Source organism: Podarcis pityusensis, assembly GCF_964106645.2.
Source record: "Podarcis pityusensis genome assembly, chromosome: 13".
In the NCBI taxonomy this organism is placed as follows: domain Eukaryota; kingdom Metazoa; phylum Chordata; class Lepidosauria; order Squamata; family Lacertidae; genus Podarcis; species Podarcis pityusensis.
The window spans coordinates 24,763,532-25,891,714 of NC_138038.1; the positions used below are offsets into that span (position 1 = coordinate 24,763,532).

Consider the following 1,128,183-nt stretch of genomic DNA (forward strand, 5'->3'; position numbering starts at 1 on the left):
GGGCATATTCCAGCCAGGCAAACATGTTCAAGGAGGGTTCAAAAGAGGGCAAAAGATCTGATTCATGGTGATGTAGCTGAAGATCACAGGATCTCTTTCCTTCCTTGTGTAACTCTTAGTTCAATTCTCCTACACTGTGGTATAGGGGAGATGGAATGCAGGGGAGCTCTGTTCTGGTTCTTCAGTCACATGAATGTTGATATCGCTCGCATCCACACCATACATTGAAAGCACATTAAAAGCACATAGCTTCCCACAAAGAAATCTGGGGATGGTTATTTGTGAAGGATTCTGGGAACTGTAGCTCTCTGAGGGATAAGCTAGAGTTCCCTGGTTTGTTTGTTTTTTTAAAAAATGTGTTTTTAGCTCCCATTTTTATGTTTATGTGAATGAGAGTGAAATTGCTGTGATTGGCATAGCATAGGTACGCTTACGTGGAGCTCAATATCTACATGCGAGAATAAAATAACAAAGCAACAGATTGAGATAACACATTACAGTTGGCTTTATTGGATATTTTTACAGCAGACAGCTCAGATCTACACAGGAAAGAGCTTATCAGACATCTCTTACAATCTGAAAGGGCTTTTAGGCATTGGGAAGATCTCTCCGGTGCTGTCAAATTGGTATGGGATATATGGCATTACTAGAAAAAATAACAAATAAGCTGAGGATTGTACAAGGCCAGACTAAGGGAGATAACATTACTGTAGTGTGGTCTGATTTTGTAATATTTACTAAGGTTGAATAGCATGGACATTCCCCGTTACCTGTATACAACAAGGTTTGGTTGATGTAGGGTCTCACATGGTACCTCTAAAACCAGCAAAAACTGTTTGAATAAACTTTGTAATTTATTTCGAACTCATCCATTCTGAGAGACATGATTAACAAACTCACCTGCCCAGTGGATGTCATTTGGACATGGTATACACTGCAGAGCTCTTGATTTATTGGTTTTTGCTTAGTTTTAAATAATTACCTACTTTTTGTTTTATTTAGGTACTTGTTTCTCTTTTTATCTTTCTCTTGTAGTATTTTATTGACTGCCAAGCTTAGTTTGTTTCTTTGAAGTGCATAATATTGTTTTGATAGATGTAATATTTACTTTTCTTTTTATGTGCTTTAAAATTTAATATTTTTTCTTTTTAAAAATCTACATATATCGGACTGTTAGCTCATTTATTCAAGAGGTGCCTATTCTGACTTAGTGCAGTGGTACCTCGGGTTAAGAACTTAATTCGTTCTGGAGGTCCGTTCTTAACCTGAAACTGTTCTTAACCTGAGGTACCACTTTAGCTAATGGGGTCTCCCGCTGCCGCCGCATGATTTCTGTTCTCATCCTGAGGTAAAGTTCTTAATTTGAGGTACTATTTCTGGGATAGCGGAGTCTGTAACCTGAAGCGTCTGTAACCTGAAGTGTCTGTAACCCGAGGTACCACTGTACTTGAGAAACTTCAAGCACGGATTAAGAAACTGGGATCTTCAACATGCAGAACATGGAATCCACCACTGAGCTATTATACAGAGTCTGCTCAACAGTTTATACTTTGGTTCACAACCATCTCCGGAAAGAGACTTTAGGCTGATAGGCTATAACTTGAGCTGCACTACTGAATCAATACTGGACCATCTCTCTCCTCAAATGTTAGCGTCTATTGTTTTATTGCTGCTTATAACACGAAAGTCAATAAAAAAAAATTAAAATCATTTATCTAGTCCAGCCTTCCATGACCTGGTTTCCTCCAGATAGCTCCACCTTCCACATCCCTGACCATTGGCCACGCTGACTGGGGCTGCTGGGAAATGGATTCTGATAACACCTCAAAGGCTCCTCACCCCTGATGTCTATCAGTAAAGCAGACTCCCTTGGGAGGTGGTGGACTCTCCCTCCTTGGAGGTTTTTAAGCAGAGGTTGGATGACCATCTGTCATGGATGCTTTAGCTGAGATTGCAGAGGGTTGAACTAGATGAGGGATCCTCAGGGTCCCTTCCAACTCTATGATTCCTAGAAGGGACCTCGGGGTCCCTTCCAGCTCTATGATACCACACACAAAAAAGGCCCATGGCTTTGTACTCAAGCAAAAACGTTCCAGAAATATCCACTTCATTCAAATAAGAAAAGAGGGCCTTTCACGTCAGAAGGCTTTTTACCGCCTGGCTAAAACGATAGAAGAAACTGAGAGGGACACTTGTTTGAGGCAGGCTTCTGTTTTCCTTTCACAGGGGACCCCTTGTTGTAGCAGGCATTGAATCTAGGACACTTTGAAGATACTCAAATCACCTTTCACAGGGACCTGATTGTTATCTGAGCTGCATCTATGCAAGAGCCTTTCAGCAACCACATCACTCTCGATTTCACCTCCAGCAACTTTGCCGGGTGACTGGCAGCTACAAGTTCTCCCCACCCACCCCCCACCCAAAATGCTCCTACAAAGGAGTGTGTGTGTGTGTGTGTGTGTGTGTATACAGGTGTGTGTGTGTGCGTGCGGACAGGTGTGTGTGCTCAAGGGTTTAGCTGCGGCTTAAGTAAACTATCATCTAGATTTTACCAATGCCTTTCCTCTGAGCCAAAAGCCACCTACTGTGAATCACACCTTTTGTTGGCATGGGGGGGGGGGGGACACAGCAAGGTAAGACAAAGGGGAAAAGGGGAGGGGAGAGGAGGAAAATGCAGTTTCTTTGCAAACACTTGGAAAAGAAACACAGCCCACTTTGTGCTGACTGACCAATGAGTGTTTAGGGCTGGTCCGTTCCAGAGGACTCACATATCAGCTTTGTTGGGTGGACAACCCTCCCACCCCCACCCCAACCCAGAGGCTGACATAAAAGGAGGCAGGTAGAGAAGCGTTGCTCACATTTCTGCCTCCAGAACACACACTGTGTTAACTTGCTTGCCAAGAGCTGCTTTCAGAAATCCCCTCTCAATGGCCAGTTACAGCTTCAGGCAATCCGTCTCTGGCGGGGGCTATGGCGGGTCTTCCTTCAGAGCTCCAAGCATCCATGGTGGATCTGGTGGCCAGGGCATTTCCATGTCTTCCGCTAGGTTTGTCTCCTCTGGGGCTGGAGGAGGCCTAGGGCTTGGCTATGGCGGAGGAGCTGGGGCTTGCTATGGTGGTGGCCTTGGCGGTGGCCTTGGTGGGGGCTATGGTGGGGGCTTTGGTGGGGGCTTTGGGGGAGGTGTTGGAGGTGGCTTTGGCGGCAGCAACGACGGCCTCCTTTCTGGAAACGAGAAGGTCACTATGCAGAACCTGAACGACCGCCTGGCCAACTACCTGGACAAGGTGCGTGCTCTGGAGGAAGCCAACACAGAGCTGGAGGTGAAGATCCGAGAGTGGCACCAGAAGCAGTCTCCCACCAGCCCATCCAGGGACTACAGCCACTACTATAAGACCATCGAAGATCTCAGAGACAAGGTAGGACTTCACATTTGTAAGCCGCATGGTGGGAGGGGGCGTGGAGTGCTCAGCACGCACCAAGGGCCTAGCTGTGAAAACGGCAGAGGTGGAGAACTACACCCACCCACGCAAATAGCTGAGCTGGGTAGGTCTGGTTAGGAAGTCCCGACCTCTCGGCATTTCCATCTGTAAAGTGGGTGCAATAGCAACCGAGCTTGAATGGCTGTGCATGTTTGGTAAGAGCTTGCACAATGAAAAGGCTGCATTCAGATGCTTGCCCTTCAGTTTTGCCCTACTGAGGATGAGCATCACAGTAGCCTCCCTTACTAGGTGAACAGCTCAGGGCTTGTGCAGTATCTTCACAATTGGGTGAGTGAGACAAGAATCAAAGCCAGGCTTTAAATACTGCAGCTGCACCTGTCTCAACCAGGAAGTGATACAGTGGATTAATTCCACATGCTGTTCATTAGCAATAATTTCCATTTAGCCCCCTTTCCTCTGCGGAGAATACATGTGCTGGTTGCCCCTGCAGTGGTTAGCCCTGCAAAGGTCTTTTCTTTTTGCCACAAAGCCCTTATTGGAAAGATGTGGCTGCAAGATGTTGCATTTGCAAACAGCTTTGTTCTGTGCATTGCTGCGAATTCAGTCATTTTACCCATTCTGGTGTATTCATAGCGCCAGAATGCAATGCAATCCATCTCTTTATCTGTCTGATTGCAATGGAAACTGTTTGAATACAGCCAGTTTCCTTATCTGTTTTGTTTCCTGGCTCCAAGACTGCAGCAAACAATGCCTGGCTTCAGTTAATAATGCCTTCTGGCATTATCGGAGTTTGGTCATGCTGGGCTACCTTTTCTAGGACTGCAGCTATGTGAAACACTTGCTGGCACTGCCCTCAGTTCAGCAGTATTCTGATCCTTGATAGCTCTTAATGGAACTTGGCTGAGCAACCACCAAATATCAAATTCTAGAAGCCAATGTTCACAATCAATCTTAGAACTGAATGGGAATTTATTTTCAGGGTTTGCAAGAGTGGACCAGGGACACTATATGTGATGCATGTCATAAAACAAGATTTAGACTGCAACCCTCTACACACTTACTAGGGAGCAAGTCTTGGTGAACGGAATTTACATCTGAAGAAACATGCATAGACTTGCCCTGTTTGTTGCTTAGTCCGAATGTACATTTGGAAGTGTGGCATTTGCCTGGATTTATGCTCCTAAGACTCTGTCTCTCCTTCATTCCCACATGAGGTTGGGCATTATCCCTTCTCATGCCATCAGGTCAGGAATGGAGACTGAGAGGTATTTTCACCACATCCTGAGTCTGCTCTCACATGATATAATGGGTTGGGTGAGCCAGAACCAGTTATAGATACATACCGTCAGCTGCAATTCTTGTGGTAGAGCATTGCTTTTCTAGCAGTCGTGGTGGGTGGAAAACTCATGGTCCTCCACGTGTTTTGGTCACCTGTGACCATCAGCCATGCTGGCTTGGAATGATGGGAGTTGTAGTCCAACAATATCAGGAGAGTGTCAGGTTCTTCATCCTAGCAGTGAATGCAGGCTTCCTTAAACTCAGCCCTCCAGATATTTTTTGGCCTACAATTCCCATGATCCCTAGCTAGCAGGACCAGTGGTCAGGGATGATGGGAATTGTAGTCTCAAAACATCTGAAGGGCCGAATTTGAGGAAGCCTGAGTAATTGCTTTTTTACCACATCCATCTCACACATGGCCTATGAGAGATAAATACTTTTCTAGTTCTGAACCTCTCTTGCAACTGGAAAGTTCTTCCTAATATTGAAGCCTTTGTCTCCGTGAAGCTTAAACCCTGTGCTCTCCCTGGTGGATAGAGTGAAAGAGTGTCCTCCCCACTCCTGCTTCTGATTCTTTCACTCATCCCTTCATGCATCACCATCCTGACTTACCAAGAGGTTTCACACAGACCTGAACTGGTTCCTCAGCAGAGGCCTCTTGGTTCTGAAGTCAACCTTGTTACCGCAGGACTGCTGTGGCTTTGTTCGAGAACCTGTGGTTGAACCTGCTGTTATTTCAAAAAGGGGGGAAAACAGACAAGAAAACTGTGGATGTTGGCTAAGCTATGTGCACCGTAATCTTCTCTCTTTGCGTACAAGACAAGGTTTATTTTGCTCTAGCAGAGTCATCGGCACACAATGGGAGTTTGTTTATGAATGAAGCACACACGCCCTCAAGGCACACATGGAGAAGCACAAAAGCAAACAGTTATTGTAAAGAAATCTGCACCAGCCTTGAGAGTTCATGACCATCGCCTCCCAAGGAGGCTTGTCACTTTTCATTTTTACCCTTCAGGTCCCTGAGCAGGGCCTGAAATAAACTAGAGCCAGCAAGGAACTTAGCACTTCATTTATACAGCTGGGTCAAAGCCAGCAGGCTATGGGCAGAGCTTAGGGTAGATTCTGGTGGAATGTGGGTGAGGAATGAGTAAAGATGTCAATCCATTGACAGTTTACAGATGTCACTGTGAATTATTCAGCCTATGAGCTTGGGATCTGTCACAACATAATCTAAGGATGGAAAACAATGCTGGGCCAGTCACAGATCTGGTGGAGCTGGTATTATTCTACAAGAGGGATGAGGAACCTATGGTCCTCCAGATGTTGTTGACGACAGCTCCCAGCATCCCTGACCACAGGCCATTCTGGCTGGGATGGATGGGTCTGATCACATCTGGAAGGCCACAGGAGTCACATGCCTGTTCCAAGTGGTCACGTAGGCTGAGTCATGTCATTATGTTATGGAAAAATCAGTATAACGTGATGCTATGGACCTGGGTGAACAAGTGAATCCAGGGCTGACCTAAGACATTTTTTTGCCTGGTGCAAAAGGGAAGATGGTACCTGCCACATTCCACTTGCAAAAGCCAACCAAATTAGTGTTTTTGTATCGTGCTTGGATGCTGGCAACAGGACAGGATGTGCCCCACAGTGGAAGCTGGTTCATATAGGCAAATGGGGAGCTGGCCCTCCAACCTCAGTCTGCCCTCAACTAGCTCCCACTTGCCTGCCTTCTTACAACAATCAGGGAGTGGCTCTGTCTGTCATTGGCTCTGGCTGCACCTACTGTTGATCTCCCAGCCTTCTCCAATACAAGCCCCATTGGGTGCCAGCCACCACTGGAGGCACATAAAGCTCAGTTCATTCCCTGTTCCTCAGCATTAGGCCTCTGACATAGCTGCATCACTTTGTCTCATGGTAGGGCCGGCCCTAAGTGTTCCAGCTTTTTTCAGGATGTAATAACAGACTCACCAGCCCTACTGAAGAGGCTCCTCATGAGGCTGGAGGAACATCGCCCGGCTAAAGTTTTATTGATTATTGATTTTAATATGCTGTAAACTGCTTTGAGATTTTTAATAATAATAATAATAATAATAATAATAATAATAAAAAAAAAAAAAACGAGCAATGATGATGCACATTCAGAAGACTATTTCCCCTCCACAATGTGCTGAGCCACACCTTTCACACATCATTGCAAGCAAATCAATCAATGTGTGTCGATGGCCACCAAACATATTTTTTTAAAAAAGAGAAAACTTACAATACATATGAAAGCAAATAACCCAACACGGGTCGCCTCTTCTCTTGCAGATCCTTGAAGCAACAATTGACAACAACAAGGTTATCCTGCAGATTGATAATGCCAGGCTGGCTGCTGATGACTTCAAAACCAAGTGAGACAACTTTTCATAGGCAGAGAAATAGAAATGGTCATGATGCTCAGAGCTATGGTGAAATATTGAGCAGAGTATGCGGGGGACACTATGGTCTAAACCACTGAGCCTCTGGGCTTGCTGATCAAAAGGTCGGCAGTTTGAATCCCCGCAATGGGTGACCTGCCGTTGCTCGGTCCCAGCTCCTGCCAACCTAGCAGTTCGAAAGCACATCAGTGCGAGTAGATAAAAAGGTACTGCTGCAGTGGGAAGGTAAACGGCATTTCCGTGCACTGCTCTGGTGTCAGTGTTCCATTGCGCCAGAAGCAGCTGGCCACATCACCCAGAAAAACTGTCTGTGGACAAACACCGGCTCCCTCGGCCTGTAAAGCAAGATGAGCACCACAACCCCAGAGTCGTTCGTGACTGGACTTAACTGTCAGGGGTCCCTTTACCTTTACCTTTATGTGGGGGAAAACTAGTTTTCTTGGCACTCTACATTTCACAGTGATTAGATTAAGGCAGCTCAGACAATTTTAGCAATTGATCATCATTTGCTGGCATTGATTTGTTTTAAAAGGTTTGAGTCTGAGCAAGCCCTGCGCATGAGTGTTGAGGCTGACATCAATGGGCTGCGCAGAGTCCTGGATGAGCTGACCTTGGCTAGAACTGATCTGGAGATGCAGATTGAAAATCTGAAGGAGGAACTGGCTTACCTTAAGAAGAACCACGAGGAGGTAAAGAAAGACAGCATTCAGCATTTTGAAGCATGGTAGCATAATAATAATGTAACAAAATGAAGATTTGTTTTTTATTATTAGTTTATTGTTGCTGTTGCTGTTTCTGTTGCTAATAATAAGCATATACCACACTTCTAAAAGTTCCCAGGGCAGTAAGAGTTTCCAATAAAGTAGAGTATTAGAAGACCACCACCATTGCCATAGTCACCATATATAACCCACAGCAGCGCAGAACATCAACATCCAGCAAACCCATCTCATTAATCATCAAAGGCCAAGTGAAACAGATCCATCTTCATTAGGTGATGAAAAGGCGCTAGCGGGCAGACATATCTGCAATGGAGGGAGTTCCAAAATCAGGGAGCCATAACTGAGAAGGCCCTGCTGCAGAAGCAGTTTCAGATTGCCAGATGTTAGGAGGATAAGAAGGATGACTCTGAAATAGAGATGGATGGGGAGCTTGTAGCCTTCCAGATGCAGCAGGATCACAGTGCCATTGTCTATTCCTCATTACTGAGGCCTCAGATTTAACGTATGGTGAGACATCATGCACAGAGGACCACATAGAAGGCGGAGAAGAATTCTTGGCTTTCTACCAACCTCTGCCACCCTCAGAAACCAGCCTCCACCAGATGCCAAAGCACACACACACACCCTTCCGTGGTGGTGGAGGGGATAGCAGCAGAGCTGCATGGTGAGATGAGAGGACGTAGGCATGGTCTCTCCTCTCTCTGTTGACCTGGCCCTTGACATGCTGCAGGACAGCCTGCTGGGGAATGAGGGGTGGGTGGGCATAGGAAACCCCTCATCTTCAAGCATGCCTGTGGTGCTGCTCCCACTTTGACGTCTTCATGGGAAAGAGGAGTGTGATTGAGGAGCAGGAAGATGCAACTTTCGGTTCCAGGGAAGGACAGTGGATAAAGGATAGTCTTCAACACTAGTCCTACTCAGAGTAGACCCAGTGAAGGCACTAACTTGGGGTCATTAACTTAAATGGGTCTACTCTGAGTTGGACTTAGTTGAACACCACCCATAGTTTTTCCTGATACCCCCTTGACAGTCCCCCCAACAATCTGAGACTAACTCAGAAGATTGTGGGCTCTCCTTCATGGGAGATGTTTAAACAGAGGTTGGGTGGCTATTTGTCAGGGATTATTTAGCTGTGATTCCTGCATTGCATGGGCTGGAGTAGTTGACCCTCGGGGCCACTTCCAGCTGTACAGTTCTATGATTTTATGACACACTCTCTCTGTTTTTCCAGACAACCTCAGATAATCCCTGTGTTAGCCCAAAGGGAATGTGGAATAGTGTGCCTAACCCTAGATAAAAGGATAGCTGTTAGGCATTGTTGCTCTGCTGACACACCTGCAATTAATGCCTATGTCTTGGTCTCTTTTTACAGGAAATGAGTTCTATGTCTGGGCAAGTGGGAGGCCAAGTGAGCGTTGAAGTTGACTCTGCTCCTGGCATTGACCTCACCAAGGCTCTGACTGATATGAGAGACCAGTACGAGAAGCTGGCTGAGAAGAACAGGAGGGACGCTGAGGCTTGGTTTACCACCAAGGTGAGATGGAACAGCCTAAGAGAAGGAAAGAAAGGGAAGGTCTTTAAAAAACAAACCAAGAGAAACAATTTCGTGGAAGAAAACTGGGCTGCTGTGAACTCACCTTGCCCATAAAATCGAACTGCTGAATACAGTGCAATAAAATGTAAATGTAGAGCTCCTCTAGATTGGTGAAATATTTTGGCAGGTGTATTGTGCAACATGTCATAGTGCATTAATGTTGGATGTATACTGGACCATCTTTCCACCTTACTGGTTGTTCTGCAATGCTTCCCCAACGCTACCGCATTATTGCCATCTGGAGGGGCACTCTTCAGTTATAATGTTACAAAACCAGGAGACACTCCCTCCACTGCAGGACATTTGTGTTATGAAAGGTTGCAGGATTTCAGCAGGAAGCAATGGGGACATTCGCCCCAAAACATTTGCAGGTGCAAAGAGTATTAAAAGTGGGGTGACATAGAATTGTCCCCATACCACTGCAAGCACAAATCACCATGAATGGACAGTAGAAAGGATATCAAAAGGGCTCGTAATAAAACGAATGCGGTGTAAATAAATTCAATGTGAATGTTGACATATTCTTCTTTATTTCTCCCCTTAAACAAACAAACAGACTGAAGAACTGAATCGAGAAGTTGCGGTCAACACCGAGCAACTTCAGAGCAGCAAGACTGAGATCACAGACTTGAGGAGGACCCTCCAAGGCCTGGAGATTGAGCTCCAGTCTCAGCTCAGCATGGTACATGGAGTGGTGATGGGTTATTTCTACTGCTTGGGTACTGAAATAAGTAGTCACGGGTTGCGTTTGCCTTTTGTAGGGTGTGTGTGAAAGAGTCAACCTCCATCATAGTAGGCAGTAGGCCTCTGAATACCAGTTGATGGGAACCACAGGTGGGCAGTTGTGCTCGTGTCCTCCTTGCAGGTTTCCCACAGGCATCAGGTTGTCTACTGCAATGACAGGATGCTGGACTAGGTGAGCCATTGGCCTGGTCCAGAAGGTTCTTCTTATGCTTTAGGGACATGGAAACTCTAGAACAGTGTCTCCAAGCTGTTCTCGGACTACAATTCCCATCATCCCTGAGCACTGGTCTTGCTAGCTAGGGATGATGGGAGTTGTAGCCCAAAAACAGCTGGAAACCCAAGTTTGGGAAACCCTGCTCTAGAACACAATGAATGTGCACGCTCACTTGCACACAAGCACACATTCCCCCTATTATCTGAGAAGGGAAAAGTTGAAAACACTGGGATAAAATCACTTGCCCACTTCCTAATTGTTTCTCTACAAATACGGGCTTCTTCTTTTTCCTGAAACTGTGAGCTACTGCTAATCTCAGAGCAAGACAACTGTTGCACAGTGCAAATGATAGTGTTAATTTACATTTGTAGCCTGCCATATTTTGAAATCCTCATGGCAGTCAGCAGTTGGTTGAAATGCAGCAATAAATACTTAGCATGTGTTAAAACACCACACCAGGTGAGTTTTGGCCAACTAATGCCAGCATAGCTGTGTAAACACTGTGCAGTGCTTCTGAAAGGTGTTCTGACAAGGGCATTGGCAAATCCCAGGGTTTCAGTATTGACTTCCAAACAAATATTTCCATTTTGCTGCAGACGCCTGTTCTCTGAACTGCAGCCCAGTTTCCCATTATGCTTACAACACTTCTTTAAAATTCACACCCATATCTTGGTGACAGTCTCTGGCACACCCACACACACTTTCTCACCGACACCACTTCTCTTCTCAGAAAGCTGCCCTGGAAGGCACCTTGGCCGATACGGAGGCTCGCTATGGGGCTCAGCTGTGCCAGATCCAGGGGGTGATCAGCAACATCGAAGCGCAACTGGTTGAGGTCCGATCGGATATGGAGCGTCAGAACAGCGACTATAAGACCCTGATGGACATCAAGTCCCGGCTGGAGCAAGAGATTGCGACCTACCGCCAGCTCTTGGATGGCCAAGATCTCCAGTAGGTCACTTGACAGGTCTCTTATGACCTAGTGCTCAAAGAGAGCAGATGTCTCTGGTTGCCAGATTCTGGGTATTAACCCAGCCTTTAATAACCCACAACAGTTACTAGCCTGCCACTCAATCAGCCAATAAATACTAGGCTACTGGGGGTTGGTATTGACTGTGAAAGAGCTTCACTCCCCTGTGCTGGGGATCCCATGTGGTGTCCATGCTGAGCACAGGGGAAGGATAGAATCTGGTTTAATCACTCACCTGCATGGAATTCTTGGTCACCTATGGTGACCAGGCTCATGCATTAAATACAAGATTGCATTAAACGGGAGATAAATATTTCTTCACATTTTCCCTGTGACCCCTGGGTGGCCATTATTAGGAGGAAGAACGATGGAGCTATGTAGGCTGCGGAGCTAATCTCCCGCTTCTGTTCCTATAAACCTTTCAAGCTCGAGGCTGGCTTCCCATGTTGTAAAACCGAAAAACTGGTTTTGTGTCAAACAAAGCTCTAGACACGGAGATTAATCCATATGGGGTGGAATCTGGTGGCACTGGTTCCATCTGCACTATGCATTTAGTATCATACCAACTTAAACTGTCATGGTTTCCCTGACCCATAGTATACTTGATGCTTAAGTAAGGAATTAATCTTGTATACCCCACGTCCAACCTAACGCTCCATTCCACCCATTGCTTCACATTGCCCCTACCATTTGTTCTTTGGTATGCAGTTTTCCAGCAGCTGCATACCTCATTGCAAGAAATGAGGTTACAGGGAACCAGACAGAGGGCCTTCTCAGTAGTGGTGCCTGCCCTGTGGAACGCCCTTTCATCAGATGTCAAGGAAATAAGCAGCTATCCTATTTTTAAAAGACATCTGAAGGCAGCCCTGTTTAGGAAAGTTTTTAATGTTTGAAGCTTTATTCTGTTTTTAATGTTCTGTTGAAAGCCACCCGGAGTGGCTGGGGAAACTCAGCTGGATGGGCGGGGTATACATAATAAATTATTATTATGATATAGAGAGGAGGTAATCAGAGAAAAAGAGACAGGCAACCACACACCCACTAGCTGTCCCCGACCAACTGTTTTTGGAAAAAATAATTGCTGACACAGTGTCACATGTAGTTTGGCCTTGGAATAAAAGCATAAACACTGGTTTGGAAAACCCCAGTAAAGTGGCAAATTATTATTAACTTAGAATAACAACCCCAGGTTGGAAGGTGGGCTGTTTCACAAAGTACATTGGGTCTGACATTGATAGTTAATGCTTCCCCTTCTTCTTTTCCTCCACAGTTTCTCCAGAAGTGTTTCGGGGACTAATGGTGAGGCTTCCTTCTTCATGGTGGGTTGAGGGAGTGTTTAGTACAAGCCATAGAATAATGCGGCCACTTTGCTGAAGCTAAGCAGGTCCAAGCAAGCCCACATAAACCATGTTGAATTTCATGGTGACAGAAAGGCGGGCTATGAATTGGCCCATTGACACCTCTGGCATGGTGCCCCTTGTCCACTCATCTTCTCTACTTGTGCCATGCAGAAATCTAGAATATGTGGGCTTTAAAAACTTTTTTTTTTTTTAGTTTTTCAAATTTTACAAGCATCAAATAAGAGAAAACAAAGCAAAGCAAAGCACATATCCCTTTGACTTCCCTTTCCCCTTTTGTAGATCCTTGTGTTTTAATGAATCCCCTTGCATCTCCTTTATAATTCAAATTTTTGCTAATCCTTTATTGTTCCTTATTTCAATTTTTTAAGCCACAAGTTTTGCATCAGTCCTTAAATTATGTGGGCTTTTGATTGGTTTGGCTGCTAAATCCAAAAGAGAATGGCCTTTACCACAGTTTCACCCAAATTATTCACGTTTCCATTCTGCTTTTAGCTCCACTGTCTCCTCCCTCAGCCTCACCCCTCACCAAGCAACCCCTGACTTCTTCTTCATTGCCTGGCTTCTCTGCAATGCAGGCATGGAGGCCCAGTATGGCCCTTGCTTTTCTCCCTTGGTCTGAAACAGTTTCCCTGCCTCTGTTGTAATTCAGATAATAAATTCACTTAATAAGTCCTTCAAATGACGATTCTCAACCTCGTGTGCCCAGGTGGTTTTGGACTACAACTCCCATCATCCCCAGATATCTTAGCCAGTAGTCAGGGATTATGGGTATTGTAGTTCAGTAGGTTAGAAAACACTGCTTTGAACAGAGGCTATGTTGCTGATATGCACTGAAATATTAAATACTCAGCTGGGATAAGACCAAGGAGCTAAGGAAGCGATATTCCAGGTGGACTGGTGTTCGGGATCATGCCCTGGCTGCTTCCTTATCCCATCCACCCACCATCTTGGGCAGCAAGAGGGGGGTAAATTGTTCACAGGAAGTAGCAGGAAAACATGGAGTAGCCCTATTAAGGCACAGTACCGTCCCTCGGAGCCACAAGTGGTGTGATGGAGTCAGTTCCAGTTCCATTGCCATGGCAAGCCCTTCTACAGGAGACCCCTGAATTCTCACAAGAAGTTAGCAAACTCTTGTGAGATCATGTTGGCTGCAAGTAGGAGGCCAAGGCTGAGGCAGTTCAGGGTCCTCTTTAAGGAGGCAAATGAAACTCCATTTCTGAGGATAATCTTGCAGGGCCAAGGCTGGAGTCAGAGCAGAGGCTGTGACTGAGCCTCCCTTCCATGGTTGGTGTAGACTTGGAGTGCTACAGAAGGTTTCAAAATGTGTAACTTGGATTCATTAACTCTTTCCCCCACCTTGTCTTGCTACAGACAAAGCAGATGATAAGAAGTGAGGAGCTCTCTCCTTTCCAGAAACAGGATGGGCAGCTGCCGTTTCTGGCAGATGAAAATCATCGTTTCAAAATCACTTAGCAGCAAACTTCATGAGCACCCATTCTGGATGACCGAGGGCCACGCAATGGCTAGATTCTCTGACTTCGCTCTTCCTGTTTTTAACCTTTCTGTATGGTGTTTCTTCTGCCTAATAAAGTTCCTTTTGGGCTTCTGCAAACTGAAACCGAGACTCATTGCTAAGAGAGAAATTGACTGCCCGTTAATCACTGCAAGTTCTGATGAGTATATGACAAAGGGTTGTATTGAATATAGCATTACGGTGAATGTTCCGTCAGTATAACAATTTCTCCATTTACAACTAAACATTCTCCTCTCTCATCTCCCTGTGCCCTGCCAAGTTTATTCTGGGTTTCTCCCGACCCTTCAGAGCAGATTTGGGGGTGGTACAGGGCATGAGAGCGGGGGGAAAGGTGAGAATCCTATAGCGCTAGTGCAAGAATTCAGACAAATAGTTGAATATATTTTATCAAAGCTGGTGAGCAGGTAATTTCCCTCACCAAAATCTAACCCCTTTTCCTGCCATATGGAAAAAATTTGATGCCACAAAAAAAAAGATACCACAATTAATTGATTTGGAATAATCCTCCACCACTCCAATTCCATTATCACAATCATCAAATACATTAGAATCCCCATGTAGCACATAAACACACACTGGAAAGATTAAACCCCCTTTTTAATGCTTTCATGGCTGGCCCAACCATTAGACAGAGTGAGACAGCTGCCTCAGGTGGCAGGTGCCAGTGGATGGCAGCAGTTTTCCTCTTCAACTATTTCCCTCAATCCCCCAAACTAGCTTGACTTTGCACAATCTAAGCTAGCCTGCTAGACTTCAGGCACGGGAGGATGTTGTCCCCTTGCCAGTGTTGTCAAAATTGAGTGCACTTCCATTTGGATTCTGTACATGGAGTGGGGACATGCTCTGGTTCTTTGCCTCAGGCAACAAAATTACTTGCACTGGCCCTGAACTCTCTTCAGCCACCCTGACTGTAGAACCATAGGAGGAATGCAGATTATGAATAACCAGCTAGTAACCATGGTGTATATGTAACTGCTTGGAGGATGACTGGTCTGTGTTATTGTCCCATTTATAGAGGCAACTTTTGCTAGATGTCCATAATCTATCCATTCTGAAATCTGGGGAGTCAGGGCTGCGGTAGAATCATCTTCATCAACTGACATGACAATAAACATGCCTGGCTTCCCAAGTGGTTACATGCATGTTGTGTTTCCACCCAAACTACATGTTATATGTAGCTGTGTGATTCTTCTTCCACAATGGGAATTCTCTCCACCCATTCCTGCTTCAAGAAAAGGAAGCTACAGGGATGTAGAATCTCCTCTGAAGGACTAGCTTGACCTTTTTTTCCTTCCTGCCATTTGTCCCTCAAACTGGCCCACTTCCTTTCTAGCTCATGTCTGTACAGGTGGCGACCATTTTGTGCGGGACTTCTGTTCCTGGTTCCCAAACATGTCAGCAGAATGTGCATAAGCCTGCCCCATTACCACCACCACCCATTGCACCCCACCACCATTACATCCCATAATGCCTTATTCTGCCCTGTTCTGCCACCATTCTGCCCTCTTCCAGGTCCAAAAGAACCCACACATTGGTGGTCACACATCAGTTGAACACATGCAAAATGGCCACCACCTGTATATGTGAGTGTGAGATACAGATTTACCCTGCAGGAAGAAAAACAGTGTGGGGACCAGAGGTGGAGCAAGATGTGTGTGGCGGGTGTGGGCCGCCCTGGGTGTTATCCCTGAGAGGGGTGACATTGCCACCCCACCCCCCGGGATGCTCACGGCGGGCGGCACACCCCCTGGGACGCTCACCACGCCCCCCTGGGATGCTAGCCCTGCCCCCTGGGACACTACCCCCAACCCTGTGGGCAGCTAGCCCCGCCTTTGGTGGGGACTTTTTAAAAAATGCAAAGAACTGGTTGAGAAAGAGTAAAGCAGCTTCTCCCTCTTCACCCACTGGTCCTGCATTCAAGAGTCTACATTCCAACAACTTGGATGGTTTCAAAAGAGTTGGGATGTCTTGTTCATGCAATGTTTCATGCAACGTCACACACCTTCAATCGGCCTCACAAGCTGGTGCCTCTGTTGTTTCCTTATCCATAGCTGAGTACTGTGAACACAAAAAGGAGGGTTATGCGACTATGGGCCTGTGCCCAAGCCTGGCATTTCTTGTTCTCCTCTCGAATGGTCATATCTGCTTTCCTGAGCAATTAATGGTTTGGGACGGTTGGAAGTGACTTGCTGTACCAGCAGTTGGACTGGAGCGTTCTTCTGATACACCCTACAGGCAAAGGAATGTTAGCACTTATTAACTGCTGGAACACAATGGTCCATGTGATTTGGGCTGGGCTTTGTTTAGGGAGCATCCCTGACATGCGCAGCGTACAGACTGCAGCCCCTTTGCAGCTGCAGCGCTGGGAAGCTGCCTTCTTCAAACTTGGGTCCCCAGAAGTTGTTGGACTACAACGCCCTTGATCCTTGACCACTGGCTGAACTGGCTGGGGATCATGGGGACTGTAGTACAGCAACATCGGGGGACTCAGGGTTGGAGCACAGGGTGTGTGGGACATTGGGACGTAATCTTACATGAAGGTTTTAGGATGAAACAACGAATATGCAAGCTACGTGCTATATTTTCCAAGACTTTCCCTCTCACACTTGAACAAGATTCAGGCAAAATATTAAATCCTGTCTCCACAGACAGGAATTGGATCTTCCACTGGGATTTGAGAATTACCAGTCTCCCCTGACTTCAGCATACTTGAAGACTAAGGACCTTCAGGATAGCCATGATTCACATGCAGCTGTGAGGTTTCCTGTTGGCTGTCCTTGAATTCCGCAGCTGAGTTTAGGAATGAGCAAATCAGTCCATTTTGGTTTCTCTACGTTTCTAATTTTTCTAACCAAGTTCAGTTCTCCAAATTTCCATGTCACTTTGCGATTTTGTTTATAGTGTTCTTGAAAAAATGTCTGCATTTCAGTGCAAATTTCTCCTAATAGGCATGGCTTTGAATGCAATTTTACTTAATTCATACATTTTTGCAAGCCATTTCCCCTAATATAATGTGTCTTGTATGTTACTTTCAAAAATGTATGGAGTTTGTTCAATGCAGTTTTATTCAGAACAGACCCACTGAAATGAATGAACTTGACTAAGTTAGGTCCAATAATTTGAACAGGTCTGTTCTGAGTAAAACGTAATTTAATACTATTCATGCATTTTGTGCACACAGTATATACATTTTTGTAGACACTACTTGGCTGGAGAAGCACATTGCAGAATTTAGAGAAGTGCAAATGTGAGAGAATGACTGCCTTTTGGTTTACTTGCTGAATTAGGCAGATTCACCTTCAAATGTGAACTGAATCATATCACTGCCCCGACAATCCCTAGCTAAGTTATTTTCTCTTAATTGAAAACAAGCCTCTTCAAATCCCAGTGTGAAATTCGTTGTAATACACAAGCGCTAGCTGTATATGTTGTAATGCAGCTATGATAATAGAGTGTGTCAGAAAGTTTAGCAAGCACAGACAATTCCCATTGGGGCCTGGCCATAGAACCGCTGGTTGAATTCACAAAGCCTATTCTGTGAGTTTTAATCCTCCCTTGTACCAAGTGGGGAATCCTCAAGGGAAGCAGCTAGATGCTTTGGAAGGCAAAGAAATAATGGTTCACTGTTCCATATCTTGACATTTGTGGGGGAACCTTTCTGTGAGGAACTGAAATCTCTGAGCATATGAAGCAATCAGGTGTCTGGTTCTCACGGTCTGAGAACTCAATATAAATTATCACAAATCCCAATATTTGCTAGGATCAAAAGATTAGGCACCGACTTCCTGGCGACTTTGCTCCACAGACAGACACACAAACAGTAACTAAGGCTGTGAACTTACCTGTGCATCTATTAATGGTGAACCGTTGCTCCTTGTTTTTCACTAATTGTGGCATCCATGCTATAAAATGAGCCAACGTCTAAGTATTTCCATCCCCATAATAGCTTAATTCACTGGAGGTAGGCATGGAGATCTCCCAGAGTGATTCAACAGTCAATCCCTCTTCCCATGGAACTCTGGGAATTGTATCTGAGAGAGGAATAGGGGTCTCTCAGCACCCTTAACAAACTACAGCTCCCAGAATTCTTTGGGGGGAAGCAATGACTGCATAAAGTGGTATGATCCTGCTTTGAATGTGTAGTGCAAATGGAGCCTTAGCCTAAGAATTCAACATGGGGCTAGATCTCGGTTCCTCATTTCCTTGGAAGAAGCTTCTTTTCCACAGGGCAAATTAATCCACAGTCTGAAGATATTCCGAACCATTTGTAAGACCAGTTCAGCCTGCCTACATCTGCTTTAAAAATCTACGCGTGTTAAGCATTGTCCCGTGAATAATGGTTTCATGTCCAGATAGAAAAAAAGAGAATGTCTAGATCGCAAAAGAACAGTTTGAGTGTTTTTCTTTCTCCCAGGACCCGGTGAATCACAAGCTAGTCATAGGCAGAACTATTATTCACGGGAACAGTTTGCTCGGTGCACAAATTCATTTAATGGGGCGAAGGGCGGGGGTATACACACCTGAATCAATCACATTTGTAATGACTTTTCCAACATGTAAAAAATGGTCCTGAGGTTCAGCCCATTGTTTAAGGGATTATTGAAAAATGCAATGACTGAACATGATTAAACAAAAGCTTGGATAAGTTCGTGAAAGCAGTTGGGGTTTCCGCGGTGGAATTCCAAACGGGAGGTGGTGTCTGAGCCGGGGATTGCAACCTAAGCCTAGAAGGATATTTGAACGCGTTGCCCAGACACAGCCGAGGAGCACTCAGGATCAAGAGGGATGGGTGTATTGCCGATGAGGAATGCAGAAGGAAAGACCAAGCTTTTCTCTTGAACAATGCTCCTTTGTTTTGAGTTGGCTGTGTTGCCAGGGACACGTATATATATACACACACACAGAGAGAGAGTATCAAGCTCAAAGAGGTTCTTCACTTATTAAAAGTTTCTGATTTTCTTTCCAACAGGCAGTTATCAACTTGATCCAGCTCCGCATTGAGCCGAGTATTTATCTGAACATTCCTTTCAGGGAGATTAAAATAAATGGAAGCAGCACACCTAGCAGAGGTCTTGCCACTTGTGTCTGTTCCAGAAGGATGTGCTTTTTCCCCTGTCAGTATAGAATCCAAAGGGGATTCTCACAAGTTTTGTGGATGACATGGTGGTAGTGGGAGAGAGAACTGAGTACGAGGTCTGAAGTTCTGCATTTCTTTTTTGAAAAAAAGTACTGCCCGCACAACTTTGTATCTGGCCCTGGGGTGGGCATCAGCAAGATAGGCAGGCTTGAGACGAAATGGAGACAGAGGAACATGCATTCCTTGAGAACATAAAAATAAATATGTTGAATGGTCCATGTCCCCATGAGTACTGAAATGCCAAAAGATAAACTTCTCTGGAAAACTTACTGATTGAGATGGTGCCCCCACAACAAATATGAAGAAATGAAACCCAGGATTTTTTGGGGGGTGTTAAAAATAAACAACAATTTTGTTGAACTTTTTGGGGCTTCTGCAATGGTCTGTCTTTTAATGCAACACAAACATACCCTCTCCTGTATATTGCTATTATTACATTTATACCCTGCGTTTCTCTCCAAAGAGCTCACACTTCTCTCCCCCTCTCCATTTTAACCCCCACAACAACCTTGTAAGTTAGATTAGGCTGAGAGGCAGTGGCTAGCCCAGGGTCACCCACGGAGGGCTTTGTGGCCGAGTGGGGATTTGAACCTTGGTCTCCCAGGTGCCAGCGCAGCACTCTGACCACTGCACCACACTGGCAAGCTAACATCAGTGCTACAGAGGGCTTTTGGGTGGAAGGAGACAGAAACCCTGGAGGGAGGGAGAATGGAGTGGGTGGTTGCAATCCTGAACAGGGAGCGCTGCACCCTGCAACATTTTGTTGCAATCCCCTAGTTTGCAATACACATCTGGCCAAGTTGTGATGCTCCTTATTCCATCTGAGTCCCATTTTCCAACCATAGCTCTACACCAGTGTGGTGTAGTGGTTAAGAGTGGTAGTCTCGTAATCTGGGGAACCGGGTTCGCGTCTCCGCTCCTCCACATGCAGCTGCTGGGTGACCTTGGGCCAGTCACACTTCTTTGAAGTCTCTCAGCCCCACTCACCTCACAGAGCGTTTGTTGTGGGGGGAGGAAGGGAAAGGAGAATGTTAGCCGCTTTGAGACTCCTGAAGGGGAGTGAAAGGCGGGATATCAAATCCAAACTCTTCTTATATATAAACTTCGCTTCCTTCAAAATGAGGTAAGCCTGTCTTGCTGCGTTTGAAGTCCTTCCTGCTCATTGTGTTGAAGGCACTTCTGGTTGTGAGGGTGGAACTAGACACGGATGCCTGCCCCCAAAGTCCTGTCCCGAGCGCACCACCAATTCCAGGGCTCGACCACGGTACTAGCCAATTCCTCCTGAGCCTCACCGCTTCGGCCTTTGCGAAACTCTGCCCTTCACAGCTGCAGTTTTGATACAACTCTGCTGAACAGAAGGCTGGGTGGGCAACAGCTCGAAGTACCCTGAACAAAATCAGAAACGATTCTTTATGGCTTCGCGAGAGACGTTGAGACCAGCTTAGTCGATGCCGTCCTTTTGAAACTCTTTAAGGAAACCATGACAATGGCACTGTTTCCAGAGCAAATCTATGGGAACATGGCGCGGCACACCCTGTCTGCCAAATGAATGACAAGCCGGAAAGCATCGACCTGAGACACATCCCAGTCCTCTGTGATTTGAGCAAAGATGTGATTGTACAGCTTTCAGGGCTAAATGGAGCATGACCTGAAGACACTCAGAAAACCATCACAGGAGAGGGATGGTTAAACTGCTTAGGGATCATGAAGGTTGCCAACTTTGCTGATGCTTTCCAGGAATGCCTCTTGAAGACATCTCAGGGCTATGCCCACTAGGCAGGCTTGTCTGTGGGTTTTCCAGGGGGCTCCTCTCCAGACTGGTGGTTTTTTGCAAGGATATTCTGCATCATGTTATTGCCTAAGATGCCATTGCAAGGGCTTAGCTAATCAAGATGTCGAGCGCACCTTTGCAATTAATGCTCAGACCTTTTCAAAGTGCAAATTGCACCAGCTAGGGAAGGGGAACCAATCATTAACGTAGTAATAGCAGGCACAGGTGGGGGTTCTGACTGTTTCCTGTTGTGCTGGGGCTCTGAGGAAAAGTTTCCCCCTGAAACTAGTTTTGGCGTTGGGAGGAAATCCCCCACTGACATCAGTGGGGGAATTTCCCACAAAGCAAGCAGCAGTTTCAGAGGAAAGACTTTATTCGAGATCACAGCAAGCAAGGAAAGGCCTAAACCCACCCACTAACCTACTGCAATCCCAATCACAATCAGCTCCCTACCAGCCATGCTATTTTCATTTTTTAAAAATTCCCATATATTAAATGCAAAAATTGCACTTAGCTTCATTTTTAGTTTGGCTCTAAATAACTGCACTGATGAAGCTTTCTTGGTGCTCCATCAAAGACATACCTATCTCCACCCCCATAGTTCAGCCCGGACATTGAGATCCAGCGCCGAGGGCCTTCTGGCGGTTCCCTCACTGCGAGATGTGAAGTTACAAGGAACCGGGCAGAGGGCCTTCTCAGTAGTGGCAACTGCCCTGTGGAATGTCCTCCCATCAGATGTCAAGGAAATAAGCATCTATCCTGCTTTTTAAAGACATCTGAAGGCAGCCCTGTTTAGGGAAGCTTTTAATATTTAATGCTGTATTGCGTTTTTAATATTCGATTGGGAGCTGCCCAAAGTGGCTGGGGAATCCCAGCCAGATGGGTGTGGTATAAATAAATTATGATCGTGATTGTGATTGTGATTGTGATTGTGATGATGATGATGATGATGATGATGATCTACAGGAGCACAGGAAGCAGCCTTATACCAAATTAGACAACTGCTCCATCTAGCTCAGTGTTGCTGACTCTGGCTGACAGCAGCTTTATGAGACTTCAAGTTGGAGTCCTTTCCAGCCTTACTTGGAGACATTAGGGATTGAACTTGGGGAGGAGGGGGTTGCAAGCAAACCAGGTGATCTACCACTGATCTATGACCCTTCCCTAAATCTGGAGCACAGGGCTCTTAATCTCATGCTTGCCCTAAGCTGGGCAAAAAGATTCCTGAATTGCAGGGGGTTGGACTAGATGATTCTTGTGGTCCCTTCCAACTCTACAGTTCTACGATTCTATGAAATCTGAGCCTCTGGAAGCAGAGTGTTTTCATTTGTCCACCAATCAATTTGCCCACCACCTACAACCCCTCCGTCCTGTTGCTCTGATGTGTGTCTCATTTCAAGGTGGGCTGGCAAAAAAACACCCAACCACCATTTTCCATGCACTGGATAACAATCAGCTTGAGTTTAGTTTTTAATCCCAGTCACATTACATGAGCTTGCTGGAAAAATTTTTTTTCCACGATTAGCAAGGGTTTGTCGAAACTTGCTTGCTAAAATACCGAATCCTTCGTGATATATAGATCTGGCAAGATGCTAGCAACCATCAATCATTTCCCTGGCATGTCTGCTGATAAATCATGGCCAGAAGCCAAGTGCCTTCTGAGACATGTTTTCCAAACCTGGAGGTTCAGCATCTTGTTCCAGAGACATTCGGAGCCGCTTTTTCTTCGGCACCGAGAAAGCAGTGCCAGCCTGTGCAGATCTTAAGGTGTGGGTCAACAGGAGTGTTTCAGCAGAAGTTTCGACTCCCAGGATGCAAACAGACATTCCATCTTTTCTTATTGGGCTGGGACTGCAGCTGCCCATGAAAGGGTTCAGGCTAAGCGACCGTTTGTGGCAAGAGATTTCGCCCCGTCAGCAAGAACAACCTTTGACTAATATGAAAACTCCCTCATTTTTGTCACCCACTCTCTCAAATACAATAGTCTTTTTTTATTGCTATTACTCAGGATACAATCCTTTTGCAACAAGAGAACGCTTGGGGTTTTTTTTAAAAAAAAACACACCAGGGCTGAAAGCACATCTGCACACCCAAATTTCAAGAATCCTAAAAGTGGGCAACTGGTTGTGAGAACCAGGGTAATGTAGTGGTTAGACTGAAAAGACCTGGGTTCCAATCCTCCCCTGGCCATGGAGTCCACTGGGTGACCTTGGGTCAGTCAGACCTTGGGTCACTCTCAGCCTTACAGGGTTCCCGTGAGGTGAAATTGTGGGGTTGGGAGAGATGATGTATGCTTGCCTCGAGAGCCTTGGAGGAACGGTGGGATACAAATGTTGTAAAATAAATGGACAAATAAATCATTTGGATATGAAGCGAGAATACTCTGCACATGCTTTAAGTTGCTTTTTAATTGCACTTTGAAAAGTTATGTTTCAGCTCTATCACATGCATGTTTACTCTGGGATAGGGATGGGCTAAACAGTTAATTTCAACTTCTTGCAGTTTCTCATTTTTTCAGTCTTTATTTCACCACATTCCCACATCAGTTCGCAGGGGGCAGGAATTCAAAGCCCCATGAAAATCCACCAGCATTTTAGTGTTTATTTCTTCTACTGTGCACATTTTTGTATGCAATTTTGTCTGGTTCAAAGCAGTTTACCCTAATAAAATGCACATCCGTATGTTATTTTCACAAATATATGCATTTTTAAGGACAATTTATATTGCAAGTGCATTTTTGCAAAAGGCTAAGGAACACTGGGGGCATATACAGGGTGATTCCAACCGGTTGCTGTTTTTGGGTGGGATCTAATCACATTCCAGAAAATTCAAGTTCCACAATTAAGTTGGTTTGGTGCTCTTGAGCAACCCCACTCACTTCCCAAAAGAGCAGACTTTGCAATAAGGAAAGTGATGGGAAAACACAGTGGAAAGTGTGACAATCACGTGATGCAATGCGGAATAACTTCCCTGCGAGGAAAGCAGAATGATTTTTCAATAAACATCCAAATAACCACACCACAAGCTTTTCATAAACAAATCAGGATGAACAGGTCGTCTGGAAGTGTCCTTTGTGGCACTTCTCTTTCTCTGTCTCTTAAAAAACCTCTGTCCGTTCAAGTATTCAGTGCCTTTTAAAATGTGCCCTCTATCATTTCCCATTTGCAATTTTCATCTGTCTCAGGCGAAAGATTTGATTTTGTTTGTCAAACCCTGAAGGAGGAAGAGGGAAGCAAACTAATTCATTGCAAACTATCTTCTTGGAGCTTCTCAGACACAAGATTACCTAGAAGAGAAATGATGGGCTCTTGCACCACCTCCAGTCATTACCATGGGGCATTCCTGAAAGACTATGTTTTGCATTTCCAGAGCAGAGGGTGTTATCTCCAAAGTCCTGTGTCCAGATCTCAGCACCACAGTTTAAGAAGGTGGTTGACAAGCTGTGCAGAGGAGGGCAACCAAGATAACGAAGGGTCTGGAAACCAAGGCTTATGGGGAATGGTTGAAGCTTAGCCTTGAACAGAGGAGACTGAGAGGAGATATGAGGGCCATCTTCAAATATCTCAAGGGCTGTCACGTGGAAGAGGGAACAAGCTTGTTTTCTCCTGCTCTGGAGGGCAGAACTCGAGGCAATGGCTTAAAGTTGTAAGAAAGGAGATTCCTACTAAACATCAGGAAGAACTTTCTGATGGTAGGAGCTGTTTGACAGTGGAAAGGTCTGCTTTGGGAGGTCTCTCCTTCCTTGGAGGTTTTTAAGCAGAGCATGGATGATCATCTGTCATGGATGCTTCAGCTGAGATTCCTGCATTGCAGGGGGTCGGGGTCCCTTGGGGTCCCTTCCAGCTCTATGATTCCACAATCCTGACAGCAATTAAGACGGGAAGGGGCGAGGAAGCAAAGTAAATGAATCGTGAATTGCTTGTTAAACGTTCTGGGGAGGGAAAAGTGTTTTAAGTGAAAGGCATTCCTGAAAGAAGCTGCGTGCGTCTGTGGCTATTATGCTTGATTATAATAAATTAATCCCGATATGAGATGAGGCCAGGCGTGGCTGCAGACAGTGTTGCCCCCACCCTTTGGTTAAATGTATAAAAAAAAGAAGGGAAATGTGATCTGCACACTTGGCACTGCCTAAAAATAACAGTGAGGCGCCCTGAATGAAACCTCCTTTGTTTAACTGGGTTTTTAAGAAGCCGCCACACACACACACACACACAGAGAGAGAGAGGGGGCAGCCCACCAAGGGACAAGTGGCTGCATTTCAAAGACAGCACATCATCTTCATGGAGCCTCACCTTTGAGGGTGTGGTTTCAGCAGGGTGTATTCTGCTGTGGGACAGAACATGCCCCGTGAGGAGTATAAAAGGGAGCTGGCTGACACTGCCAAGGCCAGCTTTTTCCATGCGCAGCCAAGCCGAGTAACAGTCTCACAGCTGAACTTCCATTCATTGCTGCCACAATGTCTTTCTATCAGAGCTCCTCTTCCTCCTACGGTGGTGGTCTGGGTGCTGGCGGGGGATCCAGCCGCATCTCCTCTGGCCGCTTTGGATCATCCAGCATCCATGGTGGAGGCGGTGGCCGTGTGTCTTCCTCCTCCGTTAGGCTTGTCTCTGCTGGAGTAGGAGGTGGTTATGGATGTGGGGTAGGAGGAGGTTTAGGAGGCGGCTATGGCACTTCCTTGGTTTCTGGTGGTGGTCTTGGCTACGGCGGTGGCTTTGGTGCTGGAGGAGGCTATGGAAGTTGCTTTGGTGCTGGAGGTGGAGGTGGAGGCGGCTATGGCTTTGGGGACTTTTTGGCCGGGGGTGGCGGTGGCGGCGATGGAGGCCTCCTGAGTGGCAATGAGAAGATTACCATGCAGAACCTGAACGACCGCCTGGCCAACTACCTGGACAAGGTGCGTGCTCTGGAGGAAGCCAACACTGAGCTGGAGGTGAAGATCCGAGAGTGGCACATGAAGCAGGCTCCCACCAGCCCATCCAGGGACTACAGCCACTATTTCAAGATCATTGAGGACTTCCGTGACAAGGTAAGATCATTCATAGACTTGTAGAATTGTAGAGTTGCAAGGGACCCTGAGGGTCCTCTAGTTTACCCTTGTGCAGTGCAGGAATCTCAGCTAAAGCATCCATGGCAGAGGGCCGCCCAACCTCTGCTTAATAAAAGCCTCAAGGAAGGAGAGTCCACAGCCTCACAAGGAGGATATGCCAGTGATGAGAGATGGCTTTCTGAAGCTTCCACCTTCTGATACTTTGTTGCTGTAGAAAATGGCAAATTTAATCACGATGTATCAGATATCATCATCATTCCTATGATGCTTACAATCCATCTTTTGGCAGGAATCTATGGTACAATTCCTGATTTGGATTGTGGAAGTAATTGTTTTTATCATGCTAAATCAATAATAATAACAACAACAACTGATAAACGTAACTGATTTGAAAAAAAATGAAGTTAAGGGACATCACAAAATTAGCAAGACATGATTAAAAGTGTTTAGGACCAAGCCCAGACTAATTCAATTAGGTTGTTTGTGGGACAGAAAAGCAAACAGCGACTAGTCATTCACTCTGATGTGCATAGCTTTGCTGCAATAAACTACTGAAGTTTCTAACTTTGGTATTGAACCAGAAGATAAGTCATGGAGAAAACTTCACTTCTGTGTTAGGAAAAGCTTCACCACCTTAATTTCTGACTATGAGACTAATGTTAAAAGTACAGGAGTAGAGACTGTTATGGTACTGGCCAATCTATTCAATGAATTTACCGTTGTAACCTGGGATTTACCCATCACCCTATCTGCATCCTAGGCTCTGGGTGTGTTTCATGCCATGCCTTGTGTGGGCTTAAGCCCTCAGACCTGCAAGACTTTTATCTTTGATTCTGAATAGTGCAGAGGGTGGTTGTGGTTACATAGCAATGAAGGAAAGGAACTGTGTACAAGTTCCAAGGCACTCAGTTACTGCCCCACAGAATCTAAGGGACTGGGTTATAGAAATGTATGGCTGTTTGACACTTATTTGAGTGCAGCCTGATGCCTTATTGCTAAGTGACAAACCAATCACTTAATGAATGGCTCCCACTGAGAAACATTGCGTTTAAGGGGAAATGAAGACTCTGACACATTTGCTCTGTGATGCCTCACTACACATGCAAGTAAACATGGGATGTTGCAGTCATCAGTGGGTGAGCATGCACAAGCGAGCAACTGACCCTAAATTTCTAGTCTGTGCCCACCATTGCAGTAAGCTCCTTGGAGCTAATAAACTAATAACTTGCTTGCATTATTCACTTCACTAGGTCTTTATTAGTAATAAACTAAAGGAATGGCCCATGATGGGAAAACCAGGGGGCTCTATTTAGTCCAGGGATGGGGAACTTGTGGCGGTTGAGCTGTTGCTGGGCTCCAGCTTCCATCAACCCCAGTCAGCATGGTCAGGGATGGTGGAAGGTGTAATTCAAGAGCAGGAGGTGAGCCATCCCTGCTTTAGGTGAGCTATTCCTGCGTTAGGATGTCATTGGAAGGAAGGTCTCCCTTCCGTCATTCACTTTTGTCCAGATGTTGTGGGATGCCCTTCTCCATCACTCCCAGCCAGCATGGCCCAATGGAAACAACAACCAAAGGACCACAGAATCCTCACCCCCAATTCAGACCACAGATATTTGCTTTTGTGGTATCTGTTCAAACATGCCCCAAACTGGAAATCTTCCCACACATATATCAAATACTGATGCTCTTGACTGTGTCATCCACCACTTCTTATAGCTGAGAAATGGTGTCTCTGCTGTCCTCCATCATTTTCCTATGAAACTCCATTAAGACCAATACAACCCTCTCCAATATTAGAAGAGGGCCGGGCACATTGCTATTTATCATCCCTAAAGGGCTTCACTGTGCACTCATTTCTTCTTCCTCCTCATTCATCCTCACCAACAATCCTGTAGAGCAGATCGTTTTGTTTCCCTTTAGACTTGGATGAGCTAAGATTAATATACCGAGGGCATCAAATCCAGCAAAACAGACATTGTCCCACTGAAGTCAGTGGAACTTAATTGCACATTAAATGCCCAGCCTGGGAGCAGCTAATGTGGTGCCTTCCAGATGTTGTGGTCTGCTTCTATCAGCTACAGCCACCATGGCCAATGGTCATGGGTGGTGAAAATTATAATCTACAACATCTGGAGTCCCTATTGATTTCAAGGGGCACGGAGTACTTTTGTTAGATCTGGAAGTCCAGACTGGCTTGAGCAGAGTCTGAACTCAGTTCCTCTAGGTCCAGATCCAATGGGCCAGATCCACTGGATCACAACCATAATTAACTTTGCATTTAGAAAAGATGTGGCAGTGTACCTTTTATAGCAATATATAAATCCATTTTTTGAAAAGAAGTTTGCATTTCATATGACTACATTTCAGGAGGAACAGCTTCTAAACGCTGCTCTTGCATCATTTAAGGTAGAGTTCCATGTCATCCTAGACTATTTCAAAGAGTCCTTGGGGAGTCATTACCCCCCATGCCAGAAGCTAGAATCCCATTCTAAGGGCTGCATATTCTCCATACCCTTAGATATATGGCTGGAAGTCATAATAATTTTATTTTAATGAAATATTAAGAAGTCTGCCAGTCAATTATACTGCATTATAGATTAACTGCACCTAGACTTATTCAGTCAAGGGCTCACCTGTACAGGAATGGGTCTGCTACTTTAATTCGGATGGCTCATCTTCTACTGAAATACATAAAACTGCCCTTGGATGTTTGCCAAGAAAAAGAGGGCAGACAACTGTTTGGGTAGAACATCCTTTATTGCAAAGGTTGGAACAGAGCCTCAGTTGGGTCCCAGACTATAATTCTCTGAGGGGGAAAAACATAATGTAAAAAAAAGAAGGAACAGATCACACTATGCCAGATGGGAGGATGCTAAGACTTGACAGGAAAGAAATTAGGTTAACTAGTTTTTCCTCAGAAAAATCCTAGGCAGCTGAAGAAGTTTGTATGAATTAATTTCAAATTTAGTCATCCAGAACAGCCTTCCCCAAGCTGGTGATCTCCAGATGTGGTTGGACTACAACTCCCATCATGCTTGACCATTGGCCAAGCTGACCAGGGCTGATGGAAGTTGGAGTCCAACAACATCTGAAGGGCACCATGTTGACTAATGTCAGTCTAGAATATCTACTGCCCTCTAGATGCAAATTCACAATCACTAATGTTGATGTCATGACCTGTACAGATCACCCACAAATTAAGTCCCTGACAGTTCTCCACTTGAACAACCATTGCATCCTCAGATAATGAAAAATGTTTGCTAACATTCATGGGCCCTCCTCTCTTCTCTGTTCCTTTGGTATAGATCCATCATGCCACAGTTGACAATTCAAGGATTGTCTTGGAGATTGACAATGCCAGGCTGGCTGCTGATGACTTCAGACTGAAGTAAGTTTCTTCTCTATTCTTTTTTCTGCTATTCGAGGTCTCTCACTGGGGGAATGGAAGTGAGAGAGGAATGAAGGAAAAAGGAAAGGGAGTGAGGGGCAGAAAGTTTGGTGGAGGGTGTATTTAAAATATCAGCTGAAAGAAAACCAGAAGGGGAGGGAGGGATGAAGACCTCAAGAAATACATCTCAAGAAATACAGGTGGCAGACTTTATTGGAGAATGTTTATCACCCATTATTGACTTTTTCCTTTTTCTTTTTTGAAACTGGCAGATATGAGAATGAGCTGCACCTCCGCCAGAGTGTTGAGGCTGACATCAATGGTCTGCGCAGAGTCCTGGATGAGCTGACTCTGTCCAAATCTGATCTGGAGATGCAGATCGAAGGGTTGAAGGAAGATCTGGCTTACCTCAACAAGAACCACGAGGAGGTGAGTGAAGGAAAAAGAAAGGGGCAGGGAAACTGCAGCCAACTTTACAATTCAGTTTGGGGGCATCCATTAAGAGGTGTTGGGTCTGCCTTTCAATGTGAGCGTCGTACACAAAAGTTGCATGAATTACATAAGAGAATAATCCCTACAGAAGTTCATAAACAGGAGCCCACAAGTGGCAAAGCAGGGGCTCACCAACGGCAACCCCCCCCAAAAAAATTATGAAACTTACCATATGAGCTGACCATTCCTGACAAAGCTACTGGCAAGAGAGCACAGAATGCCTCTTTCAAAATGGCACCAGAATGCATCTTGGGGTGCAGCATCAATGTCGTGGATCAGAGGGAGGGGTTGCAACAAGCTTACAATCCCTCGCCCACCTTCTCTCTTGCACACATGGCAGGTTACTCTTTCCCTAGAAACCTCCTTCCCTGAGCGGCAAATACAAAGGGCCACAATTACTTTCCCCCTTCAGGAAGCAAGAAAGCCAGGCCTTCTTGACCAATAGAAACAATGGTTGGGTACCAAGCTTAGCAGGAATGTGCGCAGCCCTGTTGCATGTTGCCATTTGCCGTTGATCTCACGAAGGCCATTCTACACAGCAAGGCTTCCAAGTACATCATGACTTATTGCAGAATGCTGAAAGGTGCAACCCGCTGCCTACTGGGGGAATCCTCACCTATGTCCTCTCCCTTCTTGCCCTACCAAGCTAATGAAAGAGTACAACACTCAACTGACGGGAACCGTCAACGTCGAGATGGATGCCGCACCCGGAATCGACCTCACCAAAGCTTTGGCTGAGATGAGAGAGCAGTACGAACAACTGGCGGACAAGAATCGCAGAGATGCGGAAGCCTGGTTCTTCTCGAAGGTAGGGTCTTCTCTCCTAGGGACTGGGGTCGCTTTACCGAAAGCATATTGCCTAGTTCAACAGATCACTTTCAGGGTCTTGAGCCCCTCCAAAGAATCTTAGGAACTGTAGTTTAATGAGGACTCTGCTAAAAACCCTTCTGAGAGTTGGTTTTCAGGGCCCCCCTCTAAAAAAAGGAAAATGTGTATTAACACAGTTCCACTCTGCAGACCCAGATGTTGCTCCCATCATCTCTGACCATTGGCCATGTTGGCTGGGGGTGATGGGAGTTGGATTCCATCAATATTTAGAGGGCCCCTGGTTCCTCATCCCTACTATACCTCCTTAACTGGGATGAAGTCCCATTCAACACAGTGTGACATTCATAGGTTTGCACTGTCAGTCTGGCGTATGTATTACTTATAGCATGATTTTTTCCCTTTTCATTGTAAAGATTCCCAGCATGAAACTTTTTCACCCTCCTTCTTTCAGACTGACGAACTGAACCGCGAAGTGGCCACCCACACGGAGCAGATACAGAGCGGCAAGAGCGAGGTTTCGGAACTGAGGCGCACAATACAGAGCCTGGAGATTGAGTTGCAGTCACAGCTTAGCATGGTATGTGGCAACTTCCTTGAATGAAGTTGAGTGACAGATAAAGGGCCTACGAATTGCCACGCTGGGGTCACTCCAATGGCATAGCTAGTTGGCATATTTTGTCTATCCAACATGGCCAACCAGACGTCTTAACAGCACAGACATTCCCAACGGAAGTAGGTAGTGAGAGCTACCCTCACTGTTACTTCCTGCAAGTATCAGTAATCGGCGATACTCAAACTTTCATGAGATCTAGAAACCCCGACAGATAGAGCGTTGGTCATCAGCATTCTGACAGAGGTTTGCGGTTTGCAGTGTTTGTAGATTTCTGGATCTTCTGCTTTTTCTCCCTCATTAGAAAGCTGGCTTGGAAACCAGCTTGGCAGAGACAGAAGGACGGTATTGCGCTCAGCTGGCCCAAATCCAGAACCAGATCTCTGGTGTGGAAGAGCACTTGGCTGAGTTGAGGAACGACATGGAGCGCCAGAACCAAGAATACAAGATGCTCATGGACATCAAGACACGGTTGGAACAGGAGATCGCCACCTACCGCAACCTGTTGGAGGGCCAGGACTCCAAGTACGTAACTGGGCAATCAGAATAAGCCACCAAAGGGGAGAGATCTCCCAAAGGCTTCATCATATGTGATATTTTTAGGTGTGCATCTAAAACAGTGTTTAAGGTCCTCCCCCATACAAATGTAAAGCATGATTATGAGAAAAAAATGCTTGAAATCAAGTGTATCTTATAGATGTTCTCTTAGAGAGCCAGTGGCAACTTTTGGGGTATCCAGTTAGTGACAAATCAGATTTCTTTTTAATAATAATAATAATTTTTATTTAGACCCCGCCCTCCCCAGCCAAGGCTGGGCTCAGGGCGGCTAACAAGCAATAATAAAAACAAGTTGAATGAATACAACTTAAAAACAAAATTAAAATACAACATTAAAATATTGAAACATTAAAATGTTAAAATGTAGCCTCATTGCAGGAGGAGAAAGGAAAAGAAAAAAGAAAGATGGGGAGGGAATCAAATTGGCTCCAAGCCAAAGGCCAGGCGATGCATAAAAATGGCCCTGATTTTATTGGCCCGCCTCTTAGAAACACCAGTCCTGAGATTGATGTCAATTTCATTTTTAGAATGGGAAGAGGTGTGCAAATTCTAGGTCATCCCTAAGACATTGAAAAATGGCGCGCCTGCTTTTCTGACCAGTTTTCTGTTTCTGCTGCTTACTCCGTGGACAGTGGGGCCTGCCCCCATGTCTGTTATTCTAAAGGTGTAGGTTGCCTATTTCTATCAATAGCGATACTAGAAGTGACACCCATTGCATCATAAGAACTCAAGCCCTGGTGGAGCAGGCAAATGGCCCATCTAATCCAGCAACTTGTTTGCACTGTGGCCAATCAGATGCCTGTGGGAAGCCTGCGAGCAAGAGCCAAGCATAAGAACGCTCTTCTCTCCTGTGGCTTCCAGCAAGTGGTGCTCAGAAGCATGACAGTCTCCAACCATGGAGGCAGACCATGGATAGCAGCTGTCAATAGCCCTCTCCTCTGCAAATTTGTCTATTGCTCCATCACTTCTCTGTCCAGTGGGAGGGTTAAGGAGAAACCTTATTTTACCTCACTGAAAACAATGACCATAAAAAGTTTTCAGCTTTGTCTGACTTTAGATTTACTTTGGGGATGTGATGTCCCGTGAGATCTCAACACTGAGAGTGGGTATTTTCAGCTCTTCCTGTCCTGATGTCTCTGCAGTGACCTTGCTGATGTCTTCTTTCCCAGGGAATAGTTTCATAATTTGGGAAAGGGCAATATTGTGCATTACAATTCATTTTGCATTCTCTGTTAACTATCCACATTATAATAAATCCATTATTCAATGGGGTCAGCAATCCCAATGGCCAGCCATATCAGAAGGTGCCCTACTATATCTCAAAGCATCTTTTGTCCTGTTGTTTCTGACACATCTGGGGACAGAGATTCCCCAGGGCAACTTGCTCGTAATGATCTATTAATTGCCCTTTCTTTTCCTCCTTCTTTACAGGATGACAGGATGGTCAAAGGAAGGTAAGGATTCCCACTGCCATATAAAATATATTTGTGAAGTGAGCCCGGGTGGGTTCTTTTGCTGCAGAAGATGACTTGCAATGCTGGTCTTTGTTTCTGGAAGGCTAATGATACTACACGCCCCAAGAGGGAGCTGCAGAACCATAGTCAGATATATGCATTGTATATAGAAGATCACAGGTTCAAATCTTCAGCCATTAGTTAAAGCAGGAGCAGCCAAAATAGTGCCCTCAAGATGTTGTTGGACTACAACTCCCATCAGTCCCAGCCTATGGTCAAGGATGGTGGGAGTTGTGGTCCAGCAACATCTGAAGGGTGTCTACCCTTGAGTGAAAGGATCTCAAGGTTTGGGATGGGAAATATCTCTGGCTGAGATAGTGGAGGATTTCTTATCAGTCCATGTGAGCAGCATTGGTTTGGTCTAAGGCAGAGGTGAGGAACCAGTGACCCTCCAAATGTTGCTGGACTACAACTCCCATCATCCTTTGCCATTGACCCTCCTGGTTGAGGCTGATGTGTGCTGAAGTCCACAGCCTTTGGAGAGCCACAGTTTCCCCACCCCAGTCTTGGAGCAAAACTGCACAATATGTTAAGCATGGGTGCTGCTATCGAATATGTATGTCAGGACACTGACATGCACGGGGAATGGGGACTGAATTTTCCACCCCAGTTCTGCAGTCACAGCAAAAATTGCCTTCCACCCAAGTTGCATTTTGCCTTAGAAGGAAATCTTGCATTGGCATGATATGCAGTTTGTCTCAAAGTTGTAATGCTTCTTCTAGCTTGTTTCTCCAAAAAGCTTCTCTATACAGTACCTAGAGACCTTTCAAGCACACAGATGCACATCACTTCCCCTTAAAACTTCTCACCTTCTCACCCCTTGCCTTTTCCTGTAAGACCTATTACAGTCGTTAAGAGTCGTCAGCAGGCTCATCTCAGCTATCTGCCAATCTCCCATTCCCACCACCCTTCTGAGTAATACCCCTCCCCACCTTCTCACTATATAGAAGGATCTGGCAACTTCTGTTTCAGTGTATCTGAAGAAGTGTGCTTGCACACGAAAGCTCATACCAAGAACTAACTTAGTTGGTCTTAAAGGTGCTACTGGAAGGATTTTTTTTACCTTAAAACTTTGTTAGGCACTTGCAACTGGGTAAAACCCTCGTTTCTTGAGACTGAGAGTTCTAGGTTACACAAGCAAAAAAACAGCAGTCTGTACTCCTTCACCCACCCATTTTCTCGGCCCCTAACTACACTGTCAGAGTCATTTGAGTTATTCTAACAGGGATGGGGAATCTGTGTCCCTCTGGGCATCACTGGACTCCGACTCCCATCATTCCCGATCATTGGTCATGCTGGCTTGGACTGGTGGGAGTTGGAGTCCAACAACATCTGGAAGGCACAAGGTTGAGGAATGCTGGTATACACAATCTTGGAAGCAAAAAACTGAAGAAGATCTGGGAGGTCATCTAAACCACATTCACACGATACATTTAAAGCACTATGACACCACTTTAACACACCATGGCTCCTGATCCCAAGAATTCTGGGAGCTGTAGTTTGTTCAGGGTCCTGAGAGTCGTTAGGAGACGCCCTATTCCCCATTTGCAGAGTAGTTTCACAGCCAGTCCCTCCTCACGGGGATCCAGACATTTCCTCCTGGTTTGAAGATTTTGGGGGTGTGGGGGATATAAGAAAACCCTGCAATCCTGTACATACTTACCTGGGAGTTAGTCCTATTGAACGTAGTGGGCTTTACTTCCAAGTAGAAATGCATAAGGTAGACAATCAGAGAAGGAAGATTACTGTCTGACTTAAAATGGTCACCATGGCACGCTGTTTATGGAATTAGAAACCAGTGAGGATTTGAGGTTGTATGCAACGCAGGGGTCTCACGATGTCCTTCATTAATACGTTCTTCCACTCTTTCTCTCAGGATCCCATGGTGGAGGTAGCACCAGCATCAGCTACCACAGTAGCAGCAGCGGTGGCGGCAGCGGCAGCGGCGGTGGCAGCGGCAACTATGGCAGCAGCACCACCATCACAACCAGCAAAAAGCACTCCACCAGCAACTTCTGAATCTCCTGAGGAACGACGCTCCGGTTCCGAAAGCTGTGCTCACCTATGGGGAGAAACCTGCCCGCAAGACGCCCACAGCTCACTGCAAGAAACGCATGCACCCCTCCTTGCTTTACTCAAGTGTGCCTCGGCTTGGCCACTTTCTTAACGGCATCCCCTCACCAGCTTTGCCTTCCTCGTCATCATCACGACAGATGCACGTTTTTGTAACGCTCTCAATAAAGAGGTCGCCTCAAGCTCTTTTTGCAAATAATCACGTGTCGGGGTGTTTATTGGTAGCTCTATGAAGTAACTGGGTTTTGCAATTTGTGCCAGCCGCCTCTGTTGACATCATCCACACACACACCACAAAAAAAGGATGGAGGGGAAGTTACTTATTATTTTATTGCATTTATATCCCACCTTTTCCTCCAAGGAGATCATGGGGGTGTACATGGTTCTCCCCTTCCTCCATTAATCCTCACAACAACCCTGTGAGGCGGGTTAGGCTAAGAGGCAGTGACAGTGACGAGCTTCAAGGGCCAGTGGGGATTTGAACTCTCAGCCTCCTAGGTCCAAGTCCAGCGCTCTAGCTACTACAGCACACTGGGTCCCACCCAACTCCCCCTTTCATACTGAAATTTGAACCCCGAGAAATTCAACATCTTGCATTCATGGAACACAAACTGCATATTTCCTACAGCTGAACTGACTTTGATGCCCCCTTCATCGACCTAGGATCTCTTGTAATAACCGTTTGAGGTTTTTTAATATAGTGATTATAACCCCCTGATTAAATCAGATTTAATAGATGGTTTATTGAAGCAGGGGGGTGTTTTGTACTGTAATGGCCACATTCCCTCAAGGGAAATCTTTCTGGAGATGGGTGGAGCCAAAAGTGAGTGGCCTGCCATCTCTTCTCCCCCTCTTTCTGCCAATCCCTTCTCTCTCCCCTCTGCTATTTCCTCCTTGCCCCATGAGATGCTGGGGGAAGGGACAGATTCATCTTGCCCCAGAGGCATAGACTGATCGTTTCCAGAGGGTCCTTCCCATCCATTGCTCCATCCACACTATATGTTCAAACCATTGCCAATGGTCTGAAATTAAAATTTTAAGTGCCTCACCCCCTTTCAATTGCTCTATCCATGTTGGTTCCCCTGCCCAACTCTCCTCTTGTCTCTATGGGGCTCCCACCACTGTATGAAATGTGGCTTAGGGCTGCACATTCCCCACCCTTGTCTCAAAGAGTAAGCCAACTCTACTTCTTGGCCATGATCCTAGAATCCAGTTTATAAAAGACAACTCCCGCTGTAAAGCAGGTGAGGGGTGCTCTTATTTGTTTTATGAAAAGCAAAGAAAACAGCACATTAAAATCTTGGAGGAAAACAAGGTCTATAAAATGGGAAAGTCAGTTTGAACAATGGGGTGCATCAAAGAACCTTGCACAGGTCAGCAGCATTTTCATTGTCATGCCTCTGTGTAATTTTGAATCACAGCAATGGCTGTGCCACATGGCTGATATTATTATTATTATTATTATTATTATTATTATTATTATTATTATTATTATTATTATTCTCCAGGCTAGCTGAAAAGCCAGAGCAACATAAAGGCTGTCTACCAAATACAGTCATTCCTTGGAAGCCAAATGCCTTGGCACTTGAATGTTTAAGCTCCTAAATGCTGCAAACCCAGAAGTGAGTGTTCTGGTTTGCGAACGTTCTTTTGGAACCCGAACGTCCAGCGCAGCTTCTGCGGCTTCCGATTGGCTGCAGGAATTTCCTGCAGCCAATCGGTAGCTGCACCTTGGTTTCTGAACATTCCATTCGGCTTCCAAGGTACCACTGTACCTGCTCCTTATTATAATAAACGATTGGTGCAATTCTACAGCAGCCCTTAGGTGGCAGTGCTGGACGCTGAAGCTGAAGGACAACATCATTCCAAACCCTGGTCCTAGTCTGACACTAACCACTACACCGCACTGTCTCTCAAATGTGGGCATGCATAATATTTGTTTTCTTGGCTGATTTATGCTGCCTTGGAATCGTTGCTGATGGAAGAGTCACCAAGAAACCAACAGTATAAGAAATAAGCAAAAGATAACAGATATGCAAAACTAGGTTTTGAGTGTGGAGCGATGATGGCAATGCTTCACTTTTAGACACAACCCAGGTAAGGCCCGATTCAAGGAGTTAATAGCAGCTGACTGCTCAGATAAAACAAATGAAAATGACAAGCTCCAGATATGAACTGAAATAAGGGATTGCATCCTTCAATCTTTTATAAGGACATTATTACAAAATCTTAATGATTCATGTATGTTAGCACCTGTTCATGGAAGCTCGGCGCATTCTCGGGTATTAAATATGAGTGTTGGCAAGCTAATAAAAAATAATAGTATGTTATCCAATCTGCATTCCAGCAGCCAGGTAAGACAAAACAAGGGGCTTTCAGAGGCACATCATTATCACTTGTAAAAATTACCCGCATCAGCTCAGCTGCTACTCCTGAGTCAGCACACACGACCCAATGCATATCGCCCTTTATGGGGAATGTCATAAAAAATCACATCTAAATTATACAGCCACCAATTCAAATGACACTTAATAGCAGGAGGGACAACAAATGAAAGTCGAGGACAAGAGTGTCGAGGGGGAAAGGAGCATATTCTCTCAAGGTGTCTTAAGAGGAAGAAGACTGGCAATGAAAACACAGAGCTGATGTCAGTAGAGGAAAATTGAGACCTCTTTTGGGGTAAGACAACAATGGAGTTGAAGAGCAAAGTGTGCTGGCAGAACCTAAACACAATGGATGGCAAATTTTGGGTGAATTCCTGTTGCTTCTCTGAACCAGGATATAGTTGCCTTTCTTTCTATGAAAATGTGGTACCCTATTTCTCAAGTAAACTGGTGGGTTGTCACTCGAAGATGTTGTGAATGGTTGCAATAATCAAGGCGGCAACAAAATTATTGCTGGATGATGCTGTTCTTACAGATGCGGATGACGTGGATATTTGGAATACAGCCCAACTGGTGATAAACCATTCTATGGATGCAATTAGAGGAAAACATGGGTTTCTATTACTTAAGACTGCTGTTTGACCTTTTTGTAATCAACCCATAGAAATGCTCAGTGGGTCCCTAGTTTGGGGACTAAGTGATGTGTCCAGACTCTTCACTAAGAACAGATCTTTTTTTTCCTTTTTTGTGGAAAAAAAACTTCATAAATTTGGGCTTGCATTTGGATCGAATGTTGATTAAAATGCCCCCAGCTGCTCAATATGATGCAGTCACAAAAAGCGGCCGAACTGCTGAGCAACAAAGGTGCATTAAAAAGATCTCATGTTGAATATGGTGTTGAGCTCTCCTGGTTTGTAAAGGAAAGTGCATCAATAAGATATACAGTCCAGAAGATAAATTACAGCTTGAGGCACAGAAGGGAATAAAGCCAGTGGACAAGGTGAGAACTATGAACATGAAGGAGACAATGAACAAGAGCTGCTTGAGGAATTCTCTCTTTGTGGATTCAGATTCGAAGTGACATGATCTGTAGGCCATGGACCAATGTGCAGGTTGGAAGGTAGTTATCCTTTGGTTTTTTTGCAATTCTCCATATTTTCTGTTGCTGTTTTCAGCTCAAAAAGGCATAAAATTCCACCTAAAATTGTGTATCATTGGATGAAATACACATAAATGTCTTTCGGGGGGGGGGGGCAAATAAGTATATAAGCAAAATTTAAATATAATTTTAAAGCATTTTCTTTTTAAAAAAATTAATGTGGAAATGGGACTGAACAGATTTTTGGTGGCTGATAAATAGACTGACCTGTTTGTAAAGAACATAATCTGACAGCTGGCTGGGAGACAGGAATCTAAACATGCTCATTTGCTAGAGCATTAATTTCCGTTCTTCCATTAATTTCTTTATATCCCTCTTTTTAAATGTGAGATTTGTGGGTTGTATCTGATGCTAGCCCTACTCAGAAAAGACCCACTGAAGTTAATTATCATTACTAACTCAGAGTCACTAATTTCAATTGTTGTTGTTGTTTAGTCGTTTAGTCGTGTCCGACTCTTCGTGACCCCATGGACCAGAGCACGCCAGGCACTCCTGTCTTCCACTGCCTCCCGCAGTTTGGTCAAACTCATGCTGGTAGCTTCGAGAACACTGTCCAACCATCTCGTCCTCTGTTGTCCCCTTCTCCTTGTGCCCTCCATCTTTCCCAACATCAGGGTCTTTTCCAGGGAGTCTTCTCTTCTCATGAGGTGGCCAAAGTATTGGAGCCTCAGCTTCAGGATCTGTCCTTCCAGTGAGCACTCAGGGCTGATTTCCTTGAGAATGGATAGGTTTGATCTTCTTGCAGTCCATGGGACTCTCAAGAGTCTTCTACAGCACCATAATCCAAAAGCATCAATTCTTCGGCGATCAGCCTTCTTTATGGTGCAGCTCTCACTTCCATACATCACTACTGGGAAAACCATAGCTTTTACAATTAGTTTACTCTGAATAGAAGTTTGGTGAATGCAGACCTGCACCCCTTCATTCTCTTAGATAAAGATTGCCTGCTTGGCTAATGTAATTTTTTGATGAGTAATGTTGTAAAATAAAGTGATATATTATGCTTTAGGACACCATTCTAAGCTCACTTATCTGGGAGTAAGCCCCACACGAAACCAATGGGACTTACTCCAGAGCAGACAGTGCTAGGCTTATACTGTTAGCTATTAAAAGGTATATAAACACTCCACCTGTCAGACAGGTGCACCTCTGCAGTTCAAGAGAGAAGCTTATAAAGATTTAAGACACTTCTGAAATCTTTAACAGGAGAAGCATATAAAATGTTTTTACAAAGGCCGGTTTTGCCAGCATCAATTGTCTGCCTTTTCCCACACCCTTGGTGTATTTATTAGACTTGCAAGTAGGGATGGGCAAAGATGTCCAGTTTGGTTTCTCTTCATTGCTGATTTTTCCAATCTTAAGCTCTGTTCTCCACATTTCCTCATCAGTTTGAAATTTTATGAAAAGAATCCTAATGAAAATTCATCCACGTTATAGTGTGAATTTCTCATAATATGCACATTTTTGTATGCAACTTTCCTCAACATACACCTTGTTGCAAAGCAGTTTCCCCTAAAATAATGTATCTTTGCAACTTTGTATGTGCACACTTGTGCAGTAGTGTGTGCATTTTTGTACACATTATGTGACATTGCAAAATTCGGTGAAGTGCAGATATCAAAGGATGCTTGCATTTTGGTTTGCATCTTGTTCTGGAAGGCATGGATTAGGCCAGGGGTAGACAACCTAAGGCCTGAGGGCTGGATGCAGCCCAATCGCTTTCTCAATCCAGCCAGCGGACGGTCCGGCAATTAGCGTGTTTTTACATGAGTAGACTGTGTGCTTTTATTTAAAATGCACCTCTGGGTTATTTGTGGGGCATAGGAATTCGTTCATTTTTTCCCCCTTCAAAATATAGCGCAGCCCACCACATGGTCTGAGGGACGGTGGACCGGCCCATGGCTGGAAAAGGTTGCTGACCCCTGGATTAGGCAGATTCGCCCTTAAATGTGAGACAAATTGAATGAAAGGTTACAAGATTCAGGGCTTTTTTAGTGTATATAAAGTCAAGTAGTGCATAAGATTGTGTGTAGTGTGGAGAAATTGGATAGACAGACTTTTTCTCTCCCAGAACTTGGAGACATACATGAAGCTGAATGTTGGAAGATTCAGGGCAGACCCAAAGAAAATGCTTCTCCACCCAGCACAGTTAAACTGTGGGATTTGTTCCTTCAAAATGGAATGATGGCCACCAACTTGGATTAGACCAACTCATGGAGGACAAAGTTAGCAATGGCTACTAGTCATGACGGCTATGTTCTCCCTTCACTGTTGGAGGGTGTATGCCTCTGAATGCTGGTTGCTGTGATTCACAGGTGGGGAGAGCGTTGTTGCACCTAGGTCTTGCATAAGCATCTGGTTGACCATTATGAGAACAGGATGTGGACAAGATGGTCCTTTGGCTGATCCAATGGGGTTCTTCTTATTGTCTCATGGTCTTAAACAGGCATAGGCAAACTCCGGCCCTCCAGATGTTTGGGACTACAATTCCCATCATCCCTAGCTAACAGGACCAGTGGTCATGGATGATGGGAATTGTAGTCCCAAACATCTGGAGGGCCCGAGTTTGCCTATGCCTGGTCTGAAAGAAGGCAACTGTTCAAGTTCACAAGTCTTCAGACTATGTGTTGATTTCATTTATTTTTAAACGTTGTACACCGTTTAATTGTCAAATCTTTGAATGTCTTACATCAGAAGTAGATGTTCCTGTTGTGATCCATTGTGGATCATTGTGATGGTCCATTGTGGATCACTTCTCAATGATGAGTGTTTCCATGTTACCATACCTCCACAATACCAGTCCACATCATTCTATGAAAAGGGGAGGGCAGGGTTGATAGAAAGTTACATGTTGTGGTCTTATTGCAGGAAGCAGCTGTTGGGAGAATCGCTAATTTTTCAGGCTGCATTCATTAGGAAGTAAGTCACTGAGTTGAAAGGGACATATTATTATTATTTTTAGTAGACATGCTTACAACTGATTTGTTGTTGTAAGAATCCAGAAAGACACCCAAAAGTGTAACTTCTCTCGCAACAGTTGCTACTTGGGATCCCCATGCTCCATTAACGACTGCTGCTTAATGGTGATGAAAGATCTCTTTGATGATGCTATAAAATGAACACTGTAAATGGTGAGGAATTGCTAATGATGAGTCCTGACTTATCTAAGCCGTTTGGATTTTTTTTATGGGGAAGATGCCTCCTGATGGGCAGTTAAACCACAGGCTGTGAGATGTAGAGAGGAAAGCTGGCACAAACTTTCCCAAGAGAAACTGGCTTGGCAACACCCAAGATGTGGAGTATAAAAACCCACTAGTGGGGAATGACAGCTTCACTTCCTTGCAAATTTGAGGCTATCTAAGCTGCGCAGATCTGCTCAAGTGACCCAGGTTTTGGCTTCCCAGCTGGTGCCATGGCTTCCAAGTACTATGCTCAGACCATATCTTCTGGGTCTGTCAAGGGTGGGGCTCTAACTCGGATGTCTTCTGTCCATTCCACCGGCTCATGCAGAGCACCAAGCCTGGCCTTTGGCAGCAGGAGCATCTCCACCTCTTCCATGAAGCTGGGAGCTGGGAGCATTTGCTCACCTGGGCCTGGGTTTCTTGGAAGCTACGGCTGGCACGATGAAGGGATCCTTAGTTGCAATGAAAAGGAGCTGATGCAGTGCTTGAACGACCGCCTGGCCAGTTACCTGGAGAGAGTGCGCTGCCTGGAGCAGGAAAACGCCAACCTGGAATGCAAGATCCGGGAGTGGTATGAATGCCAAGTCCCCTACGTCTGCATCGACTTTCAATCTTATTACAAGATCATTGAGGAACTCCAGCACCAGGTAACGGTCGTCGTGAATATTTTGCATGCAGTGCAGGAATCCTGCCCACAGCCATCCCTGGGTGGGCTCGAACCACTAACCTTTTGGTTAGAAGCCAGATGCACTGACCCTTTGCACCACCTGTATTAACTATGGACAGCCTTATTCTTCACAATGTTGTCTAATCCCCTTTTAGGTAAAGGGACCCCTGACCATTAGGTCCAGTCGTGACCAACTCTGGGGTTGCAGCGCTCATCTCGCTTTATTGGCCGAGGGAGCCGGTGTTTGTCCTCAGACAGTTTTTGCGGGTCATGTAGTCAGTAGGACTAAGCCGCTTCTGGCGAACCAGAGCAGCGCACGGAAACGCCGTTTACCTTCCAGCCTTACCTTACCTTACCTATTTATCTACTTGCACTTTGACATGCTTTCAAGCTGCTAGGTTGGCAGGAGCTGGGACCGAGCAATGGGAGCTCATCCCGTCGCAGGGATTTGAACCGCCGACCTTCTGATCGGCAAGTCCCAGGTTCTGTGGCCTAACCCACAGTGCCACCCACATCCCTAATCCCCTTTTAAAGCCATCCAAATTGGAACCCCCATTCTTACATCTTGTGGTAGCAAGTTGCTTGGTTTAGCTATGTCCTGTCTGTGCAGGAAAAGGTCCTTTGTTTTGTCTGTTCTGTTTCTTACACCATCCGTTGAATGGCCTAGAGCTCTAGGATTATAAGATGCTGAGGAAAGCATCATCCTATCCACGTCCTTTATGCCATGTTATGCACCTCTCTCATGCTCCCACCTTACTGTTTATCTAAGCTAAAAAGCCTCAAACATTATAACCTGCCCCAGCCACCTGTTCCTTTTGGTTGGCCATGTCTGGGGTGTGGGGAGGGGTTGGTGGGGGTTTTTTGTTTTTTGTTTTAAAAAGTAGCATCCATAAGAACTCCACTTGTCTATTGTTAGTTTTAATAATGTTCCAGCCCCAGCCCTTTTGGAGAAATCACTCTGATTTTCTCTCCCTAACTTTGTAGCCCCCTGCTTTCTTTGCAACTTTAAAAACAATTCACAGCTCCGCAATTTGTTCTCCAGATCTTGTGCGCCAAGACGGACAATGCCAGGCTGGTCTTGGAAATTGACAATGCTCGCCTAGCTGCTGACGACTTCAGGACCAAGTAAGTCCATCTTATTCAGAGCAAGAACTCGTGGCAGAGAGGTGATTTCAAATTTACTTGGGCCTCTGGTGTTTTAATACCAGTCTTACTGTATTGTAGATATTACGGTTTAATGAAATATCTCCCTATTATACTGCTTCATAATAAGAATATATCTTATGCATTTTCAAAGTTGATATAAATGCTTAAAAGCTGGAGAAATGTATCCCAATAAAGTAAAAGCCTACTAAGTAATCATAACTCATTTGCAGCAATTCTACCAAATATAAATAGGTAAATGTATAAATATTAAATATTGGAACAATAGAAGACTCTTATGATTGAAAATAATAGAAAGCCCACATCTTCTCCTGCAATTTCATTTTTAAAAATGTGGTCTATGCTTGAGTCAAATAAAATACCGTATTTTTTGCCCTATAGGACGCACTTTTTCCCCTCCAAAAATGAAGGGGAAATGTGTGTGTGTCCTATGGGGCGAATGCAGGCTTTCGCTGAAGCCTGGAGAGTGAGAGGGGTCAGTGCGCACCAACCCCTGTCGCTCTCCAGGCTTCAGGAGAGCCCCACTGCCAGCCCCACAAGCTCGGGGGACAGCGGGGAGGCGCAGGGGGACAGACATGGTTAGAAGGCTGGCGGAGGGCTTCCCCCTCCTCCAGCCCCGCAAGCTCCCAGAGCGATGCCAAAACTGCACGCAGCTTCGGCATCGCTCTGGGTCCCGTTCTGGGGGCTGGGGGAGGGGGAAGCTAGGGCTTCCCCCACCCCAGCCCCGCACCTGGGGGGGAAATAAAATTTTTTTCCTTTATTCCCCCCCCCCCCAAATCTAGGTGTGTCCAATGGACCGGTGCGTCCTATAGGGCGAAAAATACGGTAAATAAATTATAAACCTGGGAAAGGCCCCTCATACCTTCCCCACAAATGACGACTCCTTGCTTCTTCTTTTCCATGCTGAAATAGAAAAGAACCTTGTGCTTGTTGTTTTTAACATTTACTGTTCCAAAGGTACGAGACAGAGCTGGCTCTTCGCCAGAGTGTTGAGGCTGACATCAATGGGCTGCGCCGAATCCTGGATGAATTGACTTTATGCCGGTCTGACCTGGAAGCTCAGCTTGAATCCCTTAAGGAGGAACTCATTTGTCTCAGGAAGAACCATGAGGAGGTAGTAGCAAACTTTCGCTGGGGAAAAGGTGACAAAATGCCACCTTGTGTTGTTGTAGACACAATCACATTCCACATGCAAATGAGGGTCTCCTTTCATAGGCGTGCCATCATTGTATTGAGAAGGGTGGCCAACATGGCACTATCTGGGTGTTCTTGTACTACAAATCCCATCCAGTTTCGCCAATAGTCAGGGATAACGGGAGCAACAACCCAAAATATCTGGAAGGCAACAAATTGGCTACTCCTGTTGCTGAGGATCAACTGATAATATCTCTATAATAGCAGCAGATGACCAAAAATGAAGCATTGAGGGCACATTGAGAGATTAAGCTGCCCTCACCTGCTCCATGTTTATGGAACTCTCCCTGAGATTTTCCTCTTCTGGTTTTCCAGAGTCCAACAAGCTACACCTGCTGGAATTCCCTCTTCTACCCCATCATTAAAGGGGCAGGAGCCCTAACCTCTTTTTCACTAGGCCACCTTACTTGTGGCAAACATGGGTCTGGGTACTCTGATCACAATTCCTCTAGTAGGCAATGGGAGGAGGAAGAGAGGCAGTTGGCAGGGGGTACTGAACACTTCCAGGTGTCTACAGCTTCTCCTTCCACCCGACACAAATCAGGATTCCCAGCTGCATCTTAACTAGAATGGATAGAGAAACATAGTGTGGCAGGTGCTGTAGCAGGAGAAAAACAGCATGTGTAAAGAGGAGTTAGCCTCTCTCATGTGCTGCTTTAAATCAAACCCTCTATGGAGGTACAGTGTCTCTTACTCACTCCTTGCTATAGAGGTCCACATCAAACAATGACCACCCAGAAATGTGCATTATGAAACATGGGCCTTCTCATCCTCCAGGAAGCAAACGGACTGCGCTCAAAGCTTGGGGCCAGAGTTAATGTGGAGGTGGATGCTGCCCCGTCGTGCGACCTGAACAAAATCCTGGATGAGATACGGAGTCAGTATGAGAGCCTGGCTGAAAAAAACCGCAGAGACGTTGAGACTTGGTTCACTTCTAAGGTGGGTATCCTGAGAAGTCATCTCTAAGAGATAATGTAGGACCAGTGGTTGACCTTAAAATGGAGGTGCATGCCCTCCCTGTCTTATCCTTTTTACTTTCCTGCTTGTTTTAGATGGAGGAGCTGAACCAGCAGGTGATCTCCAGTGGTGAAGAGCTTCAAACCTGCCAGTCAGAGATCATTGAGCTGAGGCACACTGTCCAAGCCCTTGAGATTGACCTGGATGCCCAACAAAACATGGTGAGTCAAGAGGATAATATTTGGGGGTGGGTGGGTGTGAGAGGATCTTGCCTTGTGCAGCCCAGATGACCATCTGCTACCTCCAGGAGCAACACTCCATGCCTTGTCTACATAAATAGTTTTCTTGAAAAATAACCTGACATGAATTTTGTGGGAATGTTGAGGAAGGTCGGAGAGGATATATTCATTTTGTTTATTTCTCCCATCACTGGATCGTAGCCTCTTCAAGGCCTATGATTCTTTGAAACTTATTACCTGGGGAGGCCTAGAAACATGAGATCAGTTGACTGTGCATAAAGAAGAGAAATCATCCTGCTCTCCATTCAAAATTATCTCTCTTATTCCCCTCTCAGAAAAATGCTCTGGAGTGCACCCTGCAAGAAACGGAGGCCCGCTATAGCACCCAGCTGGCCCAGCTCCAGTGCTTGATCAGCAACATAGAAGGTCAGCTAGGAGACCTCCGGTGTGACATGGAGCGCCAAAGCCACGAGTACAAGATTCTCCTGGATGTCAAGACACGCCTAGAATCAGAGATCACAACATACCGACGTCTGCTGGAAGGAGAAGATTGCAAGTATGTATAACTCAAACGGGCATTGCGTTTGTACAGCTCCATTTTAAGGTTGTTGTTCTTTCTACTGTTTACTATTAGATTCTAATGAATTATTGAGTATCGCTTTATTTTGATATAAGTAGAATATTTTAAAGTTATTGTGGCTTTTTTGCATTGGATCAGATTGTTATTATTAATGTTTGATGTTTTATTATGTTTTTATGTGTGTTGGAAGCCGCTCAGAGCGGCTGGGGCAATTCAGCCAGATGGGTGATGTATGTATGTATAAATAAATAAATTAGTTAGCTAGCTAGTTAATTGGTTTGTTAGCTAGTTAGTTATTATCAAGCATTAGACAAAGTGAGGTCTAAAAGTTATGAAGTTCTCTCTGAGGTGGTAAATCTGTGTGTGGACTGTACAATTTCAGGTGGCAGGATGGACTGTTCCAACAAACAAATAACAAGTTTCCTACAAATAGAAAACCACCAATAATAATAATAATAATAATAATAATAATAATAATAATAAATCATTTGTACCCAGCCCATCTGACTGGCTTGCCCCAGCCACTCTGGGCGGCTGTGTGATTTGTATTGAGAAGCATTCCATTCAGTTCTGTAGGGCCGTGCCTGCAGTCTGAATAATAATAATAATAATAATAATAATAATAATAATAATAATAAATTTTATTTCTATCCTGCCCTCCCCAGCCGAAGCCGGGCTCAGGGCAGCTAACAACAATAAAACAGTACAACAGTACAACACAACACAACACTAAAATCATTCATTATAAAATTAATTCAAATCAAACCAATGGCAACCATTGTGCCAGAGCTCCGCGAAGATTGCTGAAGGAGGGAGTCAGGCTGTGCCCTGGCCAAAGGCCTGGTGGAACAGCTCTGTCTTGCAGGCCCTGCGGAAAGATGTCAAGTCCCGCAGGGCCCTGGTCTCTTGTGACAGAGTGTTCCACCAGATCGGAGCCACGGCCGAAAAAGTCCTGGGTCTAGTTGAGGCCAGCCTAACCTCTCTGTGGCCTGGGACCTTCAAGGTGTTTTTATTTGAAGATCGTAAGTTCCTCTGTGGGACATACCAGGAGAGGCGGTCCCGTAGGTATGAGGTCCTAGGCAGTATAGGGCTTTAAAGGTTAAAACCAGCACCTTAAACCTGATCCTGTACTCCACCGGGAGCCAGTGCAGCTGGTATAGCACCGAGTGAATGTGATCTCGCAGCGAGGACCCGGTAAGGTATGAAATGGTACAGCCCAGCCACAGGGTTACAATACTGGGCCTTTGTGTTTAACAACAACAACAACAACAACAACAACAACAATTTATACCCCACCCATTTGGCTGGGCTTCCCCAGCAACTCTGGGCGGCTTCCAACAAAATATTAAAATACAGTAATGCATCAAACATTAAAAGCTTCCCCAAACAGGGCTGCCTTCGGATGTCTTCTAAAAGTCTGGTAGTTGTTGTTCTCTTTGACATCTGGTGGGAGCGCGTTCCACAGGGCAGATGCCACTACCGAGAAGGCCCTCTGCCTGGTTCCCTGTAACTTGGCTTCTCACAGTGAGGGAACCTCCAGAAGGCCCTCGGCGCTGGACCATCAATCAAAATTGCCACCTGAAGATGTCAACTAAAGCCTCATTTCAAAGTGAATGTGGGGTTCCACTTGGGAAAAAGATCTGAGGCATTCTAATATCTCAGGACTTCTTGAGTTGTTGGTTTTTTTCTTAGAACCTCAGAAAAAGAAGACCACTTTCCAGAATTTTCTCCATATATTGTCCACCATTTTCATGGTGGCCACTTTCCACACACCCACCCATCCAATGCCCCAGAATGCACAAAATGGAAGATACAAAATGCTGACCAGGTGGAGAATCTGCTGCAGAACTTCTCCTCCTGGAGAAATTTGGCAACTTTTTTTTTTTTAAGGTGGGGGTAGCCATTACCTGCAGCAATAGCACAGCCTCTTTTGCTTTGTTGTTATTGCCACTGTTGCAAGTGGTGGTGACAGCAACGCTGCTGGCATCCTGGCTGCCATTTTGCCTTCATCAATGCCTGGGACTTAAAGCATTATGTGAGCCCTAGAAATGTAATTGGATTCCAAGACCCGGGCAAGATGGTTCATGGGAGTTGTAGTCCAACAAGCCCCGGAATGCAAATTGTAGTCTGACAGAATTGCATGCAGATCTCCTCTACTCAATAAAGTTGTGACCTTAGTTAACTCAGCAGCAACAGGAAGCAGTGTCTTCCTTTTTATTCTGTGTGTGGACTCAGAAATTAAGGGGCACCACCATTGCTCCTATTTGGGAAAAGATGGGGGAAATTTTCAGGGGTGGGAGGACAAGGGGCAGCTTTACGGGATTAATCATGTTGTGCCAAATTTCGCCTTCCCATTTTCACCCCTAATCTCTTGGCAACCTCAGGCTCCCTAGGGCTCCGTGTGTGCCAGAATGTCCCCCTCCAGTCTGTGCTCCGGTCCCCCAGATCACCAAAAAGATTCGCACCATCACAGAGGAGATTAAAGATGGGAAGATCATATCGTCTCGGGAACAAGTCCAGCACCTCACCCTCTAAGGCAACAATACATCAAAAACGAAGCCAATCCGTCCAGGCAGAAGGGAGAAATCTTCATTCTGTTATGCCACTGCACATATTTTCAGGGCTAATATTCTGCTTTCTTGATCGTGCCTCAGTACTTCGGTGCCTATGTTAACTTTTCATATCAAAGAGTCGCTTCACTTCAACAGTGATTCAGCCACTGGGATGAAATATCAGCATTTTCAATAAACCTTTGTTTGTCTTCCTCCTATCGCATGGAGAAATGTTGGCTTATGTTGTCTTTCATTTGTGCTAGCCTCTATCATTTCTTGCTTAGAAGCTACTGGTTCTGGTTATTTAACTTTATCTGACAAAAGGATGTGTGCCAGTTATAGCATCAAGGACAAAAACTTAATAGTGCGATCTTGACCATGGCTATCTATCATCTGAACCAGAGTCTTCCCCAGGCCAATACTGGGCCCCTGAGGCAAGGGGTATGACATCCTCTTTCTGGCCTTGTAGGTACAGTGGTACCTTGGGTTAAGAACTTAATTAGTTCTGGAGGTCTGTTCTTAACCTGAAACTGTACTTAACCTGAGGTACCACTTTAGCTAATGGGGCCTCCCACTGCCGTCGCGCTGCCGCCACACAATTTCTGTTCTCCTCCTGAAGCAAAGTTCTTAACCCGAGGTACTATTTCTGGGTTAGCGAGGTCTGTAACCTGAAGCGTCTGTAACCTGAAGCGTCTGTAACCCGAGGTACCACTGTATAGGCTAGAAGAGAAATGAAATGCCTATCTGAGACTATCATAGTACCATGGCTGGAAATTCTCAAGTGGATGCCTGATGACTTGTTACTTTTAATTTGCCAAGAAGCCCCAGTACTTCACCTCCTGCCACCTATCTGAAGCAGTTCTTCAGGCTCTTCCCCTAAAAGAAAAACTTGCTCAGGCATAGTCCTACATCTTCCACAACACTAAAATAAATGAATTTAACAATCCTGAGTTGCTCTCATCCATTGGAATGTGATGCTCACTGATATACTTCCACTAACTAGGGACATTCAAGCTCCAAACAAAATAACAATAATAATATTTGTTCCCCAGCCACTCTGGGAGGCTTCCAACAAAAGATTAAAAATACATTAAAATGCCAGACATTAAAAACTTCCCTAAGCAGGGCTGCCTTTAGATGTCTTCTAAATGTCAGATAGTTGTTTATTTCTTTGACATCTGAAGGGAGGGTGTTCCACAGGGCAGGGGCCACTACTGAGATGGCCCTCTGCCTGGTCTCCTGCAGCCCCCAAACGATGAACTACTTCTGCTAACATTTGTATCCATGAAATTCTAAGTACTAATGCAAGAACACATTTTCTATATGCAAAATGCTGTCCAGCAGTTTCCCAGTCTATAAATGTACAGATGAAACCAAAGGGAAGGCTGTGAAAGACATTCCTTTCCCAAATTATTTTTTATTAATTTTCCAAATTATTACAAACCAAACCAAATTAATTTAATTTAATGCAATTCCTTAAAATCAAGTTTCCCACTCCTGTTCCGAACATATGATCATCTTCATTTCCTCACATTGCCACATCATTTCTTATTTAGAGTTCAGTTGACAACCTTCACTAGCCGTTAAACATTCTTCCAACTGGCCATTTTTTTCAGCTTACAAACAGCACCTCCGTTACATCTTAAAAATAAGTAATCTGTTTCACGTTTGTAGTCCTTCATATACATTGTTGTTCCAGATCTGGTGTGCTGTTAGAGTTAATTACTATCTTCCATTGTTCAGTTATTTGCAGTGTTTATCTGGATGGTACAAGGTCGTATTCCATTCCTTCCACTGTTTACTGACTAGTGTAGGAGCTGCGGCCATAAATAACTCACAGAGTGCATGTCCAGTCTCCGCCATTAAAATTCTGCTCTGGAGTTCTTCCTTGGCACACAGTTAAAAACAAGATCTTGTCTCAATTTCAACCTCTTTACCAGATCTGTCCAGCAGCCATTCATTCGTTTTTCACTGCACCAACAGCACTCCTGGTCCAGTCCAGGAATAATTTTTAATAAAGTCCATTCAGCCTCGGTCAAGGGGGGAGGGCATAGTAAAACCTTGTTAAATTCCTTGTTGAGCATAAATCAAAAGCCTCCCCCCTCTTGGGCTTCCGGTTTAGCACGGACATCAAAAGAGAAGCGCGGAATGACCGCTCTGGTAATTCCGAGCAGCGTGGGGTTTTTTTTAGAGGTCTGTAAGGGCTCTACAGACCTCAAAACCTCAAGGGGAATACCTTGGGGGGCGGAGCTCCCAGCGGCGCCCAGACTTGCTCTCCTGCTTCTCGGGTTTTTAAGTAGGAATCTGAGGATGGGATAGAGCTGCAGGCGCATATGTAACAAGATTTGATGTTTTGTTGGTGGGTGTTGGTTGGTGATCTTAAATCTCAATAAGAATAATTTTTAAAAAAAGCCTCCCCCCTCTTTTCCGAGGTAACAAACGGAATAGCATAACAGCAGCTACTCACGTCTCTTTCATTTTGCAGGGGACAGCAAGAAGGAGACCATTTGAAAACCATATGAAACCACAAAGCACCTTGTCCTCCCCCTTCCTTTTCCAACTGTTGTAAGGATTCTCAAGTTCCAAAAAACCCACATTCAGATACCTTCAAAGCTCCAATCCCAGTCCTTTCGGCAGCTGATTGATTGCAGCCCATGGATATGCCCAGGGGCGCCTCTTGATTGATACCAATTGTCCAAATTATGGAGAATCAAGCACAAATCAAGCCAGGGACAGAGGCTCATCCATGACAGGGACACACTCCCAGGTCGCACCTGCTCTGCCTTGTGAAAGCTATTTCTAGTTAGTCCACAGCTGATTGCAGACAGTCTTGTCTGGATCTGGCAGTGGGATGTATTGAGATGTAGCAAGACCGAGGACAGGTATTTGGGTGGCTTGGGTGCACCAAGCCTTGCTGAGAAAGCCAGCTACTACAGAAGGCTGCTGAATGGTTCATCTGAGACCAAATGAGCAGAGATCCTTTCCTAAGAATCTGCCCACAAAAGATAATTCAGGGTTCGGGAATGAGAAGGGCTGAGCAAAACAGTGACAATAATAATAATAATTTATTATTTATACCTCTCTCATCTGGCTGGGTTTCCCCAGCCACTCTGGGCAGCTTCCAACAAAAGATTAAAAATACATTAAAACATCAGTCATTAAAAACTTCCCTAAACAGGGCTGCCTTCAGATGTCTTCTAAATGTCAGATAGTTGTTTATTTCTTTGACATCTGATGGGAGGAAGTTCCACAGGGTGGGTGCCACTACCAAGAAGGCCCTCTGCCTGGTTCCCTGTAACTTTACTTCTTGCAGTGAGGGAACCGCCAGAAGGCCCTCGGCACTGGACCTCAGTGTCCAGGTTGAACGATAAGGGTGGAGATGCTCCTTCAGGTATACTGGACCAAGGCCGTTTAGGGTTTTAAAGGTCAGCACCAACACTTTGAATTGTGCTTGGAAACGTACTGGGAGCCAATGTAGGTCTTTCAATGTGGTCTTGGCGGCCCCTCCCAGTCACCAGAAAAAAAAGGGAGGCTCTGGAGGGAGCTGTAACACAGAAAATATAGTGTGAGCTTTAAGCAGCCTCTTGCTCTTTTGTAGACCAAGGCATGGCAAAGAGCTTCTTATAGCTGACCCAGGGTCCAATAAGAAATTGGGGGTGGAGCCAAGCTTAACATGTGGAGAAGACAGCCTACTCATAATGGGCTGTGTCCAAACTAATGCGGCAGTCCTAACTTATCAGGGAGGAAGCCTCATCAACAGTACAGATAGGGGAGAAATTCAATTTGATTCTCATTTAGAGACAACTGACCTGATTTGCGCTTTCTGAAACAGTACAAGGATCAAAAACACAGCCACCCTTCAAATTTGCACTTCTCTGAATTTTGCAATGCAGTTTTTCAGTCAGGTAGCATATACAGAAAATGCATATATACTGGGGAAGTGTCCATAAAACTGCACATATTGTTGAAAATGGCATGCAAAATGTGTTATTTTAAGGGAAATCACTTTGCAGAAATGTGTACAAACGTATCCATTCTGAGAAAACGTGTTGTGGAGTTTTTGTTTTGCTTTTAAATTGCAAACTGAGGTAGAAATTTAAGACTGGGGAAACCTTGGAAACTGAGAGAAACCAAAATTGACAGATTGGTACTATCTCGATTTAAACGTAATGGGATTTACTTTTGAGTAGACCTGAACAGACTTGCACTGTAAGTCAACAGGACCAGATAGTCACAACTTCATTCCTGCTGATTCATAAATGCAACTAAGGCCACATTAACACCGTACTTTTAAAACATCATTATACCACTTTGAACAGTCATGGCTTCCCCAAAGAATTCTGGGATCTGTAGTTAAGGGTGCTAACAGTGGTTAGGAGCAGCTACAGTTCTAAGAGTACTTTAACAGTCAGTTCCTCATCCCAGGAAACTCTGCAAATTGTAAGGGTTCTGTGAGAGGAACGGGGGCCTCCTAACAACTCTGAATGCCCTTAACAAACTACAGCTCCCAGAATCCTTTGAGGAAAGCCATGGCTCTTTAAAGCGGTATCACCGTGTTTTAAATGTATGGTGTGAATGTGGTCTAACTTAGCCTGGATCAAGTCTTAGCACACCAAGGCAGTTTTCTGCAGCAGCTGGTGGTAGAGATGCCAGGAAGGATCCCTCTTTGAGTAGAGCCCGTCTTCCTGACTCACAGTTGACAACCAATACAGGAAGCCAATGCACACACCAACCTCAATCCCCTGCTGTTTTCACCAGTGCTATACTGAACAATTGCTATTTATAACATTTCTATGTATCATCCCTACTCTGGCTTATGTCTTGTGCACCCCCTACTTCCAGATCTGTGGTATGTGAAGCATTTATGAATGGGGGAATGCATCACAACATGTGCTCGCATTTCTTTTCCGTACCATTAAATAAATTTAACCTGCCTGTACAGATGTGTGGGGTAGGCATGGGGAATATCAGTTCAGTGCATGTGCCTTTTGATGAGAGCCAAGCTCTGACAGCCTCCTGCATTTAAAAATTATGTGCTGCAATTTCTGGGCACAAAGGACTCAGCTACACTCAGTCAGTTATATTGTTGTAACTGCATTGTAAAAATGTGGCACCAGATGGTGCTGTAGAGCAAAAAAAACTTTGTCTATGCAATTTTACATAGTGGGTTTTTTGTTATAATGATTTAATTTATGACTTATTTATAGCATGTGGTTTTTTCCTGTGTGTAGATCCAGCCAAATTTCTTCTCCAGCAGAACGTCTGTCATTCTAAGTTATACATTGGCTATTCTAGCAGGAAATGGGAGTGAAAATACACACCTTATGCATAGGATTTCTCTTTCGTTATACAGCGGTACCTCGGGCTAAGTACTTAATTCGTTCCAGAGACCCGTTCTTAACCTGAAACTGTTCTTAACCTGAACCACCACTTTAGCTAATGGGGCCTCCTGCTGCCGCCGTGCTGCCAGACCACGATTTCTGTTCTCATCCTGAAGCAAAGTTCTTAACCTGAAGCACTATTTCTGGGTTAGCGGAGTCTGTAACCTGAAGCGTATGTAAACCTGTAGTTGGATAGAATTATATCTGCAAACTGAGCTCTTGGTCTCCATTCTACTAACACTACGTCTTGCTTGATCTCTTGGAATCTTGACTCACTAGTAAAAAAAAAATAGTTCAGCAAGATTTTACTTTGATGTTTCTCACCCCACATTTTACTTTACTGTCATACTGTAATTGCCCCTTTCCACACTTCTGCTTGCGAACTACCTAGAGATCTTTAATTAGAGACTTGGGTCACTTCCAGATGCTGAGCATTCACCCTGATTCGTTGGCACAAAGTTTGCAGGGAGATTTTGTTGTTGTTGTTGTTTAGTCGTTTAGTCGTGTCCGACTCTTCGTGACCCCATGGACCAGAGCACGCCAGGCACTCCTGTCTTCCACTGCCTCCCGCAGTTTGGTCAAACTCATGCTGGTAGCTTCAAGAACACTATCCAACCATCTCGTCCTCTGTCATCCCCTTCTCCTTGTGCCCTCCATCTTTCCCAACATCAGGGTCTTTTCCAGGGAGTCTTCTCTTCTCATGAGGTGGCCAAAGTACTGGAGCCTCAGCTTCACAATCTGTCCTTCCAGTGAGCACTCAGGGCTGATTTCCTTAAGAATGGATACGTTTGATCTTCTTGCAGTCCATGGGACTCTCAAGAGTCTCCTCCAGCACCATAATTCAAAAGCATCAATTCTTCGGCGATCAGCCTTCTTTATGGTCCAGCTCTCACTTCCATACATCACTACTGGGAAAACCATACCTTTAACAGGGAGATTACACGATATCAATTGTTTACTAAGTGTTTGTTCTGAAGTTGTATGATGCTGCAACATGCAATTGTTATCCCACATAAATCCATCATTTTCCTTACTGTAAAAAGTTTGATTTCTTTTACAATAACACCCAATCCACTTCAATCGTGCAATATGCTGCTGAATCCCACCCACAAAATACTGACAGTCTGGAAGCACCCTCACTGAGTTTGCACTAAAACGTTTTGAGGGGGATGTTGGCAGGGTCAATAAATACATTGTGAGCAAGACTAGGGTCCCCTTAAAGTAGGAAAGGCCAAAGCTTGACTGTTACAAGCAGAGAATAATTCCCCTGAAGCAAAACTGGAGGAAACAGTCCACCTGGTCCACAGCCTGTTGCTGTTTTCCTTCTTCCTGAATAACAGTGTCGAGAAATTAATAAGCAAAATAATATTTATATAAGTATTCATTTGATTCCATTGATGAATTGCTCCCCATAAAATATCTAAAAGCGATTTTACAGCAAAAACATCAAGAATAATAAACAATGCCATATGTAAAAGCACACAAAAATGCTATTATGCATATATATATATATATATATATATATATATGAGAAAAACCTAAAAAACTAACTTTCAAATCCAGTACATATACAGACTGGGATAGCAATCTGCACTTAAAAGGCTTTTTTTATTTCATTAGTTCATTCATTTGCATTATGTACTTAATGGAATGCAAAGTACTTCCAATATTCAGGGGAAAGTGGTCAGAGTTGCATGTAAAATGTTGGCTTCAACTGCAGTCTTCTCACCACAACAGATCGTCCTGCCCTTGTCTACAAACCATGCCTTCTGACCCAGAGAAAAGTCAAATCACAAATAGAGAGAGCCAAAAGAGACCTTGGAGGTCCTCCATGTCAATCCCTTGCTGAATGCATGATCCGCAGTATGGGATGCAATTACTGCATTCCCGGCAGATCTGTTCCATGGCTGAACATCCTGTTCAATAAGGCAGGAAGCAGACTAGGAGAGCAGATAAGGCTGGCGGACTCAGTATAGGATCTGCAAGTCTCTTCTGCTGTAAAGACTGCGCACATCTGGCAGAAGAAGCTACCTGGGTGTCCTTTCACCAGTAATGAGGGCAGAGCAGGAGATATCTGGAGTAGAATTTCCAGAAGGCCTCAGGTTCATGACTGCTGTCTACCAGAGATCCTGACTTGGCTTTTCAGTTGGTCAAAGTAGGGCAGAAGGAGGGAAAGGGGCAATCCCACTGCGAAACACCAAGCCCATAATTCTGCTCAAATGACCAACGCCCAGGGACTGAAGGCTGGTGTTTGATGCTGACAGACCGCTTTGGTGGCGTCCCATAAAAACTGTCATTCCAGGGACTCAGCCATCAAGCAGAGTTCTGACTCTGCAAGTGAAGTGTGAGGCGGAAGGGCAAATTTATAAGCCAAGAAATGTCTTTCAAGCAAGTAACGAGCAGGCTAATGAGAAGCCAGGCAGGAATCGCCACAAATATTAACGAGGAGAAAGCCTCGTAAAGGAGCTAACACCCCAGTGCTCATGGTATAAAAAAGCTCTAGGAAGGAGATCATCTGTCAGACTTGGGTTTCATGGGTCTCTTCACTCATTTCCTCCATCTAGCTGCTCCTTTCAACCATGGCTGCCACCACTGCCACTCGCACTTGCGGGTCTCTCAGGGGCCCTTGCCGGGTCACGACAAACTGCCACCCAAACAGCGCTGCCTCAGTCAACTGCCGGCCCGGGCCTTGCCTTCCTCCTCGCCGATCCAGCGTCTGCCTGCCCCCTCCAGGCCATACGGCCTCGTCTCTCCACAACAGCTGCCGAAGTGGGGGCCACATGACATCTACTCGCCTTCCACCTCCTAGCATGGGCTCCTCTTGTGTCCCTCCACCCTGCATCCCTCCTCCTGCTCGCCCTCTGAACTGCTACCCTGTCAGCCACAATGAAGGGATCCTCAACTGCAATGAGAAGGAAACCATGGAGTTCCTGAACAGCCGCCTGGGGAACTATCTGGAAAGGGTGCGCTGCCTGGAACAGGAGAACGCTGACCTGGAGTGCAAGATCCGAGACTGGTATGAGTGCGAAAATGCTTACGTGTGCACCGACTTCAAACCTTTTTACTGCAACATTGACGAGCTCCAGCAACAGGTAAGGAATGGCTCATGGGGGGCAATTATCCAGTTTCATGGAAACTTTGGTTATTTATGGAGTCTTCTGGATTTATTTGGTTTTAGAGTGGTTTTAGAGTGCGGCAGTAAGACTGGTAACTGGGAGCAGCTGCCGAGACCACATAACACCGGTCCTGAAAGACCTCCATTGGCTCCCAGCACAATTCAAAGTGTTGGTGCTGGCCTTTAAAGCCCTAAGTAACCTCAGCCCAGTATACCTGAAGGAGTGTCTCCACCCCCATCGTTTAGCTCAAACACTGAGGTCCAGCTCTGAGGGCCTTCTGGTGGTTCCCTCACTGCAAAAAGTGAAGCTACAGGGAACCAGGCAGAGGGCCTTCTCAGTAGTGGCGCCCGCCCTGTGGAACACCCTCCCATTAGATGTCAAGGCAATAAGCAACCATCTGACTTTTACAAGACATCTGAAGGCAGTCCTGTTTAGGGAAGTTTTTAATGTTTGATGCTTTATTGTATTTTTAATATTCTGTTGGGAGCTGCCCAGAGTGGCTGGGGAAACCCAGCCAGATGGAATTATCATTACAAGGAAAGGGTGAGAGTCATTCTGTCCTTGCTTCAGATCTGCCCTTTGATGCAAGCTTTAAAGGGGTAGCTGAAGACTCATTTTTTAACATTTTATTTATACTTTTCAGGTTTATACATTTCACTAATTTTACAATCATTTTCACATTTCAAAACTTGACTTCCTCCCCCCCACTTTCTGCAGTTCCTTAATTTTTTTCCAATATCTTCTGCATATCCAAATTAACTTAATTTGCTCATTTACTCATCTACTTTAAATATATACTCTCATAAAACTGCAGGTTATTACCATAATCCTGCCAATGTTCTTATCTGTTTACAATTTGGCTGTAAATATTCAATAAACAAATTTCCATTCTTTTATATATACTTTGTTATCTTGATTTCTTATTCTTCTGGTAAATTTTGCCATTTCTGCATATTCCATAAGTTTTTGTATCCATTCTTCCTTTGCTGGGACTTCTGCTTCTTTCCATTCTGGGGCAAGTAATATTCTTGCCACTGTAGTTGCATACATAAATAAGTTTCTATACAGTTTAGGTAGTTCTGTCCCTATAATTCCCCAAAGAAAAGCTTCTGGGTTGTTTTTCACAAACGTTATTTTGAACATCCTTTTCAATTCATTATATATCATTTCCCAGGAAAGGAAAGGAAGGAAATGATGGGAAATAAAGACTCATTTCTTGCCCCCTTCAGGTGTCTGCCCCCATGCCCTTAAGGCAAGCATAGGCAAACTCTGCCCTCCAGATGTTTTGGGAATACAATTCCCATCATCCCTAACTAACAGGACCAGTAGTCAGGGATGATGGGAACTGTAGTCTCAAAACATCTGGAGGGCCGAGTTTGCCTATGCCTGCCTTAAGGCAAAAGAAAGTCACACATTGCAATATGGAATTTGTTCTCATGGTGTAGTGATGCCCATCAACCTGGGTGTCTTTAAAACGGGATTGCACAAATTCATGGAGAAGGAGGCTCTCAGTGCCTAACTAGCCATGATGATGACTATGTTCTCTCTCTGTTGTTGGAGGCAGCAGACCTCTGAATGCTGGTGGCTAGGAACCACAAGTGGAGAGGGCATTGTTGCATTCAGGTTCTGCTTGTGAGCTTTCTATAGATATCTGGTTGGTCACTTCAGGTACAGGATGCTGGGCTCAATGAGCCTTTGGCCTGATCCAGCAGGAGCTATCCTTTGGTGATGCTCTCCATCTGCTCCCACCTAATCCATCTGGCTGGATTAAAATGAAATATCTCTGGGGGGTTTCTTTCCAGATTTGCTGTACTAAGGCTGACAATGCAAGACTCTGCCTGGATATTGACAATCTCAAAATGGCTTCTGATGACTATTGCACCAAGTAAGATACTTTTTTGGCGGAGGGGTGGATCAAAGCTAGCCAACCACTCTCATCCTGCATGTTGTCATACTCCCCCCACCCACCCATGGTATCATTCAAACCAGCCTGTGTTACTATGATTCCCAGGAAGAGAACAGGGGCTCACCGATAGCAGTTTTGTAGGGAAACCAGGCTGAAAACAGTGGCTGCTGATAGTACTAAGGGTTGCCAGATCACCACTTTCAAGCTAAATTATTATTGGGAAGTGTTGATGTCTCTTCTACAAAGACCCAGGCAGTTCTAAAATGAGGACTGTTTTGCTAAGAGATAGCCAGCAGCGCTAAGAAGGCAAGCTTCCACATTAAAGGGGGAAGTTCAGTGGAACTCAGATTAAAATTCCGTTTGGAAGTCCTCTGACAACTGGTTGTACATTTTTGTACCAGGAACATATCAACATAAGCCTGAAATCATTCATTGGTTTACAACAGGTTTAAGGCCCTAAGAATAATTGTCCAACTGTCCTGTCCCCCACAAAAACACAGAGAATGCACACATAGTATCACACTCCTTGATTTCAGAAAAGACACATACAAAATCACTCACATTTTAGCAGCCCCATAACATAGCTGTTAACGTTTCCCTTTTTTTAAGGGAAATTCCCTTATTCTGAATAGGATTCTTTGCAAGAAAAGGGAAAAGTTGACAGCTATGCCCCATAAACATGCACCAGAAAAGGCATGGACACACAGACACACATTTGTTGATCACCCTGCCACCTAGAATACAAAAGCTTAGGGCAGTTATCCATGTCTGCTTAGAGGTAAGTCTCCTTGAGGTGTGTGGCACCTACTCAAAGCAGAGATGGATCCAGATCTGGCCCACCCTCCAAGGGCCATCTTTGTCAGCTGGATAGGGCAGCCAACCCATCAATCAATCACCAGGTGTCAAACTTCAGAGGAGGAATTGAGAGCACATTTGTGTGCTCATCATTCTTCTTTTTCTCCTTTACAGATTGACTTTAATTTAAATTTGGGACTGGAAAGGAAGAATCATTGAAGCTAGGGCTTGGTCCCAAGCTGGGGCTGCAAAGATTCCTGCTGAAAATAGGACTTGCTTTTGGTGTTTACTGCAAGTCCCACTCCCAGTGGGGATTGTCTCCACACAGGCGCTGCTGAGCAGAAGCAATCCCAGTGGCTTGCTGTGCTCTGGATGAGCTTAGAGTCGCAGCAGAAAGCGAGAACTGCTGCCCACTGGAGCTTGGATTGGTACTCAGCAGTCCTTGGTCCAGGTTTAACATTCCGCCCTCTCAGCTATGCTGCAATAATCTGTCTTTCCTCCCCCTGAAGGTATGATTATGAGCTGAGTCTGCGTCAGAGGGATGAGGCTGACATCAATGGCCTTCGGAGAGTGCTGGATGACCTCACCCTATGCAGGGCTGACCTGGAAGCTCAGCTCGAGTCCTTGACTGAGGAGATGATGTGCCTGAAGAAAAACCATGAGGAGGTATGCCCCAAACATCTCTTCTACCAAGCCCAGAACAGGTGCTGAACCACGGGTGAAGGAGCATAGATCTTTGGAGCTGGAAGTGCACTGGGATCATCTTCTAGTCCATGGGTAGTCAACATGAGGTCCTCTGGATGTTGTTGGACTACAACTCCCATCAGACCCAGTAAACATGGCCAGTGGGCAGGGATGATGAGAGTTGTAGTCCAGCAACATCCAGAAGGTATCACATTGGCTACCCCTGGTCTAGTCCAGTTCACATAAAAAACCAGGGACATCTACCCACCCAGTCCACCTTGAGATCGGTCTTCACAATCTAGACCACCAACAGAGATAAGGGCATTCCAGGATAAATACATGCAGAGTTTTGGACAACTTATGCAACCAACCAATACACAATGGGTAAAGGGCAAAATCCCTAAGGGTCACCAACCACTAGAGTAAATTTCCATCCAGTCCAAACTATGGCCATCTGTGTTCCCCTTCCACTGAATCTCCCCAAATCAAAATTCCATAAGGATCCAAGTTCTAAGCAGGAAAACGATTTGCAATACCAATCTACCATCAAAGAGCCAACCAAATTATATTCAGCAGTCCCTTTGAATAAGTGATATGCAAATGATGATAAATGGCTCCAGATATACTCCCCTTGCCTTCCTCTTTGTCCCCTCCTGCAGGAGTCCTGTGCCCTTCGCTCCCAGCTCGGTGACCGCATCAATGTGGAGGTGGATGCTGCCCCATCTTGCAACCTCAACAAGGTCCTGGACGAGATGCGTTGCCAGTATGAGGCTGATCTTGAAAAGAATCGCCGGGAAGTTGAGGACTGGTACTGTACACAGGTAGGTCCTCCTCCTCAGTGGCCAATTCCATCCCAATCAGGTGTCTCACTGACCATCTTTCATGGCAGAACTCCCGTGACCTTCTAATTTCTGGGCTTTTTTAAAACATTCACCAGATGGAAGAGCTCAACAGGGAGGTGCTCTCCAGTGGAGAACAGCTGCAGTGCTGCCAGACAGAAATCATTGAGACAAGACGTTGTGTTCAAGCACTGGAGATTGACCTACAGGCTCAGCAGAGCATGGTGAGTAGGAATCCAGAATGCTCAGTGTTGGGTACGTTGTTCAACAGTACTATTTGCATGTTCACACTATCTTGTGAATCGTACTCCTGTCATGCCTTTCCCCTCTCTCCTTCCAACCCATTCTCTGCTCTACCCTCTAACTCTGAAGCTTCCCCTTCCTCTGACACTTTGCATCCAGGCTGGTAGAGGTCCCCACAAATCACTGCCCCCGTCTCCCAAGTCAGACTCCAGACTCCCTTCCCCCCATGCACACGCATCAGCATTTTGCCAGTCCCCGTCAGTGCCCTCCAGATGTTATTGGACTCCAACTCCCATCTACCCCAGACAGCAAGGCCAAGGGCCAGGGATGATGGGAGTTGTAGTCCAACAATATTTGCAGGATATCAGGTTGGCTACCCTTGCATTATGGCACCATTGTGTTCGTTTAGCTGTGTGGGCAGAACATGCCCTGATGAATTTCTCTCTCTCTCTCTCTCTCTCTCTCTCTCTCTCTCTCTCTCTCTCTCTCTCTCCCTTGCCTTCTTCTCCGTCTCTTAGAAAGGGGCTCTGGAGGGCACTTTGCAAGAAACAGAATCCCGCTACTGCACCCAGCTCTCCCAGCTCCAGTGCCTGATCAGCAACGTGGAGGCCCAGCTGGCCGAAATCCGCTGTGACATTGAGCGCCAGAACTGCGAGTACAAGACCCTCCTGGACGAAAAAGCCCGTCTGGACTGTGAGATCGCCACCTACCGCAACATGTTGGAAGGAGAAGACTGCAAGTAAGTAAGATGAGGGCAGCAGTCGATGCCAGAATGGCCTCTTCTGGATTGATTTGGCTTTAGGCATGTTAACCTCAACTCAGCTGTGATCCAATAAAGTGGGGTGGGGGGAGACAGAGAGAGCCTTCTGATCCCAAGGTGGACCTTCCCTTCGGGTCCACCTTCCAAGGGCCACATGCCAGAGACAAAAGTGGATGGAACAATGAATGCAGTCCCAGCTGCAACAGCTGGCATTTCTAGGTAGGCATCAGAGAGACCCAAATCTGAAATCCTAGAGGACTTCTGTTAGTCAGTGTAGACACCACTGAGCTATTCCCCCCAGCAGAGGATAGACAAGTTGAGTGGATCCACAAGCACCATACATCCTGGAACTTGTACCTGAAACTTCTTCTTCTTTGGCGATCACTCATAGCCGAGTAAGATTGTCTTCCATAAACACGGTTTTAACAACTTACCTTTGCTGTGGTCCTAAGAGCAGCTATTTGGAAACACCCAGTTCAAATCAACGGATGGGCATTTTTGCATCTTGAGGTTACAGCTCACTTCCTGGCCCTTTTGAGGAATAACACTAACTCACACCAAGCTGTCGCTGTGAAAGCATCCACAGCTCCAAGAACACAAGACCCTTTGCTTTAGCTCCTTTTAACATTTGCTCTCTCCATCTCACGTTGGGAAGCTAGCCTTCTCCAGAGACACACTCTTCTTGTCTAACCATGGATGTGTTCTTCTTTTCCAGGCTGCCCAATCGCCCCTGTGATCCAGAGTGCACGACCGCCATTCGATCATCTGTCTGCCGGCCAGTTTGTGTGCCGGAGCCAGTCTGTGCCCCCGTCTGCCCACCAACCTGCAAGCCATGTGTGCCCGTGGTGGAGCCTAACCTGGCTCCCTCATGTGTCAACCCCTGTGGGCCAAAGTTTGTCTCATGTGGCCCTCCACCCTGTGGCCCTCCTCCCTGTGGCCCACGTGGTCCACTGTGCCCGCCCCCTTGCGGCCCATGCCCACCAGGACCACCAGGACCACGGATCAACACTAAGATCTGCCGCATGTGAAATCTCAGCGCCTGGGCACCAAATCCATAGGCAACATGGAACAGACGAGGACCTGAACCTAGAGGGGAGGGGGAATTTATGTACTCCTATCCTATGCTTAGAAAACTCCTCTAGGAACCTTGCTTAAAAAGTTAGGCACATTCTGCCTATAAGGTGGCTCTGGTAGCATGGTTCCTCCCTTCCCTGCTGCTTTCACGCTTTCCGGGATGCACGGAAGATCCTCGGGTGACTTCTTAATAAACGTTTGTTTTCTGGCATACAAAAAATGTGGCATCTGCTGTATGTTTTTCTAAGCAGATGATTGCTTATGACACAGGACCAAGAGTTTCCAGAAGGAGATTAGGTTCTCCAGGGGCAGAAGTGGTGACACTTTTCAGGGATGGAAGGGACCAGAGGCAAAAGCCGGTGGAACAACAAAGGTACATTTTACCTTTGTTCAGTAGGATAGTTAGTACACACATTCAAACACCCCTCTGTCCTCTATCCAGACAAACACGAGGCATTGTCAGAGTTCAATGACACATTTCAGCAAAGCGAAAACTCTTGGATATGAAGGAGGACCAATGAAGGGTGTACCCTGTGGTGGGTGGGTGGCCTGGGGAGAGTTCTGGGGGCCAGATAAAAGGCCTAACAGGACCACTCTGAGGTAGGATGAGGTGGCTGTCGCGGGCCATTAATTGTAGGAGTCATGAAAGGCAGCACACTGATCGTGAAATAATTATTGCAATTCTTTTATTTGCCGGGAGGAAGGAAGGTGCTTGTGGGATTTTCTGCCTCTGGGGAAGCACCATTTCCTGTTCCAGGCAGCAAAATGTCTTGGGTCAGTCCTGGGTTGGCTGAACAAGAGATGCTTCCAGAGTTCATTGTCGCCTCAGTGCTGTTCATTAACGCATGTTTCATGCAGAATCCACACAAGTTGTCCTTATCAAAATGCCATCCCATCTCATCTTCCCATTTAATTTGGATTTACCATTTCTACATAATATCCCATTATATTCACACACACATACACAAATGTGGACTTCTTAAGATTAAATGAGGGGGTATATAATAGCATTTTGATGAGGATTGTGAACAAAGGTGTTTCCAGGACCTGGAACATATGAATTGTGTCTCGCAAGAAATAGATAGCTATTTGAGGGTATTTCCAACCTTAATGAAAATCCTAGTGGGTCTCTGGGTAGGTAGGAGATTGATCATGGCTTCTTTGGATCATTCAAGGCAAAGTAGTTATTACACTCATCCGTTTTAACCTCTTGCAATGAAGAGTATTTAACCTTAGGTGTTGCTGCCACCTGGGGTTGTCAGAAGAGATTTTCCTGAAGCACACTGGGTTCTTCAACCGAAGCAATCAGCTGCGCTGCTCCAGTTACAAACTAGGAGAAAGAAAACCAGCAAGTGCTACAACATGGATGGCTTTTTAGCCTTCCAAATCCCCAGCAAACTAATTCATTTTTTTTAAAAAAGAAATCTAGAGTTAGGTTGTCTTTTAGTTGGGCCCTTTCACTCCAGGATTTCTGCAGAATTCACATCCTGAAGAAGATAATTGGTCTCTTTCCCATCCACTCACAGAAACAACCCCTCTTTGAGAAGGAATTGGGAAGAGGAATAGCAGCCCAGGGGTGTGGAGAAAGGGCTGGGTGACTACCACCACCTCACTTATTGTTTGCAATGTTGGTGGGGTAGCAGACACAACAGCTTTATCGCAGCATCATAATTCCTCCCCGGTGTTAAAAGTGAAAAGTCAACAACACCTACGGTTTCTACAACAGAGAGCCTTGTTAAAGGCCAGGCAGCACAGTCCTAACCTAATTAGAAGCAAGTCATACTGAATCCAGTGGGGCTCGCTCCTAGCATGTGCATTTGCGGACTAGAGTAAACATAACCAGATCCATGAAACTACCGTTCCTGTCGCAATGCAGACACAGCAGCACTCATCTGTGTTGTGGTCTTACTAAACTTTAAAAAAAATTCAGGGTCCCTAGAGTTCTGCTGGAATCAGTGGACTCAGCCACATTAGTTAAAAAAAACCATGCTTTGAATGTGTTATAAACATGCAACACCAGATGGCGCTGGAGAGCAAAAAAAAATCTTTGCAATTTTACATAACATTGGGTTCCCCCCCTTTCATTATAACAATTTAATTTCTGACTTATTTATAGCAATTATTTCCCTGTGTGTAGATCCACCCAGTGTCCTGAAGTCTCATTAAAAATCATACTACTTTTGGCTGCAGAATAATAGGTACACTTACAACTGCAGGAGGGTCTGATTCAATGCTTGAACTTGAACCAAGACCTCTGCCTGGAACACACAAAATAATGATATATAACCGAGTGCCTTGGAATAGATGGATCATTGATACAACCAGGCAAGATCATTATTAGAAATCTTAAATGTGCCTCACGAGACTTCATATGCCCTATAACCTAAAAACCTCAGTGGTGTTTACTTTAATTCATCATCATCATCAATCTTCATTACGGTCCAGAGACCCAACAAATCACTACAAAACAATACACACTTCATACAGCCTACCTCCAGGTTAAACAAGCATTTTGCTTAGAATATATACTTTAATTCATATCTCATCAGCGCACTGTGGTTTTCACAATGTTATGGCTAATCTACGCCTTAAAATATACCGAGTAGGTTGTCATAAAACCAAAATGTTGAAACACACAACTAACCGCGCAATCCAATTCCCATCTGCTCTGCAGTAAGCCTATGCATGCCTTCAATGCATTTGCTCCAAGGGAAGTATGGAGTGAGCCTCGCTGAATATAGGCAGCTGGTTTATGAGTAGGCATGCATAGGATTGTGTTGCAAAACCTCTCCATCTATACCTGAAAATCAGGGATGTGGAACTTGTGGCCCTGTAGAAATTGCAGGATTCTCAATGCCCAGCAGCCCCGGCTGGCATGACCAATGGTCGGGGATGAGGGGTGCTGAAGATCAGCAGCACCTGAAGGACCACAAATTCCCCATCCCTGCTATACATCACTTCTCCTTTCTGTCTGTTTTGCTGGGATATAAATTTTATTATAAATAAATATGATATATAATCTTTCTTCCTAACCTGACTTTCCTCCCTCTCTCTCTCGCATTATTTCTCATGCTGTTTCACACACACACACACACACACACAGAGAGAGAGAGAGAGAGAGAGCTCAGTCAGTTGAACACGAGACTCAGGACCATGGGTTCAAGCCCCATGTTGGGCAAAAAGATTCCTGCATTGCAGGGGGTTGGACTAGATGACCCTTGTGGTCCCTTCCAACTCTACACTTCTATGAATCTGTGAATGCAGTTCCTATTTCCTTTGCCTCCAAAAGGTCCCCAAACCAATGCTTTCCATGGCTGCATCAGTAAAATGACGGGCACAATTGCAGCCAAATCACCTCCCACCCACGTTTGACTTGTAGGTTGCTTTGTAATCCGATGCACACGGCCACAGAAAGAAACAATATCTTGGAATGAGGGGGTAGCAAAGGAAAATAAGGATTCCATGAATAAATTCCCCCAGTCAGCATCCAGTACTGACATGTAACCACAAGGGGGAGCAAAAGGGCTATGCAGCTTGTGCTAGGTGGTAGGAGAACCATGTAGTTTGTTCCATCACCTGGAAGACACGGCTGTCAGGTCCATGAATGGGTAGCTGGGGGGGGGGGGACAGGATACCCCACTGCTAATTGTGACAACTGAATGAGAAATCCAACCTAGGGATTCTCTTGCCCAAGGCTGGAATTCAAGGTTTTTAAAGCAGCTTTGATTTAACAAGCGGTCATGGGTTCCTTGACAAAACCGCCACAGGCTTCCCCCCTTTTCCATCTGGTCACTAGGGATGGGGGGAATTTGATTTGGCTCCTATTTATAGGTGAATCTATCAACTCTGCACTTTCCAGAACAAGATGAGAACCAGAAGACAGATGTCCTTCAAAATTTGCAGTTCTCTGAATTTTGCAATGCAGTTTGCTAAGCAAACAGTATTTTTTAAAAATGCATTTATTAGGGGGGAATATGCAGGGGGGGAATGAAATAATAGTGAACACAGCATACAAACTGTATTGTGTTTGGGGAAATTGCATGCAAAAGGGTGTGCATGAGTAAAAACAACCACCTTCTATAAAAACACTACTTGAAAAAATAGACTAAACAGTACAACCAAAAGAAAAGTCATCCTCTAAGAATTCACAAAGGATTTCTCTAGGTTTTTTCATGTCCAAAGTAAACTGAGTGCCTATAAATATGCAGGAGTCGCACTTGCAATGTGTCATGTGATGAAAGCCAATCTTTGGACTGTTATCCTTTTTGTGGGTGATCCTATCTGCTGCAGGGAAATTCAGCTTGTCATTGCTATAGTTGATTTGGTGTTCTTACGTGACAAGAACCTCCCCAGAACTTGCCTTTTTGCTGTTAGGAAAGTGGAAGGGAAATTCCTGGGAACAGGCAGAGTAAAATTGGATGGGCACAACATTATGCAATGTCTCCCCAACGAATCAGAACCCAGCCAACATCGCCTAACTTCAGTCCCAAGCTTTGTGCAAACGAAACAGAATGAATTATAAATAAACAGGAAGTCTGGACATGATCCAAGGGAGAGCAGCAGCGGTCGCTCATGGCTGCTATGCTCACGGCAGCATGGAGGAAAGTCGGCACAGAATAACTCGGAGATGGGCAGGACCGGATTTAGGTTTGATGAGGCCCTAAGCTACTGAAGGTAATGGGGCCCTTTATATGTCCAGCTGTCCTTTGTCAACAACAAATTGTCGCTGTTTTTTGTGTTGAATTTATGCTATATGGTAATTTATGGACCAAATAGGTATCTAAAGCCATTTGCACATGTTGACACGCAACCAGTCCATGCAGAATGTAGGCACCCTATATATAGAAATGAGCAAACCGGTGATATTTTAGGGAGCAGGCTAGCAGGCGGGGCCCATTATTTACATCATAGGAGCTTACACAACACAAAACACTGTTGCTGTATGTAGGTTTTATTTTATTTGTTTTTTATCTTGTGTTTTGGAAATGTACATCCAGGTTTTTTCCTTTAATTTTTTTTGGGGCCCCCAAGAGAGTGGGGCCCTAAGCTATAGCTTGTTTAGCTTATAGGTAAATCTGGCACTTGAGATGGGGAACCTCAGCCTCTTCCACATGCAGAACTGGCACTGCACAGGTGTCACACCAGCCGTGTCACAATAAAGCCATCTTTTAATATGGTGGCATTTACACTTGGGAACTGTTCACATCAGTCGGTCATCTTTGCCGCAGTCTTTTCCAGCACCTGCTTACAACATTTTTGTTTAGGCAAACCTATCCAGTCACATAGATGTTGAAGTGCTAAAATCTCCTTTATACTGTTAATTTTAATTATTTCTGAATGTTTCAATTGTTCTTTACTGTGTACTGATCTTCTTAAAATTTCTTGTAAATTGCTTAGGGGTTTTAAATGCAATCCTGTGGGATATAAACATTGTGAAATGTTGTCCACTTGCTCTGAACTTCCCAACACTGCCTAAAGGGCGGAGGGACAAAGTTATTCTCGTGGGAGGAAAGTTCATGTTTAAGTGTCTGAGCCAAGCTGGACAGAACAGCAACAATTCTAGCAGATACCAGTGGTAACTAGGGACTAACAGAACAAGTAAAGGAAGCCTGAACAACTTAAATATCTCTCAAAAGCCAGTTCAGAGAACCCCTGGATGTTTCATGCACACAGGGAAAAGCTTTGCTGGACCAGCAACTACAAAGTGTCAGAACAGCTTCCAGCTGGTGTAGATAAACAGGATAGAGTAGGTGTCTGATTTGGATTCTGAGACATTCCAGGAAATTGAGAAACTGGACCACACCAGCAAGGATGACTGGTTCCACAAAGTTGAGAAGAATCTGGAAAGGAACAGGTCTCTAGCAGGAAGTAGAGCAAACCTGAATGAGGCCACATCCTGATACAGAAGTCAAAGGTGTGCCTAGTGATGAAAGAAACCAAATTGCTGCATTGCAGACAATGTTCCCTTAAGCCTTTTCCCCTTAATTTCATTGCAGTTGGGGGAAAATGTGCCTCTTTTTTTGGCAACCCAGGAAATTCACCAGACATTCTAATAAGCGCACGCACACACACATTTATGTGTATTTTAATGAACTGAGTGGGAGACTATGAGTGCTTACTTTGCTTTTGGTTGTTAGTTTGTTAATGATGTTAATATATTTGGGGGATCAGGAGTGCTGCAATGCTTTGTGAATTTTTAGAATATGACTTTTCTTGTGGTTGTACTGTTTAGCCTGTTTTCAAAGCTGTTTTGTTAACAGTGTTTTATAGAGGTGGTTGTTTTTATGGATGATTTGTTAATTATTTTATATGGTTTGTGCTGCAATTGCAATGTTCTACTATGTTGTTATTCACTGTATGTGACTCATGCAAGTGAAAAGCAGCATAGAAATTTAATAAATGAAAATGAAATTAAAATATATATCTCTAGCTAGAATTCCTGGATTTGCAGCAGTGCAGACACTGTGAGAATTAACCGCGGGCTGCAATGAATCAATCAATCAATCAATCAATCACTTTAATGACCAGCATAGCTTGCAATCTAATCCAGAGCTTGGCATCAGTAGGATGCCCTTTTGTCTTCAATGCCAGGGGATGGGCCACACTTTGTGCTAAGAGGTCTCTCTTGTGTGGAATTGCTGCTGGATGAGAACATAACAAAGAGCTCTGCTGGATCAGCCTGGTGGCCCATCTAGTCCAAAATCCTTTTCTCATGTTGGCCAACCAGATGCCTGTGGGGAACCAACAAGCAAGACCTAAGTACAACAGCCTACTTGTGATTCCAAACAATCAGTATTCAAATCATTCATACTCCTCTTCAGCTGAGAAGTGAGAACATAGCCTTTGTGGCTAATTCTTTGGCGATCACTCATAGCCGAGTGAGATTGTCTTCCATAAACATGGTTTTAAAAGTGAGTCCGTAAGTGACTGTGGAGGCCAATTCTGGATCCACATGTCCTTCCACAGTGGGGACATAGGTTTCTAGGTGGAAAATGATCATGGTGAGGGTTTGCCAGGCGTGCCTTTCTCTTAGCACATTTCTCCCTTTCGTCCTGAGTTCGAGAGTCTTTGAAACCCATGGCACCTTTGGTAAAGGCTGTTCTCCAATTGGACCACTTGCAGGCCAATGTTTCCCAGTTGTCAGTGTTTATACTACATTTCTTTAAAGATTTACACTGAAAGAGCTTTTGAACCTCTTTTGTTGACCACCAGCATTTCCATTTTTAAGTTCGGAATAGAGTAGTTGCTGTGGAAGATGATAATCAGGCATCCGCACAACATGACCAGTCCAATGAAGTTGAAGTTGAAGAATTATTGCTTCAACACTGGTGATCTTTGCTTCTTCCATTACACTAACATTAGTTCACTGGTCTTCCCAGGTGATGTGTAAAATTTTTCAGAGACACTGTTGATGGAATCTTTCAAGGAGTTGGAGGTGGCATTTATAAGTGGTCCATGTTTCACAAACGTACAGTAAGGTTGGTAGAAGTGAGAACATAGCGTTTGTGGCTAATAACCATTCATAGACACCACCTCCGTGAGGTGCCACTGCCTTTATCAGCAACATGCATTTGTCTGATGGCCAAGGCAGACCTGAGATGTTGACAGCCACCCTTCAAACTGTTTGTGTTTAGCTGGCTTCTCCTTTTGCCGAAGGGCGGAGGTGGAGGAGAAGCCATTAAGACAAAACAGTTCCACAGTTCGCTGGGTGCTTTTCAAACCCGTGGCAGGTAGGACAATGGAATCACTCACTGGCTCTCCGGTGCTTCTGAACAATTCTGTATACAGTTAAGCCCTTTACATATTTGGACGAGAGCTGGAAACGTTAGGAGCGATGCTTACCTTTAGCTGCATGAATAGAAATTGCACAACGGCACGGCCCATTTGTGTAACACCAGCAGCCAGGAGAAGCAACCAACCTTCTTACACAATGGTGGTTGTTGGTGGTGGTTGTTTTGTGCAGGCAACTTTCAGGGTGGTTTGTTTTCATTTGACACACAATGTGTGGTTTCACCTCTTTTCACCGGAGGCCTTCAGCTACTGGAATGGAGGGGTGGGTCACATTCCCTTAACATAACATAAGTGGAGCCTGCAGGATCTGGCCAATGGCCCATCTAGTCCAGCACCCTGTTCTCATGGGGGCCAATCACATGCCCATGAGAAGCCCCAAAGTAGGTCTCCAGCACTCTCCCCTCACTGTAGTTTCCAGCAAGTGGTATTCAGAAGCATTGCTGCCTCTGACCATAGAGGCAGAGCAGGCCAACACGGCTAGCAGCTGTAGAGGAATGGCAGCCAGAGAGTGGAGGAGAGTAGTCATGGGAGAGGCGTCAGAGGCTGCAAATACATACACGAATGTTACACAAAAGGTCTTGGGCAATAAAATAAAAGTCTCTAAAAGTTCCAAAAAATACATTTTTGAAAAAAAGAAGGCAGAGGGTTGTATCTCACGAAGTCATTGTACCAGTAGGATGACTTTCACTCACACAATAACATTGCTCCTCCCCTTCTCCTCCCTGCATAATCCCAGCCATCACCCCCCCCCAAAAAAAACTTCTCTGGGGTTTCTCTCAACCCTCTGGGGCAAATTTGGGAGGGCAGAGGCATAGGAAGGGGGTACGGTGGGGGCAGACCGCCCTGGGTGTCATCGCTGAGGGGGGTGACATTCACTGAGGGGGGTGACATGCCTGCCCGTGACTTCCAAGCCTACCCCGAGCCGTTGGGGGAAGGGGGAGCTGTGCCACTTTGCCAGTGGCCTTTCCCCCTTCCCTCTTCGTTTTGACAGCTTGGGGGTGGCTTGGGAGTCGTGGGTGGGTGGCGCGCCATTCCTCTATGCTCCTGGGCTGCTGGAGGAGGCAGGCAGGGAGAGGGCAGGAAGGAGGATGGGAAGGAGGCAGGCGAGCGAACAAGTGGAGGGGGGAGGGAAGGAGAGAAACAAAAGCTCCCTCAACTCAGGACCCAAACCTTGGAACGCACAGGGGGAGAGGTGGGGTGTGAGAACAAAGTTGGGGGGGTTAAGTGCTTATGCTCACAATGTTAAGTAAATAAACCAGAAAATAACACTTGCAACTGTAATTATCTAATTTTACCCTCTTTTAATAATTTCAATGGGGGGGAGGGTGACAAAAAAAATCCGCACAGGTGTGCATCACAGTTCAAAATTAGCAGTGTACAAACATAAAAATTGAGATTCACTGTCCAGGAACTCTTAGGTAAACACAAAAGTCTTAAATAGGTGTTTTAAGGACATTGGTGCTGCCACCTCATGAATTACCTGAGGGAGAGCATTCCAAAAGGTGGGTACTACTCTATTGCTGAGAGGACCTTTTTCCACATGGTCACCAAGGGGCAATCTTCTGGTCATGAAATGACTACAAGGATCCCCTCAGAAAACCTCAAAGATTGGCTTAGTCTGTACCAGGGGAGGCTAACCTAGCAGTGCTATTTATCTAGAAAAAGAGGTGCCAGTACTCACCACGAATGCCTCCCTTGTTCTCTTATAATGGCAATGGTGCCCACCTGTGAGGTGCCAGAACTTGGTTCCGGTGAGTTCTGTCTGAAATAAACAACAACCCTGTAACCTAGCATTTGCTGCATTGTTTCTACTAATTAATCATTAAACCTAAATGGAAAAGAAGTCTAAGGCTCCCTGTCATTTAATTGTGTCTGACAGGATTGTGCAAGCTAAATATCGTAAACTCTCTCAAATTCCAAGGCAGAGGTATAAGCAAAGCAGTTACAGGAGTTATGCAGGGTGCGGTGTGTGGATCACATTGAGAGAGGCTGGAAACGCATCAAACTGTATTGGAGTCAAAGGCAGAGAATAATTCTTGGTAAGCCTTTTCCTTGATTGCAAATAAGTGTGGAAACACCTGGTGTGCTGAAGTGAAAGAGAATTTGTGTTGATGATTTTCTAATTTTGATACAGAACACCCTCTTCTGGCTATCCTATTTATTATAGGTGTTATGTACTGAAGTTCTCACCCTGGGCCAGCAGGGGGATACTGTAGATAGTTATGCAAATGAAGGATCGAAGGTGAAGTTCAGTGATTGGATAGTTTGTATGCAAATGAAGGATCGAAAGTGACGTTCAGTGATTGGCTAGTTACAGAAAATGGTTACTGTTGCATTCTAGTGGAGCTCTATGTAAGCAGGCTGACTGAGCTCCTCAGTTCAGTTCTGGCCTCAGAATAAAGAAGAGCTATTTGAAGTATCACTGTGTCATCTGATATGTTCGCCTGCAACTTAACAATATGGTTATTTTTTTTATTGCGAGGATTTCTACAAGGGACAGGGAATCTGTACCACCACCCACCACCCCACCCCAAAATGTTGCTGGACTGTACTTTTCACCATCCCAGATTATGGGCCCTACTGGCTGGGACTTATGGGAGTCCCACAATATTTGGGGGGAGGGGCACAGCAGGCTTCTATATCCCTGATTTTTATAACTTGCCCTTTGATCAGAAAATTCCCAGGGCAGGTTACAAAACATCAAACGCACAATAAACCGAGATGAATGTACACTAAAATACTGTATACTCAAAGCGGCAAAATCTAAATGAACATCATAATAAAAAATACACATTAAAAGGGCAAAACAGATCAAATGGAATTGAAAGACTGAACAATAAAAGGGTCTTCATTCTATACAGTTCTCAGGATGTTCCGCAATCAAAGGTGCCACCACAAAGAAGGCCATTTCCCACCTACTCTCAAGGTAAACAGAAGCTCGGGTGGGTGCTGTGCTCAGCTGCTGTTTGTGAGCTTCCCATGGGTATCTGTTTGGCCACTATGAGGACAGGATTCTAGATTGAATGGACCTTTGGCTTGATCCTGTTAGGCTCTTCTCACTCCCTAAATAAGTCCCTGATCTAAGCCATGGATCTGTGTTAGTGCAAACCAGGCCTTAATAAGCTGATCTGTAGGGTTCCCCCCCTTTGTTTTTTTGTTTTTGTTTTACTAATTGCTTCATATCCGTGCCTACTGGCAAGCACATTAACAGCCTCTCCCCCACCCCCACCCCTTCCTTGGCTGTCACCTGCCCATAAGATGTTCTCATGACTTCATTCTTTTTCTAGGGTAATTATGGAATTATCTCCATTCATATACTGTGCAGGTTGTTTGGACTTGCTGGGAAGGATTCAAAGCCTCCCTTAAGCTTATCTGTGTTTATCTTGTACAGAGACAACACCTTATCATGAAACACATGCCTCTTCCCTCTTCAAGAGTTATCAAGTTGTTCTCTTGGGGTACGAAGGGCAACTAATTCAGATTAACACCATCAGCTTCTGTCTCCCTACCTTTATAGAAGGAGTAAAAATGCTTTATTCTTAACCATATTGGATATTTTTTTTAAAAAAAAAGGAAGGGGGAAATCAAGTTCCCATTTGGGAAATCTTAACGCACTTCTTGTCAAACAAACTCATCATGACATTTCTGAAAGCTCTAATGGAAACGGGATGTCCCTATTTTTGGAGCAGGGCAGAACTGAAGCAATGAACAGCTTCATTTTAGGAAGAAAGTGAAGAAAACTGGATTTTTTTAAAAAAACCAAACCCACAGTTATTTCTTGAATGTTGAATATTTATATGCAGAATGATAAAAAGTACAAAAATGCAGATACTATAGATGTTAATGGTTAAAGGAATAAATTCACAATAAACAAACAAACAAACAAAAGAATCTGCTCTGAACCTTACAAATTCTTGCCAAATGTTACGAATTAGATATGAATTGTGGCCCCTGCCACCAACCCGAAACTGAAAAAGTTCCTTGGCTAATGATCTAAAAATCTATGAACTTTTACAAGTAATATGCATTCCAAAAGCACTGTACCTGCCTCTAGCTTTATAAAACTCATATAAGTCTTCAAGGTCAGTAAATGATTATGAGCGACTGGAGATTAAAACAGCATTTGACACGTGGTCCAGAAATGTGTTGTTGTAAATCATCTTTCCCGAGCGAGCTCAGAGTGACAAATGCTTTATCTTCACAACAATCCTGCGAGGTTGGTTAGGACAAGAGTTAGTGGCATGACCAAAGTCACCAAGAATTGCCTTGTGGCTAAACAAGGTTTGGAACCTGGGTCTGTCCTAAGCCCAGTCCTCTAACCACTTCACCACACTAACTCACTTTGCTCTCAAGTTCATTAAAAGAAACTGGAAAAGCAACCCATTAAAATTCTTTTGTTTGTTTCTTCCTTTTTGATAACCACCCATGAAAGCAATTGCTACAACTGCCCAAGGGATAGTGTGAGACTATAAACAGGAAGGGAGGCTTCCGAAAGCCAAGTGCCTTATTAAGTGTCAATTGTCACAGTCGTTGTGATTGGAAAGGTCAAGAAGGCCTCTTAAGAAACATTTCCTACTCGGCTGTTCCAACGATAAGGGCGAGGGCGATGAGTAGGAAAGCTGCAGAATTCCTTTGGAAATGGTAATGGGAGCAGAAGTTGCCACAATCTGTGTGTTTGCTCGAGGCCAAGAACAAGAACCACACAAGCAAGTACAATTGGTAGACTATGAGCAATATTTGCTATTGTTGTTTTAGCCTGCAAATGATATACTGTATAAACAATTACGTCATTTTATGTGTTGTTTTTGGCATTTCCCTCCCACTGAAATGCACTGAAATTAATTACGTACAGGCAACGACCACTTTGTGCAGGGGGTGAGTTCCCAACATGTCAAGAGAGTGCACATAAGCCTTATCCACCCTCATCCCACCCCCATTATGCCCCTTTCTCCGGCCACTTCTGGGGCTAACGCAGTGCACATGTGCACGGACACATGATAATTGGACGCCTAAAACAGTCATTGCTTGTAATTAATGACATTAGTTTCAGCAGAATGGAAACAGAGCGAATGTCACCATATAAACTCCTTCTGATGCAGTATAATAATTGTGCTTCGAGGCCCCAAAACCTCCCCCCCGAAATAACTTCACACAGACACATATTTTCGTTATTGGGCAATTTTTGGCCACAACTTTATTAATTACAAAAGGATGGGCGGTATTGACTTAGGCATCTGCCTCTCTGGCTGGTAGTCTGAAAGGGTAAACACCAAATGAGGGAACAACATCGATGAAGACCGACTGACGCTCACCCAGGGTTCCTGTGGTCCTGGCATGGCCCTAGCCCCTCAAGCGGACTTCAGATGAGAACCAGGACCCCCAGATTCCTTTACCGGAATACCCTATTCCTGGAGGGGCATGTGATGGCCGCACCTCCCCTCCCCCGCATTCCAAAAGCCAATGCCTAACACCAAATCATTACAAGTTGTGATGATTGCTGAGGGGGTAGGCAAAAGCCAAGTGGCCAAAGCCAATCTGCCAAATGGGAAAATTCCTACCCAGCTCCTGTTCCAAAACAGGCAACCCAATCCAAAGCAAGGCCAACGCGACACAGACTAACATAAAAGGGAGGGATGGGAGGGCGGGTGTCTGGCAGCATGAAGCAAGTGCCCCAAATTGTGCCGCACTGCTGCCTATATTGAGCCCAGGGATCACGCCACCTCGTGCAATTGGCCAAAACAGCCTGGCGTGATCCCTGGGCTGAGGGGACCAGGGCTAGCTACGCCCCTAACAATTTAACCCTGCGGGGTCATTCCCGGGGCCTGCACGCAACCAGGACCCTCTGTAAGGAGGATCCTATTTCCTTCGAAAAGGCTCTTAGTACGCAAGCAAATTTTGCCCCATATCAGTTAGGCCAATTTATCTATTTGGTGGGGAAATGGCTCCTAGTTACGGTGGCTTGGTTCTCCCTCCACCATTGGAAGCAGAATGCTTCTGCAGGTCCATTGCTAGAAGCCACACAGTCCCAAAGTAAGTGTGGAACCACATGTTATCACAAACAGTCAATTACACGACAGGTCATGATGTCAGGAAGACCAGGTACATTTTATTACAAGTAATGAAGATACAGAACTTGACTCAAGGCTGCTAGATTTTGGCATCTGTCCCGAACTTATCATAATGTGCTGTTCCACCCTCAACCTGTTATCTCTCTCTGCATGTCTCAATCACTCCGGATCAGTAATATGTCAAGTGGCCCCAAGGCACCAAGAAAAACCTGTTTGTTTCCTGCAGTTGTTCTCTGGAGCCACGTTCACAAGCACTGTACTAGCAGCCAACCCATTCTCTGAGGAGGGATTCTTATGTAGGCAAAATAGTATCACCCAGCCACTCAAAAGCGGGAGGTAGCAGCAGGCTTGGGGGGACTCCGGGGTTTGCAGAAGACAAAACAATATTTGGGGAGAATGAAAGCCCAAAGGGAGAGGGACCCAAAGCATTCCAATAAGGATAGAGCACTCTCAGTGAGCACAGAATGATGAATGGCTGTTGGTGGGAGGAGGGGGATTAGAAAAACAGGAGGAATTAAATTGAGTATCCTGGAGCTCAGCATGGTTGGCTAGAACCTTGAAGAACAGCACTCCAAACAGCTCTGTGTGTGTGTGTGTGTGTGTGTGTGTGTGTGTGAGAGAGAGAGAGAGAGAGAGAGAGAGAGAGAGAGAGAGACTATTTCTGAATTTTGCTAGTGTGGTTGTAGGTGGCTGTTGTTGTTTTGCCCATAAAACTATGTATAAAACACAAGCATTTTTTATTCTCTCCCCATAGAAATTAAGTATTTGTAATCTGCCTAGAAAACAATGCATTGAAGACAAGGGTGTTGTTGGGGTTTTTGTCTTTGTTTTTACCTTCCCATAGAATTTTTTTGTAATCTGTTTGCTTTATTTCCAAGCCCTAATGCTACTCCACCTTGAAAGAGCTGCTGGAGACAAGATTGGGTAGAAATAGCCTCCCTATTTGCAAATGGAAAAATGGTGGAAGAGGTTGCCAAATATTCTTGGGGAAAGAATTTTCTAGTAGTTTTTTGGGGGGGTGGAGGGCGCAAATTAAGTCTCACCAACTATTTCAGAAAATTCCCTTTTGAGAAATTTCAGGTTTGTTCATACTGAATGAAACTACAGTGTTGGTTCATACTGGTGGCAGATGACGGATGCAATGAGCTAAGAGAAGACTGAAAAGATCAGAGGCCAAGCCTGTTGCTTCCTTCTGCAAGAAGAAAATCATACTAAAATAGTATTAAATCGGCAATTTCTGCGAAAATTCTGCCATGCATGGGTTGAAATTCTCAAGTAGTTCAGAGGATGCACGAAAATAAAATTCTGTGAGCAGTACTGAAAAATTTCTTTCCACAGAAGTTCAGCCAAACTCATGATGGAGACATCTTTTCCTCTTCCTTCCCCCACACCCCGCTGTCACCTTTTTTGCAGTTAAAAGGAGATCTGCTATTCCCCTGTCAAAGCACTTATTTTATGCTTGGATGGAGATAAGCCTAGGGCCCCAATCATCAACTCTTCTTTTCTCTTCCACAGCTTAGAAGCAATACTCACTGTTCTGACAAGCCTGGCTTTGCATCTGAATGAGAAGGATTGCATCCCAGGCTGCTGATTGCCGCTCTATACTCAAAACATTTCACATTATCTGGCAGGGTCAGGTGAATCTGCTCTCCGAAGTCGTTACAGTCATGTGACTGGCTCTGCTCAACACTGCTGCATCTTGTAGTAACTTAAACCTGTACTGTTCTGCATGCACAGCTTATTTGTGGCACACAAGTCTTTTCAGTGATGTCCCCGGGGTCTGCTCTGCTTACCCCACAATTCTAGAACTAGAGTGATGCTGTGTGGATCACAACACCACTGCTTTGCAGTTCGATGTGCAGTGCCTCTGAAGCAACCACAGTCTATGGATTCCAGCACCAGTTTCCTGGACCAACACAAGAGACCAAAGAGGAAGCGGTGGATTTGGAAGAGCTTTCACTCCAGTCAATCGAAAGCTTTTTCCACCCAAGGTTTGCATTCCCTTCTGGACAACAGGACAGCATGCTGGTGGCAGACAGAGCCAGATGCAAAAGCAGGTGGAGTTTCTACACGCGCTCTCACTTATCTATCCTCCATCCAGGCAAGGAAGAGACATTACCCAAGCTCAAGAACACTTTCCAACCTGACAAAAATACTCATGGAGGTACAAAGCAGGATCAGTTGAGGGGGTATGACTGGGGAATAGTCTTGAGGGCCAGATAGGGAGAGTTGGTGGGAGGCATTTGGCCTTGTGGCCAAAGGACCCTCACCCCAGATCCATACACACCTATTCCTCGTCGTGTTTCAGCTCCAGAAAAGCCACTTTCCCAAGGCTGTAGCAGCCACAGCTGGCTGTGCACAGTGCTGACTGGCTGACTCTGTAATGTCACCAAGAAACCCCTCCTTCTGGGGACAGTTTTTAACTTTTCTTTATTTAAAAAAAGCCATAAAAACACACAAATTTATGCAACTGATACATTTATAAACACAAGTAACTTCACGTGGCACTTTTAAAAATTAAAAAGGGCAAACAGGTTGCGTAGAGGAAGAACAAAGAAGCAGGACTGGTGGCTGAGCCTGTGTTCAGATAGCTGGCTTGCATGTCTATCATTTCAGCTGTGAAACTGGACTCACCCTGTGGTAGGAGAAAGCGCAGTGAGCAACCCTTTTCTGCCTTGACCACTAAAACTCAAACCATGGTGCTCTTTGTCTGAATCAACCTCAGGCAAATGCCTGCATAAACTGGGTTGCCCTGTGTCTGTGGCTGGATTCACCACCCCCACCCCCTCTTCCTATTTTGAGTTGGCATTAAATGCATCGTGCCTGGAAAACAGAAGATGGTTGGGTTCCTTCTGAGCTGCCAGCATTTTCAAACAAAGGGTCTGTTCATGGAACCAAAGACACGTAAGCATCCCACAATCCTGCTCACCCGGTTTAAATCCTCTGCCTTATCACTAGCTGCCAACAACCATTATTATTTCGGTGCTGCGGGAATTGCAGTACTCCTGGTCTCTGCCATTCTAGCATGCGAGAGGTTTTACTGCAGGCAAACCAGCCCTTGGAGACCTTGGAAGAAACACCCAGAAAACGGTGCCACAGAATGAAGCTGAGGGTGGCTAAGTCCTTGCTCTGTAGTATCCTAAGTGCCACAGGCAATCTCACTCCAACCTTCCTATCTCAGTGGAGTAAAGCAGTCTTCCTTTTATTTCCTTCCACTCCTAATTGCTAGGCAAATGGAGTTTCTATGCACTTAATACAGTAGCGGGGGGGGGGGGGACAAAAAAGCCACCCATAGAGGTGCCTGCAGATGACAGAGAAGGGCAACGATAGAGATCCGTCAACCAGCTACCATGTCTCTGTTATCAAATCCTTTACGAAATCCCTGATAGTGGATGGGCAGGCCCTCTCTGAGTTTCAAAAGCAGGGTATATTATTGACTTATGGAATGTATAGCCCGCCCTTCTTCACAAAAGGTTCCTGGGTGGTTTACTTAACCATTTGAATAAAAAGCGAGAAACACAATAGCAGAACAACAAACTGAACAAAACGTGAATTAAGACAGCAGACAGAGAACTCCCTAAAAAGGCTTGGAAGAATAAGAAGAAGGTTGCCTGACACCTGAAGGCTGATCAGGTAGGTCTGGGGTGGGGAACCTCATAACCCAGGGGCCAAATGCTACTCCACCTGGCCCACGGGGCACTCCCCGGGACACAGCTCCTTCTCAAGTCCTGCTCTGCACCCCCCTTGAGTGCCTTGGCCTCTGAGGAATGTGTCCTTGAGCAGGTCTAATATCTCCTGCTTTCCTGTCATGAGTCCCATGGAGATGTCATGGACTGGGTGGCCTGTTCCCAAGGAAGAATGGGAGGAGCTCAGAGAACTGGAGCAGGACGACCTTGGGAGAGGGTCCTAGAGGGCTAGGAGAAGACTTGGGAGGGGCTGATGGCATGGAGAATTGTGAGCTGGAACCCAGGGAGGATCTGAGCAGGCTAGCAGAGGAGTGCTCTGCTCCAAGGACACCAGGCACCCCTAACCAGACCCTGCCTGTCATAGAACCATTCCCAGAGTCTCCTTCCCTGTCAGTGATGAGCCTGCTTCAGAGAACAGGGCTACTGAGAGTAAACTGGATGCTGAGCTGCCATCGACTCTGCCTCCATCTCCTCGGACACAGAGAAGCCAGTGCAGGCACAAACAAACCTCGCAAGCTCAACCCACCCAGAGCAGTGCCCGTTTACTTGCCCAGTCTTGGGACTCTGGCCATTTGCTGCCCTAAGTGCTGTGCCTGCCCCATCCTTCAAAAGGAAGGTGCAGGAAGCATGTCGCTTGTTGACTCAACATGGCTAGCTTGTGCCTAGCCATGTATCTAATCTTCTTGGCACACCTGATGTGCCTTGCAACTGTGCCTCGCTGATGTGCCACTCTCATTTAAGCATGAAAGTCTTGGGCATAAACTGAGCTGGGTGTTTGAGTTCTTTTTCTGGCGTTCTTTAGTGCCAGGGCTGGCTCAGACGCAGGTCGGCACTCAAACGCAGAGACGAGCTGGACGTTTAATTCTTTATTCAAGAAAACAGCAAACAACACAGAGAAGTTTTGAGGCAGGACCACAGTTGCACAGGACTGATGGTTCCTGCTTCCCACTTCCCCATAAGACCTCTCCTCCTCGGGAGACTGCCTACGTAGATGTAAACTATGACGGGAGGGAACTGTTGCTCATTGTTCAGCCATATGCATAGCTCTTCGTGTCCTTGGAGCTAAGGCGGGGTGTGGGGGAGCCTAACAATAGGACAGGCGAGCTCCTGGGAAGCCTCATGTGCTGAGTCTGAACTGCTTTCTGCCCTTGGCTCTTCCCTCTCACTCATGCCTGTTGCTTTTTCAGTGGCCAACCATTCCTCCTCTGCTTCATCCTCTGACCTGTCCTCAGTGTCCCACCCCCATCCCCTGTGCTCTGAACATTCCTCCTATGAGGCTTAATAGATGCATCTCGCCACTCCTCTTTGTCCAGCCAGTTCCTGACATCTAGGCAACAAAAGGGGGCAACCAGCCAAGTGATGCCTTGCATCAGCAGCGGGTGAATGCTTTATGTCAGTCTCCGCACTCTCTCCTGTAGGTCCTGCCCACATCCGCACTGCCAGAACACAGGTGTTAAAGGCAAGTTGCACAGCTCTACTGAAGCCAACAACGGATTTGTGCTGCAATTCGTCCATTGAAAATCACTCACCGCCTAGGAAATCCTACCACAGTATGAAGACACTGCGCAGGAGACAGATTTCTTAAAGGCAACAGGGCTGCCTGCTTGGAGGGAGCATGAGAAAAACATGGGATCCACTGACACTGAAAGGAAGGTGTCGCTTGGCAGCTTTTGCAATCTTTTAACCATAACAGAAAACGGTTGTAGGCAGAGGACAAGTCAGAATTTGTTTGGACAAGGCTTTGCAGAGCTTTGCCATTCTCTCTGCCGCTTTATAATTAGAAACCACACTGGGATTTTCTTCCTAACTGTTCTTAGCAACTCCATCATGTCATTAACACCTTGACTGTGTAGGAACTGGGGGCGAGGGAAGGTGAAATTACAGGGGTCTTGTGTCTGAAAGCACAGGAAGAAGAACCATCACAGAACAAACTCCAGAAATGGAGGGTGAGATAATTCGGCATCAAAGAAAAATATCTGCAGGTGCTACAGCTGCCCTTTGCATTCCCACTAGTTGACCTCATATCAGAGCATTTGATGTCGTGATTCCTAATACTATCCATGTGAAAACACAGTCCTTGTTTTTAAAAAGTAATAATGGGCTAATACGTCGATTTTAGTTTCTCTTGGTTTCCCATTTTTCTAGTTCTCCACATTTCAACATCAGTATGTGATTCCCCTTCCATTCAACCCTCATGGAAATTCTTCAGCAATTTAGTGTGAATTTCTTCTAATATAGACATTTGTATGTGCAAGTGTGTCTGCTTTTGCCAAGCGATTTCCTCTAATACAATGCATCGTTGCACATTGTTTTCAGGAATATATGCATTTTTGTGCACATCATTTGACTGGATAACTCAAAATTCAAGAAAGTGTACATTTTGAAGGACGGCTGCGTTTCATTTGGGGGTCTTGTTTCAGAAAACGTGCAGAGGCAGTTTTAGGGTAGCATGACCAGTTCAGCTGCACTGGCCAAAGTCTGCCACTGAAGTGTGAATTAGATAGGTTCACAACCGAAGCCGCTGCCCCAATCTCTGTGATAGACAAACTCCCCCAAACTTGTCTTAGAATGAATTCAGTATTTATGAGCTTTCTCCCAAAATGTTCAGGGGCCAGGGAGCTCATCTGGTTTTATAATTCCATCCCAGCTCATAAGGTAGGTTCCATCTTAGGACACTGCCATATAAAAATCAAATACTCAAAATGTAATCGATATTTCATCCTAGCAATGGTAACTCATCACAACTCAGACAAAGCTCTGCAAAATCAGGGGCTATTGCAACTCCTGTGTGTGAAAAAAGAAAGAAAGATAAGGTACCTTAGTTTTTCAGTTTAGAAAAAAATTGTAAGTAAGGTATGACATGATATAAAATTGTGTATGGTGTGAGCAAAGTAGGAGGAGATAATTTTTCTCATAATACTAGAGCCAAATAAGGTGAATGTTGGAAAATACAGGACAGACAGACACTGTGCATAAACTCTGGAATCCAGTATCACATGTAGGGTTGCCATACGTCTGGAATTTCTTGGACATATCTGGAATACTATATCTGAAAGCAGTGTCTGGGCAGAAATTGGCTAAATCCGGACATATGGCAACTGATGTCAGCAGTGTTGTTTTAGTCAATTTATTTGTGATTTTGCAAAAACACACACAAAAAAACTCAATAACTTTCCTGTCCAGATGTCCCCTTTTTGAAATATGGCAACCCTAACCACATGAGATTTATTTATACAATTTACGAACCGCTTAACTACAATAGTCTCTACGTGGCTTACAAAGATACAATACTCTAGAATCAAACATCAATTAAATTAATGTTGATGGCCACCAAGTTGGGTGGCTTTACGAAGAGGATCCGACATATTCATAAAACTATTAGTGGTTACTTATCATGAAGGCTATATGTAATGGGCAGTATTCAGCTAAATATTTACATTAGCACGACGACTTGTAACTGCACAGTGTAGATTCCCTGACCTCTCTTTTTTCCTACTACCTGCCTAAATCTGCTCCAGAGGGTTGGGGGGAAACCCAGAGCACATTTAGAGGGCACGCAGGGAGAGAAGAGGATGCACAGCTAAAAGTCATTGCACTAGTGCAACTGTTTAGTGGTCTCCCTGTTGCTGGGGAACATGGGGGAAGAGTGCTGCTGCTGCCCCCCCCCGTTGTCCTGCTCGTGGAACTTCCCAATAGGCCTCTGATTAGATCCTGCAGAACTCTTCTTATGTTGTTTTGTGTTTCAAAGGATGCTTTTTAAAGGTTCCAGGAAAGCCTCTCCTCCTCACAGAGGGGAGGTATTGTGAGCGGGAACCGTTCCCACGTTTGGCCCCCTGCGTCATCTCCCGGCTGCCACGCCGCTCTCTTGGCTGGCCAGCCAATAGGGCTGGCCTGGGGGAGGGGCTTAGTCTCATTCAAGCGACCATGGCAGCCTCAGCGCCTCATTCTTAACCTAAATTCTTGCGTCCTTGTCTCTTATTTACCACCACAGCGGGTTCGGTTCCTCGACTCACAATAGGATAAGCCTGAGCTTCAGGAATAAATGAGCTGTCCAATGAATTGATCTGACAAAGCAGGGATGTCAAGAGAGAAAATTTCTTTGAAAGTAATTTGACATTTGAATTTTTTTAAAAAAACCAACACATATCAAAGTAGTCCTCATGGGGGACCAGAACTTTGATTGACTTCCTGACACTCCATTTTTCTGTTCTTTTCATTACACATACATTTTGAATTACATATGCGGGACACCATAATCTTTTCAACAATTAAGTCCTCTAAAGGTCTTAATTTGGCCCTGGGTGCTATGTTGTGAGTATGCAAAACTACACTGACTTTCAACAACAGGTTGGCTCACTAGCCATCCATCATTTGTGGTCACTGCAACAAGGGGTGGCAGAGAAACTCAATTCAGCTTACATTTAAAAGTGAATCTATCAAATTTGCACTTTTCAGAATAATGAGAACCAAAACACAACCATCCTTCAAAAGTTGCACTTTTCTGAACTCTATGATGCAGTTTTCCATTTAAATAATGCTTACAAAAATGGGTGGAAGAGGAAGCGTGCCATGTTAGTGAATATGACATTGCAAATGCCTATGTTAGCAAGAATGGCTTGCAAAAATGTGTACATTACTCGAAATAGCATACAAAGATGCATTTATTCAGAGAAATTCACACCGAAATGATGATGAATTTTCATGATAATTTAAAAAAAAAAAAAAATCAAATGACTGCAGAAGTGTAGGGAACTGAATGGAAGACAAGAAAAATGAGAAACAGTAACCTCAGGCATGCACAGAGGGCATGTGAGAGAGGGAGGGAGGGGGAGACGGGGGCTTCTCTCATTTGTGCAGGATATATATATAGGCAAAGGGAACCATCCATGCCCAAGATGGCGCAGACGTCTTCTCTGCTCCTCACATGAGACAGTTGGTGGAAACTGCAAGGGAACAGATATTGGCCAGCAGCAGCTGGTGTGGTGTGGTGGATCTGTGGAACCGCTCTTCTGACACCCATCTCTCTGCTGCTCACCTGGATGCTGCAGGGATGAGGCAGGGAGGCAATGAGGTGAGGAGCACATGGGGGCAGCTGCTGAAACAATCTAGCTCTCCTGATGATATGCCCCCACAGCCACATGATTGAGGTAAGCAGCAGCAATGCAGGTGCTGAGGCCAGCTCCACTGTGCAGTGAATGCTCCTGATTTTGGCAAAATGTTAGGAGAACAGACTCAGCAGCGGAACCGAGGCAATCTACAAAAAAATGCATATTGGGGAAAATGCATACAAAAAGCGGGAAATAGCTTAAGATTGGGTATATTAGGGAAATGTGCACCTACATAGCAACTATTTATTTAAAATGAATAAATTGTGATAGGGAAATGCAGAAGACTGACCTTAAGACTGGAAAATGAGAAACATCAAGAGAGGCCAAAATGGGAGGATCTGTCCATCCCTAGAGAGGCTGTGGTTGACCTAGAGTCCCTGAACGGGTCTCAGTAACTTTTTCTTAAGTTCCTAAGAGATTTGTTGAAACTTCCATTTTTTAAGAGGTTTTATAAAACAGTCCATGTGCTCAAGGGAGTCACAAGTTGATTTTTAAATTTGATTTTTAAAGTTGATTTAAAAAACGCCCCCCAAATCATGATAAAAATGGCACGCAGAGAGCCTAACCCCTTTCCTGGCCTTCGGTGTTTTTGCATGTGTAATTCAGGCAGTTTTTCTTGCTGCTGGAAACAGCTGAACAAAACAAACCGAGCCATGTGATTGAAAGAAACCTGAAGCAGAGGCTGGGGCTCTCTCAGTTCAGCTCCACCCCTCCCTTGGGTGGCCACACCTCACTGATATCATGCAAAAAGCAAAATAAAAGGGAAGAGAGGAGGAGGAGGGAAGGGACGGGGGAAGAAAAGAGAAGCAACTTTGGTATGTCACCGGCGTTCCAGAGAATGACAATCATATTTGCCGGTTAATCAGGGTTTTGGAATTGACCAAGAGGAAACGCATGTTTTGTGATGATGACACAATCCTTGTTGGCATAGTTGTTTAACATGAGGGAACTCCCACAAGGAAAGGCTTAAAAGCACTTAGCGAGGGCTGAAGCACTTCTCAGACGCTGCCAGGAAAGAGAGGGAGTGTTTGCGTGTTGATTTCGGTTCCTAGTAGATGTCAGAATGAACTCCGGCCAAGGATTCTACCACTTCTCTTCTGGATCTCTCAGGGGTGGTTCAGGATGCAGCTTCTCACACATCGGCGACCCCTACAGAGCTGGCACTCTGCACGGAGCAAGTGGCTGTCTACCTGTCCCCATGTCCTTTGGAGCACCCACCTGGCTGGCCTCTGATGCCGGGGCAGGCTGGGGGGGCTTCGGCGGGAGCCACGGGGACATCTTCATGGGAAGGAACGAGAAGCAGATGATGCAGGACCTGAACGACCGCTTGGCCTCCTACCTGGAGAAGGTGCGTTCTTTGGAAGAGGCCAACACTCAGCTGGAGGGCTGCATCCGGGACTGGCACAAGAAGAAGTCTCAGGGCACCAAGCATGACTTCAAGGATTACGAACAAAACATCTCAGACATGCACGAGAAGGTAAGTCTGAGGAGGCGCAGACTGGCTTACATTCCTCCATGGGGGGATTCAAGCACTCGTTCAGCTCAGCAATATAAATATCTGAAATGGTTGCTTCTGTTGGGTGTTTGCTTAAGAGCTGTCCTCAAGGAAAGGTGTGGACTCCAAGGGTAGGAAAGGGTGAAGAGGGAGGGGAGGCAACACTGAAATATATATATTTTAAAGCACACACATTTTCAAGCTAATTCTCCTAACTACCGTTTTGCTCAGGGGGGAAATGTTCATATTTCTATATTTTTTTATCGTGTTGCAGTTGTGGATGATGTGGAATTTACGGGCTTGGCAGCACATTACGTTGAATTTGGCATGTTAATCTTTGGATTTTAAATTAAGAATTGTGTTACCCTATAAGTTTTTATTATATTAAAGAAGGTAAATTTGATTTGGGGTGGGGTGGGGAGGTTAAGGTTGGGGTTAACATTTCAGACTCAGACTACTCACTGTGTTTCCAATGTGCACAGAACACGATTTGAATTCTAGACAGATTGCTGCACTTCGCTCTTGCTTCTCAGATACACCGCGACTGAAATGATGCCAGCTATTTCTATATACATGCATCTCATGTATATATTATAAAGCATAATTTTTAGTTAACCTACATCTCCTGCAAGAGCACAATGTCTCTATCAGAATATGCCGGGATGCTAGTTTTAGGAGTGAAGCCTAGACACCCTTCTAAATCGTGGGTTAGCCCTTGAACAAGTGAAAAGGATGACATGCTCCAATAAGATATGGATGGGAATCCAGGGGACGAGTCACCCAGTGAGTGCAGGGCATCAGATGATATCCCACTGACATCGCAAGTAGACCCATTCGGATGAATGTGCCTGCTCTGAGTATGACTTAGAGGGATATCTTGAGCAGCGAGCAGCTGAGACTGGGCAGCATTTCTTTACATAGCAATCTGTGTTATACCGACTTGGACCATTGGTCCCTATAGCTTAGTACTGTCTACACTGACTGACAGCAACCCTCCAGTCTTTCAGACAAGGAATCTTTTCCAGCTGTACCTGAAGATGCCAGGGATCAAACCTGGGATCTTTTGCATGCAAAGCAGATGCTTTGCTGCAGAGCTACAGCCTATTCCCCACTGTTAGCAAGCGTTGTTGTTGTTGTTGTTGTTGTTGTTGTTGTTGTTGTTGTTGCTGTCATTGATTAGTTAACCATTCTTCACCCTAAGGTCCCAGGGCAGGTTACAACATTAAAACACAATACAGTGGTACCTCAGGTTAAGTATTTAATTCGTTCCGGAGGTCCGTACTTAACCTGAAACTGTTCTTAACCTGAAGCACCACTTTAGCTAATCGGGCCTCCTGCTGCTGCTGCGCCGCCGGAGCACAATTTCTGTTTTCATCCTGAAGCACTATTTCTGGGTTAGCGGAGTCTGTAACCTGAAGCGTATGTAACCAGAGGTACCGCTGTATTAAAAACCAGTTTAAAACAACTTAGAATCACATAAATGAGGTGGGCCCTAGAAATATACCCCTCAAGTGTCAAAAGCCAAAGTAAAGAGCACTGCTGAAGAAAATTAATTCGCTCATTATTCCCGTTCGTAAAGATGTTTGCTGCTTTACAGTTCTCTACTCATTCATCCCCTTGCAGTAACCTTGGCCTAACTCTCAGAAACAGTAGCTGGAGATAGCCCTGAGTCTGGACTATAACACTTCAAACCGGAGGCAGGGGGTCTCATAACTGAATTTCATTTATAAAAAGAAACATAACAAATGAGGTGGTGTGCGAGTGAGAACTTCCACACAACTCTCCTTGACATGCAAGCTTTCTATGCATAGGCATCTTGGGCGACCCCGTATATTTAAAGCACCACTTTAAACAGTCTTGGCTTCCCCCAAAGAATTCTGGGAGCTGTTGTTTGTTAAGGGTGCTCAGAGTTGTGTGGAGACCCCCTATTCACCTCACAGAGTAACAATTCCCAGAGTTCCCTGGGGTAGATTTTTAAAACCATTCCGGCTGTTGTAGCTCAGTGAGGGGAATAGGGGCTTCGTAGCAACCCTCAGCACTGTTAATGAACTACAGCTCCCAGAATTCTTTGGGGGGAAGCCATGACTATTTAAAGTGGTATCAGAGTGTTTTAAATATATGGTGTGGATGTGGCCTGGGGGTGACATTCTCTCAGTGGAGCTCCCATCTGCAGCCTGAAGGTCATTACACAAAGGGAATGCACCTGGGATATAGTAACTCTGCAGAACTTTTTTGTCTGTGTCTCCTCTCGCCACCTATATTTGTTTCAGAGCCGCTTCTCATTTCACTGCTTGGACTTTTGAAGATTTGTATGGAGGAAAAAGTCAGTAGTAAACAGCTGGAGGCGTGAACTGGGTGAATTGCTGCCAAGAGCTCAGAAAAGTTGCAAGGCATATGTTGTCTCCCATAGTATGCCTGAGCTTTCCAGGGTTAAAGATATAGCCCTATCCCGCCTATGCCATTTCATACTACCAGCTGGGCAACATATCATCAGCCGCAATAAGCTCAAGTCCCAATTACTGCAGTGTGCTCACCATGGGGTTACCCTTGAGCCTGGTAGGGTTCCTCCAGCTCATGCAAAATGCTGCAGCCAGACTGCTGATGGGGACAGTCCATCATGCAACTCTGATGCTCAGAAGTTTGCAGTGGTTTCCCGTATGCTACCAGGCTGCGTTCAAGGTACTTGCATTAAGCTACAAGTTCCTTAACTATTTTGGTCCAGGATACTTCAAGGACTGCCTAATCCCTTACATCCCTGCCCAATCCTGGAGGCTTTCGGGGGAGTCACTGTTGGTGGCCCCCCATGTCTTGGATGCATGGCTCATATCCATAAGGAACTATGCATTCTGTATTGGGGGCCCAATTTTGTGGAGCTCCCTTCCTGTGTAAGTCAGGCAGGCCCCTTCCCTACTGAACTTCTGGTGGCTGCTGCTGTTGTTGTTGTTGTTGTTGTTGTTCCAGTAGGCATTATAATAGAGATTTGATTTTATAGTTTTAACTGATCATTTTACATTGTACCTTTGTACACCACTCAGCAACTATTGTAGTTGAAATGTTTTTTAAAATAAAGAAAACCAGAATTGGACCTTTTGGTTTGACCTATATACTGTAAACTTGGCAGGCAGGGATTTTGGGTGCTGTATGTCACCCGCCGCATTGTTTTCAGCGCATTTACGGAGACACAGTGGTAGAAGTACTTTGCAGCTCATAGCAAGCTGGGTAGCAAGAGATATACCCGTCCACATAAACCTCATTTTGGAAGGTTCCTTCAGTGGGCCTGCCTGCCCTGGCTTCCTGTAATGTAGGAGGATGCTGGGCCGGCCCTACCAGTTAGCAAAGTAAGGCAGCTGCCTCAGGTGGCAGATATGGAGACTGGGTAGTGGGGATGGGGTATTGGAGGACACAGTTCTGTGTGTCATAGGGACTGCCCTGGATCCCCTTTCCCAGTCTTAATTTTAGTGAAAGATTCTGGCCCATCACCTGCGCAGAAGTAAGATTCAACAGCCAGTCTGGTCCAGTTCCATACATGGAATAGGCGAGCCCACCATTTTGCCTCTTACCTAAGGCAGCAAATTGTTTTGGGTCAATCTTAAGAGGACGGAGCTGCTATAGTGTCTCTGAGTACACGTGAAGTTGGCTGTGCAGGAAAATACACACTTCCACTCTAATCTTACAAACAGCCCACCCTCTCAGCAAATATGTAATTTCCCGATAATTAAAGAGAATTTCTGGTTCTCACCAAGATTTCTACATTAAGCGTCAACTGAAGCTGCCTTCGTGCTCACATGTCTTCGTGCCTAAGTGGGGTGTTAATTGGGACTCATAATAATGCCCATTTAACTAGGCAATAATCCCTGTGACTAATCCTATTAATGACTTTTAACTCCATGTTGCTATATAAGGCAAGAAGGCAGGCTTTTCACAACGGTGTGCTTTAGCTCTTGAAGAGCGTTCCGGTTCTGAATGAGGGTAATTTGTACCTCCCATAATCTTTGGGAGAGGCTGCCACAGAGAGCTCTGCAAAATGGCATCCAGCAGGGCCCCTCTCAGCAGAATGAGCAGGAAGGCCTATCTTACCACATTTTGAAGTAAAACACGCGAGCACCTGAAAGACAGACCCTCATAGGATCACAGCCCAGGTGGTTCATGGGAAGTGATTCATAAAACAAAAATAACAATTAAAAATAAAACTGCCTAACTGTACTGCTGTATGCTAACTAACGCTTTCTGCATGGTGACAGCCTCTGTGCTGGCTCATGTGGGATTAGAGCTGGCATGATTTATAGCTAGAGGCAGCCAATGTGGTGTCCTTCAGAGGTTGTTGAACTACAACTCCCATCATCCTTGACTGTTATTGGTCATGCTGGCTGAGGCTGATGGGAGTTGTGGCCCAGCATTATCTGGAGGGCTACGATGTTGACTCCCCCATCTAAAGCAAGAAGCCTGAACTTGGCCAACCTGAACTTGGCCAACCACTCTTCAGCCACCGATCTTCTCAGCCCCCAAATGGCTTTCCTCAGACTTGGTTTAGAGGGTTACTGAAGCATGCTGGGGGCAGAACAAAGACTACAGCCAACAAATGAGGACCTTCCTAATGCAATCTCCCTTCCTCGTTTTTCCTCACTTCAGGTCCAAGCTGCCTTGCTCTGCCAGTAAACTCTCCCCTAGCTTCTATTGGCTTGAACTGGGATTGCTACCCAGTGGAGAAATAATTTTCTTGGCCCAAGAAAATTGGTTCATATTAGATCTTGGTGCCCACACATATACAGCAAGTGTGGATTTTTCTAGTATGTTGGGGTCTGCTTCCATAGTCAAAAGAACTGTGAGCCAACTAGAAGGTTGGGATTAGCCTGCCACCCTCCCAGACTTTGCTCCATATCCTTCCTGTGTCAGGATTAATGGGCAAGCAGAGGGGAAACAGTTCATTTTGAAAACATAGATACATGGGGGAGCAAGGAACCTCACTGGTTCAGGACACAGTTCTAGGAATGATGGTTTCCATGTTGTCAATACATTTTGCCCTGCTGCTAAGGACTTTCCCTCCCAATATGCTCTTAGGGATGCCCTCTGGTCTCTCTGAAGCACCATGAATAAGTTCAGCTAAAGCCAGGATGTTTTGCAAGATGTAGTCTCAACAGCACCTTATCACACCACCATCTAAGTTTTCTTTTTGTGTGGCTCTGCATGAGTTTTGTTTACACTCAAGGTACGAACTGATTGGCTAAAATCCCTGTATGTATGTGTGTGTTCTCCTGTAATATATGGCTTTGCCGTCTTGCTGAAATCATCTGGAGGTGTTTGCTGTGTAGGCTCTGTGCTTACGGCATCCTTTCTTGCATGCACTTGGGGAAGGAGAGGAAGAACAAGGAATGCTGAAAATATAGGTCATTGATTCCAAGATTTCCGCAACCGCCTTTTTCCTGTTCTACAGTTCAACAACAACAAGCGTCAGAACTTGGAGTGAAAAAGTGTTAATTGCGTTTGTGAACTAACTTTGCAGCCTTCTGCATTGCTTCTTCTGGCAACCCTAGAGGAGTAGTCTATTTGCCCAGGAATGTTCCCTGTCATCGCTTAACAAACACATTCATGGCGTGGATCCCCCTGGCTCTGTGATACGACTCAGGTCTTTCAAGAAAAGGCTAGAGTGATGCTTTAGAGACAGATTAAGGGTATCTCAAGTTCCAACAGTAAAATTACATCCCCCCAAAAATGTGTGTTTTGCAGAGAATGACACAGCAGCTAGGGACACAGAAGAAATTTGGTCTGTGAACTGATGAAAACTGATGTAATTTGCACTTCCCACAACAATACATGAACTGGGAGTAAGGATATTCCTTATGTACAGGAATATTCAGTGGTTTCCAAACTTCCTGACACACTTTGAGCACTGATGCCTGTTGTGTCATATCTGTTACCACAGTCAACAATTCCTGGCTTGCCTTGCTGGCTGAAGGGATGGAGGTCTTTTCTCTGACTTCATGCTACAACTCTGAAACACAGAGCATGATGTAATGGGAAAATATCTTGCTCCTCACTCCAGCTCTGAGCTTGAAGCTATGAAGTGCAGGGGCCGAAAACAATTGCTGGCGCTCACAGTTCAAAAATGAAGAGGAGACAGAGGCTGATGGCTTATGAGTGTAGCTGAGTACCAGCTTGGTTCCAAGGCAAAGTGATGGGGCCTCCCCCTTCCGGGTCTGAGTTGGGAGATCCAGAAGCACAACGGCTTGCTCTGTCTCTGTGCCTGAAGGACACTCCTAGTTCAAAGAGTTGGACAGGAGAAGAAAAGCACTGAATATTCTCAGTGCCAACGCAGTGGTGGAGGGGTTTTATGTGTCCTGCGAGCACAGAGCCTAATGGACTCAAGGCTTCCACTGGAATGGGGGTTTATTTCCTCTGCTCTTCAACTCTAGGCTTCAAAGGAGCCTCAGGCTTATGTTGTCACTTGCTAGAGCTCCTCGCTCTCAATGGAGGGGGGGGCCAAGTCAGGTCATTGAACCTTGATCCATAAGAACCTTACAAAGGGGGGAGGTACCAGAAATATGCGGGTCATTTTTAGCCAAATAGCAGCAGCAATGTGGAAAGAGTTCAGATTTTCTTGCAGACTGCAGTAAGACTAAAATGATCCAGAGGAATTCTCCAAATTCTGGGCTCGGGACACAAAATTCAAGACACTTTTATAACATTCTCTTTACATGATTAGGTCAGGAACGGTCCCTTTCAGCAATATGATTGGATACCAGAACGTGTGGACCGCTTATGGACCCCTCACACTCACTTCTAATTGGTTTACAAAAAGCACACTCCTATCCACTAGTGATACCATGGCAACAGTGAGCAAAGTTTAGAAATTTGCTATTCATTTGTCTCATACAAAATGTTGCTTTTCTATCTGCTTACATGAAGTTCTCCTCATTAGTGTGAGTTACTGTTCTGGGGCTTTGAAGTTCCTAGTCTGCAAAGGTCAGTGAGCTCTTGGCATGTCTTGCTGAGCTGATAAGAAAATGAGAGGCCCTGCTTGCTAGCAAAAAGACAGAAACGCATCTTCTATTCATGGGTGAGGGAGGGGGCTGCAGAGAGAAAAGAAAAATAGTTTTTAAACTACTTCACATCCTTTTCCCTTTGGAGGTGAGAAAACAGAAAGTTATTTCTGAAGTCTTCAATCTGGGATTAAATGAACAAATGCAATTGCATTAAGTGTGCAAAACAATTGCATTAAAAAGAGAGAGATGCCTATATTTCCAATACATTTCCAGTACAGCACAATGGCACCGATACTGTGTGGCTGGGACTGCCTGAGAACGTGTTTATGCAGACTCAGCACTTATCAGGCTGAAGTCAATTGTGCACCAGAAGCATGTTCTGCGGCAGACGGGGTGAGCATAGGTTTGTGTGCTGTGGGTTCTGGCATGCTTCCTGGTCCACAACAGCCACCTGGGTTACAGGTCATGACACCCAGGTATCAAGAGTCTATCTGTCAGGGACTGGACAGAGGAGGAATGGTGGAGACCACCTCCCCAGTCTGACCCTTCCAGAGAAGGAGGCAGTTCAGAATTACAACAGGGGTTTGAGGGAGATCACAGCTCAGAGGAAGATGAGGGGAAAAGTTGGGAAATTATGGGAGAGGAGGAGGTGGCAGAGCTGGAGCAGCTGGCTGACACATTATCACTAGAAAAAATTCCAGACCCACCACCGCCCAGAACCTGGTGAGCCTTAAAAGTAGGAGAGCAAAGGGCTCGGAAGCAAAGGACCCTCAGCGCCACCAGTAGAAGGGATGATGAATGAGGAAGTGGGAGAGAAGGGGAGGGGAGATTTACTTGGGGCAATGCCATTATTCCAAGAGGCTTCCTTTCTAAGCCTCTCTCTCTGTGAATATTGAATGAAAAGCTGTAGGTAAGAACTTTCCTTGTCTTATCCATTCCTGGCAACCTACCATGGGGGTTGGATCCTCTGACGCCTGACACTATCATAGAATCCCTCAGCTGTGCAGAAGACTCTGAACCCTGTTGCAGGGCACACACTCAGTTCACAGAAGGCACTGTTGGCCCTCCTCCTCATCTCCTGTGAACAGGTGGTGTGTGTCCTTTAACATACCTAAAGCATTCATCAGTGGCTGAGCATCACAGAAGAAGATCAGTTGTGGTTTGCAAACTGCCTTTCAGCTGCTGCTGCTGTTGTTGTTGAGCATCTGATAAGCTAACAAAGACTTCTGGGATCCTCCGGAAACTCTTTGAAAATAGCTTGTACCTGACAATTTGATGGCATTTAATGGTCGGCAAACAATCGTCGTTAACATCAGGTTGCGTTGGGTAACTCACATGCATTAGATATAGTGTCCAATAGCATCTGGTAGGTAAGTAACAACCATTCGTATTTGGTAGCTGGGAATTCAGAACTGAAGATGGCCAAAACCAAAATGATCAAGAGATACTGGCAGGTGTAAACGTTTCCCTTTTTGACATTTGATAAAAAAATTCAGAAGAACAATGTGAATGTGAATTTTGTGAAAGTTGCATTAAAAATATGAAGCTTAACAAAGTTAGAACATTTCAGATGTTTGCAAGTGATAGGTGCAGCTCATGAAAAGGCATTACGTCAGAGAACATTGCTTGCAAAAAAAAATAATTGCACATTATATATTAAATAAATATACTGAAATACTGACCAGTTTTTGTGAGGACATTTTTTTAAAAAGGAAACTGATGCATAAATGTCATGAACTGCACTTTAAGTTGGAAAAATGAGACACAGAGAGAAACCCAAATTGAGAGATCCATCCATCTGTTCATCCCTACCAACCAATCACAACAACTGCCAACCCCCCCCTCCCCAGATATTGAGTTTTTCATTCCACATTTGCAATGAGATGAGTTCTTTCTTTCTCATTTACAGATTGAGACTAAACGGGTTACCAATGCAAGCATCGTGCTACAGATTGACAATGCTAAAATGGCCACTGAGGACTTCAGGCTCAAGTAAGTTATTCCTTGAACTCCTTGCCTATTCATGGAAACAGAGATGGGCAAAGGACATAGAATTTGGCCTTAATTCTTCACAACCTGGTCGTTTGGATGCAATAAAGCCAATCTATTCCCCAAGTAATTTAATAAATGTAATAAATAATAACAGCAATGTTAGATGCACCACAGATTAAGCCTGGTTGAAATCATCACCATTGGAGTCATGCCATTTATGGTGCCCTACTTACTAGGTCCTTGGCCAGCAACTAGGCTGGCTAGCAGGCCAATCTCGAATGGAGCGTAGGGTTGAAAGGGGTCTTATCTTCCCCCACTGCTTCTTACTCATTTGTGGCTGCCACCACATAATACCTGGCTGAGGCTGAAAGCTCAAGGCAGGTGTGTTGCCTTTTCTGGATAGTAGAGGAAACCTCAGGAATTATGTAGGCACCGCAGCTTGTTTCCTTTCCATTTTGCCTGCCTCCTGAAACGAGACTGGTGCTATTAATGGCTACTAGCCCCAATGGCTATCTTCAGACTCCACTATCGGAGACAGTCGCTAGGAATCACAGGTGGGGAGATGCTGCTGCTGCTGCTCCTCCTCTCAGGTCCTTCTTGTGTGCTTCCTATGGGCATCTGGTTGGCCACTGTGAAAACAGGCCTGATCCAGCAGGCTCATCTTATCATGGAATCATAGAATGGTAGAGTTGGAAAGGACCGTGAGAATCATCTAGTCCAACTCCCTGCAGTGCAGCAGTATTTTGCCCAACGTGGGGCTGGAACCAGCAACCCTGAGTCTCGTGCTCTACCAACTGAGCTATCCCTCAGGGGATCCTATGACTAAATGGACCCTTGGTCTTATCCACCAGGCTCATCTTATGTTCTTATATTCATCATCAAACCTGACATGTATTTACTCAATATGTATTTGCTGATTTACTAAAAAGATAAGGTTAGTGAGTGTGCATGGAAGGGAAGTGGAAGCTGCCTATTTCAACTTCCCCTCCCTCTGCTCCTTTAAGCTGTTTCCCCCACCCTTCCAGAAGCAATCATTTCTAGTATCTGAGTGGGACTGTGGGGAAAAACAAATTTGAGAAACCGAAGGGCAATGGCAATTTTTTTCGCTTGCAGAAATAGCCAGTGCCAGGAAGTGTGTGCACTCAGTTTGGAATGGGACATGGGAAGCTGTAGGCTTCACCTTTTGTTGCAGTTCTGGTCTAGATGCCCTCCGCCACAGTCTGCAGTTTGTACGGTGGGGGGAAATCCCATTTGCTCCAGTGGAAGCTTCCTCCCCACCTCCCGTGCGAATTGCGGACCTGATGAGGTGTGTGTGTCTAGATTATGACTGTAATGGACAGCAAAGGGCTGAATCACAGAACTGAAGAGTTGGAAGGGGCCCAAATAGTCATTTAGTCCAACTTTCATGTGTTCCAGTGTTCCAGGCCAAATTGGAGCTCCTGCTCAAGCTGTTTCTGCATTACAAACCCTGCCCTCAGGGCACATGGCTTGAATAACATCATGTGTAACTTGGCCCGTAGCGAAAATTGGTTTTAGGAACCAAGTCTTTGAGCCCATCTTTGTCGAATACCAATCGAAAACTCAAGAGCTGCTCTGTTATCTATGTAATGGGTGCATCCAGCTTCACTGAACTTTGTGAATGTACTAGAGTGGAAGACTAGACTGAAAGGTCCATTGTGCCTTTCCAAATCAATATTTTTATTGTACGAGCATGGAAGTCGGAAAAGGGCATCCAATAGGTAGGCTAGCTGAAGTCCTCAAAGCTGTAGGCTCAGTCCTCGTGTGTCTCCAGTCTCCTCAACTGTTTTCCTTTGCTCTCCTTGGCTAAGATATGAGGCAGAAAAGGCCCTGAGGCAAAGTGTGCAGGATGACGTCGAGAACATTCGCAAGGAACTCGACAACATGACAATCATCATAACAGACCTGGAAATGGAGATCGAAGCTCTCCGTGAAGATCACATCCTCAAGAAGAAGGAACATGAGGAGGTAGGGGAAATTTCCAGATCTGCTAAAATAAGGCCATAAGATGACTTTCATGGATTTCATTACAGTCTTATTGCTTTTAAAGAAACTAATCCCCAAATCAAATCCTTTTTGACTCATTCTCCACTTGAAAGCTGAGTTTTGGATAAGCCATATCATAATTATATTGAATTCAAATAGGAGATTGTGGACTACATTAGCACTATCTGTTGGGCAGTGTGAGTGGAGCTTGTTTTGCACAAAGCTCACACACTTTATTTCCATTTTAAATTTCGGGCATGCATTTCTCTCTTTAAAATATTGATATCCTGCCCCAAATACAGTAAAAATACAGTCAAGATATACCTAAATAGCAAAGGGCCATTCCACCATAAAACGGCTAGAACAACAAGAAAAATACCTGCCCACCCAAATTCACTAACATCGTTAACAACCGAATTCCTTCCAAAAATATAATTAGGGAAGAAGTGAGGTGGTCTTCTCTGGGCAGGGAATCCAATCTTTGACTGCAGCCATTAGAAATACGTTCTCTCAGTCAACTGTCCCAAAACAGTATATAGGTTTAAAGGCGATAACCAATACTTTCAATTGGGCCTGGAAGCCAACTGAGAACCAGTGAGGCTGTTTCAGCAATAATGCAACATACTTCCAATATCCAGTTCCAGTTTATAGCCTAGCTGCTGTACTTTGAAGAAGCTGAAGTTTCCGAACACTCTTTCAAAGGCAGCCCCACATATAGCACATTTCAGTAGTGCAGACATTATGTGTCCAAGGTATATTTTACCACAGCCAGATCTGTCCTTTCCAGGAATGGATATCATGGGCACAACAGCCAGGAATTGATATCATGGGCACAACAGCCTACGCTGGGCGAAAGCATCTCTGGCCAAGTCCAGAAGCCCTCTCAAACTACCTTAACCTACCTTAACCCTCTTCAGTAGAACACACACATATATAGCTTGGCACAGCTATCCCATGGTCCATTGCTGAGATTACGACAGCACAAAGGATGTTGCATATTTCAGAAAGATTCCCTTAACCAGTACAGATCAGAGAGAAATTCACTTCGGTTTACATTTAAAGCTGAATTTGTTACAGTCACACTTTCTGGAAGTGTATAAGAACTGAAACGCAGCCTTCGTGAATTTTGCAATGTAGTTCTCCAACCAAAAGAGCATTTGCAAAAATGAATAATGAAAGTGAACATAGAAAAATGCATTAAGAGAAGTTGCTTCCCCCCCCCCCCCCAAAAGTACCTTAGTCAAAGCTGCAGGCAAAAAAAGTTTTTATTTGGAGAAATTTGCAATAAAATACTGACGAATCTTCATTAGTATTTTTTAAATAAATAAATGAATTTCAACTTACTGCAGAAACATGGAGAACTGAATTTAAGGTTGACAAAAAATGAGGAAAACAAGAGACACAAAATTGACAGATGGTTCCATCCCTGCCAGCCAGCTTCAATGTCCCTTGAATGCTGGGATATTGCTTGTGAAAAGGTGTTAAGAGAACAGAATACAGAAATGCATACATATTTTCATGTAAATTTTTGAAATAAAAATGTTTGCAAAAGCGGGACAAACTGAACTAAAGATTGGGGGTGGGGAATGAGAAACTGAAATAGATTTATCATTCCTTGTAGGTAGTAATATCTAATTTTTGCTACCGTAGGTAAAACACAGCTATTGCAACCTTAAAGTGTTTCTAGTGGTAGTTCTGTAGAGTTAACTATCAAAGGGGACACAGTTATATAAATGCAGAACATGATTAACCAACATGCATTAGTGTTCCATTGGCTGGTGTCATTTTATGCTCAGAAACCCCTTTTCAAAAATGTATTGCAGTTGTCAGCACAAAGCATCACAGTTTTCATGTGCTCTGAACACTGGCTGGTTTTAGCATCCTCCCCTTAGTTTCCCAAGGGCACTGTCACTATGTAAACCACAGGACGATATTGCAACGAAGGGAACTTTACCATACCAGTTTGGCTTGTTTAATAATTAGGTTGTTTACAGAGTAATTATGTGTTTTCATTCAGCTGCTCCTGCGGTAATTACACAGAACCTTTATAGCTTTTGCAGCAAGACTTGGCAAAGTACAGATACATTTTTTGTGTGCGTAAAACTACTGATATTAGATGAAAAGAACAGTTTCAGGTTTTGAAGAATTCTATCCCCCTGCCCCCCCCCCCGAATCAAGTTACCGTATTTTTCCGTGTATAACACATCCCCGATTATAAGACGCCCCTTATTTTCGGGGACTCAAATTTAAGAAAATGGAAGGGGGGAGAGATTGCCCTGCTCGTGGCAGCAACCAATCCCCCGTCCCACCTCTGCACAACCCTGTATAAGACGACCCCCCATTTTTGATATTATTTTATCAGAAAAAAACCTCATCTTATACATGGAAAAGTACGGTATGTTTAAGTAAAGATCCAATAGTTTTAAAGGACAATTTAACTGTTCTTCAGGACTCAGTTTTTCTACAGTACGCCCCAGCCCTGGATTTCATTTAAAAACAGAAGTCCACCTATCAGAAGATCATATACTTGCTATCTATATTCTGTCTCCTATTTTAAAGAAGCCCTCCAGATTTTCTTGCACAAACACTTTCCCAGTTGCAGAGCACATGATTGATACAAGAACCTTGGACTATCTCAGGCATCTCCAGTTACAAGACAAATTCGATTGTCATATATCGGATTAATAAGGCAAGATAGGAGCAACCAGTAGCTTTGGATATTAAGCCAGAGTTTAAAGATGTCTCATTATCTTGGCTGGTTCTGAAGTTGTGAATCACAGTTTCCAGTTTGGGGTGAAATGGGAAACTATACTTAATGAAAGACTTAGTTATAATTGATTCCCTTATGCACACAAAGGGGCTTAGTGCTTGACCATAAACTTAGATAGGATCTCCTGGACTTGCCCAGTCTGGACATCGGCCGAGCCCAAAACCTCCATGTCATCCCCTCCCTTCAATACTTAGCCAAAAATATTTAAATTCTCTCTCTTGGGAACCAAGTCCTGCAGTCTGTCCTCCACATTGCTTAATTTGTTCTTATGCAAAAAAGTGGGCTGCCAAGGTATAGGAATTTTGATCTGTGGCGCAGCCTCTGTGCCTTACTTCTGCAGTTCTTTGCTGGTTGATGATTAAGACCAACAGGGAAACAATTGTCTATGATGAGCTAGCTTTAAGAGGAAGAAACAGTCAACAAGTTGGCATGTGTTTCCATTGTTTTGATATTTTGATCTGAAGTTGCCAGGAGACCTCTGTTAAAGGGTGGGATGTCAGTTCTGAAAAGAAACAAATAACCAGCAAGCAAACACCTAAAATCACCAATTGTACAGATTCTCCAGGAACAAGCACATGCATGCACCTATAACAAATTAAATTACATCAGTGTAAATTTTCTGCGGAAGAAATAAAGCAAGCCTAGGGAAGCTGTGGCTCTCCAGATGTTTTAGAACTACAATTCCCAGGTCTCCTGAGCACTGGCCATGCTGTCTGGGGCTGATGGGAATTGGAGTTCAGGAACCTCTGATGAACCACCGGTTCCCCGTCTCTGGAATAAGTGGGAATGAGATACAGGTGGAGTGTGTGTTTTTTTAATGATAGCTAGGAGGGGAGAATCAAGATAACAAGGGAGCTTTCTCACACTCAGGCCCTGACCCAATTTTCTCTTCCCTTGGAGCACAGCTAAGTCAGCTCCTGTTGAAAAGACAAATATGGGGAAATCTCATCTGCTTCTAATGAGGTTTAGGGATCCTGTTCTACCAGCACTGGTCTCCCTGGGCTAGAGACAATTGCTGAGATCTCTCCCTGGGCTAAGATTCTGGGGTTTCTTAATTACTTTTTAATGGATGGGCATTGGAGCCAGAGATACAGGTGTAAGCTGTGTTGAACCACCTGAACTCCACCTCACCTGCTTCTCCTTTGTCATCTCAGCTGTTTATTTGCCAACCACCAATGGCAACTCCTCTAAACTTTGTCTCAATTAACTGTACATGATCATCCGTCCTGGAAGCTGCTGTGCCTCTCTTAGGCCACATACAGGGGACAGTGCGTTGTTGGGAATGGGACCACCGGGAAGGATACAGGCCCATCACTCCAGTTTTGAGAGCTCACCTTTGTTACTATTTCCTCCTTCCCTTGAACTGCACCCCAACATGTTCGGTGTGGATACAAGTAGAAGATCGTGCAAATTCATGGAGAGCGGGAGGGGTTGGAGCAGCAGATCTGCTCAGTGGACCACTGGAATACCTTTTAGAGTTTACAAAGCCATCCCTCATAATGTTGGGTTGGATGCACATGGAAAAACCCATAAATGCCTGATAGATCCTTAAAGACCCATCCCTCTCTCTTCCTCTAAAACCCTCTAAGAGAGCCAGGGAGGCCCCAATGAGCATGAGACTCATCTCAGGGTTGTGGGCTCCAGCCCTATCATTGGGCAGAAGATTCATGCAATGCAGGGGTTGGACAAGATGATGGTAGTGGTCCCATCCAGCTCTACAATTTTATGATTCTCTGTGTTTGGGTGCGATAATGGCAGACTCTTTGAAAGGCATGCTTGGGCCAATTCCATTTCTGTTGGCCTTAGATTCTGTCCATGTCCCCTTGTTTTGCTCTTTCCAGCTCCAGCAGACCACATATAGTGTTTCCTCCTTGCCAGTTGTTTTGAGAACTTCTGCTAATCCAAGGGGCTTCCCTTGTATGTTTTACATTTTTGCCCCAAGAACCTGATTTGCAACTGGCGGCATCTCATTTCATCACCTTGTAATTTTCCAAGTTTGCTGCAGGTAGGCCTGCTCAGGGCTGACATGTATTCATTTCAATGAACTGGAGGCACACCTGTAGCAGTTGCTGTCTCCAAAGGGAGAGCAACAAGAAAGGGCTGTTGCCTTCATGCACGGCTGGTGGGCTTCCTCGAGGCATCAGGTTGGCCACTGTAAGAAATAGGATCTGATTAGGCTTTGGTCTCATCTAGCAGGAGTGTGCCCTATTTTATTCGGCAATCACATTCTTTAGAGACTTTCAGATGTCTTTAGGACATCATCCTAAAAATAATTCTCACCTCTCACCCAAAGAGAAGAGGAAGGACAGATTGGAATGTGGCCATCCCATGGGCTCCTCTCACTTCTGATGATGTCCTTTACGTTAACCTCCATCTTTAACCCTTCATGTGCAGGACATGCAAGCACACGGCGCTTCCAAGGACTTCAAGGTGAATGTGAAGGTGAATTCTGCTCCACAAGAAGATCTGGCCAGGATCCTGGCAGGGATAAGAGCGGATTATGAAGCCATTATTGAAAAGAACCGCCAAAGCCTTGATGCCTGGTTCCAGCAGCAGGTAATCTTTGACATGAGCGAGATGGAGAAAGCCCTGTTGAACTACCCTGGGCCCATATGTGTATTTTTAAGTGTTGTGAGCTAGGCATGACCACAAAATGGTTGCCATTTGGTGGGGGGGGCATTCAATGTCCTTTTCTGTACACGTATGTATCTTTTGTGTGTCTTCACACCAAGGGAAAATGTATAGAGAGAACAAGAAAACAACAGACACACACACAGAGAGAAAAGCACACACAACTCCCCAAAATTCTGGGCTAGAAGACCCTTGGGTCTCTCCCAACTCAATAGTTTTATGATTCTGTAACTCAGCAGTGGAACAATTTCTGCACTGACTTGAATGGGAGGGGTGCCTGCACCTGTAAAAATGGCTGGGGAAGCTCTGTTTGAACAACAGAGCCCTTGGAAAGGGTGAACTTCTCACCACCAGCCATTCTTGGAGTGGGACAGCTTCCCTCTCCATATGCAAGTCAATAGAGGCATCGCACCACAGAGTTACATAAGGGCAAGAGCCCGGTGGGTGTCATGGCACAGCCTGATGGGGTGGCACACCTTTGGGGATACTAGGGCTACAATTTGATACCTTGGCCACCCACAAATTAGGAACTGGCTTCAGGGTGCCAGGGCATGCTGGCTTAATCCTATTCCAGGAATCGACAGTGCCCCAGGGAGTTCTTCCATACCCATTGTCCCTGCGATTATGAATAAGCTGACTTCCAGGCAGGCAAAGTGCCTGCTTAGGTGTGAATAGTTAAGAAATGCCGCCTCCCGATATGAGGTAATGCCGTTCACTGCTGCATGGATGGCTTTGCTAGCACCCAAACCTCAAAGGACTAGCCACAAAGCTGATTTCCTTCCTACCTGGGCACATGCTGGCAAGTGAGGACATGCCAGCCTCTGCGCCTAATTGATGCCATCTCCAGAAGAGTTATTCTGGGGGGGGGGGAAACAGAACGTTTCCTGGGATGGGGGAGGTCACAAAGCAATCTTCCAGGGGAAGGATGGTGAAAGCCTAGAGTAGGACCTGATCCCTTCTGGGGGGCACATGCAAATGGTGGGCAGGGCCAGAGGCGGAAGTGGGTGGGGCAACAAATCTCCATTCTACCTTTGTGCAGCAGGTGAGTTTCTACACCCACTCACAAACCCTTCCATCCCAGCAAGCAAGAAGCATTATTAGAGTTGAAGGACACATGCCAGCCAGGGCAAAACACTTTGCCCTGCAAAGTAGGCTGCAAAGCAGGGACAGTGAGAGCTGACCCCTCAAGGGAGGGTCCCGAGGGCCAGAAACAGGGCTGCATTCGGCCCCCAGGGCTGAGGTTCCCCACCCCTGACGTAGGCAGGTCAGAGGAAAGATTCTCAGTGAGAGCTCACAGGATCCTATAAGAAGAGTGTGCTGCTCCAAGCAGGCTCAGGCGAGTCTGTTCATGGCAACAGCACAAACAAAAGACTTTTAAAAATATTTATATTTTATTGAACATTTTCAGTAGAGAGATGCAGTGGAATAAAATGAACACAAAACAAAACAAAATTAGAGAAAACTACTTGAAACTGTGGTACAATACAATATATAGGTATATAAACAGTGCGGTTATCCTAACAGGTATAAAACTTATTAACAAGTCATTATGCTTTTTTCTAAATGCATTCCAAATATCATTATATTTTTCCATGCATGATCTACCTATAAAAGCAATCAGTTTGTATGTTGCAAGAGTAGTCATATCTTCTTTTATCTATCATTCAAAGGGAGCCATGGTATTATTTTTCCAACGTATCAGACTTTTAGCAGAAGTAAGGACGCAAAGAATCCATTTGCACTGACCCACTGTCAAACCACATAACGTTGGTATGTGGTTTAGGATAATATTATCGTCTGACAATTTTAATTCAACCCCCCCCCCCCAAAAAAAGTAGGCTTTATAGATCTTAATACTTTCCTCCCACAATTTGTCAGCATTGGACAATGTATAAACATGCATGTTGTTGTAGACAGGCCCTTTCTGTGCAAGAGTAGCAGAGTCTCCAACAGCACAAACAAAATGTGTTGCTACTTTTTTTGTTCCACAGGTCGCCAGTGAGTCTATGGAAGATGCGCCCAGCCAGGAAGAACTACAGAACAACCGGAAGGAGATCTCCGACCTGAACCGCACTCTGCAGAACCTGGAAATTGACCTGCAGACGCAGCTGAACAAGGTAACGTAGCCAAAGATAGAGGAGGATGTAGCAGACATGGCTCACGAGGACGTGCAGTCTCAGAGCCAATGGTCATCACATTGAGCGGTCCATAGCTCAGTGGCAGAGTGACTGCTTTGCCGGCAGAAGGTCCCAGGTTCGGTTCCTGACATCTCCATGTCGGGCTAGAAGAGACCCTTGCCTGGAATGCTGGAGAGCTGCTGCCTGTCAGTGTAGGAAATACTGAGGTAGGAGGGTCAGTATAAGGCAGCTTCCTAGGTTCTACATTCCAGCAGCCCTCAAGAACAAAGTTCTAGTTAGAGGGCCAACCTTGTTGTGAAGATTAAATGAGAAGGAGGAAAACCATGTATGCCACAGTTGAGTTCCTGGGATGGGGAAAGGTGGGCTATAAATGCAATAAACAATAAATAAACAAACAAATATTCCCCACACAAGGAACAATATTTGGTACAAAGGGAGAGTAATTAAGCCATGGCACTACTGACGTACATGAAAGTATGTAAAGGACAGGCTCCTGCCTTAAAGAAATTACATTCTTAATTTAGTTAGGCAGTAGGGAAGTGGAGGCAGAAAGAAGACAACAGATGATGGATAATGTAGTTATTGCTCAACCTGACAGCCATCTAATATGACTATAGGCATGTTAAAGATGTGAATCCTGAAATTGCTGCTAGGCTGAGCCCGTCATTTACAAATCCTCAAATAAATAACTGTAATTTCTGGGGTTTCTCTTTAAATCACCACAAATATTTTACAGAAGATGATATCATTGGATCCCCCACCCTTCTCTCTTTTCCAGAAATTTGCCATCGAAAACACCTTGGATGAAACCAGGTCTCGCTACGCCTTCCAGCTTCAGAGCATCCAACACGTCATCTCCAGATGTGAAGAAGAGCTCAGCCAGATCCGCAATGACCTCAGGTCTCAAAATAACCAATACAAGGTCCTCCTCGGAATAAAAACACGCCTGGAGAAGGAGATTGCGACTTACCGCGAGCTTCTGGATGGAAAGATTGATGGGTGAGGGAAAGTTAATATTGAGTCAGGCAAAGGAAAGAATAAATCTATGGCTGGTATCTACATAGAATTGGTATGTTTTTATGCAGACAAAGTGCACAGCAGGAAAACTGAGGCCCCATCATGTATACAGGTACATGCCTGAAAAAAAATACATTTATGTGGCACTTAGGGCTGCTTTTAGATGGCAGGTAATCCCAATGCACTGGACATTACCCCTTCAGATGTGCTCTCTCTATGCATGATAGAAGGTAGCATATATGCAACTCCCTACTCAAAAGTCACAGAGGTTTTCAACCTTTTTGAGTCCATGGCTCCCTTGACCAGCTACATTCTTTCTGTGATACCCCTGTGGAGTTCAGGAGCCCAGTTATGTCACTCCTTGTCTGCAGAGCTGGCAGCCTCTCACCCTTTTTTGAACACCCTCCCTTGAGGGTTCCCTCAGCCTCCTCTCCCCTCTCCTTGGGAGTCCTCTGGGCAGCCGCCACAGCCATCCCTGGTCTCTGAGCTGCCTCAGCTTCTGGCAACCAGCATCCCCACCCCCTGCCCGTACGGGCCAGCCTTGACAGACTCTAGGGTTGTGCGCTCATCTCACTGCGCTGTCCGCAGACACTTCCGGGTCACGTGGCCAGCGTGACAAGCTGCATCTGGCGAGCCAGCGCAGCACACGGAACGCCGTTTACCTTCCCGCTAGTAAGCGGTCCCTATTTATCTACTTGCACCCGGGGTGCTTTCGAACTGCTAGGTTGGCAGACTCTGGGACCGAGCGACAGGAGCGCACCCCGCCGCGGGGATTTGAACCGCCGACCTTTCGATTGGCAAGTCCTAGGCGCTGAGGCTTTTACCCACAGCGCCACCCGCATCCCTATTGTGAAGGACTAACAAAACTTAAACGTCCCAGACACAGAAAGAAGAGAGGGGACACCTGGCTGTGTACAGTGCACACCCCCTAACACTAATTAAGAAATAGAAATAGGGTTGTATGAGAATTTGCATTGTGCATATTAATTTATGCTGCCTTTTTTTTTGTCATTTCGCAGAATGACGGGCTCCACTTCAAGCTCTAGAGGTAAAATTCTTGATAATTGTTGGAAAAGTCCCAATATTCTTTATGTGTTTTGTTTATGTTTCCATCTGGTTGGATTTCCGTGGAGAATTTCTATCTCAAAAACATGAGCAGCGTCCTCATCCTCTAAATGAAGGGTGGGGGATGAGGGGTGTACATGGTTGGGAAGTTGTGCCCTGTACAAAGGTAAGGGTCACATCCATTGCTCCACCTACATCTGGCATGCAGCCACTGAATGAGGGTAACTTATGAGGGTCAAAAGGGTTCCACATCCTTGCTGGATCCAGAGGTGATCAACATCTGGCTGTGAATATGAGCTAGGTGTGTGGATGCTCCAGCTCACAGGAGTTGCATTCACAAAAGGCTTCTTGTTAAGCACCATACCCTGCTTGAAGTAAGATTCAAAATGGCACCAGGCCTGTGGAGCACCTGTCCATCAGACGTCAAACAGATAAACAACTCTATGACTTTTAGAAGACATCTGAAGGCAGCCCTGTATAGGGATGTTTTTTTAATGTTTGGTGTTTTTATATTTTGTTGGAAGCTGCCCAGAGTGGCTGGGGCAACCCAGTCAGATGGGCAGACAAAACTATTATCATTATTATTATTATTATTATTATTATTATTATTAAATGTAAGTCCATTGTGAACAGACGTTTCGCTGTGGAGAGTGAAGTGGAGGGGGATATATTCCCACCCTCCGGGCATCTCTTACATTTAATAAGATAAGCAGAACCCCGCACACCTCAAGAGGTTTACAAAGTTTGCCCACACTTCACAAAAGAGGCAGAAACAGAAACACTTCCTTCATGAGGAGCAAAATTTTTCACAAAACTAGAGAGTGGGATCGCAACAGCGTGAAGGAAGAATAATTTCCTCAGAATTCAGCCTTCTGCTCTGCGTATGTCATGGCTTGGTCACTGCCAGAATGTTTATGAGGTAAATGTCATGCTTACCTCAAGTTAAGGGAAACTTTTCCATCACAAGGGCCACATTCCCTGCTGGACAGCCTTCCAGGGGCCACATGACAGAGGCAAAAGTGGGCAAACCAAATGTTGCCTTCATACGGTAGGCTAGTTTCTATGCACATTGATCGGCCTTTCTCTGGCCTCTACTGAGGCATTGCCACAGTTCAAGGACACATTCCCAGTCAGGCCAAAACACTGGGGGGGTGAAAAGCAGAGCCATTGAAAGGCATGGCCTGGGGAGACTTCTGAGGGCCAGATAAAGTGGCACTGAGGGCCACATTCTGTCCCTGGGCTTGAGGTTCCTTGCCCCTATTTTCAATATCAGAAGGGCTGCCGCATGGAAGATAGAGCAAGCAGGGACCTGAATCAATGGATTCAAACTGCAAGAAAGGAGATTCTGATTAAACATTAGAAGGCAGCTTCTGATGGTAAGAGCTGTTTGAGAATGGAATGGACTCCCTCAGAAGGTGTTGAGCTGTCCTTCATTTGAGGGTGGATGGCCATCTGTCAGGGATTCTTGAGCTGTGATTCCTGTATTGCAGGAGGTTGAATTATATGACCCTAGGTATATCTCCAGTTCTACAATTCTATGACTCTACATCATGTTCTCATATTTTTCTAGTAAGCAAGGCCTTCAGGATCCTGTGCGCCAATGTCAAATTTATAGAACGGTACTATAACAATTCTGATAGTTCAGTTGGGTAGTCCCTCAGTCCCAAACATCTTTATCTATATAATAGAGCATGCCTCACTTCTTGCATAATTATGTATCCCCACATTTGTTCCAGGATATGGATCTCCCAGCCAACATCTAACAAAAATCATTCAGGATAGTGTGGATGGACAAGTGGTTGCCACACATACTGGTGAAATCAAACGGCAAGCTTGAGGTCAGCACTTTGAAGAAAAGAAGCACTTACACGCAGGAAAGAAACCCCACAGAAGTCCAGCTCTCTAAGGAAAAGAACCCTGTTCTTCATTCACTGATATACTTTGGGAGCCTTGAATCTATTCCCCCCCCCCCCCTTTTTGCCATTTACATGTTGTCACCCAAACCAATTCTAATTTTATTTAATATGAATGCAAATAGTTTGTCCTCTTCTCTTGGCTCCTACTTCTTTAAAGAGCGCAATACAAATAAATTAAAAATGTCATGGAGTTATTCTTGTTCATAGCAGTTGAAGTTTAACCAATCGGAGAACAGGCTTTCAAATCCCAAAGGCTCTTAAATGCTGCACAATTCTGTAATTTAAACAGGTTGGTCTAGTGAAATACCACAATGCAAGGTATTCAGGAGTATAGGATTTGCATTAAAAGCCATGAGGGGATGGATCCAAAGAACCACAAGGAGGAAAATAGCTAATAGTTTTTCCCCACAAAACACTAGCACTGGTTAACCCAGTGCTTTTTTCTGGGGGGACTCCGGGGTACACATACCCCTAAACATTTTGTGAATCTAAGTTTGGCCTCATTGAGGGGCAGTACTTCAATATGAGTAGGAAAATGGGAGTACCCCTAAACATTTTTTTAGGGGGAAAAAGCACTGGGCTAACCCATAGCCCTCAAGCTATTGTTGGACTACAACTCCCACCATCCCTGACCATTGGGCAATGCTAGGGCTGATGAGAGATGGAGTCCAGAAACATCTGGAGGATCATAGGCATGCCATCCCTGCAATGCTCTTCTATGTAAATTCTGCAGCAGATTTCTTGGTCCCACGTTGTGGGACTTGCACAGAGTTCTTGTGCAAGTAGAGGAACATCTTTGAATTTACTCATGGAACATTCCAGTGCAAATTGTGTCTCAGCTTTTCCGGGTATGAAAGATGTCCTCCAGCAGCTGTTAGGAATTGTCTAAGAAAGCACCTTGTCAAAAGTAATGTTTTCAAACAAACTCAATAGCCAATTAAAAAAAAAAGTGAATGCAGCTCTGGAGAGTTTATTCACCCCCCTGACTATATATGAAGTAGCTGCTGAAAACTAGCAGATTGTCCTAGATCAGGTGTGTCAGTGGCTTAGCGTAGGTTGCCAGCACCCATGGCCACACAGAGGTGATGGATGGGAGGGAGGGAAATCGACAAACTACACATGCACATTCAACTGCCTAACAGTGTTCGTGTCACCCAGGAGATCACAGCCACAGAGGTAAGAAAAGAAGAGTCGTTCCATTGTCTGGAAAGGTCACTTCCTGGTTTGCATGGAGCCCAGCAACGGAAGCATGCAGCTCTATTGAGGCAGCACTGGATGTTGAATGTTTGCGCCGCCTAACAATTTTGCACCTGGGGCAACCACCCCTGTGGCCCCTCCCACGGTATGCCACTGGGTGTGTGGGAAACGTTTGGCCCTCCAGACGTTGCAGGACTCCAACTCCCATCAGCTCCAGCCAGAATGGCCAATGGCACTCAGGGATGATGGGATCTGGAATCGATCAGCAGCATATAGAAGGCATCATGTTGTGTAGGATTGCCTTTGATACAAGTGAAAAGAATTTTCAGCCCTACTTGAAATCTGCTGAAATTAGCAGATTGGAGAATTCAAGAGAGAACTTCCTCCTGTAAAATCTCACTCAGCACTATTGAAACACCCATTAAAAACGGCTTTTCTCATACAAGCTTTTTTTTTTAAGGGACTCGACAACATGGTTTCAAAGTTGCTTTCAGCACTTTTGAGTATTTACAGGGGCATGCCAAAAGCCAAATGCTACCCAATGCAAAGGAAGGATGTATTCAAGTGCCTTACAATGGACTGGATTAGTTGAGAACCAGTCCAGGCAAGACTTTAATTATAGCCCCCGTGCCCTGAGTGCGGGTGAGGACAGATAAATTAAAACTCTTGCGGCCCTCAGCCTGATGAACAGGAAATGGTGCTTTCAACCTTTTGAAAAGGTTCTGTCCTTTGAAAAAGTTCAGAAAGATCACCCTTCCTTGCTTGTCCTTGCTTAATTACATGTCACTCAGCCGCGTAATTAGTGGGCTCCGGGCCTGGAAGGAAACGAAAGGCAAGCAATGAAGTAATTAACCATAAGGGTCCTTTGTTCATGCACTGCATAAATATACACACCGCCTCCCCAAGCCAATGGTCTTTCACCTTGCAGCAATATAACAATATGGGACGTTCCCAAAGGAAAAACAACAATAAGTTGAAAATGTAAGCCAACGAAAAGCCAATCTGTTTAAACTAGCACAGGAAACACCATAGATAAACATGAGAACTGACCTTGTCCCTGCCCAAGCCGATCAAAATAATAATAATAAATAAAGGCTTTTTGGCATCCTTCCAGGTGAAGCACCTGGCCCAGCATGTTTTATGGGAGAGAGCTTTCCACGGGCGAGGTGCCCTGCCCCTGGCAGAGAGGCTGATCTAACTTCATACCAGGGTTCCTTCTGCCTGATGTTCTGAATGCTCAGGGAGACTTGCTGGGGAGGATACTGGGCCTGCCAAAACTGTACACATAGCACAAGATTGCATTAAGTTGTAGATCAGGCAACTCAGCGGAAGGGCCGTGGCTCAGTAGTACAGAGTCCGCTTTGAATGTGAAAGTTTGCAGGTTCAATCCCCGGGATCTGCAGACAGGGCTGGGGGAAGACTCCCTTGCGAAAACTCTGGAGAGCCAGCGCCATCAGTACAGATAGAACTCTGCTATTTGGGCTGACAGTCTGACTCAGCATGAGGTTGCCTCCGATGGGATCTGCCACAAAAAGTTGTGGCGTGGAATGCTGCTGTTCCGGATTCCGGACACTCCATTCCATTCCCTCTCCTTCCTCCCCTTGTTTTTGGTCCATTCCTCCCACGACCAGTCGGCTACGCAGGTTCAATCCTTGTTGGGGTGTTTTAGCTTTAAGACTGTTGGTACTTCTGCAAACCTTGGCATTCACCCTGTCCTGCTGATACCTTCTTACTGTGCTCAAGGTAGCACCATATTGGTTACATGAGCAACAGAACGTACAGAGGGAACAACCAGTCTCTTAAGAAATTAAATCACGGCATAGCTGGAGAGCAATGCCTCCTGCACCCACCCTCCCTGGCTGAGCAAAACCTACCCCACCTTGAAAGGGAGTTCACATCCACAGATCCACAGAGCCCAGAACCCATCTCTCCTCTTCTATCTCTGCCTACCGCCCAGCTCCAGCACTAAGCTCACATCTGCACCATACATTTAAAGTACATGGGTTTCCCCGCAAAGAATCCTGGGAACTGTAGTTTGCCTCTCACAGAGCTACAATCCCCTTAGCAAACTACAGTTCCCAGGATTCTTATGGGGAAGTTGGGTGCTTTAAATGTATGCCGTGGGTGTGGCCTAAGCCTATTTACAACAGGAGTTGTGGGAAGATGGGCATGATCTGTGGGGAGATAGGCAGAAGATAGCCTGGTTTCACTAGGCAGGCTTGCATGAAAATGTCATTTTACTTCCTTCTGTGATGTGAAGTCATGCAAATGCTCCCTGGTAGTCTGAGAGGGAGTGCCAGCGTTCAATGGATTCCTATGTTTCGGTTGCCCATAAAGGGCTGTATACAAAATCTGCTTCCATGAGCCACATCTTTCTCTAGGCAAGTCAAGACCAGTTCATGACCACAACCCAAGAGATTCCAAAAGACCTTGAGTGGATTACCTAATGCTTTCTGAGTAGAACTGGTAATACTAGGTAGACAGCTCTAAGCTAACTGACGTATTCTTTCAGCTTTATACCCAACGTAAAGCCCAACCAGCTAGAACATGGGCATGGCTGTCTAATTGTTGTTGTTTAGTCGTTTAGTTGTGTCCGACTCTTTGTGACCCCATGGACCAGAGCACGCCAGGCATTTCTGTCTTCCACTGCCTCCTGCAGTTTGGTCAAACTCCTGCTGGTAGCTTCAAGAACACTATCCAACTATCTCGTCCTCTGTCATCCCCTTCTCCTTGTGCCCTCCATCTTTCCCAACATCAGGGTCTTTTCCAGGGAGTCTTCTCTTCTCATGAGGTGGCCAAAGTATTGGAGCCTCAGCTTCATGATCTGTCCTTCCAGTGAGCACTCAGGGCTGATTTCCTTCAGAATGGATAGGTCTGATCTTCTTGCAGTCCATGGGACTCTCAAGAGTCTCCTCCAGCACCATAATTCAAAAGCATCAATTCTTTGGCGATCAGCCTTCTTTATGGTCCAGCTCTCACTTCCATACATCACTACTGGGAAAACCATAGCTTTTACTATACGGACCTTGGCTGTCTAATACTCTAACATTATTTACAAACTTGGACTATTCTATTCAATCATCTCAAAAGATGTAGGAGTGGTGGAGAAGATGTGCAGAAAGAGCAAGCAAAGTTGAGCTTGTGGCCCTCCAGATGTTGGTGGACTCCAGCTCCCATCATCCTCAACCACTGTCCATGTTGGCTGTCCAACAGCTTCTGAAGAGCACCAGGTTCCACATGCCTGACCTACTGTACAAAGAAAGCCTTAAGCCAGGTGTGACAAACCAGGTGAACTGGTCGCAAGCTGCATCCTAAGCAGATGCTCTCCCACTGAGCTACTGAGTCCCACTTTTGGGGACCAAGAAAAGATGTTGCTTGCTCCATTCCCTGGGAGACCCGTCTGTGTTGCTAGGAAACCACCAGATGTTCCTTCTGCCTAGGCAGCCAAACAAGCCCCACAAGGGCTCTCACACCGCTTCTCGGTTGGCCCTGGGAAGAAAGCGTGAGAAAGATTTATGAGAGGGTATCTAGGCTCAAATTAACAATTTCTCAACGTGCTACAGACTTGGCGTCATCCTGGGTTGGCAACAGGTTCAGGGTGAAGAAAAGGCAGGAATCCTGCACAGAAACAAACCCATGGAACTCATTGCCCACAGGGCCTGTTGGGATAACTGGGGGAAAAGATGTCTTTGAAAAAAGACACTTAAAAAGGTAGGGAGGATTTTTCTAATATCAGAGTGGATAGCTAGAAAAATCTATACTCAGAGGCTGGATAACTTGAATTGACAGAACAGGTGGTGGTGTCATGTTTGTTTAAGCCTGGATTTTTTGAAGGGGAGAGATAAAGACAACTACTTTCTACCATCAGGTTTTAATGAGAACCTTATTTTCTTTTATGAAGTCATAGAATCTTCTCTCTGCACATAAGCAAGCTCCACTGACAGATGCCAAACTTTCACAGGCTACCCAGAGCTCTTTCATTATGCCAATTGAGAAAGAAGATCAAAGGTGTCCATAATTAATTTTCACATGTGATGTTTTGCCTGCACAAAGCTCATCGCATTCTTAGAATACCCAGCTGTCAGATCATGGATTTTAAAACTCTCGGTCTCTTAACCAACAACTTCAGGAAATATGGAAATGAAAACACTTTCCTTTCTCCTTTTCCAAGAAGAGGGATATTCAGCAAAGCTTGGTTGATGTTGTGTGGGGTTTTGTGTTTTTTTAAGGAAAGCATTCCTAGATCTGGGATGCCTCTAGATGAAGGCAAACAACAACCGTCTCAAATGTAGATGCAGCGCAGAATCAGACTTCCAGGATTCAACAAGTTCTATGAATAGCAGGCTGCTTTGGTCAAATCCACCATTCAATATAGTGTCTAAAAACTCTTTCTCAGGCCCCATCTACACTTTTTATTTAAACCAGTATTATGCCACTGCATGCTGCCTTTAATAATAATAATAATAATAATAATAATAATAATAATATTTTTTTAAAAACAAATTGCAACATAAATAATCTATAGATCCCAGGATTCTTTGGTGGAAGCCATGGCTGTTTAAATTGGCATGATGCCACTTTAAGTATATAGTACAGATGGGTATTGATTTCTGATTATTCCAGACATTTTAGCCATTTCGGCATAATCCATCAACTTGATCTGCCAGTCTTCTCTGGCAGATCAATACCGCACCTTAAGATTCATCTGTATTCATAGCAAACCATTGGATGCAGGCCGTCTTGCCTCAAAACAGGCAGCTGAGCTGAAAAGTCGGAGTTCAATGGTACAGCACATCTTCCACATGCATTGCAGATGGTTTCAAGTTTGATCCCTGCCATCTCCAGTTAAAAGGTGCTGAGGAACAGTGCTGACAAAGACCTCTTTCCCAGAGATGGAAAAAAGCTAAAGTCCCTACCAGAGAAGACTGGCAGATCAAGTTGATGGATTATGCCGAAATGGCTAAAATGTCTGGAATAATCAGAAATCAAGAAGACCAAAATTTTAATAAGGAGTGGGGGAAATTTATAATTTATCTTAAAAACCATTGTAAACAGTTAAAATCATTAGCAGGATTGGAATAACACTTGTAGTTTAATGGTGAATTTTGGACACAATGGAGAGGTAAAATATTTGGATTATTATAAAAGATGCAGGAGGAAATGATTAACAAGAGGACCCACAAAGGAGAGGGTGGAAGTCCAGGAGATTCTTTGGAATCTTGTTTCTATGTTGTATGTTGTAAAATTTTAAACTGAAAAAAACAAATAAATAAATTTAATTAAGAAAAGAGGAAGACCTCTCTGTCCCAGACTGCCTAAAGCCAGTGTTTGAGTAGGCATCAATAGACCAATGGCCTGATTCAGTATAAGGCATCTTCATATGTTCTTTCCAAGGCTGTGATTCAGTTCTATGACATCATCATTCTTAACCAGTCCCTGTTACAGAACTGAAACTCAAAACATATGATATTAACTTTTCTCAAAGCCACCCAGAGTGTCTATGGCTTCACTTGGATTTGAGGTGCAATTCTAATGCTCTATCTAAGTACTTATCTAGCACTAAGTATCTAATGACTGCAAGGAGTGCACGGGTGGCTGCCAATTAAAACTGTCATCGGTTTTATGTAATTCCCCAAAGAACCTTCTGATAAATCTTTGCAGCAATTATTCCGCCTCCTCTGAATTCCCTTCCCTCCTTCTCAAGCCACATAAATACACCCTCGCAAGGCCAATGGACCTGCACGTATCAGACGTTCAACTCTACCACCAACACGGTTGAGGCGTGTACCCAACATGGTGCCAGCTGTTGTTGGACTAGAGCTCCCTTCAGCCTCAGCCAACATGGCTGATTGTCAGGGAATATGGGAGTTGTCATCACTCACATGCTGAGGTGCTTGAAATACCAGTTCAGAAATCTCTTATACTTGGTTCAGGGATTGGCAACTTCTAGGCCATATCTGGACATTGAATGGTATCCTCAAGTCCTGCGCTTGCCAAACCAGTGGCAGCTGTAACTATGGAACTGACTGAATGAAATGAGTCACCAAGAGGGCACCTGGCAAGAGGCCACCTGTCCAAGTGGCCACCCATTAAAATTAGGCCCTCTTTTCCCCTCAAAATGTGGTAGTTCTCAGGGTGGTCTAAGAATTAGTTCCTTTTCCCTGGGAAATCTAGAAATTCTAGTTCTATGAAGGGAATAGGTGTTTCCTAACATCTTTCTCTCTCACTCACTCACTCTCTCACTCTCTCATTTTCATTATTACCATTTCCAAAATCACATTCACATTCAAATATACATTTCCACCATTAATATCTTTCTTTATAATAAAAACATTCAGCGACTTCTGTTCTTTGCCTTCCCTGGTTCCTTTAATTTTCCCACCATTCCTGCATATTCTTACATATCCATTTAGATATGTATTACACTGTTGAATTTACCTTAATGCTGCTAGCGTTTTCACTTGCTTACAATTATTTTCCAGATACTCCACAAAGTTTTTCCACTCCTCTTTATATAACTGATCTTCTTGCTCTCTTATTTTACTTGTTAGGCCTGCTAACTCTGCATATTCTATCATTTTTAATTGGCAATCCTCCTTTTTAGGGACATCACTCACCTGCTACTTTTGGGATAACAAGATCTGAGCTGCTATAGTGGCATACATAATTTTTTTTCCTGACTCCTGGGTACTTCTGTCTGTACCATTCCCAGAAGGAATGCCTCTGGTTTGAGGGGGAAATATTTTTAAAAAAACATTGTTTTCATCTCATTTTATTTCATTTCCCAGTACAGTGGTACCTCTGGTTACATACTTAATTCGTTCTGGAGGTCCATTCTTAACCTGAAACTGTTCCTAACCTGAAGAAGAAGAAGAAGAAGAAGAAGAAGAAGAAGAAGAAGAAGAAGAAGAAGAAGAAGAGTTTGGATTTGATATCCCGCCTTTCACTCCCTTTAAGGAGTCTCAAAGCGGCTAACATTCTCCTTTCCCTTCCTCCCCCACAACAAACACTCTGTGAGGTGAGTGGGGCTGAGAGACTTCAGAGAAGTGTGACTAGCCCAAGGTCACCCTGCAGCAGCATGTGGAGGAGCGGAGACGCGAACCCGGTTCCCCAGATTACGAGACTACCGCTCTTAACCACTACACCACACTGGCTTCAGTGGTAACCTGAAGCACCACTTTAGCTAATGGGGCCTCCCACTGATGCTGCGCGATTTCTGTTCTCGTCTTGAAGCAAAGTTCTTAACCCGAGATACTATTTCTGGGTTAGTGGAGTCTATAACCTGAAGCGTATGTAACCTGAACCGTATGTAATCCGAGGTACCACTGTACTCTTTAACTACTTTGCATGCCTACCACATACGGAAAAATGTTCCTTCTGATTCTTTACATTTCCAGCATACCTCAGATTCTGATTTATATATCTTAGCTCATCTACTCAGAGTTAGATATCATCTGCATATCATTTTCATACGATTTTCTTTCAATGTATATAGCATGCAGTAAATATTAGATCTTTCTTCCATAATTATGCCCTATATCTCTTGCCCAGTGAATCATTGATGATTTTACCAGCTCATCTTTCATTTCCCATTCAAGTGTTTTCCTAACAACTCTCAACATCCTTAGCAAACTACAACTCCCAGGATTCTTTGGGGGAAGCCATGACTGTTGAAAATGATATGATGATGCTTAAATGTGTAGTGTAGATGGGCCTTGTTTGCAGATCAGGATTCTATAGAGCAGTGTTCCCCAACCTTGGGCCTCCAGCTGTTTTTGGACTACAACTCCCATCATCCCTCGCTAGCAAGACCGGTGGTCAAGGATGATGGGAATTGTAGTCCAAAAACAGCTGGAGGCCCAAGGTTGGGGAACACTGCTATAGAGTACCGAGTTAGATGGACCATTTATATCTTCAAAACCAGAACTGTAGCAGTTAAGACAGATTATATTTCCACTTTGTTGAGGGTCATAATATAGAACAAGCAGGTGATTAAGAAATACCTTTCCTTCTGCATCCTCTATGTCTTCTGGTCGTTGGAAAGTGGCTGTGGGTTAAACTGTATGTGATGTGGGAGTTCTGTGGCTGGTAATCTTTTCATTCTGCAAAAAAGTAGCTGTAACACCCCACCACCTCCAATTTGGACCAGGGTTCCAGCAGAAGGAGAGGGGCGATCTAAACCTCTGTCCTTGTACCATGATCCCGATCCAAATGCCCTACAAACCTTCCTTAGCTACGGAGGGAGAAACTCACAGACTCATTTTCCTCTCTGTGCCTAACAGCACCTGGAACGGGTGGGTGCAGTTTGGACCAAGCCTGGGGTGTGAGGGCAAAGGGTTAAATCTCCCTTCCCCAATCCAAATCGGCACACACACTTGCACACCACCCTTAGTAGTTGCTACAGTGGTACCTCGGTTTACATACGCTTCAGGTTACAGACACCGCTAACCCAGAAATATTACCTCAGGTTAAGAACTTTGCTTCAGGATGAGAACAGAAATTGTGCTTCGGCGGTGTGGCGGCAGCGGGAGGCCCCATTAGCTAAAGTGGTGCTTCAGGTTAAGTACAGTTGCAGGTTAAGAACGAACCTCCGGAATGAATTAAGTACTTAACCTGAGGTATAATAATAATAATAATAATAATAATAATAATTTATTATTTGTACCCCGCCCATCTGGCTGGGTTTCCCCAGCCACTCTGGGCGGCTTCCACATTAAAAACTTCCCTGAACAGGGCTGCCTTAAGATGTCTTCTGAATGTCAGGTAGTTATTTATCGCTTTGACATCTGATGGGAGGGTGTTCCACAAGGCGGGCGCCACTACCGAGAAGGCCCTCTGCCTGGTTCCCTGTAGCTTTGCTTCTCGCAATGAGGGAACCGCCAGAAGGCCCTCGGCGCTGGACCTCAGCGTCCGGGCAGAACGATGGGGGTGGAGACGCTCCTTCAGGTATACTGGGCCGAGGCCGTTTAGGGCTTTAAAGGTCAACACCAACACTTTGAATTGTGCTAGGAAACGTACCACTGTACTTGCAAAATGGAAAAATAAACAGGCATTCGGAATCACGGAACTGAAACAAACCATTTGCCAGAAGCAAACCTCAAAGCAGTAGCTTCTTACTATGACAACAGTCTTCAGTGTTTAGGACCTGATGTTGTTTCATTCTTTCCCTGGGCTAGTTTATCATTAAAGTCCGTTGCTAGGATGTCTTCCTGTGTCAACAAGGTTGCATGGAAAGGAAGCAGTGCAGAGGTGGCGTATTGCCTCAGTCTCAAACGACAATGCCAAGCAACCTTGGAAGTGCAACTGTCTCTACCCACAGAAAACGATGCCACAATTAATCGCTCAGGGACCATTAACCACCTGGGAAATGTCTCCCAATTTAAAGATTAGCCTTTAATATGTCCCAAAATGACACAAGTAAAAAAAAACCATCATTTTCATTTCGAGCCAGTCCTGGTTGCTGATGAATAATCACAACCCATGTCTGTAAATTTGGGGGTGCATGTCTACTCAGAAGCAAGTCCCACTGTGTTCCTCAGGCTTACTCCCAAACAGGGAATAGGGGTGTCTATTTCGTGTCTATGTCAATTGTGTATCTGTTCATTCAGAGGTCTGTTCCATTCTGTTTCCACATTCATCTGTGCTTATGTCCAATTGCACTAACAGCTCCTCCTGCACAGATTGTTTTCGACTCCATATTAGAATAAGTTCTGGTAAGAGTAAATGGAGTCATGTAAACTGTAAAGTGTGTCTTTCCAGCCAAACTATAAACTCTTGTGCTCTGTAAACTGGGGCCAATTCTTCCCAGCCAAGGTGCTACCTCGTAAGCAGCAGTATTCATGTAGCCCCATTTCCAGCAATAGCAGGTCAGTCCCCTGGAAAACGTATGACCTGCAGTGACGTCGTGTAAATGTTTACACAAATTCAATTGCATATAATGAGGACAGAGCCTGGTGTTCTGGAGCTCACGTCAGAAGCTCACATCAGATGGGCATCGTGCAGCCCTGAGCTACAATGGCATTTATTGTGCAAGAGAACACAGCTACATGGTTATGAATGAAGACATTGCACAGGCCTCTGTGCCTATTTCTGTTGCAGGTCTGCTACATTAAAAATGTGCTAGACAAATTTGACAGAGAAAACGCACACAGTGGAATGTGAGCTGTTTATTGTATTTTCCACAACAGATGTGCAACTCAAGACCCAAACTCAAAGACCCAAAGAGCCTACAGAATGAAAAACACACGTAAGAAAGTGAACTGGAAGATGAATGGGAAATAGTGCAAAATTCTTAACTGCTCCCCCCCCCCCAAAAAAAACTTAATTCACATTCAGTTCACTCTGCAATTACGGGAACAACTTTCAGCTATAGTGCAGAGATTTTTTGACATATTTGGTAAATCTCATTAAACTGAACTAGTTTGTTCCAAGCACTAAACTTTTACTAGTTTTATAGTTGCATGGATGCTAAAAATCCAATGCCATGGAGGGAGACAGGTGTGCAGGTGTCAGGCGGAAGAAGAGCTTGACAAAAAGGATGCAGGGGTGTGCCTATTAATGCTGGGGTGGAGGGAGACTGCAGGTACAAAACAGTTGTTGAGTTCTTTAATGAGAAGTAAATATATGCTACAGGAAGCTGTCAGGCTAGAATTATAGAAACAAAAATAATAATCCAGCAATATGGGTTTTCCCACCTTGGTTTCAGGTGCAGCCAATGAGTCACATGAGAGTATTCCTTTAAAAATAAAAAGTTCACTGGATGCAACATATTTAAGCAACTTCCATAGAAACTTGTATTCACTGCCTAATCTTTTCCTGATTCTTAATTACACATGGGTTTTAGGTTTCCAGCTTTTCGTCTGTTACCTGATCTGCTACAAATGTCTCTTAATCTGCGTAGATGACGCAAAGTTCTATGGATGAGTCACCTGGAAGCCGTTGGGGTTCATAAACCGGAAAACATGGAGAAGATCAAGCTTTGCAGGCACACACATAATGCAAAACAAACAAAGAACCCCACATTATCTACAATATATTTTAGAAAGTGGTTGGTCCATCTGTTTGTCTGTCTGTCTGTTCTCTATACGGTTCCGAGACCTCTTGAGAGATCATCAAAAACCTGGCACGGGGACTGCCAAGTTGGAGGCGGAGTTTTTCACCAACATTTGGACCCCAGGAGCAATTTGGAGTCAAGATGGCAGACCATGTTTTCTGGCTCTCAGATGGACAACGCAATTAGTTAAATCCTTGCATTGTGTGGGGCAGGCTTCCCAAACCCAGTGAGCTCCAGAAGTTTTAAACCTCAAGTCCCATCATCTTTGACCATTGACTTTGCTGGCTGGAGCTGACAGGTGCTGCAATCTAGAACTGGAGAGCATCAAGTTGGGGCAGGCTGCTTATGTGTTTCAGTAACAGGACCTCCCTGTTGGTCACAGATTTCCTATTATACTTGTCAGGAGACAAACATTAGTTTTCTCAAGACAGGAATGTGACATGATAAGGCCATTGTTTTCCTGGGTGTACACATGCATTTCTTTTGTCCTGCTGTTGCATCCGGTTAAGCAGGTTTTGCAAAATATTTTTTTTAAGCCTGTAGAACCTGAGAGCAGAGACTATAGATGGATGTATTCACACCCCAGTGCTTACGTCACACCACTGCCAGTCCTCTGAGAAGACACCTGACTACCCTCAGCCAATTTTTCTTTATAAGGAATTGTTGCTGTTCTTTTAAAAGCAGCAGCACTCGATTCCACTTGGCATTCCATTTCCACAAGACATGTTTGATTCCCATAGTTTGCAGGCAACCGCCAAGGTTATCCTAAAGTGCAAATATTGATTTAGGCTTCTTTTAGTGAAAGTCTCTTCATCAGGGAACCGGCTCCCTGGGCTCAAAACCGAAACTGATGACTCAGAAGCATAAGCCCACTGAAAAAGTGCTTTTGGTTTCAAGGGAGGGATAAGCCTCTGTTTGGAGGGATAAGCCCTTATTTGGGCACTCGCTTAACATGATTAACAATTTCAGGGTCCTAAATTCCAAAAGGGGGGGTCTTATGTGCGTACAGCAGGCTCTCAAATACAAACATGCCCCCCATCTGTGGATAGTTGGTGGTGGGGACTGGGGTTTGTGGCCCATAGGTGTCACCCCACTCTCTCCACCTGATTGTTAGTCAGTCCCCACCACCAACTATCCACTGGGCTTTTGTGAGGATAAAATGGAGAGGGAAAGAAGCCCGTACGCCACTGGGAACCTGTTTTCAGCCTGCGGGCTGCTGTCACAGGAGCGTGAAGTCAGTAATCACACAGTTCAAAGACGGCGTTAGCTCTTCATTGGCAAAAACATGATCTCCACAGACTTGGTTGAGTGTCAGGCCTAATGAACAGAGCAGCTCATTCCCAGCGGTCTTCCTCCATGAAAATCAGTTGTCGAGAATGACAGTCCCCACCTCCTCACAGCAGTCTAAATCCCCTGCTCTCCAATCAGAGATTGCAACTGCATGCAGCTAACCTCTCTTCTGCCCTTTTCATGCCTCTTCTGGTTCTGGGAGACAAGCAGTAAGGGGAGCTTGTCTCAGCAGGAGACCAGTGACTCCTTACCAACCTGACTTATCTCTGCCTCTTGGCCTCTATCCTCCCCTGCTTCAGCCTCTGCCTCTGATTCCGGATTTCTCTCTGTCACAGACTCTCCCTGCTCACTAAGCCCTGTTACCTCTTCAGCTTCCAATGCCTCCTCTTCCCAGTCTCCTCCCTCCTCTCCCTTTGTCATCCCACCACTACTTCCCAGGCTCGGAGCCTTCTTCCCTTGGTGGTTCCCCAGCTGGTTCCTCCCACCAGTCCCATGTGCCCAACCAGGCCATGACAGCTGCCTTCCCTTCCGCAAAGGGTGTATGGCCTTGGGAGAGACCTAAGCAACCAAACCTAGAGGCCTACCAGACCGCATTTGGCCCACAGGCCTAAGGAGCCCCATTCCCAGGAGTAACGCACATGTAACCATTAATTTGCCTTTGGCTCCAAGAGTCGGAAATTGCAAATGAGTCTATAACACCGGCAAGGTACAGTTCCTAACACAGAGGGGTTATTTTGTAATTTCTAAGGAGCAAGGTGCCAGGATTTTGAGCCTGCTTGGAATTCGCTCTGCCTGGCATGCAACCGGCAGCAGTGACTCAAGTGAAAGTAGAAATGTACACATCACGCATTGCATGGTACAATCTGTGCATGAAGAAATGAGGAAAACACACACTTTAACACTTCCTTAACCACCTGCACTTTCCTCTGAGGAAGAGTGAAAAGATCAAGATCAGTGTCAGGGACTGGCAGGACACTGACGAGTGTGCACTGGGGGAAGTGGGGTGGAGTCTGACTTGGGAGAAAGGGGTCAGTGATTTGTGGGGCACTATATTGGCCAAGAGGCAAGAGACAGAGGAAGGGGAAGCTTCAGAGCTGAAGGGTAGCGCACAAGGTGGGTCAAAAGAAGAGGAGGGTGAGGCAGATCAGGCAAGTGAAGGGCTGGATGCTTCCCCATCCTCTCCTGCCCCACTGTATCCCAGAATCAGGAGGGCATTGGGCTTCATTAACTACGAACCCCAAAATCTGGGATCCCCTCGAAACTGGTGCCAAAGGTTTGCAGTCATTTTGCAGCGAAAACATTGCATTTTGCAGTGCCCCACAAATGGAGTAATTCATACAGCAAACCCAGATTCATGGTCAATGCCCCCCCCCCAACACAACATTGTCTGATTCGCTCCAAACCGGCATCAAACTTTGGCAAAAGTGTTTGTCTGAAAATCCCAACAGCAAATGGGAATAGAACTTAAGAAGGTTTTCAATGGAAAGGAAAGGTGGCGACAGCAGAACTCGGGGACTGTTGCTGCATCACCACAAAAACCTCTGGGAAAGCCAATACTTAAACAATGGTTTTAAAGAAAAGAGGAGGAAAATACTTCTTTGGGGGGGGGGGGGGATAAAGAAGAACAGAATGAGGTGGGGAGGGGAGAAGGAAGAGCACGCTGAATTTAAGATTGGGAAAATGGCAAATGTGTCCTCTTTTTTGCAACCCTAGATGTGGCATGATCACAGCATGTGGCTGGCAGCTGGTGTAGGAGATGGGAGAGTTGAAATCCCCCCATCAAATCACCTTACGGCATGGAGCTCATTGGTTTTGGTCATTTTGGTTGAATTATTCCAATTGCAGGATTGCAGGAGGTACGCTCTAGAAGGCTAAGGCAGGCAAGGACCCACAGCCCAGGTGGGGCTCACTAGCTGAGGGAGGAAGTATGTGATTCCTCAGCTGGAGTAGGCTCAGGACAGGCCACATGCCTCGTCAAGCCCAGATGCTGCAGGGAGACTGCATCCTGGCCAGGCTGGCATCCTGGCCAGCTTAACCTGTGTAAGAGCTACCTGCTTTTTGCAGATTCCTTTGTTCTTATAATAAAACCATGCCTCTTTATTAATCAATAAACTATCGTGTGTCTTCACTTGGGGTGGGGGCGTTATGTACATTCCTATTTCAAATGCTTCTCCTCCACTTCCGCTTTGATTAGAGATCAGCTTAAACAGGGAGCATTTAAGCCATGCGCTAGCAACTTGTAGGCAGATGGCGACCTCTAGTGAGGAAGGAACACATATATTATGATGGTTGAAAAGGAATGCAGTGCCACTTCAAGCAATTGTCAGTAGGAAGAGCACATCTATGATAGGGATGGAGAGATAGAGAGATGGTAGATCACAGATAGATAGATCTATAGATCGATCTATAGATAGATCTATAGATCTATAGATCTATAAGATAGATAGATTAGATAGATAGATGATAGATAGATGATAGATAGATAGATAGATAGATAGATAGATATAGATAGATAGAGATAGATAGAGATAGATAGATAGATAGATGATAGATAGCTAGATGATGATGATAGATAGATAGATAGATGATAGATAGATAGATAGATAGATAGATAGATAGATAGATAGATAGATAGATATAGATAGATAGATAGATAGAGATAGATAGATAGATAGAGATAGATAGATAGATAGATGATAGATAGCTAGATGATGATGATGATAGATAGATAGATAGATAGATGATAGATAGATAGATAGATAGATAGATAGATAGATAGATAGATGATAGATAGATAGATAGATAGATAGATAGATGATAGATAGATGATAGATGATAGATAGATAGATAGATAGATAGATAGATAGATAGATAGATAGATGATAGATAGATAGATAGATAGATAGATAGATAGATAGATAGCTGATATAATTACAACAACAACAACAACAACAACAACAACAACAACAACAACAACAACAACAATTTATTATTTATACCCTGCCCATCTGGCTGAGTTTCCCCAGCCACTCTGGGTGGCTCCCAATGGAGTGTTAAAAACAATACAGCATTAAATATTAAAAATTTCCCTAAACAGGGCTGCCTTCAGACGTCTTTTAAAGATAAGATAGCTGCTTATTTCCTTGACATCTGAAGGGAGGGCGTTCCACAGGGCGGGCGCCACTACTGAGAAGGCCCTCTGCCTGGTTCCCTGTAATCTCACTTCTCGCAATGAGGGAACTGCCAGAAGGCCCTCGGTGCTGGACCTCAGTGTCTGGGCTGAATGATGGGGGTGGAGATGCTCCTTCAGGTATACAAGACCGAGGCCGAGATAGATGATAGATAGATAGATAGATAGATAGATAGATGATATAGATGAGAGAGAGAGAGAGATGATAGATGCATTTCAACAGCACACATTTTCCATAATTCACACGTTTAGAAGAACAACATAAGAACATAAGAAGAGCCTACTGGGTGAGGCCAATGGCCCATCTTAGTCCAGCATCCTGTTCTCACAGCGGCCTGTGGGAAACCTGCAAGCAGGACCTGATCACAAGAGCATTTTCCCCTCCTGTGGCTTCCAGCAACTGGTATTCAGAAGCACTGTTGCCCCCATCCATGAAGGAAGAGCCTGGTCATCCTGGCTAGCAGCCTTTGACAGCCTCACCCCCCACAAATTTGCCTAATCCTCTTTTAAAGATATCCAAGTTTATGGCCATCACTACCTCCTATGGGAGCAAGTGCCATGGATTAACGTTGCCGGGGGGGGGGTCTTCTCTTGTATCTATTCAGCTTCACAGGACCTGTGTTATGAGTTTGTAACCCGAAATGTTTGTAACCTGAAGCATTTGTAACCCAAGGTACCACTATAGTATGTTAACTTGTATCAATGTAACTAGTGGGCATTTGTGGGGTTTGTTTTCCCCACCAACAGGGATTAAAGCTTTTCATTTCAACATATTCATGATATAAATCACCTTGCATAATAAAGGAAGATAATTTGCAGCTTGCTCAACTAAAAATAAAATTAAAAAAACAACAACCAATTTGAGCTCCTTGGAGAAAAACTGGGATCTAAAAGCAATACACAGGTAAATACAGTGGTACCTCGGGTTAAGTACTTAATTCGTTCCAGAGGTCCGTTCTTAACCTGAAACTGTTGTTAACCTGAAGCACCACTTTAGTTAACGGGGCCTCCTGCTGCCACCACGCCGCCAGAGCACAATTTCTGTTCTCATCCTGAAGCAAAGTTCTTAACCTGAAGCACTATTTCTGGGTTAGCGGAGTCTAAGCCGGCGGCGCGGCGGCAGCTGGAGGCCCCATTAGCTAAAGTGGTGCTTCAGGTTAAGGACAGTTTCAGGTTAAGAACGGACCTCCGGAACGAATTAAGTACTTAACCCGAGGTACTACTGTACTGATTATAGTTAAGGGGATTGCTGAACCTTGTTCAAGGTGGGATTTCGGCTTTTCCTCTTGCCACCGCCACCTCCTCCTTCCTCCATGTACTCTAAAATGGAAGCAGCACCTGAGAGTTCATGCCCCGAAAGAGGTGTCTCTGTTCGCTTGCGCCTTAATGGTTTTTTTAAAAAGTGGATGCTTGAGTAAACCCCAATGGCACGCATGACGCCTGGGTGAGTCACTAGCATTATCTCTACAAATATGCCTTCACCTTTGCCGTGCTGCTGGAAGCGCTGTGGAAAAAGGAGGGGGGAAATATCAAATGCTTCTCTGTACCGCTTTACCAGGTAACAAACAGCTCTGTAGCTTGCCTTCCTCTGAAAGGTCTAGCTATGTTGAAAAAAATCTCCTTTCTCGGGGAGAAGGATGGGTTGAAGTGCTTATATCATTTCTGCAGATTTCCGTGGGAACTGAGCAGCTTGGAACATAGGCTGCATTCGCCCCATACATTTAAACAGTCATGGCGTCCCCCAAAGGATTATGGGTGCTGCAACTTGTTAAGGGTGCTGGGAGTGGTTAGGAGATCCCTGTCCGCAACTCGGTTTGAAAAGGGCTCTTTACAACCTGTTACACTGAAGCTGGGGAAGTGATCTAAATGAAAAGACCTCGCCTATTTCCCCTTCTCCTCCTGCCCATACACGAACACTTGTATCAGTACGTATCAAACTTTATTTCGGCCGCAGACCAGCACAGATGAACACTTGTCTATTTATTAATAAGCAAATAAAAGAGACATTGCTCGGTTTTCTAAGGTTCTTATCTAAGAGATTTGACTAGCGAACCTTGAACTTCTGCTCTCGTGAATTGCCTTATTTACGTTTACACTAAGCAGCTGCACCCATACGAAACCCAAAACCTATGGCTTCGGGAATCAAACAAATCCAGCCATTATTTTACATACCTTCAATGATTTATAATACCTCCGCCCCCCTGCAAACTGCTTCCATTGTTACAGCAACTTTACTCTCGGGTTGTCACCTTCCTCCTTCTCTTCCTGTAGGGGTCAGCTGGGAGGAGGATGGAGAGAAACCTAGAATTATTTAGTTCCATGTGTCTTGGCTCCACCTACTGTTTGGGCTCCCTGCCATTCGCGCCGCCAGTCCCAATGGGCATCGGCAGTGCCAGATTTATGTATAGGCTAAGTAGGCTGAAGCCTAGGGCCTCTAAATCAAGGGGGCCTCGCCAGCCTGCCCTCTCCCCAGTGCCACAGTCTCCCCTCTCCCAAAATTTCAAAATTTGCAAAATTGCAATTTGCAGCAGTGGGGCGCAACTTGAATTTTTTTTTGGTAAGGCTCCAGTTCACAGCCAAAGTCTGCAAAATCTTATATATATAAATAAAATCCATCTAGATTGCCCTGGTGCAGGGCCCCCCTTAGGAGCAGCGTGTGGGGCCCAATTTGGCAAAATTGCTGCAATTGCCTTAAGGTCAGCCCTGATGAGACTGTGCAGGGGCTGGACTGACAAGCCCTGCACCTTCTAGGTCCCTGGTGTCACCATTCAGAGTACAGACTCAAGGACTTGTTACGAAAATAAAGGGGGGGCACTTATTGGAAATCAGTTTTATCACCTCTTCCCCCCACCAAACCCCAAGACAATGAGCCCAGCCACCTTTTATTCACAGTTGCATAAGCACTACACTACAGCATAGCCATAAACCTGTACATTCAACTGCTGAAATATACACCCAAAATGTAGCAATGGAGATTTATGTTACTGCTTTATGAATGAACACTGTGTTTTATGAATGGACTCTGTATTTTGTGAATTACCTAAGAGCCACCAATAGGGAGCTAACCAATTGCTAACCAATGACAGCTAACCAATTGGGTACACTGAGAGCCAGTGTGGTGTAGTGGTTAAGAGCGGTAGTCTCGTAATCTGGGGAACCGGGTTCGCGTCTCCGCTCCTCCACATGCAGCTGCTGGGTGACCTTGGGCTAGTCACACTTCTTTGAAGTCTCTCAGCCCCACTCACCTCACAGAGTGTTTGTTGTGGGGGAGGAAGGGAAAGGAGAATGTTAGCTGCTTTGAGACTCCTTAAAGGGAGTGAAAAGCGGGATATCAAATCCAAACTCTTCTTCTTCTACTACTACCAAACAGTGATCCCTATTGCTGAAAGCAGGTAACCAGCAGGGAATGCTTCAGCTCAGCCTTTGCACAGTTGACTGAACACCCCCTGCTGTGCAGATAATGGAGAAAGCTCATAAATTGTATCCCTTCTGGCATCCTGGCCAACTCCATTATGCTGGTATAAATCCTGGTGCACCACAAGCCCAGAATAGCAGCAAATAAAATCCGCTCATACGTCAGCGGCTGATAAGACTTGTCAACCAGTTCTTCCAAAGTCTTCCTAAATTACAAAGTTCTAAAATACAGGCCAAAAGTGAACAGGTCTGGGAAGAGTGAGGCATACAATGGGCACCACCAGTGAAAAGGCCCTGCTCCGTGTAACTCCTGCCCTGTCATTTGATTGAGTGCCCACTTGCCCTCCTTCTTGACATTGAATGCTATTGAAGTCTCCAGGTCCAGTACAAAGACCATAAGAAGGGAGAGCAGGGACCTTGAAGTTCCCAACAGCTGTTAATCAAGCAAGCAAGCAAGCACACAGGTCACCTTTGTCACAGTCAGGACACCTATGTCCTGGCCAGGCCTGCACCCAATCTTGTTTTTGTACAATCTTGTTTGTCCTCAGTAACCAAAATTATATTATCAACATATACAAGTAGAAAAGTTGTTTTCCTTCATTTGCAAGGAATCATACAAAACAAAGTGGCACTAATAAAGAAAAGTTCCAGGGTGGCAACATAAAGTAACTAAAATGCTTTTGCAGTTCATCAAAACTATCCAGCGATATCAAGTTATAGGAAAACTGGTGCTATTAACAGTAATCCTTCTAGTTGGTTAATTGGTTCGGGAACTTCCATGCACATGATGTGTGATGCCAATTATTTCCCCAAAGGGTTAAATGATAACTAATCAGAGGCAGCTACAGTTGCAAATGGCAACAAAATATCTTTGAAAGGAAAAGGAGCAGGTTTGCTCAAGTGTGTTGCAGGCAGAAATACTGTTTGTAATGACGTGAGAGCAGTAGTTTACTTGCTCGAATTAACAAATAAGAAAGTTTTGAGAATTTAAATTCTAGATTAGAACTGATTACTTCATTGAGAAGGGGATTGTAAGAAAAACACTGGGGCCTAATTGGAATAGTAGAGTGCCTGGTATCTGGTGGGCAATCTCATCCTTTATTTCCACACTGTGGCTGCCGACCAAATCACCTGTCAGGAGAGTTATGAGATTCAGGTGAGGGTCAGATGCCTTGTCAATCCCAGCAGGTATATAAGAGGATGACCGCCTTTGCCCTGGCCAGGCCCGCAGTTTTTTTAAGAATAACATTACAACTTCATTTTCCTAAAAAATAATTCTTATACAGTGGTACCTCGGGTTACATACGCTTCAGGTTACAGACTCCGCTAACCCAGAAACAGTGCTTCAGGTTAAGAACTTTGCTTCAGGATAAGAACAGAAATCGTGCTCCAGCGGCACTGCGGCAGCAGGAGGCCCCATTAGGTAAAGTGGTGCTTCAGGTTAAGAACAGTTTCAGGTTAAGAACTGACCTCCGGAACGAATTAAGTACTTAACCCGAGGTACCACTGTACCACAAAAGATTTACAAAGTTCAGCTATTGCAAAAGTTTTTCAGTGTTAATTTTATGCATTTTTAAAATCACCATGGTATTTAACAATAATATCTTATGTCCTTTAGAGGAGAAATTGTGAATTGCAGCATTTTTTAAAATCATCATGGTATTTAACAATAATATCTTTTGTCCTTTAGAGGAGAAATTGTGAATTGCAGAATTTTAAATACCCGTCATCATCCTTGGCTTCACTCAATTTTATTTATAACACTCTTCCATTTTCTTCTAGCTGTGAGGGTGGGGGGTGGGGAGGGGCCTCACAAGTGGAGTAGCCTAGGGCCTCTCTTCATCTAAATCCAGCCCTGGGCATCAACCACCAGTAACTTAGCAGTATTGTTGTGACACTGGCGAATTTCTTTCCACCATTGTGGGACATTGTTGCGGAACAGAACGCAAAAAAGCCCATTGCATGGTGAACTTCTGCTGCATCAACAGCCACACGGGAATCCCCTGTTGCCCAAGATTAAAACTCACCCACCTGCTAGTGCAAAGGGCACTTGCGGTAGCAGACAGAGAAAGTTGGGTGCAGCCCTGCATTTACAGCATCTCTTTGCAATTCGTTCTCTCGTGATGAATATGCATTTATTTCCACCCTAAACCAGGTGTTCAAAAAGAAAGAGCACAAGCAAGAGAAAAGAGCAGTAAGACTCTCTGAAAAGCAAGGCCTTAACAATTCCATACCCCAGGCTTTGGGCACCAGATGCTGCGACCTACAACAGACTCTCTGAGCATTGTTGAATGAATGACAGGTGCAGCTTAAAGATGCAGCCAGTTAATGTAATTGCAATGCCCTGAAGCACCTTCAGCTATAAAGTCTATAGATTACACATCTGCCATCCATGCTTTGATCAAAGCCATGTCTGCCCTAGCTTTCCATTATCATGTTTTGCATTTGTGATGTGTCACCAGGATGACGAGACTCTCAGAATGGGGCGGCGGCAGTGGGGGGAACATCACCCATAGTTGCTGTCTCCGGGGGCTAAGGCACTGTGGGCCCTCTCAATCTTTTTGAGGCCTTGAATTGCTGGAGCTGGGCTCAGAGCAATGTTAGAACAATGTGCTTCAGAAGACGGCACTTCTGCCTCCATTGATGTCCAATATTTCACAGATGAAAATAGAGGCAATATTGCACATGGTTGTGGGGTTAGGGGCAAAGGATGGCAGGCCAGCAGCATAGTCTAAAGGACCATGGTGGGCCGAATCCAAATCCAAGCAGAAACTAGAGCAGGGGTCTTGAATCTTTTTGGAATTTTGAGACTGCTCCATTGGCACCAATCACAAAATGGCCGCCTCGGGAATGTGGCACGACACAAAATGGCTACTGCATCTAACGGAGCAGAAAGAGACAGGGGACCACAAAATAGTGCAGCCATGCTGTCCTATCCCTCATATTAGCCACCAATGCATTCACAGAGAGAAGCTCTTTGCACCTCTCCTCAGTTCAGAACAGAAGGAAGGCAATAAAAGAAGGCTCCCAATAAAATACGTTTAAGAGGATGTAGTACAAGCGAGGTTTTCATGCACTGTGGATTTCTGAAGTAACTTTTACTGAGACCTTTCACCAACACCACAGGAAGTACTGGTGGGCAAACTGGCACCAGCAGACACCATGCTGGTGAACCCTGAAATAGAGGATTAAAGTGCAAACCTGCCAATGCCTCCAGAAGACAGAAGCACTGAGGCAGGCCACAGACTGCAAGGCAAACTGGGGATTATATTATCATTGCAAACAATAAACTTGCAAAGATTATAAGCCGGGGGAGCACTTAAAACCTGGCTAACCTGCTGGGGGCTGGCAGTGGAGGGGCAGAGAGCTCTATCTTCACCACTAGTGACCTGCTGCATTTACATGATGAGTACAGAGGAAGACGAGGCTTCCCATCTCCGGCAGCCGACTTGGTTTCTATGTTGGGACAGAGTGCTCCTCCCTTTCTGCATTACTCACTTGCCTGCATGGAATTCCTTGTCACCTTTGGCTACCAGGCAAGTGCTTAATTACAAGGCTGGCCTACCATAAAAATAACCACTGCTCAGTTTCATCTGCATTCATATTTGGTGGAGTCATGATCCACTGAGAAAGTAAGAGGAGCGCTGCTGGATCCGGCCAGTGGCACATCTAGTCCAGCATCCTGTTCTCACCGTGGTCAAGCAGATGCGTGTGGGAAACAAGAAACTGCGTTTCACCCTCATGAACATGCCCATTGCTAAAACCACAGTGAGGTCGAATTCTGCTTGTTGATAGTATTTACACCCTGTGTGCCTGCCTGCCTGCCTTCCTTCACTGCAAATAGGTAAAGGTAAAGGGACCCCTGACCGTTAGGTCCAGTCACGGACGACTCTGGGGTCGCGGCGCTCATCTCGCTTTATTGGCCGAAGGAGCCGGCATACAGCTTCCGGGTCATGTGGCCAGCATGACTAAGCCGCTTCTGGCAAACCAGAGCAGCATACGGAAACGCCGTTTACCTTCCCGCTGGAGCGGTACCTAGTTATCTACTTGCAATTTGACGTGCTTTCAAACTGCTAGGCTGGCAGGAGCAGGGACTGAGCAACGGGAGCTCACCCCGCCGCGGGGATTCAAACCGCCAACCTTCTGATCGGCAAGTACTAGGCTCTGTGGTTTAACCCACAGCACCACCCGCGTCACATCCCTGCAAATAGAGCAGAGGAATTTGTTTATTCCTGTGAAATCATAGAGTCCGAAGGGATCTTGAGGGTCATCTAGTCCAACCCCCTGCAAATGCAGGAATCCTGCCCACAGCCGTCCCTGGGTGGGTTCAAACCACCAACCTTCTGGTTAGCAGCCAGAAGCACTGACCCACAAAGCAAGGGTGGATTCAGGCAGAAATTCATCATGTTCCAGCTACCTTTTCCCTCCATAGAGAGTAGCTTCCAGCCCTCCCACACATTGACGCTTCCCTTTTGTTAGTTTATCCAGAGGGAAAGGAGCATATTTTACAGGGCTATGGCTGCCTATAGAGTGAGATGGTGCAATAAATCATTCAGAAGGGTGTATCTCTGCTCCAACATAATCACAAAGAAACCCGGATCCCGTGCAGACTTTGGACTGAAGCATAGGTGAATTGTTGATTAAACACTGGATTGTTAGTGGTAGATGTCTCTTTTATTGCCCGACGATGGGTTGGGGCAAAATGTTGAGAATGTCAATGCCACCTTAAAAGGTTTATCAGCAGAGGTGGAGTTTGACACTGTCAAGCCTCTTTCTTTTACACCAAGTATAAAGGTCTAACAAGTTTGCCCCACTGATCATTTCCTACAATAGAGTCTCTGAAGCTGGTAGTTCCTTAGCTAAAGAAGAAGAAGAAGAAGAAGAAGAAGAAGAAGAAGAAGAAGAAGAAGAAGAAGAAGAAGAAGAAGAAGAAGAAGCAGCAGCAGCAGCAATGGCTTTCTCTGGCTTTTCCTCTGTTCAGTCTTCTCGACCAAGCCTAGCTGGCTCAATCTACAAATCATCGTCCGTCAAGACATACCGAGCACCCAGTGTCCATGGAGGAGCTGGTGGGTACGGCACCCGCATCTCCACCGGCACCAGCTATGGTGGCTTGGGTGGTGGCTTTCAGCTTGGTGCTTCCACCGGTGACCTGCTGCTTGCCGGCAGTGGGAAGGCGACAATGCAGAATTTGAACGACCGCTTGGCTGTGTATCTGGAAAAGGTGCGCTCCTTGGAAAAAAGCAATGCTCAGCTTGAAATGCAGATCCGTAAGTGGTATGAGAAGTGCTCCCCTGTTGCTAAGCAAGACTACAGCATGTATTTCAAAACTATTGAAGACCTCCAGAACAAGGTAAGAAGTTGTTCAAATTCTAAGCCATTGACTGGGTAACAGTATGAGCCTGTGAAGGGTAGACAGTGTGCCATTTCCTTACATGTGTATATTAATCAAGCCAAAAAGTTATTTTAACTCAGAGCAGCTCGTGCTGATTTTCTCACAATTATGGCTCTCCTGAATCACCTTTTGCTGGAAGTGCACTGCTTGAGGATATGTGCTGACCTGGCCCTGACCAAGTGGGTGAGCTATGACTTCATTACACAATGTGAACTAGATAGCACACTTGGTTAGAGCGTGGTGCTGATAACGCCAAGACTGCGGGTTCGATCCCTGTATGGGACAGTTGCGTATTCCTGCATTGTAGGGGGTTGGACTAGACGATCCTCAGGGTCCCATCCAACTCTATGATTCTATGATCTATGATCTCTATGGACTCATGTCATCAGTCATCACATCCAAAGGTCATCCATCCATGGTAGCTGCCCATCAGCCTGGAGGTGTGGCAAAGTGCCCTTCAGTCATGCCCTGCACATTTCCCCGCACAGTGAATAACTTAGGAGGCTCCCCAACAATGCAATGCTTCTTTTTTTATGTATACAACTAAGCGGAACACCAAAATAGAACAGTCCTTCTGCAGAGGCATATTTGACTTTTGTTTTTAAACAATTGTTTGAGCAATTAAGGTCAGTGAGAAAGAGGAGGATTGGTTTGAGAAGATATTGAATTATTTGGGTAGGTTTGAACAATTTGGGGCAATTAAAATGTTAAAAGTTAAATAAACCTTGTGGAGGGAGGAGTGTTAAGGTGTATAGAAGTATACATATGGTTGATTTGAATATGTTATTATTGAATATTATTGAATATGTATATTACTGAATATTGTATACCCAATGTGTCAGCCGCCTGGGGGGTTTCACTCTTTGTGTTTTAGTGGGTGGTAAAAATAAAATATTTTTTTTAAAAATTGTTTGAGCAATGAGCACAACTGGGATCAAATAGCACTGTAGTGTCTGGGGCATGGAACCACAACTTTGTATCTAGCCAAGTCGTAGTCAGACCAGACCGACGGAAATCAATGAACTTACATTAGTCATGTCTGCTGATTTTAGTGGGTCTGCTCTGGGTCTGCCTTAGATTAATTCAATCCACCATTTTTATTTCATTGGGAAAGCGCCTTGGCCGTGTTAAGAGACTCTAGTGAAAAAGCAGATCTGTCCCATAATTAGATTAAAATGTCTGCCTGTCAGAAAATATCAAAGCTTCTTGAGAAGGAATCCTCTGTTTTCTCCATGTTATTCACTAAAGTTACTACTACTTCTACTACTCCCATGTCGGGGGGGGTGCACTTCCCTATTTACTCTTCCCACACCCTACCATGAGTCAATTAAAACCTGTTATAAAATCCCAAATGCTGATGAGAATGGCCTTACGAGCGTGCCATTTAAATCATTCACCCCACCCTCTTTCCTCACTGTTTTGTACCTAATCTAATCTCTACCATAAAGTTGCACCCACAGAAAAGTAAATATGTGGTCGATTGAGACTTGGGAGGTGCCATGTATGGAAGTAGGGAGAAGGGGTAGAGTCCATGATCAGGTCGTAGCTTCTAGATTCGTGATAATTCTCACTGTGTGGTTTTCAAGAGCAAACAAACACTGCGACCAAGCAAAACTTACATGCGGGCACTTGGAATTTTGAGAAGATTTCCATGAGAAGCTGCCCCCAACGTTACGTGCTCCCATTTGAGCAGGCTGGGAATTCTTTTCAAGATTACTGGGAAATGTAAGACCAAATTTGCTTTAGAACTGCAGCTAATCCACCCAGGGGGAAACGTAGGAATTTAGGAAGCTGCAGGGCTCTTTTTCAGGAGGAAACTCACAGGAACTCAGTTCCGGCACCTCTCAGGTAGGCGCCATTGCCATTCTAAGAGATTAGAGAGGTGTTCATGATGAGAGGCATTTTTCTAGAAAAATAGCACTGGGAAGCTGCCTTATATTGAGTCAGACTATTGGAAACAGCAGCTGACCGGTAGAAGCACTCCAGGGTCTCCTAGCCCTACCTTGAGATGCTGGGTATTGAACCTGCAGATTTTGGCATGTTAAGCATGTGCTCTACTGTTGAGCCTTAAGGATACAGGTGGCGCTGTGGTCTAAACCACTGAGCCTCTTGGGCTTGCTGATCAGTAGGTCGGCAGTTCGAATCCCCGCAATGGAGTGAGCTCCTGTCGCTCTGTCCCAGCTTCTGGCAACCTAGCAGTTTGAAAGCACGCCAGTGCAAGTAGATAAATAGGTACTGCTGCAGCAGGAAGGTCAACGGTGTTTCCGTGCGCTCTGGTTTCTTTTACGGTGTCCTGTTGTGCTAGAAGCAGTTTAGTCATGCTGGCCACATGACCCGGAAAGCTGTCTGTAGACAAACACCGGCTCCCTCAGCCTGAAAGCAAGATGAGCGCCACAAGCCCATAGTCACCTTGAGCTGGACTTAACCGTCCAGGGGTCCTTCACCTTACCTTTTACCTTTAACACTGAGCCACATCAATTACCCTAATGAAAGGAAAGCAGAATCAGGCGATAGAGTAGAACAGTCCATGGTGAGTCATGCTAGCTATCTCTCTGCCTAGCAGTAGGGCCCATGTTCTTCATTAGAACATCCTTTTAGAACATCCTTCTCCACTGATCTTCTTCTTTGGGCCTTTGTTTCTCATTATATTGCTGTCTCTTGTCTTTCACTGACCTTCAGTTCTAACTTCTGTTGCCTGGAGGTGGTAACTTTTTTAAGTTTCTGAGTTGGTTTGCTGCATGACTAACCCCTCACTTTCTGTTGTCCCCCCAGATTATCGCAGAACGATTGGCCAACACCCAGATTGTATTGGCGATTGACAATACCAAGCTGGCAGCCGATGATTTCCGTGTGAAGTACGTAGGTTAAAAACCAATGAATACATCATGGCAATTCATTAACCTGCACAGTAATATTTCATTACCAATTATTCTCTCTTACACACACTGATATGGGCTTCTCAAAGCAAAAGCAGGAACTATGGGAATGTCTTTCCAGTTCCACAGGTGGCAGGAGTGGAAATTGTAAAATCTGTGAAGATTTTATGCAGTCTACTTTCATTCATTCATTCATTCATTCATTCATTCATTCATTCATTGCTTGCATTTATATGCCACCTTTTCCTCTAAGTAGCTGAAGGTGCAGTACATGGTTTTCCCCTTCCTCATTTAATCTCAAAAACCCTGTGTGGTAGACTAGGCTGAGATAGGATTGCCATATTTCAAGAAGTAAAAATCCGGGCACAAAAGGGTGTTGAGCTTTTCTTTTTGGAAAAATGCCCAAAAAGTTGCTGATTTTTGGGGGGGGGGCGGGGAATCACCCATAAGTAAAACCTGGATATTTTGCCGATTATTGAAAATTCCCCCTGGATGGTCACTTCGGCTTTGGAATCTCAGACATGTCCAGGAAAAACCAGACATATGACAACCCTAGAGATCACCATAATCACTGTAGCAATTGTTTGTAAGCATCTACCCAAGAACATTTGAAAAACAAATAAACCCAGAATTCAGGATTCAGCTATCATAAAGAGGTCCATTGCAGTCGTATTGGCCAATGAAATTAACAACTGCTGGGGAATTGGTCCAGTTTGCTAAGAAGGAAGCTGACATGTCTTTTTGAACATCAAACAGATACGAGAATGAGCTGGGTCTCAGACAAAGTGTGGAAAATGACACAGCAGGGTTAGCCAGGCTCATCGATGACTTCACCCTGACTAAGTCTGATCTTGAGCATCAGGTCGAAGGTCTGAAGGAAGAACTGGCTTACCTCAAGAAAAATCACGACGAGGTAAGAAAACATCCCATTAAGCCAAAGAGTTGTGGATTTTCTCAGCTTCAGGTGTCCACAGGACCATCTCTGCCAATAGGCAGAGTGAAGCATTTGCCTCAGGTGACAGATGCTGGTGGATAGCAAGATGTCGGATGGCAGAGCTGGGTGTTCTTGTGCATACACACCCAAACCTGATCTGCCATGCTCAGGTGCAGCAGATTCAATTCTCCAGTTTGGTAAGCTTTTGGACATGGAATGCAAGGAGGAAACCATTTTAGGCAGGAAAATATATTTAGATGGGCCTGCCAGTAGGGCCAAAGAGTTTGAGGGAGGATCTAGCAGAGATGTCAGAGAAGACACAATGGGAACAAATTACTTAAATTACTAAGTTGCATGATTTCACCAGAGCAGACAGCGGAGTGAACAACACAGATTTGGGTGGAAGCCGAACTGCAGGGTAATGGAAACAGTGCTGCATGCAGCAGATACAGAACAGAAAATGATGCCTTCCTACATCCATCGGACCGCATTAGAAAGCAGTAGCCAGATCTTGAAAGCCTGTGACTACACAGATGAGGAGCAATCTCATTCGGTTGACTGGTAAAACTCATATATCAGGGCACAGGGCACTTAAGTAGAATAAAAGTAAAGGTACCCCTGACTGTTAGGTCCAGTCACGGACGACTCTGGGGTCACGGCGCTCATCTCACTCTATAGGCCGAGGGAGCTGGCATTTGTCCGCAGACAGCTTCTGTGGCCAGCATAACTAAGCCGCTTCTGGCGAAACCAGAGCAGCGCACAGAAACGCCGTTTACCTTCCCGCCAGAGCAGTACCTATTTATCTACTTGCACTTCGTGCTTTTGAACTGCTAGGTGGGCAGGAGCTGGGACCGAGCAACGGGAGCTCACCCTGTCGTGGGGATTCGAACCACCGACCTTCTGATCGGGAAGCACTAGGCTCTGTGGTTTAGACCACAACACCATCCGCGTCCATAAGTAGAATATGGGAAGCCAAAAAGGACCCTATTCCTTAAATTTGATGCTGGTTTCAGTGTTAACTAGCACGGAATAATCATGATCACTTGTCTTTTGCAGGAAAAGGCAAGATTGCAGAAGCAGCTGGGTGGCACCGTGTCAGTCGAGGTGGATGCTGCTCCAGGCATTGATCTGGGCCAGATTATGGACAACATGCGCCAGCAGTATGAAGTCATGGCTGAAAAGAATCGTCAAGAGGCTAAAGACCGTTTTGATAAACAGGTGATGTTTGTCATGATGGTTGTTATGACTAAAGTTTGTTATTATGATTAATAACCATTCACATGGCATTTTACCTGTGAAAACTACTTGACACGCTCCATTTTGTTTATTCACGAAACACTATGATGAAATAGGACGTTAAGTCTGCAATCCTGTTCCTACATCCCCAATAGGACTTACTTATGAGCAGACAATCGCTGTAATTGTTCCAGTCTGCAAATTCAGGCTAAGAGAGCCTTCCAAAAACCAGCAAAGGCTGGTTTCAAATGGTGCATGTACACATTATAGCAGGTTTGATCTTAAAGGAGGCATTTCCCTCTCTGTGTGAGAGAATGCCCCTCTTGATATTCTGCCTGCTACATATACACATATACATGCACACACAAATATATATGCTATTCTTTTTTAAATAACAAAAAAATATGCTGCAGCTACGGGGCACATCCTTTGTCATTCAGCAGTGTATTTTAGTCTATTCAGCTACACTGTTTATAGATAGATAGATAGATAGATAGATAGATAGATAGATAGATAGATATAGATATTCATTTTCCAATTAAAAAAACATTCATATTAATAACAACTCAAACCAAATCTTTCCACATTCAAAAACAAAAAACAATATAGCCAATTATATAATCCGAATTAATTAATTTCAATGGAACTTCCCGTGTTCTGGATTTCAAGAGATAAATGTCCATCCTTTCTCTTTCTGCTGTCCTCTTTATTACTTCACAGTTTTCCAATCCTGATATTGACAATCTCCTCTCTCGATCAGTCGGTCACTGGTATAACTATCTTGTTTTATTTGATCATTCCTTATTTCTATAATCGTGCAGGGGGCTTTTTCCTCATTGTTCTCAGTCTTAATATTTTGAAGCACAGTCCTCCTTCAAAGCCTCCTCCTTTTTCTGCTGATTGTTGTTCTAATAGGCTCTGGGCTTCCGTCCAAGGTTGAAATGAATTAGCGTATTCAGCTACACTGTTAATCACCCCAACAACAATAACATTTGATTTCTCGCCGTTGGATTTCTCTCTCTCCATCTTTGTATTTTAGGTTGAGGAATGGAATATAGAGGTGACCACCACTACGCAACAACTTGAGGGCCATAGAAATGAGGTCACAGAGCGGAGACGTACACTTCAGACCACGGAGATTGAACTCCAATCCCAGCTTAACTTGGTAAAGTTCAAGTGCAGCAATACATTTACTGCTTTCGGTTCATTGCATGACTATTTGGGTTCCTGCCCCTCAGAGCTATGCAAACGCTGGCAATCAGCTGACCACCGCCACAGGCTTTGGGTCACTTGATGTGATGGGACGATGAGCTGCTTGTGTGTAAAATCCTAGTCCCTCAGAGTTTGGTCAAGTTTGCAAACCTCTGTCTGTAACGGAGCCCCTTAAACATGGCTCCGTCAGTCGCTGGCAGATTCCGACAGTGGTTGCTTTCGGAATCGCTTCCAACATAAAAGCTCCTTAACGGAAACACGTCTTCTGGACTCTCTGCGTGACAGTTTCCGGCGAGGAGTGGGTGTCCCTACAGGAGGTCCTGAAACCTCCCCACTGTTTTCGCTGGAAGTGTCTCTGAGCCATCCCTCCAGCTCACTTTCCCTCAGCTCAGCTCCTCTCCCCCTACTGGTTCCCTCTTCAGCTGCTGAGTCTCTCCCAACCTGTGTGAGCCCTTTCACTTCCCTTCCTTCCGATGGCAGTTCCCTGACACTTGACATTCTAGGCTAGGAATCATCCTCTTGAACTGAACATCTGCTCTCTTCTTCTAGAAAGCGGATCAGGAGAATATCCTGGCGGAAACCGAAGCACGTTACGGAGCCATGTTGGCCCAGATACAGGCTTCCATTGGGAACATCGAGGCCCAGCTGATGCAGCTGCGGAGTGACATGGAGCGCCAGAGCCAGGAGTACAGCAGCCTCTTGGACATCAAGGTCAAGCTAGAGGCAGAGATTGCCACGTATCGCCGCCTGCTGGAAGGGGAAGACAGCAGGTGAGGGATTTGGTCCAAAGGTGCTTACGTTGTGCGGGTCAGCAGACCGCATGTTATGGGATGTGGAGGAAAACAGAGCAGAGTGACTCTGGTATAGCAGATGGCATAATCGTATCGTAAAACCTTTATTGGCATCACATACAACATCCAAAACAAATCAATACAGAATTACCACTTCCCCAGTGGCACAAAACATTTGCTAAAAGAAAGGAGGCAGAGCAGTCTATCGTCACATCTCTTGGTCTCCAGGGAGATCAGACGTCTGCAGTGTATTTCGACGGCAAAAAACGAAATAGAGATATTTAGCCACTAACTTGGTGATCTCCTGATCATTCCCCAGTAATAGAAAATGTATGACCTCTGACTCTGGCTTCCATTTGGGGATACAGAGTTGACCTAGAAATTGCTGGCGGAGATCAGCATATAGTTTACAATTGAAAAGCATATGTGTAAGGGTTTCCACCAGGTGGTCTTCACACGGGCAAGTTCTTTCTCCTTCCACCCTGCCTGAGAACCTTCCCCAAAGGAGAGATGGTATAAGCAATGTGCAGAGAGGAGGAGGACGAGAGCTTTAAAATGTCTGGTCTGCAAAGCAATACACTGAGCATGCAGAGGCCGTATAGGAAGTCTGCCCACGCAGATGTCAAGCCACTAAAGAGATGCTCTTTCTTGTCGTTCACCTAGAAAGTAATGGGCTGTATTCAGTGGAGTCATTGTGCAAGGGGGACGGCTTTCAATCATGCAACAGAACTTCCCCTTCCCTTATGTCTCTCACACACAAACACATCTGCTCTGGGGTTTCAAATCGGCAGCTGATGCAGGCAGAGGAGGGAGGGAAAGGAAGTTACATTACACTTGCAGACATGGGACCTAACTGGTATGATGCCCTGGTGTGCTCTCCCCAAGCCAGACAGAAATGAAGAACCCAAATGCAATAAGCAAATGATGAAACTCTTTTAAAAAAGCAAACCTGATCAAGTAAAGATGATCATGGGTCTGGAAACTAAGCCTTATGAGAAGCGCTTGAAGGAGCTGGGTATGTTTAGCCTGGAATGAGGAGGCTGAGAATGATAGCCATCTTCAAATATCTAAAGGGCTGTCACATGGAAAAGAGAGCCTGCTTGTTTTCTCCTGCTCTGGAGGGTAGGACTCGAACCAATGGCTTCAAGCTGCAATAAAGGAGATTCTGACTAAACATTCAGAAAAAAAACTTTCTTCAGCAGTGGAACAGTCCACGATTGGGGGTGGACTCTCCTTCCTTGGAGGATTTTAAGCAGAAACCAAATGGCCATCTGTCATTGATGCTTTAGCTGAGATCCCTGCATTGCAGGGGGTTGAACTAGATGACCCTTGGGGTCCCTTCCAACTCTTAGATGCTATGATTTTCTGATTTATAAGACACGCGATGTCTGATTCAGTTTTTATTTCATTTTTTTAAAACCAGGACTATTCTTGAAGAACTGGAAGCTGAAAAAGGTATGAGTCTGAATCGTCAACACCCTCTCTCATTTGTTGAAGGTTTCCACTGAAAAAAGTATTTCAGAGAGGCCTGATTGGGATTTTGTTTTCAGAAATCCATTGCGTTCTGGCAGGAGGGTGTTGCACCATTGTTTTAGGGACACAGGAAGCTTATACCGAGTCAGTCCCATTGTTCTGTCGAGCTCAGTATTGTCTACACTGACTGGCAGCAGCTATCCAACCCCCTTAGATGCTGGGGATTGAAACTTGGAGCTTCTGCTTGCAAAGCAGATGCTCCTTCCCTGAGCTATGACCCTTCCCCTTAGCAGGTAACTGGTTTGCACAGAAAAGGGCTTTCAGGTCTCTTCCAGCATCAGCAATCCACCCATCCGTCCCACGTACGTCAGTGGTACAAGAAGTATTTTAGGCAGCACCCATATAGACTTATGCATGTTCTGCCATGTGGCCGGAACCACTTTTCACATTGTTTTGGGTACATTACACCTTTAATTTAGCATTTGGGCCCTATTGGTCAACTCTGATCACAATCTCTTTCAGCCGGCAGTGACTATTGGGGTGGCACATATGGGAATGTTCAGGGTGGCAGGAGAGGATATATTGTTTATTAATATCCTTCCTAACTTGTGCTAGCAAATTCCTTTACTTAGCAAAGTTTACATTCCCCTTCTCTCACACAGCAGAAATCTGGTTGCAGGCTCATTGCTCATTAGAACCCCTAATTATTATGCAATTCAATCTCCCTCAGATTGAATTGTATGTTCCTGGTAAGATCCCCTTTTAAATCCCTCCTAAAAGAATAAAGACACCACAGTCTTATTTATAAGCAATAAAATGAAACTTTCAGGCAGAGCACAGCATGATCCCTGAAGGTAGGCTTCAGGCTTAAAGTTACAAACTTATACTAACAGGTTTACCCCATAAGGAAGATGACCTGGGGGACTGCTTGGCTGGCAACCAGCAGTTCATTCCAGGAAGTTTGCAGGACAAAAAGGAGGCGGAAAAGAGGGAGAGGGGCAGCATGCCTTGTCCTTTGACCAGGTCTGGAAAGGTCACGCCCACCCACTAGTCACATGCAAGGAAGGATGCTCCCAGGCCAGGAGGAACAGGAAGGTTCGACTGGCTGGATCAAACATTCCCTTGCATGTCCACTCTAGGAAAACAAGGAATGTTGTACTTGACTACTCTCAGTGGATTACATCCACAGCACAGACAGCAAAGTCCTTCTCACGTCACTAGCAGCACTGCAACCTACCTGGACTGTGTCTGGGGCAGGAGAGGACGGCGGCCAGGTCAGGGCTGCCCAGATGAACAGATGAAGCTCCTGCTGGTGAGGTCCACATAGCCCTGACCTTACCGCTTCCCTGCCCTGTCCCAGCATTTTATTTATATATTTTATTTATTTATTTAAAAATAATCTAGTCCCATCTAGAGAAGCTGCAGCCACATGAGTGGCAGGAGCCCAGTTTCCCCCCACCACACTAGGAATTCAGTCATCCTGCTGCAAAAGCCAGCAGGAAAGTCCCTCCCCATCTCTTCATCCAACCAGTCATTGAAAACACTTATGCAATTCAAGTTTTGTTGCTGTACAAGCAAAGTCCTCCATGCATCTTATCTGGTCTTGTTTTCCACTCTAACCATCAGCATTAGATTCCTCCTGAACTGGTTCTTACCAGTCTTGTGGTCAGGCTGCATTCTTGCATTGGTGACACTGGCCTCACTGATAATGAGCTTTGCAGAATTTCTACCTCCTGGTCCCTAGCCATAATGCCAAAATGGAATGATTAGGGGGTCTTCCAAACAAGAAAGGAAAATTTTGCCCACTGATGATGTTATATTATCATTTAAAGCACCCAATGAATTCTAAGCATGCATCTGATCCATATTTTTGGGTGGCCTGGGATAGCTTGGTAGAGCACGAGATTCTTAGTCTCAAGGTTGTGGGTTTGAACCCCACATAGGGCAAAACAGTCTTGCACCGCTAGATGACCCTTGCGGTTCTTTCCAGTTCTATAATTCTATGATTCTATCTCCCTTTCCAGAAAGGAATAAAGTCCTGAGGATCAAGACTGTGGTTGAAGAGATGGTTGATGGGCAAGTCGTATCATCCAGAACTGACGAGAGGGAACAGAAGATGTAGCCGGTGGCGGAACAATACGCATTTTACGTTCTTTGTGTTAAGGCTAAAAAAAATAACCTAATTTCAAATCCTGCCTTTCTAAAGACAAAATGATACTTCTCTATAGTTTTAAAAAGGGAACTCAGTGATAAAGGAAACAATGTGCTATTCCTAAAGAATCGATCGACTGTTTCTTCTAATTAAAAAAAAAAGTCTGTGTTCACTATGTCAAAAGGCTGCAACGGTATGTTTTGTTATTATCTGAAATATACCGTATTTTTCGCTCTATAAGATGCACCAGACCACAAGACGCACCTAGTTTTTGAAGGAGGAAAACAAGAAAAAAAATATTCTGAATCTCAGAAGCCAGAACAGCAAGAGGGATCGCTGCGCAGTGAAAGCAGCAATCCCTCTTGCTGTTCTAGCTTCTGTGATAGCTGTGCAGCCTACATTCGCTCCATAAGACGCACACACATTTCCCCTTACTTTTTAGGAGGGAAAAAGTGAGTCTTATAGAGCAAAAAATACGGTACTCGGAGTCGAGTGTGGATTTCATTTCATGCTCTTTATTCAGCTCATAGTAGCTGAAGTTTCCCCAAAATATCTGCTTTATATACATTATTTACACAGTGGGCTGCATGTGATTGGCTAATTCCTGGATTCTCCTGTAGGCCAATCAGGCTGCGGATTCACTTCCACATGGAGCTGGATTGGGTGGCTCCTGCGGACCAATCATACTGCTGCATTGTTCTAGGACCAATCCGACTGCTGCATTCTGAATCCTATTGTTCTAGGACCAATCAAACTGCTGCATTTTGGATCCTATTCAACTCAGTACATAACAGTATCAGTTTAACTGGTTGAGTTAAACCACTCCAGCCTGTATCTAGTGCTGCCCATGCGAACACACTTCCACTCTTGCAACAGGACTTCTTCCCCTTTGCATGCGCTCAAAAATCTGCTCTGGGGGGTCCCAGCCTGGGGGAGTTGGGGGGGGCTGAAGATGGAAGGAGAAAGATTCATTCTTCAAATGGAAGTCTGCTCATGCAACATTGCAACATCTGCTCTCCCCAGTCCAGCTTCTTTATCCTAAACCCAGCTCTGTGTGGGACTGAATACTTCCCTCAGGCCAGAGATATGGTCCCTGTGGCGGTCATTCCTCTCCATTGCCCACAATGGCTGGGAATGATGGCAGAGGGAATTAAACAACAGCAGGCAGGCCACATGTTCCCTGTCCCTGCCCTAGGCAAAACAAGGAAGTTTATCCAGGATAGAGATTGGAAATGATCTATCGATTACTGTTCTGCTTTTCATCCTTTCAATCCTAAATCCAGTTCTCCACATTTCTGCAGCAATCTGCGATCATTTTAAAAAAGATTCTTCAGCATATTACTGTCAGTTTCTCTCAATAACCACATTGTTGCGTGCAGTTTTGATTATCACGTGCAGTTTTTGCAAGCAATTTCCCTCAACTTGAACGTACCTTTGTGAGTTATTTTTCAGAAACACATGCATTTTTATGGGTGCTATTTAGAGTACTTTATGCATTTCTGTACACGTTGGGAAGCTCACAAGCAGGACATGACTGCAACAGTGCTCTCTCCCCCCACCCCCACCCCCCACTTGTGATTTCCAGTGTGGCATTAAGAGGCATGACATTTTTTCACTGTAGAGGCAGTGGTATTGTAGCTATTACCCATCAACATAATAATAATAATAATAATAATAATAATAATAATAATAATAGATTAGTTATACCCCGCCCATCTGGCTGGGTTTCCCCAGCCACTCTGGGCAGCTTCCAACCGAATATTAAAAACAATACAGCTTCAGACATTAAAAACTTCCCTAAACAGGGCCGCCTTCAGATGTATTCTAAAAGTCAGATAGTTGTTTATTTCCTTGACGTCTGATGGGAGGGTGTTCCACAGGGTGGGCGCCACTACCAAGAAGGCCCTCTGCCTGATTCCCTGTAACTTCATTTCTCTCAGTGAGGGAACTGCCAAAAGGCCCTCGCCACTGGACCTCAGTGTCCAGGCTGGATGATGGGGGTGGAGGCGCTCCTTCAGGTTTACAGGACTGAGGCCATTTAGGGCTTTAAAGGTTAGCACCAACACTTTGAATTGTGCTGGGGAACGTACTGGGAGCCAACAGCATTTTCCTCCTTCGATTCGTCAAATCCTCTTCTTATTATCGTTTATTACGCATGCTATTTGTTGGTGCTGACCTGCTGATTTTCAGCTGTGTTGAGCATTTCTTTCCATGCTAAGGTAGGATTGAAACACTATAAGCGAGCAAACAGGTAAATTGACAGCATTTTAATAGCGGCTAACCACACAAAATTGGATGGGATAGAATGCCCCTGTTGCCTTGTCCAGGTTGCACCCAGGGCAGCTGCCCCTGACACCTGCCTCGAACAATACCACTGCTTCCTTATTATCCTCCCAGCTCCTTTTTATCTTTTTGATACATGAAGTAATCCTTTGCCTGTCAGCTAACACACATCCCCTTTGGCAAACACGTAGGCCTCCAAAAACAGGAAGATTCTGTTGTTGTTTCCCAACAAAGGATAATATACAAATATATAAAGTCGTCCTTTGGAGAGGGGGGAGGAAACTACCCTTCCCGCTTTGATGATCTTGATCCGTGCAAAAGAGCAAAAAAAAAAAAACACTCCTCTGTTTCACAGGCATGAGTCACTAGCCAATTCTATGAAAAAGAAGAAGAAAAGAGAAATAATTCTTTTAGATTCTTGACTTCTTGCTCCAATACCATTCATAAGAAATCCCTGTCAAAAGCAAACATGCACCACACCTATAAGCCGCAGGGCTTGGGTCCATTGCAAAGTGATAAACTCAAGATGGCATCTCCGACACGATCACTGAGTTTCCTGTATCTGAGTAATGGCTGTAGAGGGGGGGGTGCGGTCAGGACCAAGATCACAGCCTGTAGGCAGTTAATGCTCATCCCCATTGCAGGCCTAATGAAAATCTCCCCTATTACACCCATTGGTAGCAAATAGCACCTTGGGGACAGGGAAATTGCATTGCAACCATTACGGGGGATTAAATCCACTCATCTTACGCCACCCATCCTGATTCCCCCATTCCTATTATTTAGGGGAAGGAAACAAAACATTACGTTCAAAATACAACACAATTGCTGCATGGGTTGTACTTGGGGGGGAAAGGAAGGGTCTATTAAGACAGTCACATTTACACAGGGAAGAAAAGAAAGATAGTGATTTGTCAGTACCAGCAAATTGCAGTACATATTGGTTGGTTTCTTTAGTGCAAGCAGAGAATTTGATTTACACCATCCATCCACTCATCATATTTGTACTGTGTTGCATATATCTAGTGATATACAGGCAATGCAATTTAAATGGGCTTTTATTTTTAAACCAAAACTTTTTATATTTTTAAAATAATATTTTAAAACCAAAAGGGTTTATATTTCAAAATGTTTTCAGATGATTTTAATTGCTTTAAATATGCTTTTATTTTATTTTCAATTGTATTCTTTTAACATGTTGGTGTTAGCTGCCCTGGGCTCCATTGCAAAGGAGGATGGGAGGGGCATTGTTATTATTATTATTATTATTATTATTATTATTATTATTATTATCCAGAGCCATGAGAGAGAGAGATGATAGATAGATAGATAGATAGATAGGGAGAGAGATATTCAAGTATGCTGAAGAAATGAAGGTAAATGATTTTAGAAACTGGAGGGAGGCTTAGTAAGTTAGAAGATATTTCCGGCCAGCGCTGCACCACATAGATTGTTTCGGAGTTTTGACTCCACTCCACCCAAATCCGCCCCTGTTAGCAGAGCAAATACCTGGAGGGCGCTGCGTTTCCACACCAGCAGACAATTTGGGTTTGCACACATCATCCAGCTTGGCCAGGAGATAATTAAATGGGCAAAGAGATGAAAGTATGTTGCCTAAGGAGGTGTGGACTTCTGCAATCAAACACTCCCTTTGTTTCCATATATAAAGCCCAATCCTACGTTAAGGCTGTTCTGCTTTGCTCTGCCAGCCCTTCAGCAGGTTCTGCCCAGCAAGGTCCTTCTAGTACGCCATGGCCCTCTCCATCAGAGCATCCTCGGGGCCTCGCCAGTTCTCCTCCCGGAGCGGATACGGAGGAGGCTCTCTTAGGCTGTCTAGCAGCAGCAGTGCAGGGAGCTTCGGGGGGTTTGGCGGCGGGTCTCTGCTCAACTTTGGTAGCAGTAGTGGCGGTGGATATGGAGGAGGAGGAGGATATGGAGGAGGCAGTGGGTTTGGTGGAGGACTAGGTGGTGGATATGGTGGAGGGGGCTATGGTGGAGGGCTAGGAGGGGGCTACGGTGGAGGGTTAGGATCTGGCTTTGGAGGTGGCTTTGGGGCTGGAGGAGGAGGAGGAGGAGGAGAAAGCAGCCTTCTATCAGGTACTGAAAAGGAAACCATGCAGAACCTGAACGACCGCCTGGCTGCCTACCTGGACAGGGTGCGTTCGCTGGAAGAAGCCAACACTGAACTGGAACGCAAGATCCGCGAATGGTACGAGAAAAATGGCCCTGGGGCTGGTGGCCCAGGGACCGGCAGAGATTACAGTAGATACTACCCTATCATTGAAGATCTCAGGAACAAGGTGAGCAATTTCCCCCTCCCCCCGCCAATGATGCCCTGTGAAGAGGCATTGATTGTTGAGGCATTCTGGGAACTGCAGCTCCGTGATTGGTACACAGGTCTCCTAACTTCTCTCAGTACCCTTAACTAACTACAGTTCCCAAGATTCTTTGGGAAAATCCACAGTTGCTTGAAGTGGTATGATGATGCTTTAGATCAGCCTTTCTCAACCTGTAGGTCCCCAGATGTTGTTGGACTACAACTCCCATCATTCCTAACTAGCAAGACCAGAGCTCAGGGATGATGGGAGTTGTAGTCCAACAACATCTGGGGACCCACAGGTTGAAAACCACTGCTTTAGATGTATAGGACAGAGGGGGGCCTATGCCATGTTCATTAATTTCAGTGTGTCTACCGTGAGTGAAACTTAGTTGGCTGCCATCCCAAGTTAGCTGCTGTGTGTGGTTTTGCAGGCATGTTTTTATTTCCATGTGCCGTTTTATCTGCATGTATTTATTTTAGAATTACTAGTGAAACGTCAGTACTCATGAACAAGCAATGGTCTGGGCAGAGCTGCATTCTCTAGAAACGTTCTTCTTGTTTCCCAGATCATCAACGCAACGATCGAAAATGCCCGGGTTGTTCTTCAAATTGACAATGCAAGGCTGGCAGCTGATGATTTCAGGCTGAAGTAAGTAGCCACCCATTCCTTATGAAACATTCACCGCCCCGCTCCAAATCTATCATCTTCTTTAGCTATGTGATCTGTACCTACTCTTTTGTGTTTGTAAATAGTAGTAAGGTCAGGTGCAGATCACATAGATCCAGCTACATCAAGTCATTTGATACGATTCCGTTTGTTTAACAGAAAGAGCTCTATGTCTAATTTCTTCTTAGATTCGAGAATGAAGTGGCACTTCGCCAGAGTGTCGAGGCTGACATTAACGGCCTCCGCAGAGTCCTGGATGAACTGACTTTGACCAGGGCTGACTTGGAGATGCAGATAGAGACTCTGAACGAGGAGCTGGCATACCTCAAGAAGAACCATGAGGAGGTAGGCCATGTTGTACTTACATTATTTCAGTTTGTTTGTTTGTTTTCATTTTTCAAGGGGAAGCCAGAGTCAGGTCTGCTTGCTGGATCTTGTTCTCCAACCCTTGCTTTAGGGCAGATCCTCACCATAAATTTAAAGCATTTTCAATGTACATAGGTCTTCCCACAAAGACTTCTACAGTTCATTGAGGGGGCTGGAAAGGGTAGCTCTGTGAGAGGGGAACTACAGTACCCAGGGCAGCTGTCTACCAGCTCCATCTGGTACGCAGGCTGAGACCCTACCTGCCCGCGGACTGTCTCTCCAGAGTGGTGCATGCTCTAGTTATCTCTTGCTTAGACTACTGCAATGCGCTCTATGTAGGGCTACCATTGAAGGTGACCCAGAAACTACAACTAATCCAGAATGCGGCAGCTAGACTGGTGACCTGGAGCGGCCACCGAGACCACATAACACTGGTTTTGAAAGACCTACACTGCCTCCCAGTACGTTTCTGAGCACAATTCAAAGTGTTGGTGATGACCTTTAAAGCCCTAAACGGCCTCGGTCCAGTATACCTGAAGGAGTGTCTCCACCCCCATCATTCTGCCCGGACACTGAGGTCCAGTGCCAAGGGCCTTCTGGCAGTTCCGTTGCTGCGAGAAGCCAAGTTACAGGGAACCAGGCAGAGGGCCTTCTCGGTAGTAGCACCTGCCCTGTGGAATGCCCTCCCACCAGATGTCAAAGAGAAAAACAACTACCAGACTTTTAGAAGACATCTGAAGGCAGCCCTGTTTAGGGAAGCTTTTAATGTTTAATAGACTATTGTATTTTAATATTCTGTTGGAAGCCGCCCAGAGTGGCTGAGGAAACCCAGTCAGATGGGCGGAGTATAAATAACAAATTATTATTATAGGGGGAGCCATATGTTTTAAATGTGTGTTGGACATGCTTCAAATGTATATTGTGGATCTGCCCTTAAAGGCAGTTTTAGGGCTAATAGTTGGATCCGTTGTCAAATATGTGTGTGTTGGGGCAAACGCAGTCAAACTCTGATATACTTGGATGCCACAAGGAATGTGAAGTGCTTCTTCCTTTCATAAAGCTTCTTAAACCTCAAATGAGGAGTTCCCAAACTGTGGTCCATGGACCACGAGCAGTTCAAAAGTTTCACCCAGGTGTTCCTCAACATGTCTGGGGTGAATGGCAGTAGCAGCCACTGTGAATGGCAGGCTCAGTGGCTGCTCTGTTGTTCTAAGAGGCAGGAGGACTGGAAGTGACCGGAAGAGGGTGCCTAAAAGGAGCAGAGAGGATTGGCAGCCAGAAAGGCAGAGTGAGAGGCACATCCATTGCATCAAATGCTCACAATGAGTTCTAATTAGATTTTTATTGCTGCTTTTATTGTAATATATATGTTCATTCAAATGTTCAGTTTAAAAATTATACAGAATCAAGGACAAGTCATTCTAACTGCTATGGCAGGCAAAAAGATTGTGAATTGGTTCGCCAAAACCCTTAACCATTTAAAAGTGGTCCAGGGCACTCCTGTTTCGTTTTTATGCTGGTTTTTATACGTGCTTTATTTATTTGTTGCTGTAAGTCGCTTTGAGCTACTTTTGTGTTTGTTTTAATAAAAGGGCTGGTGAACTGCTTTTTTTAAAAAAAAGTATAGTAAGTTTAACAGTATGAGGCAGTTTGAATCCCCATGATGGGGTGAGCTCCCATTGTTCGGTCTCAGCTCCTGCCCACCTAGCAGTTTGAAAGCACGTCAAAGTGCAAGTAGATAAATAGGTACCTTTCCAGCGGGAAGGTAAACAGTGTTTCCGTGCGCTGCTCTGGTTCGCCAGAAGTGGCTTAGTCATGCTGGCCACATGACCCGGAAGCTGTACGCTGGCTCCTTCAGCCAATAAAGCGAGATGAGCACTGCACCCCAGAGTCGGTCACGACTGGACCTAATGGTCAGGGGTCCCTTTACCTTTTAAGCTGAACAAATGAATAAAATAAAGACTGCTTGTTTCTATTTGGTCTTCGCAGGAGCTCCAAGGACTCCAGGGCAGTGTTGGGGGGCAAGTCAGTGTGGAGATGGATGCTGCTCCAGGGATTGACTTGACCAAACTCCTGAATGACATGAGAGCCCAGTATGAGGCAGTGGCTGAACAGCACCGGAAAGAAGCTGAAGCCTGGTTCAACGAAAAGGTGACCACCTTGGGAACAAAACCATTTGCTCAGGTCAAATGGCAAAAACTAGTGCTCCAAGGTGAACTGCGCCCTTCCTGTCCTTCTCCCCTCATTCCGGCATTTGATGTTTCAGAGTGGAGAGCTGAAGAGAGAGATCTCTACAAACACCGAGCAGCTCCAGTCGGGGAAGAGCGAAATCACAGACCTGAGACGTACGTTGCAAAGCCTGGAGATCGAGCTGCAGTCGCAACTCGCTATGGTATGGGAATCCACCCACTGGGGCCTTTAATGTCTCTTATGTTTACATTTTGCGGACGTGACCTTTAAATCAGCACAATGGGGCACGGCAGAGAGAGGAGGCAGAGGCTGCAAATATGGGTGAATTCAGTAAACTTGTGGCAAGTTGACTCACACTGGCAGTGACAGAAGCCAGGCCCAGCAGGAAAACATCAAGTGAGGTGTTGGCTCAAGCCTGACAGCATGGTGGATTAGTATTTTATCCACCCAGGCACCAGTCTCAATGGGGAGCTGGATTCTGTGGTTTAGCAAGCTGAAAAGGGGGCTGGTAGCTGCAGAAGCTGTTTAGAGCATTAACGTTAAGATTATGGCAATAGTTCTCACCTCTGCTCCAGTCGAAACTTAGATCAGCCTTCTTCAATCTGGTGCCCTCTTGATTTTTTTTTAGACTCCAACTCCCATCAGCTCCAGCTACTGGGTTTGGTGAGGCATGATGTCTGGAGAGCACCTGTTTGAGGAATACTGGGACTTGAACATAGGCCAGCTGTGGGGAGGGGCTGATTTGAACCAGAAGGCAGGTATAAATCGGGAAAATTAAATTAAAAACAAAGGGAAACAGGAAGTCACGACAAAATCCTGGGCACAGACTAGAGAGGAGCAAGAGTTGCTTAGTCACAGGCAGAGTGACCATGACTGAATGATATCTTTCTATGAGCCAGTGAAGAGTACCAAAATCAACAGCTAGAAGTCCTACCATTTTTCAAACTACCTGAGGAAAGGCATGGGGAAGAAATTTGGTTCAGTTTGCCTATTAACACCTGTTTGCCTAACATGCTTTCCCTGAAAAGATAAGCGAATATTCACAACTGTGTGCACAAAATGTATCTCTTGAAGAACATGCATATTAAAGCGCATATATTTGTGGAAACAACGTGCAAATTGCATGCAAAAAAATGTATAAATTGGGGTGGGGGAAGTACACGCAAAATGCCGACAAATTTTCACAAGGGCTTTTTTTGGGGTGAAAAACAAAACTGCCATGCGGTGTGGGAACGTAGCAAACTGAGCTTAAGATCTGAAAAATAAGGAAGAGAGAGAAGACAGAGTGGTCCATCTCTATCTGAGAGCCAAACAGCACATTACAGGCATCTTTTCAAGAAGTTTTCCTTGCTGTGGGGTTCCAGACATGTGCCTTTGGAGGTGGGGATTTTCAGAAGAGAGGAACAGGCAGGGAAGGGGGTTCGGGACCATTTCCTTCCAGCTGTTTTTCTCCCCTCTTGATCTCCCTTCCCAGACCTGGAATTTTCCTCTTCAAAGGAGGCAACTGGGCCACAGTTACATAGGTTTGTGAGCCATGTGCTATTGGGCCTGTGGGTTGCTCTGTCTTCCATTCAAGAGTCATATGGGTGCCACTATCTGACAAAATACAACCTACTTCTTCCACTTCATTTCTTGTGTATTGGGCTAATGCACCTCTCTTTCTTTCAATACAGAAAAAATCTCTTGAAGACACTCTAGGAGAAACCGAAGCAGGCTACTGTGCCCAGCTGGCCCAAATGCAGCTTCAAATTGGAAACCTGGAATCCCAGCTTTTCCAGGTCCGAGCAGACATGGAACGGCAAAATGTGGAATATCAGCATCTCCTGGATATCAAGGCCCGTCTCGAGATGGAGATTGAGACTTACCGCCGACTGCTAGATGGCGAAGTTGGGTAGGAAGGCTGCCAAATTTACCTCTCTCACTGCAGGGTCAGTTCTCTTGCATTTAGACTGAGCATACAATGTACCTACATAAAGCACATTGGAAGCACATTTTCCTCCCTCAAGGAATTATGGGAGTTGTGGTTTTTAAGGGTTCCTGGGAACTGTAACCCTGTGAGGAATAAACTACAGAACCCAAAATTATTTGAGAGGAAGAATGTACCTCAAATTGTGCTTTCAAGGTATAGTGTGGGCGCACCCTGAGCTTGCTCTGTCTTTACTGTGCCCAATTCTGACAAAAGGATGTGGCCTGATATTTCTACCATCTCTCCACAGGTCATTTGAAAGTGCTTCCGTGGCAAGTGTCAAGTCGGTGGATTCCTCTCGCGGTGAGCAAACATTAGGATTGCAGTTGCACAGCTTGGGCCTGCCAAAAATACATAACAATTACTTGGGTTCAGGATTCCAGCCAGCCAGCCATGCCATGCCATGCCCTTTCCTGGGATACTCCATTCCATTCCCCTTTCTCACCCCCAGCTTTTCCATTTTCTCCTCAGCATTTAGTCCCCTCATCAGACTGTTGCCACTAAACCTGCTCAGTCTTTACTGGGCTCGTGTAGGATATTCCACCCAGCCCCATATAAAATCATTATTTATTTCATTTATGAATCGCCTTTTCTCCAGAAGGAGTCTGGGACTATGCGCAATAAATAAATAAGACAAACTGGTTATTTTGTACTTCTACAAGCCTGGGGATTGTCCCCTGATCTTACTGAGAGCATTACCTCCCATTTATGGAGCTGTTTGGAGCTATGAAAGACCCACACATGGAAAATGAGTTTGCTAATGGTATATAGCAGAAGCAGGAAACCACAAGCCCCAGGGGGCAACTATGGCCGTCTGGCCCTCATCAGCCATGCTTCATGCCCTTCTTGTGGTTTTTTGGCCTGGCTGGAGCAAATCCCTTAACTGTGATCATTACTTTCGCTTGTCAGGATGGGGGATAAAGAGTGGGGGGGTATCAGTGTGTTCAGGAACTAGCTAATAATAATAATAATAATAATAATAATAATAATAATAAATTTATTATTTATACCTCGCCCATCTGGCTGGGTTTCCCCAGCCACTCTGGGTGGCTTCCAACAAAACACTATCATACAGTAACCTATTGAACATTAAAAGCTTCCCTAAACAGGGCTGCCTTCAGATGTCTTCTCATCTGTACAAAGACTGTACTGTCTCTACTGTACAAAGGCAAAATTTGCATTCATCGCTCTGTCCCACTTTTGCCTCTGACCTGACCAACACCACTGGCCCTTGAAGCGTTCCTTGGGGGGCAATTTGGCTCCGCCCCTTCTAAATGCCATAAACCGCTGGTCTGAATACTTCGACCTTGCACTAACATCTCCTTTTTTGCTTACTGCCACCTGGAGGACGAAGGCTTTGTCTTTCCAAGCTCCTGTGGCACCCACAAGCATGTTTTGCCTCTTGGATTCATTTACTGACTCTGCCAGAGCAAGCACTTTCATTTAAAGTATCCCGAGCTAAACTGAACGCTTGGGAAACGTGAAACAGGTCATGTGGAAGTGAAACGGTTCGTGAAACTTCTGTTTTGTTTTTGTTTTACTCAGATCCAAACAAAACCAGAAAGATCAAGACCATCGTCGAAGAGGTCGTGGATGGCAAAGTGGTTTCATCCCAAGTTAAGGAAGTTGAAGAGAAGATATAAGAGAAAAGCTTCAACGATTCGTTCTGCAAATGTGCGCAATTACTAGGTTTACTTTTTCTCCAATCGCTGCTTTCCTCTCTTAAGCATGAAATGTTACAGAAGCAAAGATGCATTTGAAATTTCTCTCTAGCCGAGTGATTCAATAAAAACTCTGCTTCAGCTTGCATGGTGGGTTATCTTACAAGTCATTCCAGGTTCCATCGCAAGTGGTTTCATTGGGTGGGTTGTGGCTTAGTGTGGATGGCATTGTTCCAAGAGGAATACAGCAGGTGTGCCCACCTCCCATGCCAAGTAATGCCCACCCTGTCCTTGCATCCTCCTCTCCTGTTGTTCCCAGCCAGGTGGTTGGGCCATGCAATAAGTAAAACAGAAAAGATCAAAATATATATAATCAGAATAAAACAAACAACCTAATAACACCCCCCCCCCCCAGAAAAGAGCCACATTTTAAAAGGGTATATGTCAAACAGATCAACCAAAGGCCTGGTTAAAAAGGAACATTTTTGCCTGGTGCCTAAAGGTGTGTAATGAAGGCACCAGGCGAACTTTCCTGGGGAGAGCATTCCACAGACAGGGAGCCACTGCAGAGAAGGCCCCGTTCTCATGTTGCCACCTTCCGGACCTCTCGAGGAGGAGGCGCATGAAGAAGGGCCTCAGAAGATGGCCTCGGGGTTTGGGGAGGTTCATATGGAAAGAGGTGGTCCATGAGGTATTGCTGTCCTGAACCATTAAAATCAGACCAGAGGATGCTTTAGGAAATCTTGTATCTTGAATCTCCCAGGACTTTTGGTAATTTGGGGTTGAGGGGGGCATTTTTGCGTGCAAGTCAGTCACATGTTTTATCTCAGCTGGCTGTGCTTTAGGAACAGCCTCACACTTCAGATTTCCAATCTATGTACAGTGCCTGCACATATATTCAAATCCACAGGTATGAAACAGTGGCAGAGCAAGTGATTGGCTGGCAAAAAAGGCCCAGGTTCATTTCCTGCCATCCACAGCTAGGATTCGAAAGGACTTCTGCCTGAGAACCTGGAGAACTGTTGGCAAGTTCTGTAGACAGCACTGAGCTCAATACCAACAGCCTGACTCAATATACAATAGCTTTCCTATGTTCCTGACTACCATACTTCATAGTTCTATGTGATTTTCTCAGTTCAACCCAAAAGCAATAACCGTACTCAGAACATAGAGTAATATTGTGGCAACTTGTCTCCATTTGAAAACACACAAAAAGGGCAAGAAATGTTATTAACAACTGACTATGCTTGTAGGACTACAAGAAGTTTTGTAAGGAGAACTATATAAAATATTGCAGAAAAGATTTGCGAGAATGGATTTTAATCTATGGATTATTAGTTAGGATCAAATGTAAGATTAAGAGATGAGGTTTGAAAATCATTAGACGTGGTTGATGGAAGTCTCAGGCTAAAATAGCCAAAATGTTGCATAAGATGAGATGAGATGATATGTTCTGTTTGGAAAATATATGTAAAAACTAATAAAAATGTAAATTAAAATAGAAAAAGAAATGTTATTAACATTGTTGGTACAAAGGTTTGAAAAGACAAGACTTCCTCAAGATTTAGCAACATGGTGCCCTCCAGCTATTACTGAAATCCCAGTCAGGGCAAATGGGATCTCCTGGGATAGTTAAGGATGATGGAAGCTGTGGGTGCTTTAGCTGAGATTCCTGCATTGCATTGGGGGTGGACTAGATGTCCCTCAGAATCCCTTCCAGCTCTGCGATTCTATGAACATCCGGAAGGCACCATGTTGGGTATCTGATTACAGGAGGAATGGAAGCAAAATGAAAGGAGGATCCCTGTTGAAGAACGCTATGCAAATAAATGAGTTTTTAAAACAAATACAGAGACAAAAGGAAGCGAGCAAGAAAAATAAACAAGCATAGAGACCACGGGTCTATGGGACACAGTACCGCAATCAAACAACACATTTCAAACTAGTTTTAAGAAGGACAGAGTGCCATCTACTGGGGACGCAGAAAACAACCATTTAAAAGAATTCACTTTTTACCAAATACATATTTCACCCTGAGGGGCAGATGGGGCTTGTCAACCTGGGAAGGCAGTTCATCTAGAAGAAGGGAAACTCTCATCCTAAACCTCTGCTGCCTTGCAGAATATCTTTGGAAGAAGTAAACCCTACACAAATCTGGAGTGGAGTCCCTAAGACGGTTGGATGGTGCCTTGTATGCTTCCTTCCGGCAACTCCTGCAGCCCAGCTGGTGCCAAATGTTTTGCTCTGCTTTCCTTTGGACCACATCAGTGAGGTCAAGACAAGAGTCTTGTTGTCTGGGCAGCCCAGGACCTCCATACACACTGCCCAGGCTTGCGCCCTGGGGAGGTCACTTTGATGCTGCTAAGAAGAAGAAGAAGAAGAGTTTGGATTTGATATCCCGCTTTATCACTACCCGAAGGAGTCTCAAAGCAGCTAACATTCTCCTTTCCCTTCCTCCCCCACAACAAACACTCTGTGAGGTGAGTGGGGCTGAGAGACTTCAGAGAAGTGTGACTAGCCCAAGGTCACCCAGCAGCTGCATGTGGAGGAGCGGGGACGCGAACCCGGTTCACCAGATTACGAATCTACTGTTCTTAACCACTACACCACACTGGCTCTCACACCACACTGGCTCTCACTGCTAACACCGTGGTTTGGCTTCACCCCTGGAGGCGCACTCCATTGTGTCTCAGGACAGGTAGATGCCAACAACGATTTCACCCTGATTCAGTGGTTCTGTTGCCCAAGTTGTTAGGCTAGTTTCATTCGTTCAATCTAGGCAAGGCGATGCTTATTATGACAAAGAATATGGTTGGCCTATTAGATTTCATTAAGATTCAAATCCTGTTAATCCCCATGCACCTGAAGGAATGTTCTTCCTTTCCTCGTAGAAGGCAGTGGCCCAGTTCATACACAACACAAAGTGAAACCATGGCTTAGTGCAAGCAAGCAAAAAGTAGCTTCCCAGAGCGAAGGCAGCAGCTGCCATGCTCTTCTCCCAGGTCTAGGGATGGGGAAGAAAGTCAGTTCAGGTCACATTTAAGGGCAAGCCTACCTAATTTGCACAAAGAAACTTCCTTTGAAATTCACACTTCTACACATTTTGCAAGACACTTCTCCAGCCAATTAATGTGTATCGCTTTTGCAATTTCCGCTGATATATGTCTTTGTATGATCACTTAAGCCTAGTACATGAAGGGTTTTTTTTATTAACATATAAAACACATACATTTCCATTTACACAATACATATACACAACACACTACCTTATTTTCATAGCATAAAACATACCTACATTACTCTATAGAACACCTACCTATGCTATACATATCAACATACCTACACACCTACCCCACATGGACACCCACCAAGTGACTTGACTTCCAGCTGTTCTTGTTACGCTACATTATTTTTACAATTAGCTTAAATGCATTTCATTATTTCTTTAATCTCTTCTTCTGTCTTAACTTTATTCTCCTTTCACTCTAATCATTTTCTGGATTCACTCAATATCTGTCAAAAGTTCTACTTTTTCCACATAGATTTTGCTGTAATCCTTAAAGATAGCCCACTCCTTATTCACTTTTTGTACCATATCTCCTCTTATCCTTCCTGTTAATTCGGCAATATGGAAGTATTCCATCATTTTAGATACATGAAGTTTTAAGTGATCATACAAAGGCCTATATTAGCAGAAATTGCAAAATTATATTACAGGAAATTGCAAAATTCAGAGAAGTGCAAATTCCAAAGGATTGACATGTTTCAGCTCACATATTGGTTTGGGGAGAGCAAATGAGGCAGGTTCACATACAAAATGCAAACTGAACTCATTTCTCCACAATCCCTAGCACAAAGGCAAAAGTCAAGGAGTTCAAGGAAGATAATAGTAGAGCAGAGATCTTAGGCAGTGAAAAGATCACCTGTGATTTTTAACAAGGGCCGTTTCAGTGGAGCACAGAGGGTAGAGGTCCCATTGAAAGGGGTCAAGATGGAGGCTAGAAGAGAGAAGCTCAAGAAAAGGAACAGCGCACTCCAGGGATTTGGAGGCAAAAGGGTGGGGGGGAAGCAAGATCAACCAAGATCCTAGAGGGCAAGGATGAGTCAGTGAAGGGGGGAGGGGGTTGGAGAATGTGGAGCAGGCAGGTGGAGGGCAGATCTTAGCAGAGCATCAAATACAGAAATTCCAGAGATTGTTCCAGCGATTGTTGCAATGGGTGTGGATCAGGGTGGTTCAGTAATGTTGCTTGGCCGGATAAAAAGCAGAAGGTAAAGGAAAGATTCGGAACTGAAACTGTTTTCTACCAAGACCTCTCAGCAACCATGAAAGCATAAGTGGGGGTAATGAATTGAGGGACAGCAAGCCAGGGCTGGAGTTCAATGGGGTGAAAATCTTGATGGGGCCAATGAAGCAAATGTTGAAGATAGGGAGGAGTGGAAATTGAGAACTGTCTTATCAGTGCAGTTTCCTCCTGCCCAACATATGGTTGGCATTCCATGCCCACTGGGCATGCTCAGTTCTCATTGGGCTCTTTTGTGTCTCCCAGAGTGGGTGGGCATAAAGATATACCAAAAAAACACAGGTTTTCAGGTTCCCGAGTCGCATGATACCTCGCATGATATAGGGGTGGTGTCATTTTGGATTGGCACTAGAGAATAAGTGGGGCCCTGCAGCAAACTCTATTCCATCCCCTTTCTACCCACCCCAGTTTTCCTTGTTGTCATCCCCCCCTCAACACTGAGCATTCCATTCCCACTGAGCATGCTCAGTACTTGTTGGACTGTTTGAGTTTCTTCCTCCATTTTGTCCCCACCCCCCATTTTGGATATGGGAGGGTGAACACACCTGAGATACATTAGCATCTTGTACTTCTTAAGTGATTTCAGTGGGTAGCAGTGGAGGACTTGGGTACTACAGAGCCCTGTGCAAGGCCAAATTTGCTCCCCTCCCCAACCCTCGCAGGCATCAGGTTGACCCCTGACCAGATCCAGCAGCCTCTTGCTGTGTTCTTATGTTTTGCTCAATAACCCACATAAGTAGCAACTTTGTTTATTTCTCCCCACAAATCACTGTGTTTTGAGTCCACTGGGAAAACTGTGAATAGAAAGTAGAGCATCGAAACAAAACACACACGTTCTTCCTTCTCCTTCTCTTCCATCTCCCTTCTCCTCTCCAAGCCCTCCCCTCTCAAACACAGGGCATTTCCTCAGTTAATTTAGTTTCATTTCTCAGAATAGAAAAGCAGGGAAAGAGGTTATGAATTAAACTTTCTGAAGAAAAAAACAGGGCGAAAGAGCTGCTTGGAAGGCTGGGGACTCCCTGACCCGCCTCGACATGCCTTGTTAATGGGGTGATGCGACTTGGGAACGTGAGAGTCTGCTCTGCTTGGCTGTGTCATTCAGGATTCACACAGAGGTGATGCACACCCTTAAGAGGCAGGCTGGAAACTGCTGACTTGCTTCTGTGTTCTGCCCAACAGGCTGCCAAAGTTACATGGCAGCATAAGGGCATCACACGCAATTAGAAAACCCATCCCCCTTTATGGTATTTCCCTGCATAGAATCGTAGAGTTGGAAGGGACCCTGAGGATCATCTAGTCCAACCCCCAGCGATGCCAGAATATGCAGCTGTTCCATACAGGAATCAAACCTGCAGCCTTGGTGTTATCAGCACCACATTCTAACCAACTGAGCTGAATGAATGAATGAATGAATGAATGAATGAATGAATCTTTATTTGCGTCAGCCATCGGCCATAGCAATAAAACAACAATACGATATACAAAGAATAGAAATAAAAACTCAGTTATATAAAATACATTTTAGGGTTTTGAATCAATAGTCAAATGGTGGATCTTATTCTGATTGCCCCAGCTAAAAACCTTGCAGCCTTTGCTGTCATCTGCTCATCCTGATCTGCCAAGAGAAAGGACACTGTGGCAGTGGTTGGGCAATAAAAGAGGGGTAACCTCATTCCTCAAGTCTTTATAAAGAGTGCAAGGCAGAACGGCATGCGCCACCAATTCAATTCGGTACTGCCATCTCCACAGGGACATAAGCATTTTTCATGTGGAATCTGTTAGAATCATCCCTCCAGTATAGCCGAGGACGATACATTCAATCTTGCGAGAGTAAAAACACGTCTATATTTTAGAATTGCTAGATATCTATGCAGATAGGGTGCCAGAGAGTTGAAATGGGAAGGTGGAAAATAGTCATATCATGGGCAAAATTTCCTTATTGTGGCCAAGTTGTTCTGACACTTGATACCATTTAGGCACTGACAAATTAGACTGTTTGCTTTACTAAAACCCAAAGTGTGTAGCTGTTGTGGTGATAAACCACAAGAGTGTAGTTTTTGATAGACAATTTTAGTCCAGGCACTCTTGTGACAATCTTGCAGCATTAGGGATATTAAACAGGGGGGATTTGAGTTTAGGCGAAGCCATTAGTTAAGTGCCCTACACCAGGTCCATAATTCTACCTAGGGAAGATTAGCCTCTAGGAGCAACCAACTGAGCTATCCAGATGCTGAGGATTCCCGACCCCTCGCTGTCCTACCACACAAGTCCGTCCACTTTCCTGCATGAAGGGATGGTGCATGTGTCATCTTCACTGTTAAATAAAATGCAAAAGGATGAGGCTATCCAGATTTGCCATAGGACCGAAAAATCCTTCCGGAACAATAGATTTTAGCATACGTCTGTCTTGGGAGACAATGGAGGAGTGTGCCTTTGGGAGTGAAGTCAAACCATTGGATAGTTACACTGCTTGCTGCGACTGTAGAACAGAGGTTTTCAACCAGTGTGCTGTGGCATCTTGGGGTGCTTTGAATGATGGTCAGGGGTGCCGTGGGCAACACTGGCCTCTGTCCCTCTTCCCGTCCCTCCCTCCTCTGATGCCCTCTTGCATCTCTGCCTCCCAAAGGCTTGTGTGGTTGTTTGTTGTGTGTGTGTGTTTGTGTGTGTGTTTAATTTTTTAATTTTTTTTACCAACAATCAAAACACAAACAGTGAAAACGAACAGTGAAAACCCCCAGGCAGCTGTTACATTGGGTATACATAATCAATAATAACATATTCAAATCAACCATATGTATAATTCTATATACCTTAACACTCATCCCTCCACAAGGTTTGTTTAACTTTTAACATTTTAATTGCCCCAAATTGTTCAAACCTGCCCAAATAATTCAATATTTTCTCAAACCAATCCTCCTCTTTTTTACTGACCTTAAACCCTTTCATTTTATATATTTGTTGTTTGTTGCAACAGCCCCAGGCAAATGGTGCCTCTGGCGCAGGCCAGAGGGTGCTGGTTGCCAGGACCTGAGGTGGCCTCGGAGTAGGCAAGCAAGTAGGTGAGGGAGCCCAGCCAGCCAGCCAGCCCTCGCTGTTGGGAATGGACAGACAAGTGGGAGGCTGGGCAGGCAGGCAGGTGCTGCCCTGGCCTTTCTTGTGCTTGCTGTGTGAAAGGCCTGCCTGGGAGCTGCATGCCCAGCACCGAAGGGGAGCCATTCTGCCATGCAGGCCTGGCAACGCCCACTGCTACCTCCCAAGGTGAGTAAGGGGCTGTCCTCATGTTCACCTTTGGCCAATCTCTGTCAGGCTGTTATGGCTGGGGGCATCCAGCCAGTGTGGTATAATGTTTAAGAGCAGTAGACTTGTAATCTGGTGAACCGGCTTCGATTCCCTGCTCCTCCACATGCAGCTGCTGGGTGACTTTGGGCCAGTCACACTCCTCTGAAGTCTCTCAGCCTCACTCACCTCACAGAGTGTTTGTTGTGGGGGAGGAAGGGAAAAGGAGATTGTTAGCTGCTTTGAGACTCCTTAGGGTAGTGATAAAGCAGGATATCAAATCCAAACTCTTCTTCTTCTTCTCTTCCCAGGCCCCTGTGGGGCACTGTGAGGAGGCACCCCTCTTTGGGGCAGGGGGTGGCTCAGAGACTGGGGTGGTAGCGGTAGCTGCCTGGAAGACTCCCAAGGAGAGGGGAGAGGAGAGAAGGCTGAGGGAACACTCCACAAGGGAGGGTGTTCAAAAAGGGGTGAGGGGCTGCCGGCTCTGAAGGCAAGGGGTGACATAACTGGGCTCCTGAGCCCCACAGGGTTGCCACAGAAAGAATGTGGTTGGTTAAGTAAGCCATGGGCTCAAAAGTTTGGAAACCTTTGCTGCAGATCATTGATCTGGCAAGCACCACTATGGATACTGGATAGGACTGGCGTTTGCTCCAGGATTGTGAAAGTTATGGCGTTGACTCCAGTGTCATCTCTTGCCCTTGTGAACCCGTATTAGTCAGATGGAGCAGAACCTTCATTGGTGCAGTCAGAAGCAATACAAAAAGGTGCTCATGTCTTTCTTCAATGTGATGGCCGTGGTTGATGGAGAATGACTAACAGGTTAACAAAAGCTTGCCTCTGTGGTCTCAAAAGATGATTTATGTTTCTGGGTTTGGCAAAGGGTATGCGTGATGCAATGTATCTAACATTATTTTAATTGAAAAGGAGATTTAGCTAGTCAGCAGTCATGACAAGCTTTAAGTAATTAGTGGGATAAAAAACAACAACTTCATCTGCCCTTTGAAAGCCGGGAGGAAAATTAGCCAGTATACGCTAAGTGCACTATCATAGACTCACCTGCCACCATTCATTGACAGCATAATTATTTTCAATCCAGAATTAAGCATAGAATCACAGAATTAAGATGATGGTTTTTAAAAAATTACTTTTCAAGCAAGCATTTGAACTGCATCCAAAATATACTGTGACCTCTACTCAAGGCAGGGCACTTACAGGTACTTGCCATTTTAAAAAAGGGGGGAGGGGAGTCAAATAGCTGATGGATCACAAAACATTAAGGATCCTTTCATAGGAAATTCTTATGTAGATAGCAGAATAAAAATCCTACCACCTTCCTGATTATCTTTGTTTTACCGAAACTGTTGGATTTTTAAAGCAACAAATCAAATAATCCTCTGAAATTAACAAAGAAAAATAAACTGAATAAACTGGATTCCCTCCCGGTGTAGCCATATAGCATTGTATCGCATTGCATTAATGCAAAAACCGGTGTGCTTTTAAAGCAGAGCTTAAACCCCATTCACCAAATGACAGCTGCTTCTAGACATAATGGCAATAGAGGGAAAATTATTCAGTGCTGCTACTGCAAGTGCATAACTTTACACCCCCTTTCAAAAGGCCTATGCCCCGTTGGTCAGCATCAAAAGCCATATTAGCTTTTCTGCAAGCTTTCCCACAATGTGGTTGTTTTCATTATGACTGCTGCCATTTGTTGCCATTTTTATGCGTGCATGCATTAAAAATCTGTTTATGTTTGTCTTGGGGTATTTTTTTAAAAAAAATCTTCGTATCTTTTTATTATTTAGTATGTTTTCTTCTGCAGAAAAGGGTCTGATAGATTAGATCAATCTCTCTGTGAGATATGGTCTTTCCTCCCTTTCTAAACTAAATAGCAGTGGAGCTAGGGTTGCCATATTCCCCAAAGCTGAGCTTTTTTTGGAAAAGTCCCCCCAGAAAGCCCGATTCCTGGAAAACCCAGACATAAGTCAGTCCTAAGAGAAGCGATGGGGAAGGGAGCCTATAAGCTATATGACAGCTCAGCACAGTGATAAACAGGAGCCACCAGCTACTAGTTATGAACTTCTGTGGTTCTAAGAATCTGATTTGCCCCCCTGAATCTCTGTGGTCCAAAATCTCTCTCTGGTGTAAAGGGTCAGGGACCTGTGCTTTAGTCCAGCTAGTCCAGGACTCTGTTCTCCCATTGGTCAACCAGATGCTTATGGGAAGCTCTCAGGCAGGATTCAAGCATGACAGCGCTCTCCACTCTCATGGTTTCCAGCAACTGGTGTTCAGAGATATATTGCCTCAAACCGTGAAGGTCAAACATAGCCATCAGGGTTAGTAGGCATCGACAGCCTTCTCCTGAGTGAATTTGTCCAGTCCTCTTTTAAAGCTATCCAAGTTGTTGGCTCTCCCTGTCTCTTGTGGAAACAAGCTCCTCAGTTTAACCACACACCGTGTGAAGAAGTTCTTCGTTTTTGTCTACACTGGAATAAAACCTGCAGAATCAGCGTTAACCTGAAAGTTAACGCTGCAATTCCGGCAAGATGTGTGCAAAAGGTAGAAGGAAAAAAGAGTCACGGTAATGCAGGGATAAAACGAGCATATAGTGGAACCTCGGGTTAAGAACTTAATTCGTTCCAGAGGTCCGTTCTTAACCTGAAACTGTTCTTAACCTGAGGTACCACTTTAGCTAATGGGGCCTCCTGCTGCCGCTGCACTGCCACTGCACGATTTCTGTTCTCATCCTGAGGTAAATTTCTTAACCTGAGGTACTATTTCTGGGTTAGTGGAGTCTGTAACCTGAAGCGTCTGTAACCCGAGGTACCACTGTACCTAAAGAAATAGCATGCAATAATGTGTTAGGAAGCAGCAAAGCTATAAAAAGGAAAGTACAGTAATTACTCAATTGAGTTCCAAGTACTCTAATGAAAGGTTTGGCCCACCCAGCTCCACCTATTCTCCATGTTGACATGCTGATTAACCAGAGGGAAGAACCCAAGCATGCATATTGGGATTAGCTATTAATTATTATAATTAGCTAATGATGGGCTAGGCTAGCAATTTGGCAAAAAAACACACCATACACTTAAGAGTATGATGCAATTGCACATTTGTGTATAAAAAGGTAAAAACTGCCTTCCGAGGTCACCATCGCTGCATTTCTGCACAGGGAAGGTCCTCTGTACATTGTGCTGCAAACATGAGTTTCTTTAGCCAGTCCTCCAGGCAAGCCGCTTCTTCCCGCAGCAGCAGCAACAGCAGCCGAGGACCTGCAAGGATGTCTGGCCATGGAGCATGCAGCTTCAGCGGTGGATCGAGCAGCAGGGCCTTTGGTGGAAGCTCCAGTTTCAGTGGTGGATCGAGCGGCAGGGGCTTGGGTGGAAGCTCAAGCTTCAGCGGTGGATCTAGCAGAAGGACCATTGGTGGAGGCTCCAGCTGTGGTGGCGGCGCCTGGGGCTCTGGCGGGGGCATGTGCGGTATGAATGGGATGTCTGAGAGCAGAGGGAGATGGAGTTCTGGTGGCATGTCATGTGGTGCTGGTGGGTCCTGGGGCTCAAGTGCTGGGTGGGGTGCCGTTGGAGGTGGGTCGGCCGGGGGCTTTAACGGCTTCGGGGGCAGCGAGGGCGGACTCCTTTCCGGCAGCGAGAAGCAGACGATGCAAAATCTCAACGACCGCTTGGCAGCCTATCTGAACAACGTCCAAGCGCTGGAGGAGGCGAACAGTGACCTGGAGAGGAAGATTGCAGAATGGTACGAGAAGTTTGGAGGAAGCACCAGAGGCGGAGAGCAACGGGATTACAGCAAGTATTACACAGTCATCGATGACCTTAGGGCGCAGGTATGGAAAGAAACAAGCCACGCAGATATGTCGCAGGGCTTTATTTGCTGCGTTTGTTCGATTCACAAGGCTTATACAGTCGTACCTTGGAAGTCAAACGGAATCCATTCCGGAAGTCCGTTCGACTCCCAAAATGTTCGGAAAACAAAGTGCTTCCTGCAGCCAATGGGAAGCTGCGGAAGCCCCTTCAGATGTTCGGCTTCCCAAAATAGTTTGCAAACCGGAACATCACTTCTTTTGCGTTCAGGAGCCAATATGTTCAAGAACTAAGTTGTTCAAAAACCAAGGTACGGCTATATTTATGTTGTGAATTTGCAGGTGGAGGGGGGCAGGAGAGAGTTAATGGGGCCAGAAGGACTGCTGAGGTCCCTTAATGGTCAACAAGCCAAGTTGCCAAACACATCTATTAGGAAAATTACTGGTGAATGGCCCTTAATAACTAGGAAATAACTGGAGACACCAGAACATAGGAAGGTGCCTTACACTTAGCCAAGCTACTCATCCAACTATGTTGGTGTTGTCTACACTGAGTCATAGTGACTGTCCATGATTTCAGAGAGGCTTCTCTCCTAGTCTGTTCTGGAGATGCCAGGGATTGAATCTGCATGCAAAGCAGATGCTCTATCATTGAGTTACAGCCCTTTCTCAAAGACACCCCTGGAAGGTGAGATCCATTTTGACAAAGGGCATACTTTTATTCCCCCAACCCTCACATTATTATTATTATCAATTGAGTTTATCTACTGCCCTATACCCAGAGGTCTCGGGGCGGGTCACAGAAATATTGTAACCTTTCTTCATAGAGGAGTAGCCCCAGCTCCCCAGTCATTTATTGCTGAAATATTAATTTTATTTACCTACTTTTCTGTGGTTTTTTTGTTAGTATTCTTCCATTCTAATTAAAAAAACTCCTTAAACTTATTGGATGCTTAGTTTTAGACAAAATCTATTCTAACTATATAAAAGAGAAGAAAGAAATGATGTTGTTTTAAAACCCGTATATCTCTCATCTGTCTATTTAATACTATATATTCCCCTCATTAATTAACCAGACTTGTCTTGACTTCCCACAACAAAGGGAGACAGTTAAGAAATATAACATAATTCATAATCCGTCCTATTCTTAATGGTGCTAAATAATAATTACTGTACAAATTAAAATTGGGTAGGAATTTCCAACAGCACTGTCGTTTATTTCTCTGGGGGAAGCCATGACTATTTAAAGTGGTATCATAGTGCTTTAAATGTGTGTGAATGAGTTGGGAGAGGAACTTACTGCATGTCCGAATTCAACATTCAATTATATATTAATTATTGATTCTTTCTTTTGCAGATAATTGCTGCAATTACAGACAATGGCGGCCTCATTTTGCAGGTTGACAATGCTAGGCTGGCTGCTGCTGACTTCAAGCTGAAGTAAGTGGGACAAAATGGGCATCTGCTCCACATCCTGGTGGAGATGTTTGCTGAATCATTCGTGTAGAGCAGAAAAACCAGCCTATTGTGAGATCTCCGGCATGCATATCCCATGAGGTGTAAATACAGTACATTTACTGTATGCTTGGGTGGAACAAATTCATACTCACCAGCCAATGAATTGCATTTGTATGCTCCAGCACAGACCCAACCATGTCAACTCAGAAGTACGTCCCATGGAGTTCAGTGGGGCTTACTCCCAAGGGTTATAGGGCTGCAGCCCTAATTTCACATCATAAATTTAGCTGAGTGCTTAACTAATTCCAGGTTTGGTTCATAATGTGTGACAAAAACACCGCTGATAACCACACCTTCTTTAAAACCTGATATGCAAGCAAATAGCCCCAACATAAAGCTGTGGGTTAAACCACAGAGCCTAGGACTTGCCGATCAGAAGGTTGGCAGTTCGAAACCTCATGACGGGGTGAGCTCCCGTTGCTCGGTCCCTGCTCCTGCCAACCTAGCAGTTTGAAAGCACATCAAACTACAAGTAGATAAATAGGTACCACTCTGGTGGGAAGGTAAACGGCATTTCCATGCGCTGCTCTGGTTCGCCAGAAGCGGCTTAGTCATGCTGGCCACATGACCCAGAAGCTGTACGCCGGCTCCCTCGGCCAATATAGCGAGATGAGCGCCGCAACCCCAGAGTCGGTCATGACTGGACCTACTGGTCAGGGGTCCCTTTACCTTTAAAATAATATAGGAACTTAAGAAGAGCCTGCTGAATCAGGCCAGTGGCCCATCTAGTCCAGCATCCTGTTCCCACAGTGGCCTGTGGGAAATCTGCAAGCAGGATTTGAGCGCAAGAGACCTCTCTCCTCCTGTGGTTTCCAGGAACTGGTCTTCAGAAGCATTGTTGCCTCCAGCCGTGAAGAAAACTGATGAAGGCATGGAAGAAAACAGCCACAGAGAAGGAACATATTCCCCTCTGTGTGTTCAGATGTTTCCCACATGATCTGCTGACAACCTTTTTAATCCATTTTGCTTCAGGTACGACAATGATGTGGCTCTCCGCCAGAGCGTTGAAGCTGACACCAATGGCCTCCGTAAGGTCCTAGATGAGATAACCATGAGCAGGAGTGATCTTGAAATGCAGATTGAAAGCCTGACTGAGGAGCTTGAGTACATGAAGAAGACTCATGAAGAGGTAATGTAGGTCTCAGTAATGCCTAAAGTCAGGTCCAATATGTGTGTGTTTGTGTATATTTACCTTTACATATGTAGGGATGCGGGTGGCGCTGTGGGTTAAAGCACAGAGCCTAGGACTTGCCGATCAGAAGGTCAGCGGTTCGAATCCCCGCGACGGGGTGAGCTCCCGTTGCTCGGTCCCTGCTCCTGCCAACCTAGCAATTCGAAAGCATGTCAAAGTGCAAGCAGATAAATAGGTACCGCTCTGGCAGGAAGGTAAACGGCATTTCCGTGCGCTGCTCTGGTTCACCAGAAGTGGCTTAGTCATGCTGGCCACATCACCCAGAAGCTATCTGCAGACAAACGCCGGCTCCCTCGGCCTATAGAGCGAGATGAGCGCCGCAACCCCAGAGTCGGTCACGACTGGACCTAATGGTCAGGGGTCCCTTTACCTTTACCTTTACATATACACACACATCTTAAGGGCAATGGGTGCTTGGCGGGGGACTTAATAGTATTGGTTTGCATTACCCATATACATAATAGGGGAGCGGGTGGCACTGTGGTCTAAACCACTGAGCCTCTTGGGCTTGCTGATCAGAAGGTCGGCAGTTCAAAATAACACGATGGGGTGAGGTACTGTTGCTTTGCCCCAGCTTCTGCCAACCTAGCAGTTCAAAAGTACACCAGTGCAAGTATATAAATAGGTACCGCTGCGGCGGGAAGGTAAATGGCATTTCTGTGCGTTCTGGTTTCCATCACGGTGTTCCGTTGCTCCAGAAGCTGGCTACATGAACTGGAAAGCTGTCTGTGGACAAACGCTGGCTCCTGTGGCCTGAAAGCGAGATGAGTGCCACATGCCAGTCACCTTTTCACCTTTAAAGGCCTTTTCACCTTTACATAGATAATAAACAGACCAGTGTCCAAAGCAAGCTTTAGCTATGCAGGAAAAACTTAAGATAAATGATGGCGCAGAATACAAATATTACAGGGGTACTAACTTGAATAAAATATTGTTGGGGGACCAGGTAAGCCCCACCCCGCATAATCACATGACACAGTGTACAATACAACATTTGAATGGGAATGCTCATCAATTCTGTGAGGGCCCGGCCCCCTCAAATATTTTATTGTGGGGGCCAAGGCCCCATGGTAAGAGCAGGCACCCCCAAACTCAGTCCTCCAGATGTTTTGGGACTACACCTCCCACCATCCCTAGCTAACAGGACCAGTGGTCAGGGATGATGAGAATTGTAGTCCCAAAACACCTGGAGGGCCAAGTTTGGGGGTGCCTGGGTAAGAGGGACCCCAAACCTACGCCTGCTCAATCTATTTTGGATCAGATACAGACCTCTCTGGAGTCTGGGCAGTAGAAGCAAAGCTATTGAAACCAGTAAACATCATCTAGAAAACATTACAATTACTCAGAGATACTCCTGGTATTTTTTAAAAAGAAGATTTATTTTCCTGCTCTTGCAGCAAGTGTTGAAAGAACATTTTTATTGATGCAGGATATGAGCTCTGTGACTGATACCACTGCCGGAGGCATTGATGTGCAAATGAATGCCGCCCCAGGAGTTGACCTGACTGCGCTCCTCAATAAGATGAGAGGAGAATATGAAGCCCTCGCTGAGGAGAACAGGCAAGACATTGAGGCCTGGTTCAACGAACAGGTAGGTGGCGGAAATGCTCACTTTTTTATTATTTCAATAGTTTTCATTTGGTTTTACAAATTCATTCACACTCATAGGCACAAGTAATAAAAAATAACACAAGATTCTTCCGAAACTCAAGACTTCCTTCCTCCCCTCCGTGGGTTATTTAAGGTAACTTTTTTTAAAACTGCATATTATATGTCCATCTAATTTACAATCCTCCATTGTATCGAAGGTCTATGTATCATTGCAACCTTTAAAACCTGCCAAAGAGTTCAAGTGTTTACAGTGGTCTTTCAAATATAATATGAATTTGTCCCATTCCTTGTTGAAGCTTTGATCCTCCTGATTTCTGATTTTCCCAGTTAAACTTGCCATCTCTACATAGTCCAGTAGTTTCATCTGCCAGTCCACCTTCGTAGACATCTTGTCATCTTCCCAGCTCTGGGCAAGCAGCATCCTTGCAGCTATTGTAGCATACATAAACAATCTTTTCAGTTCCTTCAGTATCTCTGCACCTACAATTCCTAACAAAAAGGCTTCTGTTTTTTTTAACAAAAGTTATTTGAAACATATTTTTCAATCCATTATATATCATTTCCCAGAATTCCTTTATCACTTTACAATTCCACCACATATGATAAAAGGTGCCTTCTTTTTGTCTTGCAGAAAACGCTCACTTTTGACTTCACAGAGGACTCTTCCTTAAGCAAAATTATTCATTTGACTAAAAATCTTTGGATAACTCTCTCCCTCTTTTAATCACTTTATTTCAGAGTCAAGAACTGAATAAGCAGATCAGCAGCAGCGTTGAAGAGACCAGCACCAACAAGAGTGAGATTACCGAACTAAGACACACTCTGCAAAGCCTAGAAATGGAACTGCAAACCCAATTGTCTATGGTATAAGAATTCTTTCTTTCATTCAGTTAGCATCCTTTTTTCTTTGAGAATTTTTATTTTACAATTTTACAATTGCAAATAAACATTTCACAAGCTTTAAAATATCCAGGGACTTTCCTTCTTCTCTTTCCGTGGTTCATTTTGCATATCATACATCCCTGCATATTTTACTATAACCATTCAAATCAATTTTCCACTTTTACATCTGTCAAAAATTATTTACTCTGTTGAATTTATCTTAAGGCTGCCAGTGTTTTCAGCTGTATACAACCATTTCCCACATATTCAATAAATGTTTTCCACTCTTCTTTAAAGATATGTTCTCCTTGCTCTCTTATTCTATGTGTTAAATCTGCAAGTTCTGCAGATTCTGTCGACTTAAGTTGCCTGTCCTCTTTAGTTGGGACCTCGCTCACTTTCCATTTTGGGGCTAACAGTCAGCATCTTTCTTTACTTATTACTTTATTACCTTTCTAACCCTTCCTTAAGTTTAAAACAAGAAGAGAGATAGAGAATATACACAGAGGGTACACATGGCCTTGTGGCATCCAGCCCTACCATTAAACATACTATGATCTTTTAAATGTGTTTGTGGGAGGGGCTATTTGTTTGTTTATGTTTTTTATTATCTGTTTGTGTTCTCGTTTTATCTTTTTATTCAACTTCCAATGTTCCATTTCCCCCCCTTTCATCAGAAACAATCTCTGGAGGCCACCCTGGCAGATGTAGAAGGCAGATTCTGTGGCGAACTTGCCCAGATACAAGGAGTGATAAGCAATGTTGAGGGACAAGTGGTGCAGATCAGGGAAGACATGGAAAGCCAAAATAGAGAATATGAACAGCTCCTGGATATCAAGATCCGCCTGGAGAATGAGATCGAGACTTACCGCAGTCTGCTGGATGGAGGAGACAGGTAAAAAAGGGAGGAACGTGGTAGAATCTGCTGTTCCTAAATGTCTTTGATTCTCCTTTGCCTAAGGGTCCACACATCACTTGGTTTCTCATTGCTTAATTGGACGTTCCCCCTCTCAATATGCACATTCTCCAGTCAGTTTGCATAGTCTCCAAGAAACATGCCCTTTCTTTCTATTTCTGGTTCAGAAAAGGGCAAATGTATTATGAGGCAGCCTGCTTGTGCTGGTTAAAAGAATTGATCATTTTGAATAATGCAGACATCCTGGATTTAGAAGGTCACGATTTAAACTTCAGCTGGCATGCATGTCTCTGGTATGGGAAGGCGAGAACTTATAAAAGTTTTATGAACCATAATCTAAGGAAGAATTTCTATAGAGTTTGGGAGAAATAGAAAAATCTGCTGGAAAGGAAAACATCTTTATGGCTACAGTGGAACCTCGAGTTGCAGACATAATCCGTCCCGGAGGCACGTCCGCAACTTGAAGCATTCACATCCAGATGCTCCACATCTGCGCACATGCAAAGTGGGGGAAAGGGCTGTGAGAGAAAGAGTGTGAAGTACTTCTGCACCCAACCACCCACAATGATATTAGCACACTTACTCAATACATCCAAACTTCATTACAGTTCAGATAGATGTTGCCTTTTCTCATCTTTTTTTATCTCGATCCCACATAATATCTACAATAAAGACTTTACTGATCTTGGTACTGTCAAAGGTACATTCACAGAAGCCCTCTCCCCCCCCCCCAACCAAGGCTAAAGTTTGTTTGTTTTTTACTGTTCTTATAGTGATTTTGAATCTGGATCCAGAAGAACCTCTTCAGAAACTAGATCTAGAGGATCTGTAGGTTCAAGTTCTAGAGACCAGACATCTTCCAGCTCTGGATCCAGAGCTTTTGGCAGTGGAGACTCGAGATCCACAGGATCTAGAGGGTTCGGATCTTCCAGTTCTTCAGATTCCAGATCCAGGGTCCAAGAAACTTCCAGCTTTCAGTCACAGTCCAGAGGCTCTGGGTCTGCAGACTCACAATCTAGAAGCTCAGGATCTACAGACAGAGGATTTAGTGGTGAAAGTTCCCAGGATTCAGGATCAAGATATGGAAGCAGCAGCAGAGGTAATACATATTGCTCTTATTTTTCTGTTAAAAATGCACATTTCTATTTTTGTTAAAAATGCACATTTATTTTGCTACTAATTTCAGAGGGTGAAATAGTGCTGATAAATTGCCTATTGGAGTACCAAAATTGAACTGAGAAAGTTCCGTATATGGCAGGGTTGTGCTGGTGAAGAAAGAATCAATGTTAAGGAGCCACCAGTGTAATAACAACTTTACCTCAAATGGTCACTGTGGCGTTTGCCTCCTAGAGTGGGTCATAAGGAAAGGGTTAAATGAGTGTGATGTGATTGGCCAGTGGGAATGCAAGGGAGGAGTAAAAGTTAGAGTGGGAGGTTTTGAAAGTCAGTTGAGGTTTGGGAATTGGAGAAGGAAGGGGGAGGATTAGGTGTGGGTTGGTAGAGTTTATTGTGAGAGAGTGAGAGGAATTGTCAGGTGGAGTCAGATAGATAGTTGGGAATAATCAGTTTGAAGTTGTTAGGAACTAAGATCTAAGCAAAATTAACTGAAACCATAAGCTTGTTCCTGCATTTAAAAATAAACTTGATTATTTGTTAATGTTAACAATTGTCTGGACTCCGTGTGTCCCCGTGAGATATGGCGTGGTGGCAGCGGAAAAAGCAATCGCAGTGGTGGCACAGGGTCAATAGACCAGGGGCCCTGTGTGTGATCGCCACAGTCACCCAGTGCAGAAATTGCCCAGTGGGATGGTTGATCAGGGTTGCAGCTGCTCCCACTGACCCTCTTCCCTCCAAGCTGCTATTTGCATGGGCTATGAATTGTGGGTCAACTCTGGGCAAATGGGATATTGATGGCACAGAGTGTGTGGCACAATGACAGAGCATCTGCCTTACATACAGAACATCCCAGGTTCAATCACCTACATATCCAAGCAGAACTGGGAAAGCAGACAGAAACCTGGATAGCTGCTGCCAATCAGTATAGACAATACTGGCTTATATGGGTCAATGGTCTGGTTCACTATAAGGCAGCTTTCTGTATTTCTAAGTAGTACAGTACCCCCCCCCCATGTTTAAATAAGAGCTCCGTGATCTGCCTGTTTAAAAGAATAACTGCTCTCCTAAATGCCTGCATTTTCTTTCTTGCACAGATGTACAAAAAACAAGAGTGATCAAGACAATAGTGGAAGATAGAATTGGTGATCAAGTCGTCTCGACTCACGTCCAGTCGGTTGAAGAAAAGCCAATTAAATAAGCCATCTCAGATTCTCATGGGGAATCTTTTGAAGCATGCCATAGCAGATGCATGCCATGAAAAAAGCTATGCCAAGGTGTCAGGAGCTTGAAGATTTCTGCCTTAAACCCACAATGCCGTCTTAGTATTGCCTTTTTTCTCTGCTTCTTTCTTGAGCACCTTTCTTCCATGCAAACCAAGACAGAAAACCGTGATCTTATCGGCTAGCAGCCTGCAATAAAGATTTTCCTTCTGTAGCAAGTAAATGATAACATTGTGGTCAGGTGTCTTTCTTTTAAAGCATTGTCTACATACTGCCTGTGCCAGTCTTCTCCAAACTGGTGGCTTCTAGGTGCGTGGGACTACAACTCCCATTAGCCCCGACCAGTACAGCAAGGAAGGAACGTGGATCTCTTGGTTTCAGATCTACAAACCAGTCACGGATGGGACAACCCTCAAACTGAGGACACCATCTAAGAGAGGGCTGCCCTCTGAGCATCCTTCAAAAGAGAGGACTACACTCAGTAAAACAATCACAGCAGCCCTGTTTCCAAGTTACTGCAGCTGTGTGCATCTTAATTGCCCAGCCCCATGAAGATCCTCCACATAGAAGCCCCAATGATCATGAAGGTCATCTCCATGTATGTGAGGCCAGGCTGTGAGTTCAAAAAACCCCTGCGCTCCTGAAGCACTTGTGGAGAAGCTGTCATTAGACCACCAGTCACATGTTGGTGCAGGGATAGGCCAAAGGGCTGAATGTGGCCCTCTAGGCCTCTCTACCTCTCAGGAGAGACGTGGGTGACACTGTGGGTTAAACCACAGAGCCTAGAGCTTGCCGATCAGAAGGTTGGCGGTTCGAATCCCCAGGACAGGGTGAGCTCCCGTTGCTTGGTCCCTTCTCCTGCCAACCTAGCGGTTCGAAAGCACGTCAAAGTGCAAGTAGATAAATAGGTACCGCTCCGGCAGGAAGGTAAATGGTGTTTCCGTGTGCTGCTCTGGTTCGCCAGAAGCGGCTTAGTCATGCTGGCCACATGACCCGGAAGCTGTACGCCAGCTCCCTCAGCCAATAAAGCGAGAAGAGCGCTGCAACCCCAGAGTCGGTCACGACTGGACCTAATGGTCAGGGGTCCCTTTACCTTTACCTCTCAGGAATCCAGGCCACACTTCCTCCCTAGCCACCCATTCTTTCCCCAAACTACACCCCTTATCTGCCCTGTTTCACACCCTCGACGGCTGTGTTTTCCTGACTGGAATATGTTCTAATAATTCTGCTTGATTTCCTGGACAGAGAATGTGTGTAGAAACTTATTCCACCCACTTTTGCTCTGCCCAGCACTGACTTGTGGCCCCTGGAAGATTGCCACAGGGGAATGTGGCCCTCACAGTCCTCATCTCTGTTCTTGGATCCTGGAGTTTGGTACGACAAGTTTCCTGCCCAGACCCAAACTGTAGGGGACGTGGATGTGGCCAACTGAAAACAGGAGTGGGGAAATGAGAAATGGAAAAAAAACCCCAAATTTGCAGATTCTCCCATCCCTATCGGTTGGTGGCCTTAAACAAGTAACACAGGGATTATAGTGATCCGACACATAAGGTTCCTAGGAGTCCAGACAAACTGAAAATGGCACAGCACTTCACACATTAAATTTACTAAATAAATAATTCTTAGCAATAAATCCTAGCTTCACTGAAACTGTCATCAGCTTCAGCAGCCAAAGACTACACCCTTTGGCAAACAGCTGTCGCCCGTAAATTTTGCTGCTGCAAGATGGGTGTAATTTCTGTCACCTTCTGTTCCTGTGCTGGGCTGATCCAATTAATAAACCAGATTGCCTTATTCTGCAGAATGACGAAAAGTCCCCAAATTAAACAGCTGCATTCCAAAGTCCATCTGTACAGTGGTACCTCAGGTTACATACGCTTCAGGTTACAGACTCAGCTAACCCAGAAATATTGCCTCGGGTTAAATACTTTGCTTCAGGATGAGAACAGTAATTGTGCTCCAGTGGCGCGGCAGCAGCAGGAGGCCCCACTAGATAAAGTGGTGCTTCAGGTTAAGAACGGTTTCAGGTTAAGTACGGACCTCTGGAAAGAATTAAGTACTTAACCTGAGGTACCACTGTATAGGTCAGTTGGCCCATTTTACCTACCCATGTAGATTAAATGACCACAGTTGACTTTTTTGTCTTTCTTAAGGGCTGCCTCCTTTTCATTTAAAAAAAAACAAAACAGGGGCAACTGTAGCTCTTGTTCCTCTCAGTGTACTGTACTTTGTAGGCACCTTTGAAGCCAATGGCATCCTGGCTGCCTACTAGCCTATTATCTTCCCCTTGTTTCCCAAAAGGTCAATGAGTATAACAGCTGAGTTTATGCAGGAACAGTATCCTGCATATCCAAAGTGGTACTGGAGAAGATTGGTGGTATTGCAGCCTGTTCACTCTGGAAACATAGCAATGGCTGGCTACCTGCCACTCTTACTTTATTACGATTTGTTAATTGATATCATTTTACCCTGCCCTTCCTCCAAGGAGCGCACAGCGGCGTACATGTGCCTTCCCTGCCACAGCGCATTTTATTCTCACAACAACCTTGCACGGTAGGTTAGATTGAGAGTGTGCAGCTGGCCCAAGGTTGCAGACTGAGCGGACAGACAAGGTCAGTTGGTTGCCCCAAAAGAGGACATCGATTTGCATAACTTTTGAATGTGCTGTGTATGCACATAGGTGAAAATTTTGGGGGAGGGGGGAATCACGATAATTTAAATAGAAATGCATCTCAGTCCAGTATACCTGAAGGAGCGTCTCCACCCCCATCGTTCCGCCCGGACACTGAGGTCCAGTGCCAAGGGCCTTCTGGTGGTTCCCTCACTGTGAGAAGCCAAGTTACAGGGAACCAGGCAGAGGGCCTTCTTGGTAGTGGCACCCGCCCTGTGGAACGCCCTCCCACCAGATGTCAAAGAGAAGAACAACTACCAGACTTTTAGAAGACATCTGAAGGCAGCCCTGTTTAGGGAAGCTTTTAATGTTTAATAGACTACTGTATTTTAATATTCTGTTGGAAGCCTCACAAAGTGGCTGGGGAAACCCAGCCAGATGGGTGGGGTATAAATAATATATTATTATTATTATTATTATTATTATTATTATTATTATTATCCCATCATTGTGCAGAAGACAGTGAGCAGGTGCCCTGCATGCAGTGGCGGAGCTTCATGCTCCGGCACCGGGGGGCGGAGAGCAGGTGGGGGCATGGCTAGTGCATGTCCTGGGGGTGTGGTGCATCACCCACAGGGGCGTGGCACGTGTCGTGGGGCAGTGGCACACATCCTGGGGGTGTGGCGCTCATCCTGGGACCATGGTGTGCCGCCTACGGGGGCATGGCGCCCAGCACGGGTGGGGGAGCAGCTGCGATGGCACCCCACCGGGATTGTGCTGCTGGGGCAGTGTGCTCACCCCATCTTCCTCCACCAGTGCCTGCATGCCGCCGGCTCAATCTGCTCTCTGGGTGCTAACTCTTCACAGCAAACGCCAAGTTCCCTGCATGCTATATCTTTAAAATGGACTCGGGCCAGACCAGAGGGGCCTCCAAACAGAGGATTTTCCTGTGACACCTCTTCCAACGAAGGCCTCTTCTTTTGTAAAGTAAGATACAAAGCCACCCCAAATCTAGCTCCCTTGCACACTGCCTCATGCCCCATCCAGTATCGAAGATTACGATCCACTCAGGTGGCCCCGTCCTCCGTGACGTTGCGTAATTCGTTTTGATCCCATCACTCCAAGAATTACAATTCGCTGTAACAACAGTATTTATGCAGCACTTCAGAATGTCCACAAACACTGTCTCGGTAATCCTTATAACACCCAGTGAGATTTGTCAGGACTCTTACTCTCCCCATCTTGCAAAGATATAGGTGCAGCCGATGATAAGAGGGAGTAAACTACTTACTTCGTTAGTGCAGGCTGCGTAACACTACCTAACGGGATGATGGCCCAAAAAAAGTTTAAATTAGGGCTTCCGGGTTCAGAGGTCAATGTCTCTGACGCATTTGGCTACGCCTGCTCTCGCTCAGGTGTGGACAGAAGACAGATCAGGATCTACTGGGTTCGAGGCCTTTGGGTGGATGACAGTAGAATCGCCAGGACCGGATATAGGTTTGAAGGGGCCCTAAGCTACTGAAGGTAATGGGGCCCTTTATATGCCCAGCTGTCCTTTGTCAAAAACAAATTCTCATTGTTTTTTTATGTTGAATATATGCTATATGGTGATTTATGGACCTGGTAGGTATCTAAAGCCATTTGCACATGTTGCCATGCAACCAGTCCATGCAGAATGTAGGCACCCCATATATAGAAATGAGCAAACCAGTGATATTTTAGCAGGCTAGCAGGCAGCGCCCATTACTTACATTATAGGAGCCTACACAACACAAAACACTGTTGCTGTATGTACTGTAGGTTTTGTTTCATTTGTTTTTTATCTTATAGTTTGGAAATGTACATCCAGTTTGTTTTTTTCTTTGAATTTTTTGAGGGCCTCCAAGAAAGTGGAGCCCTAAGCTATGGCTTGTTTAGCTTATACGTAAATCCGACACTGAGAATGGCAAGGGTTTCTAACTCCCAGTTGTTTAGCAATATCAATTTTTAAAAAAAACAACAACAAGAGGGTACCCCTAAGTGAGGTGGTTGTAATGAAAAATGCTTGGGTGGGGAATGAGTGGATTTTGAATGAAAGCACTGTGGACTCAGTTCTTGTACTGAAAACAGATTCCTGCACAGAGCATGAGCTCAGAGGCAAATCCGATCCTGACATTTGAGCACCGACTGTTCAGCCCCTTCTCTGCCCTCTGCCCTAAGGACTGGTGTGGCACCTGGTTCCAGTTGGTGAGCTCCGGATCTCACAGGTCTGCGCACATAGAATGGAAAGGCTTCAAGTATACAGCGGAAATTGAAACTAATATTGCTAAAATATGCCTAGTGCAGTCACATTCGAATACTGTGTTGTGTGCAGAGAAAGGGGATGGAGAGACCTTTGCCCTCCCTGTATTATTATTATTATTATTATTATTAATTGAATTTATATACCACCCTATACCCAGAGATCTCAGGGCAGTTCACAAAAAAGATTGCAATATATAAAATCAAAACAAAAACAATAACCCGATAATATCCTCCAAAAAAAGAGCTACATTTTAAAAGGGTATGGGATGTTGATCAGGTCAACCAAAGGCCTGGTTAAAAAGGCATGTTTTTGCTTGGTGCCTAAAGGTGTATAATGAAGGCACCAGGCAAACATCCCTGGGGAGAGCATTCCACAGATGGGGTGCTACTGCAGAGAAGGCCCGTTCTCGTGTTGCCACCCTCTGAACCTCTCGAGGAAGAGGCACATGAAGGAGGGACTCAGATGATGATCTCAGGGTCCAGGTAGGTTCATGCGGAAAGAGGCAGTCTGTGAGGTATTGCGGTCCCGAGCCATTTAACGCTTTATAAGGCAAAACTAGCACTTTGAATTGGGCCCAGAAACTAATTGGTAGCCTGTGCAGTTGGACCGGGATCGGTGTAATATGCTTAAACTGTCTTGCTCTGGTGAGCAACATGGCTACTGAGTTCTGCACTAGCAGAACTTCCGAACCGTCTTCAGAAGCAGCCTAGAAGCCAAGGTGATCCAAAGAAGCTGAGGACTGAGGAGAGGTGACAGGAGGTAATTCATCACACACAGCATAGTTAAACTATGGAATTTTATACAAGATGTTGAGATGACCACCTCTGTCCTGTTCTCATAATCTTCAAGCAGGACCTGAGTGCCACAGGGTTCTCCCCACCTAAGATTCCCAGCAACAAGTACACACAAGAATAATGATTTTGTCTTGCTGCCTTATCCTGGATGTACGTATCTTTTATTTTTTCTTAGGAACGCCTAAGTCTTCAAGCTGACTTGATTCAGCAAAAGCGATCTCCTCAATCATCCTACACTTCCATCACGAAACCATTAGTTTCCATTTCCCAAGTGTTCCAAAGCCGGTTTGGTTAAGCAGATTCTTTAAATATGTTTCATTCACTGGATCCTTGACAATTTGAGAGCAAAAAGCTTCAGGAAATCAAAGCAGCGCCTTGTGAGTTTAGCCTTAAAACGCGGTGCTTAAAGAAATAATGAGAATATCAAACTTCCGCGTCAGAAAAGCAGACAGCTGAGACAGCTGAGACAATTTCGCAGGGCTAATACAAACTGCATAGTTCTCTCTCTGCACCACCCAGGGTGAGGAAATCGCAACGCGAGGGAACCATCCTTGAAAAGCGGTTTGCACACCCCTCTGCCACAAAAGAGTGTTGCAAGTGCGAGTGTGGAAAAAAAGTGGGTAGGGACCCAAAGAAATATGTTTATAATGATGGGCTTTGAAAACACACAGAGAAAGACGGCAGGTGGGATGGGAGGAATTACTCAACCTTGCTGAAAAGATGGTGCTGATGATGAATGTTTCGACCAGGTGATATCCACCCATTCGCCATCTTGGGAGTGGGGTGGGAGAAGACTCACAAATGGCCCAGGGGGCAAATGAACAAGATGGAAGACCGGGCCAAGTTATTAATATCCATCAGTCATGAAGGCTTGAAATGATAAATCTTCCAAACAAACAATGCAGCGATGAAATGACGTTCCAACGAAGGAACACACCCTTAACAAAGTCGGCATATAAAACCTTGATGCTCTTCTGACTGCTCAAGAAAACTCCCCTTGGGTGAATCTTCTGCTTTTCTCCCCGCAAGCTTGCTTAAAACTTCCTTGAGATCATGTCTTACTTTAGCCGGGGAGCTAGGCAGGTTTCCTCCTCTCGCTGCGGTGGGGCGTCTATAAAGCTTTCTGGCTGCGGAGCTCATGCCTTGGGCGGAGGGTCCTTCAGCGCAGGGAGTTTTGGTGGTGAGGCAGCCTGGGGCACGAGGTCAGGATGGGGCAGCCTGGGAGGTGGGGCTGGGGGCTACTTCCAGAGCTACAGCTGTGGTGGCGCTGCCGGCAGCGATGGTGGGCTTCTCTCGGGAGGGGAGAAAGAAACCATGCAGAACCTGAACGACCGCTTGGCCTCCTACCTATCCAAGGTGCGGGCTCTGGAGGAGGCCAACAGCGACCTGGAGCTCAAAATCAAAACCTGGCATGAGAAATCGGCGTCGCACGCCGACGGAGGCCTCCGCGACTACAGCAAATACCACACCACTATTGAGGACCTTCGAAATAAGGTGAGCAAGACTTGGGAAGGGAAGGGAGATTTTGGAGGAGTGAGGCTGGCTAAAGATGGAAGAGAGGTAAAGGTAAAGGGACCCCTGACCATTAGGTCCAGTCGTGACCGACTCTGGGGTTGAGGCGCTCTTCTCGCTTTATTGGCCGAGGGAGCTTCCGGGTCATGTGGCCAGCATGACTAAGCCACTTCTGGCAAACCAGAGCAGCGCACGGAAACGCCATTTACCTTCCCACCGGAGCGGTACCTATTTATCTACTTGCACTTTGACGTGCTTTCGAACTGCTAGGTTGGCAGGAGCAGGGACCGAGCAATGGGAGCTCACCCCGTCGCGGGGATTCGAACCGCCGACCTTCTGATCAGCAAGTCCTAGGCTCTGTGGTTTAACCCACAGCGCCACAGAGGTGGGCAAATCTGTCTCTTTCAGCTTCTCTCAGTTTCTTATTTCCCCAGTCTTAAATTCACCAGTGAATTTCACCTGAGAGGCACATTCTTCTGTAATTTTACTTAATGTATATTCATGATGCATATGCTAGGATAAAGTGTGCGCAAAAATGCATATGTTAATGAAAATAATGGGGGGGGGGAAATATGTTTTCTATCAAGGGAAATTAAACATATGCAATTTTATGCACACTTTACACCAGTATATTTGATGAAGTGTGGTTGTCAAAGGGTGTCTGCGTTTTAGTTCGCTTGTTGTTTCCGAAAATGCAAATTTGCAGGTTCGCCTTTAAATGTGAACTGAATCTCAATCAAGCTTGCCATAATTTTGTGATTATGCAAGTCGGTCCTACTAAAGCTACTACTGCCTGGCTGTGAGATTTATGAAGGGGGAGGGTATTCTCTTATAGATCAACAGGCTACTTTTGCTTTTTATGGCTTCTCTCCACTCACAGCAGACCCATTGGACTGAATGGACCCAAGGATGGGAGCCAGTGTAAATTAAGCTGGTTTACGTTAAGCAGCTGTTAATGTCCGTCAGATCCAAGCTCCATTCAGGAGTGGCCTGTGCTGGCTGAGCTGCCCTAAACTTGGCAGGTAAAGCAGCTCAGCTAATAGAGCATGAGGACTCTTAGTCTCATGGTTGTGGGTTCAAGCCCCATGCTGAGCAAAAAGATTCGACCCTCGTGGTTTATCCCAACTCTACAGTTCTATGACTCAATGAAAGCAAGCCCTTAGAAGAGAGTTGGATTTATATCCCCGTTTGCCAGGTTAATGTAGGCCAGGTTCTCAGGTCACGTGACTATGCTTAGGATCCAGCCTAAGTCCCCCTCCTGTCTCACCCTCACCTCAACCCCAGAATGTCATTTGTTCAGGGTTTAGGCCAGCTGAAGGACTACTGGGCTCAGCTCAGGCAGCTGGGTCCTGGCCAAACTGGGATGTGGGAGATACAGAGGCCATATCTATGGCTCAGCCAGGATCAGGTAGTTAAACCAACATAGCCTGGCCAGGTGATTGAGAGCCAGTGTGGTGTAATGGTTAGAATGCTAGACTAGGACTTGGGAAACCAGGGTTCAAATCCCCACTCAGCCATGAAGCTCACTGGGTGACTTAACTTAACCTACCTCACAGGGCTATTGTGCGGATCAAATGGGGAGGAGGCGAAGTCTGTTAACCAGCTTAAGCTTCCTAGAGGAAAGGTGGGATGGGAATGTAATAAATAAAACAAATTCAGCTTTAGGATTGTGCCCTTGATCATGTCAATTCAGAGTAAAACTCAGCCCAATGCCCCCTCATGTGTTTTAATGATGCATTTACTCTTATTTTTAATCTTTACGTTTGTTTTAGAATTTTTCTACTCACTTTGAGCGATTTTGTTGGAGGGAGGAAAGAGGGATGTAATCTTTTTGTGTAAATAATATAAACGATTTGCTTTTTTTACTTCCTTTTTCTATATCCCCCTCCAATGCAGATCATTGCTGCGAGCGTCACAAACGCCAGCATTATCCTGCAGATAGACAATGCCAGGCTGGCTGCAGATGACTTCAAAATGAAGTAAGTTTGAACCCAATCAGGGTATCTGTGCTATTTTTCTTTTAAAAAAAAAGAGGTGCTGGAACTCACCATGAACGCCTTCCTTGTTCTCTTATCATGGCAATGGCGCCACCTGAGGGGTGCTGAAACTGAGATCCAGAGAGTTCCGGCTTTTTTTCTGGGGGGACGCAGGGGCACGCATACCCCTAAACATTTTCTGAATCTAATGGGAGAAGAAACTAAAAATATTTTTTAAATTACCGTATTTTTCGCTCTATAAGACACACCAGACCACAAGACGCACCTAGTTTTTGGAGGAGGAAAACAAGAAAAAAAATATTCTGAATCTCAGAAGCCAGAACAGCAAGAGGGATCGCTGCGCAGTGAAAGCAGCAATCCCTCTTGCTGTTCTGGCTTCTGTGATAGCTGCGCAGCCTGCATTCGCTCCATAAGACCCACACACATTTCCCCTTACTTTTTAGGAGGGAAAAAGTGAGTCTTATAGAGCAAAAAATATGGTAGTTCCTTCTCTATCACGGTGAATCATCAGTTCCGTTGCTACCCCCAATGGTGGCCTCATTTCCTGTCATGGTGTTTCCTGAGTCTCAGACAGAATGAGAGTACCCCTAAACATTTTTTAAGAAAAAAAGCACTGGTTCCAGCTTGGGGGGAGACTGTATATACCTAATTTTACTTGTAAATATGACCAAAACAAACAGCCTGATAAGCAGAGTCTCAGGCTTCTCAACACAATGACAATCAAATAACTAGCCAAGCCAATGCAATAGCCAAAGTTAAGTACTTGAGCAAGCTAAGCACTTTAAGAAATAATAATAATTCCTCTTCAAAGATATGAAAACGAGGTGTTCCTCCGCCAGAGCGTTGAGGCAGACATCAATGGTCTGCGCAAAGTCCTTGATGAACTGACTCTGTCCAGGAGCGACCTAGAAATGCAGATTGAGACCCTGACTGAAGAGCTGGCCTACCTCAAGAAGAACCATGAAGAGGTAAGGCAGCCATCTTGCTCAAGCAACTGACAGCATAACTCTAGGTGTTGTTAGGTGGTTCCTGAGCTCCAGGACTTTTGCACTGAGCCCCAGGTGTCCTGTTCCATCCTGTTCCCTTTTTCGTGAACTTGTTTTGTTTTGAACTTTGCTAAGTTAAAGGTCAGCCGGGCACACCTCAAAGCACAGGAAGATCCCAGCAGTCCACTAATCTTAAGTTGCCCAAAGGCATCCATGTATACAGTTTGCATATGCTGATCTACGCAAATTTGTTTCCTGCCCCAGTGCCCCAAATCCTCTCCGTATTTAGCAACTCCCCTAGTACAACTTGATTAGTTAGCAATCCAAAATGGTTGGATTTAGGGAATGTTCAGTGCTGATAACAGTAATGATAACAAGAGGTGCTTCACTGAGCAAAAGCTCAGCAGCTTACAGGAGGTGTGAGAAAGCATAAGGCTAGCAAAACTCGTTTCTGAAGGGTGATCAAATTCCTCAGATTTGGGACACAAGTTCCATACCCCTGGGTTACAGGTTCTCCACTGCATTAACCAGAATGAGGCAGCCCCCTCAAGCAGCAGAGGATCAGGTGGGATGGCAGCCCCCAACCTATTCCTTTTGAGCCCACCCCCTGCCCCCTACTATTCCTACCCCTCTGAGCTGGTGCTTTTCTGGCAGTGATTCCTTCTCCCTGCTGGCTTTCACTGCCTGCCTGTATGCCTGTATTCACTTACTCCCAGGGATGGGGAAAGTTTACGGGAACCCGAATGCCAAGCTTATCTTGATTGATGGATTGATTGCATTTATATCCCGCCTTCTTTCTTCCAAGGAGATCAAGGTTGTGTACATGGTTCTCCTCCTCCTCATTTAATCCCTGCAACAAGCCTGGGGAGTAGTAGGTTAGGCAGAGAGGCAGCGACTGGCCAATGAATATTCATGTTTCTAGGGATGCAGAAATGCTGCATGTGTAAATGAAGTCAACGTGTTGCCACTGTGAATATGCAGAAAATGACTAATCAGTGTGGATATGTATTACAACCAGGATCAAGAGATTGTGCCTCTGATTACTGGTTGGTAGGGAGTACCGTATTTTTTGCTCTATAAGGTGCACCAGACCACAAGATGCACCTAGTTTTTGGAGGAGGAAAACAATAAAAAAAAAATATTCTGAATCTCAGAAGCCAGAACAGCAAGAGGGATCGCTGCGCAGTGAAAGCAGCAATCCCTCTTGCTGTTCTGGCTTCTGTGATAGCTGCGCAGCCTGCATTTGCTCCACAAGACGCACACACATTTCCCCTTACTTTTTAGGAAGGAAAAAGTGAGTCGTATAGAGCAAAAAATACGGTAGATATGAGAGAAGGGAAATGCACAAGTTCTGCTTGTGGGCTTTCCATGGACAGGCTGGGACTCTGATCCAGTGCAATTCTTATGTTCACAAATGTACCAACTGAGTTATGGTCCTGAGGCGTTTTGTTTCTTTGTCCCTTTCTCTTTCCTTCTTCCCTTTCTTTCTTCATGTAGGAAATGAAAAGTTTGCAAGGCACGACCTCCGGGAACGTCAACGTTGAAATGAACGCTGCCCCAGGAATTGACCTAACTACCCTCTTGAACAAGATGAGGGCAGAGTATGAGGCTCTGGCAGAGCAGAATCGCAAGGATGCTGAAACCTGGTTCGCCGAAAAGGTAAACGAAAATGCAGGGATGTGTCTAAAAACCAGCAATCTACCAGCAAATCTGTTTTTTAAAAAAAGAAATGAAATGAAATGACATTTGCCAGTCCAATCGTCTCATTTCCTTGATTGTGAAACAGCTTACACATGCACATTAAAATAAGACAGCAGATTACCACTGCTCAGTGGTTCCAGGGATAACAGAACAAGAGACTTCTGCAGGTTTCGCAAGTGTGTGTCTCTCCATGGTTCCCTGACTGCTCATTCCCCCCATTGCCCTTTAAACGCAGCATTTGTCCTTCCCTGTAAAACTCCAAATTCTGCAGAAGAAACCTGGAGAAGTTGAAGGGTGTATAAGATGCACTGAACATGTACAGAGTGCCCTACTCTTATGCTTTCTGTTACTGGGGTCCGTTATACCCGGAGCTCTCATTTTACAAATGGCGGGGTAGAGCTGCTAAGTTTCTGGAAAACAAAATCAATTGCTCCAACCACATTTCTGTCATTTGAATACTATACCGCTCAAATGCTGTTATTGAATTATTGCAGAGTAAGGAACTGAACATGATGATCAACGTGAGTGCCAAGGAGACCAGCACCAACAAGAATGAGATCACAGATTTGAAACGCACCCTTCAGGCTTTGGAGATAGACCTGACATCTCAACTTGCTTTGGTATGGGGAAGAGATCTCTGCCAGATAACATAATCGTGTTTGAATGATTAAGACAAACATCTCCCTGAAATATACACCTCCCTCTTACAAGGCTGGTTCAGGAACAAAGCTAAGTCACATTAAGCATTATGAGAATGAGCTTAGCTCTCCACCCCAAAAAAACCCTTGTGTCCTTTGAAGCTTTCACTCCTATTTCATTCAAACCTAGACCTTTATGCAATCTTCATTGTGGTTAATGAAAACAAGTCAACTTCAAAGAATAGTTCATGAAACTGGCTTGTTTTCACTAACTGTAGTTAAGATTGACCGCTGTTTAGGGTTCAGATGATACACACAACCCCTGAACCCTCTTCATAATTTGTTTACATACACAAGTAGTGAAAAGGGCTTAAGTTGGTTAGAAGTTATCAAGAGTCCCTGGAAATAACAGTCATTCTTTATTTGCCTCTCTTTTCATTACAAGCTGCTAGCTATGACAATAAGCAATTGGGTTGTCTCATTCTGCAGCAGCTTGCTTTCTCTGAATGGCAAATAATCTTAGCGATCTCTCCATTTTAGTCATGTTGTACCAAGAATGGCAAGACCTGAATGCCATCTCACTGGTTACAGGGATTCCTATAAGTGCAGTGCTGAAAATTTATCCTCCATCCTCTGTCAGTTAATGAGAAAAGAAATTGGAACCAAAACTCAATAGATTTGTGAATGAAGTCAGGGAGTTTGATCTCCTTACCTTACTTTTGAAGTGGCTGAAAGATGCTTGTGAATAGTTTTTATTTCATTCTACAAATCGTCTCACCAGTGGTCTGCACCCTGCAGCCTCCCCAGGTGCCCGGACTTCCATTAAAGTTTAATAGGAACTCCTCCAATGGGGCTTTGTCAGTTGAGGAAGTATGGGTAGCCAGGGAGGCTGCAAATCATTAGAGAAATGTTTGAACGATGTTTATGTGGGGGAAACGGCATACACCTCACAACGAGAAGGTAAGCTCAAGACTGAAATTTTAAAGAAATTCCCAAGCACATGAGGAATTAAAGCAGAAGCCTCTTTTGCAGAAGAACAAAACTCACGAGATGCGTTTGGAGGAAAGATTTCAGCACAGCACGAACTCCTATAGATTATTTATTTAGTGGATTTGATTTTGAGCCTCCTCCTTTCCAAGGGCTCAGGACAGGTGGCAACGTGTTAGAAACAAAGGCCTTTTGAGCACAGCAGCCAAAATACAAAGAACCACACAGGTAGCTTTGTGCAATTTGCAGGTTTGGGCTTGAGTTATTCACAAAAGGGTCAGCCTACACGTTAAATCGTTTGTACTTAAAAAAACAACACCAAAAACCTGACCAATTTTTTTATTCTGAAGAAGCCACAGGGTCCCAATTTAAAACTTGTTCCTGTGCCAGATGCGGCCCTGTGCCACTTTATTGCTGAAACTCACAGGAACATAGGAAACTGCCTTAAATTGAGTCAGAACATTGGTCCAACTTGCTCAGAATTGTCTACACAGCTCCCTTTCAGACAAGAGTTTCGGCCAGCCCTACCTAGAAATGGCAGGGATCGACACTGAGCCTCTCCACGGGTAAAGCATGAGCTCTGCCCCTTCCCCTACTGCAAGGAACACCTTGGGGGACAAATAACTGTGGCAGGGGGACTGGTCTAGGGTCCCCAATGCAGACTGCGAGTCCATTCCAGATTGGCAGCCCTTGCCTGCCTTTTCTTAGCTATGTAACTTGCTCTCAGCAGCCCATCGTGCCACAAAACAAAGCACTTTTGAAGCCGAGTTGTTTCAAATACAGGTTTGCATTTTGGAACAGGATTCTGCTGCACAAAGAGAAACAGATCAAAATTTTAAAATCCCTTGAGCACACCAAACATAGCACTTTAGAACTGTAACTGAAATCTAGATACTCAAACGATACCATCCCTGGGTCCGTACAAGCAGAGCTTAAGAGCTTCTTTAAAAAAAAAAAAAAAAAATGTGCATGCAAATCAATGCAAATGCAATATTGCTCTTGCAACTTAGTGGAATTGGTACATCTGGTGGATAGATTTCATTAGGTACACAAGTTAAGAATGACTTAGGGACGTGGGCATGTGTCTGAAACAGCCCGGAATTCCTTAGCAGTTGTCATCCTCCCAGGACACTCTGGGGTCTGGAAGCAACCTTCCAAAATGCTGATGGCCTAAAACATGCCCTATGTGTTACGTTTGTGTTACGGCACCCTTTTCCCTCTCAGAGGCAATCGCTGGAAGCCACCTTGGCAGAGACAGAAGGCCGCTACTGTGCCCAGATCTCCCAGATGCAAGGGTTGATTGGCAACGTGGAGACCCAAGTACAACAAATCAGGGAGGACATGGAATGCCAAAATGCAGACTACAGGCAGCTGCTGGATATCAAGATCCGCCTTGAGAATGAGATTGAGACTTACCGGCATCTGATCGATGGAGAAGTAAGGTAGGGAGCAAAAAAAAAGAACCACCAGGCAAGAAAGGGATCGACTTTGCAACCCAGGCTTGCCATAAACCACTGACAATAAGGAGCAGGTTACTATCCAAAAAGGTGTAAAATTATCTCCTGTGGGACAAATCGGCTGCACTTCAGATGCTCTTTAAACTGGCATGAATGTGCAAAGCACATTGAGTAGAATTGCTTTGCAAACAAGGAATGAGGGATCTGTGGCCCACCTCCAGGCAGTGTTGGACTTCAACTCCCATCATCCCCAGCCAGCACGGACAATGCTCAGGGATGCTGGGAACTGCAGTTTAACAACATTGGCAGGTCCACAGGCTCCCTTGCCCCTGGTGTGTCAAGGCATCAAGCCCCATTATAGTTAAACGTACTAGAATCTGGGTGTCAGCCAATGAAACGGAATGGTGGAAGATTTGGGATGGACAGAAGGAAGGACATCTGTGCTAGAAAATAAACTATTGCCAGTGGCGATGAGCCACTGGTCTGGCCCAGAACTTGATTCTGGGTCTTCTGTTCTGAATGTGTTGCTTTGTTAAAGACCTTTGTGCTGTATACTCCCCCCCCCCCAAAAAAGAAGTTTTTATTCACCTACTATCTACTTTTTTTTAAATGTTCTCATTTTGTATTTTTATGTTGTGAACCGCCCTTGTGATCTTTGGACGCAGTGCGGTATACAAATTGAATAAAATAAATAAGCAAGGGTAACACAAACAAACCTATTGCCTATTGCAGTGCATCTGGACATGGAGGTAGCAAAGATCTGGGGTCAAAAAATGTGGGGTCTGCAACAGCTGCAGGAGTAAGAGGCTCAGAGTCTGCTGCAAGAGGCACTGGGTCTGGCACAGACTCCAGTGGCAGAGGAACTGCCGGTGGGAACACGCATTCTGCATCCAGAGAAAAAGGTAAGCATCATTTTGGGGGTGTCTTTCTATGTTATTAATAGGTTGGGGACTAAGACCAATTTAACATCCCACACTCAGTACATTTTTTTCTCCCCCTTCCATTTCATCAATGCAAAGAATTCTCGGGTTAGAAGCAATTACCGTTATTTTTTGCTCTATAAGAGTCACTTTTTCCCTCCTAAAAAGTAAGGGGAAATGTGTGTGCATCTTATGGAGTGAATGCAGGCTGCGCAGCTATCCCAGAAGCCAGAACAGCAAGAGGGATCGCTGCTTTCGCTGCACAGCGATCCCTCTTGTTGTTCTGGCTTCTGAGATTCAGAATATTTTTTTTCTTGTTTTCCTCCTCCAAAAACTAGGTGCGTCTTGTGGTCTGGTGCGTCTTATAGAGCAAAAAATACGGTATCTATGTACCTCATCTATGAACAGAATTCCGGAGTGCAGGTTACATGGCCCACAGACAACTGAGACTTATTTTTTCAGAAAGGGCTGGATTGGCTCTGCCAGTGTGTTTGCACCACACTGGCCTCCACTTCCCCTTGCCCCACCCCTTCAAAGCCGTAGAGATGCTGGTGATGGGAGGTCAGGGAAGTGCCATCCCCCACCCCCACTGCCTGCAACTGTCTGGAAATAACAAAAGCTTCCAGGTGTGCTCATAGACTCCTCCTGGGTTGGATGAAGATTTCTCATTTTAATATATTTTCAATATTTCAATAGTTATTACAGCTAAATCATAGATCTAACGTGAACCCACTTGATCTACTCTTTCCTAACTAACATGTTAATTGAAATGCACCTGTCTTTCGAAATTTTCACTTCTCTAAATTAGGGGGCAGATGCAGGCCAGCATAACTCTTGCATTTGTAATCGCTCAATTAATCGAGTCGAAAAAGACGCTGAATAAGTGCTAAATGTTGCACCAGAAAGGTGCTCAGCCCTCTTGGTTGTGAGTCCTGGAAGAGCTGCTTCCTGCCTTTGCAGGACTTCTTCCCCCTGGCCTGGGAGGGTGGGGCCCGGACTGACTCCAGCTACAAAAGCTGAGGCTGCTGAACAGACTCTTGGGCTGGGGAGGTTGCTCAGGGAGTTTTGTTGAAGACAGTTGCTGCTGTTATTGATATTGTTTTTAGATCTTTATTTTATATCTTCTTATTATTCATGTGGAAATTGTTCAATTTGCTTGTGAATTTATTTTATTTTTAATGACTCCTTTTGCTATGTTGCAATTAAGTAGTTTTTTCAAATTGTAAACTGCCTTGAACTTTGAACGACAGAAAGGCAGCATACAAATTAAATGGTGTATATATGCATGCACGCAGGTAAATGCTCAGATGATGGGGCTTTGTCATTCAGGTAGATACCATTCTATTAAAAATTCTGTCCCAAAGAACGTTTGGCACGGGCATTTCAGTCACTTGTTCTTTCTTTTGTCTGTTCCGCCTTCAGAATCAAAGAAAACGAGAGTGATCAAAACCATCATTGAGGAATTAGACGAGCACGGGCGAGTAACTTCCTCCAAGGTTCAGTCTGTTAAAGAAAGCACGGTTATATAAACATCAAGATTTTATCCAGAAACACTTTCCTGCTTCTGGAAATGTTGCAGCGCAAGAAGAATAAGTGTCATCTTTCACATTAATGTGCCAACATACTGAGAAGCCAACGAAAATGTTTCCTTTCCTTAATTAGCAATCTGTTTAGATATTCTCATTGCTCTCCTTAGAATTCTCTTACAATAAAAAGGTTCGCTTCTCTAAAGTTAATTACAGCTTCTACTCCTGCTGCTACTTTTACTTGATTCTTCTTATATAAAGGTATTTCAAAACGTGATTTTGTGGGATGCAAATATTTTTTTCTCTCTCCCTGGGAGAAACTCGTCACACTAAGGCAGGATGCAGGTCTGCTGCAACAGCCTCTGTGCCAGGACTTAGGGTTGTGGGTGAGTTTGTCATCAAGCATAATGCCTCTGCTTACAGCATTGCAAATTTATTGGGTAATCCAGACCCTCAGTGGCACCTGACGGAAGAATATTTAGAGAGGCACAGGCCCTGGCCTCATTACAAAAGCTCCACTGCCCCCTTCCAGTGCACCAGTACAGCCGTACGCTGGAAGTCGAAGGAAATCCATTCTGGAAGTCCGTTCAACTTCCAAAAGTTGGAAGTTGGTTTTCTGCTGCTCCAGAGAAGCGGACACGGAGCAATGGATCCAAACTACAAGAAAGAAGATTCCACCTAAACATTAGGAAGAACTTCCTGACAGTAAGAGCTGTTCGACAGTGGAATTTGCTGCCAAGGAGTGCGGTGGAGTCTCCTTCTTTGGAGGTCTTTAAGCAGAGGCTTGACAACCATATGTCAGGAGTGCTCTGATGGTGTTTCCTGCTTGGCAGGGGGTTGGACTCGATGGCCCTTGTGGTCTCTTCCAACTCTATGATTCTATGATTCTATGAAAACGTTCGGAAACCAAAGCACGGCTTCCAATTGGCTGCAAGAACCTCCTGCAGCCAATCGGAAGCCGTGGAAGCCCCGTTGGACATTCGGGTTCCAAAGAACGTTTGCAAACTGGAACAATCATAGAATCATAGAATCATCACTTCTGGGTTTGCAGTGTTTGGGAGCCAAACATCCAATTACCAAGGCGCTCAGGATCCAAGGTATTGCTTTTCCCCACTGCAGCTTTTCGTAATCCAAGTGAGCTCTCCCCCCCACACACACACACACTTCCCAGCAATCAACGATCTCTGCGGAAGTGCCCTGGGGCTGATTCACACTGAACGCGGGCAGGTGCCCTTCTTGTACTGAGCAGTGCGAAGTTGCTAAAAACGGAGAAAACAGCTTTATTCAGATTCACGACATGCTATTAAGGCATCATTAAAATGAGGAGCAGCTGTTAAACACCGAGATGCGATTGTTACATGTCATTAGGACTGAAGCAGATTAAAGGCTGTCGACTCAAATCTTTACGGGTGCAGAAGGAGTCAAACACACGCTTATCGTTTTGCAAACACATGTAGGTGCACTGATCAGCACACAGCTCTCTCATCATCTCCAGGATGTTTATCCAGAAGAAGGGAGGAGGGAGAAGCCTCTTCTCAATAACTAGATGTGTTTTGACTTGCTAGCCTTCATCAGCAGCGTAACTCGAGAGGTGTACACAAATCACAGCGGAGCAAATCATCTTATCTTGCAGGCTCGCAAATATCCGTTCGTTCCCTTGACAGAACAGCGCTTACGGCAAACCAGATGTCTTCTTCGCAAGCGCATATCGCAGTTCAACGTGCCACAGCCCACCTGGGCACTCGTGGCAAACGTTTTGAGCCACAGGCTCGCCACACTGCAATTTGGGCTTCAAGATGCATGCTGCCAGCTGATTTCACTGTGGTTGCCTGGGCAATGGCCCTCGGCCTGCAGCTGAGGGAGAGGAATGGGCCAGAGCAAAAGAGGCACTAGATTGCTGTGGCTTCTACTCACCCTGCCGATGTTGCCACTTGTTCACCCTCCGGTAGAATAGGCCAATCTGTCAGTTTCTCACCGTTTCTCATTTTTACTATCTTAAGGACGGTTCTCCACTTTCCCACATCATTTTGCAATATTTTTTTTCAAGGAAAATGTTTTAGTGCAAAGGAATCCAAATATATGCATCTTTGTTCCCAAACTGCTTTGAAAAGAAATAATGGGAAAATAGAATTGCACAGATTTTATATCTTTCAATGGCACTTGTAAAGTTACTCCCCTATACGGGTTGACAGTGGTGCAGGTAGAACTGGACTTTGACCAGATCATCCCATTTCTCTCAGTTTCTCTTTTCTGGCAATCTTACATTCAGTTCTCTACATTTTTGACATCAGTTTGCATTTTTTTAAAAAAGACCTCATGAAAATTCGTAAGCGTTGTAGTGCCAAATTATCATAATATAAGCATCTTTGTATGAATCCCCCCCCCAATATACACATTTGTGCAAAGCAATTTCCCCTAATATAATGCATTTGTGGTGGGGGGGGTGGTTTACTAATATATATGCATTTCTGTGCTCAACTATATGCAATTTACTTGGCTGGAGTGCCCCATCGCAAAATTCAGAGAAGTATGAATTTAAAAGGATGCCGTGTTTCAGTTTGCCATCTTTCTTTCCCTCAGTTGTACTTTCTGCCAAAGATCCTTGTGCAGCCCATTTTCACATTATCAAATGGGGGGGGGGGCTGATAAGAAAGTGCCATTTCTAGCTCTCAGATTCTGGCCCCCCAAAATGTGAACAAATATCTCAGTCGCACAGATATCCGCAAACCCTTGAAAACCATTCGATTATTGTTCAACTAGGAGATGCCATCCAAACCACTAAGCAATGCGATCATTATTTATTGATGCACAAGAGAATACGTTTAGGGGAAAGGAGAAAAACTGCATTAAAGTGAAGGTTTTGCAAAATAACAATAGGGTTCGGTTCAATTCCAAGTGCATTGGGATCAGAGGGTGAACCAAAAAGAATAATGTTTACTGGGGGATTGAACGTTTTAAAAGCCAAAGAGATGCAAAAGAGGGAATTTGATTGCTTTGTTCTTTTATATGAATGGTGTTCTCAAAGAAATGCTACTAAATCATTATTGGAACCCTGATGATCCATATGTGAATTGACTTGCCCTCTTCTTAATCACAGATTAAAGAGAAATTCTTGAGCTTGCTAGTGTGAATTTATAAATCCAATCATCTCCTGGGACTTGCAAAGACAGGCTATATAACAAATTAAGTTCTCAGATCAAAGTGGGGGGTTTTTTTATTAAAAAAAACAATAATCCGAGAAGCAATTAATAAATCAAGCAATTGGCAACTTTGAACCAAAGCGTGACAAGCTATCTGAGATCCGTTTTTCTACTAGATTAAAACAGTATACAAAAGAATCCTCCCAAATTTAAGAGTTTAGTGCTTGTTTCGTTTATACATGTCGCTTCGCTTGGCGTCCTCTTTCAGTTGAGAGAGATTTTGCCTGGGGGCTTGAAATGTTGAACAGAACGCAATATAATAACCAAACTTAAAAGAGAAAGAGGAGGTGGAGAGAAAAAGCCGAAAAAGGGTTTGCTCATCACAATTTCAAAGATAAAAAGGAAAGCAAAACATGTTTTGGCTCCATTCCATCTGGGATTCTGGCATAATATAATAACCCAAGGATACACATTTCTGCAGAGTTGGACCTGGTAACATTTTTTTTTAATTAGACAGAACAATTATCTAATTATGAAGGCATTGACTTGGCAAAAGGATGCGCTGTGCCAGGACGGGGCGGAAACACACAGCTAACACAGCATATAAGCCTTAAAAGCCCACCAACTCAACGCACTCTTTCTAATCCGCTTGCCTTGCTTGTTTGACGGGACAGAACCTTCCTCTTGCTCAAGCACCATGGCTCTCTCTGTCCACACTGGCTCTTCCCGACAGCTCTCCTCGTACAGTGTTGGCGGCGGGGGCGGCGGGGGGTCTGTCAGACTGTCTAGCGGCATAGGGTTTAGCGGTGGCTCCAAATTTGCCGGAGGTTACTCAGCAGGTGGTTACGGAGGAGGTGGTTACGGAGGAGGAAGCCTGAGTGGAGGGTATGGAATGGGCTTGGGTGCAGGTCTGGGTGGTGGGTACGGAGGGGGCTTGGGTGGCGGTTTCGGGGGCGGCCTTGGCGGCAGCGGCGGTGGCTTTTCGACCGGCTTTGTGAGCAGCATGGGCGGCATGGGCGGCGGCTTTGGGGGAGGGGATGGGGGTCTCCTGAGTGGGGATGAGAAGCAGACCATGCAGAATCTCAACGACCGCCTGGCGAACTACCTGGGCAAAGTCCACGCTCTGGAGGAGGCCAACACAGAGCTGGAGCGCAAGATCAAGGAATGGTACGCAAAGTACAGCACTCCGGACACCAGCCGAGACTACAGCAAATATTTTAGCATCATCGAAGATCTTCGGAACCAAGTAAGTGATCGGGGCACTTATGCAAAGTTTGGTCCACTGAGAACAACTTTCTGTGTTCCATAACTAAGTTCGAATTTATTGCGCTTTGGAATACCTAACAGCCAGTTCGTAAATGTTTCAACAGCCCCTGAGTGTTCGGAATATAGGAAAATAGAAAGCTGCCTTATAATGATTTCATCCATTGACCTCAGCATTGTCTACACTGGCTGGCAGCAGCTTTCCAGGTTTTTAGCCAGAGAACATTCCCAGCAGCCCTACCTGGAGATGCAGGGAATTGAACCTGGGACTCTCTGCATGCAGAGCAGATTGCTCTACCCACTGAGCTACGGCTCCTCCCCATTCAGTCTCAGAGGGAGCATAGTCTGCAATATTTCTCATAGTCTGCAATATTTCATTGGTGAATTTTCCCCCTTGGGCATCTGAACGTTACATGTGCTTTACTGGCAAGATCTTAATACCCTTCTCGGCAGAGCCTTGATCTCTGGATATGCGTCACTGTCCACACCCCTCCTATCACGTAATTAAATTTGCAAAGAAATTAAGCGAGTAGTAACCGATTATCATGAAATTCATCAGCATCTTTGTGCGGATTTTGCCTAATATACACTTCCCTACAAAATGATTTCCCCTGATATAATGCATCTCTATGTGATTTTAATGAATGTGTGCATTTTTCATCATGCTTTTCCCTACTGTATGCATTTTCGTGCACATCACATGACTGGAGAACCGCACTGAAAAATTCAATTAAGTGCAAAGTTTGAAGGACGGCTGTGTTTCAGTTTGCATCCCGCCTTGGAAAGTGCAAATTTGGTGGATTTGCCTTTAAATGTGGACTCAGTCCAGTTTCTTCCCCCATCCCTAAAAAGGGGGGACATGGCAGAATGCATCAAATTACACATGATGAATTGGAAGTGGATAGGAAGACTTCCCCCTCCACCATCATCACTTTTATAATACCAGGACCGGGAAGCTGAATGGTGAGGCATTCAGAAACAGAGAAAGAATTCCTTCGTACAACACACTGCTATCGCAATATGTGGCAAGTGTTGCCAACGGGGATGGTATTAAATAGGGGCTGGAGAAATTCATGGAGAAGAAGGCTATCAATGGCAAATATTCATGAAAGGTCTATGGTCATTTCCTGTACTCACAAAGGCTGTGTGCCTCTGTATGCTGGTATCTGGGGAATCAGTAGGGAGAGTGTTGTTGCTCTCATGTCCTGCTTTGGGGCTTCCAGAGGCAGCTGGATAGCCACTATAGGAACAGAAAGCTAAACTAGACGAGCCTTTGGTCTCATCCCACAGGATTATTGTTGCATCCTTCTGGTTGCCTTTTGTGACTCCTCTTCCTTCTCCTCCCAATCTTCCTTTCTAAAAATGGTTTCAAAAGAAATGTCCATGTCACTCCACTCTATGACCTTGGTGTAAAGTGTCCAAGAAGAGGAACTAGGGATGGTGGTGATGTTTGGTTGTTGTTTTTCCCTAAAAAGTACTGCAGCTATCTTTCCTGTGTGTTCCTTACAGATTGTTAGACACACCATTGAGAACGCTGGGGTCGTTCTGCAAATCGACAATGCTCGGCTGGCTGCTGATGATTTCAAACTTAAGTAAGCATCAAATTCTGGGCAAGGGAAAGGAAGGAAACAGAAACACCAGCACCTCTGTTGTACACCTTGCTCCTGCCTCATTCCCAGCTTTTTGAAGGCCAGCAGGAAGCAAGCAACCATAAATTGCCACAATTCTGAAATCTCATTCTTACGTTATCTTTGAAGGTATGAGAACGAATTGTTCCTGCACCAGAGTGTGGAGAGTGACATCAATGGCCTGAGGAGAGTCCTGGATGACTTGACCATGACTAGGTCCGACCTCGAGTTGCAGATTGAAGGCTTGAATGAGGAGCTTGCCTACCTCAAGAAGAATCATGAAGAGGTAGATAGAAACATGCCTCTTAAACTGCTGTGCCGCATGGCAGCAAGAAGGAGAGATGCACTTTTATCCTTGGATAGGGGTGTAAGAAGGCATCATTCCCAATTCCACCTTGCATTTGTCGCACACAGCACTGTTTCCTTTCTGCTGCAGTTCATCTTCCACCCCAAACTACATTATTCATCTCCCGATCCACCATGGCGTGATTATTAATGGACATAAATTGCATTGTCATTGTGTTATCCCACCATGTTCATTTCAATGCAAAGGAAAAACTATGCAAATTGGGCGTAATCAATTCCATATGATAGATGGATTTCCAACAAGTAAGAGAACATTGGCCATTTACACTCCCAGTTCTGTTTTCATTGGAATTCTCTGACACCCCGACCCTGGAAGCAAATAGTTTTAGCCTCACCAAGTCATATGGGAGAAACAGGGCCGACAACGCATATCTCACTCAACCCAGGCATGATGTGTGGGGCAGATCAGTGGCGAAAGGAAAACAGAGAGACAGAGCAAGAAGCTGTTCATCTAAAGGGAAGAAGGATGCCTTCTTATTTTGAAATCTTGCTTTTAGAGAAACTGCACTGTATTATTAGTGAAGATGGCAAAATAACATTAAAATAAACAAATGCATTGCTTCGAAGTGGTTAGAAATATATGCAGTGCTGACCGGATTTACCAAAGGGAGTTGGGGAAAGGCTCTCCTAATATTTTTATTTTTAAGACAAGGAAAATTCCAAAATCTCAGGTGCATCTGCCACCTAGCGGTCAAATGAGCTCACACTGAGACAGAGACAATTCAGAATGCATTAAAAGTGGTCTCAGACTGCTACCATATGGGAAAGTTTGTTTGCTTTCAGGGTATGGCTGCCATGCGTCCAGGTTTTCCCAGACACATCTGGGAATTGGACTGTCAAAATGGTGTCTGGGTGGATTTTTGCCAAATTGGCAAAATATCCAGGAAAACCCGAACGTATGGCAACTAGGGTGATTTTTTAAGAAAAATGCTTTAAAAATCCAAAAATTTTACATGTTCCCCCCAAAAGCTCAACTTTTGGGAATATGTCAACCCTACTTTCAGAGCCAGCCCTACAGTTAGGCAGAGTGAGGCAACTTGTGGGGTGAATAGCAGCAGCGTCCCTACCCCTGTTGTTCCTCTGAGCCATTCACCTCTGTTAGATGGCAGAGCTGTGGATGCACATGACCTGTTCTGCTAAACTAGCCTGCTGCCTCCACTGTGGTGGAGGATACTATTCCGTCACCAGGGATTGTTGCCTTTTCATGGTCTGGCTCATGCTACATGCTGCTAAAAACCCACTGGGCTTCTCTTGCAGGAACTGATGAGCTTCCGAGGGGTAACCAGCGGAGACGTCAATGTCGAAATGGACGCCGCTCCCGGAATTGACCTGACCAAGCTACTGAACGAGATGAGATCCCAGTATGAGGAGCTCGCGGACAAGAACAGGAGAGAGGCAGAAGAGCAGTTCAACAAGCAGGCAAGGATGGTTCTGAACTCCGCCTAAAACCTTAGGCGATGGCCCGGTTATCGAGCCCACTTAATACTTCTTCTCCTTGGTCCTCCAGGTTGGAGCTCTGAGGCAGGAGATATCGGCCAATGTGGACCAGCTGAGCACGGGCAAGAGTGAAGTTACGGATCTGAGGCGCACGCTGCAAGGCCTGGAACTGGAACTGCAGGCTCAGCTTGCCATGGTAAGTGGATCACAGCAGCAGGAGGAGTTCTTTCAGAGGGTTTGTGCTACAGCTGTGTACATTAGGCTGCTTTCAAGATCTCTCCCGTGGTAAGGAGGTAAGTCATAGGATCATAGAGTTGGAAGGGACCCAAAGAGTCCATGGATGCACCTAGACTCCCCCCTCCTAGAACAGCAGTACATTATAATGCTCAGTTTACTGGAGTCGCTTGATAGGCACAGAATAGATGCCCAAAGAATGATTTCAACTTGAACTGCAACAAAACTGAACTGCAAGCTTTCGCTTTCCGTTAGAAACGCAAGCAATCCTGCAAAAAGCGTCATCGTTTGCAGGAATTCGGAATCCCATCTAAGAGAAGAAGCAGTCGGACTCTTTTCCTCATCCATCTATATGCTACTATTATCCAGACTCTCATTATCACTTTGCAAGGGGGTGGAGCCTATAAATTTTCATGGCATTCCAGCGAGTGACATTATCGCTCCTGCTGGGGGTGGGGGGAGTCCCAAAGCTGCATTCCCCCTGTTTTCCCCATCCACCGCACCTCTGAAAGATTGTGTTGTGTTCTTTAGAACCGGGCGTGCCAATTCCCATGTAGTGAGAGACGCCACCGTTTGGCACCGTAGCTTGTTTTGCAAGCCTTCCAGCAAATACTGGAATGGTATTTCAGCACTCCTGCTGAGCCGATCCATATATTGAGCCATCCCAAAGCAATAATGAGCCATCATCATGTCAACATGTGTAGGAGGAAAAGGAGAACGTTCGTCAGAGGAGTCACCTGGCTCAGAATGCGGCAGCACAGTTGCCAACAGCAGAAGAGTTTGAACCTGATATCCCGCATTTCACTCCCCTTAAGGAGTCTCAAAGCAGCTAACAATCTCCTTTCCCTTCCCTCCCCCACAACAAACACTGTGTGAGGTGAGTGAGGCTGAGAGACTTCAGAGAAGTGTGACTAGCCCAAGGTCACCCAGCAGCTGCATGTGGAGGAGTGGGGAAGCGAATCCAGTTCACCAGATTACGAGTCCACCACTCTTAACCACTACACCGCACTGGCTCTCAGCAGGGAGACCCTGTCTGCATAGTGACGCCTCTGTTCAGAGGTCTGGACTGGTTGTCCATCTGCTACCTGGCCAAGTTCAAGGTTTTAGCCCTTAGCAGCATATATGCCCACTCAGTCGCTTCAATCTGCAGAACTGACACGGTTACAGGTGCCACATATAATACCCATTCCACAGTGGTAAGAAATTGATCTTTTAGTGTGGAACTTTGGAACTCCCTGCCTATTGACGCCAGACAGGTGTCTTCTCTGTATTCTTTCTGTGACTATGCTTAGGCAAAGCTATCCAGACATGTAGAAGTTACATGTGTTTTATCTCTGTCTAGCTGTTGTTGGTTTCAAACAACTTTTAAAAGTTTTAAAATACTTGGGGGTTTTTTAGCTGTTTTCATCAAGAATTTCAATGTTTTATTTCATCTTTTTGTAAGCCACTTAGATGTTTTCTTGCCATTGCATTTGGGGTGCTTTGCGCAATGTCTGCAGAAAATGTAATCTAGATGCAAGAAGGGGGGCACATAATTTGGGTTATGTCTGCAGTTTACTTAGAATTCCATCCTACACCCATTTATGTGAGAATAAGCCCCATTGAACCTAATGGGATCTACCTCTGAGCAAATGTGTCTGGGGTTGCTGTGTTAGTCTTATAAATCTGCTGGCCTGTGTTAAAAAGATACAGAAGCACAAAGCAAACAGTGTGGTGTAGTGGTTAAGAGCGGTAGACTTGTAATCTGGTGAACTGGGTTTGCTTCCCCACTCCTCCACATGCAGCTGCTGGGTGACCTTGGGCTAGTCACACTTCTCTGATGTCTCTCAGCCCCCCTCACCTCACAGAGTGTTTGTTGTGGGGGAGGAAGGGAAAGGAAAATGTTAGCCACTTTGAGACTCCTTAGGGTAGTGATAAAGAGAGATATCAAATCCAAACTCTTCTTCTTCTCTTGGCTTTTGAATCATTCCAAAGAAGCAGAGTTCTCACAGGGCTGTTTCAAGTGGAAGTCACTGCGTGAGTGGAAGGACTTCCGCTTGCACAACAGAACTTCCCCTCCCTTTCCTCCCCATATTTTCACCCTGCACATCCTCCCATTCTGTTCTGGGGGTGTCCCCAACCCTCCAGAGCAGAGTTTGCAGGGGGGCAATGCAGGAGAAGAGATAGCAGAAATTCCACCACACAAACAGACGTCATTCCGCTTCCCCAATGACTTTGGTGGATATAACATTACGCTATTTATTGGATTCAACCCATGGGAGTGTTTAGAATAATCATTTTCTTTGCTGGAACTTCATCTCTGTTAATTCTGCTGCATTTTTATGCCCTTTTCTTTCTTCCTTCCTCTGCACCTTCGGAACAGAAACAATCCCTGGAAGGCACTTTGGCGGAAACAGAACGAAATTACTGCGACCAGCTTGCGCAATTACAGGGTCAGATTGCTGGCTTAGAGGAACAGCTTCTGCAGATTCGGGCTGAGATGGAGAACCAGAATGCAGAATACCAGCAGCTGTTAGGCATCAAGACACGCCTGGAGAAGGAGATAGAGACCTACCGCCGCCTACTGGACGGAGAAGCGGGGTAAGCGTTAGACATGACAGATAGCCAGATCTGACTCAGAACCAATTATGAGGCCCTGTAGATCTGACCAAAGGACAGTAGCTTCACAATAGCAATTTGCATAATATGGATGCATTCACTTCTACTGTACTGAATGGGAAACCTGCCATTTGTTAAATTAGACCAGATTGCACTTGTATTTAGAAAGCTTGCAGAGCTGGAGGTGATTCTAAATATCTGCCTGTGCAAAATGCAGAGGAAGACCTACGTTGGTCAAAATTCGCACACCGACTTTCCATATTTGGTAGAATCAATGTGCGGGGTTGGAATCTGGATCGCACCTACTGGCCCCACCCTTCAAGCTCCATGAGTTGAATGGGAGGGCTGGTCTGCACAGAACCCACATACACAGTGCATTGAAGACAGTGCCAACCCATTCCAATCCTCCCTCCACGTACTGATTCTCATCTGCTTAGGGCTATAAAAAGAAATGATCTCCATTACGCATCTGAGCTGATTATAGGAGCCAACTCCTAGGAGTCAAGGTCCCTTCACGGCCCCCCTAAAATATTCGAGGGGCCACCAAATTGATGGGTATTGCCATTCAAATGGTGTGTGCCCCCCACATATCATGATTGATTATGCAGGACGGGACTCTCCTGCCCCCCCCCCCCAATATTTTATTCAAGTTGGCACCCCTGGAGCTGATTATCATCACATTATATTATCTGACTGTAATAAATTGGTGGTCATGTTTACATTCTCTCTGAAAAATGATGCACAGTATACCACTAAAAAAAACTTACATTTTTTTCCTTGACAGTGGTTTTGGGTCTTACGGATCTTCGAGCCACAGTAGTTCTATGAGTTACGGAGGCTCTGGCAAAGGTAATGACAGATATCTTTATATACATTAAAAATGCACAGCTGAAGGTCTGACTGCAAACTTCTCACCGATGCATAAAAGCACCCCCTCTTTCCCCGCCCGTTTCCCCCCTTGTGTCCCAAATTTCCTTGCCTGCCTCTTTCCCACATTTCAACAATACATCGCCTCTCTTAGTCCCCCAAACTATGCAAGGCTTTTCCAGTTCGCTCTTAGCAAAGCAGGTGAACTACAGCCCTTTCTTGTGGGTCCATCTTTTCTTCAACTCTGTGTCCACAGCCCAAGCCAATGTCACATGGGGGACATCTATGGTCAGCAGTAACCATAGACCACAATGGCAAAACATGTGGCTGTCAGGGAGGGCCATGCAACCTGGGTGTAGCAGGAGGGAGGTGGCCACAGGCATAGCCCCACTTCCCTGTTGATGTGTGACAGTGTCCATCAGTTACCTAGTCTTGGAGCCTCCCTGCTGACGCCAATGTTGCTGCCGCTTACCTAGATGGGGTTCAGGCAGTGCAAAAGCTAGTTCAGGGCTGCATTGTTCCGATCTGGTGCTCCTACAGGTGTGTCCACGTGGCTTCAACCACACACCCCAACCCTGCTCCATCCCTCCATGTAAGCTGCAGTGACACCGGTGGCAGGAGGTCAACTTCCCCCCACCAAGAGCCTGCAAGGAGAAAGACAGTTGTGGAGAAGCAATTTGGGGAACAGAAAATGGGTGGGTAGGGAAGGTCGTCTTGCACCTCAAATTCACTCCCATCAACCCACATTCTAGGGAATTGGCAGCAACCCAGTTTTCCCAGTTGAGGATGCAAAGTCAGGCCCTATCTTGGGTGCTTGATGATTATCTGCTTGTATAAAAATAAGAGCGTGAAAAGCAATCATGCAAAGCACGTCAAGGACCTGCTATGAAGCCTTGTTCAAACACTATGTTTTAATTTTGCTTTCTTTCTTTTTTAAAAAAAAATCCAGAGTCGACAAAAACAAGAATGGTTAAGACGATTGTGGAAGAAATGGTTGATGGCAGAGTCGTTTCGTCCCAGGTCAAATCAGTCGAAGAGAAGCCAACTAAATAACCATCAAGAATCCCTTTTTCCCATGTCATGGCAGAGCAGCAAGAAAGGAAGCCTTCAAGAGAAATCATTTCTTCTTTAGAAAAGCCTCTTTCTAGAAGTCCCTCACTTCTTTCCTCTCTTTTTTAAAACAAGTCATCAAAGCGCATTCTGAAATCTTGATTTCTTTTAGCTGTGGTAGTTCAATAAACCTTTTTTTACTGTTTGCATACCATACCTAGTTTCACGCGGTTCCAACATTCTCTTACTGAAGTCATGAAGGGCAGTAAGAAGCTCAGTGTTTTAATAGTGTGCATTAATTTTATCTACAAACAAGCACATGCAAGCATAGAGATGATCTCTGCACAGCCACCATGAGAGAGGCAACCCTTCCTCCTTGCCCAAGCAATAGTTCTCTCTGATCACTATTAACACCAAACTAATCAACATTAAGCAGGAGGCTAGCCCTTAAGTGCAGGGTTTTTCCTTTCTCTTGTAACACCAAAGGATCAAGATCACAGTGGAAGTTGCAAAGAATTAAAGTCCCCTTAACCCCATGACAGAGTCCCAATCTGGATTAAAGCCTCATGCCTAGTATTGGTAATAAGGAAAATATTACATTTAAGAGCAAACCATGTGATTGAAATAGTGTGTAGTTTGGCCCTGTGGTGTCAACAGATACTTACTAATTCCTTTAAATCCTTAGCTATGTTTGGTCCAAGACACAGGATCCATTGAGTATTTAAATTCAGGGAGAACTGAACAGGTGGCAGATATTTTGACAAGTAGCACACCCACAAGCCCATTTGTGCACTTGAGCATGTTCAGTACTGGTATGGAGTGGACAGGCCATTTTAGTAAAAGTAGAAGCAGACATCTAAAACATGGGTAGGCAAACTAAGGCCCGGGGGCCGGATCTGGCCCAATCGCCTTCTAAATCCGGCCCGCGGACGGTCCAGGAATCAGTGTGTTTTTACATGAGTAGCATGTGTGCTTTTATTAAAAATGCGTCTCTGGGTTATTTGTGGGGCATAGGAATTTGTTCATATTTTCCCCCCAAAATATAATCCGGCCCCCCACAAGGTCTGAGGGACAGTGGACCAGCCCCCTGCTAAAAAGTTTGCTGACCCCTGATCTAAAACATCCTGTAACACTGCATACTTAAATCACGAACACTTTCCAAGCCAAGCGGAAGCTTTGCAGAGTCTCTACAGCTGTTACTTGTGCACCATGTAATTGCTGCAAAGAGTGAACGGGAGAGCCGTCTCTGCAACGGGGGAGTCATGGAGACTAACACTTCACACTGCATGGTGTTCACAGTGACAAATGCCAGCATATGCATGGCAACCCCATCCACCATGACATAATTCCAATACAAAATACTATTGAGCAGCCAAGCCTGTAGTGCAAATTTCCATGTTACTCATTTCACCAAATGGCATTGACGTTGCTGCTTGGCTTAGTAGCATATGCAGCACATAGATGCCTCCACATCAATGGCTACTGGTCATGAGGGTGATGCTCTACGTACCTCTACAGTTGCTTCTGAATGCCAGTTGCCACAGGAGAAGAGAGTGCTCTCGTGCTTGGGTCTTGCTTGTGGGTTTCCCACAGGCATCTGTAGGAAGAGAATGGTGGGCTAGATGGGCCTTTGCGCTGACCTAGCAGGCTCCTTTTACATTTACGTATCAATAAAGTGTCACTTAGCTATGTGGCACTCTGCAAAGACTAGAGACATGGAGATTGGAATCTGAAACCGACCCAGGGAGACAACAGAAGAAGGGAAGGTAGGAAGAGAAAATGTGATCATTTCAATTTCGCATGCATTGGCTTAGTTATAATGAAGCATCTTCCTCAAAAGCAATCACCAAAGCAGCCGTTCTGTCATCTGTAAAAATCCTGGGCTTCCGGTAGCCACTGTTACAACACAGGTCACACCCAACTGTGGCCCTTTCTCTCTGGCGATCACCTGTAGCCGAGTAAGATTGTCTTCCATAAACACGGTTTTAACAGTGAGTCTGTAAGTGACTGTGGAGGCCAAGTCTGGATCCACACGTCCTTCCACAGTGGGGACATAGGTTTTTGGGCAGGAGCTGATCACGGTGTGGATTTGCCAAGCGTGCCTTTCTCTTAGCACATTTCTCCCTTGCGTCCTGAGTTCAAGCGTCTTCAAAGCCCATCACACCTTTGGTAAAGGCTGTTCTGCAACAGGAGCGCTCGCAGGCCAGTGTTTCCCGGTTGTCGGTATTTATACAACATTTTTTTAGATTTGCCTTGAGAGAGTCTTTCAACCTCTTTTGTTGACCACCAGCATTACGCTTTCCATTTTTAAGTTTGGAATAGAGTAAAAGAAAGGCAAAAGGGAAAATGTCAGAAAGATATTTTTACACAATCCCAAAAGGGTCTGGTGAAGGGCTTCCTGGGACATGTTTTTAAGGCATGAGAAAACAACAGAGAGCAAGACCACAGCTTGCTCTCCTTCTCCTAAAAGGTTGGGCAAGATGACCCTTGGGACCCCTTCCAACACTACAATTCTATTCTTCAAATGAAATAATTGTGATGATGTGAACCAACATGTGCCTGTCAAAGGCATACAGTTAATTAGTGTTTATTGGCCCTGATCCAGAACCAGGAGCAAAAGGCTGTTATCATAGTTAACATCTTCTGTTAATTATAACGAGCCAAAGTTCTCAGAAAAGATGTCTGAGGGAGAGTTGGATCCTGCAAGTTTCCTTCTCGACGGGCAGAAAGAGAGGTCTGCATACAGAGGACAAGGCCCAGGGTCAGAGCCCTCCAAGGCAGCCATGGAAAGCTTGGAAGCTAGTGCTGATCCACCACCAGTGGCGCTCCAAGTGGGGAAGGGCCAGGGTGTCCCACGGCCATTTCTGGGGAGACTGTGGATCTGCAGAACACTACATCCCATCTCTGCTTGCTATCTTTAGGAAAGGGGTGAGTAAGACTCTGGCAGAGAGAGGTCTGATACTGGAGCTGCTCCTGATGGCTAGATTAGAAATTGTACATCAAATGAAGGGTCTTGTGACCTCTCTTTCAATGCTTGGTATGCAAAAAGGCCTGCCTCTTAGTAAGAAGTGGACTCAAAACTGCCAGGAAGCAAGGGGAGGAAGAAGCAAAAGGCAAGTTCTCTGAGATGTGGTTTCAATTTATTGTTTAATGCTCATAATAAAGATTAGATGCTCCAGCCTCTGAAAGTCTCATCTTTCCTTTTGGTTGGACTCAGCCAGTTTCAGCCAGACCTGCAATTTCAGGATGCTAATGAATTTTCTGTGCTGAATCATTGTCTGCCCTATTTTTGGTGTTACTAAGGCAATTTCGTTGTTTGCTTTTTTTTTGTGAGAAGAGTTCAGTGGTTTGCTTTTTTTTGTGAAAACTTCAGTGGTTTGTTTTTTTTAAAAAAAAAATCTCATACCTGTCTCAAGAACAAAACCAGTGGGGTTGGTGTGAATTGGAAAGAAGGACACAAAAATCCATCTGCAAGTTGAACAAATTTCCGAAATACAAGAATGGTCTTGTATGTTCCCAACAGGAAGCAAGAAAGAGCAACCTATCGGAAACCCCTTGCCCCACAAAAAGAAAAAAAAACCCGGAACAAGTTTCTGAAAAATAAGCAAATGCTGGCTTTGCATAATTTGTTGTGATAGCCTAATTCAAATGATCTCTGTGCCAAATTATAATAAGCACAAATCTGTCAGCCCACAGAACCCAAGGAAATGTTCGCAGTTTCAGGAAAGGATTGGCTTTAATGCGCCAATACTGCTCCCTAGTGAACCGGTGGAGATGCTGTTGCTAAAATCCTCTCCCTCCTTCGCTCTAGGCTTTTTCTCACAGTACAGGCAACCACATTAAAGAGTTCGGCACTGGCGAGATGCCGAGCGGCCGGTTTAATCTCTAGTGGGGGGGGAGAGACCCGATTATAATAACAACTGCCGTTGAGTCAGAACATGGCTCTTATCGTACAACTTTGCAATCAAGTCAGTAACCACCTTTGATGGGGGCGGAGAAGCTAATCAGGGTGGAATGACAGCATTCACTTTGGCAAGACGGACTATGAGTAGACTCGAAACACCAGCAGGATGCAGTGAAGAGTTCTGTTAAGTGCATGCTTAAAAGGGCATGCTTACAACTGTCTCCTCTTTTTCCTACACAAAAATAAGCTGTGTCCAAACCCCTCAAAATAACAATAATAACCCAGATCAGGCATGTGGTATGAGGGAGAGGGTGCAAACTCTTTCTTCTCTGTGTTGTTTTCCCAGCAAAAGTATTACAGATGAACAAATCTGTCAACATCAATTTCTTTTCGTTCCTCGTTCTTCCAGTCTTAAATCCAGTTCTTCCATATTTCTACATCAGTTTGCATTTTTAAAAAAAAAAACAAAACAAAAGTCCTCATGAAAATGTGCCAACATTTTGGTGTACATTGCTTCTAAAATATGCATTTTTGTACGCAGGTTTACCAAACACACGCATCTTTCTTTAAGCAAATTTCCTGAATGCACTTTTGTACATTAATTTCACTAATATATGTATTACGTTGCATGGTTTCCCCCAATATACACATTTCTGAGTTGGAGAACTGCATCTCAAAATTCAGAGAAGTGTGAATTTTGAAAGGTAGCTGTGTTTCAGTTCATGCATAAATATTTTTCAGGAAGTGAAAATTACAAAAATAAAGTGTGAACCAATCTGAATTTCTCCTCCATCCCTACCTACTCTGTATAACAATCCCACAGGAGCTCCAGCTAAAGCAGATGTGGGGATGCTTTGTAAAACTGCTAGCACATTTGCAAAGCAAAGCAGGGTCTGTTATGGTTTCAAGCTGGATGGGGCACAGTGTGTTGAAATTCCTACATTGCAGAGGGTTGGGCTAGATGACCCTCGGGGTCACTTCCAACTCTTCAATTCTGTGATGGTGAACTACAACTCCCATCGTCCTTGACCATTGGCCGTGCTTGCTGCAGCTGATGGGAGTTGTAGTTCAGTAACATCTGGCAGGGCAAATGATTCTCAAGCCTGAGCTGAAGCGTTGCTCTGAGAATTCTGAGCTACATGGGATATTGATATAACTAGTGGTGCCATCAGTGCGGGATTTTGAGGGTGCTCAGTGACAAAGTCTAGGACACCACACAGCAGAAAGAGCAGCCAAACACAGCAAGACTATCTTACTACATTGTCAAGTGATTGAAGCAACAGGCATTATCATCTGTAAAACACACACCCAGCACAGCTGCTCACAAAACCTGTTAACTCCAGAGTCCACAACACTGGGCATAACTCTATTGTAGAAGCCTATATCTTCACCACACTGCTTAAAATACAGTGGTACCTTGGTTCTCGAACTTAATCCATTTGACTCCCAAAACGGTTCGAAAACCAAGGCTTCCTGCACTCAAGCAGAAGCTGCGTCAGATGTTCAGCTTCCGAAAAATGTTCACAAACCGGAACACTCACTTCTGGGTTTGCAGTGTTCAGAAGCCAATTTGTTCAGGAGCCAAGCTGTTTGAGTACCAAGGTACCGCTGTATTAATTTCTAAGAGGTTTTCTTTCACAGCTAGTGTTAGGAACACATAGAAGCGGGCACATGATTGGCTTGAGCTTAAATTTAATGACATGTGAAGGAGAAAATGCTAGGGAAAAATGAGGGGGACAAGCTTTCTGAAGTAGGCAACAAGCGACAAAGCAGACACATTGAGAAATCCATTTGTAAATTCAAAACAGCAAGGTATTTCTCCGCTACTCCTGCTACTAAAGAATGGGCGCTGCCATTGTAGAAAAAGAAACTCCACTGTGTTTTGTTATTTAAGCTATTGATAATCCTTGGGTTTAAATATCCAGTGTGATCAAACTCAGTCACACTTTAATACAAATAAATTAAGAAAGGCTGTTATGGCCTGGCATCTAAGCTGTGGGAAGTGTACATAATGTACACAATGTTCCTGCAGATCCTTGTGGGTCAGAGTGGGAATGCACTACTGCTGGAATATCACACGGGTCTAAAGTATCACTGCCACATCAGGGGCATTTTTTTGGAGCATTTTTTAAACTCACTTTCCCACTTAGGAAGGGGTCCAGGGCAACTATCAAACGGAAAGTAAAACGGAAAAGTAAAACAATCACTTCCCCTGAGCATCAGCTATTTTGATTCTGTAGCAACTGGGAATTCGACTCCATTGCGGATTTTGCTCTTGATCTCACCTAGTTAAGTTCCCAGTGGGCAATCTGCTGTGAGAAAAATCAGAGAATCATAGAAGTGTAGAATTGGAAGGGACCCCAAGGCCCATCTAGTCCAGCCCCCTGCAATGCAGGAATCCCAGGTGAAGCATCCATGACAGATGTCCATCCAACATCTGCTTAAAGACCTCCAGTGAAGAAGAGTCCACAACTCTCTTTCACACAAATGTGTGGCTCTCCTGTACTTCCCTGAAACAAGTGGGGTATGTAAAGAAAACGTTGAGGTCTAAAAAGAACGCACTGCCCAGTTATTCCATGTGGAATCATTACGAGTAATTAATCTGAATTTATGCCGTCCTTCTGATGCTGCCAGCTCACTTGCTGTGCCGCATCTTCAAGCGGTAAATCTAATTTAACTTAATGTACGGTAAGGTTTGCAGTTCGTAAGGACATAAGAAATGTCGAGCTGGGTCAGGCAAGAGGCTCATCTACTTCAGCATCCTGTCCTCACCATGGGGAGCCAGATCCATGTATGAAACCCACAAGGAGAACCCAATTGCAACATTACTCTCCATCCTTCTGATTCCCAGCAGGTAGCATTCCGTGGCATGCCGTCTCCCACAGTGGAGGGAGGAGCATTAGTGTAAGAGGAACATAGAATCATGGAATTGTAAAGTTAGAAAAGTTCATCTAGTGCAGCCTTTCTCAACCTGTGGGTCCCCAGATGTTGTTGGACTACAACTCCCATCACCCCTAGCTAGCAAGGCCAGAGCTCAGGGATGGTGGGAGTTGTAATCCAACAACATCTGGGGACCTACAGATTGAGAACCACTGATCTAGTGCAATAGCTGCTGCCAGCTACGTACCTCTCCACTGAAAAGGACTTCCTTAATCTGGTTTGCTTAGTCTTCGATGTTTTGCCCTTGTGTTGCTCCAAATATTCACCATGGACTCCCATGTCCATTGAGGCACTCACAAAACAATGAAACCAACATCAGACGCTTGCAGCTTTCCTATCGTTTTTAGGGAGTGAACAGCTCTTGGGTGCCTTCAGAATATTCCAGTTCCAAAGGAGCATCGTCCCTAACTCCCCATGGAACATGTGCCCCAGGAGCAAATCTGGGGTGGGGGGGGGGCTTCAATTCTGTGTACATATACTTGGGAGTAAGTCCCAATGAACTCATTGAGACTTGAATCCAAGGAAAGATGCATAAGACTGTGCTGTAGGGATGGAGAGAAAATGTAGTTTCCATTTGCATTTTAAGGCGAACCCACCAAACATGCACCTCCTGAAAAAATACATGAACCAAACTGCAGTCGTCTTATCGAAATTCACATTTCTCTGAATTTTGCAATGCAGTTCTCTAACCAAGTAACGTGTATTAAAATGCAAATGAGGCAATAGTGTGCATAAAAATGCACATGTTTGTGAAAAGAACATACAAAAATGCATTATATTGAAGGAAATTATTTTCCATAAATGTTATACTATGGAAAGTCACATAAAAACATGCATATTATGAGAAGTTTGCACTAAAAAGCTGATGCATTTTTTAAAAAAAATTGCACACACACAAACCGATGTGAAAATATGGAAAACTAAACTTAAGACTGTAAATTTTTACTTGGGAATAAGTCCCACTGAAGTTAACAGAACTTATTTCTCAGAGCTGCACTTTTCACAAAAACCACAATTTTAATGTGTAGTCACAGTTCTTTTCCATGAGGGCCATAGGCATGCCTCTTGGAGCATTTTTGCACAGGATGCAAACATCTGTTTACCCACTTTTCATACCTGCACTTCAAACATCATACCTATATTGAGCAGAGAGCACATACATTCCAGCTGAAAAATGACTCTCCTCCACCTTCTATGTCACATAACGTTTTACAGGTATGCAGAAAGGAAGCGAAACAGCTCTTTCTGTGCTGTGGGTGAAACACCATTTTGTAACTCCCAGCTCTGCCACAGAAGCCCCCCATCTTGCAGAAACTCCCCATACGAAACAGCAAGTGGGCATTCATTTGCCATTTTTAATGATAATGGGTGATGCTCCACATTGGGTTGTGTTAAACTTTTACTCAGAGCAGATTTGCTGAAAGTTGTTGGCCATGACTAGCTTGGGTCTGTTCATTTCAACAGGTCTACTCTGAGTAGAAGTTACTTGGATGCAGCCCATTGTGTCCCTCAGTTCAGGATATTTTGCACCTCAGAGATGTTTGGAGAGGCTTTATAAGAAGTCCAGAAGTGTGGAAGAGTCTTTACAATGAGAAGCCTTCCATGTCCATATTCCTTCGGCAGCAGGGGGTTGCTACTGGTAAGCGTGAACGAAGCAAAAGGTTGAACGAAGCAAAAGAGAACATGATCCCATTAGAGCAGATATTCCCTCCACACAAAGAGAAAAATTGTGGCTGCAAGGCAAACTCTGAGGTCCGGCAGAAGTGCTGTTAAGTGAATGACAAGACATACAAACAAGCGCCTGTCACCTAGAGATTCGCTCTGGGAACACAGAGCGTTATGCCTAGGGGTCTAGGAGATGAAGGAGAGAAGAATTACTCACCCGCAATTACAATATCGTAATGAATTTTTAACTTTGTTCCACCCTACTCCACCCCCCGGCATAACAAACGCCCTTGAGGCACCAAACTGCAAATGGACACTGTGTTGAATTAGGAGAGGGGGGAGGCAGGGATGAAAAGCTGTTGAAATTGAGATCCGCTGAGTTGACAAGAAAAAAATAAATGCCACAGGTAGGAGGCATTACAAAAGCAACACCCTCACAACCCTATATATAAAAGGCAGAGGAAACCGCCCTGTTAGCACACTGCCTGTCTGTCTGTCTTTCCTGATTCTCTTTCAACTTTTCCTCGCTGCTTTTTGGCATCCCTCAGCTAACATGTCTACTCGGATATCGACCTCCTCGAGGAGAATTTCTTCCTTTGTCAGTGGGGACGGAGGTGCCAAAATGGGCAGCGTTGGAGGAGGCAGTCTGTACGGTTTTGGCGGGGGGTCCATGGTCGCTCTAGGCAGTGGCTATGGAGGGGCTGCATGCGGTGGGTTTGGTGGACCTGGCTTTGCAAGCGGAGTTGGCTTCGGCGGGGGGTCTGGCTTTGGTGGCGGGGCTGGCTTTGGCGGCGGGGCTGGCTTTGGTAGCGCCTCCGTGGGAGGCGGTGGCTACGGAGCCAGCTACCGCTCCAGCTCGGCGGTGTCCTTGGGTGGCGGCTATGGAGGGGCCGACAGCGTCTTCCTGGCTGGGGCTGAAAAGGAGACCATGCAGAACCTCAACACCCGCCTGGCAAACTACCTGGAAAAGGTGCGCTCTCTGGAGGAGGCGAATGCTGAGCTCGAGCTGAAGATCCGCCACTGGTATGAGAAGAATGGGCCCGGGGCTCCTGGAGTGACCCGCGATTACAGCAAATATCACCAGATCATTGAGGATCTGCGCAACCAGGTGAGGAAACAAACGCTGGGTAGAAGCATCCCCTAAGTCACACCTAAACGAATGGAATCTGTGTGAGGGATTTGCTATTGGACATCTCCCCTGCAATTCTGCACAGCTTGTTAAAGTGGCATTGGAGGAGCCAATTATGTACAAAACGAGATAATGCACATAAATATGACTGTATGCTAAAGTAAGCAGACCAAGATGACGAATTTTAAAAAATTTCTTTACCTGTTTTATCACTCATAAATGTATGTAGTGTAATCAGGGGGGAAAGTTCAACATGGATGGTTTTTCTTTCTTTCTTAGCACTAGGAACCCAAATGCAAAATTATAATGGGACGAAACTGGCATAGGCATACAAAGCTGCTTTATGACCAGTCATTTCATTGGTCCAGGCAAGCCAGTAGCTATGGCTCTCTGGGGCTTTAGAGTGGAGTTTTCCCCAGCCTTACCTGGAGATACCAGAAAATGAACTCAGGGACATTTTTTACAAGTGAACCACAAGCTACAAGCCTCAGTTACAAGCCTCAATCTGCTTAAGCAAGATGGGGTGCCCACTCATTTAAAACTCTAATGAATGACATTTCTTCAGAACAATAACAGTCTGAATTACTGGTGCTTATTTCTGTTAGCAATAAAGGTCTTGTCCACATATTAATTCAACAGAAGGACTGGAATAGAAGCCAAATTAGTCTTGGTTTGTTTGTTTGTTTGATCATCAAGTTCATGTAACAGGAGAAATCCAGATGAAATTCAAGTGCTTTAGCTGAATAATTGTTGTAAAAGCTAACATCGTCTATTCTTATTCTTCATATTCAAAACATTGGGGAGATTTATTTATTTTTTAAGTCAGTTTTTATTTGCACTACTGTACAAATCAACCCTGATTATGTACGAAATGCATTAGCTGTTAATCTGGAAGTGAGCATTTTCCCCACACAAAATAACCTTGTTTGATTCTTTTAATATTTCGTTCCAGATCGTCAATGTGACCATTGACAATGCCAATGTAGTCTTACAGATTGACAATGCCAGGCTGGCTGCTGATGACTTCAGACTGAAGTAAGCTAAATGCAAAACTTTTCTGCTTTTTTTTTTTTTAAGCAAAATGTAGGTTCTTAAGTTTTGCACCCCACTCCCTTCAGTAGCATTGGGTCATTGGGGTCTACTTAATTCACCAATAATGTAATGCAAGTTTGAAATCAAAACCCCACCTCTAATGCTATGGTCTGTTAAAACTGGGTGAATTTGGTAATTATCAGCTATGTCGAAAAATGAGTAGAGATACATAATGCTACTTCTTCTGCTAGACACAGTAAGACTATAGTGATACATATGATATCAAGTCTACCTTCTACCAACCCAAATGCTTGTTTGCTTTTGTTAGGATCCAGTGAAATAAAACAGTGCTGGGACGAGCTGGGTTTTGAAGCCCTGTCTCCCAGGTGCAGATCTAACAACTCATCTGCTGGCTCTTAGTAAATATCTGCTGTAATTATCTTAGAGTCCAAAGGGATCTCACTAGGGCATCTATCAAATCCCCTCCAGCTCCCAGCAGCCTTCCATGCCCCATCCCACATGGTTTGGAAGTTCCCATAAAGGATTTTGGGGTGACTTCAGAGGGTGGCCAGGATGCAAAACTCGCCTTCTGTGTACATTCTTGCAGGAGTGCCAGCTTGGCTCCGGGGCCGTGGGTACCTGGGGCCATGGGTGTCATGCAGCATGCATGGCCCTGGCACCGAAATTTGTGGGTGCCCGGCCTCTTCATGGGGAATTTTGTGGGTGCTTAGGACCCCAGGAAGTTGGCACCTCTGCTTCCTTGAGTTAAGCTCCTCGCTCTGGCCATTGAAAATTGAAGAACTGATAAGCTCACTGTAATGGACTTTAGGGCTATGGGGCTAAGGATCTGTCTTTGTGCTGCATTTGTTGTGTTTGTGTAAGCTACATAACCCACCCTGGGACCTTCTGGTGAAGGGCGGTTAAGAAACACAATAAAGAATGACAATGTTGCAAGCGCCTTCGATCCTGATCTTGCCGTTTCATTTGCTGTCTTTACAAGCGGCTAATCTGAGCCATCTCCATATATATCTCATAGCTTTGTATGCTCACTTGCCCCTTTCAGGTTTGAGAACGAGCTCTTCCTTCGCCAGAGTGTTGAAGGAGACATCAATGGTCTGCGCAGAGTGCTTGACGACTTGACCATGAACAGGTCTGACCTGGAAGCACAGCTTGAAAGCCTCACAGAGGAACTAGCATACCTTAAGAAGAACCACGAAGAGGTAACCAAGTTTCGTTCCACCACCATCACCCCTTTTCAGTAGTTTTTCACTCTAATCCAGTCCAAAGGCAGGACTGTGTGAGTCTTTGGGATGCAGGACAAGTGCCTAGCACAGTGCTGCAGATCAAAACGTTTGTTTAGACAAAAGGAAGCTCAAATTCATTCCTTACTTAGCCCCAAAGTAGAGCACCTCCTGGGCAAGTCAACTTCTGCCTAACCTACCCCACATATTTAATTCAATTATAATAGTCCACCTAAATCCAAGATGCAGAATGAGGAACATCACAAATATTTCAACTTCTTGCATGAAGTCAATAGAAGAACAGTATAATAATAATAATAATAATAATAATAAGTACTTAAAACCAGCTTAGACAACCCTTCTTACAGTACCAGGTGTGGGGTTTCAAAAGCTTTCAGGAGGACGCAAGTGTAATTGTAAAAGCACGGTGGTAAGACTTGTGAAATAATTCCACAGAAATTGTTGGGAAAGTGAGCAGGGACTAGCACAGAGTCCTGACTTTTCATCCATGTTTATTGGTTGGGTTAGCTCATATTATGCCATATGGATATGAAATCCTGTTACATCACCGTGCAGAAAGAATGAATAAATTCCATCACTCACCTTCAGTCTCTGACCGCATTTGTTACATCACACCATTGTGCTTGAGCACAAACGAGAAATCACGCCCTTATCAAAGACTCCATCTGAACTACCAGGAGATGACTATCTAAATTAAGTTCAAATTGTGCCATAAACTGCTTTAATTATTAGTGTGTGCTCTCTCCTAATGTCTACCCATTGCTGTGCCTGTGTGGTCCAATGTTACTACACAAAGTTATGATACACAGGGCTCTGTGGGCCCCGTAGCTTAGGCTGGGGCTGCCCCCAAAAAAAATCTATAGGCAGAGCATCGTTTTACGCCTTCACTGTGTAAGGTAAAGCTGGCATATTTAGACTAGAATGGAGACAGGCGCTCCTGCAATTAACCCTCCATTCTTTGGGAACACCCTTCCCTTGCTTAGATTCCTTTATGCCTAGTGGGTGCTCCGGGGCCAGGCAGGGAGAATGGATCTTCCTTCAGAGCTTCCCAGGCCCTAAGGCTAGTTTCGGTAAATGAGATGCAGATCATTTTCTCTGTGATATTTGTCCTGGGAACAAATCCAAGAAAAATAAAATTAAGGATAATGGTTTACCAACTTCTGAAGATGCTGCCACTGGCTGTCATGAAAAGCTTAAGGTGGCTGTTTCATTGTCTCTACTTAGGATGGTAGTATACAAGTTTCATGGTTACAGGGGAACGGCCCGATATCTTGTGTATATGCTCAGAAAGATGGTTTCACAATTATTCATAGTACCTGGACAGAGCCCAAGTAAACTGAAATCAGGTCATTGGATTGAGCACTGGCTCGGCTGAAGGACCTGCCTAGTCCTTCTCTGAATACTCTCTTCACCAGATAATGCTTCAGTGCAGATGTTTTGGACTACAATATCCATCAACCCCAATGGTCAATGGTGAGAATGGCCAATGGTTGGGGATGGTGGGAGCTGTAGTCTAAAACATCTGAAGAGCATGAGGTTGGGAAGGGGTTTCTTAGACCATCTGCCTAACAAGGGCTGCCATCTATTGCAAAAATATAAAAGGCTATTATGAGACTTTCAATCCAGGAAGCCTTTTGAGCACTTAACAAAAAATTCTATACAAAACCTATGCTGTTGTGGTCATTTCCTGTGTAATAAAGACACGTTTACACACTGATAGCAGAGGATATGGGACCCCCCCCCACACACACACACAGACACACACCATGATACTCAGAGGTACCATAAGAAGAGAAAGACAATGCTTGGAATATTTTTGTACGAATTTTACTGTGGATGACGTCCTTCTAGATAAGAAGTTGATGAATCACTGTTTACTGACTTTACACTGCTTCATCATCTCAAGTTAACCTGCTTCTAATATTCATGCCCAGGAAATTAACTTGCTGAGAAGCAGCTCTACGGGTGACGTCACAGTGGAAATGAACGCGGCTCCAGGAGTAGACTTGACTAAACTGCTGAACGAAATGAGGGCGCAATATGAAGACCTCGCAGATCAAAATCGCAGAGAGGCGGAAGAACAGTTTCACAAAATGGTAAGATGGATGGGCGGCTGCTGAAAGCAAATTCTATTTGATGCGTTGCATCAAGCAATATTCGCAACAAATGCATAGGGGAGGGCGGGAAAGAATGTGCACAAGATGACCATCACATACAAAAATGTATTCTGTTAGCGGGATGTTTGCAAAAACATGTACATTACTCAACAATGTGTGCAAAAACCTGTTCATGCAAAGAAATACACATTAAATGCTGATGAATTTTCATGAGGATTTTTTTTTTTTAATTGCAAATTGCTGCAGAAATATGGAGAGCTGAATTTAGGATTGGAAAGTGAGAAAGGGAGAGAACTGGAATTAGCATATCCTTCCCCACCACCACCACCACCACTCCTCTTACCATTATACTGGACAGAATGAATCTGTATCAAATTCCTACATGCCAGAAGCACAGTTGTGACCAGTTGTGCATTACCTCCCCCACAATGGGCAGAAAGAAGACCCATATTTGATGCCAAACTGCATAGGCTAATTTATACGTATAGGTGTAAATTTAGAAATAATACCTATAATGTAAACACAAACGCAACAATGCATCACACCATAGCGGTAAAGGCTATGATCAGGTGATCTGCATGCCCACTCACCAAGTGCTAACTGTTGATGGGCAACTTCAAAGCCCCCTGATGAACTCCCCACCTATTTTATCATTTAACTGGGCTTGAACTGGACAGCCCTTCAAATAGAAGACTGCCCTCCATACAAGAGGAAAATATTTCGTGCCAAGTAACATCTTATTGATTTTTCTCCCACAGAGCCAACCACTGCAGCAACAGATCTACGATGACGCCGGCGCAGCAAACTCCGCCAGGAACGAGTTAATTGAGCTGAAACGCTCATTCCAGGCGTTGGAGATAGAGCTACAATCCCTTCTGGCTAAGGTATGTGCTTTGCATCTCCTTTTCCTTGGACTGCAGGGTTTTTGAAAGCAGGCTGAGTTCTCTTTGGAGGGCTCGGCTTTTGAGATAAATGTCATTTTAAAAAAAAACTGCTTCCAGATTCATAGTTTAAGGTGGAGTTATAGGCTGCAATCATAGAGAGTAGAAACTTCGAAGCAAAATAAATGCAGGCCCCAGAATCCTAGAAGCTCAGAGAACAGCAGGGTGCTTCTCCCAGGATGCTTGGCTGCCAGTATCCAACACACTGCATCAGGATCAGATATGGTGATTTCTCTTCTATAGCCCCACACATGTCTGTAGTTTCTAGGAAGTCCAAGGGTAGCCAATGTGGCACTCGCCAGATGTTGCTGGACAGGACTACAACTCTCATCATCCCTGACCATTGGCCATGTTGGCTGGGGCGGATAGGCGTTAGAATCCCAACATGTAGAGGTCACCATGATGGCTGCCCATGCCCAGTGTCTCCCAAACTTGGGTCTCAAGCTGTTTTTGGACTACAGTTCCCACCTTCCCTGACCACTGGTCCTGCAAGGTAAGGAGGATGGGAGTTGTAGTCCAAAAAAATAGCTAGAGGCCCAAGTTTAGGAAACACTGCTCTAACCATTGTGGCGTAGCTAGCTAGCTTAGGTTGCAATCCTATGCACCCTCACAGGGGAGTAAGCCCCATTGCGCACAGTGAGACATACTTCTGAGTAAACATACCTAGCACAGCATGGTGAGTAACTTAGAATTACTAGGGAAAACTGGAGTCTCCTACCCTGTTTGCTGTCCATAATTCGAGTCTGGCCATTGCATTTCAAATAGGAATCATACAGATTGCATTTATGTTTGATACTAGGTTGATAAAATGCCAAAAAGCAAAACAAAACAAAACAAAACCCATGTGTACAGCAATTTCCAGGGACACACAAAATAGATATACCGACCCTCAGTTTTGGGGGAGCTGAACTTTATACTGGATGCTGAGCGAATGAAAATTTTCACCTTCATTAGCATGTAAGCAAGCCCTGCCTTCCTCTATTTCTCCCACCAACAGAAAGCTTCTCTGGAAGGCACCTTGCATGAAACCGAAGTCAACTACAGCACTCAGCTCTCACAGCTGCAGCACCAAGTGAGCAGCATCGAAGAGCAGTTGCAGCAGATCAGGTCTGAGACAGAGATGCAAAATTCAGAGTACCAACAACTGCTGGGTATCAAGACCCGACTGGAAATGGAAATTGAAACATACAGGCGCCTGCTTGACGGCGAGAGGTATGGGAATGATCTGAAAGTAAAGGGGAATCAAGCTGGGAGTCGCATGATGTTGGGTTCAAAGGGTCCCTTCCTCACACTTTTTTATTTTAAGCCAACGTGTTTGAAAAGGTGGAAGCAAACTTTAAGCATCAGTTGCTTCTTTTTCTGGTTTTTGTGTGGTCGGGGAAGAGGTATAAGAGACTCAGAAACTTGCTCCTAGTCCCCTAAACCCAAATATTCCAAAATAAAATTCACAAAAGACCGCATTAAAAAGTCAACATTCCCACTTGAATGCAAAATCATCTCTCTGGTTCTCTATATATCACATCGACAAATGACAGATCACAGACGCAAAGTATTCCAGTTTTAATTGGGGAGGAGACCCTAAAAGATTCTGACCTGCTAAAGGTCATCCTTTGGTTCATTTTAAATACTGTGTGGGTGCCAGCAAGAAAGAATCCTCCAGGAATACGAATGACACACCATGCAACTGTACTGAAAGCATTACTGCTTCCACAACCACTTCCTAAAAATATTTTTTTAAAATCTGCCAGTTTCATAAGAGTATTAACAAGTTATCGTTGTGTTCCTTTTTGACAGTTTCCGCACTTACGAACCAAAAGTTCAAATCAGAGGTAATTACAATTTATTATTTCAGAGTAATATTGTTTTGTATTTAAAAGGACAATGTATAAATCTGAAAATTGAGCCCTTATTTCCATAACAGTGGGGGGGGCATGCTTTAAGGTGGAACCAGAGGGAACCTAAGACTCTCTTTAGGTAGGACTGAAATAGCTTCACACACACACACCCCTAAAACCCTGGAGCTCTGCTACAAGCTAGTACAGACAATACTGAACTAGCTATTCCAGTGGTCTGACTCAATATAAGGCAGCTTCTGTGTTCTAGACTAGAGTCACTTGCACTGAGCTGTTGGGTATTTGGCTCTTCCACTGCCATTGTCCCAGTGCCTGCTACTTGTAGAGGCTGCCAGCACCACAGTCTCAGCCACAACCCTTCAAGGCTTTCTTAAATATGAAATCTGCGGTCCCCTCCCAACCGAGGCCAAAGTTCCATACTCGTTTTGTACTGTTTTGCACCACGAACCCCACATTTTGTACCACCTCCCAAGCTGGGTAAGTTGATACATCAAACTGGGCCTCACCATTAAAATCTAAAAACCCAATATTGTCTGGTTCACTCCAAACTGGTGCCAAAATTTTTGCACTTATTTTGTACCACCACCACCCCTAAGATGCTAAAAGCAGGGGCCATAGGTACCGTCCCTGAAACCCAACATTGTTCGATTCACTGCAAAGCGGTGCCCAAATTTTGCAATAGTCTCAAACCCTTTTGCACCGCAAACCCCCCTGGTTTTGCACCACTGCCACCCCCAAGCTGAGTAATCCTTCAACATTTCTGAGAACTGTAGCAAACAACCACAAGTAGCAGAGGCAGTAGACAAGTGACAGACACCCCTAGCCCCCAAGGCATCAAATCTAGTGATGAGCTGGCCTATCTCACAATTCAATTGAACAATGTTGACTTAAGAGTATTTGCACTAGCCTTTATCCATACTGTCATGAGTCCCTTTCACTTCATCAGCTTCAACTCAAGGAGTGTGTTCAGAATTAACATGCTACCAGAGAAGTCGGAATGGATTTCAAAGGCCTTCAGCTCCCTGTGGGCAGAAAACTAATTATCACTCACCACATTTAAAAAGAAAGAAAAAGAATTAAAAAAAAAAATCAGTAAGCTCAGTTTGATAAAATGCACACCGTTGCAGAATAAGCCTGAAATTAAAAAAAGAAGAAGAGAAAAGCAAACATTGGGAGGGAACGTTCAGTTAGATTGTATTCCTTTGGTAATCTGCATTCTGTTGAGTTTACAGAAAATCATGTGCCTGAATCCAAATAAGGAGTCAACAGAAGGAGAATAGAATAACACTTGTGCTATGCGTAGAATTCCCAGATAGAGAGCCAATGTGATTGGTGGTCAGAGTGTCCAACCTGGGAAACCAGGGTTCAAATCCTTATTTGAACATGAAGCTCACTGGGTTGTCTTGGGCTGGTCGCTGTCTCTCACAAGGTTGCTGTGGGGATTAAATAACAAAGGTGGGGAAAGAACCATGTAAGATACCTTGAGCTCCTTGGAGAACAAGATGGGGATATAAATAGAATAAGTAAATATATCCATTTGTGAGAAAGAAAGTCTGGGGAGAATGATTGCCCTAATGTTCCCAGCAGTAAAAAGTGTGAGTACCAATCATGAGTCTCGACAAAAAAATGGTCTATCTTCTTCAAATCCTGTGACCAAAATATGTTGCCAGGACCATGACATATTTATTCATTCAGTGGCATATTCAACATGACTATTGTCCTGTCCCCACAAGGGATCTTTTTGCAGTCACTGTCTGGATGGCATTGCAAGATGTAACTGGCTGGCAGAAAAAGTGACTAAAAGCTGACCCAAGTCTGAAGAAACTTGCCAGGTTTCTGTTGGCCTGCAGTCACAAAGCATTACTGATTAGTTAAATTGCTGTGGGATGCAACAAGCATTGCACATTGAAGCCTCCGTTGTTTGCTTGAAACAATATGTGTCTGGGCAGGAAGAGGTAAAGGATGACGTTCCGATGGTTGCTGCTATTCTACACTAATGGCCAGGTGTTTGCATAATGGGGTAAAGCAATTTTAGGAGTGGTTTCGCTGCTATTACTCACTGCTGAATTGTTGCTGTTACAACTCTGGAGTTTAAATGATGTGTTGTTTTGTACGATTGCATATGTATTGGTTGTTAGCTGCCAAGAGCTCCAGACTGGAGGAAAGGCAAGATATAAACATCTTGAATGAAAGAGAAAATGAATTAATAAATCAATACTTAGTGCTTCTCCTCCACCTCAACTCCAGTAGTTTCCCACGTGTTGGGGAAATAGGCCATGTGAACCCATTTAGCGATATTATCAATGGTTAACTCTATCATCATTTTATTCCTTTCTCAGAGCCCCTCAAAACAAGGGTGGTGAAGACCATCGTTGAAGAAGTGGTGGATGGCAAAGTGGTCTCTTCTCAAGTGAAATCAGTTGAAGAAAGAGCAACGAAGTAAACAGCATGAAAAGCAAAGCAGGGGGCCCTTCAACTCAGGCAAGCAAGGGAATACCCAAGTAGAAGAAAACCTCCTGGAACCAGAGTCAATTGTAGCTTAGTAGCTTCTTGCAAATATGGGCTCTAGAGAGGGGGAAATCCCACTCAATATGCTTTCTTAAAACTTTACGGAGGTATGTGCTTTTAGAAATACTGAGAACTACATTCTGTTTACTGCCGCAATGCAATAAACTTTCTTACTGTTGCAAGTAATATCTGACTTTGACTAGAATATTTTCAACCCTGGTGATGTTCTCCTTGTCCTTTCTATTTCTATATTATTTGTTGTGTTTACATCTTACCTTTCATCCAAGGAGCTCAAGGGGGCACACATGGATCTCTCACACTCTTCACATTATCCTCAAAACATCCTTGTGAGGTAGATTAGGCCCAGAGGCAGTGATTGGTCCAGGTTCACCCCATGGGTTTTGTGTCCCTGGCACCCACGTCATAGTTCAACACTTTAACCCAATGTTTCTCAAACTTGGGTCTCCAGCTGCTTTTGGACTACAACTCCCATCATCCCTAGCTAGCAAGATCAGTGGTCAGGGATGATGGGAATTGTAGTTCGAAAAGAGTTGGAGACCCTGGTTTCGGAAACCCTCCTCTAACCATTATGCGACGCTGGTAGACCTGTGGCCCTCTAGGTGTTGTTGAATGACAACTCCCATCACCCCAACTATGAACCACACTGATTGCCGCTGATAGGAGCTTGAGTCCACGACATATGGGGGCCACCAAGTTGGCTAAACACATTTGTCAGGGAGAAAGCCCAACTGAACACAGTGGGACTTGTTTCTTAGTAAATATCTTTAGCAAGATTGCTTAGCAAGTCGATTCATACTCTGCCTGGAATGGAGCCATTGTCTGTTTACTAAGGTTGTTTCTCACACACACCCAAGAGAAAGAGAGAGAGAAAATAATTCAAATATATTATTCATATATTATTAAATAGTATGTGACAAGCTGTGGGTTAAACCACATAGCCTAGGGCTTGCCGATCAGAAGGTTGGCCGTTCGAATCCCCGCAAGGGGGTGAGCTCCCGTTGTTAGGTCCCTGCTTCTGCCCACCTAGCAATTCGAAAGCACGTCAAAGTGCAAGTAGATAAATAGGTATCACTCCGGCGGGAAGGTAAACGGTGTTTCCATACGCTGCTCTGGTTTGCCAGAAGCGGCTTAGTCATGCTGGCCACATAACCCAGAAGCTGTACCCTTGGCCAATAAAGTGAGATGAGCGCCGCAACCCCAGAGTCATCTGCGACTAGACCTAATGGTCAGGGATCCCTTTACCTTTACCTTTTACCAAGCGTAAAGAGAGCAGACTGCTGTAGTCTCTTCCTAAAAGACAGTGCAGGTTTTCCATGAGCAGGAGCTGAGCATAAGAACATAAGAGCCTGCTGGATCAGGCCAATGGCCCATCTAGTCCAATATTCTCACAGTGGCCACTGTGGGCAACCTGCAAGCAGGACCTTTCACAAGGACGTTCTCCCCTCCTGTAGCTTCCAGCAACTGGAATTCAGAAGCATCACTGCCTCCAGCTGTGGAGGCAGAAGCATAGCTGTCATAGCTAGGAGCCATGGACAGCCCTCTCTTCCTTGAATTTCTTCAACCTCTTTTAAAACTATCTAGGTTGCCTCTTGTGGGAGCAACTTCCCTAGTTGAACTATACACTGAATGAAGAAGTACCGTATTTTTTGCTCTACGTATAAGACTCACTTTTTCACTCCTAAAAAGTAAGGGGAAATGTGTGTGCGTCTTATGGAGCGAATGCAGGCTGCGCAGCGATCCCTCTTGCTGTTCTGGCTTCTGAGATTCAGAATATTTTTTTTCTTGTTTTCCTCCTCCGAAAACTTGTGGTCTGGTGCATCTTATAGAGCGAAAAATGCGTACTTTTTTATGTGCCTTCCAACATTTAGCTTTGGCTCAACACCCAGTGCGGGTGAACCAGCCACGCCCCCCTAAATCTGCCTCTGCTGGCTGGGGCTAATGGAGTCCAACAACCTATGGAGGGCCACCGTTTATCCATCCCTGGTTTAGAGAAGAATGTAAGAAAATCACTGCTGGAATAGACCACATGCCTGCCTAAGTGCGGAATCCTGGTCTCACAGTTTCCAACCGGATGCTTATGGGAACATAGATCGTAGACCTCCACTCCCCCTGCCCACTGTTGTTTTTTTTAAGCATTTCAGGTTTTAAAGTCAGCACATAGCTAGGAATGAGTGCTTCAGTCTGCAGCACCAGTATCTTTTGAGCTCAGATTCAAAGGAATATAGTGTCTGAATTTTTATTTAATACTATCTTGTTTGAACACGCACATCAGCGTCAAGCACAATCTCCAGGAGCGTTCACTTGGCAAAAGCTTTGATAAATCTTTGCCTGGATGATGCTATTTCAAAGCGTCGAAACTTTGAACTGCAAAAATTGACTGATCATTATCTGGACCAGCTGAGTTCACATAGGAGGCATCCATCGTTAGCATCCTGTTGTGACATCGAGGTATGTAATCGTACCTAGGGCCAAGGAAACACAAGGGTACTTGTCACAACTTGAAGAAACAAGAGCACTGTGTACATCTACGCAGAGCTCAAGTGTAGGAGTATAGATGCAGTCAATTAAGGAGTTTGCTAGGCTGAGATGGATGAAAACACACAGATCGCTTAGGGGGACCAAAGAATTGATGGTTTAAAGAGCCTGTTTTGCTCAGTTCCATGGTGCTTTGAATGTGAGCATCCTTGAGGATCTGGAATAAGCCAAAACGTGGGCTATAAATAAAAATAAAAAAATATTCTAATCCAGCTAACATGTCAAACATGGAGTGAGGAAGATGTTGCTGGATTATAACTCCCAGTTGGAGCTTAAATTCCCTTCTTAAATTAATCTGGTGAATTCTCTATGGAAAACATTAACTTAGGTCTTAATTTTTCTCTGGTATATTAGTACGGCCCCTCCACTGTTGTGGATAAAGTTATGCTCTGTCTAGGCTAGATTTTGCAATGTGTTGTGTACCAGACTATACTTAAAGGCAGTTCAGAAACTTCAGCTGCATCAAAACACTGCAATCAGAATTCCAGCTTAGAACCATCATTCTGACGATATCACATTGACATTAAAATAGCTACACTGGATCTCAGTGCCTTTCAAAGCATAATTCAGAGTGATTAACTTAACCTTCAAAGCTCCAGCGGGAACCTGTGGCTAAACTACAACTGCCATCATCCTTCACCTGTGTCTATGCCAGCTGGGGCAAGAGGGAGTATGACAACATCTGGATGGTCACAGAGTCTCCATCATGCTCTAATGCAGGGTTTCCCAAAGTTGGGTCTCCAGTTGTTTTTTACTACAGCTCTCATCATCCCTTAGCTAGCAGGACCAGTGGCCAGGAACGGTGGGAACTGTAGTCCAAAAACAGGGGGGCGACCCAAGTTTGGGTTTTGAATACATGAATGGCTATCTTCAGCCCAAAGATCTCCATTAAAAGGAATTACCATATTTTTCCATGTATAAGACTATATTTTCTCCCAATTTTTTCAAGTTTAAAATTGGGGGTCGTCTTATACATGGATAGTACATATGGGAGACTGGTGATTGATGGAGTCCCAAAAAACAGGGGGCGTGTTATACACAGGGGCGTGTTATACATGAAAAAATATGGTATTCAGATGCCCCCACCAGGTGGATTCAAATGTATGGCGACCAGGGTGAGGAAGTACTGGTCCCCAATTTGTATGATGCCCTTCTAAGACAACTAAGGGACATGCCAATTCCTGCATCATTTTTCATGGAGACTTTTAATAGTTCTTAAGTTTTGTAATTCTATGTTTTTACTTCCACTGTTTGGAAGGTTGAATTGAAATTATTGGTCGCTCTTAATTTTTGACCATATTCGGTATAGAAAATAAATAATTAAAAAGATATCTAAGCCATTATTTCATCACTCTGCTACATTTTATCATTTCATTGTAGGCCTATTATTTTGGTATGTTCCCTTGAATATCGATAAAGAAAAGCAACTCATAAATATTTTGAATAAATAAATAAAATCCCAGTGCCAATAAAATCCCAGAGCTGAACTGAGGCGTGAGGAAATTTGCTGATTCAAAACAAAATGTTGAAAATGAACTCTTTAAACCTATTGCGTTAGGTATGTGGGTTGCTTTGCTTCCAAAGAAAAGTTTGTAGGATGTTGCATTATGTATTTAGCTTTCTTGGCTTCCAAAGAAAAGTGTGTAGGATGTTCGAGTTTCAACATCCCATATTCAACTTATTTATCATTCCTCATGAGGCCTTAAGGGCACAAAGTGTTAGATCATTTAGCTGCAGGAAAGCCAAGGCAATTGTAAAGCAATTCACAATATAGTGATCTGGCGTAAACAAGTAATACCGTCATTTAAAATCATTAATATAGTTCATTTATTTAGCTATCTATCAAATTTAATTATATGCCACCTTCCCTCCCAAGCATAGCCCACAGAGGGGCAAGCATATCTGTAATAAAAATAAAATAAAAACTTGTTTAAAACATTTTTAAAACATCAAAAAACAAAGAAACACAATAAAACACAGAGCAATGGATCCAAACTACAAGAAAGAAGATTCCACCTAAACATTAGGAAGAACTTTCTGACAGTAAGAGCTGTTCGACAGTGGAATTTGCTGCCAAGGAGTGTGGTGGAGTCTCCTTCTTTGGAGGTCTTTAAGCAGAGGCTTGACAACCATATGTCAGGAGTGCTCTGATGGTATTTCCTGCTTGGCAGGGTGTTGGACTCGATGGCCCTTGTGGTCTCTTCCAACTCTATGATTCTATGATTCTATGAAAACATGTAACCAATTATGAGTCTGAATAGGCCCACTGAAAAGAAAAGTTTGAAGAAATTGCTTTATACAGCTTAGAATAAAATTGATGAAATACTTTTTTTCATATGTGTATTATCTGTTATCACAGTGTTTCCCTCTTGCAGCTTCACTATCACTTTCCTCTCTTTCTCCTTCTGTTGTTCATACGCCAGCCACTTCCCTGATTTATTGGCAAATTCAAAGTTTTTCATTTAGCATAATTAAACTTTTCTATCTCTTGCGTTTTTAGCATAGATAACTGCCTCTGCAACGTCTTAATTTGCCAATTAATACTAATCTTATGTGGAAATCTTTCTTTTTCCTTTTGTCTAATTTCAGTCAAGATTGTTTTTCATTTTATCTTGTCGTCATCCCCCCCCCCCCAGCAATAAATTATATTCTATAAAATAGCCTCTGTGTTGGAGAAAAAGCAACTCTGAAGTGGCCCTCATTTGATCCATCCACCACTAGGGATTTAAGGGGCCACTCAGTGTTCACCACAATCGGCGCCGTTTCTGTTTGGCTGCAGTTCGGCTTCCCCTAAAACCTACACAATTCAGTTCACTGACAAACATAATTAATTATAATTAATTCTGTAATTATTTCATTTCAAAGCATTTGTGGAATGCTCTCCCCAGGGAAGTTTGCCTGGTGCCTTTATCACGTATCTTTAGGTGCCATTCGAAAACTCTCCTCTTCAACCAGGCCTTTGGCTGATTCTACAGCCTTTTAAATGTGTCTGTGAGAAAGGGTGTGTCTGTGTGTTATTGCTTTGCTGTTTTGCTTTTGCTATTTCCTAGCAGTTCGAAAGCACGTTAAAGTGCAAGTAGATAAATAGGTACCACTCCAGCGGGAAGGTAAATGGCATTTCCGTGCGCTGCTCTGGTTCGCCAGAAGCGGCTTAGTCATGCTGGCCACATGACCCGGAAGCTGTACGCCAGCTCCCTCATCCAGTAAAGCGAGATGAGCGCCGCAACCCCAGAGTTGGCCATGACTGGACCGAATGGTCAGGGGTCCCTTTACCTTTATCCTCTTTTTTATTCTGTGAACCGCCTTGTGATCTTTGAATGAAGGGCGGTATATATAAATCTAATAAATGAAATAAATCAAAAACAAATGGTCATTCTTCAATGCTGCTAAGAGAATAGAACTCTGCTGCTTTAAAAAAAAAATCAGTGTTTTCCTCCCTCCTCTCTCTCCCTCTCCCTCTGTGTTCTCACTCTTACTGCAGGCTGAGAATGCTTTGCTGCTGCTGCTGCTGCTGCTGCTGCTGCAGGCTTCTCGCCCTATCCATAAGGTTGAGTTAGCCAAGGTGGAGGATGGGAGCAGCATGGAACTGTCCCAGCTCCTCAATGAGATCAGGGCAAACTATGAAACGCTCATCACCAGAAGTCAGATAGAGACCATCCTCTCAGCAGGGACCCAGGTAATGATTATATACAGAAAGGCACCTACCCGAATAAGGAGGCAATCCAATGTGTACTCAGTTCCTCTCTCAGCCTCTGTGAGGTACAGTATTTTCTTTTCCAATGCAGCCTTTTATTGGGGAAAGGGAATCGCGGTGTGTGTGTGTTATTCTGTTCTTTCTCCTCTCATACTGCAGCATATCTAGCCCGAAAAACTGCGGGGAAATACATGAAGGTATAAGAGTCATGTCACCTTGCATCTATCTGTTTATGTAAATAGGATGGCAAAGGTTTTTGTGATTCCCACCCCCTCACCCCCAAATGAAATAGTACTCTTGGCTCATTTTGAGATGATTCTTCTTTTTTTGTTGGGGGGGGGGATAAAGTAGGCATCCTTTAGCAGTTGTGTATAGGAGCCATTTTAAGGTGGGTTAAGATTTCTAGCCACTTTTAAGGTTGTGGGAGCCTGTGCTTTAACCCTCGAGGTAATATTTACAGTGTCCCCCCAGAAGATGAAAACGAGTGCCATAGTATTTTGCAATGCCTTGCCTTGTTCCAGCTCTCGTATTTCTTAAAGGTTATCCGGTCACAATGACACCATTAGACTCCACACAGAAATAAACATCTGTGAATCACAGCTGGACAATTAGTCTGAGTACTGCAACACATCATAAACTAAGATATGTAAGCTAGCTGATGTTATCACCCTGCTACACTTTAAATATGGTTATTTTGTGATTGTATGGTCCTATTATTATCTCACGGCAGGCTTGCTTCTGGTGTAAGATGATACTATTTGTACGTTCCAGCAGCTTTCAAATTCTGTCCCAAGAGGCTGGGACAGGTTACAACAACTTGTCCTCACAGCAGCCTGCTAGGTTAGGCCCAGAGGCACTGACATGCCCATCCAGAGAGTTTCTTGGCAGAGAAGCAACTTGGACCTGGATTCCCCACATCTCAATGCGCCCAGCTGCTCTGTGCAACATGTATGTGAACCATTGATAGCAACATATGTTGCTGAAAACAAGGCTTAAAGGTAAAGGGACTCCTGACCATTAGGTCCAGTCGTGGCCGACTCTGGGGTTGCGGCGCTCATCTCGCTTTATTGGCCGAGGGAGCCGGCGTACAGCTTCCGGGTCACGTGGCCAGCATGACTAAGCCGCTTCTGGCGAACCACAGCAGAGCAGCCGTTTACCTTCCCACCGGAGCGGTACCTATTTATCTACTTGCACTTTGACGTGCTTTCGAACTGCTAGGTTGGCATGAGCAGGGACTGAGCAACAGGAGCTCACCCCATCACGGGGATTCGAACCGCCGACCTTCTGATCGGCAAGTCCTAGGCTCTGTGGTTTAACCCACAGCGCCACCCGCGTCCCGAAAACAAGGCTTACATACTTATATACCAATGGCCCTGGGTCAATAGAAAAGCTGTAGGATAGGGCAGGAGTGAGGAACTTTCTTCAGGCCTCAGACCCTCCAACTGTCCTCATAATTCTGCATCACTATCACTGCTGGGGAGGGGCTCTTTCCTTGTTGGTTTTGCATGTTAAGATTTTTATTCAAGTTTTTCAGGATACAGACAACCCCTCCCGTGCAAAGCCCAGCTAGCTCCAGTGCTCACCCTTGACCCCATAACCTCCTTGCCCCCACACCCCTCAACTCCAGCCCCCCACAGGCCTGTCTTCATCCTGCCAGCTACACACACACACACACACACACACACACACACAAACAGTGCATGTTCCTGCCCAAGGTCTCCTCTAGCCGCCACCTTCTCTTCAGACGTGACCTGGCTCACTTTCTCCTTCTTGTTTTTATTTGGTCAACTGGATGGGGACCTGCCAGGTTGGAGAGTCGCTGCTTCCCACAATGGAGACAGGGACATCAGTGTCCCCGTTGCCTTGCCCCCCCTTCTCCTCCTCTACCTGCTACTTGTGCTGCTGATACTCTGCTGACTGGCCGCTCTAGCTCCCTCGCTCGAACCCGATGCAAGACTCTTCCTTCCCCCTCAACCCACCTTCTACAACTCCCAGGAGCAGCAGCAAAAGGAGGTGGCAGAGGAGGAGGTCTCAGTCGGCAACTCTCTCATCCCTGCTTCCCCCAATGTGAAGCCATTTCTGATTAGTGTACCTCAACAAAGATGGGGATTTCGGACTCTGTGTGAGAAAGTGAGAAGCCACAATGGCTTAAGGGTTTTCATGATGGTCCTGGCATTTCCGGGGCAGTTGGAGGCTAGGAGGCCACATTCACTCGTGATCAATCTTCGGGGGGAGTGGTACATGCCAGTGAGTCCTTTATCTCTCACAGATGAAATAGCTGAGGAAAGAAGTTTGAGTACAGTGAGAAGGGAGTGACCCTGAAAGGAGGCAAAGTGGATGTTTTAAAGCATCCCAGCTTCACTTAAACCTCTGCTGATGTTTAAAACTGCCATTTTCCTCTCAGTGTTACTCATCCCCTACTTTACTGGCTGCAACATAGGCTGTTGTTTAAAACAGCCACTTTTTTTTCTTACAAATCGGGTCCTCCCTTAAAGAGGGCACGTGTTGCGGTGGGACCTGGCAACCTAACCCTGTGTTGTGGGTGGGTATGTTTGGATAGCCACAACACCTGATTGGTAGGTCCCTTGATGCAGGGTTCAGTCAGGCCAATGGGACACAGGCTAAACAGATCAAGGGACCTATATATACCTATGTACGTGACCCAGAGCTTCCTCTTTCGGTGCATGCATCGGAACACCTGCCCACCTCTCCCTATATTTAGGGCTTGTACGCTTGACCTTGCTATGCCGTCGTGTGTCATCTGTCGTTGGGACAGGGGCACGGCAAGAATTATCCCCACTTGGCTGATTGGTTGGTGCCATTTGGGTTTCACCTGCCGCGTAGCAAATCGTCACAACTTGTAAGGTTGCGGATAGGCTCTGGTTCAGGTGACAGAAATGGGAGAACGCTCTCGCCATCCCTATGTGAAGGCTATTCTGTTAGAGGAATCCAGGGACTCAATGGTTTGGTCAACCCCTGTGAGGAAGTTGTGCCCATGCCTGAGTCCAGGGGGGCATTTGGGTGGCGGAGATAGCCCGCTCCCGGCTTTCTGCTTATCCAGGTGTTCACCCTAGGCTGACCTATGCTAGTGCCCTGGGTCAGCGCTACCTGCAACGGTGCAGGGAGCTAGTCGAACCAGAGCCTATGCAACCAGTCACTTGCTGTAATCAATAAAGTTGTGGCCTAAATTCTGTCAAAAACCAAACCAAAAATTGAATCTTGTGTGAATTTATTTAAGGGGGAGGTTTAAAAGTCTCAACACGCAACCCTTCTCACTGTACTTAAACTTCTCCCTCTTCCATTCCTCAGCTACCCCATGTGATAGAGACGAAGGAAGGAGAGGCTTCAAATATTCCATTGTAGCGTCACACACTGTATTTCACTCCTGGTGCCATGTGTTGTCTTCAACATAAAGTTCCAGATTACGTGTAATAATTTAGAACAGATATTTTATTAATAAGCCATATATGTACATAAGCCATCAGCTGAACTTAACCTTCCCTAACTGAACAAGCTAACTGACAGCCTTGCTCTTAATAATCTATTTAACTTAAAAGATATAGTACCGTGCGTTTCACAATGGTTCACATGCAAAAGGGGCTGTTATTATAGGAGAGAGGATGAGTCGTGGAAAAGGGGTGGTCCGTGTTCAAGGTCAGGTTGAGGAGGGAAAGGAAGTGAAGGTGAAAATGGGGGTGTAAAAGGGGCTGCAAAAAAAAGGAGGGAGTAGGAGGCATGGGAAGGGAGTGAACATGAAAGCTGGGGCATGAAGTGTCCACAGAACAGGAGGGAAAAGTAGCTTCATAATTGGATGGAAGGTGGCAAGGGGTGCTTAGTCATTGCAATATGTGGATGGAGAAAGATGCAGGGGGCCCCATGAGGGTGGTTTGTGAGCAAGGGTCAGAGGCACAAGAAGAGGAGCAGGAGGAGGCATGGACATGAAGGTGAAGGTGAAGGTGAAAAGAGGCGCAAAGCAGGGCTACAGAATAAAGGGGAGAAGTGCCTTCAGAAATGGAACTGGAGAGGTGAAAAGTGAGCTTAATAGTTGCATGAGATGGAAAGGCGATTAATGCAGGGGAGAATGGCAGGCCGGGGGGGGGGGGAGGTTGGCAAGTGTAGCCCGTAGTAAAGAACCATAAAAAGGGACAGCAACTGGAGCCTTGAAGTTGCCCGCCAACAGCATCAAACTGAACAAACATACAGGTCATATTCATCCTCATATCATATTTCATGTTTCTGCCTGGATTGCAAGCATTTTTGTTTTTCTAAATGTGAACCTATATGTATACATATTAATTAGCTGCATATGCAAATTTCATGCATATATTTGACCTCTGTGGTGAGAATGTACTTCTTGCTGCTGCTCCTTCTTCTTCTTCTTTTGGAAATGCATAAATAACCATCCTAAAGCATGAATTTCTTCTGCATATACCATGAACAGCACAAACCAGGCCTTCAATGACGTCCGCCATGCCTACAGTCACTCCCCTGTCATTTGAGGATGTGTCATGCAAAGGCAATTTGTAATCTGGTAATGACAGAGTACGTGCATTTCTCCAGAAGGAACAAAGCTAGGTATTTGTAAAAAAATTACCTCAGAAGTAGGTGTCAGTAGAAATCCACAACTTATGTCTGAACTGGTTGCTGACGATTATTTTCTAGCAGCCAGATGAGAAGTCAAATTCCAATATGATGCTTCAACAATGTTTATGCATTTTCAAACAGGTATCAGATCCATCAGGCTGAATAAAATTATATAGTCCAGGCTTTATCTGGGTTAATAAATACATGAAATTATTATTAGGGGTTTTTTATTTTTTTAAAAAAACCTTTTAATCTGTGATCCATTTTGTGGCTTTCAGACCATCGTTTCCTTTCTTGTTTTTAAGGCTAACCTTTTTTGTCCTACATATATATTATGTATTCTCATTAAAGACTCAAATATTATATATTGTTCACATGTTCTAGTACAAATGTGGGGGGGTGGCTTTTGGCCAGGGGGCTATTTTAACTCCCTGCCAATAAATGTAATTACAAAAATGAAGACAGAACGACAAGTTTTTCCAGAAGCACCTTGGGGAAAAAGTAACAACATGAGCTTTCTGAATGTCAGATGATGCCTAGTCACTGTTGAAGTGGAGCCATCAAGCATCCTTATCTGGCGTTAATTGTGCAAAGTACCTATTATCCCCCAAAGCCTCTGTAGTGCTATCATATCTATGTTTACTATTGCCTCAGAATTGCTGCCTCCAGAATTGTCCCATAGTGCCAAGAGTGCATCTCACGCAGGGTGGGGCAACCGGGTACACCTGTCCTGAGCCTCAGAGGACTAAGTCGGCCTGGGTGTGTGCGCGCCAGGGGCCTGCTGAACTTACACCATCATGCCAAGAATGTCCCATGCCTCCCATGTCCTCAGACAAGCTCTGCACATGCCTGGCCCCATATATTTGATTTCTTGACCAATGGGCTGTATTTTGTCAGGACTGACCATCTCTGCAACAACACACCCATTGCACCACATTCCTCCTGTGTAGGTGCATGCCCAGTGCTATTAAGGACAGAAAAGCAGTATACAAATTATTTTTTAAAAAAAATGTAAATACTGTCTGGAACGCTGTGATGTCTCCAAATGTCTCACAGTTCTGTTGTTGGAAGACTTCCCTGCGCTGGCTTAACTCCAACAGGTAGATGAAGAAATGTGAGGTGTTGAAATTACCGTATTTCCTCAAATGTAATCCTCACTTTTTTTGGCCAAATTCTGCCATGAACATTAGGGTGTGCGTTAGATTTGACGGTGCATTAGGCTGCAAACTTGCCTAGATGGGGTGATCAAGTTCTACTGAGTCTGCTTTTTTTCCTTTGGGCACCATGAAAAAAGATGAGCTCTTGCTAACTGGGAGGCCCGGTTGCTCTGTTGCCACTCCACTGCCACCACTGCCATCCTTGCCACAGGAGGGGGAGAGCCACGTGGGTCAGCAGAAGCGGCTGGAGCCGGGTGAAGTGAGTCGGGGACTCGGTGTGCATCACGGGAGTTTGCTCGTACAAACACATTGCCTTTCCCCTCGCCCCGCTCGGCACACCAGCCACTGATTCAAGATCGCCCCATCCTGGTTCCCACCCCCCGCCCCGCCCCACGAACAAGGACTTGGCCTTACTGGTGAACAAGGTGAATGTTGCAGGAACCAGCCTTGTCATGCAAAAAAGAGTCTAGCTGCAGGCATGGGCACAGTTGCCCATTTGCGCTGGGACGGTATTTGAGACAGAAAATGGTGGCTCTCAGGAGAGAAGATTGAGCAGGCCTTGGGAGTGCACTTTTTGCCAATGCGCATTACATTCTCAAGCAAATACCTTTTCGAGTTTCAAGTTTTTGAAAACTAGGGTGTGCATGAGATTTGAATACAGTACGCAGGTTAGCAGCTTCCTCATGTCATCTGGTGCAGGAACCGAGTAGTGTTTCTGAATTATGATCTTAATGAGTACTCTGGGATTCAAACCATTTGCCTCCCCGCCCCCCAGTGATATCCACGCAACTGACTCATAGACACCTTGACTGTATTTTGAACTTTCTTGAGAAGCTTCAGTGAGTCCTTAAGTCAGTGAGTCCTTAACAGTATATTTCTGCATCCTAGAATTTTCTGGGAAGCCCTTAGAACTTCCCCCTAGTTCCCATTGGAACAAAGCCAAAGTACCATACTTTTCCATGTATAAGACTATTTTTCTTTCTTTAAAAATCATACTTAAAAGTGGGGGTCGTCTTAGACATGGGTAATGCATAGGGTTGGACGTTTGATTGGTTGCTGCATCAATGGGTGGTGTTGATTGGCTGACGCTCCAGCAGCTGGGCTGGTGATTGGTTACAGACGCTTCAGGTTACAGACTCTTCAGGTTACAGACTCCGCTAACCCAGAAATAGTACATCAGGTTAAGAACCTTGCTTCAGGATGAGAACAGAAATCGCGCAGCGGCGGCAGCAGGAGGCCCCGTTAGCTAAAGTGGTACCTCAGGTTAAGAACAATTTCAGGTTAAGAACGGACCTCCAGAACAAATTAAGTTCTTAACCCGAGGTACCACTGTACTGTATATGGATGGCATTTTATAAATAAGCAAACAATATTATGGAGTAACCTCTGGAGTTGTGCCAATGTGTCCTTTGAAACATGCTAAGTCCCTCAATGGGAATTGTGCAATTAGTTCTTCTTGGGTCTTCTTTGAGCTTCAGTGTGTCTGTCTTGGCACATATCAGGTTGAGCTACATGAAGGCATCTTGGTTTAAGCACTGGTACTAAAGATCCTGTGGTGAATGAAAAACTGGCCTTGTAGCAGCTGCTGAGTTCTTCAGATCCTATCCACAGGATGCACCATTAAATACAAGAGCAACATCGGCCTTTCTGATGTGTTGGAGACCTTGTACTTGCTGCAGAGTGTATGCAGGCAGAATAATCTCTCCCACCCCAGTGTTAAGCCTGAAGTTAGGAGAAACACCTGGAACGCCATGGCCCAGAACAATCGGCATTCTGATCGCCCTGAAACACTGGATCTATCAAGGATGATGGTGGCTGTAGCCTAACAATACCCGAAGAAACACAGTTTTCCCATCCCTGCAATAAAGAATCGTGGTGGGGGTTGCTTTGCAGTCATCCGTAAATTCATCTTAATATTTTGGTATGTAAGGTAGACGGCACACACTCACAGAGCTCTACAGCCCATCTTGTTATATCTAATACAGTTATCAGTTAAAAAAAAATCCTAACTGCGATTTTATTTATATGTTGTTGTTGTTTTATCCTGGTCTGTGACCGTAATAAAGTTCATTCATTCTAGCATTTTGTTCTCAGTTTGTAGGCAGCAAGTCCCTTCTGATACCATGTCCTATGTTCAAAGTGGGGTGGGATGGGTTAGAACATATGCCATTTCTTTTCAGACAGACCTATGACCACCCCGTCTATTATTATTATTATTATTATTATTATTATTATTATATAATAAAACAAAGAAGACGTGAATTGTGCACCGGGTGTGCTTTGTTTCAGGAACTAAGATTCATTCACACAGCCAAATTTGAAATTTTCAGTATGGGACATCTTGAACTGATGTGGCCAATCCTTCCTCTTTGCAGCTAGAAGAAGCCACTAGTGAAAGAATGAGCAAAGACGAGGAAGCGCTAAAAGCAGCCAGGGCAGAGCTAAATGAAGCAAGACGCCAGTGGCACCATATGCAGATGGAAATTGATTCTCTCCATGCTGTGGTAAGTCTGATTGAGCAGCTAGGCTGTCTGTGCAGAGAGAGGAGGTGAAATTGCTTGCTGTTTTCCCTTGGGCTCACAGTACTCAAGGTAACTTTACAGACCCTATTTTCCAGGGACATCCCTGATTTAGAAAAGCCATCCCGGTTTCTGATTTGATCCTGGAATGTCCCACTTTTCCTTAGGATGTCCCTATTTTCATTGGAGAAATGTTGGAGGGTATGAAGTTATCCGACCCCCGAGCCGTCTGAAGGCAATCCTGTATAGGGAAGTGTTTTTTAATGTTTTATTATGTTTTTATATATGTTGTAAGCTTCCCAGAGTGGCTGGGGCAACCCAGTAAGACGTGTGGGGTATAATTAGTAAAATTATCATTATGGAGTGGGACGTCCCCATTTTCATCGGAGAAGTGTTAGAGGGTATGGCTTTATCTGCACCATTCCTAGCACTGTAGGCTGGGCCTGAGGTGAGCCTGGAATAAGACAGGAGTCAGGAAGAACAAAGGCAGCAAAAAGGGTCAAAGAATAAGCTAGAACTCAGGACCAGTTTACTTCATGGCTAGATCATAGCTTACTGTATCAGGAACTCATATAGGGTGCTCCCACCAGGCTACCCCAATAGTACAATCTGCTGCTGCATCGTTCTTCCGGCTTTTATTCCTGATTTGTTGCCATCTCCTTAGTCTAAGGTGCCTACCACTTGTGATAAGTTCTATTTTCTTGTCACCTAGATAGTGAAAAGGATGGCCTGAGAGGAGATTGGCAAGGGAAAGGTCACATGGAGAAATGGGAAATGGAACGAATAATCCTCTATTGTTATCAGACAGCAACAGCAGCATTGTGGGGAAGGGAAACAATATTGTGGGATCTCCATAGTCAGATCCATTAGGACAGGCATAGGCAAACTCTGCCCTCCAGATGTTTTGGGACTACAACTCCCTTCATCCCTAGCCAACAGAACCAGTGGTCAGGGATGATGGGAACTGTAGTCTCAAAACATCTGGAGGGCCGAGTTTGCCTATGCCTGCATTAGGACATGAGTGACTTCCCGCAGCAAGCATGACCTTGTGCCATGCCCCTAGGGCAGCCATTTTGTGATTGGCGCCCACAGCACTTTCTCAAAATTCAAAATGTTTCCACTGGTCACTGAAGGTTGGCAATTCCTGCATAATAGATCTGATCCCTGGAGCCAAATATCTGCAATCAACCCTGACTGAATGTAACTACAGTGGAACCTCAGTTTTCGAACGTAATCCGTTCCGGAAGACCGTTCGACTTCCAAAATGTTTGAAAATCAAAAACTCAATACGGAAGCCTCAATGCAATAGGGAAACTCAAATGTAGCACATTCTGCTTCCTAAAATAGTTTGAAAACCAGAACAGTTACTTCCATGTTTTTGGCGTTTAAAAACTGAAACCTTCGCCTTCCAAGACGATCAAAAACCGAGGTTCCACTGTATGTTTTATATTGCTCAGAATATAAAGGTTTGTGACAAATACTGATTTTATTAGTTTGAATTTAATTTAAAATGTAAAGTTGACTGTGTATGTGTGTTTTTCAAAAGTTATTTATCCTCTTCTTTGTTTTTTTAAATGGTCCTGGGCTTTTTAGAAGTACATTCTGGAATTGAAACCAATAATGTAATTTAACAGGAAAAGGGTCTGGAACATTCTCTGTGCACCACAGAACAGCGGTACCAGACACAACTGAAGCATCTGGAAGCAGAGATTGAAGGCCTGGAGAGAGAGCTACATAAAGTGCGGCAAGGGATTGAGAAGCAGCTGCAGCAACACGAAATATTACTAAACACTAAGATGAGGCTTGAGCAAGAAATAGCTACGTACCGCAGTCTGCTGGAGAGGGAGGAGAAAAGGTACCCAGAGACAGTCCTCAAATACCTATAGCAGGGGTCAGCAAACTTTTTCAGCAGGGGGCCGGTCCACTGTCCCTCAGACCTTGTGGGGGGCCGGACTATTTGGGGGGGAGTGATGCAAGAGCACCACAAGCCCCGGTGGCTGCTTACCTGTGTCTCGTGAGCGGCAGGGGTTGTTGGTGGCGGCGGGACGGTGAGCAGTGCACGAAAGGGCTGCGGAGAGGGGCTGCTTAAAATGGCAGTTGCTCGAGCACTGCTGCTGCTGGCACCAACAAAGCGCAGCCCCCTTCCTCCTCTAGGCAGGGCGGGGAGAAGCCAGAGGGAGGGAGGAGGCACCGATGCCGCCATGTGAGGGAGAGGGAGGGAGAGGGAAAGAACGCACACGCTGGCAATCCACGCGGCAATTCCTGGACTGTTCGCAGGCCGGATCCAGAAAGCAATAGGGCCTGATCCGGCCTGTGGGCCTTAGTTTGCCAACACATGACCTATAGCATAGCCAGGGTTCTATGGCTAGTAAAAGTTATCTTGTTTATTTGCTTGCTTGCCTGCCTGCCTGCCTGCCTAGATTTATATCCCACTTCCTGCCTAAAATTCTTGACATGGCTAGCACTGTGGCAGATCCAAGGCGATTTAGCTGGGAAATGGACCAAAGCATTTTCATTGGTTGCCTAGCCCATATATTAAAAATGTACTCAGAATATACTCACACAATAGTTCATTCAAGGCAACCTGGTGGGTGAGAAAGGGAGAGTTTGAAAGCTTCTGCAATCACCTCTGTATTATAGGAAAGTCTTAATTAACCTAAGAAACCTTCAATTGTGGCAGATTCTCCATTCAAGCATGTGGCACAAGTGTTTTAACCATTTCAGCTTCATAAGCCAATACTGTATATACAGTATGTTGCATCCAGTCCAGACCATTGTCTCCATAGAGGAAAGAAACAACATATGAAACAGCCCTGAGTTAACTCTACCCTGACAGAGATTGTATACTGAATATACAATACCACATGCTTGTATACTGAACAGGCAGAAGGTCTAAAGTGCCGTGCTGCAAACCAAACAAGTTCAATCGGGACTGCTCAACCCACAGTGCTCACCCGCTGCAAATGTTCATGGTATCTTGTTTATCTAGAACAGGGATGGGCAATAGGTAGATCAAAATCTGCTGCTATTTCTTCAGGCAATTCACAGTCAATCGATAATTGTTCCCGATTCTGCTGTCCAAAAGCAGCAGCAGCTAAAAACCTAAATCAGGTTGATCCAATGTATGTTTGCAGGGAAACCAGAAAGCTCTTGTATGAAAGGACTTTTGAGCTCCGTTCTGTTACTGAAAGCAGATTCCTGGATTTAATTTGTGCTCTGCCCCTTTATTCCAAGTGTACATCAGCACAACAATCCCCCAACTATTATAGTTGGTGGGTTGGTGGATATCGAAACCTGGTATGCACCAACAAAACAAAAAATATCCAGCAAGCCTGAAGTCTGGCAGCTCCCAATTTAGAAGGATCTAACCAGGCCCATTCTACATTCTTACAGTTTCTTCCTCTTTTTCTTTCAAGGTTTCATCGTTCTGCGTGCCAAGACAGAAAAGGCGACAAAAAGCGCACCACTAGCCAAATAGCGTTTATCTTACCTTCATGTGAGTTTTCTTAAGACCTGGAATTAACATAAAAAGACAGCTCACCATTTAGGCAAAGTTGAATATGAATCAGAACTTGTAGGGTTTTAAGAAAATAAAACACTGGAAAATAAGAGACAACTGTAATTCTGGAAACTTCATTTTTAAAAAAATATAATTTTTATTAACAGGCCAATCAAATCACATTATTTCCAAATCACATTAGTTCCAAATTATACAGCCAGATTTTTAAATTTTTGTTGGGGGTACCCATACTTCAAGCTCCAAAAGGGGTCCAAACATCACTCATGTTGCTGCTTTAAACAGTTCTATCCAGTTCTGTCCAGATAGTCTCTTTGTTACTTTCCTCATCTTCTTGTTGTTATCATATATTCCTTTCTTTGCGATCTCTGATAATCTTCACAAGCGGGTTGAAAACAAACACCCTCTGTGTGGGTTTTACACTCTCCAAAAGTCATATCACATAAAGGACAGACGCCATTTCCACACCTCCATATAGAACTTTCCCTCAGTCTGTCCGTTGATTTCCCCAGGCTTGCCAAGCATATCTCAGGGGGCTCTGCCAGGTCAAGATCACATTCCGATAACCATACATTCACATTCCGATGACCCTGGTCCTCCTCCCCCTTGTCCTTCTATAGGCAAGCCTGTCTTAGCGAGACGCCATTTATAACTGCGTCATAAAACTTTCTTCCATTCCCCAATGTTTTTACCAGTCCTCTCTTTGATCAGTAATTCATTCCACACAGTTCTTAAACTCCTGCTTGTGATTAATAAATTGCAACGATTTTTCTCTCTGGAGGGGAGGGTTATTGATACTCACATAAGACAAAAAAAGATAAGTTTTTTCCTCCCCCGCTTTCCGTTTCACTCCAACATACCAGTCTTTTAATGATGATTCATCACTTGATTTATTTGTCCAGCCCGTCGCTCCGCTCACAGAGATCCATTAATCAGCAGTCTTTACTCCCGATCTTCATTTGATGTATGTGCATTAGCTTCTTTCCAATTATATATTTCGAGCTAATGCAAACCAGTGCGCGAATTAGAGACAGCATCAGGGAGAGCCGGCCTCACTCGAGGGCTTCGTGCCAAGTGCCCACACCCCCTTCTTTCGAATCCGGGGGTGAATTATGGACACAGCTGGCAAGGCAGTCCCCCCATTCCCTTGGGGGGGGGGTAAGGGAGGCTGCATACTCCCATATCAGCCTCTTAATTACCTCGTGTGGGTCAGAGAGATGTTATTGTCGGCCATCTTCCAATGTGCCCCCTGGTGGCGCATAATTCTGGAAACTTCAAATGGGCAGAATAGGTTGGGCTAGGTGATCACAATGTGTGGCACCTATTCTGAACCATTTGCTTTGGTTATCGGTGGGTTCCCAGCCTCCTCTCAAAGTGCTGGTGCTGACCTTAAAAGTTCTAAACAGTTTGGTACCATGTTATGTGAAGGGCCACCTACATATAACATACAAGGTTGCCTGGGAATATAACATACAGGGCCCTACATGTAGACCCATCTATAAAGTTGATAGGTGCATGAGACAGGGCCTTTTCTGTGATGGCCCCCTTATATTATGGACCTCTGCTACATAGGAGTACATATATCCTAAACCTTTAAGCAGGTTTTAAAAACCTGTTTATTTCAGGTCACTCCCCAACCCCTAATTTGGGACTCTATTTCATGGGCCATTTAAAAATATGTAGCTGTTTAAGTTGCTGAAATCTCTACTGCCATTCTATTTATCTTTAACTGGCCTCGGTTTTTAAATAGTTTTGTACTGTTATTTAGATTGCCTGGTGTTGTTTTGAACTGCGTTGCTTTTTCAGGATACGTAAGCCGTCTTGTGTGAGCTATGCAGGGCATAACTAACAAGCTATACTGCCGTACCTTGGTTTTCGAACAGCTTAGTTCTTGAACGTTTTGGCTCCCGAACGCCGCAAACCCGGAAGTGACTGTTCCGGTTTGGAGACTATTTTTGGAAGCCAAACCTCTGACAGGGCTTCCTGCAGCCAATCAGAAGCCATGCTTTGGTTTCCGAACATTTTGGAAGTCAAACGGACCTCCGGAACGGATTCCATTCGATTTCCAAGGTACAACTGTATAGCAATTCACACAGTGGTATGTTTGTTTGTTACAACCATGTTCAGGCTGCCCCTACTAATACCTCATTTGGCTCCTTGGACTACACAATAAATTCCTTACAAACACATAACCTCCTCTTCTCCGAACACTGCACATCCTCTGATGATCAACTAATTACAGTTTCTCATTTTCTAATTGGACCGAAAAAAAGTCATATATGGTTACAGATGCCTGTTCCTGCATAACAGTGAAAATTGCATTTTCTTTTCTGTTTTAATTTATACAGCAAGTGAGCTAAAGGCGCACGAGATTGAAAAAGTGGAAATACTGACAAAGCAAGCAGTCTTAAATGGAAATGTCGCAAAAGAGAGCGCAGAGGCTTGTGGAACGATACAGTAAGTGAAACTGAACAGCGCAGAGCGCTTACAAGCAATAAGGAAATGTTCTCTGAGGCGGGTTGAGCTTAGGACTTTGGGGGGGCAACTAAAACTACCACCTCCATCCACAAGAGACAAAATCCTCCAGAAAAATATCCTGCAGAAGTTTAACACAGTGAGTGGGAAATTGCGCAAGGCATTGGCAAAGAGCAACATTTGCCAGTTAAAGTAGCAACCTCACCTTGCTTCATAGTAGGGATGCTTCTGATCAAGCACCCTGTATCATCTTGTTTTCAGACAACATAGGGGTACCCAGTGTGGATGGCTTAAGGTCCACTGTGGGTTGTTTTTGGATTATTGGTTGTGGTTTGTTTGAGGGAAGCAAACCACAGTACACAGTCTGCATGACAACCAAACCCAGTTATAGTGGTTTGTTTCTCCCATAGCTATTGGAAAGGAACAAGGCAAGTGAAAATCAGATTCACAGTACAGTGGTACCTCGGGTTAAGTACTTAATTTGTTCTGGAGGTCCGTTCTTAACCTGAAACTGTTCTTAACCTGAAGCACCACTTTAGCTAATGTGGCCTCCTGCTGCCGCTGCACCACCAGAGCACGATTTCTGTTCTCATCCTGAAGCAAAGTTCATAACCTGAGGTACTATTTCTGGGTTAGCGGAGTCTGTAACCTGAAACGTATGTAACCTGAAGCGTATGTAACCTGAGGTACCACTGTAAACCATTAACTAACCTGATGTTTACCAAGAAATGCAAACTAGGCCAATGAGTGATGGACTATTTATTCAGATGTCTCACTGTGTTCAATAGCGATCTACATCCATACCATACCATACTATAAATTCAAAACACATTTAAAGCCCATCACACGCACACCCTGCCAAAATCCCGGGAACTGTAGTTTACCTCCTTACAGAGCTACAGTTCCCAGTATTCTTTGGGGGGAACCATATGTTTTAAATGTGCTTTAAATTTTTAGTGTTGATGTGTCCTGTATTTAGGACTGGAGCCCAAATGTTAAAAGGCATCCACACAGGCATTTAGCGAACATTAATTAGTAGGAAACAAAAGCAACCATTGGTACTAAAGGGAGCCTAAAAACTCAGTGATAAATCAATGCAGATCCTTAAATCGGTGTTGCTTAGTTCAACAGAATTTCTCTCCGCCTTCTGTCCTGAAGAAGGTTGTGAGAGCAGATTTCCATGGGTATCTTTCTTTTCATAGTATGAAATCCTGGTTGATCATTTTTCTAGGGCAGCACTTCAGTTTGGCATAAGTTCATGTGTAGCAAATTGGGCGCCTTTTATTTTACAAGTAAAAAACTGCAGAAAGGTTGCAACTTGCCATCCCGTTTCCTGAGGGATACAGATTTTAAAACCAGCCCCCGTATTTCAGCTGACTAAACGAAAACTCTGTGTGTGGTCAGGTCATGCCAATTCCCATCACTTTGTGAAATCCTAGCTTGAAGGTCTGTTCCACACTCATTCATCAGTATAATGTTTAATTTATTGTTTCAGGACGGAGAAAGTAGATGAAGTGATTAAAGAATGGGAAGGCTCTTTCTTTAAAGACAACCCTCGCTTAAGGAAAAAATCAGTTTCTTTGCGGTTTGATCTCCACTTGGCAGCCACAGATGAAGGTTGTTTACAGACTAAACAGAAAGGCTTGCCTGATATCGAAGTGAGATTGGTTATGAAGCGGTCTTGCAGTATCCCATCCATCAAAACCTAAATCTGCATCCCACCTACCCAAAGATTATTCATGGATGGGTTTCAGAAATAAATGGCAGTATGGACCCAGGTGGACCACATGATTGTCTCCTGTCTGTCAATACTAGGAGTATATTCTTTCAGCTAATATATATTCCTATAATCCTGTAATTATTTTGAAGATGGCTCATGCGTCTATATGAGAGGAAGTTACGGGAATCCAGACAAACAGAATTCCTGTTAGTTAAAACACCTGATGAAATACCTCCCCCGCCTTTATTTTCCTCCAGAGAAGAATTATTTATTTTTATAATTTTCATCAGTTCAATGTTTAATGGGTTCAAAGACTTGTCTCTGCAGAACTAAACATCTACATTTGAAAGGACTTCCTCTGCCACAGGATTATAAGTGATTATAACTTGTCTGTAGTCATTTTTATCTCCGTCATTTTATATATTTTCACCAACACCCCTTAGTCACGGTTACCTCCCAAGAACTGGTAATACAAAAGCTTCAAGAGGGCAAATAGGCCTCAAGCCATCTAATTCCAAAGTAGTACAATTAACACTCACTGTGAAACATGTGCACATTGCCCTTGTTCTGTCAGAATGGGTAGATAATTTTTCACTTACCTGAGATTCTATATTCCACCATAGCTGGATTTCTTCCAACAGATAAACCATGAAAATATTTCCTGGAGTTAGTTTAAAATCTGATTTAAGCCATACCTTGCCACCGATAATGGCATTGGTACTCTTATGGACTTTTGCGAGGTTAAGCTCAGATGAGGCTGCACCTGAGGCAAAAATAATTTCCCCACTAGAAACATGTTCAAACTGCCTCTGACTGGTGCCTCTCATTGCTCAGTCCCTACTGGCCAAAGTGGCTTGCTTCCGAGTCTTTCCTAGTGTGCCCAAGCCACCAGAGAGATACCCTAATGGACAAGAATATGTAGGTTCTTGTCGAAAACATGAGAATACAGCCATCAGAAAGCTATCTGAGCTATCCATTGGATGGGCCATATAATTTATTTTTGAGTACAGTACATTTCTTGCTGGCCTTTCACTGTGACTTGGAATTTTAGTAAGTGAAAGACTTCCTTGAAAGGAATGGACAGTTCCAGTACTGGGTTATTGGTTTTTTCCAGACCAGACGATTATTTCATTCATGTTTTATTACTTTTCTCCTTCTCCCGAAAAGACGCTATGCAGGTAAAATGCTTTCCGTATCAATTTTGCAAATTCCGGCCAGCTCATGAATGTTGTATATTTTCTTGTTGTCTCGATAGCTTGAAATCATGATTTCGAGCCCCACATTGGGCAAAAGCTTCCTGCATTGCAGGGGGTTGGACTAGATGACCCCCACGGCCCCTTCCAACTCTGTGATTCTGCAGCTCTGTGAAATCACGACTTCCTTGAACCCAGTGGCAAAACTTTTGATTTCAATACACCCAGGGCTTCAGCTGCTATGTTGTAGTTATTACAGTAGCAGGGATGAAGGTATCTTAAGTATAACAGTTACTTTATGATCTACGTGCCTATATTATTCTTATTTAATTTATTACTTATGTTTCATCCTAAGCTCCCAGGGCAGGTTGCAACATCACGACACAATATTAAAAACTGTTTCAAACAACTTATCCATTGCAGAAATAAGGTGAGTCCAATATACACCTCAAAAGCCAGGGCAAAGAGGTACATCTTCAGCATTTGCTAGAAGCTGTATAAAGAAGGTGTAAGGCACAAGGAGTTTCGCAATTTAGGTCACAGCCGCCCCATAGCATCTGAAGGCGGAAGAAATACCAAGATGGCTGCCTCTGCCAGTCTTAGCACCCAAGGGAGTCTCTAGGTATTTGGGGAAAGACATTTATGGCTTTGCACACTAATATGCGCACCTTACACTGGGCCTGGAAACCATGTGGTCTGTCGTCATCGTATTAACAACTGGAAATATCTGCTTCACAGTCAAATGATTCTAAAAAGGGCTACAAGCTTGAAGCCAACCTTGTGCTCAAATCTCACGTGTATGACGACACTAATCCAAAAAGCTGGAATCCTGGCCCTGGTACTCCATCATCCCATTTCAGCTACAGAAACTCTGCGCACAAGGTTATAAGCAACAACAAAAAAGAATAATGGATTTTAACGGCTTTTTAAATGTATTGCCTGGTGAATTTGGCTCTTGGCTACAAAAATTCACACGACAGCAGACAAGCCATTAGAGGGCTACCATGTGTCCTCGCTCGTCTTGCTTCAAAAGCTACACTGGCCAGAATTTCCCAAAGCAGCATATTCCAGACTGAGGTTACAATTCTACACACATGCACACAGAGGAGCAAACCTTCATGAACTACGTGGGGCTTACTTCTAAGTAGACATGTCTAAGGTTGCCCTGTAAATACCATTCCTGCCATCACCTCACTTGTGAAAGCATTCATTTCCATGTAAATCAGGGTGGGGAGTTTGTGTGGCATTACTTAACAATAATTCCCAGCACCCCTTACCATCGGCCATGCTGACTGGGAGTGATGGGAACACCATTAGACCAATTTCTATTACATATTACATGAAGCAGAATGACAAAATACCCGAACCTAGAGATCATGGTTATCCTTAGACCAGGATCCAAATGATAGCACAGCTAAGGAGGCTTTAGACAAGTGTTCCTTGAAGAGATAAGTGTTCCTTGAGCTAACTGAGAATGCCTACCTTTAAAACTGAGTTTCAAAATCTGACGTATGAGAGGACTGTGGTTCAAAGATGGAGAAGAAAAATATTCCTGGGTGCATAGTGGCCTTTGATCATACCTAAAATAAGCATTTGGGTCCTGGCCATAGTCCCCCCCCCTTTTTTTTTTTGTAATGCTTGCTTGTTTACCAGGAAAGAGCAGTATCTTTTTATTCACTTACCTAGGACAGCATAACTTTTCTTGAAAAAAAGGTGAAGGAAAAGGCATGATTCAAACCCATAACCTCCTGTATTCCTAGCAGACACCCGAGAGATTCATAACATTTTTCTGTCGAAGCAGAGGTATGTCATGTGTATTCTTACTGCCATGGAAACTCAAAACAGTATCTTAGATAAGGCTAAGTTTCTTTCATTACTGCAGACTTCAAACTATTTTGTCGTTAGAAAGCTAAAAAAAAAAAAAAACTAATCCTGAAGAGGCATTTAAGTAAAACAATAACTGTGACCTCATGATGAAATTAGGTTGTGTGTTTTTTTAAGATTTCGAGGGCACTGCAGTGTCAAGATATCTTTGAGGATCCAGTTCAGTGTCTTCTTTATGTAGGTCTTCATCTGTAGCATGTAATTTTACTGGAGTGTCAACAGTTGCCTTATTCCATACGGCATGCAAAGGCGGGGAAAATGACACAGCAAGTGTCAATGCTCCATTTAATTAACTTCCAACTTTTAGCAACATACAAAGCAAGCATTTCTACTGCTGGTTCTTGTGCTAGATCTTAAAATAAGTATGTCAGCTGTTAATGTTTAATCTTCATAACTTCTGATCTAGAATTGTTAATATTTGTTTACTTGGCATTATGAATGTAAAACTGATTTATTAATTGCCCTGTGCGCCTTTTTCTCCTCTCTCTCTCTCTCTCTCTTTCTTTCTTTCTTTCTTTTTTCTTTTTTGGGTTGATACTTAATTTGTACTTTTTACACTTGAATTTCAAAAAGGAGATTTAAAACTAATTTTTGAGCATTAAAAAACAAGATGGGGATATGAATTTACCAAAGTAAATGATACCATGAAGATACGAATAATAAAACTGAGCCTGGCAAATCTTATTTTCTTCTTCTTCTTTGGCGATCGCTCGTAGCCGACTAAGATTGTGTTCCATAAGCATGGTTTTAACAATGAGTCCGTAAGTGACTGTGGATGCCAATTCTGGATCCACACGTCCTTCCACAGTGGGGACATCGGTTTCCGGGCAGGAGTTGATCATGGTGTGGATTTGCCAGGCATGCCTTCCTCTTAGCATGTTTCTCCCTTGCGTCCTGAGTTCGAGTGTCTTCAAAGCCCATGGCACCTTTGGTAAAGGCTGTTCTCCAACTGGAGCACTCACAGGCTAGTGTATCTCAGTTGTCGGTGTTTATACTACATTTTTTTAGATTTGCCTTGAGACAGTCTTTAAACCTCTTTTGTTGACCACCAGCATTATGCTTTCCATTTTTAAGTTTGGAATAGAGTAGTTGCTTTGGAAGATGATCATCAGGCATCCGCACAACATGACCAGTCCAATGAAGTTGATGTTGAAGAATCATTGCTTCAACACTGGTGATCTTTGCTTCTTCCAGTACTATATTAGTTCGCCTGTCCTCCCAAGTGATGCGTAACATTTTTTGGAGACACCATTGATGGAATCTTTTGAGGAGTTGGAGATGGCGTTATAAGTGGTCCATGTTTCACAAGCATATAGTAAGGTTGGTAGTACAATAGCTTTGTAAACAAGCATTTTGGTTTCCCTGCGAATGTCCTGGTCCTCACTCTGCACTTCAATCGGGAGAAAGCTGCACTCAGGCGATGCTGGATTTTGGCATCAATGTTGGCCCTTGTGGAAAGATAACTGCATAGTTAGGAGAAGTGATCAACATTTACCAATGTTACACCATTGAGTTGGATTTGTGGCACTGCAGAGGGGTTATTTTGTTCTTGTTGGAGCAGCACTTTGGTTTTTGGGATGTTGAGTGATAAGGCAAGCTTTTTGTAAGCTTCTGTAAAGATATTTAGGATGGTTGGGAGGTCATCCTCTGATTGTGCGCACACTACGTTGTCATCAGCATACTGAAGCTCTATGGCGGAAGTTACGGTAACCTTACTCTTTGCTTTCAGACAGCTCAGATTGAAGAGCTTTCCATCTGTTCGATATATGATTTCTACTCCAGTGGGGAGTTTCCCTTCGACAAAGTGTAGGTTCATGGCAATGAAAATAATGAGCCTGACCATAGCTGTCAACTTGCAGATTTAAAAATAAGGGACCAGCAGCCAAAATAAGGGACCTGCAGCCTCACCTGTTCCAGGCACTCCAGTCTTCCTGTCCTCCTGCAGTCTGGTCAAACTCATGCTGGTAGCTTCGAGAACACTGTCCAACCAACTTTGTAACCAGAGGTTCAACTGAATAGAATCTGAATCACATGCACCACAAGGCCTATGCAGCCTCAACTTAAGATGGCTCCCCGGCCTGGCTTTGCACGTGCAACAAAATGGTGTCCAGCATTCAAAAAACCCCTCAGCTTGCATTAACTAGCCACACACAAGGCATGCAAGCTCCACCCCCCAGTTGTTCTTAGACTTCTTATTGGGTGAGCAACACAGCCAAGCAACACAGTTGGAGCCTCTCTCCTCCCTGGCCGGCAGGGAGGGAGGGGGAGGAGCTGCTTCCTTTGAAATTTAAGGGATATAATTTAAGGGACATTTAAGGGACATCCATCAATAAGGGACAGCAGCGGGACATGGCGCTGGAATAAGGGACTGTCCCTTCAAATAAGGTACACTTGACAGCTATGAGCCTGGCAAATATAAACTCGGTGTCATGCGGATCTTCCCAACACAGGATACAGCGGTCGATGGTTACTATTCACATTCAAGGGTCAACCATTGTAGATGCTGAGTCACATTAAGTTTATTTCTGAAATATGTCGGTTGCCTTCCAGCAATTCAGCACATCTTGTCATAAAAAATAATAAAATAGCAAAAAATAAAGGCAGTAAAAATAAACTTGCAGAAACAGCAGAACCCAACCTTTTCAAATAAAAAGACTTTCATGTGCCAGCACAAACTATGTAATGGGGAGCAAGTCTAATCTCCGGGGGGGGGGGGAGGCAAATATTCCCAGAGTGGAGGCCACTCAGTGAAGGTTAGTCCATTATGGCAAATGGGGCATTGCCGCACCCACTTCAGTCTGCTGTCATCCTTGTTACTTAAAACAAGTCAGGAGGTGGCTATACTAGTCACTGACTGTGGATCCACCTGCCTGCTTTCAGCGCCACCATCGGCACCAGCCACCACTGGTGCCAATGCAGCAAAGGCCCTGCACTGCACCCTATCAGACAATCTACTAATAGTAAATGGTGGAACGTGGGCTCAGAAAAAGGCTGTTTCTCCAAAATGGCTGTTTTTCTTGTTAAAAAACACAAGGAAAAGCCTATGGGAGAAGGCGCTCACAAAAGTAAGCCATTTTGGGCTTTAAATGTGAGACCCAGCACTTTGAATTAAGCAGCCGCTATTACTGTGTTGAAACTGGAGTAATACAATCTCTCTGTCATTCCAGAGATGGGTCTAGACTGAAATAAGTTTCTTCCTGGCTGCCCAAGTTGCAAATCCATTTCCAAAGGGAAGGGGGGAAACAGTCCCTCAGCAAATAACTTTCTCAAATAACTTCGAGAAGCCAAATCTGCCTGTATGTTAACTGGTTTCAGAATATATTGATTGAAAGATTACCAAAAAAATTTTTTTTGAAATTCCTGCAGGTAGCCATTGGTCAGTTAGGGGGGTGGGATCCTAACCCCACAGTATAGCTATGGCTTTCTGATTCAAAGGCATAACCAGTGCTTTTTTTTCCTAGGAAAAATGTGCCGGAACTCACCATGAACGCCTCCCTTGTGCTCTAAGAATAGCAATATCGCCCACCAGAGAGGTGCCAGAAATGAGTTCCGGCTGGGGGGAAACCCCTAGCATTGTGCAGGAATCTGCAACCCAACAGTTTAAGATGGTGCGAGTTTGTCTGTAAGGGATTAATGTGTAGGATGAAAGTACAGAGTGCCTCAAGGTATAAGTGATCCTTGAGTCCCTCCAAGCTCTGAGTCATACAGGACTTTCAAGAAAAGCCCATAATTAAGGGCAGCAAAACATTGGGCTGCTGTTTAAAAATGTGGTCATTTATTTCCCATCTTTGGTTTTGCCAAGACCCACCTACTCACTGATGGCCCAGTCCAGCAATTAAGGGCAGAAGGCAGCACAGCTCAATTATTGCTCAAGGATAATATACATTACACACAACACCAAACGTTATGCAAGCCACAGATACAATAAGTCGGCGCTACCCATCAGGTCACTGCCAACAGTGATTATCTTTCTTTCTATCTCATAGCATAACAATCTTGCACCTGAACTGAAAGTAGCACACATTTGCAACAAAACTACAAAAAGAACAAGTAAAACAACCAGATAAAAGCAATCGCATAGCTGTTCACTGAACTGTTTACAACAGGATTAGCAAACCAAACAAAAACGCTCCCATTCAGGGGTAAATACAATTGCCCAAATCCCTTATTAAAATTAATTATTTTGTTTAGCTGTACAAATCCCAAGTCTCGATTTCATATCCCTCCCCCCCTTTTCTCTATTCAGACATGCCAAAACACAGATGACAGGTTGTTTTGACATAAATACATACAATGTCACATCTTCATTGGAATGATAGGCTTAACGTGCTAATCTGACTTCAAAGTATACAATCCAGAGTGTTTATACTGGTGGTAGAGAGGAAAACACCTTTTGGGAACTACCTGACACTTGGCTGTTTCTCCAGACAACATAAATTTATTTTAAAATATATAATAGCCTAGGAAATTTCCTCTTAGCTTTGCATTTCATCTAAGCTCTTATTTATTAATTTTTAAGCTTAGCTCTTCTCATTCTAAAGACTCAGGGAGAAAAAATAACATTTTCAAAACAAATATATAATTGCATGCCACTCCAATCTCCGAACAGTGCAAGATTTCAGGGGTTCAAGGCACCCTTACCCAGGGTCCGTGTTTCCTTTTGGAAATGAGGCACAGCGGAGACTGTGGTGTCTTCATAATATATGGTTTATTTAGACATATATACAACCTGAGCCTACGATGGAGGGGCTCACTGCATAAACACCGCAAAAAGAACTTGTTTCTCCCGTAGCTGTAGTCTTGGATCACAGCAGAAAGCAAACGTTGTGCTCTGCCGCAGTCTTTTACTGCCTGCAACCTTTTTCCTTTTGGATCACATCACAGTCAAGTTTACACTCTGTTTCAAAACTCTGGCCTTCTAACTATCTAGAGCTGGAGGAGGGGGCCTCACCCATTTTCCCTCTGGCATAGACTCCCCTCTCTTGCCATTTTAGCGATCCATCACCTTCCCCTTTGTTTTCTCTTAATGGCTCATCTCCCAGGTGATTACCTCATAAGAAAGCTAGTCTGGCTTATATTTTAACTCTTGATAGATCCAAGGGTTCAGGAGGCTTGATTAATTTCTAACACTTACTGGGTCCAGGAATTTAGGGGAGACTGGCACCCCCAAACTCATACCAATATTTGCAGATCAAACAGGCATATTAGATAATATCAGATACTGAAAGCTAGACTGTCAGGAAGAAGTTCCTCATCTGCATCTGGTCTTCTGCTAACAGGGATTTATTTGTTTACTTGCAAGAGCAATCCCACAAACGGCTGCCCACAGTTGAAAGTAGTACAAGCAAGAGTTACCACCTTAGTGAAAACTATGCTGTGGGAAAACAAGCTAGATCAAAATTGGTTATCTTAGAGGGCCATTATCCTCTGGTCACTTTGGGGCATGGGTGAGGAACATGTGGGCCTCCAGATGTTGTTGGCCTACAATTCCCATCAAGCTTGATCTTTAGCCATGCTGACTGGAGCCGATGGGAGTTGGAGTCCAACAACAATAGGGCCATAGAGGGATGATACAGATGTGCATGAAATTTGCATATAATGCGTATTTGCATATATCATGCATATTTTGTTGGCATCCATCGGTCTTGAGACAATGGAAGAATGAGCCACTAGAGTTACAGCCCCTGCTGTTGCTGTAGAGACCAATATGAGAGAGGCAAGTTTTATGGCAGCGGGGAGAGATGAAGGCCTCTGGTTTCGCTGTTACAAATACACCATGGCATATAGATGCAGATTTAGAAATAATTTAAAGTCTTATAATATTTGATAAAAGGATGACATATTTCAACAAAATCGTCTACATCATTTGTATTATTCAGTGCATGTAATCTCTTTGTTAATTTCTCTGGTGCAGCAATAGACCATCCATTCTGTTTCCAACTGGAGATACACAGATGTTTCAATCCTTTCCAATTCTGTGACACTAGTAGACACGCCACTGCGAAAGAAAAATAATTAGTTCTTTACAACAAAGCCAGATTGTGGTACATTCTTTTAAAATGGTTAACAGTCCAAAACTTGTGGTACATTCCACATTGACCCGCAATATAGCTTATTTCTGTAAATACCTTCTGCCACAAAAGCTTATAGGTTCTCATAGAAGTGACTCTCCTGACTAGGATACATCTGTTGGGCCAGGACGGGAAAGCCCTAATTTTACATCCCACAAACTGATTAGGACCACAAACATTTAAGTATCAAAATCTTTTTCCTTACTCGGGGGAGACAGGACTGCTTTTGGAGGTCCTGTTAGAATACTTTCTAAAATTAGGAAAATGAGCACCGACACACATTAATCTCTTGCCCTGTGGGAGGCACAAATACCATTTAAGCCCTTGCTTTCAGATCACACCATGCAGTAACCTATCAATATCCCTGTCTGTATGCAAAACTCTATTATATTAAAACATAGATGACTAAGCTAGACAGCACAAAAGCAAAAATAAGAATACAAAACAAAGATATATCCCATCTGCAGGTAACAAACCTTTCTCTTCAAATTCTTGAAATAAGCTAATTTGTGGAAATGTTGGCTTGCTTTGCTTCTGCCCTTTTGAAACAGAAATCTAAACTAGTCGCGAGAATTACATCAATGGGTTTATTGCTACGCTTTTGAGTACATGAAATTGCTGTTCCCCCAGGAGTAAATTTGCACCAGGCCTCTTTAAGACTTAGAGCTTGTCGCCATTGAAGGTTGCAAAAATAAGTGGACCGAAGCCATATTTTCACCTTCCAATATGCAGTAACAAATAGATAGCAACTGAGATAATCAGGATTTTGCTGTGGCTGTGACTGAACAGCAATGTGTCTACCCCTAAACAAAAGACTGCCTTACTCAGATCTTACTCCTTCACGGAGAGAGGGGTTTTAAACATCGAAGAGAGATTGCCAATATATTTCATTATCCCCGGGGGTGGCGGGTTGTGCCTGGACAAATAGCCTTCGGAAAGCTTTGAATAGGAGGACATTGTCCATCTTGCAGGTCAGAGGTAGCTCAGAGGGTGGCTGGGGATAGCAGCAAAATAGAAAGAGGAGAAAGCCCTCGCTGCTCTACTCCCGTTTGTTTCTGGCTGCAGAAATCCTGACATTTCTGCTTCGACTTCTACCGACACTCTCCCACCTTCCCCGCATAAAAGAACCGGAGGACGAGCCCTGCGCACCGACCTGCTTAAACTCTACGCTGACTCCCTTTGCGTCGCGTCGTCCTCACGTGATCCGGCGCGCGACTCCTTGCCTACCAACGCCGCCGCCGCTTCAAGCCCGCAGGCAGCTTCGGGAAATGTAATTTCTAAGTTGCATTCGCAGTTTCGCAACAATCCGCTGGCAGCGTCCCTTTAAGTAGAGAGGGAGATGACTGGGTGCAAATGTCTTCCCAAATTGGGAGCTTTTTGTTTTCAATTGGAAAGTGGGTAATGGGGTGAGTGGGTGAGAGAGCAAGGGCGAGGGGAAGGTTTGTGTGGAAAGTGCTGAAGAGGAAACGGAAGTTGCTGCCTCCCCCCTCTCTCTGCATCCCTGCTTCCGCCGCTTCCCTCTCGTTGGAGACAAAGAAGCGAGGCCCGAGGCCCGTGTTGGAGCCGGTGAGTTTGCGGGGCCCAGTCTGGGTGTGGCGCCTGAGAGAGAGAGAGGCTGCGCGCCCGTTAGCTGTCCTCCTCCCCCCACCCGCTGTGAGGGTGGCGCCCCCTCCCCGCAGTCCTCACTAGGTCTACTCGGAAGTAGGTCCTGCTGAGTCCAGCAGGTCGTCGTCGTCTTCTTGCGGAGGGGATGGACAGGCAGAGCTGGCAGTACTTCAGTTCATTCATTTATTTTATTGCGTTTATAGAACGCCCTTCGTCCGAAGATCACAGGGCGGTTCACAGCATAAAAACACAAAAGGCATAACGTGATTTTTAAAAAGAAAGTTCTCTCTCTATTATATATGAAAGCTATATATATAATATAATATAAATCTCAAACTCCCAGGGTCGTTATTGATAACAGATTAATTTAGGAGGATAAGGGTTTGTGGGGGGGGGGGGAGACTCAGGGGTACTCATACCCCTAAACATTTTGTGAGTCTAATTTTGGCCTCATTGAGTGTACATATGTGTGTGTACACACACACATATAAACACTGATCCTCCTAAATTAATCTGTTATCATTAATGACTCTGAGATTTTGATCTTGTTACACAAAACAAGCACATTTTGATTCAGAGTTTTTTCTTCTCTAGAGAGGAAAACCATTTGCGATATTTGGTTTCAACTTTTTCTTTTGGTACCGCATGAAAGAAGTCGCTACAAGTGGGTAGTGTTTAAAGGGGGAGGGAAATAAACTTTTCCTGTACTGGTTCATATCTTTGCTCTGAAACAACAAGGGGATTATCTGTGTTTAAGAAGGTAGCTCAGTACTGCAAACAATGAAGTTTATAGATAATTATTGTTCAGTACAGTATATCAATTATGCGCTTCAGCTGTAGTTGTTGGAGGACTACCTTGGTCCAACTGCTTATATGGGATGTGTCAAGAGAGAACATGGTTTATAGTGATGTTCTACTTTTCTTTTTCAGATCTAATGTCAGCTGGTTGAACACTTTTCTACCAAAATGTCAAGTAAGTTCAGCAGCAGTCTGGGTGTATGTGTGTTTTTTCTTATTTAATTCATATCCACATATAGAATAGCACCAATATTTCATTCCATGGATCATTGATAATGATATCTGCACTCTCTAAACCAGCCTTTCCCAGCCTTGCGTCCCCAGACATCTGGGGACGCCTGGGGATCCAAAGTTGAGAAAGTCTACTCTAAATCTTCCCAATTTTGAACTACGTACTTAGTGTGTTACTGTCACTGTCCTTATGGCAAAAAGTTCATTTGCACAAGAGCTCCAAATCAACTATAATTGTGCAGCCTGAATTTCCCAAAATCCTAAAAATTGTGACAGTCTGGATGTGCAGTCGCATGAAAAGTCTGTTATTGCTTCAGCAACTGAATCAGCCACCCTTTTGTTGTTCAGTTAGAATAGGAAAAGGGAAGAATACAGAGAAATTCTGTTGTGCTTTTAATTTACTTGGGCTTGTTCATTCTACTCACTTCTTTGAGTTCTTGGGAACTGAACACAAGATTACAAACCACAGCTTGGATGCTCCTATATGAAGTATTTTCTTAAATGACAGACTTTCCTCCCCCTCATCTATTCACCTTTTGATTTGGTACTTGAATTTTTTCCTGGCAGTCTCTAGGTTTCCAGCTTGTCTACATAGTCATTCTCCCCCCCCCTTCTTTTTTAAAACAGAAAGGCCATCCTATGCCCCACCACCCACCCCAGCCCCCACAACCGTAAGTATGAAAGTATTTTTCTTACTTTGTAAACTAAAGCCTGGTTTCATTTTAGTTCAGCAAAGAAGATACTGCAGAGCTTTGTAAACCAAATCAGACAAATGGTTCCTCTCAAACAGCGTGATTAAAATCTGACTCCAGTCCATACCTCAGAATCCTTTGCCAGTCCTCGCTGTGGAGTGCTTTTAACTGGCATTTTCAAGAATTAGAACTTGGGGTCTCATGCCTGATGCATGCTATGTTTCCAGACTATAACACAAGCTTCCTATAACATTTGGCATTCATTTTTGTAAAAGTACACATTTTAATCTCGTGTTGCATCTTTAATCCAAGTAATATCTCACGTAGCTTCTTTCCAAAGCACCTAGTAAAAGCTGTGGCCACACATTTTTGGAAACCTGGATAAATGCAAGCTCTGTTCTTTAAGTCTGCTAAGGTATGAGCATCTGTGTGGTGATAACAGGCATTTGTGAATCTTTCTAATTGTATATTGTAGTTATTCCCATAGAATGAGGTATAAACACTTTGGCAGGGAATGGGGGTGGGGGGGAGATGTTGTTATAGCTATAGCAGAAGGTGGAAGTGAGATGCACAAAGAACAGCAACAAGGTTTTCACTTCTAGGGAAAGAGAGTACATTAACCTTTTGAGTAAACACATTCAGAACATCTCTGGTGTGTGCTGTGAAAAGGAAGGCACACTAAGCAACATACTTTAGAGAGCAGAAGGTAAGAATTAAATGCAGGCCTCAGGTTTCCACTTTGTGACCAGGCTGGCATGTCATGCTAAACCATTGTTGAGTGCAGGTGAGAAGAAGCTTTTGCTTTACTACAGTTGTCATGTTTTCTATGGTTTTTAACTATAGTTAGCTTAAAACAAGTCAACTTCAAATTTTGTTTTCAGAAACTGGCTTCTTTAACCAAATTGACCACAGGTTTGGATGACACAGGAAGCTGTGGTTAAATAGAAGTGAAGGCCCCCAACCTCCTCCTTAGCTATGTGGAGTAGGTGCACAAACTCAAGGCTTGGTGCAGCTTCTTGTGTATAGTGCTAAACCAAAGTTCAAGTGATGTGTGAACTCAGCCTTCCTGCTTTGGGTGCTGTCTGCAGAGCCAGAGGGCTTCCTGATGGGAATTTATTGTAGAACTCACACCATGTTTGACACCATGTCAAAATGCCATCCTATAGCTCTTGCCATTTAATCTGGATTTTGTGTGGTAACAGAAAATAATGAAAAATAAACAGTTATACATCTGCAGACACTACTCGTGCAAAAGCTCACTGATTCCATTTTTTTGTGGGCCGTTTGTCACATATGCAGTGACCTTTTTGGTAGGTGTTCTCCCTCTTCTCCTTGCTCCTCACCTGAACACAGCCGACTCATTTTGTTTCTGGTGGCCCAAACAATGTGAACATGCCTGTTTCCACAGATTGCTGCGTACTAATGGTCCTACTGAAAGGTATCTGGAGAGTCTGTAATTGGTGCATATCACTTTTTTAAAAAAATACTAAGGCCATGCTCAAAACTGCTTTTGCAAAAAAAAAAAAAAAAAACCCCTCTTATTATTAAACCACTATATTAAAAATATTTATTGCCCACCTTTTGGGAGTGCATTCAAGCTGCAAACTATGTACCTAGTGTACTGTCTCAAAGTAATGATTTGGGTATTAGTTGCATTTATGGTTCACCTTCTCCAGAACAGAATAAAACAGAATATCGGGATGGTTCAAGAGCTGAGAATTGCCCAGGTTTGGGTATACTGGACAGAACTATTGGTTGGATCCTATTTCCCCCTTTTTCTGTGGCGCTGCTAAACATTTTATATCTATTTGGTCATTAGTTACTGCAGTGGCCTGGTTTGCACATAACATTAAACCATGGTTCATTAAGCTGTAGTTCATTAAACCGTGGCTTAGTGTTATATGTGAGCCCTCCCCAGCAGTTCAACTATGGTTTGTTTGCTCCAAAACAAACCATAATCTGACGGCTTCTTGGCTTTTGGACTTGGTTTTAATTATAGATTGGTGCTGTGTGAGAACCTGGTACCCTTCTTTAACCATGATTTAAACATTGTTTGTCCACTCTACCTATTCACCAGGCTACAGAATAGAACCCCCATTATTAAAAGTTGTATTATCTAGCCATCAACAGCTATATCATTTACATGGAAAAGAGACTCACTGATTTCTGCAGAAGTTACATCCATTGAATGAGTTTAGCACTGGGGTGCCAATGACATTTCCTTAGAATCATAGATTTGTAGTGTTGGAAGGGACCCCAGGGGTCATCTTCTCCAACCGCCTGCAGTGCAAGAATCTCAGCTAAAGCATCCATGGCAGATGGTTAGTCAACCTGTGCTTTAAAACCTCCAAGGAAGGAGGGTCCACAACTTCCCAAGGGAATCCATTCCACTGTGAAACAGCACTCACTGTCAGAAAGGTTTTTTTCTGATGTTTAGTCAAAATCTCCTTTCTGTTAGCTTAAATCTATTGGATCGAGTTCTACCCTCCTGAGCAGGAGAAAACAAGCTTGCTCCATGTCTTCCATGTGACAGCCCCTAAGATATTTTGAAGATGGCTATCATATCTCCTCTGTCTTCTCTTTACCAAGTTAAACTTTCTCAACCATTCCTCTTAAGGATTGGTTTCCAGGCCCTTGATCATCTTGGCTGCCCTTCTCTGCACACGTTGCAGTTTGTCAATATCATTTTTAAATTGTTCTGCCTAGAACTGGACACAGTGCTCTAGGTGTGTTTTGACAAAGGCAGAATAGAGTGGTGCTATTACTTCCCTTGATCTGGACTCTGTACTTCTGTAGATGCAGCCTAGAATAGCATTAACTTTTTTTTGCTGCTGCATCTCACTGTTTACTCATGTCCAGCTTGAGGTCTACTTGGACCCCTAGATCCTTTTAACATGTACTACTTGCAAGCCTGGTGTCCCCCCATCTTCTGTTTGTTCAGCTGGTTCTTCCTGCCTAGGTATAGAATCTCATTTTCGTCCCTGTTGAAATTAATTGCATTAGTTTTGACCCAGTTCTCCAGTTTGCTTAGGTCATCTTGAATTCTGATTCTGTTTTCTGCGGCTTTGGCTTCTCCTCCCAGTTTGGTGTCCTCTGCAAATATGATGAGCATACACCATGTCCACAACATTCCCCTGATCCATGCAAGGAACCTACTACTTGCTTGAACTTCCTCTTGCTTTGAATGTAGCTGAATAAATCTTTATTATTATTTTTAACTTCTCTTGCAAGCCCGGGTTCATTCTGAGCTTTGGCCCACCTGACCTTTTCCATGCAGCTGTTGGCTACTCATGTACACTTGGGCATAAAGTTCCTTGCCCTCTGAGATCTTTTGATGCACTGAATTCTGATTACATTGATTAAATATTGTGGCTGTTCAGTTTCTCTTCAGGGCTGCAATAATTTTAAAATAATTTTGTGTCACCCACTCCATACCAGGGTAACTATGTAAGCTTCTCCCCACTGCTTTCTAGAAACATCTGGCTGGCTGGAGTTCCCTTTGCATTTATTTAATTAAAGTATTTGATATATCGCCTGCCAGATTCCCAACCTCCAGGGTGGCTTATAGGGATATTTTGGAATGATAATAATAGAACTATAAAGAACCAGGAAAAGCACATTGGCAGCCTGAAAGCAAATCTATTTTGAAAGACCTGGGCAAATAAAACAAAGTCTCCTGATGCCAGCAGGATGTGAAATTTTGTGCCAGTCTCCCTGGGGAGAGCGTTCCAAGGCCCTTTCTTTAGTTGCTACTCACTTAAACTGCAGGAGAGGCACCCAGAGAAGGGCCTCAAACAGAGGACTTAACCATGGAGACAGGTTTGTGTGAGAGTAAACAGCCCCTTATACTTGACAGCTTTCAGGCTGTATAGGACTTTAAAGGTTAACAGAAGCAATTTGAATTGCGCTCAGAAATGAGCCAGCAATAAAGACATTTAAGTACTGATGAGTTAGGTATGTTTCATTTACTGGTCCTAGTCAACCATCTAGCAGCATAACTGGGCAACCTATTATGGGATGTTTCCATGTACTTGAACCATGTCAGTTTTTCTATCCTGTACAGCTCCTAGCACCCTGCTAGAGCTAGATAAACATTGAAAAGTGAAGTGTGGCAGGTGAATATGAGAGCGAGTGCTTTTTCAGTGGCAGTGCTCTGACTTTGGAATGCCTTCCTGGATGTTTTTGACACCATGGAAACACCTCCCCCCCCCAAAAAAAAAGAGAATTCATTTTAATTTATTGTATGTTGTTGCACAGCTTCAACGATTTCTATCTTAGCTATGGAATTTTCAGCTGCCATTAAATATTCATTTGTTCTGGGGGGGATTTAACTTGTATTTTAGATAACTGTTAACATGCAACCTATAGTCTTATTTGGTTGAATATAAAGATCCAACATAAATACTGAAGTTTGAACCGTGAACTAATTTTGAAAATACAAACGGCTTAAGAAAATATTGGTGCACTGAGCGCCCATATAAAGGACTAGTTCTACTTGGCTACGCATACTTAGATGCTTTCCTATGATGTATCATGTCCTTTGAGTATTTCAGTTTTGTGTGGGTTTTTTTGTACCCCATGAGCACATGGATAAGCAATGAATCAGAGCTGTGAATCTCCATTTTTCTTGGGAGTTTTTCCTTAGCGTCCTTCAGAAGCACCTGAAGGGTAGTTGGTTTTTCTAATTTCGGTTGGCTGGAGCCCAGCCCAGCAGGTTGGGTGGTAATAGTTCTAGGGTTATATTGATTATTTTAGAATGTATATTTAAATCAAGCATGCAATTTGCCATTCACCTACAGAGCATAGCAATTAGCCCCTAGGCGGGCAGATGACTGGCAAACTGGGTGGTTCAGATGCAGTGCCAAATCATGCTTTGACATTATGTCAGCAAGAAGCTTTGGGATTTTATTCTTCCTCTCCTCATTGCATGATGCAGTTCCCTTCTTCTGACCCGGCTATGAAGCAAGCCATGGTCTGCTGTTTTCAGTGTTTGAAATTAGCCAGGCGCCAGGTGCATTTTGCACCTGGCTACCAACCAGTTGCAACCAAGTAAAGATGCCAGGGTACCACGACCTAGAGGTGCATGCCTGCAGATCCTTGGATCTGGACTGTTTTCACACACCCATACCCCATCCTGTCAAATTCTATCAGTTATATTTTATCTTCACAATCAGAATGAGTGTCACAAACCAAAATGCTTTTTCTGTGCAGCAGGAGCAGTGAACAACATTATAGTTTATCGTTGTAGCATGTCTTCAGTTTCCCCACTGCCCTGATCGCAGTTGTGAAGAATATCCGTGCATTATGAATGATCAGTGTCGCCATTAAGAAAAAGAGGTCAGAATAGGCCAATATAAATGTGGACCATCTCTGGATAAAGTGACTTTTCTTATTTTAAGTTCTCAACGTTCTTAACCTAGCTCAAGGTTGTTGTCTGAACTAGGCAGTTGTTTTAACTGGAGGTTACACCCATCCAGAATCTGCAGTGGCAAGTTTTTTTTAAAGAGAGAAACCCCTCTTTCCTCAACAGGTTTCATTCAGGCTTACTGTCCCTCTTGAGAGAGGGAGAGAGAGCCAGCTGCTGTTAACACCTCATTATGCTTGTTTAAATTTCCGGTTGCTTTTGCATGCTGTACTGCAAACCATTTTCATTTCTCTGTGTTCTCCTCGTTGGGATTCATTTCTCATTCGTGTTTTTGTCTCATTTGTTTCCATCAGCAAATGCCCAGCACACCGGGGTTTGTGGGATACAATCCATACAGCCATCTGGCCTACAACAACTACAGGCTGGGAGGGAACCCGGGCACCAACAGCCGGGCCACGGTAGGAGAATCAACTATTACGTCATCCGGCAAACAACAGGAAGTGACCAGAAATGGCTTTAGAGTTAGGTTCTTCTGAATCTTAGCTGATACCACTTTTTTATTTTCATTTTTCAAATATGAAACATGAACAACAATAACTTGTGGTTTCTTTCCCTTTCTCCCTAGTCTTCCTCTTTTTTTCCTTTCTTTTTTTCACTGTGCACGTTTTACATAATGGCCTTCTATTTGTAAAGCATACAACAAAATGGGGTGAGTTCACATGTATGCCCATTGATGAGTGGAGCATCACATACGGGTGAAACTGTTATCGCAGATCAGGCACCACTCCCAGCACCTCTTGACTGTGGTTTCCATGGAGGCAGCTCACACATTGCCTTGCCAGGGCACCAAGGGAGAAGGAAGCAAGTGATAGACATGCACAAGGGAATCAGCCTTTTGAGTTCCAGAAGAACAGTTCACTTAAAAGGTGGATGTGCTTCAGCAGCTTCAAGACTTAACTTGGCAGGAATGTTTCTGAAGCTACAGCCTGCTTCATCAGATGGGTGGACCTTTTCCAAATTTGCAGAAAATTGTTTTAGAGCTACAGTCGTACCTTGGATCCCAAACGCCTTGCGAGTCTAACGTTTTGACTCCCCAACGCCGCAAACCCAGAAGTGAGTGTTCCAGTTTGTGAATATTCTTTGGAACCCGAACATCTGTCACAGCTTACGTGGCTTCTGATTGGCGGCAGGAACTTCCTGCAGCCAATCAGGAGCTGCGTCTTGGTTTTCGAACGTTTTGGAACTTGAACAGACTTCCAGAACGGAAGTCGAACCGAATCCATTCCTGAAGTTTGTTCAACTTCTAAAACATTCGAAAACCAAGGCCATCTTCCGATTGGCTGCAGGAGCTTCCTGCACTCAATTGGAAGTTGCGTCGGACATTCGGCTTCCAAAAAACATTTGAAAACCGGAACACTTACTTCCAGGTTTTCAGTCTTCGGCAGCCGGTTTGTTTATCAACTAAGCTATTCAAGAATGTCCAAAATCTTCTTAGGCTCATTTAAGTTGGCATCTTCTGCCTTCATGTGTAAAATAAGCTGTGTTCTGGAATTGGGGGGGGGGGGGGAGCACCTGCTCACCTTCAGAATTAAACATCATTTTGGATTTCCCCATTACTACTTTTAAACTAATTATGTGAAGTTTTGATGTCCTCCTAAAAGATGCTTAAAATTGGGGAAAGAATCAGTAAGAACTACCATCTTGACCTTCCTACTTGCTTCCTATCTACTGCCAAAGGACATTCAGTATTTTTACTATTATTGTCAATATATTACTTGCCCTTCAGCCTAATGTCTTAGGGCAGGTTATCAAAATGAAAAACAATGTTTAGAAACAATATAGACATAAGCTGGCCCTAAAAATACACAGCTTTGGTGCCAAAAGCCAGTGTAAAGAGGTGCATCTTCATTCGACAACAGCTGTACAGTATAATGAAGATGCCAGATGCACTTTTTAGCAGCTGCCATAGAAAATGCCCCTTCCTGGGCTGCCACCCCCTGAGCTTTGGGGGGGGGGAATAACCAATAGGGCTCCCCTGCCAATCTTAACACCCAATGGGGTGTGTAGAGAAGGAGGCAGTTTCAGGTATTTGGGGCCTGAGTCGTTTAGGGCTTTAAACAGCACCACGAGCACCTTGAATTGGGCTCGGAAAGAAGCAGCCTGTAAGCATTGCTGGTGGAGAATGCTCCATAATAACCTGTTAGCACCTAGGCTGTCTTAACTCATGTCATCTGGCTGCTGTAGACGGCATCACAGTGACCTGCCAGTGGTGACCACATCATTGTGAGATCTTCTTTCTCATGCTTTCCCCCCTGATAATGTGGCAGTAACGGGTCAATACAGGCCATGCTTCCTTTTCCTAATTACATGCTTTCTTTCTTTTGATTGTTGTACTCCCAGCTGAGCAACATAGATCTGGGAAAGAATCCCACTCCTGGCCCACTTCATGCATTCCCTGCCTGCTTCTACACAAGAATGGGGGTGGGCGGGAATAACGTTATAAGGAAGTGGCTCTCATGCCCCTCCAGGAGCATGTGTAATATACCTTGAAAAAGCATTTTATAAGTTAACTAACAACTTAATAAAATGCAGTTGCTCTTCTGGAATTTGCTAGTAACTGATTACTGTAGTAAGTGTTAGAACAGTGTTCACCCACGCTGGACAGTCAAACAAGGAAGCACATCAGCTATCCCCAGTGTGGTTCTCTCCAGATGTTTTGGACTACAACTCCCATCGGCTATGGACAGCATGGCCAGGGGTGGTGTAATCCAAAGAATATGGATGATACTGAGCTGGGCAAGGCTGGATTGCATAGTAGCTGCTGTCACCGCCTGCCCCTAGCAGCCCCAAAACCAAAGTGTGCAACTCTCAAGGGACTCTCGTGTCCCTTGTGGAGTTCGTCCGCAGCGCAACACAACACTCATTTGATAAGTTGAAGAGAGCCCTCTTTTGGCCCTCGGTGCTCAGATCAGAAGTAGATCAATGTGGCAAAGTGATACAGTAGGTACACAATACGATGGCGGGGAATTGATGGCCCTTCATGCTTTTAAATCACATTTCATAGGAAGGATTTCTTACATTACTAAGATCTTCATAAGGTGTCTGTGTGTGTTTTTCCCAAATACAGTTTTTGTCCATTCATCATTTAAAAATCTTATCCCCAAAGACTTTTAAAATCTGAATTTAAGTTCAGATTAAAACAGGTTTTTATGTTTCACAGATTTCCATTGTATATATGTCATGAGCATTTACACCTTTCTCTGCCGTGTATATTTCAATATATGTGGTCTTTAAAAAAAACACCTATTGATTTATAAGCATTAAATTAATTCACTGAATGTTTTCAGTCCCATTGTTATGTGTGTGCATGTATCTGTATACAGTTGCTAATGCATACACCTCAAAAACTTATAGATATTTCAGTGGAAGCAATATATGAATTGATTGGTTCAAAGCATTTCATAAATATGAGCAGGAGCAAAGCCTGGGGTTTTTTCCTGCATCAAAACAAAACAAAACAAAAAGTTGAAGTGCTTCTGGAATGCTAGAGATCTGATATTGCAAGCTTGCCACACATGCTTTACCTCAGGCTTAGTGGTCCTGCCACATTCTGCGAGATTGACCTTACTGCTCTAAAACTGAAATCCATGCAGAGACTTGTCTGTATGTTTATGCCTTCATCTTAAACACTGCAGTTCCAGGACAGCTATATGTGCTGCAAGGTGCAGGTGGAATCTTGTTCATGCAGGCTGCCCCATTAATTGCTATGGAAAGAGGAGATCCACGTGAGCTGAGAAACGGTGTGTGCTGATCTGTTTCTTCCATTGAAATGAACAAGAAGCCCATGGAGATGGTGGTACAAGTCAGAGCTTCTGGCACTGTAAGCAATTGCCAGATGTGGGAACATAATAGTTTATTATGGTAGAATTCCATTGCCCAGAGTTATCACACTATCAGAAATAGTGTGGGGAATTTGACTCTTGCAACTTCCCTTGGGATCCATTTAATATAGTTGGCATTCAGTCCCCACATGAACACAGAACACTGGACCATAGCCATGGTTTGTAAACCACTTAGAGATTTTGCTATAGCCAAGCAGTATATAAATTTGGTTTTGGGTTTTTAAAAAATATATATATAACAAATATACTGCACTCATTTCAGCAGAAGTATGGAAGCCAAGGCTTTTAATGGAAATTGTGTTAAGACTGAGGAGTTATATCCTTCTGGCAAACTATAGATAATGCAAACGAAGTGTCAGCTTGTCTTGGATGGATGAGAGGTTGTATTTGTGCAAATAATGTATTTTGGAAACGAGAAAATAAATCATAGAAAGGAAGGCACTGTGTAGCTGCCAGCCAATAACACCTATTTGTTTTAGTGTCTTTCTTTTTCTTTCTTATTGAGTGCAGGCAAGGTGCTTGGCGGTTTGTACCTTTAAGGAAGACAAAGGTCCCTCCAGGAACTCACAGTCTAATTTGGACTCCGACAGTGAAATTCGGATTCATGTGGTGTACAGGTTGAGGGAGCCAACCTTGCAGAGTTCTTGTTATGATACGTTTTCTGGGTTCTCCCCACCCTTAACCTGCCTTAATGGAATAAGTATAACCTGAGAAGGCCTTGAGTGAAAGAATATCCATACTACTTCAGTTCTGTTCTCTCTCCTCTTCCTAAAGTTACCTGTCTCTTTTCTTTAGCATTGAGGTTGCATTCACCCCTGAACTTGACCACTGGTTTGCTACTGTGCCTATGGCAGCAAGTGTCCCTAATGTTCTCCTGGGCTGTGGTTCGGGGCGGGGGGGAATCTAAGAAAGCTACCGCTGTAAAATCCAACTATCCCCAAGAAGCCAGCCTAAAAGAAGTCAAAATTGGGTATGCCCAGGATTCGGAGCAGTGACTACCATTCCCCTAAACCAGGTATGGCCAAATTTGGCCCTCTAGCTGTTTTGGGACTACACCTCCCATCGTCCCTAGCTAACAGGACCAGTGGTTAGGGATGATGGGAATTGCAGTCCCAAAACAACCGGAGGGCCAAGTTTGGCCATGCCTGCCCTAAACAATCATAGCTGTCTAGAAAGGTCCTGTCAAACACAGCATCACCCATACTCCGCTATGCGTTGCAGGCGGATTATGGGAGAGCCGCATATTTTGCAACATGAAACGATCCCAACAAACAGTTGGAAGTTAAGAGTAGTCAAATCTGCATAGAGCTGTGGGTGTGGAGGCTACAAAAGGGATGTGCTTAATTCCAGCGCTGGGGTGAGGCAGGTGTGGATGCAGCCTCAGGTATTTAGTGCTGGTAGAGTTAACAGCTGCTCTCATTAGAAAGTGAAAACGGACTTTTGAAGCCACTGTTACAAGTAGAGAAAATCTGCTTCTCTTTCATTTAGAAATCTCTGTACTGACAAATTCATCAGAGGTGCTGTCGGAAAGTACTCCCGACCCAGGGTGCTGGAGAATGTAACCCTTCTGATGAGAGCTAATAATGTTGCCTGCACCTGTGTCTCACTTACCTGTGTACGTCTCTTGGCAAATGCCTGTCTTGGCGGTTCGCAAATGTTTGAGATAAGATAACCAGTGGATTTTATTTGGTTCTTCTCTAGGCATCATCGGGTATCACAATCCCCAAACCCCCTAAGCCTCCAGATAAGCCACTCATGCCCTACATGAGGTACAGCAGGAAGGTGGGTACAGAACACTTGGTCTTAATTTCAGTAAGCAGGCCTCAAAACCACGTTAGCCTCGCACTTAATGTATTTCGTGGTGGTTCTTAAAAGTGTGCTTGAATGTGTGGTGTTGTTTTTTTCTTTCCTTAAGGGAAAACTTAAGAATGCAGTTTGTCTTCTCTTTTCACAGTGAAGGCAATAGCGAACCATGCAAATGGAGCGGGTGGGGAGTTAGTTTCGCTGCAGGACGAAACTTGGCCACCGTACTTTCGGGGGACAAATGAAGAGCTTCATTTAATTGAATATTTAGACAATGCTTAAAACTGCTGCCCCCCCTCTCTGCTAACAAGGATGCATCTGGTGACTTGTTGACATACTTTTCTGTTTTAAAAGTATCCAGGATTGGTGCAGCTCGATAGCTGGACTTTGCAGTAGTGACAATAGGACCTACTTTGCTTTTTTGAAAAGTTGTGTGTGGTATTTTTTTTCTTTTTTAAAAAAAAACACATTTTCTTTCTTTTTTTAAAAAAAAGAGGGTGCAGCGCCATTCCTCTCTTTCTCTCCCCCTTTTTTTAAATGTGAGCTTTTTCCTGATTAAAATGAGTACCTAGGACAGCGCCTGATCCAATCCGTTGTCGAGGAGTCACTGAGCCAGGAGGACGACTATGTTACCTGCCTTCCCATCTATGGTTTAAAAAAAAACACCACAGCAACACCTGTTTCATCCAGCGGCCTCTCTTAAGACAAAAAGAGAAGAAACATAATGCAGGATTTAAGGGCAAGACTGGCGGAAAAGATTCTGTGCGGCTGAGAATTAAACCAGGCAGTGGATAAACGTCGTAACTCTTGACTTCCTGCCCCAGAGAAATAATCAAACAGTGGACATAGCATAGCAAAAACAAAAAAGCCCTGTCTTAATGTAGCCTTGCATTGTGATGATAGCTCTCAGAAAAGACCCTAGTCATGGTTGAAGGAATGGGTTTCCCAAACCCCAAAACTGACTGTGCAGGCAGTTTTTAAACTGCACCAAAATCCCCATTTCTCCTTAGCTAAAATGCATAAACTTTAGCCGTTGAGCAAATGCAAAACAAGGCTTCATGGTAGTGATATTAACAACAACAAAATAGATGTGTTTAATTTTATAAGTATTCAGTTAGCTGGAGCTTTACTACAGATGTTTTTATTAAGGTCTGGGACCAAGTGAAGGCGTCCAATCCTGACTTGAAGTTATGGGAAATTGGGAAGATCATTGGAGGGATGTGGCGAGACCTCACTGATGAAGAGAAGCAAGAGTACTTAAATGAATATGAAGCAGAAAAGGTACACGGAAGAAATCCCTCTCTCTCTCCCCCAAATGACACTGGACGTCTCTCTCTCACACGTGCACACACGAGGCTAAAATCTTTTTTAAAAAAGAAAGAGAGACTAGCTCTGGAGGAGGAGGTGATAAAGCAGACTCACATACGAGAGAGTTATTGAGGAAGGAAACTGAATCAACTCTTTGCTGTGCAAGCCCAGCTCTCCCGGGAGCTTTAAGGAAAGTATGGTAGAAACACGATACTTGGATTGCTTGAAAAGAGCCCACAACACCAGATCCTTCAATTAAACCTGAGTCGAGGTTGTGTGCCGTCCCTCTCTGCCCCCCAACTCTAAAGGCACCTGGAAATAAAGCACAGTTTAATGAGATTTCCCTCTTCCAGTTCCTCCCAGCATCACACTCCTCCTGTATTCCCTTTGCTGTTCATTATATATGGACGCGCACCGAAATGTTTAGATGACACCCTGCCCTGCCTCTGGCTGTGAGACCTTTGCAGAGGAGAGCAGTTGAACCTCAGTAAAGCTGCCCTGAGATGTTGTCCACCCCTTGATTCGCGTGAAATTGGTCCTTGTTTTCCTGCAAGGAGCCTTAGTCAGAAGGATTCCCCCAAGGGCAAGGGAGACTGTTTTGGGTGCGATTTTTAAAATGTATCTGTCAAAACTATAGATAGAGTACAACGAGTCAATGAAGGCCTACCATAACTCACCTGCTTACCTTGCCTACATCAACGCGAAAAGCCGCGCCGAAGCCGCCCTGGAGGAGGAAAGCCGGCAAAGGCAGTCCAGGATGGAGAAGGGCGAACCTTACATGAGCATCCAGCCCGCCGAAGACCCGGATGGTAAGCAGGAGTAGCAGGTGTGGTGCTTTTTGCCCATAAGGAATGGCAAGGGGGTTGGTGGGGAAGCAGAAACTTCTTACTCCAAAAGGCTGCTTGGCAATAGAATTTAGCAGGAACCCTTGGGCCAGTTACTCGTCCCAAATCAATCTCTTGTCACTTACCCCCAGCAGCTTGGTGGTGGGTGATCCATACTACTACTACTAATAATTTATTAATTATACCCCGCCCATCTGGCTGGGTTTCCCCAGCCACTCTGGGCAGCTCCCAACAGAATATTAAAAACACAGTAAAACATCAAACATTAAAAACTTCCCTAAACAGGGCTTCCTTCAGATAGTTGTTTATTTCCTTGACATCTGATGGGAGGGCATTCCACAGGGAGGGCACCACTACCAAGAAGGCCCTCTGCCTGGTTCCCTGTAGCTTGGCTTCTCGCAGTGAGAGAACCAGCAGAAAACCCTCAGAGGAGGACCTCATTGTCCAGGCTGAACATTTAAGCTACCTGCATTAAGTGATACTGAATATATGCTCTTTAATCTTGGCAGAATCAAAACACATTCTTTTGCGGGGATGCTGAGCAAAAAGCCTAGATCAGGGAATCGGAGGGAGCATCCCTCTTCTCTGCCTGCAGGAACAATCTCCAGCACAATCTCTGCGTGTCTGGTCTTTTGACTTCAGAAGGCGTGAAAAGGGCCAGGTCCCCATTTCTTGGTGCCTTTTCCAAATCATGAGCTTTATTGCGGCGATTGCACAGCTCTGTTGAAGTGGCTGAATAGGATCAAGTCATCCTAGCTCTCTAACTCTTCAGTTGCAAGGAAACATGGATTTTTCCAGCTCTCACATTGCAACACCTTTTCTTGCTGTGTGTGTGTGAGAGAGAGAGAGAGAGAGAGCTCTGTTATCCTATCACTGGAACCTGCGTTTGCCAGGATTCAGCCTTCCAACTTGGGGTGAGGGTAACAGAGAACACACAAACCTATGCAGAATGCCTTTCATGAGACCACAGTAAGCCCTCACACACTTAGGATTTGCAGGGATGGGGGTTTAAGGAGACATAATAAGAATTACAAATAAGCTTCTCTCTCCTCACGGCAGAAATTAAGCATGGGGTGAGGGATCATATTAAGTGCGCAATCATTTTATTTCTCGGGCCAGACTAAATGCTAGCCTTGCTGCTGTCAGACGTCCAAGGTTTTTATCAATCTGAACTCATTGGCTGGAAGGGATGGGCTAGAAATTCAGGGTGGCTCCTCGGTGAAACCTATCCAAAAACAAAGTTTTGTTTAGATATGAGGCCAAACCCATAGCCGGTATTTATCCTCCCCCTCTTCAAAGCAAAAATTTAAAAAGCCCTTTGGTGCTTGACTGTCTCTGGCAGTCTTTTGTTTGTTTGTAGGTGGTTCTGGCTAGGGGAGGATGGGTGGGTGGCGGCAAGTTTGCCATTCAGTTTAAGCAATGACTTGTGCTGGGAAAGATGACAGGGCGAGGGCTTGCTGTGCTTCTGCAGAAAAGCAAACAAAACAAAAAGCCACCTTCCTGTTTCCTTCTCTGATGGCACATATACATTCCTCTACAAAAAGAAGGCCAGTGCTCCACCCATCTGTGAAGCACAGCTTGGTTCCTTTCTCACTCTGTGTAGCAGCCAAGGATGATGATGTTCATGGATCGCTTTCATAAACAAACATAAGCTAGGGAAGAGACTCTTTAATGTAGAGGTAGAGTAGGGTCCTCTTATCATCCTGACCGTTGGCCACGCTGGCTAGAGGGCCACAGGCTGTCCAGCCCTAGGCTAGATCTTCCTACAGGTTGCCCTCTTCGCTCTTCCAAGGTTGCAATACTTCGCATACTAACATGGCAGAAAGCCTTGCGGAGCATAGCGAGGTTTTCTTCTGACTAAATGTGCTTCAGAGTGCAATGTACAGTGGTACCTCTGGTTACATACGCTTCAGGTTACAGACTCCGCTAACCCAGAAATAGTGCTTCAGGTTAAGAACTTTGCTTCAGGATGAGAACAGAAATCGTGCTCCGGCGGTGCGGTAGCAGCAGGGGGCCCCATTAGCTAAAGTGGTGCTTCAGGTTAAGAACAGTTTCAGGTTAAGTACGGACCTCCAGAACGAATTAAGTACTTAAGAATTAAGTACCACTGTTGGCTTCCTCTAATTGCGAATCCGTCTGCGGCTTCTGTATGAGAGAAAAGAACCTGCATCTAGTGACACTTAGAACAGGAAACATCGAGTTTGAGAGCTTGTAGGTCGTGGTGGCTAAAGGCACGAGCTGGGTTGTCTACTGTTCAAATAACAGTTCAGTCCTGAACTCGTTGGACAGCATAAGAGTCACACACAGTTTAAAAGGCCATGGATTGTTGAATTAGCCAAAGGCCTAGGAGAAGAGGAATGTTTTTGCCTGGTGCCTAAAGATATGTTAACAAAGGCACCAGGCGGGCCTTCTTGGGGAGAGCACTCCACAAAGCCAAGCTTCAGGATTTTGGGAAACTTGGAGATTCTTGGGAGGGATAGCGAAGTGACAGAAAGGAATAGAGTAAACAGAAAGCTGTACACTTCAAGAGGTTGTATCCAATCTTAGTCCTACTTTAGGTACAGCCATCAAAATAAGCAACCTAAGATAGTCGTTCCCATTACTACAGTGAGTCTACTTGTGAGTAGGACTTGACATTAGATACAACCCAAAGTTATTAGCAGTGTTACCTGTGAAGCTAAGCAGTGTTAAAACTGCAAACTGCCCTGGTATCTTCTATAACGTAACTACTGCATACATTTTTGTTTCAGATTATGACGACGGTTTTTCTATGAAGCACACTGCCACAGCCCGTTTCCAGAGAAATCACCGCTTAATTAGTGAGATTCTGAGTGAAAGCGTCGTCCCCGATGTCAGATCCGTGGTCACCACGGCAAGGATGCAGGTTCTCAAACGCCAAGTCCAGTCCTTAATGGTTCACCAGGTAAAATTTGGCTATATGAGAACGCTTAATAAACGTAATAGCTTTTCATGTGAGATGTGCCCGGGGGATATCTGTGCCTATAACAGCAGCGGTCACACCCCCCCCCCCCGTGTTTTGAAATCTACCTGTTATTCAGGTAAAATCTCCCCGTTGTTGAGCCCTGTCACTAGCACTGCTAGGGAGGGTGCCTTTTCTCTGCTGATGGTGAAGAAAAATTTGAAATACCTTCAGTATTTTCTTTATTAGAAATACTGAACTTTGTTCTGTCCTTGGGCTCTGAAATCATCCATAATATTGGACTTCCTGCGGCCTGAAATTGTTTGAGCACAGCAGCTGCTCCTGTTTAGAGACACGTTTGGCAAACTTTTTTCTGATTTGTTACAGTCCTGTTCAACTCTAGTCCTTGTTTTAAAAGTCCTCCCTCCAATCCACAACTCAGGGACTCCCCCCCCCCACCGCCCACTTTCTTTCAAGATGGTGCAGAAATATAAGATGATGTTGTTTTTCTTGAATGATTTGTTTACCTTTCATTTTCTTCCACCTCATCCCAAACAACTCGTGTATCGTTATTTGTATCTCTTGCTGCTGCTTCTTGCAAGTGTGTCTTGCGGGGGGAGCGGAACTTGCTATAAACATGCATGTTTTTCAAAAAGCAGCTTGGGGAGAACCTACAAGTCTCTTGAAGTAGCTGAACACATATCCTGGGCATATGATTCAGAGAGAGAGAGAGAGAGAGAGAGAGAGAGAGAGAGAACTTACCTCTTTCTGACTTTTGGGGATTGTGGGGGGAGGCCCAACATTCAGCGCTTTAGACGATTTCTGTAAAGAGATCAAATGTAACAAAAGGTCTGGACTACCTCTTTAAATATCCCCGTACATGCTGTACTTTGTCACAGAGATTCAACTGTTGAACCGGGTGAAACTAGGAGCCACTCTTTCTAAAGACGCTGTTGCAACTTTTCATTAGCATGCAAACTGCCAGAGGCTATTTCTCTGCATGCTAGGGTTTGTTTCCCGAGTTGCTAAATATGTGAACTAAGTGTTCCTTCTCCAAGATTTAGGATAGAAAAACAATGGTATGTACAGGGTGTGGGGAACCTAAACTGAAAACCAAGTTACGGATTGGTTACAATACCATCAGTTACATGAAATGTTTAAATTAGATAGGAAAAAAATGGTTTTTCAGACCAAAGCTCACAATTCGAAAAAGAACTTCTACAAAACAAAGAGAAACTTTTGTCGAAAATGTATAATATGTTATTAGACTGGGAAACAAAAGACAAGCTTGTTAGAGCCTCAATGACACACTGGGCAATAGATATAGGACACAAAATAGATTTTAACCTCTGGGGAAAACTCTGGGAAAGTGACTTGAAGTTTACAGCATGCTATTCTTTGAAGGCGACCTACCTGAAAATGATTCGCATTTAACTCTGAGTAGGCTTGCTAAGATGTATAAGACTGAATCAGATAAGTGCTGGAGATGCAAAGAGGTGGACGGAACGTTCTTTCATATATGATGGACTTGTAAAAGGGTAAAAGAGTATTGGGAAATGATCCACAATGAATTGGAAAAAAAATGTTTAAAAATACTTTCCCTCAAAAAACAGCGTCCTTTCTGTTGGGGATAATTCAGACTGAAATTCCCAGGTGTCAAAAAAGGTTATTTATCTATGCTACATGTTTTGTTAGCCCAAAAATGGAAAACAAGCGAGGTCCCAACCAAAGAAGAATGACAACTTTAGTTGACAGAATATGCACAACTTGCAGACTTAACATATAGAATAAGAGAACAAGAAGAACATACATTTAGAGAAGATTGGAAAACATTTATTGAATAGATGGGAAATAATTGTGTACAGCTGAAAACATTGGCAGCATTAAGATAAATTCATGTAAATAAGTTATGATGGATGCAATAATGGAATACTGAATGGTATAGGTTTTGTAAAATATGCAGGGATTTATGATATGTAAAATGAAGTATGGAAAGAGAAGAAGGGAAGTCATTGATGTCTTAAGGATGTAAAATGAGCCACCTCTTTTTAGTGCAACTGTATAATACCTGATCCTGAACTGTTGGTTCCACAGTGTTGGACCCACCACCAATAAGTCCTTGGGTAGAGCTTACACTTAGCTATGAGGACAACTTGAGAATTCCTTTATATACTTCAGGAGGCAGCATATGTGCATATTAAAACTAAATTCAATATAGCACTGCACCTTCTGAACTGTGTGGCTAAAAAGCCAGCCCAACTAACACCTTCCAAATGCATTCAGGCTGACAGATCTCTTGGGAAAGAGTTCACGGTTGTGGACCATCTCGGCACACAAATGGAAATGTCACCAGGACACACTCAATTGATAATAGAAGGACTTGTAAAATATGGATCTTAGCGTTCAAGCAGTCAGGCATGTGTGTATGTATATGGAGAGGAATGGAGTGAGAGAGAGAGTCTTATTTTAAAGCACAGATAAATTAGCATTTTTACAGCCATTTGCAATGTCTTTAAGCTTGGGTCTGGAGCGTAATAACCTGTTTGTAAAGTGTTTGAGGCATTCTGGTGTGCTGCCAAAAATAAACTTTACTTCCTTATTAGCAGAAATTAAGGACGTGATTATACTACAGTCTTAAACCTTCCCACATACACACATCCCAAATATGGGTCTTTAGAATTATGATCCCGTGAGGAGGCCTCAGCTCTAACCATTCTTACAAGTCTCAGGCAGAGGGATGTTTGAAATGGTCCACAGGCAAGAGAGTGGCAAGAATTTATTGGGAGGTGTTTGCCAGTGGAATAAAATGGTTCGCATTACTTGGCCTCATTTTGTTTCTGAAATCATCTGCTTTTCTTTCAAAGTAGAGGATCTGCATATTTTTCTTCAAATTCCCCACTCTCAAATATAGCAGTCTTTTGCATGAACATTTGAATTAACTTGTGTGTTTGTGTTGCAGCTATGTGCGCACTTTTTAATCTCATTTTCCACTCACAGCGGAAACTAGAAGCTGAGCTCCTGCAGATAGAAGAACGTCACCAGGACAAGAAAAGGAAGTTCCTGGAGAGTACAGAATCCTTTAACAATGAGCTGAAGAGGGTAGGGTTCTGCAGAGCTTTTCTACTTGTTCCATGGACTAGTAGGCTTTCTCAGTCAAGGGCTGATGTGTGACTCCCCAAAACAGAGAGGAGGAAGAGCTGAAATCCTCTGCCATTGCAATTTTCTAACGCTTTGATCTACTGAGTCTGTACGGTTCCATGAACTCTTTTGTCTGGAAAGACTAGGGAATGAGCCTGAGACTTTGTTTTCTGCTGCGTATCAGCCCTAGGGTAGGTTTAGTTTCCTTTGAAGCAAGGCTTCACCTTTTGAAATATTGTGCCTCCCAGTACACAGGTTGGGAAGGAGCAAAAGGGAAATAGCATCTTGCACCAGTAATCTAGTTCCAAGACAAAATAAATACAGGCCCAAAGAGTTCACAGACTTTCCTCGTAAGAGCTAGCTCTCACTGAGATGGTTAACTTGCACCATGTCCAAAGGCAGTTTGTGGAGAAGACTTCAAATAGAAGATTAGCGTTCTCACTAACATGCTGGGTTTCAGGTGGCCTGTCTCACTAACCTCCTAGCTTACTATGTGTAGGAATATTGTCAGTGGGGGAGCATTCTCTCATGTGAGCCAAACACACCTTAGTCCAGCCTTTCTCAACCTGTGGGTCCCCAGATGTTGTTGAACTACAACTCCCATCACCCCTAGCTAGCAAGGCCAGAGCTCAGGGATGATGGGAGTTGTAGTCCAACAACATCTGGGGACCCACAGGTTGAGAACCGCTGCCTTAGTCTGACACCCAGACATATTAATCACTTCTCTGGAAACGAGGCCCATCTCAGCTTTTAAGATTCAGCAAGGCTCACAATATTTGACGTGGAATGAACGTGATGGCTCACCTCCAACATACCCAGCTCCTGTGCTTCCTGGTGACTCATATCATGATGTTTGAGACCAAAACAGCAGAACTGCTTTCTGTCTTAGTAACTATTTACTTTTGTGCAGTGCTTTTTTCTGGGGGGACACAGGGGTATGCATACCCCTAAACATTTTATGAATCTAAGTTTGACCTCATTGAGGGGCAGTATTTCAGGATGAGTAGGAAAATGAGAGTACCCCTAAACTTTTTTTTTAAAGCACTGCTTTTGCTCCAGGCCCACATAACACCCCAAGCTAAACTGCACGCTCATTGTTGCTGGCCAAGTTGCTTTTATTAATGAAATGGTTGTTTGACAAAGGGGAGTGATTCCGTTTCAGTACCGCAACCCGTCCTGACTAGCTGAAACTCTAGAGGAAACGTCTAGGGAGTTGCAGTCTGGCTGTTGGAGCCTGCTGTAGAAAACTGAAGGTGTGAAATTCAGATTATCATTGGAACGACAACATCCCCCCAAAAAATAATGCATGTCACTTTTCCACACAAAGCAGTTTGCCACATAAGTACAGCAATGACAGAAATATAAAAACTCCCATCGTAATCCCAGCTTGATGTGTCAGAGGGGCGTGTGTAAAATCTGTTCCACAAACAGAACCATTTATGGGTAAGAAATTTTTCAAAACCTGACGCAGTAGGTGTTTTTATAGTAAACCATGGCTACAACCAGTGCTTTTTTTTTTTCCTAAAAAAATGTTTAAGGGTACTCTCATTTTCCTACTCATCTTGAAATACTGTCCCTCGGTGAAGCCAAACTCAGATTCACAAAATGTTTAGGGGTATGCACCCCCCCCCCCCGAAAAAAGGCACTGGCTGCAACAGTCAGCTTTTTGTCTCTGGTATGTGAGTGAAGCAATCCACACACACACACAGCCTTCTGTACAAGAGGGGCTTTGAATGGAGCGGAGATGTCCCCCTGCCCTGTGTGGCACTGCCGGAGCTCCACCATAGGCGGGGAAGCCCTGCTGGTCAGAAGTGTCCCAGTGCTCCTGCCCAAACAGCAGGCAAGCAGAAACTGCTGGCAGTGGCATCCTGGCCGGCAGTAGCCAACAGAAACCCCTGAAATGTGATTTTGCGGGAGGGAACTGCTGGCTCCTGTGTCGACCCTCCTGCCATCACATGGCAGCCACAGGGCCAACCTGGGATGCTTTGCTGTTCCAGCCTGGGAGCTGACTCGGTGAAGGGGGACATTTTCCCTGCCTCTCTCCCCATACCTTCTTCCCTGGCTGGCGCGAATGCTGTGGCTGTGAATGCATCGCTGGCTGTGCTGCGTCACCAAGCCCCACAGGATTTTTGGGGGGTGAACTAATCTATAATGTGGTCCCAGCACTTTCCAACAGGAATCTTACCAATCCTGTTGAATAAAAATGTGAGCCTGGAATATCCCCACCACCGGAACCAAGCAGTGATAGATCGGACTAGTTCAAATTAATTTTAAAGGTTTTTTTGTAAGCTACAACTGAAACACACAAAGCTTGTTGGTTCTTAGGAATAATAGTTTCTGAGCTTTGCCAGCACAGATGGCTTGCAGTTGCCTCAAATGTTGGATTTTGGCTTTGATTCTGTGCTAAAATATCTATTTAAGATAGTGTATATGAATCACACCTACAGTGTGATTTATTCATACATATTGTGCATCATATTTCTGCTGTATGTATTATTCCCTTATTGTATATCGGAGGGAGGGGAGACTGAAGTTGGGAGAAAATGCCATGCCTAAGGCTGCCTAGTGACGTCATAGTGGAGACAGGACTTGGGCCTGCAGCCCCAAGGTGATGAGAGAACCTGGATTTTAAAGTGACCCGTGATTTTTCCCTCTTCCCCGCATCCAGCTGTGCAGCCTGAAGGTGGAGGTGGACATGGAGAAGATAGCGGCCGAAATCGCTCAGGCCGAGGAGCAGGCCCGCAAGCGGCAGGAGGAGAGGGAGAAGGAGGCCGCGGAGCAAGCCGAGCGCAATCAGAACAGCACAAGCGCCGAGGAGGAGCAAGCAGCCAGCAAGGCAGAGGAGAAGAAAGAGGAGGGGAGCACTCCGATGGAAGCAGGTAATCATGTGGCAAGCCCGGCGGGGGGGGGGCGCTTCCCTTGAAGCAACAGTGGTGCATGAGGGGGGCATGTAGCTGAGGTCGGAAGAAGGGCTGATGTTTTAAACTGAGCCTTTTCTTAAAGGATCTGGAGTCTGTACAGTGGTACCTCGGGTTACAGACACTTCAGGTTACAGACGCTTCAGGTTACCGACTCCACTAACCCAGAAATAGTACCTCGGGTTAAGAACTTTACCTCAGGATGAGAACAGAAATCGCACGGCGGCACCGAGAGGCCCCATTAGCTAAAGTGGTACCTCAGGTTAAGAACAGTTTCAGGTTAAGAACGGACCTCCAGAACGAATTAAGTTCTTAACCCGAGGTACCACTGTATCGAGTAGCACAGTTGAGTTTTAATAGGCTCCCCCATCAACCAGTGGCTTCCCCTTTTTCACGTCTCGCGCATCACTGCGGGAACAGGTTACAGCCGTGTCTGGTGATGCAGATGTGAAGAAGACTGAACTCTGCATTGACTTAATAACCAGGGCTTGTCTTTAGTTGTCATTTATGATACAGCCAGACTTTCATTCAAACAAGGTCTCCTCTTCTGTGAGAAAAAAGAGGAAGAACTTTCCCGAACTTGGTGCAGTCCGGCTGGGTAAGAGCCTTGAAGTAGAGGTGCCCAGAGCGGGAGTTCTTCCTCGATTTATGCCTCTGGGTCCAGCAGCTGATGGTTCAATGGAAAACAAGTTTGCCTCTGAGGGGCGCTTTTCTCTTAGTAGGCGTTGAGGCTTTGTAACAACTAGTTCCCACTCCACCCCGCAGCCAGGGGGAAACAAAGCTCTCAGGGAAGAATAGAATAGAGAAACTGCATTTCCTTACATGCTTTCCTTGTTGGGAGAGAGTGCAGAGCCCCCCCCCCCAGACCCTAGCATCATAGAATTGTGGAGTTGGAAGGGGCTGCAAGAGTCATCTAGTCTAAACCCCTGTAATGCAGGAATCTTTTGCCCAACATGGGGCTTGAACCCACGGCCCTGAGATTAAGGGTCTCATGCTCTACCAACTGAGCTACCAAGACTGAAAGAATGAACTCCGGAGAAGTCTATGGGGAAATAGTAGGCCTGCTCCTTTCATCATTGCTCATAACTCAGTTATATTGTTTCATTGGTAACATAAGAGGGAAAATGACTATTGCTCGTTCTTAATCTAAGCACAATCACCAGGACTCCTGATTAGGCGTTTGGGTATGTGATGTTAATTGAATGTTAATTCTATTCTGTCCCGTTTCCCCCTTTTTATTGTTTTTCTTAAACCACTTCACAAACCAGGAACTTACACATTGACCACTAATCATGAACCATATGTTGTAGATATCACTACAAATTTATTATGCTCCTTTTGTGATACACAAATGCCATGAGACTTGGTCTATTTATTTGTATCATTTATTATTCCTGTGATCCTTATTTATGAAGCCTAATAAAAAGGTTATTTAAATAAGAATACGAATAATAACTCTGATACAGTTTGAAGGGTTATGCAGCCAGGCAGCAGGGCCTGCAGCCAGAATTGTTGAGGAAACCCAGCCAGATGGGTGGGGTATAAATTATTATTATTATTATTATTCCTTGGATCTAGGAGGGGTGGTGTTGGTAGGGATTGCCCCTTTTTGTGCAGACCACGAAAGCACTTCTGCCTCTCCGCCATCCTGATTGTGCTCACATCTTAATTTGGGGCATAAGGAAGGCAGGAACTAGGCTGTGCCAACACCTCCCAAAGAAATATGTCAGTAAGGGAAAGCTTTTTTGTGGAATTGGACTTCCTTGAATCTGTTCCCCATTGTACTGCACACTCTCCCTTCATTCGCTCAGCCCAGCAGTGGATTACCATGGCTATAGTGATGCCTCCTCACCTTTCCCCCACATCTTCCCAACAACAATTCACAGCCCTTTCTGCCCCTAAGCCCCTGTACTGGCAGATCTTAGCCTTCAAAATGCTCATTCCATGACATCATAGCAGTCCGGCCAATGGTTGGAGAGGTGGCTGCACATTTTCAGTAAAGGGAAGTTAGAGTTCATGCAGCAGGCCAGCTAGGGAGGTTTCAAACAATGCTGGTGGAATTTAAGGTGGAGGATTTGGGGAAACTGCAATTAAAACAGGTTCTGAATTTCCGTACCTTGTTTAATATGATTACTGAGCCATATCCCTGTGGTAAGTAACCAGTCTGCCAAATTCCCCTTTGTATATACTTGGTTGTTACACAACCTAGGCTCTACAAGCCAACTATTGCCCCAAGAATCTACAAACAATGCCCATCTTATGAATAGCAACTCTCAAGACAGGATTGCTTTGTTTTGTTTTCTTTCTGGGCATGCCATGCGTTGTTTGGACACCTATTGTTGTGCCTTGAAAAGCTTTCTAAATTCAAAGGAGGGGAAATCTCACTGACAAACTTGTTTCTATGGCAGAGGAGCCTCCTGCGGAAGAAACCATTGAGAGCCAGCAAAACGGTGAAGGGACATCCACTCCAGAAGACAAGGAGAGTGGCCAGGAAGGAGTCGAAAGCATGGCGGAGGAAGGAACGAGTGACAGCAACACCGGCTCCGAAAGCAACAGCGCCATGGTCGAAGAACCGCCAGCTGACCCGGTGGTTCCGGAAGACAGTGAAAAGAAAGAATAAATTTTTAGCTACTTTTCATGCATCTCCCTTTTTAAAAAACAAAAGATTAACAGCATGAGTAAGAAAAGAGGTGGTATGTAGGTTCCTCTTGGTATCGTTTCATGTATATTGGTCACCACCAAATGGTTACTGGGCATTTTAACTTTTTGTGACATCAGATATCCAGGGGGTCACGAATGGATTTAGAGCGATCATTTGGCACAGAAGCAGATCACAGCTCGCACACAGCTGCATCATAATCCACAACAGCAGCATCACTCTTCTCTCTCAAGGAAGCAATTTTACTCTATGATTTGCTTTTTAAAATTTTCCTTATGCCCTCTTTCCAGGGAAAAGTTATAGAGTGTTTTAGAGAAGCATCCACATATCTGAATAATCCCTTTGTTCTCAGTTGGAGACTTGGCAACTTCAAATCAGCTTATTAAGTTATAAGTTCTGCCAAATTCACTCTCCCTCTTTCACATTATTTAAAATTGTGTGTGGAACTGATACTCCAGATTTCCATTCCTTTCAGATATAATTAAAAATTGGTTATCAGTGAAAAGAAAACTTCCTTCCTGCAAAATTAAATTGCCATTCGTTTTTGTGAAGAAAGGAAATTTCCTCTCTACCCAAAACACTTTTAAAACAACACCACACACCTCATAGTTTTAAACTAGTTCTTTTTTTTATCTAAAGAACTTGTTAAGGAAATCCTTATACAACTTTGCATGGAAATAGCATGGAAAGATCTGGATAAGAGCTACAATCGCAGGACACCTTCTTTGCTCTTAATGTTCCCCTTTTTCATTGTCTGTAAAAAAAAATCTGACTTTCCAACACTGAGAGAAAAAAACGGAGATAAATGTAATATTTCAGAAGTCTGAAATGTGAGAAAGGCCTTTAACCAGAATGCAGTTTCTCCCCAGGCACATGGTGATTAAGACCATTCCCACTGAAAATGCAGCTGCATTATACAGCTTCATTGAGTCTTGCGGCTCTATGGAGCAATGTGGGATCCTTGAGGGATTCCCATCACCGCCATTTTTATTCTCCTTGATCCCTTTCCTAAGAAGGATTTGATGCAAAGGCGGTAGTGGAACACAATCCAAGGCAATTGTTTGAAGCTTGTCAGAGTATTTCCCCTCCCACGCTGCGCTGTGCTACCACAGCACCATGCAAGCAATTCACGTCAAACAGCTTTTTGGAGTTGCAGCGAGCTCTTAGGATCCCTTACAGCACCACCAAGTTATTTGTTTTCCTTGTTAAACGCTGGCTGTCTGAGAATTCTGCTTCAGGGTTGCCCTCCACAGACGTCTTCTCAGAGGATTAAAAAATAAATTAGTAACTTTAAGGGAAGGCAACGCCAGTCTTTTTGTGAGTGTCTCCTAATCCCTTGTTGGTTTAAGGATTTATGGTGGGTTTTGTTTTGTTTTGTTTTTCAAACAACTCTCTTTGTTCTGTTTTAAATGGTTTTTCACGTAATAAACTAAAACATGTTTTAAGAAAATGGAAAAGTGGTAGCGGTCTGTACTTGTCTCAAACACATTTGTTTAAAGCACTGGTTCCCCATCCCCAAGGAGGGGAAATAGACCTCTGAAGAGAACCATCTTTTTTTAAAAAAAAAAAGCTTCAACTCCTTCCAACAAGCCTGTACAGTCATACCTTGGTTCTTGAACGGAAACTGTTCCAGAAGTCTGTTCGACTTTCGAAAACGTTCGGAAACCAAGACACGGCTTCCGATTGGCTGCAGGCGCTTCCTACACCAATCGGAAGCTGCGTCAGACGTTCGGCTTCCAAACAACATTAGCAAACCGGAACACTCACTTCCGGGTTTGCGGCATTCGGGAGCCAAAACGTTTGAGAACCAAGGTCTGACTGTACAACACATTGAAAGTGCATCCTCCCCAAAGAAGCATGGGAATTATAGTTAACCCCTTCACAGAGCTATAGTTCCCAGGGGTCTTCACAGGGAGGGGTGCTTGAAAGGTATGGTATGTACGCAGCCTGGGAGACCTGGCTTCAAATCTCCATTCTGCCCCATGACCTTTGGCCAGTCATCTCTCAGCCTACCTCACAAGGGCATTGTGAAGATATAATAGGGAGAGGGGAAATCATATATGCCACCCTGAAAAGGAAGATATGAATGTAAAAATAAGTAAGAAACCTAGCTAGCTAGCTCAGCAGGAAGCTGGCTGAGCCAAAGCTACTTTGGGGATTTTGGGAGGGCATTGTCTTCCTCCTTTTTGGCAAATGCTTGACTGTACATTTACCAGCACAGATTATATGTGTCCCACCTTTTTTATTTTCTGCCTCCCTCCTCAGTTTGCCTTCACTGATCTCACCAGTTAACCAAATCTGCAATGCGCTCACCTCGCCCTCTTATAACAGAGTCATCCTTGACGGGCAAGATTGCCTATACAGGAATAATCCAGGAAGTAGTAACTTTGAAGGGAAACGGTACCAAACCAACAACAGAGCGGGAAAACCATGGCAGCGAGCAAGATCAAAAAAGAAATTTAATCTCTCAATTGAAGGGATTTCTGAGGAATATTTCAGTTCCCATGAAAAGGTGGTTTTCATTCCCCCCCCCAAAAAAAAAATCTAAATGAAAGTATATTCAGGACTGCCCTAATGATGCACCCCTGAACCTGTAGAGACGACTGCTGGCCAGTCTTTGCTGTGCTGGGACGATTTAGTTCTTTCTTGGTTGGTTGCAAATACATCAGAGCTTTGGCAGGGAATCTTGAGAAAGAGACTGTAAGGTGGTGGGGTGGGGGGGGCATGGAGCATGAGCCCCAGGGAACCAGCAAGTTCGTGGCCTCTGTACCAATACGGACAACCATCTAGAGAACCTGCAAAACTCGTTAAGGACATACCACTTCTCGCCCTCAGAGATGAGCATATTAAACACTTATTTTATGCCATGCTTTTCCTTGCAAGGAGCTCAAGGCAGCAAACCTGGTCCCCCTCACTTAATCTTCACAACCACCCTGTGAGGTAAGTCAGGCAGAGAAAAAGGAGAACTGGACTACGATCACCCTATAAGCTCCATGGCTAAGCAAGGATTTGAAGCTGGCCCTCTTCCGTCGTCACCTGGTGCTCTAACCCAGCCATTGCCAATCTGGTCTCCTTGACACTTTTTCTCTACAACTCATACCAACACATGCTAGTCAAAGCTGATGAGAGTTGTAGTCCAAGACATCTGGAGGCACTGGGCTGGTGAAGCCTGCTCTAACCATTGCACCACGCTGCCTCTCTGCTGCTGCTGCTGCTACTGCTGCTGCTGTTGGCAGCTGGCCCTGGTGTCTCTCGAGTCACTTCTGATGCTTTAAAATGCTCTTTCATGGTTTTCGTTTGTTTTTTTCTTTTAAGAGCCTCTAAGCCCAGGCTCCACCGCTTTGCACACCTCCTTGCTTAGCAGTTGGGTGGGGAGCAAATGATTTTCCGTAACATTGCCCGCGGTAACTTTCAGAGCTTGTGTGTTCCGATGTGAAATCCCCAGGAGGACTTGGCTCCCGGAGACAGTGAAAATCCACACCATCAAAGTCCCTTGAGCATGCTCTCCACCCGATGCACAGCTTGCCCTGTTGCAACATGCTTTCGTTGTTATCTTGTGTCTTCAGTGCATAAATCGGAACATCATTTGCCATGCATGGACTGAACTTTGTTTAGGACCTTCATTCAGATGAATCTGGAGGAACCTCAAAGTGTCCACTTGGGTGGAAAGGCACTAAGAACAAATGATAAAATCACAAAGAACCGAAGGACTCTTACGACGATTGCAATGTGCATCTCTCTCTCTCTCTCCGTTGGCATTCAGTTAGTTAGCTTTGCCATTGGGGCTGAAACCAGTTATGTGAAATCAGCCGAGATCAAAGTGCAGATTCACGTGGGAAACACTGCAGAGAGTTGCGTGGCTTAATTTGGGGGAAGGTTTGTAGCTTAGCACTAAATCATTTTTGTTTTGCATGCAGAAGGTTCCTGCTTCAATCCCTGGCATCTCCAAGTGGGGCTGGGAAAGTCCCTTGCCTGAAACTCTGGAAAGCTGCTTCCAGTCAGTGTGGACAATATTAAGCTGGGTGGACCGCTGGTCTCTGTATAACGCAGTTTCCTGTGTTCCTATATTGTGGAGGGTGGAGAAGCAGTTGTGTCTCTGCTAGATCTTTGCCTATGTGTTCCTCTCAAACAAGAAGCTGCCAACATTCTCCCTCTTATCAGGGCCATCTTTAGCATATGTGGCACTGGGGTGCAAAAAAACTGCCCAGCGCCCCCAATTTTTTGGGGGGGAGGCTAAAGTTGTTGAGCTTTTTTGGGGGGTACGCAACTCTCTGCTATGCCACTACGGGTGGAGGGAGGATAGCAATCCCTGCAGAGGCTTGGGAGGAAAGCTGTGTGCCTCGCGTGAGCAGTGTGCGTGCGCTGGGCAGGCCTCTCGATGGCCCGCCAATCCCAGGGACGCAGGAGGGTGGAGCCGGCTGGCTGCCTCAGCGCCAACAGCAGAAAAGCCTGCGGCGCTCCGACAGGCTCTGCTCCGCTCGACAGCGGCTGTTTGGCTGGCCTGGCTCTTCAATCCCCGGACTCCAAATCTCAGCTCCAGACTCTAGGCCCGGAGCCCCTGAGAGCCCGGTGCCTGGGTGCCCCGCACCCCTAGCACCTATGGGTAAGCCCGCCCTGATCCCAGTATATTGATAAGTCAGTGCCTGGATGGATACAGCTCTGAGTCTCCAAGGGGAAAACAGCTTAATTTCTAAACTGAGTACAATGGTACCTCTGGTTGCGAACAGGATCCGTTCCGGAGGCCCATTCGCAACATGAAGGGAATGCAGCCCGCAGTGGCGCGTCTGCTCACACGCGGGTTGCGATTCGCCGCTTCTACGCATGCGCATGATGTTATTTTGCATGTCTACGCATGCGCAAGTGGCGAAACCCAGAAGTAACCCTTTCTGGCACTTCCGGGTCACCGCGGGACACAACCTGAAAAAACGCAACATGAAGCAAATGTAACATGAGGTATGACTGTATTGCAGATTCGTAAACCTGCCCGGAGGTTATAGCGTGTAGGGGGTTTTTAATCCTAGATTCAGTTGTATATCATAGAGGAGGGTAGTTGCCCTTTCAATGCAAGGCATTTTGCACATGCTCATATAAACTTTAAGGGAGGGGGAAGCAACCTTCAGCTATTCACGAACCAAGCCACAGTCTTGATGCCACAGTCTCAGGCCCTTTGCCTTAAATTCAGCCTGCCGGATACAATTCTCTCACAAGGTATTTTTGTGCTTTGTTTCTCTGGCCAGAGAAATTGATTTTCGAAGCTTCCAGTGAGCAAGACTCATGTTTCCAGCAAAAGACAGCCAAACTTTATTGTGCAGAGACAGATTATTAGGGGAAAGGGTGCAATTTGATTGGCGATCTTATTACTGAAAAATTGTACCATACTTCTCTCCCACCCCCAGCGTCATTGCCCAGTTTTCTTCTGTGCTTTCAATTTGACGCTCTTATACTGAAACGAATAACTTGCGTCCATGTTACAATCCTATGCTGAAAACAACAGCTTGTCTTCTACAAAGACAGGACGCTGCTTTATACTGAATCAGGCCATTGGTCCATGAAGCTCAATATGTGTCTGCACTGATTGGCAGAAGCTCTCCAGGGTTTCAGCCCTGCAGAGGTCCCAGGCCTACCTGGAGACTCTGGGGATTGAACTGGCAACACTAGGTCAGTGCATCTGGCTGTTAACCAGAAGGTTGGTGGTTCGAGCCCCCTGCCACACCGAGATGGCTGGGGGGTTGGACTAGATGGCCCCAGAGACCCCTTCAAACTCTACGGTTCTATGGTTCTATGATTCTGATTCTAATTGCAAAGCGGATGCTCTGCAACTGAGCAGAAATCAAGGATTTGCATGCCTCTGCAGTGTAACCACCTTGATTGTGGCAAGGTTTTAATTCCCCCTCCCATTCAAAGCCATTTTGGGTTTTCAACAGGTGCCCAAATTCTCATGGCAGGTTTTAATTAACAGTAATTAGCGGCAAAGACAGAATGTCTTGCTGGAAAAGGGTGTGTTGTGCAAAAGGGGAGAAGTAACACGTCTTGTTAATTTTTTCCCACAATAGAAGTGGTGAAACGGAGTAGCCTGAACCTCGGAGGATCTGCTTGGACGAAACCACCAAGTGAACAGCTAAGCCGCTAAGTCGCCGCACTCTCAGTAACACGAGATCAACTTGTCAGATGAGTCATGGCTGTGTTCGTGCCGATGACGGGCTGGCGCTGTTGTAACGGTGGTTAAAGATCATCGTACGCAGACGCAAGCTGGCTCTCCGGGGCTGGCCTGCCACTTAAGTGCCTGTTCCACATAAGTAGCCTGGTATTTTGCAGGGCACGCCTTAGATCAGGTAGGCTTAAAGGCGTGTGGGCAATGCCTGCTAAGATCTCCGGAGCTCAGGAACACAATACTAAGGCAATCCAAAACCATTTTGTTGCCACAGGAAAAAGAGGATCCTGATGCCTGCAGCAGCAGCAGCAGCAGCACCCAGGGATACGGGAGAAATAGATTAATTGCACATGCAAAGGCGTGATACATAGCTGTCAACTTTTCCCTTTTCTTGCGAGGAATCCTATTCGGAATAAGGGAATTTCCCTTTAAAAAAGGGGAAAGTTGACAGCTATGGCGTAATACAGTTCTCTCACATTTGTACTTTCTGAAACAATTTGCAAACCTAAAGCACAACTGTCCTCCGAGACCCACGCTTCTCTGAAAGCCGCAACGCAATTCTCTGGCCAAGTAATGGGTCCAAAAATGCAATACAGGAAAGCGTGCACAAAAATGCAAATATTAGTGAAAATAAGCAGAACGGAATGCATTCTATCTGGGGCCTTTGCTTTGCAAGTAACGAGTAAATTAGGCAAAATGGCGCACACACCAAATGTGTATATTACGAGGAATTTGCTCTAGTGCTGGTGAATTTTCGTGAGGGCTTAAAGAAGAATTGCATACTGAAGCGGAATTGTGGAGAACTGAATTTAAGGTTGGAAAAAAGGTGTTTATTTATGTTCATTTAATAAAATCAATACACCACAGAATAGCTGGGAAAACCCAGCCAGATGGGCGGGGAGTAAATAATAAATTATTATAATTATTACTTGATTAGGGGGGAAACACACCCTCAAAGCGGTTCACAAAAAGGTAAAGCGATAAAAGCAGGAAAAATATACAGCCCTACTTTAAAACATACAACAGTTAAAATACTGAAACAGATTAAAATTACGTCAGCTTTCTAAGCATCTAAGTAGGCTTGTCAAAACAAGATATATAGATATATTTGCAGGCACCAAAAGGAGTCCAGGGGAATGAGAAACTGAGAGAAATGGAAACTGACAGAATTGCCCATTCGTACCCACACTCTAATTCCATCTACCAAACCTCATGGGACTAGTAGCTGACTCTTCCTTATCACCAGAAGGAGAGCAACGTCTACCAAATCTGAAGGCGGCAGACTAGCTTAGGGGGCTCAGACGAGAAGGCAGGGAGCCGTTCCATCCCTAGCACCTGCCAACTAATACAACAGCCTCACGGCAGGGCCGGCCCTGACAGAAGAACCCTGCAAGGCCAGGCCAGAGTTTCCCAAACTTGGTTCTCCAGCTGTTTTTGGACTACAACTCCCATCATCCCTCGCTAGCAGGACCAGTGGTCAGGGATGATGGGAACTGTAGTCCAAAAACAGCTGGAGACCCAAGTTTGGGAAACAGTGGTTTTAATTAATTGTTTACGAATTAATTGTTGATTATAACAATTAACTCATTACCAAAGCAATGCAAACACGCCTTTTGGGGTAGACGATGGTGAGGGGGTTTAGTTAGGGGGCATGGGAGTACAAGGGCAGGAGAAATCAAAACATACGAATACACGGACTCTCAAAACGATTCTCCACTTAAGCCCACAGTGGCATCAGAGCGCACGCCTGCTACTTCATATAACTTCATATAATTAGATCCAAGGAAGCTGAGAAGAGCTTGCTGTTTCACAGCAAACCCACAGGAGGGCACTGGAAACAAAGAGATAGAGCTGCCTTGTCAGTCTCATAACTGTATACACACCATAGCTGTCAACCATTCCTTATATGGCGGGAAACTCCCTTATCCCAGAGCCATGTTCCGCTGCTGTCCCGGATTGATAATGTCCCTTAAATTTCCTGGGTTTCATGCTCGCCCAGCTCGGGAGGGAAGCAACGGCTCAGGGTTCTCCGCGTCTCCGTCTCTCCCTTTTCCCCCTCAGGGGCGCGTCGTGAGGAGACGGGTGGCGGCGGGCAGGCAGGCAGCCCCTCTCTTGCGATACTTCTGCCGCACTGCCAGGGGAAGCCAGAGGCAGCTGAGGAGGCGGCCTGAGGGAGGAGGAAGAGGAGGGGATGGGGAGGGACGCTGAAGGGTGGTACTTCAGCGGCTGCGGCAGCGCCGCAACCACCTCATGCCGGGCTCGCAAATGAGAGTCTCTTTCCCTCCCTCCCTCCCTCTCGGGCAGGGAAGGGCCGATGGAACTCCTCGCACCAGGACAACAGCAGCCCCGATATGCATAAACTAAGCAAAATCCCTTATTTTGGCTGCTGATTCCTTATTTTCAAGGCTGCTGGTCCCTTATTTTCAAATCTGTAAGTTGACAGCTATGATACACGCCATCTTCTGGTGGTGATCAGTGAGCCATTCTTCTAACAGTATGTCAAAATGCAAAAGCATTTCGAGCAAACCCTGGCTTTGTTACTTGTTCCAGCAAGCCCTACTCTAAAACACCCCCAGGAATGTTGATAAAAGTTTCTCAACACATTTAGAAAATCCTTTTCACAAAACCACAGGAAGGGGTTGTCCCTAATGCACCCCTGGCATACCAAGATGCTCTCGGTATTATTTAAGTGCCAGCCATGTATGACACAGAATTCGTATTTGTTGACAAACTTAGGGAATATCACCGGAGGTCAGAAACAAGAGGCAGTTCCCAGCCACCCCTCGTTGTTTTCCAAAACTACAACATTTTTGCCTACTTAAAAAATGTGTGCATCATCTGCGTTTTGCTACAGAGGCAGAAGAGAATAAAGATAAAAAAGGACACCCTTATTGCCTTGCTGTTTCAGATGCAGGTCCATTTAGGCTGCAATCCCATTCCTGTTTACTTTTCAGTGAGACCCGCTGAGCTCAGTGTAGTTTACGTCTGAGTAGGGAAACATAGGGTTGCAATGCAAACCCACTGTTCCATTTCCAGGGTGGTGGTCAGCCAGCCAAAAGTAGGGTTTCATCCACATTTGTCTCGCCGCTTTCCCCCAGGAAGACCCGCAGTTTACCACTGAATTTGAACCAAATGGCTACCGGGTTTTCTGTAGATTGCTGTTTGTTCCAAATCAGCAGTAAAGAGTGGGACTGTTTGTTTAGCCCAATCACTCATCAGTGTGCAGAATTAGTGAAACGGCCCAAAATGAAGGTATGATAGTGGCCAAGTGGGCAGAGATGGCAAGGATCCTGCACCTTTAATAAGCATGTGAAAAAAACGATTAAAAAAAAAACTTAATGAGAAATTTATAAAATAAACAAACCTTATCACATTCTTAGTATTTGCCCCTCTGCCATTTTCACAAGACCAACTATGTCTATGGGTGGATCTACACATGGGGGGGGGGGTGCTATAAATAAGTCAGAAATTAAATCATTATAACAAAAGAGAAAAAACACTACATAAGAATCACATAGGAAATTCTTTTGTTCTTGGGCACCATCTGGTGTTGCAGGTTTATAACGCAATCAAAGCGTTGTTTTTTGACTAATGTGCCTGAGTCCTATGTATTCAAGTTAAGATAAATTTATTGTCATTGTCCGTATATACACAGTATACACAACAACGAAAATCAAACACCCACCCAAAGACCGGGTTCACATACACATTTGCACGTATCTCCAACACTCTCATCCTATTCAGACATAATCTATAAAAACATATCATACTCCAGAATGTAACATAACCTATTAAAAGCATAACATAACCTAAAAACCTGTCTCATTCCTTCCTACTCCCTGCTTGCTATTTCTTGCAACTGGCCCTGAGATCATTATTTAGTGCAATCAGAGCTCTTGGATAGAAACTATTCAGAAGGCGTGTGGTTCGTGTTTTCATTGTCCTATATCTTCTGCCCGAAGGCAACAGTTCAAAGAAGTTGTGAGCAGGATGGGTGGGATCTCTCAGGATATTGTGTGACTTCTTCAAAGTGCGAGACGTGAAGATCTCATCCAGGGTTGGTAGTTGGAGCCCAATAACATTCTGGGCAATTTTAATTATTCTCTGTAAAGCTTTTTTATCCGTTTCAGAGCTGCTCCCATACCACGATAATATACTATAGGTTAAGACACTCTCGATGGTACTGTGATAATAGGACAGAAGTAGGTGCTGAGATAGATTCAGTCCCCTGAGCATTCTCAGGAAATACAACCTCCCCTGCACCTTCCTCACAACCATATTAATATTTGCAGTCCATGAGAGGTCCTCAGAGATGTAAATGCCCAGGTATTTAAAACTACCAACCCTCTCCACCTCCTCGCCATTTATGTGCAATGGTAAAAATACACTTTTCTTTCTCCTAAAGTCAATTATGAGTTCTTTGGTTTTTTTGGTGTTAAGCATAAGATTGTTTTCTTTACACCATTGAATTAACCCCTGTACTTCTTTCCTATAAGCAGTCTCATCGTTCTCACTAATGAGCCCCACCACTGTTGTATCATCCGCAAATTTGATGATTGTGTTGGACTTATACAGTGGGGTGCAATCAAATGTGTACAGGGAATAGAGAAAGGGACTTAGCACACATCCCTGAGGGGCTCCTGTGCTTAATACTAGAGTAGAAGAATAGTAAGGGCCCATTCTCACTGTCTGCGGCCTATCAGTCAGGAAATTCCTTACCCACAGACAGATCTTCTGATGTATACCCAAATTGGTCATTTTAAGAAATAACCTGTCTGGCAGAATTGTATTGAAGGCAGAACTGTAGTCCACAAACAACAGCCTTGCGTAGGTTCCCTGTCGTTCTAGATGACTCAGTACAGTATGGACAGCGATGGAAATAGCATCATCAGTAGATCTATTTCTTCTGTATGCAAACTGGAACGGGTCTAGAGTGGATGGAAGACCAGCCTTAATATGATCTAGCACCAATCTCTCAAAACATTTCATAACGACAGATGTTAGGGCTATTGGTCTATAGTCATTGAGAGATACCACCACTGACTGCTTGGGGACTGGCACTATAATCGATGTCTTCAGGCAGGTAGGGACAGAACCCTGCAACAGGGATAGGTTAAAAATGTCCGTAAACACACCAGCTAATTCTGCAGCGCAGTCCCTAATAGCCCGTCCCATGATTCCATCCGGTCCAGCTGCCTTCCTAATGTTAATGCTCCGAAAGGCACGTTGTACGTCACAGGTCTGTAATAAAAATGGTTGTCTATCAGTAGTAGTTTCTGATGATGTGCTGGTAGCCAAGTTTATATTAAATTCTCTTTAAAAAGTACCTACTGGCTACTCAGTGCCCTTTCTTTCTTTCTTTCTTTCTTTCTTTCTTTCTACAATTTTGGATTAGGTAAAGGTAAAGGGACCCCTGACCATTAGGTCCAGTCGTGGCTGACTCTGGGGTTGTGGCGCTCATCTCGCTTTATTGGCCGAGGGAGCTGGCGTACAGCTTCCGGGTCATGTGGCCAGCATGACTAAGCCGCTTCTGGCCAACCAGAGCAGCACACGGAAATGCCGTTTACCTTCCCGCCGGAGCGGTACCTATTTATCTACTTGCACTTTGACGTGCTTTCAGACTGCTAGGTGGGCAGGAGCTGGGTCCGAACAACGGGAGTTCACCCCGTTGCAGGGATTTGAACCGCTGACCTTCTGATCAGCAAGCCCTAGGCTCTGTGGTTTAACCCACAGCACCACCCGCATCCCTAATTTCAGACTACAGTAATCTAAAATATAAGAATGTGAGTTTTCAACTACAGCAAGCGAAATGAATAAAACACATTACATTATAATGGTTTGACTTAATTTGAGGCGTTGAGTTTAGATGGCATGGATTTAAAAAACGAAAATTTATATCAATGTCAGAAAAATATACATTTTCCTTTCCATCTTGCATCACAAAAATGTATTGCAACATTACGAGGGAAGAGGCGGTGTGTTTGCCTAGGGTGCAAAAGACCCTTACAATGGCGCTGACACCAGCCCTGCCTTCTTTTGCCTCTGGCCACCCCACAGCCTACCCACCTCAATAAGAAGTATGTTTTTAACAAGCATACCTGTCTTCCGCATTGGTACGCTCAGTGCAGGAAGAAGGTGGCCTCCCGGTTAACAAACATGCGAGTGTTGTGGTTGATTCAGAGATGCAGTGTGAACAAGCAGCCCCAAAGCCTGCAAAACCACCTTGAAAACAAACAATCCAGGATCTCGCAACCATCACCAACCCAGGCTTGGGATCGGACACAGCTTGATTTAATTTTCGCCCTTGTCCTCATCCCATTTATATCGCACCTTTTCCTCCAAGGAGCTTGAGATGGTGTACGTTGTTCTCCTCCTGCTCCCCATTTTGTCCTTGCCACAACAGCCCTGTGAGGTAGGCGGAGAGCCTGCGACCAGCCCAAGGTTACTCAGGGAGCTTTGTGGCAGAGTGGGGGTTTTAACCCTGGTCTCTTGGGGCCACAGTCCGACACTCTAGCCATTACGCCACATGTGCCCATTAATATGCTTTCACCACCCTTCTCTTCTAGAGAGAGCCAAGTCTCACGACGCAGTCTAGCCATAGAGAATTCACACGGAGCTAAATTTGAGGAGGGGGAGGCAGCAGTGGGGTTTTCTCCCAGGCAACATGTTGTTTGTTGCTTTGGTGCAGAAGTTTAACTTGGGTGTTTACTTCTTTTAAGCGTGGGGCTGACACTGCTCTAATTAATGGGGAAATTGAAGAGGGCAATATTATAAGTGCCCACAGAGCCTATAGTCTCCCTCCTCACTTTAGATCTTTCTTGCTGTTTGTCTCTGTCTTTTTGCTTCCATCTTCCCCTCTGCTTTCGTTCTCACAGCCCCTCCTTTGACCTTTCTAGCAGCCCTTTTGAAGTGGCTTCTTGTTTTGCAAGGCTGTGAGGTTTGGGCTACTGAGAGGAACGCACACACGTTTGGCTCCATGCGGTTGCCAAGGGGTCCTCACTTTGCAGTAAGAACGGAGGGCAGAGAGAATTGTCATCTCATGTACCTGGATGCAAAGCTGTCCCTGGGCAGGTGGGGCAGGGGGAAGTAGCCAGTAGCAATCACACTTGCGGGGGGGGGGCTCATAGGGATGCTGTAGAAACTCGGTTCAGTTGACTTTTAAAAGTAAACCTACCCAATACACACTTTTCAAAACAACCTGAGGACCAGAACACAGCCATCCAGCCACTTTCACAATTGTAAGTTGCTTCGAGCAAGTGACAACGTGGCAAGAAATGCAATTCAGCAACAATAAGAATCCTTTGAAATTTGCAAGTTTTCCAGCGAGGTGATGTGCACTAAAAGACATGGATGAGGGGAAAGTGTGCATTAAGAGGCATTTATTGGTGAAAATAGCACACTCAAATGTCTCCCATTTGGGGAAACCGCCCTGTGGAGGTGTGCATATTAGGCAGAATTGCAAACATACATGTGAATTGTAAGAAATTCACTCTGAAATGCTGATGAATTCTCATGACAGCCATAAATGTGGAGAACTGAACTTAAGGGTGGAGAAATGAAAAACAAGGGGCAATCATAGAATTGTAGTGCTGGAAGGGACCACAAGGTTCATCTAGTTAACCAACTGCAATGCAGTAATCTTTTACCCAATGTGGGGCTCAAACCCACAACCCTGAGATTATGATTCCTTGTAGCTCAGAGATAACCAGTGTTGTGGACTAGGGCTCCCAGCATCGCAAGGCAGTTTGGCCAGTGGTCAAGGATATTGGGAGTAGTAGTCTAAAACATCTGGAAGGCACATCACTGCTCTAGTGGATCCCTGCTCTAGTGGATTGAGCTGGCCCTGATCCCTGCATTGTATTCCAGAAAACATAGGGCTGGATTTGGATCAAGGAAATCCAGGTTTAAGTCTCACCATAATAATACTACAGAAAAATGCATGTGTGTCTCATAGAATCATAGAATCATAGAGTTGGAAGAGACCACAAGGGCCATCGAGTCCAACCCCCTGCCAAGCAGGAAACACCATCAGAGCATTCCTGACATATGGTTGTCAAGCCTCTGCTTAAAGACCTCCAAAGAAGGAGACTCCACCGCACTCCTTGGCAGCAAATTCCACTGTTGAACAGCTCTTACTGTCAGGAAGTTCTTCCTAATGTTTAGGTGGAATCTTCTTTCTTGTAGTTTGGATCCATTGCTCCATGTCAGCTTCTCTGGAGCAGCAGAAAACAACCTTTCTCCCTCCTCTATGTGACATCCTTTTATATATTTGAACATGGCTATCATATCACCCCTTAACCTCCTCTTCTCCAGGCTAAACATGCCCAGCTCCCTTAGCCATTCCTCATAAGGCATCGTTTCCAGGCCTTTGACCATTTTGGTTGCCCTCCTCTGGACACGTTCCAGTTTGTCAGTGTCCTTCTTGAACTGTGGTGCCCAGAACTGGACACAGTACTCCAGGTGAGGTCTGACCAGAGCAGAATACAGTGGCACTATTACTTCCCTTGATCTAGATGCTATACTCCTATTGATGCAGCCCAGAATTGCATTGGCTTTTTTAGCTGCCGCATCACACTGTTGGCTCATGTCAAGTTTGTGGTCAACCAAGACTCCTAGATCCTTTTCACATGTACTGCTCTCAAGCCAGGTGTCCCCCATCTTGTATTTGTGCCTCTCATTTTTTTTGCCCAAGTGCAATACTTTACATTTCTCCCTGTTAAAATTCATCTTGTTTGTTTTGGCCCAGTTCTCTAATCTGTCAAGGTCGTTTTGAAGTGTGATCCTGTCCTCTGGGGTGTTAGCCACCCCTCCCAGTTTGGTGTCATCTGCAAATTTGATCAGGATGCCCTTGAGTCCATCATCCAAGTCGTTGATAAAGATGTTGAATAAGACCGGGCCCAAGACAGAACCCTGTGGCACCCAACTAGTCACTCTGCTCCAGGATAAAGAGGAACCATTGATGAGCACCCTTTGGGTTTGGTCAGTCAGCCAGTTACAAATCCACTGAGTGGTAGCATAGTCAAGACCGCATTTTACCAGCTTCTTTACAAGAATATCATGGGGCACCTTGTCAAATGCCTTGCTGAAATCAAGGTAGGCTACATCCACTGCGTTCCCTTCATCTACCAGGCTTGTAATTCTGTCAAAAAACGAGATCAGGTTAGTCTGACATGACTTATTTTTCAGAAATCCATGCTGACTATTGGTGATCACAGCATTCCTTTCTAGGTGCTCACAGACTGTTTGCTTAATGATCTGCTCCAGAATCTTCCCTGGTATTGATGTCAGACTGACTGGGTGGTAATTATTTGGGTCCTCTCTTTTCCCCTTTTTGAAAATAGGGACAACATTTGCCCTCCTCCAGTCTGCCGGGACTTCGCCTGTTCTCCAGGAATTCTCAAAGATGGCTGCCAGTGGTTCTGAGATCACATCTGCCAGTTCTTTTAATACTCTTGGATGCAGTTCATCTGGCCCTGGAGACTTGAATACATCTAAACTAGCCAAGTATTCTTGTACTATCTCCTTAGATATTCTGGGCTGTGTTTCCTCTGCTGAATCATTTGCTCCAAATTCTTCAGGTCGGGCATTGTTTTCTTTATCGGAGAAGACTGAGGCAAAGAAGGCATTGAGGAGTTCAGACCTTTCTGTGTCCCCTGCTTGCATTTCACCATCTTCTCCTCTGAGTGACCCCACTGTTTCTTTGTTCTTCCTTTTGCTACGAACATACCCATAAAAGCCTTTTTTGTTGCTTTTAACCTCTCTAGCAAGCCTGAGTTCATTCTGTGCTTTAGCTTTTCTGACTTTGTGTCTACACGTGCTGGCTATTTGTTTGAATTCCTCTTTGGTGGTTTCCCCCCTTTTCCATTTTTTGTACACATCCTTTTTTAATCTTAACTCAGTTAAAAGTTCTTTAGATAGTCACCCTGGCTTCTTTAGGCACCTTCCATGTTTCCGTCTCATTGGTATTGCCTGACGTTGTGCTTTTACTATCTCCCTCTTAACAAACTCCCAGCCATCATGAACTCCCTTTCCTTTTAGTATTACTGTCCATGGGATCTCACCCAGCACTTCCCTAAGTTTTATGAAGTCGGCTTTCTTAAAGTCAAGAAATTGAGTCCTAGTATGCTTGGCTGCTCCTTTCCGCTGTATAGTAAACTTCAGAAGAGCATGATCACTCGCGCCTAATGATCCTTCCACTTCTACCCCACTAACCAGGTCATCAACATTGGTTAGGACCAGATCTAAAATGGCTGTTCCTCTTGTTGCTTCTCCCACTTTCTGGACAATGAAGTTGTCTGCAAGGCCAGTGAGGAATCTGTTTGACCTTATGCTCTTGGCTGAGTTTGACATCCAACAAATATCCAGGTAATTGAAGTCTCCCATTACTACTATCTCCCTTCCTTTTGCATGCTTGGCCATCTGTTCCAGGAAGGCATCATCTATGTCCTCCATTTGGCTTGGGGATCTATAGTAAACTCCCACAATGAGGTCACTGTTATTCTTCTCTCCCTTAATTTTGACCCAAATGCTCTCACTTTGGCTTTGAGGTTCTAAATCTTGGATCTCTTCACAGGTATACACATCCCTGACATATAACGCCACTCCTCCTCCTTTCTTGTCTGGTCTGTTTCTCTGAAATAGATTGTATCCCCCCATTATTACATTCCAATCGTGGGACTTATCCCACCAGGTTTCAGTGATGCCTATTATGTCATATTTAGTTTGCTGTACCAAGAGCTCAAGCTCATCTTGTTTATTTCCCATGCTTTGCGCATTAGTGTACAGACATTGAAGTCCATTAATCATTCCCCCGTGTCTCTTATTTAAGGATTTTTTCCTCCCACCACTAGGTCTGCGTGCTGTTTGCTCCATTTGGTCTATGACATTTGGATGATCATCTTCATCAATTGATAGACTCCTACTTTCAGGAGCACTGTCTCCCTCCCCCACATTAGTCAGTTTAAAGCCCTCCTGATGAGGTTTCTGAGATTTTTGGCAAAAACATTTCTCCCAACTGTTGTGAGGTGCAGCCCATCGCTTGCCAGAAGTCCATCTTCAAGAAACTGCAGTCCGTGATCTAAGAATCCAAACCGTTCCTGTTTACACCATTTGCGAAGCCAGCTGTTCACTTCCACTATTTTTCCCTCTCTCCCTGGGCCACGTCGTTCAACTGGGAGGACAGATGAGATGACAATTTGTGCATTTAATTGCTTCAATTTCCTGCCCAGAGCCTCATAGTCTCTTTTGATCTTCTGGAGGCTATTGCTTGCAGTGTCATTGGTTCCCACATGAACCAAGAGGAAGGGGTATTTGTCAGTGGGTTTTATGATTCCTTGCAGTCGTTCAGTTACATCTTGGATCTTAGCCCCGGGGAGACAGTACACTTCCCGAGACATCTTGTCAGGCCCACAGATCACTGCTTCTGTTCCCCTCAGTAGGGAATCCCCTATCACCACTACACGCCTCCTCTTAGGTTTGGTCGGGGTTCTTCCGTGAGCTGTCCATTCCAAGGTCGCCTGCACATTCCCTGAGGACTGACTTTGCTGCTCGTCTTCATATACCTGATCGACTGTAATGAGGGAGAGATCCTCAAATGGAGTCTGCTCTTCGTCTTCCATGCTAGGGGAGAGGACCTCAAAGCGATTGTGTATTTCTAAACAATCAGAGCGAACCCTGGGCCTCCTACTTCTTTGAGTCACGTTTCTCCATATATCTGGCTCCTGTGTTGGTGAACTAGCCTCCTTCTCAGGGGAGTCCCCTGTCTCCTCCTTGGTGGAGACAGTGTGCTCTGTTGCTTCCAAGAAGAGCTCCAGCTCTCTAATTCTTTGGAGCGTAGCTACACGTTCCTCCAGTTGCTGGACTTTGTCTTTTAAGAGGGCAATCAACATGCAATTGCTGCAGGTAAAGCTGCCTGCAACCTTTGGCAAGATGGCAAACATTGCGCAGGAACCGCAGGCGACTGCAGCTGTTCCCTCCCCCTCCATCTTGAGAACGTGTCGTTGGGGGTGGCTACAGCGGTCCTCCATCATAAAAAGCGTGAAGACAGGACAAATAACTCCCCCCACAAAAAAAACCTAGGTCTCCCCCAACAAACATTTGAGGGCAAAAGATCTCATGAGGTTTGGGTGAGATCTTGCAAGCTCTTTCAGGGAATTGGCGCCAAAGCCAGCACTGCAGTGCTGGTACAGCAGCCCCTACAAGTGTCCCTATTTTCCAGGGGTGCCCGTGATATAGAGAAGCTGTCCCGGTTTCTGATTTCATCCCAGAATGTCCTGCTGTTCCTTAGGATGTCCCTATTTTCATTGGATAAATGCAATGCTGGTACAGCAGTCCCTCTAAGTGTCCCTATTTTCCAGGGATGTCCATGATCTGGTACGGTGTCCCTATTTTCATTAGAGGACACAGGCCTGGCCAGGACAGCCTTCCTGTTATACATTCTGGGCATGATGAGGCATCTGACCCTTACCTGAGTCTACTCCAGCTGAGGAATCACACACCTACTTCCCAAGCTAGTGAGCCCCACCTGGGCTGTGGGCCTGTGTCCTGGCCAAGCCGTAGCTCATAGCTCTCCTGCCAGATTATTTGCTCTGGAGCCACAGTGTGGAAATAAAGGATGAGATTGTTCACCATATACCAAGCACTCTACTATCCTAATTAGGCCCCCAGTGGCCCTTCTCAATGTGCCTAATTTGCCCACCTTGCTTTGGCAGGTCTGCTATAATCCTGAAGTCTCTTATGTCCAAGCCCTTTGTGACACAGATGAACACAAAAGGCTTGGACATAGAGACTTCAGGATGATAGCAGACCTGTCAAAGAAAGGTTTGGTCAGAGGAATGGAAATTAAACCTTGTAAAGTTGACCTGAATAGTGAAATATGTGAAAGTTGTTTCTTGGGGAAGGGAACAAGACCTTCTACCCGGCAAGCAAAGCCAGGAAAGTCCAACAGAGCTTTGGCAACTTATTCATACTGATATATGTGGTCCAATTCAACCGATGTCTCATGGGAAAAACAACAAAATGGGAAAATAACTTTTCTGCTTATATATGTTGATAATATAATTTTGGTTACTGAGAACAAACAAATGCAGATTTAGATGTTGTTCATGTTTTCCTCTAGGCTCTGTGATTCAGGATTTGACACCCTGTTTTAAGCAAAACCTCGGTTACCCATGTGGGCTGAATTAGACCTGTTACTTTCAGAAGACTCAAGACTTTCAACCTCTTGCATGCAGACTGGTGTGGGCAGGGCTTCAGAAGTCATTTTGACTATGAGTGGCAGGAGTAGAATTCAGAGTGAGTTATTCATATCTGAGGGGCTTTCAAATCTATATGGAGGCAGGAGCACACTTACAATTGTGTGTTTTTCATTATCAATATTCTTTTCTAGAACGCAATAGAAATGTGAGTCAGGTACTCCATTTCTCAGCAAGCTGCCCAGCAGGGACTCTTCCCCCACTTTCTCAGCAATCCTGCCCTTTGGTGTAGGAGGACTGGAGGTTCAAGGGCCTGGATGAAAGAAAGCTTTGGTTCGAGGAAGTCTGTTGCTTGTTTGGACTCCCAGTTACAGCTTTAAAACCTTTCCAAAGGAAGTTTTAAACTTGATCCCATCTTGGACCACAAGCTTAACATGAGTCAACAGTGTGATGCAGCAGCAAAAATAAGCTAATGCTCTTCTAGGCTGCATCAACAGAAGTGTAGTGTCCGGATCAAGGGAAGTAATAGTACTACTCTATTCTGCTTTGGTCAGACCACACCTGGAATACTGTGTCCAGTTCTAGGTACCACAATTTAAGAAGGATGTTGACAAGCTGGGATGCGTGCAGAGGAGGGCAACCAAGATGATAAAGGCTCTGGAAACTTACAAGGAGTGGTTGAAGGAGCTGGGTATGTTTAGCCTGGAAAAGAGAATACTGAGAGGAGATATGATGGCCATCTTCAGATATCTTTAGGGCTGTCACATGGAAGTGGGAGCAAGCTTGTTTTCTCCTGCTCTGGAGGGCAGGACTCAAGGCAATGGCTTCAAGTTACAAGAAAGGAGATTCTGACTAAACGTCAGAAAGAAGTTTCTGACAGTAAAAGCTGTTCAGACTCTCCTTCCTTGGAGGTTTCTAAGCAGAGTTTGAATGGCCACCTGTCATGGATGCTTTAGCTGAGATTCCTGTATTGTAGGGAGCTGGACTAGATGACGCTTTCAATGCTACAATTCTATGATTCTGTTGTGATAAGGTGGTATCTGCAGAATGCCCTCTCCTGCAGAGGGCAGGTATGTAAGATCCTTTCAGGTATTCTGCTCCCAAACTGTGCAGCACTTAGCCTGGTAGCTGACTGGCACCCCGTGTAATTCTTTCAGCAGCAGCATAATATGATGGCAACATTCTGCCCTAGCGAGCCACTGAATTTTGCATTGGCTGCAGCTACTACAGGGCACTCTCGTCTGTAAAGCAGGGCAAACAGCCAGCCTACCTTCACTACTTAGGACAGAAGCTGCTGTTTCCTTTGCTGAAGTCTTTGGAGAGAGGTCAGTGGGCATTAGACGATGCACCACACAATCGCCACTTCCCTGCAAAGAAGCTGATCTTAAATGCTCAGCATGTTATGCATGCACACCGTGGTGGAGGATGCAAGGCATTGGTGCATAGCATAGCATAGCTGACAGGCAGAACGGGTGGCTGAACCTTTCCTTTAGATACGTGCATATATATATATATAGCTTGCAATGCAATGTAACAACAAAAGGCAGGTTGTGGTTTGGCTTTGTTTTCCATCTTTAGCAGCAGCCAGGAACAGAAGAACCATTTGCATAGAGTGCACAGAGAATATTTTTTCTATGATTTGGGCAGTGTTGTTTCGACAGCTGCAACAGCACCTTTGTGGGGGCTCCAGGGCTTAGGGGACACCAAAATCTGTGTGGACCAGTTTGATTCCCATGGCTTCCTCCAAAGGGCCAAAGGAATTAAATTTCACTAGCCCATGCCAGGAGGGTGGGGGGTGCCACCGCAAGTGAGGTGATTCACATTATGGAATTCTTGCAGGGGGCGAATGTTCTCCACATAAAAAAACTCAATGTCAGATAGAAGTGTTCAGGCCTAGCCTTCTCCCTGGTTTGTAAGCCTTCTAAGAATAAAAATACGACCCAATGGAGGAGCAGAACATCTTGCACACACCCCTCCCCTACCGTTGGAAGTTTCACAGCATAGACAGAACCAGCCCTACCAGGCAGAGGGCCTTCTCAGTAGTGGCGCCCGCCCTCTGGAATGCCCTTCCATCAGATGTCAAGGAAATTGTCAGGAGTGCGTGCAGGAGCCAGGCCCTGTGACCAGTAGGACTTTGCAGGACTGGGGCCTTCCTAAGTTTGTTCTGAAGAGGCAAAGCGCGGCCACACAGGTGAAGCCGATTGGTAACTCACAGCACCTGGTGGCAAGAGCCAGGAAGGGATATAAGGTCAGCATTTCCCTTCGGCTCTTTGCCACAGCTACATGTTCCTTGCCTTGCTGCGTTTGGCTCCTTGACTCCTTGCTTCTTGATCCTTGATCCTCAATCCTCGGACCCTTGACTTTGTGACTCCTTGCTTCCTGATCCTCGGACCCTTGACTTTGTGACTCCTTGCTTCCTGATCCTCGGACCCTTGACTTTGTGACTCCTTGCTTCCTGATCCTCGGACCCTTGACTTTGTGACTCCTTGCTTCCTGATCCTCGGACCCTTGGCTTCCTGGCTCCTGGCCTCTTGTTTCTGCTCCCACCCCGCCATCTTGCCCCTGGTCCCGACGTCCTCAGCCGGGACTTTGACTCAGACCGTGACTGAAATAAACAACTATCTGACTTTTAGAAGACATCTGAAGGCAACCCTGTATCAGGAAATTTTTAATGTCTAATGTTTTACCATTTCTTATGTAAGCTGCCCGGAGTGGCTGGGGAAACCCAGCCAGATGGCTGGGGTATAAATAATAAAATTATTATTATTAGGCAGAATGAGGTGGCTTCCTCGGTTGGGTGTTGGGGGTAGTGGTGAAGTGTTGTAGGACAGAGCTGTTTGTGCCCCACATGGCCTGCAACTCCTAGGCCAACCTGCTGCCCTCAGGAATGGCGGATAGCACTGTTCCATTACCACTGTTGAACTAATATTCTGTGAAGGCTGCCCTATTGAGGCAAAAGGGGCCTTGCTCCCTCAAGCAGCCTCCACCTCCCTCCCTTCTGATTTTACAACCAGTCCAGGGGGTTTACAACCAGTCCTATCCGCTTCTTCGTTCTCCTTAGTCTCAGCATTGCCTTTGAAGAAACTCAGCAGGCAGCAGGATGGAGGCAGAGTGAGAATTAGTTGGCTCTGCCTTTCTTTGGCTGGAGTCGCCTAGCATTTGGCCTCTCTGCTTTCCGTCCCACCAGCCTCAAGGGGAACCCAGCCACCGTGGGTAACTTTCACCTCCCAGTTGCGCACTCAGCTTTCCACCTGGGGCTAGCAGCCGCTGACATGTGGGGTGGCAGGACATTGAGAACACATTGGGGAAGAGGAAGGGTTGAGACAAGGCCCTGTTTTGAAAATCAGCCTCCCCATGGCTGCTACAAGCAATTAAAAAATTGCAAGATGTTGGAGCAAGCTCAACATCTCATCTACCTTGGTCCCACAGACTATGGCCTTATTGGCTGTGGCACCCTCCCTGTGCAACGCTCTCCCATCAGATGTCAAAGAAATAAACAACTCTGACTAATTTTAGAGGACATCTAAAGGCAAACCTATTTAGGGAAGTTTTTGATGTTTGACGTTTTATTATGTTTTTATATGTGCCGGAAGCTGCCCAGAGTGGCTGAGGAAACAGGAAACCCAGCCAGATAGGCAGGGTATTATTATTTATTTATTTATTGTGTCCATGTGTCTCTGCCTTATGGAAAAGCAGCAGCACTCGCCTTTGCTGGCTGAAGACAGCAGAGAGATGCCTGCACTTCATCCTAACCCTTCCCCACTCAAGCAACCAGCATTGGGGTGTTAAGGGTGCAGCCTTGATCCTATTGAAAGAAATGGAACTTAACGTAAACTGTGTTTGACTAGTCCCACTGGTTTCAATGGGGCCCAAATTCAGCTAGCTTAGTCTGACTCCAACCCACTGCGACTATAAATGAATTGAGACCGGCAGAGATCTCTTATGCACAAGGTTGTACAGTATTGTTCTTGTGGGTTAGACATTTTTACAACTTCCTGTTCGTGCATACTCGGTGCAGAACCTTTAAGATCCATTTCCTGGAAGTGGTTTTTAATTTTTCATTTTTTTAAAAAAAATCTCCAGAAGATAGATAATACACCTGTTTCTTCTGCAAGATATGGCTCTGCGGTTACGGAGTAAAGCAGTTGCTAAACCATTGAATGAATCTTTCGGCATTTAACAGATAAAGAAAAGGGCAAATCAGGCCGCAGCCGTGCAGAGCGATAGCAATCACCCAAAGCAAATTTTCAAGGAGAGCTGGTAAAATCACTCACGGGACACTCTCTGTAACCATGCTTTCCACAGGGAACAAGGTGAAAAGGGTCTTCCTTCATGGCCTTTCCCCTGAGGAGGTTGTGGTTTTTTCCTCCTGCTGCTGCTGCAATGGCTAAATTTAAGTAACTGCTCAAGTCCTCAAAGGTCCTTGAAAGTAATTAACACATACTGTTTTATTCTAAGCAAACTAGCTTGTTGCAAAAGATGGGGGGTTAAAGGGGAGGGGTCTAAAATAAATAAGCAAACAAACTGCTTGCTTAGTGTGGGGCCACACTAAGATACACAATAATTGCCCCATGGTTACCCATTTTTGTGGAGGAACGTGTGATTTTGCCTCATCTTTTAGTGCCTCATCTTTAAGCTGGGGCAACAGCGGCAAAAGTGAGAGTGCTGCTGTTACCTCTGTAGACACGTTTTTGCGTGTGGTGAAGGAGGGCTAGCTGCCTCTGCCGTATTTCGGATTTGCTCATGGTTTTTATGGTCCCCCTGTGTTTGTTGTTTCAGTTTATATTTTAGAAGATAACTCATCCCGATATCCGTGCGATAGAGTGCGAATTTTGCCGTATTTTATTTCATAGTGTTTTTTTAAGATCGTGCAAGCTGCTTAGAGGTTTTCTTTCGAAACATGAAGTGGTATACCAATTGCCCAAATAAACCTGCCGTAAACAGAGGCAGCGATTGCTAAGGAAGAGGCATGCGGACATATAGGGCTAGTCACGAAGGGCACTGTCATTTCTCCCAAAGTTATGGCATACCTCTGTGCCCCACTCCCAAGGCTGATTCTCACATGGCAACCACAAAACAAACTCTCTCTCTCTCTCTCTCTCTCTCTCTCTCTCTCTCTCTCTACCTGAAAACTGCCGCCCCCAGTTCTCCCACACATATAAATACAGTGAGCAAAGTTGTCTGGGGATTTGGAGTGAATACGAGTGAAATATACTCAGAGTCGCAAAGTGATTACATGCTCTTTATTCAGCTCATAGTGGTGAGGAGGAATGAATAAATGTCCCCTCACAGTATCTGCTTTATATACATTATTTACACAATGGGCTGCACATGATTGGCTAATTCTGGAATTCTACTGTAAGCCAATCAGGTTGTGGATTCACTTCTATCTGGAGCAGGATTGGGTGGTTCCTGCCAACCAATCATACTGCTGCATTGTTCTAGGACCAATCAGACTGCTGCATTCTGAATCCTATTGTTCTAGGACCAATCAGACTGCTGCCTTTTGGATCCTATTGTTCTAGGACCAATCAGACTGCTACAGTTTGGATCCTATTCAACTCAGTACATAACACCCCTCCCCTCTAAGTTCCAGTCCTGCCCGGGAGGTCGCATTCATAGTCCTCAAGGTATGCCGGCGGCCTACGTGTGCGTTGTGGCCTGGGGTGTTCCCTGGTCCGGGCTCCGGGTTCTGGCTCGTGTTCCAAGGATGCTGGCTGTGATGCGGCTGTTTGGTCTGGTGCAACCGGCTCGCTCAGTCGTGGTTCTGGTTCCGGTGTCCTTTCGGCCTCACGGGTCCTCTCTGTATTTACTGATTCTGCCTCTCCTGCTGGCCCCTCCTGCTCTATGGGCCTCACTGCCCCGCTGTTCCCTTGGGACTCCTCTGACCTGTCCTCCTCCTGGTTTTCTCCCGGGAATCGTCGCCGTATCTGGTCGCAGTGGCGGCGCCAGCATTGCCCCCCATCCGTTAGCACCTCGTACGACACGGGGCCAGTGACCCTGGTGATTGTGGCGGGTACCCATGCTGGGCCTGCCCCAAAATTCTTTGCGTACACTGGGTCCTGGGCCTCGAAGGTCCGGGGGTTCCTGCCTTCCCCCACCACTACCTCATCCTGAGCTCTATCGGGGTGAAGGCGGTCCAATCTGATTGCAAGGCGCCGACCCATTAGTAGTTCAGCGGGGCTCCGGCCAGTCGTTGAGCTGGGGGTGCTGTGCTGTGCTAGAAGGAATGTGGCAAGGCGGTACTCCCAGTCCCCTTGCGTCATGCGGCGAAGGGTGTCCTTGGTGGTCCGCACCATGCGTTCTGCTTGGCCATTGGTGGCAGGGTGGAACGGCGCCGAACGGATGTGGCGGATGGCGTTCTGCGCTGTGAAGGTTTGGAATTCTCCTGACGTAAATGCAGTCCCGTTGTCTGAGACGAGAGTGTCAGGGAGCCCGTGGGTTGCAAACAGCCTGCGTAGTACCCGGATGGCTGCGGACGTGGAAGTGGACGGTACCAGTGCGACTTCCAGCCATTTGGTGTAGGAGTCCACCACTATGAAGAATGTTTTCCCCTGAAAGGGGCCAGCGAAATCCACATGCAGGCGTGACCATGGTGCTCGGGCGGACTCCCAGGACTGGACTGGGGCCCTTGGGGGATCTGGGCGGGATTCTTGGCAGGCCTGGCAGTGTTTGACCCAGGCCTCTATCTCTCCATCGATCCCCGGCCACCACACATAACTCCTGGCAAGGGCCTTCATTCTTACTACCCCTGGATGTGTCTCGTGTAGGGCTGTGAGGACCCTTTTGCAGAGGGGCTGGGGAACAACGACTCTGCTTCCCCATAACAGGCACCCCTTGTGGGCCGACAGTTCATGTTTGCGGGTTGTGTAGCCGGCGAATTCTGGCCCGGGGCTGCTGCTGGGCCATCCCCTCCACACCCAGTCCAGGACCCGGGAGATGACCCTATCTTTCTTGGAATGGTGTGCAACTTCTTGTGCCTGAATGGGGCGGTCGGGAAGCAGCTCCAGGCTCATAACCTCTTGTGCAGGTGCTGGGTCAGGGCCTGTTTCCGGTAGTGGTAGCCTGCTGAGGGCGTCCGCATGGCCCATCGCCTTCCCAGGTCGGTGAATCAGTGCATACTGGTAGCTGGCAAGGAAAATTGACCACCTGAGGACGCGAGGAGACAGCACTTGGGGGGTCTGCTTTTCGGGGGCAAACAAGCCAAGCAACGGCTTGTGGTCAGTCACCACGGTGAAGGGCCGCCCGTACAAGAAATCATGGAATTTTTTTACTCCCTTTACGATTGCCAGACCCTCCTTGTCGATTTGCGAGTAGTTCCGCTCGGTTGTGTTGAGTGTCTGGGAAAAGTACGCCACCGGTACCTCTCTTCCATCCGGGAGTTGGTGCCCCAGGACAGCTCCAATGCCATAGGGTGAGGCGTCGCATGCTAGCACCACCGGCAGCCTCTCGTCGAAGTGTGCCAAGACCGAGTTTGAGACAAGCAAGTCCTTGACTGCCTGGAATGCGGCCTCCTGGCGCTGGCCCCACACCCAAGGGGCCCGCTTGTCCAGGAGTCTGTGTAGGGGCTCCGCTACCGCCGCCTTGTGGGGAAGGAAGGAATGGTAAAAGTTCAATAGTCCCAAGAAGGCCTGAAGTTCAGTCTTGCTCTTGGGCGCTGGGGCATCACAAATGGCCCGTACCTTGTCCCCAGTCGGGTGGACCCCTTCTGCGTCCACCATAAATCCCAGAAAGTCCACCTGAGGCACTCCTAGTAGACATTTTTCCCGCTTCACCTTGAGACCCGCCGTCTGGAAACGGTGCAGAACGGTGCGGAGGCGGTCCTCAAACTCCTCTGGTGTGGGGCCGGCAATCAACACATCATCGAAGAAGGGGGTGACGCCAGGAATCCCTTTAAGGAGAGAGTCCATTATATTCTGGAATATGCCTGGTGCCACGCTGACACCGAATTGCAGCCGCTTTACCCTGAACGCTCCTCTGTGCGTCACAATCGTCTGTGCCTCTGCTGTGGCCTCATCTACTGGCAGCTGTTGATATGCTTGGGCCAAGTCCAGCTTGCCAAAAATTTTCGACCCAGCCAGGGTGGCAAGGACATGGCTGACCACTGGCACTGGGTATGCGTGGGCCGTGAGGGCCTTGTTTATGGTACATTTGTAGTCTGCGCAGATGCGGACCGAACCATTAGGCTTGACGGGTGTGACGATTGGGGTTTCCCAGGGAGCATTAGGCACCGGCTCCAGCACTCCTTGCTCTACGAGTCGGTCCAATTCCTCGTCTATACGGGGTTTCAAGGCGAACGGGACCCGGCGGGCCTTGAGCCTGACCGGTCGTACTGCGGGGTCAAGCTGTAGCGCAATGGGGGGGCCCGTATACTGTCCCAATTTCCCATCGAAAACCCCTGGAAATTCCTTGCATATGGCGTCCACGTCCACTTGTAAGCTAGTGTGGTTCACCCCGGTGACAGCTAGCCCCAGTGGTCCAAACCATGCCAATCCCAGTAAGCTAATGTAGGGGCCCTTGACCACAAGCAAGTCCAGTTGCCGCGTCCGCCCTCGGTATTGCACCCTGAAGGTCCCCACCCCCATTGTGGGGACCTTACGTTTCTGGAAGTCCCGGAGGGTGAATGGGGCCGGCCTGAGTTTGGGACCCCCAGTGGGACACAGTTTCCTTAAGGTCCTTGCCGAGATTATGGATAGAGTTGAACCCGTGTCAAGCTCCATGCGGCATGGGGCCCCCTCTATCTGTACCTCTACATAAATTTTCTCTACGTTGGGGTGGGGCAACTGGTATACCTGGAAGTCCGTGAGCTCCGTCGAGTTGCCTTGGTGCGTTGGGCCCCGGGACCTGGGGCTCTTGGATTGGTCATCTGATGCCTGGTGTCGGGTGGGCCGAGCCCGACACACCCGGGCGATGTGTCCCGATTTTCTGCACTGCCTGCACTCTGCGTTGTGGAAACGGCAGGTCCTCCTCTCGTGACTCTCCCCGCAGCTTGCGCAGTTCCCTCCTTCTCGTCGAGGCAGCTGTGGTCTGTGCGCTGCTTGAGTGCGCTGCTGTACTCGGTGCACCTCCTCCCTGTCGGATCCTGAGTCGTCGGTGAGGTCTTCATGGTGGACCCTCGGTTGGGATGGCAGGCTCGGCCGTGCCTCTTGGGTCGACCTCTCGGCAGCTTCTGTTGCCAGGGCCTCCTCCAGAGCGACCTGGAACGTTAGGTCCTTCTTAGCGTAGAGGCGCCGTTGCAGCTTCTCATCCTTCAGGCCACCGACGAGGCGGTCACGAAGCATGTTCTCCAGCTCTGAGAAGTTGCAGAACCGGGCGGCTTGGCGGAGAGAGGTCACAAACCCAGTTATGGTTTCCCCAGGGGCTTGCCGCTTTGCGTAGAAGGCATTTCGACGAGCCACCACTGAGGGCTGCGGCGAAAAGTGCCCCTTCAGCTGTTCCATTATTGTTTTGTATGGAACAGTAGCGACGTCTTCAGGCGCAAGGAGAGCCCGGGCGATTTCAAACGTCTCCTCTCCGCAGACGCTGAAGAATATCGCCCTCTTCTTGGCGTCTTCTTCGTCGGTGACCCCTTTGGCTTCTAGGAGGAAGGTGAAACGGGAGGCGTACGCTTCCCAGTCTCCAGATGCTGGGTTGAATGGCGAGAAGCTGCTGTTGGCTGCCATTCTGAGTTCCTTGTGCCCCGGAGCTGAAGCCTGGATACACGGTGCGAGGCAGCGGTGCGGCAGTTGGCGGTGCTGCGGTGCTGTGTGTGGCAGTCAGCTCAGCGGGATCCCACCTTCGTCGCCAGTGAAATATACTCAGAGTCGCAAAGTGATTACATGCTCTTTATTCAGCTCATAGTGGTGAGGAGGAATGAATAAATGTCCCCTCACAGTATCTGCTTTATATACATTATTTACACAATGGGCTGCACATGATTGGCTAATTCTGGAATTCTACTGTAAGCCAATCAGGTTGTGGATTCACTTCTATCTGGAGCAGGATTGGGTGGTTCCTGCCAACCAATCATACTGCTGCATTGTTCTAGGACCAATCAGACTGCTGCATTCTGAATCCTATTGTTCTAGGACCAATCAGACTGCTGCCTTTTGGATCCTATTGTTCTAGGACCAATCAGACTGCTACAGTTTGGATCCTATTCAACTCAGTACATAACAACGAGTCATCAGCATGTTGATGAAACTTAAGCCCTCTTTCTCCTTTTCATATAAACCAGGTGAGACTCTGAAAGTGTTGATGGTGAACACGTCATAGCTTTGAAACAAATTCAAAGACTTCTGGTGGCTGTGGTTTGTGAAGGGTTGCTGGGAATAGTAACTCTGTGAGGGGTAAACTACAGGGCCCAGAATCCCTTGAGGGAATGTTATAGAAAAAATTGGGGGTTTGGCTTTTGCTGCCCAACTCCCCAAGGGACCGAGTCCCCTAAGTCCATGATCGGTCAAAGATGAACGGATGGAGGCAAGGCAGATCTTTATTTTTCTGTTGCAACAGAGTTCCCTCCCCTCTTTGCAAGGAGGTAAGAGAGACCCAGAAAAATGGTGTGCAAGCCCCTATAAATAGTTTTGAAATTGCCCACCCTATACCACCCCCAAAAACCAGAGGCGTGGGAAGGTCAGGTGGTACCCGGTACAGAAAATTTCTTGTCACCCCCCCACACACACAATTGATTTTTTCTAATTTTTATTTTTGCCTGCAAAAATGGTTTTACATTATTTCATATTTTCTTACAAAGGAATATGGATTCTGGGCCTCTGATAACAAGTAGGCAACTATGGACAGATACTTAAATCTACAGGGTGGATTGTGTTTTGGCTTGTGTTGTTTTATTTATATTTATTGTTTATTTATTTAATAAAATTTATTTTTAAAAACCTGCAAAGTGGTTTACCAAAACAAAAAACAAGAAAACACCACAGCAGTAAAATCAAGAAAAATTAACAATCCTGCTTTAAAACATACAAAAGCTAAAATATTAAGATTAAAATCACTTCAACTTCCTAAGCATCTAGGTGTGCTTGCCTAAAGAAGAATGCTTTTAGCAGGTGCCCGAAAAGAGTCTAGCAAAGGCATGTGCTTTGTTGTAATAGGCGTGGAGTTCCAAAGTGCAGGTGCTGTCACAGTCAACAATGCAGTACAGATATTATGTGGAACCTGTAGTAGTGCTTGAAACTACTGAAGGGGACGGTTTTCTTTATTATGACTTCACCATGCTCTGTATTATCTGAAAAGGAAAACATTTATTTAAAAAACAGGACTGCACAGCAGCAATCTAGTCTCATCATGATCAGTGGGACTTATTCCCGAGCCGACAGTGCATAAGATGGGCTGCAATCCTATGCACCCCTTGCATCCAAGTTGTACCTAAAACTCTGCACCAGAGAATTGTAGAGTTGGAAGGGACCCCTGAGGGTCATCTAGCCAAACCCCTGGGGCAATGCAGGAATCTCAACTAGACCATCCCTGACCGATGACCATCCATCTTCTGTTTTTCCCCTCAGCCAGGACTCAGAACAACGGAGACTGGAGGTGGGGGGAAAGATAAATTTTGACAATGGGACAGATTTGTCAGGCGTGCGCAGGGACAGCTTGAAGACTTTACACAGAGAGGGACCCCACACGGGTTTCCCTGCATGTAACAGTAACAGGCAGGGAGCCAGCTCAGATAGAGAGAAAGACATTGGGGGAGGGGAGGACAAAAGAGTACCAAAGTCCGCCCATTTTATCCTCTTTGAGATGGTGGCACTAGGGCTCTGGGACCACCCTCTTCAAAATATTTACTTGTCTTCATTGTATTGTTACCACTGTTATTCTATAGTACAGATCCTTTTTAAATTAAACACTTTCTCTAAAATTAAAAGTAATCATTAGCATAGTTATCAATGGAAAGGCGAGAGAATAGTCCCTAATAGATACAAGGGAGACACAGATACACAAGCACACAGAAGTAAATAATCCAGCCTTGGGGAAATTTCAGCCTTCACGACATAGGAAAACGGCCAAGTAAACAGCTATTTTCGTGGAGGAAGGCCAAGATATTAACTGATATGCATGAAATTTCATATATAGCTATATAATCCCTAGTGTAGTAAGATAAGACCTTTGCAGCAGGCATTTTCAAAAAAAGGTTTTTAATGAACCGCCCTAGTAGGGCCGTAATTGTTCCTTGATAATTTGTCACCCCCCTCCATGATGGCACCTGGGGAAGCCTGGCCCCTCCACCCCCCCTTTCCTACGCCCCTGCCCAAAACATCACAGAAGGAGGCGGTCTCCAGCAGAATTCTGAGTGTTGCTTCTCTCCTGTCTGCCAGGATACCTGATAATGCCTTACTTGATTGCATTTCCTGGGTAGCCTGGCCATTCCTTTGAGATGGTAAATACTTTAGTTCCTGAATCTCTTACACATATTGATAGTTTGCTCAGCTTAACATATACCTGCCAGACTGTTTTTGCAGGGAAATGTAAGCCCCTACAGTCCAAATACAATTGTAAAGCTTTTCCCGTTTCCTTCCTCCTTGCAGAGAAATATTTGAGGTCAATTTGGGAGAGTCAAAATGGCTTCAGGATTGCTCTCCTGTGCTATTTCAGACACGTGGTTTATGTACTGTAATGATCTCAGGCAGGCAAGCAAGCTTCGATAAGAATTAATGAGTCTCTGGCAGTTTTATGGTACGTTTATTTACAATTAACATCCAGAGAGTGGTTTTGGGCCTGCCACTCTTATCTATGAGTTGGTCACTCTGAGTCTCTGCCCCTTTTGCAGCATGAAGGGTGTCAAAGTCCAGTCCTTCCTCTCTTTTAACCCTTTCAACTCTTCTGCTTTGGGAAGAAGGTGGGTGGACTCCACCCCCCGCTCTCAAACGCAGAGCCCTCTAAATGCTGCCTCCCTCCTGGTTGCATAGCAACCCCCTCAATGCCGTCTATCTCCTCCCCCACTCTGCTTGTGATCTTTCCAAGTCTGCTGCTCTATCTGAGTCTGGGAACTCTTGATGAAGGGGGGCTGAACTAACCCACTCCTGCTCTGTCTGTGGCAGCAATCCCTTGTCTCCAGAGTCAGACTCTGGCTCCCTCTGTATTGGCATTCCTTCATCTCCAGAGTCAGACACTTCCCAGGCTTTCGATTCAGCCACGTCTCTGACATATACTTATGCATGTGTTTGCCTTGTACATTTATGAACATTTATTCTGTATCTGAGACCTTCTTATAACAGAAATAAAATTAACTCTCAAAAGATCATCAAATGATAATGAAATAGAAATTCACACTCAACAATTACAATAATTATTAAACTATGATTTTAAAAAATAACTGCAAGGCACAGTGCATACAATGCCACAATAAATCCCTACTTGAGACCTTTTTTAATCCAGGCAAAAACATTTCCAGTTCCCGAAGCCTTTGATATGTTACCTGAGTTGCTTTTCTTGTACTGGCCTTGCTTCTTATACTTCTGCTGCTTTAACTATGTTGGTTAAATGTACAACTTCCCCCAAAGAATCCTGGGAGCTGTAGTTTGTTAAGGGATGCTGAGTGTTATGTACTGAAGTTCTCACCCTGGGTCAGCAGGGGGATACTGTAGATAGTTTTCACTCAGGTCCACATATGCAAATAAGGGATTGAAAGTGACGTTCAGTGATTGGATAGTTACAGAAAGTTGTTACAGTTGTGTTGTAGTGGAGCTCTATACAGTGGTACCTCGGGTTAAGTACTTAATTCGTTCCGGAGGTCCGTTCTTAACCTGAAACTGTCCTTAACCTGAAGCACCACTTTAGCTAATGGGGCCTCCTGCTGCCACTGCGCCACCTGAGCACGATTTCTGTTCTCATCCTGAAGCAAAGTTCTTAACCTGAAGCACTATTTCTGGGTTAGCGGAGTCTGTAACCTGAAGCGTATGTAACCTGAAGCGTATGTAACCGGAGGTACCACTGTATAAGCAGGCTGGCTAAACCCTTCAGTGCAGTTCTTTTCTGGCCTGTGAATAAACAAGAGCTGTTTGAAGAATCGCTGTGTTGTCTGATATGTTCACCCACAACTTAACACTGAGAGTCGCGGGGAGGCACCTAGTTTCCTCCCCTGCCCCGAGCTACGATTTCTAAAGTGGCTTAACAATCAGAGGGAATGCTGGGAATTGTAATTCTGTGAAGGGAATAGGAGTCTCCTAACAGATCTCGGTAAAGTTCGAACAGATTTGCTCATCCTTATGAGGCATAAACCTGACCTAGATGGTGCAGGATGGTGTTTTCATGTGCCCTGGGTTTGTCTTTGATCTCGTTTGTTGTTGTTTCGTTTGTTTTTTGGTATTGCTTTATTCATCTTCTGGAAGTCACTTTGCGGCAGCACCAGGAAAAATAGATAGAGGGGCACAGATGTGGGCAGCGTGCCTTTTTGTCCAATGTTTGGTTCCTGGAAGAAAGAAAACTCTGTTTGGGGACAGAGGCAAGTTACTTATTGCAGGGGGTGCTTCCCCTCCTCTGGTGGTCCTTGCGTGCTTTGTGGGCCTTCCTGGGTGAAAAGCGGGGGCTCGTAAGAATATAAATATATATGACACCTGTTCCTCGGAGACCACAGAGAAAGCCATTTTTCACCCTTTGCCAGAGGATGACTAGTAACAATTCATTCTGCAGGTTGTTCTTCTCGAAAAGGGCAAAGATCTCCTTATCACTTGGGCCATCTGCATTCTCTCAGGGCAGCAGGAAGCACCTGAGGCTATCAAGGGCCCCCGCAGTGAGGCTGTGCTCCAGGCAGGAGAAGGAACAGCAAGTAAAATCTCAGCCTCTGAGCGCAACGCATCATGTGCTCCGTCCTTGCAAGGGTATGAGGGCTGAGCCAAAAAGAAAAAAAAAGAAAGGAAGTTCCTATAAATTGCTCTTCTCATAGCATCATTCTAAGCTCCCTTTCACTAGCTGTCATTGTCTGGTTTCGTGGCAAGTTAGCAAAAGGCCATGGACAGAGGTAAGTCCTCTTTCTCTCTCTCTCTCAACCTCAACTTCAGGGTTCAAATTGAGTCAGAAGCTAGCTTCTGAACCTGTTTCTAGCTCCAAGGCTACTTGGGAACAATCACAATGGCAGTGTGTTTCTGGGCATGTGCAGAGTAGAATTGGCTTGCCATTAAACGATGGCAGCCTTGTGCTCAGACACCCATCTGGGAATGGGGGCAAGGGCTTCCAAGTGGAGGGGGGGTCAGGTTTAAAAGCCCTGCCATCTCTCCTTCCTTGGAAGGTGTGTGTTTCAATGAACACAATGTGCTACTTACTGCCTTGCCTTGGCTCCCAGGACAGCTGTTAAAAGAAGCCCAAATTTCAAATTACAAGACAGAGGAAAGGACCACAATGTGGTGTTTTGATTTATTCATGTTAAAAACCTCTTCTGTTAAAAGTGATAAACTCCACCCCGCTCTCATTTCTAAAGCCAGGGGGTATAGAGGCTCAGACTATCTTTTCTGAACAGGAAGCCCCTAATCTCTAAGGACCTACACACTCAGTGATAAGTGAGGCTTTCTGTGCATGCTCAATGGCACATACTTCTGAATGAGATGCCACTTTGATAGGAAAAATAAACATATATGTGTTTTTCCCCAGCAACATTGGTTTGAATGATGTCAGTTCTGTTTTCTGTTGTAAATAATAATAATAATAATAATATAAATCACAAAGGGGGGAATAAGGAATGAACTGGGCAAACTGCTTTAGATAAGATGAAGCAGAGCTCATGCTTGCTTGGAAAGCTGCTTTTTGTAGTCCTCTGGGCACAATGCAAAGCGCAGTTTTGGACTTCCAAACCTCCTGTCTTATGGTCACAAGCTTTGGCGACCATAGGATAGGTGTCAGCAACTGCTACCCTAGGGCCAACTCTGGCCTTGCAACTGCCATCCTTGAGGCGGAGGGGGAGCAGGGGTTGGGGGAAGCAGCAGCTATGACGGGGGCACACCTGCCAGCAATATAATTTGCCTGGAGTGGTGGTGCAGCCATCGTCTACAACTCCCCCTTCGAAACAGCCATCCAGTGAAACCACTTTTGAACCTTAGAAACCACCTCCTCCCCTCTACGAAAATAAATCCCAAATCACAGCCCTGTTTATCACAGCTAGCGCATGATCTGTCCTCGTTGCAGCCTTTTCTATAAGCATTTCAGAGTGGGCATGAACAACTTTGCTGAAAGACCATGATATTTCACTTAAATTTGCAGGGCTGCCTTCTCTTCATGTCCTCCTCTGTGTCGTCCCAGCCGTTTTCTGTGTCACTGTGTACATTGTGTTTCCCTCCTCTAGATAAAAAGCTGAGAGCGGTCATCGTTTTGAACTTGCCTCTCCTTTTCCAGGTAAGGAGCTGACCCAAATGGCCGGTGTCCCTTGAGCACTGCTGCTGTGGGGTGAAGTCATTTGATACAGAGTCTGTTGCATGTTCCCTTGCTCCACCTTCCCATGTCAGTAAAGGGAAGAAGTTGGGCAATGGGAAGGATTAAAGGTTCAGGGTGCTTGACAAATGGCCACTGGGCAATAGAAATTTGATTCGGCTTACATTTAAAGGCGAGCCTAGCTGGACCGCATGCTCTGCAGAGACGCATGCACCAGACCACAGCCATCCTTTGAAATCCACACTTCTCAGAATCTTGCCAAACCGTTCTCTGGCCAAGCAATGCGTACAAAAATGCATATACTCAAGTCAAGTGTGCAGGTGGGTGCATACATTACTAAAACATAACCTACAGAGATGAATGATTTTAGCAAAAGTTAGCAAAACCGCATACCCAAGAATGTGCTCATTAGGAGAAATCTGAGCTAAAACGCTGGTGAATTTTCATGAGGACTATTTTTATTGGTTATAGATTAGTAATTGTTTATTGTAATTGATAAGTGTAAACTGTTTAATTACGATTTGCTGATGTTAAATTTTACTGCTTACTATTGAATTCCAATGGATTATTGAATATCGCTTTATTGGATATAAGTTGTTTATTTTTAAAGTTATTGTGATTTTTTAAATATCGGATCAGATTGTTACTATTAATGTTTGACATTTTATTATTATTATTTATATGAGTTGGAAGCTGCCTAGAGTGGCTGGGGCAACTCAGCCAGATGGGTGGGGTATAAATAAATACATTATTATTATTATTATTATTATTATTATTATTATTAAGATTGCCAAAATGTAGAGAACTGAAGTTTAGATTGGAAAAATGGGGAATGGAAAAGGGGCAGCTTTTCCCATCCTCCTGGGCAACCATCTCAAGGCGCATTTTATTCCCACCTCTGAAGAAAGGCGTGTTGCTAAGTTGTGAACTGAGGTTGACTCTGGAGCTCCTCTTTTCCCTCATTCTCACTTTCATGAGGCTCTCACTCTCTCTCTCTTGCACACACACACACATTCAAGGGAGAGGGTGGAGGTGTTTGGTGGTGGGCTGCCTCTCCTTCCTTTCTCTTTGGGCGATGCTCCTTCTGCAGGTCCACCCACAGGATGTGGTAGGAGCCCTCGCTCACAAGCCCACCGCAAGGTTTTCTTGCAGGCCTCAGAGCTCGGTGTGTTTTCCCTTTTAAACTTTGTGTGGCCAGTTCGCCTCCCAACCCACTGTGGTTCTTTCTCTCTGCACCTCTGCCACTCCTCACACCCGCCATGTGTGCAGTACATGCCCCTTCTCCCTCCCTCATTCACTACAGATCCCATTCCCCTCTCTTTTGCTCTGCCTCTCCTTACTATTTTTGCAACAAAACACACCAGCAAAGTCCCCAGCAGTTCCTGTCCCTTTCTCCACCCCTGCTTCCCATTGACCCTGTTCCTTCTCCATCTCCATCCTCCCTACCCCTATCTGAAACCAAACCATGTTGCAGACACAGGGCCAGATTTAGGTTTGCTGAGGCCCTAAGCTACTGAAGGTAATGGGGCCCTTTAGATGTCCAGCTGTCCTTTGTCAACAACAAATTGTCACTGTTTTTTGTGTTGAATATATGCTATATGGTAATTTATGGACCTAATAGGTACAATGGTACCTCGAGTTACAGACGCTTCAGGTTACAGATGCTTCAGGTTAGACTCCGCTAACCCAGAAATAGCACCTCGTGTTAAGAACTTTACCTCAGGATGAGAACAGAAATTGCGCGGCAGCAGCAGGAGGCCCCATTAGCTAAAGTGGTACTTCAGGTTAAGAACAGTTTTAGGTTAGGAACAGACCTCCATAACAAATTAAGTTCTTAACCTGAGGTACTGCTGTATCTAAAGCCATCTGCACATGTTGACGCGCAACCAGTCCATGCAGAATGTAGGCACCCTATATATAGAAATGAGCAAACCAGTGATATTTTAGGGAGCAGGCTAGCAGGCGGGGCCCATTACTTACTTTATGTAGGTTTTATTTTATTTCTTTTTTATCTTATATTTTGGAAATGTACATCCAGGTTTGTTTTTTTCTTTAAATTTTTTTGGGGGCCCCCAAGAGAGTGAGGCCCTAAGCTATAGCTTGTTTAGCTTATACGTAAATCCTGCACTGCTCAGACTCAGTCCTGGAATATCATGCTCCTTCTACGTTTGAAAATGGGCAGCCCCAATGTGTTGTTTTCACTGTCTGGAATTTCCAGTGCAAATGTCAGGGAAACACACAGCAGCTTCCCATGTGACATAGTAAGGGACTGTAAAGACATGAATCACAGATCACATGCTGTGGTCACCCACAAGTGGCAGAGGGATTTGGAATACCCTTTTCTGAGTGGAGGGAAAGCTTTTGACCACAAAACAGGCTTTTAAAACCTGTTATCTTAAGAGTGCCGACATCATGTCAAAGTTAACCAAAGGGATGGTGGACACTTAGCTATGGTTTGGTGTGATGTCTGAGCTGATAAACCATAGTTTGTCAGAGGCCAGCTAACCTGAATCAGAAACCATGGTTTGAAGTGCATGAACAGACCATGGCTTGTGCTAATTATGGTTTAGCATGATGACAGAACTCATAATGACCTTCCTTATGGTTACTTCTCTGCTGCCAAAGATTGGTGCGCCAAGGGATGGGTGGATTTTTGGTTTGGGTTCATGTCAATTTTGCATATGTTCATTCCTAAGTCTTTCCCACCATTTCCCCACATTAATCTGCGCTAAAATTTGTATTGAAATACTGCTTTATGATGAAGTACCTAGCTGATACATATTTTATCTCACGGTACACCTTTCTTGAGGTATTTTAGTCAGAAATACACATGCTTTTGGGGAGTTGGTTCCCCCTCCCTTAATACCATGAATTGCATCACAAAATCCCAAGCAATGCAAAATCCAAAGGATAATGAAGCCCTAATCCACACCTTTAAAAAGTAGAGACATCACCTTGCCAACAAAGTTCCGTATAGTAAAAGCTATGGTTTTCCCAGTAGTGATGTATGGAAGTGAGAGCTGGACCATAAAGAAGGCTGATTGCTTTTGAATTATGGTGCTGGAGGAGACTCTTGAGAGTCCCTTGGACTGCAAGAAGAACAAACCTATCCATTCTTACGGAAATGAGTGCTCACTGGAAGGACAGATCCTGAAGCTGAGGCTCCAATACTTTGGCCACCTCATGAGAAGAGAAGACTCCCTGGAAAAGACCCTGATGTTGGGAAAGATGGAGGGCACAAGGAGAAGGGGACGACAGAGGACGAGGTGGTTGGACAGTGTTCTCGAAGCTACCAGCATGAGTTTGACCAAACTGCGGGAGGCAGTGGATGACAGGAGTGCCTGGCGTGCTCTGGTCCATGGGGTCACGAAGAGTCGGACACGACTAAATGACTAAACAACAACAACAACAATCCACACCTAGGTCTAGGAAGTGAGAATCAGGGCAGTTCAATTCGCATAACTTGAATTCCCCAAGCATTCTCAGCTTGCTTTCTTAATTTATTCTTGCATTTCTATCTCACTTTTCCTCCACACCATTTTATCCTCACAGCAACCCTGTGAGGTAGGCTAAGAGATTGCAACTGGCCCAAGATGATCATGACAACAACAATACTTTTATTTTTTGTACCCCACCCATCTGACTGGGTTGCCCTAGTGGGCTTCATGTGGCTGAGTGGGGATTTGAACCCTGGTCGCCCAGGGTATCATCCCCATGTATGCTACCTTGAGCTTCTTGGAGGAAAGGTGAAATATAAATAAGTAAATGAGTGAATATATACACTTTCCCACCCGTAAATATATTCACAGATAGGCACTCCAGACCACATCACTTGCAATGGCGGTTCTGATGCCTCTTCTCCGTTAGATTTATTCACGCACAATCTTCTCATTCTGAACTTCGCCAGCAGGATCATGTCCCTAGTGGTGTCGGTTAAGCAGCATGAGGAATGTAGTGGAGAAAATATTTGTTCCATGAAACAGGTACTTTTCTCAGGGCAAAACCCAGCAATGGGACCCTAATCTGGACTGCTGTCCAAGACCAGGTATAGATCACATAAACCAGGAATACAGTGGTACCTCAGGTTAAGTACTTAATTCGTTCCGGAGGTCCGTACTTAACCTGAAACTGTTCTTAACCTGAAGCACCACTTTAGCTAATGGGGCCTCCTGCTGCTGCTGCGCTGCCGGAGCCCGATTTCTGTTCTTATCCTGAAGCAAAGTGCTTAACCTGAAGCACTATTTCTGGGTTAGTGGAGTGTGTAACCTGAAGTGTATGTAACCTGAAGCGTGTGTAACCCGAGGTACCACTGTATTGGAAGGGGTGCCCTCCAGATGGGGTTGGACTCCAACTCCCATCAGCCCCAACCAGCAAGGATGATGGGAGCTGGAGTCCATCAACCTTTGAAAGGGGAATTCCATGCACTACCTTTGGCGTTAGCTTTTTATTGTGAGTGAAACAGCTGGTGCAGACACACCTTTGTTTTTGAAATATTTCTACCACCATCCCCAGAACATCTTTTGTAATGATGTTTAGCGTGTATGTAGCATTTTCTGAGTGTTTTAAGGTGTTTTGCCCACATTATCAATACTGTAATCTCTACACAACAGCCCTTGGCAGGAGATCAATGTTATTATCTGTATACTGCAGATAAAGAACTGAGAAAGAGTGGCTCATTTAACACCCACACCTGCTGAGCTCATGATAGGGATAAGATCTGAACCAGGAATTACATGGTTTCTAGCTCAGGTCCTAAGACACAACCGTGGCCCAGCTACTGCCTGGGAGCAGGTCCTGTTGAATTCAAAAGTAGGCAGCTATAGGATTCTGCTCTATCTCAGTTAACTGTGCCAGTAGCTAAGGAAGCATCCTTCATTTTTATTTTATTTCGTTGGGAAACTTTGGTGTAAGTACTGCACATCACATTGTCCTTATGTGGGGTCAGAAACTCCAAGTTTGAAAAAGAGAACCTCTTCTGCCTATGACGACATCCTCAAAAAGGAATGAACCAGTCGCACGTGACCCTTCATAAGGCAACGCTCACATGTCCTAATCAGAATTTCCTCCTTGGTATCTCACAGGCCCAAATGTGGCAATTTTCAAAACTTTAACCACTGTCATGAATTGTTGTTCCATCTGAAAATGGCACGCATTCCCTAAAGATAGAGTTGTTGTTTCTCCCCATTGATTTGCATCAGTTGTTTCCCCCCCTCCCCAGAAGTCGATAACCCTGCCATAAACTCATTTTAGTGATCCCCATGTGCCTCTTTTTACTGAGGACAATTCTCTATTCGACCGTGGAACAGTCTTCCTCGGGAGGTGGTGGACTCTCATTCATTGGAGGTTTTTTTGTTTTGTTTTGTTTTAAATATTTTTATTAGTTTTTTAACATATCATTTTCAACAATTATTAAGCATACTTTTATATCTTATTCAATTTTTTTGACTTCCATCAATCACATCTGAAAATTTTCCAATCTTTCCCACTTAATTTACATTTCTTACTTTCACTATTACATGAAAATATCATAACTAATATCTCTCTTCTTTCTCTTCTTTGCAATATTTCATATATTCCTCCTTACAAAACTTCTTGTAGTCCTACTAGCGTAATTTATTTATTACAGTTGCTCTTCAAATAATTCGTATATTTCTTCCAATCTTCTGTGAATCTCTGGTCCCGAAGGTTTCGAATCCTTCCTGTCATTTTGTCCAATTCTGCGTAGTCCATTAATTTCGTCTGCCATTCTTCTTTCGTTGGTATTTCTTCTTCCTTCCATTTCTGGGCCAACAATACTCTTGCCCATTCATTCATTCATTGGAGGTTTTTAAAGCAGAGGTGCTTTAGCTGAGATTCCTGAATTGCAGGGGGTTGGACTAGATGACCCTCAGGGTCCCTTCCAACTCTACGATTCTATGATTTTATTGGAGAAGGTGCCCAGACAAAGTCAAATTTAAAGGTAAAAAAAAACTTTAAGAGGCGAGTGCAGGAGGGGCCCCCAGCATTGCCCATCACCTGGGAGCACCAGGGCAGCAAACTGAGCTGGCACAGTGCAGGTAGCTACGTCAGAGTGAGTTGCTCTATGGAGAGACATGCACATCTATATGAACACAGCAATAGTTATTTCTGCATTTGCATCTATAAATATAAATTAGCCTGTGCATTTTGTTTGCACGTCTGTGTCAACAGTGCATTTCTAGGCAATACATTTCCTCTTTTTCTGGCAATGTAATTTTTGCTTGGCTATACAATTCCTGGAAAGCTTAGTTTCTGTAAGCATATGCCTGTTAGGTGGCAGGCATTTTCTGCAAAATAAAAATGCTTTCAAACGTCACATACTGAAAATTCCCTTTACGTAGAAGTCATCCTGTCTTGGTGGGTGGGAGAAAAAATGGTTCTACGGAAGTGGTTCCCAGCTGGTGGCTCACAGACTCCAGGGAGTCGGCGTAACCCACCCAGGGGATCTGTGGTGCCATTTGCACAACAAAAACTACTAGAGAGATATCATAGTTTTCAAAAATAGGGGGTCCATGTAGCTTGGCTTTTGCAAAACAAGGGGGTCTGCAGTACTTAGCTGATGGAGAACCACTGTGCTACAGTGTCAATCAGAGAGAAAGGGACCTGAAGGTCAAACCGGGTGTGACGTTATTCACGTCTTCAGTCCTTACACAGCAGGTCTGTTAAATAATTAGCCACTATGGTGGGGCTCATACTGGGAAGCTGATGGGGAGCAGGGGCGTTTTAACCCTTTTGCCCTTCAAACCAAATCTGGATTGGGACCAAGTGCTGAAATTTGAAAGGAAGTGTGCACAGGAAGCCAAACAGATGTCTTATAAGCCTGCCCCCAAAACACAGAACCCACTTCTGTTCTCCCAACACACACACACACACACACACACACACACACACCAGTGCCCCTGCGGAGTGTTCTTCTTGAGACCACACAATTTACCCTCTTCTCTAATACTCTTTCCACTTGGGGCTGCAGGGATGAGCAACAGAGAGAGTAGCTCTTATTTGCTCCAATCTCAGTCCTGTATTTTTTTATCTACATCGCAGATAGTCAGCAGGGCAACGGCTGTCCTCATTGCTGAGTGTTTCAGTCCATCTCGCTTATTTTAAGTAGCACACTGGCAACTTGCATTGGAAGAAAAGCTTCCATTGGTGCACATTTGAACCTTTCCAACTTGGGTGGCTTTACAAAGAGGATTAATCAAACTCTTGGCTGTGAATGGCTAGCTATGATGGCATTGGGGCATGAACCCTCCAATCTCTGTGACACCTCCCTCCCCAATCTGGAGAACCCCTGAGCTCATGGTCCCCCGTCCCCATCCCTATTTGCTTTCTAAACTGCCTTTAATGCAGTTACTAATCGTGTGAATGGCTGCTCATCTAATGTGGAACCTAGAGACTTAAAAGTGGGCATCCACTCATCCCAGGAAATCCTTGGAACTGTAGTCTGTGTGTGTGGCTAGATAGCTCTGAGAGCACCCTCATCTAGCAATGACCTCCAGGACACCTTCATAGGATCATAGAATTGTAGAGTTGGAAGGTACCCCAAGGGACATCTAGTCCAACCCCCAACAATGCAGGAATCTCAACTAAAGTATCCATGACAGATGGCCATCCAACCTCTGCTTAAAAACTTCCCAGGAAGGAGAGTCCACAATCTCCTGAGGGAAACTGTTCCACTGTCGAACAGGTCATACTGTCAGAAAGTTATTTCTGGTGCTTAGTCGAAATCTCCTTTCTTGTAACTTGAAGCCATTGGTTCGAGTCCTACCCTCCAGAGCAGGAGAAAACAACCTTGCTCTATCCCCCATGTGATAGCCCTTTAGATATTTGGAGATGGCTATCATATCTCCTCCCAGTCTCCTCTTTTCCAGACTAAACATACCCAGCTGCCTCAACCATTCCTCATAAGGCTTGGTTTCCAGTCCCTTGGTCATCTTGGTCACCCTCCTCTGCACACATTCCAGCTTCTTAAATTGTAGCACCTAGAATTGGACACAGTACTGCAAGTGCGGTCTGACCAAGGCAGAATAGAGCGGTACTATTACTTCCCTTGACCAGGACACTATACTTCTGTTGATGCAGCCTAGAATATTATTAGCATTTTTGTTGCTGCTGCATCACACAATTGACCTACTTGTGATCTACTAAGACCACTAGATCCTTTTGAGAAGCCATGATAGTTAAACTGCAAATCAAACAATTATACCTGGATATAATTCCTCAATGAATGTGCCCCCTGATCTGAAGATTGCTTCCTGGGTTGTTGTTTTTTTGGGGGGGTTCACTTGGCAAATGCTGCAGAGATGTTATCCCCTCCAGTATGTAAGTTGTAACTGATTCTTTTATCTGCCTCCTAGCTGTGCATGAGCCAGACTGTGACAGCTGAATACGACTACAATAGCAACTTCACGATTGACTACGATGCGTATGCAGACATCTGCAAGAAGGATGAGATCCGGCGATTCCGTGCAGTTTTCTTACCCGTTGTATATTCCCTTGTGTGTTTTGTGGGGCTGGCAGGCAACTGCCTGGTCATGGTGACGTACATCTACTTCAAGAGGCTCAAGACGATGACAGATATCTACCTCCTCAACCTCGCCATAGCGGACATCCTCTTCCTGCTGACTCTCCCCTTCTGGGCCTTCAGCGCAGCAAAGTATTGGGTCTTTAAGGAGTTTGGTTGCAAAGCCATCCATTGCATCTGCCAGATGAGCTTCTTTAGCGGAATGTTGCTGCTGCTCTCCATCAGCATCGACAGGTATTTCGCCATTGTCCAGGCCCCCTCAGCCCACCGCCTTCGGTCCCAGAGAGTTTTCGCCAGCAAGGTCACCTGCCTCTCCATTTGGATCCTAGCTTTCGTCCTCGCCATCCCTGAGCTGGTCCACAGGGGCATCTATGAGTCTGACCAACAGAAGCCACGCTGCAGCATCCTAGCATACAACTTGCTGGCCTTCAGCACCGGCATCAGGATTTGCCAGATGCTCTTTGGCTTCCTGATGCCTCTCCTAGTGATGACGTTCTGCTACTGTGTCATCATCAGGACCTTGTTCCAAGCCCGGAGCTTCGAGAAGAACCGGGCGATCAAGGTCCTCATTGCTGTGATGGTGGTCTTTGTCCTCTTCCAGCTGCCCTACAATGGCGTCGTGCTAGCTGAGACCATCTCGGCCTTCAACCACACCAATGGCGAATGCGAAGTCATCAAGCGCATGGATGTGGCCAATGACGTGACGTACGGCCTGGCGTGCTTCCGCTGCTGCCTCAACCCCTTCCTGTACGCCTTCATAGGTGTCAAGTTCCGCAATGACCTGCTCCGGCTCCTCAAGAACCTGGGCTGCATCAGCCAAGCGCAGCTCTGGCAGTGGTCAACGTACCGGGATAACACAAGGTGCTCCATTGCCACGGAAACTGACACCACCACCACTTTCTACCCCTGAAAGGCCCCATGGACCGCCAGTCAACTTGGTGTCACAACAGCAGCCTTTTCCATTGGCCAGCATGAGAGATTGACACTTGGGACCTTTGAATCTCACCCGGTGGGTAGGTTTCCAAGTTGCCTGAAGGGCCCAACGTACCGCCCCCCTCCTCCACAGATCAACTCACATAATTCAGACTGTTGTATAAAGAGATGTGGACTGCAGAAAAGTTGCTCACGGATCTCAAGGAAGTGAGCTGATGGCGGGGACAAAACTCTTCCTATGAACTAGAAGAGTGAGCCTAAATCAGGGTTTCCCAAATGTGGGTTTCCACCTGTAGAAATGTGGGTTTCTACAATACCCATCACCCCCTGACCACTGGTCCTGCTAGCTAGGGATGATGGGAGTTGTAGTCCAAAAACAGCTGTAGTCACAAGTTTGGGAAACCCTGGCCTAAATGAATGTAAGCAAAGTTGTGTTGGATCAGGCCAAAGGCCTATCTATCTAGTCCAGCATTACTGTTCTCACAGTGGCCAGGTACCTGTGTGAAGCCCACTGCCTTCTCACACAGGACTTGGTCAACGGGCCCCTCCCTAGCTTTGTCTGTGGGACTCTCTGTCATTTCTCTGTGGTGAGGTAAACACAGTCTGCAGCTGCTCAGGGGCCCATTTAATCTACTCTTACTGAATATTATCATGTGTTTTCTAGCAGATTGCTGTGAACACAGTAATCCCTGGGGGTTTGCCTTAATGCAATACCTGTCCAGAGTCTCAGACTTGTCAGAGGAATGTTAATAGCTCGTGATGTTCAGGAAATGGTCTCTCAGCAGGAGCCAAATGTTAGAAGACGGCCTCTTGAGACAAGAATATGTTCTAAATAGGAGAAACCCAGGAGAGATTGGGTGATGCAGCAAACCTTCCCTATTCCCTCAAGTTATGGAAGATTTGTGTTGGGGAGAGAAGCTGCGGTTAGTGACTGGGACTCAGAAGAGATCTTTGAACTCAGGAAAGTACTATTTTGAGGGCTGCCTCTCTAGCAGTCTGATGTGGGACCGTAGCATTTGCTGCTTGTAAGAGGGTTAAGCTGTGCCTCCACCTATGTTCAACTTGTACATTTATAAATAAACTCAAAATATTAACAGACACACCATAAGCCTCTGATTATCTCTCCCTTCAAGAGGAATCAAGTGCTGCCCTTGGAACTTCTCTTCTCTTACTATTATTATTGCCTTCTAAACCACTGCCTCTTGGCAATTTGCATATAAGAGAATTCAAAGCAGTTAAAACCGCAAAAGGTACATTTAAAACATGACCGGAAGCCTGACAAGCTCATGGAAAACCCACATTGGTCCAGCTGGGGAAAGCCTGTTGGAACGGGGGGGGGAATGTCTTTAATTGTTTCCAGGAAATGCAGTTATTGGCCACCTGTCCCTGGGCGCCAGGAAGACTTCCATAGAACAGGGGCAGCCGCACTTAAAGCCCTGCTCTGAGTTACTGTGGGATGCAGCTTATGAGATCTTTGAAACTTGCAAGAGAAACTCGTCCACCAACCTCCAGGTGTGTAGGGGGCGTGGGGGATGCAGGGAAGTGAGGAGTCCTGGGCTTCCAACTATGAAGCCTTTGGGGATAACACAGCGCCACAAGTGAGTCATCCCCAGCGCCGGATTTACGTATAAGCTAAACGAGCTATAGCTTAAGGCTCTTGGGGCTCCCCAAAAAAAAATAAAGGAAAAAACCTGGATGTACATTTCCAAAATATAAGATAAAAAACAAATAAAAATACAACCTACATACAGCAACAGTGTTTTGTGTTGTGTAGGCTCCTATGATGTAAGTCATGGGCCCCGCCTGCTAGCCTGCTCCCTAAAATATAACTGGTTTTCTCCTTTCTACATATAGAGTGCCTGCATTCTGCATGGACTGGTAGCATGGCAACGTGTGCAAATGACTTTAGATACCTTTTAGGTCCATAAATTACCATATAGCATATATTCAACACAAAAAACAGTGGCAATTTGTTGTTGACAAAGGACAGCTGGACATATAAAGGGCCCCATTGCCTTCAGTAGCTTAGGGCCTCATCAAACCTAAATCCGGCCCTGGGCATCCCACACCAGAGATGTTCTTCCAGTGCAAAACTTAACTGCCCACCTCGGGAATGGGGAATTCTCTGTAGTTTGCTGGATTGCCATTAGCCGCAATGGCAGGGGCTGAGGGGAGTTGCAGTGCAAGGGCCCCCTCCGGCCATCCTTTTCATCATGCATTCATGACGATTTGTGCTTGGGATGTTATTGGGGCAGTTACACCCGATCCTCCTTTCAATGCTATCTGCACCTGTAAAAAAGGAAGGAGCGGATCTGCTTCTTTTCCAATTAGTGCATGCCCATAACTTTTTTTTTTTTTTTTTTACACCACAAATGTCTCGAGGGTGGTGTTCTGCCTAGACACTGAGATCCAACTCTGAGGGCCTTCTGGTGGTTCCCTCACTGTGAGAAGCAAAGTTACAGGGAACTAGGCAGAGGGCCTTCTGGATAGTGGCACCCACCCTGTGGAACGCCCTCCCACCAGATGTCAAGGAAATAAACAACTATTTGACTTTTAGAAGACATCTGAAGGCAGCCCTGTTTAGGGAAGTTTTTAATGTTTGATCTTTTATTATCTTGTTGGAAGCTGCCCAGAGTGGCTGGGGAGGCGGGGGGCCACTAGGGGGCGCATTGGAAGATGGCCGACAATACCGTCTCTCCAACCCACACGGGGTACTTAAGAGGCTGTTATGGGAGTAGGCAGCCTCCCTTGTTGCCCCAAGGAAATGGGGAACATTGCCCTTGCCTGCTGTGCCCATAAATCACCCCCTAATTCGAAAGAAGGGGGTGAGGGCCCTAGGCAGAATGCCCCCGTGTGGACATCGGCTCTCCTGGACGCTGTCTCTGATCGCGCACTAGTTGCAGCAATTTGGAATAATTAATTACAAAAGAAGCAAATGTACATATTTCAAGTGAAGAAGAGGAGTGAAGTCTGCTAATTTAAGTGACCTCTGCGAAAGAAGACGGGCTGGAGAAACAGGAATATTTTACGATGAAGATACACCAAAGGCGGGGTATGTTGACAACGGGGCTGAATGGGGGGGAAAAACCTTTTTTACTTTCCTTCTATGTGATTTACAAGAACCCCTTCTCATTAGAACCGTCGGTTGAACTAACCCAAGCAGGATGATTAAGGTCTGTGTGGAGATAAACTTTAACCAAAAGTATGCTTTATGGAGACCGAGAAGCAATAAGAGCTTTTGGGAATGGCGCAGCAATTAATTCGGAGTCGCCATCTTGCCAAAGGAATTATAGCCAGGAGGAAGAACGGATTTGTTTTCAGACTGCATTCCTAGTGAATCTCCTCAGAGGTTTTGAGAAAGGAGGCAGATTGGTGAAGATTAATGACGCTAAGACTGTTTTGATGTATGGAAGTGATGTTATATGGAAAACGTCTGGATATGGCTACTGGATAAAAAAAATAATATCCACGCAGGATTACAAACTGTTCTAACCAGCTTGCGGAGACTATCAGAGGTCACAAAGAGAAAGGAAAAATATATGAAAATAACAACAAGAGATGCGGAAAAATAATAAGGACTGGATAGTACTGTGAACATCATAAGGTTAGATTTGTGGACGTTAAAACAGCAGTAAGAAGCAAGAAGTTGATTGGATCCCTTTGGAACTTGAAATATGGGTACCCCCAATAAAAATTTAAAATTCAGCTGTGTAATTTGGAATTTATGTAATTTGGTTTGATTTGATGTGATTGGTCGGTTAATAAAAAATTATTCTTAAAAAAAAAACAGAGTGGCTGGGGAAGCCCGGCCAGGGCTATAAGTATTATTATTATTATTATTATTATTATTATTAATTTTGCCCCACACTGGGAGAGCATTGCCGAGCAACTAATAAAGCAGAATGATGTATGGATGGTCCTGTATAAATCCACCACTAATACACTATTATTGTGCCCAGGCCATGTTGCAGAGTACACTTATGAAAGAAAGGGATCCCAAAATGTCTGGAGGAAACTGCGTAGTCTTACCTCCATTCCAGAGCAGGTGAAGTAAATGCACAACAGGTGTGAAACTGGCCCTTGCGAACGAGGTGGGATCTTCCACCAGAACAGCAGCGCATGGGCTCTGAGCATCCTTTCACAGGGGTGCAAGGGAAGCTGAAGTGAAACTGTTTCTGAAACTGCGATCGAGATGTGGGGTTTCCCCACATGCATACTTCTCATTTCACTCGCTCATGCCACCCCCAAACATCAGGGAAATGGAATCCGAAAACAGGAGGCCGGTGAAAAACGTTTGGTGGTTTCACTGCTAAGCAATGAAGTCTCTTGTTTCCAGAAACTGGTTGGTAAGATAATGGAAAACAGGGGTGGGGTGGGGAATGAGGGACTGAAATATCAGCAAGCCCTTTAAATAAAATAATGTGAATGACACTTGACTTCAAGCCATGGCCAAGCAGAGCAGCCATTGATACACACACACAAACTGAGAAAAGGGGTGCAGACTTGCATAAAACATGTGTGCATTGATTCTTATGCCTCCTGATGTCTCTTGTGCTCTAGGAGGCTTAATTTGGTCAGAATCGAGTATACACTGAATACACTGAATTGACGCTCAATACATTGCTTCTGGTAAATGAGCCACCATTAGCCACTAGAGGAACATTGCTTCTGGTAAATGAGCCACCATTAGCCACTAGAGGAACATGAAAATATGTGTCCTGGGCTTTTTAGACTCGTTTACCCATGTACTATGGGGACGCATTTGTTGCCAGATGTGAAATATATTAGCCTTATGTCCAGCTCTCCTACCCCTCTATAGACTTTTCTTCTAAAAACAGAGAAGGCGAGAAACTTGCTTTCAAAGTGAAATTTGCAATTCTCAAAATCTCACCTCCCCTATCAGCTTGGTCTGCTTGCATTTCATGCCTGCCAGTCTGCACATGGAACATGCACTTTGATCATCTCCCACGTTTTGCGCCTAGATCGCGCCGAGTGAACAGTGGAGATTAAAAGGGGCCTTGAGTTTTCAAACCCTTGCTTTCTGCCAACAGAAGCTGGCAAGCAGTAAAGATAACAAACAACCTTGCGGTGCCTTAACAGACTTAACAGATTTATTGTGGCACAAGCTTTCGCAGAATGAGATTTGGCTAGATGCTATCGGCAAGAGAGCGATGATGGAGGAGAAATCTGAATGAATCTGACTGAACACAGGAGAGAGTTCGTTCTGTAGCTGCTCCACGGTGGTTGTGGTGGCAGCGACAAAGAGATTCTACTTTGTGCTCACCACTGTTGCACTTGTGCAGGGCTGTCCAGCAGAACTGTTCTGAGTTTTACAACTTGTTACTCGGTGGATTCTGGTTGATCCCTCAATGACCCACATTTGCAAGATGTTTTGCACACAAAGTTGCTCATGGATGGTGATTTCCACAAAGTATTCGATGAAAGTGTTTCTACCCAGGATGTGGATAGAATTCTTGAAAGTACGTATATGACTGGTCACTTGCATGCTCACCTTTATTTCTTGGACTGGATGATCAAAAAGACCAAGTGTTGTCTGAACAGATTTTTGTAGTTCCCCATAATTACATTCTGTTCCCCTAATAGTCTAGTTACTTCTTCCGTTCTTCCAGATCCCTTAAAGTTATTTTTGCTTCTTTATCTTATTTTCTAAAAGTTACAGGGAAACGGAAACAATAGCCACTAGTGGCAACCTACTTTCATTTTCCAGCTCTGCATAGGTTGCTGCGTCAAAAGTGATTCCAGATGACAGCTGAACTCGAAAAAGAGAATCTTATTAATCCGGAGCCTTCCTTAGTTCCACATCTTAAAGTTAGCACTTTAAATTGAGTCCAAATTTCTTAGTTTTGAGAGCGGAGCGCTGTTCTTCGCAAGCTCGGGGCTTCGCTATTCGGATGTAGCAATGGCTTCCCGATAGCCCGCTACCCGTTCCGCCGTACTCTTCACCCTTTTGGGGGTTACCTGACGGCCGGACGGGCAGTTTTAGGGCACTGCCGGGAACCTGATGCCCTGGACACCCTCCAGAGACTTTCTGGGGGGCTACTGCGCCCTGTAGCCCTCCTTTTTCATCCGAAATAGCTGGGATTCTCGCTCCGAGAAATCCCTCGCTTGCCGCAAGATCGCGCGCCACCGGAAGTTGGATTCAGATAAGGCAGGAAATTTCTTGTTTTCTTCAAAAAGAGGGCTTGGCTCCAGCAATTCCAAAGGAAGCAATTGTCAGAGTTGGGTTGCCTGATTAAATAGGGAAGGTATTTTATTGTAGGTGTGGGTTTGTTTTTTTGCAGAAAGAGGGCCTGGAACCAACTGGAAGGAAGCATTAGTCAGTAGTGCTAAACCAAGTATTTGGAATACTGAAAGTTCAGCCTGAATTTGGAGTGCTTTAAAAAGGGGACATGAAATTGTACCCCCTCTTTCAGATTTCAGCAGATTTCGAGAGTAGGGTGCAAAGCTCCCTGGTACTCCCTTAGTTCCTGTTGGGGGGGTACATTTGAACCCCCAGAATGGTGCTGTGTAACAATGTGTCAAGGGCCACTGGCAGCCACTATTTTTTCCCAGAGTGCCCTGCAGAATGATGCTTTCTTCTGATGCAATCTCAGTGCAAGTCGTTACAGAGATTTAAATGTGGCAGCCAGCAGAAGGGAGAATCCAAGAGGGTCCTTGATGCATTTTGCCCCTTGGCACTCAACAAATAGCTGTCATGGTTGCCCATTTTCATGGTCTGTGAGCGGATCTATAAAAATGTGGGGTGGGAGAGGTTTTGTGGGGGTTTTTGCAGTGAGACCATTATGGGGGGGAAAAGACCCTACTGCTTTAGATCATCTGCAGCTGGCATCCAACACCCAGCTCCATCCCTACCATTAGGAAAAGAGGGAACTAACTGCCTTGGCAAAAGAAGGCAGCTGCAGGAGCCTAGATGTTCCTCCTGAAGCCCTCTGGTCATGACTTTCTGCTGGAAGGCAGAGTTTTGTGTGCTACATGGCCTTTCACCCCAATAACTAGCACGTTGCCCTCCTATGCACCCCCCCCTTACCAGTAGCAAAGATTCCAGTGCCACTCCAGTCAACCTCTGATGAATGGGAGGTCACCAATTTGTCCTCTTTAGATAGCAAAATATATTGAACCAGCCCTGCAAACAGCCACCTTTGGGCAATGTGCTTGAATGCGGTGGTGTCTCGGTTCCGCGCGTTTCTGGCTATAACTGATCAGATCCGTTTCAGTCTGATTCCCAGCCTGGTTTTGTATAGAATCATAGAATTGTAGGGTTGGAAGTGACCATGTGGGATCACCAAGTCCAACCCCCTGCAATGCAGGAATCTTTTGCCAAGTCTGGGGCTCGAACCCACAACCCTGAGATTTAAGAGTCTCATAGATTACTGATTGAGCTATCCCACATTTCTTCTTTTAAGTCCATTGTATTCTTCTTTTTGGGACTTGGGTGGCGCTGTGGTTTAAACCACAGAGCCTAGGACTTGCCAATCAGAAGGTTGGCAGTTCGAATCCCCGCACGGGGTGAGCTCCCGTTGCTCGGTCCCTGCTCCTGCCCACCTAGCAGTTCGAAAGCACATCAAAGTGCAAGTAGATAAATAGGTACCGCTCCAGCGGGAAGGTAAACGGCATTTCCGTGCGCTGCTCTGGTTCGCCAGAAGCGGCTTAGTCATGCTGGCCACATGACCCGGAAGCTGTACGCCGGCTCCCTCAGCCAATAAAGCGAGATGAGCGCCGCAACCCCAGAGTCAGCCACGACTGAACCTAATGGTCAGGGGTCCCCTTACCTTTACCTTTATTCTTTTTAACTATGCTTCTGGTTGCTGGCTATGTTGATCATCTCTCTGTAGGAGGAAAGGCAGAATAGAAAGATGTCTACAAAGCTAAAAGTATTCCATACTGTTATCTTCATTTGGAATATCAAGCTTGAAGTATATCAAACAGCAGAGGGCAATATAACAACATCTGGCTTTCTGCAGTTTGAATTTCCTGCTTCTGTAGACGGAGATGGGCATGTTACTCTTGTTTAAACTGTGCATAGAAATTCATCATTAATAGGCGTTGACTGGAAACCAGACGAGGCATGACATTCTGCAGTAACCTCCATACATACTCTAGTTTGAGTAAATGAACTCATTGGCTTCAAAACAGAGACATAAACCTTTTATGAAGGCAACACTGGTTTTATTGTTTTTTAATCTGGTGCCCCGAGGTGGGTTTAGAGTGACAGCCGTGCTGTTTCTCCAGTGATTGCAGTTGTCGCATAACAACCATGTTGTGGGAAGATTTTGTGATGTGATGGTGACCCCGGGGAACAGATAAGAAATGCTTTGTTTGGCAGAGCTTTATCAATCTCTTCAAGCAGAGACAGTGAAACAGGCAATATTTTTCTAGCCCAAAGTTACTTTGTCTAGAGCAAGGAGGGCCAACTCTGGCTATTTGATTAAATAAGTATAACCCACAACAAATACTCAACATTTTGCTACAAACATTGGCTGTGCTCAGTCCTCATTGAGCTGTTTTTGGGCGAGGGGAAAGCTTATGGAGTTTCCCATTAATGTTTTTTTAGGGGGTGGGGTGGGGGTATTTTGCTTTTGTTTTGTTTTGACTTCTGGAGATCTTGGGATTCCCCTGAGCCTGTCAACACATCCCTTTTCTGCAAGGGCGTTTCCATCTTGACTACATAAGGAGAATTCAGTTGCAATAGGTTATATACTATAATAGAATTAGTATATACCGATGGGGCCTGGCCAGGGTGAAGGCCTCTTATATACCTGCTGGGATTGACAAGGCATCTGACCCTCACCTGAATCTCATAACTCTCCTGACAGGTGATTTGGTCTGCAGCCACAGTGTGGAAATAAAGGATGAGATTGCCTACCAGATACCAGGCACTCTACTATTCCAATTAGGCCCCAGTGTTTTTGTTACAACCCCCTTCTCAATTAAGTAATCAGTTTTAATCTAGAATTTAAATTCTCAAAACTCTCTTATTTGTTAATTACAGCAAGTAAACTACTGCTCCCACTTCATTACAAACCATATTTCTACCTGCAACACACTTGAGCAAACCTGCTCCTCTTCCTTTCACAGAAATTTTCTTGCCATTTGCAACTATAGCTGCCTCTGATTAGTTATCATTTAACCCTTTGGGGAAATAATTGGCATCACACATCATGTGCATGGAAGTTGCCGAACCAATTAACCAACTAGAAGGATTACTGTTAATAGCACCAGTTTTCCTATAACTTGATATTGCTGGATAGTTTTGATGAACTGCAAAAGCATTTTTAGTTTGCTTTCTGTTGCCACCCTGGAACTTTTCTTTATTAGTGCCACTTTGTTTCGTACGATTCTTTGCAAATCAAGGGAAACAACTTTTCTGCTTATATATGTTGATAATATAATTTTGGTTACTGAGAACAAACAAGATCGTACAAAAGCAAGATTGGGTGCAGGCCTGGCCAGGACATAGGTGTCCTGACTGTGACAAAGGTGACCTGTGTGCTTGCTTGCTTGCTTGCTTGCTTGCTTGCTTGCTTGCTTGATTAACAGCTGTTGGGAACTTCAAGGTTCCTGCTCTCCCTTCTTATGGTCTTTGTACTGGACCTGGAGACTCCAATAGAGAGCACCCATGTCAAGGAGGAGGGCAAGTGGGCACCCTATCAAATGACAGGGCAGAGGCTACACGGAGCAGGGCCTTTTCACTGGTGGTGCCCATTGTATGCCTCACTCTTCCCAGACCTGTTCTCTTTTGGCCTGTATTTTGGAGCTTTATAATTTAGGAAGACTTTGGAAGAACTAGTACACACAATTTAGGAAGACTTTGGAAGAACTGGTACACACACATCTCAAATCCTCAAACTGGACCACAATCCACAATGCAAAACAATATTAAAGCAAATAACAATCTGCATTGAAATAACAAACGTTGATAAAACCCATTGGTTTTTCTCTTTTCATCATTCGGCCGGTCCCCTGCCCATCATGAGATTTGCTCAACAGCAGTGTAGTGTGCTCTCAGCCTACGTCACCTCGATGTCTTTCCCAGCAGTCCAATGGAGCACCTCCCTTCCCTTGCCAGGAATGGTTGAGCTGAAGGCAATAACGGCATGGGTTCCTCCTATAAAAACTCTGGGGCATGGATGATGTGGGTTTCCCATGCATTTGCATGAACACAGGGAAAGGCCAACCACAAATAATCCCGTTCTCGTAAACACTAGCCGACCCCAGGTTTTCCCACAACGCGGTGCAGCCAATGCCGTGAGAAAAGCCCTACTGCTGTGTCCCTCGTGGCCAACGGGGAAGGCAAGAAGCCTTCCAGCTCGACACATAGGTCAGCCCTCCTGGTCCCCAGCTGCTAACTGGGAGTTCCAGTGGGAAGCTCTCATGATACAATCTCCTTTTCCCCCTTTGAAAGCGGCAGTGGTTCTCAACCCTTTTCTTTTATTGAGAGGGCGTGGAAAACTGCTGGGGGGTCTTGGCAGACTATGTAACAAACTCTTTGCTGGTCGTTCCACAAATCAAAGCTCGTGCATAACTCACGTTTTAATAACCATCTTGCTTTCCTGTTGCGATGGAGGAAGGAAAACAAAGTAACTGCACTGGCATCATAATCAAAACCAGCACTATGGCATGAAATCATGGGCCTTAGGTAGAAATGCAGATTCTCCAAGTGTCTCTATTTTCCATGGACGTCCCTGATCCTGGTTTCTGATTTGATCCCGGAATGTCCCAACTTTTCCCTAGGGTGTCCCTATTTCATTGGAGAAATGTTGGAGGGTATGGAGTTATCCGACCCCCGAGCCGTCTGAAGGCAGCCCTGTATAGGGAAGGTTTTTTTAAAATGTTTTATTACATTTTTTATATATGTTGAAAGCTGTCCAGAGTGGCAGTCCAGTAAGCTGTCCAGTAAGATGTGCGGGGTATAAATAGCATTTTTTTTGTTATGGAACAGGACGTCCCTATTTTCATCGGGGAAATGTTGGAGGGTATGGAAACGCAGTAGAAATGTGGTTCATTTAAAGGCAAGCCTTTGTTGTGGCTTCTGCTACCTTGGGCTCTGATCTTGGGCCAGCCATGAATGCTGCTATGGCTGCTGCCAGTGTTATTTTTCTAGAAAGAAGAGATGACAACACTCACCATGAATGCCTCTCTTGTTCCCTTATAATGGCAATGGCACCCACCTGAGAGGTGCTGGAACTGAGTTCCATGATTTCCATCTGAAGAAAAGCCCTGGTTGTTGCCCTGTTAGTGTTATTGCTGGTAAGGTAAAGGTAAAGGGCCCCTGGACAGTTAAGTCCAGTCAAAGACGACTATGCAGTTGCGCAGCTCATCTCGCTTTCAGGCTGAGGGAGCTGGTGTTTGTCCACAGACAGCTTTCCGGGTCATGTGGCGCAATGGAATGCCGTGATGGAAACCAGAGCACACAGAAACACCTTTAACCTTCCTGCCACAGCAGTACCTATTTATCTACTTGCACTGGCGTGCTTTTGAACTGCTAGGTTGGCAGGAGCTAGGGCAGAGCAACGGGAGCTCACCCTGTCATGTGGATTTGAACCACTGACCTTCTGATCGGCAAGCCCAAGAAGCTCAGTGGTTTAGACCATAGCACCACCCGTGGCCCTATTGCTGGTAAGTTTCCTAGTTACTCAGGTGTCCAGGTGAGCCCTCTGAATCCTCATCAGTCTTAGAATCATAGAATCATAGAATCATAGAGTTGGAAGAGACCACAAGGGCCATCGAGTCCAACCCCCTGCCAAGCAGGAAACACCATCAGAGCACTCCTGACATATGGTTGTCAAGCCTCTGCTTAAAGACCTCCAAAGAAGGAGACTCCACCACACTCCTTGGCAGCAAATTCCACTGTCGAACGGCTCTTACTGTCAGGAAGTTCTTCCTAATGTTTAGGTGGAATCTTCTTTCTTGTAGTTTGGATCCATTGCTCCGTGTCCGCTTCTCTGGAGCAGCAGAAAACAACCTTTCTCCCTCCTCTATGTGACATCCTTTTATATATTTGAACATGGCTATCATATCACCCCTTAACCTCCTCTTCTCCAGGCTAAACATGCCCAGCTCCCTTAGCCGTTCCTCATAAGGCATCGTTTCCAGGCCTTTGACCATTTTGCTCTGCACCCTCCTCTAGTGCTTTCTCCTGCTGGTCTGTGTTCATGAACTGGGATGACTCCTCTTGGTTGCTTTGAGGGAAGGTGGAAAGATGTGCTTGTATGTGTGTACAAACATCTGTTTCATGTAGCTGGGATATAGCCTATGGTGCAAGGTAAGAGTCATGCCTGTTGTTTCAACCACTTTGGCCCCGCCCACCACCACTGCATGTGACCCCTGGAAGATTCCCTAGTGTGGCCTCAAGCTGAAGAAAATTCCCCACCCTTTTGTAGGATGTGACATTAGAGAATGCACTATGCACATGTGGCCATTTCACAGGGTCAGTTTCTTGGATAATATCGGATAATCATCTATGTGTGCTTCAGCCTGTGCATCAGATTTTATGCACAGAGGTTATATTTTGATGTTACGGCCATGTATAGATGTCTAGAGACACCGGGGGGGGGGGTTGTGTGCTGTGCAGATAGGGAAGGCAGACCTAATCTCTCTCCCCTGTATACAGTTATACCTTGGATCCCAAACGCCTTGCGAGTCAAACGTTTTGGCTCCCGAACGCCGCAAACCCAGAAGTGAGTGTTCCGGTTTGCAAATGTTCTATGGAAGCCGAACGTCCGGCGGTGCTTCTGCTGCTTCTGATTGGCTGCAGGAGCTTCCTGCAGCCATTCGGAAGCCACACTTGGATTTCCGAACGTTTTGAAAGTCGAACAGACTTCCAGAACGGATTCCGTTCGACTTCCGAGGTTCCACTTTATTATGAGCCAGATCAGGGATAACTTTCAGGTGCTTTGAGCCTTGGAGTTTAAAGGGCAACAAACAGAATGTGCACGACTGTAGAGAATGGGTTTTGGTGTAAGCCCATTCTCTTTCCAATGCCCTCCCTTATTAAGATGGAGCCAGTGAGTAATCCATTGTCTCAGGTGCCTTCCTTGTGGGCAAACCACCAGGAATGCATGATGCCACAAGGTACAAGACAAATAGGCCTATCAGGGATGGTGAAACAGATGGTGAAGACAGCACATGCCTCTCGGAGCCACAATGACACAAAAAAGCACATGCTATGTAATGTGCAGAGCCGAGATGATGTGGCAAGGACATGCCCAACTCCCATCGCCACCACATCATGCGCATGATAGACTCCCTTGCGGAGGAAGTTGCCATAAGTAGTGGGCTAAACCTGCTTTTCTATTAATAGCCTCACCTCCTTTGAGTAACTACAAAACTTTCTCAAAATTGGGGAAGTGGCAGCGTCACTCTACTAAGACTCATTGAGGGTGTTGAGATGAAAAAGATGTTGAAACATACAATTTTTTTTAAAAAAGAAGCATTTTTACTTGGTATTATAGGTCAGGACATTAATAGGCAAGATGTTAAATTGTTTTTATATGCAACAACTGCGGAAAGAATATTGTTAGCCCAGAAATGGAAACAAGAAGAAATTCCGACGAAAGAAGAATGGCAGACGAAATTAATGGACTATGCAGAATTGGACAAAATGACAGGAAGGATTCAAAACCTGCGGGACCAGAGATTTACAGAAGATTGGAAGAAGTATATGAATTATTTGAAGAGCAACTGTAATCAACAAATTACGCTAGTAGGACTACACGAAGTTTTGTAAGGAGAAATATGGGAAGTGTTACTAAGTAGAAAAAGATAGAGATATTGGTTATGAGTTTGAAATGTAATAGGGAAGATAAGAAATGCATACTAAGAGATTAGATTGGAAAATTTTCAGACAGGATTGATGGAAGTCAAAAAAATTGAATAAGATGTAAAAGTATGTTTAATTACTGTTGAAAATGAGGTGATAAAAAACTAATTATATATATATATATATAGAGAGAGAGAGAGAGAGAGAGAGAGAGAGAGAGAGACTCATTGAGGGTGTAAAGGGGAGATTTCAGGCTTGTTGGGTCTGCTTTGTTTTGCTAGAACCCTGAGATCCAGCAACCGGAGTCATGTGCAAAAGATACACTGCAAGGACTAAATAACTCGGTGCCTCTGAGTACGTCCAGAGCCTAGTAATTTTGTTTTTCAGACCCAGAACTGAACTGAGCTCACGAGAAAGTTCTAGGAGCTTCTTGTTCCAGCAGTCAAGTTGCCTTGTTGTTTCTATATTACTAAACCATGGGTGGTGGGGGAGGGGGTCAAAAGTGATCTACTGCAAATAACCCAGAGCTATACCAGTCAATCCCAAGAACACAACAGTCAGCTGGATCAGGTCCAAAGCCCACCTAGTCCAGCGCTATGTCCAGCTATAGTGCTTCTGGCAGTCGAAGTTCAACATTGCTGTCATGGCTAGGAGCCTTATCCTCCATGAATTTGCCTAACTCTCTTTTTTATGCAACCACTGCCTCTTGTGCGAGTGAATCCCATTTTTTAACTATGCACTTCGTGAAGAAGTAGTTCTTTTGTCCATCCTGAATCATCCAATATTCAATTTTGTTGGACGTCCCCAACTGCTAATATTGAAAGAGAGGGAGAACAACTTTCCCCCATCCGCTTCCTCCATAACCGGCATCATTTCACACACCTTTATCATGTTCCCCCTCACTTGTCTTTTCTCAAGTAAAGGTAAAGGGTAAAGAGACCCCTGACCATTAGGTCCAGTTGTGGCCGACTCTGGGGTTGCGGCGCTCATCTCGCTTTATTGGCTAAGGGAGCCGGCGTACAGCTTCCGGGTCATGTGGCCAGCATGACTAAGCCGCTTCTGGCGAACCAGAGCAGCACACAGAAACGCCGTTTACCTTCCCGCCAGAGCGGTACCTATTTATCTACTTGCACTTTGACGTGCTTTCGAACTGCTAGGTGGGCAGGAGCAGGGACCGAGCAATGGGAGCTCACCCCGTTGCGGGGACTTGAACCACCGACCTTCTGATCAGCAAGTCCTAGGCTCTGTGGTTTAACCCACAGCGCCACCTGCATCCCTAGATGTCCTTTCTCTAAAAAGCCCCAAATCTGCCTGCTACCTTCTGTTCAGCCCTGATCTACACTGCTAATTTTGGGCATGCCCAGGTTACAAGCCTACACTGGTTTCAAGTTTGCTTAGGGGTGTCTTCATGACTCCCAACCCAGGAATCCTGGATAGAATAGTACTGGGAAGTGCTGCCCAGAAAATGGAGTTGAATGTGGAAATCCTGCAAGTCCCACTTTTAAATTGGCTCAGTTCACAAGTCCATAGTTAACCATACATGGAGGAAACAAACCAGGGGTCATGGACTGGCTGGATGGAGAGGAGTGGGGGGAAGCACAAGCTGGGGAACCCCCCCCCCAGGAACCCCCCAGGGGAAGAAGGCTTAGAGCCAGGGGATTGGTGGTGGGACAATGAGGAGTGGTCAGAGGGAGAAGAGAGAAAAGACTGGGAGGAGGAGGTGTCAGAAACTGAAGAGGTAACAGGCTTTGGTGAGCAGGAAGAGGCTGTGGCAGAGGGCCATCCAGACTCAGAGGCAGGAGAGGAGGCTGGTGAGGAGGGGGGGCAAGAGGCAGAGTGGAAGCAGGCTGCTAAAGAAGCCAGGGAGTCTCCCCCTCCTTCTGCAGCCAGCTCCCCTCCCCCCTGGTTTTCCAGAACCAGAAGAGGTATGCAGAGGGTTGAGCAAAGAGAGACAAGATGGAAGAGCCTCAGATTGCTGAGGAAGGACCCAGAGGACGAGTCTTAGAGAACGGTGGGAAAACAGGCACCTTCAGCCCTCGTTACTGCCTCTTTGGGTCAAGAGCTACTGGGAAGAATTGCTGTGATTGCTGGACCTGTGCTGTTTTGGTTTCTTTGACTAAAGAGTTAACGTCACTGACACTGGGTCATTGCTGACGTCATTGCTGATGTGCCCCTGACTCCGGCTCCTGACCCCAGGATCCCAGGCTCAGCGGCATCTCTAAACCAGACTAAATTACAGATGATGGTTTGTTGGGAGCAAAATGAACCATGATTCCCTGGTGCAGACATAACGCTAAACCAGAGATTGTGGTTTGTTTCCCCTGTGTGATAGCAAGGAGGAGCAAAGCAGGTGTTCTGTGGGAAGGAGGCCATGTTTCAAGTCCTCATGGGTAAAAAGAAAACTCTGGAATAGTGAGGGTGTGTATGCCTGTGTGTATCCGCTCAATGCTTTAGAAAACGAGCAGGGGAAGAGACTTTGAGAAGTGAGGTGTAGACATGCCTCAGCACGTACAAACCTCCTTGGACCCCTCAGTGCAAGGCTCGGCTAGCTACTGTAGCTCCTTATATAGTCTCCTTCCTTTGTGAGACTCAGAGTCCAGGGCACCTGGAAAAGATGAAGTGGCTCTTTCTAGTCTTGTATTGCACCCTAACTAACGCTACCTTTTCCCCGAGGGCGACAGACAATGCACAACCCGGTGTGATTCACCCCTCTTCACTGTTACATAAACAGGGGGACGTGTTGGGAACTGTAGCAGGAGTCCTGCGTGCGATGACGTCCCCATTTCCGAAGAGGAGGAGGTCTGCATCGCCGTGTCATCCGGCACAGCGATGTAAGTAGGGGAGACTCTTTGAAAAGCCCAGGAAACACAGTGAGGAGATCAGAAGTCATACTAGAATTAGTGAAGAATTAACTCAATTCCGGATGTAAGAAATGTAACCTTTTTTTCGGATTGCTTTTTGTTGAGTACTACATATTTGATTTGTTTTTCTTTGTTATGCTATGTTTTTTCTTTCAAAACGAATAAAGCATTAAAAAACTAATTTTTTTTAAGAAGAAAAGCCCATTCTAACACACCGCCAGGAAGCTGATTTACATGGGCCTGTGCTTCGCTTGATATCTCTGTGACTCAGTGCTTGATTACTTGCAGCTGGGAGCATCAATAGCCTTCCTTCAAAAAGCGCTGGGTTTGAGTTCATTTGAGGCAAACAGAGGAGCTCTGCCTATTGACCACGCTGGCTGCTTCACCCAAGCACATCGTCACTTGGTAATGCAAAGGGATAGGCATGCAGTGGTGGGTTCTCCTGGAGGGGAAAGGCTGGGCTTGCATTTGGGGGAACCTGGCCTCTCCCTGCAGCCGGCAGCCACACAGGGCTAATTTTGTGGTGACTGGTGGATCACTGTTCCTCAGCCGCAATCCTCCTCAGCTGGAAAACAACAGTGGCTTCGCCCAACAGTTCCCAAAAGGAAAACAGATTGGGCAAATGAAGGCTAGGCAATGGGTACCACTGAGCTTGGGGCCCTCCAGACTGGTATTTTTGGCAGGTGTGTCCTGTCACACGTCAATGATGCAATGAGAGCACATTAGTGGTGGGTTCGTACTGAACCATCCACACGTCATTCCACTTTAATAGTTGACCCGTGATGCTTCCCCAATGTTACTTTATTACTCCTGGCTGGGAGGTGCTCCTGCACTATACAAAAGCAAGTCAACAACAACAACAACCCAAACTATTTGTGATATACGAAGTTACAGTAAGCTATGGGGTGTGCACTGATTGGAAACAAAGTGGAGCTAGTGTGGTGTAGTAGTTAGAGCTTTGGACTAAGACCAGGGAGACCAGGGTTCATAATCCTCACTCCACCATGAAGCCACTGGGTGACCTTGGACCTGTCATAGAAACATAGAAGTTACCCTCAAGGGTCAACCCCCTGTAATTCAGGAATCTCAGCTAAAGCAACCATGACAGATAATAATAATAATTTTATTATTTATACCCTGCCCATCTGGCTGGGTTTCCCCAGCCGCTTTGGGCTGCTCACAGCATATATCAGAACATACTGAATGTCCATCCAACCTCTGCTTAAAAGCCTCTAAGGAGGGAGAGTCCACAATCTCTTGTGGTAGCCGTTCCACTGTCAAACAGCTCTTGTGGTCAGAAAGTTCTTCCTCGTGTTTAGTCGGAATCTCCTTTCTTGTAACTTGAAGCCATTGCCTCGAGTTCTGCCCTCCAGAGCAGGAGAAAACAAGCTTGCTCCTTCTTCTATGTGACAGCCCTTCAGATATTTGAAGATGGCTATCCCATCTCCTCTCAGACTCCTCTTTTCCAGGCTAAACATACCCAGCTCATTCAACCGTTCCTCATAAGGCTTGGTTTCCAGACCCTTGCTCATCTTGGTTGCCCTCATCTGCACACATCCCAGCTTGTCAACATCCTTCTTAAATGGTGGCACTCGGAACTGGGCACAGTATCCTAGGTGTGGTCTGGCCAAGGCAGAATAGAGTACAGTGGTACCTCAGGTTACAGACGCTTCAGGTTACAGACTCCGCAAACCCAGAAATAGTACCTCAGGTTAAGAACTTTGCTTCAGGATGAGAACAGAAATTGTGCAGCAGCGGCGCAGCCGCAGCGGGAGTCCCCATTAGCTAAAGTAGTACCTCAGGTTAAGAACAGTTTCAGGTTAAGAACGGACCTCCAGAACAAATTAAGTTCTTAACCTGTGGTACCACTACAGTACTATTACTTCCCTTGATCTGGACGCTATATTTCTGTTGATGCAGCCTAGAATAGCATTAGCTTTTTTTGGTGCTGCATCACACTGTTGGCTCATGTTAAGCTTGTGGCCTACAAAGACTCCTAGATCCTTTTGGCATGTACTGCCAGAGTCATTGTGCCTCTCAGCCTAACCTATCTCACAGGGTTATTGCAGGGATTAAAAGAGAAGAAGGGTGAACCATGTATTCCATCTTGAGCTCCTGGGAGGAAAAGGTGGGATGAAAATGCAATAGATAAATGATTGCCCCAAACAGATTTCAAATTGAGATTGCACAGAACTGCTCCAATACCATCATGAGCACAAACACAAATGCATCCAGAGGTGCTCTTACTTCTGAGTAAGCATGCATAGGCTTGCACCATGTACAAGACAAGGAAGCAGTGTTGGGACTCACGCAAGTTGTTATCACCATAAGAGAGGTAGGGAAGAATTGAAGCTGAATTTGGAAACATGATCATTTGAAAGTGGCTCGAGAGAGGCATACAGAGTGAATTTTTAAAAAAAAGATATCTAACTTGGCCATTGTTAAGCAGAGTCGTATCTTGGTTTTCGAACAGCTTCGTTCTCAAACATTTTGGTTCCCGGACACCGCAAACCTGGAAGTGATTGTTCCGGTTTGCGAATGTTATTTAGGAACCCAAACATCCAATGGGGCTTCTGCAGCTTCTGATTGGTTGCAAGAGCTTCCTGCAGCCAATCAGAAGCTGCACTTTGGTTTCCGAAAGTTTTGGAAGTCGAACAGACTTCCGGAATGGATTCCGTTTGACTTCCAAGGTACTATTGTACACCCATTGTTAAGCACATTGATTTCAACAAGACTACTCGTTTTCAGACTCAGTTCGAGAGTATTCAATAATTTTTTTTTAAATAAGAGTTTTTTAAAAATTTAATGTGATTTTTATAAAAAAATTAAAATAAAGGAATTTTCTGTTATATTTAGTTTCATCTTACCTGCTTTTCAAAATAATATATATATCTAATACAGTGGTGCCTCGCAAGACGAAATTAATTCGTTCCGCGAGTTTTTTCGTCTTGCGGTTTTTTTCGTCTTGCGAAGCACGGTGTCGGAAAAGTTTTGGAAAAGCTTCAAAAATCACCAAAGTCTTCAAAAACCTCAAAAAAGGCTACCACACCGCGTGCTATGAGTTGCTCCTCGAAGTCAAGTCGCAACTGTATTAACAGTTTTAAGAAAAAGGAAACAAACTTGCAAGACGTTTCCGTCTTGCGAAGCAAGCCCATAGGGAAAATCGTCTTGCGAAGCAACTCAAAAAACCAAAAACCCTTTCGTTTTGCGAGTTTTCCGTCTTGCGAGGCATTCGTCTTGCGAGGTACCACTGTACCAACAAACATCTTCCAAACCAGGAATGGGGAATCTCACTTTCTTTCACATCTGAGGTGAAATATTATGGATATGATAGTATGGTATTCATCACGGCTGCAAATTATGGATGTTATGACTCTGTCAACCAAACAGCATGGATATTTCCTTCCCCATCTCACGGAGAAATGCTGCTTTGCCTCGTAATTACTAGCCTTGCTCTTGAAAGTTATTGGCACTAAGTATTTGTTTCCACATAAATGGTCTTGTAAAATTACCAACTGAGTGATTTACCAGCAACGGGCCCCAGAAGATCAGGATTCTTGATGGCAAATGGGGACAGCTGGAACTGCAGGGGCTCTTTGTCAACTCGCTTCAACTCTGACTCACCCCATGAACATAAAAATTCAAGGGTGGTAAAAGCTCCAGCGCTGTCAGCCCAGCTTAAATAGGCCCTTAAGGATGAACCTATAATGCCAGAACAAACTGTGGAGCATTGCTTTTTGCTTCCTTATCCTGGTCCTTCTCAAAAGGCTGATTTCCAGCATATGCTCCCACCTGTGCCCATTTATCAAGCACCAATCCCTCAGTCTGAATCAGTGGCTCCATTTTCTTCATGCTTTACCTTTGCATAGGCAAACTCAGCCCTCCAGATGTTTTTGGGACTACAACTCCCATCATCCCTAGCTAACAGAACCAGTGGTCAGGGATGATGGGAGTTGTAGTCCCAAAAACATCTGGAGGGCCGAGTTTACCTATGCCTGTTTTAGGAGATGTGGGGAGGGCTCTTAAAAAAAATGCTTGTATGCAAGAATGGACGAATCTATCAGATTTCATTTATTTTGCATAGTCTTAAATTCAGTTCTCCACGCCATTGCCTCAGTTTGCCTTCTCAAAAAAGTCCTCGTGAAATAATCACCTACATTTTAGTAGAACTTAGAAGATTCATAATTTGGGGGTGCCAGATTTTGGCATTGTGCAGGACGCCATGTTATGAAAGATTGCCAAAGCCCGTCCCTGCAGTCAGAATGAATGCTCAATAATCCGGATGTGAGTTGAAGCTGTTAACACTTCGCAGTGAGAATGAAGCGACTGAAGCCTTGCCTCTAATTTTACCTGTGAAATGCTAGCACTTACTGGCTCCTCTTAAGACTTTGACTTGCATTTCATAACTGCCTTCCCTATCAGCCTGGTATTCTGTGGAACTGGGTGTGGTAGCCTCAGGGCAGAGAGAGTGGGCAGACTGGGAGTCGGAGGCAGCTTCCAGTAAAGGTTTATAGAATTAAGTCACTGATATGTTCAACCGCAGCTGGAGAAGAAAGGAAAAGCCATGAAGGAACTTTGAAAAATGCATGGTTGGGGTGGGGGGAGGGGGTTATTGGTTGGCTGTCTTGCACTGAGTCAACATATTTTACAGCCCATTTGAAAAGAAAAAGAAAAAAGTGAGTCACTTGAAAATCAAAAGGGAACAAGCAGAACCTACAAGCTTCTTAGGAACAGATTTTTTCCTTTCTAAACTAGGGTTGCAAAGTCTCAGGGTCTGACTTTGTTTCAGGGGTTTAGCCTTCTTCTCTGGGTTCAGACATAGAATCGTAGAGTTGGAAGGGACCTTGAGGATCATCTAGTCCAATCCCCTGCAATGCAGGAATATGCAGCTGTCCTTTACGGGGATCGAACCTGTGATTTCGGTGTTAAACAGCACCACAGTCTAACCAACTGAGCTATCCAAGTTCCCAGAGCAAGGGAAAGAGTCAAATCTGTTGTTGCTGCTGCTGGCATTATTATTGATGTACCATTTATATGAATGAGGGGTCAGGTTGTGGTTGTTGTTCACCATTTACCGTATTTACTCAAACCTAATCTTCACTTTTTTGGCCAAATTAAGGTGCACATTAGATTCAATGGCACATTTATATTCGCCAGCAAATAATCTTTTTTTTGTTTCAATGTTCTGGAAATTGAGGTGTGCATTAGATTCGATGGCGCATTAGACTCGAGTGAATACTGCATTTATTATTACATTTGCATCCTACCGTTCCTACCAGGAGATCAAGGTGACGTGCGTGGTTCTTCCCCCACCCCATGCCTCTATTTTTATCCTCACAACGGCCCTGTTAGGTAGGTGAGGTTGAGAGGCAGTGATTGACCAAAGCTAAGCCAGTGAGTTTCGTGCTGAGCGGGGATTTGAATCCTGGTTTCCCAGGGTTCCCTACATTGCAGTGCATTTCTGTAAAACTTATACAGGGTCCAAGATAGTTTCCTGCCTGAGGCAAAGGATAAGACAACATCCAGTGTATAGAAGCTAATTGTTGAATCTTTGTTCAGCGTCGGTAAAGCAAGAGCATTTTTGCATCACAAAGGGCAGCAGACTAGCTTAGAGGCAGGCCCTACGGTGTATGCAACTCTGTCTCCCAACACCTTGCTGCTGCTCTCCACCCTACACTATCTGCTGCCTGAAGCAGTCACCTCATTTTGCCTAAGGGTAGGGCCAGGCCTGGCAAGGAACAGGCTATGTTCTACTTTCCTTGAGGGTTTTCTCCTTGAACTACAAAGCCCAGTCAGGTTCTCCTCCTGACCACCAAGTACCATCCTCTACCTCAACCAAGCACAACCTTCTCTGTGCCTTAGCAGTGGAATCTATGCTTCTCACACAGAATATTCCAAATTCAATCCCTGGTATCTCAAGGTATGGCTGTCGGGTGTCTTCCTGTCCAGTCTACAGTAGCTTGTAAAGGTGGTAGGCAAATTGGAACACGTTCAGAGAGGTGGGTAAGAAAAATGGTCAAGTTGGTATGGAAAACGTGGCCTATGGGGAAAGGTTGAAGGAACTGGATATGTTTACGCTGGGAGAAGAAAAGACTGACAGGTGATGACTTGATGGCACTCTTCAAATCTCCAAAGGGCTGTCACAAAGATGATAAGTCTCTGTTACGCACTATACCTTTAAAGCACATTCAAAGCCTGTTTCCCCTCTAAAATAATTTTGGGTACGGTAGTTTATTAAGGGGCTGCTGGGAATTGTAACTCTGTGAGGCATAAGCTACAGTACCCAGAATGCTTTGAGGGAAAGGATGTGTTTTGAATGTGCTCTAAAGCTATATGGCGTGTGCACCTTCTCTGCTGCCCCAGGTAACTGGGTTCAAGTTGTAGCTGATAGAATTCAGTTGTACAGTAGGGGAAACATTTTAAGGACCTAACATTTAAAAGCCCTGAAGTAAGGTTACCAGACGTCCCCGTTTCCCGGGGACAGTTCCCGGATTTACAAATCAGTCCCCTGATAAAATCCATCTGTTTAGTAGGAAGTTGAAAAGTGTCCCAGGATTCATTGAAAAAAATCTGGTAACCTTACCCTAAAGCCCTGAACGGCCTTGGCCCAGTATACCTGAAGGAGCGTCTCCACCCCCATCATTCTGCCTTGACACTGAGGTCCAGCTCCAAGGGCCTTCTGGTGGTTCCCTCACTGTGAGGAGTGAGGCTACAGGGAATCAGGCATAGGGCCTTCTCGGTAATGGTGCCCGCCCTGTGGAACGCCCTCCCATCAGATGTCAAAGAAATAAACAACTGTCTGACATTCAGAAGACATCTGAAGGCAGCCCTGTTTAGGGAAGTTTTTAATCACTGATGTTTTAATGTATTTTTAATCTTTTGTTGGAAGCTGCCCAAAGTGGCTGGGAAAACCCAGCCAGATGGGCGGGGTATAAATAATAAATTATTATTATTATTATTATTATTATTATTATTATTATTATTATTAGTGAGGGCGCTTCCAGGGAACCTGATTCTTGAACATTTGTCCTGATTTGTTTTCATTGGAACGTTGGCTGTTTAAATCAATCTTTCTGAGTTATTTGTGGGAAGGCTAGAGGACGACGTGTAAAAGCACATGCCGTTCCCTGCTTTTCAGGGCATTTCCCCCTCACTTTTTTTAACCACAAAAAAATTGATCTTTTGGGGAAGTGGGGTTTAATTGCGTAACCTGAACTGGCTGGCATGTGATTGCATCCCAACTGAAAATGGTGATGGTCTGCACGCATCCTATGTGTAGCTTAACAATAGAATCAATTATCAGGATGTTGACACTTAAAAAAAAAAAAATTAAAAACAGCATTATAGTGTTATAATGATATAACACTCTTTTATCTATGTGGTACCCACTAATGGGTTATACATTATAGTAAAAAATGTATTTTAGTACTGTTTAAAATAAATATTTGCCTTCATTATTATTTATTACTATCATTAATTAAATGTCTATACCTGCCTTTACCCAAAAAATTCAGGGCAGTTCACAATATAAAATTAGAATATAAAAAAGACACACAATACATAATATAAGTAAGAACAGAAACAAACCAATAACACACACCCCCTTTCACAACACATTTAAAAGGGCATTGGATGTCAGTCGGCCAAAGGCCTGGTTTTCATGGTGTGATAAAATGCCGTTCAAGTACAAAGGTCCTAGTGCATCTACGTGCTGAGCTTCAAGTGACCATGTGACCTACTCTCAGCAGCTGTGTCATGCTCAGTTCACTAGTGTGAATGGAACGTAGAGGGGTTCACATGTACAGGAACTGTGCAGTACTCTGGACAATGAGGAGCCTATTGCAATTCTGGTTGTAGCTTACGATGGAAGATCAATGCTTGGGTAAGGCCAGCAGCCCCCAACACCTCTTACTGGATGTTGTAGTGCAGAACAGGGAAATACAGTGGTACCTCGGGTTAAGTACTTAATTCGTTCCAGAGGTCTGTACTTAACCTGAAACTGTTCTTAACCTGAAGCACCACTTTAGCTAATGGGGCCTCCTGCTGCTGCCGCGCCGCCAGAGTCCGATTTCTGTTCTTATCCTGAAGCAAAGTTCTTAACCTGAAGCACTATTTCTGGGTTAGTGGAGTGTGTAACCTGAAGCGTATGTAACCCGAGGTACCACTGTATGCTGCTTCTTCTGGGGAAAGTAGGTAGGCAAACAAACCCCTGTGTTGCAAAGAGAACATCAGCAATATCAGCATGGTGGGAGGATATAGAATTGCTTCATAAACCCATCTTATTTTGAATGAATGTACGTAAATGAAAATATCAAATGCTGTGAAACAGTGCTCATGTAATAATATAGTCACTGCATATATCCTCCCACCATGCTGACGAAGAATTCTACGAAACAGTAGTCAATATCCGGAATCACTGTTCAGTGTTGGACATCATATTTGCCGAATACACAAAGCTTCGCAGCTTGTCTTTCATCATACAAAGTCTGGTACATCGCTTCATTTCAAGATTTTCAGAGACTTTGAGACTAAAGATTTCATTTTGTACTTGTTATGGTTTTGAAGGAATTCTATAAATTTGAAGGAATTCTATTGCGTATATACATGGTCATCGTGTTGCCTAGATATTGCTGATATTCTGGAGAAAGGCAAGAGAACAGTAGAAATGTGGAAATGGTTTGTAATTACACCACTGATATGAACACAAATACAAGCATTGGTATATACAGCATCTCTCTCTAGTGCTGAGCATCTGTCACCTTTCCAGTGTGTCAGACGAAGTGATCAAAGCCTGCTAACAGCAGGGGCGGAGGAAGGGGGTGGGTGGGGCAGTCCGCCCCAGGTGTCACCACTGAGGGAGGGTGACAAAATGCCAGGCGGCACTCACTGCGGGACCTGCAGCATGCCCGAGCCGCGCATCTCTCCTAGGAGTGACACAGTGGCTTGGGCAACCACAGGCTCCATGCTGCTCCAAATGGTCCGCCCGCCGCCTCCCCCTCAGTTGTAGGGCAGCTGAGTGGGAGGAGGCAGGCAGACTCATTGGAGGCCCCATCCCGGCTTGCCCTGCCCCACAGGCAGCTGGCCCCACCCCTGGACGCAGCGCACGCACGCCGCCCCAGGCGCCCGATCGGTTTGCTCCGCCACTGGCTAACAGACCTCTTGTTTATCCAGAGAGTTTTCAATAATTTTAAAAGCGTGCTTCTTTATGTGTTCACTGGCCCAGCAGGGCATATTACTTGTGCCTGTTTCCTTGTCTCCTGTTTGAACAGCAAGTATGAAAAGCAGCCTCGTAAAAGCCCTGCCATAAAAGGTTTCCTATCTGTAGGTTGCTGGCTTGTCTCATTACAGTGATCAGGCCCTTATCTTGGATATCACACCTTGGAGTTCTGCAGAACTCAGAGCACAGAGATAGGGGCAGAGGGCAGAGCGGTAGGAGGCAAGAGGGAAGGGAAGGCTATAAATAGGAGCTTTCCCCAGGATGGGATAGCTCAGTCGGCACAGCATGAGACTCTGAATCTCAGGGTTGTGGGTTTGAGCCTCACACTGCGCAAAACGTTCCTGCATTGCAGGGGGTTGGACTAGATGACCCTCGGGATCCCTTCCATCTCTACAATTCTATGAAAACCACCCAGCATATGTATAGTGGGCAGAGGCGGGACTTCTTGCACACATCATGCTACTTTGCTAAGCAGCATAAAGCCCACTGCAAGAATCAAGTCATTTGCATGGTGACTGCAGGAATATTGATGCTCAGCCTGTGCTGAGTCCCAGACCCAGCTACATCAGCTCAGAATTAAGCGCATCCACATCCGCCATCATTGCCAGAGCAGTGTCAAGTTAAAGGGCTATGTTGAATTTGGTGTGTGTGCTGATGATATACAAATGGGAGCCCCAGCAGGCTTACCTGGCTGGCAGCAGCGGCAGAGAGTGTCTTCCCGCAGACGCTCTAAGTGCCCCTATTTTCTTTTTTATATTAATTTTTTATTAAATTTTTTGTTTTACAATTTAGAATATTCATTTAAACATCCTCAAAATATTAATGACTTCCCTTCTTCTCTTTCCATGGTTCATTTTGCATAACATAAATCCCTGCATATTTTATATAAACTAAACCATTCAGTATTCCATCGTTACATCCATCAAAACCTATTTACACTGTTGAATTTCTCTTAATGCTGCCAACGTTTTCAAGTGTACACAATTTCCCCCCATATAGTCAATAAACATTTTCAATCTTCTTTAAACGTATGTTCTTCTTGTTCCCTTGTTCCAGAGGTGGGCATGCGGGGGCAGAGAGTGGAGGGCGACATGAGGAGGACACAGCAGGACAGGCACACGCCCTTGCAATCCACTCAGTCGCTCTAATTGGAAGTCACATGCCTGTTGCGTCCTCCTGACGCCCTGCCAGCCCCACACTGCTTCATGAGGCTGGGATGTGGGATCCGATTCGCAAAGCAGCGCAGGGCTGGCAGGGGCAGCGCAAGGAGCAGAATGTGCCCTGGGGGAAACTGTGCCAGGGGCAATGCTCTGCCCACGCTTTTCACCACACGAGTTCTTGTTGATGAGTGAAGGGCGCTCTGCACATTCTCAGGAACACTCTCCGTCTGGTATTCCAGACTGTGAATGAGGGAGCCAACCAGAGGGCACCAGAGGGTATTGTTCTCCCTACACTCCTCGTTTACCAGAAATCGGATAAAATCCCCCCACCTCCTTTTCTCAAATGCCCAGATTCACTTCTTTATTTCTCTGTTTGTTCATTTCCCCTTTACATTATGCAGCCATTTGTCTTCCTGCTTAGTGAAGCAACGAGTTGCGGTGGAGGGAGCATGCCTGGCCGGCTGCCAGCTTCCACAGTCAACTTCTTGGGCTTTTTTTCATTACTCCTGGACATGACTCGAAGAGACACGCCTTAGCAATCCAGGTGTGGCTGCCATGAGCTCACCTGGCATAGGCGGGACGGGACGACCATTAAAGCAACAGCACCCTCAAGGCACTCATATCTTCTCACACTTTCCCTTTGCCACACTTCGGAGTGAGTATATCACAGAAAACAGCTGCTGCAGCTTAGGTAATGGAATGATTCTTTCTCTTTCTTTCTTTCTTTCTTTCTCTCCCTCTCCCTCTCCCTCTCCCTTTCTCTTTTTTGTTTACCCCCTGTTCTTCACTTATGGTTGCAACTTTTTTCCAACGTCCCGTATTAAGTTGCATAATATCTGTCCCACTATGATATGTCATGTCTGATGGATTGGAATGTAAAATGCGGGGTCCCTCCATCCATTTTTTTCTTGTGACTGGTTTGGGTCCAGAGATCTAGAACACGGTGATCAAGAAACCCCCAAACCCTGCAGAATCCTTTCGGTTCTAGAGCAGTCACACTCTTCATTGTGCATGTAGCATGCAAAACGTACGCGAAAGAACTGAAGTTGCTTGTTTCGACTCTTGACCTCACTTTTCTCTTCTACCTTTGCAAGGGCGGGAAGGACAGCCTGGTTGCACCTGGCTTTATTCACGGAGCAAACTGGATAATAGGGGTTGATGTGCAGAGGAAGAGTTAAGTGGGTTTTGGCTTGTTGGGGGAAATTGTGGGAGATCCTGCTTACAGCTGGACAGGTGAGCCCTGACACTAGGTATGAACTTCCAAAACCTGGGGTGCTTCAGTATCAGGGATTTAGTATGGAATTGTCATGCTTCGTTGGCTCACTTTTTATGGGGCATCCACATGACACCATCGTCCTGTCATTGTCATCCTGTCTTTTCTCAGGGTTCCTCCAGATGATGTTTATTGAACATTTGCCCAGATTTTCTTGCACAAAGCTTATGTGGAGGGTAGACTATGCCTAGTCTTTTTTGAGCATTCATTTGATTTGTTTGCAGGGAGATTAAGTGTTCATCCTGATTTGTCTGTGCAGTGTTTATATGTTTTCCCGCAAATTATTTGTTCCGCCCACACTTTTCATTGCATTTTCCCGCCATTTTCCTAACAATGAAACGCCTGCAGTTGTTTTCTGTTTGAAGTGAGTTTGGCTAAGTAAGCACTATACCTTTCCAGCACATTTGAAGCACGTTTTCGCTGAATGAATTCTGGGCACTGCAGTTTACCTGTCACAGAGCGACAACTCCCAGCAACTCTTAACTCTGTGAGGGGCAAACTACAGTGCCCAGAATTTTGTGAAGAAAAATATATGCTTTAAATTTACTCTGTGTATGGCCCCTTAGTTACATAGGAGTGCTAAAGTGCTGTAATCCACTTTAATCCAAACACCATGCCTTTAAAGCATTCCCCTACAAATCCTAGGAACTGTAGTTTGGTAAGGGTGCTGAGAACTGTAGCTCTGTGTGGAGCTGGCGGAAATGACTGGTAGAATCCGTGACCAGGGAGAAGAGTCGATGGAGGAAGATTGGAAGAAATTCAAAGACTATCTTCAGAAACATTGCAAAATTAAAGAATGTTAGAGTGATGTTGGATTGAAAATAAGCGGTTTCCAGCTGTACAGGTTAAAGTTAATGATAGACTAAGATTAAAAATTAGGATTAAAGATGTTTAAAGAAATGGAAATTTGACATTAAGAGGGAAAATTTTAACGTTATATGATACTAAGGTGTAAAGAAGTTGAAGTTATATATTTCAATATCTTATTAAAGCTAAAGATTGGGATTAAAAAAGTGGAAAAGAAATTGCTGGACAAATAATTTGGATTGGAATACAAAAGAGGGAGGTATGAGGAAGTCCAGAAAATAAGTAACTAAAAAACGGAAATGGAAAAGAGATATTGTTTTTAATTGTTATGTTTTCTGTTCTTTTATTGTTGAATTTTGTGTTTTTTTGTGTGTTTTTGTTATATGTACTGTGTATGCTTTTCTTTTTTTTTCTTTGTTGTTTAAAACTTTAATAAAAATTATTTAAAAAAAAAAAGAGAGAACTGTAGCTCTGTGAGGGGTAAACTGCAGAGTCGCTGATTGCAAAAAAAGGGAAGGCTGGAGGGTCATGGAAATCATGGCCTAGATAGGGGAAATGGAATTAAAGGGCTGCAGACAGGACCAGAGTAAAAATAGACATGGGTTCTTTGGCTATGATACACTAGATTTTGATCCAAGCTTTGGAAGCTATTGAGAGCAATATTGCTGCATCAAACACTGACCTACAGTTAGGGGGAAAGGGGGGTGGGATTTGTTTGCAAATTTGCGCTTCCAAAACAATATGAGAACCAAAGCACAGTTCTCCTTCAGACTTGGCCTGAATTCTGCAATGCAATTCTCCAACTGCAAGAACGTGTACAAAAATTCATGTTTTTGGGGGGGGGGTTGAGGGGGGGTTGTTGATCTTGTTGGTGTTAATTTTTTTTATCTATATTTTGGATCTTGTGATTTATGTGGAATTTTTCAGTTTGGTTGTGTACCTTTTGATTTTTTAAATTATTGTTAATGACTAGCTATTTAATTTTTTATACATTGTAAACCGCCTTGCACATGGTTTGAACTTTGGAAAGGCTGCAAACAGAAGAATAAGTGATTGATTGATTGATTGATTGATTGATTGATTGATTAGTGGGAATAACATGCTGAAATCCATGCTGTTACAAGAAAAAAAATGCTCTCCCCCCATAAAAAAAATGCTTAGACGAGGAGAAATGTGTACAAATTTTCAACTTAAGACTTTAAAACAAACAAACAAATCTAGAAAAGATATGTGTGAAAATGGAAAGAAGTGAATTGAAGATTGTATAAATAGAAACTGAGAGAAACTGACATTAATAACTTCATCCCTGTTTAACAGTGGGGGTCAACGTTTATTCAAAGCTGACTATTTAGTCACTCTTTTTTTGTTCTTCCCGCTTGAAATTTGAGCTGCAAAAGCAAACAAGCCCATTTCCTTATCCTAGAAATAACGTGGGAAGGAAGGCCGGATCACAGATTACACGCTCCTTAATCATCATTGGGTTCCTTTGTGGCGCTCCTGGATTAAGAGGGTGTGCCAGGGAGAGGGCGGGATACCGTTGCCATACTGAGGCTTGTTTGTTTTGACTATAGTAACAAGAAGCCATGTTACTAGTCACACAGCCTAATGTTAATATGCCTTACAGACGGAGACACAAAGCACAAAACGGTGTGACTTTAGAAAGGCCCAGGGTGATTGTCTGTAGTCCTCATGGCAGGAATTTGACCCTCCTATTAGACAGGGTGAGTCAGCCGCCTCAGGCAGTCGATTTGGGGCATCATGAAAGGGCAGCAAATGGTCGGTTAATTCAATTTATCCATATTATGTGTTTACTGCCAGAGAGGGCTTTCAGCCTCAGGTGCCAAAATAACATGGACAGCCAAGGACAGCTTAACTTGGAGTGGGGCTGGGGTCGCTTTACCTCAGGAAGCAAAATGTCTTGGCTGGTCCTGTTTGAAGGACTGGTAGTGTGAAAAGGGCTAGTAATAAGGGACAGGCATTTATAGCCTGCCTTTAAATTAAGAAAATATCCAAGGCGACTCACAAGAAATATCATCTCTGCCCTCCCCCCATTTATTTTATTAAGTGGTCAATGACACCTCTAGTAAATCACTAAACGCCTGGTAGTTAAAAAGAGCTTGTCTAGTATAGGGGCTAAGAGTATTTGCTGGAAAATTTCTGGGTCAAATCTCACCCCACCCCTGAATTTACTAGGGGACTCCAGATAAGCCACTGTTCTCTCAGCTACCTATCTGCAATATGAAGATAATAATACTGGCATAACTTGCAGGACCGTTGTAAGGTTAACAGGAAATATGCCTATGAAGCATACTGAGCATTTACAAAATGTCTCCCATGAAGGCTCTGTGTTTCAAGCAACCTGGGCTCCCCTGCTCTTATTGTTGCTCAACTTTTCCCAGACATTTAATTCCTAAGTATGAATCTCAGGACATGGTCTGCTAGCTAAAAGTGGTGTGTGTTTTTCTTTCAAATAGATTGTGTAGACCAGGGATGGGGAACTGGATTCCTCCAGCAGGTCAGAGTCTGACTTCGCCAACCGCCCACCACGAGCCAGATTCTGACATCCCCACCACATACGCCATGTCCCACTTTTCACACCCACTTGTCAATCACCTGAAACCATTATGATACGCTTCCGAACCCCACGAGCAAAGGAAGCGTTTCTTTTGCTAATCAATTGCTCTCCAAGGAGAGCTTGGGTTAGTCACTCTCTCCCAGCCTTGCAGGGTTCTTGTAAGAATGAAAATGGCGACATGCGGCCTTGAGCCCCTTGGAGGAAAAGTGGGGTATAAATGTTGTAAACATCTTCTGCAAAGGGCTATGTTTCTACCTATTTTCTTTAGCTCCTCCTTGTCTATCTTGCAACATCATCTTCATTTTACTATACAAAGCTGTTCAGATTTCTACTGTTCTCTTGCTCACTTTCTTCCCACTTTCCAGCTTTCTAACATTTGCACTACTCCATCTCCTCCTATTTATTTAAAGCAGCACCTGCAGCAAACTCATCTCCTTCTCACGGATTTTCCAAGAAAAGAGCTTATGGCCTGCAGCTTTCCTCCTTTCCATTTGTTTTTTTTGCTCCTTATTGTCTGTCGCTATCAGATTGTGAGCCCGCAGGCAGCGCTCATCTCCTTTCAGCTTCTCAACAGTGCTTAGCTGTTAAAAAGCTCTAGAAATAATACCAGGATTCCCTTACTGTTTAGCAGTTGAAGAGGCTCTCTGGGCAAACCTCTTGGGAGGAAGGTTTTGCCCCGCTGTTTTTTCCTCCACTTCCAGTACTGTGCTCAGTTGTTGTTTTAATTATGCACACATCAGTGACGTATGGTGGGAACTTCTCCAGTGTTTCATTTCTCTGTGGGAATGTTTTCCATTTCACAAGTTCGTTAGCAGCAATGAGTGAGTGCTAACCGCAAATAAAATTTTGGGCAAGTGTTTTGCTACAAGTAAATTAAATGGGTTATATTAGATCGCCCTCAGAGGCATCAGAAGAAGAATAAAAAAATCTGATGCAAATGGAAAAAGTTCCAACGTAGATTACTCTATTCGAATTAGCCTGATTTGCATAGGAAATTGTTGTGGTTCAAAGCTTTCCAAAACAACAACAGCAACCCATCTACATTGGGTGTGTGAGGGTGTCTGAATTTTATTTATTCATTTGTGACGTTTAAATCCAGACTTTCCTCCAAGAAGCTCCCCAGAACAACCCTGAGAGATTGTGACAGGCTCAATGGGCAGTCGATGAGTCTCATGGTCTAATGGTGGGGGGGAGGTTTGAGCCTGCGTTATCCCACTCCTAGTGCAACATATGAACCACTGCATCACCCTGGCTCTCACTCAGTCCCCAAATCTCATGGAACTTTGAAGTGTCAGGCATAGCCCTATTGGCTTTAGCCCAAACGTAGCAGAGTTTTCCTGCACAGCGAGGAAGCTAGTTGCGGCGGTAATGACTAGTCAGCTAGACTCAGAATAACTATTTACAGGATTTATTAAAAGGGAAAATAAAACCAGCAGAGTTTCTGCATACAAATCAAAGCAAAATAAATCCTTTCTTTCTCTCTCTCTCTCTCATAACCATACACAGCACTTCTAACTCCTTCTCCTAACACACCAAAACATCACACTGTGCTAGCAATCCTAGATAACAGAGTTGAGTGCTGGTCGTTAACCAATCAGAGTAAGTAGTTTCTAGGTCAAGCAGACCTTGGCTTTCTGCCAAGAGTAAATTGACACTGCCTTGAGTTAATTGTGTGAAGCCAGAATCTGCAAGTTTCCCATGAGAATCAATTAACAGAAACTGAACACCCCCTCACAGATTCTGCTGGACAATTAACATCAAAAACCACCTATGTAGGAGATTATTTTTCCAGCAAACCTAAACCCTTGCACATTTGCTTGTTCTTTATCTTTGCCAATGGTTTAGTTAATACATCTGCTACATTTTCTTCACTTGATACATAAGTACATGTGATTATATTGTCTTGTACACAGCAACGTACATTTTGGTATTTTACAGAGATATGTTTGGAACGTGATTTGAAACCCTCTGTTTTACTTAAGGTTATACAAGCTTGATTATCAATGTAAACTCGTACTGGTTCTCCACAATTTACATTTAAATCTGTTAACAAATGCTTGAAATAAATCACCTCGTTGCACAATTCACTCAATGCGGCGTACTCCGATTCCGTTGATGACACACTTACAACGTCTTGCTTGCGTGACCGCCAGCTGATTAAAGCTCCACCGACCATTATAACTAATCCTGTGACAGATTTTCTATCTGGCAAATTTCCCCAGTCACTATCACAGTAGCAACTCAACATTTCGTCCTCGGAAGAATTTAATTGTAACATATAGCCAATTGTCTGTTTGAGGTATCTCAGAACTTGTTTTACCCCTTTCCAGGCATTTAGTGTGGGTTTTGAGACCAATCTACTTAATATGCCTACTGCGTAGCTAATATCAGGTCTGGACCACTGTGCTAGATACAATAAACTTCCAATTACAGAGTGATATACATCAGGATGTTCAAATTCAGGACTCTCATCTATGTGAAGTGTTTTTATGAAACCTGGATCCATAGGCACCGCTGCCCCTTTGCAATCCTGCATCCTGTATGTAGTCAGTAGTTGTTTAACTTTGTTCTGCTGACTAATTAGGCAGCTGCCATCTTGGGCCCAGCACACTTCCAACCCTAGATATGTCCTAACCGGGCCTAAGTCCTTCACTTTGAACTCACTGGACAATTGCTTGGCAAACCTTTTAGTTTGTTTATCTGTTTTACAGGCATACAATACATCATCTACATAAATCAGACAAAACTCTTGATCACTGCCTGTACCACGTACATAAACACAATTGTCAGCTGTACTCTGCTTGAAACCAAATGACACTAAGGCCTCATGGAAACATTTGTTCCAAGATCTTGCAGCCTGTTTGAGACCATATAGAGCTTTGTTTAATTTTAACACTCTATTGGAACCTGTCTCATAACCAGGCGGTTCGGCTAGATACAGGTCTTCTGATATTGATGCATGTAAATATGCAGTCTGGATATCAAAATGGTTTAACAGGAGTTTTCTCTTTGCTCCAAGCGTTAAAATCAGCCTTACACTGTCCCCCTTAGCAGTAGGGGGAAAAGTTTCGTCATAATCTTTTCCAGGCCTCTGAGAATATCCTTGAGCCACTAAACGAGCTTTGTATTTGTACTTTCCTGTCACCAGAGGTTTAAGTTTGTACACCCACCTGCAGCCTACAATCTTTGCCCCCTCAGGCGCTGCTACTGGTGTAAAAACCTTGTGCTCATTCAGAGAGGACATCTCTTCCTCCATTGCCTGTTTCCAGAGCTCTGCCTCCTCTTTTGGTAACTTTAACACCTCCTGAAAACTCTTGGGTTCTGCAATTACACTAAACACATTTGCAGTATCTGGAGAAAAACGCACCGGAGGCACTCCTTTGTTTTGTCTTTTAGATCTTCTGGGAGAAAATTTTTCTTCTGACCCACTTTCCTCCTCAGAACTACGACCTCTCTTTTGTTGCTTAGCAACTGGTCTCTGGCTAACTCCACTTTCTTGAGAGCTCTTATCTGAACTTTCCTCCCCCTCAGACTCTGATTCTCTATGTTTACCTTCAGAGTCATGAAGCTCCTGGGAAGGTTCAAACCAAACCTCAGTATTGGCATGTAGTCTCTCCCAGCCACTATGTTCACAAAAACGGGCATTCCTGGAGATCACAATGCCATTTGACCCTTCAGCAAAGCGGAAACCTTTTCCCAGCTCCTGGTAACCCACAAACACTAACTGTTTGGTCTTAGGATCTCCCTTCTTTCTCATTTGTTTCGGAATTAATACCCAGGCTTTTGATCCAAACACATGCAAATGGTCAATTTTAGGTTTTTTCTGAAACAATTTAAAGTACGGAGTTGTACCTATTGTTTGATGAAAGAGCCTATTTTGGAGATAACACGCGGTGAGCATACTCTCCCCCCAATAAGACATGGGCAAATCAGCATCATCAAGCATGGCAAACATCATATCTTGTAAAGATCTGTTTTTTCGCTCTGCAACGCCATTCTCCTCTGGGGAAAAAACGTTTGTTTTCCTATGCCCAATGCCACGCTTTTGTAACCAATCTCTAAAGGCATTTGACATAAATTCGCCACCTCTGTCCGTCTGAATCCTTCTGAGTTTAATGGACAGAAATCTTTCCACAGATGCCACCCAGCCTTTAAACTTAGTGAACACGTCACCCTTATTCTTCATGGGGAAAACCCAAGAGTAACGCGTGGCATCATCCACAATTGTTAGTGAAAAGCGCGCTCCACCCCTGCTTACAGCAAATGGACCAATTACGTCCATGTGAACCAGCTGTAGCGGTGATTCACTAACTCTGTCACTTCTGGGGTAAGAGACTCTGTGGGTTTTAACCTTTTTACAGACATTACAATCAAGGTACTTGTTACAACTCTTTAAATTACCCCCATCAGCCAATTCAGACATTTTTAGTACACTTTTCCAGCTTTTAGCAAACAATCTACAGACATCAGATTGCTCCTTAATGACGGCACACAAAGTACATTTTGCAAGCATTCACGAAGACAAGGAACAAAAACTGCACCCCCCGAAATCACTTCGGAAGTACTTCCGTCTGCTAGAGCCACCTGGCTGCGCTGTGCTGAGTTCTTGGAAACAAACAATTCATCTGAATTTACGATGTGCCGAGACGCTCCCGAATCGACCACCCAGACAGCTTGTTTCTCATCAGCAATCTTGACTTCGGCGGTCACCAGCTGAGCCGACTGTTTTTGTTTGAAGAATTTCTTTTTACGCTGCTGCTGCTGATCTCGTCTCTGCTCCTGCACCGGCAACTGAGACTTGACCAACTCCGGACATTGTCGTTTTAGATGCGCTGAAGACCCACATCGAAAACAACGCCTAACAGCAAACGCTGACTCCTCACCAGTATGCTGCTTTTGCTTCACCTCTGGCACGGCATGAGAACTCCTTCCAAACCGCCCGCCAGTAGAAGCCTCTGCAGCCAACGCCCTTTCTTGCCTCTTCTGCCATTCTTCAATCAAACGCCCAGTAACGTAACTGACTGATAAATCACGCTCCTGTATGCCTTCTAGAGACAAAACTAAATTATCCCAGCTTTCCGGGAGAGAACTCAAAATAATAGCCACCTTCTCCTGCTGGTCTAACGCACAGTCTCTTTCCTGTAGCGCAGCAAACTTTAACTGTAAACTGTGTAGGTGTTCCTGCATTGTAACCCCAGGCTGTAACATTGCCTTGTACAATGCCTTGCGAATGAACAGCTTGGAAACCGCTGTCTCACGCACATGGAGTTCTTTAAGTGCTTGCCACACACCTCTAGCTGTCTTGATTCCCCTCACATACGGCAACTGGGAATCTTCCAGCCCCAAGACAATTGTGGCCCTTGCTCTTTGGTCTTTATCGAGGTCTTCATCATCAGGCTTCGTAGGAAACTTACTCACCACTTGCCAGAGACGATCCCTCTGCAGCACTGCCTGCATGCGTTCCGACCACAGCAAGTAATTGGAGTCATTCAGACGCTCAAAAGCCATCTGAACTGGTTGTGAGGCCATCTTGAGAGCGATGTCCCTGGAACCCGGAACCAGCTACTCACGACCACCGAGAGAGAAAACAGGAACCACAGCACCCAGCACTCACACGCTGCAGCTGTTGTCCTTGTGTCCACTGCGTCACCAGCTCACCACAGTCAGGAACCAGCCAGTGTCCATCTGCTGCACCAACAGGAACAACAACTTCTGGAACTACTGGAACCAACACCGTTGATGCTGACACCACCACAACTCAGGCTGGCAGCACAATGCCCATAACCTCATGGAACTTTGAAGTGTCAGGCATAGCCCTATTGGCTTTAGCCCAAACGTAGCAGAGTTTTCCTGCACAGCGAGGAAGCTAGTTGCGGCGGTAATGACTAGTCAGCTAGACTCAGAATAACTATTTACAGGATTTATTAAAAGGGAAAATAAAACCAGCAGAGTTTCTGCATACAAATCAAAGCAAAATAAATCCTTTCTTTCTCTCTCTCTCTCTCATAACCATACACAGCACTTCTAACTCCTTCTCCTAACACACCAAAACATCACACTGTGCTAGCAATCCTAGATAACAGAGTTGAGTGCTGGTCGTTAACCAATCAGAGTAAGTAGTTTCTAGGTCAAGCAGACCTTGGCTTTCTGCCAAGAGTAAATTGACACTGCCTTGAGTTAATTGTGTGAAGCCAGAATCTGCAAGTTTCCCATGAGAATCAATTAACAGAAACTGAACAAAATCATCCCAACCTTATTTTTAATTTGGTGTGTTGTTCTCAGAAAAAGGCTGGGGGGGACGGACTGCTGCTCTATTGTAGTGATGCTGTGAAGCACTCCTTGGATCTTGGAGTAAAATCGTACTTTGACTCCCGAACACCTTGGGAGTCAAACATTCGGGCTCCTGAACAATCGAAAACTGAAAGTGATTGTTCCAGTTTTTGAACGTTCTTTTGGAAGCCGAACGTCTGACAGGGCTTTCACAGCTTCCTGCAGCCAATCAGAAGCCACACTTTGGAAGTCAAACATTTTGGAAGTCAAACGGACTTCCCGAACCGATTCTGTTTGACTTCCGAGGTACAACTGTAATTGGAAATTCCAGGGAGTGACTGTACCCAAGCTTGGTTTCTTTTGCATGGGAGAGCAGTGAAGTTGATGACCTCTAGGCTCCTTTCCAAGCTTAACATTCAATGAGATCTCACCTCACCTTCATCTGAAGATGTGCAATCTTTGCCAGCATCTGATGGGCATTCCAAAACACTAAGAGATCCCTAATAATTTCTAAACCATTAGCTCCTACCATTGAGGAGACAGTAGTCCATCCTGGACTATTAAGTAGAAATTTACCTATGAAAGGAACAGTCAAAGGTGTCTTCTTCTGTAGCCAGTATTAGATTTAAAAAGAAGAAGTTCTGTGCAGGCAGCAGGTTTGGGGGGGAGACTGTAGCTCAGGTTCAGTCCACCAACATCTCAAGGAAGGGCTGGGAAAGACTCCTGCCTGAGCCCTACACAGCTGTTGCCAGTCTGTGTAGACAACATTGAGTTTGATGGAGCAATGGTTAGTCTCTATGTAACACAGTTTCCTTTCTTCTTGGGTTGCATGTAAAACAGATCGTTGGCAGGAGATGGGTCATGTTTAAAAGAGGAACAAGTTCAAAAAAAATGTGAGAACCTTTCTTCCCCACCCCCGATTGTGCAAATCCTTACATATCTATGTAAAATGGCACTAAGCCTTCTCCCAAATCAGAAACACCTATTATGTGGGGGAGAAAGTCCTCTGAAATGCATTGATCTCTAGTTTCCTTTCCAGATAAAAGGGGGACAGAAAGGAGCCATTTTTGTTCACGTCCAACAGTTATATAATTCCCAGAGCATAACGTCCTGGCTATTCGTCAAGCCTTTTTTCATCTGCCTCTCTCATCAGCCTTCAGGGCAGTAAGTCAACAGTTGCTAGACATGTCGTACGGCAGCAATTGCAGCCCTTACCTTCTCCCTGCCTTGAGCCTAAGCTATAAACTTAGCCTGACACCCATTTGTCTGTTCCTGAAAGGGCTTGCATCGGTAGTGGTGAAAGCTTTGGAGTACAATATCTTAAGCAGGCTTGCAGAAAGTTAACTTAATGGGTGCGCCTGAGGTCCAACAAGGAAAGTAAGGTAAACAAAGAAATACATAGCGGTGAACCTTTCCTCAGTTGTTCTGACCACCTGCAGAAGAGCATGGTGTTAGCTGATACGAGTTACATCCCGTTTGGATTACTGTAATGTGGTCTTCATGGGGCTGCCTTTGAAAAGTGCTCAGGAACTTAAATTGGCTCAAAGAGCTGCAGCCGGCTTGCTGACCAAGGCTGGTTATAGGGAGTACAGTGGTACCTGGGGTTACATACACTTCAGGTTACATACGCTTCACGTTACAGACTCCACTAACCCAGAAATAGTACCTCGGGTTAAGAACTTTGCTTCAGGATGAGAACAGAAATCGTGCTCCGGTGCACGGCAGCAGCAGGAGGCCCCGTTAGCTAAAGTGGTGCTTCAGGTTAAGAACAGTTTCAGGTTAGGAACGGACCTCTGGAACGAATTATGTACTTAACCCGAGAGACCACTGTATACAACTGTCTTGCTAGAACAGCTCCACTGACTACCCTTCAGTTTCCAGGTGCAATCCAAAGTGCTGATTATTACCTATAAAGCCCGAAATGACTTAAGTGCAAACATATTAAGTCCAAAGATTGCAGTTGCTCACCTGAACCTGCCCAGGTTTTGAGATCTTCAGGGGAGGCCCTTCTCTTGGTCCTGCCCCTCTCACAGGCATGTTTGGTGGGGATGCAGGAAAGGGTCTTCTAGGTGGCTGCTCCCAGTCTCTGGAATTCCCTCCCTGGAGAGGCTAGACTGGTCCTTACTGTCCTTCTGCTGCCAGGTTGAATACCTTCTTGTTTTAATTAAAGAACTGGTGCCGTGCTGCTTTTATTGCAATTTGTAAGCAGATTTTATATGTGTATATAGTTTTAATTTTATTAATGTTTAATTGTTTTTTCAGTGGTAGTTCTTTCTGCTTTTAGCAATTCTTGTTTTTATCTGTAAGTTGCCCTGAGTCCCATCAGGGGAAAAGGTGGAGCATTAGTAGTAATAATAATAATAATGGGAAGAAGCGGCAGAGTTTGCGGCGGGGGAGGGTTTTAGTGGGAAACCACAAAAGTGTACTTTTACCTGACTATTATATTCTCAACCCTGCCCTCTACTGACTGGAGCCATTCAAGGTTGATTATACCCAACAGAATTAAACCTGTGGGCCGGAGGTTCCTGGCTGCTAATCTATATCTCTATTTTCCTATCTGTGCTATGTTTCTGTGTATCAGTGCAATTGCCCATATTTGCTGCTGCACTGTCTTCAGCCCTTCCCAGAGTTGCCCTTTCCTTTCTGTGCCTGTTAATAAAACTGGTCTCTATTCTCTGTCCACTTGCAAGGAATCACAGTTGTTATAGCATGGGTATGCAAACTAAGGCCCGGGGGCCGGATATGGTCCAATCGCCTTCTAAATCCGGCCCGCGGACAGTCCGGGAATCTGTGTGTTTTCACATGAGTAGAATGTGTCCTTTTATTTAAAATGGATCTCTGGGTTATTTGTAGGGCATAGGAATTCGTTCAATATAGTCACAAGGTCTGAGGGACAGTGGACCCGCCCCCTGCTGAAAAAGTTTGCTGACCCCTGTGTTATAGCTACATTTGTTAATAAAACTCTGGGCTCTGCATCTATTGTTTCTACTTTGCTCAAGGACTCCATGTCTTTTCTTTAAAAAACAAACCTGTTTTCTTCCCCACCAGCACTGCCTGGAAGAAATGCACTGGTGACTGTCGTTCTTCTGCTTACAGTTACATAAGTAATCTCCCTTTCTCCCTCTCTGCCCCATTACCTGCCGTTCTGAAACTAAAGTGCATTACTAGAGTGCTCATAACAATTTATCTTCTGTTTTAACATTCTGTTTGCACAGGTTTTCTCCTTTGATGCGGCAGACTCCAGGAAAAGTTTGCAGGTGTTTGCAACATCTTAGCGGCTCAGAGAGAGAGAGAGAGAGAGAGAGAAGATAAACAATCTTTGAAGACTTCACACCCAAAGGATGTCAAGGGTGATGCCAAACCACGTGCTTAGGGTCGGACAGACAATATGTGTTTCGTCCCAAGAAGACCACGCTCGCTTGCAGCCTAATGGTTATTCGCCTTGCCACACTTCGCCATCGCAGTATTTATACTATTCTGTAGAAGGCTGGGACAGACAGATCTCATTGACCCAAGGCAAAGGAGGGCCACTGCCCAAGATGGAACTCTATGACTCCTGTAAGCCGGCAGAGGCCACACCTATGAAATCCCCAAATTTGGGGGATAAATGTCTGCCAGAAGAGCCGACAGAAATGGGCAATGACAGCTGCCCAGAATTCTCTCCCACTTTGGATGTGTCCATTGATAAACTGAACCGCCTGATCTTGGAAATTGACCCCACTTTCCGGCCTCTCCAGCTGAATCCGATCCAAAGCCAGAGTCCTAACCAAGCTGTTCCACAAAGCAGCACAGCAGTGGCCCCAAAACAGGAGCCAGAATCACCAGGTAAGGGGTGGAATTCATTGAGTTACAGGGCTCAGTCTGCTGAGCTGATGAGAGGGTCAAATCACCGAGGGTTGACCTTTCTCCCTGTTGCCTGCCCCCATGGGAGTTTATTGCGTGGTGTCCCTCAGAGGAGCTCTCACTCTCCCAAATCGCTGGAAACTTAGCTCCCACCCAAAAACAACTTCCATAAACCTGTAGTGGTGAATGTTTCACCATTCTGACAAACAGCAGATGCGGTGACAAATCTGTGACTGAGCTCAGGGCCAAATCAACCACGAGGCTAATAAGTAGCCTTAAGCCCTCCTAATTATTTTGGCTTTCAATTTCCCAGCTCAGCCAATGAAGTTGAGCTTCCCTGGACTAGTCACCTGCCCTTAGGCTTTCCTTCCTCATAGGTTGCTGTGTCTGAGAATAGCAGAAGGATAGGAAAGCTGATAGTCTTCTACAGTAGTACCTCTGGTTACGTAAACTTCAGGATGCGGAAGCGGCAATACCAGAAGTATTTGACTGGGTTTCGCCACGCACGCATGCGCAGAAGTGGTCCTCAGGTTGTGGAAACCTCAGGATCCGACCAGACCTCCGGAACGAATCCTGTCCACAACCGGAGGTACCACTGTATTAGCCTTTGGTCTTCCATACCTTTAATCTAGGCTTGACCTGGGTTGTATTTCTTCAGACTGTAGATGGGGACATCATTGATTGCTCCACCACAAATGCGCGCACACACACACCCAACCACTAAGGTTGCCATATTTCAAACAGTGAAAATCCAATGTTTTTAGCCAAAGTTGTTGAGCAAATTTTTAAAAAAAGAGAGAAGTTTTTGAGCTATTTTTAAGGAAAATTCTGGGAATTGTAGCTCTGTGAGAAGAAGTCTCAGTGGCCTTAACAAACTACATTTCCCAGGATTCTTTGTGGCAGGCCATGCCTGTTTAAAATGGTAGGAAGCTGCTTTAAATGTGCAGTGCAGATGGGACCTTTGACAAAGTTCAGTTCAGATGATGTTGACCACCTCACTGGCAGTTTGTGACCACTAGGCATATGATGCATCCATTGACTTGTTCTAGTTTGTGGTGTTTCTCCCCTCTCCCCAATCTAAACTCCATATGATTGTTCCCTCTAACACACCTGATTGATTTTTCTGGATTGGATTAGATGTGCCAGTTAAATGCAGCATCGTGTGTTTTGCCCATGACATGGGCTGGGGGTGGGGAGGAGCCTGTTGAGACAAGTCTGCTTAGTCATTTTTTAAAAAGTCAGTGGTGATGTCTCAGAGGGTGTTCCCTGCGATGATTGCCAAGGGCAACATGAGATTAGCTGTCGTCTCCCCCACAGATTTATCTTTGAGCTGCAATAACCAAGCATGTCAGGAAACTAGGAATAAATTGCTTCTTTCCATCCCACACACTGCTTTTTTCTGTGTTGCTGGAAAGGTTTGCACACACAATAGATATTCTTATCTAAAATGGAAATGTAACCAATGATGTCTCAGCCCACATCACACGATTTCCTGGGTGATATCCCAGAACCCACTTAGCAACACCCAGAAATTCAGGAAGCCACGGGGCACTGCATAGTTTATCATATAAAGCCCAGCCTAAATAGTTTGGGACCAGAGAATTTGAAGGCCCCCTTCTTCCTGCATGAACGCGCTCATCAACTGCAGTCATCTTCAAAGGGAGACCTACTCTGCACTTTGCCATCAAGGCAGGTGTCTATGGCAGCGATGTGAGACAGGGCCCTTGCAGTGGTAGCACCTTAATTGTAAGACTCTGTACCAAGGAAGATTAGACCTGCTCCTTCTCTGTTGTCCTTTAGGTGGGAGTTTAAGACATTTTTGTTCTGGCAGGCTTTTAAATGTGTTGTTATATGGTTCACTTATCAGTTTTATTTTGGCTTTGTGGGGGGTTGGACTAGATGACCCTCAGGATCCCTTCCAACTCCACAGTTGGGAAATCCAGCCAGATGATGATGATGATAATAATACACTTCTATGATTCTGTGACTGCCACTCTGGCAGGTGGCTATCATGCTACCACTAGGTGCTTGAACCATCTAATTGCCCATTAGAGCTTTCTGGTCCCCATCGGTGATGACCGTGTCATGCTAAGCCTGAAGGAAAGGCAGAGACACATTGCATAACAAGGCAGCATGACTCACACCACCCTGCTAGGTTTTGTACTTTGGCACTACTTTCAGAGTACAAAATACAGACACATCGCATCGTTTCACAAAGGGTGTGCACAGGTTATAAATTGCTGTGTTGTCCTCTTGCAAAAAGCATGCAATTGGCTATCAGGAGAGATTCACAAGTGGGAATTGCGCACCTAGAACCCTGTTGGGCAACAATGGGCAACCTGTGGTCCTCCTCATGTTGCTAGACTACAACTCCCATCATCCCTGATCATTGGCCATCCTAGCTGGAACTCATTAGAAATTGAGTCCAACAAGCATATGGAAAACCGCAGGTACCCCTTCCCTGCTACTGGAGAAAAAGCAGCTTGTGAAGAACTTTTTTTGAGGTGGGAAAAACAGAGGATTTGTAAGTAATAGGTAGTTTGTCTCTCTATTTCAGTGTTTCCCAAACTTGGGTCTCCAGTTGTTTTTTGTACTACAACTCCCATCATCCCTAGCCAGCAGGACCAGTGGTCAGGGATGATGGGAATTGTAGTCCAAAAACAGCTGGAGACGCAAGTTTGGGAAACACTGCTCTGTTCTGTCAGGTTCTGTCTTCCTCCTACCTCTGCCCATGTGAGGATAATTGTACTGACCAAACTTGAATGAAATAATATGATTCTGCAGGCTGGGACTGATGGGAGTTCGGCAACGTCTGGAGGGCTACAGGTTCCACACAAGTGGCTATATGTGAAGTACTTAGAGCACTCAAAAAGTGGTTATACAAAGTGGTTAGAACTTTGCCTCCTGTTTAACACAATTCCTTCTCTTTCTGTATACTTCCACAACAACTGAAAAAATTAACATCTTCAGTGCAGATTACCGTTGTCAGATTGCAATCTAATCTCTAGAAAGAGATAAACTGCAGTGGAGAGAAAAGATTGAAATAGGAAGCCTTCCCAGAAGAATTGGGCAAAGAAAAACGCTGGGAGTTTTTGTTCCTCTATGTCCAAACTGAACAAATGTGTCACACACTTGTTAATAAAAGCGAACTTGTTCCCACCCCCCACGCACGAGGTTATTCCTCCAGGGTTGGTAAAGTGGCACTAATATTATGCAAATCCTGCACAAACTCATTGATGCTGTGATAGTAAAGATCCCCATTTTATTTTATTTTTAAGGAAACCTTTATGTGTATGTATGTAGTTGTGTATAACAAGGTTGGGGAACCTGTAGCCCTCCAGGTGTATTGGACTCCAATGACTTATGTCAGAATGGCCTGTGGTCAGGATGATGGGAGTTGAAGGCCAACAGCATATGGAGGGTCACAGATTTCTCCACCTCTGGAGAATATCAGAAAAAGATATTTCAAGATCATTGCCAACACTGAGGTGTGGTTTTGCCTCTGATGTATTCTTGGGGAGTCACCAGATGTTTTTCATCTGGAGTCAGGTACAGACAGGACCTATGAGAAAAACTAAAGCATCAGCCACACCCTCCCATACAGGTGCCAACAAGTAATGGGCTCAATGATCATCACTGGAATGACTCTATATAACCCGTGTTTTGGCAGGGCTGTTTGCCTTCCAGATCCTGGAGGTCGTTGTACCTGGAAAGGGAAAGTACCTGGAATTAAGCCAGGAGTGACCTTTGATCTCAGTTTGCTGCTTAAAAGATTTATATACGCATTTCAGGGCCGTTGCCTTCACAAGCAGGGTACAAAATAATTCCACAGCAAACATTTAAAGCCTATTAAAAGCCACATTACATTCCTTAAAATGGGCAGTAAAACTCAACAATTAATTAAACCAGCTGATAAATTCTTTTTAGAGTCACCCATGAAATGGCTGTAAGCAATTCCATTAATATGGGGCCATCACTGAGAAGGCACTGTCCCTAGTTCCTGTCAGCCTAATGCTTCTTACTGACAGCCCAGATGAATTGCCCCATACCCCACTCATTCTTGTTTAGTTCCCTGTCTTTTTTCAGACCTCAAAACCTAGACTTATTTATTGAGCAAAGAGAGAACTGAATAGGAAAATGAAAGTAACCGCAAGAACTGTCTGAAGGTGGAATCTTCAGCTCTAACCCAACATAGTGAATGCACTTAATGTTTAACCCCATCATTTCCCATCATTACACTCTGCACATGCCCGGAGTCTTGCTCTTGGCTGCTTTTCTTACTGTGTGTATCCCAACACCAGGTCCTGACACTGAAAACAGGTTCAAGGACAGAGGCCTGGTTTGAATGCAGCTTTGAAGAATCAGCAACTATAAACATTTGAGCGTCACTGTGCAGCTGCTTGCAGTTTGATGCTGTAGGGTTGAGCTGGCTGAAAGGGGTTGAGGCGTTTCTGCAACTGAGACGTTTTTCCAAGATTTGTCCCGAGGCAAATCTAACTGCCTCTCAGGTAGAGGATGTACCTTAAACCAGAAGTTCTGTCCTCTGCCCCCCAGGTCATCCTACTCTCTTGTTAGGAAAGAAACAATAACTTTTCTGAAAGATCAAAGAGAACAATGGGGAAAGAAACAAAAAGAGTCCATTTTTTTAAGAGTAGAAGCAGCCTTCAAATTGGGTTGGGGAGGGGCAGCCAAATTTTGAGCTCTTGAGGAAGTGACTCACACAGCAGGCAACCAAGGGGAGATGGGAGCACGGTTAATTCTAACATTTGCAGATTCCTCTTTGTGAAAATGGTTTTCCATACACATCGAGTGCCTTTTCCTGGAGCCAGCCAGGATGAACTGATGAAAGCCAATTTTAACTCATGAGTTATTGCTGCAATCTGCTCTGATTGTATATTTTATCTTTATGAACGCTGTTTTTATTATGTTATGTGAGCTGGTCTTTGACTGTAATAAATTATCTATCTATCATCTATCTATCTATCTATCTATCTATCTATCTATCTATCTATATCTATCTAACTGCCTCTCAGAATTGGCTTTAAGGGTGAGAGTAGCCAGACTTGTCCTGCCCCTCTAGCATTTCACAGTTGCTGAAAGTCAAATTCGTGAAGGATGCTTTTCCCCACTCTACAGAGCAGTGGTGGTGGTGATTTTGCTGCAAGGATTACTGAATCATAGAATTGTTCAGTTGCAAGGGGACCCCATCTAGTCCAGCCTCCTGCCATACAGGAATAGTGTGAAATAGTGTGAAGCTCTTTTTACAATGTTCTCTCTCTCTCTCTCTCTCTCTCACACACACACACACACACACACACACACACACACACACACTGCTCTTCCATGGTGCTTCCAGGGCAATTTACAAAAGTACAGAACAAAATGCAAATATATATATATAGATGTGAAAATATATATTGCTTCTTAGTGTAGCGAAACAGGTATATTGTTAAAAAAAAAAAAAAACAGGGTTGGAGACTAAGCTTTGCTGAGCTCTATTTCATCTTGTCTGTTGCTCTTTTTTGCCTCTGAGGTTTTTGATGTTTCTTTCTGCCAGACATAAAGTACATCGAAATGACACCTGCCAGAGCAAAGTGCCAGGAGTCTCTGCAGAACTCAGCGAGTCCGTCCAGCGCTCCACATTCCACGTCTCCCCCAAACCACTGCCCTTTGTTCCCCCATGGAGGAACCTGCTCCAGTGGCCACATGACTTTCATGGTTGGCCACGATCCTGGTGGCCCCCAGTATCCCACAGGGAGGCAGTCGCCGGCTTGCATCCGAGTCTCTGAAAGCATCTCCATCCCGCAGCAGGACCAGAAGGGCTATGGGTCAGCTTCCCTCCTGGCTTCCTCCCCAGGCTTGGAGAACTTACGGAAGCTGTCTCAGCATGGGAGGCTGGTGCAGCGATGCAGCGAGGCATCTCTGCTGTCGACAAGTCCTGGGTCGGACACCAGCTACATTCTTGGAAGGTAAAGTTGTTGCTTTGGAATCCTTTGTACCTGATCTAGAAGTTAACTCATTCGGGTTTCTGTACCTTTATAACAGCAGTTGTGCAGAAGAGGGGCTTTCAGTAGGTGGGAGCTTGTCATGCACATCTATTAAAGGTACAGAAGCTCTATCATCTGGGCACCCTTATGCTAACTGATAATTATGGGAGAGGACTAGGAATTGAATGGAGTATCCTGGAATAAAAGGGACTGGTTGAAATTCTGAACTGGAGCACTCCCCACCGCAACATTTTGTTGCAGATCCCTTGCCTACTTGCGATTTTTGAGTTTGGAAGATAAGAGGCACCACATACTATAAGACAGGGTAGCAAACAGGATCTGGTCGAACAGACTGGATCCTGAGCTTCACCACCTCCCCGCAGGTCATTGTGACAGGTGGGTGGGGCTGCACTACCTGTCAATTACCATGGTGTAAAGTCACTAAGTTTCCAAGGAATGTGTGCTCTAAGCACACTCCCAATTCTTTCCTTTCTTTCTGCAGGCACAGTTTGTGACTTGACAGTGCCCTTCAGGCCAGAAAGACCTGCAGGCCTTGACTTGGTGCTAATAGTTTTATGCCTCTTCCTTAATGCCTCCTCCTGTGTTTCCTTTCGTCTTTTGCAGCAGCTCCCAGTCACTGTCCAACAATGAGCCCGACACTCCTCAGACCAGGTCAACGGGAAGTCCTTCCTCTGTTGGATCCCTCAATGGTTCTTCCCTTGGTTCCTGGAGCTCAGGTTCCTACTATCCTGGTGTCAGTTGCTCCCAGAAAGGGAATTCTCCCCTACCTCAGCCGTTCCAGAAGGGACAGACCCATAGCTGCTCTCCTTCACCCGTCAGAAGCTCCCCATCCCCTGTGCCCATTGTGCTTATCAACGGCCGTCTGGAAGACAGTGAGATGTCCTCCAAACTTTACAGGAATCACCCAGGTTCTTTCAAACAGAAGATGGTCCCACCCAGTTCTGGCTCATTTTCAGGTGCCAGCAGTTCCAACAAAACATCTTCAGAGAGCTCGCTCTCATCTTCTTCGTCTCTGGACAGTAAGTCATCTGACCCCTGTGATTAGAACCTATATATATTTTAAATTTCAAAACAACTTTGTTGCAAATGGGGCACATGGAAAGGATCAGTGCTTGGAATGTTTATTTGAAAAAAACAAACGGATTCAAGTTTGTCCCATTGAAAAGGAACCGGTTTGAGTTCATCCTTTAATTAAACAGTTCAAGTTCATCAAAATGAACTTTTTAGTTTATAAAAAGTTTGTCTTCAGCAAAATAAAATCCAACATTCAGAATATTACAAGCTGTTGTGCTCACGTAAGGGGTCCAAAAGCAAATTGGGGGCCACGCACAAGTAAAAAGATATCGTGATAGATAGAATGGTGGTGAAGCTTTCCCCAGAATTTTATTTCCATACTAGGAAAGGCTTGCCCTGTTTAATTTGTACCAGCCACACACATGTCAAAGGCACAATGCATCACAGGCTTTTTTCCTGTACTATTTGGTACAAGCTACTCCTGTTGGAAGAGGGAAAATCCCTTTAGCACAGACAATACCAGAAATGCCGGACATTCCTTCCTTCTGATTGCTTAGCAGCAGTAATTAAGTGACTTGGAGATCTTAGCAACAGCAGCATCTCCGTATCTGCCTAATAAGCCTTAGAGCACAGCCTCCACTTTTTGCTTTCTAACTTTCTTTATTTAAAAAAATGAAAGCTAAGTATTCAGTCATACTGCAGAGGGTAGGGAGAGAATGAATGTGAAAATGAATTAGATACCTTTAAAAGATCTACCCTAAAATTAATTTACCTTTCGTTCACCCGGCATTAAGGGAACTACTTTCAGGTATAGTTCAGTCAATGGCTTACATCTTTTAACAATGAATTCAACAGGTTAATTTTTGTTCTGTGAAGAGATAACTTTCCTTTTACAGTATTGCCATAAATCTGTTGTCTAGCCATTTCAATGGATGGTTCATTTCAAATAATGTGTCTTTTTCCCCTGGATCTTTATGATTTCATAAGTCCCTTTCAGACCCCACTTAAGCCATCTGTTTTCCTAGCCTAAAATTTAAAGGAACAATGATTAGTCTCTCTGATCAATGCAGTCGCTTTTTGGACATTGCTTCCAGCTTTTCCTGTATCCTCTTCCCTCTTGCAGGCTATTCCAAAGAAACCCAGACAACGATGAAGTTCGTGATGGACACCTCCAAGTATTGGTTCAAGCCTAGCATCACAAGGGACCAAGGTAAAATAAGTTCATGAGGGAGGTGAGGGAATAGCAGGGAATTTAAGAAACAGTGGGCGAAGCTGCAGCCATATTTTCTTCCTCTGATATAGCAGGGCCCAGGGTCATCCTTTTCAGTCACTTTTCCTAACTCGACTGGGCAGTCGGGGCAGGGGTGGGGAGGGTTAAAGATGCTCTCCTGAGCACTGCTTTCCCCAGCAACAGTGCCAGATTTATGTATAGGCTAAGTAGGCTGAAGCCTAGGGCCTCTAAATCTAGGGGGCCTCACCAGCCTGCCCTCTCCCCAGTGCCACAGTCTCCCCTCTCCCAAAATTGCAAACCCAAGACTTCATGCAAGGGCAGGGCAACTCAGTCCTCTACATCTAGGGGGCCTCACCAGCCTGCCTGCTCCCCAGTTGTGAGGGTGGGGGTGGGGAGGAGCCTCACAAGTGGAGTAGCCTAGGGCCTCTGTTCATTTAAATCCAGCCCTGCCCAGCAAACGCCACTACCCCTGCCCTGGCTTTACAAATAAGAGGTAAGCACAGGTTGGAGAATCCTCCTTCGCTTATTCTGAAAGTACCAAAGAGAGAAGAACAGATGCAAGTCCACATATACAAGAGAAAGGGAACCTATAGCCCCCCTGATGCTGATAGACTGCGACTCACATCATCCTAGACCACTGGCCATCCCAGACCACCTCCAGAGTCCAACAACATCTGGAGGTCCAACCACAGGGTTCTTGCAAGGATTACAATGAGGGCAGGGAACTTCAGTGCAAAGTGGCCCTCCAGGCTTCTCTATCTGGCCCACAGAACTCTCCCTATCTCCACAGCCCCTCCCCCCGCACTGCCCCACACTGGTCTTGCTGCGCATACAAAGTGTTTTTGCCTGCAGAAATGTGTCCCTTGCATTTACACAATGAAATGTTTTGAACACTAGAAAGCACCATACACACTATTATTATTATTATTAATTATTATTATTAATCACAATATTGCCATCCCGCCTGCCTTCATAAAATAACGCCCTTCTTTGGTTATGGCGATGCTTTGCCTACTGTGTGCCGTTAAACAGCTGTCCAGATGCTAGCTGATGAACCTCCTGGCACTTTCATCATGCGGGACAGCACATCTTACCGCGGCTCGTTTGGCCTGGCCATGAAAGTCTTCGGCGGCAAAACAGGTACTGAGGCTTCCCTTTTTTGGGGGGGAGGGGGTTGGTCTTGCTCAAGCAGGGGTGTGTGGTCAGTGGATTGTTCCCCTGGAACCTTCTTCCCAAAGCCTGAGAAGCTTCTGCCCGGCTTAGGGGGGGGGCACGATGCTCATGTGTGCAACATCGCCACCCCCCAAAAAACCCCTCACAAGCTGGTGCTTCTGTCCCTGTGTTCCCCTATGAAAAATTTCACTGCATACCACTGTGCTCAGGAGCTTCTATTGCAAGTCCCTGCAGGATTTTAATACCTGCCTCAGGGTTTACTGCCCTGAGGTTTCCAGTCTTAGTCTTGACAATATAGATAAAGGAAGGGGAACATAGAAAAGGAGATCTGAATACAGTGGTACCTTTAGATACGAACGGGATCCGTTCCGGAGCCCCGTTCGCATCTAGAGGTAAACGTATCTAGCGGCGGCATGTCTGCGTACGCGCACGTCGCGTTTTGCCCCTTCTGCGCATGCGCGTGACGTCACTTTGAGTGTCTGTGCATGCGCAAGCAGCGAAACCTGGAAGTAACGCGCTCCGTTACTTCCAGGTTGCCGCGGAGCGCAACTTGAACACGCTCAACTTGAAGCAAATTTAACCCGAGGTATGACTGTATGTGTCTTCCCCAAACTTCTGCTGGCTGGGGTGCACTTTAAAAACAATAATAAAAAAATAAAACTGGAACCACACATCACTCTTGCAACTGGAAAGATGTGGTTTTAGGGTGTGACAGTGCCTACTGTCTATGGTCACATCTGCACCACCCATTTAAAAATACATAGTTTTCTCAGAAGAATCCTGGGAACTGTAGTTCTTTAAGGGTGCAGGGAGTTGTAGTTTCTTTGAGGGTGAACTACTGTGACCTGGATTCTTTGGAGGAAGCCATGTGCTTTAAACGTATGATGTGGGTGTTGCCTGTGTGTCTCTGCACATAGGATGTTACCTATGTAACTCTTGTTTTGCATTCAGGATTCCAACTAAACAGCTTATATTGAGAATGTATTTGAAATGGTATAACCTTTATTTCTATCATTTCTTTATAACATTTCTTTAAACAGATTTTAGGAACAGCTCTTAAAGTTGGTGGCAGATCACACGGCTCCTTTCACGAGAGAAAATAAATTGTTGGGTTTAAAATAAAATGAAATCCATGTCTGTAAAACAACTGGGAGGTGGGAGAGCCAAATAGTAAATTCTCCCTCTCCAGCTTTTTTAATGTTGTACCACAGACATAGCATCGGTGATTAAAAAAAGAACAAAAGGCCAAGAATTTAGGAACAGAATATGCTTTGCTATGTTTGTTTGTTTTAATTTTTTGTTAAATGATACCACCTTTCTGTACAAAGAATACACAAAACAGTGTTCAGAAACTAATGGGTTTATTTACGAACCACTACTTGTGATTTATAATTTGTAAATATATATATTTTTTAAATGTGAAATAGCACTAAAATGAGTAAGGGGAAGGGGGTGGAAAGCGAAAGCAGAAGAGGATGCAAAGACACGAGCCAATTTTCAGAAGCCAGTTCAGTTTTTGCAAAGTCTCTGGTGCAAGAGTTGCATTTCAAAATCGTTTCAGCACTATTTGTTTTTGCTTCAAAGGGGAAGATGGCAGTGATCCCATCAGGCACTTCCTCATTGAGTCTTCTGCCCGAGGAGTACACCTTAAGGGCGCTGAAGAAGAACCCTATTTTGGTAAGACAGCCTTCCTGATGCATCTATTTGTTAAATGTCACTACAGTTGGTTCAGGATTTGTTGTTAGGAAGCTGTGTGTAACATGAGTGTTTCTGAAGTTACTGCATTTTGCTGTTAAGAAGAACCCAACGGGATCAAACCAAAGTTCCATCCAGTCCAATGTTAACACTTTTACTAAACAAGCCATTCTGCTTGTTCCCACTCTGGCTTTTGCTAAACATTTGGGGTGGATCTCCAAAGTAATGAGCTGGCTGGTTTCCAAGGACAGCAGCAAGATCTCATATTTACCTGTTTCTGGACAACCCTAGGAAGAGCAAGGATGGATATGAGACATGATAAACTCTGGTTTGTCTCGCAATGTCCCGAAAAAGACATGTTATCTCTGAAAACTGTTTTCTGTTAGTTGTTCGTTGGCTCCCCTATAACAATTTCCCTAGTTCATTAACAAACATTCAGTGCAGCTGAAACAAAATTAAAAAAATTCCTTCCAGTAGCACCTTAGAGACCAACTAAGTTTGTTATTGGTATGAGTTTTCGTGTGCATGCACACTTCTTCAGATACACATTCAGTGCAGCTGTTAATCAGTGGCAGAATGCAGGGGGGAAATGAGAATTTTGGCAGAGATTTTGGGTTCAGAGGTTTAAGAACACCGTGTACAAACCTCTTCCTCTACCTCTTTGTTACAGGAAGTCTCTCGGCGTTTGTATATCAACACACCATCATGCCTTTAGCATTGCCCTGCAGACTGGTTATCCCCAGCCAAGGTACGTTTAGGAACTGAAGCAAATAATTGCTGAAGTGCTGAAAGGAATAGTGTGCTCTGTCTAGTATTCATGCTAGACATAGGAGAGGGATAAGGCTCTCCTGATTTACGTGCCGGCTGGGGCTGGACGGCCACAGGTTCTTGGAGAAGGGAATTTGACATATGTGGGGCCATCATCTGAAAAGGCCTTGTCTTCAGTGCCCACCAGCCTGATTAATCTTAGCAGGGCCTCTGAGGCCAATTTTAGGGCTCAGGCAGGTTCATATAGGCTGTCCATCAAGCAACCTGATTGTTCAGGGACGTAACGGTTTGTAACAGTCTTTTAAGCTGAGGCCGAAAATTCAAGCCAATTCAACTGACGCAAAATTGGTGTGATATGATAAAATCTTCTAGTTCTCACAAATACAAGTACCACCTTCAAAAAATAAAAAGGCAAACAGCCCACCTAAAGCACCGGGGGTGGGGGGGATAGCTAGGTAACAACTGAATCGGCATTTGAATCACTAGTAAATGTGACTGTTAGTAGCACTGTGAAGAGGGAGAGGTTGCCTCATCCTGCAGAAGAATGAAGCAACTCCTGTTTTTACGATTCGGCTTTAGTTTTGATTTTGGTATGCATCTTTAGAGACTGATGTGGTGGTTCCCCTGTGCATCAAAACTGAAAATTAGAACAATGCGGATTGTAATTGGTACATTTTTGCCCTCTGTCTGATTAGTTTTTTCCTACTTTGATTTCCCCACCTCCAACCTCACTTCAGATTTCTTTGGAGGAAGAGAAAATCCTGCTGTGGGTTCAGAAGCCACTCTTCCAGTTTCAATGAAAGCTGCAGGTAAGTGAAATGGGAGCATGCACACCTATCTGTTAAGTTTGTAGGGGTTGTTTGGAGTATCGGAGCCGAGTATTGTAAATTCACACCTGTTCTTCTGTCTACATGCAGCTACATACATGCTGTGAAGATATCCCATTTTGCCATCACTCAGACCAGCCTCATAAGTAAACTTAGCCAAGCTAGTAGCCTGCAAAATAATAATAATAATAATAATAATAATAATAATAATAATAATAATAATATATTTAATGTACAGTATATCCCACCTTTCTCCCAAACTAGGATTCAAGGGAGCTTGCAACATTAAAAAAAAAAAATTATATAAAATACGAAGTAATGGAAACAATCTAGTTAAGAGCAATAATGAAAATACAACGGAACACAATTGCCGTGATAGCAGCAGCCCAGTGATCTGCATCGTCTGCGCCTTAGTTTTCAAAGCCCTGCCTGAAAAGGAAGGTTTTGCAGTGTTCCCCAAACTGAGTACTTGATACCCAGAGGAGGAGCTAGCTGTTCTGGCACCCAGAGCGGTGTGCATGCTGTGCACCCGGGGGCGGGGCAAGCGTCCCAGGGGGGTGGAGCGGCAATGTCAACCCCACCCCCCAGGGATGACACCCAGGGCAGGCTGCACCCACCATTCTCCTCCAGTGTTGATACCTCAATTCCGGGTTTGTTGATGCCCTGGCTGGTGGACGGATGGTAGCTCTTCTCCCCAGCATGCCTTAACCACACACACACACACACACACACACACACACACACACGGGCTGTCCAACTCCAGGAATGCATATCTGGCCTTTTTTTAAAAAAAAGTGAGAAACACTAGCAACCCAAACACCTTTCCCATCACAGCCATTTGGAGGGATTTGGGTAGGGGGGGAGAGTTTAATTTCATTTTTACATTTATTAACACCACCCCCGGAGGTCAGCAGCCACAACAGGTCATTAATCGTCCTTTCTTCTCTCTCTCTCTCTCTCTCTCTCTCTCTCTCTCGGCCTTCTGGCCTTAACAGTCTGCAATCTCCTGTACCTGCATTCCCTGACCATGGAGACGCTCACTGGGAAAGCAGCAGTTCGGAAAGCCGTGTCTGCCACTTTCGAACTGGAGGTCCCGCCTACGCCCACCATCGTCCACTTCAAAGTGACTGACCAAGGAATCACCTTGACAGATATCCAGCGGAAGTAAGGAAGCCGAATAGGACAGCAGGTGGCAGAGGAGGAAAGAGCAACTTTTATTACAGAGTTGCCTGCTCTGTTAACTTGTTGGGGGTGGGAAAGAGGGCAAACCTTTTGCAATGTCGGAAACAAAAGCAGAGGTGCTCCTGGTGTCTATTTGCAAATGGGAACATGCGCAGGAACCGGGGAACACCCAAGGATTTCCGCCCAAGGGGGATATCAGAGAACTCCGACAGGAGCGGAAATGGCCAGTCTGTCCCATGTGTGAAATGGGAATCAAACCAGTGAATACGATCAATATTCGCCGCTGTTGTTGTCGTCCACAGAATCATGGAATTGTAGAGGTGGAGGGGACCCTGAGATTCCAGGAATCTCAACTAAAGCATCCATGACAGATGTGGCTTTCTGTCCACAAACGTTACATGATTGATTACATCCTCACCACACCACCCCCCACATTTGCATTCTGTTTCCTTTGCATTGAGATGAATGGGGCGTAACCATAATGTAAGGTAAAGGTAAGGGGACCCCTGATCATTAGGTCCAGTCGTGACCGACTCTGGGGTTGCGCCGCTCATCTCGCTATATTGGCCAAGGGAGCCGGCGTACAGCTTCCGGGTCATGTGGCCAGCATGACTAAGCCACTTCTGGCGAACCAGAGCAGCGCAAGGAAATGCCGTTTACCTTCCCGCTGGAGCAGTACCCATTTATCTACTTGCACTTTGACGTGCTTTCGAACTGCTAGGTTGGCAGGAGCAGGGACCGAGCAATGGGAGCTCACCCCGTCGCGGGGATTCGAACCGCTGACCTTCTGATCGGCAAGTCCTAGGCTCTGTGGTTTAACCCACAGCGCCACCCGCATCCCAACAACCATAATGTAATTTTCATCAATTACGTAAGTTACGTAATTTCATCACTAAGGGCGAGACAAATAATGTAGGGGGGGTTTTCAGTGCAGCAGAAAGGAAACAGCACTGAATAGTGCACATACAAGGAGGGATAGCCATTTTTGAACTGACTTCTTAAGTAACTCATTGGTTTTGTTTTGGGTGTTTTCCTTTTTTAAAAAAAGTAAGCATGCTTGATTTATGCCTCCTCTCTACAGGGTTTTCTTCCGGCGGCACTATCCACTGGCTGCCATCAGCTTTTGTGACATGGACCCTGAAAACCGAAAGTAAGTGACCAGGCTGCTCCTCCAGTATTGCTACCAGCATTAACAGGAGGCCACATGCAGCAATTTTGATTTCTCCCCACCTCACCCACACAGTTTATTTCCCAAGCATCTTTTATTTTAGGGCCAGTGCTTTCTCTCCATGTGGTTGGCCATGGGAGGCTGAATAACAAAAACAAAAACAAAAACAAAAACAAAAACAAAAACAAAAACAAAAACAAAAACAAAAACAAAAACAAAAACAAAAACAAAAACAAAAACAATAATAATTTATTACTTATACCCCGTCCATCTGGCTGGGTTTCCCCAGCCACTCTGGGCGGCTTGCAACAGATCAGAAATACATTGAAACATCAGTCATTAAAAAACTTCCCTAAACAGGGCTGCCTTCAGAAATAATAATGGCTCTCTATGGCTACTCCCAAAAGGGTGGGCAGACTTCAAGCTTGTCAGACCCACTCTGCCTGTTTGTTTCGCAAGATCTACCAGCCAGAGCCAGCTGCAAAAGACATAGAACTGAAGAACAGGGTGCCTTATTAGCCTAAGGAATTGTTTCTCAGTACCAGAACTGAACTGGGCTCACAGCCTTTTCACAGCAAACTGCACTCCTGGGACTCTGCTATACAGCTGCAAATATAAAGTTTTAAGTGCATTATACAAATGTGACACTAGATGGCAATGGTGCGCTAATGGCAAATTCAATATATAGTTTTAAAACTTTTTTTAAAAAACGTTTTCACAGCGGGTTTGTTTTTATATGTGTCTAGATTCCACCCTGGTTAGCTTTTTTCATTTCACTAAGTGAGAAAAGTTAATTTGTTGTTGCTATTGCTTTTTTAAAAAAATAGTTTTTATTATTTTTTTTAATTATACATATCAAAATAAACATTTTACGTAATACCATATATCCAATGACTTCCCTCCTTCTCCTTCCATGGTTCATTTTACTTGCCTACCATTCCTGCATATTTTACTGTAGCCGTTTTAGTCAGTTTTCCAATTTACATCATTCAAATGTTAATCAAATTGTTGTATGTATCTTAATGCTGCCGTTCTTGCTGTTGCTAAACCATTGGGAGCCAGACACCCTTGCCTATCTGCTGCCAGTCACCAGGAGATCTACTAGTAGTAGATCCCAATGCACTTTCTGTCCACCCATGTTCCAGACTATTTCCTAGCAACCTACGTACCATATTCTTTGCTTTCATCTGGAAAACACTGGGTTGCAGTGGTTTGGCAGCAACCTACCCTGGATTCTTCATAAAAAAGAATGGCTGAATCAAAAAGGAGAAGCGCAAATGTTGTGTTTTAAGCACCTTCTTGCAAAGTTTAATTGCTATAGTATGGTGGATCAGAGCTGGCCCAATACATTTTGGCATCTGACACAAACCCCCAAATAGTGTCCCCCCTCCCTGCCAGGGAATAAGAGCTGCAGGAAAATCTGTACAATGGTACCTCAGGTTAAGAACTTAATTTGTTCTGGAGGTCCGTTCTTAACCTGAAACTGTACTTAACCTGAGGTACCACTTTAGCTAATGGGGCCTCGTGCTGCTGTTCTCATCCTGAAGCAAAGTTCTTAACCCGAGGTATTATTTCTGGGTTAGCAGAGTCTGTAACCTGAAGCGTCTGTAACCTGAAGCGCCTGTAACTCGAGGTACCACTGTATCAGGAAGGGGGGCAGGGACAAAGATCTGCAACAAGATCTACTGCCTTATATTGAGTCAGACTGTTACATTAAACAAGCCTACTAATGAAATGATTTGTTGAATATGAAGTCTAATTCCCCCTTCCTCTCTTTTTTGTAAAGGTGGCAGAAATTTTCCAAAATTTCCAGGTAAGCTATATGGATGGGATGAGCAGCTTCATGGAATGAAGGCTATACGATGATATGAGGAATTAGAGATTGCTTAGGGAAGGCATAAGCAAACTCGGCCATCTAGATGTTTTGGGAATACAACTCCCATCATCCCTGACCACTGGTCCTGTTAGCTAGGGATGGTGGGAGTTGTAGTCCCAAAACATCTGGAGGGCCAAGTTTGCCTATGCCTGGGTTAGGGCGATTGTTTTCTCATAAAGCATATTAGTAGCAGCACAATCATGCATTCCTGCTCAGAAGGAAGTCCTACCGAATTCAGTGAGACTTGCTCCCAGTTAAATGTGTGTATAGGACTGCAGGCTAAGGGTTGAGAAAAAGGCAGCAACAGAAATTCAACTAAAAGGTACCCTCATGGTAAGCTAGCACCCAGATGCTGAGGGTGCTTCCAAATGGGGGTTTATTATGGGAGTGGGGGCTTCTCTGCATGTTTTTTCACAGCCATTGGCATCAACAAGCCAATATGTAAATCCCTGCCCCCCCCCCCATTTAATCTGGATTTCCTTTCTGGGAAAATCCAGGTTTTTTTAAAAAAAGGGGGGGGGGAGCTAGTGTGTCACAAACACACACCCATTCCTGATACCTGAACCAATTCATTTACAATATTGAATCCCTGTTTCCTTGAACGCAAGTCCCGTTGAATTGAATTGAACTGAATGGGTCTCACCTGCGGACATGTGCTTAAGATTGCAGCTCGTGTCCCTTTGGTTTCTATACCCCTTCATTAATTTTGGATTTGAACCTTAATCTTCTGAACCTTACTTTTCTAAAACAAATTATATAACAAAAGTGATTAAAGGGGTGAGTGGAGGTGGGTGTGGGGAGAGAAATAGGGCAGTCAGCGTAGGTGAGTCACCCTGGGCGTTGCCTCCTCCCAGCTCCTTGCGTTCCAAGCAAGATGCCATTTGAACAAAGGAATGGAAGAGAAAAGGGGGGTGGGAATGCCTTTTGTAACTCTTTGCCCTTCCCCATAACTACCAGAAGCAGAATGTATTCTGCAAAATGAGGACATGGAAAATTCCTTAAACCACAGAGTAACGCACCACCTCTGGCTGTGCATATGCGACACATTTAAAGCACATTTCCTTCCCCACCCACACAATAAAGAATATTGGGAACTGCAGTTTGTTGTGGGTGTTGGGAGTTATAGTTTCAGGGGGTAAAATATAGTTCCCAAGGTCATTGGGGAGGAAATGTGCTTTAATGTGCCCAGCCAGAGGTGGTGTGTTTCTCTGCGGTTTAAGGAATCATGGTGTGTCCAAAGTTCAAGTCTACATGCTTGAGCATTTCTTCATCTGTCATGAGCGTAAACCTATCACATAGGGATTTGTTTCCTCTCTGTTTCTCGCCACAGGATCTTCGGTGTCATTGCCAAAAGCCCAGCAGACTCTGAGAATATCTGCCACCTCTTTGCAGAATATGACGCAGTGCATCCGGCTTCCCATATTGTTGACTTCATCAAGAAACTTCTACCTGCTGCTTAACGTTGCCCCCAAATGCTGGGGTCCTCTGTTTCCTAGCAATGCTGCCCCACCACTCCCTATACCCCACCCCACCCGGAAGCCCAACAGTGCGCTCTTGGTCTTTGAAAGCTCTCTGGGTTGCATTTCGAAAAGGCTCTGGAGACAAACCATGGCTGTATGAGTGTTGTGAGGGCTGCAACAGAAATGTGGCAGTGGGAAGCAGCAGCAGGTCATATGTCCTTGCAGGAATGATTCAGTGACTGGATTGTCTCTCCACAGGAAGGCCAACCGTGTAATTTCTGGGCTCCTATTTCAACCAGAATACTCTTTAGGCCAATTGATCAAAAAAGGTGTTTTTCTACCCTGTGGAAAAAAGATAGTCTTGCAACATGCAAAGTTGTACTGATTTGCCTTGGTAATAGCAAGTCTTTGAGAGAGGTCTGCCAACAGAAAAACCACTACAGGGATCCATGCTCAGTTCGTCCCTTGACTGGACTATTGTAATGTGTAAATACTTAATGAAGAATATTTAGAAGCTGCAATTGCTGCAGAATGCAGCTGTCAGAGTGTTAAATGGTTTGGCACCAGCCTGCTCATGTAATGAGATTAGCAGCAGAGGGCCTTCTTGTTGCCCTGTGGTTAGGGGATACCCACAATGCAGTGACACAAGATAGGGGGCCACCATGGAGAAGGCCCTGTTTAGGGAACTCACTTCCCTTCGCTATAGGGACAACACTGTCATTATTCAACTTTTGTTGCTGGGTAAATATACCCTTTTTTCACCCAGCCTTTGAGAGAGGGTTGAGCCGAGAGGGTCAACTGTAAACATGGCTGCCGTAGTGTTGTTATTTTGATACTGTATATTATTCTTATTAAATATATACTGGACATATCAATAACTTCTATATGAATCTTATTACTGTAATCTGCCCTGGAACCAAGAGCGGCTGAAGTGTGGGCTAAATGATCAAAATCGTCAATTAATTAATGTCACCCCAGTTCTGAAAGATCTGCAGTGGTTGCCTCCTCCATGTTTGTGTTTGGCTTACAAAATGGCCTGCTCAGACTGGGTGTAAAGTGAGATTGAGACTAGATCCAGAGGCAAGATAAAACAGGGAAAGGGTCAAGCTTGAAGCCAAGATCCAGCAGCAGTAACAGGCAATATGGTGGGGCAGTAGTGCTCACCTAACCGTTGAGCTGCTGATGCTTACAGGGAAGGAAAGAGCAGGGAGAAGTGAGGCAACAGGGAGGTTGGTGCAGTGCAAACACACCGGCGAAGCTCATCTGGCACTCCTGCTTGTAAGCTTGCACCGCACCAACCTTCCCGCTGCCTCACCCCTTTGTCGTTCTCAGTAAGCAGCAGCAACTTGGCCGTCAGGAGGCCAGGTGAGTGCCACCGCCACACCATTTGCAGCCATCAGGCTGTGCTCTGGAAATTCAGGGCTGTGATGTTGCTTCAGCAAGAAACAAATCAATACTGAGCCCTGTAGAGCGTCGGCTCTATCCTAATGGTTGGCCCCCATCCACATTGTAAGGTGCTGCTTTAATTGAAGGGGTCCAGCCCTCTCCAGGAGTCGTCTTCTGCAGTACAGTAGGGGAGCTTCTGGCCTTTTCCACACTAGAATACACTGAGACCAGCATTGCTGCATCCTCAAGACGTGGGACACTGTCCCCCACACCACACCCTTGTTTGTATGGTAGCAACACTTCTGGGACTGGCTCTGTGCTCCAGAGAGCTCCATTCCATCACCCGAAATGGACTTTAATTTCTTTTTGCTTTTAACTTGGTTTTTTTTGTTTGTTTGTTTTTTGCTTTTATATAATGTTATTTTGGGGTTTTAATGTTTTTATATTGTTGTAAACAGCTATAATTTTTTCAATGATACTGCAGTATATAAATATTTTTATAACTAAGTAAATAAATCTGACTTCTGGTCCTGGACATAAAGCCCTACATGACTTTTGCTCTAAATACCTGGCTGGAGTAATGCCTCTCCATGTACCAGCCTGCCTGTGCTTTCTGATCTGCAAAGGAGGCCCTACTTACTGTCCCTCTGTTGGGAGAGATTCACTATGGTGTGACGTAGCAAATGGCCTGTTGCAGACCCTCCAAGTATCCCTATTTTCCAGGGACACCCCTGATTTAGAGAAGCTGTCCTGGTTTCTGATTTGATCCTGGAATGTCCCACTTTTCCTATTTTCACTGGAGAAATGTTGAAGGGTATGAAGTTATCCGACTCCCAAGCCATCTGAGGGCAATCCTGTATAGGGACTTTTTAATGTTTAACGTTTTTTTATTATTATTTATAGGTTGGAAGTTGCCCAAAGTGGCTGGGGGGTGGGGAGCCAGTAAGATGTGTGAGGCATAAATAGTAATTTCTGGGTTGCCCCAGCCGCTCTGGGCAGCTTCCAACATACATAAAAACATAATAAGACATGAAACTTTTTTAAAAAAAAACCTTTCCTATACAGGATTGCCTTCAGAGGGCTCAGAGGTCAGATAACTCCATAACCTGCAATATTTCTCCAATGAAAATAGGGACATTTTAAGGAAAAGGGGGACATTCCGGGATCAAATCAGAAAATGGGATGGCTTCTCTAAATCAGGGAGATCCCTGGAAAATTGGGACACTCAGAGGGTCTGGGCTAGCATTAGCGATATGTATAAAACCAGGGTTTTGCGATCCTCTGAAAGGCTCCAAAAGAATGATGCCAACAGGTTTTAGGAAGCAATGGCACAAAAAACTCTCCCAATAAAAGGGCTGAAGTGCATTTCTTCAACTGATTCTGCTTCTCTTGCCCCTTGTGACTGACCCAATTTGACCTTCTCAGTGTTCGTCAGTATTGCCAGCGGCAATGATTTGCGTATAATGAAGCGGGGGGGGGGGCTGCTCTTGTGTTCTTGGCCCCTCTGCTGGAGATGTTTATGGAGCGCCTGGGTAGTGAGATTTCTCTGAGGTTTTTGCTCTTTTTCCTCATTCAGATAACAAAAGTACTCAAGCTAGGCCGCAGCCTCCCACTGGCAAGGGGGCCTGATTCATCCTAAGCTGCAGGGGGTGCCAAAGAGTCAGATTTTAGCTGCATCCCCCCCCCCCTTTCTTTTTATTTGCTCACCCTCAGTCCAAAGCATAGGAAGGGTCTACATTGCTGGTTAGCGCAGGCCTATTTTGATTAAAGCAAAAACATAATCACTCTCGTTAATGTTCAGTTTGCTTTCCTTTTTTCCCCTTTTTCCTGGCACGTTGCAAGCTGAGTCTCCGAGGGAACCTGGAAAGCTTCTTATGCAATCTGTGAACAAGGCTCTGCTTTTTAATTCTGCAGATATTTATGACAATTCTGTCCCGTGAAAACACATTTATCATCACAAAGGGGGTTATGAAGAGGCAAACGAACGCTCTGGCTTCCCAGCTGTCAGCGGAATGGGCCACTTTCTAGACTGGCTGTTTGCCTTCTCGTTTTTGTTTTGGTCGGTTTTTCCTTTCCTTTGACTTGGATTTTGGTTTCTGTTCCTATAATGGCCTCTGAGGCACTATCCCAAATTTGCAGCGGATGGGAGATTTGGCACTTGCGGTCAGGTTTCTGCTGCTGGGGGGGGGGGCATACAGATCTGGTCTGCTCTTAGTTCTGCTTAGTAGCAATGCTGCATAAATTCAGAAACCATAAAACAAGTCATAAAAAGGAAAAGGCCTCTTTTTCAAACTACACCCCACATTTCCTTAATAGCATTTAGATCCCGGCTGGGGAACCTGTAGCTATCATGGGGGGGGGGGCGGGTAGCCTGGAGAGGTCACCCCTTCCATACTCTCCAACATTTCTCTGCTCTCCAATGTTTCACCGATAAAAATAGGGACATCCTAAGGAAAAGCGGGGCGTTCCGGGATCAAATCAGAAACTGAGGCAGCTTCTGTAAATCCAGGACTGTCCCTGGAAAATAAGGATACTTGGAGGGTCTGACTTCCCACCCTGTTAAAAAGGTTGCCAGCAGGGCAACCGGGGTGAAATGCTCCTCTTGCACTGAGCCAGCCATCACAACTGTTCGTATGTTGCTCCTTATGTTAAGCCTGCTTGTCATCTAAAAAATCGTTTCTTTTTGCTTTACAATTCTTCTAAATTTTGAATATGTCTTTTGCTATCTTTGCTAGGCTATAAATAGAAAGTCTATGGTTAAAGATGTACCAGGTTCAGTTTCAGGATTCGTTCTCTCCATTGCAATGGCTCCCCAAAGTTCATTTTTTTTGGAGGATCAGCCTTTCTAACTAATGCTTTTGAAAGTCACATTTGGTGTTAGCCTGGCAGCTCCCACAATGTTCTTTAACAGCCATTAAGCATAATAGCGCTGTACACAATTACATACATGTGGTTTATCAGGAAAACCCACTTGTTCCTTGACATATAATATTTACAGTTATTTTTCCTTTCCTTTTTCTTTTTTGAATTGTGGGTTTCTAGTACCACAGAAAAACCAGGACTTGGGCATGTGATGAAGCAATGAGATGCAGCCCAAAGATGTGCCTGGATTCCCTTAAGCCACATTTTTCTAACTGTTTGTGGAGGGCCAAGTTAGCTTTGAGGAAAAGGCGTATTTGGGGTGGGTTGGCAGGACCACAATGTTCTTTAAGAATCATTAAACACAACTGCATTGTGCACCGTTATGAATTATCAAGGACATGCATCTTGCAGAAATGGAAAGCATCTCTTGCCATAGGCCCCCCCCCCCCCGCCTTTTGCACATGTGGCACATTGAATTGCATTGATAATGGGGTTGTAGGTAAGGGTGGGCGAGAAATGTGAGTCAGTTCACACTCACCTAATCCACACTTTCTGAAACAATGCGCGAACTGAAACACACATCCTACAGTCTTTTAAAATTCACACTCCTCCGAATTTTGCAGCACTCCAGCAATCCAGCCAAGCAATGTGTAGCCAAATGCTACACAAGCATTTGAGACAAATTGCGCATATCAAATAAACTAAAAACTAAAAATAATATAACTGCAGGTGTTAATGAAAACAACATACCCCCAAAATGGGGGTCATTGCTTTGCAAAAAAATATTAGGCAAAGCTGCATACATTTGCTTTATGTTGTGAACTGCGCTGTGCTCTCCGGATGAGGGGCAGTCTACAAACAACAACAACAACAATAATAATAATACAGAAATTTATACCAAAATGCTGATGAAGTTTCCTGATTGCAAACTGAGATTGGAATGTGCAGGACTAAATTGATGATTAAGGGAGGAGGGTTGGATGAGAAACAGAGTAACCGAAATAGACAGTGGAGCTGCGCCTCTGAGTCCCTGCCCACAAAGCCTTGCAGCACTATGACACCTACATGTCAGAAATGGACACCTGCAAGCAAAAGCCTACACTACCAGACTTTTAGAAGACATCCGAAGGCAGCCATGTTTAGGGAAGCTTTTAATGTTTGACAGACTATTGTATTTTAATACAATGGTACCTCGGGTTAAGAACTTAATTTGTTCCAGAGGTCCGTTCTTAAGCTGTAACCTAAAGTGTATGTAACCCGAGGTGCCACGGTATTCTGTTGGAAGCCGCCAGAGTGGCTGGGGAAACCCAGCCAGATGGGTGAGGTAGAAATAAATTATTATTATTATTATTATTATTATTATTATTATTATTACACGTGTTGACTTTCTCTGTGTTCTAGGACCCTGCATGATGTGTAGAGTGCCGACACTCACAGAAGTCTTTCCCTCGCAAATGCCATGCCTGGCATGTGGACATCACAGACAGAGTCCACCCCCACCACCATGCACTCTGGGGAGGGCCGTATTCTTTATAAACATACACAGGATCAGGCCCTACGTCTTATTATGACAAGCCCACCTATGTATATGTATATGCACACGCACCCCAGGATGTCCTGGCACCCAACACGCCTTTTGCACGCGCTGATAAAAGGAGCAGAATCCTCTTGCCGAGACAGATTTATTCAGTGGAAAAATGGTTGTCAGGTGCCAACTGGGGGGAGGGGGAGGGATCCGGGGAGGGGAGTCTCAGTGCCACGTCCTGGCACGTGTGTGGCAGTGGCGGGAAGGCCTCCTTTGCCCTGGGGGCTTAATTGAAAAATGATGACAAAGGCTGTCAGGTTTGGATCGCGAAGCGGAGTCCAAGGGCTTTCCGAGCTGGAATGTTTGCTCTCGGCTGCCCTCACACTCCCCTTAATTGCTTTTTGAAAAGGAAAAGAAAACAGTTTAAAGATGGACTTTGGGAGGGGAGGCCGAGCCAAGGCCCCCCACTCCATTATCGCCCTGCCACAAAGGCTCAGCTCAGGGAAAACATTTGCGAGGGGAGGAAAGGCGGGTGGAGAGGCTTTTAAGCAGATCCAGTTTCCAGGGGCTCTTTGCAAAAATAGACGGGCCTCTCACTTTGCAGCTTGTGTTGCTTTTTTCTTTTGTCACTGTAGTTTGCTAACACTTCTTAGGCTGAGGTTTAAAAATAAAATCTCCGCCCCGCCCCCTCCTGTGGACTTCAGTTCCTTTGCTGTTTCGGGCAAAGGGGTGGGGGAAAGGGAAAGATTTAGGAACAATGTTTCCCCACTGCCTGGTCAGCACCAGGGAACTCAGCCTCGCAAACATCTGAAGTCACAATAAAGAAGGAAGCGCCTCTGAGCATCTGCAGAGTGGCTTTTCTTCCACTCCTGAGTAGCCTAGCCACAACCAGGAGAGTTTGGGGGAGGGAGGAGGGCTTCTCAGGAAGAAAATATGAAGACCAGGAAAATGTTCCTTTCCGTTTTTACGCCCAATGTTAGTCGTTTCCCCTCCTCTATTCGGCCATCTTGTTACTACATGGGGTGAGGGAAGTCATTACAGTTGGTTACCTAGCAATCATAGTGTGGCGAAATGAGGCCTGTTGGGTGAAATGGCTTTTGACATCCCCAGATCCCCTTTTGTTGAGAGGATGGGCTTTTGCAAACATTAAAAGATGGCCAAGTACAGGTGATGTCAAGGAAACTAAATAGGCAGCGACCCTTCTGGAAAAGGACCCCCTGTCTCTCCCCTCCTCTCTCCCTCCCTTCCTCCCCCTCTACCTCTTACCCTGGATGGAGGTGATGTCATTCAGGTACCTATGTAGGTGAAAGAGAAGAATAGACCAGCAGTGTTGGATCCGAGTCTGAAGCAGATAGAGCGAGAGAGGTGTTCTGTGATGAGTGAATGCTATAGCACTGGGGAATCGCTTTGGGGAGCAGAATATGTTGGAGCAAACTAGAGTGAACTCTTTATTTACTAGAACACAATCTGCACAGACTTGACAAGAGTGTCAGGACTAATGAACAGCTGATCCGCAGTAGGCCTTGCCCCATGGATCAGTTGCTGAGAGTGAAAGTCCCCATCTCCCCACAGCTATCTAAGTCCTAAGGTTTTTCCCAAGCAATTGGAGACCACGCCTGTGTGAAGACAACCTCTCCTCTGCCCTTTTCATGCCTCTTCTGGTTCTGGGAGACAAGCAGGAAGGGGAGCTTGTCTCAGCAGGAGGGGGATGCACCAGGGACTCCTTACCAGCCTGACTTATCTCTGCCTCTTGGCCTCCCTCCTTCCCTGCTTCAGCTTCTGCCCGATTCTGGACTTCTACCACAGACTCTCCCTGCTCACTAAGCCCTATTAGCTCTTCAGCTTCCAACACCTCTTCTCCCTTTGTCATCCAACCACCACTCCCCGGGCTCTGAGCCTTCTTTCCTTGACAGTTTCCTAGCTAGTTCCTCCCACCATTCCTCTGCGTCCAACCAGACCCTGGCAATCTGTTATCACAGAACTACAGTATGTCTTAAAGAACCTTGTTGCAGAGAAGCCTACAGCTCAGAGATTGGGGTACGTGAAACAACAGCATCCCTTTCTCAGGATGCCTTAGGACAGCTTTAGGATTTTATCGGACAAGATACTCTCAGTGGGATGATCTCCTCACCATTGTCAGCCAAGTGCCTTTCTCATTCATATAATAATGGAATTGGAGTGTTGGAAGGGACTCCAAGGGTCATCTAGTTACTAGCCTCTCCCTCTGTGTCCAATGTCATGCACCTCCAGTACACATTAAAAAGCCGAATCTCTCCAAATCACATTTTCCAAAACAACATGTGAACCAAAACTCATCCATCCTTCAAAATTTGTCTTTATCCTAATTTTGCAAGGCACTTCTGCAGCCAACAACAGTGCATCTATTAGGGGAAAGTATGCATAGAAATGGAGATACAGTGGTACCTCTGGTTACATACGCTTCAGGTTACAGACTCCGCTAACCCAGAAATAGTACCTCGGGTTAAGAACTTTGCTTCAGGATGAGAACAGAAATCGTGCTCCGGCGGCGCAGTGGCGGCAGCGGGAGGCCCCACTAGCTAAAGTGGTGCTTCAGATTAAAAACAGTTTCAGGTTAAGAACGGACCTCCAGAACGAATCTGCATTAAATGGTGATGAATTTTCATGACGAGCTTTTTTTTTCAAAGAAACAAATGGGTCACAAATATAATTTAAGATTTCAGAAATGAGAAACTGAGGAAATCGAAGTGGTCAAGTTCCTTCCATCCTCAGATGTGCATAAACATAAAATAGGAAGTTGAGAAGCTTCCCTGCAATGTGAAAGCTCAGTGGTAGAAAACCTGCATTGGATGCAGAAGGTCGCAGGTTCAATCCCTGGCCTCTCCAGGTAGGGCTGGGAGACAGACGACTGCCTGCTATCCTGGAGAGCTGCTGCCAGTCAGTGCAGACAATATATAGCTAGATGGCCTAATGGTCTCCCTATGTTCCTACGTACCCCAAAACCCAATACATCCTTTCTACCTACTACAATTTCTGTCAGAAAATGTGCCAAAAGCTGTTGCAAAGGGAAATGCTCGATTTTGCAGCAAAGAATAATGTATGTAAATTCTTGTCGTATATTTTGCTCACGTCGACCTTGGTTCCTCCTCCACCATCCTGGCCCCCAAGTCCTCGATACAGAACTTTGGCATTCTTAGGACTCTGGAAGCTTTTCTTCGAACTTTCTGCTTCCTTTAATATTCTACCAGCGCGCAGCAGTTGAAAACTTTACTCTTGGCCAAAATGCCTTGCAAAAGGATTTGGGGGTGGGGGAGAGGCCGAGGAAGAAGAGTTATAATTTGATTCACTCTCGCTTTGCTCCGATTGCTTACAGGATCGAGGGTCACGGCATGTTCCCCTCCTGTCTCCAAAAATGTATCTGGGGAAAGAACAGGCTGTTAACTACGAACAACAAACGCTGATGGCTCACGCATTGTGTTGGGCGCCGGGTGAGCAGGAGTTTGTTTTGGAACAACTCGAGGCCCAGTGGGGACCAGAAGCCATAGTATAATGCCTGGGGTAGCATTTCTCATATTGTCCCTGACTCAGCTAGGAAGCCATGGCGTGCGCATTCAAGAAAGGCTTCACCTTTGTTCCGTCCAATTAACCGATGAGATTAAATTCCATGCATATAAACAGGAACTGAAAAAGTGGAGGCAGAGGGGGAGGGTCTCTCCTTTAGCAAGAGTTGACTAAACCTCTCTCACACACAAAATGTTGAAAAGCAATTGCATTTTATCCCTGGATTAATATTGGTGCTAAAGTACTACTCTCTGTGACTGTATACACACCAACTTATATGTAGCACAAAAAATGTAGTTTTTCTCTATCCAGCATGCTGCTTTCAGTCAAGAGTGATTCTAGATCCTGCTGCCCACGGGGGGGGGGGGGTTGCTTTTGGAAAAACCCTTTTTCTCCTTGCAAATGCCCCAGAAGAAGGATGTGGAGGTTGTGATATTGATATATGCCCACATCATTGAGCAGTTGTGGATACATTCACCTGTTTTTAAACGGGCAGGCTGTACAGTAATACAGAATCAATCTGCAATCAGCTTTTATTTCCAGAATGCAATCAGCTTCTCAAGACACACTTTTCAGGGGTAAAAATATATGTGCAATAGATCTAGACAGCATGTGGACTATGTGGAGGGGGGAGTGCTCAGTTTCCATTGGTTCTAGAATAATAATAATAATAAAATGTGTGTATAAAGCCTTATAATATGAGAAATCAGGTCAGCCAATTGGCAGTAGCTGTGAGTTAGTGGTTTGGAACCAGTTCAGCTGGGCAACAACTCCCATTATCCCTGGCTGTTGGCCGTGCTGGCTGGGGCTGATGGGACTTGGAGTCCAATGTCTGGCAGACCTCAGGCCTGACAAAAGGGAGCACTTCTTTGCTCAATGCTTGATTAAGTCACAGGATTCTTGATGTGGCACCATCTGTGACATAACATTGTTATGATTCTTCATGGGTCAGAAGAAGAAAGTGAGGTGGAGCTCTCCAAAGCAGGATACATCTCTGCGTATGCCGGAACAGGATATTCAGTTTCTGTTTCAACATGGCTGCTGGTCTTTCTTCCAGAGATGCTACGACAAACGAAGAAATTGTGGACCTCCAGAGATTGGTCAACCAACTCCTATCAGCTCCCACCAGCAAGGAAGGATGATAGGAGTTGGGAGTCCAACTAACCTATGGGAAGGGAAGCACACAAGTTTCCCTTCTCCACATTAGAGCATCTAGTGGTATCTATTCAAGAGATCTAAACAGGACCTCCACACTGAGAAGCAAAATACCTCTGAGTACCAGAAGCCAGGTGTAAATAACAGAGGATGGTCATCCCTTCATCCGAAAGCAGACTGCTTGGCAAGCTGTGCCTTGATCTGATCCAACAAAGCATTTTCTGGTCCTTTTTCCTCACTTCCATGCTTTGATTTGCACGCATCACAGGGCCGTCCGGTCTGTGTGCATGTAGACAAGAGCTTTCTGGGAAATCTGTGAGTGGATCTTGATTTCCTACTATTGTTCCCTTGCCTTTCAGGCTGCTTCCCTTGCCACAGCCCCACCCATTCAGCCCATCCTCAGATGAGCTACTAACCAGTGACAGTTGATGGACAGAGGTGGGTTGGCTGCTCAGCAAAGCTAGGGTATGGGGAGCCAGAATCACTTCTCTTCCTTCCCCCGCTGTAGCCTGATGGAATATTTTATATTTCTCTGTCGAATCTTTCTGTTTGCTGAAGCAGAAGGACTGGTGAGATATAACCAGTAGCCATCAGTTTGAGTCCAGTGGGAGTGTGTGCATTCCCAAGAAAAGCCTCATCCAGGAATTCTGGGATGTCTGATTCCTGCTGTTCCCGCTTGCTGCCAATCTGGTGCTTAGGGCTGGAAGGTGGAGATGCCAAAGATGTGATGCGTTCGTCTCACTGCTCATATACATCCTCCTCCTCCCCCCCACCCCCGCTGGAAGTCACCCACCTGGAGATCATTCCAGCAAAACAGACATCCATGTGAACCATTTCAGATTCCTAACATCTGCAGGAAATATCCAGTTACTAATGCTTTGCTTATTGCTAATGGCTGCGGTTATAATTTTCCTTTCGGATGGTCAAAGAATTTTTTTGTGAGGAGGAAATCTATTAGCAGTGGTGGTAGCATTAATAATAATATAATCATAACCTCTCTCCCCTTTTTCATATTTCTTTTCTGGACTTGTTTCATTCAAAATAAAAATGCCAGAGGCTTGGGTTGGCATGATTTTCTAAGGCTGGATTTTTGCATTCCTGGCACCCATTTCTCCCTCTTGGCTTTAACTGTTTCCTCTCTCCTTCAACAGCAATTTTCTTCCAACCAGGCTAAATTGGTTCATCAGAAAGCCCTGCTGCCTGCTGGTCTGTTTAAGGATGTTCATAGAATTTATAGAATTGTTTTCAAATGTTGTTTTTAATGTGTTTTTTTCCTGAAGGCCGCCCTGTATAGGGATTATTTTTTTTTAAGTTTGATATTTTGATGTTTTATGATGTTTCTATATATGCTGGAAGTTGCCCAGAGTGGCAGAGGCAATTGTTGTGGTTGCTGTTGTTTGATGCCTCGTTTCTCAAAGCAGCTTCACACAGTCCTGAAGCTGTTTGTAATCTAATTCGCCTCTTGCCAGAGTGTGAACAGTCAGAGCCATGCAGAAAGGGTAAAGGCACCACACACACAAAAGTGAATTAAGTCATGCTGGTGTAAACAGTTAGGAGAAAAGAGCTGTCAAATGCATGGTGGACAACTTCACTGCACTTTAAGGTCCTAATGTGAACACAGTTTTAATTTAATGGCAATTAGCACTCCAAAGGGGAAGGGAGTTCATTCTTAACCTCCTTTCCGAACCCAGAGGCTCAGGCCTGTGCTCCCAGTTGCTAGTGGTGAGCAGGGCAGAGACTGGAGGAAAAACAGGGGTGGGCTGTCCTTTTTCTGTCCTTAGGATCCCCTGAGAAACTCAGCAAACCTACTGGACCTGGGACGTGCAGCTGACTGCTTAATGGGACACAGCTGTGAGCAGGCTGAGGAAAAGCTAGTCACCTCAGACCTGCCCATCAAAAGCAAGCCTGGAGGGAGACACTAGGGAGATGTTAGAAGCAACCCTTCTCTTTTGGGAGGCTTTTATCAGGTGAGCTGAAAACTTGTTTGGAACCTGAATGAGAGCCAGGGGGCATAGGCGCCAACTCCATAGGGCTGAGGTGTTTTCAGCCCCCCTCCCTAAATCTGTTGGGAAGAGGCTAAGCCCCCCATCCCACCCCACTGGGCCCTCACAGTAGCAACGGGCCTTGCAAGGCCTTGTGGTGGTGGCCTCCTCCGGGCGCACAATGCCCATGACGTCACACGTGCATGACAGACCCCCCCCAAAAAATGTTTGGCGCAGCTCATCACCTCTGCCCGGGTGGAAGGTGTGTCCAAAGGCCAAAGAATTGATATTGGTTTATATTTATTAATAATTTTGTATTAATGTAACATTTTGAGACATTAACTCTGCATTTTTTAATAATATCTGTTGATATATCTGCTGCTGCTGTAGTTTTCTCTATACTGCTTAGAGATTTTCTATATATCTATTAAGCGGTATGGAATTGGTGTAAATAAATAAATATTTGGAGCTCCACCCAAGATGACAAATCTAAAGCTTTACAATAGTCTGTTCAGTTTCACACGTGGGTGGAGTCAATTTTACAGAGGGATGGGTTGTTTTTCCCCCTGCTTGTTAATTTAACTATTGTGCCACAGAGCAACTGCAATTTAAAATCAGAAAAATAAAATAAAGAGTAGCATCTGCAGCACAGAGCTTGAGAACGGTAGCCTGCCAGGATTAGAGCCAGAACCTACACAGCTGTACCTGCTGCTGTTTTCTATGTAACCAACAAATTAAATAGCCAACTGAAGTGTGTGGGTTGTGGAAGCGTCATATTCCAGGAAGCAATTAATTAAGGTTGGGAGCCTGTAGATCGGGGAAAGTTTGCCTGGACATCCATGAAACTGCCTGAAGAGGCATGATGCTTGCACATTAAAAGCCTCGTCTGGAGACATCTATGCAGCTTTTGTACAATAAGTGCAGACAGAATTACTGGACAATGAAACATCCTGTTGAGCACTTTAACGCACGTGTGTGTGTTTTATATATAGAGCAAGAGTTCAGTAATGCAAATGGCTTCAGAAGCCAATGCAGGACAGTCTGTTTTCATAGAATCATAGAATTTTAGAACGGGAAGGGACCTGAGAGTCATCTAGTCCAACCCCCTGCCATGCAGGAATCCCAACAGTTTCAGCCGTCAGCTCAAGCACGCCCTTCTCCCTCTTCTGGGTTCTGGTTCCCTCCGTAGCTGCCAGTTTGTAGGCAAACCCTGGTTTACATGTGCTCTCCAAACCAAAACTGGAAACTAGTTTGAATAGGAGTTATACTAAGCTAGGGTTGCCATACGTCTGGGATTTCCCAGACATGTCCTCTTTTGGCAGATCAGCATGCCCATTCGCTTGGATTTTTGCATTTTTCATGGATTATCTGGATTTCGGGGTTTGCTTATTTTGGGGTGGGGCACACGAATGCTCAGAAGGCGTTGTGTCCCGAAAAGGAAAGTGCTGCATCAAATGGCCTTGGGCGGCTTTCCCGGGGCCACTGCGTTGCTTCCAGTGGCTGGCAGGCCTTGCCCGTGGCCTTCCTGGGGCATGCAAGGCCTCCCCCTATTTTGAGTGGTCTCCAGGCCTTGTGCCACGTTCCCAGTGCCGGGCAGCATCTTCTGAGCAGGAGGCCGAAGACAGCAAAGGTAAGAAGAGCGAAGCGAAGGAGGGGGCGAGCAGACGGGCAAGGAAGGGGTCAGCGGCAGGGATGGGGCGAACAATGGAGATGCAGGATGAGGGAGAGGAGGTGTTCTGGGTTTTTTGCTCTTCAGAATATGGCAACCCTATACTAAGCCAACCAGACAATCCCATAAACAAAGACTGTTGGCTCTCTGTCTTACTGATGTATTTCTCCCCATCTGTTTGAGAGATTGCATAGTTGATCAATAGGCCTTCAGTTTTGTTTGTTTAAAAGCATTTTTAGGCAAATAAGAAGAAGAGGTTTTCCAAAGCACCAGACAAATCTAAATGTGAGCCTGCGGGTGGCAGGGATTGTCCAGTCTAAAAATGGCTTGACACGAAAGGGACAGTGATTGGTTAGAGGGGAGGGGAAAAGCAAGCTCAGGCTTGCTAGCCCTTAGTTGTTACACATTTGTAGTGACCAGTGGGAACAGAACCATTGGGAGAGGAGGCGCCAAAAGTTGCTGGTTATTCAGGAGAGTCAATGGAGAGGCCCTCTGGATGTTGTGGACTCCACCTTCCATCAGCCCCAGGCCAGTAGAGCCAACGTCAGCAATGCTGGGAGTCAGAGGCCAACAACACCAGCCGAATGCCCACCACTATAAGCTCTTTCTAGAGGGAGGGTCGCCATCGAGCAGCTACTTGGTGCTGTGGAATCAATGCTGATCCATGGCATGTTCCCCCTGCCATGGGAATGCCCGCTGGCTGGGGTAGAGTCTGGGTGGGTTCCGTGACGTTCATGCAGCTGCTTATTGGTGATTTTAAACTCAGCATTGAGAAATCCCAATAATGAGCTGCTGGGGTTTGGTACAAATGTGCCCATAAAGCACTTGAGGAGAAGAGAGGAGGCCTAGGGCCTAGACAGTCTCCCGAGCCCCTTTAACTATGTAGGCGAAAGGGGACCCTTCTCGTTTGTTTTGGCTCTGCTCCTCAGTCCTGTTCTCATCCTGCTATAGTCTTCCTCCTTTGCTACTGTTGGCGCTCACACGATTTCTAGACCCAGGCCTTGCATTGTTTCCTGCATTTCCCCCTTCTGTTTTCTTTGTAATATCTGATCAAGGAGGGGGGGGAGCGTGAATTTTCTGAGCGGTGCTTGCAGCAGCCATTATGAAAACACAGGCCCACGTCCCCCGCTGAATCTCTTGTTTTCACAGCCTCGTATTTATAGTCAAACAAAGTGCCCCCCCCCCAATGAAGATCAATGGGAGCTTGGTGAAGACGAGGGGTCCTGCTGCGGCCGGTCGGCTGGCGTCGTTACAAAGGGGGCGGGAGTCATCTTGGGCTCAAGCCAGCGATGTCATGGCGGGGCAGTGACTGTATTCGCTTTAGATGGGAATGTAGGGCCCCTTCAGACGCCCTTCGAAGATTCAGGACGGATAAAAGAAAGTATTCCTTCACATAGCGCCAAGTTAAACTGCGGAACTCCCTTTCACAAGGAGGCAGTGGTGGCCACCATCTTGGATGGCTTTAAAAGAGGATTTTAAAAGGGGATTCCAAGTACCAATTGGTGGAAACCATTGGGGAGAGAGGAGAGCATGCTTTTGTGTTCAGTTCCCCCTTGCGGGCTTCCTAAAGGCATCTGGTTGGCCACTGTGAGAACAGGATCCTGGACTTAGAGGGGCCATTGGCCTGATCCATCAAGCTCTTCTTATATTTTTATACTCTTATGACAACCAAAATTTGCCACCAGAGGACCCAATACAGACTATGGTGTGGGAGGGAGGAGTTGAACCTTTCTTCCTTCACAGTGTTTCCTGGATGAAAACAGATGACAACCTCCCAAGCAGCTGTTTGCTCCAGGAAGGATAAGCTTTTGGAAACAAATAGTGGCTACCCTTCCAGGGCAAATAAACAGCTTCATGAAGAAAATTGAGAAAATGATGTTACATATTTAACATATCTAGTTTGACCAATAAGAGTTCTGATTCAGGAACCATATTCTCACATAGAACTTTTTGTTTCTTGGATCAGAGAAAGAGATGCAGTTCTTTAGCATCTCTCTTTCCTGCCTATTTTTGGTATTGCTTACACACTTGAGTGCCTAGCCTCTCTTCAGTTTTTTGCTTGCTAATAGCCGGGGATGGCTAGTATTGAATGGGTGAAAATGATTGGAGTTATTTTCCTGAATGACAAATTTACTGTACCTACAATCATTGTGTGTCAGAGAGGAAGGGAAGAAGGAAGAGGGTGGCATAGAGTTGAAGATGGAGATAGAGGTTAGATTGGTGTTTTGGCTTGTCTTGACGACAACTAAAGCATCCTTGGACGGCAGGTGTTCTCTTTTGAAACCTGATAAAGGACTAACAGTTTCTTGCCAGCTGTAGGACTGTCTTTTTGCTCCCAACAATGCTCATTTCAGATATTACAGGCGACATCAGCAGTTGTGGTTTCTTATTATCTAGGTTTTAGGAAATAGTATTGAAAGTTTTTATATGTTTTTATATCAATTTTCTTGATTTTGCTCTTCAATTCCTATAAGCAAACATCAATTGCACAATACAAAGCATCTTGTTCTTTCTTAGAAAGAAAGAAAAACATGAAACCGCTGTAATCAATAAGTATTAGTATGAAACATACAGTTTGTCTCCACAACTTAGTTGGGCTCACAACAGCATTTGGCTTAAACCTATATTGGATACTCCCTATCTCTCTTTTGATATATGTTACTTCAGGTACCAAATTGGTCGCTATTTCTATAGTTAATTCACCAGGTTGCATCTATGCAGTTAGATTTATAATTTCCATCCGCCCCCCTCACCAATTTTCCTAACTAGGTCTAATTTCTTTGGTTCTTAGTGGGCAGAATGCAGAGTTCTCAGTAGATATGAGCCACCCCTCCACCCGCATCAAAACATTGAGGCTAGGTTTTTTTTAATTAGGCTATTTGGGTTCACCCTGATTTTAAAGCATTGCAGGTCTTGGGAAGCAGTAGGGCAGAAATGTACATAAAAGATATAGCCTCAGAGCAATTTTGGATTCTTTCTGGATTCAGTCCATGTTATAGATACCTGGCAAACTACAGGCAGCCTGTAGTTTAGGCAGCTGTTTCACATTTTGGATGGATGTCTGTAGAATCACTTGAGTAAAACAATTATATATTTGTGGGATGGAGAAAACCCATTTTATGTCAATTAAGTACTCTTGGCTCTAAAGTTCCCCCTTCTCTCACTAATGAGAAACAATATTTTTCATATGCTCACCACTTTCCTAAATCAAGAGAAGTCAAGCGGTGGTGCAATGGGGTTTAGTTTCCTATGGATGAAAAATAGTAATAGATCATTTATTTATTTTAAAAAAATATGCTGCTCAATATAATCAAAATCTCCAATCAATTTACATAAAAACAATAATAATTCTCTATGGGGAGAAATTTGGGTTTACATTTTAACATGAACCTACATGAAGTGAGTCTTGGGCAAATAAACAACTGCCTCAATACCTTCTACATGCACTGTGTCAGGAAGATTTTGGGTACCATATGGCAGGACAGAGTTTTATGCACAATGTGCTCTCTCTCAAGCCCACATTCCCAGCGTGTTCACACTCCTGTCTCAGTGATGTCTACTCTGGCTTGGTCACGTTCACCAAATGGAAGATGGCAGGATCCCCAAGGACGTGCTCTACGGGGAGCTGGCTTCAGGCATCTGGCCTGTTGGCAGACCAATTCTGTGCTACAAAGATGTCTGCAAACATGACATGAAGACAGGCGATAACAACCCCACCAGTGAGAATCCCTGGCAGACGACTGCAGTGCCTGGAGACAGACAATAAGGTCATGTATACATAGCAGTAACCAGAGGAGGATTGACCGCTGGGAGGAGCGTAGAGAGAAGAAAGACCATAATGCATCTGCAGCAGCGCAACCGGGCACATTCATCTGCCCCAACCGTAACAAACATGTCTCTCCCGCATCAGTCTCTATAACCACAGCAGTCGCTACAACCTTCCAATGGTTTGACTTCACGCCCAAAGGCACACGTCTCTATTATCTTCTGATACAAGTGGGTGCCATCTACTTAATTGATACTTCCCAAAACAATACAGGAACTGAACTGCAGCAGTCTTTGAAACAATCCATCCAAATAATCTGAACAACAACAACAAAAAGTATATTAGGGGAAAGTGTGCATAGACACATATATAATTTGTGGAAAACAACGCATGCAAAATTGGAGAAAATCCATTGCAAAAATGTGTATTGGGCAAAATGCGATGCCCAGGAGAAAAGCACACTAAAACACAGACAAAATTTCGTGAGTAAACTGTTGCAGAAAGGTGGAGAAGATGACTTTAATGGAAGAACGAGAAAGTGAAAGAAACCTAGGCTTTGGCTACCCTATGACCTATGTGATGTAGAGTTAACTGTATACAGCTATTCCAACTACAGGTGGCAGTGTGTCCAGCTGAGGCATTCAGTCATGCTGTTGCTGCTCTAGACCAGGACTACAACTCCCACCATCCCCATCTAACAGGACCAGTGGTCAGGGATGATGGGAGCTGTAGTCCCAAAACATCTGGAGGGCCGAGTTTGCCTATGCCTGCTCTAGATCGACCATTCTTGTTTGCAATAAAGCTGTTCCTCTGTGAAGCATCCAACTTCGCCTGGCCTGCTCTCTGAAATAACACAGCAGCATACCACAAGGCAGGTGTGTGTTTATGTGCCTGGCATAAAAATAAAAATAATAAAAATAAAAAGGAGGAATCCACAAGTAGATGGCCTCCAAAGGCTAGTGCTGATGGCAACATGTATTTGCCTCCAGAATCTATTTGTGCACACAGAAGGCTCTTCTTGTAGCAAGTCACTGTCTCCGATGTTTCTGTATTTCATGCAGCAATTGTTTGTACAAGAATGGTGCATCATTGTCTTATTTCTGCATGAGTGGAGTTCCAAGTTGTCTTTGCTGGTTTGAGAACAGCTTCTTCCGTATTGATTCCATTGTTTCAGAAAGCCACCTTGATTTAAAAGGTAGAGAATCTAAATGTTATTGCCAACTTACTGGGTGGGTCCCCCTGCCCCCCTTTGGAAGTTGAGTAGCTGCTTCAGCAGCGGCAACCCTCCATCATAGAGATGATATCTGGACAAGCTGGTACAGGGCCAGGGGTGTGATTTTAATAGACCAAGAAAAGTTGACTCTCCTGCATTCAAAATGCAGAAGCCTGTGGGATTCAAAACACACAAGCTTATTCCTGCTGGGCGAAAACAGCAATGTTGTTTTTGTAGACACCTTCTGGAAATATAAAATTTCCAAAAGGTAAAATCTAAGATTTCCATGTTGGCTATCTCCAAGCCTGTGTGAATGACATTTATATAATGCCACATGATGAGAGACAGCATAATGAGTTGGATTTTGGAGCTGTGCAAGTGTACTAGATGACTTATGGTGGATCAGGTGATTGATCCAACTTCAGGGAGCCAGCCACCAATAAATCACACGGAGTAAGTGAAGTTAACTCTTTATTAGAAGAAACAAGGCCTGCTCAGGAGTGCCAGGCCTAATGAGCACAGAAACTATTCTTGGTAGGCCTCTCCCCATGAGGCAGTTGTGGAGGGAGACTGAAGGTCCCCGCCTTCCCACAGCTGCCTAATCTCCTCACCACCACCCCAGGTCATTCCCAAGCAATCTGAGACTAGGCCAACAAGCCTGTCTCTGCTCCTCCCTCTTCATATCTCTTCTGGTTCTGGGAGCCCAGGTGGGAAGGGAGCTTCTTGCAGTAGAAGAAGGAAACATCCTTCTTCACCAGCATGACTCATCTCTGCCTCATGGCAGAGCTTGAGCTTCTGGACTTCTCTCTGCCATAGACTCTCCTTGCTCACTAACTCCTGTTCATTTTCAGACACCTCCTCCTCCCAGTCTTCTCCCTCTGACCACTCATCCCACCACAACTCCCTGGGCTCTGAGCCACCTTCCCTTGGGGGTTCTCCAGCTGGTGCCTCCCATCATTTCTCTGTGTCCAGCCAGTCCACGAAACTAGCCCAGTTTTGCTTTTGAAACTGCTCTGGGAAACCTTGGTTCCTCCAGTAGACCAGTAACGATGGACAAGTTTCCTGAAAGGCAGCCCTCCCACCAGGACCAACCTTATTTTCAATCTGTTGATGAAGAGGAGTGTTGGGTATATTTCCGAGCAAAGTATCACATGGGTCAGCCCTAGTTGAAGCAAGGGTTACTGATGGCGAAATGCCTGCGTTGGAAAGTGATGAGGAGACTGATGAGACTCATTGAGACCCAACACAGGAATCTCGTCATCGGTCCCCTCCCCTCTGGTTGTGATCCTTTTTGGAATCGGCTCTAGGCTTCTCTTCCTGGATGCAAGCAAATCCCCTTCAGTGTTCGCCCTAGAAAATTCCCCGCAATCCTTGACACAGCCACACGGATTCCTTGGCAGACAAATCCATTTGGGAAAGCATTTCACGAAGGTAGACATTTCGAAAAGCGATAGAGTCTCAAGTAGGAAAGGTCTTTTCCTGCCCCAGATACATGAGATGATTTAATTGGAGATGCCTGGGAGTTAACATGAGACTTCCTAAATGCCAAACATGTGCTCTGTCACTCCAAATGCTTGGCCCTTCTCCAAACACCGGCTGGGAATGAATACATATTTTGACTGGATCCCCCCCCTGCCCCCCCAAAAAAAAACTGAAAGAGGAAGGTTGGCAACAGAACAAGCCCATTTCTGAGAGGCAGGGCTGAATCTCAGGGTGGAAGTGACTCATGCAAGTCCGTTGTGGCACAGCTGGCATGATGTCAGAGAGTCCTAGGGCGTCACCACCACCCTCTCCCATCATTCTTTGGGCTTCTCAGTTTCCTGTAGCGAGGTGATAGAGAAAAGATTGGTTGGATTGCTAGTATCTAGGTAGAGCAGGGGTAGGCAACCTAAGGCCTGTGGGCCGGATGAGGCTCAAATCGCCTTCTCAATCCGGCCCACGGACGGTTTGAGAATCAGTGTGTTTTTACATGAGTAGAATGTGTCCCTTTATTTAAAATGCATCTCTGCATTATTTGTGGGGCCTGCCTGGTGTTTTTACATGAGTAGAATGTGTGCTTTTATTTAAAATGCATCTCTGGGTTATTTGTGGGGCATAGGAATTCGTTCATTTCCCCCAAAAAAATATTGTCCGGCCCACCATGTGGTCTGAGGGATGGTGGACTGGCCCATGGCTGAACAAGGTAGCTGACCCCTGAGGTAGATCATGTTCCGGGTTCAATGCCTGGCATCTCCAGGTGCGACCTGGAGAGCCACTGGCAATCAGTGCAGACAATATTGAGCTAGGTGGGCCAGTGGCCTGACTCAGTACTTGGTAGCTTCCTGTGTAGAGTTCAGGAGACACAAAGGCCCCTTGCTTGTCAAGAGCGGGGGACAATTGTTTTGTGGGCCGAATGTTGCCTAATAAAAATGTTTTCTTCCTATTTGGCGCGTGCAGAATTCTTGAAATCGACTTGCACGGGAGGGAGGCAGCTGCGTGTTTTCCAGGCCTTTCTACCCCTGCCTCTGTAACTCTATGATGATCTCACTGTCTCCTCTCCTCTCCATCCCTCGCTCTTCAGAAAACCGATATGCCCAAAGAGGCAGGACAGCCTGCCAGAGGTGAAACGAGAAGACTTAGCAAGCGGCTGGCTTTTGTTCAGGATTCATGCTGATGGGGCCCTTGGCCAGCTGCCTCCATCTTGCGCAGCTTTCCCTCTCTGTGTGTGTTTATCAGCCGAGTCCTACAAGAAAGGTGGGGCAGGCCGGGAGGGGGAAACAAACAGGCCGAGTGCTCTTGGCCAGCTTGCCAAGAAAACGAAGGAGCAGCTGGAAACGGCATTTATCTTATCAGCACGTCATTCCCAAATGGAAGGGTCATTAAAATGAATGATTCCAGTGTGAAGGCCCACAGAATCTTCCTTATGAGTTGGCACCGAAGGCAGGGCGGAGAGTCGTAAATCTAACTATTTTCCGCAGCAGCCTCGCTACAAGCTGAAGCAACAGGCATCCATTTGCTCAATCATAACAACCACAACCGTCACCACCACCACAGCGAACACAAAGCTCAACAACCAGGTCAGGATTTATTTAGCCAGATTTGGGGAGCAGAGCGATGGGGGAGAAAGGGACACTAGCTTGTTCTGCAGTAGGCATTGCCAGTAAAGATTATGGGGTTATAATTTTTGATCAACTGAGTCCTGGCACAAAAAGGACGCTCTAAGCAATGGACTTGGGCCTAATGGACTGTAGTGATCTGTAAACATTGATTAGAATAAGGATGGGGAACCTTTTTGGTGGCCCAGCCGGCCAGAATCAATCCCCACCCCAACAGGCCAACTTTGTCTGGTGAATGGGACAACCCACTCGTCCCTCACCTAACATCATTAGGACATCAAATAATTGCCAGGCAGCTTGTGCTCCCCCAATACATGCACAAAGTTGTTGTGTAGCATTTTCCAACTGCCTAACAGCCACCTTGTGCTTGGTATCCCTCAGGCCTTCCTCGTAGTCCCTTCAGGGATGCAAACCATCAGTGTAGCTCCTCTGTATGCTTTAGTTGAGAGAAGTGCAGTGAGGAACTCCAACCAGCAGATGGCAGCAGAGAGGTGGCCACAGGGTTGCAGGAGGGAACCCCCAACAGGTGGCAGGAGATGATGGTTTCTGGGGAAGATAGTAGGAATTGCAAAGCCAGGTATAGGGTAGCTCTAAGCTTCCCCTCCTAGGTGGCTTTCAGCAATAGTGATTTCAGCCAGTAGTGTTTCAGCCTGTGAAGCTAACTGAATCTTTCTACAGGAGACCCTTTGTTCTTATGTCCCTCACAGAGAGAAAAAGACTCCTTTTCCCTGACCAGATAAGTGATTCCTCCTCTTCAGCTTTATATTTGGGGCTTCCTGAATGTAGGCTCCCCACCTCAGGGCAATGATAGGAGATTTCCATTTTTCTGGAAGCGGCCACTCGTAGTACTGAGTTTAGTTTTTGTTTTTGCATGAGAAAGAGAGAACAGGAGACTTGCAATATCTTTGTGACATTTCCTTTATTTACAAATATACAAGCAGCGCATAAGTGGAAGCAAACGGGCACTCCAACTGCAGGTAGAATATCTTTTGAAGAGCAACTGGAGCAGTTCTCCAAAATGGCATTCCTAGATTTCAGCTCACTCCACATAAAAATCCTCAGAGCTCCCCGGAACCTTTCAGATGTAACACAAAATCATGGCTTGCTGTTACACGATGTAACAGCCCTGAGTAATTTTAAGTTTGCACACTCTCTTCTCCTTCTCTCTCTTACCTATGTACAGCTATGCTTTTGATCTTTGCTGTGGCAAAACCCCTCCTCTGAAAGTGTAGTTTACATTGGGAGGAAATCCCCCATTGGTGCTAACATGGGGAAGTTTTCTCCAAATATTAGCTTTAGAGGACAGCAGCAGGGAATGAAAAAATTAAACTCCCCCTCTGTGTCTGCTGGAATCCCAATAATTTCTCCCTGCCCACCAACCAAGACTTGAAATCCTGCATTTTAATGCAAAGGCACATTTAACATCACACCTAGTATGGATCTAATTGCTTCTCTTACACACCCACCACCACATACCTGCTTTTCAGGGTAGTGGTCTAAGACCACCACCACCTCTCTAGGTGAATTGTCTAGGAAATACCCACAGCCATCAAAACAGGAATGGAGAGCCTGCTGCCCTCCAGATGTTGTTGAACTACAAATCCCATCAACCCCAGCCATCATGGCCGAATGGTCAAGGATGTTGGGAGTTGTAGTCTAGCAATAGCTAGAGGGCTGCAGGTTGTCTCCACCTCTTCATTTAACAAGCATTAGGATTCTTTTGCTTAAAATACCTGACTGTCATTGGGTGTCTTTATGCAAAACCATAGCAGTAGACCAATTCACAGTCATTGAGACCAGGTAAACCAGGTTACCTTATCATTGCTAAAGGAGGCTTTTCTTTATGTCAGTTCTCCCCCCACCCCCACTGCAAAGCCCAATTTAGCTTGCTAAGAAGTGTAACAAGTATACAGACAGTTCCTCGTTGTGCTGGATGTTCCTGGTGTGGAAACGATCCACACCCGTCACGATTGATTTCGATTTGTGTGTTGCTTATTTTACCATTTATAAATAGCTTTCCCGAGAAATGCTCAGACTAGGCAATGTACGACAATCATAACATTTTTTAAAAAAGAAGTTTCAATAAACAATGAAGAACAGTAATATTCACAGCAATTTTTAAAACATTGCGACCAATATATTAGCAGATAATCACAGCACTAATTGCACGTGGAAGCCTGGTAGAGAGGCAGGGCAAGAAGAGTCGCCATGCAGAAGTATAAAATCACATGTAGACTTTAGCCCTTAGTTGAAACCCATAAGAGAGGGATCATAATGAATGTCCAGGGTTGACACCAACTAGATGTCAGAAAGAGGAAGATGGCTGCCTCTCTCCCAAGCCACATCTCCCTGTTTGCTGGGGTGGGAGGGTGAAGAGGACTCTGATGATGGGGATCTAGATCTTTCTCTCCAAAGCAAGGGCACTCAACAAGGTGCCCTCTGAGTGTTAGGGCCCAACTCCCAACTCCCACCATCCCCAGCCATTGGCCATGTTGGCTGAGGAGATGGGAGCTGATGTCTAACAACTTCTGGAAGGCCATGTGTTGGCTACCGCTGCTCTAGAGGCCAAAAGCAGAAGTGGGCCTACCCGGGGGGCAAACACTCTCAAAAGACCCATCCAAGTACTTAAGGTTAAAGCTTATACTGCTCCCCCCCCCCCCCCGCGCGCAGGTTGGCAAGTCAAATGGAATGTAGTTTCCAGAGAATCTGTGAAGAAGGAACCGTAGTGGCTAATTCTTACCCAATTAAACACCAGAGAGATGTGGATGGGCTAGATCATGTCAGGCTTAGATTAATGTAGTTGTGAGGGGGTAGGGGCAGGTGTAACTGCCGTTATCATTCCCCTTAAGGAACAAAAAAAAAGAGCGCATTGTGGTAACATCCCCATTTGTGATCCATCTGTTCATCAAACAGCGCTATGGCAGTTCATCAAGGAAAGCCTCAGCATCCTGTTCTCTTCAGTCAAGTCACTCTTGCACCCCATCTGCAGGTTGGTGGCAATCCAAGTCTCCCTTCAGCTCCAGGCTTCCTGGCAACTTCACCCCGGTTTTCCTATCTACACACCAACATTTCCCTCGTTGCCCATCCAACGCTGGGTGACACTGAAAGGGCAGAGGAATAAAATTAGAATTGACAGTTCTTTATTAGGATTTAAAAGTACCTGATCCACCTGTGTCCACCTAGAGCCGCAGGGAGGAATATATTCTCAAGCAACATTTCTCCAAAGAAAATAGTGACATCCTATTCCATAATAATAATAATAATAATAATAATAATAATAATTGTTTATCCTCTACCCATCTGACTGGGTTGCCCCAGCCACTTTGGGTGGCTTCCAACATAATAAAACATTAAACATTTTTTAAAAATTCCGTATACAGGGATGCCTTCGGATGTCTTCTAAAGGTTGTATAGTTACTTATCTCCTTGGCTCAGAGGTTGCATACCTCCATACCCTCCAACATTTATCCAATGAAAATAGGAACGTCCTAAGGAAAAACGAGGGTGGCGCTGTGGGTTAAACCACAGAGCCTAGGACTTGCCGATCAGAAGGTCGGCGGTTCGAATTCCCGCGACGGGGTGAGCTCCCATTGTTCGGTCCCAGCTCCTGCCCACCTAGCAGTTTGAAAGCATGTCAAAGTGCAAGTAGATAAAGGTGAATGGGGTTTCCATGCGCTGCTCTGGTTCACCAGAAGCGGCTTAGTCATGCTGGCCACATGACCCGAAAGCTGTACGCCAGCTCCCTCGGCCAATAAAGTAAGATGAGCGCCACAACCCCAGAGTCGGTCACGACTGGACCTAATGGTCAGGGGTCCCTTTACCTTTACGGAAAAGCGGGGCATTCCAAGATTAAATCAGAAACTGGGATGGCTTCTGTAAATCCAGGACTGTCCCTGCAAAATAGGGACACTTGTAGGGTCTGGCATTCTCCGTGGCAGTCCCTAAGTTGTGGAATTTTCTCCCCACAGAGGTGCATCTGATGCCTTCACTAAACAGCTTTCAGCAATTGCTGAAGATGCACTTCTGTACTTTTGGCTTTGCAAGACTTGTTATGTTTTTAAGCAGGAGTTGCATACTTGGGCTCACTTAACACAGCCTGGTTATGTCTTAACTAGTAAATACATAGCATATGCTCATGATTTATACACTAAATGATGCTGGTGAATCAAAGGGCAGACAACACAAAACTGAGGTCCACCCATCTTTCAGCCAGTGCTCCAGTATTACCTGTTTGGGGTGGAAGTTCCCATTGTGGTCACAGTTGGGAATGGGGATTATGTACAGGTCCTCGTGGGTTCTGGTTTGGGAAGCTGCTAATCTCTCCAGCGCTCTGTGAAGTTCACTCTGACATGAGCCTTGGACCTGTTGGCAAAACAGTAGGAGGCAACGGAGTCAGAATGTGGACGGCAAGAAGTGGAGAAGGCATGGAAGCCCCAAGCAGAAGCACCACTGTGCTTGCAGCCTCCTTGTTGGAAAGGATGGAAATATCTCCAGGGCTGAACTGTATTCCCCTTTTTTCCCGCATAGGGCAATATATAGCTGCTATGCAGCAAAAATGCCCTGCTCTATCTTTGCCGCTCTATCTTAAACATAAGCTGGAGTTATGAATCAAATGAATCAAATGAAGGTGATTGCTTTGTGAGAGTGGCCTTGATTTGGAGAAAAGGCTGATGGGGATCTACACAAGCAGTGACCCACATAGCTGAACACAGCCTTCCAGGCTTGTATGGTCACATATCAGTGGCTTGATAAACCCGTTTTGCTGCCTTACCTGGAATTGTAACCATGCACTGTAAACATGGTTGGTGGGCTGTGTTCTGCTTCGTATGTCACATAAGCTGTGCTGCACATATGTAAACCAAATCACGGCGCTGTGTTGCAAAAGGCTGGAAAGCTAAGGCCTCCCAATGACATTTTTTTAATCATCCACGTTCTCTCTTGCACAGCCTTTCTCGGACCTCTGCTACTGAATTGTTCAATGGGATATGGTGATGAAAACTTGAGATTCATAGGCCTGCTTGTAGAACTACTTCCTCTTTGTGGTACAAATATGCACAAGTGACATACTCATTCTGATTTAAGTTACAATTTTCCGGGTTGACCTGCTGCCTCTTGGCCTGCACATCCTATTTTAGCAACAACTGTAAGAAAAACACTGGGGCCTAATTTGAATAGTAGAGTGCTTGGTATCTGGTGGGAGGGGCTTGTGTGTTCTGCTCCGGAATTGGCCCCTCCCTTCAGTGTGTGTTCCGTAAAGAATGTCAGTTAAGAGGGACTAACTGCCTCTTCTTGTTTCTTGCCTCACACTTGCCTCATGATGCTGTATTTAGTTTCTCTCAGACATTGTTATTTTGTTACAGTTTTCTCTCAGTTTATTATTAAAGCTTGTTTACGTTTACGTGAGCCACTTATTTTGTTCAAAGAAAAAGAAACTGCTGAAGAATGGTGGAATATCTTAAACTTGGGTGAATGAGGGGATATTCTTAGTTTGCCAGGAGGATTGATTTTGGAAATCATCCCACCTCCACAACAACTTGTACATTTCTACAGAACCATGCTCCTCGCTATTAACATTAACATGTGATTTAGAAAATTCCATGGCTTCATTCAAAACGCACTGGAGTTTTCTTGGATTATTATTTAGATATATATATATATATATATATATATATATATATATATAACACGCCCTACTTGCCATACTTTCGGGTTTCCCCCAGACATTTTGCCAATTCAGCAAAAATCCGCCTGGACGCCATTTTGCTGCCCGATTCCCGGATGTGTCCGGGAAAACCCAGACGTTTGGCAGCCCTAGTTGAAGCAAGTTGGATGATGCCTTTATTAAAGCCATTGAGAGGCAGAAATGTTGCTTTACTTAGCTCTGCTGTGAAATAAGGAACATGTGGCCCTTCGGATGCATTTGGACTACAATTCCCAACCTCCTTGACCACTGGCTATGCTGTCAGGAGCCAATGGTAGTTGGGGTGCTTCCATTTCTGGGTGGAATTCAATCATATACTGGCAAATTCAGGTTGCGCAGTTGAAGTTGATTCAGAGCTCTTGCACAACAAACCCTGCACCCAGCCCCAAATAGGGACTTTTTGCAATAAGGAAAGAGATGGGGAAGTGCACTGGGTAGTGTAGGACGACACTTGCTTGTGGCAACACTATATAACCTCCCCTCAAGCAAATCAGAAAAATGCTCAGTAAAGAGCCATTGCCATTTCACCTCCCCACAAACTCTGGCCATAATCCTGATCTGAAAGCACACTGAAGTGCTCACAAAATCAGGACAAAATGTTCATTAAATGGCTCATTTGGAAGCAACCTTGGAGTCCAACATCTGGAGGGCCAGAGGTTTAAAGGAACAGCAAAGTTGGGCGACAGAAGTGGAGGTACCTAATCTGCTCAGATGGTGGCTTTTCGTTCCCCCACCCCTGAAGAGAAACCAGGACCCCTCACCACTGGCCGGGTGTCCTCCCGGATGGGCAGGTTCCCACTGGTCCTCATTTTGACAACAGTGTTTATCCGCTCACGGTTCCTTGCTTGCTGCTTCTGACGGCATTTTCTGTCTTGGATGCTGCAGGGGCTGAAGTTGATGGTGGGCGGGAGATCAACCTCCTCGGGATCTAAATAGGAATGAAGTCACAGCGGCATGAAAATAATTGCCAGAGGGGATTTGTTTTAGGGGCTGGAGCTTGCAAAGAGCAGTCTCAACACATTTTTGAGGACACGCACACCCCAACAGTTAGCCGCCGTGTCGGTTGCTTTACAGGGAATGTCAGTGTGGGGGCTTGCAGTTCTCACTGTGAGGAAGCCAGGCACATTGACTACGCAGCTCATGCTGACCATTGTCGGATGTGTGGACCAGCTGGTCCTGCATGTTTGAAACAAGGCGAGATGCTCAAGCAGATTGGTGCAGTTCCTAAGAAGAAATATATCTCAGGTTCAAGGCCTGTGACCGAGAAACCTTGCCCTGTTCACCTACCATTGCAAATCTGTCTGGGGTGCAAAGCAAATTATCCCTGCATGTTCCTAGCACTGAAAGCAGGTTCCATAGCTAATCCCAGGCTGAGGTTTTGCTCAAAAGCAAGCTCCTGGAGTGGTGAGGCAGAGGCATTCTGCACATGCTCAGAGGCTAATACTTCACATATTCCAGCGATGGCAATCAAAAGAGGAGCTGGGCCTGTGTCTTGGCAGAAATCAAGTCTTAGAGAGGATGTGTGGCTAGCAAACTGGGCCGCGAAAAGTATTTTTTTGCCAACCCTGCTCTAAGTTGGCCCACATACAAGCCTTTCATGGATTGCCTCAGCCTCTCTCCCCTCCATCCTTTCTCTCTTCTAAAGCCTGCCCAGTTGGCTTCCTCTGAGTTTCCAAAGTATGGCTGTTCTCCCTTTAATCCCTCTTTTCCAAATGGGCCGCATCCAAGTTTCCATTCATTTATGTGCAACTTTGGATCAATTTCTCGTCAGCTAACAAACACTGGAGATGCGGCTTTGCTTGCCTGTAGAGCAAGGGGACAGGGTTTTTCCTGTAAGTAAGATCTCTGCTGTTCCCTTAAAAAAAACCCCGTAGGAGGCAAACTTCACAAGAGGCTGAAGAAATAGGATAGAAGTCTATTTTACAAAAACTCTCCTGCTTTCAGTTATTACACCTAACCTGTTTTGAGTGTCAACTCTTCGTCAGATTCAGTAGTCTCCTTATGAGGGGTTCCTCTGTAGAGAACTCACATTGACCATGTTAATACATCATGCTAAACTGCGGTTTAGTCATGCTAAACTATGGTTTGGCACAGGACAAGGGACCTTTCGCCTTTCAAGTGTTGCTGAACTACATTTCCCATCAGCCCCAGCCAGCATGACCGTGGGGGTTATAGTGCAACAGCAACTGGAGGGCCAAATGTTTCCAACCCCTGGTATATCATGGCATGCAGAAGCAAGACATTTAGCTCTTCATCTGAACCCTCTTTTGGGTGCCCCTTCTGAGGGAGGCCTGAAGGATGGTGGCAAGGGGGGAGGGCGTTTGCAGTTGTAGGTCTTTGTCTGTGGAATTCTCTCCCCAGTTAGGTCTACCAGGTGCCATCATTAACTTATTTTTGGTGCCAAGTTTAAAAAAAACCAACAACTCCCTCCTCCCAGGCATTTAATATATAATGGTGATTTTGCTATATGAATACAGTATTTGTTTTTGCTGCTGTTTTATTGGCTCCCTTCTCTGGATTATTGCATGTTTTCTATGGTAATAGATGGTTCTTTTTTCTAATGTTATTATTATTATTTATTACCAACCTAAAGTCTCAAGTCAGGTCATAACCATTTACAATACATTAAAAACATTTTAAAACAAATCACCATCACAACAATAGAGTAGATCTTACAACTATACTTCTCAGGTGCCAAACGCCAGAGTAAATAAAGCTGGGCAATATCTGGTTTTCAACATTGCGATATATCACCAGCTAAACATCACAATACAGTGGTACCTCCGCTTCCGAATGGGATCCGTTCTGGAGCTCCGGTCGGATCCTGAGGAATTTGCAACCGGAGGTGCCGCTTCTGTGCACGCGTGCTGCGCGGTTTAGTGCTTCTGCGCATGCGTGCTGAAGCCCGGAAAAATATTTCTGGGTTTGCCATGTACATATCCCAAAGGATACGTAACCAGAAGTGAACCTAAGTAGAGGTACCACTTTATACCAATATATCACAATGTTTGAAATAAGGATGGACCTATGTAGAGGCATTGGCTGGCTTCACGGTTTTCCCCACATTGTGCTTTTTGCATAGCACATGCACACACACACACACATCATGAATCATAATATACTGCCAGGTCAAAAATTATGAAACCAATATCATGATATGGACTTCAAACCAGTTTTGGTCGATATATCGTCCAGCCCTACTCTTCCGCATTCACCAAAAACTGTATAGTGAAGCTGCCAGTTGCACCTCTGTGGAGAGGGAGTTCCACAGTTTAGGGGCTGCCACAGAAATAACCTCTCCCAAGCAACATCCCCCCCCCAGCATCTGGGGGCGTCAGACCCCCCAAGTGGGCCCCCTCTCCTTTCTTAACACACAAGAGGCTCTGTAGGGAAGGAGGTGGTCTTTCAGACATCTGGAGCTTACCTTCAAATTTTGTAAGTCACTTAATGTCTCTTTATGCAGCAAGCAACTAATAAATGTAATACTAATGTGTTCTGTTCCTGCTGTACAGCCGAAGGAAAGATCTTATGAGCTTTCTCTTCCACTTTTTTTTTGTCATTGCTACCCGGAATTGCAGTTACCATAAACGGTGGTTAAATTCAACCAGTCAGCCTCAGAAACCACGGTTTGAAGTTGGCTTGTTTGAAACTAACAGTAGTTAATAGAAACTGGAGTTTGTCATTCCAAGTGACATAACTTATCCAAATCAAAAGCTTCTGAGCTCCTTCCTTTTGTTGCACAAGCAGAGGAGAGAGGATGAGGACGAGCCCAAGGCTTGCTGTGGCTCGTTCCTGCTTGTACACCTCCACAAAGACGCAGCTGCTATGCCCTTCCTTGTTCCCCCTCAACCTTATAACCTCCAAAGCCATTTAGTTGGGATGCATTGTATGATCCCAGTCTCCCACTGAAGACAGCCAGAGAAGGCCTGTTCAGAATCGCTATCCATCATCTATGGGGGCAAGTTTGATGAGACATTCATCCTTTTTTCTAATATATGCTGAGCTTTCAAATTCTTAAAATTCTGCTGTTCAGGAGCCAGACTGCGTATGCATAACCAGCAGAAAATGCAGCGAGGTTGTTTCTTCCTGCCGTGTTTCAAATCGCAGTTGCACGTGACTGTGGACATCAGTGTAGCTGAATGTGTTTCCAAGCCACCTGCTGTCTGTCCAGACCAGCGGGTGGTGATGGGGCTTGAATGTCTTTGCATGGCTTTTTGTTTTCAAATCGGATTAAAGCTGGTTTGAGAGGGAACGCATCAATACACAGTATTTCTCAAGAAACTACAGGATAGATGTGGATTGTGGCCAACTTCGCAAACCAGCAATAGGAGTGCACTGAAGGCAGAGTAAACGGGAGTGTCTACACAGCCTTTATGTTGCACTAGGGAGGATAGTCATTTGTATTTGCTAAATTAGCAGATACATGTTTTTTAGGCACTAGGCAAAGGCGTAAGTTGAAGTGTCTGTTTTCATGAGGGAATGGGTCGCATGTGTGAGTGTTTAATGAGACACGCCAACTCAGCCACCAAAGCCTCACGAAAGTTAGTTTTCTCTGCACTTTGCTCTCTTCTGTTGTGAGGGGCTATTATTTTGCCTCATGTTAAACAGGTATATCTAATATAACCTGAGAGAGAGAGACTGGGATTAAGGGTATGAGGAGCCTAAGGCAAATAGGAATGAAGAAGCTAAGTTACACTACTTCATACATTCCCTCTTCTACAAAACTATCGAAGGTAAATTATCATTGCAAATTTGGTTACCCTTGCTCTGGGCCCTGGAGGTGCTACTTGGGTCACATTACCCCCACACCAATTGAAGCACATAGCCTTTGGGGGGGGGGGACCACACATCCTCACGTTCTAAGTGAAATGGTTGAGGAAGTGCCATTAGCTAGACAAAATCAGCACCTGAGGAGCCAATGAGGAGAAGAAGAAGAAGAAGAAGAAGAGTAGTTTGGATTTGATATCCCGCTTTATCACTACCCCAAGGAGTCTCAAAGCGGCTAACAATCTCCTTTCCCTTCCTCCCCCACAACAAACACGCTGTGAGGTGAGTGAGGCTGAGAGACTTCAGAGAAGTGTGACTAGCCCAAGGTCACCCAGCAGCTGCATGTGGAGGAGCGGAGACGCGAACCCGGTTCCCCAGATTACGAGTCCACTGCTCTTAACCGCTACACCACACTGGAAAGGAGATTGTTGCCTTTCATTTTCCACAAGTGCTGGGTGAGAAGCAGCACCTTGCAAGCCCAAGCTGGCCTGGAGAGGGGATGAAAGGGGCCAGAGTAATGTGGGCACTGTAAGTGGCTTATGGGTTGTAAGTTGGCCATCTCAAATATGTGCCACCAGGCTCCAATAATCAGCAGTAGCTGCAGGTTTACTTTGGCTCCTCCTGTTGCTGTTACCTGTGCTGCCATTATCTTCCCTCCTCCCCCTCGTCAATGGCATGTCCAGCTCAGTCTTCCTGACTGTAGATCTACCCAAAAGTGGTGCACTTTTGAAATGTCTGCATGCTCAGTATCTGCTTTCTCTTACTCTCCTTGGGGCAGCCCAGCCCATTTCGCCACCTGAGGCAAAACAGGAATTGCTGCCTCCTGGCACACTCCGCCCCAGCTCTCACCAAATCCAGCAGGAATTGGGGCACTTCTCAAAGTGTTGTTGCTGGCTTGGCTTCTCAGCTCTGCCTTTCCTCCAGCCCATAGTGAGACCAGCATTAATTGTTATCAACCCTAAGCAAAACATGGGGGTAGGTGAGTCAGCTCTGTATTAGGAATCTGTTTACCTACCACCTGCAGGGAGGGTTAAAAAATAAATAAAGGATTTCCTTGCAACAGCAAGGGTACCTAGGATTATCAGCAGATAGTCGTGACAATCCCAGGCAATTTGGGACAGAGAGCAGGACTCTGCAAAGCACTGTGCACGTTGATGGTGCTGGAAATAATGGTGATGGCGACAGCAGCACCTTGAACATCTTAGCTTTTGTTGAAAAATAAGCTTCTAGCCCATATGACTACGAGAGAAAAACAGTTGCAGATAGGAAGTGGGTATGGGGGAGCAGGACTTTCAGTGGACATAGAATAGATTGTCACTCAACTGCATAGCTTCTGGATGCTGGCTTCTCTACTAGCAGCACACCTACTGACAATCTTCAGACCACCCCCTTCCTCCGTTTCGCCCCAGTCTCCAAAATCTTTGAAAGCCTGGTTCTGGGAACCAAAATAAATGGTACAAAGTAAGAAAACATAAGCCACATGCAGAGTTTATTCTGCAGGATCTAAGCCTCTTTAGTGTAGCGCTTGACTTCCATTAGTGCCAAATGTTAGGGATCCTAAAACTGTCTCTTAGGTGATAAAGCCCAAGCTGTGTCTCTCTGGAAAGGCTCAGGGTTTCCTAAGGTGCTCTGACTTTACAGCAAGGAAGCGTGTATTGATAATGCCTCTGGCTAAGATTACATGTAAACACTGTCTGTTTACGCAGAGCCCATCTTTGGTTTTCTGTTTAAATGCTTGTGACTGGGTGCAAGACAAGCAGGAAGGAAAGTAGGGAAGCAGCAAACCTATTTTAAAGGGGGGGGGGAGTGTATGGAAGTGGGCCATAATACCATACATGAAAAACCTGATATCAGCAGTACAGTTTAACAAACAATACACTCGTTCTCAGACTGAAATAATAACTAAAATAAGTCATCCGGAAGAAAAAGAAATGTATTTTGAGCCAGTGACTGATGAAGGGCATTAATAATAAGGTTTCCGTTAAGTGAGGAGAAATAAATCTGAATCTGTCAGGAGTGCATGTATATTGCCTTCTTGGGCTGCCAGAAAAGTGGGAAATGCAACCCACAGCTCATAAAAAGGAATCAGATTCCTCCCTGTCCCCTCATTCTTCAAACCTGGCAAGTTAACCAGCATAATTATTATATCCCGTAATCCATCTACCGGTTCAGGGTAGAGGAAGTAACCACTTCCCTTACAAGCTAAATCCACTCTGACTGCCAACAAAATACTGAAAAATAGAGCTTTATGTGGAAGCAGTGGGCTCTCAGATGGCAACAAATGAAACAGAATGATGTTAGGATATTTCTCTGTTGGCCTATGTAGAATAAAGCCGTGTGTTTGTAAAATCTGTTCCCAATAAGTCTGTTTCAGTGGGTGCTCTCACCAAAAACAGTGAAAAATCTCCAACAGCCCACACATTTTCCAACTACCGGTGATATAATGAAGTTGAATTAGACGCAGCTTGAAAAGTCTTGCATACCAGCAACTAATAATATTACATTCTAGGCTCCTGTTGCTATTTTATTAGTGGGATTCAAGCGGATACAGGCAAATTCAAGTTATGAAATTAAAGTGGATTTTGCACTTTTACACAACAAACCCACTTCTTATTTAAAACAAAACCAAAAAAACCACAGACTTTCTGCAATAAGGAAAGCGGTGAAAAAATGCACAGGAAATTATAGGATGGCAATTTCTTGACATGACATTGTACAACAGAACTTTCCAAGCTTTTCATGTTGGTGACACACTTTTTAGACATGCATCATTTAGCAATTCAGTTTTACTAGCAAACCAGAGGTTAAACTAACCCCTTTCCAACCCTGGGAGGATCACAGGGAGCGTTCACGCGGCACACCTACAGACTGCAAGCTGACACGTAACATGTCGCGACACACAGTTTGGAAAGCTCTGCTGCACAACCGCCCTGTAAACAAAACAAAACAGAGAGGATACAGAGAAAAGTTTGGAGGGAAGGCGAGCTGGATCTGGAACTTGCCTTAATATTGACAGATGTCTTCTGATGAAATTTAAGTACGCCAAATCAGGGAAAAGAACGGGAAGTAGTCCAGGAAATTGTTATTGTTTATGTGCAAAATATGGTAGATATTGGTACATTAGCAGGCTTTGATTAAACCTTTGCAATTAGTAGAGATGGGGATAAAATTAGAAGAAAAAAATAATAGTTAAGCATAGATGTGGAATGCATGCACGTGCGGTGAAACCCGGTAAAATACTTCCGGGTATGCCACACGCGCATCCCAAAGTTTACGTAAACAGAGGGTTATGTAAATGAACAAAAGTACAAAGATTCACAAAATGTTTAGGGCTATTCGTACCCCTGCGTACCCCTCCCAGAAAAAAAGCACTGAACTTTGATCATGTCACCTCTTCCTCACCTTTTCCCTAAACTAAAAAGTCTCAAACACGACAGCTTTTCCTCATACGGGGAATTGCTCCACCCCCTTAATCATTTGGGTTGCCTTTTTCTGAATCTCCAGTAATATTTTTGAGGTGAGCTGACCCAAACTGTACATAGTATTCAAAATGCAATTGAACCATTGATTTGTATAACAGCATGATATTGGCAGTTTTATTTTCAACTCCTTTCCTAATGATCCCTAGTATGGAATTTGACTTCTCTGCAGCTGCTGCATACCGGATCAATGTCTTCACTGAGCTATCTACTATGACCTCAAGGTCTCGAACATAGATGTGAAATTAAATATATTTTTTGCTATGACATGCATAACTTCACACTTATTACATTGAATTGCATTTGTCATTTTACCGCCCACTCTCTGGGTTTGGAAAGGTCTTTTTGGAGTGCTTCACAATTTCTCTTTGTTTCGGTAACCCTGAACAATTTATTATCATCAGCAAACTTGGCCACCATGCTGCTCATTCCTAACTCTAGATTGTTTATGAACAAGTTAAAAGGCACAGTTTCCAATACTGATCCTCGGGGGACTCCACTTTCTACATCTCTTCATTTGGAGAACTGTCCATTTATTCCTATACTTTACTTCCTGCGACTTAGCCAATTCCTGATCCACAAGAGGACCTCTCATCTTATTCCCTGACTACTAAGCATCCAATATGAACCCATTCACCTCTGTCTATATGCTTGATATTCTCAAAGAACTTTAATAAGTTTGTGAAACAGGACTTGCCCTTTCAGAAACCATGCTGGCTCTGCTTCAGCAAGGCTTGTTCTTCTGTATGCTTGTTTATTTTATATTTCCACCAGTTTTCCTGGGACAGATGTTAAACTAACTCTTCTGTAATCTCCAGGATTCCCCCCTGGATCCCTTTTTTAAAAAATTGGGTTATATTGGCTACTTTTCAGTGCTCAGGGATGGAGGCTGATCTGAGGGACAAGTTACATATTTTGTTAGAAGACCATCAGTTTCACATTGCAGTTCTTTTAGAACGCTCAGGTGGATGCCATCCAGACCTGGTGATTTGCCAGTTTTAAATTTTGTCTATTAGGCCTTGAACTTCATCTCTTGTCACTACTGTCTGCCTTAATTCCTCTGACTTGCCTCCTACAAAGATGAGGAGTATTCAAGGTTCTCCTAACAACTTCCAGCAGCCTTAAAGAACTACAGTTCCCAGGATTCTTTGGAGGACACCGTGACTGTATAAAGTGGTATGACGGTGCTTTAAATGTATAGTGCAGATGAAGCCTATGAAGAGGTGGAGTTTTGACATTTTGGGAGGCCAGGCTCTGGCACCATGCCTCTTCACCTCCTCACCTGGATGAACCTTCATTTCCCTCCACACCAAAGGTGGGAAACCTTTTTCAAAACAAAAAGGTTTCTAGGCATCCTTTCTGGGGCAAAGTGCCAATGGTAGCCAGATGCAAAATAAGGCAAAGCAATGAAGGTGAATTTTACTGTTGTATAGTAGGCTGCTTTCTGCAGGCACTTGAACCTCCCTCTCTGTCATCCAACCGGGCAAGCAAGAAGCATTATCTGAATTCAAGGAGACATTTCAGGCCAGCAAAAACACTCAAGGAGGGTGGGAAGCAGGACCAGTGAGGGATGATAGCCTAGGGAAAGGCACCGTAGCTGGTGAGGATCCCAAGGGCCAGATTGAGAAGCCTGGCCACATTTAACCCTCTGAGCTCTATCCTTGGCCATTTTAGCACAATAGTCTGTGTCTCTGTTTGTTTAATTTAATTGGCACAAAACCATCTATCTTAAATTAAATCACCATCATCATCTGCACTATTTCAACTAAGGATGAAAAAGCAGCCAAAGAGTTAAGATTCCCAGCAGAAGCTGAAGAGTTAACAACACAGGCGAGAGGCTTTCATAAACATTATTGTTGGCTCAGTGCCCCCCCCCCCACCTCCCGCTTTTGGCGGGTGAGTCCATATGTGCTCGCGGTGGTGTCCATATGTGTTTGCGGTGGTGTCCTTCCCTCCCTGCCTGATTTCTTCCTGTCCACTGACCCAGGGCTATGGCTACCCCCACTGTCTTTCCAGATACACCCACATTTTAGCACCCTGCAATGTTTTTTAAAAGGCAGCTTTTAGGGAGCTGAGGTCGTGGTGGGGGGAAATGAGGCAAGGCACCCGCTGAGTGGGTCTCGGCACCGTTTGAAGAGCGCAGCAGTCTGGTGCCATGCCCCCCCCCCCCAATACCGCTGGTACCAGACCATGGAATATGTGTTCATCGAGGTGGACATGCCTCAGGGGACCCACGCAAGGAGTGTCGAGGATGAAGCAACATGTACACTAGAGGACCAGGAACTGATACAAATCACCTTGACAAAAAAGACAACAAGTTCTTTGCTTGAGAATGAGTATGCTGCTGATCGTTGGGTCCAGAACCAGATGCAGAGGAAGCTGATTCTAGAAAGGTTCCAACAAGAGAACCCTGGATTTGACTTCATTGGGGTATAAATTTCTGGAAGCTGCAGCAAAGGAGGGCCATATTTCTCTAGTCTTGGAAGACAGCTGTCTGTTTTTCAAATGTAATCCCTTGAACTCAAGCAAAAATGTTGTAGAATTGGCCAAAGAACTCACCTGTGAGAATTAGGCTTAAGAATAGTTCACTGCTTATTCTAGACAGCTTTTAGATCACTGAACAATAATAAAAAATGGGGGGAAAGGCAGCTTTTAATTGGCACTCATGCAATGTGGTGAAATTGCTCAAATTTAAGAGCAAAATTAAAAATGCTAAATATAGGAAGTGGTAAAAGCATTTAAGAGGGGAGGGGTAAGGAAGCAACATCCTAAAACAACTTGAGGAATGCATCAATTGCACTTAGCAGCGGCTGCTTTGGACGCTTTGGGAGAAGTGGAGGCGTGGAGGGAGAGGAAACATCTTGTTAAAGCCGATTTAAGCTTAACCAGGCAGCAGGATCAGCCCAAGACATGCTGCTGCCTGGGACTAAGGACAGGGTGGCGCCCCACAAACCCACACCCCAAATTTCACGCACAGAAGCCAGCTGGAGCAGCAGTTGAACCTCACTTCAACACTGCCAGCAGGACAACAACAGGCCTGAGGGCAACAGACTAAGCTTACAGGGCACACACATAACCTTGTCTTTCAAGGCATCATTGCTCTTCCCTATCCCAAACGTTCCTTGACTGAGGCAGCTGCATCACTCTGCCCAATGATGGGGTTGGCCCTGCCAACCAGTCCCTTTATTCTCATAGCCAAAAGGTACAAACACCTTTCCCAACAGGCTGTAGGTCAAGGGTGCTCAGCAGCTACCCCAGAAAAAGCTTGGTAACCATTGTAAAGTCATCACCCACTTCCCTCCCCTACTTCTATTTATGTGCCTCTTAAACCATAGCAATCAGAAGGCACTGTGCCAGGGAAACAGCTGCTTGAAGTTTAAAGGAGGCTGCGGTCTCCCACCAAGGCCCTGAAGCAGAACCCTGTTGAGGGGAGATTGGCATGCGGTGCTTGCAGGCTGCCAGGGGGCATAGAAGGCTTACATCCCTGCAGTGCCACAGATTTCCTTGTGTGGATTTGGGCAGATCAGCTTAGCCGATCTGTCCCTACCTTTCCTCTTTTTTTATTGGGTTGATTTAATTCAGATTAATTCAGAAACTGTTAAGGAACCCTGATGTCCTTTGGAAACGTTTGTCATATGAGCAGGAGCGGAGGAGAAGTTTTTCTAAAAGACACCTTGCCTGAAATTTATGAGTTTTCCTTTACAGTGGTACCTCGGATTAAGTATTTAATTCGTTCTGGAGGTCTGTACTTAACCTGAAACTGTTCTTAACCTGAAGCACCACTTTAGATAATGGGGCCTCCTGCTGCTGCAGCGCCACCGGAGCACAATTTCTGTTTTCATCCTGAAGCAAAGTTCTTAATCTGAAGCACTATTTCTGGTTTAGCGGAGTCTGTAACCTGAAGCGTATGTAACCTGAAGCATATGTAACCCAAGGTACCACTGTATTTTGTTATTTGTTCTTCACATTTATACCCCACTTTTTCCTCTGGGGAGCTCAAGGTGGTGTACTCTTATCATTCATGCCCACTTATTCACTTTGATCTGCAGAACAGGCACTTTTACAGGGGCCACAGAGTGCCTGTTGCATAGTCGTGGCCAGGTGGGGATCTGAACCTAGACTGTCCTAGTCCAACAGTCTAACCACTACACCACACTGTCTCTCTCCGAGTTGAGTGGATTCCAGAGCACAGTGCTAGTCATACAGAGGATAGATCTCTCAAGGGCTGTCTGGTGTAAAAGAACCCTAAGAAGAGAGAGCAGAGCTCTTCAAGTTGCCCATCAACAGTTGGCACCTAGATAGAACTTGGTCACAGTTCCCCCTCCTCCAGCTATGTGTTGCATTTCTGTTTAAATTAGTTATTTTTCAATTTGCATTTATACATATGAATCACTGCATGCAAATTTCATGTAAATTGGTATACTCTTTTGACTTCTTTTTTTGGTGACGCATTTCCTCCTCTTCTGCTGCTGATGTGTATGTGGCCACCGTATGGGGCAATATTGTGACCTACTATTGCCTGATCAAGACTTTACTGAGATGCATGTACGCCTGTCCTCTCCAAAACAGCCTGTGTCCTGCACTAAGCCATTAGGTGGCTTAGTATGATGACCTATTGCATGACTCTGCAGAATCAGTGTGGAAATCAATGTGGAAAATGTTTCCCGAAGGCAGAATGTTTGAAAACCACTGGTTTGATTATTCATCCTGAACGATTAAGTAATGCAATGTAACTGGAAAGTGGCCAGAGTTAACAGCAGTCTGTTTGTTTTTTAAGCGTTTGCAGGTATTTAAAGAAATAACAGACCTGCCTGTCCACAGTAAATTTGTGGAAAGCATTACAAATAAGGCTAGAATTGTTAAACAAACAGGAAAAAAGCCATAAAAACAGAGGAGAACCTCCTTATATGGAAGCAGTATAGTTCCAATTACCAGGTGCTGGGGGGGGGGGGGACAGGAGCAGGACTCCTTGGAAAGGGAACACAAAGCAGCAAATTTCAATGGCTCATCCCCCCCCCCCAAAAAAAGCAGGGGCATGGCATTATCTGTCTGAACATCAGGGCAATTGATGGGCCCTCCTTACTCTGTCAAGGGAATGAAGTGATAATGGGGCTTTCAGGTCTGTTGTGGCCGGTTACCATAGATGAATTGGGAATGAATGGATGAATCTTTATTTGTGTCAGCCATTGGCCATAGCAATAAAACAACAATACGATATACAAAGAATAGAAATACCAATAAAAGGTCAATAATGAAATGGGAGAATGAGGAGGATAATCAAGCAAAGGCAAAATACTTCTTTCCTTTTACAGGGATCCTACTTCGCACTAGTCGTTTAAAATAGTAGCACTTTTCTTTTCTTTTTTTGAGGTTGAATTCTTTTTCTTTTCTTTTTCCCTAATATTTTTATTAAGGATTTTCTTGTTTTACAGAAGTAAGTGTAATGCCTCGTATTTTTTTTCCATGTAACATTTTTACAAATCCATTTCATTTGTTGAGGCATTGGGGGAGAAGAAAAAAAAAAGAAAGAAAGGAAAAAGAAAGGGGGAGTGGGGGGAGGGAAGATGGATGGGGGTGGGGTCGGTTGGCGATGTCTCTATTATGCTTAATGTATGTAGAGTTTGGTGTCAGCGTTACTTGTGTTCCTTTGGTGGTGAGATATCACCCCAGAATTGGCCCTACTAAACATCTTCCAAGACAACAATGCCCATTTACACCACAAAGAACTCATAACCCACCTACTTTCAGCAGCCAGAAACACCATAACCAGACACTGGAGAGACCTGTCAGGAGTAAGCATGGACCAATGGTACCAAATAGTATGGTATGGTACCAAATAGTATGGTACCAAATAGTATGGGAAACAGCCCTACTAGAAAAATTAACTAATAAACTGAAACTGACACGGGGACAAACAGAAGAAGACGCCTCCCCTTTATCACATACACAGCCCAACAAGACAATGACAATAATCCACCAACAGCATACAAATCAATATGGCTAACCTGATCCAAAACACCCACCCACCTCACTCACACACGAAAACAAAGATCACCACAGCCAATCACACCCTAGGCCAGCAGCACTTCTTTGCAAGACAGTTTGCACTTCTAATTAAAAGCTAAAGCTTGCAATTCAGCTGGCTGGAAATCTTTTGTCAAAGCTTGAAGTATCTTGCAGGCCGAATTTATGCAGTCAGAAGTAAACACAACAGAGTTCAGTGCAGCTTACTCCCAGGAAACTATTCACTCAGCATGGCAGTCATGCTAATCCTAATAAATTTGATTTTATGCAATGTAAAGGTAAAGTAAAAGGGACCCCTGACTGTCGTGGATGACTCTGGGGTTGTGGCGCTCATCTCGCTTTACTGGTGAAGGAAGCCGGCGTACAGCTTCTGGGTCACGTGGCCAGCATGACTAATCCGCTTCTGGCGAACCAGAGCAGCACACGGAAACGCCGTTTACCTTCCCGCCGGAGCAGTACCCATCTATCTGCTTGCACTTTTGACACGCTTTCGAACTGCTAGGTTGGCAGAAGCTGAGACTGAGCAACGGGAGCTCACCTTGTCGCGGGGATTCGAACCACCAACCTTCTGATCGGCAGGCCCTAGACTCATTGATTTAGACCACAGCGCCACCCGCGTCCCGCAACCCGCGTTATGCAATGTACTGCTACTTTTTGGTGAGTATATGCATGTGAGTGTACACACACACCCCAATACACACACAGGCAGAAAGACAGATGTATCTTGACCAACTCTGCTGCCTGCATTTTTTTACTGTCCTTGGGCACTGTCTCTGTGAGCTCTTATGTGTTTCCCGTTGTCAGATCGGTAGCTTCACTCCCCTTATACGATGTTTCTTCACCAACCATATTTTCAGAGAGCCAGGGTAGGATGTTTCCACATTCAGTAGCCAGTTTATAGATCATAGAATCATAAAGCTGGAAGGGACTACAAGGATCATCTAGTACAACCCACTGCAATGCAGAAATATTCCACCCAATGTGGGGCTCAGACACACTGCCCTGAGATTAAGCGTCCCATGCTCTACCAACTGAGCTATCCCTCCTGTGTGCCCTGGTCTCCTGGATGGCCAGGCTGCCTGGCCATTAAGGAGATCCAGCATTGCACCACAGTCTGAACAGGTAAGCGTCAAGGAACCCCATGCTTAGTCCTGGCAAGTTGCAAACTGTAGCTTGTTTGACAACATGAAAGGGGAGCTGGGTGGGAGGGGGAAAGGCCAAAAGCGAATTTCAGCCGCGTAGAGTCTTGGCAATAAGCTTTCTGGGTTAAATGTGATTCCAGCGGTGGAATAACCAGATGTTGGCAGACGGGGAGGCGAGTGTCAAGAGAGCACATCTGCTTAGTTTGACATTTCTTGAAAGGGGAAGCAAGCCCAGGATGCTGTGAAGCCAGGGCATTTAAAGCTTCATATTTTGGTAGAGTAAACATTATTTCTCCCCAATGTGCATGTGTGTGCGTGTGTGTTCTCCTTCGCTCTTCTTGCTGAACTTATCTGCAGCTGCAAGGTCAAGATGTCATGCCGCGAAGCGCACGCTCCCACGCCCGCTGCCGTCTGCATCGAATTATCGATCTCTGCGAACGAAAAGCGTTCCGTGGCGCTTTTGCTTTGAGGATGAGCAACCCTGGCAGACTGAAACAAAACTGTCTGCCAGAAGAACCCCAGGCCTCTTGCCAGCTCTTTTGAATGAAACTGAACAGGGACCCCTCTGTGGAAGCCTTTGAACGTTACAGGACATGTTTTAGCACTGTCAGAGTGAGGTAGGCTAGCTCCGCAGAGGGTAGGCCTGAAATATTGCTTCTACAAGCCGTTGGAAGAAAAACACAGCTGACGACCCTTGATTATCCAGGGACGGGTATCCCATTTTATCCTGAAGATTTCAGTGTGGAGCAAATGGAAACTGAGAAGAAAAGGCGAAAAAGAAAGATATACCAAGAACAGGGCTGTCCACACAGGATACTGAAGGCAACTGAGCACTGGTTGTGCCTTGAATTTATGTTTCTTCTTATCAAATAGAAACCTTGGAAGAACACAGAAGAGGCTAACTTTGGGAAAGACTGATCGTTGCCTTCTACTAAGCCAGCCAAAACTAAGTGTGGGATTCCATTCTGGGTTAAACACAATTCCAGAAGTGGGATGTAACCAGTTTATTGATTAGGTGGGAAGTAAGCTTGGTGGCTTTCCCTGGGCACACAATCTGGCTCGGCCTAGCCTTTCCCAACCTGGTGCCCTCCAGATGTTTTGGCTGACAAGGGCTATACCACAGTGGCAGAGCATCAGCTTTGCATGCAGAATGATCCCTGGCATCTCTGGGTGGGGCTGGGAAACCCTGGAGAGCTGCTGCCTGTCAGTGTAAACAATACTGAGCTAGATGGAACACTATAACTGTTAAGTTGTGGGTGAACATATCAGACGACACAGCGATTCTTCAAACAGCTCTTGTTTATTCACAGGCCAGAACAGAACTGAACTGAAGGGTTCAGCCAGCCTGCTTATATAGAGCTCCACTACAATGCAACAGTAACCGCTTTCTGTAACTATCCAATCACTGAACGTCACTTTCAATTCCTTATTTGCATATGTGGACCTGAGTGAAAACTATCTACAGTATCCCCCTGCTGGCCCAGGGTGAAAACTTCAGTACATAACAACAACCCACTATGGCCATCAGGTTGGAGAAGGCCAATCTAGCCTGAAACTGTCTACACAATCTCTCTCTCTCAGGTTAAAGACATTCTCAACTCTACTACCTCAGGCCCGGTTTTTACAGACATGAAGCAACAAGGGGAAATCCTGATTTAATGTTTAAAAAGTATGGTTTGGCATTTGAGGACAACAATGTCATGTGGACCCTGAAACAGAAAACACTTGTGGGCATGAGCAACACAAGATTTCCTATCTGGAAACAACCCCAGTCTTGCTTGAAGCTGTGGCTTTTCTTAGAGAAGTAGTCATTGCTGAAGAGATAATGTGAGGTGAAACTGAAATGATGGCCATGTCTGTTGTAAATTAATTTCCCTGTTCTGAGATGCACTGAAAGATGTACAGGACTGCCCTGCTGCAGCCCGCTTCCCCTCAGGGTTAAAGTCTGGTACCAGTAGCTGGTAAAATTTCTTTTGCTGTTTCCTTTCTCAGCCTGCCCTCCCCCTTCTGTTCATTGTTTCCCATGGAAAGGAATCTTCAAAAGAAGGGCTGCCCTCCAGAATACCAGCCAAGAGGCCTGTCAAGGCCTACGCTTGCAAATGTCAAATGATCTAAAGGTCCCTCCCCCCTTCTGAAACATGAAAGCTCCCTCAGTATTTTGCGGCATTTTTGGTTGGTTCTAAAAAATGCTGTTTCCTAGCTGTGGATTTTGGAGTTTTTTGGACCAGCACGGCTGCCTTTCCTTTTTACATCCTTCTGCCTAGACACACCTGGGAATTATAGTTCCGAAAGCCAGGCTAAGGGTTTCTCAATAACTCCTCTGCTTCATGTGTATACGACTATTACCAGGGGCCTTTCAAGGAAGCCACAGTGTCCCCTCCAACATTTCTCCAATGAAAATAGGGGCGTTCTGAGGAAAAGCAGGATATTCCAGGATCAAATCAGAAACTGGGACAGCTTCTGTAAATCTCGGGCTGTCCCTGAAAAATAGGGATACTTGGAGGGTCTGCCTTAGCAGCTGAAACAACTCCAGGCCTGGTTAAATCCATGTGGTGGCTTTTGACATGCTGGAGGACAGAAGTTAGCCTTAGAAGTTAGCCTGAGTTTAACTTGTTGCTGAGCTTCTTTTACACTACAAAACTTGTCAGGCTGCAGAAATAGTGGGTAGGTTAAAAAGAGTGGCTACATACCTTGTGGGATTGTGGGATAAGCTTCAAATGCATCCCCCAAACCCCAGCCTGACCAAACTGCGTAACATGCAGAAATGTTTGCGTTTCTGGTGCTCATTACGGAAACTGCTTGGGGCAGAGGAAGTGGTCTTGGCCTGTTCTGCAAAAATTGAAGTTTCTCCCTTTCTCTCTCGATCTCAAAGAGTGTTGAATTTAAATGGGAGCAAATAAAAACATTTTGAATGGAGCCAGATACAAACAGAACCTTTTTAAAATAAGGTCACTGGAACGTGGAAAGGAGGAGGAGGGAGGGAGGGAGGAATTGGCCACAATTGGGAAAGGAAATTTGATCACAGATGCAGATCTGGAAGCAAAAGCTGGCCCTAATTTCCTAGACTGCACCATGAAAAAGGCCCGAATCCCAATTTGTCAGTGTTCCTCATGCGGCAAAAGTCAGCAGTCTCACATCCCAATTCCTTAAGCAAGGTTATTTGGATTCAAGAGCAGAAATAACAATTTTCTGGCTTGGCGTCACAGAACCATTCTGCCTAGGTGGGATGTAGGTATGAGCTTAAAAAGAACTACTCACTAGAGTGTGTGTGTCCCTTATTTTAATCCTCATAGACCAAAAGTATAAAGTCTAGTGGTTTCAGAAAAGTCTCCCGGATATGGAGTCACCAAGTTACATAGGACAATTTTTAAAAGGCCAAAATACTTCATATTTATAACAGGGCCTTTCCCCTTCATATAAATACATATTGCGTGAATGTGGCTGACACCAAATCATGCCATATGTCTGTCAAGCCCAGTACTCTGCACTCCAGTTATCAGTGGCTCGCCATATTTTTAACTGCTGTAACAGAATATACTGCTTTGCCATTTATTGTCTGAATAATTAGTGTTGCCGCCTTTCCTCCCCTCACACAGCTCTTTTGCCTTTAACAGATGGAAAATGTAAATTCACCAAATGAAATTTCTCCCGGCATGCAGATGCACTTGAGGGGGCAAAGCTGCACCAGCTAATGGTTTGCTTCTCATTACAGGCACAGAAGCACTTGTCAGCAACAAAACAAAGTTGGCAATGCTATGAATGAGGCCTCTTTGGAATTTGCAAATTTGCGTGCTTCTTTACCAGCAAAGACAGGAGGAGGTCCACATGAAGATGCTGCCTTTAGCATGGTTTTTCCATGCTGAGTTTCAGAAACTCAAGATTCTGCTTTCTAATAAAATACCAAAGTCATGCCCTCCAACATTTCTCCAATGAAAATTGGAACGTCCTAAGGAAAAATGGGACATTCCGGGATCAAATCAGAAACTGGGACGGCTTCTCTAAATCACGGACGTCCCTGGAAAATAGGGACACTTGGAGGGTCTGCAAAGTGTGGTTCCCAAGCAGGAAGCTATCTACACTCTGCTAATTAATCTCCAGAATGTGGCAGTGTAGAGATGACCAACTTTTCAGCAAAAGGAATCGTGTATTTTAGAAGGAGGGAATTGGCAAAAACGTATTTTCAAACCTTGGCAGCATTGAGACATGTCAAACTGGCACCGCATGAAAGTCTCTCAACAACTATCAGACGTGCAACATCTCAAATGGTGAGCCATTCCTGTCAGAGACATACTACTGGTAAGTGGCTCAGTTGTCTTTGCACATTCCAAAAGGTGCACACGTGGCCCTTTTGCAGTGTCAGCAGAAAATCTGAACGTCATACTCAAGTTTCTTCTGTAACAATGCAAAAAATCCCATGGCCAACCTCAGATGACATTTATGGCTACATTTATACAGCCACCCCACCCAGAATCATCTCCCTAAACAACCGCTGCTTGAGTGGTAGACTCCTTGCTAGTAGACTGTCCATCTGGTTTGGATGGCTAAGCACCACCAGCACACCTGCCCTTCATTAGTTATCTAGTAGTTTGTTGTTTTTTTAAAAGCCTTATTATTATTATTATCATAATCATCATCATCAATAATAATAATAATTCATCACATTTTGGCCTGGGCAGATTTGGCTAATATTCACTGGGAAAACAGAAAGGCCTCAGCCTTTGATTATGAAAGTGCAGGCAGAGTAGAGAGAAAGTCAATCCAGAACAAGTCAGCAGCTGTTTCATCAAAGCCAGCAAGGGAGACCATACCTGATTGAGGGGGAAGGACAAAGGGAAATTAAAACATATTTGGGGAGGTAGAGAGACAGTATTTGTGAAAAAGAACAGAACCAAATTGGTAATGCAGGTTTCCACACCATGAAAAAGACAAAATTCAGTGCCTTCTACTACATCAAGGGTGGAAACCTGCAGCCCTCTAAATGTTGCTGGACTACAGTTCCCATCATCCCATGTCATTGACCATAATGGTTGGAGCTGAGGTAAGCGTGAGTTTTATCATCTGGAAGGCCGCTGGTTCCTCAGCCCTGCATTAAAGAAGCAACCCTAATACCTGATAATACTTGCAATGGTTAATAACCACCACAAGAGGGGGACACAGTTAGCTGTAGACTCTGTTGCCTGGCAACTAAAATGAATGGAGCACTGCATCCTGGGGCTTCCTTTTCTTTTTTTTTTTACTTAGCAAACCATAAGATGAGGAGAGAAGCATTGTAGCTTTTCTGTTGCCTAGCAACCAAATTCCCAGGTATGAGGCGGAGATTGTGTTTTGTCCCATCCGTCAATTTTCAAATGTCTTCTTCGTCACCATCACCAATACTCATTTAAAGGCATGTTTTTAATCTTAATTGGTTCCCTTTGCTTACTGCCAAAGAAAGTGACACAAAGTACTTTTCCCTTTACATCAGACTCGGGTCAGCAACAGGTAGACAAAGAACCTTCTTCCCAAAACACGGGCCTTTAAAAAAAAAATTCCTAGAAAAACAACCCTCTTGCCAACTTCTGCCTTTAAACCACCTTTGCTCCTTCCCTCCCCCAGCACCCTCCTCCTTCCCTATCTCTGCCTCCTTCCTCACCACCACTGCCAAGGGCATCGATTACCCTTTGTCACCCTACAAAGGACAGAGCCAAAAATAACAATTTCAGGAGATTCTGTTCCTGGTAGTGAGGAGACACACGAGGCAAAAATGTTTACTCTCTGGGCTACACATTAACCCACTCACCCAGCAGTGTCTGCTGGGTAGAAAATACAAGTAAGAAATCAGCAGTTTGGTCCAGGAGAATTCCACCCATTCATGTAAAGTTCAGGCATGGCGTTCTAGATCAGCATACTGTCTCGTGTGGCAGCTGGACATCCTAGGGATGTTCATCGCAGGAAATGTCTGCAAATCTCTCTTGTTGTTAGACTTTAGAATACAATCTTCTGGCTCTCAAAGGTAGAAGCCACCAATAGACCTATCCCCTCACATATGTATGTATCTATCAAGGAAGGAAGGAAGGAAGGAAGGAAGGAGAGAGAGAGAGAGAAATTATGGTAGCTGCCAACCCTGATACAATGATTTCTCCACAGAAATCTTTAGTAGAAGGCAAAAGATTTATGCGATCTAAAGAGAAACCAGGGTACCTTGGTTTCTCCTCAGATCATTACAATGATTTGAAAATAAAACTGACATTATATCAATCTATGGTGCAACCACATTTAGAATCCTGTGTACAGTACTGCTCACCTCACCTCAAAATGTTTTTTTTTAATAAAAATAATAATATTATCCAGTTTGCATATCTTAATTAGACCTTACATCTTAAGCACGTTACATTACTCAGTTTAGAGGACAAACTGGAAGGGAAGCAAGCACATAACTTTATTTATTTAGAAAGTTTTATCATACCCTTCATCTTTCCTGAGCCTAGGGCAGATTGCAGATTATACACGCACAAATAAATATTAATTATTGTTCTATGTTATTATTTTTATTGATTTATTATTTTAAATAATAAGATAATATTAATGCAACACTTAGCGCAAAAGAAATAGGTAAAACTGGCAGTCAAATCAGTTAAAATGAACAAAATCAAGGTTTGCTCTTAGCTCTCGTCATTTGTTTGGCAAGAAATCACAAGTAATGATTTGCACACAATGCTAAGACAACACTGGCTTGTTTACAGCTTAGGGAAATGAGACGCATAGCAGGTACACATGCATGAGCACAGTTGCTCGCTCATGGTAAGCCACTTTGACTTACCACAATGTGCAGTCGAGGTCACTTCTCAATCCCAACAAGTGATGGGAAAGTTTTTCCTGTCCGCTGATGGAGGAAGCCTTTCCGCAGCCTTCATTCTCAAAAAGTGTGGTCCTATGATGCCTCAGCTGTTTCCTGGATGCCTTGTCTTCCCAGTTTCCATTGGAGGCAGGGAAGCCAGTTTCCTGCTGCGATTTCCAGGGTTGCATCCTTTGGGATGCCATGATTCGAACCAAAAAAAGCCTTCATGATAACTCAAGTCTGAGAAGCAGCTGGGCTTCTGCTCTCTTTGAGCCAAACATCAGGAAGATATGTGCCCACACACTATCCAGCATGGGGAAAACAGTGCCATCAAGAAAAGTCATGGGGGAAAGAACCAACAGAGGCCTTCACAATGTCTGCATTATAAGAAGAAGAAAATCCCCTATTCCTAGCCAGGACTTCTGCATCTTTTAAGATGCAGTGATTTCAGGTGCAAGGCCAAATTATTTGAGCAAGACGGCATCTTTGACAAGGCAAACCTGTGCCAAACTGACCCTATATTTGTGACTTGCACGAAGTGTGTTAGCTAAGCAAATGTCCGTGCGTTTCTTTTCCTACCATCTGGTGTGGAGCTTGGCGTGGTTCTGAAGCCCCATGCCTAGACTACCAGAAATCGCATCCAGAAACCGCCCCCGTTTCTGTGATGCCACCAGGCATTGCCCAAATACGTTCAAGACTCTGAGCAACTAGAAACAGTTTTGCAAAACCGAAAATCAATTCTCGGGATGCTAACTTCTGCACTCACCTGTATGTTTTCAACTCCCTGGATCCTTAATCCATGAAGACTTTTTGAAAGCCCTTGATCACACATTTCCACACTCAAGGGTACTTAATGGCAGCCATTTAAGTTATATATTTTTTCTCAAAGGAAGAAGTTGATTTATTGCGTTGAATGATTGGGGTTGTGTAGAAGACTTGCAGCCCTCTGGCCAGTTGCCAGTAAAGATTCAGAGGCAAACAGCACATTTCTTTTTGTGTGGTGTAATGTGTGTTAGTAAGTAAGAGGGGCTGAATCCAGCGCAAAATGGTCATGAGGTCCCCCCCCCCCATCACGCATCCTCAGTTCACCGGGACACACATTAAAAGCCATCAGTGGAAGCAAAAAGGAGACAACATAAATCATCAGGAGGTCACACTAATACTCCAATACAAAACTTATTAACTCAGAAGTAATTCCAATTTCAGTAGGGTTCATAAGCTTGTACGTTGCTGAACATTAATTTAATTTTTTCATTTAAAAATCCCAGTTGCAGTCTCTAGGTCTGCTGTCAATGCAATGTTAGGTTTCCCCCTGTCTAGAGAACAATACCAGGAAGCATTCTTGGTCAGTCTTAAATAATTGCATGCCTTTAAGAAGATGTTTTTCCCTGATGGAAATGAAGTGATGGGAAATGTCACCTCTTGAACTCTGCTTGTCATCCTGCTCTTGAAAGATGCAGAAGTCCTGGCTAGGAATGGGCGATTTTTTATTTTATTAAAACAATTCAGATGCCTTAAGTAAATGAGCCAGTCAACATATTTCTGAATGGTGCGGCAAGTGAAGATACATAAGGGAAACATGGAAGGTAGAAGACAGAAGAGGAGGGTTAAATATTTATTTAAAATCATGGGAAGATCCACTGATGTACAAGATCCCATCTTTTTCTTCCATTTTCAGTTAACTACGACATTAGAGAGGCACATTCCCTAGTCAGTTCTACTGTTGAAATGTCCCATGGTGGTTAGGCCACTTCTGGATCCAGCCCTCTGGTTTAAATCTTTTAAGATCATCAGTTGCCCTGAAGTGTTTGAGGCTCTTCAGCATTTCAATCTAGAATCAAAGGTACCACAAAAGTACGCTGAAGTGAGAGAAAGGCTCTCAAACTAGAGTTGCAATGGAGGAGAACATTGCTGGAATCCCAGCATGCGCCTGAAATAGTATGACCTCAATGATGCCCAAGGTAAACCTACCTAATTCACACTTTGTGAAACAATATGTGAACCAAAACACAGGAATCCTTCAAAATTCACCCTTCTCTGAATTTTGTAGTGCAGTTCTCCAACCAAACATTGCTTATAGAAATGTTTGTATCAGGCGAAAGTGCGGATAAAATGCATACATAGAAAATGTGTTACATGGGGTAAAGTCCTTGCAAAAATGTGTACCTTATTAAAAACTGCATACAAAAACCTGTTTATTAGGTGAAGTTCACACTAATATGTTGACAAATTTTCATGATTGTTTTATAAATCAAAAATTGCTGCAGAAATGTGGATAACTGAATTCAACATTGGAAAAATGAGAGAGAGAGGGAACCGAAATTGACAGATCTATCCATCCCTACATTCCACACGGGACTGGCCCTACTGTTAGGCAGAGTGGGGCAGCTGCCTTGGGTAGCAGATACGGAGGGAAGGGCAATGAGATGTTGGAGTAGAGCTCTCTATGTTACACAGAGCCCCCTAAGTGAGCCTCCTTTCCTCAGGTGTGCTATCCCATCACCAGTGTTGAACTAAGAATCAGTTAGTGCTCCAAGCTACTTCTCTACATGGAATGGGAGGTGCCATTTTGTCCGCCTCAGGCAGCAAGATGTCTTGAGCCAGCCCTGACTTCACCTCTGTAGGCTCATATTAATCCAGGACCCTGATGCAGACATTAAAGTTCTTTAATTAATTACATCCAATGAAACTAAATGTTGGGAGATTCAGGACAAGCGACACCTTCTACACTGTTTAGGTCTGTGTCCATATATATATATAAATAATATAATATATAATATATACTTTCTGCAGGTTCAGGCTGTTGCTAGAAGCATACCAACAGGACCAGCCCTCCCATAAAGCAGAGTGAAGCAGCCACCTTGGTTGGCTGATGCTGCAGAGCAGAGTGGCAGTGGCAAGGCTTTGGAGAAGAGAGGTGCGTGCCGTGTGGCCTGCCCTTTGTCCCCTGACGTAGCCTATCGCCCTCAAGTGGATAGGAGATGTTGTGATGTTGCCAGTGCTGGAATTCAAATTCAAGTGGCTGGCATCTGTACAAGAAATAGGGACGGTTGGCGGCACCACCTTGTATTTTGCCTCACACAGCCAAATATCTTGGGCTGGCTCTGAGTCGTAGGTACACACCCCAGAAAGTGGTAACCCTCACCCTCATATTTCACAAATGAACACAGAGTGCCTCCTGTGTATTTGTAACTAAAACTGCTGTGCACACATTGCCGGCTTAAACACAGCGAGGTGGCTCAATTCTCAATTCGGTTTGAAGCCGGTTTGAGGTGGGAATGCCTCAAAAGGCGGCATTTCCTGAAGAAGTGACAGGATGGGTGTGGAGTGTGGCTAATGTTGTGCAAAACTGTGGTTGGGAGCATGCCAGATGCAGAATAAAGGGTACACAGCCTCACACCAAGAATCACTGCCTGAGAGACCGCACAAATCACCAGCAGTTTGGATGAAAGCTTTTTCTGCTTCCCGTATGCTGTGCTATTTATTTTACCCTGAGGGTGCTTCCAAACCACCTGTTTACCGAGTATTTATCGCGATCTGTTTTGCAAGGAGGGTGGTTAGATGACGTCTTGTCAAAGCAAGTGCTGGCCAAGGGCATTTCCCCATCATTTGCCTTTTGGCAAAAGTCTGATCGCTGAGGGAAATGGGTTTGCTGAGCAAGACTTCACCATCAGCTATCATGGCAGAGCCTGAATTTGTTGGTAGGTCCCACTCCCAAGAGTGAAAGACTGGAAGCGCCCTGAATCTACAATAGCCCATACCCTCTGACATTCCTCAAATGAAAATAGGGACATATCTCACTCCCCCACTCCGCAACTGATCCTCCTCAAACCCCCCCATTTTTTGCCGTCCCCCCCGCCAAAAATTTCCTATCAGAAGAAGGGTGAATGCTACTAGCACTACATCAACGGGATGCCTTCCACTGTCCTGAGGAAACCCCTTAATCCTGATTTTATTATTCGTAGATTTACCAAAAGAAAAGCACACACCATAAATACATTTTAGAAAGGGGTAAGATTAGACGCAAAGCATTAAAAATAATAATTCAAGATTCCTTGTGCTCCACTCCTCTCCCCCTTTCTTCACGCCCTACTCTCTGTTTGCATCTCAGAGCCGGGGCATCGTGCAGAGCTGGGCCTTGGTGGCAGCAGCCATATCCACTACGAGCTGCCCAAGGGAGGAGGCCATCAGCAGTGGCCATGGAGAGGCAATGGGATGCTCCCTTGCTGCCACTCAGGACAAGGGCCGGCTCATCCTCCTTCCTAAGCTCAATGGCGACAGCACTGGCGGGGGAAATGGGGACATTTCAGAATCAAATCAGAAGCTGGGATGGCTTTCATAATTCTGGAATGGTCCCTGGAAAATCAGGACACTTGGAAAGGTATGATAGCCACTGCATCTGAAGCAGTTTGTGTTAATAGGGGTCAAGGCTGGAGCTGGAGCTGCGAGAGCTTGAAGTTTAATATAATGTTCCAGCCTGCCATGGATCAGATGTTACTCACCGCAGAATCAAAACACATTCAGCAACCTTAACACTCTTGGGTGTGTTGGCAGAAACTAAGATAGTGTACATGTGAGCACTCTACCAGCACGTTCTTTTAAAGGTATCCCTTCCCCCAAGGCATAACAGAGAGACAGCAATTTGCCAGGGACAAGTACCAGGAAATATGGAGTGACCTTGATAAAATGCAGACAGTAGGAGCATCTAGCAACCTCCTGTTGTCAATCCCTCCCTAATCTTCTTGCATCCTGATTGATAATGGATGGCCCTTTCACCAGGCAGTTCATGCTAAAGGTGAAAGTGATCTCAGTTACTTGATCCCCAGGCCACACATAGGGAATAAGTTGCATTTCCTACCCAAAGGCTCATATACAAATCTGCCTTTCAAACAAGGACTCTTATCATTGCCATGGTCTGCTTTTTGATTTATACTAGAATGGTAGAGTTGGGAAGGGGCCACGAGTTCCGATCTTGATTTAGTTTGGTATTTGCATTTCACTTTTCCAACAACAAGGTTGAACTCAAGGTGGTTTTCCAAGGAGCTCAAGATGTTAAATACAAGAAGGCCTCAACTTACGTGCATTAAACTTCAGCTTTATGCACTTGGCTAAATAAATGAATAAAAGGGGTTGAAAAGGAGGTGGGCATTTGGGGGTGGGGGAGACTTTGGCATTCCCACCCACTGGTGTGGACAGGACATGGTGAGAACGACCCTGAAATGAATGCCATTCATTCTGTGGTATGTAAGGTGCACTGCAATTACAGCATACAGACAATTTCATCTGACTTCCCATTAGCCTACTAAGTTTTATTATTTTTTTGCCGCTTCTGTGTATGTGTCCATCAGTGGTGCACAGCCAGAGACTAAGCTTACATACCCTCCAACATTTCTCCGATGAAAATACGGACAGCCTCCCATTCCGTAATGATAACTTTACTATTTATACCCCACATATCTTACTGGGTTGCCCCAGCCACTCTGTGCAGCTTCCAACATATATAAAAAGACAATAAAACCTTTTTTTAAAAAAAACTTCCCTATACAGGATTGCCTTCAGACGGCTCGGGGGTTGGATAACTCCATGCCCTCCAACAATGCTACAAAGAAAATAGGGACATCCTAAGGCGCAAAGGAGGGATGCGGGTGGCACTATAGGTTAAACCACAGAGCCTAGGACCTGCCGATCAGAAGGTTGGCGGTTCGAATCCCCGCGATGGGGTGAGCTCCCGTTGCTCGGTCCCTGCTCCTGCCAACCTAGCAGTTCGAAAGCACGTCAAAGTGCAAGTAGATAAATAGGTACCACTCCGGCGGGAAGGTAAATGGCATTTCCGTGCGCTGCTCTGGTTTGCCAGAAGCAGCTTAGTCATGCTGGCCACATGACCCAGAAGCTGTACCCCAGCTCCCTCGGCCAATAAAGCGAAATGAGCGCCGCAACCCCAGAGTCGGTCACGACTGGACCTTTACCTTTAAGGTGCAAAGTGGGACATTCAGGGATCAAATAAGAAACCGGGATGGCTTCTTTAAATCAGGAAAGTCCCTGGAAAATAGAAACTCTTGGAGGATCTGAGCTTAACGGTATTTTGAGAGGAGCTAGACGGCCATGCATATTCTCCTCCATTTGCAAGGCACACAACTGAACACTTCCTCCGCTGCCAAACTGTGCTTTATAACTAGTTCTATGTCCATGGCAAGTTAAAACAAAAACAAAAACTTAACTAGAGAGCCAGTTTGCCAACAGTGATTTAAAAAAAGGAATGTTCTGAGCGGGATATATGCATTATCAATTAAACATCTAGTATGTGGCCCCTTAAAAAGAAACCGCTATGACCCAGGAAGCCAGTTCCTGGAGAGCAGCTGACTCAGAGGTGTGGCCTGGCTGAGTTAGTTACTGCTGGGTGCAGGCTCCCAAGCCGCATCAAGAATAAAGTTTGAATTTGCATTAACTCAGCTTGTGGAGAGTTCATACAGGAGACGACAACACATGGTGTCAGAAGTCTGTTGGACCGTGGCCTTCACACAGAGCAACACAACAAACCTGCCACCTGTGGATTTCAAGACTGAAAGCACAGCAGAGAACCGGACAAGATGGAAGGAGTTAATGGATGGTATTTGCAGGCCCAGAGGCAGGTAGGTGGTCTGCATTCTGGCCCCCCACCCCAGTCAAGCTTCTTATTTGCTTATATGTGTTGGGCCAAAGGGCAGGGATATCTGTACAGCATAGATTTCCAGCAGCTAGCTTACAGAAATTGAAGTTCAGACATTGGAGCCAACTCCTAGGGTCGAGGCCCCTTTGCCACTCCCCCGAGACCCCAAAGTTGATGGGAATTGCCATTCAAATGTGTGTGTGTGTGTGTGTGTGTGTGTGGTCTTGTGACTAGAGGGACACAGGTGGCGCTGTGGTCTAAACCACTGCGCCTCCTGGGCGCTTGCCATTCAGAAGGTCGGCGGTTCAAATCCCAGTGATGGGGTGAGCTCCTGTTGCTTGGTCCCAGCTCCTGCCAACCTAGCAGTTCAAAAGCACGCCAGCACAAGTAGATAAATAGGTACCACTGTGGCGGGAAGGTTAAAAGTGTTTCCGTATGCTCTGGTTTCCATCACAGTGTTCTGTTGTGCCGGAAGCTGTTTAGTCATGCTGGCCACATGACCTGGAAAGCTGTCTGTGGACAAACGCTGGCTCCCTCGACCTGAAAGCGAGATGAGCGGTGCATCCCATAGTCACCTTTGACTGAATTTAACCATCCCGGGGTCCTTTACCTTTACCTTGTGATTGATTATGCAGTGTGGGGCTTACCTGGGACCCGCAATATTTTATTCAAGTTGGTACCCCTGTGTTCCGACATTTTGCACGGTGATTTTTTTAATAGAAACACTGTGGGTTTTTGAAAAACACACAGAACCATAGAACTGTAGAGTTGGGAAAGAACAAAAGGTCATTGCCCACCCCTTGAAGGAATTACTGATGTCCACCTGCTCTCTGTTTAGAAACCTCCAATGAAGGAGAGTCCACCACCTTCCAAGGTAGCCCATTCCACTGTCTAACAGCTCTGTCAGAAAGTTATTCCTGGTGTTTAGTCAGACACTCCTTTCGTGTACATAATTTGAATCTATTGGTTTGGGTCCTACCCTCTGGGGCAGCGGAAAACAAGCTTGTGCCATCTTCCGTGCAACAGGTATTTGAAGAAAGCTGTCATATGCCTTTCAGTCTCCTCTTTCCCAGGCTAAACATACCCAACTCCCTCAACCGTTCCTCATAAGGCTTGGTTTCCACCTTGGTCACCCTCCTCTGCACGCGTTCTATCTTGTCAATAGCCTTCTTAAACTGTGGTGCCCAGAACTGGACACAGCACTGCAAGGGTACACGAGATCCCTTAGTATGGTATATCTTTGTATGTCACTGAAAATGTAGCACATTTAAAGGTAAAGGTACCCCTGACGGTTAGGTCCAGTCGCGGACGACTCTGGGGTTGCCGCTCTCATCATGCTTTACTGGCCGAAGGAGCTGGTGTACAGCTTCCGTGTCATGGGGCCAGCATGACTAAGCCGCTTCTGGCGAACCAGAACAGTGCACAGAAATGCTGTTTACCTTCCCGCTGGAGTGGTACCTATTTATCTACTTGCACTGGCATGCTTTCAAACTGCTAGGTTGGGAGAAGCTGGGACCGAGCAACGGGAGCTCACCCCGTTGCGGGGATTCGAACCGCCGACCTTCTGATCGGCAAGCCCTAGGCTCTGTGGTTTAAACCACAATGCCACCCGTGTACATTAAATGTCGCACATTTAAAGCCCATTAAATAATCCAAGGTTGCCAACTGACTCTCATGTCAGCCCCGTAGCTGTGCCTTTTAGCGGATGGATCAGTCGCAATTAGGAGATGATATTCTGCCTCTCTATGCGGAGGAAGTATCACTTGCCAGTGGCTGCCTGTCAAGCTTCTGGCTGCTCATAAAGGCAGAAGAGCTGACCAGGTGGATTGGGCCAGGGCACTTGTTGCAGAACCTGTCACTTGCAGCCATGTACGTTCTTAGAACACCAGCCAATGGTTGCTTCTAGACAGGAGCCTTCCAGCACTAACCAGTCTCTTATTTCCCAGTATTTGCTGGATGCTGCAATCGCAATGTGCCTTGCACAGCATAGAATGAATCACATCCTTTCAGTGCCTTCTCCACCCCAAACATCTCACCACCATGCCCTGTCCACTCCAGTTGGTGCATAGTCAGGCTTCACCTCGATTGGCTCTCCTCTCTTCCCACCCCCCTCCAAAGTGTTTTTTAAAACTTTCTGGGCGTACACAGGCATAGGAACCAACTCATAGGAGCCGAGGGGTCTTCAACTCCCCTCTAAAATATTTGATGGGCATTGCCATTCAAATGGTGTGCATGCACCGCATCATGTGATTGATTATGAAGGTGGGGCTTACTTGCACCCCCCAAAAAAATATTTTATGCAACTTGGCACCCCTGTATGTAGGTGTGGGTACACCTTTCTGTACCAGTATGTGCACTGGTTATGTTTTTTCTACAGCATGATTGCACAATAGTGAAACATTTAGATATCACTCACATGACTTCTAACACTATTCTTTGTGCATCTCGAAGGTTTGTGCATTGCTTCTCAAAAAGAATGGGGGGTATGAGAGTTATGGGGTGGCAAAGAAGGAATACAAACCAAGTTTCTTCACTGAAATTTCTTTCCTCCCAGTTTCAAAGGAAGAAAAAAACATCATTGGTCACTTTATCTCCAAGATCGACCTTCCATTCTTTCTCTCTTTAAGGATGTGGCTCTATGCGGCAGAAAGAGGTGGTCCTGATTGACACTAGCACTCCAAGACATTCCGGGTCAGAGGCACTGAACAGTCATGGCTGAATACTATTTACATGCCCTTGACGCGTGTGGTGTGCAACTTCTTGGCACAGCCTACGCTCAAGAAAGGTTTTGTATTGGCATGTTTGCATATCGGATCAGTGCACTGAAACAGTTGTTAGTGGGGCAATTAGACGTGAAGGACTTATGCTAACACTGAAGTAGAGATATTTTGTGTGGAAATAAAACAATTAAAAAAAACCACTGGGATTTTCTTTTTTTAAAAAAAGAAAAGAATACCCCCCACATAGAATCATAGAACTGTAGAGTTGGAAAGGGTCCCAAGAGTCATTTGGTCCAACCTGCTGCTCCAAGGCAGTAGCCTCAGTTACCCCTTATGTACTTTAGGCTGCAATCCTCTGTACATGCAAATTACCTGGGAACCCGTTCCCACTGAATTTGAGCGTGTCCGAGTTAGATGTGTACAAGATTGCCCTGCACGCCTCCCTTTCGTAGCTGAAAGAAAAAGGAAACTGAAATCTACACAGGCGCATCTGATCTCCATTAGGAGATCTTTAGGAAACAACTTCAAATAAAGTGACAAATCACCTTCTTGTCCAGTACTGGAGGGGGTGGATGCACTGCACTGGCGGAGGAAGAGGAGTGCGGGGGGAGCGCACTCCCCTGACAGCGCGATCCCGGTGGGGTGCCATCGTGGCTGACCCCCCGCCTGTGCAGGTGGCGTGCCACGCGCCTGGGACGTGTGCCAGCCCCACCCCTGCCTGCTCTCCGCCCCCCGGTGCCAGAGCATGAAGCTCCGCCACTGGTTGGATGGCTAGGGAGGCTGGAAAAGCCTCCTATTAGATATTGTGAGGTTCAGTGCTCTTTGTACCCGCATGCTTTTCCATAGTGTCTATGCGTTGCGGTCAGCATCAAAACGTCAGCGTTTCCCCCCCTATATATTTTCAAATAATTTTTATTAGTAAGTAATGAACACTACCTAAAAACGAACAGTGAAAAAACTAAACAAGAGAGGTGCAAGCCTTTGCTTAAACAGTCATGTCTTGCTGTAGTCAGAGAATCATAGAATTGTAGAGATTGAAGGGACCCTGAGGATCATCTAGTCTAACCACAAGGAATGGAGGGATCTTTTGCCCAACATGGGGCTCGAACCCAGGACCCTGAGATTAAGAGTCTCATGTTCTAATGACTGAGCTATAAGCAGACAGGCTGTATTAATATTTGTTTTTCTTTCCCAAGTTTGACCAGCATCACGTCTATGCAGTTCACGTTTGAAGTGCGTACAATCCAGTAAGTTAAAATGAAAAGGGGGGGGGACCACCGCCACATGTTGCCAACATCCCATTTGCCATATCTGAAGGGCCCCCGTTTGCAATAGTAAGCTCCTGTCTGGAATCGCCCTGTTTCTCCCATGTGCCAAAACCTATGCCGAGAGAGCTTTGGAGATAAACAAAAGGAACTCGAAATACCAGTTATTTTCAGCCCCATTCTATCCCCCGACTATTCACGCATAGGAAAAGGACTACCGCGATCCATGCAGCGCTAACAGTAGAACATACGAAATACATGTTCAAATCTTTCACCACAGAGCAGATGATCTCCCCACCACCACTATCCGCACATGTGAGCACACTTCCCTTGCCACAGAGGACAATGCGCTTGGAAACTGCAGCCCTTGGAAACTCGACCTGCAACAAGTTTTTTTTTTTTTGCCACTTGTCGTTTTGAACATGCGCGCAGGTTATTTTTGTGTTACAAGTTGGCAGCCAAGAAGCGTATTGTGAGCCTGACATGCAGCGCAAAGCTCTCTGAAGGGTCCCAAGAGAGAGCGTGAAGTTGTTAAATCTAGCATCGGTCAAGGGTGCAGCGATGGTCGATGTGGCGTCAGTTTCCTTCCAGGTACTGGCCAATAGCTGTGGTTGTGCCTGTTTTCAGAGCTGGCAACTCAAAGACTGCGAACGCAAGCCATTACCCACAAAGGTAAGGTACCCCCAGATAAACCCACCCTTCCCCACATCCAAACCATAGTACAGCATTTCATCTGCGCCACAACTGGTGCGGCCAGTAGACCTGCCTGCCAGGCTTATGTGCCTGAGAGCCTGATGCCCCTCTTACCTGTGGACTGCATGCTCTCTTGAATTGCTTCTACTTCAGCCAGCTCCATGCAGACCCCTTGGCCGTGCATGAGTGTGTGCAGAGGCTTCTCCACTCCCTGCGGCGGGTAGCACCGCAGCCCAGAGCCGCAGCGCGGCGTGTAGACCCCGCAGGGCATTCCTTTGGCCAAGGCGCAAGTGGCGCAGCACCCGCAGCCGGGCTCCTGCACCAGCTCCTCGCACCCGGTGGGCGCCCTGCAGCGCGCCAGCTTCTCCTCGGAACATGGCGGGCACTGGATGGCGTCGAGGCTCACAGAAAAGCCCACCTGTACCAGGAGCAGCAGAGTGATGGGCGCAGTCCCCGAGTGCATGGCAGGCAGGCAGGTGTTACAAGGCAGCAAGGGACCGACAGGCCAGGCGATTGCAAAAATAAAAATAACTGTGTTGCTGGCAGAGCAGAGAATCTGATCTCCAGTAGAAAGGGGGACTCTGTACTGAAGGGGGGAGAAGCTCTTTCTTTGGACTTTATACCACTCTCTGGCCACACCTCCCTGCTGGAGGGAGAGGCAAAGGAGAACAGCAGCAGCAACCAAGGCAGCTTGCCCCACAGCTGAGAAAAGACCTCATTTGCCCTGAGGAAGGAAGCACAAAGAGCTTGCAGCTGCTGCAAAGACGGAAACCTGTGCCGGGACTGGAAAATAGCAGCGGCCCTCCAGCCATGCTTCTCCTATTACTTTGGTAAGTTACGAGTGCGCCTTGCCAGTGCCTGTTTGGTTTCTCTGCGAAAGGGAGGGTGGGGAGGCTGGGCTGGGGGGGTGGGGGGAGAGAGAGAAAGAATAATGCCACAATTATATTATGCATGCCTCGTCTGAGGTTGTGGCCACACAGGCGTTGCATTGATTAGGCTCAGAACATGAGAATGGTCATGCTGGGTCCGGTGTTGTGGTTAGGTAATTTTAGATTTTGGATTTTAATGGGACTCTGGGAAGAGGAAGGGGGTTTTAAATTTGTTCTGTTTTGCTTATTTTAAAATGTGGTGGGCCACTTCCACTGGGCTTGGGGAACCTCCTGATCGTTCTGCTGAGTGGGGCCTTCAACGCCTGCCCTAAAGTCCTGTCCCAATAGCACCACTGCCTGTGTGATATGATGGATCCATCTAGTCCAGGCATAGGCAAACGCTGAACCTCCAGATGTTTGGGACTACAGTTCCCATCATCCCTAGCTAACAGGACCAGTGGTCAGGGATGATGGGAATTGTAGTCCCAAATATCTGGAGGGCCGAGTTTGCCTATGCCTGATCTAGTCTCTTAAGAGTAGCCAGCTCACAAGCAGGCTCTAAAAGGGACGGCCAGCTCCTGTTGTTTATTCCCATCATCCAGGAATCAGAGGTATACTGCACTTGGCTGTGGAAGTTCCATTCTTAGCAGCTGTGGTGTCTAGTGATTGATAGATGTATATTCCAAGAACTTGTCTAGGCGCTCTCTCTCGCGCTCTCTCTCTCTCTTTCTCTTTATATATATATAAAACACCTATGCTAGTGGCCATTGCCAGATACTGCAGAAAATGGATTCCTGTTTTTGCAGGTTACCTGGACAAGAGAAAAAGGGAATTCACAAATAAAGTATCCATTGGTTTTCCTTGCTTCCACATGAGGCGTGTGCAGGTGGGGACCTTGTGCATCTCCTGCATTCTAGCAGAAAATGGGGAACAAGATGGGCAGATCTACTACACATGTGCTTTGCTTCCTTTGCGAGAATGTCTAAAGCCGCTCTAAGGCAATTATGTATTCACAAAGAAGCATTTATTTATTATATATCTGTAAGGTCCTTTACCTGTCCTTCAGCATAAGGTCCCAGAGTGGGTTACAACAATGCAATACACAGTTCAAAAAACAAACAAAAGCCTTCCCACTGGAAGAGAAGAGTCGAAATTCGCAAAAGAAGTGGGTCCCATGGAGCAGATACAGTGGCACCTTGGTTTACAAACTTAATCCGTTTCAAAAGTTTGTTCTTAAACCAAAGCGTTCTTAAACCAAGGTGTGCTTTCCCATCGCAGCGGGGGACTCAATTTACAAATGGAGCACACTCAACAGGAAGCGAAACATGTTCTGATTCCAAGGCAAAGTTCACAAACCAAAACACCTACTTCGGGGTTTGCAGCGTTCTTAGGCTGTTCTTAAACCAAGGTACCACTGTACATTAAGTGTCGAAGATCTGGGTAAAGAGCAAACAAAGACACTAGATGCACCTCTGTGGGGAGGATGGGTGCAACATTTAGGGGCTGCCACAGAGGAAGCCACAATTCCCTTCACTTCTGAGGGTTCGCCTCTGCTGAACTTAATCCCCAAGAAGATCAGTAGGGTTGGAGTTGGAGGTATTTGGGGGCCAGTAAATCACTGAAGAAGGGACGCGGGTGGCGCTGTGGGTTAAACCACAGAGCCTAGGGCTTGCCGATCAGAAGGTTGGTGGTTCGAATCCCCGCGACGGGGTGAGCTCCCATTGTTCGGTCCCAGCTCCTGCCCACCTAGCAGTTCGAAAGCACGCCAGTGCAAGTAGATAAATAGGTACCGCTCCAATGGGAAGGTAAACGGTGTTTCTGTGTGCTGCTCCGGTTCGCCAGAAGCAGCTTAGTCATGCTGGCCACATGACCCGGAAGCTGTACGCCGGCTCCCTCGGCCAATAAAGCGAGATGAGCACCGCAACCCCAGAGTCGGTCACAACTGGACCTAATGGTCAGGGGTCCCTTTACCTTTCAAATCACTGAAGACCATATTTCCCAAACTTGGGTCTCCAGCTGTTTTGGGACTACAGTTCCCATCAGCCCTGACCGCTGGTCTTGCTAGCTAGGGATGATGGGAGTTGTAGTCCAAAAGCATCTGGAGACCCAAGTTTGGGAAACACTGCTTTAAACACTAAAGCAAGCACCATTTCCTTTTGTTTGTCCACTGGATAATTCCAGAGAAGAGAGGATATTCTCTCTTTCCACCTTTTTCCTCATTGTGCAAAGTTGTGGTGTGTGTGTACCTCCCATTTAGGGCAAACACACACATTTCCAAGCCACTGTAGCCCAAGGATAGGGGCCTGTGGCTGCTCAGATGTTGCTGGACTCCAACACCCATCAGCCACAGCCACCAAAGCCCAATGGTCAGGGATGATGGGAGTTGGAGTCCAATAATGTCTGGAGGGTTCCGGGTTACCCATCCCTGCTATATCCTGATGGGTTTTTCCCCAGCTTGGGACAAGAATAAAGAAAGGTGAGAAGTAGTAATGGAACAACTGAGGAATGGCTCAGTTGGTAGAGCGTGAGACTCTTAATCTCAGGCTTGTGGGTTTGAGCCCCATGCTGGGTGAAAGATTCCTCCATTGTAGGGATTTGGTGTAGACGTGATCCCTTCCAACTCTATGATTCTGTTAATTCTTTTCAAGTCCACTGTTTCCCTTCTCTGAACTGCACCACCCTGTGGGGTCTTCAGACATGTTTGTGTGATTTGAACTTTAGATGATATATAGAGAAGCTAAAAAAAAATTTCTCATACTGACAATACTTCATTTAAAAATAAAAAAGCATACTTCCCTGGGGCTCAAACTTGCCTCAGAGTTATGTCTCTGACCTAAGTGACCTTAGTGGCAATTTCAGATGTATAGAAACTGGTTGTGGGGACTTGGTGATGATCAAGGAGAGGCATGCTGCTCAAGACTCAAAAGTAGGCTGTTGTTACTACTTCACTTGTTCTGGCTTTGAAAATAAATTCCAGGACAAAAACCTGGTGAGACCTGATTTATAGGCCGCCGTAGGTTTCTACAGGTGTATGTGAGCTTCTGACTTTAGCAGAACTCCTCTGTCCAGCACAGAGTTCTTTGTTCCCTTTCATAGGTTTCATAAACAAGAGCAGTGTGTTGTTACACCCACCCACACAGCAACACATGTCAAGCTTACCTGCTTAACACATGACTTCCTGCCTCTGTAGTCAAATTAGGCACTCTCATTGTGGGTCCGTTCTCAGAATTTCTCTTGTTAGAATATGTGCAGCTGACTGACACTTTCCTAAGTGCAGTGAGTGTTCCACACAGTTATTTGTTCCACTGTTATTTCTTCAAGTTGTCTACTGTCATTTCTCAAAAGCTAATAAACACTTAAAAAAATAATAACCAAAGCTTGCATACGCCTTTCATAACTTAAATTGATCCAACTAGGAAATGATACCATGCCCACTTTTATCAAGAGTATGTAACAGGTTGAAAACACATACTGTAATCTTAATGTTAAACAGACTGATCTCATGCATATTTTACTCAGAATATATTCAAAGGAGTTTACTCTCTGATCAAACATACGTAAGACTGGCACTGTCAAAGTTTCCTTCCTTCCTTCCTTCCTTCCTTCCTTCCATCCATCCATCCACCCTGTTGGACAATTTAAGACTGTTGAATCACAGAGTGATAACCTGGAATTCAAATGCTTCAAAGCTGAAGGGCAGTCTTTGACAGTGTCTTCATGCATAAGGCTTAAAGTAGCTTTTCCTCTGTGAACTAAATGTATATCCTGCATTGTCCAAAATGCACATTTGCATCACAAATGACTCTCCTCTACTTTACCTTCTTTAGGGACAAAAGAAGCATAATGTCAACTTCAGCCTCATATGAAAAGAACCTGTGATCGATCTCCTTGCCTGCCTTTGCTGCTAAATGAGAGTTGGCATATGGAAGAAACCAGCGAGAGTTATTTAGGCTGTGTACACCTTACCATATCCTCTGGTTCCAGTGAGTTCCCGCAGCTGGCATTTGAACACAGTGTTACCCACAACCCTGTAGTTTCTTGAGAAATACTGTTATTTGGTGCATTTTCCCTCAAACCAGCTTCAACCCGAAAGGAAAACTTCAGCCACACTCACTTTGCAATTGAGCTTTTAAAAGGTAAAGGTAAAGGGACCCCTGACCATTAGGTCCAGTCGTGACCAACTCTGAGGTTGCGGTGCTCATCTCGCTCTATAGGCCGAGGGAGCCGGCGTTTGTCCACAGACAGCTTCCGGGTCAGGTGGCCAGCATGACTAAGCCGCTTCTGGCGAACCAGAGCAGCACACAGAAACGCCGTTTACCTTCCCGCCGGAGCGGTACCTATTTATCTACTTGCACTTTGACGTGCTTTCGAACTGCTAGGTTGGCAGAAAATTGAGCTTTTACATCCTGCTTTTTCTTAAAAGACTGTTTAAGCTTTTTTTGTGAAGGGGGAGAGATTAAAGTCACTTTAAAGTAACTTCTTTCCCCTCCGCCAAGTTTACATTCCTCCCCCCCCCCCTCAGTTTAATAACTTGTGGCAACCCTCCTTATGACCTTCCATTAATACAAAATATTCTCCAGTAATTTCCCTTTCTTCTTTGCTTGATCAAGCCAAATCTGATATGGTACCTCAAGCCAGCAGTCTATCCAATTGGCAGGCACAACGGGGAAGACAACTCATGCCTGGTATCTGTGTGATAACATGCTTTTCATGTATCATGTATTTACACACTGCCAGCCTTCAAGTCTTCGTGAATGGCGCCCTCATGAGGTTTGAAAGATTACTCCTTATTTTGGATACAGATGTGAGCAGGCCCCACTAGCTCAGCAATCTCCAGATGTGCCTGCAATTAATCAGGGTGTCCCTGATTAATTCAGAGCCTCCAAGTGTCCCTGTTTTCCAGGGACAGTCCCAGATTTACAGAAGCCATCCTGGTTTTGGATTTGATCCTGGAATGTCCCGCTTTTCCTTAGGACGTCCCTATTTTCATCAGAGAAATGTTGGAGAGTATGGAGTAAAGCGACCACCAAGCCAAGAAAATAGGTACACCAAGCCAAGAAAATACAACCTTTAGAAGTGTTTTTTTTATGTTTAGTGTTTTATTATGTTTTTATATGTGTTGGTAGCCACCCAGAGTGGCTGGGGCAACCCAGTCAGATGAGCTGGGTATAAATAATAAAATGATAATGATGGAATAGGATGTCTCTATTTTCACTAGAGAAATGTTTGAGGGTATGTTCATTTCTCCATTTTTTTCCTTCAAGATGAAGAGTTTTGCCAGGGGTCGGCAAGGCTTACCAGCCATGGGCCGGATCACTCCCGTGGAGATCATCCGTGGGCTGGACTGGCGCAGCGTGACACTGGAAATTGCGTCTGTGCATGTCTGCGGTGCTGGAAATTGCTTCTGTGCATTCCCAGACGCCAAAAATCACACCTGCAGAAGCGATTTCTGATATCTGCGTGTGCGCAGACGCGATTTCCAGCGCCGCTTGGCAAGTCCCCATGCTGCACTGCGCCGGTTTAGCACAGCATGCGGGGAACTCGCTGGGTGGGCGGCTTGGTTTGGGGGCAGCTCGGGGGCCGGTAAAACGGTCTTCGTGGGCCGGATCCAGCCCATGGGTCGCACGTTGCCGATGCCTGAGTTATGCAGTCCAAAAGCTTAAAAGTCATAAAGCATCTCAATCCAGTAAGCCATTCATATTCCAGAGTCTGTGTTACTTAAAAGGTTTCCATTCAGTTATTCCTAATATAACGAAATGTAAGAGTCAGTGTGCTGTAGTGGTTAGCGGGTTGCACCTGGACTTGGGAGACCAGGGCTCAAATTCCCACTTGCCCATGAAGCTCAATGGGCAACCTTGGGCCAGTCACTCACTCTCAGCCTAGCTTACCTCACTGGGTTGTTGTGAGGATAAAATGGGGAGGGGGGGAGAACTATGTATGTCTCCTTGAGATACATAGATAGAACCATGTAGGACGACGAAAAGACTTCCAGTGCCTCTTGCACTGTGGCCGAAACGCATCCCTCAGCATTAGAGAGAAATTATGTATTGCAATAGCCTATCACATAGAAATGTGTTAGAGAAAAATTAACAAAAGACTCTTTTGGCAGGCCGAGAATGCAGCAGGTTGACTGCAAGCTTCAGAAACGGCATCCAAATGAAAAGGAAGCCAGCTGGGCTGGGCTAACATCTGTGCACCAGAGGCATGGTGGTTTTGAATTCTGCAACCAGATAGGAAGCGATGCTACAAAAGAGTCCCAGATAATTGTTTTCATCCAGAGATTCCCAGAGCTGAGTCAAGCAAGCACTTTGCGCAAGCACAGAAGATTATAAAATGACCAGATGCAACAACATGCTTTAAAGGGACCACTCCCTCCCACAGGGGAGTGTTAATATCATTTTCAGTCCAGTTGGCCAGACCTTCTCTGGCTACTTTAAGCAGCCAGAATGGGCAAGGGTCAAGTGCACACAGATGGTCAGCTGTATACTTCTAAGGAATTCTGACCACATCTGCAGGCCTCACAAATGGAGGAAAAAATATCCACAGAAGTTGGACAAGCAGATGTGAATGATGTCTCCACTGGTGTTCCATTCAATGTAAAATCAGGGCAGGGTGCAAGCAATTTTATTTGGAAAGAGTCTCACAGCGGGCAGAGGAGGACTTCTCCAGGAGGCCAGAAGGTAACAAATGGAAACCGCTCCAAGCGGCAGGTGCAATGGCGGCAGTTATCTCCACAAAATAGGTCCTAAAATGTGCTTTAGTCTGTGTTTAGTCAGATTCAGTTTGAGGTTTTCTCTGCCATCTCTCCAGCAGCATTTGCGTGCTTTGGAAATCTGTGAAGCATAGCACTTATTCTAAGTAGCGATATCTAAATGTGCTCCAAGATTCCTAACTCTCCTTCAAAACAAGCTATTTGTTAATACACTTCAGGGGTGCTATGGACTGACAGAGCAGAAGGTGAGGTCTGGGAATATCCCAGGGGTGAGCTAGACCCGTCTGGGTATCGGACAAACACACTTTCTGCATTTCTGTTTCCTGCATTTTCACAGATGTCCACCTGAGGGCACCAAAGCAGAGAGGGAAAGTGAAAAGAAATGGCAGCTGTAAATCAATTTCTGCCAAAATGTTTTGGGGCCTGGTTTGCCAACAGATGTCAACACCCACCCTCCTAATTTTCCATCCTTTGAGCATCCCTCAGCCCTGAAGCACTAAGATGTGACATGCTCCACCTGCCAAAAAGGCCTTGTTTTACCTGCCCAGAGAGAGTGATGCCCATTGACAATGCCTCACAGCACCACCACCACCTCCCAGACCCACTTAGTCAGCCAACTTCAAAATGTACCATGTCTAGCAACAACTTTTAATAACTGGGGGGGGGGGACTGGGGAGGGAAGCAATGGCAGGGGTGGGGAACTATTGAAGAGGAAAAATTGAAACAGCATGGACTAAAGGATCAAAACTAAAATATCCTTAACTGCTGTAAATGGGGGACATTGCCCAGATAAGTTATATAATTTAATACAGTGGTACCTTGGGTTAAGAACTTAATTCGTTCTGGAGGTCCTTAACCTGAGGTACCACTTTAGCTAATGGGGCCTCCCACTGCCACCGTGCGATTTCTGTTCTCATCCTGAGGTAAAGTTCTTAACCCGAGGTAATATTTCTGGGTTAGCGGAGTCTGTAACCTGAAGCGTCGGTAACCCGAAGCGTCTGTAACCCGAGGTACCACTGTACATCAATATCTCGCACTTTCTTGAAAATACTCAGGCCAGGGGACATTCAGGTTTTGTTTTCATTTGCCATTTTAAGTCTCAGAACAACCCTGCAAGGTGAATTAGGCTCAGATGCAGGTCTTTTCCACACTTGCGCTTGTCCTGTGCTGAAAATAGTTGTTATTGTTGGTGGTATTGTTGTTCGATTTATACCCCACCCATCTGGCTGGGTTTCCCCAGCCACTCTGGACGGCTTACAGCATATATAAAAAATTGTAAAACATCAGACATTAAAAATTTCCCGATACAGGGCTGCCTTCAGGTGTCTCCTAAAAGTCAGATAGTCGTTTATTTCCTTGATGGGGGGTGCATTCTAAAGGGTGGGTGCAGATTATAGTGGTTTTCTGCTTGCCCACACTTTGTAGGCACAGATCTGGGTGGTTTTGCCTTTGCCCTGCCTCTTTCCCCCAGAAAACCTGCTCTTTAGCACTAAATCGGAATGAGCAAAGCAATCTGCGAAGAAACCTGATTGCCAGTTGTTCTAATTAGGCACTGGGTTTCTTCTGGGTTTCCCTGGCAGGGCAAACAGAGAGGTGTGGATAAGTTAATAGTGACAGACCACAGGTCAACCAGCAAACTGCAAGGCACAACAAGTCTGCCCCTCACAACCCCCACACACTGACTGTTGAGGTTATTTTCTGCAGTGCAGACTGGTCCATTAGAGCATTAAAGGAAGACGAACTACCCTGCCCTCAGCCCTCCTCTGGTCAGCTTGGCAGGGATCTCTTTCTCTACAGGAAAAAGCTCCTGTTTGGGCTTCTTGACCGCTCTTGCGGTTGTTTTGTGTGCTTTTGGCCTCTTTGCCTCTTCCTTCGCCTTGTTTGTTGTTGTCTTTCCTTCACTGAAACATAAGACATTTTAAAATTTCTAATGAAACGTCTGTGGGTGTGGAACTTTTCATCAGTCTGGATGTTAAGCAGAGGGCGGTGGGTGGGGAGAGAGAAAGCTGGCTTGATGCTGAAGCCACAAAGTCTGCGTTTTGCCACACTCTGAAAACGGAGTGGAGGAGGAAGGCAGCAGACGAGAATGGGGCGAGGCTGTCATAGGTGCTAGGCAGATTTCACATTGCACTGGGGGACATAAGCTTGCTGTGCCTTGGATTCAAGCAGAGATCAGGCATGGCTCTGTCTCTCTGGCTTCCCAGCTTGCTTCCTCCTGCCTCTAGCTCTCACACCTCCACTCTGGCCCTTTGTCTTTCAACCTGCCAGAACGTTGAGGGAGAAGAGCCCACCCATGTGTCCTCTAGCACAAAGCCACTTCCTTTGTTACCTTACTGACTCATACTATGCCTGGCTATTTCCGCAGTTGAATCCCGGTTGGGTCCAGGAACTCAAGCATGCAGCCTACCTGCTTCCCCACCCCAAATCACAACACTATGTTGGGATTATGCCTCCCTTGACCTCCTTAAGATGTTTCAAAGAGATGCTAGAAAACAATGGATTTATATTCAGCTGCTAACAAATGCAGAAGAAGCATTATGCCTTAAAGAAAAAAGAGATTGCCATCAAACATGTATTTGTTGTTGTTGTTTAGTCGTTTAGTCGTGTCCGACTCTTCGTGACCCCATGGACCAGAGCACGCCAGGCACTCCTGTCTTCCACTGCCTCCCGCAGTTTGGTCAAACTCATGCTGGTAGCTTCGAGAACACTGTCCAACCATCTCGTCCTCTGTCGTCCCCTTCTCCTTGTGCCCTCCATCTTTCCCAACACCAGGGTCTTTTCCAGGGAGTCTTCTCTTCTCATGAGGTGGCCAAAGTATTGGAGCCTCACCTTCAGGATCTCTCCTTCCAGTGAGCACTCAGGGCTGATTTCCTTCAGAATGGATAGGTTTGATCTTCTTGCAGTCCATGGGACTCTCAAGAGTCTCCTCCAGCACCATAATTCAAAAGCATCAATTCTTCGGCGATCAGCCTTCTTTATGGTGCAGCTCTCACTTCCATACATCACTACTGGGAAAACCATAGCTTTAACTAGACGGACCTTTGTCGGCAAGGTGATGTCTCTGCTTTTTAATATGCTATCTAGGTTTGTCATCGCTTGTCTCCCAAGAAGCAGGTGTCTTTTAATGTTGTGACTGCTGTCACCATTTGCAGTGATCATGGAACCCAAGAAAGTAAAATCTCTCACTGCCTCCATTTCTTCCCCTTCTGTTTGCCAGGAGGTGATGGGACCAGTGGCCATAATCTTAGTTTTTTTGATGTTGAGCTTCAGACCATATTTTGCCTTCTCCTCGTTCACCCTCATTAAAAGGTTCTTTAATTCCTCATCACTTTCTGCCATCAAGGTCGTGTCATCTGCATATCTGAGGTTGTTGATATTTCTTCCGGCAATCTTAATTCCGGCTTGGGATTCCTCCAGCCCAGCCTTTCGCATGATGAATTCTGCATATAAGTTAAATAAACAGGGAGGCAATATACAGCCTTGTCGTACTTCTTTCCCAATTTTGAACCAATCATTTGTTCCATATCCAGTTCTAACTGTAGCTTCTTGTCCCACATAGAGATTTCTCAGGAGACAGATGAGGTGATCAGGCACTCCCATTTCTTTAAGAGCTTGCCATAGTTTGCTGTGGTCGACACAGTCAAAGGCTTTTGCATAGCCAATGAAGCAGAAGTAGATGTTTTTTCTGAAACTCTCTAGCTTTCTCCATAATCCAGTTCCTCTGCCCCTTCAAAATCCAGCTTGTACTTCTGGGAGTTCTTGGTCCACATACTGCTTAAGCCTGCCTTGTAGAATTTTAAGCATAACCTTGCTAGCATGTGAAATGAGTGCAATTGTGCGGTAGTTGGAGCATTCGTTGGCACTGCCCTTCTTTGGGATTGGGATGTAGACTGATCTTTTCCAGTCCTCTGGCCACTGCTGAGTTTTCCAAACTTGCTGGCATATTGAGTGTAGCACCTTTACAGCATCATCTTTTAAAATTTTAAATAGTTCAGGTTTTACTGGAGCATAAAAATATGGAATACATCGTTGTTGTCTCTGAATTTAATCAACAGAAGTCCATGTTCACGAAGGTGGGCAGCAGCAAGATAATGTTTGCTAGGGCATTTTTGGAATGATAAATGTGTCAGGTATTTTTAATTTTTCTTTCCTCTTTTTAATATTTTGTTTTTTGAGAAGGAGAGAGGTGGGATATATTTTTTCCATGCAGTGGCGGAGAGCAGGCGGGCATCCCGGGGGCGGGGCGGGCGTTCTGGGGGCGGGGGGCCCAGCAGGGGCGGGGGGGCAGCCGCAATGGAACCCCACCAGGATTGCGCTGCCAGGGGCGGTGCGCTCCCCCCTGCCCCCCTCTTCCTCTGCCAGTGTTGCCATGCACTGAAGAAACTTCCACAAAAGAAATATGCTCTTCCTTAAACAGTTATTGGAGTGAACTCTTCCCCAGTTCCTCTGCCCTTCCTCTCAGAAGACAGAAGAGTTTGTCAGGCAGCCTTGAGCTGTTTGCAAAAAACCCAAACAGGCACCCTCACTGCATCAGAACTTTATCAGCCACTGGGATGGTGTTTAGTCTGTAGGGTAACATGCTCATTGACAGAGGCAAAGGGCAGAGAGATGAACTTTTGGGGGACTAAATATTAGAACCGTAGAATTGTAGAGTTGGAAGGGACCCCAGTGGACATCTAGTCCAACCCCCTGCAATGCAGGAAATTCAGCTAAAGCATCCATGATGGATGGCCACCCCCTTCCCGGTTCTAACCTGCTATTCATCCATCACTGATACCATTCCACACCACTTCTTTTTCTCCTGCCCCAACCCCAAATATTGCATTGCTCTTTGAACTTTTGTGAGACAGAAATCCGCATCATGATTCCCCCCAAGCCTCAATCAGACCCTTTAATGTGAGTGACCCTTCTCTCTGTTAAATCAGCCCTTTATGAAGAACAGTGAGGACTGGAATTTTCACTCTGAAAGGAGCATACATGGTTTGCATGCAATAGGTCCCGAGTTCATTCCGGTTCTCCAAGTAGGGTTGGAAAAGACCCTTGCCTTGCCTGAAACCCCAGAGAGCTTTCTCTCTGGGTTTCCCAAACTTGGGACTCCAATTGTTTTTGGACTACAACTCCCAGGATTAGTGGTGAGGGATGGTGGGAATTGTAGTCCAAAAGCAGCTAGAGACCCCAGTTTGAGAAAGCCTGATATAGACAGTAGTGAGCTGTATTGGTCTGACTTAGTATAAGGTAGATTCCTAGGGATGGGGGTGGCGCTATGGTCTAAACCACTGAGCCTCTTGGGCTTGCTGATCAGAAGGTCTGCGGTTCGAATCCCCACATTGGGGTGAGCTCCTGTTGCTCTGTCCTAGCTCCTGCCAACCTAGCCGTTCGAAAGCATGCCAGTGCAAGTAGATAAATAGGTACCACTGTGGCGGGAAGGTAAGCAACGTTTCTGTGCGCTCTGGTTTCCGTCACGGTGTTCCATTGCGCCAGAAGCGGTTTAGTCATGCTGGCCACATGACCTGGAAAGCTGTCTGTGGAGAAACGCCAGCTCCCTCAGCCTGAAAGCGAGATGAGCACCGCAACCCCATAGTCATCTTTGACTGGACTTAACTGTCCAGGGGTCCTTTACCTTTTTACCTACCGAGGTACCAGGGAAGCAGTTAGGGCTCTCCTTTAATTCTGTGTTTTATTAAACCCATGACTTAGAGCAGCTCCCCAAACTATGATTGATATTTCAGGGTTTTTTTTAAAAAAAATAGCAATCATGCAATGCAGCCTTCACCATCATGGCCCCCTCCAGATGTTGTGGACTCTTATTTATTTTATATCTATACACCACATTCTCATAACATATCAAGCTGGGATACGGTAATTTAAGCTTTTGCTGGGTGGGGCTGCTGGGAGTTGTAGTCCAGTACATCTGGAGGGCACTGGGATGGCAAAAGTTGATGCAATGTGTGGAAACTCATCTAACACATATGTCCACAAAGCCTTAAGCACTGGTGGACTAGTAGGAAATGTGTGCTTTCCCTTATGTTTTCCTGCTTCTGGTGCACTGGTGTTTAAAGGCACATCGACCCCTGTGTGTGACATCTGCCGGGATAGCTCAGTTGGTTAGAGCGTGGTGCTGGTAATGCCAGGCTTGCAGGTTCGATCCCTGCATGGGACAGCTGCATATTCCTCCTTTGCAGGGCGTTCAGCTAGGTGCTTCTCAGGGTCCCTTCCAATTCTTCTATGATTCTACAGATTGTTGTAGGCATTAAATGAGGAGGAGGAGAACCATGTAGGCCACCTTAAGTCCCTGGGTTGTGGGTGCGAGGAGAGGTGGGATAGAAATGCAACAAACAACTAAAACTCAAGAGCAGCAACTGAGCACAAGAACCCTCTACCCTCCTGCTATTTCCAACAACTGGTATTCAGAACTGTTACTGCCTTTGTGGACACAAAGCCTAGGCATCATGCTGATGGAGAGAGCTGACGTTCCCATGTTGACGTTTTGCCTGCCTTTTCCCCCAGAAAAGGAGACGGCTTTGTATCTGTGGCCACCGATTGCTCTGTGCGGTGCCTTCAGCAGTACCAAGCAGTGCTGTGGTGTGAGATGCCAGCTGATTGGCAGAGAGCGCCTGGTGGGCGGGCATCCTAAGCAGATAAGAGCTTGGATCAGAAGTGCCAAAGGTTGGTCTGGGGAGAGAGAGGAGTGTGCTTGAGTTGGGGAAGCGCTGGGAAGGACACAGACAGAATCGCAGGATCATAGAACTGCAGAGTTGCAATGGGCGCTCTCAGGGCAGCCCCGTCTTTGCGTTGGCTCTGCATCGTCCTGGTGATAGCAGGGCTGGCTCCCCTCACTGCTGCTCAGTACTGGTGGTCTTGGGGTCGACAAGAACCCACAACTGTGATGATGCCAACAACCCCCAAAGGTAGGTGCAAAAGGCTTTCCATTGCTCTTCTATGCGGTGAAGGGGTTGGAAATGTAGGAGGCTCCAGAAAGGTTAATCTCAGATGTTTGGAGCAGAGAGGGCTTGGAGTCACTGCTTGGTTGTGTTGTAAATAGATCAAGGTGGTACAGATGGGGGGGAAAGGACTAGAAGTTTGCAATGGGAGGTATTCGGACTGCAGCTGTTTGGGGTTCGAGCGACCGCCATAGTTGTGTGGCAGGCAAGATTTCAACAGGTGCTGCTTTCCCCTGCGTGGAGATGCAGTGAGATGCACAGCTTTTGCTACCAAAAGTTGCACAGCATCTGTGTACATGGGGTCTGCCTGTTGAACTGCTGCCTTTTCTGCAGCTGTGAGAGCTACAGGAGCCTTGCCCGGGGAAAGTTGGGGAGAATGCTGTGTGGTGGATAGCACTCTAAACTCTGACAGGGGAGGCTTGGGTTCAAATTTCTGCTTAGCCCTGATGCTTCAAGAGCAGTATTGACCAGGCTGGTCTCTGGCCTGATCTACCTCGCAAGGTTGTTGTCAGCCCTACCCTGAGCACAGAAGAAGGAAGAATTGCAGAAGGAGGAAGAATGTACGATAAGAAAAGTTAGGAAATATGATTTGACTGTGATATGGTTCTATGAAATAATGATATTGGAAAATGCTACATATAACTACTAAGAAATTCAGATGGAAGGGATTTGAGGAAGTCAAATAATATGTTTATGAAGATGGATTTTAATTAATTAATTAAGTGTTATTGTAGTGATGATTTGTTTTATTTTATGTTCCATATTCTTTTTTCTTTTTCTTTTTTCTATTTCTTTCTTCTTTTTTAGTATTGTTAATTTTTTTTTTTATGTTTATGTATGAAAAATAATAAATATTATTGTGGAGGGGGGAAAAGGAGGAAGAATTGGATGTACTTACTTTTACTTACTTACTAAATTTGTATGCCGCCATATACCTGTAGGTCTCAGGGCGGTTCACAGTTGGATGCCGCAATAAGAAATAAAACAAACATGGCATTCTCCTAACTTTGGCTTTTCTTTCCTGATAGCTCAGTTGGTAGAGCACGATACTCTTAATCTCAGAGTCCTGGGTTCGAGTCCCATGTTGGGTGCATTGCAGGGGGTTGGACTTAGATGATCTTTGTGATCCCTTCCAGCTCTCATGATTCCGTGATTCCGCTGCTCTGGAAAACGGGTGTCAGAAACGGAGCAGTTTCCTTTTACATTTAGGATGCTCTGATGTGGTGGTAGTCCCTAACATGGTTTCATTTTGCCTTCCCAGCCACGGAAGCAGATGTGGAGGAACCCACTGAGAAAATGGTCCTGAGCACCCCCACCCTTTGGGACACACCAGGGACATTTACAGAGGAGGTGGCGGTCTCCTCGGAAGCAACAACACCAGGCCTGGTAAGCAGTTGCCGTGGGATGGCTGGATAAGGCCAGGGCATTCCTAGCACCCATGTTCGTGGCGAATCATGTAGCAAATATAGCGGAACTCTAGAACTGGAGGGAGCTTTGTAGGCCATCAAACTGGTACAGCAGCCATGGGGAATCTGTGGCGCTCCAGATGTTGCTGTACTACAACTCCCAACACCCCTGGAGATACTGGATGGGGAGCCTGGGAATTCGAGTCCAACAACATCCAGGAAAGCCACAGGTTCCTTGTCCCCTGTCCCTGCACTACAGCACGAGAAACCTCTGGCCCTCCAGATGTTGTCAGGTGCTAGTTCAGATCAGCCTCAGTCAGTGGCTAAGAATGACAAGAGTTATACAGTGGTTCTCAACCTGTGGGTCCCCAGATGTTGTTGGACTACAGCTCCCATCATCCCTGAGCTCTGGCCTTGCTAGCTAGGGGAGTTGTAGTTCAACAACATCTGGGGACCCACAGGTTGAGAAAGGCTGCTTCTGGAGGGTCACAGGCTCCCCACCCCTGATCTGGTGTAACCCTTTGCTTCATGCAAGTGAGCAGGGTTGGGGTTTTTCCACCTGGGAAGGCTCCTGTGCCTTTAAGAGCAGTGTGGCAAGCAGAGAGTTGACTATAATTCTATAGCCATCACTATATTTCTATACAGAATAAAGCTTTCGCCTACTAGATTTCTGGCTTCCTCACAGCTTCCTAATAAAGCAAGGGTTTGACAGTGTGCCTGTGACAGATGTGTAAAATCATTATGAAGGGAGAGCGCAGCTGCAAAGGCGTGTGTTGGTAACTGGGTGCATATTTGTTTTATTTTACTTCTGTTTATTGCATTTCTATCCCACCTTTTGTATTCCAAGGAGCTCAAGGTGCCACAAAATATTCTCCCCCTCCCTTCCTCATTTAATCCCCACAACAACCCTGTGAGGTAGCTTAGGCTGAGAGGCAGTGACTGGCCCAAGGTCACCCAGTGAGCTTCATGGCTGAGTGGGGATTTTGAACCCTGGCAAGTAATAGGAGCAATTTATTATTTATTTTATATCGTAAAATTTATACATCTCTTGATGGTGAAAAAAAAGGGAGGAGAAACACCTTAAATCGCTTTACAAAATAACACTTCGCGTTTATGTAGTGTGTTCAAATCACTCATAGCATTTTGCGTGATTTCCGTAATCTTTTGTTTAGTTAGCCACCACTATCATCCCCCCTGTAATATAGGTTGTCGGAAGAGGACTATGGTTATCAAGTTGTATGCTCTCTGTGCGCACACACATGGAATCCTGGGAACTGTAATTTGTTAAGGGTGCAGGCAATGCTTTTTTCTGGGGGTACGCATACCCCTAAACATTTTGTGAATCTTTGAACTTTTGTCCATTTACTGTATTTATTTTCCCCGATTTGAACTATAAAATTGTGATTTTCTTGAGTCAAAATGAGAGTAAACATTTTTGTAGGGGGGGGAGCCCTAGGCGAAGAGAATTGAAGCTCTGTGAGGGGTAAACTACACTTCCCAGGGCTTGGGGTGGGTGCGCTTTAAATGTATGGTGTGTGTATGTTTATGTCCATAGCACAATTTGAACTGAGAACTTTCAGGCCAATAGCCAACGTTTCTGCACTAGCCAGAGGTGATGTGTCTGACTTTGCATGTGAAATAAGTTTGTTTTTGAATCTGGGTGAGTGAATTCACAAGTGAGTGGGTTAGTGTGTAGCAGAAATAAAAACAAAATTATACCCAGAGAGGTCACCCTGCGTACATTCTGGCCTCCGGAAGGGCATAAAGAAGCTTTTGCTAAAAGAACAACCCAGAATCATGACAAACAACCCTATCTTTTTCACTTCCAAACACTTGTGTAAGAATTTGTCTAGTGTCCAAATTTGTCTCGTGTTTATTTGCTGGGGTAAAATCCTAAAAAAAGGTCAACAACATTGGTTGGCCCTTCGGTCGGCCCCCACGGCCCTTTACTTCATCAAATCTGGCCCTCTTTGCAAAAAGATTGGACACCACTGGTTTAGTGCAATATTATATGTTCCATAATTATCAATATGCTTCATGTTCACACTTCACCTGCAAGAATGGGAGAATATATGTGGGTGGGGGGTTGGAAAGAGAGAGAGAAGATTCATCTTTTGCAAGTCCTTCACTCCCTGAGCAGAAAAGATTTTAGAAGTATATTCATGAACACTATTCAGTGATCGGTGACCTGAAAGCTGCATGCCTTTGAGTGAACCTGCAGCTTTCAGCACATGTTGTCTCATTACTACCTGAGAAGGGGCGTATATAGGAGATTGCAATCCTGTATGTAATAATTAATCTGTAGGAGGAACCACCTCCTCATTCCATTCAGTTATAAAAGGGGAGGGGAGCCCTTGGCTGTGAGCAATGAAGCAAACATGAAGGACACACAGCAATCAAACAGTTCCTCTATTAAGTTCACTGATGGAACTGGCATGGAAATAAGGAATTGGAAAGTAATAACCAGTGTAACATGGAGATTCTGCTCTTTACTGTGCAAGTCCATTGATTCATCTGGCTGAGTATTATCTCCCCCAGGGAGAGGACCTGTAGTCTAACAACATCTGGAGGACCACGGGCTCCCCATCCTTGGTCTATATCTGGTGTGGGGAGCCTTTGACCATCCAGATGTTGCTCACTACAACTTCCACCATTCCTGTTTGCCGAGGCTGGTGGGCATTGTCCTTCATCAACATCTGGAAGGCCAGGGTTCCCCATCTTTGATCTACACTGGCAGGAACCGTCCAGGGCTTCAGAAATAAGTCTTTCACCATCTTTACCTGGAGATCACCAGCAATTGAATCAGCACTGGATAGCTCAGTTGATTAGAGAGTAGTGCTGATAACGCAAAGGTGGCAGATTTTATCCCTGTATGAGACAGCTGCATATTCCTACTGCCGTTGGACTAGATGATGCTCGGGTCCCTTCCAACTCTAAAGTCCTATGATTCTGTGATTGAACCTGAGATCTTCTCATACAAAGCATGTGTTTTACCTCTGAGCTATAGTCTCTCTGCCCTGCCACCCGGTAGTCTGAGGAAATAGGGAATGTTTACATGCGCACCTGTAAGGTAAAGGTAAAGGTCCTGACCATTAGGTCCAGTCATGACCGACCCTGGGGTTGCGGCGCTCATCTCACTTTATTGGCTGAGGGAGCCGGCGTACAGCTTCCGGGTCATGTGGCCAGCATGACTAAGCCGCTTCTGGCGAACCAGAGCAGCGCACGGAAACACCGTTTACCTTTCTGCCGGAGCGGTACCAACTGCTAGGTTGGCAGGAGCAGGGACCAAGCAATGGGAGCTCACCCCATCGCGGGGATTCGAACCGCCAACCTGCTGATTGGCAAGTCCTGGTCTCTGTGGTTTAACCCACAGCCCCACCCGTGTCCCGTTGCGCACCTGTAACGTAGCACATAAACAGACTGATCAGTTATCCTTTAACCACCATGTTGTACTCATAGCCAAAGTGCTTCAAGAGAGGCATCTGCCTGCAAAGGGAATGCAAGACAAGATGGACCTTTGGTCTAATCCAACAAGGCAATTCTTGAGTTCTAGGGGTTGTGAGCGCCAGCTCATGAACATACGTGCGGCTGTGTTTCCACGCACACACCCTGTAAAGTACACCGTCCTCCTTTGCAGGTTAGGTGCACTTGCTGCCCCACAGCCTTTCAGCCTTCCCCCCCTTGGCATCTCAGCATGAAAGGCTTATGGCAATTCAGGCCAGACGGCTGCTCATCTGAGCATGCTCCCGATGTGGGAGATGCAGACCAAAGTCCCAAGGCCAGCTCCCCCACCCTGAGACACACAATCGCTTGCTTTTCTCTCTTGGTCCCTTTCTCTCCACTTTATCAGCAACCAAGGTCCTGTCAGACACAACAAATCCTTGGATTCAGTACATGTACAGGGCTTACTTGGCCAAAGGGAAATGGCTAGAAAGGGACCAGCCCAAGCAAGCGTTGTGTGTCCTGCTTTTACAGAGGAGAGTCCTCTGTTTCGAAAGGCTGTCAGGAGATGCTCCTCTGTTTGATGGTGTCTTCCATTGGAAAGTACCCTTCCGCTTCCTAATTTCTAAACATTACTTTTTTAAGTGTAGGTTTTTGACTTTATTTGGGCTGCTTGGTTGGGATGGCGTTGCCTGTTTGAGCGGGGACGATGACGAATGTTTCCTGCTGGGGTTTGTTGTTGTTTAGTCGTTAGTCGTGTCCGACTCTTCGTGACCCCATGGAACAGAGCAGGCCAGGCACTCCTGTCTTCCACTGCCTCCCGCAGCTTGGTCAAATTCATGCTGGTAGCTTCAAGAACACTGTCCAACCATCACATCCTCTGTCGTCCCCTTCTCCTTGTGCCCTCCATCTTTCCCAACACCAGGGTCTTTTCCAGGGAGTCTTCTCTTCTCATGAGGTGACCAAAGTATTGGAGCCTCACCTTCAGGATCTCTCCTTCCAGTGAGCACTCAGGGCTGATTTCCTTCAGAATGGATAGGTTTGATCTTCTTGCAGTCCATGGGACTCTCAAGAGTCTCCTCCAGCACCATAATTCAAACGCATCAATTCTTCGGCAATCAGCCTTCTTTATGGTGCAGCTCTCACTTCCATACATCACTACTGGGAAAACCATAGCTTTAACTAGACGGACCTTTGTCGGCAAGGTGATGTCTCTGCTTTTTAATATGCTATCTAGGTTTGTCATCGCTTGTCTCCCAAGAAGCAGGTGTCTTTTAATGTCGTGACTGCTGTCACCATCTGCAGTGATCATGGAACCCAAGAAAGTAAAATCTCTCACTGCCTCCATTTCTTCCCCTTCTGTTTGCCAGGAGGTGATGGGACCAGTGGTCATAATCTTAGTTTTTTTGATGTTGAGCTTCAGACCATATTTTGCCTTCTCCTCTTTCACCCTCATTAAAAGGTTCTTTAATTCCTCATCACTTTCTGCCATCAAGGTCGTGTCATCTGCGTATCTGAGGTTGTTGATATTTCTTCCGGCAATCTTAATTCCGGCTTGGGATTCATCTAGCCCAGCATTTTGCATGATGAATTCTAAATAAACAGGGAGACAATATACAGCCTTGTCGTACTCCTTTCCCAATTTTGAACCAATCAGTTGTTCCATATCCAGTTCTAACTGTAGCTTCTTGTCCCACATAGAGATTTCTAGCTCTAGATTGTTTGTTTGGGGGAAGGGTGGTGCTTTGCCTGTTTTGGATGGTGGTGGTTCTGAACATCGCCTTTTTTTTTTATCCTGTCAAATGGGTAGTTTCTGGTGCCCCTCAACAGTTGGTGCAGAATACAATGGCCAGACCGGGAGCTTCCACCTGAGAACATGTGACACCATTGTTAAAACAGCTTCTCTGGCTGCCCACTTGCTGCTGAGAGAGGTTCGAGTTTCTTGTGTTAATTTACAAAGCCCTGAACAACTTAAGCCCAGGGTACCTCAGGGATTGCCTTAACCCTTGTGTTATATCCCAGTAGAGGTTTGGGGTTTGTGTGTGTGGTTTCTTTTGTAAAAAAATTAATTGGAATTTTTATGAAAGTGATACAAAACAGTACCAAGAACAAGGCAAAAAATAAAATAAAAAATACAGAACAATCAAACCAGATGTTCCTGATCCCAGTCACTGAGATCGTCTGCAAGAGCATCGTCGGTCATTCCCTAAGCTGGTGAGGCTTGTTTGACAACAAGATACTGACCCTTTAGTGTCATCTGTGATGTTTCTACATTTTTAGAACTGGGATTTTTGTATGCTGTTACATTTGCTATAGAATTACTGTTCTATTATTGCTGCTATTATTAAATTATTCTTGCAGTCTGTTGGTTTGGTGATGCCTTGCCCTGATTGTCACTTTCAGCATAATTTTGTGTGTATGTGAAAAGGTGTCATACAGATAAATTGATTATGATTTGGAATTTTTTGCTTGCTTTGCAGTTAATATTAGTTAGGCATAAGCCCAGTTCTAGGGATGTGGGTGGCGCTGTGGGTTAAACCACAGAGCTTAGGACTTGCTGATCAGAAGGTCGGTGGTTCGACTCCCCGTGACGGGGTGAGCTCCCGTTGCTCGGTCTCTGCTCCTGCCAACCTAGCAGTTTGAAAGCACGTCAAGTGCAAGTAGATAAATAGGTAAGGTAGCAGGAAGGTAAACAGCGTTTTCGTGCACTGCTCTGGTTTGCCAGAAGCGGCTTAGTCATGCTGGCCACATGACCCGGAAGCTGTATGCCAGCTCCCTCGGCCAATAAAGCGAGATGAGCGCCGCAACCCCAGAGTTGGTCACGACTGGACCTAATGGTCAGGGGTCCCTTTACCTTTACCTAAGCCGAGTTCTGGTGTCTCTCTCTCCTCTCCCAATCCCATGTTATTAACGCTGTATGAATAGGAAAGTGGGGGGAGCACTCTCACTGCCGCCCCTCACTGCCTCTCATTGCCATCGCTGCTCCCACAGCCCCTCACATGCCGAGAGGACTGAACCTCTGCCATGGGGAGCCTTTTTTCTACCCCATAGGCTCTCTAGATCTTCCACTGCAGGAGTGGTTAGAGTTCAACAACAAACTTTTATTCTCAGCTATAATTGATCTCGCAGGTGAAGAATGCTTTCGTTTTTAAAAATCTTTATTATCTGTACAGCGAATCTTTGTATGAGTGAATGCTTTGTTATCCAGTTGTAGCTGTGCTGTGTCTTTGTACTTTTGTCCTTCCAGACCATGAGGCTTTATAGTTTAAATTTCTGGTTCTTCCTTTTCCCTTCCTTTTTTGTTAGGCTTACACTTTTGTTTGCTAATAAAAAAAAACCTAAAAACAACAACAACAATTGGGGGTGCTAGCAAACACGGCCCTTATTCCCCCTCACATCATAATTGTGTGAGGGGGAAAAACCTGAAGAGGACTATAGGGATTCAAAATTCATATCTATGGTCTTAAACCCTTCATGCATTAATTAGACCAGGGTTTCCCAAACTTGGGTCTCCAGCTGTTTTTGGACTACAGTTCCCATCATCCCTGACCACTGACCCTGCTAGCTAGAGATGATGGGGGTTGTAGTCCAAAAACAACTGGAGATCCAAGTTTGGGAAACATTGAATTAGACTGAAGCATGTTGGTTATATGAGACTGGTTATCCCACAAACTTTATGTCAGGTTGTGGTGTGCTCACAAATTCCATTTTTCCCCCTCCCAGGCTACCTCTGCAGCTGACAAGGAGGAAGTGTTTCCTGGCATGGATTTTCCCTTTCAGAACATCCTTGAAGGCAGCACTGAGGATGAAGATGATGAATTTTTACACAGCCTAGTAACAGCACCGGGGAAGGAGGTGTCAACTGAGCTGGTACGCTTCGGTTATTTTCTATAGCAAGTGGGTTGTTGTAATCTAAATATCTTCATCTGCCCCTGAAGGCTGGCTCACGCGGCAGCTGCTACCTACCTAGTTTTAGGGCTTATCCACATCTCTGCTCTTCCCAGGCATGGTCCACACTTTAGAAGAGCTCAGTGTTCAAGCGCCTTCTTTTTTTTCTTTTTCTCTTTTGCTCCAGATGTTTCTCCATGGAAACCTGTTCTTTAAAGTTCAATCGAAACAAATGGCATTCCATGGAAAAACCTCTGTAAATGACTAAGCAGAGGGCCAATACCTATGCCAGGAGTGAAGAACGCAACAAATTAAAGAATCAGCTACCATTTTGGAAAAAACCAGAGAGATGTGTGCGTTGTGTAGCTCCTAGGTCTTCCTACACCATTAGAAGATAGCAGTACTTTGCTTTGGAGGGTGGGAGGCCTGCTCAGTGGCAGGGAGGAGAAGACTTGGCATCTTAGTTGGTGTCTTACAAAATATGATTTCCTAACTGTCACCATCTTGTTATCTCAGGAAGATGCAAAACCCTCAATGTCTTCAGTTCACCAAACCACAATCCAGGGAGACTCTGAGACAAAAGAGGTACATTTGGGGTTTTGTTCTGGAAAAAACAGTGCCACGTTGAAAGAAAGGAATAGGGGGTGGGGGGGAGTTAAAGGGATAGTGACCATAAATAAGTTCAATGGAACTTATTTCTGAGTAAACATACATTAGTTTATTGCCTTCTGGTGTGGGGGGTTGCTATGGTGAATATATAGCACTAAAGTGCCATGTGGAACCACCATTTTAATTCCCACTTTTTTTTGCTGAGGCACTGAAAATCCTCTGTTAGAGAATCCTTGCTTTCCTTCAGAGACCTACAATTCTCAAGGTTCCTTGTGAAGACAGAGTGAAGCCAGTTTTAACCTGCAGTATGGCTGCAGGTTAATCAGAGTGGCTGGTCTTGAATAGCAACCATCATCAGAGATGCACTGTTTAGAGAATTCTCAGTTTGTTCATTTTGCCCGGTTAGAAAACACTTTTCTTTAAATCTCCCAGAATGTCTACTAACGGCTCCTTTGCACACCTTTCAGGCACAGCCTGTGACTGAAAAATCATGGTGGCCTCTGGCGACTGTTACAAAGGAGCATCCTCAGAAGGCTGAAGTGAGTCAATACAGGGTTTTGGTAGTCCATGGGGTTTGGTAATCCATGCCATATTTTTGTGAGACATCATCACCAATACAGTTAATCTCAGCCATTCCTCTGTAGGTATATTGCCCAGGACTTTTTGAAATATTTCAGGACCTCCCTGGGGATTTAGGAAGATATACTGAAAGACATTGTACTGGTTATTTGGAAGGCCCACCCGCCCACATGACACAGTCATTGACACTGAGACATTGACAGACACAGCTTTGCTCAAAAACAATATGGCATATTTTTCAGGATTCTACGAGTGGTTAATTTATAGAGAGTGAAATGCCAGGCCTTGATTCTCTGACCAAGCTCCACGACTTCTGACTGACACTCCCCTCATCAAATCCCAGATTGATATGAATGGTTATCTTGATAGGTCTTATTACATTTTCATTACAAATGTGCACCTTAACAATGTAAACAGGCAGGGAGGTTATCTGATTTTTGTCATTGTCTTGTGTCTCAGGAGGACCCACATGTCTCGACTCCTGATGTTCACCAAACCGTGGGCAGGGGAGACTCTGTGGCAAAAGAGGTATGTAGGGAGTTCGCTATCAAGAAGCCAATGCCACTGTGGAAGAAGGGGGAAAGGGGGAAACAACTAAAGGGACTGTAACCAGGAAAAGCAGAACCGTCATGTTTGCAATACCAACTTCCTAGAAAGTATATGTGTATGTTTTGCAGGTAAGGTTTACTGGTAGGTTTGGTTCACATTTTAACACAAACTCTACCTAACCTTCACTTTGCAAAGCAATACACTCAAGATGGCGGGGGTGGCAGCTTTCAGCCTGAGGGCTGCATTCTCTTCTGGGCAAACTTCTGAAGGAGTCATGGCCTCCCCAAAAATTCCAGGGACTGTAGGAGATCCCTATTCCCCTCAGAGAGCTACCAATCCCAAAGTGGTTTAACAATCAGCCCCTCTTCCTAGGGAACTATGGGATTTCTAGCTCCATGAAGGGAACAAGTCTCCCAACAACTCTCAATGCCCTTAACAAACTACAGTTCCCAGAATTCTCTGAGGGGAAGCCATGACTGTTTAAAGTGCTATAATACTGCTTTAAACGTATACTGCAGATGGAGCCTTGTTTTTGTCAGATACTGTCCCTTCCAGATCTGCAGTTACATGGAAAGTAACAATGCACCTTGGCAATGTAAAATGGCAGGGAGGTTATTCAATTTCCTAACTGTTGTCATCTTGTATCTCAGGAGGAACCACAACTCTTGACTCCTTCTGTTCACCAGACCGTGGTCAGGGGGGACTCTGTGGCAAAAGAGGTATGTAGGCAGTTCACGATCAAGAAGTCAATGTCGCTGTGGAAGAAGGAGCCTAGACAGAATTATGGCAGCCTGACAGAGAGGCCTGGAATGGCAGCACTATTTCTTTTAAATCAATATTGTGACATTTATATCCCACTTCTCTTCCGCAAAGTTCAAGATGGCATATGTGATTCTCCTACTCATTTTTTTCATCCTCACAACAATCCTGTGAAGTAGGTCAGGCTGACCATGTAACTTGGACCAAGGTCACCCAGTAAGATAAAATATTGTCAGATAAAATATTGTCCTTCCAGTTCTACAGTTACATGGAAAGAGGGAAAGAAGAAAGTTTTTTTAAAGTCTGGAATAATCAGGTGGAAATGACGCAGAAGGAAGGAACTCTGATGGGATGGAATAATAGGGTAGATTTAGAAAGTTGGGGGTGAGTTGTCACACACACACACACACACACACACACAGAGAGAGAGAGAGAGGGGGGGGTCTGCTTTAAAGTCTCGGATATGGCCCTGGAGGGCCTTGAGGTATGTCTATATTAGGGTTGCCATATTTCAAGTAAAAATCTGGACACAAAAAATGGTTAAACTTTTTTAGGGCAATCACCTGATAGCATCTCCACCACTGCCAAGCCTAAACCAGAGCCTGGGTTGCCAGAACCTGAAGCAGAGCCACCCAAGCATATTTAAACAAAAAAAATCCAGGACATTTGCTTTAAAATGTAAAATTCTCCCCAGATGGGCATGTAGGACCCGCAGAAGAGGACATGTCCAGGAATTCCTGGACGTATGGCAACCCTAGATTCCTGACCTGGTGAAAAAAGTTTTAAATGTGTAATTTATTTATTTATTTATTTTGGCTTTTTGACAGGTGATTACGAAAGAGGAAACCTCATCCATTTCCCCTCCCAAGACAGCCGCTGCCTCCATTATTGGGGTAAAAAAGGGGGAAGTTGATGTTTGGGACTACAATTCCCATCATCCCTGACCACTGGTCCTGTTAGCTAGGGATGATGGGAATTGTAGTCCCAAACATCTGGAGGGCCGGAGTTTGCCTATGCCTGCTCTATGGGTTATGACCTTCCTCTCTGTGTTCCATTGGTGAGAGGTGATCTATCACTAACTACTTTTTCTGTTTTTCTTAGATGCATAATCTTTCCCAGTGTGTCTGTCCAGCAACACCAGGCCCTCGTGGTGCAAAGGTGCGCATCTAAGCTTTCTCCCCTGTGTTGGGTTGCTGTGGTAATGGCAAGTCCAGGCCAGTCTGCAGCTGAGGGTGTGTCTAGTCTACAAAAGGCATTTTCAAACGCCGCCTTGAAGTACATGCATAAGGCAAATGAAAACCTATTGGGCTTCCCCAGCCGTAATGAAGGCCACATCTATACTACTGTGGTTGCTACCTCCTCCCCCCCAAACCAAATAACCTGTGCCTTTTGAGGGTGGCACAATAACCAGGCATCCAAAAGCTGCAACTGCCCCCCATCTCTGTTTATCCTTGCTGAGAAGCATTCGTGCTGTTGAGCTGTACTGATCTATTGTTTTGGAGCTGTTAGTCCAGCCTTCACTAAGGGGCATCCTGGCGCTGGGACTGATGAGAGTTGTAGTCCAAAACATCTGGAAGGTAGCACCTGGTTGGCCGAATGCTGTGTTGCTATGGGGACTCTAGCTGCTAGACAGCAGCCCAAATAAATCTCAAGTGGGAAGGATGCTATTGCACTTAGGTCCTGCTTGTGGGCTCCTCCTAGGCACCTGCCTGGCCACTGTGAGAACAAGATGCTAGACTAGATGGGCCATTGACCTGGTCCAGCAGGTCTCTCCTTATGCTCTTTGCCTACAGTGTGCTGAGAAATATTTCACTCTGTATGGAAGAATCATAGAATCGTAGAGTTGGAAGAGACCCTGAGGGTCATCTAGTCCAAGCCCCAGCAATGCAGGAATCTCAGCTAAAGCATCCATGACAGATGGCCATCCAACCTCTACTTAAATACCTCCAAGAGTTCTATGGAATCCAGTTAAGATGACTTTAAAGCTCTAAACAGCCTCGGTCCAGTATACCTGAAGGAGCGTCTCCACCCCCATCATTCTGCCCGAACACTGAGGTCTAGTGCCAAGGGCCGTCTGGCAGTTCCCTCGCTGCGAGAAGCCAAGTTACAGGGAACCAGGCAGAGGGCCTTCTCGGTAGTGGCACCCGCCCCGTGGAACGCCCTCCCACCAGATGTCAAAGAGGGGGGGAAACTACCAGACTTTTAGAAGACATCTGAAGGCAGCCCTGTTCAGGGAAGCTCTTAATGTTTAATAGGTTTTTGTATTTTAATATTCTGTTGGAAGCCGCCCAGAGTGGCTGGGGAAACCCAGCCAGATGAGCAGGGTATAAATAATAAATTATTATTATTATTATTATTATTATTATTATTATTATTATTACTTGTCCCTAAAGGAACAACCATGGCCCCATCTCCAGCCATACATTTAAGTTTCCCCAAAATATGTGTGCATAAGCTTCTCCCAGAAGCCATTCAAAATAAGTGTGCCAAAAGCAGACAAATAAGTGAGTTGCCTGCTGGCATTGGCTCCAGTCTGCCTATCTAAGCAAGTCCAAGACTCCAGAGGTTTCTAAGAGAGAAGGGGAGCACTTTGCACAGCAGGAGACTGAGTACAGACCTTTGCTGTAGATATTGACTGTTGCCTGAATCCAAAGTTGCCTGAATCCAAAGTGCCTCTCATCCTATGTTCTTTCCTGTGGCAGGGAGACAAAGGTGACCAGGGTCCTCCAGGAGAAAGAGGACTTCCTGGGGAAAGAGGGCTAGCAGGCAACCCAGGCCAACCTGGACCTGCAGGACCCCCGGGACCACCAGGCCAGTCCCTTCCAGGATCTCCAGAATGTGGTGGTGCCAATGGTGGAAATGAAAAGGTGAGACTGGGCCGGGGGAGAGAATTGAGGTCACTTCCTGATGAGTTGTTTGTTGAGCATTCATCCTGATTGGCTTCCACAAGGTTTGTGGAGAGGTTAGACAGCTCTGAGCACTCATTCTGATTTATTTGGGGGGGGGGTTATGACGTCACATCAAGCAGCTATCATCACACACCTTCCTCTGTGTTTTCCCATCACTTTGGTTATCACAAAAAAGCCTGATTTGGGGTGGGGGGAGTGTGTTTGTTATGCAACAGCACCAAATCAACTTTAATTGGGCAACTGGAATGTGCCAATATGTGATTGATCCACAGCGGAAGATAGCAACACTTTGGAAGCACAGAGGCCAGGGGGGTTTCCAGGCTATGTGCATTAAAATCTTTTTCCAGCGCTTTGAAGTATCATCAACTTTATGAGCAAATGTTTTCAGGCTTTCAGGGAGGTTTCTAATACTTTGGCCCATGCTACAGTCCCAATCTGGATTGGCGGAGGCAGCACCGGTTATTTGCATGGAAAGAAAAGTTTCCATTTGTGTTAACTGAAGCTTTTCTTCCAGGCATAGGAGAGATGTCCAATCCAGATTGGGACTGCAGCAAGGGGAAAGTATTAAAGTCCTCCCTGCCAGGTTCCCAATGCCTGCCGTTTATTTATTTTTTAAAAGCCTTTCATGCAGCTGCTATTTTTTGGGAACAGCTTCTCTTCTGCTTTGGCCCTACGACACTCACACATGCATTATATCAGCCCAAGGTAGACATGGATTTGCAGCCCTGTCATGTCTTGTTTATCGTTTAAACCTAGTTCTTACTGAAGCGATAAGCTTTTATCAGGACTACGGATTGTGGGTGGGAGCTCGCATGGTTGAATACAAAGAAATTCCCTGCACACTGCGCCAGACTTCTCACTTACATGCTAGCTTTCTGCATTTGGGGTTTTTTTGTGGAGGGAAATATTATCGCGTTGCTCCCACCTCCCATCTGAAGTGATCCAACTCAGACCCAGGTATATCCTCTCAGGAAGAACTAGATCTTAGCTTTGGTTTCCTATGAAGTCAGAAATCTTGACAAATGCATTAGCAACTTCACAAAGACGCCGAACGATATTTTTTCTGCCTCTTAAAAGATCAACAATACACCTTGTGCCTCTTTTGTCATTTTTCCTAGGGGGTCAGCATCATGGAAGGGCCCCCTGGTCCAATGGGCTACCCAGGTCTTCCTGGACCTCCAGGATACCCTGGTCAGGAAGGACCCCAAGGGCCCCCTGGCCTTCCAGGCCACGAAGGTCAGCAAGGTACGCCAGGCCTCCCTGGCACACCAGGCCAGCCTGGCCCACCAGGATCCACAGGGCCTGCAGGCATGCCGGGGCCAGTGGGGGCAGAGGGGATTCCCGGAGCCATGGGCCCTGAAGGGCATCCAGGACTACCAGGCCACATGGGGCCACCAGGACCACCAGGCACCCCCGGGCAGAAAGGGCCTCCAGGACGAGAAGGGCTTCCAGGGAAGGACGGGCCAAAGGTAAGCAGCGCCGAAAGTGGGGTCATGGGTGAACTGTCAGAGGTGGGTGGCCTAATAGCAGGAAGGCAGGATGGAAGGAAGAGGAAAGCTAAATAAGACAGGCAGGAACAGGGTCCCAAACTTGCATGCCTCCTCCTACCTACGCCCTGTAACAATGACAGGTATTTTGCTAGCTGGTAGATAAATGCCTGAATTTCCAAAGCAATTTGGTTGGGTCTCTGCTTGCCTTGAATCAGAAGCAGAGTGGGTGGGTGTGAGTCAGAGGTAAGGGACACCAAGCCTACATTTCTCTAATAATAATAATAATAATAATAATAATAATAATAATAATGTTGGTACAGTGGTACCTCGGTTGTCGAATGTCATCTGTTCTGGAAGACCGTTCGACTTCCAAAACATTTGACAACCGAGGTGCAAAGGGCCATCTGCAATTTCCATTGAGAAAACTGAAAAACACACCACAGAAGCCGTTCAGCTTCCGAGGTGTGTTCGAAAACGGAAGCAATTACTCCTGGGTTTTCGGCGTTGGAAAAACGAAACATTCGGCTTCTGAGATGCTCGGAAACCGAGGTACCACTGTACTTAAAACCTTGGGTTTCTGTTTTAGGACTTGTGATAATGTTTGTGGTTTATTCTTGCAGGGTGAGAAGGGTGAGGTTGGCCTACAGGGCCCTCCTGGCAATCCAGGTGTAAAAGGTGAAATGGGGCTTCAGGGTGTACCTGGGCCCATGGGTCCTCCTGGTGAGAATCAGGTGAGTGGAAATGCACTTTGCTCTGAGCTAGCATGCTCTCTGATACCCATCTGGGATTGCTTACTTATGACACACTAAGGCCGTGTACACATTCCTACTTACTCTGCATCCACTGCTCTCCCACCGCTGGTTTGTGAAGACATATACACACAACACTAACCACAATCCACACCTGTCCTGTAGTGTCTTGAGGAACATTGCATTCTGACGTGTTTTCCTCCCACAAACCAGCTTCCATCTGATCAGGAAAGCCATATGAAGGCATTAGGGTTGCCTGACCTCCATCCAGGTGGCAGGTGGAGGGTTTGAATGTCCAGGTGGATGGGAGTGCCTTTAATAATAAAAAATATTATTATTATTAACAGAACTGTGCATTCAGCTTGAAGGCTCTAGCCCAGCAGCAGCTGGCTGCAAATTATAGCATAGACACTCTGGGCGATCTGCCTTCCTTCTCCTCTCTCCTCTCCCCTCTCCCAATTAAATTCTGTCTCCATGATCCACCGGGGGCCTCCCTCAGAACAGCAAATAAATAAATAAAAAGGAGTATTCCCTGGATGCCTAGTTCCAAGTTTAGGGCAAGTGCTCTTTGGTTAGAGGAACCCCAGCAGAGATTTAAAATCGCAAAATATGCAGCAAAGAGTGGAAATATAGGCTATTAGATCTTAAAAACCATCCCTTTTAAGTTGCTTCCAAAATTCCCCTCAGTGGCAGACTTTGAGCTCTCAAATTTCAGTAGCACCATGTGCAACACTAAAATTCTGCACGCACCCTGCCTCTTGCACTCCATTCTAAAGCATTGTTTTGGCGCCCCCTGCAATGCGGGGCCCAGTGTGACCATACCGGTCATGCTACCCTTAAACCGCTTCTGTTCCCTCTTCCCTTAGCATAGAAAGAGACCACATGTAAGTGGTTTACTTACAATCTCTTCAGCAGTCATATTCATGTGTTTTTCCATACATCGGCAAGAAAACACAGGCAGTAAAACTTAGGTTCCAAAGTGGCGAATGCTTCTAAATTATTTGTATAGAAACACAAAGATAGCTGCTTAAGCCACACAGCCTTAGCTTGAAACATCCAACTTAGACCTCCTTATACAGGTAGGGTTCACATGATAATCCTTCCACCCAAGGTAAGGAGGAGTGACCTGGCCAAGCCTGGCAAGAAAGCTTGCTCTATGGTCTTAAAGCCTTCGTGCATTAATTAGACTTAACTTAAGCATGTTGGTTATATGAGGCTGCTTATCCCACAGAAGTGGGGTGAGATGGCCCCAAAGGCAAGCTTGTATATAACTTACTTTCATAGAAACTTTCAAGACATTATGACCACAGACACGAGCCTGCCAAAGCATAGGGTGATCCTGGTTACATTTTAGAAGCTAAATGGAACCAGGAATTGTAATAGTTACAAGGCTTCCGTTGCTTCCTATTGATCCTTGGGCCCTTGCCCCTCTATGCGGGACTGCTTTTTATTCTTCATTGCCCCTTCCATTTCCGCCTTCCACTCCCCCAGTTGTTACAAAAAAGAGAGGAGAAAATCCATGGTTTTTTTCCTTAAGGTAAGATGAACGGACATTGAAAACTATACATGTGTTTTATAAATATAAACAGGTATGTGCAAAAATTATTCTTAATTGGCATGTAAACACCAAAGTCTGCCAAGAACACAGGTCCGAAGGATCTGTCACTTGTGCATGGGCAGTTGTTGGGGGGTGTTCCTTATGGGTTACATCAATGCCCTTCTCTTCTCTCTTTGTAGTGCAACACTCATGCAAGAGTTCTTGGACCTCCAGGTCCTAAGGTGAGTATGACACTTATCAAGCAACTTGGCAGAGATGGGGAGAAGCAGTGGCCTTCCAGATGTTCTTGGGCTCCAGCTCCCTTCAATCCCAGCCAGCAATGTCAATGGTGAGGGATGATGGGGGTTGTAACCTGACATGTGCAGGGCTGCAGGTTCCCCCGCCCTACTTGCACTGGCATGCTTTCGAACTGCTAGGTTGGCAAGAGCTGGGACAGAGCAACAGGAGCTCACCCCGTCACGGGGATTCGAACCGCCGACCTTCTGATCGGCAAGTCCTAAGCTCTGTGGTTTAACCCACACCGCCACCCACATCCCTAGAACTGAGCTTATGCCTAACTAATATTAACCGCAAAGCAAGCAAAAAATTCCAAATCATAATCAATTTATCTGTATGACAGCTTTTCACATACACACAAAACTGCTAGGTTGGCAAGAGCTGGGAAAGAGCAACAGGAGCTCACCCCGTCACGGGGATTTGAACCGCCGACCTTCCGATCAGCAAGCCAAAGAGGCTCAGTGGTTTAGACCACAGCGCCACCCTTTGCCCCCCATCCCTGTCATACCAGCAGGAGAAACAAGGTGGTGCAGGAAGGGCATCCAAAATCTCTGTGTGTGGGCAACCACCGCAAAGACAACAGTGTGTAGTTAGGTTGTGGACTAGAGTTGACTTTGGATACCCTGGAAATTCTTTTTCTTCCTCACTTTCACCACCCCCTGCCCCCAGTTACAAGGGGAAGAGTGGAGAGATGGGGGATGGGCTGCCTCACTTTCCTTTCTCTTTGGGTGATGCCCCTTCTTCAGAAGAATGCGATAGGAGCCCTAGCTCACTGAGCCCACCTCAAAGTTTTCATCATGAGCTGAAAGGATGGAAAAAGTGGGAAACCCAGAGAACTCATGATCACGAATTCTATTCATCCTTGTTCGTAGCTGTGTTTATTTTTGCTCATATCCTCTTGTGATATGTGTCTCTTCCTCCCCGAAAAAAAAATCCTTTTGTGTGTCTCTTCAGCATTTATATTCCTGCCATCTTATCTTCTCCCTGCTTCTCTGGTCTCTGTTTTGCCTTGTATCAAAAGCAGAGCGGGTATGAGTCAGAGTTGAGGGACTCCAAGCGTACATTTTTTCTTTAAAAATAAATAAATTAGTACTTACAAACTTTGGATTTCTGCCCAACTCTCTCTCCCTTTCCCTCCACCTTCCTCTGCTTCTGCCTTTCCTCTTGCGTATGTTCGCATTAGTGCTTTAAAATGCAGCAAGGTTTGCTCCAATTCAGCTGTAAAATGGGAAAGTGCTGGGACAAAAAAAAAAATCCCTGCTCCTACATGGAGTTCTAAAGCACAGAGCTGTGCCTGGAAAGTGCAGTGCAAAAGGAAGTATAGCTAAGCCCTTAGTTTCATGCTCACAGGGGGCCTGTCTAATCAGTTAATGGTGGATTAATCCTGGAACTGTAGAGCTGGAAGGGACTCTGAGGGTCATCTAGTCCTACCCCCTGCAATGCAGGAATCTCAGCTAAAGCAGACATGCAAGGTGGCCATCCAACATCTGCTTAAAAACCTCCAAGGAAGGAGAGTTCTCTCCTTGCAAAGAGCAGTGCAAAATCGCCAATCGTAAGAACTTTTGGGTATCAGTATAAGTTTGTGTGTGTTTGACTACAAAGCCACAGACTTCCTGAGTTCATACTTTTAAGGTGCAGGGAAGCTGCCTGCAACTTTAGATCTGCTTTGCTGGGTTGTGGCAAAAGCCCGTTTACTACTCCAGCCATGTATTCCCCTGCAATCTTTTCAGAAGCAAAGAGCTGCAACGAAACCTAGGGGACAAAGCAGCAGTTAATAACCCGGTTAGCCTCATCACACCCCGAACAGAATGAGCAGCGCAAGTTTGTACGCTGGGCAGGAGAAGCTGCTGTGAAGAAAGGCTGTTTTGAACCTAGAGACTCTAAATACGGGGTGATTTAGAGTCCTCACAAACCATCAGCTTCAGGCAGTGCTGCCCACATGTTCACTGAAGTGTCCTTTGAGTTGGCGAGCCACCCTGTCTTCTTCCCGAAATTGGGTGTGGGTGGGGAAAGGATCATCCCCAGGAGTGTCGTTCTCTAACTTAAGAGCTCCTGATCCTGCTTATATCATAAGCTTATGAATAGGCTTGTCGCTGTGTCCCTGGCTGTACCTATAAGTGTGTCATGGTGATTTGACCTCCCGTTTGGTTTCTTTTCTTCCCCCTTGCAGGGTGAAAAAGGAGAACCTGGAGAACGGGTACGTAGTTGTGCAAAGAGGACCCACATCTTCAAAGCACTGTGATGCATTCTTCTTCTTCTTCTTCTTCTTCTTCTTCTTCTTCTTCTTCTTCTTCTTCTTCAACTCATTCTAAGGCCCTTCATTGTGTTTTCTTACCCAGGATTGCTGCAACTGCCCTGGAGCAACAAAAGCTGACTCTGACTCCTGGACACCTTTTACCTACCAAGAGGTACACTGAAATATGTTTGCCAACACCCTGCCATTTAGGATTGGTGGTATTAACACTGAGTGCATGGGGCAGTGTTTCCTCCAAGGATCAGTTAAGGGGAAACTTGTGCTTGGTATCTGCTACAAACCTTTGTCTGTGGAGGAACAAAAAACAAAGGCGGAAGCCAATGTAGGGCGAAAGGTATTTTAGTGGGCTTTCAGTGCAAGTCTGAATTGTCATGAGCCAGGGGTCAGCAAACTTTTTCAGCAGGGGGCCGGTCCACTGTCCCTCAGACCTTGGGGGGGGGCGGACTATATTGGGGGGGGGCACAAATAACCCAGAGATGCATTTTAAATAAAAGGACACATTCCACTCATGTAAAAACATGCTGATTCCCGTACTGTCCAGGCCGGATTTAGAAGGTGATTAGGCTGCATCTGGCCCCCAGACCTTAGTTTGCCTACCCATGTCATGGGCCATATTGGAGGAGGTGTTTCCCCAGGATCTCCTCTTAAGGTGCATACAGGTTGTAGAAAAAACACCCCAAAAATCAACCAACAATTCTGTCCCACTGCTTCTCCTCATACCCAAGAGTTACATCATATTGATACATGCATGTTCCAAAGCAATGCCAATATTAATATTTAGGCATGGCTTAGTAAAAAAAAAAAAAAAAAAGTTGCCACCGTTCCTGGCCTATTTATTTATTTACTTACTATTTCACGTCACAAGATTTATATGCCGGTTGACTGTAACAAAGCCTCAAAGTAGTTTATAGAAAGAGCCAAAAAAGCAGTGTCAATAGACTCTCCCAGCTTGTACGAATGGTGGTTGTGTTCCAAAGTGTGACCTGCCATGGGTGTAAACATCCTGAATTTCTGCAGTCAATGGGGAAAGAGGCAGGGGTGTGTGTGGCTTATGTATTAAGTACAAATGACATGGGTGGGCAAGATGTGCCCGTGAGCAATATCAGGATATTGAGTTGGCGTCTTTTTCTTCTCCTCCTCCTCCAGAATGGCAAAGGAGACCTTGAGATATATGGCTCGATTGCCAGCCGTGTAAGCCAGCCATTTCATCTTCTCCAACAAACCTTGGTTTGGTTTTGGTTGTGGTTTTTTTTTTAAATTGTATCTTGCCTTCAGAATGTGCTGTCTTCCCAATCTTGGCCTTTTCCCTTAAAAAAAAACAACAGAACAGATAAAAAGAAGCAATTTTGCCTAAACTGGGAGTAGGGAACCTTTTTCAGTCTGAGGGCTGGCTTCCCTCGTGGCAGCCTTATGGGGTCCATGTGGTAGGTGTGGCCAGAGGCAAAAGTGGGTGGAGCAATGGATGCGACTCCTACCTTTGAACAGAAGGATAACATTCCAGCCATGCAAAAGTCACAAGTTTCAGCACACATGCATACAAACCATCCCTCCATCCAAGCTAGCAGGCAGGGTTAGCCCAGGACGCTAGAGACAAAACACAAATTGCTGCCCCTGTCCCCTCTGCTGCATGCTTGCATGCTGCTGTGCACCCACCATGCACCTGCCTGGCATGTGCCCGCTGTCACATGCATGCATGGGCATGCAGCTGCGAGTGTATGGGGGGGGGGAGAGAGAAGATCATGAGCGGTGTGCTCATCAGAGGCTGGATCTGCTGCCCCTCCCAGCTGTCCAGAGCTTGCTGCCTTGAGGCTACTGCTTCATCTTGCCTCATGGGTAGGCTGGTCCTGCTAGCAAGAGGCATAATCACAGTTCAAGGCACAGTCCAGCCAGGCAAAAGCGCTCGAGAAGGGCTTGGTGATGGAGTGCAGGTAGAGCGCCCCGGAGGGCTCTGCATTCGACCCCTTGGCCCCAGTTTCCACCCACCATCCCAGACTAAATGAGCATTGTATGGAACCAAAGATCCCAGGCTGACTTCCTTAGAGCACTGGAGTCCACCCGAGTCTTGCACGAGAAACAGTTGTGCAAGCAGGCAAGCTATTTGCCAGCCCGTTCAGATGTAAAGGTGTGAAATGTTTGCAAAGTTCAGTTTCAGAATGCAGATAGCATCCAGTGTCTCTGTTCCCTTCTCTGCTTCTTCTAGGGTCCTCCAGGCCCCGCAGGAAATCCTGGCATGCCTGGGCCCCCAGGCCCTCCTGGACCACCGGGAGTTATTTACCTTAATGTAAGTGATCCTCCTCCCCCACAAAAAAAAACCCCACCTCAATGTTAGGGGAGATGGAGCAGCCACATGGTATTTAGAGAGTGACTTGTGGAAAGTTAGGGATCTGTCTCTTCAGCTGTTTTTTAAACATCACATACATGGGATGGGGTTTTTCTTGCTTTGTGGGATTTTGTATCCAATACTGAAAGCTATCCCCCTTTCCTCTTTAACTTGTGTTCTTTCCTTCCCCCGCCTCCCATCTGTCTATTTCCAGAGGGTGATCCCTATCCCACCCAGGAGGCACTGCAAGCAACCGGTGAGTTGGCAGGGCCAAATGGCGGCTTTTTCGCTGCTCTCTAATACGTCTTACAAAGACAAGTAGCTTCAGGCACCGCCAAAAGCATTGTCCAGCAATCCAAGCCTCTGTTGCATGAGAGGACAGGCCAAAGGAATATTTCCTGTGCGGAACAAACAGAAATGTTTGGTTCTGGTGTAGCAGCAGCCTTGGCTGAAATATTAGTAGTATTAGTAGTAGTGGTATTTATTACATAATTGGCAAATACATTTCATTAATTAATTGCTCTTTACAAAATAAAAAAAAGGTCTCAAAGCAACTTGCAATAATTTAAAATACAAAGTACAATAAGGTGAACCACAACCAAAATTTACAGAAATGGTTGGGTACAAGAGACGGTGTGTAAGCAGGCAGTGCTGGTCTGCAGACAAAATTAATGCTGCTGACCCCTGAACTTGGTAGAAGCTCCCCACACATAAGACGCAGCCCTGTGGGTTAAGGGTCCCTTGCTCAGCAAGGAGGCTGATTTGAAAATCTTTTTATTCCATTTTTCACTGAGTCCCACCCCAAACTGAGCAAGGTGTTTTCTGCACACTCCATTCGTCTGTATAACTTGGCTAATGTGGTGCTCATCTCTGTGCTCTTTGTTTTCTTCCAGTTGAGCCAGGACCCATCTCTGGATTCAGGTGCGAGCCGTTTTCTCTCTGGCTAATAATGTGCGACTTCTCTTGCGTATCTGCTCTACTGCGGTTTGATGTGGCTTGCATATCTATCCAGCATATGGCCAACCGACAGCCACTTTGGGAGGGCGCGAGGATATAGTCTGCAGAGGGTTTTTCTCTGACTCTGCAATCTGTTGTTCCACCAGTTCTTTGCTGAATGCAGCCTGTGGATGACACAATATTAGCCCAGGACTTGCATATACGCTTCTAGTAGATGTTTAGCCCTAGCCAGTCCCTTCTTCACCACCTTTACAAGGGAAGAGAAACTTGTGGTAATGTATGCAGTGTGCCCTGTTTGGGTGTTTTCCCACAGTCTTCATTGCCACCACTGGCAGTATACTGGTCTTGGAATTTGAGCTGTGAGTGTGTTGCCAAGTCAGTAAGTAAGGAAGAATTGTTGTCTGCCAGCCATTCTAATTTAGAACCATTAATATGCAGCACTTCAGGATGTTGTTTACAGACTCTCCTCTTTGGGGGTGGGGAGCTTTTTCTTGTACAGTTGATGGAATATTTGCTTCCTGGGATGGATGGTGGCTGGTTAGTTCATTCTGTCCTTTTTTCTGCTGTGCAGATGATGGGCTGTCTTTGAAGGATTCTTCCAATGAAAACCAGTATGGGTTTAAGGTAGGTCACCTTCATTCTTCTCCTTTCTGATACTCCCTCCAATAGTTAGTCCAGGGTAAAGAGCTGAACAAGTACAGGTAGAGGGAACCAGGCAAATGGCCTTCTCAGTGGTGGCGCCCGCCCTGTGGAACGCCCTCCCATCAGGTGTCAAGGAAATAAACAACTACCTGACTTTTAGAATACATCTGAAGGCAGCCCTGTTTAGGGAAGTTTTTAACGTTTGAGGTTTTATTCTGGTTTTTTTTTCTGTTGGGAGCCACCTGGAATGGCTGGGGAAACCCAGCCAGATGGGTGGGGTATAAATTGTTGTTGTTGTTGTTGTTGTTGTTGTTGTTATTTTCCTCCACCACCAGCTCCTCTACACATGAGATTTAGAAATTCACTTCAAATAATCTGGATTTCTTCACACCCTCAAGGAAATCTCCTTCAGCTATCTCATTTCTCAGCTATCAGAGAAATGTTTTTCTCTGTCCTGAGACAACATGCTTCTTATCTGAAAGTCAGGGGTTGCAGGTGCTCAAACAATACACAGCTACTAAGTGTTAGGTTAGTAGCCACTAGATTCTACAATAATAATCTAAGGATCACTGAAGTGGCTCGGGAGTACCCCTTTTGTTAAGGGGAGTAGCAAAAACCAAACAAATACATTTTGCTAGTATAAACCTAAAACTTCTGTAACTCATCAAAATGACAATAGTTGAACTAAAAATGTAAAGCATGGCATAAATCACCCACCTGATGAAGTCTAGCCCTGTGCCAAATTTCAAAATGATCCACTGAAAATCGCCAACGATACGGTAAGTTTAAAAGTGCTGAAAATTGACACATTGACCCCTTTTACTCCAATTTTTATACAATCTTGTCATATATTTGTTTCCAATTTGGGTGGGAAGCTATGGAGTACCGGTAATTCAAGCTCCTTGAAGACATGTTTTCATTGGTTTCATGACGTTCTGAGGAGCACTTCAAACATTATTATGGTTTTATTGCCCCATTAAGGCCTATAATAGCCACTGTTGGCAAAATAATATGATGTGTGTGCCGTATAAATACTGAAGCAATATTCATGGACCATTCTTCAGTGTTTGCAGAGGGAGCCACCTAGCGAATAGGATGTGTAATGCCTGTTGTTTCAGTTGTGGGACCGACCAGGAGACACCAGCCGTTGGGCTGTGATCACATTTGGAAGCCTGATAAGTTACTGTGGGCACTGCACAGATCCCCCAAGAACATGATGTGCTCATTCTCACAACCACACACATCCTAAAACACACACACATTGCTACCCCACACATCCCAGCACATACACAGAAACACGCACACCACAGACACTCCACCCAGGCATAAACAGTTTACTCACTGAAGGATCCCTATAGCAATATGGCAAGGCTCAGGTGTTTCATAAGTCATTACAGGGCCAAAACAATGTGGAGCATCTTTGCAGGTCCAGGCACTTCATTGAGGCCTGAGAGACCAAAGAAAAACGTGGGGGCACGGATGGCAAATTTTAAGCAAGCCCAGCTTGTGATGTGGCACAACTGTTGTCGCAGCATGTTTCTCAAAGCATCGGCCTTAGCTTCCTGTTTGCTGGCTTTGTGGAGCTTGAGAGGCAGCATGAGATAGCCTAAACTCTGGTCAGCCTTAACCGAAAGGTCTCTTGATCGCTGAATTGCAAAGCCTTCCACCAGTTGAGGGTAAGTGTGCTTTTAATAAAGGCACCTGCTCTTCCTTTACTTTCCAGCACTCCACGTGGATCTTCAAGTCAAAAGAGCTGATGTTCAAATCGGCCTCCTCCATTCCTGAAGGCAGCTTGGTCTACGTTAGTGAAGGGAATGAAGCTTTCTTCCGAACCCCCAAGGGATGGAGCAGGCTTCTGGTAGGAAAACATTGGGACACTGGTGTGCATGACTCTGTAGATGTGCAGCACTCAGACTCGCTCAGTATCTGATACACAAGCATCTGGTTGGCCACTATATGAAACAGGAGAATGGGCAGCCAATTACCAGGGATGATGTTGTAGTGGGTTTATTGCATCAGCAGGAGGTAGGACTGCTCTACGATTCCCTGGACTGTTTAGACCCTTTGCCCTGATCCAAGAAGGCTGCTCAGATGCTCTCTTTATTTTTAAAAATCAGGATGAGATTAAGTTATGCTTTTGTGGCTTGCTTGCTTGAGCTACCTGGGCAATGCTTGCCCTGATGGCATTTTAAAAAAAACTTTTCGCACATGAGAACAAATGCTTGTTTTTTTACACGTTTCGGTCCAGCCTTATCCCTGTTATGTTTCTATTGTCTCTTGATCAGCTGGAGGATTCAGAGTCTTTACTGGTTGGAGATGACCCTTTGGTGTCTACAGACAGAAATCAGGTGTGGACTTCTTCCAATTTGTAATGCTTTGCCATTGCCTGTTCAGCAGGTCTCCTGGGTTTTGCTCTGGCATAAGTTAAAGGGCTGAAAGTGGGGAGAGCAAAGAAACCGAAAGCCCATAAAATATTATACCCATTTGGGTGGCGCACTTGCAGAAGAGCATAGTTAACTGTTGCATAAAGTAATGATGAAATTAAGTGATATAAACCCCTTTGAGTAACAAATTTCATCTATTTGTAAAGCACCTCGTCTACACACCAACAACTCCTTACTCCAGCCTCAGCAGGCCTATTTAATTCTTCTCAACAACTTCCCCACCACAGCTACGGACAGGCAGAAAACTGTTACTGGGAATAGGCTGCATGCACTGCTGCTGCTAGCACCTTCACCACCTTCTTAGTTCTCTTGCACTCTGTGCATAGCTAGTATGGTGTCTGGGGGTGGCAATATTTGCTGCAGTTTATGTGCGCATGCATTCTAAGGGCTCGTTGACACAGCATTTGATTTTAAGCTGAGTCACATTAAAAATGGTTTTGTTTCACCATGTATCCTGTCTTCCTAGGTCCAAAACGACAAGAGCCAAGCAACCGTCCAGACTGTACCACCTAGCATCCCCCAGAGGATCCCTTCAGTAAGTTCAACAGAAGAGGAGTGTAAGGCAGTCAAGCTGCTGGCACAACAGCTTGCCTTTTCTTCTTCTTTTTGAGTGTTGTCTCAGGCAAAGAATTTAGAAGCAGTGGGTGGGGAGGGACACAGGTGGCGCTGTGGTCTAAACCACTGAGCCTCTTGGGCTTGCTGATCAGAAGGTCAACGGTTCAAATCCCCACTATGGGGTGAGCTTCCGTTGCTCTGTCCCAGCTCCTGCCAACCTAGGAGTTTGAAGGCATACCAGTGCAAGTACATTGGGACCTTGGTTCTCAAGCTTAATCTGTTCCAGAAGTCCGTTTGACTCCCGAAACCATTCGAAAACCAAGGCGCGGCTTCTCATTGGCTGCAGGAGCTTCCTGCACTCAATTAGAAGCCGCGTCGGATGTTCGGCTTCCAAAAAACGTTCGCAAACCAGAACACTCACTTCCAGGTTTGCGGCATTCGGGAGCTGATTTGTTTGGGGGCCAAGCTGTTCAACAACAAGGTACCACTGTAGATGTATAGGTACTGCTGCGGCGGGAAGGTAAACGGCATTTCCGTGCACTCTGGTTTCCTAGTTTCCTTCATGGTGTTCTGTTGCGCCAGAAGCAGTTTAGTCATGCTGGCCACATGACACGGAAAGCTGTCTGTGGACCAACGCCTACTCCCTCGGCCTGAAAAGTGAGATGAGCGCCACAACCCCATAGTTGCCTTTGACTGGACTTAACCATCCAGGGGTCCTTTACCTTTACCATTTTTTATAGACCTTGCTGTACCAATCTCTTCTTTCTGGTGGCTCCCTTGAAGATATGGTACAAAACCTGGCAAGGCCATAACAAGAACCTGACTGGTTGATTGACACCACTCCTCTGGTTGATCTACTCCACCCTGTTGTCCTCCTTAGGTGTCAGGTGTTTAACTAAAATCCCTCAATTTTTCTAGCTCCGCCTAGTGGCCCTCAACATCCCCCTGACTGGTAGCATGAATGGGATTGGTGGCGTTGACCTGCGGTGCTATCGGCAGTCACAGGAGGCGAAGCTGCGTGGAACTTTCCGGGCTTTCCTGTCATCATCCACTCAAAGCCTAGTCTCCATCGTGAAGAGAACTGACAGGAACCTGCCTATTGTCAACCTTAAGGCTAGTAGCAACATCCTGTTGAATTCTTGATTTGATGCAGACATCTTTTCTGAGGAGAGCACTGGTACCTGGTGAAAAAGGCATGTGGTGCTTGCCTAGCAACTGCCCAACTACTTCTTATGGATAAGTGATGACCCTAGCAGGCACTCCTATGTTTTTGGGAAGGGCAGGATTCTTGTGCCTTCCGCTGCTGTGGCTGAGGCACTTGGGTTGTAGAATAATGTTGTGGGGCCTACAGCCTCTGTTGACTGTTTTCTAGCTTGAAAAGCATTGTTTCTGTTGCAGGGCCAGCTGCTGGCAAAGAGTTGGAATTCCCTCTTCAGTAGTGCTGCTCGTTTCAATTCCCCAAAGTCCCCCATCTACACATTCAATGGGCGCAATGTCATGACAGATCCTATGTGGTGAGTAACATGTGGGGAAAGAAAGCATCTGTAGGGATATGTGACCATATGGGAGGTACAAGCAGGGCATCCCAAACTATATTCACCAGTTCCCCCATAAGTGGGACTGTACCTAATTGGGGAATATCTAGGTGAGGAAAATATTCAGGAGGCCCAGAAGGGGCAAATTAATGGGTAATGAGGTCCAGCATATTAGATTTCTGGGGAAATTTTTTGAAGCACACAGGTGAGGAGTTCAGAACCTACATCTTGCCTATTGCATACCTCCCCTGCTCCACAGCTTGTCTCTCCATGTGCTTTTCTTCTCCACTTACCACGAGTAATGGAAGGAACCATGACCATGGACTCAACTATACAGCTGCAAATAAAACGTTTTAAGTGTGCTGTAAAGTACAATACACAAATGTGACACTAGATGGCGACCATGAGCTATGGCACATTCAATATATTTTTCAAAACTTTTTTTTAAAAAAAGCATTTTCACAGCGTTTTTTTAATATGTGTGTAGATTCCACCTATCTATGAAAAACACCTGGGCAGAGGAGCTGCTGGGAGGTGTAAATGGAATCTGCAGGAAACACTGGGCTGTGCTTCCCTTTTGCTGTTAAATTCTGATCCAACCTCTTTCTATGCTATTGGGATGATAGTTCCACATTTAAACACATGCAGCCACAGCCATTGTGTCTAGTTTGGCCCTTGGGAATAATGGATTGAGACAAGATAGGATGGGTGCTTTTTTGTGCCATGCAGTTGACTTCAGCTATCCACTTTTGTATGTCCCTGCTGTTTGTATGTTCAGGAGACAAAAGGCAGTCTGGCATGGTGTCAAACAACTGGGAGGCCAGGCCGAAAATCAAGACTGTCAGGAGTGGCGAACAGCCTCCAGCCAGTCCAAAGGCCTTGCCTCACCTCCAGCCGGAGGCAAGTTCCTCACAGTGGACACACATAGCTGCTCAGACTTCCTGATTGTTCTGTGCATGGAAAATGCCTTCTGAGATGAGTGCAGCTTCAGATCAGCAAGGAACAGCAGAAGGAGCCAGTTGCTACAAAGGCTGGATCAGGATGAATGAAGTAAGCCTTTGACCGTTAAGACACATGAGGTGGAAAATGCAGGTACCCATCCTTCCACCCCAGCTGGGAAAGAATGTTTGAGAGGAAAGAAAACCATGCATCGCCTGCACCTCAGCAAGCTGTCATGTGTGCTGATGTGTAGAATCAGCAGCTCACACAGGCAGGTGCAAAAGGGGCTTCTGCTTTGTTACAATGTGTGTACCTGGACTTACATGTGCACCACCAGCACTCATGTACAGTATGCTCATATACACACTGCTGAGAGGTTTAGGAACTTTTGCTGGAGATATGACGTGTGCTTGTTATGGATGTGTGTTAACCCTTATGCCCACAAGAAGCTCTCACATGAAGAAACAAAGAAAGCTTGGTTTATTATACAAGGTGTGACCGGAATATTCGGTGAATGGTCACAGAAATTGGACAGCGAGAAATATTCAAACATACATACAGTGGTGCCTCGCAAGACGAAATTAATCCGTTCCGCGAGTCTCTTCGTCTTGCGGTTTTTTCATCTTGCGAAGCACGGCTATTAGCGGCTTAGCGGCTATTAACGGCTTAGCGGCTTTAAGAAAAAGGAAACAAACTCGCAAGAACTCGCAAGACGTTTCGTCTTGCGAAGCAAGCCCATAGGGAAATTCGTCTTGCGGAACGACTCAAAAAACGGAAAACTCTTTCGTCTAGCGAGTTTTTTGTCTTGCGGGGCACCACTGTACCTTACAGGCCTTCAAAGTAGGCCCCCTCTGATACAATGCACCATTGACAACATTAGTACAGTAGAACTGTTGGAAACGTCTGGAGAAGTCCTCTTTTCGTACTGCTTTCAGTTCCCTTGCAGCTTGGAAGTGTGAAATGTTGAAAAATCTGTGCCCTTTCAGTGCAAATTTCAGTTTTGGAAAAAGAAAGAAATCTGGTAGGACAAGATTAGGAGAATATGGAGGATGGGGCAACTCAGTAACCTCAGTAACAATTTCACATGGAATATGAAATTCTTCCGCCATCATTCGGACGGACAAACGCCAATCCCACATCAATAACTCATGAACTTTGTCGAAATTTGCCGCCGTTCTGCTCGTTGACAATCTGCCAGACTGAGGGTCATTTTCAATGGTTTGCCGCCCTTCACGGAAACACTTAAACCACTCATACACTGTCTTTCGTGTTACAGCTTCATCTCTGTACACAATTGTGAGCATTTTGTGGGTTTCCGATGCTGATTTACCCAATTTGAAACAGAATTTCATATTGACTCTCTGCTCCATTTTCAATCACAATGCACTGCACTATTAACAGCTACTAAATGCTACGGCATGAACGTAGGCCTGTTAACAAATGCCGAGACACATGCACATATGTTAGCTGAAATACGGATGAATGCCTCCCACATGTCTCCGCGAATCCAGCAGTTCCCATTATTGCATACAGGGGTGATTCACCCTACTTTCTGGTCACACCTTATATAAAACAGGAGCAACAGAATATATAAAAATGCTGCTTTAGACAGCAAAGTTACAGTCTAAGCAGGTAGAAAATTACGCTACATACACACTTTGATTAGAGATTCCCTAACTATTCCAAAGGCCTACAGAAGCATGGGCATGACAATTTTGCCATAATCCCACACTAGAAGGAGGGTGGGGGTGGGGAAGGAAAGCATACCTGTCCTTAAAGCAAAGCAGACATGTTCTCTGGGTTAAGTGTTGTCCTGTTGGAGCTGTGAGAGCTAACAAACCTTTGAATCTAGGTTTTTAAAATACCTTTATGCCATGATGTATGGAGATAAACCACATCATAAATTCAGATTCCCACACCCCTCTTTACAGCTTCGGCACATAGGTAAATCTCTCAGAAGATATGCGTGTGTGCGTGCATTTGTGTGCACGCACTCACAGAGATACATGTGCGTGCACATAGATTCACAACCTGTTCTCTGTTTAGCAAAAAAGGTGGCAGAAGGGATGTATTGTGCACAATAATTTTTATGGAATGTTGCGGCTTTTTCCCCACAGTGTTCCTGCATGGGTAAACATAGATCTCACAAAGAAAAGGCAGCATCTAGGTTGCAGGCACATTTACATTTTTGGAACTATTGAATTCTACAGCTGGGAGGTGTTAACATCTGTGTGACAGCTCCTGCACACTCCTGCACTAGCAAAATGACCTGCAACCAAAGCATTCCTGGCAGGTCAAGCATCCTCTTGAAAACAGACCAAAGAACTGCAACAGCAACCTTTCTAGGCAGTTTGATCTGTTTCTATACTGTGTTTATAAGGCTGATACTACACTGTTACATATCGCAAATACTAGTAAGGAAAACCCATACAGTAGGGTTGTCATATGTCTGGGAAAACCTGGACATGCCAACCCAGGCGGATTTTTACATTTTAAAGGAAATGTCTGAGTTGGGGGGGGCGCTCAGGCTCAGGCAGATTGGACTCGGGCTGCTCTGCACACTGCAGCTGCTGCCAGCCCGAGTCGGGGAAAGAGGCACACGGGGAGCAGCAGAGGCCTCGTGCACCCATGTGTCTCTTTCCCCGGCTCAGGCTGGCAGCGGCTCGGGCTGCCCTCTTTTTTGCTCTTCAATATATGGCAACCCTATCATACAGTCACCTTCACACATGACATTAGAAGTTCTTGCACTTCTTGATCTGAAATGTTGGGAGAGTGTTCTTTTAACTTCAAAATGCCGCCCCCCCATGGGCGAAAGTTTGGTTGCTTGTTTCTTTTTAAAAACTGATTCCAGTTTAATAAAGATGCTATTTTGAATAACCTTCTCCAGCTTTCCCTAAACCTAACAAAATTGGTTGATTTGAGCATATGGAACATCAGTTATGACAATGATAAAGAAATGAATGAGAAGCTCTTTATAATCTACTGGGGTCAGATAGCCCAGCTAAACCCAAAATACTCCCAAGAGTGACAAGAGGATCAATATATGTAGAAAATTTCCTAATTGCTACGAGGTTCTCATTCTAGCAATGTGGAATTCATTTGTCCTGGACTCTGAACACCACCGGTGGAATCTGGAATCATTCCATTACATCTATTAAACTTAACTGGTGGAAGGTGCCATTCGTGTAACACTTTAATCCCCCCTTTGATTAGTTGCAATGCAGTTACTTATTTTATTATGAAAAACAGATCCTCATTGTCCTATAATTTCCTCCCTACAATCCTATTTCCTCTCACCTTCAACTTTTGAATCTATTCCTTGTTTCCTCACTCCTGTTTTAAGTCACTTTACTGACTGTACATTTGTTTACAATATATCAAAAGAAATTAATTTATGTTAGCACAATATATTTTTCAACAAGTTTTTTTTTAAAGGATAGCTTAGTTGGTTAGAGGGGTTTTTAATCCCATCCATCTTTTGACATGTTTCTTCACACTGTAATAAGGCTCCATGATGGAGAAGGTCCGATGTGAAATAAAAATTGTTTGTCATTCTCTTTTGCTTCTGTGTCATGTCTTTTCAACTGTCAGCATCCAACTACTTGTGGACTTTTATAGCACACAATAAACAAAGCTAATCAGCATAACACAACCATAAAACAGCATAAAAATACTGTTCAGTGGAGTCTCACAGATGGGTCTCTCCTGGGAATTTGTGGTAGCCCAGAGATTATTGTGGGGTGTGCATACCGCCAGTTTCTTATTCTTTATTTTCTATCTATTTTAGAAATTATTGGCATGAAGTAGCCATGCTTGGCAATGGGCTTGTCCACACTTTCCTTGGGAAAACCCACTCTTTACTGCTGAATCAGAGCACACATCAGTTGGGCTTTTCGTACATTGATGTATCCTCTCATTCAGCGATAAAGAGTGAGTTTTCCCAGGGGAAGTGGTGGGGCAAACAGAAAACCACTTGGTCTCGTGCTTTCTAGGCGTGAGACAAGCAAAGTGTGGACAAGTCCAGTGTCTTACACCAAAAGGAAGGAAACATTGGGCAAGACACAAATCTCCTAGAGCAGTGGTCTTGAACTGGTGGGTCAGGAGGACCCAATATTAGGTTATGGCATGATCTAAGGTGGGTCACAACAGCAGTGTTACCATCATGCAAATATATGGCCCAAAAAAGCCGTAAGAAATGGGTCCCCAAATGCATGTTTGGCTTGAAGGGGGGTCCTGAATTCGAACAGGTTGAAGGCAACTTAGAGCACGCTTTCCTGATGCATGTGCATTTGTGATGACCCAAAGCTTAGCATACCCGGAGTTACTCATTTTTTGGTCACCACACATTAATGAGCGTTTCCAAAATGAAAACTACAGTGGTTTTGAACGGAGAGGATTCCTTCGTTGAAGTCAACAGGGCAGCTTCCCAGTCACCAAGACGAATCATACAAAGCAAATTTTGGGGTGCACCTTTAGTTTCCTACCAAGTTTAACAATGTGGCTGCTTCAAACTTTACTGGTGAATAAGGAGCTGGAAAAAACAGTAACTGACTTCAGAACGGCATGAAAACGTCCATCATGACATAAGCCATGATGATGGTGGGAATGATTTGCCTTAAGTTTATATGTATAGTGTTCAGGAAGTTAGGCCAAAAGGCAATAACAGGGGCCAGGGCCGACCCCCCCATGAGGCAAGGTGAGGCGACTGCCTCAGACAGCAGGATCCACAGGGGCACCAGAGCCAGCCTCCAAGAAATGCATCACCCACTGCTGCTGTGGCGCACACATTGAAGGCCAGATTTGCTCCCCCTCCATGCCGCCTCCACAGTTCTCTTTTGGTCAATAGGAGGCACTGTTCGTCTCCTCCCTCCGTTTTCCGCCTTCCCCCCTTCTTCCTTTGAGGTGGGGGGGAGGGCGGTGGGCGCCATTTTGTGGATCGCCTCAGGGAACTGTGGCCCAAGTCAGGTTCCATGTCCACTACGCCACACTGACTTTAAATGCATGAGGGAGAAAAGGGGGGGGGGAATCGTTGCAGTGTTACATGCTGAGTGCCAGCAAACATCTAACAAACGATTAACGAAGAAGAACGATAACATTTAACAAGCGCCTACAAAACAAAACGTGCAATTCAATCCATCGCGCTGGCGTCGGGTTCATTGGCCCAGCACCACGCCCATCAACGCCATTCCTCACGTCTATTGGTGGAACTGAGCGGTGCGCCCGCCCTCGCTTTTAAACCTGGGAGATAACAGTTTGTGCTTTTGAAGAGCGGTGTGCTGTTTTTCGGCTTCTTCTTTTTTGTTCATTTGTTCGAACGCTCAGACTTTCGTTCCGATTGGCTGCGCGAACTCTCCTTCCCCGCCTACTTAACCCGTATTTGCCTGTGCCGAACGGCGATTGGCCCGGCAGCTAAAGCAGGCCGGCGGGGATTGGTCGCGGCCGTTTGAGCGGGCTGAGGCGACGCTTTTCGAAAGCGCTCTCTCTCTCTCTCCGTGAAGCGTTTCCTGCCGCCTTTGTCCGGCCTCATTCGCAGCCGCTTGGCTGAGGGAGGGTGGTTGGCTTTGTTCACAGCGCTCGGTGACTGCAAGTCTGAGGCACTAGGCCGCTGCTCCCCTCTCAACGGCCGCTTCCCACCCCCACAATCCCCGCTAGCTCTGTTGTTTCCTCTACACCCCTCGCTCCGACCGGGTCCACCATGGACTTAGAAGACTCCTTTTCCCCGCTCAAGGTGAGTCTCCCCCCCCCCAAAAAAACCCCCACCTTTATTTCACACACCCGCCTTCTTACCGTCTTCCCAGCCCCACGTAACTCAATATCGACTGAGGGGTTTTCATTCAGGACAGCGCCATTGAAATTAAACGGGCCTTAATTAGTGGCCTCGAGCGTTGGACCCTTCTAATTCATTCTTAATCCCAGCCATCTTACTACTTCTCTATCTTAAAAAAAAAACCCACCGTCCGCATAGATGCCTCCAATTCCCTTGTTTCCTGTTTTTTTTAAAAAAATTGTTTATTTTAGCTTAATATATGTTACAGCAATCCCATCATGACCCGCGGTTCCTTCTTATCTCTCAAAAAAAACCCCTCAAAAAAAATACGTACTGGTTTGGAGGTCTATTCTACAGAGACATTAGGATGGGGACAGGCTTCTCATGGGAGGGGGTGCAGAACCTCAATTCATTGAGGTTCATGGAGCTTTTCAATAATTTTTGTGGATCTAGGAGGGCAAATTCCTACCCAAATTCACAACAACGTTTGATTGTGGGTGTTTTTGTAGCTTCAGTATATTGCTGATGCTGGACGTAATAGGGTTTCTTTCTAGACAGAAAATATAAACTCGTTTGAATGTGGGGATTAGCATCCCAAAACGTAAAACTGTTAATGGCTCTGCTGGATTACATCAGAGATCCATCTATTCTAGCTTCATCTTTTTAAGAGTGGCCAGCCAAATGTCACAGGCGTGACATGGTGACAACTTCTTTGTCTAAACAGTCTGACGTTCAGAGATAGATGACTTGAATCTCAGGCTTTTGTCTGTAAAAGGCGAGCACAATCTTTTATCCCCTTTCTCATCTCAGTTTCAGGTGTATGGGATGTTAGGAGAGGGCTTGCACCTTTGGTGGGCTGGCTAAACTAGGTGAGGGGGACTTCCCCTGCATGTAGACAGGCTCAGGAGGAAGGTGGTTTCTGCATGTGCTGTAGAAGGAAGTGAGGGGTAGATGGGGCTTCTCAGCGTGGGAATGAAGCCCCCCTAGGAGACGGAAAACTGATCCTAAACCTCTGCTGCCTTGCGGGATATTTTGGGGAGACAAAAAGGCTAAGGAGTAAACCCTGCACAAGTCCCCAAGGAATCTGGATGGTGCCTTGTCTGCCTCCTTCCAGCAACTCCTGCAGCCAAACAGGTGTTTTCCTTTGGACCACATCAGCAAGACCAAGAGGGGTCTAGTCATATTTTTATGTGGAAATTGTTCAGTTTGGTTATGTAGTTTTTAATGTGTTTTATTTATTTTTATGACTACTTTGCTTTATTTGAAATTATGTAAATATTTTCATATCCTAAGCCGCCTCGAGCATTGTTTTAACTGTGGAAAGGCAGCATACAAATAAAATGGTGATGGTGATCTGGGCAGCCCAGGACCTCCATAAACACTGACCAGATTTGCTCCCTGCGGAGGTCACTTCAGTGCTTCTAACTCAGCAGCTTGACTTCACCCCCCAAATGTGCAGTCCATTGTCTCTTCAGACAGATGCCTACAGTATCTGATGTATTCCTTCTTTCAAAACTAGCTTGGTGGTAAATTCATGTCTTGTGTGTTTTTATTTCCATCCTAGCATTGTTGTTGTTACAGAAACCCACAAAGTTAGCTCATTTATGCAGTGACTTACGATGTTTTCATTTCGCTTCCATTCAGCCAGTAGATGCAAACCCTAAAGTGGGTAAGATCACAGATGGAGATTCAAAAAAGAGGCTATCTGTTGAAAGAATATACCAGAAGAAAAGCCAGCTGGAGCATATATTGCTTCGGCCTGATACCTACATTGGCTCTGTGGAACAAGTGACTCAGGTAAAAAGCTTTTTGTTTGGGGAGTTAAGGTAGGGATTGAATGAGAGGAAGCTTTTCTGATTCCTTTGTTTTGCTAATTGCAAATAAAGTTCTAGTATCACAAAGCAGAGCTTAGACTGTTCTAATTTGGGAAGTTGAGAGGGTGATTTTTCCACAACTGTATTCCAAGGTCATGGCATCTTAGGACACTTCCAGTCAGGCCACATGGCTTATGGGAATCACTGGACAATGCTGACCTTGTGCTCACTGAATGAGCAGAGTAAAAGTGTCTGCTTTTTACTGAATATCTTCTTATTTTTAATTAACTTTTCAGCAAATGTGGGTGTTTGATGAAGATGTTGGACTGAACTGCAGGGATGTTACCTTCGTACCTGGCCTTTATAAAATATTTGACGAAATCCTAGGTATGGTGAGAGCAACATCTTTTAGTCCCAGTGGATTGAATTACAGAGGAATTGCAATTGATGTTAAATTGGCTTGGGGAATTTTCTGGCTTATCCACAAGCTCAGTACTTCAGCAAGTTGCTACCATAGCCATAAAATGGGAATTGCAGTACTGTAGTGAATGGCACAACGACAAATGCAGTTAACTTGTGATTACTGGGACTGGTTCTTAATGCCAAGCTAAGAAATATCATTAAGTACTTCATTTTTTATTAATAAGCTTTGTTCGTGTTTTCATTTTTTTCCAGTCAATGCTGCTGATAACAAGCAGAGAGATAAGAACATGTCATGTATCAAAGTTATGATTGACCCGTAAGTCCTATTCAAAACCTTTGTAGTAAACTATTTTAAGAATTGCAGGCTTAGATTGCCCCCTGTTGTCTGTTGCTCATTTTTGCAGAATTTGTATATAAATATGACTTTCATATCAGTTATTTATGATGGGCTTAGTTTTGAATTCTGTATTTGTAAACAAACCCAATAGTGGGTTTGCAGCTGAAAATCATAAGGTGAATAAGAATCTTGTCTTTAGAGATGAGAAATTTCTGGAGCAGTGGACAGGCGGTCATTGCTTACTAACACTTGTGTAGAATAGGGAGCTAATTCCATTAACGGAGGTTTTTTTGTGTTCCTGATTCATAAAGAGTTTGGTTTCTTTTTCTAGAGAGAATAACACAATCTCTGTGTGGAACAACGGAAAAGGGATTCCTGTTGTAGAGCACAAAGTAGAGAAAGTCTATGTGCCGGCTCTTATTTTTGGACAGCTTTTGACCTCTAGCAATTACGATGATGATGAGAAGAAAGTCACAGGTAGAGGAAAACCTTAATAGAAAATATTAACCAGCTGGGAAATTATGTCTTAAGGGACTAGCCCTTTTGAAAAACATGTCTCTTCACTACAGCTTTGTCTCTTTCATTATGTGCAGAAGAGTGGTTGAAGGGTAAAGAAGAGTTGATTTAATATGCATTATTTAAAAATATGTAACCCATGTTTTATAGTTCCCTTGTTTCCTGAAATCAGTATACTGGACAAGTTATGCTAACTTCCTACTGTTGAGCTAAAGGCAAGAGTTGAGGTATAGATGAGGGAACTGAAGTTTCAAAGTGCCTCATGGTACCAACCCTTAGCGGCATAGAACAATACTGATATTACAGGGAAGGATATAGAAATGGGCCACATATGTGGGCTTTCTTGTTGGAAGATGGGAACACTCCATTTAAGGTTTGAGTGCTGAGTTTTAATCCCACTTGAAACAACAAGCAAATCTTCAAGATTGCAGCCTTGTGTATACCTGCTTGGGAGTAAGCGTCTAGTGCCCTCATTGGGACTTATTTCTGAGTAAACATGCCTAGGATTGGGCTGTATACCTCCTAAACTCTGCAAAGCTTCATGGTGTGTAAGTAACTTGATTTGTTTTATACATTGTTTTAGGTGGCCGAAATGGTTATGGAGCAAAACTCTGCAACATCTTCAGTACCAAATTTACTGTGGAAACTGCATGCAGAGAATATAAGAAGCATTTTAAGCAGGTACATGGAACCTTGTAATGATAGGTATTGTGCGCTTTTAAGATCCTGGGCCCAAATGTTATTTGGGTACATACATGGACACATGCGCAAGTGTACCTTGAACCAACTTCTAAATTTACTCCACATACAGTGGTACCTTGGGTTACATACGCTTCAGGTTACAGACTCCTCTAACCCATAAATAGTACCTCGGGTTAAGAACTTTGCTTCAGGATGAGAACAGAAATCGGGCTCCGGCGGTGCAGCAGCAGGAGGCCCCATTAGCTAAAGTGGTGCTTCAGGTTAAGAACGGACCTCTGGAACGAATTAAGTCCTTAACCTGAGGTACCACTGTATTGTAAAGGTTCAGGCATCAGCTGGTCAGCATTTTTAACTGTTGTGCTTGTACATCTTCAGTACATATCTGAAAATTGCAAAAGTGACTAAGCTAAAAGTAGAGCCCACAAAAAAATATATGCTGTTCTTTGATTAGGAACTATCAGCTGTAGCTAAAGAAATTCATCTAGTTGTTTCTGTACATAAAATTGTAAACTGTTTTCTTCCTCAGACTTGGACTAATAATATGTCTACGGCTGGAGAGATGAAATTGAAGCACTTTAATGGTGAGGACTTCACATGCATCACCTTCCAGCCCGATCTGTCAAAATTTAAAATGACCACACTGGACAAAGATATTGTGGCTCTAATGTCTCGGAGAGCTTATGATATTGCAGGATCAAGTAAAGGTGTCAAAGTTTTCTTGAATGGAAAGAATCTACTCGTGAGTGAATGACTTTCACTGTTTTTCTTCCCCTTTTTGGCAATGAGGTGTTGGATTGGGATTTGGGGAAACCAGTCTTAAAATGTTTTAGAGTTAATTGGATGGCTATACCCATCTTCACCTAACACGTAAACAAATGAGGTAAAAGCTTTCTGCAAACATTGCAACATACCTATCTCATTTACAGATCAACGGATTCCGCAGTTATGTAGATCTGTATATAAAGGACAAGGTGGATGAAACTGGCAATCTACTGAAAGTAGTCTATGAAGAAGTGAATGATAGGTGGGAGGTCTGTGTAACAATGAGTGAAAAGGGCTTCCAGCAAGTCAGCTTCGTCAATAGCATTGCTACAACAAAGGTAACCAGCTACAGCTCTGTACAGTAGTCTGAATATGTTTAATCTGTCTTGTTTATGGCAAAACAGTTACAGTATTGCTAAATTATAGGAAAACAAATCATCCGTTTAAGGGGGGAGAGAATCTAATATGGTAGCTATTGGATTTGGAAATGAGACCTTAAACCTAACAAGTCTCCTTGATTTATTATAGAAGCATTGTAAATGTTTTTACTGTATTGCATAATACAGTAAATACATAATATTATTGGGGCCATCAGCTTACAGGCCAGATCCATTCTTGAAGCTAGTTTGGAGCTTTTATTCCTCAGCCGATCTACCTCTATCTAATTAAATACTAGATATAGCAGGGGTGGAGAACCTGTGGACCAGATCCTGAGCTTCCCCCTTAGGCCATTTTGACAAGTTAACGAGGCTGTCCGCTTGTCAGTCACATGACTGTTGCATGGCCATGAAGTCAGATGAGTGACCTTCAAAGGAAAGGATTTGGAGTATGTTCCAATCATTTCCTTCTTTTGCAGTCCAGCTTGAACTCAAGTCAGGCTGATCAACAGGAATTGGCTCCATCCAGGAGCTCTAATTTCAAAGGTGCTGAATACAAATCCTGCTTGCCAAGGCACACACTCTAAAACTCCCAAACTCATGATATGTTGTGGTAGGCTCTCCTTGAAACTTTTATTAATTCTTGTATTTTCTTTTCGTTATAGGGTGGTAGACACGTAGACTATGTTGCTGACCAGCTTATCACCAAACTCATTGATATGGTAAAGAAAAAGAACAAACTTGGAGTGTCAGTGAAGCCTTTCCAGGTATAAATCTCAGATTTCCCTGTTTAAGTTTAGGCTTCTTAGACCTCATTTCGAAAGTTTGCCTCTTTGCTGTCTTACAGCACCCTACAATTCTAGTTGCAGATTAGACAATAGTTTTAACAGAAAAATTCCTTAAATAAAAGCATGACTAGATGCTAAGGTAAATGGGCCTCTTGTACCTTTAATTGTTATATAGAAAATGGAATATTGTTATATAAAACTTGCCTGATACAGCTTTTGTTACCTGTGCCTGAGAAGCTCAACTTGGTAAAAATGCTGCTTCCTACATGCTAGTTATTTCTGTCATGTTCTCCCATCTTGTTTGAAGGCATCTTGCTTCACACACCCCTCCCCACCATCACTTTTTAAATAAACTTGATTATCCTTCTTTTGGAAAACAATTTCCATAACCTGGGAATAGATTCTACTAAATGCCAAGTTAAATCTCAGATTTCCCTGTTTAAGTTGGCTTAATTAACAACATGGGTACATATCACATTTGCAGCTGGGGAAGTTTGAGAGTTTGAGAGATGAGGTTGTCCAATAAACTAAACATTAGTAGTTTATAACACCTCCCTTTAATTCTAGGTGAAGAATCACATGTGGGTCTTTGTAAACTGCTTGATTGAAAATCCAACTTTTGACTCCCAAACAAAGGAGAACATGACCCTTCAAGCAAAGAGTTTTGGCTCAACATGCAAGTTGAGCGAAAAGTTTATCAAGGGGGTAAGTGCTGTAGGGTGCATTGTGTTGTCATTGTTTAATTGTTTTGGAGTTGTCTTGAGCTGGAATTGGGTGCAAAACAAACTGAGAAGCAAAAAAGACTTCAGCCTTATGTTCTGTATCATATTTGCTTCTACAGACAGCTTTTTCTTTCTTTCTAGGTAAGCAGTTGTGGCATAGTGGATAACATTTTGAACTGGGTCAGATTTAAAGCCCAGGCTCAGCTGAACAAGAAATGTTCTTCTGTAAAATACAGCAGAATTAAAGGGATACCTAAACTAGATGATGCCAATGATGCTGGTATGTATCGCAGTATGGTTACAAACATAAAAGCCTTTTGATACTTTTTAGAAGTTAAATACCCTTCTGTACAGGAACCCAGATTCCTGACCAGTGGTAGCAACTGGCCTGATTGATGATTAAGGACTTAGAGAGAGAAAGGACTAACAGTTTTGCTTACACATAAGCTGCAGTTTGGAAAAGAGCTAAATCCTTTCTTCTGTGCATATAGAGCTTTCTTTCATCATGGGTAAAGCTGCTGTCTGTTGTCTTGCCCAATACTCTATGCTTTTGCTAATTGTGCCTGACTGAAACATGAGACAGATCTACTCTTGCAATCAGAAACTTGACAGCCAGTCCTGATTAAACAGGATGAGCATGTAGGTAAATGGAGTTGTCTGGATTAAGGTGCTCAATTCTCATTCCAGGGAGCAAGAATTCTACCAGCTGTACCCTTATTCTGACAGAAGGTGATTCAGCTAAAACTCTAGCTGTTTCTGGTCTTGGAGTTGTGGGCAGGGACAAATTTGGAGTGTTTCCTCTGCGTGGAAAGCTGCTGAATGTTCGGGAAGCCTCCCACAAACAGGTGAGTTGGCAGTACTTTGCAAACTCCATCATGGATCTTACTTGGCCTTGATTTGCTTTAAGTATTGTGTATAAAAGCTGTCAACTGTTTTCTAAATTGTAACAGGAAAGAGATTGCATTTCCAAACCTTGTCACAATGGAAGCTGTTGACAAGGACAACTTCTGCTCTGCTCAGTGGATACTCAATGGGCTGTGAGGTGCAAAATCTGCTTGGTTAAAGTGCTTTTAAGATGTGTTAAGCACTTTGAGGCTAGTAACCTATGGCAGTCTAGACCAGGTATCTCCAACCATTTCAGACTCAGGACCCACTTTTAAACTAAACATACATTTGGGGGCCCATTTTTTAAATATTTTACTATATATTTGCCTGGTAGTGGTGCTCCTATTACAACCCACTAGTGGATCCCAACTTGCCCGTTGTAGATCAGTCTTCTAGACAAAAAGGGGTTGAGCCAAGTTTAAAAGCAAGATATCAATATCTGTCTAAATAGGCAGGATCCATAAGTTGATAGTTTGTACACTGAATCTTAGGGACGTGGGTGACGCTGTGGTCTAAACCACTGAGCCTCTTGGGCTTGCCGATCGGAAGGTCGGCGGTTCGAATCCCCGCAACAGGGTGAGCTCCCGTTGCTCGGTCCCAGCTCCTGCCAACATAGCAGTTCGAAAGCACACCAAAAAGTGAAAGTAGATAAATAGGTACCACTCTGGCAGGAAGGTAAACAGTGTTTCTGCGCTGCTCTGGCTTCGGTGTTCCGTTGCACCACAAGCGGCTTAGTCATACTGGCCACATGACCTGGAATAACGCTGAATCTTAAAGAGAAAAACTGATCATTTTCAGATAATGGAGAATGCTGAAATCAACAACATTATCAAGATAGTTGGCCTGCAATATAAGAAGAGCTATGATGATGAAGAATCACTAAAGAGTCTGCGTTATGGGAGAATAATGATAATGACAGATCAGGTCAGTCTTTTTCTCATGGGCAAGCGTATCTCCTGCCAACAGTAACAGTACCGTGAAACGAATATTTTGTTTGCATGCGTGGCTGATAAAATAGTTAAACTATGAGGGTTGGGGGTATATGAGGTGTTAGTGGAGGGGTAGTACCACTGGTGGGGGACATGTCGTGCTCCTCCTGGGGTAGTTTTGTCCACCTTTGGTCCCTACCCTGCACTCAGCTTCTAAGAACCACAGGTGAAAGCTATCAGCATGGAACAGTACTTATCTTTAGTTACCACACCTCTGTATTGCTTTGTAACTCAAAATTTCTGAATAAAACAAATTTTAATTGTTCATTTTATTATGAAAATTAAAAAATGAAGCAACAATAAATGCACACTTCTAGTTACATCCCAAATGTCTGATGGAGCACCTTTAAAAGAAACCTGAAGAAAGACTGGAGGTGGGCCCTTTAAGGGAGTGTTTTAAACACCTATCAATGGAGTTGTTCCATCATGTAGCCCACCTTTTGCTACATTGGACCTGCTCTCCTTTATTTAATCCTTTCCATGTACAGATCCAACTGAATATGTAAGAAGGTCCGTTGACTAAACCATAGTAAGTTAGAACTAGTCTAGGGCCAAGTGTTTGATCATACTGGTATCGTAATGAGTTGTTGGCTAGCATTGGTCACTGAAAAGATGGGTGCTGCATGCTCTTGAGTTCTACTTTCACATTGCCAGTGGCTAAAATTTGTCTTCTGAAACACTTTAGGATCAAGATGGTTCTCACATCAAAGGCTTGCTTATTAACTTCATACACCATAATTGGCCATCTCTTTTGAGACACCGTTTCCTGGAAGAGTTCATTACTCCCATTGTAAAGGTAAGCTTGCTCTCCCTCCACCCCCTTCCTGAGTGACCACTTGAGCCAGTTGAGAACATTTCCCCTAAATTCCACTGTTTAGAAACTTAGGTCTTAAAATGCTTTCCCGTTGTTACTTTTTACTTCAAACTAGGTTTCCAAAAACAAAGAGGAGATTTCTTTCTATAGCATTCCTGAATATGAAGAATGGAAAGCCAGCACTCCTAACCACAAAAACTGGAAGACCAAGTACTACAAAGGTTTGGTTAAAACTATTTTTAACACAGCTAACTTGAATCATATGAGAACTGTTGGGTGTCTGCTAGATAGTTAAGACTAGTAAACAGCCTCCGAGGAAACATTAAATATTCCATGTAAACTCTGGCAGAAAAAGCAATTGAAGGGCTTTATCTATAACCACATTTCCAGTTTCTATGTAGAAAAGACAGAGAATGTGAAAGGGATATCTTGGAGCACTTAACTTACCCTAAGCAACCCCAAGGTCAGCTGAAAGTACTTTTGGCAATACCTTTGCTATACAGGCAGTGACCATTTTGCGAGGGGGTTCCCCCACATGTCAGCCAAGCACACATAAGCCTGCCCCATTTTGTCCAAAAGGACCCGCACATTGCTGGTCATGCAACAATTGGATTCATCCAAAATAGTCTCCGCCTGTAGTAACATAAACAGTTGGTGTTCTGTTTGGAACTCCCTTATCCTGGGGGTGCGGGGCCTACCAGAAACCTAATATATTTTTATATATTGTATGAACTGGCATTTTGATTGCCAAAGTTTCAACAAATAAGGTACTTACCTAACACTTTTGTGTCTGCTGGAGAGAGCTATGATAAGCTTACACTAGACATACCTGAATAAGGAATCCCGCTATTGTACTTAAACCACTTTCCCTGCTGCAATTCTTTCGAAACAGCTTTCTTCTTCCTCTTTGTAGTGTTCCATATTGGGTTGATGCACTGTTTTAATATTGGACCTGGACTGCAGTTGTAGATGATACAAAGAAAATAAACTGCATAGCATGGCACCTAATAGCTATGGGATACTAACTCTGCAGCCTTTAGTTTGGTTTTTTATCTCAGGGGTGGCTAACCTGTCATCCTCCAAATGATGTTGGTTTCCCATCAACCCAAACCACCATTACTCAGGATGATGTGAGTTTGGAATCCAACAATATGTGCAAAAGGTTAGCCACCCCAGATTTATGTAAATGTGCTTTGCTTCAAGATATATATAGAGAGAGACTTGTACACGCAATGGAGAATGTCTTAAGTTGCCTAGGTTTTATTTGTGGATCTTAGTGGTGTTATCTGTCCTTAATCTCTCTAGGTCTGGGTACCAGCACAGCAAAGGAAGCGAAAGAGTACTTTGCAGAGATGACAAGGCACCGAATACCTTTCAAGTATTCTGGCCCTGAAGATGATGCTGCGATTACTCTGGTAACAAAATTGCTTCTATCCTCTGTTGCTTGGGGATTACACCTGCAAAATAGTTAGGCAATAATCATTATCTGCTTTTAAAATGTTGAGTGATCCTACCAGAAATAAGCCTTTCTCTTTTAAAGTTGGAACTATCTGATACATCCATAAATGTCCCTGGACAAATGTATCATGAATTCTGCTCAATATTGATCCAGAGCAGATTCTAACATATAGTTAGAGTAAAAAAGACTTAGACACGTTGCAGGATTTCAAAAAGAAGAAAAAAGACCAGAGGCAATTAATATTTCATCCATCAGAGCTTTCCTGCTACTGAAGGCAAATGTGCATAATGGTCACAAATCAGATACATCTGGATTAGCACTATCCATAAGATAAGTTGCAGCAGGTTTAACATAAACATACTTACAATAACTTATAATAAAACTAATACCTTAGCACTAAGCATGCTATGTAAAGAACACCACACCAGAAGGAAAGAGAAAGGGCGAAACCCGGGCTCCTTCTGGCCTATTACTATAGTCAGCATGACCTTGAGTGAATAACAGAACGAGTTTAAACCAGCTGTTCAGCTTCTCTGAAGGAATATCCCAAACATCAGGAGCCTTCTGCTTGTTTCTAGGCAGAATAGAAACTTGCATGTCAACTAGAAGAGTTCTCATGCAGAGAAGCTTGCAGAGTCAATTAGAAGAAACAAGAGCACTACACTTTAGATAGCCTGGAAACAAATGTTCAGAAACTTCTGGTAGCTGAATCTGGCCATTTCCCATCATTAAACACCAGCAAAGCTTGGTGGTGCTTGACTTAACAAAGTTTGGAGAATGTCTTTCTGGCATGTGATAGCCCAGCATTTGGGGGGGGGGCAGGGGATCGACTTTAAACGGCTTCAGTAAGTGTCAATTTTTTTCTCACTCCATCCCAGACTAGTCTGAGTTAATCATTTTGTTAATGTCCTAGGCCTTTAGCAAAAAAAAGGTTGATGACCGAAAGGAGTGGCTGACAAACTTCATGCAAGATCGAAGGGAGAGGAAGCTTCATGGCCTTCCAGATGTGAGTTCCCATTAGAGCAGCATGGAATTCTCACTACATGGTTTGGGGAAGGACTAGTTCAATGGCAAAACACATGCTTCACACGCAGAAGGTCCAGGATGAATCCCTAGCATTGGCAGGTTGCAGGAAACTTGAGAGAGATTTCTGCCTGGATCCCTGGAGAGCTGCTGCTAGTTAGAGGGAACAGACCAGATATAAGGCACCTTCTTAAAAGGCTAAGGTTTTTGACAGTCAAGCATTATTTCAGTAGTTGGCCAGGGGGTTAATGCATTGTGGGTAAAATGCAGGACAATAGAGCAGTCACTTTTTTCCCCACTGCTTTGGAGCTAATGAAAGTTTGCTTCCAAACGCAAATAACAGTTGGGGGGGGGTGATTTTCCTTAAGATTGCAGCTGGTTAAAGGGACGGAGGGTTAAATTATGTCACCATAGAAGAAGAAGAAGAGTTTGGATTTGATATCCCGCCTTTCACTCCCCTTCAGGAGTCTCAAAGCGGCTAACATTCTCCTTTCCCTTCCTCCCCCACAACAAACACTCTGTGAGGTGAGTGGGGCTGAGAGACTTCAAAGAAGTGTGACTGGCCCAGCCCTGATCAGATCCATCTGTGTTTTTGCTTTAAAAACTGTCACATTTAACACCATGTGTTGCTTTGCCCCTCCGTGAAACGGTAAGGAGGAAGAAGCTTGTTTTATGGTGTGGTAATGGATTAGAATGAAAGTAAAGGAGAAAGGGCTAAAGTGTCACTAGCATATAACAATTGAGGTTTCCTGCAATTTCTTCCTGTGCCCTCTTGAGCTCAGAGTTTGTTGCATGCATGTTCATCACTGTACAACAACAAATACCCAGTTGCCAGGGCTAAACACAGACCAAGCTTTTCACAGCGGTTGTCATATTAAACATAAGACCTCAATGCAGGCAGTTAACATTTTCACTTGGGAGTCAGCAGTGATGAGCTCAAATGATGACTGCATTTCTGGATCTGCCCTTTGCTAGCAGTTCTCAGTACCTATATATGTTTGCATCAGAGTATATTGTTTTCCTTTGTGCTATGATGGGGATGACACTTGAAGGCTACTATAGTAGAGGCAGCAGTTTGGAAGGTTTGATAACTTAATCTTGCTTTGTCACTCGTAGGTTTACTTATATGGCAAAAGTACAAATTACCTGACCTACAATGATTTTATCAACAAAGAACTTGTCCTCTTCTCAAATTCTGACAATGAGCGATCCATCCCTTCACTAGTTGATGGTAAGTTATCTGTTATACTTCTTCATAATCAAGATCAAGTTTCCTGTTATTTCAAACATAGTTCCCCTTATAAACATAGCTGTCATTATTTTATTAGCAGACCCAGGCAACAAGGGCAGGTTGAGCAGGTGGGGACATTATAATAACAGCAGGTGTAAAAGTATAATAATTTTATTTTGAACACTTCTGCTTGAAGCAGAATTCAGAGTACAGTATTTGAAAATGTAAACTACTTTAATTATTTGCTGTGATATAAGGTGGGTGGGTGTATAGAAAACCAGTGGTAAGAGAACAAAAATAGCTTACTGCACTTCTGTTTGCACCTAAGTATTCAAAGTGATGCAGCATTGGAGGGAGTTTGGGGTTTTTTATCCTACTTTTCTACTAATTTATCCAAGCAGCCTGTACAGTAAAAAACAAAATTCATCATAGGAATAAAAACAAAATTAAAAAATATATATCAATAACCACTAAAATGTGGGAGCAGCATTTGTCTATAGGCACCAAACTATCAAGAAAGTTTCCAGGGAATCTGTTGAGTGCTGAACTGGCATCCTTGCCTTAACTGAGAGGTGCTGGTTATCGAAGGAAAGAAGCCTATTGCTTGACTTGAAGCAACCTGCTTGTCGTTCTTTTCAGGACTGAAACCAGGTCAGAGGAAAGTTCTGTTCACATGCTTCAAACGAAATGACAAGCGGGAAGTGAAGGTTGCCCAGTTGGCTGGATCAATAGCTGAGATGTCGTCTTACCACCATGGAGAGGTAGTTAAAATGTGGGTGGGGATTGGGCAAGTAATGACCATGAGCTGCCAAGGAAGCAGTACTACTGCTCAAACAGTGTTTACATAATCAAACTTGTATTTGTTGTTGCTTTATAGTTATAATGATATTGATGTTATTAAATGTCAACCCTGCTCTGTCCCAAATGGTCTGAGCAGCATGCACAAATGCTTAAAGTGTCTGTCAGTTTCTGTTCTTCTGGCCGATGTTTGTGGCCAATGTAATCTTGCCTTTGCAGCACTATTTCTTCAGTCCCAGGATGGTGGCCTTGTCCCTCTTTTAAAAGGAGATGCTTTCAGCTTCAGTTTGTTATGTTTTGGTTTCAGAACTCACTGATGATGACCATCATCAATTTGGCTCAGAATTTTGTGGGCAGCAACAATCTCAATCTGCTTCAGCCCATTGGCCAGTTTGGCACCAGGCTGCATGGTGGGAAAGATTCTGCCAGCCCTCGATACATCTTCACAATGCTCAGGTTAGCAACTCACTGTCCAACTTCTGCTTTCTTGGCTTTGGCTGGGTTGTTTTGAAACATATAATGGTGGTTTTAACATGTTCCTAAATCTAATCACTATGATAATCTTGATGTAGCATGCCCTACAGCAGGAGGTTTAGCAAGATGGTCCTCTAGCCTTCCCAAGATGGCACTTTTCCTGTTTCCAGGATTCCTATCTCAGAACTGTTTTAAGCACAAGCCACTTTCTTTTCTAGCTCGTTGGCACGTTTGGCTTTCCCACCAGCGGATGACAGTGTGCTGAAATTTCTGTATGATGACAACCAACGGGTTGAGCCGGAATGGTACATTCCAATCATTCCCATGGTGCTAATCAATGGTGCTGAGGGCATTGGAACTGGCTGGTCATGCAAGATTCCCAACTATGATGTCCGAGAAGTGGTGAATAACATTCGGCGCATGCTAGATGGAGATGAGCCACTTCCAATGGTAATGCAAATGTATTGATGGCTAAGTGAAATAGGACTGATCATAAGAGAAATGCTAATTGGCATGGGGGGGGGGCAAGGGCAGATTGCTGCTTTCTAGCATGATACTTCACCTCAATTTGTGGGCCATGAGATTTCAGCCCTTGCAAGTTGACAGTGAATGTTTACTCCTTTTGATGAAAGTTTTAGTGACACAGTCTTGAACATTATAAAATGATGAGTAACCTTTGCATTCTGAAGACATCCCTCTTGTTCTTCATTAAAATCCAGTGCCTGCTCTTCTCTCCCTACAGAGTGGTACCTCCAGTTGCAAACAGGATCCCTTCCGGAAGTGGCTGCATCCCAAGGAATTTGCAACTGGAGGACCGCTTCTGCACATGCGCGAGCGGCGAAACCTGGAAAAATACTTCCGGGTTTGCCGCTTTCACAACCAACCCAAGCCCAAGTGTCCACTGTACAAGTACAACCCTCCAGCAGCAATTCTGCTCTTGTCTGCTTTTCCTACAACACTGCTCTTGTCTGGCCAAATTTGCAAAGGAGTTGAGCTGGTCTTGCTGAATTGGAGTCGGAGCACACTGTATAAACTGCAAAATTGAGTGCTGTTTGGCTTGCTTTGTTACAATTTCCTCTCTTTTTTTAAAGCTTCCAAGTTACAAAAATTTCAAGGGGACAATAGATGCGCTGGGACAAAACCAGTACCTTGTCAACGGGGAGGTGTCTATTCTTGATTCGACCACCATTGAAATTTCTGAACTTCCTGTTCGGACATGGACCCAGGTGAGATGTTTAATTTTCTACTATGCTCCTAGAGCCTTCCTGATGAGGTGGGGGAAAGGTACAAAGTACTGACCTCTTGCTTGCTTTCCCCACCCTTAGGTATATAAAGAACAGGTTCTGGAGCCTATGCTGAATGGCACAGAGAAGACTCCCCCCCTAATAACAGACTACAAAGAGTATCACACCGATACCACAGTCAAATTCATCGTAAAAATGAGTGAGAAGAATCTGGTGGAGGCAGAGGCTGCTGGTCTACACAAGGTCTTCAAACTTCAGACTTCTCTTTCCTGCAACAACATGGTATGTGATAAGTGGGTAGGGAAGTGCAAGTATCAAAGGAGCTCCATGCAGCCTTCTGAGCCATGATCCATATAGGTTTGCAGGTTACAGACTTCTGGGTTTTTGCTATTTGCTCCAGGTACTCTTTGACCACGTTGGGTGCCTGAAGAAATATGAGACTGCAGAGGATATTCTGCGGGAATTCTATGAGCTCAGGCTGCGCTATTACGGCTTAAGGAAAGACTGGCTTGTTGGGATGTTGAGTGCAGAATCTGCAAAACTGAACAACCAGGCTCGCTTTATCCTCGAAAAAATAGAAGGCAAAATAGTGATTGGTAAGTAGGTATTGCCAGAGCTTACCATGAGCAGTTTCTTACCTTGAAGATGGTAGGGCAGCTGGTTCCTCTTCTGAGGCTGGGGCAGGCAAATGCAAATTCATTTTCACTGGAGGAAAAGGCTCTCCTTCCAGAATTCAAACCTGCTTCAGATAGAGAGGCAATCTTCATTTTCTAAAGATGCACCTTGAAATAAACCGTATACTAATGTTTATTTGTTACCCCCCCCCAAAAAAAATGAAATAAAACCAAATTAATCCTGAAGTGATAAAACATGAACTATGCCTAGAGAATAAGGCAGTTGAAAATGGGACAGGAGAATGAAGTTAAGTCAATTTGATTTTGATTTTCTCTACATGGTATGCAAATTGACCTTGCTCCTTCCTAATAGAGTGCCCAGATTGCTAAATTGATATACCCATTGATTTTTGGTTGCTTGTTCAACTGGTTTCATTCATTCCATGTGGTGACCTGAAAATGTGTGTGTGGTTTTTTTCTAGAGAATAAACCCAAGAAAGAATTGATACAGGTCCTTATCCAGAGGGGTTATGATTCTGATCCAGTAAAGAAATGGAAAGAGTCTCAACAGAAGGTAGTGTATCTTCAATCGCTTCCTTTTAATTAGCTGTTCTCCAGATTCTATGTCCTTTGAAGGGGATTCCACCAACCCTACTGCCATGGCAGGTGCTGCAGCACAAAAATAATGCATTATTAATTTTTTGCGTTGCTCTTCAGCCAAAGATCACAGGGCAGATTACAGTAAAAATCCCAAATTTACAATATTGAATCATAAAAGGCAATATTTTATTCAGGATTTTGATACCTATTAATGTTTTTAGTTATGTGTGATGTTTTTCCCCTGTTGCGTATTGCCATGAGTGCTTTATAAATATCCCAAATAAATCTTCATCCTGAATTTCACACTGTCTTAAGAATGACTGGCCTTTTTAAGGCAGAAAGGCAGCCCTATTGCAGTAGACATGGCTGATGTAGTGGCAGGTAATTCTATATTTGCCCAGGGGGTGCTATTGAGTTCAGTATCCCCTTCAGAGAGCAGGCAATTACTGCTGCTTTCCTCAGTCCAAAATAAAGAGTTGGGCAAGAGGTACATTGCCATGGATAGCGAGCAGCCTCAGCAAACAGATCAACTTTCTCCATTCTAGGGCAATGAAGAGATTGATGAAGAAGAGGGAGACAGTGATAAGGAAACTGCATCTGCTGCAGCCTCTGGACCAGATTTTAACTACCTTCTGAACATGCCTCTCTGGTACCTGACGAAGGAAAAGAAGGATGAACTCTGCAAGCAAAGGGGTGACAAAGTAGGTGAAAGAGCTGTTACGGAGAAACTTGAGAGATGACATTGTTGAAGACTCAAATACGCATTCAGCTGTTTCTCCTAAATATTTCTTCCTCCTCACTGGTTCTTATTAGGAAATGGAGCTGGAAAACTTGAAACGAAAGGCTCCTAATGACTTATGGAGAGAAGATCTTGCTGCCTTTGTTGAAGCTCTTGAAGTAAGTAACTCTGGGGGAAGAGTAGCTGGCCAGTTATTCAGTTTACAGCCTATTTTGATCCATCATAGCAGTAATCTCTCTTAAGGGTGGGAAGAATGTGAGCGTTCAGCAGAGTTCTGCCATCTCAAAGAATCTGAAACCCCACAAGTAAGAATGCTGCTGAGGCTGACGGTGGCCAAGGGCTGCCCCAGTGGCAGTTGCCCTCTGGCCTATGCTGATATCAGCATTTTGCTTGCTTGCTTCCTTTGGGGGTGGACTGGGCTTTGGTTACACCAAGATTTAAAATCCCCATGCTGCCCATTCTTGCTTCTGGTTCTTTAGCCCACTTTCTTTCTACCTACCTACCCCCTCTAGGAGCAAGAAAACAAGGAAAAACAGGATGAGATGGCTGGGACTGCAGGCAAGGCCACCAAAGGGAAAGGAGGAAGGCTGAAAGTACAGAAGCAGCAGCTGCAGGAGATTATGCCCTCTCCACATGGCCGGAGGGTCATCCCCCGTGTGACTGAGGAGATGAAAGCAGGTGCAGAGAAGAAAGTAAAAAGGAAAATCAAGGTAACAGAATATTAGCCTCTGTTAAGGGGTATGTGTGCGTGCGCATGCTATTAAAGTGTATTATGCATATGTATATATTCCCACTTTCTTTGATACCTTTGTCCTGTCATCCATTGTATGTATAGTGACCAATTTCCCCCTTTGCTTACCTGTAGAGTGAAACAACTGAGCCTAATGGGATTCAAGAAGAAGATGGACCAGCATGCGATAAGGAACCATTGACTCTTAAACAAAGATTGGCAAAGAAATTTAAAACAGAACCAGGTAACACCTGCTCACAAGTGTCATTCATTTTCTTTGGTAGCTTTTCTTTAGTAGATTAAGCTTCATTAAGCTTCATTTAGGTTTTAAAGATTGTTTGGATATTTGTATTTAGCAAAAAATAATGTGCATAGGTGTAGATGCATCGTCTTTAAGTGCTCAATACTTTTTTCTTTTGGACAGAGCATGCATTGTCTTAAAATTTAGCCAATCTGTTTAACTTAAGGTACCAAGAAACAATCCACACTGCCATTCAAGCCAGTAAAAGAAACAAAGAAAAACTCTTGGTTTGACTCGGAATCAGACAACAGTGGTGGTGGTGGTGATATGGAGGTTGTGCTGTCACCTGAAAACATGTCAAGCTGCCCAACAGAAGGTAGGTTTATGGTTAAAAATGATGTACTCTTGCTATAATTAAATTGCCTTTGTTAAATATCCTTGGTTTAATTTTATTTTTTTTAAAAAGGAAAGTTTGGAGCTTTGGAAAAGCGATTAAGAATGTTGATTCTACTTGACAGCATTTTCTAAGGCTATAGTCCTACACACATTTATCTAGTAGTAAGTCCCGCCAAACTCCGCAGCATGTACTGAGCTGGCATGTGTAAGGTTGCAGCCTAATTTTCTTCCATTTCTTTCAGCAAAAGCAAAGTGTGTGTCAGATTCAAACCTCAGTGACACTGGTGGTGACATCCAAGAATTGGTTGAGAATGCTGCATCTGATGAACAGAATACTATTTCCATGTGAGTGAAGTACACACAAAATGTAATTCTTGTTAAAGGTAAAGGACCCCTGACAGTTCAGTCGCAGACGACTCTGGGGTTGCACTTTACTGGCCGAGGGAGCCGACGTTTTTCCAGGTCGTGTGGCCAGCATGACTAAGCCGCTTCTGACGAAACCAGAGCAGCGCCGGAAACGCCGTTTACCTTCCCACCGGAGCAGTACCTATTTCTCTACTTGCACTTTGACGTGCTTTCGAACTGCTAGGTTGGCAGGAGCAGGGACTGAGAAATGGGAGGTCACCCTGTCATGGGGATTCGAACCACCAACCTTCCAACTGGCAAGCCCTAGGCTCAGTGGTTTAGACCACAGCGCCATCCGCTTCCCATCTTGTTAGGTTATAATAAAAAATATGCAAAAAAGGTGGCAATCTACTTGCACTAACCTCATGTTACCACAAAGCTCTTCATAATGGGGTGAAGCAAACAAAAGAAATGAAAAAGCGAGAGGTGTTTGGTTTGTAGGGTTTGTTGTCACTTCAATACCAAGAACACAGTCCATGCTATTTGTCCATTCAGTCCTATATAGTCTATTTCTATACTGTAGGGAGCAAACACATGGAAATGGGGAGAATTTGCTCCATAGTATGTATTATGTGTTCTAGGAAAGCCAAGGGACGTAAAGGCAAAGAAGCCATCAAACCACAAGGGGTACAGAGCACCATCTCCAGTAAGTACCACTCAAGTTTAACATCTATTGTTAACACAGCCAGGCATCGCTCTTTATTAAAAAATTAATGTTCTGGTGCATAAAAGTAACAAGATCATACGATAGCTGCATGTGATTCAATCGGTGTTACCATGACTACCAGCAATATGGGACTGCCGTTAAGTGACTTTCTCATTTTTGTATCTCCACCCCCAGCTGAAAGTAGATAGTTTACTGCAGGGGTCAGCAAACTTTTTCAGCAGGGGGCCGGTCCACTGTCCCTCAGACCTTGTGGGGGGCCGGATTATATTTTTTTTGGGGGGGGGGATGCATTTAAAATATAAGGACACATTCTACTCATGTAAAAACATGCTGATTCCCGGAGTGTCTGCGGGCTGGATTTAGAAGGCGATTGAGCTAGATCTGGCCCCCGGGCCTTACTTTGACTACCCATGGTTTACTGTTTCTCACTTCATGCAAGAAGCATCTGCTGGCCAATTCCTGCAAGATTTTTTTAAAGCCTCAAATTGTATGGAATAAAAGTTCAGAATCACCAGAATTTGAAAAAAGCATACTTTTTATTTTTAGTTTTAATGGGATTTTGTAGTGCATAAAGCTGCCAAATTCACTGCAGTCCAAGGTTAAGAGCAGCGGTCATTATTGTAATATAACAGATTGCAAGGGCTTAAAAAATGAGAAGGAAATCCCATCTGCATACAAAAGAACATTGTTACATTGTTTTGGAACATTTGGTAGTTTTGCTTACTCCAAAGCTTTCCAAACTGTTTATCACGACACTTTAGTATGTTGGCTGCAGTGTGTAGGTGTGTCACATGCTTGTCCTGGGGCTTGAAAGGGGTTTAATAACCTCTAGTTTGCTAGTAAGACTGAATTGCTGTGTCACGAAATGAGGCATGTCTAAAAAGTGTATCACCAACATGAAAAGTTTGGAAAGCTCTGGCTTACTCCCTTGTAAAGAAGCAGTGAATATGTTCATCTACATGTTCATCTTAAATCACTCTGAGGGCTACTTTTACATTTTTATTAACTCAAGAGGACCCTATTTCTGCAGAGGGGCCATTTTTGTTACCATTTTAACTGCCATTTTCTATAGTGCACCTGCTTTTAACTGCTATACTTCTAGCTGGCAGATACTTTTTTCTCTGCTTCCATCATTATATTTGCATGAGATTTTTATATTGGTGCATTGCCGTGGACTACAATATTTGTATCCAACAGTGTGGCTGTAATTGGAATTCCCTTAGGGAGGTGCAGAGATAGCAAGAGAACTGCAGTCAGTCAGTCCATGGGTCTTATGCTGTGCAGGCCTGGCATTGGGAGCATGTTACAATGTTTGCATTGTCTTTCCCCTTCTCTGTTTCAGAGCTAAAGAGATTAATATCCTTGCCTGTGGATGTTTGCAATCTTTTAAAAGTGGCTTGGTTTGTTCTCTGTGCAAAAAAATTCTATACTGAATTTTTCAGTATAGAATTCATGATGTTTAGGGCATGTTAGCTTAGTGGGGACTTTTCTTTATTCAAGTTCACGTTGAGGACTATGATGCAGGCAAACCAGTTGCAGCAGCCTCTTCTCTGCCTGCTACCCTTGATGTGCCAGCCAAGCCTGCTCCCAAAAAGAGAGCTCCAGCCAAGAAAACAGCAAAGGTAGCTGAAGGTAAGATTACTACTGATGTCTGTATGTTAAAAGGTGAGTATTCAGTGGCATTACTATAAGTGCCCCAAAAGGTCTTTGGTTCTGGCTTACACAAGAAGAAGAAAAGAAGAAGAAGAAGAAGTGGAGTTTGGATTTGATATCCCGCCTTTCACTCCCCTTCAGGAGTCTCAAAGCGGCTAACATTCTCCTTTCCCTTCCTCCCCCACAACAAACACTGTGAGGTGAGTGGGGCTGAGAGACTTCAAAGAAGTGGGACTGGCCCAAGGTCACCCAGCAGCTGCATGTGGAGGAGCGGGGAATCAAACCCAGTTCACCAGATTACGAGACTACCGCTCTTAACCACTATACCACACTGGCTTCTACATAGGTGGAAGCAGAAACTGCATGATGGAGGTTCACGGTTTCACTGATAAGCTTAAAAATTAAGGGTCTGGAAAAGAGAAAGTCAAATCGATTACTCTAGTTCTGTAGTTAGTTCTCCTGCCCACCTAGCAATTCGAAAGCACGTCAAAGTGCAAGTAGATAAATAGGTACCGCTCTGGTGGGAAGGTAAACGGTGTTTCTGTGCACTGCTCTGGTTCGCCAGAAGCAGTTTAATCATGCTGGCCAGATGACCCGGAAGCTGTCTGGACAAACGCCGGCTCCCTTGGCCAGTAAAGCAAGATGAGCGCTCAACTCCAGAGTCGTCCGCGACTGGACCTAATGGTCAAGGGTACCTTTACCTACTTTTACCTATGGTTAATTCTCATGAAATAAATGAAGTAGTAACTGTTACCTTGAAAAGGGATATTATTCTGAAATCCATCAAACCTCTATTGAACATTTCTTCTGCCCCTGGAAGTTAACACATCATTTTTTTTCTTGCAGAGTTAGTGACCATTTTGGGCTGAACATGTCTTATCTTAATAAGCCGAAATGTGAACAAGCCAAGATTCTGTAGGTTTTTTAATAGAGCCTGTTCCGTTGTGGAGTTGCTCACACAATTAAATAGCCATGTCTCTTTCCTGTCGTTGAAGCACATAGTTGTTTCCAGCCTCGACTGACATTTGAAAATGGTGGCTATACTTCAGTTTTATCAACTGTAGTTTAGCCCTTTGTTGGCAATTAACACTGCCTTAACAGTTACCGGAATGAGTTTCTGAAGCAATGGCTTGAAAACATTTTGGTAGATCCAGGTTTTTGTGGGAAAGAAACAGATTTCACTGATTCTTTTGCTCTTAGGCAATCAGCCTTCTATTATGGATGCTTTCTCTAAGAAGAAGGCAACCGCAAAACCCAGGAAGGCAACAGCAAAGAGTTCGGAGTCCAGCACAGATGAAGCAGCCTCCCAGAAGTGTGCACCTCCCAGGATGAAGAAACCTGCCAAAAGGAAGGTTTCTAGCTCTGACGACTCTGATTCTGACTTTGGCCCAGCTCTTAAAAAAGCTACAGCAATTAAGGTTTGTTTGCCCCCATTTTTGTTCTCTAAAATTACTCTCCATCTTTTTTGTTGCCAGTTAAGTATAGAAGGAGAATGTCTTTAAGGCATACCTAAATGCCAGAATTGAAAGAGCAAAGGGGGTGGGGGGTGGAAGTGCCATAGTTTTAGGGCGCCACTGAGGTCGATTTTGGCATATGGGCAGATAGAGGTGTTCTCCATAACCTATAACAAATTCTAAACATTTTTATCAGCCATACATGGGCCTCGCACCATCTTGTTCACCTTGAAGTCCTAGCTAAAAGTGCATCAGTATATGTTGGTGACTGGTTATGAGTGCCCTAAACAAGTTAACATGGGGCAAGCCTGCAGTGCTCTGCTCTGCAAGGAAACCACGCCCTTAATAAAATATGTAGTGTTTTATTTCGGGTGTGCTGTGGAATGACGTGCCCTAGGGCCTGTGGCTGAAGTGGTTTCTCCTACATAAACCAGGAATATTGGTCTATCCCTCAGAGTGCTTGTAGAGCACTAAAAGTTTTTCTTCCCCACAACTGATGCATTAATGTATCCATGTTCCATAAGGAGGGGCTAGTTGTGGCCATTCCTGAGCCCACATAATACCTATGAGAGCTAACCAGGCCCACTTTTTTTTTTTCCTTTGCAGAAATCCAAGAATGTTGATGAGTCATTTTCCCTTGAATTAAGCTCGGGTGAGGACTCACCTTTTCCAACTGTCGCACGTGAAAGGTTGGGTCGAGCCAGGAAAGTTGTCCAGTACCTTGAGGAATCGGACGACGAGCTATTGTGAACTGAAAGCACCTTGTTCAAAAATGGGGTGTCTGCCTTTTGATGTTTTAACATTATGTCTGTCCCTGTAAATATTTGACCCTGTTCACTATCATTTTCATCTTAATAAACATTTTTTTTCCATTGGAAGTTGTCACTTAGAAATTCTGCTACTTCTGAATCACCATGTTTGTTTGTTTTTGTGCTAAAGAAAAATACATTGTGGGGAGGTGGAGTGCGCAAGTTCACCGTAACATGTTCTTGTAACACTAAGCCAGAGATGGGATCCCATGACTCTAGTATTGTTGGACTACAACTCCCATTATCCCCAGTCCAAGCAGGGATGCAGAAACCTCAGGCCAGCGACTGTATTTCCCCAGTACAAAAGATTCATGTATGCAAAAGTGCCCTATGTTCTAATTTTGCCCGTTTGGGGCAGGGCCTTAATGCACATTATTAAACACGAGGCAGTCACTTCTGATGGTATTTACCTAGATCCATATTAAAGCTGAACATTCTCCCTTTGGTACTTAAGGTGCATTGTGTTTTCAATAGAAATTAGGCTGTGCTACATTCTGGCACTTCCTGCATTCCAAAAAAATCTTTTTGTTGTAGAAACCTTGTCATCCTTTGCTCCAGACCAGGGACATTTTTGAAATCCTTGTCAGGAGAGCCCTCAAATGTTACCCTAATTGTGCCAAAGAGTTTCAGGACCTCAAATGTGTCTTCTCTTGAGTCAGAAATCTCTAAGGAAGTCAAGTCTTGTCTTGGATTTTTGCAATGTAGCTTATTGCAGCCAATATTGATTCATAACAGCACATCAAGGGAAACAGATGCCTGAGCATCTCCTTCTGGAAAACTGCCACTTCAGCTTTCTAAGGTAACATTCCTTAGGACGGTGGTTTGCAATAAGCTACACTTATTGGTAGCTTGTCTCGAACCTAGCTTGTATCAGTGGCAGGGAAGGCCTGAGCTGAGCTTATTAATAATATCCTTATCCAGTTATTTTACTCCTGTTTTTCTAATGGGAAAATGATGTGGTATAGAGCAAGAATTGCCAGCATGCTGCCCATGGGCACAATACTCTCAATATTTCCTCCTGGCACCCACTTAGCCTCTGAGCTCTCACTGCCACTTATGGGTGACTCCAATCTAGACTATTGAATGTTCCGCTTGCCACAAAGAGGCTTCAATGAGGAAACCCCTCCTTGGGGGGAAGTGACACTGTTCCTTTGTCCTGTTGTCCAAGAAAGGGGATTCCCAGTGACAGGCTGCCTTGCTCCCGACTAGGAACAGAACATTGCAGGTAGGAGGACAATTCTCTGGCTTTTGCTTGGTGTCCTGAGAATGAGGAAGATGAATTGTTAATCCGAGGAGGTGTCGGTGGCCTTGCACAATTAACCCTCCATGTCACTATAGAAGCAGGACTTCCCCGCTCTCCTAAGCCCAGTAGTAATGACTCAAATTGCTTGCAGGGGTGCTCCTTGTGCAGACATAGCACTGCTGTAGGCTAATTACTTTTGGCTTAGACCATGAGACACGCCTTGCCAAATGCCAGGTGAAGGGAGCTTAACAATCAAGCCAGGTGAAGGGAGCTCATCAATTAATCCTCATGACTGGGGCAGACAAAAGCCATAGGGCTTAAGCAAGAGATGGGGGAGCTTTGATGCAGGCCTAAACTGATGTAGGTGCTGCATAGCCTGGCCAGAATGAGGTTGACTGAGGTGCTACTACATCCCTGGGGGTCCCAATTGCTGGAAGAAGAGGCTCTTGCCAGGTATGTTCTGTCCTTGTTTAAAGAAGGGATTGTTTACACATGGTATCCTTGTGTAAAAAGGAGGGCCTGGTATGTTAGTCTGTCCTATTCCTGTGTCCTGCTTTATTCCAGTGCTTCCCAGTTGGCTAAGTACTGCAAACCCCCTGTTTTTCAAAAGCCAAACCATGGACCCCCTACTTTTGAAACCTTTGGTATCTGGTAGTTTTTATTATGTGAATGGTGCCACCAATTGACAGTGCTTTTTTATTTTTATTTTTATTTTTTTTATTTTTTAAATATTTTATTAAGGATTTTCTTGTTTTACAGAAGTGTAGTGCCTCGTTTTTTGTTTTTTTCATGTAACATTTTTACAAATCCGTTTCATTTGTTGAGGCATTAGGGGGAGAAGGAAAAAAAAGAAAAGGGGGGTGGAGAGAGGGAAGATGGATGGGGGTGGGGTCGGGTGGCGGTGTTTCTATTATGTTTAATGTATGTAGAGTTTGGTGTCAGCGTTGCTTGTGTTGTTCACTTGTGTTCCTTTGGTGGTGAGAGAGGTTGGGGTTGGCCTAGGGTGTGATTGTTTGCTTGTGATTGGCTGTGGTGATCTTTGTTTTCGTGTGTGAGTGAGGTGGGTGGGTGTTTTGGATCAGGTTAGCCATATTGATTTGTATGCTGTTGGTGGATTATTGTCATTCCCAGTTGGCTAAGTACTGCAAACCCCCTGTTTTTCAAAAGCCAAACCATGGACCCCCTACTTTTGAAACCTTTGGTATCTGGTAGTTTTTATTATGTGAATGGTGCCACCAATTGACAGTGCTTTTTTATAGAAAGAAGGTGTCAGTACTCACCATGAAGGTGTTGCAGTAAGTGCCACACTTTTTAACATTTTGGGGAGGGGGGAAGAACTGTGTACCCCAAGGAAAAAAAGCACTGCCCATTGGGATCCACTGGTCTATTCTATTGTGTTTACTCTTGTGTAAAGGAGTGGTTCTCTATCCTTGTATATGAGAAGTCTGCTGCTGAATAAATTCCAGGCTTTTTTCCACTTATTAGTGTTTCAATCCTTAACAAAGAACCCCTTTGCCTTTGTTTGGCAAAGCACTTGGCTCCAGTTCTCGAGGGTGGAAAAGGGAATGTGTCGAGGAAGGAATACCGTACTTGTATGTTGTTTTTTCTGGTTCCATGCAACACGGTTTGAGAGTCATGCTAGTTCTGGAATATCAGATTTTGACAATAAAATCCTGCGAGTAGGAGGGTGAACTGGCAAAATGAAAGATATACAGTAATGAAAGTGGACTCTAGGCGTGGAAGTGAATATACCTCTCCAAGTCTGTATGGAAACATCTTTGGAAGATCAGCCATACTCTTTCTTCATGCATGGAAATTAAGAGAAAATGTGTCAAAATGGTTTATCAGGTGCTGTGTTAGTCCACTACTGATAAGTGTAACATAAATAAAAGTGTTTTGTTGAAACTGCTGGAAATGTCAGGCCATAAAATGTGGTGTTTTTTTTACTGTCTGTGGTAGAGTTGCTCGTGAGCCAACAAATACTGGAAAAAGATATAAAATGGAAACGTTACTGTACAATTCGACTCTAGAGATTATAGTTCTCTAACTTTTAATAGGCATGCCAGATATTAGTGACAAATGCAAAAATCACAGGGTGTCTCAAGGAAAAGCAATGTATTTAGAAATAATTGGACACTTTTATTTTTGTAATACCAACAAACAAGTTGAATAGCATGTGAACAAACTTGCTTTTATTTGATCTACTGTGATGGGCGGTTAAAATTAAACCAAACAATAGTTCTCCAAATTTTCCCTCTCTGTGTGGCTGGCTGAAACAGTAAAATGTATTTGAAGTGCACATTTCCTTACTCTTATCTGCAGTGATTTTATTATTAAGTATGGCATCTTCCTAGAATAGAAAGAGAAAGAGGAGTGCTTTGAATAAGGTCTTCATTGGTGGGAAAGATCACAGTGCAAAGGAAATGGTGTGGGATACACAAAACCTGCCGCTCCAGAACTATTATCTGTAGGTGAATTCCATGCTCCACTGTCAAGCGATAGCCTTGCCATTCGCATCTACTTTAAGCAGTTGCTTCCCAAATGTCTGATAGACACACTTCACATGTTTCACTTTCAAAAAATTAATCCTTTGAGGGGAACGTTAGATGTTGACTTACACTGAGTCAGGCCATTTGTTCCTCTTGTCTACACCTGTCTATCCATGACACTCCAGAACTTCACAACAATCTCGCCCAGTCCTTTCTGGAGGTTCTGGCAACTGAAGCTGGGATCTTGTAGATGCAAAAACAAATGCTCTGCCACTGAGCTGCAAGTCTTTCATACCTCTCATGAAAGAGGGTTACCTGTTTGCAGGACAGTCTTTCTGCCCCTCTCCTGCCCATGTATAAATTGCACATGTAAGCGTGTCTCCTGAATAGAAGCAAGCTAGCTCAGAGCAGGGACACAGTAGGCAACTCTTGATGGTACAAAGCTCTACAGTCTGCGCTTGGACTGATTGATTGTACCCAACGCTACAAATCAGCACAGTTACTACCAGTGCTTTTTTTTCCCTACTCAAGGGTACGCAGTACCGGCATCTTTTTTTTTCCTAGAAGAAAAGTACAGTGGTACCTCGGGTTAAGAACTTAATTCGGTCTAGAGGTCTGTTCTTAACCTAAAATCGTTCTTAACCTGAGGTACCACTTTAGCTAATGGGGCCTCCCGCTGCTGCCGTGTGATTTCTGTTCTCATCCTGAGGTAAAGTTCTTAATCCGAGGTACTATTTCTGGGTTAGCAGAGTCTGTAACCTGAGGTACCACTGTATGGGTTACTACCCACCTTCTGTGGAAGCAAGTTGGAGGGAACAAGGGCAGAGCAAGGAAGTATGCAGAGACACAGCAAGGAGCCTCCCTTCACATGCAAATATACATTGTTTCACAGCACATAGTCCAAGAATAATGGTCCTGGAATATGTCTCCATTGGGAATAGGGGAAGGAAAAGCTCTTGCTCTTCTCTTGTGTGGGTGCCTTTGGGGAAAGAGGCAGGGCCTGCACTTTTACTGTAGATATACTTCGATTTCTCTTCGGCTTACATGGATATTTCACCATTTTAAAGTGTATGGCTGCAGAGTGTTGATGCTTTCTGACAAGGCCAGTTGGTGTGGCCCCCTTGCCCTCCGCCCAGCGCCAAACATCAAAATGACATTCCAGGGCCCCGTATCAGTTAGACCAAAGTGTTTATTGGAAAGCAGTCAAGTGTCGAAAGAGCTGTCAGATTTTCCACTGGGGTGGGGATGGAGATGGGGGACTCTGCACAGACTCAGCCAACACTTTATACTCTCGTGTGCTGTGCTATTTAAAGGCTGTTACTACCAAAAAAAAAAAAAAAAAAAAAAAAGCCTAGTGGATGAGTCTGTCTGAGCTCTGAAAGCAACGTACAGAACTGGAAGTTGAGAACGTGCTCCGTGTTTTGTTGTTGTTAATTTTATATACTGCCCTATACCCGCAGGTCTCATGATGGTTCGCAGCATAAAATCACAATACTGTATAGAAACACAAACTGGGTTGCCTGAGCTACTCTGGGCGGCTTCCAACAATTTATAAAACTACAGCAAAGCATCAAACATTAAAGGCTTCCCTATACAGGGCTGCCTTCAGATGTATTCTAAAACTCAGGTCGTCGTTTATTTCTTTGACTTCTGACAGGAGGGTGTTCCACAGGGCGGGTGCCACTGCCAAGAAGGTCCTCTGCCTGGTTCCCCATAGCTCTGACAGGGAGCATTTTAGCTGTTCAGTTGAACTGTAAACTGGGATTATTATATTGATAAATTTGAAACCTTTTGTGGGTGTGTCACATGACTGCAGGCCTCCCCCTTGTCCCTTACGCCTGAACCACTGCCTTTGCCCCAGTTTCTCCTCAGAGAACCAGTTGGGTTGGACATGCCTCTCCCCCCCCCCCCGAGCCCTGGGGGGGGGGGTCCTGGCACAGAAGTAGGCAGGGCAGGCCTGTCGCTTTAAAAGCTTCCCAGCTGAGCTACAGGGGGAAGCCCTGCCTCTCCCTCCCTCTGTCCCTGTGCCCCTCTCCTAGGCAGAGCTGAAGCCAGCCCAGTCCAGGGAGGAGAGCAGAGCGAGGGGATGCCAGCTAAGCTGCCTTAGAAGAGCAGGAGGAGAGGTAGGCACCATTACAGGTGGCAGGAGGAGATGTCTCTGGGCCTTGCAGGAGGAGTGGGGACCCAAATATGAGGGAGACGGCTGGCAGGAGGGACAACCTGTTGAAAATGCACCTACCTAAAAGTCAGGGGTGGATTTGCATGGTGTTTATTTATTTTTTATTTTAATAGTCTTTATTGAAAAATAAAAAGTACAGAATTACAGGTGCACAGAGTAAGATAAGACACAAAGAAGGAGGAGAAGATGTATGTTAAATTATGCCTTGCTTGGAAGAAGAGAGGGGAGCTGCGATGGAGAGTCTGTAGGCAGTGCACTGCCTTGGGGCAAGGAGCATCTCTCCACCTGGACTGTGACCCTCCATGAGCACAGGTGTTGAGGGCCGCCCTGTTACTAGGCCTGTGGCCCCTTCTGAATCTTTCTCCCTGACGGAGATTATCGGAGGCACAGATAAGGATAGCAAAGGAGACCTGGGGGGAAGGGCCATAGCTCAGGGACGGAACACCTGCCTTGCAGGTAGAAGGTCCCAAGAAGTCCAATTCCTGCATTTCCAGGAAGGGCTGCGAGAGAGTCCTGCCTGGAACCTTGGAGAGCAGCTGCTGGTCAGTGTGGGCAGAACTGAATCAGGTGGACTCGGCTGTAAGGCAGCTAGCTAGCTTCCAGTCCCATTCTGCTGCCCACACAATGGATTTCAGGCAATTGTTTATTCCATGGCCTCGGGGGAGCTTCCCTTGCCCTGTTCTGCAGCCTCTGGCATTGGCGGGGTAGACAAATAAGGGACCAGGGAACTATCCAGAGGAAGGGAACATCTGGGGCTGGGGCTGGAGAGACTGGAACCCTGTGGGGATGTTAGCCTCTAGGAGACTGAGCGCTGCAAGGGGAAGGGGGCTGGCTAAATAGGAAAATATGTGCTGTGCAAATGAGTAAGAATCAATGTGTATAATGATCACCACCTTCATATAAGTTTACGCACTTCATTAAATGAGGTTTCTGATGGAAACCCCTAATAAACAAAAACAAAACCCCGTAGCTTTTCTGTTGTTTTTTGCTGTATAATTTTTTATTACATTTTCCAACATTTTCACAATCTCATGGAATTATTACATTGTTTCATAAGTTGACTTCCCAACTCCACGGCGTTTTTACTCAGATCTTTTCTACTGCATTATATCTCTACCTATCACAAAAAAAGTTTCTGTTATTTTATAATTTTTTCTAACGCTGCTTTTATCTTGAACCCTGCCCGCGATTTCATTTGACTAAAGTATTTTTTTCAAATAGTCCATAAGAGGCCTCCATTCTTTGCCTTTCTGTTTTTTTATTTTAATATAAAAAAACAGTAAATATTTAATTATTCCAGAATTTCTAATAAGAGTGTTTTTGTTTAAGAAGATAAGGCAGCTTGTGATTTTACATGAATGTGTAATGAATGCTTGGATCTAAATGTAGCTTAGCTGTATCATGATATATCCACTAGGCCTGCCAGCCAACGTAAAATTTTAAAGCTGCCATCCTATACACAGTCAGCTGACAGTGAGTCCTGCAGAACTAAGGGAGACTTGCTTCTGCATAAGCAGTCAACTGCTAGCTGACTAATCATTTGCCTTACAGGGCAAACTGACACTTGTCTCCTTAGTGAAATAATAGTGTGGATTTGATGAAATGTACTTCCATGTACAGGTGTGATTGCAGTCTTAATGAATCGGTAGTTAAAGTCAGAATAAACTGCCCTTTTCTAGCCCTACAGAAGGGCATCCTTCATAGTATGCAATAATATGCAATTTAATGAACAAAAGAAGGAATGGTGTGTGCCTTTAATACAGCATACCTTCATCCGTTTAAGAATCTTGGATGTGGAACATCTCCTATTAGAGCAGCCATAGGCAAACTCGGCCCTCCAGATGTTTGGGGACCACAACTCCCATCATCCCTAGCTAACAGGACCAGTGGTCAGGGATGGTGGTAATTGTAGTCTCAAAACATCTGGAGGGCCGAGTTTGCCTATGCCTGTATTAGAGTAACAAAGAGCAACAGGCCTTTAAAGTTTTAGTAGGGTGAGATGCTTAAGATCAAGGTTTAAAAAATATATATGTGTGCACTGATTTTGGCTGACTGCCATCCTCTTTTTGCGGTCAGTGATTTTGATTGCAAGAAGGGAAACTCTAGTTGGTACCTGCCTGCCTGCCTGATTTTACTATCCCACCTCCATGGTTCTTCCCCTTCCCGGTTTATGACCTAGTTTATCTTTGCAACAAGGATCCCAATGATAGCTCAGTCGCTAGAGCAGGTGTCAGCAACCTTTTTCAGCCGTGGGCTGGTCCATCGTCCCTCAGACCATGTGGTGGGCCAGACTATATTTTGAAAATAAAAATTAAAAAATGCATGAATTCCTATGCCCCACAAATAACCCAGAGATGCATTTTAAATAAAAGGACACATTCTACTCATGTAAAAACAGCTGACTCCCAGACCATCCACGGGGCGGATTGAGAAGGCAATTGGACCGCATCCGGCCCCTGGGCCTTAGGTTGCCTAACCCTGTGCTAGAGCATCTTAATCTCAGGGTTGTGGGTTCAAGACCCAGCTTGGGCAAAAAATTCTTGCATTGGAGGGGTTGTATGAGATGACACCCCCCCCCCCATGATCCCTTGCAACTCTAGAGTTCTATAGGCTAGACTCAGACATATTTACTTGGTCCAAGGTACCTCAGTGAGTTTCGTGGCTAAATAGGGATTTGAATATAGGTATTGGAGCCATCTTTATGAAGTATTGGGTTGTTTGTTGTTGTAGTAGTGGGGGAGAATGATGTAAAATTGGCACTGGGAAGGGGAACAGTTTGTGCAGCCTGCGCCACTAAGTATTAGTGTCAGTGGTGGGTTTTAATCTGCAATTCAACACATGGAGCTTTCTTGATCGTTGCATCTCAGTGCTGGGGAAGAGCATAGATCTGTTGAGTTTCTGCGTGTCAAATAGCTATTAAAAAACCAGCAGTGCAACCAGAAAGTGGCAACTTTCTCTTCCCCTACACACACACACACACACACACACACACACACACGCTCGCTCGCTCGCTTGCTTGCTCACATACACACTTCCCCCATCCATGCAACTATGGCATTTCCCCTATTTCCAAAACAGATTAATTAATAAAATAGATGCTGTACTGTACTTAGTCCTGTATCAGCAGTTCCCAAACGGTGTGCCAAGATCACTGTTGCATCTCTGGTGTTTTGTTTGTTAGGTGGCAGTGGATAATTTCCCTGCTTCCCTACAACAGATCATGTGCTATGCAGAGACATAGCAGAGTCACCCGCTTTCAGAGGAGGCTGCCTGTTTTATCTCTGAATGAGTTACTGTTCCCTGTATGGCTCATTCCAAACAGGTGGCATACTCATGCAGAAACACAATCTTCCAAGAGCGGTGCAATTTTTACATGGTTCTAAAAGCAAGTCATCCCAGGTGCAAGAGTTTAGTTCTGAAGTTAAGGGTCCTTAAGTTATTAGGCATTTGACAAATATTGCAAGATAGTGTATTCATTTTCTTTAAGGGCTGTGTCTTTCTGCCCAATCCCCAGCGGAAAGGACCTTCCCTGGCTGGTATACCAATCTGTCGCCCTAGAAGTCTGCACACTCCAGCTGGCCTGGACCAGTTTGAGCTGTCTGGTTTTATCTTCTCCCCTCTCCAGATAACTTGGCAACAGACATAAAACATCCACCAGCAACCCCCCAAGCTCTCTCGGTGTTGCCAAGGTCATACCCCTTTCACAGAATTAAAATAGCCCTGCTTTGATACATGGGGGCAGGGGGACCTCTCCAGTATAGATGCTCTGCACTTGCTGATTGGGGCTCAGTGCGCCATAGGAAGAAAAGTCACCATGGGGACAGCCTTGTGCTGAGTCAAACCACTGCTCCATCCACCATGGTAATTGTTGGACTCAAACTCCCATCGGTCCCAGAGATCATGGCCAGCAGTCAGGGGTGATGGAGGTTGTAGTCCGCCAACACCCAGAGGACCACAGCTTTGGTCTGCACAGACTGGCAGCAGCTCTCCAGGATTTCAGACAGTGGTCCAGTCTGGATATGTTCGGGATTGTGCACGGGGCTTTCTGCATGCCAAGCAGGTGCTCTGGATAGCTCAGTCAGTTGCAGTGTGGTACTGATAACACCAAGGTTGCAGGTTTGATCCCCTATCTGAAACCCTAGAGACCTGTTTGCAGTCAGCGTCAACTTTACTGAGCCAGATGGACCGATGATTTGGAGTTTTTTTAAAGAGAGGTTGGGTGGCTATCTCTCAGGGATTCTTTAGTTGTTATTTCTGCATTGCAGAGGGTTTTACTAGATGATCAAAGCTTCCAATCATTGGCCTGTCTAGCTTGGTACTGTTTTGTTGACTGCAAACAGGTTTCAGACAGAGGAGACAGCCTTATATTATACAGAGATGTTGGGGGATGAACCTGAAACCTTTTGCATTCAAAGCAGATGTTCTACCACTGAGCTATGGACCAACCTTCCTGGTTCTTCCCCAACTTTGTTCTTTCCCTACCTTGTTCCAGCAGCTGCCCTTTGTCAGCCAGGCTTCCCAATCGTCCCCCGCTTAGCCGCTGGCCTTTAAAAGTGAACGCTTTCGTCACCTCCCCAAACTCATGGAGTAGCTGCATGTGTCAACCCTTAGCAAGATCACCAGTCCCGGGAAGGATCTCCAGTGAAGCTGACCTCTCGATTTATTTCCCTTCCTCCCCTCCCTGCTGCAGCAGCCATGGGTGAGTGGGGGTTCTTGAGCTCCCTTCTGGACGCGGTGCAGGAGCACTCTCCCATGGTGGGCCGCTTCTGGCTGGTGGTGATGCTCATCTTCCGCATCCTGATCCTGGCCACGGTGGGCAGCGACGTCTTCGACGACGAGCAGGAGGAGTTTGAGTGCAACACGCGGCAGGTTGGCTGCAAGCAGATCTGCTACGACTTGGCCTTCCCCATCTCCCACTACCGCTTCTGGGTCTTCCACATTGTGGTGCTCTCTGCCCCGGCAGTCCTCTTTGTCATCTACTCCATGCACCAGACCACGAAGATCAACCAGAAGGAGATGGAGACGGGAGAGGAGGAAGCCAGCCGGGCGGGGGGAAAGGCCCCTGCAAAATTTGGGCCTCAGCCCAGCCAGCGCAGCCAAAACATCAAGACCTTCTACATTGTCAACGTGGTGGTGAGGATCTTGGCCGAAATGGGCTTCCTGGTCGGACAGTGGATGTTGTACGGCTTCCAAGTGGGGTATCAGTACATCTGCAAGCATCACCTGTGCCCTCACCTCATCGACTGCTTTGTCTCTCGGCCAACCGAGAAGACCATCTTCATCCAGTTCTACTTCATGGTGGGGCTGGTTTCGGCCTTGCTCAGCCTGGTGGAGCTGGCCCACCTCTTGTTCAAGAACCGCTGCAGGAGGCGCCGCACTATTGCCCCGCCCACCACTGCCTCTTACGAACAGCAGGACAACTGGTCCAATCAGAAGCAAGAGAAGAAATCGCAGCACTTCCTGGCCCCGGCAGAGGGAGGCGCCAATGGGATGCCTTCTCATGGCGGGATTCCCAATCACTATGAGCCCAAGGCTCACTTCCACCATAAGAGTTCCACGAAGAGCAGCCGGTCCTCTCGCTCTTCTTCTGCCAGAGCTGACTTGACCGTGTGATGCCAGGGAGCTCCCTCTTTCCTCTGCCTCGCTGGTTGTTCCCTGGATGAGCTGGACTCCTCCGGCTGGAATAATTGCACCCGTGAACTGTGTTTGCAGCCTGGCCCAAATTAATACCACAGACCTGATATCGGATCATCTGTTCTAGCTTGTAAAGGAGACCTGCTGCAATCCTTGGGGATTCGTGCTTTGCTTTCATGTATGTTTCGGGGAATTGGGGTGGGCTGGGCTGGCATCTTTCATTTATAGTGTTTTCCAAAGGATGCATAGGCTTGAAACCCCTAAGAAATGAGTCAGGAAGCTACACGCATCAGAAGGAGTGGAAGTGGGGAGACAATGACTTTTCCAACAATGCACAAAACTCTTGTCCAGATGAGCAACTCCTGCTTGAATGGGCTAAAGATTTGGCAGCAAACCTGGCTATACAGAAGTATGATGTCAGATGCAATTGGGGATGCTGTTGGGCTTGGACCGATCGTTGGCGGCGGGGAGATTGCAATAAAAGGGGATTCCTTTTTCTTGTTAAGATGGTGTACCATTGAGCCACTGTGTGTTCTGAAAGAGAGAAAAGAACTCGAATTTAGTTAGTTGAAAACAATTAGATGAATGCCAGGTACATTGATTTGCCTGGGATGCAGCTCTTGAGGCCAGGAGGATCTGTAAATCTCTTTGTAGGAAGAATTGATCCGTTCAGGAGACTGTCCCCAGGGCATTCTGTTGAAGCAAGAGGTGGGATAGCTGGCATTTTTACGGTCGCTCACACAGGGTAGGGATGCTATGCCTTCCAGGAAAGAGGCAGTCGTCAGGTGGTGGGTCCTTTGTTGTGCCAGAGCGAAAGGTGGGACAGTCATGTGACTAAGAACCATACCTGCGTAGGTTGTGCCTCCGTCTTCCAGGAGCTTGCCAGTGTCTTTAGCATTAAATAACTTTCCATCCCATTTGGCCAGGCAGAATGAGCTATCCCAACAGAACCAGACATCAGAAAGATAGAAAAGTGTGGTCTAAAGTTGGGGGTGGAGAACCTCAGGCCCTCCAAGTCTCTCTGCCTGGCCCTTGAGTTTCTTCCCAGGCCACACCTGCTCCCCAGGCCACATCCCTCATTGGCCCTGATTCATACCCTCCTTGGGTGTGGTTTTTTGCCTGGCTGGAATGTGCCCTTGATCTCTGTTAATGCCTCTTGCTTGCCTGGGCAGAGGATAGAGAGGCATGGTGTACAGAAGCTATTACCTTTACCTTTACCTTTACCTTTACCTTTACCTTTACCTTTACCTAGCAGGCTTTCACATAAAGCATAGCTGTCAACGTTTCCCTTTTTTAAGGGAAATTCCCTTATTCCAAATAGGATTCCTCGCAAGAAAAGGGAAAAGTTGACAGCTATGACATAAACGGTTAACATTACCAGAAGTAAGTATGGCTCCCATCAGACAGGGAGATGTCCCTGGAGCCAAAACCCTTGGGTGTGTTGTATCAAAACCCTCTCCCTGCCCGGAAAGATTTTTATCCAGACTATTTTTAACATTTCCCATGGCAAATGTTCCTCCTCCTCCTCGTCCTCTCTTGGGACCATATTTCCCTGTCCAATTGTTTTTGAAATAGAGAGAGAATTCCCCCCTTATAACAGTAACTCCACCACTGGAGATTCAATATACCGTATTTTTTGCACCATAACACTCACTTTTTTCCTCCTAGAAAGTAAGGGGAAATGTCTGTGCGTGTTATGGAGCGAACGCCTGTGGGTGGGTGGGGGGGATCTGCTGCAGTCGTGAGCAGAGGATCCATGGTTCCCCTTCCTTCCCTCCTCCGTGGTTACAATGCATGGATCCTCAGGATTTTTGCATTGGGCTACTCCAAACTCACTGTCAGATCACATGTCTGTGGCCACAGCATGAACCACAAAAATCATATATCCACTATTTTGTTTAGAATATTTTTTTTCTTGTTTTCCTCCTCTAAAAACTATGTGCGTGTTATGGTGTGGTGCGTGTTATAGAGCGAAAAATACGGTAGTTTCCTCTGTTTGAGACCCAAGCCTCAGCCTGTGCAGTCTCCAGGATCTCGGGATCTCTGAGCACCCCAGGAACCCTCCCTGAAGCCTTTAAACTCTCAGGTGTATGAAGGCATCAAGCTTTTCTTAGAGCTTAGTTTGCTGCTGTCCTTTGGGCGAGGAATCCGCTGCCTCTTTTTTTTAATAAAAAAACCCCCACGAAATGATGTGGATGAGTGAAGGAAGAGGGGGAAATTTCAATTCAGTTCGTATTTAGAGCTGAATCTTGTGAACAGAAACATTTCTGTGGATTTTGCCGTGCAGTTCTCTAGCCACGTAAGGTGTGCAAAACTGCATATACTAGGGTAAAGTGTGCTTAAAAATGCATATAACTGTGAAAACAACACACACAACAACACTGTATTAGTGGGGATTACTTTGCAATAATGTGTATATTGTGCACATTAGGAGAAGTTTGAATCTTCATGAGGAATTTAAACATGCAAACCTATGTGGAAATGTAGAGAAGTGGACACAAAATTGGGAAAATAAAGAATTGAAGAGAAACCAGAATGATAAAGATTCACTAGTTCCTAGATGAGGATTGTGAAGAGGGGCTTAACCTTATCAAGATGCTTCTTGGAAATGCATTAATAAAACAGATATCCCTCCCTCCCAAACAAGCCCAGGGCGGCAAACACTTACATGACCAAAACTGCAGTTAAAAATAAAACAAAAAAGGATTTAAAACATTTTAAAACTGAAAAAAAAACACACAGCTGAAAACGTTAAAATGCTCAAAGCAAAAGACCAGATGTAATCAAATGGCGTGTCTGGATGGGCTTAACTGAAACAGAAATGTTTTCATCAGGTGTCGAAGAGGAGGCAGCGACGGCACCTGAGGAGAAAGCCCTATGGGGAGCCATGCTGAACGTGCTCAGAGGCTGCAGTGTCTTACGGCCTGCTCTTGGGATGTATGAGCCCTTGCAAATATTAAGCCCCGGCTGACTGATGAGGGGAAAGAGCTGTCTGTTGCAGGATAGCTCGGTAAAAGTAAAGGACCCCTGGACGGTTAAGTCCACTCAAAGGTGATTATGGGGTGCAGCACTCATCTCGCTTTCAGGTCAAGGGAGCTGGTGTTTGTCCACAGACAGCTTTCAGGGTCGTGTGGCCAGCATGGCTAAACCGCTTCTGGCGCAATGGAACACCATGACGGAAACCAGAGCGCACAGAAACACCGTTTACCTTCCCGCCACAGCAGTACCTATTTATCTACTTGCACTGGCGTGTTTTTGAACAGCTAGGTTGGCAGTGGCTGGGACAGAGCAGCGGGAGCTCACCATTGTCTTGGGGATTTGAACCGCGAACCTTCCAATCGGCAAGCGCAAGAGGCTCAGTGGTTTAGACCACAGCACCACCCGCGTCCCTTTATAGTTGCAGGATGACGTCATATGGCACCTATCACTGTTAAGTGGATTGTTTCTACCCATTAACGGGATGCGTTGCAAATGGTTGCAAAGTTGACATAGTCTCTTGGATATAAACCTTGGATCTTGTAGCTTGTTTCACTGTTTCAACAGGCAAAAGGATGAGTTGGAGAGATTGCAGACCAAGAGGTTGGGTGGCTCTCAAGCGGCAAAGGGAGCAGCTTAGTTTCTCTAGTAAGAAATAATTCCTCTTCTTTCTCTCTCTCCTTACACTTTGGGCTCTGCTCAGATGGGATCTGCCCAGGGGCTTGCAGTGGCGTCCACTCTAGTGTGGTGGGGGAGAGGCTGGTGGCCCGGGGCCAAGAATACTTGTTATCACCTGCTTCCTGCTGCGGATGGGATGGGACCCTGGCCGCAGAGGTGGCTGGAAAAAAGAGGAGAGAAAGAAAAACAAAAACAGGGAGGGATGTGGAGCCTCTTCCCATTCTCCTTCCACCTCTCCCGATTAACCCCTTCTTTCTTGCCCTCGAGGCTTTGTGAAGACACAGGGGTCTATTGGCAAATTCAGAGGCTCAGGGTAGCTTCGTGAAAGTCACAGCCACGGCCCCTCACTGCCACGTCCCTTCTCAAATTATACAATCCTATAAGATAATATGGTAATCTTATAATACAGTAATAATAATCAGGGGTGTATTGCAGCTATCTGTATCCGTGTGCCTTTCAGCTAGATCTATTTTCCATGCACATAGACGGGCAAATGATCTGGACTGCATCTTTCGTGCTTCATAGAATCGTGGAATTGTAGAGTTGGAAGGGACCCGAGGGTCATCTAGTCCAACTCCCTGCAATGCAAGACTCTCAACTAAAGCATCCATGATAGATGACCATTTGGTCTCTGCTTAAAAATCTCCAAGGAAGGAGAGTCCACCTCCTCCCAAAACAGTTCTTTCCACTGTCAAGCAACTCTTACAATCAGACAGTTTCTCCTGATGTTTAGTCGCAATCTTGAGTTGTGTCTACCATGAAGTTCCATTGTACTTAACAGAACTTGCCCCTGTTTTTTTTTTTGGTGTGTTTTTTTAAAACAGAAACACTGTGTGTTTTCAGTTTTGCTAAATGCCTCGCTTTAGAGGCCGCAGTGGCTAAAAAGCTTCCCTTTTGCACTGATTGGGCAGTTCTAGGATGTGGAAGATAAGGACCTTTCTGTGGAAGGAGCAAGGCATCTTTGACCTACCCACAACCCCAGACCACTAAACCACTGACTATACCTTCAAGGCACATTTGAAGCACATTCTTTCCCTCACAAATTCTGGGCATTGTAGTTTACCCCCCCCCCACCCCCCCACCCCCGTTACCATTCTCAGAAAACCCCTAACAGGGCCCATAATTCCTTAAGGCTGGAGGGGGGATGCATTTTGAATGTGCTTTAGTGGTATAGCATGCACACACCCCAAGAGAAAATGTGATTTGAAGATGAAATTAGGGGTGATTTTGCAACCCGAGATGTGATAAGTTTCTTTATGGATTTGTGTCAGACCAATCTTCTTTCCTTTTCGGCCTACGTGCTCCCTCAGTGGTCTGTCCTGGGACCTGTCTTTTTACCTCTCAATCCCATTTACTTAAACACATATCCCTGATTGCTCTGAACGTAAGACTATAAGAAGAGCTGTAAGTGTATGTTGAGGTTTCTTAATTGATGCTGCCTTCATCCTTTGATCAGACCATGTCATCCCAGTTCCCTGCCTCGTTGTCCTGTCTTGTTTTTTACTTGCACTACCTTCTGGTATCTGTTTCTCAGTCTATTGCCTACTCCTCATCCTTCTTTCAGCCTCATTGCCTCTGAGCATCTTGTCCCTTCGACCCCAACTGACACTTTCCCCTTCCCTCATAGGAAATGTGGTGATTACGCCTCTTTTTATTACCCTCATTGCAAATGCATGGTTTGCAGCTGGCCCTATACTGACACCTGGTGGCCAGAACTGAAAGTTTCTGCCTCAAAGAAAGCCTTTCCTACTACTTGGTAAGGGGCGATTGCATGCACACAAATGGCAGTGTATCTTAAATGCACTTCACGTGTCTGCTTCAAAAAACAACACACAACTGACTTCCAACGAGTAGTGTGTGAAAGACCAACAAGAAGGAAGCTTAGTGGCGCAAGTAGCATCTCCAAAAACGAATTGTGGTAGCAGAATGTCAAAAGACTCTGCACTTTCAACTGTGGGGAGGGCTGTAGTTTAGTGATAGAGCATCCGCTTTGCAGGCAGAAGATCCTGGGTTCAATCCCCAGGATCTCTAGGTAGGACTGGGAATGCTGCCCCCCCCACCTCCCAAAAATTGGAAAGCTGCTGTCAGTCATGGTGGACAGGGTGGACAATATAAGAGCTTGCTGTGCATTGCTAGACCAGTACAGACTGCCTGAAAATAAAGTGGATTCATAAGTTTATAACACAATCATTTAGTATTCCAGATGTTGTGGCCTGCAACTCCCAGCTAGTGTAGCTGATCCCGAGGAAGCCCTTGATTCAAACCTCATCCCAGTCACCACTTCTGCAGATTGCTTTGCACCTTTCAGGATGTTTATGAAAATCCAGGTCATAAGTTAATGTGTTTGTCCTTTAAAGTGCCCCTGAGCTCTTCTGCTCTTCTGCTGCCTTCTGGCAAGGCTGTGAAGGGCTTCTTGGTCTCTTCTCCTTACTAATGGGATCAATCTGCTCAGCGTCCTTACAGCCAGATCCTATTAGCCGGGGTGAACAGTGTCAGCTCTGGTCCTCTATAACTTCATGAACCACCTCACCTTTTCCAAGGTGAACACAATCCTCATCCTGTCCCCTCTTTCTAGACGACCTCCACCCCACAGGCTTTTCATTCCTCTCCAGTGGTGAAGAACTCTGAAGTGGCAGAGTATCCTACTTTGCAAATCTGTTTGAAGAAGTCCTCTATTTCAAAGGGCAAAGAACTCTTAAGAAGGGAGAGCAGGGGCTGTACCAACTTGTACCTGGGCAGCAGACTGAGCTGGCGAACAGGCCACCTGGTTGCAGTCTTCCTGGTGATGGCAAGAGTTGTATCGGACTGCCTTTCCAAGGGTGAGGAAGCTGTAGCCTTCTGTATGCCGTTGCCGCATGATAACCACCCTCATCCTCGATTGTGGTCTGTGCTGGCCAAGGCTGATGGAAGCTGGAGACCAGCAGCACCTAGCGGGGTGCCCAAACTTTTTTCAGAGAGGGCCAGGTTTGATGAAGTGAACATGTGTGAGGACCGACCAAAGTTGTTGAGCTTTATTTGTTTAGCTTTTTTTACAATTTTACCCCAAAGTTGTTGAGCTTTCTTAGAATTGATGTTTACCTCAAAGTTGTTTAGCTTTTTTTAGGATTTAATCCCCAATTCTTTTAGGATTTTACCCCAGGACATATACTGCCACAGGGGCCGGATTAAATCAACGGGCAGGCCGGATTAGGCCCCCGAAGCAGACTTTGGACATGCCTGATCTAGTGCCACAGCTCTACCACCCCTGACTTATTTACAGTAATTATTACAAAAAAATTACACCTGTACATAACAATACTCACAGATCATTTAATGCAAATTTGTGTCCTCCTTTCTTGGCAATGCATAATCAGCCACGCTCCACCTTTACTCATCCCACTTTTCCTTTTTGCCTCATTCTAACTGGATTCGTCCCATCCAGCCCTTTTGCTTAGGCTCCTCTGCCTCAACCGGCCTCCCTCTTCCTCACCTGTCAAGGCACCTGTTGCTCTTAAAGGTCCACTTCGCCTCGAGCCATCACTGCTCTGCTCTTCCTTCTTAGCTCAATGCTCCACTTGGGGGCAGAATTCGCTTTAGACAAACAGGTGCCATTGCAGAGGAAAGCTTCCATAGGATCCCAGGGTGGCAGTCAGTCAGTTTGTAATGCACAGTGAGGAGTTGTGTCAAGGAGCACTTACTCTCAGCAGGAGCCTAGCCAGGATGCTTTCGGGCCATTACCTATTTTGGGGTGGGATTCAATCACATACCGGCAGATTCAGGTTGTGTTGTGCACCTACTTACGCATGATTTGGTGCTCTCCTGCAGCGAAATCTGCTTCCCTTGAGGAGATGCACTGGAAAGCAACAATTGCTTGATGCATTGGCTAACCTCCCTGCAAAGTGATCTGCATGCTGGTTAACTAGTTAGCTAACCTCCTTGCAAGCTTTGTGCAAACAACTCGGGATGAACGCTCAATTAAAAACTCAGCTGGCAGTGACCCAGTGTCTAGTATTTGGGGCTGGATGTGTGTAAAGCAGAGTGGGACGTCAGCGTTCTCAAGCGGACCTAATGCAATTCCCAGGGGGCTGGGACACAGAACTCAGGTTGTACTGGAGCAAAAATATTTATACCGTATTGGCCCGAATATAAGCCGCACCTTTTAAAATTCAAGGGCGGGGGGAGAGGAAAAAAAAGACAATACCCGAATATAAGCCACTCCCTTAGAATTCCACAGGCACTCACACCTGTCTGTCTGTTTCAGCAGTGATATCGTGTTGTCAGGGTGTTTCTTTCAACAGCACCTTTCCCTCCACAAACACCCTCGGTATTTGTTAGATGGGAGCAGATGTCTAACAACAACCTGGAGGGGTCCAGCTTCCCTAGCACACTTAATTTGTTGTTGTCGTCGTCATCTCTTTATATATTTTCTCCTTTCCTGTCTTGCCAACATCTTTCCTGAATTGAGCTGAACCGCACACAGCATTCCAGATGTGGCCGTACTAGGGCTAGAACAAGGCTTTTGGTGGATGCAAAAATTGTGTTGTGGGCTCACATCAAGTTTAGTCCAGTGTTCGGTTTTTACAGATTCTTCTGAAAGTTCGTAAGCAAGGCCTGAAGCTTTCCATACCCCATACCCCCCCCCCCCGTTAATTGTCCCTGACAGCTGTCATTTAGATATACACTGGTTCAGTGTATGGAGCTTCTACTGAACAACCATAATTAATTTGACAGCCTTAGCTAACCCCCCCTTTTTTATTATAAAAAAGGCCATTTAAGCATTGGCTGAGCATTACTTAATTGACTTTCAGAAAACAGCTATCTGTTTAAATAAATAAGCAAAATAATTCGGTTTCTTTCTCACACACTTACCACTGCCCCCCAACCAAATGCAGAAATTTTGGGAGGATTTAAGCTCACAGGTATCTTTTTTTTTATCTGAAATAACAGCTTTATATACATATCTGAGAGGTGTGCAGTACATGTCCTTTGAACTGAGGAAGGAGCACTGGGGTGTGTGTTTTCTTGGTTCAACCTTCACCCCAATTTTGTTTATGTTTGTAGATTCAAAGACACAAAAATCAATAATAATTTTGTGTGTGGGCCCTTCTCTGATCCCACATCCAAATCCCTCATCCTTACCCCAGTACATGGAACCAGTCACATTTTTCTTTCCTCTTAAGTGTGGTGGCGATTTGTGTTTTGAATCTATAGATAAATTGGGAGTTTTCCTTGCCGTTCGTCTTAAACTTCTTGGCCAGGATCCAAAGCAGCTTGGAACTAGTTCTACAAACCCCAAAGGTCTGAGGGCTGCCATTCTGTACCCGGTGACCTGGGTTCAAGTCCAGCTCAACCCAGTAGGACTTAATTCTAAGCAGCAGGTCATCTGTTCTTTTAGATAGCTGTCCTATACACATCTACTCAGAAATAAGTGTGACTGAGCCCAATGGGGCTCGATTCCAGGTATCTAGAACAACAGCCTTACAGTACAATGCTGTGTCTATCAAAAGTAAATCCCACTGAGTCCAATGGGAGCTAACCCTGGGCATAGCAGGGCAGAATTAGCGCTGCTCTTCTTGAAAAGCAGCCCAACATCTACCCTGCCTTTACGCAGATGTGATGGCAAGTGGTTTGTGATACAGCACAAGGGTAAAGCAGGTTTAAAAGTAGAGGGAAAAGGACTCGCACTTTTCACTGGGATTGTGAAAAGGACCCGCACTTTTCTCTAGAATTGGCTCTTTAAAAGTCCCGACTGGCTTTTATCCCTCCTGCCCTTAAAAAAAGGGGGGCGGCGCAGGCAAAAAAAAAAAGAAAGAACAAAGTGAAAAGAGCCCAAGGAACTGAGAGCTATTTCCCCTCACAAAACGCTTTGTGACCATTCTTATAAAAGGGAGTCTTAATATTTAAGGGGGGGTTATTGTTGGGGTGGTTCTTTTCGGTTAGTGAAAACGTGAAACAGTGCACAATGCTAGGTTTGGGGTTTTTTGACACCCGAGGGCTTTTGCTCAAAAGAACTTCTATCACAGCATTCATAACCCAGTCTTGTTCTCCCTCCAGAAACCTTTTCAGTGCCTTCTTGAAGACACGTTCTGTCCATTGATAGAAGAAGCCCATAGCCAAACAACACAAACCCAGCCAAAGTTAAGTACTTTTTATCTCACACTGATTTTAAACGTGCTCAACTGTGGCTAGATAATACGGGTTAGCGTTTCAAAAGAAAATTGTGACCCAGCCGTAGGAGAATCTGTGTCCCACCACCCTGATTTTCTCCTCGCCACACCCTCCTCCTAGAAATCCTCCAAATTCCAAACTTTTACAAAGTTTTCTTTTAAAATGTATTTTTATATATATATTTATATATTTTTTTATATATAATATTTCTTCTTTCTTAAATGAATGAATCCTTCTCTCCCTCCTCCTTTCTATGTGTAGAAGAAAAACCCTGAAGAACTAATTTTACTTCTCTCTCTCTTTCTTTTTTAATTATTTGCTGGTGTCGGATTTTTTTTTTTTTTTTAGGCATGTGGAGGGTGGGGTGGACAAGGAGTGGGGAAAGGCAGGGTAAAGAGAGAAAGGTTAACTTTGGGTGGTCAAGTCGAGGATGGAAACGGAGCAATAAAATAAAAAAACAGGAAACAGAAACCAAGAAAACATTACACCCTTTCCCCTGAAACATCTGAAATGCAAACTCAACCGGGAAGAAAAGAAAAAACACCACTTCATTTTCACTGCAACAAGAAGCAGGCAACTCCTTAGTGAAGGTGTATAATGTGTGCACGACAAGGGTGAGAGTGTGTGTGTCGAGGGGGGAGGGGATGCGTGCCACATAGGAGGTGAATTTTTCTGTAATCAGTTGGGTTTTCTTTTAATATATATATATATATAGATATATATATGTATGTAAAGTCTCGCTCCTAGATTTTGAGCTTCTGTCCTTCAGATTGGCTCGTTGATCTTTATCCGCAGAGTCCAGAACTTCCTGGATCAGATGATCTGTGCCTCTCCAAGGGGGGGGGGGTGTCCCGCAAATAGGGGGGGTCTTCATTGCAAAAGTGGAACCCTGTTTTGCTGGAACCGTTGAACAAAGGGTAGCGTGCTGGCATGGAACAGTACGTGTAAGCCCACCCCCCTCGGGCCCAACTGCAGCCCACGCAGTGCCGTGGAGGGGGAGGGAGGAGAGACCACTTGCAGCGGCCTGCTGTCCCACGGCTCCCCCCTCCCTTGCCCCAACCCTGCTCCTCAGACGTTTGTCCAGGCAGGCCCCAGGGAGCAAAAAGACCAAAGTGTGCAGCAGGCAGCCGGGAGGGTGGGGGTCAAGCAGCTTGTCCCGGTGGCCGGTTCGGTCACGGCGAATGCGTGGCAGGACTGCTTCTGTTGGAACTGGGGGAGAGGCTGGGGCTGCAGCTTCCCGGAGGGGGGGCGAGGCTTCCTATGCGCGACGGGGCTCCCGCCGAGGCCCCCAAAGTGTCCATGCCTTCCGAGTTCTCCAGCATCTCCTGGATCAGCGGCGGCATCGATCCAGGGATCTCCATCTTCAGCGTGATCACTCTTTCGGCACCTGCAGGGGGGAGCGAGGCAGACAGGCGACTTAATGCCAGAGGTAGGTGCCAAGTCAGTAATAACTCACAAGGCGCCAGCGAAGTTAACTCTTTATTCAAAGAGCAGCTCGGCAGATTAGGCACATAAACTCTTTTCTGTAGGTCTTGCCCCAGGAAGGCAGTTGCGAGGACTGAAGGTCCCCATCTTCCCACAGCTCTCTAAGACTCCTCCCCGCCCCGGGTCCTTCCCAAGCAATCTGAGATTCTGACACCTTGTCTGTCTTTGCTCTGCTCTCTTCATACCTTTTCTGGTTCAGGAGGAGGGGAGGTGGGTACTTGCAGGAGGGGAAGATGCCCTGGCTTCTTCAGCAGCCTGCCTCCAACCGGCTCTCTGCCACAGCCTCTTCCTGCTCACTAAACCCTGTTGCCTCTTCTGCTTCCAACATCTCCTTCTCCCACAGTCTGACCCCTCTTCTCCCTCTGGCTACTCACAGTCACCCCACCCCCAATTCCCTGGTTTTGAGCCTCGTTCCTCTGGGGATTCACCTTAGGGGTTCCCGAGCTGGTGCCTCCTCATTCCTGCACTCCTCTGCATCCAGCCAGTCCATGACTGGGTGGGTGGAGAACATAACTCACATCACCTCTTTGCTGAGCCTCCCCTCCTCGCCCTGCACTGGACAGCCCATGGCAACAAATCCAAGCTTTGCCCCCACACTCTGTCAGGGAGCTGCAAGGAATCTCAAGCAGATGCTTTTGAATACCTGTCTGCTGCATTCACGCTTGGGAGTTTTAAGGCATTTTAGGCACGTTTCAAGTCTCCAGTGCGCATCTCAAAATGAAGAGAGAGACTCCCTTTGCAGAACCCGGAGCCCCGCCCTCACCCTTTGCGCTGATGCTTCTCAGGTCCGTGATCTTCATCAGCATCTTGGGGAACATGTGGGGCTTGCTAGGCCTCCTCTTCCTCACGTAGATTTTCAGGGCTTCCAGCAGTGGCTCCTGCAACTTGTCCACGCGGTCCGGCTGCTCCAGGTCTTGCCGATCTGGGCAGAGGGAGGGGAGGGGAGGCACTTAGAAAAACAACACGCACAAAATACATCTGCACAACACTCAGAATACAAAAAATAAGAGAGAAATGCGCCTAGTAAGAGCCATTGTCTATGACCCTAACAGGGATTTTGCGTTGTATTTACAGTATTGATGCATGCATCACAATACATGGATACAAACATGCAAACACACACACACACACACACACACACACGGCTAAAGTCACTTCTGAGACTATGAGAGGCATTATTCCCCTCCCTCCCTCCAAATTGCTTTGCATTTTTAAATGATGCACAACAGGCAGAAGTTGCACAGCTGCAGTTTCTTCTTTCACACCTGTGGAAAAGAAGCACGCACACCATGATCACAAGATCCTTTGTGAGCAGGTGGGAACCACCGTGTTCCAGACAAGCCTAGAAAATTTCTAGCGGATGGAATCATGCAAATGCAGAATTCACACAAGCTGCTGCGTTTCGAGACCCCCGTTTTCCTTTGTTTTCAATGTCCTTCTCTTGTTCTGAGCCCCAGGCTCCACAAATGAATTTGCCTTCATTTAGGGTATGGGTTACATCTCGCACTTGAGGGCCACAATGGGGTTTCCTACACCCAAATCACTTCTTTAAAAACCCCACAACCACCCACAAAAAAACCACCACACATGTTGCTTGCTGCATGTGATGATAGCACCATAGGTCTGTTTTGCAAAAGGTGCATCTGCTAGTGAAAGTTGTGACTTTCCAGTGCCTGCACACAGCAAGATTGCCATGGTGTGCAACTGGCGCATGCTTAAAAGCTACAGATCGCAACTGCGCATGTGGTTTTCGCACTCTTCCCTACACAGTAAAAGTCAGTGCATGTGGGTTCCATGACAACATTGTCACCAATGTCACCAATGTGGGGAACAAGCTTCCTCTAAACTTTCAGTCATTAGCATTGGTGTTTGAAAATATCAAAAGCTTTATTTAAAAAAGGGCATCGTTTCATGCCTCCCACCAAAATAACTTCTTGCCACCAGATGGTGCTGTTGGACAGGGATGTCCCCTATTGAAAAGGCCCTGGCAAATATAAGCCGTGCAAGGGTCTGCGATAATTCGCAGATCGTAGTCAACAAAAAGGTTTCTAAAGTAATAATATCGGGTGAAGAAAAGCTCAAGAACTATCTCACCGCAACAAGTGATCCTGTTATGGCCCTTACCCCTCCCCTTGCTTCAGAGGAACCTTGGAAACAGTATTTTTGGTGCAAAGGCACAGGGGGTCTCAATTCTCAGCACCTTCAGAAAGTAACAATGGTTCGGACTGACTGGGGAGAAGGCAGGTCAATCCAACAAGTGGTTCAGGTTTCCAGAGCAGACATGATTGGGTTTCTAGAGTTCTTTTTGGGGGGGGGGGGTTGCACCTAAATACTTTGCTCTAAAATAAATATAACATCACTCATAGACCCCCTGTGGAAGAGGCTTACAACCATCCTTGTTCATGTGAATATAACTTTGGCTCGGGAGACTCAAAGCCCCATGGCTGAGTCTCAAGTTTAAGAGTTTTAACATTCAGGAGCTGCAAATGGCAAATGATTTCCTGGTCTTTTAACACTACTTCAGGCTGCAATATGATGAGGGAGTTACATACTTGAGTGCTCTCTTGGCAAAATAAAATTCAACAAAAATCCCTGCACATGAATAAATAGCTTATCAGGGAGAGAACGAGACCAACTCTTGACACGTTTGGTCTATGTACCAAGGAGTTACTTTGTTTTGCTTAAAGGAAGATGGGAGATAAAGTCACAGAAATTTAGATGGAATGGTTCAGGGAAATGTTTGAAACAGGATTCCAATGGCTGTTATAAACTGGCTTTTTTATTAGGTCTTCCTTAAGGGATTCTCATTTCAAGCAAACACTTTTGGACGGCTTCCATCACTACAAATATTCACTTCTGGGAACACTCGCCCAAGGGAAACAACAAAAACCAACTTAAGAAACCAACACTGGGGAACTGGACTTAACACTTCTGAGTGCAAGGAGGATCCTAGAATCTGAATTCTAGGAGAATCTGGCCCGTTCCCTCCCCAGGGCCCCATCGGCACTCAATGTTTAAAGCAACACTTTAAAGCCGCTTTAAGGAAATGTAGTTTGTTAAGGCTGCTGAGACCATTACTTCCCTCGTAGAGCTACAAATCTCATGAGTGGTTTAACAATCCATGTGTCTTCTGAGGGAACTCTGGGGGGGGGGGGGCAGGTGAAGAAGCTGTGGTTTTGCAAAACTTTAGTTTTGTCTGATTTATTAGGGTTTGAGGGACAATACACACACATACATACACAGCGCAGAGCTACGACTATATGCATCCACTGGCCAAACCCCGAGAATGGAGGACATCGGTCCTGCTCCCAGTCCCAGTAATGGTGCTTACCCCCGCATATGAGGCAGATAGCGCTGAGGAGCCCTGTCTCGGCGTCATCCATCTCGAGTGGCAGCAGCTGGTTGGCGAAGGCGAAGACCAGGTCCGTGAGGGGCCCAAAGCCGGCGTTGTGCATCTGAGTGCGGTTCAGCGTCAGGCCGTCCGAGAACGTCATGGTGTCCTGCTCCGGGGTGTAGCGCGTGCATATCCGTAGGATCTAGGAAGGAGCATGCGGGAGAGAGGCATGCATCACACAGAGGCTCCCAATGCCTTCCGCAATCCGCAATGCTATTACAGTGGGACCTCTGGTTACGTACTTAATTCGTTCCGGAGGTCCGTTCTTAAACTGAAGCACCACTTTAGATAAGGGGGCCTCCTGCTGCCGCCGCGCCGCCAGAGCATGATTTCTGTTCTCATCCTGAAGCAAAGTTCTTAACCCGGAGTACTATTTCTGGGTTAGTGGAGTCTGTAACTTGAAGCGTATGTAACCTGAAGCGTATGTAACCCGAGGTACCACTGTAATAGGTTACTATGAGGTGGTGGATACGGGTTCATTTGTGTGCTTTTTTTAAGAGATGAGAACCAGAGTATGGAGCAAGCTTGTTTTCTGCTCCTCCAGAGGGTAGGAGGAACCAAACCAATCAATTCAAACTACAGTGGTACCTCAGGTTACAGAAGCTTCAGGTTACAGACTCCACTAACCCAGAAGTAGTACCTCGGGTTAAGAACTTTGCTTCAGGATGAGAACAGAAATTGCATGGCAGCGGCATGGTGGCAGCAGGAGACCCCATTAGCTAAAGTGGTACCTCAGGTTAAGAACAGTTTCAGGTTAAGATCGGACCTCCAGAACAAATTAAGTTCTTAACGTGAGGTACCACTGTACAATCGTATCTCAGAAGTCGAATGGAATCCGTTCCAGAAGTCCATTTGACTTTCAAAATGTTCAGAAACCAAAGCGCGGCTTCCGATTGGCTGCAGGAAGCTTTTTGATGGTGAGAACTGTTCCAAGAGTGGAATGGATTGTGGACTCTCCTTACAGAGGGGTTTTTAAGCAGTGGTTGGATAGCTTGCCTGCCAAGGATTCTTCACCTGTGATTCCTACATTGCAGCAGTTGGACTAAATGACCCTTTGAAAGTCCTTCCAACTCCACAATTCTCATGTGAGTACATGGCTCCCCTATCCCCTATAGCATAGATGCTTCGACTAGTCCAGGGTTTCCCTAACTTGGGTCTCCAGCTGTTTTTGGACTGCAATTCTCATCATCCCTGACCACTGGTCCTGCTAAGCTAGGGGTGATGGGAGCTGTAGTCCAGCAACAGCTGGAGACCCAAGTTTGGGAGACGTTGCACTAATGCATTGGGGACCCACCACTGGACCATGGATTGATCTAGGGTGGATAGCAATGGCAGTATGGCCACCCTAATGATAAAAAGAAAAGGGTTCCCCGACTTGCCCCTGTCTGAAGGAGGGGCAGGACTCACCAGGATGTCTAGACAGGCAGCTTTCAGGAGCGTGATCTGGTCGGCGATGGTGAGTGTGGTGAAGCCTGGCAACTGCTTGGCGAATTCGACTGTCTTGATGATACACTTTGTGGACAACTCACTGAACTTGTCCCACAGGTCGATGTCGAGAGAGACCCGCTGATCCGAACTGTTGTTCTGTGGAGCAGGGAGGAGAAGAGACCAGAAAGGCAGCATGAAAAGACGGAGAGGAAAAGAAAAGAGAGCTGAATGCATTTGAGATGGGGGCAAAAAAAGGTGGCGTTGGATTCCAGCCCGCCCGCCCCCCCACTTGAATAGGAAGATTAAGAAGAAATTGATTCTCCGGCTACACTGTCTGGACACCTTGCCTTCCTGTGAAGTACATGGCTTGATCACGTTTTAAATTTTTTTTCTTTAAAAACCTTTTTATTTTAAGAAACAAGTAATATTCCAATATAACATATACAGAATAAACACCTCTAAATAGTGCAGGACTATACAACAATGCATGAAAACATAAAATCCAGGTGCAGGTGAGGAGAAGAATTTATTATATTTTTGTGTTTCTCTGTCATTTTGGGGACTATCTTTAAAAGTAACATCTTCCAACTACGGACAGCTGTTACAAATGCGAATGAACATTTCATGAGTGCCACATCTGCACATATCGGGCTGGGACTTGTGTCTCGCCATCTTTCTGAACTGCTGTCCTCTTGAGAGACTCAGCTTTTACCTGAGCAGTCCTGGAAGCTGCCTTGCGTAGGCACTGTACTAAAAGACAGGATGTATTTATAAAACAACACAAGCAGGTTCCTTGCCCTTGTGGCTGGATAGAGAAGCCTAAGTAATGTGGCAAGGGCCCAGGGGACGCTCAGAAGCAAGGAGAGTGGGGCTGCATAGTCCAGCTAGCAGAAGACAGAATGGGCCATTGCAAATATCTCAGATTCCATCCCTGGTTAAAAGGACCATGAAGGAAGTGATGTGGAAAGACCTTTTCTCTGCCTCAGATCCTGAAGAGCTGCTCCATGTGGACTGAACAGACAATTAGTCTGGACACAGCAAAAGGCAGTTTCAGAGGGAAAGCAATGGAAAAGCAAACCGGCAAGGACCAAGGTGCTCAACTAGCAAAACTGATCAAGGTTGCAGAGTTATGGCTTGTTTTGTTTTTGTAGCGGAATTTCAGGGAGTTGTCCAGCTCAATCAGTAGAGCACAAGACTCTTAATCTCAGCATCATGGGTTTGAGCTGGGCGGGTTCATCCTGCAGCGGGTTGGACTACATGAGACCCTCGCGGTCCATTTCCAACGCTGCAATTCTAAGCGCAGAACTCTCATAGCCCCAGCTGGGGTTCCCCACCCCAGCTAACATGGATCCCACCTTCCCGCCAACTGCACCAATCAACACTTCCAGCTCACACTTCCTCCTTCCCTCCCACTGCCTCCCTCGGGCTGCCACTCACCGTGGTATACTTGCCCAGCTGGCAGAGGGCAGGGAAGGTCTCCTGGTGGGCTTTGCGCACTTTCTCTATGAGGTCCTCCACCTCAGGCGTGATGATGTAGCTCTCCGAACATTCCTGCTTGGGGGCGTCTTTCTTCTTCTTGTTTCTGTCATTCCGGACGGCTGGAAAGGAAGGCAAACAAAGAAGAGAGGATCGCAAAGTGAGGACCGGCATTTTCCAAGAGAGTGAGAAATCAAGAAAAGCCCTAAAGGGAGAACCAACCCACCCTTCCTCATCTTTGGCCATGGCCATTATTTGTGATTCATCATATAACAACAACAACGATAAATGGAAAAACTAAAAGAAATGCACTTAAATGGAAACCAAGCCTGATACTGAGTCACACCACTGGTCCATCAAGCTCAGTTACTGTCAACACAACCTCAAGGATTTAAGGCAGGCAGGGGGTATTCCCAGCCCTACCTGCAGGTGCCAGGGATTGAATCAAAGAGTTGGAAGGGACCCCCGACCCATGGCAATGCAGGAATCTCAACTAAAGCATCTAAGACAGATGGCCATTGAACCCGGGGCCTTCTACAAATGAAGGGTGCTCCCACCACATCCGCAAGGGAGGCATCCAAGAAACAAAGCCACACAAATACAACAAAAACGCCTCGGCTGGTTGTAGTCTCTCAGCATCCTTCTACTGGCTGTCCACCCTGCCCTAACTCCACTGACAGATCAGCCTTCCCAATCCAGGCCACTGTGTGTTACACTGGAGAGCAAGTGTGCAAACTGAAAGCGGGCCTGCAGATCTGAAGTCTCAAGAAAGTGATCACAACAGCGTTCGGAATTTGCCGGGTGCATTTGGCACCTGGCCATCGGCCACCTGCTGCGACCAAGTGAAGGTGCCTGGCTGCCAGGAGGGTGCCTGACGCCTCCACCATCTGGAGGTGCATGCCTGGGGATCCTTGGATCTTGACTGTTTTAACACACTAGCTGAACACATCCTGTAGAATTCTACCCATGATCTTTTATCTGCACAATCAGAATGGGATTTCAGGAACCAAAAAGTTGTATTGAAAAATACGACTTTCGAGCTGTCTGGACCACAAAAAGGCAACTAGACATTATGTTTTGGTGACTGTAACCCTGGTTTAAAGAGGCATTCGGCACATAGCTTATATAGCTGAGTTTCTAACACTGGTTCGCAACTAGATGTTGCAGGAGAGGAGGGAGACACCTCCCCTACCTGCCCCTATAGTAAACTGGATCTGTTCCCAATCCTACCTTAGTCAATCCTGGAATGCAAACAGAATGTATTCATTCACCAAATCATTTACTTGGTGCCACAACATGCCACAAGGCATCTTGTTCACTATGTGGCAGCTTTTCATGCCCCTGGGAAGCTAGGAAAACACAACCTGGCTTCATGATGGATGTGCAATATGTGCAAAGGAGCATGTGTGTGGGCCCACATACCCACATGCATGTGTGTCCTTTCCAGAGCTCAGTGACTGGCAGCCAAAGCAACAGAAACCATGCATTTATCCAGCTAAGTGCGGTTTTTTTTGCTCCCAGAAATATTTAACCATTATATTCTTACTTCCAATCTTAGTCTGTTTGTTTAGTTCAGCACTTCTGTACCTTTTTCCCCTTGGTGCCAAAAAAAGCAGCACCTGAGATCACATTCAATCATCCCTGTTTTTATAAGTCATTTCCAAAAAAAATCACAGAGATGCTTAGAAATAGTTGTCAAAGAACAAAGTGAAAAGAGAGAGAGAGAGAGATGTGCTTAGTGTGTCGGTATAAAAATGACCAACCACCATTAAGAAAGAGCCTTCTTCATGAAACTTTAACCAGCAGCTGAAACAGTTTGAGGTGCCTGCTCTGGAGGCACATATTCCAGAGCTTGAGAATCACCACTGAGAAGGCCCTGCACATGTGTACACATGTGCACACAAAAATCTATCTACCCAACTGAAAAGAAGGGTCCAGGTGAACATGAGATTGCAAGCATTTTCCTTCAGGGGGAGTGCAACTCCATCAAGGGAAGGGAGAACAGGCAACCCTCCAGACCTAAGCAAGCCTGCCATCCTAACCTGTGCCTTGTTTGACCTGCTCCACTTTCAGCCATTAGTTCCTGAAATGTCTTCCTCCCCTACATTAGTGCTCCCGAAGACCTACCAGGAGCGTTGTCCTCATGAAGACCATCCACTCAGCAAACTGAGAGTGGAATTCTCTTCCACTGGAAACTTGCCAACACCCAAATCTCTTAAGGAAGTGTTCAAAACCTTCTCTGCACAAGCTGTTTATTGGGCAGGGAGAAAGCTAGCAAAGGGAGCGGAGCTCTAAACGTTTGCTGGGTTCTGCCAAGGTATCTGAAATGGGTTGTTTCCTACATGTCTTCCCGTGAGCAGCTCTCTCTCTCTCTAACCTGCCAGGAACCCTAAACATGAGAAGGGGCTAGAAATTCAAGCAGACAAAAGAAAGTCAAACCAGAGCCTCTTAACTAATTTAATTAACCTACATAGAACAAAAAACTGTTCGCAAATTACAGAACTAAGACCCAGGGGCTGCTAAACAAGACGTGGCCACATGCATCAGATTTGTGGCGTTGCCTCTGCGTGGAAGGGATTTATCGAGGCAAGCACAAAGCTTTGTGTATGTTTTTTTTCCTCTCTCTCTCTTGTGGTATTATATCCTTGCACAGGACTCCAAAGTAGGATAATTCCTGGAGGAAGTCATGTGAGAATGCATAGTTGGTGTGTGCCCTTTTGGGGTATTATTTTTTCCTTAAAAACACACTCACACACTTATATCTATATATTAATAAAATAAATACAAATCGTGAGGCGGTGGCAACGCCAGATGAGTCTTTCGCTCACAGTGGGCTGGTACATTTCACCGCCCTGCCTGAGGGAGGAGGTGGGGGCGGGAGGGAGGGGGATAATTCGGAAATCAGTCATGTCTGCTTGGCAAATTCAATAAAGCGCAGTCCAGACAAGCAGTTGGGGCGGGGGGGAAATACTGCATCCATCATCACATAGGGGCTGGGGGGAGAAAAAGCAGCTGGCACAAGGAGAAGTGTGTGTGTGTGTGTGTGTTGTTGGCGCATCTTAAAAGCAGATTTGGGAAAGGTGCCCCCACGTTCCTCATTTTCTGCGCCCGCTCCCTAACAAACAGTTTGGTTTGTACTTGAATTCCCTCCCTCCCTGGAAAAAAGAGTGGCTCTACATCTCAGGAAGACATCGGTTCCTGCCCTGCCTTAGCTCTGTACCTGAATTTAACGAGAGTCGTCCTCCCGCTAGCTATTATTTGGTCAGCAAAGTCATCTTTCTCTCCCTTAGAACATCTTCAGGGCCGACAGATGGACTGCGGTCATTAAAAGGGGACTCCAGGATTATATATTGCTACTCAGCAAAAATGGGTGGAGAGCAAGGCCGGGACTAGGCCAGAATAATGCCTGCCCCACCCCACCCCTTCCTGATTGCCCTATTTCTTCATTATCCTGTTTCTCACCTAAAAGGCAAAAGGGGTTGGGGAGGGCAGGACCGCCAATGTCCCAGATCAACCACCGATTCCCCACCCATCCAGCCCTCCCTTTCGACTGGATCAATCTGCTATTTCCCCACCCCAAGGGTTTATTAATCTCACCCTTGGAGTTGTCATGGCGAAGTGGGGTTCCCTCCGCCCCCACCCCCATTACAGTCGGGAGCCATGACAACTAGGCACTGCAGACGCCAGGAGGGCCCTGTCTGCGTCATTTATCTCTGACATCATCAATCACCGGTTGCCGGGGAAACACCCTCAAAATTAGCACAAAGCAGAGGGGCGAGCTCCACGCACCATCTCTTTGGGGTGAAAGCTGGAAAAATCCCTCCATCTCAATGGCAGCTGTTTTGGGGGAGGTTGGAGGAGGGCGAGGGGAGTCGTGTTGTGCAGGAGAGGTAAGCTTCCCCCCTCCAAGAACCAGCAAGAACGGGGAACCCTTCCCCTTTCCCCCCCAAATATGTGAAACTGGACGTAATGTCCTACATATCCACACAACTGCAATATCCTATATTTGCACTGGTCAATTTGATGATTGATTGATTTTTAAAATGCAAACACTGCATTATTATTATTATTTCCACAAGAGATGTCGTGCGGGAGGAAAGATACAGCCGAGCGGGAAGTAGAGAGCCCATTGGCAGGGAAGCCATAACCATGCCTTGAAACCTCAAGGAAGGCCTAGCGATCATGCACGACCCAGACATTCTGGGTTGCAGCCAACGCAAACTCTGCTCAGAACAGGCCCCTTAAAGTTAAGGGACATGACTAACTTGGAGTCACCGATTTCAACTGAGTCTCCTCTGAGTACAACTAGCACTGGGTACAACCCTCTCTTTGCTAAACCTAGAAGTTTTCGTCAACACAACCACAAACTTTGAAACATACCTCCGTAATCCTGAGGACTAGAAATATGACTTTCAAAATGAACATCTCTTGCCTCTCTCATCTCCCTTACCTTTTTCTTTTCTTTTTGCTCTTCCACTGCAAGTGAATATGCCAATAGCCCCTGTTACATTCTCTGTTCCATATCAGGTCTTCTCTTTCCTCTTCCTCCTCCAAAGTCTTTCCAGGACTACCTTTAGCCCTCACCTTTCGACCTCCATATCACAGGGGACTCTCTATGGCGCTCTGGTTTGAATTACGATTTGAAAATGCTCTGCTGTTCTTAAGGGAGACACAACTTGTGGATTGGCCAACAAGGGCGGCCAACAGCCTTCGTGGAGATTCGAATCAGGATCTCCCCAACCCATCGACTTTGCTCAATGGCCCTTGTGAGTTTTGAATGTGGAAAGGCATTCTGGGTGGGGGTGAGGACCTGTTACTTTAAGACAGTGGTGGGCAAACTTGGCCCTCCAGCTGTTTTTGGACTACAACTCCCATCACCCCTAGCTAACAGGACCAGTGGTCAGGGATGATGGGAACTGTAGTCCAAAAACAGCTGGAGGGTCAAGTTTGCCTACCACTGCTTTAAGAGGATGCATAGCAGCTTCCCTTCCTCCCCCACTTACACTCCTTGGACATGCCAACTTCGAAGCACTTCTGCAGGCGGCAGTATTGACAGCGGTTCCGCGTCACTTTGTTGATGATGCAGTTCTTGTCGCGGTGACAGGTGTACACCATGTTCTTCTGGATGCTGCGGCGGAAAAAGCCCTGTAAGGGGGAGGGAGAAGAGGGGGAAAGCAAGGCATGAGACCAAGGCAGACCCTTCCTCCCCTCACTTTCAGCCCCCCACCTGGAGTGGACTCTGCCAATGTTGCTGCTGTGTGAGACCGGATGGGGTGTGTGTGTGTGTCCTTCCCCACCACCACCCTGCTTCTATGTCCTGTCCTTTTATATCATAAGCCTGAAGGAAAGGGCTGTGTTATTCTTATTGATTTGTAAGGACGCTCTGGGAGCAAGCTTTCCTGGCTCAAGAGCAGGGTATAAATCCTTTCGAGTGAGCAAATAAATAAACAATGTGCATGAAGCTCTTTGCACATGCTAAAAAAAAGTACTACAGCAGGGGTTGGAAACCTGCAGCCCTGTCCCCTCAGATGCCGCTGACTACAACTCCCATCATCCTTGACCACTGGCTGGAGCTGATGGGACTTGGAGTTCCAACATCCTCTAGAGAGCCCCACAGGCTCTTCCTTTTCTGCTGTCAAAATGTTAAGAGCTGCCCAGGGAACAGTAGTGGGGTAGGAGAGCTGAAGATAATGCCAATATATTTCACATCTGGCAACCAATGTGCTCCCTTTGGTTTCAGATAGCACATGGGTTGACAAGTCTAAAAAGCCCAGGACACATATTTTCAAGTTCCTCTAAACTAGAGGCTAATGGTGGCTCATTTACCAGAAGAAAGGTATTCAGCATTGACTCTGGAAGCGTGTACTTGATTCTGACCAAACTAAGCCTTCTGGTGTCTATTTTATGCAACTACATCCACAAGGATGGGCCTCACAGAAAAAGGCTTTGCCTACCCTCGCACTACTGCTGCCCCCACCTCAAAGAAATCCAGGAAGCCTGATTTACACTCTCAGAACTAATCAAACTGAATATATTTGGTGTTACAATAAGTCAGGGCTTCAGAGAATGTAGGCCTTTAGTAATGACGGAAGAGTAAGAGGGAAGGGCAAACATTGTTCTACACATGAGGGCTAGAAACCTGAGACTCTCAGGATTGCCGCCTCCTCTCTGAAATTATACTGGGGTGCAGAATATAAACAGCCTGATGTTGCACATTCTCAAGAGAACCAAATGTCAGCAGCGGTCTTAAGTGCTAAACAGCCCCCCAAAAAGCCGACCCTGCAACCAACTGGGACAGGCACGCAGTCAGAAGTTGAGGCCCATTGCTTTGGGGGTGGCCATGGCAGAGGCCTGGCTACTCAATGGCAGAGGGGAGCGAAGACAACATTGCCACGTCCCTCTAATGAGATTAGGAGACTCCTGGCGGGGAAGGAGAAAGGCCTTTCTTCCAGGCTACCAGAGGCACAAAGGGCCTCGTGTTAATGAGCCAGAGGGAAGGGATTTGCTGGTGGGGACCGAGCACATAGCACAGCGCCTGCCCGCTCAGGCTGATCTCTGCCAGCCCAATCTACAGGGTCACACTGCCAAGCCTGGTGCAAGTGAGGGCATGTGTGTGTGCGCACAGGTAGAGCAACTGGAGCTCATCCTCTTAGCAGAAAGACAGAGGAATAAACGGGAATTTTGAAAAAGAAGAGTGAACACAACTCTTGTGAATACACTAAAACACACCCTTGTTTCCCACGCCAGCTATCCTCATCCTTCAAGAAGAACCAGAATTATCGATAATTAGGGTTGGTATGTGTCCTCTTTTTCCAGGACATGTCCTCTTTTTCATGGGTTTGTAAAGTGAAAGTCATCCTAGCAATCCATCGTTAAAAGTAGAAGTCGACAAGTGTGTCCTCTTTTTCTTTTCTTTTTTTTTTGCTCTTCAAATATCTGTTCGCTGGGGGGGTTGGACTAGATGACCCTGGGGGGTCCCTTCCAGCACTACAATCCTATGACCCCAACTACATTGCTGGACTGTTGCTTGCTCTTACAACAATTCGCTTGTCTCAATCTGCAAGAAGGAAAAACGCACAGTGGAAATGGCCTTAACTATGGACTAAGGCAGAGGTTTTTAAACTGTGGTTGCCAACCTGGTGCCCAGAAATCTCCACTGCTGAAGACATGCCTCTTGATACTTGAGATGTATTATTTTCAGGACTCCGCTTGTGTGGGGTTTTTTTTGTAATTTTAAGTTGTTTTGCACTATTTTTAATATTGTGCTTTAATATCAATGAGGCTTTAAAAATTGTAATCCACCCTAGGACCTTAAAGTGAGGGGCGGGTAATAAATTCTAACAATAATAATATTAGCAATGACAACGATAGTGATAATAATTCCTCCTAGCATGGAAGAGTTGAGAGATTGGCTTCTAAGCTCTGCGTGAACACTGCTCTGTCCCCCTATACCCATGGGATAGGGGCAAAACCTAAACTTAGTGGCCTCAGATTATTATGGGACATGGCATCGCAGTACCGGCCCTAATAGCTGGGGAGCAGGTGGTAGCAATAGGGAAACAGGGTGTTTGTGTGACTTTCAATGGGGCCTAGCAACAAGGCCTGTGTGCGGGGGGAAACACGCCAGCCAGAAGGAGTGAACGTGTGGTGTGCTTCACTTTTTATCGTCCCCACTACATCGCAGTACCTCTCTCAAGAGTTCCAGGTTCGTGGCCCCTGTTTTGTAATTGCCTGTGGTCTGTCTCGGCGGTTAAAAAACTGTACTGCAACTCGCACACCCAACCAATTGGCACCCCCCCATGTCTTTCCCCTGCAGTGTAGATGTCCTCCTTTCCCAGCTGCCCTTTCCATTCTCACCTTGCATCCTTCACAGGCGCTGACCCCATAGTGATAGCCAGAAGACTTATCCTGGCACACAAAGCAGGGCTTGTAGATTCGGGGCAGTGGGGGCGGTGAAGGGGGGCTGGGCACAATCTCTTCCGAGCTGGTACTCTGCGTTTCAATGGCTGCAGAAAAAAAGAGAAAGAGAAATCAGGTGAGCTTCTCAGGGCCTAAATACGCAAACAGAAGAGGCTGCCTTTGGGGTGAGGGGTGGGGAGTCTGCCTAGAACCTACATGATGAAATCACCCAACCAATTCACTTTCATAATGCCACTTATGGGCCTTGTCTTCATACATCACTTGTCTCCCCTATGTTTGAGGACTGAATGCTTGGCTGGAGCTGAATGTGTGAACCGTTTCCACGGAAAAAAACATTGCATGCAAGGTGATGTGAGGAGAAATGAAAGCTGTGTCCATGGCATTTGATCTGTGACATGGTCCATTCACACATTTGATCTGTGATGGGAAATAGACGCAAGACAAGGAAGGAACAAGGGCATGTGCTCTTGAGACATTTGCGCACAAAAATATCTTACTTGGTTCTGCCTACTATTAACTGCCCTAAAAAAAAAAAAAAACCCTTCCAAATTCTCTGCAGGGATACTAACGCAGGATGCAAGGAAGATTACATGCTAAAACAATTGCTGTTTGGTTATCAATTTGTATCCTTTGCACTGAATTTGGGGTTTTGTCTTGACTGAACTTAGAAATTTGGGGTGGGGTGGGCCCCCGCAAATCATGCAACGGCTGCTAATCAGAGGCAAATCCCAGTACAGTGGTACCTCGGGTTACATACGCTTCAGGTTACAGACTCCGCTAAGCCAGAAATAGTACCTCAGGTTAAGAACTTCACTTCAGGATGAGAACAGAAATCGTGCTGTGGCGGCACGGCGGCAGCGCAAGGCCCCATTAGCTAAAGTGGTGCTTCAGGTTAAGAACAGTTTCAGGTTAAGAACGGACCTCCGGAACAAATAAAGTTCTTAAGCCGAGGTACCACTGTACAAATGTCAGCTGGCCTCCTGGGAAAACCATTCTGTGGTTTTAACAGCAGGACTGGAGCCTGAGCTGCCCCAGCGCTCTGTCTTGGAGGGATGCTGCTCAGCTGCTCATATTTTAGCAGGCAGATTCTGAAACCGTAAAGCCTTTACGTAAGATACCCTCCCAGAGAAACACTGAGAAGTGGGAACAGGACAGCCCAGTAGGGAAGAGTAACCCCAAACAGGGATGCCTGAAGGCCTGGAAGCTTTGGAAGCCGCCTCCAGCATGCTCTCCGCAAGGGTGGGATGGCACCGCAGCGATATGCGATTTGACATTTTCAGGCCAGAGAAATAAGATGTGGGATTGAGCCAGACACAGCCAATCCCAGGAGCTTTACATGCTTGGCACAGCAGCTCAACAGAACAGGGCGGGGTGGTGGGGAGGGGGAAAGGGAGGCAGCGCAGTAGTGACTTGACGCTGCTGGATTCCTGGATCCGGAAGGGAAGGGGTTTGCTTTCGGGAAGGACGATAAAACAATCTGGACACTTGTCTTAAAAACAACAACAACAAAACCTGCAATTTAATGCCAGAAACACACACACACACAGTGTTACTGTACAGACCAAAGTGCCTCTGTGCTTTCACAGAGTGCATATCTGCTTAACAACAGAGTTTAGCAAAATAACCGGGGTTCTTATAGGGCAAAAGGGGTGTGAATAGTTGTTGCGTGGTTGCTCTAAGTTAATTAACACTGACTACAAGAGTGCAATCTTGTGTCTGTGATATGAGGCAGGGAATCCCCTATAAAGTATGTCACATTTCTCCGTGGGTGGGGAGAGATAACGCAGTTGCGACAAACGAGACCTTCGGTGCTGGTTAGAAATGGTGCAGAAGTGTGACGGAAGGTAGGAAAGGGTTTTTAGAAGACATTTAAAATGCAATATATCCTACAGATGATCCCTAGAGGAAGAAAAGCCTGGGAATCTGGACTCCTAGCCACCGATGCAGAAGGAAGCAGGTCTAGGCTGGTTGTAACAGGATGCAGCTAAAATCCTGGATATTATTCCCATCTGAGAGAAGGAAGCAGGGGTCTGAGATGGGTTACAGCAAATGGGATGGGAAGCCAAGATTCCGAGGGGCCAACTTGCAGGATTAGTTAAGGAGGGAGCTCCCTCCTGCCAAAAAACAGCAGAACAAGGTGAGCTTAATTTCACTGAATCAAAAATCTGTTGGCATAAAAAGCAGGCAAGCTCTGGAGTTATACAGATCCTTCAGCAGGCAAAATGAAAAAGGTGCCTAAAGGAAGCTGGGGACAGGAGGTGGCGAGACAGAGGTGCTGCTGGCCAGCAGGGAAGCTGATCTAAGGATGGGTATTTATCCTGTTCCGGATGGGATGATCCTCCTTCTCAAGAGTCTGGCACATGGTTTTGGGATTATCCTGTGCTCCTGGATGCTCAAGTGGTGGCTGTAGCCGGAAGTACTTTTGCACAGCTCGGGCAGGTGGGCCAGGCTGGTGTAGTGCATGGGTAGGCAAACTAAGGCCTGGGGGCCGGATCCAGCCCAATTGCCTTCTAATCCGGCCCACGGACGGTCCGGGAATCAGTGTGTTTTTACATGAGTAGAATGTGTCCTTTCATTTAAAATGCATCTCTGGGTTATTTGTGGAGCACAGGAATTCGTTCATATTTCTTTCCCAAATTATAGTCCGGCCCCCCACAAGGTCTGAGGGACAGTGGACCGGCCCCCTGCTGAAAAAGTTTGCTGACCCCTGGTAGTAGTTAAGAGCACTGGACCTGGGACTCAAATCTCTACTTAGTCATGAAGCTTCCTGAGTGACAGGACAGTCAGATTCTCTCTTCTCTCCCAGTTTAATGTAAACATGCCCTAGGTTTATGGAAGTGAAGGTGGGATAAAAATGCCTCAATTAAAAAAACAACCCCAAAACAAACCAACATCACAGCCCTTCCTGAAGAAGACAGCCACTATCACTCATGCTTTGGGCACATATCAGGTTAGACTACATCTAAGGGACGTGGGTGGCGCTGTGGGTTAAACCACAGAGCCTAGGACTTGCCGATCAGAAGGTTGGCGGTTCGAATCCCCACAACGGGGTGAGCTCCCATTGCTCGGTCCCTGTTCCTGCCAACCTAGCAGTTCGAAAGCACATCAAAGTGCAAGTAGATAAATAGGTACCGCTCCAGCGGGAAGGTAAACGGCGTTTCCGTGCGCTGCTCTGGTTCACCAGAAGCGGCTTAGTCATGCTGGCCACATGACCCGGAAGCTGTACGCCGGCTCCCTCAGCCAATAAAGCGAGATGAGCGTCGCAACCCCAGAGTCGGTCACGACTGGACCTAATGGTCAGGGGTCCCTTTACCTTTACCTTTAAGGTTAGACTAGTAAGCTCTACATGGAAGTATGTCTGGAAACTACAACTAGTGCCGAGTGCTTTTCCTGAGGTCCACCATGTGGAAGCCATTGCTTTTCTTTGAACTACTCTGGCTCCCAGTTTGTTTCAAATTCCAAAGCAACTTGGACTTCTTGTTTCCAAAGGAGGTTGCTAGACCATTGAGATATTTGCAGGGTTTTTTGCTCCATGTCCTGCCATTGTACAAAGGACGACGAACCTTCTCCATGGTGGCTCCTAGGCTATGGAACCTCCTTCCCTTGGAAGGTCTGTTTACAGATTCTTCCCTCCACTCCTCCCAATGGATGTTGAAGGCCATCTTACCATCTGGAGTTTTACGAGGACAACTTGTGTTCATTGCACGAGGCCCCTGATTTCATCCTGCTTCTGTTTCTCTAAGATGTTATCAGGACTTACTATTATTTTCCTCCCTCTCTCGATAAGTCTTGTTTGTTAATTGGTGTTTTATTGTTTTATTTTGCACTTTTAACTTGCATGTGCAGCCTTGGGGCTGTCCTGGCTGGAAAGCAGCATAAAAACTAACTGTAATCCAACGTAACATGACGGCAGGCCCTGAGATGCACCCCCATCCGATCTGTTCAACTTGTGTGCCACAAAATGGAGCCACATGGAATCTTTTAAGGAAAATCTGACCTAGCAGAGAGGTGGACTCAAGAGGGAAACCTCCCTCCAAGCTTCTAGGCTCCAGTCCCATGAAATGCTCTGTGTGTGTGTGTATATGCAAGTGCGCGCGCGCGCGCGCACACACACACACACACGTTTACAGATCTCACCTCCACCCTGGCACAACCTTGTTCAAATGTTTTGGTTCCCACGACTCCTGGATTTAAGACTGCTCACCACAGGGGGTGTGGTGGCATGTACAAGACATGGGGTCAAGACCAGCTGTCCTTCTCCAGAGGGGAGAAGGGGCTATGATCTAGAGAAGAGTAGAGTGGAGGGAAGACTGGGAACCAAATGCTGGGTTCTTTTCTTTTCTTTTTTCTTTTGCCACAGTTGTCAAAAGGCAAGGTGGGTCCGAGCAGCATGTCAATAAAAACAGACGAGAAGCTGTGGCCGTGCAAATGCGCGGACCTGCATGGGCACAGTCGCAAAACAAGGGCAGCAATGAAAAGAAACACAGCCTGCACATGTGCGATGCGTTTTCCGCTCCCCCAGGCATGAAAAGGTTAAGGCGCTTGGCTGCACACCCACAGCCCCTTTCCTGTAGGATGTCTGCCGATGTTTTTCTTCAAGCCGGAGTCCGGAGTAAACCAGTCAGACAGGATATTAAAAGGCCTGGCCCTGCGCAGGGTTAGCAGGCCTTCAGATGGGAAAGGCCTCCAGGCCAGTCCCCCAAGGATGGGTTTGATTAGCTCCCCCCTTCTTAACCACTTTTTTAAAAAAATAAAAAGCCCCATACACACACACACACACACACACACACACACACACACAAACCTTGCAGGGAATAGAGCCAGGATGTGGCCTGCCAAACAAAAGGGCTGGCGCATGCCAGGAGATTAGACATGAAAGGGGTTTCGTTTGAGTGGGGCCTCTGCGCAGGAAGAGGCTCACAGCTGGGGAATGCACCCTGAGGACTTTGCACCAACTCACGGCTCATGACGTCCTCACCCTGATGGCCCCAAATGCAAGGTCTCACAAGGCCGATTCCCCCTCCCATCCCTACCCCAACATGCGTGTGCGCACACACACACACCCTAGTGTGGCCCAAAGCCAACCACAGGGGAGACACAGAGGCACATGGCTATCTGAGCAACTAATATGCTGGATTCTATTCCTAATTCTGAGAAAGGCTGAGAGCCCAGCAGATTGGAGCCAGTGCTGAATTGCAAAAGGGAGAGACTGTCTCTCCTGGAAGCCCTTTACAGTGGACGCTCGGGTTGCGAACGTGATCTGTGCAGGAAGCACGTTCGCAACCCGCAGCGACGCGTCTACGCAAACACGGGTCGCAATTCAGCGCTTCTGCGCATGCGCAAAGCACGGTTTAACGCTTCTGCACATGTGCCGAAACCCGAAAGTAACCTGTTCCGGTACTTCTGGGTTCGGCGCGGTGTGCCACCTGAAATTGCGCAACCCGAAGCGTCTGTAACCTGAGGTATGACTGTATTCATAATCCCAGATACATAGGGGACTGGTTGTGTTTAAGCCAGTGATGAGAGAGGGGCACTCTTCTCTACAGATGCTCAGAAACACCCTTTGTTATTTCATTTGTTCCACTGCTGAACATAAAACAGGTCTGAGACGAAGCCCTGACTCAAAATTGCTCATTTATCACAATTGTCATTATAGCTAGTGTAACCTGGATTCCTGGGTTGTTTCCTCAAATCTGCAAAGAGTCTGTTGGGTTGGGTTCATGAGTAAAACAAGGAACCAGGCAGGAAGCCAAGACAGGATTCTAACGAGGGCCAAGTAATACATTTAGCAGAATCAAATCATCAAGCTTTTCCTGGACCGTACAACTTCAGGTGGAAGTGTATGAGAGTGTGTGGGGTATATTAGAATGCTCACTCCCTGCACACAGAAAGACAGCACATCAGGGAAGAGGGCAAGCTGAAACATACTTACTTCCCCTTTCATGCTTATTTTGTACATGTAAGGTTTCTAGTTTTGTTTGTTTTCTTTAGGATGCAATTACCTCATCTTCAGTCTGAAGTGGTACCGTCCAGGAAAAGATAGTTACCACATGAATATGCCTGAAGGTATAAATAGGCACTTAGTTGGAAGCAGGGGTTTGGGGCCTGCTTCTGACGTTGGGAAAGGGAGCTGGTTTGTTGAGAGGAGAGGGAGGGCTCTTTTCGGAGGGCAATGGAGTCTTAAGAAGAAGGGAAAAGCAGAACATTTTGGAGCAAAGGTGGCTATGCCATGTTTCTAGCTATGGAAAAATAAGAGTCGAGTCTAGGAAGATACAATGGAAGGGGAACATTTAAGCTCTGAGAGCCCTATTAATTTTCTCTCTCACGCACACAAAAAAATTCCAGCTACCCAGCTTTCTTAAACCTGGAGAACAAACCCAGGAAACCTGAAGGAAACACACAGCGACTGCATTCTGAGGTATTAACGGTCAGGACTTAAGATAGCTCAGTGTGGTGCTGATAATGCCAAGGTTGCAGGTTCGATCCCCGTAAGGGTCAGCTGCACCTTCCTGCATTGCAGGGGGTTGGACTAGATGATCCAATTCTTATGTTTCAAGGATGGCAACGGTTTAGATTTATTCCTTATAGCCCTATTCAGACATCAACCATTTCTAACCTTTAGCATTATTAGACCTCTTTGTTCTGCTTAGAAAAGTCAGTGGTGCCTCCAATTTCCTGTTCGGCCATGACACCTACTAATGTCTCTCAGCACACGACGCCTCTACATTTAAACAAGTTTAAGCACAGCCTGCCCTCGGTAGTCTCTTATGAAGCCAATATGGACTCCAACTCCCAGGATGGCCAATGGTGGTGGTGTTGATGGGAGTTGGAGTCCCAACATCATCTAAAGGTCCCTGTGCTGCTTTTTGCATCCTAGACCACTGGCCCTCAACTGGTGGGTTGAGACCCGCAACTGGGCCTTGCCACAACAGGACCACCACCAGCACACACTATGACAAATTAAGAAGTGGGTCCCCAGATCACACATGGGGTTAAAAGGTGCATCCAGGGTCTGAGAATGTTGAAGGCTACTATCTGAAGTCACCAGGAATGTCCCCAATTTGAATATATATGTATGTATGTATGTATGTATGTAATTTTAAAAGCTTTTGTTGTTGTTTAGTCGTCTTAGTCGTGTTCGACTCTCCGTGACCCCATGAACCAGAACGAACGAATTTTATTATTTTGGTCACAGACCAGTTCCAGCCCACATACAATATCAAGGAAGTCATAAAACACGATAGGGATACATTTGAATTTGCAAGTAGGTATAACAGGGACAATACAGATATAGCAACAGTTAAAAATATATATAAATTAAAACTTAGTCACTAACATATAACCTAAAATTATCATTTAAAACCTTAATCATTATGATAGCACAGTTTGTTCCCTAAGTTTTATGGCAATTGCACAGAATTTGGCTGCCCTTAATGTGGTCTCAGGATCCTTGTCCTCTACCAGGGATTTTAGACATTGCCTTGGAAACAAGCTACACTTCTTCAAAGCAGGGGTCTGAATGAGGCCCTCTTTGCCTCTCCATCCCATCCTTGGGAGTTTCCCCAGACCACCCCCTTTACTGTGCTGAAACATCTCCTTGACCTGTGATAATAATGCCTCTTGCCTGACAGGAATGTAGCCTCCTGTACAAAGATAGAGGAGTCACATCTGTTGCCTTGAATGAGCTTCCCCACCCTTGCTTTATAACATCTGCAGTTCTGCCACAGGTCCTGCGCCAGTGCTACCAAGATAATTGTGAAACATTTTTAAACACTGCCAAGTTTTGTTTTTTCCTGCAGCTTTGTTTTTTTTTAAATGGGATAATATATGGGATAATATATTTATTCAAAGCAATAAAAAAAAATCTCCTGCAAGCTGTCATGTCCCTTCTACAGGAATGCACGATTATTCGCCTCTGTATGAAAGACAGTATGGTATAGTGGTTAGTGTGTCGGACCAGAGCCTGGGAGAGCGGGGCTCACATCCCCACTCAGTCATGAATCTCACTGGGTGACCTTGGCCCAGTCACTGCCTGTAAGCCTAACCTGCCTCACAGGGTTGTTGTGGGGATTAAATGAGGGGGGACGACGACAACGACCCATGTATGCCACCTTGGAGGAAAAGGTGGGAAATAAATGCAAATAAATCATATGCTTTTACCTCAGCACTCTCCTGTTCTACAGAATGGTCCCAAGTCCCGCAAGAGTTTCATGGAAGAGACACTCTCATTCCTAGCAACTCCCTTTTGCTATGCAAGCTGACCATCATCTCACGGCCTACTATAAAGTTTCAGTTCATTTCAGGCTTTCGTAGAAAGTTTTGACGTCCTTCACTGTCAAGATATTTTGCCCCCAGTCACCCAGCTTGTCCTAAATCCCTTATTTGTCAAAATGGGGCAGTTGCCATAAGGGTTTGTGAGGGGGGTGGGACACCTCCTGCAAAGCAGGCCGAGGCACCAGAACAGGGAATGTACAGTTCACAATGGATTGTTCCCAGCCCCCCATCGCCTGGGGCAAAGACAAAAGGGAAAGCCAGTAGCTAGAACAATGAGATAACTGTTCCCCTTGCCAACAGGACGGCTGTCGGGTCACCCAATTATGCCCACGGAGGCGCAAATTAACTGCTCTCCGACATGCCCTTGCTGGGCCAGAGCCAAGGGTGCCCACCTCCCACCCAAAGGCAGCAAACAGAGGTCGTATTCTTTGGTGAAAACTGCAGGTGCGGAGGGGAGGTCAGGGCTTCTGGAATCTCTCTCAAAAGACGGGGAGCACTGCTGCCCCCTTCCCCTGTCACAGCCCCCGGCAACCCCTCCCAATTTAGTCAGCAGAATATTTTCTTTGGGAGGGGGGGAAATGTTTGCAAGAAAACCTGTCACAATTCCCTAGGCCACACTGCAAAAAAAGAGAAAGCTGTTTCCATGAGTGCAGAGCCACTTTATTTAGGGTCAGAAAGCCCCCCCCCCCATCTTTTCCAGTGTACTGCAGTGGGCGGGGGCCGTGGGGCAAGTACAGTGGTACCTCGGGTTACAGACGCTTCAGGTTACAGACGCTTCAGATTACAGACTCCACTAACCTAGAAATATTACCTCGGGTTAAGAACTTTGCTTCAGGATGAGAACAGAAATCGTGCTCCGGTAGCATGGCGGCAGCAGCAGGAGGCCCCATTAGCTAAAGTGGGGCTTCAGGTTAAGAACAGTTTCAGGTTAAGAACAGACCTCCGGAACGAATAAAGTACATAACCCGAGGTACCACTGCAGAAGCAATTTCTTGCAGGCCCTATTTATCTTGAACCCACACAGCCCCATCCCTCATCGTTCAGCCACATTTATTTAGCAGCACCTGCTCCCATCCTAGTCCCTGGCCCTTTTTTTTTTAGGTATGAGCTAATAAAAGAGTGCTTCTGTGCATGTATGAAATGCCCTCTCCTCACCTCTGAAGTCTGATCCCATTTCCTTAAAGAGTTAAGGGCCAGGACTTCTTTTCAGAGCAGCTCTGCTCTAAATTAAGCAGTGCCCACAACTCCCTTGGGAGAACTCAGTCCAAAATGGCTTTTGAATTTTTTAAAAGCTTAGATATTCCGCACCACTGTAAAAACCTAGGCTGGGCTTCCAGAATGTGCAAACAGATAGAGACAATGCTCTCCCCACCCACCCACCCACAAAATAAACGTGCCTTAGAGGTGACTTTGGGGGCAGGACAATGGGCTGACACAACAGCAAAAGGTGCAGGTCTCCTGCTCTATTTTCCCCTGGCCACCCTCCATTGGAAGCGCAAAAAGATCAGCTCCCCATCATCTGTGGTTTCAAAAATCCAGCTGAACCAGCATTCAAATGAGACAACACACAACTTCCTGGATCCGTCCTGACTATATTATAGGTCTTCCGGGAAACAAAGAACTGCAGTTTAGCTGCAGCTGCTTTTCCCATTTCCTCAATGCAGAGTTTGTATTTGTAAGCCAGGCCAAGACACAAAACGTAGGGGAGGAGAAGCTGGGGCAGATGAAGAACAGTTAACTCAGAAAGTTTCTCCCGGAGCAGAACCCTGACTGCAGCAGCCCGTGATAGATCTGTACCCTCCATGAATGTCCCTCGCTCTCTAATCCTCTCGGAAAAAGCCACTTCAAGCCAGTGGACACCACATCATTCTGCCAGTTAATTATGTACTGTGTAAAGGAGGACAACTCTGGAACGTAATGGAGGGACATTCCTCCCTCTCCCCAGACGGACGGACGGTGGGGACGTGATCTCCCGACTTGCCCCCTGGAAAACAGCCGGGACTAGACTGTGATGAGGGAGGTGGAGGTAATCAGCAGAGCTGCCTGGAGGCCAAGAGGAGGGGAAGCGAGGCATTAAAAAGGGCACTTGACAAAAGAGGCAAGCTACCAGCCGCACAAAGGCAGCCATTGTGGGGCCAGAGAGGGCCATGGCACTCGACAATGGACACGCCAGAGGAGGGGGGTGGGTCATGGCAGAGGAGTCAAGGGGAGTGCTGGGGGGGGGGTTGCGGATCTGGCAGGACCTATTATCTCCCTGGGCCAGAAAGGACCGATAATGCAGGAACGGACTAGTCTCGCCTATACACTGGTACAGATCTGAACCACATACGCAGATGGCTTTATAGCACACACCTCACAGAAAAAGAGAACAAACACACACCCCAATCTGCTCCAGCATATGCATATACACACGCAAAATAATATTACAACGCGCTTTCACTACAGAAATATCCAGTACAGTGGACACTCGGGTTGCGAACGTGATCCGTGTGGGATGCATGTTCACAACCTGCAGCGGTGCGTCTGCACACTCGCAGGTTGCGATTCGGTGCATCTGTGCATGTGCAAAGCGCGATTTAGTGCTTCTGCGCATGCGCGACCGCCGAAACCGAGAAGTAACCCGTTCCGGTACTTCCGGGTTTTGGTGGTCTGCAACCCGAAAAAACGCAACCTGAAGCGTCTGTAACCCGAGGTATGACTGTACAATTCTTTTTGAAGAAAAGTTGCATTTGGTTTCATGTGCAATAGGAGAGTGGTAGGATTCTGCAAGATTTTTAACAGAATGAATCTGATGCAGTAATATTAATGATGATGATAATTTTATTATTGATATGCTACCCCATCTGAGTGGGATGCCCCAGCCACTCTGGGCGGCTCCCAACAAAATACAGGCAACCAGGCAGAGGGCCTTTTTGGTAGTGGCACCCACTCTGTGGAACGCCCTCCCATCAGATGTCAAGTAGATGAGTAACTATATAACCTTTAGAAGGTATCTAGAGGCAGCCCTGTATAGGGAAGCTTTTGAAGGTTTAATGCAGGCACCCCCAAACTCGGCCCTCCAGCTGTTTTGGGACTGCAACTCCCATCATCCCTAGCTTATAGGACCAGTGGTCAGGGATGATGGGCATTGTAGTCCCGAAACAGCTGGAGGGCCGAGTTTGGGGATGCCTGGTTTAATGTTTTATTACATTTTTATATATGTTGGAAGCCGCCTAGAGTGGCTGAGGCAACCCAGTAAGATGGGTGGGCTACAAACAAACATAATAATATCCAATAAAACGTCAGCCATTAAAAACGTCCCTGTACAGGGCTGCCTTCTAAAGGTCATATAGTTATTTACCAGTTTGACATCTGATATGAGGGTGTTCCACAGGGCGGGTACCACTACCGAGAAGGCCCTCTACCTGGTTCAGTGATCTAGTCCACCAGGAGCACAGTACTTGCACATGGAAGAATCCACAACGAGCATACCAGAGCTCTGTTTCGCTCTTCCACCCACTGTGCAAACAAAGATTGCGTGGGGATGAGAGGCTTGGGCACACCTCCCATGTCGGAGCTCATGTTTCTTGATGGAGCAGAAAGTGACCCCTTTCCAGAATTGACCTGGCATGCTGACTGCCCACATGCAGATACTAAGGAGGGAAAAATTAGGCTCTGCTGTGGCCACCTCTGAGCTATCCCTTCCTTGCACTGGGATGGTGCCTGTGATGGACGGAGTGCAGCCCAGCATTTTTACTTATGTCACATTCCAGCAAAACCTTCTCTAATGCATCCCTTGTTAAATTTCAACAGGACTCCCACATGATAATTTCACAGTGGTTGTACTCTTAAATATTTTAATTCCCCACCTTTTTAGACCAAGCTCAAGACAGTTTATCACAAGAATGTACTAAGATATCTCCATTAAAACACCCCTCAGAAAATCTAACACCTGTGTGCTTTGTTCCAGGTCAGACTAGTTGTCTCTCTAACCCAGCGGTGTCTCTTTCCTCCTTCCTGATTCTTTCAGGGAGATGCCAGGGAATAAACCCGACACCTTCCATTTGCGAGGCATGGGTTTTGCCAATGGTGTTCAAAAGCCTGTTAATGTTCCCAACATATTCTATTGGTTTGTTGGGTAATACTAGTTTTTTATCTGCTTTCAGGAAAAAACATAATGTATCACATTTGAGACTTAATTTTCTCTTCCACTCTCTAAATCCCTAATTACAAAATATTGGAGAAACAGTAAAATACTTCATTAAAATAGGGGCTGGTGAAACACTGGTCATTGTCAGATTATCCAATAATAAGTAAATATCTAAAACATTTGTTTAAGGGGAATTGGTCAGAACTGGAGCGTGTTTTGAATTTCAGGCTTTTCATGGTCCTTGGCTTAAATGGCGGCTTGTTTGTAATCTCACATGAAGACTAGAAGCAAGTGTATATAGTTGGACAAAAACAAAGGCAGATGACTCCTCTATCACATGTGCACACTACAAACATATCTAACATTCAGGATCATGTGTCTTATTGACACACACCTGCCTATTTCATATACACAGTGTGGACATGATGTAATCTATCTCATGGTACAGTATGCCATATCCTAACCCAATTCATATTTACAGCCTAATCCTAAGCATGATTTGGGGAAGGGCTGTTACCAGCACTGTTGAGTGTAATTCTTTGAATGCAGAAGGTGCCTGGTTCAATCCCCAGCATAGGACTAGGAAAAATTCCCTGCCGAGCCTCTGGCATGTATCAGTGGTCTGATTCAGTACAATCATATCTCATGTTACGTTTGCTTCATGTTACCTTTTTTCAGGTTGCGTCCCGTGGCGACCCGGAAGTACGGGAAAGGGTTACTTCCAGGTTTCGCCACTTGCACATGTGTGCTAAATTGCGCATCGCCAAATCGCAGCGCGCTCCTGCGCAGATACGGCGCTTCAGGTTGTGGGCTTTTCACATTGTGAACGGGCCTCCGGAACGGATCCCATTCGCAACCAGAGGGTACCACTGTATAAGGCAGCGTCCTATGTTCTTCTGAGTATTTGGGAGTCGGCCCTCCAGAGCTCATGGTACCTGATTTCCTACCATCTGTGCTTAGAGGACTGCAGCCTTAGCCCCACCAAACAGGTAAGCATGTCACAGAAAAACATATATTCCACAAAAACACTAACAAAATAACATGCCTACCCTGTTACTAGCACTGTGGAATGTAATTCTTCGATAACTGTAGGTTCTCTTGCATATAAAGTTTGTTTTATGGCGTGTTTCTCTGATTCATCTGCTGGTACATTTTGGGGGAAACTGACCCGGAACGATGCACGACCATCCAATACATATGTGTGCACGCACATGCACACTCCACAAATCTACAACCTGATGCCCTTTTAAAATGTGGAAAGGGGGGGGGGCTATTGGGTTGTCTTTGTTTTTATTTTTTGAATGTATTCTGTGTTTTATGTTGTGAACTGCCCTGACATCGATGGGCATAGGGCAAATTTAATAAATAATAATGCCCACATGGATAAAAAAAAATATAGGACATAAAAAAATCCCTCTCTCCAGCTTGATACCCACAGACTAACACACACACAGAGAGCTGACTCAAGCTGCCACAATCAAGCAAATTTCCTACACAAGGGTGCCCCCCCACAAGCAAATCCATAAAGCGCATCTTCTTTTACACACCCCAAATCTGGACAAAGCGTTCCAAGGGGGCAGTGGTACAACTAGCTTGTTGTAACAAAAATGGTGGCACCTTACGGAAGCTAGATATTTAAGCAGGGGAGCAATGGATGTCAAGTGGGGTCAATGGAGACTCAACCATCCCCTTTCCTCTAAGCAAATACAAACCATGAGTGCAAGCGCCGTGTCCTTTTCCTTCTCAACCTCCAATACCTGCTCCCCCAACCAAAACCCAGCCTGTGCATCTCGATATTCACCTGCATGCCTTGCTATAACAGACTGAGCAAAGTGTCAACTGCATAGATAGAAAACACAAATGGTTACACACTTGCCAGTCAAGACCCTCTCTTTTAAAGCAAAATCCTTCACACACAATGGGCTTGTGCACACTCCCGCTTTTCCCAGCTTTAGCGCTCAATTGGAGCAAACAGCAATTCAGGTTTTTCCCCTGGATTGGCATCTGTTGCTAAAGAGTGGGTCCTCCCTTGGAAAGCAGTGGGGGCGAGGGGAAAACAGCATGGATCCATGCCTACAAAGTGCGGATCAAGCAGAAAACTGCTCAGACGCGTACTTTCTAGGCCACGGCACAAGCAGAAGTGTGGAGGAACCCTAAATTCCAGGGACTCACAGGAAGAAACTGGCTGGTTCAGACAGATGCTGGTGGTGTAATGGTGATAGTGCCTCTTTGAGGCATTTGATGTAGGCAGGACCTGAAGTGTCTTCTTCCGAGTCAGAAACTGCTGTTCACGTTATTTTTGCTTTGGAAAAATCCTTGGTGTTTGCTGATGTTCACAAACATTTGAATTATATTCCTCTAATGTGGGGGCAAACAACTAAAGTTAATCCTGAGAGCCCTTATGTGTGCAGAAAGACTTGTATTGCAAGGCTGGAAGGATAAGCAACCCCCATCCATTACTGCCCTTTCTACAAATATATTGTAATCAATCTTGTTTGGATATCCATTTGGACATACCGACTGCCTATATTAATATACACGTTCAAATTAGGATTGATGGATTTTTCTTTACTGTTTATGTGAGCTGACGTTGCTTCTTTCTTTTTTCCTTCTGTTATACTTGCAATAAAGTTGTTGTTGTTTTTTGAAAAGCCACATCACAACAGCCCTCCAAGATTAAAACCAGCTCACCTAGATTCCTACTTGTGCAATAAACAGAAGTGAACAAGAAAATGAGCCGAGATCTATGCAAGCTTCAACTTTGATGGTGGCACGTTGAAGAGAAGTCAAAGCAATAATATGATGGCATTTCCTAACTCAATATGTGCATCTCAGATCTGCTGAGAACATCCTCTGAATTAATACATTTTCACAGCATATTCGGACAAAAAGGGCATACGGAAAGAGATCCTCAATCGCCCCCACCCCTGCCCTACAACTCTGTAACCTAGTCACCCTATGAAGAAACACTGACTCCCAAACCCCTTTTAAGAACAATCAGAGTCTTGTGGCACCTTAAAGACCACCATTTGTATAATATCATGGATTCAGGCACACCTCATATGATGAAAGCTTATGCCATCATACGTTTTGCAGCCCCCTGAAGCTCTTGGTTTGCTTTTGCTGCCCCTCTGGAAACCTTTAAAATCTTTCCCTGCTTGAATCAGCTTTCGTTGGCCACGGGTAAACCTATGCGGCTGATTATTACTTTTTTAACAGCTTCGTTTTCAATGTGCTTTTATATGGGGTGTGGGGACACTAAAAAGCCTGACAAATAAAAGATGTCATAGATCCTTGTTGTCATGAAGCAAAATCCACTGGCTGAGAAAGAGCAATAATGCGATGAAGGGGAGACTTTAAGGGCACCTGCCCCAGGTACAATCTAGGCAGGGCTGCAAAACATGTTATATACCGAGAGCATTCTGTAATTGCCAAGAGCGTTGGACTAGGACTAGGGAGACCTGGGCTCATATGCCCACTTATCCATGAAGCTCATTGGGGAGAATTATGCATGGCACTTTTAAGCTCCTTGAAGGAATCACAGAATTGCAGAGTTGGAAGGGACCATGAGAGTCATCTAGTCCAACCCCTTGCAATGCAGGAATCTTTTTGCCCGATGTGGGGCTCAAACCCACGATCCTGAGATTAAGGCGCCTCATGCTCTACCAACTGAGAACGGCAGGATATAAATAGAATAAATAAAACGTATGAGTAAACTAGTGAACTGTATAATCCTTTCTTTTTCACCATGGGAATAAGAATGTGTTCTAAGTGGTAGACAAAAACTATGGCTTAACATCAAGCTGTTGGGAAAGGTTTGCACATAACTATGGCTTGCTTGCTGTCAACAAACCACAGTATGAAGCCATGGTTTGCTGTTGGTTTATGAACCTCAGCTTATGAACCTATGGCTTGGCATTACTTATGAACCCAGCACCCTTCCTTAGTTATGGTTTGTTTGGCCACCCCACCCCAGACGCTCATCAAACTGCAAAGGCAGGAGACAAGAGAAGATGGAAAACAAATTGAACTCTGGGGAAACAAGCCACCATTTGTTTGCACATCCGGGTTCACCTGTGATTTGTTAAACAAACCAAGACTTAAGTGTTATTGGCAAACCAGACCAGAGTGGCCCTGTCATATAGCTCCTCACTGGCCCTAGGTCAGCAACCTTACCTAGTTCATTGCATTCCACCACTGAATAACTCTGGTATGGGGAAAGAAATTACACTAATGCTGGACAGCAAGGGCTGGCAGGTTTTTGTTCCTGCTCAAGAGCACTGGGCAAATATATTCTTAGCGAGTCCAGGTGTCACGACATGCAATGCCCCTTTAAAGCACATGACTTCTCCCAAAGAATCCTGGGAACTATAATTTGTTCAGGTTACTGTGAACTGTAGCTGTTAGGAGGAAACTTGAGCTCCCAGATTTCGGGGGGGGGGGGAGAGAGAGAAGGGAAGTCAAGGTGTGTTTGATGTGCTTTAAAGTTGTGGTGTGGACCTGCCCTAGAAACGACTAGTTACAGCACTGGTACCAAGCATCCCCAGGTGAAAATGGAAGGGAAGAAGAAGTGTTTTAACCCAGATATACAGAACATGCTTTCCTTGCAAAAGACAGGGCTAGAAAAGTTGCTTGCCTGAAATCACCTGACTCGGTAGGTTCCTAAGTTTCTAAAGGCATTTGTTCTTCCAGGAGCTTAAATGAGAAATCCTGTATGTTAGGGAATAACAGAAATAGAGTTTCCCAGCTCTGCCTTTTGTTTTCTTGCATACCTGCTCTGAAGTCAGATGTCCACCCCTTGCTCCCAAGTCTCTATTTCCCTTGATTTCAGGAGGGCAAAGCTCAGGCCGAAACCAGGGAGGAGGTGACTCTCCCCCCTGCCCCCCTCTCTCCACAAAGGATCCTGGGAGGCCTCAAATAGGGCATTTTACCTTTGTGTTTATAGAGCACACCTTTGTTTGACAAAGTGAGTCAATAGGGATTCTTCCCCACAGTTGTTTGGCCACCACCTCACACTGAGGAATGAAATATAAAAATTGGTGGGAGATGGGAGGAGCTTTTTTTAAAAAAAGAAAAAGTCAAGGCAATGAAGTGTTTTTACAGGGCAGAGCTCTCGCTCGTAGACTTAGCATATACTTGTTGGTTTTTAGGACTGTTTTCCCAAGGCGTTCAATAGGGTCGCGGCGCTTTCTTTCCTCAAAGGCTCGAGGCCTCTGCTCTGCCAGTGCTCCTCAAGGGTTGTATTTGCACACACTTCAACGTTTGGCAGAGGAAAATAGGAGCTCACGATACAATTGCGGCTGGGAGAAACAAATCTGCTTCTCCAAGGGCATGCCGAAAGTTTTCTGAAATATCAGAGAAGAGGCTGTCAACCGATGACAAGGAATTACTTTAGCTGATTAATAATGTGCCACTTTATAAATGAATCGATTAGATCCATTAATTAAGCGCAGTTGCATAGGACCAAAAAAAAAGCATCAATGGAGGTTCCTTTGTAAGATACTGGAGCGAGTGTGGGAGAGCCTGCAATTCAACAGAAGTGGCCACCCACTGTTACACAAGGGAGAGCTGCCTTTAATATTTCTCCGTTCCCTATTACAGGCTCACAGCAGACCCAAAACAGCATCCAAAGGGTGCCCTTTATTCACAGCCCCATTAAAATTTGCTTTCATAGATCAAAACTGGCCCCCCACCAATCAATCAACAGAAGGCTTTGTGGATTAATCTTTCAATTAGAGCCCTACCACAATACCCAGGATTCCTAATACCCAGGATTCACACATGTGAGGCGACAGGTTTTCCTATGACTGCTGGCCATTCAGCCACTGATTCCTTTTTAACATAAGGGATACTGTGAAAAGTTATGGGAGGTGGCTGCGGTTATTCAATAAAGATCTCTTCCTCTTCTCCTCTTAGTCATTGCTTCACATGGTCCAAAGCTCAGCCACGCCTCTCCTTAGCAACTGCTGGGTGGTACCCTGATGTTCTTAATGTTAACATGTGAAAATGATCCCCAAAGATAAACACAAACTACCCCAAAGATTCAAAATGCTAGGGAGAAATAGGCTTGTGAAGAGGAAAGATCTCTCCAAAGGGCAGGATATAAACCACACAAAACCAAGGGAAAAAATAATCCTCCCCTTGTCTGCTGGCTCTCCCCTGCAAATGCACCCCACATGCCAGAAATAGCTCTGAAATTAAGCAGCTAAGAAATGGATATCTGGGGGGGGGGGGTGTGCAAAGAATGATTGATAAGATGCAGGAAAAATAAAGAACCTTCCCTTCTCACCCATCGATTCTCCCCTGGAAATGTTACCAAAGCAAATACAGTGGTACCTTGGGTTACAGATGCTTCAGGTTACAGATTCCGCTAACCCAGAAATTGTACCTCGGGTTAAGAACTTTACCTCAGGATGAGAGCAGAAATCGAACGGCGGAAGTGGGAGGCCCCATTAGCTAAAGTGGTACCTCAGGTTAAGAACAGTTTCAGGTTAAGAACGGACCTCCAGAACGAATTAAGTTCTTAACCCGAGGTACCACTGTACAAGCTTGAGAACACACCTGCAGAGAAATGGAAAAGGAGCACAAGGCACCCTCTGAACAACCAAGGTTGTCATTTCAACACAACACACCTCCAGCTAGAGATATCCTGTCTGTCAGGTAAGGGGGCTGGGAAAGATCCTTCTTGAAACCCTTAAGAGTCAACTCTAAAACTTACAGGCCTTTGGGGTTGAAAATATTGGTTTGCATCCTCACATCCCAAAACGGTAGTTTTCCAGCTGTGTCCCAGAGAACACCGGGGTTCTTCATTTGGAAACTTCATCAGGGGGTTTTCCAAGGAGAAAACTGGACAAGAGAGAGTTTCGCCCACCCCCTACTGAATGCTTTAACCTGCCCTTAGCACAGCCACCTACCCAAATTACCAGGGGAAGGCCTCCACTGTCTATCAGGTACACAAACCATTTGGATGGGAGCTGTGCTCCCAGGCTGGGGGTTGGGATGAGCCATTTTCAATGCTCAGCAAAGCTGGGCATGTAGTAGAGGCTCGCTTTGAACACCCTCCCCCTCCTCCAGCCCTGTACACTGAATAAATCACAGCTCCCATTTGAAGAAGCGGATCCATTAAAGTGACGGAGAGAGAGGTGTCAATAATTTATCGCCTCTTTTATATAATTTAAGAACTTCCTTGGCAGAGAGCAAGCACCGGCAAAGTATGGATTTGACAAGATTCTGATGCACAGTGGCATGTCGCTGGAGGTGGGGTGAGGAGTAGGAAGGACCTTCCATCCCTCCTTTCCCCCCCCCCCACACATATTTCAAAAAATAAAAAAATGGCATTTTGGTAGTATACTTAAGTGTGGCTGCTGGCAGGTAGGAGAGGGGTGCTGGGACAGCCTCTCCTGCCAAAGAGAGCAAAACAAAGAGGTTTTGCGAAACGCCACTCATCTGCAGGCCAAGTATGGTGTGCTGCGGAATGTGAACAAGAGCTGCTTCCAGACGGGTGGCTCCTGGCGCTAATCAATCATTGCTTTCCCACCGCAAGCAAAACTGCAATCGACTTCCCACACTATAGGAGGGGATATGGCACTTTTCCTAGATGTTCATCCTGCTATGTTCCATCCACAGTCGTGCACGTGACATAGCTGCTGGATCCAATTCAGTTGAGCACCCATTTTGGGGGGGGGGGAGAGGAAAGAATACATCTGAGCGAACCTTAAAAATAACAACAGTCATAATAAACATCAAGTATTCATTTAGCACCAACCACTTATCCATTTTAGCATGATTGCTCATGATTGCCCCCAAAGTTCCATGCAGGTGTTTGCCTGAAAAATGCAAGGGTTTCAGGGCCTACAGATATCCAATTTTTATTTGTGATTATTTGTGCTCATGATGGTATCAGGGTAGTTATACGCAATCCTGCTTTCAGTATCGTTTGTGCCTGCTAAAAGTTTTGGGGATGTCATACCGCTTTGTTTCTAATCAGTACATGTCCCGTACCTTTCTATCAAAGGTACTTTTCATACCATAAATGTTCTTGAGGGCAGGGTCTCACTTTTGTTGACTGTAGCATTAAGGGTGCCCCCTCCAGATGGCAACTGTGCAATAACACAATGCAGAACAACCAATAAAGTGGAAAGGTGTGTGGACTGTCTTGTTTAAATCCACCACTAATGAATCATTATTGTGTAGCAGGAAACCCCACCAATCTGGAGGGGCCATCAAAATTTGGGTGGGGGACACTGACATCAGTGGGAGTTCAGATTTGCACGTGTTTACAATGAAGAGCTGAAGGGGGTTTCGAAGCACAGTCCACTGATAACAGACTATTGGCCATAATAACTTAATATGTCTATTTCAACCTCATGTTGGCCACACTGTTTTATTTCTTCTGTAAGTAAGTTAAATGCATTTTTGTACATCGCCTTATGATGTTTACAGGAAGGGCTGTAGAGAAATAGTATTGATAAAGAAACCAACCAACCAGCAAAACAAACGCACTTGGGAAGCTTCTTGTGGTCAGGAACCCTGAGACGAAAAGGGTTCCCAATCCAATGCACATGGAAAAAGGGCAGTCTACTAATGCAACAAGTTAAATAAAATTGTGCATTATGTGGAAATCATTTGTCTTGGAGGATTCTCCACATTCTCTGCTTCAACCCACTGGACCTCCGCTCTTTCCTCCTAACAAATAATAAGCACGGAAAGAGAAAGCTCAGCTGCAAATCTGTTTCTGGTGCAGCTTCTAAGGGAACCTTCCCTTCCTTCTTCCAAGGAGAATGGCCACCTCACTCAGCAGCCTGGAATCCACATGGCTTTGCTTTCCTTGAGCCCTTTGCACACGAAACCCGGTCAGACACACCCCAGACATCCCCACTGGAGGGAGGGGGCTCCTGCTGACCTGCTCTCTCTCTCTCTCTCTCTCTCTCTCTCTCTCTCTCATACACACACACACACACACACACACACAACCCCACCTCTGAGCCAGCAGGATGCCACTGAATAAATAGGAACCTTGTCCCTGCCGGAACTCCGCATCTCCCAGCTGGGTCAACAGATGCCTCTCTCGGCACAGCAGTCCCTGCACAGCCCGTCTCAACTTGCCGTCCCCACACTTAATCCATAACCCAGTGGCAGGCTTGGAGCCGAGCCAGAGAGAAAGCTAAACTGGCTTGCTTAGACCCGGTGCTTTACTTTAAATGATAGTCATTATTAATTAAGCACCTATAAATTAAGTGCTGTACAGAACAAGAAAGTCCTGCCCACAGGCTTACAATCTCAAAGAACAACCCCCACCACAACCCCCCAAAAAGATAAAGAACAAATAGCAGGATACATAAAGGAAGGGGGACAAGAAAGCGACCCACATTTTTAAAGGGGAGGGGGAGAAGAGAAATATCTCCAAGATATAGAAGGTCTTGGGGCTGGAACTGAGACTAGTAAATGCTTCATTGGCCTTGGATCTTGACTGTGATAGAGCCAGCTGTGTAAGCACTCTGGCTATGCTCTATGGCACCAACTTCTTCACTGTTACTGTTTTTAATATCTCAATTCAATTCCCAGTACTGGCAAAAGGTTCCTGGGCTCTGCCGGGATCCAAAGGGGAAGGCAGCTAGGGCAGTGAGTCTTGCAAGAAAGCCCCCACAAGTTTATTTACCTATTTAGAAGTATTTATCGGCCACTTTTCAGGGCAGATTATATTAAGAGTTTTGTCTTTTTGCCTCCCCCCCCCAAAAAAAAAAATTTGATGAGCATTGCCATTCAAATAATTGTCTTGTGATCAATAACGTGGGGCAGGGCTTACCTGGGGCCCCCAGTATTTTGTTCAAGTCAGCACCCCTGCCATGAACCTCTGCTAATCATAGATTGATAAACACTTTCAGTTTCCAAAAGGAATCAAGGTATCACCATTCCCCCCCCCCCATTTCCTCTCCCAACAATTCTGTAAGACAGGGCCCTGTTTACAGTGGCACCTTGGGTTACAGATTCTGCTAACCCAGAAATAGTACCTCAGGTTAAGAACTTTGCTTCAGGATGAGAACAGAAATCGTGCGGTGCCAGCGGGAGGCCCCATTAGCTAAAGTGGCACCTCAGGTTAAGAGGACCTCCAGAACGAATTAAGTTCTTAACCTGAGGTACCACTGGACATGCTTACGAGGAGAATTTGTATCTTGCTATTCAACAGAAGTCCTCGCAATAGTTCGTAAAACCAAGAAACAACAAGAAGCAATGGATATATTAAAAGCCATCCATTTAAAAACAAAACACTGTGACTTCCATTCTGTGTTTAAAGAGCTGTGACTGAAACATGGCAGCAAAAGGTGCGACTTGGAAGACAGCTGTGTGTGTCCCATTCCCCCTGGGAACGACACTAAAATTCCTTTCCAAAGAATGCAGTAGGGAGAAGATAGTCAGGAAAGGAAAGCCAGAGGCAGATGACCCAAGCCCTTGTGTTTTGGAACAGTCTCTAGGAAGGCAGGGCTCCCGGCTCCCTCCCTCCCCCCCCCCCTCTCTCTCTCCTCTCCTTTCGGGCTCCTGTCAGCTACATCTCAGGGCGTGGCTGGGAGGCAACGACTGTGTGCAGCTTCCTGAAGATAAGATCTCCGGCAGCGAAGGGCCCCTGCATGCTTTGAATTCCTGCGCTGGCTGGAAAGAGACAGAGTGCTCTCTTCGACAAACAGCAGCTAGCAGATAACACAAGCAGAGGAAAGGTCTTTGGACTCCATGCCTTTATAAGCCACCCTTCACAGGATCAAGTACTGCCCTGTACAGATGGCCCTTGCAGCTTTGGCAGGGATAACATCCAAGTCTATAGCTGGGCCTTCCAGCCAACCCACCCTCTCTTTTAATTTACTATTAAAAAATTCATTTAGACACAAGTCATGCAATGCCATAATACAAGAATCAAAACAAAACAACAGCATATGCTCTCTTTTGAAAAATGAATGGATCTACCCTGTGGTAAAGGGTCATCACCAATGTCTCCACAACTCACCCCCAACACCAGTTGTATTTATAAAAAAATAATAATTTGTCTTGTTTGTTTGTAATCTTGCTTAATGAGCATGCCTGAACTGCAGCTCAAAATCCTCATTTTGAGCATTTTCATAGGGACATAAGAAGTTGGCTTATATAGAGTCAGACCACTGGTCTACCTTGGGTCAGTATATAGGCAACTCAGACCAGTTTCCAGGGTTGCAGACAGGAGTCTGTCCTATCTGGAGATGCAGGGGCTCAAACCTGGGGCCTTTCTCAATGCAAAGGCTGTGCTCCAACACGAAGCTGCATCCATTTCTCCCAAAGGACAGGTCACCCCATTGCTCCATTCTCTCAATAAACCTGGAACGTGGGTTGGGATGGGAGAGTGAGAAAGTGATCTAAGGTGAGCATGGAAGATGATTAAGCTGGTGCTCTAGAGCAGAGTTCTTCCATCTTGAGTCCCCAGCCAGATTAGCCAACGGATGGAGAAGACTGCTCTAGATCACTGCTTTTCAGTAGTGCTTTGGAGCACCTTGTCAACACCAACTTATCTGCCAAAGAGCTTGTGCGCACATGCAAGCTGTAGAGGATTATGGCGAGTGTTCTTGAGCCCATGCACTGGCCAGGCCTACTAAGCTTCACCACTGCCCTGTACAAATAGTGTATGTGCTAGACTGAGCACACCCAGTCTAGCAGGGAAAGATAGGCAGTGGTGGGCAAGCTTGTCGCCATTACTGAAAACCCCTGGTCTAGAGTCATAGCGGCTTTCAAGAACTTCCAGGACACAATTTAAGCGTCTGCCCATGATATGGGGAGAGCTGCGCATGCCCCACACTAGAAAGGTGACACCCACACTATGCACTTAAAGCACTACGATATCACTGTAAACAGCTGTGGGTTTCCTCAAAGAATTCTGGCAGCTATTGTTTATTAAGTGGAAGACCCCTATTCCCCTCAAAGAGCTGTGAGGAGGGACTGTCTGTTGATCCATTCTAGCAATTGTAGCTCTGTGAGGGGAATGGGGGTCTCAGCACCCTTAACAAATGACAGCTCCCAGAATTCTTTCAAGGAAGGCATGACTGTTCACAGTGGAATTTTTTTCTTTAAACCTATGGTGTGAATGTGGCGAAACCTTTGGCAGGTGCTCCATAACTATGGAACACCTTTCTGCTGCCAGGGTTTTTATTTTCCATTTGGGTGGACAGCCAAATTGGGAAGCCTTATTTAAAACGGACCTCATTTCATTTAATAGTGTTCTTAAAACAGAGAACTAGCACTACTTGATTATTTCAAGAAACAGTTATTTCATTGCACACACTGCTATTTTGTAAGAAGCTCAGTCAGCAACATATGTCCTTTTCTTAAACCAATAAATTACACAAAAGATTCCCAAACAAACCAGAGATGCACCAATGTGGGATGGAATTTCCTCCCCTGTTTCATAAGCTCATTAGTAACAGCGAACAGATGCCACTTGCTAATGCAATATTAGGCAAGTTTGGCAGTTTCAAAACTGTTAAGCTTTGTTTACTAAATACAAGTAAAGCAGACATGCTAAATTAGGTATCTCAGTCTAGGGCATCAGAATTCCCCCCCCCCCCCCCCAGTTTTTCTGATGCAAACTGCCCCATGCAAATTATTCCAATTCAAAATATTCTGGCAAACATACTGCGCTAGAAACATGGGAGATCTAAAAATGAACACTTCCACCAAGAGAGGATAGTAGTCTAATGCCTCAAATCCTAAACTTAGGAGTCAATTCTAACTGAACTAAGTTTTGCTTTCTTCTGCATAAGCATGGCTATAAGTGGGCTGAAAATGTAAAAAACAAAACAAAAACCAGAGCAACATGTATGAACCTGAACAGGGGAGTGTGGATTGGGGAGACCAGCGGCGGAGGAAGCTGTGGGCGGACCGTTTGGGCAGCGCAGAGCCTGTGCGCACCCAACCCACTGCGTCTCTCCCAGGAGAGACGTGTGGCTCCGGTGCGCTGCAAGCCCCGCAGTGAGTGCCACCTGGCATTTTGTCACCCCCCCTCAGTGGTGACACCCGGGGCAGCCTGCACTCACTGCACCGCACCCCCCTTCCTCCACCCCTAAGGGAGACAGTAAATGAGAGAGGGAGAGGAGGGTTCCACTATGCTACTGTATGACCAATGCAAAAGTGATTAACTCTCCACCCTCCCCAACACACGCACACTCACAAGATGATAGGATTTGGGGATACCTCTAGAACTGCTTACTCTCTAAGCTCCAAATCAGCTGTCCAACAGCTTCCAAACTGATGAAGCTTCATCACACCAGATTTCCCACCACAGACCTAAGGGGGTGTGGAGGGCAGACACCAGCAACCTTATTACATCCCATCAATTTGGTGAAGCGCCTCCTCACACTTCCCCACAGAGCCATCCAACATGCAAACAAGCTGCCTTTCTTTAATAGCCAGCCCACAGGTCCCAAAGAGAGAATTTGCTCCCTTACAAATAGCGCTTTTAATTTCCTCGTAATGAAACGGTGCGGGGACTTTTCACTTGGTCACCATCCACCTAAAAGCATTTGAAAAATGGAACAGTCCTCACTTTTACATTTCAGTGCAGACAGCTGTCAAGGCGCACACCCCAGAGAACAATCCGAAGCATATTGAATTGGGTGGTACGCTGTCGACATGCAGAAATGAACCTGTGGATTGTGGATGTTCAAAAATAGTGTGTGTGCATGTATGCAAATACACAGGCAATTGCTACATTTGCACATGGCAATAAGTCAAATGGTGTCCAATCACTCCCACTTTGCTTCTCCCCTTGTTAAGAGAGGCTAGCTCACTTGGTAGAGCATGAAACTATTACCGTAATCTCAGGGCCGTGGGGTTCCAGTCCCATGTTGGGCAGAAGAGTCCTGGGTTGCCGGGAGTTGGAACAGACAGATGACCCTCGAGGTCCCTTCCAACTTCTGTTAATCTATGAATCTATTCTATGAGTGAGATGAAAAAGCCTTGGCTTCCCCTTACATTCAAACTAGGGGCTGCTGTTTGTTGCTCCTGAAGTTAAAATAGTTTCTATGGCTAGATGATGATGATAATGATAGTGTTAGTATTTGTACCCCACCCATCTAACTGGGTTACACACACACACCCCGCCACTTTGGGCATATTCCAGCATATACAAAAACATAATAAAACAAACATTAATAACTTTCCTATACAGGGCTGCCTTCAGATGTCTTCCACAGGGAGGGTGCCACTACTGAGAAGGCCTTCTTCTGCCTGGTTCCCTGTAACTTCAATTCTCACAGTGAGGGAACCGCCAGAAGGTCCCCCTACATGTTCATACAATTGTAGCCTCTGCCCCCCCCCCAAAAAAACCTAACACACATACAAGCGGCCACAACAGCTCTAGATTTCAGTAGAGAGGATAGAACAACCATCCAGCTTTCACACTGGCATTTGACCAAGCAGCCATGGGTTTAAATTACATGGGGCAAGGTGGAACAGACTTAATTAAGGCTAAATTGCGAAGTGAAAAATATATAAAAGTAATCCAGTGCTGGAGCAAAACACTTGCAGCGGGAAGGAATGGTCAGGAGTGTTTCAGATGTAAGAAGTTCTCCAGATTTCGCAGGCAAGCTAGACAGACCCAGAAGGCCCTTCCCTTTGCAACCTGGCTGCGTTTTGCATACCAGCCTCCTACCAAAAGAGTTCCTCTCAGAGCAACATGTGTGTGGTTTCTTTTCATCTTCACATGAACCTTGTGAGCTAGTGTTTACTTCCCGAAGGCCTAGCGGAGCCATGACCCAAAATGGAGGGGGGGGGGGAATTTGACTCTCAGCCTTTAGTTCTTACTGTGGTGATAAATCTGTGTCATCTGAATCATTTCAAGATGGCATCTGGTGGCATCTGGGGTGAATGTGTGTGGGGTGCCCACCCACAACATCCCCATGAACACTGGCTCTGCGTCAGACTTTCCTGCTTTGAGAGTGAAGATCCGAAAGGAGATTCGAAGTGCATTTTGCTTAGTATGTGCCCTTCAGATCTTCCCCCTCAATGCAGGGAAACTCTGAAGCAGAAACACACAGACAGGCGTATTGAGGACCTTTAGCCCATGTGCACTCATGCAAATGCCTGAATAGGGCCAGGATTTCAGTCAGAAGGTTTCTAGCCTAGCCTGACAGACTACTTTTCTACATGCGGGGAATCCTTTTCACGGAACGCTACTAGGGAATGGGAGCTCCCATACCTGCAGCCTGAAGTGGTACAACTCAAAGCCAAGTGTTACCTGTTTAATAGTTAGAACAAGGTTTTATTTTGTTACACTTTAGTCAACTGTACCCTTCCAGTCCTACCTGCCAGCACTGGTGACCGCAGGATTTTTTTTAAAAAAATCTGATTTTTTTGTGGCATGAGAAGTGAAGTAAAACACTGAAATGTAGGAGCAGGACACTTTATCACAGCAACATGAGAGTAATATGTTGTTTTAAATGTGCATTTTAAATTTGACTTCACTTAGCAATGGAAAGCTGAAAATCTGGGTTCAACTGCAGGGGACAACTGCCACCCCACACCTGGAGGGCACCCAAGTTTGCCCAGCCTTCTTGCCACCCCCACCTCCGCAGAAGCCCTCCTAACTTTGATTTAAAAACCCCATAATCTATCACACCCCTACCGACCATTTCTCACAGACCCTCCCTTTGCAAGCAAACAGCTAAAAGATCACCCACCCACCCCAAAGTCCTTAATTACTTCAAAGCTGCTGGGGAGAATTCCCTTTTGCTTCCCACACCAGTCCTCAAGTATGGTAGTTAAAACATTTCATGGAGGCGGAAGGGGTTGGGAGCACTAACCGAAGCTCACGTTCTCACCCCCAAAACTTTCTGAAGTCTTCAAGTTATTAAAACAAACCACCTTGGCCACTGATCTAGTCAAACCACAGGAGGATAAGAGCAAAAAATTAACTCCAGAGACAATGAGCTTTGTTCGTTATCAAAGTGAGGATTTGTTTTAGGTTACAGAAGATGGCCTTGAGGGATAGGATGCTGCTAGGGAGGACTTCCTGCGATTTACAAACTTTCTACTCTCAGCCCAACGGGGACCTTTCCACGTGGATTTGCCTGCAGAGGAATTCCTATCATGGCAGAGAATTCTGGGACAAGAGCACAAATTGCCAGAGCCAATATTCTTGGGAGCATTCTGGTGCAGTGAGATGAAATCCAGCACTCTCCTGCAACTCTGGACTGCGATAAATGATTGTCAGTTCAGTGGTACCTCGGGTTACAAACACTTCGGGTTACAGACTCCGCTAACCTGGAAGTAGTACCTCAGGTTAAGAACTTTGCCCCAGGATGAGAACAGAAATCATGTGCTGGTGGCGGGAGGCCCCATTAGCTAAAGTGGTACCTCAGGTTAAGAATGGTTTCAGGTTAAGAACGGACCTCTGGAACGAATTAAGTTCGTAACCAGAGGTACCACTGTATGGGAACTGCCAGACCATGGGAAAACCACTAGACGTGGAAGGGAATCTTGCCTTTCTTTTTACATAAACAACAAGGGTAGCCTATGTGGTACTTTCCAGATATACTGGACTACAACTCCCATCATCCCTGACCACATGGCCAAGCTTTCTGGCAATCTGCCATGACTGGAGGATAGGCTATTCCTAGCACAAACCATTTATGCAAATTATGTTATTTTAGCCTGTCTTTGGTTGACTTGCAACCCAACTTTCCTGCTAAAAGCTGCACCAGGGAGCCCCCTCTATTACAAGAGTGAAGACTATGGAAGGGCCTCCTTAGTCCAGTATGGTAATGTGATTTTATCTGATGGTATAACTTTTGCACTGGGTACCTTGCAAATCAGATGGATTCCTTTACTTGTATATGGTCTGATGCCGACTAAGATCAAGGCCCTCGATAAAAATGTCCATTCCACCTTATCCAAGGCCTTTTCTCAGCACCAGTAAAATGTAACACAGCTTTATTATTATTGCCATCTGTAAATAATAATGTTCAAAACCTTTTGCTATGGGTTAGTTTCCTCCCCTTCAAAAAGCCTGATTGGTTTCTATGTCCATACTTAAGATATAATTCCACTGAGCAGTTTTAACATGGACATCAACATTTTATAAAATCAACAGTGGTGTAGTGGAGCAGGAATGAGGAGGAGCACAACTCCAGTTGTTTTTTTCACATGAGGAGCAATGACATCATCTACTGGAGCAGTATTTGACAGTGCTGTAAGCTTGGGGAATTGGAGGACGGGTCTGGCCTTGCATATGATCCCATTGTTAGGTATGTGAGGCTCAGACAGTGAGTGTCCTGAGATCACCCAACTCTCCCGAGGCTGAATAATTGGACTCTCCTTAGGGGTGTAGCTATGGGAGTTGACATGATAAGCTCCTGCACTTCAAAACGTACCACTAAACCACTGTATGATATTGAGCAAGGATGTAAGTTGACGTGACTCATCTGATTAAGGTTTTCCCCCAGAATTAAGAAAAACACAAACTCTACCATGTGTTCAATATCCTGTCCTTTGTAGTATATTCTGGGAAAACATCAGTTAATTGGCAGGCTAATATATTATAAATCTTTCTGCGTTATTCTGAAGTGACGCAAGATCTGGTGCCTTATTAATTTTCAAAATCTTAACAGCTTCAATTGCTTCTTGTTCAGAAACTGGAAGATCCAGTTCTTGTTTATCATCTTCTCATATTTCTGGCAATTCCGTTTTACTCAAGAGTTCATCTATATCCTCAATAGAACAATTTACCTGCTGTAATAAATTATAATAACATTCTACAACTTGATGTAAAGTTTATTTGCCCAACTATATTTCTTCTTCTTTTATATCTGTGTTGGACAGCTTTTTTAAAAAAAAATCTATAATAGTAACATGTTTTAATTTTTCTCAGAAATGCTCAACTTACATGGCGCCCTCTCAAATATGCTTTGGAAGTTTCCCACACTGATAAAAATCAATTAGCTGAGCTAGATTGACTTTGAAAACAATTGCCCCATGTTCAAACCTACAGTCAAAAGGCAACCATATCTGGTTTGGACAGAACAATAAGCCAGGAATTGTGGTTTGTTGATCCCACTTCCATCAGGAAAGGAGTGGGAGCAATCACTACACTCACAGCAAACCATTAACTATGGTTTACTGTGACATGTGAACTGGGTCAGTCTTTGATCCCTGCATTGTAATAGCCACACATAGCTAGTAAGGTATTATCCTGCAGACATTTCTTTCTTTTTTTAAGGCTATTTCCTTGGTAGTTGATCTTTAATTTTGTATTATTGTGGCTTATATTGTGCTGTTTCTAAAAAACAGGTGATAAAAAGAATTAAATAAATTATTATTATTATATTTTTACTACCATTACAGTGGATCTTCCGGATACGAATTAAATTTTGCAACCCAAAAAGTCCGTTGGCAGAGATGCTGCTTCTGCACACACACGCGGCGCGATTGAGCGATTCTGCGGATGCGTGCGCAGCGAAACCCGGAAGTATACACTTCTGGGTTTGCCACGTTCATAACCTGAAAGTTACATATCCAGAGCGGTACGTAACTAGAGGATCCACTGTATTATTATCATTATTATTAAGTCATTATGCATAAGTCAATTCTGCTGAAAGGAACAGGGCTTACTCCTATTACAATTTCCATTTGCAGTTTTTATCTTAGTCCATTTCTCACAACTATCCTATGAAGTGGTTATTTAATGTGCCCATTTTTTATGGCTGAAGGAACTGAGGCTGAGATAATTATACCTTATGAGGAATGCAAATGAAACATTTTGCCAGAACTCCATAATCTTCCCTTGAAACTCCATAGTTGTTTGACTCTGCCCAATTCTACCACTGATGATATGTCATCGCTCTCCCTTTGCTTTCATAACTCAGCTATGATTTCAGTTCAAGACTCCTGGTCATATTGTCACAGCTCACCCTGTAAGCGCTGGCTGGAGAATCAATTGCTTGTTAGACAGACAAACTAATTCCATTTAGTCCCAACCCCTCAGTAACCGCAAAAATTAACGCCCTTTGGGAAAAGATGATTATCTGACTCCCCCCTTACAGACCAAGTTACTAGCAAGAGCGCAGGAATGTATCTGAGAAAGGATTTGAACCCATATCTTCAGAATCTGAACTGTAGCTGTAGTCAATGTGTTTTATTTCACCATCAAAGACATGGACATACTCAAAAAAACGCATAAATTATAGAACCTGAGATATGGGGCCAGATTTAACACAACTAAATTCTAGTCCTCATGACTTTGGAAATAAGCTTGAAGATGTGCAGTAAAATTTCAGAACACAGGGGCTGCAAGAATCATAGAATCAGAGTTTAAAGGGACCCTGTAGATCATCTAGTCCTACCACTGCAATGCAGGAATATGTAGCTGTCCCATACAGGGATCGAACCTGCAACCTTGGTGTTATCAGCACCAATTAAGCTATCCAAGAATTTATGCTTTGGCTACCTGTGCACTTCCTTTGCCCTATTACTGACCTTACAACAGCCCTATATCTCCACGCCTTCCTGCCCTATTGATGATTGGTTCATGCCTTGCAATTTCATCTCTGTAAACATAATGCATTATGCCGAATCTGCTTAAAGCACAAAGCTTATTTCAGATGCGGAATTCTGGTCTCCTTGAAGTAAGACTTGGAGTACCTTCTTGGACTGTTTTGTTCATTCTAGGCACGATTCTATTTCTAAGATATCCAGATCTAACGGGGGGGGGGGGGCTTCCCACTGAGCTACGAACATGTATGAAGTGGCGGGTAGGGAGGATGGCAAAAGCTGCATGTCTGTAAACTCTGGACCATGGCCTCATCTGAACTCATCTGTACCTGTGGGGCTATGGTGTATGTGTTGGTGTGGTCTATAAAGTTATGTGGAACTGCATAAATAAATGTCTTTCCTATTCAAATGTTGGGGTGATGAACTGGTCTGGTAAAAACCCTAGAGTCTTAAGCTGCCTGTACGCGGGGAAAATGGGTGCTGTCTCTTTAAAAATCTGGCATATTTTCTAGCCCTTGGTGGACATGCTTTTAAACACAAGGTGCCCTCTTGCAAACACAAAAAAGGGGGGGTGGAGAGAAAAGAAAAGGAAAACCAGGGCCAGCCTGGAAAACAAGTCCGCAAGGCTTCCGAAGGAGCCCGCCGCCTCTTTTGGTGATGCAGAACGCCCTCTCCCATTTAAATGTACGCCAAAAGGATTTCCCTTGTGAGCCATACGGAATTGCCAGAGATTTCCCTTCTGCGCCACTCAAAGCTCCAGGAAAGCCAGCCTCAGCTATAAATAACCCCTTTGCAGACATCCCTGACTTCCGGTTCTGCAGCTCTCCCCTGCTGGCGATCCCATCCTCCTCCCCGCCCCCCCTCCAGAAGGCAGGAACCAGAAAAGAAAAAGGATGAAAGCCAAGCATGCAGATTCCCAAAAGGAAGAAGCCAGCTGGGTTTTGGAGGGAGGGCTGGGGATGAAGGTATCAACACAACACACCCTGACAAGCCTGACATTCTACATAAGCACCCCTAGAACCTATTCGGACACAAACACCTTATAATATCGGAGATTCTGAAAGCTGTTTTCATTGTATGTGGGTTTTTTCCCCCATTCCAAAACAAGCAGCAGGCGTGCCAGGGCATGGAAACAGCAAAGCAAATTATCCTCAAGAGGGGGGAAACCCTCCTGGTCCGCCAGGAGAAGGTAAGCAACGGAGAGAAGAGACTTAACAACCCAGGAAACAAACCAGAATCTGAAGAAATGTGGGGAGGAAAGAGAACTCCCCAGCAAAAGGAAAGGTGGATGCACTGATGGGGAGGGGGGTTCCCCAAGGTATGGGGGGGGGGAAGAGCAGCTACTCACAAAGTAGCTCCTAAAAGCTTTAATGAGCCCCTATGCGGATTGAAGGCAAAATATTGCTCACAGGGAACACCCCAGGAAGCTACTGAGCTGCAGGAGCCCAGTGGATGTCAGGTTTGCTTGAAATACAGGTAGACCAGGTTGTGTGATGGATGTGGCCAAGTCCCTTTGGAGAACAACAGGAGTTGGGTGGGTGGAGAGAGAGGGAGGGAGAGTCTTTTGAGAAAAAGGTGGGGGGCGGGAGGGGAGAGAAAAGCCAGCTAGGAATTTCAGACATTGATGGTAAGCAGCAGCCGGATATTGGCCCTTAAATTCCTCTTTCCTGCCTCTCTTCCCCCCTCCATCACCACACACACACACAGCTATTCTGTGCATCTGCATTTTCTCTTGTCCTGTGCCCTCTGTGTTTAAAGGAAAGGGATACAGCAGTGTAGAGCTGTGTGTGTGTGTGTGTGTGTGTGTGTGTGTGTGTGTGTGTGTGGAGAGATGCAACATTAGCCATGTATTTACTTTGTGTTGAATCATCACGGCAGAAATGTGACTATGTTTGAGCGTGTTGGATTCTGCATTTTATTGTGGCTGCCATTCTCCGCTTAGCTGCTTTGCAAGCTGCTTGAGGGTGTGGCTTTTCAGCTATATGTTCTTATCCAGACATATGTTTCTCTGTTTGCACATTCCTCATTTTGTGTGTGTGTGTTTGTTTTCCTGCTCCTTGGGTTTCTTTGTGTGTGCGCTCCTGTTATTCTCTTGGTGTGCACGCATGCACATTTGCTCCAGTTTGCTCTCGGCTCCAGGCGAGCCTATCCACATCGAAGTTTTGAAAATGGTGGCTGAAATAAAAGGGACTTGGAAGCGCAGAACGGAGCCATGGAGGGCCTCAGTTTCTTCTATGGTGTGGCACCAACCTGGAATTGGAAGGATGGGCCTTTTCAAGCATGGAACTGCCCTTAAAGACAGGGCAACTACAGTGCAAGGGTTCTCAACACGAAACATGCGGACGTAGGAGCAGAGAGAAGCCACTTCCTAGATTAAAACCCTATCTTTTCAACTTTGCAGTGGAGCAGGAAAGAGCACATGGACTGGTTAGTCTGATGGGCTTGGTTCATGGAGGAACCTGAGCTCAGGCTCCACCTTGACCAAAGGCTCACCTGTATCCTTCCATATGTTGCTGGACTATAACTCCCTTGAGCCCCGATTATTGGCCACACTGGCTGGAGTTGTTAGGGTTGGAGACCCACAATATCTGGAGGGCTTGTGCCCCAGAGAGGAGGCACTCCACTGTCTCTCAAGACAGGCAGATGCCAAGAACAGTTTCCTCGTCCCTGCGTTATAGTGAAGCTGATCCTTAGCTGTGCCCCAGTTCTTCATTTATAAAACAGGAACAGAGTAAGGTAAGACACACACACAAAAAAGAAGTCTTATCTTACTCTGCACACTTGCCCTTATGTACTTTTTATTTTTCAATAAAGAAATACAAAATATGCATAAAACAGGAACAGAGGCTTTCCTACGTGATGAAAGGGGAGGATGGCTGCAAATGTTAGTTATTATCTGCATTTGTACCCTGCCCTTCCACCAAGGTCTTCTGGGTGGCTCATGGGGGATTATTCCGTTTTATCCTCATATCAACCTTGTTATGAGTCTGTGATATCTAACACACTCAAACACAATCACATCTCTGCCTCAGTGATTCAATACAAACACAGCTCATGGCGCAAACACACAAACAGAGATAAATAGGATAGCCTAGGAGGAAGAGGGACAGTGACCTGGGCCTGCAGCTGTGTAGAGATGTGAACCCTAACCTCCCAATCCCATAATTCTGTCCACAGGCCACTAAGTCACGCTGGAAGTGGGCTCCAAACCACGTCCTCTCTCTGGAAGGAGCAATTCCCTAACTACCATTTGTCCATGGCGACGGCGGCGGCAGCAGCAGCAGCAGCAGCATAAAGACCATGCAAACTAAAAATACTGCACACAGTTAGCTACTGGAGTATTCATCCTTATCCAATATTCATCCAATATCTCAGGGCAGTTTAAACAAAGACCGCTCTCTACACCCCCACAGCACAACACAAAAAGACAATCTTCCCTGCGACAGCACCCTATGCAGAAACTGGTAATTTCTTTGCTACGTGCATCTACCCAGACATGGGCCACATCTGCAAGCCAGCAGCCCCCAGGAAAGTGCAGAGCTGCTCTGGGAGCTCTGCGTGTCTTTCACCAGAGTTGGCAAGAAGCTTTGTGATGTCACTGCACGGAATATTACCGTGGGGAAGAGACCTGGCAATAAATGTTTTGAGCAGAGTCAATATTCATATGACACACAACATACAGGCTAGGTACATAGAGACTTGCATTGGCTAACTGTGCTGAGGAGGGGCAATGGAAATCTTTGGATTTCGCTCAGGAGACTCCTTTCTTAGAGATATTAACTCAGCCACCAACAGATCGAACCAGCGTAGTTCTTTCCTGTTTCCACTGGGCCTTGTAGGATTTGCTAACCACATTGTACCCATTCATAGACTCAAAGAATTGTAGAGTTGGAAGGCACTACGAGGGTCATCTACTCCAACCTCCTGCAACGCAGGAATCTTTTGCCCAACATAGGGCTCGAGCCCACAACTCTGAAATTAAGAGTCTCATTCTTGTTTTGCCTTGATCTGTGTTTGCAAAAACAGAAGTATAAATGCAAAACAATGTCACAGCATTCATGTGGGTGGTTCTCTCACTGTGAGAAGTGTAGTTGCAGGGAACCAGGCAGAGGGGCCTTCTCGGTAGTGGCACCCGCCCTGTGGAATGCCCTCCCATCAGATGTCAAGGGAATATATAACCTACACAACTTTCTGAAGACATCCCTGTATCAGGAAGTTTTTATGTCTGGTGTTTGCTGTCTTTTTATTGGGTTGGAAGCTGCCCAAAGTAGCTGGAGGAACCCAGTGAGATGGGCAAGGTATAAATAATAAAATTATTATTATTATTTTACACCACAGTGTCCCACATCAGTTGCTGGGGATGTCCCTAGTTCAAATCTCACCTGAGCCCTGAACTCATGGATGGCAAGCGTCTATCTCTTAGTTTTAGGCCTTGCATCTGTAAAATGGGGATAATAATGTTGGCCTGCATTTCAGGGTTGCTGCGTATGAATTACTGGGAGCTGGTTGGAAAAGTCAGCAGAATCAAGCAGCCCATGTTCCCTTGGGACTGTTCCACCACAAGCAGAGGAGGTGCATACCTGAATGATCTCCATTAGAGGACAACCAGTGGAATCCCTCTTCCCTCCCATAGTAAAAGAGCATAGCACTGAGAATGTTAAGGTAGAAGCCTTCTCTCTCACACAAGTGGATTTTCTGTATGCAGAAAGACCCCCTTCTTCCCTGCCCCCCAAGGAAGCATTAAGAAACGGAACCTCCCCCCCTTTAGCATGATTTGGCACAGGCCAGTAAAACCTTTACCTTTCCTGCTGATTGCAATCACTGATCCCAAAAGAATGTACGTAAATGCCCAAAGCTCTTATTATTCATACCTGTTGTTTATGTGCACACCACACCACACTTTTGAGGAGGAGCAAATTCTCACCTCTGCCCAGTTTGCAAGAGAGGAAGGCAACTAGAGTGAGCCTGGCCCCCACCCTATTAATAATGCCCACCTAAGATCCTAGTCCTTTTTTGCTCTAACTCCTCTCCAGATAAGAGAGCAGAAGAGAAGTTAAAAGTGTGTTAAGGGTTAAATCAAAGTCACCATTTTTGCAAAAAGTGAAGGGAGTCATGAAAGTCATGGTGTTTTTGCGGGGTGGCTCTCTAGGAGAAAGTTTGAGAAGTTTGTCTTTTCAGACCCAGGCAGCCATCTCTGAAGTTTGGGTTTCAAACCGACACGACAGTATATCTAAGTAGTATGCAGTTTGGGGTTAAAAATAATAATAATCACTGCAAATTTCACCCTCTGCACCGTTTCCCAGATGGGAGTGCACAATGATCCAGCCCCCTCCCCACAATCCTTTGCAACAGAAACAACAGTTTCAAAAGCAACCCTACCCTATCCTACACATAATTCTCTGGGAAATAACTAAAGGGAGAGAAATTGGAAGGGAGGAAGGGAACGCACATAACTCAAATCCAAATCACGGACAGATTAGAAACCCACACACTCCAGGAAGGGCCTGGGATAGCAATTAGGGAGAGGTTTAGGAAGAACAATAAGGTTTACTTGGACAAGAAAGGGATTTAGGGAGAGGGGGAGAGGACACAGGGAATTGAGGATTTTTGCAGAGAATGAACTGTGGTTACAGTAAGGCTTGTCCATTCTGGGGGGGATGTGAAGATGCAACACTTTTTTTTAAAGGCATCACTTTGCAAAAGGTCCTGAAGGATCCACACCCCAAATTCAGTCTATTTTCCATGCCACCATTCTCTCTCTCCCTCCCCCCCCCTCTGTTCGCTCACCCACCCACTCACTCACCCACAGAGAGAGGCCGTTCGCATATGTATATATAGAAAGATTAAAAAGGCTTGGTGTACTATTTAGTTAATTGGATTTTGTCAGAGACCTTATCAGGAGCTGGGAACTGAACACCCAGCTGGAGGGGTGGGGTGTGGAGGGGAGGGGAGGGGAGGGGAGGGGAGGGGAGGGGAGGGAGGAGAAGGGGGGGATTACTTGACACAGCAAACCACTGCTGTGTTTCCTTCCACTTCAGAAACCGGCTCAAATTTACAGAAACAAAAATCACAAAAACAAAAACACCCCTCCCCATCCAAATGCGATTCCCAACTGTTACCTAGAAACAGTGGCTTAACAACAGATAGAAGAAATTAAATAGGCCATGGGACTGTGTTATCCACCGCTGGGGAATATGGCGGGGGGGGGGGAGAGAGAAGAAAGCAAGCGAAAATGTTTATGTGGAGCAGAGACAGATTAGAAGTTTTTGCCTTGTTCCGAACACGGATGACAATATTTCCGATCTGGGTGATTGAGTTTCCCGAAAGTAAGGGAGGAGCCCCCAACAAACGCTTGGTGGGGTGAAACACACCGGCACTCTTTTTTTTTAAAAAAGAAAAAAAGAAAAAGTGGTGGGGGGAGTCCCCTTGCCCAAACGCAAAACTCACTGTGTGTGTGGGAATTTTTCTTATGGGCAATGATGGCTTTCCTTTCCTTTGCACAGAACCGGCACGCACAATCAACCAGCCAACGTAGAATTAGCTATATTTACCAACACCCACAGATTAAGCGGAAACCCAAAGGCGAAAACCTGAAATCATTCAAGGGAGTACGTGGAAGGGGAAGCCCCACGTCTTAGAAGAACCTGGCTCCCTCAAAAAACACATATTTAAAAAAGATATCAACGTGCAATGTAAAGCAGCAGCACAGCAGCACATACACATTAGAAGCACACTGCAGTCCCAGCTTTTGATCCTAAAGCCCCCCCCCATCCTCTATCACAACAGGGTGGGGGTTGACACAGTCCACAAACAAACCAAGGCTTTCAAATTTCAAAGGTGACACAGAGTCCATGTTACCCAGCTACCCACTACCACTCGCGGTATAGCTTCTGATCTTTCTTAATAAGATCAAAAGCTGGCCAACAGGGGGGAGAAGGGCAATGAAAGGGGGGGGCGGTTTGTCACCCCAGGTGGTTCAGGCCCTGGAGAGATCTCGTAATACGTACAGTGGTTGGAACTGTTCCAATGCTGGTTTCGGACAGGGGTGCTGTAAGGGTTGTTGGGATTCCCGGGTCCTTTGTCCTGGATCAAGCACGCACGGTTCTGGTTGTAAAAATCCATCATGAAGAAGGGGTTAGGACTGCTGTTTAAACCAGCTACATCCACACTTTCGTACATCTTCTCCAGGCGGAAGAAGAGGGTAAGAGGGTTGGGGGCTGGTGGGGGAACGGGAAGGAGGGAAGCAAGAGGAAAAGTTTGGTTTACGAAAGACCAAAGAGCAAAATCCTACAGTGGTGATGATGATGAATCCAGAGGGATGAGGGGAGGTTTGTCTGGTTGTTTTCTGTTTTCTGATCTCTCTCTCCCTTTCTCTCGATCCCTAGTGGGGAGGTATTTAGGGAATCCAAAAGCAACTGGGGAATCCGCCAAACAGGCTGAGTTGGCCACCAGTGTTTTTGCTTAAAGTTTGTTTTTTTTAAAAAAAAGAACACACACGCATACACACTCACACCAAAAGATAATATTCAAGTCTTCAATCTTCTATTCCAAGCATATCCCTTGGGAAACAAGCCGGCCAATCCAGTCTGAAATGCTTCTCCCGTTTCAAGACCGAAACATATTTATAAATCCAAAAAACAGAAAAGAAAAAGAAAAATGGAATTCTTACTTTCAAAAAAAGACAACAATAAAATCCAAGCCTTTCCAAAAGCAGTATTCTTTGAAGAAGTCGGTTCCCTGGTCTTAGAGAGCATTTTGGTCACAAATCCTCCTCCTGTTCAGTTCCATGATTCTCTCTCTCTCTCCCTCTCCTTCTCCAGAACTAACCAGAGGAAAGAGGAGAAAAGGAGGGGGGGGTTATTCTTTTGCAGCAACTCCTTCCAGAAAAAGGGTAGAAAAAGTTACACACTCACGCGCTAAAAAACAACCACCCAAGTAAAATAAAATAAAAATAAGTAAGACTTCCTGCTTAGGATTCAATAGCTTTTCCTGTCTGGCAAGAGGACTGAATACAATGCACAGAAACTGTGCTCATGGGTTTTATATATATACATATATTAAAATTCCACCTCTGTCCTCCCGCCCCCCCTCCACGGAAAGAGGGTGGAGGGGGAAGAAAAATAAGAAGAACTGAATTGTACAAATGTGTTGCCAGGTTCTCAATGCCTGGGGAGATGCCAGAGGCCTGGAACCCTCGAGTCTCCTTGGATGGAAGAAGATTTTTCTCCAGCTGCTTGCTCGGTCTCTTCTCTCCCCGGGAAAAAGAGAGAGAGAGAAAGAAAGAGAGAGAGGGGCGCCGTGTGCGTGTGCGCACGTCGCGTGGTGTGTGTGATGTACAGGACTGATAGATTAAAGGCAGCGCACAATCTTCCCTGACACGAAAAGTCGCCTCTCAGCTGGCTTAACTCTTTCCTTACCTGCCGCGGTCTGTGTCTTGCGCAGCCCCAGCCAACTGCGGAAAAGCGCAGGCTGGGGGAGGAGGGGGAGGGGAGGAGGAGAGAGAAAAATGAATGAATGAAATCAAGGAAGGGGGGGAGGAGGAGGAGGAGGAGGAGAAGGGGGAGGAGGAGGAGGAGGAGGAGGAGGGATGGAAGCGGGTGGGAAATGACAGGCATAGAAAAATGCCTCTCCGGCAGCTGTCTCCAGCTACAAAGGCGCGGCGGCCACGGCATCCTCCTCGTTTGCCTTCTCCATCCCTGGAGTGGAGGGCAAGCCGGAGGAGAGCCCCCTCTTTCCCGGTTGCTGTGGCTCGGCAGCGGCCAGGGCGGCCCCTTCTGCCTGCATCACCCCTCTGCGAAAGGGAGGTTTCTGCTGCTCCTCCAGCCGCCCCTCATTTGCGTAATGTTATGCAGCTGAACTCCGCCTGAACTCTCCTTGCAAAAAAGCTTCACCTCCAAATGACCCACTCGCAGGCCTTCTCCTTCCCAGTGACATCACGGGGGCGCTCCCCTCCTCCTCCTCCTCCTCCTCCTCTTCTCCTCCTGCCAAGGGCTGCCACCGGCATGCCGCCGCCGCCGCCGCCACACCGCACAGCCAAAAGCCAGACCCACCAGCAACAACGCAGGCGGAGATGCCCGGTTTTCCAGGGGGCTGTGGAGAAGGGGCCAGCCCGGAGAGACAGGGGAAGAAAAGCCTGCTTACATACCCATTAGAAAGGCAGGAAGAAATAAAAGGAATAAAAGAGGTACACACACAAAAACACACACAACAGACCTGCCAAAGGCTGCGAGTGCAAATCCCACCTGGCCTCAGAGCACCTGCCAGCTAACTAGGCAGTGGAGAAACTAGGAGGTGCTGCGGAAATGTTGATGCTGAAAATGTTTTGAATAATGAAACAGGATAGAAAGCCGCCTCGGTGGCCACTCTGAGCCCTGCAAAGTGGGAAATGCAAAATAAGGGAGGGCAACAATTGCCTTTAGGTAGGCCAGCCAGGGTTTGAAATGTAGGCAGCAAGCTTTTAAGTCACACTGGTCTCTTTGCCAGGCTGGTGTTTGAGGAGAAGGGGGACGGGGAATACACTTGCAAAAAGGATTTATGTAATTGTTTTTATGTGCTCCAAACTATTTACATACAGTGACTCGCTAAGAACCATTCTGTAACCTAGGCCAGAATATTTATCCCCACAGTACAGAATAGTAGTCTGCTTTTGCCTAAGGACACCTAGTGGATTTAGAGCTGAGCAGAGTTTAAAACTGGGGAATTTCCAGCTCACAATGCATGCTTCTGACCACTATGCGACATCAGTTCACCTGTTTCATTGGCACTGGCTTCTGATTTTAGAATGTGCAAGACTTCAAAAACGAGAACTCCCAGAATGAAAGGAAAGCGAAAGAGTGAAAAGGAATTTTTAAGACTGCATGAGAGAGAGCAGGGATGCATAATGTGGCCTCTAGCATAGATTCTAGCAGCCCCTATGGAAAATCACATTTCTCATTTAAAAGAAGTAGCAAGTTTCTACTCCTTGCAGCTTTGGAGTTGTATAGACATGTCTGCGACTTTGCGGGCAGAGGACAGCAAAATGTTTGCTCTCCACAGAGCAGCATCACGTTCAAGAACACATGCGAGCACAAAAAACCTGCAACATTTCACTAATACATGCACATTCATGCAAACACCTATTCTCACACCAGCAAATGCTGCCAGATCTACACACAACCATTACATATTTCCAAAAGTCCTCCTCTGCCTGCTGTATGCTATTCAATTATTTCTTAATAGCTAGGTTTCTGACACCAGGCTGGGGAATTGATGAACCAACTTTTTTCCACTGAAACAAAACTAAAACTTGAAAGCTTCCTAGAAATGTTTAATCTCACAGATCTGCTTGTGGCGCAAATAGAACTGCTACAGCTCAGACGAACCAAGCAACCTTTGGGATCTTGATAGGCAGTTACCAAGAGAGGAAGCAGTTCGCAGTAATCTGGTGTTTGGGCAACCAAGAAAGAATTTTCCCTACTGACAGCTTGGATCTGGTCGTGTGATTTTCAAAAGGGTGGTGTTCCAGAAAAGCGCAACGCTTGCTGCACACTTCCAAAAGGAGCAGCATGCAAAATGGCAGCAAGCTGCGTTCTAGAGGAGCCATAGTGTTCGTGCACATGCATTTATGTGCATGCACACTGAAGGCCTGAAAGTTTCCCTTCTCTGATCTGAGATGTTTCACTTCCAGAGCAGGCTTGCTCCCACAAGGCCTTCCCTGGAGCCCACCGGGTCCGCTACCCCCTACCAAAAGTGGCTTGGAAGAAGCATCCTTCTGTAGTCCATAGAAAAAGTGTGAGGTGTGTGCTTGGTTTCTCCCCCCCCCCCCCTTTTTTAAATGATATTTATTAAAATTTCAGAAAAAAAGAATTACACAAAAACAAGAAGTAAAAATACAGAATACAAAATACAAAATAAAAGAATAAAAGACACTTAAAAAGAAAAAAAAAAGAAAAATAGATCAATCTTTCCATAGCTTACATTCATATCCTTGTTTCCCTGACCTCCTCATACCTCCCTTTTTTGTATTCCAATTCAATTAGTTAAGTCAGCAATTTCTTTCCCTCTTTGTTTTCTCATGGTCCTTTAACTTAATATACTATAACTTTAAATTTTCATCTCTTATCAATCCTTTTTTACATACACCTTTATGGCATTACTGCTTAAACCACCTAGCTTCATTCCAACATCATTCTAACATTCATTAATTTTGCAATATTTCTGTAAATAGTCTTTAAATTTCTTCCAATCTTCTTCCACCGACTCTTCTCCCTGGTCTCAGATTCTGCCAGTCATTTCCGCCAATTCCATGTAGTCCATCACCTTCATCTTCATCTGCCATTCTTCCAGAGTGGGTAGGTCTTGTGTCTTCCAATACTTTGCAATAAGTATTCTTGCTGCTGTTGTGGCATACATAAAGAAAGTTCTATCCTTCTTTAACACCAGTTGGCCGACTATGCCCAGGAGAAAGGCCTCTGGTTTCTTCAAGAAGGTATATTTAAATACCTTTTTCAATTCATTATATATCATCTCCCAGAAAGCCTTAATCCTTGGGCACGTCCACCAGTGGTGAAAGAATGTACCTTCAGTTTCTTTACATTTCCAACATTTGTTATCGGGCAAATGGTAGATTTTTGCAAGCTTGACTGGGGTCATGTACCACCTGTATATCATTTTCATAATATTCTCTCTTAAGGCATTACATGCCATAAACTTCATACCTGTGGTCCATAACTGTCCCCGGTGTGTGCTTGGTTTCAGCAGCCGGGGGTGGGGGGGTAGAGCATGAGAATTGTAATCTTAGGGTTGTGGGTTTAAGCCCCACACGGGGCAAAATATTCCTGCATTGCAGGAGGGGTTGGACTAGATGACACTTGTGGTACCTTCCAACTCTACAATTCCATGATTCCATTATCTATAACAGCAGAGGCTCTCCGGGGCATTTTTTAGCTTTACCAGTGCTCTATCCCCGAGCCACAGCCTGCCCCTCTTTACAGGGGACAGACACAATAGATAGATAGATAGACAGACAGACAGACAGACAGACAGACGGCATATGAGAAGATTACAGCAGAATTTAAAGCCACAGCTATACCTATTTTGCAATTCTGCATGGGGTAGAACTGGGTACTGGTCAGGACCTGAGATTCTCCAATTTGATAAAGCAAGAGCACACAATTTGAGTCTTAAGTCCATGAGCAACGCCTGGTAGAAGTCAGGAGACAAGACATCAGTCTCATCCTACATGCTCCTTGCTCCCACCCATGACTAGCTTAAGGAAAATAAATTATTCAAAGTAAGAAAGTAAAATAATAATGTGCTTAATATGAGTAATTTAGATGGGTTGTCTTAGAATTCGAATTCTAATATCCTTTATTAGGCATAGCAAACCACACATTATCAAACATTATCATTGAATATCTTAGAATTCAGATATTCACAGCAAAGGGTTTTTGCAGCCCTGTGTATTATTGGCATGGATTTTGAGAGAAGATTTGTCAACAGAACTAGGCACTGATCTAGTATTCTCTAGAAAAAGAAGAATGGATATCAAGTTTGCGTTCCAGGGTCACAGATGAACTGTACAAACAAGAGTGGTCTGAGCAGGAGGAGAAAGCCTTCTGGAGTTAAATTAGTGTAAGACTTTTGCTCTGTATATATTACATTTTCTACCTGCCCAGTACTTCTCAGCTTCTACACAAATATTCACCTGCTCAGAAATGTCCCACATACCTTGAAACACAAATTTCCTTTGCTTACTTGCAAGACAGGATCTTTCACAAATCAGGCACATAATTCAGATGACACAGGAAGAGGTGTGGAACGCTCAAGCAAACACAGAAAGCAAAATAGTCCCAGGTGCCTTGAGGAAGTGAGCCAAGCCCTGTGTTTTGGACAAGTTTCCCCTCCCCATCAGGTTTTCTTAGCCAATATGATCCACAGAGCAACTCCTTTCCAATGCTAAATGTTATCATCAAGCCCTGAACAAAAGCTGGAACGACAGCATCCTCCCATAGAAAGTTTTCAGGGGCATATATATATATATATATATATATATATATATATATATATATATCTCTAGGCCACCAAACATCACATATCCAATTATAGCCCAATGTTTTCCACACAGATTCCTGCATTGCCTTGTACATATTTAAAGATGTGTTCAGGAATTCATCTCCTTCACTCTAGATTTCCATGCATATGGAGGGAACAGAACAAGATCTACATTTGTCTCTTTTTATTCTATTGTAGTTTTGCTTTTACAGAGTAATAGAATTGCAGATTTGAATGGGACCATGAGGATCATCCAACCCAGTGGTTCCCAAACTTGGGTCTCCAAATGGTTGTTGAACTACAACTCCCATCAACCCTAGTTAGCAGGACCAGTGGTCAAGGATGATGGGAACTGTAGTTCAGAAGCAGCTGGGGAGCCAAGTTTGGGAAACACTGATCATTTTATTATATTTTACGGTTGGCCTTAATTGTTGTCAGCTGCTGTGCGTAAGCACCCGAAGGTCAGGATATAAATTTCCATATAAATAAAAATATGCTAATATATATATCTTTTTAAAAAATGCTTGCAGACTCAGAGGGACAGAGGACGCTGCCTTATACCAAGTCAGACTATTAGTCTATCTGGCTCACAATTGTCTGCACAGACTCCAGGATTCCAGACAGTTCTCTCCCAGCCTTACTTGGGAGATGCTGGGGAGTGAATCTGGGGCCTTCTCAATGCAAAGTAGACGCTCTCCCACTAAACAGTCCTTCCCCAAATCACATGACAAGGACTAAGTCACATGATGGTACCCTGAATGGTCCACCATTATGGTAGCCCATTCAGGTTCTCAGCATGTGACTTAGTCCCTGCCATTTGGTTCATTTATATATCTAAAACGTTCCACAAATGTTTGACTGTGTATCTCTATATGCAGGCCTTGATATGTGCCATGCTCAACAAGGCTTGTTTTAAATGCCAAGGTGAAACCCAGGATAATAGGAGAATAGAATAGATGAATACACCACTCAGCGAACGCAGAGTACACCTTCCTCAACAATAACAAGAGAACGCCCACGAATCAGGGAAACAGAGGGGTGGCTAAATTTGAGAATGGCTTTCAAGGATAAAAGCATACATTTCCCCTAGAAATTAAGCATTGGGTTTATATAGGATGATGGGCAGCTGTTAAGCCATCCTGTCAAGAACTCAGGGATTCGCATCAAGAGGCAGGCTGGATAGAAGAGGATCACACTTTCTTATCACTTTCAAATTCAAAAGAAACCCAAGTTGGATGTTTAAACAACAACAAAAACACAGCTAGAAAATAACAGCCATTCCTCATCACTGATAAGGAGACTCCCCAGGGCTTTCTGTCAAAAGCTACTTGATGCAATGTGGAAGCACTTATAAACAGCCCTACAAATGTGCGGCAAGCACACACCCACACACAAACACAACCCCCCCCCTCAAACTCTTTCTAATCAAACCTTCAAGGCTTGAGATCTCCCCCCCCCCAACACATTCCCCTCCCCCCCAACCTTCTTTCAAGAGAGAAGTGCTTGCATGAGATATACAACCAGGGGTTGGGGGGGCGGGGGTTGCTGCTGTTTATGGTAAGGACTGTTAAGAAAATGCCTGGGAAGAGGGCACTTTGGTGCTATTTTCCCTCTCTGACAGGACAATGCCATTCTGGTAAAACAGTAACAGGTAAATAAATAGGGAGCAATTCAAGCCTTTGAAAGCCCTGTCATCCCTTCTCAAAAAAGACCCTTAAAAAGGTGATAAGGTCAGGGATCAACCCCCACCCACTATAAAATACATTCAAAATCCTCTCTCTCCCCCTTTGGCCCCTGGATGTTTTGAAAGGGCTCCTTACCCATATTTTTTTAGCACTGGAAACACTGAAATAAGCCTGCGTTTTGAGCCCCAAATGCATCTCTCCTCAAAGGAGTCTGAATGGTTCCACTGGACCTTGGACTTCCAAATCAGCACATTAATTTCAGGTGAGGGACCAAGGCCGTGTTCACTGCAGAGGGGGCGATGGTGGGATATTTCTGCTTAATAAATGCTTTAACAACATCACCCCACCCCACAAGATAAGGTGAAGGAACAGCAGGCATACAAGGTCTTCTTTGGTGTGTGTGTGTGGTGGGGGGTATCCCCACCCTCTCACCAAAAGAACCTTCCCTTTTAAATTTAAAATTACAGTGGGGGAGAAACATTCTAAAGAACAAAAAAAATGCAGAATTGGAGCTCACAATATCTGTTTAAATCCAGTACCGAAAAAATGAGAGAAAGAGAGTGGGGAAAGGGGGGAGGGACTAATAAGGTTGATTACATTAATCAAATTAATGATAATATACGCAATTCTACAATATGATTTAGAAATCTATTATACTAGTATATTAAAAAAGGTTCTTAGCTGTCATAAAAAAGTCATTAGTTTAAACTCTTAATGTAGACAATTAAAATACTTCAATTTGTTCATTTCCATCACAAATTCTATTGAGCCATGGAATAATTGGCTTTTACACACACACACACACACACACACACACACACACTTAACATGGGGTTCTGCTTAAAGTGGAATATGCACCTGCTCTCTTTAATCGTGCATCATGGGAACACAGAGTAAGGCCCATCCTGGATTGTAAACCTTCTCTAAAAATCAGAAGACAGGGAGAGCTCTTACCCTTACAAGACTTAACTAAATGCAATCTCTCTCTCTCTCTCTGTATTCCTGTACTTACAGCATGTGTGAACAGTGCAACATCAGGAGTGTTGCCCTTAAATAACCTCAGTGGAAATACCCCACCAGGAATGTGCAGATGCAGCCTAAGGTCAATAATGAGCTCAGCTGGTACAGAATATGACACTTAATCTCAGGGTTGTGGGTTCGAGCCCCACATGGAGCAAGATTCCTGCATTGCAGGGGGCTGGACTAGATGACCCTATGGTCCTTGATAACTCTACAATTCTATGATTCTATACGGGCACCAAGAGTGCAGATTTTTAAAGGATAAATGAATAAAGTCTATCTAATATGTGCTCTTCTCTGGTCCTTCAAAATGTGTAGAGTCTGATGCGCAATTTGATGGGGACTGAAATCTTATTTTCAGAGATTGAGTTTTCAAACCTGCCTCCCACCCTGCCAGAAATTGGCGGTTTGCATGTGCATGTGTGCGCTCCATGCGCTCCAGAGAAAAAAGCTCAGTGGGGCCTGTTTAAATAATAATAGAAAGTCAGAGGCTCTGCTTAGCCAGCAGCTTTTCGAACAAAAGCCCCCAGTACTTCCTGTAGGGAACATGACAAATGTCTGTTTTGACTCATTTAGTAAGAGACTGCGATGAAAGAGAAAGGGAGGGAAAAGACAAAGAAAGAAAAAGAGCATAAGAAAGAGGGGGGAAAGATCACAAGTCAGAGAGAGAGAGAGAGAGATTAAATATGGGAGGAGAGCGAAGATACGCATGAGAAAAGAACAACACAGAGATATGTATGAGAAAGGGGGGGCACATAAATAAAAAAAGAGAAAGGAAGAGGAAGAGAAGAGCCAAAACAAGAGCAGAGAAAAGTAGATGTGAGAAGAGGAGAAATAATAGAATATACCAAAATGAAGAGGGGTGTGGGTGTGGGTGCTGATTATATGAAAGAAGGAACAATGAGAAAAGATGAGACAAGAGATAAATAGGAGAGAAAATAAATAAAAACGAGCAATGCTGAGAAACCTACTAACTGCTGGCCCTGCTGTTAAAACGATGGGCAAAGTCCAGCCAAATTAAGCACTTTTAAGACCCCTTGTTTACAATGGAAGAGAACTATGCTCACGCTTAAATTTCCCCACTGAAATGAGTAGGAATTCAGGGTCTTAACTACGGCTTCCAATGAAGCCATCTTCCCAGGAAGGACGAACACCAAGTGCCTCGCTTGGAAGTCCATTTCAGCTACCGGTTCCCCCAGCCCCAGCCCAGTGCTTCCATCCAGCACCACCTCCAAGAGCCAGCAAGACAAAGACAGCTTGCACGCAAATTGCATCCTCCCCTATGTGTGAGACTGTGAAGACATATGAATTTGTGCCCCCCCCCCCCCGCATGCATCCAGGGACGCACTGGTAGATGCATTAAGTAATCATAACACCAACCAACAATGAGGAGAGGATGGAGAGTGGTGCTTGACTTGGCTTCAATCTTGGACTGTGTCTAGTCTTGGCTGCCCTCGTTTTAAACAGGCATGAGGACAAACGAGGAGGTACGGTACACACAAGCGAAAACACGTAGAGAGCATTCTCTTCTAATTACTATCCCTTCTGCAGTTGTCATCAGGGCAGCTAATGCAGGACTGCAGCAAGGGGTGTACTTGGTTGCCTGAGCTGAGTAGCAATTGCCTCTGGTTAACTGAGCAAGCGGAGGGTAAGATTTTGGATTGGGGACAGGGAATACATTGGTACCTTGGTTCTCAAACTTAATCTGTTCTGGAAGTCCGTTCCAAAACCAAAGCGTTCCAAAACCAAGGCGTGCTTTCCCATAGAAAGTAATGCAAAACGAATTAATCTGTTCCAGACTTTTAAAAACAATCCCTAAAACAGCAATTTAACAATAATTTTACTATCTAACAAAACCATTAATCTATAAAATGAAAGCAATAATCAATGTACTGTACTATAAAATAAATAAGACAGTATTGTAGATGATTAATTTTTTTTTTTCTTACCTGCACTGATGATAGTCATTGTTTGAATGGGGGGCTTTTATCCATTTCTGCAGTCACACAATCAATCAATCAATCAATCAATCAGTGGCTGAACTAGGTTCCACACAGTCACAAAAACTAATTAATTGAAAAAGCCTCAAAAACAAAAACACAAAATAAATAGCAAAAACAAAAGCGCCAAACTTAATCAGTTCCAGAAGTCCATTTGACTTCCGAAATGTTCAAAAACCAAGGCACAGCTTCTGATTGGTGCAGGTGCCCCGGAAACAATAGCCCACAGCCACATTGGATGTTGGGCTTCCGAAAAACGTTCGAAAACCACAACACTTACTTCCAGGTTTTCGGAGTTTGAGAACCAAAGCCTTTGAGAACCAAGGCATTTGAGAACCAAGGTACCACTGTACTGGGTTGGAACAAGAGCAAGTCAGTCACTGAAATATATGGAACAAGAGTCATGACTGACCTAAGCCTTGGCAATTTCAGTGTAACTAGAACATGGCTAACTTGCTCTGAATCCAGTCTATTGTATTTAGGAAATGGGTTAATGACCTGGAGCAGACATCCCCAAACTCGGCCCTCCAGATGTTTTGGGACTACAATTCCCATCATCCCACTGGTCCTGTTAGCTAGGGATGATGGAGGATGTGGACTTTCGCCTTGGGACCAAGGTCAGTTCCTCGAACAAAAGCTAGGAATCTGAACCGTAGCAGGCAAAAGGTACTAATCTATTGGCAAAGCAAGGGCAGAAAGCCTTTATACCTGACCTGTCCAATCCAGCGGTCTCATACCACCTGCCCAACTACGGGGTGGGGTGTGGGGTGGGATTTTGAACAGTCTTATAAAAAAATTCATTCCTTCTGTGCATGAAGCTTGAGCATGCACAGTCACTGGAAGCTGAACTTGGCAGAGCCTTGCAAGCGTGAAATTAGCAAAGCAGGAAGTAGGCTAGGCTAGAAACACTCTCCCTGGCGTGTTAGCTTTCTACTTGCGGGGAGTTAATTATCATATGGCACTTTAGCCTTCGCCTCCAGGCCAAAGTGGTACAGTTCCCTGTACTGCATCACTCAGGTTGGGGAAAGTGGCACAATGTGGTTGCATCAGCACCGCAACATCCATATAACCCTGGTCAGCAAGGTGGTTGTGACACTGCTGCAGCTGTGTCTCCTAGACAGACATGTCCCACAAATGGCTGGTTCCAACTCACTGCTCAAGAAGGCGGGTTGAGGGGGCTGGTTGAGTAGGCGACAGAAGCCTTGGGTTTAGGACCTTGAAAAGCCCACCTTAATTGTAAGATGCATAGGGTAGCCCTATGGACAAGCAACGAACCCTTAGCCTAACCTACTGCATGGGGTGAATACAAAAATAAGAATTATATACAGAAAGGGTTATAGAAATTATGAAAAATTATGATGATGGAGTTGGACAACTATTGCAAAAGTTTCCCAAATGAGAAGGGACAGCGGAACTGCTTCCACATAAGGGCTCACATTAACCTAAGGAAAGGTACTTCAAGGGCATTTAGTGCACGACAGTGAATGGCACCTTTTAGCCTCTCTCATGCTATTTGTGAGGATGTGTGAATATTTTTAACACCAAGTAGAAAAACGTGGGAGACAGGCATTTTCAGATCATGTATATATCCGAGCCAATGTGGGTATTAGTATCAACTTTATGGTTGCAGGAAATGCAAGAAGAATTTCTTTTTTTGCAGGGTGGGGACGAAATCCTAACTCTTGTGCTGTGTTCACCACGTGAGGAGTCCAAATGATGCCAGAGTAGAAATATCCCTATTCCTACACAGGTTGTGGTTGGATGACACGGTAACGCAGTTGGTACTAGAGAACAAAACCAAGAAGCAGGACCAATGAGATACAGCAACGTCCCAGAGGCTCAGGAAGACTATGTTGCTCAAGCAAAGCTCAATGGAAACGGGAATCCTTTCTGCCCAATAAGATCCAATGGCCAGCCTGGGTGTGCAGCAGGCCAGAAGGCTTTCCTCTGAGAAGGTTGCCTCTAAGAGTTCCATGATCTGCCACATGGGGCAGTCACACACAGCTTCAACAGTTGCTGACCAGGAGCAGCAATCACGACCACCACCATTTGCCCTCTTGCTATGGTAGCATGGGGGAGAGGGCTCCATGCTACCTGAGAGAAAGGGAGGGTGGCCATCACTGCTCATTCGCCTGGGGGCACCTGCCAGAGGATATCTTGCTAAGGGTCTCCATCAAACTTGGGAGTCAGATCTGCTCTGAGTCAAAAGAAAGGGTTGCATGCATTTATTTTAAAAAAAGCTTTCCAAAAACTGACATTCACGGTTAGCAATAGGATGTAGAGATCACAGAACTGAATTCTTGGTGCAGAATTCCTACTTGTTTATTTAAATCAGAGAGCACAACACACATCAGTCAGGGCTTCGCCATTCCCTCAAAAAACGCCTTGTCTAATACATTCAAATAGCCTCAGACTCCTTCTTTTTTAAACAAAAAAACTGCTCTCTGGGGGTCTCATAACACTAATCGCTCTAAAAGCATCTTTATAGGTCACATCATAGGGAGTGAAAAATAAACTGAGCCCCCTATTATTGAGGGAAACAATATAAGGATGAAAATGGGTGGGTGGCTAAGCATGAAGAGAGTACTGTGCTCTGGACCACTTTTTGATCTTGCCAGTTTCAAAGCTGCCTCCTGAAGCTATTTTTTTAGAGGAGAACCAAAGTCTCCTGCTCACAATGGATAAAACAAACCCATGCTTACCCAACGCCAGGTGTGACTGCAGAATATTATAATTGTTTTTACAGTCAACTAATAAATGCCAGGAAACAGATAAGTTAAAATAAAAGGGCCTGCCGCACATTGACGTTTCAGCAGGGTACCAACACCAACTTCAGCCCTTAAGATCCGAGAGCAGAGATTACCGTATATTCTCTGTGCCTTCTCTGTGCCCCAAGCCCACATCATGAGGGAGGATTAAGGAAATCGGGAGCAATTTAACAGCTTCCTATAGGTGAGGTAAGAGACTGTAGCCTCCAGCCATGCAGGTAAGTCCACTATTAGTGCTCACCCGGTCTAGGCTATGGCTATACCTGAATCTAGTCACGGTTGTTGGGAGTCTGAAGTACATCACACAGATGGTACTGTTCTGTTGAACAAGCAAGAGAGGAAGCTCGGTCTTCTAGTGTTTACATCAGACTTTGCAGATCCAGAAGCCTCAAATTACCTGTGTAGCACAGAGGCAGGTGTTGCACACCTCTATATTCCCTTTGGTGCTTGACACAGAGTTCCCCATTAAGCCAGCATCAAGCTCTAGAATCCCTGACCAAGCCATTGGGGCATTTATGAGCCACTGTGGGGGGAAAGGGGGGCAAGAGGAGACACTGCCACCCCTCATAGGTTGAGAGAGCACATGAGGGTGTGGCAGGGCCCGTGAGAAGGGGATAATACACGTAGGGGTCTTTTTTTCAGCCAGATCTCAGTTCCGGCACCTCTCGGGTGGGCGCCATTGCCATTCTAATAGTACAAGGGAGACATTCATGGTGGGTTCCTTCCAGCACCTCTTTTTCTAGAAAAAAACAGCACTGCCTGCAGGTGTGTGTCGTTATGTGCCTACAGACCCTTCACACAGCTGCCAAAATGTGCAGACAGAAGGGCGCATGTCTCGTGCACATGTCAGCAAGGGCTTGCCCCATCCTATTATGTGCTTTCAGTGTATGCAGAGGGTCATCTGATGCTTCCTAATGGCAGGCTTTATGCATGGTCACAGGTTACTGCTGGCAAGTCTTCCATGGAGATACAAGCATGGAAGGTAACCTCTTAAAGGGCTACTGCGTGAATTCCAGTCATCTGAATCCCTCCGTAGAGAAAACACTCTCAGCAGCTAAGAGACTTTGATTGGGTTAGCTAAGCAGGAACGAGGAAGTCATGCAATGGGCATTGCTTTTAACTGGGTGTACTGGACCATTGGTGGTGCTGTTCAGGTCTGAGGACTCTAGTTAGGGTATTTACGTAATGCAAAAGATGGGCATAGTTTTCAACAGATTGTGCTAACAGAAGACTCAGGGTTGGGATGCTCGCACCTTTCATTCCCCAGAAAGGTGGTGGTGTCTTTAAGTCAGAGAAAGTGCCCACTGTGCGTGCTCAGGGGCACTCTCGCCCTCCAGAGAACAATGAGGGTATAATAGGCACATTATGGAGGAATGGCTATTTCAAGACTTTTAAAGCACTGGGTCATGTGTATCTCTCTCGAGCATCTTACCCAAATACTATCCCCATTTCTTCTGGGGCTAAAAAGTATTCTAACCAGCTCCCCGACCCAAAATGAAATCAGAAAATGCATGACTGCCTGGCTACTGGTTTGCAACTGGGGGAACTGGGGAATCCCTTCAGTTTCACTAATCTCCCATCAGCTAGATTACCACAAAACCCTGTAATGCTTAGCTAAGCCGAGCTGCAGGAGTTCAGTTCCCAGGATCTCAGCTGCCCTACATCTGCTCAGAACCCCCTTTTCATGTTGTCATTTAATCACTCTGGAATCCATATAAAGCGTCTGGAGGAATTTGTATGCTTCCTCCCCCCCAACCTATAAAGCTTGGGAACCTGAAGAGGGGAGGCAAGGGAGGGGATCTGTTCAGCCCCACCACTCTGCTCCTCTCCTTGCTGCAAAAAAACACAACACACACATACACACCCCGCAAGCCTCCAACAACTCCCCCCCCCCACAAAAGATAAAAGTATTTCGAGCTTTCCATTTAAGATTTAAAACTAGGGCAAAGTCAAAATCCTGACCCCGGATGTGTGAAACGCAGGAGGGGAAGCTTCGCTCCAATTCGCTCTGGGCTTTTAGTCAACCAAGGTCGTTGCAGCAAAAAATATATATACAAAAAATAAAAAAGCATGAAAGGAGAGAATGGCTGGGTGGAGGCGGTTGGAGCTGGAGCAGCAGTGTGGGGTGGGGTGGGGGGAGGAAGAAGAGCATGAGAGAGAGAGAGAGAGAGAGAGAGAGAGAGAGAGAGAGAGAGAGGCGGGCAGGGAGATCTCTCTCTCTTTCATATAAGTGCCTAGCAATCATACAAGCTAAGCTCGTATTGCCAGTTCAGAGCCAAAGATCTCAATCTGTTGTCGGTGCTCTGTGTCCTAAAGCTCGCATGTTGGGAGGAAAGAGAGTGGCAACAGGAGCCAACAACAGATAGACAAAATTTGTTTTCTAGAGATCAGCCGGCCAGGTGAGGGTTCCATGCTGAATGAAGGGCCTTTGAGTGTCAATCAAGGTGCCATCACCATGGCCTGCAAAGCTTGGGAGACTTGGAAATCTACAGGCTGGCTCGTACACATGCATTCGTTGCTTGGTGGCTGTCGACACAAGCAATGATCTGCACATGCATGTTTTCCGACACAGGTCTAATACGCACCAGAAAGAAGTTTGTACAGAAAGAAGTTCCATACCATCTCCAAACACAATGTTTTTCAGCCGGGTCCGTTCACACATTCAGCTGTTAGTCATCAAGCGTGTGAACCCAGCTTGGGAATCCGTCAACTTTTTTTTTTTTTTTTTTAAAGATGCCAAATCTCTTTAGAATCAATGTCTCTCCGGCCCCCCCTCACCCCAGTGCATCTCTAAGGTATGTGTTTGATTTAGATGCCTCCAATTTAAAATCCCTTTGGAGATGGCCTCTTTCCCTCCATCTCATGAAAATGTTTCCCCAAATTGCCTAAGAAACTCTCTCTTGAACAATACCATCTGTTGGGAGGGATGAGCGGTATAGAAACAAATTCTCTACTGCGTCTCACTTCCCCAAATGGGCAAATTTTGGACCCTTGTGTCAAAACTGGAGCAAGCAATGGGCCTGGAAAAGGGACAGGATACAACTCATTTGCACTCAGTGTGCATGTTATCCATTAGCCTTTGTGCCCACTGAGACTTACACAGTACAGTGGTACCTCGGGTTAAGAACTTAATTTGTTCTGGAGGTCCGTTCTTAACCTGAAACTGTTCTTAACCTGAGGTACCACTTTAGCTAACGGGGCCTCCTGCTGCTGCCGCGCGATTTCTGTTCTCATCCTGAAGCAAAGTTCTTAACCCGAGGTACTATTTCTGGCTTAGCGGAGTCTGTCACCTGAAGTGTCTGTAACCTGAAGCGTCTGTAACCTGGGGTACCACTGTATTCCCGATTGAATTTTATATATACAACTTAAAAAGGCAAAAACTGCTTTTCTGTCTACCCGTCCCTGCAGTTCTGGTGGGCTACCGATACCCTGCACTCCCTCTCAGTCAGAGATTAGCCCACACTATCAAAACAGATACAGTGGTATGTAACCTTGGGTTACATATGCTTCAGGTTACATACGCTTCAGGTTACAGACTCCGCTAATCCAGAAATAGTGCTTCAGGTTAAGAACTTTGCTTCAGGATGAGAACAGAAATTGTGCTCTGGCGGCGCGGCAGCAGCAGGAGGCCCCATTAGCTAAAGTGGTGCTTCAAGTTAAGAACAGTTTCAGGTTAATCCGGAACGGATTAAGTACTTAACCCGAGGTACCACTGTACATACTTGCAGATGAACAAGCTGCACAAGTCCTACCCAAGCGTTTACAAAGTACATCAGATCTCTTGAGTCATAGGTAGGATCACCATTCCCATTTTACACATGGAGGAACTGAAACAGAGACTTGTGGCTGCACTAAGTTAATGCTCAGGGAGAATATCAAGCAGGCTTTACTTAAGAATGCAGAAATACTTAAAACAAAGGGAGGGCGGGAATTGCAATTGCTCCTTGGCTACTTCTACTGGGTTTGGACGTTTATCCAGATTCAGGGAAGGGTTGCAGCTCAGTGCTAGAGCATCTGCTTTGCATGCATGCATGAGGTCTAAGATTCAATTGCTGGCATTTCCAGGTGGGACTAAGAACGACTCCTGCCTGAAACCCTGGAGAACCACAGCCAGTCCATGTAGACAGTACTGAACCAGATGGATGCACCATCCAATTCTGTATAAAACACACAGCTTCCTGTGTTTATAAAGACACTCTGGTGTGTTTTTTAATTGTTCTAAACATCGTACCACCACTAAAAATGTCTCAATAAAGCCCTCAGAGGGCCTTGAGATGTCCTGTATTCCAGCCCAAAAGAGTGGTGTTGACACCAAGGATTCCAGACACTTTCCCCCAAGGAATATTCACACCACTCCAAGGAGAGCAAAAGAAAACTCCAGTCGGCATTTATCACAACGAAAACAGCTAACTTCGCAAAACCAAAGGCTTCAGTCACCACAATTCACCCCCGATAAGAGGCCGTTCCAATGATTTCATACACCAAGAGGGAAAATAAAGGACAGCGATTCTCTTTGTGCAGATCTAAAGGAAATGTTCCTCATCCTGATAGATCCATCCTTGCTACACACCCTGCCTGGGATAAATATTTAACTAAAAGTAGGAACTGGTCAGCAAATACATGGTGGTACCCCTTCAAGCAATGCATTGTGGGGGCTATTGTCATGTACAATTCATCTCCTCCTCTTTCTTTTCCCTATGCATTTTTTTTTTAGAAGAAGAAGAAAACCCAGAATGGTCTGATGAAATATTTTGGCTTTTGTTCCAGGGACTCTCCCCTCCTGCCGCTTCCGTCAGCCTACCCTCTCTCCCTCCCCCTTATTCCACCCCACCCCACACACAAAAAAGAGAGAAACTCATTTATCCAATTCGGCAAGCCCCCTTTTTAAAAGGCGAACGAATTCCAAGCTGAGAATCGCGAGGTCGTCCTGTACCACCAGCCGCTGACAGAATGATAAAAAGCTATCCTTCTATTAATGGGTATTTCCCATCCGCTCAGCAACCCAGCTGGGGAAGACCAGCTATAATTAATCTTTAACTCTGCGTCAAAAGGGAGAAAAGCAGGTGAAGGGGGGGTGGCAGAGGAGAAAAGGGTGGAAATCAAGAGCAGAGGGAAACCTACCACCGATTTGCACCCGCTCTAGGGGAAAGTTAAGGAAAAAAATGCGGAATGTGGTTTTGCAATACTAAGGCAGAATGGCTGGGTATGTATGTGTTTTTCCCTCCAGAGTTTTTTTTAAAGTCTGTATACTTCAGTACCAATTCGCAAGCAAATTAGCTAATCAGAGGGTCTTTAAGAATAAGCCCCTATTTCAGATGGCAGAAATCCAAGGCTTAGGAATATACAAAACTAAGGCCACTTTTGTACAAGGACACACACAAAAGACAAATAAATGGCTTTTCTGACTTTCGGTGCCTACGCTGACATCGCATCACTGCAAGTGCAAATGTTAATTCTCTCTGAGAAGCGTCAACTTTTAAAGTGCCCGCAATGTTGTGCGTCATTTATCTCCCCCGCCCCTGTGCAAGACGAGCGTAGACACCATATTCTTCCATGGCAAAGGTTGCCATTGTCAATGGATGATGCTCACCTTTAAGCCTGCATCGCTTCACAGAACAAGGAAAACACGCTGCCACTGAATCATTTGGATTAAAACAGCCGCTTTCCAAGAAATGAATCACCCCGCTTCAAAATGGCCATTCTCCTGAGTCATGAACCCCTTCAGCTATACTGAATAGTTTACCTAGGGAGGCTCACTGGAGTCAGAACCTTGGAAGCTTTTTAAAAGGATCCGAGCTAAAAAGTATTTGTTGTCATTGTTACTTGGCTGACTGGCTTTAAGACTTCATGGTTCGAGGCTGCAATTTGACAAGTTAAGAATATGTTTTTACTTACTGCTAATAAGGTTTGTTATTGCTAGCATTTTTATTATTATTATGTATGAGCTTAGTTGCCTTGGATTTCAAAAGGAGCAGGGTATATAGAATTTTTAAGAGCCGGCAAATCTTGCGGATTTCAAGATAATGATCCTCACCCCTGGCTGTGTTCCGTGCAGGACTTGTAAACACAACCCCATTGCCACATATCCTAGGGGACGGTAGGTAAGATGGAAAGGGGAGCACCTGAGCATCTCCAACATTATGCAAACATTGTTTCATGTAAGAGGACTAAACGTTGTGTTTTTTAAAAATAAGAATAAATGTCATGTTTCTGAGACCACTGAGGTCTGCCACAGACAATCATGTTCACATAACTGGCTGCCAGGATTCCCAAAGAGGGTTTGGTTGTGATGACCAGTTTGAGTCATGTGTGCAACCAAGAGTCTTCTGTTCCCTCCAAGAAAGTGTAAAGGTAATTGCCAGGGGCCTGGAACCCTAAAAGCCCGATCTATGCCACTCCACAGAAATGGAGAAGGACCTGGGACAGCTGGGAGGAGGTCGAGAGTGGCAGAGGGTTGCACTGGTGAAGAATCACTACATCTGGAGAGCTACAAAAGATCTAAGAGCAGGTACAGAATGCCTGCAAAACTAGTCGAGCTCTGTTGGGTTTAGCCGAATAGCAACCTTAGAGTCCGCTACACTTTCACTCTTGCTTCTTCCTTCCATTGCTGGGTTGGGGAGATAGCGGCTGGCACCACTGCAGCTTCCAGGGGATTTTGCAAGTGCTGTAAGTGTGAAATGAAGAGAATGGAGGGTGTTGACAGCAAAAAAGAAATCAGGGGTGCGGACAGAAAGTGTTAATGGACTGTGCTACAAATGACCCCCAAGGAAAAGGGGGGGGAGTGCTGATGGGGTGGGTGGGCACAAAAGGAGAGCAGACTGCTAGAAATGTTTTATTTGCCTTCTTTTCTGTTTTGGAGGGGAAAGATGTAAGGAGCCAAACAAATGCCCAGGGTTACATATGCTATGATTCTACCATTGCATGGAATTTGTGTGCAAAAGCCAGCACACTGAGAATCTCAGCTTTCATTTCTGTGTTTTCTGTTTCTTGCTTTTCTTTTCTTTTAAAAAAGCAGCAGCTATATAGCCTTGGTGTAAATCAAGGGCTACCAGCCGTGATGAAGGCTATGGTGTACCTACATTGGATAGTAGCAGCATTGCTTCTGAATACCAGTAGCAGCTGAAAGCCAGAAGCGGAGCGTGCTCTTGCGGTCGGATCCTGCTTACGGCTTTCCCACAGGCACCTAAGCTGGCCACAGTGGGAACAGGATGCTGGACTAGATGGGTCACTGGCCTGATCCAGCAGGCTCTTATCATCTTCTTACGGTGTCCTCCAAATGCTTTGATACAGGCTGGGTACTTGTAGTCCCAAACATCCAGAGGGTAGCAAATTGAGGGAGGCTGTTCTAGTACTCAAAGGGAAGGTAGGAAGTGGTTCAGCATCAGCTGGAGAGAATCTCAGAAGCCAGAGGCAGGGTCTGAGCTGGAGTTCTGGTGGGTCAGAGTGCAGCTGGGAATGCTTCTAAAGGTAAAGGTAAAGGGACCCCTGACCATTTGGTCCAGTCATGACCAACTCGGGTTGTGGCGCTCATCTCGCTTTATTGGCCGAGGGAGCCGGCGTACAGCTTCCGGGTCATGTGGCCAGCATGACTAAGCCGCTTCTGGCGAACCAGAGCAGTGCACAGAAACGCTGTTTACCATCCGCCGGAGTGGTACCTATTTATCTACTTGCACTTTGACGTGCTTTCAAACTGCTAGGTAGGCAGAACTGGGACTTAGCAATGGGAGCTCACCCCGTCACGGGGATTCGAACCGCCGACCTTCTGATCAGCAAGTCCTAGGCACTGTGGTTTAACCCACAGCGCCACCCGTGTCCCTGGGAATGCTTCTAGCTGCCACCATAAAACCAATATGCAGAACATGTACTAATCCTTTGAGGTGGCAAGCAGCAGCTGGCTAGCCTGCCCCACAATTTAAACCACTAGTAAACATACATCTCTATGGTAATGGTGTGCATGTGCCTTTACACAGGTAATAGAACCATGAGACAAAGTTTATGTTCTCACCATCTTTCCCCACAGTCTGTTCCTGCAGAAGTGGAGCACGATGCTGTATGGTTCTTGAAAACCAGCTGCTGGGGTTCATGAGCAGAAGAGTGCTGTGGGTTTCACAGAGGGATCCGGTTGATCGCTATGAGAACAGAACGCTGGACTAGCTGGGCATTTATCTGATCCAGCAGGGCTGTTATGTTCTCCCATCCCTCTCCCTCCTTTCCAGAATCAGACATCACTGTCAATAGGAGAACTTAAGATTCCGGGACCTCCACTTTTCCCCTTTTTAAGTAGGGATGTAGCCAGCAATATCAGTTTTATAAATATCTGCTGGAATGTGGTCCTCTCCTTTCTCTTAGACCAACTGAGCTATCCAGCTGATGACTTCAGACTTATCCATTTCTTTTAAAAAGGGAAAATCTTAACGTTCCTTCATACTTAGGAGTGTTTCATCTTACGGGATATATGTGTCTAAGACAGTGATGGCCAAACTTGGCCCTCCAGCTGTTTTTGGACTACAACTCCCATCCCCAGCTAACAGGACCAGCAGTCAGGGATGATGGGAACTGTAGTCCCAAAACAGCTGGAGGGTTAGCTCAGTTGGTTAGAACATGGTGCTGATAATGCCATGGTTGCATGTTCGATCCCTGTGTGGAACAGCTGCATATTTCTGCATTGCAGGGGGTTGGACTAGATGATATCCTCAGGGTCCCTTCTAACTCTGCAATTCTATGATTGTCAAGTGTCAAACTCCCTGGTGTTTAACCCTTGTACCTTTAATGTGGAAAGAAGAAGATGGTCAGGGACTTTGCAATAAGCGCAACACAAAACCGGATTTTGTCAGCATATGGCCAGCTACAGCCTTGCATCTAACCACTAGTTACAGCTCCTCCACCGGTTATTTGAACAAGAGTGTGTGAAGGGAATTCTAGGTACACTTCGGATCTGCCAGGCTGCACCCAGAAGCCAGTGTGGCTCCTGAAATGCCTCCTTTGCTCCCCCTACAAGATGGTTCCACAAATGCTCCCCATGCATCTCTCGCCCAATCCTTAATTAAGAGGCAAACATTTCCCCCCTACCCCCTTTTCATTTCTCTTTGCCCAGCAACAATCATGCAATGCATGGGAGGTCCTGAATAATGGACGCTCAGTTCACGGCACTCTCTAAGCCATGTAAGAGAGTGAGAGAGATGAATATTTTATCGGCCACGCTTGGCTGGACCCCTTCTGCTGTGGCAAGAAAACAGCCGTGGCAGGGAACAGAGGAGGGAGGCAGGCTGGCTGGCTTGGAGGGGGGAAGGTGGGGAAAGAACTACATGTAATCCAGTTGATGGAGGAAGGCATGGTGCCTACTCACTTAGCAGAAATGGGAAGGATTTGGGGCTTGACACACCCAGGGCCGGCTCTACCATTAAGCGGGGCCAGATGTCTTGCCTCAAGAGGCGGATCTTAAGAATGCGGAACGAGGCTTCTGGATTAGACCAAAAGATCCACTTAGTCCAGCATGCAACCAGGTTTGCCTGAGACGTTGACCAAAAGGCGACAGATTTGTCAGCTATTTAAAAAACATTATATTTTTACTGCTGGAAATGGGGAAAGGTACCCTTTGATTTTCTGCCCTGCACCCAGAATGAGGTTAGATGCAGTTAATGTGATAGAGCAAAGGATCAAGAAATCCTGAATCCAAACACCAGAACTAGAAGGTGATTAGAGCTGTGTGAACATTTCGGGGGTTGGGGGGGTTATTCATTGCATGCCACCTTTCTGCCAAGGCACCCAAGATGGTTTACAACTGTAAACTTAACAAATAAATGGTATAGAATGTAGAGCAGCAGAGCCCTCTCTCAGGGTGACCAGTGGTCTCCTGAAATTCTCCACTCTTTATTTCTTGGCAGAGAAGTTGGTGAAGGAAACCATTCCCCTAAATTTATCCAAGGAGAGGATAAATTCTCTAACAGCTTCTCAGGAGCAGGGCTCACCATTAGGAGTACAAGTGGTACCTCAGTTCTCGAACTTAATCCATACCTGGAGTCAGTTAGACTCCCAAAACTGTTAGAAAACGAAGGCAGGGCTTCCGACTGGCTGCAGGAGCTTCCTGCACTCAATCGGAAGCCGTGTTGGATGTTCAGCTTCCGAAAAACGTTCACAAACCAGAACATTTACTTCTGGGTTTGCGGCGTTTGGGAGTCGATTTGTTCAACAACTAAGCCGTTCGGGAACCAAGGTACCACTGTATTTGCAACGAGGCTTTCTCTTTCCTGCTTAAACCACACACAGACATTTATAGCAACTGGTGGCAGCAGTAACTGCGTTGAGAGCCTGGCCATCGTTTTGCCGCCATTATTTTCCACTAAGGGGAAATGAAGGCTGCTGCAAAGAAGTGAGACCAGTCCACAGTTTAGTTGAGAGGCTTGAAAAGTCCTTTTCTCTCGTCTTCACCAACTTTACTTTCAAAGGGCCTAAGAAACTAATGCCAGGTCTTCAGCGGGTTCATCCAGCCAGTTGCCAGGGAGGCCTTTAAGTGGGTGGGGCTTTTGTTTTCGAAAAAAATAAAGGGAGAGAAATTAAAAACAATAAAAGTGAATAAGAAGAAGAGAGGGGAGACTGTTCCCCCCCCCCCTGTAAAAGCTCAAGAACTATAAAGCAGCCAGTGCTGTTGTTGCTTGAGGAGATGGGGACTGTACTACCAGGGCAATGGGAGAGGAGACTTGTGGGTGAGCCTTAGAAACTTGCCCACAGTACAAAAGGCGCCAATCCCATCTGCCGCTTTGGCCTCTGGCCCCGCCCATGACTCACATGTGGCCCCCTGAAGGCTGCTCAGACAGGAATTCGGCCCTCTGGCTGAAAAAGTGTCCCTGGCCTAAACCGTGCGGCCCTTAGCCCACAAAAAAAAGGCAGGGAATGACTGCAAAGGATGGGTAGGCCTCAATCTCTGGATACCCAGTGGACTGAGGAGCAGCACAGGCCTCCCCGACGGCAAGGAAGAGGGACTGTATGCCTTCTTCCATAAAATGGGCAGCTGTGCTTCCCTGCGTAGCCTTGGGATGGGCACTCTAGTTCCTATGAATACACAGACCCTCTAAAGACAACAACACATCGCCGTTCTCATTGAAATTTAAATATTTCAAATCAAGTTACGTTAGATAACCTCAAATCTAAGCCACGTTCTCCTGCATTTAGAGGGATTTATAGTGCCGTGCTTTAAAGTTCTGGGGAGGGTGGGGTTGAGAGGCAAACCCCCCTCCCAAGATCCCTTGTCATATTTTTGCCCTCCGAAATCTCCCCACCTCCTCGCATTCCAAGCCGCTGTTTTCCACCGACTCTACCGCAGCCTGATAAGCTCTTGACCTACTTTCCCATGCCAGAGCTGCGCCACGCTCTCCCTTCCTCCCCATTGGGTGGCTGTTGTGTCGACATTCCTCTAAGCCCCCCCTCCCAAAACGAACCACCTTCTTCAGGCTGGTGGAAAAAGCAACTCTCCCAAGATATCCAGAGTGATTTACGTTGGGGGGTGGGACTTCAAATCTCCGTCCACGTCCCTGGCCACGCAACATGGACCTTTGTCCAGGCTTTGCTAAGGCTCATCCCTGAAAAGTAACAAATTGCAACAATCTCTCTCTCTCAAATCCGGCCCGTCCAGTAACTTCCCAATTTTGGGAAGTGCAAAGCTGAGCTTCCAAGTCCCTTCCCTCAGCAACTGGAAACTCACAAAAGTGTGAGGAGGTGCAAATTGTGAACTGGGCAGGGGCGGGGCAAGATGGGAGCAGGCAGAAAAATCAGAGTGACTTGATATAGAATCATAGAATTCTAGGGTGGGAAGGGTACCCCCCCAAGGGTCATCTAGTCCAACCCCCTGCAACACAGGAATTACAGCTAATATGACTTAACATGTACATGCAGGGTAAGAATTTAGAATGACCCACATTTTTCCTCTTTCCTCCCATCTCTTGCCTCTTTTAACACAGATCAGGGATAGGGATCCGAGGACCATATTCCCTCTGGACAACTTTACAGGGGGCATATGCCAATCAGTGCTGGCCGGGCCAACAAATATTAATACCCTTGTACAGTAGGCTCGTTTCTGCACACATTCACACACCCCTCTCTACCCAGGCACTGTGAAAGTTCAAGGAGACATTTCAGCCACACACAAAAACACTCGAGGAGGATGCAACATAAGGCGTGTGGCTTGGGGAGAAGAACCCCAAAGGCCTGCAAGGCCACATTTGGCCCTTGCCCTGAGGTTTCCCCACCCCTGGCGTAGGTTATAAGCTCTCTGGACGAAGCATGGATCACTTGTGGAATTCCTTAACACAAGATGACAGATAGCTTACACGGCTTAGCCACCTCCCCCCCCCCCCCGAGACTAGACAAATTCACGGAGAACAAGTATATAAATAGCTCTTAACTGCAATATAGGCCCTCCCTGTTCAGAGAAAGCATACGTCTGAATACCAGACAAGCACGGGACGGCTGCTGCTTTCAAACCCCTCTTAGGAGCTTCCCCGAGGCAGCTAGCAGGCTAGCTAGAAAAATGCTAGACCAAATGAACATTTCGGTCACTTCTTATGTTCTTATTCTCCCCCAGTCCCAGGCACAGCATTAATGATGCTGAGTAACTCGATGGAGGAGTAGGAATACGTTGCCCTGGGGGAGAGTCTTATGCTCCCTCTGATCTGTCTGCATTTACCCCTCCACCCCACATGGAGAAGTGGGGAGGGGGGGCGAGAAGAGAGATTCAGGTTGCGGGCATTTAGGAAACTCACACGCTGCCAACAGGCTGGTTTTTCTGGCTGTTGCCCAGGGGGAAGCGAGATAAAAATAGAGCCAGCTGCCAATGCCCTTCCCATCCACACATACATACTGCCGCCTGTCTGCTGCGCACGCACCCCCTCCCTGCTTTTCCACCGCCCCCGCACATTCCCATACAGCCCCCACAGCCTGTCCGGCACAAGGGATTCACTAATAACGCCCCCTGAATGCAGCTGACAGCTTGGATCACGTCAGATGTTCAACTGGCGACGCTTTAAGTGTCGCTGACCTGGAAGGGCGGATGGAACCAGAGAACTAACTCAATTCCAGGCCCAGAGGGTGGAGGGGGAGACGGGACGCAAAGGGGGTGAGCTAAGAGGACGGCGGGGGTAAAGAGTAGGGCTGCGAGGATTTGCTGGCCGAGTTTTTCTCCGCCGAGTTCCTGCAAATTGAAAAGTTCCCCTGCCCAGCAAAGTCTATGGACCTAGATGGTCATGCCACCCCCAGCCCAAACAGACAGAAGAGTCACGGTGACACCAGAGACCGCTGTCTCACCAGCACGGTATCTTCCCCTCAAAGCCTCATACTTCCATCACATGCACCCGCCCTTACGTCTCCCATCTAAGCCCCAAATCCCCCAGATTAGAAAGGCGCGCACACACACACACACACAAAACCTTGACCCTGTGTCTGTCAGAGTATAACCTCAACTTTGCTCTCAAAGCCTTGTTCTCTCTGGGACAGTAACACTGCTACCCCTTCCTCACCAACTACCGAACTCATACCCACTGTCCCAACCAAAACCCCCCCACAAGAGATGCATGCGGGCGAAGCCGACACAGTCGCGGCAATTATTTAATAAGCCGTTTTCTGTGTGTTTCAAGTGTCTTGTCTTCGTTAGGGGAATCTACAAGAGACGAACACATGCACAATAAATGTTTAGTAGCACCTTAGAGACCAACTACCATAAGTTTGTTCTTGGTATAAGCTTTTGTGGTCATGCACACTTCTTCAGATGTATTTCAGACATATATATTTTTATATATTTTGACTGCGTCAGACCAACACGGCTACCTACCTGAATAAATATTTGCTCGTCTTATACCCAAGTATACTCCCAACATTATTATTTTTTAATCAAATCATGAACGGAATCAACAAACAAAGACTAAAAATGCTGCTTGTTCCTGTGTCATAGTACAATCATAGGACAGTCCTAAAAAGTCTTTAAGGGTGAGAATTTTTTTATCCTGTGTGAGAATGGCTGCTGATAGGAAAGGGGTGGGCACGTTCCCTACAATTGTCTGACTTGGATCACCTGCTTGACTTGCCTGGAGACATCTAAAGTGTAAAGCAGTAAAAGTTTGCTCCTGGTTTCTGTCCGTGGCACAAGCTGGTATAGGTCTGATATTGGGGAGTGCAAGTCCTTGCATTTCATTCTGATTAGCGTTTGTGTGTGTGTCCCATGCACAAACTCTCTAACATACACCACCGAGAGATACTTCACACCCAAGCACATACAGTATCTAACCTACAAATGCATGTCTGTTTTAGATCACTTTAATTGCCATGGCTTCTCCCAAAGACTCCTGGGAAATTATTGTTCATAACGTGGCTTTGTTTTTGTTTAGTTTTTTAAAAAAATGTTAAACCCTAAGAATTGATACCATACAAACTTATTTGCCTGCTGGTGACCTCTAGTTCCCTAGTTTCCAGGTTCCTCCGGGGAGAGGGAATGACTGCTAAACCAGTTTATAACTGTGATGTAGAAATGCCCTTAGAGGTCAGTCTGACTCTTGGTTTTTTTCCATTGCACTGTCTACTCAAGTTTACATGTGCTGGGCAGCCACAACTGAGGCTTCTCAATGTTTGTCAACACCCTTCTGCAAGGTATTCTGATGTAATGATCTGTACACACTAGTTACCACTGTGTGGATGTGTCTTCCATACAGGGATTTTATAACATGTGCAGTAGCCCACAGTAGTTGTGATAGACCTGGTGATTAAAGGCTTAATCAATTAAATAGCTTGCAATTATTTGATCAATTAATTACAGGTAAATGGTGAAGGCAATATCTCTTGCAGCTGTTTAAGACTATCATCATAGTTTTTTTCTGAACCTAATACCACAAGCAAAAGTAGCTCATTCTTTAGATGAACTGTGTGAAACCCAGAAATGTCCACAATTTGCAAATAGGGATCTATCTTCATGTTTCCATCGTTTTTGTTTGAGAGACACAAGAATCTTCATCAAGCATGATGCACATGGAATATATTGTTACTTTTTTAAAAAAAAGTTAAGAATCTGGGAATGTACAGAGGGCCATTCCTTCAAGTGATAGATGAAATGGTAGAGTCTGAACAGAGGAAACTGAAATCAAATTCCCACTCAGCCATTTAGCTCACTGGCTGGTCTTGGGACCAAGCCAAACTCACAAGATTATAACAATGATAAAATGGATAACACTCTAAGTATGATGCCTTAAGACTGAGGGAAGGAAGGCATTAAGTATGAAAAATTTTCTCTCCCCACCCCATTTACAAAGATTCATTCTACACATCATGAAGAAAGTAAGTCCCACTGGCCAGGTTTGTACATAATGTTACACTACTAAACCATGGCTTTGTATGAATGAGTCAACATGCAGGAGGAGATTGCAGCCATTTGGTTTCTCTACCCATTGTTTTGCTGCTGCACTGTGCTGAGCTAATCCATGTTTGGCTTAGTGTGTTGTCTGAACTTCAACCTATGGTTTAGCTCTCCCAACACAAAAATGTAACCGAAGTCTTTCCTACAGTTGACAGTTATTGGTTCATCTGGAGAGAGAAAAACCGCAAACCTGGGTTTAGGCAAAATCTAAGCCAAACCATGGCAGCTGGAGAAGAGGAAAGCAGTCCCAATCTCCTTTCCAGTACGTTAGTCTACACTTTTGCCTGTTTGTGCCAAGTCATGGTTTGGCTCAGCAAATGAGGGCAAGGACTAAACTACTCACAAGTTCTATCCAACCTGATCTGTTCAAAGTATTTCTTCCGGGCTTAATCTGGAAGAGGACACAGATCCAGCATTTGTGTTCAATGTCAGAGCTCAACCCTTGAACGCAGCAAGAAAGAGTGGCTTTAAGGATCCGTGAGCAGGTCCAGAATGCATTTCCCCCCACCACAATATCTTACTTAGTCCACTTTTCCTCCTGCATTAGATTCCCTTCATTGGCTTTGGTTTCCCGATGGGATGCAGTTAAAGTAACTAGTTTTTGCCTCCCGACATCTGCACCTCTCCCTCCATTCCACTGTTTAAACAAGAGTTTGAAAGCATACCTCTTCCCTGGAGACTGTGACCTCTACTCTTTCCTCCTCCTCCTCTTTTTCCCCTTCCCTATGTCTCCCTTCCCCCTCCATTACGGTCTTGTCTTTCTCAGACTGCATGCCTGCAGGCAGGGTTTGCTTTTTGCTCATTTAATTATTGTACAGCACCTAGTCTCTGAGGCACTTTATAAATAATAAATATTATTATCCACCGAGTCACTACAGAGGCACCTTCGCACAGCCCCTTTGCTCCTCCCATCATGTAAACGGAGGAAGGCAATATGAAGTCGCAGTTAACCACAGTTTTGCACTATGTAAAGGTAAAGGTACCACTGACCATTAGGTCCAGTCATGGACAACTCTGGGGTTGCGGCACTCATCTCACTCTATAGGCCGAAGGAGCCGGCGTTTGTCCGCAGACAGCTTCCGGGTCATGTGGCCAACATGACTAAGCCACTTCTGGCGAACCAGAGCAGTGCACGGAAACGCCATTTACCTTACCTATTTATTTACTTGCACTTGACATGCTTTCGAACTGCTAGGTGGGCAGGAGCTGGGATCGAACAACGAGAGCTGACCCCGTTGCAGGGATTCGAACTGCCAACCTTCTGATTGGCAAACCCTAGGCTCTGTGGTTTAGACCACAGCGCCACCTGCACCCCTTTTGCACTATGTAGGCACCAGGAAACTATTGCCAACGGCTTCCAAACAAGACAGAATGTGATGCAATCGTTTAAAACGGGCTTACAAATCCTTGTTTTGGAAGCCATTGTTTGTATCGCATCCAAACAATGGCTTCCAAAACAAGCAGCAATAAAACTGCTAGCACATTTGCAAAGCTAAGGAGGGTCCAGTATGGTTTCAAACTGGATGTGGAACCTCGTGTTGAGACTCCTGCATTGCAGGGGGTTGGACTAGATGGCACTTGGGGTCCCTTCCAATTCTACAATTCTATGATTCTAACAAGAGTTTCCCAGTTTGCACATTAAGAGGAAGCTGTGGCTTTCCTGGTTGGCTTCCCTGCTTGGGCAAAGAGGCAGTGTGTGGGTGCACAGAGCTCATGTACATCCTGGCTTATTAAGCCAGGATTTGATAATGTGATCCAGGCTATTCCCACTCCCTGCATAACTTCTCCTCCTGTTACTGCTGGAAGCCATGCAGCAGCAATCGCTACTAGGATTTTCGGCACCCACACCCAACTACAAATCCCAGGATCCTAGGGCAGCCATGCCAGTTAAACTAGAATAAAACAGATACAAATTTGTATTAGTATAGGTATGTCCAAAGGCATCGTGGTTCAGGGATTTTGCATGAGAGGCGGGACTTTCAGATCAGCAGGCAGTGGTATCCCTTTGAACTACAGCAGCTGTAGCAATGGGGAGGCCTCAAGAACACTAGAACTCCCACCAGCCCCAGCTAGCATAGCCAATGGTCAGAGATGATGGGGAGCTGTAGTCCAGAGCATCTGTAGGGTACCACGCTGGCTACCTCTGACCTGCGGCATCTCTTTTTCTTGGAATGAAGGACCACATCTCATAAGCAATTAAAAAATGAAATGAAAATTAAGCTCATTGTGGAATTGAAATAACGTATTTCTCGCACGGAATAAAGAAAATACAACAATAACTGCAAAGGGACGGGTGACAGAAAAACTGATTACCAAATCCAAACGGTGCAATTGTCTTTAACGGAAGGCTCATTACAATACCAATAAAATGGGAATTAGCATTGCAGGAGAGGGTGGATGAAGGCGGCTTCCCCACCCAACCATCACCAGGTGACAGAAAGGTAGAGCCACTCCCAGGATCTCTTTGGAAACATAGTCCCAGCACAACTAGGGAATGGGGGGTGGGGGGCAGAAGGAGGGGAAAGCCAAGGAAATGATATGGCAGAGATCCAATTCCCATCACTCAGCCAAAAGGACAAAGAGAAGCAATCTCATCAGGCCTTCAGCCCCCTGCCTCCCTGAAATACATCTCTGAAATGAAGTTTGGGGGGGGGGGGATAAAAAAGCATAGGGAGAAGGGGAAATCAAGCTTGGTTTGAGACACTCAGGATGTAAGTGGCAACCCTGGGCTGTGTAGTTTACTTCTACAACCCAAATAAATCGCGAAAAGCAAGGAGATTTGCATATATGCACAAATGCTTTGCAAAATTCGTTCTGCGTCTCCTAGAGGTGGTGAGAACTAAGCTGTACCATTGGAAATCCTGTTCAACTAGATTTCAACAGGCATTGCCCCCCCTCCCACCCACAAAAAAAACACCTTCTGATTTCCAGTTCCATATTTGCAACAATATGCTGGCACAGCAACTTGTGAGCAACCTCAGGACAGTTCAAGCCCCACCTATTTTTGTTCAGAAATGTTGAACGCAGCTAGCTGCACAGGCTTCAAACTCTCTCTTCTCTTGTGATTCTCAGGCTGGTAGTCCCTTCTCCAATGAAAAGTCACCTGAACTGGGCATGTGTGCGACTGCTCTCTCTTAGCTGGCTTCATTGCCTCCTTTCAGAGTGGATCTTTCCAATATACTGTGATTAGCTGTTCCCTCATAATTAGAGCTATGTGTATTATAAGCCGGGTTTCCCAAACTTGGGTCTCCATCTGGGACTACAACTCCCACCACCCCTAGCTAGCAGGACCAGTGGTCAGGGATGATGGGAACTGTAGTCCAAAACCAGCTGGAGACCCAAGTTTGGGAAACCCTGGACTATTACATTGCAGAAGCTCAGTGTTCAGTGCCGGATGCGGAACTCACAGTGTCTTCGAAACCTCGATTTTTAGGGGTTTCCCCTTCCCCAAAGCCAGATTCTAGCCCTCAAGATTCTGATATCACAGTCTTGACAGTGAATAAGGAACTGCTAATGAAACCTACTTAGGCGTGTGGGTGGGGGAAAGCCTGGGTTTCCCAGGGACAGGCTTTCAGTAACCTACACAGCTATCGGCCCCTTGTCCATCGCTAGCGGAACTAGGATGCCTTATACAAACGTGCAAAAGTTTATACCAGGCTTCCTCAACCTTGGCCCTCCAGATGTTTTGAGACTATAATTCCCATCATCCCTGACCACTGGTCTTGCTAGCTAGGGATCCTGGGAATTGTAGGCCAAAAACATCTGGAGGGCCGAGGTTGAGGAAGCCTGGTTTATACCGATCACAGAATCCAACCTCTCCTTGATGCGGAATAGGCATAACTTTACTGCTTAATGGTTGTTTGTTTGTTTTAAACATTAATTATACATGCCCCTCCTGCCAATGCCTGGTTTCACAATACAGAATTGTTTCCCCTCACTGCTCCCTCCCCCCTCCCCCCCCATGCACCAGATAAATGGAAGTGGAGGGAGAGCTTTTCAAAACCACTTGCCAAGACAAGCAGAATCAAAAAAGCAGCTGCAGTCTCATCTGGCCACAGCTGGAGTGCTTGGGGGGAGGGAGGAGGGAAGCTCATGATTGAGCGACACAAAACCAGAACAACACGTCAAGTTCTCCAAAGCAGGGAGCTGCTTATCTCAAGTCCAACCATAAACACCCCCATTTGACCAAGGAGTGGGGAAGACTTTTCTAATAATGCTTACAATTGACTTGCTGCGTTTTTTGTTTTTGTTTTAAGAATAATTTTTTATTAACCGACCAATCACATCAAATCAAACCAAATTACATAAATTCCAAATTACGCAGCCGAATTTTAAATTTTTGTTGGGGGTACCCATATTTCAAGTTCCGAAGGGATCCAATCAACTTCTTGCTTCTTACTGCTGTTTTAATGTCCACAAATCTAACCTTATGATGTTCACAGTACTATCCAGTCATTTCTTATTATTTTTCCACATCTCTTGTTGTTATTTTCATATATTTTTCCTTTCTCTTTGTGACCTCTGATAGTCTCCGCAAGCTGGTTAGAACAGTTTGTAATCCTGCGTGGATATATTTTTTTTAATCCAGTAGCCATATCCAGACGTTTTCCATATAACATCACTTCCATACATAAAAACAGTCTTAGCGTCATTAATCTTCAGCAATCTGCCTCCTTTCTCAAAACCTCTGAGGAGATTCACTAGGAATGCAGTCTGAAAACAAATCCGTTCTTCCTCCCGGCTATAAATCCTTTGGCAAGATGGCGACTCCGAATTAATTGCTGCGCCATTCGCAAAAGCTCTTATTGCTTCTCGGTCTCCATAAAGCATACTTTTGGTTAAAGTTTATCTCCACACTGACCTTAATCATCCTGCTTGGGTCAGTTCAACCGACGGTTCTAATGAGGAGGGGTTCTTGTAAATCACATAGAAGGAAAGTAAAAAGGGCTTCCCCCCCATTCAGCCTCGTTGCCAACATACCCCGCCTTTGGTGTATCTTCATCGTAAAATATTCCTGTTTCTCCAGCCTGTCGTCTTCTTTCGCAGAGGTCACTTAAATTAGCAGACTTCACTCCCCTTCTTCACTTGAAATATGTGCATTTGCTTCTTTTGTAATTAATTATTCCAAATTGCTGCAACTAGTGCGCGATCAGAGACAGCGTCCAGGAGAGCCGATGTCCACACGGGGGCATTCTGCCTAGGGCCCTCACCCCCTTCTTTCGAATTAGGGGGTGATTTATGGGCACAGCAGGCAAGGGCAGTGTTCCCCATTTCCTTGGGGCAACAAGGGAGGCTGCCTACTCCCATAACAGCCTCTTAATTACCCCGTGTGGGTCGGAGAGATGGTATTGTCGGCCATCTTCCAATGCGCCCCCTAGTGGCCCCCCGATTTGCTGCATTTTTCTTAAATGCTCCGCATATATTGTCTCAGTAGTCCTTACAATAACCCAGAAAGGTTGGCAGGTATTGTTACCTGTAATGTGGGGTAACAGGACTGGCAGAGTGGCTTGTCTAAAACTATCCTGCAAACAAGAGGAGGTTGAATCGAGAGGCCGGCCAACTCATAGCACATGCTCCTAACCACCAATGCTACACAGTTATTAATTCTATAATAATTTCTTTCTCAACAGTAACTAATATTCCCATAATCAGCTCCCACAATCACTAACTGGATAAAAGCAAAAGAACATGAAAATTATCCCACAAATTTTGGACTTGCTTCAGGTTCTCCCTATCCACCTTCCTCAGATCACTCCTACATTGTGGCAAAAAGACAGTAAGTGATTGTGCTTTTCAATGTAAAAGACAGCGACTATGCTTTAAAGATGTATTGGAGAAAAATCTGGGGAATTCCAAATGAGCTAAATAATGATGAAGAATAAGGAAAAAAATGAATAGGTTTAGAAAATGAAATGTTTAAAAATGACTCCATTTGGGCCTTACCTTTTAAAAATATTTAAAAATATAACTAAGATGATGCTGCAGAATAGTTATAGTTCTTTTACTTCCTGAAATTTTCAGAAGTGGAAAGAAGCCATTATGTTCACCCCTAATCTCCCCATTCTGGTGCAAAGGACATTGCATATACTAGGTTCTTTTAATGTGGAGAAATAGGGGCTATTTTCACATGTATGACTTTAGAAATGAGATACCTATTACCCGGGAACAGCTTCTGCTGGACCTGAGAGGCCCGAGCATGGGCTGTTTGCACTTTTATTAGTGTTCAGGTCACTACATCTCTTACAAAACCTGTGATCCTGCTCCTTAATATGGGATATGGTAACGATTCAGTTGCAGCTTACAGAACTGCTAACCTACACCACAGGATCTACATTGGGCTTAAAATTTATTTGGGAAGGAGATACAGGTGAGAATGTAGGTGGTGGTGTTTGGAATGCAGTATGGTCTGATTGGCCAATAAAATCTGTCTTGGCCCATACCAGGGAAACCACAGCAGCATAGGACCCACCGGTGCAAAACCACGAGTGGCACCCAATATGCCTCCCACCTCTTGGTAAGACTGTGGTGCTAAGGGCAAGTACATCCACCTCTGGTGGGAGTGCCCACAGGTAGAGATACCTTGTGGCCCCTGCTTTTCAAAGTAATAGCTGCAATTACTAAGAAGCTGATTCAGTTGTCTCCTCTTTTTGCTCTCCTGTTTCTGGACACAGTAATAAGAGGGTTATATTGCAAGATCTAGGAATTTTTTTCATGCATGCTTGTCCATCACACCGAAACAGAAAACATTACAGGACTTGGACCTTATGTTTTAGTACAAGAAGGTTTAGAATAATACTATTTAGGGGAAAGGTTATACTTTACCTGCACAAATACGCCATTTTTTATTTTATTTTTTGCTGCTTTCTAATTTTATTTCGCGCACAAATGAGCATCACTTCTAACATCGCCTGACACCGGCCGGAACTCTTGAGCTAACTTTTCTTCTGCTGCAAAACATGATCATTTGCCCCTATGGCTCATTGCTGTCTTTTGTTGTTCTCTTTTTCTTTGTGCAATTCTGTTTACTTCACGTTAAAATAAATAAAGAAATAAATACATTTTAAAAGACACAAAAGATTAAAATCCATGTTCCCAACCTTCCTATCATTTGCATGTGCAGAGAGCGCTATGAGGGTCTTCTTGTTCATATACAATCAAGGCTGTTAAAACGAGGTGTGAGTGTGAGGAGGGGAGGGAAAAATCCCTCTGCCCCCATTTTCAAAACTGTGTTACTCCACCAGAGCAGGATTTTATTGATCCATGTTTTGTTTTTTTGTTTTTTTATTAATGGAGGAAGCATCCAGCCTGTTCCAACCCCCCATCGAAGTTCAAGCATCCGTGAGGATTATTAAAAGGCCGTTATGTCAGCGTTGGTGCGGCAGGCACTCCATCCCAGGCTCCTATCGATAATTGAGGATCTTAATGAACGAATCTGGCGGAGAAGAGAGTTGCCGTCAGCATGGAGACAGCTGGGATCATTTGCTCACCCGTCACCACTGGTGACGATGCGGTGAAAGATTTATCCAGGCTGATTGGAATCTCTCCCCCCTCCCCCCTAAAAAAACCCCCCACAAACCCTTCAGAAGGTATACAGCTGGGTTATAGCCACTGTCACCCACCCCAGCGTGGCCAAAGGATCTTGTTCACAAACCCAGCATTGAATATCCAGGACTCCCTAAGTGGCACATGAATATTGTATTGGCATGTGAGACTGCGCCTTGATGGAGGAACAGCTTTCAGAGTAATGAGTTTAAATAAATTAACTCCCCCACTATGTATCACTCTCCCCACCTCTAAAGAATGCCCTTTTCTGTCTCCTCATGGTTACTCTCTGAAAGAGTCCACAGTGCAAATTCCCAATGGAAGGAATAAGAGCAGGGATGGGGAAACTGGGGCCCTCCAAATGTTGTCCATTCCAAATCCTTTCAGCCCCAGCCAGCATGGCCAATGATCAGGGGTGATGGGAGTTGTAGTCCAACAAATATCTAGAAGGCCACAATCCATGGGTTGGTGAAAATTTGACTTTCCAGGTTCCCAGGGATTGGACCAGACGACGCATTACTGAAATGCACTCGCTTGTTTGCAATATGGAAATAGCAACTGTGCAAAGGCCCAGATTCAAACCAGGGACCGGCAGTGCGGGTGAGAGGAGAAAATTACTATCTCCTCCTCCACCGCTCCACCTACAAGCACCCCTATTCTTGCAGCGTTGGGCGAACCTGCCAAACAAAATACTGTATCCTGAATCCTGCACACATGTGTGTATGTGTGCACACACACTCCCCCCCCCCTCAATTCAATACTGATGTCAGAACAACTACCGTATTTTTCGCTCCATAAGACGCACCTAGTTCTTAGAGGAGGAAAACAAGAAAAAAAATATTCTGAACGAAACAGTGAATGTATGATTTTTGTGGTTCATGCTGTGGCCACAGACATGATATGTGATTTGATGGTGAATTTGGGGTGACCCAATGCAAAAATCCTGAGGATCCATGTGGATCCGTGCTTTGTAACCACATTTACGGCCCCACAGAACAGTGGATGTGTGATTTTTTTGGTGCAGGCTGTAGCCATGGACATGCTATGTGATCTGATGGTGAATTTGGCTCCAGGGACCACGCATTCACTCCATAAGACGCACAGATATTTCCCCTTACTTTTTAGGAGGAAAAAAGTGCATCTTATGGAGCGAAAAATACAGTAAGTCACACTATTTCCTAACTCACATCTGCTACAAATGCTCCGAATTTTACAAAATGTTGGGGGGGGGGGGGAACAGCAGTAACACGGAAAGAAGAGACTGGGAGATACTGAGAGATACGTGATAAAGTGGAAACCAAGAGGTAGGTGGTGTGTTTACACTTGCACCCCGTCTTGTAACGCAACATCTAAAATTCACTTTAGTTTCCCCAACCCACCCCCGGATTCTTCAGACCTCTCACACCCACGCAGACCCATGAGGCCGGCTAACTCACTTTTAGTGTTTGATGAAAAGTTCTGATTAAACATGAGATATGGGTCATGCCGTTTTCCAGACCTCCGACTCTGATCAACCAAGATAATCTCCCCACCCCCTCTGCCATTACTCTTTATAGAGAGCAAAGGGCAAAACTCCTAGGCACCTAGAAAACTGAAGCCAGCACCTAGAAACTTGAAATCTCTTTCCCCCCCTTGCCCCGCCTTGATACTGTGCAACTGCTTCCCCCTCCCCCCGAACACCCCAATTCAATGCGCAGCCGTTATCCAAACGACAGCTACTTCATAGATTAGCTTTGCATAATTTATTCTGCCCCCAAGGTTCAGGTTTTCAGATGATTTAGAATTCCTTTCGACAAGGACTGAGATGAGAGAGGAGAAAGGAAAGAAAGGGGAGATGACAAGTGAGGAAGAGGGGGGAACCGGACTAGGCATGCATGTAGCAAATTAGCTAGCTATGGGAAGGAGGGGGGATCTTTCCCCCAAGGGATTTTGCTCAGGCTTTGGGTCTGACCCATTCTCAGACACTTCCACATAGGTTTGATTGGCTAGTGACCCCTGTGAGTCCCCCCCCCATTTGTTTGCATTCAGTTGTCTGGGGGGAGATAGGAGGTTGCCCTCAATCATAAGCAGGCCAGCTGCATCAGGCCACCTATTCCACCATTCTGTTGCCCATAGTGGCCAGCCAGGTGCCTTAGAAAAGCCCAGAAAAAGCATGATGACAAGCAACTTCCTTTGTTGCTTGTCCTAGGTAAAGGTAAAGGGACCCCTGACCATTAGGTCCAGTCGCGGACGACTCTGGGGTTGCGGTGCTCATCTCGCTTTATTGGCCAAGGGAGCCGGCATACATCTTCTGGGTCATGTGGCCAGCATGATTAAGCCGCTTCTGGCGAACCAGAGCAGCGCACGGAAACGCCGTTTACCTTCCCGCCGGAGCGGTACCTAGTTATCTACTTGCACTTTGAGGTGCTTTCGAACTGCTAGGTTGGCAGGAGCAGGGACCGAGCAACGGGAGCTCACCCCGTCGCGGGGATTCAAACCGCCGACCTTCTGATTGGCAAGTCCTAGGCTCTGTGGTTTAACCCACAGCGCCACCCACGTCCCTGTTGCTTGTCCTAGCACCTGGTATTTGAGAGGTGTAACTGCCTATGAGGCTCCTTCCATGTATGATGCTCATTAGCCATTGAGAAGACAAGGGGAAAGGACCACCGTTCAGTGGCAAAGCAGCCCTTCTGCATATAGAAGGCTGCAGGTTGAATGTCTGGCATTTTCGGTCAAAAGACTTAAGTAACAGGTGATGCGGAAGACCTTTGCATGATATCCTGGAGAGGCATTACTAGTCAGAGTAGACATCATGGCACTGGATGAGCAAACAGTCCAACCTGGCATAAGACAGCTTCCTATCTCCGTATGAATTCATCTAATCCTTTTCCCCCCACCCCAAAGGCCATCCATGCTAGCAGATCATCCCCAGACCTTCCATCACTGGATAACTAACTAACTAACTAACGCAGGAAGACTGTGTGAAGGAATCTACTGACAAATCAGCATCCCTGAGTGATCCAGTTCAGTGTTATATTGAAGGAGAGGAGCAAATCTTTCTCCCTCGCCCACCAAACACAGCTTGGCTCACTTGCTCGGGTTAGCTGGAGGCCAGACTAAATGAGATGGGTCTGCCAAACATTATGGCGGCAGACCCATCTCATTTAAACGCATGTCTACCCCGTCATGTAGGAAGAGGATACCCCGATTTAAAGAGAGAAAGGGGTGTGCTAACTCTGTGTCCATAATTTCCTGACTCTCATTCTAGATGCTCTTCCTTCAGCCAGGTTCTAATATCAAAAGGGAGGAAGGTGCTGCAAGGAGGGCCAAGTTCAGTGCCTTCTCTCTCTCTCTCTCTCTCTCTCTCTCTCTCTCTCTCTCTCTCTCTCTTAACACCAGCAGAAGATTGCTGCTATTGACGTAAAACCAAAGTTATGATTTCCATTGTGCACGATATGCATTTTAAGAGTTCATGCATGTTTATGATTGCCAATAAAATAAAATAAAAAGACTGTATATTGCAAATTTTTTTTTTTTTTGCTTGTTTATAGTTTATACAAATAGTGAGCAATTTATGCTGCACACCGGGTGCAGTTATGGTTAGTTACGGCAGTGGTGTCCTGCCAGTGGTGTCCCGTTGTCGTCCCTACATACACACCCACACCCTACTGCTTTATACCTATAAGGGGCAGGCCCACATTTAAAGGGGCAGGCCTGCCGCCATCATTTCTCTTTTGCCCTGGAGCTATTTGCTCTGCAGGCACCTTTGTGCAGCAGCACATCTGCTCTCTGTTTGTGGCACACAGATACCAGCAGGGGGGCGAGGAGAAAGGAGATTTCTTTTTTCCTTTTCGCTGTGTGAGAGTGCTGGGATGGCAGAGGGGGGGGGATCTTTTATCTTCCCCGTCTCCAAATGGCCAATTTACACTTGACAAGACAAGGGGGTTTGCATGAAGCAAAGAAATGGGCATAGCCAAGCAGTTTGGGAGGGACACAAACACACAACACAGAGCCACAGAACAACTCCAGGTCATCGACACATGCTCCTGAGTGTTTGGAGATGTAGGTTCCCCTTTCCATCGACAACATGGGTATGCACACAGAAAATACAGTGGTACCTCAGGTTAAGAATTTAATTTGTTCCGGAGATCCGTTCTTAACCTGAAACTGTTCTTAACCTGAGGTACCACTTCAGCTAATGGGGCCTGCTGCTGCCACTGCGCCGCTGCCACGCGATTTCTGTTCTCATCCTGAAGCAAAGTTCTTAACCTGAGGCACTATTTCTGGGTTAGCGGAGTCTGTAACCTGAAGCATCTGTAACCCGAGGTACCACTGTACATGTGAGATGCAAACCAGGCCTCATCCGGAAGGGGCAGCCATATAGCTAAGGAACTTAACAACCCAAGTCCCTCGCTCTCTTCCCCTTGGCACCAATTGCCCCACTGACTCTTAATTTCACCCAATTTTACCCACGTCTCCACTACACTGGAGGGCACAGAATGCCCTGCCAGATCTTACTCACCGCAATTCCCACTCTCATTTGCTCTACCCCCACCACACCCCCACCACACCCCCAGTAAAGCCAGTCTGCCAAACCCCCCACCCCCATCCTCTGCCCTGCACACACGCACACACACACACACACACACACACACACTTTGCAGACCCTTCGCAGCATGTTTGTGATTATCCCGGCCTCTCGTGATAAACGATGCTGTCAGGAATAAATTTAATCAGAAGCAGACAAGATTATTGTATTTATCACTTTTTACCGATCGGGCGGCTTCCAGGGGCCCAGAGGCAAGCAGACGCTGGTATGGAGGTGGGGGGAAGTGGTGCTAAGTGAGGGGGGAACACCATAGGTTGAACAAAAGACACCATTAATAACCACCAAAGTCCTGGGGCATCGCGGAGGGAGGGAGGGGAGCAGTGAAGTCAAAAGAGCACCGCATTTTTATTTACTTATTTATTTGGGGTGGTGGTGGTGTGAGCGTGTGCTATTTTGTCCATCTCTGTCATTTGTGCAGAGCGCGGAGTTTTTATCAAAGAGTTTTATCATCCCAGCGTTACTTGCTCTGGGCTAAATTTATTTTACACATTGATTTAAAGGCATAATTAAGGTCTTGGGGGTCTCCCCCTCCTTCACACACACAAGGCTCGGTGGCATTATTTCTTCTTCTTTCCCCCTAACCGACCCCCCCTCAAGACACCCCGCCAAACTAATCTTTCAATTTAAATAAGGAAAGCAACAATGGGAAGGGAGAAAACAGTCTGTGTGGATTTTCCTCCTCCATCTCAATTGCCAGCACAGGGCAAAAAAAGGAGAAAAGATGGGGAGGGGATTTTATTAAGAAATTTTTTTTACCACCTTTTAGGGTTAGCACCCCCACCCAAAGACATCTTCCAACATATAAATCCCCAGTAGAAAATCAATAACAACATTTACAAACATAACACCATAAGAAAACAATAGGGAGGGGGACAGAAAGCAACAACATTGAGCCCACTGAAAATAAGAAAAGCAGACAAATAATTATACACTACAACAATGTAATTTAAATCCTCATTTAAGAGAAAGCAGTAAGGTAAGTAAATAATGGGTCTTTAGAGTCCCGTTAAAGGCCTGCAGTAATGGGGCTTTGTGTATTTCAACTGGAATAGAGTTCCACAGGTGTGAGGCTACTGCCAAAACGGCCCTATCCCTCATGAAATTTAGTGATATTCTTTTTAAAGAGAAACTGTAAGACTTCCTCAGAACTTTGTGGGGAGGATGCAGACAAAAAACTGAGCTCCGAATTCAAAACATGAACCATCATTTGTATGCATCAGTATCACTTACTAGAAGCCTTTAAATTGTGCAAAATACTTTAATAAATCTTTTTTTGCTCGTCTCACAGCAGTCGTGTAATGCATCTGATTCATGTCACAATAGCTAAGCCAGCCTTTAAGGTGCCAGAAACTTCTTGCTTTTCCTGTTAGGAATTCTGGGACGATTCCCATTTTACAGGTATGGAAAACTGTGGCCAGGCCTCACCCACAGGAGTAACTAGCCAGTTCAATTTTAACCCTCGGTTTCCCACAATCAAATCTCTGCAGCACACTGAGAGACTTTTCACACGTTATGGTTTCTATATGGACAGCTAGCATTTGTTTTAAGCATATATCTATGTTTGTGAAGCATGAAGAGAGGAAAGGGGTGTTTGTGGGGTGAAGTATTCAGCAGCTTTGTATAGTTCAGGGGTAGGCAACCTAAGGCCCAGGGCCGGATGCGGCCCAATCGCCTTCTCAATTCGGCCCGCGGACGGTCCGGGAATTAGCATGTTTTTACATGAGTAGACTGTGTGCTTTTATTTAAAATGCATCTCTGGGTTATTTGTGGGGCATAGGAATTCATTCATTATTATTTTTTCTAAATATAGTCCAGCCCACCACATGGTCTGAGGGACGGTGGACAGGCCCACGGCTGAAAAGGGTTGCTGACCCCTGGTATAGTTATTTGAAAACATGCATATTCCTGAAAGACAACAGGGCAGGGTGAGGCTTGCTGTTAAATGTGTGCTGTGCACTCTACACAGTATTTGCCATAATGTGTGAAATGGCCCTGAGCATTTAGGCCTTGCCCGCTTCCGGTCCATCCTCAAAGTGGTAGCAACGCTTAAGTCACAACATGAAAAAGTGGGTCTCAGGGAGAAAGACCCATGTCAGCTGTCAAGCAAGCAATCGTGGCACAGACCCCACCAAGTGAAGAACCCCACCAGAAAAACACATCAGGCTAGGCTGGAGGAGACCAGGCACAAATCCCCACTCAGTCAAGAAGATCATGAGGTGACCTTGGACTAGTCTCTCTCAGTTTACCTCACAGCTTAACGTACTCTAATTCCCCAAACCTCTCTAAATCTCAGAGGGATGTTGTGAGGATACGAGGGGCAGGGGACAAGAACCACCTATGCCACCTTTCTGAGCTCCTTGGAGGAAGGATGAGATTAAAAAACAACAACACATTACAGTTCTTTAGAGAGAAAAAGAACCTGACCAGACCATTTTAATAACTTTGATTTAAATGCCTCTCTATGCAAAGGTCTCGTGGTACAAAGCTACAGGGCCAAAAAACACTACCCCGGGGCTCCTTATCGTGGCATTTCCCTACATATTTGATGATGGCACACATATATTCTGCTGCATAGCACGCACCAACAAAAGCTGAGGTAATATGCAGACAGTATAAGGTTGCTTTTTTAGCATGGGGGGGGGGTCTGGCCCAGAACATGTGAAGCAACAATAAAGTGCCTTTTCTATGCCCACCCCTCCTGTCTGGAAATAGAGGGAGGCAGAACCTCCCTCAAAAATAACCCCATTTCTGGGCTGTGGCATTGCAGACTGCAGGTAAGCAGGCTTGCATGGTTGAATGTTCCTAAATACAAACACAAACAAAGCAAAACCTTGTGCACAGGAAACTATGGTGTCAGGAAAAGGGTTCCAGCTCACTTTTATAGGCACAGGGAATGGTTTTGTATGGAGAACATTCTACTGCACAATTAATTACTGCCTGTTACAATTAAGGAACAGATCTACCACCCCATCTTAAGTTTGTGACAATGGGGTCTGAGTCAAAAGAGCGCCCACGGGCGTCACACTGCCTCTGAGGTCTTCCTCTGGCACCCGTGAAAATTCAGAGTCCACCCCACACCTTGTCGTGGCAGGTGTGTGTGAAGATGGTTACCTTTTTCTCCCTTGAAAACGTCCAAAAGGAAAGCAGAGTGATATGTTTGGCACCAGCTTGGCTGCAGGAGTTGCAGGAAGGAGGAGTACAAATGATTCCGCTCTTGATTTGTGCAGCGTTTGCTCTCCCAAAGACATCCCAAAGATGTTTACTCACGAAGCCTTTCTCACGAATGAGTATAGCCACAAGGCAGCAGAGGTTTAGGATGAGAGTTTTCCTTCTCCCTCCCCAGGAGAACAAGCCCCATCTGCCCCTCACTTCCCTCTACAGCCTTTTTGTAGAGAAACTGCCTTTTTGACCACTGCACCCACTATTGGTCTTGTCTGCTCAATCCGCCGGAGCCTATCTTTGCATGAAGGTGCAAGTCCCAATTCACTGAGGGTTTGAGAACCATCGTCTACTACCCTCACCTGGTCATTGTTGCATGGTGATATCTTCTAGGGGTCACAGATGAGAACTGAGTGCAGGGTGGGGACCAGAAGGAGCACAGTGTGTCCCCCGCCAGAGGTAATACCCGTCCCCTAATACCCCACACCCTCCAGAAAGGTTGGCAACACCTGTTTTAAAGCAACTGAGAAACCACCTTTGTTTTCCTTTACATGCAATCCATTCCACTGACATACACTCACAGATAGCATGTCATGTCCCACATACTGCTTGTACATATTAAAATGCTATGGAATGACGAGCCTCTTATATAAGCTTTTTCTAAAAATAAATAAATAAAATAAAAATAAAAAGCCCACATATTGCTTATACCTCTTCTGGGTTTTGCTAATTCCCAAAGACTTTCAGTCCAAAACTTGGTTAGATTGCTAGATGCCAGATTTCTATATTGCTTTTTTTAAAAAAAGCTTCTCCACCCACCCCTCCCATCTTCTTTAATTCTTCTGTTGTGTGTTTCTCTGGCGTCTCTCTTTTGTTTTTGCTGGACCGTCATCATGGTCCCGACCCTGGACCTTATTTCCACTCATTTAATAAGGAAATGAAGGGAGGCCCAATCACCTTCCTATGAAAAATGGCTTTTTGCTTGCCTGAATTTGGGGGCAAGGCTCAAATTTACATTTGAAGTAATTTGAGCATGGGCAGAGGGCCTCTCTCCCACCCACTGCATAGCCATGGGAAAGGGTGCAAGGCTTTCAAAACAGGCAGGAGGTGCAGCGCTCCTTCTTAGAATTAATGCAGTATCTCCATACTGCTTGGAAGTTTTTCTTTGCCCTCATGGAGTGGGGGGGGGGGTAGGTAGGGGGGAAGAGGACCCAGCGGAAAAATATATCAAGTAACAGAATGCAAGGAGGGCCCCCACTGGTGAAGTGTTGGGGTGGGGGGTGGAGAGGGAGAGAACCAATGCATAGCTCTGGGTCATGAAGGAGACTTTAATATGGGCGGCGGCGGCAGGGGGGTGGGGTGGCGGGTGGAAGAAAGGGGTGCTTTGGTGAAAACAGGATTGGGCTAATCACAATGTGGAGGAGGAAGAAGAAATCACTCTGAGGAATTTTTGTGAGGTGGGAGAGGAGACATCATAAAGCCCATGTGCTTTTAATCAGCTCTATGGTTCAAGCCATGACCCCAGAAGTTTGCATCAAAGGCCAAATTTGGTAGAAGCAGAGGGAGTGTATGTAAGGGAATTTGGGGGCGGGGGAGGGGAAGAGAGGGGGGCCTGGGGAACTAGACGTGGCAATTTATGAGAGCAGGGGGGGGGTGCATTTCTGTGCACACACGGGCTGCATCAGGACCAAAAGCAGTTAGAACAAGAGAGGGTTCCCTTCTGTTGTTGTTTTTTAAGAGAAAGAGATACTACCAGATCCAGATTCCGGCAGAGGCCTATAGGCACAAGCTCTGGGATCCTACTGTCCCTTCTCAAAGGCACCAGCCTCTAGTCTCCATCCTCTTCCACCCCAAAACCCTATAAGTGCTGGGCACTTTCTGTGTTGAGGTCCAAGAAAGCTGGACTTTCAGATTAGGGCGAGTGTGTGTGGAACCATTTATTCCACACACACTCGCCCTAATCTGAAAGTCCAGCTTTCCTGGACCTCAACACAGAAAGTGCCCAGCACTATCCTGTCTGAAGAAGTGTGCATGCACACGAAAGCTCATACCAATAACTAACTTAGTTAGTCTCTAAGGTGCTACTGGAAGGAATTTATTTATTTTTTATATTTTTATTATTTTGTTTCAACTATGACAGACCAACACGGCTACCTACCTGTAACCTGCACTAACCATCAGACTCCTCCCAGTACCCTGGCCTCAAAGTAAGAGGACAGAACCTAGGAAACCAAACAGAAGTCCTGGGATAGAAAGGGGCCTCATCCCCTTCCCCTAAAAACCAATGCCCTAAAACAAAAACCTATTGTTTCTGAGGGAAAGGATCAGCCTCTTCCATTGCTGAACTACTCCCAAAACTAGAAATTCCTCCTTTAAACCCAGCGCTTCTTTGCCAATTCTTAGCGATGCTGGCCTTTTGGACAAAACAGGGTGGGTGGGTGGAGAAAGCCCTATTTTCTTATCCATGTTAAATGGATAACGCGAGCCCAGTCCAGTGGCAGAACATCCTGTCCACTCATAATGCAAGTCCTGAGGCAGAAGTTTGGGGAGGGGGGCTGCTGCAATTTGGTTACTAAAATGGGCAGGGCGCAGTAAGTTCTATCTTCCATTCTTTCATGCAGCCAATGATGAAAATTACACAAAACCAAGTCTGCAAAATAGGGCGGAAAGCTCCCGCTTCACTTACCCAACCACATTTCGCCCTTGTGCTTGTTGCGAGGTTGCCAACTGCTTTGCCCCAGCCGGAGTCCTGCAAGGACTTCCTCCTCTGCTTACCAGAAGTGATAAACCTCTTCCTCCATGCCCCACTGTCTCACAGCTTGCTAGCTGCCAGTGACCACACCCAGCTAAACCAGACTTTTTCCTCTCCCCCCCCCCCCCGCAACCACCACCCCTACCTGCTATTGTGCCTTATTCGCTGTTAATTAAAACAAGGCCTACTTCACTACATCCGTATTAACTGGATCCAGCCGGGCTGTTAATGTGGCAGAGGCATAAACACTGCAATTATCAAATAAAGGCAGTTTGGAATGGGCGGGGGGGGGGGGCGCAAGGCCTGCATCAGGTGTTGCACTGAAATTACATATACTTTCCCCTACTATCTTCCACCCCACCAAAAAAACCCCACCTTCTTCCATGGCAAGCCATAAACACAAGTTAGGAAAAGCTACTTCCAACGTGACACAGAATACAGCAGCTCCCTTAGATGGAAGGGAGTTTACACAATTTTTGTGTGTAAAATTGTGTGTGTGTGCAGACTGTTTTGTAAAACAGGCCGATTCCAGATTTCAAGAATGATTTGGAGGTGGGGGGACATTAACAGGATGGGAAGAGATGTAAACAAACGAAATACTTTACTGCGGCATGAGCAGTGTTTGGATTTGCATCCCTCACCATTAGGCAGGAGAGGCCTAGGTGCGCCTGATAAAGGGTGGGGGTAGGTCTCACCTTAAGGGACGAGGGTGGCGCTGTGGGTTAAACCACAGAGCCTAGGACTTGCCGATCAGAAGGTCGGTGGTTCGAATCCCTGCAACGGGGTGAGCTCCCGTTGCTCGGTCCTTGCTCCTGCCCACCTAGCAGTTCAAAAGCATGTCAAAGTGCAAGTAGATAAATAGGTACCGCTCCGGTGGGAAGGTAAACGGCGCTTCCGTGCGCTGCTCTGGTTCGCCAGAAGCAGCTTAGTCATGCTGGCCACATGACCCAGAAGCTGTACGTCGGCTCCCTCGGTCAATAAAGTGAGATGAGCGCTGCAACCCCAGAGTCGATCACGACTGGACCTAATGGTCAGGGGTCCCTTTACCTTTACCTAGGTCTCACTAGGATTTCCTGCTTACTATTAGGAAGCAGGGCAGCTACCTCAAGCAACAGGTGCTGGGTTTTTTTGTGGGGGGGGAGCAGTGGCAGTGTCCCCTTCAACCCTTCCCCCAGCTTTTCCCCTGGAAGATGCTGCCCAGTCCCCAGTGCTCATGAAAGGTCCAGCCTGGCAGCTTCTGTGCATGGGTTGGGAGCAGGAGGACACATCTTGCCCTTCACCCTCAGGTGGAAAAATATTTTGGGTTGGCCCTGCTCAGGTGCCCAACTATTGGGAACATGACCTAAATGAGGAAAGGGACATTTTTTTAACTGACATTCTACTGCACCCGATCCTATCCTGCTTTCTAAACTGTTACTTCATCCATTTGAAGGTGGGCATCGGCATCCAAAAGAGGTTCTGGGAGGAAGCCCTAGTTTCTATGGAGGTTTGAACTGACAGCACCTCATGACTCCACCAGTGAGTCTGTAGAAGAAGACATGAGAGGACCAAAATGATCGGACAGAAAGCTCAGATATTAACCATTCCCCTCAGAGATTAGAGAGAAGTGGTATAGAAATTCAGGGCTCCTCAAAACTCAAATGCACACCTGTTGGAGGAAGGAAGGAAGGGAGGGAGGGAGGGAGGGAGGGAGGAAGGGAAGAGAAGAAGAAGAAGAAGAAGAAGAAGAAGAAGAAGAAGAAGAAGAAGAGAAGCAGCTATAAAGACCACCTGCAACCCAATTTTTAACATCAAGGCTCTGAAACAACAACAACAACAACAACAACAACAACAACAACAGTTTGATTATTTATACCCTGTCCATCTGACTAGGTTGCCTCAGCCATTCTGGATGGCTTCCAGCATATATAAAAACATAAAGCATTAAACACTAAAAGCTTCCCTATAACCTCACTACAGTGGTACCATGGGTTGCGGACGGAATCCGTTCCGGAGGTCCGGTTGGATCCCGAGGTTTCCGCAACCTGAGGACCGCTTCTGCGCATGCACGCGCAGTGAAACCCGGTCAAATACTTCCGGGTTTGCTGCTTTCGCATCCTGAAGTTTATGTAACCAGAGGGTTACATAACTGGAGGTACTACTGTACTTGCAATGAGGGAACTGCCAGAAGGCCCTTGGAGCTGGATCTCAGTGATGATGGGGATTGAGATGGAAAGCAGAGCCTCTGAGCAAGTGCAAAGTGTCTTCATGTCACCTAGTTAAACCAGTCATTGCTATTTCCAGGGCAAAAGATGTTAATTTGTGCAACCTCTCGGTTGTGAAACTGCACATGCGAAAACACCCCCAAGTACATCTTGGGCCCCAGAAGAAGTGGGCACCATGCCAGCGCAACTTGGAGCCTTGAGGCAAAAGGAACCAGTCTTGTCAGCTCTGGGAAAGCTGAGGTGGGTGAACTTTGCCCCACTGAGCAAATGCTAAGAATGTGCTAGACAGAGCAGGCAAGTAGGTGGAGAGAAGGGCAGGGAGCCAGGATTCAGAGAGAATTCCCTGACCTGAGATTCCAGGCTGGGAGGAGGGGAGTCTAATGGCATTTGCGGGGTGAAAGGGAGCAGCTAGGAAGCATGTGAATCGTGGCCTTCTGCAGCACACTAGACTTAATTTAAGCACTGTTTCCCCAAAGTTATGCACTGAATTCCTGAGGCTATTTAGTGCTTACAGGCTAATGCAGCTTCAACAGTCCTCCAGAATCTGAGCCCTTGCCTGTTTGTTGCACATTGTACTTGAGAACCAGCACTACATGAATTCTATGCAATGTGTTCTAATGAGAATATGCAGATTAAGGCACTATCCCTTTGTAAAAAAAAAAAAAAAATCTCAAAATCAGCCACAGCCAGGATACATCAAAGTTCAGTGCCAAGCCCTAGAACATACAGAAGCTCATGTTCTCAAGGCGTCTGGCTGCACACAGGACGGAATAACCCCTGGGAATCAGCAGGAGTCCCAGATCCAATGGCGCAAGTCCCAGGCAGTCCAACTTAGGGGTACCCACATCAGCCAATATATTTCACACCCACCCACTCTGGGCCTCCTCATTCATTGAACATGGCTCTCCCTTGGATGCAGTCCTAGAAGCTTCTTGGTAGGTCTGCAGCTTCTACTATAAAGTCCAAACTAAGGTGGGCGATAGGGAAGCAGACGGCCAAGAGAACTGAGAAGTGACTAGCTTCCATATCTCATACCAGAGCAAATGGGTTTAAGTATCAGCTGTTACCAAGAAAGGGCTCTTTCCGCTTCTCCTGTGCCTAGAAAGCAGGGTCAGGGCAGCCTTCCACTTGCCCTGTGCTTTCTAGCCATCTGCCCGAGCGGTTTTGCCTTTGCCCTGCCATCCTCCCTCTCTGGAAAACCCGCTCCTTCTTGCTAAATCAGAGCAAACATTAAACTGGAGAAAACCTGAATGACATTTGAACCAATTCAGTGGTAAACACTGGGTTTCCCTGAGGCAGGGCAAGCAGACTTGTGGATGAGGTTTGAAGAACGTAGCACTTCCCACAGAATGAATAGAAACCCAAATTCTAGATTCAGTCAACAGAGATTTAAGTGCTGGCTGCATTTCCTCAAGAAGAGAATGCACATAACACATGAGGTTTTGAAAACCCACATTTATCCACACTTGACAGTCACACTTTACGTTTTCAAGTGCATGCTTAAATATCATAGGGATGCACTTAAAAAACGGAATGTGAATTCACTTCTTTATTGACCATGCCAGAGGTCTTTATAGGTAGCAACCTGGAAAGCAGAGAACCTGCATTTAGAAGGGGTTTTTTGTTTTTGTTTTTTTGATATAGCACTTTAACCAATTTTGAGATTTGGCCTTCTTGGTCCATGTGCTTGCTGTTCCGTTAACTAAATCAATCTGGGTCTACAGTTTGCTTTAATGTATACGGTTTGACATGGATGTTGTCCTGACGATTATTTTGCTTTTAGTTTCAACGTTTTAAACTCTATTACTGTCATCAAGGCTATTTTGTCAGTGCCTTTGTTTATTTTTCAATTGCACTTGTGCTTGAAACAAAACACTTAACCGAAAGCTGAGTTTTTAAACATACACAAAAACACAAACACACTAATTTTCTTGGTCCCATACCTCGTCGAGCAGACCTGAAATCTTACTCCATCCGCAAACTGGACAGACTAAAATTCAACATCAAAAACAGAAAAAGCACCCATGGATGAGGAGAAGTGAAACCTAGGAGACTCAGCTCCTTATCCTACTCGCCTTCCCAACTCTACACGCAAATTGCTGAAACAGAACCAAAGGATCTTGACCCTCAAACAGAGGGCAACAGAGGTGAGTGATCAACACAGGCTCTCACTTGAACTATGCAGCCCCCACCAAACACCCCCTCCCAAACTGCGCCTCCTTGGCCTCAGCATATGTCAAGAGGTTTGTTTATTCCTTTTAAACCTTTGTTTCCTGTTATTCAAGTTATTTATAAAAAGGGCTCTCTTGCCTGGAAAGTGGAGAGGGGAGTAGATAGAGAAAAATAAGAGGGAATGAAAGAGAAATGTTAAAAAGGAGGTGGGGGGAGGAGGGGGAGGAGGAGGAGGAGAATTAGAAGAGGAGGAGGAGGAGGAGGAGGAGGAGGAGGAGGAGGGATGGATTCTATTCAAGCTATTCTTCCAAGGTTATCCAAAATACAGGCTCCTCCATGCTTCCCATCCTGTAGAACAGGGAGATATGCCATTTGGGCCTCTCACCCCACAGGGCATAGCAAAACACAACGCCAACACCAACCCAACAACAACAGGAAGGGGAGAGAAAATAAACGACCAGCAAGAGATACAGCTTCTTCATAGAACTGTAGAGTTGGAAGGGATCCAGAGGGTCATCTCATCCCACCCCCTGCAACGCAGGAATCTCAACACGAGGTTCCCCATCAAATTTGAAACCATACCAGACCCTGCTTAGCTTTGTGAATGTGTTGGCAGTTTTAATGCTGCACCACTTGCTGCCATGGACACAGATAATAAAGGACCCCCCAAAATCCATAAGCAAGACATATGCCAAAGCACACTTCCCTTCCTAGCTCTAAAATGAAGCGGGCCTGTGCTCCTCTGGGAAATGCAGATTTCCAGGGGCAAAAGCTGTTGGCTGGTACTATTCAGCATAGAGATGCTGATGTGCCCCTACAATAAGCATGATTAACACTGGATGTCTCCTTTTATTCTTCCTGGTGGGGTTCACAAGGAATATGTAGCCTGCCACCCCCACAATGTCCCCAAGCGCACCCTTTTATCTTTTCCTCTGACAAACATGAATGACCCACTGGGGAAGAGTAAAAGCATAGAGCTTTGGGGTGAAAACTGTGTTAGGAGCAAAAAAACCCTAACCCCCCTACTGGGGATGCCACAAAGGGGTATGCACAAGATGGGTGGGTTTGCATGCAGAAGACATGCAGAGTTTTCTTATACATGCCCAGGATCACTGCAATATATAAGCCTCAGTCTCCAAAGCAGACAGTACGCTCCAAACACACGTCAACACCACAACTGAATTCTTACCATTTATATATAGTAATTTAAATGTTCAAAACATGTCAACTGCATTAGTTAGTCAGTAAATCCTTGCAGCAACCTTATAAAGGAAGGGAAGCGTCATCCCCATATTGCAGGCAGAATATTGGCTGGCCTTAGAGTCAACAAACAAGGAGGCTAATTTCTACAAGGATGCTAAAATACCCTTGCCATAATATGTCTTGTCTAGCCATATGGAATAAGCTGTGCAGACACCAAGTTGTTCCTGAGAGGTCCTCCTCCAGGTACCTCTGCTGTCTCAACTGAGGTGGAGAGGAGTGGGGGAAGAGGGATTTTGCAGTTGCGGTGGGACCCCTTGTTGAACTGTCCCCCTAGGAATGTTCAGCTGGCTTCCAATCTTTAATGTCTTTAAGGCAGCAGGTTGCAGCGACTGCAGTTGCTTGCAAAAGATACACAGGTTTAATCCGTAGCACCCCTGGCTAGGGCTGGGGAAGACTCCTGCCAATGTAAACAAAGCTCAAGCTAGATACAGGAAAGACCATTTCACTCCCCCCTGCTGTCAACCTCTGATGAATCTCTTATTTTGCTGACACTGTTTTACTGTTGATGGACGGTATATTGATTGATGTTCTATTGTGTCTTAGAAGATCTATTATAAACCGCCCTGGAAATTTATAATTTAATGGCAGTATTTAAAGTGCTTTAAATAAATACATACTTAAAATATTGATTAAAATAGTAGTATTTAAAAATAAGGACAACTGGCTTGCAGAGCTTGAAAGAAACAAGCGAAGTTTGCTCTGAGATTGTAGGATGCTTGGCTTGCAACAATTCTGCATTGGGTACATCCTTAAGATTCCTTCGTAGCCTGCAATCAACATTTTTACAAGAACACCAAACGTGCACACAGTACATCCTGGCTCCCCTCCAGAGGAAATCAACCATACAAAGCTTGCCTTGAACTTTATACTGCTTAGAAAGTTGTGGTTGGCTTTTTTTAAAGCCTAGTGTCTGCAAAAACATGAAGTTTCACTCCTAATGACGACAGCTTTTTCTTTTTAAAAATAGATGTTTCTAGTCCCTAAGACAGCAAAGATAAGCTTGGAAAGGTGTAGGTGATGCCTGGTAACACTTTTTTTTTTGGGGGGGGGGACAGCTGAGCAAGATTTCCATGCACCAGGAGTTTGAAATTCAATATCCCACATACCGTAGTTCCTTGCTCCATCCCATAATGAGTAGCAGAGAGTATTTAAAGTAAGCAAATAAAAAAAAACTTATAAAGTTTACAGGTTTCAAGATTCTGCTTTCCTTCCTGCAAAATCTGCAGTGTTTTGTAGCTAAGGTTATTCACAACCTCCCTGTATATACTCTTAGATTGAAAAATGGATTGTTGGGGACACAAACATCAGCCTCTCCTATAAACCTGCAGTGGCACTGGGCACGTAATCTTTCTCCATCTGTAAATTGGAACCACTACTGTCTCCTCCCATTCACAGGTTTGCTATGAGGATGAACAAGAAACAACATAAAGTCTTGTGCTGTACAATACTTTTTTTAGTTTACTAATACTAAAAATGAGTTTGGGAGCAACAAATGTACAAGGAAATGGGTCCAAGGACTTGGAAGGATCACAGAAAATTTCAGAGAACCTTGTGGAGCACTAAACCCCACCCCTCCAAAACACAAACAAAAATGGCTTCAATTATTGGCTAAATATCCACACTTTTCTTCTTCAGAAACGTTTTGGATTAGAAGCATTTTCTTCATCCAAGATGCTAAGAGTAGCGATTCCCCAATCAAAGGAATTCTAGGGAACCGCTGCATTGTTTGAACCACACAATATTTGTTAGAACAAATATGGAAATATACAAGAGTCAAAAGCAGAGCTCAGGAGCTGCCTCAAAGCATATAAAGACTGGGGGGCTCCTTCATTGCCTCTTGATTTGCTGGCAAAGCAGCAGCTCACTCAACTCCTGTTTTTTTTAATTTCCTGCCTAGTTGCAAAACGATGTTCCTTGCCCTCCGGCTCTACAGCTTCTCCCAAGTTGCATCACCGGTTATATTGAGAGAGATGCAGCATGTGCCAAAATCTGGGAGGCTGGAAGGGGTGGGTGGGGAGGTTCAGTGGGTGCACCATCATACTGAAGGGAAGAGATGTTTTGTTAGTAGTCTTCAACCCACATGCTGCGCGCAAGGATACCTCAAAGCTCAGTTATTCACAAGTCTTCATGGCAGGACCCCAAAGAAATCTATTACCTCCTATTTGGATTGGAGGGAGGGAGAGGGAGGTGCTAGTCTACTGGGCGTTTGGCCATGTTAAGAAAAACAGGTGTAGAGCTCAGGGGCACACAATATATATAATTCCCATGACACTTGCATGAGATCTAAGTTTCTAGTTCTGATGGTTATAGGGACAAGTTGGGGGGTGGGTGGGAAACAAGACAAGGAAAAACAGCAATCAGACAGAAGGAAGCAATTACGCAGAGAGCAGAAATATTTTCACAGTTCCAACGTTTTTGTAGGGCTGACTTGAGTTTTCCGTGTTCAAGGATAGCGATTTGAGGATTAAGTTGTCAGCCTTGAATTGGGCGCAAGAGCACAGAACCTGCTAGGCAACCCAACATTAAATGAAAAGCTAAATTTTAAAGGGATCTTTTTTATATATAAAAAAAAAATAGATTGAAAAAGACACCGTTTGTTAATATTATAGAATGGTAAACGAATCTGAAGTTCAAGACTTCACTCTCGACCTCATTTCCATCTCCATCTCCCTCCACACTTTTGCTCAGATCACCCCAACTCCTCCTTCCGCAGGAAAGCACTGTGTCTAACACACAGCAAGCAAGATGGTGCAGTCAATTGCGAGGACATAGAAAGCAAGCGCATTTCACCTGGTTGTCCCGGGGTGGGGTTGACAGCACTATCACCCCACAAAGCCAATCTAGGAGAGCTCAAGCCTGCTCTGCACCCCTTTTCTGAGGTGTATTCCATAATTTTACTGCACAGGTGAGAGGCCTGGTATTGAGAGGAGCAACCAGCGTCTCCCAAGAAATTCAGCGTTAAGTTTTAAGGGCTTCAGAAGATAGGAGACAGAAACAATGCCACTTGAAATTTAAGGCACTGGAGACAGGATGCATGCATCCTTGAGCAAGATTTCCAGGAGTCGGTAAACAGGGCTTCCAAGTCTGCATGTCTTTTACTGTCTCCATGACTCTCAACAGTATGAGTTCTGCAACCAGAAAGTGAATATTGGGGGGGGGGGGGGGTCCTTACCAAGCACAATATTTACTGATCTCAGAACGGAGTTTGCCTTGGTATGGATCTTGGGATTATCTTTGTGCAGTAGTTTGAATTTGTTGTTGTTTTTAAAAGAAAAACCATATAAAAGGTAGCAGGTTTTCGGGATTCCATATGTAGCCCAGGAGAAAGCAGTATCTAAGAGTGGAGAACGACGACAACAAATTCAAATTTGGCTTTCTTTCACTTACGTACAGGGGGAAACCATTTTGAAAGCGTCTAGTTGTTGTGCAACAGTTGATGACGGGTCCTTTTGGACAAGCATCCCGTGCAAGTCATGTGACCTGCAAGAGACCACGGCACCCCAAAAACCACGTTTTTGGACACCACGATCTTACACATTTTGGAGTGCCTCCAAAATGAGATGTCCCATACAGTTGATGGGTATGTGCCACAGAACCCTCTGGGTGGGTTACAGAGACCCTCCCCCCCAGGATCCACAGACCACCACTGGTTTAGGTAGAGGAACCCAAGGTCAAATCCTCTCTCAGCTCTGAAGCTCACTTGGCAAGTCACTGACTCTCAGTCTAACCTACCTGGAAGGATTATTGTCAGTTCACAACATCAGTTCGCATTCCTTGGATGAAAGGTGGGGTGCAAAATGTAATAAATAGATATGTAATCATGGGAGTGTCGAGATGTTTAGCAGGGATGCCTGCCCAAATATTCATATGCATATAATACATCAATTATTGTATCTCGGTGCTGAAACTTGGATAGAAGCCCAAAGAACCTTGTTTTCAAAACTTAATGGAGTATCAAACACGCTTCACAGTCAAAATAAAAAATTCCTGAACGTGTTAGAAGAGCCTGGGCGTGTGTCAAGTCACATGACTGTGGATTTTATGGACAAGTTGGCAAAGTTTGCTGTTATTTAATTTCCGAATGTTGAAACAGCTCAACTGTTATAATCTCAATTTTTAGGTAAACATTAAAGCGGGGGGGGGGGGGGAGAGAGAGAGATTAGAACTCCAAAATGTTAAGCGTTCTCTTGTCAAAAGCTAGAAAGTGCGCCAAGCTTCAAAAACTTTGCGTTATGTTTTCATGCCAAATTTAGTAGAGGCCTGGCAGCCTCAAGACACAGCTTCACAGGGTCTCTGGATGAAGGGGAAGAACGCTACAACCACCCAAAAGAAATGGCCAAGAAGAGACCATTCTACGAAGAGTAAAAATAAGTGTTTAAGATAAGACACAGCACGCACTCTGTTTCGTAACCTGCACTATAGACTTCTAGCCTTCCAAATATAGAGAACTACAACTTCCATCAAACCTGGCCAGCATTGCCAATGATCAGGGACGATGGGAGTTGTAGTCCGCAACGTTTGGAGGGCAGCACACTGGCTCCCCTTGCGAAGACCGACATTCCGGTAAGTTGAATACTGGAATTGATCTTGCCTCTCTCCTAACATGCCATGTGGGCTATCCACTTCTTTTTAGAAAAGTTTTAAAGAAACACACGTTTCTTCAGCTACAGATCCACTCTTGGTTGTCTTCCCCACACTGCACTCACCCCAGAATCATGAACAATTAAAAAAAAAAGTAGCAAAAGTGCTCTGGAGGCCAGAGAGTGCAAAGTTTCACTGCTTTATATCGGTCAGACTATTTGCCCATCTAAGCTAGTATTGCCCTACTCTGAATGGCAGCAATGCGCCAGGGTGTCCAGCAGCTCTTCTCACATCACCCTGACACCTGTCAATCTTGCCTGGAGATGCAGGCGAATTGAACCTGGAACCTTCTGCATGCACAGCCCATGTGTGCACATGTTGGTGACGCAAGTGTGGCATAAGCTTACTTCGCCACCCCCACCCCAAAATTAAAGCTGTCCCTCCTAGAAAACTCACAGAGCCAGCTTTTCCCCAAACCCCCCCCCAAACTAAGAGAGGGAAAGAAAGGTGCATTCTGCAAAATGCAGCGTGGCAGCTTTCAAAACTGGCCCCCGCTGCTCTAAACCTGTTGCCTTTGCGCCAAGTGAATCCATCTCTCTCACACATTGCACATACAGCGCCCACCAGCCCCTGACTCTTGACCGTAGGGTACTTACTGGCTGGTGATGGCGTGCTGTACCCGCTGACCGGCAGCTGGTGTTGCATCCCTGGCAGAGCTCCTGGAGGCGAAAGGCCCCCAATCATGTGTGGAAAGAAGAATGCATAGTGTGGGACTGGGTAGCTGTTGAGATGCCCGCTCCCCGGCGTGGAGCAGGAGCTGCTGTTGCTCGCCATGGCTAATACACTCCGCAGGCCTGATCCTCGGGCAAAGGGATTCACATAGGGGCTGAGTAGGGAGCAATCGCCATCGAAGCCTTATTCATCCAGGACCGCCAACGACTCAACTCGGCGTCAATGCAGCCTCCCCTTTCCAAGGGGCCAGGCAGGGGCACGCAGCACGTTCCGTCCGCGGGTTGACTGCTCAGGCAAGAAGGAGCAAGCGCCGAGGCTTCAAAGGTGATCTCCTGCAGTTCCCTCCTGAGTCAGGCCCTCCAAAGCGGGCATGTAGGGGACGGCAAACAGGTCCACTCCCAAGTCAGAGCCGGAGCTGTAAACACAGAAGGGTGAAAAGTGAGCAAGGCACAGGCGTTGCATGTATGTTCGTGTTTATTACATTTACGAACCACCTTTTCCTCCACAAGAACCTTGTGAGGTAGGCTAGGCTGAGAGACGGTGACTGGCCCAAGGTCAGCTTCATGGCCGTGTGGGGATTTGAACCCTGCTCTCCCAGGCCAACATTCTACCCATTGCGCCACACTGGCAGGAACCTCTGGCAATTATGAAGAAATGGTCCCCCAGAACCCCCCCCCCCCTTTTTGCACCAGCAAGGGATCACCTTCTTGCTTTACTTCAACCCAATTCTAAGTATCTTGAATTGCATTTCCCTGTAGATCAGATTCTGAAGCCCTCTAGATACCTGCTGGACCAAAGCTGCCATCACCCGGCCTAACCACTATCCCAATGCTGATTGGGACTGATGGGAGTTGCAGTTCATCATGATTTAGAAGGTATCCGATCCAAAGACCCATCTTGGACAGCATCCTGACCCCACAGTGGCCCATCAGCCCCCAAGCAGGGTATGAGTGCTGTAGCCCTCCCAACTGTCTTCCCCAATACTGGAGGCAGTACACGGCCTTCATGATTAGCTGCTGTTAAGATGCTACATTGGTTCAGATGTTGTCTGGCAAACATAGTTAATCCGTGCATTTTAATTAAGACAACACATGTGAATTTGTTTCTAAAAACTTTAAGGATAGATAGATAGATAGATAGATAGATAGATAGATAGATAGATAGGACTTGAGGCACGAACCATAACAGAGCCTCTTCGAATTCTATGATTCTATAAAATAGACCCTATGTTACCTTACTTGTAGAAATATTTGGGGTGACACACACACGAGGCTGTCAGTGTGGACAATATTGAGCAATTGACTGGTGTGACTCAGTAAAAGATAGCTTCTGGTGTTCCTATACACACACCCCTTATGCCACTAAGTGCAAAATAAATAAAATTTAAGGGGCCCAAGTGTTTAAGTCTAATTTAAGCCCCACTGCTATTTTTGTTGATACATCAGATTTGCCTTTCTGGTATCTCTTTGCTCTGATGTGCTTTTCCTCTGTCTTGATCCAGAATAATAATCACACACTCTCCCTCAATACACGTGCTGCCGTTGACTTTACATGGCAGCAGCCTACCCTCACTGGATTCTATAGGACTGAGAAAGATAAGTGTTAGACAACGCACTGTAAACTGGCACTGAGAGGAGAGTTTCGGTGAGCAAACGTCACCATGTCCTCCTATACTCTGCTGTTCCGCCCAGGCAGGAACTTCCCCTCCGACAACGTCTGCAGAAGCAAGGCCACCTCACAAACACGCCAGGAGAAAGAAGACCCATTTCATTCTGTCATTCCATCCAAGAGGGGACAGGTGGAATGGGGAGGGGGTGCAGAAGAGCCACAGGACCACAGCTCTGGCCAAATCTGAGAGGGAATTCCAGAAGAGGGCAGAGATCTTTGCACCCTGGTCTTGGGCACCACACACAAACGACTCTCTTCCAGCACCCCAAAGCTTGGGTGCCGTTCCTCCTTGGTCTCCGCCGCCCAGCCAGCCCCGGCTACCACCACCACCCAATCTCCACCCCTCCCCTCCGTGGGTAATTACCACGGGAGACCATTTATTGCTCTCCCTTGACAGGAGGTGACAGGTGGCCCAGCCCCTCCAGACAAATGAGTTGGAGGTCGGGAGGTTTGGCTACCTGCTGCCCCTGCCGAACCATAAATCACCGGGAAAAGGGGGGGGGAGAGAATGGAGTGCAGACCACTAAGGGAAATGCTGATTAATGAAAAACAAAATAAAAGGTCTCCTACCTTCCCCCCCTCCCCAAGGAAGCAGATGGAGGAAGCCGATTCCTATGGAAGACTTTGAATAGAAGGGGGGGGGTCCTCTCTGCCTTAGCCGTACTCTATCATGCTGCTGCACACTTAATATTTTCTTATGTATATACACACACCCCATCGGGGCAGGACCACAACATTCTGGTGCCAGAGGCAGAAAATATGAAATGGCAACGCACCACATACCGGGAAAGCGATCAATTCCTTGGTTTATTTAAAGCTTGCCTTTATTTCAATCAAGACCCATCATATCAATGGGTATTTGCAGTTGCCATGTTTGTTGCAACGGGCCTTCCCGATAGCTCCCGTCGTTTCCAGTAGGCATACTTGCCATTCATTTTTAGCATGCCCCGCTGGGAAGTTCTCCTTCTCAGGATCCACTGAAACAAACAGGAGATCTTGCACGGCTCCCGTTAATGTCAACGGTGCTTATGCAGGAGAAGTTCCCAACAGACTGTGGCCCCATGGATCTGGGGCTTGCCCTGTTCCCAACTCTGCTGTACCAAAAGAGCTCTGCTAGAGGCAGCCACACCTCACACCGTCTGCATGGTCCCAATTACAACCCCAACACAAATTTGCCCACTAAGGACATTTATTAATCCAGCTAAAATCTCCCTCTGGAGTGCGTACTTTAAATATTTTGAATAATTGTTATGTACATAATTAGCAGAAAGAGAATCGCAAGGCTGACTTTTTAATTCTGTTTCTCTCCCAATCTTGCTTTTTCTGTGACTTTTAACGCTAGCTCTCTGTTAACTCTATTTACATGTATGTTTTGGTTTTTGAAGATTGATATTTGGGGATAAATGAAGATACACACAGGCAGGTGAAGGGCAGAGGATGGAGAAATTTGCATGAGTGGCAGGCCAGAGGGGCTCCCTCAGGGATGGGGCTGAGGGAAGAGGGGGAAGCTCCCAGGTGAGAGCGGGAGGGTTTACTCTTCGGTGTGTGGAATAAGGGTTAAGATATAATTGTGATAGAGATTTTGGCATCACCATGGTACTCAAACAGCTTGGTTCCCAAACAAATCGGCTCCCAAACGCAGCACACCTGGAAGTGTGTGGGAACACCTGGAAGTGTTTGCGGTTTGCAAACGTTTTTCAGAAGCCGAATGTCTGACGCAGCTTCCGATTGAGTGCAGGAAGCTCCTGCAGCCAATCGGAAGCTGCGCCTTGGTTTTCAAACCGTTTCGGGAGTCGAACGAACTCCCGGAATGGATTAAGTTCGAGAACCAAGGTACCACTGTATATACACAGTCTCTCTGTCTTTCTCTCTTTGCTTCATTTCCTTAATTTTATTGGTTTGTTTCTTCTCTCTCTTTAGATTAGTTCAGCTTTAACTGTATGTTGAAAAATCTCAATTAAAAATTAACTAAACAAAAAACAAAATTCACCCACCAAGGGACATTCCAGTCTGGGTTTTTTATTTGAGTGTCTTTTGCAACATGTCACTGACACAGCAAGAGTGGATTACAGGTGGATTAAGACTGGGTTCAACTTTCTTAATTCTTCCACGATGCTTTCTCAGTATTACTACATTATTGCTGTCTGGAGGGGCGTTCTTGCGTTACAGCGCAATAAAAGTGGGAGGGAAAAAAGAAACCGAAACACCTGTGGTATAAAAAGTTACAAGGCTCCAGCAGGAAATTACAGGACATGCACTGATTGAAAATGAAGTATCGCACCGGTCCCAAAACCTGCGCAGGCACGGACCGTATTGAAAGTGAGATCGTTTGTAAGTGTCCCAATGCCATCGTAAGCTAGGGGTTGCCACCTCTGCTCCCTCTATTTGCCAACCACACCTACCTATCTACCCCTTTGCCAACCCCTCCTCCGTTTATACTTGACTCCCTTTACACTTCACCCACCCCCTTCACTTATTCCCACAGCTCCTCCGAAGTGCTTCCCCTTCTGGTGAGCAGCTTGCTTGGGCAGTCTACCCCCCTCCCCGCTTGTTTGCTTGCTTGCTTACGTGCCTGCCATTCTGTTGTTGCGCTGGAGTTGGTGTGGCCCCCTATTGGCAGCCACACAAACTGCAGCATGACAACAGCCTTACACTTTTATGTCTATAAAAGGAAGGGAGAAATTAAACATTTTGCAGAAGAGTTGGTGGAAAAAATTTTTAAATCATTCATTAGGTGAATGAAGAAGTTCCAAGGGGTGTGTAGGATTCTACTCCCAGTTAAAGGGGGATGGGGTTGGATCACACATTGGAAATGACAAGAACTGTTTCCATAAGAGTAACTCTCCCCTTTCCCAGGGCGTCAAAGGTTTACATTTTGGCCTGGGGCAGGAGGGCTGCTGCAAGACAGGCTTTTCCTCCCTTTGGCCAAGCAGGAGAGTTGGCTGCAGTGTGTCTTTCGCCTGGCACTAGAAAGCGGATTGCAGGCCAATCTGGAAGAAAGGAGACACCCCAACAGGGCCCAAGTAATTGCAAAGACGCTTCGTTGGGGCACAATGCCATAGAAGCAACCACTGGGGGAGGGGGCATATTCCCCTCTTCCCTAATCATGAATTGTCCTAAGATATTTTTACCATTCCTCTCAAAATACTGCATGCATGCATACACCACTCCCAAACTGCTGCTCCTGGGACACACTATGAAGTTGTTGATATTGGCACGAGGCCTATGAGAAGCTGGAAATGCACAGCCCCATTCCACATGCTGGTAGCCGCTTAATTAAAAAACCTTTCCCTGTGCCAGCTCAAATGGCATGGACAACCAGCCTGCGGCCTCTGCCCAAGCAGTAAGCCTGACATTGCTACTCCACCATCACTGCTCCCTTTGGCTTCCATGTGGTTGCAGGTCAGAAGCAGGCAGCCATTAGCTCTCGAGGAGCTGTTGTGACTGCAGCTCCCAGCCAGCATGGCACCATGGGCAGGGGTGGTGAGAGCTGGAGCCCAACAGCTGCTGGAGGGCCACAGGTTCTCCGCCATTGTTGCACAGTGTGGCCATACTTCCGGCTGCCTGGGTGGTCAGAACTGCCACAAAGAATGCTTTAACACATGCAGGTTCGTGTGGCATGTGTCTATAGATGTTCTGGATAAATAAATATCCACACCCCACAATTCTTGAGCGAGGACGAAGACGTTGTCCTAGGACCCTGGCAAAGGCGCAGGTCCCCAAATAAATGCCCCCATTTCTCACCAATGCCAGGAGGGTTTGCGATACCATCAGCACTGACTTGTGGGTGGTAATCATTTTACATATATTTAAGTTGTGGCGCAGAGAAAAGAAATGCCATGGTGCATCTGCAACAGCACAACTGGACACCTTCATCTGCCCCAGCTGCAACAAAACATGTTTCTCCAGCATCGGTTTCTACAGCCACAGCAGGCACTACAACCTTCCAATAGTTTGACCTCAGCCCCAAAGGTGCACTCCTCTGTTGTCCCCCAAGACAGACGGATGCCAACTATTGTCTACATTCCACTTCCCCAACCTCTCTCTTCCTCCCCTCCATCATGTGTATATGTGCCTGCCATCCCAGAATAATACTCCGTGCATCTGATGAAGCAGACTCTGGTCCACAGAAGCTTATGCCATAATAAATTTGTCTTCAAGGTTCCACAAAACTCTGCAGTTTTTGCTGCAACAGACTAAAATGGGGAAACATTAAATCATATTCGCACCCCTCTGGAACTCCCAACGTTTTCACAGTTGCAACCAACTACGAGTGGTGTCTTGGTGTTGAGGCAATGTACCCACAATGCATACAGGTGCCCTTGCCTACAGATTAGGGCAGGAATGCAGCAGAGGCTAACAACATTTTCTATGTTCCTCTGAAGAGGAGGAAAAACCTGCTTCCTGCCCTCTGCCCACAACCTAGATGCCAGCTGTTGGGCTCATTTTTCTGAGGTGCCGGGAGCTACTGGGTGCCTTGATTTTCACACTTCTGAGGAGTGGAGTTCTTCATTTTTACACCCACACCCACACGTCCCTCTCAACCCAGGAACTCCAGATAATGCAGTTGGAATCATTTTGGCAAACGCAGTGACTCTCGTTTTTGTTTCACACTGGTGTGCAAAATATTTAAGTTGTTCTCTCCCTCCCTCCCCAAAGCACAAGACTTTGCAGAATGTCAGAAAAGAGTCTATAGAGACCTCAGAGCCATCACAGGGAAGGAATGAGTCCATGAGGCTGGGATCTGCATTACATGGCATTCTACCATGCTTTGGCTCAGACTTTTAAATAAATACTCACCTGCGAGGAGCAGGAAATGTCTCCTCCGCACAAGCTGGTGAGGAAAGCTTTGGTGAACTGGTCTGAGATGAGAGTGGGTTGCCTTTTTATCTGGCTATTCATATGCCACAAATGATGAATGGCATGGGTATGCAGGGGCAGACAGACAGGCAAGTAAGTGCGTAGTATTACCTTCAAGACAGCAGCCACTATTTGAAGACTCACATCCTTCTGATTCTAAGAATTTTACAGAAAACTGCCCACGGGTTTCCTCTGCTCTCATAAGAAATAGCAACTTGCCCATCACCAAGTGAAAGCGGACGGAATCACAGAACCAGACATTCGCCCATGCTCCATTGCTGTGTGTGTGGTTTCCAGGTGAGTCATACCTACGTAGTCTTTGGAAACTTCCCTTGCAGACATACTACTATGGTTTTAGAGGTGGGAGAGGGGAGTCATATGTAAAGTTTGAAGGCTTTATCAGGTACCTGTTGGCACTCTCCACAAAAAAAATATGGCAGAAAGCAGCTTTGTGGCCAGGAAGCTCAGGCCCTCAGTAGGGCAGAGCGGCTGACTCATTTGCTATTGCCTAAATTGTGTCAGAATCACCTTCTCTCATACCTTGTGTGTTTCTAGGGCTGTTCATGCCCCAAGTTATATCAGTCTTTCCTAGTGGGAATGATTACTCCTGTGGTCCAAGTGTGTGCCCTTTTTTTGTCAAGTTCCAAATATGCAGAATCATAGAATTGTAGAGTAGGGAGGGACCCCCCCCCAACAAGGGCCACCTAGTTCAACCCCCTGAAATGTAGGAATCTCAACGAAAGCACCCATGACAGATGGCCCATCCAACCTCTGCTTGTAAAAACAGGCAGGTTTCCAAAGGGTCAGAAATCAGATAGAAATTAGAACTTAGAAACGACGGCCTTGAATTCAGGTGGAACCAATATTTTGGTGAAAAATTACGGATGCAACCCAGTGGGGACGAGCAATTTGACACCGGTTTTTTTAGGGGGTTCCTCCACCTGCTTTTATCCTCCAGACAGCAAATCTACAGGGAGCTGACAGATCTACATGTGGAAAATCTGGTGTTTTCGCAAGTATTGCTTGAAAAAAAAATACACACACCCTTACTGGCAATAGCTTGATTGCTTAATGCCTAGGTCTATCTGTGGAAGTCTTTTGCCACCCTGGTAATGGATGAGAGACTAGAATGGGAGCAGAGCTGCAGCCAAGCATGAAGGATGCAATAATTCACTTGTGGGGTTTGTGTATGCCCAAAGAGGAAAGAAGAAAAGAAAGAAGAAAAGGGAAGGGGGGGGGGGAGGAGAAATCAGTGTTTTTGTTCCCAGGTGTTGGCCTAGCAAGGGGAATTAAAACACAAAGACAAAATCGTTGGTATTTACTTCCCAGTCTGGCAAATATTGGTTTCATATTGCACTCATCTCTGTTCCAAAATGTTTAAGAGTGACTTCAACAACCAGCAATTTTAAAAATCTTTTTTCCTCAAGGGGAGACCAGCGGGGGAATCCTTGAATCTTTCTACGTTGCAGGGGCTACTGGAACATGGGCACCAAATGAGGTAACTTGGTGCACATTGCCAATATTATTATGATAACCGGAGGGGGGCGTGTCCCAATAACTAGATTTCTACCATACAAAGACTCAAAGCAGCACACTTGAAATTATTAGATACTTTCAGGCTGCATGGATACCAAAGGACTCCTTCTCCATTATGCAATACCCATCAACTGGGGGGGGCAGGGGGCAGCACCCTCAAATATTGGGGGGGCGCTGTGGGTTAAACCACAGAGCCTAGGACTTGCCGATCAGAAGGTCGGTGGTTCAAATCCCCGCGACGGGGTGAGCTCCCGTTGCTTGGTCCCTGCTCCTGCCAACCTAGCAGTTCAAAAGCACACCAGTGCAAGTAGATAAATAGGTACCGCTCCGGCGGGAAGGTAAAACAGCGTTTCCGTGCGCTGCTCTGGTTCACCAGAAGCGGCTTAGTCATGCTGGCCACATGACCCAGAAGCTGTATGCCGGCTCCCTCGGCCAATAAAGCGAGACGAGTGCTGCAACCCCAGAGTTGGCCACGACTGGACCTAATGGTCAGGGGTCCCTTTACCTTTACTAAAGACCCCTTGGCCCCAAGGAGTTGGCACCTATGAAAGAGTATAAACCTCAAGTAAATAAGAGTGCAGCTGGTCTGGCTGCCTGGCCCACAGTCAGATTCTATGCCTGACAAGGGACAGTGGCACTTACAAGGAGCAGGAAAGCAGACAGTATGTGACTGGAGAGGCCTGCAAGGTGGGAGGAGGTTTTAAGAGGGACGCTGGTGGCGACAGTGAGTTTATATTAATCACCATGCTGAGAACTAAAAGAGCAGAGATTGTAGCTCAAGCGAGGACTGACTTCCAAGAGTGTGTGTTTATGATTCAGCTGCAAGGCTTTTAAAAAGCTAGGAGGCGGATAATTTTTTTGTTTTTAAATCTGGCCTAAAAATATTGGGAGCATTCGTAATAACTAGGGTAAAAGCTAGACCATGTGCTCAGGAAGTTAGAGGTTCACTTCAGAACTGCAGGGGTAAATTCTAAGACACACACCCCCCCTCACTGGGACATCAGAACATACCCTAGGCCTGTGAGCCCTGAAAGTAGCTGCCGGACAAACAAGCCGCCACCCTCACCCACCCTGGCACACCCCAAACACAACACCAACCAAGGACTTCCTGTCAGGCCTGCAACCAGAGCGTGCCCACCCGCAACTTCCCCGTTGCTGATTTCGATTCCCAGCGTTGCCCAGTTTCACTTCTCCTCATAACCCAGCAGAGAGGTTGGTTCCAAGGATGACATCCACCGGATTCTGTGTTTATCAGAGGCTAATAAGATGGCCTATGGGAGGACAGAATTAACCAGCCCAGGTGAAGTTAGGGTCTGGGGCCACAGAGCAAAAATATAAACTCGAACCGCACAAGGCCCATCAATCTCAACCTGAAGCCACTTGGCTCGCTTTTTGGTACTTAAGCAGCACAGGCGCCAAGCCCCAGAACTTTTTTGGCCAATGCCAGCAATCAGAACCCTGGATGAACTGCAATGATTACGAGAGCACATCTGACATGCAGAGAATCCGTTTCCCTCACAATATCAGCTCCTCGCTTTGTGCCACTACTACCACCAACAGCAGCTGTTTCCTCCTCTCTTTCTTTTGCAGGACTCTGGGGGCCTCATGCATCTGGGATTCGAGTCACATCTGCACCACAAATCTAAAGCACAATTACACCTTTCTGACAGTCATGGAAAATCCTGGGCAGAGGCGGGCAGGGGGGCGCTGGGCGCCACACTGTGGGGGGGCGGCACTTAATGTGGGGCCTGCAGTGCACCCAAGCCATGTGTCTCTTCTGGGAATGACACAGTGGCTCGGGCACCTGCAGGCTCTGCGCTGCCAGAAGCAGCAGCATGGGGCTTGTATCTGTCCACCGCTTCTCCCTCTGCCGCCCTACAGCTGAGGGGAGGTGGCAGTGAGGCTCCGTGCAGCATGTCCTGCCCAATGGGTGGCTTACCCTGCCCTCCTGGGTGGGCTGGGCACAGGCGCCACCCCGGGCACCCAAACAACCAGCTACGCCGCTAATCCTGGGAACCATTGCTTGTGATGGGTGCTGCCAAACAGAGCTACAGCTCCCAGCACCCTTAACAAACTACAGTTCCCAGGATTCTGCAGGGCTGTTATAACAGTGCCTTTTTACACCTGACAAGCGTGAGCCCTGGGGTCTTTCCCTTTAGCAACCACCATGGTCCCTTCTCGGCAGTGGCGCCCTCCCTGTGGAACACCCTCCCATCAGATGTCAAGGAGATAAAGAACTACACAACTTTTAGAAGATACCTGATGGTAGCTGTGTACAGGAATGTTTTTAATGTTTGATGTTTTATTATGTTCTACATGCAGTGCTTTTTTTCTTCAAAAAATGTTTAAGGGTACTCTCATTTCCCTACTCATATTGAAATATTGCCCCTCAATGAGGCCAAACTTAGATTCACAAAATGTTTAGGGGTATGCGTACCCCTGCGTCCCCCCAGAAAAAAAGCAGTGTCTATATGTGTTGGAAGCCACCCAGAGTGGCTGGGGCAACCCTAGCAAATGAGTGGGGTATAAATAATAACATTGTTGTTGTTGTTGTTGTTGTTAACCTCAATCCACTTCAGCAAACTAAGATCAAGGGTTAGTCTTCATCCTCTGGTAAACGGTGGGGCGGAAGAGACATTACGTTCTCACACCTTGAAAACCTGACTAAGGTTGATTTCCAACCAACATGTCTTTCGAATCTGAATCCAGCTGCTGTGGTAAGGCACTTTGCACTCTCCCAAAAGCACTCTCACCACTTCCTCTGTTTTACACTGGATAAATGGGTTCTGATGCTAATGCCTGCATGCCTGGGACCCATGTAAGTTGGAGCTGAAAAGGCCATTTGGCAAGTGAGTATTCAGTTGGCAAAAGATAAGGCAGGCCTAACACCGCAATAATTATTATAAACTTGTTGCTATGACAGTGCCATCCTCTTTGCCACCATACCCCCCCCCCTTTTCCTGGCCGCTCACTTCCCCGTTAAGTGTGAACTGGGGACAAGGCAGGAAGTATGATGAAAATCTGATGTGTGGTCGCAGTTTTGCGGTTTTCCTTCTTGCTCTTGGGGTTGGGCTCACACGCGACCGTCGCCAGTGTGTGGGGAGGGGAGAAGAGGAAGAGCCACAGATCCAAGGACCCCAAGAATGAAACACACCCGTGGTTCACACACACACACCCCAAAATGTGAAAGAGGTAAAAGATGCACAGCCACAAATCCACGAGTTTATGAGTAGAGGACACCAAAGCCCAAACGCAAAAACGAGCCAGTAGATCAGGAAAATGAGTTGACACTATTGCATGTGCCCCACAGTTCTGTGGCATTTTGAGCAGCAACTTTTGAGTCATAGTCATGTTCCTGAAAGGGGGGGGGGAGGGTGACCGAGAGAGAGAGAGAGAGAGAGAGAGAGAGAGAGAGAGAGAGAGAGAGAATAGGGCATGAATCACTCCGGATTTTCTGCCCACCCCCACCCAGCAAGGCCTCTGCACATGGCTCTCACAACTGGCTCACAGGAGGGTAAAAGGATGAGAAGGGGAACCTGCCTTCGCTGGGTACCTCAAGACGGCTGAGGAAGTTGGCGTCTGCCTGGAAGACAGACAGATGACAGACACACACACACACACACTGGTGAGAAAGCTCGCTTGATTCAGTTTCCCCAGTGGGGTAAAAAAGCGAAGTCTGTAAGCCTCCCCTACTCTCGCTCCATTCAGCAGGCATACCAAGCAGATCCCTTATTAAAAATGTTAAGCTAGGCATGAAGTAACCCAGGATGGTTGTGCCCACAGAAGGAAGTGTGTGGTTGTGTGCCTCTGTCTGTACAAGTGTTGTGTGTCTAAACTTGACGTTTAGGGGGAGAGAAAAATTAATTAATTAATCAAAAGATCCCACATAAAATGATGGAATGCTTTAAGATACCTGTGTGAACCGTAACACACAAGCATAAAATAAGTTATATGAAATGTTAACTTTCAATCTCTAGTTATCACTGCCAGGACTTTTCGCTTTCTGTATTGTTCACAACCCTCCCACCCCACAGCAAAAAAACAAACAAAAACCCATGTGTAAATACCAGTACACCTATAATTCGGGCTCACCACTTCATACAACTGATGAAGTGGACAGCGGATAAGAGTTGAAGGTTTATGCCATAAGTGTACTGATCTTTAAGATGCCACAGAACTATCTCACCTCCCTCTTTCAAAACTGCACTACAGAACTACTTTTCTGTTTTGCTCACCACACAGGGCTTGTCTTGCTTTTCTTCAGGCCAGAGAGACAGAGCTATAGGAGGAATCAGTTTGTCCACTTTGACTTCCATATTCCTTCATTACTTTCGCACTCCCCACAACCAATTCTCCCCGTCTCCCCCAAAAAGGTCACATGGGTTCACCTTCAGCAACTGAGGTACCTTTAATTGCAACACCTTCCTATTCTTCCCCCCCCCCTTCAGTCATGCCAGAATTTGATACAGATAAACAACCATAAGCCCTGCGCAAGGAAGACACACCCCTGCAGATTTTAGGCATTCGTAGATACCAAAGCTACTAATTTATTATTCAAGTTTTACAGGGAAGTGTTAGATGTTAAAACTCAGCCTCCAGGCACAAGAATCCAGCCCACGGATCTGGAGAGAAAAGGAGCAGGAACTGCCCTGTTCGAAAATGATTGTTTAAGTGACTCTGTAAAGCGCCATGTAGGACTATGATTCTGCAAAGATAAGCAGCACCCCAAAAGGAGAAACCAGGGTGCCTGCTGCCTCTGTCTTCTCCTTGCCCCACTGTAGGGGCAAGAAGGATGTACAAGGCATCAGGTGGGAGCCACAACTAAAAGGCAAAGTTGCAGTGAGGATGTATGGACTGGTAAAAGCACAAGGCAGAAAATGAATGGAGGCAGGTGCTCTGCTTTGTCATCCTCAATTTCCCTAGGAAATTATCTTACTTTCCCAAACATGTAATAAATAATTTGGCTTCTTCTTGTTGCAGTTTTCTTGTTATTGTTATTTTTAAGTATTGGGTTTTGCTTTGTGTTTTTTATACTGCTAATGAAGCTTTATATTGTTCATAACTATTTAATTTTTTTTACATTTTAAATTAACTATGTAATTAATTATTGCTGGTTAACTGCCTTACAGAATAAGCTGCACTGGGGACAAAGGAGTGGGAAAGGGAGATATAAATACTTTGAAGTAAGTGATTAAGATGTTTGCGGGTACAACCAAAATTTTCAAAATATGTATTTAAGGCCATAAAAGAAGAATGTGTGTGTGTGTGTGTGTGTGTGTGTATGCAGTGCTTTTTTTCCCTGGGGGGACGCAGGAGTATGCATACTCCTAAACATTTTGTGAATCTAAGTTTGGCCTCATTGAGGGGCAGTATTTCAATATGAGTAGGAAAATGAGAGTACCCCTAAACATTTTTTTAAGAAAAAGAGGAGTGTGTATGTATAAAAGTCATAGTATTTGTAAGTGACATACAACAGGGAAAATGCACCCACTTTCACTGCAGCTAAGGACTATTGCTTGCTGAAATGTTGTAAGACTATAAAAATGTTTTGACAAAATAATACTAAAAGTTAAAATGTTACAACTCAAGTCTTACATGTTTACTCACAGAAATCCCGCTCAGTTCAGTAAGACTGAGTAAACTTGCTTAAGGAGTTGCAGCCTTGGTTGATTGGTTAGAAAGAAAGAAATCTGCATAGGAATAAAACAGCGGATGCCCACCACTCACAACAGGTTCCATCCAAGAGACACTTGCTGCAAAATGCCCTTCCCAGTTGAAGGTGCTTTTGCATACATTTCAAAATATATTTAAAAACCAAACAGAAATTATGTACATGTTCCCCTGCATGATTCAGACCCTTCTTGGGTCTTGTTTGAAATTATGCAGCTTACAGAAAAGCCTGCAACTCACACCATAGCTGTTACATTTCTAGGAAACTCAGGAGAGAGAGAAGAGGGTGGGGTGCCAACATGCCACAAAAGCGGAGGCAACCCTGCTGCTCCCCACCCCTACCCTGGGGTCTTAATGTTCAGAATAAATTGCATATCTATTTCTTCCTTCTCCCCCCCCCCCCCCGAGGATACAAGCAAGCAGGCACAGGCGCGCGCGCACACACACACACACTCCCTCTTCCCAACAACAGGCCTTTCAACGACAAAATGAAATTCCACCTGTTGGAGCAGCTCAGCCTAAGCAGCTAAAATTACCGCTAAGAATGCGCCACTCCGGTTACCCTAGAGGAGGCCCAGACGCGCCATCCTGCCCAAGCGACAGGTGGCGGGGCCCCACCCATCCTTCCATGCCTTCGGGAGGAGGGGGGAAGAAAAAGACTATGGCTATTTGGACGGGTGGGGGTCATAACAGCGTATACAGTGGTACCTCTAGTTACAAACTTAATTCGTTCTGGAGGTCCGTTCTTAACCTGAAACTGTTCTTAACTAGAGGCGTGCTTTCGCTAATGGGGCCTCTTGCTGCCGCTGCACCGCTGGCACACGATTTCCGTTCTCATCCTGGGGCCAAGTTCTCAACTCGAGGTAACTCTTCCAGGTTAGCGGAGTTTGTAACCTGAGGCGTTTGTAACTCGAGGTACCGCTGTATCTAAAAAACAACAACCGAGCAGTACTTAATTCGTTCTGGAGGTCCGTTCTTAACCTGAAACTGTTCTTAACCTGAAGCAGCACTTTAGCTAATGCTGCTGCTGAGCGATTTCTGTTCTCTTCCTGAAGCAAAGTTCTTAAACTGAGGTACTATTTCTGGGTTAGTGGAGTCTGTAACCTGAAGTGTCTGTAACCCGAGGTACCACTGTATAAGGGAACTTCGGCTGGTGAGGAGAAAGCAGCTTTCACTGGGGTGTGCGTTCTGCTGTGCTTTCTTGCTCTCTCCTACTGCAGCCTGACACCCCCCCCCCAAAAAGAACCCCATAAAAAGCAAGGTTTATGGCATATTGTGCAGCTTCCGCAAGGGACAAGCCCTGTGTTAACAGACTCAGCATGCACTTCTGCACTCCAAGCCTGAACCAGTTTCAAACTGGCTTGGCTTTCCCAAGGGAGCCCTGGAGACTGTTGGAAGTGTGCCAGGAGTTAAAGAGATATCGGGCCATCCCCTCTCCCTTTTAACAGAGCAGCCGTTCCCTTCTCAGAATGATGCCATGGAAGCTAAACCAGTTTATATCTGTTGTGTAGACATGCCCAAGAATGCTTGTATATATTTTTCGAGCCTCACCAGACATTGAGGAGCAGGGAACCCTGTCAGAAATGCACAGGGATTGGGGTGGGGGAAAGGAGAGAGATTAACACATTCAATATATAGCACTTTGCTAACCTGATGCCCGCTGAATGTCACTGGGCTACATACAACACTGGAGGTCCAACTGCATCTGTAGGGCACCAGGTTGACAAAGGCTGATGTGGTTCAACAAATAAAAAGCAAGGGTGGACAACTTTTGGATTTTCAGGGGCAGTTCAATTTTTTAGGAACTGCAGTGTGGGTACCAGAACTCTCTATGGCCACAAAAACTGACCCTCTTGCAGATAGCCCATAACAAAAGCTGGTCCCATCTCATAACAAGGGTTCCTCAGGAATGGAGAATGCCTTCTTTAGGCATTCTTTCCATATAAGTAACACACAAGATAGATGTGTGCAGACAAGGTAAATAAAACGGGTGACCTAGCTTTTTTAAAGCTACACTCTTGATGTAGATTTGCAAATAATTCTGCACAAGTATACTATAACACCTGAACACACGCACATCTATTTTAGTCCTCTGTGACTTTAAAAAGCAGCAACATTTTAAAATTGACACAATTGGGATGGTTCTAACACATGAACAGGGACCCCAGCGAGTGGCTATTTACAACCCTGGACAAAACACATTTTAAATAGCAAAGCAGCTGACCCAGATAGCGTCCAGATGAAGTACTGACACTACAGCTAAGAAAAGCCAAATCTGGCCATAGCCATAAATTATGCAAAGCAATGTTGCATATGTTTTTGCATTTTGCATAATTTATCCTGCTTCTCATAGTCAGGAGAAGGGCGGGAGGAGACGAAAGAGCTATACCCCACCCCCACTGTACACTGGAAATCCTGTTCAGCCCCCTCCCCCTTAAGGTAAACCACCAGGCACTGGCCACAAGCCTCTGAGCTGGTCTTCACTGGGCTAGAAATTCCAGATGTGCGCAGCACAACTGTTGAAGGAAAAGACGCACTTTGCAACAAGAGGCCAAGCTGAATTGTGCAACAGGCAGGGCTGGCCTCCACCCCTAATCCAGCAGCGGGGCAGGGCCTAGGCCTCAAACCACAGAAACCTCCGTCCAAGCCTGGCTATCAGGTCCCTTGCCGACTCATACATCCTTCCTCCAAAACACACAGCCTGTGTGCAATCGCCCAACCAGCTGGCTGGCTTTGTGAATGTGTTGGGAGGAGAGGGGGGGTTGCCCTCCACCCAAATACCCCCTTCGAAAGAGCTTCCTTTCGGCAAGATTTTTTTCTTTCTCTTGAAGAATGTGCAAAGGAGACAGGCAAGAACTTAGGCCACACAGGCGTGCAATCGCACGGGAAGAGAAAGGGACCGTGCGGGAAAACCATAGAGGTGAACTTCTTTGAAGCACTAACCCAATCCCCTCCTCCCTTTTGCTTGGCCTGCCATACCAAGGGGGTTAATGAAGCTGTCCACTCACTGATCCCCCTGCCCCATCCACTCTGCTTGCCCCCTTTGATATTGGGAGGAAGCACTCCCCCTCTTTCTCCATCCCCACTAAGCCACCTCCAACGGTGGGAGGCGGATTAACCCATTTTCTTTAATAACCACATTTGTCACCATAAAAGTGATTACAGTTTGCTGCCCGTGTGGGTGCGCAGTGGCCGGTTGGGAGGGGGGAGGGGGAAAGAGGAGAACAGGGAGGGGGGACACAGCGGAGGAACGGACAGGTAATTACTCCTTCCCTCTCTGGGGATAGCCGTGCTGCCTACATCTTGTTAATGCGGACACTTTATTCACTCAGTTCTCATTTACTTCAAGATCACACCCAGAGAAAACACTCTGACGCCAAGGGCTGTAGCTAGGGGAATAGAAAGGTGCAGCAGGATCAATTCAACTCTGCATATACAAGATTGGAGATTCGGACACCGACACACACACTGACCCCAAATTGACAAATTTTCTAAGAGCAACTCAGTTCTATGAGATCATTTGAGAATTAAAACACAAGCCAAAAGACCACAGGGCTACTTAGAACACGCTTAGCTTTATTTACTACTTTAAAATGTGCATGCTTCTAGTTCTTGTTGCTACGGAGAAAGGCATGCCAAAAAGAAAGAAAAAAGCAGTTTCTGCTCAAGACACAAAAGTTACAAGGAAGGGAACAGATGGAAGGGTTAATTGCTTCACTCAGACTAGGTCTCTGATGACCCTCCACCCCCAAATCCTTGACCAGCCTCCTGCAGTTTCTTAGAGGGATGTTTCACAGTTTACTATAGAAAAGTGCATATTTAGGGTCGCCATACGTGCAGAATTTCCCAGACATAGTCAGAATACAGCAGTCGGAAGCAGTGTCCGGGTGGAAATCGCTGAAATGTCTAGGAGAATCCGGGCATATGGCAACCCATGTGAGAAGTCTAGATTTTCCTTAAAAATAGCGGCGTCTTTTTTCTTTTTTTAAGATTTTGTTACAAAAAAAACCCAACTCAACATCTTTTGTGTCCAGATTTTCATTTTATGAAATATGGCAACCCTACTGTCTGTGTACTTCGGAGAGGGATTAAGCCTTGGACTTTTGACTGCGGAGTCACAAATTCAGATAACCTTAGATGCAAAGCTTACTAGGCTAGTCACAGTTCTAAACAGACTCCATCCCTCCATCTATAAAATCGGGGGGGGGGGGGGGAGGAAGGAAGGTTCCTATAGCATGTCTTCATGTGAGACCCAATGAGTCACTGAAAGTTTGCCGCTGGCCCCCCCAAACCTATCAAACAATGAAATCTTAAGGGGGGTTGTTTGTTTAAAAAAAATATTCAAGGACAAATGGGTGTGAAAGACATTTCAACATAGTACTACTAGTAGTTGTTTTTTAAGACACTGCATTTAAAAACTAGAAGTGGGGAGAGTTGCATTGGGTAACAGGAGCTTCCTATGCAACCCCAGAGTCCTTCACGACTGGACTTAACTGTCAGGGGTCCTTTACCTTTTTATGGAGGTAAATGTGTGTGATAAAGACTTGGTGTTGGAGAGAAGGGAAACACCCTGAAATGTATGGTTTTTGCTCCAACATCCGCTCAAAAAAACACCCGGAGCTATTCAGAGGGTCCGGGCTGCCAAGTCCCTTCCCCTGCTCACTGCCCCCCGCCCCACTTAAAAACCCAATTCCCCTTCTTATAGCTGGGAAAGAGAACCCAGGCGTCCTGGCGCCCGGCCACCTCTTTAAATCAGAGCCGCTGACACTTCCCCCGCCAGTTCTTCGTCAGTTGTGGGGGCGGAGGCGGCGGAGAGAAAGCAAAAGGGTAGGAATATCATATACATTTTTCTGGCTCGCTCGGCGTGGGAGGGAGCGGGAAGAAAACCTCCCCCCTCCGTAGTAACGGGCTGGGGAGGAAGATGCCAGAAGGCTCGAGGAGAGAGGAGCGCTCCGCGGCGGCGCAATCTGCCTGGGAGCCGACCAGCGACATGGCAACAGCAGCAGCTTCCCGGTTATAAATAGAGACGCCGAGCGGCGGCGGCGGCGGCGGGCAGCGGGAGATAGGTCCGTAAATACCAGCGCTCGGGGCCACCTGGGAAGGCGGCGGCCGGCGCGCCGCTCCGAATCCGTGCCCTTTCCCCGGGCGGGAAGGCTCGGCGCGCAAGGCAGCGCCGCCCGGCTCCGCACCCGCCAACCCACTCGCGCCGCCGCGCGCAATTGCGCCCGCCCGCCCGCCCGCCAGCGCGGAGAGGACGGCAGACAAATGCCATCCTCCGATGATAAGCCTTCGAAATGCTCTCTCCTGCCCAACTCTCAGACAGAGTGGAGTTGCATGAAATGCGCGCTAGAGAAAAAGCACTAATTTCTTCAGCCAGCTCCTTCCGGGCTTTGTGTTACTAACTTTCTTTTTTCTATAGCTATGGTTTCGTTGGTGTTTTCCTCGACCTATTGCACTGTCACGGTTTAAATGGTGTTTTTATCGATCTATTGCATTGTTGTGGTTTAATTGGTGCTTTTCTTCTTTGCATATGTATATACATATGTAAAAATGTGTGTTTGTAGTATGTAGCCTTCAGGAATAAAGGCAATTCATAAATACTTCTAATGTCTATTCTCTGCCACAGATTCACTGGAAAATGTACACCGGTAACTTGAGAAGGGGGTCAGGAGAAACCAGTGGGGGCAGGGAAAAACCCAATTCTCCCAGGCTCACTGCACCTCTTCTTCCTGATACTAGTAATATTCAGTAGAGTTCCAACTCACAGGAAAGTTTTGCACAAGCCATTGACTGCCAACCCTATGTCCCTCCTATTCCTCATCCTTCCACTATAAAAAGGGGGAAGAAGGGGCAGTCTGAGCAAGGCCAAAATTTGGCACCACCAAATGATCTTCTCAATTAAGGATCTTCTCAGTTTTGCGTTCCCTCTACTTGACACCCTATGCGGGGGAACCACCCACACCATCCTAAATCCAGAGCTGTTGGATGCTTGCAGCCCCATTCCAACCCTGTATAAAAATGGAATGTTTCGTGTGTGTCAGCAACCCAAAGCAGAATGAAGCTATAGGAAAGTTGCAGGTGGGGTTGCAGAGGAATAATCAAAATGGGAAGTTTCTGGGCATTTTGATTATCATGGTGATGTGGGGCAAGGGGGCTTGGCCAGTGATCAGGGGTGATGGGAGCCAAGGTCCAACAACACCTGGTGGTTTAACATGTGGAACTTGCGTGGGAAAGTTGTCCAAGGGCAACTCTTTGTTCCTCCTCTGCTACTGCTGGGCATGCTATGTGCCAAGGCAGCCTAAAGTCTGCGCCACAGAAGCTGAATTTTGCAGCCGATGTACAAAATTCTCAACTGATGGAGAAATTAGCATGTGTTCCCCTATTCTGCATAATGCATTCTTGCTTCCACTAACCACGGGGACCTGCACAAAACTCTGCAACATGCAAACTCCGCCCCCTGACCACTGGGAAACCCCACTCTCCCCATCAAACTTCCTAGCATTCTTGTGTATTCTCCCCCTACACTTTCAAGCAGTGTTAGAAACTCAGATATATAAGCTAGGCACCAAATGGATCCTTGAACCAGGGTTACTGTCGCCAGAACAGAATACCTAGTTATCATTTGGGGGCCAGACGGCTTGAAAGTCGTATTTTTCAATACAACTTTTTGGTTCCTGAAATTCATTCCAATGGTGCAGATAAAATATAATGGGATAGAATTCTACAGGATGTGTTGTTGGTGTATGAAAACAGGCTCCTCAGGCATGTACCTCCAGACAGTCGAGACTTCAGGGGCCATTGTGGCACCTGGGCACAATGCACCTGGAAAATTTCAAACGCTGCTTTTCAAGTATACTTGGGCACCCTTAAAGGCTGGAAACATGCTTTTGCCATAACCAAAGGCTCTCTCCAGCTGTTGTGTTCTGTGAAAAGGATCAGTTTTCTCCACACACAAAATGAGTATTTTCCAGGAATGGCAGCAGGTTGAATATTGTAACTCATGCACCCCCAATGTAAGGCAGCTACTGTGCTGCAGTGCTCAGTTCCAGCTTGGCACCTCCTTACCCACAACCCCCTGCCTGATTCCTTCAAAGGCTAACCTTGGTTGTTCAACACCTCCTCTTGTTGTGCTATTTGGATCGGCCAGAGGAAAGCAAAGCCTGGAGACATAGAGACATCGCTTGTTGCCAGTGGCAGGACGAAAACATTTAAGGAGAGGAGAAGAAGAAGAAGAAGAAGAAGAAGAAGAAGAAGAAACAGCTGGGTGAAGAAACCCCCCACCCCCACCCTTCAGCCCTAACTATCATTAGGTTTAAAGACTTTATCTCAGAGCAAATCTCTCTCTCCCCACCACTACCCCAGATTGAGAGATTAACAAAGCACTGCTTGCAACCAAGTAGATGAGGTTAGGAGGCAAGGGCATGTTGGAAACGTTTGCTCTGAAGTTATGCCTAGAGAAGGCACCCAGTAAAGAATTGGGGGCGTGGGAGAAGGTTTTCAGGAAGGATTAAACACACTCCTTCCCAGTCCCATCCCCAACACCAGCCCCAATATTGCTTCACTGGTATTGTGGAAAGACCAACACACACACTCTGTCTTTCTCTCTGGTCACAGCAGAACTGAGCAGACAAGATTTCCCTGCGCAAAGGACAGAGAACAGCTAACCTGAGGAAGTCTCCTTACTGGTGACATATGGTGCAAACTGGCCTTAATTATGGCAGGGGTGAAGGGAGGGTACCCCTCCCCCTTTCCAGAATGCATTTAGAAATTAGCTATGATTAATTACAGCAAACTGTTGTCCCTCTGCGCTCGCTAACACTCACTGGAAATACCTTCAGCTTCCAGAAACATGAAAAATGTAAATAGTACAAGAGGGAAATCCCCAATACAGAGCGCTGCTTAAATGTCTGCCTAGGTGGAGCTGTGAATGCCATCTTTTGACTCCCCCTCTTTCGAAAGCAGTCAGATATTTTAAAACAATATCAAGAGTCAAGACACGAGGCATATTTTTTTAAAAAGAGAACACAAATAAAATCCTTTTAAGATTTCCACAACTTTCTGCAGGAAACTTAAGAAAGCAAAATCATGTATCTAGCAATAAATAATCCCACCCAACCTGGTGGCTTCCAGATGTTCTCTCTCTCTCTCTCTCTCTCTCTCTCACACACACACACACACACACACACACCACGGCATCACAAAAATGTACAAAAGTGGTTTACAACTCCCACCAACCCCAGAATAGCGGTGCTGGCTGGGAGTCCACAAAGAGTTTTGCATTCCAAACAACAATTATTGTTGCCTCAAATGCAGATTCATTTTTCTACAGAAATCCCTTTCCCCAAAGGTTCACACACCCTAGGCCATCGGCACCCGGGCTTGAAGGTGGGGTGGTTCTTTTTGTAGGTTAAAGCAATAAGTACAGTTGAGCGCCGTTTGTTTATCTTATCGTCTCGGTCTGGCAAGTAAGGGTTGGGGCTATTTTTGTTATCCTAGTTACTTCCTATCCGATTAGGTGTCGCTCAGCTCACTTGCACACAAGCCGCCAGGAACTATACAATCTGTTGTGTTTCCTCCCTCTGTTCACACATGCACATCCCTGCACACAGACAAGAGCTCTTTGCTTGTGACAAAACGTGACCCAGGCAGTGTGTCTTAACGCTGATGGGAGCCGACATGTGATCTTAGAAAGAGGGGTTAGACGTGATGGCCTTTGGATTCTCTGCCATCCCTTCAGGTTGCTACAAAGGTGCAAGTCAGGTATGACTCGTGCAACATTCCACATTGGCTCAGGCCTCCCCCAGGTGCGTGAGGAGCCGAGTTTTACTCCTTCCCATTTAAAGGTCACAATGGCCAAGTGATGGGAGGGGAAGGGGGGGGCAGGGGGAAAGAGAGCTGCTCAGCTCCATATCCATGTCAAGCTGTATTGCAAGAGTGAACCTACATCCCCCTAGGTAAGAAGGAACGGCAAGGAGGGCACCTGTCTGGACTCCTGTATGCTCCTTCTCCTGTCATGCTTGGGGGCAAAGATCTGTCCAACCAGCTTGCCATGCTCACATGCTGGCACGCAACCGTTGCCCCACAGGAGTAGCACAATGCTTTAAATGAGGATTAGGCAAGTTCGCGAAGCAGAAGGCTACTAGCCATGATGGCTAGATTCTACATTCATTGTTGGAGGGAAGGATGCTCTGAACCCCAGTTGCTGGGAAACACAAATGGGGAGAACGTTGTAGTGCTCGGGTCCTGCATGCTGGCTCCCCATAGGCATCTGGTTTCCAGTGTTAGAAATTCAAAATAATATAAGCTAGGCACCAAATGGCTCCATCAACCAAGGTTACAGTCACCAAAACAATGTCTAGTTGCCATTTTCAGGCAAGGCGGCTCTAAAGTCTTATTTCTCAAATGATGGACTGACTGATGATGATGATGATGATAATGATGAATTAAACTTCTGTACTGCCCCATAGCCACAAGTTTCAGGGCAGTTCACAGGATAGCTACAGTCATACCTCGGGTTGCGAACGTGATCCGTGCGGGAGGCACGTTCGCAACCCGCAGCATTCACAACCCGCAGCACCGCGTCTGTGCACGCACATGACGCAATTCGGCACTTCTGCACATGCACAAAGCGTGATTTAGCACTTCTGCACATGCACCGAAACCCGCAAGTAACCCATTCCAGTGCTTCCGGGTTTGGTGCGGTCCGTAACCCGAAAACGCACAACTTGGGGTATGGCTGTATATTCACAGGACAATTATCAGTTAAACATCTGGCTAGTTGAGCTAGGTTAAGAACATTGAGAACTTAAAGAAGAAAAGTCCCTTGATCCAGGGACAGTCCACATATATATTGGCCCGTGTGCCTACCTCTTTTTCTTAATGGTGACATGGACCATTCATAATGTGGGGATATTCTTCACAGCTGTGAGCAGGGCAGTGGGCTGGGGTAAGTGAAGACAAGCTACAACAATTAACTATAACGTTCTTCAAAAAATCATTTTGGTCCCTGAAATTCATTCTGATTTTGCTGATGAAATATAACGGATAGAAATCTACAGGGTGGGGTATTAAGTGTGTGAAAACAATCCAGATCCAATGATCCCCAGGCATGCAGCTCCAGATCATGCAGATGTCAGGCAGCATCCTGGTGTCCAGGCATCTTCACTTGGTCGCAAGTGGTCGAGAGCCAGGTGCAAAATGCGCCTGGCGCCTGGCTAATTTCAAACACTGCTGATCTGCCACTGTGAGAAGAGGATGCTGGGTTAGATGAGCCATTGGTCTGATCCAGCAGGATCTTGTTATGTTCTCAAGAGACCAAGTGATCTATCATTCCCAGGGAAATAAGATGTTCCTTATCTAAGCACCAGTCATATCTAAAACGTTATCTCCAGAATGCCCTGGACCAAAGGACACTTCCTTCAACAGGCATCAAGAATGACAGGATCCGTCAATGGTTTGCATGAGATCCTCCTCACCAAAGCAGGACCTGGTCCAGAAATTGTGCTTCTGGTCATGAGAATCCACTGTTCAGTTCTACACCACCCTTGAGCTGAAATCCCTTTTGTTTTGCTGGGTTGTGACACTCGTGTGGCAATGTAGCTACCCATATGCAAGGAAGTCCCAAGAAACCATCATTTTAGAGTAACAGGAAATCAGTCCAAAGGCCCTCTTTGGAGGGGAGGAGGAAAAGCATGTGTGAAGTCACGGAATGAGGAAAAATGGCCTCTTAACACCCTTTAGCCATCGGGCCAATTACAGTGGTACCTCTGGTTACGTACTTAATTCATTCCGGAGGTCCGTACTTAACCTGAAACTGTTCTTAACCTGAAGCACCACTTTAGCTAATGGGGCCTCCCGCTGCTGCCGCGCAATTTCTGTTCTCATCCTGAAGCAAAGTTTTTAACCCGAGGTACTATTTCTGGGTTAGCGGAGTCAGTAACCTGAAGCATATGTAATCTGAAGCGTATGTAACCCAAGGTACCACTGTATAATAATTTTAGGCCAAGAGTAGGTAGAACCCTATTACCTACAGATGACTACTTATGGGAAAGGGGAATATTAGAGAGGGAATACTTTAAAAGGTAAACACCAACCCAAAATTTATGTATCATGGTATACTTTCCCAACATTCCGGTCCTACTTTTACCCATGATATAACAAAAGAAAAAAGATGGGAGGGGTGGCCTTTTGTTTTAGATCCAGTGAGGGGAAACTTTGGTCTTCTATACGTTGCTGAATTGCAACTTCCACCAGCCCCAGCAAGCATGGCCAATGGCCAAGGATTATGGGAACTGTAGTTCATTAGCATCTAGAGAGCCAAAAATTACCCACACCTGTTTTAGATGAACAGATGGGATCACTCACACTCAGAGCAGAGCTACTGAAATTAGTGGGCATGATTAACATAGTTCTACTGTTTTTGATGGGTCTACTCTGAGTATAACATTTTTTTGTAACTGCTCCCCCAGAAATTGCTTAACTCTTGTATTTTTGTTGCTTCTTTCATTTATAATGTTATTTTTAAATAGGGAAATAAAGAAAGAAAAAAGAAAGTCACTCTGAGCTATGCCAAATCAGGGTACAAATCTAAAAGTAAAAAAATTAATGTGCCATTAAGAGCATGAAGAAAAGGCAACGACACATCTACCAGGGACAGAGTGAAATAATGGCTACAATTAGACTGATAAGAATCCACCCAGGTCAGACGTTTGCGCCTACAACAGCAGTTAATGAAGTGCCACGGAAATCCACAAGCAGCAAAGAGCCCCAGCAACAACTATCCTCAGAGTCGCACATCATTCAATAGTTACAAACATTTTGTCACTGAAAGGCTTCTGGCGATTGTGGGTAGTTGTAGCAGCCACTAAAGTTACTCTCTCATTCTCCCACAAAAACACATTTCTTAACAGTGAGAAAATATTTCAAATTCCTAGAAATCAGCAACAAACTTCTAGGTAGTGGCTGTGCACAGAAAAGCAGGAAGAGATTCTGAGAGGCCCCAAATTCACCACCACCACATTATTATCAACATTTTGTATCCCACCTTCCCTCGCAGCGGTTCTCAACATCCCCAGATGTTGTTGGACTACAACTCCCATCATCCCTAGCTAGCAAGGCCAGAGCTCAGGGATGATGGGAGTTGTAGTCCAACAACATCTGGGGACCCACAGGTTGAGAACCACTGCTCCGAGGAGCTTAAGACAGTGGAGAAGGTTCTCCATCTCTTCATTTCATCCTCTCAATACCCCTGAAATGTAGCTTAAACTGAGAGACAGTGACTGGCCCAAGGTCTTGTGTGACGTTTTCCAGCCCTGTATGTTTCTGATCCTTAAAAAAAAAAATATGGTAGTGACCATCACAGCATCTAGTAGCGAAGAGTTCCACAGCTACATGGTACTTTTTCTTGTGTGTACTCACATAAGAAATAGCTCCAGGAAATCCTAACCCAATTAAATATGGCATTTTCGAAGTACAGTGCTACCTCAGGTTAAGTACTTAATTTGTTCTGGAGGTCCGTTCTTAACCTGAAACTGTTCTTAACCTGAAGCACCACTTTAGCTAATGGGGCCTCCTGCTGCAGCTGCGCCACCGGAGCACGATTTCTGTTCTCATCCTGAAGCAAAGTTCTTAACCCGAGGTACTATTTCTGGGTTAGCGGAGTCTGTAACCTGAAGTGTATGTAACCTGAAGCGTATGTAACCCGAGGTACCACTGTAACATATACCTTTCATGTTCACCAGCCAGCCATGAGGGCAAAGCATGATACTCAGAAATGTCCCCACTACTTGTCTCACAAATATCTGATTTAATCTATTTCTCTCTCACTCACTCACTCACTCACTCTCTCTGTCTCACACACACACCAACCCCAGTAACACAATTTTCCCAGGGAAACCCAAGTTCCCTTTTTAAAAGAAAGAAAGAATCGGGTGACGAGAATCAGCCGTCAGCCTTGACGCAACATTTCCTGATGTCACCCACATGGTGGTTTCATTCCACCTAAAGAGGAACAGCTATAGGAAGGCAGGCTTGGCCAGCCCAGGAGAGCAACAGAGAAAGAACAGAAACTTTAACATCACTGCCTTCTCACCCAATTTACCACCCGCTGCAGTAGGCAGCTTCTCAACAAGAGGAGGTGAATACCTAACAAGAAAAGGGAAGCTGGTTGCCAACCTGCAAGTTCAAAGTTTGGGTACTAGTGTATATTGCCCCAAACAGCTCAGGATCAGGTTACTTAAGAGATCACCTTCTTCTTCTTCCTCTTCTTCTTCTTCTTCTTCGGCAATCACTCGTAGCCGAGTAAGATTGTCTTCCATAAACACAACTTTAACAGTGGGTCTGTAAGTGACTGTGGAGGCCAATTCTGGATCCACATGTCCTTCCACAGTGGGGACATAGGTTTCCGGGCAGGAGTTGATCACGGTGAGGGTTTGCCAAGTGTGCCTTCCTCTTAGCGCGTTTCTCCCTTGTGTCCTGAGTTCAAGCATCTCCAAAACCCATGACACCTTTGGTAAAGGCTGTTCTCCAACTGGAGCGCTTGCAGGCCAGTGTTTCCCAGTTGTCAGTGTTTATACTACATTTTTTTTAGATTTGCCATGAGAGAGTCTTTCAGCCTCTTTTGCTGACCACCAGCATTACACTTTCCATTTTTAAGTTCAGAATAGAGTAGTTGCTTTGGAAGACGATAATCAGGCATCCGCACAACATGACCAGTTTAACGAAGTTGGTGTTGAAGAATCATTGCTTCAACACTGGTGATCTTTGCTTCTTCCAGTACACTGGCATTAGTCTGCCTGTCTTCCCAAGTGATGTGTAAAAATTTTCAGAGACACCGTAGATGGAATCTTTCGAGGAGTTGGAGATGGTGTTTATTGGTGGTCCATGTTTCACAATCATGCAGTAATATGACCCTATCCCTTACATACCCTGTCAACCATTGAATTCTGGAGTTTCTCCTTCAAGTCCCAGAAATATCAGACGTAGGGTGGCTTTCACTATGGCTGTCCTTGTTCTGTGGAACAGCATCCCTATTGAGATAAGAGAGGCACCAAGTATCTGTACTTTCTGGAAACAATTGGAGGCAAAACAATTTTTTTTGCTCCAGCAAGCTTTTCCTGCTGTGTAAAAAGCTCTTTGCCTTAGGTGTTCATTTTGTATAACTTTTAAATGCATTTTCATATGGTTTTTAGACCTGCTTTAAGACATATGGACAAAGTGACCCGTAATAAATTATTACTAAAAAAATAGGAATATCGGGATTGAGTGTGAGGGCTTATTAGTGACCTGATCTCACTCACTGAGTCCAGCTTCTGCCAAACGGGATTCAATTCTCACTGATGTCACTCCTCACTAATCATTAAACCGCTATCACCTCAGTCCTCACTAAAGACCTGGGCCTACTCTGAGAAACTAGTGGAGGTACTAAAACCAAACGTATACCAAGGCCGGGGACTCTCAGAAGTTAATGTGAAACAGAAAAATGTAACTGCAAATAAGTCTCATGTGTTTAAAAGTTAATTATCTCAATAAAGCACACATTTTAATACAGTTGTTAAAAGTACCCGAGTGCTCGAAAATCTGCCCAGTGTCTTTGCTTTCATTGGCTAGAATATGGAAAGGCGTGTTTGCGTCTTACAGCGCATTTGCTTTCATTGGCTAGAATATGGGAAGGCGAGTTTGTGTCTTACGGCACATTTGCTGCACAAATGACCGTAAGAAAAAGAGTCTCCAGTTTTCTTACATTAGAAAAGAAATAAAAAGCTGAAAATGCAAAGAGGGCCACCTGGAATAACCATGTGAAATACATGTGCATGCAGATTCCAATAACTACTTGCACACACACACACCAGCCTCACTTTGTTACATTGGCTATGACTTTATTTCCACCAGCTCCTAGTACCAGATGACATTCCTCGAACACTGTTTGTTAAATGCAGGCTAGCTCCTTCCTTGGGCAGAGACCGGCAACTTTTTCAACATTGTGTACAGCGGGTAGGCTGCATTTGAAACTTAGATACAGAAGCTAGGTGCCGAATGGCTGCTTAAACCAAGGTTATAGTTGCCCAAATGGAATGTCTTAAGTTGCCATTTTTGGGCACGAAGGCTCGGAAGCCTTGTTTTTCAAACGATGGACCAGCTGTGATTGATTCTCAGTTTAAACATCTGTATGGTTCAGATGGTAACCTTGAGCTGGGTTAAGAGCTTTGAGAACAAAGAAGAAAAGTCGCTTGATCCATGGACACTCCACATATAAACTGGCCTATTCCGACCTCTTTTTCTTAATGGTGACTGCTCCTGCTGAGACTGCACAGCAAAAGCATTTTGGTTCCAGTAATTCATTCTGATTGTGCAGGTAAAATATAACTGGCAGAATTCTACAGGATAGGGCATTAGTGTGTGAAAACAGTCCAGATCCTATGATTCCCAGGCATGCACCTCCAGACGGCAGAGCTGTCAGGCACCATTCTGGCACCCAGGCATGTTCACTTAGTCACTAGTAGTCAAAAGCCCGGTGCAAAATGCGCCTGGCTAATTTCAAACACTGATGGTAGGGCATACTCAGTGCTGTGCATCCTCTGTGTTATGCTAAGATTTTACAGACCGCAATGCCAAATTGTTCCAAGAAAAGCTAAAATCTGTGGCATATGTGAACATGTACATTTGCTCCGATTGCACACGTTTTTCTTTCAATTTTCGATTTCACAAAAAATAGAAAAACAGCAATTAAAACAGATTGGAACAAATACAAATTTAAGGTTGATACATTCCGATTTTGTAGAGAAAATAAATTATATCTGAGTAAACAAAATCTTTTGTCTAAAGCTGCAGGCATTTTAGACACGCTGTTTAAGCGGCTTTCAGTCATCTAAAAAGAAAAAACTCAGCTTGAATGCTGGATTTATGACAAGCAGATAACTTCACCCGAATACATGATTAAGTAAACATATCTCTTTATTCTGAAGACTTTACTCTGATTTCTCCTAATCACGGGGAGGGGAAGCATACCATGCAAGATGCTTAAATCACAAACCCTGGCAATCTTATATGTCAAAAAGTATATATTTGCAACCGTAACAGCAAGGAACTTGCTTTCTTTTTTAAACAAATGAAATCTAAGATTTTCAGTAAATTGAAGTTTGTGTCAAATGCTACATTCCATGCTATTGCTGTGTTTCACAGAATCTCTCTCTCTCTCCCCCCCCACCCTCCATTCATCTATTTGCTTAAGCTATTCCACTTACTCTAGAGGAGAAAGGTAGGTTGCAGCTCCACCCTCTGATCAATGGAAAGCTTCTGAGGTTTCGCCATGCATTGTTCCCAAAGCAAAGCCCATCTCTGCAGTCAACATTGTTTGAAAGCAGGGGTAGGGAGGACCTAGTGCTCCCATGTTGTTGGACTACAACTCCCATCATCCATTGCCACTGGTCACACAGGCTGGGGCAGATGGGAGAAGTCCAGCAACATCTGGAGGACCACATCCTTGCAGTGAGGTCCTTCCTCCTCATTAAAATGGAGGCCTATACCAGGCATAGGCAAACTCGGCCCTCCAGATGTTTTGGGACTACAACACTCATCATCCCTAGCTAACAGGACCAGTGGTCAGGGATGATGGGAATTGTAGTCTCAAAACATCTGGAGGACCGAGTCTGCCTATGCCTGGCCTATACAGTCGTACCTTGGAAGCTGAACGGAATCTGTTCCGGAAGTCCGTTCTACTTCCAAAACGTTTGAAAACCAAAGTGCAGGAAGCTCCTGGAGCCAATCAGAAGCCGCAGAAGCCCCATCGGACATTAGGCTTCCCAAAGAAAACCGGAACAGTCACTTCTGGGTTTTGAACGTTTGGGAGCCAAAACGTTTGAGAACTAGGCTGTTCAACTTCCAAGGTGCGACTGTACATTGATACAAGACTACAGTTTTTAGAGGTGCAAATTTAAGAGGCCTGGTCCATGCAGAAGTTAATGTTTTGACAAGCCTCACATAGAACTGCTTCCCCATCAGGTCAAACCGCCACCCTGCCTGAGTTCCCTCTCCAACCGATTCCTAGAGAGAGATCAATAGAGCTGCATACACAGTCATACAGGTGTCAGCCATAGCCCTAGCTGTGAAAGTCCCAGGGGGGAAAGACAGGATGGGAACTGGGAAGTAAATTACACTTGTGTATCAGTCTCCAGGCGAAATTCCTATGCCAGGGAACAGGCAGGGGTGCCACTTTCCTGAGAATCCAATAAACTGGAGGTGGGGTGGAGGAGAAGAGAATCATTCGCAAACAGCAGCAAACCTGCGCACAAAGTCTCTCATGCATATTTTCCCTTCTCATTGTCTTTTCTTTTTATTCAAAAAAAGAAAAAGGCAGGGGAGGAGAAAAGCAGATAGAATACGCAAGCTGATCTGGCTACTTTCCTAGATCAAGAGACACCAACATGATTTGGTCCACTCACGAGCTTTTTCCTTTCCTTTAACATGGAATATTTTTGAAAACGAAATTTAAAATACAGGCAGGGGGGGAAAGTAAAGCATGTGCATAACAATACAACAAGATTTCTAATCAAGAAATCACTGAGTACTCAGTGATTGTTAAAAATTTAATCAGAACTTATTAGGCAGTTCACAGACCAATGGATTATCATTTTTTGAGGAGTAGAGCAAGGGTTTTACTCCTCCTCCGTTTCTGTTGTTTGCTTTACACAAAGCAATACAAACAACGCTATGTCTTTTAGCCGGAGTTTCTCAAGGTCAAATATCTCACTCCTCCACTTGTCCAGGCACGGGAGAATACCCTTGTGTTGACTTCCTGTGATGCTGATATGGGGATTTCCCAGAGTTCCCCTGTGCTCTGTATTTTCAGATGGGGGTTCCCAAACATTCCCCTCCACTGTCCACATGAACATTCCTGAGTCTCTTGGAGGACTATGTTACATTCCCCACCACCACCACCTGTTCTAGCAATTGTAATGCACTGTGCTAGGCAACAGTTCCAATTGCCTTTTTATTGCTTCTTATACAGAAAGCTTGCAACTTGGGGGTAGGGTGGGGATTAAGTTGCAGGGATTTCACCTGAAGCCAAAGTCGTGTATTGTCAAAACACACTGGGTGCAATGGCAGGTGAGATTGCCGATGTCTTTTTTTCCTAGACGTCCACCCCCTTTTCACCTTTTTAAAATAAAAATAAAAAAAAATTACCAAGCGCCTATGCACAAGTAAAATGCGTGGAAGGCTGAACTGTATGTTGCTGAATTACCATTTGAATTTGATAGGATTCAAAAGTCTGTGTTTTTTCACATGGGGACTACCCAAATGAAATTCACAGACCATAGCTTGGAACCCCCAAAACTGTTCTAGAAGTCATCTTTCCCCCTAGACCTGGGCAGCCCACACTTGAGAAGAGCGGTGGGGAATACCCTACTCCAGACTCACATAACCTGGTGCCCCCCCCCACATCCCTTGTCTTCCCACCCTCCCTGGACATTGATCATGCTGGCAGGGGGCTGGGGGGAGTTGTGGTCTGGAAGGCACCAGATTGGGGAAAGGTGTCCTACTCAAACAAAAAAGAAACCTGTCTAAGTCCGGAAACAAACGGCTTTTAAGAACTGTGGGATCTGGCCCTCTTAAACACAACCCTACTCTTTTGCTCATTTTCAACGAACAGCGGCCTCAATAAGATCATTAGCCCATCCTAAGCCTAACCAGCCATCGCCAGCAGCACCAGAGGTCAGAAAATCTAGTCATCTGCCAGGAAACTTTGTTAAATGGTCCACCTGCCTGATTCTCACTTGGCAAGGGGACTGGCCTGAACAGAAGCATTATTAATTACCATATTTTTCCATGTATAAGACGCCCCCATGTATAAGACGCCCCCTATTTTAAACCTAATTTTTTGGTAAAAAAAAAAAAAAAACCCTAGTCTTATACACGCAAAAATATGGTAATTAAATTTGTTAGTTGCTTTATCTTGCCCAGGGCAACCCAAAGCAACTCCCTCCAACTGAGCCAGGACCTGTGCCACTGGTAATGGCCTCCTCAGTCACTGCGTGGAGAGGTGGGATATAAATCTATTAAATAAATATGCTAGCTACTGAAGTTTTGCAATGGCACCAGATTGCTCAGGGCACAATGCAACATGACCAGGCTCACACTGTTGCCAGTCTTGCAGAAGACTAAAACGCATCCCCCAAGGTCTCTTGTGATGCTCTCTTGGCTTGGAATTTCTTCCACTCCACTATTAGATGTAGGGGCTTTTTAGACCATGTTGTCCAAACACCCCACCCCAAGCTGGAGACAGCGCTGTTGGCAGGGTGAATCCAGGCTGGGTCTGGTTTTCAGCACATCTCCACTAGTTCGCAGTGTTGTGCTTGAAAGTCAAATTAAGGGGCAAGGGCATACTTAAAATCAGCTTGGCCATGGGCAGAGGCGGCTAAAAGTCAGTGCGGGCTTTTTTCCTGGAAAGTGGCACATGCTGAAACAATGGCACAAAACCACTTTCACTTAAGACAGCCAAACAAAGCATTAAAGCTCTCCCTGTCTTGGATCGTCCAAGGAGAGGATTGACCAAGCTATTAACAGTTAACACTTCCTACACCACCACAGTCACACGGCATCCTTTCCCAACTCCCTGTTGCCCATCAGGCCTGGAAGTGCCAGGCAGGTACCCAGCCAAGGGCTGGGAAAGGCCTCCGCTAAAGAGACCATGACGTCAGGACTCCGCTATTCTTAGCTCGCCCCTTGTGCAAAGAGTCGCAGACGCTGACCTTCAGTCCCACTTCCCAGTGCCAGCCATTTTCCTTGCCTGCCTACAGATCCAGGGACTTGGAATGAAACTTTCCCCAGACTGATGGAAGCGCTGGGTGGCCTCCGCACAACTAACACAGGGAAGAGAACCCAGGAATTCTACTGCCCCAGTTCAGAGAGCTCCATAACCCCACTTGAGTCAAGCCAGGGGCTTTCATCCCCTTTCCAGCCAAATTCTCTGTGCCTTTTATCGGGAACAGTATTTAAGAAGGCAAAAAACCAACAGCAAAAGTTTTCCCCACAAATCCATTCTCGCTCTCACTGTCTCATGGTTTCAAGGCAGACCACAAAACCACAAGGTGGGGATCACCCATCGTCGCCTCAAATGACCCACTGAGAACTCAACGAGTTGTGCTGGGTGCGTTGCCGGAGATTGTGCAAAGCACCAACCTGCTTGCATGCAACAGGGAGCGCCAAGTCGTCCTGCCCCTTCTCTTCCGCTGAGGCCCAAGGCCCATGTGCACACACACTCCCCAAGGGCACCCAACAAGTGTTCCTCTTCGTTGTTGTCACTGTAACCCTATCAACAGACAGCTGCAAAGGCAATAGCTGTTTTGAGTGTGTTTGCGCATGTGTTTCAGTGTGGGGTTTTTTTAAATTTTAAGAAAGGGAAGTAACCAATTGCTTTCCCTGTTGTTGTGGCTATTGTAGTTCAAAAGCAATCACCGAAGTCCCCAGTTCTGCAAAAGAAGTGAACTTAGGGATGAAGAAACTGCAAACCTCCAGATGTTTGTAAGGCTCTGACTCAGGGGTGATGGGAGTTGAAGCAAAACAACATGGGGGGGCACACACTCCCCATCCCTGATGTAGTGGAAGCAAGTGTGGCATTAGGCTTCTTATTTTTAAAATCCCAGACGGGGGAAGTGGGTAAAAGCAGAATACAACTGATCTGAAAGCACACAGAACTTTGGACTCCATTCACAGCTGCAGAGGTCTAATGCCACGAAATGGGAAGGCAGGGACCTGCCTGGGTCTTTGAAGGGGCTTGGACCAATCTGGTTATTTCCTCCCCCGCCCCCTTACTGCCATAGCTCAGTCAGTAGAGCATGTAACTCAAAGGTTCCTGCATTGTAGGGGGTTGGACTAGATGACCCTCGGGTCCCTTCCAACTGTACAAATTCTATGAACGTTTCCAGATACCGCACCCCTTGCCCTTGGAAGCGTTATAAGAAGCTGCTGCTGCAGGAGAGGGAACTGTGAACAACATCAAGGGAGGGGTTTTTCTAGGACCAAGGTGAAACTGTAAAACTCCCCTGTTGTGTTTGCTATTGGATGCTAGATGCTGTTTATGTTATCTTGCTATATTTATAATTCTGAAATGTTGTTTTTTGGTATGCTATTATATTTGTTATTGCATTATTTTGCTGTTATTGTGAAACTGTTTTTGCACCACTTGGGTTTCGAAATGCATTCCTGTTTCCTTTGCTGTAAGCCGCTTTGAGCATATTTATTTCTGGAAAAGCAGCATACAAGTAAAACGAATTAATTTCCTGCTCCTCCTCGTTTAAAAGCAGGGATGGGAAGCCTCTGGTACTGCAGGTGTTGTTGGCTCCCAATCTCCCACTGGCCCCAGCCAGCATTAAAAGCCAAGAAGGTTTTCACTGGTGCTCTTTGGCAGGTGGCCCAAACTCTGAGCATTCTTTTTGGGGGGCGGGGAGTAAGTCTCTAGTCCACATGAAAAGAAAGTTATGGGGCAAAATGTGCAGGTACCTTCAAAATGAAATGAGAGTGAGCGTGGTGTGTCCACCTTGTATATAATTTCCTGGTATGCAGGAATGCTCCCTGTTGTTGTTATCGACACAAACAGTATCAGGACATCTCTGTGTGTGGTGCAAAAAAGTTGGCAACCCTCGATCTAAGCAAACAGAAGAATGGGCAACTCAGATGAAAGGTAAGCTCAGCAGGGACCAACCCATGCTCCGCAGAACAGAGGAGACAGCAAGAGAACTGGCTTCCAGGAGCAGCACAGAGAAGAGACCTCATTCCAACAAATCCCTCAGGATGGATCGAAAAATGCACAAAAGTATACCTGGAGCTTGCAGGATCTAGAAGCCCGAGGGTAGTGATGGCCAAACTTGGCCCTCCAGCTGTTTTGGGACTACAACTCCCATCATCCCTAGCTAACAGGACCAGCGGTCAGGGATCGTGGGAGTTATATTCCCAAAAAGCTGGAGGGCCAAGTTTGGCCATCACTGCCCTAGGGGGTCACCTCTGCTACATACTCTTTCTTGGGCTTCAAGCAAGTCATGCCACTCTTTCCACCCTCAGTCTGTAAAATGGAAACAGCTACGATCTCCCACAGGCAGGTTTCAAAGAACATAAAAGGGCTTTGAAAAATGCTATTTTTATATTTTTAAAAAAATCTGCATTTAGAACTTGGTTGACACATGCCTGGAATTGTTTTGAAACAGGCTAAATTAGAACAAGAAAATGGAAACTGTGTCAAGGAGAGATGTTGGGCCACTGTACCTTTCACAAACAAACAAAAAAATGAAGGGAGCTCAATGCTGCTCTTATGCAACTGAGCCCACATTACAGACACTTGTGTGATGTATTGTCTTAATATTTTTAACACAAAAGCGCATGCTGAAAGAAATGTCCTATGAATTATGGCTTCTTCTTCCTTTGAAGATGAAAATTGCTTGAATCAAAAATTACGACCTTATTGGACCATGGGGCTGCCCATCATGCTTTGACCATACTCTAATCCCGCCTTCCCAAACTGGTGCTCTTTGTACGTTTTGGACCAGCATGGCCAGAGGGCACCAGGCTGGGGAAGGCTGTTCTAATCTGTCACCTTGCCCTATTGGGATGGATCCTTCAGGCAACTCAAATTTGGTCCATGTAAACAAAACTGGGGTCACTTTTAATATGTACATACATTTATTTTTTGCACATCCACAGGGGGTTTCTCCGCTTGGGTGAGTGATGCATCATGTGACCCAGAAGCTTGCAGAACTCAGCTGGCAACCACAATGAGCTCAGCCACAGATTTCAGGGCTTCAAGAAATTGCGGAAGTTGCCACACAGCAGCTGGCTCACAAGTTCAATGCGAATGGGAAGGAGACAGTATGTGGCCTGTCCCCCAAGTAGAGACCCACATAATTATGTCAACAGCGTTTCAGTGGGTCCTCATTATTCAGGACTGGCTATGGGGTGGGGATTGCTGTGAATGGTTGGATAAATTCCTCAGGTGCCAGGTGTGGTTTTGCACCTGGCAGGGTCCAACTGCGACAACGTGGAGCTCTCCGGGTGGCAGGTTGGCAACTGACATCTCCATCTGGCTGGGCCCTCCAGCTTTCTTAAGCAGAAGAGCTTACTTATTGCATTTTTATCCCACCTTTTTCTCCCTGAGAGTACAACGACACTGTGAGGTAGATTAGGAGACTTCTGCTATGGGGCAGCTATATAAATTAAGTAGGTAAATAAATATGGAGAAAGCAAAATGCCACTTAGAGAAGGATCTGAAATATTTTCCTCACAGCTTGAACTTGTTTTATTCTGGATTGTTTAATTTGATGTTTTGATGTGTTGTAAACCGCTCTGAATTTCTTTAAAATATAAAGCGGCATAGAAATGAAATTAATAATAAATATCATGGGGGGGGGGGGGGACAGGGCCCAGACATTCTGTTGTGGCAACAGCAGCCTAGGTTTAAGGTGCCCTTTGGAGAATAGCTTCTATGAGTTTCTAACACTGCACCCAGCCCTTGAAGGAGCAGATGTCATGATGTGTTTCAGTTCAAAGATGTCTTCATTTGATTGATGCTCTTTTCCATAGAAGGAGAAGGAGGAAAAGGAGGAGGAGGAGGAGGAGGAGGAGGAGGAGAAGTAGTGGTGGCAGCCGCAGCAGCCTTAGTCTGCCCTCACCCAGTCCCCTGGGTCAGCTTACTTCTGCTTGTCTGCTTCCTTCTCCTCAATCTCCGTGTTGCCCTTGCGGAACTCTGCAGGGAAGAGTATGGGGACAAAACTAGAGTTCTCTGGCTCTGCTGGACATTGGCTCTGGCTCCCCCTACTGTTGGCCTCCAGGCATTCTGCCCAATGGGCACCAACCACCACTGCCTTTCTCATGAAGGAATACTGTGTTGTGATCCCCCCCACTTGCAGAATGAAGAACAACAGCCTAGGTGGCCATGTTGCCCACTCTTCACATGGTAAGGCCTTTGGTGTAAATGTGTTCTCTGTGTGAAAGGCTGTCCAGTCCAAGTCCGTTTCAAAGTTAAATAGCCTGAAGAAGGGAGAGCAGGAGGGGCCTTGAAGTTACCCATCAACAGTCAGCAACCAGTGAGTAGACCGAATTGGCTCATCACGGGCTTCCCTGCTGCAGTGAGATGCGTGGCATCTGTATTTAAATTGTGGTACTTATCTCTACATTATTTGATTTAGATTCACGGCCTAGATTTACTAGATTGCAAACTGAAGGGCCGGAACCACCTTAGTGCTGATTTTTGATTAACAGGTAAGGTATATTGACACAAACAAACATATTTGCACCCACATTAGCACATGCAAACTCCAGGCAAATCCGTGTCCTCTTTTTTGTGTGTGTGTGACACATTTCCTCTTTGTTGAGGCAGCGTTAAGTGGTCACCCTCCTAGACACGGGTTTCCTGTCTCAACGAGAACCAAGCCACAGACATTGTTTTGAGTGTGCCGCTCAGACGGGCAAAGCCCCCCTCTGCTATTTTTATTTTTACTTTTATGGCACCTTTCGCCGTATCAGATTTCAGGGTGGTGTACAAAACATAAAAAATAAGCAATACAATAAAACACATTCACCAAAGCAGAAGCAGCCAATCAAACCTTTCAAAAAAAAACCACTAGACTAGTAGCAATCTGACTGAAAATATTAAAATCCCTGTGTAAATAAAAAGGGATGTCTAAAAGATAGCCATGCTAGGCAAATCTCATTAAGAAAAGTGCGGTATTTCTGCCCCCCCCCCCCTGCAAAAAGCCCTCATTGTTCTTTGTTGTTTCTTACCTCAAATGGGAGATGGGCTTCAGCAAATAACCTTATGAAACTGGCAGGTTGGCATGGGAGTAAAGTGCCTCCTAAACTAGGAACAGGGAAGATGTTGCTGGACTCCATTTCCCATCAGCCCCAGCCAGCAGGGACAACGGTCAAGATATGACAGGAGCTGTAGTCCAACAACATATGGACATCACCAGGTTCTGCACTCCTGTTCTGGAACCTCCCAAAGCTAAAGAAGAATTATTTCCCCTTACACTACACCCAAGCAGATGGAAGCGCCCAGAGGAACCTCACCACAAATCCCTATTTAAAGGCAGGGAAGCCCAACACATAGCTTATTCCTCTCACGGGTCCTACCTCATAGCTCTTTTCCTTACCTCACTGTTTACACTGCCTGCTCATTCATGGGGTATCCCCTTTCAGATCTGCATATGGGAGGGAACAGAGTAGTAAAGGTCCTAAGAGACAGGGCTGTCTCTGGAACACCTACAAACAGAGAGGAACTTAGGGGTTCAGTCCCATTGCCTCTGTATAGGAATTCTGGCCGACAGACAGCACCACCAGAAAGAGTCAGATTTCTGAATGCAAAACAGCATCTCCCAGGACACATGGAGAACTGCACTGGCAGGCAGAGATGAGCAGGTGTTATTTTGTTTTGTTTCTATTGATTTATTATTACATTTATATGCCACCTTTTCTCCAAAGAGCGCAAGGTGTTGTGTACACAACAGCCCTGTGATTTAAGTTCAGCTGAGAGCCTGTGGCTGGCCCAAGGTCACCCAGTGGCCAAATGGGGATTTGAACCTTGGTCTCCCAGGTCCTAGCCAGACGCTCTAACCACTACACCACACTGCCTTTCAATTCTTAAAGGCAGCAATAGCCACATCATATTACACACACACACACACAGAGAGAGAGAGAGAGAGAGAGAGAGAGAGAGAGAGAGGATGTGGCAGGAGGGAACATCTGTTCAAGCAGGATCAAATAATAACCCAGTAGTACTTCATACAATGTCACGAAGACCTCTCGCATGACAAAAACAAACCCGCACATATGAAGGCATTAACATGGGAATCTGTAGACACTTGCCCATGGACCTTCCTTCCAAAGGAGCCCAGGGAAGCAACCACACAGACAATAAAACACTTAAAACAACCACCATTCCAATCCAGATGCAGACTGGGAAAGATCTCTACTTAAAAGCATTGTTGGGAGAGGAAGGGTTTCAGAAGACGCCGAAAAGGCAACAGAGATGGCACTCATCTAATATTGAACAGGAGCGAATTCCCAAGGGAAGGTGCCACAACGCTGAAGGCTTGATTCCTATATTGTGCGGAACAGATATAGGTGATATCCTGATAAGATGGCACCTGCAAGGAGGCCCTTCACCTGCAGAGCACAGTGATCACAAAATACGACCAGGCTCTAGGTGGACTTAGAATAAGACATGGGAAATCAAAGACTCAGTTCTCCACACCATGACAACACCCACTCTGGGGGAAACCACCTCGTCTCAGCCTAACCTGCCTTGTGACAAAGATAAGAGTATCACCTTGAGCTTCATGGAGGAAGGGCAGGGTTTAAACACCCACACACCAAAAATAATTCCAACAAATACAATCTTCATGGAGAAATAGCAGACATCAACAGCTGGTTTTAAACCCCACTCCAACTAGCACATATTGTAAGATCTGGTCCCACCCCCCTTAAGCTGGCAGGGTTGTAAGGCACAAGGAACATATTTGCATATGTGGTGGGGATGTAAATTTGTACACAAGTTCTGGAAGCAGGTTGTAACAGAGATTAGTATTATTGTTGACAAGCAGGTCACCTTGGACACTAAGTTGTGCCTCTTACCCATTTTTGACAGTGCCAATGCTGACTTTACTTCTCAATAATTAATTCTGTACCTGTTGTTTTCCGCTCGCCTAGTGATCTCTCAAGGGTGCGAGGACACATCTTGTTAGTCTATGGATCTATGGTTTCAAAAAAGTCATGTTCATTGCCATTTCTGAAAAAATCCTGACGAATAAAACATGTGCCAGCAGGGGGGTTGGCAGACCCCTCCGACTTTGCTTTCGCTTGGGGGCCCGTTTGTGATTTATATAACCAATATCATTGAATTTGAGTTTATTTGGCAACATTCGTTATTATTTGGTATGTTTGGTACAAATGTGAACCTTGTATTTCACCAGAGAATATATTTTACACCACTTATTCTTTTTCAAGCTTTGTACAATTATTATTAAATTATGATATTGTAATTTTATTCTCCCTGCTTTTATGACTTCATTATTACCTTTAGCTTGGTGTTTTTGTCTGTTTGTTTGAATAAAAATTAGAAAAAGTGGGGAGGGGATAGAAGATGCTGCACCCAGGAAGCCGGTGGCACATAAACAACCCCGCAAGTTGGGAAGCTTAGCTCTGTGAAGGGTAAACTATAGTTCCCAGGATTCTTTGCGGGGATGCAATGTACAGTGGTACCTCAGGTTACAACACCTCAGGTTACAAACACTTCGGGTTACAGACTCCGCTAACCCAGAAGTAGTACCTTGGGTGAAGAACTTTTACCTCAGGATGAGAACAGAAATCGTGCACTGGTGGCACAGCGGCAGCAGGAGGCCCCATTAGCTAAAGTGGTACCTCAGGTTAAGAACGGTTTCAGGTTAAGAACGGACCTCCAGAACAAATTAAGTTCATAACCAGAGGTACCACTGTACTTTAAATGTTAGCCGTATACGCAGCCCTATATGATCTTCTGGCATTGGGTCTTCTGGAAAGAAGTTGTGGACCTCTATTCCCAATAATATCCTTTACACACAATCAAACTTGTCAGACAAGCAATAGGAAGTGTTTCTTCATACAGCGTATAATTAATTAGCTGATGGATTTTATTGCCACAACATACAAAGGCCACAAACTAACACGCCTTTTAGAAAAAGGAGGATTAGACAAAATCATGGAAGAAAGTGGCTTCTTCTATTTTTCAAGAGGACATTCACAATTTGGTTTGTGTTTCTGCGCAGCCTGGGCAGGCTTGTATTTTCACACTCTACTCCTATGCCTCCCACGAAAGCTGAAAATGGAACATCCAACTTTAGGAGCACTATTTCTCTGATTAAAAGGCATCAGGAACAAACAGGAATGGCCATCTCAGTCTTGCCTTCCTCGTGAGCTCCCTCGAGGAGTATCTGGCTATTAGCCACACCATTGGAAGCAAGAGTGCTTGACTCACTAGACGAACCTTTGATACCAGTCCACAAGGCTGTTTTGATGGCCTCATGTTCTTTGTTTGCCTTTATGGTATGAACCAAGTGCATAGCTGGCATAAATTGAGAGCATTTAACCCAAATGATCCCACAAGGTCACACAGCACAACACACAAGGAGCTGGTTTCTTTTGCAATCTCAGAAGGGATTATGAGGAAGTAAGCCCCACTGATTCGAAAGGCACTTGCTTCCCTACTGGGGTCTCGCATATTCAAGACAGCTAAATGCAGGCCCTCCCTTAGGAGCTCGGGTGCCAAATATGACTCTGAAGGTTTTCGTGCAATGTGCACTACTGTATTGGTACGTGTTTTATTTCAAACACCCCTTCAGCCATTTTCATTTAAAGAACGAAACACGAAAAAGCAAAATGTATTGCTGTCTGGAGAAGAGATCCCTGAAACCTGGAAGATTACTGCTTTACTCTGTTCTACACACATGGGATAAAAAAAATACAGAACATATCGTTTCAAACTTTTCTGGGTCCTATCGAACTATCTGAAAAGTAATAGAAAAGAAGGCTTTCTTTTTTTTAAGAGAACGGGATGGGGGAGGAATAGAACTAGCAGAACAGCTCTCTATAAAGTAGTTTGTAGAACGTAGTGTAAAGCTACATTAGGAGGGACCTAAAGATGCAGTTTGAGTGCCAATTAGAATGTGGAAAGGAATGCCATGGACGGGGCAGAACTCGCATCCAGAACTCACGTGGAAAAACCTCACGGGCACAAACAATAGGGTTTGGGTGTTGGCAGCAGACAATGGGAGGCCCTGAATTCCCAACATGCACCACAGAATGGGCAAAAAAACCCATTCACACATCAACCCTGGAGCTGGCCCAGTGATTCCCAACCCAATGGATGTCAATACGAGGGAGAGGTTAAAACTGGCATAGGCAAACTCCGGCCCTCCAGATGTTTGGGACTACAATTCCCATCATCCCTGACCACTGGTCCTGTTAGCTAGGGATGATGAGAATTGTAGTTTCCAAACATCTGGAGGGCCAGAGTTTGTCTATGTCTGGGTTAAAAGCAAAAAAAGGAAAGAAAGGAAAAGGGAGAAAATCCTCTCCAAACCCATCTCCCACCTTGGACAGAGCAAACTGGCATGCCTCATAGAAGTATTGATTCTTCAACCACTGGATCTGTCCCCTCTGCTCCCACCCACACCCCCCAAAAAGAAAGCCCCTCCACCTCAGGATTCTTCAGAAAGTGGTTAAGAATGCAAGGTGCCTTTGGTTCAGATCTCCAGACAGAATTTAGTAGGCAAGCTCCCATTCTTCCTGCCTCCTATCTGCCACATAGGTACAAAACTGACTTTACAGGGCTACTGCGAGGATCACGGAGATAATGGGTTTGAAGCACTTTGAACGCTCTAAAGCACTGCCTACGTCCTAAGCTTTATCATTATTAAGCTATGCAACGAAAGAAAGAAAAAACAAAGAAAGAGTGCGCAGGGCAAACGCAGCACGATTAGAACTTGGACTTCTCAAGGGACCAGGATGTGTTATATAGTTGACAACCAAGTTGAGCAAAGTTCCGAGGCTGGCAGAGGAAAAAAAAAATTTAAAGGCACAGGCATGTCCACACACTATGCATGCTTTTCTTTTTCCTCCCAACTTTGAAGTCCTGCCAGCTGATAATTCATCTCAATGGATGGCTGCTCCCCTTCTTAAGGGTTTACCTTTTCCTCGATGACAGCTAAGCACCCAACCAGAGTCTGGTTTCTTTCATTTCTTTAAGACAGAAAAGCAGCCAACTGGTACCAGCCTCAGGCTCGCACCCTACCGCTGAGCACCTCAAGAAAACAAAGCACCACCCAGGCACCAAGGAAGCTATTCTTCACACCCTTTGCAAAAGCCACCTTGCGCGCTCTTTGTAGACCTGCACAATGCCACCCATCGGGCACTAGATGCACACAAAAATTACTCCTCAACTGGCCACCAAGTCCCAAAGCAGCAGCAGCACCACCACCACAAGACTGGATCTCCCAAGCTATGGAGACTTGGGCACAAAAATGCAAGAGCCACGGCTCCAATTTCACACCCACAAGACTGCTCAGACTTTGCAAAAACACAGACCGAGTTGGAAACGTCCTCTTGAAAGCTAAGCCACAGTCTTGTTTTTCCACCCACGGGTCGACCAACCGCTGGCAGCTTGGCAAGGCGGATGCCGCTAGCTCTGCCGTCTTTTATTTGGACACCGAGATTCCCTGCAAAGGACAGGGACTGCCATCGTGCCGAGGGAGGTGGCACGACCCAAGGCATTTCTTCCGACAGTTATCTTGAAATAAAGAAAAGGGGGCGGCGGCGAAACTGAAGTGGTGGTTGGGTTTCTTGCCACCCCAACCCCCGCCACCCACTAATAATATAAAGTGAACTGCAAAGCTGACTTCTGAAGGCACCAGAAGCGCCAACCACACCCACACGTGGCACACAGCACATATCAGCCTTTTCTCCCAAGCTCCGGAAAGAGAGAAAGATCCACACGGCTCACAGATTTTTTAAAGAAATGAATGTGCAATAACCCATCCAAAGATTTCTTCCCCCCTCTAAAAAAAGGAAAAAAGGAACCTTAAATGGGAGATGCTGCAACAGCATTTAGTGATGAGAAAGTCAGGAAGAACCATCAGCCTAAACCCTGGGATGCCTCTTTGACCAGAGCATGGGGTGTCCCCCCTCCACATTTACACATGAAACGTTTCTTCCAGAAAGTAAGTCAAAGTAGGAGAGACGGAAATAGAAAATGGGTGGGGGGGATAGGGGTGCGTTTCCAGAAGAACGTGAGGCTTTATAGAATCAGAGGGAAACCTCTTCCCTTCCACCCTTGTCGCAGGCGGTGGCGTGGGGGGGGGGGGGGGGGAGCGGACAGCCCCAGTGACAGCTGGCCTGAGCTACTGGAAGCAACAGTTGGTTTTATTAAGCAGCCTCATGGAGAGAAGGATGGGGGTGTGTGGAACTGGAATTGAAGAATTCACACACAAACACACACACCTCAAAACGGCACCCCGAAATATCAGGCCCGCAGCTTTGCTCACCAAACTAAGGCAGCAATTCCGGATTTAGCAACTTGCGCCAGGAGGGTGCCCCTTAAAAATTACTTTGGGGAGCGCATCCGATTTCAGCGCAACGGCTGCAGTTCAGAGGGGTGACGCGAGGATGAGAGATGTCATTGGCGAGGGAGGGGGTGCCAGGGGACGAGAAAAGAGAGAAAGACGGGCGATCCTCTCCGAATCAAAACACAACTTTGGGAAAAGAGGAGGAGGGAGGAGGAGGCAAGCGGCTGGGGTTTTGCAGTGTAATCCTAGACTTCGATCGGAATCTAGCAGGAACCAAACAAGCCCAAAAAGAAAGAAAGAAAGAAAAGAGAGACACGGACTCCCTGCCCCCTCTCGCAACTTAACGCGCATAAAAGAAAACGCAAGCAGCCTCCTTTTTACGCCCACCGTCTCCCAAACACACCCCGAAAAAAGTTTGCCAAAGAAAGGGAGGCGGGTATTCACGCTGGATCTCTTACCTGGAAGCAGGTCTCCTTTTTTTCTCTCCCCTCGGTCGTCTTCTCGGCTTCTAGGACGCGCACGAAACTCTCCACCGACCCCCCCCCCCTTTGCGCGCGATAGACTCAGAAGCGAAGCCTTCCTTCCCGCGAAGACCAGGAAAGACAGGCAACCCTGCGCGTCCAGCTTTGCAAAGTCGCACCGAACTGCTTGCTCGAGCTGCTTGCTAGCCCTGCTCGTGCGGGGACTGGGACGGAGCAGCGGGGGGAGGAGGAAGGGGAGGAGGCAATGGAACGTTGTGCTGGCCAGGGCGCGCGCCCCGGCGCTCAGCAGCCATTAAAGCCAGTCATGTGCTTGGGTGAAACTTTACACTGGAGCGCGGGGCTGAGGGATGGGAGGGGGGATAGGAGACCGAGGGGGGAGGAGACCGAGGGGGCCCGGGCCACGCCTATTTCCATTTTCCCAGCCAATGGCGCTGCTGCGAGAGACGGGAGGGAGGAGAATGCGGGGCGGGGGGGCGGGGCAGGGTGGAAGAGCTGCCCTTGGCGGTTCAGGAGAAGTAACCCTTTGAAGTGTCTCCGGCTTTGTTGGGAGACAGGGAGGGGGGAGCGGAACTTTCAGCCGAGACTGGCGGCGCTTACTCGGAAGCAACACTCGCGGGCTTCCGCGGAACTGGCTTCCGAAGGCTGCAATGCATGCCCACAGCTGGGGTGCACGGTGCAAGCCTTGCCCGCGTCTGTTCAGGAGTCAGCCCCGCAGCGGGGCTAATTCATGTAACGTGGGTGGGTGGAAATTTGCAGAATCGCTGCCCTGATTCGCGAGGCGATATGGATAGGATCTCTCGAGGATCGCCGCAGCGCAACCCTGTGCATTGCGCCTTTAACTCCCAGGGAAAGCACGAAGAAGGAGTTGCAACTTCTGGAAAGGGAGCGCAACATTTCTAAAGAGCGGGGTGCCACGGAAGGTGGCGGGCAGCTGTTAAAGAGGCTGAGCTGTGAGCCAGATAACTGCCCCATTCACATCTCCCGCCTCTGTCCCAGCCTTTCTGTCCCAACATGGGGTGTGGGGTGGGAATTACAACAGCCCTGGCTTACTTTGCAGGATGAATGAGACCGTTTTTGGAAGATAAACGTGCTGTTATTATCACCAGCATGGAGGCTGCGTATGAGACACCCTCTGACCTGGGCTGTCTCCCTTAACCCAAGGTGTGATTGAACGATGGGGCAGCAAGAGTGATGGATTTGAATGTGGAAGGACTACGACCAAGTCCCATCTCCGCTGTGGACTCTCTGTGTAGACTGGAGGAAATCCCTCTTTCAGCATCCATTTCCCCTCCCTGTAAAACAAGGAGCAACTTTTCCACCCAGGGATGTTTTGAATAATTAAATAAACGTTGCTCTATTGCATGGGTAGGCAAACTAAGGCCCGGGGGCCGGATCCAGCCCAATTGCCTTCTAAATCCAGCCCGCGGATGGTCCGGGAATCAGCGTGTTTTTATATGAGTAGAATGTGTCCTTTTATTTAAAATGAATCTCTGGGTTATTTGTGGGGCCTGCCTGGTGTTTTTACATAAGTAGAATGTGTGCTTTTATTTAAACTGCATCTCTGGGTTATTTGTGGGGCATAGGAATTCATTCATTTCCCCCCCCCCAAAAAAAAATATAGTCCGCCCCCCCCCAAGGTCTGAGGGACAGTGGACCGGCCCCCTGCTGAAAAAGTTTGCTGACCCCTGCTCTATTGCATTAAACAAGCTATAAAAGTGAGAATAGCCACCATGGCATATGCCCTCTGGCAAAGGTGGCTAACCTGTGCCCTTCCAGATGTTGCTGGACTCCAAACTCCCACCAGCTCCAGCCATCCTTAGCGCCTGGAGGTGCCACAGGTAAGTCACCTGTGCGGCACTGGTAATGAGGAAGCGCACATGCTCTCTGCACTTTTTGCTCTGCTTCTGCATGTTCTGATACTGACAGCACAATCCTATAAATGCCTACATGAAAAGGAAGCCCCATGGAGCTCAACTGGTCTTATTCCATGAGGATAGGATTGCAGCCTGAGGGTGGCTTTTCTTTAAAAAGGAAGATTGTAAGGTTCCACAGCAGAGCCTTGCTTTGGATTAGGCTGCAAAGGGAACCATAGAGTCGGAAGGGACTCCAAAGGTCATCTAGTCCAACCCAGGAATTTTTTGTCCAACATGGGACTCGAACCCACAACCCTGAGATTAAAGAGTCTCAGGCTCTACCACCTGAGCTATATGCAATCCCGGAAAGCGAGGTACCTGTGAATGGCATGTGTATGAGCTGTTTGGGGAGAAGCACAGATAATGCATTTGTAGAAGAAGAAAAATATATAATTGCTAAAGAAAAGAGTGGTTAGGGTGTTGGACTGGGGCCTGGGAGACCAGGGTTCAAATCCCCCACTCAGCCATGAAGCTTTCTGGGTGACCTTGGGGCAGTCACAATCTCTCAGCCCAACCAACAAGACTTCCAGGACCGATATGAATAACAATGGTGATAAAGGACACCCATGTCTTGTACCCTTGGTTATAGCAATATTTTCTGTCAATACATTATTAACAATTAATTTTGCTCTTTGTTCAGAGTATATTGCCTTTACACCATTCACAAATGATTGACCCATATCCATAAATTCCATATTCTTTAACATAAATTCCCAAGAAATATTATCAAATGCCTTTTCCGCATCAACAAATATCAACATCGCTTGCTTATCTTTCTTATTAGTCAGATATTCTATTATATTTATTATGTTTCTTATATTGTCTTTCATCTGCCTCCCTGGAAGAAATCCTGTTTGGTCCTTATGAATCAATTCCTTTAATATCTTTTTCATCCTATTTGCCAAGATGTTAGCAAACATTTTATAATCATTATTCAATAGCGAAATTGGCCTATAGTTTTTAACTTGAGTTAAGTCTGAATCCTGCTTTAAATAAAAGATCCAACTATATTGGTTATTTTGTCCAAGGTAGTAATTGAAGGGAGGGCTGAACTTTGAAATGAGTTTCTGTTAAAGGAACAATGAATCTAAAAGCCCAGCTCTACTAAAGCCATTATGTCTACAGAGCAGGTACCTGTTCTCTATCCCCGGTTCACTGGGAAGCAGCTGTAGGCTCGCAATCGTGCAGGGACATCAAAATGAATTCAATTAAGTCCAGTTGAGGTCATGGTGCCCAGGCTTAAAATCCACGTGGCGTCTTTTTCTAAGAGAACTCCAACCGTTTATTTTAAGCATTCATTTCTCTGCAGCCCAAGAAGTTAAGACTCTTACACTAGAGATGGCAGACTGCAGTCTTAGGTGGTCCACATGCTTTGTTTTTTAAAAATAAAATCCCCAAGATTGATTTTTAATTTACAAAGCAAGAGTGCATACTCAGAATCTCTTCACACTTTAAGACATAATTAATTTGTGTTAACACGATCCTGAATTATGCACACATTTAAGAAAAAGTGTCTTGCAGACAAAAATCCACTCAGCCCAGCGTAGTGTTTTTTGTTTTTTTTACAGAATCCCAAACAACCAGCAAGTCCCTAGGTATCTACCAGAAACGTGTCAGAGATGCCCATCTCTGCTTACCTAAAATTCCTAACCTGTATGTCCAGGGATGCTGCTGTGCCGTGAGGGAGCTGCCAGTATGCCACAAGTTGATTAATCAATTAATTGCAAGCTTCTGTGAACTGAAACATTCATCCCAGAGTTGTGGGTTCCAGTCCCACGTTGGACAAAAGATTCCTGCATTGGACCAAATGGCCCCTCGTAGTCTCTTCCAACTCTACATTTCTATGATTCCATGATACACAGAGGATGTTGCTTGCTGCATCCGCATCATTTATTGCTCTAGTGTTGACTCCATCCAATCAGCTTCCACTTGAGAGCAAGAAATTCTGCCACATCTCTCTGCACTATACTGATCAGTTCGGTCATTTGCAATGAGTAAAAAGGGACCCCTGACCATTAGGTCCAGTTGTCACCGACTCTGGGGTTGTGGCGCTCATCTCGCTTTATTGGCCGAAGGAGCCGGCGTACAGTTTCCGGGTCATGTGGCCAGCATGACTAAGCCGCTTCTGGTGAACCAGAGCAGCACACAGAAGCGCCGTTTACCTTCCCGCTGGAGCGGTACCTATTTATCTACTTGCACTTTGACGTGCTTTCGAACTGCTAGGTTGGCAGGAGCAGGGACCGAGCAACGGGAGCTCACCCCGTTGCGGGGATTCGAACCGCCGACTTTCTGATCGGCAAGTCCTAGGCTCTGTGGTTTAACCCACAGCGCCACCCGCGTCCCTTTGCAATGAGTAGACGGAGCCAAACTCCCTGAGCTCACAGAATGCTGCCCACTGGACATCTGTATCAAAAAAGGGGTCCTCACCACTCCTCTAAAAATGAAATTGTATCAGATATAGGAGAGAACTACCTAGCTCTCAAAGTTGTGGAAATGCTTACATTATTGAGATTGCCAGGTCACCTGATGCTCAGACTCTCATGGGACAGAGCCTGGGAGCAAAGCAGTTGAGTGTCACAGAACAGAGGCTTATGGGGACAGAGGATGATCAGTGCTGGATTTCGGGTGGTTCCCCCCCGTACAGGATTCAGCCCCTGAGGGAGCCTGAGGATCCCTACCGCTGGGGTAGAGTCTAGCTTTGCCTAATGACCCAGTGTTGGACCTGATAAACACGGGAGCAGAATGAACAGCAGAATCTCTTGAACCAGGCAGAAAATAAGACTTGCTCTCAAAGGTAGTCTCTCTTTTTTTCTCCTCCAGCACAATGTTCCAGGAATGAGCACTGATGCAACTAAGCTCGAAATTATATCCTCATTTTAAAAAAAAGTTTAGATACCAACCTTTTGGGGCCTAAAGGTAACCTAATTAGGATCCCGCAAAATGGGAATAATCCCAGGATCAGAACCAAAAGCATTGTTTTTCCTTTTTAAAAAAAACAACAACTGTATGTATGGGAAATCAATTTTGTTGGGTCTTTAGCTCTGAAGCTATCCGAAAGCCAAGACTTAGCTTGCACTAAGGGGTGGGTCTGGCTGTCCTTGCCAGAAGCAGAAGAAAACTGTCTGCACAAGGAGCAACTCCCCCTCCCAATCAAAACTCCAGTTACACACACACACACACACACACACACACACACTATGGCAAAGGCTGCATTTTCCTTTGCCAAGCTCCTTGCTGTCCATTTATATTAATTGCCAGAAAGGGACCGGAAACGGATCTGAGGGGGAGGAGAAGCAGGAGGGGGAAGTCTCTCCCCCCCCCTTCAGTCCAGGCCTGATTTATGGCCTGGAGTCCCAGGCGGGAGTTTCTGGGCGTCAAGATGGGGAGGGTGGAGGGGGGGGAACAGAGATGAGATGGTCTGAAATGGACATCTTGCATCTTGATGAGGAACAGCAATGCTTTTCCAAGATTGGGGAGGGGAGGGGAGCGTTTTGCTAGATCCATTTGGCTCCTGTGGCCAGCAAACCGGAGTGGGTCTGCCTGCATTACAGGGATGGGGTCTGGGAGCTAGGATTCCTAGGTTTTATTTCCCCCTGCTCCCCCTCCCCAGTTCTGGGAAGGAATTCAGGTCTAGCGTAATGGTTTTTCGGAGCACACAACAGAAGTCGCTAGGGAGGCACAGATCTTCGCCAGGAAAGGCGCAAGATCCTTGCCAAGGTGTGTCTTGATCCAACTAGGAGGCAGCGACTACCCATATATCCCTGTGTTCAAGGCAAGACAGATGGGGTAGGGGGCTAGGCCCTCCAACCTCTGTGCTACGTGTTAGTGCTGGGTAGCTAATGGGGGAACCCCTCTATTCCCCTTTATAACACTTGTTTACTCTACAAAGACCCTTCAGAGCAAACTGTGTGTTCATGCAACCCCACTCTTTCCTCTTCCCCTTGGGTGAGCACACAGCTGTGCCCTCCTTTACCTCTCGAAGGCAGGAACAAGAAGAACGCTACGCAACCGCCATGATTCTTGCAGTTGGCTGCTTTTCCTTCCTCTGGTTGCAGCTAGTACACTGTCTGAATTGCCTTTCCACATACTTTGTTCTAGGTTCCCATGCTGCTGCTCACAGCTGGCCAAATTCAGCTCAAGGGGTGGCATGCAAGAGCCTTGGACAGTATTCGTTGACCAGCAAAGTTCACCATGGCAAATTGTGACAACTCTGGACACTAGGAAGGCTTGAGCAGCACATGGCTAAGAAGCAGGACTTATTTGTCCACTTGGCCCTCTGACACTGACTTAGTGTGAGTTCCTCAAAATCTGTTCCCCCTTTGTGATATTGATCAGAGTATATTTAAAATGAGCAGTGGGAAGGGAAGGAATGGTGGGTTGTTTGCTAAGGAATGATCATGTGTTAAAACCCAAAGGCAACCTTTTTTTAAAAAAAAAAACCTCTTGCCCATCCTCTTGCTATTAAAGATACAGCATTCATATATTCTGAATATTATTTTTGCAATCTAGGATGAGCACTGTAGTTCAGATCTCCAGTTCCAAAGGGACCAGGTGCTTATCAGACCAACGTGTGCTTTCTCTCAAACCATGCAAAGTGTGCTTTCATATGACCTAACTCACCATGCCTGCAGAACCTGAAATTATTACTGTAAAGAAGCAGTGGTGTAACAGGGGGGAAACTTTTTGTGTGTGGCGGTGCAGGGTGGGGGGAACACACAGACAAGGAAACACGGTATGTAGCCACAAGGGTCTCAATATGCCTGATTCCCCTTTGAGAGCAAACGCGTCTCTATAAGCATGAGATCAGGACTGCAGTTCCACTTTTCTGCAGGTGAAATTCTGAAGTCTGCACACCCTAGAACAGACTTCAGATTTGGCACAAAACTCTCCAAACCCGGAAATCGCAGCAAACAGGTTCAAATGGCTTCAGCAGCAACTGCAATAGCCATGCTCTTAAATTATGGCTCTCTCACCGCTCAGAGGCAGATGCACCAGCTTATCTAACAGAGGGGCATGGGCCATTTTAATCTAGCCTTTTAAATGTACTTTAATCATCCTCTTAGCAACCCTCCAAATCCTTCTAGGATCGTATCCAGTATCCAGTATAGAGTACAATTTCTGAATCTACTCCTCCCTGAAGGCATAGTGTCCCTATTGTTAATTTAACCTCCCTGGTGCATACTTACTGCACCCAATACTGATCTGCCCCACTTCAATTTCTTCCCTCTCGCTTGGTTTCGCGATCCGTTTCTCGCCCCACAAGCAACTGGATCCCAGCAGAATGGGCCACTCTTCCCTCAGCCAATTAAAAGACCCTGCTAAACCCACCCCACCCCTACAAGCTGGGTTGTCAGTCTTGATGGAGCCCAGCCTTCAAGTTCCTTCCCAAATGAAGCCAGGGGAGAGTGGCAGATTTATCTTTTCCTACAAAGCAAGGGGCCTCCGGGACCCTTTGAAGCCAGCAGAGGGGCCCAGGCAGAGGGCAGCTGGCTGGAGAGCAGAGCCTGCTGGAACGCTCCCCCACCCCATCCCACGCTGACGCCGTCCCCCACCCCACCGCACGCCCTCCCCATCCAGATCGCAAAGAATTCCTGCCTTCAGAAAGCCCTTGTTTTATATTCAAGTAACTACCACCCCGACCCCCTGCCGAAAACAATAAGAATGAAAAATTTTTTTTTGAAGAACAACCACCGCAAGAACGGCTTGTCTTCTTCTTCATGCGCCCACAAGAGGGAAAAGAGCCGTCTTGGAGCAGAAGAAGAAGGAATCCCGGACTCTTGGCTCACCATCAGCCTCTGGAAAGGTGAATGCTGATGCCCATCAGCACCGTGCCTTTTAACACACTACACTGTCCTCTGCTGCAAAAGCACTTCATTCCTGGCTCTCACTCCTCCTAAGTGTTCATACTGAAGCTCTCACTTAGCATGTCCCTTGCCTCTTCCACCCTGTAATTGCTCTCCTACTCCCAGTCAGTGTGGTCAAGAAGCAAGGTAAGAGGGTTGACCTGCTGTTGCGCATGTTTACGGCAGTTCTGCAAATAAGGCCACAGACTTTACTAGCCCAAGATGGGCTTTACTTGCAAATAAGTCCATAAACTTTACTGGCCCAGCCCACAAACCTTACCAGCCAGTCTGTCTACTACACGATTTGCCTGGAAGAAGAATGGAACCAAATCTCTTCCACTCTAGAAAAGATTCCTAAGCATCTCCTTGGGTGCTTTTGCACTAGGCATTTACTCTGGAATATTCACTCTTCATTTACTCACACTTTTTACAACCTGTACTAGTCAATTTAAAAAAGAATGGAATGGTAGCCTGACATCTGCAGATGTAAATAAACTGAGCGCTACTCTCCATTTTTTGTTTTTGCTTTAAACCTTTTCTCACGTGTGCAGTGACATTTTATGTGATTGAGCCTATAGCCACTTCAGGAAACGGTTAAGTACTTTTTAAGTGTGTTTTAAATCTCTCTTAATTTGCACTAAAATGCTTTTTCACCTACATTAAAGATATCTTAAGGTGTTTTTGCAATAGCACACTTGAATTAATAGCATTTTAGTGCAAATTTTAAAGCAGATAGCCTGATAAACTAACATGATTGCATTGCTACTTGCTCCCCACAAACAGGTATCTCATACTCGCTAGTTTGGATGGAACATAGTGGCAAGTTTTCACACAAATATACCATGTACCCCTAGGTATGGAAGCGCACTTGCAATTCCACATGTAAGTACAGAGGAACGACTTGGTAGCACTAAAAGTAACCAGTACTGAGTAGCATCGCTATATGAGAACCTTACTCGGCAATAGGTGATCAGGCAAGTGGCTATTTACAAGGCTTAATTGTGGATTTTTGTGCATCCCAACTCTGTTACTGATTGCAAACAGAGAATCAAAATGTGTTAGCTATTCCGAAGTGATTAACATTTGCATAATAATATGATTTAGGTATGTGACAGACTTAGCTTCCATTTTGTGACGGATGCCAGTGGAAAGAGTAAAGGAATGCAGAGTACAGTCTTCTCCCTTTGTAGCGAAAATTGGTACAGAGTTCTGTTTCCTTCTAAGAACCCAGAAGCCTTACTTACCAGGACAGAGTGCTTTAGTACATCTTAAGAGACTGAAACAAATATACAGAAAGGACCCCATTGCCCCAGAGACTGTATCCTCCCCATATTTTTGCACTGGGTTCCCAAGATGAGAAACAGGCGGGGGAGGGAGGGGAAATGGGGCTTATTCCCAGGAAGCAGGGAAAGAGATCCCAAATGAACTAGCAGAGACAGACAGATACACTATATCCCCTTCTGCAATGCAAGCCCCCTCTCCCCAGGCCCATCCATCCATCAACCAACACCATGTGCTCAGCATCTAGGAATGGTCCAAATGTTTGCCAGATGTGAGTGCGGCTGCCCCTTCCCAACCCTGCCAGCAATAATCCCAGGGCAAGCACATCCCTGTGATCTAGGAGATATTGGACAGAGGTGGAGGTGAAGGGTTTAAATTAGGGTGTGTTTTGTTTTGTTTTGTTTTGTTTTGTTTTGTTTTGTTTTGTTTTGTTTTTTTAAAGGTCTTTCCTCAGTTGTAATACAAAGGATTGCACACAGCAACCAGTTTTCTCTGACTGGACCGAGATGACTCTCGCCAAACTATATGTTACCATATTTTTTGCTCTATAAGATGCACCAGACCACAAGACGCACCTAGTTTTTGGAGGAGGAAAACAAGAAAAAAAATATTCTGAATCTCAGAAGCCAGAACAGCAAGAGGGATCGCTGCGCAGTGAAAGCAGCAATCCCTCTTGCTGTTCTGGCTTCTGGGATAGCTGCGCAGCCTGCATTCGCTCCATAAGACGCACACACATTTCCCCTTACTTTTTAGGAGGGAAAAAGTGAGTCTTATAGAGCAAAAAATGCGGTACTTGCTTGGGGATCACTGTAAGCAGACAGTTAATAGATCCCAATCAGAGTCTCTCTCACACACAATTCTTCCACCAGCAGCAGAAAAAAATCCCAAATCCTGGACAGGGAAAAGAGAGGGTTGTTGGGGTTCCCAAGCCTCTCTGAAAGCCATTCCCTCCTGCTTGAAGGCCCTTTCTCCTAACCTCAACCATGTAGAGTCTGGCTGTGAATACTTAACTGCACTCTCCACATGCTCAGAGGCCCTTCTTTCCCCTAACAATTATTCCTCATACGCTGGGGGTAACCCCCTGACACTCACAAAAGTTCCCCGACTCTGCTCCCTCTCCAGTTAAGGGCTGGGATCACATTCTGGGCTGACACAATTAGCCCAGAATATAGTAGTGATCCCCCCTTAGAGAGCTGAAATTATCTGATTGGCCGCAGCAGCTCATCCTCTCTTCTAGCTTCCTGATGGGAACTTGAGACCAACCCAAAGCTAGCAGGGGAGGCTCCTTGGAGGGGGTACAGGCCTGCATCAGCCCCCGAACATTATCTGTCAAGTCTCCTGCAGCCAGCCAGCCAGCCGGGGAACACAGCCTGCCGACTTCCACCAGCAACTGGCAACTCCTGGTTCCATCTGGAGTCCAAACACAATTCAACCAGCTGGAATAGATTTGCAGGGACAAGGAGTGAACACAAAAGTGTGGGGGGGGGAGCCTCAGAAGTCCTCCCCGCCCACCCGCTGCCCCTTTTGCAGCATGGGGGCCCGTGGCCCAGCTGGGAGCAATATGGGGAGGGATACTGACCTGCTCCTGCTACCGTCCTGTGAAGTCGTGAGTGACGGCTCTAAAAGCAGCCACCCATCAGACTTGGCAGCAGCAGGAGAAGTCGGTAGTTTGAAAGCACTCGCATCCTTCTAAACGCTCCCTGTTCCTATCCTATGGGCCTGCCCTGATCCCCCACACCCCAAATCTGGGTACAGTGGTATCTCAGGTTACATACGCTTCAGGTTACAGACTCCGCTAACCCAGAAATAATACCTCGGATTAAGAACTTTACCTCAGAATGAGAACAGAAATTGCGCGGCGGAAGCGGGAGGCCCCATTAGCTAAAGTGGTACCTCAGGTTAAGAACAGTTTCAGGTTAAGAACGGACCTCTGGAACGAATTAAGTACGTAACCAGAGGTACCACTGTATATCGCAATATCGCAGGAAGGAAAGAAGCACACATTGCTTTAGCATACATACAAGTACCACCGCAGCCCCAGGAACCGACTCCTCACTGGAGAACGGCAAGGGGTGGGAGCTAGATTCTCCTTTGTTGAAGGGGGTTACTCGGGGTCCCCATCCCCCACCGCCGCTCCTCCAGCAGCAGCACAAGCCCAGCCGTGTGGAAAACGCTTGCTGTCAGAAGAAATCTGGGCCAAGCCGGTGACATCGCCACGTGCAGCTTATGTAAGGGGAGGGCAGGGGAGGACAGGATGGAGAGGAAGAGGCTGGCACAGGCGCGGAGAAACGAGGGGACACTCTTGGAAACTGCAAGGTGGTTTGTTGGACGGGGGGGGGGGGAGACGCGGGGATTCCTCCCCCACGAGGCAGATGGGCCAGAGCTCTTCACACCACCCGAAACAACCCTCGCCACGTTCTGGGTTCACACGGAACGCGATGAGGCTGGGCGCAGGTTGGCGTGACGCAGATGCCATCGCGGCGGCAGGAGTTGGGAGCCCGGGTCCAGATAAGGGATTTGTGGAGGCTGAAGGGAGATCAGAGAAAGAGAGAGAGACCGAGATAAGCCACGGTTAGAGGTAGAAAGGAAAGCATTGCTGTGTCTGGCCTAGCAACCCAGAAGGACAGTGGGCCACAGCTGTCTTGTGGGGGCACAGCGAGGGCCGTTCCAAGGGAAATAGGGTACCATCGCTTGCTGTTTATAAACTACTGTGACAGAGGCAGCACCATGTTTCTCTGTCCAGGTGAGTAGCCACCATTAGAGGGGGACAGAGGACCATGATCACCGTGGGGGGTCTACCAACCAGTACCAGTTGTAGAGGGGAAGGGAGAGGCACAACTTCAGTGTTGCCTAGCAACAGCTAGAGGGCTCTCCCTACAGATAGCGTTGTTTTTGCTAGGCTGAAGCCCCAGAAGTCACAGTTCTGCATGACGTAGCCCAGAGGTACTCGGATTTGGGGGCAACTGTGCTACAAATCAAACCCAGAATACGGAATATTGGCAGTCCGGTGTACAATACAGCACATTTGCAGCTTCTCTGTGCTTGCGCTTGATTCTTGCCCACTTAATCAGGGACCAAACAGCCCAGAAGAGGCAGGCTGAAGTTCAGGCTCGTAGGCTCCTCAATCCTTGCTAGAGGCAACAGTGTGCCTTGCAAACATCACAAGACAGGAGCAGAACAGCAGAACTCCTAGCCCTGACTTCGGTCTAGTACAACAGCCAAACGTTCTCGTCTTTCCCAGTGCTTTTCCACACAAAGTACTCCTTGCTATTTGACATGTGCTGCTCACTGAGGACCCTTTCTAATGATCCTTTGACTCAATCGGTCCTACAATTGAGCTGTTTGAAGTCTCTTAAGATCATTTCCATAACATATATTCAATGCACTGTGATGATACCATTCCAAACAGTCATGGCCTTCCCCCAAAGAATTCTGGGAGTTGCAGTTCGCCAAGGGTGCTGAGCAGGGTTTTTTTTTTTTTTTTTTGCAGCTGGAACTCACTGGAACTCAGTTCCGCCACCTCTCAGGTGGGCACTATTGCCATCCTAAGAGAACAAGGGAGGCATTCACAGGGAACTCTGGAAATTTTAGCTCTGGAAGGGGAGAATAGGGACCTCCTAACAACCCTTAATGAACTACGGGTCCCAGAATTCTTTGGGACTGTTTAGAGTGGTCTCATAGCGCTTTTAATATATGGTGTGAATGCAGCCTGTCTGTCTCTACCACCGTGGTTTGGATATTGGTCCAGATATCCATCAATTTCACCACAGGGACACACACAACACCCCAATTGCCCAAGCACCGCTCCTCCACTTAGGCTTGTGCCTCATAGACCAAACCAGCCAGCCCCCATTTCTCTCTTGATCCATACACAAATTTGTGGGGCAAGGCAGGGTGTCTTTTCTCCATAGCCTCCTCCCCCTCCCATCTGCAACCCCAGCCCCCAACATATTCCCCCTCCAGGGAACAGTTGTTTATGAGCTTCTGGTGAGGGAATTGATTAACGGTTCCCGTGGGAAGGGGGGAGTGGGGTGGGAGGGCTTTGCCGCCGGCGGGAGTGAATCAATTTGTGCCATCGATTTTTCACGCACTGCGGCAGAAACGGGAGCCGAGGGGATGGCGGGAAGATGAATTCCCCTGCGGTCAGCCAGCTTGCACCAGGCTTGGCCACAAAGAGAACCCCCTACACAACACACAGCCTTCCACCATATACACACTAGGGCTGTGCGTGTATCAGATATTCTAGGTCCCTCCCCACCGCCGCCACAATTTGAAGGGCTTTGGTGGGCTATGCTGATGGAGAGGGTCTGTATGAAATACTAATGGGGAAATTTTAAAGTGGGGGTGGGAGGGGAAGGACTGGGTAAATTAAAACTAAATGCTAACGTTGCTGGAGTTCTGAGGAGAATGGGGTAGACATGGTAATAATTGTTAGTGTTATCATCAACTAGAACGGGATATAAAGTTCAGGAGAGGAGGCTAGGGCTAGGGGCAGGGTCTAGGTACCTGGGCCCACCTACTTGAGGTTCAGTTTAATTCATTAATTAATTTTAAATTTACAGCCTGCTATCTCCCAAGAGCTTGGGTTTTGGAGCGAGCGAGCCTGGCTGAAAAGTGACTTGGAGGAATTTCCTAGGCCCCCTCAGGCCCTGTCTAGACATAGGAAGGTGGCAGGAGTATTGGAGGGGTCTGAACTTGAATTTTGTTGTTGTTGTTGCTGCAATCAGTGTTGGGAATTATTGGGGGGTGGGGAGTGAAGACATTCCTAATTTGGAGCAAATACATGGATCGGTCAGCCTTGACCAACATGGAAGAAGATTAGTTGGGAGAACCAAACAGAGAATTGAGGACGGAGGCAGATGGAGCGGGGGAAAGTGGACATGTGGCAGTGTGCTGTAATAATAACGGGTAAGTCAGGTGGAACTGAGAAGCTGCACTAAGAAACAAAAAAACCCCAAACCCCACCCTCCTCTGCTATGGATCCTCAGGATTGCCTTGCACACAGACCGCTACTTCCGAGCCACTTTCCCACTTTTCTTTAAAATAGAAAATAACAATCCACCTCAAGGGGCACAGCAGCTGCAAGGAAAAGCAAGACGGGAAGACAAGATTGAAGAGCACTCCACAATAACAAACAAAGACATGCTTTCCGGATACAGCAAGCTCTGGGGGTACAGCAATTGCGCAGAACAGGCTGAGGGGCTGCCTGAAAGCAAAGCAGTAAAGACAGCATGGTAGGAAGGCATAGGGACTGGGGTGGGGTGAGGGCCAAGGGCAGCTTTCTAGGCCTCTTTACCTGGGCCACATTCCTCACCAGCCCTGCTTTGCAAACCCCTTGAGAGTTTTGTTTCTTTCGATTCTGATAATACTTCTCACTTGCAGGGATGGAGGACAGAGAGGGGTGTGTGAATGAATTAACGTTGGTTGCGCCACCCATTTTTGCTTCTGGCACTGGGCATGTGGCCCCTGAAAAGCTACCTTGGAATGAATGCGGCCCTGGTATTCTCCACACCCGCAATATAGTCTGGAAATGCGAACAAAGTGAAGGAGAGCCGCACAGGGTCAGAAGCTTGGCTGCAGTAGTAGTAACTCAGAGGATGGCAATAATTCATGGCTCCATTTTGTTTTCTTATACATAAGCTGCCCTGGTTATTACTTATTTATTTAAAATATTTACACCTCACCTTTCCACTAGTTCTCCCCAAAAGGCAGTTCAAAATAAACAACAGCTAACCCAAATACATATTTGGTGTAGTGGTTGAGAGCGGTAGTCTCGTAATCTGGGGAACTGGGTTCGCGTCTCCGCTCCTCCTTATGCAGCTGCTGGGTGACCTTGGGCCAGTCATACTTCTCTGAAGTCTCTCAGCCCCACTCACCTCACAGAGTGTTTGTTGTGGTGGAGGAAGGGAAAGGAGAATGTTAGCCGCTTTGAGACTCCTGAAGAGGAGTGAAAGGCGGGATATCAAATCCAAACTCTAAAAATAACAATTAAAGTCAAACACAAGTCTAGCAGCAGAGTAAAAAAAAAAGCAGGATGTCAAATTTTACATTTATTTATTTGTTATCCCATTCATACCCCTACCTTTCCTCCAATTAGCCCAAGGTGGCATATATGGTTCTTCCCTTCCTCATCTTATCCACACATCAACCCTGTGAGGTAGGGTTGGGCTGAGAAAAAGTGACTGGCCCAAGGTCACCCAGTGAGCTTCATGGCTAAGGGAGGATTTGAACCCTGATCTTCCAGGTCGTAGTCCAGCATTCTTAACCACTGCATACCAGAATGGCTATCAAAGGCTTGAGGGAATAAAACAGATTTGATCTGGCACCTAAAAGAGAAAAGAATAAGCCGCAAGCAAATGTCTCTTGAGAAGGTGTTCCACAATCAAAAAGGTGTTCCACAATCTACATCAGTGTCTCTAATGACCAGCAGGCAGGCAGATCCAAGATAGAAGATGGTCCTTCAGATACCCTTGTCCTACTCCGTTTTGGATTACCATTTTCCAGTTTGCACCCGTAACCATGCTGGTTGCTAAGTTAGGGTAATTACGTAGTGGCAAAATATATTCAGTGTATCTAACCACCCCAAGTTTGACCACCAGATGCTGAACCAGCTGATGTTTCTGAATCCATGTACAAAACCTTGTGGTGATGTGACCTGGGCCTTTCCAATGTGTGCAATTGTAGCAAGAGTCCCCCTCTACTCCCAAGTAGTGTTGTTTTTAGGATGGCATGATGTGAGTAGGAACTATCAGGTTATGACAACACCAGAAAACCTGTCCTTTTGGGTCAACATCGCATTTGGAAACAAGTGGAACGAGAAAAACTGTTGGTTCGCGTAATCCAGTGGCGTCTACTTTTTGCAGTGGTCTCAGCGAAAGGGGATTTTAAGAAATCCCTGCTACCCGAGATCCTTGTTTGACGAGAGATGCCAGGGGTTAAACCTGGATTCTTGTGCATTGAAACTATGCGCTTTGCCACTGAGTTTCCCCACCCACCCATCTCTTAAACCGGGAAGTGAGATGGGAAAATGTTCTTTAATCTTGGGCCCCCCCCCCCACCAGAGAATGCTACAGTTTGCTTCCCTTTCTCCCAGCACTGTTAAAGCTGCTTTGGTTCTGAAACAATTGTTTCCCCATCTTGCCACTGCACTTTTGGGTTTGACTCCCTTCGCCAGCCTTCCGTACCCCTGCCTACTCAGTGTAAAGCTGTTATTTCAAAGAGAAAGGCTGCTATCTATGGAATCTATAGATTTATCTACCTACCCATAAGGTACAGTACCAGCCAGCAGTAGGCCGGAGCCACAGCCAACTCATTCCAGTTCTTCCCACCCCTTCCTGCTCAGTTTCACAAGGGGCAACCCTGATGCTTAAAAGCTGCCAAGCAGTGCCACCCCCTGGACTAGATGTAAGAAAGATCAGGAAGAGGGCGTCTGGGGCGGACCGAGGGTGGTGAGGAAGGGCCCCCTTCGCCCTAACTAGTGGCCACTGTCAACACACCTCAGGAACATCATCTCACTAAGGATGTCTTGGAGGAAATGAAGTGTGTGTTCAGTGCCCCCCACCTCTATTTTCACCCCACAAGAGGCACTGCGCTGCCCGGGGACTCCCCAGGGCAGAGCCAGTCTCCATAGCAACGAGATGGAGGATTGGAGGATGTGCCAAGCAGCTGGCACACAAGCCATGCTCCCTGAAGAGGCCAGAATCCTGATCTGAACCTGGCGCGCATTTCCCTCCCTCCGTGGCAGCCTCTTATGCTGCCGAGCACGTACCACACACACACTAGGGACCGTAGACTATAAATAGCCACTGGGGGGGTGTTATCTGCTTAGTCGTGGAGGGTGTGGAGGGAACGCGCGCAGCTCATCTGGGGAGGGAAGCAGCAGCCAGGACTCCTCCTGGGTTCTCCCGGCAGCTCTGGGAGAGAAGCGGAATAATAGGTTACAGCGAGGCATGCAGGAGCTGGGATTTGGGAGTGCTCTGGAGTAGGTGGAATCGGTAAGAGCAAAGGACTCTGGGAGCAAAGTCACCTTTGGGACCTTTGGAAATACCTGTCCAGGGGGAGAGAGCGGAGGATTCTGGGGGTATTACTTCTGCTTCCCCCAGGACGCGGAGTTGTAGAAACAGATCTGGAAAACTGGAACTTCATGATCCTGGGGGAATATAAACGGAGGGGGCTTTTCCCGAATCCCCTGGAAAGCAAATGTGATTTATTGGGCTAGAGCTAGGGCTGGCTTTTTTAGGGGGTTGGAGCAAGTGACTCAAGGCAAACTATTCTGAAAACCCAGGAAATTTGGGGGACTTCTGATGGGTAAAAGAGAAAGCCTCACATTCCTGGAAAGAGGGGCTATACCGGATTGTCATATTTGAAAAAAGGGCTCCCCCCTCCTCCGCCTGGACAGCCATTAGTTAATCCTTGGCTAGGAAATCTCCCCAGTGCCCCCGCTCCAATCAGGCTCCAAGCCACAACCTTTGCTCATTGCCAAGTTGGCGAAAGGTCAGCGAGACATCAGCTGTTTGCCAGCGGGAAGGGGCGGGGTGGCCCTGGTACATGAAGCAAGGGGAGCCAGGCCTGAGTTTCAGTCCACTGTGACCTGAGGAATCCATGGAACCCCAAACAACACTCTCGAGATGCATAGCAATGGTACCCCAGATCAGATGCCAGCTCAGGGGGCTTGAGGGAAAAGCTGAGGGGGTGAGGAGGTGTGCTCTTTAAGAATTGGACATCGCACCGCACGTTGGTTGGTAGGTGCTGGATGTGTCCAGCACACTCTGCGCTCTCACCCATGTCCACACCCAGGGTGTCTACCCCAAAACAGTTCTCTCTTATACTGAGTAATGGCGACACCCAGTGGCAACTCTGCTTTATCACAGCACCAACCCACTTTCTCCCACAGCTTCAGATATTGCTGTCTCTCAGTACAGCCCTTTCGTTTTTATGTTCTTTTATTACTAGGTTTAATGTGCCGGGGCTAAATCCCGCTATCAAGCTCAATTCCCTAAAATCAGCAAATCAACTCTAGCTTCCCACAATGTCCAAGTGGCTGATGTTCCGAGTCAACAGAAGAACACTCTATATATGCTCAGAGACAACTCTTTAGCGTATTTTTAGCTTAATAGAGACAGCCTCGGTTGACAAGGCTCACAATTTTGAAGCCCAACATATGGATAGACCTTACTTCCCCAGTCAGTTCACTAGAAAGGCCCGGGAATAATTAAGCCATGATTTGATTAATCTTCCAGCTACACAAGCAAACAGAGGTAGTAGACAACTACGGTATATTCCTCTGGGTCTTGGAGGGGAAATAAATAACCTGTGTATTTATGCGCAACAAAAGAAGACACTTCGGAAATCATCTCTAGCAGGCAGTAGGAGAGCTCCTGCTCCAGAAGAACCAATGCAAAATGTTTTGTGAAATTTCCCAAATAACACCACTGAAATGAATGAAGTGCGTGTGCATGTGTGTATGCAGGGGGAACCAGGAGTTGACTTTGGCGTGAAAAGACTGAGCACGCTACTCCGTCCCGATACTCAGAACAAGTCCATGGGCTCAGAATGTGTTGTTTCTAAATAGATTTATTCTCCAACAAGCACTAGATCTTGGTGCTCTAGTAAAAAAATAGTAGACCCTACAAGCCTGAAGTCTTCCCACCTCTGGGTGAAGGCCAATTAAATGATATAAAAGAGACTGATGATCAAGAGAAAGCCTGTTTCTTGCAAAGCCTCAGAGGCAAATTGCTATGTTTCTTTGCCACTACAGTTCCCAGGATGCTTTGAGGGAAGCCATGAACTTTAAATGTATGGTATGGAGGTGACCTGAATGCAGGAGAGGAGAGGGGCCTTCCACAGCAGCCTCTTTGTTCCTCTACTCTCTGTTTGTTGCCTGACCCTCCTTCCTACACCAGCTGCCCAGCAACCATTCCACCTGACAGGGGATGCTTCTCTTGTAAACCACTGGAACTCCCTGCTGCAGGAAGCAGTGGTGCCTGGGCTCAGAAACAGCGCAGGGCCTTGCCTTGCAAGTATCCAAACCTAATTTCCTCTCCTTCGAACTTCCAGCACCTAAAGGTATACTCTATAGCATTCTATAACCAAGTAGTCAGGGAAAGCCTCCCCCCTTTAAGATCAGTCTGCACACAAAACATACATTTCCTTTTGTACCATGCCTCCCCACCCCGCCCGTTCCTCACTCTCTCTGTCAATTTCTGGCCTTAAAAGCCAACATAGTATTTTCTCAGCTGTCAGATCTGATTAGCTCACACAGACATTCAATTGGTCGGCTGAAACCACAGGGACACAGAAGCGGGCAGCCGAGCAGGATGGGGGGGGGAGGACAGGATAACTGGCATCTCATCCCTCCCCTCCCCACTTCGCATTCTTTCTTTCTATCACAAGAAGACGCAGAGCTTTGACCTTCCAAGGAAGGGAGTTTGGCGCCCAAGAGGACACCCTCTATGCAGCCTCCACTTAGCACTAGTGGCGAGAGGAGGATTGCCCCACATCAAGAGAGGAGGGGGTGGTGGAAAGAGCCAAGACTTTGCAAGCCCTTTCCCCTCCAAGACACTCTCAGGCACAGAAAAGAGGGGAAAGTGGGTCATGGAAGGGGGAAAGGAGAGCTGCAAAAATAAAAAAGGGCCACCACCCCGCTCCCATTAGCTCAGCCCCACTTCCCTCCCTGCTTTGGACCACTCTTTGAGATCTGATCATCAGCAGTGGCTGCTGCTGTTTGGGGATGTTGGGGCAGAAGGCAGGGAGACAGGCAGGCCAGAGAGCCAGAGTCAGTAACAACGCAGAGCCTGAGCTAATGAGAAAAAGACACAAACAATTCTGCTTTTCGTCCCCATCCTCATCTTCCTGCCTGTTGAGTTCCACAGCAACGAAACCGAGACTAAGGAAGGGGGAAGCTGGCAGCCAGGACCACCTTTTAGACTCGCTGGAAGTAAGAAGATAGGTGGGCTTGGAGGAATCAAGCATGAGGTGGGTGGGGCAGGGCCCCCTTTGCCTCAATGGATCAGCCCCCGCTGCAGCCGTACACACCCCTCTGTTGCTACAGCATCGCCTAGCAAGTTTCATGCCCGAATAAGCCACGGAAGAGCAAGGACCGCAGCTGGGATTTTCCTCGCCACCTCGGACAGAACGCCTTTTCAACGGAGCCTGGTCAGGCACGCTCAAGCTGAGGGTTACAGCCAGAACCACGATTCAGTTCTGAAACGTGTGAAATCGTGAGCACGCATCTTCAGAGTGTGATCCCAACAGGAACCCCAGCTTATTCCACTCAGGGCACATCATGGCTGCGGCCACTAAGGCACAGCTGGAGGTTACTGGAGAAGGGTTTCAAGACAGAAGACTCTCTTTCACAATCAACTTTGTCTTACTTTCTGGCGGAAACTATTGCTAATGCTGTATTGACTTGCTTTTCTCAGCGACGGGCAGCGCAACAGAAAAAGATTCATTCGGTTTTGAAAACCACCAGCAGCAGAAAGCTCCATTAAGAGTTTCAACTATAGAGTTCAGATGTTTTGGACTACAACTCCCATCCCTCTCAGTCAGCTCAGGCTGCTGGGATCCATAGTCCAAAAGAAAGCCTGGAGGGGACCAAGGTGGGGAATGCTGACCTATAAGCCTTTCTGGGGAATATGCTCGTGAAACTGCACAGCCCACACTCCATGCAACGCAACCAGATAGTTATACACACACATACCGATTGTGAGCTGGCATGCAGCCATCCTTCAGTCTTCCTGATGCCGAAGGGAGGAACATCCCTGGGGCTCCTGCAGAGTCCAGAGCCCTCAGAGGTGTCTTCCTCTTCAGAGCTGGGAAGACTGAAAGATGGACGCCTACTCTGCCAGCTCAGAAACTAGCACCTTGTGTTTAACAGCAGTGGACCCGTGATGCTTGGGAGTGGCAACGAGGGAGAGGCCACCTCTGAGTCGGCCGCTGCTGGTGAACCAGGTGCAGGGGGGATGGGGGTGGCCCACAAGACTTCAGTATGCCGGCTCTGTCCTATGGAAACAGGAATATACAGAAGAGCTCAGAGTCTGGGGAACCTGCTGACTTGGCGCCTGGTACCTGTGTACTTCCTATCGGCAGCGCTGAGGGCTTTCGCTTTGGGTCAGCTTTCAGCACTGGTGGATGGCACAGAGGCAGAAGTGGGCAGATTGCCCTTGTACAACAGTAGGCTAGTTGCTGCACACAGTCACATACTTCCCTCTGTCCAGGCAAGCAAGATACATTTTGAGTGTTCCAGGACATATTCCAGCTAGGCAAAATCACTCAGGAAAAGTGGGAAGGAGGGCTAGCAAGAGGGGAGTTCTGGGGGGAGTCCCAAGGGGCCCCCAGACATATGACAGGACATGTCAGGGGAAGCGGTGGGTAGATTTTAATTCACTTAGGGCAGAATAAACACACACACACACACACACACACTGAGGGTAACCGTGGCTGCATTCTGTGCCCAATGGCAGCACAAGGCCAACGTACAACTGGCCAACTGCATCAGGCCAACGTCATTTATTTACCGTATTTTTTGCTCTATAAGACTTACTTTTTCCCTCCTAAAAAGTAAGGGGAAATGTGTGTGCGTCTTATTGAGCGAATGCAGGCTGCGCAGCTATCCCAGAAGCCAGAACAGCGAAAGGGATGGCTGCCTTTGCTGCGCAGCGATCCCTCTTGTTGTTCTGGCTCCTGAGATTCAGAATATTTTTTTTCTTGTTTTCCTCCTCCAAAAACTAGGTGCGTCTTATGGTCTGGTGCGTCTTATAGAGCGAAAAATATGGTACTTATTCATTTCATAAGCCTACCCTCTGCCAAAATGTCCCCAGGACAGGTTACAAAAAAAACAACTCCACCCGCAATTAAAACAAGTTCAGATTATATTGAAATCAAAGAATGAAACTACAAAACAAAGCAATAACCAAAACAAACAAAACAGCAGCAGAGAACAGCAATGCAAGAGGAGGAAATGTGGCCACTCAGTCTAAGGCCTTGCTAAAAGAGGTCAAGTTATCCTAACCTGGATGCTTTGCACTGGCTTGCATACCTGTCTACTGGAGTTTTAAGGAAGGTGGTGTAAAATTAATGTGCATGTTGACATGCGAAAGAGAGGTGTTTGGATGGTTGACAATGGTTTGGAGTTAAAAAATAATAATCACTGTGGCTGTCTCCCTGCATGTTCTTGGTGTAGGCCAAGGTGGAAAGCAATAGGCTTCAAAGGGGTTCTTGAACTCAGGTCTTAGAGGAAGATGTCCCCTACCATAAATTCCACAAATGACTGCAGGTTTGGGGGGGCAGTCAAAAACCCCCTTATGTGGCAAGTGCAGTGGATCCCTGGGACTGCGGGAGCTGCTAAATAACATAAAACATGTACAAAAAGCCCTGCGGAGTCAGGCCAGAGGCCTCTCTAGTCCAGTGTCCTGTTCTCACAGTGGCCCACTAGATGCCTATGGGAGGCTCTCACGCACAACCTAACTGCAACTACGCTTTCCTAGCAATTGGCATTCAGAGATATGCTGCCTCTGAAAGTGGAGATAGGACCAAGCCATCATCACTAGTAGCCAATGAGAGCCTTGTCATCCAGGAACTCGTTCCAATCCCCTTTTAAACCCATCCACTTTACATCGTCCCGTAGGAGTGAATGCCATGGTTTTAATTTTGCACAGTGGGGGGGGGGGGGGAGTACTTTCTGTTGTCTTTTCTGAGTCTTCCAACAGGTGGTTACGGATGCATAAAAGTTGAATTCTTTGAATTCTTCATCAGCCAATTAGTTCAACACTCATGCGATATTCCAGAGTATTTTTCATTCTCATGTATATTATATCTATTCGAAAAAAGATTGGTTAATGAAGAAATTACATATCTTTCTACTTATGAGTGTTGAACTAATTGGCTGATGAAGAATTCAACGAAACAGTAGTTGTTATCCGGAAACACTGTTCAGCAGAGTTCAGAGTTGGACATCAGAATTGGACATTTGCTGATTATACAAAGCTTCACAGCTTGTTCTCCACTGGGTAAAGTCTGGCACTGCGATTCATTTAAGGACTTTCAGTTTGTTAGTTTTGATGTTTTGAATTATTCCATAAAGTTTCTCGTATTGTAATTGTTTCTGGCCATCGTGTTGCTTTTGATATTGCTGACTCATATTTTGCAACACAGGGGTTTGTTTAAATTACAGCTCAAGGCAGCCCTATTCAGAATCTCCAACGGTCAGGGATGATGGGAGTTGTAGTCCACAACATGTGGACAGCCACAGGTCCGCTGCCTCTATGAGAACAGCTGCCCTTCCAGGCTCTCCACTCTCAGCCATCCCTATCGCTTATGTTTTCTCTATATTCCACTGACAAAAGCAGCCGGGCCTCTTTGCTTTCCCACATCTTCATGACCCAGATTTGCCGCTAGCAGCTTGTGGCTTCGCAGGATGATGATGACAACACAGAGGAGGAGGAGGAGGAGGAGTAAGAGAGGAAGCTTCTGCCGCTGTCAGCAGAGGGATAAATAAATGCACTGGAGGACCCTCCCAGCCCGCTGGGGCAGGACACAGACACCATCGCACTGTCAAGGGAGAATTCTACGTAGCACGAAAAGCTTGCAAACACACACAGACTTAGCTTTTGCCCATTAATAGCCATTTACACGAGCCGCTGGACCTTGTGTTGTTGTTGTCGTCGTCATCATCATTATTTACCTGCCTTTCACTCTAAAGTCCAAAGGAAAGTTACAACAATTTAAACACAATATTCAAAACAGTGTAAAGCAACTTTACAATCACATAAATAAGGTGGGCTCCGAAAATAGAAACTTCGAGGGTCAAAAAGCCAGGGTAAAAGAGGTGCATCTTCAGCACTTGCCAAAAGCTGCACAATGAAGGTGACAGACACACTTCTCCGGAGAGGAAGTCCCACAATTAAAGAGGCTGCCACAGAGAATGCCATAGATTTCATAGGCCACTGGGCAACACCTATCCACAAAACAACAGTTTGGAGCTGACTGTAGCTAGTCCACTTTGCAAGGGTGGAGGGACTGGGGGGGGGTGCGCAGGTAAGGCCCTCCATGCGCACATGCGGCTGTTAGAATTCCTGCTCCATGACTGCAGTCATGGGATTGTTGTCTATCACATGATGGTATATGTTTTGACTCCACAGAGTGGGAAGTGACGGAGACAGAATGTGTTACTGTGTTCTGTGAAGTGGGACTATTGTCCTTTGTTCTTTTTCTCTTTGCTGTCTGATGATAGAGAGAAGGGGAGCCATGTTGCAGTGCTCTGTGTGTGTTTATATGTAAATAAAGTAGATTAGCCAAAATGCTGAGTTGCTGAGGTCTGTCACACAAGCTGTGAAGACTCTGTGGATCCCTAAGTGTACCGATGTCTGTTGGCATCGGTCACTGTGATGTTCGGGCTGAAGAAAGCTTTTGAAGCTCCCAGACGATCGACCAGGAGGGAGAGAACATGCCACTCAGGCATGTGTCTCTACCAGGGTCCTACTCGAGTGTAGGATGAGCTCTTGACAGCGGCAACCACCACAAACACAGAGATGCTGGGAAGTGGACTTGCTGTTTGTGCAAGCTGATGAAGCCACAGGTCATTTGGCAGAATGAAGAAACAGGGTCAAAAGAGGCCACCACTCGCAGTTCTGGCTTTCTGTAGAGTCCCTTCACAAACACACAGACAACTGTGATTAGTCAAGCATCAAATACTTAAAAAAAACCCACAACCTATATCCTGCCTCCTTTCCAGGGAACTCAAGATGGCCGGCAAGTCAAAGCACCAAAAACAATATTTCAAATGTGAAGCAATTTACAAGTGACACCCAGTTATATTAAAAAGCACCTCAAAATCATCCACACTAATAATTCAAACACAACCAAGCACCAAAAAAATAAAAAATCACTGAAAGGTCTTTTCCAGCAAACATGTCATCACCAGCCACCTAAAACCACATAGTGACGAAGCCCGACACACCTTGCTTGGCAAGGCAAAGCTATGAGAAATCCAGTGATTTTTCATGTAGAAGTGAATCAGTGCTCTTCCAGGTTGTTACTACTTTGGGGGTTGGATTCCAGCAAATTCGGGTTGAGCAATTAAAGCTGATTTGGCATCCTTGCGCAACAAGCCCACTCTCACTCCCCCGCAAAGAAATCCCCAACCTTCCTTTTTCTGCAATATGTCAAATGATGGGAAAACCGCACTGGAAAGTGTGAGATAACAATTGCTTAACCGCCCCGGAGGTTCAATAAATAGCCAATGCTGTCTAGCCTTCCCGCAAACTTTATGCAAACGAACCGGGTTGACTGCTCGATAAACAGATTGCCTAGAAGTGACCTATGCTTAAAGAGTGGAAGTTGGAGGAGCTGCGATTCGTAGGTTCTCCCCACCTCTCTAAGGAACCATTACCATCTCCCCCATCCCCATAACCAAGACACCAAATACGATAGAAGCAGGGGGGGTAAGAAGAAGATGGAGAATTTCGATCATAACAATTTAGGGAAAAGACACACACCAGATGTTCTGATCAAAACCACAAGCTCATGTCACTATTCCAGGTTTATCTACACGTCACAGAGTCAGAGCATCATAGCATAGACTTCAGCAGACATTGCAAACAATTATGGAAAGAGAAGATAGGTGAAGCCAAGAGCCAACCCTCAACATCCCCGTTCAATCAACACCCCCCACCCCAAACAGCTGAAGTTTTTCAGTAATGTATTCTCAGCTACTGACTTTCTTCCTTCCCCCCCCCAAAAAAAACTATCTGCCCTTAACATCTAGGCTTCAGAGCCATGATGTTCCTGAACACGGAATCTCCATTTAGCTGCCATAGCAAATAGCTACTGATACAATTTTAAATTATCCTTTAGAAACGGTATCTTAAGCAGGGGCCTTCATCATCTCTCATGGTAGTTGTTGATAAGAATATAAGTTACAGAAAGAAAAACGTCACTTTAGCAATCCTGGGGGAGAAACAACAGCTTCATTGGGTGACCTTGAATTCTTGAATTATGAGGGAGAGAAAATTGATCCATTTACTATAATTTGCATACGCTTACCCTATAACACTGCTTTCTGTATAGCTCACAAACCTAGAAGTATAAAATACTATGGAAATACGTAGTAAAATAACTGTATCATAAAATTGCTCGCAGAATTTTTAAAAAATAAATAAATCCAGAAGAGAAAATAAAACCAGAAGGTCAAAGAAAATTCTACACGGCACATAAACAGTGGTTCAAAACAGTAAAAACATAGTTGATTGTGTTTGATTAAGTAAGACCTGGGAGAATAAGGGGGGGGGGGAGTCTGGCAACAGAATGATCATAAAGAAGGCACCAGGTATGCATTCTGTGTTTTGATATTTTACATAACAGCAAACTACAAAATATTACAGTCATGGACTTTGGTTTATAGTAGCTGTTATAAACCACAAATGTCAGATGACATTTCCTAGAGAACGCAAGATCTGAATTGAAGAAGGATTCACATTACTACATTTTTGTAATATTTTCAAAGCCAGAGAAGAGGTGCCACCACGGAAAAGACCCTTTCTCCTTTGTAGCCACCCATCTCATTTTACTTACTGAAGGACCCAGTGCAAGGCCTCTCCCTCTTTCTTTCTTTTTCTTTCTTTCTTTCTTTCTTTCTTTTTTCTCTCTCCCTCATATTCCATCTTGTTCTCCCTTTATATTATTTGCTGTTGCCTCTCCCTAACCCCAGAACTCCAAAAGTCCCAAATTATTTAGCCATTCCTATAGCAGCCTGGTTCCTTCTAGATGCATTAGAATACAATTTCCATCAACCCCAACCAGCACTACCAGAGAATAACCCCTACGGTGTTCTTTTATTTTGCTGAAAGCCGCCCAGTGTGTCTGGGGCAACCCAGATGGGTGGAATTAACAATAACAATAATAACAACAATAACAATAATAATAATTCTCTATAAGCTTTTATTGACTCCTGGGGATTGTTTTGATTTTTCTTTCCTGCTAGGAAGACCCTAGTACAAATTTGTGAGTTTGTCTGAGAAACATCACAAATAAGACGGCGCTAGTTTTTTTGGGGGGTGTACGTGGGGGGCAGAGTATGAAGCCAGGGTGTGTGGGTGGAAATTGGAGTACACTGAACACAAACCAGGCCATTGTATAAGTCAACACTTCTTGCAGACGTTGTGTGTCTCGCCTCCCCATCTCACGAGGCTGAGTCATCTACACAAATCACTTTTATTGTGCAATGTGCTTAAGCACCTCTATCTTGGGTCGCCTTGCAAAATCCCTACAAAGAGTGGGGCATAACTAATCGGGCATTTCACAGATGAGGTAACTGGAGCCAAGCCATTTTGCTGCCTGAGGCAAAGGTAAAGGTGGCAGCACCGCTCCCCCCCTACATACAGTAGCCAACTCAACTAGCAGCTGAATCTTCTAACACTGGCGATGGGGACCACCCCTAAGGGAAGCAGGCTAGTTTAGCGGGGTGTGGCACAGCAGCGCTTTCCTACAAGCCCTCAGTGCTGGTCTCTGCCCCCACAACGTCTGCCACCTGAGTCAGCTACCTCATTCTGTCTAATAGCAGGGCTGGCCCTGACTGAGGCCAGCAGAGGGGACCTGCCCAATGGCATCAGAACTCTATGATGAAAAATAGATTTGAACCCATACATCTGTTCAACACAGCCAAGAAAAATACGCAGGCCCCCATCTGTACTACACATTTAAAGCAGCGTGATACAATTTTAAGCAGTCATGGATCTTCTCCACCCCCCAAAAACAAGAATACTGGGAACTGTAGTTTGTTAAGCTATCTGAGAGATGAAATGAGACTGTTATTCCCCTCACAGAACAACAGTTTCCAAAGTGGTTTTAATAGCCAATCCCTCTTCCCAGGGAACTCTGGGAATTGTAGCTTCGTGAGGGGAATACGGGTCTCGTAACCACTCTCAGCTCCCTTAAGGTTCTCTGGGAGAAGATCCACAACTGTTTAAAATTGTATGATACTGTTTTAAAACATATAGGGCAAATGGGGCCCGAGCATAGCTGTCAACTTTTCCCTTTTCTTGCAAGGAATCTTATTCGGAATAAGGGAATTTCCCTTAAAAAAAGGAAAACATTGACAGCTATGGGCCCGAGGGAGGCCTAAGCAGCTAAGGAGTTGATCATGGGAACTTGATCAACAGCTACTAACTTGCCGTGTGGGACACTGGGCTCAAGCTCGCCATCTGAAATGGGGCAACTAATCTGTCACCCTACAGACACGGTTGAACTGCAACTCCCATCAACCCTGGCCATGCTAGCTAGGACTCATGGGAGCTGTAGTTCAGCAGCACCTAGAGGGCTACAGGCTAGCCACTCTTATGATATTTTTTTTTAATGTACATATTTTCCAGTGTTTAGAAACTTGAGATATGAAAGCTTGGAGCTAAATGGCACCTTAAACCTGGGTTATGGGAGCAACAATGGAATGTCTAGGCGCGCTTTTTTATAGCAAGAATACAAAGCTGAAAATGAATGAACCAAATACTATTCATTGTATCAAATTGTAGATTTCAATGGAAATCTCATAAAGTTCAACGAAAAAAGCAGAAGACCCAGTGGATCAGTTCATTTTCTAGTCAGTTCATGCATAGGTCCATAGATGTAAAAGTGTCTATTCCACCTGTCTGGTAATAAGGTCCACTATCCTGTAATATTACAGGACAGTGGATCTTATTGCATAGTAGTGGTTGCAATATTACATATGAGCCTGTTCTACTGATGAAGCCTAAGATGGCAAAACAAGGCTAATATTCTGGAAATCCTTGTCTAGACTGTGAAAGGATTCTGTGGAACTGTAATAACCCCTTCATGTGGATTATTGGACTCTTTTAACAGACAGGTGGAATAGATACTTTTACATGAATGGACATTATGCATGAACTGACTAGAGAATGAACTGATCCACTGGGTCTTCTGCTTTTTTTGTTGAACTTTACGAGACTTCCGTTGAAATCTACAATTTGATACAATGAATAGTATACCTTATTTATTCAAAAGTACAGCCAGTTACATTATTGAAAATGAATGAACTGCAGCTAAAATATGATGTTAATTTTTCACACGGTCTAGTCCTTCCCCTGCCCACCCCACTGATATTCTTAAGAGGGTCTCTTCTCCAGCCTTCAGAGAGTAGCTGGAAGTGGGGAGGCAGAAAAAGGTCCCCCTTTCCTTCCATTCTGCAGTTTTAATCTGAAATTTTAGGTGCAGTACTACGCCCAGAGCTCAGAAACTGCTTGCGCTAATGAAATTCCACCTAGCAAAATGCGTCTGAAAAATGGGAGTTTCGAACACCGATCTTGCTATACCTCTCAAGTGTGCGCATGAGGTTTCTACCCCCAGTCTGTTGAGAGACCATGAGCTACCCCAAGACACCATGAATGGATGAGCGGCATTTGAACCCAGTTCTAAGGTCAACTCTCCACCATAACGCCACCAGCCTGGACACTTGTTTTTCTCAGCACCAACCGTAGGACAAACTATAGGTGCTAAGCAAAGTTCTCAACACCAAACACACCTAAGTTCCCAGGAGGGGAATCTCCAAAAAACATTACCCCAACTAAACCGAGGATGATCTGGATTCCCTGCTGAAAGTGGATTCCATGGCTGAATTTAAAGGGGAGCACTTTGCGCGCTGAGGGGGGAGGAGGAGGAGGAAGAAGAGAGGGAATTGATGCAAAAAGTGGAGCAGTCACAGATTCAGCTACTCACCTCCCGTGCACAACTTTTAAGTGGGAAGAGGTCTCTGCATGGCCAGCATCTGCGGACTGGGGGGCTGTGGAAGCTAATATCAGACAACAGGAAAAAAGGAGGGGAAAGCAAGGTTTAAAACGTTTTTTTTTTTAAATGGCAAAGCATTCTCTTTGTACCTTTAATGCAGCGAGGGATATATTCTTTTAGCGGGGAGGGTGGGCATGTGAGGCGAGCGAAGGACACAGAGCTGAGCTTTCTTTTTACCTTGTCCAGGTCCAGGGGGGCTGCCGAGGGAGCCGGGTCTCCTCAGGTCCTGGGGGAAGCCCTCCTTTGGTGGCGGGCAGGATTCCCCCTCCGTCTCGCTCAGCGCATGGACTGTCTGCACACGCTGCAAGGCGAAGTCCGCTCCCACTGGGTCCTAACACCCTCCTTCCCCCTCGCCCAGGCCCCTCTGCGCTCCCCACAGCTGCTGCGACGACGAGGCGGCCAAACGACGCCGCGCCGGGTTTGTTTGGAAACTTCCAATTCGGCGCCAAAGGTCGCTCGGGAAGAGACGCGGCGGGGCAGGGCGAGGGCGAGTCCAAAGTTCGCTGCCACAAGCCGGAGTCGGAAATCGATAGGAGCTGCTGCTGCTGCTGCTGCTGCAGCTGCAACCGATTTTGCAGGCTGGCTTAGGAGGCAAGCGGAGCAAGCGGCGTTTCCTCTGGGCGGAATCCACCTCGGAAGGGCGGCCGCCGCTGCTGCTCCGCGCATTATTCGCTCCTTGGAGCGAATCCGAAGGCTTACTTGCTTATTCAATTGCGTGTGGACGCCGCCTTTCCTCCAGGGGGCTCGAGGCGGCGCACATAGTTCTTCTGCTCCCTATTTTAGCCGCACAACCACCCCGGTGAAATAAGTTAGGCTGAGAGTTGAGTGGCCGCCCCCAAAGTCGCCCAGGGAGCTTCATTGGCTGAGTGGGGATTTGAACCCTGATCTCACAGGTGGAGTAACGGAGGAGGGGGCGGAGCTCACACAAATTCGAAGCAAATTACCATTTCAGCATTTGTTGGTTGTCTCCAATGGTTTAAAAACGTTTTTTAAATGAAATTCATATTGGCATGATGGTTTATAATTTAAAAAAAAACCCAACAACAACAACAATATATTTGTACCCTGCCCATCTGACTGGGTCATCCTAGCCATCTGGGCAGCTTCCAGCATATATAAAAACAGAATTAAACATTAAAAGCTTCCCTAAACAGGGCTGCCTTCAGGTGTCTTCTAAAGGTTGTATAGTTACTTATCTCTTTGACATCTGATGGGAGGGCACTCTATAGGGTGGGCGCCACCACCGAGAGGGCCCTCTGCCTGGGTTCCTGTAGTAGTAGTAGTACTAGTAATAGTAATAATAAATTTAATTTAACACTGTTAGTGGAAAGCTATTGCAAATGGGGCCCTGCCCCACCATTATAGTCCAATATGGCAAATGGGGCCCTGCTCTACCTGCCTCAGTCAGCCTTCACCTGCCTGCCTTCTGATTTTCAGGGGTTGATTCTGCCTGCCAGCTTCCTCCCAGTTTTGCTCTCGTAAAACTCAGCAGGGAGGAGAATGGAGGCAGAATAATACTTAGTGGGCTCCCCTTAGCTCTGGCTCCATGCCCCTGGCCCTACAAGTCCCAATGGGCGCCAACCCTCCACTGCCAGATACCCATTTAAAACATATGGATTAGTCAATGTGAGATTTCTTTAACCAAAATTTGATAAATTTGCATACAAGGAAGAACAGCAGTTTTGAAAAAAACGCACACTTTCTTCGCCCTGATGTGCACACAGGAGTCACTGGGGCCATCATCTTAAGCCATGTACACACTTGTATCTCCAAAGCACATTCTCCTCCTCAGAAGAATTCAGGGCACTGTTGTTTGTTAGGGGTTGCTGGGATTTCTAACTGGCCCTGTCTGCAGAGCGGCATTGTACCACCTGAAGCAGTCGTGACTTTTCCCCCAGGTGCTGAGATTTGTTCGGAGACTCCTTGTCACAGGAGCATCAATAATCACACAGTTCAAAGGAGGAGTTTACTCTTTTATTGGGGGGGGGGACTCACTCTCTGGAGGGTTGGTTGTCAGGCCTAATAAGCAGAGAAGCTCATTCCTAGTGGTCTTCCTCCATAAAAATCACTTGCCGAACCTGCCAGTCCCCACCTCCTCACCAGGGCAAGTAATTGGAGAATGGACCTGGGTGCAGCCAACCTCTCCTTCAACCTCTTCTGGTTCTGGGAGACAAGGGTCAAGGGCAGCAGGAGAGAGACACCCATGATTTTTCACCAGCCTGACTCTTGGTCTCCCTCACCCCACTCTTCTGCCACAAACTCTCCCCTCTCACTAAGCCCTGTCACCTCCTCAGCTTCCGACACTTCCTCCTCTTCTCCCTGTGACCCCTCATCATTCTCCCACCACAGCTCCCTGGACTCTGAGCCTTCTTCCCTTGGTGGTTCCCCAACTGGTTCCTCCCACCATTCCTCTGTGTCCAGGCAGCCCATGACACAAACCTACAGTTCCCAGAATTCCCTGGGAAGAGGTAAAGGTAAAGGGACCCCTGACCATTAGGTCCAATCGTGGCCGACTCTGGGGTTGCGGCACTCATCTCACTTTATTGGCCGAGGGAACCGGTGTACAGCTTCTGGGTCATGTGGCCAGCATGACTAAGCCGCTTTTGGCGAACCAGAGCAGCGCACAGAAATGCTGTTTACCTTCCCGCTAGAGTGGTACCTATTTATCTACTTGCACCTTGATGTGCTTTCAAACTGCTAGGTTGGCAGGAGCAGGGACCGAACAACGGGAGCTCACCCCGTCGCGGGGATTCGAACCGCTGACCTTCTGATCGGCAAGTCCTAGGCTCTGTGGTTTAACCCACAGGGCCACCTGCGTCCCCTGGGAAGAGGTACTGAGTGTTAATCGCCACAACATCTATAAACATTATTTGGGAACGCTGAAATCAAGAGCAGAAGCAGTTAAGTGCAGTGGTGCCCGGTGCCCATTGGGACTGGAAGACGGGTAGCTTGGGCAATAATAATAATTTTTATTTATACCCCGCCCTCCCCAGCCAAGGCCGGGCTCAGAGCGGCTTACAAGCAATAATAAAAACAAGTTGAATGATTACAACTTAAAAACAAAATTAAAATACAGCATTAAAATATTGAAACATTAAAATATTAAAATGTGGCCTCATCACAGGAGGAGAAGGAAAAGAAAAAAGAAAGAGAGGGAGGGAATCAAATTGGCTCCAAGCCAAAGGCCGGGCGGAACAACTCTGTCTTACAGGCCCTGCGGAAAGAAATCAGATCCTGCAGGGCCCTGGTCTCATGAGGCAGAGCATTCCACCAGACCGGAGCCAGAGTTGAAAAGGCCCTGGCTCTGGTTGAAGCCAATCTAACTTCCTTAGGGCCCGGGACCACTAGGGTGTTGCTATTTACAGACCTTGAGGCTCTCCGTGGGGCATACCGGGAGAGGCGGTCCCGTAGGTACGAGGGTCCTAGGCCGTAAAGGGCTTTAAATGTCAAAAGCAGCACCTTAAATCTGACCCTGTACTCCACCAGGAGCCAGTGCAGCTTGAAAAGCACTGGGTGAATATGCTCCCATGGCAATAGGTGGAGCCCAAGCTAACGGCAGGCAGAGCAAACTCATTCTAGTTTCGCCCCTGCTGAATTCTACACTGAAACAGAGGAGGAGGAAGCCGACAGTTAGGATAAGCCCCTTGGACTGGTCTTAATTAAGAATCCTGTCGCACCTTGTGTTGCCTGGGGGGGGCAGTTTGTCCCCTTTTCTAGCACCCCTGTTCACCGATGGTGGGAAAATTGAGAGGCCACGTTGAAGGAGAACCACAATTCAGCTTTTTCAAAGCAAGCGGGAAGGGCTGTGTTGGAGAACACCTGCTTTGCATGCAGAAGGGCTCAGGTTCAATCTCCAGGTATGGCGGGAATGTCCCTTGCCTGAAACCCCAGCTTTCTGCTGCCTGTTTGTGTAGGTAATATTAAGCTAGCTGGACCAAAGGTCTGACACAGTATAAGGCAACTTCCTACATTTTTAAGTTCAAATTAGAAAGCAATTGTTTTAAGTGCTTCTTTACCAGAGTTCGCTGCAGCCCTATTAACTTTGTATTTCGCGAGCTGGTAGCTTGAGCTACGGCGGCTGGTTCTGCACACTTCTGTATTTTAACTTAGCACATAACTTAGAACTGGTTCACACATGCATGTATATCATTCAGTTACAGTTAACAATATACTGAGGTTTACACAGGTCCGTGTCCAATTTGTCTTTTCGTAATACACTCTTTTTTAAAAACCCTGCAATATTGGTCAGCTTTACCGTCCTATTTCACATGGAGTGGGGGCCTAAGAAAGAGCACAAGTTGCCTAAGGCAAACTGGTGTTTTATGCTGTTGTCAGTTTTATTGCATTTTAAAGTAGCTTTTGTTCTACTTTTTTCTGTGTTTACATGAGACAATTGGGAGGGGCGTGTGACGGTTTTTAGGGCTGCAAAGCAGCAGAGAAATAATGTTACAAACAAAGGGAGTTTATGACAGAGATATTTAAGTAAGGGGGGGCTGTATGGGAAAAAAACTCCTCTTGGTTGCTTAGTCACTACACAAAATCCCAACAACTTGGACTACTTGCCCCTTAATTAATTAATACTGGCCTCAGCCCAGTATACCTGAAGGAGCATCTCCACCCCCATTGTTCAACCCCAAGGGCCTTCTGGTGGTTCCTTGACTGCAAGAAGCGAGGCTACAGGGAACCAGGCAGAGGGCCTTCTCAGTAGTGACACCCACCCTGTGGAACGCCCTCCCATCATATGTCAAAGAAATAAACAACTATCTGACATTTGGAAGACATCTGAAGGCAGCCCTCTTTAGGTAAGTTTTTAATGACTGATGTTTTAATGTATTTTTAATCTTTTGTTGGAAGCTGCCCAGAGTGGCTGGGGAAACCCAGCCAGATGGGCAGGGTATAAATAAATTATTATTATGACTATTATTATTATTATTATTATTATTATTATTAACAACACCCTTTGGGTGAGAAATGCTGCATTCACTGCAATATGGAAGTTCCCTCTGGGATGGCTCCTTTCGCCCATGTGGTTCCCCACTTGCTGCAGACGTCAAGCAACAAAGGTGCACATGGGAAAATACTCTTTTGTCTACCCTGTTCTGTGAAACGGATGAAGCGTGAGATGATGGTTGTCTATTAAAGCTGCAGCTGTAGAACTTTCTGCATTTTGCGCCTTGTCTTTTCTGGCTCCGGCATCTTCAATGCATCACCTTTCCATTGTATCTTGTTCTATGCACAGCTCCACCTATTTTATTAGATTAGCCCTCTAGGACTGTTGCAAATACTAGAGTTGCGCAGCGCATTCTTCATCGGGCAAAACAGGGGCTTAATTATGAATCACTTTATGCAGGGCTTTCCCTCCCAAGTTCCATTCTACATATGATCTCACAGCAGTGGCTTTCCTACTGTATTTCGGTGAAACCTGAGAGTTCCTCTGAAACTCAACGAGAAAAATCAGTTGCTTTAGGAACATAGGAATCTCTCTTGTTCTAAGTCAGTCCATTCAGCAACACAAACTGGTAGCAAGTCTCCAGGGTCTTTTGCTGTTGTTGTTTCAGTCAGGAGACCCTCGTAGCCCTACCTGGAGATACCAGGGATCAAACCTGGGACTCTCTGCATGCAAAGTTGATGCTCTACAGCTGAGCTACAACCCTTCCCCAACTCATCTCTGGCTCCAGTTCACAGTCATAGAAGTGGGGCTTGCTCTAGAGGCAGTTGCTTGCTTCACATGAGACAATGAGGAGACCAAACGAGCCTGGCCTATGCGAGTTGATGCTGTGTCTGTCCTCTGCATGCATCCAGAATCTTTGCAATATGCAGATTCCTCCGCAGCAGGTGCAGGAAGCTTGAAGCTAGATCCATGCAAACCTTGTTTTTTCCCCTCTGGATAGATTCCCCCAGGGAATAGCTGGTGCAGCTTATGGCGAACCAACCCAGGATATATTCTCATGAAGGACAATGCAACAATTCTCCAAATTTTTGTTAAAGGGGCGGTTGAAATTATTAGGAAGGCTGGGCACTTTCCCGATTAAGATCTAGGATTCAAAGAAATATTACAGGGTGAGAAAGGAAGGCAGAGTCAGTGAAATGATGCAAAGAGGATAATATTGGTGCAGTGGTTGGAGCGCAGGACTAGGACCTGGGTAACCAGAGCTCAAATCAGCACTCACAGGGCGAGCTTGGGACCAGTCACCATCTCTCAGCCTAACCTACCTCACAGGGTTGTTGTAAGGATAAAATGGGGGGGGGGGAGACCATGATTGCCACCTTGAGTTCTGGAGGAAAGGAAGGCTATTTGTGTAGAAATAAATGAATAATGGAAGTGGGTGGGTGGGAGGGAGACTATCTCCCACTACCAAAACGCATGTGACAATTTACTGAAATGTATTGGTAGCAAGTTCAGGAATTAACTTTTGGAATTTACTGCCACAGGATATAATTCTATGTCTATGTATATACAGTGGTACCTCAGGTTACATACGCTTCAGGTTACATACACTTCAGGTTACAGACTCCACTAACCCAGAAATAGTGCTTCAGGATAAGAACAGAAATTGTGCTCTGGCGGCGCGGCGGCAGCAGGAGGCCCCATTAGCTAAAGTGGTGCTTCAGGTTAAGAACAGTTTCAGGTTAAGAACGGACCTCCAGAACTAATTAAGTACTTAACCCAAGGTACCACTGTACACAGGGAATATCCCTTCAACTAGTTTGGTACAGTGGGTTGATATGAAAATATTCCAGTTGTGGAAGAGTCCTCTCTATCCGTTTTCTCTTCCTTTCCTCCATTCTTTCTTCTTCCTTTCATCTCTCTTCCAGCCCAAATTGGGAGTGCAAGCTCCATGAAGCGGGACCGTTTCCATTTCCCCCTTTCGTTTATTGTGCAAAGCACCGCATGCAACCATGTTGGCAGCGTTATAGAAAAGAATACCAAGACGAGAAAAGTTCCTTCAGGGTCAGAACTTCCCATCAACGTACCTCTGGTCAAGCCGTCGGGGGCCTCGAGTATCACGCTCCGATCTCCGCATGATTGCGCTGAAGGTCCAGCGTGGATCCAGTTCAGGGACTGAAGGTCTTGCAGCAATTGGACACAGATGCAAGAAAAACAACCACCAAGAGCCCTGTGCAACCACACCCTCGGCACTTCTTGTTAAAGGAAGGATTCAGCCCGTTCTCCCCCTCTGGGCTTTTAGTAATCAGATTCAGCTCCTTTCTTTTTTTAATGTCTGGCAGATGGAAAGATTATTTTTTCTAAAAAAGGTTGTTGTTTTTTTCGCGTTTGAACTCTGACTTGAAATGAGGTGAGAGAGTTTAAGTTTGGTATCTCTGGGGGGGGGGGAAAGATCACATTGCTCCTCTCCCTTAACGCACACCCCCCCCCCGAGGTATTCCCTTACGTTGGCTCAGAATTAACTTCTGGGATGAAATTCAACATGCGGGATTTCAGCTGGCAAGTTTTAATTAGCAGCAACAACAATAATAATAATAAAGGAGAGAGTGGTGGGCCCCCAATTTGCGCAGAAGCCACCTTCTGAATCCCAGGTGTGTGAGGAGAGCTCTGGGCACCGCAGTGAGAGAAAGGCTAGGTGACAGAGCAACCTGGACCTTGGCAGGAGGCAGAAGGATGGGTGAAGCTGACATCATCCCATCCAGTTTCTACCGCTTTTCTTTGCCTGCCCACCTTAGCTCTTCTCCTGCCTGTAACAGCTGGAATTAAGGCATCCCTAAGTCCTCTGCCCTCTCCCACCAGGGCACATAGTGATAAAAGAAAAAGAGACAGCAGTCAAGGGACGTTCTGTGTCAGACTAGGAGTGCAATACAGTGGTACCTCAGGTTACATACGCTTCAGGTTACAGACTCCGCTAACCCAGAAATAGTGCTTCAGGTTAAGAACTTTGCTTCAGGATGAGAACAGAAATCGTGCTGCGGTGACACGGCAGCAGCAGGAGGCCCCATTAGCTAAAGTGGTGCTTCAGTTTAAGAACAGTTTCAGGTTAAGTACGGACCTCCGGAACGAATTAAGTACTTAACCTGAGGTACTACTGTAATCTGGAGACAAATAAAATGCATAGGACCAGCAGCTCTTAAAAGAGGCACGCATTACTCCGCAACTACCTCATGAGAAGAGAAGACTCCCTGGAAAAGACGCTGATGTTGGGAAAGATTGAGGGCACAAGAAAAAGGGGACGACAGAGGAAGAGATGGTTGGACTGTGTTCTCGAAGCTATGAACATGAGTCTGACCAAACTGCGGGAGGCAGTGGAAGACAGGAGTGCCTGGCGTGCTCTGGTCCATGGGGTCACGAAGAGTCGGACACAACTAAATAACAACTCCGCAACCCCTGCTCCCATCAGGCACAGTGACCAATACGCCATACTCACTTGCCCAAACTCTCATCCCAGGTTGCCTCAAATGATACCTCCGGTGCCACACCCAGGGGAGAAACGAGGCTGATCAGTCTCTCACCCTATAATAATAATTTATTATTTGTACCCCGCCCACCTGGCTGGGTTTCCCCAGCCACTCTGGGCGGCTTCCAACAAAGATAAAAAATACCCTAGATTCCCTTTCCTGCTCCAGTCTCTTACCCTGGAGCCATTTCTCTCACCCTCTTATAAACAGGTGGCTTACAAATCCCAGAATAAAAACAGCTCACACCTTTTGCCAGCAGCAGAGTGTAAGACTCTATAGTGCAGGGGTAACCAATATGCTGCCCTCCAGATGTTCCTGAACTCCAATTCCCATCAGCCCCTGACCAACATGGGAGTTGCAGTCCCAACTACAACAGGAAGGCACCAAGTTGGCCATCAGAGATACACAGATGATATAAAGCAAGCTTTAAGATACAGAACAACCCCCCCAAAAAAATCAGTGGATTCAAAATTACAGGCAACCCCCTCCATTTACTTGATTGCACACACATGCATCACGCCGAACACAGAAGTGACCCGAAAACATCATGGAACAGGGCGGAACCAGGTGTTTGCAGGCTTCTCCAATGGTGTTTCGAATATACACAATTTTACTGACGTGCATGGTACCTCGGAATGTAATTCTCACTTAAGTGGGAAAGTTGCCTGTACAAAATTTGTAAGTGTGGGCAGCTGGAGGAAGGGGGAAAGGTATTCACTAGGTGCTAAAAAGGCCACAAATGTAATGCCTAGCATGTCTCTCTTTGGGGAGTGTGCACCAGACTTGTCAAACCTTGGCTCCACCAGCTGTTTTGACCTACAACTCCCATCAGTCTAGCTAGTCTAGCCAATGGCCTGGGCTGAAGGGAGTTGCAGTGCAATATTGGGAAGGCACCAGGTTGGGGAAGGCTGTCTGACTATAACGAGGGTGCCACCACTGAGGAGGACCTTTCCTCGGGAGACCTCACATGGTGGAGATGGAAGGGCCACTGATTTCAGGGTCTGAGTATATACAAGAGGGAAGTGATTCTTCAGGTAACCTGTTTTCAAGCTCTTTAGTACGCTGGAGACCGAGACCAACACTTTGAATCAGGAGTGGAAGCCAACGCAGATGCTAATGGCCTAATATGATCAAATCACCCAGAGCCCATTAAACAGTATTGCTATTCTGGACAAACAGCAGCTTTCAAAGGCAGCCTGACAAGTAACACATTGCAGTCAAGTGACCACAGTATGGATCACCCAAGCAGGGCTGTATCCAGCAGGTACAATTCATCAGCGACTCCAATATATCCCGTAATGGTGAACACCTAAAGCACTGATTAGCTGCCCTTTAACCTCCTTATCCTACTCACAGGAAGGGTAATAAATGATAAGGCAGCATCTCTCCCTTCTTCCAAATCTCCACGCATGCGTTTTGAGTAGGCTGAAGAATCTCATGTAAATTATTGAGTTGGGAGCAAATAATTGGGCGATGGGCATTTATTCTGGATTAAGGCAGAGCAGGAGGGCTTGACCTCGCATGAACGACGCAGCGCACACCAGCAGCAGCTGTAAACCAAGGTAGGAGGAATTCAGAGCAACCTCATTTCTGTCCGCTACCTTCCGACAAGGGGGACATGGAGTCGCTCCAAACTTTACACTTGGATTGCCGAGGCTACGGCCAGAGGCATGTCTGAGCCCCGGATTTCTTTTTCGCTGCTTCATTACCGGGGAAGACGGGCCTGAGAAGAGCAACGGCCCGCTCATTAGAAACTGCTGATGAGGCTGTTCTTGAGGCTGTGTGGGAACCGGCTGAGAGATCAAAGCAAGCTGATGTGATTCAGAACCCAATTAAGGGCTTTGGATGCGGGGAGTGGGGGGGGGGGAGAGAGGAGAGAGAGAGATGAAGATCCCACTTGCTACCTTGTTCCCAGAAAACAAGCAGAAAGTGGACAGAAGCAAAACCCCCTGCTTGGCAGGGGGTTGGACTCGATGGCCCTTGTGGTCTCTTCCAACTCTATGATTCTATTATTCTAAAACCACCCCGTCCAGGGTTTGTGGGGAAGACCTGCTTAGGTTTCCACTGCAATTAATTTTCCAGGGAGATTTCTGTCTCTTGATGTGGACAGACACGCTGCAACAGAGTTGGGAGTTTCAATGTTTTCCATGAAAGCTTAATCATGCAAATGCCTTGAGAGTAAAGAGCCAAACACAAAATAGTTCAGATTCTTCTCTAAGTGACATTTTCCTTTCCCCATATTTATTTGCCTAGTTAATTGATATAGCCATAGCAGAAGTACTTAGGAAGCCAGTGCAGTATAGTGGTGAGTGTCAGACTAGGACCTGGGAGATCAGGGTTCAAATCCCCACTCAAGTCATGAAGCTCACTGGGTGAGCTTGGGCCAGTCACTGCCTCTTAGTTTAACCTACCTCACAGGGTCATTGTAGGGATTAAGTGAGGAGGGTATGTCTGTGTGAACCATGCACTCTTTGGAGAAAAAGGTGGGATATAAATGCAGGGAATAAGCTCCCCTGCTTACCTGCTTAAAAATGCTTAAGAGGCTAGCCAGATGGAGATGTCAGTCGCCAACCTGGCAACCAGAGGCGGTCACAGTTGGACCTGCACCAGTTGCAAAACGAGCCTGGCTAATTTCAAACACTGGCCATGTGTTAAAGTATCTTGCAGAAAAACACTCCCCCCTGCCCCATAGCAAAAACATTTGAACATGTCCTGAGAAGTCACTAGAAAATTAAGTCTTTCCCAGAAAGTGGGCCTTCACTGTACCTATGTGCTCCTCTCCCCTAGCTAACACTCCCTGCTAACATTTATTCAAGTCTGTGGGGGCGCTTTTCATATATCTTTTTCCTATCCACTCCCAACCCCATAGACTGAAAACATGAATTCCAGATGGAGAAAACATCACGTTGTTTATCTGCCGACTCTCCCCACCCCGCTTTCTTTTCACTCAAAATACATACAGCCCTGGGGTGGAGAATAGATGCCCATGCTGTACGAAGCGCTGTCTCGCTTTCAAGGTCCTGGTAGCTAGCAAAATATGATTTAAAATGCAGCTGCCCATCTGCTCTCAATCCTTCCCAAAGCCTGCTTTCTATTAGCTGTGAATGCTCTAGGCCTTTAACTCTTTGAAAACTGGCTTGCCGTGGTGCACGGTCTTGCTTTACTAACAATGTTAGGAGCCCAAAGTCTTGGTGTGGTTCTCTAGGCCCTATGGAGGACAGCACAGCTATTAAAACTGGAGGGGGAAGAAAATTGGGGATCTCGCAGGTTAGCAATACTGAACTTTGGTGGTGATGGGCCTGAGCAGTTTATTCCAGAGGGTATTGCAAAGGGTTAACCACCTAAGGGTTAGACTAGGAGACAGAGCCACAAAATCCCACTCGCCCCCCCCCCCTTTTATTACTGGGCTGGTTTCTCTTAACACTGTCACGGATTTTTAACACCCGATGCCATTGTGGTTTACAGGAGCCAGCCATCAGGGCTGCAGATGGGTCAAGTCAACCCACTCTGCTGTGTTTGAACAAGCAAGTTGCCAAAGCCACTCTGACTTGCCAAAAAAATACAAAAAAATGCATGTAGTACGTCTCCCGGCTTCTGCCACTCAGCTGTAAGCAAAGTTCCACAAACTAGGGTACCGGGCAGCATGGAAACTTAGGGGACAATATGGATAAAATTGAAGGTCCTTGGCAGTTCAACCATACCTGGGCTAACTAGAATATTTGCAAAGGGGTGAATGCTCCCAATATTTTGTCACACACACAAAGTCAGACAGAACCAACTGCAACAGATGCTGAATGCAAGCACAAGACAAGGGCAGCATATGGAATGCGTAAAAGCACTACTTGCAAGTACATTGTGACGTGACATTCAAGGCAACACATGACAGGAGCATAGTGAGCACTAAACCACAATCTGCAGGGCTTGTTGCATTTCTAGATGAATGCCAATGTCGAATTACCACCCCCAAACGTGCACCCTTGTGTATAGGAAATCTTGAGTGGTTGCTGCTTGAAGATACTTGAAACACGATTGCAGCCCTGCTCTAACGGACAAGAGATTAACACTGGGTGCTCCCTCACTTACAAAGCCGCCACTGGGGAAAGCAACACACTACAGGACACGAAGGATGCAACTTAGGAATCCTATGCAAGAGAATCTGCACCACCTCGTTGCCTTAAAGGAACCAACACACAAAGTTGTGAATCTGAGCCCCAACTAAACAAAATGCACATGCCACACATCAAAACTATAATCAGGACTGTTTTAATCTATTAAAACTTTAAAAAGCAATGGGAATATACCCCATCTGTTTTTTTAAAAAACAAACATCTGGCTGTAAATACACATTTCAGTACATCTCAAATACTATAAACTCATGGGGTGGGGTGGGAAAGAGACGTTGTGAAATTTCCCTCACCAGGGCTGCAAGCCACTCAAAAGAGGGAGGGGCGCAGTGTGGAAACCCAAGGCAGCATTTCATGTTAACTATAAGAATTTTGAGTTCCACACAAAGGCATCAAACTAAGCAGCCGGCAGTTCGCAGAAGTGGCTCAGAAACGAAACAGACCAGCTCTTTGCCCCAGGCCGCAACCAGTTCCAGCTCTCAGGCTGCATCCACAGTTCATAAACGTTAAGACGCTTGGAGACTTCAGGTTTGTGTGCCTCGCTCTCTCTCGCTAAGCCCCACTGCAGCTCCTGAGATGCTAAGCCTCAGCATGACTGACATCTGCTTCGCGGAAACAGCCTTGACTTCAAAGGAGCCTGCGAGAGAAGCTGCTGCCTCCTTATTTCCTCCTGTGACGTTAATGGTTTTTGTTTCTGGCAAATGGACTCTCTTGCTGACAGCCTTCATCCTCTTTCATCTTGGGTGCTTAAGACAGGCAGACGCCCCAGGAGTGACACAAGCAGCCCCAGTATGTGTGCAGGTGGAAGGCGGGCGGGGGGGGGGAGAGATGTTAACACTGTTGGCGTGTGTTTCTCTCTCTGGGATTCATAAAAAGAAAACGGGAAGTGTAGGAAAGGGGAGATACCTAGGCGAAGGGTGGAAGTCCAGCTCCTAAAAATTAACTGAGTCAGCTCCATTCCACCCATTGCTTAGGATACCTTGCAGTTTAAAAAACACCCATTGGAAAAACAGACAGGGCATCTTTATAACACTGATGCTGCTGGGGCCGGCGGGGGTAGGGGGAGGAGTAGGGATAACTATAATCATCCACCCACTGATATGCCTCATGAAATGTTTCCGGCAAGAAGTTACGGTCCATTAGTTAGGAACATTCTGTGCAAGAAGGGAGGTGAGAACGAGAACTCTTAAATCCCCTCGGCCAAGATGCTTCCAACCAAAACTCCATCCTTGAGGGCATGTTCCACATCCTTCTCTTCTATCTTCAGGAAGACCTGGGAAGAAAAGGATTTGTCAGGCTGGAAACTGGTAGTCAGCATCCATCGTTGCAAAAAAGCATGGTCTCTAGAGGAGGCCACTCCTTGTAGGACACTGGAAATCACTAGGCCTCCGTAATGGGAAGATGGGGAGAGAGAACACAGGCACATCTGCTATACACAATGCCATCCAAACAGCTCCGCTTCCACCCAGTGCCCAAAGCCCGCATTGCAACAGCAGCTAAATCGTATGGTGACTCCTGCAGAATTTCACAACCTGTCATGGGATTCCCCCACTGCCAATTCCCAAGGTTGTAGAATCAAAGGATTTGAAGGGACACCAGAGGGACCATCTAGTCCAAACCCCTGCAATGCAAGAATCTCAACACACAGTCTGCCATCCAATCTGAAAGCAAACCAGGCCCTGCTTAGCTCTGCAAATGTGCTAGCAGTTTTATTGCTGTGCTACTAGATGGAAGGTGGGACATTTGTGGGCAGAGAGAGGAGGCCCAAAACCATCAGGTACAATGGGTGCCTTGTATCTTTATACTTCCTTCATCCAGCACTTGCTTTCTTCCTCAAGCTGCAGAACAAACCAATTTTGGCCATCAAACAAAATTCAACCATCACGGCTTCTTCTCTTGACAGCTCCTTGCTCCACAAGGATTCCCATTGTTTGCATAGATAAAATGCCATCCTGAGGCAGGTATTCCCCACCTTTTTGAAACTTACTTAGCTCAGGGCTAAGGTTTTGGGGGGACAGGATAGCAGGGGGACCTCCATTATCTTCTTACAGCAGAGCCAATTGCGCCATGGCGGCCCAAAAGTGCCCTGTGAGGCTCCTGAGTCTTTTCACAGCTGCACTGGTGGTGGAAGATCTTACACAGGCAGATCAGCTGATGTCAGGGACTGGTTGGACGCAGAGGAGTGGTGGGAGGAACCCATCTGAGGAACCCCCAAGGGAAGATAACTCAGAGCCTGGGGCATGATGGTGGGACAATGCTGAGTGGTCAGAGGGAAGAGGAGGTTTCAGAAGGTGAAGAGGCAACAGGTCTTAGTGAGCTGGGAGAGTTGGTGGCAGAGAGCAGTCCAGAATCAGAGGCAGAAGCTGAAGCTGGAGCTGGAGAGGAGGGAGGCCAAGAGGAAGAGGTGGGTCAGGTTTGTGAAGAGGCATGGGTGTCTCTCCCAATTGCTGCAACAAGCTCCCCTCCCCATTGGCCTTCCAGAACCAGGAGAGGCATGAAGTGGGGAGTCTCTGATTGCTTGGAAAAAACTCTGGAGAGGAGACGACACTGCTGGCTGTGGGGAGGCAGGGACCTTTAGTCTTGGCATCTGTTTCATGGGGGCAGTTGTTGTGATCATTAGGCCTGACACTCCTGCGCAGATCCTGTCTTGCTAATAAAGTTATCTCCAGCTTACTCAGTGCAAATTTCTGCTGGCTCGCTCCTGTCAACTGACCTGGCAAGGAACCTATGGGTTTTGAACTTCTGCTCCCCTTTGGGCACACCTATGTGCAAGAATGCTGACATTTATTCTCCATTATTTCTACACTTCTCCCTCCTATAGAAGGGTGCAGCCTCTTTCATCAGACTGACAGGAGGGGCTGTGCACTGTGGCTCTCCCACAGAGCTAAAACAAAGGAGAACAAGAAAGATGCGGCAGTTCTCCCACCAACACAGCTAAGGCAGGCAGAGGAGGGAGACAGATGCATTTAAGGAAGCCAGCAGTGAATATTCAGGCATCAAAGCAGCCTGGCACCCAAAGTTTTCCATAGGAGGCTGGGACCATGAACCGCTGGGGCAAATCATCACTGCTCAGCGTTATTTCTTCCACTATACTGGAGTGGTGGAATCAACATGTTTCCAGTGGCTGTGCTGAGGACCAATGAAATAAGGAAACGCTGCACATAGAGATCTTAGGGAGAGAGTATATTCTTAATCTAAATTGGCATTTCCCAAACTTGGGTCTCCAGCTGTTTTTGGACTACAGTTCCTATCATCCCTGACCACTGGTCCTGCTAGCTAGGGATGATGGGAGTTGTAGTCCAAAAACAAGCTGGAGACCCAGGTTTGGGAAACACTGATCTAAATAAATGTAAAACCACTTTAAAAGGCAGGGGGCTAATTCCAATGCCATGCATTTCCACGGCAAAGCACACACCCCTTTCTCAAAGGTTTATTTGCTGAGGGACACAACAATTTTCGGATCTCGGCTCACAATTTAGTTCTGATGTTTACTAGCAAACTGCCCCATCAAATATATCCAGCAGCCCCATATGGAGTGGTACTATTGGGATCATCTACCATAGTACAGTCCTTTCTGAGTGGTGGCAGCTCTCTCCTTGCATTGGGATTCTTTTAGTTAGAGATGCTGAGATTGAACATGGGTCCTTCAGCATGCAGAGCATGTGTTCCACTACTAGATTATGGCCCTTTCTGAGAGGTGAAGGGGACCTCGGATACTGCCCTCGCCACCCCTGCTGGAGTCCAGGCCATAGCAAAAGTAGATCTGCAGTAGTACCTTAGTCAGACGCACTTCTTTAGTCTTCTTCAAGCCCACAATGCCTCTGGATTCCAGGAGAGCCGAAAGCGACAGGCATTCTGATTGGCCAACAGCTCCTACTTTCTGCTTGCGGCAAACCTTGCTGTAGGCCTCATGCAGCTAGGAGGAAATGCCATTGAAAAAACACAGCGTTTTTGAGTAGAGGAAGCAGGAAAGTGTGCATAATGTACCTTGCTCTCTATGGCTTCCTCCAAATGCTCCAGGGCTAGCTAGATCTCTCTTTGTGGCTTCTAACTGAATAATAGGTCTCCTGTTCATGTCCCGCACAGCCCAGCCAAAGTTGCTGGCAAAGCAACACACAAGTGCTGCTCCACACCCCTAGCATATGAGCACTGCTACTACAACCCACACTTCCACAGCAAGTGGGGGGGGCAGACCATAGAGCTGGAAGGGACCCCCAAGGACCATCTAGTCCAATCCCCTGCAATGCAGGAATATGCAGCTGTCCCATACAGGGATTGAACCTGCAACCATGGTGTTATCAGCACCAGGCTCTAACCAAGTGAGCTATCCAGACTGAATTGATGGTGGAGAGACACAAAACCCTTCCACCCCACAGTAGTTTAGGATGGGTAGAATAATACTCAGAGACAAGACAGAGGTTTTTAGGGTGCAATGCATGTAGCCTATGCTGCACCAAACACTACTAAAAGACATTCCAAGCCGTCATCTTCCACTCCGTTCAAACATAAAACTTACTTCTGTAAGCAAACAGTTCTCATTAGCTCCCATGGCCTTAAAAAACAAACAAACAAAAAACAAGGACGGGAGACATAAGAGGAGAGGAAGAGAGAGGCAGATGGAGCCAATTCCCTTGAAGGTTTTTTTGGGGACTCTAATTCTTTGTGTACTGCACGTCCCGCATAAACAGCCAAACATTTTTAAGTGGGTCCATGGTAGGACTCAGAGAAACTACTTGTGCACTTCTTCCTTTGTGCTCCCAAGGACTCTGGTTTTAAGTGACGAACTCTTGTGCTGCAAAGCAAAGCCCCCTGCCAAGTAAGAGTGACATAATACACTAGCAGTGGCAATTTGAAGAGGTTGGGGGGGGGGGCAGAGAGAATCTGCACACTCACCTTTCCCAGAGTCACCTCTTTGGTTTTCTGTTGCCTGGTTAAGAGCAGCAAAGAACAGACCAAGATTTTCTGCTGCAAGGGAAAGGTATTGGCATCGTCACGGCCTGCACCTGAGGCCAAACGGTCACCGTACACATCAGAGATCACCCGGGATACGTGGGCCAGTCCCACCCGCTGGGGTACTGCTGAGTCTGTGGCTGGCTTAGAAGAGGATTTGCCTGAGGACGGGAGAAGTCAGAAAGAAGACAGTGAGCAGCTGAATGAAGAGTAAGGCAGTGCAGGTAGAGATCAATAGGAGGGTCCTGGCATGGGTTGTATCTTCAAAAAGTAAAGCTGCATTCCCATATGATTATTGCACAGTGGTACCTCGGATTACAGATGCTTCAGGTTACAGACTCCACTAACCCAGAAATATTACCTCGGGTTAAGAACTTTGCTTCAGGATGAGAACAGAAATCGTGCTCCGGCAGCAGCCCCCATTAGCTAAAGTGGTGCTTCAGGTTAAGAACAGTTTCAGGTTAAGAACGGACCTTCGGAACGAATTAACTATTTAACCCGAGGTACCACTGTAATGTATACACTCTTCTTGTGTTTATATGCTGCCTTTTGGCCAAAGAGCTCAAAGTGACATTGCTAGAGTTCCCAGGCAGTCTCATACTCAGGAAATGACCAGACGCAGACCAACTCGCCTAGCACAGATTTAAAACAGTCTCTCTGCTCTCCATCCTGCCCATTCTGAAGCAGAAGCAACAGATGTCCACACCATTTATACATTACAGCAAATGAGAAAAAGATGAGGCAAGGTGGACCCAAAGCTATTGCAACACTACACATTCAGAGTACAATGTCCCTAAGCTGAACAGATTTTCAGTTCATTTTGGGAGATGCTTTGAAAACCGAAATCGCTTGTTTTCCTGCTCCCTGGACGTAGTAGTAGCTTCACACCTGCATTTGCACTGCTCAAGTTACACTTAAAGCCAGTGCAGGAAAGACAAGGAGCAGGTGTTTGCCTCCCTCTGCAGGGCTGACTGCTGGAAGGGAGAACATTTTTCCCATACCAGCCAGCTGCACGTTCCTGTCTCCCTTCATCGCTGCCCCCCACATCCCTCAGCAAGGCCTGAACAAGTCCCTGGGAAGAAACGCTACCAACTAGGGTCAGGAAAGCATTTAATGAAACATGACAGCACTGCACAGCAGCCTAGGACCTGCTCAGGGGGAAGAGCAGGGAGGAAAGCTACTTACAGGCAGGCAGCAGTTTAAGCACAGTTTGACTCTTCACATCTGACTCCACAATTTCAATGGCCCTCCTAAGGACAAGAGTAACATTTCAGACAAAGGCGTTAGTTCCCTGCTAATGCTTTTTATCAATCCCCAACACTGGGCTACTCCAGATTTTCTCATTAGGTTGTCCACTGAAAGACCAGTTCCATTGGGCTATCCATCCTTCAATTCTCATCTAGTCCCCTTGAATCGATAGATGGAAGACAGGGCAGCACTCACAACATAGGAACGGACTGCTTATAGACACAGGTTTGTTTGGACAAATATATTGATATTTGGAACGAGGTTATACAGAATATAGTTGGCTCAATATTTAATATATATGATATAGCACTTTTTCCACTTTATTTTGTACGATTAAAAAAAACCACCACTTTTAAATATTATTAATAATAGTAATAGTAATGATAGCCATAGTGATCATCATCTCCCATCTGGCAGCAGATATTCCAGCAGGCTGCAACAGTGGGAGGCATGGAAAGCAGGGCCCATTCCAGGAGCAGCTTAACCTGTGGTCCTCCAGAGGCTGCTGAACACTATACCACCCATCATCCCTGACCACTGGCCAGGCTGGCGAGGGTTTCTGGGAGTTGGAGTTCCATGACAGGTGGAGCATATGCCAAGCCAACCTCCCCTGGCCCATTCCAGCAGCTCCGTTAGGCTCCTCCCATTTCCATTCTGGCGGCTCATTTATATGAAACTAGCATTTTAAGGACTGGCACTTGAGTTTCCTTATTTTGTCCCACTTCCCCATCCCTTTACAGCTATGGAGGTAGGGAGCAAATGGTTTGATTAAGCTTATCTTCCAAAAGCAGTTGCCCAAAAAGATTGAGAGAGAGAAGAAGAGAAGAGACTGTGCCTGGATGTAACCGGTTATGGCTCCTGACCCATCAACAAAAATCAACAGTCCAGAAAGACTGTGTTTCTAGGCTTTTGTCTGTTGTCATAACAAGGTACCTAACCAGCCCATAATTTTATCATACCATGTAGCTGTTCTGTCTTTCTCACCCCAATCCTGCTCTCAAAGCAGTGTTGAAAAGTCACAAGAGGGAAAACTATGCAAGCAACCCCCCCACCCCCACACATGGGAGACCTGGAGTGGCACATGCATGGCCCATTAATGGGAGCTCATTACAATCTTGCCTCTTAATGAGACTAACGCTCTATTTGTTGTAGTGGAAGCGATGCTGGAGGCAGTTCTCAACCCGAAGCCCCAGTGCCAACCACTGTCTAATTTGGGCACCCCACGGGTGGTGTGGAGCACGGCTAAATCTCTGCTTAAGTTGACAAATACTCAAATCAGACTTAGCTTAGCCAAACAAAACTTAACAAAACTTAGCCAAAACTAAAGATGTTTGGACATATACCCTAACTAGGGTTGCCATATTCCCAACATTTTTTTTAAGGTCAAAGTTGCTGAACTTTTTTGGGACATCTTTTTGTTGATTTTTTTTTTTTAAGTGTACCCGCTTTGCCATATGTCAAAGGGAAGGGGGGTAAATTACACTCTTCTAGTTTTCATTTATTTTAGGGAAAGAGAATATATTTAATGCTCCCATTAAATTCAATGGGCTCTTAAAATTGGCTAAATGCTCCCCTGGAATCTGTTGTTTGATAGGTTTTGTATCAACTTTAGTCAATTCATGTATTTCTCCTACTAGTTTTCAGTATTTTACAAAATTATTCAGGGGCAAATTTTAATGCGTGGAAGGATAATCTGCCTCTTACAAGATTGCAAAGGTGGGGATCTAACAGGCCTAGCTGGAGGGTGTTGGGAGAAGAGCATAATAAACAACAACAACTTATACCTTGCCCATCTGACTGGGTTGCCCCAGCCACTCTGGGTGGCTTCCAACGGAATATAAAAAACGTAACGAAACATCAGACATTAAAAACTTCCCGATACAGGGCTACCTTCAGATGTCTTCAGAAAGGTGTATAATTGTTTATCTCCTTGACATCTGATAGGAGGGCATTCCACAGGGAGGGTGCCACTACCGAAAAGACCCTCGGCCTGGTTCCCTGTAACTTTACTACTTGCAGTGAGGGAACCGCCGGAAGGCCCTCGGAGCTGGACCTCAGTGACCGGGCAGAACGATGGGGGTGGAGACACTCCTTCAGGTATACAGGACCGAGGCCGTTTAGGGCTTTAAAGGTCAGCAGCAGCACTTTGAATTGTGCTCAAAAATGTACTGGGAGTCATGTACTTCTTTTAGGACTGGTGTTATATGGTCCTGGCAGCCGCTCCTAGTCACTGGTCTGCCAGCCGCATATTGGATTAGTTGTCGTTGTTAACAAATGGAAAGAAAGGGGAGCACCATAAAGTGAAACACACACACAGGCAGCTGGACATCTTATATGTTGGGCCCAAGAAAGACGGCCGCTGTTTCCTCCCAAACGGGCTGATGAGCCAACCTCTGAGGTCTGGCAGGGAGGATCCTACCACAGTCTTGTTTCCTTTTTCCAAACCTATGAGCAGCTAAACCCTATTCCACACACACGCAAGAAAGATCTGTGCCAACATCCCTGAAAAGTAACAGCCGTGCCCTTCCTTCTGCCAAGGGGTCACGTCTATCATCAGCCTGTGCTGAAGTACATGTTTTTATCCCCCCCCCCCCAAAAAAAAAATGTTGAGTCAAACACAGGAAGAGGCAGCCACCAAGCAAATGCCTGGGCAAGGTCAAGGAAGGCAGGAAGCAACTCCCTTAAAGCCAACTTGCAAGGGAAAAGGAAGTACTTCTAAGCACCATAAAGATGTCTGCTTGAGTACTGTTAATGAGAGCCTTTTGCAATCCAAATGTAATTAACCAATCTATAATCGCAGCAGGGAGGACCAATTCCTCTCACCCTTCATAGGTAATGGGCTGTGAACGTTTCCAGACATTAACACAGTCAGGAACAGGAAGCACCCTCCCCTCTCACCACAAAGGCATGAGGGCTCTCCCCCGCTCTCTCTCTCCCTCCACCTCCCAGGCAGGGGGACCAAACAGCATAATGAAGCTTTAAATCACATCCCACATGCGCTGTAATTAGCTCGGGTTTTTAAGAGTGCTATATATTCTTCACCTGCAGATGTCCAGAGCTTTGCGCGCATCCCCAGAGACAGCAGAGACTTTCCGAGCACAGAACTGGATGGCGGCGTGGTCCAGCACCTGCTCCCCTGACACCTAAGGGACAGGGAGAAGAAAATAGGAGCTGCAAGAGAAATCTTGGAAGCTCTGCTGCGCGACATTTTTCTGGATTCAGTAAAAAAAAAATACCAAAAGGGTTTTGGGGGCATGTGTAAAGGCAGCTCCTTTGTAACAGCCCAAGAACTCTTTGTTTTGTCCAACTTACAGTCTTTAATCCCCACCCCCCTGACTTCCGACCTTATTTGTTGCCACCAGGAAGTGGCATAGAGACATGGAGAGCAAAGGGCTTAGCAAGCAACAAGACAGGCTAGGACTGATTTATCAGTAAATACAATGTCAGCATGCTGCTGCCAAGAGGGCTGCGTGGAGCTCCTGGATGTGCATGTATTGCACCAAAACTGAGGGAATTTAATTGACTGGCGATCTGCTACCAGGCCACGTTCAAGGTCATCATCCATCAGTTGGTTTCAGATGTCTTGTAAATACATTGTCCCTTTTTGCCCGAGCTTTCCCTGATCCACAGGTTTGGACCCTCTTATTACTCAATTGCCATTTTTATCTTTAAAAACAAAACAAAACACCACTGTTTCACTCTTTTATACGCTGTAACTCTGTTTATGGCATAGCAGCATCTCATTTCCCCCCAAATTACTAGCATTCTGTGCCTTCCTTCACTTTACATAGTAGCCACTGTTCCTCGATCTCGCCAGAGGGAGAAAGTGGGCTGGTTCTCAACCACAGGGAACCTGGAAAGCGCCCCTAGTGCCAAGGCACAGGAGAGGTATATATTCTTCATGTCAAGATAATAACAAATTTAGCAGGGTTCCAAAGCAGAAGTGACTGTGCCTTCTGCAGGACATGTAGGTGCAAACCGCCCTGGGATCTTTGGATGAAAGGCAGAATACAAATTTTACAACAATAACAATGGCAACAACAGGACAGGAATTTTGGAACTCGGCTTCTGAGATCTTACCTGCTTAAGGCGTTCCTGGAGGATGGAGGCAAGCTGGTCTTTGTTGTACGGGGGAAAGTTTAGGAGCTGTGGCCTGCACTTGGGACGGGCTTGCAGGCGGGGCAGGATGCGATCCGTGAGGTCCAGAGCATTGGCTATCCCTACCAGTGAGAAGATATACTTAGAGGCCTTGGAGACATCCAATTTCTATCCTTCTATACCTTTCTATCCTTCTTACCCCATAGCTTCCCACTCACATAGCTTGCCTCTTAAAATAGGAGACCACACAACAAAAACAAGAATTCACATACAGCTTGAAGCGTTCACCTAGAATGCTGACCTTGCACCTGCTGTCTGAAATACAGCTCCACCTACCTTCCCTCTGCATTTGAGGGACCACACGGACTCACAAAATAAGTTCACGAAAAGACCTTATATTCCATCAACGCCTAGCCAATGAATATGACAGAAAAGTGTAGACCTCATATAGAAGCTTAAGAATTAGCAACTTTCTTGTGGCATGCTGCAATAAGCTTGCATGTTCCATTAAGCCACCTGGAGCTCCTGGGTTTCAGGCCATTGCTCAGCCTTTGGTCTGTATCCCATAGGCTGCTCAGTGGAAGGCTGGCGGGTCCTGCATTTTGTACAGGGAACTCGCCCAGGTGGCTTTCCCATCTCCCTTCAGATGTTCTATTTCTGTCAAAGGATGCACTGAACCGATTTACGAATAACTCATTCCTCCACCAAAGGGAGTGAGGTGGGCAGTGGCATACAATCCTGCTGGAGCAAGTGCCTGATCTGGTTTGGGAAGGCCTTCAGGCCAAATGTCCTCAGCAGGTCCACACGCTCCTCACTGCCTCCTGTTGTTCCTCCTCCCTCTGCCTTCACTGGCCTTGTTGCCTTCGCCATGCCATATTCATGTAGCAAAGATGGGCCGAGTCTGCATAAAATCCTTGCCTCCAACTAGTAGGTTCAGACAGGTGACTAGGAAGGTGGTAGCTTGCTCCTGCTTTCCAGACACTTGTGTCGTTCTGGGCCACAGAGGGACGACAGGCGTACAGGCAGTGAATGGGAGGGACAGCGGCAGGAGCGAGGGTACTGTGGCTGGCAGTGTGTGGGTGCTTGAAGATTTCCAACTGTGCCACCCACCCCACAATGCCAGTCCTGAAGTCACGCTCTCCTCTCTTCTGAAACATAGGATTGAGCGTCATTAACTCTTGACACTCACCGATGAGAACGAGCCGGGAGTTGGGGAGGGAAGGCCACTCAAACATTGTGTACAGCACATCCTGTCCTTTGCTGTCCAGCTGATCCATCTCATCTAATACAACCAAACTGTGAAGATGAAAGACGTGAGCACGTGAACACCACCCCAGCAACGTGCTGCGGTAAGAACATCTTTTCTGCCACACTGTCGCAGCATCCAAACACTCATCAAATGCAGGTAGCCCCATGGCATCCTTGGCACAGGACTGAAACTGCACCTCTCCTGCCAGATACCCTATGCTATTGAGGCAGGGAGGGATAAAATATTTCAAATTATAATCACTACCTTCTTTTAAAAAAAGAAAAAATAGTAAATGTTTCTCGCCCTGCAGAAGACTGAATTGATCTCTCAAATTCTTAGGTCCAGAATCAAATTTACCATTATCCAAAAGACTAAGTGTCCCCCGCCCCCCCGCAGTCTGTTATCAAAATATGGGCTTTTAGACTGACACTGCTAAACTCTCTCTGAAAGCAAGCTTTACGGCTCAGCCACATATACTGCACCAAGTGCATAGCAAAGAGAAAGTGCCCAGTATAATAGGTTTTAGATATTATAGCTGTTGTACTAGAATGACCTTTCACGCTAAACCCATATTTCTCAAAACCTCATTAAGAGACTTTTATGAAAGGTTTATAGCACAAAATGTGCCCTGCCACTCAAAACACAACAGTGACGTGAGGATGCCTGTCCAATAGAGGTTATGGCTATCCTATGACTGACCTGCTCAAAACTGGCTAGTTTTAAGAATGCCCCCCTTCTACCACAAAGGGCTTGTACTTACACCATGGGTGCATTTTCTGATGTCAACCGTTTCACCAGCCTTCTGATCACATCACCCCTGGCTGCTTTGTCTGCTCCAGCCTGGCCCAATTGTCCAGCCATTGCTGGGAACACAGCCTGGGAGCTTCTCAGGGCCATGCAGTTTAGGACTATGATCTGACACCCAGCGAGCTCCGCCTGCCAGAGAGACAAAGGAGTGTTTTAGAGCAGATCAAACTTTGCAATAGAGTACAAGTAGTGTAACAAAGAGACAGCAATTCCACAGACCATCACTGAGCAGAAGTACCTGCAACGAAACTGTGGAGGACAGGAAATTACAGGAGGCAACTTTCTTGTGCCTGGGGGACCAATAATCCAGCATGAGGGATGGTCAAATATACTCTCTTAGGCAAAACTGCTAAGCTGCCCCCATCAGGCACAAATTATAAGCATACCACCCTGGAAAGGCAGGTCCTTGAAATCCACTGAATAGCCATGTGTTCACATATATCTTACAGGGGCAAAATATTTTCAATTAGGCAGCACACCAAAGCATGGTCTGTGTCAACCGTAGCTCAAAACTCATATCAGTTTGAGCATCCAAATGTTCAGCTAAGCTACAGTTTAGAATTGTTTGTCTGCTTTCATTTCCCCGCTTCTTCAGCACTTCCTAAATTCACTCCTACTTTTGGAAACAAAGCAGTGGTTGTCCCTATGGTTTGTCAATTCAGATACCACACCAAACTTTAGTTAGCACAAAACCAAGCTTCCTATATCCATCTTAAACCAGGGATAAGATCTGCTGGCCAAATACAAACCACAGTAAAGCTTCCTTAACCTTGTTTTGGAATATTAAAAGTGTAAGATATACAGGCAAAAAGTCTTTTATGGGCATTGGAGAATAATTGCAGGAAAAGGTTCTCACTGGGCTCTGAATTCACATAGTTCCCCCACCCCTAATGGCATATGAGAGAATTCTGAAACAAGAGTAGACCCAAGTTGAATGTTATATTTAACATATAATGTTAAATGCCATCTGTCAGAGCTAGGCAATGGTTCTTCCGGCATTATGTTTCATAGCAAAAGTCTGAAAGAGGACCAGCGTCCAAATTCAAATCCAGCAGTTTTACCTTTAAGTCCATCAGGGCCCTGTTGAGGCAGGCAGTTTTCCCAGTGCCTGGAGCTCCAGAGATATAAAGGCTTCCTGGGATCTCCCTAGAGACATGCTCTCTCAGGAATCTATGAAGAACACCTGTCTCTTTCTCCCTTGCATGCAGCTGGTCCGGAACAGCCGTGTGCAGGAGACTCTTTGCCTGCTGGTAACAGGTGCCTGTATAAACAAAATGAAGACAGGTTTAGAACAAATAAAACACCTCAATATACCTAACAAAAACTATACAAATACTAATTGTACAACTCTCTTCTAACAGACACAACAGTAGACACACACACACACACAAAAAAAGCACTGGATTTAGGAAGAGGTCTATTACAATAAATGAAAGATTACTCTTACTGTCTCTTTTTAAAAGTTCCTTTTATTGAGGTGTTCTATCGTTGCAGCTAGCTGCAGTTGAAAGCAGATTCCTAGACTAAATAGACCCTTGCCTATTCAAACAAGTCTTCTACTGCTCTGTTTTATACTACTGATGTATTGCCTTGCTTTTTTTAACACTGCCTGTAGTTGTTACAATTGTCGACATAAGAATCAAATAAGCATGTTCAAGAAGGGACACCATTCTAACATTAACGTTGCCAATAAAACTTACTTGCAATATTCTGACCAGCAATAAATGACTAAAGATGAAAGGCAGTATGTCAAGCCCCTCTGTGATCACAGCTAAACCACAAATTTCAATGGTTTTTATTCCTTGGCTTCCCTCAAAGCATCCTAGGAAGTGTAATTTTATGAGGTTGCTGAGAATGGTGAGAAATATTCCAACCCCTTCCATGGAACCACAGAGGCTCTTGCCTGCGGGTAAGGTAACAATTGAAAAAGTCTGAAAACCATTTTGAATTTATGACACAGCCATGCCTTAAGTTTTCTCATTTTGTGGGAATAACAGTGAACTAGCCTTGGATTCTGAGGTCTTAAGAGACTGAATTCTTTATAAACCCATTTTTTAAAATCCGAGCAACCGCAGAAGATGTAGTACCCAGTTCTTCCACCATACACAATGCTATTACATACCTTCTTGCTTAAAGAGACGAGTACACACCAGTTCTTTCCTTGGGTGGCGATGCTGCGGTGAAGCGTTAGGGGTTTCTTGACCACCACGAAAGGGAGAGGGAACCAAATTGCTTCCCTTAGTTGGAGATTTGGGGGTTGAACGCTCGCTGAAGAGTAAAGCCCGGCCCTTGGGAGAAGTGGGTGGAAAGCTATTCTCTTTTTTACCCTGCTTACTTGGGGAGCAAGGCAGCAACTGGGTGACATTGCAGAGATTGTCATCTCCTGTGGGAAACAAAGACACACCATGCCAAGTTTAGAAGAAAGCAAGAGCAGAAGAAAGTGAATGTGAAATACAGACAAGAACCCATATGTAAAAGACAAGTTTGTCTGCCCTCTATTTTACCAGAGTTCATGTCTGCCATACAACATGATGTCTTTAAGATGCCTTTTGTTATTTCATTTAAAGTTTCAGAGCTCTTATTATCATAGGCATCATTTAGGAAAAACACAAGCACAGGGCCTGTCAAATGCCTCCTTATTCAGAGAAGTGTTGCTGCGCTCTGCCTGCTCCTTCCCTCTGGACCCTTTGCAATGTACACTTACTGCATCAACCCTACTTGTTCCGACTTGCTACTGCAAAAACTCCAAATGCTGGGTTTAGAATAAAAATAACCACTGTAGGAATACTATTGAGCAGAGCAATTACTTCAAGCACAGATTCTTCAGCAGTACACAAACAGGCCTGCCCATGAATTACTTTTAATCTTTCAAGTTAGCCTTCATGGGAAATAGACCAGATGCTTTGCAAGAAAAAAATAGCCCCAATTCCACTCACTAACTCCAGGTAGGACCCGTCCAAAACCCTGCAGCCACTACCAGTCAGTGTTGACAATACTGAGATACATGGCCTGAAGCTGTATAAGGCAGCTTTTCCTGTGTTCTTAACTCTGGTGTTCAATCTAAGAAAATCTTGGCATCACTTAGCAAAGTCCCATTCATTAATAATAATAATAATAATAATAATAATTTATTTATACCCCGCCCTCCCTGGCCAAGGCCGGACTCAGGGCGACTAACACCAAATATAAATTACAGTAAAACGTAATAGGAAAACAACAACAACAGTTAATTAAAATACGGCTTAAAATACAGCTGGTTAAGTGCCAAGCAGAATGGCTGAGCAGGCTTTCTATGTGTTAGGATATTTTGGTTTGATGAAGAGAAACGCAACTCACCAAGCCGTTTACGGGGGCTGAGAGGCAAGACCTGCTTCTGGGGTGAAAGTGACAGTGGGCTTGTGTTCAGTTTTGAAGCCTCCTCATTCTCTAGAGGTTTGTGACATCTCCTAATCGATTTCCGCTTTGGGAATTTGATGGTGCTCTGGCTTTCAGACTGAGATCTGGTACAAGGCATGGTGGACACTGGAGACCAAAGAGAGCAAATGAAACACACTTAAGTTAAGTGTGCATATGTGTGTCCATGCACATACACACACACTTTTAAATTTCACAAATAGTCTCTAACAGTTACAACTATCCTGTCCCGCAGCGATGCCTTTCCTCCCGCTAGGTGTACAACAAAATAAAGACCTGATTGGAACAGAGTATTTTCCCCTCCTTATTCACCAAAAACAGCTTAAGTCTTACATTTGGGCTTAAGGGGCTAGGCTTCCATACAGGTCTATGAACCCACACCTCTCTGTTTAGCAAGTTATTCACTATCCCCAGACGCCCTTGCCCCTAATGATTAATCATGCTCACCTCTGCACAAGCTCTTTATTTCCCACCCTTTGTTCACAACATGCCCCTCTCACCCATTCCTATACCTTGAAGGTAAGCTCAAGGTTAAACATTGACGACTGTCAAGGTGATAAACCTACCCACCACCTAACATAAAAATTGTTGGCTGAAATAATTCCAAACCCAAATTCCTGCTGGATTCTCACTCTCTGTTCCAGGAGCAGAGGCGTACTGCGTTAAAAATACTCACCCCAACCTGTCTCGTTTTACTCATTTTGTGGCATCACTGTTGTTTTCTTTTCTTTTTATAGTGATAATTAAAAACAACAACCCCAAGACTTATTTTGCTTTATCTGTTTTAAGTACTGTAGCCTATGTTTTTAAATGGTTATTAATACTGCTACCTAAGCAATTAGAATCTGTACTTTTTTTATTATGTGTGAGCCATCTAGTGCTTTATGCCCCTAAATGGTGGCCTGTTAATAATTTTTGAAATATAATTAGTGCCTCTAATGGATTCCCTAAAAAATAAAAAAAAATCACAATGGATTAGGCCAAAGATCCATCCAGCCTGTAACTCTGCTTCCAGTGACAGCCAGGTAGAAGCTTCTGGACATCATGCAAGCAGTATACAACGCCACTCCTTGTTTGTTTCTGTCTTCTGGCATACAAAGATGTACCACCCCTGAACATGGAAGTTCTGTCTGACAGAACAAAAACACAAAACCTAACAACACAGAACTTTATCCAATTTAGTAGAACTTTCTTATTGCTTTCCAACTTAACTCTGACACCCCTCCCCCAAAGGATACCAAGCTGAGTTTTACAGGCTTCCAAGAAATGCTGAGGCTAGAATTACGAAATGTCTACTGGGGGAGAGCTCCACAATGGGGTGAGGGAGGCTACCAAATGGATAGGCTTATACACCACACATTTGTTCAACTGTTTTAAACAACCAGTTCTGGAACAAAGTTAGAGGTGGCAAATAAGAAAAGCCCTTAGTATCCATTCCTTAAAAGGGCCTGGCAGTAAATTCTGATGCCAGAGTTTCCTGCTTTTCTCTACACTCTCCTGCCTTCCTTCCAGAATTAGGAAGGCCAGGGGAGGGGGGAGGTTTCCACTTGCTGATTGCAAAGTCAAGTCTCTCTCTCTCTCTCTCTCTCTCTCTGTGTGTGTATCAGGAAGAAAAAAAATGCACTTTCAAACCCCAACCCCGCCATTAAAAAAAACAACTCTTCAGTAACTTTCGGCCAGTCTCCAAGAGCCACACTGAAGGGCGAGGTGGCCCATGAGATATGTGATCAGATCTCCCAACTTTTTATTACGGTCGGGGGGGGGGCAGAGGGCTTTGAGTTTGAATGGGAGTGGATTCAGGGGTGGATTCAGTTTTGATATCCCCACTCGCGCTTTACCGCTCTAAATGGCTCTTCCCCAAAGCGGAAAGTGAGCCAGGTGGGTCTCACGCCCCTCAGAAGCACATTGAGCGGATCCTGCTCCTTGGCGAGCGTGTCCTTAGGGCCAAAGCGCCAAAAAAAAAGCCTTTGCAGCGGGATGTCTCACAGACGAACCCCCCTTTTTTCCTGCCCGTTCCCTTTTAACAGTTTTCTTAATTCATTGATAACAGCAGCAATAACCGCTTCGCCTCCCCTCAGGCCCCCACGAAGCCCCTCTCTACTCCAAGCGCCTCCTTACAGCCAGAGCCTCTTTCGCGCGCCAACATGCGCACCTACCGTCAACCCGAACCTGCGGAGCCAAAGGGGCGCGAAGCTTCTTCCCGCAACCAACCCGCTTGACGAAATGAAGCGACTCCGCCTGCCCGCGCGTGGCCAACCGGCCCCGACCCGCCCATTGGTTCCCCGGAGCGCGCGCGCCGGACCCGCCCAGCCAATCGCCGCTCTCCGCGCCAAACCTGAAACCTTCCGTCTGCCCAACTACATCCCGCCGCAACCGCCCTGGGCGTTCCAGCCAATCGCCTTCTTTCCCGCATCGCTCGGGCTCCTCCTATAAGGTTATGTGGTGTTGTTTTTTCCCTCCCTTCTTCCTTCCAAGGGGCGAAGTAGCGCACAGGGGACCCAGCTTCCGGTTTGATTTTGGAACGTTGATCTCGCGCTCTGGGCGGGGCTTCCAAAGCGGCTTCTTCTGATAAAGCCTTTTCTCTCCCCCGCCCTCAAAGCTCTTTCCCCCATCAGTGGACTACAATCCCCAGAAAGCATTGCTGCAAAATCGAAGCGATATTGGGAGGATCACGCTGGGATATGTAGTCCGGAAATGCGTGAGCGGCGTTTTTTGCTTTTTTGCAGGCTGGGAAAGCAGACGAACGCTTCCGAGGCTTCCCGTGGCTGCGGCTTTCTTGAATTCCACGGCTTATGGAAGAGCAAAAGAAAGAATACTTTTAAAGATAGACTACTAATCCCTCTTCTGTGGTCGGTGAGGCACATGAAAGGTTTTTTCCAAATGAGGGATAGGAATACATTTCTGTGCGCTGCATAGCACTGACTAGAATACAGTACACTAAAGGTGGAATAACAGTTGCTTTGTATTTCAATTGCAATAGCATAATTGAGGGCCACCTAAGAAGCGGAGCAGAAGGAATTAAGACAGGCACCGTCACCCTGGTTCCATCTCCTTACTGAGCTGCTTCGAATCCCTTCTCATAGTAGCCCTTTAAAACCAACTGAACAGTCAGGAAAGCAGCTTAGTGAATGAGCCCTAAACAATCTTGCACCGCAGCTTCAATCTGGACTTACTCCTTTCCTCTTAAATAATTTTTATAGAAAGAAAGGGTGCAGTCCAGGTCTTGCAGAGGCACACCTGGGATCCCTCTGTGCCCTTAGCAAGGAGTTGTGTCAGCAACCCACCCCACAAAAATACTACTATAGCCACATTAGAATTTACTACATTTTATGTGACCCAAGTACACAAAGCTTCCGGAGGGAGGTCGAGAAGGGTGAAAAGTTTGCACAACTTTGGGCCACGGTGTGAGGATGGGAAGCGTCTCGCGTGTTTGATCTCCGTCATGATAGAGCCATTGTGTTGCCACACACGTATACATAATAAATTCCAGAGTGTAATAGATCATTTTTACGCCCTCAGCATGGCCGGTTTCACCAACTCCTAGGTACGCTTTTGAGGCCTTGGGGTATTTCTGTTCAGAGTCTCACATTTCAAGCGGGTGTGTGTTTGTGAGAGAGAGAGAGAGAGAAAATGGAACTAGAATGAGGTGTACCGTGTAAGAAATACATGTATTTTTGTTATTTATATCTGCCTTTCCTCCAGGGAGCTCAAGGTGGTGTATAAGGTTCTCATCCCTCTCTATTTTATCCTCACAGCAACCCTGTGAGGTAGGATAGCCTGAGAGACTAGGTCACTGAGTGGGAATCAGAACCCTGGCCTGTGGGAGAAAAGGGCTAGGTGGCAGTGAATGGGAAGCAAGTATGTTTGTTTCCCTTCCTTTGCTTCTTTCAAGGCACCCATATCTAACATAGTGCTTGGAAATTCTGAAGGGTTTTAGTCAGATATTTATGAAATTTCAAGTAGCCTCGAGTCCACACAACAGAGAAAGATATCTATATATATATATTAAAAGCTTCATTGTGCTTACCCATGCTCTACATGTTCAATTAGCAATATTCATCTTGAAGGCAGAGAACAAATTATGCAAACCACTGTTTGTATTTGATTAATTTATTAGATCATGGACACAGACTCAATTCTGCATCAGCAGACGCAGTTACAATTTTAGTAAAGACAGCACCACTTACTGTGGGTCAGGTACAGTGTCTTGCAAAGTACTGAAATAGTAAAAGAGAAGGAGGCACTATCAAACATAGTAGGTTGGAAAGAAGAGTAAAATCCCTCCACCCTCTCTTCAACCGGCCTCTCAAGAGGCTTCACCAGATACTACCTTCATGTGTTAAACCCTCATCTCTACGGAAATGACGAGGACTAGTCATTTCCCCATTAAAAACAAAGGTAGGATTACTGTATGATGAATGATATGGATTTAGGAGGGAGAGGAGCTGGCCTCGAAAACAAACATGCTCTGCAGAGTGGGCAGGATACTGTGCTGTACTGGAAGTCTCAGGGTATGTCTTGTAGCACAGTTATTCACTAACCCTTCTCACAAGCCCTCTACCAGCAATTTTGTGAAACGGGGCATACAGCTGCTGCTGCTGCTAACTCAAATCTTAAACTACTGCCCTCTGCAAATAAGCCTTAGAGGAACTGGCAGGAATTGCTCTTTGGAGCTCCCATTAGGAAATAAATTCAGGAAGAGGGATGCTTAGTATAAAAACTGATCACGTACTCCATTCATACAGGAATACCGAAACCGTCTGTGCTTATTGTGATAGCTCACAGTTCATGGAATTTAAGACTCTCTCAAAGCATTCTGACCATTTTAACAGCAAAAAAACAAACACCAAACCGAAGGTTTTAAAAAACACCAAGGGTTTCTCCAAATGCCACATCAAGAACACAGTTGCTTATCTTGTAATGGGATAAGCAAATTGTGTAAGAATGTTATAACCCTCACAGAGAAAGATGCCTCACATGATTCTGCTCACAGCAAACGACTCAAGAATCCTGGGATTCTTCACTTGCAGGCAGTCTAGATGAAGCTTTTCGAAACCTTTACAAAAGCAAAGCAAAGGTCATGGGGCGAACGAAAGGACAGTTTTATCTTAAAGGCAAAGGGTAGACATGAAACAAAGTAACAGTGCAAGAGACCAAAATTCTAGTTCTTGAAACCACAAGAAGTGGCTCTCAGTAGTGTTTCTTCACTTAACAGTAATGATACTGTTAAACCAAAGCTTAACATAGGATACAGAGTGCATATAAGCTTGCAAGAGACAAAAGATTGACCAATATCCCACACACACAAACCCCCAATGGGAGCCACCTGAGGATAAGGCACAGCGAGTGAAACTCTGAAAACTTGCTATTCAACAATGGGCGTGTTGCACCCTCCACAACAGCCTCTGCCCTGGCACACTCATGCAGTTTCACACTTCAGTTACAATGGAAGACTAGTAAGAGAAGGGCTGGGTGTGCACACAAGAACCTACCCAAGATAACTCAAATCCTATACCAAGAAATGTGGAATTCTACAACCTATTATACAAATTTAGCCAATTTGCATGATTCTGTTTCTGCCCCATTTGCTATTTCTAATGCTGCTAGTCATGCGTTAGTGTCAATGAACCACACAGAACAATGAAGGCTTCTCTTTCCCTTGACCACCAGTAAGCTTATCCAGCTGTTCCACTGCTTAATATTCCACTAGGCACTGCCCACATGTTTTCAAGCACCTCTTGTTGGCTACAAAGGACTAGAACCATTTTTGACTCCCCAAAAATGGTCCAGGTCCATTTTCAGAAAACAGAGTTCTGCACCAGGACATGTGAGCATCTCCTGCACTTCCATGGAATAATGGCACACACAGTACTACTGATTCAGAGCTGTAAGCAGCCAGTCCTCTGAATTTGCATCTCCAATATTGTGCAGTTATTCTTGGCAGCATGTGCGTCTTTCACAGCTTCACAACATAGAGGCTCCTGCATGTCTGCATTGCGCTGCTATGTTCTATCAACCAGCATCCAAACCTGTAAGGCAACCGTTTCAGGAAACCAGGCAGATGAGGCCCAAAAGCTGCAACCTGCATTACACTCTTAAGATTGGTCTTGTCCCTATTTTCCATATGAAGCCATAGTTAAAATTACGGTTTAAAACGATGGCTTAGTGTTATGTCTGAACCCACCCCGCAAGTGGTAAGCCAAGAACAAACCTTGATTACCAATCATTGGTGGTTTGGAGTAAAATAAATCAAGGTTGTGGGTTTCGACATAATGGTAAGCCATAGCAACACCAGGAGTGCAGGAGCAAACCACCCACAACTTCAGCAGCGCCTAGTAGCACACTGCATGTTCACATTAAACCACAGTTTATTTTAACTATGGTTTAATATGATGTGCAAATCAGGCCACTATGCATTTTCTTGCAGCTAATCCTGGGGGAAAAAAACACTTATCAATAGGGACAGCTGTGGAAATGAAATCAAAACTGGTATCTTGATCACCATTCCTGAATCTTTGTTCAGAGAAGGAAATATTTGGAGCAATAAAAACTTATCCTGGACTGTTCTTCAAGATGTATACAGAAAGACACATGCTTCAGTCCTCTATCTGAAAACAAATACAAACAAACAAAAAACCCATGCCAGAAGATGACCAGGCTGAGCATGGTTTTTAATATACATAAACTTTTTCTAGAAGGAATTGTATTCAAATATGTGATTCCGTCATCTGCAGCCTGAAATGGTACAGCCCAGGGGGGGGAAACTTCATTGCTTGATTTTGCTAAAAACAAAACTAACTGCTAAGAGTCTCCAGGCATAAAGTATGTCTGCCACCTTCAGCAAAACTCAAATACCTTTTGGCAGAGTCAATGAGCTGGGAGAGCAAATTTGAGGTTTTCATCTTGGTAGTGGGTGATGCGAGTTTCACATTTGTGGTTTTTAAAATGCTATATAAACCTGGTCTGAGGTTTTAGGACAGGATGAAATAGGAAAATGTCTCTCTGTGTGCCAGGTTCCCCTTGTACAAACACACCTGGTCAATAAGGAAATGCAAAGCCACCCCCACCCCAACCCGTCCGTCCCCCCCCAAGGCAATAAAAACAGACCTAACATGGGGAAAAAGGAAGGAGGAAGAAAGCAGTGCTTTGGCCCAGAATGTGCAAGTATAACACAGGTGCCTCATTTAAGAAGTTTTAATTCCACTGCCATTTTGAACTTAGGAACCCCCTTCACAGTTGCTTCACAAAGGGTTTATCTACGGGAAGCTAACATTATAGGGAACATAATCTTTAATAAAAATTAAACACACATCAAAAATGCACAGTGCATTTAACTTCTCTTCCCAGCAAGCTATGCTGGGTAAGACTTAATTTTCCTCCAGAAGAAAAAAGGAATTCCTCCAACCAAGCATTAGCCCTCAACATGAGGGACTGCCTGGTCATTAACATAAAAGTGGATGAATTTCCATCATCCTTTAAAAAAAAAAAAAAAAAAAAAAGATTAAGTAGAAGGTGAGGGAGCTTTTGTAGTGTATGGCCAGCAAGCCTACCTTGATCCTATATTACAAACTTTTTACAACATACAAAATAGATCAATATTTATGATTATAACACGTATTTCCCAACCTGCAAGTTATTCAAGAGTAAATATACACAATAATTATAACAAATCTGGTACCAATCACATGACAGAAGTACTGTGTAAGGCAAAAAAAAAAAAAAAAATCAACCAGCTAGCTAGCTAGGTCTGATGTTATAACCATCTGCATCAAGTATAAAGAGCAGGGGCCAAGAAGATGACAGGAGTTCTGCTTCTGTTTCAGGATCAATAGTGTTCAGCAGAGAATGGGATGCATCTACTTCTGGGAAGCAGTGTAGCAGTGATTTCCGAGCAGGCCACCACGCATGGAGACAAAGCCACACCAAGAAGAACATGTGCAATCTACAACTGGAGTGTATTTCTTGCTTACTGGTAAAAAGGCAAATGAGAATGCCGCTGCTCTGACCTCAAGCCCCAAATCAAGCACTCTGAGATCTCCCTCCGATGGCAGGCCAGGTTTTCCGTGCTACAACCAAGACACCTAGATTGCACAGGCGACACTTCCACAGGGGGAGCAACAAGCACCCCAACAGTCACGTGCACAGATGGCAACTCTCCTCCTCCTCCTCGTGTGCAAGAAGCACCGAGAACATGATCACCTGTGTACAAAATATATTGCATGAAGGGGGCTCTCTAGTCACCCCCAACCTTAGCAGCTACTTTGCTGGAGTGGATTATTAACCGTCACAACGATCAACTCCAAGTTAGGAGTGATCAATTTACCGTTTAACCGTTTGCATTTGCACACACTGGCTGGGGGGGGCGCTGCTTGGAATAGGATACCACTCATAACCAGAGCTGAATGCTTCCCTATCTGACTTCCTTCCGGTGCCTCAGGGTGGGCAGGCAGCCGGGACCCACTCAACCCTCAGCACAATGGTAAGCCCCCAAAACACGCCTGCTGCCAGAGGGCATTAATACATTGGACAACTCCTTCTCAAAGCTACCCACGGCTGGAGGAGACAAGATGGGGCCGTGACTTCATTCGTGGAAACAGTAGGAAGTGATCTTTCCGAAGAGGCAAGACAGTCAATGTCACAGTCTGAACAACAACTACAACTTGGGACCTAAAGTGCACTCTGCCCTGCATGGCCGCGACATTTGCGCCCATGGCAATGCCATACGTGTGGCAGTAGCGGCTGACAGATTATAATCGGCATTATTAGGAGTCACAGGGACTTGTACTGGAATGCTAGCAGCCGACACTCAAGGGAAAGATGACAGCTTCAGATCTGCAGGACAAGGAGCGCTGCAGCGATGGAGTGTAAATGTGCACCCTGAATTTCACTTGTGCTATCATGGATGCTGCTACATTTGTATAGCTTTCCCCATTTAGAATTAGCTCCAAGCAATGCTGTTTATACTAATTTTCTCCCCTCCTCTCTTCAAGTTAACCACAATTTTAACGTGTTAGTATGTAGTGTCTGCATTCAAAAACGGAATAGCTATTTCAGTCCTTCTAACGCTCACCTCTTAAAAAGAAAAAAACCAGAATTCCCCACTTCGCAGGCATTTCTCTGCCCTACGATAGGCAAAGATCAGTTGCTTCAACCTGGCCCAGAGATCCAAAACAGTCCTGTTTGGCCTGCGTTTCTGGAAAATATTCACTGGACCCTTGATCTTGAACAGTAGTTGTTTATGAACTGGGGTGGCTCTTCCCTCCATGACACGAATGGCAAGGGAAATGAGAAACCCACACAGATCTGCAGAAAAGGGTTCTCAGCCAGCTGTGCCAAGAGACGTCCTTTTAAGTCCAGGTATGAAATGCATAGATGGAAGTGAGTAATGGTAGGCTTGTCCGGGTTCTTGAAACAGTTTGGGAGTCGGGGGAATCAACAGCAGGAATGTATTTTTCATGCAGGTTTCTGAGGGAAGGGAAGGGAGGGGAAAATCTGAGAACATAGGTCCATTTTTTTTTGGTGCTGTGGAACCATGCCCAGCTGCTGTTTTTCACCTTGGGATGGGAGGCAGAGGAGGGGCCCCACGAGTAGCTGAAAAAGAAATAGACTGTTAATGCCACAGATGCATCACCATAGGAAGTTAGGCTCTACAAACATGCTGATAATAATAATAATAATAATAATAATAATAATAATAATATATTATTTATACCCCGCCCATCTGGCTGGGCTTCCCCAGCCACTCTGGGCGGCTTCCAAAAAAAAAAAATTTAAAATACTGTACTACATCAAACATTACACAAAGCAAAAGAGATTATTATTATTAGTAGTAGTAGTAGTAGTAGTAGTAAGTATACCACCCTTCACCCAAAGATCCCAGGATGGTTTACAACAGAAAATGAGAACAAGGATAGTTCACAATAGAAAATCAGATACAAAATACAAAACAAAACAAAATCAATAACCTCCCAATAATCAATACAAAGTTTCCACATTGCTACTGCTATCCCTAGGTAGTCATTTTGCCAGGGCTGAGGAACCTCTAGGTGCAGACCTCATTAGACCCAGGCCTCCCTGTTTGGCCCAGGAGGCTATTTTTGCCAAGCTGCATCCACTTGCCCTACACCTGACATCAAGTGCAGGGCAGGTAATAAGCTCAGCTGAAGGGGGCTTTGCAGGCATTACTGATCAGCTGGGACTGCAAAGCCCCGTACCAAGTGCTCAGCAAGGCCAGGCTATCAGCTGACAGTCAAGTGTTTTGAAATCCCTTGTAAAGTGCCATGCAAGACCTGTTGGGTGAAAAAAGGATGACCTGGCACCACTGTGACACCAGGTGACTTACAGGTGGATGGATCTGTCCATCTATAAAACCTGGTCCACATGGGATGGGGGAAGATAATAATTTGCTGCGCTAGCCAAATTCAGTTCCCCACCATTGCAAGATGCAGATTTGAGTTTAGCAAAAAACAAAACAAAAACAAAAAACAAAAACTGAATCATACTGAATCATAGAACTGTAGAGTTGGAAGGGACCCCAAAGGACATCTAGTCCAAGCCCCTGCAGTGAAGGAATCCTGCCCACAGCCATCCCTGGGTGGGCTCAAACCACCAACCTTCTGATTAACAGCCAGACATGCTAACCCGTTGTGCCACTTCAAACTTGCACATCGTTCTCATGTTTTCCAGGTAGCTAGGCTTCTGCATCTTGTTCAGCCCATTCCAGCAAATCCTTTGCCATGAAGAGCACAGAGTCATCACGTTCCCACCCCCAGGGCTCCCCAGTCAGTCTGCTTCTGCAGCTGCTCCTGTAACTACCTCCTGCATTCCCTCTTCTTCACAAAAGCACAATGAACTTGGACAAGTCTAAATCAGAACCAGTGTTAAATTTATGCAAGACTGCACAGTTTGTATAATTTGAAGGCCCGGAAACAGAATGAAGGAATTGTTGATGATTTTAAATAAAATCATCTCATTCGTAATGCTCGCAAGCCATATTCTCAGTCCCATGGAATTAAATTGTTTATCACAACTTGCCAAATTTTCAAGCATGGAGCTGAAAATAGTTTGCTTTATGAACTATCAGCCAGATACCTGGGAGACCAATAAGCAGATGTGAGCCAAATCAGTGCTCACCTCTATTCGTTTTGCTGGGATAAATCTTCTGGAAGTGCTTGAACTCTTCTGGCGCTGGGAAATCTTCCACTGGATGAAAGGAGTATTTAGATTCAAAGTCATCTGCAGAAAAGGAGGAAAATAAGGCCTGAAAACCATTTCTGGTCTGAAGGATTCCCACTGCCCGACTTTTCGCATCCATAAAACCCTGAATGATGGCTAAAATGGCAAAACTTGAAGCAGCCCCACCCTGAAAGTAAGGCTAGGGGCCGCTCTCTCCAGGTGCCAAATTTTGGTCACCATTATATGCAGATGACAGACTGAGGGCAGAATCCACCAGGAAATCAGAGTCACCTGGTAATAAGAGCTTTGTGTAGAGTGTCAGAATGGGCATGAGTCAGCATTTCAACATTCCTATAGATATACCTATCTATATATATAGTTTGTGTCACTGCTTTTCCAAGTAGCTGTTTGGGCATTCTGTACAAAATGAAATGTACCTAAAATAAACTGGTACAGACTATAAATAAAAGCATCCAGTGGATATATAATTCAAAGCATCAGATGCTTAACAAGCTGTCAACACCAAAAGGGAGAGAGCGACTCCATCTGTACACATGCTAAGCCAAACCCAACGAAGGATAATAAAGAAGTTCCCAGAGAACTTTGCATCTCCTTTTCCAGGTTGCTAGAAGTGAAGCCACAGTTTGGCTTAGCTTCAGACATTTGGTCTATTTTGCTTCAGACCAACCATGAGATGTTGGCAATGTTTGTTCTGCGGCTGGACACGCTGAGTTTGTCTGGAGCAAGAAAAGCCATGAACCCGAATTTAGACATAGCATTAGGGGAAACCATGGCTTAGCTCACAGCAGCGCAGCATCAGCAGGATGAAAGGAGGAGCAAAACTGCAGCAATCTCCTCTCTGGGAACCCACAGGGTCACTCATTCATGCCAAGCCATACTATGACTTGGCAGTCTATGCTAACACGTCTATGCCAGTGTCTTTCATTTTAGAGATGCTTCCTAAGCTTGTATGAATGAAGTTTCATCCCCAACACACACACACTTCTTCCTGGCCGATCGCAGTATTTTTCATAGCCACCGATACCAGCCAAACCAGCAGAAGTATCGTAATTCTGGGCAGGCTGGTTTTTCTTTGAATCCAGCACATGTCTCAAAGCCAACTTAAATGCACCTGACACCTATAATTTAAGGTAACAGCAGGTTCTTTCTACTCACCTCCTAAGAAAGACCTGACAGTGGAAATAGAGTCCCGGTGTCCATTTCTCATGGGTGGGGGAGGGGGAGGAGGTCCAACTGGCGTCCTGGTGGGTGGGGGTGGGGGTTTCCCACGGCTCGTAGGGTCTGACGTCCCGTGCATTCTGTAGGGTGGGGGAGGCGGAGGCGCATCTCTACCGCCATTTCGGATCATGGGTGGTGGCGGTGGAGGGGCTGCAAAGGAAATTTCCCAGGTCAGGATTTCATGAGCTAGCTTAGTAGCCAAAAAAGGGAAAAGCAGAGTTCCCTAGGCAAATAGCCCTAGGCCTTCCATCAACATCATTGGCTCTGCAGGTCCTTGACAGCCTTGTCTTTTCCTTGCACCTGCTATATAGGGTTCCGGGTTTCTTTTCCTGACCTCCCAACTCCATTAAGGAATTTTCTTACTTATTGAAGAGGCTAATTCACCTATGTGACCCTTAGCATGGCGAGTTGTAGGCTACCAAGCCCTTGGTGAGCATTGTGCGCATAAGTGACTGTAAAATTGCTGCGTTCTGATCGCAACATACCTGTACCAACTGTCCTCTCTGCTTCTTTTTGGAGGGTTTGCAGCTGCATGGGGAGTCACGATCTGAGCACAAAATAGGCTGATCAGATGACTGTGCTCCACAGTAACAAACACCCCACACTAAACAGGTAGGCTTATTTGTAGGACAAGAATGTAATACCTGCTTTTTGTTGTCGCTGTTCCGGAAAGCACGAGCATCTACTAATTAATGACCTGCTTTTTAATAACTATGAAGCTGCAGGGTCCTTTCTAGCAAGTCAGCTGTTAGGAGGGCAAGGCATGCTTTTCTGCACAACACAGAAAACTAAATTCGATCCCACATGTCTTGGTAGGAAAGACTCTCGCTGTGAAACTTGAATTTATATTCCAGTCTTCCAAGCACCAGTAACATGCTATGGTGGCAGTACCCTTTGTGCACGATGCCTGGGATAGGGAAGCTGGTCCTTCGGGTGCTGAGTTGGACTCAAAACTCCCACAAGCCACAGCCAGCAGGGTCAAAAATTGGCCACAACTTAAAACAACGGAAACTGCACATCCACACCATCATCCTTGTCTTTGTACAGCTCTTTCGAGCTTTCAAATGTTTCACCTGCAGATTTAAGAGGAGTGACAACTCTTCGCTGGCATCCATCTGCCTTGGGAGACAATGGAAGAAGAGTATGCCTTTGGAAACAACTGAGACTGTGAATTTGTGGCTTGGCCAGGTGACACCTAGCAAGTTTGTGGCAAAGGTATGGTTCAAACTGAAAACTTCCTAATTCACAGCCCACTCGTAGCTGCTATACTACAGAGCATGAAAACAGGCCATTCCTAACCTTCTTAAACCCACCGCGTACACATCCTGGCACCAAGATCGGAGACTATGGACAAGAAGGCATTTTTTTCTCTTGAGAGATTAACAAGAGGCTGTCAACGCCAAGACCACTTCCAGTTTTTCACAAACAAGGGCTAGGAGATGCTCTTACCTGCGCCCCGGCTTGGAGGGTCACGGGCAGGAGGTGGGGGCCGACTGCTCTGTAAAGAAGGGGAGGCTGAAGGGGGCGGGGGAGGAGCCATACCCCTCCCAGGCCCTGGTGTCTTTCGATGCAAGGAATTGTGTCTCTGCGGAAGCTCGGGAGCGGACTCGTTGGTGGGGCTGGCGGGGCCGTTGGGTACACCGGGGGGTTGGCGGTAAGGTGGAGGAGGGGGCGCCAGAGACTGGCCCTGACTGCTTGGTCCCGTTCGGATATTCACTGGGGAAGGGGGCGGCTTGATAGGGGGAGGAGCCGGCGGTCCATCCCGAGTCCCTGGGAGCCGCTGTCCTGGCGTTGGTGGCAAGGGCTTTTCGCGGTTGTAGGAAGGTGCTTTGCTGCTGTGCATGGGAGGAGGGGCAGGGGGTGCGTTGGCTCGGCGTCCCGGGGGTGGAGGCGGCGGAGCCGATGAACTGTGTTTCATGCCGGTGCCGCTGGCGGTATTTGGCCGCGAGAGATCTGGCAAGGAAGGTCTCTGCATGCGCGGAAGTTCCGGAGGGGAAGCCCGGCTGTTGTCAGCGTCATCTTGGGGCCGGCTGCTGGTTGCAGACACCGGGGGCCGCGGAGCCGCTGATCTGGACCCAGGGACCTGGAGGCACTGCTTCCCAGAGGGACTTTCTGAAACCAAGGAAAGACAGCACAGAGTTGCTTGTTAGAGAAGCGAAATAGATCAACATCTCCTTCCAATATAAAGCCAGTGATATACTGTTCATGCAGAGCCTATATTCTAAATGACTGGGAGGTTTTCAGGTGTCTGGACACAAATGTTTCCCACAGCAGAAGGGATGAACGAGGCAAGTCAAATTTTAATTGCTGGACATAGAAGGGACATCAGGGGAAAGAAAAGGGCGACTTCTTGATTGCCAATGGAATCCTGGCAGGCAGCTAAAGCTTTGGACAATTCACTCATTTAGGGCTGCAAAATTCTGTTATTCCGTCCATTAACTTCCTACATCTACAGCTTCCTGAACAAGGGTCCTCTGATTCCCTTGCCTGTTCAACCCACTTGGCCTTCCTGGCATTAACAGCACACCACCCCTCATCTCCAAGCACTGAGAAAGCCCTCACTTCCAGCACTTTATCCTTGGCCAACCCTACGTCCACATGCAGCTCCTTCGGAGCCCGCTGCCTCCTACTTTCCAGTGCAACTTTTCCTCACTGGATTCTCAGCTTTCAAGCTCCTTGTTGCCCCTTAACTTCTCTCTCTTCTCACCCATGTTTCAGAAGCCTAACTGGCTTCAACTATAAGTCAGGTGTTAAGTGTTGATGGTCCCTTGCTGTGGAATGCTCTTCCAGCAGAGATTCGGCAGGACTCCTTGCTGGTAATTTTCTATCATCTCCCCCAGAAGTATAACCATTCACTTGCCTATACTTTTCTCCATTGAGGCAGTTTTTAAAAATTAGTTTCTGTTTTTTAAATACAATTTTATATTGTGCTGTACTTAATGCATTTTGTTGTAAACTGCCTTAATATAGTCATATGAAGGGGAGGTCAACAAATAATACACACACAGTAACTGAATGACAGTGTTCAACCCCAAGGGATTTTCACAGCGGCCAACAAGTTAAATAATCAAGTCAAACAATGATCGATATTAAAATTCAGAACAGAAACTTATCAGAGGTAATGTAAACACACATGTCTCTTTGGGGAAGGCATTCCATAGACAGGGTGCGCTTCACCCCTACCCTCAAAAACCCACTCATGGCCACCACCAGCTTCACCTTAGATGGCCAGAGTATCCAAAGGGGGACCTCAGAAGAAGATCTAGAGGTCCAAGTAAGTTCACGTAGAAGCAAGAAGTCCTGTAATACACCAGTAATACACAGGCAGACAGGTGGGGGAGGAGACATGGTTTCCACCCTTGTTATTAAGCCTGACTAGGCTCAGCTCCACAGGCATTAAGTGCCACTACAACCCACCATAAATTTTCCTGATCGTTTCAATAAGGCATGGACTTGCTCTCAAAACCAAGTTGCGATCACTCTTCGCAGGAGCTAGGGGACTTGATCACTCAAACACAAGGTTCAATGTCTGGTATTTCACAAATCATGATTTAAACGACTTTTATTCAGTCTAGTCCAGTCCACATTCTGTGGTCCTCACCTGAACTGTCTTTTACTCCCACAGGTCGAAGCTTGGGGACACCACCCTGGAAGAGGCCGCCCTTTGGTGGCAGAGGGGATGCACCGGAGTTGTAGCCGCCACTGCCCTTGGATTCTGGAAGAAAAAGGCCCCTGGGTTATTTATTTAATTTCTAAACACATTTTTTTTAAATACCACCTCAGGAACATAGGGAACTACCTTATTCTGAGACAGACCGTAGATCCAAGCCGCTCAGTTTCAGGCAGGAATTTCCCCCAGCTCTAACTGGAGGTGCCAGGGATTGACCCTGGGGCTTTCTAATTACAGTGGAACCTCTACTTACCACCATAATTCATTCCGGCGGCCCGTCCTTAAGGCGAAATGGGTCGCTGGTACCATTGTGTGCATGTGCAGATGGCAGCAGCCGCTTCTGTGCGTGTGCAAACAGCCGTTTCTGTGTGTGCGCGAATCGCGGCAAACCCGGTATTTACTTCTGGGTTTGCCGCGGTTGCGACTTGGATTGAACCCAAGTAGAGGCGGTCATAAGTAGAGGCTCTGCTGTACACGAGAGATGCTCTAAAGAGACGCTCTGCTCTACTCTACACTGAGCTATGGTTCTTCTCTTCTGGGCTTTACATAGGCAGCCTCCACCATATTCTTTTACTCAAGATGCTGCTTCTCAGCATGTGGGCAAGGAAAAGACCCAGTGGTATTGGAGTCATCTCCTCCTGAAGTGGCAGTATGAAAGCAGAGAAGGTAATAACTTTACTGCTCAAGATCACATGGGTATCAGACAGCGGCTGCTGCTTAAAGAGCTAAGCACGAATACATCGTAGGCTGTGCATTTACCTTCACACCAGGATTTAGAGACACCTGTTTCCGAGGATTTAAGTGTGCAGCTGCCAGTTTTATTTTACTGCTAACTGCAACACTTTATTTCAAGCATTTGCAGCACTGGGACCTGTGCAGTTTAGGAGGTAGTTTGCTGCCTTCCTTCAGAGAACAAAGAGAACATTTTTTGCAACTACAAATGCAGACAGGAGAGTGCTGCTTGTGAGCTTCCCAGAGGCATCTGACTGGCCATGGTGGGAATGTTGGATTAGCTAGACCTTTGGTCTGATGCAGCAAGGCTCTTCTTATGCTGGCATACAGAGGGGGACTGTGCAAGAACTCATGCTGCCAAAAAAGGAGGCTTCTATGCTTTACGCTGTCAGAGGGAATGATGGCCTCAGTCACAAAACAAAGGGACTGACTGCACAACCTTTCCCCCAACAGATCAAGTGAGAGAGCTACTGACAGCTCAGTCTGAAGAGCCTGAGACTCTTCATCTCAGGGTCGTGGGTTTGAGTCCCACATGGGGCAAAAGAGTCCTGCATTGCAGGGGGTTGGACTAGATGACTCTCGTGATCATTTCCAATTCTATGATTCCACGAAGGTATGCAATCCAGACCACCAAGTTCCACAAGCTATGAGTGAGTTCAGCACAGAAGGTACACGCTGAGAAGTGACCCGAGCAGCGCAGTCATTAATTGCTACTCCTGCAAAGTTCTGCTCAGGAGTAAAGTAGGGAAATGGGGTGGCATGTTGAGAATGACTCGCGGCGTATGCCAGCAAATGACTCCAGGTAACTCAACTGACTGAACCCAGCCACATGCTGCAGTGCAAGTGGGGGGAAGAGTCCTCCCCTTCCGGCCCTTCTGTCTTTCCCCAACTCCTCATACAGCACAAAGCCAGATCAAGCACACAGCGTATCAAACAGACAAATGTAAGCAAAAGCCTCACCCCAAGGGCAATGTTATGGGCCACAGCCCTCTCCCTCCCCACCTGCATCACCTGATGCCTCTGTTTGTAGAGATTCTAGGCCATTTCCTCCCATACCTGCTACTGAATTCTTTTAAGAGTGAATGCTCAACAGAAGGGCTGAGCACCATCTGGAAATTGGGCGGGGGGGGGATCACTGAGAGCTTTCCCAATTAGATAGCAAATATCATATTGCAACTGCCCCAGACCCCATGCTTACTCTCAATGACGGGTGCACTCCGGTCATTGACTTGGGTCACCTTTTTCAACTTGGCCCCTTTACAGATGTCTTGCAGCAAGGCTCCCCTCCCTCGCTGCTCATCCCTGTTCAGTTTTGGAGGATCTGTGTTAGCCTGAAAGGAGAAGATCGGCAACCAGGTTAAGTGGAGAAAGGGAAGCACAGGAGTAGTTCTTGGGTGCCCCTGTGAATGCTTCTCAGCAGGGCTCTTTGGATGTGGACAGCAGGGACAGGAGGACCACCTACCTGATTGAAAGTTGGGGGTGGGGGTGGTCCAGGGGGAGGGGGAGGAGGTATTGGCATCTTTGCCCCACTCCCTGCCGACTCAGTGTAAAAAGAACTTTTGGTCACTCATAAACCTGCAATGACAGGGGTGAAACAGAAAACTGTTACGAAGGAGAAACAACAGCAAATGAAATAGAAGGCAGTGATGGAACCTGGTGGGCATTGTTGCAGTTTCATACCCACTTCACTACCTGTCATGAGAAAATGCCATTGAGGTAAGTATTTTATTCAGCTGATTAAAAAAAAAAAGAGTATTTCATACAAGGTGACTGCAAGGCAGTTAAGAAAATAAACACAATAGAAGCAGGAGCACCACTTCATAATAAACAACACACCAGGATAAGAACTAAAATGCTTTAGAGGCGAGGGGAAACGATGGTCGCTGCAAGCAAGCTTTGAAGCTGCAGACCCAGGTGACACACATGCAATATAGACCATATTCAAAACAACTTTGGGGCACACATGGAGGGCAACAGGTAAATCAAAATTATCTGCCTTAACTGAAAAAGTGAAATGCAGTTTAAAAATAAAAATGACAACTCAAGTATTCCACTCTCCCCCCCACCCCGCAAAAAAGCCACCCCACGTTTTACTGGATTATCAACAGAGATGATGATGATGATGATGATGATGATGATGATGATAGTGATGTGAGGTGAGAATATTCTCTGCTAGAAAATTCTCCGGAGAATATTCTCCACAAACTGTAAGTTCTAATGTAAGAACTGGTTTTACAATCCACATTTAAAAAATCTAGTAAACAATAAGTCAAACTGTGATATTGCCAGTGTAAGTAGTTTAAGTTAGTGGCAGGCTTAGTGATTAACGTGAGTCATTCACGCTGAATTTTCAAATTCAAGTTTGGTGCAAAAAATCAAAGACTGTGAATTCAATGCATTACCCCACTGAATAAAAGTATCTGTACAGTTTTTGGTTGCCATCTAAACAAGTTTACTCATGAATAAACATGCATATTAACTAATTATATCATTTTCAATGCAGTAAAATGAATGTTCTCCTATTTTAAATGAAAATTCTCTAATATTCTCATTAGTCGAGAATATTCTCGAGAACTTAACATTACTACGCCCTATACCCGGAGGTCTCAGGGCAGTTCACAGAATAAGATTAAGGAAGGGCTGTTTTATATTGTGCTATCATTTACCATTGCTGGCATTCTGAGCTGCTCTCTACCATCTTTTGCATAAGCCACGGAACTAGCCAACAAAATGGAAGGATAAAGGAAAAGAGTGGTAGCAGGTAGAAGTCAAGTGTGCTCATACCTCTGTACGATATACAGAATTTTAGCTATGGTACCCAGATTTCTAGTTTTCTTGTTTATTTTTAAAACCCTTTCTCATACGGAGGTACCATACTTTTCCATGTATAAGACTCTATTTTTTCCCTGAAAAATATTGCTAAAAAATTGGGGACGTCTTATACATGGATAGTGAATAGGGTGGACGTTTGATTGGTTGCTGCTGCGTCTGTTAGCGGTTATTGTGTGTGTGATTGGTTGCTGCGTCAATGGGTGGTGTTGACTGGCTGACACTGTGGCAATTGGGCGGGCAATCAGCAGCTTCTGCTGGCGAGGGGACAGAAAGGAGGCGGATTTTGTGACATGTGCAGGTGAGCGATTTATGGCAATCCCCCCCCCCCAAAAAGCCGAACAACCCTGTGTAATCTTCCCCCATTTTCTGAAATTTGAGTCCCCAAAAATATGGGGCGTCTTATCCATGGGGGCATCTTATAGACGGAAAAGTACAGTAAACAGCCTCCTAACAAGTGACACTCTGAACATAGGTATACCACAAATTTAATCAGGTTTGAAAGAAACTCATTTAACTGCCATGGTTCCCAACCAAGGAACCACCCCAGACAACTATAGTCTTGTGAAGAGACCAAAGATCTCTTAACAACATACGCAACACTCTCCCAAATCGACCGTTCCAACAGTTCTCCGAAGGAAGCCGTGACAATTTAAGTGATATAAAACTAGTTTCGATTTGTAGAGCAGATTGACTCATAATGAAAACCGCCCCCTGGTGAATATATTTCGTGAACACAACTATAATAAGTGAGCCTGGAAAATTCCCAGTGTCAAAAGCACTTGAAGTCTGGTGAGGGAGGGTGGGGATCAAAGAATTCGACATGTTCATATCCCATAACTGGGAATAAGAATGTGCAAGGATGCTTCTGACACTTCTGTGCAGGCCAACCTATACCCTGGAAAAGTGAACAGGAGTTCAGTTTTAATACAGCACTACGTTAGCTGGTAGTGCTATAGCAGGCTCAGCATAACCTGATTGACAGGCAGAAACATCCACCACCACGTCACCACAGAAATACTTTGGACGAAGCAGATACAGGAAGAAGGGGTGTGATTCACCCTAGATACACAATGCCGATACCTGTCAGAAGCACAAGCCCAATGACATCAAATTACCAGTCGGAACTATTACAGACAAGCCAGTCTAATGCTAGTGGAATGCACCCGGTTTCAGCACCTGCCCGTCCAAGGAAGGGAGTTGCAGCAGCTCAAGGCAAAGCAGAGGAATGGAGTTCTGATTAACTCCAACCAAGGAGGAGCTGCCAAGAAAGCTGACTCCCCTGAAACCCTCATGCAAGGCAACCCATAATAGTACTTAAGAGACCGGATACCTTTGCCAAACCCCAGCTCTGCCAGAGGAGGTGTGAAGCTTTTTAAAATACTGGCTAAAAAGCAAGTCCAATACTGAATGAAAAAAGCTTGTGAGACCGCAACTCCAGGCATCTCCACCACCACAAGAGCAGGCAAAAGTAGGTATTTCCCAGCCGAAAGGCACAATCCACTAAAAACGTTTCCCACATGTGAAATTAAAAGAAGCTGCAAGAACACACATCTATTCTGGATATGCTCTAGGGCACCTGCAGTTTCCAAACCTGAAAAAAACTTTGTTTTTAAAGAAATGCTTCTGACCTTCGTGGATACAGAGATGTGAAAGAGGATGCTTGCATCAGCTATTTCCCCTAAAACAGATTCCCAAAGTGGTGCCCTCCAGGTGTTGCTGGACGACAACTCTCAGCATCGTTGATCACTGGCCATGCTGGCAGAGGTTGATAGGAACTGCAGTCCACTATCACATCTGGAGGGCTGCACCTTGCCTATCTCTGGTCCCAAATATCCAGGGAACAGAAAATATTAGGTACCTCCAATTTCAACATTCACGAAAGCGGCGTGCAAGCTATGTGGCAGGAAGGAGCATTTCCTCTCAAATAATCATTTTGCTGTCCTTTCCCTAAGTACGGTAATGACAAACACAGGACTGTAGAGGAACAGAGAATTAAATGCACTATGTTAAATGCAACATAGCACCTCGTGGCAAACAAGCCAAGTTTGCAAAGATGGTCTCACAGGCTACCCTTAAACAGCTCTTGCAAATAAAGTCATTAAAATCACCAGCCTATTGGATGTTTTGCCAGCCTGTTTGCCTCCACACACCCTTGGCTAGTCACTTGTGGTCCCCCAAAAAAAGAAGGGATGAAGGAAGAAGTGTTTCGTTCAGGTTTTCCTACTTGGTCTTCTAAGGAAGATTCCTGCTCGCTACAGACAATCTGTCTAGTGGTTACCTGCCAACCTTCCTTAAACTGTGACAGGCTGTCTAGAAGTCATCACTGGAAATCTCAGCTCTGCCTGGTAAGACAGCGGCAGTTGACAAGAGATTGCACAGCCAAGCATCCAAAACTCTGGCAAAGTGACTGAGCCTTCAAAGAGATCAACCTGGAGAAGTGCTGCCACCATGTTTCACACCATTAATGAAATGGAAACACTCTCCCTATTGTTAGGTAAATGTTTTTTGTTTGTTCTTTTTGGACCATTGATATTTTGTTTGACCTATAAGTCGGTCTCCCTTAAAGCTGGCTGGGCGATACTCCACAAGAATATACATGCTTCTATTCCACTGCTTATTTTCCTTCTTCCCGTCCCCACTTGTTTGCAAATCGGGCGCCTCTACCTTTTATTGTTTAGAACAGGCTAGATATTAGAAATGCAACCCGATTAAACAATTGTCGATTCATTGTCAGACGTCTTTGCCCCAACCAGCTGTTGTTGAAAGTATTTCATGCTACCAGGATCTATGCATCCTCTGCCTCGTTACTTGTGGTCAACGTCTACAAGTTTACTGGTGCCCAAAGGACAGTCAGTCTAACCTAACCTGCAGCTGTCCTCAGAGAGCTTCTTTTCTCTGCCTGGAATATCAGATCCCCTTATTTACTCAGATCTCCAATTTAGGAATAAAAATGCTAGATACTAACATATTCAGTAGGAAAGCAATCTAATCAGAGATATGTACACCCAAGGCTAGATATTTGCCACCACTGAGTCATGCCTTTTTAAAAAAAAGTTCTTAGCATTGTACAATGAAAGTACTAAAAGATCCTCACAACTACTTGAAAGGGAATAAAATTGGATGGAAAATAAAACATACCCAAGATAGGAGCTTTCAATCAAGAAGTCAGAGAACACAATTTAGTTTGTTTCATCTACTGAAGCTCTGCCTCTCCGATTCCATTCCTGTTCCGACTCTCATCCCAGTGTGCAGTCACACTTGGGTTTACAAGCATGCAAAAACGCAATGCCCATGATGTGACTACAATGTTATGGGGGCGGTGTGATAGTTTCAAAGCATGGTCACCTGAGGAGGATGGGAAGTGACTGGTCCAAAGGCAGCAAGCACTCAATTAATCACGCAGTCTCTGGGAATGCATGTGCTGCAAGACATGTAAGCTGGCAAAGATAGCCGAAGCTATGCCTAGCATGAAAAACCCTTGATTGACTGGTGGAGTTTGTCCCATTGCTTCACTTGCTGTATGTAGTAGAACACTGACTTTTTTTCTAAGCAAAACACTGAATCAAGCAACTGTGGAGCAAGTTGCCTGAGTCTCCTCTGCTTTTTGCTTGTGAAAATTTGGTGATTAAACTGTGCACATGATTACTGGGGTGGAGGGGAAGGATCTGAATTTAGAGGGGAAGGATTTAGAATTTACAAAAAGCACCGAGTGAAGTCGCGTATATTTGAAACACCATTGAAAAGGTATACAAACACTCCATTCTGCCCCTTTTGTGACATTTTCATGTCACTTCTGGTTTTGGCGTGATGCGCATGTGCGCAACTGCGCACATAATGAACATGCGTAAATGCCTGTATCACAATGTGCTGGTCAGCCTTGAAGGTGCCAAAGATGACCCCCAAGGTACTATGTCACCATGTTGAAGCTTACTAGTGACTTGTGTTGGAATTTTTATTTATTTTTATTTTGCTGTAGCACTGCTACTGTGGGAATAGAAGTGATTTAATGATAACAGATGCCCTGGCTCATTAACTTCCCAGAAACACAGCGAGCCAGATATAATCGCCCTCATTATTGCAAAAACAAGATGCTGTTTTCTCTCTGCCCAGCATTTACGATATTGACAATTACTTTCCTAACGATGGTCGCCTTTTGCGTGCCTCATATGCCCTAAATGGAACTAAGCAAACATGTTTACTCCCACAATGCAACTTTCTGTGAATGGCAGCAGCGAGAGTGATAAACGCAGCAAAACTGTACAGTATTGGTGAAACGCCTCCTCTCTCTCCTAGCTATTAACAGCTATTTAATAGGTAGTAGCAACATGGGGACAGTGATCTCTCAGACATGGGGAGCAGGCTTTAACCCAGGGGTCGGCAAGATTTACCTCACCTGGGCTGGTTCACTCTAGCAGAGATCCCTCCGTGGGCTGGATCACGCATGGCCACAATTTCCGGCATCTGCGTCTGTGCAGACACAATTTCTGGCACCGCAGAAGTGAGTCCCCACACAGCGCTAGTTTAGCGCAGCGCATGGGGACTTGCCGAGTGGACGGCTTGGTTCGGGGGCGGCTCAGGAGCCAATTAAACGACCCCCGTGGGCTGCTTGTTTGCCCATGGGCCTTAGGTTGCCTACCCCTGCTTTAACCTCTTCCTAGAGCTCACTATTCACCCAAGCACTCTCAGTTCCCCAAACTGCTAACACCTGTTAACAATGCTAACTGTGGTCTGAAAGCACTGGGTGAGACTTCAAATAAAGGCACCCAGCTAAGGGACTGGGCCAGCAGATTATGCCTTTCCTATACTTTACCAAGATCAGCCAAGAGCATCCTCTGAATGCCACTTAAAACAACACATTTGGACAGCAATGACATGCCAAGAGCCATCCCACTGACAGTTCTCAATTACAGAACTTCCCCCCTCAGGAGCTGGTGTTGCATGGGGACTAAGGGACTGAACTATGTGCCATGATGTCCCCAAACAAAATTCTACATCTACCATGAGCTCACCAAGTCCTTTCTCTCTGCCTCAGTCACCAGGCTGCAAAATGGCAATGGCAACAAAAATTTTGCTTTAATCTCAGCTGCATACCCTCTCGCAGCCTATATTTGAAGTGACTTATGAAATCCAAGTATAAGCATGGAACAGTTACAAATATATTGTACTGTGTCATTTGTGAAACTCATTTCTGTATTCCACAAAGAGACAATAGCTTTGATGGAAGGACCAGTCATAAAGCTTACAATGTTCAGAAGTTTGGGTAACCAAGAACCTAAAGAAACTATTTCTGGCCAACTTCACCCTGATGGTAGAAAAAAATTAAAAGTAATTTTAGAAGGTGGACCTCCTTTAATCTTTCCATAGTGGGAAAAATTGCTTCCGTAAAAAAAAAAATGTCTTGTCTGCCTAAGTTATTATCTCTTTTCAATTTTTCAGCCCAAATTTGGCCATTGAAATATCAGGATCTAAAAAGGCTTGGGTGAATAAATCCAATCTGTATGAAACAGGCAAAACAGGTGGTTGGGAAACACCAAAAATTAACCTGTATTATGAAGCCAATGAGTTAAGGCAGGCTACATCCCTAATAACTAGCGATACATGAAAGGCATGGGTTCAAATGGAAGAAACACACAATATGGAAATTTCAAGAGATGCTATTCTTTCAATGGGCATGCAAATACAGGATGAAAATGTCCCTCCCCCCCTTTTAATAAGAACAGGCTTCAGTACTGTTATGGCTGGGGTAGGGGAAAGGTTTATATCATTTAAATGAATTTTACTTGAAACTCTGAGCCACTTGGAGGAAGGGTGTTGCAGGAGAAACTTGGAACCCTGGGATGTAATTGGCTGGTGTTGAAACAAACCACCTCTTTTATATCACAACAAGAAATAGGCTCAAGCTGCCCTCACTCTCAAAGATTTTGAACAGTTTGTACTTTCAAGTGTTGTTTGTTAACATGAGAGGATGGACATCTAAACGATACAGAACATTTGTGTTTCGTGACCTAAAAGAGTGTTGGGAAAGTGACCTAGGAGATGCCACAAATGACTCTGATTGCAGGGGGAATTTGCAATAATTCTGTAAGGGCTGAAAGAGCTATGCTCAAAATAGTATGGGGGGGCATTATACCACCGTAAGATTACCTCATATAGTAAAAACATCTTCTGCAAAATGTTGGCAATGTGGTCAGCATAATGGAATGTATTTCTACCTTTGGTGACAATGTCCTCAGGGGAATTTACCAAACTGCTGCTCCACACCAGGTACAAACACAGGTACCCTAGAGAGGAAGACTACATCCTGATGAATCACACGCCCCTCCTGAGCCCTCCAGTCTGTCCAGTTGTCTATCCATGCCTTGGTAATTCATGCCAGGATCAAGTGCTAGATAGAAGCAGGCATGCCCTGGGCTCTGCTCCTGGTCAGGGAACAGGAGCCACTGGAGATTTCATATGCCCCATCTCCTGGACCAAGCTGATCCCATATATAAACTCCATTGCTTTCTTTTTCTCTTCTGTTCCTTTTTCCTTTAACATTGAGAAGCTTTGGCCTGGGTCTTATCTTTTTGTCATCTGTACATTGCTTAGAAAATGTTATGTTCTTTATTAACTGCTGCTGCTGCTCATAATAATAATAATAATAATAATAATAATAATACAGTCGTATCTTGGAAGTCGAACAGCCTAGTTGTCGAACGTTTTGGCTCCCAAACGATCAAAACCCGGAAGTGACAGTTCTGCTTTGCGAACGTTCTTTTGGAAGCTGAACGTCTGACGGGGCCTCGGTGGTTTCCGATTGGCTGCAGGAACTTCCTGCAACCAATCAGAAGCCGCGCTTTAGTTTCCGAACTTTTTGGAAGTCGAACGGACTTCCGGAACAGATTCCGTTCAACTTCCAAGGTACGACTGTAATGATGTGATTTAGCAGCAACATCTGTTGATAGGGTAACTCAAGGGGGTGGGGGAGGTAGTGGAAAGCGGGCAACTTTTATGTCTCTGATCTCCCTTTCCCTGGAATGGCTTGTCTGCCCCCCACTGCCATATCTGCTCCTGCCGTATCTCAAATATTTGAACAGGGTACACATCCCTCCTCCCCAGGTACCAATCCTGCAGTCCAGGCACATGCTAACCATTCTTTTAAGAACACTGCAGCTACAACAAGGCCAGAAAACAGTGGTGGTAATGTAATTAGTGCATATGCAAACCAGTAAAAGGAGCAGCATTAATAAGGTGAAGTACAATTATCAAAATCAACACACATTATAGTACTTTAACATATCACTGACCTTCTCCCCCAAAGCCTGTAGTATGGAGAGTGTTAAGAATGCTATCTGAATGGACAGTTGAGGCAAATTTCTTACAACTGCATAATAAGAGCCGCGAAAACACCTAGAAGACATGAATAGGTCATAGCAGTCTTCCTATTAACCTCCTGCCCAGGGCGAGTAACTGACTGGATCCTTACCTGAAACTGCCTTGTAACATCTAGGGACAAGTGTGGGGGCCATCTGGCATTTCTTAAAAACACACCATTTTACTTTATTTTTTGGAAGGCTGACCTACAGACCTGGAATGCTAGAAACATGTGGGAGATGGGCCTTCCAAGCCGGAAGACAAAACCAGCCCATGATGGAAGTGCTGTAGGAGACAAGCTAAGGTGGCAGGGCCCAAGAGAAAGCTCTCACATTGATCTGAACACGCCAAGTAGGGCACCGCCGTGGCTTAAATTGAATCAGCTTGCGACACAAAGGGATGATTGGATTGGCAACATTGCCACGGGCTGGGAGAGGCGCCGCATGAACAGACACGGCTTCTCAAGCATGGCCTGAGAAAGGTTAAATGGGGACTTTGGGATGCAGGTGCCAAAACCCACAGCATCTTGCAAGGAACACCCTAAACCAAATATTGAGGGGAAAGGGGGAACACTTCAAGGAAGTAGCACCTGCTTCCTCCACCCACTCCAAATTTAGTGCTCTTTGTTGCCTAGTCTCCTTTTACACAAAATGTTAGGGCAGCAACAAAACGGAGCAAACAAGCTGGCTCGCTCACTTCTAATATTTTTGCTCATTCACACCGTTTCCGTATTTTACATTAAGACTCTTTCCAAGATCTACAAGGAATCTGCAGAATAGGATAGACTTTTCAATCATTAGTTATACACGGCATTTCCCACACTACCTTTGGCAGGAATATAAACGGTGCTAGATACTTCTGCATGGATTACGATGTGCACAGACTTTCTGCTTAAGCATTCTTTATACGCAGGAATGTATTCCTCACAAGGCTGCTTGTGTTCAGTCAAGCAAGGCCTTCCTCCATTTGGTTTTCTGAAGAAGAAGAAGATGCTATCGCTTCCTCTCTATGGTGGACCCTGAAAAGGGGCAGAGCAGACTTATCTTTTTATACTCTGACAACATTTAAATAACTGTTCCAAGGTACAAGAACATGTTCTTCAAACAACAATCCATGCTCCCGCTTCCCTCCTTTATTCATTCAGTAGAATGGACAGCAGGTATCTTGTGTGCAGTGTATGGGCGTGCGTCACATTTTTTATGCTCTCCTAAGGGAAAAGATCCCTGAAAATATAAAAACAGAATAGCAAGCAAAGAGCTAGGCTAAAAAATTTGCTTGTTTTCTATTTCCAGGGAGTGGGTATTGTTTCACACAGGGGGAAGCATTAAAAAAAATGTTATCCCCACCAGCATTCTGAAGTGGAAAAGTTCACCTTATTCTGCCACATTTGTTGACCCAATCTCAGAAAGCGCACTTTGCAGACTGTATATTTCAGAACGTAAGGAGAGGAGAAAAGGTTGAATACTCGGTCATAAAAGCTCCACACCTGTGAAAAGCCAGCACACGAAGGAGAAGGTGTCCAACCTTAACTGTGAAGGTACATACTTTTTGATGTCAGAGAATAAACATACAGCCCTAGCAGCATTCCCAAGTCCTAGGAGGAGTATACAGTGGGGTTTTTTCCTGAAATGAGCAGGAATTAAACTACATTAGCAGTTGTTAAACTGAAATCATTCAAGTAATGACTCCTTCTCCCACAATTACAGAACAGGGAAGAAATGCAAACCATCAGTGCTGTTCATACTTGTTCTTATAAGAACTAAGTCTATCCTTAAAATAAAGGATGCAAGCACACACTTCAGTGGATCAATTTATTCTGATGTCATCAGTATATCTTCAAACACAGGGGGAAATGTAACATCCACTTCATATTCCTCAAGAAGGAGATTGATTAAAACTTGAGAAAGCGCCAAAGGAATCAAAATGCTCTAAATAACGTTAACCTGTCAAGCCACACAATTCACTCGAGAAGAGCACTTATACGGCCTCGTGGCCCATCCTTCCGCCCTAAACCTGACATATCATAGGTGTGTGGTGACCTTGAGTCACTCTTTCACAACCTGTGAATTCATTTCCCTCACACACAGCTACTCAGTGATCCAAACCCATCAACATAATCCCAGACTAGACTGTTACATAGACTGCCCTCAGTCTCAGGCATTAGCCCAAAATTACCATCGCTCTTAAGGATTTTGTCTACCAATATGAGGCAGAACTATGATTACAACCCCACAAAAAACCCTTTGACACTTTTTGTCTGGTACCAAAAATTCATAGGCCAGGGGTTGCGAAAATCAGTGCTATAAAGGAGGGTAACATTCGGAAATTCCTAAGAAGAATCATAACGACCACCATACATACTGAATCATGACATGCCTAGATGGCCATGTGAATGGATTTCAGGCAATCATGATCATTCCACACAGAACAGCTCATACCACCAATGTGGTGCTTAATCCTCATGCACAACTACCATTACATTCGTGGATAAATGAGCACACACATCACTACACTATGCAAACTTGTTACGGCTGACATACAACAGTGCTTCCTGAAAAGTTACCATCCGCCTCACTTAATATGCCTCAATATATTTATGACTTGTTTCTAAGTTAATTAATAAGGAGCTGTTTAAGAGGTTTCATCAGGATTTTCACCTTCTCCAGCTCCACAATTTACTTGAGCTTTACCTAACAGCAACATATTATTTCCAGGCACCACAGCTATTTTAAAAGAAAGCCACCTTGAAATCACCTTACACTGTAAGCCGACTGTTCCCTTTACATAAATGACTATTATCCACAATGCAGAAAGCCCCTTCTATATCCAATGATGCAGGCTCTAGTGCATGAAACATTATGCAGTAAGAGATGGAAAGTACTATAGGAATCTTATTTGAGGGCTAGTTTTTTGTTGGTATAACCAATGCTAGTTCTGGCTCAAGGTAGTAGTTAGCAAGCTTTCTACATCTCTGTAAATCACTTCCACACTGCCCTGTCTGCCACCATTCTCCCAAGAAACCTTGCACGTTGCAGAGGATTGAAAGATGTTCAAGGCAGATCCTCAGTCCACGAAAGTGCTTCCCAGGCTTGTCGGACTTCATTGTAGGAGAGCGCCTGGAACACACCCAATACTCACCTGCAGATGTGTATTAAGGGATAATCAGCAGTGGTTGGTAAGCTGCCTTTCGGGGAAGCCTGTCTGCTAGTCTTGATTTACTCTTTGAGGAATCTCTGCTATAAGCTTCCAAGGAAACCCAGGGCTCCCCAGAACATCATTTGAAAGTCACTGGTTTAGTGAGAATATTGTTTTGTTGGTTTCACTTGATTTTGTGTCAAGTACCTGAGTCATTTACAAGGGGGAAGGTGTACAGCAAGCTGTACAATGTGAAGCGGTGGATTGGTGTAATATTTTACAGGTACCTCATGCAAAGCTAACATCCCTCAGGCATTCATAAGTTACGGTTCTGCTGTATGCACACTTAACACAGCAAACAATCCAAGCTTATTTAATGCAGTACTTTGGGGTGGATAATTCCGCAGAAACAGCTATATTTTTCTGCAGAATTCTTTTTGTCTAAAAATGAACTATTTTAGAAATCCAATTAGCAACGTATTGAATGGATACAATGAGTTGTATTCAGATAAGTTCTGGGTGAGGTTAGCCCCATTAAAATTAATGAACCAGTTACATACATTAACTTCAATGGGTCTACTCTGAGTAGCACTAGCACTGAATATCATCCAATACCAGCCAAAATTGTATTTAATAAACTTTTTCTCCAGGAAGCACATTTTTATGTATTATATGCCTATAGAATTTAGCTATCTCCAAAAACATCATCAATATTCCCATATTGCATACAGGGGAAACAGACTTATATAGGGGACATGGATGGCGCTGTGGTCTAAACCACTGAGCCTCTTGGGCTTGCTGATCAGAAGGTTGGCAGTTCGAATCCACGCAACAGAGTGAGCTCCCATTACTCTGTCCCAGCTTTTGCCAACCTACCTAGCAGTTTGAAAGCACGGCAGTGCAAGTAGATAAACAGGTACGGCTGTGGCAGGAAGGCAAACAGTGTTTCCGTGTGCTCTGGTTTCTGTCACAGTGTTTAGTTGCACCAGAAGCAGTTTAGTCATGCTGGCCAGATGACCCAGAAAGCTGTCCGTGGACAAACGCCGGCTCCCTCAGCGTGAAAGCGAGATGAGCACCGCAACCCCATAGTCACCTTTGACTGGACTTAACCATCCAGGTGTTCTTTACCTTTACCTTATCATAGAGGAAACAGAGACTGTGAGTGGCATGCCAAACGTAATCAAGTCAGGGGTCCTTAAAACCAGGGTGGGGGAACCTGTGGCCTTCCAGATGTTGGTGCACTACAACTCCCATCATCCCTGGTCGCTGGCCATACTATAAGGTGAACAGCATCTAGAAAGCCACAAATTTATTGACCCCTGCTTTAAAAATTATTGGAGCCAATCTGCTTTTCCATAAGTGGCTTCTGTATCAATGAGGTAATGTTTAAATGACCCTATCCAATGGATCCTTCCCATAGTATTTCTTCTTATTATTATCCTGCCTTACCCCAGGTGCCTTACAAATAAAACAGGATAAAACAGAAAATATGGACGTTAAAAGTAATGAAACACTTACAGAACTGAAACACTACAAAAATATATATTTGAAAATATAGCTAGGTGGAAGAAAACAAAACATCACAGCATGAGCCCTTTTCCCAGTCAGTTCCTAAAGACCTGCTGGAATAATTGGCCTCCCTTCTCAGTGTTGTACCAATTGCACTGGCCAGAACCCCACAATCAAGTTTAATCACCTTGAGGCCTGTCTCTTGCTCCACTCTTCTGCCTACTATAATCAGAAACAAGGAGGACTAGCATCTCTATACAACAACAGATTTTGGAAGATGGAAAATGGAAAGGCCAAGGACAAGACTACAGGCAGAGAAAGCAGCATGTAGAAAGGAGATACTGTAGTTATTGCTCAGAAAAGAAACACATGCATCATTCCAGAACTGGCACCAATATTTATTTTATTTATTGGATTTACATCCCAGGACAGCTGACACAGTAATGGCAAAACATATTTTTAAAATCTAAAAGCAATTTAAAAACATTCTTTAAAAGTTAAAAACATTCACAATCAGTGATCAGGGTTGTCAGCAACAGTTTCCTTCTGTCATCAAATGCTTTGGTAAACAGATTTTTTTTTTAATTTCTCGTGAACATCAATAATGAGAGAGAACACACCTCACTAAGGAGGGCATTCCAGGGTCTGAAAAGGCCCTGTCACCGGTCAGGCCAGCACAAGAACAAAGAACAATACTCTGGCAGGCAGGTGCTAGAATCAAACCCAGAATTGGGACCAAACTAGATTATCCAGGTGGGCAGAACAGGGAACATGGAGCCTTCCTGATGCTTTTCATGACTACAGTTCCCATCCTCCCCAACTACAGACCATGTTGACTGGGGCTAATGGGAATTAGAGAGTCCAACAACGTCTAGAAAGCACTGGATTCCCCATCTCTGCAGTAGAGCCTTCTCATGTTTACAGGGTATCCTGTACCAAAAGTAATCCCTGACAGATAACTGTGCAATCTGTCCTGTTTTATAAAACTTCAAAGAAGGTTCCACACATTTTGGAATGACAATTACCCATCACAGGCATGCAAATAGCAACACATTTAAGAGGGCAAGACATGCAAACCAGGAGTGCCATGCAATGTTGACTGCAACAGGAACAAGTTACATTGCAGTCTTAAAACGCACAATGCTTTGCAAAGCCAAGGACCATATCCAATTTAGAATACAGTGGTACCTCAGGTTACAGACGCTTCAGGTTACAGACTCCGCTAACCCAGAAATAGTACCTCGGGTTAAGAACTTTGCTTCAGGGTGGAAGAAGATTGGAAGAAATTTAAAGATTATTTACAGAAACACTGCAAAATCAATGAATGTTAGAGTGATGTTGGACTGAAGTTAAGTGGCTTCTAGCTGAACAGGTTTTAAGGCTATAAATGTATCAAGATTAAGGATTAGGACCAAAAAGACTAAGAGAAATGGAAAAATGGGTTCAAATAGGTAAAAATCTAATGTCATAATATATCAAGATTTAGGACTGGAATTAAAAAGGAGGGTAAGAAATTGCTGGGTTTACAAACTGAAATGGAATACAAAAGAGGGAGGTATGAGGAAGTCCGAGAAACAAGTAAACTCAAAAGAGGTTATGAAAGGACGGAATTATTTTTAACTGTTTTTTCTTTTTTTCTTTTTTTACCTTTTTCTATTCGGTACTTTGTATTTTGTATTTTGTGTATTTTTCTCTGTTTTTGTTAAAAAAATTTGTGTTTATTAATGTGATTTTATTTTTTCTGAAACTTTAATAAATATTAATTAAAAAAAAAAAGAACTTTGCTTCAGGATGAGAACAGAAATCGGTGTGGCAGCAGCAGAAGGCCCCATTAGCTAAAGTGGTGCTTCAGGTTAAGAACAGTTTCAGGTTAAGAAAGGACCTCCAGAATGAATTAAGTTCTTAACCCGAGGTACCACTGTATAGGGAAGCTGAAAAATTATAAATTGCCCAAATCCATCATTTTACTCCAGCAAGCCATCATAGAACCGAAGCAGAACATGATCCCCAGTGAGCAAGGACTGCAATGAAGGAGGAATCTAATGGAAAGAGAAAGCTCTATGGGGAAAAGGTATATGCAAATAACTGTTCAGTGAGAAAGCTGTATGCCAGCACGCTGCCTTAATACATAATCCCACCCCTCCTAACTTGCAGGTATTTCTGCACTCTCCACTTCCAAGTATGTTGAGAGTTTTGAGAACCACATATTCAGTGAACAAATACTACAGTCAGAAAAGCACTGATAACATTCTAAGGAAAGCAACCGAGGAAGGCAACTCCACCTGCAGAAAGGTGAGTGCACAGTTCCTTGAACTAAAGTTATTCACTGACTGACAACACATACCTCTGAAGGAGGAACGAAAAGGTGACCACACCCAGCATATGCCCAAAAGGCCATTTACAGCAAAGGGAAAGACAACATATAATCCGGAAGAGGCCCTGGTTTGGAAGAGAGCAAAAAGGAATAGAGGACTTTGGGAATTAAGCAGATGCAGTTTGCCTGTAAGCATGTCAGATTCCAAGCGCATTCAGCTCATATTCAGAGGACATACTAAAACTCCCTCAATCTTTGTGCGCATCTAAGTTTCGAGTACCTCATTTGGAGCTTAAGAACAAAATATTATGGGTGACACTCCAAAGAAACTCATATCCCTCCTCGTCACCAATTCTTGTTGTGTCTGACCCTCAACATCCAGCAACTTAGAAGAATAAGGAAGAAAAAAGGCAGTTTCCTCAATGCCACACCCTCAATCACCCTCTAAATAACCTAGCCCCCTTCCACAGATACTTCTCCATGCCACCATTTCAGCAGCAAAGTATATCATGTATAGCCCTCACAAAATTCACAGCAGCTTATGTAAACCTCCCTCCCTCCTGACAGTTTGTCACCTGCTCCTATTTTATTCACCCTCAATGTATCACCCAGATACATAAACCACCACATATTTATCTGCTTCACCTGTTCAGCTTACGTCTAAATCCTCAATCACCCGCAGACAAAAACCTCTGGCGCTGCAACACACCCCTTCCCCGGAAAGCACCTGCTCAACACCAACTACAATATTTCAAACCGGGCTAACCAAGCCCCGCAATGCTCTTGACCCACCTCTCCCATAAATTCTCGCATGCGTAACCCTCCCAATATCCTCAGCCTGTACACACACCAAGGGTCTCTCCCCCCCGCCCGCACTCCTCTCTAGCAACCCCTGGCTTGAAATAACCCCAGTACCTAAACAAGCGGCGACACTGGGGGAAAATAAAATTTAAATACAATTTACCAATCTCTCCTCCTCCTCTTCCTCCTTCCAGGCCCCTTTCTTTATACTAAATTTCTCCTGGTCAACGAATCAAAGTATCCTCTCACCTTTGCTCACCCCAGAAACCCCTCTTCTTCCCCCTCACCTCCCCCAGCGCCCAGGGGCTCCTACCAAATCGCCCACCCCCTTCAACAACAGGCCAATGGAGCCCACCCCTCTTCTCCCCCCTGTTCCCAGTCCCTCCTGCTGGGCTTCCTCCTCCCGCCATCCCTTTGGCCCCTCACCGCCGAGCCCTCTCTCTCCACCCCGCCCCTGCTCGCCCACTCCCCAGCCCCGTGACCTCCGCAGGAACACGGGTCAAATGTCAAAGCGCAGCCCGCCCACTCACCCACCCAACCAAAGGGTTCTCAAGGAGGCCACGTATCCCACACCCAACCAGCCGCCCCCCGTTGTAGATTTCGCAGCCCTCTTCGCTTACCCACAAGCTCCTCTGCCTCTCTGGTCTTCTCTCTCTCTTTCTCTCTCTGCTCCGGGGCCTGCAACCCGGAAACAGCCGTGTGCCCGCCCGGCGGCCACGCAAAATGGCGTCGAAGAGCACTCCCCGGGGCCAACGCGCACGCGCAACGTGGCCCCGCCTTTTCCCGTTTGGGGTAGGTGGGAGGAAGTGAGGCTGGGTGGGTGGATCGCCATATTAAGAAGGTCCAAGAGGCCTGAGCAGAATCGGTGCCGCGCTCGGCCATGTTGGGAAGGGCACTGGAAACACGAAATCATAAGAGTCGCAACTTTCAGGCTCGTAATTCCAGCGCCCGTGAAGGGGATTTCTCTCCCCGCCGCCCCAATATCTCTTCAGGCCGTTTGTTTGCTTCGCCCAGCAAAGGAGGATAGCGGCAGGTTTAGGCTGAGGATAACTTTTGAGTCTGCAAGAGCTGTGCAATGCACGACGTAGCCCGCCGTTTTAAACTGTAGGGGGATGGATGTTGGACGGGGTTTTGCGGCAATTCTGGATTGTTTTCCACTTTGCAGGTTGAAAGCCCTTGCAGGATTAGGCAGGGAAGGTGGCTCACGACAACCCTGCAATGTAGTCCGGAGGCGTTGTGTAAATTAGAAACATCTAACCACATCGAAGTAGCCACGCCGCTGTACAACAAGAATCATGAAATCTTAGGGATCTCAAAGATCGCCCAGTCCGACCTGCTGGCAAACGGAGGATAACGTCCCCGAAAAGCGGCTATGCAGCCCCTAAAAGGTGCCTTATATTTTGTATAATACAGCGGGTGTTATACTGCCCATTACTTTGTGCCTAGAGACTTTCTGAAGTCTTCATCTGTAGCCTGTAAATTACAGTAAATCTCGACTGCATATGGGATGTGTGTGTGTTTTGCCGCCCTCCAGTGCATATCTGCAGAATGAAGCCTCCTTTTTTCCACATAGTAGCAGCTGGGCTAGCTCAGTCGGCGAAGCATGAAACTCTTGATCTCAAGGCTTGTGGGTTGGGCAAAAGATTCCTGCATTGCTGGGGGTGGGACTAAATGACCCTCAAGTCCCCACCAACTCCACAATTCTATGCATTTGTCTATGCGATCTGTTGATAACAGATTGTAGAATAAGCATCATCATGATTACTGAAACAATGAAAGACGGGCTGCTGAATGAATGAATGAATGAATGAATGAATGCAGCAGACTGGTCTTGGCATGAGAATAGGGGTGTTGCTAGCATGCTCCGTTTGCATCTGTGAAATGCTGGAGGACAGAGGCCATGATTAAAAGCCCATAGTTGCAAGCAGGAGGATTCCCTGTTGTGCTGGGGTTCTCACACTGAGGGGCTTTGTGCTCTTAGAAGCACAGCAGTGATACCTAGGCATAATTCCTTTTCTGGGTTAAAACCAGAAGCTAGTTTCACTCTCAAATTCAAACAGATTTATATATACGAAAGATGGATGCTCTATTATCAACTCATGGGTTGCTTCCACGTTAGAAGTTTACCTGTCTGAAATTGCCATCCTTTGTTCACTCACATTTCATATGAAGAAGTCACAATATTGCTGCCTGCTCACTGCGTTCCACTGAATTTTGCATTTTAAACTACTCATTTTTCTTGTATCTGATTTTTTAGATTGTATGCCTTGTGTGCAGAGCCACATACATTGATGGCACTATATAAAAGTATTTTACATAAAAATCTGTATAAAAGCAGACCACTGATTTTATTTTTCACAATTATTTATTTCCACCATTGGCTTCTCACCCAAGTGCTGCAGTACCAAAACAATAACAACAATAATTATTATTAATAATAATATCAACAACAGCCAGACCTCCCCCCCCAAAAAAAAACACACACCTAAGCTTCCCCAGAACAACACAATACATCTTACATTCCACCTCGCGGAAGCTTGTAGGGTTATATGTGTAGGCAAGCGATCCCCTCATTCCAACAGTAGAAAATTCACTGTACAATTGCCCAATGATACAAGGCTCTTCTTTAAAAAATAAATGTACAATTCAAGAGTGTCTTGTTAAAAATATATATAAATATATACACATCCTCGCATTAGGACCTGAAGCTCTCACCGGGAGAGAGAAAAAGAAATATAGACAAAAGCGAGAGACCCTGAAATGAAAAGTCCCTGAACAGAAAGCCACTAGATCAGGTATGGGGAACCTGGGGCCTTCCCGATGTTGCTGGAACCCCATCAGCCCCAGCCAACATGGCCAGCAACAATGATATATAGGAGATGGAAGTTCAGAAACATCCAGATTGCCACAGGTTCCTCATCCCTGCAAAAGAGGCAACCCCCCCCCAAGACACACAAATAAAAACAACCCTTATCAAAGAGAAGGGAGGAGGTCAGCAAAGAGAAAAGCCATTTAAAAAAAAAAAATGAGAGAAATTCTTTACAACACCTGCTCTTTGATATCAATTTTTGACCTAATATTAAAGCTGTTAGAAACATGGTAGGGAAAGCAGTTCATTTCTAAAAAGAGAAGCAGGCACCTTTCTCTCTTGACCTGAAATCCCTGCCCCCTAATCAAGAAATGTATGGGAATGGGCTGTGGTTATTCAGTAGTGTGGACAATGCACTCTGGACTGGCTCAGAGGCATTCTTATTATTACTTCACATTTCCAGGATTAGATCATGGCACTGGAAACAAATTCCAGGGGGAACACACAGCTTTTGGGACGTAGCCCTGAGATATGATTCTTCCATGCAGAAGTTATAGGGCAAGACCAAGAGTTTTTACTTGGTATCACAGGGGTTCCCTAAACTCAAACCAACTTTTTAGATCTCTCCAAGTATAACGAAAATAAATAATTCACCTGTGTTTCTTGAAAGATGCTAGGAGGTTCAGTACTTTTGCAAGATAACAGGACTATCCCGCTGCAACCCACTGCTGACCCTCATAATCAACTGTAGGGTGGATTATAAATTCTCTATGGGGGAAGGGCTGGCCTATATATGTGTTTGGCAATCTGTGTCACAGAAAGTTGGTTAAAACCTATTGGGAGGGTCCACTAAATTCTATCCAGTTGTCCCAGATTAAATAATCCAAAATAAATAGTATCTCTGGTTCTGATCTCACAATTACCAGCATGGATTAAATGGAACACTTTTGAGAACTGAAGTCTTTCTTTGAGGTCACTTGACCTTATTCATACAGTACACTTCAAATCAACTTTTTGTTCACACAATTGGAGGGGAAGTACAGAAAAAGATCATCCCTCTTCCAACATGCTGTTTCCATAAAAGTTTATGGAAATCTTCCCCAGTCTTGTATTAATCTCAATAGTTTATTCCAGATTAACGTGAAGATAGATTGAAATCAACACATTGCATCCTTTAAAGGCACTTTGGAGAAGTGAGAACAAAAATTGTTTTATCACTGTGTAACCATCAAAACTGTGTGAATAACAAGGGACAATATAGTTAAGTGTTATTGTGAATGTCCCTGTGATATTATAGAGAAGGGAAACCCCACTATCCTATCCTGAGATGGAAATCTCCCTGCCCCTCCGAGGCTCTTCGAAGTTGCTGAAGGACACATCCCAGGACTCAAGAGTGACCTATATCTAGAGCCCAGTTCAAGAGGAAGAGACAACTGGTTTCTTGCCAACCCCCCCCCCAAAAAAAATAACCCACCTAAAAATAAATTTATTCAACACAAAGAGATATAAAAAACATTCGGACAGCAGCCAAAACCAGAAACTGTGTATATCTAGACTACAATTAAAACTGTCATGGCTTCCCACAAAGAATCCTGGGAATTGTAGTTTGGTGAAAGTGACGAGGATTCTTTGTTAAGGCAAGTCTTTAGCCCTAAGTCCCCGTCAGAGAACAGCAGTACTGTGGGGGCCTGAAATGACTTTTAGGCCAGTTAAGTTTGTAGCCCATTTTATCCTCACAACAAACAGCCCTGTGAGGTAGGTTAGGCTGAGAGACAGTAACTGACCCAAAGTCACTGAGTAAGCCTGAGTGGGAATTCGAACCCTGGCCTCCCACACTCTAACCATTATACCGCACTGGCTCTGCCTCAATAAGGAACTATGACAGCCTATACCGGTAATTTTGGTGCCTGTTTAAAGTTCCTGTAGCTTAGGTCCCAAAGAATGGAAATCGTTGAATACTGTCTTATCCATCACAGCCAATCAAAACTGAATTTTAAGAAGACCAGGGAAAAATATTTTCCCACTTCAGTTTACCTGGACCAGCTTTTTAAAAACAAAGCAACGTTCTGTGAGAACAGAACCAAAAAAATACTTTTGAGAGTCTCCTGTGAATTATTCTTAATAATAATAATAATGTTTCCACATCAAACCTTTCTAATACAGAAATAAAAATGCCCAGTGATAAAGAGTAGTGTAATAGGAGAAATGAAAGGTAGAAAACTGACATTTCTTGACGTTTCTGCACACACTGCCTTTGGCAACTGTACTATGTCCGACTCATGAGACCGGAAGCTTATTTTTCTGATTCACAAACCGTTCGTTTTCAAGGACTTGTTTGATTACGGTTATACTGGGGAGGGAAACTGCCAGAAAGGGCATTGGCAGCTAATGTGAGTTGTCCCACAAGCAAGTCAAGATGTCCTGCTTTGTCTTGACTTCCTCCACAAAACACTGTTCCATCTGCTCGGGCCATTTTGGGTTCAGTCCTCCAAACCGCTCTACACTCTGCCGTGAAGCAAAGTGAGATAGTCACCTCAGGCAACCGATTTGGAGCACCATTCCAGGTGGTGGAGAGGGAAACCAACAGATGGAGGATAAGGGGCCCCAATACTCCCTGGGAGATTCTTCTACACAAGTCCCTCTCACGGGATGCTCTGGCGGAGTCTCCCTTCCTTTAAATGAAGCTCACACAGGAGACCAAGAGAGCTCTGCCAATGGGCAAAGGCAATAGATTTGGGGGCACGGTTAAAAGAGCAGCACATTTTTCGGTTACTTAAATAGTTGTTTGCTTTTTTACTGCTGGGGGAGGGACGAGGGGACAGGAAGGTGCTAGTTAGATTTTCAATCTCTGGCATCAAAATTATCTCGGGGCCAGCCCTGGCAGGAGAACTCTGTGGCGAATTGTGTCCCAAGCTCAAACCGTAGGAAGGCGAGGTGCTGTTTTGATTTTGCACCTCAGTCACCAGGATTTCTTGGACCAAGCTTGGCCATCCCTGCCATTTGGCGACTCCGTGCTCTCCTCTCCCAACAGGGTCAGACCCTAAGGAGGAACCCCTGTACATCCAAAAAGTGCTCGAGTATTGCGCAGAGTAAACATTCTTTGCTAGTGACGCCTGCCCTGTGGGCATCTGCCTCATTGGCTGTTTGACTCCAGCTTGTGAGAGAGCTCAAAGAGCAGGTTCTGATTGTCAATAACTTGGAACTGCCGGACGTAAGCTTTCGTCTGCAGCTGTTGGGGAGATGACTCCATTTCCAGGCCTGGGGGAAGAAGGAGAAGACAGTCATTTGGGAAGAGACACCATTCTAAAGCTAAACACAACAATCATGCCTAGCATAAGCAGATACTCTAAAGCAGGAACGGGGAACTGGTAGTCCACCAGATATTATTGCATTCAGTCTCCCATCATCCACACACAATATGGTCAACAGCCAGGGACCTTAAGAGCTGCAGTCCAATATACAGAGGGCCACAGATTCCCCATCTGTTCCTTAAGAAGTCCAGGAGTAGCCCCACCTGATAAGATCTTGCTGTCCTGAATTGTTTCATATTGAAGGCAGGGGAAAGAATGTGTGCCCCACGTAAAATTCCCCTCCACACCCAAGACCTGTGGATCCAAAGACTCATGTCTGACTCTCTCTGACATGATAGTTTTGTAAGATGAAATGAGAATATGATGGGTGGGAGCATTTGCACATGATTCCCATGCCTGAAGAATGAAACGGTACCATCCAACAATAGATACCTCAGATATGAACTTCTGCTCATTTGTTTGACGCTCGTATCCTAAGGATTTTGACACTCAAACACGGCTGGCCAGACAAACCCAGGGTGGTGTGTATTTTGCAAATCTACAGCATCGCTCAAGTATGGAAATGAGTGTGAGGTGCAGAATCTTAAGGAAATCTGCAACTCATATTTAAAGTGAAAGCAAGTTTCTTCAAAGCTGCAAAGATAGACTTAAAATGTGAGATATGGGCATCGATGCCGAATGAAATCTGGTGACAGCTTGGCCAACCCCAAAAATCTCCTCATCTCTGTTGCTGGGATAGTTCAGTTGGTAGAACATGAGAGTCTTAATCTCAGGGTTGTGGGTTCGAGTCCCAAATTGGGCTAAAAGATTCCTGCACTTCAGGGGGTTGGACTAGATGATTCTCATGGGTCCTTTCCAACTCTACAATTCTGTGATTCCACAATTCTGCTTTATGTAGACTGTAAGCTCTCTGGAGAAAAGACCATGCTTCTTCTATGTTCTCTACAGCAGCATTTTCCAACTTGTGGCTTGTGACCCGCAAATGGGTCACAAAGCCTGTGTGAGTGGGAGCTTCATAAGCAAACCCTAAGTAATTATTGTTTTTGATTTTTTAACAGGTATGATGAATACCTTGTGCAATTTTTTGTTTCGTTGGCTTATTACAATACTGCGTTGACGCTTGTAACTGAACATCAGAAAGGCTTAAATTTTACACCTTAACACTTGGGAACTCCTCACTGGCAGCTGGTGGCAGAGCCAATGACAGTTTACAGGGAGCTGTTTTGAGTGACTATTACAACTCACCTTTGATGCCATTTGAGTAATAATAACTACTCAAAGCAACTCCCTCTATGAGGACTTTATGGTGAGCTATCCACAGATCTGCTGCCAAGGTTAGTTAATAGTCAAGCCAAGTGTGATTTGAGATTTGGTTAGCAAAAATAAGAAATACAGTCGTACCTTGGTTTTTGAACAGCTTACTTCTCGAACGTTTTGGCTCCCGAACGCCGCAAACCCAGCAGTGACTGTTCCAGTTTGCAAACAATTTTTAGAAGCCAAACGTCTGATGGGGCTTCTGTGGCTTCCAATTGGCTGCAGGAGCTTCCTGCAGCCAATCAGAAGCTGTGCTTTGGTTTCCGAACGTTTTGGAAGTGGAACAGACTTCCGTAACGGATTCCATTCGACTTCCAAGGTATGACTGTAACACCTTTACCCTACTGTGTCCATAATGATCTGGGATGATGTCTGAGAACCAACAGAACTACTCGGTGGCAAAAGGCAAGCTCAGCACCCCACCCCCATAACAGTTGCTAAAATGGGTTTTATCATGAAGAAAACTATCACAAATATCCATAGTTGGTTATATCTAACACGGCTCGTGCAACTGTATGTTTTTAGAATAAATTTTTATAGCTTACAAAGCACGATTCTGCAATCTGATGGTTGGTGTTCTTATTCCCATAAACATAACTGAGAATAACTTTTTAAGTACTGCACATATTTCAACAGTTTCCACATTGATTATTTTTTTTGCTTAGATGCCTCAAGTAAGGGTTATGAAACAGGCAAACTCGCAGTTATAGTGCAGAAAACTGACAGCTGCTGGAGACCTGTTCATGTGACAATAAAACAATGGGTCACCATACCAAGTGAATTTGGTCTTGTGGGTTGCCATACCAAAAAGGCAGGCAAGCACCGCTCTGCAGCACCTGGTACTGAGCACCTGTCCAAAAAGAGTAGCAGGGAAGTAATTGCATTGGCTTCCCTTTGCATCCTTGGTGTGGGGGCATGGATACTCACAGAGGGGCCGGCTCCGGCACTTCCTGATTGTCCGAACTTTCTCTGCTACTGAGTGCTGCATAAGAGAGGAGGAGAGAGAGATGCTTCATTGTTCTAGGGCACCAGACCTTCAAATCTGCAGCTGGGAATCCCATTCTGCAAGAACCTTGGTGTTACTGTAGCTAAGATCTAAAACAGAGAGCAGCAGTGTTGTGCAGTGGCTAGAGCGTTGGGACTAGGAGCTGGGAGACCAGAGTTCAGTTCCCCGCTCACTGGGTGACCTTGGGCCAGTCATTTTATCTCAGCCTAACCTACCTCGCAGGGTGGTTGTGAGGATGAAAGGGGAAGGGGAAGAACAATGTTCACATACCACCTTGAGCTAAACATAAATGTCATAAATAAACAAATGATCTGGCACTGCTTTACATTTTCCATCAATATTTACCAACTGTTCAGTAACACCACAGAGAAAATGCTAAATTTCACAGCCACAGAAACACCTAGTACATGAGTTGGACAGGAGACAAAAATGGATGTGTCCAAAAGGTCCGTTATAAAAATGTAAGACGTGCCTGCTAAGGAGGCTGATTAAAACTTCTACTTGTTGAAAGTTGGGATTTAGGGGACTGGATAGCTCTGGGCCACTTTGCATGGCTAGCAAAACCAGAGTTATGCAGAATAATAAAGGTGGGAAAGCTGACTAGATTCTACAAATTAAGAAAATGCACATCTTTTGCTCTGATTTGCAGAATTTATACAGGTCACAGAGTTTCGCTTTCCTGGATGAAATGTAAAACATAATATTCATGGAGTACACAGGATTAACTCTCAGCAGGGGAGAGTTAATATAATAAGGAAATTGCTTTTTTAAAATATACTGAAGGATATATAATTTCAATTATTCGTTTGCATTAATTGGCCTGTAGTTTCCAGTGTGAATAGGACAGGGATTTCAGTGAATGAAATAAATCACACTTTATTATTAATATCGTTAACTGCCTCAAAATTATACTGTGCTAGAGGTCAGCAATTAGAGGCCCGAAGGGCAGATCTGCCCCCCTGAATAGTAGCAGCAGAACTGCTGCCAACCCAGAAGCAAAGACAGGAGAAAGAGGTGGTTCTGGAAAAAAGAACCTGTTGGCAGTCTACTTTTGAGGATGGACTATGCTTTCCACAAAGCACAGCTGTAAAATTAGTTGCTGAACAGAAAACTTGGATCTCTGCACAGTTATTGTTATATGCATAAGGGCCTTGAGAGACGAAGGCTTTTCAGCATACTAAATAAAATGTCTTTATAGTTCTGTACCAGTAGAGGGAGCCTAACACCACACTCTCCACTGGCAGAGGTTTTATGCTGATATTATTTTCCATCAAGCTATTTGAAATTGTGCCTGCTGGCTATATTGCTCCCTTTGCCATCAGATTCCAAGGAGTAAATTTAATAAGTCTGACTTTTATGCTTTTTAAAAAAGAAGACACTCTTAACTTGTTGTTAAGAGTGGGGGAAGACAGGAAGAAACCTTTCAAACATTTTAAAAGGTGGGGGAAGGTGAGAAAAACCAAGACACTCTCTTAGGCCTCACTCATTGCACCACTTCAGGGGTACAGAAGATGTAGCCCTCCAGGTGTTTCCAGACTACAACACCCATGACTACTGGCCATGCTACCTAGGGCTGATGGGAGTTGTAGTTCAACAACATCTGCAGGGCCACAGGTTCCCCACCCCTGGTCCAGTGTGTGTGTGAAGAAAACCAAAAACATTTTAAATGGGGTGTGGGGGCATGGACCACATTTTACTTTTGTATTCTGAAGCCGATTCACTTAGTTGCCGTGATTTTCTACAACACCCAGTGGTTAAAACAGTGATTTATTTTTTAAAAAAAACCTTTCCTGCAACCGGGTCCTCAGAAGCTAGTCAAGGGGTTCCTCAATGGGGAGATCAGTGGACAAGCTTCGCTGAAAGACTGTCTCGCTCACCTACCCCAAGCAATCCCTACAATGTGCAGAAGAGAATTGGATGGTGCCCTCAGAGTTCTTGAGGGAGGCGGGCGTGGAGATGCCTCACCACCAAATGAAGAAAACCAATTAATGCCAAAATGGGCTTCTAAGCTATTTATGAAGTACAAAAACCAGTTAGACGTGCATAATTAAAACACACAATAAAACAATCCCATTAAAACAACACATTAATTAAAGCAGGAGGCTCAGGTAAAGAGATCAAGAAAATGCCTATGTAAACAGGCATCGTCTAACCCCCCCCCCCCATCCCGGGCTTTTCTCCCTCTGCTGCTTCTCCTGCCAGGTGAGAGGCAGCTCCTGGCTTGCTGTAAAAAGACAGTGCTGTTGTTCATTGCTTCTGGCCTGTACGAATGGCTGCTTCGTGTAGAACTTTGCAACCAGCAAGTTTCTGCTCCCGGTAGCTGAGAGCATTATTCACGGAGGACAGCTAATGTTGTCATAGCTGATCTCCTTATAGAAATATGTAACTCGTCCCAAAGATCAGCCTCGCTACACAGGGACTGGAAAACCGGCCAATCCTTTTGAAAAACACATTTAGCAGGAATCTGGGAAATTACAGGCCTGCCAGCCTAATGTCCGCTCCAGGAAAACTGCTGGAAGGCATCATTAACGATACATATCTACTTATCACAACTGTAAGAGAAGTTAGGAGAGGGAAAAGAGGACTGCATTTCCCCTGCAACAAATATGACTATTTATGGCTGGTAAAATATTGTTTTTCTCCTGAGCGATGCCTTCCTCAGTGCACACACATATATATTGCTGGGATTAACTGGCCATGCTTCCATGTTTCAGCTGCTAAGATATACTGAGGAGGGTAGGTTTGGCTGTGATCCTTCCAGTACTGAAAGAGCATAAGGGGTTTGCATACGCACAAAGTCAGCCCTCTATATATCTGCATCACATATTTTACAGGTTGAGCCTTGGTACAGAAAATCAAGTTCCCAACTAAACTCCAGTGAAACCCCGATTTAAATGAAGCCCCACTTCTGGCTATCAAATGCTGGGGATTAACCGGGAGTAGATATGGTCTGTTAACAGTCTAAAGGCACAAGTTTGGCTCAGTTAGTTGTTTGAAGACAGAATGCTGTGCTTAGGGGAATTACTGGGGTGCCACAGCCAAAGTAATTATGTTCTTACTGATTCCCCAGCAAAAAGGATTCCTGGAAGCTCTCCAACACATATTTTGAACTACTGAGGACCTACAATTTTATGATTTACACATCAGGTTTCTAGTTCTCATTGCTCAAGCTATCAGCAAAGCGCCTCTAGCACTCTAAGGATGGAGAGCCATTGCCTTGCATGACTCCCTTATTTCTTTTTTTTAATCCCTTATCCTCCCACATAGCCTCTCTGCTCCTTCTTCCTAAATAATTCCTTGCTGCTTCTCCCGTATTCACTATCCAGTTTCTTCCCCCTACCAGAGAAACCCCACCTATTTAAAAACACACACAAAAAAAACAGGTTCAAAGAACAAGTAGACAAATTGTCACATTTTGTAAAATAAGCACTTTTGTAGAAATACCCTTGTTTGGAATACATTAATAATTATACGACTTTTTTTTTTAATTGGAGGATATGAATGTTCAGCACAGGAATAATTCTGTGTTCTGCACAATGTGGGGTTGGGAAGGAAATTAGAGCTCAGCTGACAGTGACGTAGCTTCATCCCTCTCCCCCCCTCCCCATCCCCTCCTCCCTAGAGGCCAGGAAAATCTGGGCCAACTCCAGCATTGATCTCACATACCGCACACACATGCACAGACGCACACTCGTCTCTTGACAAGGAGAGCTGGAGGAGCTTCTGTGAAGCCATCGCCATGGCAACCCGACTGTCCCACTGGGCTAGAAACCATACAGAGGACCAACCAACCGCTAGTTAATCCCCACCACCGCAGGGGGAGGGAGATGGCGGTGGGGGTGGGGTGAGAGAGACCACCTGAGCGCTCGTAGATCCTCGCAAGGTCACGCTGCATTTGCTGAGCAGAGCTCCATGCTCAAGCCTGCCAGGCCATCTCTCCTCTTTCCCAGATACGCAGCAGGGACAAAATTCATGCCAAAGATCTTTTGCTGCCTCTCTCTCTAAAGCCACTCTGGGGGAGCAGTTTGAGAAGGAAAGGGGAGGCGAATGGGCAAAAGGGGCAACAGGAGGAGGAGGAGGAGGGCCACAGTCTCCTACAAACCACATCAGTTTCCCCTGAAGGATGGGGAGGGAGAGGAAGGCCTCCGGACACACAGCTAAAACACCTCAAAAGGCTCCTCCAGATTGATTTGGGGTCTCTTTTTAAAATTGCTGCAACATGTCATTGGTGCAAGCACAGTGCATGAGGGGTGCATTCGTTCTGGGCTGTCTGCAAATTGCTCCATTTCACGAGCAGCTCTGCGTTGCTTCTCCAATGCCGTCACACGGAGGGGCGCTTCTGCACTATAAGCGTGGCAAAAGCGGAGCCAAACACATACGCCAGAGCCCAGCAGGAAATCTGGCACCAACTCAGAACCAAAGGAGGTAGCATATAAATGTAACTTACTAGAACCTAGGAAGATGATTTATATTGGTCCATCTGCACTGACTGTCAGTGGCCCTGCAGAATCTCAGGTGGGGTTATCTGCCAGCCCTTCCTGAATTTGCTGGGTATTGAACCTGGAACCTCTCTCTGTATGCAAGGCAAGGTGTTCTGCTACAGAGAGGCCGTCTTTCACTGCTACCAGTAAACAAGGGTGGGGAAAGCTTTCCAGTCTAAAGGCCACATTCCTCCGTGGGCAACCATGCCAGTCGTGGTGGGTGGGGCTCCAGAGCTAAAGGGATGGAGCCATAGACGTAACTTTTAGCTTTGTAGAGTTGACAACATTCCAGCTGTGCAAAAGCCAGAGGTTTCTGATTTCTACGCAGACACACACACACCTTCGTCTTGCCAAGCCAACAACATTATCACAGCTCAAGGACTCAGGTCAGGAGGGCATGGGACAGGAAAAGGGAGGGGTGTGCCCTTGGGGGAGAGGAGGGAGGCTAGGGGAAAACCCCAGAGGTAAGGTAAAAAAGGCTAGGTGGGGGGGGGGTCAAATCTGACCCCTGAGCCTGGGGCCCAGGCAGTATTATTGGTAGTATTATTCAACACTATTACCAGGCAGATGAAAGGGTCTCTGCAAGACAGACAGACAATTCTTTCCAGTTTCTGTATCCCCCCCCCCCATATCTGAAAATAAACATTTGCAGCTGCCCTCAGGAGTGTCTCTGGGGATGAACGTCTCATTTCTGCAACAGGTGGTCAGCCCTGTTCCTGCTTATTCCCATCCAAAATTTCTGCAATCGTTGCGGCGCTTTTAAACACTGCCTGATCCTTTATCATACGGATAACTGCTTTCCTATTTAACTTCACAGCCTTCCACTTTGTCAGATTTGTCTCATGAAACAGGTTGGAATTGATAACTTTTGGATTCCTCCCAGTTCTCTGGTTGTTATACCCATTGTAGAGATTAAGTAATTGTGCTCGGCACTGAAGACAGAAGAACATGCAGGGGCAAAAGACTTGGAGGGAGGGATGTTCTTACCAGCTTCTCTACATTGACTAGTCCGTCCACCAAGGTTTTGCTAGCCTCATGCAAAAATGTCAGATCTGAGTGTTAGAAGGGGAAAAAAGAAGAGGAAAAGTTTATGAGAGGAGAGGGGAGGAGTGGTAGCCTGGCAACAGTTAAATTCTAATTTTTAAAAGGTGCCTGGTTGTAACTATGGCCTGGAAGCACTTCCCTCCAAGCCCAGGCGCCCAGGATGGTTTGTGGCAATTAAATGATGAGAGAAAGGGGAGCTCTGTACATGCTCTTATGACAGCAGCTGTATACAGTGTAGGGAGGGCTTATAAACTGCAAGGACTCAGGTGACAGGGGAGGTGAAGTGTTTGAAACACACCGTGTGTGCACTTGCACACACTCACGATCCCATCCAGTGATGGCTGGTTAAAAACTCATCAAAACACAGACCCCAAATCTATCTTTCCCATAGGAGTAAACAAAAAACATTCATGTATAGGGAGGAAAGACAGCATGCACTTGCGGTCACCTCTGGCGTGTGAGTCAGACATGGTCACCCCTTTCATTGGGAATTGAGCCTGGCCCTATTTTGCATAGCCCCACCCTTTCTGGTTCAGGGTTCTCTTTCTTGGTTACACTTCAGTGTGACAGAACACTGCATGCGAGCTTTTCCTACAGAGGTACGTTATTTTTTCAAGTGCCCCTAGTTCAAATTAAGCCCCGACCAGGATAGCCAAGACAAAGCTTTCTACACACCCCAGTTCAAAAACAGCAACCCCCGCTCCAGTGGGTGTGACTCACCTTTTAGGATGAGGGGCACGAAGGGGATAATGGGGGGCTTCATTCTCGAGAGGACTTCTCTGTAGCTTTTATGATTCCTGCAGGGGTCCTGCAAGGCGAAAGAGAGAGAGAAAAAGATGCTGTTGTTTCTCAGCTGGAGGAAGATACAGAAAAACAACTGCTGCCAAAGTACAGCTGGGGCCAGAATACCAAAAAGTTAACACTGTTAAGTGCAGATAGCTGAGCATGCAGGTGCATCTAGAGATGGGACTTCTTAAAATATTGTTTTTAAAATATGAAGAAAGTCTGGACTAGAAACACAGGGCTTTAAAAAAAAGGAAGGTGAGAAAAGGAAACCGAGGGGGAAAAGAGAAGGGAATGGTCACAATCTTTCTTTTATCTGTGACCCCCTGACGATGAAAACCCATCTCCTTGACTAATTAATTTATCAAGGCAGTGATTTCAAATCTTCATACCAGCAGAGAACTCTTTTCCCACTAACTTGCATGCTGTTGAACCAATACATGGTTGCAGAGCATGCAAGGTCATGTTTGGGGGACACTCACTTCAGCTGCACTAGGCCTCTTGGGCTTCACTCACTGCCCTACCTCATAGATGAGGAAGCTGGACTCACACTAGGTAACTCTCCAATGGCCATGATGGCTGAAGCTGATGGGAGTTTTAGTTCAACAACATCTGAAGAGCCACAGGTTCCCTGCTCTTGTTGCATCTGTACTGAGAGTGTAACCTAGAACAAAACCTACAAATCCTCCACAGCTGCATGTTGTGCAGGAGATCAGAAGTAGTGGGCCTATCTTTCAGGGAATCTCTCTACTGTCCCCAAGCTTCTCCATAAGGAGTTCCAATGAGCTTCCCAAAGAGCCCCAGGGTTCTCTGCGGCATTAAGGAAGTAGAAAAGTTATTTTCTGCTAGAGGATAGCAGTAGGGGTATTTCACACCACAGATCTGAGATCATCGAAGGGCAAAAGACCCATGCCATATCCTGATTGTTGGGGATGGAATAGCTATACGACTTTGTATTTACATAGTATATTTCCTAACTGGATCAAAAATGCTAGGGATATCTCAGTGAAAGGCATCACAACCCTGAAATTTAAATATTATATAAAATAAGGCATCTTTATTTAGCATTTGCTTGCACAAAGCTTACAAGGTGGTTAGACTATGTCTAATCTTGATTCAACATTCTTTCTGATTTGTTTATAGGGTAGTTAAATAGGGTTGCCCTATGTCTGGAATTTCCTAGACATAGTCAGGATTCGGCCATCGGAAACAGTGTCCGGGGAAATCTGGACATGTGACAACCCATGTCGGAAGTGTATATTTTGGTGAATTTCCATAAAAATAGCCCAAAACTTCAATTTGACAGAACTTTTGTGTCTGGATTTTCACTTTTTGAAATATAGAAATCCTAAGTTACATGACAGTGATCATTCATCCTGCATCCATCCTCACTTGGTTGTGGGATATTTATAGGTCTCCCTGCTAATTATTGGTTCATCTCACACTTTTCAATGCATTTCTACGTCACTTTCCTAACAGCAAAAGTCTGTTATTTTTTAAAAAATCGGATTTGTGGAGCTTCTGGAACAGAGAACTTTAATCCACTTCAACTGCACAAACCTAAAGTTCTGGTCCACGCATGACTCCTTCCCACAAAACAGTGACAGTCAGGAGGCACCATAAGAGGAGAGATAAGGGTTTGCTTAAGGCTAGGCAGAAAATAGTTAAAGCAGAGAATATTTAGAGTGTGGGCCTCTACTTTACTCCAGCTCTAAACAGAAGAAGTGCAAAAGGCTCACCGTTAAGTTCTCAAATTTCCGGAACAGGTTTTTAAATTTCCCTGGAAGCTTCTGGAAAAAAAGCAAATGAGAAAAACTCAGTTCAAAACAGTGACTCGATAGGTCTTATTTATTTAGGTCTTATTTATTTATCACATTGATAATACTATCTTTTCCTCCAAGGAGCGAACAGGGGAGCGCAACATCAGCAGGCCGTATGAAAGTCCTGAGCTGGGCTAGCTGCAGCACAGGCTTCAACTCTGGGTCTGGGCTCAGGTCCAAAATTCCAGTTCCAGAATGGGACTGGAAAACCTGCATTCCATGGATCTGGATTTGGGGTAAATAACAAGTCTATGGCCTCAGTGGTGCACAGTTATAATGCATACCTCCAAGGCTATATGAATAGGCCTGGTATTAAGAGCAGTCAGATGTGTATGTGATGGATTTACACGGAGGGTACGGCTATCAGTGCCCACTGTAGTCATTGTGGCTATATACTGCCTTCAGTATTAGTCAAGGCACACCAGCAGCAGAGGGCTAATTCGCACCTCACTGGCCACTGTGAAAGCAGGATGCAGGACCAGATAGGCTTTTGGTCTGATCCTGCAAGGCTCATCTTGGGTTCCTATGGAAGACCCGTCTCCCGTTTGTCTCACGGTAACCTCGTTGCATATTTTGGGGAGTGGATGAACCAACCCGGGGAAATGTGCCAAACATGATTTGTCTCATGCAATGAGTCAGCCTAGGTGTTGGTGCTGAACTAACTCCGATGGGCAGCATGTCTGGGAGCGCACATGCAATGTGCACATGCAATGTGCAGCGACTTGCCCGACAGCAGGCACTGCCCTCAGCCCTCAAGGGTGTGGCAGGCTCAGTTTAGGGAAAAGGAAACCCAAGACTCCCCAGCACCAAAACATGTTTTGAACTATTGTGAAATATTTTTTTCCCAAATCTTTTAACATTTTCCATACTGTATTTCCACTTCAAAAAGCCATCCAAGGGCTTTTTATTTTTAAGCAACATAATCATCTGTAGAGGCACTGTCCCCCGTGTTATAGAGACCTCAACCAGAAGCCAGGCATTTAGTGTCACTGGTCCCATATTATGGAACACACTTCCAGCAGAGATGCGACAGGCACCCTCGCTTTTGACTTCCAAGCATCTCTTGAAGACTTTTCTTATGCCAACAGGCCTTTGCAGCTAACTTCTCTTTCTTCTTATTACCCAGTCACTTTAATGATTGTCTCTATTGTTTTGAATAGTTCCCTATGTTTTAACGTTGTATATAATGATAATACTTTATGATACTGAGGTACGGAAATGCTTTTATAAGTAAATACGATGAAGTAAGCAATAAGCAAACATGAACATAATCCAGAAAAACCTAAGAACCGCCTTTGTGAACTGGATGGTTTTGATGACATTTGATGATACCTTGGCTTAATATGCCAATATATGACAGAGCCCTTATGAATGGGTCTTTCGCCTATATAGCCCCTTTGCGCCTCCCTCCCTCCCTGCAAGTGAGCAAAGACACCACAAACTCTTCCATTAACTACAGTTTCACATTTCACTGAAGCCTGAAAACAGCTTTGGAACAATCCAAGATATTAAATCTACTTCAAGCCATGGTTTAGGATCCTCCAAAGCTGCTGCTGCTGTTATTTGTTTATTTGCAATATTTATGTTTCACCTGTTAATGGAAGTTCACTGGGTGGGCTCACAGAGTTTGGGCAAAACGGGAAGCTAAAATCAGTGGGGAAATTATTGATTTGTTTGCTGGCTCGTGTAAAAGGGAAGAGAGCAAAAGGGGATGCATGTATAGGCAAAAGCACTTGCCTGAGGGAGAAAATAGCATCCTGCCCCAGTTCTGTGTGAGGACGCCAACCAGACTGATAGCTGGATTATATTGCAACACTGGTGACGGGGCAGAGTCCTCTGGCACAGGGCAGAAGGCTCACTTTTACAGGGTGCAAGGCAGGCTGTGCGGCACACCTCACTGCTCCTGCCTACCCTCTACCCCCAGCAGTTGCCACCAGACGCAGCCAGCTCACTCTGCCTAATGACAGGGCCGGCCCTGGGCCAAAAGCTCATTCACACCTCAACTTATTATGCTAAAATATGGTAATCCATCCTCTCCCACTGAGTCCAGTGTTGTGCTTCTAACAGCAGCCTGCTAGCCTGATGCCTCTTGGAGCCCCCAACCAAGCTCTGCAAACGACGTTCTGAAATCACCTAGTATTTCAAAGCATTTTGCACACGGAGCTCGTGTGACATTCATTTGTCACAGCTATCAGCCTCCGAGTGAACGCTTAAGCTCTTTTGAGTCCCATTGATTTTCATCAGAAAGCAGTTGCCTAACTCTCTCCGACAGAAATCAACGAGACTTAAAATGTTCTTAGATTTGTCTGGGGTTGCGCCCTCAAAGTGGCATGGTAAATACAGATATTATCCTACAAGCCATCTTAAGCGCTGGCTTTGGCGGTGCAACAGCTAAAGACCTAGCCAAACAAGAATATATTCACTTGACACCCAAGCTTAGGAAGCATATAATATGGTGACGGGGCCAATTCAACACATTATCCTGCCTGATGTGAAGGAGAAAATTGTCCCTTCCCCATTCCATACACAGAAGTTGATTGTAGCGGCCGCTGAATCTTACTTCCACGGGCTTGTCCACATTTGAGGCAATATAACACTTTGTGTTATAGAATTCACTCAGCGAGGCAGCGGTGGCCACCAATTTGGATAGCTTTGAAAGAGGATTAGACAAATTCATGGAAGATAACACTATCAATGGCTGCTAGCCTTGAAGGCTATGGCCTGCCTCCACAGCTGGAGGCAGCAGTGCTTCTTGAATGCCCAGCTATGTTTAGCCAGGATCAGGACCATTTCCCACAGGGGAGGATCCTGTTGCTTCCAGAAGCCTGACGGCTCCTTGTTTATCTCCCTCCTCAGGGATGATGACCCAGTTTGATGGCAAAGATTATGTGTGAATTCTTAGGGAGGAGCACAAGAAAGGAAAGGAGGGGGAAACCCTTTCATAAAAGTACGTGCACCTACAACTCCTGGCAAACAGGAAAGACTGCAATTGCAAAAGGGCTGGAAATACAGAGAGGAGGAAGGAGTGTGGGTGGATATTAAAGAGAAAGTAAGTGTGTGTGTGTGTGTGTGTGTGTGAGAGAGAGAGAGAGAGAGAGAGAGAGAGAGAGAGAGAGAGAGAAGGGGTTCTGGAAAACTGAACCCAACCCACACATACCAACCTGAGCGCTGTGAGTGTTGCCTTGTTATGATCCACCTTGGCTTCTGAGAATATGTTCTTATTTTGGGTGTTAACATAAAGTGTTGCATTTATTCGCTTTTAATTGTTTTTTCTAAAGTATACACAAGAGCATAGCTGCTTCCACAATTAGATCCTTTTAGTGTCTCTGAAGCCTTGCTTTTCTTGCTGGTTCATCTCAAGTTCCCTGGTTCTGCAGAAGTGCTTCTGGTTTTCCAGCGTTTCTGCATTGTTTCTAAGCTGCTTATTATATTACACGTGTTTTACGTTTGTTCATTGCCACAAGGGCCTACTCTTGGCTGAACTCGTAGGATAAAGGCTACAACCACCCCGCCCCAGCAGCGGCCAGTGGGGAGAGGGCAAACGACGCTGGGGTGGGGCAGGACGGTGATGAGGTTGAGGGCAGAGTAGGTACTGCCCTGACCTTACCAGGGCCTGGCCTCATCCCAACTCTGCCTAGGTAAGCTACAATGACAGCCGTGTCAAGAGGACAGCTCCACTCCACCAAATCAGCTGTTGCTGTTTTAAATAGCCAATGAACCAATGTGTAGATTTTGGGGTTTTGACTGTAGAAGAGGAACTGCTTAGGTGCAGTATCTGGATGGGGTTGGGCAGGATTACACATAGCCCTGCCACCCACCCACCCCCACATACATATGTGAACAAATCAGGCTCCCTGGTTCTTCTTACCTCCCAGGTGAGACGCAAACGGCTGACAGGTGCGTTGTTGAGCCCTATAACCACGGCATAGAACGTCAACATGTCCTGGTTCTGTTTACATCTGTGGGGAGGGGGAAAAGGGGGCAGGTAAGAAGTCAAACACTGATAAAGCTCAAGCCTGCAATAGCCTCTGCTGGGATAACTATTGTAAGCTCTCTAGAACAGCAGCCACTTTGCTCCTACATTCAGCATCCATCACCTAGCATCCTCTGGACAGAAAGCAAATGCAAATCAATAGCAACTGAATTATGGAGGGTGTCGGAGTGGTTCCCCTTAAGGAAACCCACAAGCCCCAACCCATAGCTCCCACCACCTGTAGCAAATGGGGGCCACTGCAAATAAATAAAAACCAGGAGGCCACAAGCCCTCTCTACAACCCAAGCACTTCTGATTCATAGTATTCAAGACCAGAAAGCCTAGCCAAACCCGCTTCCAAGTACATGGCTCTGCTCAGCTCCTCACTCCAGCCTCCAGCCTTTCTGGCCTCCTTTCCCCACTCCTCAATGCAGAAAGCAAGCTGAGAAGGAAGCCGAAGCAATAATACAGCTGTCGTGGGCTGTTAGAGTCACTCTGGGTGATGGTGTCAAGGTTGTGACTTCACCAGCCACTAGCACCCAGGGAGGCGGAAAGCAGCCTGAGCATGCAGGGGAAAGGCAGACAGGGATTCCCAGCAGCAGCTGAACACAACAAGACAAGAGCAAAGATGGGAAGGCAGGGGAAAGCAGCAGCAATTTTGTAGTGTAAAGGCACAGACTTTGGGCATCTGCAGACATGAATATTTCAGGGTGAATTCACAAAATTGGAAGATGACCAAAAGCTGACTACATGGAACATGGAACCACATGGGAAGGTGGTCGCCTGTAGTCTCCACTCACGAAGCCCCACACTACCCCTTCCCTGCATCTGCAGACCATTGGCTTCACTGCCTCATGGTTTCTCCCCCATACTAAACTCTTAATCCACCCCCTTTCCCCAACATCTTCTTTCAGTCTCCCTTTCGGTGGGAAAGAGTGACTAGGAAACAGCTAACCATAAAGGTTCATACATAACACAAAGCCACAGTGTGCTTAGCTGAAGTATGGCTTGTCCGAATGTTTGAAGTCAATCCAGCAGCTTGTATTTCTGGATACAAGCCATAATGTGAAGCCATGGTTTGTGGTTGGCTTACAAACCATGATGTCATTACCATGATTTGGCATGTCTGAACCCTAACAAACTATGCTTAACTATGGTTTGTTTGGGTACTTCCCCACCCCCACTCCACACCCAATACACTCACCAAGCTACAGAGGCACAAGGCAAAAGCAACTGGGAAGCAAGCCAAGCTTTAGAGAAGCAAGGCATGGCTTGTTTGCTTATCTGTGAAATCTGTGGTTTGTTGAACAAGTCATGGGGAAGCAAACCATAGATTAGTGTTCTGTGCTAGTGCAGCCAATGTGTATTCAAAACACTTGGGACAGAGCAATAATCCTGCACTGGAATACAGTTAGAAGAAGAGTCTTGAGATTTATTTATTTATTAATCGCCAAATGCCACCATGCTCAGATCTCTGTTTTGACAGGCACCACCCGGAGGAGGTGCGGGTGCACTTTGGGACGCGGGTGGCACTGTGGTCTAAACCACAGAGCCTAGGGCTTGCCGATCAGAAGGTTGGTGGTTTGAATCCCCGTGACAGGGTGAGCTCCCATTGTTCGGTCCCTGCTCCTGCCAACCTAGCAGTTTGAAAGCACATCAAAGTGCAAGTAGATAAATAGGTACCACTCTGGCGGGAAGGTAAACGGTGTTTCCCTGCGCTGCTCTGGTTTTCCAGAAGCGGCTTAGTCATGCTGGCCACATGACCCGGAAGCTGTCTGCAGACAAATGCTGGCTCCCTTGGCCAGTAAAGCCAGATGAGCGCCGCAACCCCAGAGTCGTCCACAACTGGACTTAATGGTCAGTGGTACCTTTACCTTTACCTTTACCCTGAGGAGCTACGGTACACTTTTAGCATGGCTGGGGCCATGTGCACTTTGTGCGGAGCAAACAAACAAAAAGTAAAATTCTGAATTCTACAACATGTAAAAATTACATAAATTAAGTACATTTGCACAACTTATTCTGCAATTCCCCTCTATTTTGCAGGGCACTGAAGCCCCACCCCAATCTTCATCCAGTGAAATTCTTGTTCAGCCCAGTCTCCCACAGATTTCTGGCACTGCACTCTGGTAGTCTGACTCAGAATAAGGAAGCTCTTTATAGCCTCTTTGCAAACAATTGCACATCTTAATAAAACATTTCCTTCTCCATGGATTTATTTTCCTCAAAGGTTTCAGATTACAACTTTGCAAACCAAGCCTATGCAAATGAACTTTATGCTTCATTATCAATTCCAAACACAAATTTTGCCCAGCCCTAGTTATAAGCAGTTTGACAGACAAGGGACTTGAGTAATGCTGAGGCATTACTTTTCTGCATTTGCCTGGAAACAGAATGAAAATGGAGGTTCAATGGGCTGCTTAATATAACGGGACAAAACCAGACCCCCAGATCAATATATTTCTATACTTTTTACTCAGAAGTTAAATCCTGTTCAGCAAAAACACCCTACAGCTTTAATTAGAAGCTTCCTTTGTGCAGTTTCTGCTTCCAGTTTGCTTTCTCTTGAGTGCAGCCAAGCTATAATGATTAATTCCCCTTAATCAATCCGTTCCTATGCATATCTGCTGATAAATAGGTTAATTACAGTCATATTTTCATGGTCATCATTTGCTTTGTTACAAAAGGTAAGAGAAACTCAGGCATTAACCCACCCACATGAGGAGCAGGACTGACTGTGGGGAAATGAAGGGGCAATTCACCAGTGTGCTCAGCAGGAAGCAGTGAGGCAAAGGAAGCTATTGCGTCCAGGTGCTAATCAAAGCAGGAGTGGCTAACCTTTTCAACCCAAGGATTGCATTGACAGCTCCCTAACTTTCTGAGGGCCATGTCCAAGTGGTGGGCACGGCTACCACACATACAGACACATGCACCACAAATGCCGAACATGCATAACACATCCTCCCCATATAGACACATCCACACTCACCACACAGACACAGTGGCCCTGAGCAAGCCGCCACTACTACAATTATGGTGGGTTGGGTGGCAGGTTCTGTAGCAAAGCTGAGAAAAGCCACCACCATGGCTGGCTGGTGGGAACACCCTGAAAGCAGGAAGGACCAATCTGATCCTCTCCAGTGTTTCAGCAGCCTTTGGGAAATATCGGAGGAGATTGGAGTGCCTCTCCGCATTCCCAGAGCACTCCAACCTGCTCTCAATGTTGGCCGCTTGCTTACTCACTGCTGCTGCCAAAACCACCTCAGTCATTCGATGCCGCTGCCACTACCAAAACTACGGTGATGACTTGGAAGCAGTGGGTAGATGATTGTGGGTTCAGATAGCTCCAATTCTTCTGGGTAGGATTTGACACCTTTTTCTTGGTAGGGCTCCAATGCTTGGAGCAGCAATTGAATAGGCAGGAATTTGGCAAGTGAATTTCCCCCCACTGTTGCCTCTCTGTGCCTGGAAATGCCCCCTGTGATGGCTCTCTGCCTATCATGCAGCCCTTAAGGATACAGGAGCCTCAGAAAGGAAAAGGGGTGGCAAACATAATTTGAAGGCTACTTTGAAGGTAACTTATTCTACTGGTGTGTGGGGCACTTTTGCTCAATAAAACATGATCGTCCATTCTTAGGGGAAAGATTTTAGCGGGTAAACCCAACTACATTTAGCCCAAATTACTGCACAGGCAGTGGTGGCCATTGGGATTGGTGAGGAGGAAGACAGTAGGCAGACTGGCAGTAGGCAGGCAGAGCCAACTAATTCTAGCGTTGTCCCCACACTCCTCCCTGCTGAGTTCTACAAGGGCAACAATGGGACTAAGGAAGAAGCGGCCAAGCAGTGTCACCCACTGGACTGGTTCTAAGAAAGAAGGTAGGGAAGGCAGGGATTGGTTTAAAGCAGACTGAGGTTGATGACACAGTGCCCCTTTTGCCCTATCAGAACAGAACAGCCTCCACTTTGGACAGAACTGAAACTGGCACCCCATGCAAGTAAGGCACACAATCTCAGAGAGGGGATTCAAATTAATACATGCTATGTATTCTCAAATTGTGTCTCTTACTGCATGGAGAGCCAGTTACATGTCCAAGCGGCGATAAAGCAAATTTCACCAAAACTATTGCAACCCTGTTTTCTCAGATTTTAGAGTAGCTGCAGGAACTCTGTTGGACAGAGGCGACTACTTTGTAAACTTGAGGCTGGGTGTGCGATGTGATTCTGTAGGAGTGCAGAAAAAGCGCAGCAGGTGCAGAATCTCAGCTTTCAGATTTAGTAAAGTTCCTAGCCCTTGTGATGCTGGAAAATGTGTGGACAAGCTCCTGCTCAAATCTCAGAAAGCCAAAGGTGCACCTGAGCAACATTTCTAACATGCAGAGCTTCTTACGCAACTCCGTAACTTAGTGACACCGCCGTTAATTGGGAAAACCGGGGGGGGGGGGATTCAGAATGCATTGTGAGAAAGAAGAGAAGGTGTTCAGGTTGTGCAAAGTCTTCAAACAGTCGCCAAAGGCTTGATCTTTGCATGTCTCTACCCTGGCCCCAGACAGAAAAGGGTTAAGATGCGGCACTCACACGGCTGCCACCTTGATGAACTTCTTGAGCAGGTGGGCCCGCTTCCCCAGCGACTCGCACAGCAGCACCTCCGTGGCCACCCAGTGCTGAACTTCACTGCAGCGCTGCAGCAGCAGCTCTAGGTTGGCTGTCTCCCGCCGACCACGTTCCCCATGGAACACGTAGTCCACAAATTCCAGCTACAAACAAAGATGCCAGAGCAGAAGTTAATAGCCTGCGTGCCTGTAGCCCTCCCCTGGCCTGTAGTGAAGGGAAAGGATGCCTCACTCTACACAGCAGGGGTAGCCAATGTGGTTACCCCCCTATATATATATATATATATATATATATATATATATATATCTGGGCTACAATTCGCATCAGTTTCAGCCAGCACTGCCAGTTGTCAAAGGTGACAGGAATTGTAGTTCAGCACCACTGGGCAGGGGACACATTGAGTGTCCCTGCCTTACAGCCACAACACCAGCTATCCGGTTAAAAGGAGTGGCTTCATCCTTCAGTCCTCTTTATATATATCAAGGATGGAGAAGGGGCAGAGGAGTGATTACACAGAGGGAACATAAGAATAATAGAATTGAGGACCTAGTTCAGATTGAGATGATCAAACCATGTCTCTGGGCTTCACCACTTCAGAGGGGTGAGGGGTTCCCATGACTGAATGCTCCTTGGGATGGGGCAACGGCGGAATTCCCTCCACATAGAAAGCTAGCTGCCAAGGAGACAACTATCCCTTTCCCTGACATGCTAATTGTCTCCTGAATCGTGCACTTGAGGGCAAACCATGCGATTCATATCCCGTGCAGTTTGATCCTTCATCTGCGGCTGCTCTGAATGTGAAGGCACCACCCTATTAGGGCAGGGACAGGGAACCCAGGGGCTGGCAGCCTCTCTATCTGGCCCTTAGGACTCTTCCCCAAGCCACACCCATCACCAGCCTTGCTCTGCACTTTCCTCAAGTGCCTTTGCCTTGTGCGTGGCTCTTTTGCTGAACCAAGGTAAGGCTCACAACTGTTGCTCCACCCATTTTGGCCTCTGCCCTGCCCACCATTGTCATGTGACTGCCGCTCAAAGGTTGCCCATGAAGGAATGTGGCCCTCACGCTGAAATAAACTCTTCATCCAGCCTGTAATATTGGCCCCTAACCTAGCTGCCAATCACTTCTGAAGGCCATGCACATCCTTCTTAAGTTGCAACATTTTCAGATTCCCAATCCAACTCCCTCACCCAGTTTCCTCCGTGCTCGCCAGCTATGGGGCAAATTCATTTTTGTTACCTCATGGACACAGCGGAACAATTCCCAATGGAAGGCTGTGAGGTGATTCGCCACGTCCTCAGCTTCAACTCGATGGATCTCCGTGTCACCTGGTGACACCTGGATTTCCTCAGGGAGAGGGACCTGGGGGAAAGGCCGAGTTTGTGGAGAGCAGGGAGAGAGATTCCAATGTATGTGTTAGAACCAAGAAGAAAACCTGGGTGTTTTTAGAGCACAAGGGGTGGGGGGGAGTCTTTCTGGCAACTGCAGCTCCCTGATCCCACAGAGGCACAGAAGCTCACAGTGGGGCAGGGGCTGGGAACCTTTTTCAGTGCAAGAGAGGCGATGTCGCCTACCAGATCCCACCAGGGTGATTGAGGGGACCTCCTTGTTCTGGAAAGTGAATGAGTTGATAACAAGGCTTTCAGGTTTTACTAGTGATGGTTTAGGACAGATGAAGTGCAGATAAATAATCAAGCAGAGATTGAACACTTTCCCCCCTTTTCCTTGATAGGGTTCCTACTTCACACTGGCAATTTAATGGTAACACTTCTTTGCAGGGTTGTTTGCACTGCTAATTAGAATCTAAAGGCTGCATTTCAGCTGGCTGAAGGCCTTTCATTAAAGCTCAATGTGTTCTACAAGCTGAATCTATGCAATTAGAAGTACACGGCCCTGAGTTCAATGGCGCTTACTCTCAGGGTAATTATGCATAGGACCGTAGTCATGCCAACTGGCTGATCAGGGATGTCAACCCAGGTCTCCTCAGCCAAATTCCAACATACTATCAATACACCACCCATTGCTAGCTAACAAGACCCCTGGACGGTTAAGTCCAGTCAAAGGCAACTATGGGGTTGCGGGGCTCATCTCGCTTTCAGGCCAAGGGAGCCGGCATTTGTCCGCAGACAGCTTTCCGGGTCATGTTGCCAGCATGACTAAACCACTTCTGGTGAAATGGAACACTGTGACAGAAACCAGAGTGCATGGAAACACCGTTCACCTTCCCATGAAGCAGTACCTATTTATCTACTTGCACTGATGTGCTTTCGAACTGCTAGGTTGGTAGGAGCTGGGACAGAGCAACAGAGCTCACCCCGTCGCGAGGATTCGAACCACCGACCTTCTGATCGGCAAGCCCAAGAGACTCAGTGGCTTTGACCAAAGTGCCACCTGCATCCCTAACATGCCCTATGACTGTCAGCTGAGCCTGATAAATTGGGTATTACACAATATACTGCTATAGGAGCTGTCATGAAGAGCTCCTGCACATCAAAATTTACCTCTACACTACTGCTTACACCAAGAAACACAGCACCCGCATGACAAAAAGTCCCTGCCAGCCGAGGGAGGAGCAGAGCAGAGGGGAAGAAAGGAGCTCACTCACCAGAGATGGGAAACTCTCCTTAGTGCAGGCAAAGAGATGGCTGTTTATCCCCAGGGTAGTGAAAACACACTCTTCATTGGGCTGTAGCACAGATTTCTCTGGCAAAAAGCAAGGAAAGAAAGAGTTCCTGAACAATCTGGAGCAACAGCAGGAACATATCTCAAAACACGCGTATTATCATTTATATTGTGGAAATGTTATATATATATATTCAGGGTCTGGTAGGGTTTCTCCTCAAGTTCAAACTGGACAGGGATTCTTGCTCCCCCAACACCCCTTCTGCTCTGGCATGTAGATCACTTATTTGAGGCATATGGAAATAGGGCATTTGCTCACAGTGCAATGTGGCCAGGATTCTATTAGGGCAGAGGGTCAGAAACCCATGGCCCCTTCAGATATTGTTGGACTATAGCCACATTCACACATACATTTAAAAGCATTATGATACCATTTTAAACAACCATAGCTCCTCCTAAAAAATTTGGGAAGCTATAGGTTGTTAAGAATGCGGAGGGTTGTAAGGAGACCCGTATTCCCTTCCCAGAGCTACAATTCCCAGAGTTCCCTGGGAAGAGGGACTGGTTGTTAAAACCCTCTGGGAATTGTCACTCTGCCATTCTTGCCTTGTCCCCCACCCCAGCTCTCGGGAGTTACCTCCTGAGGACGCTACTGCCACCAGGATGAGAGCCTCCTCCCGGGTGGGCTGCTCATCCGAGTACTGGAGCTTCTCAGTCACCGAGGCGAGGATGTCCTGCACAGAGGCTGAGAGGCGGCTGCGGATGGTGACATATGAGTGGTCTGGCATGTAAACACGGCAGAAGACTAGAAAGAAACAGAGCCGAGAGGCTGGAGGTTGGAATCCATAGCCAGCAAAGGACAGCCATGGTGAAGAAATACACTTAGGTTGGGAAAAACTAAAAATAACAATCATCCTGCAATAAGGAGGGGATTCGGCCTACTGTCGCTGTGGGATTCAATCCCCTCTGTCGACTCATCCTCATAACTTTGAGGGGCTTCCCAGAGGCTCTTCTCCAGCCCCCTCCTCTGAGGGACACTTGGAGGGTGATGTCAGAGGGAGCATTCCCAGCTGCGGCTCCTAGTCTGTGGAAGGCTCTCCCCAGTGAGGTCCGCCTGGTGCTTTAAGCACCAGGTAAAGGTTTACCTTTTCACTCAAGCTTTTGAAGTGATTTTGTTCTATTATTTGTGTGCTGCCAAAGCTTTCTATGGTTGTAATTTGATGAGGAGGATTTATGGGTGGAATTGCTGAACCATGTCTGCAGCTGCACTCATCAGCCCTTTTAAAGACAATCCAAGCGGGAACCCCAACACGACCGTCACCAACGCCCTCATCTCCTTTAATACTCACTTTCATCTGAGCCACGGAAAGCGACCCGTGTCTGGAGGCAGGAATCTATGCGCCGGAAATGCCTGAAAAGGGGTTTGACTTGCTTGCTGGGGGGATGGCTTTCTTCAGTCACCCTGCGGCCAAGAAGGCAAGATTTAGAAGCTAGAAAAGGGGCAAGCAACGTGGGCCACAATGTGGGAAATTTTCAGAGGAGCAGGGCATCCGTGCCATTCTGTGAGGGGTTAAGGAGTCTGAATTTCTGAATGCAGTTTCTAAGAAGCATTCAGGGCAGAGGCAGGGAGCCAGGGGTCCTGCAGATGTGGCTTGACTCCCATCATCCCCAACCACTGGGCCATGCTGGCTAAGGCTGATAGGAGTTGGGAGTCCCACAACATCTGAAGGGCCACAGGTTCCCCAATCATGATTTAGGGATTTCAGAGGCAGTTTGGCCAGGGAGATTGTTGTGAGAGTAGGCTGCTGCTTGTAACAACCCACCATTAGACAGCTGGCCACTATTAGAAGAGTCTAAACATTTACCCCAAGAGTTGTCTCCTGGACCTGGAAAGCACAGGGCGAAAGGTAAATATGGAAAAACCCTAAGCTTTCTATGTTCTTATATACATCAGTACCATGTAAGGTATAAGTAAGTTGTTTGGGTTGCAAAGTAACAAGGATTGCGGTGACCTCAGCTTTATGAAAGCTTCCACTATTCAGAACTAGGTATAGCATAGTGGTTAAGAGCACGGTCCTCCTTGATTTCTAGTTCCAAGGAGATGACCTCTTAGTTTGCAACCTTTGGGGAAGTTCATCTCATCCCCTCTAAGCAAAGAAAGAAAGTGTGTAGGTGTGTGTGCGTGTCGCAGGACTGCACAGGAGGGATCTGGCCCTGCACACCACCAAACACCATGTTCAAACGTTCTACTTGGGTGCCACTGTATGCATGTAGCTCCTCCATATGGAGAGGGATTGTGATTGCATGAGGAGAACAACTACTGACACAGAAGTTTGAATTCCTGGAGTCCTGGGGCTTATTTAACCTGAGCTATCTTGTTGTAACTTTGCCCAGAAAATGCACAAATGAAAAACAGTGGTCTGCCCAGGAAGATGCGGTGACAGAGGAACATGGCAACTGTGGAAAGCGGCCAAGTTTGTGCACAACAATTGTTTTGCCAAGATGTGGAGGAGGTTATATGAAACCCGTTCTTGTGAATGCAGTACCGGCAACATAATGCACTTAGGAAACGCAGCCCGAGAGGTTTCCCCATGCAGGAGAAATTCTGCATTCCATATTCCAATCCCCCTCTCCCCTTACTTGAGTTCAACTGTCTCCACAAGCTGATGAAGCTTCAAAATTTCATCTTCCAATTTGTGATAGAGGGAGGAGTCCTTCATAATGAGCAGATACAGGTCCTAGGAGAAAAGAGAAAGTGGCCTGATCCATCATGCTCTGATATAAAAGGAAGGGGTACCTTCTATTTTGGGCCCCCTGGATCTATGGCTATTTGCCACCAAGTAAGGCAAAAGGACATTGGGGCGGGGGACTGTGGCTGGACTAATACTTTGCAATCCGTTGCTATTCTTCTTTTCTTAAAAAGTTTCTCGTTGTAATGAGAGTAGGGTTAGGGGTGTCATGGTGTACCTTGATAACTTTGCCTGCTTTCTCCTCCTCCTGCAAGATCCCCTTGTACGTCTCGAGGAAGTGAAGCAAAATAACCAAAACTGCTCGCTTTCGGTGCATGGCTTCGCCTTCCTTCCAACATGGCGGTGATGGGATTGTCGACGCTGTCATGAAGGTGACCACATGGAAGTCAAGGGAAAATATCGGGGCTGCGGCCACAGAAGGGAGTGGTTGGAAGAAAGGAGAACAGCCGAAGTGATGAGGTTTGGAATGGGGTGGGTTGATTCTGGGTCCAGATAGCAAGATGGCAAGTACAGATCACAGAAACTGCAAAGATCACTAACGGGCCAACAAGCCCATTCTCCATTAATGGATATAGTTTGCATACCCCTCAGCCATCCAGGAGGCTGTGGACTTTGGTATCTTTTGGTGCAGAATTCAGAATATGGAGAATCTCGATTTATGTCAGTGGTGTGGTGGTTCACATTTCAAACCTGCGTTCAGATCCCCACCCAAGACATCCAGCTCACCACCTGACCCTGGGCCCAGTCACTTTCCATTAGCCTAACCTACCTCAGAGGGTTGTTGTGAGGAAAGACAAAAATGGGAACTAGCGCCATGTAAACTATCCGAGCTCTTTGGAAGAAAGAGAGAGAAATGCAAATGAAAGAAACAATGGCTGTCCCTGCAAGCTACGTAGCCTGAAAATCCCAGTTTATTTAAGTTCAACTGTCTCCACGATGGGGGAAAAGAAAGCAAGTTTCGAGATTTTGTGGTTGCAGAGATGAGATGGGAAACAAACAAATAGGGGTAACTGAGATGGCTGATAAGAGTAGACAAAATGTCATGTACAATTCGCTCCTAAGGAAATGCAAAAAACCAGGGCTGATTTTTTAATGCAGTGTTATATGTTTGTGTGTATGTCATCACCAGAAACTCACAGAACCAGAGAAGGTCACATTCCGCACATCCACACCCCCTTCAGTCTATCAATACCAGAATTTGTGATGGTGGTGGGAGCTGTTAACAGGGAGGAGCAGCTTAATTGCTACCTGTTGGCTGAAATTAACAAAGTCCACCCAGGTTGTTTATTTTTTCAGAGCTGTGTAATGTTATCTTATTCTCTCGAGAGCCCTGTGTGACAAGAGAAGTTGACAGATGAGGCTAAAGGAGAGAGATTAAGGCTGCAATCCTATACACCCTAAGGAAGAGGAACTTAGTTCTGAGTAAACATGCGGAAGATTGATCGGCAGACCCCAAAATGCAACACACTAGAGGCTGAGATTTAATCTGCCTGGCAAATGATGTGGGATTGAGCAGATTTCTTCATAAGGTTATTATTAGGTGTATGGTTCCCATCACCATGACCACCAAAACTCCAAAAAGTTCAAGGACACATACATGGGAAAATAAACTAGGACTGTATCATCTAATGTTATCCTCATAGCAATACTGTTAAGACTGCTTAGGGTAAGACCCAAAGTGCAGGTGAGTGGGGACTGGTGGGCATCATCAACGCACATCTCCCCATGTGATGTCATTATGCTAGTATTTCCTTGCTTCCTTCAAGCAGCAGCCAATAAAGTGAAGCAGGAAGTGAAGAGATGCTGTGACATCATATATTTTCTTTCTACTACATATTACCAAGAACACACTGGAAAACACGTGGATCAGCGGTTCCCCCACACGTCTTGCTATAACGTGCTGCTTGGAACCGAAAGGGTGATTTTGCACAACAACAATAAGAATTCACACTCTCAAGAGGTTAAATTTGTTCTCCAAAGCCAAATTTCTGCATTAGCACATTCTGCCCACTCCCTCCCATTAGAAAACTGGCAGGCACCATCACTGTTACATTGCAGATGGTTTCATTTCAGAAGGCCTTTGCGCTATATAACATTGCTCTGTTTTCTATTTTTTTGATGTAAAAATCTGTGCTGTACATTTTGCATGTTTTGTTTCTTCTTCTGCAAGCTGCTTTGAGACACACAGTGAAATGCGAGGTATGAACCTTTCTTAAATAAGAAAACTAATAAATAAAACCTGTGGAACTGCAGAAGCCACAGGGTTCTATGCAACAAGAACGAGAAATATGAGGTGACCCGAACAGAGTTTCTCCTGCAGGAAAATGTGTCAGAATGGCATGCATTCCTCCTCCACCCCCACTTCTTCCCCCAACCCTTCAACCATTATGGGACGTTCCAAAACATCACACAGAAAGGATATTGCTGGTGCAGCTGGTGCAGGAACTGCTCTGTGGGCAGGAACAGCGAGTGGGTGAGGACGATGTCGTCTAGCAGCAGGTCTGAGAAAAGACAAGGAAGGAAGAAAAGAGAGGGATTATACTGCTGTCCCGCCCTGAGAGTGCAAGGCGACAGCACTGACAAAGAATTCGGTCCACCCTTCCTTTTCAGTGATGTAACGGGATAGGGCACGTAGGCAGATAAGCATGGTCACAAGGAGTTTATAACAAGGCCCAATCCAACTGGTTACAAAGGACCCGCCTCCTGTATCCCAGCACTGAGGACAGAGAAGGCTTTCAGGGTAAGGCAGCGTTGCAAAACCTTCATCTCAAATACGGAGGAGGGAAATGGAATCTCTTCCCGCTTTCCTGTTAGCTCTTTCTTCACGCCGTCAGAAAAGTGGTGCGCTGTGGTGTGTGACCCAGACCCAGAAACTATTCCTAATGTCCCATCTCACACCTGGAACGGGTTGTCTCTGAACATGTGGCAAAATTGTGTCTATGTAAGGCAGCATGGAATGAACCAGAATCAGCTCCTGTGTATTTCACGTGAGGGTATCAAAGAGCGCAACTTTTAGGGCAGGTGTGGGGAACCTTTTGGCTCCAGGTGTTGATGAAGATTAGTAATGTCCACACTGCCTTGCAGTGGCTTCCCAGGGTTTCTGACAGGGGTCTCTCCCAACGCTACCCAGAGATGCCAGGGAATAAGTGAACCAGGGACCTTTGACAAGGAACAAGTCTGCAAATCAATCCGCCAAAGACCAGAAGACCTCCCTAACCATCCATTCCTAAAATTCTTCTGTTAATATTAAGTCTACATATCCCTCCCACAAGGAGACTAAAAATCAAAGCGCCTCCACCTACCGTATTTTTTGCCCTATAGGACGCACCGTCCCATAAGGCGCACCTAGTTTTTTTGGGGGGAAATAAAGGAAAAAAAATTATTTCCCCCCCCCCCCAGGCACGGGGCTGGGGAAGCCCGAGCTTCCCCCGACCCCAGCCCCCAGAACAGGCAAATCTCCGCAAGCAGTGGGAGCCCAGCGCCAGGCTCCCGTGCCTTGCGGAGAGCTGCGCTAAGCCTGGAGAGGGAGAGGGGTCGGTGCGCACCGACCCCTCTCGCTCTCCAGGCTTCAGCGAAAGCCTGCATTCGCCCCATAGGACGCACACACATTTCCCCTTCATTTTTGGAGGGGAAAAAGTGCGTCCTATAGGGCAAAAAGTACGGTATATAATAACTACCCCTCACCTCCACCTATAACCAACTGATTTTTGTTGTAAAACAGAAAAGTAATAAGGCCTCCTAAGCTGCCTCTTCCCTAAAATGCCTGAGGGGGAAAGATCTGATAACAATTAAGCAGCAGAGTTCTCTTAACAATTGTTCAGCTTCTTCCCAGAACATTTGCTCCACTAATTTTGAAAGCTATTATCTTACAGCTTGGCTAATGTATCAGCAAGATGCTAATCAGAACCAAAGCATCTAGCCATTGAGCCTGAAAAGAGTCTGATTCCTCATGTTTTCCTCAGTCTGTTTCTCTCCCCTCTATCAGAAACCGTCCTGAGTCTTCTCTCACTGTCCGTATAATGGCCAACCAAAACGTTAGAAAACCATATGCAAGCTTGTGAGCTCTCCAGAATTCTTCATCCAGCTAGATGCATGATGAAGCTGAAAGTGAGAAGGTAGGGTTTTTTTGGCTTGTGTTCAAACCATCCATGTTTGCATCTAGTAAGAGACTGAAGATGGAGTGTAGGAGGTAACAGACATTCAAATGAAGTCCTTTTTAGGTTTAAAAACTGAAAACATAGTTTTATCAGGGGCTGGAGAGAATGTTACCTCGGAGAACAAAGTTCCTAAAGCCTAGATGAGGTTTAGGTCACATCACACCTTTTGCAGACCCCCCGCCCCAAAGTGTACCTATTTTCCAGGGACAGTCCCGGATTTATAGAAGCCATCCTTGTTTGTGATTTGATCCCGGAATGTCCCTCTTTTCCTTAGGACATCCCTATTTTCATCAGAGAAATGTTGAAGGGTATGGTGTTATGCGATGGACAAGCCAAGGAGATAAGTGACTATACAGTGGTACCTCGGGTTAAGTACTTAATTCATTCCGGAGGTCCATTCTTAACCTGAAACTGTTCTTAACCTGAAGCACCACTTTAGCTAATGGGGCCTGCTGCTGCTGCCGCATCGCCAGAGCACGATTTCTGTTCTCATCCTGAAGCAAAGTTCTTAACCTGAAGCACTCTTTCAGGGTTAGCGGAGTCTGTAATCTGAAGCGTATGTAACCTGAAGCGTATCTGAGGTACCACTGTACAACGTTTAGAAGACATCTGAAGGTAGCCCTGTATAGGGAAGATTTTTGTAATGATTTATGTTTTATTATGTTTTTATATATGTTGGAAGCCGCCCAGAGTGGCTGGGGCAACCCAATCAGATGGGCGGGGTATAAGTAATAAAATTATGATGACGATGGAATAAGACGTCCTGGTTTTCATTGGAGAAATGTTGGAGGGTATGCTTTTGTTTCTCTACACCAGGGGTGGAGAACCTCAGGCCCAGGGACCAAATGCAGCCTCTAAGCCTCTCTATCCGATCCTCAGGACACACATCCTCACCGGCACAGCTTTGCACCCTTAAGTGCTTCTGCCTGGCTGGAATGTGACTTCACACTATGATATTATCTCTTGCTTGTCTGGATGGAGAGACTGGTGTAGGTGTGCAGACACCTCTGGCTTGTGCCTGGCTGCTGGAATACACAGGCAAGAGTTGCATCTGTTGCTCCGCCCATTTTTTGTCTCTGGCCAAGGCCACATGTGGAGGGATACCCATGAGGGAATGCGGGCCTCAAGCTGAAAATGTTTCCCCACCACTGCCCTATATATTCCCAGGGAAGAGAAGGAAGAGGAATAGACACCAGTGTATAACCTTTCTATCCCTTCTGTGTTGTCCTCCAAGTTGTTTCTCAGCTCTCCTACTGGAGATTTTGTGTGTGTGTGTGTACATGCGGTGTCACGTTATATGCAAAACATATTCCCTACCATTAAACTATGGGTTGCTTAAAGAAGTTACGTAAATAGAAAGAAGAGGTTCCAGTCAGAGACACCTGGGATGTTTGCTCTTGTGCATCTTTCTCCCGACAACACCACCTGATTATGGCTACTGCTTGGGCTAAATCATGTGTTTTAATTTGTCCGTATCTCTACCTCCTTTGCACAGCACCACACACACACACGACAGGAAAGGGAGTAGTGTGAACTTATTGCTTCCTGGCAAATTTAGCATAGCCCTCGTGAGCAAGAAAATCCTATTGGATTCACTTCAGTATATTGGGGGCAGGGAAGAGACAGAGAAAGGAGGCCAGCATGTTAATCCCTTGCATCAGCCAGACATCAAAAGACAGCGGGATCTTCAGAGCTAGGCTCCCAGACAATCAAAACTGTCTGACTAGGAGAGAGGGAGAGGGAGAGGAAGAAGAAGAGGAAGTTAATTAGCCACCTTTGTGCTGTGCCTTTGCTAGCGACAGGGTTCTAATCCGAGGCTGACACCCCCTAAATAAACCGTTAAACCGTACACAAGCTTCTATATCAGGAGCAGAATGCCTCAGGGTGGGCTGGATTAATCACTGTGCTAAGTAAGGATGTATTCAGACTAGGAGGTTATTGTGCTAGCATGCCTGGTTCTAATCTGTCACAGTTTCTAACGCTGCATTTACACTGCGGTACCGGTTGCATTATGGAACTGTGCCTTTTTATATATCTATCTACTGCCACGTCACACTAAATTTCACTCAAACCGGGCAAGACATAGCAGCAGGCGTCACTGGGCATTTCACCACCCTTCATGCACATGAGTGCTTCTGTTCCCCCAGCATTCACCTATGTCAGGAAAGAACTGTACACCAGGATACCACCCCGAATTTTATCGTCCAAATTTTGTGATCCATGTAAATGGTGGGAAAATCATAGCGGAAAATCCCTACGGATTTTCCAGGCTAACAGGGTTTGACATGGATTTTGTTTTTGTTTTTTTCTGGAAGTGATTAACAAAGAAATAGTGCTAAACCTCCACTAGATTCCGCTAGATTTCTAGACATCATCAGGTAAGGAAACTTCAGAAAAACAAAACAAAATTCTGCCTGAATCCACCTTAAGTCACAAAACAGGGTGCTAGCCTTCTTCCCCGCCATACTGTGGTCTATCTATCTACAGAGTTGACTCACCTTTTGGCCCCGTTTGGGGCTCTTCAAAATGTCCAGACATCCAGAATTTCACTGACAGCTCCTCTTCAACAAGTAAAGGTAAAGGTAAAGGGACCCCTGACCATTAGGTCCAGTTGCGGACGACTCTGGACTTGCGGCGCTCATCTTGCTTTATTGGCCGAGGGAGCCGGCGTACAGCTTCCGGGTCACGTGGCCAACATGACTAAGCCGCTTCTGGCAAACCAGAGCAGCGCACGGAAACGCCATTTACCTTCCCGCCGGAGCGGTACCTATTTATCTACTTGCACTTCGTGCTTTCAGATTGCTAGGTTGGCAGGAGCAGGGACCGAGCAACGGGAGCTCACCTCGTTGCGGGGGTTCGAACCGCCGACCTTCTGATTGGCAAGCCCTAGGCTCTGTGGTTTAACCCACAGCGCCACCTGCGTCCCTTCTTCAATAAGTAGCAGCTCCTTAATTTTCTACTAGTGAAAAATATTGTACTGTTTTAGCGGGTGTGCATTTCCAGTGGGGAAAACTCATGAGAACCTAAGAAGGGCCTGCTGGATCAGGCCTGTGGCCCACCTAGTTCAGCATCCTGTTGTCACAGTGGCCAACCAGATGGCTATGGGATGTCCACAAGCAGGAATCGAGCAGGAGAGTACTCTGCCCTTCTGTGATTTCCAGCAACTGGTATTTAGAAGCAGGCATACCAACTCGATGGAGCTGAGGCCTCTACAACTCCCCCATGTCCACTGGGATGGGGCAAACCCACCTACCCCAATCTTGAAGGGGGCAGAGGAGCCTGGTGGGATGTTGTCCCAGACCAACCAGCACAGCCTGGCATGTGAATGTTACAGAGGGAGGAGGCCTGGTCGGCCGATGCAACAGTCATCATGCACACACGCAATGTGCATGATGTTGCGCGCGCGCGCACACACACACACACACCCAATACTGGGCACATCAAATGCAGCACGCAGTTAGCTCAGGGAAGATTTAGCAAGCGCTGCAGCTATGCACATTGTCAGCGCACACAGAAGTCTATGTCCACCTGGCCACAAGATAATTGCTTTCTGAACTGGCCATTGATATGTGTTTATACTGTGTGTGCGGCAATCAGCTGGTGTGCAACTCAGGAGATAATAAAAGGTATTCTTAATAATTTAGATTTCTGCTATTAATATTCCTTCTGCAGCAGAGGTTGTCAGAGGTTACATGCACACACACACACACACACACACACACACACACGTTAAGAAATAGAATATATTAAATAACACTTTCAGTTGGCTGAGAAACACTACAAAAACGAATTATGGCAATTATGTCACCGATGCTGCTGCTAATTAACTCCTGCCAAGAGAGCTTGAGGACATCTTCTAAAGAGTTGATTCTGTAAGTGATCATAAGGATAGAGATTCTTCATGGGGTGGGGGCAATGCATAGTTACCGCAGTTTAATAAAAAGGAGATATTGTGAACCGACACCCCACTGCTACAGTGCACCCAAGGGCCTTTTGGCTGGAGACATAGTCATCACACCACTAAAAGGTGTTTTCAGTTTAGCTCACCAGTGTGGAAAGGGGTCCAGCATCTTTCCCAGGAAGGGCAGAAGGTCTCAGGCAAGCACTGGCCACGGCTAAACACCATTCATTCAGCAGAGCTGATCACAAACTCTGCAATCCAGTGGGCTTGCCAAGCTGGCTCACTGCCTGCTACTGAGCTAAGCCTTAATTAATTGGAAAGGGAGAAGCAGTCCATGGAGAGTGACGCTGGGAAAGAGATCCCTGCCTCCACTGCACCAGACAGTATCCCAGAAAGGATGATAAAAGCCTGAGCGAGGCAAGAATCCAGGCCAAACTGGCCAGGGTGCAGATTAGCAACAGAGAAGGGAATGCCCCATCGCTGATGCCCACTTCAGCCTAGTCAGCTCCAGCTAAGCACCAATGTAGCAGCCAAACTGACTTGTTGCTGGGAGAGGAATTTGATTCAGTTTTTGCGTTTAAAGGCGAATCCACCCGGCTTGCTCTTTCCAAAACTATACACAAACCAAAACACAGCGGTTCTTTGAAAATCTTGCTTCTCCAAATTTTGCAGGGCGTTTCTGCAGAAAGGTAACGCGCACACAACGATGCATGCATTAGTGAAAATAAGCATAGAGAAATGGATTGCATTTGGGAAAACTGCTTTGCAAAAACATGCATGTAAGGCCAAATTGCATACAAAAATTAGTATGTCAGGAGAAATTCACACTACTAATGAAATTTCACGAGGACTTAAAAAAATATTGCATAGTGATGTGGAAACGAGGAGAACTGAACTTGACTTGAAAAAATTAGAAACTAGGAGAAACCGATATTGTCACATTTGCTCATTCTTACTAGTTGCTGGGAAGGAAGAAGTCAGACTCGCAGATAGCCAAGTGTATCATCTCCCAAACTGAAAACCAATGCTTAATTCATTTCTGAATTATAATTGGAGGCACCCTTCTCTACTGTACCCTCATGAGCTTACTTTCAGGTGGTGAAAAAGTAGTAAGAATAAGCAGCCCTTAGAAAAGCCTTCGGTGTGAGTTGGTTGAATGATCTGACCACACCTGATAGGCCCAATAATCTTGCTGTTTGAGGGTGGGGAGGGGGGGGGCAAATGCTGTTTGTGTCCCCACCTCCATGTTAGGGTACATAATACTGAAGGCCAGCCAAGTTATTTTGGAAACTGAGGCAGAAAAGTCCACAAGGACCTCTTGCTCTCATTGGCAGTAAAAATAAAATAATAAGACATTATTATTGGTATAGTACAATGCTGTCCTTTCATGACACTCAAAACAAGTTGCCTCAATCTGGCCAACAGCACAGCCGGCCCCATACATGATGCAGAGATGGGGCAGAATATGAGCAACTTACAGCAGAGGTTGGTTGGAAATAATTGAGACCAGAGCAGCAAATCATGCAGTGATACAGCAGCAGGTGTGGGTGAGGGTGAGACACACACACACACACACACACACACACATATCAAACCTTTCATTTTTCTTGCTTTTTTCATGATACAGTAACTGTTATCTTGCAGCACAGTGTTTGGGAATAATTGACCTAACGTTAGGAATATGCTTTTGGAAAGAGGCAGCCAGTGCTCTCAGATGGACATGCACTTTCCCCTTTATGAACATACCCAGATGGGATCTTTCTAGCGGTTACCAGTTGTCACTTTCCCACTACCGTATTGGCCCGAATATAAGCCACACCCAAATATAAGCTGCACATTTAAAAGTCATGGGGGGAGGGGAGAGCGGGGAAAAGACAATCACCAAATATAAGCTGCTCCCTTCCTTGCTTTCTCCCTTCTCGGCCTTGGGGGAGAGGACAGGGGACTACGCGCGGGGCAAGCACCACTTTGTCACGTGCCTGGCACTCCTTGCCCCACGCTCCTGGCTGCATACTGGATAATTTTTGTAAGGTCGCGAATATAAGCCACATTTTAACTTTTCACGGTCGGAATTGGGGGGGAGTGTGGCTTATATTCAGGCCAATATATTATATTCAGTGTGGCTTATATTCAGGCCAATACGGTATTTGCATGCAGAATAATGGAAAGAATGAAAGGGTTTTATACTACAGGAGGAGATCTTAAACAGGGAATCTTACCTGATGCAACAACAGGGCAGCACCAGGAAGCAGGTCGAGGTTTTCCAAAAGGGTGGTCTGAGCAGCCATAAAACTGGCACCTCCCCTGTGCTGTTTTTGGCCTCACAAGATTTTAGGGCCCTCCAGACTGGGGTTGGTTTTTAGGGTGTATTCCACCACACATCCTTTGGTTAACTGGTTGTTCTGTGAGGCTTCCCCAATGTTACCACATTATTGCCATCTGGAAGGAGCCGTGGAAGGTGACCTTCTGAAGTGTGGAGCATTCTGCACTCCTGAAAGCTCCCCATGCATTCAGGAATTCTGAAAAATCAAGGTTCCAAAACATGTGAGGAGCCTTGGCGGATACGGAAGGCTTCCTGCTTCAAAAGGCTGCTGTTGAATGCCACCCCAGTCTCCGAGTGGTGCTAGATTCCAGGTGCAAGGTTCCAGGCACTTACCCAGGATTTGTGTTTCCACTTGGAAATGAGGCACAGCAGAGACTGTGGTGTATTTAGGATATATAGTTTATTTGCACATGTATACAACCTGAACCTAAGATGGAGGGATTTACAGCATCAGCACCTCAAATGGGTCTTGTTTCTCCCACAGTTGCAGCCTTGGATTCAAGCAGACATCAAATTCTATGCTTTTTTAATTCTATGACCATGCTCTGCCCGCAGCCTTTTCCAGCCTGCAACCTTTAGTCTCCTAGGTCACATAACAGCCAACTCTCAACCCTGGCTTTCTTTTCCTAACTCACTCTGAAATGATGGAGGGGCTCCACCCACTTGGCCCAGAGCCTTTGCTTTCTTAATGGCACATTACCTTTCCTTGGTTGTCTTAATGGCCCATCTCCCAGATGATCTCCTGAACACAAGAAGCTGGGTCCAGGAATTAGGAGTCTGGCATCCAGTTCAACCCCCCAAGTCTTGATTAAATTCTATCAACTATTGGACCCAGAAATTTAGGGGAGTCTGGCACCCACAAACTCATAACATTCGCCTTCCATGAACTGGAGGGAGACCAAAATGGTGTGAACGGGGGGAGGGGTGTAACATTCTCACTCCTGCAGGCCCACTCTGCACATTTATTTAAATACATTTGATAGCCTGCATATTGTTTTTGCTTTGCTAATATATCTTTAACCAGAAGAGACCCTTTCCTTTTTGCGTTAAAACCAGCACAGGACAGGCTATTGTAAATTAACAAAGCAAGTGAGGTGAGGGGGAGTGTGAGGCATGAGGACTGCAGACTCACACAGTGAGCCACGGTGTGAGAGTCAGGAATGACGCAAGCAGACTTGTCCTGATTTCCATCTGTGAAATGATGGAGGAAATTATCGCCCGAAAGGTTCGCCCAGCGTCTTCATTTTATTTTCATATTGCGCCCAAGGACATGTGATTTGATCCGATTCCGTAAATCAGACTGAAAGAGCCATCTAAGTCTAGCAATCAATGCATACCCAGATCATCTGAGGACCTTCACAAGCATGACAGCATGGTGGGAGACAGCCATGGTCTGTGTTTGCCTCCAGTATATGTTCGTCAGAGGAATCTGGGCTCTGAACACGAGAACCAATGTGGTATGGTTGTTAAATACTGGATGAGAAGAGGAGACAACCAATTTCAAATCCCCATTTAGTCTTGGGGTTCACTGGCTGACTCTAGCTAAATACATTCAAGCACAATTCCCACCACCCACCCAAAATAATTCTGGGAATGTTAGTGTAAATGCTCCTGCAATCTGCAGCCCAAATGTTTTATAGATCGGGCCCCACTGGCGACTAAGTCCAGAGGTCCTTTGGGCTTCAGCCTGTGACACAGCTGGGAGCTTTAAATTTTAACCACCAGAGCAAAACAAGAGATACCACCATACACCCTGTTGCTGGAACGGTCTGTGCAAATGAGCACAATATGACAAAGGAGTACTGTTAATAACACTTAGCGTATTAAAAAGTGCTTTAAAGTGGTCAGCCCTGTAGAGCAGGCCAGTATTATTCTTAGGGAGCAGATGGATGGGATGAACCTGAGGAAGTGATCCGCCAAGAGAAGGAAGGTACAGTGGTACCTCGGGTTACATACGCTTCAGGTTACAGACGCTTCAAGTTGCACTCCGCTAACCCAGAAATATTACCTCGGGTTAAGAACTTTGCTTCAGGATGAGAACAGAAAACGCACGCCGGCGGCACAGTGGCAGCAGGAGGCCCCATTAGCTAAAGTGGTGCTTCAGGTTAAGAACAGTTTCAGGTTAGTAACAGACCTCCAGAACAAATTAAGTTCTTAATCCGAGGTACCACTGTATTCCTAACTTACAGCTCAGTCTCTTAGCTACTGTGTCACATGGGTTGTACAAAGCAGTGCAATCCAGCAGTTTCCCCATGTTTTACCGCATTTCGGAATTATTTATCCCCGTGACAGAATTCAGGGTTCCAGGTCAGCAGAATCTGACGGTCTGGGATGGTTTATGTGTAAAATCCCAGGCAAGAAGGATGGCCAGTCAGATGAAGCAGGAGGAGCGACGTGAGGTTGGGACAGTGATTCGCCAAGTGCAACAGCAAGCCTGACAGCAAATCACAGAAAGGGGCGACAGCCCTGGATATTGGCTTTCTTAGCTCAGCAATGCCAGCCCAGTGTGATTAATAAGCAAAAGGACACCGAAATGGCCAGCCAACTCTGGCAGAGAAACAGCTCAGAGATTGGAGAGCAAGCCAACAGGCTCTCGAGACTGCTCTACAGGGGAGGGATTAGCAGGCAAGAATAAGTGTCACAGAGTCACCCCCTTCACTGCAAGGAACAGCATGCTGCCAGCTGCCTCCAGGGCACAGAAGCCTAGAGACGAATGCTGAGCATTAGGCAGGGTCCAAGAAGGAGTAGGAAAAGATGAAGACAGACAGCAGTGGCTGGATTAGGGATAGGTGAACCTGTCAGTTTCAGTTTCTCTTGCATTTCTGCATTTTCCCAGTTTTAAATTCAGCTTGGCCCATTTCTGCCTCGGGTTGCAAACATTTTTTTAAAAAGTCTGCATGAAAATTTGTATGCATTTCTGTATGTACTTCAACTAATATACACCTTTCTGCATTTTGCACATTTTTTCATTAACAGATACATTTTGGTGCACATTTTCCCCTAGTATATCCTTGGTTTTTTTTAATACATTTTGCTGGAGGGGGGTGTGTTGGCGATGGTTGGAGAACTGCATCACAAAATTCAGGGAGGTGCAAATTTCAGTTTGTGCATTGGTTTGAGAGCTGTGAATTGGGTAATTTCGCATTAAAATGCAAACTGAATTAATTTCTCCCCCATCCATAGACTGGATAACAGTCAGAGAGCAATCACATGCACACACCCCTTTTTTGTTACTCCTGAATAGTTGCATAGCCCCAACAGAGTGCCAGAGGGCTCGCAATCTATGGCTGTGTGCACGTTACAGTTTACTCTTATACTCCACTGCGCTCTCACTGCTGGTGCTTGAATGTACACATGACATTAGCCACAATCCATACCTATCATGTAGTTTCTTGAGAAATACTGCCGCTTGGTGCATTTCCCCCTCAAACCAGCTTCCACCTGATTTGAAAATGCAAGCCACGTTCGCTTTGCTGTTAAACTGAGGTGTGTACATCTGAGACAGTCACTGCTTGTGTGCAGATGACAGTTCATGCCCGGGTGACCCCTTCATGAATAAGAGCGCAGGGGTGGAGGTTGCAGGCGTGGGGAAACCAAACAAATAACGCACATGGGGTGAAGACATTCCCTGCCCCCTCTCTGGTGTGTACAGCAACATGCAAATGTGACTTGAAAAGCAATGGGGGAAGAAACGACCTCACTGCAGTTTAAACCATTAATGTGTGCACAGCCTATATGCGAGTCTGATTGCAGGGTAGGGAGAGGAGCAGTCACAGACGGTCAAATAAGCAGCAAGCATGAGATCAGGGAGAGTCAAGTGACTGTGTAGGTAAGATACGGATAAAGTGGTTCAGCAAAGCTTCTGCTGGAGAAAAGGATCTCAAGGAAAGACCTCCAAAGGAAGAGAAGGAAACAGCTCAGTGAATGGAAAGGCTATCCTGGGTATAATGAACAGACAGACTGGGGGGAAAGGGGGTAAAGAGAGGAGGTGGATGATGAGTTCGTAGGAGAGCTGGAAGGGGAATATGGCAGGCATGTTGCAGGGACTCAAGAGTCTGTTCCATCTGTTCCTTCATACACAGGCTCGAGGCTAGTTGTGGGCCATCCACAATGCCGGCAGGCTCCTCATGAGTAGTACTGGGAGCAAGGGGGCAGGCATGTTAACAGTCATCCTGCCGGGCGGCCCCTAACAACTGAGAATTGCCTCCAGAAACTTCACCAAAGCTGGGCTTTTGTCCACAGACAGACAGGCATGTTTAGACAGGCAAACTAATCTAGATTTTTAGGGCCAAGTCACTTGGGCAGGCTTAACAGGCAAGGCTATGTGGTTTCTGATGCTGATGAAGGAAAAGGTGCATGCAAGAGGAAGAGGGAAGAGTTTGGGAAATGAGAAATGGATGCTTATGCCACAGAGGGAAAGGGAGACAGCAAGAGAGGGCAGGAAGCCACGGCAGTCTTAGATGGAAAGTGGTGAGGAATGGATGACCCAAGGCCCATTGTCTCCTATTAGACCACGGGGAGGGCAGCGAATCAACTATCTCCATCATGCCCTGCTTCTGAGCATCCCAAGGACATTAGCTGACCAGGGTGCAGTTGGACCAGATGCATCCCTGGCCTGATCCAGCAAAAAGATTGTCGCTTGCCTTCTCTGGCTCAGATGGGTGAAGCTGCCACTCTTCTTTCACCGGTGATGTGTGTTGTGAGCCACCGGGAGGGAAAGAAGCCGTAAGGCATGGGAAATCCTCCTGGCTCCAGTAGAGAGGCACAGGCCTGGATGTCAAGCTCAGATCAAAGCGATTCTGGGCTGCTTTGCGGGGAGGGAATCTTGGACAAGTGACGGCAGCGGCGGAGGCAGTGCAGTGAGGAGAGGATTAAGGAAATCCTTGGCACAATGGGGAGCCATGCTCTGCGGCTGGGGTGGTCCTGCAATTAGCAAGGATGCGCAACAATAAAGGAAGGAAAAAGCAAGCCTCGTGTTTTTTTTTTCTTTTCCCAGGCGCGGCAGGCCTGTGCAAACATTTCAGCCAGCCCTCAGAAGCCTACAGGCCTTGCCTTTCTTTTTGAGAGGGAGAGAGAAAGGGCATATAATTATATCCTAAGGGGGAACAACATAAAAGGAGGTTGTGTCTCCAGTGGTTGGAGTGGGAAGCCGGGAGCAAGGACGACTGGAGTCTAATAAATTAACAACAAGAGATCTTGGAGCCAAGAGTTCTGGGTTGCACTCCACACCCTCTGCCAGAGGAGGAGAAGGGGTGCCCACAGCAATGGGTGGGGGAGGAAGGGAAGAAAGGGGAGAATCTCTGTGGTGGCGGGGGGGGGGGAAGGATGCAATTAGGCTTCTGAAAGGAGCCCTTCTAGGGCACAATCCTCTCTGAAAGCCACCCACCATGACCTGGAAGCCCCCACTTCCTCCTAATCCAAAATGCATAGGAGGAGCAGACTGTGGTTAGCCAGCAAAGACTGGAAAAGAACTCTGCACAGGCTCAGAGAAATTCGGCTCCCCCCCATTGCAATTATAATCACTGCTGCCGGGTGTATCCATTTCTCCCTTGTTCACCACGCCATTTTTTCTCTGAACATGTGCTGAACGTTTTTGGTCAGAACTTGCTGATTTGCAGGAATATCAAACAGTACAGACTCCTGTCCTTAGGAATCTACCATTTTAGGGTGAATTTATGCATTTTGTACTCTGCCTTGCAGGTCTTTAAAACTGAGCATGGAAACCTCAATTCCTTTCATCCAGCTATTCATGGGAGCCAAGTTTGCTTTACTGGAAGTCTATTTTCATCTCCCAGCAGTTCTAGTTAAAGGGCCCTGGTTAGGACTGGGAAAGAAATTCTGCCCATTGGCTTGCAAAACTGGGTTTCGGATAGGCTACCAGCAGTTCCACTGCAGGGCTAGACAACCCACTGGTCTGAGTCAATGTATAAAGTTGCTTTTTATACCCACAATTACCACAATTTGAGAGCCCTGGGCTAGGGTGGAGGGTTTGCGCTGTTTTCCACAGGATTCAGTAGTGAAGATCAATGCTCTAGTTAATTAACAGCTTCCCCATAAGGCAAAAAAAAAGCTATCTTCCCACCCTCCTTTCCATCACACAGTATTGCAGAATCTCAGATTTTGTTGTAATTATTGCTATTTTTAAAAGCAAGTTTCTAGCTCTCATTGTGGCTGAGCAAATGTTTTAAAAACAAGCTCTATCCCTTGAATGCTCAGAGAGTCATCTTCAAATAATTCTGCCTCTTTTTGTGGAACTCTAATCCCTGGCTTTACATACACACACACTCGAGGGGCATCCATGTGTTAGTTTTGAAAGGAGGTGGATATATTCATAGTAAACCAAAGAGTCCTCTCAGCCCTCAAGCTTCAGTCTTCTTTAATTTCTACCTGTCTCCACCAAGACAGGAGGTGGAATGTAGCCAGCAAAACACACACACACACACACACACACACACACACACACACACACACACTTTTATTGCTAGCTTAGGGGCTGCTGTTTGAATTTGAGGGGAACTGACACTGCTTTAAAAACCAATGCTGCCTGCCCACTCTCAAGCTGTGAATGTGCCATGTCAAGGTCAGGCTGGGGCTGCGAACGACCCAGGAGAGAGCAGCGTCTAAGGCCGAGCTGCGTCTATAGCTCAGGGCAGTTGCTGGATCAACCTGAGCAATAAAAGGCACCATTACTGGTGTTGGAAGCCAGAGTAGAGGTTTTAGCTCACAGGACAATCCCAGGTCTGGGTGGAAGAGGAACGAGGCAAGCGGCAGAAAGGAGTGAGAATAAGCAAAAGAAGGCCAGAAAGGGGGAAGGTCATTGTCACCTGCTAAGCATTTCTCTTGTGTATATTGCACAGACATACACATTTTGAATTTGTCAATGGCAGCATCAAGACAGACATGTGTGAAGGAGCCAGCACGGATTAACGGCCAGAGAGAGAATTTTCATAGCATTCAAGACAAACTGAAACGAAATACTTTTCGAGGGATGCATTTCACACATTCAGCTGAGTCACTGGGTACTGTGGAACTGTGTGGTGGCTGGGTGTGTTTGCAGTACAAATCCGCCACAGCACTCCTGTCCTTAAACTGAGATAGCTTTTGCTTAGCTAGCATCAATGTGCCATGAAGCAACGCATCTTTAATAGACTTTTGATGACTGGTGGCCACCAGAAAGTAAAAAGAGTATATGAGCTGAGAACAGTGTTCCTTCTTTTTCTTTTTCTTTCTTTTTCTTTTTTGGCACAGGGCTAGAAAGAAAGCTGGTCTATATAGTCAGAGCAGAAAGCAGCAGCTTGGATTTTTGTAGGTGGTTGGGTAGGATGTAGTGGTGCTCCCTGCTCTCACATTCAACTTCTTTCTAGTAACCTCACAAGGAAACTCCCCATGTAAAAGCTCTCCTGAAATGGCCCACATCTCTGATACAAGTTGGGAACAGGAAACTATTTCAATATCGTTCCACTCCACCTGATGTGCCTAACTCCACCCAGAAGATAATGCAATACGATCAAAGTCTGCAGCAGCAATTATTCCATATGTAGGAGGAGTCTGAAGTACACAATACAGCTCTCGCTTTCACTTCCTGAGTGTGTCCTTCTTGTTTTAACCTTTGTACCATCAAGATTCCTGCAGTCCTCTGCTTTAAATACCACATAACTCAAGAAAGAAATAATATACATCTTCCAAAGCTCTCCAATGAGCACTGGGAAGGGACATAAACCAAGCGCTGCTGCAACCTAAAAAATAATAATCCACCAACAGGTAGAAAATGAACACCTGAAAGGGGCCTCTGTTTAATGAGCATCCTTTCCCAGACAGAGCATAGGCCGTTTCTGCCTTTTCCTTCTCATACTAGCTAACCTTAGCATTGGAGTGGTGTTAAAGATTAACAGAGAGGTTCAGGGACTTGGGGCCTATGATATCTGTGTTACATACGACACAAGACTTGAAACCAAAGTCCACTCCAAGTCATCTGGCTTGATACAGTTTGTGCCCACCTGATCTTTTATTGTGCCCAAATAGTAACTGAAGGAAGTATGCATGTAGCCACCCACTCCAGGCAACTTTGATTTCCTCTGCCCCGTTGGTCCCTTTAAACCGCAGCTGACTGCAAATTTCTGCTTAAGATTTGAAATATTCACCACCCAGAGGCCAATCTCTAGGAGATCTCAAGCTTGTCTGGAAATTTTGTTTTTTATATATAATATTTTTTATTAAGTTTTCAATTGTACCTTTCAAAATAAATATTTTACAAACTTTAAAATATCAAATGACTTCCCTTCTTATCCTTCCATGCTTCATTTTACATGTCATACATTCCTGCACATTTTACTATCATCATTCAAATCAGTTTTCCACTTTTACATCAATCGAATATTATTTACGCCATTGAATTTATCTTAATGCGGCCAGCGTTTTCAGCTGTATACAGTAATTTTCCATATATTCAATAAATGTTTTCCACTCTTCTTTAAATATATGTTCTTCTTGCTCTCTTATTCTATGTGTTAAATCTGCAAGTCCTGCAGATTCTGTCAACTTAAGTTGCCAGTCCTCTTTAGTTGGGACATGGCTCACTTTCAATTTTGGGGCTAACAAAATACAGGCCGCAGTGGTTGCATACATAAATAATCTTTTCTGACACCTAGCAATAAAAATGACTCGGGGCGGGGGGAAGTAATTTTAAGCATTTTTTCCCAATTCATTTTAGATCATTTCCCAATACAGTGGTACCTTGGTTCTCAAACACCTTGGTACTCAAACACCTTGGTTCTCAAACATCGAACACACGGAAGTAAGTGTACCGGTTTTTGAAAGCTGAACATCCGATGTGGCTGTCGGCTATTGTTTCTGGGGCGCCTGCACCAGTCAGAAGCTGCGCTTTGGTTTTCGAACATTTTGGAAGTCAAACGACTTTCAGAATGGATTACGTTTGGCTCTTTTGTTTTTGTTATTTATTTTGCATTTTTGTTTTTGAGGCTTTTTTGGTTAATTTGTTTTTGTGACTGTGTGGAACCCAGTTCAGCTACAGATTGATTGATTGATTGATTGATTGATTGTGTGACTGCAGAAATGGATAAAAGCCCCCATCCAAACAATGACTATCATCAGTGCAGGTAAGATTTTTTTAAAAAAACAATCATCTACAATGCTGTCTTATTTATTTTATAGCACAATACATTGATTATTGCTTTCATTTTATGGCTCAATGGTAGTAAAATTCATGGTAGTAAAATTCATGTTAAATTGCTGTTTTAGTGGGGTTGCTTTTCAAAGTCTGGAACAAATTAATTCATTTTGCATTACTTTCTATGGGAAAGCGCACCTTGGTTTTGGAATGCTTTCATTTTGGAACGGACTTCCGGAACGGATTAAGTTTGAGAACCAAGGTACCACTGTATACTTTTACCTTTTTACATTTCCACCTTTGCCTGGAAATTTTGTGCCTTCTGACCTGGAAGCTCTTCCTTCTAGTCTCAGATGTATAGTCAATCACACAACCCAAAAGCACTTTGCACATTCCCAGAAAGAATTTGTATATTTATTCTTTTCTTGCCTGCAACAACTGTTCTGAGCTTAAGTAACTAGGCATGAAAAATCCAGCCAGGAAAATTATCTCACTGCTAAAATTAATACACTCCTAATTTTTAAAAAACAGTGATTAGAAAGTCCGGCTCTCCTCAACAAAAAAAGGAGAATTGTTCCCAGTATCCTGGAGGATACTTTCATTAGGGAGCTGGTGTAGTGTGCTATAGTCCAACTACTTCTGTTTACCAAAGGCAGTCCTTATTTCCTACTGCCTTGGAGACACTTCTAAGGGCCTTTAAGCTAAGTATGCTAAAAGCATGAAGTGGGAGATTGAGGCCTCCCATCTCCCAAGTCCTGTGCATGTGCCAGAGACTTTGGGGCAAAGGGACCACAAGTAGCAAACACAAATAATGGCTGGATACCAAGAATGCCTACTCTGCAGCTAAATGTCAAAATTGTTACACAACACACACATATGCACTGACAATACTTAACTTTTTGTTACCTTACAGACAACTAAGAAAGATGGTAGCATTTTAATGCATGGCTCATGTACAGACCTTTTATATATATATATATAAAAGAGCTTTGCGCAGAACACATAATTATTTTTTTTAAACTATTTCTCTTTAATTTTCATCACCAGAGTTTCACATCAGTGAATATAATTCTAGGTTTGATTTTCCAAACACTGAAGATAAGCCCTACACACACAGATAGCTATTTCTTTTTTAATGCATTCTCATCAAAATTTGTGGTGTGTATCTGGCTATGGCTTGACGTGAACAAACAAATGTACAGGCGCCCAAAGTAAAAAATGTGGCGGCTTTACTCCTCCTTCAATCCGACTGCTGCCACGCTACCTAGACTTAAGCCATGGTTTAGCACAGCGTTCCACCAGTCTGGGAAGACAAACCATGAACCCATGTTCAGACTTAATGCTAAACCAAACCACGGCTTAGCTCTGCATAGTGCAGCAGAAATAAGGCTGAGGAAGAAGCAAAGTGGCCATGATTTTTCTCTGAGTACCCACACGCTTGCTTGTTCACAATTAGCCATGGTTTGCCTTAGCATTACGTGCAAACTGTGCCAATGTCCCAATGCCACTTCAAATCTATCTCTCCAATATTCATCACCTGAGGGCTGCAACATCCAGCACCGACTACAGTCCATGTGTGGATGAACCATCATGGATCTAATGCAATGGAAAGAACTTGGATATTACTTTGCATCACCTCAAACACAACGCTTTGCAATGGAGCCAGTTCACACGTTCAGCTGCCAGTGGGGATGTACATGCAAGTGTGAACAAGCCTGAGTTCAAATGCCTGCTCAGAAATTGACTCCTTCTCTCAACCTTGTTTCTTCATGTGCAAAACAAGGATAAAACTGCCTTGCAACTCAGATCACAAAGATTACAAGTCCACATTTCAAATTAGTTCTATTATTAGTCATTCAGTGGTCTGAAGGGGGGGAGGCTTCTCTCTCTCATCTCTACAAACACATTCCTTTCTGGTCACTTGGAAGTGTTTCTTACTCACCACAGGTGACTTGTCAAGCAGTTATTTACAAGTGTGCAGTAAAAGTCAACCTCTCTCACGAGGCAGGACAGATGTGAGAATAATCGCTGTACTGTAATACATTTTGTACTTAATAAAAACAAAAACCTAATTACAGAGAAATTAATCATTACAAAATATTTAGCAGTTATATAGCACTTTTTGCCAAAGGGTTCAAAACCCTACATACCAGAGATTATTGTCCCTATTTCCATAGAAGGGGGAGCTGAAGCTAAGAGTTGCTTGATGCGAGTCAATGATTCCAGGATCGAACAGACCTGGCACTTTCTAGCTGAGAGCTCACCCTCTTAAAACTCCACTAGCTCCAGTACTAAGCTCTGGAGAAGCCACCCACCTTCTTTACCCATTCCTAGATGTCTTTTCTCTTTGACCCCAGTCCTTCTTCCCCAAAACCCTACCATACAACTAGCTGTGAGCCGCCCAAAGTGGCTGGGGAAACCCAGCCAGATGGACAGGGTATAAATAAAGTTGTTGTTGTTGTTACAGCTTTCACTGGAAACTTTACCTTGTGGCAGAAGCTCTTTTGCATCCACTTTCTCCTTTAAGCAACCCAAAGTTTGATCCTGCCACATAGTCTCCACTGAACTCCTCTAGGCAACCCCAGGAGCAGGCAACCCTTCAACATCATAACCCCAATCACAAGTACCTACCCCTTACACCAGGGATTTGGGGCCTGGAGCCCTTTAGGGAATGTTGAACTCCTCCTCCCATCAGCCCCAGCTGGCACGGTCCATGGTCAGGGATGATGGGAGTTGCGGTCCAGCAACATGTTGAGGGCCACAGGCTCTCCACCCCTGCCCCAACGCAAATGTTCCATCTGCAGCATTCCTGCCAGCAGAGAGTGCACTCAGCAGTCTGTCTGCTCTTCCTATGTTTGCCATCATCCCTTAAACAGGTGCAATCACCAGGCTGAAGGAGAGGGAAGGCCCCCCCCAACTTTGTTACTGCCCTCCCCGCTCCTTCACTGCCCCACCCCCCCCATAAAATTCTTCCTCCATGCTGGGCCTATTTATCCAGATCAAAGATCCCAAACAGAGAAGATACCAGCTGATTATGATGGAAAGGTGAGAGAGTCTGATCATTCCGAGATCATATCCTGCTACCTGATTCTGTTCCCTGAAAATGAGGCCCTGCAGACCCTCTCAAACACAGGGTAACATGCTTGCTTGGAAATCGCACCTGGAAGCTTGGTGCTTAGTTTGGATTCTGGAGAAGCAGGAGGGAGACAGGATTCAGTTACTGAGGAAAGGGCACTTTGCACATGCTCAGAGACACACTTCAGTATTATGCCACATGTTCTGGGACTGATTCACAATATCATAGAATTTTAGAGTTGGAAGGGACCCTGAGGATCATCTAGTCCAACCCCCTGCAATGCAGGAATATGCAGCAGTCCCATACAGGGATCGAACCTACAACCTTGGTGTTATCAGCACCATGCTCTAACCAACTGAGCTATGCAGGCCAGATAAATTGGTTCCGACTTCCAGGGCCCAAGTAAAGGCATGTCCATCTGATCCTACCCTTGCCAGTCCCTACATCGACCTGTATTCTCTGCAAAAATGTCAGCTACTGCTGCTGCCTTTCCCTATGGCACTATCAGCCCCTGATATTAGAGCTGTGAATTTTCCTTTCCTTGGCTTGGCACCTCCCACTCTCGTTCCAGGGTCTCCCAGCCTCGTCCCCTACCTGCACCGCAGCCATGCCCATGGGGGGCTGTCGGGTCGCCTCCCAGCCTCTCCAGAAGTCTTCCCAGCAGTCGATCGGGGCTCTCGGGTTCTGCCAGCGGTGCCCAGCAGCAGGTGGGTACAGACTCAGGGCTGAGCTGGGTTTCGCCTCCTCCGCCACCGCCTGGGGACAGCTCCTCGGAGGAGAAGGACGTTGGGGAGCGCAGAGAGGAATCGGGGGGCCGCAGCTCCAGCCATCGCCCATCGCCAGCAGTGTCCGTGCCTCCTTCGGGGGGCTCCTCGGGGGGCTCCTTGAGGAATCCGGGCAGCAGGATCTTGGAGACGCTTTGCCTGCGAGGCAGCTGCCCACCAGCCCCGGGGCCAGCCCGGGCAGCCAGGTGAGACCCCTGCTTCTTCAGAAATTTCTCCAAAGGCTTCATCCCGCCGACGGCAGTAGGGGCACCCAGGGGCTCAGCTGGGCCCCAGGACGAGGGGTGATCCAATGTGCCCTTTTCAGCTTAGGCCAAAATTGGGGATCAGGGGCGGCGCACTCTGCGTGCCTGCGGCGGGGGTGGAGAGACGTGCGATCAGAGAGTCATGGCTATGCCAGATGTTGGAGGCGGGCGAAGATCTGGCCAAGAAGGTGGCAGGGAGCTGCCTCTTTGGAGAAGGGAAGCGTGTCCGGCGTTGGTGGGGGTGGGGAGCGGGGGCACTGCTCTGGCCAACCTTACCGAGCGTGGAAAGGCTTTAGGGGGCGGGGTGCGCGGGGTCCTGCTTGACTCTCCCTGCAGGGGGAGTGACCAGAGGCGCCTCCGGTGGCTTCGCGTCCTGACGCCCTCCTGAAGTGGGAGGCGGTGAGAGGCAGACAGGTGGATTGCCGTCTAGTCCAGTCTTCCCTTCGGCCGCGCCAGAAACGTGGCGAGCGTAATTCCCCTTTGGAGAGAGAGGGGGGTGGAGATTCTTCCCTCCCCACCTCTGCGCCCAGCAAAGCGAGGCGCGTGCCCTCGGCCCCCGCAGGGCTTTCCCGAAGCCGACGAAGCGTCCCGGCTTGCTTGCAATCTGAATCTCTCCTGTTCCTCCGCCAGCCCGCAGCCTCTGCCTCGTCTCCTTCGCCTTTGCCACTCCGTGCGCCCTGCGCGCGCGCGCGCCCTATTCGCCAGGCTGCTGCTGCCGCTGCAAGCGGGATCCTCCTTTATGGATGCTCATGACAGCGGGGGAGGCAGCTACTGGCAGCAGGAGCGGGGGCTGAAGCCTGCCTGCCTGCCTGCCTGCCTGCCAGGGAGTTTGCATGGGGGAGGCTCTCTGCTTGACCGCCCCCGCCCCCTCCTGCAGGAATCCCCCTCCTCCTTCTTCGTGCCTCCTGGCCTGGAAAGAAGCAGGCGGAGTCGCCAGTCGGCAGGCTTCTCTCGCAAAGCAGCAGCCAGCCAGTCTCTTTCCCTCGCCGCCTCTCCTCCGGAGGGGAGCAAGCCCAGCCCCGCCCCGCCTCCTCCGGCCCCTCCCCCGCCTTTGCACCGGTTCCTCACCCACCCGCTAATTTTGCCTGCACTTGTTACGCGGGGGCAAGGAAGCCAAAAATCCACGCCTTAATCTTGAACTATAACTGGGGGGGGGGGGGGAGAACCCAACTAAAAACAACAAGCATGGTGGTGAGAAATCAGGCTGGTTGGGCAATGTTGCAAGATTAATCGGGGCTTTATTTGCATCTTGATGCAAAACATTGCCCTCAGCTTGCTTGGAGTGAAAGTCAGATGATTCATTTCGGGTCGTTGACGCCGGCTGAATTATTAAAGATTTTTATTCTATTGCACACTCAATTTCATATTACTTAATGATTGTGTGTGTGCGTGTGTGTGTGTGTGTGTGTTTGTTTGTTTAATGGGTTCAAGTGCAAAATGCACGCACAGACACCAACAAAGTATAAACTTTTGAATTCCGGGATGCTTTTTAAATGGTGGGAGAGAGAAATCTTTTATCTTCAAGAAAACTTCAGGCACTTCTTCCCGACCATAATGGCTCATGGCACAAAGAAATGTTGTAGTCTTTAAGGCAGGCATAGGCAAACTCCGGTCCTCCAGATGTTTGGGACTACAATTCCCATCATCCCTAGCTAACAGGACCAGTGGTCAGGGATGATGGGAATTGTAGTCCCAAACATCTGCAGGACCGGCGTTTGCCTATGCCTGATTTAAGGGCTCACAAGTCTCTTGGTTATTTCTGATACATTCAGACTCTTTTCTTTGCCCCAGTGGATAAATGTTGGTTACACTAAATAATTTCACAGCAGTGGTTTCTTCTTCTTTTTTAAAGAGTTCTAAATCACCTTTATTCAACAGTGTGTGTGACCCTGAATGTCTGCCTTTTTCCTACTTAGGTATATACGCATCCGAATGTCACTACAGCTGGCATCCCCCATTACTAAACACACACACCCTATTCAATTTATTTATGTCTATATTTATAGGGCTCCTTTCTGAATATGTAAGAGAAAGAGCACCCTTCAGGGAGGAAGGGCAAGATATAAATTGAATTCATCAATACACAAATGAATACACATATGAAGCTCAGCTGCCTGATAGGAAGGAACGCGGGAAGATGCCATGCAATCCCACCACTGGTCCACCTAGCTCTCTGCTGTCTACACTGGCTGGCAGTGGCTCTCCAGGGTTTCAGGTGGTAGCTCTACCCTGGAGATGCTGGGGACTGAACCTTTTGCATGCAAAGCAGATGCTCTAGCACTGAGCTACGTGCCCTTTCTCATTGGTCTATCTATTCTAGCCCAGTGTTGTCTACTCTCTGGCACTGACATCATCTCTCCATGGTGTCAGGCACCATGTGCAGATCTTGTACAGCCCTGCTGCCAGCAGCAATCCTTTTAGTGAAAGATGCTGAGAACTGAACCAGAGATAATGTGTGCACAAAATGTGTGATCTGCCACTGGATAATATCTAAACAGGTGGACTCAACAAGGAGCCCTCCTTTCCTTTAAAAAATGCTTAGCATGGACTGGTGCTCCCACCAAATGTCAACACTGGACTCCTGAGTTTGTTTGTTAATAGATGTTATCTTGTATGGGTTTTTGGGGTGGAATACATCTAAAGTACGTAATTTGCTTTCAAATGCTTAGCATGCAGTACAAGTTAAGTCATATTGTCACAAAGCAAAAAGAAAACCACATTAATAATAAGCTCCACATATAAAATAATAACAATGCTGTTGAATTCTGTTCTAATCTGTTAAAGTGGTTCTGGTGTCTTTTTTTTAAGGTTTTAATTGGTAATAATTGCAGGTTGCTTTATGGAAGGTTTTCTCCACCCCCGATTTGAATGTTACAATTTTAACTGCATATTATTTTTGAAATAATGTAAGGACCCTGCGGGACCAAAAGGTAGGATATTATTTATTTATTGTATGTTATTTCAGTTCTAGACTGCCCTTCTCCCTGTGGGAGCCGAGGGCAGTGAACAACGGAGGAAATGCAAGCTGTACAATAATTACAACATAGAAAAACGCACCTCTAAAACCAAAACGTATGCAAAAAAAAAAAAGAACACCAGCTGCTGAAATGCCAATCAATATTCATGCTTCAAAAGCCCAAGCAAACAGATATGTCTTCTTCAATTGGCACCTGAAGGCCATCAGTGTTGGGGATGGATGCACTCCTGGGGAGGGAGTGCCATGAAAGAGGCCATGCCATGGGGAAAAGCCCACCATGAGTTGCTGCCCCACGGGCCATACTCAATCAGCACCATCCCACAGATCTCAAAACACAGGCCAGTAGATATTAGATGGAGGTGTTCCTTTAAGTACTGGGGCCCTGACCTGCTCAGGCCTTTGTACAACAGGACCAGAACCATGAATTGGGCCCGGAGCTCACAGGCAACCAGTGCAGTGTTTTCAGGATTGCTGACATGCTTCATCCTGCTGCTCTGCTTAACAGACCCATTCTGCATCAGCTGCAGCTTCCGTACAGTCTTCAAGCGAAGCCCCATATAAAATATATTACAGTTACTAGAGCATGGACTACCATAGCTAAGCTATCCCAGTCCACGAATGGCCATAGCTGATGAACCAGCCAGAGCTCGTCATAGGACTCCAGTGAAGCCACCTGGGCCTCAGGTGAGCTTTAGATCACTCCTGAGCTACACACCTGCTCCTTCAGGGGAAGTGCAACCCCATCCAGAACAGGTTGTCTCTCTAAATTCCTGGGCATGAGAAAGGCCTCACCACAGCACCATCGTCTTATCAGGAGTCTGCCTCAATCCGTCACTGGAAACACAGGCAGGCTTTCCTGATGCAGAGGGAACAGAGTAAAAAAGCTGAATTTCATCCACATGCTGATGACACTGTGCTCCAAAACCCTGGATGCCAGCTCCCAACAGCTTCCTCTTAAATGGCATAAATACGATGGTTATACACGTACATGCACAAACACCAGTGAACAGAGCACGAAAGTTGCGTAATTATCCCTCAAAGCCCGGTGGCAGGCCTACGCTTTCAGCAGTCTTCTAAAGCTTAAGATGGTGTTGCACAGAGGGCTTTGCAAGGCAGAACAGTCCACAACTGTGGGACCACCATCAAAGGAGGGGCACCACTTCAGAAAGGCACAGTGGAGTGGGACTTTTTTGGAGGGGAGATACTCGTCAAAGTCTAAAGGCTTTCACCAAGATATATTCAAATTTAAATTGCAAAAAAGTATGTTTGTGTGTGTGTGTGTGTAGTATGAGTATTTATTTTCCTTTACACCTTAACAATTGTGAGGTTACCTTCACAAATGAAACTGGCAAGAGATCTGTGCCTTTGGCATCCATACCCAATTCACCTGCTGCTTCCTAGGGATGGTTCGGTCCTGTCCCCTGCGTCCCACCGCCATGCCTGAATAACAGCTTCCAGAAGGGTTGCTGTGACTCTGTGGCAGCAAAAGGCAACAAAGAGTATTTTCACATGCATTAAAGTGTCTATGAGAGTTTATGCCTTAATAAATAATAAACAACAAGACTCTCTGTTGTTTTTATTGCTAATACTGTTACTGATCTGTTTTATCCATTATAGTTTGATTTTTAACTGGATATTTTCTGTGCCTGTTTTCAGCATACCTAACTACTCAGGGGCAAGATGAATAAGTGCTATTTGTGGGGGGGACGGACTGTGCATTGACATAGTTACATCTTAAGATGTTCAAACTAGTATTTCAATTGGAGGCAGAATACCTGACATTTTTATCTGCCCTACTTAGGGCAGCCTTGATAAAGCCCTGCTTATCATTATTCTATTAAAACATTTTAATTAGAACATGTTCCGTTCCGGAAAGTGTTTGTGCCCTCATACAGCAGGAGCCACAGAGGAATCTGCACATCAAATTTGTTAAATTGGTTTTAACACATTTAACAAATATGTGAATAATGCTGCATTTCTAACCCTTCTTAATTGAATTCAATTACTTCGGAATTGCTGCCAGCCAGTGTGGAAAATACTGAACTAGGTGAACCAGTAGGTCCAACTCAGTCCTGTATAAATCAGCTTTCTGAGTTCCTTTTCACTGCATTTTCCTTCAAAAAGCTCGTAGCAACAGCAGTTGCTTACACAGAGCCAGGGCCTCAGAGGTTAGGAGAGTACAAATTTTGCACTAAGCTCAGAAAAATGGTCCTGAGGTCGTGACCTGGTTGTGGGTCATGAGCCACTAGCAGACAAACAACAGCCAAGGGTACAGTGAGTTCTCTACTGTTTGCCTTTGTTATGAAGCAATACTTAAATGGCCACAGACATCACCATGGACCAGTCTGAGAAGCCTGGAGCTATTGCTTTGCCTTATGCTGCTCACACGGGTTAGGTTCCCAAAGAAAAAGAAAGGAAAAGAAGAGGTGTGGGGATGGGGAGAAATCAAACATTAGAAGCTGGTGATCTCTGAGGAGTAGGTCCTTCCTTGCTTGCAGTATAAAAGTGCACTCAATTAAAAGGAGTGGCAGCAAAATAACCAGCCAGATGAACCTGAGGAACTGCCTGCAACAGGATGTGGGGAAAACCACGAATGCATTGTGATTTAAAGAGAGATAGGGCATCCCTAATGGTGATAAGAACTACAGTATTATAAGATGGCAGAATGAGAGCAGCCAAATGTCTGGAATGCATCCTGGAAAGCAACAAAAGTGGGCCCCAAAATGAACAGGAATGTGTGCCCCCCATGTTCTTTTTGTTATGCGATCTGGATTATTTGCACTCATGATGGTGTTCTGGGGTGCTTGTTGTGCTGTAATGCAAGAGTTCCACCCCCCCGGTGGCAATAATGTGGTAAGATTGGGGATAGCATTGTGGACCAACTAATAAGGCAGTATGATGTGGGGTCGGTCCAGTATAAATCCACTACTAATGTACTATTGCTGTGTTAATGCCATGTTGCAGAACACACCTGCAAAAAACAAAAACAAAAAATCTCCCCACCAATCTTGGGTTGGGAACTTTTGTGGTATATAAAAAGTTTGAGGATTTCAGCAGGAAGTTACAAGACACACACACTGACCGGAAACAGTGCAGTATGTCTGCCCAGGAACTTCTGCAGGCACAAACATTATTGGAAGCAGCATCACATATAACTGCCCCAGTGCCATCATGAGCACACACCATCAAATTAGCTACTGAGCTGTTCAAGGTGCTGCTTCTAGGGTATAAAGTGCTATATAGCTTGGGACAAAGCTACCTAAAAATAATAATTAAAAAATATAATCTTGTTCATTACAGTATATACCAAATCAAACACTGTACTCTGCAAGAGAGGGCCTCTTGAAGATACCAGGAGGTCTGTTCTGCACAAGGAATTGGGCGTTCCATTATGGACAGACCACTGAACCTACACCAGACACTTTCACTCACGGAGACCTGGGGTGGCCCTGTCTAGGTTGCAGGCATCGCAACTGTGAAGCAACACCCTCCGTCGGTGTGGTGCAATCCGACAATCAACCAAGATAATCAACCAAGATTAAGAATTAATAAGATGAAAACTAATAATGTTGATGAAAAACACACCCTTGTTGGGCCAATGCACCAGAAATGCCATGTAGTGTACACTCAGCCAGGAAAACCACCTCCAATCATATAATGCATGTGTTCACACACACTTGTTCAGTACATTCACAAGTTGCAATTTTAGCCTTTCCCTTAAAACATTTTAGATATATATACCTAAAAATATACAGTGCTGCAATCCTCCTGCAAGTTATCCTTACACAACCTTTGCTGAAATTATTTACTGCACGGTTGTGCAACACATAGCTCCTATGTATTCCAAAGTAGCTGTCCCAAGAGAACTTCTGGGTGGGTTACATGTGTGGCCAGCCCTCAGTGTAACGTGATCGCAGTGTTCATTAATACAATAAAAGACCATTACTGTTTACAATGTCAGCAACACCATGAGATGCTTTTCCCTTTTTGCTTCTGTAAGGCTAAATATTTTCCAAATGGCATCCATTAAAAAAAAGGAAACCTAAAATCTGAATCACGCCAAAACTACAGACAGACAGAAACACACACAGACAGACAGGGGATGGGGAAATGTACTTATCCACCCCTAAAATCCTTCCTGATTTTTGAACATGTTAACAAAGGACATGTTTTTACAACTTGCCCATACCTGTAAAGAGAACAGGGTGCACACGCCCAGTTTTGAAATTCGTGATAAACCTTAGGTAGTCTGAAAAGCACCATGAATGGCACCTTCCTCAGTCTTACCCACAGGATACAACTAGAGTCAGGGTGCAATGCACACCTGAGTGTCATACCTTCTCCCCCACCACCCAACTAAGACATCTTTTACTGCAGCAGCATGTCCTAGCAGTGCCACAGTGTGGAAACTACTGTTTCAAAAGACCTGTCTGCAACCTGGTGCCATCCACAGCTTACAACAACACAACATTCATCATCCCTGACCATTGGCTATGCTGGCTCCAACCCCTATTGGCATTTGGAAGCCACCAGGTTGAGGAAGGTTGCTTCAGAGCATATATAGTCTTGGGCAAAGAACTTATCAATCCATCTGCCTGTCCATCCATCCTGCCATCCAAGGCCCCTTTTCCAGCGTTCTGTCACACTCCAGCAAGAATGACCAAGAAACAGCACCCACGGTGGGTCTATGCAGCTAAATTGGCTATGGTCAACAGCAATAGGGAAGGATTTTGGCACTCACATTCATCTGTATAGAAGTTAACCTGGGAGGAATGTTGCAACAAGTACAAAACCTACACATCACAGGATAGCATCCGACTGCTGTATCCTGTAGCTTACAGAGAGGCACACCTCCCCACAAGAATACTTGCAAACATACAAGTCATCTTAAGCAAGGTTTTTTGAGCAGGAACGCAGGGGAACTGAGTTCCCTTACCTTTTTAAAATTAAATAATTAACTTCTTTTTGTCAGGAGGGGGCAGCTGGAACAGCTATACACCGATTGCCTGAGCCAAAAATCCACCTATATCTGTAATCAATAAAGTTGTGGCCATTTCAAATCCAGGTCATTGTCTGCTTGATTTATTAATCACATCTTCCATTTAGCCACGGCCCAGCACTGCAACTGGACCTGCAATAAACAAATTTCGTGTTGAGTTCCCCCACCTTCTTCCAGAAAAAAGCACTGCTTTTAACTCACACACTGTTCAACGTAAGGATGAGTCTGCTAATCTGTATCTGTGGCCATCCAGATATATTTGGACTACAGCTCCCATCATTCTCTGCCCAGTGGCCAGGGTAGCTGGGCCTGATGGGAGTTGGCGTCCAACAATGTCCAGAAGGCTAGGTGTTCCCTATCCCTGGTTGACGTCATCATCTCACCATTATTATTCTCATTACATTCAATAGTGAACTTGAAGGCAGTGCCTGGTTCTTCAGACTGGATGGGCAAAATACCCCTAGCGTGTAGGTCCCCAAAATTGTCTTAATGTATAGTAGGTCTTGCCAGGTGCCCAGTGATGCTGGTCCCGTAGCTGCTTGGCAGTCCTGCACCTAATCAGCCTACTTGTGAGTTTCCCCAAGTACATGCAGGTGTGGAATAATTTAAATAAAAGAAAATAAAAACTCTAAAGCATCCTTATGGAGACTGAGGATGCTCATTGTCTCATGGTAAAGGTAAAGGTAAAGGGACCCCTGACCATTAGGTCCAGTCGTGACCAACTCTGGGGTTGTGGCGCTCATCTCGCTTTATTGGCTCATGTGGCCAGTATGACTAAGCTGCTTCTGGCAAACCAGAGCAGCACATAGAAACACCGTTTACCTTCCCGCCAAAACGGTACCTATTTATCTACTTGCACTTTGACATGCTTTCGAACTGCTAGGTTGGCAAGAGCAGGGACCCAGAAACAGAACCCAGCTCATTCCGTTGCGGGGATTCGAACCGCCGACCTTCTGATTGGCAAGTCCTAGGCTCTGTGGTTTAACCCACAGCGCCACCCGGGTCCCTGTCTCATGGTAGACAGTAAAAAAAAAAAAAAAGTTAAAAGCCTCAGTTTAAAAGGAAAACAAACAAAAGCAAAGCCATATGTGCCTGACTGAACCTCTAATAACCTCTTGGAGGAGGCAGGTAGAATTAGGGTCTTTCCCTCTGGTCCTAAATTAATTCCCCTCTGAACTCTTATGTTTGAAGAGGTCGGAGCCCTTAAGAGCTTACAGCAGCTGACTCTGATTCACCTTCCCTCCCATTCCAGGTGGTATAAGCTTTTAAGGGTCATTCCCCCACCCTCATCGGGAATTTATGGGTAAGGTTTCCAGTTCACAGAGTAGGAGTTTGAGGTATGCTTGAGACATCGCACCCCCTGCAACTCCCTGCATAAATTAACCACTGTCAGGGGAATTTAGAGCCACATGGGTTGGAGAGTCATCACTTTCTAGAGCATTATTTGCTGGTTTGCCCTAACAGCTTGCCCCACACAAATATGATCTTACTTGTACTGTATTTCGGAGTTAGATTTATTGACTACTACTTAGATATCAGAGCCCCCAAAGCCATTCACAGAACACGGTTGAGACAACAGAACTCAAATTCACAAACACTTAGCAGCAATAATAGCAACCATAGTTTTTAGAAAGCCTCGCAGACTAAAAAAACCTCTTTACGGGTTTCTTAACGGTCATAATGGAGTGAGCACGGCAAACATCTCAGTGAGGAAACTCCACATTGTGGGGCACCACTGTTGACAAAGCTCACTTTCTCGTCTTTGGGATCCTTTCTGCTCTGACAAAGAGAAAAGATGTGCTTGAGCTGGATAATCCCTTCCATTTGCCAGCTCTCCTCCCCCTGTTACTGTTTCTCTGGCCGTTCCACGGCATCTCCCAACCAAGAGCAGGTTCAGGCAGCTCCTGTCCCTGCCTCAGCCTCCTTTGTTGGCTTCTGGGCTTTCCTCTCCTTCAAGGTGAACGGAGCCAAGCAGAACAGGTGGTTGCGTGCCCCCATGAGGCAAGGGCGTGGGGGAACCGGAATGTCAAGGTGGATGAGCAACAGGGCCAGCAAGCCCCAGCAAGCAGTGCAAGCGAGATGTGCCAGGGCAACCTAGTGGCAACAGCAGCTGTGCCAAGCAGAGGCAGAGCAGAGCAGGTAGTGGTGGGAAGGAAAAGTAGGGCCCACACAAGCCCCTAGGTGGAACAATGTGATGGGAGGCAAAATGCAGCAGGTGCCACTTCTGCCCTGGATTCACTGTGTCACCTTCAGCAATTCTCCCTCCTTCCATATATATCTATAGCACACATATTTATGGTGTAATTTCAGCTGAGAACTACCCTTCGAGAACTGCAGTTCCCTGGGGTAATACAATGACTGTTAAGACATGTATATCAGTAGAGCAGAAACATGGCCAGGATATGTATCAGCACATATAGAGTAGATATGGCTTAGTTATAGCCCATCTGTAAAACAGGTATAATGGTAACTTAGCCAATGCTTAAGCTGAAGAGTTAGGGAGAATCTCCCTGATTTAAATTCTCTCTGTGCAGGAGCTATAGAACAGAGCAGGGCCTTTTCTCCTGTGGCCCAGGGTTCTTTATTATTGTTGGCAGAATCCCTGTTCAGCATACCTGTGTAGATTTGAAACACAGTGAAAGCACTACATAGAAGGCTAATCAAGGTCAGAGCATTTCACAGTTGTGTTATTTATGGTTTGTGCTTACAGATTGTTTTCAGTCTTTATAATGCTTGATTTTATCAGTTGATAGCCATCTTGAATTTACAGACACATAGTCAGCAGGGTTTTTTGTTTAAATCGCATAGCCAAGCTAGTGCGTTGGACTCAGACTAGAGAGAGAGATCCAGATTAAAAACCACACTCATCTATGAAGGTCACTCAGTGAAGGTCACCTTGGGCCAATCAGGCATGGGGCATTGCATGTAAGGGCAAGTTAACTAATAGGGTAAGAGTTGGAGAAGGTTGACAACTTGATAGCCTTTTGGTGGAGATGTTGAGTGTTTTTGGTGCAATAATTTACAAGATAATGCAGACCTATATATATACTCCTGGGAACTTTATGACATCTGTATGGTCTATCTGACTATATAATGAAAGTGTAATGATTCTTTCTATACCCACTTATTTGTTTTATGTATATTCAAACTTGTTTACTTGTGTGTTTTTTTAATGTGGAAGTATATCTACCACCTCCAGAAACTTGGAGGGCTATAAATGTGGTAAGCACATTACTAAATATTTTTGACTGTTTTCATCAAAAGGCACTGAGACTACCCAATTGCAAAAAAGAAAAGAAAAGGGAAAAAAAGAAAAAGGAATCTGTTCAAACCCTACAAAATACTAAGACAGAGGAAGGGGCCAGTTTCTGTTAGGCTGCTTACAGAACTCAGATTTCCATTTCTAACTTCTGATAAACCACAACCTCTAAGAGCTAACTGCCCCAGGTCAAGGCTGGAAAGCCTCTGTATGTCATCAGAGTAAGGTAAGCCAATGGCAGCCATAAGAATTGTGAAAAACACCTTGGCTGGGATCTCTGACATCAGAATCAATTAGCCAATAAGAGAAAGGTAAAGAGTGCATCAAGAGGCAGAGATCCGAATGGTTTAGTGAGTGCATGTTCATCAACACTCAGTACCTGTTGTATTGATAGCCCATTAGTAAATCAATAAATCACATAATGTATTGTTGGGTGAGCATGAGGTAAAGCTGCCTGAGCTGCCTGCAAGTCAAAGCTAGGTGGTACCTAAGACGGGTCAAATTATTTTGGCATCTGAGACAGAAAACCTCACAAACACCTTTCCCTCTCCCCAACAGTAGAAATACAACAATATTGTGAACAACTCACACTTTACGTGTTTGTTTTTTAAAATATACTCAGCTCTGCCTAATGGTAGAGCTGGGGCCTTTTGGCTTTGAAGATAAGCTTACAAGTGTGTGTACACTGAACAACGCCTGTTGAAACCTCAAGATCCAGATTGAATGGTTAAATGCCATTTCCAAAGATTGGAGCTGGGCCTTCAGTGTCCTGAAAAGCTCCTACCACTAGCAAGACCAGAATCAAATATGCAAAAAGAAGAGAAATTATGCTAATCTGCATATATATATTTTTACAAGGTCCCATATTTCAGCTGAATTTTAATCTTTCAACACAAAGTTCAAACAGACCATTTGGAGGCAGGTAACTAGCACAAGTTGCTCCTGTTGAAAGCCTTAAAAACAAACCTGAAACTGCTGTGCTTTTATCTACCCTAATCAATACTATCAGAAAGAGTGAAAACAATGTTTTAAGCAAAATCAAGTTGGAAGCCAACACCATTTTATACTCACCTAATTACTGCACAGCTATTTTTGGTGCTCCTCTCTTTTTTTGCCACCACAAGATCTGTAGAAAACTGTAGAAAGATCTTTTGTAAAACTGTTGAACAAAGACAAAAGTGAAGTTTAAAAAAATAATTAAAGTTTTCTGGGGAGAAATTGTTTTGACACTTTTCATCACTTGTGTTTCTGCAATGTGTTTCTACGACATGCGGCTGGCCAACCACATTCCCCCCCCCCCATGTGCTGCAGCCATGGAAACTAAACGTCTGTTTCAGTTTTTAGCCAAAAGTGTTCCATACAAGCTGAACTAAATCAAAAGCCCTTGAACAGCAAAGCACACTCTGCAATGTTTTGTCAGATAAAAATACACTTTGAACAATGTTATACTGCTAATGCTGCACAGACCGTACATATGTGCTTGATATTGTGTTCACATGAACAAAAGCAAACTCTTCTTAGGCATTCTGATTATGGGTAGGGTTGCCATATTTCAAAAAGTAAAAACCAGAACTGAAACTCCAAGATCCAGGACAAAGCACCGCCTTTGGGAAATTCTCCCCTGGAAGTCAATTCCACCCTTGAAATCCCAATAATGACGAGGAAAATCCAGACACATGGCGGCCCTAATTATGGGTTATATGCAAGAAGGCATCTCTTTTCTCACAAATGGTGGGTGAGGTGGCACTTCAGGTGGGGGCCTACATTACTGTTTCTCCATATCCAACTGAGAGAGAAAGTATCCCTTGCATATATAAATGTCAAGGATAATTGTTCTATCCTAGTGTGAGGACTGGAGTCAGACACAGGTCAGCAATAAAAGCAGCAGACCTCTGTTGTTGGTGAAGTTAACGCTTTATTCAAGGAAACATACAACTCAGCCTAGTGGTATCAGCAACCCTTCCCAGGAGGCCTTGCCCCTATGGAGCAGTTGCCAGGACTAATCCCTGACCTCCACCCTCTCTAAGGCTCCTCCTCTCCCGAATGTTTCCCAAGCAGTTTTAAACCATGTCTGCGCACCTCTGGCCTCTGTTACACTAGTCTCATTACTCAGCAAGTTATTGTAGATTAGGCAGGAGGAGAGCCTGTCGCAGCAGGAGACTCCCTGGATTATTCAACAGCATATTGACCCACCTCATCTGCTTCAGCCTCAGAGTCTGAACTGCTCCCTGTCACCAGCTCTTCTTGCTCACTAAACCCTGCTGCCCCTTCAGCATCCAACTCTTCCTCCCAATCTTCTCACTCTGACCTCTCTTCAGTGTCCCACCACCAATCCCCTGACTCTGAGCCTTCCTCCTCTGGGTTTTCCCTTGCGGGTTCCCCAGCTTGAGCTTCCCACCACTCCTCTTCATCCAGCCAGCCCCTGACACCTAAGCTTATCCCTGTTATTCCCAATTTCCAACTACAGCAGGGGTAGTAAACATGATATCCTCCAGATATTGTTGGGCTACAACTTTCTTCTTTGGAGGAAGGGTTGGATAGAAATTTAAAAATTTGGATAGAAGGGTTGGATAGAAATTTAAAAATTAATAATTCATTCCTGACCTTTGGCTATGCTGGCTGCGTCTGATGGGAGTTGGAGTTCAACAATATCTGGAGGGTGCCATCTTGGTTACTGAACAATGGAATTTTGCTGAAGAATGCAATATTTTTATTATATACTGGTGCAATAAGGTACATGAAACTATAAATACATATGGATTGATGAGAATGGATTTGAGACTATATTTTTTATTTAATTTAAAAAAAGAGAAATAAATAACTTAGAATTTAGTGAAAAGAATCAGATGTTGTAAATATCTTTCCACTTTTCACTACAGCTGTTTGTTAATGCAACATGTATTTTTATTCTCTTTCTCTCTCTTCACTTGTTTGCTGTGACTTAGAACACTAATTTGTAGTATTATGACCGCAAAATACTGTACTTACATGCTTAATAAATACTACCAATAATAATAATACTTCTTCTTCTTCTTATTATTATTATTTCTCTAAACACTCAAAACGTGCTGGAAATAAATAAACAAAGCTCGTTTTAAACTCTAGATCACATTAAATACATGCTAATCTACTTGAATTGCTGCACCCACCTCATCAGATCACCCAAAGTAGCTCTTCTTATGAAAAGCTTTGTTCAGATGGATTATTCTATTTTTATCTATTTTGAGGGTGGGTGGGTAGGTTGGTGGGTGCAGAAATGTCCTGCCTTCTGACCCCAGATGAGTCAGGGGCCAACTATTGTACCCAAAGGAAACGCACCATTCACCTACTACAAGGGTAGACAACATAGCACCCACCAGACACTGAACGGCAACTCCATCATCCCTGCCCATTGGTCACACTGGCTGGGGCTGATGGGAACTAAAGTCTAGAAATATCTGGAGGGCACTGCACCAGCTATTCCTGCTCTAGTGTTTCCCAGACAGCCTTGACACTGGAAAAAGGTTTTGAGGCTGAGCCTCTCTCTATGCCATGATAACAAAACAAGTGCGGCCCTTTTTGTGGTCAGATGCTATTAAGACACAGGGATGGGACGGTGCTTGAGGAATCTGCAGTCTCAGTTGCTGTCTATCAAGAGGTGGTGTTTAGGCAGGAGTGATTTCTCAGGGGCGTGCGGAGCAACAGGGTTTACATCAGTTAATTTAAGACTGTCCATAGCCCAGGCATTGGCTGCCTGCCTCATAAAATCTCCCTCTGCATGGCTGAGCAGGAGAAAGCATCCATGCAGATGAAAAGAGCTGCCAGTGGAGAGAGGGAGGGAGGGAGGGAGGGAGAGGGAGAGGCAGGAATGGTGTCACACACACACAAAAACCCACAGGTGACAGACAAGCAAATGGCCTTGAATTACCAGTGTGTGTGTGTGCGCGCGCACACACACACACACACACACACACGGGAGACATCAGAACAGGACTCCTGGGTAAGATTCTCTAGGAGAAGAGAGAGTTCAATTGTTATACTTTGAATGACAAAGCTACCACTAGCTGAGCAGAAATTTGAACCAAGCACCAATATTCCATCTTGGGCAATGTATGTACTACATGTCTTCGCAGCCTCCAGCAGAGTCCTGTGTGAGACACTAAGGGTCTTAAGTGTGGCTGCCAGATTATTCAGTCCGAGTAGCCAAAAAGCAAGTGCACAGGGCAATTGTGGTATCACGGCTAGCAGAGGTGAAGCAGATAGGTCGGGAAAGGATCTAGCCTCCAAAGCCCAAGAAGAAGTTGAACTTTACTGCACTTCACATCCTTTCACTTCTAAACTCCCTATAATGCATCTCCTGACCCTCTTTTTAAATTATTATTTGCTTCCACAAGCTGGCCAGAGAGAAAAGTACCTCTGAACATGGGCAGAGTGACCTACTATACCTAAGAACACAACTCCCCAGTGTGGCAGGCCTCAAATTTGCCTAGGGTCAAAAGGACAGGGAATTTCAAACCTATCACCACCACCCCTCTCTGTTTTAAAAATTAAATACTGAGCAAAGAACAAGCCTGCCTTTCTCCTCAGCTCTGGGAGGCAGAGAGTTAAAAGCCCCCACCCCTCCAGATCCGCCTCATGGGTGTCTGACAGCAGGTGACCTTCCCTTGAACAGCTGAGCTTCAGTCTGCAGCTCCAGAATCCTACAAGCCAGCAAATTAGGGACAAAGCAAAAGGCGAGACTCATAAATAACATCTCGCTTCTCTTTTAAGACATTGGTTTTAGTCCCCTTTTATTATTATTATTTTGCATGCCTGCTGTACATTAAACCCTGTTGCTTTTAAGCATCATTTTTTGGACATAGAAAATGAGCTTTCCTTGAGGCTTTCATTTAATGAATAGCTAGAAATGCTTCTGCCATGGGCATTAATAGCAAGATGATGTTTGGTCAATAACTTCTGAGGGTTTGTGGCCACTTGTCCCATCCCACCTGTTCTGCTGGCTGGTGGAAGGATGCTTAGAGAAGCGGTGTGGCAGAATTTAGTCACCAAAAGGGAGGTTTGCTGAAGATTGTAGGCAATCCTGAATTATTATTGGGGCAGGGGGAGGCTCCAAGCATATACTATTCGCTTTTGAGCAGCTGGTGCTGTTTCAGTTGTGTAGGTGCTAACACACTTAGCTGCTCTCTCATACTCAGTTTGAAAATGTGTAAACTGATATTACCGTATTCTCCTCACAGGGAAACTGAACATGTAGAACAGTAGCAACAACCCTGCCCTTCTCCCCAATAAAAGGAAACCTGCCAGATGGGCGGGGTATAAATAATAAATTATTATTATATTATTATTATAAAATCTTCATAAAATATGGGTAGCGATAAACAACACAAACATTCATTTAATGTATAGTATTTTCTGAATAATTTCGGACCATAGAAATCTACCTTTTACTAAATTATACCAGTGCTGGATTAAATCCTGTGGAGGCCCCTAGGCAGTTGAAATCTCACAAATTATCTCCTAATACTTTTTTAATTTGATCTTTCAAATAAAATAAGGCTTGGGACCTGCATGCAAAGCAGATGCTCTGCCGTTGAACCCAGGCCCTTCCCTGGGGTATTTCAAGGTACGGCTGCTTTGACTTTGCATTGAAACTACTCCCCTTCTGCTTCACTGAAAGCAGTATAAAAATATGAGGTGAGGAAACCTCTTTTGTCCTTTTTTCTTGGAGGGGGAGGGAAGGGGAATATAACAAGCATGTAAACTTGATAAAACTCTTCACGGATTTAAGCGTGTTGTGAAAATGCAGATAGGAACTGCCTCTTCTGGCTCTTTGCTCAGTTATGTCCGCTGGAGCTTCATTTCGAACAAGTGGAAGGGCTGAGGGGTGGAGAGGAATCCTCTCTGAGGTGGGAACAGAATGTGCGTTGACATGTAGAGATGGAGGATGGGGCCTACATCAGCTCCTGCCGCCTTTATGTGTGTTGCCATGTTAAAGCCGGTTGCCTGGCAACCGGTTCTCAGGGTAAAATTTGGGAAGTGACTGCGGGAAGAAAACAAGATCTTGCCATTGCTCTTGCTTCACTCAATTGTGTTTAAAAAGAAAAAGAAAAAGAAAAAACCCTCCCATCTTGCATTCACACTGCAACTGGCGTGGGTCGCCACTGCTGCAAATGAAAATTTAGATTTCGGGAAGCATATAGTTTAAAATGTTGTCCCCTGGGGCAGCGGAGAATCAGCTCGAGACGCTGTCGCCCACACCACCCTGCTTCACCCAGTTATTGGAAGTGTATGTGGGGGCAAGCAGGGGAGAGAGAGTGGGGTCACGGGAGTCAGTCATGGCACCCATTTTGGCGGCCTGCTCCATCTCTGCCATTCACTACCTCCTCTGTCTCTCAGGTGCCCTGTTTCAAACAACCTCCAAGTAAACCCACAGCCAAACCTGCATTTGGTCTCTGGCAAAGCAGAATATGTTTTCACGGTGGTGCAACATGAACTCCAGTTCCCAAAGAGCAACGTTGCCATCATCAAGCTAGAACAGGGGGAAACACTACAGGAGCGCAACCAGGCCCAAAATCACCAGCTTAACATATTACCACAAACAGCAAGGCCCCTGCCCTTTTGGAGCCAGATTCCACTTCCAAACTTTTTTTGGGGACTGGGCTCTCTATGGAGGTGTAGGGAGTTGCTAGGCAACACATATAGGCCTCAGCTCACCCACTCAGAACCCCCTTCAAGTTCTAAGATGGAGGCTGAGAACTCCTGTCGGTACCTGCATAGAGGTTCTCTCAATGCAAATCCAAAAAAGGGGCCCAGAGCTCTTAGTAAGCTCTGACTCAGATTATGCCCTTACAGCAGGGACAGTTATGGGTGTACTGTGACAGGTCTGCAAAGAATGCCATGGACTGCAGTTACAGGGGGCTGTTACCAAGACACACCGTTAGTAGGGCAGAAACTAGATGTCACAAGGAAAACACCCAGTTCCCTATCACATGCTTCTCTCCCAGTGCTAATGGTAGAACAAGACACTTAACAAGGGAGAAGTGGTGTCAAATGACCAGAATAAAGCAAGCTTGGCTGTGTGTTTAGGTGGGTGGGTGGTTTTTTAGGAGGGTGGGGGAAGATCTTCAGGTCAGGTGTATGCACAAGACAAAATATACAACAGCATCCTGAGATACCTATTGGAAGCCCACAAGCAACTGGAATTCAGAAGCATTCTGCCTCTGACAGTGAAATTAAATATTTTGCAGGCAGAGTAATATTTTAATAATACTTTCAGTCATCAACCCCACACAGATGTGGAAAACATTTTGAATCTCTAAGTACCCTCTCTGCAAGGCCTGGTTTTGTTTACACACTGGAGAGGGTTAAAGTTCTTTCCCAGTGCTCAAAAATATATTCTTCATAATAGCACTTATATCATCACATTGAGCATTTCACAATGCTTCCCATATATTATCTTTGTAAACCTAACAATGACCCTATAAAGAAGGGTAGTATTATCCTCTCAGTATTGACAATTTGGTAGCAGGCATTGAGGATGAGAGATAATGGCTTGCCTCACGAGTTCATGGCTAATGTGGGATTTGAATCAGAAATCTCCTGGTTCACAGCTCACACTCTTTAGCTAAGTTGCACGCTTCAGGACTGACCATAGGCACTGGGAAAAACAGTTCTCAGGGCTAAATGTAGGCTCAGATTAAGCCACATCTAACTGGCCTCCAAGATCTGCCTATCTATTAGGACTATATGAGCCATACACAATTAAGGCAGGCCATCCCATGGGCGCCACCCTATAATCTCTTGTCCAGATGGCTTGGCACAAAAAGAGATGAAACCACATGGCTGGGCAGCAGCAGAAAGTGCTTTGGAGTGGGGAGGACGCCTGGGGGAGCCAGCATCTTGCAGAGCCCTGCTTGCGACAATCTACCTTTTGTTCTCATTGCGCCTCCGCAGCCAGATTCCCTTGGCCTTTCGAGAGCCAGATGGGGCAGCGCTGGGAAGATTGGCTGGGCAGGTCTGTGTTTACTTATTAACAATAATTAACATCATTGCAATAGGCTGGATTTGCCTGGATTCGGAATTTGGCCCCATCCAGACCCTTCACTTCCAATAACCAAATAGGCAGGACCTGTGGGTTCAGGAGGCAAAGGAAAACAAGCACATATTAAGGGCAACTCACTTTTTATTTCCCACGCAGCTTCCTCAATAAGCGTCACAGTATTGCAGAACAGAAGGGAAGATGACAAAGAAACCCATGCGTTTTCCTAATGGAAAGATTCCAAAGAGATGACCGCTTATTGGGATCTCTCAGGAAGGAGCAGAAGCAGTCAATAGTCATGATATTAACATATTGTGGACCACAGTATCACTTGCTACCAAAGGATCTAATCTGATTGACAGAGTAGACTGTCCAGTCAACTTTTTGTGCATACAGCATCAACCAAAGCAATAACCATTCTAGAAAGTGGAGGAGCATGGGCTCAGAAACACTCCCATTTTGCCCAGGAAGATCCAAATCTGAAAAGCAATAATGTGTTCTAATACCCTTTTAAGGTTGTTGGGTATATGTACAATTATCATTAGTAGTAGTAGTAGTATAAAAACACAGTAAAACATTAAACCTTAAAAAGCTTCCCTATACAGAGCTGCCTTCAGATGGCTCCTAAAATATATATAATTACTCTTCTGCTTGACATCTGATGGGAGGGCATTCCACAGGGTGGATGCCACTACTGAGAAGGCCCTCTGCCTGGTTCCCTGTAGCTTCACTTCTTGCAGTGTGTGAACCACCAGAAGGCCCTTGGTGCTGGATATGTGTCCTGGCTGAACAATGTGGGTGGAGAATGCTGGCAGAAAGATAACAAAAGATAGAGCCAATCGCACCCTAGACCAACTGAAGCTTCTGAATACTTTTCAAAGGCAGCCCTCCAGACCATCACCAAAACCTGGGCATCCAGGTTCAGGGCAGAATTCAGGAGCACACCCAAACTGAGTCATTAAGGGTAGTGTAATCCCATCCAACAGTGGTTGAAGTCCTATTTTCTCATCCACCTTCCAACTGACCAGAAGCACCTCTGTCTTGTCCTGAACTTGTTCACCCTCATCCACCCCATTACTACAATCAATCACTGATTTAGAACAGCGGTAGCTTTTTAAGGGTTTTGATGGAAAGGAAAGACAAGAGTTGTGTGTCATCAGCATATTGATGGCATTGTATACCAAATCTCCAGATGACCTCTCCCAGCAGTTCCATGTATGTTTTAAATAGCAAGGGGGACAAGATGGAACCCTAAAGAACCCCACTGGCCACAGGAGTATCCCCCAGCACCACCTTCTGAACTTGCTCTTCCAAGGAGGATTGGAGCTACTGTAAAACTATGCCTCCAAGTCCCATCCTAGACAGGTGGTGCAGAAGGATACCATGGTATCAAAAGTCACTGAGTGGTCCAGCAGAACGAACAGGGACACATGTGCTCTGTCCAATTTGCAACGTAGATCATCCACGAAGGCAACTAAAGCAGTCTCCGTTACACACAATATTCTTTGAACGTAATACTGTAGGAACTTTTACAAGGTGGAGTTCCATTCTACTCAATGCTCTGTCTCCGACACTCTAGAGGGAGGAAAGGGAAAGTATATAGGCAAGGGTTGTGGGGCAAGAGACTACTAAGATGTAGGAATCTGGTAGGTTTCACATATTTCCTCCCCTGGCGGGACCTGTCATGTGGTAGTTGACAGCACACAAGCAGAAACTTAGCAATTTCTTCCTTCCCCATCACATTTTCTGCATTAACCAAGGCTGGTCCTGTTGAATTTCTGCCTACCGCCCAGTCTTTTAAGAAGAGGAGTTCTGTCTGGAAAATGGTGGCAAATCTATATACAGGAGGAGATGAGAAGATACACTTCTCGAAATAGGTATTGCAAGAAATGCATAATACATTTTCCAACTCTGTCTTGACCCCAGTTAGCAACATTAAGGAAAATGGCAAGATCTCTCCCCTCTCTGGATTTGGGGGGCAGATGGAAGGGAGGGTCTAGGGAGATACTATACTGTCCTTGACTGTGGTGGTAGGAAAAGGACCAAGTCTTCAAGAAATAAATAACTCTTGTATTCATGCCTGCAGATTGCAAGCAGTTGGGACCTAAGTGACAGCTTGGCAGGCAGATGGTACAAAGGAGGATGGGAAGGGTTCCCAGTCCCGCTCTAGTCTAGTGGGAACCAGATTTGTAAGAACCTCCCTCTCTGTCTTGTACCCAAGAGAAGGGAAATATTACACTTACACATAGCTATCGATCTCACTCTGTGTGTGGCAGGGAAAAGGAGTCAAGCCTTGGTGCTTGGGCAGAAGACGAAACTGGCCTGGCTGACCCTATAAATGCCCCTCAACCCCAAATAAAAACAACAACATGCATTTTGAAGTGCAATCACACTCTTCATTTAGTGACAATAGTATCCGGTGATAATAAAACCCCAGTACAGAAATAACCCCTAAAAACCAACAACCATATATGAAAAACCACACAATCTACATAATTGTTAAATATTAACTCTTTCTGTTGTCATGACATTTAATTTGGGCAGATCTTTCCAATTCTTTAAAAAATATTTTTACCCTTACATCATTACGGTGATGCATTCAAGGTCACTATTATTCCCGCTTTGTAAGTGAAGAGGGTGACTTGACCAAGGCCATGCAATGACCCATGCCCAAGTGTGAGAATGTGGGCTTCCAGAGAGATTGCGACTGCTGCCCTCCTCCTGCTGCTGTGCCACGATCAGCTAAGCCACGAGTCATCTGAACCTGGGCTCATGGTTTGTCTCGCTTTTGGCAAACCACAAGCTGTAACCATGGTTTCTTGGATTTACATAACGTCACTTTCTACTCAGTATCAGAAACTAAAGGAAGGATGGATCAAAGCTGGAATTTATGCTCCCCTAAATTGTTAGTAGGCCGACTTCTTGGGGTGCCCCAAATCAAATACTTCTGGAAATTGACATCCAGTGTTTAATTGTCCCTTGTGTGATTCTAAGTATCAGGTCCTTCTGGAAGTCACTACTTCCAAGGTTGAATCATTGCATCCTATCCAGCGTTAAGAGTTGTTTAGTGGTAACAGAAGAACAGCTTTAACTGCACATGCTCAGACACATTGTGTTACTGTTTCACAAGTTGTTGGGCTCAGACCTTAAGCCTTTTAGATATCTTGGCTTCAGAGGGCCCCACGTAACAGAAAATTAATAGAAACCCTTTGCCCTTTCCCATGATAGAGGCGGCAATTCCGAAACCCCACTTATTTGTAAATATCTATCAAACCCTAAGATTGCAGCAACATTTTTTAAGCTCTTGTCAAATATCTACCTTGCAAGACAGATATAGGCCCACTGGATACATAATACTTGACCACAGTTAAATGTACTGTCTAAAAACTCTAAACCATGGTTAAGGATTTATTGCAGATTAGGAGGCGAGCGCATGGTTTGTGTGTGTGCAATTACAGCTTGCATCAATCACACTTAAATATTACTTTTGTACGATGTAAACCCTGGTGGTGAAAGCAATTGCCTAGACCCCTCCCCAGCCTCTCAGCTTGTGCAATGACAAGCAGGGGAGAGAGGGAGAGAGGAAGAATTAAAAGGACCCTTTTCAGACCTAGTGCATATTGAATAGACTTACTGAACAAGTACCCTGAGAGTTCTCTTTCCTCTCCCATTTCATTTCTATTTTATTAGAAAGGCATTTTCAGCTCTTCTTCTGCCAGCTCCGGCAGCCGGGTGCCACGTGTGAAACCTTGGCGACGTCGTTGCCAAACAGACCATGCGTGGGAGTGACAAATTACATGGCATTTGGAGAAGAGCAATTCTTCTCCCGACCCCCCCCCCACCACAAACACTCAAAACACACAAGAGTGCCTGTGTGTCTCTGCTTGTGAATGAATATTAACCCATGTCCATACCAGAACCTCATATGCTCCGATTCCCATTTGCCAGGGATCGCCCTGACTTCGTACTAGAATAGCGTTAGTGTGAATTGCTGGAGTCGTCATTAGGTTTATCAAATACATAGATGTTAAATTTTTCAGCTGCCATGTTGCTTTTGGATGGGGCGGGGGGGGGGGGGAGAGAGAGAGACAGTGGATGGCAGATCTCTGGGTAATTTCCAGTAGGCTAGGAAGAATTTCTGGCTCCTAATTATTTAACTAATGGAAACAACAAAATGACTACCCACAGACCACTCCTGAATTTATGCTGCTCAAGTCAAGAAAGCAGTGTGTGTGTGTGTGTGTTGACGGACTGTGAGCTTTGCACCGTTCTGGCTCTCAAACACACATTTATGGGCTTAGCATTGTCTTGGTGTGTGGCTTTTGCACCAGGCTCCAATTGGTGATTCTCAGGATTTGAAGCCAAAGTTGATGCTGCAAGCCTGAAGACTGGCCAATTCTGCTTTAGGGCACCTGCGTGCAAACGTTCACGCACAAATACTATGATATATTAGTTTGCTATTTTACATACACCATGAGGTTCATGGCGGCAACAAATTATAGGGGTAATTATGCATCCCTAGTAGATCTTTTAAGTAAACAGAAGTGTCTCTGTGGTTTTAAATCACATATTATTGCAGAATAAATGAATATAGCGCACACAGGTGGAGAAGAGCCCGCAGCAGTGTTTAATGGTGAGGGTGAGAGCGCACACACATGTGCTCAAACAGCAATCCTTAGGTGTGAGAATATGGGTGTTAAAAGAACATATTTGCATCTGTGAAATGCTGGAAGGTATGGTAAAATGGGGAGGGGGCTGAGGGAGAGAGGAAAATTATGGGCCTTCTAGCTAGGTGCTAGACTTAAGGAATAAAAGAAGAGGTACTGAGATTCAAACCTGCATAAGACGCCAAATGCTATGACAGGGAAACCCTGCCTCCACATCTGGACAAGTGGAGGGTTACATCAGTTTTCCAGTGTTAGAGGAATGCTACCCTGCATATGATCAGGGACACTATTACACAGTGTCATAGACTGGCTGGCTGCAGAGGAGTTGTGGGAGGCACTAGCTGGGGAACCCCCCAAGTGAACCACCAGAGGAAGAAGGCTCAGAGCCAGGGGAGTGGTCAGAGGGAGAAGACTGGGGAGAGGTGGTATCAGAAGCTGGAGGGGCAACAGGGTTTAGTGAGCAGGAAGAGTCAGTGGCAGAGTGCAGTTCAGACTCCAGGGCTGGAGAGGAGGGGGTCAAGAGGTGGCTGAAGAATCCAGGGAGCCTCCCCTTCCTGCTGTGGCCAGGTCCCCTCCCCTCTAGTCTCCAAGAGCACACAGAAAACTGAAAAGAGCAGAATAGAGATTAGTTGTGCACATACAGTTTGAGACTGTGTGGGGAAAACACTGGAGAGAAATGGTGGGAAGGCGGGGACGCTCAGTCCTTGCAAATGTGTCGTGGGCAAGACCTACTGGGAAGGGTTGCTGAGACCACTAGACCTGAGCTGTGTTTTGGTTTACTTGAAAAAGGTGTTAACTTCACTGGCATCAGTGACTTATTACTTTAGTGCTGAACCGCATCTCACTCCAACCCTGACAATGTACTGTAGCTCAAGTTCAGCCCTGATCAGCATAGCCCTCCTATTGTTGATGGACTCCTATTCCCTGGCTAATGGCCATGCTGGCTGGGGCTGATGTGAAATGGAACCCACCAACATGTGGGTAGCCACAAGCTTCTAGATCCTGCACTAGATGAATCTCCTATGAGCTTCCATAAGACTCTAGAGTGAATAGGAAGGGGACCCTAGAGTCGAGGTGAAGTTTGGCAAAGACCCTGGTGAGTTTCATGCCCTGTTTTTTGGAGTGGCCAAGGCAGAATAGACTTGGAAGCTCTGCCTTATAGCCAGGCTGAAGGGCCCTACAAAAATCTCACAAGGGTAGGCTTCATGTGTGGTCAGGGCTGGGTCTATATAAGATGGAATTCCTGTATGAAAGCTATGTCTTGGGCAAGGAACCAACCCAGCCCTGGCGGCTGGGACTAAGCCACTTGCCAGGCTAGGAGGGAAATGCCAGTGTGGTAACCAGGCTGCTGTTCTGAGGTCCATTTGGTGCACAGCTGCCAAGAGTTAAAAGGTGGGGAGGGGTTCAGGCATAGAGATCTGGGCAACCATCACAAGGCAGCGAGGGAAGAGGCAACACCCACGTCTCTCCCTCCGAATCCATTGCACGTGGCGCAGGGACACTTCGAAAGCTTCATGCAGATTGAGGCTCCACAAAAAAACAAAACAAAACTGGAGCAGCCTCAGAAACTCCCAGAGGTGCTTTTGTTTCTTAGCCAAATAGCAAGTCATCTTTCCCTATGAGCAGCAAGAGGTGCTTGGGCAGGGTAAACTTCTTATGTGGCTCTAACTAGGTCAATTAGGATTCCTAGTGCCCCTGCCCAGTCATTGCTACAGACTTCAGTAACTGCATTTATTCCTTGTCCTCATGGTGGGGTCAGGTTGTATAGGGATACCCCCCCCCCAATTGTGTAGGGTGCAGACTGCAGCATTAATACTGGCCATATATCATGATATAAAGATCTAAACAGATGAGTTCGTGAACTCCACCCTAAATGAAAAGGGGACATTTGCGCCAGGTGTAATTTACAGGGCGGGTCTTTTAAAAGAGGTCCTGTGGAACATATGTACTTTGTATCCATGGGGCCTCTTTTAAAGGACTCACCCTGTATATATTACTCTTCAAAGACAATATTAGGTCTGCTCGACAAATTGGCAACTGAGGTGGAAGGATGGGCTTTGTGCAGGTATGGCCCTCTAGATAGTGCTGGCCTGCATCTCCCATCATCCCTCAACATTGTAAGGCTGGGGCTGATGAGAGTTGGGTGTCCCACAACATCTGGAGAATTCCCCATCCTGGCATTAGAAAACCTGTATAGGCGGGGAGGTTAACATTGTATACCAGAGACCTAATCATGATTTGTGCACCTGGCTCTCAGGTTTTGAAGGACCACATGCTAACAAGCCCATAAACACAAAAGGATTTTGTGAGAATTATACTGCTCCCTGCTGGCTTGGTTACTTAGTGCAAAATGGCTTGGTGGCTTTATATAGTGTGCATATTCACTACATCTCTTAGCACGTGGATGGGCCACGTTAATAAACTGTAATGTGCCAATTTGACTGTTTTATTTATTTTTGGAGGGGGATGAGCAGAGGGTTTTGAGAGCACAGAGTAGAGCACTGGACTTACTGTGAAGTTCCTTTTCTCCAGTGAATGGAGGGTGTCTTCCTCCAATGGGGTGTTGCTCCCACTTGTTCCAATAGGCAGGGCTGTGCAAATTGGACTTGACTTCAACCATCCTGTGGGGCACACAGCCATCCCCAGTTTGGGGATGTAACACAGAAACAAGCAATGACCTTGGAAATCCTCAAACTCTCCCCGCTAGCAACCTTGAACAGCAGAAGTAACAGGCAAGAGGCAAGATAGAGAACAGGTTCCCAGATCCGAATAGCATAGGTCTGAAACTGTGAGAGCTGAAGACACCCCCTTGTCTCAAGTCTTCCCAGTAGCAATAAATGAAACCTTCAGGTTAAGCAGGGTACTCATCTATCAGCTGTAAAAAAGGAACTTAGAATGTTGGACTTACATTTCCCTACAGTGGAGGAGGATATCCTCATATGGTATGTTTCAAACCTGTATCCATCCTTCTTTGAAACCATCTCCCAAGGTGAGCTACACGACTGATGTACTAAAGGCAGCTTTAGAAGAAGCAAAGGCACTCAGCTCATCGCAATACGTAACACCAATGCTGATGGCTTCCCTGCAAATGTCTAGTAGTGGATTATTGCTACTGAATGCAGCTGAGGTAGCAGCGCTCCTGGTGAACTTCCCTGCCCCCCCAACACAGCAGAAGCAGGTGCTTCTTAAAACAGATAAATGCAGACTATGATCCACCTCAGCTGTGTAGATCTTGAAAGTTTCTTCCCCACAAAGAGTGTCCTAAAGAATTGAAAGCACATCTATACTACTATCTTAGTGGCCTGGCTCAGAGGTTGTCAATTTGTTTGGACTAGTGGGCATTTTGATTTTTGAAAAGGCTTAGTGGGTGCCAGTCACACCTCACTGTGGGGTGGGTGCCTTGGCATAACATAGAGTACGGTAATAGCTGTTTCCTTCCACACCCATTCCAGACACCCTAATGTGTGCTGTGGGAAGCCACCTCTGTCCTGCTGGTCCTGATTGTGGAGATCACACAATATTGTTTATTAAGGAAATATGGACTCACTCTCAAGGGAGGAAATGGTCTGTAATTTTACTAGCATCATAATAAAACCTTAAATGGTGAATTGTAGCCTATAATTATGAATTGGGGCAAGAAACAAGGCACATCAGTGAGAAAATGAACAAGAGTTGACCATGTTACAGATACTAAAAACTAAGAGATTTCAACAATAATTTCAATATATCTATTTTTAATGGTTGACGTCAGTTTCATGCCTGTCAGAAGGTCATGTCACTGCTTCAGTTTTGCAAGATCCTATAAATGTGCTAGGTGTTTTTGGGATGAAGTTTTCAGCTGGAGGCAGAAGCTAGACTACCTTTCTGGAGATCATGCTGTCAAGGAGGACAGTGTGAGGGACCCCTCTTATTATTTTGAACTATTCCAGAAGTAAACCTATGGTTGTCCATCCCCATTCCCACATCCTTCCTCCAATCCCCAGTCCCCCTCTTATCCCTATCACTCCTAATCCTGGATCTCCCTTCCTTTCATGATGCTCCTAGCTCCCAACCATAAGGACAGCACACAAGGAAGAACAACCATTTATGCTCTCAGCGGGTAGAGAAAAGTTTGCATAAAGCTTCTTAGCTTATTATTTTTCTGCAATACTGTCAGGATAGATATAAAATTTGCCACCCAAGGGTTGACAAAACGGGCATATATTGATAAATAATGTAAGTCATGTGCATGCTTAAGAAAAATATCAACTACATAGTCGAGTTGTGTATGTTGTAGCAAATGTGAGTTGAAGGTTGCTTTATTAAACAGTGGAATTCTACATACATTTACCCAAAAGTAAGTCTCACTATCTTCAGTGGGGCTTACACTCAAGAAACAGATTGCATCCTCAGATGTCTTACAGATGGCTTCTATTTAGCTCTGAGTTAAATATGTACTTTTCTAAGTACCATATATACAATCTGAGGTGGGGAAGAGGCAGCATGAACTTCACAGGCCATAACCTGGTTTCCATAATTAATAGTATGGAAATTAGATTGCCTTGATCCCTACCTGGCAGGGGAGAAGGGCACCTAAGGAAAGCCAGGCATCTGTTGTAGCATTCTGGGGTCTGATGCTACTTGATCTCCACTTACCTCTTCCTTGCCTGGATCCCCAGACAGGGTGGTTGTGTGCTTGTGATGGCAGCCCTGCTCTGCTGAGGCACACCATCCTTCAGGCATCTCTCCCTGGGCTTGGCCTTGAAACAGCTGCACTGCCGAAAAACTTTGTTCCCTGGGCTCTAGTTTCCATGTAGGTTCCTGCTTGCCCCTTTTGGAGGGTTCCTGTAAAATGTCGACTGAGAATGCCAGGATGGAAAACGTAATAGCGGCAGTAGTTTGTGGTCTGTTTAAATGCACTCAGCAACTTTTTAAAACCACCTTTCTTTCCACCCTACCTCTCCAAATGGGAAATGAAGGAGGAAGAGAACAGAAATAGAAAATTTTAAAACTTCAGAGGGGCTCTCCCTTGGAGCTAGGCTGGGCTAGAACTAGAGAAGGCTCTCACGTGCTAGCAGCTGTTAAGTCTGATTTCCATGAGGTGAGTGAGTGGAAGTTGCAGCCCTTTCAAAGATATCCCAACCCCTCCACTGTAATTACTGTGTTCCTAAATGCTGAACACTCCATTTTTTTTATACAAGACAGCAAGGATCTCTCCTTGAGTTTTAGAGAATAGTGTGCAGATAGGAAGTAGCCCATGGAGCAGAAGGCTCAGAAAGCAGTTAGGCGGGTTTTTCAAATAGTAAGAGAAAAGCTTCCAAGTCCAGGACATCACAAAGTTATAAACAACTCTTCCCCAAAGTAATCTTCACTTAACCATACCTAAATCTCTATTTCCTCTTTGCCAACCCTGGCTGTTGCCGGATTCTTAGAAGAGCTGAACTTTGGAAGCTGAATTACAACAAACCAAATACGTGAATATATATTTTCATTTATTCAGTTTCAGGTCATACGGTGGTATATGGAAATCTGGTTTTAAAATACACAAAGTAAAAGACAACAACCAAGTTAAGTTACCACCACAGGATCATAGGAAGTTGTTTTATACAGAATCAAGACCACTGATCCATCTAACTCAGTACTGTCTATACTGACTGGCTGGGTCTGAGACCGTGTATGTTCTCAGCCCCTTACCTAGAGATGTTGGGGATTGAATCTGAAATCACCTAAATGCAAAGCAGATGCTCTGCTACTGAGCTGTGCCCCCCCCCCGTGTTTTACTACCATCAAATAGCTACAAAACAATTTGCAAAAAAAGAATGCCAGGAACAGGAACAAAACAAATTTATTAACAAAAAATAGCTATCACAGTGTCATTAGGTCTAATATTTCAAAACCGATATGTTAAACGGATACATTTCAAACCTTAAGGCAGAGGAAAAGCAAATACACTTAGAACATACAGGGATTTTCCTTCAAATGCCAGCTGTACTTGTTGAAAATTAAATTAGAAGGGTTATCAAATTAAAAGGAAACACAGACCCTGATATTTCAAGTAGGAAGCTACACATGCATGAAAAAGCAGACCGGCTGGGGATGGCTCATTGTGCCAGGGTCCAGCTAGTACTGGGCATATTGCTCCAGCACAAGTGGCTACAGGCTGACCACTTAAGCTTTGTCCTCCTAGTGCAGTTTTGCAAGTGAATTAGAAATATGTAGGAAGTGCAGGGCGTTTGGTGAAAGCCATGCAGCCCGGCAGGCAAAATCTAAGCTGCAAAGTGCAGGCAAACAGGGTGAAAGCCTGCAGGCCGTCACTTCAAGAGCTCCAAAGGAGGTTCAGTGTTGTTTCAGGAGGCAGACGAAGGCCTCTTGCACCTTCTGAAGGACACATGAGGTCAGGTCAAATAATGATGTTTACAGGCTACCAACCACACATATAGGCCTGGTTACCCTCCTCCACTTGGAGGTACATTGTTTTTCCTGGCACTGTGGGGGTCAGAACAGCTCACGATTAAATGATCGGCAGACAAATGCTCACTGGGGCTCATTCTAAATTAAATACTTTCTCCTTAAAAAAAAAAAAGTGGCAACAGAAAAGACAACTACTGCTTTCAGACAAGGCAACCCTTTTCCAGATTCCTCTATAATTTTAATCCAAGAAAATAACAAGAGTTTGCACAACTATTATGACTTATTTTTAAAATCATATTATTGGAAAAAGTCAGCCAAGGAGAAGATAAGCCACACAACTCAAGTAACGTTAACAAGACCAATTAAACAGAATAGAAACAAAGTAAGTCAGGTTCTTCAAATTAACGTTAAGAAAGAGTTGGGTAGTTTTAGTTTTGACACCTAAAAACATTCAAACGAAGAAGGGGAAAGAATGTGGAGAACGGTTTTGCTCTCAGTGAGCAGAGAAATCTTACATCCAACAATGTTTGTACAGTCTCTTTGTCCCAAGATGAGAGAGAGAGAGAGAGAGAGAGAGAGAGAGAGAGAGAGAGAGACTGTAAAGATATGTGGTTTCGCTGATGCCCTCCTGGTGGGCAATCTGGCCCCTGATCAAGATACTGGCATGGTCTGGCACAGCAGAAGGGCCTGCATCCATGGACATCACCTATTACCAATGGAAAGGAGAGGAGAAGCTCACACAAAGGAGCCATCTTCTGCCTGCCACAGGTGCCAGCTCTGGTACTCTACCGAAACCAGCAAAGTGCAGCGTCCTTAAGTGTTGTTCCTTTCTTTGGATTTCTCATTTCTGCTGTCCTAGACAGAAACAAGAGGGGGGGAAAAAGCAGACCTGGCATTAATAAGGCTTAGGAACTAGCATTGCCATGCCTGAACAATTCTACCCCAGGCCAAGAAAGAGCATTAACCCCACCCTTATGCCTGTTCCATCTGTCTCTAGTTTGCCCTTTTATACCATGAGATTGCTTCTTTCATATGGAAGCTAAAACCATTGATTGGGTTCTAAACTATGGTTAGTGCAGGCCATGGTTTACTGTGGTATCAATGTCTTGATCACTCCCCAGAACATCTCCTTCTGCCCAAACTGTTCCATTTCCAATGGCTACCCACAAGTCTTCTCACTATTTACACAAACTTGTTGTTTGTTGTACCTTATAACGACATGACTTTTTACCGACACACCAGGAGATTAAAATCACTTGGGAGTGGCTAGAAGGTCAGTCAGGATCAACTGTCAGATTTCTGGGCGATTCTATGATTCTTTGGCCTTTTTTACTCCCAATTGTTTAACGATACCAATTATATTGCAGAAATGAAGAAAGCAGAGAGGGATACCAAGAGTGCATTCTTGTGTCAAGGGACTTTAAACTCTGTTCAGTTTTGGTATTCAGAACAAATTCCTGAGTTCAGAATTATTCTAAGTGTATGTCTTGTGCATCAGGCTTCAATTTGCTGATCTCACGTTCTACTAAAAAACTAAGTAAACTGGGCAAGCCTGAAGTCTGCCCAGTCCTGAACTAGATAGCCAAGGGGATTCTCTTTAGAATAGTTATTTAAAGGAAAACACTCACTGTCAAAAGCTCCCCTTCGGGGGTCATTCATTCAGGAAGATTATCCTGAGAATACGCAGCTTTAGGATGTGTATGATTTGAATTAGTCATATTCCCTTGCTGACACTCTTTTCACTGTTCTCACTGTGCCTGACCTGAGCTGTACCATTTCAGATTGCGGGTGGTGCAGCTGACAAGGTAGAATCCTCTTCAATATGAAAAAAAAATATTCCTCCATAATTAGAACGATCAGGGGAAAGCGGGTGCTGCTCAGGCTGTCCCTTGGCATACTAGTTGTTTATATGGAGAATGGTTTTGTATGAAAACGCATTGCAACCATCCACAGTCTGAAGTGGTCCCACCCAGTCACAGGATTATTTTGCTCAAGGGAGAGTGAGGCCTGTACAGTTAACTTCACCAGCCAGAAGTTAACTGGCTACTGTTAACACACATATTTTCCTCAACATTTTCAAAAGTGGTAGATCCATCACTTGGCTTTTGAAAAACAGGGGGTCTGCAGTACTTAGCTAATTGGGAACCACTGCTCTAGATCAGTATTTCCTAAAAGAGCGAGAGACACAATGTCTCTCCCACTTGGTACTTTTTTTTATGTACTTGACACTTGCACTTTAATTATTTGTACAGCTATTTGTTAATTTTTCCAGCATATGTTTTTTGTGGTGGAGGAGTGATACCAACAGCCTTTTCACTGACCCAGAAACAAAGAGGCAACCAAAAGGAGTTATTTTAAATCAAGTAAATAATGGTGCATTTCCCCCCCACCCTTATCACACAGAAAATGCAACCAGCTTTATTGTGAAGTAACTTCTCATATAGTAAAGCTGCCATTAAAAAGATGGAATTTTTAGTTTGGGTTTATCAGCAGGAATGTTCATTTTTGTTAAACAGGGTCCCAATGACACCTTGATCTTAACATCTAAGCTCACCTTCAATAGCGTTTAGAAATGTTAACTGGAGCCCTGTTTACAACCTGCAACGAGAATCTAGAGTTTGCAACATATCAGAACAACACAAAGGCAGAGATCCCGCACTTTCACAAACCACTCTTGTGGCTCAAGGAGGGTCTTATGAATGGTGAACTCCCTCTCTAGGGATCACAAATGATCACACAGAGTGAATCAGGGGAGGGTAAGTGATACCTCAGGAGGTGGTGGCTTGATAGTGACAGGCTGCGAAGTTCTTCGGGGTGGTGAAGGTTTGGGCTGTACTTGCTGCTGGACTGTGTTATAATAGGTGACCCCTCCATACACCTGAGACTGGGCCTACAAACCAAAATAAAAGGAAACCATTGGGTTGGTCTAAAGCAGACTTCCTCAACCTCGGCCCTCCAGATGTTTTTGACCTACAACTCCCATGATCCCTAGCTAGCAGGACCAGTGGTCAGGGATGATGGGAACTGCAGTCTCAAAACATCTGGAGGGCCGAGGTTGAGGAAGCCTAGTCTAAAGTGTTTGATAATATTACATATTATATTGTTATAACATCCACAGTATTGTTTATACATCACAGCTGCGCATACACACACACACTAATTTAAATACAAAGTACACACACATAAATCAATCACAGAAACACATCTGAAAAAGTTAAAAAGAAACACTGTTTGTCCAATTATAGGAAGCCGATATTTAAGGAAAAAATGAACAGAAAAAGAAGCCCCCCCCCTTTCATCCAAGCTTGATCTCTGGGCAGGGTACAGTAAATAAACAAAAACCACAGCATCAACCAACTACAAAACAAGTTGCTTAGTGAGCTTCATGACTGAGAGGGGATCTGAACCCTGATCTCCCCGGTCCTAGTCCGACACTTAACCACTGCACCATGCTGGCTTCCTAGAGTACTTCTGCTATGGGGCAGCTCTACAAACTAAGTAGGTAAATAAATAAATATGGAGAAAGCCAAGAGTCACTTAGAGAAGGATCTTCTCCTTGAAGCTTGAATACGTTTTATTCTGGATTGTTTTATTTGATGTGTTGTAAACCACTTCTGAGATTTTTTTTCTTTAAAATATAAAGCGGTATAGAAATGAAATAAACAAACAAACAAACAAATAAATAAATAATTCTCACTGCAAAGAAAGTTGCCTAGACATTCCGCTCTGGCAACTGTAATCTAGGTTTAAGGTGCCATTTGTCAATTAGATTATATATCTGAGTTTCTAACACTGGGTGGGGGTTATTCAGCTCTCTTTTTTGGGGGGGGGGAGGGTTGTTCTTCTTATTATGCATTATGTATCCTGTATGCTTGTGTTGTGAACCACCCTTAGATCTACTGATGAAGGGCAGTATATAAATTTAATAGATAAACAGGTAAGTTATAAATGCCCAGACTTTTAGGCCAATGCCAAAGGAAACACGGAACGGCAATGTCATGTTCCGTGGCTTGTTAAGACTTGTTTGGTCTTGCCTCCACAGCATGAAATCTGTTCTATCAAAGATACTTTTGCATTTGCTCAGCTTGGATTAGCTGCCTCTGACAACGCAATTACTAGCAAGAGGAATACCCAGAAGTACCCAGTGTGCATCTGCTGCAACAGTGAGCAGCAGTCAGTGTACCACGTGCTGTATACACTTCTCGCTTTGCCTGAGCCCTAATGACAGGACAAAAGCCTGCTCAGATAGGAGGGGAGCCTGTGCCCAGCGATGCTTTGTTTCTCTGCCACCTGCCGCTTTGGATCTCGGTGTTTAAAGACTTAAAGCCCAGATGAGAACAAACTTACTTGAGCATTGGAATACAGATGGGGAGGTGGTGGTGGCGGAAGTGGTCCTGGAGGGTAGGGGTAACTGGGATTGCCAAAATTCATCACTCCAGGGGGAGGGGAGAAGTAGGTCGGTGCTAGCAGTTGTTGCGGTGGGGGAGGCGGCGGCTGCTGTCCCGGCGACATGGAGACAGGAGGAGGATATAAACCAGGGTTGGTCAAAGGTGCTGGTGTCTGGTGTGGATGTAACCCTGGCAGAGAAAGAAGAGAAGAAGAGTCATCGACAGTTGCTTCTGAAATCAAGAACGCAACACGGAAAGGGTGCTGAAGCGGATTACAATCTGCTCCATTAAGTGAAACGTTTTGCTGGAAGGATTCATGTGCCCATCCGATGGCACAGACAAGTCCTCTGCAGCATCTCTGTGCAATGCCCCTGTGCTGTGCTTGTGAGGATTGATCCTGGAGGGTAAAATCCCTGTGATTTGCAGATGGTCAGAAAATCCCTCCTTTTAAATCCAATTAAGCTCAAATGTTCTCTCCTTCATTTTGTTTTTCCTACCCAGAAGGAAATGGTAGCCGTGGGAAGATAAAAAGGAAGGATTCAAATAATTATGCCAGCCGTGAGAAGAGACTTGCAGAAGAAACCTTCTCTCTTGCCTAAGACAGGATATGAAGTGGGCAAGGCTTCCCCCAGAGCAGCAAGAAGTAAAAAAAAGCATAGTCTCCAGAATCTGATGGGAACAAGTACCTGATTCAGAATGCCCTCCTCTTCCAAAAAGTGAATCAGTAATCTTCTAATATAATTTCTTAGCTCTTTTGAGTATAGATATGGCCGTAACAAATCTGTGGCAAATCTGTATGCTATTAAAACACGATGAGGCAGGTCTGTTTTTTGGACCCCTGATAATGGCAGGAGGGGAAGCGCCAGACCATCCCTGGAGGATCCATCCCCCACTCCCAATAAGCAGCAGCTCATTATGACCCAAGAGTTCTGGGTGGGGTGTGATTTAAAAAAATTACTGGGCTGACATGAATGATTTTGGGGCTAGGGAGGGGAAGTGCTGGTATGGAACGTTTCTTTCATCTGTTGGTTAGTGGGTAGGAGCACTGTTTTGTTCGTTGTTAGTGTGCTGCCAATATTTTCTATCACAGGGGACTGGTTTTCTGTTTCTTTCCCAAATACAGTATGTTGTATGGAAAAAATAATATTATGCGATCCTTCCCCCCCCCCCATGGCATAATGTGTTTATGTATTTCTTTCCCAATGTAAATCACTTGAAGATGCTTTGGGTGACAACTAACAAGTTTATGACATCTGCCCACCTGCCCCCCATCGTATCTGCACAGAAGGATCAGCAAAACAATCTCTCCATCCCATCACTGCATTAGCTAAACCTAATTTAGATTTTTGTCTTCTGACACACATCTGCAACAGGGTTTCAAATGCAGCAGAATGGCACAGATGGAATCCAAAGCTTCAGCGTGGTGCCAATTTTTTTCACGGAACAGAGAAGGCTTTGTACCAAGGATGCCATTTGGTACTATAAAGCAACGAGTGAGGGGGAGAGAAGAGGGAAACAGTTTTGATCCAATATTCCAGGTTTTAGGCTTAAGGTAACAATCAACCCTATATGACTGCTCCATTATCTTTTCTCCCCATTTCTGCCTCACAGAGCTCACACGGGCTTGCGTTGGAGAGAAATGCCTGGACAGGAGGAGATGCGAGAAGCAATTCCCTACCTGGATGGGAGAGATGCATTTCTGGCTGAACAATCACCCCTTGGGGAGGCAGCGGGGCAGGATTCTCGCTGTGAGTGTAGATCGGTCCCTGGAACTGTACTGTAATGATAGACCATCAAATACGACCTTTATTCCATACACATTGGTAGTTTAACAGTAAACACACTGGGATCCCAGTAAAAAGAAGCCGGTTTCCATGAGGGCAGGGGGAAGAACATGTGAAATCATACAAAGAACTGTTTAGCCACATCAGCTTTTAGAGATAGTTCAGGGGTGAATAAGGAGATGCTCCTTATTAATGGAAGTGGTGTCTGCACAAAAGTAAAATGGAAATTTCCTCTTTGGACTGGGGAGACTCAGCTTCAGATTCCCCTCATCCAGGAATTTTTAAAGTGCTTTGTTATTTTCATGCTGATTAATTAGTAATTCATATTTCCATGTTATTCTGGTACAAATTAATCTACTTTTACTTGAGGGAGCACTTACAACACTGTAGATGGAAGGCTGAATAAATCATCTGTAACCCACTCGAGTTTTATAGTAGTACAAAACATAGGGAACCCAGAGATTTTTAAGCAGCAGCATGCACTCACGTGTGTCATAGTAGTGCCCTTCCATTATGCTTATGTGCACAGGTGGAGCAGGCTCTGGGACAGGCCTCTGACGCTGCGATGAGTAACGCTTTGCACGGCCTGCCTGAACACCCTGAAAAAGCACAAGAGTAGTCACAGTTCATATAAGAATGTCACAATGAAACACCCTGCTCCTGCCCATGCAAATTGGGATGTTCCCATTTTTAAGGCCTGTTCAGAACTTATCTCTCCTTAAAGCGAAACTTCTTCAGAATCCTGAGAATCAAAGCTCACTTTAGGCGTCTAGTCCTCAGAGTTAAATGAAAAGCAGCAGCTAACCGGGTACTTTACCACTTACACCTTACTCTGCCAATTCCTAGAGGTACTGGGTGGTGCTCAACACCTTTTCTGCTTTCGGCCCTTTCCCTTTATGGCAACAGCCTATCCCCCATTTCTCTGTAAAAAATACCCAATCAGTTCAAATTCAACCCACTACAAGGGCTCAGCCAGACTCAAGTTATGTAACTTCCCCCAAATGCTGCAGGGACTCTCTACAGAGAATTCTAGGTCCTCAGCCTATCCTCTGGTAGCCAGTCAGACCCACCACTTGAAAAGCAGGAAAAAGACCCGGGACTTTACCATCTCCTCCATCCTGTTGAACTGAGGGGGTGGGGCTGCTCCAATGTGCATCTGGTTAGGAATACCTATTGGGAAGGGAGTAAAAGGAAAAACAGCAACAAGACTGATTACTACTTTACACTTAACATTAGAAAGAAACCAGGAAGAGGCAGCAGGTTAAGGAGGATCCTGAGGAAAGATGAAAATGAGAACAGATATTACTTCCTAAGATGCAGAGAGAGCAGGAAGATGCGCATGCAACTTATTGTCTCTAATACTGTACGTCAGGAAGGAACATCAGCTGGGTATATTCCATGTACCTACAGATTTCACTCACAACACCAGTACTGTCACATCCTGCAAACCTCAGCTTCTTTTAAAACAGAGAATAAGCCTTCATGACAGAAAACAAGTTTTAAAAATATGTAACAGTACCTGCAGATAGTCTTCCTGTCTTGCAATCTATTCCCCTAGCTTATTCTCCCGCACCTCACTCTGAAGTCAAGGCGGGCCCTTTCGCTCCTCCAAGCAGAATTCACAGGAGATGAGTTAAGACTTGAGATAAGTCTGTTCATAATCACTGCAGATAATTACAAAACTTGTATGTTTCTGTAAACCAACACTGCACTTTATTGGTTCCAGTCTGATATTATTTGTTGCAAGTGTTTTGATAGCTTTTGTGGTTATCTACAGTTTATTGCACTATTTAGAATCCTTATAATACAAGTGCGATAGGAATGAACATTGAAGAGAGATTCAGCTGTCATGCCTGAGTAGAGTAAGATCATGCCTGTGCTAGTCAGTTTTGAGGAAGTGTGCATGGAGCAGCTGTGGCTGCTATTGTGTCTAGGCAACCTGCTCAGGTAATCTGTTTTACTCTGAGCATTCCAAGGTACATTAAATAAGAAAAAGGAGTGCTGGAAAGCACTCAAATGAAATCTAGCATGATAATATTTGGATAGACAGAAGCATGTCTAGACCTATTCAAAATCTGCCCTACAGAAACCCACGAATCCCCACAAAGAATGACCAAATTCTGCAGATAAAGTAAATATTTCTATTTCCAAGGACAAGCTCTTGTGCATGCTCTCTCATCTCCTGACTCTTTGATGAATTCATGAACTAAATATTACATCTGAAGTGGCATTAAGTGACATGAAAATTATATTTGTGTAAGTTGGTATACAAGTCAGAAAGTGGCAAGTACCCACGTGTGAGCAGGGCTGGTTGCCATGTTTTCCAATGGGTGCAGCAAGGAGGGGAGAGGGAAGAGGGAGAGAGAAAAACGTGGTAGAGGGAAAGTCCAAAGAGCACAAAATTTCGGCATGTGTAAGGTCACTATGTCACCTATGACTCATTACGGCCGCAGATCTAGAAGACTTCATGGCTTGACTGCATTGCAAAGCGGAATAACCAACGCAGTCAGCTCCTAAGACTCTAACCTTTTGTACTAATAATGAAAAATATTTATTTGATACCAAATAATGCCAGAGGATTTAAATGTTCAGATGTGCAATAAGGTCCAGAAGGAAATGGAAGTTCAGGTGCCATTTTTTATAAAAGAAGGGATGGCCAAGTGGCAGGCCTATATGTCTCTTCAAATGAACTGTATCTGGTCCCTCGCAACCATACTACAAATCTTTGAATGAAGTAGATTTGGGGCTACGTTACAGAACACAAGGGCTCATAACAGGATGTCCACATTGGTAGATGGCACCAACTGCTGCAGAACCTACCACCTCTGCCTCAACGAGAAGTTTATTTTCTTACACTTATATCCCACTTTTCTTCTGCTATGGAACCCAAGGTGGTGTACATGCATTTCCCAGCTGGTCAGCCCTTTGAGCACTGGTCAGAGACCTCCTTAGTTCCAACCAACCTCATATGCTATCACAGCGGACCCTGGGTTGAGTTGGCTGAGCCTACAGTGGGTACTTCCCTACTTAGGCCAACATCCTGTGAACCCCAGCTTTTCTTCTTTTCTATTCAACAGTGCATTAAAGAGCACTTCACATACAACGGAGCTGTACAGAGTCCCTATGGCTGCTCATATACTTCTCTCCTCATCAAGACAATGCAGAGTCTGATGGAAAACTATCCCTGTGTGTTTAAAAGCAAACTTTGCAGCCTTCATAGTTAAAAAAAGTTGAATTTTGAAAGCGTAGGCAGTGTTCAGCAACTGCAAGCATGATGTGTAAACACTGGAAGAGGTTTGACATACGAAGTCCTCACCAGTCCGAACCCTACAGAACTGTGAAACTGCTTTTTCTGCTTTATCTTAATGTGATTTCTCAGAATAACTGAAGGATATTATTTCCAGGACAAATCAGCACAGAAAGAGGAGCTTTCGCAGAACAGTCATGGAACTCCTGCATCCACTCGGACCTTCAGTTTAGGCAAATACGTAGTGGCTAAAAATGAACAATTGGGATTTAAGTTATGTTTGAATTTTTTTAATGATGTTGGGACTTCTGCCAGTGAGTGGATATGTCCCAATGTCACAGAGATGCAATAAGAGCTTTTGGTTATTGCTGATCTCTGATCCTAAAAGACTCTGCTTACCATAGATTGAGCTCCTCAGATCCTAAAGAAAAGCATCTAGACAAATAGGGGTGGACAGAAGCAACTTGGACTTAGGAAAACAAAAGCCAGGGCCTTAAGAAGGCAGCAAACTAAGGGAAGCAAGGAAGGTGAACATAAGTAGAAAGTGAAGACTGGCGCTTAAGAAGGCGAGGTTTAGGAGGACAAAGGAAAATGTTGCAGCAGGGCAGGGAAGAAAACAAAATTCTAGGAAATAAAGAGAACAGCAAAGGAACCACATAGCAGTTTGAAATAACCACATACATATTTGGCTAGAGTGATGTTTTAACTGTTTTATGATGAGTCAGAACTTAGATTTACTGTTCTTTCTAAACTGCTCTATGGGGGTGGATTATAAACATATCAAGTAAATAAAGCTAGTCCCCCTCTGCTTCAGTTCATCAGCCAGCCACTTACCCTGAGGTTGTATGAACTGGGGCTGCCCTGGGCTCCAGTTCTGTTCTGTTATATTTAACTGGGTTATGTCTTGCTCGAGCCCATCTAGGCTGGCTTCAACAGGCACCTCCCAGTTACCAGTCTTTGCTGGCGAAGGGGATGGTATAACCTCAGTAGTTTTCAGCGGTGCAGGAGTCAACCCCAATGGAAGCGGGACTTCCTCGGCCAACTTCCCCGTCTCGCCTGCTTTGGTCCGAGTCCTCCTTGCCCGGGAGTAGGACTTCTTCTCCACTGGCCTATCTGGTGGTGGCTGCAGAACATCTGCAGGAGCTGCTGGGCTTTCTGAAACCACTTCTTCCTTTTTAACAGGGCTGTTGCGAATGTGCGGAATCTCTACTTCAGGAGAAGGCTCTCGTGGTGGGAGGGGCTCCAAACGCCTGGAACGGTAATTGCTCTCGTGCTTTGACTGCTCACTGAAGCGAGGTGCGTGCTGGCTGTTCACATCCACAGCCCGGTAGCATGGACGGGTCTCTTTGTAGCCACCGGGTCTTGGGAAAGTCCTTGGTGGGGGCATCCGTCCTGTCCCTGCGGAGTTCCTATTGATGAATGTCCTGGGCGGCACGGGAGTACTTTCTAGGCTCTGGTGCCGTGGCGGCTTACTAGGCCGTTCATTGGCCCAATCTGGCTCTCTCTGTGGTGGACTCCCAAATCTGAATGGAGATAAGATGCTACAGGTCAGAAGCACATTCCTCAAGCTATTCAGGGCACAGAACTGAGTTCCACATCATTAATGTTCCTGCACCACCACACCATCCCCTCCCCCCCCCCCGGTCCGGTACTATAATACAACAAGTACATACACTTGTCTTTGTTACCTCACCTTGGTTTGCGCACTCTCCTGGGCTTGATGTCATCAGGGTTGTGTGTTGAGCGGATATCATACCCATAAAGAGCAATCAGCTCCTGCCTTGTTTTCGGTGCCTGCTCGTCTTCCCGGAACTTGTCATGCTCCCACCGTCCCTCATCTTTCCACAGCTTGCGCTGGCGGCCCTTAGGCCTTGCGTGACAAGAGGGAAAGAATCAGTGAGGTTTTAATGTTTATATTTATAGAAAGCGGCTCTATCCCTTCTTTCTAGCAACACAGGACCTCAGAAGGGGTCCAAAACCATAGATTTTAAAATGTACTGCAACAGATGTTGAGATCTAATTTATGTTCCTATTCCTACTTTTGTTGCCAGGTTTGAAATTGAATTATCTTTGTATTATTGTATTGGCTTGTTGGAGAATGCATTTGTTATGGTCTTTGGTAGGAACAAGAAAATGTACTGATCTTAATACAGTGGAATACAAATAAAAACTAAAACCAGAGTCGTATAAACACACCGAGTGCAGGGAGAAAACTCAAATCAGGCAAAATTCTGACAAAACAGAAAGGTCTTCATTTAGCTAAAACGCCACTAAAATAAAAGTCAACTGGGCATCAAGGGAGGGAATATCAAAACCAGGGTACCCCAACCAATAAAGTCTGTCCCAGGAGAAACATGGGACTCAGAAGAAACAGTCAAATGACTATGTAAAGCAAATAATGCTTCCTGAGGGTCTACGCGCCAGTAGATGGCTGCTCAAAGCCACTCAAGGTTCTTGTAACCGCAACATTAAGAAATGGTCCCACATTGGCGATAGCACATAGTTTTTTAAAAAAAGTTTTCTGTATTAGCTTGTATTATTTTCTCTGTGAGCAGTCATTCTTTCAACTTTCTAACCCTTCCTGACCAAGAGCACCCCTTGCTCTGCAAACCCACCTCGCTTCACTCGCTGCCCACATCACCTACCGGACTTCCTCTTCCTGAGTTTGCCCACGAAGGTCATGCTCAAAGAAAAGACCTTTGCGAGGTATGTATGCAGGGTTCTTCCGGTCCTCGTCATCATCCAGGTGCTTAGGAAGCTTTTTGCCCACCTTGTTCTCAATTGGTTCAGTGCTTTCCTACAAGAAAAAGGAAAGCAAGCGCCTCTTGGTCTTCTGCCTACACAGAAACCCACCAAAGTGTTCCAGAACCCATCCTCTTCATCCAATGTTTTGGTCAAATGTTATCACAGAAGATAAAACTGATAACATATGTAGAACAGCTGTCTGAGAATAAAGATAGTATTCTCCATAAAACAACTCTCCAAAAACCATGCAAGTACTCCGGAATAAAGGAAAAGAAACCTATATTACCTAACTGATAAAGCAAAACCAGTAAATAAGAAAATGTTCTTCAAAGTGCTGAGTGGGATTCAACTAACAAGCCCTGCTGGCCGAAGCCTGTGGTTTCCGCTAGCACAGCATGACTTCCTCCCCTCCCTGTGCTGCAGATTAGGCAAGCAGAAGGGCCTGCATGGACAGCAATCCGCTTAGCATGATGCTGAGAAGTGTGGACAAGTGCATTTATGGTGAAGTAGACTCAACATCTGGAGTATACACTTATACACTTAGTATACACCTATACACTTAGAGAGAGACTTTTCAACAGCACTTTTTCTTTGTGTATGAATATTAAGAGAGAATTGTTGCAAGATACTGTTCCCTTGATGGCAAGAAAAGTAAGAATTGTATGTTGAACTGCTGAAAATGTGAGAGAAGATTTCTATCATTTGCAATGAAATTGTTTGCCAGCTGAAAAATGTTGGGAAAAGATTTATATCTCTCTATCTATCTATAATGGAGAAATTTTCAGGATATAAAGTACAACTAGATCCGCTGCTATTTCTCCTAAGTGATGTCACTATTGGAATATTGAAAAAAGAAAGAAAAAAGAAAAAGGACAATGTCAAATGTTAGCTATATTCAGAACAGACCTAATGAAGACTTTAGTTAAGTCATTTGTTTCAATGGGTCTACTCCAGGTATGATTCAGTCAGGTATCATTATGTATGTACTGAATTGTTATACGTTAGAAATATCAGCTGTACAGAATACTGGATGATTATGACAACACCAATGGCTAGAGACTGTGTAGAAAGAATGTAGGAACGTGTTCTAGTGGTGAAAATAACTAACTGCATTTGTGTAAGTGGGAAAAAGGCAAAGCAGTTTAAAATTTGATGCCTTTATTGATTTCCCTAACACTAGCCTATTACACAAAAATGCAGGAAGCTTCTTTTAGAACGTTATGAAACTAAGTATTTATTTCTTGAAAAGTAAATACAAAGGCACCTTTTCGTTTAAATGGTTAGTACCTATACTCAGCATTTAGTAAGACTTACCTGGCCATCCCCACTCTGCCTCTCGCCTGCCACAGTGCCTTTCGATTCTGGTTTTTCATCCCCTTTGTCTGATTTTCTTGTCAGCTCATTAGTTTCATTACTCTCCTGCTTCAGGTCCACTTTGGATGTCTCCTCCTCACTGTATTCCCCCTCCTCAGCCTGAAACAAACATCCAATGTGATTCAATTGGTGCAGGTGCCTAGCAATTTAAAGAATTTTTCTTTTTTTACAAAAAATCTTTTCCTCCAGGACACTGTTTTGTCTGAACAGGCTTATAGGCTTATACAAACTGTTTTGCTCTGCAAGTCAATCTATTAGTAAACACAATCTATGGTTTAATTTGAAGAGTTCTCACAGCACTCCTTCTCTGCCCCTGCTAAAGTGGCAGGAAACAAGCCAAATTCCATCTTGTTGTGATGTCTGAACATGGGCTTGTGGTTTGTTTAAAGAGAAATGAACTATGAGCAATAGCCAACATTTGTTGTTGGCTTACTGCTCGTAGTTTGGGAGAAACAAACCACAAACCCAAGTTCAGTTGCCATGACAAAGCCAGACTTTGGCTTGTTTCCAGCAGTTCAGGAATAAGGGAGGAGCACAATAAGAACTTTTCAGTTCTGTGTTCCTCACGCTCACACAAAACCACCGTTTGTTTATAACTATGGTTTAATGTAAGTGAACCACCATTTGGAACCTGATGGCTTCCCCAACACGAGCAGAAGATAAACAGGAATCCAAGGCATGTGCTTCTAGGTCTAATACCCCCAAGGTAAGCTTTGAATACAGAGGATAGATAACATATAATAAATTTCAAAACGCAGAAGTGGACTGCTTTTCCATGGTAAAGGAGATAAAAATTACACATTCCAATTCATCCAAGGGTCCAGATTCCTGAAGGTTCCTTTTCTAAATAAAAGTTCATTGGCATGTTAATACTGTACACCAGAAAAATGGCAACAGACATATTTGAAATTGTCAGTAAAAATGTAACTCACCTCTGAGTCGTCAGCACTTTCATAGTCAGAAAGAACAGCTAAATATAAAGAAGAGTTGTTTGCGATTAGACAAACCCTTTAAAATTTGTTATGTAGATGACCAAATTTCTCATCTTCCCATACCTTTCTCTTCTCATATACTCTCTCGATCCATTGACAAAGTCATCATCCACACAACTTAACAGACACAACACTTGTTTAATCATTGATGCACACACTTATTTTTCTTTTCTTTTCACATTCCGTTCACCAACAAGACATAGTGCTTCTCAATCTAAAACACTATAAATACACTGGTCATGCTTCTCTGCCCTCTTAGTAAAAAGCTCTGGTTCACATTCAAGCCATTTCTCATAACTACTGCAACCATCTCCTCTGTGGCATTCCAATGTCACTTCATCCCTCTTGCCTAAATTCAGAATTCTGCACCAAAATTATTCAACGCTTACACGACATGTAAGCCTTTCCTTAATCCCTACAATGTTTTCTCAACTGTTCTTGCTGTTACCTTGAAAGTCCACTATGGCCTTGCCCCACCTCATCCCTCTGCCGCCGCCACCACATCCTCCTACCTATGTTCTTAGCTCCTCAAAATCCACCACCCTCAATCATCTGTTGGCCTTATGCTTCTGTAAAATATTCACTTTTTTGCTTTGCTGCTTCTTATGTTTCCGGCTTCTTCTGAACACTTACATAATGCTGAAATTCCCCCCGTCTTCAAATCCCTCCTCAAAATTCAACCTTGCGTTGAAGTTTCTAGGACAGTGCATTAAGACTTCACATCCTAATGAAGTGCATATATATATATATATATATATATATGGCTCCTTCACACTGCCACAGAGTCTGTGGCCAGTGAAGCAGGGGAATTTTCACTGTCCACATGTTCACAAAGTGATGGTGGATATGGGAACCCTTGAGCTGTTCTTTAATAAGGCAGCTCTGACCACATTCTATAAGCTTAGTGTGTAGAGGAAATGGAATGCACTCCTCAGTCAATGACAAATGTCATAGATTACAAATACAGAAAACCATTTTATCAAGTGGTAAATGTGGGGAAGTCTTACCACTTTATAAGATATCCAAGCCATTAAAATGTATGGGGGGGGAAACATCACACTGTGTTTTCATTAATACAAACAGCCAAACAAAACTCTGGTAGAAAACCTTACCACCCATTCATCTATGATGAGGTCCATTTCTAACAAAATATGTCTGAATTTACCTACAGGCCAAAGTACCATAAGCATAAGGGCTTGTGTCTGGAACATCTTCCTTGCAGAATTACAACTTGATTTTTTTTTTTAAAGAAAATGTATATGCTGCTTGGTTGTTTTAAAAAATGCTATTACAATAAGCATTAATTCTAAGAATATTCCCTAACCAAATCTACACTACGCCTCACCATTCACAATCACTCAAACTAAAAGAGAGAACATCACTTACCATCTCCTTCTATGCCGTCTTCACTTTCCTGTTTTAAGAGAAAGAAATATTACCATAAAGAAAAACAGCATAACCCTCAATAAGAACACAAATGAAAATGCTTATTGCAATACACATATGTTAAGAACTCTAGGTGATGAAGGAACACAAAACTGAATATTTTAATGAAACTGCAACATTCTCTATCATATAAGCAAACAGCAGCAATAATATTGTTCAGTTATTTTATGTGGGTCTTGCCAGGTGGGGGATGTAGCTAGTAGCCAAGATCCAGTACACTTAAATACATTACATTTATGCAGCCTCAGAAAATGTTGTTTCTCTTGGCCCAATTCTATTTTTCTTTTTGCTTTAATTCACCTCTTTTCCTTTTATTGCTTGTGTTAACAGTAACAGCTACATAGGGTTCTTTAGGACGTATTTTCTTCAGATGTTGTCTGGAAAAAGCTAGTGCTTTACACACCAAATCTCTGAAGGAGTCACTTATTTGGTCAGATTTGGCTATGGGAATGTGATTTTCTCATTTAAAGGGGGACTCACTTCTTATGGATGTACTGCACGATCTCAAAACACACTGACTGCAGGAGTGCTCAGTTTAGCAACAAGCCGGAACCCTGCCTACCAACCGATCTCATAAATAAAAAATTGGGTTTGTGTCTCAACTGGACAGGCAAGAGAAATAGCTCTTCCGCTGCAACTTATGCATGCAGATGACGCACCTGCTGAGAAGAGCAGGGCATTCTCCAGAGGCAGAAAGGTGCCCTTTCCCTACTCTGCTGGGAAAAGAATTGTCTGGTGTGAGCATACCTTTAGAAAGCAAGGACAAGCCCACAGTGGTACCTTGGTTCTCAAACTTAATCCGTTCCGGTAGTCCGTTTGACTCCTGAAGACATTCGAAAACCAAGGCTTCTGATTGGCTGCAGGACCTTCCTGCGCTCAAGTGGAAGTCGCTTCAGATGTTCAGCTTCCGAAAAACGTTTGCAAACCGGAACACTTACTTCCGGGTTTGCGGCATTTGGAAGCTGATTTGTTTGACAACTAAGCCGTTCAAGAAGAAGAAGAAGAGTTTGGGTTTGATATCCCGCCTTTCACTCCCTTTAAGGAGTCTCAAAGCGGCTAACATTCTCCTTTCCCTTCCTCCCCCACAACAAACACTCTGTGAGGTGAGTGGGGCTGAGAAACTTCAGAGAAGTGTGACTGGCCCAAGGTCACCCAGCAGCTGCATGTGGAGGAGCGGAGACGCGAACCCGGTTCCCCAGATTAGGAGACTACCGCTCTTAACCACTACACCACACTGGCTCTCTTGGTTCAAGAACCAAGGTCCACTGTATTACAGACAACAGACTGTCAACAACTTCCTTTGCAAAGAGAAAGAGCCCCAAGGAAGGGCTGTTAATGTGGGGAACATGCTGGGACCTACAATTTCTGCTTACTAAGCCTACTTCCTTTACTCATTCATGTTTTCAGGCTTGATCATGTTACATGATGCTACCCTCTTTCTATTGTTCTTTATTTCTTGTGTCTCCCCGCACAACCATTTAGGTCTTCTTACAGAGGTGGTCTGCTTCAAACTTTGAAAGCCATACCTTCAAAAGAACAAGGGAGTCAGGAAAGCAAACGAAAAACATGGCAGCTGCTAAATGCTATCCAGAAGGATGTGCAATTCCCACCCAACCACAGTAGATGTGTCCCAACTGGCAATCTAAACTAGGTATTCCAAGCTTGGAATCACTGTACAACATTTTAGCACACTGGATACATACTATTTCATTGCACTATGACAACAAGACTGCAGCTGTTAGTTGTTGATTCCACCTTAATTCAGGGGAAAACAGAAATCAGAACTGAGAACCAATCTGGTATTTCAGTACGAACAAAATAAATTAGTCAAAGACCTGGTGGATCTATCAAACAAGCAGCCAATTCAATAAAACAAAGTGCATGCCATCTGTAAATCCTAATGTGGCCATCCAGCAAAGGGTGTGTCTTAATTCCTAAAAGCTCTCTTTCAAATGCTGTCTGCTTCAAACTCTTCAGTTTTATCTCCATTTGGACACCACCACCAACCCCACCATTACTTTGCAAACGGACCAATAACCTTAGCAGCTTCAATCACCATATTGTTGTTTTTATAGCTTTCAAAACATCACAGCAAAGTTTGCTTACCAAGACTATTGGAGCTTGTTAGCTAAAAACCTCAAATGTCACACTTAACATTAATGTTACTCCAAGAAACAAAAGTGGTTGATGACACCCTGGTCTTTGAAAAGGCTTAGCGGGGGAGAAGAAGTTCTAAAAATACCCAGGTTCTAAAAATATGACTACAGACCGAGGGAATACAGTGCACATTTTCATCTCATAGACACAACTAACAGTTTTAAGTTCCCAGATGGAAAACCACAAAGATAACCGGGACTAAGGCTCGACTGATAAGCACATCCGTTGGCCTCCAAATTCTTGAATCCTGGCCAAAGACCCACGAACTAGCTTGCTGAGGAAAAATCCGATTAAATGTGCTCGGAAACACTTTTGTAACTAAGGGAGGCATTAAAAACAATCTTTACATAACAATTTAAAAAAACAACAACCCCGAAACGGAGAACGATATACTTAAAACCCAAAAAGCACATCGTTTGAGCGTAGGACAACCGGATACAAGCTACGGCTACTCAACGGCAAGCGTTGAGATTTTTTAAAAAATCAACAACCAAGGACCGCTCTGTGCATTCGCAGGTACACTGCCGTTTTTGCTTTAATGTCGCCGGTAGTTCCGGGGTCGAGGCCCGCGGTGAAAGCGGGCCCCGACAAGAGCCGGGTGCAGCCAGAGGAGAAAGTCCAAGCAGCTTCTCTCCCCGCCCCCGCCCCCTTTTTCCTCTTCCCACCAGGCTCCCTTCCACACTCACACACTCCGAGTCGGCCGGGCTGCCTCCCACCGTCACCGGCGCCTCCGCGCTCACGGCGTCAACAGCAGCGCCGCCGCCGCCGCCGCCCCCTCCCGCCACGGCCAGGCCAGAGCGGTGGGCGCCCCGCGGGGAAGGGGCCGCGCTGCCGGGCGGCGAGTCGGACTCCTCGTCCTCGCTGCTGTCCTGCGAGGCGCGCTGCCTCCGACGGTCCGCCATCTTAACAGTAGCCGAGAAAGAAATAAGAAGCGAAACGTTTATGAGGGGGAAGTAGGCGGTGGCAGCAGCGGCGCAAAGGGAATGACGGGAAAGCGAGGAGGGGAGGCGCGAGGCCGCGGAAGGACTGCGGCTCCCGACATGCAGAGCGACATGCCCGCGCTGCTCTGCGCTCCCCCCCCCCTCGAGCTACCCAGGCTCCTTTGCGGTCGAAGCGGCGGCGGGAAAGGAACAACAACAACAAAAAAAAGTAAAGAGAGGAAGGGGTTTTAAGAGGGGAAGAAAATTCGCGCCCAATCAAGGGGCCGCGGAAGGCGACGTCACCAGCAGGCGGCTCTCCAATGGCGGGCGGAGAGGACAGCCCAGCAACAGCATCACGTGCTCCATGCCCTCGCGGGCTGCTGCATTAAAAAAAAAAAAGAGGGGGGGGTCGTAATCCGCCAGGAACGGCGCTTCTTCTGCCATTACGTTTTCCCATTGCGACGGTGACGTCATCCCTTTCTCCCTGCAGTGGTAAAGCGGTTGTGGGAAGGCGTTGTACAGGGGACCTAAGGGAATAAAGCGACGAGTCTATAGCGGGGTGGGGTGAGGAATGATGCAAGACCAGTTAAGGCAAGGTTAGGGTGGGCTCAGAAAGAAGGTGCAAGACTCAGAAATAAGCTTCGAAACAATCCGCAGTGTTTTGCTTTTTTTTCTGTACTTCAGAAAAAATAAAATCTTCACCACCTGGCACATTGTGTAGCAACTGCCCTGGTGAAAGGTTCTGGAGAACGCGAAAGCTTGTCACACTTACTTGCACTTTTGGTTGCCCTAATAAAATATAGCCGCCAACTACGGATTCTGGCGTTCGCCCCCCCCCCCCATTACAAGGCAAACTAAACTAGCGATAACAGCAATGGAAGCTCAGCCCCCTCCATATCCTCCACCAGTACTAGCATTGCCCTAGGTAAACAGCAGAAGGGGCAAACAGGTCAGTATTTACACAAGGAAGTAGGGGGAGACAATTCTGACATTTAACAATGACAACATACGAAAATCGACCTAAGAATATTGAAGCTATGCATCCATTAATGTCATCCATTTTGAGGGTAGACGAAGTACTGTACTGTATCTACAAGAGGTTTTTCTTTTAAAATGATTTCCTCAGAGAGGCTAGCTTAAAGCCAACTCTCATGTTTTCTGGCACCAGATTTGTTTGTTTTTTTAACAGGCCTTTTGATCTATTTTTCACTTTTGTTATGTTTGATTTGATTTTAATTGTTTCCATGCTTTGTTAGCCACCCTGGGAGCAGTCCTGCTGATGGGTGGGGTAGCAGTTGCCCAAATAAAAACAAACATTACATTCCCCAAGGAACTACATCTGATCTCAAAAAATAATCATACTTCCAAAAAAGACTTAATAAAAGAGCACACCCATCATATTAAGCAGTTTAGGGCATTCCCATTGACATATACAAAAAAAAAGCTGCACTTTTCCCATTTTGGGAAATTACTGTCCTGCTCATAAGTGTTAAAATGTGCTGGGCATATATTATTATTATTAAAATGTGTTAGTTGCTTTATAATGCCCGGGCAACCCAAAGCTACTTAAAACAGTATAGTATTGTAAGAATACAGCACCGCCCCCAGGAGCTACTTTTTTGTATACTTTGACTCTATATGAGAGTGTGACAGGCCTAGTGCTATGACTTGCATTTGTTGCCTTTTCATCCCACTGTTCAAACATCTTTCTACCCAATAGCTGCCAGTTTAGGATACAGTCTGCATACACCTAACAGCGAACTGTACGTCTGAAGTTGATTTACAGCAAATCAAATTGCTCCAACTAGCTCATGGACGTGCAAGTTCTTTTTCTATCAAGGGTCACCTAGTAAGGCATCCTGTTTTCACAGCGGCCAACGCAAGGGAAAGCTGAGCATACAGCACTCTTCCCAACTGTCCTTCCTAAACAACTAACATTCAGTTTCTCCTACGGTGGAGGCAGAACATAGCCTTATCATCCATTAAGTTGTCTAATCCTCGTTAAAAGCCTTCACTGCATCTTCTGGTCACAAATTCCATAGTACTCTCTTTTCTTTTCTGAATCATCCACCATTCAACTTCACTGGATGGCTCTAGTATTATGAGGAAGAAAAATCTCCTTGACACCACACATCATGTTATACATCTCTATCATATATTCCCTTACTCACCTTTTTTCCTAAACTAAAAGCCCAAATGCTGTAACTTTTTCCTCATAGGGGAGTTGCTCCATCTCCTTGATCATTTGGTCATCTTTTTCTGAACATTCTCCAGCTCTACAATATCCATTTTGAGGTGAGGCAACCAGAACTGTACCCAGTTATTCCAAGTGAGATCTTACAAGAGATTTGTATAACAGCATTACAGCATTGGCACATTTTATCTCTAATCCCTTTCTCAATAATACAGAATTCATCTTTTTCACAGCAGCTGCACACTGGACTGAGCTGGCACTGAACAAGAAAGGGCTGAAGTCTCATACACACTCACTTGGGAGTATGTCTTACTGCAGTCAGTGAGATGTATTTCCAAGTAAATGTGCATAAGACTGGGCTATAAGGCATGTATTTCCCTTTCTGCTTCTAGTATATAACAGAATGTGACCATAAAGGCAGATTCTGACACTCAAAGGTTTTACCCAATCCATTAAACAATGCATAATGCATGACAAAAGCATCAATATTCTTTCCATTTTATTGTAAAAAAAAAAAAAATGATTTGTTTCAATTTTGTTTAAACATACAAGCAGAATTTCTCTTAATACTCCCTGTTAACACTGTTAAACCTAAATGAACTGAAGCAAAAAGTTTTTAAAAAACAAAAACCCCAAACATTAACAGCCACAAATTTGGTATTTACAAACTTTTTTTCCTTTATAAGATATTTACAAGACAACTGATTTTACATATTTAAAATGGTATCAAAAAGGATGCATTTGCAGACAACCACATGTCAAAGGGCAGAAAACAAAGGAAGGGATTACAGACACTTTTTTTTTTTAACTACCTTAAGCTTGGTTAAAAGTAATGTTTTGTCCTAAACCAAGTATCAGATCTAATTTGCAAGGGCAAATACAAATTTCACAGTGCTGTATCCCCTATAGGGAAGGCTATTCCCTCCACTCCCAACTAACATCCACTGCAAATGCTTTGTACAACCCCTACCTACTTCCACACACCTACCCATCCTCTTAGATCTAAATTGCATGTGTTATTATGTAAGTGGGATTCTTCTTTTACTGTAAACCAGCACACTATTGACTAGGGAATATTTTGCTGTTGTATTTCAGAAACACACACTGTGGCACTTCTGATAATAGATGTTTTCTGGGCTAAGCAAAAGCAGTTATCCCCTCCCCCAATGGGATATAGACCTAAGACACAATCTTGCAAACTGCTTGTGCTTACTTGAGAGCAGAAAGTAGGCCCAAGTGTTGGCAGGATCAAGTCTGAAATCAGTGCCTTCAAGAAGCCTATACTTGAGGCTTTTTTTTTTTTAACATCCAGGCTTGTAACTGCAGGGTGCAAAAAAGAAATAAAAATAAGGATGCATGCTGGCATGCTAAAAGAGAGCAAAAGATTCAAATACAGCCTTATTTAAAATAAAATTAGGCAAGCATTGTGCACTACCTCAACTACACGGATTACTTGGCAAAAGACAGGATCTGTTTTTCTCATTTTGAAGTTTAAGCCACACTCATGACCTCTTTAACTATGTTCACATTGAGCGTGCTACTCTGGGGGGGGGGGGTAAAGGTATCCTTCTGAATTCCCGGGGAACGTAACCCAGAAGTGGAACAGCAACTACTAGAAGTATTTGAAAGATGTGATAGAAAAACAAATGTGTTAGATAAGCATTTACCCTTCTATGATGTCCTTAGTGTGCAAAAGCATTGGACATCATCCTGCACTGGGATCTGCAACAAGCAATGAAACTGAGACCCAGAGCTTGCTTTCTATTTATACAGAAGTTTCATTCAATGCAAAGAAGTAAAAGGTAGCTTCACTGCTCATCTAAGCATGTGTGCATATCACACATACCCAGGCAGCTTCCTGCAATTGCATGGATCAGGCAGATGAGAATGTGGAATTATAAAGGAATTCCCTGTTCTCTGGAGAGGATGAATGTTTCATCTTCAGGAGCTGGAATCTTACTTAAAAGATGCTAAACAAGCTTCAAACAGACACAAGGGTTCAGCTGTTACTTTGATTTAACTCAATGTAAACAAATGGGAGTTGCTGTAGTGAAGAATACAGGCACAACCACTTCTCTAACAGACTTTAACCTTCCCTAAGATACATATAAACTTATGTTGCAATGGACTTCAGGCAGGGGGAGGAAACCATCGTTTTCAAGAGATATTGGGGAGATTAATCACTTTATGTATGGCAAGAGGATAAAATCCTTTTGCCTCTCTCATTGTTGCCCTTCCCTCCAGTAGCAGTTGCTTTGCTGGATCTGGGGATGGAAGTACATGGTGGTTGCTAAGCAACGAAGTCCTTCCATCATATACCAGGTAAGAGGCAAAGTCTGGGATTTTTGGTGAAGCTGGGGTGGACTATTTTTGAGATGCCGTTTGTGCTGCTTGGCAGTGCCACGGGTCATTATCTACTCAATTCCCCATGCCTCATTTATTAGCAAATCTGGCAGAACTGCCATTGAGAATTTCCAATAAGAAACTAGAATTGTGCAAAATTTTGTTTCTTTTATATATAAAAATAGCCTACAATTTAGCCACACTGTATATAACAGAAGAAAACTAAGAAATAAAGAGCCTGCTGGTAAAACAAACCAGGAAAAGTCTGGAGACAATCTGACATTGCACTGTCAACCCTGGTTTATACCTAACTGTTCCAACAGAACTAACAGTGTGACATAGTTGTCAAGGTATGGAGCCCTTTACTATAAGTAATAAAATGTCAAGTTTAATAACCTGCTGTCCTGTAATCAGAAGCAGAAGGTATGAACAAGGGTTGTTTATACCCATTGAAAATATATTACCTAGCCATATCATAACAGTAGAACATGAAAAACCAAACGAGGTGGGAGGAAATGTATAGAACCATATGCAGAGCCTTTTTAGAACAGCAATTACAAGCACCAGGACAAGAAGAAACATCAATGTTTGTCCAATATATCTTAATGGGTAATGTGTCTCCCACCCACACAAATATTCAAGGTCGTTAACCAGCAGGCTAAATATTTCAAAAGGCTTTATTAGTTTGTAAAAGCAGGGGTGGGCTTTGCATGCTCGAGAACTTACAAATGAGAAGAGTTTCATTGTATTTTTTTAATGCTTGTCCACCTTTCAGTTTTTAAATGGCTGTTAATTATCCAATAGAGATAAACTGAAGTGCATTGTAAGCTGCCAACCTTGCTGTCCCAACACAAGCCTCCAGTACTTTCTGCCAGACAAAGGAAAAAATGGAAAACCAGTGAAGAAGTTTATGGGGGTGGGGTGGGGGAGAAAATAAAACTATATGTGAGCGTAAAAATTATTTATAGTAAACAAGAATATACATCACGGGGAAAGAGTGACATGACAGAACATATAGGTTCTCTGCCATTTGCTGCAAATAGCACAAGCCTACCATCAAGGCAGAGTTTTCTCCTAGTTGGACATGCCTATTTTCTGCATGTCCGGTGAGGAGTCTGTTTCTTCTGCATCTCCAGCCGGCAACGGCTTCGCTCATCCAGCCACGGCAGTTCAAAATTCCTGTGGAACAAAGTGGCCCATGGAAAACAGTTAATTATGGTGAATGGAAAGATCTGGCAGCTCAAGTTTCTAGTCCTATGTGAGGAGCTGGCAATAAGCACATGTCAGTCATTTATAGACACACTGGAAATAAGTGTAAGCCACAGAGTAGCCAATCTGCACATATTTTGCATGGTATTTTAAAGAATATAAAAGACTGAACAACAGTTCCTGAAATGTTGTTCTTCATGTGTAGCATTCTTTTTAAATTATTACTACAAAACATGTCAAGAAGTGAAAAAGCCTTGAGTTGAACTTGCGAATGGAATTAGAAAGCAGGACATTTGAAAGAATACCATGAAAATCAAGTTTCTATCAGCCATCCAGTGAAATAATTGTCACATTTTATCAACTATTTTCAGTACCTGACTTCTGCAGTCTTAGGGGATAGAATATTACAAAGCCATGGTTCTAAAGATTTCAGCAAAAATGCACAGAACCAAGAAGTATGACCAGTAAAATCATTTTTAGCCTAAAAGCTGGTAAGACCCAGCATAAAATTTAAGAGTAGAAGTGTTAAAGAGGCATACCCACACCATTTTGTGGTCTTCCCCCTTTTAGATGTAGCAGCCATTTTGTGTGATGCCACGCCCTGGCAGCCATTTTGTGACTGGCACCCTGGATGAGTTTCTGGGTCTGAAAATAGGCAACCCTGCTGGAGTGTGTTTAACATGTTCCATCAATACCATAAACCTCACAATAATCATAGTCCTTTTAGTGCTCACTCAATTGCAAAACTGTGAAATCACTTTGAAATCAAAGTTTGTCTATAAATAGCGAAACACTCTATCACATTAGGCAGAAACAAGATCACCCCCTCAGACAAGAAGCCCACAAGTTAAGTCCACCCATTTCCATAAAATATTTTCTCCTTTAATGTAAGCATATGGGTATACTTACTGTGGGTTTAATTTTGGTAACGGTCGGCCAAATGCTACAACAGGCAAGTAAGGGGTGATCAGCAAGCTTTCAACTAGGATGAAAAGAGAAGAGAAGGTAAACTATCTAATTGCAATAGCCACTCACATTTTGGATTTCTACTTTTACAACAGGGTTCTGCCAATCCTTCTCAATCAAGCTTTTGCAGGTGGGAGAAAAGGACACCTGCAATACCATATTTAAAGCCACTCACCATCATCTGACTCTGGGAAAAATGAGGTAACTTCAGGCTCAGATTCCTGAATTCCTTTCTTTTTATACATTCTGAGTTGTAGTCGCTGCAAAATTCTTTGCTCCCGGATACGCTGAATATCCCACCTAGGGAAGGGAGAAGAGAAAGGAGTAAAACAAGGTGTTTTAAACTTGTACTTGAAGATGTTTTGATTATGGATAGCAGCAAACTATCTTCCACTATTCTAATCTTTTTTTTCCTTTTTCTTTTTTAAAGCAAACTGGCAGAATATCCTGTGGCCTGGAGTTCCATAGGCTAACTACAACTAGTGTGAAAAGGTGCTTTGTGCTCAAACTGACTGCCTACACATTTCAATGAGTTATGTCAATTCCTTGTATTTAGAGGATTTTCTTCTGCTCTCTGGCAAAAAAAAAAAAGGGTAGGGGGCTTCCAGAGCAGTTTACATACAATCAAAAACAAGACAGTCCCTACCCATTGGCTGACAGTCTAAAAAACACAACACTCAAGAGAAAAGGGACAGGGAGGGGAGAGGAAAATCAAAATCAACAATCAGGCACCAATTTCTAAGCAGCTGTTCCTGTATTAGCCAGCTGGCACAGTTCAAGGGCAGGTGTCTGATGGAGCTAGGCCTCCAGCAAGCTGATGAAAGGAACATTGCTTCCTATCTCTCCCACTAAGGCAGTCGGATGGAATAGCCGCCCCCAGATGACAGCTGAGGGGGGAGAAGGCCAAACAGTGCTATTACAACAAGAGAATCAACAAATCTCTTACTGCACACCCCTTCCACGACATAACTGTTATCTCCCATCCCAAAAGCCCTCAAAATGCAGTGTAAAGACTACAAGTGAAACCAGGCGATTCAGATATTGTAATGGGCTGGTTTTATTGTACATTTTAACTATGCATGTTTATTTCATTGTGGATGTTTTGAGGAAATTGTTTTGTTGTGTTTATATCTTTTGTAATTGGTTTTATACTTGCAAACTACTTAGAAATTAACCTTGGAAATTAAGCACTAAATAAACTAGTAAATGATATTCTCTCTCACCTTTTCCTCCTCTTTTCATCCAATTCCAACTTTGCATGCCGTTTGGAGAAGACGCTGTCATCCAAGTTCTGTGAAGGGTTTAATAAATGGAAAAATTAACACACGCATACACACACACACACACACACACACACACAGCGCATTAACATTATCTGCTGTGCCTTTTCAGGGACACTGATTCTCAATCAGCTGTTGAAGGTCCTCTTTCTTTTCATTTCCTGGATGAAAGCATTTAAACCAGCCATGATACTGGTTGCTTCCCCATGGTGAAAAGACCTATTTGCCCGTTTTTCTTCCCCAGCATACAAGCTAAATGCAATACCCATGCTGCCTTGTGGCAAAACCCCTGCAAATTACCGGGGTGCAAAAGTTGGATATGTCAGCTAATTTCAAAAATGCCTTTCCTCCTAGTTGTAGGGGACAGTTGGTCAGCTTCCGGAGAAGCTCATTGGTGGCTGGTAACGCTATTTATTCAGCAACATACCTCTAAAAGTTCTGAAGTATTCAGGTCTCTCAGAGGCTCTACCATGTGGTCCCTCCAGGATGGAACTATAAAAGGAGGAGAAGTGTCAAAACAGCTGATTTTAAAGAAATGTTTCTGTGGAGAGATGAACATCTGTGACAACATTAACCTCACTGCTACGAAGTTAAACAGAGTTTAGCATCAGCTAGCTTTCGTTTAGCCTCACCAATTAATTCCACAGAAGTTACTAACCCATTAAATATCACACATTGCTATGTTAGTCATCATGTTAGTATATCTGTGGCCTGAAAGAACAGAATTAGCTCTCCTCAAGTCTACAAAAGCTTCCTAGAGCTGATTATTTGCCACAAGTGACAGGACAAGCGACTATTTCAAGAGCTTGCGTTCATTTGCTCTCTTAAACCAACACCATATCTTCCACCAAACTTGCAAAGTTGAATGGCAGCTCTCAGGAAGTCTTTCAGACTAGCATCCTGAAGGAAGCCTACTTTCAAGGCTGCACTGCTGACTGTGCATCAAAGCCACTCGAGCCTATGGCCGAGTAAAAAAACAGGTCTCCCATGCCTAGTTTACTGAAACAAGCTCTTTAATTGGAGTTTAAAACAGCCCTAGCTCTACTTGGAGGATCGCTGAAAAGCTTCTAAGCCCTGCTGAAAGATGTTGCACAGGAGAGATGACTTTAAAAATAATTTAGATTCATGAAGGACAAAAGGTTACCACTGATAACCAAGAATGAAGCCTTTATTATACTTGAGGTTACTGGAGGCATGTAATAGGGGCACTATTTTCATAATACCTGGCTGGTAAGTTTCTCAGTAGCAACAGGTTGGCTGCTGTTGGAGACAAGTTGCTGGACCAGGTGGACTTTTGAACCAAACTAGAAGAACAATTCTTATGATTTTAGGCACTTATCTTAATAAAGGCTGGTCCTATAAGAAGCATTCTCCAAATCCCTCTATACTACAAGACAGCAATAACAGGTCAAACATGCAACTCTAAGGCATAAGAAGGTGTGGAAAGCTAGTTAGACCTTGAGGCTCTTCTTATTTATTCTGCAGAAGCCACTTGGATTTTAGTAAGCAGCAGCTGAGAAGTAGAATGTGTTTCTGTAATCTGCTGTGAGGGAAAAAAATATCTTTCAACCTTCAGAAGGAAATGGCTTCACAGCTTCTCTGAGAAATGTACCTTGTTTGTTATAACATAAAAATACAAGAAAAACAGAACAGCAAGACAGCTCAGTTCAGCCCAGGCTCAAGCTGGTAAAACAGGGGGAATTGGCATCAGAAAACTGACCTCAGACCAAGAGGTCTTGCAAGTCTTTGGTTTTATGTATTCTGTAAGCTGCCCAAGGCTGGGGAAACCCAGCCAGATGGTAGGATATAAGCAATAAAAAAATATTATTTATTGTTATTCTTACTGTTATTGTGAGGAACTGGGAATCTTTATAGCTAGGGTTGGGGAGCTTCAAGAAGAGTCATACTCCATCACCCCAGACAAGAATCATGGTGAATAAGAAGGTGCAAGAAAGCTTGTTTTCCCTATTCGAAAGAGCCCTGCCTGGTAAAAGAGTTTGTAAAAAAGCTGGCCGCTTGCTGAGAAAAATGAAGAAAACAAAGCCTCAAATGTGAGACCTTGCCTTTTGTAGTATCTGTAAAATACACGTTGACCAGGACCCCACTCAAAAGAGTTTGATAAAAATGGGCAATTTTCCTGTGCGAAGAAACCTCCAAGTCCGACAACAAATGAATTCCAGAATGTGATCTGAAAGCACATAAAGCCTCCATCTTGCTAAACCTAAGCAGTGTCTGGGCCTGTCCAGTGTCTGGGTGGCTGACCCTCTGGGAACCGCATGGACACCACCTTGGGTTCTACAATTGAAGGTGGGATGTGAATCTCAGAAGAAAATAAATATTGTGCAACCGTCGGAGATGGAGGAGACTGCTTAAGGTAGCCTATTCTTTTCTGTTAAGAGTTATCTTGCTCAGAGAAAACTCATCCACCAAAGAAAAATGCTAGAGCAAAATGGCTACTCTGGAAGAAAGTGAGTAGAGAAACACAGCCTGTGCATTTATCCTTTTGCCACAGGCATTCTTCACAATGACTTCATGGCACATGAGGAAGAAGAGTTGTATGTTGAAGAAGTGACTGAATAAAGACTATCATCAAGCATGTTTGCCTTTATTCTTCATCTAAATCTCAGAAGTAGCAAACCATATGGAGGGCGGCTGATTATGGAAAGAATCTGCAATTTGCTGAGGAGAATGTAACACATCAGGAAATTATCTAACAATTACTGCTTGCACACCCAACATACATACACCAGCCCAAGGTCAAAAGATTCTTGCCATCTGCTACTCTGGTGGTAGGGAAGTGCAGGGGCGAAGGATTAAGTCCCTTCTCTTGAAATGGGGACGTGCCCAGTAAGATACTATTCTGGAGTCATTTCACCCACTGTTCCAGGCTAACTACTGAGAGCCTGTTATAGCCCTCATGGTTAGACAGCAGCAAGTTTAAAGCCTCAGACACCAAATAAGGTTTTTCAGTTGGTTGCACTATAAAGGTAAACCAGCTTAACTGCCGTGGCTTCCCTCTAGGAAACCTGGGAACTGCAACTGTCTTAAGAGTTTAGAGGCTTCTAACTACAGAAATTCCAGCCCTTTCACAAATATGGACTCTCCAAAGCACTCCCTTTTCTTTTGATCCTCTACTGCCCCGCTCCCCTACAAGGTTTTTCTGGCCCATGACCTTGTCAACCACATGCCTCTCCTTGCCAGATAGGGTGAAAGAAAACAGTTATGCAACTTACACAAACAAATATATAAAAGCCTATAAATAAACAGATACAAGTCAACATTCACTGCACATTGGATTCCAAGCACCAAACTCAGGATAGATATGGAGGTCTTATTTTATTGATGCAGCGTCTACACACAGGGTTGGGTAGCTTGCTGTCCTTCTGTACTTGCAGGATTTTGACTGGAGCAAGGAAGAATCTGAAAACTATGAAAGGTGTTGAGATGGTAGAGCTTGTGCACCTGGGTCTTGGCAGATCACTTATGACTAAATACCTGTTCTTCATGGCCTCCCGTCACTTAGGCAACGCTCATCACTTACCTATTCCTCTTCCACCACCAGCACTGCTCTCCATAAAAAGTGTACAAACCTCTAATTTATATTGAAGCTTATAAGTAGTGATATTTCAAGGAAATACATTTGCATAACTGATTCAGAGCACAGAACTTAAGTTCTCTGTTTCAATGCAAAAATAATGACACTTGGCTGACTTATGTCCTCTACTAGACATATAGCATTTACTTTAGAATGTGACTTTTTAGTAAAAACGGCATTAAACAAACATCGTGTGGCTTCTTAGCATACCGTTAGCGCATAAACATGGCAATTCATCTTTTAAATTCATTAAACATTTTGATTGCAATCCAGAAGACTAGCAAATACCCCCATAAGAAAACTATACATGCAAATCTATTTGCCTTTGCCCATTTGATGATGTAACTTTACAGGCCCAAACTTTAGATCCAACCTGTAAAGTGATGCCATTTTTTTGCATTTCAATCATATGCATAACTGTCCTTTCTTTCATCGTTCTCTCATTTCTACTCACCCCCACCTCCCCCCCTTTTTTGTGTGTGATTACTGCTAGTTGTAGACTAGGCAAGCTGATTTAAAAACTGAACAGCAGTTTTCATCATAGACTCTGGCTGCTGCAGCAGCAAGAACTACCACAAAATCAGCAGGTCTATATGTGGACCTTTAACTGTGTATAAAAGGGCTCCTTTGAAACATAGGCCAAAATGTATATAAGCCATGCAACGGAAACAAAGACAGAATGAGGTCCAAATTATTATTTTGGAACACTCCAGCCATACCAGATATCTTGGGTCACTCCAGCAACTGCATATCTCCTGGCCCAGAACCATCTTGTGTCAGTTTATCTAGTCTTCATCAGACAACAAGTTGACTAATACACTTCCTATCATTTCTACGCAGACTGCTCCCCATTACAGAAGACATGAAACGGAGCAGCTTGCTGGCAAAAGCAGGTGGTTACAGCATTCACTATGAGCACAGGTAAGCCACAAATTTCATGGTTTTCCAGAAATGTCACCACAGGTCATTAGACAGGGTGGCTGATCTTCTTCACACATTGCCCACACCTGTTCTAGATCGATGTGGGTTTCAAAAGCTTCTGTACTCCAACCAGAGGTTCAGAACCTAAAACAGCATCACTCAGAAATGGAGTGCCACAACCTGGCTATCTTCGAGGGTTCGAAAGACTCTTAAACAAAACCCCAAATGAATGAGTTCCACGCCCCCTCCAACCCACATCAGGCCAACCACCACAAAGGCACAAGCAAGCCTCTTACTTGCTACAATCTCCTCCTTCTTGGGAGAAGTCTCTCGCAACGGTGAAGGAGGTGGCTGATGCCACCGGCATAAGTACATTTCAGTGGTGGAAAGGTACGGCAAGTCTTCTGTTTCACTGGAGGAACCCTTGTCTTTTGAATGGCACCCGGATCCTCTCAAAGGTGCCAATGATTTCAGTGGAGTGTCCGCTAATGACCGGGTTTTCTCAGGAGTCTCCTGACTTCGCAGCTCACGTCTGCTAATTGATTCAGTTAATGAACTGCTGGGTTCCTCTTTCAATGGGGAAGCCTTTGGCGTTTTACACTTGACTTTTGAGAATTCGGCCACCAGCTTCTTCACTGGAGTTTTCCTCTCGGCACTTCCAAAGGCAGACTTCCTGCAAAAATAAGAGGGGACAGGTTTAGCAAAGAAAATACTGAAAATGTTGCAGAGGACCCACCAGCTCCTATTGACAACCAGTTTAGCATACAGAAACCATTTCAAATATGTTTATACTGTTTAATTTATAAACCCACTCTTCATCATACCGATTTCGGGGTGGGGGTGGGGGTTTGTAACAAAATACCAACATAAATACAAAGTATGTCAGACATGGAGTATCAATGATTCCCCATGTCTCTGCTTTATTTTATTTTATTTTATTTTAAAAAAGATTGATAAATGGACTCAAGACAAGCTTCCAAGCTGTATCACAGAGCAAATTATGCATGACCATCAAGGCACCACCGCTTGGGATCATGACAAATGAGGTGAGTGCTATTCTGTGATTTCTGCCAGGCTGCAGATATGATGGCATCACACTAAAGAATTGCATAAACAAGAAACAGAGATTGCAAGCCAACAGCCAGTACTATTCTGCCTATATGGAAAACCACTAAGAAAAATGCTACTTAAGAGATAGTGGTAACTGAGAGCATTATGTGTTACAAATGTTAATAGGCTTGAAACCTGGTTTAATTATTGAAGCTTCCCCCAGATAACACTGGAAATTGTACTTTTGCAGGATGTTGAAACTTCTGTTAAACATCCTTAGCCTCTTCACAGAATTACAGTGCCTAAAATTCTGTGGGTGAGAACCACTTGAACAGGATTGAAGCTAGTCTAAAATCTGCAACATAGGCACAAGTGGAAATACAGATGTATATAAGTACAGAAGCAGTGAATGCAATTATGTCAGTGATGGCCTTTTATTATCTCAGTGGTGGCATTTTAAGGTGAAGCGGGCTACAGTGTGCACACACTGGTAATCTAGGAAAACATACAGCAACTCTGATTTACCGTTTGTGACCCTTCCCATTCCTCCCATATGGAAAATGCTTCAAAGGCAGTGGTTGTGACGTCTCCAGAAGTTCTGGTGGTTGGCATTCTATGGGCAACTTCTCTGGTACTTCAGACTCAACCTTCTCCTCTGTCTCGTACCCTTGAAGTATCTTGTGTTTCTCGCGCTCATTGTCCTTCTTCACCAGCTGCATCCTCCTTTCCATACGCTCAATTCGAGCAAAGAGCTGAGAATGCAACAGTGCAATATGGATGTTAAAGGTAGCAGTCCATCAGCTAAACATATTTCCAATCACTAAACCTCACCCTTACTTTAGCATATGATGGGAACAAACCAATCGGGACAGTTCTATGCAAGTTCCAGTATTCGTTTAATCTTGCAATGCTTACCATTGAGTGCTGATCTTTAATTCCAAACACAACAGTCTTGGAACCTATTGGACATGTTTATTGCCCATGATACTGTTTTCTAAAGTGGGGGTTGCCAAACACATCCAACCCTTTTTCAATTAAAGACAACTGAGGGTACTCTGTTTTACTGGCAATTCTATACCTCTTTGTTAGGCTGCATCTGTTGACCACAGGGAAAATAGCTACTTCCTCATTATGACAGAACTCTGTGGTAGCTGCTTCCACTACATGGACAGAGAGGATTTACACTGGGAACACAGAACACCAGAAAATTTTGAGGTACCCACTCCAGATCACTTAAAGGACGAGTTGGAGGTGAAATGAGTGCTCCTGTAAAGGTGAGGGTGACAGTAGAGTCTTTTTTAAAATCTCCACTTGCTGGTATGTATTGTTGTTTTACTAGAGTCTTTGAGTTTTCTAATGTATTTTATTTTATCAAGTTTGTTTGTATGTATGCCACCCTGGATTCTCTTTAAGAGGAAAGGTGGGGCAATAATGAAATAAATAAATCTGAATTGTCCTTGCAAGTACAGCTTACGTTATTTCCCTTTGTTAACGTGAACACAACCTGCACACACGTTCTACCTTGAGAAATATGCACATGTTGGGATATTAATAGTTTCAGAGCTGTGGAGCAGCAGTCTCTTTAAGTATATTTTAGACTCCCATAGGTATAGTGTGCCACTTGCCTATGCCATACAGTATGCATATCCCTGAGAACCGCACTTCCTTGCTAAAAATACAAAATAATGTTTACTACTTCTTCCTAGCTCACATTCATTAAACTGGGAGCAGATCATGTCCCCATGGTTCTCAAGCCACTTACTATGAACAAATCTCAAAGGGTTGCAATTAACATATATCTCAAGCTCTGCAGCCAACAAGGATTGGATAATTCCTAAAGCAGTTGCACAAAAATATGGCAGAATGCTGTTATTCATGATAGGAGGGTACAGCATTGCTGCTTGAAGACTTTGATACAAACTCAGCTCAGCCATGGATTCAGCATTAAGCTTTTGGTAAGTCACCCTCCTTAGCCTCAGCTCCCTATCTGAGGAGGGCTACAAAGTACATCCTCTTCAGCTCTTTCTATCATAGCCCCACTTCTCAGTTTTCCTTTGTACCCTTTCCGGTACGCAGACATCCACATCATTTAATTCTCTGTACCACTTAGCTCAGCGTCAACACTAAGTACAACTTTTGTAGTAAGAGTTATGTGAGGGTAGCTTTGTACTAGGATTTTGTTTTTTGTTTAAATGTAAATAGAAAGAACACATCAAAAACCCACAATGAATTCTTAACAGGAGCACCGAGTGATTCAGAGTCTCTCAATTTTAAAGTAAGACTTATAAAAGCCTCCATTTTAGATATTAATGCTGCACATAGCATATAAGAAACTAAAATCACTCTGGATGGTAAAAAGCAAAGAGCATTCATATAATTTGTACATGTGAAACCAAAATACTGAACTGACACTCTTAGGGGTTCTGGCATTACTCCTTAAGAGGAAAGGGGGGGCTGGTAGGGGTGAGGGAGAGAACCACTGCAGGTACTTTGTAAATCTGCAGTCAGCAGATGCAACAACAACCGACCCAAGCAGTTTTGGTATCAGCTTGACTCACAAGCTTTGCATTTATCTGTTTTGAGTGTGTTCTAGCTCTTCAGGGTGTTTGTTATGTGAGGGCTTGATTTCTTTTTTTAAGCCTTTGCAGGAGCATGCAAAGTACTCTGTCTGCCATCATCACATTCTTTGACGGCAAGAAGGCAGCCAGCACCTCCATATTGGTTAACTTAGCACAGGCCTGATGGGAGATGGGGTTTTTTTTAACGCTATCTGTGTTGGATCACATCTTTCTGTTACAGACAGTAAAACTGCCGCCACTTCCTGCAACCAGAAACAACACTACACACATACATTTTATACGCAGACTCTGACGATCATGCCTAAAAAGTGGAGGGGGGGTACTTTCCTTCACAATAATGGTTGCAGCAGCAGCTGCAGGAACCAGGAAGAGGGGGCTATTTTTAGGCTGCAGACGTGCCATGCATACAGGCCAGGATTACAAGACCTTTGTGGCAATGTGAGGATGGGGAAAGAAAACACACTAAACAGCTTCTGGGACTACAGTTTAGAAATGAACATTATGCACTAAACTGCTTTTGCTACAGATAGCTGACATAAAAAAGCCACGCAACTAACCTTCATTTGCAGCTGATCCAGAGGGTCTCCCCCAATCTTCAAACTATGCCTCATTCAGCTCTTATGGCATAGACAGATAAGGGGGCTATACAGCATCGCCTCCCCTCATGCTCGCATTGAATATCCCCTCCCTTACAGATGTGATCTCTACATGAGCAACACTCTCCGTAAGAGAAGCTCTTGTTGCAAGGGTCAAGGACTCTCAACAGTAGGGTTTGGCACAACCTTGCCAGATATGGGATACCCTGGCTAGGGGGGCACAATGGCAGGGCAAGGGTGGAAAGAAGCACCTTGCAGGAGTACAACACAATAAACATTTTGCAGTAATCATAATAAAAAAGTGGGTTGGTGCTTCTGTGAAAGAAGACGGGGTTGACAACATTTTTAGATGAACCGAGATGGGATGCTAAACCCAAACCTGAAATATTCCTTTAAAAACACACCAGTTAGAGACTTCCCCCCACCTTACTGTCCACATGGTACACACTGCAGCTGATTGTTTTGCTTAAGCTGCTTTCCTCTTCCCCCAAATATGGCAGCCACAGCCCCAAGCTAGGGCCCCTTTAAATTAACCCTATTTGTAGCACACAGCACATGTCTGATGCTTTGAGTTAACCCTGCTGTTGCCACAGCACTCTTCCAGTCTTGGGGCCCCATGAGCCACACACTCTCTAGTCTAACCTGATTAACTCATTGAAAACTGCAACATTCCCAAATCTACTCCCACCTTGTGCCAGTGCCCTTAACTCCACCTTTAAGCTAACCAAGCTACCAAGCAGACCTTTCAGCTTAACCCCTAGGTTGTCAACCCCTTCCTGGTTCTTGACTCTCATGGTGCCAATACCTTAGTACTTTGGCTGCTGCACACTACTTTTTAGTACCATTAATTGCTAAGGGCCTTCAACTGTCCTTGAATATTAACTCTAAAGAGTTAATTGCACCTTCTATTGGCCTTCCAGTACTACAGTTCTACTAATGGCCTATAGACATTTACACCCCACACTTTAAGTGTGTACTAAACCTTTGTTTGGTTTCCACCTTTAACCCCTACCATTTTAGACCCGGTTCCAATAGCATTAGAAATCATTTGATTTCTTGCACCCATTAACCCTCAACATGCAAGCACCCAGTCACTTCAGGATCATTCCTTTCCACATTAACCCTTACATGGGCCACGTTTCACCAGGCCCACTTCTGGAGAGAAATGATCAGTGAGGAGTGTTGCTGCATAGGGACTGGACTGCAGGGCCTTTTGATCACCTCTAGTTAATTAAGCCTAACTCCTCGTTATTTTTCTTGATTCATCTCCTCCTACTGAACGTATCTACTGTACTGCACACATCTACATGAAATCCTTCTCAGATCAGGTTTCAAAGTCATACACACACCGATTTCTCCTGAAACTGCTAGCGACAGTTAAGCCTACCCCATCACACTCACTCCCACTGAGCACCTGCATCCCTTCGATTAGCCCCCATATGCCTCTGCGAAATTTGCATTGACCCCTCCCACTGTTAACAACACTCTCAACCATGCATGCACTCCCCATTAACCCTTAGAAAACCAGCGAACACCCAACCCATCGCTTACCTATTAACCCCTGAAGCGCCGCATCGTTCGTCAGATCCCTGCTGCCTCCCGCGCTCCCTCCAACCTGATGAACGTTAACCCCTTCTGTCCCGGCCCCCAACTCACTGTGTCCTTCTCGGCCTTGAGTTCCTCGATCTCCTTTTCCTTGGCCTGCAACTGTTGCTGCTGCTGCTCGATAAGGTCCAGTTGGAGAAGCAGGATCTGCTTGAGGCAGGCCGTCTGGCAGGAGGCACCCCCGCCGGCCCCCATGGGGCTCTTCCAAAGGCTGCTTCCCCCACCGCCGCTCCCGGTGCTGCTGCAGCCGCTGCTTTTCCACTTGCCGCCGGGCTCGGAAGAGGCCGGAGATCCTCCCGCCGCCGCCGCCGCCGGCACCGCTGTTGGGGCTGGAGGAGGCTGTCCAGGCTCGGCCGTGGCGGAAACCGGCGGCGGCGGTGGTAGCGGCGGCGGCGTAGGAGAGGGAGAAAGTGACGCCGGAGCCCCTCCAGGCCCGGCGTGAGGGCCGCCGCCGCCTCGCTTGCTGTCCTTGGCGGCGGCGCTGGTGGCGGCGGCAGCAGCAGCGGTGTGTCCGGGCAGCACCGCCTGGTACTTGGAGGGGCGGGAGCTGCCGGCGGCATCGCCCACGCCCGCCTGCCGAGTGCTGCCGACCGGGCACGGCGAGGGGACCAGGCCACCCCAGCAGCAGCCCCCGCCGCCTTCCTGCTGCTGCTGTCCCGGGGCCGCGGCCGCCGCAGCCGCCGGAACGATGGCCCGGCCCTTGGGGCCCGCCGCTGCTGCCGCCGCTGGGGCCGGCACGGGGATCTGGTTTTGCGGGGGAGGCGGAGGCTGGCGGAGATGAGGCGGCGGCGGCGGCGGCTCCTCCTCTTCCTCCGGGCCAGGCTCCAGCAAGGCCGGCCCCGTCGTCGTCGTTGCTGCCGCCGCGGTGGCTTTGTACACGGTGGATCTCATAGCGACGAGGGGCGCCTTCAGGCTCCGGGTTCTGCCGCGGCGGCGGCGGCGGCGCCTCCTCCCTCCTCTTCTTCTTCCCCTCTCCGGCCCGGATCCCCCACCTGGACCCCTCGGGGGGCGCCGCCGTCGCCCGCCCCACCGAGACCCATCGCCCCCCTTTCTTGCTGCACCACTTTCCCCCGGCCGGTCTCACTGACTCACCGACCCTCCTCCTCTCGCTGCCGAAGCTGCTGCAAGGATCATCTCGGTTCTTCTCTTCTCCTCCCCAAGTCCCAAAACTCTGGGGTGGGGGAAGCGGGAAACTGGGCGCCACTCCCTGCTATACAGGGAAAGGGAGAAACGGGGCCCTCTCTCCTCCACCTTGCTAACAGGTTCAGATACTGAACCCCCCGCCGCCGGTGTCGTGGGGGTGCGGAAAAGCCACCCCCCTCCCAACAAAGGGCCCTTAGGTGCAAAGCAACTTGTTTTCTGCCTAGGCCGCCGATGGGTTAACCTGCAAGTGACAGGGGTGCTTCGGGGGTCCCCGGCAATGATTTGGAGTAACAGCTCCCCGCTCTCCCTGGATAAAAAAGGGACACGTGGACGGGCTATGCTTCAGATCCTTCCGTTGGACTCTATTAGGATTATTGGACAGACTGGCAACCTTTGGCGGGCAGGGGGGGGGTTCCCCTCAAACAAGACATTCATGGGGGGATTCTATCCCCCACACGCTAAGTCTCCCAGCAATAATTATAAAACCAAGGGGAGGCTTCTCTATGGCCTGTCTAACCCAGCTCTCAACTATGCAGCCCCCAAAGAGGAATAGGGCCCCCCTATGCGCGCTCTCTATCCACCAGCTCACTCCCGAAAAGGCTTTCTAGTCCCTCTGTGCCAGAGTTGAGGGGAGCCCCAAAACAAGCCGGTGAGTGCCGGGTCTCCGCCACCGCTCAGTACATCCTGGGGCTTTTCCTATACAGTAGCTGGGAGCCAACTGGGTTTCCTCCGAAACCTCTCTGCTTGTGTTTTCCTCAGTACCCTCTGGGGCAAGAGAGAGGAGGGTCCCCTCTTTAGCGGATATGGGGAGGGAGAGCTCTGGGCTCCCTCACCTCCAGCCCTTGCTGCAGGGGGCTAAAATCAATGGGGACGGATAGGATTACGGGGACGGCGCCCCCCCCTCTGACTTGATTGGAACTTCCCTCGGCGCTAAATCAGAGAAGAGGGATAGCATACAGTGGCGGGTGGAAGGTTCCTTTCAGAAGGCGGGTGGGGGTGGCGGGCGCGTGATTTGGCTCCCCCCGCTTCTATCTAGGGAGTCTTTCCTCGCGTCCCTCCAAATTATGGTGGCGGCGGCGGTGGGAGGGGGGAATGTGGGGCCTCGGAGCTCACAAGGGGAGGCGGCGGGAATTCTAGGCCTTCCCCCGCCCTTCCGCCTCCTCCCGTCAGGCCTGAATCTTGAGTCTCGTCACACTTTGGTATGGCGACGGGGCTCGGTAGAGGGAGGGAGAGGGACCTCTCGGCGCAAAAACCCGCCGCTCCGGTTCTGGCTCAATCGGTTACCTTTAAACGGCCGCCATGGCCTGGGCCGCCTCCCGTCAAGTGCGCATGCGCCAACCGCCATCGGGAGGGGATGGAAGGCGAGGGAGAGGCGCCTCGGGAGGGGGGAGGGGCGAGTTGCTCGCCTGCGAGGAAGGGCGCGTGAAGTGGAGGAGGCGGGCGGGGGGGGGCACGGAGTTTTTAAAAAAAAAGGGGGACATTTTCAGCATAAAAAAATAAAAATAAAACACCCGTACACCAATTCATCTGTAGGCGCTCTTAGAAAATAGTATATGTTGATTGGTGAGAAGGCAAGCAGGGAACACTGGGTAATTCGCGCTCAAAACATACAGTGAAACCTCAGTTAACCTTATATAAAGTGTTTGCAGTAAAGGCTATGTTCTGAATTACTAAATATGCCATATCACGAAACGTAAACAAGAGTCTTGAGACACCTTTAGACTAGCAAATCCAATATTGGTCTCCATTCGTTGGCTTAGACTGGCACATCCAACACATTAAAAGCACCTATTACTTTCCCCAACAAATCATGGGCACTGCACTTTGTTAAGTGTGCTGGGAGTTGTAGCACTGTGAGGAAGAAACTATAATACCCAGGATTCTTTGGAGGAAGCCATGCGTTAATGCATGACTGTGTGGATTTTGTTTGGTTTTGTTTTCACTTGAAAAAATGTGCCAGGGAGAGAGGAGCTGGCAAGAGCAAGGGGGCAATTGCAGTAGTTCAGAGCAGGGGGAGGTATGGTATGGGAGGTGGGGCAAGCTGGGTAAGGGGCACATGGCACAGGCAATTGGTGGTGTGCCAGCCCTTCCTCCTTCAACCTGGGGAATTGTGGTTGTCCTGTCAGCCAGCCCTTGGGTCTGTACATGGCTGTTGCTGAATGCCAGGTCAGCTTGGAATACGATCTCCCTCATCCATGACTGGATTGTGGGTGAGGAAGCCAATGCAGTCTGTATCACTGAGACCTGGGTGGGTGAACAGGGTGAAGTTGGTCTCAGCCAGCTGTGCCCACCTGGGTACTCTGGGCAGACTTGAGGGGCAAGAGGGGGAGTTGCTGTGGTTTATAGAGATTCTCTTCCTCTGTCCAGTTTGGGGGGGGGATCTAGAGTGTGTGTGCCTAGTATTGGGCAATCGGGATAGATTAGGGATTCTGCTGGCTTCCCACCTACCAGTCTCCCTGCCTGGACCTTGTTTTTTTGATTGGGCAGTTAGAGGGTAATCTGAAATTGGGGGATATTGACACCAGTCCACTGTCATGGTCAAATCACTTCCTGTTGAGATTTAGGCTTTCAGCACTTTCCCCTCTCTGCAGAGGCAGGGAACCTATTAGGATGGTCTGCCCTCGGATCCAGTGAGTTTCCAGACAGCTCAGAGGGATTTCTTGGCACTCCTGTCAAAGCCCAGGCTGACCTCTGGAACAACCATTGCTCTTGAGCGCCATCTCCTGCTTTGTCGAGTTCATTTGGCTCCCTGGTATATTCCAGAGCTTGTTCTTTTGCAACGAGTCTGGTCTGTTTATCTTATGTAGAATGAAGAAGGGCATTTCTGGCAGCTGATTGCATTGAACAGGTGAACTGACCCCCTGATGTTTGTCAGATGTCAAAGCGATAAATAACTACCTGACATTTAGAAGGCATCTTAAGGCAGCCCTGTTCAGGGAAGCTTTTAATCTGTGATATTTTACTGTATTTTTTGTTTCTATGGAAGCCGCCCAGAGTGGCTGGGGAAACCCAGCCAGATGGGCGGGGTACAAATAATAAATTATTATTATTATTATTATTATTATTATTATTATTATGGATGACATAATTAGGTCCTGTAATAAGTGTTGCCAGAGTAGGAACAGGGACAAAAAGAATATTAACAGTTTATCATTCTGTTAAGTAATGAAGTCGTAAATGAATCCCCTAAAATTATTCAAATTATATCCTCAGTTATAAATCAAGGCCCCAGTGTTTAACTGGCTGCTAGATTGGATGCACCATGTAACTCAACATTAAAGCTGTCCAAAGACTCTGAATGAGCTGTAGGTGTTCCATTTTCTACATGGGGGCTGGTCAACTAATACCAGTTTCCAAATAATTCTTCCATTATGAGGTTTAAATATCATCATTACCGTATATCAGTATTGAGATAGCTGGAAACGATAGAAAACTACAAAAGGGTTATATCAGCTGTCTCAGCTTAGGCCGCAGGGCATCACAATGGTTACTCCTTTCTCCCCTCTAAAAAACACACCCTTACCAGGTGACAACACAAATCTACACCATAAACTTAAAAGGTAAAGGGACCCCTGACCATTAGGTCCAGTCGTGACCAACTCTGGGGTTGCGGCGCTCATCTTGCTTTATTGGCCAAGGGAGCCAGCGTACAGCTTCTGGGTCATGTGGCCAGCATGACTAAGCCACTTCTGGCAAATCAGAGCAGTGCATGGAAACACCGTAAGGTGTCATGCTTTTGAACTGCTAGGTTGGCAGGAGCAGGGACCGAGCAACGGGAGCTCGCCCTGTCGCGGGGATTCGAACCACCGACCTTCTGATTGGCAAGTCCTAGGCTCTGTGGTTTAACCCACAGCGCCACCGCGTCCCACACCATAAACTTACAACCCTCTTAAACCACTTTGATAGTCATGGCTTCTCCTGGAAAATTCTAGGAACTGTTGTTTGTTAGGGTTGCTGGAAATTGTAGCTCTGTGGGGAGTCTCCTAACAACTCTCAGCATCCAGTTCCCAGAATTCTTTGGGGGAAGCCATGACTATTAAAAATGATATAAGAGTGCTTTAAATATATGGTGTGACACTTTTTAAGAGCTAAGTGCTAGCTGAGACTCCAGCCTGCCTTACACTATCCTCCTTTCCCCCCAAATGCCTCTCAGCTATCACTTAGCTCTGCAGTGCACCTAGCCAACCTGTTTTTTAAAATAAATTAAATTAAAGCCACCTCATCTCTGCAAGGTGGAAAGACAAAGAGGTGGGGACACAGGTGGATTTAGGGGAGCATGACCGGTTCAGTTGCGCTGGGCGTGGAGCCTCAGGGGCACAACAGGGGACATCACAACTATGATTTAGAATGGAGTGCGAGAGGCAGGAGGCACTGAATTTTGGTGTAGCATATGACACCACTGAAATTTGAGACCCCAAGGTCTGCCACTGGTGGGGCACAGAGAGCCTTTTGGTGCCACAGAGCAATTTCCTAATGGAATTTTTTGTTTTGTTTTGTTTTGTTTTGTTTTGTTATCCAACACAGTGGTGAATCAAAGATCCAGCTCCCCAAGAGTCTGGTGGTAATACTCCTGTAGCAGAAAGGTCAGGTTTTATTTTTAATACAGCTGTTTTGTGTAAGAGCAGTTGTGCACAAAAAGTTGTTTTTAAAATTAAAATACAATGCCGTTATTATTATTATACCTCACCTCAAGGTAGCTTACAGATAAAATAAGAACAGCTAGAAAGGGGGGGACACAATAATTTTATTAAAATTAAACACACACATATATGCGACCCCCCATTTACGTGGGGGTTACATTCCAAGGCACCACATGAATCAGTGAAATCACATATATTTGAAACGCTATTGAAAAAGCCTGCAAACACTCTGTTCCACCTCTGCCCCATTTTTGGGTCACTTCTGGGTTCAGCACAATGCACGTGCGCAGAGTCACATGCATATTGAAATTGTGCAAATGGGGGGGGGGGGTTTGCCTGTATAGTCAAGAACCAGCAAGAAAAATCAGGCTTTATCTTTTCCTTTGTGCTGGTGGGAACAAAATGGAAGCAGGTGGTCTGGTGATGGACAAAACCCAGTGAAATGTCCTCACACAATTAAAGAAACCACCACCACCCGCACATTGGGTTTCTGGTACGTCCACAGCAACATGCAATTTTATATTGGAGTTTCTTCCCATGTGCACTGATTGGTAAAATCTGAATTTAGGCTGGGGAAAGTGTGGGCTGCCACTTAGATGAGGAGGATGTCATGTGGACTACACACACGCACACAGAGCGAGAGAGAGAGAGAAAGAGAGAGAGAAATACAATCAGTTTCAAACCCAGCTTTAACTCCACTGTGACTTAGGGGCATGGTGATGTGATAGTTTTGCTTCCATTTTCAGGGCACATACAGAAGGTAGCTTTGGGGAATTCTTGCTTGGACCCATGGCACTTGTTTTATCAGGTCCCACTGACGCATTCACTGACCACTATCCTCACCCATCCAGACAGACTTTCTGACTACAATGCACTTGACACATGATACTCTGACTACTTAATAAGCCAGGAAGGGCAAGGGTCAAGCGTACATCTGGTTGACCTCACACTTCCAAGAATCTTATCCTCTTTCACACACTATTTGGGGTTTAGGAGCAGGTGACAACAAGAAATGTAAAATTTTGCTATGTTTGAGGGTGGCAGAACTGCCTCTGCCCACCTGTTCTGAAGATTCCGTTAATGTTAAAAGATTCCAAACCATTGTCAGATTCGTCTTCCCTTCTATCTCAGGGCATGAAGGCCCACAAACCACCCTGAAGTGTAGCTACAATTCCAGTTTAACTGTAATGGCTTCCCCTCCAAAGAAATGTTGGGAACTGACATCTTGTGGTACCAAGGGTGTTTGCCAGGAGAGCTACTAGTGCAAGCAGGAAGATTTTACAACTTGTAGAACACAAGATATGAGACAAAATGCGCAGGCACATTTGCCGATTTGTTTTGTGAGAAACTTACCTCTTCCTGTCTTTCAGGGTTTTCAACCAACAAATGAAGACATAGCAATGACTGATGTTTAGGAAAGCAGATCTAGCCAATCACATGAAGAGATAACTAGAATGAAACACCCACTGTCTTTAGAAGGAACTTCTGGGTTCTTTTTTTTTAGTCCTTTTTTTCCTTTCTTGTCTTCCTTGGTGGAGTAATAATAGCTGCCCAGCAGAAAACAATTCAGGTAGCCAGGATTTAGTATAGCTGTGTACTGGACAAAAGGTACCCAAAAACAAAAGGTAGCAATGAAGATGGTGATACATAATATTTTTAACACATGTCTTATTTCTTCACCACTACCCCCCCAAAAAGTCCCCCCACCTCTCAGCTGGTAAACATTAAAAAAAAACCCACAGTCATTGCCAATGCAGATAACTCTTACACCTATATTGCAAAGAACAGGACTGGATGATGATGATGATAATGTACTGAATTTATATATCACCCTATACCTGGGGGTCTCAGGGCACTTCACAGAATAAAAGCAAGGTATAAAACCACAAAATACCTAATAAAAATAAAAACAGCAACTCAATACCCCCCCATAAAAAACACACATTTTAAAAGGCCAAGGATGTAAATCAGTTTAACCAAAGTCCAGGTTAAAAAGGAACGTTTTTGCCTGGTGCCTAAAGGTGTATAATGAGGGTGCCAAGCGAACTTCCACAGACGAGGAGCCACTGCAGAAAAGGCCCCATTCTCGTGTTGCCACCCTCCAAACCTCTTGAGGAGGGGACACACAAAGGAGGGCCTCAGAAGATGATCTCAGGGTCCAGGTAGGTTCATATGGAAAGAGCTGAGAGAGCAAGGGTTATGCCCACCCTACAGAGTAACCTAGAACAAACCCAAGACTGTATTGCAGTGTTGTCTATGCCTCATGCGCATATTAAAATGGTAAGGGAGCTGTGAAGTTGATGGCAGCAGCAGTGCAATTCATTAAAAGCTAGAGACAGCCAAGAAAAGAACGGAGGGCTTCATTTGTGGGTGGAAGGCCAGCATCTAGATGCCAGCTCTATGCACAGATTGAACAGAAGGCCTTACCAGTTGAGAAACAATGGAGCAGGTAGCTTCTGAAAGGTAAGGCCACCAAGGTCTTGCCACTGCTCAGTCATCAAATCTACCAGAAACAGTTGACCAGTTCTCCAGTGCAGTTTATACTTCTTTGTCCAGTTATTTGAAAAACTAAATTTACCCACTGCCCCAGGGGGGAAATTCCTGTGTTCACCCATGTATGAAGGCTGAAAAGTCTATGTGAAACCCCCAGCTCTCTCCTACAGCTACAGCTCCCAGCATTCCTTGGGTTAAATCTATAACAAAGAAGCCTTTTTAAATCTTAACCTTTTCTTACCTCAAACCTGGTTGGGTCTTCTGCCTTCCCTCACCCATTTACTTCAACCTAGGTTTGTCAAAGTGCAAGTAGATGAATAGGTACCGCTCCAGCGGGAAGGTAGACGGACTTTCCGTGCGCTGCTCTGGTTTCGCCAGAAGCGGTTTAGTCATCCTGGCCACGTGACCCGGAAAAACTCTGCAGACAAACGCCGGCTCCCTTGGCCTGTAAAGTGAGATGAGCATCGCAACCCCAGGGTCATTAGTGACTGGACTTAACTGTCAGGGGTCCTCTACCTTTTTTGTTTGTTTGTTTGTTGTAGTACATTAGGTGACACTATTGAAGTCCCATCCCCAGCCTTCTCCCCGCCTCCCTAGCGTCACATACACAACCCTGGAGACAAAAAGGAATCTTGGAGCACCTTAAAGTCAAACCTTATCTTTTTGTGGCATAAGGCGGGACAGCACAGTTGGTAGAGTGTAAGACTCTTAATCTCAGGTTCGTGGGTTCGAGTCCCGCATTGTGCAAAAGATTCCTGTATTGCAAGGGGTTGGATTAGATGACCCTCGTGGTCCCTTCCAGCTCTACTATTCTGTGAGCCTAAGGTCTCATGGAATGCGCAGCCCAGAAAAGCTTACGCCATGATGAATCTGTTGGGCTTTAGGATGCCTTTTGTGCTTTGCTGTGAAAGTCCTTTGGAATTTGCCACAATGAGACAGCAAGGAACTCTATTCTACAGTAATTATTTGTTCACAGGACATTTGCAATTTTACATTTACCACATTACATTACATGGCTTTTACATTTACAGTGGTACCTCGGGTTACAGATGCTTCAGGTTACAGACTCCGCTAACCCAGAAATAGTACCTCAGGTTAAGAACTTTGCTTCAGGATGAGAACAGAAATCGCGCTGCGTCAGTGCAGCGGCAGCGGGAGGCCCCATTAGCTAAGTGGTACCTCAGGTTAAGAACAGTTTCAGGTTAAGAACGGACCTCCAGAACGAATTAAGTTATTAACCCGAGGTACCACTGTATTTGCCAGGTTACAGAATCATCACAGCATGCTTCACAGACATTACGACCTCTGGCCACTAGGTGGCTCCTGGTGTCAGCTTGGTGCAGCTGCGGTCGCTCTCCCCTTGCATGCCTGTATGCACCTATGTCACCTCCATTTTTGTCCCAAGGTGAGCTGTGCATCAGACACTGCTGCAACCCTGCTACGCTGTTGTCCATGCAATGTGTTTGACTTGGTCCCCCCCCCACCATTTTTATTTGTTAGGAAATAATGGTTCATTAATTCAGTGGAGGGATGCGGTGGCCCTGTGGTCTAAACCACAAAGCCTAGGGCTTGCCGATCAGGTCGGCGGTTCGAATCCCTGCGATGGGGTGAGCTCCCATTGCTCGGTCCCTGCTCCTGCCCACCTAGCAGTTTGAAAGCACATCAAAGTGCAAGTAGCCTTCCGGCGGGAAGGTAAACGGCGTTTCCGTGGGCTGCTCTGGTTTGCCAGAAGCGGCTTAGTCATGCTGGCCATATGACCCAGAAGCTGTCTGAGGACAAACGCCGGCCCCTTTGTCCTATAGAGCGAGATGAGCGTGCAACCCCAGAGTCATCCGCAACTGGACCAACGGTCAGGGGTACCTTTACCTTTACCTAATTCAATGGAAAAGGACTCGGTAGCAGAAGCAGAACTCTTCTCTAATAATAGCAATACTTAAGTAGCCCTGCACTGCATCAGTGCTAACAGGTGTCACTTCAGATGCTGTTAGACCACAACTCCTATCATCCTTGGTCATTGGCCATGTTGGTTTGGGGCATATGGAGCTTGGAATATAACAGCATCTTCTGTCCACAGGTTAGCTGCTGCCCCAGACTTATTTACAGGTTCTGTTTTATAATTTGTTATTACCCTCAACTCCACTGCATGCAACAGAGCCGAAATCTTAAATGAATCAATTTCTGTACTCACCACCAATTAAATGCTAAATAATTGCATGAGTAGCGGTAGTGCAACAAAATGTAAATGACAATGGTAGTAAAATGATCAGAAACCAAATATTAATTTGATTTCTCAGCCATCAATGGAAGCAACTTTATATATATTCCTTCCATCCAGTGGATTAATTTCAGATTGGACTAAATACACCTAAAAACAATGGTTCACTTGACAAATTTAAGCCCCTTCCCCTAAATTGCAGGTAATGCATGAGCTGGTTAAGGTATGCAGGAATTTATGATTGCTCTTCACTTCCTCTTTCAAACAGTTATGCCCAATTCTGCTCCAGCCCTATGGAAACTACTCTGCTTCTTATTTGTCCGCACACTAATATTATTCCCCCTTTGCCCCAATTAAGAGACTTCATGTTTGGATCTGTTACACCTGACCCATATCATATAGCATAAAGCATAAGCCCTTCTGATGGCTGGGGCATTTCCAAGCAGAATTCCAGAAATAAATGCTTATGCAAACACAAAATGATCTTCTTTTAAAGTACACTTTTGCTCATAAAGCTGGATATTTTAGATTAATGAGCAATGATGACATCTGGGTTCTGGTGGCTATTAGCTGTTGGACATTTCATCTGCAGTAGTACCTTGGGTTAAGAACTTAATTCGTTCTGGAGGTCCGTTCTTAACCTGAAACTGTTCTTAACCTGAGGTACCACTTTAGCTAATGGGGCTTCCCGCTGCCGCCGCACGATTTCTGTCCTCATCCTGAAGCAAAGTTCTTAACCCGAGGTACTATTTCTGGGTTAGCGGAGTCTGTAACCTGAAGTGTCTGTAACCCGAGGTACCACTGTACTTGGAAAAGGGCTGAAGGGAACAGCTTGGTGGTTTTGATTGTAGCCAATGAGAAAGGGGAGAATCTGATTCCCCCCCCCCCCCCCCAGTAGTTTGCAAGAGGTTATGCTTTGCTTTGGGGAAATCAATGCTGCTTTAAAGACTTGCCCTTTCTGTCTGGGTGTCTGCCCTCTGCTCAACATGTGCATTTGTAGATGACCATAAACATATCTCACAGAGAATGAGCCCTGTAAAGGGCTGCCTGTGGAGTTTCCTATCTCTTGGGGAAAGGGAAAGCACGAAAAAATAATTTTAGCTTTCGAAGGCTTTTCCAGGTCAAAAGAATTAACCATCAGAACAGGCTGCCTTCTGCATTCCGAGCATAGAGTTCCACTGGAATGCTGGAACTGACATGTGGGAATTCTCTGACATATATCAGCCCCAGAGGGCATTTTTTCCTCTATCGCTTGTGTGAATGAACACTGCAGTGGTTTTATTAATCTTGTTATTTCCTGTGTGGTTTTCCTGTGTGTAGTGATTCTGTAACAACTTGTCTGCTCCAACTTCGTACAGCATGCACAGTTGTCTTCTTGGGTCCAGAAAATAAGACAAGACAGATAAAGGTTACATAGCAATAGGACAGGCTTCTGCTAAGCCTGGGGACATGTAGCCTTTTCAGATGCACTTGGTTGGGCTTGTGGATGTCAAAAGCTGACAGCGGCCCAATCTGGCTCTGCAAAAGATAATGGTATTGCCAGCCACTTGTGCATTTCTATACTGTTGATTGCCAAGAATAAAAGTTTGAAAATTTGCTTGCCAGCAGCCACTGGTTGCAAAATCAACGACTTCCGAATAAAATAAAAAGCCATCCCGGCTAAATCAGAACTGGGGTTGGAATGATGTGACTCAGGCCCCTATATTTGACACAGGCTAAAACGGTCCACAGATGACGTTGGAAAACCGGTGATGGGCTGAACATTGATTCTTGGTATAACAGAGTATGGTCAATAGCATTGGCTGAGAAACTAACATGCCAGGTGGGAGCAGCAAAGGGCAAACACAATCCATATTCCTTTTATAACATATGGCAAATGTTTATTTGAATACATAAATGGTTCAGATTGTGGCAGGAATCCACCCAGCACTCAAGGGAAAATGTGACGTGATCTCTTACGAGTAATCAAATGAAACTTTAACATATGGCATGATAAAAGTCTGCACTGTAATTTTATCGGGACAAGTTACTTGTTGTTTACTGTTGTAACAATTGTTTTCTCAAAAATTTATCTTCTGAACCATGAAAATAAATAACAGTATTATTATTATTATTATTTATATGAAAAAACCAGTTCATAGGTATAGGGTTAAAATACTATGCTCAGAAACTGAAAACTTTCCCCCTCCCCTTCAAAACCAATTGAATCTGCAAAGCCCTGCTCTGTGACTTGAAAGCTTGCACCTTGCCTTTTAATCTCTTTGGTCCAAATGAACATTTCACTTTACATGTTCTGTGTATGGCAAGGAACAACGCCTGCCTTCTTCTCCCCCCCTCCTGGTGCATTTTGTTGCTTTTTTCACGGAGAAAGGGCGTTGAAATCCGCTGCAGATGTAAACACACCCCACATTTGGTTGTGCTGCAGTTTCCTCTGCATTGAGGGCTCCCCCTCCCCAAACTCCCACCTCCCCTTCCCCTTTAATATCTGCTAAGGGATTAGTGACATATTCGAAAAACCCAAACAAACAGATCTCTTGGTCTAGGGTGGCTGTTTTTGTCCCTCCTCCTCCTCCTCCTCACACTATGGTTCATTGAGCCTGCCCTTCTTCTTTTTTTTAAAAAAAAGAAATCCCTCCTCGCTCTCCCAGCCTGCAAAATAAAACATGCCTTGCTTTGTAACAGGAATTTCCTGTAGCCAGAAAACTACACACACACACGCACACCCCGCACGGCTCAGATCCTGCTCATACACGTGTCGTGTCTCCTCCCTCCCGGGCTCTGCACATGTCACTGCAGCAGAGCTGTCTAGTGAAGAAGTTGTTGTGGCTAAAAATGGAATGCGCCTCACATGCGCGGCACACGTGACCGAGAGAGGCAAGGCTTTCTAAACAAACAGCCCTTCTCAGATGGATACGGCTTTTGAAAACACAAGGAGCAGAAGAGAGCAACTCACATGGGATGGTGGGAGAAAGGCAGGCCTCCTGCTGGCTGGAGACAACACCCTGGAAAGGCACATGGCAGGTGGCTTTGCCAGGCAGGGTGGACCCTGTTTGACTTTGCCCTGATCCAATAAAGCAGACTCTGAAAATAAAAACAACACGAAACCAATGGCGAGATCTGCCTCCTTAAAGGGAAAGCTAAACTAAAAGGAATCAAAACAACTTGACTCCTTGGCTTCTGCTTATTGCTTCATCTACCACCTTTACTAAGGCTTCTGTGGCCACTGTCTCTTTCCTTGGCCCCTGCATCATCACCTTTTCCTGTGCTCCCAACCTGGTCTTGAAACAGCTCCCATAACCATTGTTTCCCTTCTTCTGGCTGGTACACTTCCTTTCCTAAGTCTCCTGCCTTTCGTAATACAGTCGCATTTCACTTTCCGGGTGAACCGGGACACCATCCCAAGGTGTATTTTGGGTTGTTTGTTTTTTAAAATGGAGCTTGTAAAACTCTTCTCCTAATGTTAAGTGTTGCTGGGCAGGTGTCTCTCTTACAACCACAGACTGGCCGTTTGCTCTTGGGTGATTACACTGAAGTCCAGCCATTCGTTTGCCATTTAGTGTTAAATCTAGGAACTTGATCCAGCCATTAGGCTGCATCCCTGTCTTTCCCACCGCACCCTGAGGGAGCCAGTGTAACAGGTGGATGGAGCTACCTTGCCTGTCAATCATTTGGCATCACTATGATACCAGGTCATAGTTTTGGCTGTGTGGGTGTGTTCAGGTACTATGCAAACCCCAATGGCAATTAAATTAAGTCATGGCATGGTGATTATGGTTTTTGTTGAACTGTGGACAATGCTGGTCATATTATGTGACAGCAGCCTCAGGCAGCGAGCGGGCTTTTGGTACCATTAAGGGAGATGGATGTGAGTGACAGTCGAGACCCATAAAGCACAATCCGGCAGGGAATCCAACTGAAATTAATGGGAATTGCACAACAGCGTAATGTTGTTGGATTTTGCCCCTCTGGCCCCAAGATGTCTTGGGGTGGCCTTAGCGTGAGATAGCCCCTTCTAGCATGAGACGTGAGGAGGCAGAAATAAGGTGATGGAAGTGTAGTAGTTACCATTGGAGTTTGACCATAAGGATGTATAATGGGTCCTCCTGGATGAGTTCAGAGACCCATCTACAGTAGTTTAACATCGTGTTCTCATGGTGCCTGGTATGTTTGGAACTGCCTTCCAGGAACCCTGCATGTTATCACCTCTGTTCCTTCCTTTAAATCTCTCATTTAAGCCCAGCTTTTTCAGGAAACATTTGGCTAGTTTTCATCCCTTGCTGTTAACTCAAGATTGTATTGAAGACTATTGAAGCACGTGCAACCAAAACAACTGCATATTGCTTTCCTCTTTACTCCTGCCTCTTCTGTTTCCCTTGCGTGCTGAAATTTTAGAATGTAAGCTCCTTGGGGCAGGGACCTGCCCTCTTGTACTGATAGTTATTTATAAAATAAATGAATAGAGAGTTGCCAACTGACCAAGGGAAAATGCCTGAGCTGCTCTTGTGCACTTAGCAACAGTTTGGTGTGCAGCAAAAATCATGGCAAACTCATTATGGCATGGGGATAAACACCACTGCCAGCTAACATCTGTGTACCAAGCCGCTGTTGAAGACACAGCTATGGCAGCTGGTTGAGAAGCTGGCATCCTAGAGATGTTGAACTAAACATAGCCTTCCCAAACCTGGTGCCTTCCTGATGTTTTGGACTACAAATATTGGCCACGCTGCCTATGGCCAACAGGAGTTGTAGTCCAAAACAAGTGCAGGGCACTGGGTTGGGGAAGGCTGAACTAAAATATACTGGTGAATCATCTACTCAACCCAGTTCCAGAGCCAATTGCTCATAGGTTATTAATCAACTGCCAAGCAAGTTCCTTCAAGCCAGCATGCCTGTGGGCAAGGAAACCACGAGCCGCAGTGCACACTGATAACTGTGTCCAAACATTTTGCTACACGTGCAAGTTTATCTTAATTACCCAAGTGAGAGCAGCAGGCTGCGGCACGAATCGGTCAGGGTCAAAAAGACAAATTGCCCTAACGCAGCTGCTGGCATATGAGATGACCTTGGTTTTTGTATAAACTTCCTTGGGGATTACGTATTTTTTTAAAAAACAAAAAACAAAACCCCAAACAACATCAAAGGACTTCACTGTAAAAAAGCTGAAATGTGGAATGCTGCCCAAGTTAGGTGAATTCTAGGTTAGGAGGAGCAGCTAGCAAAACTCACGCCGACCTACAAAGCTCGCCTCTCTCAAAAACTTCTGCAGTGCCTCTGTGCCAAAAAAATATATCCAGGCAAAGAGGGTGAGCGAACGCCTAGACACCTTGATTGGTGTTTTGTATTCTGCAGCTGTTCTGTGCCTACGTGTGACTGCATTTGCAAACCCAATCTGACTGCACCAAAAAATAGCATGGGGGTGGATGGTGGGGGGAGCAAATCCCTTGGCTTTCTCTGGAAAGAAGGGTAATAAATCTCTCTGCAGGGAAAACTGCAGTGCTGTGCATAGGCTTAAAATGTATGTGTGTGTGTGTGTGTGTGTGTGTGTGTGTGTGCTGTTGGAATATAACCTTGTTGTTTTATTTAAAGAGACTGCCCTACATTCCAGGCTACCTCAGTTTCACAAACACCTACAATAATACCACACCACACCCCATACAGTTCTACCTTCCAACCAAGCGCCGGAAAACCTGTGTACAAGCATACACAACCACCCACCACTACCTTGGCTCTGAAGAACCTCACAGAAGGGTCACAACTGCCTCCACATAAACCCCGCTTTCGCCCAAACTCCCATTTAAGAGGAACAAATATTCCTGAACTCCAGTCTCCAAAACTGCTCCAGTACCCTATGGGAGCTTCGAGGCTTTTCTCCCCAGCTCCCAATTTCAGTGCGCTCTTTAATGCACCACCACCACCACACCTCCTCTCAGCTGCATTCAGCCAACTCACCAGTATGGAGTAATGACACCTCTCTCTTTTTTTTTGCTGCCCATGGCAGCCATTTTGTGCTGGCACCCACCACAATATAAGAGTACCGGCACTTCCATTTTTTATTATAAAATGAGCACCTGACCCCCCTCCCCAGTCTAGTTTAACTCCCCCCCCCCAATAAAATAAACACAAAGCAGTTTACAAAGTTTGCAGAACTCAGCAAATGAAGTCTTTCAAATTAATTTCAGCAGATTGCCTGAAACTTAAACGTTGGCACACACAAATATCCCTCTCCTTTTAGAACAGGGTTGGGAAGCTTCCTGGCATTGTAAGGACTCCCATCATCCATGACTATTAGCTATGGAATATAGGAAATTGCCTTATACAGAGGCCACAGTCACACCATAAAATTTAATGCACTGTGACGCCGCTTTAAACGGTCATGTCTTATCCAAAGGATTCTGGGAGCTGTGGTTTGTTAAACCTGCTGAGAGTTGCTAGAGTACCTCTATTCCCCTCAGCAAGGTACAATTCCCAGAGTGGTTTAACAATCAATCCCTCTTTTAACAACTATAGTTGCAATGATTATCTGAGGTCCCTCTTGGGACATTTTTCCATATGTGGTGGGATTGTAAAATTGTAAAGAAATATTGGGAAATGATTTGTAATGAAATGAAGAAGATATTTAAAATAACTTTTGTTAAAAAACCAGAAGATTTCCTACTAGGTATTACTGGAGTGGATTTACTAAGATCACCAAAGAACTTATTTACGTATGTATGCAACTACAGCTGCACAAATATTATTAGCACAACATTGGAAAGAAGAAGGTGTCCCAGCTAAAGAAGATTGGCAAGTTAAATTAATAGAATAAGCTGAAAATTTTGCAAAATTGACAATGAAACTAAGAGGAAGAGACAATTGCAAATTTAAGGAAGATTGGAAGGAGCTTATTGCATATATTCAAAAGCAATGTACTCAAGTTAATACATTGGCAGGGTTTTAATACTACTTGTAATTTAATTTTGAATGGATAAGTAATACAACGGTTTACAATGGACATGCAGTACGTTGATAAACAATGGAACCAAGGAAGGGACTAGCGGGAAGTCAATTTATTTTGATTTAATTTGAGATTGTTACTGTTTTTGTGGGGGTTTTTTTGGAAAATTAATAAAACGTTATTTTAAAAAAAAAATATGAGGCCCTTCTTTGCGGGCCTTCTCCATAAGAGGCCCAGAGGGTGGCAACATGCCTTTTCAATGGTGGCTCCCCACTTGTGGAATGCTCTTCCCAGGAAGAACATCCCCTGGCACCATCAATACATATCTTTAGGCATCAGGCAAAAACGTTCCTGTTTCTCAGGCCTTTGGCTAATTGAACAATCTATGGCCTTTTAAGCTGTGTGTTCTTGTTTGTTTGGTTGCTATGTTACGTCTTTTTGTGGTTTTGTATTGTAAACTGCCCTATGATCCTCAGATGAAGGGCGGTATAGAAATTAAATGAATTGATAAAATGTTTTTCTACTCTACAGTGACTGGGGGTTACTCTCCAGGGTTTCAAAGCAAGGGTCTGCCCAAGCCCTACCTGCAGATCCCATTGATTGAACTTGGAATCGTCTGCATTCTTTACCACTGAACTGCAGCCATTCCCCACACTGGCTAGAACGGATGTCCGGAAATATCTGGAAGGCCCCGGTTTCCCAATTCCAGCTTTAGCACAGAAGTGTATCTCCTGCTCTGAAAGGCCATAAAAAGAGATCACTTCGCCTTTGCTCCATATTGCACCGTGGGAGAATCACCCCTAGAGAAAGTTCCACAGATCTGATCTCTTGCAGAATCTCTCCTCCCCCAGGTTATTCCTGGCTCAATGTGCAAACAATGGCACGGGAAGTAGATGTGTGTTGCAAACCAGTGGGAAAGTGACTGTGCAAAACTCAGCGGCTAAATGACGCAACAACGTCAGTCTGTCCCACTTAACTCGGTGAGATTTCAGAGTGCTTCACTTTGGCCGGATCATTACCTAATTTAATCCTATGGCCAAACCAAGAATTGATGTTTGGCACATGGCTTGGACTTTAGTGGCTGACTTTTTAAATTCATAATTGATGGCCACATTCACACCATACATTTGGAACACAATTATACCACTTTAAATAAGTCATGGCTTCCTCCAAGGATTCCTGGGAACTGGAAGTTTGTTTAGGGTGGTGCTACAACTCCTAGAGTTCCCTATGAATAGGGACTGACTGTTAACACTAATCACTGTTAATTGTAGCTCTGTGTAGCTAATTGGGAACACCTAACACCCTTAACAAACTACAGCTCCCAGAATTATTTGGGGAAGCTATGGACATAGCCAGGATTTTTGTGGGTGGGGCAGGACTTTTGTGAGGACTTTTGTTTTTTGTTTTTTTTTTAAATAATATTTCTTAAGATTTGAAAAGTTACAAAAAGAGAAAATAGAAAACAGCATACTAAGCAGAAACAGAACATCACATCACAATAAAGAACAAAAAACAAAAAGAAAAAACAAAACAAAAACAAAACACAATGAATCTTCCCATAACTTATCTTTCATTTGCTTGTTTCCTTGACCTCCTCACACCTCCCTTTTTTGTATTCTAGTTCAATTAGCTATTTCAGCAAGTCCTTTCCATCTTTTCCAGTTTATGTCCTCTATCTTATCTTAATATAATGTAACTTTGCTTTCCCTCCTTTCACCATTTAACAATCTGTTTTTTCTTAATCCTTTACAGCATCTCTGCTAAAACCACATTACTTCATTCCAACATCCTTCTAACATTCCTTAATTTTACAATGTTTCTGTAAGTAAACTTTAAATTTCTTCCAATCTTCTTCCACCAACTCTTCTCCCTGGTCTCGGATTCTGCCAGTCATTTCTGCCAGTTCCATGTAGTCCATCACCTTCATCTGCCATTCTTCCCGGGTGGGTAGATCTTGTGTCTTCCAATACTTCGCGATGAGTATTCTTGCTGCTGTTGTGGCATACATAAAGAAACTTCTATCCTTTTTTGGCACCAATTGGCCGACCATGCCCAGGAGAAAGGCCTCTGGTTTCTTCAGGAAGGTATATTTAAATACCTTTTTCATTTCATTATAAATCATCTCCCAGAATGTCTTAATCCTTGGGCACGTCCACCAAAGGTGAAAAAATGTACCTTCAGTCTCTTTACATTTCCAACATTTATTATCGGTCAAGTGATATATTTTTGCAAGCTTGACTGGTGTCATGTACCACCTGTAGATCATTTTCATTATATTCTCTCTTAGGGCATTACATGCCGTAAACTTCATACCTGTGGTCCATAACTGTTCCCAGTCAGCCATCATAATATTATGTCCTACATCTTGTGCCCATTTAATCATAGTTGATTTCACCGTTTCATCCTGAGTATTCCATTTCAACAGCAAGTTATACATTCTTGACAAGTTCTTAATTTTGGGATCTAACAGTTCTGTTTCCAATTTTGATTTTTCCACCTGGAAGCCAATTTTTTTATCCAAATTGTACGCCTCCATTATTTGATAATAATGGAGCCAGTCTCGCACTCTATTTTTTAGTTTTTCAAAACTCTGCAATTTTAGTCTGTCTCCCTCTTGTTCCAAAATTTCCCAATATTTCGGCCAATTGGCCTCCATATTGAGCTTTTTCTGAGCCTTCGCTTCCATTGGTGACAGCCACCTTGGGGTTTTATTTTCAAGCAAGTCCTTATATCTTATCCAGACATTAAACAGTGCTTTTCTGACAATATGGTTTTTAAACGCTTTATGTGCTTTAACCTTATCATACCATAAATATGCATGCCACCCAAATACATTGTTAAAACCTTCTAGGTCCAGCACGTCAGTATTTTCAAGAAGCAGCCATTCTCTCAGCCAGCAAAACGCGGCTGATTCATAATAAAGTTTAAAGTCTGGCAGGGCAAATCCACCTCTTTCTTTAGCATCGGTTAATATCTTAAATTTTATTCGAGGCTTCTTGCCCTGCCAGAGAAATCTAGAAATATCTCTCTGCCACTTCTTGAAGCAATCCATTTTATCCAAAATTTGCAATGTTTGGAACAAAAACAGCATCCTTGGCAATACATTCCTTTTTATCACAGCAATTCGGCCTAGCAATGATAACTTCAGATTTGACCATATTTCTAAATCCTTTTTCACTTCCATCCAGCATTTTTCATAGTTATCCTTAAATAAATTCACATTTTTGGTGGTCATATTGACCCCTAGGTATTTCACTTTCTTAACCAGTGTTAATCCTGTCTCCTTCTGAAACCTCTTTCAGTCACTGTTAGATTTTTCTCTAGAACCTTAGTTTTCATCTTATTCAACTTAAAACCCGCTACCTGACCAAATTCTTGAATCAGTTCCAGTACTCTTTTGGTACTAGATTCTGGCTCCTGTAATGTCAATACCAAATCATCGGCAAATGCTTTCAATTTGTACTGTTTAGCTCCGACTTGTATACCTTTAACCATTTGGTCCCTTCTAATCATGTTTAAGAGAACCTCCAAGACGGATATAAAAAGCAGTGGGGAGATTGGGCAACCTTGTCGTGTTCCTTTCTCTGTCTTAAATTCTTCCGTCACTACATTATTCACAATTAATTTAGCCTTTTGTTCTGAGTAAATTGCACCTATACCATTTCCAAAACCTTGACCAACCCCCATCCCCTGTAAATTCTTCTTCATAAAACTCCAGGAAATATTGTCAAAGGCTTTCTCTGCATCCACAAATATCAAAACTGCTTTAGTGTTAATATTCACTTGTAATTTTTCTAGAATATTAATTATGTTCCTCGTATTGTCAGACAAGTGTCTGCCCGGGAGAAAGCCCGCTTGATCTTTATGAATTTCTTCTACTAGTACCTTTTTTAATCTTTTAGCCAAAATGTCTGCAAAAATTTTATAGTCCACATTAAGCAAAGATATGGGGCGGTAGTTCTTAAGCTGTGTCTTCTCAGACTCTGTTTTCGGTATAAGTGTGATATATGCTTCCTTCCACGACTCTGGTGCCCTTTTCCCTTCCAATATTTCATTACAAACTTCTTTTAATGGCTGTACTAACCATTCTTTCAGAGATTGTGAGGACTTTAGTTAGGGGGGCAGAACCCACGTGATTGGTCAGTTAGTTATTTCTATTGTTTTACTTGATCTGGGGGGCAGCTGGCCCCCTGCCCCCCCCCCCCCCGTTACACCCATGGAGGAAGCCATGAACATTTAAAGCAGTATAATGCTTTAAATGTGTGGTGTGAATGTTACCTTAGATTTGATAATACAATTTAAACTTCTGCTTGGCTTCCGAAATAAATCATTAAACTGACACTGAATTTAAAACTATGAAAATATATTAACATTCTACACAGGTTCTTCAGAACCATCTGAACATTTTTTTACAAAACCAACATGCAAAAAACCGTAAAACACTGAAGAAAAACCTTACAATAAACACACACAAAAGCAATGTTTGCAAATGATTAAAATTACATTCAAGAATCTGATGATAATCTTCTGATTCAAAGGAAACAGGTTCTATTTTATCATTCCAAAATGTCTTAAAGGGCTTCTATTCCTATTTTAATTTATTCACCTTTCCTCGCATTGTAAATAGCAGGTCCCATTTCTGATCAGTCCCTTCTGTGTGTCAGAGTTATTAACATCCCCCAATCAACTTTGTGGGTTTTTTTAAAAAATAAACACACACACACAATCCAACAAGGCCAAGCCACTTGACAAACAATCTAGTTGGGCCCCTAGCTCCCTTCCCTTTGCAGGGGTAGCCCTACAAAGCAGTTCTAACACTTACTGTAGGCCATGGCTCATGATTGCTCCTCCGTTCAAAACAAAGGAAAATCTTTGCATACAGTATAGGGAACTTGCTTATCAGGGTATGGGGCGCCCAATATTCAAGCGTGAGAACCACACACAGAGAAACGCCACTGCTAGCAACATGAGTGACTTGCGTACACACTGTACCTCCGAAGCACATGCTTTCCCCCAAGAATTCTGGGTGTCAATAGTTTTGTTAAGAGTAACTGGGAATTGCAGCTCTGTGAGGGGAAAACTAGAATTCTTTTGAGGTAAAAAAAAGAAAAAAAGTGCTCTGAATGTCCCTTTGAGGTACAGTGCAGACCAGGTGTGCATTGAATAAAGATTGGGGGGGGGGGCAACAAACAAGCCCGCTTAATTGATCACAGGGCATGGGGCATACACACCATTTGAACTGCAATGCCTGTTAATTGGGGGGGTATGTTTTATTTTATGGGAGCAGGCTTTATATGGGGGGGGGCAGAACTGCAACACAATTGGTCAGTGAGTTAAGCATTTTTATTATTTACTTGATTTAGGTGGGGGAAGCTGTCCCCCCCCCCAGCCAGATTTAGGTTTGATGAGGCCCTAAGCTACTGAAGGTAATGGGGCCCTTTAGATGCCCAGCTGTCCTTTGTCAACAACCGTCACTGTTTTTTGTGTTGAATATATGCTATATAGTAATTTATGGACCTAACAGGTATCTAAAGCCATTCACACCTAACAAATAGGAGCCTACACAACATAAAACACTGTTGCTGCATGGAGGTTTTATTTTATTTGTTTTTTATCTTATATTTTGGAAATGTACATCCATTGTGTTTTTTCCTTTAAATTTTTTGGGGGCCCCCAAGAGTGTGGAGCCCTAAGCTACAGCTTGTTTAGCTTATAGGTAAATCCGGCACTGCCCTCCCGCCCCCCCCCCGGCTATGCCCACGGCTGGACCCCCTCAAATATTTTGGGGGGGAGCGAAGGGGCCATGGCCCCTAGGAGTTGGAATGCCCCTATGGTGCATACACACAGCCCAAGTCAACCACAAAACAACAGCTAGCCCTCTGGAAGCAGGCGACAGAGACGGGTTTACTTCGGGGATGCGTTTGTTTGCTTTGCTTTCGTTCCACTGATATAGCCCACATTTCCCCCCAAAAAAGCTCCAGGCGGAGGAGCGCGCAAGCTTCCCCCTCGCCTCCCTTCTACCCTCCCCTGCAACCCTGGCGAGCAAGTCAGGCGCAGAGGCTGTGACTTGTGGCCAAGGTCACCCAGGCAGCGTCCCCGCCTGCCTGTTGCCCTCGAGTCCAGGTCAGGCCACCCTCTGGTCTCTCTCTCTCGGTGCTGCCCCGGCCTTCAGCGCCTTCCCTCCCTCCTTCCCAGGCGAGCGCGGCGGAGCTCCTCTGGCATCCCGCCCGCCTTGTTTATGCAAGCAGCGGCCGCAGGCGGGAAAGCAGCGCGGCTTCTTCGCACGCGGCTGGGCCTGCTCCTCGCCCTTCGCTCGGCCCGCTCCTGCTGCGGTTGGAGCACCGGGCTTGGCCGGGTCTCACGCGGGGCAGCTGTGAGCTGCAGGCGCCGCCTGCCTGGAGCCCAGCCCCGGGGAAGGAGGGCGGGCGAGGGAGGAGCGCCGTGTCTCCCTCCTTTCCTCTCTCCTTCCCCGCCGCCTCCCTCCGCGCTCTGCAATCGGGAAGCAGAACTGACTCGGGGAGGAACCGGCGGCGCCCAAGTTCCCCGGTTCCCCCCGCCACGTATGCGGCGGCGGTGATCGTGGGGATCGGGGCTTCCCCCGGGCAAAAGAAGCTCACTTTGGCAGCGACCGTCCCTCGATTCCCCGGCGAGGCTTCCCAAACCACCCGCAACTTTTTTTTGTGCTGTATTGGCACGCGCAAGAGGCTCCTTTCACACGAGTAGCCTGGCCCACTAGATCGCGGGGGGGGGGGAGAGAGAAAGCGTTGGGGGAGCCGAGACAACCCGTGTCCAGAAAAACCTCGTATACATCAGCCTCCCAAAATACCCGGTGGAAGGTTAAATTATTTGAAGGGGCAGCCTTAGGAGCGGACCGTGTGAGACGCAGTAGTTAGTCGCAGTAGACGCGGACACTGCAGTTGGGGGATTTTGCTCCGGATTTTGACTACTGCATTGCAGAGGGCTGGGGGAGTTGGTAAGGATTTTGGCACTGCACTGCGAGAAGCACGTTGTTGCTTTAATTTAATTTCGGAGCAGTACTTGATCATGGGGAAAAAAAATTAAAAAGCTTTGCTCAGGTTTGGGGTAGTATGTCACAGAAACACGTCGATTACTATTTCTTCCTCTAACAGTCACTGCATTGCAGAAATTTCTGCAAGAGGTATACGTATGATTTAAATGCAAGATTTTTCTGTGCTCTGCTAGGAAGCATTGTGGAAAGCAAAGGTTCAGATTTAACTTCGTAATGTAGAGAAACTGGGTTTTGGTTTTAGATTAGGGGATTAAAAAAACATTGCTGCAGGATGTTGCATTCTTTAAATTGAGGTAATGGTATATACTTCGTCAGCATGTTACATTTGTGGATGGGGCATCACGCTGTAAAAGCTAGTGCTGCAGTTCAGATACTATCTTGTTAGAAACGTTAGCTCCTTTGGGGGCACTATATTGCAGAAAAAAATAAAACAAGTGTTTGCTGTTGACTTGCGACTGAGTCACTGTGTTTTGAATTTAACTATGTTCAAAATTGTTTTATGTTTTACTGAGTGCAAGTGCAAGCCATACTTAGATCCACTGCATAAAATAAAATTCTAGCATTACAGTAAATAAATGTGGTGGTAAAAAGTAGAAAAAGTTGTTAGTAGCCTTTCCTTCACAATGCCTGCTATTCTGTAGTTCTAAAGAAAAACATTTTAGTAGTATTTTGGTTATTTTTCAATTGAATATGCCAAGCTATAACACCTTACTTATGTGCTCGCAAGTCCAAGGAATATGCAGTTTGGGCCTCACATGGTCTTGCAAGTGGCGTCCAACATCCTTCACACACAGAAAGAATTCTTACTTCAGACAGGGAATTTATTCTTGCAAGCTACTTTCCATGATAATAGCTACTCAGGGTGAAATATGGACACCACTATAAAGCCATGAACGTGAAGAGTACACTGATTTTTATTTGGTAAAGAAAACAAAGTATCACTGGATTAAGGATATGGGCCATACTTTTCTACCCTTCCAAAAGATGTACTCTGCCAGGATATCATCAGAAAGAGGAAAATAAGGTAGAAAATAACTTGTCAATTTGCAGTGCTCAATTAACCTTGCACCTTTTCCCTTGAAGTAAAAAAATAATAATCTACACATTTTAAGCATTTCCCTGAACGAAGGAACCCCGCCAACGACAAACAACGTTATTTTCCAAGACAGTATTTTCTCTGTATATTATTTCCAAAAGTCTGCTTTAAATCCTACCCCACTACCCCTTCAACTGCTGAGGAACCTTATTGTCCCAGGACTTGCTTAACCAGCGGTGAAATTAGATACTTCCTCCTGTTACTGCAACCCTGTGGTTAGTCCATGCATCCATAGAAACTTGCTGGCTTCGCCCTTCTCTCCTCCCAGACCCATTTGTCTTAGTTAAGCGGGTGAGACTTGGCCCTAAGTGACCTGGTCCCAAGTCAATGACTCACTGTGTGGCTTTCACCAAGGTGCACTTCTGAACTGCAACAATCTATTCTGTGAAATGCAAAAACCTCACAGAGTGACTACAAAATAAAGATTAAATAATAATAATAATAATGACTCCAAATTTGTTGAAAAGTTTGCTGTGGAGGTTTTGTTTTGTTTTGTTTTTGTTCGCTTATATTTCTGACTGCTTCACCCAAATAATTTCGACTAATGCTACTTTTAAATTTACAGTACATCAGTAAAACCAGGAGAGGAAAAAGCTGAAAACTCAAATTATCCTGGACCAGTTCCAACACCTGGCACCCAAAACTAGGCCAAACAGGAAGGTCTGAGGGTGCTGAGGGTCAAACCTTGGTCAGCCTCCACTGGGAAGTTTTCTGTAGATGTGCTACTGAGAACCCCTCTGTCCATTGCCAGGAGGCCTTGGTCAGCAGTACAGTGGTACCTCGCAAGACGAATGCCTCGCAAGACGAAAAACTCGCAAGACGAAAGAGTTTTTCGTTTTTTGAGTTGCTTCGCAAGACGAATTTCCCTATGGGCTTGCTTCGCAAGACGAAAACGTATTGCAAGTTTGTTTCCTTTTGGATTTTCAATGCATTCCTATGGGAAACCGTGCTTCGCAAGACAAAAAATTCGCAAGACGAAAAAACTCGCAGAACGAATTAATTTCGTCTTGCGAGGCACCACTGTACATTTTGCCAAAGAGCCAATGGAGAGAGGGAGTGGGAAGCGAAACCCATCCACAGACTCCAAATTGGTCTGTTGACATTTCTACGGCTTCTGCTACATCTGTTACTTTACAGCACCTCTTGCCTCGTGGCAAGGGGCGGTTCAGATGGCAACAGTTTGACCCATCGTTTGTTTCATTTATGTCGTACCCTTCCTATAAGTGTCTGATTCATTTTCCCCATTGTATCTGCATAGCCTTGCAGGTGGGTTATTAGACTGAGAGTGACTGACCCAAGGTTACCTGCTTAGCTTCGTTGCCGAGCTGGCATGTGAACACAAGTTATCACCAGGCCACACCCGACGCTATTGAGTTGTGCTTGGAATATGACTGCTGGTGCTCGTGTCAAGTGTTCCCGATGACGACTCCCAATTTTTGGGTTCCTAAATTGCTGCAGCAGCCTGTAACCGATCCGCTAGTTGCTGTTTTGTTTCATTTGCAATCAAAGAGGTGTTAAAATGTTTTGTTGCTATATAGGAAGTCATGCAAGTGTTTGTACAAAGTCCTTTATGGCCAAGATTGAATCACTCTGGTCTGCCCGATTCATAGCTCAAAATAGTCCTGGAAAACATTTATGTACTTGAGGGGCAGGGATCCATGAACCTTTGATCTTAGTATCCCTTTGGAGCCTCAAACTCTAAGAAAGCATTGCACATTCCTGTGTATGAATTCTGGACTAAGAGATGCAACACATCATTCCACCAACTGGATTCACAGCATTCCATCCATTCCTACAAAAGCAGAGTAAAGTGGGGAGTCCCCCTACACACACTAGTTTCTTCAGGAACCTAGATGCAATGCAAAATTAGATACGGAGCTCTGCCCTCCTGACAATGCTTCAGAGCCTATTTAAATCCTCTGTGTTAACTAGGTGCTACATGAAGGGCTCAAGGTGACAGCAGCAGGAAAGCAGGTTGTTCCAGATTAGCAGTTTCCTCCCCCCACTAAGGCCATCCCAGTGCACTAGGATTGGCTTCACTTGCTAGACTTGTCATGTTCTTGAGCCCAGGCCATGTGCCACTGAAGCCACAGATATGCCACAGATAGGTGCATTTTTCTGTGTCTGGGAACTTCTTGGCTCCCCCCTCCCCCACAATGCCATTTGTAACATCCAGCCTCATAAAGGGGTTTGGGAGAATTCAAAAGTTTGCTTTCTATGTTGTGACATTTTGGTTGGGCCTAATAAAGGTTTGCCTCACCATAGCTTTTGAAGGTTGTTGTTTTTTACTGGTCAACCAATTCAGGTGGTCCATTGCTGGAGGGCTTATAGATTCATAGAAGTGTAGAGTTGGTAGGGGTCACAAGGGTCATCTAGTCCAACCCCTGCAATGCAGGAATCTTCTGCCCAATGTGGGGCTCGAACCCTGAGATTGAGTCTTGTGCTCTATCGACTGAGTTATCCCTCTAAAGACAGCTATCCCTCTTCTGCACATCCAAGTACAGCAGTCTACCCACACTGTGTTTGCTGGACTGGGACACAAAACTCTCAGATCCGAGTGCATTCTTCCATTAAATGGATGCACTAAATTCTAGCCAGCTGCAGAAGATCTCTCCCTTATTCATCACTGCGTTCAATCTAATTAATCTAATCCACTTTTCTAATCCCACTGCTCATGTAAACCAAAGGGTTGCACACACTTTTAGTGCTGTAATATAGTCCAAGCTACGCACTTCATGCAAACAGTCACAGAAACCATCTTGGGGGAAAGCACTTTTTGAAGCTGGTGGGCAAGGGATTCTTTACATTTTCCTTGTCTACCACTTTTCTGCTGTAACTACTTCACAAACCTCTCTCCTACCCACATCTAGAGATGGGATTGCATTTACAGAGGCATGTGGAAATAAACTTGGGGGGGGGGGGGAATCAATGGGAGGCAACTATATTTTCCTTTTCATAATTAAAAAGGAAACCAATGGGATTTTAAGACACTTTCACAACATCACTGACTATGGAACTCACTACAACAATATGTACTGATAGCCAATAGTTTTGCTTGGGTTTTTTAATAGCATTAGAAAATGTACAGAATGCACACAGCATCAGCAGCTATTTTAATCACGGCAAGCACATCCCTCATTTTGCCAAAAGGGTGTCCCCAGAGTATAACCAGCTGGAAGCTAATGGCTCAACCCATTATTGCCCTTGTTTCCTGTGCTCTATGTGGCAAATTGCTCTGACTCAGCAAGATTGTGTTCACATGACTAAGGGTTTTCAATGATTCAGCAAATGCCACTTTACAACCATTCCGGTCTGGTGTGAACTGGCAAATCAGCACCCACACCTTAATTGTTTATTTGTTCAGCATTGCTTGTTTATTTGGCAATTCCTATACCACATTTTTTGCTGCCAGAGCTGTCCTTCAAGATCCGTAAGCTTGATAATGTTTACAGGATTCCTCAACAGTTTGGGCTTTAGAAACAGACCAGCTGTGATCTTATGGAACACGGAAAGAAAGATAAAGAATAGTTGAAGCAGCTTACTATATTGTGTCAACGCATTTAAAAGTGAAGCAATATGTCAAACTATGTATACGATATTTCTCCTTCTGGCCTTAGTCTGTATCTGGAGGTCTGAAATCTTGCAGCTTGTATAGCTAGTCAGAGCCAGTTCAGACATGCAGAATCTGAGCTGGTTCAGCTGTCTACGTGAAACCAAGGTCAATTTACAGGAAGAACCTTAACATATGTCCCAGGCTGTGTATGCAGGCACAGCCTCCCACTGACTACTTGCACAATTGTGGAAACATATGGTATTTTTCAGCTGCTGCGGTTATGGGAATCATCTGCATGAAGCACACCTACCTGCATTTATTTATAAATACACCTAGAAGAAGCCTTAATTTCAGTGTGTGACTCCACTGAGAAAGAAAGCATTGGATTATATCCAACATAACTTATCTGTACTTGGCACTAAGATCCAATTCTGTCTGGATTCATTGCATTCTCATTTTTGGTATGAAAGTTATCTGTTATGGTCCATTCACACATACGAGCCATTACATGACAAACATGAATGTGTATATCTTTCAGGCAGCAAAGTCACTCACTGAAGATATATTGGCATAGCTATAGAATAATAGCCTCTGCCAGGAGATTATTTTGAACATCTGGATCAGCCCAAAGTAGTTGTTTAACATGGATGATTTTGTATACTCCATTTTTTAAAAAAAAGGTGATTGGATTATGCGTTATTTCCGCTGGCCCAGTTTCCAGAACAAGAACAACCATGCTGCTGCTGGTCCTATAGCTTTATTAATACTTTTGACAATAGAATTGCAGATCTCTATTTTCCAGGGGCGTCCCTGATTTAGAGAAGCCGTCCCGGTTTCTGATTTGATCCCAGAATGTCCCACTTTTCCTTAGGATGTCGCTATTTTCACTGGAGAAATGTTGGAGGGTATGGAGCTATCCGACCCCCGAGCCATCTGAGGGCAATCCTGTATAGGGAAGTTTTTAAATGTTTAATGTTTTATTATGTTTTTATATACAGTGGTACCTCGGGTTACATACGCTTCAGGTTACATATGCTTCAGGTTACAGACTCAGCTAACCCAGAAATATTACCTCGGGTTAAGAACTTTACCTCAGGATGAGAACAGAAATCGCGCGGCGGCAGCCAGAGGCCCCATTAGCTAAAGTGGTGCTTCAGGTTAAGAACAGTTTCAGGTTAAGAACGGACCTCTGGAACAAATTAAGTACCGTACTTAACCCGAGGTACCACAGTATGTTGGAAGCTGCCCAGAGCAGCTGGGGCAACCTAGTAATATATGTGAGGTATAAACAGTAAAATTATCATTATGGAATGGGACGTCCTATTTTCATCGGATAAATGTTGGAGGGTATGGAGTCCCACATAAAAAGGAACCTTTTGCCTCTATGTTCCACTGAAGCTACAGTTGGCAAACTCTTTAATCCTGAGTATTTGGATTTGTGCTGGTATAACATTGTTTGATTCACTCAAGATGGCTCCCCCCACCAAAAATATTCATGCCAGCATATGTATTTACATTACTGAGCTTCTGCAACATCCCAGCCCAGCAATTTAAGGCAGGTAGCATATTGGTAGAAATACTACACATCACAAAGGAGGGGGGGAAATGCACACGCACACATGCCACAATGCCTTTAACAATCCTCCATGACCACAGCAAATAGTTTAACAAGGGGGGAGAGACTTTTGCCCACGCCCCAATCCAATTCTGAAACAAAAAAAACCCTGTCAGTCTCTCCTTCCAGATTCTTCTGTCAGCTCTCCAAACTAAGCAAATAACAATTTCCTGTTCAACCTCACCCACATACTCCTGAGTAGGCCTCAACTCATGCCCAGAGAGAAGGATGTTTCAGGTCACAAAACATATCCACAACTATCCCCTTAAAGTGTATTTATATCACTTCAACAGTTGTGGCTTCCCTCCTCACAGAGGTACAATTCCCAGCACCCTAAACAGATACTGTTGTTGTAAGCAGTGTCCAGGCGGAAACCGGCAAATGAAAATAAATTTTAAAATGTTGAGGGAAATCCAGACATATGGCAAGCTATGTTGACAGTGTTGTTCTTGCCGAGTTTCCTAAAAAATAGTTCAAAATAGCTTAAAAGCCCCCTGCTTTTTTGCAGTGGTTTTTTTTTGGGGGGGGGAAGCTCAACAACTTCTTTGTATCACTTTTTGAAATATGGCACCCCTAGGAAATAGGTCATTGGCTGAGGCAGCATCAAGTCTGGGCTTCAGCCTAGACCTGTGGGAATTCTCCATGGGAAGGGGTTTCCCTAAGTGCCCGAGAAGTTTAAGTAACAATCACTTGGTCAATTTGTGCCTGTCATGTTGCCAGAATGTTCTTGCAATTATATAGTTATGACACCATAATCAATGCTAATAGTGTGTCACCTGTGTCTTGATATGTATAAACGTGCTAATAATTGTGCAGAGCTCAGTAAGTGTGAGATCTCTGGTCTTAATTTATAGGTTCTGTTGTAAACAAAATCTGTCCTTCTTCCCTTATGGGGTATCCAAGAGCCCATATAGAGTCATTAAGTGGGTTCCCTATCGTAGGAGAAAATAACATAGGCCAACCAGAGAATATTGAGAAGCAAAGCAGCTAGTAAGCTGTTATTAAAGCTGTTGCAACAGGGTGCTCCCCTCACATGCAGGAGGACAGAGGAGGACCCAGAACAAATGTGTGCCCACCCTTATACAGTGGTACCTCGGGTTACATACGCTTCAGGTTACATACGCTTCAGGTTACAGACTCCGCTAACCTGGAAGTCGTACCTTGGGTGAAGAACTTTTACCTCAGGATGAGAACAGAAATCATGCCCTGGCGGCGTGGTGGCAGTGGGAGGCCCCATTAGCTAAAGTGGTGCTTCAGGTTAAGAACAGTTTCAGGTTAAGAACGGACCTCTGGAACAAATTAAGTACTTAACCCGAGGTACCACTGTATCTTGTACAGGCAACTCCCCATTTACGTGCATGCAGGCACGCATCACTGCGAACCCAGAAGTGGCACAAAAAGAGGCAAAAACAGCGCTAAAAGAGCACAGGAATGGCAAAAATGGGGAATTGCCTGTATTTTTATGCTGTGACATCTACAAATGTAATAACTAAATAAATATATACAAACAATATTCGAACTGCGCTATATAAATCTCACGAGGATGTGAATTGTGTTACCTTCCGCAAGTCACACTTTTCCTGGCAGGTGGCATTTGAAACACCCCTTAGGATATGGATATCTCGTTTAACTGGTTTGTGTCTAAAGGAATCCGGAGCATGAAGAAACCAGAAAGCCGCCAGCTTCCTGAGCCTTAGATGTCATGCCATAGCCTTAGCTGTATCCACAGCAGGCGGAGCTTAGCATGCTAACCACAATCAGTGACTTGTTCTCCAGCCGCTGGCTTCTCTTACTCGGCAACTGCCCCAGACTGTCCCACCGAGGTGAGCAACATCTCTCCAGGAAGAGCCGTCCACACTACGTGACCTAAATATGAGTCGCAGCAGCCCAGCCTACAGACGGCACATGGGAAATAATGCAACTATTGGAAAAGACATGTGCAACTTCACGATCACAGGCCAGAGGTTACAAAAAGCCGTACTGTCTCCCTCAGAGTGACAAAAAAAAAGAAAAAAAGGTTAAGGGCAGGGAATAGAAATAATAGATATAAAAGCCTTTGCTGAAATATCACACTTGATCTAAATTTCAAGGTTTTTAAAATTTGTTGTGGACAAATTTAACGATATTTGGAATTCATTTTTATAAATGCCCTGTTAGGTCAAGGTCTGGTTAACTACAATAACAATTCCACCCCCCTTTTTGTAATGTACAGTGGTACCTCAGGTTACATACGCTTCAGGTTACAGACTCTGCTAACCCAGAAATATTACCTCAGGTTAATAACTTTGCTTCAGGATGAGAACAGAAATCGTGCTCTGGCGGAGCGGCGGCAGCAGGAGGCCTCATTAGCTAAAATGGTGCTTCAGGTTAAGAACAGTTTCAGCTTAAGAACAGACCTCCGCAACGAATTAAGTACTTAACCCAAGGTACCACTGTACACAGTATCTTGTTTTCTGTCTTGTTTTCTACATGGTACTATTTATTGTTTTTTCTTATTTGTGTATGTGTCTTATCTTAGTCTTTGCACTTGTAATTTTGTACTTTACATTTTTCAATAAAGAATATAAATCAAGAAAGCTTCTAATTTCTCTTAAATCCTGGCACATTCAGACAATGTCATCTATTTTCTATTATTATTATTATTATTATAGATTTATTGCTCGTTCTTCACCAGGAGGTCCCAGGGCAGGCTAACAACAATTTTTGAAGTACGAGGTCCAGATGTTGTTGTTGTTGTGCAACTCCCCTCACCTTTGGCTATGCTGGCTGGAGCTGATGAGAGGTGGAGTCTGACAACATCTGGAGGGCCACAGGTTCCCCATCCCTGCTGTGAACAAACAACCCCCTCATACTGAGTGGATCTTGCCTTCAGGCAAGGGAAGGCAGTCGCTTCAAGCAGTCAATAAGGGAGAGAAAACAGTTCTCCTGCACAAGCTCATGCCCAGTAACAGCAGTGCCAACTTGGCGGGCCCTTCATCAGGGAAGGAGGCGTGAGTGAAGATCTACATCATGAACAAGGGGAGCAGGAGACCATCAGCACCTCCTATTTGCTAAGAGGCTGCTGTAGAAGTGGCATTGTGGGCGGTAGGGAGCTGCCATCAGCATGGTGCTGATAACACCAAGGTTGTGGGTTCGATCCCCGTAAGGGACAGGTGCATATTCCTGCATTGTAAGGAGTTGTACTACCTGTAGATGATCCTCAGGGTCCCATCCAACTCTGTGATTCAAGATCTGGCCTCCAAGGAGTCTTGGCGGCAGCAGCAGCGGGCGATGGATTCCTTGGAGGTTGAATCTGCTGCCCCTATGGATCCTGCCACCTGAGGCAGTTGCCTCACCTTGCCTCATGGGTGGGAAGGGGGAGATACCCTTGAGCCCTGTGGGTGCCACCACATCTAGGAATGTCTAATCATGGTGGCATGCAAAATGAGATTCTTCCGGCTGTAGTCTCAGCCAAACTTAATTGAATTAAAAGCAGCAACAGGTAGCCTGGGAACTGCTGAAGAGGAAACAGCTGGATGAATCCCAAGTACATGTGATGCAGCCTGTCTGCCTTGATATTAATACCCATGAAAAGCTGCCTTTTTTGTTTCCTTTAAGAAAAGGCTAGTTTATCTGGTACAACTCATAATCACTTGGCTTGGGACTCACAACCCATCACCTTATTTTCTATTCTTTATGTACCAGAACTGTCAGTACAAAATAGCGGTTAAAGCGCCTTATTAACGCTAGCCAAGAGCATTACCAAACATTTATCACAGATTCTATATAATGGCTGGTTCGTTTGTTTTTTAAAAAACCTACCAGCTTGAAAACTTAGATAGGTTCTCTATATTGCAGAGAATAATGAGTTCCAAAGGGGGGGGGCGGTGACGGGGAGGGGGAGAGAGAGAAAGGTTGGAAGGAATTGAGGGATCATTATTGGCTCCCCTTGGAGGGAATCCACTCTTATTTTGAAAAGCACTGAATCTTTCTTTTCCCCACCCCCGCCTCTTTCCCGTTCCTGCACGATCCTTTGCCAAGCTCTAAATTGGCAGCCAGCTGTGGCTCAAAAGGAACTAGGTTCTTTCCAAACATCACGTTAAAGCATCACGTTTTTCAGGGATATTCCCCCCCCCCCCCTTCCTCTGTGTGTGTTTTAAGCCTCAACCTCTTTTGATCTATCAGGGAAAGCTGAGAGAGAGAGAGAGAGAGAGAGAGAGAGAGAGAGAGAGAGAGAGAAGTCACTCCTTAGGAATGCAGCAGACACAGAAAGATACCCGCACGCACGCGCATAAAGCGGGGGGGGAGGCACGACTCTCTCCATGCGAACTACAACTCCCGGCAACACTTGCGCTCTAGCGAAGAAGTCGAGCGCAATGTGCCTGCTGTGGCGGCTGCTGCAGCAGCAGAAAGTGTGTCACTGGGGCACGAGGCTCTCCCTAGGAGTCACATGGTGGATGCTCCAGTGCCGCGTGCTGGCATCTGCGCAGCCGCAGGCAGAGAGGGAGACCAGAGAGTGAGTGAGCCCTGGCAGAGTAAAATTTTGCAGGCAAAGGGAGAGGCAGCAGCAGAGTGGAGCTCCCGGGCTGCTGCGAGGTATCCCACAGACTCAGCAGCTCTCGCGCTCTTTCGACTTTTGCGCTGCGGCTCTCAGTGCAAATACAATCTTTTAAAGACAATTTTTAAAAGGGCACATTCCCACCAGCGTTCAGTGCAAGGTGACTGGGTTCCCAGCCGCTTTTGCAGCATAACTTTGGGGGGACCAGAAGAAGTCCGAGGAGGAGAAAGGGGCAGCCTCTCGCTCCCCCTCGCTCCTTCCTCGCCCACGGAATCTCGGCTCGCTTCTTCGCTCGACATGAATGACGGCTGTCAACTGAACAGGATGGCCACTTTGGATACGAACAACAACGCCCCAGGTAAGCCTCTCGCGGCTGGCTTCTTTAGGGAACGGGTCATGCAGTGCTATTCTCCCTCCTAAAACTTGCCCCATAGCCTCCCCTTCGCGGCGACCTCCCGTCGCAGAGGACTGGCGCTTCAGCCTCTTTCGCGTGCACCTGCAGTGAAGGGAGCAGTCCTCCTGCTGCCCAGCGCTTCTGCAGCTACTCGTGGGGCGTCTGCTGGAGTTGGGGTGGTGGCGGCGGCATTGAGTTCCCAAGCAGCGTATCTCCCCACCCTAAATACCGCAATTGCTGATATAGAGATACGAAGTGTGTAAACAACCTTAGAGTCTCACACTGTATCTAGCATTCAGGATCCTGCCTGAATGCATCCCCCAAATCACAAGGAAAAGAGGTGATGGGTTTGGAATTGGGAGAAACAAGAGTGCCCCTATTACCTGCCCCCGTTCTTTTAGCCCATCAGACTTCTCTATTTCACCCCCCCCAACCCAATTAGGAAAGGTTGATTTCTCATCATTCTGCTGTAGTTTCCTCCTGGGGGAGGGTGGATCGGTGACAAGGGGAGCAAGGGAAAGGAGTTATAGGTGTCAGTTTCAGGGAAAGAGGTCAAGCTTCCTTCTCCTTGTGGGGGGAGGGAGCAGAGTCAAATGTCTTGCCTGGGCTACCAGTAGCGGCAGGCAACGCCCTACCTTGTCCTTTGGGGAGGGTGGGATTAGGGCAGTTGTAGGGAGAGAGGATCGGGGCTGCCTTGCTCCCACTGTGAGCATCACATACCTGGTGTTTTCTTGGGAGGAAGCCTCGGAAGGGGAAGGGATGCCCAGAGATCTCCTTTTGATATTGCCCCCCCCCAAAAAAATTGGTGATCCCTTATTGGTTATAGGGATTTCTCTTCCCCTCCACCCCCACTACTTTGGAGTCACATTACTAGCACCCGCACCCCGCTTTGGAATCCCACCCTTCCTGGGATTCCCCCTTCAAGCTTTCCCATTCATCCTCTCACGTGTCCCCTTACCCGGCTCAGCCACGTGCAACGTTTGTTTTCCCTATCGGCCCCGCCTCCGGTCGCCTCCCATTGGCCGAGCTCGCGCCATTAGCTCATTAGATACGCCTCCCCTGGAACTACGTCACCATCCGGGAAGCTCGAACGTTCCGAGTTCGCCGTAGAGGGCGCGGCTGAAGGATGGACCATCCTTTGCCAGGGAGGGGAAATGGGAACCAATGGGCGGGCAGGGGGCGGGGCAAAGCGTGATGGGTGAAGCCGGGATAGAAGCGGGCAACGTGCAAGTGGGACACGTGGAGGTGAACTGGCCGACTTGCCAGCCTTCCGATCTCGCCTCCTAGTTATTCAGCTCTCGGGAGGTAACCCTCATGGGGCTTTTGGGAGTGCGAAAGTCTTGGACGGGCAACTTAACGGAGCATGAGAACCGAGTGGGCGAATCACTCACGTTCACCAGTCTTTGCGTCCTGGCGTGTCGTCTTTGGCTGGAAAAATCAGGCTCTCTTATTATTTTCACGGCCATCTGCCAGATCACTTTGCTACTGCTTGCCCGGTGGCAGCAAAGCTTGCAGCCTTGCACCCAGCCAATTAAAGCGTAAAATTTTCTGAGGAAAAAGAAAAAGGAAATCGTGTAAGGTCACGTGTTCCTTAGTGCATGTGCAGATTGCCTTCCATTTGTGCCCCAGTTTGCCTCAGTGCATATACAGAGTGCCTTTCTTTTGTGGTGGAAAGCAGGCAATATTTATTGGTGCACATGTGTTTTAACAGCATTGGATAGAAAATAGGGAAGTAACAAAAATACCAAAACCCCACCTTTATGTTCTCTTAACTAGTGTTTAAATGCTGGAAATGAATGTTCTAGTTACAGAGGAGTCATTCCAGCCTGAGGAGGAATGGCGGGGGACCCAAAAGCTTCCAGTATTTTGAAGACTGGGTGGCACAAATATTTTTTTCCCTGTGGTCTTTGCTTTGGTGTATACTACATTTGTATTTCTGTTAGATGTAGATACTGATTAAGTATTAACAATAGAACTGTGTAATAAAATGCACCCTGGGCAGTTTAAGTGAATGGTATTTGTCTAATCCAATAATAAGGTCTTAAGGTTCCCTTAAAGGAGAAAGTGTTTAGGAATGGGGAAAGGCTTTCTGCATTTGCTGTGGGTTAGCAGTGGGATAATTCCTTTTTAAAGATCTGGTGTTTTGGGTTTCAACACTTTCAAGTGGGGTAGGATTTGCGGGGTCGGGAGTTTCCTATGTTAGAAGATGGGAAAGTCTCCCAGAGCCAAGTGGCTTGATTGCCATGCTGCCCATTTCTAAGCATATTTACTCAGAAATAAGTCCCAGTGTGTCATTCCCCCCTAATAAGACCTCACAGAATAGCAACCTGCATTGCGTGGGTTTTAATGGTGTTTTTTTAAGATCTAGGGGCTTGTTTTCCCCCCATCTCTTGTGGATATGGTTTGTATGTACACCTACCATGTTAGTTTTGATTCCATTGCTGGGTTAGTAAGTTAGTGGGCCCAAGGTGGTTCAGGGATCTGGGTGACGGAGATCCCTTTCCCTTTGATTGACCTTGTTGGTTTTGAGCTCAGCCTAATTTTATTTTTGGTGGTGCTTGCATATGGACCTTCAGTGCTACTTTTGCTGCAGGTTCCCCCCTGCCCCCCTTTTGCATCAGGTGTCCTCCCCTTTGGGGTGAGCAAACGGGTAGCATGTGGCCTTGTGTCAAGGACCACGTGTGCTTACTTAGTGATGCCACATGTGTCTCCAGCCACTCCTGGCTCCTTGTCTCGAGAAGACTGACAAGACACATTGCAAACGGACGAGATACGCCTTTCCCTTTTTTCACACCCATCTGGAAGATTGCCAACTTGGTCCGCACATAACTTCCACCCCCACTGTGCCTTCTAGCAAGTTCTATTTATCCTCCCTGACCCACTTGGGGCAGTCATTTCCCTGACGCAACCTGCATTTAATAGCTGCACGGAAGCTAGGGACTCCAAGCCGGGAGGGAAGAAGGCGGCAAGATTTGCATACCTTCCTCCTTCGCAGGATTCCCTGCGCCACCGTTCCCATCCTGAATTGCTCAATTTGCAAACTCTGCTTCTCGCCTTTTAAAAGAAGGAAAGTGAAGTCATTTAGGAGAGGCTACTAGTAAGGAAGAAAAACAACCACCATCATCAGCATTCAGGAAGAGATTACTAACAAGGTCCCGTGCAAGGGCCGCATGCTCAAAACCCAGACAGGATGATCATTGCTGCCCTAGCAAGCCAGATGTTGGGCTGGCTCTCAGGCCTCTTCACCCCAAGTTCAAATCAAGGTGCCTGCTTGAAATATCCCTACCCTTATTTGCCCTTGATGATTTTCCTGATTAAGCGTTTGTTCTGCAGAGGAAAGGACAGCCTGCTTTTAATAAGCTGCCAAACTGTTGCACAGCATTTGAGATATATTGGGAGATGTATGAACGGCATGGGATTAGAATAGGCACCAAAGTGAGTGGAGTTGCTTCTGGCACATCGGTTGGCGATTTGTCACTGAGCTCCAGCTTTGCCCTAATTTTGGCAGGATTGCAAAGTTCTCCTATGTGCAGAAGAGCAAGGCGGTTATCACAAGTGTTTGACCTGAGCAGGTTGCCCTGGACCCTTAGCGAAAAGTGGTAGAAGGGGATCTGTGGTCCCACAGGACAAGAGCTCCATCCAAAGCACGGCTGCTAAATTTTAATTTTAATCAATTGCTTATCCTTTGTTGACTTCTCTTGGGGTGTGTGTGTGTGTGTGTACTGTTTGGATTGCTGGCAGAAATTGACTTGGATCATTATCCAGCTCTCTTTCCTATCCCTGACAAGGGCGAAAGGGAGAAACTCCATTTACAGCTTTATTTGTCCTGATTCCTTTTAATGTCTGCTAAGCAACCAGTCCCAGGTGCTTGGGCCACACGCAAGGAAGGTCATTAGCTGGTGGTAACCAGTCAACAAGATAAAGGCTCCCTGCTTGTTGTTAAAGGCCTGCCTGGGCGCTGAATGTGGCTTCCACACGTGACCTTGTTTATAATCCCTCTGGCACGGATGGCTTTGTTTTTACTTTGCTTGAGGCTTTTCCTACAGCAGTTTGGCCACTGGCATGTAGCCCAGCTACAAAGCCTGGAGCAGTGGTAGTTCTTCTATAGAAAAAAACAAAAACCCAAGCCATCTCCAGGCTGGAGTATTCGGCCCTTCCCAGCTTACCCACCTCCCCCCAGCTTCCAGGGTGGGGTGTATGATGGCTTTTTTGGCTTCCACCCAATTTTCAACAATTTCTTGGCCGCATGCCTTCCTCCCTCCCTCTCCACTCGCTGCATCACTCACTTGGTGTTTTTTCCTTTTGCAGCTCTGAGATGTAGGTCAACAACTGAAAGCTGGGAGAGAGAGAGAGAGAGAGATGGATTGCAAGGGAAGAATTTTGGCAAGACCAGCTCAGAGCTTGAAACTGGCCTGTAATGTGGGGTTGGACTTTGCAAACCTTTTATCAGGTGTGTGCTGGGAAGAGTCAGCTCCCACATACCGGGGCAGCTTTGTTCTCACCCTCTGTTGTGTTTTGCTCACGAGTAGGTTTACTTTCACCCCTAACCTATTGCTCCTCCAGTGTTCCAGGGTTTTCCCCTCTCCCATATGCCATCTTGTGCCTTTAAGAACTCACACATTCACAGTAAATTACCACCTTTTTGTCCAAGGTTGGAGACAGCACCCCTTTGCATATAAGGCCACAATGTGGAGAGCAAATGGGGGCGCTCTGTGGAGTACTTTCTAGGAGAACTAGAAACACCTTGGTCTGATCCAGCAATGCAGTTAGAAGGTTTTCTTATGGAATATCGCCTAGTACATTTGACTCAGGGAAGGGTGGTTGTGGTACTGTTCCTGCAAAAAAAGTTTTTTAAAAAAGAAATCCTATATTTGGAACAGGGAATGAATTTTGGCCCAAATCTGCTGGATATGTATGTTTGCTGTGCTATCCTCCACATCATGGAGCTTGGCTCATTAGCCTGAGTAGTTGCTCTCTGAAGCAATACATCACATTTGCTCTCTGTTAGCATTATGGGAGAAAACTCTTTTCCTCTCTACCCTCCTCCTAATTTTATAACCCTCTGTCATGTCCCACTTTAGTAGTCCTTTTTACAAAGCTTAAAATAAAAGGCCCCCAAATGCCCAAACCTTTCTTCAGCTGCTCTGGGTCCCATTTCTTGGCGCTCTCCCCAGCCTTCCACTTCTGATTTCTGCCTCTTCTCTCCCTGCTTCCCTTCTGCCTTTGCAATGGTCTTGTTTTTCTCTTAGAGTGCAAGCCTGCAGGCAGGCTCTGTTCTTTTTAATGCAGTTACAACTTCTAGTGCTTTGCAGCCCTTAAAAAACAATAACAATACTTTCCTAGCTTTGCCGTAGTCTTCTTTCTTTTCGGAGACAGCCAGAGCTGTACAAAGCATCCAACTGCTCCAGACTCCCTTTTTTTCAATGCTGTCCCCCTCTAGGGATTCGCAGTTTCAAAACACAACAGACTTAACTTGGTTACAACATAGGAAGGTTGTCAGAGCCTCTCTCTCTCTCGTTCTACTTTGCCCCAGTTGAAGCCTGCTGCCTTTCTTGGCTACCGAAACATCTGCTTGCCTTTGCAAATGCCTCTTTAGGGTGCAGCTGTGTGGTCGGGATATCATCAGCCACAGTGAGGTCCAGATACTTGCTCTTCTTTAAAGGAAACTCGAGGTTTCCAACATGATGTCTTCAAGTTGCCTAACACAAGCAATCAGTTGGGGCAGCTGGACACCGAAGGCTGTAGTGAGGTGGGATTCTCAACCCTCTTCCTTTTTTTAACCCTCTGCAGGTGGCGTCATCAGCTACATTGGCTCCAACGGGTCTTCTCCAAGCCGCACCAGCCCCGTCTCTCTGTGTGGCAGCGACAGCTCCAACGGCAGCTGCCAGCTGTCCTCGCAACCTGCCTTCCCCAGCTACTTCCCACCTTCGCCCACCGGGTCTCTGGTGCAAGACTCGGGGCGCCTGTATGGGACCAGCTCAACTGGGCTCCGTGATGATGCTTCCCCTTCCTCCTCCTCCTCCTCCTCTTCGTCGTCATCATCCTCTTCCTACAGCTCTGGAGGCTCCCCCGTGGGGCTGCAAGTGGCCATGGATGACGGGAGGCGCATCTCCCCTGCCAAAAGCACCACCAGCAGCATCACAAGTGAGTGCGAATGCAAAGTTGGGTACGGGTGGGAAGCCCTGGGGTGTTTGCTGGTCCAGCCAACTATGCCAGCAGATGTAGTCCAAGTCCAAACTCCAGGCCCACCTTCCCCGGGTCAGTTTGGCCCTTTCTGCCAGCCACTATTCCTCCTGGGTTCTTCAAAGGCTGCACTGTAGGCCTCCAAGGTTTTTCCCCCCAAAGGGTTGGCTGGGGAGTAGCAACCAAGCAGCCAAAAAAATCCAGCCTTTGGGTATGGAGTCTCACAGCCCCTCTTCCTCTTTTCTCCTTCCAGAGCTGAATGGTATGGTCCTCTTGTGTAAAGTCTGCGGAGATGTGGCGTCTGGGTTCCATTACGGTGTCCATGCTTGCGAAGGCTGCAAGGTGAGCATCTCTCTCTGGCCTTTTTATTTGGCTGATGAAAGCTGGAAGGGGTTGGATCGAGGCCCACCGCCGAGATATTTTGCAGCTCCACACAGGAAAAACCCTCATTTTCCCATGCTGGTATGGGGCAGTGGAGCTTAAGTGAGATGTGGGAGACAGGGATTTAATCCCTGCAACACAGCCTTGTGCTGGGAGAGCAAGCCAGCTCAGGTGCTTGCACCACCTCCCTGACCAGTAGGGACTACAGCAGCATGCAGCCACTGGCCTGCAAAGACTGTGCCTCCGCTGCTTGAGCTAGCACCCCTTAGGACTATGTCTGTTCAGGCTTCAGAATGCTCTTCAGGTTCAGAAGGGAATGGAAGTGGGCCACACTGGTCTCTGGGAACTTGGGAATCTGCCTTATACAGTCACAGTCTTTGGTCCATCTATCCAGTATTGTCTACACAGACTGGCAGCAGCTTTCCAGGGTTAGCCTTACTTGGAGATGCCAGGGCTTGAGATTGGGGTCTTCTGCATGCTGGGGCCCTTCCCTTGTGGTTGGCAGTTGTTTACCATGCCTCTGGGCTGGCCAGGTGGGCCTAATATAGCTAAAACTGGGAGCCCGGCCTTCTATGCCCTTCCCTGCTCAATGGATGAGCAGTCACCTTCTGCTGGTTCTGCTTCCAGTTCAAGTCTTCAGTCTCCAGCTCACAGCCTCAAGGGAACTGGGCTGAAAAGCAGCCGCTCTCGGTTTGGGTTTGAGTACAGCTGCTCACTCGTCAGGCCTAGGTGCTAATTTGCTCTCTCTCCCTCTGTGTCCCCCACTCAGGGTTTCTTCCGGCGCAGCATTCAGCAAAACATCCAGTACAAAAAGTGCCTAAAGAATGAAACCTGCAACATTGTCCGCATCAACCGGAATCGTTGCCAGCAGTGCCGCTTCAAGAAGTGTCTGGGAGTTGGCATGTCTCGTGATGGTGAGTTCCCTGCCATGCGAGGGTTGGAGATTTGACATTTTATTTACCCTTTGCAGGCTTTGTTTCGTTAGGATTCTGATTTGTGGAATAATAACAATAACAACAATAATAATAATAATCGTTTATTATTATTTATATGATGCCCATCTGATTGGGTTGCCTCAGCCACTCTGGGTAGCTCCCAACACACAATAAAACATCAACTGTTAAAAACTTCCCTGTACAGGGCCACCTTCGGATGTCTTCTAAAAGTCAAATAGTTGTTTATTTCCTTGATATCTGATGGGAGAGCGTTCCACAGGGCGGGTACCACCACCGAGAAGGCCCTCTGCCTGGTTCCCTTCAGTTTCACTTCTTGAAGGGAGGGAACCACCAGAAGGCCCTTGGTGCTGGACCTCTGTGTCCGGGCTGAACGATGGGGGTGGAGAAACTCCTTCAAGTATCCTGGGCCGAGGCCACATAGGGGTTTTTAAAGGTCAGCACCAACACCTTGAATTGTGCTCGGAAACGTGATATCCTCAGTTGCCGTACTGACACACCCTGTTTGCCTCCCCTACAGCTGTCCGTTTCGGCCGCATCCCTAAACGCGAGAAACAACGCATGCTGGCAGAGATGCAGAGCGCGATGAACAACATGGCTAACAACCAGCTCAGTGCGCAGTGCCCGCCCGAGGGCTTGTCGACGGGGCACCAGCAGCCCGCCAGCCCCCTTCTGTGCCACCAGCCGCAGCTGGCGCCACGATCCCCACAGCAGCACGCGGCCTCACCTCCCCAGCCGTCTCCTTGCTTTGCCCAGTTCTCCCAGCAGCTGACGCCGCCCCGCTCCCCGAGCCCCAGCGAAGTCATGGAAGACGTCATCTCGCAGGTGTCTAAGGCCCACAAGGAGATTTTTGTTTATGCCCACGACAAACTGGCCACAGGGCCCCTGGCTCCCGTGGGGAGCGAGAACTCTCTGAGTTGGGAGAGCAACTGGCTGTCCAGTGGCTACCACGGCAACGGGCCCTGCCACCAAAACGACAACTGGAACTCTGGCTCCGCCCCAAGCAACACATGCCACCAGAACAACATGAACGGCCATCGGTTTTGCCCTTCCGGCTATCCCTCCGGGGAGACAGATCCCTCAGTCGGCCAAGGCTGCCCCCAGCAAGGCGAGCCCAGAGATATCCTCTTGGTGAGTGTCGCATCCTCCTCACAGCACCACACAAGGCGCTCTCTTGTTTGCCAGCCAAGGCTTATTCAGCGACCAGTTCGGCCTCCAGCTGCCTTTTCTCTAGCTGTTATATAGCCAGCTTGTTTTAATACCCCAGATGGAAAACCCGTGGCTTTTGCCTGAGGCAGATCAGATGCGATTTGAACCAGGAGCTTCACTAGCTGTAGCCACTGTATTGCTACGATTTTGGATATTCCCCACTGCCATCTCAGCCATTTGGATATATTTTAACCAGTGCTATTTTTCTAGGAAAAGGAGTGCCGGAACTTGCCACAAACACCTCCCTTGTTCTCTTATAAGGACCATGGCTCCCACCTGAAAGGTGCCGGAACCGAGTTCTGGAGAGTTCCGGCTGATGAAAGCCCTGATTTTAACTTGCCATCTGAGTCACAGTTGGGTTAGGCCTGTGCTACTTGTGTTATTCAGGGCTCCTTGTACATATTTTGTATCTCTTACATTCTTTGGCTCACAAAATGAGCTTTTTCTCAGCCACGCTCTATCATGTACTGTATTTTTTGGAGCTTTCAGTGAAAAGCAATCAATATTTCTTAATAATATGTTCAACATTTCACTGTAGCTTCATTTATGGTTATGCATGCGAAAATTCAGTCTATTAATGCTTTTTTTTAATGGGGGGGAAGGAACATTAGTTAGGAAGTCTTAAGCAGCCAGGCTTAGGGAACCTGTGGCGCCTCCAGATGTTGTTGAACTCCAACTCCCATCAGCTCCAGCTAGCATGGCCAATAGCCCAGGATTGTGGGGGTTGTAGTCCCAACAGGATCTGGAGGGCCACAGGTCTTCTGTTCCTGCTTTAAAGCAAAGACTTAGCCTACAAGATGTATCTGCTTAGCTCAGGTAGTGGTGGACTCAATCCTGACTTGAAAATTCAATCTGTTGGCATTCTCTTTTAGTCTGTTTTCAATGGGTGGGATGTTAACTACTGCAGTTAAGATTATGGCGTTTCATGTATGAAACTTAACTCCTACGTATTGTCAGGCTAGAAATCAGTATTAGCTCAATCTGCCTGGTTATTCTGCAAAGGAACAACTCATTCCTTATGGCTGGGGGTAGCGGCATCAAATGCACAAGAGCAGCAAAAGAAGGAAGTTTAGAAGCTTCTATTCCACCTGTTAACCTGGACTAAAACTCCCTGGGGCTAATGGGACTTATCTTACAAAGCATTGGAAGGCAACAGATTGGCAAAGGGTCCTCAATTCTCAGTGATTATGTGGGCTTGCAACTGCTTCCATTGACTCTGATTCCAGCCCTCTACTCTTCATCTAACGTGTCTCATTTTCCCCCCCATCCCAACAGGCGTGTCCTATGAATTGTCACCCACATGGTCGCAGTGGCCGTACAGGCCAGGAGATTTGGGAAGATTTCTCCATGAGCTTCACACCTGCTGTACGAGAGGTTGTGGAATTTGCAAAGCACATCCCTGGTTTCCGGGAGCTCACGCAGCATGACCAGGTCTCCTTACTCAAAGCTGGCACATTTGAGGTAGGATTATCTCCATCCACTACTTCAGACCCTTGCTAGTTAACAGTTACCGATTTTATGTATGTAGGAAGGGCTTATAAAAGTGGAGAATAATATTTATCCATTAAATACTGGTTAATTCTGCACTGGTGAAAATAATGGGGAGACATGATTGTTTTAAAATCCTGAAGCTCAAATCTACACCCTTATTTATCCATATATAATAATGAGACTGCATGAAGGACATTATTTGCTGGTGTCATTTTGAAACATAAAGACATTAGGAATAATTAAAGGGGTGTAATCTGCTTTTGGGAGGCTGGAACCCAGACATACTCAAAAACCCCAAAGGGAAGAAGTGAAAATCATTCTGAGAACTTGTCAGTTTGTTTTGGTTCTTAAGAAGAAAAACAACAACCTTGCAGTTGAACCTAACTAAGTTCACTCAGGAAGTCCCACTTCTTTCAAAGCTAGTGTCCATTCTTACTCGGAAGAATACAGATGGCATTTGACTGTGTTGTGTGGGCACAGATGTGTTCTAACAGGTCTCTCCTACCATTTCCCCAGGTGCTGATGGTTCGGTTTGCGTCCCTCTTCAACGTTAAGGAACAGACAGTGACATTCATGAGTCGCACCAAGTACAGCCTTGAGGAGCTGTGGGGGATGGGGATGGGCGACCTGCTGACATCCATGTTCGAGTTCAGCGAGAAGCTTGGAGCCTTGGGACTCTCTGAAGAAGAGCTTGGCCTCTTCACGGCTGTGGTGCTGATCTCTGCAGGTGGGTGTCCTTGGGCATGAGCAGGCGGGAATTGCAGTCGTGGATCACAAGCTTCCTTGTCCTTACCTTTCCTTGAAGCTCTCCAGTCACACCCATCCATTGTGTTTTTCTGTCCTTGTTTCACCTGTGTCCTAAGGTCTTCAAGCCTCCTACTCTACCATCCTTGGCTACCCAGGCACACACCTACACAATTCAACACCTTTTCCCCTTTCTGCTCCTTATGCCTGGCACCTTTTCCCAGAATATCCACAGTGGTCTCCCTTGCTCTTCCTGCTTCCTCCTTTGGAAAGCTTTCTTTCCTTGAAGCCTTCATCTTACTGCCTTAGTCTGAACCTCCACCCTTGAAACACCAACACCCTGCAACCGCAGCAAATCCCTAAATTAACTACATATCTTCATATTTCTCCTCTGACACCTTTGCCTCAGCTTCCTCTTTTCCCCATTGTTCAAACTTGGGAGTATAAGCTCCTTGAAGTGGGGAGCTGTCTCTTTTTCCTCGTGTTACCTTGCAAAATGCTGTGAACAGTGGTGGTGCTTTAAGAGAGAACGATTCTTAATAAAAATAATTCAGCGCTCCGAGGAGATTGGGATCTTTTGCATGTCAGGTTTTGGCACCACTGCTCCTTGGGCTCCAGGCAATCTGTGACCTTGTGGGAGGCTGAAAATGTGGTTTGATAGATCAGAGACCTGAAAACCAGGCAGGTGTGTCTGTTGTGCTAGGCACGCCACTGTTACCATGTTACTGACTGCCCATCCCTCTCTTGTGCAGATCGTTCAGGCATTGAGAACCCAGGATCAGTGGAGCAGCTGCAGGAGATGCTTATCCGTGCCCTGAGAGCCCTCGTCCTCAAAAACCACCCCCAGGAAACATCCCGTTTCACCAAGCTGCTGCTGAAGCTTCCCGACCTGCGCACCCTCAACAACATGCACTCTGAGAAGCTGCTCTCCTTCCGCATTGATGCTCAGTAGAAGACGGGGAGGGCCTTGCACATAACTACTGGACCACCCTCTCGTCTTGCCCTCCCTGCGTTGTTGCACTAACCAGACTGCTCTCTCTGGGCCTGGACCCAGCAAACTATATTTATACCGGCATAGGAGCTGCTGCCCCCACCTGCTCAGAAGCAAGCGGCCACAAGCCGCCTTTTGTAAATATATCTCTGTATATTGGAGTTGTGTGAATAGAACCGGCATTCTTCCCTGCTGTGGCGCTGGCCACACGGGAATAATATATTGAAAACCAAAATGGCTTGGATCCACGTTCTTCCTGAGTTCACCTTGTGTGTCCGCCCCCGCTCTTCTCCTGAGTCGGGAGGGAAGGTATGGTGGAGGTTTGGGGGTAACCAGTTGCCTCGGCTAGAGAGAGGCGACTATTGGAGCTCTATACACAAGGGAGACATTGGCTGCCCCCCGCAAGCCAGAAGTGAATTGTGGTGCTTAAAATTGTGGCTGTCCTGCCCCACTTATTTTGTCAGGGCTTAAATATGGCAAGATGGTGGTTTAAGGGAAAACCATGTGTTTCCATTGGTGTGGCACCCACATATTTTGTCCTACTCCTACCTCTGGTCAAACCAGTTTTTGAAACACTACAGCCTCCCAGCTGAAAGGCCTTGTTACCAGGTGAAAAAGAGGAAGACCATCCACATTACATGTAACTTTTACACCCTCTTTCAAATCTTTTTTTAAAAAAATCCCCTGTAACCGGCCAATCTACCCTCAGCCTGGTTTTTCAATAATGTGAGGCACTTACACATGTCATCGGTATGGAACCCATCTTCCCACCACCACCCCCAAAATGTGGTGATGCATTTTTGCTTTGGTGAGGGTGGTTGTTTTTGGTTTAGCAAAAAGGGGTTTCTACTGACCTTTTAGGTGTGGGGGCTTTAATGACTAAAATGGTGAATTGGGAGGGGAGGGGGAAAGCCTTGAGAACAAAGGCTCCTACGATTTTTACCTGCAAAACAGAAATATCAAGCAAGCTCCACATTCTTCTGTGTTTTGATAGTTAAAGAATAAATTTTTGCCCATCGCTACTCACCATAAATGAGACACCAAAAACCAGTTGGGGCTGTGAGGGTTGGGTTTTTTTTTTTTTTGTCATTTTTTTTTAAGGGTAGGTTTGTTTTTTTTAATCATATATTTATTACATAAATATATAGTAAAATAGACCAGCGACAATTACCATAAAAATATCTTTCTTTAAAATCCTGACCAAAAACACAAAAAAGGGTTTGTTTGTTTTCCCCGCCCCAGACTTTTCAGGGTTTTTTTTTTCTTTTTTCCAAAATCGCACGTCACAGACAAATCGTGATTGTCGTATTTTTTTTTTTTTTACATCAGCAGCTTCCTGCTACCCAGACACAAAAAAAAAGAAGAAAGGGGAAGGGAGAGGGAATAAAGATGAGGTGGAGGGAGACACAATTTTCCCCACCAGGTTTTCCCCTCCCTTGGACTCCCCCAACCCAACACCCCTTCTGAAACACACTGAAAACCCCATGTCCCAAACGTACATTCACTAATAACTCCCTGCTCACAGTTTCTTTCCCTGCTCTAGACTGCGAGGGGGGGAAACCACAATGCATAGTATATGAGGGGGTGCCCCCTTTAATGGAAACTCACTTCCTCTCCTCCCTAAACCTTCTTGTCTGAATCTGTCATTGCAACTCCTGGAGTTAATATCCTTGCAGAACTAATGAGAATCCGGTGGGGCCGGGGGAGGCGCAGAAAAGATCCGTAGGGTACCATCGGCAGGAACTATATGAGGTATGTACTTGACAAAAGGAATACTGAGAAGTGGTACAGGAAAAGTCTTGTCTCTCCTCCTCCCCCCTTGAATAGGCCTCTGGTGTGGGGAAAACTGGCTCCTAACCCCACAAATTGTCACAGTCGTCAAGTGCCTGGGAGGCAGAGGACATGATGGTGGGGTGTTACTCCCCTGGAGGAGCAAAACCTCCTGCTACAAAGGCCTTGAGCTTCTCAAGACTGGTTGGACATCCATCAGCAGAGATGCAGCCTGGCAGCCGCCAGAGGAGTAGGAGGGCAGCCGCGCTGTTTGCTGCTTTCCCCTGGCAAGATAGGGAAGGACTGGCATGATGGTATATGAGTGGCACCTGAGGGGGACTGGGTGTTATGAGATGGGATGAACCCTGAGTTCTCTTCCTCCAAGAGTTGGGTTGAGGCACAAGCGCCATCTTGCCCCAGCAGCCATAACGAGATGTTTCGTGATGCCCTCTGTAGGGAGTTTTGGTGCACTGCAGAAACTTCAGAGAACTCCCATTTAGATGGGGGTGCCTTGCATATATCCCTGGTACAAACTCAAAATGTGCAGATTCCACCCATCACCTTTTAAACTTAAGTATGCAAAAGCTATCTACTTCCCTTTCAGAGGCATTTTTTGAGGGGGGGTCACTGATGTCAGCGACACTGGTTGTTCTTACAGAGGGACGCTTGCCTCGCCCAGAGATTGGCCTCAATAGCTAGAGCCAAGGAGATGCCCAGGGTGGAAAGGTTTTCTTTGGCTACCATGCCACTGCCTCAAGACCTGAGTAACCCCCCTGAAGGAGTCTGGGTGTACCTGCCCCCTTTTTTCTCCTTTCTGGGGAACCGCTGGATGAGTTGGCTGGCTTAACTGTGTGTGTGGATTGAGTCCGCAGACAAAGTTTGAACTGGGGTCAAGTGACGGGAGAGTTGTAGCTATAGGGATAATCTGAGATTGTTCATTCGCATGCAGATCTCCCCTCTTGCCACTGGCAAACAAATGATGAGTGCATATATATATATATATATATATATATATATATATGAGAATGAACTAGGTGTTAGGTCAGCGTTTCCCAAACTTGGGTCTCCAGCTGTTTTTGGACTACAACTCCCATCACCCCTTAGCTAGCAAGACGAGTGGTCAGGGATGATGGGAATTGTAGTCCCAAAACAGCTGGAGACCCAGGTTTGGGAAACAGCTGTCTTTCATCTCTCCCCGCCACAAAAGATGGTGTTAAATCACTCACTCGTCTTTAAATGTTCAAGGGCTTGAGACAGGGCATTCTTAAAGGAAAAGACCGATGGGACACGGCTAGTTTGCCAAGTTATTCAAAGCGATGAAGGTAGTCAAACAGGTCACCCAAATGAGTCCAGGCTGCTGAGCAGGTAAAACCCAACTACAGCAGGGTTACAGCACCAGGGGCTATGCAGAAGTCACAAATGTCTGCTTCCAAGAGGAGCAGTGCCTCTTGGAGCCTCAAAGGGGTAGAGATCCCCATCAGCAGAAGAGGAGAATGAATGAAGGGGAGTCCACTGGGCTAAAAGATGGATGGCTGTTATCTCTTCCCCCTACCCAAACCAAAATTATTATTTTTTGGGGGGGGGGGGGGTGTTACGGGCAGCAGTTTGTGCATGTGTGTTGCGTGGCACGAGATCGTGCAAAGTGCACAGGGGGGGGTTAACGCTTTGTATGCATAGGGAATCTGCGCATGTTTAGTAACACACGGTTAATAGAACTATATTTATATATATATGTATATGTATATGTATATATATATATACACACACACACATTATAGGTGCAATCGAGCACATGTGCACACACCCCCCACCCCCAACATAGACATTTGCACCGGGATTCTGCTCCAAGACAGAACGGATGTCGACCATTATTTTCTCAGGACTCTAAAATCCACACACACCCACCCCCGGTGTGTAGTTTCCCAGTTCCTGCAGCTGGATATGCGCAGTAAGTGTTGGGGAGATCAAAATATTACTTTGCAAGGAAACTTCATTATTTGGTATAAGGCAATGAAGAATTAATACCCTGCCCCCTTCTCCCTTCCTGATAATCAGGGGTGTCTTTAGCTGCTTTTGCAGGCTTGTTGACACGAGAGCAAACAGGCTCCCCGTCACGCCTCCATAGACATAGAGATCTTTGCCTAGACGGGCTATATATATAAAATATTTACAAGATTTACAGGATACAGACCAGACTATACACAGCTTGATGTATGAAAGTGCGCCCCTGCTGGCTGGTAAAGGAATAGCATTAAGGCCTCCAGAAAGAAGGGGGATGAGGGGCAGGGGGGGCTGACGGGGTCAAGATGGCATAGAGCTGGAATGGTGAATAGCAAGTGCTTCAGCCCCTCTGAGGAGGTGGTAAACAAGTGAGATCAGGTGGAGGAGGTGAGGGGGAAACGACAGGAGTGTTTTAAGAAGAAGTACAGAGGTTGTTTTGATGCTCACACAGGATAGGAAGCAAGCCTTAGGCAAAAAACATACAAACCAGACAACCAGGGACTTGAACACAGAAGCAACTCGCAGTCACCTTTTGAGCACCCTGGAAAACAGACCTCGCTGCCTGTCACAATTGTTCCAAACATACCATCGGAAAAGACCAGAGCCCTGGCACTCGCAACCCCCTGAATGCACACACACACTTGGCTGCAGTCAACCCACATGGCAGGAATATGGGATCCAAGGGATGAGGGCACATAGTCCAGGGCCAGAAATCACAGATGGGCAACGGAAAGGAGAAATGTGCAAGAGGTATACTTGAATGTGTGCAAACACACACATACACACACACACGGTTCCCACAACATAGGGGGGAGAAATGTATGCTAGTCATGTTCACACCCCCAACAGAAAATCAGAATACATATGGAAAATCAGGATACTCTCTCAGCGCGCACACAACCACACACACACGAGTTGCATACACACGCCACTCCCAAGCTTGGGCATTTATTTACATGCACACACCTCTCAAGTACATGTTCAGATATCTAGCCCAGTGCATACAAACGGACACATCTGGGCTCACACAACACACACAGCCATATCCTGCCCTAATGTACTTGGGACACACATACACACAAGCGTGCCACACAGAGTTAGGGTAATAATGCTCCCACATGAATAAACAGGAAGGATTTGTGCCAATGGACGGCCCTCGTATGGCATTCAAAGCTTGCTCAAGACTCAAGGCGATCTCTGCAGAGCCCCATGGCAGCTGAATGCCCATTCTGCTGCCCTGCCTGGTGAAGTGCTGGTGGCAGCAGGGAAGGCAGCCTTTGGTCTCCTCCGGAGCACTTCCGGAGGGTGCACAACAGATATGAACCTGTACGGAAGCCATTTTTGTTGAACGCAGCCCCTCCCATAGAAGGGGGTCACGGGCTGCCTCCTACCAGACCCTAACACACACACACTCATTCAGGAAGTGGTGGGTAGAGGGACTTTTCTTCCAAATGGAGGAGGTAGATTGGTGAATAAATTGATGAAAGAGCAGCTACTTGTCACTTGCTTTTCTGTATACTTGGGTGATTTAGGCTTGACCACAGAAGATGAACCAGGGATCCAAAAAATCTTGATTTGTTACGCTTTCAAGATTGATAACGGAGCAGCAAAACAGCAGAAAGTGCCAAGTCTTCCAATGCATGCTTTTGGCTGGAATTTCCGCCTGCGTGCAAAAGGTAAAGCAGAAGGGATGTTAACCTCCAGAATCACAAAACTGAAGGCTGGAGCTGGGAGCACGGCTAGCAAAATGGCAGTTCTGATGCCAAAAAAACAAGTTCTGAGCGCACTGTGCATGTGTGTGTGTGTCCTTACATGGAAACAGTAGTGTTGCTGCTGCATGTAGGGTGGAACAGATGCAATGGACGAGAGGGCATCTGTTACCTTTAATAGCTGCACTGAAGAGTTTTGCTTTGTTTTGGTGGGGTGGGAAAAGCTGTGGCTAAAATTTCCTTTCCTACCCAAGGTCTTTTTGCATGTGGTCACTGTAGCTGCATACTGAAGAGAAACCTAAGAGCACTTGTGACTCTCAAAATACTGCAGATCATTTTTGCAAACAACAGCAACAACACTCGTAAGCAGCAGCCCTGTGTTTGTCTGTCTGTTTTTGTGTGTGTGCTTTAAGCAAACACAACGGCAGCAGTAAAACTCCCATTTCCAATATGATGAATTGTGGGGAAATGTTTGCAAATGTTACACACTCCTGTTTCCTCTCTAGACGCTGCGAGAGTTATGTCTGGTGGCAAATTTATCAGAGAGTTTAAGGTGGCTTTAAAAGAGGGGTCATTGTTTGGAGTGTCTGCTGGCTTGGGATTGTGGGAGTTGCAGTGCAAACCATTTTTGAGGGCATTTGGGTTGGGCCACTTGGAAAAGAACAGTCTGAAATGTACACGGGGCTACAACCCGAGAAACTGAATTCATTCACTTGCACTTCAGTTGATTAGTCTACCGATTACATTGATTTTTTTTTGGGGGGGGGGTTGGAAATGTGGAAAAATAAGAGGAATAGGCTGAAGAGAAATAACTGAGGGAAGAAAGTGTTCTCCCTGCCCTCAGGTCAGTGGTAGCATAAGGGGTTTCCCTGCTTTTGAGTGCAGGGGCTAGAACACTACATGAAACTCTGTAAGTTTCCAAAATGCTGCTCTACACAGGTGCAGATGATCCCATATGTGTGATTGACCATGGGAGCAATTATTTCTGGAGCAAGAAGTTTTTAGGGATACAACAGCAGACCCCATATTGGAACATATATTCCTACCCAAGTGAGAGAGAGAAAAGGAATACCTGCTAACAGGGAGCTTCCTATTTGCAAATTCTATCAGTACTTGTATTGAAAATGTTTTAATAATAATAGTAATTCTGCTGCCCAATTAACCAGGCATATCTTTATAGTTGTTTAAACATTACACACACTTCTGTCTCAGGTTAAACGTTAAAAGGTTTTCCACTACAGCCAACACTGGAACAAAGCAGTGTGTGTGTGTGTGTGTGTGTGTGTGTGTAAGCAAAATCTCCATGAACCATGTTCATTTCTCGTTAATCCCCAGCCCAAGGAGCGTTTCACACATGCACGATGTCGACTTGATGCCGAGTGTGTCAGCTCACTCAGGAAAAAGCATCATTGACAAGGCGACATGAATATTCTACTTGGTGGTAACCAATTCACAAAAACAAGCCATTGCTTTTTGTCGTAGTCATCAACTGATGAGGATGCATGAAGCCCAAGAAAAGACATACTTTTTCAACAGACTGGGAGATGCGGCTTCTGGCCATGGTGCTAGAATGGTTTTGAAATGGGACAGGAGTGGGTGGGAGTAATAACCCACCTTTATCAGAATATGTTGCAGAAAACTTCATGAAAGTTGCAGCTTTCTTAGCACGTTCTGAGCTTTATCAGGAATGTAGGATCAGGGCCTGGCTGCCAGCCAATCATCGGAATCTCTGAAGATACTGAAAAATACCTCCCTGTTGGGGGCTCCATTTGCCACCTTCCCCCATTTCAATGGAGATGGAAATCCATTCGAAGGCCATTCAATGGCCTAGGGGGACTAGGTTCCAGACCAAACATTTTGAGACATGTGCGAAAACATCTGTTGCACTCCTTAGGCTCTGGGTTTGAAATACTGACCATTACAGTAATACAGACTTCATTTAATTTTTGAAGGAAAAGAAAATCAAGTTTGAGTTGGGGAAGGGCTGCGGATCAGTGGCAGATCTCCATGTCAAACATATGAAGGTTCATCTCCCCATGTTTCCAACGGAAGGATCTCTGGTAGCGAAGACTCCTGCCTGAAGCTTTGGAGAGCTGCTGGTTGCCAGAGTAGATGTGACTAAGCATGAGGAAGCTTCGTGTTTTGTTTTTTTCTGGAGGATGCGTGGTAAAATGAAAGAAGGAGGCAGGAGGGTGCGAGTAAGGAAGCATCATCAGTGGAGCATTGGGTGCAATTGATGGACTGATGGGCCCCCAGTTTATGAAGCGAGATCCAGTTCAGTGGAAACGGCTGTTGCAGCTCATTCATGACCAGACAGCAGAGCTTTTCTTGCCATCCCATTCATCCCTTTCTGCTGGTAGAGAATTCTGACGGAGGGAGAGAAAGAGGACAGCTCCATGCAGGGAGGAAGGATGCAAAAAGAGCGGGGAGAGGAGAGTCCAGAGTGTTCTAATTCTGCCCCTCTGAAGGATTTCTTGCATAGCAGGAAAACAGATTAAGGAGTAACCATTCATGGAATTCTTGAGCGTTTGAAAGGATGCAATATCAAGGGGAGAGGAAGCTGGGTATAGAGATTCGTGGGTGGGTATGGCTGCATGCGTGTTTTGCGCAGCCTTTAAAAACCTGCCAAAGACGCACACTGGCGGCTTCTGGTTGGAACTCAGCCAAATGTTCTCTTATGGAGGAAGGCTGATAGCTCAGGGGCAGAGAGTATGCTTGCAGGAAGGAGGTCCAACCCCTGTCGCCTCCAGCAATAGGACCATGGGTCTTCCCCTCCCCCTTCTTTTGCAGGGAAATGGGGTGGGATTTTGATGGGCAATCTGGCCTACGCCCTTGCTGTTGCTGCTCCAGTCATAGTCTGATTCGTGGGGAGGGGGGGACCCAAACTGCTAGTAGACTCTTCACAGATCTGCATTGTGTTTCGCTGGGTACAAAATCTGGATAAGACCTCTCTTGATGCCTTGGGAAGGCTGCCGTTAGTAAGGCTAGGGCAAGCCTGGATTAGATGGAGCAAAGGGCTGACTTTGTATAAGGCAGATTCCTATGTTCATAAGATGGATTCTTGGTTCCCTGTTCAGAAGCTCCAGAGATACTGTGACTTCCTCCGAAGCCTTTGAGAGAGGATCAGAGCCCAGTAGATCAATCCTATGCGTGTTTACTAAGCAGAAAGTCCAGGCGGTTTCAGTGGGACTTAATCCTGGGTAAATTGCATAGGACTGCAGCTTTAATTGCATAAAGGTTTTGGGACAGACAGACAGACAGACAGACAGACAGGTGCACACACACACCTACAAACACACGCAGAGCGTTCTTAAGCTCACTGCAAGGTACAGATATTAATGCAAGAAGGGAAGTGTTTTAAGTGCGAAAAGACCTCTGTAATGCTTGCTTATAACAGGCTTGCAGGATTGGTTGTCTGGGGGGGTCACAACAGGTTTTAAAAATTAGTGGAGCGGAAATCGGGGAGGAGCAGAATTACTGGGTCTGCAGCAAGAAGGGGCAGAGTTAAGTTATTCATGTGCGCTGGCTGCTTCTCAGTGTCTTTTGTGGACAGGCAAGACTGAGCATGAAGGAATCTAAGCTTCTATTTATAGGGCTGTTCTGTGTATGTGCACACACAGGGGACAGGAAGTTTTATGTCGCAATTTAAGTACAAGGAGAAGACGGCAGGCTAAAAAGTCAGCTAACCAGGTTGTGGAGTCCCTCGTCTTTGGATACTTTTCTAATTATTATTGCATGGGCATTAGGCTTCGTGGGTGGTTCGGGCAAGACTGTCCCAGTCTCTGTGAGGGACTAGGAGATGTTTTGACTCCCAAGAAGCCGACCACCAGAGGGCCCCCACCCCGCATTTCAACAGATTAACTCACATCTTCCGGGCCAAGAATTTGGCAACTGCACGCCCCCAAGATAAACAATTTCAATAGACACAGCTGCAATTCCCCTGGGGAGACAGTTGATGGGAATACAACTAGGACTGTGTTTACTCTGCGCTTTAAAAACAAATGGACGTCTAAATCCCACATCGAGAATAGCTGGGTGCTGTGCTAAGAAAAGCCGAATAATTGAGCAAAACTGCATTATGTGTGCTTATTTTGCATAATGTATTCCGCTTCTGCAATGGAGCCTTGTGCTCTCCTACCCTCCTCACGAGAAATTCCACTTAGCCCCACTCCGAGATATTTCGCCAGGTTTTCCAAGCTTATCTTTGCAGCCGTAATCGGCTAGGAATTGGCTTTCTTTCTGAGAACTGGGATTCCTGATGACCTGTGTCCTATGCCAAGTCCCTATGTCTGTATGGACCAGTCACAGCCCTCTAAGATCACCAGCCATGCTGTGGCGGCAACCTGGAACTCTAAGCTCTATTCAATACCATCGGCTCAGCAGCAACGCGCCCCCCCTCCCCCAAACATATCCCACATCTTTATAGGTGATTAAAACAAAACAAAACAAAAAGACTACTTTTTTTTCTTCCAACCCCAATTTCGTTTGCGTGATTTTTTCTTTTCTTTTTTTCCTTTTATGTGAACAGACCCGTACAAAGATTTTATCTTCTTAATTAAAAAAAAAATTATACATACTTATATATATATTTTTTTCTGTATATTAGCTTAAACTGGAGCTGTGTTTCTCCATGCGCCGCCCCTGAACCTTCAAAATGGTACATCTGACATGCACCCAACCCATCGCGTTAAAAAACGTTCCCCACGGCGTCTTGAATGAGGTAAGAGGTAAAGGGTTTTGTTTTTTTCCAACGGAAACCAAGTGACAGAGGAGAGAAAGAAAAGGAAGGGGAGAGTGGGGGGGGGACAAAGAAAAAGATTATCAATCTCCCCCCCCCACTCCCCCAATATTACAGTTGCAAAAAAAAGTGGGGGAGAAAGAGAGAGGGAGGATTGGCTGACAGATTACAAAGAGATGGATGTATCACAGAATTATGTGGCTCAGGCAAGAGTTCTGACCCATTAACAGCATTAAGTGCCAAAATAAGGGGATCACAGTCTGGTTTGCATTAAGGGCAGAAAACAAACAGGAAGAAGAAAGCGGGAAGCTGGTAGTCTTTTTTTTTTCTCCTTAAAAAAAACAACAACACTTCTCCCAATCTGTAGAGCAACTGGGATCAGCAACTGGAAGTTCCAGGGCTGAATCCGGCCCCCGAAGCTCCAACTGCTGCCCCCTTGCCCCCTGCCAACCCAGAGGCAGGAGAGCTGTGTGAAAGGCCCTGGGTGGGTGGGTGTGGCTATGGCAATGGGAACTGGCTGGTAAGTCTGCTTTGGGGAGTGGGAGGGAAGCCTGGCCCTAGCACTGCTACGCTCTGTCCTCCCTCCTCAAAGCGATGCTCCTTTGAGACTATCTGCTGCCCAGGTCTTCAGAGGACCTGCCCATTCGCCGAAAAACCAGGAATAAACAGAGAAGCAGAATGCTAAAATGAAGAAGGAGGAGGAGGAGGAGGAAAGAAGGTCAAAATGGCAGACGGAGGCAAGACCCAGACCGGAAACCTGAGGCGTTCCTTTTTTGCGTTCCTCGCGCCAGCTTGGCCAATTCTTTTTTTTCCAAAATCCGCCCAGGTTTCCAGCTGGGCTTCCTCCCACCTGGTTGTTGCCTCCTGAGGTGAAGGGGGCCTGGTTCTGCCCATGGCGTGAAGGGTTGGCTGGCACGACCACCCTGGGTGGTTAGGAGGTATAAGCGCACCAGAAGATGGGGTGACCCAACGCCCCTCTGAAAGGGGGCGGGAACTAGATTGGATCAGGCAATGCTATCCCCATGTCCCTGCCCCAGAGAAGCCAGTTTGAAAGGCCTTTCCCCACAGCCCTGCCACCCTTCCCTGGGCATGAGTTCACCTGTGCTACAGCAGCCCTGAAGGTTGAAGAGTGTACGGGGCGGGGGAACGCTACGGGGCGGGGAAAATCTTTAAGTGGCGGGCAAAAAAACCCAAACACTTGGCACCTTCCCCCGTTCGGTTAGGAACCCTCCAGATCTGTTAATGCTAGTAGAGTGGCCTGTAGGTGTCTGGGTGGCGGAAGGAACGCTGCTACCTCTGCAGGGATGCCGTCCTTTCTCCTGTATTGATAAGTGCCATTTGCAAAACAAAACAAAACAAAACACCCCCCAAAAACGACGACGAATAAAGAGAAAGGGGGGAAAAGGACTCAACCCTTACTTGGCTCTCTCGGAGGGCTGAGGAGCCGGGCTCCCGGGCTCGCCACTTCCCCAGAGAGCAGAGCGCGTAAGGGAGGGCAGCAAGGTTATTATAGTGCAGCAAGAAGTGTACCGCCACGCGGCGCGGGAAAGCGTGTGCAAAAGAACGAGCAAGGGCCCTTCCGAAGCCCGGTGGGAACGTTGCATGCGGACTTTCAGCTTGGGGAGGGGCAGTGTAAGACTGGGCGGGGCCACGTTAGACCAGCCCACCTTGCCCAACATGGAGGTAGATTGGCTGAAGCCTAGGGCGGGGTGGGGGGGTGAGTTTCAGGGGCAGGGAGGAAGGCAGAGGTGTGTCCTGGACCCCCCCTCAGCACTGGAACGCAAAGCAGGCACCTCTTCGGTTCAGCCCTGCAGTGCGATTCGAAGCAAAATATAATAGATCTCTTATTCAATCACCTGTTTTTCCCACTAGGGGGAGGAGTGGAGAGGGGGAGCCTTTGCCTATTTCCAAAGTGCATTTGTCCTTCCCGTGCGGACCTTAAGCCTCAATTTGGGGTTTCTTTCTTGTCTTTCCTTAATCGCCTGTGTTTTGCCAAACCACCTGCAGCAATGTCCCCTCCCCACCCGACCTCCAATAATTTAATAGGATTTCTCTCTGTCTCTCACTCTCTCTCTCTCTCGGCTCCTTTTCTTAACTTTTTTTTTAAAAAAATCTTTTATTTCTTTTACAAAAAAAGTGCATTTTATATTTTAGCCTCCTGGGGAGGGTAACTAAATGCTAAGAGTTCTAAAAGAAAAAAAAGAAGAAGAAAAAGAATATAACAACCAAACACACTCTGACGTTTCCTGGGACTGTTATGTGCAAAAGAAACATATATATATTTATATATATTGGTAATCAAGTCCGTTTAAACGAGAGAGGTTTGATCAGGGCAAAAGAAGAGGTGCTGACTCGTTCCAGTGCTGTCAGGGCTAGGGGAACTGCTACTGAATGAGGAGAAGGGCAAAGAGGTGGGGGGTTTTTTTTGGGGGGGGGAGTAAAATATGGATTAATTTCCTTAACATTGTGTCAAAAATTTTAAGACAGATGTCTCACCCTGGAAAGACAGCTTTGGGAGAAAAGGGTATTGGAGGAAGAAAGATAAACAGGGGCTGAGTGAGAAACATATTGCCCACTTAATTTTTTTGTGTTTGTCTGCCTAGACAAAAAAAAAAGTATTGGCTGCTGCACAAGTCTACCGTATAACGAAGGTTCTTTTGTTGTTGTTGTTGTATAGTTTCGACCTTTTTTTTGGTGGCCCGACCCCCATCCACGATGCCTTGCCTCCCCTTCCATGTGATTTACTGACGCTGACGTGCAATATTTAGAAAAAACAAAACAAAACAAAAAAGAAAAATGAAAACAACAAAACAGAACAAACAAAAAAGAAAATCTGTTGTGTCCGAGGTGATGAGGTTGGGGGTGGGGGCCCCGCGGCCCAGAAGTCCAGACATCGCCCCAGTCCCAAACTGCCCCATCTCCCCAATTCTCCCACGCCACCCTGTCTGCCCCCCTTCCCCCCTTAGACTTCCTGATCCTCAAAGACCTCGAGGAAGAGCGGGGGGAAGAGCTCCGTGGGGCATTCCACCTTCATGTGCAGGAAGCGGCTTGCGTGGCAAGCTCCAATCATGCGCAGGTCGGTCACCTTCATGAGGAGCTTGGGCCAGAAGTGGGGAATGTTGTGTTTGCGATAGTTGATGTAGTGTTCAAATGCCAGCAGGTATGTCTCTTGGCATTTCTCAATCTTGTCGACGCAGATCAGCCCGCTGCGGTCTGCAAAGGGGGGAACAGAGAGGGCGTGAGAAGGGTGCCCGCGGCGCCAGGCCCTGCCTAGCCCAGCCTCCCACTTCCCCACAGTGGCTCCCGAGATGTTGATGGCAAGCAGCACACAAGCAGAGCATGAGCCCAGCAGCCTCCTCCCACTTGGGACCCCCAGTGCCTTGTATTCAGAGTGCATACATGCCTTTGACAGAGATGTCGGCTTGTCCTCCACAAATGTCACACCCTGGCTAAAGACGTTTGAGCTGCTGGCTGTAATGCCACCTTAGGGCCAATGAGCTCCAGAATTTTACTGCGCACTGTATGCTTGCTTTTGCCGGGCCCGAATCTGGCCCTGAGCTGGAAATTTCCATCCCGGCTCTGGATTCCAGTGTGGCTCCTTACAGGCAACTCAACAGCCAGCTCCTCCAGCCAAATCTCAGGTTAGGAACGCAAGTCCAAGGAAGCCAACCGGGTGCCTTTGCTTCTCAGTTTGATCCTTTTACATGGTTTTGTACACCTTGTGGTATTTTAGGCACTGTGACTTGCAGTTATTTTTGTTGATCATAGTTTGTAGTTACAAACTGCAATGGTCAAGAGTGAATTTCTGTTTAATTATTATTTGCTGATGTTTCGAGAGTTCATTTTACTGTTCTAATAGATCACCGAGTATTACTTTATTATTTGATATAAGTTGTTCCATTTTAAAGTTATGTCTTATTATGATTTTGTAGTATTGGATCAGATCATGTAACGTATGCGTTCTCTGTTGTATATTTTGCTGCTGAAAACCGCCTTGTGTATAGTAATATAGAAAGGCGGTATACAAATTACCGTACTTTTCCGTGTATAAGACTAGGGTTTTTTTACTTTAAAATAAGGTTAAAAATCTGAGGGCGTTGTATACACAGATAGTGCATATGCCCATTTTCTAAATGTGGGGTCCCCAAAAGTAGGGGGCGTCTTATACATGGAAAATACTGTAAAAGTGAAATGACACTGTCCGACCAACTGCAACCCTACATTCAAGCTGGCCGCTCAGTGCACCCCACCTGCAATTAATGATCCTGAACCCACCTTCTTAACACCCACTGGCTCCAAGACCAATTTAATTGACCTCAGAGGTGGCTGAATTACGCTCCTCCTGGCAAACCCATTGAGTGGTTATCATATTCTCTACTATTTCACCCCTTTCCTTGTTCCTCCATGCCTGCACTGACCTGCCCAATACCCAAATACACCCCATTCAAAATGCCACATATGCCCTGCCGTAGCGGCTCAGGCATCTATGTTCATAGGTGGGCCCAAGTCTATGCCTTTTAAGGGAAGGGCTCAGACAGCGGCAGAGGATGTGTTCTGCATGCAAAAAGGCCTTGGGGTTTCATCCCCATCATTTCTAGGCAGATGCCTGTCCAAAACCCTGCCCAGCTGCTGCGAGTCAACACAGACAAGAAGCGGGGAACCCTCCTGGGGCGGAAGCCCAGATTCCTACTGGACCAACCTTCTAGTCAAGCAGCAGGTGTGATCAAGGCAAAAAGGAGGTTTTGGCAAAGCAGGCATGCTCACCACTTCATATCCATACATGCAACACACACAGTCGCCTGCAGAGTTTTACTCTCCTCCCTCCCACAGCCAGCAGTTAGTCTTGGGGTGGGGGTGGAGAAGCATTTCGACTTTTTCCCAAGCCTCACTGCCAGATCTTCATGGGGACTGCTGCTGCAGAAGGGAAGATTAACCCTTCCTTCCCCTTCTGCACTCACACAAACAGCACCATGTGCTGTAATTAGGCTTGGAGGAACCTACTATTGGAGCAGGCAGTAAGGGTTTCCCCCAAGTTTAACAGCAGCAGGGGGCGGGTTCAGTGGGTCACATGGCACAAGGAAGGCGTTAACCCTTCCCCCTCCAGCTGCAACCAGCTCCAATCCTCCCAAGCCCAGTGTAGCAATTCGGCTAAAAAACCCCCAACCCTTCAATTGGAGTGGTTGAATGGGCTTCTTAAAAAGCCAAAATTCTATATTTTTGGCAGTGCTGCAGCATATGTGGAGGATTCATTCTTCCCCCCCTCCCAGCTGTGACCCCATCCAACAAACCCGCCAAAATTAGGCTTGAGAAAAGCCTCTGATTGGCTCCAAGAAAAGGCTCCCACCCTCCCCACCTGATGGCTGAGAGTGAGCAGATTGGGGGTGCTATGGGCCAGATGGGGTGGCCGCGTATATCCCGAATCCTGTACCTGAGGACATGAGCAGCACAGCCTGGAGCAGCGCCACTTCGGTGTCGTCCAGGTTGAAGGCAGAGAGGGACTTGCCCAGATCAAAGATGGCGTCCGACACCACGCCCAGGCCGCCGTTCTTCAGCTGCTCCCGCTTGACGGCCATCTCACCACTTAGCGTCAGCGTCTCGCTCTCGGGGTCATAGCGCACAGCCGCCCGCAGCGACATGATCTCCATGCAGCAGCCCTTCAGAAGGATGATCTGGTCCTCACAAGGCAGCTGTGGGCAGGGAGAGGCATGGCGGTCAGTGGCAGCCGGCTTACTAGGGCTGTGCTTCACAGAGAAGAGGGCCCTTTGCACTCCTTGCTCCAGACTCCCTGGAGTTAGTATGTTTCCACTGCCCCCAACAAAGGAGCAAAGCGAGGAGGGTTTATGAGGAGAAAAGGAAAGGTGCACTAAGGAGAGATCATGGAAGGAGAAAGGCCAGAGTCTGGGCATGAATCAAAGCAGGGTGAGGAGCAGCGGGAAATCAGGAATCGCTTGGGAGAGGGTAAGAACTTGGCAGCTCTCTTCAAAAGCCATTTGTCTGAAGGAAGAAGAGTCTTGTGACACCTTAGTACACTTCCTGTGGCACAAGTTTTTGTGGACTACGGACCATATCATCAGCTGCATGAAGAGGTATTCCAAGTTACAGGTTTATTATATGCATGGTTTGGGTGGGTGGGAATTGGAATGTACACAGCTATCCTGAAATGTTTCTTGAAACGAACTCCTACCTCTGAGAATGTTCATCATTTTGCAGCCATTAGTCGCCCAATACATTACAGCTTCACAGCCATTTTTCCCTTTTAGGGTTTTTACCTTCGTTAAGTGATCCCAGCTAACCAGGAATCACATAGTGGCCACAATGCCATCATGATGCTACACAACCAATCTGGTTTTTCTAGATGCTCGGCTTACATTACAGAGACCAAATCAAGCTATTTTAGAGTACCTAGACTGGTCACTTAGGTGATCCTAGCTAATCAGGAAGCCCATTCCAAGTCAATGCATTCCGAACCAACACTTCCTTTTCATTTTGATTTATGAAAGGTTGCTGAAAGAACAGAGCACCTTCTGACACTGACAGAGGCGGTCATGAAAATTGTCTGTCACTTTTGGTTTGGGCCTACCCGTCATCAGCACCTCAGTCTGACTGGACAAATCAGTAACAAGCTTGCTTGCACCCCATCATACCTCTCTATCTGCCCCTTAATATTTCCTTCTGGTGGCAAACCATGGAGATTATTATGGTGGGAGGAAGCAAGAAGCTAGCTCCACACCTGTGGCTTTCCCCTTACTAATCAGTGTAATGGGAAGACCTGTGATCTCTGCATGTTCAAGAGATTATCACCAAACTCCTTTCTCCCCAACCCTCTGATGGAATCTACCCACCCACCTCGCTTACCTCTGAAAACATGGGCAGTTTTTTGGCAAAATCCACCACACGGGTGATGGCGGGGGTGATGATCTTCGTAAACTCACTGAACGCCTCCAAGTCCACTTTGTCCCCATCGGGCATGGAGGCCATAGGTGACTGACCGATATCTTCGGGCTGTGAGTGGGGCGAGAAGAGAGGCAGAATCATGACTCTGCAGAACAAAAGTTTGGGGCGAATCCACCTTCCAGTCTCAAAAACCACCAGAATCCGATTCTACTTTTGCAACAGGAAGAACTACGCGTTCTGAATCTTCTGTTGATGAGTGCTGCATGTGCGGCTTGCCGGGAACTAATGGGAAAAACACATTGAAACACGGCCTTCTTTTTAAGGCACATGGTACCATTAGGCAATTCCCTCTTGTTGAACTGTCCGTTCTGGTTCTGAAGGACGCACAACCCTGGCAACATAAAACTTTGCAAGGTAGACTTTAGCATAGCAACAACCTGGCACCCATAGGCAACCACAGGGTCCCCTGCCCTGCTGAAATTAGATTTGAAAGAAGCATTCTATTGCATCCTCTAGAACAGGCTGTAGTAGCGTGTGCTAGATTATGCTAGTGCCCAGAAAAGTTTCTCTGGGTTACAAATCTGTCCGTCAACACAAAAAAGCTCACTGCTGTATCTCACACCAAAACCCACAGTTTCCCACCAAGTTGCTGCTTCATTTTCAAAGTGAATAACCTTGATGTCTCTCACTGAGTCAGTGCACATTTCACTTTGGGGCTCTGTCAACAGTGCTGACAAGATCTGGAGCAAGCCACAGCCTCATGTGTTGAAGGTAGGGAAGCTCCAGGATTTCATCCAGCCCTCATTTTTAAATTATTCGCACTTCCAGGATGAGGGGGAGGATCAGAATGCAGCGATTTTTAAGGTTTCCGTGCTTCCCTAGATTTTGCGATGCAGTTCTTGGCTCAAAAGAAGTACCAAAACGCACCCAGAAATGATTATTTTGCAGCGAAACGCATACAAGTTGTGTATTTTGTGAAAACGTGCATTCAAAAGAACTGTGAATTATAATATGGCTTGGTTTTCATTAATTTTTACAGGAAAGGTAGTTGCGAAAGGTTGATCAATTTCTAGTTTAAGGCAATCTCAAACTACTTTCCTGTATTGTTAAAATTCATTTTGGCTTCTCCTGCTTTGCAATCTGTTGTCTCTCTGCTGGGGGATGGGGGGACAGAGAAGAACTCCTCAAGTGGAAAATGGGGGTCTACGCTGGACAAAATTGTGTTCTGTCCCCATGAATATTTTCCTGATTTACCCTAGTCCATGCAAGTACAGTCATACCTCAGGTTACAGACGCTTCAGGTTGCATTTTTTTGGGTTACAGACCTGCCAAAACCCAAAAGTACTGGAACAGGTTACTTCCGGGTTTCAGTGGTCGCGCATGCGCAGAAGCACCAAATCGCAACCTGTGCGTGCACAGACGCACTGCTGTGGGTTGCGAACGCTGCGGATTGTGACCATGCATCCTGCACGAATCACGTTCGCAACCCGAGCGTTCACTGTAAATGAAAAACACGCTCCACTTACTTGTATGGAGCGAGGGGGTAAAGAATGCAATCGGGGAGGAGACAGAATTGCTTTGCACCTTAAGCGCCTGTTGTCACAAGGGCCTGCAGGCGTCTTCCCCTTGAAGGATTCCTCCAATTATCCTCTAGGACACCTGAAGTTCTGTTGCCCCTGCTGAGTGGGTGCAGCCTGTTTCTGGAGCAAGGCACCCCTTCTGTTTTTAATGCAGGACATTAATCAACATTAAGGGCATGCTAGAGCCTGTGACCCACCCATGTGGGAGCTGGGGAAGCTTTTATGGTGTGTGGGGGTTTTTTTTACCAGTAAAAATGGTGCATTGGAACCCGCCACACTTCTCTCCTGTTCTTCCTTTGCAGAACTTAAATGAGGTTTGCAGTTTGTTTCCCCCGTTCCTTAAGAGAACACCTAAAACTGCACTTGTGTTGCTTTCAGACCATTGCCCAGACTGAATTTCAAAACTGTAGCTTAATTTAGGAACGTGTTTGTCTGTCATTGCAAAGCTTAGGAGTGTGTGTGTGTGTGTGTGTGTGTGAATATTTTTATTGGTTTTCATTATAACAAGCATCTTATAACAATAAGCATTAAGAAATAAAAAATAAAGATTTGAACAACTGTATCATTTTGCATAATGTTTGTACATTCAATTCAGTACCAAAATACTGTATGGGATTTTTCCAATTCCCTGGTGGTGGGGAGAAGAAGGACTATGAGAGAGAAATGTTTCTCCAAGAGCCACCCTGCTTGCTGGCCTCTGATTTCCTTTCTCCCCCTCCCCTCAAGCCCCACTTCCCTTGACCTCTATGTCCTGACCTGCCCTGGCACTAGCTGACTGTGGCCAGAAGAGGGCACCCCACACCAGCAATCCCTACTCTGTAAGGCAAGGGGGAAGGGAGGGGGCTGGGTTGGGGGGTTTCCGGCCCATCTGCCCTTGGAGGGAGCTGAGAGGTCACAGCTGTGTCCCTTTGCTCAATCACTTTAACCCTTCAAAGGTCCCTCTGTAGGGCCTGAATCATTTGCTAAAGCTGTGGGAGGAGGAGAAACCTTTATTTAATTAAAACTATTGAGATCTTGGATTTTATTGCCATATGTTTTGACTTCCGAGCTTACTACCAGTGCTAAGTCTAAGCATGGGTTAGAATCTCACCACATTAAAAAAAAAGGTCAAATTTAATGCATATGGCAGTCTGGAAAAGCAAACCGATGCGTTTTGTTCAGAGTGGGCACCACCAATGTTAAGCAGTTTTAAATCCAATCAATTTCAATTAGAGGGTTTAGCACATGCCTACATATATCCTTCTGAAATAGAAGGGGCTTCAAAACCGTTTATCGGAAATTTGGCTGGAGTGTGCACCACTGTGTATGGTTTTATACTACAGATATACAGTCGTACCTCGGAAGTCGAACAGAATCTGTTCCGGAAGTCCGTCCAACTTCTGAAACATCCGACTTCCAAAGTGCGGCTTCTGATTGACTGCAGGAAGCTTCTGCGGCCAGCTGGAAGCTGCAGAAGCCCTATTGGACATTTGGCTTCCTAGAGAACGTTTGAAAACCAGAACACTCACTTCTGGTTTTCGATCATTCGAGAGCCGAAACGTTAGACTCCCAAGGCGTTTGGGAGCCGAGGTATGACTGTATACCTGCACACATATTTGTGTGTGTGCGCGCGCGCGCGTGTGTGTATTGACCTGCTGAAGGGAAATAACCCTAGCCACCAAAAAATTAGCTCAAATAAAAATACAGGCTATTAAACAATTTTAAAAGAGGTTTAAAAGTAAAAAGTTTAAAATACATGTATTACTGCAATTCTGTACGCTCTCTCTTAGAAGACATCCTCTTAGGAGGGGGGCTTACGTCTGAACAGGCATGCCTAGGGTTGCACTGCAAAACTGCGTTTTAAACAAAAATAGTAATCTGGGGTGATGAACAGGTAAAGGTAAAGGTACCCCTGCCCATACGGGCCAGTCGTGTCCGACTCTAGGGTTGTGCGCCCATCTCACTTAAGAGGCCGGGGGCCAGTGCTGTCCAGAGACACTTCCGGGTCACGTGGCCAGCGTGACGAAGCTGCATCTGGCGAGCCAGCACCAGCGCAGCACACGGAAATGGCATTTACCTTCCCGCTATAAAGCGGTACCTATTTATCTACTTGCACTTAGGGGTGCTTTCGAACTGCTAGGTGGGCAGGAGCTGGGACCAAAAGACGGGAGCTCACCCCGCCGCGGAGATTCGAACCGCCAACCATGCGATCAGCAAGCCCTAGGCACTGAGGTTTTACCCACAGCGCCACCCGTGAACTGGTACTTCATGGTAAAAATGCCACTGTCTGGCTCTTGTGGGCCTATTGAATGTTAATCAAAGTGTGGTTTTTAAAAAAAGAAGGGGAAAATTATATGATACTATGTGGCTGCGAGACAGCAAAATTCAGTTGTGAATAAGGCCTAGTTGAAATAATAATAATAATAATAATAATAATAATAATAATAATAATAAGGGAAACCTGCTTCTCTGCCCTATTAATAGGAGACCACACAGTTGAACGATCCAGCATTCATTTATTTTTGTAAGCATGTAAGAAAAGGCCAGGCTAGACCCTTCTTCCTGGCATGCTAGATCTCTATGCACAGGTTTTATTAGTATTACTTTAGGTATGAAGGAGAGTGTAGCGTGTGTTCTTTATATTCTGCTGGAAGCCGCTCAGAGTGGCTGGGGCAACCCAGCCAGATGGGTGGGGGTACAAGCAATAACTAGTAATAGTAATAGTTTTTTAACCTGGAAGACTGCATGGAAGTTGGTGTTTTCTCAAAAACATCTTGACTTCGGTTATAGTGTTATGTCCACACCCAGGCTTGCGAAGCTTGTGCTTTGTCTGGAGCGAGACAAACCATAAGCCTGGGTTCGGATGTAATACGAACTCAAACCATGGCTTGGTCCCAGTAGCATTGCAGCAGCATGACCAAAGCAGGGAAAGCTGCAGGGTTCCTCATGAAGCACAAAGCCACGGTTTAGCGGTATATGCAAAGTATGCCACTGTAGCAAATAACAAGCCGGGTAGAACACAAGCATACCTTGGGCCACATGTGTGCTTCCAGCTTGTGTTAAACCATTTGCGTAGCATAAAATTGTGCATTTGTTTCCACAGGATTAGGAAGACATGCAGGAGAAGTGGCCCGTAGGCATGGCTAGCTCCCTAGGTAGTAACCATGCTACTTCCTGTTCTCTACAGAACCTAGCTTACGCATGGTAGAATAAGAACAAAACCCAAAGTAAAGGAAAGTGTTAAGCAAAGCTACATGGACTTTGCAGGCACACACAGACACGTAACCCAGCCCTGATGCAAAACAAGATATACCTGTTGTTATCTGCTCATTTGGCACCCTTTATTCTGCCAGATTTTCACAATGTCTGTGCGCGAGAACGCAAAGGTTGGGGGGAAGATATGGACGCTCAGAAACCGGGGAAGAAGAGCCAGGAAATGTTAATCCAAAAAGAAAGCAAGGAATAAGAAGAAGAGATTGTGCAGGATCATGCAACCCCTGGTTAAGACATGCAACCCCTGGTTAAGACATGCAACCCCTGGTTAAGACTCTGCCTGCCGCACCCGCCTCCACTATTTACCAGGAATTTCCGCTTCTGCTTCCAGTGGCTGCCTTGGGCGTTGGTGCTGCGGTGCGCTTCAGTGGCGATGTGGATCAGCTCCCACTCCTCCGTGGTTGGCTCCGGCCTGTGCTGAAGGGATTTCATCATCTCTTCCTTGCGCCGCCTCTCCCGGTTCTCTTCAATCAGCTTCCGCTTGGCTACCCTCTTGGAGTCATCCAGCACCACTAGGGGGCGCGAAGAATGGAGAGGCATGAGTGGGCAGTGGGGCCTCACACACAGCCAATCAGAACTCTGTGAAGCGCCCGTCGCATCCTGCAGCCCGCTAACCAATGCGCTGAATGGCCTCACAAGAAGCCATTTGATTGGCCGGCTCCTGTGACAGCCTACGGAATTCTGAGGCCGCTTACTCCGGCCCGTGGGGTTCTCATGCCGCAACAACGGCCCCAATTACATTGGGATTAATAGATGGTCCCCCACAACTCTATGTTGGAACAAGCCGCATGCCACCTCCCTGCTCCCACATCCTTGGCTACATTTATTTCCGTGATGGGATCCCCGGTTGCAACCGCTCCCTCCCTCGTCTTCCCCAACCCTCGCATCCCTCCATAGCGGGCGCAATGCCCTTACAGTCCATGGCCATGCCAACGGCAATGCACTTCTTGAATCGGCAAAGCTGGCACTGGTTGCGAGTGATCTTGTCGATGACGCAGGAGGCATCGTACTTGCAGGAGTATGTCGGGTGCAGATTCTTCTGGATGGTCCGCCGGAAAAAGCCCTGCAGAGGGGAAGAGCGGAATCAGAACCAGGCAGTCCTGAGAAGGAAGGAGCGCCTTCCGTTTTTCAAGCCACCCACTTGGCTCCTGTTTTCTAACCAACGGGGTACAGCCCTATTGGCACTTCCAACATCAAACGGGACTCCTGCCCATTCTAACCACCAATGCCAAGTGTATTAGGGCTTGCATCTTAGAAATGCAAGTCCATCAGGCAAATGGGTGATTTTCTATTGCAGAAGTTGAGGTGGTGCGCTCCCATGTTCTTCTTCTGTGGTTCTAAGCTACAAGTCCTGGGGCTGCCCCAAAGGCCTCCCATTCATCAACATGGGGCACAATTGACAAGGGTGTTTTCCACCCCCTATTGTGCTCTCCTACAGCTCCCATTCATTTCTGTCTAGGTGTATGTTGGAGAACGTCTCAGCAGGTTGTGCCTCATGGGTTGGATCTGCTAGCTCTCTCTCTATACAGTGGTACCTCGGGTTAAGTACTTAACTGGTTCTGGAGGTCCGTTCTTAACCTGAAACTGTTCTTAACCTGAAGCACCACTTTAGCTAATGGGGCCTCCTGCTGCCACCGGAGCACAATTTCTGTTCTCATCCTGAAGCAAAGTTCTTAACCTGAGGTACTATTTCTGGGTTAGCAGAGTCTGTAGCCTGAAGCATATGTAACCTGAAGCGTATGTAACCCGAGGTACCACTGTACAACCTTTAACGGCGACTCAAAGCTGCCACTAGTTTTTCAACTTCTTTCAAAGCCAGGAGCACCCCATCTTGCACTCCGTCCTGCACCCAGGGCTGGCAATCTGAGGTAGTCAGTAGATTCTGAGGTAAGAATCAGGGGCAGCTCAAATCTCTGTCGTTTGAATGTTCCACTTCAGGAACAGAGAGGTCTTGAGCTGTCTCTGCCGGCTTTTACTGCACATGCATGCCTTTCCTTTTCTCTTTTTGTTTAGTTTTGTTGTCCTCTCTTTCTTTCCTCTCTCTCAAAGAAGAATGTGTGTGCGGGGGGGGGGCAGGGGGACTGCTTCTGGCAAGAGACCCACTTTAGGTCAGGGCGCAGCAGTTTGTTGGTCACGTTCCACTAATTGGAAACTATTGCACTCAACTGTTTCCAAGCTATTTCCTGTCTGCCTGGGTTCAATAGTGGAAGTGAGCTGGGGAGAAAGGATTTAAAGCAGCCGAGTTGAGGGGGAGGTTTTAACCCCGCCCTCCAATGCACACTCATTTGCACACTGGGAAACCCAGACAGATGGGCGGGGTATAAATAATAGAATTATTATTATTATTATTATTATTATTATTATTATTATCATCATCATCATCATTATTATTACATATAGGCAAGTGGGAGTGATTTATTCATTTGCTAAACACACACTTACCGTACTTAAGTTTGGTCCTAAAACGTGTCCTCCCTCATTAGGGGCCCAGCATGACTGGTTATCCAGCCATGCTATTATATTAACCCCAGAATCTTCTACCCTGCCATTGGTGCCCTTTTAAGACCCCCCCCCCCAGTGCCCAGTGACCTTAGATCACCCAGGAAGGCTCGCCATGTGCCGAGAACATGAGAGGAGGGGGGCATTGGAATGAGGGGTGCCTCTTTGCAAACAGTACTAACTAAGTCATAATCAGCACCACAAAACTGACGTTAATACAGTGCAATAAAACAAATCTCTCGCCTGGGAAAACCACATGTTGCGCTGGGAAATCTCAAGATCAGCACTCAAAAGTAATGCCTGGAAGTCAATACTACAGAAGAAACAGTACTCTCCCCGCTCGCTCGCTCTCTTTTTTTGGCACAACCTCCTTCAATTTCTCAGTGTGGATTCTATTTTCCCGTTCTCTTTGCTGTTTCCTTCCTCCATATGCTGCTCCTTTTCTCACAAGTTCTTTTGCCAACTGGAGTTGACACTCCCACAAGGTACATACAGCAAAGCGGCCACCTCAGTTCATAGGTTTTAGACACCATTAAGGGCAGCTGAGCGAGACGTGCACGTATTTCATTAAATTAAGCTACACTCGTAACCTGGCTTTCTTCCAACGAGCTCAAGCTAGCAAGCATGTCTCTCCCCTACATAGACACATATGTTGTCTTCTCACCAACCAATGGTGAGGTGGGTCAGGCTGAGAGGGTATGACTGATCCAATGTCACCCAGTGGGCACTGTGGATTGGGAGGAGGGGGAGACATTGAGCCGGTGTCTTCACAGACCTAGCACAGCACGCTAACCACTGCACCACACTGGCATTACATAGGAACTGACCCTTGAGGCACACAATCCACCAGAAAGTTCTGCTGTACAAAAAACAAAATAAATGGCAGCATTCTTGCCCACCGCAATGAGGCTTGCGCAAAAGGATGCCATGGTGAGTTGCATTTATGGAATGTGGGGTGCCATTTGAATTTTCCCAAAACTGCTGGGTTGTTCTTAACCAGGCCCCTTGGGCTCATTCTCCCATCTCCCTGCCTTTGATTAATCTGAGCACTCTGCCTGCAGCAACAACCCTCTCTGTTCTGTCAAGGTCCTCTCCTCCAGTAAAGTCCTTCCAGATCCACTCCACAGGCACATCTCACCTGTCCCTCAAGGGCCTTTTAATTCTACTCTACCCCATCCCCACTTATTTTGTGAATCCATGCTCTCTACTTCCAAATCTTCTGGTTTTGTCCACCTAATACAGTGGTACCTCGGAAGTCGAATGGAATCTGTTTCCGGAAGTCTGTTCGACTTCCAAAACATTCAGAAACCAAGGCACAGCTTCTGATTGGCTGCAGGAAGCTCCTGCAGCCAATCGGAAGTCGCATCAGACATTCGCGTTCCAAAGAACATTTGCAAACCAGAACACTCACTTCCGGGTTTGCGGCATTCGGGAGCCAAAACATTCGACTCGCAAAGCGTTCGGGATCCAAGGTACGACTGTACTGACTTGCAGACACTTTGGGCAGAAAAGTTTATCACGACTGTGTCCTATGCAGCCCCAAGCATGCTAGTGACATACGGTCATTACTGTGGTGTGGTGGCAGCTAGGTAGTTGGCCCTAGACCTAGGAGATGCAGGTTCAAACACCTACACATCTATAAAATGCACAGGGCAAAAATCATTACCTGCCAGCCTAACCTGGTGAGGAGACAGCTGGGAAACCCCCACACAGGCCCCACTCCAAGTCCCTTGGAGAAAGAGCACAACAGAGGCGGTGAAAAGAATCCTGGGGGAGGGTGATGGCAGTGGGGGAGGCTGACAGATCAGTAAGGTAAATGTGGAACAGAAGAAGAGTCAACAAATTAAGAAATGTAACCAGAGACCACAGAAAATATTAATTTGTCTAGCTCCCATCACTGTAAAAATCTGGCTTTAGCCATTCCACACTGCAGTTTGCCAAGACATATCAATTCCTTTTTCACTCTCTAGTTTATCCTTCTATATATCTCAGTGAAGCTTGGCCCAGAAATTCTGAGCGACTGCTGCTCACACATTTGGCTCAAACCTTCCAGACCCTTCCCCTGCCTCACTTAGCACCAGGCTCACCCACAGCCTTCCTATGGCCCCTGCTGCGAAAAGGACCAAAATGCTTCCCATCGGTCGCAGCACCCAAAAAACCCAAGCCCTGGGCAGTGCCGTCCTTGGCAGCTGCCTGGGGTCATGCAGAGGCACCAAGTCAAAGGAGAGAATTCACCCTCTAGTGAGCCGCTCGGGCCAGATGGCTTTCCCATGTTTCCATTACCTTGCAGCCTTCACAGGTAATACATCGGTAGTGGTACCCCGTGGCTTTGTCTCCACATACAACGCACTGCTCATCTTTGTCCAAGTAGCTAGGGATGTACCCTGGAGGAGAAAACAAGAATGGAGAGATCAGGGCTGGAAGGGGGAATACAGAACTGGGACACACCAGACTTCAATGGGCCTGCCCACCCTTACTCTCTTTCACTGGGTCATCATTACCTGCTGGCTAGACCCATATCACCTCTGAAACACAAAGGGGCCATATCACAATTTTATATCTTTAAAAGCAACACACTTTACTAGCCACTCGCAGCTCTCAAAGTCGCCTCCCTTTTAGAAACACAAGCAACACAACCAAGCTGCACAAAACCACAAGGTTAACACACTACAAGCCCTTCCAGATGGGTGTTGTGTTGCCGGTGTATTCTGCAACGTGGGTTTGGCACAGTAACACTGCTTTAGTGGCAAATTTATTCTGCTTTATTAATGGTCCTGTGATGCTTCCCCCATGCTATCACATTACAGTAGTACTTTGGTTCTCAAACGCCTTGGTACTCAAAACAACTTGGAACCCAAACACTGCAAACCCAGAAGTAAGTGTTCCGGTTTGCGAACTTTTTTCAGAAGTAGAACATGCTCTGTTTTGAGTGCCACACTTCTGTTTTGAGTGTTATGCTGAGGTCTGTCTGTTTTTGCTATCTATTTTGCATTTTTGTGGCTCTTTCGTTTTTGTGACTGTGTGGAACCCAGTTCAACTACTGATTGATTGATTGTGTGACTGCTTTCATTGCTTCCATTTTATGGATCGATAGTCTCATTAGATAGTAAATTCATGTCAAATTGCTGTTTTATAGGTAGTTTTTAAAAGTCTGGAACAGATTAATCCATTTTGCATTACTTTCTATGGGAAAGCATGCCTCGGTTTTGGAACGCTTTGGTTTTGGAACCGACTTCCAGAATGGATTAAATTTGAGAACCAAGGTACCACTGTATTGCTGTCTGGAGGTCTCTCTCTCCATTCCATCTGGGAAGTGTGAAGGTGCTGGACTGGTGTCTGGAAGTGGTGAAGGGCTGGGTGGGGGCTAATAAAGATGGAGATGCTGTGAGCGGATGGCTTCTGTATCCGGGAATTAGGTGTATGACCTATCCTGGGAGGCATGGCTTTCCCCCTGAAGGAACAGGTTCATAGTCTGGGATCACTCCTGGATTCCAACTTGTCATTGGAGCCACTTAGGCAAGGGGAGCTTATGCCCAGCTCAGGCTGGTTGACCAGCTGCAGCCATTCTGGGCCTGGGTCAGCCTGGCCTTCAGTGATCCATGCTGTAGTGACCTCCCAGTTAGACCACTGTTAAGAGGGAGGGAAGCACAGGCCGAGTGAATGAGGATCAGAGAGCAGGGACAGAGCTGGAGAGTGAGAAAGCTGGTGACTGTATATGTGGAGCATATATGGAGCAAGGAAGGCCAGAGAGAGGCTTTGCTGGCGAGCCCCGTTTCATGTTTCAGCAGTCAGGGATCATTCCTGAAGCCCTTACAACTTCCTCCCAAACCCTTTCTGACTAGGTCTTCTGGAAAGAGCATTCTGGAAATCTGAGCATATGCTCAGAGCTACTCTCCTCTTTATGAATGCTAATTTGTACCAGGTCAACCTGGTTTCAAATCTACCTGCAGCCACATCTAGCTCACTGGGCGAAACTTGGGCCGTTTGCTTTGACTTTCCTACAATGAAGGGTTGTTATGAACATAAAGTGGGACAACACCACATATGACTTTCATGGAGGGGGGGATGGCAGGATACAAGTATTTGCCTCAACTTTAATTTGTAAGCTGCCTCATATCTGACTTGGCTTTGCTTTGCTGGCAGAACATGAAGACTGCAGGCCTCCTTTGCGGTTCACCCCTCACGGCACAGGCACCCCATGGCCTGAATGGCTCTCAGGATCCCCTCTGACCCCACATTCCAGGAGGAAGGGGGCAATGGCAAGGCCTGTCCTTGTCTGCTCCCCCCACTTCCAGGCTTCGTTAGTCTTTCTGAAAGGCTATTTAAAGTACCGCTAACGAGGGCGGCTTTCATGCAGAAAACACAACAGCCATGTACGTCCACAAAAAGGCTCTTTATCTCTGGGCTTGTGGGGGGTTGTTGAAGGGGAAGGAAGCAGCCTGTGACCCCCCCTTCCAATTATCTCCTGCCGCCACCACCACCCCCAACTCATGTAACCTTGCTTACCCTCCAGAGCCTCATCAGCCCTGATAATGAAGGTGCCCCCTCTGCCCCCTTCCAGGAAAAGGAGCTGTGTTCTCTCGTTCACCCCCTGCCCTCACAATGTCCTATTGTCTAGGGTTGTGGCAAGGGTCACCTCCACACGACCCTAGGATGACCCAGCCATGATGGAAAAGGGGACGTGCCCCCCTTGCAGCATTGGTATGCCTGTGTGGAGGGGGATAAAGCCTAGGTCTCAGCTGCCTTAAAGCAGTGGCATGTTGCTTAGATATTTGCAGCATCTGAGACTGGATGGAAGGAGCGAGAGAGCCAAATAAATAAATAAATAAACGAAACATGCAAAATTCAGGCCACCTTCTCGGCCTGCTTGGCCCACAATCCCTTACCCCTCCCCAAAGCCTCTTTTCCCTGCACATTCCCATTTCCTGCCAACAAATGCTCACGTTCAACTTGGCCCTTCTGTTTCGTTGGCCTTTTCCGATTTATAGAATTCATGGCCGATTTATAGAATTTATAAAGTATTATATGATGTGTGTGTGAGAGTGAGTGCCAAGAGCATCTGGGAGCAAACATGAAAGATGTGATTTTCTTTAAAATCTCCCATTGCACATGCTTGGGGGTTCTGATGTATGTATATCAGTATATAAACGACACATGCATGTTACGGATGTGCCGCATGTTCACTGTGAGAAACACCAGTGATTGTGTTTGGTGAGTGGAGTTTGGAGCTTTCTCTCAAAAGATAAACAGGATAAGAGTTGGCTGAGGGCCAATTCTGACACGACGTTTTCCATACAGCCACACATACTTGTGCACTTTTGTGCACACACGACAAATTTACACATGGTTTCCCTACACCAGTATAGATCCCTGCTGGGGAAAGTATCATGCCGCAAATTGGCCCTTGTAGTTTAGGAGCCAGAAGGTCCCTCAAACCCTGTGTGATTTTCCAGATGGAGGCAATGGGATGAGGATGTGAGAGAAGAAAGACAAGGTCTTAAACTCATCTGGAATACAGCTGTTAGCAACATGAAAGCATGATGGCTTTTGGTGCCGGGGGGGGCAGGAGGGAAGACGAGAAGCCCTCCCCTCTCCTTTGCCAGCAAGACAGCTAGCATCTGGGTAGGAAGAGAAAGCTCCGAGTTCTGCTGTGACGCTTTCCCCCCTCCCCAAGAGACCACACAATTTGCAGCCATGTTAGACTGATTCCCATTTCCACGTTTGAGACTGAAAAATCAGCTTCCATGAGACGAAAAACGGACTGTGAAAAGGTATCCCATTTACACAGCCACCGAACAGGGAACCCTCTTTAGCGTGGCATATTAATGGACTTCCCACAGGCATCTTACGATCTAATGTGTGCCACAGAAGATAAACTAGTATGCATGGCCCTTGCAAATGACACACTGCATGCCATATGTGACTGCCACCCACATCACACATTACATCGTGCATTTAATATGAGAAGGAGGATTTATATTTTTATTTTACCATGAGATCCTGTGTCCTTCAAGGGTCACAGAAGGTATTGCCTTCCCTTGGAACAGAGGGCATAGACCCAGCCCCTTACAATGACTCTTCTAAGGAAAGGGATGTCTTTGCCCTTTAGACCAGGCCGGAAGGACCATCACAAAACCAACCACCCAACCCACAAACAGCAAAAGGAAAATAGTAATGCCGGATGTATTGCAAACAGTGAAGCTTCCATTGGAACAGACCTATTCAAGACGGGAGAGGACAGAATAGGAACATGGGGAAGCTGAACATAGGATCCAAACCACTGGGTCCACCCTGACTGGTAGCAGCTTTTCAGGGGTTCAGGCAGGAGTCAATCCCAGTCCTCCCAGGAGATCACAGAAGCTGAACCTGGGGAACCTTCTGCATCCAGTGCTCTGGCACTGAACTAGGGCACTTCCACAATGACAGCAGCGGACCAGCAGTGAATCACACACAGCAAGTGGTTAGAAAAGCTGAATCTGCACAGGATGTGTCAGGCCTAACGAGCACAGTAACTCTTCTTTGGTAGGTCTTGCCCCTATGAAGCATTTGGGGAGACTGAAGGCCCCTGCCTTTCCACAGCTGCCCAAGTCCCCTCCTCGGGGTTTCCCCCTTGGACCTGCTACGTAAAATCTCGAACCTGGTATTTCTCTCTCTCTCTCTCTCTCTCTCTCTCCTCCCCCCTCGAAGCATCTTGCTCCTTTCGTTGTAAAATGAGCTACTGCATGTCTTCTAAATGGAGATCTTTATCCTAGTTGGTATCTGCATGGGATTTGAACTGATTCTACACATGTGCTATTGTTGCTTTGTGTGTGTGTGTGTGTGTGTGTGTGTGTGTGCGCTCTACATATAAAATTGTTATTGCTCTTATTAAATTTATATACCGCCCTTCATCAAGGGACTACAGGGCGGTCTACAACATAAAAAACAAAATATGAGAAAAGGTTTTATTTATTTGAAATGCTTGTTATATGTGCAATTGTTTTTATTCATGTAACCACTTAATAAACCTCTTAAATTATATTGTATGCAGCTTCGGAATGCCTCATGGGAAGCGATTCATAAATGTACCAGTAATAATATTAATAATTATAATAGCAACAGTAGCAATAATAATAGCAATACGACCACTACTACTGTATTTTAGGGGAGAAACCTCAGGTATTATTCAAGTGAGAGCTTTGAAGAACTGAAGGTTTTAACAGGAGATGGGAATCAAAATGATTTGATTTGGAATGTGTATCTGCGTGGGGAGAGGGTGGCTGACTTGAGCGGGTGGCAGACCAATGGGGAGCATTTTATCCTAAGAAGCAAATATCCGGCTGAGTACTCTCATTCACAAACCCGCACATCACTGCGCCTTTGCCCCATGACCCATTGTGGCCTCACCTCTTGCACCCCCCAGCCCTTTAGTGGTTTATCTTCCGGCTGCAGACTCTGCCGTTTGAGAACCGATATCCTGAGCTGCCCCATGACCTCCTTCTCTGGGCCAGTGGAAAACATCAAAAGGACTTCAATGGGTTCAAGGACAGAGTTGGATAAATTTCGGGAGGATATCCTGTTATTTATATTCTGGAGTCTCGGGGCATCGCTTGTTTGCATCAATGAAGGCTCCCCACGCCTCCCGCCTGCATTTCTCTTTTCCCCTCTAATATGTATTTTTTTCTGGGGCATCAAGAGAAGGTTTTGCTACAACTTTATAGAGAGAAACCATCGTGTGGAACTAAAAGTCACATACCACTAGAAATATTTCTGAGGGATCTTGATGCATAGATTGCTGTAGCATCAAGGCTTAAATAGTAGTTTGATTGGAGGCAGGGGTGCCAGAAAGAGACTAATCTGTCAGCTCAAACTGCCTCAAATACATATCTGCATATTCCCTGGCTCTGAACTTTGTGGCTTGGCTCGCTTGCTCGAGTCATTTGGGAGGCATTTGGCTTCGCAAGCCTGTGGCTGTGGATGGCCTGGTCTCCGCTCGCTGCGGCCCACTTTGTTCTTGATTATTCTTGATTAAGCAGAGCGATCAGGGATGCAAGCGAGGTGCTGGTGGGAGCCGGACAAATAGCTAGGATTCTACCAATTTAAACAGCCTGAAAAGGGTGGCTTACCTGACATACTGCTTTTCACCGAACATTGGCTGCTTTTTCTTTTACGTTTCCCATCCGGCCACCTGCGGAGAAGAAAGAAGGGGAGAGGAGATTTAAAACAAAACAGAACTGTGGATTCATCAGGGGAAGGGCAACCTTGTGTGGCTCTTTACCTGCCAGCCTTATAGCATTTTATCCGAATCTGCAGCCCACTTCCCTTAAAAAGCTTTCCCAAGCGCCACACACAACTTTACCCTCTTGCTTCATACAGCTCCAGTTCCATCATCCCACACCTCTTAAAGAACCCAGGAGGCGAGGAGAGCAGTACAAGTGGTCTCACTTTATGTTATCTGAGAGCAGCAGAAGTGATAAGCGGGTTGGGAAGAAGGTTCCCCATGCACACAAACACATACGCACACACATATGCAGATGTAGAGACATAGCTAGCCCCTTCTTGACCTGAGATTCCCATGCTCTCCTTTGCCTCGGCCTTTGGAGCACGCTCACCCCAGAGCCGGCATGACTCTGCAGCAGGAGGTCAAAAGAGAGAAGCCAAACCACCACCAGCAACTCAGCCCACCAGCGTTTGGAACTCCCATTGTTCTAGGCACATGTTGCAATAGAGAATTTCATTAGCGCAAGCAGTTTCTGAGCTCTGGGCGCACTACTGCACCTAAGATTTCAGATCAAAACTGCAGAGTTGAAGGAAAGGAGGACCTTTTTCCACCTCCCCACTTCCAGCTACAGTCGTACCTTGGTTGTCAAACTTAATCCGTTCCGGGAGTCCGTTCGACAACTAAGGCTGCAGAAGCCGTGTTGGATGTTCGGCTTCCGAAAGAGGTTCGCAAACCGGGACACTCACATCCGGGTTTGCGGTGTTTGGGAGCCAAAACATTCGAGTACCAAGGCGTTCAAGAACCAAGGTATGACTGTACTCTGTGAAGACTGGAGTAGAGACCCTCTTATGAATATTAGGGGGGTGGGAAGGGCTAGAGCATGTGAAAAATGAACATAGTATTTTAGCTGCAGTTCATTCATTTTCAGCTTTGTATTCTCGCTATAAAAAAGCGTGCTTAGACATTCCATTGTTGCGCCCATAACCTAGGTTTAAGGTGCCATTTAGCTCCATGCTTTCATATCTCAGTTTCTAACACTGCAGCCCATGCCAACCCATGTTTGTCATGCTCAAAAAAACCCACCTAGTGAGCTTCACAGCAAAACAGGGAATTGAACTCTCTAGTAGTTATCCAACAATAACTACTATGGCTGAGGACACACCATACATTTAAAGCACATTCTCTCCCCCCTCAAAAATTCTGGGAATTTTGTTAAGGGTGCTGGGAGTTGTAGCTGCGAGGGGTAAACTACAATTCCCGGGATTTTGGGGTGGGAATGCATCCTTGCCCTTGACCTCCAGAAAGGAAAGTAAGAGGGAAAAGATGTGAAGGCAATTCAGTTTGCAGCCGAATTGTAGATGCTATGTGGAAACAGGGAGAAGAAGAAAGAGCTTAGTAGTACAGTGGTACCTTGGGTTAAGTACTTAATTCGTTCCAGAGGTCCGTTCTTAACCTGAAACTGTTCTTAACCTGAAGCACCACTTTAGCTAATGGGGCCTCCTGCTGCTGCCACGCCACCGGAGCCCGATTTCTGTTCTCATCCTGAAGCAAAGTTCTTAACCTGAAGCACTATTTCTGGGTTAGTGGAGTCTGTAACCTGAAGCGTATGTAACCTGAAGCGTATGTAACCTGAGGTACCACTGTACAGGGAATGCCTGCCGTCAGAAGCTCCCAATTCAGCCACCATTAGGAGCAGCAGATTTGGGGAAGGAGTAATGAGGGACATTATGCATCTTCAATTTGCTTTTGTCAAGAGTACACACATTAAAATCTAGGTGACTGTTATCACAGAATGCTCATTTTTAATGAAAAGCTGACTTAACTCATAAGCGGTCCCAACCCCAAAACTCCTTGTTACCCATAATGCAATATAAGGCAATCCAAACTTTTCAAAAACATCTCCTATCCAGATGTAAGAAACTAACCGAGTTCTAAAGTTGAGCAAGTGCTTTGTGAACAGAAGCCAACCTTCTGAGAATATAATTTTTCTCCCTCCTCCTCCTCCTCCTCCTTTTAAACTATGCAAGAAAAATACTCCAGACTCTTGCTGAAAAATTAAATCTTGCAGAAAAGATTATTTGAAGTAAGTTAAGTATTGGAAATCACTGATGATCGTTCCAATTTCCAAAGAGTTGAGGTAAGTATTGGGCATAGCCGAAGTGGAAAAATTGACCTTCTATCTCTATCTATATACATAGCTGACTGCCTTCTTACAACCCATTAAGATTCTGGTAAAAGTGGAAACAGTTTATAAATAACTGGAATATGTAGTCTTAAAACATTCCTTTGGAATGACACATTTATTTAATTATTTTGCTGCAGTTATTTATTAGTCGCTTTTCACGGCCAAGTCTATACATTTGCAATTTTTATAATTGAAAGCAACAACACCGCACTGATTTTGGGAACAAGAGACTGGTGGCAATCAGGAAGCTGGTGTGGTTTGTACTTTCAACAAGATTTCTGAACTGAAAAGGCTTAGTTGAAGCTGCAGGGTGGCTATATTTGTATCTGATGTCATTTCCCTTTTCATTTCTCCTCCCTGCCCCTGACTGAACACTGCAGCAGATGTTGCATGGCTGGTTTCATTTATGCATATTTCCCGGTGCAAAAGCCAGTGAGCGAAATTGCCAAGTAAGCTCCTAGCCAACCACCCACGGGTGGACGACCAAAACTACACAATTCTATGATTCTAAGGTAAAGGGACCCCTGACCATCAGATCGAGTCGTGACCGACTCTGGGGTTGCGGCGCTCATCTCACTTTATTGGCCAAGGGAGCCAGCGTACAGCTTCCGGGTCATGTGGCCAGCATGACTAAGCCGCTTCTGGCGAACCAGAGCAGCGCACGGAAACGCCGTTCACCTTCCCGCCGGAGCGGTACCTATTTATCTACTTGCACTTTGATGTGCTTTCGAACTGCTAGGTTGGCAGGAGCAGGGACCGAGCAATGGGAGCTCACCCCGTCACGGGGATTCGAATCGCCGACCTTCTGATCGGCAAGTCCTAGGCTCTGTGGTTTAACCCACAGCGCTATGCCCATCTAATTCAGTAAGGTCTACACTGACTGGCAGCAGCAGTGGCTCTCCAGGGTACCTGCCAGCCCTTCCTGTAGATGCAGAGGATTGAACCTAGAACCTTATGCATGCAAATCAGCCGCGCAACCAATGAGCTCTAGCTCTTCTCAATTTCCCAACGAGGTGTATGGAGGCACACAGTGGTGATCGGTTTTCTGGTTTTTTTTAAACCAGCTTAACCCCAAAAACAGCGTTAGGATTAACTGCAAACTGAATAATCTCACTCTTCCCCACCCCCCAATTTCAAGAGGATTGGGAAAGGGAGGAAACTGCAATTCAAGAGGAAAATGCTACACAGATTAGGCAGTGAAGGCAAATGAATGCTATCGGGAGATCACAACTCAAATGTGGGAGGGTTGATTAATAGGAAGGAGTTCAAGATTCATGCATTAAAAAAAAAATGAAACACACACCAATGTCATCCTGTGAACAGGATTTGCTCTAATTCACACGTAGAGCATCTAGCATTGAGGCACTTTAAAAAATAGTAAATAAACAGCAATAATTTGGGGGGGGTATTAAAACTTGTATGGTATTCCATCAGCTGTCACCCACTGCCCCAATTTTGTAGGGACTGACGTCTCAGCAGCCTATATTATTTATATATAGATTTTAAAGAGGAGGTTTTTAAAAATCTTTGCAATGTGTTTAAAGGACACCCTTCGTTTTAAATAATCGTAAACCTGCTCCCAAACCAAGGAAGAAGGGGAAATCTGTGTGCATGAAAGTGTCTCCCCGTCCCCCCCCCCGCCCCCAGCTTTTCCTTCCAAATTAAATTCAAAAGACAAAATGTCCTTTTTGGCCTAGATTAAAAAACAACAACAAAGGATGACCTCAGTGGCAGCTCACCCTATCGGCCGCCAGTGACTGCAGCCTTATTTGCATGCCGATACCCCATTGGCAGCAGCGGCACCAGTGGAATGCAGAAGGTGGAGCCAAGAAGACACACATTTTTGCAAATGTATAGTACTGAAATACAGAAACTAATAGCACCACCCTATTGGCAAGAGACGTTTGGAAGATTGCTTAGGAAAGGAAATGTTTGAACGGATTTTTAAAAGGCTGCAATGATTGGCTTACATGGGCCTCCTTGGGCAAAAGGTGCCAGGGCTGTGGGGTCTCTTACCCAAAGAAACCCACCTGAGCCCAATCTTGCAGCCTTCTTAAAATCAGTAAAATAATTCCTTTCCTAAGCAAGTGTGGTGATATCACCCCTTTAAGCCTGGTTTATGGGAATAGGTTAGAACCTCAGAAATAATGAGCTCGACAACTTCTTGTTCCTTTGCTCAACCTACTGAGATTTAAGTGTAAGTGTTTATGTTAATTAGCTGGATAAGTTAGTGTTTGTTGTTTTCTTAACTGCTGAGCTATTTTAATCTGTGTAATTCTTTGGTGTTTTCCTATCTTGTAGAATTTTGTTTTCGTAAAAGTCTGTGTACGATTTTATGAAATTTGGCCTAGTCTGAGTTCCCGAACCCTTTAATTTTGACCACGCTTTTCAGAGCAAGGACCACCCAACACAGCAAGTTTCAAAATGACTTTTGCAAATAGGTTGGTTTTAAAGCAAGGGGAAGGGGAGAGGAGGAATCAGGGAAACTATTATACAGTGGTACCTCGGGTTACATACGCTTCAGGTTACATACGCTTCAGGTTACATATGCTTCAGGTTACAGACTCCGCTAACCCAGAAATAGTGCTTCAGGTTAAGAACTTTGCTTCAGGATGAGAACAGAAATCATGCTCCGGCAGTGTGGAAGCAGTGGGAGCCCCCATTAGCTAAAGTGGTGCTTCAGGTTAAGAACAGTTTCAGGTTAAGAACGGACCTCCAGAACGAATTAAGTACCGTATTTTTCGCCCTATAGGACGCACCTATTCCCCTCCAAAAATGAAGGGGAAATCTGGGTGCGTCCTATGGGGCGAATGCAGGCTTTCGCTGAAGCTTGGAGAGTGAGAGGGGTCGGTGCGCACCGACCCCTCTCGCTCTCCAGGCTTCAGGAAGAAATCCGCAGCCTAGGCAGCCCTGCGGGAGTTCCCGCAAGGCTGTCTAGGCTGCGGATAGCAGCCTGCTTCCCGGCGCGAGGGGCACCCTGAAGCAGAGCGCCCCTCGTGCCGGGCAGACATCCGCAGTGTGGGGAGCCCTGCAGGAGTTCCCCGCAGGGCTCCCCACACTGCGGATAGCAGCCTGTCGCCTGGCGGGCAGGCCGCGCTGAAGCAGAGCGCCCCGCGCGTCGGGCAGACAGCCCCACAAGCTCGGGGGACAGCAGGGAGGCGCAGCGCCGCCATCCCACTGTTCTTCGACCTGGTTTGGTTTCCCCGACCTGGTTTTGGGGGGGAAATAAAGGAAAAAATTTTTTCCTTTATTTCCCCCCCAAAAAACTAGGTGCGTCCTATGGGACGAAAAATACGGTACTTAACCCAAGGTACCACTGTATGAAGAACTGCAACAAAATGTTGTGGCATGGAATGTTCCTGTTAGCTATTCCAGTCAGCCATCAATGCTCTCCTCTGTGATGAAACTCCACCCCATCCTCTTTGTACCCAGTTATCCATCTCCCCTCAATAGACAATCAATGTTCCATGATCAATGAGCGTTGCGCAGTCCCCACTAAGCTGTTTTGGGTTTCCCCCCTCCCCCCAGCTTTTTTACCTAACGATATTATTATTATTATATTATTATTATTATTACTGCAGCTTCCATGTCCCCCTAAGTCTGCTGACACCCCCCCCTTTTGTTCATGGGTGCTGTTGTTTTGCTACAAACAGCACTCACACCCTGATCATCAGAAAAAGAGGGAAAGATGTAGTGGCAGCCAGAAGGCCCTTCACTGTGAGGCAGGAATGCCATCATTTTGTTCTGCTAGGCTTCCTGTGCCTTTGGTTTAGTCCTGCCCCTGTGCTTGGGTGCTTCAGGCAGCAGACTGAGACTGACAGGACTCAGTTCCTACCCATACAAAAGCCATTCCCTCAGAGAACTAGATTTCAGGGAGAAGGGCTTTAATCTACCCTCCCCTCCAAACACACACACTAGTTTGTTTGGGTGAAAGCTTCACAATATGAGCCCTCACCTACAGTCCCAAGCGACAAAAGCTCTTGCCGCTGCAGAGAGAACTAGTCCTTTTGAACAGCTGCTCTGATACACATTTCCTTTTGGAGGCTTTCCCGCCCCCCCTCCTAGCCAACAGAGGGCTTAAATGCTTGAATCACACCAACAGGAAACACGGGGGGGGGGGGGAGAGAGAGAGAAATGATTTAAGTGTCGTTTGGGGAAAGGACCCAACAATAACACAAGCCGGGGCGGTGCGTACGTGCAGCCTTTGAACAAACACAACACATCAGCATGTACACAATGCAGGCTTCTAAAAAAAGACCGTCAACAGTGACTACAGAAGGGGGGGGGGAATGAGAGGGGTTGGGTAGGCAAGGCTGGTACTACCAGTTTGTCTTGTCCACCTCCTCCTCTCTTCCCCCCCCACCCCGCACCCCACAGGCGACTGCAAAAGCTCCCCAACAGGATGTCCTCTTGTCCACGTAAGGCTTGTAGGCACGGCTTGTACCAGGAGTTCCTGGGACCAGCGCCAGACTGTGCTCTGCTGTTCCTCCGCAGGGGCTGTGCATGAGGAGGCTTGGCTCCCGGCCAGCAAGGCCGGCTCGGCACCTGAGGACAGCGTGTGCCCGGCAGCGAGACATGGGAGGCACGGAGGTGCCCCCTCTCGGCACCTGGGATTCCCTGGGTGGGCAAGAAGGTGGGGAGAAGGTGGAGCAGGGGACGGAATCAAAATGTTCTCGCTCTGGGCTCCAGGTACTTGGCAGGGCAAGGAGTCCATAGGTGACGCCTCTTCTGCAGACCCCAAAGGAGGCGGCCACGCGGCTGCACCACACATTTCAAAGTGCTCCAATGCCATTATAACAGTAATGGCTTTGCCCGCTTCAAGATTTCTGGAATCTGTACTTTAAGGACCTCCTCTCTGCCCTGTATATTTTGGGGAGCCCACCTTACATTGCTTCAGACTTTTTTTAATATTGCGTTGTCATGTTTTCAAACCTTTTATTGACATATGGACAAAATTTCAAAAGTTCAATACAATAAAACCAGCAAAATCTGCCTCGAACAATTAAAACACTGTTGTGTAACGTTCACGAGTCCTCATTGCGTGTTGGAGAAACTTGGCAGCTATCTCCAGCTTACCCCCCATCCAGGGTAAACATTAGGAAGGCTATTCGTTTGGCCGTTGTAATGTTGCGTTTTAATGCTGTTGTCTGCCCTGGGGCCTTAGGGGGAAGGGTAATAAATTTAATACAATGATGGTAATGATAATAACAGCAGTTCTCAGCACCCTTGATAGACTACAGTTCCCAGGACTCCTTGGGGGAAGCCTTTAAGGAAATTTAAATACACTAAGTAAATAAATTCATGCAGCAAAAAAGTATGCATGTGCAGATAGACGGCAAAAAGTTAAGCAATGAACCCACATTAATTTTGAGCAAAATATGGCAAATTAAATAGCCAATACATCCATGCTATGGACCCGAGGCGAACGTGCCTCTCAAGTATGTGTGTTGGGAAGTGACTTCTTTTCTACGTGGCCAAGCCTCCTCCCCTGTACAGAATGTATACCCAGTGAATCAGCTGTCCCTCCTGTTTTCTACGGAGCTAGATAGAGAACCCAAGAGTCCTGGCCCTTGCTCCTCCAACCGCTGTAGCTGACAATCACTCTCTCACAGTCAACAGGGCATGAACAGGCAAGTACAGAGTACTTTCAAAACATTTTGTAATTTCTGGTAAACACATGCTACCCCAACCCTTGCAAAAGTAAGGTTCTATCCCTCAATATATCTTCTACCGGCAGACCTTCCCATTGTTAATCATTTGTGGCACAGAACAGAAAAGGAGGAGCCACCCTGCAGAGTGCAATTCCCTCATCACCTGGAACAACCAGAGCCATTCCAGCCTGCACAGGATCATTTTAGAAGCCAGGAATTCCAGGGAGGTTTCAGCTCCTGTAACCCTTGTTTAAGCATAGGCCAGCGCCTTGGTGTGAACAGGGATCAGGCGGATTTCCTGGTGAAGCATTAGTACCCTTCATCTTTAAACAGACACACAAAGAGAGAACAAATCCAATCCCCGATTTCCTAAACTCTCAGAGCCATGCAGATTTTTTGGGGGGGGGGGGGGTGAGAGATTTGCTGATTACACTAGGATGCAGCACTAACTCTTTGCAGCAGGTGGCAGTGTGGTCGACGTCCATTGGCTCCACCCACAAGGAGGAGGGAGAGAGAAATGACCCTGTCAGCGTGATGGCTAGCAATCTTACACCATACCCCTTCAGACCCACACCCTAGACTTCACAATCATGAGGGCCAGGAACCTGATTCGCAACGAGGTCGGAGATTTTCAGGAAGTTGATTCCTGCAGCCAGCGACACATTTTTGCAGTCGTCTCGGCTCCCAAAGAATCGCAGCAGCATGCACAGCTAATCCAAAGACCAACCACATAAGCAACACGAGAAAAAGGCGGCAGAGGTCAGCCACACATACCTGGGCTCTGGTGAGCACATACTTTCTAAATGAGGTGTATGCGCACGTGAGCGAGTGAGCGGAAAAGTGGTTGCTCAAGGAGTGGGGTGACAAAACCATACCTTATCCGTCACAATCGTTCCTACCTCCCACATGAGACTAGGGAACAGAGGTCCTGCCCCATCTCTGTGGGGCAAGCAAAACCACAGAGCCGCCCAGTCACATTCTCCTTCCCATCCCAGGTGGAGGAGCTTCGCTATTTGCTTACGACAGGAGCGGCAAGCAAAGCCGTGAGAACAAACTTGCCTGCCCTGGGGCCCCGTGGCAAGAACAGAAGGTTGTGCCGGGGGCATGTCCTGTGGCAAGGGCCGTGCCCCAAGGCACACCCAGCTCCCAATCCGGGGCCAGGAGAGATCGGAGTCTGGGCATCCTTATGGGGCCCAATGAGGTTCGTCCTATGTGAACAAAGCACACCCCGAATACTGCACACATGGTTTATCAAGACACATGGAGACGAGACGAGGCGCAGGAAAAACGCACTCCACCCCGCTTCACAAGATACCTTGAAAGCACATTCAAAGTGCCTTTCTTCCCTCAGAGAATTCTGGGCACTGTAGTCCACAGGGTTACAATTCCCAAAAACGCTGAGCAAACTACATTGCCCAGAATCCTTTGAGGGTGACAGAATGTGCTTCCATCTGTGTAAAGCAGGAGTGGATAATCTCAGGTACACAGGTCAAATGCAGGCCTCTCTATCTGGCCTGTGGGACTGTTCCCAGGCCACACACCTCCAATTGGCCCAACTCCACACCCTTGTTCAGGTCTTTCCCCTGTCTCTGACCTGCAATAATGCCTCTTGCTGGACTGGATGCAGAGGTGTCCATGTTGAAACCTCTGGTTTTTGTGTGGCTGGTCTGAGGCCTACTGTCCAGAGATAAGGGCTGCATACACACTATACCTTCGGAGCACATTCAAAGCACATTCCCTCCCCTCAAAGAATTCTGGGTGCTGTAGTTTTACCCTGCACAGCGTTACAATTCCCTTAAAGAACTACACTGCCCAGAATCCTTTGGAGTTGGGCACTGTGCTTTAAAGCTACGCATCCAGAGGCGGATTACTGGCTTCGATCGAAACCGTGCTTGGCCATTTACAACTTCGATGGCACATGCCCATACACCGTTGGCCTGCCAACCCCTTCCTTGCTGGGCTGGTGATTACATATCAATCTCAAACTCTCCTCTTAATCGCTGGTTGCTCTGTGCTGCCGCTGCAACCACGTCTGTCCCAAGTCCTGCCTACCATCCCACCTCCAATGCCCTTTACCCTTTGCTCTCTGAATGGGTTTGCCTGGGGTACATTATGGAGCAAGTCTGCCACCATGTGGCCAGGTGTGATCATCACACCTGAACAACAGCATTTATTTTAATTTTTTGCCAAAGGGGTGTATGTACAGCGGAGAAAAGATAAGGGAGCTTTTACAGCCCTAGCAGGATGACACTTCTCTCCTTGCAGAGGGAAGGCTGCCAAGCCTGCACTGCATAGGTCACAAACATGAAGAGTTTCCCCAGAACCGCATCGTGTCTGCCGCATCTAGACTTCCACACACAGCAGTGTCCCTCCCGTAAAATGGCCATAAGAGTGTGCATGGGGGCACGTAAAAAAAACCAACAACCCCAAAAACCCCACCAGCACCTTTCCACACATCACCACCGCTGCTTGTGTAATGATACAAGTGCATGTACAGGTGCGAGCGTGTTGCGGCAGATGATCTTGCAACACAAAATCAGGATTACTGCCGGCAAAAAGGCAGAAGCATCTCAAAGGACTAGAAGTGATGTTTTCCCCCCTGGCGCTTGGCGGGAGCCAAATTTCCCAACCCTGGGGTGGGAAGGGAATGAAGAAGCTGTTTGAAGCACTGTTTGGACTGCAGATGCCTTTCGTGAGGTTTGCATTTCCTGGCATACACCTGTTAAGGAATCCTCTCTGCAGCTACCTACAAGGCCCTTTACCTGCAGCAAAATAATGATGCTAATGGCTAATAATAGTAACAAGCAAAATCCTTCGTATTTATGCAGCACTAGCACAGGCATTTGGCTCGGTGACCTTACAACGAGCCTGTAAGGTAGGCCAGTGCTGTTATCATTGTGCTGCTGCAGAAGGGATGCTGAGGTTGATAAGGCCAGTGGCTTCCCGTTGATGGGGCTGGCTAGTTTATGGCAGAGTTAAAAACTGGAGAATTCCCAACTTACTCTCTTAGATACTCTACAATGCCCTTTGCTTTGGGGTGGGGGGGGGGGCAGGGAAGCAGGGGAAGAGGAATCTATAATACTGTGGTCTGGGAATGATTCCACTCCCTTCCCTAAAAATAAAATTGCCTTGTGGAGGATTCCATAAACAGGGTTTTACTTGAATCTGAGACATTATGAAAGTTGGCATCAGGAAGGGATTTCCCTCCAGAACAAACTGACTTGCGACCGAGGGTGGTTTTCATATTTCTCCTCAGTTGCGGCTTGGCTTGCTTCCTTGAGAAATCTAAAGCTCTTTTTTACACTTCAGCCATCTTTTCTGCGGTGTGTAACTTCCCTCGGCTGATGGCTCACTGTGGCTTTCAGGGGAAGTGTGTGTGTGTGTGTGTGTGTGTGTGTGTGTATGCTTGGGAGGTGGGGAGGTGGGAGTTTGCACTCACCAGCATGCCTTCCTAGTGCCAGGGCTTGAACTGCATTGATGTGGTCTCCTTGCCACAAGGATCCTGCACATTCCTTGCTAGCCCCTAATACCATACCTATGTAAACGCTACAACTGGAAAACTCAACATCTGCAAGGAAGCACCTCTGTGTGGTGTGACTTTTGAGTTTTTCCAAAACAGGCCCAGATTCACTTCTTCTCCACCCTTTATTTGCAGGGGTGGGGAGCGCATAATTGGGCCATTTGCTTTGCTCAAAGATGTTCACCTGGTGCCTTCATTACGTAGATTTCGACATATACTGAAAGCATCTCAAATTACCCTAGCTTTCGACACCCAATATATTTTAGTGCCCACCCTATTCTCTTGGCTGCAATTTATTTTAATGTTGTGTTTTTTTAAATGATTACATCTTACCCTGGGAGCGTGTGGTGAAGGGCAGGGTAAGAAATCTGAAAAATCATTAATAATAATAATAATAATAATAATAATAATAATAATGGTTTCAATGAAGTCCTTTTCAGCCTCCTATTTTCCTGCCTTGGCTTAGTTTACCTGCTGAGCCACTGCAGTGTGTTGGATGTACCCTTCTCCCCTTGCAGTTCTGGCAGGCCTAGTGTCAGCCTCCAGCAGGGCAAGCAGCAAATATTTGAAGTCTGGGATTGGTAGCAAGCGGCTAGCAGGCTGCATTCCCATCAAAAAGAGGGACGAAGGAGATGGGAACTGCCTAGCTAGTCCATTAGAGGCTGATGTTTGGAGGGCATCACAGAGTCCAGATTTGGGGCTGATTTGGGGTGCAGACACCCACCTCAACATCACTTTTCTCCAGACTCACTGTAAAAGGTGCTGCAGAGAAGGCTGGTTTTAAGGATGGATTCCACTCTGCCACTGACTCTCTGTTTGGCCTGTGGCACAGCCATCATTTCCCCTGCCCATTTGTACAACAGGGAATGGTGGAAACCTTGTGGGGAGGGGCAAAGGCAATAAAAACACTTTGCACACATGCAGAAGGATACTGCAGCTGCATGGACAAAAAGGCAGCCGCTTCGCAAGGCATGGGGGCAGGTGGAAGGTGGGGGGGGGGAGATTATTTCCTACATAATTTGGTTTCCCACCCCAACCCTGCACGGCTGTTCTGGCTGCCAGCGCTACATGCCAGGAAAGTCTGGGCAAACAGAGGCAGCAGCACAGCTGGCTGACGGGCAGGCAGACAGTCTCGCTGGCAAAAAAAGGCACCTGCTGAGTTGTGGGGCCCATTAGGACCCAGCCGGTGCCAGTGTCGGAGAATGGGCCCATTATCCTGACCCCCACCCTCTCCCCTTGGCCCTTCCGTATGCCACAGATGGAAGGGGTAAACAGGATAGCCTTGCGGCCTGGCACACATAGAGGCGAGCCCTTCCTAGGACTGCGACTCTCGCAGCAGCACCGGCAGCAGCAGCACTGTGGAAAGAGATAAAAATCACAGCTGTTCTGGCAGGAGACTGAGTAGGACATCAAGCTCCCAAGCGTATTCTCTCTCTCTGTTCTATATCAAGGAATGCCTCTGCATCTTAAATTATGCAGCTTAATTATATTTGAATCTATGAGAGCTACTCTAGCACAGTGGCTCACAGACTGAGCTGAACGTAGGAAGAAGATGCCTTATACCAGGCAGGTGTGTGTATCTATCCAGCCCAGTAGTGTCTACTCTGGCAGGCAGTGGGCATCAGTGTTTCATGTACAGCTCTTTCCTCATCTACCTGCTGCTTGAAACTCTTTACTGGAGTCTGCGAGGGATGGAACCTGGGGTTGTCTGAGGGCAAAGCACGTCCGCCCTCTCCCCAGGAACTGTCTGATTCGAGCTTCGCCTCTGCTCTGAAATCACCTTAGGAAAAGCCATTCTCTCTTCTTCAGCCCTCTCCCCTAATCTGTATTAAAACAGAGATAAGTAATACTGGCCTACCTTGCAGGGTCTTTGCAAGGATTACCAAGAAAACGAAACAATTCTTTGAAACCCTACAGTGCAAAATGCAAATGCTAAGGATTAAAATCTGTCTACCCGCTTGCAAGATAATCATCAGCAAAGTCCATAATAAACACAGAGCTGCACTACTTCATTTTGTAGATCACAGAATCGTAGAGTTGTAAGGCATCACGAGGGTCATCTAGCCCAAACCCCTTGCAATGCAGGGATCTTTTGCCCAACGTGGGGCTCGAACACACAACCCTGAGATTAAGAGTCTCATGCTCTGCTGACTGAGCTATTGACAAATAGGGCGCAGAGAGGAAGGAAAGATGAGATCTAGGACACCTGGGTTCTGTACCCCACTGTGGGTGCTTGTTTGTTTTCTTTTTGTTAAAAGTATTACAGGGTGATTATGCATTCTTGTTATATCATCTCATTTATACCCTTCCATTGTCACCACAACAACCCTGCAAGGTAGATGAGGCAGAGACAGGCTGAAAGATACGCAAGGTGGCTGAACTTGGGTCTTCCGTGTCCAAATGCAACCCTCTGATTTATTGCATCCTGAAAGAGGTTACGGGGGTCTGAAGGCACCCAGCACCTCTCCAAATTGCGACACTTTTCATCACACAAAGCTCAAGGCAATAACCCTGCACAGTAGCCTCAACGGGGAGAGTGAGCTGACCGAGGCAACAACACTGTGAGCTTCATGGGCTATTAGCCACAGTAGCCAAATGGAACCTGTGCATACAGCAGTAATACACCTCTGAGTGCAAGAAGATGGGGAGAAACCACAGCAGAAGGCCCAGCCCCGCTGTGCCCTGCTTGCAAGCACCCAAAGGCACTTGACTGGTAACCTCTAGGTTAGATTGCTGCAATGCTTTATGCATGGAGATGCCTTTGAAGACGGTTTAGAAGCAGGAGCTTATGCAGAATTCAGCAACCAGGCTGCTCACTGGGGCAAGGCAGTCTGCACACATTAATACCAATCCTGGCCTGACGGCGGTAGCTACTAATTAGTTTCTGGGCCCAATTCAAAGTGCAGGTTTGGGCTTATAAAGCCTTATGTGGCTCAGGATGACAAGACCTCAAGGACTGCCTCTCCCCACGTGAAACTACCAAGACCCTGCATTCAGCATCTGAGGCACTTCTCTGCATGCCCTTCTCAGTGGTGGCTCCCCGTTTACGGAGTGCTCTATCTGATGGCACTCCTGGAGCCATCATTATCTGTTTTTTATTCACTCGGGCTTTCGGATCTTCATTTCCTTCTTATCTTTTATTTAGTGGGACAGATCCATTTCACACCTATGTATTACTTGTGGTTTTGAACCCCATGTTGGGCAGAGAGATTCCTGCATTGCAGGGGGTTGGACTAGATGACCCTCGTGACCCCTTCTACGATTCTATGAAAACCAACTCCCCTTGCCAACATCATAAATGCACAGTGCAAATATTATTCTGGAGCCCGCTGCACATTTTTGCACCCTCATTCTCACCCGTGGCTGGGATCTCAGGCAGCCCCAACCAGCGGCTGGCACCCACCCACAGCATAGCACACCCCTAGCTCCATAGCTGTGGAGCCCTGGGATTCGACCTATAGGTTATTTGGCTTATGCATCAAAGGAGAACGCAGGTTCAAAAGCCGCTCCGCCTCTACCCTAATAAGCCTTCGTGGAAATGCTTCTCCTGATTTACTTACCAGATTAAATGCAAAACACCAAACTACTTCTCAGAAAAGCAAATTTATATTAACGGGGGGGGGGGGGAGGACTCGAAGGAACATGCAACTGCAGCAATAAACTTCTGATACCTCAACCATACTTGAAATTCAGGAAAGAAAATGCCTTTCACTTAGGCCGCTTGTGATTTGTTGCCATACACTTTCCAGCGCAATTTCCCCTCTTTTTCCTTATCCCCAAATGTCCGGTCTTTTGGAGGAACAGGTTTCTTGCAAGATCGCCCCAATCAGCTCCAACTGCACAAACAATGTTTGCTAGGATGTGGCAGAATCCCACCCAAGGAGAGTGACAGTCTGGGATCACCTTTACATTAAAAAAAAAATGAACATCACTTTAGGACCATGGAAGAGTTACAAATTCTCCACTCGCCCTGTTTCTGTGCGAGTCACTCTTTTGAAGGGTGCTTCTTGACTGGAAGGAGGCAAGCCCAGTACACAGAGATAGAAAGGTGCGTTTTGTGCCTGGCGCAGGTCCAATTGCGACCACGTGGAGATCTCTGGATGCCAGGTTGGCAACTGAAATCTCCATGTGGCTGGGCCTTCCAGCTCTCTTAAGCAAGTAAGAGCTTATTCAGTGCATTTATATCCCACCTTTTTCTCCAAGGTGTACATGGTTCATCCCCCACCTCAGTTAATCCCTATGACGACCCTGTGAGATAGGTTAAGAAGTTAAGAGGCAGTGACTGGCCCAGGGTCACCCAGTGAGCTTCATGACTGAGTGGGGATTTGAAACCTGATCTCCCAGGTCCAAGTCCAACACTCTAACCCAGGGGTCAGTAAACTTTTTCAGCTGGGGGCCGGTCCACTGTCCCTCAAACCTTGCGGGGGGCTGGATTATATTTTTTGGGGTGGGGGGGGAATGAATGAATTCCTATGCCCCACAAATAACCCAGAGATGCATTTTAAATAAAAGCACACATTCTACTCATGTAAAAACACCAGGCAGGCCCCAAAAATAACCCAGAGATGCGTTTGAAATAAAAGGACACATTCTACTCATGTAAAAACATGCTGATTCCTGGACCGTCCGTGGGTCGGATTTAGAAGGCGATTGGGCAGGATCCGGCTCCCAGGCCTTACTTTGCCTACCCATGCTCTAACCACTACACTGCACTGGCTTCCTAGAGTACTTCTGCTATGGGGCAGCTCTATAAATTATGTACCGTATTTACGCGAATCTAATGCACCATTGAATCTAATGCGCACCTCAATTTTCAAAACCTCAAAACCGAAAAAGTATTCGGTGGCGAGTGTAAATGCGGCATCAAATCTAATGCACACCCTAATTTTTGCAACGTAATTTGGCCAAAAAAGGTGCACATTGCCTTCAAATAAATACGGTAGGTAGATTCATATGGGGAAAGCAAAATGTCACTTAGAGAAGGATCTGAAATACTGTATTGCCCTTGAAGCTTGAATTTGTTTTATTCTGGATTGCTTTATTTACTGTTTTAAACAAGTTGTAAACCACTTTGAGACTTTTTCTTTAAAATATAAAGCGACATAGAAATGAAAATAACAACAAATACAACAGCAGCAGCAATAAATTCCTTTGGGGGGGGGAGAAGGAGCCTAGACATTTCGCTGTGGCAACTATAACCTAGGTTTAAGGTCCACTGGCAATTAGCTTATATATCTGAGTTTCTAACGCTGACTCACGCAGAGATGCAACGGGCAGCTTCCCAGTAAGCAATATAATTCTTCTGCATTTCCACAGTCGAAGAAGTTGAATGATCCAACCATACACCATAGAGCCATAGGGCAGAATTACTCACCCCTAATGGAGGCTGATTGAAAGGAGGCAAGAACAGAGGAGCAAAATGCCCAGAGGAGACAGGGAGCAGACTCCTTGGCAGGTAGCGGCTTTTGGTTCATCAGCCTTTAATTTATGGCTTCCTAGTGATGTGCTAGAAGCTACCTGATCAGTGTGCCCTGCAGTGCTTGGAAATTAACATGGAATGCAGCATGCCACCCAAAGATGCAAACAATAGGCAAGCCTGAGATTTATGGTCAAATCTGCCTTGCTTGATCCAATGTATCATGTTGCCACTCCTTAAAAATATGAGAATGCATTCAGTCCGCCAAGATGGAGGACCAAGACATAGTCCAATGCTAGTCATGCTCTGAGCAGACCCACTGAGATGAATTTACCGTACTTTTCTGTGTATAAGACTATGTTTTTTTCTTTTAAAAAAAAAGTGGGTGTTGTCTTATACATGGGTAGTGCATAGGATGGACGTTTGATTAGTTGCTGCCGTGTCTGTCAGCAGCTATTGTGCGTGTTGATTGGCTGACGCTCTGGCAGTTGGGCATGTGATTTGCAGCTTCTTCAGGCGATGGGACAGTCCCCCCCCCCAAAAAAAAGCTCAACAACTGAGCCATCTCCCCGAATTTTCTTAAAATTGAGACCCCAAAAATAGGGGTAGTCTTATAAACGGCGGCGTCTTATAGACGGAAAAGTACGGTAATTAAAGAGTCAGTGTGACACAGTGGCTAGAGTGTCGCTCTACGACCAGAGAGACAAGGGTTCGAATCCCCACTCAGCCATGAAGCTGACCTTGGGCCAGTCACCGCCTCTCAACCTAACCAGCCTCACAGGGTTGTTGCAGGGTTTAAAAGAGGAGTGAGAGAATCTTGTATGCCACCTTGGGCAGCTTGTAGGAAAAGGTGGCATACAAATCCAGTAAATAAATAAATGCCATAAATAAAACAAGTGACCCAAGTCGGTCATTGTCCACTAGTTTCAATGGGTCTACTCTGACTATCATTGGTTACAACCCAGAGTAAGAGATGAAAAATGGCGGCCGGGGGGTGGGGGCGGTGGAAAATTGTTCCTCCATTTCAAGCTTTTTCTTTTCTTTTTTTAAAGGGAAGGCTGACAGGAAACACATGATCCTGAATTCAACATCCAGACACTCAGTTCCACATTTGCTACTTGCATGGTATGGATTCAGAAATGAAAGATTCAGATACTGGACACCACCAAAAATCACTCTGAGCTGCACACTCTCTATTGCTTCTTCTAATAGCGAACTCGCTGTTACTGTGTTGACGGAAATGGAGAGAAGGAAGGGGTTTTTTAATGGTGTCCTCTGAAACAACCAGCTGCGGTTGGGGTATACGCAAGCAGAACTCCCCAAAATCTGCAGTGCGCTAGGATCCCCGCTGGGTGGGTGTGCCCTTACCGGGTGTCCTCTGGCTCCGACAGGCACTCCACCGTGCTGGGCTTCTGTTCCATTCACCGCAATTCCATCCAGAACCAATAAGGAGAGACCAAGGTGGGCTCCGCCCCCAGAGGCGACGCTCCGCGGTCGCCACGACAGATGCGGGTTTGGGATTTGGGAGGGGAGGGGGCCGTGAACCGGAGTTAGGAGGCAGGCCCCATCTGCACCTCCTTCAGTGTCGGTGAGCAGCAAACATTCTGGGGCGAAACGTGGCGGTTGAACGCTGAGGAGACAAAAAACAAGAACAACACATGGGAGAAACTGTTTTTTTTTTTTAAATTCACTTTTTTAATGTGCAGGCTCTTCCTATCTCTTTCAACTTCGGAACACAATGCAGTAATAACAATAATAAAAAGATCCCGACCACGATCCTACTTTAGTGTATGGGTTGTGGAAATTCTAACCCACCACCCACCCAAAGTTCCTCATTATTTCGCTCCAAGCCATGCAGGATTAATTGGGGGTTGTTGTTTTTTCTGCACCTCCACTGCAGAATAATCTGGTAAAGACTCAAGCACAGTGGTACCTCGGGTTACAGACGCTTCAGGTTACAGACTCCGCTAACCCAGAAATAGTACCTCAGGTTAAGAATTTTGCTTCAGGATGAGAACAGAAATCGCACCGCAGCGGTGCGGCGGCAGCGGGAGGCCCATTAGCTAAAGTGGTGCTTCAGGTTAAGAACAGTTTCAGGTTAAGAACGGACCTCCAGAACGAATTAAGTTCTAAACCCGGGGTACCACTGTACTGGGAAGGACAAATGGAAGAAGGAAAAGTTTTGAGCACTGCTACATTATAGGGCTTGAAGTAGCAGCCATGGGGAAGAAACAGGCACCAAAGCTTTTCAGACACTGCCTTTGAGCATATGCAGAGTGCCTTTTTCCTCATTAACATTTGACCACTAATGGATTCTCCCCCCCACCCCAATAAAAAGTAATAATAGAGATCAGCTGTCCTCCATGTCACCTCTGCATCATTGGAACTGGAGCTGGAGTTTTCCATGAAGGCTAGAAATACAATCCTTTTTGAAGACTGAAGACAGAGAATTGCTGGTTGTGGTACTTGAGTCTGTGCATCACATTTCTTGTATGCTACTCTTTAGAGTTAATTGTAGAGTAGCTGCTGGGGGTGTCAGAAAATTGCAACAAAAATGGAAAAGAAAGCGGAACTTTCGTGTGTTCGCCTGTGGTCAGGAATGGAAATCAGTCAAGCGAGCGCTATCACAATTTGTTCGCATTGTTGTTTGTTTTTAAGTCTGCAAATGATACATAATCAATGGCACTTTTTTCTACATTGTTTAGATGTGTCCTTTACACTGAAATAAATATACCGTATTTTTCGCTCTATAGGACGCACTTTTCCCCCTTCAAAAATGAAGGGGAAATGTGTGTGCGTCCTATGGAGCGAAGATGCCATAGCCCCGCGACCCTCTCCCGGCTGGAGAGGTGACTCGCGGCTATGGCAGGAACCTCTACAGCCCCGCGTCACCTCTGCAGCCGGGAGAGCGCGCGCGGGGCTAAAGAAGCCATAGCCCTGCGACCCTCTCCCAGCTGGAGAGGTGACGCACGGCTATGGCAGGAGCCTCTCCGCTGCGCCTTTCCGCTGCTCCCAGACCTGCTCTTTGGGGCTGGTGGTGGGCTTCCCCCCGCCAGCCCCAAAGAGCAGGTCGAAAGGAACCTGAAGCCTGGAGAGCGAGAGGGGTCAGTGCACACCGACCCCTCTCGCTCTCCAGGCTTCCAAGGTAGCCGCCTGAACGCACCTTAAACGGCACCTTGTTTTAGAGCGGGAAAACAAGAGGGGGAAAGTTCTCCCCCTCTCTGTGCAGCGCCTCCTGCTGCTTCACTGAAGGGGCACTGGGCAGAGAGGGGGAAAATTTTTTTTTCTTGTTCTCCCCCCTCTAAAACAAGGTGCGTCCTATTGTCCGGTGCATCCTATGGTGCGAAAAATACGGTAAGTTGTAGAAGTTATGTAAATAGTTGTGTGAGTTATATAAGTTACGTTAAATAGCAGACAGCGAGACAAATAACATAGCTCTTGGCAGAAACTGAAGTGCAGCAGAATGGAAAACAGCGCTGGTTGTTACCAACTGCTGCCTTCTTACATCCCTTGTGGCTGATAAAGAGTGCAAGCTGTGAACCAGGAAGTCTCCGATTCAAATTTTGCCTCTTCTATGAACTCAGATGTTGTCACAAAGCAAGCCACTATTTCTCACCATCAGGCAATGTTCTGCAGTTTAGGAACAACCACAACTACAACAGCAGCAGCAGCAGCAGCAACCCACCTTAAAGTGTTGCTGTAAGGGTTACTGAGATAACGTACACAGATGCCCTAAAGCACAATATAAATGCTATGGATTATTATTATTATTATTATTATTATTATTAGACGAAGTTAGAGAAGGAAACAGTGGGAGAAAGCGGGGAATTTTTCGCACTGGAAGACTTGTCAGATTTCTTTTGCTAAAAGACAGGATACAACGGATCGTCCTCATATGTTGCTCTACGAATATTCACCAAGCTGAAACGGTGAGATGCTTCCTTAGCCCTAGCATGCAGCTTGGCTCACTTGCTTGAGCCCAGAGCTGCTTCCCCACTGACTAACTTTCTAAGTATACCTGCTCTCCATTTGTGACATATACCGTAAGCCCAGAGGGAGTGGTAAGTGGCAAACCAGGGCAGCCTTTTACCATGGTGGCTGGTGGCTTAACAGGAAGGTTTCTTTAATTCTTGTAACGTTATTATTGGTGGTTGTGGGGTTGGAGGAGGAAATCACACCAGCTTATTCTTCTCTGATGCTGAGAAGCAAAGATCCGCTCAAGGCTGCCATGGCAAGGACTCTAGGACCGAGCCGGAATCTGAATACAGGCCTTCTAGCTCAGCCATGTGAACTGATTGGAACGTCAATCTGGGACTGCGCCCACACAGTTCTTGCGAAGCTCATGATGGACATAGCAGATGTCCCTTGTTTTCTGTCCTCAGTGTCTGGTATTCAGAGGTAACCTGCCTTGAAGCACAGAGGGTCAAATGAACAACCACCAGTGCGATGTAGCGATGACGGCAAGGATGGAGAACCTGCAGCCTTCAATATGCTGACGGTCTCCAACTCCCACCAGGCCCAGCCAGAATGGTCAATGGGTGAGGAAAGATGGGAGCTGTAGTCCAGGAACATCTGGAGAGCCATGAGTTCCCTGTTCCTGGGCTAGACAGCATGCGGTTGGCCTGGGGAGATCCAGGTTCAGATCTCCACATAGCCACGAAGCTTTCTGAGTGACGTTGTTGGGCCAGCCACGGTTTCTCAGCATACTCTACCTCACAGGGTCGTTGTGAAGATAAAACAGAAGAACAGTGTATGACACGTTGAAGGAAGGTGGGAGAGAAAAGGGGGGGGGGACCTACAGTAAGAGTCACTGCCTCATCTAGCAACCAATTCCAGAAGCAGCCCGTCTGCTTGCATGCTACAGGGGAGGAAAATATTTAGGCCTACGTCTACCAACAGCAGCAGAACCTCCAACAGCAGGTTGTGCTACAGCTCCTGTTCCGCATTTATAGATTGGCAGTTCGAAAACACACCCACACCCTCTAAGGCTAGAGGGAACTGGGCTGGGAGGACTGGGGTGGGGGGTGGGAAGGAGAGCTGCCAAACTGGTTTCAAGTGGCCCCAACCGGTTTGCATCTCCAGACATTTTCTCCTTTTCTTTTCTCCCCTTTTCAAAAAAGCGCAGGGTGAGGAACACCACCACTCGGTATATATTTAAACAAAAGTCAGGCAAACATGGACATTTTCTCTGCCTTCCCCACCCACTCTGGGAAGGTGCCTCAGCTCAAGGGAGCGGCGGTGGGGAGCGGATTGGGGGGGTGGGTGTCTGGTGCTCCAACCAGAAAAACCTCACCCTTCTTGGAGCTAATCTTCTCGGCTCAAAACCTGGCAGTTCCAATGTTTGACTCCGGAGCCTGCTTTCAGCACTGGGAGTGAAATAATGCCTCTGAGCGTGTGCAGAGCGAATCTGGAGCAACATGGGGCACTTGGAACCAGCCGCCAGCCCCAGCCCTGGGGTTCCAAGGCAGCCAGGAATAGCCATGCCCTCAAACACCTCAATACAGTGGTACCTCGGGTTAAGTACTTAATTCGTTCCGGAGGTCCGTTCTTAACCAGAAAATGTTCTTAACCTGAAGCACCACTTTAGCTAATGGGGCCTCCCGCTGCCACCGCACCGCCGGAGCACAATTTCTGTTCTCATCCTGAAGCAAAGTTCTTAACCTGAGGTACTATTTCTGTGTTAGCGGAGTCTGTAACCTGAAGCGTATGTTACCTGAAGCATATGTAACCTGAGGTACCACTGCATAGCAATTACAGTGGAACCTCAGTTGTCGAACGCTTCAAAAGCCAAACAATTTGGAACCCGAACGCTGACAAGTGAATGCTTCTGTTTTCGAAGCTGTGAGGCGCATTTCTCCATTTTTTTCAATGGATTTTGCCAATGGGCAATTGCGCCTCAGTTGTCTTAACGTTTTCGGTCGTCGAACAGTCTTCCAAAACGGTTTACGTTCGGCAAGCGAGGTTCCACTGTAGCACGCTGACTTCCTTCCTCGAGAGGGACAGAAACGTGATAAAAGGAGGTAAGGGTAGGCATTGGAGGGATGGCAGAAACTGTGTCACAAAAGGGGAGATGGACAGAGAGGTGATCGAAGCGAGGAAGTGGCGAAAACATAAACGGGGGGTGGGGGGCAGAAATGCTGCCTCAGTTTTCCCAAGCCACACATGTGTTATCTTCCACTGCCTGGAATCTTGCCTCCTTTACTCCACGCAGAGGTTAAAAAGAGGTTAAGAAGCGGTGATGCCCCTCCTATTCCCTGCCCTGCATATGGCTCACTTCTTCCTTGCACATATTTCGTTTCCCCTTGTCTCTGGCCGCTGCTGCTGCTGCCACCACCGCCTCTAGCCAGGCCACCCCCCCCCCCGCAAAACCCCGCCAGTCTGCATGCGCAGCACTCTTGTAAGGAAACCTGCAGCTTCTCTCTGGCAAGTTGCCAGCGCTGTAACATCAAAGGCAGCATGGAAACAACAGCGGCCGAGAGGTCCCCGCCGGCCTCCCCAGAAGGGGGAAAGAATGGGGAAGGAGAAAGGAGAAAAGAAAGGCAGGGAGGCCCCGGCTGTGTCCTCAAGTGACCTCCCCCCATTGGGGGATTAGACCCTCCTGCAATGGGCTGCTAAGAGCAAGGCTGGGACCCAGGGTTACCCGAGGACATGGGGCAGGATGCTCATAGATGGGGAAGCACCAGGGGGTGGGAAGCAGCCAAGTTCCAGGAGAGAGAAACTACGCTGCTGGCCTTAAACCCCTGAAGGCAGCGAATCTGCTGGGTGAGCAGGGAGCCTGCAGGGGGAATGGTACTTTGAACCCCTACCCCACCCCCAGCACGGCAGAATCCTGGGGTGCAAGAAGCAGAACTGTTATGTAATGGCCCTCGGGACTGTTTTCACTCATTCGCAGAGCCATAAAGTGTGTGTTGCTGTTGGCCTTTATCAACAAAAAGGTAAATTCGCTTCCATCGTTTATCGCTCAGTAGTGAAATGCTTCACTATTCCCGCCTTAAAAAGTAATAGCAACAATAAAAATAGTAGCAATAATGAATAATCTCTAAGCCTGTCTGATTACTAGTATTTTAAAGTTGTGGTGGCTTGCAATGAAAAGGAAAAAAACAAAAACAAATTATTTCTGTGTAAGAGCTAGTTTTGAACGTTCTAGGGCAGCCGAACCTCAGGGCCAGAAGGAGCGTATTCTGAACCTCAGGCCTCTTCCCAGGCCAACTTCACAGCCTTCTCAAGAGTGTTTGCTTCTCTGGAATGTGTCCTTGAGAACCAATCTCTCTTGCTTGCCTGGACAGAGGAAGGAGGTGTGTGCATGTTTGAGTGGATAGAAACTTCTTATTGTTTTTTGCATGGCTGGAATGTAGCCTCCTGTAGGAGAGACCTCAGGCTTGTCAGATCTACATGGTCCGTTTTATTTACTCTAACCATGGCATCCACCAAACAGAGCTAAATAAAAAATGATGGAATGGGGAGGGGCTTCTATACACTTAGATTTACAGGGGGCAGGGTGCCTCTCAGGTAGGGATGGATGAATCTGCCATTTTTGGTCTCCTTCAGATTCTCATTTTCCCCAATATTCAACACATTTGCACATCAGTGCACAAATTTGTTTTCTAAATGCCTCCCCTGCCCGCAAAGTGTCACCATTTCAGTGCACATTCCTCGGAATACACAGAGTTTCGCATGCTGTTTCCTCTATGTTTTGTTTTAATTTTGAATAAACAAATTAAAAAGGGGGGGGGGAGAAAAAGCGAAAATTGCAAAGGAGAGCTATGCCTCTGTCCATTTATCATTCCCACAACTGCAAAGTAGAATGGAACCAAGTTTCCCCCCATCTCCCAACACTGAGCACATACATGTTCATTCCAAGAATTTATTTTAGAATTAATCTTGCAGGCCTTCCGCACACACAAATCCACTTCTGATTTTGTTTTGCTTTGTTCCAGCCACTGAATTTAGAGGCGAGGGTCGGGCCTTTCTCTATTGGTGTTGCTAAACCACTGCGAGGGTTAGGTACCTTTTCCACAATCTACTTCATATCACCCCAAGATCTACCAGTAGATCCCAATCTACCATGCTGGACAAAAAGATTCCTGCATTGCAGGGGGTTGGACTAGATGACCCTTGTGGTCCTTTCCAACTCTACAATTCTATGATTCCATTCTATGAGTCTACCTTTTACTCACCCCAGACCACTGGACAAGGTATCACACCTTTTGCCCTGCCCACTGTGCCTCCGGCCGACACCCACCAGTGGAACACCCTTAGAATGGCCAAGGAACAGAACAGGAAAGGGGCTACATAGGGGCTAAGGGGTTGGAGCCATGCAGACTGGAACAAGCTTAATTCTTAACAACTGGAGTCACCAAAGGCGGGCAGCAGGTTTAATAACAACTCGCCAAAGTGCTTTCAAATGTTAAAAGTATTTCACTTAACATTTTACACACGTTCAATATGTGCACGACCATGCGCGCTTCGCCACGAACCCAGAATTGAATAGAAAAAGGGTGAAAACGGCCCAAAGGGAGCACCGAAAGGGCACAAAAACGGTGCCTAGCAATCTGCAGGGCAGGCAGGTGCTCAGTGCACTTCAGGGTACTGGTCTACCCTCCCTTCTTCTTGTTTCCACATCATCCTCCAGTTATGAGGAAGACCGAGAGGCACTGCCATCATTCCTGCTAATCTGGAAAGTGCTGCTGGCTTTTTCCAAGGGTTTCCAGAGGTTTAGACTCAGGTGCCTGCAAGCTTTTTCAATGGTGTTCCCAATATACGCAATTTATCCTAAACGTGCGGTGCCTCGGAACGCAAGCCCCACATAAAACGGTCGTTGCCTGTAATGCTTTAACCCTTGCAACAATTCAGTCAGTCAGGCTAGTGTTATATCATCTCCATTTTGTAGAGGTGGCGGGGGGGGGGGCAGATGCTGAGCGAGTCGCAGCCACACACAGTGACTTCATAGCAGGAACGAGGGTCAAGCCACGAGCTTCCAGCTCAGTCTCTTAGCCACTATGCTATGCCAGGTCCGGTCCACATCCCGATCTAAGAAACCTCCGCACACGCTTCTATAGGCAAGGGTCAAAGACCTGCATTTGGGAGGGGCTGTTGCAATGCCCTTTCGTCCTAATTCAGGCATAGGCAAACTCCGGCCCTCCAGATGTTTGGGACTACAATTCCCTGACCACTGGTCCTGTTAGCTAGGGATGATGGGAATTATAGTCCCAAACATCTGGAGGGCCGCAGTTTGCCTATGCCTATCCTAATTAATGAGGAAGGTTGGGCCCTCAGTGACAAAAATCGTGCAAGGAACATCTGCACGCAGACACATATTGCAACCTCTTCTCAGGGGTCCTTGTGAAAACATTCCGATATACACCAGCATATCATCAAATGAGGCCGACAATTAATGTTACCAGTTTTGTAAACTACAACTTGAAAGCTCAGATACACAGGTAAGCTTGGGAATGTATTCTGATTGCCTGCAAGGTTAAACTCAGGGCTGGCAGAGAGACTTTCCTGTGATCTAAGCTAGTGTTGTTCCTGTTTGTTGTTCCCTAAGAAAGCTGGGAGAGTCCACAGCGTTCCCTTCTAGTAACTGTGGGGAGGTGGATGACAACTACCTTTGAGAAGGATACTCAGCTGCTGTTTCCTCCTGCTCCAAATACTGAAGGACTAAGATACTGTGCTCCAGAACTACCCACCACTGATTCTAACAATTGCCAGCATTTGCTGCTCTCACAACATTTTTGATGCCAATCAAGCTGCTGTGGTTTTATTTATTTTGGTTTGCTTCTAAGTCCAAATTCTCCCTATGCTCCCCACAGGCTGGGTCAAGGCAATGACCATTTGGAAACAAATATACTATTGTTGCTTTCGAAAGCAGGTTGCAAAAGTGACTGACAAACTGACTCAAGTTTGCAAACGGCGACTGTTTTCCAGACCGATCCCAAACGGCTGCTAGATTTTGGGGTTTTTGTCTTTGCAGATTAACGTTTGGGAAGCAAAGAGCTTTTGGGAGGCAACGGGACATTTGCGACCAAGGAGGAGAAAGGAGCCGAAGACACTCCTGCTTCCTGCCTCCTCCCAGCCTCTTTCCAAATCTCACTGTGGCTGCTGAACATGAAATAAACATGGTTTCTAGACTTCTTGCAACACTTGCGGCAGAGCATAAAACCTAGGAAGTGAAGGCAGTGATGGGCCAAGCTAGGAATAAGATGTCTAGGATTCTGCCAGGGACAGCTGAAACATCAGGAGACGGGGTTTTCTGGCTCAGCTACAGGACGACTGAGCCTCTTGCCAAGTTGCGGGTAGGGAGGAAGAAAGTGTGGTGGTGTGCAGCAGACCAGCCGTCCCCAACCTGGAGATCCCCAGATGTTTCGGACTACAACTCCCATCAGCTGCAGCCAGTGCTGCTGATGGGAGCTGTTCTTGTTGTTGTTTAGTCGTTTAGTCGTGTCCGACTCTTCGTGACCCCATGGACCAGAGCACGCCAGGCACTCCTGTCTTCCACTGCCTCCCGCAGTTTAGTCAAACTCGTGCTGGTAGCTTCGGGAACACTGTCCAACCATCTCGTCCTCTGTCGTCCCCTTCTCCTTGTGCCCTCCATCTTTCCCAACATCAGGGTCTTTTCCAGGGAGTCTTCTCTTCTTATGAGGTGGCCAAAGTACTGGAGCCTCAGCTTCAGGATCTTCCAGTGAGCACTCAGGGCTGACTTCCTTAAGAATGGAGAGGTTTGATCTTCTTGCAGTCCATGGGGCTCTCAAGAGTCTCCTCCAGCACCATAATTCAAAAGCATCAATTCTTTGGCAATCAACCTTCTTTATGGTCCAGCTCTCATTTCCATACATCACTACTGGGAAAACCATAGCTTTAACTATACGGACCTTTGTCGGCAATGTGATGTCTCGGCTTTTTAATATGCTGCCTAGGTTTTTAAAGATGCTGTCTAGATGGGAGATGTAGCCCCCCCAAAAAAAACAACAACAACAACTGGAAGGCATCAGATTGGGGGTAGCTGCAACAGATTGTGTGGGTACCTACAGTGAAACTCTCCCCCACCAGCACCACCACAATGGCAGCTGATCTCAGGGGTTTAAGCCATGGTCTGCCACAATCACACAGATGTGGACACTGTGGAACTGTTCTGATTTAAGACCCATGACTTACATTTTCCTCGCCCCCTTCCTCAAAGTGTTTTTTCTCTCAGTTAAGCCCACTTCCAGAACCTATTCCCAAGCTGGGAGGAAAGTGCTTGGGGAGAGGGTCTGCACTTCTGCCCCTTAAGCCAAATATCTCCTGTCTCCTATTTTCTACGTGATTTCAAGATCTGCTCATCTAGGATTGCCATATTTCAAAAAGTAAAAACCAGGATACCCCAAAATTGTCCAACCCCCCCCCCCCGTGATTTTTCAGCTGACTTGCCTAAGATCCAGGACAAAGTGCTGCCTTTCCAAAATTGCCCCCAGATGTCAATTCCGCCTTTGAAATCCCAGTAATGTCTGAGAAAATCTGGACGTATGGCAGCTCTATAGCTCATCTCAGGCCTAGTTTGGCATTCATAAACTAAGAGGGGGAGAAGGGTGTGATCGGGCCTCTTGCGGTTGGGTCATATGACTGTCAATCTACTACACGCAATTTCCATTTAGCACAGGGGTAAATGCAGCAGTTTTGGCTTTGCAATGAGCCCATACTCTCGATACACTGCAGGGCATTTGTGCTTTTTAAAGAGTATGTTTCTTGTCCTCGTGGTTGTAGCAAAAATATATATACAAAAATAAATCAACATTGCTTTTGGAAACCGGCAGTTCTTCCAACAGGTTTTGCAGCACTCTTCTTAAAAACAACAACAAAACAATATTTGCTCCAGTGCAATTAGGGATGATATTCTCCCTTTCAAATAATAAGCAGAGAAAATGTAATCGACTAGCAGCACACATGTCTGCCATGTAAAGTGAACACTGCCCCATAAAAATCAAAGCCGCCTAGCCAAACCTGCTTATCTAACATGAAATGTGACAACTAACTAATTGAAATGGCATTGCATTCCTTTTGCCGGGTTGCATATACGTTACCTCAGTGAGCCCAGTGGTAGCCTATTATTATTATTATTATTATTATTATTATTATTATTATTATTTTGCCAGACAGCAAGAATAATGTCACTTTGTACTGCGGATTCCCAGTTCCTTGGTGTGAGCTTTGACTCTGGTCTACGGATCTCAAGAGGCAGAAAGGAAGACAATAGCTAGGGACCAGTTTACCTGCGAGATTGCCTTACCCATACAGGCCCAACTGACTGCTTCGATCTGCAGAATTAGCACTGTTACAAGTGTCACGTAATACTTGTTCCACATTTGTAAGAAACTGATCTTTGAGAACTTTGGAACTCCCTGCCTATGGGCATCAGGCAGGTGCCTTCACTATTCTCTTTTTGGCACTTGCTAAAACAAATGTTTATTTAGGCAAACCTATCCAAACATGTAGAATGTTGACATGAGTTTTTAATCTGTTTTTTTAAAAAGCTTATTGTTGATGCTAATTATGTGTTGAATGTTTTAAATTATTATTTTTAACAGGCTTTAAACTGATCATCTTTTTGATTTGTTCTCTTTGTAAACCACTTTGAGGTTTTATTACAATCAAGTGGTACATAAATCTAGTAAAAATAACGAAGACAAACAAGCCTCAGCCAGGCTCATGGGCCTTCTGACTCCTATCTATTAATTGCTGCCTCTCGTGCCATCGATGTGTAACTATTAAAACAGCCCTAAAAGTTAGAGCACTCCTTTTTCTTTTTCTTTTGTTAGAGTATTTATTAATTTTCCAATAAAAAACATCCAATTAACATATCAAATCACAATCCAATAAAAATAAAAAACTAAAATAAAAAAAATCAAATTGTCTTCCAAATTATAATATTAATTTTGCGACTTCCCACAGTCTGAATTCCGAAGCATTTCCAAATCTCAGTCCTGCCTCTCATCTCTCATCAATGTTTTCCTAATTCCTTATCACAATTTTATCAAAAGTTAGAGCACTCCTTATCCCCACTGGGCAGATGGCCATGGCTGCTGGGAGTTACGGCTGAGAGAACAACAGCCTGCCCAAAGGCCAACCAGTGATTCCATGGTTAGGGCTTATTTGAACCAGACACTCCCGAGTCTCACAACATAGGCTGAAAGACACGTTGCTCCACTTGCTGTCCAGCCAAAGATAAGCTCACCCAAACCAGGCCATAGTGTACTAGAAGCTTAGAGCACTCACACCCTGCAGGAAAGAGACCTGCAGAAAAAAATAGTTCCAGGTGTCTCAAGCAAGCGAGTCAAGTCACATCCTGCTTAGGTAATAACTATCCCTGGTTTTTATCCCTAACATACAAACTGCCACTTCTATCCCCTTGGGGGATGAAGATGCTTTCAGGCCCAACAAGGAACCTTTCCAGCACCACAAAAGAAATGTACGGTACATTTTTTTGTGGTTTTTACACACACGAGCAACTGGAAAAGCAGCAACACTAAAGGGCTCATTTGCTCCATTAGCTAATGAGTTCTTGGAACCTCACACAGAGAGAAAACAAACTTTCTGCAGCCGATGCCAGAGAAGGACACATCTGGGTCACCAACATTTTATCAGAACATCAGAGGGTGTGAATAATGCCAGGGTGGAGACCTATACAGACCTATACAGATGTTGGGCTCCAGCTGACGTCAGCCCCACTCAAAATGGCCAATTGCCAGGGTAAAAGGTAAGGTAAAGGATCCCTGGATGGTTAAATCCAGTCATAGGTGATTATGGGGTGCAGCACTCATCTTGCTTTTCAGACCGTGGGAGCCAGCGTTTGTCCACAGACAGCTTTCTGGGTCATGTGGCCAGCATGACTAAACCGCTTCTGGCGCAACGGATCACCTTGATGGAAACCAGAGCACACAGAAACGCCGTTTACCTTCCCACCACAGGGGTACCTATTTATCTACTTGCACTGGCGTGCTTTTGAACGGCTAGGTAGGCAGGACCTGGGATGGAGCAGCAGGAGCTCACCCTGTCGCGGGGATTCGAACCGTCAACTGTCAACCTTCTGATCGGCAAGCCCAAGAGGCTCAGTGGTTTAGACCACAGCGCCACCCGCATCCCCTCAACTGCCAGGGATGGTGGGCATTAGAGTCCCATCAATATCTGGAAGGCTGCAGGTTCCCCATTCCTGGGCGAAGGGGGAGGTCTCTGGGCCTACCTGGGCATGCAGAACTCCAGCCGCACTCTCGTGGAGGAAGGTGGCACAGTGCCCATCTAATTTCCTCTGAGGAGTCAGGAGGATTGCCCTTGAAGAAACCGAGTTACCTCGTGATAACTTCCTTCCTCAGGAATATAAAACATGCAACCGCAGATTCCTTTCAACATCCACCCCCTTCAACAGCTTCCCTGCTCCACACGAACCAACAAAAAGAGGCTGTTGCAGTTTCCACATCCCTCTGCAACAACGGAAAGGAGGAAGTCGAGTCTCCCACAGGTCGCTTCAAGCCTACAACTGGGCACAGGGAACTAGAGGCTGGCTGTACACAGCGCCTCTGCAAAGTCAGGCACTTACCACGAGTTTTCAGTGTCAGGACTCAGTCTAGGAACCTGTAACAGAACTGTTATAGCAAGCAACAACTCCTCTGAGCAAGAACTTCAGGCCTAGCCACCAAATAATCCAGTCTACCTCCATGCATCTGGGAGAAGAGAGAATGTCTTCCAGATCAGAAACTGCCTCTTCTCCTCACTCTCTGAAACTTGAGTCTAAGCTCCTTGAGGCCAGGGATTCTTTTTGGGCTTATGTTGCAGAGCAATACACATATTAGCAGTATAAGATAATCTAAATATAATATACCGTAATCCAGCATCTGTATGCCGCCATGAATTCACTGGATGGCTTAATATATATATATAAATACACACACACACCCACACACACCCACAGAATGAATGCTAAATCACTCACCACATCCCCAATATTAATACACTAATTACTAGTAGTAGAAATAATACTGTAGTAGCGGTAGTCATCAGGTATAGTACCCCAACAAGTTTGAGGCCCAGGATTTAATCATTAAAAATTCAATCCTGGTTCTGTCTCGTCACTTAGCTGTAGTTTAGTGGATCAGAGCTTAACTTGAACCAGGAGGACTCCCTACACCCCAGAGACTGCTTTCCACAACAGGATTCATCCCTGATACACATGAAGAGACAAAAGCAACAGTGCCTCTCTGTTAGGGCTGCCATATGACTGGATTTTTTGGGGTCTGCCTAACACAATTTTCGGGGTGATTTGGCTTTTACTTTTTGCAATATGGCAACCCTACTCTCAATATACTGTGGAGCACCTTTGGTTCACACCAGCAGGAATCCACAGCCAAGCACATACACAACCCAGGAATTAGCAGGCTGCAGGTCAGGCAGGGCGAAGGATGAGATTTTCTGGCAAACTCCCCCACCAAAAAAACCCACAAAATCCCTCACCCCTCAATCTCCTCTCTCTCTCCTCCTCACTCTTTATAAAGAAATCAAACACTGCTTCTCAACATTTGCACTCTATATTAATTGACCTGGAAAATGACCCTGCCCTGTTTTCTGTGCTCATACATGGTACTATGGATTGGAAAAAGCCACCCTCAGCATACAATCCTTTACCCACTTGCACAGGAGTAAGTCCCACAAGATTCAACGGTACTTTCTTTGGAAGAGACATGCTTAGGATTATTTTGCGAAGCACTGAAAGGGGCACCTGTCCTATCAGTTTTTAACCACCCTGTCTCTGGAAACCAAGAAGGTTTTTGCAAATGGCTTACAACATTTTTACTAACCCACTTGCCACAAAATCCTACTCATAAACAAAAATTTGCAAAAAAAGAACAAGTGTATAGTGTCCCAGCCTGGAAGCGGTTCTTATTTGTCACAGGTGGCAAACTGAGAGGCTTTCTACAAGTCTGAGAGTTTAAAGTGGTAAGTCATATATGGGTTTTTTGGGGAGGGCAGATTAATGGGCAAGTCATTTATCTATACTCAGTCCTCATGGGCAAGCACCATGAGGCAACTTGGGCTCAAATCCCTCACAAGCCATTAATTCCTCGGGTAGCCCCATGAAAGCCAGTTCCCCATCAGCCTCAGTTGATCTCATCTGTAAAATGGCTCCCTTAAAGACCTGTGCCGCAATGACATTGTGCAGATAGAGAGATTTAAAATGGAAAGGAAGCAGCAATGACAGAAGAGTACATTAAAAAAAATAAAAATAACAGTGAATCACAACGTGGATTCACAATTTTCTGTCTCAAAAGACATGTGTCCTATTATCCAGGTGCCAGAATGATCTCTGAGGGCTCGTCCCTACTTCTGCTTGTCCCGTGTCCAGAAAGCAGTTTTCCACTTGCCCCGTGTTTTCTAGGCATGGCTCCATGAGGTATTAAATGTGCCGCACAACTTTCCCGAGTGCTGCTTGCTCCGCAGGTTTCCCCAGAGAAAAGCAGCAGGGCAAATGGGAGCCTTGAAAAGCACAGGGTGAGATTTTGCCCCTGGGACAAACAGGGGAAAGTGTTCCTATATGTCAGGGTGGAGTTGGACTACAACTCCCATCATCCATGCTGGCTGCGGCTGATGAGAGCTGAGAGTCCAGCAACATCGGGAGAGCCAAATGTTGACCCACCCCTGCTGTAGGTACCTGTAAACTGCCCCACTATTCCCACTGCAGTCCACTCTCCTTCCTTTTTATTGGGGGGTGGGGGAGAATTCCTTGCAAAAAGAAAACAGCACAAAAACCTTCACAGTGTGGTGCAATCTGATGCCAGCTTTGGCAATATCCAACAGCCACAACGCTCTTCCTCAGAGAAACAAGGCAGCGGGGCTCTAAAAGGACACCCCAGGACAGCAAATACACGCTTGAGAGCGAAGGTTGAGGGGCAAGAATGACTCCCCACCACGGAGGCTTTTCTGCCCATGCTGTTTGCCTGCGCCTTTGACAGAGACTAGAGAGGCGGAAAGTAGGTCACATTTTTCTTGGCTGAGGGGGGAAATTCCTTTGATGGATTTATAAAGCAGCAAGTACAGCATAGGGCCGCTAAAAAAGAGAGGAAGGGGGGGGTCGCAGGGATAAGTGGGGAGTGGGCGAGACAAGCTGAAGCTTTAGCTGTTCGTCAGGAATAGAGGGGGGAGGAGAGTTTCAATCCAAGAATAGGTTCTCCTTAAATAGGACTCTCACTACACATGATCTTATGCTGACCTTAAAGGGGCGTGTGTGTGTCTGTGTGTGTAAAAGAGAGGGGGAGGGAGGGGGGGAGGTCTCTCCAGAAGGGAACATATTTGTATGTGTGTAAATGCGCAAGCATTTTTGTAAAACCAGTTTTGGATTTCAAAAACCGCATTTTGGCAGCAAAATCTGTGGTAAGGGCTCGTGTGAATATGAAGGTGGAATCTGGAGTGGTGGAAAAGGCCAAATTCCAGAGGAAATGCACACATTTTGAAACCCAGGTGCAATATCATCATGAAATGAAGGGGGTTGGGTTGGGTTGGGTTGGGTTGGGTTGGGTTGGGTTGGGTTGGGTTGGGTTAGGTAAGGAGGAGGCTTTCCTCACAAATTAGGTTTCAAATCACTGAAGGGCACTTCAGCTTCAACCCAGATGCTTAGAAAGTTGAGGTAATTTTAATGTTTTGTTATTTCTAACTTTTGTATGTTTTGAAGTAGGGTTGTGAATTTTTGTTGATTTTATTGTTTTATCTTTTTGTAAACCACTTTAGCTTTATTATTTATTGCTGTTGTTGCTAATTCAATTTACATGCCACCCTTTATCAAAAGATCCCAGGGCAGTGCACAGCACTTAAGAACACATTCTACAGAGCATCAATAGAAATGTAATATAATAACAGGCATTGTATAATTGTTATGAAATAATAATAAATAGCCTTGCCTGCTTGGTCCAAAACCCCCTTTTCCTTTCTCAAAGTATTTTAGTAGTGCAACATAACATACTCTACAGTTTGCATTTCCACAAAGCAATTCTGAAAAGTTTGATCTAAGATGTCAATTAAAAAAAAAAAAGTGGGCAAGACATAACACAAAAACTGTCAAATTACTCCATAGATCAGAAATTCTTTTTTGCAAGAGCAGAACTGTGACGACAACGAGATTCATACAGCACATTTAAACTGTTCCAAGCAGTCCACATACATTAGCCTGCTTCAGACCATAAAGCTAAACCATTATTTAGGACAGGAATGGGGAACAGATGTAACTGGACTACAATTCCTATCATCCATGATCAATTACTGGCCATGCTGGCTGGGGTTAATGGGAACTGGAATCCAACAACATCTGGAGGGCCACAGATTCCCCATCTTTGGTTTAGCAGAATGGGATTGGAATGAACATCAGGCTTGCACGCACCCTCCTTGCAGCCATGTGATGAATGGAAGAAATTGCTTTCCATTTTTAAATCAACCCTAGTTTGTTTTTATCTACAACAATGGAAAAAACGGTTAGCTTAAACTATGGTTTATTGAAACAAGCAAGGATTGAAACATGGTTTGTAATCCTGGCTTGTTCACCAACTATGGTGTAAACTAAACAATTTATCCTTGTTGGATGTAATCAAAATGGTGACTTCCAACTTCTTCCTTGAAGCCACACAGGGGAGGGGTGTGCAAACCCATAGCTTGTTTGGTCCGATCTTGTAATAGTGCTAAACTAAACCACAGAGCCTAGGGCTTGCCAATCAGAAGGTTGGAGGTTCGAATCCCCATGACGGGGTGAACTCCCATTGCTCGGTCCCTGCTCCTGCCCACCTAGCAATTCGAAAGCACATCAAGTGCAAGTAGATAAATAGGTACTGCTCTGGCGGGAAAGTAAACAGCGTTTCCATGAGCTGCTCTGGTTCACCAGAAGCAGCTTAGTCATGCTGGCCACATGACCTAGAAGCTGTCTGCAGACAAACGCCGGCTCCCTTGGCCAATAGAGCGAGATGAGCACTCAACCCCAGAGTCGTCCGTGACTGGACCTAACGGTCAGGAGTACCTTTACCTTTACGGTTTAGAACCGCATCAGAACTGAGCCAATAACTTGTTGTAAGCCTTACAACAACCCGGAAAGGTAGGCCTGTATTGTTATCTACATGTTGCTGATAGAGAACTGAGGCCGACAGAGAGAAAAAGCAGCTTACCTAAAGTCACCTAGTGAATTTAAAGCTGGGCTGAGATTTAAATCAAGGACTCTGCACATCACACACTTAAACACAACAGTACACCTGCTCTCATTCACAGCTATACAAACCCATATTTGTACTAATTGGCTGAGGAACCCCAGTGCATATACCTCTGAATCCGTGTTGGCAGCTGGGAAGAAATTCTTTCACCTGTAAAAAAATCAAGAGCCTCTGCAAGAGGTACAAAATCCTCTGCACTCTCATTTGCAAATAAGACGCAAATTCTGGCTTCTCCAGTGCAGCTGTAGGCTGGCTAGCAAATCTTAAGATTATGCGCAATGTCCTGCAGATGCTGTTGCACTCCAGTTCCTATCATTCCTGACTGCTGGCCCTAGGCTGGGCTGATGGGTATTGTCATCTAAGAATCTCAGAAGGTCAGCACTTTAACCACCTCAGGCTTAGGGTGTTGGACTAGGACGAAGAAATCCAGATTCAAATTTTCTGGGTGATCCCAACCTAGCCTACCTCCCAGGGCTGTTGTAAAATGGGAGATGGGTAAGAGATTCATGTTTTCTGCCTTGAGCTCCTTGAAGGAAAAGGCAGGGTAGGAATGTGCTATAATAAAATTAAAAAGAGGATTAGTGAGACGTTGTACTCATTTCCCCATCCCATAAACCACATCAAATTGAAGGAGTAACTTCCTTCCCTCATTTTTACATCTCAGTCCCTGTTCACACCACACATTTAAAACACGGTTACCTCTTTAAAGCCATTATGGCTTCCCCCAGAGAATTCTGGGATCTGGAGTTCATTAGGGATGCAGAGGGTTGTTAGGAGAAGACCCCTATTCCCCTCACACAGCTACAATTCCCAGAGTTCTTTGGGCAAAGGGATTGATGGTTAAACCACGCTGCAAACTGTAGCTCTTGAGTGGAGAACAGGGGTCTCCTAACAACTCTCAGTACTCATACCAAACTACAGACCCCTGAGTTGTTGTTTTTTTTGGGGGGGGGGGGAGAAGCCATGACTGTTTAAAATGGCATCATAGTGCCTTAGCTATGCGTTGTGAATGTGGTCATAGTCTGTCAGGGCTGATGGAGAACCTACTACTGGCAAGCTAAAGTGGAAAAGGCACAGCTGAGAAGGGAGGGGGAATTTCCGTCTCTCTCTTTGCAAGAAAGCAAACTAGGTGTGCGGAATAGTGGATGTGCTTGGGGATTGCTTTTCTAAGGTGATGTGACTTACAGCAAGGTTCAAGGTTGCTTTCTTTCCCTCTCCCCCACAACAAACCCTCTCTACACAAGAGTGCTGAACAAAAAACAAGAATCCCAAAGATTGATTGATTTATAATTTTCAGGTTTATACATTTGATAGTGTAATTTTATAGGCATTCTAACATTTCAAAACTTGACTTCCTTCCTATTACCCCCCCCCCCAAATCAAGGTTTTGAGCTACACTGTGAATCTTGCCTTCCACCCCAACTGGAATATTTTCTCCCTACCTTCCAAAAATCTGAAACGATGACCCCACCCACAGCTATGGCACTTGGGCTGTGTGATGACATCACTTTGCGCATACTGAGAGTGATCCCTAGAACACCACCCCCAACAGCTGCACATTGCTGGGGGTCAATCAGCAAAAGGGTTGACAAGAAGTCTTCTGGGCAGCTGAGCTACTGTCAACTGATCTCCTCAGCGAGGAACCCTTGATAAACTCCGGAGGAACCCTACCGTTCCTAGGAATCCAGGACGAAAGGCCCTGCCTCCTCAGGAAAAAGAAAGAGTTCCCAGATCTTTCTCTGTGAGATCTGCATCTCAGATAGAAAATAGAAAATGCTGGTTTACACCAAGTCAAATCATTGGTTCCCATAGCCCAATACGGTCTACTCTGACAGGCAGCTGCTTTCCAGAGTGCACAGTAGAGACCCTTCACTGTTCAGCTGCCCAAGAGCCTCTTAACTGGGGGATAAAGGAACACAGGAAGCTTCCTTACACTGAGTAGACCCATTAGTTCACCTAGTGCAGTATTGTCTACACAGACTGGCAGTGGCTTTCCAGGGTTTCAGACTGGGGATATTCCCAGCCTTACCTAGAGATATGAGGGATTGAACCTGCAAAATCTGCATGGTTTGCGAACAGAGTGCTAAATTAGCAGCCCTCTTTAAACCCCCCCCCCCAAAAAAAAACCCCAGCTTGATTGTTCCTAAATGGAGGAAGGGAAGAAGATATTTATACTGTTGCTTCCTAAAATAAACAGTTCGGTAAATCTGAAGATAATGCTTTCGCGCATGTAAAAGAAAAGTTTGGAGTAGAGTAAACTGATAAAATGAAGCATTGAAACATGTCTTCCGGGGGAGAAGCAACACAGGAAGCTATGAGTCAGGCCACTTGAGTCTTCTAAGATCAACACTGTCTATACCAGGGATGGGGAACCTATGGCCCTCCAGCCCCGGCCAACACACCCAGTGGTCTGGGATGATGGGGAACTATGGCCCAAACAAACATATGAAGAGCAACAGCTTCTTCCCCATCCTTGGTCTGGTGGCGGGAGCAGCAGCGCTCCAGGGTATCGGACAAAGAGTCTTTCCAAACCCAAGCTGGAGGTCTCACTGATGGACCCCGAGGCCCTCTGCATGCTCTGACTCTGAGCTATGCCCCTTTCCCTTGGTGAGAATGCTCACTCTTTGTAGTGAGTACCTTCTCAGTGCAATCAACATTAGAGGCACAGTTAATGATGGCCTTTTCTGTGACTGCTCCCAGATCGTGCGATTCCCTCCCATGAGAGGTTAGACTTGGCTCCCTCCTTGCTATCTTCCCGCTGGCAGGCTAAGACCTTCCTGTTTGAGAGTGGTTGCACTTGCAGGCAATGCAGACAACTGAGCCGCTGCCAGGTAAATCAGTAATTTGATGCTGGTTCTGTCTTTAACTTGTTTGTTATTACTTTGCATTCTAAAAAGGTGCTTTTTAAAATGCTGTAATCGGCCTCGAGTCCCAAATCTGGGAGGAAAGAGGGATAGAAATACAATAAATCAGTACAGTAAATAAATTTAGAATTAGAATCCACCCATCACCAAACAGCTCGTTTTCAGATACATTTCTTCACACAAGAAGCTGATGAAGGCCATGGACACTGCTGGGATTTTAAAGGTACGCCAAAAATCACACTGCACCTGCCTGGTTGCCCGAAAGCACCGGTGGGGCACTGTGCCTGTGGAAAGCTGAATTTCCTCCAGAGAACTAGCTTCCTTGCCCCCCAGTAAGCATTGCAAGGTTCGCCCTCTTTTTACAGACTGGAACAAAGGAAGGCTTCACCCAAGACCAGCCCTAGTGCAATTGCTCTTAGGGAGTCTACGGGCGTTCTTTGCCAGCACCCCCTCGCCCCAGCTATTGTGCAAACACCCTGGTTGTGCAAGCTTTTCACTGTGCAAAGAAACAAAAGATTTTCAGGTCACCAGTTAAGTTTCCATGATCTCAGCTGCTTAGATATTCTCTCAGGAAAACACTGATCCACCATTGACGGCCAATTCTGCCTCACCAATACCACCCTTGCACCTGAATGTCTGCTTAGGAAAAGAACTTGTGTGGATCAATGCCCAAGGAGTTTGGGGTTCAAATCGTCCCATTAATCTCTAGTTCAGTGCTTCCCTAATTTTTAATGCTTAGGGCTGCAGTAGTTCTTGCTTCTAGATTAAAACATGGTAGCAAACTTCAGTTTTACACACTGAATGCTGCACCTTTAATTCTCCCCCCCCCCACCAGTTCCTGTGAAAAAAAGCAGAGATTGCTGGCAATAGCCCGGTCAATAATTATAATGCATGGCACCCCACCTTCCTCTTCACCTAGTCAGTGCTCTGGGGACAGGGATGTGCCTTCAGGGTGATGAAGGTGCTTCTACAATTTCCCCATGCTCATCACACTGCAAAGGACAGAGTTCCACCTGGGAACTCTGGTGCATACTCCTCTGGAGATGACATCACATATTGGCAGGGAAAGTACCGAGGGGGGGAGGGGGGGAGAGGGAAATCAATGCTGCATAGGGCGGTGGATGCAATCCAACATGGTGGCTTAACTTATTTATACATTTCAGTCTCTCCTGCGGCATGCAGTTTGGAAATGCCGTAGTGTAATCTATCCAACAGGGTTGCCATAAGGATAAAATTTAAACAAATGCAAACAAACAAAAACCACACTCAAAAGTGTTCGCGCACGCACATATTGCATGCCCTCATAGTTCTTCTCATATGCAATCACTACCGAAAGATTAAGCACACGTTGAAATGAAGTCCCCTCTTAACCACTCCAGATTTGGCTACCTTGAACTTATGCTTTGTGCAAATACGTCCAGCAAGTAAGACCCCAGCACGTTTACTTCTTCTTCAGGGCGCCACAGAATTCTTTGTCATTCCGCCTGATCGCAAGGATAGACAGGACAGCTGAAGAGCGTGCAGATCTGAGCCTTCAGCAAAAAAACGCCCTTCTTTTGCCTACACCTCCCTATAACTACCTGTACCCTCCCCTAGGGTGGTTACTTGTGCACTGCTGGGAAAGAGAGGCTGCATCGCCCACAAAAGGTGGGCAGAGGCTTGAATAGTATTTGCGTTTGCTGAATTATAAGTACAGTTTCAAATTTAGAAATGATTGCTATGATTTAAATTGGGTTAAGGAAAAGCATTTGCCTATAACGGGCAAGATTGTGAGCAGACGACCTTTGTGCCTGCTCAGTCTGCTGTCTGGTACCCCCTCCAAATGTCTTTTTTATTGTGCATTGATGGCCATTTGTGCTCATGATGCTATCGGGGCAGTCATATGGGATTCCGCTTTCGATTCTCTTTGCACTTGCAAAAATTCTGGGGTGGTCATGCTGGTTCACTTCCAATCAGTGCATACATATCCTGTAACTTCTTGCTGAAATCCTGAAACTTTTTGTATCACAGACGTTCTGGGTTGTTGTTGTTTCGCCTCGCTTTTGTTGCACAAAATCTTGGCAAGACAGCAATTGTGTGGTAACACTGAGGAAGCGCCACAAAACAACTGATTAAGCAGAATAAATCCACCACGAATGCACTATATTATTGTGTCACACAACGTGTTGCAGAATACACCTGCAATAAAATGCCAGTCTGGGGGCGCCCCACATGTTAACTAACTCTTGATGCCCCCACTTGCTCTTGCTTCTTAGGGTTCTTCATCTTCAAATCAGACAATCCTTCGAACAGAGGACTGTATAGCAGGACACAAGGCAGACCTGCCTCTTGCAAACCAACTGCTCATCCCCAGGACTCTGTGTACACTGAGGTTTTGCAGAGCAAACACAACTTTCTTTCTCTTCTTAAAGTTTCTAACCCTTATGGGGTTGTGACGATCTAGGTCTGAAATTATGTAGGTAAATGCCTGCCGAAATCCCAGAAGTCAAATGTGCTGCTGAATAAAGCTACAGTACACATGGTTAAAGGGGTGGGATTAACAGAACACCTATGCCAAACAGCAAACTGTGCAGAATATAAAATTATGCACGGTGAGATAATTCGCATGCATCCCATATATTTTATAGAAGTGGCAGAATCCAGCTTTTTCTGCAGTGAAAATATGGATTTCCTTCTGTGTTCATTTCCCTGCTGATGGCCTTGTCTGTATCTATCTAGAGTACACTGCAAGTTCCTTGGGGCAGAGGCCACCTCACTTGCTCTGCAATGCCAACCAATGCCAAATTAAAAGGAAGTGTTAGGCTTCCAAGTTATCTCGCGTCTGCTTTCTCCCAGAGCTGGGAGCGACAGCTCTCCCACAGCCTTCTTTTAACCCACTAGCCACCCTCCCATTCCCTTCCCAGAATTGCAGAAAGAGAGAGAGAGAAAAAAACTCAGGCTTGATCAATTCCACTCCCCTTTCTCCACACTCCATTTCTCCCACCCATCCGGAGCAAACACTGAAGGCTGGGTAAATAGGGAGGAAAGGCCCCCTCCCTTCTTTGTTCTCCCCCTTGGCCACCTGGCTGCCCCACCCTGGGCACACCTCTCCCCTTTGCAAGGCCCCCACCCCACCACTCAGCCCCCAGCCCCTAAGCAGTTTGCCTGCTGCTGCAGCAGCAGACAGCCCCAGGCAGCTGGGGGTGGGGGAGAAAAATGGTTGCACAATCCGGCTTAGTCAGTTTCTGGCATGACCCAGCCCTAGACAGATATGGGGGAGAAGGGGTGGGGGAAAGAGAGAGAGAGTTAACTCTCACAGCGCTGCATCCTTGGGCCCTTGCAGAACAGCAGACAGGCCACGACTCCAAAGATCTGTTTCTAACCCTCAGAATCATAGAGTTGTAGAGATGGAAGGGACCACGAGGGCCACCCTAGTCCAACCCCCTGCAATGCTGGGCTCTTTTGCCCAACGTGGGACTCGAACCCACAACCCTGAGATTAAGAATCTCATGCTCTATGGACAGAGATATTTCCCAGGTGCTTTGACAAATGGGGTGCAGGCAGCAGGAAGGATGTGATCTAGGACACCTGGGTTCTGTACCCCATTGCAGGTGGGGGTACAGGAGGAGAAACATATGGGTCCCTGCTTTCTAGTTCTGGTAATGCAGAGCTATATACAGTGGTACCTCGGGTTAAGTACTTAATTCGTTCCAGAGGTCCGTACTTAACCTGAAACTGCTCTTAACCTGAAGCAACACTTTAGCTAATGGGGCCTCCTGCTGCCGCCGCGCCGCCGGAGCCCAATTTCTGTTCTTATCCTGAAGCCAAGTTCTTAACCTGAAGCACTATTTCTGGCTTAGAGGAGTGTGTAACCTGAAGTGTATGTAACCTGAAGCGTACGTAACCCGAGGTACCACTGTAGAGGGTAAGAGGGGACACCTCTAGAATCCTGGATTTTGGGGGCTCTGCCCCCCCCCCCAGCCAACCTAGCTGAGAAGTTCCTGGTTCAAATCTCTCCTCAGTCAGGAACTCACCTTGGTAGCCTTAAGCAACCTCCTATTATTCTGCCAGCCTCAGTACCCCATCTGCAGCATGGAGATAATAAACATGGACCTACCTTAAAGGGTCAGTGTGACGATTACTGATATAATATACAGGACGTGTTTTCAACGCTATAAAAGGGCTAAAGTATTACTGTTCCCAGCACTTGGAAAGGAGTGGAAGCAACTGGTTATAACAGGGCAGGGAAGGGAGTGTGTGGTCTCAGTCACAGAACGGCTAGACTCTTGTTCCAGGAATAGAGAAAAGTTTTTTTTGGGGGGGGGGGAGGGCATGTGTGCAGGACAACAACCGAGACCACTAAGACTCCTGGGTTCACTCTGCAGCTCTTACAAGGGAGCGGAGACTATTGGTCAGGACAGGGCCAAGAGGAGACTTAATAGCAAAGGACATTTCCCTTTCTTAGGGAAGGTTAGGCCAAGAGACAGGCACTGCCCCTGGGTCACCCAGGGAGCTCTATTGCTGAGTGGAGATTCGAACACAGGTCCTATTTATTTATTTAATTCACCTTCCCTCCCAAAGAAGTCCTGGTCCTAGTCCAACACTTTAACCACAAAAACCACGCAGGTGCCATGGGCTCCCCAGGGAGGAGAACCAGGCATGTTGAAAGGCAAACTTCTTTTCTCTTCCCACAGGTTTTTTGAAAGTATGCAAGTTAGAGCAAGGATTCCTCGATCCCAGTGCGGGAAATGGATATGAGTTAGGGAGGCACAGGGAATGCTTGGCTGATGTTTTCTGTTTCTGGGACATAGCTGCGGGAGCAACTGGTTAAAGCACTGCAAGGATGGAGTCTGGGGAAACAGTGCAACAGAAGTATTCCCAGCTCCGAGAAGGATCAAGCTAGACGGAGAGTATACCAGGGCCACCTTCAAAACATACATTCAAAGCACTCCGATACCACTTTTAAAGCAGTGTCGTTCGCAGACAGAGCTACAGTTTTCAGTGTGGTTTAGCCATCTATCCTGTGAGGGGAATTGGAGGCTCCTAATGACTCTCAGCACCCTTAAGGAACTACAACTCCCAGAATTCTTGGGAGGGGTGGAAGCCATGGTTGTTTCAAGGTAGTAGGTATATCACAGCGCTTTAAATGTGTGTTGTGAATGTGGCCTAGGATTCAGGAGGTCATCCCTTGCCCGTTAAATCAGGTAATAAGAGAAAGAGGCTCGGAATATCAAATCCCTGACCAAATAAGCAAGAAGGTTCCCAAAAAGAGGAAAGTGGCAAAGTTCAGCATCTGCACAGCACTTTTATAAAGAGTGTTCAAAGCACTCCACATACATTATTTGGCTGTAATATAGGCCATTATTATAACCTACACACTGCAAATGAAGGGTGAGGCAGGGAGAGAGGTGGCTTCCCTAAGGCCTTCCGGATGAAATCGCAGCAAGTGAGAGTTTTGAACCTGGCATTTCCTGTTCCCCAGCTCACTTTAAGGGTTGCCAGACGTCCAAGTTCATCCTCACACCAACCCCGTGAGGAAGATTAGGGTAAGAGATGGTGACTGGCCCAAGGTCATCCAATGAGCTTCACGGCTGAGTGGGGATTCGAACCCTGGTCTCCGAGGTCACAGTCCAACACTCTAACCATTATATACCCTACCAGCTCTCAAGCGTCTCTCCCCAGTTACCAGCTCCCAAGACTTTGCCTCCTAACTGGATTTTCCTTTGCTTTCACCCTCCCTAGCCATTCCTGCGCAGTGTCCCAACCCTCTCCCCTCCCGCCCCCCCTCCAAGCTGTGGAACCTATACCATGAAGTGTAAATATGTGGGAGAGCAGAGACGAGTGTTTATTCCATATGGGATTGGTGCACACCAGCCACTGCCAAGTATAGAGACTGGCAGCGTGCCAAGGACGTACACAGAATCCATGTCCTTCACAGGGGCACAAGGGGGGTGGGAGGGTGGAGAGAGATTCTTTGCAGCATATGGCTTGGACACAGGGTCCTCTATTCCTTCCCCCACTCCCTTCTCTGAGACACGAGAGGCACGGAGCACTCAGGGTCGTAACCTCCCTGTTTTGGGCTCAGGTCAGGCCCACGAACCAGGGCCCCTCTTGACAGCTTTTGGGCTGAGCCGTAATCCCACAAACTGGAACTCTTGCTCAATGTGATATAGAGGAAATGAATGGGTCAAATGAAGGGGAAAGGGGTGGGTTAAAAAAAGAGAGCCCCTTTTCTCAACCAGCACCCCAGCACTCTTATTGCAGCTGTGTGGGTGGAAGAACTTCTCACAGAGATAGAAGTCCTAGACTTAAGAACATAAGAGCCTGCTGGATCAGAGGCCAATGGCTCATCTAGTCCAAAACCCTGTTCTCGCAACGGCCAACCAGATGGCTCTGGGAAACCAGCAAGCAGGAGTCAAGCGCAAGAGCCCTGTTCCCTCCAGCGGTTTCCTGCAACTGATATTCAGAAGCAATGTTGCCTCCAAATGTGGACTTCTAGGGCTGCAAACACATTATATCTTTAAAGCCATATTCCACGCCCCCTCCAAAGAATGCTAGGAGCTGCAGTCTACGGCTTGCAGAGCTACAATCCCCAGCACCCTTAACAAACTACAGTTCCCAGGGTTCTTTGGCAGCCTGCTTTAAAAGGTACGGTGTGTACGCAGCTCTAGTTATCAAACTGAAAGCCACCATTTGCAAAGAGGGTAGTGGGAGCCACAATAACTCTCATGCTATCAGCATGGGGCTCTTTCTCCTATTTGCCTAAGGCACAGGTTTCTCTGTTCAGTTTGTGGCCAAGCCTACAAGCTCTAGCACCCATTAATGAGAGAGACCCTCGCTTTCCTTACACGCAACAAATGCTTCAAGTGAGCCACAGGAATTTTTGCATCACGCTGGTGTGAATCCTCATTGCTTGCCGTTTGCAGGTTGTGTACCAGCGGAGATCGCCGAAGAATGCGTCTAAACCAGCTCTGCACAGATCTGCTTGCCACACAAGAGCAGCTTCCGCATGGTTGTGGTCGCATTTCAAGAAGACGCACGTACATGGCTAAGGCTGACAAGCGTGGCAGGGCAGGCAGGGCAGGCAGGGGCAATTTTGCATCTGTCCAGCATCAAGCAAGCCATTTCCCCCAAAAGAATGCAGCATTGTCGGAACTGCAGCAAGCAGCTAGGCCCCATTTGCTTCCAGCATTTGAAGCTGGGAAGGGAACCCCAGAGTCTTGGCTCCCGGCCTGTTCCAAAACGACACACAAGACCCACCTTATGCAGAAGTGCAGGCGGAATCCAAATGTCCTGACACCAAGCCTCCCCACACTCCGCAAACCCACAAGGCCTTATTCGTCTCTGTAAAGCTGAAGTCCCAGGTCTTTAACTACAAAAAACCCTCAACAACCCTCTTCTCCTCTAATACAGCCTTGCAAACGAATCTGAAAAAAATTACAAGCCCATGGAACTTTTTTACTAGCCTGACAGCAATGTACCTAAGTTAGACCATACGTAAGAGGAATGTAGGCAGTCTGAAATGAGGAAGTTGTTTCAACCCAAGGGCCACATTCCCTCATTGGCAACTTTCCAAGGGCCGCATGCTAGTGGCGGTGCTGGCCACAGGCAAACATGGGCAGTGGATTTAGTCTTCCATGTGTACCAGGGATGGGAGCTCACTGACCTCCAGATGTTGCTGAACTACAATTCCCATCATCCCAATCCATTGGCTTTGCTGGCTCAGGGCGGATGGGAGTTGTAGTCCAATAGCATCTGGAGGTCCACAAGTTCCACATTCTTGCTTTTCACAGAATTGTAGAGTTGGAAGGGGGATCATCTAGTCCAACCCCTGCAATGCATGAATATGCAGCTGCCCCATACACGGATCAAACCTGCAACCTTGGCATTAGCAGCACCATGCTCTAACCAACCGAGCTATCCAAATCTGGTAGTGTTGTTTTTTGTACAGTAGGTTATACCATGCAAAAGCCGGAGCTTTCTACACACGCATACAACTTAAGGCAAGCAGGAGTTTTTATCCCAGTTCAATTATACATTCCCGCCAAGCGAAAGCACGTGACGAGGGTGTGACACAGAACTTAGAAAACAAAACAAAAGCTTTCCCATTCTTAGTCAGGGCAGCACCTAAACATTTTTATTTGGGTGCCTAGGACAACATTTTTCAGGCATGTTAACAGCAACAAATTTAACAGGACTTTTTGGGATGTCTCTACATTAAAACCTTAAACTAGTTGCAGTCCTTTTAAAATGTGAATCTAGGCAGGCAGCACAGCGGATGGTAAATCTGTACCTCGACCATGTAGTTAAAGACAACAGGGGGCTTGCATATTTAACTGCTCCCCACCGGAAAATATCTTAACTCTACACATCGGTCACATCATACAACTCATGCTAGACTGTGCCACTTCAGACCACGGCTTAGAGAATCTCCCGCCCCGGTAAAATAAATCCCTGCACACAAAAATCTAGTATGTCAGAGGGGTGGCTAAAAGTTTGCCTCAGTGTCGACACATTCAAATACACAGAGGTGACTATTTCCCCATCTCCCATCCACTGTTTGTTTGAATTAGGTCTGTCACAATTATCAGAACCTTGGAAATGGCAGCTCCAAGAGCACAAGGAACATGCAACGCAGATGTTCCGGCGCCTTCCCCAAACTGCTGTTCCCAGGGATCTCTGAAGCAGTCTGAGAGAGTAGAACCAGCTTCAAATTGGTTTACGTGCGTTTTATAGACAAAAGGTGTTAGCAAACTAAGGTGCTTCCACAAGAGAACTTTAAATTGCTTTCTGACCTTCCTCGCCTCTGCAATGATGACACACGTCACCCAGCAACTCACAAGTCACAGAACTTTTTTTGTGCCCTCAGTGACACCATCTCAACAGTCAAGGCTGGCAGTTCCACTGATGGCAACATAGCAGTATTTTATATATGTACATTATATATATGTACATAAGCGAAACATCACAATTACAGCCTAAGTCATAAGACTGACAAATCAATAAGGCATTTTTATAATTTATAAAGCAATATTTTTAAAAAAACTTAAAAAATAAGCAAAGCACTATACCAGGCTTCCTCAAACTTTGCCCTCCAGACGTTTTTTGAGACTACAATTCCCATCATCCCTGACCACTGGTCCTGCTAGCTAGGGATCATGGGAGTTGTAGGCCAAAAAAACATCTGGAGGGCTGAGTTTGAGGAAGCCTGCCCTATACAGTCGTACCTTGGATCTCAAACACCTTGGTTCCCAAACAATTGGCTCCTGATCGAAGTGAGTGCTCCGGTTTTCGAACCTTTTCTTTGGAAGCCGAACATCCAATGGGGCTTCCGCGGCTTCTGATTGGCTGCAGGAGCTTCCTGCAGCCAATCGGAAGCTGCGCTTTGGTTTCCAATCATTCTGGAAGTTGAACCGACTTCCGGAACGGATTGTGTTCGACTTCCAAGGTACGACTGTACTAAATCTACACCCTCTCTTCTCCCTGCACAACGACTCATAATCTTTCACTCTGTTCAGTTCATTAAAGTACACAAACACATCCATCATACAGAATGACCCTGATCTAACAGAAATACCTACAACGGAGCTATACTTTAACTCGTTAGTTATTAAATTAAACCTGTGACCCAACCTTCCGTCAAGTGATGTTCAAGGCTGTCACCAATAAGAGCAGCTTTTTTAGTTGATTCAAAGGGTTTTTTATTTTTTTTAAAAAAAAAACTTTAACAGAATGAAAGCAGTTCCGGGATGGAAGGAACCAAATGGTGCTAGCTTCACTGACACAACAACACTTGTTGTTCCATCTTTCCCTCTGCTGCAGCTATGTCAAATGGACAGTTTGGGTAGGGGAAGAGTCAAATGGCACTTGGCCTTAGCTAGGCTGAAGGAGGGGGCCTCATGGTCTCATCTTTCCTTCTGAGAAAACATACACTTGGGATGCTATATTCACACAACCACTGCCCATGGGTGTAGTCAGGATTTATGCTGAGGAGGGAGGCCAGAACCTCAGTCAGGTATTTTTACTGATTTACTTGATTTGGGGGGGTTGCCCCCTGCCCCCCAGCTACTGCCTGTTCCAAGTGGGGGGGGGGAGAAAACTGGAGGAAAGACAGTCAGACAGCCAACAATGGGCATCCCCCAAAATCAGAAGATGTGCCCAAACACATCTTAAAACTGAACAGCTACACCATTTAAGGGGCACTAATTTAAAATTTAAGATGGTCATTCTCCACCGCAGTTGCACAGAGTATCAACTGCATCCACGGATTTAAGGCAAGGGAATGAAAAACACACACACACACTGGGGGACAAACCTGATATGGTCTATTCAGCTGCATGCATGCATTCTCAGAATGTCCCCTTGCAAAATAGGCAAAGCTTCTTATTTCTACTTTACAGAGTTGCCCCAAGGTCACCTGGAAAGCTCCTGGCTGAAGGCTGGATTTGAATCCAGGCCTCTTCTAATATTTATCCTAAGGAGGCAGGGATGTGGCTAAAGAGATTTGAATGAGAACAGGTAGAGTTGCAAGCCTGGATGGCAGGGGTTCCACTGGGGGAGAATTGGCAAGGGGAGTTGTTTTGAAGGAGGGGGGCGCTGAGTCACCAAGTTTTTAGATTCTGTCCTCTAATGCTACTTGCCTAGAGTGCTCTGCTCCTGAGAGAACAACCCCCACCCCACTCAACAAATAAAGCAGAATGCATAGGTGGAGGAAACTGCTGGGGGGGGGGGGAGGCAGCAGCAAAAAACCCCAACCCACCCACACCAGGGCATAGACAGATGGAGACTCTCTGCCCATCTCATTACCACCTGCACCACCTGATCAACAAGGACAAATTAGAAGGAATTAGCAGGGTTTAGCTAAGCCCATGCTAACAATAAGGGGTAATTAACCACCAATTGGCCAGCCTGCGAGGAGCTGATGGGGGCAGGGCGTCTTGTACACACAGAGACCCAAAACAGGCGAATGCACACGTCTCAAGCCCCTTCCCCAGGTCATACACATCCTTTCATTTCCCAAAGTTCCACTCCTGTACAGCCACTTCGTGCAAGGCTTCCCCCTGGGCAAAAAGAAGTGTAGAGAAGTTCTCTACTGCTGGTGCAAAAGAATAAGCTCCTATGTGCATGCACCAGGAAGTGAGACCAAACAAATGCACTGGACGCACAGGATCTCACCATTAAGGAGCCTGAAGTTGAAGTTAGTTTGTGGGGGAAATGTATTTAATACAGAGTGTCACAAAGCCTCTTTTTTGGTGTGTGTATTTGGGATGGGGAGAGACTTCAGGTCCTTATCCAGCTTATTTATGCACTTCATAGAATTATAGAGTTGGTCCAACCCCCTGCAATGCAGGAATCTTTTGCCCAACATGGGGCTCGACCCTGAGATTAATGGATGGGAGTTAGGAACCACCTTCATTTATACAGTGAACAGCAGCGCACAGGACAGACCTCCACATTCAACGCTTCATCTATTTTCACTCTGAGTGCATTAAAAGCTGGAAACATTGTAGTGTGCAACCACCCTGAGTATATGAACAGTCTTTTTGGGGGGAGGTGGGGAGACGGTGGTGGAATGCCAGCAGGAGAAGCACCTCTTGCAGGTTATCAAGTTTGCTTCCTTCAGGGTGCAGCTTTTGCTGGAGTACACCATCTCAGGCTGGGAAATTGGACATTTAAAAGCCTCCAACATTAAACACACACAGAGAGAGAGAGAGAGAGAGAGAGAGAGCGCAGTTCTGACAGGCTATTTTCTATGCACAGGGAATCTCTCTGTCTTTTAAATGGGAGGTTATTCAAACATGCAACACCCCCACCCCCACCGCCCTTTGCAGCTGGAAATGGTACAGCATCGTACCAGTTGCATCACCCAATGCTGCTGAATGTATACAGTTTAGCTCTGCATCCCGCACTGACTCCTCCTTCCATCTAACGAAGATGGAGCCATTGCAGGCTGGACGTTCCCCACAAACGAAGGTTCAGTGTCATCAATCTGAGTGTGCCCTTTCCTTTTTTATGAGACTTTCCCCGATTTAATAGGAATGGTGTAGTCCTTCTTCCACCTTATCAGGGAGCCAAAAGGTGCTTAGGAGAGGAGGAGGAGAAGCAAGAGGAGAACTGGACAGCAACTCAACTGGGGTCAGAAAAATATATTTCTAGTTGCCGGTTTTAACAGAGCCAACCCATTTAAACAACCAGAGCTGAGCAGAATGCACGGTGGTTGGGGAGATATCCTTAGATTCTAGGCATTAACACCTATAGCGATTTCTTGCCTGGACTATCTTGGTTGAGGCTGAATGCATATTAGGAGAGAATTGGGGGAAGTGCATGAGTAGGTAGAGATTAAAGAGCTTGTATGTCCAAAAGAAACCCAAAGGAGAAGGCGGAGGGGGAGGGGGGGAAAACCTTTCCACTGAAGATGGGGAGGGGGTGCTGTTGCTTGACTGTGACAAATCCAAGCCCTTTGCCAGTGTCCCCATCTAAAGCCTCTCCACCCTGCAAGGGGTGGCATGCAGCCAGGTCCAGGCAGTTCCTTGTCCAGCCAATTCGGAAGATGTTTAATTAAGCCTAAGTGCTTGGAAAAGCAGGGAGGGGGTTGGAGAGGAGAAAAGGGCAGTCAATGCAGCACAATCCACCACAGAGCATCTGTTGCGGGAGGCCACCGTGGCTCCCACGTAAACTTGAGCCAGGGCCCACACACCCTCTTCTGTGCACAGTGCAGGCACGCAGTTGCGCAAAACACACACACACAGAGAGAGAGAGAGAGAGAGAGAGAGAGAGAGAGAGAAAGCAAGCCTTGCAAGAGAGCTCAGATGCAGGAAGGAAGGAGTTAAACAGTACCTGACTTGTCCCCCTTCCATGTTCCTTTGCACACTAGGGCTCTTCCCAACACCCCTGCGTTCCACACAAATGGGATCCCCCCCCCCCAAAAAAAACATGCCAAAACAATGCTCGAAATATTTGCTTATCCAGATGAGCAGGGACAGGCAAAGCTCCTCTGAAATTTAGGTGTGTAAATTGAAAGTCGCTTTTTTAAAACAAACAAGCCCCCCCCCCCAAAAAAAAACCCCACCCTTGTGATGATTAAAATTCTCATGGAATGCAAAGCTTCTGTGAAATTTGGAAGTTGCATTTTCTGAAAATAAACAACTTGACAATAGAAATCCTCATTGAGGCGGTGGGGGTTGGGGAAGCGTAACTACAGTATGCAATTTGGTTTGGAGGTGGGAAATCCAAATGCTGCACATACCAAATCAACATCGGGGAAAATCCACTTGCAGGTTTCTCTTGCAGGAGCCTCACTGAAAGGGGAGGCAGAGCTGGGCAAGAGCTCACTGCAGCTGAGCTTGCACAGTAGACCGTTCTGTTTCTGCCCCACAGGACACCATCTGTCCTGGCTCCCATCCCATCACCCTTAATGTCACCCCAAACCCACTGCAGCCGTCTCGCTTCACACACAGCAGCCACGATGTGGAGCAATGTGGGTTGAACTCCATGTGGCAGTAGAAACAAGAAGCCTGGCCTTCAAATTAGGGATGGGGTCTCATTCTGCCCCAAATTCAATCCAAGGTCTGAACCCTGTGCACGATGGAAGGGGAGCCATTTTAGGAGTAGACTCGGAATATTCTGGAAACTGGATGAGGTGGTCATTGTGCGGCCTGACAGATACTCCTGGGCCAGCTGCCTACCATCCTCCCCAAGAAGGCAAATAACCCATGGCCGTTCAGTGAGGGTGTCAAAGCCTTCCTCTTCACCTTGGAGCTAGGAAGCGGGCATCCATTATCTCCACAGGTGCCCTGTGCTTAGGAGTATGTCAGTTATGGGGAAGATCTCTGCCTCTGGGTCTGGCCGCTTTGGGGCTGGGAGGCAGTGGCCCTCAGTGCCCTTGACCATTCAGCATCAAAACAAACCTCTGGTTTTCCCTCCAGTTTGGGGAATTAAAGCCAGAGTTGGCCATTTTGGCACCACGTGACACTGTTTGGGCTACCATCATGTTTTTTTCGTTTACCCACAAGCTCCCTCAGAGCCATGTTACATCATTTCTGAGGGAATGTCTGCTGGAAATACACGGCAGCTCTCTGTTGTCTCGAGAAAAACTGCCATCGCTGGTGGGAGAAGCGTCAGCACTGTGAATATGGAGGTGAAAAAAGCTGGTTCTGTGCCAAAATCCATCCTCCAATGTCTCAAAAATTGTCTTCCCTTTGGAAAGAGGTTTCTGTTTTTCTGCTTCATTCGGAGGGCATTTAAGAACTGCGTTGGCTGAAGGGTTTTGAACTCAGAGGTGGCCAAGTGTGATGCATGAGGGGTTTTCTTTCTTTCTTTCCGATAAACATTTATCCAGCACATTGCAGATTCCCTGGCTGCCCACACTTCCAGCTCACGGGAAGAATTAACTCATGGTGTCTTGCCCCTGGGCTGCAGGGTCCAGGCCACTGGAGAGATGATTTGCAGAATGAAATAAAAGGGCATCTTCAAAGGTAAATTAAGAACACCAAAAGCCCTCCAGAGTGGAATTTCACCAAAACATTTCCCCTTCCTTTTGATAATTTTCAAATACAATTTCTTCTCTCGCTAACTGATGGGAGAGTGGTTGGCGGGGGGCGGGAAATGAAGGTGAAAATTTCAGCACAGCTCTAGGAAAGAAACAAAATACACCACTGAGCTCATCAGCATACCTTTCACCTTCACAAAAAACCTTTTCAAGCCAAATGTTTGCTATTGCTAATTTTCAGCTCAACAACTGTGTGGTCCTGTGGCACAGCCATTCCCAGAATTCCCTGGGAAGAGGTACTGATTGTAAAGCCACTTTGGGAACTGTAGTTCCATGAGGGGAACAGGGGCTTCCTAACAACTGCCAGCACCTTTAACGAACTACAGCTCCCAGAATGCTTTGGGGGAAGGTAGTGTCATAGTGGTGTAAAGTGGTTTAGCGGAGAAGCTAAGAGACTGAGCAACAAGTCCTTGGGTTCAAATCTTACCACACGCTCTCTCTCTTTCAGACTCAGTCCACTACTGCCTGCAATATAGGAGACAATGCCACTAACCTACCTTATAGGTAAAGATTGCAACTGCATAATGTAGGCAAGAAGCACTTTGCACACTTGAAAGTGCTAATCAGAAATGGTGCGTTATTTATTACCAACACTGATAAAATAGTTGCATGGTAAGGGGTGTGATTGCTTTTAATTTTTTGTTTTCCCATTCACTCCAACTAAAATCTCCAATGTAAATATTGGGCATGGAAGCCTCAGTCCAAATTATGACTGCAGTGGGGACAAAGGTTTTTTTATAAAAAAAACGACAACATGGCCCCCATGTCACGGTACCAATTTACACCTACGATTTACTTTTAGACAGTTGCCACTCATACAATTAGCAATTGTGTGAATGGCTTTCTTTATAAATGGATTCTTTATGCCCTTTGTGAAAGTCTGCCTCCCAGACAGCTAGGCCCAATCATCCGCATCAATTGCTACTTCCCCTGCTTACTTGTGAGTAAGTGCTGTCTAGGACTGTCATTTTAGTTTTCGTTGTCGTCGTTTTTTTAAAAAAGAGATTTAATACAGCAACTAATTTCAATAACATCAAAAGCGGGCCAAAACACAAGAGATGCAAATCATTTCCTATAAAAGCACACAGAATTCCTACTGTGCCAAATAACCAGAGGGTTTCAAACTGGAGAAAAAAGACAAACAGATAAAACACACACACACACACACACACACACACACACACACACACAATATAAATATATGTACAAACACTCGTATATAATCCAGTTCACAGAGCATGTCATATAACTGACGCCTGCAGATTTAGTGTCTGGAATGATGGCCAACGCTCTTGCAGATCTGAAGGTCAGCGTGACTTCCAAGATTCTCCCGCACAGCACACAAACACCGGCTATCGCTAGAATCGAAGCCATTAAAATGCTGTGTGGTCAAAATACATAATTTCAGAGATTACACACACACACTCTCCAATTCTATACTTCATCCGCACAGCAGCATGCAAGTTATCGAGTAGGGAATATCAACTGGGGTACTCCAGGGTCAAATACTGCAACCTTAAAAGCATGGGAACAGAGGAAGCTGTTTTATACTGAGTCAGACTACTGGGTCTATCAAGCTCAGTATTGTGTGCTCTGACTAACAGTGGCTCTCTAACATTGTAGGCAGGGAATTTTTCCAAGCCCTACCTAGGGGTGCTGGGGGGAAATGAACCAAGGACCTTCTGCATGCAAAGCAAATGGTTTACCACTGAGCTACCTCCTGCATACCCCCCCCAAGCAGTTGCCAACTATGTTAGAAATTCAAATATACAGTATAATCTAATCGCTAAAAGGCGCCTTTAACGTAGGTTACGGTCGCCACAATGGAATGTCTAGGCGCATTTCTTTTCCAATGAAGTTCGTTATTAGTATTATTTTTATTCACTTCATTCCTATACCGCTTTATATTTTAAAGAACAAATCTCAAAGCAGTTTGCAACACATTAAAACTTCAAATGAAACAATCCAGAATAAAAAGAATTTCAAGTTTCAAGGAAAATATGTCAGATCCTTCTCTAAGTGACATTCTGCTTTCCCTAGTTGCCAACCGGGCATCCAAAGATCTCCCAGGTGGTCACATGTGGATCCGCGCCCAGTCGCAAAAAACGCACCTGGCACCTGGCTAATTTTTAACACTGACTATGAACCTGGAGGCAAAAGGAAGCATGCTGGATGACTGGTGCACGTGGCAACGGGCCTTCCTGGTGCTTTGTTTTGCAAGATGGTGGGGCAGGAGGCTCATAGTGTCTCTTCTGTAAAAATTAGGTGATGACCAAGACCACTTACTGAACACCTCTAGCATTTGCAAGATAACCTTTTGTGGATCTGCTCGGGACAAGTGGAAACCTGGATGAGCCCTAAATTAGGTTCTTTAATTTCGGTTTTACTCAAGAGTAAAACCAAATAGCCGATTCCTTCAGGGTCAGTGCAACCCTATCGAAAACTGGTTGCAAACCTCGGTTTGCATTAGTGGTCTTCCCAACCAACGGTACTTCCATCTTATCTGGATTAAGTTTCAAGATATTTGCCCTACCATCCCACCCCAACCCTACCTCCTTTGGATTAGCAAATGGAAAGGAGTTGAGTGTTCTCTGCACGCTGGTGGTGACAGCTCATCTCAAACCTCTGGATGACTTGCTCTAGAGATTTCACATAGATGTTTCAGAACGCATGAGGGGAAGGCTGGAACCCTGAGGCAGCCACCCCAACAGCCATGAGGTGCAACATCACCTTTCAGATCCAGCCCTGCAGAAAGGTCAGAGGCACTGTAGCACCATGCCTCATAGGAACATAGGAAGCTACCTTGCACAGAGTCAGGTCACTGGTCCATCTAGCTCAGCATCGCCCACACTGACCAGTAGCAGCTCATGAAGGTTTTAGACAATGGACATTCCTAGATCAAGGAGCAGGAGGAGCAGATCCTCTGCAACAGAGTTATGGTCCTCCCTCAAACACAGAGAGATACTACAGCTCCTCCTCATGTTACTCCAGCAGCACAGTCTAGATACCATGATTGATAGCATCGGAAGAGGGGCGTGCCAGGGAGGGAAAGAACCCTAATATAATAAATATTGCACCTGCGTGGAAAATTACTGGATAGCACATCTTCATCAGACCGCAGCAACCACCGGCTGCTAAAGGGTTATGGGGCTAGGCCACCGTCACTGGAGCACAGGAAGGAAGAATCAGCGAGAACGGTTCTGTCAGGAGTTGTTCTGGCATGTAGACAAAACTGTGCTTCGTTTCTCAGGCTCCAGATTCTCTAGGTCTCAGTTCTGCCTGCACATCATCCTCGCCTCTGCCAAGAAAGCTGGCCTTCTTCTTAACCCAAGATTCACGAGATGTTATTCTGGCTCCTTGGCAGAGAAGGGAAAGTGCTCTGCCCATGTTCAGAGGCTCCCTTTTTCCTTCTTCTTCTTCTTCTTAGGGAGAAGGGAAGCACATCTCTGCACCACCCTTTGCAAGTAGGTTCCAGGGCTTTTAGCCTTGGCCAGGCTCCAAGTTCAAATTAAGCCCCGAACGAAACAGAAAATTTGTCACTGCAGGAGATAAACTGGCTCCCCTTTTCCAGCCGTTTAAACAACCCTCTTAACATGCAACCGCCTGGCTGGCTCCCAGTTCCCACCATCCCTGCACCCAGCAAGGATTTTTCCTGCTGACTCAGGACTTCTGCAGCTGCAAAACAAGCCACGGCCGAAGTCCAGGGCTGAGAGGGAGCCAAGCTGCACCTGGAAACAAAGTGGTGGCCGAAGGAGGGTGTGTGTGTGTGTGTGTGTGTGTGTGTGTGTGTGTAGCAGGGGAACCCTGCTGCGATATTGTAGTGTGGCATAACACACACAGAGAGACACACACAAGGGAGCAAAGAAGCAACTTGGGATAGATGCGTGGGGGTGTTTGCATGCTGCAATAAGAAGAATCCATGTGCCTATAATAAATCTCAGAGATTATAAACAGCAGTGCAAGGGAGGAGGTTGGGGTTGATTATAAGGTTGCAGCTGAAATTTACTGGCAGCAATGGGATAAGTGGGGAGGACCGAGACTAACGGGATAATAAGCAAATGGGTTCCTTCCCCCTGCCACAGCATGTGGTGGAAGGAAAGGGAAATGATTTCTATACACCACCAGTTAGTATCTCCTCTTCCGGTTTGCAGAGAATCTCAGGCTCCTCTCTGAGAAAGTAAGTTTCTAGACCTCAAGGTTGGGCAAGCAAACTTTTGAGTGTGCATCGTCAGTGCCCGGCAGAATATTTGAAACCAGATGAGGTGCAAAAGCAGGATTTATTTATAAGTCACTCATTCCCTAAAATGAACAGGATTTGTTAATGCTTACACCTCAACTCCCACATCATGTTGTAAGGCATTGCACAGTCTTTCACTATGTTTAAGGCTGTCAACGATGTGATATGCCATTAGTTCTTTCTGGGATCTGGCTTGAAGATTACTATTACAGTTATTATTGATTAAATTTCTATCCGAAGATCACATATAAAAAACACAAAAATACATATTATAATAACTAACAAAAATGACACATACATACACCTCTCTCACACACAGTTTAAAAGGCCAAAGATGGTTTAATTAGCCAAAGGTATGGAAGAAGAGGAATGTTTTTGCCTGGTGCCTAAAGACATGTAACAAAGGCACCAGGCAAGTCTCCCTGGGGAAAGGATTCTTCAAGTGGGGAGCCACCACAGAAAAGGCCTGCTTTCGTGTTGCCGCTCTCCGGACCTCTCCTGCAAGAGGCACACAAAGAAGGGTCTCAGATGGTGATTGCAGGGTCCAGGTCGGTTCATATGGAGAGAGGCAGCCCTTGATCTTCTGCACTAGTCAATTTCTTTCTCTCTCTCTCTCTCTCTCTCTCTCTCACACACACACACACACAAATCCCTATGCACAACCTGCTGTTCACAATCAAATTCCTTCCATCTCAAAACTAGATTCTTTTAATAAAAAAAAAAAGTCAACTCCCCTTTACAAAATGCACATTTAAAATAATGGCTCTTGCATATCAGCATGAATATCCACCCAAATAAATAAATAAATCATAAGCCAATTAAGTCTCAAATCCTATTGACATATTACCGAGGACTAAGCTCCACTAAATACGGTGGGTCTTACTTCCAAGTAAACATGCACAAGATTTCTCTGGAAGTCCAGAAGAATACGAGCAATTTCCAAAAGCCTTGGTCAGGATACCGTTTATCTAATCCCATGCATCAAAAATAATCAAAGCCAGGCTTTCATTCAAAGGTTTTGTTTCACCAAGAGGGCTAGAAGCTTTCAGTTTTGTTTTGTTTTTTTTAAAAAAAGTCGAAAGATGTGCAATGAACACACAGGAAACTCTTAGGCTTAACATTCTGCGGCCCAAATGGAGAAGAGACATGAAACCATCACAAACCACCATGCCAAAGGCCGCGTTGTGAAGCTTAACACAATGGCCACTTCCTGCACCAGCCATTTCCACAACCTGTCAGCTTAGTGGCCTAAAGTGGATCAGGCAGGTAAGATGCTTTAGAGGAAGCTCGCTCACTTCAGCAATTAGCAATAAGCAGACCAAACGGAGAGCCAAAGGAACAGGTACAAGGTACAGGACGACTAGTCAGCCAGAAGCACTCCATGGAAAGATTTAGGGCAGCCTTCTCCTACGTGGTGCCTTCCAGATGTTTTTGCACTACAACAGCTGTGCTGTCTGGGGCTAATGGGACTTAATAGTCCCAGACATCTGGAGGGCTCCAGGTTGAAGAAGGCTGATTTAAGAGTTCTCCAAGCAGGTAAGAAACCGAACACAACTCATCACTACAATGCTGCGATTGTTGACAGGAGGCTTCCAAGACTCAGAAGCTAACTCTATCACCAGCCTGCAGTTCACAGAATCAAGCTTCTCAAGAAACTGAATTTTCAGTAGTTCATCTTCCAATGGGATACATGCTATCATCAGCCAGAAATGCCCTTCTGCATTTGATTTGACATCTTTCCGCAGGGCCTGCAAGACGGAGCTGTTCCGACTGGCCTTCGGCTTAGACTCACTCTGACCCCTTATATGGGATTTGGTATATAAATTTTCCCTTGGCTTTTTTTGCTGGCCCATGTAGGACCAGCATGGATAGCTGGCTCGGGTGAATATCTGATGTTTCCTCCCTTTATGGTCTTGATTTATGGGCTACTACTAAAATGAGGCTGCATTTTAAGCTGTATTTTAAGCCGCATTTTAATTGTTTGTTTGTTTGTTGTTGTTGGGTTTTGTTTTTTCCTTTACTATTACGTTTTATTGTAATTCATTTTTGGTGTTAGTTGCCCTGAGCCCAGCCCTGGCCAGGGAGGGCGGGGTATAAATAAATTATTATTATTAATAATAGCCAGAACAAATGCCAGTCCTTGTGAAAAAGAATCAATGGATGTAAATCTGATAACAGAAATGGCAATACTATAAACCAGTGGTTTTCAACCAGTGTGCCGTGGCACCCTGGGGTGCCTTGAATGATGATCAGGGGTGGCATGGGTAACACTGGTCTCTGTCCCTCTTTCTTTCCTGCCCTCCCTCCTCTGATGCCCTCTTGCGTCGCTGCCTCCCAAAGGCTTCGACAGCTGTTTGTTGCAGCAGCCCTGGCTACAAGCTCCCCAGGTGAATGGTGTCTCTGGGGCCAGCCAAGGGTTGTTTCCCAGGCTCCTGTGAGGCAGTGTGAGGAGGTACCTCTCTTTGGGGCAAGGGGGTGCAACTCAGAGACCAGGGGTGGCAGCAGTGGCTGCCCAGAGGAGAGAGGAGAGGAGAGGAGAGGAGGCTAAGGGGACACTCCACAAGGAAGGGTGTTCAAAAAGGGTTGAGAGGCTACCAGTTCTGCAGGCAAGGGGTGACGTAACTGGGCTTCTGAGCCACACAGGGGTGCCAAAGAAAGAATGTAGCTGGTCAACGGATCCATGGATCCAAAAAGATTGAAAACCTCTGCTATAAACAGAAACTTGGCAGGAGACATTTCAAGCTACCAGGCCACCCTCTTACTAATCTTAAAGATGGTAGTCCTTGAACAATGGAACTTGAAAGCGAAGTCCCAATGCTTACACTTAATCAAAGAATTAAATTCCATTCATTTGGTTCTGAATAGAGACAAAAGATATTAATTTCTAAGTTGATTATGTTATTACCTATCACTGCTGTTCTGAAGGGTCACTGTGCTTTCTTTTTCATGCATTCAAGTTCTAATTGCGTGTGCTTTTTGCGTTTCATTTCCCTCTGACCTAACTACTTACAAACCCTCCCACTCATATGGAAATATAGCTTGCAACTGAGAAGGACACTTTGTGTATCTGATGAAGTGGGCTTTATTTCACAAAAGCTTATGCCGTAATAATTGTGTTATAGTCTTTAAGATGCTACAAGATTCTTCGTTGCTTTTGCTGCAACACAGGCCATCATGGCTAACACTCTGAATATTTCAACTGTGTGTATCCCCCTTTTTGCAAATATAGGTTTTTAAAACACACCAGGTTTGCATCCAACCTTAGTCATGCTTAGAGTGCTGAAATCAGGACACGACTAATTTAATTTCGGTTAAATTCAATGGGTCTATTCTGAGAACTTAGGCCTTGTCCACACTTCCAGGAGCTGTGTCTATACGTGCAGCACAAAAGGATTTCCAGGTCCATGTCTGAGTGGGTTTTTAAAAAATTATGATTCCATCACTTTTCCCAGGAAAACCAGCATTTTATCACTGGATTGGAGCAAACTGCAACCAGGTTTTTCGTGGATTGCGGTTGGTTCCGATTCAGTGGTAAAGTGCAGATTTCCCCTGGGACAGTGGCGGAAGGAAAAAAGAATCGCTTGGACATGGACTTGGAAATCCCGCACCTGTGCTTAGGAAGCTCAGCACAAAAGGAAGTGTGGATGGATACAGTTCCCGTGGACAATACAGTGATACCGTGGTTCTCAAAAGGCTTAGATGTTGAACAAATTGGCTCCCGAACGCCTCAAACCCAGAAGTAAGTCTGTGAACATTTTTCGGAAGCCGAACATCCGACATGGCTTCTGCTTCAGTGCAGGAAGCTCCTGCAGTCAATCGGAAGTCACGCCTTGGTTTTCGAATGGTTTCAGGAGTCAAACGGACTCCAGGTATGGATTAAGTTCAAGAACCAAGGTACCACTGTACCTACAGAAATGGCAAGATGCCGGAGAGGTATAATGTTTAAAAGATTTCCATAGTTTCAGTGCCCTTCCCAGGACCCACAAAAACAAAACACTGATATGCAAAAATGAGAAATTTTTCCAATCTGCATGACATATATGTAAGATATACATTTAAAGATGTCTCATGCCACTTTAAACAATCATGGCTCCTTTCAAAAATACCTGGGAGCTGCGGTTTCTTAAGGGTGCTTCCATTCCTCTCACAAAGCTACAGTTCCCAGAGTTTCCATGGAAGAGGGATTGACTGTGAAACCACTCTGGGAATTGTAGCTCTATGGGGGGAATGGGAGCACCTTTGACAAACCGGAGTTCCCAGGATGCTTTGGGGGAAGCCATCATTGTTTAAAGTAGTATGATACCACTTTATATGTATAGTGCAGAAGGGGCCTTAATTCCCCAGGCGGCTTTTTAGACTGCCCTCGCCGTTCCAAAAACAAAGCTGACAAACTAAGGGGAGAGGAGACTCAGAAGAGAGAAGACAAACTCTAGAAGAGCAGCTGCAACTCGTGTGGCATCCTCAAGACTAAGGCCATTTGCACACGAGACGGCGACAAACGAAACAGAAAAAATGACAGATGTTGCAAAAGGAATCAGATTGTCCACTCTCGTTGCACCACAACGTAAGCCCAAACCAATTTAAACCTTGTGTGCAAAAACCCTGACTGCAGCACAAGCCTTCCTAGGGAAAAGTCCACACCACTGTATATTAATATGGAAAAGGGTCTCAGGTGCCAAACCCACCAGGGCAGGCTAAAGGAACCAGATATATTCATGGCATAAAGGGCCAAGGAGAGGGGGATACAGATGATGGCATTGAAATATTTTAAAAGCACACCAGGGAAAAAAAAGACTAGTTGCAGTTTTCAGTAAGAAGCCAAGTGTTTAATTAAAAAAAAAAAAAAAACCCTCAGGAAAAAAACGTTCTTCCATGGCCTGCTAATGTCTCACCTGGAGTAACTGCTGCTATCTCCTCTCCTCCTTCTACTGTATCACTTTGGACCAGGCACGTCTCTGGATCCATCACTCTGATGCCCAAATCATTCATCTCTCTCGTTGCTCTGATAACATGATGCCCCTCCTCACATCCCTACACAGGCTTCCTGTCTGCTCCCATGGGAACACAGGAAGTTGCTTTACATGATAGCAGAGTGTCCGTCCAACCCAGTACAGTGGTACCTTGGGTTACAAACACTTTGGGTTACAGACTCCTCTAACCCAGAAGTAGTACCTCGGGTTAAGAACTTCACCTCAGGATGAGAACAGAAATCACGCGCCGGCGGCACAGCGGCAGCAGGAGGCCCCATTAGCTAAAGTGGTACCTCAGGTTAAGAACGGTTTCAGGTTAAGAACGGACCTCCAGAACAAATTAAGTTCGTAACCAGAGGTACCACTGTACAATTTATGCTCATTGGCAGGAGCTTTCCAGGTGTGTTTCATGAATCAACTGATGCAAAAAAATTAAAATAAATTGGACCAGGTGCTGCATGCAAACCACACAATGTCACTGAATTATGACCCCTCGCCCAGATCCAGCACAAGATTCTTGGCCCCAACTTCAAAGTCTTCAACGGCCTCCCCCGCACCAATATCTCCCCATTCTTATATCCTGATGTGTCTCTGTCCATGACCATTGCACCTCCAGCTCCACCATCCTCAGTCATCTGAAGGTCTCCTTATGCTTGTCATTGTCCACTTGCTCATGCATAGAACTGCCTCCTTGGGCTCCTCTATGGCCTCTCCTTACCTTGAACAGACCTGTCCGGGGGCAAGGGACAATTCCCAGAACTACCTGGAGATGCCAGGGATCAAATCTGGGAGCTCCTGCATGCAAAGCCACGAAGCACTGGCCCTCAAAAACCACTTCTCTTATGAAGGCCTTGGCAGAACCCCAAAGCTTCTATATCCTTCTGCAACTAGTCCTAGGTACCTGAAGTTCTCGTACATCCTCCCCAGCTTTCATTTCTCCTGTGTCATATTTTAAATTGTAAGCTCCTTGGGGGCAAGGTTCAGTTGACTTGCACTCTCTGAAAAGCACTGTGCGCACTGATGTTGCTGTAGGAATAATTAATTACAGAGAGGTAGATATGGGTTGGGCATTAGGGAAGAACATTCCACCTTTCAGAGAAGTCCAGCCCTAGGACAAGCAGTCTTGGGGAGGCAGGTCAGAGGTGGGGAACGAGTGGCCCTCCAGATGTTGCAGGACCACAACATCCCCAGCCACTGACCACACTGTCTGGAGTGATGGAGTTCCGCAACATCTGGAGGGCCACAGATTATACATCCCCACAAATAGCAAGAAGCACCTCTTTCCATAGGTGGTTTTCCAAGCCAGGGCTGCTATCTGCTGGAGATGGTTCAGGGTGTGTGGGGGGCTTAGGGCAAAGGGATCTGATGAGATCCCTTCCAACTGGAGTGGTTCTGTAAGCTTCTTTACTCAACTGGGGAACCACTACTTCTCTTCCCAATCCCACCCCCAGACTGCAGCATGATCAAGGCTGCCAAGCAGCACCCATCTGGCAAGCAGACAGACAGAAGAAGGGGGGGAATGGAGTTACAGGGAATGGCGTTAAGTGACCTGCGTGAGGATTCAGCCCTGCTTAGGTTTAATCCAGAGAACACTTTGCAGAGGGTAGGGACAACGCAAGCTGATTAACAAAAAAACAAACAAACAAACAAAAAATCAGCAACATCTGGCAAGAGGGAGGATGAGTGACATGATTGGGGGGGAAGGCTAGGCGTAAGTGTTTGCATGATCTTGCAGATGTGTCGGTGGGCGGGAACATTTGCACGCATGGGTGCGGTTGCAATGCTAGAGACTCTCATTTGCTCTCTCTCTCTCTTTTAAAAAAGTTTTCACCCTACCTTGCAGTCCAAAAAACAGGCCCTCAAGATGGCAAAAGCTAACACACAGTACTGACTATAAATACAACAATGCACAGGAAAAAAGAGAAGATTTAAACCGCAAGAGCACCCACCTTCTTAAAAAAATAAATAAATCAGATAAGAACTATGAAGACCACAGGGTGTTTTCCACCACCCTCTTAATATCACCCTCTCCTTGGGATGCAAATTCCACAAGGATAAGCCCCCGCATTAAGGTGACCCAGCTCCCTGTGGCCTCTCATATAAAGGCAGGACCTTTAGACTTTTGAGCAGGATTTATAACTATTTCCCATCAGGCAGATCCACTTTTAAGCCCAGCACTTTTAGAACCTCTCTGACACTCTCCTGCATCTGTGGGTTGCAGGGGAAGATGGTGATAAAAATACAGTATGTCTTTCCAGGAAGCTTGTCTGCCATGACAAGAGAGCAAGGGTGGGACTGTGGTCAGAGTGTTGGACTAGGACCTGGGAGACAAGGGTTCAAACCCAACTCAGCCATGAAGCTCACTGGGTGATCTTCAGCCAGTCTCAGCGTAACCCACCTCACAGGGCTGTTGTGAGGACACCAGGGGAGAAATGCATTTGTTGCCTTGAGCAACTTGGAGGACAGGTGGGATTTAAAATGCAGTTAACAAAATGTGAACACAAATGACTGATTTTTCCAAATCAGAGTTCCTAATAAGGTTCTTTAACACCATCGCCTTGGGATTCCACACAAACAAAGCATTCCTGAATGTACCCCGGCTGCCCGATAGCTGAGGACTTTAAAGGTTAAAACCAGCAGGCTGAATTTGCTCCTGGAAGCTCACTTCACTGCAAGCTAAGCGTACCACTTTAAGCACATGCGAGATACGCTCTCTGCAGCCAACTCCAGTTAGCAATCCAGCCGTCATCTTCTACTGGACCGGCTGAAGTTTCCCAAAAAATTCTTCAAAGGCACCTCACGCAAAGCGATGTTACGGTAATCTGATCTAGATGTTATCAAGGAATGTGCCACAGTGGCCAAGTCTTAGCGCATGCCGAAAGCGCATGGCAACAACACGTTTGCTAACACGGGCAGTTATGTGCTGGCAACATGCGTGGCTCCTTCTAGAAGTGGAGCCACGATAGCAGGCATGTTTCTGCCCCAGCCAGCATGTCCACATACACCAAGACCAAGATGGAAGGGCACCCTTGTTAGATTTAAAAAAAAAACCCTATTTTGTTCCTGGTGTACTCGAGCAGGGAATGAAAAAGCAAAATATTAGAAGGCAACTTTTCCTTCTAATTAATGCGCAGTAGCGTTTATCACATTTTACCCCCGATTTCTAAGGAAACCTGAGCAGATGTACTCAATGTCACTTGGAGAGCTTTGTAGCTGAGCAAGGATTTCAACCTGGGAAGTCCAAAACACACTTAAACAACTGCACACCCACTTCCTTCAATATGCTTCAAAAGGGACAATGAAGTCTTTAGTAATGTGCAAATGTGCCTATAATCAACTAAATCATACGAGTGGCGGGCAGCCCTATAAAGCCATAGTTCAGTGGTAGCACATCTGCTGTGCATGAGTAAGGTTCCAGGCTCCATCTTCAACTAGGGCTGGGAAAAAGACCCAACTCTACTCACTTCCAGGTATTTTTCTGCAAGAGTTGCTTCCTAAAATTCTGTGAGTTGTCCACTCTACTCACACATCTGAAAGAAGTTTGCTTTTAAACAGTGGTGTGCGGTATTAATCTCTTCCCCAGGAAAAAATCCAGTACTAAATTTTTCCACAGATTCCCACTCTCTTTTTTAGAAATGTATTTTCCTCATAGTAACATAATGAACTAACACAATAAAAGTTAAATTGAAAGTGGAAAGGACATAATACTGTACTACTCAATTTTTTAAAATCTGCAATTAACGTTTTCCCCCGGTGATTCTTCCAAGGACACATATTCATGCACACAGCTATTCAACATATGTTGAAACAGTTTTCAGTGCCTTCCTCCTTTTTCTTAAAATCTAAATAACATTAGGGAAGTGTATGCTACCGAACTAACATGTCTTAAAATATTTACAAATATCCCAATAAAAATAATTTCTAGGTTAAAGCTTTGCACTTGTTTTGAGTATAAAACTTAATGTGCAATAAATGCCATTTATAGATCCTGCCCCCTTCCCCCTTAAATCAAATTATTTCAGACAAACTACTTTTGGCTACCAGAACAACTTTTCAGATATTTTATACGACACATGAAATTAGCATGACATATTTCTAATTATGCACATGAAATATGAGGCTGCAATCATGAAAACAGCCAATTAGTGAGCAAGAGCCACTGAACAAAACAGGACTTATTTCAAAGTAGACATGCATAGGATTACACTGTGCACCAAACAAACATGCTATAGCTCTGGGCATCAGAATATGGAAATCCTGTATTATTGTTTTTAGAGTATGGAAAGAGTAAGCATTACTTACCCCCATAGGAGACCACATCGTGTGTTTCTGGCACTGACCTGGACATCGCTTCTACATGGAAGGAGGTAAACCCAGCATAGATACTCATTCAGAGAAACAACGGGTAGCCTCCTCAGAGGCTGCTGCATTTGCTTTTGGAGCATCTGAATAATTCAAGCTCCCTCAGTGTACAGGTGTGGCAGAAATATCCACTCACAGCAGAGACTGATGGTAAGGAATCAAGGCCAGAGCAATCAATCACACAGAGAGACAAGAGGCAGCCTAATCTGTGAGCAGGTGGGAGCTTTCAGTTCTCTTATGGTGCAATGGTGTGCCTCATCGCACTGTTTGGAACTCATTCCGCTACTATTACCAAGACTAGAAAACCAGCTTAAAAATATTTACAATTAAATATGAAAAGAACTCTGGGTCTGATAGTTCCACAAAGCTGCCAGGGACCTCCAGCAGACAGTTATAAACACCTTTGATCGAACTACAGTTCCGAGGGTTCCTTAGGCCACAGCAGTCATGGCAAAACAATTTAGAATTTCTAGTTTCCATGTTGCAAGGATAAAATGGGGAAGGGGAAAATCATGCACACCACCTTGAGCTACTTGGAAGAGGGGTGGGATATAAATATAACAATAAACAAATAAACACTTAATGTGTGTGTGTGTGTGTGTGCGCACGCGCATGCATGCATACATCTATATATACACATACACACATTATACAGACAAATGTGTATGCCTAGTAGCAGCTGGACATGTCAACAGGTGATATACCTTGCTGCAAGGCCCAACAGGTTTGCATGGATGGCAATCAATATAACAAAAGTCAAATGTGCACCTGCTCTGTGCAGGTTTAATCTGGGCATTTTAAAATGTGTGCAGAGAGACAAGGGGAAAATAAATTCAGCCTCCTTTTGTAGGAGAGCCTGTGCCATCACTCTCTGCCCACCTAAGTGCCTTTCTAGCTGAAGACACAAACAGATGTCTGCCTGGGTTTGAGTAAATGTTCCAGCAAATGCATAGATCTATGGTTTGTGGGTGAACAGAAGGCTCACCACCTCTGAGGACAGAATGCTCTCTTCCATGAACCCCCCAGGTAAAATGAATCAGGCAGCCATATATATCTGGATTCTGGACCAGCCTTTCTCAACCTTGGGTGCCTAGATGTTGTTGGACTACAACTCCCATCATTCCTAGCCGGCATGGGCAGTGGTCAGGAATGATGGGAGTTGTGGTTCAAGAGCATCTGGGGAGCCAAGGTGGAGATCTGGACCATCACATCTACGCAGATTGTAAACATTTGGGCAATTTATTGCAGCAACTGCAACTTGCGTCTATTTTTGTGGGGGGGAGAGGTTGGCTGAAAACATTGATTTTGGACGTTTTGTATGCTTAATCCCAAACCTTTCATTTCTCACCATCGTATCTTCCAATAACTCTCCAAAACTATTCAGTCTACAGGTTTCACCCCACACAAAATGAACACCCAGATTTTAGGTTCCAGAGTCCAGCAAGCAAGAGTGAGCTAGCAAAAAGGCCGGGAGTTGCCTGCACGCATCTGTACGGGAATCTTGACTGCCTCTGAGTGAATGTCACGACCAGGGCAAACCCTGTACGCCGCCAGCACGTTCAAGAGATCCAAAACCAAGGATAAGGCAAAGGGACATACAGAATAAATACCTGTGCGAAAACGGGTGTGCAAACGAACGTGCAAATAAATACGTACTTGTTCCCTGGGCACATGCTCCCCCAAAGAGGATCTATCTTGAGCCCCTCCATTAGCAAACCCAACTGGAATCCAAAGCATTTAGGGACAGCAGCTGCTGAGACTGCCAGCAGCTCTGGTTCGGACGGAGGATGCCACAAGGATGACATAAGCAAAGGAAACGGAGTGTGGTCCCTGGAGTGGGAGAGACACTGAGTCACTTGCAGTGCCTGTCCCCACAACAAATCCACGGCCCGGGGTTACCCAACAGTATCATGTCAGGTCTCTCAAAGCAGAGCCCAAGAACACCGAGGCGCCAGGGGAGGTCACGCCAGATGTATGTCCAAGAATGCCTCGCCCTGCAATGCACACTCCCATCGGCATGGCGACAGGACAAGCTATTGTGAAACAGACACGTCTCCTTGCAAGAGGTGAAGAGAGAGAGACCACAATATAAAGCAAAAAAACACAAAAGGGCCAGGTCATGTGGCTTGCCAGCGCGTCCCTCCGATTCCAAGAACATCAAGCGAAAAGAGGAACTCCCTCCGCTTGGGCCTGTGACAGGCGGGCCCGACGATTGATCCGGAAAACAGCTGACCTATATCTGGAGGTCATGAACTGACGGCATAGGGCGCTCTCTCTCTCTCTCTCTCTCTCTCTCTCTCTCTCTCTCTCTCTCTCTCTGGGCTAGCATGAGTCAAGGCAGGCGGGGAGAAGGAATCGATCCTTTGGGTTCGGAGAGCGAGCTTTCGGTCTCTTCACGTAGAAGGCAGTTTTCACAACGAGGTTGAGATTTCCAAAATGCCCACAAACTATGCTGGATTAGGCGAAATGTGGAATTTATCCAGGCTGTGTTGCTTGTTAGGTGGACGCCCGAAAAAAGAATGCTTTCGTACATTAAAAAAAACAAAAACCTTTCCTTTTTTTTTCTCCAGGCACATTCATGTAACCAAGGTTCTGCTCCTTTTCAAATCTGGCTGCTGCTAATTTTTACGGAATTCCAAAGTCCGCACACAAGAGTGTGTGGCTCGGTCAGTAGATCATCAGACTCGTAATCTCAGGGTTGTGGGTTCAAGCCCCACGTTGGGCAAAATATTGGGTTGGACTAGATGTCCCTTCCAATGCTATGGTTCCAATAACAAACTCACTCAGTCCAACGAAAGATTTTAGTTATTTTGTCGCCTCTGCCCATTGGAACCAAGGTGCACAACCCACACACCTGTTCTCTCTCTCTCTCTCTCTCTCTCTCTCTCACACACACACACACACACACACACACTGTGCCACAAATATTTCTGGGTAGCTGTGCAACTGGTGCAAGCGACCCTGTTGTAACACTGCTGCTGCCTGTATGCAGGGCTGGCCTGGGAACATCCGGGGCAAAGTGATATCTGGTGGGACTCCCTTCTCTGTTGGGGCAGCAGTATTCCAAACAACACCCATTTAAAGTTTGCAGAATATCCACAGTCACACTACATTTGGGGCAATCTTGGAAAATTAAAATAGCACCAGTGCTCACCTCCCTGATGGCGGATTCAAATGTGGGCGCAAGTAGGATTTGGTGATCAGCCCCACAGCAGCCAAAGGAACAGCTGCTGGCATCAACCTTGTCCACAACATGCGAAGTGTGAACGATATACCTGCACATATACGCCTCTTTAGACCCCTGCATACTTGCCTGGACCAGGGTTTCCAATCATATGTTTACATGGGCGTTGAATCACACACTTCACTTGTTGGCTGCAGGAACATGGGTGTAACACCCTTGCGTCCTTGCAGCAATTGCAAAGTGTAGCGCTGCATCAAGTTCAGCGGAGAAAAATCTACATTTCTCACTTTTTCTGTCTCTGCATGCAAAGTCCCAACCTACCCAGAAAAACAGGAAAAATAGCTTTTCTGCGAAAGTAGCAGCCAGACGTTTCTCCCCCAACCTCACCCTTTTTCTCCCCCTTCCGTACTTTTGATTCTGTGACAGCTCTCTGTTGTTGAGTGGGAAGCGGAGGCAAAAGGGAGCTCCCTTGAGCAATCTCAAGGTTGATTTTCTTGTTTAAAAACGCCATGGGAAAGGCTCGGATTTTGAAGCAAACAATCAATGTCATTGGGCAATGCAAGTTACATGCGCAGCAAAAACTTGGGCGGGGGTGGGGGCAACAGAACCTATGGCAACCATTCTGGGAGCGGGTCAAAGGTCCCCTGGAATCAGCCTTAACATAATTAGTCAAGGTTTAAATGACTCTGAGATTTAAAAAATATTTTAGAAAGACGGGGGGCGGGGACAAAAGAAGAACCTTTGAAAGAAGCACTGGTGCTTTAAAAAAAGAAAGGAAAAAAGATTAGGCAAGCAAATTTTTATGGAAGCTAAATCAATGGCTACTGTTAGGGATTGTGAAAATGGAGCCTCCATGTGCAGGGGCAGTGTATCTCTAAATGCCACACGATTCTAAAGGGAGGGAAAAATTGGAGAAGATATCCAGCAGCTTCACGCCCTACTTGTAACAAGAGACACACAGGTGGACTAGCCATTTCTGAAACTAGATAAATTTGGCTCAAATCAAGCCCTAGGCAAAGCTTAATTTCTTTCTGGCCTGCTGCTGCGAGAAGCAGCTCATGGATTTGGTTTAGCTGCTGCCGTATAGTTTCCTACAGTTCCTACAATGTAGGGTCACTCTGGACATTGTGGTAAATTTCAACAGAACGCACACAAACACCAGCACTGTCCAGGAAGGCTTGTCAGGGCCCACTAACGGGGGGTTGGGTCACCAGAGAGCCCTCTGCTCAGGGTGCCCTCAAAGTGGCCCAAGCTAGAGAGCTTCCAGCCTGGAACTGGAACATCTTATGCAGCCAGGGACTAGAGAAGATACAGTTCTGGAGAGTGGGAAAGGTGTCCTTCTTCTTCGACTTCTGAAACAGACCTGCATAGCAAGGGTGGGGTACCTTTGTCAGCTCGGGGGCCAAACGCAGCCCCAGTGGAGGACTTTCAAAAACTTCAGAGGCGCCTTGTGAGATGCCAAAATTCAGCGCCCCCTACCCCACCTTCCATTCTAAGTCATTGTTGTGATGCCTCCTGCGGTACCCTCTAGGCTCAGCGCCCAGTGAGGGCAATTTTAATTTTAATTTTTAAAAAAGGCTGTTGAAATCTCCCTAAGTGTTTTTTGTACTCACAGGCAGGGAGACTAGAATCTGGGAGCAGGGCTCTTCCTTACTAAACAGTTTGGTAGAATAGCATCCGTACATTTCTCCTGAAATCTACAAAATGGAAAACGTATTTATTTATTTAAAAGGGAAAGCTGGAAACGTAAGGAAAGAGCCTGGAATGCCACTGAATAGATGAGGCCCCATTCCCATTGCCATGTAGCCTGTTTAGTGTTTTCGTTCTAAAAATGCACCCATCATCGCAACATGGCGATGTTAGAGCATGAGGGAATACCAAAGGGTAACGGAGCAGCGGGGCTGGAAACAGGCCTTGTTGTGTTCCTCGTCCCTGTTGTGGGAGAGAAATGGGGGCTTCAGTTTCCGCACCCTACAGGGATGTTGCAAAGTCCTTCTCAAGAGGAAGCACTGGCGGTCGATGCAGCTAGATAGGGAACTTCCGCCCAACGACTTGGGGGGGCCTCCTGGCCTTCCGAGAAGCACCGTGACAGATGCACACGGTCAGCGTGTGTGGTGCGAAAGGGCCCCTTGGCATTACACAATGGCAAAGGAGGCCTTCTTCCTCTTATCTCTTGTCCACAACCTCATCTCCACTCCCTCTCAGGCGGGTGAAGGCGGTTTGTAACGGGTTCTGGAGGGGCACATTTATTGATCTATCCTCCTGCCCCCAACCGCAGTTTGAAGCGGAACAGGCAATGGGGGTGGTGAAAAGGTTTGCCACTTCACCGTCTTGCTCTCTGAGAAAGCTAGGCCCAAGCCTAGGCAACCGGCTTCCCACCTAATAAGCCCCTCTTAATGCAAAACCCAGACCCGCCCCACCACCACCACATACAGACTATAATTAACATTATTAGTGATAAAGAGCAATATATGAATGTCACGCAAGTGTTTCAAAGCACTTCACACACATTATCTCAGCAATCCTCAACGCTCCTTAAGAAAGGCAGCATTATACACATATATGCAAATAGTGGAATGAGGCTGAGAGACCAGGGCTTAATTAAGGCCACCAACCTAGTAACTAAGTGGTTAAGATGGGATTTGAACAGGAAAGCCTGTCTTGCAGCTCAGACCCCTTTTTGCATGTGCTAATTTAGCACTTTTTTTTAGTGCTCATTTACCTTCCAAGTAATAATCCCGTTTTAGAAGGGGAAAACTGAGGCGTGATTTGTCAAGGGCTACCCAGAAGCCTTCACAGCTTTAATATGGATCTCTCAGTCCCAGTCTCTAGTCTTGGACTGAGGAACCCATGACTTTCCCAGATGTTGCTGGGCTCTTAAAAAACACCACCATCCCTGACCATTGGCTATGCTGGCTGGAGTTGAAAGGGGTTAAAGAGTCTAACAACATCTGGAAGCCACCAGGTTTGGGAAGGCTGTGCTATAACTTTTGCTTTGAAATGGTGACTGCTTGTGGCCCAGCAAGAAACCACAACTATCATGTTTTGGTAGGTTTTTTATATATTTTTTAAGAAGAAGTAGAGGGGAGGAGAAACAGGTCTGATAAGAGAACAATAGCAAAAGCTAAACACAATATATGTGATTAAAATATCAAAAGTAAGCTGCTATATGTTGCTCACTTTATAAACACCACTGAAAAGGATGCAGGCCAATTCTGTTACATCTCAACTTGTTCATAAGCTTTCACTGCTGTCCATATTCCACGTTTTAGACATGTGAAGTCCTGTTAGATCATTGCTCCATCTAGGCGAATAAAGTTGATTCTTACTGGAAGCTTTCCAGAGTCCTCAGGCACAATTTCCTCCCCCCCCCCCCCCGGTTCCTTGGACCTTTCAGCTAGCAGGCATGTTCAAACTTGGCCCTCCAGCTGTTTTGGGACTACAATTCCCATCATCCCTGACCACTGGTCCTGTTAGCTAGGGATGATGCGAGTTGTATTCCCAAAACAGCTTGCGGGCCAAGTTTGGCCATGGCTGACTAGAAGTTCTGATAGAAAAATTCCTTCCTGTAGCACCTTAAAGACCAACTAAGTTAGTTCTTGGTATAAGCTTTCGTGTGCATGCACACTTCTTCAGATACACTGAAACAGAAGTTACCAGATCCTTCTATATATTGAGAAGGTGGGGAGGGGTATTACTTAGAAGGGTGGTGGGAATCGGAGATTGGCAGATAGCTGAGATGAGCCTGTTGACGACTCTTAACGACTGTAATAGGTCTTACAGGAAAAGGCAAGGGGTGAGAAGGTGAGAAATGGCTTAGTCATGTATAATGAGATAAGAATCCAATGTCTTTGTTCAAACCAGGTTTCTCCATTGTTTTAAGTTTGGTAATGAGTTGTAATTCAGCAGCTTCTCTTTCCAGTCTATTTCTGAAATTCCTTTGTAGTAAAACAGCTACTTTGAGATCTTGTATAGAATGTCCTGGGAGATTGAAGTGTTCTCCTACTGGTTTCTCTGTTTTGTGATTCTTGATGTCAGATTTATGTCCGTTTATTCTTTGGCGTAAGGTTTGGCCTGTTTGTCCAATATAGAGAGCTGAAGGACACTGTTGGCATTTGATGGCATACACAATGTTAGACGATGAGCAATTAAATAGTCCCGAGATGGTATGTGTGATGTTGTTGGGGCCAGTAATGGTGTTGTCCGGGTGTATGTGGCAGCAAAGTTGGCATCTGGGTTTATTACAGTCGTTAAGAGTCGTCAACAGGCTCATCTCAGCTATCTGCCAATCTCCGATTCCCACCACCCTTCTAAGTAATACCCCTCCCCACCTTCTCAATATATAGAAGGATCTGGTAACTTCTGTTTCAGTGTATCTGAAGAAGTGTGCTTGCACACGAAAGCTTATACCAAGAACTAACTTAGTTGGTCTTTAAGGTGCTACAGGTACCCAGATGCCAACTTTGCTGCCACATACACCCGGACAACACCATTACTGGCCCCAACAACATCACACATACCATCTCGGGACTATTTAATTGCTCATCGTCTAACATTGTGTATGCCATCAAATGCCAACAGTGTCCTTCAGCTCTCTATATTGGACAAACAGGCCAAACCTTACGCCAAAGAATAAACGGACATAAATCTGACATCAAGAATCACAAAACAGAGAAACCAGTAGGAGAACACTTCAATCTCCCAGGACATTCTATACAAGATCTCAAAGTAGCTGTTTTACTACAAAGGAATTTCAGAAATAGACTGGAAAGAGAAGCTGCTGAATTACAACTCATTACCAAACTTAAAACAATGGAGAAACCTGGTTTGAACAAAGACATTGGATTCTTATCTCATTATACATGACTAAGCCATTTCTCACCTTCTCACCCCTTGCCTTTTCCTGTAAGACCTATTACAGTCGTTAAGAGTCGTCAACAGGCTCATCTCAGCTATCTGCCAATCTCCGATTCCCACCACCCTTCTAAGTAATACCCCTCCCCACCTTCTCAATATATAGAAGGATCTGGTAACTTCTGTTTCAGTGTATCTGAAGAAGTGTGCTTGCACACGAAAGCTTATACCAAGAACTAACTTAGTTGGTCTTTAAGGTGCTACAGGAAGGAATTTTTCTATTTCGACTATGGCAGACCAACACGGCTACCCATCTGTAACTAGAAGTTCTGAGTACTGCTCTTCTACTGTGGAGCTGTCCATTAAAACCAGCGGCTTGCTTTGATCTTGCTGGGCCACCCTTTGTGACTTATGGATCCACTCTTAGCCGTACAAGGGTGTAAACTCAGTTCTCCCCAGTCCAAGAGGCCGTGAGGCATGGGGTGAGAGGAAGGGGCCTTTAAGCCTTTGGTCTTGCCATAGCCTCAATTGGGATCAAGAGGCCCTTCTCTTTGCAATGGGGGAGGAAAGCCCCGATTCCAGTTAGGACCCCAATTCCAACTAGAACAGCAGAAGGGGCAAAGGGATAACCACCACCACCCCTTTCCCCCCATGCCACAGTCCTGATCTACCTCATCCCCCTGCAAATTTTTTTTTTAAAAAAAACAATCGCACAAGAGCTAACAACATGAGTAACGTAACATCTAATTTTGGCCTGACTACCTCAACCATTACACTATCTATCCTGTTTTTAAACGCCTTCTCAGTGTTTTTATTTTATTTTTTTAAAGACCCAATTTTTCAAAGGGGGGGGGAACCTAGTTTCAGCTTCTCATTAGCCATTATTTTTACTGTTGCTTCAGGTTTGGGCGATTTTATTGTAACGCCACAGCATGTCGACTTGAGCACCCAGAAAAGGCGACCGGTAAAACCCAGTAAAAATCGCCATGTTGCTTAAGTAACAAAATAGAGAAAATGTAGGAAAGGAGATTGCCAGGGCCGTCCGGGGAAGTCTGGCCCCATCTCATTTCAGATATTCAGCATTGCCCTCTCATTCCCAAACCTGCTGCCCATAAAGGAATACAACTATCAACCCCCCTTGTGTCACAGAGAGAAGGTCATTTAGCTCACAGTGATTTCTCAGCGACACAGCTAGCTACTGTTTCCACACACACACACACACACACACACACACACACACCACAGGCTTCCAAAGAGGAGGAGAGTGGGGAGGGGAAGACATCTAAGAAAAAGGGTCAGCTCTTCTCCTCCCACCCACCCATTCACTCCCTCCCCCTTTCTCTGCCACCCCGGCAGGCAGCTACGAAAGAAGGATTCAGTTTTCATTTGGCACAGAGGCAGTGGCAGCCCATCGCTTAATGCTTTCCGACAACTGGCAAGGGAAATTCAAATGGGGGGGGGGGAGAAGAGGAGAGGGAATTAGATCCTACATCAGAGAGAGAGAGAGAGAAATATATGGAGGCAAGGATCCCATAGGCAACACTCTTATTAATTAGGCCCTTTGGGGGATATCAGAACCATGTTGAAATCTATTAAAATATATATACTAACTGAATTCCAGGAGCCACTACTTAGGCCTCAGATTTTGTCAGCAGGGAATCCCCCGTGACTCTGCAATTAGGATTATCAGTGAAGGTGGGGGAACAGATAACTGCAGGCGCCTTTAACAGCCGCTTGATCTGCATAATTCAGCAAGTGAACCTTTTCATGTCATTGAGATAATGCCCTTCTTGCCTACTGAGGGCCACCGACATCACAGCAGGGGTTGGTAAAGGAGTCTGGAGTCCTCTCTGCAAAAGCTGAGCTTCAGAAGGGCCCCTACCATTAGCCAGGAAAAAAAAACGAGAGGCATGGAAGGATGGAAGAGCCAATAAGGCACCAAGAGATCCCATCTGCCCTCAGATCAGAGCTGTACCATACCTCTTTATTGGATGAAGTGAAACAGCGCAGGAAGTTCTACAAGCCATTCCAGAATCTACAGACCACCACAGCAGCAGAACTAACCCAAGGTTTGGCTCAGATCTTGACCCAAGCTCATGCACCTGTGAAAAGGTTGGGCTGAGCAGATTAGGGGGCATTAATTAAGGCCTACAGAATAAAGAATAAGATGGGAGCCTTGAAGAGGGACCACCAGCCACCAGTACCATGCCATCTGCACCACCTCATCCAGGTCCCTCAGCCTCTGTGGGTCAAGGGTGTCATCTAAACTGCAATACAGTGGTACCTTGGTTCTCGAACTTAATCCGTTCCGGAGGTCCATTTCACTTCCAAAATGTTCGAAAACCAAGGCGCGGCTTCAGATTGGTGCAGGCGCCCCGGAAACAATAGCTGGCAACCGCATTGGACGTTCAGCTTCCGAAAAAGGTTCGAAAACCAGAACACTTACTTCCAGGTTTTCGGTGTTTGAGAACCAAGGTGTTTGAGAACCAAGGTACCACTGTACTACACTCAGCATTGCCATATGATCCCACAAGCCAACGGAGACACACCTGGCCTTCTAAATTATTTCCGTCCAGGCTGGTTACTCAGTCTAAGTGACTCCTTGTAGTGAGAAGTAGTGCAGACTCTTGCCTCCAGCCCACAGCTGGAAAAGGTTGCTGACCCCTGCCCCTGCCTTAGACTTATAGAACGGTAGAATTTGAAGGGACCCCGTGGTCCAACCCCCAGCAATGCAGGAATCTCAACTAAAGTATCCATGATGGATAACCATCCAACCTCTGCTTAAAAACCTCCAAGGACGGAGAGACCTCCCAAGGGAGACCTTTCCACTGTCAAACAGCTCCTACCATCAGAAAGTTCTTCCCGATGTTTAGTAGGAATCTCCTTTCTTGGTTCATAATAATAGTAATCAGGGCTAATTTTCTAGTAAAAGAGATGCAGGATCTCACCATGAACACCACCCTCTTACTCTTAGAATGGTAATGGTGCCCACCCGAGAGGTGCCAGAACTCTGCTAAGTTCCAGCTGAAAAAGTCCTGATTGTAGTAGTAGTAATTTATTACATGCTGCCCATCTTGCTAAAAACCAGCAGAGAGGGAACAGCTGGCTGGGCCAGGGAGGTGATCAATGCCTCTTTACGAGATGGGGTGGTCCCTGTCTCTTTGAAAGAGGCAGTGGTAAAACCACTCCTTAAGAAACCTTCCCAGGATTCGGAAAACCTAACTAACCACAGGCCAGTTGCTAATCTCCCTTTCCTGAGCAAGGTTCTGGAGTGAGTGGTCGGAGACCAGATCCAGGCACTTTTGGAAGAAACTGGTTTTCTGGATCCATTTCGATCAGGGTTTAGGCCCAGAAACTGATGGGGTGGCCCTGTATGATAACCTCTGTCGAGAGAGAGACAAGGGGAACATGTCCCTGTTAATTCTTCTTGACCTCTCAGCGGCTTTCGATACCATCAACAATGGTATCCTTTTGGAGCGACTGTCCAAACTATGGGTGGGTGGCACTGCTTTGTGGTGGTTCCAGCCCTACTTGGAAGGTTGTTCCCAGAGGGTGTTGCTTGGGGAATGCTTTTCAGCCCCGTGGAACCTTCAATGTGGGGTTCTGCAGGGCTCAATCCTATCTCCTGTGTTGTTTAACATCTACATGAAACTTCTGGGTGGGGTTATTTGGAGGTTTGGAGTACGTTGTCAGCAGTATGCTGATGAAACTCAGCTCTATTTATCCTTTATATCTGCAGGTAAGGAAGTGGAACTGCTGGGCCAGTGTCTTGCCTCAGCAATGGACTGGATGAGAACCAACAAACTGAAACTCAATCCAGATAGGACCAAGGCACTGTTAGTGGGTAGATTGCTAGACTGGATGGATGGGCGATCGCTTGCTCTTGATGGGGTTACACTTCCTCTGAAGGAGCAGGTTTGTAGTTTGGGGATACTACTGGATCCTTTGCTCAGGTGGTCTCAGTGGCCCGGAGTGCCTTCCATCAGCTTCAGCTGGTGGCCCAGCTACGCCCCTATCTGGACAGGGATAGCCTAACTACTGTTGTCCATGCTCTGGTAACCTCAAGGTTAGATTACTGCAATGTGTTATACGTAGGCAGCCTTTGAAGATGGTTCAGAAACTTCAGCTAATGCAGAATTCAGCGGCCAGGATGCTCACTGGAGCAAGATGGTTTGAGCATATTACACCAATCCTGGTCCGACTGCACTGGCTACCAATTAGTTTGCGGGCCCAATTCAAAGTGCAGGTTTTGACCTAGAAAACCTTAAACGGCTCAGGACCGCAATACCTCACGGACTGCCTCTTTCCATATGAACCTACCCAGACCCTGAGATAATCTTCTGAGGCCCTTCTTTGTGTGCCTCCTCCTTGAGAGGTCTGGAGGGTGACAACACGAGAACGGGGCCTTCTCTGCAGTGGCACCCCATCTGTGGAATGCTCTCCCCAGGGAAGTTTGCCTGGCGCCTTCATTATACACCTTTAGGCACCAAGCAAAAACGTTCCTTTTTAACCAGGCTATTGGTTGATTTGATTGATATTCTATGCCTTTTTAAAATGTGGGGTTTTTTTGGGGGGGGGGTTATTGGGTTTTTGTTTTTTATTTTGATTATGTATTTTGTGGTTTTATATTTCGATTTTATTCTGTGAGCCGCCCTGAGACCTCCAGGTATAGGGCGATATATAAATTCAATTAATAATAATAATAATCTGACTGGGTTGCCCCAGCCACTCTGAGTGACTCCCAACAAAAAAAAGAGACCCAAAGCACAACATAACATCACACACTAAAAACTTCCCTCCAGATGTCTTTTAAAAATCACATAGTTGTTTATCTGTTTGACATCTGCTCAGAGGATGTTCCACAGAGTGGGTGCAAATACCAAAAAGGCCCTCTGCCTGGTTCCCTGTAACCTCACCTCTCGCAATGAGGGAACCACCAGAAACCATCAGAGCTGGATCTCAGTGTCCAGGCTGGATGATGGGGGTGGAGGCGCTCCTTCAGATCCTACCCTCCGGAGCAGGAAAAAACAAACATACTCCATCTTCCATGTGAGACCAATCGGTCCATCTAGCTCAGTACTGTCTATCTAGACTTTCAGACAGGAGACTTTCTAAGTCCGAACTTTAGATGTCAGGGATTGAACGTGGGGCGTTCTGCTTTACTGCTGAGCTATGGCCTTTTCCTGTCACGAAGCTTGATCCCAGTCCTGACATGAAAGCGCAGAAGAGCGGATATGCAAGACCGTCAGAAGACAGAGGACTGCGGTCCACTCAGGAAACCCCTCCAACTCTCACTAACAGATGAGCATATGGAAACAAAGCTACGCCATCCTTCAAATGCAGCTTTAATTCTAGCCGCTGGATCCAACTCCCAACACAGCCTGCCTAGTTAGCAGAGTAAGGAGGGGGAACAGGTCACAGAGGAATGAGAGAGTCAGAAGCTGATTGGACAGCTGCGAGAACAGCAAAGGATTTAAAGATTGTACTGACTGAGACTCCTGATACCTAGCATTTCCCAGGGAGGCTAGATTTGTTGCCGAGACGTGGAAACTGCAGGCAGGCTTTCTGTTTTTTTCAAGTGGACTAGAAGCGTGACTTTTGAAAGATAAACACAGGAATGTGTTTCAATACAGGGCTACCTGTGTATGTAGCCTATTGCATAATACCACAGGCAAAACAAAAGACACACAGGCAGGTCCCTGCCATGAGGAGCCTACAATATAAGCTTGCCACATTCATGACAAGCCAGTAGATTTTCTGTCAGCAGCTGTACATTCTACTTTCATGACACAATCGCAGACAAGCTCCTCCTGTCTTCACCCTTAATCTGTCTCTTACAGGCTGATCCAACCTCCCTTTCCCACTTAGGGGTTATTCCACTTAGGGAATTGAGAGCAGAAAAGCAGAGGGAGGGGGGCACTTAATCCTTTCCCCACCGGCTGTTTTCCCACTCAAAATCACCTTCAGTTGTGCAGGGTGGAGCAGGGAGAGCAGATAGGGAGCACCGCCTCTGCTTCCTCATTGCTCAAAACTGCAGCCTCTCAAAACTGTTGTTCTTTTGTTTCTTAAAAGCCGTACATTTACTACTGCTATTATTATTATTATAACATTCTTTTTTTATAAGCTGCCTTTTTCCCTGACAGGGACCCTTGGCGGCTTACGGATAAAATAAGAACAGTTAAAAGCATGGGGGGGGGGGAAATATTGTGAAAGAACAATTGAACATTAATACAAATATAAAGGTGAGAACTATTAAAAACATACAAATAAAAACAGCATGGCACCAGCCCTTTCATTAAAAGCAGTCAGATCTCAAAAGCCTGGTGGAATAAGGCGCCCTTCAATAAATGTGTTTGCATGCAACCTGTCTTTATTGCTAATTTATTAATTAAATTTATATATCGCCCTTCATCCAAAGATCTCAGGGCAGTTCACAAGTTAAAATACAGGATAAGAGCACAAAATAAATAGTTTCAACAAAACAAAACAAAACAACTGCTCTCCCACAAACACATTGAAAAGGTTGTGGGATATTAATCAGCCAAAGAACTGGTTGAAGAGGAATGTTTTCGCCTGGCACCTAAATATGTATAATGAAGGTACCAGTCAGTCCTCCCTGGGGAGAGCATTCCACAAATGGGAGCTGCTGCAGAAAAGAGCCTGTTCTCCTGTTGCCACTTTCCTGACCTCTCCTGGATGAGGCACACGAAGAAGGGTCTCAGATTATGATCACAGAGACCAGGTCAGTTTATATGGGGAGAGGTGGTCCTTGAGGTATTGCAGTCCTGAGCCATTTAAGGCTTTATAGGTCAAAACAACAACAACAACAGCACTTTGAATTGGGCCCGGAAACCGGTTGACAGCCATTGCAGTTGGGCCTGGATCCGTGTAATATGCTCAAACCGCCAAGTCGCTCTGCTCTGTTATTCTGGCTCCCTGAATCACCTCACAGCCCCAAGTTCTAGTCTTCATTTAAAAATGCCCAGACACCTGTGTTTTTAATGTACCAAGCGGAACAATAAATATTTCAAAAAGCCTTAGCCTTGTTGTATCCAATACTAGCCCTACTCAGAGTAGACCCGCTGAAGTTCATTAACATAACAAAATTAGGTTCATTAATTCTGAAAGGTCTACTCATCGAACACAACTTAAGTTGGATACAACTCATTTGCACCCCGCAGCATATTTCTTGGTGCACAGGAGCCAAGCATCCACAATTTTTTGCTTCCCGGCCCAATAGATGTGGAAAGCCAAACTGGGTTTAACAGGTTAATAAGCTTTGGGAAAGGATCTGGGAGCCCACATTCTGGTGTTTTTCTAAATGCCCACAAGGTTAGAACAAGAATGGCTTAGAGCCCAGTTATTGGGGGTTGCAAACCTGTAGCATTGCAGTTTGGGAAAAGATTAAAGGCCGCCTCGTATTATTTACTTGTTTGTTTGTTTAAGAGATTTGTAGGCAGCCTACCAGGGCTATGCCCTTGTGAAGTAACATACCACTTCTGCAGAGTTCCTCCCTTGCGCTCGTTCTCTGGTGGAGATATAAATAGGAAGTGCAACTCTGCCCCAGGCTGAATTCGCCTGGAAATGCAGTTCGTGTGAACTGGGGTCTCTATACAGTCGTACCTTGGTTATCAAACGCCCTGGAACTCAGACGTTTTGGCTCCCAAACGCCGCAAACCCAGAAGTCATTGCTCCGGTTTGCAAACATTATTTGGGAACCCAAACATCCGACGGGGCTTCCGCAGCTTCTGATTGGCTGCAGGAGCTTTCTGCAGCCAATCAGAAGTCGTGATTCGGTTTTCGAACGTTTTAGAAGTCAAACAGAATTCCGGAACGGATTCTGTCCTACTTCCAAGGTATGACTATATGGGAGATGCACCGGAGGCATATTGCGATTAACACGGATTGTGGCAGCACCTTTTTTGAGATATCTCACGTTGCGGCAGCTGCATATACAGCCTCCACAATAAAGCACAGAGAGCTGGTGTTCAGGCAGAGATCGCTGACAAGTGTGAACCACTTTAACTGTCCATCAAAGCCATATAACCGAACAGAGAACTGGATTCATATCTGAAAGGCCTTGTATAAAAGTCTAGGGCCTTGTTTAGCAATGCCTTCATAGTGCTGTAGCCTAGGACAGCTCACCGTCTCCCAGCCCCTTCTCTGTAAAATAGGAATAAAAGAGTGTTAGGAATCTACTGTGGGACAGCTATCCTTTGTCCACTCACTTTTTACAGGGCACCGGCATGATATCATATCAGTTTGCTTTCCCCAACCCTGTAAGGTTCTTCTGTCTTACTTGCAACTTCACAAAATCTGTCCTCCCCCCGCTGCCACCCTCAATAAAAAAAAAAAAAGTTGCAATAGTAGGGCAGTCCCAGCTTGGTGCTGCTCTTTCAGCTGTGGCTTTGACCAGTGCAGCAACCTATCCAGTGGGTGCATCTATTGACACACCTTTAGAATCTGGCACAACTTCACTGGCGCACACTTCGTTTGCCCGCCAGTGCCAGTTCAGTCCCCCTTTCAAAACAATCTTTTAATTTGCACCTTTTCTATATATATTTAAAATTATTAAAATATATTCAGAATAGCACCTACTCTGACAAGCATTTTAGAAAATCTGAACACTGATTTTAACTGTGTGTGTGTGTGTTTCCTTTTGCATCAGCACTATTATAGCACTATTTCATTTTTTCTTATATATTTATCACTTTTCTTCCATCACAGACCTCAAGGGTTCCTAGGCAGCATCTTCTACTTTAAGAAACTGTGCAGAAACATTGGAATTTCAAAGGTGTCTTAGCACAGTCTCTTCCTGCCTTCCCCCCAAGTTATTTAAAAAGTGTTTTAAAAAAATCAAAACGAGGTGCTCAGGTGAATTGTTCTGGGTGGGGACCCATAAGGCTTTATTGTACCAACTAGAGACTAGGCTAGAGACCAGCGCAGACGCAAAATATTAGGATGGGCAAGAGAGAGAAACCATGCAACATGCTATACCCCTTCCCCAACACGCATTTAGCATAGAAAGTCAACTATGGCTCCTTTTGCAGCTTACAATAAATGTGCCTCGATAGAAACCATGAGACGAGGGAAATGTAAATAGAAACAAGAAATAAATGTTCAGGTTTCGTTGGCCTTGAAGTCCCCTTCTCCGTTGGCCACCTCTTGACGGTCCCGCCTCATTCATTAAAAGGCAAAGATAACAAAACAATGTTCTGTTCTAAATGTACAGTGGTACCTCGCAAGATGAATGCCTCGCAAGACAAAAAACTCGCTAGACGAAAGGGTTTTTTGTTTTTTGAGCTGCTTCGCAAGACGATTTTCCCTATGGGCTTGCTTCGCAAGACGGAAACGTCTTGCAAGTTTGTTTCCTTTTTCTTAACACCGTTAATACAGTTGCGACTTGACTTCGAGGAGCAACTCATAGAACGCGGTGTGGTAGCCTTTTTTGAGGTTTTTAAAGACTTTGGTGATTTTTGAAGCTTTTCCAAAACTTTCCCGACACCGTGCTTCGCAAGACGACAAAACTCGCGGAACGAATTAATTTCGTCTTGCGAGGCACCACTGTAATCTTCAACAAAGCATTGCAGTGTGGAGTGCTCCTCTTCAGGGTCACAACCACTCTTTCAGGATATAGTACTCCCATTGCACATCTCAAGATACAGTACTCCATTTCATTCTACTGCACATCTCTCCGCCACAGATCAAGGCTTCCACTCCTCACCATCAGCAAAAGGACTGTATTCCACAGCCACGGAGCATGCTCAGTTCACACTGGGCTGTTTAGAGTTCCTTCTCCTTATGGGCTGTTTCTAAGGATTTTGTTTTAATCTTTCAGCTGGACTCCAGTAACATCTGAAGGACCACAGTTGCCCATCCCTGATATACAGGATAATGAACCTTTGAGCATGCGCAGACTAATTTCCCCTCTTTATTGAGCAAATTCCATCGCATCTGGAATTAAGGAAGCAGTCTTAAATCTAAGGCAGCCGGCAGGCTCCCAATGCAGGTCCAAGCCTGGTCACCTCTGTTTCCAACAATTAAGTACTGCCCCTTAATGCTTTCGACAGCATTCTGATAACTGCGTCTGAATATTTTTCAAACTCCTAGCAGTATCCCCATACTAACACTGAAGCATATGTTAGCTTTCCATACCTTACCATCTTCATTTCATTTTAAACACAGCGCCATTACTGGAAAGATGAGAAGTGTTTGTTGTTGCTGTTCTAAAAAATTACAATGTACTCTAATCATGATAATTTTTCGCCGCCACCACTGCATCTGCTCATTAATCCACAAGGCTGAAATCCCCATGTGCAAAAAGAGAGCAGAGGCACTACAGAAGAGGCATTTGTGGCAGTGGCCTGGGAGGAACCTCCATGCAGATTCAAACAAGTCAACCGAATGGCCAAGGACAGAAAGAAGGCAACTGTCCCCTCTCTAAATTCCAGGTAACCTGACTTGGACAAAGCCGTATCTTCAAGGCCAAAGGCTGAGCATTAACAGAAATGCCGATGCAAGGGGAGATGTTCAGTGTGCAGTTTTCCTCTTTTCAATATGCAATTCAAAGAACAATTTTTTTATGGCAATAATAAAACTCAACAAAAATAAAATTCCAATGCAATAACCACTCACCTATCAAATCTCCCACCTGTTCAGATTTCCCAGTACATTTAGAATCAGCTACAACCCCAGTGCCCAGGTCAAAGCCCCTCAGGACCAATTTGTATGTCCGCAAAACTATCCCTGGCTGTAGTCTAAAAATGGAGAAACAGACAAGAGCCTGAGAGAACTCCCATAGCTGATGGGAGGCAAAGTCCTCAAAGGTGAACAAATGATCATTATTATTAATTAATTAAATTTGCGGGTGGCGCTGTGGTCTAAACCACTGAACCCCTTGGGCTTGCCGATCGGAAGCTCGACGGTTCGAATCCCTGCAACAGGGGGAGCTGTCATTGCTCTGTCCCAGCTGCTGCCAACCTAGCAGTTTGAAAGCACGCCAGTGCAAGTAGATAAACAGGTACTGCTGCAGCGGGAAGGTAAATAGTGTTTCCGTGCGCTCTGGCTTCCGTCACGGTGTTCCGTTGTGCCAGAAGCTGTTTAGTCCTGCTGGCCACATGACCCGGAAAGCTGTCTGTGGACAAACACCGGCTCCCTCGGCCTGAAAGCGAGATGAGCACCGCAACCCCATAGCCGCCTTTGACTGGACTTAATCGTCAGGGCTCCTTTACCTTTTTACCTTTTTAGCTGCTTTGTCTTGCCCAAGGCATCCAATAGCAACTTGGAACCAAACAAGCAGACTGTTAATGGTGCGATGGTCCGAACACAGACAACGAAACTCCACGGAGATACATTAAAACCAAGAGGAAGGATAAATGATGGAATGCAGGTAACAGTGACAATATTCAGCCAAAACTTCACTACCCACCCCACCCCGGCTCCTTTTCTACTTTTTTCATGGCTATGCCATTTTTGCCCCTTTCCTAGGGAGATATTTGAGGGAATCTTTAAGGCCTCAATCAGAGGAGGCCTCTGTAGTGGCCTCAGAAACAGCATTTCTGCCCAGTGGAGCTGGGCCTGTTTTCTCCCCATCTTCCCCACCCTGCCCCTTTGAATCAACCATTTATATCAAAACTGTCAGGGGAAGAGACTCTCCACGTGGGTTTCAGCTGACATACCCTCCACCCACCGCCACCCTCACACAGCAACTCCACCTGCTCCTGCCAGGCGTGGTGAACTCTGCTCCACTTCCACATCTCCCTTCGGGACGCAAGAGGGAATTTGGAAAGAGAAAAAGCAGCGGCCTGGCCAAGCGGCGGCAGACCTGCGTGCCTCAGAAGACCCGGCCAGGGTGGCCTATACTGTACTGTAACTTGACGGCGAACTGCCTGAAGACGTGCTAGGCCACAGCAACAGGGGAGGGGCGAGTCTGCTTGGCTCGTGTCTGATCAACAAGTTCTCCCCAGACCAGCTTCTCGTGTGGCTTCCTTCCAGCAGGGTTTGCCCTTCCCTGACGCCTTGCAGGGACCGAGAGCTGCTTTTCACCAAAGGGGTGGCTTATGGGCGTGCAGCGTTCAGCTGCTGCTACCTGCCAGAAGCAGAGGAAAAGCAACGGTGCAAATATGGGCCAAAAGGAGAAATTGCAGCATCTAACCAGGGAGTTCTGATTCCCCACGCGAAACTTTTGGCAGAGAGGGCATTAATAAGCTGTTGTCACGTTATCGGAGGATCTCGCTTCTGTCACAAACTGCTCGCTAGATTGTCCTAAGCATGCCACTGCGTCTCAGCCTAATACCACCACCGGTCTTCTTGACAAGTTTGTTGTAAGGATTACCGAGATAAATACGCACGTCGCACTTACAATTTAGACAGAGCATTACATCTTTCAGCGTATTATTATAACAACGCACTCCACCACCAACACCAGTGGCAGTGAGAAAGAAACAAACCCTCAGATCTCGCTGCTGTAGCACAAAACCTCTAGATTTGAATACCAACATTCGCCTGGAACATAGTAGGGGAAAGAATGCCTATGGGCATGTGCAGAGTGCTTCCCTCATTACTGAATCGTCACAACTTCTGGGATTAAATAGATGGTTCCCACCTAGGTCTGAGCTCCAGCACCTCTTATTTTATAACCTTCTTGGCATCAACCTCGCCTACCAAACACAGCCGCTACACACCGTGGTTACGAAAACACACAACTCACAGTTTCTGCACTCTGGCGTTTTCTGAATGCCCTTGGAAATGTCAGCTTTTTAGTCCGCAGCTCGGAAAACCAATGTGCATATGGACTTTTTTTTTTAAGGCACAGCTTTTCCAGCTCCCAATAACATGTTTCTAGGCACAGCAAAACACTGTTGGAAATTGTTTTATTAGTGGGCATTTAACTTTGTTGAAAGTTTGCAAAGAGTGGCTATTTCTCTGGCAGTGTTCTGCCCGTTCCTGGGACCCAAGATCTCTAATCTTTGAGCAGAGTCTGCCATGCCTGGGTTTCCTGCTAAGAGACCATGTGTCCTTGGGTTCTGGCACCAGAGCATAGTGCCACTAACGCTGGCTGAGCACTTCCAGGGCCTCCTCCACTGCAGCAGTGAAACTCAGACAGCCATACTGTGTAAAAGGTCAGCCTTTGCTGCTGTTGCTACACAAGAACCAGTGTGGTGCAATGGAAAGACTACTGTGTCAAATGCACCAGGGACAGATGCAACACCCTTACCCGACCATGAAATTCACCAAATGGCTCCAAGCAAGGTATTATCTATTGGCCAAGCCTCCTCATAGGTATATCCCCCACAACTGCTTGGGTGGTCATGCAAGCTGAGTGCTAACTGTATGTATAATTGCACACTTGTGAGCAAATATATATAGGTACTGTATTCCTACAAGGCACGTGCAAATATTATACTTCCTGCATATACAGCAAGCAAGAAGCTTGGGCACACTGCACAACCGAGTCCATACACACCCTTGCGCAGCAAACCCGTGCAATGCGCAGACCAGACACCAGTGCACACCTCTAAAAGATACACATAAGCACCTCCAATATATGCAAGTGTTGGGTTTAGGGGGGGTGCATGCAATCACGTTAACGTAAAGAAATGTTTACAATGAAAAATAATCCAGTAATCTGTGACGGTAAACAGACTGGCCTGGGATGTCTCTGAGCAAGAAGGGAAATGAACGATGGAAGATTAACCCTAGAAGCAAATGCTCGAGTGGGTAAGCAAACCCAGCATATCACCCTGCAGTCTGCTCTGTTCTCTGCAATGGCAGCAGCAACTTGTCAATACGGAATGGAGAATCAGCAATGGTCCCAGGGGAAGGGTATCCCCCAGAGTCATCCCAACCAAAGGTCAAACCAGCATTGTAGCATTCACCAGCCGGAAGCCACGGCACACAGCATTGGCTAACGGTGCTGCCACGAAGTCCAAGGTGTACCACACGAGTGTGGGCACCCGTCTGCTAATAATTATTTACATAGCTAATAATGTTTACAGGTAGGGAAACCTGTTTGGTTGTTGTCAGGAAGCTTCCGACAAAAGCACAATCACCCACATATCGTACAGGCAGTTCAGGCTTGCAACCAGAATGCTGCCCTTGAGCTGCCCACTGCAGATTATTCCCCACAGTGGCACCTCTGGGCTCCTACGAAACATTGCCTGGGCACAGCCATAGCAGAGCAGAGCACCCATTCGCCCTATCAGATATATTCTCTCTCTCACACACACACACACACAGCCCCACCTTCAGGACAAGCGCCCCTTACTTACATTCCAGTACCAACCAAAAATGTTCCATCTACAAATACAAGTCACCAGAGCCAGGAACCTGTTATCTGATGCAAAGGACAGCATATCTGAGCACACACAAAATGTATTTCCTACCACTGTAGAGTAATCACAGTTTGCTTCTTCCACGCCTCTGGAACTGGGACGGAAGGGCTTCCAAAGCTGGACAGCACAGCACCTCTCTCTCTCTCTCTCTCTCTTGAGAAACTGAAAGGATACTTGAAAAGCAGTGTCCTCTCTCTCCTTTCCTTAGCCAACAGCAGGGACAATACATTCTGATGCTTTTGCCAAGCCCCAGTTGCCTGGGAATAAGGGAATTTACAGGTCCTCCATGTGTGTGTGTGTGTGTGTGTGTGTGTGTGTGTGTAGGGGGGGCATGTGTAACACACACACACACACACACACACACACACACACACTTCAAATCCAGCAGGGGTGTTTTCACATGTGTTACCAAAAGACCCTTACAACTTCCTCTTGAGTCTTTTAAATGCACAAATGGTGCCATTGTGATATACAAAGGCAAAGAGGGACATTTCAAATTTTAAAATATTTACTGTAACGTTTTATAAGGGTAGGGAATGCAGGGAGGGGGGAGACACAGGACGGGACAACGACAGTGAAGGACTTTCAGTGTACTGACGGAGGAAAACGCCCCAAGTCTGCCCTAAGCTCCTTGCGATGTTGACAAAACTCTGCTCTCGCAGGAAAATAAAGGATTTATGGGTTGGATTCCCAGCTTTGACCTCCGACTTTGGACAAGTCACATTGCCTGGCCTGCGCTCACCCCTCCATTGCTTACAGGCCGCATAAGCTCCTTTAGGATGGGCAAGGCTGAAGTTGCTCTCCAGGTCACGACCTTTGCCCTTTTACCCACTACCAACATGCAACTAACACTTGTAACTTCCTTCAAAGCCTACTAGCTATATAATTTCTTTCTTTAAAGAAAGAAAAGGCACAGTTGCGCCTCCCCACCCCCCGCAGTAAAAGGTGACTTTGATACCACCCTCCCCGCTCCCCATACACAGAGCAAAAGTCATCTCGCTCTCCAAAGGGAGGTAATGTGACAATTAATATTGCATGGTGATATGGCAGGGCAAGGCAGCTAAAGGCGGGCATAGGGAGATCCCTACATGGGGGTCAGAGTGGGAGCCAAAGGCTAGTGAAAGAAGAGAGGGACACGGGTCCAGAGGGAGTGGAGTGGGTCGCACATGCACACATCCAGACAGAGAGCACTGGACCCACGCAGAAAGAAACAAGGTCCGACCTGAGAGGCAGACTGAACTCTCCACCTAACCAAGCCACCTTTTGCATTCAGCACACCTACCCCCTCCTCTCCCCCACCCAAAAAAACCCCCTGCGCCCCACATTTTCAGGGGAAAGGGGCTGAAAGGTGCCTGGCTTGACCCTGTCACCTCTTGTTGACCCACAGTAAGGGACAGCCTTCTAGGGACAGCCTAGTGTCAAAGGGCAGGCCCCTCTTCCTCCCCCTTCCTTTGCGTCCTGCACCCCACCTTAACAGGCACCAGCAAGCAAAATGTGTGGAAGTGGGGAGCTTTTGCTGCAATTAAATATATATACATATACAAACAGCAAGTCCAAGTCTGAGAAGAGGGAGGGGCAGAGCACAGCAGCACCTCCTTGCACAGCAGCAGTGGCGGAGGCAGCGTTTGCAGTTCCCCCCTCGGGCCAGATGCGTGCAAAAACTTGCATGCTGTCTGGGCTGCCATGGACATAAAAACAGGGGCACAATTCCAGGCCACAGCAGCATATCGGAGCTATCCTGCACCCAGCACACACTGCCACCACCGCTGTCTCCATTTTCACATTTAAATAAAATATGTCACAGAGAGCTGGGGGTGAGAAGCTTTTGCAGACACACATCTCAAGGCTTTTGATTTTTCAGAACCAGGATGCATTAGCAGCAAGGATTAAACCCGCCCCCCCTAGTCATGTCCCATCATGGACAGCTGTCACCACGACCACAGAACTGAGGATCAGCGTCGACCCTCAGGACCCCCCTTCCTTCAAGGACAGGCTCCCTGCTGCATGGGTCCCTTTCAACCCAAAGTAACCCCCTTCTTCCCCCCTCTCTGATCAAGCCAAGAGGGGGAACTCATCACTCACCCCTCCGACCCTTCCCCTCCCATATTTTCTGGGGGGAGGGGGGGCAAGAAGGACTGCAACATGCAAAGTTAAATCCAGCTCAACCAGAAAATGGGCCCTGCTGCCAATGTGAAACAAACACTACGCAGTCCCCCCTACAGCCCCCCCAGACTTGTGATCGGCCAGCCACATGCCAAACGTCCTTATTTTTTAAGAAAATATTTACCCATATTTGCCCCCCTTTAAACGCCAATAGAAAATAAAACGCCATCCCCTCTCCAAACTCCTCCACCCCAAAGTGAATGTCAAAACTACTTTCCTAGCTGTGGCCTTTGCAAACCATTTTTTAAAAAAGAGTTAAATATAACAAGTAAAATGAAATAAGAAAAACATAAACCTACTCGGGATTAGAATCCGAGGCACCAATAGTGCCAGGTACTGGATTCACACAAGAAAAAAAAAAGATATATATATCAATCCAACCCAAATAGCTGCTTTATCTCCTAGTTAAGTTGCAGAACACATAATCTTGATTACTGGGGTACATTATAGAGATTTTCGCTTTTGCGGGGAATCACTCCAATTCCAACCTCTTATTTCTGCATGGGAAAAATTACTGCAAACCCCAAGTTGGCACAAAGCTCTTGATGAAGGTAGTAAACAAACCAGCAAAAAAATGTTAAAGGAAGTGTGTGTGTGTCCCTTTTTCTTCCCTCTCTCCTTAAAAGCACTCTCCTCTCCATTGCTGGGGAAAAGACAGTATATATATGTGTCTGTATGTGCGTGCCACACATGCACACACATATATGGCACGCATATACATATATATATATATATATATATAGTGCCAAACCCGATGGGGGAGGAGAGAAGATGCGGGGTGGAGAAGAGTAAGTGATGAGATTAAACGAGAAGGGGGGTGGTGGAAGAGAGACGAGAAAACATTGCGCTCCACAAGATTCCAGAGACCAAAAAAAAATCCCTATATGGAAAGTGGGGGGGGGGGGCCTGTTCCACCTTTTTCCCACCACCCCTGCCCGATCTCCTTTAGATTTGCAACGTTGGCAGTGACAGGAACAGCTGCGATGGGACGGGGAGCGCAGGGTGGAGACAGCTGGGAGAGGGTGGGGGGCCGGGAACGGAAGACATATTGGGGTTCAGGAACGCGAAGGAAGGAAGGAAACCACCACCACCCCTCCCCAAAGAAGATCCTCGGAAACGCGCCATCCCCTTCTCCTCCTCTCTCGGCCCCCTTGTAACCTACCTCGGGTTGCTGCTGCTGCTGCCGCCGCCGCTTCTCCTCGTCTTCTTCTTCGTCTTCTTCTTCTCTCTCTCCCCCCGCCCCCCTTCTTTGCAAGCAGGAAGCTGGCGTCGTGCCCCCCTCCCCTTCCCCTCGCCTTGCTTGCAAGCTGGAGTTTCCCCGCGCGCTTCTTTCGGTGCAGCCCCCGGGGAGGGGATCGGCTCGGGTGCTCGGCGCGCCTGCGAGAAGACGGGCCCGGAGCGGGGAAGGCGAAGGCGGCGGCAGGGACGGCGGCGGCGGAGAGGGGTTTGTAAGATCCTGGCTTGGGCAGCGGCGGCGCTCGCCTGGCGTGTTTGTGTCACTCGAGCTGGGGAAATGGACTCGAGAGCCGAAGGGAAGGAGGCCGGCCTGGCTCCTCCTCCTCCTCCTCTCCTCCTCCTCCCCACAGCCGCCGCCGCCTTGGCTAACGCCTGCACCCTGCAGGCCGAGGGCGAGTGCGCCAGGGCGCGCGGCGGCGGCGGACCCTGCGCGGCGGATCTTGCGCGGCCGGAGGTGGGTTCTTGGAGAGAGCGCGCCCAACTCCTCCCGGCGCCAAGTTCTCTCCGGCCCGCGCGCCCCGACAGCGTTGCCCTGCGCTGCGCGGAAAGACGCGCCGGCCCTTGCCAAGCGGACAAGCCGCCGGCTTCTCGCAGCATCTCTGCTCGAGCTTTTTCCACAGGCTTGTAAAGCCGGGTTCTGCGTGGGCTTGATGAGAAAGTGATTCCCTCTGGAGTTCCGCGGGGCATAACTCCAAAAGGAATGCTCGGAGAGTTGCTGCCGGGGTTATAAATAAATAATCAAAGGTGCCAAGGTGTTGAAGCTTTCAGTGTTTTCCCTCGAAAGTTTTACGGTCTGTGCAACAGACTGGAACCCAACCGATGAAGCGTTCCCATCAATCATTGCTCGGGCTGCACGCTGATTTTGACATACCTGTTGGAGGGTAGGGAAAGTTGGTACTCCCGTTCTTGGGAAAGAGCCCCAGGGTGTGGTCTGAAAGGCACATTATGGTTTTTTGGGTCATCTTGCTGAAGCTAAACCACGTGGCTGTCCTCTATGCTGCCTTGAATGTCATGGAAGAAATTCAGGATAGACACAATAAATAAGGAAAGACTGGGACTTTATTATTATTCTTATTTTATGCCACTACACAACTAACAGCTATCCTACTCTTTAATTGAGAAACCATGTCTCTGCAGTAGAACACATCTGTGGTGTTTGGTGCCCATTGCGACTGGTAGAGTGGGAGATAGGGAGGCCCAAGACCAATGACAGGGAGTGGAGCCAACTTGTTTTGTCCCTATCATCCTCGCTGCTGAGTTCAATGGACTCACCCAGGTCCCAGGCCCTGCCCATTCCTTGGCTTAATGTAGATTGTCAACCCCCTTGGTACCTCCTTCAGTTCTCTCTCATCCATGTGGTGATCCGCTCCAACTACTGCTGCCCCACACTTTATCCTCCCTAAATCCAGAGATTCCCTATGCTTGAAATAGCTACATTGGTTTCGAAGGGAGTCTTCGGATTTAAGGAGGAGAAAGTGTGGCTTCACAATCCACATTAAGCCAAGTATGGAGGTTCCCTAAGGAGGAGGGTGTTGACAGCTAGGGCCACCCAATTGTAAGTAATAAGGTATGGGAGGTGGTGGCTAGTTAAGAGGTTGGTGAAAATGGCCCTGCCCCATTCACCTAAAACAGTGATGGCCAAACTTGGCCCCCCCCAGCTGTTTTTGGACTACAACTCCCATCATCCCTAGCTGACGGGACCAGTGGTCAGGGATGATGGGAATTGTAGTCCCAAAACAGCTGGAGGGCTAAGTTTGGCCATCACTGACCTAAAAGGACCACTCTCCACTGGAGCACAGGTGCAAGTTTTAATCCCTTGCATCCCCCATCAAAATAATCAAATTGCAGGTAACGGGGGAAGACATTTCTCTTTGCCTGAGAGCCACTACCAGTCAAGAGTGGAGGAGACAAGACATTACGGGGCTAGAGGAACAAACAGTCTGATCAGTCAGATATGTTCACACGCAGCAAGGTCATCCCCCGCCCCCGCCCCCATACCCACACTGTGTTTCAAGCTACATTTGCACCGTGTTGCTTACTTCAGAAAGGAGGCAAGGATGTCTGCACTCGAGGCACATGACTGCCCTGCAGCATCCCCTCTCCCGGAACTCCTATTCAGGAAGCTGTCAGTCTGCGCATGTGCACCCTCACCTGTTAATGCACAGCAGCGATCTCAAATGTTCACATTACCACTTGCTCCACATCCAGCTTTCAAATTGGATTGAAGCTGGTTTGAGAAAGGAAAGTCAAAGCAACAGCAGTATTTGTCCAGAAACTACAGGATCAATATGGATTGTGGCTAACGTCATGGTGAAAGAGATGAAAGATTTACTTTCCCCCGTTTTAGTTTGTTTTGTAGCATCATAAAACCTTTAATAAAAATGGTTTTTTTAAAAAAAATAGCAGTGAGAACGCCCTAGCTGCAGAGTAAGCGGTAATGTAAATATATGCCCAGTTAGTAGAAGGCAGCTCTATAGGTTTCTTCTTCCAATAATTTAGGACCGGTGCTAGTTATTCAGTGGGGAAGTCAAGGAAACACAGTTTGGCTGCTTTTAGTCTTTTTTCATTTGTTCTAAGATTGAACCATAGCATTCATAATGGGTTCTGGAACATAATAAAGCCCATTTAGACACCATTATTCTGGAAGCAGAATTCAAGAGGATTAAGGAGGAGGATGGATTTATTATTACAGGTAGGTAGCCATGTTGGTTTGCCGTAGTCGAAACAAAATAAAAAAATTCCTTCCAGTAGCACCTTAGAGACCAACTCAGTTTGTTATTGGTATGAGCTTTCATACCAATAACAAACTTAGTTGGTCTCTAAGGTGCTACAGGAAGGGATTTATTATTATTATTACTATTATTATTATCACCCATATCATTCATTCTGTTGCCTACCAGGAAGCAACCCTAACTGAGATCAGTGGGAGTTATGCCCAAGTGTCAGGCTTTGGGGAATCCAACCCCCCCTCCCTCATGACTGCCAGCAAGAAATGGGAAACCAAAAAGTTCTTACCATGGTATTTTATGCAATATTCACAGAGAGAGACGGATGATGCTGCCTCTCCAATAATGGCATTGCTCCAAGTAAAGTCCCACCCCCTCTGTCTCTCCTGTTCTGCGTCATCCCTGCGCTGGTTGATCTGTGCTTTCTGCCTCTGAGCTTTCTGTTCTACTACTCTCGATGCACGCCAGGTCCTGGGAGGGGGGTCAGGAATGCTTTCTAGAGACGCTGAGTCTGTCAGCTGTCTCTCCTCCGCTGCTGCTGCTGCTGCTGTTGCTTCCTGCTGCTCTCCCAATATTTCCCAGCTTCTCCCCTCTGAACTATAACCACCTGCAAACCACTGTTCTAAATCTATACCGTCCTCCTCAGGAAGGTTCAGGGCGAGGGGGGGCAGTCCCCACCATTTCTCCTCAGTCCAGTCCCTGACACCAAGTAAATGCATGGCTGGAAAAAGTCCAACACTCCTCAACGTAGGGATTTCAACTAGATCATACATGACAAATGGCCATCCAACTTCTGTTTAAAAACCTTCAAGGAAAGAGAGTCCACCACCTTTGATGGTAGTCTGTTCCACTGTCAAACAGCTCCTATTGTCAGAAAGTTCTTCCTGATGTTTAGTCGGAATCTCCTTTCTTGTAACTTGAAGCCATTGGTTTGGGTCCTACCCTCTACAGTAGAAGAAAACAAGCTTGCTCCATCTTCCATGTGACAGCCCTTTAGATATTTGAAGGTGGCTATCATATCTCCTCTCAGTCTTCTTTTTACCAGGCTAAGCATACCCAATTCCCTCAACTGTTCCTCATAGGACTTTGTTTCCATACACTTGATCATCTGGGTCGCCCTCCTCTGCACACCTTCCAGCTTGTCAATATCCATCTTAAATTCTGGTGCCCAGAATTGGACACAATACTCCCAAGTGCAGTCTGACCAAGATAGAATAGAGCAAGACAATTACTTCCCTCGATCGGAATGCTATGCTTCTGTTGATGCAACCTAGAAGAGCATTAGCATAATAATCTGAAGCATGGGGATATCCCAAATTCATTAGTGGAAACAATGCTTTTTTTTTTAATGCATCGTTATTGACTGTGTTGCATAATTGGAACATTATGGGTTTCTGACTGTGGGCCGCTTCTGACGTCCTTTGTATTGTGGATTCTTTATTATTTGTGCTCACAATGGTATTGAGGCAGTTCTGTGTCATCCCTCTTTCAATACCGTTTGTGCTTGCAAAGGTTTCAGGGCAGCCAAAATGCTCCCTTTCCCATCAGTGCATGTCCGGTACCGTAACTTCCTGTTGAAATCCTGCAACTTTTTATACCCCATATGTTCAAGGCTAGGGTATGTTGGTCCCACTTGTTTGTTTGTTTGTTTGTTTGTTTGTTTGTTTCATTAAAAAATATACAATTGATTTTTAAAAACCTCAAACCTCCAAAGGGCAAGAATGCCCCTCCAGACAACAATAAAGTAATAACACTGGGGTAGGAACATAAAACTAACAAAGAGGACAGTCCAGTATAAATCCAGCATTATTGCACTTTTGTTGCATCAATGACATGCTGTGAGACCTGCAACACCCCCCAAATCTGGAGGGACTTCCATAATAGTTGGCTTATTCAACCCCTTCCTGCGTAGAGACCCAGCCAAGTTATTCATCTTTCGAGCTGGCTTTATGTTGCATTTCTGGGCTGGACTTATTCTAGTTAGAAGGCACACACGGAACAAAGACTCGTGCTGCAACCATCAGGAGTGGGCACCTCTGAGGGGTTAATTCTAAGGCTGCAAAGTTTGGTCAGTTAGTTGCTGAAAAGCCCTCGGATCAGTTAAAACAGTACAAGTGGCAGGTATTGCCTTAAAAGGATTGTTCTTCAGAAAAGCTCTCGGTAGCTCCTGTTAGTCATGATGGCTACATGCTACTTCCAGGTTCGGACGACTTTTGCTACTGACTGCCAGCTGCTAGGGTAGAGCAGCAGGAGAGGCATTGTGTCCTATGTCCTGCTTGTAGGTTTCTCAGAGGCATGGCGGGAAACAGGGATGCTGAACTAGATGGAACCTCTGGTCTGATCTAGCAGAGCTCTTCTGTCATCCCCACACACCGAAGAGAAAATGACGCTTCTTCTTTCTTTTTAGATGATATAAACATCTTTTAGTTGAACTTTAACAGGATAATAAAAGAGCAGGAAACAACAGTGACCAACAACACAGAGTCCTTTTGCACTGCGGAACTTAGGGTGCTTCCAGCTGGGAGCTTTGTGTGTCGCAAACAAGCCAGTCAGATGTGTGTGACCATTGACACCATCGCTTCCACACAGGCCACATGGATATTCACTGCTGTTCAGTTTGTTTGCTGCCCAAACCTGTGGGCAAAGCTTGGGGAATATTTCTGCTCTGTGTTGTTTTGTCTCTTCCCCTCAGCCACTCCACTACCCTTCCCCCCCCCTCCATTTTGGGCATGGGTGTGCACACCTTTAAATGAACAGACAAGAAAATCACTGGAAGAAGAGCAAATGTTACCAGACCGAAGTTAGTGTGTTTCTCAGTAGGCAAGATGGAGGGCTGAGCTTTTGAGGTGCGAACAGCAATATACATTTAATTTTGTTTTTGTAATTATACCGAGGTCTTGCACAGGAGAAATATTTACCTATACGCTGTTTCATTTGGGCTGGATGGCTATACATACAGAATATATACAGGGCTTTTTCCCCCTGCCGGAGCTCAGTTCCAGCACCTCTCAGATGAATGCCATTACCATTCTAAGAGAAAGAGGGAGGCGTTCATGGTGAGTTCTGGCACCTCTTTTTCTAGCAAAATAGCGCTGTATATATAAAATACCCAGTAAGCCCCTTTAACTACACAACCAACCACACATTTCCCCCCACCCAAAAACATGCAGCCACACTGGAATACAGTGGTACCTCGGTTTTTGAAACGTTCAAAAACCGAAAACTCAATGCAGAAGCCTCAATACAGAAAACTCAATACAGAAGCCGCGTGGCATGTTTGACATCCAAGGCGTGTTTGAAAACCTAAGCATTTACTTCTGGGTTTATGGCATTCAAAAAACAAAACTTTTGTCAGTGGAGACATTCGAAAACAGAGGTACCACTGTACTGAATTCTGATACAGAGGTCTTGTGCACCACCTTCATATAATAAATTTTCTTTTAAAGGCCCTGCATATGTACTGCAATTACAGTCTTTGAGGTAATCCCTCACTTGTGGTGTGTGGAGTTCTTGAGAAAATAGCTCTTCCAAACTGGTTTGTTGAAATTCGGACATGCCTTCAAGCATGCAACATTTGCTGGAAATGGCAAAGAATCTTTGGTCTGGGCTGACAGAAGCAAAATGACAAGGTTGTGCTTAGGCAAGGAGCAAATGGAAGTAGGGAAGAAGAAGAAGAAGAAGAAGAAGAAGAAGAAGAAGAAGAAGAAGAAGAAGAAGAAGAAGAAGAAGAAGAAGAAGAAGAAGAAGCAGCAGCAGCAGCAGCGGCGGCAGCAGCAGCAGCAGCAGCGTAGTTTGGATTTGATATCCCGCTTTATCACTACCCGAAGGAGTCTCAAAGCGGCTAACATTCTCCTTTCCCTTCCTCCCCCACAACAAACACTCTGTGAGGTGAGTGAGGCTGAGAGACTTCAGAGAAGTGTGACTGGCCCAAGGTCACCCAGCAGCTGCATGTGGAGGAGCGGAGACGCGAACCCGGTTCCCCAGATTATGAATCTACCGCTCTTAACCACTACACCACACTGGCTAGGGGTATGGTGATAGAGGCTGCACACTGAAGCACCACTATGTGACAAACAACCCACTCTCAAAATAATGATATGCCATCAAACTTTCCACACCACGGGATGTATAATGGCATAACTTTTACTTATGAGTTTTCTACATAACAGGTAAATCTAGATTAAATGAAGGAAAAATATGGGCCAGTAACAACACTGTGCCAATGCCTGTTACGCCTTGACCCATTACAGAGCCTTTTCAGTGGCAGTTCCTTGTTTGTGGAATGCCCTCCCTAATGAGGGGCATCTGACTCCCTCATTGTTGACTTTCAGGATTTTGAAACATTCCTATTGACCCAGGCATTTGATGGCTGAAAGACACTGTTCCTGACAGCCAAGATATTCCTGGATGAGAGAAAGGTTTTAACTGTGTTTAGAGTAGTGGTAATAATAATAATAATACAGTGGTACCTCAGGTTACATATGCTTCAGGTTACAGACTCTGCTAACCCAGAAATAATGCTTCAGGTTAAGTATTTTGCTTCAGGATGAGAACAGAAATTGTGGTCTGGCGGTGCGGCAGCAGCAGAAGGCCACATTAGCTAAAGTGGTGCTTCAGGTTAAGTACAGTTTCAGGTTAAGTACGGACCTTCGGAACGAATTAAGTACTTAACCTGAGGTACCACTGTAATAATAATAGTGGTGGTTTATTCTTGATGTGTTGGTCTGTCTGTCAGGAGAAAGGGAAGGATAGAAATTAATTAATTAAATATTAATAATAATAAATGATGATTTTTTAAAAAACAACAACAAAAACCCTGCAGATTATGAGCAGCACCACAACTCCACAATAACCTCCTGCCTAGAAGCAACCTAACAATTTACATACAAAACGCTGTTTTCTGATAAGCAGCTGTTCAGATGTCGCTATCCTGCCTGCTAGATGCAAGAAACAGCAGACTACAAAAGGGAGATAAATTCTGTAAACTCTGGAACAGATTTTTGAAACTGTTTGTTCAGTAACACCCGATGCTTCATAACGTGGCAGACACACCAAGCTGAGTGAAAGATGGAACTCTTTTTTCCTTCCTCTTCCCCATTGTGTACCCTTTAATATCAGTAATATCATCAATTTATGGTAAGTTACTTGTGCTATCTTTGGATGTATAGATTATTCTATTCTAACTTGATCTTTTCATCATACAAAAACGTGTCTGCCTGGTTATGCACAAAGGAGGGGAGTGTAAATGCTAATAGATGGAGAGGAGGGGACAAATTGAACGGTTGTAAGAAAAACGAAATTAGAAAAAGAAAAAAAAAACTTACTGGGAATTTTGTGGTTTTAAATCACCACCCCCTTAACATATGACAAACATGGTTGAGAAATGCTCCACAAACCTACACTCCTGCTACATGTGCATAATCAGTCAGCTGAACATGCGACTCTTAATTTCAAGGTTGTGGGTTCGAGCCCCACGTCAGGCAAAAGATTCTGACATTGTAGAGGGTTTGACTAAATGACCCTCGTGGCCCCTTCCAAATCTACAATTCTAAGATTCTAAGCTCTGCAACCCCTCCAAGAAAATGCCACTTCTAAAATTAATTAAAAATGGCAATTGGGCAGCAGATTTGATTTATTAAAAGCATTTTGAAATCAAGTACTTATAAAAAGTGTAGCTGAGCGGTTTGGTGTATATTTGAAGGAGAAAATTTAATTGTGAAAATTATAGTTTGGCTTAATCCCACTCCACCATTTTAATGAGAGACGGGGAGGGGAGGGAAGTTCTAGGCTCCTAGTTAGAAAATGACTCATCTAACTTGATTTGAAACTTGGCTGTGTAAGATAGGTAGGTGTTATGTACTGAGTTGAATAGGATCCAAACTGTAGCAGTCTGATTGGTCCTAGAACAATAGGATCCAAAAGGCAGCAGTCTGATTGGTCCTAGAACAATAGGATTCAGAATGCAGCAGCCTGATTGGTCCTAGAACAATGCAGCAGTATGATTGGTTGGCAGGAACCACCCAATCCTGCTCCAGATAGAAGTGAATCCACAACCTGATTGGCTTACAGTAGAATTCCAGAATTAGCCAATCATGTGCAGCCCATTGTGTAAATAATGTATATAAAGCAGATACTGTGAGGGGACATTTATTCATTCCTCCTCACCACTATGAGCTGAATAAAGAGCATGTAATCACTTTGCGACTCTGAGTATATTTCACTGGCGACGAAGGTGGGATCCCGCTGAGCTGACTGCCACACACAGCACCGCAGCACCGCCAACTGCCGCACCGCTGCCTCGCACCGTGTATCCAGGCTTCAGCTCCGGGGCACAAGGAACTCAGAATGGCAGCCAACAGCAGCTTCTCGCCATTCAACCCAGCATCTGGAGACTGGGAAGCGTACGCCTCCCGTTTCACCTTCCTCCTAGAAGCCAAAGGGGTCACCGACGAAGAAGACGCCAAGAAGAGGGCGATATTCTTCAGCGTCTGCGGAGAGGAGACGTTTGAAATCGCCCGGGCTCTCCTTGCGCCTGAAGACGTCGCTACTGTTCCATACAAAACAATAATGGAACAGCTGAAGGGGCACTTTTCGCCGCAGCCCTCAGTGGTGGCTCGTCGAAATGCCTTCTACGCAAAGCGGCAAGCCCCTGGGGAAACCATAACTGGGTTTGTGACCTCTCTCCGCCAAGCCGCCCGGTTCTGCAACTTCTCAGAGCTGGAGAACATGCTTCGTGACCGCCTCGTCGGTGGCCTGAAGGATGAGAAGCTGCAACGGCGCCTCTACGCTAAGAAGGACCTAACGTTCCAGGTCGCTCTGGAGGAGGCCCTGGCAACAGAAGCTGCCGAGAGGTCGACCCAAGAGGCACGGCCGAGCCTGCCATCCCAACCGAGGGTCCACCATGAAGACCTCACCGACGACTCAGGATCCGACAGGGAGGAGGTGCACCGAGTACAGCAGCGCACTCAAGCAGCGCACAGACCACAGCTGCCTCGACGAGAAGGAGGGAACTGCGCAAGCTGCGGGGAGAGTCACGAGAGGAGGACCTGCCGTTTCCGCAACGCAGAGTGCAGGCAGTGCAGAAAATCGGGACACATCGCCCGGGTGTGTCGGGCTCGGCCCACCCGACACCAGGCATCAGATGACCAATCCAAGAGCCCCAGGTCCCGGGGCCCAACGCACCAAGGCAACTCGACGGAGCTCACGGACTTCCAGGTATACCAGTTGCCCCACCCCAACGTAGAGAAAATTTATGTAGAGGTACAGATAGAGGGGGCCCCATGCCGCATGGAGCTTGACACGGGTTCAACTCTATCCATAATCTCGGCAAGGACCTTAAGGAAACTGTGTCCCACTGGGGGTCCCAAACTCAGGCCGGCCCCATTCACCCTCCGGGACTTCCAGAAACGTAAGGTCCCCACAATGGGGGTGGGGACCTTCAGGGTGCAATACCGAGGGCGGACGCGGCAACTGGACTTGCTTGTGGTCAAGGGCCCCTACATTAGCTTACTGGGATTGGCATGGTTTGGACCACTGGGGCTAGCTGTCACCGGGGTGAACCACACTAGCTTACAAGTGGACGTGGACGCCATATGCAAGGAATTTCCAGGGGTTTTCGATGGGAAATTGGGACAGTATACGGGCCCCCCCATTGCGCTACAGCTTGACCCCGCAGTACGACCGGTCAGGCTCAAGGCCCGCCGGGTCCCGTTCGCCTTGAAACCCCGTATAGACGAGGAATTGGACCGACTCGTAGAGCAAGGAGTGCTGGAGCCGGTGCCTAATGCTCCCTGGGAAACCCCAATCGTCACACCCGTCAAGCCTAATGGTTCAGTCCGCATCTGCGCAGACTACAAATGTACCATAAACAAGGCCCTCACGGCCCACGCATACCCAGTGCCAGTGGTCAGCCATGTCCTTGCCACCCTGGCTGGGTCGAAAATTTTTGGCAAGCTGGACTTGGCCCAAGCATATCAACAGCTACCAGTAGATGAGGCCACAGCAGAGGCACAGACGATTGTGACGCACAGAGGAGCGTTCAGGGTAAAGCGGCTGCAATTCGGTGTCAGCGTGGCACCAGGCATATTCCAGAATATGATGGACTCTCTCCTTAAAGGGATTCCTGGCGTCACCCCCTTCTTCGATGATGTGTTGATTGCCGGCCCCACACCAGAGGAGTTTGAGGACCGCCTCCGCACCGTTCTGCACCGTTTCCAGACGGCGGGTCTCAAGGTGAAGCGGGAAAAATGTCTACTAGGAGTGCCTCAGGTGGACTTTCTGGGATTTATGGTGGACGCAGAAGGGGTCCACCCGACTGGGGACAAGGTACGGGCCATTTGTGATGCCCCAGCGCCCAAGAGCAAGACTGAACTTCAGGCCTTCTTGGGACTATTGAACTTTTACCATTCCTTCCTTCCCCACAAGGCGGCGGTAGCGGAGCCCCTACACAGACTCCTGGACAAGCGGGCCCCTTGGGTGTGGGGCCAGCGCCAGGAGGCCGCATTCCAGGCAGTCAAGGACTTGCTTGTCTCAAACTCGGTCTTGGCACACTTCGACGAGAGGCTGCCGGTGGTGCTAGCATGCGACGCCTCACCCTATGGCATTGGAGCTGTCCTGGGGCACCAACTCCCGGATGGAAGAGAGGTACCGGTGGCGTACTTTTCCCAGACACTCAACACAACCGAGCGGAACTACTCGCAAATCGACAAGGAGGGTCTGGCAATCGTAAAGGGAGTAAAAAAATTCCATGATTTCTTGTACGGGCGGCCCTTCACCGTGGTGACTGACCACAAGCCGTTGCTTGGCTTGTTTGCCCCCGAAAAGCAGACCCCCCAAGTGCTGTCTCCTCGCGTCCTCAGGTGGTCAATTTTCCTTGCCAGCTACCAGTATGCACTGATTCACCGACCTGGGAAGGCGATGGGCCATGCGGACGCCCTCAGCAGGCTACCACTACCGGAAACAGGCCCTGACCCAGCACCTGCACAAGAGGTTATGAGCCTGGAGCTGCTTCCCGACCGCCCCATTCAGGCACAAGAAGTTGCACACCATTCCAAGAAAGATAGGGTCATCTCCCGGGTCCTGGACTGGGTGTGGAGGGGATGGCCCAGCAGCAGCCCCGGGCCAGAATTCGCCGGCTACACAACCCGCAAACATGAACTGTCGGCCCACAAGGGGTGCCTGTTATGGGGAAGCAGAGTCGTTGTTCCCCAGCCCCTCTGCAAAAGGGTCCTCACAGCCCTACACGAGACACATCCAGGGGTAGTAAGAATGAAGGCCCTTGCCAGGAGTTATGTGTGGTGGCCGGGGATCGATGGAGAGATAGAGGCCTGGGTCAAACACTGCCAGGCCTGCCAAGAATCCCGCCCAGATCCCCCAAGGGCCCCAGTCCAGTCCTGGGAGTCCGCCCGAGCACCATGGACCTTCGAGGCCCAGGACCCAGTGTACGCAAAGAATTTTGGGGCAGGCCCAGCATGGGTACCCGCCACAATCACCAGGGTCACTGGCCCCGTGTCGTACGAGGTGCTAACGGATGGGGGGCAATGCTGGCGCCGCCACTGCGACCAGATACGGCGACGATTCCCGGGAGAAAACCAGGAGGAGGACAGGTCAGAGGAGTCCCAAGGGAACAGCGGGGCAGTGAGGCCCATAGAGCAGGAGGGGCCAGCAGGAGAGGCAGAATCAGTAAATACAGAGAGGACCCGTGAGGCCGAAAGGACACCGGAACCAGAACCACGACTGAGCGAGCCGGTTGCACCAGACCAAACAGCCGCATCACAGCCAGCATCCTTGGAACACGAGCCAGAACCCGGAGCCCGGACCAGGGAACACCCCAGGCCACAATGCACACGTAGGCCGCCGGCATACCTTGAGGACTATGAATGCGACCTCCCGGGCAGGACTGGAACTTAGAGGGGAGGGGTGTTATGTACTGAGTTGAATAGGATCCAAACTGTAGCAGTCTGATTGGTCCTAGAACAATAGGATCCAAAAGGCAGCAGTCTGATTGGTCCTAGAACAATAGGATTCAGAATGCAGCAGTCTGATTGGTCCTAGAACAATGCAGCAGTATGATTGGTTGGCAGGAACCACCCAATCCTGCTCCAGATAGAAGTGAATCCACAACCTGATTGGCTTACAGTAGAATTCCAGAATTAGCCAATCATGTGCAGCCCATTGTGTAAATAATGTATATAAAGCAGATACTGTGAGGGGACATTTATTCATTCCTCCTCACCACTATGAGCTGAATAAAGAGCATGTAATCACTTTGCGACTCTGAGTATATTTCAGTAAGTTTGATGATGGTCCATGCCAAGTTTGAGGTAGAAAGGATAAGAAATAAGAAATGGCTTATTTTGAACAAGTTAAACATTTGACAAGTGACTTCATGAAGCTGACAGGTGATGTGCATTTTTCTGCCATATACTTCGCTGGGGTGGGTTTTGGCAAAACATTTATCCATCTGTTTTGTTCCTTTTGGGAAACAAGTTGTTTTAAGTCAAGGTCAGCATCCAGTTATGTAATGTATTTGTAGTTCTAATTAAAAAGGCATTTTTTTGTGGCCAATATTTATCAACGGGGATTTGTAAGGGTATCCCTCTATGCATGTTTTCTACAAACCTATTTTGAGAGAAGGTGAAGTAGAGTCGGGGAAGGGGTTGAATAGAACCACCTGGATGTGTTGTAGCCTTTTGGCTGGATCTGAATTCATCACTGGTAATTTCCTGCATGGTGAGTTGAGACTTGGGGAGGGCCAGAAGAGGTAGAACAGTACCTGAAGATACACTGAAGGAAATTGCATGCCCTCCAACATTTTTCTGGTGAAAATAGGGATATCCAGTGCTATTTTTCTAGAAAAAGCAGTGCTGGAACTCACCAGGAACACCTCCCTCGTTCTCCTAGAGCAGGAGTAGGCAACCTAAGGCCCATGGGCTGGATGTGGCCCAATTACCTTCTCAATCCGGCCCGCGGACGGTCTGGGAATCAGCGTGTTTTTACATGAGTAGAAGGTGTCCTTTTATTTAAAATGTATCTCTGGGTTATTTGTGGGGCATAGCAATTCGTTCATTTTTTTCTTCAAAATATTGTCCAGCCCACCACATGGTCTGAGGGATGGTGGACGGCACACGGCTGAAAAAGCTTGCTGACCCCTGGTCTAGAAGTGACAATGGCACTCACCTGAGAGGTGCTAGAACTGAGTTGCGGTGAGTTCCAACTGAAAAAAAAGCCTCAGAGACATCCTATTCCACTCGCCAACATTTCTCTGATGAAAATAGGGACGTCCTAAGAAAAAGGACGCGGGTGGCGCTGTGGGTTAAACCACAGAGCCTAGGACTTGCCAATCAGAAGGTCGGCAGTTTGAATCCCCACGACAGGGTGAGCTCCCGTTGCTCGGTCCCTGCTCCTGCCAACCTAGCAGTTTGAAAGCACATCAAAAGTGCAAGTAGATAAATAGGTACCGCTCCGGCGGGAAGGTAAACAGCGTTTCCATGCACTGCTCTGGTTCGCCAGAAGCGGCTTAGTCATGCTGGCCACATGACCCGGAAGCTGTACGCCGGCTCCCTCAGCCAATAAAGTGAGATGAGCGCCGCAACCCCAGAGTCGGCCACGACTGGACCTAATGGAGTCCCTTTACCTTTACCTTAAGAAAAAGTAGGACATTCCGGGATCAAACCAGAAACCGAAACGGCTTCTGTACATCCAGGACTGTCCCTGGAAAATCAGGGCACCTGGAGGGTCTGAAACTGGAGAGATACAGTGGTACCTCGGGTTACATACGCTTCAGGTTACATAAGCTTCAGGTTACACACTCCGCTAACCCAGAAATAGTGCTTCAGGTTAAGAACTTTGCTTCAGGATAAGAACAGAAATTGGGCTCCAGCGGCGCGGCAGCAGCAGAAGGCCCCATTAGCTAAAGTGGTGCTTCAGGTTAAGAACCGTTTCAGGTTAAGTACGGACCTCCGGAACAAATTAAGTACTTAACCTGAGGTACCACTGTAAAAGACATTTTTTCAAAAAGTAAACTGGAGTGAAAGTAGCAGTTTGGGGAGCGGGGATGAGATACAAGTTAATTATGAAAACAAAGGAAAGCGGGTACAGGAATTGTGGGGGAAAAGGTTGAGAGAGATGAGTGGAGGATGGAAAATATAAAATAAATGACCTCGTCTGCTCGGAACCTCTGGATCAGCAGATTGTTCCTGAAATGGAGAGCTAAGTCAGAATACCTCCACCGCTAATGTCTTTATTTAGGAGGAAACCTTTAATTCTACAGGTGCTTATTTCTGAAACACTTGGTTTGCATTCTGCCGTAAAATATATTGTGTTCCCTCACCATAGCAACATGTGGTGAATGCTCAGGTGAGGTACAGCATCCCAAAACTTGCGACAAATGCATCAGGCAAATTTCTGTCTCGACACGCACCAGGGTGCACATACCAAACCCATCGTCGGAACTAAAAGTTCGAGACACAGTGAGAGGAAGTTGGCTGAATTATACCCCGTCTCAATTAGATTCTTCGTGCCAAATCTCATACCGACATGACAAATTGTTTTTAATCGGATAAAGGACAGAATTTATAACACACCATTCACAAAACCCCCCACGCACCATTCTTCCTCCCTTCCTTCCCAATCTGCTGCCAAGGCCTCCCTTTCTTCCTCTGAGGGAAAAGAGCTAGTGGGGCATTGAAATAAATCAGAAAGGGAGATAAAAGGTTAATATTTCTTTTAAAAAGTAATAGTAATAAACTAGGAATAGAGAGGAAGGAGATAAGGGAGGGAAGCTGTTATAAAAGGAAAAAGAGAATTTCTGAGGAGCTGGGAGGAGGGATGAAAGAAAAAGGGAGTTTCGATGAGGGGGATAAGGTACAAGCTAAGTGTGGAAAGTTAAGAAGAAATGACAGACAAGTACTCTGAGAGGCATTTGTGGGTGGGCACAGATCCAGTTTCCCATGTGCTCTTTTGTGCATGTTCATCCACATGAAAACTTTCAGTTGAACTCTTATCTCAATGTTTCCCAATCTACACTAATGGGCGATGCTTGTATTGTTGCCCCCTTCCCTCACAGTTAGTATATGCCACCCTCCCAGAAACCTGAGGTCTATTGTGGAATGCACACAGGTAGTTGTTGATCTGTATGTGTAGCCTTTTTAAAAAATTATTTTTGAGATACAAGTTTTTCCATATACCAGACTTTCATAAAACTGTTGGTGGCATGAAGAGACATTTCGGCACATAGAAATCAATGCAAGATGAGCTGTCTTTATAGCTGTAAAAGGGCAGAACTAACAAAACAAGAGGACTTTGATGGTAGGGAACAGTCAAGGACTACCTTTCCCCATATGAACCAATGCGGACCATGTGATCATCCTCTGAGGCCCTTCTTCATGTGCTTACTCCAGGAGAGGTCTGGAGGGTAGCAACATGAGAACGGGCCTTTTCTGCAGTGGCTTCCTGTTTGTGGAATGCTCTTGCCAGAGAGGTTTGTCTGGTGCCTTCATTATACAGTGGTACCTAGGGTTACATACACTTCAGGTTACATATGCTTCAGGTTACAGACTCCGCTAACCCAGAAATAGTACCTCGGGTTAAGAACTTTGCTTCAGGATGAGAACAGAAATGGTGCGGCGGCAGCGGGAAGCCCCATTAGCTAAAGTGGTACCTCAGGTTAAGAACAGTTTCAGGTTAAGAACAGAGCTCCGGAACGAATTAAGTTCTTAACCCAAGGTACCACTGTACATCTTTAGGCACTAGGTGATAACGTTCTTCTTCAACCAAGACTTGGGCTGATTAGCATTCTACGGCCTTTTATATGTGTTTGTGGGTGGATTGTTACTAGGTTGTTTTTGTTATGTATTTTGTGTTCTCATTTTGTACTTTTAGGTTGTGAGCCACCCTGTGGTCTTCAAATGAAGGGTAGTATACAAATTAAATTGATGGTGGTAACAATAACAACAACAAAGTGAGTTAGAAAAACAAAAAATCATCTTTGCACTGTACCCTACCCTACCAGCAGCCTATGGAGGAGCACCTCACCAAGGGAAATAGGGCGTGTGACACAGTGACAGACAGCACCCAGGGAAACATCACAACACACTTTTTTTTAAAGTAAAATCACCTGCCCACACAACACCCGTCAGTATGTCCACAGTTGGGTAATGTGTGATTTTATGCTGGATTCCCCCCTCCCCTTTACTACATTATCCACAGATCGAGAAAATCCAAACAAAATGAAGAGGAAGTACAGGTTGCTACTTGGAGGAGGAGGAGGATGTCATGTTGACAAAGTGAAAAGAACGCAATCAACTGGTGCATTGAATCCACTTTAAACTGCCACTGAGTACACAGCCTTAGGCTCAGCAAATTCTTCCTAAAATGTGGCATCTGAGTCACAATCCTTCCAGAGCCAGTATCTGGTTATTAGCTTGAGGAAAGCTGAACAATTGCTCGCTGCCACAAGGAATTCACTGTGGTGAAGACTGTCGCCATTTTCACAGAGGAATCAGATATCAACCAAACATGATATTAGTAGCTGCCTATCTGTGCCTCTGTCTGCTGATGCTTTGTAACTGGTGGCACCTCTGCACCCCAAATTTGTGACTATAAGCCTTAAAAAATTTCTTCCTTTATCTTGTGAATCACGCTTTCATTGGGTCCCACCCTGATAATAAAATTGTAAGGCTTGAAGGAACCAAATGGATTGTCTAGTCCGGAAGTAAAGGAACTGTAGCCTTCCAAATGTTGGCAAATGACGACTCCCATCCTCTCTGACTGTTGGCAATACTGGCTGGTGCTGACAAGAGTCAGAGTCTAACAATATCTGCAGAGCGACGGGTTCTCCATCACTGTTAAAGGTCCCATTTATTAAGTTATTTTGAAATATGCATTTCCCACAACAACCCCAAACCCACTTCCCCAGAGTGGCATTACACGGAACTATTTTAAAAAATACAGCAATTCAAGCTGTAGTGATAAAAATACATTAAAAAAAAAAACAGAACGTAGAACAGCATGTGGCGGAACAGCACAAAGCCAACAATGACGATAAACTCAAATTTAAAATGCTTGCGAAAATTTAAAAAGGGCCCACACAGAAATGATAACAAAAGTTGGCAGCAGGCAAGCCTCTCAGTAGATTTCAAACTCTTGGAGAGCCATTTATACCTGCATCCTTCCACCTGAGGAATAGCAAGGGATGAAAGAGGAAGGAGACCACCAGGAGCACTGAGAACAACATACTGAGGTTCAAGACATCTTGAGTTGCAATAAGGCCCTTCTTGAGCGACAATTGACTTGGTCTCTTCAGGGGATAGTAAAGGGTAAAGGGACTCCTGACCATTAGGTCTGGTCGTGACCGACTCTGGGGTTGCGGTGCTCATCTCGCTTTATTGGCCGAGGGAGCCAGCGTACAGCTTCCGGGTCATGTGGCCAGCATGACTAAGCCGCTTCTGGCGAACCAGAGCAGCGCACGGAAATGCTGTTTACCTTCCCGCCAGAGCGGTACCTGTTTATCTACTTGCACTCTGACGTGTTTTCGAACTGCTAGGTTGGCAGGAGCAGGGACCGAGCAGCGGGAGCTCACCCCGTCGCGGGGATTCGAACCGCCAACCTTCTGATCGGCAAGTCCTAGGCGCCACCCGAGTCCCCTGCAGGGGATAGCCTTCACCAAAAAACCTTTGCATCCTGTCTGATAGTCCAGCTATGGCCCATTCAACTTCCCTTGCTGAAGGACCCCAAAGAATACAGTGGGACTGCACAGCAGGGTTGAGGGTGCCATGCAAATGGAAGCCAGGTACTCAATGAGGCAGTATACTTAAAAACAAAGTGAGAGTCTTCCTGGATCAATGCAGCATTGATCAGATGTTTCCAGGGATCCCACAAGCAGGGCATGAGTGTTATAGCCATCTCCCATAGTTGGTTACCCAGAAACTGGTATTCAGAAATTTGAAGTGTGTGATACTGGAGATAGTAAATAGCCGCCATGATTGGTAGTCATTGATTGCCTTATCCTCCATTAATTTGTCAAATCCACTTCTAAAGCCATCCATGTTGACAGCCTTTACACGTGCAGGGAACTTTTTTGGGCCAAGGAACATTCAGCCACCTGCAAAGACACAGGTTTACCTCCAATGTATCTTGGGTCAGCCAAGCCCTATTCCTGAGTCCACCACTCTTCCCTAGTAACAGGCAGTGCAGAGGATCCCTTCCACAAAAGCCGTGAACTCAGTGAACTTCTTTGGGCATTAAATGTGACTACGAACCGCAGATGCAAGTGAAAAATACGCGGCAAACATTGTAATTATTAACCTATGCTTATGGACCAATAAAAGCCTTATTGGTTTGTTCATTTCACTGTTCAAATAACAAGTAGCTTATGGCGACTTCTCTGCGCACTCTGGCCTCCTTTGGCAGTAGGCGTGGCTATGCTCAGGGAGGTGTGGTCTTTAATTTCAAGGGCGGAGTTTCCACAGGTGAGAGAGCTAGACTTTTGCAGATCAGTGGAGTGGAATCTAGCTGGTCCCCCCCCTTCCTTGAACATTAAAAGTTATATGTGGCTTAGCCTTGGAGTACATTAATGCCCCCTCCAGACAACCAGTTCTATCAAGCATTTGTCCTGATTTGCTTGCACAAAGCTTAGGTGGAGGTTAGACTGTTTCTGGTCTTCATTGAGCCATTTGTCCCAGTTTGTTTGTGGGGTGGTTATACAACTAATGAACATCCGTTTTGCATTTAAACTGATTTGTTGTGGGCTACGTAGACTTTTCTCTGCTAGTTGTTCGTTCCTCCTAAGGTTGAGTTGCTGCACTAGGGGGGCAGAACCCTTTAATCCACTATATCTGAGAAAACCAAAAGTTATGGTATGTGCTTGGATCCTTCCCACAAAACAGTGACTTTTCTGGAGGCACCTTAACTAGTAATATTAAGGTGGGGAAGCAGTGCCTTTCAATATGTGCAGAGGGGATAATATCATCCACTTACTTTGCAAAAGCAGGTGCAGTTGATTAGAGGAGGTGAAGAGGCCTGTCCTACTTGCATATCAATTTGGGGTAGTAAGGTGGAGGTGAGGCAGATTCTGCACTGACTCATCTCTCGCATACAAGTCAGATAATTATTATGGCTCCTCCATCTGATTGGCATATGAAGAACCGTGGAGAACGTGAGTGGCTGGAACTTTCATTGTTGGTGCTAAAAGAAAAGGGAAAGAAAGTAAGTCTGTAATTCTCAGTATCTGAACAAGAACCCAGAGGTCACTGAAAAGGCCTAGGAGGAATGAAGCTAGTGATGGATTATTTAGTTAGATTCTCCACCCTCCTTAAAGAGCTCAAGGTGGATTACAATTGATGGTATTCAATGCTAGTCTTACTCAGAGCAGACCCCTTTAACTTAATGGACATAACTAACAGGTTTATTACTTTCAATGGGTCTACCCCTTGGATTGCATTAAACTAACACATACTCAGAGTAGACCCACTGAAATTACTGTACATGACTGTTCACCTTCACTTCCACTTGTCCAGTGCTGAGTCCGAGAGGTTTTCACTTGTCCTGTGCTTTCTTGGCACCAGTCTAAGTGGTTTTTGTTTGTTTGTCCCATTGCTTTCCCCTGGAAAACCTACTGTTTACCACTGAATTGTGGAAAATGCCAATCTGCTGAAAACCCAATTGCCATTTCTTTCGATTCAGTGGTAAACAGTGAGTTTTGCTGAAGGAAAACAATGAGACAAGTGGAAATGTAATGAGCCAACAGTCAGGTCTTCTATTCATTTAAATAGGTCTACTCGGAGCAGAACTTTGTTGAATATGATCCGTTATGTCTGTATTTCAACCAACCCTCGCAATAAAACAACCGTACTGCCCAATGATCTGATTTCAATATGCAAACATTTCAAATGCACTGTGCCAGTGGGAAGAGGGAGGAAACAGGCTAAGCTTGGAGACCATGCTTGCTTGTTTGTTGCATTTGTTATTGTGATAGGAATTTTATGGTTTTAGATATATGGCAACGTTCATAACCACACGTACATAGATCAGCACAGGAAAGCCAACCTGGAACCATTTTGATTCCTAAATTGAGCAAATGTTTCTCTGCATGGTAAAAATGGAAAAGCCTCCCCATTGTCTCTTCCTTCACAAATCCTGTCTTAATCTGTGTTTGAATAAGGGTGTGAGCCTTATCATTACAAAAGACTGCCAAGGCTCCCCAAGAAATCCAATCAAGTAACCTGCCAGACAGGAAATAAACAAAGCGACAGGAGAAAACAACATGCAAATGTTCTGTTTTAGACCGCCTTATCTGAGGGGTGGTCTTAGGTTACACCCCTTCTGTGATGAATGCATAATGTTTCTGGGGGTGGTCTTGATCTAGAGGATGGGAATTTCAAAAGTCTTTATAAGCCCTTGCATAGCATTTTTGGGGGTCCTCTTCCTCTCCTGCGTGTGAGGGGAGCACCCTGTTGCAACAGATTAATAAAGATCAAGCTTACTAGCTGCTTTGCTTCTCAATATTCTCTGGTTGGCCTCTGTTATTTTCTCCTACCAATAGGGAACCTATGTAAGGACTCTATATGGGCTCTTGGATACCCCATAAGGGAAAAGGGCATATTTTTATTTACAACATTATCCCACCTCTTCTCCAGGCTGCTCAGGGTGGCAAAAATGGCACTCCCCTCCACCTTTTATCAGCTGAAGAGAAATACAGATAAACAGAGCAGACAGACCTGTGTGTGAACGCATATCGGCCTGTGCAAAGTTATTTGCGTACAGAACTGCAGCAGAAAGTATGACCAAACACATGCACAAAAACAGGGAACGCACACAAACGCCCTTGAATTGTACAAGCAGGTGTACAAGCAGGATTCATTGATCCATGCACACGGATCGCATGCAAACATGCTGGAGCTCCCTGAGATGTCTCTGCCCATGCAGTCAAGTGGACGGTTGCACATAAATCAGTGGCATATAAAAAAACATGAGCTGGCAGCAAAGCTAGGATTAAGAACCAGCCACATTTTTTTTAAGGCTGCTCTGGGGGAGGTGGTGATCTCACACAGGAGCCATGGCAGTATCCTTGTTTGGTGGAAACAGAGATGTTGCAAAACTCTCCGAGCTTTCCTGCCCCCCCCCCCCCGCCAGGGATTCACATGGAAATACAGAGGTGGTGGCCCTCCAGAGAGTCAGTCTCCCTCCCCTCCCTGTAAGGCATGCTTTTACAATGCTACAGGGCAGGAGATCACCAAAGCCAGCTTTGTGAATTCCTGTTGCCTTCCCCCCAGAATGTTGGGAACTTCGGAGCATCCTTTTGAGAACTCATTTCTTTTGGAGCGATAACTAATTTCTCCATCAAAGGTGCTAATCATAAGCCTTTGCATCTGGAATTCATGCCCCTTTGTTATCAGTGTCAGATTTGTGGGATGGGACTATATTTACTTAGTGGTGAATTATTATTATTATTATTATTATTATTATTACTACTACTACTTCCATTTATACACCACCCTTTATCAAAAGATCCCAGGGTGGTGTACAACATTAAAAACATATTATATAACATGAGTGGTAAAAACATAATAAAAAGCATTCTGAAAGAGGACCTAATAACAAAATAGACCTAATAATAGCAGTCTTCTGCACACTTTCTCAGGCTGTAGATTATTTAATAGCCGTAGGCCTGGGTAAAGAAGGTTTTTGCCTGGCGCTTAAATACATGTTAATAATAATAATTTATAACAATAGTATATTGCCCTTCATCTGTAGATCTCAGGGCAGTTCACAACATAAAATCACAATATAAAAAAACACAAAATACATAATTAAAATAAGAGCAAAACAAATAATCCTTGGGGAGAGACTCCGGTAATTCAATTTAAATTTAGGGGTGTACTATTGTTGGGCCTGGAATTATAAATAGCCAATTACCGTATTTTTTGCTCCATAAGACGCACTTTTTTCCTCTTAAGAACTAAGGGGAAATGTCTGTGCGTCTTATGGAGCAAATGTGTGGTCCCTGGGGCTGGGGGGAGAAATCCGCGCTTCCCCCGCCAGCCCCGACAAGCTCCTGAGCAGCTCTGGGGTAGCCCGTGAAGTGCTCCCTCTAGCTGTTTTAGCTTCTGCCTTAGCGGCGCAAAGCCTCCGCAGGGCAGTGGGGAGCCTTCATCTTGCTGCCCTGCGGAGGCTTCGCACGGCTATCCCTGGCTTTTGCGGGAGGTGGGGGAAGGGACAGAGCTCTGTGCACAGCTCTGTCCCTTCCCCCACCTCCCAGAAGAGCCACGGTCCCTTTAAAGAGCCCCGTGGAGTGTGTGCGTGGCTCTTGGGGGCTTTTCCCCGAGGAGTGAGAAGGGCAGCCCATCACTGACGGGCTGCCCTTCTCCCTCCTCAGGGAAAAGCCCCCAAGAGCCATACACACACTCCGCGCAGCTCATGAAAGGGAGCGCTGAGCAGAGCCTGGGATGCATACAGGCTCTGCTCAGCACTCCCTTTAAATAATATTTTTTTCCTTGAATTCCCCCTCTAAAAACTAGGTGCGCCTTATGGTCAGGTGCGCCTTATGGAGCGGAAAATACGGTATAGTCCCTTTTTCCTCAACACACAGATAACCTTCAAGCCCAACAAGGCCACGCCTCTTCCTCATCCTTCATCTTCCTGTTCCCATTGCCACCTCACCTGTGCCTTTTGCTGTGGCTCCTAGTGGATGCTGCTACCCCGGTCAAAATGTCTCTGTTGTAATGAATATGCCCAGTATTGTCATGAGGAAATGTGGTAGCTATGACAACCCTCCTCGCCAGAAATGGTGACTTAGAAGTGGGCTGGCTAGGCCCACCACGTGGTAGTCAATGGGCTGTAAAGCCCAGGAATGTGTGGAACCCAGTTTTCTCAGCAGTAAGTGATGTGGAATGGGGCCATCCATGGGGATGCTTATGGGAGAAAAAAAGCCCAGGGCAGAAGTTTAATTTGCATTGTGCACTTTGCAATCAGGAAGGTGCCAACAAGCAGAAGCAGAGTGCCAGGAATCTGCCCCCCCCCCGAGGCCTTTAATTCCCAGATGTTGCGTGAGTTGGCTAATCTCATCCATTTGGGAAGGAAAAGTTGCTTGTGTCTACAGTCCTTCCCTTTACTGTATTTTCCCTTTCTACAGTCCTTCCCTTTACTTTCGGAACTGTTACGGGTACCGTACTTCTCTGAGACAAAAACAAAGCTAAAATTGAATAGCTGCTGCCCAGCCACAATGTTATCCTCCAGGGCAGGGGTCAGCAAACCTTTTCAGCAGGGGGCCGGTCCGCTGTCCCTCAGACTTCGTGGGGGGCCGGACAATATTTTGAAGAAAAAAATGAACAAACTCCTATGCCCCACAAATAACCCAGAGATGCATTTTAAATAAAAGGACACATTCTACTCATATAAAAACACACTGATTCCCGGACTGTCCGCGGGCTGGATTGAGAAGGCGATTGGGTCGGATCTGGTCCCTGGGCCTTAGTTTGCCTACCCATGTTCTAGGGTGGCCAGAAAGAGAGACACGGATTTTCACAAAATTTGCATGTGCCAATTTATAGGTATAGATGCAGCTATAGAAATAATTGCTATATATAAAATAGAAATACATCTCACCATAGTGAGGAAAACTGCCCAGGTGACCTGCTGAGTGTCTGCTCAGGCCGCCTTCCAGGTGTCACCTGCTGATGGGCAATTTCAAGGCCCCTGTTCTTCCCCTTCTTTAAGGCCCATTATCTTTAAACTAGATAAACAACCCTTTGAACAGAGGACTGCTTTATACAGATGACTGTCTTCTTTAAAGTAGGACACACAGGCATCAATTATCCTCCTAGGCAGACAAAATGATGTTAAAAGTGACGGTCAGAGGAAGTATATATATATATTCATGTGTGTTTTTATATATAGTTATTTTCCTGTATTCTGTAAGTAATATGCATGTCTTTAAAAATGGCATTTTCCAACAGTACACTGCCCATGTCCAGAGGCACTATTACATAGTTTTATGATAAAAGATGCTTCTTTTCTATTGCATATGCTCCTAAGCACTATGCTTAAGTTATTAAAACAAAACACTTTGCTCCCAGTGGGAGAGGACAGATACTTTGCATATACTCAGAGGCACTCAGCTTAAGATTTTATATTTTTTTGCATTGCATTGCATTGCAATGCAATAAGCTGGCGATTCCAGTGTTCTTGGCTTAGAGAAGCTTCCTAGAAAAGAATTGTGACACTTTGTCCTTACATACATGCCTGGAAAGGACCTTGATCCACCCTACAGCTCACAGGGAAGTTCCCCTTCAGGCTGCCCCCACCCCACCCTCCCCATAGATAGAACTTCTGCCAGGAGTCTTTCCAGCCGCAGAATAGCTGAGGGAGGGCTGGTTATTCCTAGGGGGGTTAGAGTTCAAGCAAGCTCTGCTGTCTGGGGATGGGGGTGGAATGGAAGGAAGCCAGCGTGGCATGGATGCTGCAAGGGAGACGGGGCGGGGGGGGAGGCGGGGGGGAAAGGGGAGGGGAAAGAAAAGGTTCTTCATGTCTGTGACGTTCCCCCTGTACAGTACACTTTATCCTCTGCAAATAAGCAGTGTCTGGGCGGCCCCTTCCCCAAGTGCAAGCTCCGTCTGGCCCTGATAAGCCCCCAGTCAGGCTGAGATCATCACACATACGTACACAACACAATAACTTATACACACAACAGCACAACCATCCCTCTGGGATAACTCAAGGGTAAGACAGCAAGTGTCACCTCCAACTTACGGAAAGGCCTGCTATCTTGAGGGAGGTGTTGCTGGATGGGTAATTGAAGGAACATAGCAGAAAGAAAGAAAGAAAGAAAGAAAGAAAGAAAGAAAGAAAGAATTGCAACAGCCTGTGGAGGAAAGGGGGTTCTTGATTTATATTTTTTGTCCCCCTACCCTCCACCTCCAAACACTCCCATTAAGTAAGTCAAGAAACAGCTTCACAAAGCTAAGAATGTGTGTCTCCCAACACCCGATTCACCGGCCCTGGTTCTCTCAGTGAATCCCCACTCTTCTCCAAGATGAAGAGTGGGAAGCCAGAAATTCTGGACCCCAGGAAACTCCCACCCATTTTCTAATTCATAAATCCCCTTGCAAAGCTGGGGGGAGTGGAACCCCCAAATCCTGGTTTGTAAAAACTGCCTTGTATAATCCAGAGGAGTTCATCTTCTCCCAAGAGAAGCTAGGAATCCTGGCTCTCTGCCAACAACCCCACCCCAATTGGCCTCCCTCTGCTTCTGAAGTTCAAAACGGAATCCATCCATCCTGCCTGGGTTGTAGCTCTGGCTGCATTGCACATCCAGAGAGAATCTAGGCAGGCTGATTCCCAGGCCTCTCCCCTGCACACCAGGCTCACTCCATGGACAGGAGTGGTACAAGCACTCAGAACGGACCTCTCCTCCTTTAGGCCTCACTCTGGTTCCTTTCAATCTGGGCACTATCAAATTTAAGGATACCACTTTTTTTAAAAAAAATAATTTTCCTGGAAAGACTCTTCCAGCTGTAAGAACTGTGTAGTATAGGCAAAAGTTCAACAGGTGCAACTGTCTCCTCATAAATCACATCTCCGTTCTCCAGACTGGAAACTTCATCCACTAAATTTCTGCCTGCTATGCAACTGCACAGGAGACCTTGCAACCCCACCTCTACCCCACAAATAGGCGAATAACCCAGGAGTCATGGATCAAAGCACCACAGCTCTCCCCCTCCCCCCATCACCATTCTCATGTTTCCTTCCTTTAGATTAAATTCTGTCTCCCAACCACCCTTTGCCTTCTCCATGCCTCCCCTCCTCTTCCCTCAGCTCCCCCCCCCCCCCGACCTTCTGTGGTCTATGGAATCCAGGATGTTGCACAATTTGTTAAGAAACAGCCACTGGGGATATGAGTTTGGAACACAGTTTGGGGAAGGGGGGGCAAGGGGGGATTGTTTATGCTTGAGCTTCTGCAACTTTGCAACAGAGAAACAGAGCAAAGAGACTAGCATGTTCGTTCAGGGGCTGCATACCCCTCAAACGTCTCCAAACGGACCCTCAGCCATCCCCCCCGTTCTCTGGGGTTTGCCCAGCCCTGAGCCAATGTACTGGTACTACCATAATGCAACAGTACTGGTACTACTACCATAAGGGCAATTTGGACAGCAGATTTTGGATGTACCTCAAGACAGCATGGGTCAACCCACATAGCACTGTCCACTAGGACATTCTCCTGCATGAGTCCCCATAGAATTCAAGGGTGGGATGTGCAACAAAATATTGCAGTGTAGAATGCTCCTGTTCAGGGTTCCAGACAACCATGCGATCTGTTAGGATGCTCCATTCCATTCCTTCTCCTCTCTCCCCCCGCCAACCCGTTTTCAGCTGCTACCACCCTCCAGTCAGTCAACATTTAATTGCCACTGAGCATTCTCAGTCCACCTTTTCTTACTTCTCCCCCACTTTGTGTGTGTGTGTGTGTGTGTGTGTGTGTGTACTTCTGTCAACCTCGAGTTCCCCCTGAGCCTGTCAATACTTTTTTCTGATGCATGGATAGTGCCAATATGACTATATAGGGATTTTCATTTGGATTAATAAGACACAGTGCTTTGGTATGGTTCCATTTATTTCATTGGAGCTTACACATGAGAACATCCTAGTAGGTATTATTATTATTATTATTATTATTATTATTGCGTTTATATCCAACATTTTCTCCAAGGTGTTCCAAGGTGGTGTACCTGTTTCTTACCCTCCTCATGCAATCCCCACAACCCTGTGAGGTTAGGTTAGGCTGAGAGGCAGTGAGTGGCTCAAGGTCACTCATTTACCTTCATGACTGAGTGGGGATTTGAACCCTGGTCTCCCAGCTCCTCGTCTGACACACTAACCAGTGGGTCTCAGTGTGGCTCAGTCCCATCCTTTCTATCCTTAAAGGCATTCAAAGTCAGCCACTACCTAATGCGACCGCGTCATTAGGTTTGCTAACTTGTGACGGTAAAAAAACCCCGGTCATTGGACAGTGTATTGGGTGGATGTTGACTAGCCACATAGAGTGTCACTCGGGATTTTTTTGGGTGGGGACCCAAGTTGAGCCAGGTGGCAGAAACTTGTGGATCAGAAATAGTGGGGGCGGGGAGTTTCATTCCCCCACTCTTCCTTCCCTATACAGTTGTGTCTTGGATCCCGAACGCCCTGGAACTCGGAAGTTTTGTCTTTCAAACGCCGCAAACCTGGAAGTGATTGTTTTGGTTTGTGAACTTTCTTTTGGAACCCAAACGTCTAATGGGGCTCCCGTGGCTTCTGATTGGCTGCAGGAGCTTCCTGCAGACAATCAGAAACCGTGCTTTGGTTTCCAAACATTTTGGAAGTCAAATGGATTTCCGGCACGGCACAGATTCCATTCGACTTCTGAGGTAAAACTGTACACTTAAAATAAAAATTAAAAAAAAGAGGCAGAAATACCCAGCCCATGAGTAAAAATACTTGAAGGTTGGCAACCCTATGCCTGACTTTACTTCATGATTGGCCTGCCCTGTTCTTCCCAAGCTGCTCCTGCTCTGCCCACCAAAAACACAACAACCTCCTCTCTTGTAAGCAGAGAACAAGCAAAGGCCTTACACTGATATCACTGTGGATGAAATGGGGGAAATGTACTCCCATACATAGTGAGTGTATGGCACAACCTTCTGAATAGCCACTCAACGGCATTCTCAATTTGTGCCTGTGAATAGGGCCTAGCAAACACTAGAATAATCACAACCACCGTTTAGATTTTATTTGAGAAAAGTTTTTTTTAAAGGGGGGGAGGAGGAAGCTTGCTCACCTGACTTCACTTAAACACCCCCCACCCCCAGGACATTGTGTGAGCAAAAGAAAAGGGGTTAAATTGTTTTTAAAAGGATGAGCAGTCAGGTTTAAATGCACATGTGAACGCTCCCCTCCTCCTATTGAGAGGCCAAAACAGCATCCCATTATTTCCCCTGGAAAGGGCAGCGAGACCTGGGTGTCTTATTTCAGCTGTCATTAATAAAAATTCTCGTCTATTAAGATCAACAGTGCACTCCCACCCAACTACTTTCCACATCTCCCAAATCCCCAGGAGATCCACAGCCTAGTGAATAGCTAATAATGAGAATTAGCTGGCTTTTGTTAAAACTGACTTTCATGCAATTACCACCCCCTCTTGCTCCCCCCCAAACAAACACCCAGCTAGTATTTACCATTTCTTCTGCAAATACACCAGTCTTTAATTTCAAGCCTGCCTGGCAGTAGCAACTGCTGTAACTCAATGCTGGGAGGTGGGGTGTGATATGGTGGGAAGGGGGAGGGGGTACCTAGTAATTCAGGAATAATGGGAAATTTGCAGCCAACTGCCAAGGGGCCTGTTTACAATAGCTTGCTGCCCCACCTAACTACCAGAGGCCTTCTGTGAGATTTGTAGCCATTCTGAACCCACCCTGGTTAACATATAGCTATATATTTAATAGCAGCTTGGTCTGCTGACTTTAGCACACAGGCTTGTTTTATCTCCACGTTGCAGAAAGCGTCACCTGCTGATTTCTGCAGATTGAACCTGCTGTTAAAGGCACAAGAGCAGAGCAGGCTTCTTTTTCCTGGTCAGTTGGCAACCCTACTCCTGACGTGTGGTGGTTTTTTTTAGATCAATAACGGCAATATGTGTAGAAGGTGCAAGGTGACTTTTCTCTGAGCAGTCTAACTTGAGCCACATCTCTCTATCAGGTATGCTGGTCGGATCCCTGTGCTTCAAATACCTGCCTGACATGTAGAAATTCAACAGGTGAAGCATTAAAATCCTCACAACAGTTCCCTGTTGGACAAAACCATTCCTGGTGAACTTCTGCCTGTGTTAAAAGCACACAATCCCTGTAAACAGTGTCAATAAGGTAATAAAAGTCAGAAATATGAGGTGACTCCTGCTCATTTAAAAAAGACTTCCGATATTAATGTCATCCATCCCACCACAATGGAGACTATCTTATAACATTATGGTGTAGAGTTAGGCCCCTAGCTGGGGTCATTAGGGTTGCCACATTTGTATCAGATCCACAACCACTCAATAGCTTCAGCAGCAGCTTTATCCTCCAAAACAGGGTTTCCCAAACTTGGGTCTCCAGCTGCTTTTGGACTACAGTTCCCATCTTCCCTGACCACTGGTCCTGCCAGCTAGGGATGATGGGTGTTATAGTCCAAAAAAGCTGGAGACCCAAGTTTGGGAAACCCTGCTCCAAAATTAGCTCGTGTGAAAGGCACATTCTTGGCGCATCTTTCCTTCCTCAGCCAGTTGACAAGCCAATCATTGTCCCTGGGCCTCACAGAACCATAGCTTCTTGCTAGCTAAGTTCTCGGAAGCAGAAGTGGCTTCTGGTATCGCAGTTTAAGAGCAGCTTCCCCTGTGATTAAGAGATGGTGACAGAGGAAGTGATTCCCTGAGGGAGATGCATAAGTTCCTGCTTTGCAGGAAATGCCAAATGTAGAAGCACGAGTCACTTTCACTTCTCTCACCTCTGCCTGTTACATGATGAGGAAACTTGGCTAAGTTTGCCAACCTTCCCCCCGCCCCTCCTGGCTTTGCCACTGTGCCTTCAACATCCAACTGATAAACATAAGCCAACTAGGTTAAGGTTTTCCCATCAATTATGCAAGGAAAAGTTGCATGTCCTACATTACTGCACAGAAATTTGCTGTGAAACGCACAGGAGCAGAGCTAGAGGAAGACAAAATAGAATAAAGCAATTGATTGTAGCACTTTACAGAGAAACACAGAATCACAGAATTTAGAGTTGGAAGGGACCACGTGGGTCATCTAGTCCAACCCCCTGCAACAGAAATCTTTTGTCCAACATGGGGCTTGAACTCATTACCCTGTGACTGAGAGTCTAAGAGCCTGAGTGGCATAGTTGTTGGAGTGTTGGACTAGTGTAATAAGAATTTAAGGTCTCAAATATATAAATTAAATGTACAAGGCAAACATGTACATAAATACATAAACCACATGTCTGAAACAGTACAGGAAGACAGTCCTGAAACCATTATGACTCTCCCAAACTGACCAAATGTTTCTCTGCAAGGAGGGAAGAACTGAAAAACCTCCCCATTGTCTCTGTGCTCACCAATCCTGCCTTAAGGGCACATTCAAGGTGTGAATAGGGTGAGCCTGTGACCCATGGCCTGGATTCAGGAATTAAGTAGTTATAATAACAAAAGAGTGGCCAAAACCCAGATAATGCAAGCAGGTAACCTGCCAGATGGGACGCGGGTGGTGCTGTGGGTTAAACCACAGAGCCTAGGTTGGCGGTTCGAATCCCCACAACTGGGTGAGCTGCCATTGATCGGTCCTTGCTCCTGCCAACCTAGCAGTTCAAAAGCACGTCAAAGTGCAAGTAGATAAACAGGTACCACTCCGGCGGGAAGGTAAACGGCGTTTCTGTGCGCTGCTCTGGTTCGCCAGAAGCGGCTTAGTCATGCTGGCCACATGACCAGGAAGCTGTACACCAGCTCCCTCGGCCTATAAAGCAAGATGAGTGCCTCAACCCCAGAGTCAGTCACGACTGGACCTAATGGTCAGGGGTCCCTTTACCTTACTTACTAATGACGACTGGCCACCAGTATTGGGAGAAAGTCCAACAGTAGTTCAGATAATGTGGCTCCTAGATCAATCCCATTGCTTTTTTAATTTTAAAAAATGCTGGCTGTTTTCAGTTATTCAGCTAATTTTGTATATGAGTTGGGCTGGGGTTTTTATAATCCACTCGAGCCTATAGGACAGAAACTTAACTGAAGAAGCATTTGGGCTGCTTCAAGTTGCTGGCTCTGGATAAACTATATTTGGAAGAGATGCTGGCATCTACATTAGGAAAAAGATTTGCCTCGGAGGCAGTCTGCTGCTCACCTAAGCAATGCATGTGTGTATCCTTGGGAAGAAATCCTCTCCATGGCCAGTCCCCAAGGGCACGGTGACCTCAATAGCCAATCCCAGGCCAAACCACAGGCATTTTGGATGGCTGAATGGACAGGACTTAGCTGGAGGAAGCTGCCTTTGAAGGGCAGAGGTGTAAAAGCCAATGTTTGCAGCAAGAAGGGAACCTGGTGCCTGAGAATAAACATCAACAGCAGGAGCCCCTTGTCCTCTTTAAAGGAGACGAGCCTCAGTTCGAGGTCTCAGGCTCCAAGTTTTGCTGCTGGAATAAGGTGGGATGGTGGATTGCTTCTATGTTTTTCTATATTGTAATTTTATGTTGTGAACTGCCCTGAGATCTACAGATAAAGGGTGGTTTACAAATTATTATTATTAATGTACTCATTTCCATTATCTAAATAAATAAATAAATAAAAATTAAAATTTGTCCAGTAGCACCTTAGAGACCAACTAAGCTTGTTCTGGGTATCTAAAGGCAGCCCCGTTTAGGGAAGCTTTGAATGTTTGATGCATTACTGTATTTTAATATTTTTTTGGAAGCCGCCCAGAGTGGCTGGGGAAGCCCAGTCAGATGGGTGGGGTATAAATAATAAATAATAAATTATTTTTATTATTTTTATTCTTCTTCTTATTATCATCATCATCATTATTAGCTTTCATATGCATGCACACTTCTTCTGATACCATGCACACAAAAGCTTATACCCAGAACAAACTTAGTTGGTCTCTAAGGTGCTACTGGACAATTTTTAAATTTTTATTTATTTATTTCAACTGCATCAGACCAACACGGCTACTTACCTGAACTTCCATTATCTGTAAGCCACCTTTTAGGACAAACCCTCCCAAGGAAGCATACAATAAAAACTTTTAAACAATATAATAAAGCCATATCACACATCACTTTAAAAAGCAACAAAAACGAGCAACGGATAAGTCAACGGCTTGGCAAAACACAATAATAATAATAATAATAATAATAATAATAATAATAAATTTTATTTATATCCCGCCCTCCCCAGCCGAAGCCGGGCTCAGGGTGGCTAACAACAATAAAACAGTACAAAAGTACAGCACAAACAACACTCTAAAATCATTCATTATAAAATTAATTAATTCAAGCCACTGGCAACCATTGGGCCAGAGCTCCGTGAAGATTGCCGAGGGAGGGAGTCAGGCTGTGCCCTGGCCAAAGGCCTGGTGGAACAGCTCTGTCTTGCAGGCCCTGCGGAAAGATGTCAAGTCCCGCAGGGCCCTGGTCTCTTGTGACAGAGTGTTCCACCAGATCGGAGCCACGGCCGAAAAAGCCCTGGCTCTAGTTGAGGTCAGCCTAACTTCTCTGTGGCCTGGGACCTTCAAGATGTTTTTATTTGAAGACCGTAAGTTTCTCTGTGGGGCATACCAGGAGAGGCGGTCCCATAGGTACGAGGGTCCTAGGCCGTATAGGGCTTTGAAGGTTAAAACCA

The 1,128,183-nt window shown here is 45.6% G+C and overlaps 26 protein-coding genes and 8 long non-coding RNA genes across 60 annotated transcripts; 22 read left to right on the forward strand and 12 right to left on the reverse strand.

Moving 5' to 3' along the window:
* Nucleotides 1-2,895: 2,895 nt before the first annotated feature.
* Nucleotides 2,896-35,894, forward strand: LOC308461953 (uncharacterized protein). Its single transcript, XM_080979123.1, has 15 exons — nt 2,896-3,416; nt 7,032-7,114; nt 7,674-7,830; nt 9,236-9,397; nt 10,014-10,139; nt 11,146-11,366; nt 12,656-12,704; nt 25,570-26,211; nt 29,538-29,620; nt 29,893-30,049; nt 30,759-30,920; nt 31,392-31,517; nt 31,855-32,075; nt 33,540-33,562; nt 35,499-35,894. Exons 1-15 carry the CDS (start codon nt 2,928-2,930, stop codon nt 35,639-35,641), a joined length of 2,844 nt encoding a protein of 947 aa, XP_080835249.1. The 5' UTR covers nt 2,896-2,927; the 3' UTR covers nt 35,642-35,894.
* LOC308461449 lies at nt 16,647-19,782 on the forward strand. The gene is made up of 2 exons (XR_013978899.1): nt 16,647-16,853; nt 19,254-19,782. It is a non-coding gene; the product is annotated as an uncharacterized lncRNA (long non-coding RNA).
* A 1,640-nt stretch (nt 35,895-37,534) lies between the features above and the next one.
* On the forward strand, nt 37,535-64,774 carry LOC308461954 (uncharacterized protein). Its single transcript, XM_080979124.1, has 16 exons — nt 37,535-39,199; nt 42,276-43,067; nt 44,130-44,212; nt 45,209-45,365; nt 46,223-46,384; nt 46,498-46,623; nt 46,977-47,197; nt 49,606-49,740; nt 54,616-54,622; nt 57,719-58,246; nt 60,073-60,155; nt 61,481-61,637; nt 62,315-62,476; nt 62,593-62,718; nt 63,256-63,476; nt 64,213-64,774. Exons 2-16 carry the CDS (start codon nt 42,651-42,653, stop codon nt 64,523-64,525), a joined length of 2,898 nt encoding a protein of 965 aa, XP_080835250.1. The 5' UTR covers nt 37,535-39,199; nt 42,276-42,650; the 3' UTR covers nt 64,526-64,774.
* A 23,226-nt stretch (nt 64,775-88,000) lies between these two features.
* On the forward strand, nt 88,001-111,422 carry KRT23 (keratin 23). Its single transcript, XM_080978347.1, has 8 exons — nt 88,001-88,701; nt 97,609-97,691; nt 99,521-99,677; nt 104,860-105,021; nt 107,088-107,213; nt 108,013-108,233; nt 109,271-109,299; nt 111,053-111,422. The coding sequence occupies exons 1-8, from the start codon at nt 88,288-88,290 to the stop codon at nt 111,151-111,153; spliced, it is 1,293 nt and encodes a 430-aa protein (XP_080834473.1). The 5' UTR covers nt 88,001-88,287; the 3' UTR covers nt 111,154-111,422.
* Nucleotides 111,423-136,186: 24,764 nt separating this feature from the next.
* Nucleotides 136,187-147,625, forward strand: LOC308461415 (keratin, type I cytoskeletal 19-like). Its single transcript, XM_080978350.1, has 8 exons — nt 136,187-136,726; nt 139,541-139,623; nt 140,401-140,557; nt 141,635-141,796; nt 142,854-142,979; nt 143,576-143,796; nt 145,241-145,272; nt 147,315-147,625. Exons 1-8 carry the CDS (start codon nt 136,328-136,330, stop codon nt 147,410-147,412), a joined length of 1,278 nt encoding a protein of 425 aa, XP_080834476.1. The 5' UTR covers nt 136,187-136,327; the 3' UTR covers nt 147,413-147,625.
* A 3,638-nt stretch (nt 147,626-151,263) lies between these two features.
* LOC308461403 (keratin, type I cytoskeletal 12-like) lies at nt 151,264-159,041 on the forward strand. The gene is made up of 8 exons (XM_080978323.1): nt 151,264-152,025; nt 152,612-152,694; nt 152,901-153,057; nt 155,068-155,229; nt 155,345-155,470; nt 156,942-157,159; nt 157,485-157,537; nt 158,780-159,041. The coding sequence occupies exons 1-8, from the start codon at nt 151,477-151,479 to the stop codon at nt 158,875-158,877; spliced, it is 1,446 nt and encodes a 481-aa protein (XP_080834449.1). The 5' UTR covers nt 151,264-151,476; the 3' UTR covers nt 158,878-159,041.
* Nucleotides 159,042-169,953: 10,912 nt separating this feature from the next.
* Nucleotides 169,954-172,945, forward strand: LOC308461955 (keratin, type I cytoskeletal 24-like; the record flags this gene model as incomplete). The annotated part of the gene is made up of 3 exons (XM_080979125.1): nt 169,954-170,313; nt 171,647-171,729; nt 172,780-172,945. 3 exons carry the CDS (start codon nt 169,954-169,956, stop codon nt 172,943-172,945), a joined length of 609 nt encoding a protein of 202 aa, XP_080835251.1.
* A 1,486-nt stretch (nt 172,946-174,431) lies between these two features.
* Nucleotides 174,432-179,816, forward strand: LOC308461956 (keratin, type I cytoskeletal 10-like; the record flags this gene model as incomplete). The annotated part of the gene is made up of 5 exons (XM_080979126.1): nt 174,432-174,590; nt 175,349-175,474; nt 176,170-176,387; nt 177,182-177,507; nt 178,619-179,816. 5 exons carry the CDS (start codon nt 174,432-174,434, stop codon nt 178,720-178,722), a joined length of 933 nt encoding a protein of 310 aa, XP_080835252.1. The 3' UTR covers nt 178,723-179,816.
* A 4,833-nt stretch (nt 179,817-184,649) lies between these two features.
* On the forward strand, nt 184,650-196,434 carry LOC308461402 (keratin, type I cytoskeletal 12-like). The gene is made up of 8 exons (XM_080978322.1): nt 184,650-185,927; nt 187,842-187,924; nt 188,754-188,910; nt 190,426-190,587; nt 191,124-191,249; nt 193,479-193,696; nt 194,444-194,613; nt 196,054-196,434. Exons 1-8 carry the CDS (start codon nt 185,487-185,489, stop codon nt 196,158-196,160), a joined length of 1,464 nt encoding a protein of 487 aa, XP_080834448.1. The 5' UTR covers nt 184,650-185,486; the 3' UTR covers nt 196,161-196,434.
* A 3,487-nt stretch (nt 196,435-199,921) lies between these two features.
* Nucleotides 199,922-208,954, forward strand: LOC308461422 (keratin, type I cytoskeletal 12-like). The gene is made up of 8 exons (XM_080978360.1): nt 199,922-200,543; nt 202,070-202,152; nt 202,318-202,474; nt 203,812-203,973; nt 204,062-204,187; nt 206,588-206,805; nt 207,608-207,672; nt 208,640-208,954. The coding sequence occupies exons 1-8, from the start codon at nt 199,995-199,997 to the stop codon at nt 208,741-208,743; spliced, it is 1,464 nt and encodes a 487-aa protein (XP_080834486.1). The 5' UTR covers nt 199,922-199,994; the 3' UTR covers nt 208,744-208,954.
* An 8,755-nt stretch (nt 208,955-217,709) lies between these two features.
* Nucleotides 217,710-228,277, forward strand: LOC308461404 (keratin, type I cytoskeletal 12-like). The gene is made up of 8 exons (XM_080978324.1): nt 217,710-218,357; nt 219,331-219,413; nt 220,474-220,630; nt 222,607-222,768; nt 223,548-223,673; nt 224,728-224,942; nt 225,525-225,559; nt 227,923-228,277. Exons 1-8 carry the CDS (start codon nt 217,803-217,805, stop codon nt 228,024-228,026), a joined length of 1,437 nt encoding a protein of 478 aa, XP_080834450.1. The 5' UTR covers nt 217,710-217,802; the 3' UTR covers nt 228,027-228,277.
* A 1,646-nt stretch (nt 228,278-229,923) lies between these two features.
* LOC308461438 lies at nt 229,924-244,977 on the reverse strand. The gene is made up of 4 exons (XR_013978887.1): nt 244,607-244,977; nt 238,936-239,113; nt 234,353-234,518; nt 229,924-230,574 (listed from the first exon to the last, which is right to left on the reverse strand). It is a non-coding gene; the product is annotated as an uncharacterized lncRNA (long non-coding RNA).
* KRT222 (keratin 222) lies at nt 234,119-250,381 on the forward strand. Of its 2 annotated transcripts, none has more exons than XM_080978361.1 (6): nt 234,119-234,323; nt 242,458-242,586; nt 244,236-244,456; nt 246,018-246,097; nt 248,467-248,575; nt 250,089-250,381. In XM_080978361.1, the coding sequence occupies exons 1-6, from the start codon at nt 234,228-234,230 to the stop codon at nt 250,300-250,302; spliced, it is 849 nt and encodes a 282-aa protein (XP_080834487.1). In that variant the 5' UTR covers nt 234,119-234,227; the 3' UTR covers nt 250,303-250,381. The 2 variants fall into 2 exon arrangements, with proteins under 2 accessions (XP_080834487.1, XP_080834488.1); XM_080978362.1 differs by having other exon boundaries at nt 246,018-246,049.
* Nucleotides 250,382-259,243: 8,862 nt separating this feature from the next.
* On the reverse strand, nt 259,244-260,738 carry LOC308461437. Its single transcript, XR_013978886.1, has 2 exons — nt 260,615-260,738; nt 259,244-259,388 (listed from the first exon to the last, which is right to left on the reverse strand). It is a non-coding gene; the product is annotated as an uncharacterized lncRNA (long non-coding RNA).
* A 151-nt stretch (nt 260,739-260,889) lies between these two features.
* On the forward strand, nt 260,890-287,650 carry SMARCE1 (SWI/SNF related BAF chromatin remodeling complex subunit E1). Of its 5 annotated transcripts, none has more exons than XM_080978342.1 (11): nt 260,890-261,027; nt 261,997-262,039; nt 262,723-262,766; nt 268,506-268,673; nt 273,756-273,836; nt 275,007-275,138; nt 275,803-275,974; nt 278,761-278,933; nt 281,928-282,029; nt 284,737-284,947; nt 287,395-287,650. In XM_080978342.1, exons 2-11 carry the CDS (start codon nt 262,033-262,035, stop codon nt 287,604-287,606), a joined length of 1,302 nt encoding a protein of 433 aa, XP_080834468.1. In that variant the 5' UTR covers nt 260,890-261,027; nt 261,997-262,032; the 3' UTR covers nt 287,607-287,650. The 5 variants fall into 5 exon arrangements, with proteins under 5 accessions (XP_080834468.1, XP_080834470.1, XP_080834471.1 ...); XM_080978344.1 differs by having other exon boundaries at nt 268,506-268,610; XM_080978343.1 differs by lacking the exon at nt 260,890-261,027 and adding an exon at nt 261,093-261,162.
* Nucleotides 287,651-317,166: 29,516 nt separating this feature from the next.
* On the forward strand, nt 317,167-333,911 carry CCR7 (C-C motif chemokine receptor 7). 2 transcript variants are annotated; one of them, XM_080978353.1, is made up of 3 exons: nt 317,167-317,505; nt 323,254-323,303; nt 331,712-333,911. In XM_080978353.1, exons 1-3 carry the CDS (start codon nt 317,442-317,444, stop codon nt 332,786-332,788), a joined length of 1,191 nt encoding a protein of 396 aa, XP_080834479.1. In that variant the 5' UTR covers nt 317,167-317,441; the 3' UTR covers nt 332,789-333,911. The 2 variants fall into 2 exon arrangements, with proteins under 2 accessions (XP_080834479.1, XP_080834480.1); XM_080978354.1 differs by lacking the exon at nt 317,167-317,505 and adding an exon at nt 321,779-321,939.
* A 26,357-nt stretch (nt 333,912-360,268) lies between these two features.
* Nucleotides 360,269-394,926, forward strand: TNS4 (tensin 4). Its single transcript, XM_080978291.1, has 13 exons — nt 360,269-360,520; nt 373,970-374,579; nt 380,155-380,566; nt 381,209-381,624; nt 382,743-382,829; nt 383,883-383,990; nt 385,608-385,700; nt 386,389-386,466; nt 387,224-387,295; nt 388,309-388,477; nt 389,577-389,645; nt 391,450-391,476; nt 392,870-394,926. Exons 2-13 carry the CDS (start codon nt 374,096-374,098, stop codon nt 392,997-392,999), a joined length of 2,145 nt encoding a protein of 714 aa, XP_080834417.1. The 5' UTR covers nt 360,269-360,520; nt 373,970-374,095; the 3' UTR covers nt 393,000-394,926.
* A 12,047-nt stretch (nt 394,927-406,973) lies between these two features.
* On the forward strand, nt 406,974-453,080 carry LOC308461441. Its single transcript, XR_013978892.1, has 4 exons — nt 406,974-407,079; nt 447,252-447,503; nt 449,573-449,751; nt 452,323-453,080. It is a non-coding gene; the product is annotated as an uncharacterized lncRNA (long non-coding RNA).
* IGFBP4 (insulin like growth factor binding protein 4) lies at nt 416,093-454,909 on the reverse strand (the record flags this gene model as incomplete). Its single annotated transcript, XM_080978365.1, has 4 exons — nt 416,093-418,293; nt 419,420-419,554; nt 421,655-421,821; nt 454,561-454,909. 4 exons carry the CDS (start codon nt 454,907-454,909, stop codon nt 418,159-418,161), a joined length of 786 nt encoding a protein of 261 aa, XP_080834491.1. The 3' UTR covers nt 416,093-418,158.
* LOC308461383 (uncharacterized protein) lies at nt 453,269-502,384 on the forward strand. 6 transcript variants are annotated; one of them, XM_080978269.1, is made up of 30 exons: nt 455,137-455,276; nt 456,122-456,201; nt 459,143-459,298; nt 460,289-460,358; nt 461,425-461,995; nt 470,230-470,354; nt 477,539-477,685; nt 478,220-478,288; nt 478,780-478,851; nt 479,351-479,419; nt 480,091-480,159; nt 481,027-481,092; nt 481,301-481,357; nt 482,902-483,066; nt 484,227-484,577; nt 485,219-485,329; nt 487,085-487,126; nt 489,352-489,378; nt 489,521-489,589; nt 490,582-490,626; nt 491,636-491,716; nt 491,970-492,011; nt 492,649-492,676; nt 493,284-493,336; nt 495,078-495,212; nt 495,640-495,702; nt 496,265-496,333; nt 497,272-497,466; nt 497,752-497,867; nt 498,667-502,384. In XM_080978269.1, exons 6-30 carry the CDS (start codon nt 470,265-470,267, stop codon nt 498,860-498,862), a joined length of 2,427 nt encoding a protein of 808 aa, XP_080834395.1. In that variant the 5' UTR covers nt 455,137-455,276; nt 456,122-456,201; nt 459,143-459,298; nt 460,289-460,358; nt 461,425-461,995; nt 470,230-470,264; the 3' UTR covers nt 498,863-502,384. The 6 variants fall into 6 exon arrangements, with proteins under 6 accessions (XP_080834398.1, XP_080834395.1, XP_080834397.1 ...); XM_080978271.1 differs by lacking the exon at nt 461,425-461,995; XM_080978270.1 differs by lacking the exon at nt 456,122-456,201 and having other exon boundaries at nt 455,148-455,276.
* Nucleotides 502,385-504,276: 1,892 nt separating this feature from the next.
* TOP2A (DNA topoisomerase II alpha) lies at nt 504,277-528,329 on the forward strand. Its single transcript, XM_080978252.1, has 35 exons — nt 504,277-504,555; nt 506,239-506,391; nt 506,705-506,795; nt 507,084-507,147; nt 507,500-507,645; nt 508,268-508,365; nt 508,913-509,125; nt 509,313-509,486; nt 510,191-510,292; nt 510,881-511,018; nt 511,177-511,315; nt 511,723-511,880; nt 512,719-512,844; nt 513,595-513,705; nt 513,839-513,944; nt 515,029-515,138; nt 516,096-516,188; nt 517,322-517,436; nt 518,076-518,197; nt 518,542-518,690; nt 518,927-519,158; nt 519,800-519,934; nt 520,034-520,234; nt 520,353-520,548; nt 521,049-521,140; nt 521,712-521,867; nt 521,980-522,063; nt 522,418-522,615; nt 522,771-522,879; nt 523,103-523,252; nt 523,515-523,617; nt 524,259-524,323; nt 525,845-525,976; nt 527,198-527,415; nt 528,058-528,329. Exons 1-35 carry the CDS (start codon nt 504,523-504,525, stop codon nt 528,199-528,201), a joined length of 4,656 nt encoding a protein of 1,551 aa, XP_080834378.1. The 5' UTR covers nt 504,277-504,522; the 3' UTR covers nt 528,202-528,329.
* A 5,651-nt stretch (nt 528,330-533,980) lies between these two features.
* GJD3 (gap junction protein delta 3) lies at nt 533,981-540,310 on the forward strand. 2 transcript variants are annotated; one of them, XM_080977766.1, is made up of 2 exons: nt 533,981-534,115; nt 538,862-540,310. In XM_080977766.1, exon 2 carries the CDS (start codon nt 538,867-538,869, stop codon nt 539,782-539,784), a length of 918 nt encoding a protein of 305 aa, XP_080833892.1. In that variant the 5' UTR covers nt 533,981-534,115; nt 538,862-538,866; the 3' UTR covers nt 539,785-540,310. The 2 variants fall into 2 exon arrangements, with proteins under 2 accessions (XP_080833892.1, XP_080833893.1); XM_080977767.1 differs by having other exon boundaries at nt 533,983-534,115; nt 538,865-540,310.
* A 5,889-nt stretch (nt 540,311-546,199) lies between these two features.
* On the forward strand, nt 546,200-549,889 carry LOC308461436. Its single transcript, XR_013978885.1, has 2 exons — nt 546,200-548,619; nt 548,650-549,889. It is a non-coding gene; the product is annotated as an uncharacterized lncRNA (long non-coding RNA).
* On the reverse strand, nt 549,890-737,564 carry RARA (retinoic acid receptor alpha). 4 transcript variants are annotated; one of them, XM_080978317.1, is made up of 10 exons: nt 737,398-737,564; nt 737,152-737,224; nt 662,026-662,516; nt 565,247-565,395; nt 562,393-562,534; nt 557,351-557,511; nt 555,893-556,069; nt 554,423-554,627; nt 551,855-552,013; nt 549,890-550,993 (listed from the first exon to the last, which is right to left on the reverse strand). In XM_080978317.1, the coding sequence occupies exons 3-10, from the start codon at nt 662,201-662,203 to the stop codon at nt 550,779-550,781; spliced, it is 1,386 nt and encodes a 461-aa protein (XP_080834443.1). In that variant the 5' UTR covers nt 662,204-662,516; nt 737,152-737,224; nt 737,398-737,564; the 3' UTR covers nt 549,890-550,778. The 4 variants fall into 4 exon arrangements, with proteins under 4 accessions (XP_080834443.1, XP_080834442.1, XP_080834441.1 ...); XM_080978316.1 differs by lacking the exons at nt 737,152-737,224; nt 737,398-737,564 and adding an exon at nt 707,370-707,617; XM_080978315.1 differs by lacking the exons at nt 662,026-662,516; nt 737,152-737,224; nt 737,398-737,564 and adding exons at nt 604,220-604,316; nt 605,630-606,150.
* Nucleotides 645,267-652,827, forward strand: LOC308461442. The gene is made up of 3 exons (XR_013978893.1): nt 645,267-647,454; nt 648,190-648,329; nt 652,582-652,827. It is a non-coding gene; the product is annotated as an uncharacterized lncRNA (long non-coding RNA).
* Nucleotides 737,565-749,873: 12,309 nt separating the features above from the next.
* CDC6 (cell division cycle 6) lies at nt 749,874-767,775 on the reverse strand. Of its 2 annotated transcripts, none has more exons than XM_080978311.1 (12): nt 767,676-767,775; nt 765,442-765,627; nt 764,228-764,488; nt 763,167-763,366; nt 762,059-762,234; nt 761,239-761,345; nt 760,032-760,171; nt 758,994-759,094; nt 755,889-755,953; nt 754,647-754,864; nt 753,529-753,669; nt 749,874-751,026 (listed from the first exon to the last, which is right to left on the reverse strand). In XM_080978311.1, exons 2-12 carry the CDS (start codon nt 765,617-765,619, stop codon nt 750,940-750,942), a joined length of 1,674 nt encoding a protein of 557 aa, XP_080834437.1. In that variant the 5' UTR covers nt 765,620-765,627; nt 767,676-767,775; the 3' UTR covers nt 749,874-750,939. The 2 variants fall into 2 exon arrangements, with proteins under 2 accessions (XP_080834437.1, XP_080834436.1); XM_080978310.1 differs by having other exon boundaries at nt 767,638-767,731.
* Nucleotides 767,776-769,613: 1,838 nt separating this feature from the next.
* Nucleotides 769,614-801,026, reverse strand: WIPF2 (WAS/WASL interacting protein family member 2). 5 transcript variants are annotated; one of them, XM_080978340.1, is made up of 10 exons: nt 800,900-801,017; nt 793,346-793,538; nt 792,454-792,556; nt 783,798-783,910; nt 783,534-783,666; nt 781,535-781,648; nt 779,383-780,045; nt 777,871-778,083; nt 776,653-776,754; nt 769,614-775,110 (listed from the first exon to the last, which is right to left on the reverse strand). In XM_080978340.1, exons 4-10 carry the CDS (start codon nt 783,852-783,854, stop codon nt 775,070-775,072), a joined length of 1,323 nt encoding a protein of 440 aa, XP_080834466.1. In that variant the 5' UTR covers nt 783,855-783,910; nt 792,454-792,556; nt 793,346-793,538; nt 800,900-801,017; the 3' UTR covers nt 769,614-775,069. The 5 variants fall into 5 exon arrangements, with proteins under 5 accessions (XP_080834466.1, XP_080834467.1, XP_080834465.1 ...); XM_080978341.1 differs by lacking the exon at nt 792,454-792,556; XM_080978339.1 differs by lacking the exons at nt 792,454-792,556; nt 793,346-793,538 and adding an exon at nt 799,509-799,603 and having other exon boundaries at nt 800,900-801,003.
* Nucleotides 801,027-803,298: 2,272 nt separating this feature from the next.
* On the reverse strand, nt 803,299-855,419 carry RAPGEFL1 (Rap guanine nucleotide exchange factor like 1). Its single transcript, XM_080978302.1, has 15 exons — nt 853,980-855,419; nt 833,224-833,302; nt 831,019-831,172; nt 830,692-830,789; nt 829,401-829,513; nt 828,689-828,856; nt 828,035-828,132; nt 826,669-826,791; nt 825,396-825,574; nt 820,716-820,806; nt 816,767-816,817; nt 814,965-815,052; nt 814,188-814,252; nt 808,641-808,695; nt 803,299-806,346 (listed from the first exon to the last, which is right to left on the reverse strand). Exons 1-15 carry the CDS (start codon nt 854,395-854,397, stop codon nt 806,222-806,224), a joined length of 1,905 nt encoding a protein of 634 aa, XP_080834428.1. The 5' UTR covers nt 854,398-855,419; the 3' UTR covers nt 803,299-806,221.
* Nucleotides 855,420-863,399: 7,980 nt separating this feature from the next.
* Nucleotides 863,400-872,700, reverse strand: LOC308461443. The gene is made up of 3 exons (XR_013978894.1): nt 872,066-872,700; nt 866,719-866,806; nt 863,400-864,162 (listed from the first exon to the last, which is right to left on the reverse strand). It is a non-coding gene; the product is annotated as an uncharacterized lncRNA (long non-coding RNA).
* An 11,437-nt stretch (nt 872,701-884,137) lies between these two features.
* On the reverse strand, nt 884,138-903,901 carry CASC3 (CASC3 exon junction complex subunit). 3 transcript variants are annotated; one of them, XM_080978294.1, is made up of 14 exons: nt 903,541-903,901; nt 900,638-900,665; nt 899,192-899,229; nt 898,200-898,358; nt 896,786-896,937; nt 895,834-896,010; nt 894,975-895,663; nt 891,999-892,063; nt 891,381-891,492; nt 890,788-890,886; nt 889,069-889,298; nt 887,489-887,611; nt 887,276-887,319; nt 884,138-885,576 (listed from the first exon to the last, which is right to left on the reverse strand). In XM_080978294.1, exons 1-13 carry the CDS (start codon nt 903,754-903,756, stop codon nt 887,278-887,280), a joined length of 2,130 nt encoding a protein of 709 aa, XP_080834420.1. In that variant the 5' UTR covers nt 903,757-903,901; the 3' UTR covers nt 884,138-885,576; nt 887,276-887,277. The 3 variants fall into 3 exon arrangements, with proteins under 3 accessions (XP_080834420.1, XP_080834419.1, XP_080834418.1); XM_080978293.1 differs by having other exon boundaries at nt 887,276-887,332; XM_080978292.1 differs by lacking the exon at nt 887,276-887,319.
* On the reverse strand, nt 898,210-924,598 carry MSL1 (MSL complex subunit 1). 4 transcript variants are annotated; one of them, XR_013978880.1, is made up of 12 exons: nt 922,164-924,598; nt 917,858-918,084; nt 916,579-916,955; nt 912,194-912,258; nt 911,710-911,777; nt 910,662-910,786; nt 910,430-910,502; nt 909,366-909,490; nt 905,946-906,110; nt 900,638-900,665; nt 899,192-899,229; nt 898,210-898,358 (listed from the first exon to the last, which is right to left on the reverse strand). XR_013978880.1 is itself a non-coding variant. In XM_080978304.1 (9 exons), the coding sequence occupies exons 1-8, from the start codon at nt 923,001-923,003 to the stop codon at nt 909,400-909,402; spliced, it is 1,866 nt and encodes a 621-aa protein (XP_080834430.1). In that variant the 5' UTR covers nt 923,004-924,598; the 3' UTR covers nt 906,453-909,179; nt 909,366-909,399. The 4 variants fall into 4 exon arrangements, 2 of the variants coding, with proteins under 2 accessions (XP_080834430.1, XP_080834429.1); XR_013978879.1 differs by lacking the exon at nt 905,946-906,110; XM_080978304.1 differs by lacking the exons at nt 898,210-898,358; nt 899,192-899,229; nt 900,638-900,665; nt 905,946-906,110 and adding an exon at nt 906,453-909,179.
* Nucleotides 924,599-929,358: 4,760 nt separating this feature from the next.
* Nucleotides 929,359-962,065, reverse strand: LOC308461439. The gene is made up of 5 exons (XR_013978888.1): nt 958,486-962,065; nt 956,021-957,004; nt 935,557-935,684; nt 930,630-930,833; nt 929,359-929,492 (listed from the first exon to the last, which is right to left on the reverse strand). It is a non-coding gene; the product is annotated as an uncharacterized lncRNA (long non-coding RNA).
* On the forward strand, nt 957,334-969,952 carry NR1D1 (nuclear receptor subfamily 1 group D member 1). 2 transcript variants are annotated; one of them, XM_080978290.1, is made up of 9 exons: nt 957,334-957,729; nt 962,074-962,215; nt 963,556-963,909; nt 964,202-964,290; nt 965,099-965,243; nt 965,803-966,413; nt 967,767-967,952; nt 968,499-968,709; nt 969,479-969,952. In XM_080978290.1, the coding sequence occupies exons 2-9, from the start codon at nt 962,125-962,127 to the stop codon at nt 969,676-969,678; spliced, it is 1,887 nt and encodes a 628-aa protein (XP_080834416.1). In that variant the 5' UTR covers nt 957,334-957,729; nt 962,074-962,124; the 3' UTR covers nt 969,679-969,952. The 2 variants fall into 2 exon arrangements, with proteins under 2 accessions (XP_080834416.1, XP_080834415.1); XM_080978289.1 differs by lacking the exon at nt 962,074-962,215 and having other exon boundaries at nt 957,338-957,729.
* Nucleotides 969,953-973,065: 3,113 nt separating this feature from the next.
* Nucleotides 973,066-1,095,352, reverse strand: THRA (thyroid hormone receptor alpha). The gene is made up of 9 exons (XM_080978352.1): nt 1,094,997-1,095,352; nt 1,020,501-1,020,762; nt 1,002,266-1,002,327; nt 996,444-996,544; nt 992,577-992,724; nt 991,968-992,173; nt 986,791-986,937; nt 985,364-985,622; nt 973,066-983,148 (listed from the first exon to the last, which is right to left on the reverse strand). Exons 2-9 carry the CDS (start codon nt 1,020,551-1,020,553, stop codon nt 982,898-982,900), a joined length of 1,227 nt encoding a protein of 408 aa, XP_080834478.1. The 5' UTR covers nt 1,020,554-1,020,762; nt 1,094,997-1,095,352; the 3' UTR covers nt 973,066-982,897.
* Between the last annotated feature and the right edge of the window lie 32,831 nt (nt 1,095,353-1,128,183).

Coding starts and splice junctions, on each gene's coding strand:
- LOC308461383 (XM_080978267.1), top strand. CDS start 468,788: ATGGGCGCTCTCAGGGCAGCCCCGTCTTTGCGTTGGCTCTGCATCGTC. Junction 484,578..485,218: donor CAGGGAAGGACGGGCCAAAG/GTAAGCAGCGCC, acceptor TTATTCTTGCAG/GGTGAGAAGGGTGAGGTTGG. Junction 485,330..487,084: donor GTCCTCCTGGTGAGAATCAG/GTGAGTGGAAAT, acceptor CTCTCTTTGTAG/TGCAACACTCATGCAAGAGT.
- CCR7 (XM_080978353.1), top strand. CDS start 317,442: ATGGAGGCAAGGCAGATCTTTATTTTTCTGTTGCAACAGAGTTCCCTC. Junction 317,506..323,253: donor CCTCCCCTCTTTGCAAGGAG/GTAAGAGAGACC, acceptor TCCCTCCTCTAG/ATAAAAAGCTGAGAGCGGTC. Junction 323,304..331,711: donor ACTTGCCTCTCCTTTTCCAG/GTAAGGAGCTGA, acceptor TCTGCCTCCTAG/CTGTGCATGAGCCAGACTGT.
- KRT222 (XM_080978361.1), top strand. CDS start 234,228: ATGGAACTGTCCCAGCTCCTCAATGAGATCAGGGCAAACTATGAAACG. Junction 234,324..242,457: donor TCCTCTCAGCAGGGACCCAG/GTAATGATTATA, acceptor TCCTCTTTGCAG/CTAGAAGAAGCCACTAGTGA. Junction 246,098..248,466: donor AGCGTTTATCTTACCTTCAT/GTGAGTTTTCTT, acceptor TAATTTATACAG/CAAGTGAGCTAAAGGCGCAC.
- LOC308461404 (XM_080978324.1), top strand. CDS start 217,803: ATGTCTACTCGGATATCGACCTCCTCGAGGAGAATTTCTTCCTTTGTC. Junction 219,414..220,473: donor GCTGATGACTTCAGACTGAA/GTAAGCTAAATG, acceptor TGCCCCTTTCAG/GTTTGAGAACGAGCTCTTCC. Junction 222,769..223,547: donor AAGAACAGTTTCACAAAATG/GTAAGATGGATG, acceptor TTTCTCCCACAG/AGCCAACCACTGCAGCAACA.
- RARA (XM_080978315.1), bottom strand. CDS start 605,884: ATGCCGTGGCCGCCGCGCCTTTGTAGCTGGAGACAGCTGCCGGAGAGG. Junction 556,070..557,350: donor AGCTGGGCAAGTATACCACG/GTGAGTGGCAGC, acceptor CCTGCTCCACAG/AACAACAGTTCGGATCAGCG. Junction 554,628..555,892: donor CTGCCTGTCTAGACATCCTG/GTGAGTCCTGCC, acceptor GCTCCTTCCTAG/ATCCTACGGATATGCACGCG.
- LOC308461403 (XM_080978323.1), top strand. CDS start 151,477: ATGGCCCTCTCCATCAGAGCATCCTCGGGGCCTCGCCAGTTCTCCTCC. Junction 157,160..157,484: donor CTGCTAGATGGCGAAGTTGG/GTAGGAAGGCTG, acceptor ATCTCTCCACAG/GTCATTTGAAAGTGCTTCCG. Junction 157,538..158,779: donor GTCGGTGGATTCCTCTCGCG/GTGAGCAAACAT, acceptor TGTTTTACTCAG/ATCCAAACAAAACCAGAAAG.
- TOP2A (XM_080978252.1), top strand. CDS start 504,523: ATGGACTTAGAAGACTCCTTTTCCCCGCTCAAG. Junction 513,706..513,838: donor TCATTACTCCCATTGTAAAG/GTAAGCTTGCTC, acceptor ACTTCAAACTAG/GTTTCCAAAAACAAAGAGGA. Junction 517,437..518,075: donor CATCCCTTCACTAGTTGATG/GTAAGTTATCTG, acceptor CGTTCTTTTCAG/GACTGAAACCAGGTCAGAGG.
- KRT23 (XM_080978347.1), top strand. CDS start 88,288: ATGAACTCCGGCCAAGGATTCTACCACTTCTCTTCTGGATCTCTCAGG. Junction 107,214..108,012: donor TGCAGACGCAGCTGAACAAG/GTAACGTAGCCA, acceptor TCTCTTTTCCAG/AAATTTGCCATCGAAAACAC. Junction 109,300..111,052: donor CTCCACTTCAAGCTCTAGAG/GTAAAATTCTTG, acceptor CATTTGTTCCAG/GATATGGATCTCCCAGCCAA.
- WIPF2 (XM_080978337.1), bottom strand. CDS start 783,854: ATGCCAATACCTCCTCCCCCTCCCCCTGGACCACCCCCACCCCCAACT. Junction 780,046..781,534: donor GGGAGTAAAAGACAGTTCAG/GTGAGGACCACA, acceptor CCTTGGTTTCAG/AAAGTCCCTCTGGGAAGCAG. Junction 775,111..776,652: donor TCCCAGCAAAACGAATAGAG/GTGAGCACTGAT, acceptor TTTCTTTTTCAG/CTACTCGTGGGGCCCCTCCT.
- MSL1 (XM_080978304.1), bottom strand. CDS start 923,003: ATGAGATCCACCGTGTACAAAGCCACCGCGGCGGCAGCAACGACGACG. Junction 911,778..912,193: donor ATACTTCAGAACTTTTAGAG/GTATGTTGCTGA, acceptor AACCCTTCACAG/AACTTGGATGACAGCGTCTT. Junction 910,503..910,661: donor TTTCCCAGAGTCAGATGATG/GTGAGTGGCTTT, acceptor TTTTCATCCTAG/TTGAAAGCTTGCTGATCACC.
- LOC308461954 (XM_080979124.1), top strand. CDS start 42,651: ATGGCTTCCAAGTACTATGCTCAGACCATATCTTCTGGGTCTGTCAAG. Junction 60,156..61,480: donor TCTGATGACTATTGCACCAA/GTAAGATACTTT, acceptor CTCCCCCTGAAG/GTATGATTATGAGCTGAGTC. Junction 62,477..62,592: donor AGGACTGGTACTGTACACAG/GTAGGTCCTCCT, acceptor AACATTCACCAG/ATGGAAGAGCTCAACAGGGA.
- GJD3 (XM_080977766.1), top strand. CDS start 538,867: ATGGGTGAGTGGGGGTTCTTGAGCTCCCTTCTGGACGCGGTGCAGGAG.
- RAPGEFL1 (XM_080978302.1), bottom strand. CDS start 854,397: ATGAAGCCTTTGGAGAAATTTCTGAAGAAGCAGGGGTCTCACCTGGCT. Junction 833,303..853,979: donor TGGGCATGGCTGCGGTGCAG/GTAGGGGACGAG, acceptor GTCTTTTCTCAG/ACCTGCTGCTAGACGACATC. Junction 820,807..825,395: donor TTCATCAAGGTGGCAGCCGT/GTGAGTGCCGCA, acceptor CCCTCCCCACAG/ATGTAAACAGAACCAGGACA.
- CDC6 (XM_080978310.1), bottom strand. CDS start 767,665: ATGTTGGCGCGCGAAAGAGGCTCTGGCT. Junction 760,172..761,238: donor CTCCCGGCTCGTTCTCATCG/GTGAGTGTCAAG, acceptor TCTCACTGGTAG/GGATAGCCAATGCTCTGGAC. Junction 754,865..755,888: donor GCTTAAACTGCTGCCTGCCT/GTAAGTAGCTTT, acceptor TCCCGTCCTCAG/GCAAATCCTCTTCTAAGCCA.
- SMARCE1 (XM_080978342.1), top strand. Junction 268,674..273,755: donor TGACCAGAAATGGCTTTAGA/GTTAGGTTCTTC, acceptor GTTCTTCTCTAG/GCATCATCGGGTATCACAAT. Junction 275,139..275,802: donor ATGAATATGAAGCAGAAAAG/GTACACGGAAGA, acceptor TCAAAACTATAG/ATAGAGTACAACGAGTCAAT.
- LOC308461422 (XM_080978360.1), top strand. CDS start 199,995: ATGGCTCTCTCTGTCCACACTGGCTCTTCCCGACAGCTCTCCTCGTAC. Junction 203,974..204,061: donor AAGAGCAGTTCAACAAGCAG/GCAAGGATGGTT, acceptor TTGGTCCTCCAG/GTTGGAGCTCTGAGGCAGGA. Junction 204,188..206,587: donor TGCAGGCTCAGCTTGCCATG/GTAAGTGGATCA, acceptor CCTTCGGAACAG/AAACAATCCCTGGAAGGCAC.
- LOC308461953 (XM_080979123.1), top strand. CDS start 2,928: ATGGCCAGTTACAGCTTCAGGCAATCCGTCTCTGGCGGGGGCTATGGC. Junction 30,050..30,758: donor TCAACAAGAACCACGAGGAG/GTGAGTGAAGGA, acceptor TGCCCTACCAAG/CTAATGAAAGAGTACAACAC. Junction 32,076..33,539: donor TTGGAGGGCCAGGACTCCAA/GTACGTAACTGG, acceptor CCTTCTTTACAG/GATGACAGGATGGTCAAAGG.
- TNS4 (XM_080978291.1), top strand. CDS start 374,096: ATGTCAAGGGTGATGCCAAACCACGTGCTTAGGGTCGGACAGACAATA. Junction 385,701..386,388: donor TGAAGAAGAACCCTATTTTG/GTAAGACAGCCT, acceptor TCTTTGTTACAG/GAAGTCTCTCGGCGTTTGTA. Junction 388,478..389,576: donor TTGACAGATATCCAGCGGAA/GTAAGGAAGCCG, acceptor TCCTCTCTACAG/GGTTTTCTTCCGGCGGCACT.
- LOC308461415 (XM_080978350.1), top strand. CDS start 136,328: ATGGCTTTCTCTGGCTTTTCCTCTGTTCAGTCTTCTCGACCAAGCCTA. Junction 140,558..141,634: donor TCAAGAAAAATCACGACGAG/GTAAGAAAACAT, acceptor TGTCTTTTGCAG/GAAAAGGCAAGATTGCAGAA. Junction 145,273..147,314: donor AGAACTGGAAGCTGAAAAAG/GTATGAGTCTGA, acceptor CTCCCTTTCCAG/AAAGGAATAAAGTCCTGAGG.
- LOC308461402 (XM_080978322.1), top strand. CDS start 185,487: ATGTCTTACTTTAGCCGGGGAGCTAGGCAGGTTTCCTCCTCTCGCTGC. Junction 185,928..187,841: donor TTGAGGACCTTCGAAATAAG/GTGAGCAAGACT, acceptor CCTCCAATGCAG/ATCATTGCTGCGAGCGTCAC. Junction 193,697..194,443: donor CTGATCGATGGAGAAGTAAG/GTAGGGAGCAAA, acceptor TGCCTATTGCAG/TGCATCTGGACATGGAGGTA.
- CASC3 (XM_080978292.1), bottom strand. CDS start 903,756: ATGGCGGACCGTCGGAGGCAGCGCGCCTCGCAGGACAGCAGCGAGGAC. Junction 895,664..895,833: donor AGGAGAGTGCGCAAACCAAG/GTGAGGTAACAA, acceptor ATCTCCATTCAG/ATTTGGGAGTCCACCACAGA. Junction 892,064..894,974: donor CCAGTTCATACAACCTCAGG/GTAAGTGGCTGG, acceptor CCTTCCCAATAG/GTATTCCTAACCAGATGCAC.
- THRA (XM_080978352.1), bottom strand. CDS start 1,020,553: ATGGAACAGAAGCCCAGCACGGTGGAGTGCCTGTCGGAGCCAGAGGAC. Junction 996,545..1,002,265: donor GGTGAAAAGCAGTATGTCAG/GTAAGCCACCCT, acceptor TTTCTCCTCCAG/GGTACATCCCTAGCTACTTG. Junction 992,725..996,443: donor TTACCTGTGAAGGCTGCAAG/GTAATGGAAACA, acceptor TCCCCTCTGCAG/GGCTTTTTCCGGCGGACCAT.
- NR1D1 (XM_080978290.1), top strand. CDS start 962,125: ATGGATTGCAAGGGAAGAATTTTGGCAAGACCAGCTCAGAGCTTGAAA. Junction 962,216..963,555: donor CTTTGCAAACCTTTTATCAG/GTGTGTGCTGGG, acceptor AACCCTCTGCAG/GTGGCGTCATCAGCTACATT. Junction 963,910..964,201: donor CACCACCAGCAGCATCACAA/GTGAGTGCGAAT, acceptor TTCTCCTTCCAG/AGCTGAATGGTATGGTCCTC.